Source organism: Aquarana catesbeiana, unplaced genomic scaffold (assembly GCF_042186555.1).
Source record: "Aquarana catesbeiana isolate 2022-GZ unplaced genomic scaffold, ASM4218655v1 unanchor237, whole genome shotgun sequence".
NCBI lineage: Eukaryota > Metazoa > Chordata > Amphibia > Anura > Ranidae > Aquarana > Aquarana catesbeiana.
The window spans coordinates 58,392-1,195,983 of NW_027362665.1; the positions used below are offsets into that span (position 1 = coordinate 58,392).

Genomic DNA, 1,137,592 nt, shown 5'->3' on the forward strand with positions numbered 1-1,137,592 from the left:
CCCACTAGACCTTCAGTCCTCTCTGAGACCTGCAGTGAGAGGAATGAAGGTGTAGAATTAGGTGTGTCACAGCCAAGTACTTGTGGGCAATCTGCTTTTGGTACACCGACGTCAGATTGTACCAGGCAAATTTCCCTGCCCCAACTGCTGCACCGCCGAAAGAAGTTTGCTCCCAGCCATCCACATGCCCAGTGGTTGAATGCTAGCTTGGCAAAATTGCTAGCACTTCAACTGCTGCCTTTTCAGTTGGTAGACTCTGCCCCCTTCCGTGAGTTTGTGGAATGTGCGGTTCCTCAGTGGCAGGTACCCAAACGCCACTTTTTCTCACGGAAGGCGATTCCGGCTCTCTACCGGCATGTGGAAGGCAATGTCCATGCCTCGCTGGACAGGGCGGTCAGCGGTAAGGTGCATATTACCGCTGACTCATGGTCCAGCAGGCATGGACAGGGACGTTACCTAAGTTTCACGGCGCATTGGGTGACTCTGCTGGCAGCTGGGAAGGATGCAGGACAAGGTGCAGTAGTGTTGGAGGTTGTTCCGCCACCACGCCTCCAAAATGCTGATTGTGACACACCTCTCTCCTCCACCCCCTCCTCTTCTTCTTCCTCCATGGCCTCTTCCTCGGAACCAGCGGTGCTCCGTAGGCGTTCAAGGGGCTACGCAAGTACGCAGGCCAAAAGATGCCATGCGGTGCTTGAGCTGGTGTGCTTGGGGGACAGGAGCCACACTGGGGCAGAGGTTCTGTCAGCTCTGCAGGGGCAGGTTCAGAGGTGGTTGACGCCACGCCAACTTAAGGCAGGAATGGTGGTTTGCGACAATGGCACCAACCTCCTCTCTGCCCTCCGACAGGGACAAATGACCCATGTGCCCTGTTTGGCTCACGTCCTTAACTTGGTGGTGCAGCGGTTCTTGGGCAGGTACCCGGGCTTACAGGATGTCCTGAGGCAGGCCAGGAAAGTCTGTGTGCATTTCCGCCGGTCATATAATGCCAGTGCTCGGCTGACGGACCTCCAAAAGGAGTTTAACCTGCCCAAGAACCGCCTAATCTGTGACATGCCCACCAGGTGGAACTCAACGTTGGCCATGCTGCAGCGGCTGCACACGCAGCAGAGGGCCATAAATGAGTACCTGTGCGACTATGGCACCAGGACAGGGTCAGGGGAGCTTGGTTTTTTTTCCCCACGCCAGTGGGCCATGATCAGGGATGCATGCACTGTCCTGTCACCATTCGAGGAGGCCACGAGGATGGTGAGCAGTGACAGTGCATGCATCAGTGACACTGTCCCCCTTGTCCACCTGTTGGAGCACACGCTGCGTGGAATAATGGACAGGGCACTTGAGGCAGAACAGAGGCAGGAAGAGGAGGACTTCCTTAGCTCTCAAGGCCCCCTTTATCCAGACAGTGTTCCTGCGTGCCCGCCGATCACACAGGAAGAGGACGAGGAGGAAGAGGAGGAGGAGGAAGATTGTGTCAGTATGGAGGTGGAGCCTGGCACTCAGCATCAGCAGCAGTCTTTAAGGGATCAGTCCCAAGAAACACATGGACTTGTACGTGGCTGGGAGGAGGTGGCTGCGGACCATGTCGTTCTTAGTGACCCAGAGGACTCCGGACCGAATGCCTCAGCAAACCTACGCTGCATGGCCTCCCTGATCCTGCAAAGCCTGCGTAAGGATCCTCGTATTCGTGGTATCAAGGAGAAGGACCAATACTGGCTGGCAACCCTCCTTGATCCACGTTACAAGGGTAAGGTTGCGGACCTTATCTTGCCATCGCAGAGGGAGCAGAGGATGAAACATCTTCGGGAGGCCTTGCAGAAAGGTCTGTGCAACGCGTTCCCAGAGACTGGGAGGTTACAAACTCCTGTTTCTGGACAACGTGTTGCTGAGGCTTCGGTCAGTCAAAGAAGGAGCGGTGGAGAAGGTGGCCGTCTGACCGATGCGTTCAGACAATTTTTTGGTCCGCAGCCCCAAGGTATGATCGGTTCCAGCAACCATCGCCAGCGTCTGTTTTACATGGTGCAGGAATACCTAGGGGCAAGATCAGACTTGGACACCTTTCCCACCGAAAATCCTCTGGGTTACTGGGTCTTGAGGATGGATCACTGGCCAGAGCTTGCACAGTATGCAATTGAGCTACTGGCCTGTCCTGCATCCAGCGTTCTTTCGGAACGCACATTCAGTGCTGCTGGAGGCGTGGTAACCGATCACAGGGTGCGTCTGTCCACCGACTCGGTCGATCGGCTGACCTTCATAAAAATGAATGAGTCTTGGATCACCACCAGCTACCAAGCACCTGATGCTGATGTAACCGAATAATTTTTTTTGAAATCTCAGATCCCTTCAAAGACTGCCTATGCTGATGCTGAGTGACTATCCCTGAGTAATTATCCTCTTCCTCCTCAATCATCACGCTGATAGCTTGTAAGAACATTTTTGGTTCTGGGCGCCACCACCAGTGCCTAAGGCACAATTTTTCAGCCCCTGTTTAACAGGGGCGTGTAATTACAATTTTTGATGTAATACTTTGCAGCAGGGCTCGTTCCTGCATTCCAACTAGAGTGTCTGTGAGGGGTTGCAGTGTTGTGGCACCAGCACCAGTGCCTAGGGCCCAATTTTTCTGCCCCTGTCTAACAGGGGCGTGTAATTACAATTTTTGATGCAATACTTTGCAGCAGGGCTCGTTCCTGCGTTCCAACTAGAGTGTCTGTGAGGGGTTGCAGTGTTGTGGCACCAGCACCAGTGCCTAAGGCCCAATTTTTCTGCCCCTGTCTAACAGGGGCGTGTAATTACAATTTTTGATGCAATACTTTGCAGCAGGGCTCGTTCCTGCGTTCCAACTAGAGTGTCTGTGAGGGGTTGCAGTGTTGTGGCACCAGCACCAGTGCCTAAGGCCCAATTTTTCTGCCCCTGTCTAACAGGGGCGTGTAATTACAATTTTTGAAGCAATAATTTGCAGCAGGGCTCGTTCCTGCGTTCCAACTAGAGTGTCTGTGAGGGGTTGCAGTGTTGTGGCACCAGCACCAGTGCCTAAGGCCTAATTTTTCAGCTCCTGTTCAACAGGGGCATGTAATTACAATTCTTGATCTAATATTTCACAGCAGGGCCCTGTGAGGGCTTACAGTGTTGTGGCCACAGCAACACCTAAGGCCCAAATTTCTGCTGAGTATATAGGGCAGGACCCTACTTTCAAACATCTAACTTACAAACGACTCCTACTTGCAAACGGAAGGAGACAACAGGAAGTGAGATGAAATCTACCCCTAGGAAGGGAAATTCTCTCCTGTAAGAGTTAATATGGGAAAACAAGTTCTCCTTTCCACTGATGCTTTCCAATCCTTGTTCCACAAAAAAACCCAAATTTTCAAAAAACATTTTTCATTGGGACAAAAAAGTGAGGTGAAATCTTCTGAAGAGGAGGAAAGACAGCAAAACAAATGTCACAGGGGTGTTAACCCTTCCCTATGTTTTCCAAAAAGCTTAGAAAAGATTTTTTGGCTGGAGCTAAACACGTTAAAAATGTTCAAAATTACAAACAGATTCTACTTAACAACAAACCTACAGTCCCTGTCTTGTTTGCACCGCCTGTATACTGCTGTTCAGAGTATATAGGGCCTGGTGGCCCCACACCTTTCCTTATTTTAATTTGGGTGCGGGGTTCCCCTTAATATCCATACAAGACCCAAAGGGACTGGTAATGGACTGGGGGGTACCCATGCCGTTTGTCTCACTGATTTTCATCCATATTGCCATGACCCGACATGACATTAAACCCGCAAGCAGTTTTAAATGAGATTTTTTCCTTTAAAAATTACATTTGGTGCAGGGACTGTTCTAAACATGGGAAACACGCGTCACTTTACAGGCATACTATAGACACCCCCCAGGTACGATATTTAAAGGAATATTTCACTTTTTTTTTTTTACTTTAAGCATCATTAAAATCACTGCTCCCGAAAAAACGGCCGTTTTTAAAAGTTTTTTTTGCATTGATACATGTCCCCTGGGGTAGGACCCGGGTCCCCAAACCCTTTTTAGGACAATACCATGCAAATTAGCCTTTAAAATGAGCACTTTTGATTTCGAACGTTCGAGTCCCATAGACGTCAATGGGGTTCTAACGTTCGTGCGAACTTTCGGTCCGTTCGCGGGTTCTGGTGCGAACCGAACCGGGGGGTGTTCGGCTCATCCCTAGTGTTCAGTGCTGATTATTCCCAGCATCTCAAAGCAGGCTGCAAGCAGGTAAGGTGGAAGGGGGGATTTCTCATGTTTGAATGTTCCCCCCCAGGCTAGAGAGGGTCCACAGGGGTCTAGAAAGTGGTTATACCACCCGGGCTCTGTGGCCTAATGGCCACCATCTCTGAAGATAGCCGTTCAGGCAAATCTTGTTACCAGTCTCCCTCCTTCTCCCCCCCCATCCCCAGCCTTTTCTCTAGAAGCATGACAGGAGAGTTGGCAGTGTGGGAAGCGCTCGTTTTTTTCAAAACTCGAGGGGGGGGGCGGGGCGGTAGAGGAGGGGGCGGGATGTCAGCACAGAGTGTTTAGACTCCCACTCAGGCCAGCTGCAGGCTATTAGAGGCACTCTGTACAGATGCACTCAGCCTTCTGAGAGACACAGAGCTGACGGTCGCATGTAAGGTGGGACACAGGCATTCTCCTAGGCAGCATTTACTGAAGTAACACCAGACTGAGCATTGGGTAGCAAGGCTTTTAGCCAGACTACATCGCTCAGCGGGCAGTGTTCATTTGTATACCTCACACCTTGTTGCTTTGCACTATGGGTAGAAGAGGTTCAAGCACCCCAGGAACCAGAGACACTAGGGGATCTCGTTCAGGTTCTGAGGGCCCCCTGTCGGCAGCATCCTCCCCCCTAAAGATGGGCCAGGGACGGCTAGCCATGGAGAGCCATCGGGGTCAGGGGCTACACCTGCTTCTGGCACTTCAGCCCCTGTATATATTACACAAGAGGTTTTTTCCTCAACCTTTAATGGTCTAGAGGAAAGATTAATGGCCGTGATTACGTCTTCACTCAGTGGAAGAAAACGCACTAGGCTTTCCTCTGTTCCCCAAGACCCTCAGACAGAGGAGCTCTGGGATAAAGGAGATGAATCCCTTTCAGAGGATCGGGATGGGATGGATGATTCCTCTTCGGAGGATTCAGGTGGAGAGGGACCCTCTGCGACTTCCCAAGAGGAGAAAGTCTTAGTGCAGATCCTCACTGGATTGGTCCGCTCCACATTTAAGTTGCCCATACCTGAAACTGCTAAAGAATCCTCTTCTGCTTTGGGGTCACTGAAACCTTTCCAAGCAGCACATGCTTTTCCTGTTCATACTTTACTTGAAAAGCTTATTTATTCTGAGTGGGATCACTCAGACAAACGTTTTTTTCCGCCGAGAAAGTTTTCAACGCTTTATCCGATGGAAGAAAAGTTTATTAAAATGTGGGGAATACCGGCTATTGATGCCGCCATTTCCTCCATAAATAATAGCCTGACTTGTCCTGTAGACAATGCTCAGATGCTCAGGGATCCTGTAGATAAAAGGATGGAATCCATATTGAAGGATGTTTTCTCCTTAGCAGGATCAGTGGCCCAACCTGCAGTAGCAGCGATTGGAGTCTGTCAATACTTAAGAGACCATGTTAAGCAGGTCATCAAAGTATTACCTGAACAGCAGGCCCAGGGGTTTGCTAACCTTCCAGCGGCCTTATGCTTTGTGGTTGACGCCATTAGAGATTCTATCGTGCAAACCTCCCGTCTTTCACTGGGGTTGGTGCATATACGTAGAATCCTATGGTTGAAAAATTGGTCAGCCAAAGCACCATGTAAGAAGCTACTGGCTGGGTTTCCATTTCGTGGTGCAAGGTTTTTTGGAGAGGACTTGGATAACTATATCAAGAGAATCTCTTGTAGGAAAAGCACTCTCTTACTTGTCAAGAAGAAGAGTAAGCGTCCCTCTTTCAAACGGACTCTTTCCCCAGCGCCGGGGGCTTCAGCCTCCAGGCAGTCTCGACGGCTGCCTCCATCGGGGTCCAGAGACAAGAGTCAACCCCAGGGACAAAAGAAGTCCTGGGGAAAGAAGCCTACTAGGCAAAACACTAAGACCTCTGCAAGAGGGGGCGCCCCCGCTCACTCGAGTGGGGGGAAGACTGCGACAGTTCTCAGAGCTCTGGCAGGAGGACTTCCAGGACAGATGGGTAGTCTCCACGGTAACCTTAGGGTACAAGCTGGAGTTTCAGGAATTCCCTTCTCCTCGGTTCCTCAGATCAAATGTTCCCAGAGACCCAGAGAAGAAGCAGTCTCTCCTTCTAGCGTTAGAGCGACTTTTGTCGCAGGAGGTCATTATGATAGTTCCCGCAAAGGACCAGGGATTGGGCTTCTATTCCAACCTTTTTACGGTCCAAAAGCCAAATGGGGATGTCAGGCCCATTTTGGACTTAAGGGATCTGAACCGATTCCTAAGGATTCAATCCTTCTGCATGGAATCAATTCGAACAGTAGTTCCCACCCTGCAGGGAGGAGAATTTCTGGCATCAATAGACATCAGAGATGCATATCTGCATGTGCCCATTTTTCCTGCTCATCAGAAGTTTCTGCGCTTCGAGGTAGGAGGGCGCCATTTCCAGTTTATGGCTCTGCCCTTTGGGATAGCCACTGCACCTCGAGTGTTCACAAAGATCTTGGCTCCTCCTCTGGCCAGATTAAGGGCTCAGGGTATAGCTGTCATAGCATACCTAGACGACCTGCTCTTGATAGACCGGTCGGTAGCCTCTTTGAATGGAAACTTGAGGACCACGGTCAGGTATCTAGAACACCTGGGTTGGATCCTCAACTTAGAAAAGTCTTTCCTAAAACCAGTAAGAAGACTGGAATATTTAGGTCTGATTATACATACAAGCCAGGAGAAAATATTTCTACCCCAGGCAAAGATCACTGCTTTGAGAGAGCTGATTCTGACAGTAAGGACCAAGAAGGGTCCCTCAGTCCGCCTTTGTATGAGGCTACTAGGGAAGATGGTGTCTTCATTCGAAGCAGTTCCCTATGCTCAGTTTCACTCAAGAATGCTGCAACACAGTATTCTGTCGACCTGGAACAAGAAGGTTCAGGCATTAGACTTTCCGATGCACCTGTCGCATGCGGTGCGTCAGAGCCTCAATTGGTGGCTCATACCCGAAAACCTGCAGAAGGGGAAATCCTTTCTACCGGTTACCTGGACGGTGGCAACAACTGATGCCAGTCTGTCAGGTTGGGGAGCAGTTCTGGAACAGGCTGCGGTCCAAGGAGTATGGTCCAAGACAGAGAGGACCTTACCCATCAACATTCTGGAGATCCGGGCGATACATCTAGCTCTAAAAGCCTGGACTATCAGGCTACAGGGTTGTCCGGTCAGGATCCAGTCCGACAATGCCACAGCAGTGGCTTATGTCAATCATCAGGGAGGCACCCGGAGCCGAGCTGCTCAAAAAGAGGTGAACCAGATCTTAGTCTGGGCAGAGATGCATGTGCCATGCATATCGGCAGTTTTCATCCCGGGAATAGAGAATTGGCAGGCGGACTATCTAAGTCGCCAGCAGTTACTTCCAGGGGAATGGTCTCTGCATCCCGACGTCTTTTGGGCCATATGCCAAAGATGGGGGGTTCCAGATGTAGATCTCTTTGCATCCCGATTCAACAAAAAGATAGACAGATTTGTGGCAAGGACAAAAGATCCTCTTGCATGCGGGACGGATGCGTTGGTGATTCCGTGGCATCGGTTCTCACTGATTTACGCATTCCCGCCTATTCTGCTACTACCACGACTCCTTCGCAGGATCAGGCAGGAAAGGAAGTCGGTACTTCTGGTGGCCCCCGCTTGGCCCAGAAGGACTTGGTATGCAGAAATAGTAAGGATGACGGTAGGTTCCCCGTGGACACTACCGGAACGCCCAGACCTGTTATCTCAAGGTCCAGTGTTCCATCCTGCCTTACAAATGCTAAATTTGACGGTTTGGCTATTGAGACCCACGTTCTGAAGAGTCGTGGGCTCTCAGGTCCTGTCATATCTACCTTGATTAATGCAAGGAAGCCAGCTTCCAGGATGATTTATCATAGAGTCTGGAAAGCTTATATAACCTGGTGTGAATCCAGAGGTTGGCATCCCAGGAAATATGTCATAGGTAGAATCCTTGATTTTCTACAGATGGGATTAGAGATGAAGCTGGCCTTGAGTACCATCAAGGGCCAGGTCTCTGCTTTATCAGTATTATTTCAGCGGCCACTTGCTTCGCATTCTTTGGTCCGAAACTTTATGCAGGGGGTGATGCGTCTTAATCCTCCGGTTAAAGCGCCCCTAAACCCCTGGGACTTGAATTTGGTCCTGGCTGTGTTACAGAAACGGCCTTTTGAACCAATATTTCAGATTCCTTTGGTCTTGTTGACAAGGAAATTAATTTTTCTGGTGGCCATCTCTTCTGCTAGAAGAGTATCAGAATTAGCAGCTCTTTCCTGTAAGGAGCCTTATTTGATTATACACAAGGATAGAGTGGTACTACGCCCTCATCCTAGTTTTTTACCGAAGGTGGTTTCTGATTTTCATTTAAACCAAGACATTGTTCTACCTTCCTTTTTTCCAGATCCCTGTTCTCCGGAAGAGAGATCTCTACATTCGTTGGATGTAGTAAGAGCAGTTAAGGCCTATCTAGGGGCAACTACTCAGATCCGCAAGACGGATGTTTTGTTTGTGCTGCCAGAGGGTCCCAATAGAGGACAGGCAGCGTCAAAAGCTACCATTTCTAAATGGATTCGACAGTTGATCATTCAAGCTTACGGTTTGAAACAGAAGATTCCTCCGTTTCAGATCAGGGCACATTCCACAAGGGCTATTGGTGCTTCTTGGGCAGTGCATCACCGGGCCTCTATGGCTCAAATCTGCAAGGCCGCAACCTGGTCTTCAGTTCATACATTCACCAGATTCTATCAGGTGGATGTGAGAAGTCATGAGGATATTTCCTTTGGGCGTAGTGTGCTGCAGGCAGCGGTACAGGGTCCTCAGGTCTGATTGCACCCTACTTGGTCGTGGTTCCCCCCCCTCAGGTAGCATTGCTCTGGGACATCCCATCAGTAATTACTGTGGCTCTGTGTCCCGTGATGTTCGAGAAAGAAAATAGGATTTTTTAAAACAGCTTACCTGTAAAATCCTTTTCTTTCGAAGGACATCACGGGACACAGAGGTCCCACCCCTCTTCTAATACACTATATTGCTTGGCTACAAAACTGAGGTATCCCTGCAAGGGGGAGGGATTATATAGGGGGTTGAACTTCCTGATAGGGCGTGCCAGTGTCCAATCACCAGTGATACCTATATAACCCATCAGTAATTACTGTGGCTCTGTGTCCCGTGATGTCCTTCGAAAGAAAAGGATTTTACAGGTAAGCTGTTTTAAAAAATCCTATTTTTTCCTTTAGAAATGTCATTTTGTGCAGGGACTGTTCTAAACATGGGAAACATGCGCCACTTTACAGGCATACTATAGACACCCCCCCAGGTACGAAATTTAAAGGAATATTTCACTTTTATTGTTTCACTTTAAGCATTATTAAAATCACTGCTCCCGAAAAAACGGCCGTTTTTAAAACTTTTTTTTTACATTGATACATATCCCTGGGGCTTTTTATGACAATACCATGCATATTAACCTTTAAAATTAGCACTTTTGATTACTCCTATAGGCTTTTAAAGGGTGTTCCGCGGCTTTCGAATTTGCTGCGAACACCCCAAATTGTTCCCTATTCGGCGAACGGGCGAATAGCCAATGTTCGAGTCGAACTCATGTTTGAGACCGTAATGGAAATTTGTACGTTCTGTATATAATTGTATTGTATTTTGTATGTATTGCACTCTGCCCTCACTGTGCACACGGCACTAATAATGTTTTCAGTACATGTTTACATTCTTTTGAGTCCTGATTAGAATTAGCCTGCCTATGTAACGCCCCTTGTTACCATAAACGTACAATTGTAATATTAATGTGATACCTACGTAATCATGTGCATAAAAACCTTCAATTGCGTCATAATAAAGCAGAACAGTAATTTGGAAAGATGCGGAGTGTATCTTTTGTGTCTGTGCCCTACTGCAGTAGTTATTATTAATTTGGAACCACTAATCAATATGAGGATAGGAGTTGCCTATCATCAATTTAACGAAGTCAGCATGGCGAGTCAGCCAGGAGGGGATTCCAGGTGACCCTGAGTATCCGAAACGAGGAGCTTAAGACGATCCGGGAATTTCTGATAATCAGCCGGCTGAGGTAAGCCTTTTCTTACATTTGAGTTATCAGACTTCTTTGATTGGTAAGGCATTTTCGGGACAAAGGGTACCTATTTTACTCCCCTTAATCGAACTGTATTGATTGGTGGTTATATGTTATGTTGTCCCTGTCTACTGTCCATCGGAGTGTTATAGATAAGAAAGGGAAGAATAGTGCTGTTCACAGGTATATGTAGTAAATCTGCTAGATAAAGTAGTTTAGAGGCAAGAGGGTATAGGCACAAGTAGAGAAGAGAGGAGACTGGCCAGTCATTATGGGCATTGAATAAAGTAAGGGAATGAAGGGTAAGAGATCCTCAAAAATGCCCAGCGAAAGAGGAGCGCTATATATGAAACGAAGGTGCGGTTCCACCTATACTGAGCCCCTAGATTAATGGTTAAAGTGGACATGGATCCACAATGGGTAACTGGGTTGCCAAAGTCCACAGGGACTAAGAATCATGCAGAGTAAACAACTAGAGAAACAGCTATCTATGTGAACAGGATGGATCAAGGGTGACAATTAACACCAGACAGAAAGGGACATTTTCATGTTAGGTTGTGGGATGAATTTGGGGTCAGGCACTACAACAATTAGAGTCAAAACAGAGAAATGAGAATTAAAACAGAATACTTTATATGTTGTCAGAGAGGGAAGATGGGATGAGCACTCTGGCTGCCTGTCTTATCATAGAAGATAGATATAAAAGATATCTGAACAAAATAAGGAAAGCAGAATTTAGGCAGGGAAATATTAATAAGAGTTAAAAGAAAGTGAAAGAATGATATGCATGTGTTGTGTACAAATGGGAAAATGTGATTTTTAGAGAGATATTGGTGTATGTGTGTGTGAATGCTGGGACCTTTACTTCTATCTCTTGTGTGTGTCTTATACACAGATGTGACCCCCTCCTTTGTGCTCTCATGAAAGAAATGTGGCTGGGATGAGAGGTCAGTGATAAGCTGGAAGGACACCATGCCAATTCCAGTTTTTTTAGACAAAACATTTATAACAAAATGTGTCGGGTTAACGAATCTAATGGTAAACAATGTGATCACAATTATTTTGAATCTGTTTTCCAAACATGGTAAAATGAAGGTTGCATTTAACTGTGTATTACACAAATTGAATATCCTTTGATAGTGGAAACAGTGCATTTACAAAAGGGAAATTAAGTAAAATTAAGTAATAATGAGTATTAATTTCTAATATGAGTTTAACAATTTTATTAATAATATAGATATAGTGAAACTGGTTTAGACAACCTTTGGTTGGAAATGAAATCCAGGTTAATGGGGAAATTTGTAATGAATGAGATTAGTTTAGATTAAGATAACAATTTTGTAATTTTACATTTATACAATAAGCCCTTATTGAGAGAAAAAAAAAGATTAAGATGAGGTTGTTATTTTGAATAAAGCTGCCATAATATTTAACAAAGCCAAGATGGATGGGATACATAAGAAGTTTTTCTACAAAAATGAAATTTTAAGGTTTTTGATAGTAACTTGATGTGTGGTCCATGATGTGAGAGTAATAATAAATAAAATTTAAATATAACAGACCCATCACATCAAGTCCACACACCCTGTTAGGATAGATGCCACCTGCAGCCAGTTGTTTTATAGTTTTTGATGCTTTCTGGTCCATCATACAGATTGTTGATCCTTTTGTTTTATTTATTTTTATTTATTTTTATTTTTGAAATGCAAAGCAGAATGTGTGGATTGTGAAATGATGTGCCCCTTTTTCTTGTAAGTACAGTGGTATAAGCAGAAGAATATTTTGGATTTATGGGCATCTCTGCATGACCGCAGGGTATTGTTATCATTTATTATAATATTGCCAGGAAGAAGTTGTCTTTTGAAACAAGAAACTGGAGTTCTTACACAAACAGTGTGATAGAAAACAAGCCATTGTAATATATTTATGCAAGCTGGACCCAGTAATGAAGGGTTCACCCCGATATATCAGAGCTGCAGCTTTTATGCAAAGGTGCTATTAGACAAAGTTAGATATTGTTTTGGTCAAACATTTAATTTTAATGGTCCGACATTCTGTGCAGCAAATATACAGATAACTAAATGTTTGTCTAATGAAAGGTTTAAAATATGAGTTTGTTTATGTACAAATATAACAATGAAAAATGTGTACGTTTGAATCCAGCCACCTTATTGCCTCTATTGGAGGAGGCTGGAGACAAAGGAAGACACATGTGTTAAATTGATGGTGTAGGAATCAGCTGCTGTGAGCCCAGTGCAGGACACACTCCCTGAAGACCCAGATATTACATTTTTTGTAGATTTGAGTATGCAGTTTATCACCCAGAAGGATACTCTGTATTCAGAGTCATTGGATCCTTTTTCCCCAGCTCAAGAAGCAGAGCTCCATGTTTTAGCAAAGCCTGTGAGCTATAAAAAGAGTGTATATTTATATAGATAGTCGAGATATAGAGAGCTTTTGGTTCCATTTAAAGGGCCAGAAGTTTGTTTTTACTTCGGCAGGTAAACCAACCAAGCATGCCAAGTTAATTTGATCGGCTGTTTTCAGCCTTCCAGGTTCTTGCTGAGGTAGCCATATTAACTTTCACACATGGAAGCAGACCAGGTGACTAAGGATGCTGCATTTACAGCCCCGGACACTTGATGGGTCTGTGCAACTCACAGATTCCACCCTAGTTCTGGCCCAGTATAGCTGGGATTAATAATTCAACTTTAAGGACCCCAGAACGAGAAGAACAAGTGGTCCACAGGGGGCAACTTCTTATGAAACAGGACTTTGGAAAAGGTGATCATTTATGTCTGCCAGCCACTCTTTTCCCTCCAGCTTGACACATGGACCGTGTCATCAGTCACAAGAAGTTATGGCTGCCTTAGTAAATGAGCGTGGGATAGAGCCAGGGTTCTCCACTTCTTGTTTTACCTGTTACCAAAGGTGTTACCAAAAGCTGAACATCCCTTCCTGAGATTACAAAAACATATATCCAGATGCCCAAGTCAGGATCTTACGAGTATGCATTTTGTCTGTATGGACATGTTTTTTGGATGTCCAGTGGCAAATGCTACTGCAAAGGCCACAGTAAAAAGTGTTATCAGAAGTAGTTTGTAAGTACAGAGTGCAGAAAGTACAGAGGGTAACAGAGGAAATCATTTTTTATAGGAGAGTCCTTACTAGAAGTTTTGAGGTTTTGTTTTTACACCCCCCACTGTCTACAATGTAGCGGACAAAGTATTGTAAGAAACTAGAAAACTTTTGCCTGAATGTTTTTCTTATATTTTATGAAGCCCCTAAGGGGGATGTTGGACTCTCTCCCTATGGGATTTTGTTTGGGAGTGTGTTACTCACTTGCATATATTTTGTCTCAGCAGCTGAAGTCCTCCATTTGGATCTCACAGAGAATGTTGCTGATCTTTTAAGGTTTTTTGACAAACTCATTTATGTGTTTTCTCCCCAATTCCAGATCCTAAAAGTTTGGAAGGATCTAAAACTAAAGCCAGGTGACTTGTGGATTGTTAAGAGACATTTATATATAAGGAAATGTTTGGAGACTCAATACAGCATCTATTTCATGTACAGTTTTTGCAAAACTTGAAGGAAAAGTCACCTGGATCCACACCAGACACTGCAAAAATGACTAAATTAAAGAGATCTCTGTGTTTGATTTGTTTCCCTCTTGTGATCACAGTCTAGGGTACTTTTTGATTCAATTACATTAATTGTAAGGGATATATATATATATATATTTGAAAAGTAGTTTAGCCATGTTGAAGTCATATTTGTCTTTTGTACGTCTTCCATTTTATGTAGAATTGTCTTTGTTTACATATTCTGATAAGTCAGCATGCCAACAATTCAGCTAGAAGGCCATTCTGGCCACAGGAGTGTACAGCCAGTACTCTGTAAATATGTCTTATCAATCATTTGTTTTTCACAATGAAAAGTCATTTTGGTAATGAAAAAGTTGCTCAGCTATTATTTTCTCAACAATGGAGTTTTTGCTTCTTTGGCAAGGACTACCTCCACCTAAGCGTGTGGAGGTTCCAGGTTAAAGGTGATAGCAGGTATGGTTAGTGATCAAAATATTGATCAAAAGAGGGGAGACTGTAATGGAAATTTGTAAGTTCTGTATATAATTGTATTGTATTTTGTATGTATTGCACACTGCCCTCACTGTGCACACAGCACTAATAATGTTTTCAGTAAATGTTTACATTCTTTCGAGTCCTGATTAGAATAAGCCTGCCTATGTAACGCCCCTTGTTACCATAAACGTACAATTGTAATATTAATGTGATACCTACGTAATCATGTGTATAAAAACCTTCAATTGCGTCATAATAAAGCAGAACAGTAATTTGGAAAGATGCTGAGCGTATCTTTTGTGTCTGTTCCCTACTGCAGTAGTTATTATTAATTTGGAACCACTAATCAATATGAGGATAGGAGTTGCCTATCATCAATTTCACCGAGTCAGGGATTAAAACGATCAATGCGTCTGACATGGAGGGAGGTAGTTGACCTGTTTTAAGGGCAAAATTGTACATCCGCAATAAATGTGGGATCATTAAGTCCCGAAATTGCATGTACCATTCGATAGGAAACCCATCAAGGCCTGGGGTTTTATGTCTGGCAAAAGATTGTATCGCCTCCCCTATTTCTTCCATTGTTAACGGAGCGTCAAGCCCAGCGGCCTGTTAGTTGTGGAAGTGAAACTTCCGAAAGATAGTCATCTAGCTCCACTATTGTATAGTGAGCTCTGGTGGTATACAGAGTGGAGTAGAAAGCAACAAACACCCTCATAATGTCATCATTCTGTTAAACCACCATGCCCATTTGATTTTTTATTCTAGGGATATTACACGGTTGATAATCGGGCCTGGCCAAATATGCCAATAGGCGGCTATTTTTATCCCCAAATTCAAATATACGTTGATTCTGATATAGCAGTTTTTCTGTGTACGTTCTAGAAGTACCAGTTCCAATTCTCTAGCCCTGTGTCGTCAAGCTGCGTGTGTTTCGGAAGTGGGGTCTGTAGAATACTCAGTTTCCGCTACCCTAAGTTCTCCCTCTGCATCCATCAATCTGGACTGCGATGCCCTGCGGGCCCACCCAATGGCGGCTGCAAAAGAGCCACGGGCAGTGGCCTTAAAGGCATCCCAGACCACCGGGATATCCGCACTGTATTTGTTGATTACCCAATAAGATTTCATATCTGCCGAACTCTGATCTATTACAGCCTGATCCGCTAACCACAGTGGGCTCAACCTCCACACCCGATATGAGGAAGATGTATTCAGAGCGAGGTCCACCATCAAAGGCGAATGGTCAGACATCGCCCTGGAGAGATATTTGATTCTTGTTACTAGATTAAGTATATCGGATGAAACCAAGCAGAGGTCAATTCTTGATAAAGTATCATGAGAGTCAGACTGACACGAGTATTCCCGCACATTTGCATGTTTCCATCTCCAGGCCTCCACCAAGTCAAATTGAACTAGGAAAGATCCTAGAGGCGTTGGGGGCAATGTAGAACATCAAAATCTATCCATAGAATTGTCTAAACCTGTGTTGTAATCCCCAGCTATTATTAAAGGGCCTTCAGCAATTTCGAGTATCGTTCCCATCACCTTCTCAAAGAATTTTTTGGTGAAAGGCGGTGGGACATAAATGTTTGTCACAGTATAAGGTTTTCCCAAAAGTTCCATCACCAGGATCACAAAACAGCCATTAGGATCAAGTTTGATGTGTTTAATTGAGATTGGTGCCGATTTGGCAATAAGAATATATGTCCCTCGGGCGTAGGTGGAATAGGTGGAGTGTAGAGCATATGCTATTTTGGCTCTTTTAAGGGCCATAACCCTGGAGCCCTGGAGATGGGTTTCCTGGAGAAGGATTACATGCGGTTTGTGTCATGCTAAGTAATCAAACATTATTGATCGTTTTACCTTAGAATTAAGCCCCCTAACATTCCATGATATCAGACGTAAAGTATTCATTCCTGGGTGTTAGACAGAAGTTTGCGCGGCCACCTCCCGAGACACCCCAGAGACAACCAAAGTACGAGACTCCGAGCCCCTCAAGAGGCGGGGGCGCAACCTGATACACATTTATGAAAAAACATTATGCTTGTAGACATGTACACCTGAGTATCTTGATGGCCTGGCTGGCCTGTGAACCTGTAAACATCTGTCATGGAATAACAATCATGTAACCAGAACATCAGCAACACATAGAGGATTCCCCAACCTTCCCGAACCACCCTAACCCTCCCGGCTCCCATACCCCAACACATGAGAGCTTTGAACCCTGAACTGGAACTGCGAAGCAGAGGGTGTCTAAAGCAGTCCCGTGGTCAACAAACCTGAGATAACAATATCAGGGGGGCTGTGAACATAAGCTACCACCCATGATCGCTTCCTGAGCAAAATAAACAGTAGCCTGGCCTTAGTAAAACGTTCTCCTGAGTAGCCACAGGATAGACTCAGTTTAGGCCAGCATGCCGGTGATAAGGACAGTCAGCCGTAGAAGATAACGACAGTACTGTCTCCCTTTAAGCATTATTAGGTTTCTCAACCTTCCTGTAGTTGGATAAATGTAATTAGGGGTATGCCAAATTCCTTGTGCTGACCTCTAATCTTCTCTGTCGATGTCAAAAGGCAGTGGATCAAGGATGGTAGTGAATGGAAAGTTCTGCTGGCATTTAAATGACGGGAAAATGTGTTGGTCAGTGGGGAGGGGATCTCTTTTGCTGGTTCCTCTGCTCCAAGGGACCCAGTGTGTCTGCCCAGTGGGCCGCTTTTTTCGGATCAGTGAAAAAGTGGGCCTTGCCCTGGTGGATAACACAAAGGCGCACCGGGTATAACATGTTATATGGTAATTGCAGATCACGTAGGTGCTGTTTAACCGCCAAGAAGGTGGCACGTTGCTTTTGCGTGGCTACCGAAAAGTCAGGGAAGATGGTAATGCCATTACCATTAAAGAGTATGTCTCCCTTATCTCTGGCTGCCCTGATGATGGCTTCTCTATCCCTAAAATTCAGCAGCTTAATAAGCATAGCACGTGGGGGCGCCCCAGGGGGCGCAGCGGGACCCTGTGAGCTCTCTCAATGGCAAACATATTGGAAAAAGTGTTGATGCCAAACACAGATGCCAGCCATTGCTCTGTGAACTTTTCTGGGGCCCTGCCTTCTGAACCTTCCGGAAAGCCTAGGAAGCGGAGGTTATTGCATCTCAAGCGGTCTTCCATGTCTGTAAGCTTGTCAGACGTGTACTCTTGGGCCTGGCACAGCTCCCTGACAGAGACCTGTAAGGGACGTGTGTCATCTTCTAAGTCCCCTATACGCTGCTCTGCATTTTTTACTCTATGCCTCAGATTCTGCACATCATGCTTCAGAAATGATAAGTCAGTTTTAATTGAATCCATCTGAGTGGTGAGGGATGCATGGCTGTGCTGTATAGCCTCCATGATTTGTGAGAGAGAGGGCTCTGCAGGGCCTGCAGCCACATCAGCATTAGGATGGGATGCTGGGTCAGTGTCATCTGGGGGGGAGAGCAGAAGGGGGTCTTCAGGGCTGCTGACAGGGGTATGCTGTGACTCACCCTTTCCTCAATGCTGCTGGGCTGGCAGGGGGGTGGATGGATGGCTGTGCTTCAGAGCATGAGGCCTGCCAGCGCCATTTTGCTGTGGCTGACATGGCGGCATTGGCGGATGGAATCCCAGGGCTTCCTCCATGGCTGGGCCGTATTTGACCATCGCCGGGTGTGCTTAGGACTCTTGGGGGTCTGCTGAGGCCGAGGATGGCTCTGGATGGTGGCCGGGCTAGCAGGATGGTTGTAGGATCTAAGCGGCATGGACGGAGCTCAGGCCTCATACCCCGGTCATTGGCCACGCCCCCGGTACGCATGCATTTTATGTGGTGGAGGAGCACGAGTTTGTGGTGTTGTCACAAGTCATACCAAGATTTCACATGTGTGGCTATGATTTATGGACTAATCTATAATATAACTTTGTGGTGTTGCCCGTAATTCCAAGATTTATGCACATTATTTGTGTTTTTTTGTGTTGTATTAATTTATGGTTAACACATTTTCCAATTTAGCGCAGGTCCATTTTATTATTTCTATTTGTTTATATGCGTATCTCATATTGAGCTGCTGCTGCTCTTTTTTCTTTATTTGTATTGCTCACTTAGCGCGGTAATTTTCCATATTTTTTCCATTAATGTGAGGAGTATCAAGGATACATCTAGAAGGAAAGCGGTGCTGACCTTCTTTCTACTCAGCAGAGTGATGTCTACATGCTTCATGAGTGCGCTCTTCCTCCCTTGAGGAGGTACACGCATCTGTCCTCCCAGTCGACCCTTGGTCCCTCCTACTGGTCTGGGGGTGGAGATTGTAAGTCCATGGGGGTAGCCATTCTTGTCAGGGGTGGGTACTATACGGTTGACTCTATCCATGAGCTAGTCTGTGGCCATCTTTTGGTCATAGACGGCTTGTGGGTGGGAGAGCCAGTTAGGCTCATCAATGTGTACGCCCCCCCAGATAAGAATGCGTGGCTGGAACTTTTCCAGACCCTGCAGACCCAACTCGTCACCAACAGAACAGTAGTAACTGGCGGTGATTTTAACTGTCCGATCGAGGAGGATGGGCGCAGCTCCAGTATGTACACAAAACTTGATGCCACTTCTAGGCTGCTCAGGGAGATGATCTTGGAGGCTTCCTTGCTGGATACTGTGGGATCCGTAGGGAAAGGTTCCGTGAACTATTCTCAGTGATTAGGAACACTGATCTCTGTCATGTCAGTGGTAGCCCACCCCCCCCTACAGTTAGAACACGCTGAGAGAACACAGTTAACCCCTTGATTGCCCCCTAGTGTTAACCACTTCCCTGCCAGTGTAATTTTTACATTGATCAGTGCATTTTTATAGCAATGATCGATGTATTAATGTCACTGCTCCCCAAAACGTGTCATTTGGGGTCAAATTTGTCTGCTGCAATGTCGCAGACCCGTTAAAAATCGCAGACTACCGCCATTAGTAGTAAAAAAAATTTGTAGACTATTTTGTAGATGTGATAACTTTTGCGCAAACCAATCAATATACACCTATTGTGATTTTTTTTTTTTTTTTTTTTTACCAAAAATATGTAGAAGAATACATATCAGCCTAAACTGAGGACTAAATTTGTTTTTTATATATTTTTTTGGACATGTATTATAGCAAAATGTTTTAAAAAAATGTTTTTTTTTTTTCAAAATTATCGCTCTTTGTTTATAGCAGAAAAAATAAAAACCACAGAGGTGATCAAATACCACCAAAAGAAAGCTCTATTTTATAGTTAAAGAAACACAGTGCCGTATCACAAAAAATGGCCTGGTCATTAAGGGGGCAAATCCTTCCGGGGCTCATGTGGTTAAGCACTATGGTCCCCAGTGGGAACATTTTTAATCTGGACAGTTTAGTGTTCACTATGATTCTTGGGGTCCGGGAGTCTCATAAAATTTGGCCTTCTGGATCACAAATTCCATTCTCTATGTTGGGTGTGAGATGAGGAGGAGATCCAGGAATCAGAATAAAGGTCAGGAGAAGCAACAGACGAGCGCATCCAAGAGATGAAGCCGGGGTCACTACACAGAAAATCATTCCAAGGAAACAACAGGCAGGACGAGGAATAGCAAGAAGGAGCTCAGAGACAAATGAGAATATTGCTCAGCCAATGGGAGATTATCTCAGCATCACTTAAAGTGGTTCTAAAGGCTCAAGGTTTCTTACCTTCATGTATTCTATGCATGAAGGTAAATAAACTTTTTTGTGCAGCAGCCCCCCTTATACTCCCCAGAGACCCATCATGAATCAGCGATGTGCACAAAATCCTCGATTCTCCCTCCTCATTGGCTGAGACAGCTACGGCAGCTGTCAATCACTTCCAGTGGGCCAATGAGAGGAGAGGGGGGCTGAGTTGTGGCTTTGTGTGTGAATGGACACGCAGAGCAGCAGCTTGCGAATGAGCCTGCTTGGGTACTTGGCAGGAGGGAGGGGGCTAGGAGCGTCAGCATTCCATCCATGTGTGGTCACTGCTGGATAAAATTCACTCGATCAGCAGCTGCAGCCAATAGCTTCATCACTGATCTGTGTATTCTGAGAGTGGAGGAGCACCCCCCATTGTCAGAATACAATAGTGCAGCCACATAGGGTTGCAACCTCATCCCATTAAAGCCAAACACATATGAATTACACAGGTTCTGAGGCTAATTAAGTGCAGATAAGGCACTAAGTGGGGGGGGGGGGGGGCATGGCTTGAGGTTCATGAGAGCGACTGCTTAGATCTACAGCTCCGGATCTATCTTCTCATCCTGCAGGCATCCTGAGTCCAAAATTCTCCCAAGTGGCACCGAACCCTTCCTAAAAGACGGTGGACATCCATTTCAGGTTCTTCACTACGGTCTCTTCTCATGCTCTGGTTGCTGAGAATGTGGTAGGGCTGAATTGACCTGCTACTACCTCTCAACATCATTGGTGTCGGTCAATAGATAAACTGTATTGTGCTCCTTTTGTACTTTGTTTACAATTTTTTATATGATCTGATTTTAAACCTTATACTATTAAAGATTTGATATTTTTATAACATTAAATGTGTTCAAACTGTCTTTGACACCACTATAATCCCTCCTTCTTTGTATTGTTACTTATAACTCAATAGCATACTAGGCAAGTTCTGGCCAGTGGTCTATTCTCATGACCCAGTAAGTCAGTGGCTTGTAAGCTGGAAAGCTCTCCATCTCTGTTTTGGCTCCGAGGTAATCGTCCACCATGTGATGCAGACGCTGCCGATGGGATGTGGAAGCTGACAGCCCTCGACGGTGAGGACTAAAAAAATTCAGAAATGCCTCACTTAGGCAGACGCCTTCTCCAACGCTCCTCTCTTGACCAACAGAAGACTCAAAACTACATTTTCCACAACACTGTAACCTACTGGAGTCAGGAAAAACCTTCAATAAAATCCTCTTTAACGTGTCCTCAAGAGATTTTATCTTCTGCACTCTTTGTGGAGACGGGATGAGTTCTGAGACCTTCCCCTTATAACGGTGGTCAAGGAGGGTTTCCAACCAGTAATCATCTTTCTCCTTTATGCCACGTATTCTTGGGTCCTTTCGAGGCTTTGAAGCATGAGGTTGCCCATGCACCTCAAATTTGCAGAGGCTTGAGAAGCAGACTCCTTGGGGTCACTCAGGATGACAGCATCTGGAACTTTCTCCTCCCAGCCACGTACTACTCCCAAGGGTCCTGGGGTTGGAAAGCCATCGCTTATAGATTGACGCATGTCTTCCTCTTCTTCGAAGCCTATAAAAGTGCCAGAAGCCTGCTCCTCCTTATCCTCCTCACCTCTCTGCTCCTGTGTGTTCTGTGACATAGGAATGGTGGTGTCTGGATAAAGTGGGCCTTGAGAGGAAAGGAAGTGCTCCTCTTCCTTCTGCTGCTCTGCTTCCAGTGCCCTGTCCATAATGCAACGCAGAGTCTGCTCCAGCAGGAACACAACAGGGATTGTGCCACTGATGCATGCACTGTCACGGCTCACCATCCTTGTGGCCTCCTCAAATGGTGACAATACAGTGCATGCATCCTTAATAATCAGCCATTGGCGTGGGGAATAAAAGCCGAGGCGGCCTGAGCTTGTCATTGTGCCGTACTGACACAAGTACTCTTTGACGGCCCTTTGCTGTATGTATATCCGCTGCAGCATTCCCAAAGTTGAGTTCCACCTGGTGGGCATGTCACAAATCAGGCGGTTTACGGGCAGCCCGAGGCGGCCTGAGCTTGTCATTGTGCCGTACTGACACAAGTACTCGTTGACGGCCCTTTGCTGTATGTATATCCGCTGCAGCATTCCCAAAGTTGAGTTCCACCTCTTGGGCATGTCACAAATCAGGTTTACGGGCAGGTGGAATTCCCACTGAACTTCAGCCAACCGGCTGGCTGTGTATGACCACCTGAAATGGCTACAGACTCTTCTGGCCTGCTTTAGTACATCTTGCAACCCTGGATACATACTTAGGAAACACTGTACCACCAAATTGAGGACACGTGCCAGGCATGGCCCATGTGTCAACGTTCCCTGTCCAAGGGCGGACAGGAGGTTTGAGCCATTATCGCACACCACCATTCCTGGCTCCAGCTGGCGTGGTGTGAACCACCTCTGGGCCTGTTCTTGCAGAGCTGCAAGAATCTCTGCTCTGGTGTGGTTCCTGTCCCCTAAACACACCAGATGAAGCAGTGCATGGCACCTTTTAGCCTGACTCTGGGAATATCCCTTTGAACGCTTAAGGGGTACCTGATGTTCATAGGACAATTCTGCAGAGAAAGGCATGGAAGTGGCGGAGGAGGGGGTAGAGTTCACAGGTCTGGCATCATCACCACCAGCTGTATGGAGATGTGGGGGCACAACAAGCTGCAGCACCGAGCCCTGTCCTGCATCCTTTCGAGTTGCAAGCAGCGTTACCCAGTGTGCTGTGAATTAAATATATCATCCCTGTCCATGCTTGCTGGACCACATGTCAGCAGTAAGGTGGATTTTACGGCTGACTGCATTGCCCAACGATGCCAGAACATTCCCCTCCATGTGATGGTAGAGAGATGGAACGGCCTTACTTGAACAATAGTAGCAACTGGGAACCTGCCATTGTGGTACGGCACAGTGTGCAAATTCACGGAAGGGGGCAGAATCCACCAGGCTGAAAGGCAGAAGTTGGAGAGCCAACAGCTTTGACAAGCTTGCATTCAGATGCTGGGCATGTGGGTGACAGGGACTGTATATTTTTTCCGCTGCAGCAGATGGGGCAGAGAAATTTGCCGGCTACAGTCTACAGCTGGTGGTGTGCTGCTGCCAGATGTGCTGCTAGGACCTGGGACACCCTGTGCTATACCATCATCCCTGTCAGTGGAAGCTGCTGAAAGGTAATGACTCGGTATGGCAGGGGCAGACTGAAGTGGGTAAGGAGGAGGAGGAGAAGGGACAGATTTGTGACCCTTTTGTGTGGTTTTTAGGTGCTATTGCCAATGGGCTGAGTGGTTGGACGTTAAATGCCTTGTTATGCATGTGGTACCCAAATGGTTGGTGTTTTTGACACATTTGATGTGCCCAAGACACAGTTTGCAGATAGCAACAGTGCAATCTGCTGCATATGTGCTGATAAAGGCCCAGACAGCTGAGCTGTGGGGAGTGGGCCGGGAGCTACAGAATGTGATGAAATAGGGTGGCTGCTCTCTACTCTTTCTTGATGTCGGCCTCCTTGGAGTTGTGTTGCCTCACCTTCAGTTCCCTCCTCAGTTTCCTCCTCTGCTCTATCTGGCACCCAAGTCGCATCAGTGAAATCATCATCATCTCCACCTTCATCTCCTCCATCTTCATCATTACCACTGGAGACAACTTGGCAATATGCTGTGGCTTGGGGAACATGAATGCCAATTTGTCTACCAGTGTTCCTCCCTCTCAATAGGCTCATGTTCCTGTCATCCTCAACCTCAGAACCAAGATCTGAATCCAGTGAATTGGAGCACAGTGGCTGAGGAAATCTCCCAGGAAAATGCCCGGGTGATAATCTAAGGCCGGCAGGCTAATGCAACATGCTCATCTGATCTCATTAACCTGAGATCCATCTGATCCGGTAAGCGGCCTTTTTACCATATTTGTGAAAAGGAGGAATATCGGTGTGTCTCTTTCTATAAAGAAGATTGGTGCTAATATCAACCTAGCATATTTCCATCAAGGACTGATCATTGTTTCTACATCTAAGATGTTCAAGGGGAATAAGTGTCCCACTGATAAACATTTTTAGCACTAATTTGGATATGTATGGTGTTCACCACATTGTTGCGAATTGATAGTCACAAGTAACATTGTTACTAACAACATATGTCTCAGGGGCTCACTACATTGTTGCGGATTGATTTTCATAAGTAACATTGTAATTAATAACACATGTTTTGTTTCACTGTTGAACACGTGGTGTGAGTATAGGATTTAAATGTTCCTAATATAGGAAAATAAGTCAATTTCACGATTTTTTAAATATATGTCTATAGTAATAAAGTTTTTCATGAGTTTTGGCTGGATTGAAATGGCTTTAAGTGTGGTATACCAATAGTAGTCATAACTATCGGGATCACTTATATTTAATACACACTAAGATATGATGCTTTAAGTGTGGTATACCAATAGTAGTCATAACTATCGGGATCACTTATATTTAATACACACTAAGATATGATGCGCGGTCGACTGTGGGGATGTGAGAGAGAGTGAGTGAGTGAGAGGACGTGTGCGGGCTGAGCTCCGCTCCAACCATTCATCCTGAAATTTCTCTGGCACTGGCCGGGCTGACTCTCTGACTTCCAGCGACTCTCAGTTCCGATTCTCACCAGATCCGTTCGTATACAGGCACCCTGGGAAAGAAAAAGGCTTTCGGTGCACCGCGAGGTCCCACCATATCTCCGGGTAGGCTCCGGTCCTCCACAGTGCCTGCGGTCTCCACCACCACCCCTGCCGCCTCTGCTGCTGCTGCTCTTGGCTCTGTTAAGCCTGCTAAGCCTGCTGCTGTTGTTGTGCCTGCTGCCGCCGCCGCGATATTACCTCCGAGGCTTCCCATACCAAACATGTCAGTTAGCACGCAGACGCTCCCTGATCCGTCTCTACCTGTAGCCTCTCACGCGGCCTCCCATGCTGAGCTGCTGGCAGCAATTAAAGCTGGAAATGAAAAGGTGATGGTTAAAATAGACCATTTGGCTTCAGATATCAGCTTAATTCGGCATGATATGGACAAATTTAGATCCCGCTTCGTAGAGGCTGAGAGTCGGATCTCACAACTGGAGGACGTTACCAGTGCAGACTCCAGGAACCTTCGCGCTTTGCAGCTGCAGGTAAAAGCCCTACAAGATAAGTCGATAGACACAGAAAATCGCATGAGGAGAAACAATCTAAGGATCGTAGGCCTACCGGAAAAAACAGAAGGTAATAAACCAGCTGAGTTTGTGGAATCCTTTCTTATATCATTGTTGGACTTACCTGCTATGCCCCCTACATTCGTGGTAGAGAGGGCGCATAGGATTCCACCAACCCCTCCAGCCCCTGGTAATCCTCCCAGGCCTCTTTTATTGAGACTTTTGAATTTCAGAGACAGAGATAAGATATTAGCTGCAGCTAGAGATAAACAAGAACTGCGGTTTAATAATGCAAAAATCATGTTGTTTCCTGATTACTCCCCTGAAGTCCAGCAGCGACGCCGGGCCTTTACAGAGGTCAGAAGACGCCTAAGGGATAAAGGTCTTAAATTTAGCTTATTATATCCCAGCAAGCTTCGAGTTGCAGACGGGGACCGAACATTCTTTTTCACCAATCCGGAGGCCGCTATATCCTGGTTAGATGGCCGTGGGTGACGCATGTGTTTTTTTTTTTTTGTACCATCCTTACTACTATAGTCTACTATAGTCTACTATAGTCCATTATAGTGCACCCCTATAGTGTCTAAAATTTTCTTGCTATTCTGTGGTCTCCTAATAAATGCTTAGATAAATGTACTTTATTTGGAGTTGGAATGCTCAGCCCTTTGGACTTGGACTTGGACTTGGACTATATCTCTTACACTAAGAGCCAAGAGTTAGAAAATTAGAACCCAACCCCACCTCAATTACTCTCTGTTGCTTCCTTTTTTGTCTCCTTTTTTTCTCTTCTTCTTTTTTTTTTTTTTTTTCCTTCCCCCTCCTGCCCTTTTCTCCCCATCCCGTCCCCTTTTTTTTTTTTTTTTTTTTGGATAGGTATTGGATAGGTTTTTCCTTTTTTCCTTTTTTATATATTTGTTCGGCCATAGGGTGCCTGAACAAATAGTAGTAGTAGTACGATATCCCCTTTTAGGGGTATATCTGCAATATAGTTGCAATACAGTTGCAGCTTGCGTGTGTGTTCTTTTTTTTTTTTTTTTTTTTTGGGAGAAAACTAATCCCAACTCTCCTCCTCCTTTTTTTGTTTTTTGAGAGGAGATGGGACTTAGTCGGATAAGCACTTCGTGCTTGGGTATATATATTTTTTTGTTGTTTTATGTTGGTCTTTGTCATGGTTTGTATAAGCTTGTTTCAAAAATTGCCTTAAAAATTAACATTGCTGGTACATGGTATATTGTAAAAATCTTGCTGCTTGTGAGTTACCCCAAATGGTGTTCCCCTAGTCATTTTACTTGGCCATGGCTTCCTAAACCTATATGGCCACTTCCTTAGCTGAAACCTTTTCGGTCCTTTCATGGAATGTGAGAGGTCTTAATTCTAAATTTAAACGGGCACTGTTGATGAGATATCTAAAAACCCACTCTCCACATTTTATTCTCCTACAGGAAACCCACCTCACAGGCAGCAAGGTTTTAACTCTAAAAAAACCCTGGATTCAGAGGGCCATCCATGCGACTTACTCCTCTTATGCTAGAGGGGTCTCAATCCTAATACACAAGAAATTCCCCTGTGTTATTGAGGACGTGTGCACGGACCCCCAGGGCAAGTTTGCAATAGTGGTGTTTTCACACTGGTCTCAGCGATATATAATCATAAATGTTTATATTCCTCCACCTTTTACACATGATTTATTATATAAGGTTTTGGAAAAAGCAGCTCCTTTTTATCCAGCGAAATTGCTGGTGATGGGGGATTTCAACTCTACTATCTCCCCAGATTTGGACAGACCAGTCCCATCAAAAAACTATAGCTCTGAACTATCTATATGGGCACAGGCAATGGGGCTACAGGAGATATGGAGATGGAAACACCCGGCTATTAGGGCATACTCATGCTTTTCGGCCTCACATAGGACTGCCTCACGGATTGACCTAGCCTTCTCTAATTCAATCCTGTTGACGGATGTAATAGGGGCTAAATACCTACCCAGTGGGTTGTCCGATCATAGCCCACTGGTAATCGAGCTTCGCTCGCCTGCACGCCGAGATGCGACCCTGTGGAGGCTGGGGGCACAGTGGATTTCCCACCCTGAGGTGGCTGACACTATCCCACCCAGACTAGTTGAGTTTTGGGAACTTAATGAAGGCTCCTCGACCCCACAGATGGTCTGGGACACCTTCAAGGCCTATACAAGAGGGCAATATATCTCTATTATCGCTAGTGTCAAGAAACAGCAGGGCCGGGAAACTTACAGGTTACAACAGATGGTAGAGGATCAAACATTAATCTATAGTACAGATCCTACAGCAGCTCATTTTGACGCATTAAATGCCGCCCGCAGTTCACTAAATTTACATTTAACGGAAGTTACAAGATTGGATATGCATAAAGGTAGACAGCGACTATTTGAACAGGGGGACAAGAATGGTCGTTTCCTGGCCATGTTGGCACAGCATGAATATCCATCCACAGTGGTTTCGGGCCTGCGGTCTTCAACTGGGGATAAGGTGACCTCTCAGGTAGAAATCTTACAAATGTTTAAAGCCTTTTACCAAACTCTTTATACCTCTGCTCTTCCCCCCGACTTCCAGCCAGAGATGTTGCAAAACCTTTTAGATCCACTAGCACTTGGCTGGCTGTCGAATGAGGAACGAGAATCGTTGGTACGCCCTATTTCGGCCTTAGAGGTTTTAAAAATTATACGGTCCTTCCCTTTGGGCAAGGCGCCAGGGCCGGATGGTCTTCCTATAGAATTTTATAGGGCACATGCAGCATTTTTGGCACCCATCCTGGCCCAATTATACACCCTCTGCCTATCCAAGGGTGATCTGCCCCTTTCAATGCACCAGGCCTATCTTACTTTGATCCATAAGGACCTTAAGGACCCAGAGCTATGTGCCTCATATAGGCCAATAGCCCTATTGAATAATGACCTGAAAATCTTAACCAAACTGCTGGCTACCCGTCTATATCCATTATTACCTTCGGTTATTGACTCTGATCAAACAGGATTTATGCCTAAAAGGTCAACCGACGTTAATCTTAGGAGACTCTTTACCAATATTCATGCCCAACACAATAACTCCGGTACCAGAGCTATTGCCCTACTAGATATAGAAAAGGCATTCGACACTGTGGAGTGGCCCTTTTTGTGGGAGACTCTACGTCGAATGGGTTTTCCACTACGGTTTATATCATGGTTGCAGGTGATCAATAGGTGTCCCATCTCATCGATTCGTTTGGGCTCCAGACTCTCAACTCCATTTCAACTGTTTCGGGGAACTAGACAGGGCTGCCCTCTTTCTCCGGCTCTATTTGCTCTAGCTATAGAGCCAGTTGCAGAGGCTCTCCGTACATCGCCTCATATTAAGGGGCTTAGGATAGGCATGCTGGAGGAGAGAGTAGCCCTGTATGCTGACGACATGGTTTTATTTTTGGGGGACGCGGGTCCATCACTTCAGGGTGCTCTGTCACTCCTCAACACTTTCTCCATGGTAACGGGCCTCCGGGTAAACTGGCCAAAATCTACTCTATTTCCAATAGATCAAGCAGCCAAATTGACATCCTCTCCAGATAGCCCATTAAAGTGGGTTGACTCCTTTAAATATCTTGGGGTTTGTGTCTCTGCACAAGCCTCAGATTTTCTTAAATTAAACTTGGATCCGGTAGTGGGGGATATGAAAGCTAAACTCAAGGCATGGAATAATCTCCCCCTATCGGTATGGGGAAGGGTCAACTTGCTTAAAATTAAGGTCATCCCCAAATTCATATATTTATTCCGCCATTCCCCGCAGTGGATTCCTAAATCCTTCTTTACTAAACTAAACCAACGCTTTTCAGAGTTTCTCTGGGGCTCCTTACCACCGAGATATAAGTTAACTACATTAATGAGGCCACTATCGCAGGGTGGTATGGCCTTTCCAGATTGCTATAAGTACTTTTTGGCGACACAGCTGGTGACAGTGGTCTGGTGGCTAAATCCTGATAAAACCAATGTGGCCTCCGCTTTGGAGGCCACTGTGGCAGGCTCCTGGGAATCTCTTCAATACCTAATTTACAGAGGCCCATGTGCCCCACACTTATTAACTCCGTCTATGCTTACTACTTTACGGGCCTGGAAAATGGGCTTGGCTATTGAAAAACACAGCCAGATGGGAATTTCCCCTAATACACCCCTATGGCTAAACCCCAATTTACCACATTTTTACAAATCTATTGACCCCCAGATATGGACTAGATATGGTATAAAATTAATCTCACAAGTGGTGTCTTGCACCTCACTGCTTTCTTTTTGTCAGCTTTCCTCCCAGTATAATCTTCCGCAGCACTATCAGTTCCGTTATCTTCAACTTTCGCATGCTTTCGAAGCCCAATTCCCACGTTCGTCCTGTATATTAATACAGTCTAAACTGGAGACTACTCTTAGATCCGGTTGTACAAAAAAACCTATATCTCACATATATCAGCATTTAATCTATGAGTCCTTGCCTCCGTTGGACGGCCTTTTGTCCCGTTGGCAGCGTGACATTCCAGCTTTGAGTGGCGAAGATTGGGATGGTGTTTGGGACTTCCCTTTTAGTTCGCTAGTCTCTATACGTGACAAGTTAGTCCAATTTAAAATAGTCCACCGGGCGTATTTCACTCCCCACAGACTTCATTTGATAAATCCTGCCCACTCCCCTAAGTGTTGGAGATGTAGCTACACCCCCGGAGATTTTTCCCATATCTTTTGGCATTGTCCAAAGATACAACAATTCTGGGGGGAGGTACTAGGCCTAATCAATAAAATTGCATCCACTAATCTACCACTGTCTATGGAGATTTGTATGTTGGGCCTTATAAAAAAATTAGTTCCTGCTGTAGCTAAACGCACGATGATTGGCTTGCTTCTATTTTACGCTAGGAAAACCATAACATTTCAATGGAAGAAGCCCTATCCCCCCACAAATGTCCAGTGGAAACGTTTGGTTAACGATAATCTTCCACTATATAAAGATACCTATCTTAATAGAGGCTGCCAATTGAAATTTAATAAGGTTTGGAGTGGGTGGCTGGAGGAAATTAACATTGCTTACTAATGTTGGACTAGCTTCAGTTACGATACCAAGAATCGACGATTAAATGTAATTCCTAGTTAATAGGTATAGGCCTTTATGGGCAGTGGGGGGGCGGCCCAAAAATTCCAAAAATCCCCTTTTCACTTACATGTTAAAATTGTATTGCATGGATGTATTCCTCTCTTTTTCTTTCCCTTTCATTTTTTTTTTTTTTTTACCTGATGTACTTGCGATATTACCTGTACAAGCTAGACAACCAATTTGTATATGTCTTTATGTCTTTGTGTCTTATAAGGAAAATTTGAATAAAAATAAATTTAAAAAAAAAAAAAAAAAAAAAAAACATTTCATCTTCCACTGATTACTGAATACCAATATTATGAGTCCTGACCCTTACACTGTATAATTTATATTGTACATTATATACTCCTGACCCCTGCACTATATACTCTATGTTGTACATTAAATACCCCTGGCCCCTGCACTGTATACTCTGTTGTACATTACATACTCCTGACCCCTGCACTATATACTCACATGTGGCCCACCGCGTCTTGCTCTGAGATGGCGGGTTGGCAAGCCCAGATCGCAGGTTCCAGACCCGCCATCTTTGACCATCAGCGTGAAGAACGGAGCCTCTGCTAGAGGAAGCAGAGCCGATGCTCCTGTATAGTGCCGGTTCCTTCACAGGCGGAGTGATACCAAATGTTCTCCGCCTGTGACAGGAAGCATCGGCTCTGCTCTCTACTGCAGCCGCATGATTCTGTCACACTAATACACGGGAACCCGCAATCTCAGACAGCAGCCAGCAGTGCCAGAGCCAGCAGTGCCAGTCACCAGTCCCAGCCACCAGTACCCGCCAGCAGTACCAGTACCCACCAGCAGTACCAGTACCCACCAGCAGTACCAGTACCCTCCAGCAGTACCAGCCAGCAGTATCTGCCAGCATTACCAGCCCTGGAGGACAGCCAGCAGCAGCCACCAGTTATAACCACCTGGTGGACAGCAGCAACCAGCTGCAGGAATCCTGAGGAAGAAGTGAAGATCGAGGTCAGTTGAGATGCAGGTAAACTGCTGTGCATCAGTGTGAAAGCAGCCTTAGGCCCCTTTCACACGATCGGTCCGATTGGGTCTGCCTGTCTGTTTTTCAGGTGGACCCAATCAGACCCTCCATTCACCTCTATAGAGCGGCAGATGTAAACGGACTTGTGTCTTCTTACACCCGCTTATCTGCAATCCGATCTGCATAAAAAAACAGAAGGGGATCTGTCCTCTTCTATCTGGGCAGATTGGAGGGCCCTTAGGGTAGAGCGGGCTGCATCTGTGTCTGCTCTACATATGCAGAGTGGACACAGACCTGCCATCCGCCCGCTACACTTATCGTGGCCCGTGACCTGTTACCAAGTCGCCAAAGTGGCCCTCGCTCCTCAAGAGGTTGGGCACCCCTGCTCTATGTGGTACATTACATACTCCTGACCCCTGCACTATATACTCTGTTGTACATTATATACTCCTGACCCCTGCACTATATACTCTGTTGTACATTACATACTCCTGACCCCTGCACTATATACTCTATGTTGTACATTACATACTCCTGACCCCTGCACTATATACTCTATGTTGTACATTACATACTCCTGACCCCTGCACTATATACTCTATGTTGTACATTACATACTCCTGACCCCTGCACTATATACTCTATGTTGTACATTACATACTCCTGACCCCTGCACTATATACTCTGTTGTACATTACATACTCCTGACCCCTGCACTATATACTCTGTTGTACATTACATACTCCTGACCCCTGCACTATATACTCTGTTGTACATTATATACTCCTGACCCCTGCATTATATACTCTATGTTGTACATTACATACTCCTGACCCCTGCACTATATACTCTATGTTGTACATTACATACTCCTGACCCCTGCACTATATACTCTATGTTGTACATTACATACTCCTGACCCCTGCACTATATACTCTATGTTGTACATTACATCATTCTGATACTATATAGTCCTATCTGTTGTATCTTATACAATATGTTATACATTACATAGTCCTGACTTCTGCTCTCTCCCCTCTACCCACTGCTATATATACACATAATATGTATTCTCTTTTGTTACACCCATTTCCTACCAGCTGGACATTTTGTATCTGATGATTTGATTGGAGCACAGCAGGAACCAATCAGCTCATGTCTAGTAATAATCTTTTTATTTCTATTTTAGTAGATGGACGGGAGATGAGGAAAACCTCAGAGGATTGTCTCACTTTGTCTCCAGACTGTAAAGTAGAAGATGAGGACATCACACAGTATAGTCCAGGAGAAAACCCGACTACCTCAAATGTCCATCCGGCACCACACAGTGTAGATGGACCATCGTATTCCTCTTATCCTGAGGAACCTCAGACTGTGAGGGACGGTGCCGTCCTTCCAACAAAGAAGAGCTTTTCCTGTACTGAGTGCGGGAAGTGTTTCCCTTCTAAATACCATCTCAATGTGCATCATAGATTTCATACAGGAGAGAAGCCGTATTCCTGTCCTGTGTGCGGGAAATGTTTTTCCCAGAAGTCCCATCTTTACAGACATCAGATATCTCACACGGGGCAGAAGCCGTATTCCTGTCCTGAGTGTGGGAAATGTTTTTCAGTGAAGTCCAGTTTTGACACACATCAGAGATCTCACACGGGACAGAAGCCGTATTCCTGTCCTGAGTGTGGGAAACGTTTTTCACAGAATTCTAATCTTTACAAACATCAGAGATCTCACACAGGAGAGAAGCCGCATTCCTGTCCTGAGTGTGGGAAATGTTTTTCAGTGAAGTCCCGTCTTGACACACATCAGAGATCTCACACAGGGGAGAAGCCGTATTCCTGTCCTGAGTGTGGGAAATGTTTTTCACAGAATTCCAATCTTTACAAACATCAGAGATCTCACACAGGAGAGAAGCCGTATTCCTGTCCTGAGTGTGGGAAATGTTTTTCAGTGAAGTCCCGTCTTGACACACATCAGAGATCTCACACGGGGGAGAAGCCGTATTCCTGTCCTGGGTGCGGGAAATGTTTTTCACAGAAGTCCAATCTTTCCACACATCAGAGAACTCACATGGGGGAGAAGCCGTATTCCTGTCCTGAGTGAGGGAATTGTTCCTCACTGAAGTCCTGTCTTCCTGTACATCAGGGATCCCACACAACCCTTGAGGTGTATTAGTACCTTGAGTGCGGGAAATGTCTTCTATATGAATGTTGCTGGACATCACATCTCTCATGTGGGGAAGAAGCACACCCTGATATACACCTCAGATATACTCCATGGCTGATCTTCATCATGTAAGAAACAGTTCATAAGGAGATCAGAGATCACCAAAGACATGGATGAAGTGTTGTAAAAATACAATGGATGGGCGGCTCATACAGGTCTGGTAATGTACTTTTATTTCATGGCTTTCTTCCAGGTCCGCACCCATGCATGCGCACACCCAGAAACCTCCACTGTCATTGGCTGTAGGGCAAGTTTGTCAGCAGGTCCCAGCCAATGATTTTGCCCCGTACCCTGCTGATCACCTGCAGCCAATGACAAATCACTCCTGTGTTTTATTTTATAAACACGGGGAGCTATCTTGTGATTTCTTCTCTTCCCGAGTCCTTTTCGGTTCAGGAAGAGAAGAGAACATCACACTGTGAGTATAATCACCACACTTTACACCCACACACCTTAGATTGGCACATTTAACCCCATTGATTGCCCTCATTCACCCTTTGATCACCCCTGTCACCCAACCAGTGCCATTAGTACAGCGTCAGTGTACAGTATTTTTCACCCATCGCTGTATTAGGGTTACTTGTTACATCACCGTTGTTCAAGCAGTCGTTGACAGCCAGGAGCTCTTTTTCCCGTGAGTCACACTAGGTACCTGTGAATTTAGTGGCCAAAATTTCCCAAAAAAGGTACACTAGTGAAGCGGCCTACAGGATTCTGAGTATGACAGCTGAGAGCGAAGGAGGAGTCCTCACTGACAGAATCAGGCTCTGAATACGAACCTGTAGAGAGCACCGGCACCCCGACAGGGAGCTCAGAGGATGGAGGAGAGGTCCCTGCTAAGGTCAGGTGTACCCGACCCCGGGTAGATGAAGTGCTAGGAACACTTGATTTGTCTTATATGTAGCAGGATGCCAGTACTAGTGTCCCACTACCTTTTGGTGAACTGGCAGGCACCAGCGGCCTAGTACATCCTAGTCTTTTATATACCAGGACAGAAGTATTTCGTGTTGACCTGGCGGGTCCCACAAATAGAGTCCAAGCTGGTGAGGTGGCTAGCACTAGTATTATCCTGCAGACACCAAGAATTGAACCACAGACCCATAGAGCCCATAGTGTTCTTTCAGATGTGCTTGTGCAAGTCCTGATTAGCAGCCCACAGATTGTGCAGCGCTCGTACTTCCCCCATTCACTGCCCAACCTGGAATTCAGCAAATTTAACAACTCCCCTAGATTTTTTTTTTGGTGTTTTTTTACGGAAGATCTGTATCGATCGATTGTGAGCTGAAGGAATTTATACACACAACAGTACAGACAGTTCACATTGGAGACCTATCAAGGTTTATAAATGTAAAACTTTTTTGGGCCTAAAACCCAACATGGGCGTTACTCAAAAGAATGAGCTGCGATCATATTGGTCCAGAGACCCGATTCATCATATACCCGTGTTCTCTGCTGCAATGCCCAGGCATAGATATGAGATGATAATACATTTTATGTATTTTAGTGATCACACACTTTGTCATCCTCGGGGTGACCCTGAATATGATCAGCTTTACAAAATTCCGCCCCTCATAAACTACCTCTCCCAGAAATTTTCAGATGTGTATACGCCCCAACAAACCATCTAAATAGATGAGGCCATCATACATTTCACTGGTCACCTTCCAATCAAACAGCATCTCCCCAGCAAGTGTACCAGATCTGGGGTCCAAATGTAGAAGCTCTGTGATAGGGCCACAGGCTATACATGTCATTTTTTTTATATAATATATAAAATCCAACACATAAACACCACTTTACATTAGTAAATTAACCACAATCTCTGGGAAACCTTCCCTGGACTTCCGGGTCTAGGGAATCTGTGCAGCCCATGTGACACTTTTTAGACACAATCTTGGAATTGGCTTGTGGCACCGTGTGACCTAAATACCGGGGCTTCCCCCAACGGCTTGTAAAACATCCAACTTAGAAAGGAGGAGAAAGCCTGCTTGAGAACTAATGAATTGTTCGCAGTGAAGTGGAAGGACAATTAACCACCTCAATACCGGGCACTTTCACCCCCGTCCTGCCCAGGCCATTTCTCAGCTTTCATCGCTGTCACACTTTGAATGACAATTGCGCGGTCATGCTACACTGTAACCATGTGGATTTTTTTAATCATTTTCTTCACACAAATAGAGCTTTATTTTGGTGGTATTTAATCACTTCTGGATTTTTTATCTTTATTCCTAAAAAAAAAAAAGCAACATGGCGCAGCTGCGATCGCCCCATGGGCGCACGAGAGCGGCCGTTCTCGGCGCCATCCTATGACATCCACCCAGAACGAGAGCCGCCCCGTCGTCATTTGACAGCGGGGCGGGCGGCTAGTGGTTAATTCCATTAATGCAGAAACTGGTTCAAATTTGCACGGTATCTGATGTAGTTGTGTCCAGGAATATAATCTTTATATGGGAGGGGTGGACTTCAATGACCAGATAATGAAGCTCTACTTATTTTCCCCTAAAGCCAGATGCTGGTACATATATATATATATGTCTGTATACAAGTGTCTGTATATTGTCAGACCTATTGAGTTTAAAATAAATGAATTTGTAATGGTCTAAATATATTATATTTAAATGTGATTCTCTGGACATGAGTAGTAGCCATCTTGTTCAAAACATTTTTTTAAGAGATTAAACAAAGTTCACCGTCTTTAGAGAAGAGATTTTCATAGGAAGGTTTAAGGCCTCACCATATATTCTACTAAGTTGTAAATTATGAATTCTTGTCAGTCAATCAGTTAAGGCATTAGCCAAGGAGGCCCAATGTTATGTTAAGAAATCAGAAATTTTTGGGCCCTTTACGCAGCTTTAGGCCTGCCCCCCCCCCCCAGCCTGACCACCAACATTCCCCAGGGCTTGCCCACGGGCCATCCCACTGAATCCAAACACCGGCCACCTCACCTGTACGCACTCAGCCCCCCTCAATCCTGTATATAGGTCAGCCCCCCACACACCTGTATATATGTCAGCCCCCCTCAATCCTGTATATATGTCAGCCCCCCACACACCTGTATATATGTCAACCCCCCTCAATCCTGTATATATGTCGGCCCCCCCCCACACACACCTGTTTATGTCAGCCCCCCTCACATTTGTATATATGTCAGCGCCCCAACACACCTATATATATGTCACCCCCACCTGTATATATGCCAGCCCCTCCATAACCCTGTATATATGCCAGCCCCCCACACAACCCTGTATATGTGCCAGCCCCCCCACACAACCCTGTATATATGCCAGCCCCCCACACCTGTATATATGTTAGCCCCCCACACCTGTATATATGTCAGCGCCCCTACACACACCTGTATATATGTCACCCCCACCTGTATGTATGCCAGCCCCCCACACAACCCTGTATATATGCCAGCTTCTCACATACACAAATCTGTTAACACACAAGGCTCTGGCCCCTCCCTGTACACAAACAGCCCCCCCTCCCTTTCCCTCACAGCCCCTACTTGTAAAGAAGATCTTCCTACCTGGTCCCAGCCTGTTTTCACAAAGCTGACATGTTGCTGAGAAGCATTGTGCAGATCACATAGTAGCCAGAGGTGGCAGTAAAGAGCTCGATGTCTAATCTCAATGAGACGAGAAGAGCAGAAGCTGTGAAAACGTTTCTGTAATACACAACACGGCTCCCCTTCACCCGTCCTGCCTTCTTCTGGGGCCCCTTACAGTTGTGACGGCTGTACCACCCTGATGGCGGCCATGGATAAGGGACTCCTAGGTTTCAAATAACAGTGAACAGACATTGGGGCTGATTTACGAAACGTTTGCGCCGTGAGTTGAGGCGCACAGCGAGGCGCATTGTACATTTGGATGTCCTTATCGAGTTTGTAACACATGTATTTTCGCTTTGTATTTTATTTGTTATGTCTTTGCAAAACAGATTTTTTTTTTACTTTGGTTTATTGTATTTTTTGGGTGGGGGATATTTTCTCCTGAAATTATTTTGATGTTGTCAATGTGTGTCGTTTGTAGGTTGTTCACTTTGATTTAATTGTCTGTGCTGCATTATTTTGCAAAATCTTTCTCAAGATGTTGTGAAAATTTTTAAATCCTTAATAGATATCCATTTATGGGTGCAGTTCTTTTATCTCCTGTTAATTTCCAATGCAAAATGGTCAGACCTAAAAAAAACATATTCTGTTAGTGTCCCAAATTTAACCTACGCGTGTTTTTTGCTTTCATTGCTCTTTTCCAAGTCCTGTTTTGGTGACCAATAAAATTTCTTGCAAATTTTGATGTTTGTGTTTTTTGTTACTGTTCGTGCAACAGATTTCCCAGCTGCAGCTTAACTAGGCTGATTGGCATTGGAAGACAAAACCGGTGTGATTTGTCAGTTACTTTCCTGGTGCCTTCATGGTAGCATATGCATGGATTGTGTGTATGCTGCCATGGATAGTCACCAAGAAAGGAAAAATTACAGAGCGGTAAGTATTCAATTTTTCTTTTTAGCACAGTGGTTCTCAGCCTCAGTCCTCAAGTACCCCCTCCCCCCCCGACAGGACATGTTTTGTGAATTTATCTCATCTAAAATAGCTGGCCAAGATACCAAGCCATTGACTGTGATTTAAAGCACCTGTGCAAGATGAAGGAAAACCTGCAAACATGGCCTGTTGGGGGTACTTGAGGACAGGGTTAAGAAGCACTGATCTAAAATCGAGCTCAAGACAATCCTATTCTAATTGTGAGCATTTGAGGGAAACCAAGTGAGTGTTAGAACCCCTGCTTGTCTTTTTTAGGTTGGGCTTTGTGTCCCTTATCTTAAAATTGTCTTCACTTCCTGTCACATAGCTAAACAGGAAGTGAGGGTAAAACCCTACCAATGTCTTTTCTTGGGGACACACAGGTCAATCTGACTAGTGTCCCCATTAAGCAAATTGCACTCTAGCACTTTGTTGTGTACACCCCAAATTATTAGGTAGTTTTAGGGTTTAGTAAAGGCAAATCCACTCTGCAATACAAGTGTAGTCGCTGTAAATCTGAGGGGAAGCACTGGTGATTTTATCATCCAATCATGTAGAAGCAAAGATGGTGTATTTTTATCTTCCTTGCATGTCCCCCTCAGATCTCCAGCAACTGAACTTCCAAGTGCACTTGTAGTGAGAAATAGATTTGCCTTTAGTAAATAAACCCCAAAGTCCAAGATACCTAATAATTTGGGCTGTACACAGCAAAATGCTAGAGAGCAATTTACATAATGGGGAAACTAGTTAGATTGACCTGTGTGTCCCCAAAGAAAGACATTGGTAGAGTTTTACCCTCACTTCCTGTTTGGCTATGTGACAGGAAGTGAATAAATTTAAAGGAGAAAGTGGCAACATTTGGGAGGTGTCTTCACCCTATTAGGGGTGCAGACATCCCCAAAAACTGACCAGACTTCTAATCCCTCTGCACTCTATCTCCAAGAAAAAATAAGAAAGGATTTCATTTAGTTTAACTTTTCAAAGACACATTCCTAAGTATAACTGTGATGCATGTCCATGGCCCATTTAGACCTTGTTTAATAGAAAACACCAGTTGCCTTTCACTAGAAACATTTGTTAGTCCAGTCCTGGAAATCTGCATCTACTTTACTATTAATTTCCCTAAAAATTGGGTTTCTGCAGCTAGATCAGCCAAATGCATCTAGATGTGCAACTGCCGTGTATATGAGATGCGCGAGTGCTGTGTGCGCGGAGGTATGCGCATAGGTGGTTCTCGGAAAGCGGTGGCCAGAATGACATCATGCCCCCTACAGGAAGTTACTTGTACTGCTGCTGAGTTCTCTGAGGAAGAGATGATCCTTATTTGCACATTAAGAAAAAATTTTATTTTTTTAACATGGGGTGGTGTTTGTGTGGGTGCCTAACACACATTCATACATATGAGGGCCAATTTAGACAGGTTCCGGTTTACAGCATGTTTTTAGAGTATGGACGGAAACTGGAGTAACTGGAGTACTTGGAGGAAACCCACGCAGGCACAGGGAGAACATGCAAACTCCAGGCAGATGGTGTCACAGGCGGGATTCAAACCAGCGACCCTTTTTGCTGCTAATTGAAAGTGCTAACCACTACACCACTGTGCTGCACAAATATGTATCTATAGATGTAGGTTCTTGTATCCACTTGTGAAAATACAAGGGGGTCATGGCACATCTAAAGTCCAAATTTGGCACTTAAGATGGTCATGCACTATGCAATCTGATTTGCCAATCTCTGCACAACTCGATATTTCAGAAAAATAGGTAATAAGAAGACGCACTTGAACAATTAATTCAAATTTTTGGAAGTCAAACAGGCTCTTGCACTAAATCAAACGTTGTGAGTCTGCGCGCGCCGGTTCACACGCCCAATCAATGATTTATCAGCCGCAAAAATTAAGGTATGAACCGGCGCAGTAAATCAGCCCCATTGTGAGCTCGGGTTTATACTGTCAGTCAGTGGAAAGTGCCTATAGTGCTGACAAATACAACTACAGCTTACATCAGAAGTGACAGTTCTGTGTGTCTGTGCCTCCATGCTTGGAGTGAATCTATGTGCCTTACTGCTGGAAATACTCCTACTACAACCGTCTCTCCGGTAATAAACGTTGTCTGGTTTATAAAGTCAGTACATGTGATTCCCTCGGTGAAGACTCTGCACCCGACACCCGCTTACACACCGCTAAGGATAGCGGCGCTTTACCGCCGACGTTGCCCCCGCCCCAGTGTGAAAGGGGTCTAACGGTTATGTTCACATGTAGGTTAAAGAGGTCAATAGTCAGGTATTATCAACCATTCCCAATCTTCAGCTCATAAAGGATTATTGCATGTAACATCTGGACAGTGCTAAGTCATTATGTTAGTGAGAGAATGACAGCAGAGGTATAGCATAGCATAGGATGATTTTACAACATAAACACTAGATAATATCCTGCAGCCTCTGCTACATTCAAACATATTAGCATTTACACTGCCAGCTGTCCATACTAGTAATACACTGCAAGTTCCTGTGGGCAGAAAGACCTACCTGACCAGCCGGGCTCACCTCCCACTCTCAGAGGTCTGATCGTTCGGGGCTCTCGCCGGTCTGGGGGCAGGGCTCTCACCAGTCTGGGGGCAGGGCTATCACCGGTCTGGGGGCGGGGCTCTTGACAGTCTGGGGGCGGGGCTATCTCTGGCTCGGGGGCTCAGGGGTGGGGTTCTCATGGGTCCGGGGACAGGGCTCTCATAGGTCTGGGTGAGGTGCGCTCAGTGCTCCCGCTGGGTTTCTCTGCTGCTCCGAGCCTCTAAGCACATTCAGGCTGCATGGGGCAAGGCAGGGCAGGGTCAAAGAGTCAGTGGAGCTCCCGGCCCCGCCCCTCCCTGCTGACAGAGCCTCCCTCCCAAAGCTGAGCCCCGGTGGTCGGGAGGTGTAACAGCAGACCAGGCTCAGGCAACACACAACAGCGTGTGTAAGTCACTACCGAGTGAGGCGCTGCCGGTGCCACTAGTTAAAGGCAAAGCAGCACACATAACTTCTACTTCATCTGCAATCTACACTGATGCTCTGGGGGGTTTCAACCCCCAAACCCTCCCATATATACGTCCTTGTGTATCTATACACAGGACTGTATATGACATGTTCCTGACCACCGCACTCTATACACAGGACTGTATATGACATGTTCCTGACCACCGCACTCTATATGACATGTTCCTGACTACTGCACTCTATACACAGGACTGTATATGACATGTTCCTGACTACCGCACTCTATACACAGGACTGTATATGACATGTTCCTGACCACTGCACTCTATACACAGGACTGTATATGACATGTTCCTGACCACTGCACTCTATACACAGGACTGTATATGACATGTTCCTGATCACTACACTCTATACACAGGAGTTTATATGACATGATCCTGACCACTGCACTCTATACACAGGACTGTATATGACATGTTCCTGACCACCGCACTCTATACACAGGACTGTATATGACATGTTCCTGACCACTGCACTCTATACACAGGACTGTATATGACATGTTCCTGACCACTACACTCTATACACAGGACTTTATATGACATGATCCTGACCACTGCACTCTATACACAGGACTGTATATGACATGTTCCTGACCACTGCACTCTATACACAGGACTGTATATGACATGTTCCTGACCACTGCACTCTATACACAGGACTGTATATGACATGTTCCTGACCACCACACTCTATACACAGGGCTGTATATGACATGTTCCTGACCACCGCACTCTATACACAGGACTGTATATGACATGTTCCTGACCACCGCACTCTATACACAGGACTGTATATGACATGTTCCTGACCACCACACTCTATACACAGGACTTTATATGACATGTTCCTGACCACCACACTCTATACACAGGGCTGTATATGACATGTTCCTGACCACCGCACTCTATACACAGGACTGTATATGACATGTTCCTGACCACTGCACTCTATACACAGGACTGTATATGACATGTTCCTGACCACTACACTCTATACACAGGACTTTATATGACATGATCCTGACCACTGCACTCTATACACAGGACTGTATAGGACATGTTCCTGACCAACGCACTCTATACACAGGACTGTATATGACATGTTCCTGACCACTGCACTCTATACACAGGACTGTATATGACATGTTCCTGACCACTGCACTCTATACACAGGACTGTATATGACATGTTCCTGACCACCGCACTCTATACACAGGGCTGTATATGACATGTTCCTGACCACCGCAGTCTATACACAGGGCTGTATATGACATGTTCCTGACCACTGCACTCTATACACAGGACTGTATATGACATGTTCCTGACCACTGCAGTCTATACACAGGGCTGTATATGACATGTTCCTGACCACTGCACTCTATACACAGGACTGTATATGACATGTTCCTGACTACTACACTCTATACACAGGACTTTATATGACATGTTCCTGACCACTGCACTCTATACACAGGACTGTATATGACATGTTCCTGACCACTGCACTCTATACACAGGACTGTATATGACATGTTCCTGACCACCGCACTCTATACACAGGACTGTATATGACATGTTCCTGACCACCGCACTCTATACACAGGACTGTATAGGTCATGTTCCTGACCACTGCACTTTATACACAGGACTGTATATGACATGTTCCTGACCACTGTACTCTATACACAGGACTGTATATGACATGTTCCTGACCACCGCACTCTATACACAGGACTGTATAGGTCATGTTCCTGACCACTGCACTCTATACACAGGACTGTATATGACGCGTTCCTGACCACTGCACTCTATACACAGGACTGTATATGACATGTTTCTGACCACCGCACTCTATACACAGGACTGTATATGACATGTTACTGACCACTGCACTCTGGGCCGTTATTTCTGTTTATCTCTAAACTGTAAAAGATTTAAAGCGTCATCTATGAGCAATTTTGGGTACCAAAGATTTTCCTCATTGCACCGACACACAGAATATTTTTTTTCATTTAATACATATTTTTGTTATAATTTTACCTTGAACAAGATAGCAATAAAAAAATGAAAAATAGTAAAGGAAGAAATGCAATTGGTCAGTAAAATGACTTGTCTGGAATGTGGAGGCAGAGTCATTATTAATTTGTGTACAATACAATACACAACGTGTTACATTATTATAACAAAGTATTGTAGAAAAGATCACACCATAGAAAATGGGGGAAAGTAGAAAATAAACCCGGATATGAAGGTGACATTTGTGTACGAGGAACACCTTAACAATTGCCACCATTTTATTCTCCAGGGCCTCTGCTTTCAGAAAATATATGTTTGGGGGTTTTATCTAATCTTCAGGCCCAAAATCTCCATATTACCATGTGTGCAAAAATAATGGAAAACCAGCTCTGGCAGTGAAAGGGTTAATGTGAGCTAGATGGGATCACTCTGCTGTGGTCACACTCTAAACATTAGAGCTCCCCTAGCTGTAGCCTGGTAATAACATTGATAGGAGGTCTATTCATTTATCTGCTACATACTTCCCATCTTTATATAAACGTCTCCTGACATTTAGGGGTCTATTCATAAATAATTTACATAATAATTCACCCAATGAAAATACATGTACATTCCTTCTGTGTGAATGAGGGAAAATGGAGTTTAATTGGCTATTTGCTGGTCGAATAATTTCCATTGATTTAAAATAGAAAATACTACATTTGCCACTAGCTGGAGATAATTGCTATTATACTTAGTACCATCTAAAGTTCAAACATAGTATTTCTCATTTAAATTCAATGGTTAGTCTAATAGTGTTGGCTTATTTAAGTTATATCCTTCAGTGTGTACTGTACTGATAAGTGTATGAGTATGATCTCAGGTATTAGTATGAAGACATGTCTGATGAAGGAGATTAAGAGGTCTATTTTTCAAAAAATGTATTAGACTAATGTGACAATCATTCATCCAGCTGTTACCATTTCTGGCTGTGATTTAACACAGTGATTTCCTATGATCATCAGCTCCATCTAGTGGCCATAATCGGGTATTTTTCCTGAAATACCCCAATTAGTGCAATACTGCATTATGATCATTAGATGGAGTTAAGGAAATCAGTGTATGAAATAAAATACGGCCAATATTCATCATGGCTGGACGAATGCCGGTCATAACTGTTCAACTTTTTTTTTTTAATTAGACCTCTAATTGTTTGTAAAATGTTACACCACAAAATGCACTCAGCCAATGAAAGGTAATGACTCCATTTTTATTTTTCTCTGGCTATCAATGGCCAACACGGTACAACACTTCATCCATGTCTTTGGTGATCTCTTTATGAACTGTTTCTTACATGATGAAGATCAGTCATGGAGTATATCTGATTACCAACAATACAGACCTGATCACGGATGTGGAAATATGGGGCAATTTAGGTAACAGCGATCACAGGTCAATTGGCTTCAGTATAAATAACACAAATAGGAAACATAAGGGGAATACAAAGACACTGAATTTCAAAAGAGCCAACTTCCCTAAACTACAAACCTTGCTAAAAGGCATAAATTGGGATAAAATATTAGGAACAAAGAATACAGAGGAAAGATGGGTTTGCTTTAAGATCATATTAAATAAGGGAATTAGCCAATGCATCCCATAGGGTAATAAATTTAAAAGGGCGAACAAAAGTCCTGGATGGCTTAACTCCAATGTAAAAAATGCATATAAAAGCAAAGGAGAAGGTCTTCAAAAAATACAAGGTTGAGGGATCACTATCAGCATTCAGACTTTATAAAGAATGCAACAAGAAATGTAAGGGTGCAATAAGGACGGCTAAGATAGACAATGAAAGACACATAGCGGAGGAGAGCAAACAAAACAGTAAAAAAGGGTGGACAGACCATATTGGCCCCATAAAGAATGAGGAAGGACATCTGGTTACAAAGGATGGGGAGATGGCGAAGGTATTGAATTTATTCTTCTCCTCAGTCTTCACGAGTGAATCGAGGGCTTCAGTAACCAAAACTGCAGTGTGTATCCTTAATGACACAACACAGGAAGCACCTCCATGGTTAACAGATGACAGAATTAAAATTAGACTTGAGAAACTTAACATTAATAAATCACCGGGACCAGATGGCTTGCACCCGAGGGTACTTAGGGAACTCAGTCAAGTAATTGCCAGACCGTTGTTCCTAATTTTTACTGACAGTCTACTGACTGCAATGGTACCAGCTGATTGGAGAAAAGCCAATGTAGCACCAATATTTAAAAAGGGCCCAAAATACATCCCTGGGAATTACAGACCAGTCAGCCTAACATCAATAGTATGTAAATTCTTGGAGGGGATGATAAGGGACTATATACAAGATTTTAGTAATGAGAACGGTATCATTAGCAGTAATCAGCATGGATTCATGAAGAATCGTTCTTGCCAAACCAATCTATTAACCTTCTATGAGGAGGTGAGTTGCCATCTAGATAAAGGAAGGCCCGTAGACGTGGTGTATCTGGATTTTGCAAAAGCATTTGACACAGTTCCCCATAAATGTTTACTGTACAAAATAAGGTCCGCTGGCATGGACCATAGGGTGAATACATGGATTGAGAACTGGCTACAAGGGGGAGTTCAGAGGGTGGTGATAAATGGGGAGTACTCAGAATGGTCAGGGGTGGGTAGTGGGGTCCCCCAGGGTTCTGTGCTGGGACCAATCCTATTTAATTTGTTCATAAACGACCTGGAGGATGGGATAAACAGTTCAATCTCTGTATTTGTGGACAATACTAAGCTAAGCTAGGCAATAACTTCTCCGCAGGATGTGGAAACCTTGCAAAAAGATCTGAACAAATGAATGGGGGAGGGGCAACTACATGGCAAATGAGGTTCAATGTAGAAAAATGTAAAATAATGCATTTGGGTGGCAAAAATATGAATGCAATCTATAGACTGGGGGGAGAACCTCTGGGGGTAGATGATAGGCTCAGCAATGGCATGCAATGCCAAGCTGCTGCTAACAAAGCAAACAGAATATTGGCATGCATTAAAAAGGGGATCAACTCCAGAGATAAAACGATAATTATCCCGCTCTACAAGACTCTGGTCCGGCCGCACCTAGAGTATGATGTCCAGTTCTGGGCACCAGTCCTCAGGAGGGATGTACTGGAAATGGAGCGAGTACAAAGAAGGGCAACAAAGCTAATAAAGGGTCTGGAGGATATTAGTTATGAGGAAAGGTTGCGAGCTCTGAACTTATTCTCTCTGGAGAAGAGACGCTTAAGAGAGGATATGATATCAATATACAAATACCGTACTGGTGACCCCACAATAGGGATAAAACTTTTTTTGCAGAAGGGAGTTTAACAAGACTCGTGGTCACTTATTAAAATTGGAAGAAAAGAGGTTTAACCTTAAACTACGTAGAGGGTTCTTTACTGTAAGGGTGGCAAGGATGTGGAATTCCCTTCCACAGGCGGTGGTCTCAGTGGGGGGGGCATTGATAGTTTCAAGAAACTATTAGATAAGCACCTGGACGATCACAACATACAGGGATATACAATGTAATACTGACATAATCTAGCAATGAACTTGATAGACTTTTGTCTTTTTTCAACCTCACCTACTATGTAACTATGTAGCTATATCTGAAGTGTATATTAGTGTGTGCTTCTTCCCCACATGAGAGCTGTGATGTCCATGAACATTCATATAGAAGACATTTCCCGCACTTAAGACACTAATACACTTCAAGGGTTGTGTGGGATCCCTGATGTACAGGAAGACAGGACTTCAGTGAGGAACAATTCCCTCACTCAAGACAGGAAAGTGGCTTCTTCCTTGTGTAAGATCTCTGATGTGTGGAAAGATGGGACTTCTGTGTCAAACATTTCCCGCACTAAGGACAGGAATATGGCTTCCCCTCGGTGTGAGATCTCTGATGTCTGTTAAAACTGGAATTGTCTGAAAAACATTTCCCGCACTCAGGACAGGAATGCGGTTTCTCCCCCGTGTGAGATCTCTGATGTATGCGAAGACTGGACTTCTGTGAAAAACATTTCCCACACTCAGGACAGGAATACGGCTTCTCCCCTGTGTGAGATCTCTGATGTTTGTCAAGACTGGACTTTACTGAAAAACATTTCCCACACTCAGGACAGGAATACGGCTTCTCCCCCGTGTGAGATCTCTGATGTGTGTCAAGACTGGACTTTACTGAAAAACATTTCCCGCACTCAGGACAGGAAAACGGCTTCTCCCCCGTGTGAGATCTCTGATGTTTGTTAAGATCGTACTTCTGTGTAAAACTTTTCCCACACTCAGGACAGGAATATGGCTTCTCCCCCGTGTGAGATCTCTGATGAATGTAAAGATAGGACTTATCTGAAAAACATTTCCCGCACTCAGGACAGGAATACGGCTTCTCCACCACGTGAGATCTCTGATGTCTGTAAAGATTGGACTTCTCTGAAAAACATTTCCCGTACTCAGCACAGGAATACGGCTTCTCCTCCGTGTGAGATCTCTGATGTGTGGAAAGATTGGACTTCTCTAAAAAACATTTCCTGCACTCAGGACAGGAATACGGCTTCTCCCCTGTGTGAGATCTCTGATGTTTGGAAAGAGTGGACTTCTGTGAAAAACATTTCCCACACTCAGGACAGGAATGTGGCTTCTCCCCCGTGTGAGATCTCTGATGTGTGGAAAGACTGGCCTTCTCTGAAAAACATTTCCCGCACTCAGCACAGGAATACGGCTTCTCCTCCATGTGAGATCTCTGATGTGTGGAAAGATTGGACTTCTCTGAAAAACATTTTTCGCACTCAGGACAGGAATATGGCTTCTCTCCCGTGTGATATCTCTGATGTCTGTAAAGATTGCTCTTCAGCGAAAAACATTTCCCACACTCTGGACAGGAATACGGCTTCTCCCCCGTGTGAGATCTCTGATGTATGGAAAGACTGGACTTTTGTGAAAAACATTTCCCGCATTCAGGACAGGAATACGGCTTCTCTCCTGTGTGAGATCTTTTATGCACATTAAGTTTAGATTTAGAACGGAAACACTTCCCGCATTCAGTACAGGAAAGTCTCTTATCTGTTGGAAGGACGGCACCGTCCCTCACAGTCTGAGGTTCCTCAGGATAAGAGGAATACGATGGTCCATCTACACTGTGTGGTGCCGGATGGACATTTGAGGTAGTCGGGTTTTCTCCTGAACTATACTGTATGATGTCCTCATCTTCTACTTTACAGTCTGGAGACAAAGTGAGACAATCCTCTGAGGTTTTCCTCATCTCCCATCCATCTACTAAAATAGAAATAAAAAGATTATTACTAGACATGAGCAGATTGGTTCCCCTAAACCAGGACTCCGCCCACATCAGGCAGCTTTGTCTCTGAGGATCTTACAATTCCCCCCTCAAGGTAACTAGTAAATGGGTCCTCTGTAGGGCGGCAACTAATGATTATTTTCATAATTGATTAGTTGGCTGATTATTGTTTTGATCAACTAATTGGATAAAAACCTCAAAAAAAGGTTGGTGTATAATTTAGCTAATATTCTTGAATATCTATATACAGCGGTAAATATAAATATCCAGATATATAGTTGGATATTTAATCCACTCTGAATAACAGACAGATAGATGTATTATTAGAGGGAGAATCTGCTACATATCAGAATCAGAGATCAACATTATTAAAAAGTAAAAAAGAGGTAAAACGCTGTTTTGCAGATGATCAGACAGGAGTGTAATATAATATGATGGATGACAGACTCCCTTGTCATAGACAGGTAGGTGGGTACAAGCTCCCTGCACCTGATGTCACCTATGCTGGCCAAACACAAACTCATTCTTCTTTCAAAAAAACATTCATCCAATTTTCTAACCATTAGTGGGTCAAATCGGCATTCATTTTCCACCACAGTGATGGGAAAATTCAAAGGAGCAGAACAGAAAACTTTTCTCCATCAAACAAATTTTCACATCATGTATGTGGTTTGTGGTCAGAAGTTACATTCATTTTATAACTGAATGTTTAAAACAAGAGGAATTTTCTAATTACACTCGTCCATTCATCGAATGTACAAATAATTTTCATACAAATATTTGTGTGAATATTGTCTTCCAAAAATTTATCCGTGTATGGCCAGCATAGGACATTTAGTAGAAGCAGCATTATTTTATTTAATCATCTGTTATGATGGGGTTAAAAAATAGTCCTTTATAGTACAAAAACAGCAGATAATCACTACTATAAGGGATTCATTTATACTGTAAAATAGTGAAAGTAATATATCTTATATCATATATATATAAAAATAAATATACCCAGAAGTAGGATATATGGGGATTTTACCTGGGAGTCACACATGAAGATATATGGAGGTTAGAGGGGGAGGGGGGACTTTTATATTAAAGTAATACTGAAAGCTGAGACTTTTTTTTCATGGATATAATAATTTTATATATAATGCACAATACTAATAAACTTTTACTTTATGTAATAGTAATGCATTCTATCACCTCCAGTCTATCAGCCTCCACCTTCTCTGGGGTCAGATGCTGATCTTCCCTGCACAGAGCCCTTAAAGTCATTGTAAATGTTGGATTTCTTTTTTAAACAAACTTATCATACTTACCTCTCGGGATGCACAGAAATTTCAGCGGCCAAAAAAAGAAAATGCCGAAAATTGTGTTTTCGGCACATTGCCAAAAGTAAAATATTGCCGATAATGGAGCGGAAAATTATGGAGCTTCTCCTCCCTCCTACAGAGCGGAGATCTCCGTGTGTCACGGAGCTGTGTTTGAATTGCCAGGGTTGCAGTAACAATGTCCCGCCTCCTGTGATAGACGGCACACTGATCCAATGGTGGCACATTGACTCTGTGACGTGATCACAGGAGGCGGGACATTGTTACTGCAACCCTGGCAATTCAAACACAGCTCCGTCACACATGGAGATCGCCGCTTTAATCCGGGCACTGGTGAGGCTGCATGACGGGCACTGGTGAGGCTGTATGACGGGGACTGATGACGCTGCATCTGACGGGCACAGGTAAGGTTGCATTAATCTCCTACATCATGTCTGCAGTCTCTGACCATCTTCTGTATCATGTCTGCTAGAGGTGCACCGAATGGACATTTTGCTAATACTATAGCAGTGTGTTTAAGTAAGAGATTGCAGACATGATACAAGAGATGTCAGAGACTGAGGACATGATACAAGAGATGGATTTTATAGTATCATAATAATGTAATGTACAACATAGAGTATATAGTGTAGGGGTCAGGAGTATATCATGTACAATATAAATTATGCAGTAGGTCAGGACTCATAATACTGGTATTCAGTGTCGTGAATAATCAGTCAGAATAAGTTGTGCCTTTCTAAGGACAGGTTTCCCGCACAACAATTATTATTGAGTAATTTTTAACGAGGATATTTTTAAGATACAAAATCAATCTATATGACACAGTCTGTGCATGTGAAACTTATTCATGGAGACGTGAGCATACGAAACAGTTATTTATTGGTTGACAAAAACAAATAATCACATGAAATTAAGATACCGATTGCGTTACATGAACGTCTTGAAAATCAATAAAAACACTTGCAAAATGGGCGTACCGTCCCTTTGACCTAATACCACCATGATAACTTCTCGGTAGAATCAATAACCTTGTGAAATTGACAATTAAACAGAACATCTGTATTTCACACGTACAACCGTTACTATACTGCAGGTAAGTAAGTGGTTAAAATGTGAAATAAATTAGACGTTTGTTTTGTCAATAAATGTGGCAACTATGCAAAAAGAAAAATATGATGAAAAATATGAATCTTTAGAGAAAAATCTACAAGGCGGTTATTGATTCGAGAGAATGATTATCAACTGTATAATATTCAATACATCAATATTTGAGAGAACATATCAATATTTGAGAGAACATACAAGATAAAATCAACATGACATAATTACCCATTCCAGGATGGCTACAGTTCCTATTGGCTGGTTACCAGAGTTAAGATGGCTGCCGCAGTTTCAAAATGGATACTCTTAAAGAGGATTTACTCCTTGTGACCTCCGAGTTCTAAGTATTAGGTGTTGAGGAATCTTCATGAATGTAAAGATATGTATTCATGCATGGTGCATGAGTGTCAGTCTGTGAGTGTGTGTGTCTCCCAGTGTCCCCCCTCAGGGTGGATCCCTGAGCTTCCATCTTCCTTTTTTCTTTCTCCTGGCATCTTACTTACCTCTAAATACCATTTCAGATAATAAGACCATAAAAATTATAATGGCTCTGCCCAAAAGGACATGGCCTCTTTTCTACTGGTTTAAGAGACTTAATTATTAACCTTTCCTGGGAATTTAGTGAGTTCAAATAATACCACCTTTAACCACCAGGTGTCTCACATGTGTTTTGAGTTTATATTTTTAAGTTAATATGTTCTATTTTCATAATGTGTATAATGGTAAGGATAGTATATACCTTTACAAATTCTGGTATTCGGTCTAATATAAAATATACTCAGTATAATCTTGATTAATCACTATTACATAAACTGGTTACATATCTATGTCTCTATAAAAGTATGTCTGTAAAAACTGGTCTATCTATGAAATACACACGTTGTTATATATATTCATCAATACTACATAAAAATTATTATCTATATCGATACCTGTATACCTTCTGGTATCTCCAATGAATATTTGTTTATCCAAGCATAGGCTACAGTCTTTTATATAGTTATAATCCTAATTATATGTTATTCCTAATACTAATTAGTTTCTTAAAACACTTCTACTTATAAAATCACACTTTCATATATATTTTCTTCATACCAAAGTTGTTGGGTCCGCAGATGCCAAAATTATAATATGTCTCTGTGACCTACAATGTCATAGATAGTTTGAAATGACTTATAATAACCTTATAGATACTTTTAAAATATTTTTGACTTGCACAAACTTCAAATCTTTCCCAGTGGGTGTTTAGAGATGACTTGTAGTCTAAACAGTTCCTAAAAATTCACACAATGGGTTTTGTTAGCCAAGGTGTTAGCTATTTGAACAGTCCCTCACTTGAACGCAATGGGTTTAGGACAGGTGAAGTTATTTCTATGTGAGAATAGTCTGTATAACCTTATGGCTATAAGGGTAGCTTTCGTTTATTCACTAATACCATGTAAATATCTCCTTGTTTTGTGACGAGATACACTACTGTTCCAGCAGTTTTCCTCACAATCAGGGATGAGCTTCGAGTTCGAGTCGAACTCATGTTCTACTCGAACATTGGCTGTTCGCAAGTTCGCCGAACAGCGAACAATTTGGGGTGTTCGCGGCAAATTCGAATGCCGCGGAACACCCTTTAAAAGTCTATGGGAGAAATCAAAAGTGCTAATTTTAAAGGCTTATATGCAAGTTATTGTCATAAAAAGTGTTTGGGGACCCGGGTCCTGCCCCAGGGGACATGGATCAATGCAAAAAAAAGTTTTAAAAACGGACGTTTTTTCAGGAACAGTGATTTTATTAATGCTTAAAGTCAAACAATAAAAGTGTAATATCCCTTTAAATTTCGTACCTGGGGGGTGTCTATAGTATGCCTGTAAAGAGGCGCATGTTTCCTGTGTTTAGAACAGTCTGACAGCAAAATGACATTTGGAAGGAAAAAACTCATTTAAAACTACCCGCGGCTACTGCATTGCCGACAATACACATAGAAGTTCATTGATAAAAACGGCATGGGAATTCCCCACAGGGCAACCCCGAACCAAAATGAAAAAAAAAAAATGATGTGGGGGTCCCCCTAAATTCCATACAAGGCCCTTCAGGTCTGGTATGGATATTAAGGGGAACCCCAGCCAAAATTAAAAAAAAAAATTGATGTGGGGTTCCCCCTAAATTCCATACCAGACCCTTCAGGTCTGGTATGGATTTTAAGGGGAACCCCGCGCCAAAAAAAAAAAAAAAAACGGCGTGGGGTTCCCCCAAAAATCCATACCAGACCCTTATCCGAGCACGCAACCTGGCAGGCCGCAGGAAAAGAGGGGGGGACGAGAGTGCGCCCCCCCCCCCTCCTGAACCGTACCAGGCCACATGCCCTCAACATTGGGAGGGTGCTTTGGGGTAGCCCCCCAAAACACCTTGTCCCCATGTTGATGAAGACAAGGGCCTCATCCCCACAACCCTGGCCGGTGGTTGTGGGGGTCTGCGGGCGGGGGGCTTATCGGAATCTGGAAGCCCCCTTTAACAAGGGGACCCCCAGATCCCGGCCCCCCCCCCTGTGTGAAATGGTAAGGGGGTACTTACCCCTACCATTTCACTAAAAAACTGTCAAAAATGTTAAAAATGACAAGAGACAGTTTTTGACAATTCCTTTATTTAAATGCTTCTTCTTTCTTCCTTCATCTTCTTCTTCTTCTGGCTCTTCTGGTTCTTCCTCCGGCGTTCTCGTCCAGCATCTTCTCCGCGGCGTCTTCTATCTTCTTCTCCTCGGGCCGCTCCGCACCCATGGCATGGGGGGGGAGGCTCCCGCTCTTCTCTTCATCTTCTTCTCTTCTTCATCTTCTTCTTCTTCTTCTCTTCTTCCTTCTTCTGTTCTTCATGTCTTCTCCGGGCCGCTCCGCAGCCATGCTGGCATGGAGGGAGGCTCCCGCTGTGTGACGGCGTCTCTTCGTCTGACGGTTCTTAAATAACGGGGGGCGGGGCCATCCGGTGACCCCGCCCCCCTCTGACGCACGGTGACTTGAGGGACTTCCCTGTGACGTCACGGGGAATGCCACAGGGAAGTCCCGTCATGTCACCGTGCGTCAGAGGGGGGCGGGGTCACCGGGTGGCCCCGCCCCCCGTTATTTAAGAACCGTCAGACGAAGAGACGCCGTCACACAGCGGGAGCCTCCCTCCATGCATGGATGCGGAGCGGCCCGGAGAAGACATGAAGAACAGAAGAAGGAAGAAGAGAAGAAGAAGAAGAAGATGAAGAAGAAGAAGAAGATGAAGAAGAGAAGAAGATGAAGAGAAGAGCGGGAGCCTCCCCCCCATGCCATGGGTGCGGAGCGGCCCGAGGAGAAGAAGATAGAAGACGCCGCGGAGAAGATGCTGGATGAGAACGCCGGAGGAAGAACCAGAAGAGCCAGAAGAACCAGAAGAAGAAGAAGATGAAGGAAGAAAGAAGAAGCATTTAAATAAAGGAATTGTCAAAAACTGTCTCTTGTCATTTTTAACATTTTTGACAGTTTTTTAGTGAAATGGTAGGGGTAAGTACCCCCTTACCATTTCACACAGGGGGGGGGCCGGGATCTGGGGGTCCCCTTGTTAAAGGGGGCTTCCAGATTCCGATAAGCCCCCCGCCCGCAGACCCCCACAACCACCGGCCAGGGTTGTGGGGATGAGGCCCTTGTCCTCATCAACATGGGGACAAGGTGTTTTGGGGGGCTACCCCAAAGCACCCTCCCAATGTTGAGGGCATGTGGCCTGGTACGGTTCAGGGGGGGGGGGCGCACTCTCGTCCCCCCCTCTTTTCCTGCGGCCTGCCAGGTTGCGTGCTCGGATAAGGGTCTGGTATGGATTTTTAGGGGGACCCCACGCCGTTTTTTTTTTTTTTTTTTGGCGCGGGGTTCCCCTTAAAATCTATACCAGACCTGAAGGGTCTGGTATGGAATTTAGGGGGAACCCCACGTCAATTTTTTTTTTTAATTTTGGCTGGGGTTCCCCTTAATATCCATACCAGACCTGAAGGGCCTTGTATGGAATTTAGGGGGACTCCCACATCATTTTTTTTTTTTAATTTTGGTTCGGGGTTGCCCTGTGGGGAATTCCCATGCCGTTTTTATCAATGAACTTCTATGTGTATTGTCGGCAATGCAATAGCCGCTGTAGTTTTAAATGTGTTTTTTCCTTCAAAATGTCATTTTGCTGTCAGACTGTTCTAAACACGGGAAACATGCGCCCCTTTACAGGCATACTATAGACACCCCCCAGGTACGAAATTTAAAGGGATATTACACTTTTATTGTTTGACTTTAAGCATTATTAAAATCACTGCTCCTGAAAAAACGGCCGTTTTTAAAACTTTTTTTTGCATTGATTCATGTCCCCTGGGGCAGGACCCAGGTCCCCAAACACTTTTATTGACAATAACTTGCATATTAGCCTTTAAAATTAGCACTTTTGATTATTCATGTTCGTGTCCCATAGACTTTAACGGTGTTCGCGTGTTCGAACAAATTTTTTTCCTGTTCGCATGTTCTGGTGCGAACCGAACAGGGGGGTGTTCGGCTCATCCCTACTCACAATACATGCTTGTAAAAATCTTCAATATTTTTTATTTTTTTATTTTTTTTTAATAATCTTTATTTATCAAAACATTTTCAGAAATACATTTATCAAACCTATATACATCCATATAATAAAACAATTCTTACATTTTTGTCAAAACGTCATTCAAGATTTCTTTTACATTTTAATTCTTCGTATTATTAAATCAAGGATGTAAAAACATATATTTAAAACCTATTTACCTATCCATCTCCCCACACTCATACCCATTCATACTAACAGAAGAAAGAGAAAAAAAATAAATAAAGAGAGAAAAAAAAAAAAAAAAAGGGAAAACATTGTGTTCTTTACTAATTCTATGTTGTCCTCAAAAGTCTCGAAGAGGGTCTGAACTCCTCCCATCTAGTCCATATATTTAATCTTGGTTTTTTTAACCTTTCTTCTATTATCATTCTTTCCTCCAGGGTACGCATCTCCATCATCTCACACTCCCATTCTATAATAGACGGTACCTGTGTGTTTTTCCATTTTCTTGCTATGACTGTTCGTGCTGCTGTCAAAAAATATTTCAGAATTCCCTTTTTAATCTTTTTTATCGATCCTGGAATCATAGATAAAATTGCTACTTGTATTTCTGGATATAGCTTGATCCCAGTCAGTGCTCTGAAAATCTCGAATATCTTTTGCCAGAATGGTTGGATTTCTGAGCAATAGTACCAAATGTGTGACATTGTGCCTTGAGTTAAATGACACCTCCAGCACCTGTCTGTGTTGTCCGGGTTCATTTTATGTAAATCTACAGGGCATCTATACCATCTGGCTAAGATTTTATAGTTTCTTTCCTTTCCTTTAATTCTGGGTGTCTTGCCTCTCCAAACGAATTTTCCTATTAACCGCTTGCTATCCGCGCTATAGCCGAATGACGGCTACAGCGCGGACCTGCATTCCCGGGAGGCCGTCATATGACGGCCTCCCCTGTGCACGTGCCCTGCGCGCGCCCTGCAGGGCGCGCGTGGAGCGCGCTGTGATCACCGAGTCACTGAGACTCGGGTGATCACCGATCTGTGTAAGGGGCCGGTCCCGGCCCCTTACCATGTGATCAGCTGTCAGCCAATGACAGCTGATCACATGATCAAAACAAAAGCTCTGTGATCGTTTTTTTTTTTCTCCTCGCGCTGACAGTGCGAGGAGAGAAAAAAGCCGATCACCGGCTCAGCTGCAAGGGACATCGGTCCCGAAGAGGAGGAGGCAATAATGCCTCAATTGTGCCTTATAATTATGCCACCAGTACCCCCTGCCAGTGCACCCAGACATTAAAACATCACAGTGCCCACAGTGCCCACCAGTGCCACGTATCAATGCCCATAAGTGCCACCTATCAATGCCTACAGGTGCCACCTATCAATGCCCACCATTGCCACCTAACAATGCCCACCAGTGATGCCAATCAGTGCCAGCTAGCAGTGTACAAGATCAGTGCCCATTATTGCCACCAATCAGTGCCCATCACTGCCACCCATCAGTGCCCATCACTGCCACCTATCAGTGCCCATTGGTGCCGCCTCATCAGCGTACATCAATGAAGGAGAAAAATTACCCTTTTAAAAAATTTTATAACAAAATATATAAAAAAAAAAAAATTTTTTTTTTTTAAAATTCGGTCTTTTTAAATTTTTTTAACAAAAAATAAAAATCGCAGAGGTGATCAAATACCACCAAAAGAAAGCTCTATTTGTGGGGAAAAAATGATAAAAATTTCATTTGGGTACAGTGTTGTATGACCGCGCAATTGTCATTCAAAGTGCATCAGCGCTGAAAGCTGAAAATTGGTCTGGATAGGAGGGGGGTTTAAGTGCCCGGTAAGCAAGTGGTTAATCTATGCAATTTATCCAGATTATTTGTTGAGGGGAAAATAGGTATTGTTTGAAGGACATATAATATTTTGGGCAGTATATCCATCTTTACTATATTTATTCTGCCTATCCAGGAAAACATTCCCTTTTCATAATTTTGTAACGTACTCGCGATTCTTTGTACCATTGGGACATAGTTATACTCCTGTAGCTTATTTAGATCAGTAGGGATATAGATGCCCAAATATTTAATTGCGTTCTCCTGCCATTTAAATGAAAAATCTTTTTTAAGGAGTTCTACCATAGCACTTGATAAGTTAATATTCAGAGCTTCAGATTTACTATAATTTACTTTAAAGTTGCTTAACGTGCCGAATTGATCAAATTCTGCTATCAGATTTGGTATTGATATCAGTGGGTTTGTGATGTACATTAAGATATCATCTGCGTATACAGACATTTTATACTCCTTATCTCCTGCTTTAATTCCCTGTATATCTAAATTTTTCCTGATCGCTATTAATAAATGCTCCATCACCAGTGTATATAGTATTGGGGATAGCGGGCAACCCTGGCGGGTTCCGTTTGTTATGGGGATTATATCCGACAGATCTCCGTTCGCCCGTATCTTAGCTATTGGATTCTTATATAGGGCCATTATTTTATCCAAAAGTATAGGACCCAGTCCCCACTGTGCTAAAGTCTCTCTAAGGAAACTCCATCCCACCCTGTCGAATGCTTTTTCAGCATCAATCGTCAATAGGCAGGATGGGATGGAGCCCCTTTTTGCATGTTCCATCAGTGTAATTGTTTTTAGAGTATTATCTCTAGCTTCTCTTCCTTCTACAAAACCCACTTGATCTAGGTGTATGGAAGTCGGCATTAAAGGAGCAAGTCTATTGGCAATTATTTTAGCATATAATCTCAGATCGATGTTTGTTAGAGAGATAGGTCTATAGTTTCCACATAAGGTATGATCCTTCTCTGGTTTAGGTATAAGTGAGATATAGGCTTGCATACTTTGTGGGACAAAGGATAGTGATGTAGATATTGCAATAAATGTCTGTTTCATAATGGGAACAAGTTCTTCTTTAAATATTTTATAGAATCTTGGGGTAAAGCCGTCAGGGCCTGGACTTTTCCCCAGTACTAATGCATCAATTACATTTTGTATTTCTAACTCTGAAAAGTCTTGATCTAGTTGTATCCTATCTGTCGGAGCTAATACAGGGAGTGCGGTTTCTCTTACGTACTTCTCTATATTGTGTTGGATTCCCTCTGAAACACTATTCGTGGCATAATTGGGAATATTAAGCAGTTTTGTGTAAAAGGTTTGGAACTCTTTCAGTATCTCTTTTGGATCATATCTCATATCGCCTTTTTCTGATTTAATCTTAACAATGGGCTGTGCATTGCCCCGTTGGCGCAGAGCCCTTGCAAGAAGTTTACTTGGTTTGTTACCCTGATGATAGTACAGGGCGTGATTGCTGTCTCTTATCCGTAGGGTTTTTAGTTCTATCTTGTTTTCGGTTAACTCTATTAGCACTTCGCGCTCTGGGTTCTGTTTATGGTGAGCTTCAATTTTGGGTATCTCACTTAACAGTTGAGTCATTCTGTTCCCTTTTACCTTTTTCAATCTGGCCCCATGTTTTATAAAAAGGCCACGAATTACGCATTTTAAAGCTTCCCATTTGATCGGCAGAGAAGTGGTATCTTCCCTGTGATCATGCAGGAAATCTGATATTGCCTTCCTTATTTCTGTCACACAGATCTCATCATAAAGCAAATTATCATTGAGCTTCCAGTTCCCTTTAATACTGTTACTCTTAAGTAGGTCTAGGACCAGAAATATTGGTGCATGATCTGATCATAATGAGCTACCTATTTTGGAAGATAGAGTTTCGGCCATCCCCTTTTGATTAATCAGAAAAAAATCTAGTCTATGATATGTCTTATGAACTACTGAGAAAAAAGTGAAATCCTTTTCTGTTGGGTGTAGTACGCTCCATATATCAATCAACTGATATTTTGTTAACATTTCTAGGAAGTTTTTTTTCTCTCTACCTATCTGCATTATTGAGGGTGCCATAGTATCCATTTCTCTATCAAGGACAATATTAAAGTCTCCTCCAATTATTATTATCCCCTCAGCTTTTTCCATAAGCTGTTTCAATATTTGTATTCCAGCTTTATATTGTCCCTGATTGGGTAGATATATATTAATAAATGTATATTTTTTGCCATATATGATAAGTTTGAGTAATATTGCTCTTCCATCCTTATTATGCCATTCTTCAATCACCTGATGAGGTATTGTTTTGTGTATTGCTATAGAGACACCCTTTGATTTTGAATATCGAAAGGAGTCGTGATACCATGTAGTGTAGAATCTATTTTGTAGCTTTGGGATGTGGTCCGTACGGAAATGCGTCTCCTGGAAAAAAATTACCCCCACTTTTTGTTTATGAAGAGAATATAGAACCTGTGACCTTTTTTTTGCTGAGTTGAGACCTCTAATATTGTAAGAACATATTTTCATGTCTTAGGACAAGATAGAACCAATAAGAAAGGGGAGAAAAAAAAAAAAAACACAGAAAACACAGAAGAAAGAAACCTCCACTCACACACCTCACACCCAATCTATTGACTAAGAAAAAAAATTAGTCTTTCTTACTATCTAAGTAAGTTCCCTACTATGGGGGGTTTTAAGTCTGTTGACCAAGGGTCGCCTCGCGACCGTTGAACTCCTACTGCTTTTTATCATTTCTTCGATCTTACTCTAATTTTGAATCACTTTCGTCCCTATTTCTTTTGATTCTCTTTTTCCCTTCCTACCCTCTCTTTTCTTGGAGAGGGGTATAAAGGGAGGGGGTTTACTATAATATTTCCCAAGCATTTATGTCTTTAATCTTATAGAGTTTATCTTTCCCTTCCTTTCTCCTCTCTCTCCCCTTCCTATCCAGGGGAGAACATAAAAATATAATTTATGACATAATTGTCGGAGGAGAGGAAGAAGAAAGAGAAAAAAAAAAAAAGGGGATCCCCATCTAGTGTTACTATGTTGTTACTATATCCGTATATAATTATTATTACATATCATTTGGTTATATCTTGTAAAAATTATTATCTATTTGTATATATCTTTGCTTTTCTCTTAGTGCAAACAACACAAAAAAAAAAAAAAAAAATTCCCCTCCAGTGCTACTATATTACTATGTGCCTATTGCATGTGTAATTCCATATCTTCTCGTTTAACTAAACTTATAAAAATAATTATCTATCTGTGTGTATATTTGTGTATCTTGGTGAAAAATTCCTTTTTAGATCTACTATAGATATTTTAGTGCACACAATATGTATAATGTATAATTCTCACTATTACAAAAAGAGAAAAAAAAAAAAAAAAAAAGAAAAATTTACTCTTTTTCTTCTCCAGTGCTACTATATTACTATGTGCCTATTGTATATATAATTCCATTTCATCTCGTTTAACTAAACTTATAAAAATTGTTATCTATCTGTGTGTATATTTGTATATCACTTGGTGCAAACATCATAAAAAAAAAAAAAATAAATAAAAATTCTATATCTTCTATAGATATCTTAGTGCAAACAACCTGTATAAAACATTTTCACTATTACAAAAAAAAAAAAAAAAAAAAAACCCTTCCCCTCCCCATCCAGTGTTATTTTGTTATTACCATTTCATATCATTTCATATCATTAAAAAAAAAAAAAAAAAAAAAAAAAAAAAAAAAGCCTCGTCTCCCTCCCCCCGTGCCACAAAAGGATAAATAATAATAATGAAAAAAAAAAAAAAAAAAATTCTACATCGTCTATAGATATCTTAGTGCAAACAACCTGTATAAAACATTTTCACTATTACATGAAAAAAAAAAAAAAAAAAAAATTTTCCCATCTAGTGTTATTTTGTTATTACCATTTCATATCATTTCATATCATGGAAAAAAAAAAAAAAGCAAAGCCCCATCTCCCTCCCCCCATGTCACAAAAGGACAAAAAAAAAACAAACAATTTTTAACTCAAGATTATACTTGGTTTTCCCATTTTTTCATCTAATCCCACCTCCCTTTTTGCCTTCCACAGGCCCCCTTATATTTTCCTATAAGTTTGCATATATTTTATGGGCCAGTCCGGCAATGCCAGCTCTGCGGTTCCTATAATCGCTAAAAATTCCGGTAAGTCCTCCAGATCTCTAAATGAGATAATCTGTCCTTCCTTTTGGATTTGCAGCTGGAATGGAAATTTCCAGCTATAGTGAATTTTATTTTTTATTAGTTGCTCTACCAGGGGCTTCAGCGCTCTTCTGCGATCCAATGTATATTTTGATATATCTTGAAAAAACAGGAGAGGTTCTCCTTCAAATTGAATACTTTTGTTTTGGTGGGCTGCAAGCATGACTTTGTCTTTAATATGAGCATAATGCATTTTGCAAATAATATCCCGAGGTTTATTAATATCTGGTTTCCTTGTTCCTGCTACCCGGTGTGCTCTTTCAATAATTAGGTCTTTTATATCAATATCTTGGGTAATTTCCTGGAATATTTTTTGTAGTGTTGTTATAAGTTCTTTTGGGCCCACTGACTCCTTTAATCCTCTTATTCTTATGTTGGATCTTCTGCTTCTATTCTCCTGTTCGTCTAAGTTATTTATTATTTGCTTTAATTGGGTTTCTTGTTTCTGCATTTTTTCTTTTATCTTTAGCATTTCCTGTTCCGTTTTTAACATTCTCTTATCAATATTGTCTGTCTTCTCTTGCATATTTTTTGTAGATATTTTAAGCTCTTGGATCTCCTCTTTATATGATTTTTCTAACCTGTGTACGTATTGGTCCATATCTGCCCTGGTGGGTAGCGAGCGAATATAAGCTCTTATATCCCATTTTTCTTTATCTTCCTCTTTGTGTTCACTTGAAGACCCTGTTGTATCCATTGGTGAGCTATTTCTGGGGTGATTTAATTGCTCTTCCCCTGATGATCTAGATGTTTCTATTGGTTCTGCTATATTTGACAGATCATGCGATAATTGTAGCATCTGTGTTGCCTGAGGAGAACAACTGAAGTTGTTGAAAAAATTCCTTAATATCAGTTGTTTGTGAAGGTTGTACCCCTGTAGTGCTTTTGTTCATGCCTTCTGCTTTATCTTTTTTACTTTTTTGGGGTTGCGGGGTTTTATTACTCTTCTTAGGGGCCATAATTCTTTCCTTCCCCTTCCTTTTTCCTCTTAACCCCTTTATCTTCTCTCTCTACGTGTCCCTTATCTTTTTCTTATTTTCCCTTTATTTTATCTCTTATTTTCTTTTTCTTTCCTCTTTTCTTTTTCCCTCTCCTTTTTACTTCTCTTGATGTCCTCTGTTTTTGTGTTTGAAAATAACAAGAAAAATGACAGGGCAGGGGAAGCAGAGGGGTATTATATGCTTAAATTCCTTATAAGAGCTTTTAAGAGCTATATCTTTATGTCCTTAGTATGTTACACAGATTTCAAGATACTCAAACATTTCAAAAAGTGATATAGGAAGCGCTGGAGACATGTCCTACCTGCAGCTTCAATCTTCAATCAATGTTCAGCATTGTTCAGCAATGTTCAATGGATTAATAGCTAGATAGTGGTTTAGTTTCAGAGTAGGCGGCTGACCTTTATGATTTGGAGATTCTGGGTTTGTCTTCTCTCTGTCATTCCGTTTTTGGAGTTACTGCCGGAGAGGACGCTCTCAAGCGAGGACCCCTGCCGTCCGCTCTCGCAGACTCACAGAGGCTCCCGCCTCCTCGCGTCCGCTGTCTCCCGACTCACGGTTCTCCACGGGGTTATCTCCCGTCACGTCTCCCGCAGGTCTCCGCTCCTCTGGATCAAAGGTACGCCTCTACCACATCTATCGCTCTCACTGCCGCCTCAGTACTGCATTGCCTCTGTGTTGTGCTAACCAGCTGGGTAGGTAAGAGCGGGATTTACTTCAGCATAAAGCCGGTGGCATAGCAAAAGCCTGCATCAGCTGAATAGACGTCAGACGCTCAGTGTTAGCAGCATGTCAGTTCACGGTCTGCCTAAGCAGCCATCTTGGTCAGCAGCTCCTCCCCCCTCCCTTCAATATTTGAAGTAGTAGAAAAACTTGGAAAAACATGAGAACCTCTAATTTGTCCTAAAGGTCTCCAAAAGAGCAACAGTTCAATTATTGTAACATCACAGTTCATCTACTTTTTGAGGCCTAAGAAACTCTCATATTTTTGCCAGTAAATATAAAATGGATTCCTTCATGAATTCACAACATCAATAATCAGTGGAAGATGAAATGTTTACATGAGACAAGTTGCAGAGGTCCCACACCGCTGCCTCCCATCTCCTGAGACTGCACTCAGTGACTTGGGTCTGAGACTATACAGACATATCCCTCCACCCGGTACAGCCAGCAGATAACAGAGCAAGTAATCCTGGGAGAATTGTCTGTAAGAGATCTTACTAGACCCGGGTATGGGGCAGAAGACCAAAAGCACATACCCCAGGTGCCCAGATCTAGTAACATCTATGGTGAAAATTAACATTTTTCTGCCAGCTGAACCCCAGAATCTCCATAAATCCAGTCTAGATACATAAATTGTAGGGATGAGCCGAACACCCCCCTGTTCGGGGCTTCCCTGTGACGTCACGGGGAATGCCACAGGGAAGTCCCGTCATGTCCTGTGCGTCAGAGGGGGGCGGAGTCACCGGGTAGCCCCGCCCCCATTATTTAAGAGCCGTCAGAAGAGGAGACACGTCACACAGCGGGAGCCTCCCTCCATGCCAGGATGGATGCAGAGCGGCCCGGAGAAAAAGATGAAGAAGAGAAGAAGATGAAGAGAAGAGCGGGAGCCCCCCCCCATGCCATGGGTGCGGAGCGGCCCGAGGAGAAGAAGATAGAAGACGCCGCGGAGGAGATGCTGGATGAGAACGCCGGAGGAAGAACCAGAAGAAGATGAAGGAAGATAGAAGAAAGAAGAAGCATTTAAATAAAGGAATTGTCAAAAACTGTCTCTTGTCATTTTTGACAGTTTTTTAGTGAAATGGTAGGGGTACTTTTGTACCCCCTTACCATTTCACACAGGGGGGGGCCGGGATCTGGGAGTCCCCTTGTTAAAGGGAGCTTCCAGATTCCGATAAGCCCCCCGCCCGCAGACCCCCACAACCACCGGCCAGGGTTGTGGGGATGAGGCCCTTGTCCTCATCAACATGGGGACAAGGTGTTTTGGGGGGATACCCCAAAGCACCCTCCCAATGTTGAGGGCATGTGGCCTGGTACGGTTCAGGAGGGGGGGCACTCTCTCGTCCCCCCCCTTTTCCTGTGGCCTGCCAGGTTGTGTGCTTGGATAAGGGTCTGGTATGGATTTTTGGGGGGACCCCACGCCATTTTTTTAAAAAATTTTGGTGCGGGGTTCCCCTTAAAATCCATACCAGACCTGAAGGGTCTGGTATGGAATTTAAGGGGAACCCCCACGTCATTTTTTTTTTAAATTTTGGTTCGGGGTTCCCCTGTGGGGAATTCCCATGCCGTTTTTATCAATGAACTTTTATGTGTATTGTCGGACCGGCAATGTAATAGCCGCGAGTAGTTTTAAATTACTTTTTTCCTTTGAAATGTCATTTTGCTGTCAGACTGTTCTAAACACGGGAAACATGCGCCCCTTTACAGGCATACTATAGACACCCCCCAGGTACGAAATTTATTGTTTGACTTTAAGCATTATTAAAATCACTGCTCCTGAAAAAAAGGCCGTTTTTAAAACTTTTTTTTGCATTGATCTATGTCCCCTGGGGCAGGACCCAGGTCCCCAAACTTTTTATGACAATAACTTGCATATAAGCCTTTAAAATTAGCACTTTTAATTTTCCTATAGACTTTTAAAGGGTGTTCCGCGGCATTCGATTTTGCCGCGAACACCCCAAATTGTTCGCTGTTCGGCGAACTTGCGAACAGCCGATGTGCGAGTCGAACATAAGTTCGACTCGAACTCGAAGCTCATCCCTAATAAATTGTGTCTGCAGCACAGAGAAGGAAGATTATCCGAGAGAAATACAGGAATACAGGACAGGGGAACACAGCTCAGGAAAGTGACCAGGGGATTACAGGCTGATATCACCCAGTCCCCGCCCTACTCTGGCACAATCAGTGAGCAGTATGGGTGGAGGAATGTATTTAGTGTTAATGACCCACCTGTGCTGATCTCTGTAGGAGTGTCCTCCTCTATAAATGTCCCCGTTATTCCATCCTCCTCCATAGACTGCTGATCATCCCTCACATACCTCTCTTCTTCTTCTGATTTAACCTCAAATTCTATATCGATTGGATCTCCACTCTAAATCAAGAAAATGAGAGAGAATATCATCTGTAAGATATAAGATTTATTATTGTGACATCACATAAAAAAAATATACACATTGGTGTTGATTTACTAAAGGCAAATCCACTACGCACTACAAGTGCACATGGAAGTGCAGTTGCTGTAGATCCGAGGGGAAGATCTTAAAAGAGGGGAAGCTCTGCTGATTTCTATCATCCAATCGTATGCAAGCAAAAATGCTGTTTTTTTATTTTCCTTCTATGTTCCCCTCATATCTACAGCGAATGCACCACGAAGTGCACAGTGGATTTGCCTTTAGTAAATAAACCCCCCTGTCTTCTCAAGTTCATGTTCTAGATGATCCATCCCACCAACCTTGTAACAGTGAGGGATGGTGTGATCTTCCTGTGTGGAATCCCGGGAATACAGAGGACGGGGACATCTCTCTGGTGGGTTCCTGTAGCTGGATGACTCCACCATGGTGTCCTGGTACAGATCTTTGTGTTCTTTTAGAAACTCCTCCATCACCCCATCCTCATCATCCTCCTCTTTTATCTCTTCTTTTACTTCAACTTTAGACTCTCTCAGGTTTCCACTCTGAATATATAATAAAAATGACATCAATGGTAACAATGCAGATATTGTACAGATCCTAATGATACTATCAGTGATTGTTCCTCATCTACCTGATGATGGTGAGGGATGGTGTGATCTTCCTGTGTGGAATCCCGGGAATACAGAGGATGAGGACATCTCTCTGGGGGGTTCCCATTACTGGATCCATCTGTAGGAAACACACACACTGACTGAATACATTGTTTCTATGTGTTTATCAGATGATGGGGGATCTAGGTGGACCCTCCGTACTGCTCTCTCCTTTACAATAAAGTCTCCTCTTACCCGGTGATGTGAGGGGCGGCTGATTGTCCATCATGACGTCCTTGTAGAGATCCTTGTGTCCTTCTAAATACTCCCACTCCTCCATGGAGAAATAGACAGTGACATCCTGACACCTTATAGGAACCTGACACACACAATGATACAGTCACCATCCAGACACATCCCTTGTCTGTTACTGGATAATGTCCCAGAATTCCCAGAATCCTCCTCACCTCTCCTGTCAGCAGCTCCATCATCTTCTTGGTGACTTCTAGAATCTTCTCCATGTTGTGTCTCTCAGGTTTTAGGGAGTCACATGGAGGCACTGTGATGGTCATATGATCACCTGACTTCACAAGAGGAAATCTCTGTATTGAGGAACCAATAGGAATATCATGTTAGAATCCCAGAATCCTCCTCACCTCTCCGGTCAGGTCTGTGTTTTATTAATAGAGATAAGAGTGATGTCATGTGACCTCCCAGAATCCTCCTCACCTCTCCGGTCAGGTCTGTGTTTTATTAATAGAGATAAGAGTGATGTCATGTGACCTCCCAGAATCCTCCTCACCTCTCCGGTCAGGTCTGTGTTTTATTAATAGAGATAAGAGTGATGTCATGTGACCTCCCAGAATCCTCCTCACCTCTCCGGTCAGGTCTGTGTTTTATTAATAGAGATAAGAGTGATGTCATGTGACCTCCCAGAATCCTCCTCACCTCTCCGGTCAGGTCTGTGTTTTATTAATAGAGATAAGAGTGATGTCATGTGACCTCCCAGAATCCTCCTCACCTCTCCGGTCAGGTCTGTGTTTTATTAATAGAGATAAGAGTGATGTCATGTGACCTCCCAGAATCCTCCTCACCTCTCCGGTCAGCAGGTAGATGATCTCCAGGGTGAGGTTTAGTATCTTCTCAGTCATGTGACTCCGGTCCTCCTCCATCCTCATTGGTGCCGTCATTTGATCTATACAGGTCTCCTTGTAGACGGATAACTTTGGGAAATGAAAGTAAGAATTATTTGGATGGTGTTGGTCACACAATAATAGGATGTGGATGTGAGGGGGGTAATAGGAGGGTTTCTATACATTTAACAACTACTCCCCCCATGGGAACAGATTTAGTTTGGACTGTTTGGTACATTTTTGAGGTGCGGGACCCTCTTGGCTGCTGGATCAGATATTCCCCTTTCTCTGTTGGGTTTGTTTAGTTTCTGAACTGGATTTGATTAGTTTTAGATCTGCAGACAAGGAATGATAAATACGATCCTTCCTTTGACTTGTTTGCTCTGAGGCAGTGATGTGAGGACAATGTCAGGTCATCATGATGTCCAGGAAGGGGAACTTGCTGACTTTTGGTCGGAGTTGTCGGCTAATCAGGATAATTGCCAGAACTCCGGCTGCAAGGCTCCAATCTCCGGCAGCCTGCTGACTGATCGGAGTGATGTCACTGTCACTCTCTGCAGTAAGAGAAGGGATCGGATTGGATAGCAGGAGGATGCTGCTGGTGGAGTACAGAATGTGGGGGAGGAGTCTGTTCTGTACTCTCCAATAGCAACCCATCTGCCATCTATGCTGATTATGAAGATTATAACATGTAGGTGTACTATTTGTTTTTATGGAATAAATGACTTCATCATTCTAATGAGGATCTCGCGCTGTCATTTCTTTGTTGTTTAATCTCCTTGGATCTTCCCGGATCTTTATCTGACAAGCTGCAGGACCCTTGTATGTTGGAATGAACATTTGTCCTCATCATGCTGTTACCATAGACTGCTGTCTGTTGGGCTGGACCTTGTAGTGCACATTACTGGTGTGTGATTTTTATTTCAGTGCTGGTAGGAGGACAGCAGGGGGGAGGGGTTTGTTCTCTTGGTCTATTTTGTATCCTGTAACATATTTCTAGAACGGTGAAATGGTGAGGTGAAGGCTTCCTTCACTTGCTGGCAGAAGGTCCTTAAAAGAGAAGTATGATTTTTTTTTTCTTTCAGATTCATACTTACCTAGGTGGATGCAGCATCGGTCCCCCGGCACCTCTTCACTGAGAACCGATCGATCTAACATCTGCGATGGCTCGGTTCTCACAGCTCTGCCCCCCGCACTCACTGGAGATGTGGAGGGGCGGGGAGCGCCCGTCTCAGTCTCTCAGTGGCTCGCTGAGAGGCTGAGATGGCCATCATTCCAGACACCTGGAAGATCCAGACTTCATTGTGGTGATGATGCGGTGCCTGGACTGATTCCAGTGATGTCCCCAGAGAGAGGACTTCATCCCGCTCTCTGCTGAAAACAGGTCACAAGAGTGCAAAACGAATTGTACTCCTGTAACCCATAGGAGAAGCCCAGCCAAGGGATCTCAAGCTGGACTTCTCCTTTAAGGAGGTGAGAAAAGTATGTGCAGGTGGGGTGAGAGGACCATCAGAGACCAACAGCCTGTGTAGTGTAATAATTGTCCTTTGTAGGCCATGTATGGTCAGGATGGTCATTGTCTTGTCTATTTATTGTCAGTGATGTTTGTTTAGAGGAACATATTACTAGAATTTACCTCCAAAATGAAGAGAATGTTCCGGCCCCATAAGTGGGGAAATGTTCTGTCCCTGAAGGGGTTAATCTAGGTTTCCACACTATATATGTGTGTATCATCATCTGCTGGAGATAAAAGACATCACAGTGACTATGGAGGAAGAGGACGGACATGACGGGGGGTTACTGGGTGTAAATAGAAAATAAGATCTTATTACCTCGTCTACTGTCACATCCAGCAATGTCTCCTCGCTACTTCCTCCCAACTCACCTTTCACCCGGAACTTCCTGTGTGTACCTGACATCACTTCCTGTTTTCCATAGAGACTTCCTGTCTGGGTAGAAGTAAGATCACCATCTTGTGGAGTTCAGTGGAACTGCAGCCCCAAGAAACGTCTCATACTAACCATTCCTGTATAACAGGGCAAAGTTGAAAACATAACTCCCAAAATTGAACTTTTTGGTGAAGAAAATGCAAAAATATATAAAAAAAATCATAAAAATATATATATCAGTCCACTCATAATGAACATGTTAAACATAAATTGCAAGGATGTAATGTTTACATAGGAATGGTGGTGGAGATCTCTCCAAGTAAGAAAATGTCCTTGTATGTGCTTATATTAATAAAATAATTAATGTGAAAAAAGCTGTAATAAAACCATATAAAAATATATAGACTGAGTCATCCACTTCAGCCATAAAGGCATTGTGATTCAAGATCTTCTAGATCACATAGAAGGAGGACTCATCGACATATGTCCCACTTTTTGAGATGGGAATGAGGGACACCTATTAGTAAAAGTATGTAGGCATCGGACACACCCCCTGCCACGCCCCCTTAAAGGAGAATCATACAAAAAAAAATGTATTGGTTAAACCCACAAGTGCTTTTTTACCACTACTATTCCTTTACACTGGCTGTTAAAATTTACAAATGCAGCAATTTAGAAATTGGATGAAAGGTTTAGCACTAGGAAATAATTTTTGAAAGATAAAAAGTACATTTTATATACAACTATATAGATCAGACCAAAATGAGGGACAAATGAGGAGGAAAGAGGGACAGAAGGACATTGTTCCAAATCAGGGACAGTCCCTGGAAATCAGGAACAGTTGGGAGCTATGCATTGATGATTTCATACATTTGTTTGGAAGGATAGAACAATCCTCAGAAGGGAGCATGTAGGATGACAGGAAAGTCTCCTGACTGGTGAGATCCAACAGACATCCCAACTCTCCCACATTTCGGCTGTGGCTCCCTGACACCCGCAAGTGCCGCGCAATATCCCGACTGCAGGGCCAATTCTGGGCGGGTGCGCGGAGTGCACCCAGGGCTGGCGCTACCCCTAGGCAAAACTAGGCAGTCACCTAGGGCACAGCCACAACCGCTGGCTTACCTACTCTCCATTGGGAGGAGAGAGGGCACCTGATGCTTGTGAGTGCCTGTGCGGCTGTGCCTCATCCTCTACCCCTCCCCTACCTGGTGGCTATGTGACCAGTGGCATAGCATGGGGGGAGGCAGGTGGGGCACTGCCCTGGGGCCGGGTGCAGAATGTAAAGGGGCGCTGTTGTACTGTCCCCAGTGTGATGGTCATTTAGCGGGGCAAATAGGCGCAGCACTAGTGGCACTACGACAGCAATCCACATAGCCCTTGGGTTGCAGGTGGGCATCCATCGCCACACATGGCAGTAATCATCGATCTGAGGGCAGATAGGTGGGGGGACCTGAGAGAGTCCAGGACTCAAAAGAAGAGCTCCTCCGGCACTGCTGACTGGCTGAAAGGATCAAAGCGGATCTTCACAAGAAGACAGACTGGCATTGAATGGAAGGTTCCGTACCATCACATCATCATCATACACACACAGGTCTGCAGACAGATTCTAGTACAATGGGACAAAGGAGGGACTGCAGATAGGGACAGGGCTAGGGGTCTCACTCATCTCCCCTCTCTTTTAGCCCTTCCTCTCTCAGCCCCCCTCTCTCTCAGTCCCCCCTCTATCTCTCTCTCTCTAACAACCTCTCTCAGCCTCCCTCCCTCTCTATTTCTCTGTCAGCCCCCCTCTATCTTAACCACCCCCCCTCTATCAGACCCCCCCTCTCTGTCCACCACACCATGTGTAAATTCATATACAACATAAAGTGCTTTGTGCTCAAGATGCTGTTCCCTGCAGATCCACTGCTTCCACTTTACACCTACTTCTTTAATCTTATAATATGTGTTGCTATATAAAATAAAGTAAAAACCTGTGCAAATTTATGTAATTATACAATATTATGTGCTCAATATAGTGTTCTCTACAAGTCCACTGCTTCCACTTTACATCTACTTCAACAAACTTATTTTGCTCAAAAACATTTCTCAAATCAATAAAGATCCCCACTAAGGGGGCGCCCTCACCATCACGTGTGTAAGAGGTGGAAGAAGGCGTGGCTACACTACAGCTGGCACAGTTTGGAGCACCGAGAACTTTACACCTTATCAACTTTTCATTGATTGGTGGATTTTATGGAGGAAAATATGTTCATTGAAGTAGGTGCAAAGTGGAAGCAGTGGACTGGCAGAGAACACTATATTCAGCACAAAATATTGTATGTTTACATGAATTTGCACAGATTTTTAGTTTATTTAATAAAGCAGCAAATATTATGAGATTAAAGAAGTAGGTGTAAAGTGGAAGCAGTAGATCTGCAGGGAACAGCATCTTGAGCACAAAGCACTTTATGTTTTATATGAATTTGCACATGGATCAGTTTACTTCATTTATTGATAAACACCATAAGATGAATGAAGTAGATGTAAAGTGGAAGCAGTAGATCTGCAGAGAATATTATTTGAGCCCCTAGCACTTTATATATGAATGTCTCCACATATTTTAGTGTATTTGTGATGATTTATGTGCACACACAATAGGACAGCGCTGTGACACATAATGCTCTTCTAGTTGATAAAGGGAATACTTACCTTTGTTACAGCAGCAGTCCGGTATAAGTTATTTTTGTAGGTATTTGAGTTGTTACACATAGCGCGGGTTTTATTCTATTTATATTGGTGACATCATTGTCCAAATCTGGGGATCAGGAGCCATTTCCACCCTTTACTCTCGGCTGGGGTTCTTTGTATCCATATAACAGATGTTCTACATGACTAAATCTGCAATCAATTTTACTGCAAAATCAAAGGGGCCAAAATGTCTCCCCCCCGAGCAGTAATATATTTCTATCCCCCTTGGTGGGAGTGGAGATGACCCATCTATAAGGATATACAGTACATACACACACAGCACAAGGCCGTGTTCACACTACCAGACGTTTTTCTGCAGTTCCTCTGATCTCCACAAGGTGATGATCTCACTTCTACCCAGACAGGAAGTCTCTATGGAAGACAGGAAATGATGTCAGCTACAGACAGGAAGTGATGTCATGTATACAGGACATTCCATTTGGAAGGACGTAGAGAGGAGAGGTTGCTGGATCTGGCGGCAGAGGAGGTAATATGTAGATTAACCCCTTCAGGGGGATCAGTTGATGATGAATATATCTTCCTTCCAAATCTGGCCATACATGGTTCAGTTTTATCGTTCAGCCAGCGGGATGAGAGGAAAAAACTGAAGTGATTCCCCCATCCACACATTGGAGGGGGATGGGGGAATCCTCCCCGCTGCACTATTGTATTCTGACAATGGGGGGCGCTCCTCCGCTCTCAGAATACACAGATCAGCGATGAAGCTATTGGCTGCAGCCGCTGATGGAGTGACTTTTATCCGGCAGTGACCACACATGGATGGAAATGTGACCGATCCCTGCTGAACCAGCTGAATTTCCATGTCTCTGTGGTCACCATAAGTCAGGGCTCAACAAATCCCAGGTCACCATGGTGACTAGAAATGGTGTCCTGGCCCCTGGGCTCTTGTCATTCTCACTGTTGGTCTGAATAATGTTTCTACCTGAAACCCGGACACATTATTCAGACAGGAATGTGGCTCGGAGCGGGGCCAGGCGGGAGGGTGAGGGGAGGAGGAGGAGGAGATGATGGCACCCGACCTGTGAAGTGAGGGGTGGACTGGACAGGACAGGACATGAGAGGACTCATCTCACTGAGCTCCCGCTGCCGATCTTTCTCCTTTCCGCGGCCGCATTACTGTCACCATCGGCTCCTGCTTCCACCCACAGCTGCCTGTGTCCCTGCAGAGCCCTCCGGCAGAACAGAGAGGAAGGAGCGGGACCGAATCTCCAACATGGCGCCACCTCGGCACTGCCACAAAGATCCCCACAAGGTGCTGAGAAACAGGACTACAGAGTCCTTACAGGAGTAACCAGGACAAGCCTGCAAAGCAGCCAGCTAAGAAACCAGCCAGGGAGGGACATGCTGCTTTATGTACACAAGATGTCCTCTCCATCCACTCTGCTCTCACACACTGCTGGGGGAGATGTACAGGACATGCAGGAGGATACAGGGGAGGGGATTGGATTACTGGCCTGAATTCTGCACCCCATGTCCTCTGAACGCCACCCTTCTCCTGTACCCCATGTCCTGCGGTGACCTCCACCCTGCATCCCATGTCCTGCTTTCTGCACCCCATGTTTTGCACCCCCGAATCCCATGTTCTGCACCCCATGTCCTGCACCCTTTGTCCTGTGTTCTGTACCCCATGTCCTGCGTTCTGTACCACATGTCCTGTACCCCACGTTCTGCACACTGTACCCTGTACCCCATGTCCTGCGTTCTGTACCCGGCTCCCCATGTCCTGCCTTGTGCACCCTGTACCACATGTCTTGCACCCCATGTCCTCCATCGTTCTCTGGTACCCTGTATTCCATGTCCTGCATTCTGCTCCCCATGTCCTGTGGTGACCTACACCCTTCTCCGGTACCCTGCACCCCCTGTCCTGCATTCTGCACACTGCAGTGACCTACAGTCTTCTCCGGTATCCATCACCCCATGTCCTGTGTTCTGCACCACATGTCATGCATCCATCTCTGTTGCTTGTCCTGACCTTTATGCTGATTCCTGGATCTCCTCCTCATCTCTCCTCCATATCCTCTTACACAGCTTTTCTCCACACCTGCAGTGACCCTGGGGGGTGGAAACTTGGCACCAGCACTCAGCAAAATCCATCCCCACCATTAGGAGCTCTGGAGAAAATTGTCTGCTATTTACACTCCGTTCCTCCGCACATCACCTGATCACATGAGAGCTTACTTTCACAGATTCCTGACAGATTTCTGTATGGTAAAGGTCAAAGTTCACTCTTCAGTTTAGGAGAGGAAGGACACACCCAGGAACAATGATTGGTTTCATATAGAGGACCCCTCAAATATCCACATCCAAATGTCCCTCCATCCAGAGTCTATATGTTCTATGACTAAGGATGAGCTCCGGCGTGTTCGCAGATCCCACGTGCAGAGCCTGCCAGGAAGTCAGGACTGCGCTGTACTAATCTCAGGCAGTGAGACATTGTGCAAGGAACATTGTCCCAATACGCGGCTGCAGAGATCAGGAAATGTTTCACTGCCTATGATTAGCGCAGCGCAGTGCTGATTTCCTAGCGGGCTCTGCACGTGGGCTGTGCGAACACACCGGAGCTCATCCTTACCTATGACATCACAGCTCCTCCTCCCAATGTCCCTCCATCCAGAGTCCATATGTCCTATGACATCACACTGACCTCACAGCTCCTCCTCCCAATGTCCCTCCATCCAGAGTCCATATGTCCTATGACATCACACTGACCTCACAGCTCCTCCTCCCAATGTCCCTCCATCCAGAGTCTATATGTTCTATGACATCACACTGACCTCACAGCTCCTCCTCCCAATGTCCCTCCATCCAGAGTCTATATGTCCTATGACATCACACTGACCTCACAGCTCCTCCTCCCAATGTCCCTCCATCCAGAGTCTATGTGTCCTATGACATCACACTGACCTCACAGCTCCTCCTCCCAATGTCCCTCTATCTGGCTTTTTTTTTCTGATACTCTTAGGATGTGGGCGGACCCTTGGTATCCTTACTTGCAAAGTTGCACTGTTGATCCTGCATTATATGTATTGATGTCAGAATACCTGCAACAAGCTTTTAACCTACAGAGTGTGGGGGTCCTTTGTGGGTAAATTCTATATCAACCTTAGGTGGGCTTTAATAAAATGGAGACCTGAATGATAAGGTGAGGAGGATTCTGGGAATATAATTTGATTTTACATTTTGTTTTTAGATCTAGAATATTCCTCCTGTGAAGTCTGGAGATCATATGACCATCACATTTCCTCCACCTCCCTCCCTGATAGAATAGAGAAATACAAAGAAGATTCTAGAAGTCACCAGAGAGATCATGGAGGAGAGGTGAGGAGGATTCTGGGAATTCTGGGACATTATCCAGTAACAGACAAGGGATGTGTCTGGATGGTGACTGTATCATTGTGTGTGTCAGGTTCCTATAAGGTGTCAGGATGTCACTGTCTATTTCTCCATGGAGGAGTGGGAGTATTTAGAAGGACACAAGGATCTCTACAAGGACCTCATGATGGACAATCAGCCGCCCCTCACATCACCGGGTAAGAGGAGACTTTATTGTAAAGGAGAGAGCAGTACGGAGGCTCCACCTAGATCCCCCATCATCTGATAAACACATAGAAACAATGTATTCAGTCAGTGTGTGTGTTTCCTACAGATGGATCCAGTAATGGGAACCCACCAGAGAGATGTCCCCGTCCTCTGTATTCCCGGGATTCCACACAGGAAGATCACACCATCCCTCACCATCATCAGGTAGATGAGGAACAATCACTGATAGTATCATTAGGATCTGTACATTATCTGCATTGTTACCATTGATGTCATTTTTATTATATATTCAGAGTGGAAACCTGAGAGATTCTAAAATTGAAGTAAAAGAAGGGATAAAAGAGGAGGATGATGAGGATGGGGTGACGGAGGAGTTTCTAAAAGAACACAAAGATCTGTACCAGGACACCATGGTGGAGTCATCCAGCTACAGGAACCCACCAGAGAGATGTCCCCGTCCTCTGTATTCCCGGGATTCCACACAGGAAGATCACACCATCCCCCACCATCATCAGGTAGATGATTGACAATTATTGGTAGTTCTGATTTATACACAGCATGTTTTTTACAATGAATGTTTTATTATATATTCAGAGTGGAAAATTCACAGATAATAATATCGATGTTAAAGAAGAGTATAAAGAGGAGGATGAGGAGTATGGAGTGATGGAGGAGTTTTCAGAAGGACACAAGGATATGATGGAGCCACCAAATACCAGGAACCCACCAGAGAGATGTCCCCATCCTCTGTATTCCCGGGATTCCACACAGGAAGGTCACACCATCCCTCACTGTTACAAGGTTGGTGGGATGGATCCTCTAGAACATGGACTCCTAGAGATGATGTGTGGATTATTTATGATGTCACAATAATAAAGCTTGTATCTTACAGATGATATTCTCTCTCATTTTCTTGATTTAGAGTGGAGATCCAATCGATATAGAATTTGAGGTTAAAGCAGAAGAAGAAGAGAGGTATGTGAGGGATGATCAGCAGTCTATGGAGGAGGATGGAATAACAGGGACATTTATAGAGGAGGACACTCCTACAGAGATCAGCACAGGTGGGTCATTAACACTAAATACATTCCTCCACCCATACTGCTCACTGATTGGTCCAGAGTAGGGTGCGGACTGGGTGATATCAGCCTGTAATCCCCTGGTCACTTTCCTGAGCTGTGTTCCCCGTCCTGTATTCCTGTATTTCTCTCGGATAATCTTCCTTCTCTGTGCTGCAGACACAATTTATGTATCTAGACTGGATTTATGGAGATTCTGGGGTTCAGCTGGCGGCAAAAGGTTGATTTTCACCATAAATGTTGCTCTACCTAGGCACCTTGGGCATGTGCTTTGGGTCTTCTACCTCATGCCCAGGTCTAGCATGATCTCTGACACAACAATCCCCCCAGGATTACTTGCTCTGTTATCTGCTGGCTGTGCAGGGTGGAGGGATATGTCTGTATAGTCTCAGACCCAAGTCACTGAGTTCAGTCTCAGGAGATGGGAGGCAGCGGTGTGGGACCTCTGCAACTTGTCTCATGTAAACATTTAATCTTCCACTGATTACTGAATACCAATATTATGAGTCCTGACCCTTACGCTGTATACTTTATATTGTACATTATATACTCCTGACCCCTGCACTATATACTCTATGTTGTACATTACATCATTCTGATATTATATAGTCCTATCTGTTGTATCTTATACAATATGTTGTACATTACATAGTCCTGACTTCTGCTCTCTCCCCTCTACCCACTGCTATATATACACATAATATGTATTCTCTTTTGTTGCACCCATTTCCTACCAGCTGGACATTTTATATCTGATGATTTGATTGGAGCACAGACTTTTACATGTTGATAATAATGTGATAACATCCTTGAACTTTGGAACCTTAAACAGAAACTGATAATGAGGGAGGAGTCAATAACCCAATGATGTTGGTCTTCAGGATCAGCCCAGTCTTCATCTTGGTTGTTCTCCCCCCATCCTCACTCTCTGACCTCTGGTGGGGCTCAGCCCTGCTGTTATTCATGACTAAATCATGGACTAAATAAGGAAGTGTGGGACTTCTCACTCTCTGACTAAGGCCCATGAATAAAGAAATGAACTGGTAGGAGATCAGAGGACCCATTTACTAGTTACCTTGAGGGGGGAATTGTAAGATCCTCAGAGACAAAGCTGCCTGATGTGGGCGGAGTCCTGGTTTAGGGGAACCAATCAGCTCATGTCTAGTAATAATCTTTTTATCTCTATTTTAGTAGATGGACGGGAGATGAGGAAAACCTCAGAGGATTGTCTCACTTTGTCTCCAGACTGTAAAGTAGAAGATGAGGACATCACACAGTATAGTCCAGGAGAAAACCCGACTACCTCAAATGTCCATCCGGCATCACACAGTGTAGATGGACCATCGTATTCCTCTTATCCTGAGGAACCTCAGACTGTGAGGGACGGTGCCGGACCATCGTATTCCTCTTATCCTGAGGAACCTCAGACTGTGAGGGACGGAGCCGTCCTTCCAAAAGAGAAGAGCTTTTCCTGTACTGAGTGCGGGAAGTGTTTCCATTCTAAATCCCATCTTAATAGGCATAAAAGATCTCACACAGGGGAGAAGCCGTATTCCTGTCCTGAGTGCGGGAAGTGTTTCCATTCTAAATCCAAACTTAACATGCATAAAAGATCTCACACAGGGGAGAAGACGTATTCCTGTCCTGAGTGCGGGAAATGTTTTTCACAGAAGTCCAATCTTTCCACACATCAGAGATCTCACACAGGGGAGAAGCCGTATTCTTGTCCTGAGTGCGGAAAATGTTTTTCAGTGAATTCCAGTCTTTCTAAACATCAGAGATCTCACACGGGGGAGAAGCCGTATTCCTGTCCTGAGTGCGGGAAATGTTTTTCAGTGAAGTCCAGTCTTTCCACACATCAGAGATCTCACACCGGGGAGAAGTCGTATTCCTGTCATGAGTGCGGGAAATGTTTTTCACAGAAGTCCAATCTTTCCACACATCAAAGATCTCACACGGGGCAGAAGCCGTATTCCTGTCCTGAGTGTGGGAAATATTTTTCAGAGAAGTCCAGGCTTTCCACACATCAGAGATCTCACACGGGGGAGAGGCCGTATTCCTGTCCTGAGTGCGGGAAATGTTTTTCGAAGAAGTCTCATCTTTCCACACATCAGAAATCTCACACAGGGGAGAAGCCGTATTCTTGTCCTGAGTGCAGGAAATGTTTTTCAGTGAAGTCCAGTCTTTCTAAACATCAGAGATCTCACACAGGAGAGAAGCCGTATTCTTGTCCTGTGTGCGGGAAATGTTTTTCAGTGAAGTCCACTCTTTCCACACATCAGAGATCTCACACAGGGGAGAAGCCGTATTCCTGTCCTGAGTGCGCGAAATGTTTTTCACGGAAGTCCAGTCTTCACATACATCAGAGATCTCACACGGGGAGAAGCCACTTTCCTGTCCTGAGTGAGGGAATTGTTCCTCACTGAAGTCCTGTCTTCCTGTACATCAGGGATCCCACACAACCCTCGAGGTGTATTAGTGCCTTGAGTGTGGGAAATGTCTTCTATATGAATGTTGCTGGACATCACAGCTCTCATGTGGGGAAGAAGCACACCCTGATATACACCTCAGATATACTCCATGGCTGATCTTCATCATGTAAGAAACAGTTGATAAGGAGATCAGAGATCACCAAAGACATGGATGAAGTGTTGTACTGTGTTGGCCATTGATAGCAGGAGAAAAATAAAAATGGACCTCTCATTGGCTGAGTACATTTTGTGGTGGAAGATTTCACAAACACTTAGAGGTCTATTTTTAATAAAATAGTTAAATGATTATGATCGACATTCACCCGGCTGTGATGAATATTGGATGTATTTTATTTCATACTCTGATTTCCTTGGCTCCATCTAGTGGCCATAATGTGGTATTGTCAAATGATATGACAGAAACAATATCTCATTATGGCCACTAGATGGAGCTGATGATGATAGGAAATCACTGTGTTGCATTATGGCCAGAATGTGTAATGGATGAATGATTGTCATATTTGTCCAATTAATCTTCTAGAAGTAGACCCCTTAGTTTCCTCTGTCAGACATGGTTTCATCCTCATACACTGGTGAGTACAGTACACACTGAAGGACAGAAGTTCTTCAATACTGGGCACTTTCCCCCATGCTGCCCAGGCCAATTTTCAGCTTTCAGCGCTGTCGCACTTTGAATGACAATTGCGCAGTCATGCTATACTGTACACAGACCACATTTTTATCATTTTTTTCCCCACAAATAGAGCTTTCTTTTGGTATTTGATCAGCACTGGAGGGTTTTATTTTTTGCTAAACAATCTAAAAAAGATCAAAATTTTTGAAAAAAAAAAAATTTCTTTGTTTCTGTTCTAAAATGTTATTTTCTCCTTCACTGACGGGCACTAATGAGTTGGAACTGATAAGGTGGCACTGATATGTAGAATTGATGGACACTGATATGCAGCACTGATGGGCACTGACAGGGGACATTGATTTACACTAATATATGGCCCTGATGGGCAGCACTGATGATGAGGTACTGACAGGTTTTATTGATGGGCAATGATTGGCACTGTTGTGGGCACTGACAGGCGTTTTTGATGGGGCACTGACTGACAGCTGATGGGCACTGATTGGCATGGTTTGTGGCAATTCTGATGGGGCTGTGCTGATAATCCATGTGCTGATTATCAGCTCAAACCCCCCTCTTACAGGGAGAGCCCCCGATCAGCATGAACCGATGAAAGCCGTTTACCACCACTTCCTGGTTTACGCTGTGATTGGTCACAGCTGATCATGTGGTAAGGTGCCTCCCTCAGAGGCTACTTACCACGATCGGAGATGCGTTGTGTCAGAGTGACACACAGCACCACTGATCACTGCGCTGTGTGCCCCCGCGGGAGTGCGCCGGCATATTATCTGCTGGACGTCATATAACACCCAGTCAGAATAACTGAACCACCGCCCGACCGTCTTTCTGCTATAGGCCGGGCGGGAATTGGTCAATCAAAGCAACAATATTAACCAGTTGCTGACCTGTGTTAGTATATACTGTAGATGTGCGGCTCATACAGGTCTGGTAATGTACTTTTATGTCATGGCTTTCTTCCAGGTCCGCACCCATGCATGCGCACACACAGAAACCTCCACTGTCATTGGCTGTAGGACAGGTTTGTCAGCAGGTTCCAGCCAATAATTTTGCCCCGTACCCTGCTGATCACCTGCAGCCAATGACAAATCACTCCTGTGTTTTATTTTTTAAACACGGGGAGCTATCTTCCAATTTCTTCTCTTCCCGAGTCCTTTTCGGGTTCAGGAAGAGAAGAGAACACCACACTGTGAGTATAATCACCACACTTTACATCCACACACCTTAGATTGGCACATTTAACCCCATTGATTGCCCTCATTCATCCTTTTATCACCCCTGTCACCCAACCAGTGCCATTAGTACAGCATCAGTGTACAGTATTTTTCACCAATCGCTGCATTAGGGTCACTTGTCACATCAGATTGTGCCAGGGTCAGCTAGCATTAGATTGCCCGCACACTATCACACTCACACTATAGGATCCCGATCACCACCATTACTAGTATAGTGTCTGTATGGATCAATATCCTGATCATGAACAGAACGATATTAGTGTCCCCCCTTAGTATAGTGTCTGTATGGATCAATATTACAATCATGAACAGAACGATATTAGTGTCCCCCCTTAGTATAGTGTCTGTATGGATCAATATTACGATCATGAACAGAACTATATTAGTGTCCCCCCTTAGTTTAATGTCCCTAATAACGTAGCGATAGCAGGATCAGCCTTTCTGCCCCCCAACAAGTGCAGTGTCAGTAGATCACCAGCACCTCTGATACATTGCACACATAACCGCAGTGTTAGCAGAATCAGGCCTGATCTCTTCCAGAACTAGCAGGTAAGTTTTATTTGTAGCGGTTCAAGCAGTCCCTGACAGCCAGGAGCTCTTTTTTCCGTTGCACTAGGTACCTATGAATTTAGTGGCCAAAATGTCCCAACAAAGGTACACTAGTGAAGAGGCCTACAGGATTCTGAGTATGACAGCTGAGAGCGAAGGGGGAGTCCTCACTGACAGAATCAGGCTTCAAATACAAACCTGTAGAGAGCAGAGGCACCCTGACAGGGAGCTCAGAGGATGGAGGAGAGGTCCCTGCTAAGGTCAGGTGTACCCGACCCCGGGTAGATGAAGTGCTAGGAGCACTTGATTTGTCTTATATGTAGCAGGATGCCAGTACTAGTGTCCCACTACCTTTTGGTGAGCTGGCAGGCACCAGCGGCCTAGTACATCCTAGTCTTTTACATACCAGGACAGAAGTATTTCGTGTTGACCTGGCGGGTCCCACAAATTCAGTCCAAGCTGGTAAGGTGGCTAGCACTAGTATTATCCTGCAGACACTAAGAATTCAACCACAGACCCATAGAGCTCATAGTGTTCTTCCACATGTGCTTGCAAATGCTGATTAGCAGCCCACAGATTGTGCAGTGCTCGTACTTCCCCCATTCACTGCCCAACCCGGAATTCAGGTAGAAACAGCAAATTTAACAACTCCCCTAGATTTTTTTTTTTTTTAGCTATTTTTCATGGAAGATCTGTATCGATCGATTGTGAGCTGAAGGAATTTATACACACAACAGTACATCACCACCAACCCAAATTCAACTCTTGCCAGACAATTCACATTGGAGATCTATCAAGGTTTATAAATGTAAAACTTTTTTTGGGCCTAACCCTCAACATGGGCGTTACTAAAAAGAATGAGCTGCGATCATATTGGTCCAGAGACCCGATTCATCATATGCCCGTGTTCTTTGCTGCAATGGCCAGGCATAGATATGAGACGATAATGCGTTTTATGCATTTTAGTGATCACACACTTTGTCGTCCTCGGGGTGACCCTGAATATGATCAGCTTTACAAAATTCCGCCCCTCATAAACTACCTGTCAAAGAAATTTGCAGATGTGTACACGCCCCAACAAACCATGTAGATGAGTCCATCATACATTTCATTGGCCACCTTCCAATAAAACAGCATCTCCCCAGCAAGCGTGCCAGATCTGGGGTCAATATGTATAATCTCTGTGATAGGGCCACAGGCTATACATGTCCTTTTTTTTCAATTCTTTATTTGTGTAAGACATGTGGAAATACAGAATCCACGCATTGGTGTGTGAAGAGGAACAGGTAATACGACCACCCAGTAATGCAGGAAGAACTTTCAGGGACCCTTCAGAGCTGAGAGACACCCAAATTCTAACACATGGAACAGTTGCTTAAGGCCCCTTTCACACGATCGGATCGTTCAGATCCGTCTGTCAGTTTTGACGGCGGACCTGAACGGGCGCTCCATGTTAGTCTATGGAGTGTCGGATGTCAGAGGAGACATGCCTGCTGACATCCGATCCGCTAAAAGCAGATGGATGGCTCTACGTCCAGGTCCGTCGCTGGCGGATCGGATCGGGTGAGATCTGATGAAAACGGACATGCTGTCCGTTTTCATCCGATCCCTCCATAGGTGGTGCCTGACAAGCCCCTCCCCGCTCAGTGTGCAGAGAGGGACCTGTCATCCGCTGGCTCAGCGGAGATCAACGGACAGATCTCCCGCTGAGCCGGCCCGAGGCAGGCTCCGTAGAAACGGAGTCCGCCTCGTGTGAAAGGGGCCTTAGTGTATCAAAAAGGTGTCTGGTTTATTGAACACAAATACAGAGTATATCTGCAATTCAAAAGAAAAGGTGGGGCTTATGAGGGAGTTAGTACAATACGTACGTATGTTATCAGGAAAAAGACATGTAGCGCTGGTAGATTTGCGATCTACCACCTGATAGGTAAATTTAGTAACTTGTTCGTTAGGAAGGTTAGATTTGCCTCTGTTTCAGCTTGTCTGACGTTGTGTGTGCTTCCATACTGAGCCGTGGGTGTCCCTGTTACCACTGGTTAGTGTTGGAAAGGCAACATGTCTAAGCGTATGGATACTCTTCTGTCCCGGAGACAACGCGGTGGAGGTGGTCCTCCGAGTTGCATTCTGGGCGAGGGTATTTATGGGACAGACGCCATATTTTGGGGTTCGTTTTACAGCTACCTGCTGGCCCTCCTGGCCGACAGGTATGCATTAGAGAGCTACCTCATGGTCCTTCGTTCCGGAGGCCCACATCGCTGCAGCGCAGGGGTGGGCCCAGAAGCTTGTCTGGGGCCTACCACAGCGGCCGAGGAATGCTGAGCTGTCTAACCAAAAGGGAAGAAGCTGGACGACCAAGGAGATCCCAGGGGAGGACCCATCATGGAAGGATCATGCATCGTGCTGGTCTGGAGAGGAGCCTGGTGACTCGGTTGGAGGACGTATCCTAAAGCAACTATATACCCAAGTGATATAAAAATATATAAAAGAGAATCTCAAAAAAGTTCCAAAAAACATGAATTCTTGCTGTGAGAAGAGAAAAGTGCTTGTTCCACCACCGTGAATGAGACTGGCCGCTTATCAGAAACCCATGATCCCCCGTTACAGAGGATCAAAGAGAGCTGTTTATCAATACTGATTCGAACCACGACCCATGGACCAGAAGCCTTATACTGAGATGAGACATCAAAGACTTTGGGGTCATACTAGGGATGTTCACACAGCAAGAATTCATGTTTTTTGGAACTTTTTTGAGATTCTCTTTTATATATTTTTATATCACTTGGGTGACCCCCCTTTTTTTGTATATGGACTCTTATTTATCATTTTAGTTTTTTCATTTTTGATTGATTATTAATTTGATATGTGTTTTGAATTTCATTATTAATGCAATAAAGGGGAATCTTACACTCAGTTCTAACCATTTGGTTTGGTGATGATGTGTATGATCACCAATCCTTTTTAGCGCGATTCAACCCCTTTATTTTTTCTCATTTAATTTTACTGTGTTTGTGTTACATAGATGAATCGCAGCTGTAATTATTATTGTTTATGTATTTCACCGTAGCACAGTAATTTCCCCCTTTATTTCAATAAAAACGGAGATTTGATGGATTATTGATATAAAAATCTCTTCCTATTCCATGGAATAAATATGTGTAAAATAGTTTTGGATTGGATGTAATAAATCTCTATAGAAAGACTTTGTGGTGTTTGTTAGATCTTTTCTATTCCTCTCTAGGTCTGGATTTCAGGAAGAAGAAACAATTCCTCCAGTTTCTATTGGATGGTGACGAGGGGGGAGGGGTTTGGGGTAGTTTTGTACATACAGGAGGTAATATAGAGAATCCGTCTAGTAATTGATGAGTGGAGATTTCACTGGAGAGTTCCATTGAAGAGAATTCAGGGCGGTGTGCACTGCTGGGGCCCGGAGTGTTCTGATTGGATCACAACTACACGCGTCATATTTATCTGGGGGTGTGCACTGCTGGGACTTTATTCCCAGCAATAATCAATCAGGAATCCATGCCACCAATCACCAGATCAATAGGAATGTTTCCAATATACAGTAATTACGGTTTGATCCTCCAGCATAACCAGTGCACAGAATTATAAATCTATCACATGAAATGTATCTTATTGATTGGTTGATGTCATTTATTGATCTATTGATTGCTTTATATGATAGAATAGATTGATTTCTCTATGTATTGATCATCCTCTCCATATATCTCTTCACCTTGTCTAACATAATACAAATCCTAAATGCTATAAATCTCAGTCATGTCCATGAATTGTATCTGACTTGGGTCTTTATAATACGATATACTGGGCTTTTACTTCATTCCCTATTTTTATATCGTCTTCTTACACCTGACCTGATGAAGTGACACTTTGAAGTCATGAAACGTGTTGATGATGTATTTTAGCATTACTTGTCCCATAAACACCAACCTTGTGAAGAAAACATTTCAGAGTTTCCTCCTTTACTATGGGGGCCTCTGCTAACCTCATCCTGATTTTTTCATGGGGTGAAAGTTCGCCACTGTTGTAATATGTTGTAATGTTCACCGATTTATGTGGGACATTGTTGTGTGTATGTACACATGCAGTCAATGTTGACCAGGCCAGAATGACAATGACAGAATGGTTGCTTTGTCCAACTGAATTTTAACAGCTGAAGACTCTTTGATGTGTTAATCTTATGCAAGTCTATTTGAACATCTCAAAGGGTATTCAGGTGGTATCTCTTAATCTAATCTAATTACATATATCTAAAGGGGACTTGTTGATGTTGATATGCGGGAGTGCAAATTGGGGTGGTTCACGGCTGTTCACGGCTGGGGGTTGTTGTCTGTTTGAAAGACTAAAGCTAATCAAAGTCCTAAATTGAAATGGCCAATCAAATTGCTCAGCCATTCAATATTTAGTGAATATAACACGGCATTCAGTCTATAGGTTTGGGGGAGTGAGGCTCGTCTGTGTATGCACACTCAGACCTAAGACATGGGGTTCTGAATTATATCTCCTCTGTCAGATTTCTTTGTCATCTGTGGACTTTGGACTTTGTTCTGTGTTGGAAGTCAATAAAGTGCATCTCTCTGGAAGAATTGGGTTGCTGCGGAAGAGTACTTACTAATTAATTATCATACCCACGATACCACGGTAATACCATCTACCCGATGTATTAAATCACTACACTGGTGCCGTGACCCGGATTATAATACCTGAATATTAATTATATACCCGATCACTACATTTGGTGCCGTTCAAGTGACCAGAAGAGCATTTTCGGACTTAGTAACAGAAGTCGGTGGTGACAACAATCCTGTGAGGTGGACAGAAGTCTGATGAAGAACCAAGAGCTGTGCTGTGACTCTAATGTCTGGTTGTGACATAAGAGAGTCTGATCTACAAATTTAAACAAGTTGGGAACCCCAGAATTATTCTCTGGAGACTGGAAACAACAACAAAAAAAGGACTGTATCGTGTACCAGAAGACCTGGAAGCTGAAGGAGTAACTAATGCGGTGAGTAAAATATTTCCTTTTTTTAAATTATTAGTAATATAGTCAAAATGCTTACTCAGTGTGAAGCCAGTATCAGTTCTGATAAAGTTAACAGATGGGTATTAAAATGTATTAAGCGCCATGGCGGGTCCTTATGAAATTCCAGAAAAATGTAAGCAGACATGGACGATGATGAAGGAATTTTTAGAGAAAAATGTTTTTGATAGCAAAATTTCAGAAAGTAAAAGAAAAGGTTGTATTATACAGGGCTTGTTATCTTGCTGTTTAACAATGGAAAGTTCTTTGAAGGGTAAGGTTGAGGAAATTACCCAGTTACAGAAGGCAGTTGATAATAGCAACAATGTTTGTGAGAGGTTACAAAACCAATCAGACACCGAGACAGTAAATTTAAAATTGCACGCAGTTACCATTGGAGAAGCTTTACTTGAGAAATCTAAACGTTGTGATGAATTATCAGAGGAAAATGAGAGATTAAAATGAAGAATTATGGAATTAGAGAAGAGATCTCAGGAATGCAGATATGCATCAAACCTTGGATTCAGCAATCTGCAGCAAACAGAACCTCATATTAAATCTGATAATTCATTACCAGCTGCCCCCACTGTGACTACCACAGTTTATAACAATAATAATAATACAGGTGAAGTTCAGCTTGTAATGAAGCCTTTGAAATCACAATTATTAGACGCAATTCTTAAAGAAATAGGAATGGTTCCATACCATGATTTAAACAGATTTTTAAAATGGTTTTGTGACGTGCAGCAAGTCAGAGATATGTACAATCTCAACCCATCTGACTTAGAAAGAGTTTTGCAACATTCTTTAGGAAGTGGTCTTTGGCTGAGAATTAAACAGATCTGTATTCAGCCTCTGAGGACAAGGGACATATTACTGGAATTATTATGTGTTTTGTATGGTGTACGTTCTGATGTTACTATTCATGGGAAGATCCAACAAATGCAAAATGAATCTCCCTATGAATTGTCACACAGGATAGCAACTATTATGGAATTATTGGTCGGTAATAATCTTGCATTTGAGCGTGGTGGCTTGATATATATGAGTATGTTTCTAGATGCATTGCATGAAGATATCAAACAAAATATTTTATTAGTTACCCCAAATCCTCATGATTTAAAAGACATATTGTTGAGAGCAGACCATTTATGGAGAAAGTCAAATGAGCAGGCTGTCAAAATTGATTTAGCCACATTGTTTAGGACAAATACTGAACATAAAGATCAGAAGATAATATCCTATGATAACACCCAGAGAGGACACTCCGGGTCATACATAGGTGATATTAATATGAAAAACAGAGCTGACCAAAATAATAATAAGAAAAGGTCCAAGACTTGGATACCATTTTCTCAGTTAAAACAGAAATATGACCACCTGAAAACTGAGTATGACAAGATGAGAGGGGAACGTGATAAATTATTACAGCAGTTGAAGGGGGTACAGGGTGTCATAAATGCAGAAGATGTACATTCTCCAGATCTGTTTTTGAATGCAGATGACACTTCTCTAGCAGTGGGGGTGAATTAGCTCCAAACTGTATATGTGTAAATAGTGTTTTGTTTTAACTTCAAACAACGTTTAAGGACCTTGCTAATAAGTTTTTGTTGGAGAGTTTTGTCTTTCAGGTACGTCTGGAGATGCTCGTTTGCATGTGAATAGCAGAAGCACTAGAAGTATCTGAAATTGCTGGCTAGTGGGGGAGAAATGCTGAATAGACAATATATCACTATACATGGAATTATAAAGTATTCATGGACTCTCTCGAAATTCATCAAGCAATGGACCTTTTTTTCTTTTTTCTTCAACGCCCTAATTTTTCATTTTTCTCCCTTTTCCTGATATATTTTGCTTTTTATTTTGTATTTGTTTGTTTTATTTCTTGAACTTTATCTTAAAACCAAAGAGAGGCATTTTAAGCTAAAATAATTTTCATAACATCTGTACATATTACATAATGCGTATTGATCAATATATTTGACATCTAAGGTAAGATGTTGCACAATGGCTTGGCATAGCATACATTGTAGTATGTTGGGTGGTTTTCCTAAATTTATAAGAGGTTTGAGTGAAATTCATCACTCTAGTCATGATTTGAAACTTTGTTGATTCAGTTGTTTATAATATGCTAAAGGCTATGACATATATGGATGAAAAAGACCTTTCTACCTTTCATGGTGAGGATACTGGCAAGAATTTCCACTGCCGGTTTGTCTGGATAGAAGATCTGATAAACACTGATGACTCTATCTGAACCATCGTGTGGGGGTATATGTATATGTTGGTATACCATTCAGGTGTAATTGTGGACTGAATGATCCAAGTAACTGCTCTATTGAAGGCAATGAGGGGTCGGCCTACAGCAAATTACAAAAGCAAATTTTGACTGGCAATCAACAAAGATGGACTCATGAATGTCAAGTGCAAGGAAATAGTTTTACTGCCATATCCAAACCTTTTTGACCTTGAAAGTGAGTGCTGGTACATTGATAGTTCTTCTTACTATAAAGATGAAAGTAGAGTGTTTGCGTAAAAGCATCTTTAAAAATGGAAAGCTTGAGCCTGGAGATGAAAAAAATCCTGGACTAATGTGGATTGGAGTTCCCAGAGCATACCAAGTTTACTTTCAGTGAGATGGTGAGAGATGTGATGAAGTCAGAATGAAGAATGGACTGTGACATCAGCTCATCTTTGCGCAATATTCAAGATCTTGATGTGATATAATAAGGCCTAACAGCTATATGGGCCACTGACGTTTACCAAATCTTTTTCCAGTCATAGTCTAAAAGTTATATTATCTAATAACTGTTTCATGGGGATATTTTAGAGGCTGGCGAAGAGAGATGTAACCAATTTCAACTTCATATTTTATATGAGCCATTGTAAAGCATCCAGTACCTTAAATCGTACTGATATTTTTTGTTGTTTGATTTATGGGTCAGTTCTAGTAATTAGAACCGACCCAAGTGGGGGTATATGTTGTAATATGTTCACCGATTTATGTGGGACATTGTTGTGTGTATGTACACATGCAGTCAATGTTGACCAGGCCAGAATGACAATAACAGAATGGTTTGTCCAACTGAATTTTAACAGCTGAAGACTCTTTGATGTGTTAATCTTATGCAAGTCTATTTGAACATCTCAAAAGGGTATTCTGTTAATCTAATCTAATTACACATACCTAAGGGGACTTGTTGATGTTGATATGCGGGAGTGCAAATTGGGGTAGTTCACGGCTGTTCACGGCTGGGGGTTGTTGTCTGTTTGAAAGACTAAAGCTAATCAAAGTCCTAAATTGAAACCGACAATCAAATTGCTCAGCCATTCAATATTTAGTGAATATAACACGGCATTCAGTCTATAGGTTTGGGGGAGTGAGGCTCGTCTGTGTATGAGTGAGGCTTGTCTGTGTATGCACACTCGGACCTAAGACATGGGGTTCTGAATTATATCTCCTCTGTCGGATTTCTTTGTCATCTGTGGACTTTGTTCTGTGTTGGAAGTCAATAAAGTGCATCGCTCTGGAAGAATTGGGTTGCTGCGGAAGAGTACTTACATCATCATCATTATAATACCTAAATATTAATTAATATACCCGATCACTACAAATATATCTGAGGTGTATATCAGGGTGTGCTTCTTCCACACATGTCCAGCAACATTCATATAGAAGACATTTCCCGCACTCAAGGGACTAATACACCTTGAGGGTTGTGTGGGATCCCTGATGTACAGGAAGACAGGACTTCAGTGAGGAACAATTCCCTCACTCAGGACAGGAATACGGCTTCTCCCCCATGTGAGATCTCTGATGTCTGGAAAGATTGGACTTCTCTGAAAAACATTTCCCGCACTCAGTACAGGAATACGGCTTCTCCCCCGTGTGAGATCTCTGATGTCTGTAAAGACTGGACTTCCGTGAAAAACATTTCCCGCACTCAGGACAGGAATACGGCTTCTCCCCTGTGTGAGATCTCTGATGTCTATAAAGATCGGACTTCACTGAAAAACATTTCCCGCACTCAGGACAGCAATACGACTTCTCCCCTGTGTGAAATCTCTGATGTCTATAAAGATCGGACTTCACTGAAAAACATTTCCCACACTCAGGACAGGAATACGACTTCTCCCCCGTGTGAGATCTCTGATGTCTGTTAAGAATGGACTTGTCTGAAAAACATTTCCCGCACTCAGGACAGGAATACGGCTTCTCCCCCGTGTGAGATCTCTGATGTGTGGAAAGATTGGACTTCCGTGAAAAACATTTCCCACACTCAGGACAGGAATACGGCTTCTCCCCTGTGTGAGATCTTTTATGCACATGAAGATTGTATTTACAATGGAAACACTTCCCGCACTCAGTACAGGAAAAGCTCTTCTCTGTTGGAAGGACGGCACCGTCCCTCACAGTCTGAGGTTCCTCAGGATAAGAGGAATACGATGGTCCATCTACACTGTGTGGTGCCGGATGGACATTTGAGGTAGTCGGGTTTTCTCCTGGACTATACTGTGTGATGTCCTCATCTTCTACTTTACAGTCTGGAGACAAAGTGAGACAATCCTCTGAGGTTTTCCTCATCTCCCGTCCATCTACTAAAATAGAGATAAAAGATTATTACTAGACATGAGCTGATTGGTTCCCCTAAACCAGGACTCCGCCCACATCAGGCAGCTTTGTCTCTGAGGATCTTACAATTTCCCCCTCAAGGTAACTAGTAAATGGGTCCTCTGATCTCCTACCAGTTCATTTCTTTATTCATGGACCTTAGTCAGAGAGTGAGGAAACAACAAGAACTGTCTTTTATAGGAGTGACAGTGATGAGGGGATTATAGGACGAGTGTCCCCTCCCCCTCTATCACTCATTGCCATCTTCCCAACACAAGAAGTCCTACACTTCCTTATTTAGTCCATGATTTAATCATGAGTAACAGCGGGGCTGAGCCCCACCAGAGGTCAGAGAGTGAGGATGGGGGTAGAACAACCAAGATGATGGTTCGAATCCCAACCATGACACTACTTGCCTGGAGTTTGCATGTTCTCCCTGTGCCTGTGTGGGTTTCCTCTGGGTACTCCGGTTTCCTCCCACACTCCAAAGACATGCTGGTAGGTTAATTGGCTTCTGTCCAAAATTGGCCCTAGTATATGAATAAGAGTTGGGGACCTTGGATTGTGGGCTCCTTGAGGGTAGGGACCGATGTGAGTGTGCGATGTATGTGTGGAGTGCTTTGTAAATTGACAGCACTGTATGGGTACCTTAAATAAACAGGGATAATTGTAGACACGCACCCACACTCACTCAGGTTGAACTGGATGGACTGGTGTCTTTATTCAACCTTACTAACTATGTAACCACTATCATTGGGTTATTGACTACTCCCTCATTATCACTTTCTGTTTAAGGCTCCAAAGTTTGAGGATGTTATCACATTATTATCAACATGTAAAAGTCTGTGCTCCAATCACATCATCAGACATAAAATGTCCAGCTGGTAGGAAATGGGTGTAACAAAAGAGAATACATATTATGTGTATATATAGCAGTGGGTAGAGGGGAGAGAGCAGAAGTCAGGACTATGTAATGTACAACATATTGTATAAGATACAACAGATAGGACTATATAGTATCAGAATGATGTAATGTACAACATAGAGTATATAGTGCAGGGGTCAGGAGTATGTAATGTACAACATAGAGTATATAGTGCAGGGGTCAGGAGTATGTAATGTACAACATAGAGTATATAGTGCAGGGATCAGGACTAATGTACAATATAAATTATACAGTGTAATGGTCAGGACTCATAATATTGGTATTCAGTAATCAGTGGAAGATTAAATGTTTACATGAGACAAGTTGCAGAGGTCCCACACCGCTGCCTCCCATCTCCTGAGACTGCACTCAGTGACTTGGGTCTGAGACTATACAGACATATCCCTCCACCCGCCACAGCCAGCAGACAACAGAGCAAGTAATCCTGGGAGAATTGTTCTGTCAGAGATCTTGTCATACCCGGGTATGGGGCAGAAGACCCAAAACACATACCCCAGGTGCCTAGATCTAGTAACGTCTATGGTGAAAATGAACATTTTGCTGCCAGCTGAACCCCAGAATCTCCATAAATCCAGTCTAGATACATAAATTGTGTCTGCAGCACAGAGAAGGAAGATTATCCGAGAGAAATACAGGAATACAGGACAGGGAACACAGCTCAGGAAAGTGACCAGGGGATTACAGGCTGATATCACCCAGTCCCCGCCCTACTCTGGACCAATCAGTGATCAGTATGGGTGGAGGAATGTATTTAGTGTTAATGACCCACCTGTGCTGATCTCTGTAGGAGTGTCCTCCTCTATAAATGTCCCCGTTATTCCATCCTCCTCCATAGACTGCTGATCATCCCTCACATACCTCTCTTCTTCTTCTGCTTTAACCTCAAATTCTATATCGATTGGATCTCCACTCTAAATCAAGAAAATGAGAGAGAATATCATCTGTAGGATATATGCTTTATTATTGTGACATCACATAAAAAATATACACATTGTCTAGATGAGTCTGTTATATAAGCTCCGTCCCACCAACCTTGTAACAGTGAGGGATGGTGTGATCTTCCTGTGTGGAATCCCGGGAATACAGAGGACGGGGACATCTCTCTGGTGGGTTCCCATTACTGGATCCATCTGTAGGAAACACACACACTGACTGAATACATTGTTTCTATGTGTTTTCAGATGATGGGGGATCTAGGTGGACCCTCCGTACTGCTCTCTCCTTTACAATAAAGTCTCCTCTTACCCGGTGATGTGAGGGGCGGCTGATTGTCCATCATGACGTCCTTGTAGAGATCCTTGTGTCCTTCTAAATACTCCCACTCCTCAATGGAGAAATAGACAGTGACATCCTGACACCTTATAGGAACCTGACACACACAATGATACAGTCACCATCCAGACACATCCCTTGTCTGTTACTGGATAATGTCCCAGAATTCCCAGAATCCTCCTCACCTCTCCTGTCAGCAGCTCCATCATCTTCTTGGTGACTTCTAGAATCTTCTCCATGTTGTGTCTCTCAGGTTTTAGGGAGTCACATGGAGGCACTGTGATGGTCATATGATCACCTGACTTCACAAGAGGAAATCTCTGTATTGGGGAACCAATAGGAATATCATGTTAGAATCCCAGAATCCTCCTCACCTCTCCGGTCAGGTCTGTGTTTTATTAATAGAGATAAGAGTGATGTCATGTGACCTCCCAGAATCCTCCTCACCTCTCCGGTCAGGTCTGTGTTTTATTAATAGAGATAAGAGTGATGTCATGTGACCTCCCAGAATCCTCCTCACCTCTCCGGTCAGGTCTGTGTTTTATTAATAGAGATAAGAGGGATGTCATGTGACCTCCCAGAATCCTCCTCACCTCTCCGGTCAGGTCTGTGTTTTATCAATAGAGATAAGAGTGATGTCATGTGACCTCCCAGAATCCTCCTCACCTCTCCGGTCAGGTCTGTGTTTTATCAATAGAGATAAGAGTGATGTCATGTGACCTCCCAGAATCCTCCTCACCTCTCCAGTCAGTAGGTAGATGATCTCCAGGGTGAGGTTTAGTATCTTCTCAGTCATGTGACTCCGGTCCTCCTCCATCCTCATTGGTCCCGTCATTTGATCTATACAGGTCTCCTTGTAGACGGATAACTTTGGGAAATGAAAGTAAGAATTATTTGGATGTTGTTGGTCACACAATCATAGGATGTGGATGTGAGGGGGGTAATAGGAGGGTTGCTGGACATTTAAGGACTACCCCCCCCCATGGGAACACATTTAGTTTGGACTGTTTGTTACATTTTTGAGGTGTGGGACCCTCTTGTCCTGCTGGATCAGATATTCCCCTTTCTATGTTGGGTTTGTTTAGTTTCTGAACTGGATTTGATTGGTTTTAGATCTGCAGACAAGGAATGATAAATACGATCCTTCCTTTGACTTGTTTGCTCTGAGGCAGTGCTGTGAGGACAATGTCGGGTCATCATGATGTCCAGGAAGGGGAACTTGCTGACTTTTGGTCGGAGTTGTCGGCTAATCAGGATAATTGCCAGAACTCCGGCTGCAAGGCTCCAATCTCCGGCAGCCTGCTGACTGATCGGAGTGATGTCACTGTCACTCTCTGCAGTAAGAGAAGGGATCGGATTGGATAGCAGGAGGATGCTGCTGGTGGAGTACAGAACTGTGGGGGAGGAGTCAGTTTTGTTCTCTCCAATAGCAACCCATCTGCCATCTATGCTGATTATGAAGATTATAACATGTAAGTGTACTATTTGTTTTTATGGAATAAATGACTTCATCATTCTAATGAGGATCTCGCGCTGTCATTTCTTTGTTGTTTAATCTCCTTGGATCTTCCCGGATCTTTATCTGACAAGCTGCAGGACCCTTGTATGTTGGAATGAACATTTGTCCTCATCATGCTGTTACCATAGACTGCTGTCTGTTGGGCTGGACCTTGTAGTGCACATTACTGGTGTGTGATTTTTATTTCAGTGCTGATAGGAGGACAGCAGGGGGGAGGGGTTTGTTCTCTTGGTCTATTTTGTATCCTGTAACATATTTCTAGAACGGTGAAATGGTGAGGTGAAGGCTTCCCTCACTTGCTGGCAGAATGTCTTTAAAAGAGAAGTATGATTTTATTTTCTTTCAGATTCATACTTACCTAGGTGGATGCAGCATCGGTCCCCCGGCACCTCTTCACTGAGAACCGATCGATCTAACATCTGCGATGGCTCGGTTCTCACAGCTCTGCCCCCCGCGCTCACTGGAGATGTGGAGGGAGGGGAGTGCCCGTCTCAGTCTCTCAGGGGCTCGCTGAGAGGCTGAGATGACCATCATTCCAGACACCTGGAAGATCCAGACTTCATTGTGGTGATGATGCGGTGCCTGGACTGATTCCAGTGATGTCACCAGAGAGAGGACTTCATCCCGCTCTCTGCTGAAAACAGGTCACAAGAGTGCAAAACGAATTGTACTCCTGTAACCCATAAGAGAAGCCCAGCCAAGCGATCTCAAGCTGGACTTCTCCTTTAAGGAGGTGAGAAAAGTATGTGCAGGTGGGGTGAGAGGACCATCAGAGACCAACAGCCTGTGTAGTGTAATAATTGTCCTTTGTAGGCCATGTATGGTCAGGATGGTCATTGTCTTGTCTATTTATTGTCAGTGCTGTTTGTTTAGAGGAACATATTACTAGAATTTATCTCCAAAATGAAGAGAATGTTCCGGCCCCATAAGTGGGGAAATGTTCTGACCCTGAAGGGGTTAATCTAGGTCTCCACACTATATATGTGTGTATCATCATCTGCTGGAGATAAAAGACATCACAGTGACTATGGAGGAAGAGGACGGACATGACGAGGGGGTTACTGGGTGTAAATAGAAAATGAGATCTTATTACCTCGTCTACTGCTTCTTCCAGCAATGTCTTCTCTCTACTTCCTCCCGACTCACCTTTCACCCGGAACTTCCTGTCTGTACCTGACATCACTTCCTGTTTTCCATAGAGACTTCCTGTCTGGGCAGAAGTAAGATCACCATCTTGTGGAGTTCAGAGGAACTGCAGCCCCAAGAAACTTCTCATAATAACCATTCCTGTATAACAGGGCAAAGTTAAAAACATAACTCCTGAAATTGAACTTTTTGGTGAAGAAAATGCAAAAATATATAAAAAATCATAAAAAAAGTACTAGTTACTTACCGGTAACTGTCTTTCTGGGAAATCTTCCAGGACGGCACACCTGACAGATGAGAGGCTCCTCCCGACAGGAAACACAATCAATCAACAGCTGTTTTAAGTCCACACCCTTCCCCTTGATCCTCAGTTTGTAGAGAAGTAACTCCTGAACCTGTTTCACAAGGGAAATCATTCCTCATAGGTACTCACCTTCTAGTGTTCTAAAATTTTCCCTCCTCCAACGGGTGGGAAGTAGGCCTGCCGTCCTGGAAGATTTCCCAGAAAGACAGTTACCGGTAAGTAACTAGTACTTTTCTCAAGTCATCTTCCAGGACGGCACACCTGAGAGGATAATCAAGTAGCTCAGGCCTACCTTTAGGGTGGGACCACTGCAAGACCCTCTTGGCGAACCTCGGTTCTGCAGTGAGCTTTACCTTCACTCCATATGCTTGATGAAGGTATCTTAGCTGGATCATGCGGCTGATCTGCCGGTCTACTCCACCGGTGTCCCTGCCTTCTCTGCTTCGGATGCAGGATCTAGGTGGAGTGGGCTCTTAAAGATGGAATCAGAAAACATGTTAAACTTGTAGGTTATCAATGTTGCCTGTCTCACACATCTAACAACAATGGCCTATTCTGCCTATAGGTGCTGCTTAGAACCACTAAAAAGATTAATCGGAGAGCTGTGTTGTAAGACAAGGACACTACATTGATCAATGAGGGAGCCTGTCTTAACACAACCCTGTCCAGGGAAATAAAACTGCCAAAAGGGGGGCCCCTGACAGACAACCTTTTTTGTTCATTTTTATCTTTACGTCAGCAAAGACTGAAGGGAAACCTACTTAAGGGAAATAGATTAACAAAAACTTAACCCCTGGGTTTAAGGCATGCCCAATCTATAGTTTTACTTATGCCTGAGAGCCTACTCAGGAGATTAACATCCGTAGCAGGAGGAGAACACTCATACTGCTACATCTAGTTTTGCTAGAAGGGCAAAATGAAGGCCATGCACCGAGCTGTAACTAGGGATGAGCTTCGAGTTCGAGTCGAACTCATGTTCTACTCGAACATTGGCTGTTCGCAAGTTCGCCGAACAGCGAACAATTTGGGGTGTTCGCGGCAAATTCGAATGCCGCGGAACACCCTTTAAAAGTCTATGGGAGAAATCAAAAGTGCTAATTTTAAAGGCTTATATGCAAGTTATTGTCATAAAAAGTGTTTGGGGACCTGGGTCCTGCCCCAGGGGACATGGATCAATGCAAAAAAAAGTTTTAAAAACGGACGTTTTTTCAGGAGCAGTGATTTTATTAATGCTTAAAGTCAAACAATAAAAGTGTAATATCCCTTTAAATTTCGTACCTGGGGGGTGTCTATAGTATGCCTGTAAAGGGGCGCATGTTTCCCGTGTTTAGAACAGTCTGACAGCAAAATGACATTTTGAAGGAAAAAACTCATTTAAAACTACCGCGGCTATTGCATTGCCGACAATACACATAGAAGTTCATTGATAAAAACGGCATGGGAATTCCCCACAGGGCAACCCCGAACCAAAATTAAAAAAAAAAAATGATGTGGGGGTCCCCCTAAATTCCATACAAGGCCCTTCGGGTCTGGTATGGATATTAAGGGGAACCCCAGCCAAAATTTAAAAAAAAAATTGACGTGGGGTTCCCCCTAAATTCCATACCAGACCCTTCAGGTCTGGTATGGATTTTAAGGGGAACCCCGCGCCAAAAAAAAAAAAAAAAAACGGCGTGGGGTCCCCCTAAAAATCCATACCAGACCCTTATCCGAGCACGCAACCTGGCAGGCCGCAGGAAAAGAGGGGGGGACGAGAGTGCGGCCCCCCCCTCCTCCTGAACCGTACCAGGCCACATGCCCTCAACATTGGGAGGGTGCTTTGGGGTAGCCCCCCAAAGCACCTTGTCCCCATGTTGATGAAGACAAGGGCCTCATCCCCACAACCGTGGCCGGTGGTTGTGGGGGTCTGCGGGCGGGGGGCTTATCGGAATCTGGAAGCCCCCTTTACCAAGGGGACCCCCAGATCCCGGCCCCCCCCCTGTGTGAAATGGTAAGGGGTTACTTACCCCTACCATTTCACTAAAAAACTGTCAAAAATGTTAAAAATGACAAGAGACAGTTTTTGACAATTCCTTTATTTAAATGCTTCTTCTTTCTTCCTTCATCTTCTTCTTCTTCTGGTTCTTCTGGCTCTTCTGGTTCTTCCTCCGGCGTTCTCGTCCAGCATCTCCTCCGCGGCGTCTTCTATCTTCTTCTCCTCGGGCCGCTCCGCACCCATGGCATGAGGGGGGAGGCTCCCGCTCTTCTCTTCATCTTCTTCTTCATCTTCATCTTCTTCTTCATCTTCTTCTTCTTCTTCTTCTTCTCTTCTTCATCTCTTCTTCCTTCTTCATTTCTTCTGCGGGCCGCTCCGCATCCATGCATGGAGGGAGGCTCCCGCTGTGTGACGGCGTCTCTTCGTCTGACGGTTCTTAAATAACGGGGGGCGGGGCCATCCGGTGACCCCGCCCCCCCCCTCTGACGCACGGTGAATTGACGGGACTTCCCTGTGACGTCACGGGGAATGCCACAGGGAAGTCCCGTCATGTCCCGTGCGTCAGAGGGGGGCGGGGTCACCGGGTGGCCCCGCCCCCCGTTATTTAAGAACCGTCAGACGAAGAGACGCCGTCACACAGCGGGAGCCTCCCTCCATGCATGGATGCGGAGCGGCCCGCAGAAGAAATGAAGAAGGAAGAAGAGATGAAGAAGAGAAGAAGAAGAAGAAGAAGAAGATGAAGAAGAAGATGAAGATGAAGAAGAAGATGAAGAGAAGAGCGGGAGCCTCCCCCCTCATGCCATGGGTGCGGAGCGGCCCGAGGAGAAGAAGATAGAAGACGCCGCGGAGGAGATGCTGGACGAGAACGCCAGAGGAAGAACCAGAAGAGCCAGAAGAACCAGAAGAAGAAGAAGATGAAGGAAGAAAGAAGAAGCATTTAAATAAAGGAATTGTCAAAAACTGTCTCTTGTCATTTTTAACATTTTTGACAGTTTTTTAGTGAAATGGTAGGGGTAAGTAACCCCTTACCATTTCACACAGGGGGGGGGGCCGGGATCTGGGGGTCCCCTTGGTAAAGGGGGCTTCCAGATTCCGATAAGCCCCCCGCCCGCAGACCCCCACAACCACCGGCCACGGTTGTGAGGATGAGGCCCTTGTCTTCATCAACATGGGGACAAGGTGCTTTGGGGGGCTACCCCAAAGCACCCTCCCAATGTTGAGGGCATGTGGCCTGGTACGGTTCAGGAGGGGGGGGGGCCGCACTCTCGTCCCCCCCTCTTTTCCTGCGGCCTGCCAGGTTGCGTGCTCGGATAAGGGTCTGGTATGGATTTTTAGGGGGACCCCACGCCGTTTTTTTTTTTTTTTTTTGGCGCGGGGTTCCCCTTAAAATCCATACCAGACCTGAAGGGTCTGGTATGGAATTTAGGGGGAACCCCACGTCAATTTTTTTTTAAAATTTTGGCTGGGGTTCCCCTTAATATCCATACCAGACCTGAAGGGCCTTGTATGGAATTTAGGGGGACCCCCACATCATTTTTTTTTTTAAATTTTGGTTCGGGGTTGCCCTGTGGGGAATTCCCATGCCGTTTTTATCAATGAACTTCTATGTGTATTGTCGGCAATGCAATAGCCGCGGTAGTTTTAAATGAGTTTTTTCCTTCAAAATGTCATTTTGCTGTCAGACTGTTCTAAACACGGGAAACATGCGCCCCTTTACAGGCATACTATAGACACCCCCCAGGTATGAAATTTAAAGGGATATTACACTTTTATTGTTTGACTTTAAGCATTTTTAAAATCACTGCTCCTGAAAAAACGGCCGTTTTTAAAACTTTTTTTTGCATTGATCCATGTCCCCTGGGGCAGGACCCAGGTCCCCAAACACTTTTATTGACAATAACTTGCATATTAGCCTTTAAAATTAGCACTTTTGATTATTCATGTTCGTGTCCCATAGACTTTAACGGTGTTCGCGTGTTCGAACGAATTTTTTTCCTGTTCGCATGTTCTGGTGCGAACCGAACAGGGGGGTGTTCGGCTCATCCCTAGCTGTAACCTATTTGGTCGGGTATACATCTTTATACTTCATCTTCAGGCCATAAAACTCCTCTGAACCGAACTTCCTAAGTTCTTATTACAGGGCGACTCATTATCGCCTTCCTCCAGTGACCCATAACTCTACCGGGCTTCAACCCTAGGAAATGGCTCTGGCATCCCTGAAAGTAAGGGGTCGAGGCTTTCTGACATGTGACATTTGCAGCCAGAACGCCTGGCCCTTCCACGGAAGAGAAGGCTGAAATACAAAAGGTGATACATGTATTATTAATATCACAAATAAAAAGAAAAAATCATAGATTGTGGACATAGCACAATAGATTTAAACAGAAAGGACACAAACATAGACAAAAATGTTGTGTATCTGAGTGTGACTAGCTAAACCAACATATCAAACATGGGAAGAGACCCAAATCTGAACCTCAGTCTGGTTTTCTGATGTGCGGCCAATATGTAAACATTAAGACACAAACACACCTTAAATGCTGCGCATTTCTGAAGTGCAGCTAGCTAGGTCATAACTGGTAAATACAGAAAGGACGGGAACCCCCTTTTACAATGGTGTTTTACTGATGTACAGCAAAACAAGGCCTTAAAGAGAAGACAGAAAGACCCAAACTTCTATGTTGCGTATTTATGACGAACCACCAAGTACAGTTATAAGACAATCCTTTCTGTTATGCAGTTCTGTAGTGCAGTTACATAGAACCAACACAGAAAGAACACAAGCAACCTACAGCATTGGGTTTTTCTGAAGTGCCATAAGGTAAGGCAATATAAAACAGAAAGCACCAACAAGCTTCAATGTTGAGTATTTCTGCTGTGCAGCAACATAAAAACAAAGAAACAACAGAAAGCCTTTACAGCTGCGATCTTTCTGGTCTACTGCAAAATAAGGCAATAACTCCACAATGAGTATCCCTGCTGCGTAGCAAAACCTCAACAGGAGGGACAGATAAGCTTAGGGCTCCCACACCCGTGTGACCCAACCTGCGACTTGGGACTGCAAGACGCCTAAGAAGTCATATACTATGGCTTCCAAAGGGTACCCTTCATGACTGTGCGACTCCAGGTTGCAGCGTCTCCAGCAGTCCCTGCTTACGGAACCACAGACCTCAAGATTACACAGGTCGCAGGAAAAGCAGTTTTAAGGTTGAACAAACAAGGGGTCCCCATGCTGTGGCTCCCTGGAGGAGTGCAGCCAACAACCCCCTACTGTGTATACCTAAGAAACAGCAAGGAAGATCAATGAGAAACACCACTTACTGCTGTGCCTTTCTGATATACAGACGATAAGGCAGTAAATATAGGACATACAGGACACAAACAATCTTCAATCTTTGTGTATGTCTGATGTGTAGCAATATACCAATACTGAGCAGAGATGCCACCATCCTCAATGTGTCTCCCTGCTGAGCAGCAAAAACTAAATCAGAAAAAGACAAACAACCTTCACTGCTGTGTCCTTTCTGATATGCAGCCAATAAGGCAGTAAATGTAAGACATAAAGGACAGACAACCTTCAATCTTGTATGTGTCTGATGTGCAACAACAATTTTGAATAGAGATAGCACATCCATATTGAAGTGATTTGGCATGCGACTCAACATGTCAAATCGCATGCCTAAAATCGGCAGCCATTGCCGTTAATAGCACCGTCTGAATCAGCACGGGCCACTTTGTGGTGCTGCACTGATTACCAATGGCAGTATGTGTACTACCCCAGGCACAGGTTCAATTTTGTATTTTCCAACAAAATTAGGACCATCCATCTTCACTGCTGCCTTTCTGATAAGCAACCAATAAGGCAGTAATACAGGACCCACAGACAGACCTCAGTCGTGTATATCTCTGATGTGCAACAATCTAACAATTCTGAATAGAGATAGCACATCCATCTTCAAGCGATTTGGCATGCGACTCAACATGTCAAATCGCATGCCTAAAATCGGCAGCCATTGCCGTTAATAGCACTGTCTGAATCAGCACGACGCCACTTTGTGGTGCTGTACCGATTACCAAAGGCAGTATATGTACTACCCCTGGCCCAGGTTCAATTTGTACTTCTGTTATGGAGCCCGACAAATCAGGACCATCAATCTTTCCTGCTGCCTTTCTAAGAAGCAACCAATAAGCCAGTAATACAGGACACAAAACCCCCACAGACAGACCTCAATCTTGTGTAGGTCTGATGTGCAGCAATATAACACTTATGAGCAGAGATGTCTTTACCAGACTCAATGATGTGCGTTTCTGCCGTGCGGCACAAAACCAGAAAGTACAGACCACCTTCCCTGTTGTATTTTTCTGATCTGTAGCCAAACAAAGCAGTACCTTTAGGACATAAAGGACACCCAACAAGCTTCAGTGCAGTGCACTTCTGATGTACAGCAATATACCCCTTATGAGCAGAGATGTCACAAATCTCAATGTGTACTTCTGCTGTGCCACCAAACACCCCAGCAAGGACAAACCTTCACTACTGAGGTCTACTGGTGAGCAGCCAAGGAGTCATGGTGTATCCCTTTATGAAATAACCAAACAGGGGCAATTTATTTCATAGGCCTAGCCTGGGCTGTAGATACTAATCCTTCACCACCAGTGAAGGAACCAATCCTAAAATGGTTGGACACCTTACTATAGTAGCTGTTGTCCTACCTTACCTCCGTAGATTGAGCAAACGCTAGCCAGCTCATACACGGGTGGGGCTGATTAGTAACTAAAGTCTCAATGAGCCCAGCCCTAGAGACCAATTTAAGACCCCTAGAAAGGGTGGTTACCAATTTAGCCTGGAGGTAAATAGCCACCTGCAGGCCTTAAACAAGCAATCATATAGCCATCTAGCTCTTGCATATGTTTGCACAGAAAATCCTTATTCAAAGGATATAGGAAAACGATTTATGGTAAATCGCTTTTAGATCTGTCACTGAGTGGACTGTAGCCCAAACCAACAAAAAGGTTTTTCTTACCCCCTGCATTAAAATATAACCACAATGTAAGAGTGGAGTGGGAGGTTGGAGCTTATGAAAAGTTACCCATAGCAAGCAACTCCCAAAAGGAGGATCTGTCACAAGGGAACCCCTACTGTGCCACACAGAAGCTTGGTCCCTCCACATTGTTGAAGGTTAGGTCAGCTTTTAAGCATCTTGGAGCAACTTCAGATTCCTAGCAGCTGGGCTAATAGGGCCAGATAACCTAGTGCACCTGCTGAGCAAGGGAGCTTACTCCTGAATCCTTCAACCATTGCACCATTAATAATTTGTTCAGTGGTATACCTGGCCAGTAAGGAACTCTTTGTTCTACCAGGTCACCCCCTTTGCTATATTCACCCCTACTAATGTACCACAACCGGGTATGTAGGGAGAGGCTGGCAACCTACTATTGTGATAACCACAGTGTCTCTGCTATAAGAGGGAGCTGTGGCTGGTGGTTTTTAGCAGTAGCTTCTGGGCTGTTTTGTTATGCAGACCCCAGGCCCTGCACTGCACCACTCAGTAAATATAGGTGGAAGGGGAAAAAATGCCTTACCTACCTCTTTTCCATCTGAGGTGGTTTAGGCACCTTCGCTCCTCTGCACCACTTGTCCTCCATACAGCATCATTGATGTAAGAGGGAGCTGTGGCTGGTGTTCTTAGCAAAAGCTTCTGGGCTATTTGAATCCAGACCCCAGGGGAGATGATCTCAAATGCCCAGAAACCATCTGGCTGGGATTGGGGATTTTTGACTCACCGTTGTCGTCTTCCCCCTTTTGCCACAGCCACCGGGCTTGCTTTTCCATCCTTATGGTCCACACGCAAGGAGGATAGCCGCCAAAGTGCCCCCCCTCCAACTGCTGTCCCTTTAGGGAGCTGCAAGGTTAGGCTGTGTCCTGCACTGTACCAGTCAGTATATACACATGGGGGGGGGGGGCAATGCCATACGTTCCTCATTCCCATCTGAGGTGGTTTAGGCAGACAATTACCATAGTGAATTGGTGCCTCCTCGAAAGGAGGATGTGGGCGCCTGCTCCTGCTGACTCTCAGCCTTCCCTTCTGGGTAAGAACGCGGGTCGTTCAGGCGGTGCCCTCCCCAGCAGCCCACGCGAGCTACCAGGGGCCCAGAAGTCAGGGGATACGATCCCCCTGGAAAGAACCGACGGCCAGCACCCCCGTCTGAACGGATGCCCGGACAGGTAAGGGGGGGAGACAGGATAAGGGCCCCTGAAGTTCTGGGGACACCACTGTACCCAGGGGCCTTCAGCTATCAGGGGGGCTTTCCCAGTTTTTGCTGCCCCCCCCTGAAGAAAGGATAGGGGAACCCCCCGGGAAGGATAAATATATCCTGCCAGACCCAGAGGCTTCCCAGGCATTTGGTCCGGCTCCCAGGGGGAGACCACCAGCCCCAGGCTTCGGTCATTTGGAAAAAAACAAACGGTTTTGCTGTGTAGGGAGAAACACAATCAAAAACTGAGGATCAAGGGGAAGGGTGTGGACTTAAAACAGCTGTTGATTGATTGTGTTTCCTGTCGGGAGGAGCCTCTCATCTCTCAGGTGTGCCGTCCTGGAAGATGACTTGAGAAATTCTGGCGGATCTAGAAATAGGACATGTTTTAAATCTTTCCGCCAGAACCCATTCCTATCAGGAAAACCACTCGTCTGTATGTTATTCCAACAGACCAAAAATGACTCAAGGGCAGCTATTGGCTACTGGCTATTTAACTTCCTTTTTCTAGTCCCGTCGTACGTCATCACGTTCTAAACGGTCGGACCTTGGTGTGATCGTGTGTACGCAAGTCCATTTCAGCCGAACTCTGTTGGAACTCCGTTAGAAAAACTGTCAGAGTTTATTCCGACGGAAAAAAAGGTCGTGTGTACGCGGCATAAGACTATGGGGAAACTTATTCACATCTAACAACGTTCCAAAGAGGTCAATATGTCTGCTAGGGCAGAAATTCAGTCCTTTTGAAAGTAAACGTGTCTCCTCCTCATTTAGAGTCCTTATCTCTTCTAGGAATGAGAATTGACTAGATACGTGGTGCTAGGTTATTGAGATAAGGTTAACCCGCATCTGCGGCTCATATATCCAGCCATACACAGCAAGATCATATCTTTATGTTAACATCGGTAGTTTTGTTGCATGCAGTGGGAGACTATTTTTATTTTATTTTTTTTAATTTTTGTCTCCCATTGTTTTCAAACATTCACACTAGCAGATGTCTATTCTTTATTTATATGCATACAACATTGTTTTGTTATGAATTACCAGTTTATGGACACATTCTAATAATATCGATCTTCATGGTTAACATATCCAATAGGAATGTCTTTATTGTAATATGCGTTATATTGTTTATGTAAACGAGAAGGGTTTATGTTTAGTAAAGATAGGACTTATATGAGTCAAAGTGAGACATTATATATATAGCATGCATTTATTATATGCAAATGTTAATTTCATCTTTATATCTCTATATTGTCTATCTTTTTATCTACATACAACACCCGTCTTTACACATTTGCACATATTTCATACATCCTTGTGTATATGCTAGAAAATATTCTATAAATATAAACATAATATTCATTCACATTTAGCATATGTGCAGGGATTCATAGTACCGTATTTAGGTATATATATAAAATAATACCCCTTATTTATTTATTTAATAATAAATATTTTTACCCCCTTTAGCACAGATTAAGTTTTGGTAGTTATCGAGCACCCTACTCAATCACAGAGGTTATCTATGTTCTTGATTGTGTCTCACAGCACTTGCTTGTTTGTAGATTGCACTCAATTATTCACTTATTTGATCACATGATTGTAAAACCTAAGTATATAAATGACATTCATTTTTGTGATTGTTAGCTATGATTAAGCACTGTTTGATAGTGTGAAACGCGTCAGTTTTTCTGTCCGGTCTGCTGTGGCATGTATTTTTTGATTCTCTTTGACAAATAAAGGCTATTTTTTGGAGTGCAGCTGTCCAGAATTTTCCTCAAACTTCATTGCTATATGCATTGCCAGCACCTGTGCTTCCAAACAAGAGGAGAGGTTCATTCCAAACTGATCAGCTTGGAGCGGTAACACCCTTTTCTCCCTTCCATAACTCGGCCATCCTTCGGCTTAGAGTAGTATCCAGTTCCCATCTGAACCAGGATATTTTGCTGCTTTGTTTTTTCCAGAGCCAAATTCAGCATTGGAAAAGTCATTACAGTTAGCTTCCGAAAGCGACTGCTCGCATACGAGAAACTGACGCATTGTTCGGGTTGCCAGGGTGCCCCAGAAGGGGTCAGGCAGTATCCAAATCGCCCATCTCTAGATGGGTTTGTTAGAATCATTCTCAAGCCTATGGCTCAAAGGGAAAGTCTCCGCCTTTCAGTTATAAGAGCGCACTCCACCAGGGCAGTTAGTGCTCTTTGGGCAGTGCGTCACTAAGCTTCCATAGCTCAGGTGTGCAAGGCCGCAACTTGGTCATCTGTTCATACATTCACCATATTTTACCAGGTGGATGTGGGTCAACAGGAGGATGCCGCCTTTGGGCGCACTGTTTGCAGGCGACACTGTAGGTCCTCATGTCTGACGGAGGTCTGCTTGTTATTGGTGTCTCCCTCCCCTCAGATAGCATTGCTTTGAGACATCCCATATAGTAATTAATGGCTCTGTGTCCCATGATGTACTAAAAAGAAAATAGGATTTTTATAACAGCTTACCTGTAAAATCCTTTTCTTGAAGGTACTTCACGGTACACAGAGGTCCCTCCCCTCTTTTGGGATCATTATATATTGCTGTGCTACAAAACTGAGGCACTCCCCATGTGGGAGGGGTTATATAGGGGAGGGGACTTCCTGTTTTGATTATGCCAGTGTCCATCACCTGAAGGTGGCCTATAACCCATATAGTAATTAATGGCTCTGTGTCCCGTGATGTACCTTCAAGAAAAGGATTTTACAGGTAAGCTGTTATAAAAATCCTATTTTTACCATGTGTACAAAAATAATGCAAAACCAGCTCTGGCAGTGAAAGGGTTAATGTGAACTAGATGGGATCACTCTAAACATTAGAGCTCCCCCTAGCTGCAGCCTGGTAATAACATTGCTAGGAGGTCTATTCAAGTATCTGCTACATACTTCCCATCTTTATATAAACGTCTCCTGACATTTAGGGGTCTAGACATAAAAAATTGTACAGCAATTTTCCTGATGAAAATACATGTACATTCCTTCTGTGTGAATGAGGGGAACATTGAGTTTTTGCTGGTCGAATAATTTCCATTGATTTAAAATAGAAAATACTACATTTGCCACTAGCTGGAGATAATTGCTATTATAGCGCCATCTACAGTCCAAACATAGTATTTCTCATTTTAATTCAATGGATAGTCTAATGGTGTTGGCTTATTTAAGTTATATCCTTCAGTGTGTACTGTACTGATAAGTGTATGAGTATGATCTCGGGGATTAGTATGAAGACATGTCTGATGAAGGAAAATAGGAGGTCTATTTTTCAAAAAAATGTATTGGACTAATGTGACAATCATTCATCCTGCTGTTACAATTTCTGGCTGTGATTTAACACAGCGATTTTCTATGATCATCAGCTCCATCTAGTGGCCATAATCGGGTATTTTTCCTGAAATACCTCAATTAGTGAAATACTGCATTATGGTTATTAGATGGAGCCAAGGAAATCGGTGTATGAAATAAAATACGGCCAATATTCATCATGGCTGGACGAATGCCGGTCATAACCATTCAACTATTTTTTTTTTAAACAGATCTCTAAGTGTTTGTGAAATCTTACACCACAAAATGTACTCAGCCAATGGAAGGTAATGACTCCATTTTTTATTTTTCTCCTGCTATCAATGGTCAACACGGAACAACACTTCATCCATGTTATTGGTGAGCTCTGATCTCCTTATGAACTGTTTCTTACATGATGAAGATCAGCCATGGAGTATATCTGAGGTATATATCAGGGTGTGCTTCTTCCCCACATTAGAGCTGTGATGTCCAGCAACATTCATATAGAAGACATTTCCCACACTCAAGGCACTAATACACCTCAAGGGTTGTGTGGGACTCCTGCTGTACAGGAAGACAGGACTTCAGTGAGGACCAATTCCCTTACTCAGGACAGGAATACGGCTCCTCCCGTGTGTGAGATCTCTGATGTCTGGTAAAATCGGACTTCTGTGAAAAACATTTCCCACACTTAGGACAGGAATACAGCTTCTCCCCCATGTGTGATCTCTGATGTTTGTAAAATCTGGACTTCTCTGAAAAACATTTTTCACATTCAGAACAGGAATATGGCTTCTCCCCCGTGTGAGAGCTCTGATGTTTGTAAAGATCGGACTTCGCTGAAAAACATTTCCCGCATCCAGGACAGGAATACGGCTTCTCCCCTGTGTGTGATCTCTGATGTGTGTAAAGGTTGGACTTCTGTGAAAAACATTTCCCGCACTCAGGACAGAAATGTGGCTTCTCCCCCGTGTGAGATCTCTGATGTGTGAAAAGAAAGGACTTCACTGAAAAACATTTCCCACACTCAGTACATGAATACGGCTTCTCCCCCGTGTGAGATCTCTGATGTGTGAAAAGCTGGCACTTCACTGAAAAACATTTCCCACACTCAGGACAAGAATACGGCTTCTCCCCCGTGTGAGATCTCTGATGTATGTAAAGACTGGACTTCACTGAAAAACCCTTCCCGCACTCAGGACAGGAATACGGCTTCTCCCCTGTATGAGATCTCTGATGTTTGTAAAGATCGGACTTCGCTGAAAAACATTTCCCGCATCCAGGACAGGAATACGGCTTCTCCCCTGTGTGTGATCTCTGATGTGTGTAAAGGTTGGACTTCTGTGAAAAACATTTCCCGCACTCAGGACAGAAATGTGGCTTCTCCCCCGTGTGAGATCTCTGATGTGTGAAAAGAAGGGACTTCACTGAAAAACATTTCCCGCACTCAGGACAGGAATGCGGCTTTTCTCCTGTGTGAGATCTCTGATGTCTGTAAAGACTGGACTTCACTGAAAAACATTTCCCGCACTCAGGACAGGAATACGGCTTCTCCCCTGTGTGAGATCTTATATGCTTATTAAGATCGGATTTATAATGGAAACACTTTCCACACTCAGTACAGGAAAAGCTCTTCTCTGTTGGAAGGACGGCCCCGTCTCTCACAGTCTGAGGTTCCTCAGGATAAGAGGAATACGATGGTCCATCTATACTGTGTGGTGCCGGATGGACATTTGAGGTAGTCGGGTTTTCTCCTGGACTATACTGTGTGATGTCCTCATCTTCTGTTTTACAGTCTGCAGACAAAGTGAGACAATCCTCTGAGGTTTTCCTCATCTCCCGTCCATCTACTAAAATAGAAATAAAAAGATTATTACTAGACATGAGCAGATTGGTTCCTCTAAACCAGGACTCCGCCCACATCAGGCAGCTTTGTCTCTGAGGATCTTACAATTCCCCCCTCAAGGTAACTAGTAAATGGGTCCTCTGTAGGGCGGCAAATAATGATTATTTTCAGAATTGATTTGTTGGCCAATTATTGATTTGATTAATTGAATAAAAACATCAAAAAAAGTTTGGTGTATAATTTAGTTAATATTCTTGAATATCTATATACAGCGGTAAATATAAATATCCAGATATATAACCTTTTTTCAATCAAACTAATTTTCAAATCCTGTATGTGGTTTGTGGTCAGAAGTCACATTCTTTTTACAATTGAATGTTAAAAACAAGTGGAATTTTCGAACCACACTCGTCCATTCATCGAATGTACAAATAATTTTCATACAGATATTTGTGTGAATATTCTCGTCCAAAAATCGATCTGTGTATGGCCAACATAAGACATTTACTAGCAGCAGCATGATTTTTTTAATCCTTTGTTATGATGGGGAGAAAAAAAATATTCCTTTATAGTACAAAAACAGCAGATAATCACTACTAAAAGGGATTCATTTATACTGTGAAATAGTGAAAGTAATATATCTTATATCATATATATAATAATAAATATACCCAGAAGTAGGATACATGGGGATATTACCTGGGAGTCACACATGAAGATTTATGGAGGTTAGAGGGGGGAGGGGGGACTTTTATATTAAAGTAATACTGAAAGCTGAGACTTTTTTTCATGGATATATTATTTTATATATAAAGCACAATACTAGTAAACTTTTACTTTATATAATAGTAATGCCTTCTATCACCTCCAGTCTATCAGCCTCCACCTTCTCTGGGGTCAGATGCTGATCTTCCCTGCACAGAGACCTTAAAGTCATTGTAAATGTTGGATTGATTGTTTAACCACTTCCCACCTGGCCTATAGCAGAATGATGGCCGGGCAGTGGTTCAGGTATCCTGACTGGGTGTCATATGACATCCAGCAGGATAACAGCCACCGCGCACATCACGGCGATCGGTGGTGCAGTGTGTCAGTCACGGCTGATCACGATGTAAACAGGAAGAGCCATTGATTGGCTTTTCCTCACTCGTGTCTTACAGACGTGAGGAGAGCCAATCAGCTGCTCTCCTGACAGGGGGGAGGGGTCTGTGCTGATTGTTTATCAGTGCAGCCCCCTTCGGATGTCCACCAAGACCACCAGGGATGGCCACCACACTGGACCACCAGGTATGCCACCCTAGACCACCAGGGAAATGCTAATCAGTGTACAGGCAGCTGCCAATCAGTGCCCATCCCCAATGCCTGCCAGTGCCATCAGTGATGCCTATCAGTGCCAACTATGAGTGCTGCATATCAGTGCCGCCTAGAAAGTATAGTATAGAGGTCCCCTATAGGAAGCTACAAAATATAGTATAAAGTTCCCCTATAGGAAGCCGCAAAGTATAGTATAGAGTTCCCCCTATAGGAAGCCACAAAGTATAGTATAGAGTTCCCCTATAGGAAGGTACAAAGTACAGTATAGAGTTCCCCTATAGGAAGCTGCAAAGTACAGTACAGAGTTCTCCTATAGGAAGGCACAAAGTACAGTATAGAGTTCCCCTATAGGAAGCCACAAAGTATAGTATAGAGTTCCCCTATAGGAATCCGCAAAGTATAGTATAGAGTTCCCCTATAGGAAGCCACAAAGTATAGTATAGAGTTTGCCTATAGGAAGCTGCAAAGTATAGTATAGAGTTCCCCTATAGCAAGATTAAAAAATCTTCTGCCTTTAATGTCACTTGTTTCCTTCTCTTCCCCAGGACTACATGTCCCATGAGGCATTGCTCCTCACACATTCAAGTTCTCAGGCATTTACTGACATGTATGGATGGTATACTGAGCTGTATTTTCTGATATGGAAAGAAATATTGCATTCTGTATGCAGTCCAATTAATCGACTGACCAACTAATCGATTATGAAATTAGTTGACAACTATTTTCATAATTGATTAGTTGTTTCAGCCCTACAGCTCTGAACTCCTACCAGTTCATTTCTTTATTCATGGACCTTAGTCAGAGAGTGAGAAAAAAACGAGAACTGTCTTTTATAGGAATGACAGTTATGAGGGGATTATAGGACGAGTGTCCCCACCCCCTCTATCACTCATTTCCATCTTCCCAACACAAGAAGTCCTGCACTTCCTTATTTAGTCCATGATTTAGTCGTGAATAACAGCGGGGCTGAGCCCCACCAGAGGTCAGAGAGTGAGGATGGGGGAGAACAACCAAGATGAAGACTGGACTGATCCTGAAGACCACCATCATTGGGTTATTGACCCCTCCCTCATTATCACTTTCTGTTTAAGGTTCCAAAGTTTGAGGATATTATCACATTATTATCAACATGTAAAAGTCTGTGCTCCAATCAAATCATCAGATATTAAATGTTCAGCTGGTAGAAAATGGGTGTAAAAGAAGTCAGGGTTATCTAATGTACAACCTATTATATAGAACACAAAAGTTAGGGCTATATGTATCAGAATGATGTAATGTACAACATAGAGTATATAGTGCAGGGGTCAGGAGTATGTAATGTACAATATAAAGTATACAGTGTAAGGGTCAGGACTCATAATATTGGTATTCAGTAATCAGTGGAAGATTAAATGTTTACATGAGACAAGTTGCAGAGGTCCCACACCGCTGCCTCCCATCTCCTGAGACTGCACTCAGTGACTTGGGTCTGAGACTATACAGACATATCCCTCCACCCGGCACAGCCAGCAAACAACAGAGCAAGTAATCCTGGGAGAATTGTCCTGTCGGACATCTTGCCATACCCGGGTATGGGGCAGAAGACCCAAACCACATACCCCAGTTGGCTAGGTCTAGTAACATCTATGGTGAAAATGAACATTTTGCTGCCAGCTGAACCCCAGAATCTCCATAAATCCAGTCTAGATACATAAATTGTGTCTGCAGCACAGAGAAGGAAGATTATCCGAGAGAAATACAGGAATAGGACGGGGAACACAGCTCAGGAAAGTGACCAGGGGATTACAGGCTGGTATCACCCTGTCCTCACCCTACTCTGGACCAATCAGTGAGCAGTATGGGTGGAGGAATGTATTTAGTGTTAATGACCCACCTGTGCTGATCTCTGTAGGAGTGTCCTCCTCTATAAATGTCCCCGTTATTCCATCCTCCTCCATAGACTGCTGATCATCCCTCACATACCTCTCTTCTTCTTCTGATTTAACCTCAAATTCTATATCGATTGGATCTCCACTCTAAATCAAGAAAATGAGAAAGAATATCATCTATGAGATACAAGCTTTAATATTGTGACATCACATATAAAATCAACACATTGTCTCCATAAGTGTGTTTTATAAGCTCTGTCCCACCAACCTTGTAACAGTGAGGGATGGTGTGATCTTCCTGTGTGGAATCCCGGGAATACAGAGGACGGGGACATCTCTCTGGTGGGTTCCTGGTATTAGGTGGCTCCATCTTATCCTTGTGTCCTTCTGAAAACTCCTCCATCACTCCATACTCCTCATCCTCCTCTTTATACTCTTCTTTAACATCAATATTATCATCCCCGAGGTTTCCACTCTGAATATATGATAAAACATTCATTGTAACAAACATGCTGTGTATAAATCAGAACTACCAATAATTGTTAATCACTTACTTGATGTTGGTGAGGGATGGTGTACAGATCTTTGTGTTCTTTTAGGAACTCTGACTCCACCATGGTGTCCTGGTACAGATCTTTGTGCTCTTTTAGAAAAGCTGACTCCTCCATCACCCCATCCTCATCATCCTCCTCTTTTATCTCTTCTTTAATCTCAACTTTAGACTCTCTCAGGTTTCCACTCTGAATATATAATAAAAATGACATCAATGGTAACAATGCAGATAATGTACAGATCCTAATGATACTATCAGTGATTGTTCCTCATCTACCTGATGATGGTGAGGGATGGTGTGATCTTCCTGTGTGGAATCCCGGGAATACAGAGGACGGGGACATCTCTCTGGTGGGTTCCCATTACTGGATCCATCTGTAGGAAACACACACACTGACTGAATACATTGTTTCTATGTGTTTATCAGATGATGGGGGATCTAGGTGGAGCCTCCGTACTGCTCTCTCCTTTACAATAAAGTCTCCTCTTACCCGGTGATGTGAGGGGCGGCTGATTGTCCATCATGACGTCCTTGTAGAGATCCTTGTGTCCTTCTAAATACTCCCACTCCTCCATGGAGAAATAGACAGTGACATCCTGACACCTTATAGGAACCTGACACACACAATGATACAGTCACCATCCAGACACATCCCTTGTCTGTTACTGGATAATGTCCCAGAATTCCCAGCACCGCTCACCTCTCCTCCATCATCTCTCTGGTGACTTCTAGAATCTTCTTTGTATTTCTCTATTCTATCAGGGAGGGAGGTGGAGGAAATGTGATGGTCATATGATCTTCAGGCTTCACAGGATGAAAACTCTAGATCTGAAAACCAATAGTCAAATCAAAAAAAATTTCCCAGAATCCTCCTCACCACTGAGGTATAATTTACCCACACGGGACCCCCACACTATGTAGGTTAAATGCTTGTTGCAGGCATTCTGACATTACGTACAATGCAGGACCAACAGTCATACTTTTTAAGTGAGGATGCTAAGAGTCCGCCCACATCCAAGAGTATCAGAGAAAAATAAAAAAAAGAGCTGGATGGAGGGACATTGGGAGGAGGAGCTGTGAGGTCAGTGTGATGTCATAGGACATATAGACTCTGGATGGATGGACATTGGGAGGAGGAGCTGTGAGGTCAGTGTGATGTCATAGGACATATAGACTCTGGATGGATGGACATTGGGAGGAGGAGCTGTGAGGTCAGTGTGATGTCATAGGACATATAGACTCTGGATGGATGGACATTGGGAGGAGGAGCTGTGAGGTCAGTGTGATGTCATAGGACATATAGACTCTGGATGGATGGACATTGGGAGGAGGAGCTGTGAGGTCAGTGTGATGTCATAGGACATATAGACTCTGGATGGATGGACATTGGGAGGAGGAGCTGTGAGGTCAGTGTGATGTCATAGGACATATAGACTCTGGATGGAGGGACATTGGGAGGAGGAGCTGTGAGGTCAGTGTGATGTCATAGGACATATAGACTCTGGATGGAGGGACATTAGGAGGAGGAGCTGTGAGGTCAGTGTGATGTCATAGGACATATAGACTCTGGATGGAGGGACATTGGGAGGAGGAGCTGTGAGGTCAGAGTGATGTCATAGGACATATAGACTCTGGATGGAGGGACATTGGGAGGAAGAGCTATGAAGTCAGTGTGATGTCATTGGACATATAGACTCTGGATGGAGGGACATTGGGAGGAGAAGCTGTGAGGTCAGAGTGATGTCATAGGACATATAGACTCTGGATGGAGGGACATTGGGAGAAGCTGTGAGGTCAGTGTGATGTCATAGGACATATAGACTCTGGATGAAGGGACATTGGGGGGAGGAGCTGTGAGGTCAGTGTGATGTCATAGGACATATAGACTCTGGATGGAGGGACATTGGGAGGAGGAGCTGTGAGGTCAGTGTGATGTCATAGGACATATAGACTCTGGATGGAGGGACATTGGGAGGAGGAGCTGTGAGGTCAGTGTGATGTCATAGGACATATAGACTCTGGATGGAGGGACATTTGGATGGGGAGATTTGAGGGGTCCTCTATATGAGGCTCCTGTGCAAACCAAATCATTGTTCCTGGGTGTGTCCTTCCTCTCCTAAACTGAAGAGTGAACTTTGACCTTTACCATACAGAAATCTGTCAGGAATCTGTGAAAGTAAGCTCTCATGTGATCAGGTGACGTGCGGAGGAACGGAGTGTAAATAGCAGACAATTTTCTCCAGAGCCTTTAATGGTGGGGATGGATTTTGCTGGGACATACTATAAGGAATGACAGAAAGGAATGCCCATAGACTTTAACAGGGAGATGGAATGCTCATAGAGAATAATGGAATAATATGGAATGGCCATAGAAAATAATGAAAACAACATATTATTATTATACAGGATTTATATAGGGCGACCAGTTTACGCAGCACTTTACAATAAAAAAGGAGACAATACAGTTATAATACAATAAAATACAAGAGGATTAAGAGGGCCCTGCTCAAAAGAGCTAACAATCTAATAGGGTGGGGCATGTGGTACAAAAGGCTGTAACTGTGGGGAATGAGCTGATGGAAGTGGTAAAAGATTTGTTAGAGGCGTCATAGGCTTCCCTGAAGAGATGAGTTTTCAGGGATCGCCTGAAGGTACCAAGAGTAGGGGATAGTCGGACAGGTGGCGGTAGCGAGTTCCAGAGGATGTGAGAGGCTCTGCAGAAAACCTGGAGACGAGCATGAAAGGAGGAGACAAGAGAGCTTGAGAGTAGGAGGTCTTGGGAGGAGCAGAGAGGATGGTTTGGGTGATATTTGGAGACAAGATTGGTGATGTAGCTCGGGGCAGAGTTGTGAATGGCTTTGTATGTTGTGGTTAGTAATTTGAATTTAACTCGCTGGGCGATTGGGAGCCAGTGTAGGGATTGGAGGAGAGGGTTGGCAGACACTGAATGGAGACCAGTGTAGGGATTGGAGGAGAGGGTTGGCAGACACTGAATGAAGACCAGTGTAGGGATCGGAGGAGAGGGTTGGCAGACACTAAATGGGAGCCAGTGTAGGGATTGGAGGAGAGGGTTGGCAGACACTGAATGGGAGCCAGTGTAGGGATCGGAGGAGAGGGTTGGCAGACACTGAATGGAGACCAGTGTAGGGATTGGAGGAGAGGATTGGCAGACACTGAATGGGAGCCAGTGTAGGGATTGGAGGAGAGGGTTGGCGGACACTGAATGGAGACCAGTGTAGGGATTGGAGGAGAGGGTTGGCAGACACTGAATGGAGACCAGTGTAGGGATTGGAGGAGAGGGTTGGCAGACACTGATTGGGAGACCAGTGTAGGGATTGGAGGAGAGGGTTGGCAGACACTGAATGGAGACCAGTGTAGGGATTGGAGGAGAGGGTTGGCAGACACTGATTGGGAGACCAGTGTAGGGATTGGAGGAGAGGGTTGGCAGACACTGAATGGAGACCAGTGTAGGAATTGGAGGAGAGGGTTGGCAGACACTGATTGGGAGACCAGTGTAGGGATTGGAGGAGAGGGTTGGCAGACACTGAATGGGAGCCAGTGTAGGGATTGAAGGAGAGGGTTGGCAGACACTGAATGGGTGCCAGTGTAGGGATTGGAGGAGAGTGTTGGTGGACACTGATTGGGAGCCAGTGTAGGGATTGGAGAAGAGGGTTGGCAGACACTGAATGGAGACCAGTGTAGGGATTGGAGAAGAGGGTTGGCAGACACTGAATGGGTGCCAGTGTAGGGATTGGAGGAGAGTGTTGGTGGACACTGATTGGGAGCCAGTGTAGGGATTGGAGAAGAGGGTTGGCAGACACTGAATTGAGACCAGTGTAGGGATTGGAGGAGAGGGTTGGCAGACACTGAGCGGTTGGTAAGGTGGATAAGTCTGGCAGCAGCATTCATAATAGACTGAAGAGGGGAGGAGCCTATGGAGAGGCAGGCCAATGAGAAGGGAGTTACAATAGTCATGGGGAGAGATAACAAGAGAGTGAATGAGGAGCTTGATGGTTGATGGTTTCATTCGTTAAAAAGGGGTGAACTTTAGGGATGTTATGGAGGTGAATTCTACAAACTTTTGACAATGATTGGATTTGAGGCTGAAATGACAAGTCAGAGTCTAGGATTACACCGAGTACCCTGGCGTGAGGGGAGGGACTGATGGTTGCATTGTTGATTTTGATGGAAAAGTCATGGAGGGGGGCACGGGCGGGGGCGGGGGAATATTAATAGCTCAGTTTTAGAGAGATTTAGTTGAAGGAAGTGGTGTGACATCCATGCTGATATGTCAGTTAGTAAGTTAGTAATGCGAGAGGAGACTGAAGGAGTGAGGTGAGGAGTAGATAGATTCGGGTGTCATCGCCGGTTGGAAGTCGTGGGCGGTTATAAAGTGACCGAGGGAGGAGGTGTAGATAGAAAGGACCCCCACAGAAAGGGGAAATGGAGAGGAGGAGACAGAGCTGTAGGTAACTGAAGGAGCGCTGTGATAAATAGGCAGAGAACCAGGATAGAGCAGAATTTTGGACGCCAAGGGAATGGAGTTTATTGAGAAAGGAGCGGGTGGTCAACAGTATTGAAGGCCGCAGAGAGGTCGGGTAGTAGAAGTATGGAGTAGTGGCCGATGGTTTTAGTAGTTAGTAAATCGTTAGTGAGTTTTAGTAAGGCGGTTTCCGTAGAGTGCTGCGAGCGAACGCCAGACTGTAAGGGGTCAAGAAGGTCATTTTCACTGAGGTAGGAGCTAAGACGGTTGTAGACTAAGCGTTCTAGAAGTTTAGAGGTGAATGGGAGCAATGAGATGGGTCTTAAGTTGTTCAGGTTGGTGGGGTCCAGTGAGGGCTTTTTAAGTATGGGAGTGATCTGCGCATGTTTTAGAGGGGAGGGGAAGGTGCCACTAGAGAGGGAGAGATTGAAGGTGTGAGTGAGGGAGCATAGGATAGAAGAAGAGGGTGACCATAGTAGTTGTGAGGGAACAGGATCCAGGGGACAATTGGTTAGGTGGGAATCTGAGAAAAGTTTTGGAACCTCTTCAGTAGTAGCCAGTTCAAAAGAGGAGAGTGTTGATTGTGCTGCTAGGCAAGGTATGTTGGGTGGGGAAGATGTACGCACAGTGGAGGTGTCCTCACAAATTGCATCAATCTTGTCTTGGAAGTGATTGGCAATCTATTGGGCAGTGAGTGACTTAGTGGGTAGAGGGGGTGGTGGACAGAGCAGAGAGTTAAAGGTTGAGAAGAGCCGACAGGGACTGGATGACAAGGTATTAATAAGAGACAAAGTAGGCTTGTTTGGAAGCACGGAGGCAGGAATTGTATTTTAGAAGGGCAGATTTATATAGGGTAAAGTCCTGCAGGCATTTGGTTTTACGCCACAGTCGTTCAAGAGCACGGCAATGTCTCTTGAGGCTTCTAGTGTTGTCAGGTTGCCAGGGTTGTAACGATCGGGGCCTGATTCTGCATGTGGTTAGAAGAGCAAGTGCATCTAGTGATGATGAGAGTGAACTGTTGTAGACAGAGGTGGCCAGGACAGGACAGGACAGGGGAGAGATCATAAAATAAAACAGAATCTGTTGCGCTTAATAAAACATATAATGGAAGCTGCTGACACAAAAATTGCTGGATACAATTGAAGAGATATCAATAGGAATGGTGCAGCACTAAAAATATTAATGTAAAAATGTCCCAATAAGAACCAAAATAAATATGGTCAAACAAAAGTCCTCTCCGTCAGGAAGAAACAATACTCTAATCAGCGAGATCCATATTGAAAGGAGACACAGAAGAGAGATGAAAACACCGTCACCAACATCCAAACAAACTGACCCTTACCATCAGTGTATGGGTTATACACGTGTGTAGAAAAAAGGCAGTCTTCATAGAATAAACCAACCATCTTCTAATGGAGTAGCACCAACATATTCCCCTCTGAACTAAATGGAAGGCTTTAGATCTCCTTTTGGTAGCTGGATATTAAACCAAGTATACTCCAGTAGGCATATGCACCTCAAGATCGTGGTACGTAGGGAATAAAAAGAAAACGCTCATTGCGCAATCTCCATAAACAAGGATAATTTATTGAAAAGATAAAAACATTGATCTTTTAGTAACATTTAGTAAGAAGGGGCCCATGAAGACGCATGTTGATGACGAAACGTTGGGCGATGATAGAGACTGGTGACGCAGGACGCGGTGGGAAGTGACGCGGCGGCCATCTTTTTGGTTAGAAGCGCTGGACGCTTCACACTGCTGTATACCTTCTTACTAAATGTGAGTGGTTTTTATCTTTTCAATAAATTATCCTTGTTTATGGAGATTGCGCAATGAGCGTCATTATTAGTAGCCCCGCCCCTCCCGGGAAAGCGCTCCGAGCATATTTTTAAAATGTCTTCATTTTAATAAATGTGTTACAATAGATGCTGTGCCCCCGCTGTATGTGCTTTTTAAAAAACAATGTCACTTCATACCGAATTTCGCCGGTATACGATCATGTGACTCCCGGCCCATCCCGCCCCTCTCCGCTCTCCTCTTCGCTCTCCTCTTCTGTCTCCTGAGTCCTGACCTCAGCGGGGATTTCTCAGTCCCGCCCACCTCTCTTCTGATACGATAACTATAGTCAGCGGGTGGGACTGAGAATTCCCCGCTAACGTCAGGACTCAGGAGACACGTGAGAGGAGAGCAGAGAGGAGAGCGGAGAGGGGCGGGACGAGCTGGGAGTCACATGATCGTATACCGGCGAAATTTGGTATGAAGTGACATCGTTTTTTAAAAGCACATACAGCGGGGGCACAGCATCCATTGTAATACATTTATTAAAAGAAAGTCATTGTGGGGGGTTATTGATGGCTGCATTTAATGGGCACAGGTGGCTGCGTTTGGGCACAGGTTGCTGAGTTTGGCGGGCACAAGTGGCTGAGTTTGACGGGCACAAGTGGCTGAGTTTGGCGGGCACAAGTGGCTGAGTTTGACGGGCACAGGTGGCTGCGTTTGACGGGCACAGGTGGCTGCGTTTGACGGGCACAGGTGGCTGCGTTTGACGGGCACAGGTGGCTGCGTTTGACGGGCACAGGTGGCTGCGTTTGACGGGCACAGGTGGCTGCGTTTGACGGGCACAGGTGGCTGCGTTTGACGGGCACAGGTGGCTGAGTTTGGGCACACGTGGCTGAGTTTGGGCACACGTGGCTGAGTTTGACGGCACAAGTGGCTGCGTTTGGGCACACGTGGCTGAGTTTGACGGCACAAGTGGCTGCGTTTGGGCACACGTGGCTGAGTTTGACGGCACAAGTGGCTGCGTTTGGGCACAGGTGGCTCAGTTTGGGCACAGGTGACTGCGTTTGATGGGCACAGGTGACTGCGTTTGACGGGCACAGGTGGCTGCGTTTGACGGGCACAGGTGGCTGCGTTTGACGGGCACAGGTGGCTGCGTTTTGCGGGCACAAGTGGCTGAGTTTGGCGGGCACTCGTGGCTGAGTTTGGGCACACGTGGCTGAGTTTGACGGCACAAGTGGCTGCGTTTGGGCACACGTGGCTGCGTTTGACGGCACAGGTGGCTGCGTTTGGCGGGCACAAGTGGCTGCGTTTGACGGGCACAAGTGGCTGCGTTTGGCGGGCACAAGTGGCTGCGTTTGGCGGGCACAAGTAGCTGCGTTTGGCGGGCACAAGTGGTTGCGTTTGGCGGGCACAAGTGGCTGCGTTTGGCGGGCACAGGTGGCTCAGTTTGGGCACAGGTGACTGCGTTTGATGGGCACAGGTGACTGCGTTTGATGGGCACAGGTGACTGCGTTTGATGGGCACAGGTGACTGCGTTTGATGGGCACAGGTGACTGTGTTTGATGGGCACAGGTGACTGCATTTGATGGGCACAGGTGACTGCGTTTGATGGGCACAGGTGACTGCGTTTGATGGGCACAGGTGACTGCGTTTGATGGGCACAGGTGACTGCGTTTGACGGGCACAGATGGCTGCGTTTGACGGGCACAGATGGCTGCGTTTGACGGGCACAGATGGCTGCCTTTGACGGGCACAGTGGCTGCGATTGCTGGGCACAGTGGCTGCATTTGATGGGGAGGTTCAGTATTTTTCAGTTTATTTGCACCCCCTAAAAAAATTTTGAGCACCAGCTGCCACTGGTCAGCACAGAGACAGTACAGGGAACTTCACAGGGCTGTTTGTCAGCTGTGGATTGTAATCCCTTCTGACCTCCAAGCAGCAGTGTGTGCGAATCTCTGTACCCTGTAGTACACCGGATTAGTGCACTTTTTAAGGGAGTGAGGTTATTTTCAATTCAAAGCGGAGTTCCAGTCAATTTTTTGTTTATTAGAAGTCAGCAGCTACAAAAAAAGTGCATCTTCTGACTATTAATAAATAGACATTCACCTGTCCCACAATCCAGCGATGTGGCCACCCAAACCCTCCCTTCTCTCCCCCGCCTGTCCACAGCGCTGGCAGTACTACTGTGGGCATCCGGCTGTGACAGCTTGCAGCTTCACAGCCGGGTGCGGATGTCTCACTGCACTGTCCTGCATAGCCGGGCAATCTTTTGGGAACTGTGATGTGTCCCAGAAGATTGCAGGGTGGAAGGGCCGCCTAGGTGGCCCAAGCAGAAGTGGGAGCTCGTCGGTAATCGTGATGCATCACGGAATCGAATCGGATCATTGACCAGATAATCGTAATCAAATCGAATCGTGAGACCAGTGAAGATGCGCACCCCTAGAGAGGAAGGGACAGGAAGGAGCTTTGTGGGGATAGAAGGAAGCCAACTCCACCTCCTTTCTGTCTGTTGGGTCTGGGGGAGTGAGTCCAATGGAGACTGCCATGGGAGAGAGCAGGAGGAGAAGCGGAGTCAAAATTTTGAAGCCTGGTTTCTGTTATGGCGAGTATGTTAAAGCCATAAGAGATGAAGAGTTCTTTATCTGACAAGCTGCAGGACCCTTGTATGTTGGAATGAACATTTGTCCTCATCATGCTGTTACCATAGACTGCTGTCTGTTGGGCTGGACCTTGTAGTGCACATTACTGGTGTGTGTTTTTTATTTCAGTGCTGGTAGGAGGACAGCAGGGGGGAGGGGTTTGTTCTCTTGGTCTATTTTGTATCCTGTAACATATTTCTAGAACGGTGAAATGGTGAGGTGAAGGCTTCCTTCACTTGCTGGCAGAAGGTCTTTAAAAGAGAAGTATGATTTTTTTTCTTTCAGATTCATACTTACCTAGGTGGATGCAGCATCGGTCCCCCGGCACCTCTTCACTGAGAACCGAGCGATCTAACATCTGCGATGGCTCGGTTCTCACAGCTCTGCCCCCCGCACTCACTGGAGATGTGGAGGGGTGGGGAGCGCCCGTCTCAGTCTCTCAGTGGCTCGCTGAGAGGCTGAGATGGCCATCATTCCAGACACCTGGAAGATCCAGACTTCATTGTGGTGATGATGCGGTGCCTGGACTGATTCCAGTGATGTCACCAGAGAGAGGACTTCATCCCGCTCTCTGCTGAAAACAGGTCACAAGAGTGCAAAACGAATTGTACTCCTGTAACCCATAGGAGAAGACCAGCCAAGTGATCTCAAGCTGGACTTCTCCTTTAAGGAGGTGAGAAAAGTATGTGCAGGTGGGGTGAGAGGACCATCAGAGACCAACAGCCTGTGTAGTGTAATAATTGTCCTTTGTAGGCCATGTATGGTCAGGATGGTCATTGTCTTGTCTATTTATTGTCAGTGATGTTTGTTTAGAGGAACATATTACTAGAATTTATCTCCAAAATGAAGAGAATGTTCCCGCCCTGTAAGTGGGGGAATGTTCTGACCCTGAAGGGGTTAATCTAGGTTTCCACACTATATATGTGTGTATCATCATCTGCTGGAGATAAAAGACATCACAGTGACTATGGAGGAAGAGGACGGACATGACGGGGGGTTACTGGGTGTAAATAGAAAATAAGATCTTATTACCTCGTCTGCTGCCACTTCCAGCAACGTCTCCTCTCTACTTCCTTCTAACTCACCTCCACCCGGAACTTCCTGTCTATACCTGATGTCACTTCCTGTTTTCCATAGAGACTTACAGTAAGATCACCATCTTGTGGAGTTCAGAGGAATTGCAGCCCCAAGAAACATCTCATAATAACCATTCCTGTATTACAGGGCAAAGTTAAAAACATAACTCCCGAAATTGAACTTTTTGGTGAAGAAAATGCAAAAATATAGCAATAATTATATATATATATATCTGTCCACTCATGATGAACATGTTAAACATAAATTGGAAGGATGTAATGTTTACATAGGAATGGTGGTGGAGATCTCTCCAAGTAAAAACACTTCCTCTTATATGCTAATATAAATTTAGAAATTGGATGAAAGGTTTAGCACTGGGAAATAATTTTTGAAAGATAAAAAGTGCATTTTATATACAACTATATAGATCAGACCAAAATGAGGGACAAATGAGGAGGAAAGAGGGACAGAGGGACATTGTTCCAAATCAGGGACATTGTTCCAAATCAGGGACAGTTGGGAGCTATGCATCTGTGATTTCATACATTTGTTTGGAAGGATAGAACAATCCTCAGAAGGGATCATGTAGGATGACAGGAAAGGCTCCTGATTGGTGAGATCCAACAGACATCCCAACTCTCCCACATTTTGGCTGTGGCTCCCTGACACCTGCAAGTGCCACACAATATTCCGGCTGCAGGGCTGATTCTGGGCAGGTACACGGGGTGCACCCAGGGGCGGCGATACCGCTAGGCAAAACTAGGCAGTCGCCTAAGGTGCAGCCACAACCGCTGGCTTACCTACTCTCCATTGGGAGGAGAGAGGGCACCTGGTGCTTGTGAGTGCCTGTGCAGCTGTGCCTCATCCTCTACCCCTTCCCTACATACCTATGTGGCTATGTGACCAGTGGCATAGCATGGGGGGAGCCAAGTGGGGCACCACCCTGGGGCTGGGTGCAGAATGTAAAGGGGCGCTGTTGTACTGTCCCCAGTGTGATGGACATTTAGCAGGGGCAAATAGGCGCAGCACTAGTGGCACTACGGCAGCAATCAGCATCACCCTTGGGGTGCAGGTGGGCATCCGTCGCCACACACAGCAATAATCAGTGATTCAAGGGCAGATAGGTGGGGGGACCTGAGAGAGCCCAGGACTCAGAAGAAGAGCTCCTCTGGCACTGCCTCTTCCTCCTAGACCCCGCCTCCCGAAGAGGCGAGAAGCAGTTGGGCAGGCCCGGAGTGAGGAATGACCTCTAAGGACAGGCTGATTTGGGACACAGGGGACAGCCGAGAGCAGCTGACTGGCTGAAAGGATCAAAGCGGATCTTCACAAGAAGACATACTGGCATTGAATGGAAGGTACCGTACCATCACATCATCATCATACACACAGGTCTGCAGACAGATTCTAGTACAATGGGACAAAGGAGGGACTGCAGATAAGGACAGGGCTAGGGGTTTCCCAAGAGGGCTCCCCTCTCTCAGCCCCCCTTTCTCAGTCCCCCTCTCTCTCCATCAGCCCCCCTCTATCTTAACCATCCTCTCTCTCTCAACCACCCGCTCTGTCAGCCCCCTCTCTCTTAACTACCCTGTTAGCCCCCTCTCTCGCTCAGCCCCCCTCTCTGTCCACCACCCTCTCTCTGAGCCCCCCATCTCTCTGTCAGTCGCCCCTTCTCACCCTCCCTCTCTCTCAGCCTTCCTCTCTCTCACCCTGCCCCCTCTTTCTGTCTCTCAGCCTCCAACCTCCTGTCAGTCCCTCCCCCCTCTCTGAGCCCCTCCCTCTCTCTCAGCCCCGCTTATCACTCTCTCTCAGCCCTCCTACCTGTTTCAAGCAGAAACACTGCACACCCTGACTCCTACCTCCATAACCACCAAATCACTGAAGTTGTCATGGTGGTTGGAGTTTTCCTTTAATATTTCTCCAAAGAAGTAAACCTCTGTATAGTGATTCCAATTCATTTGATCATCCTCTAGTTGTGTTAAATTGGTGGTGGTGGGGGTGGGGGTGGGGTGCGGAGCGCCACCTCCCTGACATGAGTTTGCCTTCTCCATGAAATTAGTTTTTGCAGGTTGGGATATCTGATCCAAACATATTGATTACATCTGTAGTGCTGCCCCCATAGGGCTTGCTGTGTGTTGACTTCTTAGGCCTCCCTCTGATTACCTTCAGACCATTGCTGGGGGTTTCCACATATCCCTCCTTACTCCCGATTGCTCGTTACTCAAAAAACAGTCCAGGGTATTTGTTTTTTTTATAATTATTGTGGAACTTGGATGGGAGAAGGGATTAGTGGGATATTCCAACTGAACTATTCACAGTAGATAAGGACAACTCTCACTTGGCCTCACCGGATTATTTCTGGAAGCAGACACACTGCTTTATCCATACAGCCACAAGTATGGGGGAATCAAGTCTTCTCACTCTCACTAGCAGCAAACTTGATGCACTACATTATCTTCAGGATACTCTCTAGCATCCCCTTTACTGACACCCGTCCGCTGACTCTTCCAACTAAAGGGGGTGACCCTCATTTGACAGGCCACAAAGACACAGATCTGTACTCACAGTAGGCAGAATCAGATCCTTGCTGGTGTCTCCCTTCCAGTCAGCTCTGCAGGACCTCTGGGTTCAGCTCCTCTCTCTCTAGGCTCTTGGATCGACCACCCAAGGCCGCACGACCCCCTCCACAGAGGAAAGGGCAGCCGTCTGGACTCTATTCCCTGGCTCCACTAACCCTGAGCACATGTGCCCGGGGCTTTTAAACAGTATACCAACATGCAATGCAGCACTTTGCCTCTGCCACTTGCCGGGACTGTAATAAAGTCTGTTCCCTCACTTGTCAGGTCCCCTCCCACTGTCCAATATGCCTCCCTATTGGACCAGTGAGGGACAGCCAGATGAGCTGAGCTGCACTTGAGCACAATGAGTAGACCTAACCAATAGATACTGCTTCATGGTAGGCAGAGAGCACCCTAAGTTTTACCTGACCATCTTCCTGGTAAGCAGAAAGACCAAAAACGATACTCTCTTCTAGCACCTACCTAGGAGGGTGCTACATCATACAGAAATCTGTCAAGAATCTGTGAAGGTAAGTATGTGATCAGGTGACGTGCGGAGGAACGGAGTGTAAATAGCAGACAATTTTCTCCAGAGCTCCTAATGGTGGGGATGGATTTTGCTGAGTCCTGGTGCCAAGTTTCCACCCCCCAGGATCACTGCAGGTGTGGAGAAAAGCTGTGTAAGAGGATATGGAGGAGAGATGAGGAGGAGATCCAGGAATCAGGATAAAGGTCAGGACAAGCAACAGACGAGCGCATCCAAGAGATGAAGCCGGGGTCACTACACAGAAAATCAATCCAAGGAAACAACAGGCAGGACGAGGAATAGCAAGAAGGAGCTCAGAGACAAATGAGAATATTGCTCAGCCAATGGGAGATTATCTCAGCATGACTTACATAATGAAGGAGATGAGGGGGAGGGGAGGAAGTCACTTATGGTGACTAGGGATGAGCTTCGTGTTCGAGTCGAACCCATGTTCGACTCGAACATCGGCTGTTCGATCGTTCGCCGAATTGCGAACGTTATGGGCCGTTCGCGCTAAATTCGTGTGGCGCGTCACGGCCCATAATTCACTGCGGCATCGCAGTGCATTGCTGGCTGATGATTGGCCAAGCATGCACTATGACCCGCATGCTTGGCCAATCACAGCGCTGTCAGTAGAGAGAGCTGTAATTGGCCAAAGCCAGGGTGGCTTTGGCCAATTACGGCTCAGGGCATTTAGTACACACCCCACACTATATAAGGCCGCCTGCACGGCGGCCCTGTGTAGTGTGTGTTCCGGTGTGCTGAGAGATAGAGAGAGAGAGAGACAGTGTCATTTGATTTGAGTTAGATAGATTAGGCAGAACAGTCAGTCAGTTAGCTGCACTTACAGTGTATTGTGTATATATATGCATCCCAGGTGTTGCATATATATATATACACTGTATTCAGTTTAGCTAGATCCGTTCCTGTTATCTTCTATCTAGACTATTTACATTTAATGCAGTGCGTCCTGCTCACAGTGTTCAGCTAGATCCGTTCCTGTTATCTTCTAGACTATTTACATTTAGTGCAGTGCGTCCTGCTCACAGTGTTCAGCTAGATCCGTTCCTGCTATTTACATTTAGTGCAGTGCGTCCTGCTCACAGTGTTCAGCTAGATCCGTTCCTGTTAAATTCCTACTGACCGGCAGGCTTGTCTGGTTACAGTATATAAAGCTACCTGAAGAAAATTACAGGTGTTCTATTTGATCCTATTAGTACCACGGTCAGGCAGCTAGACTATTTACATTTAGTACAGTGTGTCCTGCTCACAGTGTTCAGCTAGATCCGTTCCTGTTATCTTCCTACTGACAGGCAGGCTTGTCTGGTTACAGTATATAAAGCTACCTGAAGAAAATTACAGGTGTTCTATTTGATCCTATTAGTACCACGGTCAGGCAGCTAGACTATTTACATTTAGTACAGTGCGTCCTGCTCACAGTGTACAGCTAGATCCGTTCCTGTTATCTTCCTACTGACAGGCAGGCTTGTCTGGTTACAGTATATAAAGCTACCTGAAGAAAATTACAGGTGTTCTATTTGATCCTATTAGTACCACGGTCAGGCAGCTAGACTATTTACATTTAGTACAGTGCGTCCTGCTCACAGTGTACAGCTAGATCCGTTCCTGTTATCTTCCTACTGACAGGCAGGCTTGTCTGGTTACAGTATATAAAGCTACCTGAAGAAAATTACAGGTGTTCTATTTGATCCTATTAGTACCACGGTCAGGCAGCTAGACTATTTACATTTAGTACAGTGCGTCCTGCTCACAGTGTTCAGCTAGATCCGTTCCTGTTATCTTCCTACTGACAGGCAGGCTTGTCTGGTTACAGTATATAAAGCTACTTGAAGAAAATTACAGGTGTTCTATCCCAGCTTAGTGCAGCTACAGGCCATTAGTATGTCTGGAAGGCCAAGAAGGAGAGGCAGACAGTCACAAGCCAATAAGAGAGGGCAAGCAGGCTCTGTGTCTAGTGCTGGTCGTGGAGACGGTGCATCCTCATCAGCACGTGGCCATGGGACACGCTTGGCCTTTTTTTCGGCAGCTGGCCATGTTGAGCCGCAACATGCGGAAGACTTGGTCGAGTGGATGACCAAGCCGTCCTCATCCTCCTCATCCTCTCTCACCCATGCCCAGGGTGCTTTGTCTGGCAAAGCAGCGGCCTCTTCCCTCAGCTCAATGTCATCAGTGACTCCTTCCCTAGCTCCACCATGTCCTCATGAGGATTCCCTCGAACTGTTTGACCACAGTGTTGGGTACATGCTCCAGGAGGATGCCCAGCGTTTGGAAGGCTCTGATGACGATACTGAGCTCGATGAAGGCAGTAACATGAGCGCGGACAGAGGGGGTGCCCAAGAAGGACAGCAATCTGGCAGTCATGCTCCCCCTGCTGCAGCATACTGCCAGGTTTGCTCCAGTGATGAGGAGGGAGGGGATGATGAGGTCACTGACTCAACGTGGGTGCCTGATAGGAGAGAGGAGGAGGAGGAGGAGGAGGAGGAGGAGGAGGAGGAGGAGGAGGAGGCGGCAGCACATCACCAACGAGGCAGGATGCCCTCCAGGGGCCAGCCTAAGGGCAGCACATTGACTGCATCACACCCCAAAGCTCCACATGTGCAGGGCGCTGCAGTCTCTGCGCGTTATTCAAAAAGTTCTTTGGTGTGGGCCTTTTTTGAGACGAGTGCATCAGATCGCACCGCTGCTATTTGCAACATATGTCTCAAGCGTATCTCGCGTGGCCAAAATATCTCCCGCTTGGGTACCACATGCTTGACCAGACATATGTTGACCTGCCATGCAGTTCGTTGGCAAGCGTATCTAAAAGACCCACACCAAAGAACAAAGAGGATCTCTCCTTGCTCCTCATCAGCTGAGATTTCCAACCCCACTAGACCTTCAGTCCTCTCTGAGACCTACAGTGAGAGGAATGAAGGTGTAGAATTAGGTGTGTCACAGCCAAGTACTTGTGGGCAATCTGCTTTTGGTACACCGACGTCAGATTGTACCAGGCAAATTTCCCTGCCCCAGCTGCTGCACCGCCGAAAGAAGTTTGCTCCCAGCCATCCACATGCCCAGCGGTTGAATGCTAGCTTGGCAAAATTGCTAGCACTTCAACTGCTGCCTTTTCAGTTGGTAGACTCTGCCCCCTTCCGTGAGTTTGTGGAATGTGCGGTTCCTCAGTGGCAGGTACCCAAACGCCACTTTTTCTCACGGAAGGCGATTCCGGCTCTCTACCGGCATGTGGAAGGCAATGTCCATGCCTCGCTGGACAGGGCGGTCAGCGGTAAGGTGCATATTACCGCTGACTCATGGTCCAGCAGGCATGGACAGGGACGTTACCTAAGTTTCACGGCGCATTGGGTGACTCTGCTGGCAGCTGGGAAGGATGCAGGACAAGGTGCAGTAGTGTTGGAGGTTGTTCCGCCACCACGCCTCCAAAATGCTGATTGTGACACACCTCTCTCCTCCACCCCCTCCTCTTCTTCTTCCTCCATGGCCTCTTCCTCGGAACCAGCGGTGCTCCGTAGGCGTTCAAGGGGCTACGCAAGTACGCAGGCCAAAAGATGCCATGCGGTGCTTGAGCTGGTGTGCTTGGGGGACAGGAGCCACACTGGGGCAGAGGTTCTGTCAGCTCTGCAGGGGCAGGTTCAGAGGTGGTTGACGCCACGCCAACTTAAGGCAGGAATGGTGGTTTGCGACAATGGCACCAACCTCCTCTCTGCCCTCCGACAGGGACAAATGACCCATGTGCCCTGTTTGGCTCACGTCCTTAACTTGGTGGTGCAGCGGTTCTTGGGCAGGTACCCGGGCTTACAGGATGTCCTGAGGCAGGCCAGGAAAGTCTGTGTGCATTTCCGCCGGTCATATAATGCCAGTGCTCGGCTGACGGACCTCCAAAAGGAGTTTAACCTGCCCAAGAACCGCCTAATCTGTGACATGCCCACCAGGTGGAACTCAACGTTGGCCATGCTGCAGCGGCTGCACACGCAGCAGAGGGCCATCAATGAGTACCTGTGCGACTATGGCACCAGGACAGGGTCAGGGGAGCTTGGTTTTTTTTCCCCACGCCAGTGGGCCATGATCAGGGATGCATGCACTGTCCTGTCACCATTCGAGGAGGCCACGAGGATGGTGAGCAGTGACAGTGCATGCATCAGTGACACTGTCCCCCTTGTCCACCTGTTGGAGCACACGCTGCGTGGAATAATGGACAGGGCACTTGAGGCAGAACAGAGGCAGGAAGAGGAGGACTTCCTTAGCTCTCAAGGCCCCCTTTATCCAGACAGTGTTCCTGCGTGCCCGCCGATCACACAGGAAGAGGACGAGGAGGAAGAGGAGGAGGAGGAAGATTGTGTCAGTATGGAGGTGGAGCCTGGCACTCAGCATCAGCAGCAGTCTTTAAGGGATCAGTCCCAAGAAACACATGGACTTGTACGTGGCTGGGAGGAGGTGGCTGCGGACCATGTCGTTCTTAGTGACCCAGAGGACTCCGGACCGAATGCCTCAGCAAACCTACGCTTCATGGCCTCCCTATTCCTGCAAAGCCTGCGTAAGGATCCTCGTATTCGTGGTATCAAGGAGAAGGACCAATACTGGCTGGCAACCCTCCTTGATCCACGTTACAAGGGTAAGGTTGCGGACCTTATCTTGCCATCGCAGAGGGAGCAGAGGATGAAACATCTTCGGGAGGCCTTGCAGAAAGGTCTGTGCAACGCGTTCCCAGAGACTGGGAGGTTACAAACTCCTGTTTCTGGACAACGTGTTGCTGAGGCTTCGGTCAGTCAAAGAAGGAGCGGTGGAGAAGGTGGCCGTCTGACCGATGCGTTCAGACAATTTTTTGGTCCGCAGCCCCAAGGTATGATCGGTTCCAGCAACCATCGCCAGCGTCTGTTTTACATGGTGCAGGAATACCTAGGGGCAAGATCAGACTTGGACACCTTTCCCACCGAAAATCCTCTGGGTTACTGGGTCTTGAGGATGGATCACTGGCCAGAGCTTGCACAGTATGCAATTGAGCTACTGGCCTGTCCTGCATCCAGCGTTCTTTCGGAACGCACATTCAGTGCTGCTGGAGGCGTGGTAACCGATCACAGGGTGCGTCTGTCCACCGACTCGGTCGATCGGCTGACCTTCATAAAAATGAATGAGTCTTGGATCACCACCAGCTACCAAGCACCTGATGCTGATGTAACCGAATAATTTTTTTTGAAATCTCAGATCCCTTCAAAGACTGCCTATGCTGATGCTGAGTGACTATCCCTGAGTAATTATCCTCTTCCTCCTCAATCATCACGCTGATAGCTTGTAAGAACATTTTTGGTTCTGGGCGCCACCACCAGTGCCTAAGGCACAATTTTTCAGCCCCTGTTTAACAGGGGCGTGTAATTACAATTTTTGATGTAATACTTTGCAGCAGGGCTCGTTCCTGCATTCCAACTAGAGTGTCTGTGAGGGGTTGCAGTGTTGTGGCACCAGCACCAGTGCCTAGGGCCCAATTTTTCTGCCCCTGTCTAACAGGGGCGTGTAATTACAATTTTTGATGCAATACTTTGCAGCAGGGCTCGTTCCTGCGTTCCAACTAGAGTGTCTGTGAGGGGTTGCAGTGTTGTGGCACCAGCACCAGTGCCTAAGGCCCAATTTTTCTGCCCCTGTCTAACAGGGGCGTGTAATTACAATTTTTGATGCAATACTTTGCAGTAGGGCTCGTTCCTGCGTTCCAACTAGAGTGTCTGTGAGGGGTTGCAGTGTTGTGGCACCAGCACCAGTGCCTAAGGCCCAATTTTTCTGCCCCTGTCTAACAGGGGCGTGTAATTACAATTTTTGAAGCAATCATTTGCAGCAGGGCTCGTTCCTGCGTTCCAACTAGAGTGTCTGTGAGGGGTTGCAGTGTTGTGGCACCAGCACCAGTGCCTAAGGCCCAATTTTTCTGCCCCTGTCTAACAGGGGCGTGTAATTACAATTTTTGAAGCAATAATTTGCAGCAGGGCTCGTTCCTGCGTTCCAACTAGAGTGTCTGTGAGGGGTTGCAGTGTTGTGGCACCAGCACCAGTGCCTAAGGCCTAATTTTTCAGCTGCTGTTCAACAGGGGCATGTAATTACAATTCTTGATCTAATATTTCACAGCAGGGCCCTGTGAGGGCTTACAGTGTTGTGGCCACAGCAACACCTAAGGCCCAAATTTCTGCTGAGTATATAGGGCAGGACCCTACTTTCAAACATCTAACTTACAAACGACTCCTACTTGCAAACGGAAGGAGACAACAGGAAGTGAGATGAAATCTACCCCTAGGAAGGGAAATTCTCTCCTGTAAGAGTTAATATGGGAAAACAAGTTCTCCTTTCCACTGATGCTTTCCAATCCTTGTTCCACAAAAAAACCCAAATTTTCAAAAAACATTTTTCATTGGGACAAAAAAGTGAGGTGAAATCTTCTGAAGAGGAGGAAAGACAGCAAAACAAATGTCACAGGGGTGATAACCCTTCCCTATGTTTTCCAAAAAGCTTAGAAAAGATTTTTTGGCTGGAGCTAAACACGTTAAAAATGTTCAAAATTACAAACAGATTCTACTTAACAACAAACCTACAGTCCCTGTCTTGTTTGCACCGCCTGTATACTGCTGTTCAGAGTATATAGGGCCTGGTGGCCCCACACCTTTCCTTATTTTAATTTGGGTGCGGGGTTCCCCTTAATATCCATACAAGACCCAAAGGGACTGGTAATGGACTGGGGGGTACCCATGCCGTTTGTCTCACTGATTTTCATCCATATTGCCATGACCCGACATGACATTAAACCCGCAAGCAGTTTTAAATGAGATTTTTTCCTTTAAAAATGACATTTGGTGCAGGGACTGTTCTAAACATGGGAAACACGCGTCACTTTACAGGCATACTATAGACACCCCCCAGGTACGATATTTAAAGGAATATTTCACTTTTTTTTTTTTACTTTAAGCATCATTAAAATCACTGCTCCCGAAAAAACGGCCGTTTTTAAAAGTTTTTTTTGCATTGATACATGTCCCCTGGGGTAGGACCCGGGTCCCCAAACCCTTTTTAGGACAATACCATGCAAATTAGCCTTTAAAATGAGCACTTTTGATTTCGAACGTTCGAGTCCCATAGACGTCAATGGGGTTCTAACGTTCGTGCAAACTTTCGGTCCGTTCGCGGGTTCTGGTGCGAACCGAACCGGGGGGTGTTCGGCTCATCCCTAATGGTGACCATAGAGACATGGAAATTCAGCTGGTTCAGCAGGGATCGGTCACATTTCCATCCATGTGTGGTCACTGCCGGATAAAAGTCACTCCATCAGCGGCTGCAGCCAATAGCTTCATCACTGATCTGTGTATTCTGAGAGCGGAGGAGCGCCCCCCATTGTCAGAATACAATAGTGCAGCGGGGAGGATTCCCCCATCCCCCTCCAATGTGTGGATGGGGGAATCACTTCAGTTTTTTCCTCTCATCCCGCTGGATGAACGATAAAACTGAACCATGTATGGCCAGCTTTGGGAGCAAGATATATTCATCATCAACTGATCCCCCTGAAGGGGTTAATCTGAGGTCTCCACACTATATATGTGTGTATCATCATCTGCTGGAGATAAAAGACATCACAGTGACTATGGAGGAAGAGGACGGACATGACGGGGGGTTACTGGGTGTAAATAGAAAATAAGATCTTATTACCTCCTCTACTGTCACTTCCAGTAATGTGTACTTTGTACCTCATGGATTGTCTTGTCTGCATCTGACATCACTTCCTGTGTGTGCCAACATCACTTCCTGTCTTCCATCGAGACTTCCTGTGGTGTATCTGACATCACTTCCTGTCTTCCATAGAGATTTCCTGGGTAGAAGTGAGATCACCACCTTGTGGAGATCAGAGGAACTGCAGCCCAGAGAAATGTCTGGTAGTGTGAACACGGCCTTGTGCTGTGTGTGTATCACGGAGGTGAGGTGAGTGGCTGGTGAGGGACTGGATAGTATCAGAGCCAGATACACACAGGTTACATACACCGTGATCGTTAGAGCGAGAGCAATAATTCTAGCACTAGACCTCCTCTATAACTCTAAACATGTAACCTGTAAACATCATCTTTCACATTATACAAAAAAATCGGGCAAATTTTAGTGTTCTTTTGTTTTTGTCTTTTTATTCATGAAACAGTTTCTGTTAAAAAAAATTTGTTTGAAAAATTGCTGCGCAAATACCATGTGATATAAAAAGTTGCAATGACCACCATTTTATTCCCTAGGGTGTCTGATAAATATATATATATATATATAATGTTTGGGGGTTCTGAGTAATTTTCTAGCAAAAAAATGATGACTTTTACATGTAGGAGAGAAGTGTCAGAATTGGCCTGGGTGGGAAGGGGTTAATTACCAGAAGTAATAGACAAATAATTATTATATATTATTTTTAAGGTAATTTACTATATTTTCAAAATCTGTACTCAAGCAGGTGGATTAACAGACAAATTACTGAAGTTTGAAGTTATAACCAGAAATTTCACAGTAAATAGATAAATAATAAATGATTATCTTATAACATAATAATATATGATTTAGCTCGTACCTTTTCATCAGCAGAAGATTCTCATTCTCCCTCCTAACTGTGTGAGAAAACATGGGATTGTGGGTAATTCTTATACACATAAACACGTTTTTCCTTGTAGTTAAGAGGCTTGGGCTGGAAGGGCGTGTTTGTCGTTTAGACACGCCCCCTTCTATGACACTGCAGTGAGAGGCGTGCCTCCACTGCAGCATTTTTATTGGACAGCTTGGACCAATGCTACTTTACCATTGGTCCAAGACTCCAAGCTGTCCATTGAGCTCAGTGCCTCTGATAAGAAGTGAGGAGAGGCTCTGTGATCTCATCCTCTCAGTCCGCTGCAGAGTGTGCTGGTGTTCTGCAGAGAAAGTTCCGCTCGGCGGATAAGGACCCCCCTCTACTGCGCAGGCGCTGCGCCTGCGCAGTAGGATCCGGCGTAAATAGCCGAAGTTGAATAGCTGAAAATCAGCTGTACACGGCGCCTGTAAGAGGGCCCCTCGCGGGCTCGCTTCGCCCGCCACACTTCGGGCACGGCCTCGCTTCCCTCGGCTCTTTTTGATTCCCCCTCTAGGTCCACTTGGATGGTGGGGAAGGAACCTGGACCCAGGGCGCAGGCACCGTGTACAGCTGATTGAAAAGTTTGAGCTTCGGCTATCTCCGGCGGCTGACAGTAGTTCGTACTGCGCAGGCGCTGCGCCTGCGCAGTTCAGGGGGGAACTTATCCGCCGAGGGAACTTTCTCGGCAAGACACCAGCTTGTATTTAATCCCTTGCCTACCGGGCACTTCCCCCCTTCCTGCCCAGGCGCCATTTTTCAGCTTTCAGCGCTGCGGCACTTTGAATGACAATTGCGCGGTCGTGCTACACTGTAACCAAACACATTTTTTATAATTTTTTTCACACAAATAGAGCTTTCTTTAATCACTGCTGGGTTTTTTATTTTTTACAAAAAAAAAAAGACCAACAATTTTGAAAAAAAAATGTTTTTTTCTTTTTTTCTGTCAGTAAATTTTGTAACTAAGTAATTTTTCGCCTTCACTGATGTGCGCTGATGAGGCGGCACTGATGGGCACTGATTAGGTGGCACCGATGAGGAGGCACTAATATTCTGCACTTATGGGCACTGATATGTGGCACTGATATGTGGCACTGATGAGCACTGATAGGCGGCACTATTAGGATGGCACTTATGGGCACTAATAGGCTGCACTGGTGGGCACTGATAGGCGGCACTGATGGGCACTGATAGGCAGCACTGATAGGCGGCACAGATAGGCGGTACTGATGGGCATTGATGGGTGGCACTGATGGGCATTACTAATGGGCATTGATTGACAGCAGTGATGGGCATTGATGGGCAGCACTGATAGGCGGCACTGATTGCCAGCACTGACTGGTATCGCTAATGGGCACTGATTGGTGGCACTTGTGGGCAGTGGTGGGCACTGATTGCTGCCACTGGTGGGCACTGATAGCTGGCATTGGTGGGCACTGATTTGTGACACTATTTTGATGATCAGTGCCCTGATTACATTCCTAGATGTCCCCCTGTGAGGAGATGCCGTCGATCGGCTCTCCTCTCCACACTCCTTGTCAGTGTGAGGTGAGGAGCGCCGATTACTGGCATTTCCTTGTTTACATGTGACCGGCTGTGATTGGACACAGCGATCACATGGGTAAAGAGCTGCAGACGCGAGATCGGGGATTGGGGTTGCACTGTGCCCTACCAACACGACGCAGTCGCAGGGGCGCGAAAGCGGCTGTTCTGGGATGCCGTCACATGACGTTGTCCCAGAACGAGAGCCGCACCACCTTGCCGTCATTTGATGGTGGGCGGGCTGCAAGGATTTAAACTGGCCGCTCTGTATGTAGCTTCTGACAGGCTGAACAAGGAGCCCCGTATCTCCGGAACCATAGATGATAGGAGCCCCAAATTTCCCAGGAAGCCAAACTACGACCCTCGAAGCTCCATCTTTCTTTTTGTTTTTTGTTTTTACCTTCATGGCGGGTGAGGCTCTTCATCCCCTGACTGCACCTACCTGCAAAGAACCCCAGCCGAGAGTAAAGGGTGGAAATGGCTCCTGATCCCCAGATTTGGGCAATTATGTCACCAATATAAATAGAATAAAACCGGCGCTATGTGTAACAACTCAAATACCTACAAAAATAACTTATACCGGACTGCTGCTGTAACAAAGGTAAGTATTCCCTTTATCAACTAGAAGAGCATTATGTGTCACAGCGCTGTCCTATTGTGTGTGCACATAAATCATCACAAATACACTAAAATATGTGGATACATTCATATATAAAGTGCTAGGGGCTCAAATAATGTTCTCTGTGGGTCTACTGCTTCCACTTTACACCTACTTCACTGATCTTATGGTGTTTATCAATAAATGATGTAAACTGATCCATGTGCAAATTATATACAACATAAAGAGCTTTGTACTCAAGATGATGTTCCCTGCAGATCCACTGCTTCCACTTTACACCTACTATATAATAAATAAATTAAAAATCTGTGCAAATTCATGTAATCATACAATATTTTGTGCTCAATATAGTGTTCTCTGCAAGTCCACTGCTTCCACTTTACATCTACTTCAGCAAACTTATTTTACTCAAAAAAAATTCTCAAATCAATAAAAATCCCCAGTAAGGGGGCGCCCTCACCATCACGTGTGTAAGAGGTGGAAGAAGGCGTGGCTACACTACAGCTGGCACAGTTTGGAGCACCGAGAACTTTACACCTTATCAACTTTTCATTGATTGGTAGATTTTTTTGCAAAATAAGTTCATTGAAGTAGATGCAAAGTGGAAGCAGTAGACTTGCAGAGAACACTATATTGAGCACAAAATATTGACATGAATTTGCACAGATTTTTAGTTTATTTAATATAGCAGCAAATATTATAAGATTAAAGATGTAGGTGTAAAGTGGAAGCAGTAGATCTGCAGAGAATATTATTTGAGCCCCTAGCACTTTATATATGAATGTCTCCACATATTTTAGTGTATTTGTGATGATTTATGTGCACACACAATAGGACAGCGCTGTGACACATAATGCTCTTCTAGTTGATAAAGGGAATACTTACCTTTGTTACAGCAGCAGTCCGGTATAAGTTATTTTTGTAGGTATTTGAGTTGTTACACATAGCGCCGGTTTTATTCTATTTATATTGGTGACATCATTGCCCAAATCTGGGGATCAGGAGCCATTTCCACCCTTTACTCTCGGCTGGGGTTCTTTGTATCCATATAACAGATGTTCTACATGACTAAATCTGCAATCAATTTTACTGCAAAATCAAAGGGGCCAAAATGTCTCCCCCCGAGCAGTAATATATTTCTATCCCCCTTGGTGGGAGTGGAGATGACCCATCTATAAGGATATACAGTACATACACACACAGCACAAGGCTGTGTTCACACTACCAGACGTTTCTCAGGGCTGCAGTTCCTCTGATCTCCACAAGATGGTGATCTCACTTCTACCCAGACAGGAAGTCTCTATGGAAGACAGGAAGTCTCTATGGAAGACAGGAAGTCTCTATGGAAGACAGGAAGTGATGTCAGATGCAGACAAAACAATCCATGAGGTACGAAGTACAAAGGAGACGTTGCTGGAAGTGACAGTAGAGGAGGTAATAAGATCTTATTTTCTATTTACACCCAGTAACCCCCCGTCATGTCCGTCCTCTTCCTCCATAGTCACTGTGATGTCTTTTATGTCCAGCAGATGATGATACACACATATATAGTGTGGAGACCTCGATTAACCCCTTCAGGGGGATCAGTTGATAATTATTATATCTTCCTTCCAAAGCTGGCCATACATGGTTCAGTTTTATCGTTCATCCAGCGGGATGAGAGGAAAAAACTGAAGTGATTCCCCCATCCACACATTGGAGGGGGATGGGGGAATCCTCCCCGCTGCACTATTGTATTCTGACAATGGGGGGCGCTCCTCCGCTCTCAGAATACACAGATCAGTGATGAAGCTATTGGCTGCAGCCGCTGATGGAGTGACTTTTATCCGGCAGTGACCACACATGGATGGAAATGTGACCGATCCCTGCTGAACCAGCTGAATTTCCATGTCTCTATGGTCACCATAAGTGACTTCCTCCCCTCCCCCTCATCTCCTTCATTATGTAAGTCATGCTGAGATAATCTCCCATTGGCTGAGCAATATTCTCATTGGTCTCTGAGCTCCTTCTTGCTATTCCTCGTCCTGCCTGTTGTTTCCTTGGATTGATTTTCTGTGTAGTGACCCCGGCTTCATCTCTTGGATGGGCTCGTCTGTTGCTTGTCCTGACCTTTTATCCTGATTCCTGGATCTCCTCCTCATCTCACACCCAACATAGAGAATGGAATTTGTCATCCAGAAGGACACATTTTACGAGACTCCCGGACCCCAAGAATCATAGTGAACACTAAACTGTCCAGATTAAATATTTTCCCACTGGAGACCATAGTGCTTAACCACTTCAGCCCCGGAAGGATTTACCCCCCTTAATGACCGGGCCATTTTTTTGTGATTCGGCATTGCGTCGCTTTACCTGACAATTGCGCGGTCGTGCGACGTTGTACCCAAACAAAATTGACGTTCTATTTTCCCCACAAAAGGAGCTTTCTTTTGGTGGTATTTGATCACCTCTGCATTCTTATTTTTTTTTTTGCGCTATAAACAAACAAAGACCGACAATTTTGAAAAAACAAAACTGTTTTTTTTTAACTTTTTGCTATAATTCATATCCCAAAATAATATAAAAAACAAATGTATTCCTCAGTTTAGGCCGATATGTACAATTCTTCTACATATTTTTGGTAAAAAGAAGGCGTATATTGATTGGTTTGTGCAAAAGTTATCGCTTCTACAAAATAGGGGACAGATTTAGGGACTTTTATTTTTTATTATTGTTTTTACTACTATTGACGGCGATCTGCTATTTTTTTTTTATGGGACTGCGACATTCCGGCGAACAAATCTGACCCCAACTGACACTTTTTAGGGAGCAGTGACATTATTACATTGATCAGTGCTATAAACATGTACTGATCAATGTAAAAATGACACTGGCAGGGAAGGGGCTAACACTAGGGGGCGATCAAGGGGTTAAATGTGTTCCCTCAGTGTGTTCTAACTGTAGGGGGGGGGGATGGGCTACCAGTGACATGACAGAAATCAGTGTTCCCGATCACTAGGAACAATAGATCTCTGTCACTAGGCAGAACGGGAAATGCCTTCTTTACATTCTGCCTGTGTACAAGGCAATCGCGGGTGGCCGGCAGAGATCGAATTCTCCTGACCCGCGGGCACTCTCCCAGAGCACGCAGGAACGGCGATTCACACAGAAGAGCCAACCTGCCGCCGTATAACTGTGGCGGGCGGCCGGCAACTAGTTAAATATATACTGACCTTCATATTACCTCCTGATATCCTCATCCTATTATTGTACAACCAACCCAGATAAATCAATGTTATCTGTCTACAGGGAAACCTTCATAGATGACGGCACCAATGAGGATGGAGGAGGACCGGAGTCACATGACTGAGAAGATACTAAACCTCACCCTGGAGATCATCTACCTGCTGACCGGAGAGGTGAGGAGGATTCTGGGAGGTCACATGACATCACTCTTATCTCTATTAATAAAACACAGACCTGACCGGAGAGGTGAGGAGGATTCTGGGAGGTCACATGACATCACTCTTATCTCTATTAATAAAACACAGACCTGACCGGAGAGGTGAGGAGGATTCTGGGAGGTCACATGACATCACTCTTATCTCTATTAATAAAACACAGACCTGACCGGAGAGGTGAGGAGGATTCTAGGAGGTCACATGACATCACTCTTATCTCTATTAATAAAACACAGACCTGACCGGAGAGGTGAGGAGGATTCTGGGAGGTCACATGACATCACTCTTATCTCTATTAATAAAACACAGACCTGACCGGAGAGGTGAGGAGGATTCTGGGAGGTCACATGACATCACTCTTATCTCTATTAATAAAACACATACCTGACCGGAGAGGTGAGGAGGATTCTGGGAGGTCACATGACATCACTCTTATCTCTATTAATAAAACACAGACCTGACCGGAGAGGTGAGGAGGATTCTGGGAGGTCACATGACATCACTCTTATCTCTATTAATAAAACACAGACCTGACTGGAGAGGTGAGGAGGATTCTGGGAGGTCACATGACATCACTCTTATCTCTAATAATAAAACACAGACCTGACCGGAGAGGTGAGGAGGATTCTGGGAGGTCACATGACATCACTCTTATCTCTATTAATAAAACACAGACCTGACCGGAGAGGTGAGGAGGATTCTGGGAGGTCACATGACATCACTCTTATCTCTAATAATAAAACACAGACCTGACCGGAGAGGTGAGGAGGATTCTGGGAGGTCACATGACATCACTCTTAGCTCTATTAATAAAACACAGACCTGACCGGAGAGGTGAGGAGGATTCTGGGAGGTCACATGACATCACTCTTATCTCTATTAATAAAACACAGACCTGACCGGAGAGGTGAGGAGGATTCTGGGAGATCACATGACATCACTCTTATCTCTATTCATAAAACACAGACCTGACCGGAGAGGTGAGGATTCTGGGAGGTCACATGACATCACTCTTATCTCTATTAATAAAACACAGACCTGACCGGAGAGGTGAGGAGGATTCTGGGAGGTCACATGACATCACTCTTATCTCTATTCATAAAACACAGACCTGACCGGAGAGGTGAGGAGGATTCTGGGATTCTAACATGATATTCCTATTGGTTCCTCAATACAGAGATTTCCTCTTGTGAAGTCAGGTGATCATATGACCATCACAGTGCCTCCATGTGACTCCCTAAAACCTGAGAGACACAACATGGAGAAGATTCTAGAAGTCACCAAGAAGATGATGGAGCTGCTGACAGGAGAGGTGAGGAGGATTCTGGGAATTCTGGGACATTATCCAGTAACAGACAAGGGATGTGTCTGGATGGTGACTGTATCATTGTGTGTGTCAGGTTCCTATAAGGTGTCAGGATGTCACTGTCTATTTCTCCATGGAGGAGTGGGAGTATTTAGAAGGACACAAGGATCTCTACAAGGACGTCATGATGAACAATCAGCCGCCCCTCACATCACCGGGTAAGAGGAGACTTTATTGTAAAGGAGAGAGCAGTACGGAGGCTCCACCTAGATCCCCCATCATCTGATAAACACATAGAAACAATGTATTCAGTCAGTGTGTGTGTTTCCTACAGATGGATCCAGTAATGGGAACCCACCAGAGAGATGTCCCCGTCCTCTGTATTCCCGGGATTCCACACAGGAAGATCACACCATCCCTCACCATCATCAGGTAGATGAGGAACAATCACTGATAGTATCATTAGGATCTGTACATTATCTGCATTGTTACAATTGATAAAATATAGTGCAGCGCAATCATATTAAACAGTCCATAAAATCATCTGCTTGATGAAATCCAGTCTTGTAAGTGAAAGAAGCCTCCTAAAGTGCAATCTTGGACACAAACAGTAAAGAGGTGATTTCAGCCCATCCACTACAGATAGTGCAGCCTCTCACCTCATAGACTCGACCTGTAAAGGTCACACAGCATTTGATCCACACCTGGGGTAGCGATCGTAAGCGATTCAGCCGATGCTCACAGTGCACATATGGACAAGAAAAAATGGGACAATCTAGTGCTCTCTGTATAGATATTTATTTGAATAGTAGTAAAAAGAAGCAAAATTGCTCACAAACAGAGCACTCCGGCCGAGTGCTAGCAAACAGGCATGTATATCATCTTGTTTCCAACCAGAAAGATGGCCACGGGTGACGCCAGACGTAGCTCTTCAACCCGTACGCGTTGCGTCCTATGGGCGGGACTTCTTCAGCGTGGGGTCCTTTCATGCTAGTATACTGGCGTGTTTTTACATTGTGGCTGCGTCGCTGTGTGTGTGAGTCTATTGGTTTGTTAGGTCTCCATGGCAATATAAATAGCAGCGGGCTGCCGACGTGTCTCCGACCCCACGCTGAAGAAGTGCTGCCCATAGGACGTAACGCGTGTGGGGGGAGGAGCTACGTCTGGCATCACCCGCACTAGATTGTCCCATTTTTTCTTGTCCATATGTGCACTGTGAGCATCGGCTGGATCGCTTACGATCGGTACCCCAGGTGTGGGTCAAATGCTGTGTGACCTTTACAGGTCGAGTCTATGAGGTGAGAGGCTGCACTATCTGTAGTGGATGGGCTGAAATCACCTCTTTACTGTTTGTATCCAAGATTGCACTTTAGGAGGCTCCTTTCACTTACAAGACTGGATTTCATCAAGCAGATGATTTTATGGACTGTTTAATATGATTGCGCTGCACTATATTTTATTTACTGTTTGATTGAGGCGTTTTGAATTACCCTTGAGTGTCAGCTAGCATTCCTTGATTGAATTTTATTTTGTTTCATTTAATTTTATCTGCGCAGAATATTTGTTGTTTATATTGTTACAATTGATGTCATTTTTATTATATATTCAGAGTGGAAACCTGAGAGATTCTAAAATTGAAGTAAAAGAAGAGATAAAAGAGGAGGATGATGAGGATGGGGTGATGAAGGAGTCAGAGTCTCTAAAAGAACACAAAGATCTGTACCAGGACACCATGGTGGAGTCATCCAGCTACAGAAACCCACCAGAGAGATGTCCCCGTCCTCTGTATTCCCGGGATTCCACACAGGAAGGTCACACCATCCCTCACTGTTACAAGGTTGGTAGGATGGATCATCTAGAACATGGACTCCTAGAGATGATGTGTGGATTTTTTATGTGATGTCACAATAATAAATCTTATATCTTACAGATGATATTCTCTCTCATTTTCTTGATTTAGAGTGGAGATCCAATCGATATAGAATTTGAGGTTAAATCAGAAGAAGAAGAGAGGTATGTGAGGGATGATCAGCAGTCTATGGAGGAGGATGGAATAACGGGGACATTTATAGAAGAGGACACTCCTACAGAGATCAGCACAGGTGGGTCATTAACACTAAATACATTCCTCCACCCATACTGCTCACTGATTGGTCCAGAGTAGGGCGGGGACTGGGTGATATCAGCCTGTAATCCCCTGGTCACTTTCCTGAGCTGTGTTCCCCGTCCTGTATTCCTGTATTTCTCTCCGATAATCTTCCTTCTCTGTGCTGCAGACACAATTTATGTATCTAGACTGGATTTATGGAAATTCTGGGGTTCAGCTGGCAGCAAAATGTTCATTTTCACCATAAATGTTGCTCTACCTAGGCACCTTGGGCATGTTCTTTGGGTCTTCTGCCCCATGTCCAGGTCTAGCATGATCTCTGACAGAACAATTCTCCCAGGATTACTTGCTCTGTTGTCTGCTGGCTGTGCCGGGTGGAGGGATATGTCTGTATAGTCTCAGACCCAAGTCACTGAGTGCAGTCTCAGGAGATGGGAGGCAGCGGTGTGGGACCTCTGCAACTTGTCTCATGTAAACATTTCATCTTCCACTGATTACTGAATACCAATATTATGAGTCCTGACCCTTACACTGTATAATTTATATTGTACATTACATGCTCCTGACCCCTGCACTATATACTCTATGTTGTACATTACATACTTCTGACCCCTGCACTATATACTCTGTTGTGCATTAAATACTCCTGACCCCTGCACTATATACTCTATGTTGTACATTAGAAAAAGAGTTAAAACTGCGCTATAACCAAGTGAGCAATAAATAATCAAAGAGCTGCACTCCCGACAATAAACATCAATTGTAGAAAGAAATATATAAAAAAAAGGGAGTTGCGCTAGTGCATGTGTAATCATAAATATGTAACCAAAAGTGAACAGAATATAATAGTACGTGCAGGCACAAGTGAAAACAAATAACAATTGAATGTGATCCACCAAAATGTCCCATCAAAAATAAAAAGTTCAATGTAAATGGTAATGACTCCAGATAGCCCACAGATAGTGTAGAAAAAGTCCAGGTGATAATTGGTACTTATTCCGTGACTACAAAGGAGGATCCACCACCGAAAAATGGAAGGGGTTAATGCTTACCAAATGGCCATGACCCCCCACCACAGAGGATCACAGCTAGCAGAAAAACTTTAAACAGACAATGGGAGCTCCTATCGACATCCACTAGAGGTCGTCACAGCGCCAGCCACACCAGCAGAACTTATAGCGGGGATATACCATAAAATACAAAAGGGGAGCTCACATAGTGTAAAACTGTAAGGTTTATTTTAAAATAAAGTACATGAATGGACACTTACAAACGTGCGGAAATAAATAGCCTAAAGTCCGGTTCCTTGGCCACAGGAGCGCGGACAAACCCGTCCTCTTCGGAAGCAACACTGTTTGGGGGTGACATCAGCGCGTCGTCTGGCTCCGCCCTACGCGTTTCGTGACATCATCATGTCTTCCAGGGGCACGTGCCCCTGGAAGACGTGATGATGTCACGAAACGCGTAGGGCGGAGCCAGACGACGCGCTGACGTCACCCCCAAACAGTGTTGCTTCCGAAGAGGATGGGTTTGTCCGCGCTCCTGTGGCCAAGGAACCGGACTTTAGGCTATTTATTTCCGCACGTTTGTAAGTGTCCATTCATGTACTTTATTTTAAAATAAACCTTACAGTTTTACACTATGTGAGCTCCCCTTTTGTATTTTATGGTATATCCCCGCTATGAGTTCTGCTGGTGTGGCTGGCGCTGTGACGACCTCTAGTGGATGTCGATAGGAGCTCCCATTGTCTGTTTAAAGTTTTTCTGCTAGCTGTGATCCTCTGTGGTGGGGGGTCATGGCCATTTGGTAAGCATTAACCCCTTCCATTTTTCGGTGGTGGATCCTCCTTTGTAGTCACGGAATAAGTACCAATTATCACCTGGACTTTTTCTACACTATCTGTGGGCTATCTGGAGTCATTACCATTTACATTGAACTTTTTATTTTTGATGGGACATTTTGGTGGATCACATTCAATTGTTATTTGTTTTCACTTGTGCCTGCACGTACTATGTTGTACATTACATACTCCTGACCCCTGCACTATATACTCTGTTGTACATTAAATACTCCTGACCCCTGCACTATATACTCTGTGTTGTACATTACATACTCCTGACCCCTGCACTATATACTCTATGTTGTACATTACATGCTCCTGACCCCTGCACTATATACTCTGTTGTACATTACATACTCCTGACCCCTGCACTATATACTCTGTTGTACATTAAATACTCCTGACCCCTGCACTATATACTCTGTTGTACATTACATACTCCTGACCCCTGCACTATATACTCTATGTTGTACATTACATACTTCCAACCCCTGCACTATATACTCTGTTGTATATTAAATACTCCTGACCCCTGCACTATATACTCTATGTTGTACATTACATACTCCTGACCCGTGCACTATATACTCTATGTTGTACATTACATACTCCTGACCCCTGCACTATATACTCTATGATGTACATTACATACTCCTGACCCCTGCACTATATACTCTATGATGTACATTACATACTCCTGACCCCTGCACTATATACTCTATGTTGTACATTACATACTCCTGACCCCTGCACTATATACTCTATGTCAGGGGTGCCCATGTGGCCCGCGGCGTCCTCCGTTGTGGCCCAACATGTCTTGCTCTGAGATGGCGGGTTGGGAAGCCCAGATCGCAGATTCCAGACCCTCCATCTCCGAGCATCAGCGCAAAGAATGGAGCTGCTGCTAGAGGAAGCAGAGCCGATGCTCCTGTATAGTGCCGGCTCCTTCACAGGCGGAGTGATACCAAATGTTCTCCGCCTGTGACAGGAAGCATCGGCTCTGCTCTCTACTGCAGCCACATGATTTTGCCACACTAATGCACGGGAACCCGCAATCTTAGACAGCAGCCAGCAGTGCCAGAGCCAGCAGTGCCAGTCACCAGTACCCACCAGCAGTACCAGCCAGCAGTATCAGTACCAGTCACCAATACCAGTACCCGCCAGCAGTACCAGTACCCACCAGCATTACCAGCCCTGGAGGACAGCCAACAGCAGCCATCAGTTATAACCACCTGGTGGACAGCAGCAACCAGCTGCAGGAATCCTGAGGAAGAAGTGAAGATCGAGGTCAGTTGAGATGCAGGTAAACCGCTGTGCATCAGTGTGAAAGCAGCCTTAGGCCCCTTTCACACAATCGGTCAGATTGGGTCTGCCTGTCTGTTTTTCAGGTGGACCCAATCGGACCCTCCATTCACCTCTATAGAGCGGCAGATGTAAACTGACTTGTGTCTGCTTACACCCACCTAACTGCAATCCGTTCTACTTAAAAAAACAGAAGGGAATCTGTCCCCTTCTGTCTGGGTGGATTGGAGGGCCCTTAGGGTAGAGCGGGCTGCATCTGTGTCTGCTCTACATATGCAGAGTGGACACAGACCTGCCATCCGCCTGCTACACTTATCGTGGCCCGCGACCTGTTACCAAGTCCCTAAAGTGGCCCTCGCTCCTCGAGGTTGAGCACCCCTGCTCTATGTGGTACATTACATACTCCTGACCCCTGCACTATATACCCTATGTTGTACATTACATACTCCTGACCCCTGCACTATATACTCTGTTGTACATTACATACTCCTGACCCCTGCACTATATACTCTATGTTGTACATTACATTATTCTGATACTATATAGTCCTATCTGTTGTATCTTATACAATATGTTATACATTACATAGTCCTGACTTCTGCTCTCTCCTCTCTACCCACTGCTATATATACACATAATATAGATTCTCTTTTGTTACACCCATTTCCTACTAGCTGGACATTTTATATTTGATGATTTGATTGGAGCACAGCAGGAACCAATCTGCTCATGTCTAGTAATAATATTTTTATCTCTATTTTAGTAGATGGACGGGAGATGAGGAAAACCTCAGAGGATTGTCTCACTTTGTCTCCAGACTGTAAAGTAGAAGATGAGGACATCACACAGTATAGTCCAGGAGAAAACCCGACTACCTCAAATGTCCATCCGGCACCACACAGTGTAGATGGACCATCGTATTCCTCTTATCCTGAGGAACCTCAGACTGTGAGGGACGGTGCCGTCCTTCCAACAGAGAAGAGCTTTTCCTGTACTGAGTGCGGGAAGTGTTTCCATTTTAAATCCAATCTTAATGAGCATATAAGATCTCACACAGGAGAGAAGCCGTATTCCTGTCCTGAGTGTGGGAAATCTTTTTCAGCGAAGTCCAGTCTTTACAAACATCAGAGATCTCACACAGGGGAGAAGCCATATTCCTGTCCTGAGTGTGGAAAATGTTTTTCAGACAATTCCAGTTTTAACAGACATCAGAGATCTCACACAGGGGAGAAGCCGTACTCCTGTCCTGAGTGCGGGAAATGTTTTTCAGATAAGTCCCATCTTTACAAACATCAGAGATCTCACACGGGGGAGAAACCGCATTCCTGTCCTGAGTAAGGGAAATGTTTTTCAATGAAGTCCCATCTTTACACACATCAGAGATCTCACACAGGAGAGAAGCCGTTTTCCTGTCCTGAGTGTGGGAAATGTTTTTCAAACAAGTCCAATCTTTACACACATCAGAGATCTCACACGGGGGAGAAGCCGTATTCCTGTCCTGAGTGTGGGAAATGTTTTTCACAGAAGTCCAATCTTTACACACATCAGAGATCTCACACAGGGGAGAAGCCATATTCCTGTCCTGAGTGAGGGAATTGTTCCTCACTGAAGTCCTGTCTTCCTGTACATCAGGGATCCCACACAACCCTCGAGGTGTATTAGTGCCTTGAGTGTGGGAAATGTCTTCTATGAATGTTGCCGGACATCACAGCTCTCAAGTGGGGAAGAAGCACACCCTGATATACACCTCAGATATACTCCATGGCTGATCTTCATCATGTAAGAAACAGTTCAAAAGGAGATCAGAGATCACCAAAGACATGGATGAAGTGTTGTACCGTGTTGGCTTTTCATTGGCTGAGTACATTTTGGGGTGTAGAGAGGTAAGTAGATCCTTGAAATGAAGGACATCACCTTCAGAATGTCTGTCTTGTCTGTGTGACTGATAATGATATAGTGGGTTACAGAGCTAGAAGCTGTGAGATCCGATTTATCTTTATCAGTAAACTTTACACAGACAAGACAGAAATTGTGAAATTAATGTCCTTCATTTCAAGGTTCTACTTACCACAAGTGACCCCGAGGCGTGTCTCCCTGTCTTCAGTCCATCCTTCTCCCATCCCCCAACAGGAGGGAAGAAGAACTCAGAGATAAACTAGGTGAGAACTTCTTTCCTCTTCTCCTGTGTGGGTTTGGGTGGCTTGGCGGAGTGCGGCACGAGAGGGAACACCGTTAGTCTTTATATTTGTACATATCTTGTCTGGGTAGGTTATTGATTGGAAAATATTTATACTGTTTGATTTTGTGTAAATCATTTTTGTTTTCACTTTGAAAGGAGTTATTATTTGTTCTTTGATAAAGTGATTGGCTCAATAGTTACCACTTCACTTACATGTTTAGTTTTTAAATAATAGATGAACATATATGACAATCATTCATTCATCCATGTCACATGTTGGTCTTATTTTATTTCATACAGTGATTTCCTATGATTATTGGGTCCATCTAGTGGCCATAATGTGGTATTGAACTATTTTTCCTGTTTGAGGTATTTTGGAACTAATACCTCATTATGGCCACTAGTTGTTGCTTGTCACCCTCACCCAACATATTCTTTGCATAGACCCCTTAGTTTCCTATGTCGGGGCGGGGGGGGGTTCATACAAATACCTGAGATCATACTCATGCATTTATGAGTACAGTAGACATTGAAGGACGCAAATTAAATAAAACCACAATATTAAACCAAAAATGCCTCATTTGGCCTTTAGATGGTGCTAATTATCATATCAATTAGCACCATCTAGTGTCCGAATGGAACATTTTCCATTTTAAATCAATGGAAAATATTCAACCAGTACAGAAAACAGCCTAATAACATTCATTGTCTCCCCATTCACAGAGAAGGGATGTACATGCATTGTCACTGAGCGAATTGCTATGCAAATGTTCTAATATTTACCCCTAAATGTCAGGAAACATTTATATAAAAATGGGAAGTATATAGCAGATAAATGAATAGACCTCCTAGCAATGTTATTACCAGGCTTCAGCTAGGGGGAGCTCTAATGATTAGAGTGTGACCACAGCAGAGTGATCCCATCTAGCTCCCATTATCCCTTTCACTGCCAGAGCTGGTTTTGTATTATTTTTGCACACATGATAAAATGCAGATTTTGGGCCTGAAGATTAGATCAAACCCCCAAAAATATATTTTCTGAAAGCAGAGGCACTGGAGAATAAAATGGTGGTAATTGTTAAGGTGTTCCTCGTACACAAATGTCACCTTCATATCCAGGTTTATTTTTTACTTTCCCCCATTTTCTATGGTGTGATCTTTTCTATAATACTTTGTTATAATAAAATATATATTTTTTTTCCCCTCTGGTTCCTTCATCAATTAAGGGGGGTGGCTAATTGCTCACAGGTGCCTATTTAACTGGGTGTAGAGCTCAGTCTGAGCGTGCTCAGTCTTTGGCTGTGGAACTTTGTGTAAGTGGAACTTGGTATAAGTGTGAGTTAAAAAACTAGAGTTTAAAACAGGAGGTTATAACAGGGGTCATAGTACCTGTGTAGTGTGAGTATCTGAGTGTTGTCTGAGTAGTGTGTGTGGATCGTTAGTACTTGTGTATTGTGTACTGTATACTTGAGTATTGCGAGTGCACGTAGGTCTGCGACTGTTCTGCGATTGCACGTAGGTCTGTGAGTACCTGTGTATTGTCTTGTTGTGTACCTGTGTATTGTATTGAGTATTATTGCCAGGAAGCTAGCTGTTAGGTAATTTGGACAGGGTAAAATCCCCAAATCCTCACTAAATTTAATAGGTACGATGCCCGGTGGGTGTGGAGAGGCGACTCTTTGTACATCTTGCCGCATGTATGCGTTCCTTGATCATCCGATCGAGGGTGAATACTGCTGTGCAAAATGTAAGCACATTGTTTCCCTGGAAGCCCAGGTTCTGAATCTGGGGAAGCAACTGTCAGCACTGAGAAGTCCCTCCATACTAAAGGTGAGCCAGGAACGTACACGGCAGGTGCCGGCAGGGGCCAGCACAGAGGCGGGTGGAGACAAAGAGGTGCAGGCACTAGCAAAGAGTAGATGGGTGACAGTCAGGAGGGGTAGAGGGGGAAGTGCCAGAGAGGCCGATCCAGGACTGGAGCATCCCAATAAGTACGCTCCATTGAGTGACATCGGTGAAACCAGTCAGGGACCAGCACTGCTGGAGATGAGGGACTCTCCTAGCTTCCAGGGGAAGAACTCCTCCAGCGAGAGTGGGGGGGCAGCAAAGGGAAAGGAAAGACAGATTCTGGTGGTAGGGGACTCAATTCTTAGAAGGACAGAGAGGGCAATCTGTAACCAAGACCTGAAGCGCCGAGCAGTATGTTGTCTACCGGGCACTCGGGTTCGGCACATCACGGATCTTGTGGACAGATTACTGGGAGGGGCTGGGGAAGACCCGGCTGTCATGGTGCACGTTGGCACCAATGACAAAGTCAGAGGCAGATGGAGTGTCTTAAAGAACGATTTTAGGGACTTAGGAGCTAAATTGAGGAAAAGGACCTCCAAGGTAGTGTTCTCAGGAATACTACCGGTACATCGAGCCACACCAGAAAGGCAGAGGGAGATTAAGGAAGTAAACAAGTGGCTGAAGAGCTGGTGTAGTAAGGAGGGGTTTGGGTTCCTGGAGGACTGGGCCGACTTCTCAGTCGGTAACCGGTACTATAGAAGGGACGGACTGCACCTACATGAGGAGGGTGCAGATCTGCTGGGAATGAAGATGGCCAAAAAGTTAGAGGGGTTTTTAAACTAGGCGATGGGGGGGAGGGTCCAGAGACAGTGATAGCCAGCGCGGCAGATATTCCAGAGGGTAGTATTGGGGGCATTAGTGGTAGGTTAACCAAAGCACAAAAACACAAGGTGAGTATAGTAGCAAGTCCTAGTTGCAATTTTGAAACACCCAATACGAGGACAATATGCGACCGGTCTAAACTATGTGGCATGTTCACCAATGCCAGGAGCATGGCGGACAAGATGGGTGAACTAGAGATACTGTTGTACAAGGAGGATTTGGATTTTGTGGGAATTTCAGAGACCTGGTTCAACAGCTCTCATGATTGGCTGGCAAACATTCAAGGGTATACCCTATACCGCAAGGATAGAGAGGGTAAAAAAGGGGGAGGGATATGCCTATATATAAAGAATAATGTACAAGCGAATGTGAGAGATGACATCACTGAGGGAGCTAGAGAGGAGGTGGAATCCTTATGGGTAGAGCTCCAAAGGGATGAAGCTAAGGGGAAAATAATACTGGGAGTATGCTATAGGCCCCCTAACCTGAAGGAGGAAGTGGAGACGGATCTCCTATCACAAATTGGATTAGCAGCAAGGATGGGAAGTGTTATCATAATGGGGGATTTTAATTATCCAGACATAGACTGGGCGGAGGGAGCCGCGCATTCATTTAAGGCTCGCCAGTTCCTTAATGTCTTGCAGGACAATTTTATGGGTCAGATGGTAGACGCACCAACTAGAAATAAAACATTACTGGATCTACTGATTACCAACAATACAGACCTGATCACGGATGTGGAAATACGGGGCAATTTAGGTAACAGCGATCACAGGTCAATTAGTTTCAGTATAAATCACACAAATAGAAAACAGGAAGGGAATACAAAGACACTGAATTTCAAAAGAGCCAACTTCCCTAAACTACAAACCTTGCTAAAAGGCATAAATTGGGATAAAATATTAGGAACAAAGAATACGGAGGAGAGATGGGTTTGCTTTAAGAGCATATTAAATAAGGGCATTAGCCAATGTATCCCATTGGGTAATAAATTTAAAAGAGCGAACAAAAATCCTGGATGGCTTAACTCCAATGTAAAAATGCATATAAAAGCAAAGGAGAAGGCCTTCAAAAAATACAAGGTTGAGGGATCATCCTCAGCATTCAGACTTTATAAAGAATGCAATAAGAAATGTAAGGGTGCAATTAGGACGGCTAAGATAGAACATGAAAGACACATAGCGGAGAAGAGCAAAAAAAATCCCAAGAAATTCTTTAAGTATGTAAACAGTAAAACAGGGAGGACAGACCATATTGGCCCCATAAAGAACGAGGAAGGACATCTGGTTACAAAGGATGGGGAGATGGCTAAGGTATTGAATTTATTCTTCTCCTCAGTCTTCACGAGTGAATCGGGGGGCTTCAGTAACCAAAACTGCAGTGTTTATCCTCATGACACAACACAGGAAGCACCTCCATGGTTAACAGAGGACGGAATTAAAATTAGACTTGAGAAACTTAACATTAATAAATCACCGGGACCAGATGGCTTGCATCCAAGGGTACTTAGGGAACTCAGTCAGGTGATTGCCAGACCATTGTTCCTAATTTTTACAGACAGTCTATTGACTGGAATGGTACCAGCTGATTGGAGAAAAGCCAATGTAGCACCAATATTTAAAAAGGGCCCAAAAAACATCCCTGGGAATTACAGACCAGTTAGCCTAACATCAATAGTATGTAAAATCTTGGAGGGGATGATAAGGGACTATATACAAGATTTTAGTAATAAGAACGATATCATTAGCAGTAATCAGCATGGATTCATGAAGAATCGTTCTTGCCAAACCAATCTATTAACCTTCTATGAGGAGGTGAGTTGCCATCTAGATAAAGGAAGGCCCGTAGACGTGGTGTATCTGGATTTTGCAAAAGCATTTGACACAGTTCCCCATAAACGTTTACTGTACAAAATAGGGTCTGTTGGCATGGACCATAGGGTGAGTACCTGGATTGAAAACTGGCTACAAGGGCGTGTTCAGAGGGTGGTGAGAAATGGGGAGTACTCAGAATGGTCAGGGGTGGGTAGTGGGGTTCCCCAGGGTTCTGTGCTGGGACCAATCCTATTTAATTTGTTCATAAACGATCTGGAGGATGGGATAAACAGTTCAATCTCTGTATTTGCAGACGATACTAAGCTAAGCAGGGCAATAACTTCTCCGCAGGATGTGGAAACCTTGCAAAAAGACCTGAACAAATTAATGGGGTGGGCGACCACATGGCAAATGAGGTTCAATGTAGAAAAATGTAAAATAATGCATTTGGGTGGCAAAAATATGAATGCAATCTATACACTAGGGGGAGAACCTCTGGGGGAATCTAGGAAGGAAAAGGACCTGGGGGTCCTAGTAGATGATAGGCTCAGCAATGGCATGCAATGCCAAGCTGCTGCTAATAAGGCAAACAGAATATCGGCATGTATTAAAAGGGGGATCAACTCCAGAGATAAAACGATAATTCTCCCGCTCTACAAGACTCTGGTCCGGCCGCACCTAGAATATGCTGTCCAGTTCTGGGCACCAGTCCTCAGGAAGGATGTACTGGAAATGGAGCAAGTACAAAGAAGGGCAACAAAGCTAATAAAGGGTCTGGAGGATCTTAGTTATGAGGAAAGGTTGCGAGCACTGAACTTATTCTCTCTGGAGAAGAGACGCTTGAGAGGGGATATGATTTCAATTTACAAATACCGTACTTGTGACCCCACAATAGGGATAAAACTTTTTCGCAGAAGTCTCGCGGCCACTCATTAAAATTAGAAGAAAAGAGATTTAACCTTAAACTACGTAGAGGGTTCTTTACTGTAAGAGCGGCAAGGATGTGGAATTCCCTTCCACAGGCGGTGGTCTCAGTGGGGAGCATTGATAGCTTCAAGAAACTATTAGATAAGCACCTGAATGACCACAACATACAGGGATATACAATGTAATACTGACTCATAATCACACACATAGGTTGGACTTGTGTCTTTTTTCAACCTCACCTACTATGTAACTATGTAACTATGTGTCATCCCCAAACACTATTATTTAGTGTCCATATTATCTTTCTTCAAAATCTATTGTGCAATATCTGGCAAAAATATCATTACAATGTATCAACATAAATGTTCCAAATCAGAAAAACAGTCTATCCAAAATGATTTGCTGAGCCAACAAACAAATGAACAAAAGTGCGCTGTTCCCAGTTTTCCTGTATGTTAACATCCAGTAAAGTGCTTCTGTGTTCCACCAGTGCTCAAAGATAAGAAAGTAGATGGTAATAATTGTGATGGACTCTTCCGGGACAGAGGCTTTTGGAGGGGACTGAATGCTAGCCTCTTGACTACCCACTATGGACCCTGGCATTTGAGGGAGCTACAAGCATTTAGGAAGATGTTTTGTTATGTAATGCAAAAATACATTATTAAAAAGGCCATGATGGTCTCTGCCAGCTTGGGTGTCAGAAACCATGAATCAGGCTAAGACAGAAGTACAGTTAAATCACACTTGTTTACCTTTTTTTTATTATTATTATTATTAAACAGGGTAAACATAGTCAAAGCATAGCCGGAGTTCAGGAACGGATAGTCAGACAAGCCAAAACGCCAGGGAGCCAGAAGGAATGTCAGCCAAGCAAGTCTTTAACAGGAACACAGGAGAACGTCTCTAGAGATGTGACCAGGGCGAAGGCAGAGATCATCTGGGCTGGACAGCTTAAGTAGGCAGGACTGACGAGCAGGATATCATCAATGGGTGAGTCACTGTGGAGAGAAAGGAGCTGGCAATTGGCGGACAGCTGAGCGGCCAGCTTAGAGAAGGAAGGGCTGGGCCCAGCCCTGATAGTACCCCCTCCCCCTCAGAGGACCACCAGGCTTGAGGGGAGAACGTCTATGGAAATCACGGAGGAGGACAGGGGCATGTACATCGAAGGATGAGACCCAAAAGCGCTCCTCCAGGCCATATCCTTTCCAATGCACCAGGTACTGTATGCACCTACGGGAGTCTACAATGGACTGTACTTCATACTCCTCATAGTTCTCAAACTGAACAGGGTGAGGATGTGGCACCGAGGTGGTAAAGCGGTTGCAGACCAAAGGTTATAATAAGGAGACATGAAATGCATTTGAGGTACGCATATTAGAAGGAAGGTCTAATGCGTAAGCCACTGGGTTAATCCTGCAAAGAATACGGAAAGGCCCAATAAACCGAGGTGTGAAATTCAGAGAAGGAACACGAAGTCGGAGGTTGCGAGATGAAAGCCAGACCCTGTTCCCAACCTGGTAGGAAGGCACAGGCAGGCATCTGCGGTCAGCATGGAGTTTGTACCTATCATTAGAATGTCACAAAGCCTCCTGGACTTGTGCCCAAATGTAACGAAGACCACAGAGATGCTCCTCTAACGCAGGAATACTCTGCAGAACAAAAGAGTGAGGCAACATAGAAGGTTGGAAACCATAGTTTGCCATACACGGGACAATCGGGAAGCAGAAATCAAGGCACTATTGTGAGCAAACTCTGCCCATGGTAAGAGGTCTGACCAGTTGTTATGATGGTCAGAAATAAAGCAACGTAGGAATTGCTCCAAGGACTGATTGGCTTGTTCTGTGGCCCTATTAGACTGCGGGTGATAAGCAGAGGAGAAAGCAAGCTGGATTACCAACTGTGCACAAAAGGCTCGCCAGAACCGGGACACAAACTGACTACCCCTGTCCGAGACAATCACCTTGGGTAGCCCATGTAAGCGAAAGAATTTCCGTGCAAAAATGGAAGCCAGTTCCTTAAAAGTGGGCAACTTCTTAAGTGGAATACAATGAGACATTTTCAAGAACTGGTCAACCACCATAAGGATAACTGTGTTGCCCTGGGAGTTGGGAAACTCCACAATTAAATCCATAGACAGGTGGGTCCAGGGCCTCTCTCCATTGGGTATGGGTTGTAGGAGACCCACTGGAAGGTGTCGAGGAGTCTTAATCTGAGCACACACAGAACAGGCAGCTGCGAAGGCGGTTACATCAGCACGTAGACTAGGCCACAAGAATTGTTGGGAAATGGCCCAAAAGAGTTGATTCTTCCCAGGGTGGCCAGCAGCACGGCAGTACGGAGACTCTCTGGGACAAAGCAGCCGTCACAAGGTTTCTCAGGAGGAGCATGGACCTGAGCAGCAAGAATTTTGTCACCCAAAGGAGAAGTGAGACTGGTGTGAACTGTAGCCAGAATACAATAATGAGGAATCACAGGAACCGGAACCGACACCATCTTGGAAGTGGAGGAACATTGTTGTGACAAAGCGCCAGCCCTTACATTCTTAGTACCGGGTAAGAATGAGACAATGTAATTGAAACTTGACAAGAAAAGAGCCCATTGCGCACTTCTGGGAGAGAGGCGTTTAGCCTCAAACAAGAATTTGAGATTCTTATGGTCAGTAAGAATGAGAACCGGCACAGTGGTACCTTCAAGGAGATGTCTCCATTCTTTCAGGGCTAAAATGATCGCTAACAGCTCTCTGTCACCAATCTTGTAATTGCACTCCGGAGGTAACAATTTATTGGAAAAGTAAGCACAAGAATGCATAGCGCTCTGAGGGAGGTAGGACGTTGAGACAGAAGGGCAACCTCAAGGATAAAAGGTAACGTAGGATCAGGATGTGCCAACACAGGAGCAGAAACAAAGGCAGCCTTGAGACTTTCAAAGGCCTCAATGGACTCCAGAGACCAACTCTGGGTTACCGTCCTTGCTGGTCATATCAGTCAGGGGCTTGCCCAGAGACGAGAAGTTACGAATAAACTTCTGATAACAGTTGACAAAGCCAAGAAAACACTGCAGAGGACGTAAACCCACTAGGTTGTCCTTCCACTCTCTTCGGGAGTTCTCCACAAAATCCATAACCTGGGATGGGACATATGGGAAGTCCAGGCCCCACTCCAGAGCTACCTTCCTTTGCACTTCTCATTGGAAACAAGAGAATCTTGGCAACTTTGTATGATTCCCTCTCCCCTGGAGAATGCAGGTATCTGGGAACCTCACGACCCACTGACTGGTGGGTGCATTGGTGGGCGCTCTGGTCTGGGTGGTGGAAGGCCTGTTCAAAAAGAGCTGCCTGGTACTGGTCAGGGATCCTGCGGCTCCTTCAGATTCCAAAACTGGCTCTGGCCCATCTCCACTTCCATGGACTTGGGATTCCCTGGTTTCCCATTCCTCTTCAGAACTCTCACTAGGGGATGACCACTTCACCAATCTCTCCAGAGATCCGAACTCGGCCTGCACTCTGAGGGGACCCCAATCAATGACCCGGCCCTCACTTTCCCTGTCCAGCTCACCTGAAGGTGCACCTTCCTCTGATATCGGCTCCCTCTGGACTGGAATGGCAAGGGGCTTAGAGTTGGCTGGCTCTTCAGGGACTGAATTAGACTCCTGCATGGCAGTACTTACAGTCGCCAGGTCCCTGGCCAGGCCACAGGTCAAGGCAGTCTCTCCTCCTCTGATGTCCTCTTTCTTCACAGGGGAAGTCGCTAGGCCTCTGCTCCGCCTTCAGGGGTTGATTCCAGGCTCTCTCCGACCTTCTGGTACTTTCACGGTTGCAAACTACAAATTCCTGATAGCAGGTCCATGGTGTAGTATTTCGGCTCCAGTCAGGTTAGTGGTTCTCGGCACTGGGCCCAGGCAGTGACCACCATGGTCAGAATCTAGCACTCTAGACAGAGCAAGCACAGTTGCTACGCTCCATCGATCACCCCGAGGGCGAATCTCCCGCCGGGCTCCAATCGGACACTGGTGTCCACCAGGGTCTTTTCCTGCTTGTCAGGCAACCACGTTAGGGTGGGTAACAGCCGGCTACTTCCTGCCATCTCTCTCATGGTGTCTGCTACTAGCAGGAAACTTTTCATCTCCTCCTGGGCCCCTCGCTTCCAAACGGGCTAGCGCCTTTGGAACTGATGGACCATCTCCTCCCTGGGCACGCTGCTGTAACCCCTTGTTAGACACACTAAAGTTTGCAGGCATGCTGATGCTAGCAGGACTTGTCCAGGCATGTCGCTCAGCACCGACTGTGCCCAAGCAACTGAGGGTAGATCACTGCTGACTTTTCTGGTGGTTGCCGGTAGCAACAATAAAGTTTGAAGCCAGTGTCCTACTGAAAGGATCAATTTTAGTACAGTCCCGCCCACAGGCACCCACAGGTTGACCCGATCACCCCAGGCAACAGTAAACACTCTCAGGCATTCTTTACTGTCTATAGCAGGAGGTTGGAGCAACAGTTCAAGATGTCCAGCATTTGCAGAGCACTGGGCACATTTGTAATGTTACTATTATGGTACTGTATAGCAGGCAGAGCACACAAGTCCTTCCCAAGGTTCAATTTCCTCAATACTGATGGAACAAAGCACCCTAGCTCGCTTCCATGGTTGCTAGGGGCAACGGCTGGCAGGTCACATAAACAAGTGGTCCCGGAATGAGCCCCCAAATGTAGCGGTACCACCGTAGGGGCTGCTGAATTATGTGGTCCACCTGTCACCTCTACCCAGCCCAGCATTCACTCCAGAGACAGTGAACAGTCCTGTGCGTTGTTCTTGTTATTTTATTGAGGGGATATTGAACTTGGATGGGTAAGAGGATTATGGGATGTTCAAAACAAATTAGTGAGTCAATTGGTAGACCAGTTGGTGGATCAATTGTTGATGAATTGGTAGATCACTCTCTTACTCCAGTCTCCTCCAGCACAACACTTGCTTGCAGACTGTTACTTTCTCTCTCTCTTGCACAACACTTCTCTTCCCAGGACTTGCTAGCACATGGTTAGGCCCAACACCAAACTCAGTTAGGCCTTAGCACTGACCATTTGCAGGCAGGGGCCGTGGGCCCCTTTAACCGCTTGCTGACCAGCCGCCATCATTATACTGCGGCAGGTCGGCATGTTCCCGCTAACTGTCGTAGCTGTACGTCGGGATAACAGGCACGGGCCCGCTGCACTACGGGGGTGCCGATGCGCGTGGCTGACGGTCGCGATGACCGCCGGCCATGTGCGATCATGGGCATGAGAGCCAGAACAGGGACGTGTGTGTGTGTGTAAACACACAAATCCCTGTTCTGTGAGGAGAGGAGAAACAGATTGTGTGTTCCTACAAGCTACGAACAACGATCTGTCATTTCCTCTAGTCAGTCCCCTCCCCCTACAGTTAGAACACACACTAGGGAACACAATTAAAGGGGTTGTAAACCCTCATGCATCCTTTGCATTAAGGTGAAAAAACTTCTGCCAGTGACCGGCCCCCTAACCGCCCATTTTACTTACCTGACTCCCGTATTTTCCTTGGCGGAGACGCCCTCTCTGCACAGGGTCCCGGCTCTTGGTTGGATAGATTCACAGCAGCGCAGCCATTGGCTCCCGCTGCTGTCAATTGAATCCAATGACGCGGTGTCGGGGGGGGGGGGGGAGTCTGGCATTTGTGTCTATGGATGTCGAATGCTGGACTCGGGAGCGTGCCCGCAAGGTAACCCCCCGGGAGAGCGCTTCTCCTAGTGCTTTATCTGATGCAGGGAGGAGCTGCGAGAGCAGCCGAGGGACCCCAGAAGAGGAGGGTTGGGGCCACACTGTGCAAAATGAGCTGCACAGTGGAGGTAAGTATGACATGTTTGTTATTTTAAATTAAAAAAAACAAAGGCTTACAATCACTCTAACCCCTTGATTGCCCCCTAGTGTTAACCCATTCCCTGCCAGTGACATTTACACAATAATCAGTGCATTTTTATAGCTCTGATCGCTACATAATTGTCAATGGTCCCAAAAATGTGTCAAAAGTGTCCGATCTGTCCGCCATAATGTCGCAGTCCTGATAAAAATCGCTGATCATCGTCACTACTAGTAAGAAAAATAAATAATAATACAAATGCCATAAATCTTTCCCCTATTTTGTAGACGCTATATTTTTTTGCGCAAACCAACCAATATACGCTTATTGCAATTTTTCTTACCAAAAATATGTAGAAGAGTACATATCTGCCCAAACTGAGGGAAAAAATTTGCTTTTTTAAAAAAAAAAATTGGGATATTTATTATAGCAAAATATTGTGTTTTTTTTCAAAATTTTCACTCTTTTTTTGTTTATAGAGCAAAAAATAAAAAACGCAGAGATGATCAAATACCACCAAAAGAAAGCTCTATTTGTGGGAAAAAAAGGACATCAATTTTGTTTGGGTACAGAGTTGCACAACCACACAATTGTCAGTTAAAGCGACACAGTGCCGAATCGCAAAAAATGGCCTGGTCATTGAGCAACCAAATCTTCTGGGGTGAAGTGGTTAATGTAGCAGAAATAATGACAAAGTCCTTGGTGCTAGCTGCCCTATTATGGACTACTGCTTCCAGCTAGTCCCCTTCAGGCCCTGCCAGCTCTCCTGGCTGCAGCTGCCCAAACTCCACTGCCATGACCCCACAGTCCTTCCAGCTGGCTCTGCACCCATCCCAGACTGCTCACTCCCAGTCCTCCAGACTGTGCCTGTCACTCACCAGCCCTCCTGGCTGCCACTGGCGGTTCCCTCCTGGAGACTTGCCCAGGCAACACTTGCTCTTGTTGTCCTCTTTAGTTCTTCTGCTGGTGCCTCCTGTCCAGATCCTTGTCACTTATTGGAAAGGCCTCTGTCCTGCACCCGAACTCACAGGCCCAAGGTCAACCCCCAGACTGGGGAGCGCCCTCAAAGGCCCCGACAACCTAGTGCTCCATCTCCAGTTCTTCCACCCAAAAAATTCCTCCCCAGCTGGGCTGACTCTGGGTATTTCAAGGAGGACTGCCCCCTGCCAATCCTAGTTGGGGATTGGTCAGGGCTCCCCGAGGCCCCCCAGACAGCTCCTCCTCCCTTCTAGAATCCTCTAGAAGAAAGAGGGAGGTGACAGTGAGGTGATGCTGCCTGTGAGTCACCAGCTCTGCTCTAGGCCACTCTCACCCCACACAGATCAAAACAAACAAGCCTAGCCACCAGCTAGGCCTGCCTAAATTTACCTGCTGTTTCCAAAAACCTACTTCTAGCACCTACCTTAAGTAGAAGGTGCTACATATACTAATATGTTAATGTGTATTATACCTTCTGAGCTTGAAGCCGACAAGTCTGACCTGCAATAATACATCTGAGTCATCCCGATGGCTAATTAAGGATCCTCTGTAATGGAATTAGCCATGAGTCAGCTGTAGCTCATTAGCTAAACCATTGTGTGATGTTTTGGCTAAATATTTGGGTCATTGTTAATGTGGTGAGTGACCTCCTTCTCAAGTGTATAAAAGCCTGTATACCTTGTTCAAATAAACAGTTCTTATTCTGGTTTACTCCAAGACTGGTGCTGTCTAGTTCTTGGGGTAACTATAGCCAGATTCACTGGTCTCGTGTTCCAGAGCTTGGGAAGCAGCTTCTTGGCGGAGATACCCAGTCAGGATGTTCGGAGTCTATCACAGGTTCTATCTCACCTTTTTTTTTTTTTGAGGGTCTCTTACCCTTCATTCCCTTACTTAATTTAATGCCCATAATGACTGGCCAGTCTCCTCTACTTGTGCCTATACCCTCTTGCCTCTAAACTACTTTATATAGCAGATGTGTACTACATATACCTGTGAACACTCTGATGGAGAGTAGACAGTGACAAAATAACATATAACCAGTTTGATTAAGGGGAGTAAAATAGGTACCCTTTATCCCTAAAATGTTTTACAGATCAAGGAAGTCTGATAACTCAAATGTAAGCAAAAGGCTGATTATCAGAAATTCCCGGATCGTTTCAAGCTCCTCTTTTTAGATTCTCAGGATCACCTGTAAATCACCTCCTAGGCAAAGCTTGCCATCTGATATGGAATTTTATTGATAGGCAACTCCTATCCTCATATTGATTAGTGGTTTCAAATTAATTATAACTACTGCAGTAGGGAACAGACATAAAAGATACACTCCGCATCTTTCCAAATAACTGTTGTGTTTTATTATGACACAATTGAAGGTTTTTATACACAAGATTATGTAGGTATCACATTAATATTACAATTGTACTTGTATGGTTACAAGGGGCGTAACATAGGCAGGCTCATTCTAATCAGGACTCTAAAGAATGCAAACATGTAATGAAAACATTATTAGTGCCGTGTGCAATACATACAAAGTAGAATACAATTATATACAGAACTTACACATTTCCTCTACGGTAAAAACATGCCCCCAAATGACCTCATTTGTAAAGTAGACAGAGACACCAGTACTGGAGTTTAATAATGCGTCTGCTAACAGCAGTACTGGAGTTTAATAATGCGTCTGCTAACACCAGTGCTGGGGTTTAATAATGCGTCCGCTGACACCAGTGCTGGAGTTTAATAATGCGTCCGCTGACACCAGTGCTGGGGTTTAAAAATGCATCTGCTGACACCAGTGCTGGGGTTTAAAATGCCTCTGCTAACATCAGTGCTGGGGTTTAATAGTGCGTCCGCTGAAACCAGTTCTGAGGTTTAATAATGCATCCGCTGACACCAGTGATGGGTTTAATAATACATACGCTGACACCAGTGCTGGGGTTTAATAATGCGTCCGCTAACACCAGTGCTGTTGTTTATTAATGCGTCTGCTAACATCAGTGCTCGGGTTTAATAATGCGTCCGCTAACATCAGTGCTCGGGTTTAATAATGCGTCCGCTAATACCAGTGCTGGGGTTTAATAATGCGTCCACTAACACCAGTGCTGGGGTTTAATAATGCATCTGCTGACAACAGTGATGGGGTTAATAATGCGTCTGCTCACATCAGTGCTGGGGTTTAATAATGCGTCCGCTGACACCAGTGCTGGGGTTTAATAATGCGTCCGTTGACACCAGTTCTGGGGTTTAATAATGCGTCCACTAACATCAGTGCTGGGGTTTAATATTGCGTCCGTTGACACCAGTGCTGGGTTTTAATAATGCGTCCCTTAACACCGGTGCTGGGATTTATTAATGCGTCCGCTAACACCAGTGCTGGGGTTTATTAATGCGTCTGCTGACACCAGTGCTGGGGGTTAATAATGCGCCTGCTGACACCATCGATGGGGGTTAATAATGCGTCCGCTGGGGTTTAAAACAATGCGTCTGCTGACCCCAGTGCTGGGGGTCAATAATGCATCCGCTGACACCAGTACTGTTGTTTTTGAAGTTTGCATGCGGCCCCCATGGGATATGAAAACTTGTCTTGTGGCCCTCAGGTAATTTGAGTTTGAGACCCCTGCTCTAAAGAAAACAATGGTTAACAAAAAAACACAATAACAATATGAGATTAACTCAATAAAAACAACAACTTTTTTTAACTGAAATCTAAACCAAAAAAGTGAAAAAAATATATGCTGAAGCAAAGGAGCAATCCACTCACTGACCCCACAGGCCACTCATGCTTGGGCATGCACATTTTTTTAAACTGTGGATGGCAAATCTCCTCCTGCAGCGCTGCAGGAATGGATGTATGTATTCTGAGAGCAACACCCCGCTGCTGTCAGAATAAACAGATCAGTGCTGCAGCTGATTGGTGTTCCTGCAAAGTAAATTACAATGGTTAAATCGTAACTCCCCTTTTGTTGAGAAAAAAACATTCCCCTCTGGGTGATCTGTGTACATTGCAGGGATTATAACAACCTTTGTTGCGGATTCCTACCTTTTGTTATTCTGAAGAATTCCCTGTGTGTTTGTCTGTGCCTCTGTTCTAAGTAAGTCTAATGGAAGTGGTTTCATAATTAACTGTCAGGTGTGCAGCTGCAGGGCACTAATGAGGAAAGCTGCTGGGCCTGCATCCCTTTAGACGTGTTCCTATTAAAAGTATCTCTCCAAAAAATGACATTTTTGTTTCAGGGGATGCCCGAAATCTAAATTGTATCTTAGGGCAGAATTCTTGGAAAATTGGTGAGCCAATCACACAAGCAGGAAATTATGGGGAGTGGTCAGTACACACTGTGTACAGGACAACTCCAGGTAGCCATATTGCAATGTATTCTCAGAAAATTACATTGGATGCAGATTGAAAAGGAAAGGTGATTTTTAATAACATTCAATCACAATATGATTAGTGTCACAATTATATGCGCTATATTATTTTTTCTTTGGTTGCTTTTTTTCCCACGCAAGTGTAGTTACCCTTAAACCACTTCACGCAAATTGTTGTACCCGTACGTCGGTACTATGATGCTAAATACCATTGTTATGGCAGCAGCTAGCTTACATAATTACATATTAGAAGAGGTTGAAAAGACACACGTCCATCAAGTCCAACCTCTGTGTGTGATTATATGTCAGTATTACATTGTATATCCCTGTATGTTGCGGTGCTTATCTAATCGCTTCTTGAAACTATTGATACCCCCTGCTGAGACCACTGCCTGTGGATGGGAATTCCACATCCTTGCCGCTCTTACAGTAAAGAACCCTCTACATAGTTTAAGGTTAAACCTCTTTTCTTCTAATTTTAATGAGGGGCCATGTGTCTTGTTAAACTCCCTTCTGCGAAAATGTTTTCTCCCTATTGTGGGGTCACCAGTACGGTATTTGTAAGTTGAAATCATATCCCCTCTCAAGCGTCTCTTCCCCAGAGAGAATAAGTTTAGTGCTCGCAACCTTTCCTCATAACTAATGTCCTCCAGTCCCTTTATTAGCTTTATTGCCTTTCTTTTTACTCGCTTGATTTCCAGTACATCATTCCTGAGGACTGGTGCCCAGAACTGGACAGCACACTCCAGGTGCGGCCGGACCAGAGTCTTGTAGAGCGGGAGAATTATCATTTTATCTCTGGAGTTGATCCCCTTTTTAATGCATGCCAATATTCTGTTTGCTTTGTTATCAGCAGCTTGGCATTGTATGCCATTGCTGAGCCTATCATCTACTAGGACCCCCAGGTCCCTTTCCATCCTAGATTCCCCCAGAGGTTCTCCCCCCGTCTATAGATTGCATTCAGATTTTTGCCACCCTAATGCATTATTTTACATTTTTGATACATTAAACCTCATTTGCCATGTAGTTGCCCACCCCATTAATTTGTTCAAATCTTCTTGCAAGGTTTCCACATCCTGCGGAGAAGTTATTGCCCTGCTTAGCATCATCCGCAAAGAACCCTGGGGGACCCCACTACCCATCCCTGACCATTCTGAGTACTCCCCATTTATCACCACCCACTGAACTCGCCCTTGTAGCCAGTTTTTAATCCATGTACTCACCCTATGGTCCATGCCAACGCACCTTATTTTGTACAGTAAACGTTTATGGGGAACTGTGTCAACTGCTTTTGCAAAATCCAGATACACCACGTCTATGGGCCTTCCTTTATCTAGCTGGCAACTCACCTCCTCATAGAAGGTTAATAGATTGGTTTGGCAAGAACGATTCTTCATGAATCCATGGTGATTACTGCTAATGATACTGTTCTCATTACTAAAATCTTGTATATAGTCCCTTATCAACCCCTTCAAGAGCTTGTATACTATTGATGTTAGGCTGTCATAAACCTGGTATTTTCAGGAACAGCATGCGTTTCTCTTTAAAATAAAAGTGGTCTCTGTGGCGGATTCACCGCAAGATCAGTTTTATCGGTGGCGGGAGAGGGGCCCCCCACCCTCCAAGGTGGCCAGTGAAATGTATGATGGACTCATCTACATAGATGGTTTGTTGGGGCGTATACACATCTGCAAATTTCTGGGACAGGTAGTTTATGAGGGGCAGAATTTTGTAAAGCTGATCATATTCAGGATCACCCCGAGGACGACAAAGTGTGTGATCACTAAAACGCATTATCGTCTCATATCTATGCTTGACCATTGCAGCAGAGAACACGGGCATATGATGAATCGGGTCTCTGGACCAATATGATTGCAGCTCATTCTTTTTAGTAATGCCCATGTTGGGTGTAAGGCCCAAAAAAAGTTTTACATTTATAAACCTTGATAGGTCTCCATGCGAATTGTCTTGCAAGAGTTGAATTTGGGTTGGTGGTGATGTATGGTTGTGTGTATAAATTCCTTCAGCTCACAATTGATCGATACAGATTTTCCGTGAAAAACATAAAAAAAAAAAAATTTAGGGGAGTTGGTAAATTTGCTGTTTCCATCTGAATTCCGGGTTGGGCAGTGAATGGGGGGGGGGGGGGCAGAATCTGTGGGCTGCCAAACACTATGGGCTCTATGGGTGAATCCTTGGTGTCTGCGAATGCTACTAGTGCTAGCTACCTCACCAGTTTGGACTGCATTTTTGCGACTCGCCAGGTCATCACAAAATACTTCTGTCCTGGTATATAAAACACTAGGATGTACTAGGCTGCTGGTGCCTGCCAGCTCACCAAAAGGTAGTGTGGCATTAGTACTGGCCTCCTGCTGCATATTAGACAAATCAAGTGTTCCTAGCATTTCAGCTACCCAGGGTCGGGTACGCCTAACCTTAGCAGGGACCTCTTCTCCATCCTCTGAGCTCCCTGTCAGGGTGCCGCTGCTCTATACAGGTTTGTATTCAGAGCCTGATTCTGTCAGTGAGGACTCCTCCATCGCTCTCAGCTGTCGTACTCAGAATCCTGTAGGCCTCTTCACTAGAGTACCTTTGTTGGGACATTTTGGCCACTAAATTCACAGATACCTAGTGTGACTCACGGGAAAAAGAGCTCCTGGCTGTCAGGGACTGCTTGAACTACTACAAATGTGGCAAGGTCTCCAGCCTCCTTCAGTCTAATGAGAACCTCCAGGGCCAGAGATAGCTGACATCCTTCTGTATATGGTTGGTTGTGAGGCATAGTGGGTGCAAGGTGGAAGTTTTTGGGCGCCAGACACGTTTATTTCTCTTACAAACTTTTTGGGGGAAAGAGGGTTAGGGCCAGCAGTTGCAAGATTAATTAGCAGACTCGGAGGCTTCCATAGGAGGACAGCCATGCAGGGAAATGCATCCAGCAAGAAGCCACATCTTCACGTGCAGGAATGCTGTTTCCTATGGCAACAGTCCTTACCACTTCCTAACACAAAGCATAACAGTTTTTTCACCTTCACTACAACTTCTCCTTGTAGTTCTTCAGCACACTGAGCTCCCGGTCTCTCACTAGATCCTCTGATTCACTGACTCTGAATCCCTTCAGCTCCTCCAATCTTCACGGTGGTATCTTCCTCAAGCGTCACCCCCACCTCTGTGCTTGGTTCCTAGTTTGGCACTTCCAATACTTCACAAGCTTCACCCCACTGGCCTGCTCGGTCCCTGGCTTGACACACAAGGCCGCGAATGCGGCTTCTCCCTTGTGTGAGATTTCTGATGTGTGGAAAGACTGGACTTCTGTGAAAAACATTTCCCGCACTCAGGGCAGGAATACGGCTTCTCCCCCGTGTGAGATCTCTGATGTGTGTAAAGACTGGACTTGTCTGAAAAATATTTCCCACACTCAGGACAGGAATACGGCTTCTCCCCCGTGTGAGATCTCTGATGTGGGTAAAGACTGGACTTGTCTGAAAAACATTTCCCACACTCAGGACAGGAATACGGCTTCTCCCCTGTGTGAGATCTCTGATGTGTGTAAAGACTGTGCTTCTGTGAAAAATATTTCCCGCACTCAGGACAGGAATACGGCTTCTCCCCCGTGTGAGATCTCTGATGTGTGTAAAGATCGGACTTCTGTGAAAAACATTTCCCGCACTCAGGACAGAAAAACGGCTTCTCTCCTGTGTGAGATCTCTGATGTGTGGAAACATGGGACTTCTGTGTAAAACATTTCCCACACTCAGGACAGGAAAACGGCTTCTCTCCTGTGTGAGATGTCTGATGTCTGTAAAGATCGGACTTCACTGAAAAACATTTCCCGCACTCAGGACAGGAATACGGCTTCTCCCCCGTGTGAGATCTCTGATGGCTGTGAAGTTTGGACTTCTATGAAAAACATTTCCCACACTCAGGACTGGAATACGGCTTCTCCCCCATGTGAGATCTCTGATGGCTGTAAAGTTTGGACTTCTGTGAAAAACATTTCCCACACTCAGGACAGGAATACGGCTTCTCCCCCATGTGAGATCTCTGATGGCTGTGAAGTTTGGACTTCTGTGAAAAACATTTCCCACACTCAGGACTGGAATACGGCTTCTCCCCCGTGTGAGATCTCTGATGTCTGTAAAGACTGGACTTCTCTGAAAAACATTTCCCACACTCAGGACAGGAATACGGCTTCTCCCCCGTGTGAGATCTCTGATGTGTGTAATTACTGTGCTTCTGTGAAAAATATTTCCCGCACTCAGGACAGGAATACGGCTTCTCCCCCATGTGAGATCTCTGATGTTTGGAAAGATCGGACTTCTGTGAAAAACATTTCCCGCACTCAGGACAGGAATGTGGCTTCTCCCCTGTGTGAGATCTCTGATGTGTGTAAAGACTGGACTTCTGTGAAAAACATTTCCCGCACTGAGGACAGGAATACGGCTTCTCACCTGTATGAGATCTTATATGCACATTAAGACCAGATTCAAAACGGAAACACTTCCCGCACTCAGGACAGGAATACGGCTTCTCCCCTGTGTGAGATCTTTTATGCCTATTAAGATGGGATTTAGAATGGAAACACTTCCCGCACTCAGTACAGGAAAAGCTCTTCTCTGTTGGAAGGACGGCACCATCCCTCACAGTCTGAGGTTCCTCAGGATAAGAGGAATACGATGGTCCATCTACACTGTGTGGTGCCGGATGGACATTTGAGGTAGTCGGGTTTTCTCCTGGACTATACTGTGTGATGTCCTCATCTTCTACTTTACAGTCTGGAGACAAAGTGAGACAATCCTCTGAGATTTTCCTCATCTCCCGTCCATCTACTAAAATAGGAATACAAAGATTATTACTAGACATGAGCAGATTGTTTCCCCTAAACCAGGACTCCGCCCACATCAGGCAGCTTTGTCTCTGAGGATCTTACAATTCCCCGTAACTAGTAAATGGGTCTTATAAAACTGAAGGTATACAGGTCCAAAAAACGTCCCCCAAGCCTGTATTACCACCTCTGCGCTGAGATTTAAATATCAAGGCCCTATCGGAGTTGCCACTTAAATATTAAGGTAAATAAGAAACTGAATTCACCAAAAAATAGTAGGGATGAATAGTGGCACTAACCCCCAGATGGTGGGGAGATGCCAGATACTCCTATATAACCAATAAACTGCAGTGGGTACAGAAGTGTACTGGATAATAGAATGATGTACCTGGAGTAAGCTAACACTACATGGGTAAGGTAATCTTCCCTATTACCCAAAAGATAAATATATCAAGTAATAAACTGAAAATAAAAGCCTAACACCCCGTGACAGTAGTGTAAAAAATGATAACAATATTAATGTAATATGAATATCCACAAGAAAATATCTTGATTATGAAGGGAATAATGCAAAATCCAAAATTTATGTGTAAAAATAATAATAATAACAGTCCAAATAGATCGTGAAAAAGATGAAGAAAATCCAAAGAGTGAAGGTGACTCCAAACTAATCAGCTGTGTTTCAAAACATCCACCACACCTCCGTGACGTGATTCCACTCCCTTCTGAAGTTCAAACTCACCAGCTTTTAAGGTCTCCCACTCTCGTGTTTGGCCTGACAGGGCTTTTAACCCACTCTCATGGGGGTCAGCATGCGAGCATACACATCCACTGCTCAATAGGCCGGACACCTTCCTTACGTTGGTGCTGTGACATACAAATAAAAGACTCACCCGTCCGCAGCACTCGTCCCTCCCTTATATTTTAATATCCGCAAATGTAGATAAAATGAATGTAGCCCAGCCGAGCCACGGATAGAATCCCAACAATGTGGGGCAAATAATCATATATATATATATGGAATTTGGCCCAGTGATCATAATAGAAGATAATAGGACATAAACGTATGGAGGTTAATAAGGCGCTGGCACTGTAAAAATGACAGAAAAGCCTGGCAAGCATAAGAATATATCAGATTAATAATCATTAAGTGGAACAGAAGAAGCCTAAAGTTTACACTCCAGGGATTTAGCATAGCGGTACAAATATGTAATGCATTGCAGCCATAGTTAAAGGTAAAAGGAGATAACTGTTAGGGAGTGTATTATCTTGCTGGTCTGAACAGTCAGCAGCAAATAACATCCTTCCTAGTGTCTGTTAGATAGAAACACCGAGCTATTTGTTTGCTCTAGTAGTTCCTGTAGCTACTTCTACAAGCATAAATAGAAGAAAGTATAGTGTAATTACCTGTAGGGCACACAGCGTGCCACGAATCCCGGCGGATATACATCCGTCCACTATGCAGTATGCTTTCTAACTGTCCTAAGCATATGATGGTGAGAGCACTCTCATCGTCTGCTTAGAAGTGCGCAATCCCACCGGAAGTGAAGGGTCAGTGATGACCCCTGACTTCACTTCCGGTGTGGGAGCCCCTGAATGACACCTGCGCCGAGAGGCCAGACAGCGGCCGCCAATGCGCATGCGCCACCAGTCGCACGACCGAAGGCATGCGAAGGAAGTGAGGGAGGGAGTAAAGATATCCCAACCCCCCTCCAGGGGCACCCGAATACCTCCACTGATTACCATTAGTTCAGGGAGGCTGATTCGCCGCATCCCGAGCACAATAATACTGATAAGGCCGAGACCTGGCCCTTGATAGTACTCAAAGCCAGCTTCATCTCTAATCCCAATTGTAGAAAATCAAGAATTCTACCTATCACATATTTTCTGGGACGCCAACCCCTGGATTCACACCAGGATACATAAGCTTTCCAGACTCTATGATAAATTACTCTGGAAGCTGGCTTCCTTGCATTGATCAAGGTAGAGATCACAGGACTTGAAAGCCCACGACTCTTCAGAATGTGGGTTTCAATAGCCAAACCGTCAAATTTAGCGTTTGTAAGGCAGGATGGAACACTGGACCTTGAGATAACCAGTTCTGGGCACCAGTCCTCAGGAAGGATGTACTGGAAATGGAGCGAGTACAAAGAAGGGCAACAAAGCTAATAAAGGGTCTGGAGGATCTTAGTTATGAGGAAAGGTTGTGAGCACTGAACTTATTCTCTCTGGAGAAGAGACGCTTGAGAGGGGATATGATTTCAATTTACAAATACTGTACTGGTGACCCCACAATATACAAATACCGGATTGGTGACCCCACAATATACAAATACCGGACTGGTGACCCCACAATATACAAATACCGGACTGGTGACCCCACAATATATAAATACCGGACTGGTGACCCCACAATATACAAATACCGGACTGGTGACCCCACAATATATAAATACCGGACTGGTGACCCCACAATATACAAATACCGGATTGGTGACCCCACAATATACAAATACCGGACTGGTGACCCCACAATATACAAATACCGGACTGGTGACCCCACAATATATAAATACCGGACTGGTGACCCCACAATATATAAATACCGTACTGGTGACCCCACAATATACAAATACCGGATTGGTGACCCCACAATATACAAATACCTGACTGGTGACCCCACAATATACAAATACCGGACTGGTGACCCCACAATATATAAATACCGGACTGGTGACCCCACAATATATAAATAGCGGACTGGTGACCCCACAATAGGGATAAAACTTTTTCGCAGAAGAGAGTTTAATAAGACTTGTGGCCACTCATTACAATTAGAAGAAAAGAGGTTTAACCTTAAACTACGTAGAGGGTTCTTTACTGTAAGAGCGGCAAGGATGTGGAATTCCCTTCCACAGTCGGTGGTCTCAGCGGGGAGCATTGATAGCTTCAAGAAACTATTAGATTATCACCTGAATGACCGCAACATACAGGGATATACAATGTAATACTGACACATAATCACACACATAGGTTGGACTTGATGGACTTGTGTCTTTTTTCAACCTCACCTACTATGTAACTATGTAACTATAACAGGTCAGGGTCCATGGGGAACCCACCGTCATCCTTACTATTTCTGCATACCACGTCCTTCTGGGCCAAGCGGGGGCTACCAAAAGTACCGACTTCCTTTCCTGCCTGATCCTGCGAAGGAGTCGTGGCAGCAGCAGAATAGGCGGGAATGCATAAATCAGTGAGAACCGATGCCACGGAATCACCAACGCATCCGTCCCGCCCACGAATTTGTCTATCCTTTTGTTGAATCTGGATGCAAAGAGATCTACATCTGGAACCCCCCATCTTTGTCATATGGCCTAAAAGACGTTGGGATGAAGAGACCATTCCCCTAGGAGTAACTGCTGGCGACCTAAATAGTCCGCCTGCCAGTTCTCTATCCCTGGAATGAAAAACTGCCGATATGCATGGCAACTGCTTCTCTGCCCAGACTAAGATCTGGTTCACTTCTCTTTGAGCAGCCGGGCTCCTGGTGCCTCCCTGATGATTGATATAAGCCACTGCTGTGGCATTGTCGGACTGGATCCTGACTGGGCAACCCTGTAGCCTGATAGTTCAGGCCTTTAGGGCTAGATACGCCACACGGATCTCCAGAATGTTGATGAGTAAGGTCCTCTCGGTCTTGGACCATACCCCTTGGACCGCAGACTGTTCCAGAACTGCTCCCCAACCTGAAAGACTGGCATCTGTTGTTACCACCATCCAGGTAACCGGTAGAAAGGATTTCCCATTCTGCAGGCTTTCGGGTATTAACCACCAATTGAGGCTCTGATGCACCGCATGAGACAGGTGCATCGGAAAATCTAATGCCTGAACCTTCTTGTTCCAGGCAGACAGAATACTGTGTTGCAGCAGTCTTGAATGAAACTGAGCATAGGGAACTGCTTGATGAAGCCACCATCTTTCCCAGCAGCCTCATACAAAGGCGGACAGAAGGACCCCCTTTTTGGTCCTGACCACCAGAATCAGCTCCCTTAAGGTAGTGATCTTTGCCTGAGGTAAAAATACCTTTTCCTGGCTTGTATCTATGATCAGACCAAAATACTCCAGTCTTCTTACTGGTTTTAGGAAAGATTTCTCTAGGATGAGAATCAAACCTAGGTGTTCCAGATACTTGACTGTGGTCCTCAAGTTCCCATTCAAAGAGGCTACCGACCGGTCTATCAAGAGCAGGTCGTCTAGGTATGCTATGACAGTTATACCCTGAGCCCTTAATCTGGCCAGAGGAGGAGCCAAGATCTTTGTGAAGGAGCCAAGATCTTTGTGAACACTCGAGGCTGGAAATGGCGCCCTCCTATCTCAAAACGCAAAAAATTTTTGATGAGCAGGAAAAATGGGCACATGCAGATATGCATCTCTGATGTCTATCGATGCCAGAAATTCTCCTCCCTGCAGGATGGTGACTACTGTCCGAATTGATTCCATGCGAAAGGACCGAATCCTTAGGAATCGATTCAGATCCCTTAGATCCAGAATGGGTCTGACATCCCCATTTGGCCTTTGGACCCTAAAGAGGTTGGAATAAAATCCCAATCCCTGATCCTTCGTGGGAACCACCATGATGACTTCTTGCGACAAAAGCCGCTCTAACGCTAGAAGGAGCGACTGCTTTTTCTCTGGATCCCTGGGGACATTTGATCTGAGGAAACGAGGAGAGGGAAATTCTTGGAACTCCAGCTTGTAACCTAAGGTTACCATGGAGATTACCCATCTGTCCTGGAAGTCCTCCTGCCAGAGCTTTGAGAACTGTAGCAGTCTTCCCCCCACTCGAGCGAGCGGGGGCGCCCCTTCATAAAGAGGCCTTAGAGTCTTGTCTAGCAGGCCTCTTCCCCCAGGACTTCTTTTGTCCCTGGGGTTGACTCTTGTTCCTTGACCCAGATGGAGGAGGCCGTCATCACTGCCTGGAGGCTGATGCCCCTGGCACTGGGAAAAGAGTCCATTTGAAAGAGGGATGCTTACTCCTCTTCTTAACAGGTAAGAGAGAGCTTTTCCCACTAGAGAAGCTTTGGATATAATTATCCAAGTCTTCTCCAAACAACCTTGTACCACGAAATGGAAATCCAGCCAGAAGTTTCTTACATGGTGCTTCAGCTGACCAATTCTTCAACCACAAGATTCTATGTATATGCACCAACCCAAGTGAAAGACGAGAGGTTTGCACGATAGAATCTCTGACGGCGTCAACAGCAAAACAAAGGGCCGCTGGAAGGTTAGCCAACCCCTGGACCTGCTGTTCAGGAAGAACTTTGATGACCTGCTTAACATGGTCTCTTAAGTATTGACAGACTCCGATCGCTGCCACTGCAGGTTGAGCCACTGAACCTGCTAAGGAGAAAATATCTTTCAACAGGGACTCCATCTTTTTATCCACAGGATCCCTGAGCATCTGAGCATTGTCTACAGGACAAGTCAGACCTTTATTTACGGAGGAAATGGCAGCATCAACGGCCGGTATCCCCCACATTTTAATAAACTTTTCTTCCATAGGATAAAGCGTTAAAAACTTTTTCGGGGGAAAAAAACGTTTATCTGGGTAATAAATAAGCTTTTCAAGTAAATTATGAAAACAGGAAAAGCATGTACTGTTTGAGGAGGTTTCAGTGACCCCAAAGAAGAAGAGGGTTCTTTAACTGATTCAGATACGGGCAACTTAAATGTGGAGCTGACCAATCCAGCAAGGATCTGTACTAAGAGTTTCTCATCCTGAGAAGCCGAAGAGGGTCCCTCTCCACTTGATTCTCAGGAGGAGGAATCATCCGTCCCATCCCGATCCTCTGAAAGGGATTCTTCTCCCTTATCCCAGAGCTCCTCTGCATGAGGGTCCTGGGAAACAGAGGAAGGCCTAGTGTGTTTTCTTCCACTGAGTAAAGATGCAACTACGGCCATTAATCTTTCCTCTAAACCCTTAATGGTTGAGGAAAAAAACCTCCTGTGTAATGTATACAGGGGCTGAAGTGCCAGAAGCAGGTGTAGCTCCTGACCCCAATGGCTCTCCCTGGCTAGCGGTCCCTGGCCCTGGTGCTACAGAAAAGGGGGTCCTCAGAGCCTGAGGGAGATCCCCTAGAGCCTCTGTTTTTTTGGGGTATTTGTACCTCTTCTACCCATAGTGCAAAGCAACAAGGTGGAGGTATCACAAAAAATGAACACTGATTGCTGAGCGATGTAGTCCAGCAACAGCCCTGCTACCAATGCCCAGTCTAGTGTTTCTTTAGTAAATGCTGCCTAGGAGAATGCCTGCGTCCCACCTTACATGCGACCGTCAGCTCTTTGTCCCTCCAAAGGCTGTGTGCACCTGTGAAGTGTGCCTTTTATAGCCTTGCAGCCGGCGATGTGGGCATCTAAGCATGCTGGATGCCGCGCTGATGCTCCACCCCCCCTCTACACCCCCCCCTCGTTTTTCAAAAAACGAGCGCTTCCCGTGGGTGTCGACCCTCCGGGACAAGCGTGGAGGAAAGGCTGGGGGTGGAGGAGGAAGGAGAGAGGGTAGTGATGGGGCCTGCCACATGGCGATGGCGGCGGTGATAGTGCGGTATACTACCGCCTCACAGACCACTTGCGGCCCCCCCTATTTTTGGGGGGAATATCCCAGAGGAGAGCCCCCCATCCCATCCTACCTGGAGCTCGGCTGGAGGAGCTTGTGCAGCGTGAACATCGAGACAGACAATCAAGCATGAGAAGGTATGTGCTCTTGGCAGCCCCCGGTGGTGACAATAGGCATAGCATGCATTTACTTAAAGGAGAAACCTACTAGAATTAAAAAATTCTGTGGAATCTCCCTTACCTAATCCAGCTGCAGGGTTCTGTTATACAGACCCAATCTTCACCTCTCATGGTGGGCTGCGTTTGGAAAAACCTTCAGAGACTGGGGCCCCCTACGGATAGGGGGATCCGCAGTTCTGGGCCTGTAAAGCACCCGGCCAGAAATAAGGCTAGAAAAAACAAAATTCTGAAATGCGGGGTCCAGCTCTCTAAAAAGAGGAAGCGTTACAGGTAAAACCTAATTTCTTCGGACACGAGGCCCGGGTACCATCCAATTCGGCCTAGAAAGGACACTTTGAAATGGATCCGGTTCGCCTGGCTTGTCCCAGTATAGGATATTCCCTTTGGAGCTCAGCACAGGACATCTTTACACATCCAACACCTAAGACACTGGCGAAAAAACTAAGGTATCCCTGTAGAGGGACGGATTATATAGGGGGTTGAACTTTCTGTTTAGGGTGTGACCGGTGTCCAATCACCAGTGATACCTATATAACCCATCAGTAATTACTGAGGCTCTGTGTCCCGTGATGTACAAGAAAGAAAATAAATTTAATTCCTAAATCATTTCATTGACTGTGTGTTTAGCTTGGTAACAGATATCATCGTCACCAGTAAAATCCCATTCCTCTTTAGGGGAAGCTTAGTCTTCCTTCTAATTTTATATTTGTATCTATTATTCAGGGATTGGAGACATATATCTGTGTTTGGAAGAGATCCAACAATCTTTATCCCAGCGGTAAATATAAATATCCAGATATATAGTTGGATATTTAATCCACTCTGAGAATAACAGACAGATAGATGTATTATTAGAGGGAGAATCTGCTACATATCAGAATCAGAGATCAACATTATTAAAATATAAAAAAGAGGTAAAACGCTGTTTTGCAGATGATCAGACAGGAGTGTAATATAATATGATGGATGACAGACTCCCTTGTCATAGACAGGTAGGTGGGTACAAGCTCCCTGCACCTGATGTCACTTATGCTGGCCGAACACAAACTCATTTTTCTTTCACAAAAACATTCATCCAATTTTCTAACCATTAGTGGGTCAAATCGGCATTCATTTTCCACCACAGTGACGGGAAAATTCTAAGGAGCAGAACAGAAAACTTTTCTCCATCGAACAAATTTTCACATCATGTATGTGGTTTGTGGTCAGAAGTTACATTCATTTTATAATTGAATGTTAAAAGCAAGTGGAATTTTAGAGCTACACTCGTCTATTCATCGAATGTACAAATAATTTTTGAATAAATATTTGTGTGAATATTCTCGTCCAAAAATCGATCCGTGTATGGCCAACATAGGACATTTAGTAGCAGCAGCGTGATTTTTTTAAATCATCTGTTATGATGGGGTTACAAAAACAGGGTTATTACCTGTTAACACTCTTTTCCAGGAGTCTTCCAGAGGCTCCTCCCACCTTGTACAGGAAACACATGATACACATTATAAAAGACCCCCCATAGGCCATGGACCCTCAGTATTAACAAATAACTGAAGGAACAGATAAAATAATAAACACTTCCATTGATGCAACCATTAGCGTTACATAATTATTCCTATGAAACAAGGGGGGGGGACAGGACTGAGGCCGTCCTGGAAGACTCCTGGATAAGAGCGTTAACAGATAATAACTCTGTTTTTTCACAGTCATCTTCCAGGGCGGCTTACAGAGAGGAACAAATAGAACTACCTGATCAGGGCGGGACCACAGCCTGCAGCACTTTCCTGCCAAAGGACTGGTCTTGATTTCCAAGCACATCCAGCCTATAGTGCTTTACAAACGTATGAAACCTGGACCAGGTTGCAGCTTTCTGGAGTGGCGAAGCTCCGACTCTTTCAGCCCAAGATGTAAATACTGCTCTTGTGGAATGAGCGTTGACTCCTGTTGGTGGTGGTAGAGATGCTGTCTTGTATGCTTCAATGATTGTTGACTTCATCCACCTGCCGATAGTATTTTTTGATGCCCTTTTACCTTTGCTGGGACTGAACATTACATACAGACTTGTGGAGGATCTCCACTCTTTGGTGCACTCGATATACGCAATCACGCATCTTCTCATGCTTAGATTATTAAACTTGGCCTCCTTATCATTTTTAGGATTATCACAAAAAGACGGGATTACTATTTCTTCCAATCAGTGGAAGCTGGAAGCTACTTTAGGCAGGAAAGCAGGGTCAAGAGAAAGGATAATTTTGTCCTGAGATATTATGCAAAGTGGTACTGCCATTGAGAAGGCTTGAATTTCTCCAACCCTCTTAGCGGAGACAAGTGTCACTAAAAGGATCGTTTTTACGGTCAAAAGTTTTATGGATCAGTCTTCCAGGGACTCGAATGGCTCCCTGCAAAGACTCTGTAGTACCGCGGATAAGTCCCGCGAGGGGAACCTCCTAGATTTGGGAGGCCTTCTTCGACATATGGCTGTGAGAAACCTTTTTATTAGGGGTTCTTCTACTAGCCTACGATTCAGGAAGCTTGATAGAGCAGATACCTGTACCTTGAGGGTACTGACTGCAAGGTTTAGGTCTGCACTTGCTTGGAGGAATTATAGAACCGCCGCTATCATAGGGCCTGAGATTCTGGTTTTGATTGTACGCCAAACACCAAACTTTTTCCAGATCTTGTTGTATATCGTATTGGTGGCGGCTTTCCTGCTGCTAAGGATAGGATCTACTACTCTTCCTGACAGCCCCTTCCGCTCTAAAAGCTCCCTTTCAGTAGTTACGCCATCAGAGAGAGATGGTCCACCTGCAGATGATTCACTGTTCCCTGATGAATGAGGTCTGGCTTGGAAGGGAGTCTGCAAGGATCCGTGGTGCTGAGTTTTAACAGTCCTGGGAACCAAGCTCTCCGAGGCCAAAATGAGGCAATTAGAATGACTTTCGCCCTTGAGGCTCTTAACTTCCATAGTATTTTTGGTATGAGCACAAACTGAGAAAAGGCATACGTTAGGTCTGTTCCCCAAGGTTGTGATAGGGCATCTAGGCCAATACTGAGCCAATCCCTTTGAAGGGAGAAGAACCGGCCCACTTTCCTGTTTACTTTGGTTGCTAACAGGTCTATCTGGGGCATCCCTGATTTTGCCACGATCAGTTCGAACACGGTTTGATTTAAACACCATTCCATCTGTGAAAGAGATTCCCTGCTTAAGGTGTCTGTCAGTGAGATTTGTTCCTTTTTCAAGTCCACAGAAGATAGAAGATTTACTTCCGTCCAACCCAGAATCTTTTCTGCTATACTCATTAGGTCTGCCGGTCTCATACTGTCAGACATCTTGCTATACCCGGGTATGGGGCAGAAGACCCAAAACACATACCCCAGGTGTCTAGATCTAGTAACGTCTATGCTGAAAATGAACATTTTGCTGCCAGCTGAACCCCAGAATCTCCATAAATCCAGTCTAGATACATAAATTGTGTCTGCAGCACAGAGAAGGAAGATTATCCGAGAGAAATACAGGACGGGGAACACAGCTCAGGAAAGTGACCAGGGGATTACAGGCTGATATCACCCAGTCCCCGCCCTACTCTGGACCAATCAGTGAAGGAATGTATTTAGTGTTAATGACCCACCTGTGCTGATCTCTGTAGGAGTGTCCTCCTCTATAAATGTCCCCGTTATTCCATCCTCCTCCATAGACTGCTGATCATCCCTCACATACCTCTCTTCTTCTTCTTTCACCTCAACTTTAGAATCTCTCAGATTTCCACTCTGAATATATAATAAAAATGACACCAATGGTAACAATGCAGATAATGTACAGATCCTAATGATACTATCAGTGATTGTTCCTCGTCTACCTGATGTTGTTAAGGAATGGTGTGACCTTCCTGTGTGGAATCCCGGGAATACAGAGGATGGGGACATCTCTCTGGTGGGTTCCTGATATTTGGTGGCTCCATCATATCCTTGTGTCCTTCTGATAACTCCTCCATCACTCCATACTCCTCATCCTCCTCTTTATACTCTTCTTTAACAACAATATTATCATCCCTGAGGATTCCACTCTGAATATATAATAAAACATTCATTGTAACAAACATGCTGTGTATAAATCAGAACTACCAATAATTGTCAATCATCTACCTGATGATGGTGAGGGATGATGTGATCTTCCTGTGTGGAATCTCGGGAATACAGAGGACGGGGACATCTCTCTGGTGGGTTTCTGTAGCTGGATGACTCCACCATGGTGTCCTGGTACAGATCTTTGTGTTCTTTTAGACACTCTGACTCCTCCATCACCCCATCCTCATCATCCTCCTCTTCTTTAACCTCAACTTTAGACTCTCTCAGGTTTCCACTCTGAATATATAATAAAAATGACATCAATGGTAACAATGCAGATAATGTACAGATCCTAATGATACTATCAGTGATTGTTCCTCATCTACCTGATGATGGTGAGGGATGGTGTGACCTTCCTGTGTGGAATCCCGGGAATACAGAGGACGGGGACATCTCTCTGGTGGGTTCCCATTACTGGATCCATCTGTAGGAAACACACACACTGACTGAATACATTGTTTCTATGTGTTTATCAGATGATGGGGGATCTAGGTGGAGCCTCCGTACTGCTCTCTCCTTTACAATAAAGTCTCCTCTTACCCGGTGATGTGAGGGGCGGCTGATTGTCCATCATGACGTCCTTGTAGAGATCCTTGTGTCCTTCTAAATACTCCCACTCCTCCATGGAGAAATAGACAGTGACATCCTGACACCTTATAGGAACCTGACACACACAATGATACAGTCACCATCCAGACACATCCCTTGTCTGTTACTGGATAATGTCCCAGAATTCCCAGAATCCTCCTCACCTCTCCTCCATGATCTCTCTGGTGACTTCTAGAATCTTCTTTGTATTTCTCTATTCTATCAGGGAGGGAGGTGGAGGCAATGTGATGGTCATATGATCTCCAGACTTCACAGGAGGAAAACTATAGATCTGAACACAAATAGTAAAATCAATTGATAGTCCAAGAATCCTCCTCACCTCATTATTCAGGTCTCCATTTTATTAAAGCCCCACTTTTATACTGAGATATAATTTTCCCACACTATGCAGGATAAAAGCGTGTAGCAGGCATTCTGACGTCATTATATACAATGCAGTCGCATTTTGCTAGTGAGGATGCCAAGGGTCCGCCCACATCCTAAGAGAATCATAAAAAAAGCCAGATAGAGGGACATTGGGAGGAGGAGCTGTGAGGTCAGTGTGATGTCATAGGACATATAGACTCTGGATGGAGGGACATTGGGGGGAGGAGCTGTGAGGTCAGTGTGATCTCATAGGACATATAGACTCTGGATTGAGTGACATTGGGAGGAGGAGCTGTGAGGTCAGTGTGATGTCATAGGACATATAGACTCTGGATGGAGGGACATTGGGAGGAGGAGCTGTGAGGTCAGTGTGATGTCATAGGACATATAGACTCTGGATGGAGGGACATTGGGAGGAGGAGCTGTGAGGTCAGTGTGATGTCATAAGACATATAGACTCTGGATGGAGGGACATTGGGGGAGGAGCTGTGAGGTCAGTGTGATGTCATAGGACATATAGACTCTGGATGGAGGGACATTGGGAGGAGGAGCTGTGAGGTCAGTGTGATGTCATAGGACATATAGACGTTGGATGGAGGGACATTTGGATGGGGAGATTTGAGGGGTCCTCTATATGAGGCTCCCATGCAAACCAAATCATTGTTCCTGGGTGTGTCCTTCCTCTCCTAAACTGAAGAGTGAACTTTGACCTTTACCATACAGAAATCTGTCAGGAATCTGTGAAAGTAAGCTCTCATGGTGGGGATGGATTTTGCTGAGTGCTGGTGCCAAGTTTCCACCCCCCAGGATCACTGCAGGTGTGGAGAAAAGCTGTGTAAGAGGATATGGAGGAGAGATGAGGAGGAGATCCAGGAATTCAGGATAAAGGTCAGGACAAGCAACAGACGAGCGCATCCAAGAGATGAAGCCGGGGTCACTACACAGAAAATCAATCCAAGGAAACAACAGGCAGGACGAGGAATAGCAAGAAGGAGCTCAGAGACTAATGAGAATATTGCTCAGCTAATGGGAGATTATCTCAGCATGACTTACATAATGAAGGAGATGAGGGGGAGGGGAGGAAGTCACTTAAGGCGGGGCTTGACAAATTTGCTTTGAATCTAGGAGTCAGCTATAAAAAATTAGGATACAGGTTTTTTTAGTGTAGCGTGGGTTGTCAGTGCACGGGATAAGGCAAGTAATTTATAAGGTGAAGAATGCAGGGCATGGGATCAGGGATGAAACTAGGGTGGCACCTGCCTCAGGCACCCCATTGAGAGTGACACCAGCAGCATGGTTTGGCTATGGAGTAGTAGTGCGCACAGAATGTGAGCTCTGCTGTACTGGGCTGCTTTCCTGGCTACAGACTGTCTTCTCCTTCTTTAATGTTGAAATACAGGAAAGAGTCTTTCTAGGTTGATGGGGCACCCTGGGAGCAGCTGCTGGATCTCTTCTTCTCCCCTCACATAGTGGACCCTCCTCCATCCACCAGCATGATGGACACATGCTCTAGGAGATCCAGGAGCACAGATAGACTCACCCTTCCCCCGCGATAAACCCAGAGCAAGCTGACACCCTCAGTCTGGTAAGCAACCTCCTGACATTGCCCTGCACATCTCCAGAGAGCCCACCTTGTACAGTCCCTACCAACCAGTGAAGAGCTGGTTGGTAGCCAAATACAATTTACTCTGAAGGCAGATATTAATACTGAGACAAGACAGGAGCTGACAACTCTTTCCTCTAAAGTCTTTACTAAGCACCTTTAATTAAGCCCTGTTTTTACAGAGAGTGGTCTCCCCTGAACAGCAGAAAACCCAGTCCTGTCAATGAGAAGTGCAAGTGCAGCTTTATGTGGATGACCTAGAGCAGTGGTCTCCAAACTGCGGCCCAGGGGCCAGATGAGGCACTTTACTTGCTTTTAGCTGGCCCTTTGGGCACTATTCCATCAACTGATATGAACAATGGGGCATAATGAAGGGGCACAATTCCCCCCCAATGGTACCAACAATGGGACACCATTCCTCCCAATGACACCACTGGATGGGGCACAATTCCTTCCACCGACACCAACAATGAGGCCCACTGACAGCAATGATGGGGCACAATCCCCTCCTCCAAAGACACCAATAATGGGACACAGTTCCTTCCCCTGACACCAATGACAGGGCACACCCCCCCCATGACACCAATGATGGGGCACAACTTCTCCAAATGACACCAACAATGGGGCTCAATGACCAATGATAGAACCCCAATGATACCAATAATGAAACGCAGTTCCTCCCAATGACACCAGTGATGGGCACAATTCCTCCCACTGACACCAAAGACATGCCATTGTTTCTCCCACTAACGTTGGGGCCTTTTCTACTTCAAAAGGCCACAGTCCGGCCCCCTTTAAAGTCTGAAGGACTGTAAACTACAGAATGGCAATAGGCAGAACAACACAAAACTATGGGGGATCCCAGAGGCTACAGCAGTCACCGATCTACTCCCCACTGTAACCACCATCATTAATGTATAACTGAAGGCAAAACTTTTCTTTACTTTTGGATGGAGTGTTAAGAGATTAAAACACTTGTCAATTTTTATTGCTGTCTGTGCTCCCCCCCATCCCCCGTTAGGTAGATCCGCCCTCTCTACTTGTCCTGTTTACCAATATCATTGAAAGTAAAAGAAAATCACACATTTTGGGTTGTCCCCAGAAAAGTAATAGAGGGGAAATTTGCAAATGGGGACACTAGTTCTGTGACCTGGGGGTCCCCAAGGGAGTCCCTTTATTTGCAAGAATTTTCTCTCACTTTTGTCTATGGGACAGGAAGTAAAGGGACATCTTCCCAATGAGACACAGATGGCAAAACAATCTAATGGGTTATAACTCACCCTCACACTAAGATGAAAAAAAAATTTTTGTTTAGAGTTCTACTTTAAAATAGAAGTTTGGACTTTGAAAAAAGCAAACCTTTGTACTCACCTAGGTGGATGTAGCATTGATCTGATGCTGCATTCGTCCCCCACTGGCTCTGCAGTGAGAACTGAGCGATCAAACACCTCTGATCGCTCAGTTCTTCCCTCCACTCTGAGCAGAGAGCCGTGGCCGTCAGTCACCGTCTCTCTGCTCTGCCCTCCAGTACTCTCTGGAGGTCTGGACTGTGGAGGGGGGGAGGGGCTGGATCGGATTCTTAGCGGATCCCTGAGAGGCTGAGCCAGCTGTCAGTCCAGGATTCTGGGATCCCAACCATTTGGCCTGGATCTTTTCAGAGCCTGGATCAGCTCTGTGACATCTGCTGACAGTGGGCTTTAGCTTGCTGCTGGCTGAAAAGAGATTATGGGAGTGCAGATCTAACCACAGTCCTGTGATAAATAGAGGTATGGCCAAAATAGCTTTGACCATACTCCTCCTTTAATACTTCCCTGGACAAGCCATCCTCCTCTGCTCTGGAGATTGATTGGGGGGTACATCATGTGGACCCTAACACCTGATCAGATAACTCCCATCCCAGAGATGTCCCCTACAGGGTCCATTATTTCAGGACACGGCCAGACTCATCCAATCTTCTCCCCCATCATCCGATCTCCTCCACATCACAAGTGCTTGAGTTACAGCACAGATCCATGTAGTGGAGTAACGTTTGTGATGGTAAGGAGATCGGGCGATGGGGGAGCAGCAAGAGAAGAAGATTGGATGAGACATCCCTTCCTCTGCAAATGACATCTGTCAAGTAACCGGCGAGAACTTCCGTAGCCCCACTCTGGTTACATAGTATAGATACAGCTGTGGAGTTCAGATCCCACTGGGCTCCACCACCAGAAGGTGTGGGGTCATTTGTGATGTGACCCCACTATAAAAAAACCTGATTACATCTCCACAAACTCCCCAACAATATACTCATAATACATGGAATCTAAAGAATGAGGCTGCTGTGACCACTAAAATATAGAATAGAAACTGTATTAATAGTATTGATAAGATGTATCTGATATATTCCAATAGCAAAGCAGCCTCATTCTTTACATTCCATGTATTATGAATAGAATGTTGGGGAGCGGGGGTTGGGGGGAGGCATTTTGTAGTTGGGTTACATATTAGTCTTTACTAGGAGCTCCTACCTCACATACTGACCTTTGTGTCACTTACTGCTGACCTCTGAACTCTGTACCACTTATTACCGATCCCTGCACTTTGCTTCTATTTTATCCACGGCCAATATTCAGCACGATAAAAACCACACCCAATTATCACAGCGGCGCACTGCACGGACCACAGTTTATTTTTCTTTCCCAGGAGTGCCCAACTTATGATCCTTCACACAGACCCCTTTATGTTCTTTATCACTGTGATCCCATATTAACTGCCATGTTTCAGGACACGGTGTACAGGGAGCAGAACACAGAACATTGAGTGAAGGGTGAAGGTCACAGCAGGACATGGGGTGTAGAATGCAGGACATGGGGTGTAGAATGCAGGACACGGAGTTTAGAATGCAGGACACGGGGTGTAGAATGCAGGACACGGGGTGTAGAATGCAGGACACGGGGTGTAGAACGCAGGACACGGGGTGTAGAATGCAGGACATGGGGTGTAGAACGCAGGACACGGGGTGTAGAATGCAGGACACGGGGTGTAGAATGCAGGACATGGGGTATAGAATGCAGGACACGGGGTGTAGAATGCAGGACACGGGGTGTAGAATGCAGGACACGGGGTGTAGAATGCAGGACATGGAGTGTAGAATGCAGGACAAGGGGTGTAGGAGAAGGGTGCATAACATGGGGTTCAGGGTGTAGAATTCAGGACAGTAATGCAATCCCCCCTCCCCTGTGTCCTCCTGCATGTCCTGTACATCTCCCCCAGCAGTGTGTGAGAGCAGAGTGGATGGAGAGGACATCTTGTGTACATAAAGCAGCATGTCCCTCCCTGGCTGGTTTCTTAGCTGGCTGCTTTGCAGGCTTGTCCTGGTTACTCCTGTAAGGACTCTGTAGTCCTGTTTCTCAGCACCTTGTGGGGATCTTTGTGGCAGTGCCGAGGTGGCGCCATGTTGGAGATTCGGTCCCGCTCCTTCCTCTCAGTTCTGCCGGAGGGCTCTGCAGGGACACAGGCAGCTGTGGGTGGAAGCAGGAGCCGATGGTGACAGTAATGCGGCCGCGGAAAGGAGAAAGATCGGCAGTGGGAGCTCAGTGAGATTGTGAAGGAATGTGATGTAGATAATAATAATAATAATCTGAAAATGTCTATTTTCTTATGTGCATACATATTTTTCTCCTTACTCATTATATAAGTATACAGGTTTGCTCTGTTCCTATATTTTCTCAAGATGGCGGGTACCCCCTGCATCCCACACATCAGAAGAACGCGGAACTGAAGATAAAACCAAAGACAGCCAAACCTCGTTATGAACATTCTCCATTTTCTTTTTCTATCTTAACCAATGAGATGTACCTATTAGACTAACATAGCAATGACGTATTTGTGTGTATAAAACATTAGCACCGCCTTGAATAAATTAGAAGTGTAAAAAGTAACGGTGCTGAGCGTGTCTCAGAGTGTTTACTTTTATATGCATGCATATCAACACTTTTCAAATTAGAGACAGCAGCAGATAACCTTGGGCTCGATTGGAGCTCTTAATCATTTCCTTAACAGATGGTGCCGAAACCCGGGACCTCAGGCTACAGTCGAAGCCGTACCGCGATAAGCATTTGGGCGTTAACTGATTGATGAGAGTGGGGTTTGCGCAGCCCTAACAGTACCGGTGAGTTTGACTTATATTCTTACCACTGTACGACTCTCTTATCTTTCAGTTGACGGCTGGATTCTGTCGGTATGCTGAGACTGTCTTAGAGGCAGGTATTTCCTCGCCTGAGGTTGTTTTAACGAACCTGCTGATGGGTTTCTGCTGACTGTATTTGTTCACTGTCTGCCATTCTTTGGGCTACGAAACTCAGCAGTCTAAGGGTGCTACATGTGTGAATGTGTGGTCTCTGGAATGAGATGGTTTCCCTTGTGGCAAACATTTATAGACGGGTTACTCTAGGTTTTTAACGAACCTTTGAGGGTTATTTTAGCTGCTGGCTTTGCAGTCTAAAGTGCTACATGTGTGAATGTGTGGTCTCATCTCCAGATGAGCTATCGGTCTCTGGAATGAGATGGTTTCCCTTGTAGCAAACGTCTATAAAACGGGTTTATTTTTGCAGGGTGGTCTGCCCCTGGGGTTATCTTAGCCTGCTGAAATTTTGCAATTCGAAGAGTGGCAGGTGTAATGTCCTGTCGTGAGTGTATTTGTGATTTACTGTTTGCTACGTTGCTCCCTATTACCCCTGATGTGTTTGTTCTTGTTCTGAGATTAACCGTACATTAGTCTTATGTGCCCCCACCGAAGGAATTTGTTGATAAGAACACTGAGAAAAAATATTAACCCCTTGGTTGAGAGAGAGAAAAGAAAGTGATATTGTAAAGAAGGAGAGAAGAAGATGTTGAAATAGTTAACAAAGTTGAAAGAAGTGGGGAAAGTTATGTTGCTGAAGAAACAGGGAGAAAAATCCTGTGTGATAAAGAAAATTGGATAAAGGAAGTTAAGAAAGATGGCGATTGTATTATGTATGTGTATCACAGAGCTGATGATATGTTGGAACTTGAAACAAAGGAGGGGAGGGACAGCACTGCCCTCCGTCTAACAACCACTCCTTTCTCACCACCCAAGCACAACCCACTGTGACAACTCAGCCCGGCAGCCATCTTAGTGCACCCATGCCTTCACTTTCTACCCAGTCCAGTGCACTTCCTGCCGGCGGCCATCTTGGTACACCCAGTAAGCTTAAACAGCCTGTACCCAGCCCTCCCTGTTTTAAACCAAGATGGTTCATACCACACACCTGTCTTCCCCAATACGGGAGCATCACATTCCCAGGCCGGATATGTTAATGATGAAGAAGCGTCTGAGTGGGAAGCCCAACAGCAGGCAGCAAGGCCACCCACTGATTTAACCCCCAATCCGGCTCCGGACTCACAGTTCCGAGAGGATCTCAAACACATGCTGGCAACCGTAAAGAACAGTGCCCCTTGCCAGCCCCTGCCCCAACAACAGTCTCGGTTACCAGAAGGGGCACCAGTGATGTATGTCGCTTTTACTCTATCACAAGCAGCGGCCTTAGTGACAAGTCTGCCTGACCCAGAGAAGCAGCCAATTCCCTTCTACCACAGGATAGTGCAGATACAAGAAACTTACTCAGCTGCCTGGAGAGACTTGATCAGCCTATGCCAAATCAAAGCAGGATATGTCTTTTGGCTAGTCATGCAGACGGCCTTCAATGATGCCAGCCTGACAAGTGCCACTTCCTACACCTCAGGCGTGGAGTTCTGTGCACAACTCCACGACTGGGCAAAGGAGAAGTTGACGGATCAGACCACCACAATCCAAGATATTACCCAAGATAAAGGGGAGTCTGTGAAGAAGTATCATGCTAGACTCATAAAGGCACACATACACATGTTATCAACTGCTTTTGTTTCAGGGCTCAGAGAGGATATCAGAAAAGGCCTGATGGTGGCCCGCCCTGAATACCATTCAATGAAAATGTCTGATTTATTGTTGGTGACCAGAGGTATAGAAAATCAAAAAGGTAAAAAACCAACGCCCCTCATGGTAACCCATGACGAAGATCCCGCCTACACTAGTCCACCACCACTGCCCAATACCAGGGAAAGGATCACCTGTTACAACTGTGGGAAACGGGGTCACTTCAGAAAAGAATGCAGAGCCCCAAGATGTCCCAGACGAAAAACCTACCACTTTCCTCATTGACAGGGGTGCAGCCAAAAGTGTGTTGAGGGCGGTGAACCTGCCTAATAATTCTTTCCTTTCCACTATTGATGTTTCCTGCGTAGGAATGGATGGGGTGCCCTGCTCCAGTCCACTTCCTGATTTGCTTGCCAGATTTGTGGTGTCCTCTACATGTCCCCTGAATCTACTAGGAGCTGATGTGTTGTCCAGACTACAGGCCTCAATCAGGACACGTCTGAAGGGGGGATGAAGTTACATACTCCCCTATCTTTAGAAGACTCATCTGCCTTGTGTTCTCTGCCTCTCCTGATGACACTTAATGAAGAAAAAACTTCAAGTTCAATACTGCAGGAAGTACTTGACAGAATCCCTGCGTGCCTATGGTCCACAGGACCGGAAGACAACGGTCACTTAAAGGTGCCACCAGTTTCAGTCAAGCTAAAAGAGGGCGCATCATTGCCCCGGAAACCACAATAACCCCAAGAAGAGAACCCCTAAAGGAGAACCAGGTACCTGCTGTGGATGCCTTTGACTGCAAAATACCTCACAGAGGTGGACCTTACAAACGTTTTCTTCAGTGTCCACCCTCACCCCTCCTGCTGGTACCTTTTTGCATTCATCCACGGAAAGAAACGGAAACATACCTAAACAGTTGTGCCACAAGGGGTACAGAACTTTCCAAGCCAGTCTGCAAAAACTATGGCTATCATCCTTGACACATGACAAGAGGAACAGCCGGAAGTGATTCTCTTCCAACATGTTGATGACCTTCTCCTTTGTGCAGCTGACTTACCCCCTGTTGAAGTCACCTCAGAAAGCCTGTTGTGCTATCTTGCCAACCAGGGCTGCAGAGCCTCAAAGCCCAAATTGCAGTGGTGCTCAACACCTGTCATTTTCCTTGGACTAATTTCCGAGTGCAGAGCATGGATTCCAGAAGCCTTCCTACTGATGCTCTGCAATCAGACCCTTCCAGATGTCTCCTGAAGAAATATCTAAAGTTTGAAGCCTTTAAGTGCGCCACCCCCGGCGCTAGGGCTCCCAGCCTACGGCAAAACGCTCAAGTTCTTTGTATCCGAACGTCTGGGACATGCTGCAGGTGTACTCACCCAATCACACGGCATCAGCCTACGCCCTGTAGGATATTATTCCTGTCAACTGGATGTGGTAGCAAGAGGAGGCCTATTGTGTCTGTGAGCTGGCTTTGCTACACAAGCCTTGCTTGACAAAACTTTGAACTTGGTCCTCGGACACTGCCTCGTTCTGCTTGCTCCCCATGACGTTGTTGCCATATTCAACCAAGATCCAGCCGAAACACTAGTCTACTACCAGACACTTGAGACTCCTGTGTTCCCTCCTACTGGACAGCATTACTCTATTAAGTTGTCAAACACTGAACCCTACCACCCTTCTTCCACTTCTCGAGGGGGGAAAGGAGGAGGAGGAGTAGAGTCTTGACTTGTTACCCCATGACCACACAGGACACGCGGTCACCACTGAAAACACTGTTCTACAAGCTGAAGCCTTACCACTGGTGATGTCTGCACAGGAGGCAGAGCTGTAAGCACTTACTACAGGATATAAATGGGCAGAGGGAAAAAGAGCCAACATTCATATGGACTCAAGATATGCTTTCAGCATTGCCCATGATTATGGTGTTATTTAGGACAGAGGATTCCTGATGGCTGCAGGAACACTTGTGAAAACTTGATTGATGCCTTGCTTCTCCCAACCCAAGTGACTATTCTGAGTAAAGCACACGACAAAATGAACTCAAAGGAAGCTTAAGGCAATCATCGAGCCAATACAGCTGCCAAACAGACAGCTGGTGGTCCACGGGAAGTGGACAGCAGGGTGGTAGAAGAAGACCACCCCGTGCTTACCTTACAGACTTTCCCAGTGAACAGAGTTTATCTAAAAGAACTACAGGAAACAACAAGTGCGGATAAGAAGGAAAGCTGGAAACGGAGAGGAGCAACTCTCAGAAATGGACTATTCGAGTGCAACAAGAAGCCTTGTCTACCCAGGAGTATGTACCCAGCCGTGGTGCAATGGGCACATGGAGCTGCCCACTTGACAAAGACTTTTATGAACTCTCTTATCAACAAGTGTTGCACCAAGAGTTACTCCACTGACCGACAGCTTCTGCAGATCATGCATTATCTGCACCAAATGTAACCCAGGATGCACAGAAGAAGCACAGAAGAAGCACAGAAGAAGCACCTGGCAAAAGCCCTATACCCCATTCCAGAGGATGCAAATTGATCATTCTCAAGTGCCAAGAAGTGGCAGATTCGAATACGCCCTAGTGGAAGTGGTCATGACTGCCAGGACCACAGCTAAGAAACTACTGAGTGAGATAGTATGTAGATTTGGGGTCCCAGAGGTGATATTGAGAGATCAGGGCCCAGCCTTAACAACAACCCTTACTAAAGAGATTTGGGCAGCACTGGGGGTTCAGTTGGCACTACACATCCCATACCACCCTCAAAGTAGCGGGAAGGTAGAAAGGATGAATGGGACACTAAAAACAGGATGTTAAAGAGACTAACATGAGTTGGCCAGACAGTTAGCCCATTGCCCTGTTCAGTGTCAGACACACCCCCAGGGGAAACATGCCCTATCCCATTATGACATTTTGTTTGGTTCAGCTCCCAGACTTGGTTGTTACTTTCCACAACAGTTACAGTTACAGTCTGATGTGTTGACTAATTATGTAACCACATTATCACGAGAATTAACCTGAATGCATGTCCAGGTGTTTTCTTCCATTCCAGATCCTGAATTAGATACAGGAACACACCAACTACTGTCTGGAGATCCTTGAGCCAAGTTATGATGGTCCATTCCAAGTTTTGCTGACCACAGCCACCTCAGTCAAGTTGGCCAGGAAGAACACCTGAATGCACGCTTATCACTGCAGGAGAGTGTGTTTTCGGGTGCTGCATATCCTTTTCCTGTTTGATCTAGGGGGGAGGGGCCCAGGAGGTGGCCATCACAAAAATGATAACATAATTACGTTTTAGTGTAACTCTTCAGGTACACATGTGACCACCTTTACCTTAGATTACTGTGACATAGTACCTAGTCCGTTTGACCCTTCATGGTGATGCCATTGGTACAGTGATATCCCTGATGGTAAGGACATATATGTATGCCACACAGACAGTTACTGGGGACAGAGTTGTGGTTTCTGTGGGGGCCAGTGGGTTGGAACCCAGGGCCAGACTGGGTGACCACAGAGTGCATTAGACAAAAAAAAAAAAAAAGATGAAAATAGAAAGCCCCATATCCTAACCAAAGATACCCCTGATACATACACTGACCCAGCACACAGTCAGAGGAGGAAGCGAGCAGCTCTCTCCGGAAGCTTTGATCCTCATGTATACATACATGTCATAAGGGTTACAAGGGGGGTCCCTGATGAATTTAAAGCCAGGGACCAGGTAAAAGCTGGTTTTGAGTCTTTGATCCCCATAACAACTGTCAGCAAGAATGTAGATTGGATTAACTACATGTCATGGTTATGCAATAGAGTTTGTCGATCAGCATACCTGTCTCCATGTGTTCATCTCTAGAGACCAGCTGACCCTCACCTGACTGCTTTTGTAACCTCTCCTCTAAGCATGGCCCCACCCCAGGCTAGGGTGCCCACGTGTCCCGGATTGCCCGGGACATTCCCGCAATTGGCAGGTCTGTCCCGGGTCCCGGGCACCTTCATTCCGGGACAATACAGTGTCCCGGAATGGAATTGACAGAGCGAGCAAACCCGCTATAGCGCTGGTGCTCGCTCTGCCTGTAACTCCACCTGAGACTCTGGTCACTGGTTGCTATAGCCGCCTGGCGGCTAGAAACCAGTGACCTCACAGACTGCCCAGCATGCAAAGCAGAGGAGAAGTTAACTTTCTCCTCCGCGCCTAATGCTCTCCACCATGCCGGAAGAGGCTGTCAGCGGGGCAGCCTCAAAGACACTGATCCACTGGGCACTGTTACCTGGATGTCTCCCTGCCTCGTACCGCAGAGCAGACCGAAGCCGCCTCCCCCTCCACGGCTATTACAAGTACTATTATACAAGTATGCGGAGAGGGAAGAGGGACACCGCTGTGGATTCCTGGCGCTGATCTGAGGTCTGTTCTAAGCTTATATTATGCTTATGTAGATTGACAGAGAAGGGGCATGGATAGTGATCAGGAAAAGGGTAAAAAGTGCCCCCCCCAGCACATTTCTGACACCCATCTCTCCACTAGCACAAGTGGAAGGGGGGGGGGGTCTGTACTTAGTGGGGGGTTCTGTACCTGGGGGGGTCTATAATGAGGGAGGGGGGTCAGTACTGAAGGGGGGTCTATAATGAGGGAGGGGGGTCTGTATTTATTTAGTGGGGGGGTTTATACTGAGGAGGGGAAGTCTGTACTGAGGGAGGGGAATTTATACTTGATGGAGAGGGGTCTTTACTGAGGGGGTATATACTTAGTGGAGAGGAGGGTCCGTACTGAGGGAGGGGGCCTATAGTTAGTGGAGGGGGGCCCGTACTGAGGGAGGGGGCCTATAGTTAGTGGAGGGGGGCCCGTACTGAGGGAGGGGGCCTATAGTTAGTGGGGGGGCAGGGTCTGTACTGAGGGAGGGGGCTTATACTTAGTGGAGAGGGGGCCGTACTGAGGGAGGGGGTCTATAGTTAGTAGAGGGGTGATCTGTACTGAGGGAGGGGGTCTATAGTTAGTAGAGGGGAGATCTGTACTGAGGGAGGGGGTCTATAGCTAGTGGAGAGGTGGGTCCATATTGAGGAAGGGGGGTCTATAGTTAGTGGGGGAGTTCCGTACTGAGGGAGGAGGCTTATACTTAGTGGAGAGGGGGCCGGACTGAGGGAGTGGGTTATAGTTAGTAGAAGGGGGTCCCTACTGAGGGAGGGGGGTCAATACTGAGGGAAGGGGGTCTGTACTAAGGGAGGGGGGGTCTATTATTACAATGTAACAATAGAAATACATTTCAAGCATAGTATTGGGATAATATAAGTGCTAAAACCAGCCATTCACCCGACAAATCACTCGTCGCCGAAGTCTCGTCAACCCCGAAACTACATTCAACCCCCCCCCCGTCCAAAATTGTCCCTGAATGGCAGTTTGGAAATGTGGTCACCCTACCCCAGGCCCTATCAGGGAACCCTATATTAACCTGTGCACTGCAAGCCAGCAGTGCTGATCAACCACTGTGTGTTAGCCTCTGTGTGTACTTGCTGTGTTTCCTACATCTGATTCCTGTTACCGACCTTGGCTTGTAACTTACTTTCCTTGTTGTTCCAGCCTGCTGCCTCCTTCCTCTTCTCCTGTAGTCTACCGTGAGCTGTGAGACCCTGGGGGCCGCGACCTGGAGCCAGACTGCAGCGCAGTCCATCCTTACCTTTAAAGGCTCTGGTGAACACCTGCTGGCTCTTAGACTCCGCGCCCTGGGGAATCTATGCTCTAGCTCCCAGTGGGATCTGTGTCAGTGATCCAGTAGACCTGCTTCCTGAACCTCCCAGGGTTCAATCCGCAGCAGTCACCCGTAGGGTCCACTACCTTGCGGTGCACTCCTGATCCCAACGGTGTGCATCTGTCACCCAGCCTCTAGGTGACCTGACACTACACATATTATAACCAACAGAGATTTGTAAATTACTCTAAAGATGCCCTCCAGCGAATTGCTGACCAGTTAGCCCCCACTTCCTACATGACATTCCAGGACCGGATGGCCCTAGACATGGTGCTAGCTGGGAAAGGAGGTGTTTTGTAAAATCATAGGAAAAAAATAAATAAATAATAAAAAAAAAAAAACGGGAACCTGTTGTACATACATTCCTGATAATACTAGCCCAAATGGTACGGTTACTCTAGCTATAAAGAAATTAGAAGATCTGTCACTAGAGTTGAAGAAGAACTCAGGTATCACAGACCCATGGGACCAATATTTTAGCTGGATGAGTGGGTGGCAGAAGGTGCTCGCCCAGATACGGGTAACAGTATTAATAATCCTGGTTCTTTTAGCCCTGATTGTATACTGTATTCTACCTTTCATAAAAAGTTAATGAGCAAGGCTGTAGACAATAGCACACCTACATTTCTCCACCAAGAAGAAGAGGACCTCCTTATGATGGAAGATGACAAACCCTTCACTCCTCTACAGTCACTGCCTGTCCAAAATCTCACAATCCTATAGGGTTATAGGGATAGATAGTGCCTGACTGCCCCTCTCCAGCTGTATCGAGGAGGGAAGTGAACAGTTGCTGCCCAATTCTATATACAGCCTAAAAGAGTTGCTGAGGAGAAGGGCCAGGCCAAAGTGAGACCTTTAGTATTAGGGACAGAAAAGAGAAAATAGTCATTTTAGGGGGGATTGTGAAGGAATGTGATGTAGATAATAATAATAATAATCTGAAAATGTCTATTTTCTTATGTGTATACATATTTTTCTCCTTACTCATTATATAAGTATACAGGTTTGCTCTGTTCCTATATTTTCTCAAGATGGCGGGTACCCCCTGCATCCCACACATCAGAAGAACGCGGAACTGAAGATAAAACCAAAGACAGCCAGACCTCGTTATGAAGATTCTCCATTTTCTTTTTCTATCTTAACCAATGAGATGTACCTATTAGACTAACATAGCAATGACGTATTTGTGTGTATAAAACATTAGCACCGCCTTTAACAAATTAGAAGTGTAAAAAGTAACGGTGCTGAGCGTGTCTCAGAGTGTTTACTTTTATATGCATGCATATCAACACTTTTCAAATTAGAGACAGCAGCAGTTAACCTTGGGCTCGATTGGAGCTCTTAATCATTTCCTTAACAAGAGGAGTCCTCTCATGCCGCTGTCCTGTCCAGTCCACCCCTCACTTCACAGGTCGGGTGCCATCATCTCCTCCTCCCCCTTACCCTCCCGCCTGGCCCCGCTCCGAGCCACATTCCTGTCTGAATAATGTGTGCGGGTTTCAGGCAGAAACATTATTCAGACCAACAGTGAGAATGACAAGAGCCCAGGGGCCAGGACACCATTTCTAGTCACCATGGTGACCTGGGATTTGTTGAGCCCTGACTTATGGTGATTAGCAAGTCTTATTTTAAAAAAAACAATTTTTTCATACTTCCCACCTCTGTACAGTTGGTTTTGCACAGAGCAGGCCGGATCCTCCTCTTCTCAGGTCCCTCTTTGCTGCTCCTGACCCCTCCCTCCCCCCACACCCAGCAGCTTCCTATGAGGGCACCCGAGCCGAGTCACAGCTCCGTGTATTCATTCAGACATGGAACCCCGTCCCCTCTCTGACCATGTATGGCCAGCTTTGGAAGGAATATTAATCATCAACTGATCCCCCTGAAGGGGTTAATCTGAGGTCCCCACACTATATATGTGTGTATCATCATCTGCTGGAGATAAAAGACATCACAGTGACTATGGAGGAAGAGGACGGACATGACGGGGGGTTACTGGGTGTAAATAGAAAATAAGATCTTATTACCTCCTCTACTGCCTCTTCCAGCAATGTCTCCTCACTACTTCCTCCCAACTCACCTCTCACCCGGAACTTCCTGTCTGTGCCTGACATCACTTCCTGTCTTCCATAGAGACTTCCTGTCTGGGTAGAAGTGAGATCACCATCTTGTGGAGATCAGAGGAACTGCAGCTCAGAGAAACGTCTGGTAGTGTGAACACGGCCTTGTGCTGTGTGTATGTACTGTATATCCTTATAGATGGGTCATCTCCACTCCCACCAAGGGGGATAGAAATATATTACTGCTCGGGGGGGAGACATTTTGGCCCCTTTGATTTTGCAGTAAAATTGATTGCAGATTTAGTCATGTAGAACATCTGTTATATGGATACAAAGAACCCCAGCCGAGAGTAAAGGGTGGAAATGGCTCCTGATCCCCAGATTTGGGCAATGATGTCACCAATATAAATAGAATAAAACCCGCGCTATGTGTAACAACTCAAATACCTACAAAAATAACTTATACCGGACTGCTGCTGTAACAAAGGTAAGTATTCCCTTTATCAACTAGAAGAGCATTATGTGTCACAGCGCTGTCCTATTGTGTGTGCACATAAATCATCACAAATACACTAAAATATGTGGAGACATTCATATATAAAGTGCTAGGGGCTCAAATAATATTCTCTGCAGATCTACTGCTTCCACTTTACACCTACTTCATTCATCTTATGGTGTTTATCAATAAATGAAATAGCTGTAAACAATCAAGCAGGCAAGGAGCTAGCGAGCAAGAAGGGGGGGAGGGTTGGGACTTTAAATGAAGCGCATGGTTTACAAAACAATTTTCCGGATTCTGAGTGTGTATGAAGAGGCGGAGCTCTGAGTGTGTGTGAAGAGGCGGAGTTCTGAGTGTGTATGAAGAGGCAGAGCTCTGAGTGTGTATGAAAAGGCGGAGCTCTGAGTGTGTATGAAGAGGCGGAGCTCTGAGTGTGTGTGAAGAGGCGGAGCTCTGAGTGTGTGTGAAGAGGCGGAGCTCTGAGTGTGTGTGAAGAGGCGGAGCTCTGAGTGTGTATGAAGAGGCGGAGCCCTGAGTGTGTGTGAAGAGGCGGAGCTCTGAGTGTGTATGAAGAGGCGGAGCTCTGAGTGTGTATGAAGAGGCGGAGCTCTGAGTGTGTATGAAGAGGCGGAGCTCTGAGTGTGTATGAAGAGGTGGAGCTCTGTGTGTATGAAGAGGAGGAGCTCTGAGTGTTTATGAAGAGGCGGAGCTCTGAGCGTGTATGAAGAGGCGGAGCTTTGAGCGTGTGTGAAGAGGCGGAGCTCTGAGTGTGTGTGAAGAGGCGGAGCTCTGAGTGTGTGTGAAGAGGCGGAGCTCTGAGTGTGTGTGAAGAGGCGGAGCTCTGAGTGTGTGTGAAGAGGCGGAGCCCTGAGTGTGTGTGAAGAGGCGGAGCCCTGAGTGTGTGTGAAGAGGCGGAGCTCTGAGTGTGTATGAAGAGGCGGAGCTCTGAGTGTGTATGAAGAGGCAGAGCTCTGAGTGTGTATGAAGAGGCGGAGCTCTGAGTGTGTATGAAGAGGTGGAGCTCTGAGTGTGTATGAAGAGGCGGAGCTCTGAGTGTGTGTGAAGAGGCGGAGCCCTGAGTGTGTGTGAAGAGGCGGAGCCCTGAGTGTCTATGAAGAGGCGGCCTTATGTGCCCCTGTGGGCTGATCTATGTTGGTCGAACGACCTGCCCTCTCAGGCAGCGTTTCGGCCAACACCGTAGACTGATGGAGGGTGGTAAGGACATGCACAGTGTCCCACGGCATTTTGCTGGATTGCACAACAAATCCACCATGGGCCTTACTGTATGGGTAATCGAACAAATCCCCAAATCATTCACTCCAGCTGAACGTTTTAAAAAACTCTGTGCAAGGGAGACTTTTTGGATCTACAATCTCGATGTCCTCTCGCCCGGGGGCTTGAATGAGGGTATCGAGATTGCTACCGTATTATAGACATATACTGCTTATATCTGCTTATACACATTTGTTCCATGTTAATATTCATAATTTGTATTCTTATCATTTTTACCACAGGTTGTATTCATATATACACTAATATATCTATATTTATGGGGGTGGCGGGTCCATACGTCAGTAAGTATATCTCATTCCATTCCCCTTTCCCCTCCCCTTCCCCCCCCTCTTTTTCCCCCCTCCCCCCTTCCTTTTCTTCCCCCTTCCCTACCCCTCTCCCCGCCTTCTTTCCCTCCCCCCCCCTTCCTCCCCCCCTTCTTGTCTCTTCCTCCCCCCCCCTTTTCCCCTCCCCCCTCTCTTCCTTCCCTCCCCCCCCTCTCCTTCTCCCCCCCCCCTCTCCTTCTCCCCCCCCCCTCCCATTATTCCCCCTGTGGATCTTGTTCACCATTAACCATGTTAATGGTGTCCATTCACATAATATCCACGTTCTCATTTTCCCAGTGTCCATAATCATCAATTTTAAATTTGTTTTTAATCTTGTTTTTGCATATTGTCTTTAAAGCGACATCTTGTTTTGAATAGATATGTATATGTTTACATTCATGTTTCACATTAGATGCTTATGTACTAGGATTTATCTTGTCCATGGATATGTATCTGTATATATCTGTATATATACATGCTTTTTATAGATTCTTTTATGGGTGTATATATGCATATATGTATACTTCATATTATATATGTATTAATATTGCTTTTAAACTTTTATCATTAACTTTTAATCAATTTTTAATTAATTTTTATTCCACTCCTATATGAATTGTGTCTAGTATTGCCTCTAGTTGTAGTGTATTGTTCCTTCTCTCTCCCAAATGCATGTGCCATTTTTTCCTCATGTTGTTATCTTTGGCCCCGCCCCCTCCAAGACTACAAAAACGACTGCCCTAGTGTCCGCCCCTCATGCTTGAGAAAGGAGTGCCGCTATTCTTACCACCAATAGCGAGCGAACTCGGAAACGCGTCGCACAGCTGTGACGTCACAGCCCAGCGCCGCGCTGTGCTTGCCCTCCAGGCCTCGTTTTGGCTCCCTGCACGGCCGTAGCTATTCCATCTCACGGAGCCGTATGAGCCTTACTACACACCGCAGCACGCCCGGTGATCGGCTTTGGCGTCCTTACAGCCTTATCCCTGGAACCCGCAGACAGATGGTCTGTGTCATCCCGAACTTATCCTAATCCGGAAGCGCCATCTGGAGATCTGAGGGAGACCCTGCTGTGCCCAGTTACCCCACCCCTTCCTCGCCAGGATCCGATGTGGGGTCAGCACTGTACGGACTTGCTGAGACTTGTAGTCCTCCATCTTCTCCTCTACTCAGAGACGTACTGGAACGCAACATTACAGTCTTCCATGTGAGTGGATATTGTTTGTTGAATAAATGATTGCTGATATATACTCAGAGGCGCCCCTTTTCCTTGTTTATCACATTATGAAAATAGAACGTATTAACTTAAAAATATAAACTCAAAACACATGTGAGACACCTGGTGGTTAAAGGTGGTATTATTTGAACTCACTAAATTCTCAGGAAAGGTTAATAATTAAGTCTCTTAACCACTTCAGCCCCGGAAGGTTTTACCCCCTTCCTGACCAGAGCACTTTTTACAATTCGGCACTGCGTCGCTTTAACTGCTAATTGCGCGGTCATGCAATGCTGTACCCAAACGAAATTTGCATCCTTTTCTTCCCACAAATAGAGCTTTCTTTTGATAGTATTTGATCACCTCTGCCGTTTTTATTTTTTGCGCTATACACGGAAAAAGACCGAAAATTTTGAAAAAAAAATGATATTTTCTACTTTTTGTTCTAAAAAAAATCCAATAAACTCAATTTTAGTCATACATTTAGGCCAAAATGTATTCGGCCACATGTCTTTGGTAAAAAAAAATGTCAATAAGTGTATATTTATTGGTTTGCGCAAAAGTTATAGCGTCTACAAACTAGGGTACATTTTCTGGAATTTACACAGCCTTTAATTTATGACTGCCTATGTCGTTTCTTGAGGTGCTAAAATGGCAGGGCAGTACAAAACCCCCACAAATGACCCCATTTTGGAAAGTAGACACCCCAAGGAATTTGCTGAGAGGCATGTTGAGCCCATTGAATATTCATTTTTTTTGTCCCAAGTGATTGAACAATGACAAAAAAAAAAAAAAAATTACAAAAAGTTGTCACTAAATGATATATTGCTCACACAGGCCATGGGCATATGTGGAATTGCACCCCAAAATACATTTAGCTGCTTCTCCTGAGTATGGGGATACCACATGTGTGGGACTTTTTGGGAGCCTAGCCGCGTACGGGGCCCCGAAAACCAATCACTGCCTTCAGGATTTCTAAGGGCGTACATTTTTGATTTTACTCCTCACTACCTATCACAGTTTTGAAGGCCATAAAATGCCCAGATGACATAAAACCCCCCCAAATGACCCCATTTTGGAAAGTAGACACCCCAAGCTATTTGCTTTGAGGCATGTTGAGTCCATGGAATGTTTTATATTTTGACACAAGTTGCGGGAAAGTGACAAATTTTTTTTTTTTTGCACAAAGTTGTCACTAAATGATATATTGCTCACACAGGCCATGGGCATATGTGGAATTGCACCCCAAAATACATTTAGCTGCTTCTCCTGAGTATGGGGATACCACATGTGTGGGACTTTTTGGGAGCCTAGCCGCGTACGGGACCCCGAAAACCAATCACTGCCTTCAGGATTTCTAAGGGCGTACATTTTTGATTTTACTCCTCACTGCCTATCACAGTTTCGGAGGCCATGGAATGCCCAGGTGGCACAAACCCCCCCCAAATGACCCCATTTTGGAAAGTAGACACCCCAAGCTATTTGCTGAGAGGCATGGTGAGTATTTTGCAGCTCTCATTTGTTTTTGAAAATAAAGAAAGACGAGAAAAAAAATTTTTTTTTTTCTTTTTTCAATTTTCAAAACTTTGTGACAAAAAGTGAGGTCTGCAAAATACTCACTATACCTCTCATCAAATAGCTTGGGGTGTCTACTTTCCAAAATGGGGTCATTTGGGGGGTTTTTTTGCCACCTGGGCATTCCATGGCCTCCGAAACTGTGATAGGCAGTGAAGAGTGAAATCAAAAATTTACGGCCTTAGAAAGCCTGAAGGCGGTGCTTGGTTTTCGGGGTCCCGTACGCGGCTAGGCTCCCAAAAAGTCTCACACATGTGGTATCCCCATACTCAGGAGAAGCAGCAGAATGTATTTTGGGGTGTAATTTCACATATTCCCATGGCATGTTTGAGCAATATATCATTTAGTGACAACTTTGCGCAAAAAAAAATAAAAAAAATAAAAAATTGTCTCTTTCCCGCAACTTGTGTCACAATATAAATTATTCCATGGACTCAACATGACTCTCAGCAAATAGCTTGGGGTGTCTACTTTCCAAAATGGGGTCATTTGGGGGGGTTTTGAACTGTCCTGGCATTTTATGCACAACATCTAGAAGCTTATGTCACACATCACCCACACTTCTAACCACTTGAAGACAAAGCCCTTTCTGACACTTATTGTTTACATAAAAAAATAATTTTTTTTTGCAAGAAAATTACTTTGAACCCCCAAACATTATATATTTTTTTTAAAGCAAATGCCCTACAGATTAAAATGGTGGGTGTTTCATTTTTTTTTTTCACACAGTATTTGCGCAGCGATTTTTCAAACGCATTTTTTGGGGAAAAAACACACTTTTTTACATTTTAATGCACTAAAACACACTATATTGCCCAAATGTTTGATGAAATAAAAAAGATGATCTTAGGCCGAGTACATGGATACCAAACATGACATGCTTTAAAATTGCGCACAAACGTGCAGTGGCGACAAACTAAATACATTTTTAAAAGCCTTTAAAAGCCTTTACAGGTTACCACTTTAGATTTACAGAGGAGGTCTACTGCTAAACTTACTGCCCTCGATCTGACCTTCGCGGCGATACCTCACATGCATGGTGCAATTGCTGTTTACATTTGACGCCAGACCGACGCTTGCGTTCGCCTTAGCGCGAGAGCAGGGGGGACAGGGGTGCTTTTTTTTTTTTTTTTTTTTTTTTCTTTATTATTATTATTTTTTTATCTTATTTTTAAACTGTTCCTTTCATTTTTTTTTTTTTTTAATCATTTTTATTGTTATCTCAGGGAATGTAAATATCCCCTATCATAGCAATAGGTAATGACAGGTACTCTTTTTTGCAAAAATTGGGGTCTATTAGACCCTAGATTTCTCCTCTGCCCTCAAAGCATCTGACCACACCAAGATCGGTGTGATAAAATGCTTTCCCAATTTCCCAATGGCGCTGTTTACATCCGGCGAAATCTAAGTCATAAAATGCTCGTAGCTTCCGGTTTCTTAGGCCATAGAGATGTTTGGAGCCACTCTGGTCTCTGATCAGCTCTATGGTCAGCTGGCTGAATCACCGGCTGCATTTTCAGGTTCCCTGTTGAGACAGGAGAGCCAGAGAAAAACACGGAAGACGTTGGGGGGGAGGGGCATTCCCTCCCACTGCTTGTAAAAGCAGTCTAGAGGCTAATTAGCCGCTAGGATTGCTTTTACATGAAAGCCGACCGCTGGCTGAAAAGAATGATACCAAGATGATACCTAAACCTGCAGGCATCATTCTGGTATAACCACTCAAAGTCGTGAATGGCGTACCTGAAGACAAAAAAATGGTTAACAATAAAGCACAGTAAACGGTAAAGTATAAAAATTGCATACCTGAAAAGCAAACATGATAAAACATAATAACAATAAAACATTGCAGAATAGAATACAGTAAAAAAGAGCAGAACAATAGAGAGAGAATAGAGAGAGAGAGAACAATAAAACGACAACTATTTTTTTTTATTTTATATTTTTGTATGTGTTTTTTTTTTTTTTTTTTTTTTTACACTTTTTTTTGTAACTGTAACTTTTATAACTGTAACCGGTTCCAGGTTCGGGTCTCTCAAAATGCGATGGCATCTTGGGAGACCCTGTGAAAGTGTGCCTAGTCTGTGCAATGCTGTACCCTACGCTAATACTCAGCTAGTGAATGGTAGCGTTCAAAACATTCACCAATGCAAAGACCAGGATTGTCAGGACAGGAGGGACAATAATAGCGGGTGTCACGCCTATATCCGCGCTTGCTGCAGACACAACATCTTTTTTGGGGGGGTTCGTTGGGTAGGGGTACTCGGGAGGACATAAAGAAAATGCCTCTCATGCAGCCGACTGCATTTGGTTGGGGATGTGAATGGGGGAAGTACGGGCGCTGCAGAAGCGGTGGGTTCCCAATTAGGATTGGCGAATGCAGCAGGAAGGGCACTATGGGCACGACGGGCCTGTGTTTGTCTTCTTGGTGGCAGCGGGACACTACTTGTGCTTGCCACCTCACCAGCTTGAACTGCACTTATGGGACTCGCCACGTCAACAAGTGTTACTGCAGTGCTGGTTTGACTACGACCGGGGTGTACTAGGCCGCTGGCGCTTGCCAGTTCACCAAAACGCTACCAAAAAAACTGTTAGCGATCGCAAGGATCAGGCCTGACTCTGCGAACGCTGCAGTTATGCGTTTAGTGTTTTGTAAGTGTCAGTGATCGATCGATACTGCACTTGGCTGGGCTGGGCCGGGCGGAGGGGCAAAACGCAGGTGCTAGCAGGTATCTGGGCTGATCCCGCTAACACTGCGTTTGTGGGAACCCTAAACTGCTGGGGACGCTAGTATAGATCTGATCGGATCAGATATTGATCCGATCAGATACTATACCACTAAGGGAGGCGTATGCTGCGTGCGTGGGTGTTAGCGGTACTGGCGCTAACCTGACACTGCTTGGGGCTGGTGCTTGCCAGTTCACCAAAACGCTACCAAAAAAACTGTTAGCGATCGCAGGGATCAGGCCTGACTCTGCGAACGCTGCAGTTATGCGTTTAGTGTTTTGTAAGTGACAGTGATCGATCGATACTGCACTTGGGTGGGCCGGGCAGAGGGGCAAAACGCAGGTGCTAGCGGGTATCTGGGCTGATCCCGCTAACACTGCGTTTTTGGGAACCCTAAACTGCTGGGGACGCTAGTATAGATCTGATCGGATCAGATATTGATCCGTACAGATACTATACCACTAAGGGAGGCGTATGCTGCGTGCGTGGGTGTTAGCGGTACTGGCGCTAATCTGACGCTGCCTGGGGCGACGCATATCACCGCCGGGCGATCAGGGGGCTAAACTTTTATTCGGTAATAAACGGCGGGTGCCCTGACACTATAAAAAATAAACGAACTAACCAGCGTCACTCGTAACAGTTATACGGTGATCAGTGGTGAAAGGGTTAACTAGGGGGCAATCAAGGGGTTAAAACATGTATTAGGTAGTATATGGGGGTCCCTGTCGCTATAAAACGCTGACGGCGAACCTAAATATTTACCTCACTAACTAGCGGCACCAGCGACACTAATACAGCGATCAGAAAAATGATCGCTTAGTGACACTGGTGACAGGGGGTGATCAAGGGGTTAAAACTTTATTAGGGGGGGTTAGGGGGGTATCCTAGACCTAAAGGGGGGTAATACTCACTGCCCTAACACTGTAACTGTCACAAACTGACACTATGCAGTAATCAGAAAAAAAAAAAAAAAAAAATACTGCTAATGTCAGTTTGTGACAGGGGGGGGGGGTGATTGGGGGGGGATCGGGGGGCGATCGGGGGGGGATCGGGGGTGTAAGGTATGCCTGGCATGTTCTACTGTGTGTGTTTGTGTGTGTTGTGCACTTACATGTCTTCTCTCCTCGGCGCTGGACGGAAACTGCCAGACCGAGGAGAGATGACATCACATCCTCTGCCTGTGTGAAACTACACACAGGCAGAGGAGGATTCCCATTGGCTGGGAGCGATCGCGAGGGGGGGGGCCACGATCGGATGGTCTCCCCCTCGCCTCCCGACGCTCCCAGTCAGATGCCGACCGCCGCTGGCACCGGGGGGGGGGTCCGATTGGACCCCCCGCCCGCGGGAGGCAGATCACGTATATATACGTGATTCTGCCTGCCCGTGCCATTCTGCCGACGTATATCTACGTTAGGCGGTCGGCAAGTGGTTAAACCAGTAGAAAAGAGGCCACGTCCTTTTGGGCAGAGCCATTATAATTTTTATGGTCTTATTATCTGAAATGATATTTAGAGGCAAGTAAGATGCCAGGAGAAAGAAAAAAGGAAGATGGAAGCTCAGGGATCCACCCTGAGGGGGGACACTGGGAGATACACACACTCCCAGACTGACACTCATGCACCATGCATGAATACATATCTTTACATTCATGAAGATTCCTCAACACCTAATACTTAGAACTCGGAGGTCACAAGAAGTAAATCCTCTTTAAGAGTATCCATTTTGAAACTACGGCAGCCATCTTAACTCTGGTAACCAGCCAATAGGAACAGTAGCCATCTTGGAATGGGTAATTATGTCATGTTGATTTTATCTTGTATGTTCTCTCAAATATTGATATGTTCTCTCAAATATTGATGTATTGAATATTATAAGTTGATAATCATTCTCTCGAATCAATAACCGCCTTGTAGATTTTTCTCTAAAGATTCATATTTTTCATCATATTTTTCTTTTTGCATAGTTGCCACATTTATTGACAATACAAACGTCTAATTTATTTCACATTTTAACCACTTACTTACCTGCAGTATAGTAATGGTTGTGCGTGTGAAATACAGACGTTCTGTTTAATTGTCAAGTTCACAATGTTATTGATTCTACCGAGAAGTTATCATGGTGGTATTATGTCAAAGGGACGGTACGCCCATTTTTGCAAGTGTTTTTATTGATTTTCAAGACGTTCATGTGACGCAATCGGTATCTTAATTTCATGTGATTATTTGTTTTTGTCAACCAATAAATAACTGTTTCGTATGCTCACGTCTCCATGAATAAGTTTCACATGCACAGACTGTGTCATATAGATTGATTTTGTATCTTAAAAATATCTTCGTTAAAAATTACTCAATAATAATTGTTGTCCTTAAAAAGGCACAACTTATTCTGACTGATTATTCACGACACTGAATACCAATATTATGAGTCCTGACCTACTGTATAATTTATATTGTACATTGGGAGTAGGGAGAAATTGCACTCAGTGTTAAAAAAAACTGACTAAAAAACGTGAAGTGAGTCCTGCAGCTAAAACACAATAACCCCAATACAAGGGCACACAAAAATGGACAATAGAAAAAATAGTGTAGCGCTGGACTATAAATACGCATATAATGATGTATGCGAGTGGGCGGAGCCCCATAAATGTGTAAATAAAGTGACTAATAAAAGACCATATATCATTTAGTCTAAATTAATCAAATAGATATATAGTGACATTTGAAAATCAATCAAGTGCACCTGCATTAAGTTTAAAGATCAGAAAATATTAGAAAAGTGAGTTCTAAAAATATGGCAAACTAAAAGTGAATAAAGATGAACCAATGTGGCAGCAAAAATGAATACAAATATTATGTCAACATAAACCATCTAATCACTAATAGTGCTGATTTTAGTGATCGCAAATGAAAATGAAATGAATACAGTCCCAAAAAAAATGTCAAACAGGTCCCAAAGCGTAGTGACACTTCCAACACAGAGTCTGGTTCAGTATTCCACCGCAGCTGTTGCCCACCACCAAGGGATAAAAGTTGGAGGCTTACCGGACAGCCTGCGACCACCCTTATTCAGGGGGGTCAAAACAGGCTCAGTAGAAATATGTGAGTCCAGATGATATCCTCACCAATGTTCTCCAGGTGTTCTCCAGATATCTAACATGTCAAACCAAGAGGGGCTTCCAAACAGGATGCAGCTAGGACTTGTCCATAGGATGCAGCAAAGTATTGGCCATAAATAACCCCAGAAAAAGAGAAAAAAAAAAAAAATACTCCGGTAGTGCAGAGCAATCTGGCCAGTTTATTAAAAGTTCATACAAACAAGTAAAACGAAGTTCTGACGGGGAGAAATGAAAACAAGCTCCACCGCCGTTTAAAATCCAATCGCGCATGCGCGACCCGTGCTCACGTTGTGACCCTACGGCCGTTTCGTCACAACTGACGTCATCAGGGGTACGTGGCCACGCTCGCGCATGCGCTTTAAATACAGAAGCGGCAAAGCGGCTTAGCTCATTCATTGGCTGAGGGGGAACGAGGGTGGGTGATGATGCTATCTTACTCATCAGCCTAATGAAAACCACCCATGCATATATCTTTCCTTATTGTGAACCTGGAAAAGATAAATAATAAAAAGCAGAGCTATATGCCATGCTACGCCATCTGGTGGCTACAAAAAAGAAGTGCAGAACACACTCCAAAAATTCTTTATACGTGTGGAAACATTAAACAGCTTCCACAACTCGGGGGTGTGTATTCCACACTACCATCTAGTGGCGAAAATAAAATAATTCACTGGTATAAAAAATATGATAAACTGCACAGGATTAATATGCATAAAGACCAGAATAAATATGGGTGGATTTAAGTTCCCCATCAGCCATATCTTCCATAAAAAAATGTATACATAGACATGATTACATTATATTAAAAACATCCTCATGTGTATATCAAAAGAAAAGGGGACACTTAATTGTCCAAAAATATCTAGGGGCGCATAATAGATATATCTATGTTAATGAATTGTCAAATGAAAATACATATCAAAAAAAAGAGGAAAAAAATCGGGAGGGGGAATCATCTGTAGAAATTTCATTTCAACTGTTATGAATCAACCATAGAAAGATTCCTTTCAACTATTGTTAATGAAGCAATTGATATCCCACTCTATGTTCAACCCATTCGGGGCATGGGAACCCAATCTGTAGATCCAGCTGGTTTCGGATCTAGAGATGGTTCTTTTTCCATTACTTCCCCGCCAATGGGGAACATACTTCTCAATGCCGATAAACACAGTTCCCTTAGGATTCCTACCGTGTACTGCATCGTAATGCCTAGAGACACTGTGTTTATCGAAGCCCTGCTTAATGTTGGTGATGTGTTCCGCCAACCTCACATTAAGTTTCCTAACAGTGCGGCCAACATACTCCAACCCACATGGACACCTCAGCAAATATACTACGCATTTGCTTGTGCATGTGATAAGTGATTTGATGGAGTATGTGGCACCCGTACCACTAGAGGTAAATTCCGTTATTCTCCTGTCTCGTAATGAGTTGATACTGCAAACATTACATCTCCTACAAGGGGAGAATCCTTTTAAGTCCCCAAAGAAAGTGGGGCGTTTAGGTGGGACAGGGATATTTGGTGCCAACAAATGTCTAAAACTGGTGGCCCCCCTGAATAAAACTCTCGGTTTATCAGACAAAAGGGGTCCCAAGACTCGATCATTTTTAATAACGGACCAATGTTTTCTTATGATTCTTTTAATGGCCCAGTGTTGGCTTGAATAGGTTGTAATGAAGGCCAACCCAAAATCCTCCCTGTCTTCCACCTGAGGGGGTTTATCACGCAATAATTCCTCACGCTCCCTGTTCCCTATATCCACAATTAGGGAGTCCAGCACAGCAGCATCATAACCTTTGGTCAGAAACCTCGATTTCAAATTCAAGGCCTCCCTATGGAACTCATTAACATCAGAGCAATTTCGTCTCAAACGCAGGAACTGGCCCTTAGGCACGGCAGATAGCCAGGACTGATGATGACAGGAGTCAAGTGGTATAAAACTATTCCTATCCGTTGTTTTGAAATAGGTCGAAGTAGTAATGGTATCATTAACAATAGTGATGGCTAAGTCCAAAAAATGTATTTGAGTGGAACTAGCCTCATGGGTAAGTGATATACCTCTATCATTATTGTTAAGTGCTGATAAAAAGGTGGTCACAGAATTGATGTCGCCGTCCCAGATGAATAGGACATCATCAATAAATCTCCTCCACATGACCAGCTGGGGAGGACTGTCCTTCAATACCACATCCTCCTCCCACTTGGCCATGAAGAGGTTGGCCATACTGGGAGCAAATTTAGCTCCCATGGCCACTCCCTTCGTTTGTAGATAATGTGTGCCACCATACCAGAAATGGTTGTGCTCCATCGAGAAGTCCAGTAGCTCCATCACGAAATTACATTGCGTGATGGAGATACTGGAGTCTCGATAGAGGAAATGACGCACAGCCTCGTGTCCTAGACTATGGGATATAGAGGTGTACAATGATGTGACATCAGCTGTCACCAGCATATATGTAGCTTTCCATTCCACTTGTCTTAATATATTAAGGACATGTTTAGTGTCCCTGAGATAGGAGGGAGTGCCCACCACCAGTGGTTGTAGGAAGAAATCGATATACTTCCCAATACGCGAGGTTACCGAATCAATACCACTGATGATGGGCCTCCCTGGTGGGTTGATCAAGGTCTTATGAATTTTCGGCAGTATATATATTACCGGTAACCGGGGGGCTAAAGGGACCAAATACTCCCTCTCCTTTTTATCAAGGATCCCCAAGTCATGGCCTTTCTCAATCAGAACCCTAAGTTCCTGCTTGAAACCAAAGGTTGGATCGGCAGGTAAAGAAGAGTATGTATTCGTATCCGAAAGGATTCTCAGAATTTCATTGTTATAGGAATCATGATCCATGATCACTATTGCTCCGCCTTTGTCGGCGGGGCGTATTACAATATCCTTTCTATTCATCAAGGCCTCCAAACCAGCTTTGATATTATGTTGCGTCTGTACTGGCCTAATATTTAAATTGGCCAAATCATTTAGCACCAAATCCCGAAAAACGGTAACATTCGGTGCCCCAGTGCTAGGAGGGTTAAAAAGTGATGCATTTTTTAATCCTGAGTGTGTCACTACAGAAGCCTCCCTACTCAACTGCCTGGCAGGGTTACTTAAAACGTATCTTTTTATGTTTAATTTCCGTGTGTATTTTTGCACATCTATGAACGTTTGGAATTTGTTGAGATTCCGTGGTGGTACGAACTTTAAACCCTTAGCAAGGGTAGAGAGTTCTTCCTTAGAAATTTCCTTGGTGCTTAAATTTATAATGCCACTTATATCCTCCTCCTTTTTGGGGTGAAGCTTCCTCCCCCCTCTGCACCCTCTCTTGCATCTCCGTTTCTTTTGTTCCTTCCCCTCCCGGCCGACTGAAAATCCCGATAAGGACGGTTGTCTCCAGTGTGCCGGTTATGGGAGGAGTCTGAGGGATTATGATCCCTATTAAGATTTGATGCGTTATCATTCGTGCCATCATATAAAGGAGAAAATCTGTTCGCCACATTGACTCCATATTGATCACATGCTTCATCATTATTACGTTGGTTTCCTCGGGGTCTTTGGCCCTGAGAATCGGAACGTCGTTGGTTACTACCAAAGTCGTGATGTACTTCCCGTTCATTCAGTCGTCTCCAAGGTAAGGGGGACCGACGTCGTGATTGAGAGGAAGAATTCCTCCTGCCCCCCCTACCTCTCATGTAATGAGGGTGTCCCCGGGGTCTAGCGCCTCCCCATGAGTGGGGGGAGGGAAGGTAACCCTGAGGTGTCTCCAACCCAGTGTTCCTATGAATACCTTGGGACCCGGGCTCAACTTGGGCCCTTGGAATGTTACTAGAAGCAATAGTGGTGGGGGGATCAGTAGGGGCGGGGACTTGCCACTTGAACACCAGGTTATCCCTGTAGTCCTTGGCATCCCTGTTGTACTTCTTCCTTTTCTTTAATTTTTGTTCTGACTCCTCCTTAATCAGGAGAGTCTTCAAGGATTCTGATTTGCGGGTATATTCCTGGTTCTCTTTATATGGTGTAAGTTTAGCCTTAATGATGTTGATCTCTATGTCCAGCATGGTAAGCCTACGCTTCTTTTTAGCTATTAAAAACTGCAGAAACCCTACACCTGCTTCGTTAAAATATTTGAACCATTCCGCAAGTTCATTATCCTCCTTTTGGGGGTTCACTTCCCACCTTAGACTTCTCGGGACCATATTGACTTTTACATACTCTTCCAAATATGCAATATCCCATCTTAGGTGTACCTCAGAAACGGTGAGATTTTTTAATCTAAGAAAACATCCTGCTAAGTCATCACTAGGATCATCTCTACCGTCAAAAACACCCGTAGTGTCTATGACCAACTGTGACCTGTATTCAAAAATATCCATTTGCAGGAAAGACACCAGCTGCAATAACTATGTATTTAAATAAAAGAAAAGAAAGGGAGTAGGGAGAAATTGCGCTCAGTGTTAAAAAAAACTGACTAAAAAACGTGAAGTGAGTCCTGCAGCTAAAACACAATAACCCCAATACAAGGGCACACAAAAATGGACAATAGAAAAAATAGTGTAGCGCTGGACTATAAATACGCATATAATGATGTATGCGAGTGGGCGGAGCCCCATAAATGTGTAAATAAAGTGACTAATAAAAGACCATATATCATTTAGTCTAAATTAATCAAATAGATATATAGTGACATTTGAAAATCAATCAAGTGCACCTGCATTAAGTTTAAAGATCAGAAAATATTAGAAAAGTGAGTTCTAAAAATATGGCAAACTAAAAGTGAATAAAGATGAACCAATGTGGCAGCAAAAATGAATACAAATATTATGTCAACATAAACCATCTAATCACTAATAGTGCTGATTTTAGTGATCGCAAATGAAAAGGAAATGAATACAGTCCCAAAAAAAATGTCAAACAGGTCCCAAAGCGTAGTGACACTTCCAACACAGAGTCTGGTTCAGTATTCCACCGCAGCTGTTGCCCACCACCAAGGGATAAAAGTTGGAGGCTTACCGGACAGCCTGCGACCACCCTTATTCAGGGGGGTCAAAACAGGCTCAGTAGAAATATGTGAGTCCAGATGATATCCTCACCAATGTTCTCCAGGTGTTCTCCAGATATCTAACATGTCAAACCAAGAGGGGCTTCCAAACAGGATGCAGCTAGGACTTGTCCATAGGATGCAGCAAAGTATTGGCCATAAATAACCCCAGAAAAAGAGAAAAAAAAAAAAAAAAATACTCCGGTAGTGCAGAGCAATCTGGCCAGTTTATTAAATTTTATCAGCACTTAACAATAATGATAGAGGTATATCACTTACCCATGAGGCTAGTTCCACTCAAATACATTTTTTGGACTTAGCCATCACTATTGTTAATGATACCATTACTACTTCGACCTATTTCAAAACAACGGATAGGAATAGTTTTATACCACTTGACTCCTGTCATCATCAGTCCTGGCTATCTGCCGTGCCTAAGGGCCAGTTCCTGCGTTTGAGACGAAATTGCTCTGATGTTAATGAGTTCCATAGGGAGGCCTTGAATTTGAAATCGAGGTTTCTGACCAAAGGTTATGATGCTGCTGTGCTGGACTCCCTAATTGTGGATATAGGGAACAGGGAGCGTGAGGAATTATTGCGTGATAAACCCCCTCAGGTGGAAGACAGGGAGGATTTTGGGTTGGCCTTCATTACAACCTATTCAAGCCAACACTGGGCCATTAAAAGAATCATAAGAAAACATTGGTCCGTTATTAAAAATGATCGAGTCTTGGGACCCCTTTTGTCTGATAAACCGAGAGTTTTATTCAGGGGGGCCACCAGTTTTAGACATTTGTTGGCACCAAATATCCCTGTCCCACCTAAACGCCCCACTTTCTTTGGGGACTTAAAAGGATTCTCCCCTTGTAGGAGATGTAATGTTTGCAGTATCAACTCATTACGAGACAGGAGAATAACGGAATTTACCTCTAGTGGTACGGGTGCCACATACTCCATCAAATCACTTATCACATGCACAAGCAAATGCGTAGTATATTTGCTGAGGTGTCCATGTGGGTTGGAGTATGTTGGCCGCACTGTTAGGAAACTTAATGTGAGGTTGGCGGAACACATCACCAACATTAAGCAGGGCTTCGATAAACACAGTGTCTCTAGGCATTACGATGCAGTACACGGTAGGAATCCTAAGGGAACTGTGTTTATCGGCATTGAGAAGTATGTTCCCCATTGGCGGGGAAGTAATGGAAAAAGAACCATCTCTAGATCCGAAACCAGCTGGATCTACAGATTGGGTTCCCATGCCCCGAATGGGTTGAACATAGAGTGGGATATCAATTGCTTCATTAACAATAGTTGAAAGGAATCTTTCTATGGTTGATTCATAACAGTTGAAATGAAATTTCTACAGATGATTCCCCCTCCCGATTTTTTTCCTCTTTTTTTTTGATATGTATTTTCATTTGACAATTCATTAACATAGATATATCTATTATGCGCCCCTAGATATTTTTGGACAATTAAGTGTCCCCTTTTCTTTTGATATACACATGAGGATGTTTTTAATATAATGTAATCATGTCTATGTATACATTTTTTTATGGAAGATATGGCTGATGGGGAACTTAAATCCACCCATATTTATTCTGGTCTTTATGCATATTAATCCTGTGCAGTTTATCATATTTTTTATACCAGTGAATTATTTTATTTTCGCCACTAGATGGTAGTGTGGAATACACACCCCCGAGTTGTGGAAGCTGTTTAATGTTTCCACACGTATAAAGAATTTTTGGAGTGTGTTCTGCACTTCTTTTTTGTAGCCACCAGATGGCGTAGCATGGCATATAGCTCTGCTTTTTATTATTTATCTTTTCCAGGTTCACAATAAGGAAAGATATATGCATGGGTGGTTTTCATTAGGCTGATGAGTAAGATAGCATCATCACCCACCCTCGTTCCCCCTCAGCCAATGAATGAGCTAAGCCGCTTTGCCGCTTCTGTATTTAAAGCGCATGCGCGAGTGTGGCCACGTACCCCTGATGACGTCAGTTGTGACGAAACGGCCGTAGGGTCACAACGTGAGCACGGGTCGCGCATGCGCGATTGGATTTTAAACGGCGGTGGAGCTTGTTTTCATTTCTCCCCGTCAGAACTTCGTTTTACTTGTTTGTATGAACTTTTAATAAACTGGCCAGATTGCTCTGCACTACCGGAGTATTTTTTTTTTTTTTTTTCTCTTTTTCTGGGGTTATTTATGGCCAATACTTTGCTGCATCCTATGGACAAGTCCTAGCTGCATCCTGTTTGGAAGCCCCTCTTGGTTTGACATGTTAGATATCTGGAGAACACCTGGAGAACATTGGTGAGGATATCATCTGGACTCACATATTTCTACTGAGCCTGTTTTGACCCCCCTGAATAAGGGTGGTCGCAGGCTGTCCGGTAAGCCTCCAACTTTTATCCCTTGGTGGTGGGCAACAGCTGCGGTGGAATACTGAACCAGACTCTGTGTTGGAAGTGTCACTACGCTTTGGGACCTGTTTGACATTTTTTTTGGGACTGTATTCATTTCCTTTTCATTTGCGATCACTAAAATCAGCACTATTAGTGATTAGATGGTTTATGTTGACATAATATTTGTATTCATTTTTGCTGCCACATTGGTTCATCTTTATTCACTTTTAGTTTGCCATATTTTTAGAACTCACTTTTCTAATATTTTCTGATCTTTAAACTTAATGCAGGTGCACTTGATTGATTTTCAAATGTCACTATATATCTATTTGATTAATTTAGACTAAATGATATATGGTCTTTTATTAGTCACTTTATTTACACATTTATGGGGCTCCGCCCACTCGCATACATCATTATATGCGTATTTATAGTCCAGCGCTACACTATTTTTTCTATTGTCCACTTATATTGTACATTATATACTCCTGACCCCTACACTATATACTCTATGTTGTACATTACATTATTCTGATACTATAAAATCCATCTCTTGTATCATGTCCTCAGTCTCTGACATCTCTTGTATTATGTCTGCAATCTCTTACTTAAACACACTGCTATAGTATTAGCAAAATGTCCATTCGGTGCACCTCTAGCAGACATGATACAGAAGATGGTCAGAGACTGCAGACATGATGTAGGAGATTAATGCAACCTTACCTGTGCCCGTCAGATGCAGCCTCATCAGTACCTGTCATGCAGCCTCACCAGTGCCCGTCATGCAGCCTCACCAGTGCCCGGATTAAAGCGGTGATCTCCGTGTGTCACAGAGCTGTGTTTGAATTGCCCGGGTTGCAGTAACAATGTCCCGCCTCCTGTGATCTCATCACAGAGTCAATGTCCCACCATTGGATCAGTGTGCCGTCTATCACAGGAGTCGGGACATTGTTACTGCGACCCGGGCAATTCAGCTCCGTGACACATGGAGATCTACGCTCTGTAGGAGGGAGGAGAAGCTCCGTCATTTTCCGCTCCATTATCGGCAATATTTTCCTTTTGGCAATGTGCTGAAAACACAATTTTCAGAATTTTCTTTTTTTGGCCACTGAAATTTCTGTGCATCCCGAGAGGTAAGTATGATAAGTTTGTTTAACCCTTTCATGACTAAGCCTATTTTTGAAATTTGGTGTTTACAAGTTAAAATCCATATTTTTTGCTAGAAAATTACTTAGAACCCCCAAACATTATATATATTTTTTTAGCAAAGAATCTAGAGAATAAAATGACGATTGTTGCAATATTTTTTATCACACGGTATTTGTGCAGCGGTGTTTTAAACGCAAATTTTTGGAAAAGTGACACTTTCATGAATTTTAAAAAATCCAAACAGTAAAGTTACCCCAATTTTTTTGTATAATGTGAAAGATGATGTTATGCCGAGTAAATAGATACCAAACATGTCACCCTTTATAATTGCACGCACTCGTGGAATGGCGACGAACTACGGTACCTTTGAATTTCCATAGGCGACGCTTTAAAAAAATTTTACGGTTACCAGGTTTGAGCTACAGAGGAGGTCTAGGGCTAGAATTATTGCTCTCGCTCTGACGATCGCGGCGATACCTCACATGTGTGGTTTGAACACCGTTTACATATGCGGGCGCGACTTCCGTATGCGTTTTCTTCGCTGCGCGAGCTCGCGGGGACAGGGGCACTTTAAAAAAATTTTTTTTTTTTTTTATTTAATTTATTTATTTTTGTACTTTATAAATTGTGTTTAAAATTTTTTTTTTTTTTTTTTTACTTTTATTGCTGTCACAAGCAATGTAAACATCCCTTGTGACAGTAATATGTGGTGACAGGTACTCTTTATGGAGGGATGGGGGGTCTAAAAGACCCCCCATCCCTCCTTTACACTTCAAAGTATTCAGATCGCCGAAAACGGCGATTCTGAATACTGTGTACTTTTTTAAATTCGGCGCCATTGGCAGCCGAGTAAACGGGAAGTGACGTCATGACGTCGCTTCCGCATTTACAAGAAGAAGGCTGGAACGAAGCCTCTCGCAGCTTCGTTCCAGTCCGCCCCCAGCCGCCGAAGGCAGCGGACCGGACACCGGGCCTCCCGATCGCACGGGAGGCCCGGTAACAGCGGCGGGAGGCGGCGGGAGGCGGCGGGAGGGGGGGGATGTCCCCTCCCGCTCCTCCGGTATAACAACCGAGCGGCTTTTAGCCGCATCGGTTGTTATATTCGGGTAGCCGATCGCCCGCTGAAAACAACGGTACCGGGATGATGCCTGCAGCTGCGGGCATCATCCCGGTATAACCCCGGAAAGCCGAGGACGCATATATGCGTTCGGTCGGCGGGAAGGGGTTAAAAAAAAAATCCAACATTTACAATGACTTTAAGGTCTCTGTGCAGGGAAGATCAGCATCTGACCCCAGAGAAGGTGGAGGCTGATAGACTGGAGGTGATAGAAGGCATTACTATTATATAAAGTAAAAGTTTACTAGTATTGTGCATTATATATAAAATTATTATATCCATGAAAAAAAGTCTCAGCTTTCAGTATTACTTTAATATAAAAGTCCCCCCTCCCCCCTCTAACCTCCATATATCTTCATGTGTGACTCCCAGGTAAAATCCCCATATATCCTACTTCTGGGTATATTTATTATTATATATATGATATAAGATATATTACATTCACTATTTCACAGTATAAATGAACCCCTTATAGTAGTGATTATCTGCTGTTTTTGTACTATAAAGAAATATTTTCTTTAACCCCATCATAACAGGTAATTAAACAAAATCATGCTGCTTCTACTAAATGTCCTATGCTGGCCATACACGGATCGATTTTTGGAATCAATATTCACACAAATATTTGTATGAAAATTATTTGTACATTCGATGAATGGACGAGTGTAATTAGAAAATTCCTCTTGTTTTAAACATTCAGTTATAAAATGAATGTAACTTCTGACCACAAACCACATACATGATGTGAAAATTTGTTCGATGGAGAAAAGTTTTCTGTTCTGCTCCTTTGAATTTTCCCGTCACTGTGGTGGAAAATGAACGCTGATTTGTTTTTTTGAAAGAAGAATGAGTTTGTGTACGGCCAGCATAAGTGACATCAGGTGCAGGGAGCTTGTACCCACCTACCTGTCTATGACAAGGGAGTCTGTCATCCATCATATTATATTACACTCCTGTCTGATCATCTGCAAAACAGAGTTTTACTTCTTTTTTATATTTTAATAATGTTGATCTCTGATTCTGATATGTAGCAGATTCTCCCTCTAATAATACATCTATCTGTCTGTTATTCTCAGAGTGGATTAAATATCCAACTATATATCTGGATATTTATATTTACCGCTGTATATAGATATTCAAGAATATTAACTCAATTATACACCAACCTTTTTTTGAGGTTTTTATCCAATGAGTTGATCAAAACAATAATCAGCCAACTAATCAATTCTGAAAATAATCATTAGATGCCGCCCTACAGAGGACCCATTTACTAGTTACCTTGAGGGGGGAATTGTAAGATCCTCAGAGACAAAGCTGCCTGATGTGGGCGGAGTCCTGGTTTAGGGGAACCAATCTGCTCATGTCTAGTAATAATCTTTTTATTTCTATTTTAGTAGATGGATGGGAGATGAGGAAAACCTCAGAGGATTGTCTCACTTTGTCTCCAGACTGTAAAGTAGAAGATGAGGACATCACACAGTATAGTCCAGGAGAAAACCCGACTACCTCAAATGTCCATCCGGCACCACACAGTGTAGATGGACCATCGTATTCCTCTTATCCTGAGGAACCTCAGACTGTGAGGGACGGTGCCGTCCTTCCAACAGAGAAGAGCTTTTCCTGTACTGAGTGCGGGAAGTGTTTCCGTTTTAAATTCAATCTTAATTTACATAAAAGAACTCACACGGGGGAGAAGCCATATTCCTGTCCTGAGTGCGGGAAGTGTTTCCATTCTAAATCTAAACTTAATGTGCATAAAAGATCTCACACAGGAGAGAAGCCGTATTGCTGTCCTGAGTGCGGGAAATGTTTTTCACAGAAGTCCAATCTTTCCAAACATCAGAGATCTCACACAGGGGAGAAGCCATATTCCTGTCCTGAGTGCGGGAAATGTTTTTCAGAGAAGTCCAATCTTTCCACACATCAGAAATCTCACACAGAGGAAAAGCCGTATTCCTGTGCTGAGTGCGGGAAATGTTTTTCAGAGAAGTCCAGTCTTTCCAAACATCAGAGATCTCACACGAGGAGAAGCCACATTCCTGTCCTGAGTGCGGGAAATGTTTTTCACAGAAGTCCAATCTTTCCAAACATCAGAGATCTCACACGGGGCATAAGCCGTATTCCTGTCCTGAGTGCGGGAAATGTTTTTCAGAGAAGTCCAATCTTTACAGACATCAGAGATCTCACGTGGTGGAGAAGCCGTATTCCTGTCCTGAGTGCGGGAAATGTTTTTCAGATAAGTCCTATCTTTACATACATCAGAGATCTCACACGGGGGAGAAACCATATTCCTGTCCTGAGTGTGGGAAAAGTTTTACACAGAAGTCCCATCTTTCCATACATCAGAGATCTCACACGGGGGGAGAAGCCGTATTCCTGTCCTGAGTGCGGGAAATGTTTTTCAGTGAAGTGCGATCTTAACAAACATCAGAGATCTCACACAGGGGAATAGCCGTATTCCTGTCTTGAGTGTGGGAAATGTTTTTCAGTGAAGTGCGATCTTAACAAACATCAGAGATCTCACAGAGGGGAGAAGCCGTATTCCTGTCCTGAGTGCGGGAAATGTTTTTCAGACAACTCCACTTTTAACAGACATCAGAGATCTCACACCGAGGGGAAGCCATATTCCTGTCCTGAGTGCGGGAAATGTTTTACATAGAAGTCCCATCTTTTAACAGTTATGACCGGCATTCGTCCAGCCATGATGAATATTGGCCGTATTTTATTTCATACACTGATTTCCTTGACTCCATCTAATGATCATAATGCAGTATTGCACTAATTGGGGTATTTCAGGAAAAAATACCCGATTATGGCCACTAGAGGGAGCTGATGATCATAGGAAATCACTGTGTTAAATCACAGCCAGAAATTGTAACAGCTGGATGAATGATTGTCACATTAGTCTAATACATTTTTTGAAAAATAGACCTCTTAATCTCCTTCATCAGACATGTCTTCATACTAATACCTGAGATCATACTCATACACTTATCAGTACAGTACACACTGAAGGATAGAACTTAAATAAGCCAACACTATTAGACTAACCATTGAATTCAAATGAGAAATACTATGTTTGGACTTTAGATGGTGCTAAGTATAATAGCAATTATCTCCAGCTAGTGGCAAATGTAGTATTTTCTATTTTAAATCAATGGAAATTATTCGACCAGCAAATAACCAATTCAACTCCATTTTCCCCTCATTCACACAGAAGGAATGCACATGTATTTTCATTGGGTGAATTATTATGTAAATTATTTATGAATAGACCCCTAAATGTCAGGAGACGTTTATATAAAGATGGGAAGTATGTAGCAGATAAATGAATAGACCTCCTATCAATGTTATTACCAGGCTGCAGCTAGGGGGAGCTCTAATGTTTAGAGTGTGACCACAGCAGAGTGATCCCATCTAGCTCACATTAACCCTTTCACTGCCAGAGCTGGTTTTCCATTATTTTTGCACACATGGTAATATGGAGATTTTAGGCCTGAAGATTAGATAAAACCCCCAAACATATATTTTCTGAAAGCAGAGGCCCTGGAGAATAAAATGGTGGTAATTGTTAAGGTGTTCCTCGTACACAAATGTCACCTTCATATCCGGGTTTATTTTCTACTTTCCCCCATTTTCTATGGTGTGATCTTTTCTACAATACTTTGTTATAATAATGTAACGCGTTGTGTATTGTATTGTACACAAATTAATAATGACTCCGCCTCCACATTCCAGACAAGTCATTTTACTGACCAATTGAATTTCTTCCTTTACTATTTTTAATTTTTTTATTGCTATCTTGTTCAAGGTAAAATTATAACAAAAATATGTATTAAATGAAAAAAAATATTCTGTGTGTCGGTGCAATGAGGAAAATCTTTGGTACCCAAAATTGCTCATAGATGACGCTTTAAATCCTTTATAGGTCATCAATTTAGAGATAACCAGAAATAACGGCCCAGAGTGCAGTGGTCAGGACCATGTCATATACAGTCCTGCGTATAGAGTGCAGTGGTCAGGAACATGTCATATACAGCCCTGTGTATAGAGTGCAGTGGTCAGGAACATGTAATATACAGTCCTGTGTATAGAGTGCAGTGGTCAGGAACATGTCATATACAGTCCTGTGTATAGAGTGCAGTGGTCAGGAACATGTCATATACAGTCCTGTGTATAGAGTGCAGTGGTCGGGAACATGTCATATACAGTCCTCTATATAGAGTGCAGTGATCAGGAACATGTCATATACAGTCCTGTGTATAGAGTACAGTCGTCAGGAACATGTCATGTACAGTCCTGTGTATAGAGTGCAGTGGTCAGGAACGTGTCATGCACAGTCCTGTGTATAGAGTACAGTCGTCAGGAACGTGTCATATACAGCCCTGTGTATAGAGTGCAGTGGTCAGGAACGTGTCATGCACAGTCCTGTGTATAGAGTACAGTGGTCAGGAACGTGTCATGTACAGTCCTGTGTATAGAGTGCAGTGGTCAGGAACATGTCATATAAAGCCCTGTGTATAGACTGCAGTGGTCAGGAACATGTCATATACAGTCCTGTGTATAGAGTGCAGTGGTCAGGAACATGTCATATACAGTCCTGTGTATAGAGTGCGGTGGTCAGGAACATGTCATATACAGCCCTGTGTATAGAGTACAGTGGTCAGAAACATGTCATATACAGTCCTGTGTATAGAGTGCAGTGGTCAGGAACATGTCATATACAGTCCTGTGTATAGAGTGCGGTGGTCAGGAACATGTCATATACAGCCCTGTGTATAGAGTACAGTGGTCAGGAACATGTCATATACAGTCCTGTGTATAGACTGCAGTGGTCAGGAACATGTCATATACAGTCCTGTGTATAGAGTGCAGTGGTCAGGAACATGTCATATACAGCCCTGTGTATAGACTGCAGTGGTCAGGAACATGTCATATAGAGTCCTGTGTATAGAGTGCAGTGGTCAGGAACATGTCATATACAGTCCTGTGTATAGAGTGCGGTGGTCAGGAACATGTCATATACAGCCCTGTGTATAGAGTGCAGTGGTCAGGAACATGTCATATACAGTCCTGTGTACAGAGTGCGGTGGTCAGGAGCATGTCATATACAGCCCTGTGTACAGAGTGTAGTGGTCAGGAACATGTCATATACAGTCCTATGTATAGAGTGCAGTGGTCAGGAACATATCATATACAGTCCTGTGCATAGAGTGCAGTGATCAGGAACATGGCATATAGAGTCCTGTGTATAGAGTGCAGTGGTCAGGAACATGTCATATACAGTCCTCTATATAGAGTGCAGTGATCAGGAACATGTCATATACAGTCCTGTGTATAGAGTGCAGTGGTCAGGAACATGTCATATACAGTCCTGTGTATAGAGTGCGGTGGTCAGGAACATGTCATATACAGCCCTGTGTATAGAGTGCAGTGGTCAGGAACATGTCATATACAGTCCTGTGTACAGAGTGCGGTGGTCAGGAGCTTGTCATATACAGCCCTGTGTACAGAGTGTAGTGGTCAGGAACATGTCATATACAGTCCTATGTATAGAGTGCAGTGGTCAGGAACATATCATATACAGTCCTGTGCATAGAGTGCAGTGATCAGGAACATGGCATATAGAGTCCTGTGTATAGAGTGTGGTGGTCAGGAACATGTCATATACAGTCCTATGTTCAGAGTGCGGTGGTCAGGAACATGTCATATACAGTCCTGTGTATAGAGTGCAGTGGTCAGGAACATGTCATATACAGTCCTGTGTATAGAGTGCAGTGGTCAGGAACATATCATATACAGTCCTGTGCATAGAGTGCAGTGATCAGGAACATGTCATATAGAGTCCTGTGTATAGAGTGTGGTGGTCAGGAACATGTCATATACAGTCCTATGTTCAGAGTGCGGTGGTCAGGAACATGTCATATACAGTCCTGTGTATAGAGTGCAGTGGTCAGGAACATGTCATATACAGTCCTGTGCATAGAGTGCAGTGATCAGGAACATGTCATATACAGCCCTGTGTATAGAGTGCGGTGGTCAGGAACATGTCATATACAGTCCTGTGTATAGAGTGCAGTGGTCAGGAACATGTCATATACAGTGCTGTGAATAGAGTGGTGGTCAGGAACATGTCATATACAGTCCTGTGTATAGAGTGCGGTGGTCAGGAACGTGTCATATACAGTCCTGTGTATAGAGTGCAGTGGTCAGGAACATGTCATATACAGTCCTGTGTATAGAGTACAGTGGTCAGGAACATGTCATATACAGTCCTGTGTATAGAGTGCGGTGGTCAGGAACATGTCATATACAGTCCTGTGTATAGAGTGCGGTGGTCAGGAACATATATACAGTCCTGTGTATAGATACACAAGGATGTATATATGGGGGGTTTTGGGGGTTGAAACCCCCCAGAGTGTCAGTGTAGAGTGCAGACGAAGTAGAAGTTATGTGTGCTGCTTTGCCTTTAACTAGTGGCACCAGCAGCGCCTCACTTGGCAGTGACTTACACACTCTGTTGTGTGTTGCCTGAGCCTGGTCTGCTGTTACACCTCCCGACCACCGGGGCTCAGCTTTGGGAGGGAGGCTCTGTCAGCAGGGAGGGGCAGGGCCGGGAGCTCCACTGACTCTTTGACCCTGCCCTGCCTTGCCCCATGCAGCCTGAATGTGCTTAGAGGCTAGGAGCAGCAGAGAAACCCAGCGGGAGCACTGAGCGCACCTCATCCAGACCTATGAGAACCCCGTCCCCGGACCCATGAGAACCCCACCCCTGAGCCCCCGAACCACAGATAGCCCCGCCCCCAGACTGTCAAGAGCCCCGCCCCCAGACCGGTGATAGCCCGGCCCCCAGACTGGTGAGAGCCCTGCCCCCAGACCGGCGAGAGCCCCAAACGGTCATACCTGACAGCGGGAGGTGAGCCCAGTCAGGTAGGTCTTTCTACCCACAGGAATTTGCAGTGAATTACTAGTATGTACAGCTGGCAGTGTAAATGCTAATATGTTTGAATGTAGCAGAGGCTGCAGGTTATTATCTAGTGTTTATGTTGTAAAATCATCCTATGCTATGCTATACCTCTGCTGTCATTCTCTCACTAACATAATGACTTAGCACTGTCCAGATGTTACAAGCAATAATCCTTTATGAGCTGATGATTGGGAATGGTTGAAAAGACCTGACTATTGACCCCTTTAACTTACATGTGAACATAACCGTTAGACCCCTTTCACACTGGGGCGGGGGCAGCGTCGGCGGTAAAGCGCTGCTATTCTTAGCGGTGTGTAAGCGGGTGTCGGGTGTAGAGTCTTCACCAAGGGAATCACATGTACTGACTTTATAAACCAGACAACGTTTATTACCGGAGAGACGGTAGTAGGAAGAGTATTTCCAGCAGTAAGGCACGTAGATTCACTCCAAGCATGGAGGCACAGATATACAGAACTGTCACTTCTGATGTAAGCGGTAGTTGTATTTGTCAGCACTATAGGCACTTTCCACTGACTGACAGTATAAACCCGAGCACACAATGGGGCTGATTTACTGCGCCGGTTCATACCTTAATTGTTGTGCCGGATAAATCATTGATTGGGTGTGTGAACCGGAGCACACAGACCCACAACGCAATAATAAATATGTAAACAGCAACTGTTGCCAGGGTAACGGCTGTTTTCTCATTGATAATAGCGCACGCCCATCTCATTGGATGTGTCTTGTTAGGCAATTAGTAGTTGTTCTCACTTAATTACCCCTTTTGATGCTAATCTCATTCCTATTACTTTTAATATATCGTTGAAATGTTTTATTTTTTTATTTTTACACAAATATTTCAATACATTAATATTTACAGATCTTGATCATTAAAGGTGACCATACACTGCAATCTTCCAAAAAATTGGAAAAAAATATAAAAATTAGATTAGGCAAGAGCCTGTTTGATTTCCAAAAATTGGAATTAATTGTTCAAGTGCAAATTGCTATTACCTATTTTTCTGAAATATCGAGTTGTACAGAGATTGACCAATCAGATTGCATAGTACATCTTAAGTACCAAATTTGGATTGTAGATGTGCCATGACCCCCTTGTATTTTCACAAGTGGACACAAGAACGTACATCTATAGATATATATTTGTGCAGCACAGTGGTGTAGTGGTTAGCACTTTCACCTAGTAGCAAAAAGGGTAGCTGGTTTGAATCCCGCCTGTGACACCATCTGCCTGGAGTTTGCATGTTCTCCCTGTGCCTGCGTGGATTTCCTCCCACACTATAAAAACATGCTGCAAAACGGATCCTGACTAAATTGGCCCTCATATGTATGAATGTGTGTTAGGCACCCACACAAACACCAATACATTTTTTTCTTAATGTGCAAATAAGGATCATCTCTTCCTCAGAGAACTTAGCAGCAGTACAAATAACTTCCTGTAGGGGTGTGATGTCATTCCTGTGTGCTGGCCACCGCTTTCCGAGAACCACATATGCACATACCTCCGCGCACACAGCACTCGCGCATCTCATATACACGGCACTCGCGCATCCAGATGCATTTGGCGCATCTAGCTGCAGAAACCCAATTTTTATGGAAATTAATAGTAAAGCAGATGAAGATTTCCAGGACTGGACTAACAAATGTTTATAGTGAAAGGCAACTGGTGTTTTCTATTAACCACATCAGCTCTGGAAGATTTTACCCCCTTCCTGACCAGAGCACTTTTTGGGATTCGGCACTGCGTCGCTTTAACTGATAATTGCGCGGTTGTGCGACGTGGTTCTCAAACAAAATTGATGTCCTTTTTTCCCCACTAATAGAGCTTTCTTTTGGTGGTATTTGACCACCTCTGCGATTTTTATTTTTTGCGCTATAAACAAAATAAGAGCGACCATTTTGAAAAAAACGCATTATTTTTTTACATTTTGCTATAATAAATATCCCCCAAAAATATATAAAAAAACATTTTTTTCCTCAGTTTAGGTCAATCGTATTCTTCTACATATTTTTGGTAAAAAAAAATCGCAATAAGCGTTTATTGATTGGTTTGCGCAAAAGTTATAGCGTTTACAAAATAGGGGATATTTTTATGGCATTTTTATTAATAATTTTTTTTTTACTAGTAATGGCGGTGATCAGCGATTTTTATTGTGACTGCAATGTTATGGCAGACATGTCGGATATTTTTGACACATTTTTGGGACCATTATCAATTATACAGTGATCAGTGCGATTAAAAATGCACTGATTACTGTGTAAATGACACTGGCAGTGAAGGGGTTAACCACTAGGGGGCGGGGAGGGGTTAAGTCTGTACTAGGGAGTGATTACTAACTGTAGGGGGGATGGGCTAGCTGTGTCATTACTCTGATCTCTGCTCCGATGACAGGGAGCTGTGATCAGTGACACTTGTCACTAGGCAGAACGGGGAGATACTGTTTACATCAGCATCTCCCCGTTCGTCCTCTTCGTGAGGCGATCGCGGGTATTCCCCGCGACCCGACTCACGGAGCTCCCTGCCGGCGGGCGTGCACACAATGAAACGGCGGGGAATTCAAATGGACGTACCTGTAATTCTATTTGCCCAGCCATGCCATTCTGCTGACGTACATCAGCGTGCACCGGTCGGGAAGTGGTTAAACAAGGTCTAAATGGGCCATTGACACGCATCACAGTTGTACTTAGGAATGTGTATTTGCAAAGTTAAACTAAATAAAATCCTTTCTTATTTTTGCTTGGGGATAGAGTGCAGAGGGATTAGAAGTCTGGTCAGTTTTTGGGGATGTCTGCACCCCTGATACGGTGAAGACACCTCCCAAATGTTGCCACTTTCTCCTTCAAATTTATTCACTTCCTGTCACATAGCCAAACAGGAAGTGAGGGTAAAACCCTACCAATGTCTTTCCTTGGGAACACACAGGTCAATCTAAATAGTTTCCCCATTAGGTAAATTGCTCTCTAGCATTTTGCTGTGTACACCCCAAATTATTAGGTACCTTGTACTTTGGGGTTTATTTACTAAAGGCAAATCCACTTTGCACTACAAGTGCAGTTGGTGGAGATCCGAGGGGGACATGCAAGAAAAAAAAAAGAAAAAACACCATCTTTGCTTCTACATGATTGGATGATAAAATCACCAGTGCTTCCCCTCAGATTTACAGTGACTACACTTGTATTGCAGAGTGGATTTGCCTTTACTAAACCCCAAAATACCTAATAATTTGGGGTGTACACAACAAAGTGCTAGAGTGCAATTTTCTTAATGGGGACACTAGTTAGATTGGTCTGTGTGTCCCCAAGGAAAGACATTGGTAGGGTTTTTCCCTCACTTCCTGTTTGGCTATGTGAGAGGAAGTGAAGCCAATTTTAAGAAAAGTGACATAAAGCCCAACCTAAAAAAGACAAGCAGGGGTTCTAACACTCACTTGGTTTCCCTCAAATGCCCACAATTAGAATAGGATTGTCTTGAGCTAGATTTTAGCTCAGTGCTTCTCAACCCTGTCCTCAAGTACCCCCAACAGGCCATGTTTGCAGGTTTTCCTTCATCTTGCTTTAAATCACAGTCAATAGCTTGGTAATTTGGACAGCTATTCTAGACAAGATAAATTCAAAAAACATGTCCTGTCGGGGGTACTTGAGGACTGAGACTGAGAACCACGGCACTAACATGGAAAAATTGAATACTTACCACTCTGTATTTTTCCTTTCCTGGTGACTATCCATAGCAGCATACACACAATCCATGCATATGCTACCATGAAGGCACCAGCAAAAGGAACTTTTAGACAAATCACACCTTTTTTGCCATTCCAATGAACCTAGTTAAAGAGGATCTCCACCTTAAACAAAAAATATTAAAGAAAACCTTCTAATAACTAAGATCCTCCAGACCCAATGGGCTCACAGCTGATGGTGTGAGTGTGTGTGAGTGAGTGCTCCGCCCCCCCCCCGTGTTCCCGGGCCGAAGCTGCAATCAGAGGAACACAGCAGAGCACAGATTATTGCTGGAATGCTGAATTGGAGACGCTTTACTCCCTTTCCCCGTGTTCACAGCTGATGCTGCAGCCGGACGAGAACAGCTGATCACTGAACCGCTGAGCGCCGAGTAGTTGACACACTGCACTCTCTCTCCCCTCCCACACACCCGGCCGTGTACGAGAGAGTGCCCCGCTCCCCCCCTTGAGCTCCTGGGCAGATACTACAAACAGCTGTACATAGCAAAGCACAGCTGAACGCCAAACCACCGAACCACTGACAGCTAGAGAGATTCCACTCTCTCTCTCCTGTTCCCTCGTGCTTTGGATGAGCGAGTGTTTCACCTCCCTCCCTCCTGTGTTCCTGGGCTGTATCCCACAGCAGAGCCAAGCTGAACACCGAACCTCCGAAGGCTGATACACTGACAGTTGGATACACTCCATTCTCCTTCCTCTTCTGAGTGCCCGGCTGTGTAGGAGTAAGTGCTTGCTCCACCCCCCCCCCCGGGTGACACTATAATAAGCTGTGTATAGTAAACTTGGCTGAACACTGAATTGTTGAACCATTGACAGCTGGAAACTCCCCACCCTTTTCTCTGTACCCCTGAATTGTGGATGAGTGAGTGCCTCACTTCCCCTCGTGTTCCCTGGCTGAATTGATAACTAACTAATTTACAGCAGAGCAGAGCTGAAAGCTGAATCGCTGAATCATCAGTAACAGGAGATACTACACACCCTTTGCAGTGCTTATAGGTCAACTTTACAATTTGATGAGAACAGCGGAGTCCGGAGTCGCATCGTAGACAGCTGAGGAGATGACCACACACAGACAAGTCGCTATGCTACCGGCTGGACGAGGTAGAAGTTCAGTAGATGGTATAAGAGCCTACATGTCCCCTCGTGCTGCTGATGGAGGGGGACGACAAGCGGGGGGACAGGACACAAGGAAACCCAGCGGTCCTACAGAGGGGTCAGCACGCGGGACTCCAGGGAAAAAGAAAACGGACACCCCAACAACAGGAGGCGGCACCACACTGCACGGTAAGGGATCTCCGTCTGCAGGAAGGGGGAGGAATGTTGCAGAAGAAATTAGCCCGGGTGGTGGAGGGAGCCCCATGAGTATAAGAGAGGAAGTAGGGACTGGGGGACAAGAGTGTATAAACCCCGGAACAAGAATCTCATCAGCCATTATAAAGAAAGGGGATTTAATTGTACAGGATGAGGAGGCATCTGAAGGTACAGAGGTAAATGAGGGGACAGTAGAGGCCCTACAGGCTACGGAGATGATATTCAGGACAAGAGGAGGAGAACTGACCCCTAGCAATGGCATAGTTGAGATACAGAGCTCTCAAACAAGGCTAGATACAGACCCTGGACAATCTCTTCATGACTATGACGATTATGAGCATATTTCACTCCCCAAACAGCAGAACCCCCAAGATGGAGGAAATGGGAGCCAGAGGGGGAACGAGCAGGGTGGAAACCGGGAAAAAGATATGTGGGACCTATTGAGAGCCCTACCTACAAAAAATGATATGCAACAATTAATTAGTGTGGTGGAACAGTCATGCTTACAAGCAGTTGAAAGTCTGAAGGAGGATCTCTGGGGTTTGGGGCATAGAGTGGAGAAAATAGAAAGCGATCAAGAGGCCATAATGCACAATGTAGCAGATATTCAGGAAGTACTTAAGAAGCATGAAGATGTATTAAATGGGTACAGGGACCAACTGGACGATTATGAGAACCGGGACAGAAGACAAAATATCCGTATAAAAGGAATACCCGAATCAATCCCAAAGGCGGAATTAATCCCCACTACAATTAAGATATTCAGACAGATCTTAGGGGACCAGGCCCCAGAAAACATAGAAATAGATCGGGCACATCGGGTGTCATACCCGAGTAATAAAGCGGAGACAACAAGGGACGTTATCTGTAAAGTGCATAAATATAGAATAAAAGAAAATATAATGAGAATGGCACGCACCAAACCCACAATTCTGCTTGAAGGACTGAACATAGCATTATACCCCGATATATCAAGGCGGACCCTGTACCAGCGTCGAGCAGTGCGACCCCTGTTAGAAGCGCTGCGTGCGGTAGATACTAAATATCATTGGGGATACCCATTTAGCTTGACAGCTTCTAGAAATGGGAATACAGCAACACTACGAACTAAAGATGATCTAGTATCTTTTGTGCAAAAGTTGGATCTCCCTATGGTGGACTTTGTAGATTGGAGAACAAATCTCATAGGACCCCCACTACAACGGCCAGAGCAGTGGCAAGAAGTTAGGGCAAAGACTAATAGGGACTTGGCCCGAAGAGGACCTAGATAGTGGAAGAAAGGACTGAGTAGCAAGGGGTCTTGTCTCTTCCCCTTTTTTTTTTGTCCCAATGGGGAGAGAATTATAAATAAGGCCTGGGGGGAGGGGGGGAGGGGGGAGGATGAAGGAGTGTGGTGGTGTATGGAGACTATTTTTTGGTCGGTAGGTCAACCCCGAGTAAGGGGCTTAAGGAACCTGCTAACAGCAGGGAAGGGAGGGGACCTGTGCTTGTGGGACGCACATCTACACAGGCCTCCACCTGGGTTAGTAAAGGTACTCCAGGGGGGAGTATCATGGTGTAGGGATGGGGTATGTATGATTTTCTACATGGAACAAATAAAAAATGTAATTTTTAATTTTAATAGGGGTTGTTCTAGGGATATGTGGGTAGGTAGGGTCAGCGATGATGGAACAAACAAGAATAAGGTCAGGGAGAAAATAATGAGGGGCAGATACCGGGAGCCTATAGGGAAACTTAAAGAATGGCAACAACGAGGGGGCGTGACCGGAAGTGGGTGTGGAAGGAGTGTGGAGTGGAGCGAGTAGCCTGCTGCGAGCCTCGCTATCCCACTGTCTATCTGCCGTTATCGGTGTTGACGTGCTCGGCTGGCTGTATTACTAGGTAGCCGGTGTCTGGGCCTGGGTTCCGGTGCGGCCGTTGCAGCAGGAGAGGAAGACGGAGAAGCTGTTGTCGGTCACCGGAGCAAGCTAGCTGCACTGTAGCGCTCCCACTGAAGCCGCAGCAAATACTGCGCCTGCGCGCCTGGGAGTCGGTGGGGCGGCTTCAGCATTCCATCACGGAGTGGTGAGCGAGGAGGAGAAGTGGATGGCTGGAACGGGCGGACCTGGAGAGCGGTGGTGAGCCTATGCTTATATCAAACTGCCTATGCCACATCGCGGAGGCTGGTAAGAAGCTGGATGCTGGGTCCTGGGACTTTGGGGATCAGAGCAGGTGAGCGGGACTTGGAAAGAGGGTTGTAACCCCTCAACCTATTACAGCCCATTGTGTCTGGCTAAAAGTCAAAGGCCGCTACCCTGTGGTTCAGTAGTCCAACAGGGGGAAGGAGAAGTGATCGGGCAGCTGTGATCTATCTGATTAGTTTGTTAACTTCTCTGAACTGTTGAACATGCATATTGGTCGAGTGGAGATTACAGGGGTGTAAATAGAGCCTTGCATTAAAGAGAGAGTATTTACCTGTGTGATCCCAGCCAATCTCTCCTGCTGTTCCCTGGCTTCCCCCGTGCCCTACTTGTTCCCCACTGGTGGTGTTGGGATCCCAGCCAATCTCTCCTGCTGTTCCCTGGCTTCCCCCGTGCCCTACTTGTTCCCCACTGGTGGTGTTGGGTACCCAGGTACATAAAGATAACAACGGCAATGTCAAGGAGGAGAGGGGAGGAGCCAGTCAATATGGAGAATTTAGGACCCCAGTCATTACGTTCTGCAAAGGAGAAGGGGAACCAGGCGGCAGCAGCTGCAGCAAAATTGGAGAGGTTTGCACACACTCCTGAACAGACCCCCATTAAGAACGGGCAAACTCCGCAACTCAAGACTACCGGGGATAGGAAAAGTCATTGACAGGCATCTTCAACCCCAGCTGGAGCAGGGCATAAAAATCCAATTGTTAATAAAGGCTCAGGGGCAGGGGAAAAAGCTCATTTACCACCGCCAGCAACGGCCTCTGTTACAGAGGTAGAACCAACCCTGAGGGAAGTTCTTCATGCGATTAACTCTTGCAGAGCATCAGTGGAGGGGTTAAGCTGCCAAATTAAAGAGATCAAGGATGAACTATTACTAATAAAGCAGGAATTGCAAAAGGCAGTAGATAGAATAACTGGCTTGGAGGGAAGAGTGAGCCAAGTGGAGGACGATGTTTTTCCCCTACAGCAAGATGTTAAATCTATGAAGGAACAACTGGGTAGAATTAATGAAAAAATGGATGAAACGGAAAACCGCCTGAGAAGGGACAACATAAGAATAGTGGGTCTCCCAGAGAGATGTGAAGGGCAGAGTCCCATTGCTTTTTTGGAAGGATGGTTCACAGAAGTATTTGGAAGAGATGCATTTTCCCCACAGATTGCAATTGAGAGAGCCCATCGGGTCCCCTTCAGGGCTCCGCTCCCTGGAGGGCGCCCCAGGTCCTTATTGATGAAATTTTTGAATCACTGTGACAAGACAATTTTAATGCGTAAAGCCAGAAAGGGCTTATTTTTTACAACGGTGCAAGGGTTTCATTTTTTGCGGACTTCTCACCGGAGCTGCAGAGACGCAGGGAAAGTTTTATGGAGGTCAAACGTACCCTACAAAAATTTGATGTCAAGTATGCCTTACTGTATCCAGCTAGGCTACGGGTTGAGACAATTGGGGAAGTCCTCTTCTTTGATTCCCCGGGGGGGTAGCCCGCTGGTATGAAGAAAATAAACAGAGACTGAAACCCAAAGAAAGGAGCCCAGAGTGTTAGGATGTTCGATCAGAAGATAAGAAGATCTGGACTGTGGGAAGCAATATGAACTTGGTATAGAGAGGAAGAATGATGGTGTATGGTAGAGTAGGAATGGGGGAGGAGGAGGTTATTATATTTAAAATTTTGCACATGTGGATACTAATGGTGCAGGGAGGGGGGGGAATGTTAGGAAGGGGCACTTTGGAAGGAATATATGAGACGGTCACGAATAGAGCCCCAGGGGCTAACCTGGTAAGGTGGGGGGGAGGGGTTGGGGGAGAGGGGGGGTGGGGGTGGGAGGGATCGGGGGGGATTGGTGGGGGGGTGATGGAGGGGGAGAGGGGTTGTAAATTTATATTAGGAATTAATATGCATATAGCACTTGGGGGGGTAATTAAGGGGAAAGGGGGGAGGGGGGATGTAGGATTAAGCACATATGTGGTAAATGTAAACACTATGAAAAAGCAGATATTTAGAATGATCACTGGGATGGAATATAATAGTAAAGAAGCCCTATGGGCCACAAAGTACAGGGGGTAATTAAGGGAATATCCCTTTTCTTTCTTTTTGTTTGTTTTTCCTTTTTCTCACCATTTCTACACGTAGTGCACAATATGGTAGTAACAGAGGATTTTCACTTTAGTTATTTTTTGGGTTCTTTGGGAGGTATAGTGGGTAAGAAGATGTTATTCTCCGGCACAAAACAAGGTACTAAGTTTAAGGCACCCACTTTTTTTGGCTTCTTAGAGGCCAGCTCTTGCCTATGGCTTGTTTGATGCAGCCTAAGGTTCTCAAAATAGGTTCTTGGAACGTACGAGGGATGGGGAACCCAAACAAAAGGGCTGCTATTCTTTCGCTACTGGAGTTAAGGGGGGTGGGCCTGGTCTGCCTACAGGAGACACACCTGACAAAGGATACGATGAAATGTCTCCCAAGCAGGAGGTTTCAAGCCCAATACCACTCGGCTTACTCTTCTTACTCTAGAGGAGTGAGCATATTGGTGACAAGAAGTGTGATGTTCTCTTGTAGGCAGACCAGGATAGATAGTTTGGGTCGTTATGTTTTTTTATACTGCTCTATTGAAAATAGAATGTATGTCATTGCCAACATTTATATCCCCCCACCTTTTAAATTGGAAGTGTTATACAACTTAATGGAGTTTATGCTGGATAAGACAGACACCCCGGTGATAGTACTAGGGGACTTTAACGAGGTGCTGAATAGAGAGTTGGACAGATACCCAGCGAAAGTCCAAGCAAATAGTGTAGCAGGGGGCCGGCTGGGTCAATTCCTGGAGGAAGCAGGCCTAGTGGATATATGGAGGGCCCGGAACCCCGGAACAAGGCAGTACTCCTGCTTTTCTGCCTCCCACTCTACCTTTTCCAGGATTGATATGGTCCTGGGGAACGTGGAGGCAATACCACTAATAAAGGATATAGTTTACTATCCGAGAGGGGTCTCGGATCACGCTCTGATGGTAGCCTCAGTGGACATAGGGGTCAGGGAGGCTAGGGGGTTTTGGAAGCTAAGCCCATATTGGTTGGAGTTGATGGGGGAACCAGAGAGGATAACAACGAAGTTAGAAGAAAAATCTAATGAAGGTTCAACTACAGCGGGTGTACAATGGGACACGTTGAAGGCATTCCTGAGGGGTATTTTGATCCAGGGGGTGGCAGGTGTTAAAAAAAGGGCAAGGGAGTGGGAAGAGGGAATTAGGAGGGAACTGGAGTTGGCAGAGGAGCAATTTATAGCAGACCCTAGTCCAGAGAAGCAGAAACGGTGGGAGGGGAAACAGGAAGCCCATAGGGCAGCAGTCCTGAAGAGGGGTGAAAATAAGCAACTTTTCCAGAAACAACGGACATTTGAGGAAGGTGAAAGTGTGGGACGTATGCTGGCCTACTTGGTAAAAACCAACTCCTCCTCCTCGATGATCCCGGCAATCAGGACTCCAAAGGGCGAGATATCCTCTCAGAGACTAGAAATTACAGGTATATTCGAGAAGTATTATAAAAATCTGTACAGGTCGCAAGGGATTGTCGAGGAGAAGGACATGGAAAATTTTTTTGGGGGTATAAGGATCCCGAGGGTTACTGAAGAGGATAGAGAGGGTATGGAGGCGCCTATTACACTAGCTGAAGTGCAACAGGCGGTAAATGGAATGGCAAACCAAAAATCTCCAGGACCGGATGGTCTTCCAGTAGAGACCTATAAGCGGTATGGGAAGATCCTTCTGCCAGAATTACTGAAAACACTGAACTGGGCTCTTCGGGGAGGGTGTTTGCCTGTTTCGATGACCGAAGCAGATATTATTCTGCTTCATAAAGAGGGGGGTGACCCACTGGACCCGTCGGCATACAGACCTATATCTCTGCTGTGCACAGACGCCAAGATCCTGGCAAGGGTGCTGGCTGCCAGGCTTAATAAAATTATGCATAAACTTATTCACGGGAATCAAACGGGATTTATTTCTCATAGAACCACGAGCATGAACATCAGGAGGGTCTACATGAACCTCCAGACTCCGACAGAGAATATGGGATCAAGAGCAGTATTGTCACTGGACATAACTAAGGCCTTCGACAGTTTGGAGTGGCCATATCTCTGGCGGGTGTTGGAGAAATTTGGCCTGGGCCCTGGTTTCAGAAGGTGGATAAAAATACTGTACGAGACCCCAAGTGCAAGGGTTAGGGTTAATAAAGACCTCTCAGGGAAAATATGTTTAGAGAGGGGAACAAGACAGGGGTGCCCTCTGTCCACCCTGCTTTTTGCCCTTGCCATGGAGCCACTAGCAATTCATATTAGGACCATCTTAAAGATTAAGGGGTTTGTAAGAAGAATAGGAGAGGAGAGGGTTGCCCTGTATGCCGACGATGTCTTACTGTTTCTTGGAGATACGGGAGGCTCGCTCAGGCAGGTAATGGATATAATGGAGAAGTTTGGCAATGTATCGGGACTGGTGGTGAATTGGAGGAAGTCTGCACTTTTGCCACTAGATACACCCACTGGTCAGGACCTGCCGGGAACTCCACACTTAAAAATAGTTTCAACGATTCGTTATCTGGGCATAAATATGTCAAAAGATCCCAATCAGTTCATCGTAGATAACCTAGTTCCATTACTGGATAAATTTGAGCGTAAAATTGATATCTGGAACCGGCTGCCCCTTTCTGTAGCAGGCAGGGGCAATCTAATTAAGATGGTCTGGTTGCCTCAACTGTTGTATTTGCTACACAATTCACCGGTGTGGGTGAATAAAAAGTGGTTCAAAAAGATAGATTCACTTTTTAGGGATTTGTTATGGAGGAGAGGGAAGGCCAGGATTAGCCTCCAGAACCTACAGTTACCAGTTAAAGAAGGAGGAATAGCTCTCCCGCATCCGAGATGCTATTTTTTGGCGGCACAGCTGCAGCATGTGGGGGGCGGTTGTGCTGATAATGGCTTGCTAACTCTGGAGGCACCCCACAAAATCGTAGCGGAGGCACTGGAAGCAGACTCACTACCTGGTAGTAGTCCCACAACCAAATTAATAACAAAAGTTTGGAAAGCAACAAAGTCTTTAATGAGATATGCCGGGTTTACAGAATTTGCTCCCCTCTGGCACAACAGAAACCTACAGGAGATCGTGGCTATGGGGGAATTTAAGGAATGGGCGAGGTGGGGTATAAATAGTCTATCCCAACTGTATAGAGGGAATGTATTGAAAACTTTTGAGGATCTTCAAAAAGAATATAGTATGCCAAAGCAAACATTTTTTAGGTATTTGCAAATGAGAGCGGCTCTGGAGGTGCAATTCAGGGTAGGTCCCCCTGTTTGGATAGATGCGGTATTACTACAAAGAGTGATCAGACCCGGGAAGAGGAAGGGTTTTATTTCCGAAATATATACGCAACTACGCAAGGAAGCTGTCGTTAGATCAGAGCACCTTGGCTGTAGGGAGGGGTGGGAGAAGGATGTGGGAAAGTTAACTGACACACAATGGAGGGAAATCTTGGAGGTGGCCCAGGAGGTTTCAGTTTCACCTGCACAGAGACTCTCTCACCTAATGCTGCTATATAGAGCATACTACACCCCAAAGAAACTATTCTGTTTTGGTGTAAGCCCAGACGCCAAATGTCCCAGGTGCGGGGAGGAGGGTGACCTGATACACATGGTATGGAGGTGTCCCAAACTAGTACGGTACTGGTTGGGGGTTGTGGGCTCTATTGGAGACAAGTGGGGAATTTCTTTAGAGACAGATGTCAGACTCTGCATACTTGGATATAGGGTATGGAGCCTGGAGGAGGCAGCAGTTAAGATAGTGGTTCTGAGATGCCTTTACCAGGCTCGGAAGCTTATTATGCAGAGATGGCAATCAGTCCTCCCCCCGGCAGTTGATGAGTGGGTTAAAACAATAAATGACGTAATATGGAAAGAGAGAGCCCTATATATCAGAAGAGGGAACCTTAAAAAATTTAAGAAGATGTGGAACCCCTGGTTGGCAAGCGTAGGGTGTCAGGAATAAAAGGAAGTTCTGGCCTAGGGTGGGATGAGAGCAAGGGGAAGGTGGGAGGGTATGGGGGTAAATAGATACCTGTCGTCCTATTGTACCATATGAAATTATCTGCTGGACAAAATTTATAGATCTAGTGGGAGTGAGGGGGGACCGGTTGAAGGATACAAGGCCCCTTTCCCCGCAGAGTATGTCTACATGAAGTTGAGGATGTTTTTAATGGTGTATGTAAACTAAGAAATGTTAATAAAGATTATTTAAGAAAAAAAAAAAAAAAGAATGGCAACAACTTTGAAAATCATCTCATATAACGTAAGGGGGTTAAGCTCACCGAACAAGAGAAAGCGCCTGTGGATCGAGCTGCAACATTATGGAGCGGACATTGTCTTTTTACAAGAGACTCACTTTAAGGGTGATTCTATCCCTAGCTTACCCCAGAGTACTATGAACCAATGGTACCATGCAGTGTCCCCAGTCGCAAGGGCCAGAGGAGTCACAATGTCTTTTAAGAAGTCATGTCCATGGAAAATGGAGACAGTTCAGAGTGACCCTGAGGGACGCTTCTTATTTGTGAAGGGTACACTGCATGGTGCACGATATACATTTGCGACGATTTATGCACCAAATGAAGGGTCAGTAAATTTTTTTGTTAAAATATTTAAGAAATTGGAACAATTTAGAGAGGGCTGTCTGATGATGGGCGGAGATTTTAACCTGGTGCTGGATCCTAATATGGATACATCAACAGGAAGAACTGCCTTGTCATTTAGAGCCCTAAAACGAATTAAACAACTTATACGCTCTCAACATCTGGTGGACTGCTGGCGGGTATTACATGCAGGAATCAAAGACTTTAGCTATTATTCAAAAACACACGACATGTACTCGCGTCTGGACCTTCTCCTGGTGGACCAGTTCCACCTGGAGAATGTCATTTCATGCACAATTGGCCCCATCACTACATCAGATCATGCCCCAATAGCATTAACGTTCCAACTAATTCAGATGGGGGGTCTGGAGTGAACGTGGCGCTTGAACGAGTCGCTATTGGATAGGGAAGAAATAGTAGAGAAATTAGGAGTTAAAATAAAAGAGTATTTTGAAATAAACAAGACAGGGGAAGTGTCTGACCAAATGGTGTGGGAGGCCCATAAAACTGTCATAAGAGGGGATTTAATAGCATATGGCTCGTATATAAAAAAAGAAGGGAAAAAAGAGATAAAAGATCTATTAGATAAAATCAGTGAACTGGAGGGGAAGCACAAGAGGAAGCTTGACCCTACAGATAATAGGCGCCTAGAGGCCTTACGAACGGAGCTCTCACAGTGCCTAGAACAAAAAGTTAGAAATAAAATTAGGTTCTTCGCAAATAGGGCATATGAACAGGGTAATAAGTGTGGGCGGCTACTAGCTAAACAGCTTAAAAAGCAACAGGAATCCAGACACGTCCATAGTTTACTGGTTAGAGGTAAGAAGGTAGTTGGAACGAAAGCCATAGCTGCAGAATTTAGTACATTTTATGAGGCATTATACAATATTTCCGAAGTAGATAATGAAAGCCCTGAGAGAAAAGGGATACAGGATTACATCAATGAAGCATCAATGCCTAGGCTGTCTAAAACAACTATAGAAGAGTTAGAGCGCCCAATCACGGTAGAGGAGCTGGAAAGGGTAATAGTAACATTGCCATTAGGGAAAAGCCCAGGCCCAGACGGGCTGACTAATATATATTATAAAAAATTCCTTCCAGTATTAAGAGAACCACTGTGTAAATACTTCAATTCAATTAATGCATCTAACCCACTACCACCAGAAGCCCTTCTGGCGCATATAACAGTATTGCCAAAAGGAGGGAAAGATCCCCAGATTTGCGCAAACTACAGGCCTATTTCCCTTCTTAATTCGGATACTAAATTGTTAGCAAAGATCTTGGCTCTGAGGCTCCAGGGACACATAGGGGGGATGATACATCTGGACCAGACTGGGTTCATGGAAGGGCGTGAGGCGAGAGATAACACTATTCGGGCGCTTAATGTCCTCCACTGGATGCAGTCTGGTCCAGATAGGGCCCCAAGGATCATTCTGTCAATGGATGCCGAAAAGGCCTTTGACAGGGTGAATTGGGGCTTTATGAGAGAAATATTGAAGGGGATAGGCCTGGGGGAGCGGATGATGGGATGGATAATGTCGATGTATGCGGGCCCTAAGGCAAGAATTAAAGTAAATGGAACGTTGTCAGAAAGCTTTAGTATCCGAAATGGTACGAGACAAGGCTGCCCATTATCACCCTTAATATTTGCAATAATATTAGAGCCATTCTTACGTAAAATCAGAAATAACAGAGAGATAAGTGGGACACAAATAGGACAGGTGGAACATAAGGTTGCAGCATATGCTGATGACCTACTCTTTTTTCTCTCGTCCCCCCAGGCATCGTTAGCTGCACTTATGCTGGAGGTACAAAAGTTCGGCACCTTATCTAATTTTGAAATCAATCTGGGAAAGTCAATTATCCTTCCTATCCATGTCCCAACGGGACTGGAGATGACGCTGCGACATACGTACGCATTTGTCTGGGAGAGAGAGTCCCTGACGTATTTGGGGGTACGTATTAGTGTTGAAATGAAAAGACTATATGAAGTCAACTATGGCATATTATTGACGGAGATAGCGGAAGAGTTCAAAAAATGGAAAGGCCAATATCTAACTTGGTTTGGGAGGATTAATGCCATAAAAATGAGTATACTTCCTAGATTGATTTATATGTTGTACACAATACCAATTAAGGTACCGGGGTCCTTTTTCAGACAAGTGTGTAGGATGTTTGTGGCGTTTGTATGGAACGATAAAAGACCCAGATTAGCCCACGACCTTCTGAGAAGAAATAGGGCCGAGGGGGGATTGGGAATACCGGATATAGCATTATATTATAAGGCTATGAGTCTAGTCCGGATTTTGAACTGGCAACATGACACTCATAAAAAACTTTGGGTTCAAGTAGAAAATGCAATGGCAGGGAGGAATTTAGCAGGAGCACCTTGGATTCAGAGCCCGTCAAGAGGGTTGTCTCAATGGGTGTCACCATTAACCCAGAACACATTGGAAGTTTGGGACAAGTTGAATAAGAATGGGGATTACGCCCCCTGGATATCACCTCTGGCTCCTCTGGAGGGATTCACATGGTTCCCCCCGGGGGAGGAGATGGGGTATCTGGGGGCCTGGGGTGGAGGTGGAGATTCCACCTGTGGCAGGTTTGCTCCGGAGGGAGTATTGTTATCTCTGACAGAGATGGTGTCTAGATATGGGACAGTGCATATGGCAGAGTGGAAATACAATCAATTAGTGAGTTTTTTTAATAAAAGCAAATCATCAATAAGATCTATGAACTCTCTCACCATATTTGAGAAACAATGTGTGCAGAGATCTAGTCCCAGGAACGTGCTGTCGCAAATGTATAAAGGGATACTTAAGGGACAGGAAGGTACAATTCCATACTATATAAGGGAATGGGAGAAGGAACTGGGACAGGTACTGACTAACAATCAAATTAAAAGGATGATTACACTAACGCATTCCTCATCCATCAGCTCAAAGGTACAAGAGATGGCGTACAAGTTCCTGTCAAGATGGTAAACAAATTGGCACAAATGTTTCCAACCATAAGTGATAGATGCTGGAGGGGATGTGGTCAGAAAGGCACATTTCTCCATCTGTGGTGGACATGCCCAGTAATTAAAAGATTCTGGGAGTCGGTGTCTCCATGGATCAAGAAATTGACGGTGGGACACCTGGAATTTCAACCACTACATTATTTGTTCCATGGGATGCCGGGCTCTAATAGAAAGTATTGGGAGGGCATAACACCCCACCTATTAAACGACGGGTAAAGGGTAACAACACTTATAGTTTGGCCATGGAGGGCCTCTTCTCAAATTTAAAAACAATGATAAACACGGGGTTTGGGATGGGTTTTTTTTTTTTTTTTTCTCGAGAGAGAGAGAGATAACACGATGGGTAAGGGTAATAACACTTATAGTTCGGCCAATGAGGGCCTTTTACACAAAATAAATAATCGATAAACTTGGGTTTCGTGTATAATTTTTTTTTTTTTCTCTCTCTCGAGATAACACGATGGGTAAGGGTAATAACACTTATAGTTCGGCCAATGAGGGCCTTTTACACAAAATAAATAATTGATAAACTTGGGTTTCGTGTATAATTTTTTATTTTTTTTTATTTTATACAACGGGTAAAGGGTAACAACACTTATAGTTTGGCCATGGAGGGTCTCCTCCAAAATTAAATATAATGATAAACACGGGGTTTGGGGTGGTTTTTTTTTTTTGTTTTTTTTGTTTGGCTTTCTGGTGTTTTGATGGGTAAAGGGTAATAACACTTACTAGAATAGTTTGGCCAATGAGGGCCTCGTACACAAATACAAATTGATAAACACGTACACTTTTTATTCAATTATGTACACTTATGCACTTTTATGTCCCCCCCTTTTGAATTTTTTTTTTTCCCTCTCTCCTTCTCACGAAGGGTAAGAGGTCTTCTTGCACAAAGAGAGGAGGGGGAAGGAGTAACTACAGGATTACCAAGTGGTTTGGAAAGGGGGGGAGGGATAAGATTTAAGTGAATGTGGTAGTAGAAGATGTAATGTAATAAGGGTCTGGGGTGGGTGAGGAGGGGTTTTTCTTTTTTGTTTGTAACAATGTATGAAGATTGTTGTATTGTAAAATGGAAATAATAAAAAAATTCTGATTATTAAAAAAAAAACAAAAAATATTAAAAGCCAGCAGCTACAAATACTGCAGCTGCTGACTATTAATAAATGGACACTTACCTGTCCCAGGGTCCAGCAATGTCGGCAGCCGAAGGCGATCGATCGCTCGTGTCTCGGCTGCCCCCACCGCCATCCTCGGTCAGGAAATCAGGAAGTGAAGCATTGCGGCTTCACTGCCCGGTTTCCCTACTTTCCCTACTTTCCCTAGTTACGCTGCGTGTCTTCACTGGTCCCCGTTCTGTTGGGGGAACTGTGTGTTTCCCAGAACACAATGCGGGGGCCGGCATTTGTGGCTAGCTATTCCCGGAAGTGGGTGCAGAGGAATCCGATGAGCGGAAGTTCCACTTTAGGGTGGAACTCCGCTTTAAGCTGCAGCTGGGAAATCTGCTGCATGAAAAGTAACAAAAAACACAAACATCAAAATTTGCATCAAATTTTATTGGTCAACAAAACAGGACTTGTAAAAGATCAAGGAAAGCAAAAAACACATGTATGTTCTGTTAGTGTCTCAAATTAATATGGTTTTTTAGGTCTGACCATTTTGCATTGGAAATTAACAGGAGATAAAAGGTCTGCACCCACAAATGGACATCTATTAAGGATTTAAACATTAATTAGTCACAACATCTTGAGAAAGAAATTGCAAAATAATTCAGCACAGACAATTAAATCAAAGTGAACAACCCAAAAATGACAAACATTGACAACATCAAAAATATTTCAGGGAAAATATCCCCCACCCAAAAAAATACAATAAACCAGCATGCCCAGACCAACCCAAATGCATTTCACACACCAAAAGACACATGCAAAAATTAAAGTCCCTGAGCATGCCCAGAACAACCTAAATGCAAGTAGCACAAAATAAGCCACCCCCTGTCCAAAATTAAGCACATCATCCAGCATGCTACTAAATTAGAGCTGGGACAAACACCCCCCGGTCCTGGGGGGCAAACAAAGAGCCTAACATGGGCAAAAGTTAGACAACAAATACCTTTGCAGTCTATGGGAACTGACTTAATTTTGCGAGCCCCCACTTGGCTGGCTTATCTTCTAGTTATTGGCCTTAAAATTGGTATAGGGGCCCAGGTCCCATCCTGAGGGACTTATATCAATGTCATCAATTTGGACAACCCCAAAAAATGAAATATCTGTAGCATGTATCCAAAATGCTGCTTCAAAGATGTACGGCTTTAGAGAAAACCTACAAATCGACATTGCAGCTGCAAGATTTTAACACAAAACAAAAAATAGCCTGCCCCCCAATACATACAAGGCCATTTGGATCTGTTAAGGCTTAAAATGAGAACCCCCATGTGAAAAATCCCACCCCAAATTAATAAAAGATTGTGCCCCTCTCAAACCCCTAGCCAAACACAGCAAGCCAGCCCATCAAAGGGGGATGTACTCTTGGGGGCAGGATGGGCTCGGGCACTCCAAAAGTCAACCACCTTGTTCCCATATTCAGGGGGAGAAGGGTCTCTTCCACACAACCCTAGGCTGGGGTTGTGGGGGGCTGCAGACAGGGGGGCTTTATGGAATGTGGAAAGCCCCTTTAAACTAGTGGGTACAAGGTGCTTTGTGGTTGGTATTGAGTTGAGCCCAACATGCCCCAAAGGCACCCACCTATGTTGAGTGCATGTGGCCTTGTATGGTTCAGGAGGGGGTTGGGCGATTACTCTTCTTGCCCCTTTCCTAGCTGGCCCTGTTTGCTCTGAAAAATGATGTGGTTTGGATTGGTGGAGGCAGGTCACAGCCTTTTGAGAATGGAGTGGAGTGTGGAGTCCCCCTTTAAAAGCAAAAGCTAGCCCATGGACATCCAAGAGGTTAGAGGGGGAGACAAGAGCATTGGAGTGTAGAGTTCCCCTTTAAAAGCAAAAACTAGCCCAAATAAAACATATGCATTAGAAGGGGAGACAAGAGCATTGGAGAATGGAGTGTGGAGTTCCCCTTTAAAAGCAAAAGTTAGCCCAAGGAAATCATATGCATTAGACCCCTTTCACACCGAGGGCGTTTTGCAGGCGCTATAGCATTAAAAATAGCGCCTGCAATCCGCCCTCAAACAGCTGCAGCATTGTCTCCAGTATGAAAGCCCGAGGGCTTTCACACCGGAGCGCTGCGCTGGCAGGACGGGAAAAAAAGTCCTGCCAGCAGCTTCTTTGGAGCGGTGAAGGAGCGGTGTGTTTACCGCTCCTCCACTGCTGCTCCCCATTGAAATCAATGGGGCAGCGCTGGGATACCGCCGGCAAAACGCCGCTATTGCGGCGCATTGCGGGCGGTTTTAACCCTTTCTCGGCCGCTAGTGGGGGGTAAAAGCACCCCGCTAATGGCCGAAATGCGCCGCTAATCCGACGGTAAAACGCCGCTAAAAATAGCGGCGTTTTACCGCCGACGCTATGGGCGGCCCGGTGTGAAAGGGCTCTTAGAGGGGGATGGTTAAATGCCCTTTTAGGAGGAGCTAGAGGAGCGAGAGTCTTTTTACATAATTATAACAAGGTACATGTCACATGTTGACAATGTAACATGCTAACATGACCTGTGTGCAAATATCTATAAAAAAATACATAAGGGTGAACCAGCGTAAACAAAGAATTGTCAAGATTAGAGTTGCGCCCGTTCAACCCACACAATTGCATTTGCATAACTTGACATTTACTAAGATTTTGGCTGCGCAGTGAACAAACGTATTTGAATAAGCGCAAGAGACGCTTGCGCATGCGCAGTGCTTACATTGATCTCACGCAGTTCTAAACGTACTTGCAGGCACAGCAGGCTTGTTCAGAAAAAGTTACTTTCTCATTCTATTTTGGGCATATTTGTTACTTGTGCAGTTATTACTAAACTTCCTCACATCCAGGGCCGATCCTAGGGTCACCGGCGCCTGGGTGCAGAAATATTTCTGGCGCCCCCACATGGGCGTGGTCATCTTACCAACTCCTCCCCTTTATAAATGTTTCTATGGCAACGACTCAAACACAGAGATGCTCCCCTAAGAAGTCTTTGTTACCCTAGGAATAGATCCTCCCCTGATCTTTTAACAATAAAAAAAATACAGGAAGAGCGTACACTAATGAGACCTGGAGGGGAGTCTCTCTGATGCACACAAAGAGGGCTTTTGTTAGAGAGTCTGTTAGAAAGAGCCCCCCAGACATGATACAGGAGATGGTCAGAGACTGCAGACATGATACAGGAGATGGTCAGAGACTGCAGACATGATACAGGAGATGGTCAGAGACTGCAGACATGATACAGGAGATGGTCAGAGACTGCAGACATGATACAGGAGATGGTCAGAGACTGCAGACATGATACAGGAGATGGTCAGAGACTGCAGACATGATACAGGAGATGGTCAGAGACTGCAGACATAATACAGGAGATGGTCAGAGACTGCAGACATGATACGGGAGATGGTCAGAGACTGCAGACATGATACGGGAGATGGTCAGAGACTGCAGACATGATACGGGAGATGGTCAGAGACTGCAGACATGATACGGGAGATGGTCAGAGACTGCAGACATAGTACAGGAGATGGTCAGAGACTGCAGACATAGTACAGGAGATGGTCAGAGACTGCAGACATAATACAGGAGATGATCAGAGACTGCAGACATAGTACAGGAGATGGTCAGAGACTGCAGACATAGTACAGGAGATGGTCAGAGACTGCAGACATAGTACAGGAGATGGTCAGAGACTGCAGACATAGTACAGGAGATGATCAGAGACTGCAGACATAGTACAGGAGATGATCAGAGACTGCAGACATAGTACAGGAGATGGTCAGAGACTGCAGACATAGTACAGGAGATGCCCAGAGACTGCAGACATAGTACAGGAGATGGTCAGAGACTGTAGTTATGATACGATACAAGAGATGATCAGAGACTGCAGACATAGTACAGGAGATGATCAGAGACTGCAGACATAGTACAGGAGATGGTCAGAGACTGCAGACATAGTACAGGAGATGGTCAGAGACTGCAGACATAGTACAGGAGATGGTCAGAGACTGCAGACATAATACAGGAGATGGTCAGAGACTGCAGACATAGTACAGGAGATGGTCAGAGACTGCAGACATAGTACAGGAGATGCCCAGAGACTGCAGACATAGTACAGGAGATGCCCAGAGACTGCAGACATAGTACAGGAGATGCCCAGAGACTGCAGACATAGTACAGGAGATGCCCAGAGACTGCAGACATAGTACAGGAGATGCCCAGAGACTGCAGACATAGTACAGGAGATGGTCAGAGACTGTAGTTATGATACAAGAGATGATCAGAGACTGCAGACATAGTACAGGAGATGATCAGAGACTGCAGACATAGTACAGGAGATGCCCAGAGACTGCAGACATAGTACAGGAGATGGTCAGAGACTGTAGTTATGATACAAGAGATGATCAGAGACTGCAGACATAGTACAGGAGATGATCAGGGACTGCATACATAGTACAGGATATGGTCAGAGACTGTAGTTATGATACAAGAGATGATCAGAGACTGCAGACATAGTACAGGAGATGCCCAGAGACTGCAGACATAGTACAGGAGATGATCAGAGACTGCAGACATAATACAGGAGATGCCCAGAGACTGCAGACATAGTACAGGAGATGATCAGAGACTGCAGACATAGTCCAGGAGATGATCAGAGACTGCAGACATAGTCCAGGAGATGATCAGAGACTGCAGACATAGTACAGGAGATGTCAGAGACTGTAGTTATGATACAGGAGATGATCAGAGACTGCAGACATAATACAGGAGATGATCAGAGACTGCAGACATAGTACAGGAGATGATCAGAGACTGCAGACATAGTCCAGGAGATGATCAGAGACTGCAGACATAGTACAGGAGATGGTCAGAGACTGTAGTTATGATACAAGAGATGATCAGAGACTGCAGACATAGTACAGGAGATGATCAGAGACTGCAGACATAGTACAGGTGATGCCCAGAGACTGCAGACATAGTACAGGATATGGTCAGAGATTGCAGACATAGTACAGGAGATGATCAGAGACTGCAGACATAGTACAGGAGATGATCAGAGACTGCAGACATAGTACAGGAGATGATCAGAGACTGCAGACATAGTACAGGAGATGATCAGAGACTGCAGACATAGTACAGGAGATGATCAGAGACTGCAGACATAGTACAGGAGATGCCCAGAGACTGCAGACATAGTACAGGAGATGGTCAGAGACTGCAGACATAGTACAGGAGATGGTCAGAGACTGCAGACATAGTACAGGAGATGGTCAGAGACTGCAGACATAGTACAGGAGATGCCCAGAGACTGCAGGCATAGTACAGGAGATGGTCAGATACTGCAGGCATAGTACAAGAGATGGTCAGAGACTGTAGCCATAGTACAGGAAATGATCAGAGACTGCAGACATAGTACAGGAGATGGTCAGAGACTGTAGTTATGATACAAGAGACGGTCAGAGACTGCAATCATAGAACAGGAGATGGTCAGAGACTGCAGACATAGTACAGGAGATAGCCAGAGACTGCAGACATAGTACAGGAGATGCCCAGAGACTGCAGAAATAGTACAGGAGATGGTCAGAGACTGTAGTTATGATACAGGAGACGATCAGAGACTGCAATCATAGTGCAGGTGATGGTCAGAGACTGCAGACATAGTACAGGAGATGGTCAGAAACTGCAGACATAGTACAGGAGATGGTCAGAGACTGCAGACATAGTACAGGATATGGTCAGAGACTGCAGACTTAGTACAGGAGATGGTCAGAGACTGTAGTTATGATACAAGAGACGGTCAGAGACTGCAATCATAGAACAGGAGATGGTCAGAGACTGCAGACATAGTACAGGAGATAGCCAGAGACTGCAGACATACTACAGGAGATGCTCAGAGACTGCAGACATAATACAAGAGATGATCAGAGACTGCAGACATAATACAAGAGATGGTCAGAGACTGCAGACATACTACAGGAGATGGTCAGAGACTGCAGACATAGTACAGGAGATGCTCAGAGACTGCAGACATAATACAAGAGATGGTCAGAGACTGCAGACATACTACAGGAGATGGTCAGAGACTGCAGACATAGTACAGGAGATGCTCAGAGACTGCAGACATAATACAAGAGATGGTCAGAGACTGCAGACATACTACAGGAGATGGTCAGAGACTGCAGACATACTACAGGAGATGGTCAGAGACTGCAGTTCCTATGGACACTAGTACATAATGGCCAATCGGCCCTCTCACCTGACCCAGCAATACAGCAACGGTTCCTCTGATCAGGAGTCGGCTCACTCTGAATTGCCCATGGTGACTCCGCTGGGTAGCACCCAGATCTGTATTCCTGCAAAGACTCCATTCCTTTCTCTGCCAGGGATGGCGCCAGGCTGTGTGGCTTTCCCTCTGGTGGCGCAGGGCAGCAGGGTTCTCTCTCTGATGGTGTTCTCTCAGCACTGTCTTCTCCCTCTGGAGTCCTGGGTGTACTTCCCTGAAAGCTTTCCCGGGCTCCTGTCTCTCTCTTTCTTTCCCATTCACCTGAGCATGCTGTGTGGGCTCCAGTTTCTGTGTTACAGTGGGGCTGCCAGTCCTCAGGACTATATGTCCCACAATCCTCTTCTCTGCTCCTTTTTCTATACTGTTTCCTCCCTGGTTGATATGAAGGCGGGGGAAGAAACATTGTGGGCAGCTGTGCTGGCAAGCACCGCTCACTAGTACAGCAGCACGCAGGAGGAGAGGGAGGGGGGAAAGGAGAGGGAGGGGGGAAAGGAGAGGGAGGGGGAAAAGGAGAGCCCGCAGCTGCATTGGCTTTACTAGGGTTAGGGTCACCCCCCTTCCACCAACTATAGTCGCCCCTCAGTACAGACCCCCCTCCACTACATATAGACCCCCCTCCGTCAGTGCAGAACCCACACTAAGTATAAACCCCTCCCTCAGTACAGACCTTACCCAGTACAGATCCCCCCCAGGTAACCCCCCCACTATTAGTACAGACCCCCCCAGGACAGATCTCCCTCTCCATTAGTACAGACCCCACAGGACAAACCACCCCTTCATTAGTACAGACCTCCCAGGACAGACCACCCCATTAGTACAGACCCCCCCTCCATTAGTACAGACCCCCCAGGAGAGACCCCCTCATTAGTACAGACCCCCTCTCCATTAGTACAGACCCCCCCTCCATTAGTACAGCCCCCCTCCATTAGTAAAGACCCCCCAGGACAGACCCCCTCTCCATTAGTACAGACCCCCCTCCATTAGTACAGACCCCCAGTACAGACCCCCCCATTAGGACAGACCCCCCTCTCCATTAGTACAGACCCCATTAGTACAGACCCCACCACAGTACAGACCCCCCCATTAGTACAGACCCCCCATTAGTACAGACCCCCCAGGACAGACCCCCCTCCATTAGTACAGACCCCCCAGGACAGACCCCCTCTCCATTAGTACAGACCCCCCTCCATTAGTACAGACCCCCCAGGACAGACCCCCTCTCCATTAGTACAGACCCCCCTCCATTAGTACAGACCCCCCAGTACAGACCCCCCTCCATTAGTACAGACCCCCTCTCCATTAGTACAGACCCCCCAGGACAGACCCCCTCTCCATTAGTACAGACCCCCCTCCATTAGTACAGACCCCCCCTCCATTAGTACAGACCCCATTAGTACAGACCCCCTCTCCATTAGTACAGACCCCCCAGGACAGACCCCCCTCCATTAGTACAGACCCCTCCTCCATTAGTACAGACCCCATTAGTACAGACCCCCTCTCCATTAGTACAGACCCCCCAGGACAGACCCCCTCTCCATTAGTACAGACCCCCCCAGTACAGACCCCCCCTCCATTAGTACAGACCCCATTAGTACAGATCCCCTCTCCATTAGTACAAACCCCCAGGACAGACCCCCCTCCATTAGTACAGACCCCCCCTCCATTAGTACAGACCCCCTCTCTATTAGTACAGACCCCCCCCATTAGTACAGACCCCCCATTAGTACAGACCCCCCTCCATTAGTACAGAACCCCCCATTAGTACAGACCCCCTCCATTAGTACAGACTCCATTAGTACAGACCCCATTAGTACAGACCCCCGCTGGATTTGTACAGACCCCATTAGTACAGACCCCCTACATTAGTACAGACCCCCTCTGGATTAGTACAGCCCCCCCATTATTAGTACAGCCCCCCTCCATTAGTACAGCCCCCCATTATTAGTACAGACCCCCATTATTAGTGCAGACCCCCCCATTATTAGTACAGCCCCCCATTAGTACAGCCCCCTCTCCATTAGTACAGACCCCATTAGTACAGCCCCCCTCTATTAGTACAGTACAGCCCCCCTCCATTAGTACAGCCCCCCTCCATTAGTACAGCCCCCCTCTATTAGTACAGCCCCCCCTCCATTAGTACAGACCCCCATTATTAGTGCAGACCCCCCCATTATTAGTACAGCCCCCCATTAGTACAGCCCCCTCTCCATTAGTACAGCCCCCCTCTATTAGTACAGTACAGCCCCCCTCCATTAGTACAGCCCCCCTCCATTAGTACAGTACAGGCCCCCTCCATTAGTACAGCCCCCCTCTATTAGTACAGCCCCCCTCCATTAGTACAGCCCCCCTCCATTAGTACAGTACAGCCCCCCTCGCCCCCCCTCCATTAGTGTAGTACAGCCCCCCCCTCCATTAGTACAGTACAGCCCCCCCCCTCCATTAGTACAGTACAGCCCCCTCCCCTCCATTAGGGTACATAAATATACCAGGGCGGCAGCTGGAGAGGAGAGGACAGTGTGCAGCCAGCCGCGCCGCCCGGGTGGAGAGCAGAGCAGATCAAAGCAGGCAGGAGCGGGAGCGGGAGACACAGAGAGGAGAATGTGTCAGGCACGGACCGCTCCACCGCTCCTCCCCGCGACATCACTGTGCGGCTGGTCTCTCTCCACGCAGAGACCAGCCGCTCTGCCTCCGATGTCATCTCCGGCTGGCAGCTGCTCTCTTTCTCCGAGGAGGGGCTTGAGCAGCAAACAGCGGCGCGGCGCCTCTTTCTTCTTGGAGCCGCCGCCGGACACAATCAAGGGGAGGAGGAGGAGGGAAGGGAGCAGTGGAGCACTCTGGCGCTTCAGCGCCCCCACCTCTCTGGCGCCTGGGTGCACTGCACCCCGTGCACCCCGTCTAGGACCGGCCCTGCTCACATCACCCCATAATATTGGCACTTCCAGCTTCTTTTCATTCTGAATTGAAGATGCCGTGTGTCATGTCCATAGTGGCGCACTGATCGCACTTTCCCGTGCCCCGAGATTACTTTCGTAAATGGGGATTAGCGATGTGTTACCGGCGCAAACGTTTCGGAAATATCAAAATGTACATTGCGCCTCGCCGTGCGCCTCAACTCACGGTGAAAATGTTCCGTAAATCAGCCCCAATGTCTGTTCACTGTTATTTGAAACCTAGGAGCCCCTTATCCATGGCCGCCATCAGGGGGGTACAGCCATCACAACTGTAAGGGGCCCCAGAAGAAGGCAGGACGGGTGAAGGGGAGCCGTGTTGTGCATTACAGAAATGTTTTCACAGCTTCTGCTCTTCTCGTCTCATTGAGATTAGACATCGAGCTCTTTACTGCCACCTCTGGCTACTATGTGATCTGCACAATGCTTCTCAGCAACATGTCAGCTTTGTGAAAACAGGCTGGGACCAGGTAGGAAGATCTTCTTTACAAGTAGGGCCTGTGAGGGAAAGGGGGGGTTGTGTACAGGGAGGGGCCAGAGCCTTGTGTGTTAACAGATTTGTGTATGTGAGGGGCTGGCATATATACAGGGTTGTGTGGGGGGCTGGCATATATACAGGGTTGTGTGGGGGGCTGGCATATATACAGGTGGGGGTGACATATATACAGGGTTGTTTGGGGGGGCTGGCATATATACAGGTGGGGGTGACATATATACAAGTGTGTGTGGGGCCTGACATATATACAGGTGTGGGGGGCTGACATATATACAAGTGTATATTTGTCAGCCCCCCCCACACTTGTATATATGTCAGCCCCCCACACCTGTATATATGTCAGGCCCCACACACACTTGTATATATGTCACCCCCACCTGTATATATGCCAGCCCCCCCACACAACCCTGTATATATGTCACCCCCACCTGTATATTTGCCAGCCCCCCACAATCCTGTATATATGTCAGCCCCCTCACACCTGTGTATATATATATCAACCCCCCTACACACCTTCTTTTATGTCAGCCCCCCCCACACTTGTATATATGCCAGCCCCCACACACCTGTATATATGTCAGCCCCCCCACAAGTGTGGGGGGGTTGACATATAAACAGGTGTGTGGGGGGGCGCTGACATATATACAGGTGTGTGGGGGCTGGCATATATACAAGTGTGGGGGGGGGGCTGACATAAAAGAAGGTGTGTAGGGGGGTTGATATATATATACACAGGTGTGAGGGGGCTGACATATATACAGGATTGAGGGGGCTGACATATATAAAGGTGTGAGGGGGGCTGACATATATACAGGATTGAGGGGGGCTGACATATATAAAGGTGTGAGGGGGGCTGACATATATACAGGTGTGAGGGGGGCTGATATATATACAGGTGTGTGGGGGGGCTGACATATATACAGGTGTGAGGGGGGCTGATATATATACAGGTGTGTGGGGGGCTGACATATATACAGGTGTGAGGGGGGCCGACAAATATACAGGTGTGTGGGGGGGCTGACATATATACAGGTGTGTGGGGGGGCGCTGACATATATACAAGTGTGAGGGGGGCTGACATATATACAGGTGTGTGGGGGGGCTGACATATATACAGGATTGAGGGGGGCTGAGTGCGTACAGGTGAGGTGGCCGGTGTTTGGATTCAGTGGGATGGCCCGTGGGCAAGCCCTGGGGAATGTTGGTGGTCAGGCTGGGGGGGGGAGGCCTAAAGCTGTGTAAGGGGCCCAAAAATTTCTGATTTCTTAACATAACATTGGGCCTCCTTGGCTAATGCCTTAACTGATTAACTGACAAGGATTCATAATTTACAACTTAATAGAATATTAAAAAAATGTTTTGAACAAGATGGCTACTACTCATGTCCAGAGAATCACATTTAAAAATAATATATTTAGACCATTATAAATTCATTCTTTTTAACCTCAATAGGTCTGACAATATACAGACACTTGCATACAGACACATATATATATATATATATATATATATATATATATATATATATGTACCAGCATCTGGCTTTATGGGAAAATAAGTAGAGCTTCATTATCTGATCATTGAAGTCCACCCCTCCCATATAAAGATTATATTCGTGGACACAGAGAGGCTCTTCAACTACATCAGATACCGTGCAAATTTGAACCATAGTTTCTGCATTAATAATTATCCACTTGCCACCCGCCCCGCTGTCAAATGACGATGGGGCGGCTCTCGTTCTGGGTGGACGTCATATGATGGCACCGAGAACGGCCGCTCTCGTGCGCCCGCTGCGCCGTGTTGCTTTTTTTTTAGGAAAAGATAAAAAATCCAGAAGTGATTAAATACCACCAAAATAAAGCTCTATTTGTGTGAAGAAAAAGATAAAAAAAAAATCACATGGTTACAGTGTAGCATGACCGCGCAATTGTCATTCAAAGTGTGACAGCGATGAAAGCTGAGAAATGGCCTGGGCAGGATGGGGGTGAAAGTGCCCGGTATTGAGGTGGTTAATTGTCCTTCCACTTCACTGTGAACAATTCATTAGTTCTCAAGCAGGCTTTCTCCTCCTTTCTAAGTTGGATGTTTTACAAGTTGTTGGGTGAAGCCCCGGCATTTAGGCCACACGGTGCCACGAGCCAATTCCAAGATTGTGTCTAAAAAGTGTCACATGGGCTACACAGACTCCCTAGACCCGGAAGTCCAGGGAAGGTTTCCCAGAGATTGTGGTTAATTTACTAATGTAAAGCGGTGTTCATGTATTGGATTTTATATATTATATAAAAAAAATGACATGCATAGCCTGTGGCCCTATCACAGAGCTTCTACATTTGGACCCCAGATCTGGCATGCTTGCTGGGGAGATGCTGTTTGATTGGAAGGTGACCAGTGAAATGTATGATGAACTCATTTATTTAGATGGTTTGTTGGGGCGTATACACATCTGAAAATTTCTGGGAGAGGTAGTTTATGAGGGGCGGAATTTTGTAAAGCTGATCATATTCAGGGTCACCCCGAGGACGACAAAGTGTGTGATCACTAAAATACATAAAATGCATTATCGTCTCATATCTATGCCTGGGCATTGCAGCAGAGAACACGGGCATATGATGAATCGGGTCTCTGGACCAATATGATCGCGGCTCATTCTTTTTAGTAACGCCCACGTTGGGTTTTATGCCCAGGGACCCGCCAGGTCAACACAAAATACTTCTGTCCTGGTATATAAAAGACTAGGATGTACTAAGCCGCTGGTGCCTGCCAGTTCACCAAAAGGAAGTGGGGCACTAGTACTGGCATCCTGCGGCATATAAGACAAATCAAGTGTTCCTAGCACTTCATCTACCCGGGGTTGGGTACACCTGACCTTAGCAGGGACCTCTCCTCCATCCTCTGAGCTCCCTGTCGGGGTGCCACTCTACAGGAACGTATTCAGAGCCTGATTCTGTCAGTGAGGACTCCTCCTTTACTCTCAGCTGTCATACTCAGAATCCTGTAGGCCTCTTCACTAGAGTACGTTTGTTGGGAAATTTTGGCCACTAAATTCACAGGTACCTAGTGTGACTCACGGGAAAAAGAGCTCCTGGCTGTCAACGACTGCTTGAACAACTACAAATGTAGCAAGGTCTCCGACCTCCTTCAGTCTAATGAGAACCTCCAGGGCCAGAGATAGCTGACATCTGTTAGGAATACTCTCCTCTTGTGATCAGTCGAACTCCAGATGTATTGAAAAGCAGATAATTTATTTCAGATGTGTCACACAAATGGATGATGCTTACAAGCCAAAAGATGCAGTAAGAATCATACAAAGAGATGTACATCCCCCTCCTAATACCTACAATAATATAGCTATAACGCTTCTATTGGCTGAGGAAACACAGATAGCGTGCCTGGTACAAAATGGTACTTTATTTCGCTAATTAGTGTTTCCTGTACATTCTTGTTCTACCATATATGGTTAAGCCTAATTATTCTACAACTTACTATGGAGTTAGTTAAAGCAAGTTAATACAACAATGTGCTCAGAAGTCATCTTAAGAAAAGTCTCAGGGTTATTGTTTTTCTAATAGTTTTTCTAATAGTCACACAATAAACATTTACAACTTTTCTAACATTCCCTCCTCTTGTGTGACTATTTTATCTCAACACATTTCGATGATAGCCCCAGTGTTATACACTTTCGGTCTGTATGTCATTAAGTTGAGCTTCAATGTCCACATAGGTCTCCTCAGAGGTAGGAAGGGCTTGATCGATTGTTCTTGAGACTGAGGTTTCAATCAGTTTTTGTGAAAGTTCTCGAATACAGGGAACGCAGCAGCATCCGCAAGTGACCAAAACGGCCAAAGCCACAGCAATTGAGATCAAACATGATGTGATAAGTCCAGTCCACTTACCGAACCATCCTTCAAGCCAGTTTGTTAATGGATCATACCTGAGTTTTCCGCTAATTCATTCGATAGAGCAGTCAGTCCTTCCAAGGCTCTGGTCACGGTCCCTCCAGGAGCTGTATTATTAGGGATAAAGGTACAACACATGCTACCAAACATTTTACATACCCCTCCTCTTTCAACTAGGACCATATCTAAGGCCATTCAGTTCTGCCATGCCATTAGAGATATGGTGGCCAACTGTTCTGTTAGGCCCTTCACAGCGTCCCTAGTATAGTTTACCAATCGTTGTTGGTTATAGTATATATAGTTAATCCAGTCAACATTTTTATCTATAGTCACCCACCAGAGAAGAGACTCAAACCCAGCTGTCACCTGATTCCTGGCCCTAAACTCATCCAGCACTCCGCGCTCATCTATGTAGATCCGAGAGTCAAATGACCCTATGGGAGAGGTATCCCTCCGATACAATTGGTGACTGTAAGTCCACGGGTGTTCTGACAGGATCCTCAGGGGCATAGCCAGCTGAACCATAGCGCAATCCCCTCGGGCATTGGCTGGTATCCTAGCTCACAGTTTCTTATCCCCACACATCCACCAGACATCAGCTCTCTGAATGTCATGTTCAACCCAGTCACCATTGCCCATGTTAATCCTCTCCCTACAATAGTCATCGGGTAGCGACCCAAGATCCACCCCGCTACGGTTCCCTGGGAGTGCAAAACAAGTAAAGTTGCCCGGAAAAGCAGTAACCGCTGGAGGTATCTGAGGTCTCTGTACTAGGGGAAACAACAAACTCAACGTGTGACAGGTAGAATTTGTTTCAGGTTTATAGCTATTATTATACAATCGCAACATACATTTTAAACCTTCTGGATCTGTATTGTGATCTAGAGGAAAAGGAATAGTTGCTAAATGTAGTCTTGCTCTGGCACAAACTAAACAGTTTTCCTTTTTTTTTTAAAGTTTTAACCGTGTACCTCAACCATTCTAACCACACATTTTTTCCCTGGTATCCTGTCTCCAAAGCTATGGCATCTTCTACTGTTAGATTAGTAAATCTTATAGTTTTACTCAGAACTTCTATTTTAGTATGGCGTCACTTCCGGTCTGAGCGGCGATTGTTGTTTACACAGCGCCGGCTCTTGTTTTATCACGTGAGAATGTCTCCTAAACTTTTATTAAATAAAGCTTTTTTAAACAATATCACACTATGGGCATTACTCTTTTCCCTATGTGACATCTCGGTGGAAAAGCCAGCAAAACGTTTCTCAGATTGCCCAGCAGAACTCCAGAAGGCTGCACAGTGGCTCACACTGTGAAGGCATAACACCCCTGAGGGGTAATGTCATCTGGTGAGTGCAATCACATTATCAACACGGATAATATGACCTGGCACCACTGTCACTTGAAAGGATAATCAGCACCAAATTTTGATGAAGCACTGGACACTGTTTTTTTTTAAGCATGTCACTTTATTTATTGTATGGACTTAGCTACTAATAATTTAGTGTTTGCAATAATTTCATCATTCGTTTTGGTTTTGAATATGGTCTTATGCCCCATACACACGGTCGGATTTTCCGATGGAAAATGTCCGATCGGAGCGTGTTGTCGGAAATTCCGACTGTGTGTGGGCTCCATCGGACATTTTTCATCAGATTTTCCGACACACAAAGTTGGAGAGCAGGAGATAAAATTTTCCAACAACAAAATCCGATCGCGTCAATTCCGACCGTGTGTGGCCTGTTCCGACGCACAAAGTGCCACGCATGCTCAGAAGAAATTCCAAGACGGGACAGCTCGTTCTGGTAAACTTAGCGTTCGCAATGGATACAGCACTTTCGTCACGCTGCAATGTTAAAAATGGTTTAATACAGCGCACTCTCTTCTTTTTTATAATGTGACAAGAATTAAGTAGTTTTGCTGCTCATATTCACACACACTTCTCACAAAGTTTTATTTTGGTTTTTTTATATGCAATGACGGCAGCAATGTCCTCCTCCACGGTCTGTCGTGCTCCCAGGACCTCTGTAGCCCTCCAAAAGAGTCCTCCGGTAGCCTCCTCTAGGGCACTCTTCCTACTGCCACTTTCTCTTTTCGGGGGGGTGGAGGGACCTGCAGATCAGCCAGCCGGCTCGGCCCGGCCACCTCCTGGCTGAGACTTCCCTGTGTATGAAAAAAGGACATGGTTTTAGTTTTTGCTTCATCAATCACAATCCTAAATTAGTACTCCCAACTAACATCTAGTTAACATCATTGATTGGACAAGCAGAAATATTTAGAGGAATGCTATACCTGGCTCAATCTGGGCTCCTCCACATGTGGCCTGGAAGGCCCAGGTTGGGCGTCAGAAGCCTCAGCTGGGGGGGAAGGAAGCGTGGAAGGAAGACTGGAGAGGGATGGCCTGGGTTCAGTCTGGCCTGCCAGAAAATGCAGCCTGTCGTAGTACAACATCCTGGGGACATAGATGTCATCTGCTGCTCCGGATCTCTGTGAATCCAGGACTTTCTTGCGCTCCCTTAGATATGTACTCCTCAGGCCACCAATGATGATCTTTAAATAGGTGTCTGCCGTGGGTATCACCTGCTTCACAATTTCACACAATTGCACCAGTGCTGCCTTCCTCTTTGCTTGGTTCTTGAAATGGGGGTGTTTAATCTCCCACAGACAGGGCAGCTCCCTTAAGATATCTATGAATACTGACATGAAGTCATTGTCTTTCAGTAAGATATCCATGTTCACTGCAAGACACAACACAAGACAAAGCCTAATGTCAGACAAAACTCTCCTAATCTTGTTACAATATAGGCCTCAATCTAGAAGCAGTATAGGCACAAGTTTGTCTCTTACCTTCGTTCTTACGATCGGCGCGTCCAATGCTCCTTCCTCCGCTCACAGATCGTACGTAATACGCACGCGTGTTACGCTTTATACACACTGTGCATGCGTGTAACTCCGCTCCCACCCCTGACGTTCTTTCTAGTCTATTCCCCGCCCCTTTTCGTTCGGCGCAGTGGGTGAAGAGCATGATGGCGGATTTAGAGCAGGTGTGTGCTAATTATAGCAACGAGGAGGAGGAGGAGGAAAGCCCGGATCCAGGCACGTCCTGATCCAGAAGGAGACGTTTTAAGGCCACAAATATGTCCTTTGGGGAGATGTTGGAGATGGTCGACATCATGAAGAAGTCCGACTATGACGGAAAGTATGGGCCTTACCCCAACCCCAATATCAGAAAGGCCAAGATCATGGAGAAAGTGATCAAAAGTCTGCACAGGAATTTCGGGGTACGATGATCGAAAGATCAGCTCAGGAAGCGGTGGTCGGACCTGAAGTTAAGAGAGCCAGAGCAGTACCGAAAGATCCGGAGAGTGCTGCAAAAAAGTAAGTAGTTGTGCTGTGTTCCTATTCTTTCTGTCTTTATTGCGTTTGTGCTGCTCCATATGCTTTTATTAATTGTAACGTTTAAAAGGGCAACTTTAATGTTCATGGGCCCATTATTCGTTCGTATCAAACATTTTTCTTTCGGCCTCTAAAACACCATTGTTTAGGCCATATGCATTTTCCCACATTTTTTTTGGGTCTACTTGGATGCCAAATATTTGTTTGTGTAGATGGGTTTGTTACTAGAATGAAATGCCAACTAGATTATGTGTAAGGAGAGGACACTGAGCAGCTGTTTTCACATCTGGACACTGGAGCACTAGTGTGGGACATAAGAACACCATTTTTATTAGGGGGGCCACACAGGTGCTCCAGTGTATACTATAGGGGGGTCTCCATCTGTGAAGCTTGTACTAAACAGGTAAAGTATTGTAGCTTCACAAAGGCCAATAAAAAAAAGACATCTTGGAACTCGGCTAAAATAGACAATTGTAACCCACTTCCAAGCAATGTTTCCTATTTCTAGTTCTGCCATCAAATATCTGTGTGCTAATTATACCATTTTTGTTTTACATAGGGGAGAAAAGACTCGGAGGACACCCCTCATCCGAGGAGACCAGAGACCCCCCACCTCTGGAAGAAGGTGAAATACCCCCAACCCAAGCTGAGCAGGAGGAAGAAGAAGATGTGGTGGAGATTGGCACCACAACAGGTGAGTGTCTGCGACCACAGGCTCAGGTAAACGAGATGGATGGTGGCAGATTTTTGAGACCTGTTTTTGTTTTGTTTCTCTCTTTTTAGGTGATCGTGATGTGAGGGATCCAGAACGTTTCACATCAGAAAGTGCCCAGATCCTGATCGGGGAGATCATGGGGTGTAATTTCGAACTGCAAAACATCCAGCAAAAAATCAATGATGTTATTAAAAAAAATAATAACATCATTGATGTTTTGGGGCGAATTTAAAACCCCACAAAATCACTTTTTGGATTGTGGTCCAATCTTTTAAATTTTTTTCCAATGTTTTGAAAAGCCAAATTTGGAGGATGCACACAGTGTGCTATCTGCCATCACTGGAGATCAATGGACGCGTTTTGGGGGTGCAACCCCTTCCTCAATTAAAGTAGCGTTGAGGAAGGGCTTGCTCCCCCAAAACACGTCCCTTGATCCCCCCTGATGGCAGATAGCACATATTGACATTCGTAAATTGGTGTGCATCTTCCAAATTTGGCTTTTCCAGGGGTGATTTCCCTCCATCTGAACGCTATATCAAACCCAGTTCCTAAATACTGATGTCTGATATAGCCTTCAGGTTTTACCTAATGTGAACTTTGTAAGTTCAAGTTTTTTGTCTTTCTTGTTGGTTTTACACAGGCCAGTTTTATCTGAATTGGACATTTCGATTTTTGATAATGCTACTGCAAAAATTGTTATACAACAAACATGTTGGTTTGTTTTAAAAACCTTTGGTAAATGCGCATGTGATCGTGCAGGTATAAAAAGTTGCTTACTCAAGAATGTGTGGATTATTGTCTCAACACTACAATACAACACTTTTGGGGTGATGTAATTGCTGTTTTCTGCAAAAATGGGTGTTATTTCCTAAGGGTAAATCCTCTTGGCACTACAAGTGCAGTTTCAGTGCAGTTGCAAGTGCACTTGTAGTGAAATGTGTTTTTGCATTTAGGAAATAACAGCCAACAGTGCTTTGTATAATAAGGTTACACAATCACAACATTTTCTGGACTCAACACATTTCTGTCAGGGTCAGCTAAAACAAACACAAGCAGTAAATGTCCACCAAGAATTTCTTTTTTTTTTATTATAAAAAGGCTTCACAGATTTGCTGGCATATTGATAGCCCCCCTACCCGCAAAGAACTCCAGGTAGCGTAACCGGACATCACGGGCACTCAGGGAGGGCAAGCCAAGACGGCCACTTTCAAGTGCCGTCAGTGTGGTTTGATGTAGGATTCCGGCCTCAGGCCCAACTGAGCCAGCATAGTTGGCCGAATGTTTCCTTAAAAAGTTATGGAGAACACAGCACGCCAGTATAATATGGTTCAGTTTATACTCCGCCATATGGATGGGTGTCAGAAATAGTCGGAACCGGCTGGCCAGGATTCCAAATGTGTTCTCCACCACTCTTCGGGCTCTGGCCAGCCGGTAATTAAAAACCCTCTGTTCCAGGGTGAGGGTCCTCATTGGGAATGGCCGCATCAGGTGGTCCCCCAGCGCAAATGCTTCATCAGCAACGAACACAAATGGGAGTCCTTCCACATTGTCCTCTGGAGCTGGCAAGTCCAAGCTGCCATTCTGGAGACGCCTGTAGAACTCCGTCTGGGCGATGACTCCACCATCGGACATCCGGCCATTCTTCCCCACGTCCACATACAAGAAGTCGTAATTAGCCGACACCACCGCCAACATCACTATACTATTAAACCCCTTGTAATTATAATAGTACGACCCCGAGTTGGGTGGTGGGACGATGTGGATGTGTTTCCCATCAATTGCCCCAGTTAGGAAAGTCCCACCGCTCGGCAAAGTGGGAGGCCACAGTCTGCCATTCCTGTGCCGTGGAAGGAAACTGTTGAGGAAAAAACAATAAACATTACTATTTTTACTCTGAAACATGGCAAGCAGATTATACACAAACATTATGGGGCAACCTCCAGATAGCATTTATTAAGGGGAATTTAACAACACCAAAGTATAAGGTACACCTATCATATTCCCCCTCCCCCCTCTCATAGGCCATTTCTAACATTATAGGGGGTGTGTGGAAATCTTGGACAGGTAACCCTCTTCACTTCATTGAGAGATGAATGCCTAAATAATGGGTATTACTTTGAACAGCCCCTCCTTAGTTACACTATTGGCAGACCACTGGACAGGTAAGAAGTGTCATAATACAAAGATATAAATACACATTGTACACATTTGAGGACATTTGAACATTCTGCTATTACCTATCAAGATAATAATAGGATACAAAAACTTTAAACAGTACCATTGGAAAGTATACAGGCAGGCCCTTGTACTACATGCTTTGGGTAATTCATCCATAAATCTGAGCACTAAAGAGGTGGGTATACTGTGTATGGGTTTGGCAAAGTCAGCAGATAGATGATTGAGGATAGAGAATTGGGATCAGCTGACTTAGCAGTTGGGGGAGGGAGGGTTACTAAAAATTATTTGGGGACACCACAAAAAAAAGCCTCTGGCACTCTGCCTGAATTTAAATCAAAAATAACATTTCCAAACATTTTAGGGGTGTTTGGGGTAAAGCACTACTATGGAGCTGATAAAATACATTGTTAAGTGACTACATGAGGTGAATATAGGGCAGGAGACACCATGCTGGGGAGGTTAGTGAAGGGCAAATATGTATGAAGGACCTAAAATAATAATTACATAAAAATCCAGCATTCATGAGGACAAAGGGGACATTCACAGCATATTACAAGCATGGTAATTAGGGAATGAGGAAAGAAATACAATACATTATCAAACATTCAATACAATAAAATGTGATATAAAAGGATAAAAATCTTACCTTCATATACTCCTTCTGCAGGACCTGGATGATGGCAGAACAGGTCTCTGGGATAATGATCCCCAGAGCCTGGGGGGAGATGCCTGTCGAGAACTTCAAGTCCTGCAGACTTCTCCCTGTCGCCAAGTACCGCAGGGTAGCGACCAGCCTCTGCTCCGGAGTGATGGCTTGCCTCATGCAGGTATCCTGCCTGCTAATATAAGGGGTCAGCGAAGCCAACAAACGGTGAAACACGGGGTCCGTCATCCTGAGAAAGTTCCTGAAATCATCAGGATTATTCTCACGGAGCAAAGGCATATGAGAGAACTGGTCACGCTGAAGCAACCAATTCTTTTTTTTAAAGGGTAAATTTTATTGAAGTTCACAGAATTTTACATCTCCATATCACAATTTTCTTTTACAGCACAATCATTTATACTACAGTATCTGGTGGACTGGTAACATTCACCTAGATCTAATATTTGTCATCATAAGAATAATGCACTTTTATTAAATAAAATAAACATTGTTCCAATGTATTATTCTACTGTGTCCTTGGTTGGTCCCTTACATTTCCATCAGCTTTGTACGCGTTATTATTATCTCAGAAGCATAAGTTTGTTTCACACCACATAGCTATCACATCTTTACCTACACATTTTTAATAATCAGGTATCTCTTATACTTTAATCTCTCCTGATATATTTGTGATCCATTTCCCCCAAATTTTATCAAACTTTTTATTACTTCCTCGAGCTTGGTAAGTGAGTTTATACATTGGCAGGGCATTGTTAACTAATTTCACCCAGTCCCCAAGAGAGGGGGGACTCTGCTCCCTCCACTTGAGGGCCAAGGCCTTCTTGGCATAGCAAAATAATATACGTAGAAGGGTCTTCTGTGATGCGGATAGATCCTCCTCCTCCAGGTCTCCAAGAAGACACCTGGCCGGAGAAGATATATTAGGGAGTTCAAGTTTTTCCTCCACATATGTGAGGATCTCCCCCCAGTATGCCATCACCTGGGGGCATTGCCACACCATATGGAAAAAATCTCCCACCTCCGTTTTGCAGCGGGGGCACTCCGGGGAATCCCTCCCTCCCATTCTGTGCAGTCTTTTTGGGGTGTAATACATCCTATGTAAATAATTAAATTGAAGCATTTTATCTTTAGCTGCGATCATTGATGACACCGTAGTGTCCAGTACCTCCTGCCATGTTTCCTCTGTAAGAGATGGTATGTCTGTTTTCCACTGTATAGCCACCCTATCCAACCCAGAAGAAGAAGATGGCAGCAGGACTGAGTAATATCTGGAGATCAATTTTGAGTGATCAGCTTCAGCAATAAGTTTTTCCATTGCTGATGGGGAGAGATTTACCTCAACCCCTCCATATTGAGCCCTAACGGCATGTCTCAACTGTAGATATCTAAAAAAAAAAAGTGTTAGGTATGTTATATTCAGTCTTCAGATCTATAAAGGATCTAAAGATTCCATTCTTAAACAGTTGTTAAACAGATGTGCATATTTTATCTCGTAAACGGCCCAACATGCTCCATCCGGAACCTTGGCTATTTCTGAGAGCTGCGGGTTATGCCACAGCGGCGCATTAGGAGACTCTGCTAAGCCAGATCCCCCTATTAACTTGTTACATATATGAAATATTTTATATGAGAGTTTCAAAATATTAGATCCCTTGTTTGGGTATGGCCCATTTCTAAAAAGGACATTGATCAGTGCTTCATACGAATGAACCTGGGCCGCTTGAGTGGCCACTGATGCTATGTTCATCTGCAGGAAGCCCCACCAGTGTACATGTGTTAGTTGGGCAGCTAGGTAATAATATCTGAGGTTTGGTAAAGCCAGCCCACCTGACCTTATGGGTAAGTGAAGTGTCTTCATAGATATTCTGCCAGGTTTAGGTCCCCACAGAAAAGTGACAAGTCTCTTATTTATTTCTATAAACCATTTCTTAGGAATATATACCGGTGCATGCCAAAGTATGTACAAAAACCTGGGCAGGTAAATCATTTTAAATATATTGATTCGCCCTAAAAGGCTTAGAGGTAATTTAGCCCAGGTCTGTGCACTTTCCTTCAATCGCTTCCACACCGGCACCAAGTTAATCGACACATACGATAACATGTATCTCGACTCCCAGGTAACGAAACCTGGAGACCACGGATAATGATATCCCCCGAGGGAGCGTCGGAACACATGCAGAGTCAAAGGGGAGTATTACGGATTTACTCCAGTTCACTTTGAACCCGGAAAATCTCCCAAAGTCAGATATTCTATCTAATCCTATGGGTAGTGACCCCTCCGCCTCCTCTAAGTATAAAAGCATATCATCTGCGTACAGTGATGTTTTTTCCTCCCAATCGTTAATCTTGCATCCCTTGATCTGTTCGTCCGCCCTCAGCAGTGCCGCCAGTGGTTCTATTGCCAGGGCAAACAGCAGGGGCGACAAAGGGCACCCCTGCCGTGTGCCCCTAGCTATGTTAAAAAGTCCCGTAATAGAGTTATTGACACGTAATCTAGCCCGAGGTTCCGCATACAGGAGTCTGACCCATCTTACAAATCTTGTAAGAAACCCAGCCGCTCAAGGACCGCTATGAGGTATGGCCATTCTATCGAATCGAACGCCTTATGGGTGTCTAGTGACACCACCACCCGAGTGTCAGGAGTAGGGCCTTTTGATTGTAGTATGGTATAGAGGCGTCTTAAATTTATGGCAGTCGATCTCTCAGGAATGAATCCTGTCTGATCAGGATGAATAATAGATGCTATCACCTTATTCAGTCGTTTCGCTAGAATTTTAGCTAGAATTTTTGCGTCAACATTAATAAGGGATATGGGCCTATATGATTCGCATAAATCATGGTCCTTGTGCGGCTTGGGAATCAGCACTATCAGTGCTTCTCTCATGGATTCTGGTAAAATACCTTTATCAAAAGCATCTTCGTACATCTCAACTAGCCTAGGGGACAAAGTTTCCGCATACGCTCCATACCACTCGACTGGGAAACCATCCAGTCCAGGGGTCTTGTTAGGTTTCAGGGACTTTATAGCTGCCAGTACTTCTTCTATTGTAAACTGACCATCCAGTTCCTCTACTACCTCCCCTGTAAGTTCCGTTAGGGGTATTGGGGCGAGATATGTCCGTACCTCCTCCAGCCCATAGTCTACCCTCGACTCATAAAGATCTTTATAGAATGACAAAAATGCATTTGCGACATCATCATGTGATGTGCAAATTTTACCATTCGTGTCACATATTCTTGGGATAGAAGTTGGAGCTTGCTGAGAGTGCACCAGATACGCCATTAGTCTGCTGTTTTTATCTCCAAATTCAAAACTCCTTTGTGTTTGGTAAAGTAATTTTTTCTGAGTTTTTTCTATCAGCACCAAGTCTAGTTTTCTAATATTCTCTCTCCATATCCTATGGGTGTCTAAGTTGGGGTTTTTAATGTATTCTACTTCAGACTCAGTGGCCACTTGTTCCGCCTCTCTAACCTTCCATCCTTTATCTGACTGCAGTTGTTTAACTAATCCTGAGATGGATCCCCGGAATGTGGCTTTGAATGCATCCCAGAAGCAACCAATTCTTGGACCATGAACTCCTCCCCACCCTGTTCATGGACTGGACTTGTGTCAAGGTCAGGACCCCAACACCAAGCCCCCGCACAGCACGAACTCTACGAGGAGTACGCATACGAAACATGGCTAGAAAACGGTCGGCTGCTCAGAACGAAGTAACAGAACGCACTGAAGAACAGCAAGGCCTGTGAAGAGCGACCTGAGAAACAGCAACGAGCGGGCAAGATCACACAGAAAACTCCGATACGAACTGACTGCACGCACTGAAGAGCAGATACAAACCCACAAGCACAAACTGAATGGCAGAAAATGATCTGAAAGCCACGAGTCTGAAAAAGCGCGAATCATCTCTCACCAAACTTTTACTAACACGAGATTAGCAAAAGGAGCCCAAAGGGTGCCGCGCTTGGTTCTGAACCGGCCTTTTCTAGTCTCTTCGTACGTGGTTTACGTGACCACGTGGTTGGCGATTGGAAATTCCGACAACTTTGTGCGACCGTGTGTAGACAAAAAAAGTTTGAGCCAACATCCGTCTGAAAAAATCCTAGGATTTTGTTGTCGGAATGTCCGAACAAAGTCCGACCGTCTGTACGCCCTATCACTGTGGTGTAACACAGAGACGTATATTGAATTGTGCATTCACATGTTGTTTATTATTATTTTTTTTTCACTGCTGCTTTAAGTTTATCTATTGGCATAATTGGATTTTTATTCACATACCAGATTTTTGATACAGCAGACATCCATATTTATCACTTTGCCAACTAGGTATTAGATCACTGCATTTCTACAGTTCCAGATATTGTAGATCATAGATTTTAGTTTGTGGACTCCAGAGGGTGTAGCACACCAGTTGGACACCCTATCTGAAGTTCAGCACCTTCAACACACACACTCTGATATTCATCAACAGGGGGTGTAACACTATCACTTGTATAGGTTATTTTTAATTCTTGCCCCCAGGGGGTGCAACACAAGAGTGGTTTACTGCATCAGAGGTTTAATATATAAAGTAGTTGCATTTGTTTAGATGTTTGGCACTTATATATATTTTTATGTGTTTTTTTTTTCAAACACATTTTGAGACCAACAGACAGAGGATGTATCACAGTTCATTTTATTTGAGGCATACCTCCCCTAATATTTTACATATATATATTTTTTAATTTGAAGGGCAATAGCGCCACATCTACACTCCCATAATCTACCTTTTCCTGTTGTCAGGTTTTATTAGGTGGTAATACCTTGAGGAAAAATTTGCCTGAGGGGTCAGTTCCTGACACCCATGCTCCCATAGAGTACAACCACTGATCTTCCTTCCTCGACTCCTTTAATGTTATCAATAATTTTTTACAGTTCTTACTATGTGTGTAGGGGGAGTTGGCCGCTTCTGTAATTGTGAGTCTTTCCTTTATTCCACTCTTTTTAGGCCCTGGTAGATTATACCCCTGATCTTGATGTGATGTGGTCCACAGGGCTTGATCCTATGCTTGACATCCTGCCCTATTCCAGAGCCAGCAAATGTATTTATCTGCCCATAGAAGCCCTCTAGCCTCAGTTGTATCCCCACAATCTGCAATCTCACAGAAGTCTACCAGTATAGAGCTAGTTATTCCCTCTATAAAGGTTAGATTCAATGCTTTTCCTGTTCTTTCCCAACCCAAAGGTTCCTCTGCTCTTCCATAACGTATAACCCCTCTTATGGATGCCTCTCCTAGAATCACCAGTAACCCAAGGATAATTACTGTCCCTTTCATCCTAACCAGCTACAGAGTTCCAGCGGATAGGGTAGGGGAGTTGGAAGGGGAGGGAGACTTCACCGGTTTGACACAAGTCCCACCTTGTGTGAGACCTCTCTTTGTAGCTGGACTTTCTGAACCTCTTGTAGCCAACTGGCCCTACTCTACCTGTAAAACCTTTTTGCAATGGGACTGGTGAATCCAGGTAGACCTCTCTGCAATCCTTATCACAGTAGGGGTAGTTAGGAGGACTTTGTAAGGACCATCCCACCTTGGGGAGTACCACTGCTTTTTCTTATTACTTTTTGTTAAGACCCAATCTCCCACATGCACCTTTTCATCTTCTTGAATTGGACCTTCTAGGACAGAACAAAAATCATTAGTACGTCTTTGTCTTAAAAGCCTAGACATGTATTCTGCTAGTGTGTGCTCAGACTCCTCAGTAGGTGTTTCATTTGGTTGTAAGGGTATCTTATATGGCCTTCCATGTATAAATTTCAAATGGGCTTTAACCTTCTTTTGTGGGTATGATATGTATACTGGTCACAGCTACTACATCCAATTTTTACCTGTTTCTTCCATAGCTTTCCTCAGTTTGCTTTTTTAGAATGCCATTATGTCTTTCCACCAATCCAGCTGATTGGGGATGATAGGCACAATGGTATTTCACTTAAATTCCCATCACTTCTGTCAAATGTAGTATAGTTTTATTTACAAAATAGGGTCCATTATCACTATCTGTGCATCTGCACTTCCTGTCGGGAATTTTCCACCCATTTGGTCAGGGTGTCTATGATTAGCAAACAATATTTCTTCCTTTCACATTTGTCCAATTCAATTAAATCCATGCAAATGTGTTGGAATGGATATTGCGGTGTGGGAAACTTCCCTTTCCGTGGTCTTATGCCTCCCTAAGCACTGTATCTTGCACATATAATCCATTGAGAGCAAAAAGTTTTTTTAGTAGTTAGTGAAGCCATAGGCTTTACATACCTTATTTACCATCTCAGTCACCCCCTGTTTGACACATGTGTTACTCCATGTGTCAATACTGCTGCGTACCTAAAATAGGATTTTGGCAATACCAGTTTTCAATCAGGTGACATGTAGATGTTATTTATACTTGTGCAACCTTTTGTTTTCCAATATTGTTTCTTTGTCTCTAAGGACTGTGTAGTCTACATTATTTCATACCTTAATTTAATGTTCTAAACTCTAAAATACCTCTAAAGGTTCAATTTTGTACCCATTCATGTAATCACTAGACACCCACCCCATGAAAAAGAGCTTGCCTCATTCTTCAGTTGTGTAGAAGGAGGAGGGGGGGAGGGGATGTCATATCTGCACTTGAATTGGGGCTGGGGAAAATAGATACTCTTTATTCTTTACTCCTTCCTTACTTTGGAGTTGTTTAAAAACAATATTCTTTCATTTATTCAAATATAAGTCCATAAGTCCACCAAGTATGCAGACATAAAATGTTTCCTAGCGACATTTACATTATTTGACATATATATTTAATATATATAAAAATATTTTTCTCAGACCCTGATATTTTAGCAGAATTTAATAAAACATGAATCCCTTTTGTATTGTTCCCCTTATTCTCTGGTCCCAAAACATTTTTTTTTTAACCCAAACACATATTCTGATTCAGAACTTAGCCTTTTAATTTTATAAATGTACCTAAATATAAACAGCATTGCATTATTAACACTTTACAGTTGAAAATCTGGAAATTCTAAAAGGAACATATGCAAGAAATATTTACTTTAAGACTATTATTCGGACTTTCTTTCCCACCGAAAATCCTAATATTTTCACAGATGCACAAATTAACCTCTGTGTGCTCAAAGGGTTAATGCTGCCCTACTAGTCATCCATCATCATCTCCCTCTCTCCTCTGCTATGTCCTATCAGGCAATCTGCATTTTTTTTGTTTCTGAGAAACGGCTTCTTGACCATCATTTTTGTGCTATAAAAGCATCAAGTCTGTTGTATTCCCTTCTCTCCTCTCTCTGGACTTCAAAACTACGGCACACTTCTCTTAGCAAAGCCCATTCAAATCCCTATTTCCTTATGGCAGTAAAATTAGCACTCAGTCACATACTGTCTCTGGACTGGACACATTTAAAGTAATCAAAACATTCTCAGCCTTTCCTTTTCTCACATTCATCAAACCACTTGATAATAATTCTACAACATTCTGTTCACTCCACAATGTAATCCACCTTCATGTCTCCCATCTACCTCCTCAAAACTAGGGATGAGCCGAACACCCCCCTGTTTGGTTCGCACCAGAACATGCGAACAGGAAAAAAGTTCGTTCGAACACGCGAACCCTGTTAAAGTCTATGGGACACGAACATGAATAATCAAAAGTGCTAATTTTAAAGGCTTATATGCAAGTTATTGTCATAAAAAGTGTTAGGGGACCTGGGTCCTGCCCCAGGGGACATGGATCAATGCAAAAAAAAGTTTTAAAAACGGCCGTTTTTTCATGAGCAGTGATTTTAATAATGCTTAAAGTCAAACAATAAAAGTGTAATATCCCTTTAAATTTCGTAGCTGGGGGGTGTCTATAGTATGCCTGTAAAGGGGCGCATGTTTCCCGTGTTTAGAACAGTCTGACAGCAAAATGACATTTCGAAGGAAAAACCCATTTAAAACTACTCGCGGCTATTGCATTGCCGGTCCAACAATACACATAGAAGTTCATTGATAAAAACGGCATGGGAATTCCCCACAGGGGAACCCCGAACCAAAATTTTTTTAAGAAATTACGTGGGGTCCCCCTAAATTCTATACCAGGCCCTTCAGGTCTGGTATGGATATTAAGGGGAACCCCGGGCAAAATTTAAAAAAAAATGACGTGGGGGTCCCCCTAAATTCCATACCAGACCCTTCAGGTCTGGTACGGATTCTAAGGGGAACCCCGCACCAAAAAAAAAAATGGCGTGGGGTCCCCCCAAAAATCCATACCAGACCCTTATCCGAGCACGCAACCTGGCAGGCCGCAGGAAAAGAGGATGGGACGAGAGAGCGCCCCCCCTCCTGAACCGTACCAGGCCACATGCCCTCAACATTGGGAGGGTGCTTTGGGGTAGCCCCCCAAAACACCTTGTCCCCATGTTGATGAGGACAAGGGCCTCATCCCCACAACCCTGGCCGGTGGTTGTGGGGGTCTGCGGGTGGGGGGGTTTATCGGAATCTGGAAGCCCCCTTTAACAAGGGGACCCCCAGATCTCGGCCCTCCCTCCTGTGTGAAATGGTAAGGGGGTACTTACCCCTACCATTTCACTAAAAAACTGTCAAAAATTTTAAAAATTACAAGAGACAATAGGAATACAAGAAGAGTAAAAATATCATCACTCCCCACACTATAGGGAGAATCAAAAAGAAATAATTAACTTGTCTCTGCAGTACTGTTGTTTTTTTTTTTTTTTTTTCTTTTCAATAAGGTTACAGCATCAAAAAAAGATTAAACATGAGAAAGGAGAAACTAAACACACAGAAGAAAGTTAGTCTTGTGATCTTTCTAGATCACTTAAGCACTTACATCGTCGGGCAATCCACCTCCGACGACGACGTCAGGCATTCACCCTCTGACGTTCGGTATACCTCAAATCTTTTTTTATCTGTCCTGGACAGCGGGTAACGCTATTTTTTACCTTAGACAACGCTCCTAAGTGTCTCTGTCTTCGCACACTGGATTATTAAGATATTATACAATCAATACCAGTGTCGGCAATTAAAACACATTAAACCAGAATCAAACAGAAAGAGAAGAAAAGACTCTTAGAGAGTATTAAGAATAAGTTAAATTATCTTACCTCTCAAACACCAGGAGGACTGGATCACGAAGTTCGAAACCAGACAGTGGATCTGGGTCTCAGGCCCCCGCCCCTATTTCACCACTAACGTTGAGTGGGGGGACTTTTAAAGGGGTTGTAAAGGTAAATTTTTTTTTTTTAAAATAACAAACATGTTATACTTACCTTCACTGTGCAGCTCGTTCTGCACAGAGTGGCCCCGAACCTGGTCTTCTGGGGTCCCTCGGCGACTGTTTCAGCTCCTCCCCGCAAGCATTAACCACCTTAATGCGAGCTCCCTCGCATGGTGGTGAGTGCTTGCGGGCGTGCTCCCGTGATACAGCCGGCGGCTATAGCCGCTCGCTGTATCACTCGGCCCCACCCCCCGGGGCGCCGCGTCATCGGATGTGATTGACAGCAGCGCGAGCCAATGGCTGCGCAGCTTTCAATCCATCCACTGCAGCCAATCAGCGACCAGGCTGAGCTGCAATGGAGATGACGAGAACGAGCAGCGGAGATTCGAGGCGTCAGGTAAGTAAAACGGGGGGGGGGGTGGGGGCGGCGGTGTTGTCAAAAGTTTTTTCACCTTAATGCATTCTATGCATTAAGGTGAAAAAATTTTTACCTTTACAACCCCTTTAATTCTCAGTGAGCTTTGAGTTCCAATACTCACCAAAGTTTTTGTCGGGACCATCTGACCCGAAATGCACTTGTTGATTCCGGCTCGGAGGACCAAAAATGTTAGGAATACTCTCCTCTTGTGATCAGTCGAACTCCAGATGTATTGAAAAGCAGATAATTTATTTCAGATATGTCACACAAATGGATGATGCTTACAAGCCAAAAGATGCAGTAATGCCGCGTACACACGAGCGGACTTTACGGCAGACTTTGCCCGGCAGACAGGATTTCGTCAGACAATTCGATCGTGTGTGGGCTCCAGCGGACTTTGTTTTCTCAAAAGTTGGACGGACTTAGATTTGAAACATGTTTTAAATAAATCCATCGAAATCGAGTCAGGTCGAAAAGTCAGCTCGTCTGTATGCTAGCTCGACGGACAAAAAGCCACGCTAGGGCAGCTATTGGCTACGAACTTCCTTGTTTTAGTCCGGTCGTATGTCATCACAAACGAATTCGACGGACTTTGGTGGATTGTGTGTAGGCAAATCCGTTCATTCAGAAAGTCCGTCGTAAAGTCTGTCGAAAAGTCCGCCGAGCAAAGTCTGCAGTAAAGTCCGCTCGTGTGTACGCAGCATTAGAATCATACAAAGAGATGTACATTCCCCCTCCTAATACCTACAATAATATAGCTATAACGCTTCTATTGGCTGAGAAAACACAGATAGCATATCCTGGTACAAAATGGTACTTTATTTCGCTAATTAGTGTTTTCTGTACATTCTTGTTCTACCATATATGGTTAAGCCTAATCATTCTACAACTTACTATGGAGTTAGTTAAAGCAAACGATACAGCAAGTTAATACAACAATGTGCTCAGAAGTCATCTTAAGAAAAGTCTCAGGGTTATTGTTTTTCTAATAGTCACACAATAAACATTTAAAACTTTTCTAACAACATCCTTCTGTATATGGTTGGTTATGAAGCATAATGGGTGCAAGGTGGAAGTTATTGGGCGCCAGACACTTCTTGAATGCAAAAGAGATGTTTATTTCTCTTACAAACTTTTTGGGGGAAAGAGGGTTAGGGCCAGGACACACTAAAGTAGTTGCAAGTTCAATTAGCAGACTCTGAGACTTCATTAGGAGGACAGCCATGCAGGGAAAGACATCCAACAAGACACCACATCTGCACGTGCAGGAATGCTGTCTCCTATGGCAACAGTCTTTAACAGTTCTTAACACAAAGCACAATAGTTCTTTTACCTTCACTACAACTTCTCCTTGTAGTTCTTCAGCCCACTGAGCTCCTGGTCTCTCACTAGACCCTCTGATTCACTGATTCTGAATCCCTTGAGCTTCTCCAATCTTCACGGTGGTATCTTCCTCAAGCGTCATCCCCCGCCTCTTTGCTGGGTCCCTAACTGGGCACTCCGGATACTTCTCAAGCTTCACTCCACTGGCCTGCTCAGTACCTGGCTTGACACACAAGGCTGCTCTACAAGTGTCACCTCCGCTTTTTGGGTCCCTGGCTTGATCACTGCCTGAAGTTTCCTGATTCTCCACCATGCCATGTTACTGCTCCGGGACTTGCTTCCGTCACTCATTGAGGTCCCTGGTAATAAAGTGGTTGGTCCCTTAGTGGTGACAGCTTCCCCTCTACCTCCAACCATGACAGGTTCTCTGGCTGGCAGAACCGTCACTTTTGGTTGGACTGCAAGCCACAGTGCCAACCCTGCGCTGCTCACTTACTTCTGGATAGGACCTCAGTCAGTCTAGCAGCCAGATGTGCCCGGGATAGGCCCAATCTCCAGTCTAGCAGCACGGGGCATACGACACACATCCACCTAGACAGCCGTCCAGGTGGCACCGAACATCGATCACCTGACTCCACCCCTATATATAGGTTCTCCCAGCAGGCCAAGAGATTCAAGAAAACCCCTGCCCATTGGCTGAGATACCCCATATACCCATAATCTGACCTTGGGTTGTCCTTCTCATATCTAGTACTGCCAAGTGCCCGGCCACCTAGTGGTAGAAAAGTGCAACAAGGCCAAACTTAGGGAGAAATCAATAGATCTCTAACAATCAACCAGGATAACTACTCCTGGCAAGTAAATTTGTGAGGAGCTCCCTGCCTAAACTCCAGGGTGCTACACAAATAACTTACCTGCTAGTGCTAGAAGAGATCAGGCCTGATTCTGCTAACACTGCAGCTATGTGTGCAACGTATCAGAGGTGCCGGTGATCTACTGACACTGCACTTGTTGGGGGGTAGAAGGGCTGATCCTGCTAATGCTGCGTTATTAGGGACACTATACTAAGGGGGACACTAATATAGTTCTGTACATGATCAGGATATTGATCCATACAGACACTATACTAAGGGGGACACTAATATAGTTCTGTTCATGATCAGGATATTGATCCATACAGACACTATACTAGTAATAGTGGTGATCAGGATCCTATAGCATGAGTGCGATAGTGTGCGGGCAATCTAATGCTAGCGCACCATGGCGCTATCTGATATAACAATATATATAACAAGTGAAGCTAATACAGCGATTGGTGAAAAATACTGTACACTGACGCTGTACTAATGGCACTGGTTGGGTGACAGGGGTGATCAAAGGGTGAATGAGGGCAATCAATGGGGTAAATGTGCCAATCTAAGGTGTGTGGGTGTAAAGTGTGGTGATTATACTCACAGTGTGGTGTTCTCTTCTCTTCCTGAACTGAAAAAGAGTCGGGAAGAGAAGAAATCACAAGATAACTCCCCGTGTTTATAAAATAAAACAGGAGTGATTTGTCATTGGCTGTAGGTGATCAGCAAAATCACTGGCTGGAACCTGCTGACAAACTTGTCCTACAGCCAATGACAGTGGAGGTTTCTGGGTGTGCGCATGCATGGGTGCGGACCTGGAAGAAAGCCATGACATAAAAGTACATTACCAGACCTGTATGCGCCGCCCATCCATTGTATTTTACAACACTTCATCCATGTCTTTGGTGATCTCTGATCTCCTTATGAACTGTTTCTTACATGATGAAGATCAGCCATGGAGTATATCTGAGGTGTATATCAGGGTGTGCTTCTTCCCCACATGAGACCTGTGATGTCCAGCAACATTCATATAGAAGACATTTCCCACACTCAAGGCACTAATACACCTCGAGGGTTGTGTGGGATCCCTGATGTACAGGAAGACAGGACTTCAGTGAGGAACAATTCCCTCACTCATGACAAGAATACGGCTTCTCCCCCGTGTGAGATCTCTGATGTCTGTAAAGATGGGACTTATCTGAAAAACATTTCCCACACTCAGGACAGGAATACGGCTTCTGCCCCGTGTGAGATCTCTCATGTCTGTAAAGATGGGACTTATCTGAAAAACATTTCCCGCACTCAGGACAGGAATACGGCTTCTCCCCTGTGTGAAATCTCTGATGTTTGGAAAGACTGGACTTCTGTGAAAAACATTTCCCACACTCAGGACAGGAATACGGCTTCTCCCCTGTGTGAGATCTCTGATGTTTGGAAAGATTGGACTTATCTGAAAAACATTTCCCGCACTCAGGACAGGAATACGACTTCTCCCCCGTGTGAGATCTCTTATGTTTGGAAAGATGGGAATTCTGTGAAAAACATTTCCCGCACTCAGGACAGGAATACGGCTTCTCCCCTATGTGAGATCTCTGATGTGTGGAAAGACTGGACTTCTGTGTAAAACATTTCCCACACTCAGGACAGGAAAATGGCTTCTCTCCCGTGTGAGATTTCTGATGTTTGTAAAGATGGGATATCACTGAAAAACATTTCCCACACTCAGGACAGGAAAACTGCTTCTCCCCTGTGTGAGATCTCTGATGTGTGTAAAGACTGGACTTCTGTGAAAAACATTTCCCGCACTCAGGACAGGAAAACGGCTTCTCCCCTGTGTGCGATCTCTGATGTGTGTCAAGACTGGATTTCACTGAAAAACATTTCCCGCACTCAGGACAGGAATACGGCTTCTCCCCCGTGTGAGATCTCTGATGTTGGTAAAGATTGGACTTATTTGAAAAACATTTCCCACACTCAGGACAGGAAAATGGCTTCTCTCCCGTGTGAGATCTCTGATGTTTGTAAAGATCGGACATCACTGAAAAACATTTCCCACACTCAGGACAGGAAAACGGCTTCTCCCCTGTGTGCGATCTCTGATGTGTGTCAAGACTGGATTTCACTGAAAAACATTTCCCGTACTCAGGACAGGAATACGGCTTCTCCCCTGTGTGCGATCTCTGATGTGTGTCAAGACTGGATTTCACTGAAAAACATTTCCCGCACTCAGGACAGGAATACGGCTTCTCTCCTGTGTGAGATCTTATATGCACATTAAGTTTGGATTTAGAAGGGAAACACTTCCCGCACTCAGTACAGGAAAGCCTCTTCTCTGTTGGAAGGACGGCACCGTCCCTCACAGTCTGAGGTTCCTCAGGATAAGAGGAATACGATGGTCCATCTACACTGTGTGGTGCCGGATGGACATTTGAGGTAGTCGGGTTTTCTCCTGGACTATACTGTGTGATGTCCTCGTCTTCTACTTTACAGTCTGGAGACAAAGTGAGACAATCCTCTGAGGTTTTCCTCATCTCCCGTCCATCTACTAAAATAGAAATAAAAAGATTATTACTAGACATGAGCTGATTGGTTCCTGCTGTGCTCCAATCAAATCATCAGATATAAAATGTCCAGCTGGTAGGAAATGGGTGTAACAAAAGAGAATACATATTATGTGTATATATAGAAGTGGGTAGAGGGGAGAGAGCAGAAGTCAGGACTATGTAATGTACATCATATTGTATAAGATACAACAGATAGGACTATATAGTATCAGAATGATGTAATGTACAACATAGAGTATATAGTGAAGGGGTCAGGAGTATGTAATGTACAACAGAGTATATAGTGCAGGGGTCAGGAGTATGTAATGTAGAATATAAATTATATAGTGTAAGGGTCAGGACTCATAATATTGGTGCCACGATCTCCTTGAGTCGGATCGCGGGTTCCGCGGACTCGATCGCAGCGGGCATACCCGCGATCGCCTCACGGAGAGGACGAACGGGGAGATGCCGTTGTAAACAGTATATTGTCGTTCTGCCTAGTAACAAGTGTCACTGGATCTCTGCTCCCTGTTATCGGAGCAGAGATCAGTGATGTCACACACTGCCCATCCCCCTGACAGTTAGAAATCACTCCCCTAGGACACACTTAACCCCTCCCCGCCCCCTAGTGGTTAACCCTAGGGCTGAAACAACTAATCGATTAATCGACAACTAATTGATTATGAAATCAATCGATTACTATTTTCATAATCGATTAATCGGACAGTAACATAATGGAGTTAAAAAAAACTAAAATGAGCCCTTTATAGCACAAAAAGAGCAAATACTCGTTTCTGTAAATCAAACTTTCACAGTTCTACAGTAAAAAAAATGAACCCCTTACAGTAGTGATTATCTAAAGGGCTAATTTTATTTTTTTTAACCCCATTATGTTACTAAACGTTTTAGACCTGCTTCACATCTATGTGTGTTTTTTGGTGCTTTTTGCATAAACGCACTACAGTTCATTTACATGGTTTCCTATGGGACACGTTCACATCTATGCTTTTTTCAGCCAAGTCAATTTTCAGACGAGAATATTCAGACGAAAAATCTTTGTACATTCACTGAATGAAAGAATGAAAAAATTGATCTTGACCCCAGATACGAGATAACGACTGTATTATCTTTACTTGGTCTGTTATTGCAAAATTCTCAATAAACATATTGAAAGAGAAAAAAATTGATCTCTGAGTCTGATGATATTTACCAGATTCACCCTTTAATAGTATATACAGTATATCTCCTCTAATAGTATATACAGTATATCTCCTCTAATAGTATATACAGTATATCTCCTCTAATAGTATATACAGTATATCTCCTCTAATAGTATATACAGTATATCTCCTCTAATAGTATATACAGTATATCTCCTCTAATAGTATATACAGTATATCTCCTCTAATAGTAAATACAGTATCTCCTCTAATAGTATGTACAGTAGATCTCCTCTAATAGTATATACAGTATATCTCCTCTAATAGTATATACAGTATCTCCTCTAATAGTATGTACAGTAGATCTCCTCTAATAGTATATACAGTAGATCTCCTCTAATAGTATGTACAGTAGATCTCCTCTAATAGTATGTACAGTAGATCTCCTCTAATAGTATGTACAGTAGATCTCCTCTAATAGTATGTACAGTAGATCTCTTCTAATTGTATATAATAAATACTATACTATAGTATATCTCCTCTGTCTTATTCTCAGAGTGGATTAGAGCTTTTGCTCCCTAACCATAAAGTTGGTAATTTATATTTACCACTGCATTGAGATATTTAGGAATAAATTTCCTTTTTTTTAAACTTTAAATATTAAACTAAATTATACACCACACTTTTTTTTTTAGGTTATTAACCGAATAATCGATTAATCGAAACAATAATCGGCCAACTAATCGATTATGAAAATAATCGTTAGTTGCAGCCCTAGTTAACCCCTTCACTGCCAGTGTCATTTATACAGGAATCAATGCATTTTTATAGCACTGATTGCTGTATAAATGACAATGGTCCCAAAAATGTGTCAACAATGTCCGACATGTCCGCCATAACGTTGCAGTCACAATAAAAAAATCGCTGATCGCCGCCATTACTAGTAAAACAAAATTATTAATAAAAATGCCATAAAACTATCCCCTATTTTGTAAACGCTATAACTTTTGCGCAAATAAATCAATAAACGCTTATTGCGATTTTTTTTTTACCAAAAATATGTAGAAGAATACGGATCGGCCAAAACTGAGGAAAAAAATTGTTTATATATATATATTTTGGGGATAATTATAGCATAACTATGTAAAAAATAATGCGTTTTTTTCAAAATTGTCGCTCTTATTTTGTTTATGGCGCAAAAAATAAAAATCGCAGAGATGACCACCAAAAGAAAGCTCTATTTTTGGGAAAAAAAGGACGTCAATTTTGTTTCGGAGCCACGTCGCAACACCGCGCAATTGTCAGTTAAAGCGACGCAGTGCCGAATCGCAAAAAGTGCTCTGGTCAGGAAGGGGGTAAAATCTTCCGGGGCTGAAGTGGGTATATAGTGTAGGGGTCAGGAGTATTTGATGTACAACATAGAGTATATAGTGCAGGGTCAGGAGTATTTGATGTACAACATAGAGAATATAGTGCAGGGGTCAGGAGTATGTAATGTACAATATAAATTATACAGTGTAAGGGTCAGGACTCATAATATTGGTATTCAGTAATCAGTGGAAGATTAAATGTTTACATGAGACAAGTTGCAGAGGTCCCACACCGCTGCCTCCCATCTCCTGAGACTGCACTCAGTGACTTGGGTCTGAGACTATACAGACATATCCCTCCACCCGGCACAGCCAGCAGACAACAGAGCAAGTAATCCTGGGAGAATTGCCATGTCAGATATCATGCTAGACCCGGGCATGGGGCAGAAGACCCAAAGAACATGTCCAAGGTGCCTAGGTAGAGCAACATTTATGGTGAAAATAAACCTTTTGCTGCCAGCTGAACCCCAGAATTTCCATAAATCCAGTCTAGATACATAAATTATGTCTGCAGCACAGAGAAGGAAGATTATCACCCAGTCCCCACCCTACTCTGGACCAATCAGTGAGCAGTATGGGTGGAGGAATGTATTTAGTGTTAATGACCCACCTGTGCGGATCTCTGTAGGAGTGTCCTCCTCTATAAATGTCCCCGTTATTCCATCCTCCTCCATAGACTGCTGATCATCCCTCACATACGTCTCTTCTTCTTCTGATTTAACCTCAAATTCTATATCGATTGGTTCTCCACTCTAAACCAAGAAAATGAAAGTGAATATCATCCATAAACAATAGGATTTATTATTGTGACATTAGATAAAAAATCCACACATCATCTCTAGGAGTCCATGTTCTAGATGATCCATCCCACCAACCTTGTAACAGTGAGGGATGGTGTGACCTTCCTGTGTGGAATCCCGGGAATACAGAGGACGGGGACATCTCTCTGGTGGGTTCCTGGTATTAGGTGGCTCCATCATATCCTTGTGTCCTTCTGAAAACTCCTCCATCACTCCATACTCCTCATCCTCCTCTTTATACTCTTCTTTCACATCAATATTATCATCCCCGAGGTTTCCACTCTGAATATAAAATAAAACATTCATTGTAACAATCATGCTGTGTATAAATCAGAACTACCAATAATTGTCAATCATCTACCTGATGATGGTGAGGGATGGTGTGATCTTCCTGTGTGGAATCCCGGGAATACAGAGGACGGGGACATCTCTCTGGTGGGTTTCCATTACTGGATCCATCTGTAGGAAACACACACACTGACTGAATACATTGTTTCTATGTGTTTATCAGATGATGGGGGATCTAGGTGGACCCTCCGTACTGCTCTCTCCTTTACAATAAAGTCTCCTCTTACCCGGTGATGTGAGGGGCGGCTGATTGTCCATCATGACGTCCTTGTAGAGATCCTTGTGTCCTTCTAAATACTCCCACTCCTCCATGGAGAAATAGACAGTGACATCCTGACACCTTATAGGAACCTGACACACACAATGATACAGTCACCATCCAGACACATCCCTTGTCTGTTACTGGATAATGTCCCAGAATTCCCAGCACCGCTCACCTCTCCTCCATGATCTCTCTGGTGACTTCTAGAATCTTCTTTGTATTTCTCTATTCTATCAGGGAGGGAGGTGGAGGCAATGTGATGGTCATATGATCTCCAGACTTCACAGGAGGAAAACTCTAGATCTGAACACAAATAGTAAAATCAAATGATATTCCCAGAATCCTCCTCACCTCACCATTCAGGTCTCCATTTTATTAAAGCCGCACTTCAGACTGAGGTATGATTTACCCCCATAGTATGCAGGTTAAAAGCTTCTTGCAGGCATCCTGATGTCATTAGATACAATGCAGGACCAACAGTCCCACTTTGCTAGTGAGGATACCAAGGGTCCGCCCACATCCTAAGAGCATCAGAAAAAAAAGCCAGATAGAGGGACATTGAGAGGAGGAGCTGTGAGGTCTGTGTGATGTCATAGACTCTGGATGGAGGGACATTGGGAGGAGGAGCTGTGAGGTCAGTGTGATGTCATAGGACATATAGACTCTGGATGGAGGGACATTGGGAGGAGGAGTTGTGAGGTCAGTGTGATGTCATAGGACATATAGACTCTGGATGGAGGGACATTGGGAGGAGGGGCTGTGAGGTCAGTGTGATGTCATAGGACATATAGACTCTGGATGGAGGGACATTGGGATTAGGAGTTGTGAGGTCAGTGTGATGTCATAGGACATATAGACTATGGATGGAGGAACATTGGGAGGAGGAGCTGTGAGGTCAGTGTGATGTCATAGGACATATAGATTCTGGATGGAGGGACATTGGGAGGAGGAGCTGTGAGGTCAGTGTGATGTCATAGGACATATAGATTCTGGATGGAGGGACATTGGGAGGAGGAGTTGTGAGGTCAGTGTGATGTCATAGGACATATAGACTCTGGATGGAGGGACATTGGGAGGAGGAGTTGTGAGGTCAGTGTGATGTCATAGGACATATAGACTCTGGATGAAGGGACATTGGGGGGAGGAGCTGTGAGGTCAGTGTGATGTCATAGGACATGCTGACTTTGGATGGAGGGACATTGGGAGGAGGAGCTGTGAGGTCAGTGTGATGTCATAGGACATATAGACTCTGGATGGAGGGACATTTGGATGGGGAGATTTGAGGGGTCCTCTATATGAGGCTCCTGTGAAAACCAAATCATTGTTCCTAGGTGTGTCTTTCCTCTCCTAAACTGAAGAGTGAACTTTGACCTTTACCATACAGAAATCTGTCAGGAATCTGTGAAAGTAAGCTCTCATGTGATCAGGTGACGTGCGGAGGAACGGAGTGTAAATAGCAGACAATTTTCTCCAGAGTTCCTAATGGTGGGGATGGATTTTGCTGAGTGCTGGTGCCAAGTTTCCACCCCCCAGGGTCACTGCAGGTGTGGAGAAAAGCTGTGTAAGAGGATATGGAGGAGAGATGAGGAGGAGATCCAGGAATCAGGATAAAGGTCAGGACAAGCAACAGACGAGCGCATCCAAGAGATGAAGCCGGGGTCACTACACAGAAAATCAATCCAAGGAAACAACAGGCAGGACGAGGAATAGCAAGAAGGAGCTCAGAGACAAATGAGAATATTGCTCAGCCAATGGGAGATGATCTCAGCATGACTTACATAATGAAGGAGATGAGGGGGAGGGGAGGAAGTCACTTAAAGAGAAGGTACACATACTTCAGCTGCTGACTTTTAATAATAGGACACTTACCTGTCCTGGAGTCCAGCGATGTCGGCACTGCAGCTGATGTTTCCATCAGGTGTCGGGTGCTGCCGCAGCCATTGCCAGTAAGGGAACCTGGTAGTAAAGCATTACGGCTTCCCCCGGGTCCCTACTGCGCATGTACGAGGCACCCGTTGGCCCGGCAGCAGGGGAAGGAGGAGGGAGCTGAGCGCTGACATAATGCGCCTCGGCCGAGACTCCCGGAAGTGGGGACAGGATATCTATCAAAGAGAGGTATTCCCTCCCCCCCGAAAGGTGCCAAATGAGTGACGGAGACAAATGAGCGGAAAGTCCACTTTTAGGTGGAACTCCACTTTATGGTGACCACAGAGACATGGAAATTCAGCTGGTTCAGCAGGGATCGGTCACATTTCCATCCATGTGTGGTCACTGCCGGATAAAAGTCACTCCATCAGCGGCTGCAGCCAATAGCTTCATCACTGATCTGTGTATTCTGAGAGCGGAGGAGCGCCCCCCATTGTCAGAATACAATAGTGCAGCGGGGAGGATTCCCCCATCCCCCTCCAATGTGTGGATATGGGAATCACTTCAGTTTTTTCCTCTCATCCCGCTGGATGAACGATAAAACTGAACCATGTATGGCCAGCTTTGGAGGGAAGATATGAGACATTTCCCGATCTGTACAGCTGAGGAGCAGGAAATGTCTCCTTGCCTGTCATCAGCACTGTTAAGTGTCGGCCTCCTGGTGGGATCGGGAATGTGGGGTTTCCAACAACCCCGAGCTCATCACTATTCATCAACTGATCCCCCTGAAGGGGTTAATCTAGGTTCTCACACTATATATGTGAGTATCATCATCTGCTGGAGATAAAAGACATCACAGTGACTATGGAGGAAGAGGACGGACATGACGGGGGGGTTACTGGGTGTAAATAGAAAATAAGATCTTATTACCTCCTCTACTGCTTCTTCCAGCAACTTCTCCTCTCTACTTCCTCCCGACTCACCTCTCACCCAGAACTTCCTGTCTGTACCTGACATCACTTCCTGTCTGTACCTGACATCACTTCCTGTTTTCCATAGAGACTTCCTGTCTGGGTCGAAGTGAGATCACCACCTTGTGGAGATCAGAGGAACTGCAGCCCTGAGAAACACCTCGTAGTGTGAACACGGCCTTGTGCTGTGTGTGTATGTACTGTATATCCTTATAGATGGGTCATCTGCACTCCCACCAAGGGGGATAGAAATATATTACTGCTCGGGGGGGGGGAGACATTTTGGCCCCTTTGATTTTGCAGTAAAATTGATTGCAGATTTAGTCATGTAGAACATCTGTTATATGGATACAAAGAACCCCAGCCGAGAGTAAAGGGTGGAAATGGCTCCTGATCCCCAGATTTGGGCAATGATGTCACCAATATAAATAGAATAAAACCCGCGCTATGTGTAACAACTCAAATACCTACAAAAATAACTTATACCGGACTGCTGCTGTAACAAAGGTAAGTATTCCCTTTATCAACTAGAAGAGCATTATGTGTCACAGCGCTGTCCTATTGTGTGTGCACATAAATCATCACAAATACACTAAAATATGTGGAGACATTCATATATAAAGTGCTAGGGGCTCAAATAATATTCTCTGCAGATCTACTGCTTCCACTTTACACCTACTTCATTGATCTTATGGTGTTTATTAATAAATGAAGTAAACTGATCCAAGTGCAAATTCATATACAACATAAAGTGCTTTGTGTCCAAGATGCTGTTCCCTGCAGATCCACTGCTTCCACTTTGCACCTACTTCTTTAATCTCGTATTAATTGCTGCTATATTAAATAAACTAAAATCCTGTGCAAATTCATGTAATCATACATTATTTTATACTTAATATAGTGTTCTCTGCAAGTCCACTGCTTCCACTTCACATCTACTTCAATGAACTTATTTTGCTCAAAAAAATCCACCAATCAATGAAAAGTTGATAAGGTGTGAAAGTTCTTGGCGAGACAGCGGCAGCAGACCGGACCCCTCGCTGGCAATAGAGCTGGAAGAAGACAGCGGCGGGGCCCGGGAGAAGAGGCCGAACACCAGGAGAAGAGGCCGAACACCGGGAGAAGTCGGAAGGAGACCCCCCGAAGTTGGAAGAAGATCCCGGAGCTGACTAATAAATTACTCTTAAAACCTGTGTACTGTGTTTTTTTTATATTATCACTTTACCCTAGGTGAATGGGTAGGGGTACCATGTACCCCAAACTCATTCACACAGGGTGGGGGGCCGGGATCTGGGGGCCCCCTTATTAAAGGGGGCTCCCGGATTCCGATAAGCCCCCCGCCCACAGACCCAGACAACCAACAGCCAGGGTTGTCGGGAAGAGGCCCTTGTCCTCATCAACATGGGGACAAGGTTCTTTGTGGTCGGGGGGCCCCGCAGGGCGCCCCCCTTGCCCAAGGCACCCACCCCCCCATGTTAGGGCATGCGGCCTGGTACGGTTCAGGAGGGGGGGCGCTCGCTCATCCCCACCCCCTTTCCTGGCCGGCTGGGCTGCGTGCTCGGATAAGGGTCTGGTATGGATTGGGGGGGACCCCCACGCCGATTTTTCGGCGTAGGGGGGTTCCCCTTACAATCCATGCCAGACCTAAGGGCCTGGTATGCCCCTGGGGGGGGAACCCACGCCCTTTTTTACATTTAAAATTTGGCGCGGTGTTCCCGCCTCAGGATTCATACCAGACAGCTGTCAGCACTGCCTGTCACTCATCGCGGAAGGAAAACAAAGTTTTCCTTTCCCGATGAGTGAGCCAGTGCGACATGCACAGTACCCTGTCGCCAAAAACCAGCGCGATGGTATCGTGCTGGAAACACAATCTCGCGTTCAGGTACTGTATTCTATCAGGGAGGGAGGTGGAGGCAATGTGATGGTCATATGATCTCCAGACTTCACAGGAGGAAAACTCTAAATCTGAACACAAATAGTCAAATCAAATGATTTTCCCAGAATCCTTCTCATCTCACCATTCAGGTCTCTATTTATTAAAGCCCCACTTCAGACTGAGGTATGATTTGAGGGGTCCTCTATATGAGGCTCCTGTGCAAACCAAATCATTGTTCCTGGGTGTGTCCTTCCTCTCCTAAACTGAAGAGTGAACTTTGACCTTTACCATACAGAAATCTGTCAGGAATCTGTGAAAGTAAGCTCTCATGTGATCAGGTGACGTGCGGAGGAACGGAGTGTAAATAGCAGACAATTTTCTCCAGAGCTCCTAATGGTGGGGATGGATTTTGCTGAGTGCTGGTGCCAAGTTTCCACCCCCCAGGATCACTGCAGGTGTGGAGAAAAGCTGTGTAAGAGGATATGGAGGAGAGATGAGGAGGAGATCCAGGAATCAGGATAAAGGTCAGGACAAGCAACAGACGAGCGCATCCAAGAGATGAAGCCGGGGTCACTACACAGAAAATCAATCCAAGGAAACAACAGGCAGGACGAGGAATAGCAAGAAGGAGCTCAGAGACCAATGAGAATATTGCTCAGCCAATGGGAGATTATCTCAGCATGACTTACATAATGAAGGAGATGAGGGGGAGGGGAGGAAGTCATTTATGGTGACAATAGAGACATGGAAATTCAGCTGGTTCAGCAGGGATCGGTCACATTTCCATCCATGTGTGGTCACTGCCGGATAAAAGTCACTCCATCAGCGGCTGCAGCCAATAGCTTCATCACTGATCTGTGTATTCTGAGAGCGGAGGAGCGCCCCCCATTGTCAGAATACAATAGTGCAGCGGGGACGATTCCCCCATCCCTCTCCAATGTGTGGATGGGGGAATCACTTCAGTTTTTTCCTCTCATCCCGCTGGATGAACGATAAAACTGAACCATGTATGGCCAGACTTGGAAGTAAGAAATATTCATTAGTGATGGGTTTGGGTGTGTTGGAAACCCCACATTCCTGATCCTGACAGGAAGCCGACACTTCACAGCGCTAATCACAGGCAGGGAGACATTTCCTGGTCTGCAGCTGCACAGATCGGGAAATGTCTCCCTGCCTGTGATTAGCGCTGTGTAGTGTCGGCTTCCTGGTGGGATTGAGAATGTGGGGTTTCCAACACACCGGAGCCCATCACTATTCATCATCAACTGATCCCCCCTGAAGGGGTTAATCTACATTTCCACACTATATATGTGTGTATCATCATCTGCTGGAGATAAAAGACGTCACAGTGACTATGGAGGAAGAGAATGGACATGACGGGGGGTTACTGACAATGTCTGTGCAGGGGGTGAGAAAATGACAAAATATGATAGAGACGAACAACCACAAGTAAGGTTTTGTACTGGATTTAACAACAAAGTCACCATTATATAAAAAATCTTCAGAAAAAAACTGAAAGATTCTTGAATCAGACCCGATCCTGAAGACCAGTCTATTGTGACACCCAAATCTAGTCTTTAGGAGTCCCAAGGATCTAAGGAGTGTCATTGCCTCGAGTAGAGTGAAGAAGATAAGGAACATAGGGCTCAACAATCCTTGGACCACCATCTTCAACCAAAAAGTCAGTTATAGGTGCGGGAGTAGTAATTGTGACATCTGCGCACATATGTGCCACAGGATAAAGGAATGTAGTCTGAATTGATGGCAAGGGCTATAAGATCAAGCAGTTTATCAACTGTGGCACCCCATATGTCATATATGGCCTCCTGTGCCCCTGTGGCCTCACATATGTTGGTCGGACTTCACGGCCAATGACGACAAGGATGAATGAGCACAAAAGTAATATTTCAACAGAAAAAGAAAAATATTCGGTACCAGGACATTTCAAGGAGGTCCATAATAGTAATACAGATGGCCTCAAAGTGTTTATAATAGAGGCCATATCAAATTCCTTAGATAGTGGTAAAAAGTATCAGATATTATGCACAAGAGAGGAGTTTTGGATTTTCGCTTTGGGGAATTTAGCCCCGTATGGCCTGAATGAGGAAATTGAACTGCATAATGTAGTATGACTCTTGTAGTACCCACAGAGGCCCCTAGTACATGAGTTTTACCTATGGTGATCCTTTCCTCTTACTTTTATCGCCAATCTGGTTTGGGTGTGTGGCCCCCTCTTTCTGTGATATAGATATTATATAGAGGGGCTCGGCCCAAACACCTAGTGTGGTCATACCCATGGCATTGAGCTATGTTGCCGTGGGGATATAAGGGCGCATTGAATTTTGGAACTAAATGATAAGCACAATGGGCCTTTTTGCTGCAGGTATGGATAGGAGTAATGTGTGTAGATGGTAGGTTTGGATAGGGTAGTTCGATAATGATGTTAAAGGTATATAACAGTTTTAGAATAATGACTCTTTATGTAACAGTATTTTTTAACTAACATGTTTTGTTTTTATAAAATGTATTGGACTAAAGTGGGGTAATAGGCTCTCCATGGAACAATGGAATATAATGACCATATATTTATTGCTAATTGGATACGGATATTACAATTATGTTTACTATGTACATGGATGCTCCAATATTGCTCCTCCGGTGTATTGTTTTAGCTTAGTTTCATTGTTTCAATGCACAGTAGGTTGGCGGTAATGTGTTCATAGAAGTATCCATTATTGTATTTGTATTTAATAATTTCAGTATTGCTGCATACATGCATGTATATGCTTGTATTTGTATTTTTATATACGTACGTGTCTATATATGTTTTGATGGTTTTTAGTGTTGGTTGTACACATGTAGGTGTGTGGAGGGTTTTGTACAGGTGTGGATATATGTTTTAATGGCAGGAATGCTTTTATGAAATGGCTACGGGATTCCTTTGAACATTTCCATTTCCTTTTAAGAAAACATTTTAAATTATTCTGTAACGACACCCCGAGTATGAAAGGGGTTAAAGCCGTTTAGGACATTCCATTTCCGAACCCAAAGGCAGCTACCGAACACTTCAATCAGCCGAACAAGAAACCATACAAATAATTCTCCCCCAAGTACGAGACGAGGCTCTGTATTGAGGGTCAAACAGGAATGAATTTTTTTTTTGAGATCTCACACAAATATATACAGCAGGATGAAAGTACAACCTCTCACCAGAAACCTAATTAACATGAGCTAATTATCTAATCCTTTAGAAAGCCTAGGTGAGTCAGAGACATGACCTTTAGGACAGACTTCACGTCTCCTAGCTCACCGACTATACAATACACATTATCATACATCCCAATACAGAACTCCTTCATACAATTGCAGGGTTAATTAGTCCAGACAACAATGGCTGAAAGAGAAGCCACACTAGACTAATTTACATTATAGCAGACACAGACAGAGACAGGTGGTTGGAATTGACATCAGCATCTCCTCACAGTATTTGTCCCAGCATTATGAATCAGCCACTATTTCTAATATGGCAGATACAGGGTTCTTTAATTTCTTGGTCACCCTGCGCCCAAAAGTGACTCCCGTCGCATATTCTATTTCCGTTTTTTTGTATGCTAACTATTTATAGCTGTGATTGTGGAGCTGACTGCTGGTCCTACCCACTGTGCATTTTTAGGTCATCTGTGTGTGTCCACGTGCCAATAATGCCTATGGAGGGACCCCCAGTATAGGTACACACTGATATGCCTTTGCAATTATGAGTTAGAATTGCCTTGATGAAATTCATTACTGCGCACATATAACTGCAGGGCTGGGAAACGATCAAAGCGGCGAGAATCCCGGGGGCGGAAAGTGACATTCTAAGCGGTTGGAAGTGGTGGGTGGAATGCAAACACACCCGCACTTCCTGGCCGCTTCTCCTGTGCACACGGCATTGGCCGGATATGTGCGCAGGAGCGGAAGTGACACCATGGATGGCTGGAAGTGGTGGGTGGAACGCAAATACACCCACACTTCCTGGCTATGGGACAGCATGCAGTCCATTCGGTGCACCTGGAGGCTTCTGGTTCTTGTACTATACAGGCTTTAGAGCGCCCACCACCCAGCGGGAATTCTCCTCATACCCCTCCTCCTATCGACCTGTAGAGAGTGTGTTATTGAGGTAAGATGTGGCAGACCACTCCTGGGGGGAACTATACCTATACTAATCTCATTCCATAATACATCCATTAATTATAGATGGGGGCTTTTCTATCCAATCAGAGGATAGGTATGTGATTCATTTGAGCCACTAGGTGGAGCTAGTCCACATAGATGGGTGTGACCTTTTTTGCTGGGTGTCATTTGGGGCATGGGCACGTGGATACATATAGAGGCAATCAGGAGAGACAAGCCAATGTCCATTTAGACTTTGAGGAAAAGGGTTCACCCTTGAAACGCGTCAGCCATTTGGGATGTCATCTGATCCCCTCAACATCAGGTCCGGGTTGCAGGTTTCTAGAGTCGCAGTCTCACCAATTGACAAGCCTCTTTTACTTGCTCGTTTGTGAGTATAAACATTGTTTTTATGCTTTCTACCATTGGTAATGCACAAGGTCGGTGCACCCTCCTTCTTTCTTTCTTTTTTATACTTCCGACCACTGCACTCTATACACAGGACTGTATATGACATGTTCCTGACCACTGCACTCTTTACACAGGGCTGTATATGATATACTCCTGACCACTGCACTCTATACACAGAGCTGTATATGACATGTTCCTGACCACTGCACTCTATACACAGAGCTGTATATGACATGTTCCTGACCACTACACTCTATACACAGGGCTGTATATGGCATGTTTCTGACCACTGCACTCTATACACAGGGCCGTATATGGAATGTTCCTGACCACTGCACTCTATACACAGGACTGTATATGACATGTTCCTGACCACTGCACTCTATACACAGGACTGTATATGACATGTTCCCGACCACTGCACTCTATACACAGGGCTGTTGTCAGGGTACCATTGGCGCCGGACCTGGGCGTCGGCGTACGCCTATGCGCCGGCGCGCTCCATTACGCTCTTTTCAGCAGGGCTCTATTGTGCACGTGCGCGCGTACGGGCGTGCGCGCTTTCGCGATAGCGCCGGTTTGGCGCCAAAGTGCACATAAAAGTCCCTCTGTGCCTCTGGCACATTGCTGCTTCGTCTCAGCTTCGTGATCCGTGCTATTTGAACTTGATTATTTGCTACTCATCTGACCCGGCTTGTCTGACCATCCGCCTTGCTCCAATCCGAACCCGGCCTGTCTGACTACTCTTCTTCTGCCCGCCTGATACCGTTGCCGACCTCTGCCTGCCTACCGACTCTGCCTCTGCCTGCTGTTTGCCTGTCTTATACCCCTGCTGACCCGGACCGTCTGACCCTGCTTGTGCCTGCTGTTACCCGCGCTGTTGCACCTTCAGCTTCAGCTCCAGTGATCTCTGCATCTCCAAGTGTTCCAGCTTGCTGCCTCCAGCCTCACCAGATCTGCAGTCCAGCCATCCCTGAGGGATCTCTCATCACTTCTGCATCAGAGACTCTGCTCTTCAGGCACTCCTACCCCACTGTGCTCAGGAGACCACTGTTCCCACTCCAGTGGCTCCTGAACCAGCGTTGTATGAGAGGTCTTCTCCTACAAGTCGGGCTCTACTACCAGGTACCTAACAGTACGAAGCAGCCATGTCTGAGCCTGCAGGAGATACCTCTCCCATGAAGGAGATATGCACACACCTGGCGGCCCTCACCCAAGCAGTGCAAGCCCTTCAGGATAATTATAACAGACTGGAGGGACAAGTCCAGAATCTTGCAGGGCCAAACCCTTCAGCCTCTTCTTCAGTTTCTGCCCCAACACAGACTGTTCCAGGACCTTCAGTTGTGATGCTTCCGCCTGAACCACGAGTCCCCATACCTGAAAGGTTCTCTGGAGACCGGGCTAAGTTTCGAGCCTTCCGCAATGCTTGTCAGCTCTTCTTTGCCCTACAGCCCAGAACCTTTTCACTGGAAGCCACTAAAGTTGGATTTGTAATTTCCCTCCTACAAGGGGAACCGCAAACTTGGGCACATCGTTTACTTGAAGGGGACTCTGCTCTAACTCAATCCTTATCTGCTTTCTTTGAAGCCATGGCACAATTATATGAGGATCCTCAACTGACTGCCACAGCTGAATCTGCCCTGTTCGCGCTCCAACAAGGCCGCAGACCTGCGGAGGACTATGTTACTGAATTCAGACGTTGGAGCGCGGACACACAGTGGAATGACGTGGCTCTGCGTCATCAGTTCCGTATTGGACTGTCTGAGAGTTTGAAAGATGAACTTGCTCGAGTAGGTATTCCAGATACTTTGGAGGCCTTGATCACCCTAACCATTCAGATCGATCGTCGTCTCCGAGAACGCCGATCTGAACGATCAGTGCAACCTAATCGCCCAACCTGGATGACACCACGAGCTCCGATTCCTGCAGCACGCTACCCACCTGTGCCCAGTCCAAACTCTGTCAATACCACACCAGATACCTCCGAACCCATGCAGCTAGGTCTGATGCGACCTGCCCTGTCTTCTGAAGAGCATGCCCGACGTCGACAATTAAATCTGTGTCTGTACTGTGGAGGAACCGGGCATTATGTCTATAATTGCCCAGTCAGAAATAGTAAGTGTCCATCTTCTATACCTACCAGTCTCTCTGCTTTATCTACAAATTCTACCCATCTTGCCATTCCTCTCTCGTTACAGCTTCAAGAAAAGACACTTCAAGTCAACGCAATTATTGATTCCGGGGCATGCAGTTGCTTTATAGACTTAAACTTTGCCAATCAGCACAACATTCCTTTACGAACTAAAGCCCATGGACTGTCTGTCTTTCTTGCCGATGGCTCCTGTATCAGATCCGGACAAGTGACACAAGAGACCCTGCCATTATCCACTACAATTGCTTCTCAACATAAGGAATGGCTGATCCTTGACGCCATCTCCTCCCCTATGTTTCCCATTATCCTGGGCATTCCTTGGCTACAGGCCCACAACCCACACATCCATTGGGCCTCAGGAGAAGTAAAATTTCTGTCATCTTACTGCCAGGAACACTGTTTGACGAAAGATTTGGATTCTCAAGCTACCCTGCTTTGCCTGGACTCCGACCAGAAAAATTGTCAGGTCATTCCCAAACAGTATCATGACTACATTGATGTCTTCAGCAAAAAGGGGGCAGACTCTCTTCCACCTCATCGTCCCTACGATTGTCCCATCGAATTGCTACCAGGATCCGAAATTCCCTTTGGACGCATCTTCCCCCTATCTGAGAAAGAACAAGAAGTGTTGAAGGCATACATTGATGAAAACTTGGCCAAGGGATTCATTCGCCATTCTACTTCTCCAGCAGGTGCAGGAATATTCTTTGTTGCTAAGAAGGACAAATCTCTCCGCCCGTGTATTGATTACCGGGAACTGAATAAAATCACGGTCAAGAATCGTTATCCCCTACCCTTGATACCCGAACTATTCCAGAAATTAAGGACTGCCGTCATTTTTACTAAGCTCGATTTAAGAGGTGCCTATAATTTGATCCGCATTCGGGCTGGGCATGAGTGGAAAACAGCTTTCCGGACCCGATTCGGGCATTATGAATATTTAGTCATGCCTTTTGGACTCTGTAATGCCCCTGCGACTTTTCAACACCTAATTAATGATGTGCTTAGAGACTTTCTAGACCTGTTTGTGATCGCATATCTAGACGATATTTTGATCTTTTCAGAATCCCTGGATCTTCATCGGAAACATGTTTGCCAAGTGTTGGATCGTCTTCGCTTACACAGACTGTATGCAAAAGCGGAAAAATGCGAGTTTGAACAACAGAGCATTCAATTTTTGGGCTTGATTATCTCCTCAACTGGTATCAGGATGGATCCACAGAAAGTTTCTGCTGTTCTGGAATGGCCGGTACCCCTGGATAAGAAGGGGGTTCAACGATTCATCGGGTTTGCAAACTTCTACAGGAAATTTATCAAGGGTTTTTCTGCAATAATCGCACCAATCACACAACTAACCAAGCAGAATACCCGTTTTTCTTGGAATCATCTAGCCCAAGAGGCCTTTGAGAACCTCAAGAGACTTTTTACCTCAGCACCTATTCTCAGTCACCCTGAACCATCTTTGCCATTCATTTTAGAAGTGGATGCTTCTGAGATAGCGGTCGGTGCGATACTCTCGCAACGAAAGGGCAGTAAAAATGCCATGCATCCTGTGGGATTCTTCTCCCGAAAACTTTCCTCTGCGGAAAGAAATTATGATGTCGGTGATCGGGAACTTCTTGCCATCAAGACTGCATTAGAGGAGTGGAGGTACCTGTTGGAGGGGGCTGTGCATCCAGTACTGATTTATACTGATCACAAAAATTTGGAGTATTTACGATCTGCTAAAAGACTAAAACCCCGTCAAGCCCGTTGGGCGCTGTTCTTCTCACGCTTTTCCTTCCACATTACCTATCGGCCAGGTTCAAAGAATGTCAAACCAGACGCACTATCACGAATGCATGACAACCCAAGGGACTTATCTGCTCCTGACACCATTTTACCTGCAAACAATTTTTTACTTATACAGACTGATCTTCTCTCTCAGATTAAGGAAGCATCCTCTGAATCAGCCAGACCCATAGGGGTTACCTTAAGTGAGAGGGATGGACTATTCTGGAAAGGGAGTCAAATTTTTGTTCCTAAAGAGGTTCGGGTCAAGGTCCTGGCACTCCTTCATGATCACCCACTGGCAGGCCACTTTGGGGTTCGTAAAACCCTGGAATTGGTACAGCGTACCTTCTGGTGGCCCGATTTAAAGGACTTTTGTGAGAAGTATATTAGATCTTGCCCTACCTGTACCCAGAATAAGACCTCCAGGAGTCGAGCTTGGGGCCTGTTAAAACCTTTACCTGTACCCGATAGGCCCTGGAAGATGATCTCCATGGACTTTATTGTAGAGCTTCCATGTTCTGAGGGGTGTTCTGCTATCTTCGTGGTAGTAGACCGCTTAACCAAGATGGTCCACTTTCTTCCATTAAAAGGAACTCCGTCAGCTATTGAAACAGCTCACATTTTCATCAAGGAAATCATTAGACTTCACGGAATCCCTGTAAACATAACCTCTGACAGAGGGGTACAATTTACCTCACGTTTCTGGAGAGCCCTGTGTGAGACTTTAAAAATCAAACTGGCCTTGTCTTCGGCTTATCACCCACAGACTAATGGTCAGACGGAAAGGACCAATCAGACTCTTGAGCAGTATATTAGATGTTTCACTTCTTTCTCACAAGATGACTGGGTATCCTTGCTGCCTTTGGCAGAATTTGCCTACAACAATGCCAAACATTCGGCCACCGGTCAATCCCCCTTTTTCGCTAATTATGGTTTCCATCTAACCTTTTTACCTGATTTCATTCCAGAGTCCTCAGTTCTGGCAGTTCAGAGTACGGTAGACTTCATCAATCATAACAACCAGATGTTACAGGAAGCAGTATCCAAGGCTCAGGCGGACAGCAAGAGGATCTTTGACCGGAAGAGAAGAGGGGAATTGAAGCTTCAGCTTGGCGATCAGGTATGGCTCTCTACAAGTAATATCAAACTAGCTTGTCCTTCTAAGAAGTTGGCACCTAGATTTATGGGGCCGTTTCCAGTTAAAAGAAAGATCAATGAAGTGTCGTATGAACTGACTTTACCTGACTCTCTTAAAATACACCCTGTATTTCATGTGTCATTGCTCAAACCTGCTGTACCTGATCCCTTCCCCGGTAGAGGAACTAGACCTCCTGAACCTGTTATGGTTGATGGCAACGAGGAATTTGAAGTTGAGGCTATCCTGGATTGCAGGAAGAGACAAGGGCAGATCCAGTTCCTAATCAAATGGAAGGGCTACGGGCCAGAGAGTAATTCTTGGGAACCAGACAGCAATGTACATGCCAGGCGTTTAGTGCGAGCCTATTTTTCTAATCATCCTGAAAAGAAAAGGCTTTTGGGCACCCGGAGGTTGCCCCTTGGGGGGGGCAATGTCAGGGTACCATTGGCGCCGGACCTGGGCGTCGGCGTACGCCTATGCGCCGGCGCGCTCCATTAAGCTCTTTTCAGCAGGGCTCTATTGTTCCCGGGCGTCAGCGCGGCGCTAGGGCGCGCGCGGTATGCGGCGCTTGTGCGCGCGTGCGTGTGCACGTGCGCGCGTACGGGCGTGCGCGCGTTCGCGATAGCACCGGTTTGGCGCCAAAGTGCACATAAAAGTCCCTCTGTGCCTCTGGCACATTGCTGCTTCGTCTCAGCTTCGTGATCTGTGCTATTTGAACTTGATTATTTGCTACTCATCTGACCCTGCTTGTCTGACCATCCGCCTTGCTCCAATCTGACCCCGGCCTGTCTGACTACTCTTCTTCTGCCCGCCTGATACCGTTGCCGACCTCTGCCTGCCTACCGACTCTGCCTCTGCCTGCTGTTTGCCTGTCTTATACCCCTGCTGACCCGGACCGTCTGACCCTGCTTGTGCCTGCTGTTACCCGCGCTGTTGCACCTTCAGCTTCAGCTCCAGTGATCTCTGCATCTCCAAGTGTTCCAGCTTGCTGCCTCCAGCCTCACCAGATCTGCAGTCCAGTCATCCCTGAGGGATCTCTCATTACTTCTGTATCAGAGACTCTGCTCTTCAGGCACTCCTACCCCACTGTGCTCAGGAGACCACTGTTCCCACTCCAGTGGCTCCTGAACCAGCGTTGTATGAGAGGTCTTCTCCTACAAGTCGGGCTCTACTACCAGGTACCTAACAGCTGTATATGATATACTCCTGACCACTGCACTCTATACACAGGACTGTATATGACATGTTCCTGACCACTGCACTCTATACACAGGGCTGTATATGATATACTCCTGACCACTGCACTCTATACACAGGACTGTATATGATATACTCCTGACCACTGCACTCTATACACAGGACTGTATATGACATGTTCCTGACCACTGCACTCTATACACAGGGCTGTATATGATATACTCCTGACCACCGCGCTCTATACACAGGACTGTATATGACATGTTCCTGACCACCACACTCTATACACAGGACTGTATATGACATGTTCCTGACCACTGCACTCTATACACAGGGCTGTATATGATATACTCCTGACCACCGCACTCTATACACAGGACTGTATATGACATGTTCCTGACCACTGCACTCTATACACAGGACTGTATATGACATGTTCCTGACCACTGCACTGTATACACAGGGCTGTATATGATATACTCCTGACCACCGCACTCTCTACACAGGGCTGTATATGACATGTTCCTGACCACTGCACTCTCTACACAGGGCTGTATATAATATACTCCTGACCACTGCACCCTGGGACATTATTTATGGTTAACTCTAAACTGATGACCTGTAAAGGCTTTTAAAGCATCATCTATGAGCAATTTTGGGTACCAAAGATTTTCATCATTGCACCGACACACAGAATATTTTTTTTCACGCAATACATATTTTTGTTATAATTTTACTTTGAACAAGATGGCAATACAAAAATGAGAATTATTAAAAGGTAGAAATCCAATTGGTCAGGAAAATGACTTGGAATGTGGAGGCGGAGTCATTATTAATTTGTGTACAATACAATACACAACGTGTTACATTATTATAACAAAGTATTGTAGAAAAGATCACACCATAGAAAATGGGGGGAAGTAGAAAATAAACCCGGATATGAAGGTGACATTTGTGTACGAGGAACACCTTAACAATTACCACCATTTTATTCTCCAGGGCCTCTGCTTTCAGAAAATATATCATAAATTTGTAACAAAAAATGTCAATATTGTGCTCCTAAATATCAGTGTAAATCAAAAAATTATAGGTATAAAAAGCAGCGACTTAACCATGTGATATCAACAAATAACTAAATATCAACATACCTGCACTAAATATAAAGTGATAATTGAACAATTGTGATATGATTAAGTCCACATAAAATAGTGAAGAAAGTCCAAAATAATCTTTTTAAAAGTCCAATTCAGACTTGGAACACCACAGGTGAAAAAGACTTCTTTTGTGAATACCACCACCTCTACGAATATGGGCGATTACCAGATCCTCGTGATCTTCTATTTCGAGAGCGGTCAAACGAGAAAGAATTACAGCCCTCGGTAAGATGTTGCCCCTTTAAGGAACTAAGACTGTCTCTCCTTATCTCCTGACCATCCACATCATTTGTCATGGCCCAATGTATAGAGGGAAAAAATGCTCCAATAGTGCAGCCATGACAACTTCTGGCCAAATTTTTTTTCTTTCAATGGTTTTTATTAGTTTTACAAAAATAGTATACAGACAATGTTATAAACATTCCGAGTGATGGATAAGTAAAAGGATTGCCTATTCTGGTCGTATTTTAATCTACACAGTGACTTCCTATAATCGTCAGCACCAACTAGTGGCCATAAGGAGGTATAAATTCCAAAATACCTTAATCATGAAAATCAGTTCAATACCACATTATGGCCACTAGATGGACCCAATGATCGAAGGAAATAACGGTAAGTAAAAAAATTAAGTAAAAATCGTTATAATCCACCTAATATAAATGTGCAGTACTCACCCTGTATCTGGGGGGGTGGGGTATACACGATATATTATAGACAAAAAAACAAACTAAGAGATTCTACACTCCCATCTGAGTTAACTACATGCTTATTGATGCAAATCACTATACAAATATTGCTAGCACGGACCGTAAACCCTACAATCCTGTCAGAAACCATGAAATCAGACCGAGACAGAAGTACAGTTAAATCACACTTGTTTAATAATAAAAGTAAAAAGAACAACAGTAGTCAAACCATAACCAAAGTTCAGTAACCAGAACAGATAGTGAGACAAGCCAGAAGTCAGGGATCAATGTAGTGGAACAGCAAGCAGGATCTGGAGCCAGAAGGGATGTCAGCCAAGCAAGTCTTTAAACAGAAACACAGGAGAGCGTCTCTGTGATGTTGACCAAGGCGAAGGCAGAGATCCTCTGGGATGGATGGCTTAAGTAGGCAGGACTGACGAGCAGGATATCATCAACAGCTGAGTGACTGTGGAGAGATAGGAGCTGTCAATTAGCCGACAGCTGAGCGGCCAGCTCAGAGAAGGAAGGGCTGAGCCCAGCCCTGACAAATCCCCATAACCTCCCAAAAGAACTCCCTCCCAAACTCACCCAAATACCTCGCCCTGAATGGGACAAAAATGCACCACCCCTCGTATCTAAGCGAGAGGTGGGGAATGCAGTCCCGTCAAGGAGCTGAGCCCATCCTCTCCATTACAAACACCCCCCTGAATTGGCTCTAAGCCAGCCAGCCAGAGACCCTATTGTACCCGTTCCCAGGGGGTGCAGTGCTACACCTTAAAGTCACAGGGCGCATGATGCACTGCCCCATGGTAGAACAAGGGTACATAACCCAGATGGATGGCACAACCTACTAAACCCATTAAGACACCCACATAGTCATAAGTCAGTCAGTCAAATGTGGAACAGTGATAGTCGGTGGCTGGGATAAGCGCTCCGATAGCCAATGGGCTCCAAAGCCCTTTAATGTCCAGCTAATTAGCACTGGTAACACTGATAAGGAATTCAGCCATATGAAAACTGATACCTAATACAGGCTGTCCATGTGGGGATATGGAGGGAGAGGTGGCAATAATGCGGTAGTATGTGAAACAATTGGATGGACTTCTGTGTATAAATCAGATCTCTGTACACAACACTTCCACACACACTCAGTGTAGAGACATGTATCAGGACAGGGAGATTCCTGCAGCGTGCAGGTCATCTCAACCTGTCACAAGTGTAGCTCTGCTCCTCAAAACTCCAGTGTGATGATAATGGGTGTACTCACAGACCTCACAGATCTCCATTCATAATACCCCACAGATGAAGGGATGAGCAAGCTGTTTAGTCAAATCTCAATGGATGCAGCTCTCCTGCAGGCGATATCCTCCGCTAGAGTGCACGTATGTGTGCTAATCAGCTGATGCAATCCAGTACAATCAGATGGAATTTACCGGCCAACGTAACTAAACATTGGTTTAGAGTCCCTGGAGCTCATGGTGGCTGGGCCAGTAGGGGGGGTGCATGTCCCAGCATCAGCATCTACATGTTTCGTTCCTGTATACCAGAACTTCGTCAGGACACGTCACGTTGGTATTTGAGAGGGTGGGCTCAGCTCCCTGACAGGACTTCATTCCCCACCTCTCGCTTAGATATGAGGGGTGGTGCATTTTTGTTCCATTCAGGGTGAGGTATTTGGGTGGGTTTAGGAGCGGGTTCTTTTTGGAGGTTATGGGGATTGTAGGGTTTCCTGTCTGTGCTAGCAATATTTGTATAGATATCTGCATCAATAAACATGTAGTTAACTCAGTTGGGAATGTAGAATCTCGTTGTTTGTTTTTATGTAATAAAGTAAAACCAACATGTGACATGGATGAATGAATGTTTGTCATATATGTTCATCTATTATTTAAACCATAGACTTGTAAGTGAAGTGGTAACTATTAAGCCAATCACTTTTCAAACCACACATAGTATCTCCCTTCAAAGTGAAAAGAGAAATGATTTACACAAAATCAAACAGTATAAATATTCTTCAAACAATAACCTCTACCCAGACAAGATATGTAGAGATATAAAGACAAGCAGTTGTTCCCTCTCGTGCCGCACTCCACCAAGCCACCCAAACCCACACAGGAGAAAAGGAAAGAAGTTCTCACCTAGTTTATCTCCAGTTCTCCTTCCCTCCTGTTGGGGGATGGGAGAAGGATGGACTGAAGAGAGAGAGAGACACGCTTCGGGGTCATCACTGGTAAGTAGAGCCTTGAAATGAAGGACATCAACTTCACAATTTCTGTCTTGTCTGTGTAAAGTTTACTGATAAAGATAAATCGTATCTCACAGCTTCTAGCTCTGTAACCCGCTATATCATTATCAGTCACACAGACAAGACAGATATTCTGAAGGTGATGTCCTTCATTTTAAGGATCTACTTACCTCTCTACACCCCAAAATGTACTCAGCCAATGAAAAGCCAACACGGTACAACACTTCATCCATGTCTTTGGTGATCTCTGATCTCCTTATGAACTGTTTCTTACATGATGAAGATCAGCCATGGAGTATATCTGAGGTGTATTATCAGGGTGTGCTTCTTCCCCACATGAGAGCTGTGATGTCCGGCAACATTCATAGAAGACATTTCTCGCACTCAAGGCACTAATACATTTCAAGGGTTGTGTGGGATCCCTGATGTACAGGAAGACAGGACTTCAGTGAGAAACAATTCCCTCACTCAGGACAGGAAAGTGGCTTCTTCCCCATGTGAGATCTCTGATGTCTGGAAAAATTGGACTTGTCTGAAAAACATTTCCCGCACTCAGGACAGGAATATGGCTTCTCCCCTGTGTGAGATCTCTGATGTGTGTAAAGATTGGATTTGTCTGAAAAACATTTCCTGCACTCAGGACAGGAATACGGCTTCTCCCCTGTGTGAGATCTCTGATGTGTGTAAAGATTGGACTTCCTTGAAAAACGTTTCCCGCACTCAGGACAGGAATATGGCTTCTCCCCCGTGTGCAGTCTCTGATGTATGTAAAGACTGGACTTATGTGAAAAACATTTCCCGCACTCAGAACAGGAATATGGCTTCTCCCCCGTGTGATGCCTTTGATGTGTGACAAGTTGTGACTTTATTAAAAAACATTTCTCACACTCAGAACAAGAATACGGCTTCTTCCCTGAGTGCAGTGTCTGATGTGTGTAAAAATAGGACTTTTGTGAAAAACATTTTCCACACTCAGGACAAGAGTATGGCTTCTCCCCTGTGTGAGTTCTTTTATGCACATTAAGATTATATTGAGAATGAAAACATTTACCACACTCAAGGCAGGAATATGGCTTCTCAGCTGTGTGAGTTATTTTATGCACATTAAGTTTGGATTTCAAATGGAAACACTTCCCGCACTCAGTACAGGAAAATCTCTTCTCTGTTGGAAGGGCGGCACCGTCCCTCACAGTCTGAGGTTCCTCAGGATAAGAGGAATACGATGGTCCATCTACACTGTGTGGTGCCGGATGGACATTTGAGGTAGTCGGGTTTTCTCCTGGACTATACTGTGTGATGTCCTCATCTTCTACTTTACAGTCTGGAGACAAAGTGAGACAATCCTCTGAGGTTTTCCTCATCTCCCGTCCATCTACTAAAATAGAAATAAAAAGGATTATTACTAGACATGAGCAGATTGGTTCCCCTAAACCAGGACTCCGCCCACATCAGGCAGCTTTGTCTCTGAGGATCTTACAATTCCCCCCTCAAGGTAACTAATAAATGGGTCCTCTGATCTCCTACCAGTTCATTTCTTTATTCATGGACCATAGTCAGAGAGTGAGGAAACAAGGAGAACTGTCTTTTATAGGAGTGACAGTGATGAGGGGATTATAGGACGAGTGTCTCCAACCTCTCTATCACTCATTGCCATCTTCCCAACACAAGAAGTCCTGCACTTCCTTTTTTAGTCCATGATTTAGTCATGAATAACAGCAGGGCTGAGCCCCACTAGAGGTCAGAGAGTGAGGATGGGGGGAGAACAACCAAGATGAAGACTGGACTGATCCTGAAGACCACCATCATTGGGTTATTGGCTCCTCCCTCATTATCACTTTCTGTTTAAGGTTCCAAAGTTTGAGGATGTTATCACATTATTATCAATATGTAAAAGTCTGTGTGCCAATCATATCATCAGATATAAAATGGGTGTAACAAAAGAGAATACACATTATGTTTATACTGTTTATAACAGTGGGTAGAGGGGAGAGAGAAAAGTCAGGACTATGTAATGTACAACATAGAGTATATAGTACAGGGGTCAGGACTATTTATTGTGCAATATGAATTATACAGCGTAAGAGTAAGTACTCATAGTATTGGTATTCAGTATTCAGTGGAACCTTAAATGTTTACATGAGACAAGTTGCAGAGGTCCCACACCGCTGCCTCCCATCCCCTGAGACTGCTCTCAATGACTTGGGTCTGAGACTATACAGACATATCCCTCCACCTGGCACAGCCAGCAAAATACAAAGCAAGTAACCCTGGGAGAGTAACACATAAGGCACATGTCCCGGGTGCCTAGGTCTAGTAATGTTTTTGGTAGAAATCAACATTTTCTTTCCAGCTGAACCCTAGAATCTCCATAAATCCAGTCTAGATACATAAATTGTGTCTGCAGCACAGAGAAGGAAGATTATCCGAGAGAAATACAGGAATACAGGACGGGGAACACAGCTCAGGAAAGTGACCAGGGGATTACAGGCTGATATCACCCAGTCCCCGCCCTACTTTGGACCAATCAGTGAGCAGTATGGGTGGAGGAATGTATTTAGTGTTAATGACCCACCTGTGCTGATCTCTGTAGGAGTGTCCTCCTCTATAAATGTCCCCGTTATTCCATCCTCCTCCATAGACTGCTGATCATCCCTCACATACCTCTCTTCTTCTTCTGATTTAACCTCAAATTCTATATCGATTGGATCTCCACTCTAAACCAAAAAAAATAATAGAAGAGGTCATCTGTAAAACATAAGCTTCAATAATGTGACATCACATTTAAAAAAAAATTACTTCAACAAGTCCATGTTCTAGATGCCAACAACCTTGTAACGGTGAGGGATGGTGTGATCTTTCTGTGTGGAATCCCGGGAATACAGAGGACGGGGACATCTCTCTGGTGGGTTCCTGGTATTTGGTGGCTCCATTAGATCATTGTGCCCTTCTGAAAAGTTCTCCATCACTCCATACTCCTCATCCTGCTTTTTATAATCCTCTTTAACATCAATATTATCATCCTCAAGGTTTCTATTCTGAAAGACATAATAAAACATTAATTGTAATAAACATGCTTGTGTATAGATCTTAACTACAGATAATTGTTATTTATCTACCTGATGTTTTGAATAGTTGTTATCTTCCTGTGTAGAATCTCGGGAATACAGAGGACGAGGACATCTCTCTGGTGGGTTCCTGGTATTTGGTGGCTCCATCATATTCTTGTGTCCTTCTGAAAACTCACCCATCTTTCCATACCCCTCATCCTCCTCTATATGCTCTTCTTTAACATCAATATTATCATCCCCGAGATTTCCACTCTGAATATATAATAAAACATTCATTGTAACAAACATGCTGTGTATAAATCAGAACTACCAATAATTGTCAATCATCTACCTGATGATGATGAGGGATGGTGTGATCTTCCTGTGTGGAATCCCGGGAATACAGAGGACGGGGACATCTCTCTGGTGGGATCCCATTACTGGATCCATCTGTAGGAAACACACACACTGACTGAATACATTGTTTCTATGTGTTTATCAGATGATGGGGGATCTAGGTGGAGCCTCCGTACTGCTCTCTCCTTTACAATAAAGTCTCCTCTTACCCGGTGATGTGAGGGGCGGCTGATTGTCCATCATGACGTCCTTGTAGAGATCCTTGTGTCCTTCTAAATACTCCCACTCCTCCATGGAGAAATAGACAGTGACATCCTGACACCTTATAGGAACCTGACACACACAATGATACAGTCACCATCCAGACACATCCCTTGTCTGTTTCTGGATAATGTCCCAGAATTCCCAGAATCCTCCTCACCTCTCCTGTCAGCAGCTCCATCATCTTCTTGGTGACTTCTAGAATCTTCTCCATGTTGTGTCTCTCAGGTTTTAGGGAGTCACATGGAGGCACTGTGATGGTCATATGATCACCTGACTTCACAAGAGGAAATCTCTGTATTGGAGAACCAATAGAAATATCATGTTAGAATTCCAGAATCCTCCTCACCTCTCCAGTCAATTCTGCGTTTTATCACTAGAGATAAGAGTGGTGCAATATGACTTCCCAGAATAATCACCTCTCCGGTCAGCAGGTAGATGATCTCCAGGGTGAAGTTTAGTATCTTCTCAGTCATGTGACTAAGGTCCTCCTCCATCCTCATTGGTACCATCATTTGATCTATACAGGTCTCCTGGTAGACGGATGACTTTGGGAAATGAAAGTAAGAATTATTTGGATGGTATTGGTCACACAATAATAGGATGTGGATGTGAGGGGGTAATAGGGGGGTTGCTGTACATATAAGAACTACTGGCCCCATGGGAACACATTTATTCTGGACTGTTTAGTCTTGTTACATCCTGAAGGTCCTGGAACCCTCTTGTCCTGCTGGATCAGATATTCCCTTTTCTCTGTTGGGTTTGTTTCCTTTCTGAACTGGTTTGTAGCTGAAACAGAACAACTCCAAAAACAAGTGCTCACCAATGAGTGAAGAAATGCCCTGCCTCATCTTATTTGATATTCAAGAACAATTACATGACCAGTGAGACAATAAGATGGTTAAGATTTTCAGTTCTGTAAGGTCTGAAAAACAAGTTCAGGTGGGGTGGGAGGACCATCACAGACCCAGATACCCCCATCAGAGTTCCCTGAGTCCTCCAGCCCCTTATTCCCTCAGAGCCCTGTAGCCTGATTACCCCCTCATAGGTCCTTCAGCTACATTACCCCTTCAGAAGCCCCTAAAGTCTTTCAACTTTACTAAACCCTCAGAGCCCCTCAGCTCCTCTACTTCCCTCAGAACCCTCAGCATTTTCCTCCCTCTGATACCAACGATGGAACATATTTTTCATGGCAGGCTGGGGAATGTTTTCTTCTTCCTGACCAGCAATATAAGAGTCTCTATGCTCCATACTCCTGACCCCTGCACTCCATAAGGCTGCATATTGTAATGATTGCCCATTTGCTGCCTGTGTAGTGTAATAATTGCCCTTTGTAGGCCATGTATGGTCAGGATGGTCATTGTCTTGTCTATTTATTGTCAGTGCTGTTTGTTTAGAGGAACATATTATTAGAATTTATCTCTAAAATGAAGAGAATGTTCAGGCCCCCGAAAATGGGGAAATGTTCTGACCCTGAAGGGGTTAATCTAGGTTTCCACACTATATATGTGTGTATCATCATCTGCTGGAGATAAAAGATGTCACAGTGACTATGGAGGAAGAGGACGGACATGACGGGGGGTTACTGGGTGTAAATAGAAAATAAGATCTTATTACCTCGTCTGCTGCCACTTCCAGCAACGTCTCCTCTCTACTTCCTCCCGACTCACCGCTCACCCAGAACTTCCTATTTATATCTGACATCACTTCCTGTCTGTCTTCCATAGAGACTTCCTGTCTGGGTAGAAGTGAGATCACCACCTTGTGGAGCTCAGAGGAACTGCAGCCCTGAGAAATGTCTCTGATTACTATGGTAACATTGAACTACTCTGATGAAAATATTTATTAAAAAAATAGTAAAAAAATAAAAGCAAAATGTAAAATATTGAATAAAACACTTTTTAAACTTTTTTTTTTTTTTAACATGCTGTCACCAGTCAGTATCCCTGATCACCGCCACACCAGTCTTATCATGACGCTGTAGTGCACTGGTGGCATTATGTTAAAAAAAAAATGTGAATAAAGAAAACAAATGTTATTTAATTTATTCCTTTTCTAAAAGATTGAGACAAAAAAACTCAGCATGCCTCTTCCTAAATACCTTGGACTGTCTACTTTCCAAAAAGGGGTCATTTGGGGGGTATCTGTACTGTCCTGGCATTTTAGAGCCTCAAGAAATGAGATCAGCTGTGATGACATCAGGATTGATGAATTTTCAGATATATCCCACAGTTTGTGGACTCTATAATTTTCCTACAGACTAAATAATATACACTGATTGGGATTTTTTTTTTACCAAAAACATGTAGCAAAATGCATTTTTGGCCATTATTTGTTTATTGGATATGTTTTATGACAGAAAGTAGAAAATAGCTTTTTTTTCAAAGTTCTTTAGTCTTTTTTTCATTTATATCACAAAGAATAAAACTTCTGCTCTCTACCAACTGCTATATATACACATAATATGTATTCTCTTTTGTTACACCCATTTCCTACCAGCTGGACATTTTATATCTGATGATGTGATTGGAGCACAGACTTTTACATGTTGATAATAATGTGATAACATCCTCAAACCTTGGAACCTTAACCACTTACCCACCGGGCACTTAAACCCACTTCCTACGAGACCAATTTTCAGCTTTTGGTGCTCTCACATTTTGAATGACAATTACTCAGACATACAACACTGTAGCCATATGTAATTGTTGTCCTTTTTTCCCACAAATAGAGCTTTCTTTTGGTGGTATTTTATCACCGCTGGGTTTTTTATTTTTTGTGCTATAAAAGAAAAAAGACTGAAAATTCTGTAAAAAAAATGAATTTTTCTTCGTTTCTGTTAAAAAATTTTGTATATAGTAATTTTTCTTCATACATTTTGGCCAAAATTTATACTGCTACATATCTTTGGTAAAAATAACCCAAATCAGTGTATATTATTTGGTCTGTGTGAAAGTTATAGAATCCAAAAGCTATGGTGCCAATCACTGAAAATTGATCACACCTGAAGTACTGAGGGCCGATCTCATTTCCTGAGACCCTAACATGCCAGGAAAGTGCAAATATCCCCCAAATGACCGATTTTTGGAAAGTAGATAGTAGGTATTTAGTAAGAGGTATGATGAGTTTTTTGAAGTTGTCATTTTTTCCCACAATTCTTTGCAAAATCAAGATTTTTTTTCTTTTTTTCACAACATTGTCATATTAGCAGGTTATTTCTCACACACAGCATATGCATACAACAGATTACACCCCAAAACACATTCTGCTATTCCTCTTGAGTATGGCGATACCACATGTGTGAGACTTTTACACACCGTGGCCACATACAGAGGCAGGACGCACTTTCAGGTGTTCTGAGCATAAATTACACATCTAATTTCCTGACTACCTCATACACTTTTGAAGGCCCTGCAGCACCAGGACAATGGAAAACGCCCCAAAAATGACCCCATTTCGGAAGGTTAAACACCCCAACATATAATCTATTAGGCATAATGAGTCTTTTGAACGTGTCATTTTTTTTCTACAAATTTTTGGAAAATGTGGAAAGAAAATGAAAACGCATTTTTTTTTAACACAAAGTTGTCCATTTATACAATATTTCTAACACATAGTATGTACATACCAAAAATGACACCCCAAAATAGATTCTCCTACTCCTCCTTAGTACGGCGATACCACATGTGGGAGACTTCCACCGCCTGGCCACATACAGAGGTCGAGTACGGCTGAGCATGGCTGAGTATGGCTGGGTATCACTGAGTATGGCTGAGTATGGCTGAGCATGGCTGGGTACAGCTCGGTATGGCTTAGTATGACTGAATATGGCTGGGTATTGCCGAGTATGGCTGAGCATAGCTGGGTACAGCTCAGTATGGCTGGGTATGGCTGAGTATGGCTGGGTACAGCTCGGTATTGTGGTAGCAGGTTGGATATTGGTAATGACTGCTGGACAATGAACTTTCTGGTATGCGAGATTTTTTTATTCCATTCTTTTAGCTAGTAAGAATGGACACTCCTGGCCCGACTCGTGTCTATCACGCCAAGAAGTGCCCATACAGACAAATTCAGTTGTACATATAACTTCCATTACATTACGTCACAAGCGTACAGACAATACATTTCCGTTATAAGACATTTTTAACCTCTTAACCTTTGTAAGCAGTTAACCTACTCTTATGGTTGCAAAGCAGTTAGCAAAGCAAATTCCTTTTGTACTCTTGCAGTTTGCAGATTCTTGCCTTTGCGGTTTCCTTATCTTACTTACTAATCAGCTTGACATTTGCTAACTTATAGGAAAGTGTACGTCAGTGTGCTAAACACAGGTGTCTGTGTTAAGGGGGGTGAAAGGGTGAATTCAGTGTCTTTAACCACAGCCTGTAACATATTTTACAGAGCTCATAAACTGTTCTTAGCATAGTATATACAAGAATGGCTTCTTAGCTGAAATTCTAAATCAGCCTTACTGCACACATAACCATGGCCATATAAACTGACCCCCGTTCCTACTTCATTCCCCCCTTTGATCATAATCATAGCGATTAATATGAGCGAGATTAAGCATCATTAAATACCATACCGTTCTGCTTTCTAATGGATCAGAGCCCAATGTTACTGAGATTTTTATTTAGTCTTGGGGAGTTAATGGCTGGTATTTCCACATAGCCATAATATGGGTCGCAGCCTTTCTTTCTACGGTGGCCTCAATGAAACTCTGGATCATTCTAGTCCCAAGAGGAATCAGACAGGGTAACAGCAGACATGCTACAAGTATTACTACAACGATCCCCAATATAGCCTTCACCCCATATGCACTGGGGAAACCCCAATCCCCGAACCAGTTACCAGCGTTGAAACCATCCCATGTTTGGACCGGCACATGAGCTAACTTTTTCATTCTACCAGTGATTTCTTCAACTACTTTTCCTGTGTTGTCCACTTCTAAGCAACAATTACTCAGATTAAATTTTCCACAGACACCACCCTCAGTAGCTAACAGATAGTCTAAGGCAAGTCTATTCTGATACACATGAGCACGTAAATTAGTTCCTTGTTTAGCAAGCAAATTTAAGGCAGTAGCAGTTTCGTTAGTAATTATTTCTAGTACAGCCTGTAACCTTATAATTCGATTAAGCATATAAATTGGTGTTCTATAACCGTAACTGCCATCCTCGGCCCAAGTAGCTGGACCATAATACTGGACAATACGTTCTGGGGGCCATTCATTGTCTTTCCAGTTTCCTATCTTCAAGCTAGATGATCTCCGCTTCCTCTTTGGACCTGTGTACACCGGGACTCCCAATTCTTCCCTATTCCCCAGTGGAAGAAGGAAAAATGAGGGTTTTAAGGTACCTAAGACACAGGCTCCTGACCAGTCTTGAGGGAGCTCTGAATAGGCTTTGTTCCCACAAATCCAATACAAGTTTTCTGGAGCCTTCCAGTTAGATTCTTTGGTGAGATTTTTCCATAGCCCTTTTAGATGAGTGAAATTGGTAAAGGGGTGTGGGTCAGGCACGGGTACGTTTGAATCACTCCACCAGGATGTATTTTTAGAAGTGTTGTTATAAAACTGTTGTCCTAAACAGGCCATTTCTCCTACATGTGTTCTATACTGGGGACCCGACCTGGCTATACAATATTTCCCAATTATTGATGTTTTCAGGTGCCATTCTGACCTTATTCGTTCAGGAGGCTGCTCAGAGGTGGCACTGAATGGCACATCATAATCTTTTTCCCTGGCTTCCCAAGGCCATTGGTCTCCCATGGTAGTTCCTCCGCACACATAGCAATCTGTCACTTGTAAATTGTCAGCCACACTTTCTGCCAGTTCAATGAACAGGTTCTTTGTGCTAGGAGGCATCTCCATACCAGTGGCCAGTTCTTCATAAAGGGAATGAAATAGCTGATGATTAACACTCTTTGTTAGTTCAGTTTCTAGTGAGACATACACAATTGTACCGGGGTCTGATCCTTTACCATAAATATGAACTCCAAACTTATTTCCCCATTGTGCTAAAAACCGGACAGGGTTATGTATGGTAAAATTCACAGGGGTGCAACTTCCCACTGTGCAGCTGGATGAACTAGCTAAGGATTGTAGGATTGCATCCTGATTTTTCATCCCCCATGTTCCCCAAGCAGCACACCCCCAGGTGGGGCAGTAGTTCCATTCCTCATTTGCACAGCTAGGTCCCAGTTTCCCTGAACAGATGTACCTATCATTTCTCAAATACTCTCTCTCCCATTCCAATCCCCCACACCCTCCTCTTGGGAAGGGGTTGAGATTGATCGCAGCACACGCATCAAAAATTAGGCTTGCTGCAGTGCTGGGGTCAGTGATCAGTGTACGGTTTATCAGCTTCCCGGTGGAACTAAAGCTCCGGACGGTTAGCCAGGTTTTGTAAGGTGCATAAGTGGGATCATAGCAGGTTATCTGATCTTCCACAGAGCACATTGAATAGGTAGTCCCATTATGTATGCAGGTACCAGTGTCTGTACCCTTGCATTGATAATGGGAGTGCCACAGTAACATCTTGGTAGTCACAGATCCTACTCTGGTGGTTTTTATACAAGGGTCACATGAGTTACTCTCCCCCTCTTTTAACCCGGTCAGTATCACTATTATGGCTATCAACAGTTTCATTATAACGAATTTTTTTTAAACACTACACCGACGTATATCCTCAGGCTTCAGCTTGTGCGTAGACCAACCAGCGTCCGGGGTGTGGTTGGAGCAGAGCTTAGTAGATATCCTTTATCTTCCGCCGTGCGTTGAGCCAGCAGCTTCCAGGAGTGTGTTGGCCGCAGGGCTGCAGTTTGTCTATCTTCTGCCGTGCGTAAATTCAGCAGCTTCCAGGGGTGTGCTGAACACAGGGCTGGAGTTCTTCCTTCTGATTTCTCTGGTCAATCTCAGTCTCAATGGATCTTGGGGATCTACTGTACTGTGCCAGGAGTCTGTGAGGTCAGCAGCTCATTTTACCCTGGAGTGGTGTATCCAGGGTGTCACCTCGGCTACCTTAATGGCTGTTGGGGTAGATAGCAGAACAGTGTAAGGACCTCTCCATTTTGGCCCTAGTGGGGTTAGGTTCCACTCCTTTACCCACACTGTATCTCCTGGTTTAAAAGGGTGTACTGGGTTCGACAAACTTATGGGAAGTTTCTCTTGAACCCATTTCCCTATGTCCTGCATACTTTCCCCAAGTTTCTGTATCAGTTCACGGTTAGCAACCCCTCCTATCTGATGCAAGTCTCCTCTTATCCCTCTAATGATGGGTGGGGGCCTACCATACAGTACCTCAAAAGGGGACAGGTTTGTCCTCTTTGTTGGGGTACTCCGAATTCTCAGTAAAGCAATGGGCAACATCAAGGTCCACTTCATTTGGGTTTCCTGACAGAGCTTAGCCAGTTGTGACTTGAGTGTGCGGTTCATTCGTTCAACTTTTCCAGAGCTTTGTGGCCTATATGCAGTGTGTAGTTTCCAAGTAATTTTGAGTGCTCTTGCTAATTCCTGGAGGCACTTGTGGACAAAAGCAGGTCCATTGTCCGAGCCTATGGCAGAGGGGATTCCGTATCTGGGGATTATTTCTTGAGTCAAGCATTTAACCACTTCTTTGGTAGTTTCAGTCCGTGTGGGCCATGCTTCTACCCAATTTGAGTAGGTGCAGACGGCCATTAACAAATATTTGTATCCACCTGCAGGGGGCATAGCAGTAAAGTCAACCATCAATTCTTCCATTGGTGAGGCACCTACAGCCTGCACTCCAGGGGGTGGTACAGGTCCCTGCCTTGGATTATTCCGGGTGCATTCTACACATCTGCTGGATGCAGCTTGTGCCAATGTGGGCAGCCGGGGAATATAAAAATGTCTCTCTAGGGCTTTTTCAATAGCTGTTTTTCCCATGTGTGTCCCCTTGTGAAATTCTGTCACTAGTTCAGTTGCCACAGCAACGGGGACAACAATTCTCCCGTCCTGCAGTTGATACCACTGGTCTTCCCGGTATTTCCCAGGTTCCGTCTTTATCCATTCCTGTTCTGCAGTTGTATAAATGGGATCCCATTCAGAAAGTGGGACAGGAAACAGTGGGGCCATTATCTGTTGTAAAGGTTGCTGACATGCTGCATCTCTGGCTGCTTGATCTGCTTTTCTATTTCCTCTAGCCACTCGGGTGTCTCCCTTTTGATGGCCTCTGCAGTGTATCACCGCGACTTCAGAGGGAGCCCATACTGCTTCTAACAGTTCTAGTATTTCTGTCCCATATTTGATGCTCTTCCCTCCAGATGTAATAAGTCCTCTTTCCTTATATAGGGCTCCATGTGCATGAAGGGTCAGAAAAGCATATTTGGAGTCCACATATACATTCAGCTTCAGTCCTGCAGCCAACTGCAATGCTCTAGTTAGTGCAATCAGTTCTGCTTTCTGTGCTGAAGTTCCCTGTGGTAAAGATCCTGTCTCTACCACTGCCTCCAGTGTGACAACTGCATAGCCTGCATAGCGAACCCCATCTTTCACAAAGCTACTCCCGTCAGTGTAGTACTCGGCATCTGCTTTTTCTAAGGGGCTGTCTTTCAAGTCTGGTCGACTGGCATATACTTCATCCATTACTTGAAGACAGTCATGCGTTAAGGGTTCTTGTGAGGTGGGGAGCAAAGTGGCTGGGTTTAAAGTGTTTACCGTCTCTAAGTGGATGCGGGGATTTTCACACAGCATAGCTTGATATTTAACCATTCGACTGTTCGTGAACCAGTGATTTCCCTTGTAATCCATTAGTGCCTGTACCTGGTGAGGGACTCGGACATAAGTCTCCTGACCTAATGACAACTTGTCAGCTTCCGCTACAAGGAGGGCTGTTGCTGCGATGGCCCGCAGGCAGGATGGCCATCCCTGAGCTACGGTGTCCAGTTGTTTTGAGAGATATGCTACAGGGCGCTGCCAAGACCCCAAGTATTGTGTCAGGACTCCTACTGCGATTCCTTGTTTTTCACTGACATACAAATAGAAGACTTTTTGGCTATCCGGCAATCCCAGCGCAGGAGCCTGCATTAGGGAGACCTTAATGTCTTGGAACGCTCTGTTTTGCTGTTCTCCCCATTTGAAGGGTTCCTTTTCCCCCCCCTTTGTGGATTCATAGAGGGGTCTGGCTTTTGTGGCAAAGTCTGGTATCCAGATTCGGCAGAATCCTGCCGCCCCCAGGAATTCACGTACTTGCCGTCTGGTAGTTGGGATGGGAATCTGGCAAACAGCTTCTTTCCTGCCTTCTCCCAATTGTCTCTGTCCTTGTGATACTCTGAATCCCAGGTACTTCACAGTCTCTTGACATAACTGCGCTTTTCTTCGGGACACCTTATAACCCGCCTCCCACAGTAATTGTAACAGTTCATTAGTAGCTTGAAGGCACACTTCTCTATTCTTGGCGGCGATCAATAGGTCATCCACATACTGCAGTAGGACTCTATTCTCAGGGTCAGACTTGAAAGATTTCAGGTCTTGGGTCAGGGCATTTCCGAATAGTGTGGGAGAATTTTTGAATCCTTGTGGTAAACGTGTCCAGGTCAGTTGCTCTTTTCCCCCTGTCTCTGGATCCTCCCACTGGAACGCAAAAATACGCTGGGATTGTTCTGCTACTCTGAGACAGAAGAAGGCGTCTTTTAAGTCCAGAACTGTGAAATAGGTGGCTTCCCCCGGTATTAATCCCAATAGGTTGTAAGGGTTCGGGACCGCTGGGTGGATGGTCATCACAGCCTGATTGACCGCTCGGAGGTCCTGCACAGGACGATAATCTGCTGTTCCGGGTTTCTGTACTGGGAGTAAAGGTGTATTCCAAGGAGACTGACAAGGTTTCAGGATTCCATAGTGTAGGAATTTGTTTAAGTACTTTTGTATTCCTATTAGGGCTTTTCGAGGGACTGGGTACTGTTTCAGGCTGACTGGAGCGGCTCCTGGTTTTAATTCAATAAGTATTGGGGGAATATGTCTGGCTAATCCAGGTGGATTACCTTCCGCCCATACTCCCGGAATATCTTGTAGTCCCCTAGGGGTAGGAAGTGGTTCTTCCGAAAGGGCAAACATTCTCCATTCCTCCTCCTTCGGTACACTGATGACCATAATACGAGCTTCAGAGGGATGGGGCAATTTTAGAATAGCCTGACCGTCGGATTGGAAGTATATATGTGCTCTGAGTTTAGCAAGCAAGTCTCTGCCCAACAAAGGAATAGGACAATCCGGCATGTATAGAAATTGATGTTGGACCTGATGCCCTCCCAAACTGCAAAGTCTTTCTGTTAGGAAGGGTCTTTTTACTTTATTTCCCGTGGCTCCAATAACGGTAATCTGCTTGTCGGAGAGGGGGGCTATTTGTTGGGTCATTACACTGTGTTGGGCCCCCGTGTCAATCATAAAGGTGGTCTTGAAGCCCCCTACATTAGCGGTCACTACTGGTTCTTGGGGGCCTAATGGGATGGGGGCCGATTGGTGTCAGTATTGTTCTTCATCGGGATACACTGAGCCTGCCAACCCCACAAAGTCGGTATCTTCCTGTCTGTTCCTCTCATAGCGTCCACTCTGGACTTGTCCTCCCCGTACTTCTCTTCTCGTTGGGTCTGGTCCCCTTCTCCTAGGTCCTTTTTGGGGGCAGTCTTGCTGCCAGTGTCCCTCCTCTTTGCAATATGCACACTGATTCTTCCCTAACTTCTGCACATAATTTCCTCTTCCTCCCTTTGAACCTCCATTGGAGCGCTCCTTGCTTCTTTGAGCTTTTTCAGACAACGCTTCAGCTAGTAATTCAACTTTCTTTTTCATTCTCCGGTCATCTTCTCGCCTCGTCTCTATGTCCCTATTCACAAACACTTTTGTGGCTATGTCCAACAGTTGGGAAATGTTCATTCCTGCAAATCCCTCCTGCTTTTGCAATTTTCTTTTAATGTCTCTTGTCGACTGGCTGACAAATGCTGTATTTACCAAATTCTTATTATCATCCGCCTCTGGATCAAAGGGGGTATACAGTCTGAAAGCTTCACACAGTCGCTCATAGAACTGTCCTGGACTTTCATTGGGTTGTTGGAGGACCTCACTAGTTTTAGAGAGATTGGTGGGTCTCTTGCCGGCTGACTTCATCCCCTCTATAATTGCTGTCCGGTAAAGGTGAAGTTTATCCATATCCCCTTTATCATTTGGGTCCCACTGGGGATCTGTTCGCGGATAATGGTCCCCAAGCCAAGCCGGTGGGTCCCATTGATTCTTCCCCAATTCTTCCATATATTTCTGCGCTGCTTGGTTAATTCTGTGTCTCTCCTCAGTATTAAAGAGGGTCAGTAGGAGTTGCTGACAGTCAGACCAGGTAGGGTTATGGGTCTGAATTATTGACCGGAGTAAATCTGTCATAGCTTGGGGCTTCTCAGAGTAAGCAGGGTTATGGGTCTTCCAGTTCAGTAAATCTGTTGTGGTAAATGGGGTGTAAACTAGAGTCCGGGATCCCCCCACCGCTTGTTCTCTTAGGGGCATTTGCAGAGGTATGTTGAAGGACGGGGCAAGAGTTCGGCCATTCGTATCGGGATTTCTCGGAGTGGAAGTGAACACTTGATTGGGGAGCCCATTGACTACTACTGAGTTCCCTATTTCTGTCCTGCCTATACCCGAAGTGTTACGGTCAGGAGTATATTTACTGAGATTTGGCATTGAAATGCTGACTGAATCTGATGTAGGTGGACAACAGCTTGAGTCCTCTTGTCCACTGGACGGGGCATTTGGACATGGCTCTGACCTGTCTCTATCTGAGGTCTGTTCATCTACATACGGGGGAGGCTGATCTGTCTCTTCGGGTTGAGAATATATATGTTTTGTTTGTTTTGTCAGTGGCACTACTCTTGTCATAACCATAATTCTGCACTGTTCCTCTTTTGCGGCTTGTATCCACTGCGGGTCTCTGTCTATAACTTTTCTCCAACAGTCTATGTACGGGATCTGGTCATGTTTCTGTGAGTCTGACCTAATATTCTCAAATAATCTGTCAATGATCTCTAGGTCAAAGGTTCCCTGTGGGGGCCACCGCGTTCCATAACGGGGCCAATCTTTCTCACACAATGCTATCAATTTCTCAGGACTAAGTTTTAAATTACAGTTCTTAGCAAATCCCTTCCTAAAGTTGGAGATCATGGTTTGTAGGGGAGATTCAACACTATGTTTCCCACCCATTCTTATAACCTAACAGACACCAAGACAGACACAGAGGGTAGGGTAGATGATGAGAATTCAGTAAGGGGTCTGAATCCTCGACACAAGTAGGAACAATAGACAACGCTTCCCTCGGTCAGTGGCCTGGACGTGGTCTCCCAGCCAGAAAACGCACTTAAAAGAGGACACGGTCACTTCACCACAAAGTGATGTCTCATACACACATCAATCATACCAGACACTCCCACCCAAAAATTACTGACTGACTGAGAATTCGTCCGAAAGATGCACAATCATCTAAACGGAGGTCTCTTCTCGGAAGGTGATCAGGCTTCCCTTCTCTCGATCCGTCGAGAGGCCGACTGGCTGTCTGACAGTTATCCCAAAACCAAAAGTAAAAGGCTCTCACCTGTTCCCGTTGGAGCTCCAGCTATCTACTGCTCGGATTCCCAGGTCCTTTTGACGCTACGAAGGTCGTCCACAGCAGGCCACCAAATGGGACACAGCGCAGTCTCCTAGATAACAGTTCTAGAAGGCGCCTTTTGAGACTACGATATAACCCACAGGGCTGGCCTCTCGGACCATTCCTTGTAGGTCTGGTGGAAAACAGTGCCACCTGCCTCAACAGGTCACACCGATATTCCCCCCTTACGGCCAATGCACCAAATGTGGTAGCAGGTTGGATATTGGTAATGACTGCTGGACAATGAACTTTCTGGTATGCGAGATTTTTTTATTCCATTCTTTTAGCTAGTAAGAATGGACACTCCTGGCCCGACTCGTGTCTATCACGCCAAGAAGTGCCCATACAGACAAATTCAGTTGTACATATAACTTCCATTACATTACGTCACAAGCGTACAGACAATACATTTCCGTTATAAGACATTTTTAACCTCTTAACCTTTGTAAGCAATTAACCTACTCTTATGGTTGCAAAGCAGTTAGCAAAGCAAATTCCTTTTGTACTCTTGCAGTTTGCAGATTCTTGCCTTTGCGGTTTCCTTATCTTACTTACTAATCAGCTTGACATTTGCTAACTTATAGGAAAGTGTACGTCAGTGTGCTAAACACAGGTGTCTGTGTTAAGGGGGGTGAAAGGGTGAATTCAGTGTCTTTAACCACAGCCTGTAACATATTTTACAGAGCTCATAAACTGTTCTTAGCATAGTATATACAAGAATGGCTTCTTAGCTGAAATTCTAAATCAGCCTTACTGCACACATAACCATGGCCATATAAACTGACCCCCGTTCCTACTTCAGTATGGCTTAGTATGACTGAATATGGCTGGGTATTGCCGAGTATGGCTGAGCATAGCTGGGTACAGCTCGGTATGGCTGAGTATGGCTGGGTACAGCTGAGTATCGCTGGGTATGGCTGAGTATGGCTGAGTATCGCTGAGTATGGCTGAGTATCGCTGAGTATGGCTGAGTATGGCTGGGTATTGCCGAGTATGGCTGATCATGGCTGGGTACAGCTAAATATGGCTGGGTATGGCTGAGTATGGCTGAGTATGGCTGAGTATGGCTTAGTATGGCTGGGTATTGCTGAGTATGGCTGAGCATAGCTGGGTACAGCTCGGTATGGCTGAGTTCCTGGCTATGGCTGAGTATGGCTGAGTTTGGTTGGGAATGGCTGAGTATGGCTGGTGGTGGATGGGATGGCTGAGCATGGATGGATGGATGTTTCATCTTTACAGACATCAGAGATCTCACACGGGGGAGAAGCCAAATTCCTGTCCTGAGTGCGGGAAATGTTTTTCAGTGACGTCCTGTCTTTTTTTTTTCCAACAAACCAAGTTTTTTATTTTTATACTGTGTTTTTATTGAGTATATTTATTGAGTATAAAAAATAGGCACAATATTGCGTACACAGCATAACATGTGCATGACATACAGTATACATGTCTGTAGAAACATTGAAATCCAATGCAGGAAGAAGAAAACAATTGATGTATATAATTGAATTATACAATTATAATTCTTTGTTCTGGTTAGGACAAGTCAAAGCTGTATACAGGAATACAGAGAATAATACAATCTAACAAAGATGACAACATGGTCAAAAGGAACAGAAAAACAAAAAGGAAACAAACCAGAAAAACTTTTGTACTCAGAGGTCCAAAGGAGAAAGCTTTCAGTGTGTGAAGTAAGCCGTAGCTTAAAACTGTGCAAACCATTGCCTTTCCGAGCAACTAAGTGCCACTATCATGACTTTTGGGTCAAACAATAAAACATTCTAGACCCTAAATGTTATACAGGCCCCAATACTTTTTAGGCGGAGAGACATCAGTTTAAGGATCAGGTAGCTCACAGGTGTCAAATAGTTCCACCCACTGTCCCTAAATCTTATTAAATGTATGGGGGCATCCCCTTGGTTCGTAAATCAACTTATAGATAGGTAGAACATGGTTAATCAGATTCTTCCACAGGTTAATGGAGACCACCTCCAAGTGAATTCCTTGCACAAAACAACAATTAACGAAGAAATTGTTTCTGATACAAGCCCAAATCCATGTCTTCCAGCACCCCTAGAATATACCACTTGCAGATATTGGGGAGATCAAAATGTGTAGCAATAAAGTGGGTAACATGTGACCAGAAGGGACAGCCCTTATCACAGCTCCATGGCATATGAAGAACATCTCCTCTAGAGTTATGACAGTCAGGATTATCTCTCCTATTCATCTGAAAGAGCCGGAGTGGTGTATAATAGGTTCTATGAAAGATACCCAGCTGTATTAGTCTATCTCTTGCTGCAATAGTAGTAGTGAAATAATCCTGAAGGATCTCCTCCCAGTTATCATCAGACAGGTCTGGAATATGCATTTGTCATCGGGCTCACAAAATATGTAAACGTGTAGGGTTACTTTGTATTAGAGTACCGTAATATGAGGTAATGAGTTTAGAGTTGTCATTGCACAACAGTTCTTTTTCTAATATTGAGTTATTAAATTGGCCCCCCTAAATCCTAGTTGAACCATGGCTGCATGTCTCAATTGAAGGTATTTATATTACCAGGAGTTTGGAAGGTGGAGTTCCTGCTGCAATTGAGTGAATGATTTGAGGGTGTCATTATCATGAATTTGATGTACATATTTTAGGCATTTTTGCACCCAGAGAGCTGCGTCTGACAATGTGGAGAAGTGTGGAGGATAGGATTAAACCACAATGGTTGATTAGGCAAAGTGGATCGGAGTCACTAAGCCGGGTCTCACATTGTATATATATTTTAATCACATGCCGACCAGCGCACAATGATATACATCGGCACAATGGCACGGCTGTGCAAATGGGCGTACAGGTATGTCCCCTTTAAGATGCAGCATTGTGGGCGCACATGCGCGACACGTGCTCCGTAACCACAGGTCTCACGGACTCAATGTCCACCGGTGTCCTGGCGATCGTGTCATGGAGCGGAAGAACGAGGATATGCTTATGTAAACAAGGCATTTCCCCATTCTGCCTTGTGACATGACAGAGATCACTGCTCCCTGTCATCGGGAGCAGTGATCGCTGTCATATGAGTAGTAGCCCATCCCCCCCACAGTTAGAATCACTCCCTAGGACCCACTTAACCCCTTGATCGCCCCCTAGTGTTAACCCCTTCCCTGCCAGTCCAATCAGTGTATTTTTTTATAGCACTGATCGCTGTATAAATGACAATGGTCCCAAAATGTCAAAAGTGTCCGATGTGTCTGCCATAATGTCGCAGTCAAGATAAAAATCGCAGATCGCCACCATTAATAATAAAAAAAATTATTAATACAAATGCCATAAATCTAGCCTCTATTTTGTAGACGGTATAGCTTTTGCGCAAACCAATCAATGTATGCTTATTGCGATTTTTTTTACCAAAAATATGTAGAAGAATACATATCGGCCTAAACTGAGGGAAAAATTTGTTTTTTTATATAATTTTGTGGGATATTTATTATAGCAAAAAAATAAAAACCGCAGAGGTGATCAAATACCACCAAAAGAAATAGGGTACAAGGCGAAATGTTTGTTGGGACTTTAAATGAGGATTAATGGGGTCGTTCAACTCCCCACCTCCATCCAGGTTTTAATACAAAGAGAGAGAGAACGTAGGGTGGGACTTTGAGTGAGGCACACAGAAGCAACTGATATGGGACAAGAAACAAATTTAATTATAAAAAGATAATGCATTTCCACATGGTATTACACAAGATCAGTATAAATACTTAGTAATGTATCATAATAAGCGGTCCAACATGGACTCATATACGAGTATGTAATATATAGCTGAAAAGGCACAGTAGCATATAACATATAATGTACAAGGATACCAATGTTACAGAGTGTAGAGAAAAAGAACAAAAAAACACAAATAAAATGGAACGTCCATACATAGTTATCGGTTAGGTACACCTCTCGGTAGTTGTAAGCTCTACGCGTTTCGGGACCTTTATGTCACTCTTCAGGAGCAAAACCTCAAGGGTCCCCTATGAATATGAGAAAACCACATTTGAAAAAAAGTTCAAATGAAAAGGTGGGCAAATGTAAGACATGTCCCCACACATATATACATCTGGCCCACCAACCCCTACGTGTGACCCACCTGGGGCAGTGCTTTGGGCTGGTTGGGTGTCACCAGGAAGAGCCCTCTCGGCTCCGGGGGTGGTAGAGCTTACAACTACCGAGAGGTGTACCTAACCAATAACTACGTATGGACCTACGTTCTCTCTCTCTTTGTGCCACCAAAAGAAAGTTCTATTTGCGGGAAAAAAAGGACGTCAATTTTGTTTGGGTGCCACGTCGAAAGACCGCGCAATTGTCAGTTAAAGTGACGCAGTGCCGAATTGCAAAAAGTGCTCTGGTCAGGAAGGGCGTTTAATCCTACTGGGGCTGAAGTGGTTAAGAGTAGGGATGAGCTTTATGTTCGGGATTGAACATGAGTTCGACTCGAACATTCGCTGTTCACCCGTTCGTCGAAAACCAAACTTTATAGGACGTTCGCGCCAAATTTGAGCGCCGTGTAATGCCCCATAATGCACTGCTCAGTCTTCATGATGATAGCTTCCAATGCCGCGTACACACGATCGGAATTTCGGCCCACAAAAGACCGATCAGAGCTTTTCGTCGGAAAATGCGACTGTGTGTATGCTCCATCGGACTTTTGCTGGCTGAATTCCAGCCAGCAAAAGTTTGAGAGCATGTTCTCAATTTTTCGGTCGGAAAAAGTTCCTATCCGAAAATACGATCGTCTGTGGCAATTCCGACGCGCAAAATTCCTATGCATGCTTGGAAACAATTCGATGCATGCTCGGAAGCATTGAACTTCATTTTCTCGGCTCGTCATAGTGTTCTTGACGGTCGTAAGTTCAGCAAACTTTTGTGTGACCGTGTGTATGCAAGGCAAACTTGAGCGGAATCCCAACGAAAAAGCCGAGAAGTCCAATCGTGTGTACGCGGCATAAGGATATATTTGGTTCTGGGCACCACCACCAGTGCCTAAGGCCCAATTTTTCTGCCCCTGTTTAACAGGGGTGTGTAATTACAATTCTTGATATAATATTTCACAGCAGGGCCCATTTCTGCGCACACCAAAAGTAACTGTGAGGGCTTACAGTGTTCTGGTACCACCAACACTTAAGGCCCAATTTTCCGCAGAGTATATAGGGCAGGCCGTATAGTATATACAGGCGTTTCCCTATTTTCAAACATCCGACTTACAAACGACTCCTACTTACAAATGGAAGGAGACAACAGGAAGTGAGAGGAAATCTACCCCTAGGAAGGGAAATTCTCTCCTGTAAGAGTTACTATGGGAAAAAGGTGTCTCCACTGATGCTTTATCACCAATCCTTGTTTCCCTAATAACCCAAAATTTTTAAAATCCAATTGTCATTGGGACAGAAAGTGAGGTGAAATCTTCTGAAGAGGGGCACAGACAGCAAAACAAATGTTACAGGGGTGATAACCCTTCCCTATATTATCCAAAAAAGCTTAAAGGGTTTGTAAAGGTTCGTGTTTTTTCACCTTAATGCATCCTATATATTAAGGTGGAAAAACACCTGGCAATGACGGCCACCCCCAGCCCCCCGTTTACTTCCCAGAGCCCGTTCACCTGCTGTGCGTGTCCCCCTGGGATCCTCTTATCCACGGAGTCTGGCCGTTGATTTGATAGATAGGAGAGATTGATAGCAGCGCAGCCATTGGTTCGCGCTGCTGTCAATCACATCCAATGATGTAGCCCACCGGGGGGTGGGACCGAGTCATACACGCCGTGTCTATGGACGCAGCATGTATGACAGGGAGCGTGCCTGCAAGCTGACCCCCTCGGGATAGAGCTTCCCAGAGGGAGGTTAGCTATTGCGGGGAGGAGCCAAGAAAGCCGCCAAGGGACCCCAGAACAGGAGGATCGGGGCCACTCTGTGCAAAATGAACTGCACAGTGGAGATAACTATAACATGTTTGTTATTTAAAAAAAAAAAAAAAAAAAAAAACAACAACCCCTTTAAAAATAGATTTTTTGGCTGGAGCTACACTTTAAAAATGTACGCGTTCCAAATTACAAACAGATTATACTTAACAACAAACCTACAGTCCCTGTCTTGTTTGTAACCCTGGGACCGCTTGTATACTGCTGTTCAGAGTATATAGGGCCTGGGGACCCCATGCCTTTTCTTTTTTTAATTTGGATGCAAGGTTCCCCTTAATATCCATACAAGACCCAAAGGGCCTGGTAATGGGCTGGAGGTGGTACCCATGCCGGAAAAAATGCACCAATTTACAGGCATACTATAGACACCCCCCAGGTATGAAATTTAAAGAAATATTTCAATTTTATTGTTTCACTTTAAGCATTATTAAAATCACTGCTCCCGAAAAAATGGCCATTTTTAAAACTTTTTTTGCATTGATACATGTCCCCTGGGGCAGGACCCAGGTCCCCAAACACTTTTTATGGCAATAAATTGCATATAAGCCTTTAAAATTAGCACTTTTGATTTTTCACGTTCGAGTCCCATAGACTTTAACGGTGTTCGCACAAATTTTTTACCTGTTCGCATGTTCTGCTGCAAACTGAACTGGGGGGTGTTCGGCTCATCCCTATATGTCAGTATTACATTGCATATCCCTGTATGTTGCGGTCATTCAGGTGCTTATCTAATAGTTTCTTGAAACTATCAATGCCCCCCGCTGAGACCACCGCCTGTGGAAGGGAATTCCACATCCTTGCCACTCTAATGCCCCGTACACACGGTCGGACTTTGTTCGGACATTCTGACAACAAAATCCTATGATTTTTTCCGATGGATGTTGGCTCAAACTTGTCTTGCATACACACGGTCACACAAAGTTGTCGGAAAATCCGATCGTTCTGAACGCGGTGACGTAAAACACGTACGTCGGGACTATAAACGGGGCAGTGGCCAATAGCTTTCATCTCTTTATTTATTCTGAGCATGCGTGGCACTTTGTCCGTCGGATTTGTGTACACACGATCGGAATTTCTGACAACGGATTTTGTTGTCGGAAAATTTTATCTCCTGCTCTCCAACTTTGTGTGTCGGAAAATCCGATGGAAAATGTCCGATGGAGCCCACACACGGTCGGAATTTCGGACAACACGCTCCGATCGGACATTTTCCATCGGAAGATCCGACCGTGTGTACGGGGCATTACAGTAAAGAATTTTGCAATGTTTCCACATCCTGCGGTTATTGCCCTGCTTAGCTTAGTATCGTCTGCAAATGCAGAGATTTAACTTTTTACCCCATCTTCCAGGTCGTTTATGAACAAATTAAATGGGATTGGTCCCAGCACAGAACTCTGGGGGACCCCACTACCCACCCCTGACCATTCTGAGTACTCCCCGTTTATCACCACCCTCTGAACTCGCCCTTGTAGCCAGTTTTCAATCCATGTACTCACCCCATGGTCCATGCCAACGGACCTTACTTTGTACAGTAAACGTTTATGGGGAACTGTGTCAAATGCTTTTGCAAAATCCAGATACCCCGCGTCTACGGGCCTTCCTTTATCTAAATGCCAACTCACCTCCCCATAGAAGGTTAATAGATTGGTTTGGCAAGAACGATTCTTCATGAATCCATGCTGATTACTGTTAATGATACCGTTTACATTACTAAAATCTTGTATATAGTCCCTTATCATCCCCTCCAAGAGCTTGCATACTATTGATGTTAGGCTAACTGGTCTGTAATTCCCAGGGATGTATTTTGGGTCCTTTTTAAATTTTGGTGCTACATTGGCTTTTCTCCAATCAGCTGGTACCATTCCAGTCAGTAGACTGTTAGTAAAAATTAGGAACAATGGTCTGGCAATTACTTGACTGAGTTCCCCAAGTACCCTTAGGTGCAAGCCATCTGGTCCTGGTGATTTATAAATGTTAAGTTTCCCAAGTTTAATTCTGTCCTCTATTAGCCATGAGGGTGCTTCCTGTGATGTGTCACAAGGATATACACTGCAGTTTTGGTTACTGAAGCTCCCCGATTCCCTTGTGAAGACTGAGGAGAAGAATAAATTCAATACCTTTGCCATCTCCCCATCCTTTTTAACCAGATGTCCTTCCTCATTCTTTATGGGGCCAATATGGTCTGTCCTCCCTTTTTTACTGTTTATATACTTAAAGAATTTCTCGGGATTTTCTTTTTGCTCTCCTCCGCTATGTGTCTTTCGTGTTCTATCTTAGCCATCCTTATAGCACCCTTACATTTCTTATTGCATTCTTTATAAAGTCTGAATGCTGAGGATGATCCCTCAACCTTGTATTTTTTTAAGGCTTTCTCTTTTGCTTTTATATGCATTTTTACATTGGACTTAAGCCATCCAGGACTTTTTTTGCTCTTTTAAATTTATTTCCCAATGGGATGCATTAGCTAATGCCCTTATTTAATATGCTCTTAAAGCAAACCCATCTCTCCTCCGTGTTCTTTGTTTAGAAGATTTTATCCCAATTTATATCTTCTAGCAAGGTTCGTACTGAAGACAATTGACCTGTGATCGCTGTTTCCTAAATTGCCCGTATTTTCACATCTGTGATCAGGTCTGTATTGTTGGTAATCAGTAGATTCACTAACGCTTTATTTCTAGTTGGTGCGTCTACCATCTGAACCATGAAATTGTCCTGCAAGACATTTAGGAACTGGGGAGCCTTAGATGAATGCGCGGTTCCCTCCGCCCAGTCTATGTCTGGATAATTAAAATCCCCCATTATGATAACACTTCCCATCCCTGCTGCTAATCCAATTTGTGATAGGAGATCCGTCTCCCCTTCCTCTCTCAGGTTAGGGGGCCTATAGCATACTCCCAGTATTATTTTCCCCTTCGCTTAATCCCTTTGGAGCTCTACCCATAAGGATTCCACCTCCTCCCTAGCCCCCTTAGTGATGTCATCTCTCAAATTCACTTGTACATTATTGATATATAGGCATACCCCTCACCCTTTTTTACCCTCTCTATCCCTGTGATAAAGGGTAAGGGAAGGGCACAGTGTGCAAAATGCAGGACATTGGGTGCAGGGTGCAGAATATACTGTAGAACATGGGGTTCAACGCAGGAGAAGGGTGCAGAATTTAGGAAATGGGATACAGGGTACCAAAGAAGGGTGCAGATCACCACAGGACATGGGTTGCAGGGGAAAGGTACAGTGTGCAGAATGCAGGACATGGGGAGCAGGGTGCCGAACGTACATTATGGAGTGCAAGGTGCAGGACAAGCAGTGCAAAATGTAGGACATGAGGTAGAGGGTACTGGAGAAGGTTGCAGATAACTGCAGGACAATGGATGCAGGAAAGGGGTGCAGTGTGCAGGACATGAGGTATAGGGTGCAGAATGCAGGGCATGGGGTGCCGGGTAACAGAGAAGGGTGTAGGTCACTGCAGGATATGGGATGCAGTAGAAGGGTGCAGAACACAGGACATCGGGTGCAGGGGAAGGGTACAGTGTGCAGAATGCAGGACATGGGGAGCAAATTACAGAATGTAGAACATGTGGTGCAAGGTGCAGGACATGTGGTGCAGAACACAGGACATGGGATACAGGGTACCGGAAAAGGGTGAAGGTCACTACAGGACATGGGATGCAGGAGAAGGGTGCAGAACACAGGACATTGAGTGCAGGACATTAATACAATCCCCCGCTCCCCTGTGTCCTCCTGCATGTCCTGTACATCTCCCCCAGCAGTGTGTGAGAGCAGAGTGGATGGAGAGGACATCTTGTGTACATAAAGCAGCATGTCCCTCCCTGGCTGGTTTCTTAGCTGGCTGCTTTGCAGGCTTTTCCTGGTTACTCCTGTAAGGACTTTGTAGTCCTGTTTCTCAGCACCTTGTGGGGATCTTTGTGGCAGTGCCGAGGTGGCGCCATGTTGGAGATTTGGTCCCGCTCCTTCCTCTCTGTTCTGCCGGAGGGCTCTGCAGGGACACAGGCAGCTGTGGGTGGAAGCAGGAGCCAAAGGTGACAGTAATGCGGCCGTAGAAAGGAGAAAGATCGGCAGCGGGAGCTCAGAGAGATGAGTCCTCTCATGCCGCTGTCCTGTCCAGTCCACCCCTCACTTCACAGGTCGGGTGCCATCATCTCCTCCTCCCCCCCCTCACCCTCCCGCCTGGCCCCGCTCCGAGCCACATTCCTGTCTGAATAATGTGTCCGGGTTTTAGGCTGAAACATTATTCAGACCAACAGTGAGAATGGGCTGACAAGAGCCCAGGGGCCAGGATGCCATTTCTAGTCACCATGGTGACCTGGGATTTGTTGAACCCTGACTTATATTAACCATAGATACATGGAAACTCAGCTGGTTCAGCAGGGATCGGTCACATTTCCATCCATGTGTGGTCACTGCCGGATAAAAGTCACTCGATCAGCGGCTGCAGCCAATAGCTTCATCACTGATCTGTGTATTCTGAGAGCGGAGGAGCGCCCCCCATTGTCAGAATACAATAGTGCAGCGGGGAGGATTCCCCCATCCCCCTCCAATGTGTAGATGGAGGGAATCATTTCAGTTTTTTCCTCTCATCCCGCTGGCTGAACGATAAAACTGAACCATGTATGGCCAGATTTGGGAGCAAGATATATTAATCATCAACTGATCCCCCTGAAGGGGTTAATGTATGTATTACCTCCTCTGCCACCAAATCCTGCAACGTCTCCTCTCTACGTCCTTCCGAATGGAAATCCCTTTGTCCTCTCTGCATCTGAGATCACTTCCTGTCTTTACCTGACATCACTTCCTGTCCGCCATAGAGACTTCCTGTCTGGGTAGAAGTGAGATCACCACCTTGTGGAGCTCAGAGGAACTGCAGCCCTGAGAAACGTCTGGTAGTGTGAACACGTCCTTGTGCTGTGTGTGTATGTACTGTATATCCTTATAGATGGGTCATCTCCACTCCCACCAAGGGGGATAGAAATATATTACTGCTCGGGGGGGGACATTTTGGCCCCTTTGATTTTGCAGTAAAATTGATTGCAGATTTAGTCATGTAGAACATCTGTTATATGGATACAAAGAACCCCAGCCGAGAGTAAAGGGTGGAAATGGCTCCTGATCCCCAGATTTGGGCAATTATGTCACCAATATAAATAGAATAAAACCCGCGCTATGTGTAACAACTCAAATACCTACAAAAATAACTTATACCGGACTGCTGCTGTAACAAAGGTAAGTATTCCCTTTATCAACTAGAAGAGCATTATGTGTCACAGCGCTGTCCTATTGTGTGTGCACATAAATCATCACAAATACACTAAAATATGTGGAGACATTCATATATAAAGTGCTAGGGGCTCAAATAATATTCTCTGCAGATCTACTGCTTCCACTTTACACCTACTTTATTGATCTTATGGTGTTTATCAATAAATGAAGTAAACTGATCCATGTGCAAATTCATATACAACATAAAGTGCTTTTTGCACAAGATGCTGTTCCCTGCAGATCCACTGCTTCCACTTTGCACCTATTTCTTAAATCTCATAATGTTTACTGCTATATGAAACAAACTTAAAATCTTGTGCAAATTCATGTAATCATACAATATTTTGTGCTCAATATAGTGTTCTCTGCAAGTCCACTGCTTAAACTTTGTATCTATTTCAATGAACTTATTTAAAAAATTTTTTAAAAATCCACCAATTAATGAAAAGTTGATAAGGTGTAAAGTTCTCGGTGCTCCAAACTGTGCCAGCTGTAGTGTAGCCACGCCTTCTTCCACCTCTTACACACGTGATGGTGAGGGCGCCCCCTTAGTAGTGCTTCCCCACTCACCAGAGCAATATGACTCCCAGCTTTTCATCTACCAGAGTCACCAACATCCTTCACACTCTCCTCACCTCCGATGGCAAAGGAACTGGATCCTACTCGGTCGTGTCGCTAGGGGGACGGGGGGGCGTTCCGCACCCGGGTGACACCCGCTAGAGGGGTGACACCATCTGAAAGCCCTGGCTCCCTTTGGCAGGTTTTTTTTTATTTCAGCCGACCCAGAACACCTCCAGCCGCGCCTGTGTCTTCCTCCTCCTACCTCGCAGCCTGTCACTATCTCTGCCTGGGTGGCACCACTGCACACAGTCCTCTCGGAACTCTCCGCTCCAGCTGCCGCCCGGGTTTAACTTTTACTTTAGCCGTCCACCCTGTCCTGGCCCCAGGCTAGTGCAGTAACATGGGGGGTACCAGCACCACCGCCCCAAGCCCAAGGTGAGGTGTCATTGTTGAGGGGTTTTACCATGGTGTTGGCCCCCCCAGTTACACCTGAGCCACTCATAGTCTGAGCTGTTGGTAGTGTAATAGAAGGGAGAAGAAGTGTATGTGTCCAGCCGGCGCCCTGTGCTGGTCTGATAACCATGGGGGGGGGTGTCTACTGCTGTACACAGCTATAATATATATATAATATAGCGGCTCTGTCCAGCTCAGGGTGGGTGACTCAGTCAGCTACTATACCTATATAATATAATATAGCTGTGTCCAGCACCACCCCCCTCCTGGTTATTAGACACAGCTATATTATATACAGTAGCTGACTGAGCTGCCCACCCTGAGCTGGTCTGATAGGGGGGGTGCTGCTGTGTCCACCACCCAGGTATAGTAGCTGAGCTGAGTCACCCGTAAGCTGGTCTGATGGGGGGGTGCTGCTGTGTCCACCACCCAAGTATAGTAGCTGAGCTGAGTCACCCGTAAGCTGGTCTGATAGGGGGGTGCTGCTGTGTCCACCACCCAGGTATAGTAGCTGGGCTGAGTCACCCGTAAGCTGGTCTGATAGGGGGGTTCTGCTGTGTCCACCACCCAGGTATAGTAGCTGGGCTGAGTCACCCGTAAGCTGGTCTGATAGGGGGGTGCTGCTGTGTCCACCACCCAGGTATAGTAGCTGAGCTGAGTCGCCCGTAAGCTGGTCTGATAGGGGGGGTGCTGCTGTGTCCACCACCCAGGTATAGTAGCTGGGCTGAGTCACCCGTAAGCTGGTCTGATAGGGGGGTGCTGCTGTGTCCACCACCCAGGTATAGTAGCTGAGCTGAGTCGCCCGTAAGCTGGTCTGATAGGGGGGGTGCTGCTGTGTCCACCACCCAGGTAAAGTAGCTGAGCTGAGTCACCCGTAAGCTGGTCTGATAGGGGGGTTCTGCTGTGTCCACCACCCAGGTATAGTAGCTGAGCTGAGTCGCCCGTAAGCTGGTCTGATAGGGGGGTTCTGCTGTGTCCACCACCCAGGTATAGTAGCTGAGCTGAGTCACTGGTAAGCTGGTCTGATAGGGGGGTTCTGCTGTGTCCACTAGGGATGAGCTTCGTGTTCGAGTCGAACCCATGTTCGACTCGAACATCGGCTGTTCGATCGTTCGTCGAATTGCGAACGATATGGGCCGTTCGCGCCAAATTCGTGTGGCGCGTCACGGCCCATAATTCACTGCGGCATCGCAGTGCATTGCTTGCTGATGATTGGCCAAGCATGCACTATGACCCGCATGCTTGGCCAATCACAGCGCCGCCTTAACAGAGAGCCATAAGGAGGCTTTGGCCAATTATGGCTCAGGGGATTTAGTACACGCCCCACACTATATAAGGCCGCCTGCATGGCGGCCCTGTGCAGTGTGTTCCGGTGTGCTTAGAGAGAGAGAGAGACAGTGTCATTTCATTTGAGTTAGCTAGATTAGGCAGGACAGTCAGTCAGTTAGCTGCACTTAAAGTGTATTGTGTATATATATGCATCCCAGGTGTTGCATATATATATATATACACTGTATTCAGTTTAGCTAGATCCGTTCCTGTTATCTTCTAGACTATTTACATTTAGTGCAGTGCGTCCTGCTCACAGTGTTCAGCTAGATCCGTTCCTGTTATATTCCTACTGACAGGCAGGCTTGTCTTGTTACAGTATTTTAAAGAAAATTACTGGTGTTCTTTTGATCCTATTAGTACCACAGTCAGGCAGCTAGACTATTTACAGTTAGTGCAGTGCGTCCTGCCCACAGTGTTCTGCTAAACCTACAAGTAAGTGGGGTGCGTCCTGCTCACAGTGTTCAGCTAAACCTACAAGTTAGTGGGGTGCGTCCACCTCACAGTGTTCAGCTAAACCTACAAGCTAGTGGGGTGCGTCCTGCTCACAGTGTTCAGCTAGATCCATTTCTGTTATCTTCTTACTGACAGGCAGGCTTGTCTTGTTACAATAAATACAGCTACCTGAAGAAAATTGCTGGTGTTCTTTTCATCCTATTAGTACCACAGTCAGGCAGCTAGACTATTTACAGTTAGTGCAGTGCGTCCTGCTCACAGTGTTCTGCTAAACCTACAAGTTAGTGGGGTGCGTCCTGCTCACAGTGTTCAGCTAAACCTACAAGTTAGTGGGGTGCGTCCACCTCACAGTGTTCAGCTAAACCTACAAGCTAGTGGGGTGCGTCCTGCTCACAGTGTTCAGCTAGATCCGTTTCTGTTATCTTCTTACTGACAGGCAGGCTTGTCTTGTTACAGTAAATACAGCTACCTGAAGAAAATTGCTGGTGTTCTTTTGATCCTATTAGTACCACAGTCAGGCAGCTAGACTATTTACAGTTAGTGCAGTGCGTCCTGCTCACAGTGTTCTGCTAAACCTACAAGTTAGTGGGGTGCGTCCTGCTCACAGTGTTCAGCTAAACCTACAAGTTAGTGGGGTGCGTCCACCTCACAGTGTTCAGCTAAACCTACAAGCTAGTGGGGTGTGTCCTGCTCACAGTGTTCAGCTAGATCCGTTCCTGTTATCTTCTTACTGACAGGCAGGCTTGTCTTGTTACAGTATTTTAAAGAAAATTGCTGGTGTTCTTTTGATCCTATTAGTACCACAGTCAGGCAGCTAGACTATTTACAGTTAGTGCAGTGCGTCCTGCTCACAGTGTTCTGCCAAACCTACAAGTTAGTGGGGTGCGCCCTGCTCACAGTGTTCAGCTAAACCTACAAGTTAGTGGGGTGCGTCCACCTCACAGTGTTCAGCTAAAGCTACCTGTAGAAGGTTGGTGGTGTTCTCATACTACAGGCAGGCAGTTGATTTTGCTAGCTGCAGTATCAGTACATATATATATATATATATATATATATATATATATATATATATATCCCAGCTTAGTGCAGCTACAGGCCATTAGTATGTCTGGAAGGCCAAGAAGGAGAGGCAGACAGTCACAAGCCAATAAGAGAGGGCAAGCAGGCTCTATGTCTAGTGCTGGTCGTGGAGACGGTGCATCCTCATCAGCACGTGGCCATGGGACACGCTTGGCCTTTTTTTCGGCAGCTGGCCATGTTGAGCCGCAACATGCGGAAGACTTGGTCGAGTGGATGACCAAGCCGTCCTCATCCTCCTCATCCTCTCTCACCCATGCCCAGGGTACTTTGTCTGGCAAAGCAGCGGCCTCTTCCCTTGGCTCAATGTCATCAGTGACTCCTTCCCTAGCCCCACCATGTCCTCCTGAGGAGTCCCTCGAACTGTTTGACCACAGTGTTGGGTACATGCTCCAGGAGGATGCCCAGCGTTTGGAAAGCTCTGATGATGATACTGAGCTCGATGAAGGCAGTAACACGAGCACGGACAGAGGGGGTGCCCAAGAAGGACAGCAATCTGGCAGTCATGCTCCCCCTGCTGCAGCATACTGCCAGGTTTGCTCCAGTGATGAGGAGGGAGGGGATGATGAGGTCACTGACTCAACGTGGGTGCCTGATAGGAGAGAGGAGGAGGAGGAGGAGGAGGAGGCGGCACATCACCAACGAGGCAGGATGCCCTCCAGGGGCCAGCCTAAGGGCAGCACATTGACTGCATCACACCCCAAAGCTCCACATGTGCAGGGCGCTGCAGTCTCTGCGCGTTATTCAAAAAGTTCTTTGGTGTGGGCCTTTTTTGAGACGAGTGCATCAGATCGCACCGCTGCTATTTGCAACATATGTCTCAAGCGTATCTCGCGTGGCCAAAACATCTCCCACTTGGGTACCACATGCTTGACCAGACATATGTTGACCTGCCATGCAGTTCGTTGGCAAGCGTATCTAAAAGACCCACACCAAAGAACAAAGAGGACCTCTGCTTGCTCCTCATCAGCTGAGATTTCCAACCCCACTAGACCTTCAGTCCTCTCTGAGACCTGCACTGAGAGGAATGAAGGTGTAGAATTAGGTGTGTCACAGCCACGTACTTGTGGGCAATCTGATTTTGGTACACCGACGTCAGATTGTACCAGGCAAATTTCCCTGCCCCAGCTGCTGCACCGCCGAAAGAAGTTTGCTCCCAGCCATCCACATGCCCAACGGTTGAATGCTAGCTTGGCAAAATTGCTAGCACTTCAACTGCTGCCTTTTCAGTTGGTAGACTCTGCCCCCTTCCGTGAGTTTGTGGAATGTGCGGTTCCTCAGTGGCAGGTACCCAAATGCCACTTTTTCTCACGGAAGGCAATTCCGGCTCTCTACCAGCATGTGGAAGGCAATGTCCATGCCTCGCTGGACAGGGCGGTCAGCGGTAAGGTGCATATTACCGCTGACTCATGGTCCAGCAGGCATGGACAGGGACGTTACCTAAGTTTCACGGCGCATTGGGTGACTCTGCTGGCAGCTGGGAAGGATGCAGGACAAGGTGCAGTAGTGTTGGAGGTTGTTCCGCCACCACGCCTCCAAAATGCTAATGATTGTGACACACCTCTCTCCTCCACCCCCTCTTCTTCTTCCTCCATGGCCTCTTCCTCGGAACCAGCGGTGCTCCGTAGTCGTTCAAGGGGCTACGTAAGTACGCAGGCCAAAAGATGCCATGTGGTGCTTGAGCTGGTGTGCTTGGGGGACAGGAGCCACACTGGGGCAGAGGTTCTGTCAGCTCTGCAGGGGCAGGTTCAGAGGTGGTTGACGCCACGCCAACTTAAGGCAGGAATGGTGGTTTGCGACAATGGCACCAACCTCCTCTCTGCCCTCCGACAGGGACAAATGACCCATGTGCCCTGTTTGGCTCACGTCCTTAACTTGGTGGTGCAGCGGTTCTTGGGCAGGTACCCGGGCTTACAGGATGTCCTGAGGCAGGCCAGGAAAGTCTGTGTGCATTTCCGCCGGTCATATAATGCCAGTGCTCGGCTGACGGACCTCCAAAAGGAGTTTAACCTGCCCAAGAACCGCCTAATCTGTGACATGCCCACCAGGTGGAACTCAACGTTGGCCATGCTGCAGCGGCTGCACACGCAGCAGAGGGCCATCAATGAGTACCTGTGCGACTATGGCACCAGGACAGGGTCAGGGGAGCTTGTTTTTTTTTCCCCACGCCAGTGGGCCATGATCAGGGATGCATGCACTGTCCTGTCACCATTTGAGGAGGCCACGAGGATGGTGAGCAGTGACAGTGCATGCATCAGTGACACTGTCCCCCTTGTCCACCTGTTGGAGCACACGCTGCGTGGAATAATGGACAGGGCACTTGAGGCAGAACAGAGGCAGGAAGAGGAGGACTTCCTTAGCTCTCAAGGCCCCCTTTATCCAGACAGTGTTCCTGCGTGCCCGCCGATCACACAGGAAGAGGACGAGGAGGAAGAGGAGGAGGAGGAGGAGGAAGATTGTGTCAGTATGGAGGTGGAGCCTGGCACTCAGCATCAGCAGCAGTCTTTAAGGGATCAGTCCCAAGAAACACATGGACTTGTACGTGGCTGGGAGGAGGTGGCTGCGGACCATGTCGTCCTTAGTGACCCAGAGGACTCCGGACCAAATGCCTCAGCAAACCTACGCTGCATGGCCTCCCTGATCCTGCAAAGCCTGCGTAAGGATCCTCGTATTCGTGGTATCAAGGAGAAGGACCAATACTGGCTGGCAACCCTCCTTGATCCACGTTACAAGGGTAAGGTTGCGGACCTTATCTTGCCATCGCAGAGGGAGCAGAGGATGAAACATCTTCAGGAGACCTTGCAGAAAGGTCTGTGCAACGCGTTCCCAGAGACTGGGAGGTTACAAACTCCTGTTTCTGGACAACGTGTTGCTGAGGCTTCGGTCAGTCAAAGAAGGAGCGGTGGAGAAGGTGGCCGTCTGACCGATGCGTTCAGACAATTTTTTGGTCCGCAGCCCCAAGGTATGATCGGTTCCAGCAACCATCGCCAGCGTCTGTTTTACATGGTGCAGGAATACCTAGGGGCAAGATCAGACTTGGACACCTTTCCCACCAAAAATCCTCTGGGTTACTGGGTCTTGAGGATGGATCACTGGCCAGAGCTTGCACAGTATGCAATTGAGCTACTGGCCTGTCCTGCATCCAGCGTTCTTTCGGAACGCACATTCAGTGCTGCTGGAGGCGTGGTAACCGATCACAGGGTGCGTCTGTCCACTGACTCGGTCGATCGACTGACCTTCATAAAAATGAATGAGTCTTGGATCACCACCAGCTACCAAGCACCTGATGCTGATGTAACCGAATAATTTTTTTTGAAATCTCAGATCCCTTCAAAGACTGCCTATGCTGATGCTAAGTGACTATCCCTGAGGAATTATCCTCTTCCTCCTCAATCATCACGCTGATAGCTTGTAAGAACATTTTTGGTTCTGGGTGCCACCACCAGTGCCTAAGGCACAATTTTTCAGCCCCTGTTTAACAGGGGCGTGTAATTACGATTTTTGATGTAATACTTTGCAGCAGGGCTCGTTCCTGCATTCCAACTAGAGTGTCTGTGAGGGGTTGCAGTGTTGTGGCACCAGCACCAGTGCCTAAGGCCCAATTTTTCACCCCTTGTTTAACAGGGGCGTGTAATTACAATTTTTGATGCAATACTTTGCAGCAGGGCTCGTTCCTGCATTCCAACTAGAGTGTCTGTGAGGGGTTGCAGTGTTGTGGCACCAGCACCAGTGCCTAAGGCCTAATTTTTCAGCTCCTGTTCAACAGGGGCATGTAATTACAATTCTTGATTTAATATTTCACAGCAGAGCCCTGTGAGGGCTTACAGTGTTGTGGCCACAGCAACACCTAAGGCCCAAATTTCTGCTGAGTATATAGGGCAGGACCCTACTTTCAAACAACTAACTTACAAACGACTCCTACTTGCAAACGGAAGGAGACAACAGGAAGTGAAATCTACCCCTAGGAAGGGAAATTCTCTCCTGTAAGAGTTAATATGGGAAAAACATTTCTCCTTTCCACTGATGCTTTCCAATCCATTGGGACAAAAAGTGAGGTGAAATCTTCTGAAGAGGAGGAAAGACAGCAAAACAAATGTCACAGGGGTGATAACCCTTCCCTATGTTTTCCAAAAAGCTTAAAAAAGATTTTTTGGCTGGAGCTAAACACGTTAAAAATGTACCTGTTCAAAATTACAAAGAGATTCTACTTAACAACAAACCTACAGCCTGTATACTGCTGTTCAGAGTATATAGGGCCTGGTGGACCCACACCTTTCCTTATTTTAATTTGGGTGCGGGGTTCCCCTTAATATCCATACAAGACCCAAAGGGCCTGGTAATGGACTGGGGGGTACCCATGCCGTTTGTCTCACTGATTTTCATCCATATTGCCAGGACCCGACATTACATTAAACCCGCAAGCAGTTTTAAATGAGATTTTTTCCTTTAAAAATGACATTTGGTGCAGGGACTGTTCTAAACACGGGAAACACGCGTCACTATATAGGCATACTATAGACACCCCTCAGGTACGATATTTAAAGGAATATTTCACTTTTTTTTTTTACTTTAAGCATCATTAAAATCACTGCTCCCGAAAAAACGGCTGTTTTTAAAAGTTTTTTTTGCATTGATACATGTCCCCTGGGGTAGGACCCGGGTCCCCAAACCCTTTTTAGGACAATACCATGCAAATTAGCCTTTAAAATGAGCACTTTTGATTTCGAACGTTCGAGTCCCATAGACGTCAATGGGGTTCTAACGTTCGTGCGAACTTTCGGTCCGTTCGCAGGTTCTGGTGCGAACCGAACCGGGGGGTGTTCGGCTCATCCCTATCCTTTAGTGTGTACAGTACTGATAAGTGTATGAGTATGATCTCAGGTATTAGTATGAAGACATGTCTGATGAAGGAGACTAAGAGGTCTATTTTTCAAAAACATTATTGGACTAATGTGATAATCATTCATCCAGCTGTTGCAATTTCTGGCTGTAATTTAACACAGTGATTTCCTATGATCATCAGCTCCATCTAGTGGCCATAATCGGGTATTTTTTTCTGAACTACCTCAATTAGTGCAATACTGCATTATGGTCATTAGATGGAGTCAAGGAAATCAGTGTATGAAATAAAATACGGCCAATATTCATCATGGCTTGACGAATGCCGGTCATAACCCTTCAACTTTTTTTTTTTTAATAAGACCTCTAAGTGTTTGTGAAATCTTCTACCACAAAATGTACTCAGCCAATGAAAGGTAATGACTCCATTTTTATTTTTCTCCCGCTATCAAAGGCCATCGGTACAACACTTCATCCATGTCTTTGGTGATCTCTGATCTCCTTATGAACTGTTTCTTACATGATGAAGATCAGCCATGGAGTATATCTGAGGTGGATATCAGGGTGTGCTTCTTCCCCACATGAGAGCTGTGATGTCCAGCAACATTCATATAGAAGACATTTCCCGCACTCAAGACACTAATACACCTCGAGGGTTGTGTGGGATCCCTGATGTACAGGAAGACAGGACTTCAGTGAGGAACAATTCCCTCACTCAGGACAGGAAAGTGGTTTCACCCCTGTGTGAGATCTCTGATGTCTGTAAAAATGAGACTTCTGTGAAAAACATTTCCCACACTCAGGACAGGAATACGGCTTCTCCCCCGTGTGAGATCTCTGATGTCTGTTAAAAGTGGAATTGTCTGAAAAACATTTCCCGCACTCAGGACAGGAATACGGCTTCTCCCCTGTGTGAGATCTCTGATGTTTGTTAAGATCGGCCTTCACTGAAAAACACTTAGCACACTCAGGACAGAAATACGGCTTCTCCCCTGTGTGAGATCTCTGATGTTTGCTAAGATCGGACTTCACTGAAAAACATTTCCCGCACTCAGGACAGGAATACTGCTTCTCCCCCGTGTGAGATCTCTGATGTTTGTAAAGATAGGACTTATCTGAAAAACATTTCCCGCACTCAGGACAGGAATACGGCTTCTCCCCCGTGTGAGATCTCTGATGTCTGTAAAGATTGCTCTTCAGTGAAAAACATTTCCCGCACTCAGGACAGGAATACGGCTTCTCCCCCGTGTGAGATCTCTGATGTTTGTAAAGATTGGACTTATCTGAGAAACATTTCCCGCACTCAGGGCATGAATATGGCTTCTCTTCAGCATGAGATCTTTTATGCACATTAAGTTTAGATTTAGAAGGGAAACACTTCCCACACTCAGTACATGAAAAGCTCTTCTCTGTTGGAAGGACGGCACCGTCCCTCACAGTCTGAGGTTCCTCAGGATAAGAGGAATACGATGGTCCATCTACACTGTGTGGTGCCGGATGGACATTTGAGGTAGTCGGGTTTTCTCCTGGACTATACTGTGTGATGTCCTCATCTTCTACTTTACAGTCTGGAGACAAAGTGAGACAATCCTCTGAGGTTTTCCTCATCTCCCGTCCATCTACTAAAATAGAAATAAAAAGATTATTACTAGACATGAGCAGATTGGTTCCCCTAAACCAGGACTCCGCCCACATCAGGCAGCTTTGTCTCTGAGGATCTTACAATTCCTATGAGTATGTTTAGTGTTGTCACACCAGGGTGGCTCTGTGGACAACACAGTTAATGATATACTAATCCACATCCTAAAATGAGTATATATAGGAATTGGAAAAAAAAATGGCTTTTCAGGCATATTGTACTCTTTGTTAAAAAAAAAATAACAGTATTTATTACAAATCATTCATGAAAGAGGCTAGGACAAGAATAAAAAACATTACAAAGTGAATGTGGTTTAAAAACATGTCTCAGTGACCAACCAAACAGTCCAGAGTTCAACCTGAACCTACATGGACTGGGTTGGTAGATAGACGAGAAGGTTCCTATGGCTTTAAAAATGAACCCCTAAAATCTAGTAATATATACAGTGGGGATGGAAAGTTTTCAGACCCCCTTAAATTTTTCACTCTTTGTTATATTGCAGCCATTTGCTAAAATCATTTAAGTTTATTTTTTTCCTCATTAATGTACACACAGCCCCCCATATTGTACACACAGCCCCCCATATTGTACACACAGCACCACATATTGTACACACAGCACCCCATATTGTACACACAGCCCCCCATATTGTACACACAGCACCTCATATTGTACACACAGCCCCCCATATTGTACACACAGCACCTCATATTGTACACACAGCACCCCATATTGTACACACAGCTCCCCATATTGTACACACAGCACCTCATATTGTACACACAGCACCCCATATTGTACACACAGCACCACATATTGTACACACAGCACCACATATTGTACACACAGCACCCCATATTGTACACACAGCCCCCCATATTGTACACACAGCCCCCCATATTGTACACACAGCCCCCCATATTGTATACACAGCACCCCATATTGTACACACAGCACCCCATATTGTACACACAGCACCTCATATTGACAGAAAAACACAGAATTGTTGACATTTTTGCAGATTTATTAAAAAAGAACTTAAATGATTTTAGCAAATGGCTGCAATATAACAAAGAGTGAAAAATTTAAGTGGGTCTGAATACTTTCCGTCCCCACTGTGTATATAATTCTATATTAGATGACCCAATCATTTATCATACAGTAGTCATGTATGGAGGGGTTGATGGAGCCAAGCTGGAATAGATCAATTCCGCTTCAATATTCAAAGGGAACATTCAAAATTTGCTCGACCAGTTTCGCTCTCTGGACGGACTTCTTCTGGAGCTATATGAATATATGTGTAAAGAAGAAGAAGTATGAATTTGTCACTGAGGTGAGGCAGGCAGGTAACACAAAGACTTCACAGGGGGTTCCCGGTCACCATAAGACGACTGGAGCTCATTGGGGCACCTGAAAACTGCAGAGCCAGGAGAGGTGTATATTGGACATGAACTGAGAGATATCTATTTGCATCAAAGGTGACCAGCTGAATGCTAGGTTAAGTACCATCCATGGCTCTGAGGGTATTACAAATAAATAAAAAGGCACCATTTAGTAATAAGTCATATAAACAGGTGTAAAAATCTGCTCCCTTGCTTATTGCCAGAGGAGCCTACTTACCAGTATATTTGGCCCATGGCATGTATCCTACAGCTCCAGGGTCCCAAGGAATGACCACGTCCTGTCTAAATGGTGCCAAACGAACCCTTCATTAAATACCCATCCCAATCAGGGGGTCCGCACGTCATCTGGACAGCGTGTGATGCTCCTAGCCCGACCGTTCGTCCTGCACATGCGCCACCTAGGTCGGTCCATGCGCACTCGCGGCCGCTGCCGTACCTGGAAGTGACGCCACAAAGCACCTGACAAGTGCAGGGAGGAGTGGCCGCGTCAAAGACAAGAAGGAGTCACCGAGTGGCAGCGCGCCCTCTGGTGTACATCTCCAGTACCGCACACGCCGCCACTCCATGGGAAATTACGGGTCTAAGTGGAGGACTCCATAGACGATCCAAACAGCCACTGTAAGCAAACAGGGGGAACACAGAGTGGCTAAGCGCCCTCTAGTGAACTCCCTGAGTGCTGTGCACACTGCCACTCCATATAGGATCCAAGCCCAATTGAAAGGCCAGGTGAACGGCACTGCCAACCGCATAACAGACTCCAAAAGGAGACTCGGGGTTTGCCCAGCCTTCATACCCTGCATGCCTCCCCCAGTGACAAATTGTGTTCAGAAAAGGTAAAACCTACATAAAAAAGATATAATGAATCAATGATGATAAAAGTCATGATAAAATTAACGTTCCATATATACAGTGCCTTGAAAGAGTATTCATACCCCTTGAAATTTTCCACATTTTGTCATGTTACAACCAAAAACGTAAATGTGTTTTATTGGGATTTTATGTGATAGACCAACACAAAGTGGCACATAATTGTGAAGTGGAAGGAAAATGATAATTGGTTTTTATTTTTTTTTACAAATAAATATGTGAAAAGTGTGGGGGGTACATTTGTATGGCGCCCCCCGGAGTCAATACTTTGTAAAACTGCCTTTCTCGGCAATTACAGCTGCAAGTCTTTTTGGGGATGTCTCTACCAGCTTTGCACATCTAGAGAGGACATTTCTGCCCATTCTTCTTTGTAAAATATCTCAAGCTCTGTCAGATTGGATGGAGAGCGTCTGTGAACAGCCATTTTCAAGTCTTGCCACAGATTCTCAATGTGATTTAGGTCTGGACTGTGACTGGACCATTCTAACACATGGATATGCTTTGATCTAAACCATTCCATTGTAGCTCTGGCTGGATGTTTTGGGTCGTTGTCCTGCTGGAAGGTGAACCTCCGCCCCAGTCTCAAGTATTTTGTAGACTCTAACAGGTTTTCTTCTAAGATTGTCCTGTATTTGACTCCATCCATCTTCCCATCAACTCTGACCAGCTTCCCTGTCCTTGCTGAAGAAAAGCATCCCCACCACATGATGCTGCCACCACCATGTTTCACGGTGGGGATGGTGTGTTCAGGGTGATGTGCAGTGTTAGTTTTCCCCCACACATAGCGTTTTTCTTTTAGGCCAAAAAGTTCAGTTTTGGTCTCCTCTGACCAGAGCACCTTCTTCCACATGTTTGCTGTGTCCTCCACATGGCTTCTCACAAACTACAAACAGGACTTATGTATTTCTTTCACCAATGTCTTTCTTCTTGTCACTCTTCCATAAAGGGCAGATTTGTGGAGAACACGACTAATAGTTGTCCTGTGGACAGATTCTCCCACCTGAGCTGTGGATCTCTGCAGCTCCTCCAGAGTTACCATGGACCTCTTGGCTCTTCTCTGATGAATGCTCTCCTTGCCCGGCACGGTCAGTTTAGGTGGACGGCCATGTCTTGGTAGGTTTGCAGTTGTGCCATACTCTTTCCATTTTCCGATGATGGATTGAACAGAGCTCCGTGAGATGTTCAAAGCTTGGGAGATTTTTTTATAACCTAAATCTGCTTTATACTTCTCCACAACTTTATCCCTGACCTGTCTGGTGTGTTCCTTGGCCTTCATGATGCTGTTTGTTTACTAAGGTTCTCTAACAAACCTCTGAGGGCTTCACAGACCAGCTGTATTTATACTGAGATTATATTACACACAGGTGGACTATTTACTAATTGGTTGACTTCTGAAGGCAATTGATTCCACTAGATTTTAGTTAGGGGTATCAGAGTAAAGGGGGCTGAATACAAATGCCCCCCCCACACACTTTTCACATACTTATTTGTAAAAAAACTTTGAAAACTATTTATCAATTTCCTTCCACTTCACAATTATGAGTCACTTTGTGTTGGTCTATCACAAAAAATCCCAATAAAATACATTTATGTTTTTGGTTGTAATATGACAAAATGTGGAACATTTCAAGGCACCGTATATTAGCAAAGAAGGAAACTTTGTATCGGAATATGCAATAGGTCCGTGTCAGAGCAAATGTACCGTATTCAAAAATACATTTTTGTTGATAAAAAAAGTTTTTTTTGCCAAGGAGAGAAAGAAAGTGCTAGTTTTTAGAAGGGGGAGGACAGGTTCCTCTCCCACAAGGATACAGGATTTTTCACAAGAAAGGTTTATATGAGATCACTTCATTCAAACCTGGTGATTTGATAGCATTCAATTGATCAATCCAAAAGGTTTCCTTTTGTAGGATTCTCTTATCCCTCTCGGATTATGGGGTATCACCTCCAGGACCATAAATGACACATAACTTGTGCCAAATCTATGGTACAGATCAAGGTGGCGGCTCACTGGGGTGACCATTTTTCCATTAGAGGAGTAAAGGATATGATCATTGATCCTCTGTCTCAGATGTTGGATAGTTTTACCCACATAAAACGATCCGTAACGGCACTGCATCAAATAGATCACCCCTTTTGTATTGCAATTCGTGAAAAAACATGGAGTGAAAATCTCCCCATTGGGAAGCATGTAGAGGGTTCCCTCCCTATCCCAGGGGTACATGTCACAGGATCCACATGTAAAAATGCCTTTAGGCATTCTATTATGGCAAGAGATGGGAATATAGTGGCTCTGGGTCAGTTTATCCCGTAGAGAGGTGTTCCTACAGAACACAATCTCAGGGGTAGATCGAATATATTTGGAAATAACATGGTCATTTATAAGAAGATGCCAATGTTTATTTAGTAGTTGGCGCACTTGAGAATGTTGGAAATAAAATGTAGTGATAAATTTTACTATGGAAGAATGTGAGTCCCTCATTTTTGGGCCGTCTTATAGACCAGCGAGTTTCTGTCCTGTGTTAAAGCTTTTTGTATGCCTTTCTGAGTAAAGATTTGCTATAGCCGCATGCTAGTAAATGTTGTCTAAGGAGGGCTGACTGTGGTTTAAAGTCATTAAATTTGGTGGAATTCCATCGAAGTCATAGATATTGAATTGTATTGAATTGTATAGAATTGTATTGTCTGATTGTATAGAATTGTATTGTCTGATGTTTCCTTTCTATATAAATTTGTGGCTAGGCAATGGTTGAGATCCACCTATATCTGGAGATCTAGGAAAGTGATTGGTACGGGATGATAATTTAATGTGAATTTAAGATTGTAATTGTTTGAGTTCATACAATCCACAAACTCAATTAGCAATTCAACCGTTCCTGTCCAGATGATAAAAATATAAAATCGATAAAACAGAACCAGCACAGGGCCCGATCGGTATATGTGCTTAACGTTTCACTTGCAAACAATTCCCGCTCCCATCCCCCCAGGTACAGGTTTGTGTAGGCAGGTGCACAACATGTGCCCATAGCGACCCCCTGTACCTGGAAATAAGGGGAGTCTAAAAAAACAAACCAATTGTGAGTAAGAATGAAGTATAGTAATCTGAGAGCAAATTCACTATACTTCCATTGTGTATGGTCTAGTTCCCTAAGGAATGTCTGCGCCTTACTGACTCCCCGTCCGTGAGGGATGCTGGAGTATAGTGCTTCTACATCAAGTGTCAACAAAAGGGCCCCAGTTGGCACCGACATTCCCTCAATACTCCTCCCGTGTGTCCTTAATGTATGACGGAAGCCTAATGACATGTGACATGAGGTGGCAATCGAATAATTCACTCTCTTTTCCGGTAAGAGACCCTATACCCGATATGATCGGTCTGCCTGGAGGGTTGGTCATTCTTTTGTGGATCTTTGGGAGGACATAGAAAGTTGCCTCTCTAGGGAATTTGGCATTTAAGAAATCATACGTGTCCTGATCAATAAGTGGCAGGACCTGGTCATTCCTTGGGACCCCAGAGCTGTAGGATACCTGCCATGGGCCATATATACTGAGCCATGGATAGTACTTAGCCTAGCATTCAGCTGATCACCTTTGATGCAAATAGATATCTCTCAGTTCATGTCCAATATACAGCTCTCCTGGCTCTGCAGTTTTCAGGTGCCCCAATAAGCTCCAGTCGTCTTATGGTGACCGGGAACCCCCTGTGAAGTCTTTGTGTTACCTGCCTGCCTCACCTCAGTGATAAATTCATACTTCTTCTTCTTTACACATATATTCATATAGCTCCAGAAGAAGCCCGTCCAGAGCGCAAAACTGGTCGAGCAAATTTTGAATGTACCCTTTGAATATTGAAGCAGAATTGATCTATTCCAGCTTGGCTCTATCAACCCCTCCATACATGACTACTGTATGATAACTGATTGGGTCATCTTATATAGAATTATATATATATATATATTACTAGATTTTAGGGGTTCATTTGTAAAGCCAAAGGGACCTTCTCGTCTATCTACCAACCCAGTCCATGTAGGTTCAGGTTGAACTCTGGACTGTTTGGTTGGTCACTGAGACATGTTTTTAAACCACATTCACTTTGTAAATGTTTTTTATTCTTGTCCTCGTCTCTTTCATGAATGATTTGCAATAAATAAATACTGTTATTTATTTAACAAAGAGTACAATATGTCTGAAAAGTAATTTTTTTTCCAATTCCTATATATGATCTTACAATTCCCCCCTCAAGGTAACTAGTAAATGGGTCCTCTGATCTCCTACCAGTTCATTACTTTATTCATAGACCTTAGTCAGAGAGTGAGGAAACAACTAGAACTGTCTTTTATAGGAGTGACAGTGATGAGGGGATTATAGGACGAGTGTCCCCTCCCCCTCTATCACTCATTGCCATCTTCCCAACACAAGAAGTCCTGCACTTCCTTATTTAGTCCATGATTTAGTCATGAATAACAGCGGGCTGAGCCCCACCAGAGGTCAGAGAGTGAGGATGGGGGAGAACAACCAAGATGAAGACTGGACTGATCCTGAAGACCACCATCATTGGGTTATTGACTCCTCCCTCATTATCACTTTCTGTTTAAGGTTCCAAAGTTTGAGGATGTTATCACATTATTATCAACATGTAAAAGTCTGTGCTCCAATCAAATCATCAAATATAAAATGTCCAGCTGGTAGGAAATGTGTGTAACAAAAGAGAATACATATTATGTGTATATATAGCAGTGGGTAGAGGGGAGAGAGCAGAAGTCAGGACTATGTAATGTACAACATATTGTATAAGATACAACAGATAGGACTATATAGTATCAGAATGATGTAATGTACAACATGGAGTATATAGTGCAGGGGTCAGGAGTATGTAATGTACAACATAGAGTATATAGTGCAGGGGTCAGGAGTATGTAATGTACAATATAGAGTATATAGTGCAGGGGTCAGGAGTATGTAATGTACAATATAGAGTATATAGTGCAGGGGTCAGGAGTAAATCATTCCCCGCATCTATTACCTTTTGTATCACCACCCCCTCCCTTTAGAATGTAAGCTCTACGAGTCGGGCCCTCCTGTCCCTTCCGTATTGAATTGTACTGTAATTGTGCTGTCCCCCCTCTACATTGTAATGCGCTGCGCAAACTGTTGGGGCTATATAAATTGTGTATAATAATAATGTAATGTACAATATAAATTATATAGTATAACGGTCATGACTCATAATATTGGTATTCAGTAATCATTGGAAGATTAAATATTTACATGAGAGAAGTTGCAGAGGTCCCACACCGCTGCCTCCCATCTCCTGAGACTGCACTCAGTGACTTGGGTCTGAGAATATACAGACATATCCCTCCACCCGGCACAGCCAGCAAACAACAGAGCAAGTAACCCTGGGAGAATTGTTCTGTCAGAGATCTTGTCATACCCAGGTATGGGGCAGAAGACCCAAAACACATACCCCAGGTGCCTAAGTTTAGTAACGCCTATGGTGAAAATGAACATTTTACTGCCAGCTGAACCCCAGAATCTCCATAAATCCAGTCTAGATACATAAATTGTGTCTGCAGCACAGAGAAGGAAGATTATCCGAGAGAAATACAGGAATACAGGACGGGGAACACAGCTCAGGAAAGTGACCAGGGGATTACAGGCTGATATCACCCAGTCCCCGCCCTACTCTGGACCAATCAGTGAGCAGTATGGGTGGAGGAATGTATTTAGTGTTAATGACCCACCTGTGCTGATCTCTGTAGGAGTGTCCTCCTCTATAAATGTCCCCGTTATTCCATCCTCCTCCATAGACTGCTGATCATCCCTCACACACCTCTCTTCTTCTTCTGATTTAACCTCAAATTCTATATCAATTGGATCTCCACTCTAAATCAAGAAAATGAGAGAGAATATCATCTGTAAGATATAAGATTTATTATTGTGACATCACATAAAAAATCCACACATTGTCTCCATGAGTCTGTTATATAAGCTTCGTCCCACCAACCTTGTAACAGTGAGGGATGGTGTGACCTTCCTGTGTGGAATCCCGGGAATACAGAGGACGGGGACATCTCTCTGGTGGGTTCCCATTACTGGATCCATCTGTAGGAAACACACACACACTGACTGAATACATTGTTTCTATGTGTTTATCAGATGATGGGGGATCTAGGTGGAGCCTCCGTACTGCTCTCTCCTTTACAATAAAGTCTCCTCTTACCCGGTGATGTGAGGGGCGGCTGATTGTCCATCATGACGTCCTTGTAGAGATCCTTGTGTCCTTCTAAATACTCCCACTCCTCCATGGAGAAATAGATAGTGACATCCTGACACCTTATAGGAACCTGACACACACAATGATACAGTCACCATCCAGACACATCCCTTGTCTGTTACTGGATAATGTCCCAGAATTCCCAGAATCCTCCTCACCTCTCCTGTCAGCAGCTCCATTATCTTCTTGGTGACTTCTAGAATCTTCTCCATGTTGTGTCTCTTAGGTTTTAGGGGGTCACATGGAGGCACTGTGATGGTCATATGATCACCTGACTTCACAAGAGGAAATCTCTGTATTGAGGAACCAATAGGAATATCATGTTAGAAACCCAGAATCCTCCTCACCTCTCCGGTCAGGTCTGTGTTTTATTAATAGAGATAAGAGCGATGTCATGTGACCTCCCAGAATCCTCCTCACCTCTCCGGTCAGGTCTGTGTTTTATTAATAGAGATAAGAGTGATGTCATGTGACCTCCCAGAATCCTCCTCACCTCTCCGGTCAGGTCTGTGTTTTATTAATAGAGATAAGAGTGATGTCATGTGACCTCCCAGAATCCTCCTCACCTCTCCGGTCAGCAGGTAGATGATCTCCAGGGTGAGGTTTAGTATCTTCTCAGTCATGTGACTCCGGTCCTCCTCCATCCTCATTGGTGCCATCATTTGATCTATACAGGTCTCCTTGTAGACGGATAACTTTGGGAAATGAAAGTAAGAATTATTTGGATGGTGTTGGTCACACAATAATAGGATGTGGATGTGAGGGGGGTAATAGGAGAGTTGAGGGACATTTAACAACTACTCCCCCCATGGGAACAGATTTAGTTTGGACTGTTTGGTACATTTTTGAGGTGTGGGACCCTCTTGGCTGCCGGATCAGATATTCCCCTTTCTATGTTGGGTTTGTTTAGTTTCTGAACTGGATTTGATTAGTTTTAGATCTGCAGACAAGGAATGATAAATACGATCCTTCCTTTGACTTGTTTGCTCTGAGGCAGTGATGTGAGGACAATGTCGGGTCATCATGATGTCCAGGAAGGGGAACTTGCTGACTTTTGGTCGGAGTTGTCGGCTAATCAGGATAATTGCCAGAACTCCGGCTGCAAGGCTCCAATCTCCGGCAGCCTGCTGACTGATCGGAGTGATGTCACTGTCACTCTCTGCAGTAAGAGAAGGGATCGGATTGGATAGCAGGAGGATGCTGCTGGTGGACTACAGAACTGTGGGGGAGGAGTCAGTTTTGTTCTCTCCAATAGCAACCCATCTGCCATCTATGCTGATTATGAAGATTATAACATGTAAGTGTACTATTTGTTTTTATGGAATAAATGACTTCATCATTCTAATGAGGATCTCGCGCTGTCATTTCTTTGTTGTTTAATCTCCTTGGATCTTCCCGGATCTTTATCTGACAAGCTGCAGGACCCTTGTATGTTGGAATGAACATTTGTCCTCATCATGCTGTTACCATAGACTGCTGTCTGTTGGGCTGGACCTTGTAGTGCACATTACTGGTGTGTGTTTGTATTTCAGTGCTGGTAGGAGGACAGCAGGGGGGAGGGGTTTGTTCTCTTGGTCTATTTTGTATCCTGTAACATATTTCTAGAATGGTGAAATGGTGAGGTGAAGGCTTCCTTCACTTGCTGGCAGAAGGTCTTTAAAAGAGAAGTATGATTTTTTTTTCCTTTCAGATTCATACTTACCTAGGTGGATGCAGCATCGGTCCCCCGGCACCTCTTCACTGAGAACCGATCGATCTAACATCTGCGATGGCTCGGTTCTCACAGCTCTGTCCCCCGCACTCACTGGAGATGTGGAGGGGAGGGGAGCGCCCGTCTCAGTCTCTCAGTGGCTCGCTGAGAGGCTGAGATGGCCATCAGTCCAGACACCTGGAAGATCCAGACTTCATTGTGGTGATGATGCGGTGCCTGGACTGATTCCAGTGATGTCACCAGAGAGAGGACTTCATCCCGCTCTCTGCTGAAAACAGGTCACAAGAGTGCAAAATGAATTGTACTCCTGTAACCCATAGGAGAAGCCCAGCCAAGTGATCTCAAGCTGGACTTCTCCTTTAAGGAGGTGAGAAAAGTATGTGCAGGTGGGGTGAGAGGACCATCAGAGACCAACAGCCTGTGTAGTGTAATAATTGTCCTTTGTAGGCCATGTATGGTCAGGATGGTCATTGTCTTGTCTATTTATTGTCAGTGATGTTTGTTTAGAGGAACATATTACTAGAATTTATCTCCAAAATGAAGAGAATGTTCCGGCCCCATAAGTGGGGAAATGTTCTGACCCTGAAGGGGTTAATCTAGGTTTCCACACTATATATGTGTGTATCATCATCTGCTGGAGATAAAAGACATCACAGTGACTATGGAGGAAGAGGACGGACATGACGGGGGGTTACTGGGTGTAAATAGAAAATAAGATCTTATTACCTCGTCTGCTGCTTCTTCCAGCAACGTCTCCTCGCTACTTCCCCCCGACTCACCTCTCACCCGGAACTTCCTGTCTGTAGCTGACATCACTTCCTGTCTGTATTCCATAGAGACTTCCTGTCTGGGTAGAAGTAAGATCACCATCTTGTGGAGTTCAGAGGAACTGCAGCCCCAAGAAACGTCTCATAATAACCATTCCTGTATAACAGGGCAAAGTTAAAAACATAACTCCCGAAAATGAACTTTTTCGTGAAGAAAATGCAAAATTATATATCAAAAAGCATAAATATATATATATATATATATATATATATATATATATATATATATCAGTCCACTCATAATGGATATGTTAAACATAAATTGCAAGGATGTAATGTTTACATATGTAGCGCTGGTAGATTTATGATCTACCATCTGATAGGTAAATTTAGTGAATTGCTCATTAGTGGAAGTTAGATTTGCCTCTGTTCCAGCTTGGCTGATGTTGCGTGTGATTCCACACTGAGCCAGTGGGTGTCGTTGTTACCCTTAGCTGGTGTTGGAAAAGCAACGTGTCGAAGCGTATGGGTGCTCCTCTGTCCCGGAGACAACTTGGTGGAGGTGGTCCTCCGAGTTGCATTCTGGGAGAGGGTATTTATGGGACAGACGCCATGTTTAGGGGTCATTTTACAGCCCTGGGTGCACCCTGCGCACCCGCCCAGAATCAACCCTGCAGCCGGGATATTACGTGGCACTTGCGGGTGTCAGGGAGCCACAGCCGAAATGTGGGAGAGTTGGGATGTCTGTTGGATCCCACCAATCAAGAGCCTTTCCTGTCATCCTACATGCTCCTTTCTGAGGTTTGTTCTCTTCTTCCAAACAAATGTATGAAATCATCAATGCATAGCTCCCAACTGTTCCTGATTTCAAGGGACTGTCCCTGATTTGGAACAATGTCCCTCTGTCCCTCTTTCCTATTTATTTGTCCCTCATTTTGGTTTAATCTATATAGTTGTATATAAAATGCACTTTTTATCTTTCAAAAATTGTTTCCCAGTGCTAAACCTTTCATCCAATTTCTAAATTGCTGCATTTGTAAATTTTAACAGCCAGTGTAAAGCAATAGAAGTGGTAAAAAAGCCCTTGTGGGTTTAACCAATCATTTTTTTTTGTATGATTCTCCTTTAAGGGGGCGTGTCAGGGGGTGTGACTGATGCCTACATACTTTTGCTAATAGGTGTCCCTCGTTCCCATCTCAAAAAGTTGGGACATATGTCGATGAGTCCTACTTCTATGTTATCTAGAAGATCTTGAATCACAATGCCTTTATGGCTGAAGAGGATGACTCAGTCTATATATTTTTTTTAATTGTTTTACAGCTTTTTTCACATTAATTATTTTATCTATATATAAGGAAATGTTCTTACTTTGAGAGATCTCCGCCACCATTCCTATGTAAACATTACATCCTTGCAATTTATGTTTAACATATTCATTATGAGTGATTTTTGATATATTTTTGCATTTTCTTCACCAAAAAGTTCAATTTCGGGAGTTATGTTTTTAACTTTGCCCTGTGTAGCACTAACTCACTGTGGAGCTGCTGGTTTAAGCGGGTCTGTTACCTTCACTCTGCTTCCCTCTGTTTCACCAGCACCGGGTCTAGGGGTTCCGTTGAGTTTACTCCTGGACGACACACGCACCAACACTGGAGTACATTTTCAATGCTTTATTAAACAAACGACTTAAGAAGTAGCAGGAAAGAGGTAGAAAGGAAACTCGCAGAAGAAACTCAAATATTCTCTGGTAGGGTTCTCTTGGCAAAAGGTCTTGGTATAATTCAAATACTATTTGAAATGCGCTCCCCTCGTGGGACACACTCCTTGCTCGTCTGGATAGGCCTCTCTCACCGGTCTAGCAGCCGGTACGCAGCACGAATCAAAGTCTCTGCCACAGACTTGTTTGGGAATAAAATCCGTACGATCCTCTGCCACAGGATGTATAGATCTGTTGTAGTGAATGTCAGTCACATTCCTTGAACCTTTAAGCTGAGCCGGCAACACTATGCTTCATAGTTACTTTTGGATACGTCCTCCAACCGAGTCACCAGGCCCCTCTATAGACCAGCATGCGGCGTGATCTCTCCAAGATGGGTCCTCCCCTGGGATCTCCTCGGTTGTTCAGCTTCGTCACACAGCACCGACAGCTCAGGACCATTCCTCGGCCGCGGTGGCAGGCTCCAGACAAGCCTCTGGACCCACCCCTGCGCCGCTTTATCATGGGCATCCCGGACAGAGGACCACGAGGTAGCTCCTTAACGCATACCTGTCGGCCAGGAGGGCCAGCAAGTGGCTGCAAAATGAACCCCAAAATATGGCGTCTGTCCCATAAATACCCTCGCCCAGAATGCAATTCGGAGGACCACCTCCACCGAGCGTGCCTCCGAGACAGAGGAGCATCTATTCGCTTCAACACGTTGCCTTTCCAACCCTGACCAGTGGTAACAGCGGCGACACCCACCGGTCAGTATGGAAACACCCACAACGTCAGCCAAGCTTGAACAGAGGTGAACTTTTAACCTTCCTAACACACAATTTACTAAATTTACCTAACATGCGGTAGATTGCAAATCTACCAGCGCTACACCTGTTATACAGGAATGGTTATTATGAGACGTTTCTTGGGGCTGCAGTTCCTCTGAACTCCACAAGATGGTGATCTTACTTCTACCCAGACAGGAAGTTTCTATGTAATACAGACAGGAAGTGATGTCAGGTACAGATGGGAAGTTCCCGGGTGAGAGGTGAGTCGGAAGGAAGTAGAGAGGAGACGTTGCTGGAAGTGACATTAGAGGAGGTAATAAGATCTTATTTTCTATTTACACCCAGTAACCCCCCGTCATGTCCGTCCTCTTCCTCCATAGTCACTGTGATGTCTTTTATCTCCAGCAGATGATGATACACACATATATAGTGTGGAAACCTAGATTAACCCCTTCAGGGTCAGAACATTTCCCCACTTATGGGAACATTCTCTTCATTTTGGAGATAAATTCTAGTAATATGTTCCTCTAAACAAACATCACTGACAATAAATAGACAAGACAATGACCATCCTGACCATACATGGCCTACAAAGGACAATTATTACACTACACTGGCTGTTGGTCTCTGATGGTCCTCTCACCCCACCTGCACATACTTTTCTCACCTTCTTAAAGGAGAAGTCCAGCTTGAGATCTCTTGGCTGGGCTTCTCCTATGGGTTACAGGAGTACAATTCGTTTTGCACTCTTGTGACCTGTTTTCAGCAGAGAGCGGGATGAAGTCCTCTCTCTGGGGACATCACTGGAATCAGTCCAGGCACCGCATCATCACCACAATGAAGTCTGGATCTTCCAGGTGTCTGGACTGATGGCCATCTCAGCCTCTCAGCGAGCCACTGAGAGACTGAGACGGGCGCTCCCCATCCCTCCACATCTCCAGTGAGTGCGGGGGGCAGAGCTGTGAGAACTGAGCCATCGCAGATGTTAGATCGATCGGTTCTCAGTGAAGAGGTGCCAGGGGACCGATGCTGCATCCACCTAGGTAAGTATGAATCTGAAAGAAAAAAAAATCATACTTCTCTTTTAAAGACCTTCTGCCAGCAAGTGAAGGAAGCCTTCACCTCACCATTTCACCGTTCTAGAAATATGTTACAGGATACAAAATAGACCAAGAGAACAAACCCCTCCCCCCTGCTGTCCTCCTACCAGCACTGAAATAAAAATCACACACCAGTAATGTGCACTACAAGGTCCAGCCCAACAGACAGCAGTCTATGGTAACAGCATGATGAGGACAAATGTTCATTCCAACATACAAGGGTCCTGCAGCTTGTCAGATAAAGATCCGGGAAGATCCAAGGAGATTAAACAACAAAGAAATGACAGCGCAAGATCCTCATTAGAATGATGAAGTCATTTATTCCATAAAAACAAATAGTACACTTACATGTTATAATCTTCATAATCAGCATAGATGGCAGATGGGTTGTTATTGGAGAGAACAAAACTGACTCCTCCCCCCACAGTTCTGTACTCCACCAGCAGCATCCTCCTGTTATCCAATCAGATCCCTTCTCTTACTGCAGAGAGTGACAGTGACATCACTCCGATCAGTCAGCAGGCTGCCGGAGATTGGAGCCTTGCAGCCGGAGTTCTGGAAATTATCCTGATTAGCCGACAACTCCGACCAAAAGTCAGCAAGTTCCCCTTCCTGGACATCATGATGACCCGACATTGTCCTCACATCACTGCCTCAGAGCAAACAAGTCAAAGGAAGGATCGTATTTATCATTCCTTGTCTGCAGATCTAAAACCAATCAAATCCAGTTCAGAAACTAAACAAACCCAACATAGAAAGGGGAATATCTGATCCGGCAGGACAAGAGGGTCCCACACCTCAAAAATGTACTAAACAGTCCAAACTAAATCTGTTCCCATGGGGGGGAGTAGTTGTTAAATGTACAGGAAGCCTCCTATTACCCCCCTCACATCCACATCCTATTATTGTGTGACCAACACCATCCAAATAATTCTTACTTTCATTTCCCAAAGTTATCCGTCTACAAGGAGACCTGTATAGATCAAATGACGGGACCAATGAGGATGGAGGAGGACTGGAGTCACATGACTGAGAAGATACTAAACTTCACCCTGGAGATCATCTACCTGCTGACCGGAGAGGTGAGGAGGATTCTGGGAGGTCACATGACATCACTCTTATCTCTATTAATAAAACACAGACCTGACCGGAGAGGTGAGGAGGATTCTGGGAGGTCACATGACATCACTCTTATCTCTATTAATAAAACACAGACCTGACCGGAGAGGTGAGGAGGATTCTGGGAGGTCACATGACATCACTCTTATCTCTATTAATAAAACACAGACCTGACCGGAGAGGTGAGGAGGATTCTGGGAGATCACATGACATCACTCTTATCTCTATTAATAAAACACAGACCTGACCGGAGAGGTGAGGAGGATTCTGGGATTCTAACATGATATTCCTATTGGTTCCTCAATACAGAGATTTCCTCTTGTGAAGTCAGGTGATCATATGACCATCACAGTGCCTCCATAAAACCTGAGAGACACAACATGGAGAAGATTCTAGAAGTCACCAAGAAGATGATGGAGCTGCTGACAGGAGAGGTGAGGAGGATTCTGGGAATTCTGGGACATTATCCAGTAACAGACAAGGGATGTGTCTGGATGGTGACTGTATCATTGTGTGTGTCAGGTTCCTATAAGGTGTCAGGATGTCACTGTCTATTTCTCCATGGAGGAGTGGGAGTATTTAGAAGGACACAAGGATCTCTACAAGGACGTCATGATGGACAATCAGCCGCCCCTCTCATCACCGGGTAAGAGGAGACTTTATTGTAAAGGAGAGAGCAGTACGGAGGGTCCACCTAGATCCCCCATCATCTGATAAACACATAGAAACAATGTATTCAGTCAGTGTGTGTGTTTCCTACAGATGGATCCAGTAATGGGAACCCACCAGAGAGATGTCCCCGTCCTCTGTATTCCCGGGATTCCACACAGGAAGATCACACCATCCCTCACCATCATCAGGTAGATAAGAAAAAAATTACTAATAGTTTTCATTAAGACTGCTTTCACACTCAAAGCGCTGCTCGTCTTAGTGGCGCTTTAGCGCTGCTTAAGTGGGGCTTCTGCGTCGCTTTTTGGCCACCAGCAGGGCACTTTTAACCCAAAAAAAGGGTTAAAAACTCCCGTTTTCAAAGTAGTTTGGAAGCACTGCCCATTCATTGCAATGGGAAGGGCATTTTGGGAGTGCTAAATACAGCACTACCAACCAGCCCCAAAGATGTTGCTTGCAGGACTTTGCCCGATTTTGAAAGGTCACACTGCAGTGAATGGGAGGCGGTTTTCAGGCACTTAGCAGAGGCTATTTCTAGCACTAAAGCGCCTGACAACCACCCCAGTGTGAAAGGGGTCTTATACACAACATGTTTGTTACAATGAATGTTTTATTATATATTAAGAGTGGAAACCTCGGGGATGATAATATTGATGTTAAAGAAGAGTATAAAGAGGAGGATGAGGAGTATGGAGTGATGGAGGAGTTTTCAGAAGGACACAAGGATATGATGGAGCCACCAAATACCAGGAACCCACCAGAGAGATGTCCTCATCCTCTGTATTCCCGGGATTCCACACAGGAAGATCACACCATCCCTCACTGTTACAAGGTTGGTGGGACGGAGCTTATAAAACAGACTCATCGAGACAATGTGTGGATTTTTTATGTGATATCACAATAATAAATCTTATATTTTACAGATGATATTCACTCTCATTTTCTTGATTTAGAGTGGAGATCCAATCGATATAGAATTCGAGGTTAAATCAGAAGAAGAAGAGAGGTATGTGAGGGATGATCAGCAGTCTATGGAGGAGGATGGAATAACGGGGACATTTATAGAGGAGGACACTCCTACAGAGATCAGCACAGGTGGGTCATTAACACTAAATACATTCCTCCACCCATACTGCTCACTGATTGGTCCAGAGTAGGGCGGGGACTGGGTGATATCAGCCTGTAATCCCCTGGTCACTTTCCTGAGCTGTGTTCCCCGTCCTGTATTCCTGTATTTCTCTCGGATAATCTTCCTTCTCTGTGCTGCAGACACAATTTATGTATCTAGACTGGATTTATGGAGATTCTGGGGTTCAGCTGGCAGCAAAATGTTCATTTTTCACCATAGATGTTACTAGATCTAGGCACCTGGGGTATGTGTTTTGGGTCTTCTGCCTCATACTCGGGTATAGCAAGATCTCTGACAGAACAATCCCCCCAGGATTACTTGCTCTGTTATTTGCTGGCTGTGCCGGGTGGAGGGATATGTCTGTATAGTCTCAGACCCAAGTCACTGAGTGCAGTCTCAGGAGATGGGAGGCAGCGGTGTGGGACCTCTGCAACTTGTCTCATGTAAACATTTAACCACTTCAGCCCTGGAAGGATTTACCCCCTTCCTGACCAGAGCGTTTTTTGCGATTCGGCACTACATCACTTTAATTGACGGTCGTGCAATGTGGCTTCCGAAACAAAATTGACGTCCTTTTTTTCCCACAAATAGAGCTTTCTTTTGGTGGTATTTGATCATCTCTACGGTTTTTATTTTTTGCGCTATAAACAAAATAAGAGCGACAATTTTGAAAAAAAAAGCATTATTTTTTACATTTGCTATAATAAATATCCCCAAAAATATATAAAAAACATTTTTTACACATTTTTGGAACCATTGTCATTTATACAGCAATAAGTGCTATAAAAATGCATTGATTCCTGTATAAATGACACTGGCAGTGAAGGGGTTAACCACTAGGGGGCGGGGAGGGGTTAAGTGTGTCCTAGGGGAGTGATTACTAACTGTCAGGGGGATGGGCTGGTGTGTGACGTCACTGATCTCTGCTCCGATGACAGGGAGCAGAGATCGAGTGACACTTGTCACTAGGCAGAACGGGGAGGCTAGTCCTTGCGGCAGGCGCGCGTGCCGCCAGCGGCAGCAAATTCAAAGTAAGGTACAGGTACGTTACTTTGTGCAGCCGTGCCATTCTGCCGACGTAAAAGTACAGGGGCCGGTCGGGAACCGGTTAATCTTCCACTGATTACTGAATACCAATATTATGAGTCCTGACCCTTACACTGTATAATTTATATTGTACATTACATACTCCTGATCCCTGCACTATATTCTCTATGTTGTACATTACATACTCCTGACCCCTGCACTATATACTCTATGTTGTACATTACATACTCCTGACCCCTGCACTATATACTCTATGTTGTACATTACATACTACTGCCTAGGAATTGGCTGAACGCCCCCCTGTTCGGTTCGCATCCAGAACATGCGAACAGGCAAAAAATTTATTCGAACACGCAAACACCATTAAAGTCTATGGGACACGAACATGAAAAATCAAAAGTGCTAATTTTAAAGGCTTATATGCAAGTTATTGTCATAAAAAGTGTTTGGGGACCCGGGTCCTGTCCCACGGTACATGAATCAATGCAAAAAAAGTTTTAAAATACGGCCGTTTTTTCGGGAGCAGTGATTTTAAATATGCTTAAAGTGAAACAATAAAAGTGAAATATTCTTTTAACCTTCGTACATGGGGGGTGTCTATAGTATGCCTGTAAAGTGGCGCATGTTTCTCGTGTTTATAACAGTCCGAGAGCAAAATGACTTTTCTAAAGAATAAAAATCATTTAAAAGTACTAGCGCTAGTGCCGGCTATTAATGAATTGTCGGTCCCGACAATACACATAAAAGTCATTGAAAGTCATTGAAAAAAAAATGCTTGGGGGTCCCCCAAAATTCCATTACCAGGCCCTTCTGGTATGGATTTTAAGGGGAACTCCGCGCCAAAATTAAAAAAAATGGCGTGGGGTTCCCCCAAAAATCCACACCAGACTCTTATCCGAGCACGCAACCTGGCAGGCCACAGGAAAAGAGGGGGGGCGAGAGAGCACCCCCCCTTTTGAACCGTACCAGGCCACATGCCCTCAACATGGGGAGGATGTCCCCATGTTGATGGGGACAAGGGCCTCATCCCCACAACCCTTGCCCGGTGGTTGTGGGGGGCTTATCGGAATCTGGAAGCCCCCTTTAACAAGGGGATCCCCATTCCTATCTGTTGTATCTTATACAATATGTTATACATTACATAGTCCTGACTTCTGCTCTCTCCCCTCTACCCACTGCTATATATATATACACATAATATGTATTCTCTTTTGTTAGACCCATTTCCTACCAGCTGGACATTTTATATCTGATGACTTGATTGGAGCACAGACTTTTACATGTTGATAATAATGTGATAACATCCTCAAACTTTGGAACCTTAAACAGAAAGTGATAATGAGGGAGGAGTCAATAACCCAATGATGGTGGTCTTCAGGATCAGTCCAGTTTTCATCTTGGTTGTTCTCCCCCCATCCTCACTCTCTGACCTCTGGTGGGGCTCAGCTCCGCTGTTATTCATGACTAAATCATGGACTAAATAAGGAAGTGCAGGACTTCTTGTGTTGGGAAGATGGCAATGAGTGATAGAGGGGGTGGGGACACTCGCCCTATAATCCCCTCATCACTGTCACTCCTATAAAAGACAGTTCTCGTTGTTTCCTCACTCTCTGACTAAGGTCCATGAATAAAGAAATTAACTGGTAGGAGATCAGAGGACCCATTTACTAGTTACCTTGAGGGTGGAATTGTAAGATCCTCAAGATCTTACAAAGCTGCCTGATGTGGGCAGAGTCCTGGTTTAGGGGAACCAATCTGCTCATGTCTAGTAATAATCTTTTTATTCCTATTTTAGTAGATGGACGTGAGATGAAGAAAACCTCAGAGGATTGTCTCACTTTGTCTCCAGACTGTAACGTAGAAGATGAGGACATCACACAGTATAGTCCAGAAGAAAACCCGACTACCTCAAATGTCCATCCGGCACCACACAGTGTAGATGGACCATCGTATTCCTCTTATCCTGAGGAACCTCAGACTGTTAGGGACGGTGCCGTCCTTCCAACAGAGAAGAGGTTTTCCTGTACGGAGTGCAGGAAGTGTTTCCCTTCTAAATCCAAACTTAATGTGCATATAAGATCTCACACAGGAGAGAAGCCGTATTCCTGTCCTGAGTGCAAGAAATGTTTTCCACAGAAGTCCCATCTTTACAGACATCAGGGATCTCACACGGGGGAGAAGTCGTTTTCTTGTCCTGAGTGCGGGAAATGTTTTTCAGTAAAGTCCAATCTTTCCAGACATCAGAGATCTCACACGGGGAAGAAGCCATATTCCTGTTCTGAGTGTGGGAAATGCTTTGTACTAAAGTCACAACTTTTCACACATCAGAGTTCTCATAATGGGAATAGTCCAGGAGAAAACCCGGCTACCTCAAATGTCCATCCAGCACCACACAGTGTAGATGGACCATCGTATTCCTCTTGTCCTGAGGAACCTCAGATTGTGAGGGATGATGCTGTCCTTCCAACAGGTAAGAGGCTTTCCTGTACTGAGTGCAGGAAGTTTTTCCGTTTTAAATCTGATCTTAATGTGCATAAAAGGACTCACACAGGGGAGAAGCCGTATTCTTGTCCTGAGTGCGGGAAATGTTTTTCACAAAAGTCACATCTTTATGGACATCAGAGGTCTCACTCGGGTGAGAAGCCATATCCCTGCCCTGAGTGCGGTAAATGTTTCCTTTCTAAAGCCAAACTGAATGTGCATAAGAGGTCTCACACTGGGGAGAAACCATATTCCTGTCCTGAGTGTGGGAAATGTTTTTCAGTAAAGTCTCATCTTTACACACATCAGAGATCTCACACAGGGGAGAAGCCGTATTTCTGTACTGAGTGCGGGAAATGTTTTTCATTGAAGTCCAGTCTTTATAGACATCGGAGATCTCACACGGGAGAGAAGCCGCATTCCTGTCCTGAGTGCGGGAAATGTTTCTCACGGAAGTCCCATCTTTACAAACATCAGAGATCTCACACAGGGGAGAAGCCGTATTCCTGTCCTGAGTGTGGGAAATGCTTTATACTGAAGTCACAACTTTTCACACATCAGAGTTCTCATAACGGTAATAGTCAAGGAGAAAACCCAGCTACCTTAAATGTCCATCCAGCACCACACAGTGTAGATGGACCATCGTATTCCTCTTATTCTGAGGAACCTCAGACTGTGAGGGATGGTGCCATCCTTCCAACAGAGAAGAGCTTTTCCTGTACTGAGTGCGGGAAGTGTTTCCATTATAAATCCAATCTTAATAGGCATATAAGATCTCACACTGGGGAGAAGCCGTATTCCTGTCCTGAGTGCAGGAAATGTTTTTCAGATAAGTCCAATCTTTACACACATCAGAGATCTCACACGGGGGAGAAGCCGTATTCCTGTCCAGAGTGCGGGAAATGTTTTTCAGTGAAGTCCCATCTTTACACACATCAGAAATCTCACACAGGAGAGAAGCCATATTCCTGTCCTGAGTGTGGGAAATGTTTTTCACGGAATTCCAATCTTTACAAACATCAGAGATCTCACACGTGGGAGAAGCCGTATTCCTGTCCTGAGTGCACAGAATGTTTTTCACAGAAATACAATCTTTACAGACATCAGAGATCTCACACAGGGGAGAAGCCGTATTCCTGTTCTGAGTGCGGAAAATGTTTTACACAGAAGTCCAGTCTTTCCACACATCAGAGATCTCACACCGGGGAGAAGCCGTATTCCTGTCCTGAGTAAGGGAATTGTTCCTCACTGAAGTCCTGTCTTCCTGTACATCAGGGATCCCACACAACCCTCGAGGTGTATTAGTGCCTTGAGTGCGGGAAATGTCTTCTATATGAATATTGCTGGACATCACAGCTCTCATGTGGGGAAGCACACCCTGATATACACCTCAGATATACTCCATGGCTGATCTTCATCATGTAACAAACAGTTGATAAGGAGATCAGAGATCATCAAAGACATGGATGAAGTGTTGTACTGTGTTGGCCATTGATAGCAGTAGAAAAATAAAAATGGAGTCATTACCTTTCATTGGCTGAGTACATTTTGTGGTGTAAGATTTCACAAACATTTAGATGTCTCCTTGGCTCCATCTAGTGGCCATAATGTGGTATTGTGCTATTTTTATTTAGGTATTTCAGGAAAAATACCCCATTATGGTCACTTGATGGTCATAGGAAATCACTGAGTTAAATTATGGCTAGTAGAGCCCTTAATTTTCGTTTGTCAGGCATGGTTTGATTGTAATATCTGAGATTGGACTCGTGCACTTGTGAGTTAAATAGACACTAAAGGATAAAAGTGCAATGGACCGCATTGGCAACCAGCCTCTGCTGCAGATGACAGAGATGGGTGAAAGCGGTCAGACCAGCACGGCCCATCTCTGGACTACATGCCTTTGACCCATATATGGTTCTACACACTTTACAAGACTGCTGTTTTCAAAGACAAAGGAGGACCTTCCCCCGGGACCCTGGTCCTGTGGACTTGGACAAGCTGATAAGTACAGTATAAATACATTTACCATTCTTTGGAAAGGACTATTACTTTCTGGAAAGGATCACCTCTTCTTCACATTGCTCTTTCATTTGGGGTTTGAGAGCGAGTCCTCATAAAGACTCTGATTGGTACAGTGAGAGGGAGGCCAAGGAGGACCATGTTCTTCTGGTTTTAGTGAGCCACACATCACTTTATTGGACACCCATATTCATTCATTCATTATATATCCACTGTATCTAGTTTAGCTAGATCTCACTGCAGACCGTTCCTGGTGTACTGTTTCTAATATACTTCAGGCAGGCAGTTTATTCAGTTAGCTGCAGTGTATTTAGTGTATATATATATATATATATATATATATATATATATATATATATATACACACATCCCGGCTTTGTATATATATATATATACCGTATTTATCGGCGTATAACACGCACACCAAGTTAAGGAGGGAAGTTTGAGGAAAAAACTTTTAGGAGTGAAGTTTAAGGAATAAACCTTACATTTTAAATGGCCATCAATGCAGCCTTGCACAACGTCCATTGGCAGCTTTGCACACTGTCCATCTGCAGCCTTGCAGTGTCCATCTGCAGCCTTCCCCAGTGTCCATCTGCAGCCTTGCAGTGTCCATCTGCAGCCTTCCCCAGTGTCCATCTGCAGACTTGCAGTGTCCATCTGCAGCCTTCCTCATTGTCCATCTGCAGCCTTGCACACTGTCCATCTGCAGCCTTCCCCATTGTCCATCTGCAGCCTTGCAGTGTCCATCTGAAGCCTTCCCCAGTGTCCATCTGCAGCCTTGCCCAAAATTGCAGCATGTTTGGTTTTTAAATTTAGCACCGCCGAGATATTCTGCTTGTCCCCGCTGTCTCTGAGGACAAGAGAAGCACCGCCGACATAGACCGAGCCGAGTGTACTCGGCTCCACTCGCAGTCACGCCCCGTCACGGCTCCTATGATGGACACAACACCAGTCCAATGGTGGGACGTAAAGACTAGGAGGTGGGACTGGGCGTGACTGCGAGCCTAGCCGAGTACACAGTACACTTGGCTCGGCTCGTTAATGTCAGCAGCGCTCCTCTTGCCCTTGTAATGGATGTGATTAAGGTGTCACAAAAGGTACCAGGTAAAAATTTTAAAATGCCTATTTCAAATGTAATGTTGTGTCAGAAGCTTAGCTTGTTAAAATCTTAACTTTAAGGAATTCAGATAACAACAGATATCTGCTAGTTCCCTTTTTTCAGTCTGAAGCCGAACCACAAAAGATTATAAAAAGATTGTCTTTTCCGAGAAATTGCACCAAAGGCAGACATGACATCAACGTCCAATGTTTTCAAGAGGAAATTACCAAGATATTTAATAATAGCTATGATTAATTGCTGAAATCGTTGCTAAAACTGTTAAAATCTCATATATTGTCATAACAACATGTTTTGCATAGGCTGTATTCTCTGTCTGAAAAAAGTGTATAAAACTGAAGGAAAAAGAGGAAATAAATCTCAGAAGTTCTTATTCTGAACTGAGTGTCAGAGCTTGATTACTTCATGGCATGCATGCTTTTACATTTGATTTGAAAAGAAGTAGATATAATAATATCAGACTTTTGTTCTGAATGCAAAACATTTTGGCGCTCAAACGTGGGGCTCGAGGCTAGGGTCTCAAGTAAGCCGATCCAGAAGGGACTGGGACAAGCCAACGTGGAGATACAGGAGGAGACTGATCACCTCTAAAAAAGGTAAGACACTTTTGATATCTCGTATATCTAGTCTACTGTTTATCCTGTACCCGTGGCTGGTCAATCTCTGTGCCCATATCGGCTTCCTGCGGCCCTCAAAGACAGGTATTAATCTTGCCTCGAGTCTGTTGATAAGTTAAGGAACCTGCAATTATATCTACCGCCTATTTTGTTCTGTTCTGTTTTGTTGATCGATCTTGTGTTTTGTGATGGCTATTGGGAGTTGGGGATTGCTTATATAGTCATGGATGACGGATGAAATTAGTTGACATGGTTAAACTTCTCCTGGACTAGGAGAAGGCATCAGGACGTGGTTAAACTCCTCCTGGGGGGAATAAAAATAATTGTGCGGCAAAGCACGGGTAGTACAGTAAGTACATGCAACCGGGAAACCCCAGGGGGGGCGTCAGGAACACTCATAGCGGCGTGGGGGATCCCATGACAGTTTGAGTAATCCTGTCCTTCACTGCAGCCGTCACATATCTTGTTGTTGGTTGATTATGTCATGTCCTAAATGTGTTTGCGTTGTCTGTTATTTGGGATACATGAAGGAGGCTGGGGGGTGGGTAAAGTGGTAGAGCCAGGATATAAGAGAGAAGCTCTTGGTTACAAACCCTTGTTAGCGGAGATCACAGATGTGTTGGTATTTAGATTAAACGTACATTATCCAGTTAAACTTGAAGTTGGCAAGTCGCCACAGGCTATAGAGAGTGAAGTTAAAAGGAGGGGACACGCAGCCGAAAGGTGTCCGTTGCAACTTCAACAACCAGAACCGTTTGAAGAAGAAGGAAAAAAAATAGAGTGAGGAATTTGGGCATGGTTCTGGGAAATGTAAATGACATTTAACGTGGTGCATTGAATATTAATTACTGTACTCCTTCTCTGTATGTTAACTGTCTTGTTGAGAGTAATAAGTAGTCACATGTTACTCGCTCCCCTACCTGTGGCCACCTGAGTGGGCAGTGACTGGTCTACGTTTTGGGAAGATGCGTGTAAGGAGACTTGCACGGCAGTCGAACACTGTAGACGTTCCTTTCTCTCTCTCTCTATCCATTTTTTCCTCATTAACTTGAGACTATGATATGGTCTGAACCGGTACCAGGTGACGGACAATAAAGATGACATCAAGATAATTTGGAGTTCCAGTGTGTGGCCAATTCCTTGTCTTGTTCGTCTTCCACGGTGGTGAGCCGAGGTCTGCACCTGTGATCCATCCTGCACCTGAGTTTGCCTGGAGCGGTGTGCTTCTCTCTGTTCTTTGCATCAAGACACAACGTAGCAAGGTAGTGTTATATATTGGAAGGTGGTCTGAAAGAGGACAGGTGGTGGTCAGAGGATTGTCGGACCCTCGAGTCCAAGACAGCTTCATAAAACCGCCATACAAATCCTGAGCTTGGACACATAAACTTCCCAATAGCTAACGATGGGACAGAAGTTAGAGAGACCTAAAGAGGGAATTTTGGCTTGCGATTTGGTATTAGAGCGAGAAGGAGAAGATGCTGTCAAGAAAGGGAAGAGATTGTCAAAAGTGTGTGGGGTCACTATGCATTTGGGTGGTCGTCTAGAGCCGAATGAATGGCGTGCTCTTTTAAAAAGAAAAAGGGGTTTGTTGTGGGACCACGGGCTGCTGCAAACAGCAGACGCTTGGTTCAAAGTTGCCAAAGCTATTTATGAAGAAAGGTGGACAGAACAGGAAATGTGTTGAAATGGTTGTTTTGTGTATGTGTACAAAAAAGCCAGAAAAGGGGTCAAAATCAAAGACAGACAGTCAGCCCCCGCCCTATAATGGCGTCTGGACCCCAGGAAGTAGACACTCCCTTTCGTCTACTGCCCCTCTGCTACAACTGACAGAGGAGCCTCTGTCACCTCCCCCGCCATGCTTAATAGTAGACAATGTACACTTGTCTTTGTATGGCTCAGGTGGTTGCTGCCACACATGCCCTATCCAAACTGTACCACCCTCACCACCGCCCCCACCGGAACCTACCCACATATATACGGTGATAGACCAGTCCTCAGTATCGTATCACAGGGCCCAACCTATGCCATTAATGACAAGTGTACATTCTGGGGAAGACTCGGAGAGCTCCCAAGGGGGGAAACCCAGACACTCAAGCCTCAGGAGGTTCCCCCTTGGCCCTCCTGCCCTAACAGACCTGGGACTAGGGACTCAGACTCAGCCCGACCTAATGCTAATAGACCAGGGGACCCAACCTCAACTCCAATCCGGTCCCTCCTCTCAAAGTCCCAACCAGAGTCAGGCCGGCCCTGCCAGGATGCACCAAGCTGACAGGCATGCCAGAACAGGTACAACCCCGAAACGACAGACTGTTACATTTCAAGGCACACCCCACATTGGGTCTATCCCCATGTATGACTCATCAGCTGGGGCAATGGGTTCCTGGACCCTCACACCACCAGAGACAACGACCCCAATACGGCCCCTTCCCTTCATCACCGAGAGTCTGACTTTAAGGTGTTTCTCTAATAACAGTGAATGTAGCAAATGTGCTATATTTATGCAAATGGTTTTAATTGTGTTTAAGCTGTATTAGCAATAACTGGTTTAGAACGTAGTTTAAAATGTTCAATTGCAATCAAGAATATAGTTAAGAGTATTATAAATAAAGAGGAAGTTTATGTATTCTGGGCATTATGCCAAGAGAAGAACGAAAGAGGAAGTGCTTTCCTTGCTTGAATCTATATCTAGATTTAGGGCCTATTCACATCTGAACATTTTGTAGGTTATTCTGAAGAAGGAAAAAAGAAAAGAAAACAATTATTCTGTATGTATTCATATCTCCTCTCTAAAATGCCTGAAGCCTATATGTGTACAAGAGGTCACACAAGGAAAGGCGAATCTGTTGAGAAATAGCACAAGAGGTTTACTGATTTGGGTTTTAGCGTGCTGAACAAAGCACATAGACACATGTCCTCTCATGATGGCCTCTGACACACCCTATCTGCGCCCACCAGTACCAACTCCACGTGTCTGCTACAACTGCGGAAGACCCGGCCATTCCAGAAGGGAATACCGAAGCCCCTGGAAATTCACCCACAGGGAACCAAGCCCCAACTGTGGTCCACATGAAAACACCGAGTACCAGAGACATGACACCCCACCTCGCCTACCACCTCGCCCACCACTTCGGATCACATGGACCCCTTCTTCAGGCAAGCCTGTGTCACCTGCCAGCTACACCTGGACTGTTATGCCACAAGGTGCCCAGAACTCCCCATCACAATTCGCCAAGGCAATGGCCCTCATTCTGGACACCTGGATGAAGTTACACCCAGACGTTGTACTCCTTCAGTATGTAGATGACCTCCTACTTGTGCAGATACCCTTGGTGATGTCTTAATCTTCTCTGAAAGTCTCCTACAACACTTGGCCGAGCAAGGATGCAAGGCCTCAAAGCAAAAAGTCCAGAGAGAAAGTGATTTTCCTAGGCCTCTGCATCTCCCAAGGCACCTGACATCTCACTGAAGAAAGGGTTGCTGCAATCAAAGCCATCCCTTTGCCTCAGGGTCATAAACCCTTACATGTTTTCCTAGGATTAATCTCCTATTGCCGCTCTTGGATCCCAGAAGCCTCCCGCTTGATGCAACCCCTTTATGATGCCCTTTCTCGCTTTCTCCAGAAGCTGTGGACTATTTTGAAACTCTGAAGGAGATCCTTTCAACAGCCCCTGCTTTGGGACTAAAAGACTTTCAAACTGTTTGTCTCAGGGAGACAAGAACATGTCACAGGAGTTTTGGCTCAGGCCCATGGCAACAGACTCAGACCCATTGGGTATTAATCCTGTCAACTAGACTCAGTGGCCAGAGGGGGACCCTCCTGCTTCAGAGCTGTCTTTGCAGCCCAATGCCCCTCATGACATAACTGCCCCTCATGACATAACTGCCATACTAAACCAAGTACAGCCCAAACACCTGTCTTCAGCAAGACACCTCAGACTCCAGTGTGCCTTGCTCCTCCCTGATAACATCACTCTCCTCCAATGTGATACTCTCAGCCCATCCACTCTACTTCCACTTCTCGAGGGGGGATCCTCTTTGGAGAATGATGCTCATCTCACTGCTCATGACTGTTTCGTGGTGATGAAAATGGAGACTTCACATTTACCGACAGTCAATGAAATAGCCCTTGAGAATTCTGACTTGACAATCTTTGTGGATGGTTCCAGGTATGCTGACAGCGCTGGACAGTACCACACAGGATACGCAGTCACCACCGAAGATACAGTTCTTCAAGCTTCAGCATTGTCTTCCTCCATGTCTGCCCAGGAAGCAGAACTCCAGGCCCTAACAATGGCATGCAAATTGGCAGAGGGGAAAAGAGCTAACATCTATACAAACTCAAAATACGCCCTCGGCGTTGCCTGCGATTTTGGGATCATCCAGAAAACCAGAGGGTTCCTGATAGCAGCAGGAACACCTGTAAAACACAGTGCAGCTATCAAGGACTTAATGGATGCCCTACTCCTCCCAACACAAGTGGCTATACTTATGGTAGAGACGCACGGAAAGCTGAATTCCCAAGAAGCACGAGGCAATCACCTTGCAGGCACTGTGGATGCACCTATCTTGGATGGTACAGTGGATACCCCTGAAGAAACTGTACAGACCACCATGATTCTACAAAACCCTCCTGTGAGCAGGACCCATCTCAAGGAGCAGCAAGAAGCAGCTATTAAAGAAGAAAAAGAAGTGTGGATCAAGAAAGGAGCTACAGAAACTGAAGGGATCATGGAATTAAACAAGAGGCCGTGTCTGCCACGATCAATGTTTCCTGCAGTGGTACAGTGGGCCTACGGTGCCTCTCATCTGTCAAAAACTTTGATGAATGCCCTGATCAATTAATACTACTTAGCCCCGGGGATTACACCACTTACCAACAACTTTTGCAAGTCATGCACTATCTATGCTAAATGTAACCCAGGAAGAATGGAAAGGGTACCTTTGAAGCATCTAGCAAAGGCCCAGTACCACTTTCAAAGGATACAGATCGACCACATCCAGATGCCAAAGAGTGGCCGATATGAATATGCATTGATTGACAGCAAAAACCACAGCTAAAAGACTTTTAACGAAAATAGTGTGCAGGTATGGTGTCCCAGAGGTTATAGAGAGTGACCAGGGGCCGGCTTTCACGGCCTCAGTAACCAAAGAGATATGGGCAGCTTTAGGGGTCACATGATCTTTCCACACCCCATACCATCCTCAGAGCAGTGGGAAGGTGGATTGATTAAACGGCACAATAAAATCTAGAATGCTAAAAAATGTCTCAGGAAACAGCAATGAGTTGGCCTTAGATAGCCTACCCATTTCCTTATTCAGTGTTAGGTACACTCCAAGGGGAAACAATGGTCTGTCACCCTATGGGATAATGTTTGGTTCAGCCCCCAGACTAGGTTGTTATTTCCCACAACAGTTGCAGCTCCAATCTGATGTATTAACTGATTATGTGACTGCTTTATCTTGAGAATTAACCCGTATCCATTCGGAAGTGTTTTCTTCCATTCCAGATCCTGAGCTAGATACAGCCACACACAAGCTGGTTCCCAGTGATTGGGTCCTGATAAAGAAGTTTGTGAGAAAACATACTCTTGAACCCAGATATGATGGTCCTTTCCAGGTTCTCCTAACAACTGCCACATCAGTCAAGGTGGCCCGGGAAGAACACGTGAACACATGCCTCCCACTGCAAGAAGGTCCCTGTACCTGAAGAAGAGGCTGAGGGGACCGAACAATGATTCTGTATATCCTTTTTATAGTAATCATCGCCCAGGCGCAAGAGGTAGCCATCAAACAAAAAGATGGTGTAACCCAGTTCTGGTATAACTCCAATACACATATTGCCACTTTTATATCCTCTTATGAACAGATAATTCCAGGTACTATGTACGGGATCCCATCCTGGTATGACACAGTAAGACCTATGACTGTGTATGTGTGCATCACTGACACCTATTGGGGTGATAACTGTGATTCCTGGGGAACAGTGGGTTGGAACACTGGGGGTACAAACCTGAAAATGCCCAAAATAGAAAAGACAAAAATGGGAAGTCACTCTTAGATAGAATGACAATCAACAATCACACAGATCAGCCTTACACTAAAGAGTTCAGGCTGACCATTGAGAATCCCAGCCCAGAAGACAGTGGGACCTATGTTCTGGGCCTATAGTGGGGAAGTGAGTATCCCGGTTTTAGAAAACCTTCCCAACTGAAGATACGTTCAATAACCCGGAGTGGGATGTTCCCCAATCCACATCTAGCTCAAACCCCCTGAGGCCCCATATACAGACACTGAAGAACATGGTGGCCATAGCAGACCCTACCTTTGAGGAAACCATGGCTGCAGAAACCAGGTTCTCAGATGTCAACTTGTGGCTCAAGTGGATGAGGTACAGTGCAGGGAAATACAATAAGACCAATTGTTATTTGCGTGGGGGGGGCTAGGCCTCATTTGGGAACAGTACCCCTAAACATACCCCCAGAGCATGAGACATGTTTCCTTAGCCTGTTTACTAACACAACCACTAACCACTCCCTGTGTGAACATTGGAAGGAAAAATGTCCTATAGTCCCCAAGACTCCCAAGCCAGGAGAAGGTATCCCCATATATCCTGGCAATTACACATGCTATGGACGGTATCAGGGAGTGGGGAAACCTCTTGGGTATTTCACTAAGGGTTACTGTGGATCTTATTGTGAAGTGTCTACAGATCTAGTGCAAAATCAAGTCCATTCTTTGGGAGACATGTACTGAATCTGCGGAGTCATGAAAATTAGAAGCACATTGATAGGACAGTGGACACGAGAATGTGCACTGGTCAAGGCCATAATGCCTCTACATATTCTCTCAGAAAACCCAAAGCCAAATGCAAACAACACACCCAGGCCTAACAGGAAGGGTAGGAGTGCCCCAGCAGGAAGCTTTGACCCTCATGTATACATAAGCACCATAGGGGTCCCTAGAGGGGTCCCAGATGAGTTCAAAGCAAGAGACCAAGTAGCAGCAGGATTCAAATCATTGATCCCCATCATCACTGTAAATAAGAATGTAGACTGGATAAATTACATCTACTATAACCAACAAAGGTTTGTCAATTACACCAGAGATGCACTCCAAGGTTTAGCCGAACAACTAGAAGCCGCGTCACACATGACTTTCCAAAACCGTATGGCCTTAGATATGGTCCTAGCTAAAAAGGGGGTGTGTGTAAAATGGTGCCTAAAACAGGTACATGTTGTACCTACATCCCAGACAACACTGGCCCAAGTGGTAAGGTGACTCTGGCCATCAGGAGACTTAAGGATTTGTCCGAGGAACTAAGAAAGAATTCAGGGCTTACCAACCCTTGGGATCAATACTTCACCTGGATTAGGGGAGGGTGGCAGGGATTACTAACACATATAGGAATAACCATCCTGATTATTTTGGTGACCTTGGCTGTCATAGTTTGCTGTATTCTCCCCTGTCTCAAAAAGTGTGTAGTGAAAGCTATTGACCAATGTCCTCCTACCTACCTACCTATTCTCCTATGAATCAGGGAATACCAGATGAAAATTATGAAATGCACTCCGTTACAGTCACCTCCCCTCGTGCTGCAATGCCATAAGGTTACAGGGACAGACAGCACCTGATTGCCCCTCCCAGCTGTATCGAGTAGGATAATGAGTTAGGCATTGCTCTTCTCTATATCCAGTTGAAAAGAGTTGCAGGGGAGCGGGCCAGGATAGGATTTTAAGTGTAAGGGACAGATTTTAAATAAACATTTTTAAGGGGGGAACTGTAATGATTGTGATTAAGGTGTCACATAAGGTACCAGGTAAAAATGTTAAAATGCCTATTTCAAATGTAATATTGTGTCAGAAGCTTAGCTTGTTAAAATCTTAACTTTAAGAAATTCGGATAACAACAGATATCTGCTAGTTCCCTTTTTTCAGTCTGAAGCCGAACCACAAAAGATTATAAAAAGATTGTCTCTTCCGAGAAATTGCACCAAAGGCAGACATGACATCAACGCCGAATGTTTTCAAGAGGAAATTACCAAGATATTTAATAATAGCTATGATTAATCGCTGAAATTGTTGCTAAAACTGCTGAAACTGTTAAAATCTCATATATTGTCATAATAACATGTTTTGCATATGCTGTATTCTCTGTCTGAAAAAAGTGTATAAAACTGAAGGAAAAAGAGGAAATAAAGCTCAGAAGTTCTTATTCTGAACTGAGTGTCAGAGCTTGATTACTTCATGGCATGCATGCTTTTACATTTGATTTGAAAAGGGGTAGATATAATAATATCAGACTTTTGTTCTGAATCCAAAACACCCTCACAGACAGCGGGGATCGGCATATAACACGCCCCCATGATTTTCCCATGATTTTAAGGGGAAAAAAGTGCGTGTTATACGCCGATAAATACGGTATATACACTGTATCCAGTTTAGCTTGATCTCACTGCACTCCTGGTGTACTGTTTCTAATATACTTCAGGCAGGCAGTTAATTCAGTTAGCTGCAGTGTATTTAGTATATATATATATATATATATATATATATATACACATCCTGGCTTTGTATATATATATATATATATATATATATATATATATATACACACACTGTATCCTGTGTAGATAGGTCTGACTGCAGGCCATTCCTGGTGTACGTATTCAAATACACTTTCAGGCAGGCAGGCCAGGCAGGTTATTTAGTGATCTGCAGTGCATAAAATATACAGTATAGTGAGTACAGCCCTCACATTTTAGTAGCAGTTTGTGAGCAAAAAAGCAACATTGCAATCAGTGAGCAAGCAAAAGGAAGATTTTTGTTGTTCTTTATTCTGTTTTTGGAAACTGCATAAGAGAGGGGTGCACCGGTCCTGGAGGTACTGCAATACCAGGTCAATGCGTGGAATGGACAGAGCAAGCTCATCTTCCATCTCCCTGTTCTAAAAATCCATTTAATATATGGTCCCCAGATAGGGGACGTATCAGATATTAAACTGATAAGAACAGATTTTTTATGTGGTTTTTTTTCTTCCACTTTGCTTCATTCGTTTTATTTCAATGAACAGAAAAGTGTGCAAGTGTGAGTCTCTCACTGGCTTGTCAGATAGCCTTGTAACAGTCCTTGTATGCGAGACAATATAATTTCATTAGTGCTACTGCAGTTGTCTGGTCCATAGGGAGGGTCAATGCTTAGTACTCCGGCCACATGCAATGTGCTCAGTGAGTCTCCTTGTACAGTAACAGGAATATTGTTTTGCTCCAGCCAACTTTTCAAGCTCTGTTTTCTGGTCTCCAGATCTTCACTGGAGTGTAAACTGGTTTCATAAAGGCTGAACATATGTGAAAGTCTCTTTTTAATGATGTCATCTGCTTCATTGATTGCCTCTACATTTTGTATGGCATGCCCCATTACCACCCGAACCAGTGTTTTCTGGGCTTCTTCATTAGCCAGGACAACACTGGCAGACACCGGATCAACAGTTATCACCTATCCTTGATATTCATACTTTTCATCAGCCGTGACTTTTACCTCTTTGTTGACAAAAGACTGCCATTCCAGGAGAGTTTTGTCAAGCCAATTAGTCGTGTTTTTTTTTTTTTCAAAACCTTCAGCATAACGACTTCAGACTTACTTGATCAATGTTACTCAATCGTGTGTAAGACAAGCTGGGCGTTTGCATCATTTAGGTTTTCCTTTTTTTATAATCTCTTTGTTCTTATAGTTTAATAAAGATGACAAAAGACAATTTAGAAAAACTAAATATACAGTCAAACAACTGACTACACTGACATCTAGACATAGAAATCCTATCTATTGATCAGCCATGGAGTCCAGTTTTTTGTGTTCCACTAAAGGTCTGCTGTGTCTCTTACTAGATGCTGTGAGTCAAAAAGGTAGACTAGATATAGTCTGGCTAGTAGTATTTTGATAATCCTCTTGATAGTTAGTTCAGTATACTTGTAGGTATACAGATTCCTTGTATCCCAAAGGGTTTCCTTGTAAATCATGGAAAAGATCCATACTTTCCTTTTTTTTGGCTTTAGATCCATAAGGCCAATTAGTCTTTTTTTTTTTCTTCCATACCATTCAGACTGAATCACCAACTCAAACGAGTTTTTAAGCTCAACATATCCTCAGAGCAGTGTTCTTTGCATCACTTTAGTATGGTTTTCCTTTATCTTTTGCAAAAAGTTATAAAATCATTACATAAAAGCACATAATCAATACAACTAACAAAAAGCATACTCCTACCCCACTCCCCATCTCTCATGCACCCAAAACTCCTCTGCTTCCTTCTCCCCCCCTCCATCTCTTATCATATAACAACACCAAGTATAATTTTGCACGGAACATATTAACACAGTCTCTTTCAGACAAATTCACTTTATTCCTCCACCACAAACACCTGGCATCCCATACCACCTCTTTAAAAATACAAGACATAATCCACATCATTTTTTTGCTTTTCCCTACACCCCTCCACCACCCCAAAAAACGCAACATCTGGTTCAGTCACCTTCTTCACTAAAGGTTCCACTCTCTTCCAGATCTTCTGCACAAAGGCACATTCCCATAATGCATACGTACATACTCAATTCCTCCACATCCTTCCCTTGGACAATCTTCTCTTCTGGACAAATCTCTCCCCTTCAAAAAGGCCAAAGTTAACAAACATTCATGGAACGCCATCCAGCAGATCTCCTTCTGGCGATTCATAACACCACTCCACGAGAACCTTGCCCAACATTCTTTTGCAAATTTACTCCTCACCCCTCTTATGTTATCCACCACCTCCTCTCTTTTCAGCCACTTCACCACACATTCCTTCTTCAATGTCCCCACTCCCAAACCCCCCAGGCTGTACCGCTTAAAGAACTGCCCCAGCTTAAGGTAGAAAAAAGGCGGGAACAAAGCAACAGGTTTTGTCAGATCCTTTATACACCATCCCCATTTTATTAAGGACCAACCTGCCAAATACCTCATTAAATGAGCAGTCCTCCCAGCAACAGAAAAGGCTTTCCAGTGACTAAACAAAAAATGCATCTCTAAAAAAGTCTCAACGTTCGGGAAATCATACCCCCCATTTTTACTACTTTTCATCACTGTAGTTCGAGCCACCCTTTCTATTTTAGCCCCCCAAAAGAAGAGGAACAACCTTCATGCCATCTGCTTCATAAAAATCTTGCTTGGAGGGAACACAATATTAAAATACAACAAAAGAGGTAACACCACGGCCTTCACCACCAGAGTCTTGCCTGTCAATGTCATTATCCTCATCTTCCAAAAATCCAACTTTTTGGACATCTTCTCAATTGATTATTTAGCATTGGTTTGTCATTTGATATTCAATTGTAGCTCAGCTCTGGCTAGATCCCTCTCAGATGCACATACAAAGGCCACATCATCCATGTAACATAACGATTTAACATTATCACGACCTCCTCCTGGAATAAAAAATCCTTTGAATCCTTTATCTCTCTGCACAGACCTCAACAGCTCCATCACACATATGAATAGGATTGGGGACAGGGGACAACCCTGCCTTAACCCAGAGCATACTCGGAAAGGCCTTGACACACTCCCATTCATGATCACTTGACTGGAGATATCTCTGTACAGTCCCTTCACCATCTTCATTATATCCTTCGGCAACCCCATTGAGTCAAGTACTTGAAACAAAAAGGAATGTGAGACTTTGTCGTAAGCCTTTTCCAAATCGATACCGGCCACCGCCAGAGGCAGGTTATTGGTCTGTGCGTAAAAGATAAGATCTCTCAACAAAATTAAATTATTGGCAATCCGTCGCCCGGGAACCGCACAGACCTGCCAGTCCCCTACCAATTGGTTTATCACCTGCCCCAAGCGCATGGCCAGCACTTTCACCAATAACTTGTAGTCACAATTCAGCAGCGATATGGGGCGCCAGTTCTTAATATTAGACATGTGCACAGCCAAAAAAATTTGTTCATTTTCGTTTTCGTTTCATTAGTTTATTATTTTTTTCGTTTTTTGGGTCATTCGTTATGATCGCGATTCGTAAATTCGTTCATTCGTAAATTCGTAAATGTGTTCATTCGTACATTCCTACATTCGTTCATTCGTACATTCGTTCATTCGTACATTCGTAAATTTTTATATTTGTACATTCGTAAATTCGTACATTCATAAAATCGTAATATGTAAATTAGAAAATCGGAAATTTGTAAATTCTAAGTTTGAAAATCCAAAAACCCGAAAATTCAAAAATCTGAAAGAGTAACTAACTATTAAATTATAGGTATTGTAATTTCCTTTCAAACTTGACTGTCAGCGAACGTAACAAATAAAAATTTATCCGAATTTACGAATTATCCAAAACGAATGCTGCATCTAAACAAATGGAACGGAATAAATTAATAAGCAATAATAATAATAAAACGTTATTATTATTATTGTTATTTATTATTATTAATTCATTACGTTCCATTCCGTTTTTTCGGATCATTCATAACTTCGGATAAATTTGTATGTGTTACGTTCACTAACAGCCAAATTTAAAAGGAAATTACAATACCTATAAATTAAAAGTTAGTAGTAATTACTAATAGTTAAGTTATTATTAGTTAACTATTATTTCAGATTCCTGAATTTTCGAATTTACAAATTTACAAATTCACTAATTTACTAATGTACGAATGCACGAATGTACGAATGTAAATTGCGAATGTACAAATGCCCGAAATTACGAATGTCCAATATTATCGAATTTACGAATATTCGAAAAAATTCATTAAATGGGTTTTCGTTAATTCGGATATTCCCGAATTAACGAATTTGTCGAAATTCGTTAAAAAACTAATTCGGAACAAAACGAATTGCACATGCCTACTTAATATCCCTACGATCTCCTTTCTTAAAAATCTGAGTAATTACACCCTGCTTCATTGTATCTGACATCACTCCAGAACTCATGCAAAGATTTAATAGTTCTACTATGTGCTCCTGCAACAATGGCCAGAATTTCAAATAAAACTCCATTGGAAGTCCGCCGTTCCCAGGGGTCTTATTCTTAGACATACTTTTCAGGGTAGCTTCCACTTCCAACATTGATACCGGCTCACCCAGTCCTCCACCGTCACCCAGGTTCAAGCTTCCTTTCACCACTTCACAATATTCTTTCCTCTCTTCTTCTGATGCCACCTTCTGTTCACTATGCAACTGTTCATAAAAACATACAATCTCCTTCACCATTTCTTCCCCTTCCACCTCCGCTTCTCTTTTAAACACAGTCCGCATCCGGACTCTCTCGTCAAAGGCTTTTTTGAAAAAGAATCTAGAGCACCACTCCCCTTTTTCCATTTCCTGCACTTTAGCACGAAACACAATTCCTTTGCCTTTTTCTTTCAACCTCTTGTTCCTTTCCTCCCTCACCTCCTGTAGCTCCTGGTCCACCTCACATCCTATCTTTTTACATGAGAGCAAGAAATATAGTCTCCTCAACAAAGCCTCATCACACTTCCTCCTTTCCTTAGCCTTCTGGGCAGACACACCTTTAAAGAACCCTGCCACCCTACCCTTCACCCAGTCCCACCACCACCTCACATCACAAAAATTTTCTTTTTTTCTCACCAGGTTCCTAAAAAAAACTTCAAACTTTTCACACACCTCCACATCCTCCAAAATTGCACAATTCAGTTTCCTTAGCCCACCACCAAACTTCACCCCTTCTTCCAGATCAACCGTACATAATAACATAACATGATCCGAAAAGGTCACAGGACACACACTGCACTTGTCCACACCCACCGACTCGGACACAAAGATGAAGTCAATCCGAGATCTGACGGATCCCCTATCTAAAAAAAGTTATATGATGGCCTACCTCCGTCCACCTCGACCGCTGCATCCTTAAAATGTAAATCCTCCACTATCCCATTTAAGATCTTGGATGTAGAATCCACACCCTCCTTCTGCCCCGCACCATCATTCTCAGCAGCCTTCCGCACACAATTGAAATCCCCAGCCAACACGGTAGCCATTCTCCCTGGTAAGTATAATTTCAAGGTCTCAAACAAATCCTTTCTTTCTCTCCGCTCAGCAGGGGCAAAGCAGTTCACAATCCGCACCTTCACACTCAGATAGTCCACCCCCACCACCAACACTCTTCCAGGGATCACAACCTCATGAGATATTATCTGTATATTAGGATTTTTCACCAATATTCCCACACAGCGGGGCCATATTTCCACTCCTCCACCCCTGGCCACTTATCCACTCCACACTCTTGCAGGCAAAACACATCAGCATTTGCATCACCCAGCTCTTGCAATACCGCAGCTCTCCGCCATCTAGACTTCACACTCCTCACATTCACTGAACTAATAATCAATGCCATTAATAAGATACAAAGAATTTGTACAGCCATAAATAAAACAATTAAATTACACTTCGCCTCTCTCCGAACTCCTGCATCTTCTCCTTGGGGCAGGAGAATTAGCGGATTCCTCAACAACTTCAGCCTCTTCAGAAGGAAACACTCCTTCTCCAGCCTTCTCCAACCGGGCTCTCTTGCCGGATGAGAAGCTGTAGCTGTCTTCAGCTCCACTTACCGGACACTCTCCATCTCTTCTTCACCTTCCTCCTCCTCTTCCTCGCTTGATGATAAATTACCAATAACAGATGATGCAGCAATTGGGCTAGGGGTAGAGAAGGATCCAATATCCAGATCTGATGGACCGCCATTCTCGTCTTCATCTCCAGGCATTTCTTGACCCATCCCACCTCCGGTTTCCATCTGTTCTTACTTACCGGTCTCTCGGCTCTTCCTCACTCACCACCTGGGACGCTCCTCTACCCTTCTTAGTGTTACCAGACACCCTGTGAGTACTCCCAGCTGTCACTTTACTCACAGTGTCACCACTGGTTTCCTTCACATCGCCTTTCACACCACTTACCTCCTCGGCTGCGGTTTCACTGACCTCATGCCCCAGGGGAGTACTAGTTGAGGCAGCATCAGGCTGCTCCGCAGGTCCCCTCCTAGCAGTCTCCTCACCAGTCACACTCATGGGTCTCTGTCGCCCTCCTCCATCCATGTACATCCAATTCTCAGATGCCATATTATCCGCCCATCTTGTTTTGTAAAATTTATAATCGTCACATTGTCTAGCCATATGTCCGGGTTTCTTGCAAATGTCACAAATCTTCTGTTCCGCACACTCTTTGGTCAGATGTCTGCCTTTACCACAAAATCGACATTTCTGCCCCTCATCACACTCCGAACTTATATGACCATACGATAAGCACTTGCGGCAATACCTGGGCTGTCCAGGGTAAAACAAAAAACCTCTCTCCCCTGCAATGGTGAAAACTGCCATGGGCCCCTTTACTCCCCTCACACAACTTGAATCGTTCTTAAATCGGCCCACAAAATGATATTTTCCAGACCAGATTCCGAATTGGTTCCGAACCTTCACCCCACCTCTTAAATCTGCACAATAGTTATTTAGGAAAGCATGAATCAACGCAGGGTCCGCAAAGGGGTTGTACAAATGCACAGTTATGACCTTCTCATCTTGCATAAACAGTGGGGTGATCTTGAACATCTTGACCACATCTAGTTCCCTCTACTGCTTCGCTCCTTCAAACACAACCCAACAGACCTCGGACGAAATGAAAGTGACATCATATAAACCTTGTTGCTGGAAATCTTGAAAGCAATATATGCTGCACACCTTTAAGCCTAGAGCTTTCTTCAACAAATCCTCGACTACGACCTTCAGGTTGACCATCGTCTTAAATTCCAGCTTCGCCTGGAACCTCAGTGAGTCCCGCAGCCCACGAGCCGCCATCCTGGAAATCAAAAGGGACTCCACCTCTCCTCCGCCCAGGGGTACCCCAAAAGGGGCCACTGAAAATCGCTCTCACCGCCTTCAAAAGGACGATCACTCCTCGTTGTCTGGGGACTAATCCTATGGCCAATAGCAGCAAGGGGGGCCCTCTGAAAAGGGACGCTCCCCCCCAAGGCTGACCCTCGGGTACCCCAGACACCTTTCAACTAAGACACACGGCAGCAGAACTACACTTGATCTTAGCCAAAAGGCCGAGAAGTGATAACCCAATTATTCTCTTTTCCGAGCGAGCGGCGGCCTGGCAGAAACGAAGAGCTCGCTGAGAGGTGCCCGTCTGCCCTACCCCCATGTCTAGACTTGTCCCCTGAGCCAGCCACAAATACACAACTTTTCACACCTGCCTGCCTGGGCTTGTTGCCTAATCTCTACCTGCTGGCCAATACACACCTTTTTAACACCTTATCCACACCTGAATGCCCTTTTGACCTTTCACATAGCAATTAGGTAAGCCAGAGTACTAATTGCACTGATCCAGGTGTTTCTCGTTGATGCCCAATGAGGGAAATCATTTTCATGGCCATGCCTCCTGGCTATGACGTGGACGAAGATGGAAGACACAGGCTGCGGAAGAGGGCTGCGCCGGTCCTGGAGGTACTGCAATACTAGAACAATGCGTGGAATAGACAGAGCAAGCTCTTCTTCCATCTCCCTGTTCTAAAAATCCATTTAATATATGGTCCCCAGATAGGGGACGTATCAGATATTAAACTGATAAGAACAGATTTTTTTTGGTGTTTTTTTCTTCCACTTTGCTTCATTCTTTTTGTTTCAATGAACAGGAAAGTGTGCAAGTGTGAGTCTCTCACTGGCTTGTCAGATAGCCTTGTAACAGTCCTTGTATGCGAGACAATATAATTTCATTAGTGCTACTGCAGTTGTCTGATCCATAGGGAGGGTCAATGCTTAGTACTCCGGCCACACGCAATGTGCTCAGTGCGTCTCCCTGCACAGTAACAGGAATATTGTTTTGCTCCAGCCAACTTTTCAAGCTCTGTTTTCTGGTCTCCAGATCTTCACTGGAGTGTAAACTGGTTTCATAAAGGCTGAACATATGTGAAAGTCTCTTTTTAATGATGTCATCTGCTTCATTGATTGCCTCTACATTTTGTATGGCATGCCCCACTACCACCCGAACCAGTGTTTTCTGGGCTTCTTCAAAATTAGCCAGGACAACACTGGCAGACACCGGATCAACGGTGATCACCCATCCTTGATATTCATACTTTTCATCAGCCATGACTTTTACCTCTTGGTTGACATAAGACTACCATTCCATTTGAGTTTTGTCAAGCCAATTTTTTTTTTTTTACTATTCAGAACAAGATTTTCAGTACATGCAACATTTCTGTCGTGGTACAAACCAACTGTACAATCTCTTCATCATAATAGTACTTTCATACAAAAACATAAAACAAAAACAACATCCATCCTATTCTGACTACCTAAACTAAAAACCCTACACTTATAAATGTACTAGGACAAACAAACAACCACTCCTATTCTACAACATTAGACAAACGTATATAAAACCAACTACCTTATAAACTACACTTACTTACCTTTGAAATCATAAGCAAAGGGTAGAAGACGCAACCACCTCCCAAAACTCACATTCACCGACTTATAGGGCGTACACACGGTCGGACTTTGTTCGGACATTCCGACAACAAAATCCTAAGATTTTTTCCAATTGATGTTGGCTCAAACTTGTTTTGTCTACACATGGTCGCACAAAGTTGTCGGAAAATCCGATCGTTCTAAATGCGGTGACGTAAAACACGTACGTCGGGACTATAAACGGGGCAGTGGCCAATAGCTTTCATCTCTTTATTTATTCTGTGCATGCGTGGCACTTTGTCCGTCGGATTTGTGTACACACGATCGGAATTTCCGACAACGGATTTTGTTGTCGGAAAATTGTATCTCCTGCTCTCCAACTTTGTGTGTCGGAAAATCCGATGGAAAATGTCCGATGGAGCCCACACACGGTCGGAATTTCCGACAACACGCTCCGATCGGACATTTTCCATCGGAAAATCCGACCGTGTGTACGGGGCATTACACTCATTTACAACCTAAACACCCTAATTCCCTACATCAAACACACTCCACTTTTCCATCTTACAATCTCATTTGTCAATTACTTACACACCTATTCTATCCATACAGACCTCAACCCACTCCAACTTTCACAAAATTGCTCCAAAAATTCCTACACCATATCCTCCGACTCACATCTTATCCTAGCTTCTTCACATGATAAAGAAAGATCGTATGTAGCTTCGTCATGATCATTTTACAACAATATTTTACTTCCAACTCTTCTTTCCTAACCACTAACTGGTTCCGCATATCCCAAAGAACTTCCTTAAGCACAAAGCAAAAAATCCATCCTAAACATAATCCCTCCACCTTCCCCAGGCCAGCACCTTCCCCGGGCCAGTTTACTTAGTAAACTAGCATAGGGCAATTTACTTTTACATACTTTGTCCACAAACAACTCAAAGCACCTCCTTACCTCCATAGCATAGCCACACTCCCAAAATACGTGTTTAACATTCTCGGTCTCTCCACACCCCACTCTAGGGCATCTTTCAGAAAGAATGATATCACGCCCCTTCAAAAACTTCATGGTTAACAGGCCATCATGCAACGCCAACCATGCAACATCACTTTGTCTGGTGGACACGCCTTCTACTTCTAAAGCACACCAGACTTTAGTTGCCTCAAAAGTTCTTAGACCTCGAATGTTACACACAATAGTTTCTTTGAACATTTCTTTCTTCACTTTGGCTTTAACATTTCCTTCCAATCCCAAAGCCACCAAACCATATTTCGTCCTAATATCATCTAACCTCTTATAATGTACTGATATGAAAAAAGATACCGGTTTCTTGAGTTCTACTTTTTTCCATTTCCACCTCCTAAATAGCCAACCACCCATATATCTCACCATATCAGCAGTTCTTCCATCCAACATCATAGTTCTTAAGGCCACCAACCAAAAATGCATGTCAACAAATTTAACCAGATCTGGAAATCCCAAATCACCCAGACCACATGCCCTTTTCACTATTTCTTGCGAAATACGCTCCATCCTGGAGCCCCAAAGAAAACTGAATAAAACTTTATTTTTATGGCCCAGATTTTACCCATTGGCAACACTACTGCGGTATACAATATCAGAGGGAGGATCACTGCTTTTATAATCAGTACTTTACCTTTCAAAGATAATTCCCGCATTGCCCACAATTCCATCTTCTTCTTAATTTTCTCATACAGCACTTCATAACATTCTTTCCCTTTTATCGTTCTTTCGAAGATAATACCCAAGATCTTAATATTTGGTGTGACTTTCAATTTATCGTTTTTAATCGGTACTTCCATACCTAAATTGCACAATCCACTTTTGTCCCAATTAACACTAATTTTGGATACCATACAGTAAATATCTGTTACCAGACACACTCGGTCAACTTCCTGTTGTGAAGATGTCACCACAACCACGTCATCCATGTATGCCATGGATTTGACCACCTTACCATCTCCTCCAGGAATACAAAACCCTTTGCACACCTTATCCTTCTGGATGCTTTTCAACAAATGCTCAATGAAACAGATAAAGGCAAGTGGTGACAGGGGACAACCTTGCCTTACCCCAGATTTGATTTCAAATGGCTCACTCAGAATTCCATTCACCAATACCCGACTTCTGATGCCTACATAAAAGCCTTTGATAATCCTCAGCAAACTTTCTGGTATTCCCAGACTAGACATCACCTGAAGCATAAAGGTATGTGACACCTTGTCAAAGGCCTTCTCTAAATCAAGTGACTCCACCACTAAAGGTCTCTGATTTTTGTTGACATAAGCAATCATGTCTCTCAGTAGAATCAAATTGTCCGAAATCCTTATTCCAGGTATAGAGCAGGTCTGCCATGGCCCAATCACTTTTCCCAATACACACCTCAATCTATTAGCCACCACTTTTGCCACAACCTTATAGTCCACATTTAGGAGTGTTATTGGTCTCCAGTTCTTCATATCAGCTTTATCTCCCTTTTTGTAAATAAGGGTAATCACCCCCTCTCCCATTGTAGTCAATATTTTATTGACTCTAAAAATTTCTCGTATAACCGAGCACACATCGGGTCCAATATTCTCCCAAAAGGACCTATAAAATTCGACTGGCAGGCCATCACTGCCAGGAGTTTTATTTTTGGTCATTTCTGCCAATGCATCCTGAATTTCTCTATCTTGAATCTCTCTTCCCAACCACTCCTGATCTTCTCTTCCCAACTTCTGGTCCAATACCTCACAGTAGTTCTTTATTTCTTCTTCATCCTCCACCTCATGACCTTTAAATTGATTTCTGAAAAAGGCTTCCATCCCCTCCACCACATCTACTCTTTCCACTTTACCATCATCCAGTTTTACACTATCCAGCACATTCTTCTTCCCATATGCTTTTTAAAGAAATAACGTGTACATCTCTCATTTTCTTCCAAATGCTTTACTTTGGCAAGATAAATGATTTTTCCTCCTTTTTCTTTTATCAATTCCCTCCTCTCCTCTTTTACCAACCTCAACTCCTCTTCCACCTCCACACCAAGTTCTTTAAACTGGTGCAAGGTCCTCAACCTTAGACCTAATTTTCCATAAAACATTTTCCTTTCCTCCGCTTTCCTCCTTCCCCATGCTCTGAAGAACATACCAAATCTATGTTTAGTCCAGTCCCACCATTCCAGCAAATTTGGAAAACAATTCTTTTTTTTTAAATGAGCAAACAACACAAAATCATTTTTTATTGTTCCATCCCCCAAAAGCATGTTATTTATTTTCCACACGCCTCTTCCAAATTTAACCCCACACTTCATGGGAAATTCCACCTGAATTCCCTTGTGGTTGGAAAAAAAACGCCAAAGGTAGAAAAGGCACCATATTTTAGGCTCTTTGAACAAAATAAAAAATCAATTCTAGACTTAATTTTACCCGTTTCAGAAAAAAACATAAATCTATCTTGCTTTGGACCAATTTCTTTGCCCAAATCAACCAAACCAAAATCACAAATCATATTCTTAGGCAATGTGCTTGTACTATCAAGACTTCCTCTGCTTCTGCTCACTCTATCAGATACTTCTCTGATGGTATTAAAGTCTCCGACAATAATAGTAATGATCCTTCCACCCAAATAAATTTGTAAATTTTGAAAAAAAACAACCCTGTCAAGTCTTACAGCTGGTGCATACACATTAAAAATTCTAAAACTAAAATCAATAAACTGAAAAACACCCATTATACATCTTCCTGGGGTAATGATTTTATGCTCCAGCAATCTAATTTTGTCACTTCGAATCAGAATGCCAACTCCGGCATTCCGATTTCCACATGCAGGTGACCATACAGTCTTTCCTTTCCATTCGTTCAGGCCTGGCGGGTATTTTATGCCGCATTCCTGTAGGCAGACTATATCATGTTTTAATCCATCTAAGAAATCAAACACTATCGCTCTTCTATTCACAGAGCCAATAGACCTGACATTCAAAGATGCAATAGTCACTGCCATTTTATCATGAAAAAAAACAAATTACAACCGAACAAAACTTATTCCATTTCTTCCACTCCTCCACCTTTATTTTCCCCTACCCTTCCTCATCTTGCCAATACAATCGGCGAATCGGGGGTCTCCCCCTCATCAGAGGAGGAGATTATCCCCAAAAGCGCCGTAACCTCAGTCCTAGCTCTTTTACATCCACTTTCTATTATACTCTGACCTGGAGGCAAGGACCCAATCTCTTCCATGCCCACCCCTTCACTCCAGTCAGAAATCTCCATCCCAGCTGTAACAGGGTTAATTTCCTCCTGAGGACCTTCTCCCTCCGCTACTTCCATCCCTGTCTCTTCTACTTCTTTATCTTCTGTCCTCACTCTCTCTTTAACAGCCAATTCACATTTCAATTCTTCTTCTCTCACTAAGTTGGCCTGTAGTCCCGATATTTGCATATGCCCCGCCTCCTCCCTTTGGTCATCAACTTGCGTCCCGCCCATTCCTCTTCTTCCCGCACTTATCACTTCTCTTGTCTCAGTTACCACGCCGGAGCCATTGAAAGCCACGCCCCCTTCGGCGTTCCTGCGCCATCTTCCTTACTGGACGCCGCACTGTCACATACTGCTGACACGCTCCCCTCTCCTATTACCACCTCCTCCTCCATTCATTCCCCATCCTCTATGATCCCATGCTCAAGGATGAGCTTGAGGGCCTTATCCCAGGCTTCTGCCCGCGCTGTAAAAGCCTCCGCCACTGCCTGTACTTCGGGAGCTATCTCAGGACCACGTGACCTGCCTGAAAAGCCCCCCTCACAGCGTCAGCAAAGGAAAAGATCCTGCATCCAGCCTTCACTCTTTCAGGGCAGTCCCTAGCAAGGTCACCTGGCGTATCACACAGGTCACACTTCCTAGGTTGTCTGCAGTCTTTTGATACATGACTATCATCCCCACATTGCCTACAACATATCTTTAATTTACAGTCCTCTTTCTCATACCCGTACTTGTAACAGGTCCTGCAAAAGGGAGGTTGACCAGAAAAAAACAAAGAGCACCTCTCCCCTGCCACTGTGAAAAACGGGGGAGGGTAAGTATAAACACCATCATCATCCTGATTAAACTTAACCTTAAACCTCACTTTGCTCCTATAAATACCAAATGTGTTTTTAATCTTTGTGCCTGAATCAACCATTGAACAATATTTTAATAAATAAAGTCTTACCACTTCCTTCTCAAGAAACGGGTTGTAAAAATGGACCACAATATCTCTCTTTTCTGCTTCAAAAGGGTTTCAGTCTTAATTCCCTCCCAAATTGGGGCTTCATCTCTTACTTTTTTTTGTATTCTTCAAATGCACGCAGACAGGAATCCTCCGAATGAAAAGATACATCATGAATCCCGGTTGCAAGAAAATCTTGCAGTGCATATATATCGCTTACCGTTATACTCAGAGCTTCCATCAGTCTTCAATAACTTTCTTCACGGTGAAAATTCTCCTCATCTCTGGTCCGACGACCAATCTAAAGGATTTGGGTAGAGCACGACGTGCCATACTTCGTCCGTTTCGTCTTGGACACCCCAAAAGCGGGATCCAAAGACTCGCCTTCTGCCGACCACACTAGGTTCCCCCAGTCTGATCGCAGCCAAAAGGCCAAGAAGCAATAACCCAATTATTCTCTTTTCCAAGCGAGCGGCGGCCTGGCAGAAACGAAGAGCTCGCTGAGAGGTGCCCGTCTGCCCTTCCCCCACGTCTAGACTTGTCCCCCAAGCCAGCCACAAATACACAACTTTTCACACCTGCCAGGACAACACTGGCAGGTGTGAATTAGCCAGGACAACACTGGCAGACACCGGATCAACGGTTATCACCCATCCTTGGTATTCATACTTTTCATCAGCCGTGACTTTTACCTCTTTGTTGACATAAGACTTTTTGGAGATACAACAGCTTTCAGCTTAACCTATTGACTGCAGTTCTCAAACAGGACACTAGATGTCGCTAATGCTCAGTGCCCCATTACCACCCGAACCAGTGTTTTCTGGGCTTCTTCAAAATTAGCCAGGACAACACTGGCAGACACCGGATCAATGGTTATTACCCATCCTTGGTATTCATACTTTTCATCAGCCATGACTTTTACCTCTTGGTTGACATAAGACTGCCATTCCATTAGAGTTTTGTCAAGCCAATTAGTCATCTTAGCCAAAAGGCAGAGAAGCAATAACCCAATTATTCTCTTTTCCAAGCGAGCGGCGGCATGGCAGAAATGAAGAGCTCGCTGAGAGGTGCCCGTCTGCCCTTCCCCCACGTCTAGACTTGTCCCCCGAGCCAGCCACAAATACACAACTTTTCACACCTGCCTGCCTGGGCTTGTGGCCTAATCCCTACCTGCTGGCCAATACACACCTTTTTACCACCTCATCCACACCTGAAGGCCCTTTTGACCTTTCACATAACAATTAGGTAAGCCAGAGTACTAATTGCACTGATCCAGGTGTTTCTCGTTGATGCCCAACGAGGGAAATCATTTGCATGGCCACGCCTTCTGGCTACGACGTGGACGAAGATGGGAGACACAGGCTGCAGAAGAGGGCTGCACCTAACCAGGAGATACTGCAATACCAGGTCGATGCGTGGAATGGGCAGAGCAAGCTCTTCTTCCATCTCCCTGTTCTAAAAATCCATTTAATATATGGTCCCCAAATAGGGGACATATCAGATATTAAACTGATAAGAACAGATTTTTTTCGGTGTTTTTTTTTTTTTTTCTTTCACTTTGCTTCATTCTTTTTGTTTCAATGAACAGAAAACTGTGCAAGTGTGAGTCTCTCACTGGCTTGTCAGATAGCCTTGTAACAGTCCTTGTATGCGAGACAATATAATTTCATTAGTGCTACTGCAGTTGTCTGGTCCATAGGGAGGGTCAATGCTTAGTACTCCGGCCACACGCAATGTGCTCAGTGCGTCTCCCCGCACAGTAACAGGAATATTGTTTTGCTCCAGCCAACTTTTCAAGCTCTGTTTTCTGGTCTCCAGATCTTTACTGGAGTGTAAACTGGTTTCATAAAGGCTGAACATATGTGAAAGTCTCTGTGACAGACCTAGCCGAGAGAGAGACATTTGGAGGGGACTGAATGCTAGCCTCTTGCTGATCGATCGTGGGCCCTGGCATTTGGGGGAACGGTGCTCTTTGTGAGCTGTATGCCTGGGGACCGTTGAGGTGGTATTACTGTGGATTCGGGTCCTGGTCCCCCAGGACACACAGACTCTGGAGACCCTAGATTTGCCACATTAGAAATAGTGGCTGATTCATAATGCTGGGACAAATACTGTTAGGAGATGCTGATGTCAATTCCAGCCACCTGTCTGTCTGTTGCCTGCTAGAATGTGTATTGTAAATAAGTCTAGTATGGGATCTAAGAGTCATTAGATCCCCATTGTTGTTTGTGTTAATTAACTCTGATATTGTGTGAAGAAGAATTCTGTGTTGATTTGTGATAATGTTGATTGGGTTTTCTGAGCTACAAGACGGCCAGTCTGGCCTAAAGGTCATGTCTGAGTCATCTAGGCTGCCTAAAGGGATTAGTTAATTAGCCCATGTTAATTAGGTTTCTGGTCACAGGTGTATGTTCAGAGTAATATGAGCAGGAGGTATGCACCTCCTCTTTTACTGTATAAAAGAGCCTGTATTCCTTCCAATAGAAGAGATTCCTGGTTGAACTTACATACAGCCTGCCTGGTGTTTGTTCTGAGCTACACAACTGGATTAGAACAGCACATAGCTGTAGTTCTAAACCCGGAGCATCGGATGACCGAACCATCAGATGTTGCAATCTGCAATCGGATTCTATAGCAGCAGAGGAGTGTCGGGAGAGTGGAACAGAGCGAGCAGGGGCTCGTTACGGTCTCTTTTTAATGATGTCATCTGCGTCATTGATTGCCTCTACATTTTGTATGGCATGCCCCATTACCACCTGAACCAGTGTTTTCTGGGCTTCTTCAAAATTAGCCAGGACAACACTGGCAGACACCGGATCAACAGTTATTACCCATCCTTGGTATTCATACTTTTCATCAGCCATGACTTTTACCTCTTGGTTGACATAAGACTGCCATTCCATTAGAGTTTTGTCAAGCCAATTAGTCGTCTTAGCCAAAAGGCAGAGAAGCGATAACCCAATTATTCTCCTTTCCAAGCGAGCGGCGGCCTGGCAGAAACGAAGAGCTCGCTGAGAGGTGCCCGTCTGCCCTTCCCCCACGTCTAGACTTGTCCCCCGAGTCAGCCACAAATACACAACTTTTCACACCTGCCAGGACAACACTGGCAGGTGTGAATTAGCCAGGACAACACTGGCAGACACCGGATCAACGGTTATCACCCATCCTTGGTATTCATACTTTTCATCAGCCGTGACTTTTACCTCTTTGTTGACATAAGACTTTTTGGAGATACAACAACTTTCAGCTTAGCCTATTGACTGCAGTTCTCAAACAGGACACTAGATGTCGCTAATGCTCAGTGATATGCTGTGCTGTGCAGTTTTCTATGATATGTTGTATTTCCTGTGTATAGTGTTGTACTTGTTGGTTTCTTTTTCCTGTCTGTGTACTTCTTGCCAGTTATGTTCCAATAAAGAAGTCAGTTCCTGTTACTCCACAACGTCTGATCTGAATTGACTCCGCTGCACCTAGCAATCCCACTCTGCAACAGGTTATGGGCCCAGTGTCCGGATAAAGTCATACAACCAGGTGCGACCCAGGCAGAACAAAGCCTCGAACGGGACACAGTGTGGCTGATGCGGAGATCGTCATAAGGAAGGTTTCCAGTGACATCTCCTACAGACAAGTAAGACTGTATATAAAGGAGGGAAAAAATGGCCGGAAACTCAGAGCTTAAACTGTTAGTGGCCAAGCTGAACAATGTCTTCAACAAACTAGTTTCTGTCAATGACCTTTTCCTCTCCAAATCCCTTTATCTTTTTGCTATAACCGAAACCTGGCTCCAGGAATTCGACACTACCTCTTCAGCTGCCCTGTCCCACAGTGGCCTCCTCTAGACACACTCCACCAGACCCAGTGGACAAAAAGAAGGTGGTGTCGGACTTCTCCTCTCCCCACAATGCACCTTCCAGGTACTTCCCACACCCCCATCTCTTTCGAAATGTACTGCATTCGTCTTTTCTCTCCAGCTTGTCTGAGGGTCACAGTCATTTATTGGCCTCCTGGACCAGTGTCATGCTTTCTGGATGACTTCTCCGCATGGCTACCCCATTTTCTCTCATCCGAAGTGCCTGCCATCATCCTAGGTGATTTTAACATTCCAATCAATGTTAATACTGCTACCACTTCTAAACTACTCAACCTAACCTCCTCTTTTAACCTAACACAATGGACACAAACCACCACTCACTCCAATGGCAACACTCTCAACTTCGTATTCTCCCATTACTGCACTCCCTGCAATCTCTCTAACACACCCTTTCCTCTCTCTGATCACAACCTTATCTGTTTCACACTCTCCTTGTCTCCTGCATCCCATGCTGCCAACCCACAAACCACTACCCGCAGAACCCTTCGCAACCTCAACCCTTCCCTTCTTCACTCTGCTACTGATGGCCTTTATGACAAAATTGCACCCTGTCCTGCCCAGATCTAACCACTTCCATCTACAACACCACGTTGTCATCCTCCCTAGACATACTTGATCCTCTTTCTACATGCAGAACCAGCCCCCATCTGCCACAACCCTGGCAAACAGATGACACCAGAAGTCTCAAGAGACACAGCCGTGCTCTTGAGCGAGCATGGCATAAATCTAAATCCCTGCAAGACTTTACCCTCTACAAATCTGCCCTTCTCAAATACAACTCCTGCCTCCACACCGCTAAACAAACCTATTACAACACTCTCATCAAAACCCTCTCATCCAAGCCTCATCAACTCTTTTCTACCCTTTATTCCTTACTTCACCCCCCCACTGCCCCCACCCACCAATTTGCTTACCGCTTAACAGATTGCCAGCCATTTCAATAGCAATATCTACAGAATTCGCAAGGAGATATTCAGCATTCAAATTCCTCCCTGTTAGGAATACTCTCCTCTTGTGATCAGTCGAACTCCAGATGTATTGAAAAGCAGACAGTTTATTTCAGATGTGTCACACAAATGGATGATGCTTACAAGCCAAAAGATGCAGTAAGAATCATACAAAGAGATGTAGATCCCCCTCCTAATACCTACAATAATATAGCTATAACGCTTCTATTGGCTGAGGAAACACAGATAGCGTGCCTGGTACAAAATGGTACTTTATTTCGCTAATTAGTGTTTCCTGTACATTCTTGTTCTACCATATATGGTTAAGCCTAATCATCCTACAACTTACTATGGAGTTAGTTAAAGCAAACGATACAGCAAGTTAATACAACAATGTGCTCAGAAGTCATCTTAAGAAAAGTCTCAGGGTTATTGTTTTTCTAATAGTCACACAATAAACATTTAAATCTTTTCTAACATTCCCTCCTCTTGTGTGACTATTTTATCTCAACACATTTCGATGATAGCCCGAGTGTTATACACTTTCAGTCTGTATGTCATTAAGTTGAGCTTCAATGTCCACATAGGTCTCCTCAGAGATAGGAAGGGTTTCATACATCGTTCTTGAGACTGCGGTTTCAATCAGTTTTTGTGAAAGTCCTCGAATACAGGGAATGCAGCAGCATCCGCAAGTGACCAAAACGGCCAATGCCACAGCAATTGAGATCAAACATGATGCGATAAGCCCAGTCCACTTACTGAACCATCCTTCAAGCCAGTTTGTTAATGGATCATTAATACCTGAGTTTTCCACTAATTCATTCGATAGAGCAGTCAGTCCTTCCAAGGCTCTGGTCACGGTCCCTCCAGGAGCTGTATTATTACAGATAAAGGTGCAACACATGCTACCAAACATTTTACATACCCCTCCTCTTTCAACTAGGACCATATCTAAGGCCATTCGGTTATGCCATGCCATTAGAGATGTGGTGGCCAACTGTTCTGTTAGGCCCTTCACAGCGTCCCTAGTATAGTTTACAAATCATTGTTCGTTATAGTATATATATTTAGTTAATCCAGTCAACATTTTTATCTATAGTCACCCACCAGAGAAGAGACTCAAACCCAGCTGTCACCTGATTCCTGGCCCTAAACTCATCCAGCACTCCGTGCTCATCTATGTAGATCCGAGAGTCAAATGACCCTATGGGAGACGTGTCCCTCCGATACCATTGGTGACTCTTAGTCCACGGGTGTTCTGACAGGATCCTCAGGGGCATAGCCAGCTGGACCATAGCGCAATTCCCTCGGGCATTGGCCAGTATCCTAGCTCACAGTTTCTTATCCCCACACATCCACCAGACATCAGCTCTCTGAATGTCATGTTCAACCCAGTCACCATTGCCCATGTTAATCCTCTCCACACAATAGTCATCGGGTAGTGACCCAAGATCCACCCCGCTAAGATTCCCTGGGAGTACAAAACAAGTAAAGTTGCCCGGATAAGCAGCAACCGCTGGAGGCATCTGAGGTCTCTGTACTGGGGGAAACAACAAACTCAACGTGTGACAGGTAGAATTTGTTTCAGGTTTATAGCTCTTATTATACAATCGCAACATACATTTTAAACCTCCTGGATCTGTATTGTGATCTAGAGGAAAAGGAATAGTTGCTAAATGTAGTCTTGCTCTGGCACAAAGTAAACAGTTTTCCTTTTTTTAAAGTTTTAACCATATACCTCAACCATTCTAACCACTCATTTTTGTCCTTGGTATCCTGTCTCCAAAGCTATAGCATCTTCTACTGTTAGTAAATCTTATAGTTTTACTCAGAACTTCTATTTTAGTATGGCGTCACTTCATGTCTCAGCGGCGATTGTTGTTTACACAGCGCCGGCTCTTGTTTTATCATGTGAGTATATCTCCTAAACTTTTTATTAAATAAAGCTTTTTTAAACAATATCACACTATGGTCATTACTCTTTCCCTTATGTGATATCTCGGTGGAAAAGCCAGCAAAACTTTTTTCAGATTGCCCAGCAGAACTCCAGAGGGCTGCACAGTAGCTCACACTGTGAAGGCATAACACCCCTGGGGGGTAATGTCATCTGGTGAGTGCAATCACATTATCAACACGGATAATATCACCTGGCACCACTGTCACTTGAAAGGTTAATCGGCACCAAATTTTGATGAAGCATGGACACTGTTTTTTTTTTTTTTTAAGCACATCCCTTTATTTATTGTATGGACTTATCTACTAATAATTTAGTGTTTGCAACAATTTCATCATTTGTTTTGGTTTTGAATGTGGTCGTACTGTGGTGTAACACAGAGACGTATATTGAATTGTGCATTCACATTTTTGTTGTTTGTTTCTTTTTTTTTTAATTTATTTTTCACTTCTGCTTAAAGTTTATCTATTGGCATAATTGGATTTTTATTCACATATCAGATTTTTGATACAGGAGACATCCATATTTATCACTTAGCCAACTAAGTATTAGATCACTGCATTTCTACAGTTCCAGATATTGTAGATCATAGATTTTAGTTTGCGGACTCCAGAGGGTGTAGCACACCAGTTGGATACCCTATCTGAAGTTCAGCACCTTCAACACACACACTCTGATATACATCAACAGGGGGTGTAACACTATCACTTGTATAGGTTATTTTTAATTCTTGCCCCCAGGGGGTGAAACACAAAAGTGGTTTACTGCATCAGAGGTTTAATATATAAAGTAGTTGCATTTGTTTAGATTTTTGGCACTTATATATATTTTTATTTGTTTTTTCAAACACATTTTGAGACCAACAGACAGAGGATGTATCACAGTTAATTTTATTTGAGGCATACCTCCCCTAATATTTTACATATATATATTTTTTTAATTTGAAGGGAAATAGCGCCACATCTACACTCCCATAATCTACCTTTTCCTGTTGTCAGGTTTTATTAGGTAGTAATACCTTGAGGAAAAATTTTCCTGAGGGGTTCGTTCCTGACACCCATGCTCCCATAGAGTACAACCACTGATCTTCCTTCCTCGACTCCTTTAATGTTATCAATAATTGTTTACAGTTCTTACTATGTGTGTAGGGGGAGTTGGCCGCTTCTGTAATTGAATCTTTCCTTTATTCCACTCTTTTTAGACCCTGGTAGATTATAACCCCAATCTTGATGTGCTGTGGTCCACAGGGTTTGATCCCATGCTTGACATCCTGCCCTATTCCAGAGCCAGCAAATGTATTTATCTGCCCATAGAAGTCCTTTAGCCCCAGTTGTATCCCCGCAATTTGACAGAAGTCTACCGGTATAGTGCTAGTTATTCCCTCTATAAAGGTTAGATTCAATGCTTTTCCTGTTCTTTCCCAACCCAAAGGTTCCTCTGCTCTTCCATAACGTATAACCCCTTTTATGGATGCCTCTACTAGAATCACCAGTAACCCAAGGATAATTACTGTCCCTTTTATCCTAACCAGCTACAGAGTTCCAGCGGATAGGGTAGGGGAGTTGGAAGGGGAGGGAGACTTCACCGGTTTGAGACAAGTCCCACCTTGTGCGAGACCTCCCTTTGTAGCCGGACTTTCTGAACCTCTTGTAGCCAACTGGCCCTACTCTACCTGTAAAACCTTTTTGCAATGGGACTGGTGAATCCAGGTAGACCTCTCTGCAATCCTTATCACAGTAGGGGTAGTTAGGAGGACCTTGAAATGACCATCCCACCTTGGGGAGTACCACTGCTTTTTCTTATTAATTTTTGTTAAAGCGGGGGTCCACCTATCTATCGTTTTTTTTTTTTTTTGAGTTCATTCACAAACTTTTCTTCTCAGCATTACATACTCACATATTGTGTGTAATATGTCCGCCTGTGTCAGATTTTGTCGGAAAGAATAACTTATATTATTCACTGCAGGCGGTTTCCATCTTCATTGTGGGTATTTGAAGCCCATAAGCATTTATTTCCTGGATGTGGTGAATGCTGTGCTCCCAGCATTCACCGCTCGTTCCCGCACATGCTCAGTGGCATCCTGGGAAGCCTGAGACTAGCTCCCAGGAGTCTGGGAGAGGCTAGAAACACACCTACTCCCACGGGAGGAGAACCAGGAAGTGCTAAGAAGAATAGAAAAATAAAAGGTAATTACGGCAATTAAATTTTTTTTAAACAGCATGTCAGCATCTAGGCAAGGAAGAGAATACATACAGATATTGTTCAAAATTTGGGTGGAACCCCGCTTTAAGACCCAATCTCCCACATGCACCTTTTCATCTTCTTGAATTGGACCTTCTAGGACAGAACAAAAATAATTAGTACGTCTTTGTCTTAACAGCCTAGACATGTATTCTGCTAGTGTGTGCTCAGACTCCTCAGTAGGTGTTTCATTTGGTTGTAAGGGTATCTTATATGGCCTTCCATGTATCATCTCAAATGGGCTTAAACCTTCTTTTGTGGGTGTGATATGCATACTGGTCACAACTACTAGTAGGCAGTACCTCCAGTTTTTACCTGTTTCTTCCATAGCTTTCCTCAGTTTGCTTTTTTAGACTGCCATTATGTCTTTCCACCAATCCAGCTAATTGGGAATGATAGGCACAATGGTATTTCACTTAAATTACCATCACTTCTGTCAAATGTTGTATAGTTTTATTTACAAAATGGGGTCCATTATCACTGTCTGTGCATCTGCACTTCCTGTCGGGAATTTTCCACCCATTTGGTCAGGGTGTCTATGATTAGCAAACAATATTTCTTCCTTTCACATTTCTCCAATTCAATAAAATCCATGCAAATGTGTTGGAATGGATATTGCGGTGTGGGAAACTTCCCTTTCCGTGGTCCTATGCCTCCCTAAGCATTGTATCTTGCACATATAATCCATTGAGAGGAAAAAGTTTTTTTAGTAGTTAGTGAAGCCAAAGGCTGTACATACCTTATTTAACATCTCAGTCACCCCCCTGTTTGACACATGAGTTACTCCATGTGTCAATACTGTTGCATACCGAAATAAGGATTTTGGCAATACCGGTTTTCAATCAGGTGACATGTAAATGTTATCTATACTTGTGCAACCTTTTGTTTTCCAATATTGTTTCTTTGTCTCTAAGGACTGTGTAGTCTACATTATTTCATACCTTAATTTAATGTTCTAATTTCTAAAATACCTCTAAAGGTTCAATTTTGTACTCATTCATGTAATCACTAGATACCCACCCCATAAAAAGGAACTCGCCTCATTCTTCAGTTGTGTAGAAGGAGGAGGGGGGGAGAGGATGTCATATCTGCACTTGAATTGGGGCTGGGAAAATAGATACTCTTTATCTAACATGAATGAGCGCAGGATCACACATCAAACTACCAAAGAAAGCCTTCCTTACTTTGGAGTTGTTTAAAAACAATATTCTTTCATTTATTCAAATATAAGTCCATAAGTCCACCAAGTATGCAGACATAAAATGTTTCCTAGCGACATTTACATTATTTGACATATATATTCAATATATATAAAAATATTTTTCTCAGACCCCAATATTTTAGCAGAATTAAACAAAACATGAATCCCCTTTTGTATTGTTCCCCTTATTCTCTGGTCCCAAAACATTTTTTTTAACCCAAAAACATTGTGATTCAGAACTTAGCCTTTTAACTTTATAAATGTACCTAAATATAAACAGCATTGCATCATTAACACTTTACAGTTGAAAATCTGGGAGTTCTAAAAGTAACATATCCAAGAAATATTTACTTTAAGACTATTATTCGGACTTTCTTTCCCACCGAAAATCCTAATATTTTTACAGATGCACAAATTAACCTCTGTGTGCTCAAAGGGTTAATGCTGCCCTACTAGTCATCCATCATCATCTCCCTCTCTCTTCTGCTATGTCTGTCAGGCAATCTGCATTTTCTTGTTTCGGAGAAACAGCTTCTTGACCATCATTTTTGTGCTATAAAAGCATCAAGTCTGTATATTCCCTTCTCTCCTCTCTCTGGGCTTCAATACTACGGCACGCTTCTCTTAGCAAAGCCCATTCAAATCCCTATTTCCTTATGGCAGTAAAATTAGCACTCAGTCACATACTGTCTCTGGACTGGACACATTTAAAGTAATCAAAACATTCTCAGCTTTTCCTTTTCTCACATTCATCAAACCACTTGAAAACTCCGCAACATTCTGTTCACTCCACAATGTAATCCACCTTCATGTCTCCCATCTACCTCCTCAAAACCATCAACAATTTCTGCCATGTGCTTCCTTTAACACCATGGCATGCTAAAATAATAAAGCAGCCTGGTGTTATCAGTGTACCTTTTTTTTTTTTCTTTTTTTTTATGCTCAGTTTCAATATTTACAATATAACCCTTCTGTATTGTCATAGCTGGTCAAGAGTTAACTTTTTTTACAGACACAATCTCTCATACAGGAATTTGAAACGGAGGAGCAATTCACTCCCTCCTGTAATACAGGAGATTCACACGAGGGGAGGGGTGAGGAAAAACTGCAGGCTTTAATCTCCCTGTGATGATTTCTTGCACATTTATTTATTTTTTTACTCAGTCATATTTAGTTATTTTTCTGCTTCTCAAATATTTGTTAAACATTTAGATAACATTTGCGTCTGGTCTAATTCTTTTGCTAGACGCATCAGTGATATGGCTATTGGATCACCTTTACCTGAAGTTGCAGCTCCAACTGTTTGGTTCCTATGAGTCTGACCGAGGGTTGTCCCCGAACAGGCGGCACAGATGTAGCACAGTCTCCCAGACAATGTTGTCCAGTGGTACCTGAGACGGTGCAGTGATCCAAGATGCCAGCTCTGGTCCAATCCCCATGGGCCATATAGTGCAATGTCACCTGGTATTTTACATATTTATCTGCTTAATACATTGGCTAGCAAGGTGTTGGCTGCCTTAAAGAGCGAAGCCATAAGACAATTAAACCAAGTATCTCTTTAAGCTTTTGCAAAGTTTCCTGCTTCTCTGCCAGCTCCCAGTCTGTCACTGATAGGCAAGCAGGCTACAACACGGGTTTTACAGGCACACAGAACATGAGATGTGAAGAAAGATTTTTTGCTGGTTATTTAAACTACTATTATCAACCCATACCTTTTTTGATCTTTGGGTCCTAACATATTAAATGTATCCATCAAATCCTGACACTTTTACAGTTAGTTTACTATTGAATCTAAACTTCCCTATAAAGCCCTGTGTCCCTAAAGAGGAGTTCCAGTCTCCCAGTTGGCACATTAGGAACACAGCAGCCTCATAAGCAGGCACAAAACATTCTTTTACAGAGACTATTCTCCATTGTCAGCGCCAGACGGGTGTCTCATTTACCTATAAAACACTGGTATAGTGACCCATAGGGAGAAGCAAAAAATAATTAACTTGTCTCAGCAGCAGGTTACAGCATCAAAAAAAGGTTAAACATAAGAAAGGAGAAACTAAACACGCAGAAGAAAGTTAGTCTTGTGATCTTTCTAGATCACTTAAGCACTTACATCGTCGGGCAATCCACCTCCGACGACGACGTCAGGCATTCACCCTCTGACGTTCGGTATACTTCAAATCTTTTTTTTATCTGTCCTGGACAGCGGGTAACGCTATTTTTTACCTTAGACAACGCTCCCAAGTGTCTCTGTCTTCACACACTGGATTATTGGATATTATACAATCAATACCAGTGTCGGCAATTACAACATATTAAACCAGAATCAAACAGAAAGAGAAGAAAAGACTCTTAGAGAGAATTAAAAATAAGTTACATTTTCTTACCTCTCAAACACCAGGAGGACTGGATCACGAAGTTTGAAACCAGACAGTGGTTCTGGGTCTCAGGCCCTCGCCCCTATTTCACCACTAACGTTGAGTGGGGGGACTTTTAATTCTCAGTGAGCTTTGAGGTCCAATACTCACCAAAGTTTTTGTCGGGACCATCTGACCCGAAATGCACTTGTTGGTTCCGGCTCGGAGGACCAAAAATGTTAGGAATACTCTCCTCTTGTGATCAGTCGAACTCCAGATGTATTGAAAAGCAGATAATTTATTTCAGATGTGTCACACAAATGGATGATGCTTACAAGCCAAAAGATGCAGTAAGAATCATACAAAGAGATGTACATCCCCCCTCCTAATACCTACAATAATATAGCTATAACGCTTCTATTGGCTGAGGAAACACAGATAGCATGGCCTGGTACAAAGTGGTACTTTATTTCACTAATTAGTGTTTCCTGTACATTCTTTTTCTACCATATATGGTTGAGCCTAATCATCCTACAACTTACTATGGAGTTAGTTAAAGCAAACGATACAGCAAGTTAATACAACAATGTGCTCAGAAGTCATCTTAAGAAAAGTCTCAGGGTTATTGTTTTTCTAATAGTTACACAATAAACATTTAAAACTTTTCTAACAACATCCTTCTGTATATGGTTGGTTATGAAGCATAATGGGTGCAAGGTGGAAGTTATTGGGCGCCAGACACTTCTTGAATGCAAAAGAGATGTTTATTTCTCTTACAAACTTTTTGGGGGAAAGAGGGTTAGGGCCAGGACACCCTAAAGTAGTTGCAAGTTCAATTAGCAGACTCTGAGACTTCATTAGGACAGCCGTGTAGGGAAAGACATCCAGCAAGACACCGCATCTGTACGTGCAGGAATGCTTTCTCCTATGGCAACAGTCTTTAACAGTTCTTAACACAAAGCACAATAGTTCCTTTACCTTCACTACAACTTCTCCTTGTAGTTCTTCAGCCCACTGAGCTCCCGGTCTCTCACTAGACCCTCTGATTCACTGACTCTGAATCCCTTGAGCTTCTCCAATCTTCACGGTGGTATCTTCCTCAAGCGTCACCCCCGCCTTTTTGCTGGGTCCCTAACTGGGCACTCCGGATACTTAGCTTTACTCCACTGGCCTGCTCAGTCCCTGGCTTGACACACAAGGCTGCTCTACAAGTGTCACCTCAGCTGGTTAGGTCCCTGGCTTGATCACTGCCTGAAGTTTCCTGATTCTCCACCATGCCCGTTCGGTGAGAATACTGCTCCGGTACTTGCTTCCGTTACTCATTGAGGTCCCTGGTAATAAGGTGGTTGGTCCCTTAGTGGTGACAGCTTCCCCTCTACCTCCGACCATGACAGGTTCTCCGGCTGGCAGAACCGTCACTTCTGGTTGGACTGCAAGCTGCAATCCCAACCCTGCGCTGCTCACTTACTTCTGGATAGGACCTCAGACAGTCTAGCAGCCAGATGTGCCCGGGATAGGCCCAATCTCCGGTCTAGCAGCACGGGGCATACGACACACATCCACCTAGACAGCCGTCCAGGTGGCACCGAACATCGATCACCTGACTCCACCCCCTATATATAGGTTCTCCCAGCAGGCCAAGAGATTCAAGAAAACCCCTGCCCATTGGCTGAGATACCCCATATACCCATAATCTGACCTTGGGTTGTCCTTCTCATATCTAGTACTGCCAAGTGCCCGGCCACCTAGTGGTACAAAAGTGCAACAAGGCCAAACTTAGGGAGAAATCAATAGATCTCTAACAATCAACCAGGATAACTACTCCTGGCAAGTAAATTTGTGAGGAGCTTCCTGCCTAAAATCCAGGGTGCTGGATTGCTCTAGCACCTGCTAGTGCTAGAGGAGATCAGGCCTGATTCTGCTAACACTGCGGTTATGTGTGCAATGAGGTGCCGGTGATCTACTGACACTGCACTTGTTGGGGGGCAGAAGGGCTGATCCTGCTAATGCTGCGTTATTAGGGACACTATACTAAGGGGGGACACTAATATAGTTCTGTTCATGATCAGGATATTGATCCATACAGACACTACACTAAGGGGGGGACACGAATATAGTTCTGCATGGATCAAAATCCTGATCATGAACAGATACTATACTAAGGGGGGACACTAATATAGTTCTGTTCATGATCAGGATATTGATCCATGCAGATACTATACTAAGGGGGGACACTAATATAGTTCTGTTCATGATCAGGATACTAGTAATGGTGGTTATCAGGATATTGATTCATACAGACACTATACTAGTAATGTTGGTGATCAGGATCCTATAGCGTGAGTGTGATAGTGTGCGGGCAATCTAATGCTAGCTGACCCTGGCGCTATCTGATGTATCAAGTGACCCTAATACAGCGATGGGTGAAAAATACTGTACACTGACAGTGTACTAATGGCACTGGTTGGGTGACAGGGGAGATCAAAGGGTGAATGAGGGCAATCAATGGGGTTAAATGTGCCAATCTAAGGTGTGTGGGTGTAAAGTGTGGTGATTATACTCACAGTGTGGTGTTCTCTTCTCTTCCTGAACCGAAAAGGACTCGGGAAGAGAAGAAATCACAAGATAGCTCCCCGTGTTTACAAAATAAAACACAGGAGTGATTTGTCATTGGCTGCAGGTAATCAGCAGGGTACGGGGCAAAATCATTGGCTGGGACCTGCTGACAAACTTGCCCTACAGCCAATGACAGTGGAGGTTTCTGGGTGTGCGCTTGCATGGGTGGGGACCTGGAAGAAAGCCATGACATAAAAGTACATTACCAGACCTGTATGAGCCGCCCATCCATTGTATTTTTACAACACTTCATCCATGTCTTTGGTGATCTCTGATCTCCTTATCAACTGTTCCTTACATGATGAAGATCAGCCATGGAGAATATCTGAGGTGTATATCAGGGTGTGCTTCTTCCCCACATGAGAGCTGTGATACCCAGCAATATTCATTGAAGACATTTCCCGCACTCAAGGCACTAATACACCTCGAGGGCTGTGTGGGATCCCTGATGTACAGGAAGACAGGACTTCAGTGAGGAACAATTCCTTCACTCAGGACAGGAATACGGCTTCTCCCCCATGTGAGTTCTCTGATGTGTGGAAAGATTGGACTTCTGTGAAAAACATTTCCCGCACTCAGGACAGGAATACGGCTTCTCCCCCGTGTGAGATCGCTGATGTGTGTCAAGACTGGACTTCACTGAAAAACATTTCCCGCACTCAGGACAGGAATACGGCTTCTGCCCCGTGTGAGATCTCTGATGTTTGTAAAGATTGGAATTCTGTGAAAAACATTTCCCACACTCAGGACAGGAATACGGCTTCTGCCCAGTGTGAGATATCTGATGTTTGTAAAGATTGGAATTCTGTGAAAAACATTTCCCACACTCAGGACAAGAATACGGCTTCTGTCCCGTGTGAGATCTCTGATGTGTGGAAAGATGGGACTTCTGGGAAAAACATTTCCCACAATCAGGACAGGAATACGGCTTCTCTCCTGTATGAGATCTATGATGCACATTGAGATGGTATTTAGAAGGGAAACACTTCCCGCACTCAGTACAGGAAAAGCTCTTCTCTGTAGGAAGGACGGCACCGTCCCTCACAGTCTGAGGTTCCTCAGGATAAGAGGAATACGATGGTCCATCTACACTGTGTGGTGCCGGATGGACATTTGAGGTAGTCGGGTTTTCTCCTGGACTATACTGTGTGATGTCCTCATCTTCTACTTTACAGTCTGGAGACAAAGTGAGACAATCCTCTGAGGTTTTCCTCATCTCCCGTCCATCTACTAAAATAGAAATAAAAAGATTATTACTAGACATAAGTAGATTGGTTCCTGCTGTGCTCCAATCAAATCATCAGATATAAAATGTCCAGCTGGTAGGAAATGGGTGTAACAAAAGAGAATACATATTATGTGTATATATAGCAGTGGGTAGAGGGGAGAGAGCAGAAATCAGGACTATGTAATGTACAACATATTGTATAAGATACAACAGATAGGACTATATAGTATCAGAATGATGTAATGTACAACATAGAGTATATAGTGCAGGGGTCAGGAGTATGTAATGTACAACATAGAGTATATAGTGCAGGGGTCAGGAGTATGTAATGTACAACATAGAGTATATAGTGCAGTGGTCAGGAGTATGTAATGTACAACATAGAGTATATAGTGCAGGGGTCAGGAGTATGTAATGTACAACATAGAGTATATAGTGCAGGGGTCAGGAGTATGTAATGTACAACACAGAGTATATAGTGCAGGGGTCAGGAGTATGTAATGTACAACATAGAGTATATAGTGCAGGGGTCAGGAGTATGTAATGTACCACATAGAGCAGGGGTGCCCAACCTTTTGAGCAGCAAGGGCCACTTTAGCGACTTGGTAACAGGTCGCGGGCCACGATAAGTGTAGCGGGCGGATGGCAGGTCTGTGTCCACTCTGCATATGTAGAGCAGACACAGATGCAGCCCGCTCTACCCTAAGGGCCCTCCAATCCGCCCAGACAGAAGGGGATGGATACCCTTCTGTTTTTTTAAGCAGATCGGATTGGATACGAGTCTGTTTACATCTGCCGCTCTATAGAGGTGAATGGAGGGTCTGATTGGTTCGGTCTGAAAAGCAGATAGGCAGACCCGATCGGACCGATCGTGTGAAAGGGGCCTAAGGCTGCTTTCACACTGATGCACAGCAGTTTACCTGCATCTCAACTGACCTCGATCTTCACTTCTTCCTCAGGATTCCTGCAGCTGGTTGCTGCTGTCCACCAGGTGGTTATAACTGGTGGCTGCTGTTGGCTGTCCTCCAGGGCTGATACTGCTGGCAGATACTGCTGGCTGGTACTGCTGGTTGGTACGGCAGGCGGGTACTGGTACCGCTGGCTGGTACTGCTGGCGGGTACTGATACTGCTGGCGGGTACTGGTACTGCTGGCTCTGGCACTGCTGGCTGCTGTCCAAGACTGCAGGTTCCCCTGCATTAGTGTGACAGAATCATGTGGCTGCAGTAGAGAGCAAAGCCAATGCTTCCTGTCACAGGCGGAGAACATTTGGTATCACTCCGACTGTGAAGGAGCCGGCACTATACAGGAAGCATCGGTTTTGCTTCCTCTAGCAGCGGCTCCGTTCTTCACGCTGATGGTCAGAGATGGCGGGTCTGGAATCTGCGATCTGGGCTTGCCAACCCGCCATCTCAGAGCAAGACGCGGCGGGCCACATGTGAGTATATAGTGCAGGGGTCAGGAGTATGTAATGTACAACAGAGAGTATATAGTGTAAGGGTCAGGAGTATGTAATGTAGAATATAAATTATACAGTGTAAGGGTCAGGACTCATAATATTGGTATTCAGTAATCAGTGGAAGATTAAATGTTTACATGAGACAAGTTGCAGAGGTCCCACACCGCTGCCTCCCATCTCCTGAGACTGCACTCAGTGACTTGGGTCTGAGACTATACAGACATATCCCTCCACCCGGCACAGCCAGCAGACAACAGAACAAGTAATCCTGGGAGAATTGTTCTGTCAGAGATCTTACTAGACCAGGGCATGGGGCAGAAGACCCAAAGCACATGTCCAAGGTGCCTAGGTAGAGCAACATTTATGGTGAAAATCAACCTTTTGTTGCCAACTGAACCCCAGAATTTCCATAAATGCAGTCTAGATCCATAAATTGTGTCTGCAGCAGAGAGAAGGAAGATTATCCGAGAGAAATACAGGAATACAGGACGGGGAACACAGCTCAGGAAAGTGACCAGGGGATTACAGGCTGATATCACCCAGTCCCCGCCCTACTCTGGACCAATCAGTGAGCAGTATGGGTGGAGGAATGTATTTAGTGTTAATGACCCACCTGTGCTGATCTCTGTAGGAGTGTCCTCCTCTATAAATGTCCCCGTTATTCCATCCTCCTCCATAGACTGCTGATCATCCCTCACATACCTCTCTTCTTCTTCTGCTTTAACCTCAAATTCTATATTGATTGGATCTCCACTCTAATTCAAGAAAATGAAAGTGAATATCATCCGTAAACAATAGGATTTATTATTGTGACATCACATATAAAATCCACACATCATCTCTAGGAGTCCATGTTCTAGATGATCCATCCCACCAACCTTGTAACAGTGAGGGATGGTGTGACCTTCCTGTGTGGAATCCCGGGAATACAGAGGACGGGGACATCTCTCTGGTGGGTTCCTGGTATTTGGTGGCTCCATCATATCCTTGTGTCCTTCTGAAAACTTCTCCATCACTCCATCCTCCTCTTTATACTCTTCTTTAACATCAATATTATCATCCCTGAGGTTTCCATTCTGAATTTATAATAACACATTCATTGTAACAATCATGCTGTGTATAAATCAGAACTACCAATAATTGTCAATCATCTACCTGATGATGGTGAGGGATGGTGTGACCTTCCTGTGTGGAATCCCGGGAATACAGAGGACGGGGACATCTCTCTGGTGGGTTTCTGTAGCTGGATGACTCCACCATGGTGTCCTGGTACAGATCTTTGTGTTCTTTTAGAAACTTTGACTCCTCCATCACCCCATCCTCATCATCCTCCTCTTTTATCTCTTCTTTTACTTCAATTTTAGAATCTCTCAGGCTTCCACTCTGAAATTATAATAAAAATGACATCAATTGTAACAATATAAACAACAAACATTCTGCGCAGATAAAATTAAATGAAACAAAATAAAATTCAATCAAGGAATGCTAGCTGACACTCAAGGGTAATTCAAAACACCTCAATCAAACAGTAAATAAAATATAGTGCAGTGCAATCATACTAAACAGTCCATAAAATCATCTGCTTGATGAAATCCAGTCTTGTAAGTGAAAGAAGCCTCCTAAAGTGCAATCTTGGATACAAACAGTAAAGAGGTGATTTCAGCCCATCCACTACAGATAGTGCAGCCTCTCACCTCATAAACTCGACCTGTAAAGGTCACACAGCATTTGACCCACACCTGGGGTACCGATCGTAAGTGATCCAGCCGATGCTCACAGTGCACATATGAACAGGAAAAAATGGGACAATCTAGTGCAGGTGACGCCAGACAAAGCTCCTCCCCCTGCACGCGATACATCCTATAGGCGGGACTTCAGCATGGGGTCGGAGACACGTCGGCAGCCCGCTGCTATTTATATTGCCATGGAGACCCAACAAACCAATAGACTCACACACACAGCGACGCAGCCACAATGTAAAAACACGCCAGTATACTAGCATGAAAGGACCCCACGCTGAAGAAGTCCCGCCCATAGGACGCAACGGGGTGAAGAGCTACGTCTGGCGTCACCCGTGGCCATCTTTCTGGTTGGAAACCAGATGATATACATGCCTGTTTGCTAGCACTCGGCCGGAGTGCTGTGTTTATGAGCAATTTTGCTTCTTTTTACCACTATTCAAATAAATATCTATACGGACAGCACTAGATTGTCCCATTTTTTTCTTGTCCATATGTGCACTGTGAGCATCGGCTGGATCACTTATGATCGGTACCCCAGGTGTGGATCAAATGCTGTGTGACCTTTACAGGTCGAGTCTATGAGGTGAGAGGCTGCACTATCTGTAGTGGATGGGCTGAAATCACCTCTTTACTGTTTGTGTCCAAGATTGCACTTTAGGAGGCTTCTTTCACTTACAAGACTGGATTTCATCAAGCAGATGATTTTATGGACTGTTTAATATGATTGCGCTGCACTATATTTTATCAATGGTAACAATGCAGATAATGTACAGATCCTAATGATACTATCAGTGATTGTTCCTCATCTACCTGATGATGGTGAGGGATGGTGTGATCTTCCTGTGTGGAATCCCGGGAATACAGAGGACGGGGACATCTCTCTGGTGGGTTCCCATTACTGGATCCATCTGTAGGAAACACACACACTGACTGAATACATTGTTTCTATGTGTTTATCAGATGATGGGGGATCTAGGTGGAGCCTCCGTACTGCTCTCTCCTTTACAATAAAGTCTCCTCTTACCCGGTGATGTGAGGGGCGGCTGATTGTCCATCATGACGTCCTTGTAGAGATCCTTGTGTCCTTCTAAATACTCCCACTCCTCCATGGAGAAATAGACAGTGACATCCTGACACCTTATAGGAACCTGACACACACAATGATACAGTCACCATCCAGACACATCCCTTGTCTGTTACTGGATAATGTCCCAGAATCCTCCTCACCTCTCCTGTCAGCAGCTCCATCATCTTCTTGGTGACTTCTAGAATCTTCTCCATGTTGTGTCTCTCAGGTTTTAGGGAGTCACATGGAGGCACTGTGATGGTCATATGATCACCTGACTTCACAAGAGGAAATCTCTGTATTGAGGAACCAATAGGAATATCATGTTAGAATCCCAGAATCCTCCTCACCTCTCCGGTCAGGTCTGTGTTTTATTAATAGAGATAAGAGTGATGTCATGTGACCTCCCAGAATCCTCCTCACCTCTCCGGTCAGCAGGTAGATGATCTCCAGGGTGAGGTTTAGTATCTTCTCAGTCATGTGACTCCGGTCCTCCTCCATCCTCATTGGTGCCGTCATTTGATCTATACAGGTCTCCTTGTAGACGGATAACTTTGGGAAATAAAAGTAAGAATTATTTGGATGGTGTTGGTCACACAATAATAGGATGTGGATGTGAGGGGGGTAATAGGAGGGTTTCTATACATATAAGAACTTCTCCCCCCCATGGGAACACATTTAGTTCGGACTGTTTGCTACATTTTTGAGGTGCGGGACCCTCTTGTCCTGCTGGATCAGATATTCCCCTTTCTATGTTGGGTTTGTTTAGTTTCTGAACTGGATTTGATTAGTTTTAGATCTGCAGACAAGGAATGATAAATACGATCCTTCCTTTGACTTGTTTGCTCTGAGGCAGTGCTGTGAGGACAATGTCGGGTCATCATGATGTCCAGGAAGGGGAACTTGCTGACTTTTGGTCGGAGTTGTCGGCTAATCAGGATAATTGCCAGAACTCCGGCTGCAAGGCTCCAATCTCCGGCAGCCTGCTGACTGATCGGAGTGATGTCACTGTCACTCTCTGCAGTAAGAGAAGGGATCGGATTGGATAGCAGGAGGATGCTGCTGGTGGAGTACAGAACTGTGGGGGAGGAGTCTGTTTTGTTCTCTCCAATAGCAACCCATCTGCCATCTATGCTGATTATGAAGATTATAACATGTAAGTGTACTATTTGTTTTTATGGAATAAATGACTAAATCATTCTAATGAGGATCTCGCGCTGTCATTTCTTTGTTGTTTAATCTCCTTGGATCTTCCCAGATCTTTATCTGACAAGCTGCAGGACCCTTGTATGTTGGAATGAACATTTGTCCTCATCATGCTGTTACCATAGACTGCTGTCTGTTGGGCTGGACCTTGTAGTGCACATTACTGGTGTGTGATTTTTATTTCAGTGCTGATAGGAGGACAGCAGGGGGGAGGGGTTTGTTCTCTTGGTCTATTTTGTATCCTGCAACATATTTCTAGAACGGTGAAATGGTGAGGTGAAGGCTTCCAGTGATGTCACCAGAGAGATGACTTCATCCCGCTCTCTGCTGAAAACAGGTCACAAGAGTGCAAAATGAATTGTACTCCTGTAACCCATAGGAGAAGCCCAGCCAAGAGATCTCAAGCTGGACTTCTCCTTTAAGGAGGTGAGAAAAGTATGTGCAGGTGGGGTGAGAGGACCATCAGAGACCAACAGCCTGTGTAGTGTAATGATTGTCCTTTGTAGGCCATGTATGGTCAGGATGGTCATTGTCTTGTCTATTTATTGTCAGTGATGTTTGTTTAGAGGAACATATTACTAGAATTTATCTCCAAAATGAAGAGAATATTCCGGCCCCCATAAATGGGGAAATGTTCTGCCCCTGAAGGGGTTAATCTAGGTCTCCACACTATATATGTGTGTATCATCATCTGCTGGAGATAAAAGACATCACAGTGAGTATGGAGGAAGAGGACGGACATGACGGGGGGTTACTGGGTGTAAATAGAAAATAAGATCTTATTACCTCCTCCACTGCCATTTCCAGCAACTTCTCCTCTCTACTTCCTCCCAACTCACCTCTCACCCGGAACTTCCTGTGTGTACCTGACATCACTTCCTGTTTTCCATAGAGACTTCCTGTGTGGGTAGAAGTAAGATCACCATCTTGTGGACTTCAGAGGAATTGCAGCCCCAAGAAACGTCTCATAATAACCATTCCTGTATAACAGGGCAAAGTTAAAAACATAACTCCCGAAATTGAACTTTTTGGTGAAGAAAATTCAAAAATATATCAAAAAGCATAAAAATATATATATCAGTCCACTCATAATGAATATGTTAAACATAAATTGCAAGGATGTAATGTTTACATAGGAATGGTGGCGGAGATTTCTCAAAGTAAGAACATTTCCTTGTATATAAATAAAATAATTAATGTGAAAAAAGCTGTAAAACAATAAAAAAATATATAGACTGAGTCATCCACTTCAGCCATAAAGGCATTGTGATTCAAGATCTTCTAGATCACATAAAAGGAGGACTCATCGACGTACGTCCCAACTTTTTGAGATGGGAATGCGGGACACCTATTAGCAAAAGTATGTAGGCACTGGACACACCCCCTTAAAGGAGAATCATACAAAAAAATGATTGGTTAAACTCACAAGTGCTTTTCTACCACTACTTTTCCTTTACACAGGCTGTTAAAATGTACAAATGCAGCAATTTAGAAATTGGATGAAAGGTTTAGCACTGGGAAACAATTTTTGAAAGATAAAAAGTGCATTTTATATACAACTATATAGATCAGACCAAAATGAGGGACAAATGAGGAGGAAAGAGGGACAGAGGGACATTGTTCCAAATCAGGAACAGTTGGGAGCTATGCATCTGTGATTTCATACATTTGTTTGGAAGAATAGAACAATCCTCAGAAGGGATCATGTAGGATGACAGGAAAGGCTCCTGACTGGTGAGATCCAACAGACATCCCACATTTTAGCTGTGGCTCCCTGACACCCACAACTGCCGCACAATATCCCGGCTGCAGGGCCAATTCTGGGCAGGTCCGCAGGGTGCACCCAGGGCTGGTGATACCCCTAGGCAAAACTAGGCAGTCGCCTAGGGCGCAGCCACAACCGCTGGCTTACCTACTCTCCATTGGGAGGAGAGAGGGCACCTGATGCTTGTGTGCGGCTGTGCTTCATCCTCTACCCCTCCCCTACCCGGCGGCTATGTGACCAGTGGCATAGCATGGGGGGAGGCAGGCGGGGCACCGCCCTGGGGACGGGTGCAGAATGTAAAGGGGTGCTGTTGTACTGTCCCCAGTGTGATGGCCATTTAGCGGGGGCAAATAGGCGCAGCGCTATTGGCACTATGGCAGCAATCCGCATCGCCCTTGGGGTGCAGGTGGGCATCCATCACCACACACGGCAGTAATCAGCGATCCGAGGGCAGATAGGTGGAACGGACCTGAGAGAGCCTAGGACTCGGAAGAAGAGCTCCTCCGGCACCGCCTCTTCCTCCTAGACCCCGCCTCCCAAAGGGGTGAGAAGCAGCTGGGCAGGCACAGCGTACCGTACCCCGTGCTTCCAGAGTAGCATGAATTGCTCCAACTTCCTCCGCTCTCTAATGTCACGCGACACCTGTGGACAATTCCAGGGCACCTCTAACACCGCACCCCTACACTGATCTGCTCTCACCAGCTGTGTCCCTCAACGGAGTGCACCGAAGCTGCCTCCCCCTCCTCTCTGTTTACATCTACACAGGAGGAGGGAGTCCGAGGGACACACCACTGTGCATGTACCGCACTGTCCCCGTGCATGTACCGCACTGTCTGTACACTGTATTGTAATGCAGATGGACATGTGCAGGGGGGTGCTATGGGAGAAGGGTCTACTAGCACAGGTACTGAGGGGGTCTGCACTGTGGGGGGTCTTCACTGGGGGGGTCTGCTCTCAGAGGGGGTCTGCACTGAGGGTGTCTGCACTGAGAGGGGGTCCTGCACTGAGAGGTGAGTCTGCACTGAGAGGTGGGTCTATACTGAGGGAGGGGGTCTGTACTTAGTGGGGGAGTCTATACTGAGAGAGGGGGTCTATACTGAGGGAGGGGGTCTGTACTTAGTGGGGGAGTCTATACTGAGAGAGGGGTGTCTGTACTTAGTGGGGGGATCTATACTGAGAGAGGGGGCTCGGCACTTAGTGGGGGGTCTATACTGAGGGAGGGGGTCTGTAGTTAGTGGGGGTGATTTATAGTGAGAGAGGGGGGTCTGTAGTTAGTGGGGGGTCTGTACTGAGGGAGGGGGTTTGTACATAGTGGGGGGTCTGTACTGAGAGAGGGGGGTCTGTAGTTAGTGGGGGGTCTGTACTGAGGGAGGGCTATAGTTGGTGGGGGGGTGACACCAATTTTTTCCGCACCAGGTGACATCACCCCTAGTGACACAACTGATTTAGGGGTCTATTCATAAAACATTTGTATAGCGATTCATCCATGGAAAGTGCATGTACATTCCTTCTGTGTGAATGGGATGGGGAGAACAAACATTGATAGATTTTTTGCCGAGCTGTTTGAATGGTTTCCATTGATTTAAAATAGAAAATGCCATATTTACTATTAGATGGTGCTAATTTCTTTGATACCTAGTGCCATCTAAAGGCCAAATGCAGAGGTGGAATGTCAACGAGGATGTGACGCACTTGAGTTGGGGGAGGGGCATGACCACGCCGCCAGCTGGGAGCATGGAAGCCAGCTCGAGACCCAGAAGGAGACACACAGTGTGAGAGGCTGCGGTAGCCTAGGAAAGAGGACCCTCGGACCCAGCGGCTGCCCTGATCCCACTGCCCCTCTATGCTCCAGCCTGGATGTAAGCGTCGGACGCCACTGAGGGCACGGATGGAACACAGCAAACAGCAAGCGGCAGATAGAAGCTCCCTCCGGTAACCCCCACCTCCCTGTGATTGATGTGTGGTCAGCCGGGAGTGAGAGGACCGAGCCAGAAGATAATAAGGTGAGAAGGTGAAGAGTGAGAGGACGGACTTCAGAGAGCTGATCTGCCTTAAATGGAGGGACGAGGGGGAGAGAAGGTGACGAAGGTGGAGGAGAGTTATCGATTATTGGAGGATATCGCAGCACCAGTCCCCCGAGTACACCGAGCATGCTGTGCTCATCTAACACCTCAGATGGACTGCTTTATGTGTAGCCCCCTATTGCCCCCCACCTCATACTAGAATTGAATTCATCTGCTCCTGCTAGTGGAAATTGTCTGGGAAGAGGCAGTGATGCATTAGAAGAGGTAAACCTGGTTGAATGTGAAGAAACAAGAAGGGGTGAGAGATATTCATTTTTGCTCTGCTCTGAAAGTAAATAATTAAAAGAACTGTTTCATGAACTGCTATATGATGAAATGAAGATATTGCTTTGGGTCTGTCTGAGATGGGAAAGAACTTTGAAAAAAGAAAAAAAAAAGTGTGCATGAACTGGCTCTGAGGTTATATACAATAGTTTTTACAGTATATGATTGGACTTATAAAACTGGCTGAAAATCATTAGGAGTTGTTTTATAAAGGAAAAGCGGTATGTGAACTGTCATATGAAATATCTAGAAGTGGGATTGTCAACTACTTTCGAAAAAGCCTCAGTGACCATTCCTGAAATGAGGGAACTGTATATGAATCTTCCCCATAACAGGTCCCTGGATAAGAATATACTGTGGAAAGTTGTTCATACCTCAGAAGTTTAGAAGAGGGAAAAGGTCTGGGCTGTGACTCACTTATACACGCTCATAGTTGAAGAGTTATGGTGGGCTGCTAAAATGCATATACAAACTTGCACACGATTAACCCTAAAAGGGGGCACAAATTAATAAGTAAATGGCTACTAATACAGGTGTAACCATTTATGAATTCCTTGTTAACAGCAAACCAGTGCGGAGGTTTAAAGGACTCTGGTAAAAAAAAGCCATACTGGGTGATTAGCGATTAGCTGACTACCGGGTAGCAGTCCGGAGAGCAGAGGAAACAGGGACTTTAAAAATCATCATGCGAGGTAGAACTATAAAAAATAATGAACCAAAAATCCCAAAAGATCATGCAAATATAAGTACGATCAAGAAATATCTGACAAAAGAAGAGAGCCCAAAGAGTCCAGTACCAGACAAATCTGGTCCACAGAAACAAAAACAAGGCAACAAAGACAAGAAAAAAGCCCCTGGAAAAAAGAAAGGAGAATTATTAGATCAACCTAAAGAAGATATAAGTATAAGCACAGAAAGTGAATTTGACAGAAGTAAAATGGAGGAACAAGGTACAGGGGCTCAATTGCCTACAAAAATGGAAATGGTGGATATATTCCTGAGACTGGAAACTTTTATAAAAACAGAATTTACCACACTACGGACTGATTTAGGCCACCTACTGACTCGGGTAGAGGAAACGGAAGTAAAAACGGATAAACAAGCCCGAGAAATTATAAAATTAAAAGAGCAAGTTAAAGACATGATATGGGAACATAGGAGGATGCTGTATAAAATAGAAGACCAGGAGAATCACAATAGAAGACAGAATTTAAGGATCCGAGCGGGAAAAAGGAGAAGATTTAGGGAAAATTATGAACAAAGTATTTAATCCTGTATTTAGATAAAACATCAGAGAAGTGCTTGGGAATTAAAGAGTCCATTGGATTAGAAGCCTCCAAAATATATCTGTGGACCTCCCTAGAGATGTCATTGTAAGATTCCAATTATATGAAGAAAAAGCACAAATATGGGGGAAAATGAGAGGAAGGCCACCATTGAAGTACGAAGCAATAGACCTCCAAATATTTACAGACCTGGCGCCAGAAACGCTGGCTAGACAAAGATGCCTTAAACCTCTTCTGGAGCAAATGCGTACAAAAAATATTAAATACAGCTGGGGTTTTCCAGCATGTTTAATCGGTCAAAAGGATGGAAGATCAATACGATTGAGAGACCCAGAAGAGCTTGCAGAAATCTGTAATAAACTTGATTTACAAGTCCAGGACATTCCAGGATGGAATGAAGAAGTGAACCCAACCCAGACAGAAGAAGAGATATGGCAAAAGACGCATGGAGTTGCAAGGAAGAACTAGATATAGAAATGAAACAAAGACTCCTCTATAAACTAAATTTTATGAGACTGTAATAATAGGAGGTCCTTTTTTTTGTTTTTAGAGTTCAAGTTGATCAGGGCAGAGCTATAGAAGAATAGGAGGAATACCCCTAGTAGACGGATCAAGGTGGGTGACAGGGTATGGAGGGGAGGGGATGAGTGGTAGGGGGGGATGGAGGTCGGGGTCTTTGGGGGTGCTCCTGGCCGCACCTCCCCTTTTAGTGGTTGGAGTCTCACCCCACGATTGCGGAGCCACTGGTGGAAACGGAAGGATGCGGATCTACCCGTGGCCCTGGGGTGGGAAGGAAAGTGGTGGGGATGACGGAGGGGAGGGGAAAGGAGGAAAAGAGAGGACCCTGGAAAATCCCATCCAAGCTTTTATATTAGATGGAGTATGTGGTGCCCTGTCAGCCTAAAAAGAGTATACCACGATCAAAGATGACATCACTAAGATTTATCTCATATAATGTCAGAGGGTTAAACACACCAACAAAAAGACATGGGATATTAATGGGGCTTAAACAGTATAAAGCAGCAAAAGTGTTCCTTCAGGAGATGCATATGTATCATGAGGACAATATAAGGTTGTTCTCAAGAGACTTTCCAACTTGGTACTACGGTGACTCTCCTACAAGAAGAGCTAAGGGAGTAGCTATCGGATTTGCCAAGGGAACATGGTTCATATTGGAAGAAAGAATGACAGACTCGGAAGGACGATGCCTCTTTTTAAGAGGTAAATTATACGATATGGAGTGTACCTTGGAAAATATCTACTGCCCTAATAAGAACCCAACATATTTTTTGACATAGATTATGGGCAAATTGATGGAGTTTAAAAAAAGAAGCGTGATTATGACAGGAGATTTGAACTTTTGTGTGGACCCAAGTCTGGACAGTACGTGGCGGGCACAGGGGACAAGGAAGGTACAATTGAAAGCAATAAAAAATAAATTGTTTCAGTGTCAATTGATGTACATTTGGAGAGTACAGCACCCTAAGACACAGGACTATACGTTCTACTCCCCTGTGCACACAACGTACTCAAGGATTGATTATATAATGGTTGAACACAGGATGATAGAATGGGTGATTAAAATGAGCATTGAAATAAGAACGTTGTCAGACCAATCCCCTCTGATCATGGAAATGGTGATACCAAGGGCACAAAGACAATCATATGCATGGAGACTAAATAAAGATCTAATACAGGATGTAGAGGTAGAAGAGAAAATAAAGGAAGAAATAGAACAGTATTTCAAAATAAATGATACTAAGGAGGTAACAGAAGCTACACTATGGGAGGCCCATAAGGCCTATATTAGAGGTATTTTGATGGAGATAGGATCGAGGAAAAAAAGGAAAGGAAAAAAAGATGGAAATATTAGTAAAAGAAATCCATGAAATGGAACAAAGGCATAAAAAAAGGAGTAGGGGAAGGGTTTCATGCATTGGTGCTCAAGAGAGATGAATTAAAAGAAGTGCTTGAGCAAGAGATTAGACGAGATTTCAATAGAGTTGCAAAGGAGAGGTATGTATGGGGAAACAAAACAACAAAACAGGGAAACATCTCGCAAGACTGTTAAGGGAAAAAAAACATTAAACTATATCGAAAAAATACAGAGTAAGAAAGGGAGATGGTATGTTCAACAACAGAAATCATGAAAGTGTTTCAGTATTGTTATGGATCCTTATACTCAATAAAACAAAAAGGGCAACAAGGAATAGTAAGATCAGAAAAGATAAAAGAATTTCTAAAAAATGCCAGATTACCTCAAATAGATGAAAATAAATGGAGTATATTGGAAGCACCCATAACAGATGAATAAATTAATAGGGCTTTAAAAGATCGGCAAAAGGGAAAAGCCCAGGCCCAGATGGGTTTACCACCTATTATTATAAGAAATTGAAATTAAACTTGGTACCCAGACTATGTTCATATATGAACGGCTAAGGAATAATTTATGAGATGGGTAGAGAAGCTCTGTCAGCCTTAATCACCATTATTCCAAAAGAGGGAAGAGACAGCACCGAATGTTCAAGCTATAGCCCTATATCGTTACTGAATATGGATACAAAGTTATTTACAAAGGTTTTGGCCTCTAGGATGAAAGACCTGATGGCTAAGTTAGTACATGCGGACCAGGTGGGGTTTAGACCTCGGAGAGAAGGAAGATGTAAGAACATTACTCTTGCTTCAAAAAAATAAAAGAGGGAAGGGCCCCTGGTCTACTTCTGTCGATTGACGCAGAAAAAGTAGGGGGTTTATGATGAGTACTCTGGAAGCTATGGGAGTGGGCCCAAGGATGGCCCAATGTATCCAGGCCTTATATAAACACCCTACCACAAGAGTGAAGGTCATTGGCACCCAACCCCCCCCCCGTTGGAAATGTATAATGGAACAAGACAGGGGTGCTCTCTGTCACCATTATTGTTTGTACAATCTCTAGAACCTCTGTTAGCTACCATAAGGAATAATAATCCAGACATAATAGGGATAAAGATTGGAGAAGAGGAACATAAAATAGCAGCTTATGCTGATGATGTTTTACATTTCTAATCCTAGGATCACAATGCCCTGCCTAATGAAGACATTAAAACATTATGGGGAATTATCAAATTTAAAAATAAATCCCTCTAAATCGCAAATCCTAAACATAAAACGTAAACAACCAGAAGAAAGGCCGTTACAGCAGGAGTTCCAATTTAGTTGGAAGACAGAAATAAAATATTTAGGAATAAAACTGACATCGTCTCCGGGGAAACTATACCAGGCAAACTATCTCCCACTATTAAACGAAATAAAAACAGAAATAAAAAGAATGGCAAGTAGGTCTCTCTCAGGACAGGTAGAATAAACACCATAAAAATGGTAATAGTACCGAAAATCATCTACAAATTTCAAATGCTACCTATCCCACTACCCCAGACATATTTTAAAACATTAAAAAATATGATATCTAAGTTTATCTGGCAGAACAGCAAACCAAGAATTTCATTCTCGGTATTAAAGAGAGATAAAGTGCAAAGAGGGATAAAAGTACCAGACCTGCAAAAATATTACAAGGCGGTGTTAATTTCACGGGTGATGGAATGGTCTAAGGCAGTAAATGAGAAAAGATGGGTACAAATTGAGAAGACAATGAGGGACACACGGGGCTGAGTAGCATTATTTGGATCCCACCACAATATAGAGCACTGGGGGAAGATACACATATTATGACACGTAATGTACACAGAATATGGGATCTAATACACAAAGTCAATGGAAATAGAATTCACCACAAATCTCACTGAAAGGAAATAATTCTTTTTTACCTGGTAAAGGGAAATTATTTGGGGAGTGGATTAAACACGATAATGTACAATTAAAGGATATAATGACAAAGGGGAAAATATACACATTTGAAGAATGAAAACACAAGACAGAAATGATGAGGATTAATGAATGGCGGTACCTCCAGCTGAAACATTTTGTCAGTACTCTACCTCAACCAATAAGATCGGGGGAAGATCTCAGACCTCTGGAGCGCTTGAGTTTGGTGTCAAGCACAAAAAACGGGATATGACATCTCTATAAAATCTTGCTGGCAGCGGATGGGCTGGAGGCCCCGCCATACATGAAACAATGGGAGAAAGAATTAGGAGTTAGAAGTAATAAAGTTACATTAGAAAAGATGATGAGATTAGCACACACCTCTGCAGTGGATTCCAACACAGCGGAGATGAAGTACAAATGTCTATCAAGGTGGTATAGAACCCCGGATAAAGTAAGCAGGTATCAAACGGGGTATTTTTCCTGAAATACCTCAATAAAAATATCACAATACCACATTATGGCCACTAGATGCAGCCAAAGAAATCAGTGTATGAAATGAAATACATCCAATATTCATCACAGCCGGGTAAATGCTGCTCACATTCATTCAACTATTTTTTTTTTAATAGACCTCTAAACGTCTGTGAAAGATTACACCACAAAATGTACTCAGCCAATGGAAGGTAATGACTACATTTTTATTTTTCTCCTGCTATCAATGGCCAACACGGTACAACACTTCATCCATGTCTTTGGTGATCTCTGATCTCCTTATGAACTGTTTCTTACATGATGAAGATCAGCCATGGAGTATATCTGAGGTGTATATCAGGGTGTGCTTCTTCCCCACATGAGAGATGTGATGTCCAGCAACATTCATATAGAAGACATTTCCCGCACTCAAGGCACTAATACACCTCCAGGGTTGTGTGGGATCCCTGATGTACAGGAAGACAGGACTTCAGTGAGGAACAATTCCCTCACTCAGGACAGGAATACGGCTTCTCCCCGTGTGAGATCTCTGATGTGTGGAAAGATGGGACTTCTGTTTAAAACATTTCCCGCACTCAGGAAAGGAATATGGCTTCTCCCCTGTGTGAGATCTCTGATGTGTGGAAAGATGGGACTTCTGTGAAAAGCATTTCCCACACTCAGGACAGGAAAACAGCTTCTCCCCCGTGTGAGATCTCTGATGGGTGTAAAGATTTACCACCTGTGAAAAACATTTCCCGCACTCAGGACAGGAATATGGCTTCTCCCCTGTGTGAGATCTCTGATGTCTGTAAAGAATAACCACTTGTGAAAAACATTTCCCGCACTCAGGACAGGAAAACAGCTTCTCCCCCGTGTGAGATCTCTGATGTGTGTAAAGAGCTGACTTCTGTGAAAAACATTTCCTGCACTCAGGACAGGAATGCGGCTTCTCTCCTGTGTGAGATCTCTGATGTTTGTCAAGACTGGACTTTACTAAAAAACATTTCCCGCACTCAGGACAGGAAAAGGGCTTCTCCCCCGTGTGAGATCTCTGATGTGTGTCAAGATTGGACTTCACTGAAAAACATTTCTCGCACTCAGGACAGGAATATGGCTTCTCCCCTGTGTGAGATCTCTGATGTTTGTCAAGATTGCACTTTTCTGAGAAACATTTTCCGCACTCAGGACAGCAATACGGCTTTTCCCCCGTGTGTAATCTCTGATGTGTGTAAAGACTGGACTTCACTGAAAAACATTTCCCGCACTCAGGACAGGAATACGGCTTCTCCCCTGTGTGAGTCCTTTTATGCACATTAAGATCATATTTAAAACGGAAACACTTCCCGCACTCAGTACATGAAAAGCTCTTCTCTGTTGGAAGGACGGCACCGTCCCTCACAGTCTGAGGTTCCTCAAGATAAGAGGAATACGATGGTCCATCTACACTGTGTGGTGCCGGATGGACATTTGAGGTAGTCGGGTTTTCTCCTGGACTATACTGTGTGATGTCCTCATCTTCTACTTTACAGTCTGGAGACAAAGTGAGACAATCCTCTGAGGTTTTCCTCATCTCCCGTCCATCTACTAAAATAGAAATAAAAAGATTATTACTAGACATGAGCAGATTGGTTCCCCTAAACCAAGACTCCGCCCACATCAGGCAGCTTTGTCTCTGAGGATCTTACAATTCCCCCCTCAAGGTAACTAGTAAATGGCTCCTCTGATCTCCTACCAGTTCATTTCTTTATTCATGGACCTTAGTCAGAGAGTGAGGAAACAACGAGAACTGTCTTCTATAGGAGTGACAGTGATGAGGGGATTATAGGATGAGTGTCCCCACCCCCTCTATCACTCATTGCCATCTTCCCAACACAGGAAGTCCTGCACTTCCTTATTTAGTCCACGATTTAGTCATGAATAACAGCGGGGCTGAGCCCCACCAGAGGTCAGAGAGTGAGGATGGGGGAACAACCAAGATGAAGACTGGACTGATCCTGAAGACCACCATCATTTGGGTTATTGACTCCTCCCTCATTATCACTTTCTGTTTAAGGTTCTAGAGTTGGAGGATGTTATCACATTATTATTAACATGTAAAAGTCTGTGCTCCAATCAAATCATCAGATATAAAATGTCCAGCTGGTAGGAAATGGGTGTAACAAAAGACAATATATATTATGAGTATATATAGCAGTGGGTAGAGGGGAGAGAGCAGAAGTCAGGACTATGTAATGTACAACATATTGTATAAGATACAACAGATAGGACTATATAGTATCAGAATTATGTAATGTACAACAAATAGTATATGATGCAGGGGTCAGGAGTATGTAATGTACAACACAGAGTATATAGTGTAATGGTCAGGTGTATATAATGTACAATATAAATTATACAGTGTAAGGGTCAGGACTCATATTATTGGTATTCAGTAATCAGTGGAAGATTAAATGTTTACATGAGACAAGTTGCAGAGGTCCCACACCGCTGCCTCCCATCTCCTGAGACTGCACTCAGTGACTTGGGTCTGAAACTATACAGACATATCCCTCCACCCGGTACAGCCAGCAGACAACAGAACAAGTAATCCTGGGAGAATTCTTCTGTCAGACATCTTGCTAGACGTCTATTTTGAAAATGAACATTTTGCTACCAGCTGAACCCCAGAATCTCCATAAATCCAGTCTAGATACATAAATTGTGTCTGCAGCACAGAGAAGGAAGATTATCCGAGAGAAATACAGGAATACAGGACGGGGAACACAGCTCAGAAAAGTGACCAGGGGATTACAGGCTGATATCACCCAGTCCCCTCCCTACTCTGGACCAATCAGCGAGCAGTATGGTGGAGGAATGTAATAGTGATGGACAGTTCTCACTATAAACCCATGTGCCTTCGAATTCTTAATAATTCTATGTGGTACAAAAATATCTCTCCACTCTGCATTAAGCAATATAATATTGATTTTTACAGACTTGTGGATCAAGCTTTTGATGTAGGAGACATCACGAAGGATCTCTGGGAGTTCATTAGAATGAGGCACCCTCAGGTTGCTACGTTTTATAGACTCCCAAAGATTCATAAAAACCCTAAGGACCTTACGGGACGCCCCATCATCTCAGGGAATGGCAGTATATCTGAAAACCTCAGTAGAGTTGTAGATGCATTGATACAACCATATGTTTTTGCTCTACCTTCATTTACAAAAGACACTATTCGATTTCTGCAAAAAGTTGACCAAATGGTCCTTACAAATGAATCGATCCTGGTAGCCCTGGACATAGAAGCTTTGTATAGCTCAATCCCCAACGAGAAGAGTCTGACAGTAATAGCCAAGGTCCTAACATATGGGTCTCGCCATGATGGATCACTGAATATTTTTATCTTGAACAGCTTGAAATACATACTAAATCATAACTTTTTTATGTTTGTCAGCTCCCACTACCTCCAGGTGCAGGGCGTAGTGATGGGGACTTGTTGTGCCCCATGCTATGCCAATCTGTACCTGGGGCCATATTAAGATATGGCTGAGGTACATCGACAACGTCTTCATCGTCTGGGAGGGAACTGAGGCCATGCTTATGGAATTTTACCATTGTATCAACGTAAACAACTTTTTTTTTTGAAAATCTTTTTATTGAGTATAAGACATACAAACAAATAACAATACAGCATTGGGACTAGACCCACGCAGGAGTCAGTGCCAGCCGGCCATTGGGCTGCTTCCAGCATTAATATCATACAGCTGTAGCACGTCCGAAAGAAAAGAACAAACAAACAAACCTAGTGCGGTATTGGCTCCTGCTCAATTAAAGTATTTCAGGATCAGATCTATCAGTTGAGACCCAAGGGACAATAATAGATATCAAATAAACCCATATCAGGGATTACATTACCAAAAGAATCGACCAATGTATCAGTATCACTTTCTCCCGTAGAGTGGTATTATGTACCTGTTCAATCAGTCTGCGGTTGTCGTGGAGGCCTCAGCTAACCATTTGGCCCACACTCTATTGTATGTTTTGGGACATCCCCTATTTTGGTAGGTTTCCTTATAGAGTGGTAGTACTTTATTGACATGTGTTTTCCATAACAATATGGATGGCGGGGCACGTTTTTTCCAGCAGAGAGTGATCATTTTCCTGGCATAAAAGAGCAGGAGTCCTATGAGGGTTCTCTCTGCTATCCTGGGGGCTAATTCTTCCACTAAACCTATATATACAAAATAATTCTGCGCTACCCAAAAAAAGGGAAAACAAAAGCAGCTAACACGACCAACAAAGTGTAAATGTGAAAAACAACAAGAAAGTGTAGCGCTAAACAATATCAAACATAAAGCAACTATAGACCAGTCTGTATGCAGTGAACGGGATCAGCTGTATCTGAGAAATGAATCTTATAAGTAGGTAGTCCTCATGTAGATATTGTGACTGAACAATAAAGGTGAGTAGTCCTTATAAAAACATGTTTTAAACAGAAAAAATTTTTTTGAGAAAAAATATTTTTGGCATCCCAAATGCAGACCGGCTCACTCCCACCGAGAGATGAAAAGGCTTACCGGATGAGGTGGACCCAAAGGGGCATACGCCGAATTGGGTCAGATAAGGCTTGGGTGGTGAGTGGCTGTGTTAGGCTCAAAGAAGGATATTATCTCGCGGATTACTGTATTCCTCCGAGTGGCGCTCGGGTCCTGAAGGGCGTGGGCAATCTCACGGATATAGATGGTCCTGTGGATCCTAGGAGGATGGGGTGTTCCGTAGGTGAATCCCTCGAGGCAAAAAAGAAATGGGACTCCCTAGATGTCCCTATTACAGAAGAAGACTGGTCTGAATTCTGTGACACATTTACGACTTATCTCCTCCAGGGATAGGCCAATCCAAATTAAAATCTTTCACCATTCACACCTCACCCCGGCTAGAATGCATAAAATGGGAATATCCTCCTCTGCTGAATGCTTCGGGGATGTGGCCAAACAGCTCCACTGCTTCTGGACCTGCCCCATAGTACATGATTTCTGGGTGAACATAGGCTCCTTGATCTCCTCAGCACTGGGTCTCCCAAATATAGTCAATCCCAAGAATTGTCTTCTGGGCATCTTTGGTGACCTCACTATTCCCTCTCAGGCCAAGAGACTGCTTCGTATCCTCGTATTTTTATGTGAAGAAGTCCCTTTTACTGGCAAGGGATCAGAGATCCCAACTCGGAATTTCTGGTTAAAACTGGTTAATGAGTCCCTGCCTCTATACAAGCCTTTAATATCCGAAAGAGGAAAAAAAAAACATTCCACGAAATCTGGGGCAGATGGCTAGCTAGTCCTCTGACCCTCTCCCCCATACTGCCAAAATCAAAGATTTTACTGTGAGATTTGTATTGTACTACTACCCTGAACTTTGCCATGCTGATGATGTTTGGAACTATAGCACTTACCTCCCAAGACTGATACCCGTATCGGACGTAATTCTGCACTGCCTAGTATAGTGTCTATATCATGCACAATCCCCTTTGTTATAAGCTGGAATAGGAAAATTCTGTACTTTGTGTGAGTTTTTTTGTGTATGTATGTATGTATGTCTGTTAAGAAAATGCAATAAAAAATATCTTAAAAAAAAAAAAAGATAAGGTACTAAGTGAGTTCAGCCACAGAACCTGTGTAATCAATATGTGTTCACTTTTTATGGGATGAGATGACAACCCTTGTGCTGATCCCCCCTGAAGGGGTTAATCTAGGTCTCCACACTATATATGTGTGTATCATCATCTGCTGGAGATAAAAGACATCACAGTGACTATGGAGGAAGAGGACGGACATGACGGGGGTGTGATGAATGAAGAGTGCAGAGAGAGAGCACACAGAGACAAATCACCAGGAACCTGACACGCCGGTGTTTATTGGGGGACTCGGGGTACAGGCAGGAGGAGAATTACTTCACAGAACAAACAATAGACACAGCAATGAAGAGGGATCCTCAGGGTGGCAATATGGGACATCATAGGGGAGGTAGTCCACAGGGCAAACAGAAGGCACAGCAATGAAGAGTGAACCTTTGGGACAGCAATATGGCACATCAAAGGGGTGATAGTCCACAGGGCAGAGCAGTGTTTGGTAAAGCAAGGGTTAAAGTCCTTGGCACATGGGCAGAGCGGTGTTGGCACATCAGGGTAGCAAGACACAGTAGAAAGAAACATTACTCCGGGTGGCAATGTAACACCACACAGATAGTCCACATAGGATGGCCCAGCAGAAATGGGGATCCTGTACTCAAGGGCAGAGATCCAGGCAGACAGGGCTAAGTCCAGAACAGGGCAGAGATCCAGGCAGGCAGGGCTAAGTCCAGAACAGGGCAGAGATCCAGGCAGGGCTAAGTCCAGAACAGGGCAGAGATCCAGGCAGACAGGACTAAGTCCAGAACAGGACAGAGATCAGGGCCCACAGGGGTAGGGGCTGATAGCTGAAGCCAGGCAGGCAGGGTGAAGTCCATGGGCCCTTGGAGGGGGGCTGGGAGGGTTTGACCACAGCTCAGCAGCACAGACAATACAGAACTATATGTCACGGGATGCAGAGAGCAGAACCCAGTCCATACTGATCCATCAGACTCAGCAGTTCTAAGCACCTTCCAGTGAGGTCTGCAGCCATCAGCTCCTCTCTGTGTCCATCATGGAAGGTGACTCTCACCAGACTGACCCCCTTCTTTGTGTTGTGAATTCAGCCAGAGACCTCACCTCAGATTCAGGTGGTGCCGAGGTGTCTGGCTCTATCCTGACACAATATACAATCATTTATGTGCTTCTTACTGAGGGAGCCTCATGTCCTCCCCCTGTGGGGACCCCGCAACTCAGAGCTCCGCCTCTTCATACACACTCAGAGCTCCGCCTCTTCATACACACTCAGAGCTCCGCCTCTTCATACACACTCAGAGCTCCGCCTCTTCATACACACTCAGAGCTCCGCCTCTTCATACACACTCAGAGCTCTGCCTCTTCATACACACTCAGGGCTCCGCCTCTTCATACACACTCAGAGCTCCGCCTCTTCATACACACTAAGAGCTCCGCCTTCTCATACACACTCAGAGCTCTGCCTCTTCATACACACTCAGAGCTCCGCCTCTTCATACACACTCAGAGCTCCACCTCTTCATACACACTCAGAGCTCCGCCTCTTCATACACACTCGGTGCTCCGCCTCTTCATACACACTCAGAGCTCCGCCTCTTCATACACACTCAGAGCTCCGCCTCTTCATACACACTCGGTGCTCCGCCTCTTCATACACACTCAGAGCTCTGCCTCTTCATACACACTCAGAGCTCCGCCTCTTCATACACACTCAGAGCTCCGCCTCCTCATACACACTCAGAGCTCCACCTCTTCATACACACTCAGGGCTCCGCCTCTTCATACACACTCAGGGAGGAGGGAAAGGGGAAGGATATACAGTACATACACATAGCACAAGGCCGTGTTCACACTAGTGATCAGATTGGATACCATTCAGATGTTCCCTGTATGTATCAGGTGTGTAAACTGAAAGGAGGGAAGGGGGAATCCTTCTATATGCCGGTGTTCTCTTGGTAATTTCCCACCCACACGGCTCCTTCACACTTCCATAAGGTTCTCTGGGATATCGTTGTCCCTGAATCTCCCCTGGATAAAGGCCCTGGCCGGGTAATAGGTCGCAGGCTTATAGAGCTTGCCTTAGGGTAAGTGAGCATTCTGTGTGGTGTCATCACTGTGATTGTGGTGGAGGATTTATTCAATCAATATTTATGAAGCTTTACCCACACTTTGGTTATGGATTATGAGCACAATCTATATACATAGAAGGACGTTTTTCTTTTTTATAATCAATGAACTTTTAATTAATATTGTAATCATTACAGTTTATATTGAAGCACTGTTGTTAATTATCACTGCTATAATTTAGTATAGTAATTTTTAGCACTGCTACAAACTTTTCCATCTATTTATGTGTGTATCTCACTCCTAGCAGCTGCTCCTAGTTTATAGTTTTTTTACTTTTAATAGTTGTTTCCTCACAAACACAATTTTTTCCTAAAGAAAAAAATATTGTTTTTCTTGCCTCACTTATTTGATTTATAGCGCGGTATTTTTTACATATTTATCGTGTTCACACTACCAGACATTTCTCGGGGCTGCAGTTCCTCTGAGCTCCACAAGGTGGTGATCTCACTTCTGCCCAGACAGGAAGTCTCTATGGAATACAGACAGGAAGTGATGTCAGATACAGACAGGAAGTGATGTTGGATACTGACAGACATCCCATTTGGAAGGACGTAGAGAGAAGACGTTGCTGGATCTGGCAGCAGAGGAGGTAATATGTAGATTAACCCCTTCAGGGGGATCAGTTGATGATGAATATATCTTCCTTCCAAAGCTGGCCATACATGGTTCAGTTTTATCGTTCAGCCAGCGGGATGAGAGGAAAAAACTGAAGTGATTCCCCCATCCACACATTGGAGGGGGATGGGGGAATCCTCCCCGCTGCACTATTGTATTCTGACAATGGGGGGCGCTCCTCCGCTCTCAGAATACACAGATTAGTGATGAAGCTATTGGCTGCAGCCGCTGATGGAGTGACTTTTATCCGGCAGTGACCACACATGGATGGAAATGTGACCGATCCCTGCTGAACCAGCTGAATTTCCATGTCTCTATGGTCACCATAAGTGACTTCCTCCCCTCCCCCTCATCTCCTTCATTATGTAAGTCATGCTGAGATAATCTCCCATTGGCTGAGCAATATTCTCATTGGTCTCTGAGCTCCTTCTTGCTATTCCTCGTCCTGCCTGTTGTTTCCTTGGATTGATTTTCTGTGTAGTGACCCCGGCTTCATCTCTTGGATGCGCTCGTCTGTTGCTTGTCCTGACCTTTATCCTGATTCCTGGATCTCCTCCTCATCTCTCCTCCATATCCTCTTACACAGCTTTTCTCCACACCTGCAGTCATCCTGGGGGGTGGAAACTTGGCACCAGCACTCAGCAAAATCCATCCCCACCATTAGGAGCTCTGGAGAAAATTGTCTGCTATTTACACTCCGTTCCTCCGCACGTCACCTGATCACATGAGAGCTTACTTTCACAGATTCCTGACAGATATCTGTATGGTAAAGGTCAAAGTTCACTCTTCAGTTTAGGAGAGGAAGGACATACCCAGGAACAATGATTTGGTTTGCACGGGAGCCTCATATAGAGGACCCCTCAAATCTCCCCATCCAAATGTCCCTCCATCCAGAGTCTATATGTCCTATGACATCACACTGATCTCACAGCTCCTCCTCCCAATGTCCCTCCATCCAGTCTATATGTCCTATGACATCACACTGACCTCACAGCTCCTCCTCCCAATGTCCCTCCATCCAGTCTATATGTCCTATGACATCACACTGACCTCACAGCTCCTCCTCCCAATGTCCCTCCATCCAGAGTCTATATGTCCTATGACATCACACTGACCTCACAGCTCCTCCTCCCAATGTCCCTCCATCCAGAGTCTATATGTCCTATGACATCACACTGACCTCACAGCTCCTCCTCCCAATGTCCCTCCATCCAGAGTCTATATGTCCTATGACATCACACTGACCTCACAGCTCCTCCCCCCAATGTCCCTCCATCTGGCTTTTTCTTCTGATGCTCTTAGGATGTGGGCGGACCCTTGGTATCCTTACTTGCAAAGTGGGACTGTTGGTCCTGCATTGTATCTAATGACATCAGAATGCCTGCAAGAAGCTTTTAACCTGCATAGTGTGGGGGTCCTTTGTGAGTAAATTATACATCAGCCTTAGGTGGGGCTTTAATAAATTGGACACCTGAATGGTGAGGTGAGGAGGATTCTGGGAATATCATTTGATTTTACTATTTGTGTTCAGATCTAGAGTTTTCCTCCTGTGAAGTCTGGAGATCATATGACCATCACATTGCCTCCACCTCCCTCCCTGATAGAATAGAGAAATACAAAGAAGATTCTAGAAGTCACCAGAGAGATCATGGAGGAGAGGTGAGCAGTGCTGGGAATTCTGGGACATTATCCAGTAACAGACAAGGGATGTGTCTGGATGGTGACTGTATCATTGTGTGTGTCAGGTTCCTATAAGGTGTCAGGATGTCACTGTCTATTTCTCCATGGAGGAGTGGGAGTATTTAGAAGGACACAAGGATCTCTACAAGGACGTCATGATGGACAATCAGCCGCCCCTCACATCACCGGGTAAGAGGAGACTTTATTGTAAAGGAGAGAGCAGTACGGAGGGTCCACCTAGATCCCCCATCATCTGATAAACACATAGAAACAATGTATTCAGTCAGTGTGTGTGTTTCCTACAGATGGATCCAGTAATGGGAACCCACCAGAGAGATGTCCCCGTCCTCTGTATTCCTGGGATTCCACACAGGAAGATCACACCATCCCTCACCATCATCAGGTAGATGAGGAACAATCACTGATAGTATCATTAGGATCTGTACATTATCTGCATTGTTACCATTGATGTCATTTTTATTATATATTCAGAGTGGAAACCTGAGAGATTCTAAAGTTGAAGTTAAAGAAGAGATAAAAGAGGAGGATGATGAGGATGGGGTGATGGAGGAGTTTCTAAAAGAACACAAAGATCTGTCCCAGGACACCATGGTGGAGTCATCCAGCTACAGAAACCCACCAGAGAGATGTCCCCGTCCTCTGTATTCCCGGGATTCCACACAAGAAGATCACACCATCCCTCACCATCATCAGGTAGATGAGGAACAATCACTGACAGGGCTGGACTGGGACAAAAATGTGGCCCTGGACTTCATCTAGACCGGCCCAGGGTACAACACATCAGGGTACGGTACATCAGGGCACAGCACATCAGGGTACAACACACCAGGCCACATAAGGGTACAGGGCACAACACGCCAGGGCACAGTACATCAGGGTACAGGACATCATGGCACGGGGCACATCAGGGCACAAGGCACATCAGGTCACGGGCAACATCAGGGCACGGGGCACATCAGGGCATAGGACATCGGGGCACATCAGGGCAAGGGGCACATTAGGGCATAGGGGACATCAGGCCACATGGCACATCAGGGCACATAGCACATCACGGCACGGGGCACATAGCACATCAGGGCACGGGGCACATCAGGGCACATGGCACATTATGGGGCACATCAGGGCACATAGCACATCAGGGCATGGGGCACATCAGGCCACATGGCACATCAGGGCACGGGGCATATCAGGGCATGGGGCACATCAGGCCACATGGCACATCAGGGCACATTGGGGCACATAGCACATCAGGGCACATGGCACATAGCCCATCAGGGCATGGGGCACATAGCCCATCAGGGCATGGGGCACATCAGGCCACATGGCACATCTGGGCACATGGCACATCAGGGCTCGGGGCACATTATGGCACATCAGGGCACATTATGGGGCACATTATGGCACATCAGGGCACATTATGGGGCACATAGCACATCAGGGCACATGATGGAGCACATTATAGGGCACATCTGGGGGCACATCATGGGATCTTACTAGCCAGTATGCAGAGTAGCGCAGGAAGCATCTGTCTGTGGTAAGTTCTCTCATGTCAGGCAGCACTGCTCGCTCCCCGGCGGCCCCTCCTCTCTTCTTCTCCATCCCAGATGATGTCACAAGCCAATGGGGATAGACAAGAAGAGAGGAGGGGCCGCCGGGGAGCGAGCAGCGCTGCGTGACATGAGAGAGAACTTACTACAGACACTACTCTGCATACTGGCTAAATCTCGATCTACCCGTCAGGCGCCAGCTGTCGGCGGTTGACGGGTAGATCGCCGAGCACTGCAGATGCGGCTGAAACCGGCCCACTCTGAGCCATGGGCCCACCGGGAATCTCCCGGTAGTCCTGATGGCCAGTCCATCCCTGATCACTGATAGTATCATTAGGATCTGTACATTATCTGCATTGTTACCATTGATGTCATTTTTATTATATATTCAGAGTGGAAACCCGAGAGATCCTAAAGTTGAGGTGAAAGAAGAGGAGACTTATGTGAGGGATGATCAGCAGTCTATGGAGGAGGATGGAATAATGAGGCTAATTCTAGGGGACGGCACTCTTACAGAGATCAGCACAGGTGGGCCATTAACACTAAATACCTCCCTCCACCTATACTGCTCACTGATTGGTCCAGAGTAGGGTGAGGACTGGGTGATATCAGCCTGTAATCCCCTGGTCACTTTCCTGAGCTGTGTTCCCCGTCCTGTATTCCTGTATTTCTCTCGGATAATCTTCCTTCTCTGTGCTGCAGACACAATTTATGTATCTAGACTGGATTTATGGAGATTCTGGGGTTCAGCTGGCAGAAAAATGTTCATTTTCACCATAGGCGCTACTAGACCTAGACACCTGGGGTATGTGTTTTGGGTCTTCTGCCCCATACCAGAGTATGGAAAGATCTCTGACAGAACAATTCTCCCAGGGTTACTTGCTCTGTTGTCTGCTGGCTGTGCCGGGTGGAGGGATATGTCTGTATAGTCTCAGACCCAAGTCACTGAGTGCAGTCTCAGGAGATGGGAGGCAGCGGTGTGGGACCTCTGCAACAAGTCTCATGTAAACATTTAATCTTCCACTGATCACTGAATACCAATATTATGAGTCTTGACCCTTACTCTATATACTCTATGGTGTACATTACATACTCCTGACCCCTGCACTATATACTCTATGTTGTACATGATATCATTCTGATACTATAAAATCCTAACTGTTGTATCCTGAATAATAAGTTGTAAATTACATAGGCCTTACCTGTTTTGCACCCATTTTCTACCAGCCGGACATTTTATATCTGATGATTTGATTGGAGCACAGACTTTTACATGTTGATAATAATGTGATAACATCCTCAAACTTTTGAACCTTAAACAGAAAGTGATAATGAGGGAGGAGTCACTAACCCAATGATGGTGGTCTTCAGGATCAGTCCAGTCTTCATCTTGGTTGTTCTCACCCCATCGTCACTCTCTGACCTCTGGTGGGTCTCAGCCCCGCTGTTATTCTTGACTAAATCATGGACTAAATAAGGAAGTGCAGGACTTCTTGTGTTGGGAAGATGGCAATGAGTGATAGAGGGGGTGGGGACACTTGTCCTATAATCCCCTCATCACTGTCACTCCTATAAAAGACAGTTCTCATTGTTTCCTCACTCTCTGATCTCTGGTGGGGCTCAGCCCCGCTGTTATTCATTACTAAGTTATGGACTAAATAAGGAAGTGCAGGACTTCTTGTGTTGGGAAGATGGCAATGAGTGATAGAGGGGGTGGGGACACTCATCCTATAATCCCCTCATCACTGTCACTCCTATGAAAGACAGTTCTTGTTGTTTCCTCACTCTCTGACTAAGGTCCATGAATAAAGAATTGAACTGGTAGGAGATTCAGAGATGTAGGGCTGAAACAACTAATCATCATAATTTGATTGTAATAGATTGTGAAAATAGTTGTCAACAATTTTCATAATCATTTAGTTGGTCAGACGATTTATTGGCCTGCATACAGAATGTATTGTTTCTTTACATATCAGAAAATACAGCTCAGTACACCATCCATACATGTCAGTAAATGCCTGAGAACTTGAATGCGTGAGGAGCAATGTCTCATGGGACATGTAGTCCTGGGCGAGAGAAGGAAGCAAGTGATTCTAAAGGCAGACCTTTACCTTCCTATAGGGGAACTCTATACTATACTTTGTAACTTCCTATAGGAGAACTCTATACTATACTTTGCGGCTTCTTATAGGAGAACTCTATACTGTACTTTGTAGCTTCCTATAGGGGAACTCTTTCTAGAAAATGAGAATTAGGGCTGCTCAGAACCATTACACAGAGCAGGTAAGTATGACAAGTTTGTTTAAAAAAAATGAAATCCAACATTTACAATGACTTTAAGGGCTCTGTGCAGGAAGATCAGCATCTGACCCCAGAGAAGGTGGAGGCTGATAGACTGGAGGTGATAGAAAGCATTACTATTACATAAAGTAAAAGTTTACTAGTATTGTGCATTATATATACAATTATTATATCCATGAAAAAAAGTCTCAGCTTTCAGTATTACTTTAATATAAAAGTCCCCCCTCCCCCCTCTAACCTCCATATATCTTCATGTGTGACTCCCAGGTAAAATCCCCATATATCCTACTTCTGGGTGTATTTATTATTATATATATGATATAAGATATATTACTTTCACTATTTCACAGTATAAATTAATCCTTATAGTAGTGATTATCTGCTGTTTTTGTACTATAAAGGACTATTTTTTTTCCCAGTCATCTTCCAGGATGGCTTACAGAGAGAGAGGCTTCTCCCACCTAGTTCAGGAAATACATGATCCATATTATCAAAGACCACCCATAGGCCATGGCCCCTCAGTGTTATGTGTTACCTCTGACCAGACAGGAAACAGTTGTTTTTTATTTGTCTGGCCTACATTCTAGGTAGCAGGGGCCTCCCGGCGGCCAGGTCCCTCTAACAGGGGCAGTGCTTCTGGGGAGCTGGTTGGCTTGGGTCATGCTGGGCCCCTCCACTAGGGACTCATGGATGTGTAAGAAGGAACCCCCTCTCATCTCCCTGTTGGTTGTACTTTCAGTGTAAGTTGCCTTCTTGGTGCAGGAGGATGTATGCTCAGTTGAGTCCTTCCATGATGGTAGTGTGCCGACAGTAGGCTGGTCTCTCATAGCAGGGGGTAGCCTGCTTCTCATTCCCGCCAATGTTGAAGCATGGGGAGCACGGTAAGCCTGTCTCCTTGCTGGGATCCTCGTGTGGCTGAATCTGTCTCGCCGGCGTGGGCGGATGCACAGGCAGGAAGTGATGCGGTCTCCGGAAGTCATGGGGCCATCTTGGTACACCCGCAGGGGTAAACCCAGCCTGTACCGAGGAGAGGAAGGCAGGCAGGCTATCCACAGGGACAGCGCCAGATCCACAACGCCGTCCTGGGTCCTCCATGCCAGCATAAATAAAGGGCACTGGCAGAAGATGGCGCTGGGTTGCTTCCTGGACAGTGGACATGGAATAGCAGGGCTCTGCGGATGCAGGTCTGGAGGTGCCATCTCTTGACTTTGGCCCTAAGGTAAGAAAAGAGGGGGCTAAGGCGCTCCTATCTTCTTTTCTTACCCTCCTGTAGTGGGGGCACAGGGGGATTGTGTAACCTCCCTCTAGTTGAGGGTTCAGTCACATATAGCATCACAGGTTTTCTTTCCATTCAGTTTGTACTTCAGTTAAAGTAACACTGGTTTGGTTTTGTCCTTTGGTTATTTCCAGGACAAAAATTGAGAGCCCAAAGAAAGCAAGAAAGATGCTTCTAGAAAGAGATGCCCAGTCTGTACTAGAAAAATGCCCTCTGGTTGGAAAAAAGACATATGTCAAGATTGCATTGATAACCTGGTCAAGAACGAAACAACCCCGCTATTCAAACATTTCATGGATTCAATGAAAAAGGAGACGAGGCAGACTCAAAAATCATTCAAACCCTGTGCACAGTATTCTGGGACAGATCCCATCCCCAGCACATCCAGTACCAGCACTAGGGTAATGCCGATAACCCCTTCTATCAGGCAGGTGACCTCTGATCGGGGGATACCGAAGAAGCTAGAGGAAAGTTTGGAGTTGGCTTTGGACTCCAATGAAGAAGAGTGTGAGGACAAGCCAAATAAAAAACAAAGATTCCTGTTTCCCTCAGAGGAGACAGATGAGTTATTAAAGGCCATATTTGATACCCTGGAGCCAGAAGATAAAGAGCTGTGTGTGCATGACCTTATATGCAGGCCTCCAAGCCAAGCAGGCCAGAACCTTTTCAGTTAATGCTTCACTAAAATAAACAGTGTTGTAGGAGTGGAAAGTACCAGAAAAAAATAATCTTTCTCCCCAAAAACCTCAAAAGGAGGTTCTCTTTCAAAGAAGATAATACGAGTCTATGGGAGAAGTGTCCCAAGTTAGACGCCTCCCTATAAAAAGTTTTCAAAGGGAGCGGAACTCTCTTTTGAGGATACAGGCTCATTAAAAGAGCCCATGGATAGGAAAGCTGAAGGTTACTTGAAAAAGGCATGGGAGGCCTGTTCAGCTAACTTTAAACCTGCCCTTGCCACTACCTGTGTAGCCCGTATTTTGGATTTGTGGTTAAAACAGCTCTGATCACTTCTAGAGTCAGATACTCCAAAAGAAGAGATCCTGGAGGCTCTACCAACATTAAACAAGGCAGTGTCTTCTATAGCGGATGCTTCAACAGAATATGAGATTTATGGCCAGGGCTACAGCCTTAGTTAACGTGGCCAGGAGAGCTATCTGGTTAAAATGCTGGGAAGGGGATACAGTCTCAAAAATGAAGCTCTGTCCTCTTTCTTTTTCAGGTGAATTGTTGCTAGGGAAAGAGTTGGAGTCGGTACGTGTAAGGTCAGCCGACAGAAAAAAGGGGTTTCCTATCCCCAAAAAGCAGCAACAAAAAAAGGAATCTTCGTCCTTTTCAAGGGACAAGTGGCATCAGAGGTGACAGATGTTGGCAGAACAAAGATTATGCAAACAGGCAGGATCAGAGAAAAGGGTGGCAGTATAGGAGAGGGAAAGGAAGGTGGCATCCTTTTTAAACCCCCCCCCCAGGACCCCTCTCAGTGACTCAGCTGGCCAGGACAGACCATTTCCAGCAACAATTTTACTCTGGATCTTATTAATCACGGATACAGAATAGAATTAGCGGGCTGTCCTCCTCAAAAATTTCTTCCTACACTTTTACCAAGAGAGCAAGATAAAGCGGTGGCCATGTCTTCTCTCCTTCAAAATATGCTCGAGCAGGACGTGATAAGTTACATCCCTCCAAATCAAAGGAAGGGTAGAAGATAACATTCCTGGGGTACACAATAAATTTGACGTTATCCAAAATCTTTCTGTTGGAAAAATAAATCATGATGATAATTACAGAGGCGAGCGATCTCTGCCCAAGCACAGAGACTTCAATACAAAACATGATGTGGATTCTCAGATTGATCATGGCGGCCATCCCAGGGGTTCAATGGGCCCAATTTCACATGAGAGCTCTTCAGTCCTTTATGCTCTCAATCTGAGATAGGAAGAAGGAGAACACTCAGGAAATAAAACTGCCAGTCAGGTGGTGGCTAAATGCAGAAAATCTCTCAGCTGGTCATCTTTGGTCACAACACCTTCCAGTGACAGTCACCACAGATGAGTGTGACTGAGAAAGGGGGGCCCACACGGGCAACCAGATGGTACAAGGGGTCTGGAGCAATCAATTAGCCCGCCTCTCTTCCAATGCGAAAGAGCTAAAAGCCTTACAGAAGGCCTTTCCTGATAGGAAAACACATACAAGTCTTTTCAGACAATATAACTGTTAAGGATATGATTAAGAGCTTCAATCGAGCTCAAAGGTTATCTGCTGCTGTCTCTAATTGGAGAGTGTGGCTATGCATGCATATAAAAGTAAGACTCTCTGAGACACGCTCAGCACCGTTACTTTTTACACTTCTGATTTATTCAAGGCGGTGCTAATGTTTTATACACAAAAATACGTCATTGCTATGTTAGTCTAATAGGTACATCTCATTGGTTAAGATAGAAAAGAAGATGGAGAATCTTCATAACGAGGTTTTGCTGTCCTTGGTTTTATCTTCAGTTCCGCATTCTTCTGATGTGTGGGATGTAGGGGGTACCCGCCATCTTGAGAAAATATAGGAACAGAGCAAACCTGTATACTTATATAATGAGTACGGAGAAAAATATGTATACACATAAGAAACTAGACATTTTCAGATTATTATTATCTACATCACATTCCTAAACATAACTACCGTGAACTATATCAACTAACAGTGGGGTGCGAGACCGGCAGGCCTAATGAGTATAGCAGAAAATATTCTGGGATGGACGGAAGTAAATCTTCTATCTTCTGTGGATTGAAAGGAGAACTAATCTCACTGGCAGATGCCTTAAGCAGGGAATCTCTGTCGCAGATGGAATGGTGTTTAAATCAAACCATGTTCGAACTGATCATGGCAAAATGGGGGATGCCCAATATAGACCTGTTAGCGACCAGAGTAAAAAGGAAAGTGGGCTGGTTCTCCCTTCAAAGAGATCAACTCAGTATGGGCCTAGATGCCCTATCACAACCTTGGGGAACAGACATAATGTATGCGTTTCCTTCGTTTGTGCCCATACCAAAAATACTATGGAAGATAAAAGCCTCAAGGACGAAAGTCATTCTAATTGCCCTTTGGCCTTGGAGGGCTTGGTTCCAAGGACTGTTAAAACTCAGCACCACTTGCAGACTCCCTTCCATGCCAGACCTCATTCATTAGGGAACAGTGAATCATCTGCAGGTGGACCATCTGTCTCTGATGGCCTAGCTACTGAAAGGGAGCTTTTAGAACGGTAGGGGCAGATCTGGAAAAAGTTTGGTGTTTGGTGTACAATCAACAACAGAATCCCAGGCCCTATGATACCGGCAGTTCTAGAATTCCTCCAAGCGGGTTCAGATCTAAATCGAGCTTCCTGAATCATAGGTTAGTAGAAGAACCCCTAATCAAAAGGTTTCACACAGCCATAAGTTGAAGAAGGCCTCCCAAATCTAGGAGGTTCCCCTCTTGGGATGTATCTGCGGTACTACAGAGTCTTTGTATGGAGCCATTTGAGCCACTAGAAGACTGCTCCATAAAACTTTTCACCTTTAAAAATGCTCTTGTCTCCGCTAGAAGGGTCAGAGAAATTCAAGCCCTCTCAATGGCAGAACCATTTTGCATAATATCTCAGGACAAAATTATCCTTTCTCTTGACCCTGCTTTCCTGCCTAAAGTAGCTTCCACTGATTGGAACAAATAGTAATCCCGTCTTTTTGTGGTAATCCTAAAAATAAGGAGGCCAAGTTTAATAATATAGACGTGAGAAGATGCGTGATTGAGTATATCAAGTGCACCAAAGAGGAAAGTCCCAACAAAGGTAAAAGGGCATCAAAAAATACTATCGGCAGGTGGATGAAGTCGGCAATCATTGAAGCATACAAGACACCATCTCTACCACCACCAACAGGAGTCAACGCTCATTCCACAAGAGCAGTAATTACATCTTGGCCTGAAAGAGTCGGAGCTTCGCCACTCCAGATATACAAAGCGGCAACCTGGTCCAGCTTTCATACGTTTGTAAAGCACTATAGACTGGATTTGCTTGCAAATCAAGACCAGTCCTTCGGCAGAAAAGTGCTGCAGGCTGTGGTCCCGCCCTGATTAGGTAGTTCTATTTGGTTCTCTCTGTAAGCTGTCCTGGAAGATGACTGTGAAAAAACTTAACAAGTTATTACCTGTTAATGCTCTTTTCCAGGAGTCTTCCAGGATGGAGTCCCCCCCCCCTTGTTTCATAGGAATAATTATGTAACTCTAAGGTGGTTGCACCAATGGAAGTGTTTATTATTTTATCTGCACCTTCAGTTATTTGTTAACTGAGAGGCCATGGCCTATGTCTTTTATAATGTGGATCATGTGTTTCCTGTACTAGGTGGGAGGAGCTTCTTTCTCTGTAAGCCGTCCTGGAAAACTCCTGGAAAAGAGTGTTAACAGGTAATAACCCTGTTTTTGTAACCCCATCATAACAGATGATTAAAAACAATCATGCTGCTGCTACTAAATGTCCTATGCTGGCCATACACGGATCGATTTTTGGATGAGAATATTCACACAAATATTTGTATGAAAATTATTTGTACATTTGATGAATGGACGAGTGTAGTTCAAAAATTCCACTTGTTTTTAACATTCAATTATAAAATGAATGTAACTTCTGAGCAAAAACCATATACATGATGTGAAAATTTGTTTGATGGAGAAAAGTTTCTGTTCTGCTCTTTCGAATTTTCCCGTCACTGTGGTGGAAATGAACACCGATTTGACCCCACTAATGGTTAGAAAATTGGATGAATGTTTTTTTGAAAGAAAAATGAGTTTGTGTACGGCCAGCAAAAGTGACATCAGGTGCAGGGAGCTTGTACCCACCTACCTGTCTATGACAAGGGAGTCTGTCATCCATCATATTATATTACACTCCTGTCTGATCATCTGCAAAACTGCCTGATGTGGGCGGAGTCCTGGTTTAGGGGAACCAATCTGCTCATGTCTAGTAATAATCTTTTTATCTCTATTTTATTAGATGGACGGGAGATGAGGAAAACCTCAGAGGATTGTCTCACTTTGTCTCCAGACTGTAAAGTAGAAGATGAGGACATCACACAGTATAGTCCAGGAGAAAACCCGGCTACCTCAAATGTCCATCCGGCACCACACAGTGTAGATGGACCATCGTATTCCTCTTATCCTGAGGAACCTCAGACTGTGAGGGACAGTGCCGTCCTTCCAACAGATAAGAGCGTTTCCTGTACTGAGTGTGGGAAGTGTTTCCATTCTAAATCCTATCTTAAAAGGCATAAAAGATCTCACACAGGTGAGAAGCCGTATTCCTGCCCTGAGTGCGGGAAATGTTTTTCAGAGAAGTCCAGTCTTTATAAACATCAGAGATCTCACACAGGGGAGAAGCCGTATTCCTGTCCTGAGTGTGGGAAATGTTTTTCAGACAATTCCAGTTTTAACACACATCGGAGATCTCACACGGGGGAAAAGCCATATTCCTGCCCTAAATGCGGGAAATGTTTTTCAATGAAGTCCATTCTTTACACACATCAGAGATCTCACACAGGGGAGAAGCCGTATTCCTGTCCTGAGTGCGGAAAAAGTTTTTCACGGAAGTCCCATCTTTACACACATCAGAGATCTCACACGGGGGAGAAGCCGTATTCCTGTCCTGAGTGTGGAAAATGTTTTTCACGGAAGTCCAATCTTTACAAACATCAGAGATCTCACACGGGGGAGAAGCCGTATTCCTGTCCTGAGTGTGGAAAATGTTTTTCAGTGAAGTACACTTTTCACAGACATCAGAGATCTCACACAGATGAGAAGCCGTTTTCCTGTCCCGAGTATGGGAAATGCTTTGTACGAAAGTCACAACTTTTCACACATCAGAGTTCTCATAACGGGGATAGTCCAGGAGAAAAGCCGACTACCTCAAATGTCCATCCGGCACCACACAGTGTAGATGGACCATCGTATTCCTCTTATCCTGAGGAACCTCAGACTGTGAGGGACGGTGCCGTCCTTCCAACAAATAAGAGATTTTCCTGTACTGAGTGCGGGAAATGTTTCCCTTCTAAATCCCAGCTCAATGTGCATATAAGATCTCACACAGGAGAAAAGCCATATTCCTGTCCTGAGTGCGGGAAATGTTTTTCAGTGAAGTCCAGTCTTGACACACATCAGAGATCTCACACAGGGGAAAAGCCATATTCCTGTCCTGAGTGCGGGAAATGTTTTTCAGTGAAGTCCCATCTTTACACACATCAGAGATTTCACACAGGAGAGAAACCGTATTCCTGTCCTGAGTGCGGGAAATGTTTTTCAATTAAGTCCCATCTTTACACACATCAGAGATCTCACACAGGAGAGAAACCGTATTCATGTCCTGAGTGCGGGAAATGTTTTTCAGTGAAGTTGCATCTTTATCAACATCAGAGATCTCACAAGGGGGAGAAGCCATATTCCTGTCCTGAGTGCGGGAAATGTTTTTCAGTGAAGTCAAATCTTTACACACATCAGAGATCTCACACGGGGGAGAAGCCGTATTCCTGCCCTGAGTGCAGGAAATGTTTTTCATATAAGTCCGCTCTTTGCAGACATCAGAGATATCACATGGGGGAAAAGCCATATTATTGTCCTGAGTGTGGGAAATGTTTTTCACAGAAGTCCAATCTTTCCAGACATCAGAGATCTCACACGGGGGAGAAGCCATATTCCTGTGCTGAGTGTGGGAAATGTTTTTCGCAGAAGTCCAGTCTTTCCACACATCAGAGATCTCACACGGGGGAGAAGCCGTATTCCTGTACTGAGTGTGGGAAATGTTTTTCACAGAAGTCCAGACTTTCCACACATCAGAGATCTCACACGGGGGAGAAGCCGTATTCCTGTCCTGAGTGAGGGAATTGTTCCTCAGTGAAGTCCTGTCTTCCTGTACATCAGGGATCCCACACAACCCTCGAGGTGTATTAGTGCCTTGAGTGTGGGAAATGTCTTCTATATGAATGTTGCTGGACATCACAGCTCTCATGTGGGGAAGAAGCACACCCTGATATACACCTCAGATATACTCCATGGCTGATCTTCATCATGTAAGAAACAGTTCATAAGGAGATCAGAGATCACCAAAGACATGGATGAAGTGTTGTAAAAATACAATGGATGGGCGGCTCATACAGGTCTGGTAATGTACTTTTATGTCATGGCTTTCTTAAAGGTCTGCACCCATGCATGCGCACACCCAGAAACCTCCACTGTCATTGGCTGTAGGACAAGTTTGTCAGCAGGTCCCAGCCAATAATTTTGCCCCGTACCCTGCTGATCACCTGCAGCCAATGACAAATCACTCCTGTGTTTTATTTTGTAAACACGGGGAGCTATCTTGTGATTTCTTCTCTTCCTGAGTCCTTTTCGGTTCAGGAAGAGAAGAGAACACCACACTGTGAGTATAATCACCACACTTTACACCCACACACCTTAGATTGGCACATTTAACCCCATTGATTGCCCTCATTCACCCTTTGATCACCCCTGTCACCCAACCAGTGCCATTAGTACAGCATCAATGTACAGTATTTTTCACCAATCGCTGTATTAGGGTAACTTGTTACATCAGATAGTGCCAGGGTCAGCTAGCATTAGATTGCCCGCACACTATCGCACTCACACTATAGGATCCTGATCACCACCATTACTAGTATAGTGTCTGTATGGATCAATATCCTGATCACCACCATTACTAGTATAGTGTCTGTATGGATCAATATCCTGATCACCACCATTGCTAGTATAGTGTCTGTATGGATCAATATCCTGATCATGAACAGAACTATATTAGTGTCCCCCCCTTAGTATAGTGTCTGTATGGATCAATATCCTGATCATGAACAGAACTATATTAGTGTCCCTCCCTTAGTATAGTGTCCCTAATAACGCAGCGTTAGAAGGGTCAGCCCTTCTGCCTCCCAACAAGTGCAGTGTCAGTAGATCACCGGCACCTCTGATACATTGCACACATAACCACAATGTTAGCACAATCAGGCCTGATCTCCTCTAGCACTAGCAGGTGAGTTTTATTTGTGTAGCACCCTGGAGTTTAGGCAGGGAGCTCCTCACAAATTTACTTGCCAGGACTAGTTATCGTGGTTGATTGTTAGAGGTTATTGATTTCTCCCTAAGTTTGGCCTTGTTGCAATTTTCTCTTCTACCACCAGGTGGCTGGGCACTTGGTGGTACTAGGTATGAGAAGGACAACCCAAGGTCAGGTTATGGGTATATGGGGTATCTCAGCCAATGGGCAGTGGTTTTCTTGAATCTCTTGGCCTGCTGGGAGAGCCTGTATATCTGTATATTTAGGTGGAGTCAGGTGATCGATGTTCAGTGCCACCTGGACGGCTGCCTAGGTGGATGTGTGTCGTGTTGCCCCGGGCTGCTAGGCTGGAGATTGGGCCTATCCCGGGCACATCTGGCTGCTAGGCTGTCTGAGGTCCTATCCAGAAGTAAGAGAGCAGCGCAGGGTTGGCACTGTGGCTTGCAGTCCAACCAAAAGTGATGGTTCTGCTGGCCAGTGAACCTGTCATGGTTGGAGGTAGAGGGGAAGCTGTCACCACTAAGGGACCAACCACCTTATTACCAGGGACCTCAGTGAGTAACTGAAGCACGTACCAGAGCAGTATTCTCACCGAACAGCACTCTGGAGAATCAGAAAACTTCAGACGGTGATCAAGCCAGGGACCCAACCAGCGGAGGTGATGCTTGTAGAGCAGCCTTGTGTGTCAAGCCAGGGACCAAGCAGGCCAGTGGGGTGAAACTTGAAAAGTATCTGGAGTGCCAAGCTACGGACCAAGCAAAGAGGCGGGGGTGACACTTAAGGAAGATACCACCATAAAGATTGTTTCCATGTTTTTTTTTTTAAACGGATGTTGGCTCAAACTTGTCTTGCATACACACGGTCATACAAAGTTGGTCAGAAATTCCGAACGTCAAGAACGCGGTGACATACAACATGTACGACGAGCCAAGAAAAATTAAGTTCAATAGCCAGTGCTGCTCTTCTGCTTGATTCCGAGCACGCGTGGCACTTTGTGCGTCGGAATTGTGTTCACACGATCGGAATTTCTGACAACGGACTTTGCTGTCGGAAAATTTAAGAAAAAGCTCTCAAATTTTGTGTGATGGAAATTCCTATGGAAAATGTGTGACGGAGCCTACACGGTCGGAATTTCCAACAATAAGGTCCTATCACACATTTTCTGTAGGGAAAATCCTATCGTGTGTACGGGGCATTATGCTTTGTGTTAGGAACTGTTAAAGACTGTTGCCATAGGAGACAGCATTCCTGCACCTGCAGATGTGGTGTCTTGCTGGATGCCTTTCCCTGCACGGCTGTCCTCCTATTGAAGTCTAAAAGTCTGCTAATTGAACTTGCAACTATGTAAGGGTATCCTGGCACTAACCCTCTTTCCCCCAAAAAGTTTGTAAGAGAAATAAACATCTCTTTTGCATTCAAGAAGTGTCTGGAGCCCAATAACTTCCACCTTGCACCCACTATGCCTCACAACTAACCATATACAGAAGGATGTCAGCTATCTCTGGCCTTGGAGGTTCTCATTAGACTGAAGGAGGCCGGAGACCTTGCTACATTTGTAGTAGTAAAAGCAGTCGCTGACAGCCAGGAGCTCTTTTTCCCGTGAGTTGCACTAGGTACCTGTGAATTTATTGGCCAAAATTTCCCAACAAAGGTACTCTAGTGAAGAGGCCTACAGGATTCTGAGTATGACAGCTGAGAGCGAAGGAGGAGTCCTCATTGACAGAATCAGGCTCCAAATATGAACCTGTAGAGAGCAGCGGCACCCAACAGGGAGCTCAGAGGATGGAGAAGAGGTCCCTGCTAAGGTCAGGCATACTCGACCCCGGGTAGCTGAAGTGCTAGGAACACTTGATTTGTCTTATATGCAGCAGGATGCCAGTACTAGTGTCCCACTACCTTTTTATTGAACTGGCATGTACCAACGGCCTAGTATATCCTAGTCTTTTACATACCAGGACAGAAGTATTTTGTGTTTACCTGGCAGGTCCTACAAATGCAGTCCAAGCTGGTGAGGTTGCTAGCACTTGTAGCATCCTGCAGACACCAAGAATTTGACCACAGACCCATAGAGCCCATAGTGTTCTTCCAGATGTGCTTGCAAATGCTGATTAGCAGCCCACATATTTTGCATCGCTCGTACACCCCCCCCCCCCCATTCACTGCCAAACCGTGGAATTCAGGTGGAAACCGCAAATATAACAACTCCCCTAGATTTTTTTTTTAGCTGTTTTTCACAGAAGATCTGTATCGATCAATTGTGAGCTGAAGGAATTTATACACACAACAGTACATCACCACCATCCCAAATTCAACTATTGCCTGACAATTCGCATGGAGACCTATCAAGATTTATAAATGTAAAACTTTTTTGGGCCTAACCTTTAGCATGGGTGTTACTAGAATGAGCCGCGATCATATTGGTCCAGAGACCCGATTAATCATATGCCCGTGTTTTCTGCTGCAATTTCCAGGCATAGATATGAGACGATAATGCCTTTTATGCATTTTAGTGATCACAGACCTTGTCGTTCTCGGGGTGACCCTGAATATGATCAGCTTTACAAAATTCCGCCCCTCAAACTACCTCTCCCAGAAATTTTCAGATGTGTATACGCCCCAACAAACCATCTATGTAGATGAGTCCATCATACATTTCACTGGCCACCTTGGAGGGTGGGGGGGGTCCCGCCACTGATAAAAGTGATTTTGCGGCGAATCCCCCACAGAGACCACTTTTGTTTCAAGAGAAACGCATGCCGTTCCTGAAAATACCGGGGTTATAGCAGCTAGCTGCTGCCATAATAATGGTATTTGGCATCAAAGTACCAACATACGGGTGCGGCGATTTGCGTGAAGTGGTTAAAGGGTAACTCCACTTTTGTGGGGAAAAAAATAGCAATTAAAGAAAAAATAATATAGCACATATAATTGCGACACTAATATTGTAATTGAATTTTATTAAAAATCACCTTTCCTTTTCAATCTGCAGCCACTGTAATTTTCTCAGAATACATTGCTATTTTTCTACCTGGAGTTGTCCTGTACACAAAGTGTATACTGACCACTCCCCAGAAACATAATTTCCTGCTTGTGTGATTGACTCACCAATTTTCACAGAAGTCTGCCCTAAAATAAAAGTCAGATTTCAGGCATCCCCTGCAACAAAAAAAAATCATTTTTTGGAGTGATACTTTTAATAGGAACACGTCTAAAGGGATGCAGGCCCAGCAGCTTTCCTCATTAGTGCCCTGCAGCTGAACACCTGACAGTTAATAATGAAACCACTTCCATTAGACTCACTCAGAACAGAGGCACAGACAAACACACAGGGATTTCTTCAGAATAACAAAAGGTAGGAATCCGCAACAAAGGTTGTTATATTCCTTGCAATGTGCATAGATCACCCAGAAGTGGAATGTTTTTTTCTCAACAAAAGTGGAGTTACGCTTTAACCATTGTAATTTATTTTGCAGGAACACCAGACCTGTTGCAACACTGATCTGTTCATTCTGACAGCAGCAGGGCATTGATCTCAGAATGCATACATTCATGCCTGCAGTGCTACAGGAGGAGATTTCTCATCCACAGTTTAAAAAAATGAGTATGCCCAAGCATGAGGGGTCTGTGTAGCCAGTAAATGGATTGCTGCTTTGCTTCAGCGTATATATTTTTTCACTTTTTTGGTATAGATTTCAGTTAAAAAAAGTTGTTGTTTTATTGAGTTAATCTCATATCGTTATTGTGTTTTATAATTAACCATTGTTTGCTTTGCAGGAACTTCAATCCGCTGCACCACTGATCTGTTTATTTTGACAGCAGCAGGGCGTTGCTCTCAGAATATATACCTCCGTGCCTGCAGTGCTGCAGGAGGAGATTTCTCATCCACAGTTTAAAAATAATGTGTGCGCTCAAGCATGAGGAGCCTAGGGTGGTTAGTGGGCCGATCTCTCCTATGCTTCAATATATAATTTTTCACTTTTTTTTCTGGCAGGGATTTCTTCATCCACATTGGTCAATGTGAATGGAGGAATCTTTTTTTTTTATATATGCTTAAGCATTACAAGCATGGGGTAGTCAGTGGGCGGTAGCTCCTTTGCTTCAGCATATACTTTGTTCATTCATGCTGAGAGGCACGTTGAGTGCATGGAAGATTTTATTTTTTGCCACAATTTTTTGGAAATGACAAAGTATGGAGATACAACATGTGAGAGACTTTTTGGCAGTCTAGACACGTACAGCAGCCCAAAATCCAATAACCACCTTTAGGGAGTAATTTCCTTATTTCACTTCTTGACTACCTATCACAGTTTTGGAGGCCCTGAAATGCCAGGATAAAAATCCCCCTTTTTGGAAAGAAGACACTTCAAGGTATTTGCTAAGGGACATCATGAGTACTTTGTAGATCTTATTTCTTGCCACAAGTTTTTGGAAAATAAGAAGAAAAAAAGGAAAATTGTTATTTATTTTTTATTTTTTTACATTTTCAGAACGTGACAAAAATGCGATCTGCAAAATACTGACCATGCCTTTTATGAAATTCCCTGTGGTGTCTACTTTGCAAAAAGAGGTCATTTGGGGGCATGTTTTTACTGTAGAGGAAACGTGTAAGTTCTGTATATAATTGTATTCTATTTTGTATGTATTGCACATGACAATAATAATGTTTTCATTACATGTTTGCATTCTTTCGAGTCCTGATTAGAATTGGCCTGCCTATCTTACGCCCCTTGTTACCATACAAATACAATTGTAATATTAATGTGATACCTACGTAATCATGTGTATAAAAACCTTCAATTGTGTCATAATAAAGCAGAAAAGTTATTTGGAAAGATGCAGAGTGTATCTTTTGTGTCTGCAGTAGTTATTATTCATTTGGAACCACTAATCAATATGAGGATAGGAGTTGCCCATCAATAAAATTCCATATCGGATGGCGAGCTTTGCCCAGGAGGTGATTTACAGGTGACCCTGATAATCCAAAATGAGCTTGAGACGATCCGGGAATTTCTAATAATCAGCATTTTTCTTACATTTGAGTTTTTAATTGGTAATACATTTTCGGGACAAAGGGTACCTAATTTACTCCCCTACTACCCCTACTGTCCATCGGAGTGTTCACAGGTATATGTAGTACACATCTGCTAGATAAAATAGTTTAGAGGCAAGAGGATATAGGCACAAGTAAAGAAGAGAGAAGACTGGCCAGTCATTATGGGCATTAAATTAAGTAAGGGAATAAAGGGTAAGAGACCCTCAAAAAAAAAAAAAAAACAAGTCTAAATTTAGAGGTGAGATAGAACCTGTGATGGACTCCGGAAATCCTGACTGGGTATCTCCGGCAAGAAGTGTAACAAGGGTAAACGGTATATGGTTTATAGAATGGTAGCAATTTCAATACTTTCATTGATTCCTCCTGGCGAGAGTACATCTAAGGTGTAAATCCAAAAGGTCTCAGGTGCACAGAGCTTCTTGAACCTCTCAGCTGCTGGGAGGGACCTCGGGATCTGCTCGATAACCCATACCTCAAGGCCGTCTGTGGAGCCTTGGTGGGCTGAGGCAAAATGTTTTGGAACACTATGGGGATCTGTTCCACCCTCTATGAGCCTTCTATGTTCACCGAATCTTCCTCTTAGGGCTCTAATTGTCCGGCTCACATACATTAAGCCACATGGACACTTTAGGCCGTAAATGACGAAGTCAGACGAACAGTTTGAGAATTCTTTTAGCATGTAGGTCTTGCCTTTAGTAGTGAAGGATTTTCGTCCATGTTGGACGAAATTACAGGTCTTACATAAGGCCTTACGGCATTGGTACATACCCACCAGGGGGATCAATGTAAGTACCGGTGGTGAAGTTGAAATGGATTTGAACTTGCTGGGTGCAATCTTATTCTTAAGATTGGGGGCCCTGCGGTAGATCACCTTGGGGCGGGGTGGAAGTAATGTTTTTAAGTGAGGGTCTTGATGTAGAATACCCCAGTGTTTTTCTAGGATTTTCTCCATACCTTTATGCTTGTTATGAAAGGTAGTTATAAACCTGCTGGAGCCCTCATATGTAGGTTGATTGTTTTTTTGTTTTGATGGTTTACCATGCAGGTAATGTTTGAAAGCATCTTCCACTAGGGTTTCGGGGTTAAGAATAAGATTGCACCGAGCAAGTTCAAATCCATTTCAACTTCACCACCGGTACTTACATTGATACCCCTGGTGGGTATGTACCAATGCCGTAAGGCCTTATGTAAGACCTGTAATTTCGTCCAACATGGACGAAAATCCTTCACTACTAAAGGCAAGACCTACATGCTAAAAAGAATTCTCAAACTGTTCATCTGACTTCATCATTTACGGCCTAAAGTGTCCATGTGGCCTAATGTATGTGGGCCGGACAATTAGAGCCCTAAGAGGAAGATTCGGTGAACATAGAAGGCTCATAGAGGGTGGAACAGATCCCCATAGTGTTCCAAAACATTTTGCCTCAGCCCACCAAGGCTCCACAGACGGCCTTGAGGTATGGGTTATCGAGCAGATCCCGAGGTCCCTCCCAGCGGCTGAGAGGTTCAAGAATCTCTGTGCACATGAGACCTTTTGGATTTACACCTTAGATGTACTCTCGCCAGGAGGAATCAATGAAAGTATTGAAATTGCTACCATTCTATAAACCATATACCGTTTACCCTTGTTACACTTGTTTGTCTCTATAAATTAATTTAATGTACTGGTGGTCTCAATTGACAATCATGTTGTTCCCTATAGGTCTAACGTTTCCAAAATACATTCAAAACCTCCAACACTACAACTGTAATTCCAAATGTATTGGACCCACATACATGTATCGGTCCCTTTACATAAGAGGGCCCCAGCTCCCCGCTCACATAGGTTGTAGGGGCTATAGAATAGAGGTGACCGTGGGTGTGTATGTTTACGGTCAGATATACATTGGTGCGTATGTGCTTATATGCATACATATATACCAATACCTCTGACTACATTATTGAGACCTTTCCAATTGATTAATTCATTAATTAATTAATTAATTAATTAATTTTTTAGTTAATAACCCAATTATCCACCTCATATACTACTTCATCATTTTCATTAGCATAATTTCTTATTATTCACGATTATCCATCAATCCCATATTTTCATCATTTATCATTATCATCTTTATTATTATTTTTCCTTTTCAATATTTTTCATATTGTTTTTGCATGGGAATAATAACATCTATTATCTGTCAGTTTGCTAATTGAGATTGTTTCTCAGTTTTGAAAACCTCCTTTTTATTTCCCAGAGAGTGTTCCCATACGTCCATCACTTCCCACCTCTCCAATCCAGCTTTTGTTTTCTCTCTCTCCCCTCCTCCCCTTTTTTCTTTTTTCCCTCCCCCTACCCCTTCTTAAGTCGCTCTCACTATCCATGTGTAGCTTGATGAAAGAGCGCAGCTACCGTGTCATCGTAGCCCGTACGCTCATGAAACGTGTCGCATTCCAGTGACGTCACAGCTCCGCGCCTGCCCTCCACCAGCGTCCCAAGCCTCGCTTTGAAATCCAACATCACCGCGGCCGGCTCGAGCGGTGTTTAACAAAGCCAAACGCACAGCAGGCAGCAGGGACACTTGTGACCGACCTGATGGACTCCCTCCATGGATTTTATCACACTACATGTTGTTTTTTATCCTAGAAAATGTGAGTTGCTTGTACAGTGATTTTTAAATAAACTTGTTTTAATACTGCACTTAGAGGCGCCTCCTCTTCCCTTGTGTTCATTTCTGTCCTACATGATCCCTTCTGAAGATTCTTCTATCCTTCCAAACAAATGTATGAAATCATTGATGAGTCCTCCTTCTATGTGATCTAGAAGATCTGGAATCACAATGTCTTTATGGATGAAGTGGATGACCCGGTTTATATATTATTTATTGCTTTACAGCTTTTTTCACTCCAGGATTAATTATTTTGTTTATATAAACATTCAAGGAAGTGTTCTTTCTTGAAATTTATGTTTAACATCTTCATTATAAGTATATATATATATATTTTATGCTTTTGGATATATTTTTGTATTTTCTTCACCAAAAGGATCAGTTTTGGGGGGTATCTGTTTAATTAGCTATACATTTGATGTTAACTTGTGTTCTGTGTCTTTAAGACTTTTCTATATGTAATAAAAATATCTTTGTTAAACAATTGGTTACATAAGAACTGTATCTATTTTTTCTTACTTTTTTGTGTTATATTTGAACTTCTCTGGTAGCTCTGTAAGATATTTTACAGGAGTGATTACTATGAGACATTTCTTGGGGCTGCAGTTCTGCTGATCTTCACCAGGTGGTGATCTCACTCATATTAAGACAGGAAGTTTCTATGGAATGCAGACAGGAAGTGATGTCAGTCACAGACAGGAAGTGATGTCAGTTACAAACAGGAAGTAATCTGGAATAAAGACAAGACGTTCCATGTGGCAGGGAAGAGAAGACATTGCTGGAAGTAACAGCAGAGGAGGTAATAAGATCTTATTTTCTATTTACACCCACCGGGATCACCTCCATCGATCACTTCCAGCAGCCCCCAGTGAGGCTCTTTGTTCTCGGTGACCCCAAACATGGCACATTGCAGACACTGAGATTCCCAAGTGATGACAAAGGCTGAGATGAGGTGTATGAATGGAGGGAGGGGGTCTGTACTGGGGTGCCAGTCAGAGGGGGTTATGGGCAGGGGTGGCAGAGAGATGAGATGAGGAGGATGGATAGGAATGGGTGGGACAGATGAAGGGGCAATAATATGGGCAGTCCTGGTAGGGGCACAAAGGTGTTGGGGAGAGATGGGCAGGGGGCAGAAACTCCAGAGAGCAGCTGGCAGATGTAGGAGAGGAGTTGAAGATGGGCAGAGAGCTGATCCTGCCCCTTCACACATCTCAAGGGCCCCACACACACCGAGGACCCCCACAGTTCTGTACTCCACCAGCACCATCCTCCTGCTATCCAATCTGATCCCTTCTCTTACTGCAGAGAGTGACAGTGACATCACTCCGATCAGTCAGCAGGCTGCCGGAGATTGGAGCCTTGCAGCCGGAGTTCTGGCAATTATCCTGATTATCCGACAACTCCGACCAAAAGTCAGCAAGTTCCCCTTCCTGGACATCATGATGACCCGACATTGTCCTCACATCACTGCCTCAGAGCAAACAAGTCAAAGGAAGGATTGTATTTATCATTCCTTGTCTGCAGATCTAAAACTAATCAAAACCAGTTCAGAAACTAAACAAACTCAAGAAGCCAAAAAACATAATCAGACGCTAAGCAGTCCAAGCTCAATCTGTTCCCATGAGGGGAAGTAGTTCTTAAATGTCCAGCAACCCTCCTATTACCCCCTCACATCCACATCCTATTATTGTGTGACCAACACCATCCAAATAATTCTTACTTTCATTTCCCAAAGTTATCCGTCTACAAGGAGACCTGTATAGATCAAATGACGGCACCAATGAGGATGGAGGAGGACCGGAGTCACATGACTGAGAAGATACTAAACCTCACCCTGGAGATCATCTACCTGCTGACCGGAGAGGTGAGGAGGATTCTGGGAGGTCACATGACATCACTCTTATCTCTATTAATAAAACACAGACCTGACCGGAGAGGTGAGGAGGATTCTGGGAGGTCACATGACATCACTCTTATCTCTATTAATAAAACACAGACCTGACCGGAGAGATGAGAAGGATTCTGGGAGGTCACATGATATCACTCTTATCTCTATTAATAAAACACAGACCTGACCGGAGAGGTGAGGAGGATTCTGGGAGGTCACATGACATCACTCTTATCTCTAATAATAAAACACAGACCTGACCGGAGAGGTGAGGAGGATTCTGGGAGGTTACATGACATCACTCTTATCTCTATTAATAAAACACAGACCTGACCGGAGAGGTGAGGAGGATTCTGGGAGGTCACATGACATCACTCTTATCTCTATTAATAAAACACAGACCTGACCGGAGAGGTGAGGAGGATTCTGGGATTCTAACATGATATTCCTATTGGTTCCCCAATACAGAGATTTCCTCTGGTGAAGTCAGGTGATCATATGACCATCACAGTGCCTCCATGTGACTCCATAAAACCTGAGAGACACAACATGGAGAAGATTCTAGAAGTCACCAAGAAGATGATGGAGCTGCTGACAGGAGAGGTGAGGAGGATTCTGGGAATTCTGGGACATTATCCAGTAACAGACAAGGGATGTGTCTGGATGGTGACTGTATCATTGTGTGTGTCAGGTTCCTATAAGGTGTCAGGATGTCACTGTCTATTTCTCCATGGAGGAGTGGGAGTATTTAGAAGGACACAAGGATCTCTACAAGGACGTCATGATGGACAATCAGCAGTATTTGAGTTTTATGAAGAATGTAAGGAAGGAATTTCCCTGGAATGAGACGATATTGAACCTCACCCTGGAGATCCTCAGCCTGCTGACTGGAGAGGGGAGTGTAATGAAGGGGTTAAATCTGACTCCGCTGTACACTGGGATGTATTCAGAGTCACTTTAAGTCTTCTGATGTTCTTCTAATCCAATATTTCTCAACGTTTTTACCTTCAAGGAACCCTTGGCAAAAAATTTGAGATCTTGGGAAACCCTTAAAATAATTTTCAGATCAACAGCTTATGGAACATCAGTGTGACCAGCGAGCTGTTGGTATAACAATAATGCTTTTTAGAAACAGCATTAAATAATATAATAAATACTAACACTCACAGTGCCTTGAAAAAGTATTCATACCCCTTGTAATTTTTTCATGTTACAACCAAAAATATAAATGTATTTTATTGGGATTTTATGTGATAAACCAACACAAAGTGGCACATAATTGTGAAGTGGAAGGAAAATGTTAAATGGGTTTCAAACTTTTTTACAAATTTGTGAAAAGTGTGGGAGGGGGGATTTGTATTCAGCCCCCTTTACTCTGATACCAATAACTAAAATCTAGTGGAACCATTTGCCTTCAGAAGTCACCTAATTGGTAAATAGAGTCTGTGTGTAATTTAATCTCAGTATAAATACAGCTGTTCTGTGAAGCCCTCAGAGGTTTGTTAGAGAACTGTAGTGAACACACAGCATCATGAAGGCCAAGGAACACACCAGACAGGTCAGGGATAAAGTTGTGGAGAAGTATAAAGCAGGGTTAGGTTATAAAAAATATCCCAAGCTTTGAACATCTCACAGAGCTCTGTTCAATCCATCATCGGAAAATGGAAAGAGTATGGCACAACTGCAAACCTACCAAGACATGGCCGTCCACCTAAACTGACCGGCCGGGCAAGGAGAGCATTCATCAGAGAAGAGCCAAGAGGTCCATGGTAACTCTGGAGGAGCTGCAGAGATCCACAGCTCAGGTGGGAGAATCTGTCCACAGGACAACTATTAGTCGTGTTCTCCACAAATCTGCCCTTTATGGAAGAGTGACAAGAAGAAAGACATTGGTGAAAGAAAACCATAAGATGTCCTGTTTGTAGTTTGTGAGAAGCCATGTGGAGGACACAGCAAACATGTGGAAGAAGGTGATCTGGTCACATGAGACCAAAATTCAACTTTTTTGGCCTAAAGCCACAAATCTTAACACTGCACATCACCCTGAACACACTATTACCACCGTGAAACGTGATGGCAGCATCATGTGGTGGGGATGCTTTTCTTTAGCAGGGACATGGAAGCTGGTCAGGGTTGCTGGGAAGATGGATGGAGCCGAAAGACAGGGCACTCTGATGCCGCGTACACACAAGCGGACTTTCCGGCATACTTGGTCCGGCGGACCAGAGTCCGCCGAACAATCTGACCGTGTGTAGGCTCCGGCGGACTTTTTCCCAAAAGCCCACCGGACCTAGATGTGAAACATGTTTTAAATCTTTCCGTCGTTTCTGCCGGAAAGTCCGCTCGTCTGTGTTCTGGTCCGACGGAAAGCCTGCTCGTCTGTATGCTAGTCCAACAGACCAGATACGACGCAAGGGCAGAGTATTGCATTTCGCGCTCGCTGCAATAGGAAAAACAAATTTTCCTATTGCGGCGAGCGTGGGGCATACCAAGCCCTTAGGTCTGGTATGGATTATAAAGGGAAACCCCTACGCCGAAAAAACGGCGTGGGGGTCCCCCCTAAAATCCATACCAGACCCCGATCCGAGCACGCAGCCCGGCCGCTCAGGAAAGGGGGTGGGGACGAGTGAGCGCCCCCCCCACCTCCTAAACCGTACCAGGCCGCATGCCCTCAACATGGGGGGTGGGTGCTTTGGGGCAGGGGGGCACCTCTTCCCGACAACCCTGGCCGTTGGTTGTGGAGGTCTGCGGGTGGGGGGCTTATCGGAATCCGGGAGCCCCCTATAATAAGAGGGCCCCCAGATCCCGGCCCCCAACCTTATGTGAATGAGTATGGGGTACATGATTTTTTGTTCCTGGTACCACGCTATTTTTCATTGTGATCACTTTTATCCTGGCTGCTGCTATTTGGATTTTTATCCTGTTTGGTTTATATGAACCACGTAGCACCCTTAAGAATCCTTCACTCATCTAACACCCATACCGTTCACCTTGTTGGACATTTATATGACCATGTTATTGGTCATTGGTCATGGTATTTATGCAGCCTTAAGAGTTCCCTTCACTGGAACTAAGAGGCCAAGTCACACCCCTGAACAACAACCCCCCACCATAATCCCCCCTCCCCCAAATGAGGGGGGAATCTGTGGCAAGACTTGAAAATTGCTGTTCACAGACGCTCTCCATCCATCTGACAGAGCTTGAGATATTTTACAAAGAAGAATGGGGAGAAATGTCCCTCTCTAGATGTGCAAAGCTGGTAGAGACACCCCCAAAAAGACTTGCAGCTGTAATTGCAGCGAAAGGCGGTTCTACAAAGTATTGACTCCGGGGGGCGCCATACAAATGCCCCCCACACTTTTCACATATTTTATTTGTAAAAAAGTTTAAGAAACATTTATCATTTTCCTTCCACTTCACACTTGTGTGCCACTTTGTGTTGGTCTATCACACAAAATCCCAATAAAATACATTTACATTTTTGGTTGTAACATGACAAAATGTGGGGAATTTCAAGGGGTATGAATACTTTTTCAAGACACTGTACTTCCTTAATGTCAAACTTAGGCTGGCTTTTTTCTGCAAAGAAGCTAAATTCTGGGCGAACTTGGGATATGCACACAAATTTCATCTTCAACTGAAATTAGACAAGATTGTCACCAGGTCAGGGCACAAGGAGGTTACCATGTCAATTCACAGAGGAGTCACTTCACCAGTGCAGGGTACAGGGGAGGCACGTCACCAGGGCAAGGGACAGGGGAGTCACCGGGCCAGGGCACAGCGGAGTCACCGGGTCGGGGCACAGCGGAGTCACCGGGTCGGGGCACAGCGGAGTCACCGGGCCAGGGCACAGCGGAGTCACCAGGGCAAGGGACAGGGGAGTCTCCAGAGCAGGGCACAGGGGTGTCCCCAGGGTAGGGCACACAGGAGTCGTCAGGTCAGGGAATGGGAGGGATCACAAGGTCAGGGCACAGGGGGTTTGTAGTAGAGTTTATTTTCCTCCACATGCAGAGCTGCACAGGGAAGCTGCTGACACAGGTCTATTATGGTGTGCTGATCCCAGCCAGCTCTCCTCTCTCATCCATCCCAGGTGATGTCACACACAAGTACCTGGGATGGACAGAAGTGGGGGGCCAGTGGGGATCAGTGGAGTAGAGTTAGGATTAGTGGGGAGTACAAGTATGCTGTACACAGTTCATCTATTGTGCTCACCTCAATCCAGCATTCCTGCCTGCTGGAATCAATAGCCACTGATAAGAGAGGGAGACAAGATGCTTCTCACACACTGCACGCCCCCCTCTATTCCTGCTCCACCCTCTGCAGTGATGTCACAGTAGCCGGAACTACAGGGGAGGCATCAGGTATCAATGCGCCTTGTCAGTACTCGCTGTCAGTGTCCATTGGACAGATCTAGACCTTTGTAATTCTCCTTGGGTTTGGACTTTAAAGGCACTAAGTGTGTAACACTTAAAGTAGGAAAAACAATATACAAGTGTATTAATAGATATGAACAAAAGCATTAGCATAGAATGTACATGGCCTGTTAGCTAAAATTACACCAACAAAAGGAGTGATGAGTTGTGACAATACTCCACCCGACACGTTTCAGAGTATAAACATCTCCTTCCTCAGGGTTATAGGAGATTGATCATTTATATATAATATAAATACAAAAATCAATACCAAAAAACAACAATACAGTGTGTGTGTCTGTATGTGTTTGTGTGTGTGTGTGTGTGTGTGTGTGTGTATATATATATATAATATATTTATTATACACACACAGTGAGTAATGGTTCCCAAACTTACACATACTCCAATGGTGTATACACCATTGGAGTATGTGTAAGTTTGGGAACCATTACTGGTTCATCATTGTTGTTTTTTGGTATTGATTTTTGTATTTATATTATATATAAATGATCAATCTACTATACCCCTGAGGAAAGAGTGGAAAGAGATGTTTATACTCTGAAACGCGTTGGGTGGAGTATTGTCACCACTCATCATTGCTCCTGTTGTTGGTGTAATTTTAGCTAACAGGTCATGTACATTCTATGCTAATGTTTTTATTCATGTCTATTTAATACAAATGTATATTGTTTTTCTATTTTAATTGTTATGCATTTAGTGCCTTTTAAAGCCCAAACCCAAGGGGAATTTACAAAGGTCTGCATTTAGGAATGTGGCACAATAGGGAGGCAATCACCAATATACAGTGGAACCTCGGATTGCGAGTAACGCAGTTAACGAGCGTTTCGTAATACGAGCACTGTATTTTTCAAAATCCTGACTCGGTTTGCGAGTGTTGTCTCGCAAAACGAACAGGATTCAAGCCACAGCGCTGTGCAGTACCGCATTTGGCCTGAGGTGGGAGGGCACTGGAGCCAAACAGAGCATTTGTGGCTGTTCGGAAATGCTCAAAATAACTCAAATACTCAGTTCCCGAGCCTTTCCGAAGTCAGCCGAGCTGTCCTTGGGCCTTTACATGTGTTTCCAAGGCTCTCCGGCGCCCCCACCTCTGGCCACATGCGGTATTACATGCCATTGCAGTCAATGCGGAACAAATTATTTTCGTTTCTATTGACTTCAATGCGGAAACTCGCTTTGATATGCGAGTACTTTGGATTATGAGCATTCTCCTGGAACGGATTATGCTCGTAATCCGAGGTTCCACTGTATATCTTTTTTGAATTGGACAGATATACATCCACCACAATGGTGAATTGCAGCTGAACCCCTGGTCTCGAAACACTGTTCTAATCAATAATGACATTCACACATCCGCCCTGACTGTTAGGAGATTACGGCTTCTAAGACCACCCAGATAGGTTCAGGTAATGCAGGAAGACCTCCGTTGACCCCCAGGCCTGGAGATATCAATAAAGTGACACAGGAGACAGGTTTGCTTAGCCACTTAATGACATCTAATTTGTATTGGTCAAAAGGGACAGTATTTATGCAGTTTGAGGGATGGGAGGAGTTTTACTAACCTTATACATGTCATTGAAATGAAAATAGGTTCAGTTAATATTTAACTATTAGCTGGTGTTATAAGACAAAATCTTGCATCATTTCTACTATATATGTATTTCTTAACAAGTGAAGGACACACTAATCTTATCAAGAACAAACATGAGCTAGGCCAAACTCCATATTCTAGCTAAAATGTATAGGCAACCTTGAGAAGGTTTTCTATAGATAACAGCTTAAAGATAATATTGGTTTCAGTTAAAACTCACATTTGAGTTTTCTCAATTTTCCTGTAAAACATAAGATGGTGTCTTAGAACTAAAATGGAGTCCCTCATGATATGTGCTATGTTCTTTACAATCCCCTCTTTGAGACATTATTTATATGGCTCACTATCTTTCACAGTTATGTAAATTTTCTTCTATCATAATACATACTCAGATAAATTCTATTCGCAGCAGCAGGATCAGGGGTTCGGGATGCCTTAACAATTATACACATTATAAGCTTATAACAGGCATATAGGAACAAAACAAAAAGAGCAATCATAATTATAGTTATGGCAGCACTCTTTATCCATGCCAAAATTCCTATCCCAGAACTTAGGTTTGCAAAAGGATCCCATGTCTTAGCAATGTTTCTAGCTTCATCTTGTAATTTGCTTACTTCTTTCCGGTGTTGTGCAATTATATCATAATAATCTGGTACCTCCATACTTGTGTTATGAAACCAGGTACAACACTCATAATCTTCTGTGTTTTCACATAACCCAGTTAAAGCAGCACTCATGCTTTCTATGGCTAACTCGTGTAGTTCTAATTGTTTTCTAATTGCCCTAGTTTCTATATTTAATTTAGTAATATCATCAGAATTCTTTTCCATTATTTCATCAATGATTCCAGTGTAATTATTCAACCTTTTCATTAAGTCTATTCCCCACCCAGTCCATGAGGGGAACCAAGCCCATGCCTTATCCTTTGTAAGAAATAACTCCCTTTTATTGCGGTGTTTGAGGGGGTACCTAGGATGCATGCTAGCTTCAAGGAGGTGTCCTCCCTTGCTATCTCCTACTACGCCCATGATGGGGACTAGGGATGCAAGATAACACCATCCTTGGGGTTCGGTGGGGATCCAAGGGTGACAGATTTTTCCACAACAAATATAAATACTGTTTCCTAGAGCTAAGGATCGTTTGTTGAATATTGTCATCATTTCATCAGAAAAACTGGAAAAAGTTAAACTCGACAATAATTGTCCTACTGTGGAAGTGGAACTGGAGTTAAGAAAGTTTATTAGAGTGGTGTTTAGGGCAGGTTCTGAAGTATGAAAGAAAGGGCTTTCAATTGAAGTCATTGAAAAATTAATATTAGCTTGTTGGCAAACTTCAGCTCCATTTGTGGAGTTTCCCAGCCTAAAACACCAGTCTGGGGAATGACTTCTACCAGTAATTTGGAAAGTAAGGGTATTATTTGAAAGTGTTCTTATGACTTCTGTAAGGACGACAGGAGGTGTGCCATTAAGGAGTGGGGTGAAGTTTAGAGGTACTGCCATTAAGGGGATTCTAGCAGTGCTAGGATGGAGTTTACTACATATCCAACATTTTTCAAATCCAGATTTCTGGGCGTAGCTATATTTAAACTTCAACAATAACATTTTATCTGTAAAACTTTCTGAGTTTTCATTTCTCTTGTGTCTGTCATGTGTATTATTCTGTTGTAGAGTGTTAGAGGCCCCACAAATACCCTTTATGAGTCCCAAATCTTCAGAATAATAAATACAGTTAGTTATCAGCCAAGTTGGCAGGAACACAATCAGGGCAGCCCAGCATAGGAGGCACAAGGCTTTCCCAGAAGTCCGTGGTGAAATAAGCGACGTCATCTTGTTCAGAGTCTTGACCACCTGCTTCACTCTGTTTTCGAGGATTTATATCACCTGCTTCACCTCTCTGTGCTTTATCTTTGCCTTGCTTCTTAGGGTCCTGGTTGACCTTCTTTACGCGACTTGCATGAATCCAGGCCTGTTGTCCTTCTACCAAAATAGCTGTGCGGGTGACTGCGATCACTGTGGTTGGGGGTCCGAAGGGAAACTCTTGTTTCTTGGTGCGGTTCAATCTCTGGACCACCACGGTGTCACCCACCTGGAAAGGGTGTGTAGGTTCCTGTGAAGAAGAAGGAGAGGTGCGAGCAACATTCCTTTCAACTTTATCCAAAGTTTCAATAAGTTTTTTTACATATTCTTCCTGAATAAGATCTAGGTCCCCTCTTTCTAACATAAGTGGCTGTCTGGCCCATGGGGTGGGGAATGGCCTACCCATTAAGACTTCAAAAGGAGAGTATCCTGTCTTTTTAGAGGGTGTCATTCTTACCTCGGCTAGTACAGCTGGTAGGACCTTCTTCCAATTTGCATACGTACCTCCAGTGGCCTTCCTGATCTTATCTTTAATGGTTCTGTTCATCCTTTCCACTATACCTGAACTCTGGGGGTGGTAAGGAATATGAAACTTCCATTCTATTTTCAGTGTTTTTACCAGGTCTTGACAAACTTTGGCCACAAATGCAGGACCATTGTCAGAGTTGATCTGTAGTGGGCAACCCCACCTTGGGATAATTTCTTGTATCAGAATCCTCACTACTGTTTGTGCATCTTCCTTTGTAGTTACAAACAATTCTATCCATCTTGAAAACATGTCCACTATTATTAGCAAATATTCCTGTCTTTTACCTAGTTTGGGCATGTGTGTAAAATCTATCTGCAGATGAGTGAATGGTGTAGATGGATATATCAGATGTTCGTGTTTTGCTTTGTGAGGGTTGCTAGGGTTATTCCGAATGCATGTGATGCATCTGGAAACATATGCCTTAACGAGAGAGGGAAGACCTGGAATGTAAAAATCCTTATCCAAAAGTTCACATGTGACTTTCCACCCTCTGTGACCTATCCCATGGTATTGTGAAATAAAAATGGGTGCACTGGCTACAGGGATACATGGTCTCCCCTCTTGGCAGACAAGGTCAGTTTCTGGGTTTGTCTGCACACCTATTGAGTTCCATTGCTGGATGTCTTGGTCTGTGGCATATGCTTGGAGATCACGCAATGTTTGATCCAAAAGAGGAATTTCTGGTGAGAGTAATGGCATTTGTATGTTTGCAGGCTGTGTGGATGCTGCTTCTCTTGCTGCTTTGTCAGCTAAGGCGTTGCCTTTGGCTATGTCATCCTGTTGCCCTGTATGTGCCCTACAGTGTAGTATAGCTATGGACCTTGGTAATTGTATAGCTTCTAACAGACTTGTGACAAGCGTGGAATGAGAGATGGATTTACCGTCTGCTGCTATATAGCCCCGCCTTTTCCATATGACTCCAAAATCATGCGCGACACCGTACGCGTACTTGGAGTCATATGGAAAAGGCGGGGCTATATAGCAGCAGACGGTAAATCCATCTCTCATTCCACGCTTGTCACAAGTCTGTTAGAAGCTATACAATTACCAAGGTCCATAGCTATACTACACTGTAGGGCACATACAGGGCAACAGGATGACATAGCCAAAGGCAACGCCTTAGCTGACAAAGCAGCAAGAGAAGCAGCATCCACACAGCCTGCAAACATACAAATGCCATTACTCTCACCAGAAATTCCTCTTTTGGATCAAACATTGCGTGATCTCCAAGCATATGCCACAGACCAAGACATCCAGCAATGGAACTCAATAGGTGTGCAGACAAACCCAGAAACTGACCTTGTCTGCCAAGAGGGGAGACCATGTATCCCTGTAGCCAGTGCACCCATTTTTATTTCACAATCTGGCATGTCAGTACCTGTGGCTTGCCTCAGGAGATTATCATAGTAGGAACAATCAGGTATCCATTGGCGGCAGTAACCAATCATTCCAAGAAAGGATAGCATGTCCTTCTTAGTAAGTGGGCGGGGCAGACCCACGAGAGCCGCAGCTCTCTTGTGACTGATTTTCCTTTCTCCTTTGGAGAGTACAAAACCAAGGTATTCAACAGTTTCCTGACACCATTGTAGCTTTTTCTTAGAAACCTTGTGACCATTGTCTGCTAACCAATGTAACAGATCTAAACCATCATTTTTACATGCTTTCTGGCTTGGACTACACAACAACAAATCATCAACATATTGGAGTAGGACAGAACCATGGCGGGGTGTCCAAGACCGCAGGGTTGCCTGGAGGGCCACTGTGTATACTACAGGGGAGTCTACATAGCCCTGAGGTAGTCTACACCACGTCATCTGTCGGTTTCTGAAATTGAATGCAAAGATAGGCTGTGTCTCTTCGTCAACAGAAACTGAAAAAAATGCATTACAAAGGTCAATGACCGAAAAATACTCTGCATCGCATGGTATGGAGGTTAAGAGTGATGGCACGTCAGGCACTATGGGAGCGATGGGTATCACTAGGTTGTTTATAGCTCTGAGGTCTTGTACAAACCTGTAAGAGCCGTCTGGCTTCATTACTGGGTTAATGGGGGTGTTGTAGGGTGACAGTGTCTCTTTAAGAATTCCTAGCTGCAGGAACCTTTCCACCATTGGGGCCACTCCTTCCTCTTTTTCTTTTGAAATTGGGTATTGTTTGTGATAAACCGGCTGTGCCCATGATTTTAAAGCTGCCTTGTATGGGGTACAAGAAATAAGACCTACATCCAAGGAGCTTTTTGACCATACCGGATCATCTGGTGGAGGGAGATCACTATCCTCAGTGTAATATATTGGTATTACCTTGGAGTGTACGAAGACCCCTCCTTCAGTAGTCATTTTCAGTGTTATACCCAATTTTCCCATCAAATCTCTACCCAAGAGATTCACAGGACAATTTGGTATAATCCTGAAACAATGATGCAAGACTGTTGCACCTCCCCTTTCAACATCACTTACTGGTAAAGGTGGTGTTTTGTATGTTTTGGTAAGTATCCCATTAATTCCCATAGAAGGTTCAGCAATTTTAGTCTCACCTCTGTAGTAGTCCTCACTGAGGGTGCTCCGAGTTGCCCCTGAATCGGTTAAAAATGGAACAGGCCTATGTTTGACATATAGGGTCACAATTGGTTGTTCATTGTAAGAGTGTGAGATCAAAGGAAATGCTGGGATACTACCTTCCGGGCAGCTTCATTTTAGTTGCTGTTGATTCCACTGTATAGGGAATCGGGGACCCTGTTGCTTTGGGGCAACTTGATTTGGTTGGCTAGATTGGGGTCCCTTTGTATGCATTTGATCTTGATCTTGAGTATTTGGGTTATTCCATTCATAAGGACATTGATTTCTCCAGTGACCCTGTTGTCCACAGTTAAAACAACATGTGCGGGACTGCTGGGGTGGTCTGGAAAAACCATGCCCTCTCCCTTTTGTTCTTCCTCTTCCTCTGCCTCTGTTTCCACTGCCCCATTGTCCACCATTTTCTTGGGGAGGCTGAGTTCGCACTCCACTCTGATAAAGGGTACTCACTGCTTTCTCTTTTATTACATCAAAACACCCTGCTGCTTCTTTCTGTATTAAAGTTTCCTGAAATTGGTCAATCGTCTGTGTGGTCCATTCAGATATCATCTGTTTCACCACCAAGGCGAACTGGGGTTTTAGATTATTCATAAAAGTTTGAATAAACAAAGCTCCCACATCAGTAGTTGTAGCTAATCCAGCTTCTGTTGTCCAATTTTCATGAAACCTTTTCCAGAATTCAACTACAGTTTCTCCTGACTTTTGTTTGCATGCTATGGCAGTAGGGAGGGAACTTTTATTTTTAAATACTCTCATCATTTCAGTCTCTAATTCTGTCCACATGGCGTCCCTACCTGGTACTGTGTTTAGCCCATATGCTCCCGCGTTTCCAGTGTCAATAGTGTTTATACTTGGAACATTTGCCCAGCTCCAGGAACTGGTGTGTCCTATGATACCATCAATGATAAGACGCATGTCTTCCTGTGTGTAATTTCTACCCTTACATGCCTTTTTTAAGTAAGTTAAAGTGCCACCTGCAGAGGCGGTGGGTTTGGGGCAATGTTTTACTATCCTATCAATGTCCTCAATGTCTATTACCTTTTTTAATAATTCATTTCCAATGGTCATGAAAGGTGTTTGAAGGTTAGTGTTACTATATACAGTTCCACTCTTTGTTTTAGGGGGACTAAGTATTCTATCCCCTTTAACGTCTTCTTCCTCCTGCTCTTGGCCAGGTGGTGAAACTACCCCTCCTATAGCTCCCTGTTCATCTTCTGGTTCCCCTACCTCGACTCGGGCCCTCTGTGGGTGCTGTCTATCTTGTTGTGGAGCGGGAGGCATCTGCTGTTGTGGTTGTGGAGCGGGGGGGACCTGCCGTTGTCTGGTTGCATAATGTCCAGCCAGAAGATCAATATCTTCCTTTCTTAAACTTGGATAGACATGTACATATGCGGGTGGAGGATGACTGACTATTGGCAGGGGTGAGGCTATTGGGTCAGGGACAAATCTCTTTTTATCGGCTTCTTCTCTATGTTTCTGGTCATAATCTTCCTTACTTAAACATTTGGTGGGCTTTTTCTGTTTCTTATTATCCCTCTGAAACCAATATGGGGCGTATTTTAACCAGTTCTCTCCTCCCTTTTCCATATAATCCATATCCCATTGAGGATCCCCGGGGTACCAAGGGAAAGCTCTCTTATCTCCTAAACACAATCCTTTTATCATATCTATGTGAAATTCATCATTAGCGCCATCCCGGGGAAAAGGATCTACACTGTATATGGCTTCGGTCCATCCCGCTAAATTTGAAACCCATGGGACTATGAATTCATAATTAGTACCACAAATTCTGGCTACAAAATCCTTACACGTTTCTCCTGGATTGGGAAGAGGGGGAGGATCTTCTTTACCTTGTTTCTGACCCATATTGACAGTGGGAGTCGACTGTTCTTACCACCCAGTCTTCTGACCCACACACACACAACAGATTATCTTATAACTTCTAATGCGATAGATAAGAAAAAGCAAAGGATTTTGGGGTCACCGGAGTCTATTTCCTCATTAACCACTTCATATCCCTTCCCAAAAGGAATGTCTCTATATATGTGTATGCAGTACTGCTTATCTTTGTGGGTTTCCCAAAAACCCTCTAATATTAACCTCTGGCGTGGTTCTTATCCCCTACTAATTTACGGGTCTAAAAAGCTTTAATCAGAGCTGAGGCAAGAAATATTTCGTCAATAAAGACAAAATGAAGACTTACCTTCAGATATGATTTTATTTGGCTTTTTATCCCGGCGAGCCCCCAGATCTGTTAGGAGATTACGGCTTCTAAGACCACCCAGATAGGTTCAGGTAATGCAGGAAGACCTCCGTTGACCCCCAGGCCTGGAGATATCAATAAAGTGACACAGGAGACAGGTTTGCTTAGCCACTTAATGACATCTAATTTGTATTGGTCAAAAGGGACAGTATTTATGCAGTTTGAGGGATGGGAGGAGTTTTACTAACCTTATACATGTCATTGAAATGAAAATAGGTTCAGTTAATATTTAACTATTAGCTGGTGTTATAAGACAAAATCTTGCATCATTTCTACTATATATGTATTTCTTAACAAGTGAAGGACACACTAATCTTATCAAGAACAAACATGAGCTAGGCCAAACTCCATATTCTAGCTAAAATGTATAGGCAACCTTGAGAAGGTTTTCTATAGATAACAGCTTAAAGATAATATTGGTTTCAGTTAAAACTCACATTTGAGTTTTCTCAATTTTCCTGTAAAACTAAAATGGTGTCTTAAAACTAAAATGGAGTCCCTCATGATATGTGCTATGTTCTTTACACTGACTACCTGAAAGGGCCCCCCCAAATTTGCAGGGTGTTCACCCCGACAAAAACCCTGCAATGCACTGAGAACTGCACAGTGCATTCTGTGTCAGTGTAAGCTAGCTGTGAATGAACCGGGCCGGGGTGTCCTTAACAACCGAAGAGTCAACAACTGTCAATGGGTGTCCCCGCTGACAGCTGAATAAAAAAACTGCCGGTAAAAAAAACGAAAAAAAAAAACAGCATTATATACAAGTGATTGGCCTTAAAAGGAGTATGGTGGCCTGGGTACTGCCCTGGGGGACATTTATCAATAATAATAAAAATAAAATGTTTTTTATCAGGAGCAGTGATTTTAATGATGCTTAGGTGCAACAATGAATTATTCCTTTAAATCTTGTGCCTGGGGGCCCCCTTGGTCTGCCTGTAAAGTGACACATTTGTAGCATATACAGAACATGCTACAGCAAAACTGACATTTCTAAAGCAAAAAATCCCATTTAAAATGACTCGCGGTTACAATTGCCGGCACCCGTCTATTAAAAAATAAAGAAAGACGGTGTGGGAAATTCCACACAAAAATTTAAAAAACGGCATGGGGTCCCCCTAAAATACATACCAGACCCTTAGCCGAGCATGCAGCCTGGCAGGTCAGGATAAGGGGGACGAGCTAGCACCCCCCTCCTGAACCATACCAGGCCACATGCACTCAACATGGGGGGGTGGGTGCTTTGGGGCAGGGGACTTATCAGAATCTCGAAGCCCCCTTTAACAATGGGGCCCCAGATCTCACACCCCCTATGTGGATGGGTATCACACCGCTACCCATTTACCAAAACAGTGTCAAAAAGTAAAAACCACAAGAGACCGTTTTTGACAAATACTTTATTAAAAAAATAAAAAGTGTCCCCCAATGTAATCCACAGTCATTCATGACGCCTGACGGCAGCCTGACCATCACCGGGTGGCCCCGCCCTCGCCTATATAAGAGCTGTCAAAGGGAAGAGAGCGCATACGGCAGGCAACTTCCATTGGAGGTGGAGCGTTTTCATTCTTTCCTATTTTTCTGCTCCATTGGGGGCCCTGCACTGACAGGCACTTATAAGTAGAGGTCGACCAATATATCAGCCGATATTTGGCGTTTTTTACTTAATCGGCATCGGCCGATTGTGCTGATAAAAAAGGCCGATTATAACTTCAGCCGTGACTTGCAAATGACTTCTGTAATAGAAGTTAATGCAAGTTTCCTGAGGTTATCTGTGGAGAGGATTCTCTCCTTCTCTGGGCAGCCTGCCAAGTCTGATAAGAAGATACATTGTATCTCTTCAGTTTCTTTTATCAATAGACTGAACTCCGTGTGGAGAAGTTCTCAGTTTAACCATTTAAAGACTAAATCTTTTCTGACACTTGTTGCTTACAAGTAAAAATCCTGTATTTTCTGCTAGAAAATCACTTAGAACCCCCAAACATTGTATATATTTTTTTAGCAGAGACCCTAGGGAATAAAATGGTGATTGTTGCAATATTTTATGTCACACGGTATTTGCGCAGCGGTCTTTCAAACGCAATTTAAAAAAAAAAAAAATACAGTAATGAATTAAAAAAAAAACTAAGCAGTAAAGTTAGCCCATTTTTTTTCGTCCAAAAGTTTTGATTACCTGTTTTTGTATATTTATTATTTAAGATAGTGTTTTTTTTTTTTCTAAATTATACATACAAGTGAACTGATTGGAGGTTTGTTTTGTTTAATGTTTAAATGAAAAAAAATTTCTGTATTACTTAAGGTTGCTTTCACACTGGAGCGGGCAGGCGTTGATGGTAAAACACTGCTAGTTTTAGCTGCGCTTTACCGTCATTTTAGCGGCGCTATTCGGCTGCTCGCGGGGAGCTTATAACCCAGCTAGCGGCCGAGGAAGGGGTTAAATGCGCCCCTGAAGCGCCGCTGCCAAAACGCTTTACAGGCGCTTCGGCAGCGGTGCGCATTCATTTCAATGGGTAGGAGTGGTGGAGGAGGGGTATACACCGCTCCAAAGATGCCGTTTGCAGGACTTTTTTTTACATCCCGCCAGTGCATCGCCTCAGTGTGAAAGCACTCGGGATCTCACACTGAGACTGCAGGGGAGCCGTTCTACAGGCACATTACAGGCGCTATTTTTAGCCCAAAAGCGCCTGAAAAACGCCCCAGTGTGAAAGGGGTCTAACTGTTAGATATTATGAGATGAAGGGAAAAAAAAATAAAAAATCGGCCAAATATATCGGCCCAAAAAAATCGGCATCACATATCGGCCATCAGCCACCGCGATTTCTAAATATCGGCATCGGCCAGAGAAAAACCCATATCGGTCGACCTCTACTTATAAGGCAGCACCGATGAGGTGACACTGTCAGGAGAGCCGCCGATCAGCTCTCCTCTACTTGCATCTGTCAGACTCAAGTGAGGAAAAGCCGATAAACGGCTCTTCCTGTTTACACTGCAATCAGCCGTGATTGGACACGGCTGATACGTCAGAGGATCTTAACCGAGATCGATGTTGCAGTGTCAGACTGACACACCGATCGCCACGTTGTGTGCCCCCTAGGGCGCATGATCGTGGCTTTTCCTGCTGGACATCACATGATGCTCAGGCAGGATACCTGAACCAAAAAAGCAGTGATTTTAACTACTTCCCGCTTGGCCTATAGCAAAATGACGGCTGGGCAGGAAGTGGTTAAAATCACTGCTCCTATAAAAACAATCATTTTAAAAACTTTTTTTGCATTGATACATGTCCCCGGGCAGTATCCAGGTCTCCATCCACTTTTTACAACAAATAACTTGAATATAAGCCTTTAAAATGAGGACTTTTGATTTTTCATGTTCGTGTCCCATAGACTTTAATAGAGTTTGAATGTTGGCTAGAACTCTTTGCCTGTTCGAGATGTTCTGGTGCAAACCGAACCGGGGGGTGTTCGGCTCATCATTCAGCCCAGCTACATATAGTGGGAGAGGAGTGGGAAGCCCAGCTACATATAGTGGGAGAGGAGTGGGAAGCCCAGCTACATATAGTGGGAGAGGAGTGAGAAGACCAGCTACATATAGTGGGAGAGGAGTGGGAAGCCCAGCTACATATAGTGGGAGAGGAGTGGGAAGCCCAGCTACATATAGTGGGAGAGGAGTGAGAAGACCAGCTACATATAGTGGGAGAGGAGTGAGAAGACCAGCTACATATAGTGGGAGAGGAGTGAGAAGACCAGCTACATATAGTGGGAGAGGAGTGAGAAGACCAGGTACTTATAGTGGGAAAGGAGTGGAAAGGCCAGCTACATATAGAACACTAAGCTGTGGTGGGAGAAGATAAAGGCAGAACGGAATACAGCTGGTCAGCAGAGCAACAAGGAGACAACAGGAAAGATATATAGTCTGTGCAGACAGGAGACCGGATAGATCAGACAGAACGAGGAGTACAGGAGTGAAGGATTGCAGGGAGCCACCAGGACACAATCAGAGATATCAGGGAAAAGGATCAGAGCTTTATTGTAGGAAAGGGGGATGGGGGCATATCTGAGAAGCAGAGTGAGAATGGAAACAGAAACAGTTACAATCAGAAGGGAATATGAACAAGTCACATTGAGAGAGAAGAGAGGGAGTGCAGCTAACATAGAATGACCGTAAGCCAACAGAATGTAGCTTAGCCGCTTCAGATAGACATGTTAGCTTCCTGGGCCCCTCTGGAACTGATAGGGCCCGGGCCCCATACAGCAGGGCCGGTGGTACCCCTTATCAGTGGCCCTGCACACAAGTACTATGAATACATAAAGTGTACATACTCTGATATTTGGTTATAGAACAAGATGGCGACATTGGGCATAGAAAATAACTAAATGGGTAACATTTCCTGGGGGGTCAGTGGTCCTTACTAGTAAAAAATTGTGTGACTCTATTACACAGTATGACTTCTAGAATAAGCTATAAATCTGACCACATTGTAATCATATCATTGGATGGAGATGTCTGTCTTTTGCTGAATCAGTGACATTGTGGCCAATCCCTGGAGAATAAATACAGAGCTGACCACAGAGATGAGGGATTATGGGAGAGTGATATTTATATTTGTATAACACAGAACTGTACAGTAATAATGAAGAAATCTACAAGAAGGAGATCTCATAATATGACCAGAAGATCCTCGAGAATCCAGAATCCCATCACCATCCCCCCACCTCCATCCCTGATCCCTACAAGACACAACATGGAGAAGATTCTAGAAGTCACCAAGAAGATGATGGAGCTGCTGACAGGAGAGGTGAGGAGGATTCTGGGAATTCTGGGACATTATCCAGTAACAGACAAGGGATGTGTCTGGATGGTGACTGTATCATTGTGTGTGTCAGGTTCCTATAAGGTGTCAGGATGTCACTGTCTATTTCTCCATGGAGGAGTGGGAGTATTTAGAAGGACACAAGGATCTCTACAAGGACGTCATGATGGACAATCAGCCGCCCCTCACATCACCGGGTAAGAGGAGACTTTATTGTAAAGGAGAGAGCAGTACGGAGGGTCCACCTAGATCCCCCATCATCTGATAAACACATAGAAACAATGGGGGTTATTTACTAAAGGCAAATCCACTTTGCACTACAAGTGCTAAGTGCACTTGAAATTGTACTGAAAGTGCACTTGGAAGTGCAGTCGCTGTAGATCCGAGGGGGACATGCAAGGAAAATAAAAAACAGCATTTTAGCTTGTACATGGTTGGATAATAAAATCAGCAGAGCTTCCCCTCATTTCAGATCTTCCCCTCAGATTTACAGCGACTGCACTTCCAAGTGCACTTTCAGTGAAATTTCAAGTGCCCTTTGCATTTGTAGTTTGCACTTGTAGTGCAAAGTGGATTTGCCTTTCATAAATAACCAACAATGTATTCAGTCTCAGGAGATGGGAGGCAGCGGTGTGGGACCTCTGCAGATTGTCTCATGTGAACATTTAATCTTCCACTGATTACTGAATACCAATATTATGAGTCCTGACCCTTACTCTATATAATTTATTTTCTGGACCTCCCCATGTCAGCCTACTATGGGTCAGCTCCGCCCCCTCTGACCCCTCCAGGACCACCTCTTTCTTAGCCCATAAATGGCGGCTGTCTGCCCACACCAATGTTCTTTTTTTCATCCTCGCTCCAGATGCCTTTTAAAGTTTAAGGGACTAGACATGACAAATCGCAGAGTCGCAGGCAGCTGGATAGACGCCCGTTGTCACAGCATTCCAGATCTCCCTTACCTCACTTTAGTTGCTCAGAACCGAGCCAAGAGAGGTCAAGACTTTAGAAAGCCTCTAGAAAGAGCAAATCTGGGCGCAGACACAGAAGAAGATCCTCTCCTTCGGATAGGTCTTCATCGCCAGCCCTGGCAGAAAAAAGATCCTGTTGGGTCTGATCAACTGAGGTCCTCAGAGGAAAGTGGCTATGTGCATCTTGCTTCAAGGAGGCAGCTCAGGACAATGCTGCGAAAGCACGCCAGGTTAAATCCTACATTAAGCACGCAGTCAAGGAAGGGTAAAAGAGTGTTTCAAGGAATCCTGCTCATCCTACTGTATCTTCAGCATCTGCAGATTCAGGTCATGTGTTTTCAGTGCGTTTTAACTCTGAAGTCGATAGCGATTCGGATCCATCTGAGGCTGAGATGATCTCGGAATCGCATACGTTTAATTTTTGCACTGGTTCCCCCCTTGGTGGAGGCTGTTAAGGATGCGATGAAGTGGCAGAAAGAATCGTCGCCTCCAAAGAAACAGCAAAGATACTACCCGTATTTAAAGAAATCGTTCCCTTCCTTCCCATTCATTTCTGAAATTAAAGAAGTACCGTATTTATCGGCGTATAACACGCACTTTTTTCCCCTTAAAATAAGGGGAAAATCGTGGGTGCGTGTTATACGCCGATCCCCGCTATTTTGTGATCTGTCGGAGCGATCGCCGCCGACATTCACCTAGCTTGTATTTTTAAACATGGCGCCGTGGAGTTCGGAGGGACTTGGCGGCGCTCGTTCAGCTGAACGAGCGCCGCCGAGGACACAGTGACTGGGCGGAGCCGAGATACACATAGCCGAGGGTTCTCAGCTTTTCTCGGCGCCGTTCACAGTCACGCCCAGTCCCGCCATTGGACCTGTGTTATGTCCATCATAGGGACTGGGCGTGACTGTGAACGGCGCCGAGAATAGCCGAGAACCCTCGGCTATGTGTATCTCGGCTCCGCCCAGTCACTGTGTCCTCGGCGGCGCTCGTTCAGCTGAACGAGCGCCGCCGAGTCCCTCCAAACTCCACGGCGCCATGTTTAAAAATACAAACTAAACGTTTGTATGTCGGCGGCGACAAGGCTGCACTGGGACAAGGCTGCACTGGGGACAAGGCTGCACTGGGGACAAGGCTGCACTGGGGACAAGGCTGCACTGACAAGGCTGCACTGGACACTGGGGAAAGGCTGCAGATGAACACTGATGAGGCTGCATTGATGGGCATTTAAATGTAAGTTTTTTTCCTTAAACTTCCCTCCTAAAAGTTTTTTTCCTTAAAATTCTCTCCTAAACTTGGGGTGCGTGTTATACGCCGATAAATACGGTAATTGACGATGAGTGGGCGTGGCCTGAGAAGAAGCTCAATGTGCATAATAGAGTATCGAAGCTGTACCCCTTGGGACACTACGCCTAAGGTGGATGCTTCATTACGTAAATTCACCCGCCACATTATGCTTCCACTGGAGGATTAGGTCTCTTTTAGGGATCCTATGGATCGCAGAATAAACGCAGACCTACTGTCCATTTACCATGGTCACCTATGGAGCACGTTCTGTGGTGCGGGTCTGTGGGGAGCGCTGGGAGTGCATGGGTGTGAATCCAGCGTTAGAGTGTGGGTAGTGGAGCTGGTGGATAGATGTTCGTATGAAAGTCTGGGTATTGACAGTTCTTCTCCTTTGCAGTTTTCAAGACTTCTGTAGAGTTTGTGGCTGTTGACTAGGTCAAGATAACAGCAAAGATAATGGCTCATTCCATCACAGCCTTATGGTTGAAGCATTGGTCGGCCGATAAGACTTCCAAGCACAGTCTGTGTTTGGTTCCATTCGATGGGAAGCTACACTTTGCGAAGACTTGGAATCAGCAATGCAGCGGGTTTCCAGCAGCAGATCTTAGATGACATGCTACTTCTGGGTCCATCAAATGAGCTCCTTATAGTTCATGTGAATTTCACCTGCAAAACATTAGCTCGTTTCGGTTGGTTGATCAACTTTCGGAAGAGCCAGATGCATCTGACCCAGATGTTGGAGTATTTAGGAGTACAATTTGACAAGGATCGGGGTCGTGTTTCTCTTCCTCAGAGGAAGGTCCAGGAGATCCAGTCTCAGACAAAAGCAGTGATGGCCAGGCCTTCTATGATGGTGAAGGAATGCATGCAGTATCTGGGGGTTCTATCAGCCACAGTTCCAGTAGGCCCGTGGGTCAGGTGGGGCAGAAGGAGGTTTCAATGCAACTTTCTTCTTCAGTGGGATTGTCACTCCTTGTTCCAGAAAATCTATCTGCTAATTCTGATAATCTGGTCCCTGGTTTGGTGGTCAGTAGCTCACAATCTTTCCCGCGGAGTTCCGTTGAAGGCCTCAGAACCAATAGTGGTGACGACCAATGCCAGTCTGGCAGGCTGCGGGGCACACTGCCTGGGACAGCAGGTTCAAGGCTAATGGAACCTTTGTGGGGCGAAGAGTGCAAATTTCCTGGGATTGGATGCTGTTCCAACCTATGTTGCGAGGTCGAGCTGTCAAGATCCTTTTGGACAACAAAACTACGGTGGCTTATGTGTCTCATCAAGGGGGCACAAGACATTGCCCGCTCCTTCAGGTGGCATGCCAATCTTCCTATGGGCAGAGAAGAATCTCGGCTCTTTTACAGCATCTTTTCTCCCAGGGCCTGGGAATGTTTTAGCAGATCGCTTGAGTCGAGGCTTTGGGGATTACAACAAATGAGGCCTCAACTCCAAGTACCTATGCAAGATCTTCAGGGTCTGGGGGACGCCTTCAATAGATCTTATGGCATTGGAGAAGAATTGTCAACTGCCTTGCTTCTTCTCCTGGACCTGGCATCCACAGGCGTTGGGTCAGGGTGCTCTGTCCAGGTCTTGGAACTTCCCCTTGGTGTATGTGTTCCCGCCGCTTCCCTTGGCTCTCAAAATCCTGCTGCAGATTCAGCGAGAAAGGGTCACAGCAATAGTAGTCCTACCTTACTGGCTCAGGGAGCCGTGGTTCCCTTTGGCTTGGAGGATAAAGTTGGGCTCACCAATCCCACTGCCTCCTTGTCAAAATCTCCTACTGCAGAGTGGGGCCTGATACCCGAACTGCAGGAGGATGAATTTAATGACTTGAAAGTGAGAGGGGGCTTTATCTGGCTGGGGTCTCTCGGGCGGTGTAGTGGAGACATTATTACAGGCTCGTAAGAGGTCTACGAATGTAACCTATCACCGGATCTGGAATACTACAGGAAGGGGTTGGAACTTTGGATCTCCTTCAGTATCTAACATTTTGAAGTTTCTGCAGAGTGGTCTCTAAGGGTTAGCTTATAATTCCCTGAAAGGTCAAATCCCCGCCTTGTCGGCTATGTCATGTACAAGATATGCTCTACATCCGTTGGTGATCTGATTTTTAGGGGCAGCCATAGAAATCAGACCTCCATTGAAATCGTTTTTTCCAAAAGAGGACTTAACACTAGTCTTGGGAACATTGCTGGTTCCTCCGTTTTGATCAAGTTTTCTCTTGTTTATTATTTCTTTTAACAGTTTTTTGTTTTTTACTAGCTGTTGTCTCGGCCAGAAGAGTCTCCGAGTTGTGCGCCTTCTCATCTAAAGAGCCATATTGTTTGGTGCTCCCAGACAAGATAGTCCTTAGGCCGGTACCGAGCTTTCTACCTAAGGTGGCCACATAATTTCGTATGAACTGGGAGGTAATTCTCCCAGCCTTTCCAGCGGATACAGCTGATGATGAGTGGAGTAGGTTAGACCTGGTCTCTGCAGTTTCAACCTACCTGAAATGGACTAAAAGCTTTTGAAAACAAGATCAGCTGTAGGTTTTCCCAATGGGGCCTAAAAAGGGTATGCCAGCAACATCCAGAGTTGTGTCTTCCTGGTTTGTCAAGACCATACATATTTCATACAAAACCCTGGGCCTTCCTCCTTCAGAGATCAAAGCACATTAGACGAGGGGTATGGCAGCATCCTGGGCAGCATACGCAAAGTTCGCCCCTGAGGTAGTTTGCAGAGCAGCAAGCTGGAGTGCGCCCTTTTATTAGGCATTACAGGCTTAATATGGCTTGTCCGCCTGAGGAAACATTTGGCTCTATGGTTATTACAGCGGCTGTTGCCCATTAAAAATTTGAGTAGCATTGCATTGAGGGTTTGGCTTATTTTTTGTCTTCCCTCCCTTCTTAATATTGCTTGGTACATCCCATAGTAGGCTGATATGGGGAGGTCCAGGAATAAGGAAAATTGTTATCCATACTTACCGTAATTTTCCTTTCCTGGATCCTCCCCATGTCAGCCGGGGATTCCCACCCAGTTTATCCATCGCGAGGCGGGTATTTTTGAACACTAGTGTGGGCAGACAGCCACCATTTATGGGCTAAGAAAGAGGTGGTCCTGGAGGGGTCAGAGGGGGCGGAGCTGACCCATAGTAGGCTGACATGGGGAGGATCCAGGAAAGGCAAATTACGGTAAGTATGGATAACAATTTTCCTTAATTGTACATTGCATACTCCTGACCCCTGCACTATATACTCTATGTTGTACATTACATCATTCTGATACTATATAGTCCTATCTGTTGTATCTTATACAATATGTTGTACATTCCATAGTCCTGACTTCTGCTCTCTCCCCTCTACCCACTGCTATATATACACATAATATGTATTCTTTTTTGTTACACCCATTTTCTACCAGCTGGACATTTTATATCTGGTTGGAGCACAGACGTTTACATGTTGATAATAATGTGATAATATCCTCAAATTTTGGAACCTTAAACAGAAAGTGATAATGAGGGAGGAGTCAATAACCCAATGATGGTGGTCTTCAGGATCAGTCCAGTCTTCATCTTGGTTGTTCTCCCCCCATCCTCACTCTCTGACCTCTGGTGGGGCTCAGCCCCACTGTTATTCATGACTAAATCATGAACTAAATAAGGAAGTGCAGGACTTCTTGTGTTGGGAAGATGGCAATGAGTGATAGAGGGGGTGGGGACACTCGTCCTATAATCCCCTCATCACTGTCACTCCTATAAAATACAGTTCTCGTTGTTTCCTCGCTCTCTGACTAAGGTCTATGAATAAAGAAATGAACTGGTAGGAGATCAGAGGACCCATTTACTAGTTACCTTGAGGGGGGAATTGTAAGATCCTCAGAGACAAAGCTGCCTGATGTGGGCGGAGTCCTGGTTTAGGGGAACCAATCTGCTCATGTCTAGTAATAATCTTTTTATTTCTATTTTAGTAGATGGACGGGAGATGAGGAAAACCTCAGAGGATTGTCTCACTTTGTCTCCAGACTGTAAAGTAGAAGATGAGGACATCACACAGTATAGTCCAGGAGAAAACCCGGATATCTCAAATGTCCATCCGGCACCACACAGTGTAGATGGACCATCGTATTCCTCTTATCCTGAGGAACCTCAGACTGTGAGGGACGGTGCCGTCCTTCCAACAGATAAGAGCTTTTCCTGTCCTGAGTGCGGGAAGTGTTTCCATTCTAAATACAAACTTAATAGGCATAACAGATCTCACACAGCAGAGAAGCCACATTCCTGTCCTAAGTGCGGGAAGTGTTTCCGTTTTAAATCCCAACTTAATGTGCATAAAAGGTCTCACAAGGGGGAGAAGCCGTATTCCTGTCCTGAGTGCGGGAAGTGTTTTCTTTTTAAATCAAAACTTAACGACCATAAAATATCTCATCATACAGGAGAAAAACCGTATTCTTGTTCTGAGTGTGGAAAATCTTATTCACGAACCTCGCATCTTTACACACATCAAAAAGTGCACACGGGTGAGAAGTCGTATTCCTGTCCTGAGTGCGGGAAATGTTTTGTACTAAAATCACAACTTTTAATACATCAGAGGTCTCACACGGGGGAAAAGCCGTATTCCTGTTCTGAGTGCAGGAAATGTTTTTCACAATCCTCGCATTTATCCACACATCAGAGATCTCACGCGGGGGAAAAGCCGTATTCCTGTTCTGAGTGTGGTAAATGTTTTTCAATTCAGTCCAATCTTGAAAAACACAAGAGGTTGCACACCGAGGAGAAGCCATATTTCTGCTCTGAGTGTGGGAAATGTTATATACTGAAGTTCAATCTTTACAAACATCTAAGATCTCACACAGGGGAGAAGCCATATTCCTGTCCTGATTGTGGGAAATGTTTTTCCACTAAATCCGCTCTTTCTATGCATCAGAATTCTCACACAGGGGAAAAGCCATATTCCTGTCCTGAGTGTGGGAAATGTTTTTCAGAGCAGTCCAATCTTTACAGACATAAGAGGTCTCACACGGGGGAGAAACCATATTCCTGTCCTGTTTGCAGGAAATGTTTTTCAATGAAGCCCAATCTTTCCAGACATCAGAGATCTCACACGGGGGAGAAGCCGTATTCCTGTCCTGAGTGTGGAAAATGTTTTACACAGAAGTCCAGTCTTTACAAACATCAGAGACTGCACATGGGGGAGAAGCCACTTTCCTGTCCTGAGTGAGGGAATTGTTCCTCACTAAAGTCCTGTCTGCCGGTACATCAGGCATCCCACACAACCCTCGAGGTGTATTAGTGCCTTGAGTGCGAGAAATGTCTTATTTATGAATGTTGCTGGACATCACAGCTCTCATGTGGGGAAGGGTGCTGGGTGTAATCCTAGACTCTGACCTCTCCTACAGGCCCCACATCCAATCACCGGCTACATCTTGCCCCCCTAACCTCTGCAATGTTTTTAGAATTTGCCCCCTCCTGACTAATGACACCACAAAACAACTTATTCACTCCTTGGTTATTTACCACCTCGACTACTGCAACTCTCTCCTCACTGGCTGACCTTTTCACAGGCTATCCCCCCTTCAGTCTATTATGAATGCTGCTGGTAGACTAATACACCTTACTAACCGATCCGTGACTGCTGCTCCTCTCTGCCAATCCCTTCACTGGCTTCCCCTATCCCACCGTATAAAATTCAAAATACTAACTGTGACTGACATAGCTAGGGACTGGGGCTTTTGGAGAGGACTGGGAGCAATTATCTTACCCACTGACTATAGGCCCTGGCATTTAAGGGAACACTACTTTTTGGAAAGTATGGAGTATCCATGGAGTGGTGTTATTTTGGATTCAAGTCCATGTCTCCCCAAGACACACAGACTCTGGGACTCTAAGCCTAGGGACCATGTTAAGGGCCTAGATGCCACATTTCCAGCAAGGACTGTTCCACACCATGGGAGTCATAGCAGATGTTGATGTCATCAGCAAGCCACCTGTCTGAGGTTGCCTGCTATAATGTGTTTATTGCAAGTAGGTCTAGTGTGCCTCCTAGGGGTCTTTCAACCATTGTTATTTGTACTTATTAACTCGCCTTTTTCTGTCTGCTAAGCAAACCATTGTGGGTTGTGTTTATACTTGTAATAATGTGTATTGTCCAGTACACTGCATTCAGTATTGTACAAGTCGGCAAGTCTGACCTGGAATGAAACCTCTCAGTCATTCAGGTAGCTAATTAACACAGAGTTTATAGTATATGTCTGTTCTAATTATATTCCTGTGTGCAGTTTGTATTGTTAGGGTAATATGATCAGGAGGGGGTGTCCTCCTATGGTCTATATATTCTGTGTTAGTTTGTTCAAATAAATGTGTTCCAGCTTTGCTGCCAAAAGTGTGCTGCCTAGTTCTTGGTTGTAATATGCGGCTAGAATATCTGATATCTATCTTCAGACTGGAGGAAGCGATATATGATGGAAGCACTCAAGCGGAGTGGGAAGCGATTCCTTTACACTAACCACAACATACAAAGCCATCCACAGCATCACCCCCAGCTACATCACCAACCTCATCTGCAGATATCTCCCAAATCATCCTCTCCACTCTTCCCAACGCCTCCTGCTCTCTAGCTCCCTCGTTACCTCCTCCCATACTCACCTCCAGGACTTAAACATGCTGCGCAAACTGTTGGCGCTATAAAAATCCTGTAAATTAATAATAATAATTCACAGCTTCTCCGGCCACAGTGGTCAGGAATGATAGCAATGAACTCAAAAGTCACCTAATACATATCACTTCTGGGTTCATTCTAGCTACAGGGAGCAGTGAGCGGATGTTCTCTGGTCTATCTCTCTCTTCTACTCAGTGGCATCCACCATGCTAGGCCCATAGGTGCGATAAGTGGAGCCCAATAAACATAGTGGGCATATGTGGAAACCATCCAGCATCAGTTTGGAAAGCTTGCCCTGTGAGGATATCTGAGAGCACATTTAGTCTTCACCTGAATGTTCCAGAAGGGTACTGCTGGTCTCTGTGACAAATGATTCCACCATTGTAGGTAGGTTTTGTAATGTTTCCCTGAACATCGTAATTTGGCGATTTCCACCATTGGCGATGCCTGTAAAATATCTCATCTTTGTGTTTGTCTACACTCTGATATCAGACTGGTAATATTATAGATTTCCATTACCAGGAATCAGATGAGGAAGGATCCATATCATGTCCAATCATGAAGCAGATTTCTGACCTCACTCATGTAAGGGTTAAATTATTATAGACCGGGGTCTGACATCACTCCTAGTCTTATCACCGACAGGCGGCCTGGAGAAATACTCTTCAGAAACAATGACACAGATACAGTGCTGTAGTTTTCGCCAAGTAATTCTGATGAGCTTTTGTCTCTCGTTTATATAAGAAAAATAATGATGATACAACATTATAGCTACACCCCATGTGCATCATGGGACCTTTTAGTTATGCAAACAATTATGTTCCAGACATACAATACATAACAAACTTAGCTTATTTACAGTACAACAGTATCTATTCCTCAGAAATCACTGATTAAACGGGAACAAGCTAATTTCTGAGAGATAGCTTCATGGGAACCCGCGTAGGAGAATTCCTAAGGCAAAGAACAAGTTATGTGACATTTAAACAATTTATTGACAACTTAGCATGATATACTAAAATGGATACTAATCCTAAGATGGAGTCATAGTGGTTTAAGACAAACTCTACATATTCCTTCAATCCCCTCTTAAAACATTAATCTATATGTTTTCTCTAACTTTGCATAATAAGAACAAAAAGGGAGAGGCAAAATACCTTACATGTCTAATCTGGGGTTAAGCCCCTTACTTGTCCTATAAGTTTTCATATACATGATGTATTGCAATATGTCATTACGTGGTTGATGTACCCTCTCCATTAGACACATACAGCATTCATAACACAGATCTAATATCAAGATGAGAATCATAATCATCACTATAATTAGTACAAAATCCTTGAGCCATGAGAAGATTCCAACAAAACCAAAACTTTCTCCTCCAACGGGGCTCCAGGATTTTGTAATGTTCCTAGCTTGTGTCATTGTAATATTCTGTGTATGTGTGTTCCCACAGATACTTTTAATTGCACCCAAATCTTCCGGGTGATAGATACAGTTCGTTATGACCCAGTCAGGGACAAAAATAATGACTACGGTTGTCAAGAGCAACAGCCAGAGTCTGCCAGAGTCCTTGGCTATGAGCACAGTCATTTTGATGATTCAGAGTCTAAAACACCTGCTTCACTCGCTCTTCGAGGGCTAAAACCACCTGCTGCGCCTCCTTTTTCCTGTTTTTTTTATCTCTGGGTCAGCTCGTGTTCTAGCAGCTTGCTTCGCACTCTCCTTGTGTAAGGGTTTTACATGGCTGGCATGGATCCAGGCTTGTTGGTTTTCTACCAGGACTGCAGTACGTGTCATGGCCACCACCTTGGTTTCTGGTCCGAACGGGTATCCTCCTTTTCTGGTCTGTGCCAGTTGTTTCACCACGACCCAGTCACCGGGCTGGAAAGGATGTGTAGGCAGATCCTGTGGAGAAAGAGGAGAGGTGCAAGCAACATTTTTTTCTACTTGATCTAAAGTTTCAATTAGTTTTTAGACATACCCTTCCCTAGCCTGGTCTAAAACTCCTGTTTCCAAAACTAAAGGTGTCCTAGCTCAAGGTGTAGGGAACAGTCTACACATTAGGACCTCAAATGGAGAGTAACCTGTAGTCCTGCTGGGAGTCATTCTGATCTCAGCCAGGATTACAGGCAACATCTTTTCCCACTTGTGGAAAGTACCTCCTGTAGCTTTCCTGAGTTTATCCTTAATGGTCCTATTCATCCTCTCTACTATCCCTGAGCTCTGTGGATGGTAAGTGATGTGAAACGTCCATTGTATCTTTAATGCTTTAACTAATTCTTGGCAGAGTTTTGATATGAAAGCTGGGCCATTGTCTGAGTTTATCTGTAGTGGGCATCCCCATCTAGGAATCACTTCCTCTGTGAGTATGCAGACCAATGTTTGGGTGTCTTCTCTTGTGGTTATGAAGGCCTCTGCCCATCGTGAGAATACGCCCACAATGACCAACAGATATTCCTCTTTGGTGCCTTTCTTGGGCATGTGAGTAAAATCAATCTGTAGATGTGTGAAGGGGGTGGTGGGATATGGAAGATGTTCATGTTTTGCCTTGTGAGGAGTATTTGGATTGTTTCTAATGCATGTGATGCAGCGTGCTACATAGTCTTTTGTTAGTTTGGTCAAACCTGAAACGTAAAAATCCTTTAGTAATACTTCACATGTGGTTTTCCACCCTCTATGGCTTACTCCATGGTACTGAGCTATGAACAATGGTGCACTGGCTGCAGGGATACATGGTTTCCCCTCTTTGAGGAAAAGACCGCTTGTGGACTTTTCCCATTTTTCATCTTCTTGTTATAAATCCTCATCCTCCCCTTCTGAATGTTCTTCTTTCCCCCAGTCTTTTAGATCCTCATCTGTGGCATGTTTTTGGAGTTCTATCAGTGCATGGTCCAGGAGACTCATTTCCTGTGTCAACATTGGCATAGCAATCTGCGCTTCTTGTGTGGTGGCTGCAGTTTTGGTCACTTTGTCAGCAAGAGGACCATCTAGGGGACCATCAGACCACACCTAAGGATTCACTGGTATTTCCTGGACATCTGCTAGGATTTCTTTTGCTAAGTATATAGGGTTTTCAGGGCAAAGATGTTCATTTTTGATGACTCTACCCTTAGTCCCCCTTCGGGAGTGGCTCTCACTGAAATTTGCAATATCCCCATAAGGCCTCTACCCAATAAACTGGACACTTGGGTATAATTCTGAAACTGTGGACTATTGTAGGACCCATTTCTCCCAGGTCTACCTCTATTGGAGGGGTTTGGAAGGTTTAAGTGGGGAGGCCGTTAATTCCCATAGAAGGTTAAGCTTGGATCATCTCTCCATTCTAAAATTCTTGGGACAGTGTGCTGCAAGTAGCACCACTATCTACAAGAAATGGTATATCCCTACCATTTACACAGAGGGATATCATGGGTTCTTCCCTGTAGTGGAGAGAAATCAAAGGAAAAGCTGGTTCCCCACCTTCTGAGCAACTTCATTGTGGGGCCTGAGTCCCCCAGTCGACCTGAAACCTCGGAGGTCTTTCTGTGCAACCTGGCATCTGTTTGGATTCAAATTTGGAATCCCCACTTATCTGTGGCTGCCTCACCTCGTGAGGGCAGTTCCTTTTCCAATGATTAGGGTCCCCACAATTGAAACACCCCATCTTTTGTGGCTGTGTATTCATATTAGGATATGGTGACCTTGAATAAGGTCCTCGACCCTTAAATCTGCCTCTTCCTCTGCCCCTACCTCTCTGGTACATGTCTGTTTGGAAGTGGGTACTTATTGGTTTCTCTCTGAGCACCTCGAAACACCATGCTGCATCCTTTTCTGTTAAAGCCTTTTTAAATGCATCATGTGTTTGTTCTGGCCAATCTGAAATTTGTTGTTTAACCATTAATTGCTGCTGTGGTTTGAAGTTGTTAATGAAAATCTGTATCATTAGTGTATGTCAAACATGTGTTAATTTTAAACCTGCATCATGAGTCCAGACTGAACTGAAACATGTCCAGAACTTGAGTACTGATTCCCCTGATTTATGCCTGCAAGCTACTGCAGTGGGCAGTGAGGATTTATTTTTAAATGCTCTACTAAGTTCCTTTTCTATCTCCTCCCACATTATCTTCCTTCCAGATTCTTCGTTTAAGGGATAATCAGTAGCTGGTGTATTAAGAGCAATAGGGATATTAATACTAGGGACCTGTGCCCAATCCCATTTGGATGTAGTCCCCACTATACCATCTATGATTAATCTCATGTCTTCTTGGGTGAAATTCCTGCCTCTGCAAACCTTTTTTAGGTAACTCAATGTACTCCCAGGGGCTGTAGTGGGCTTGGGACAATTTTTGACTATATCATTCATCTCATGTAATTCTAATACCTTGATTACTAAAGTGTCTTCTACGGTTAAGAAGGGATACTGTTGTACTGCTGAGATGGCGAGATTTCCACTTCTTAATGTTTTTACTATTGGGCTGATGGGATGGAAGGATCTTGGCAAGCTCTTGAAGAGGGGATTGCTACCACTAGCTTCCCCTTGTCCCTCCTTTGCACCCCCTAGTTCTGAGTCTGAATCTTCTTTACCCTGGATTGGTGGGGAAACAGTCCTATCACTCCCCTCTGGGGTCTTGGGGGACCCTTGTTCCTCCTCTATCTGTACTGGTGTTGTGGCTCTGGCTGGTCTGGCTGGCCCGGCTTGGTAAACCGCTGCAGCCAAGAAATCTATTTCATCTTTAGTAAATGACTGATGGTGTGAGGGTTGTGGGTCATAAACCTTGAGCGAGGGATACAGTTTTGTTTCTGAATAATAAGAGGGGAGTGGGATAGGGAGCGGGGGAGCTGTAGGAGGACACATCATTCTCCTTTGCTCCATGGCATGCAGTCCTGGTGCCTCTTTGTTTCTGGGATTCCTTCTCACCTTTTTATCTGACCTATCATACCAATAGGGCGCATAAGTCAACCAATTCTCTCCCGCTTTTTTCATATAATCCATGTCTCAGGTGGGATCACCTGAGAAATATGGAAAGGCTTTCTTGTCTCCCAGACATAAGCCCTTTATCATATCCATATGGAAGGTATTGTTCTGTTCTTCCCTGGTGAAGGGGTCACAGCTACCCATGGCTCCGGTCCAACCGGACAAATTATCTACCCATGGATTAATGTACACATAATCTGTCCCACAGACTCGGGCTACATAACATTTGCATATCTCTCCCTGTTCGGGGGAGGAATTGGTTTAGTCATTCTGGAATCCATTTTTTTTTTTCTTGGCAAAATGCCAATAAGCACTCCTTATGGCTAGAGGTTCCCCTGATCATAAGCAAGTTTTGTTCGTTATTACTTTTCTTATTTTTATAACCAAATTTTTATTTATATTTCAAATTTTTTGGCAGAGTGCCAACAGGTTCAAACAGTGCCTTCAATTGCGGTAGTACTAATGCTACAAACAGTTCCACTATCTATTACGGTTAGTCAGATATTAGCACTTGAACCCTGTTGGCAAAAAGCCATATGTCCAAATTTTGCACATGGCTTCCCCTTTGCAAGAGATGTCAGTAGCAAAATGATTTATTCAAATAACATGTGTTGATCAAAAGTTAGCCTCATCAATTTATGTATTACCTTAAGAAAGTGTTATTAATGCTCTATCCATATTTTAATTGGTAAAAACGTCCCTAATGTCACAATACTTCAAAGACCTGGGACAGACTTGATAAATCTCCCCTGCTCTTCGAATACGTGATATTACTCCCTTCACTGTCAACCCTTCTTGAAACACAAATTTGTAAATTAAACCTTAAAACTTGAACCCGTGGTTTGCCTTCTCTAAATAAGGGTCCCTTTCCTAGTTTAGAATGATAACCTCCCGGGACACTGGCTACAAGATATGTCCGAGGACCAATATAACAGAATAACAAATCAGTAATACAATCGGGACACTTTTGAGACATTTGTTAGTACATAAAAAGAAATTAACCTGGATCTTATTATTCAACAGTATACAGATAAATAAATCAGCAGAAGCTAAACACTAATAAGCCGTAAAGCAATAATTTCAGTATAAGACTTAGTTCTGTCAGACCACCCAATATTTTATTTCTCTTTTTATAGTAGGTATACCTTTTAATTATAGTGATCTTCCCAAGACCCCTTTTTCCTGAGTCCTTCCCAAGGATTCTCTTTATAAGTTCTCTAAGAACTTTTTGTCATAAGTCTATACTTATAATTTCCCTTTTTAATTCTTTCCCTAAGATGACACTGAACTTCTGATTACGGCAAGGAATAGAAAATATTTCTACTCACCGAATCAATGCCATTGAGTCATCCTGCTGACTATGCCAGTTTGTAAGGGTTGAATTATTATAGACCGGGGTCTGACACCACTCCGTCCTATCCCAACAGGCCTGGAGATTACTCTTAAGAACTTGACACAGATAAACAGTGCTGCGGTTGCTCAGAATGATCTGATAGCTTTAATTCTTGCTTATATAGACAAAAAATGGTTATGCAACATTATAGCTACATCCCATGTACATCATGGGACCTTCTACAGTTATGCAAACAATTATTGTTCCAGACATACGATACATAACAAGCTTATTTTATTTACAGTACAACAGTATCTATTCCTCAGAAATCACACAACAATCGGGAACAAGCTAATCTCTGAGAGATAGCTTCATGGGAACCCGTGTAGGCGAATTCCTAAGGTAAAGAACAAGTTATGTGACATTTAAACAAGTAGAACAAAATGGATACTAATCCCTAAGATGGAGTCATAGTGGTTTAAGACAAACACCACATATTCCTTCACACCTCAAGGGTTGTGTGGGATCCCTGATGTACAGGAAGACAGGACTTCAGTGAGGAATAATTCCCTCACTCAGGACAGGAATTCGGCTTCTCCCCGTGTGAGATCTCTGATGTCTGTAAAGATTGAATTTCAGTGAAAAACATTTCTCGCACTCAGGGCAGGAATACGGCTTCTCCCCCGTGTGAGATCTTTGATGTGAGTAAAGATTGGACTTCACTGAAAAACATTTCCCGCACTCAGGACAGGAATACGGCTTTTCCTCCGTGTGAGATCTCTGATGTTTGTAAAGATTGGTCTTCTGTGAAAAACAATTCCCGCACTCAGGACAGGAATACGGCTTCTGCCCTGTATGAGATCTCTGATGTCTGTAAAGATGCGACTTCACTGAAAAACATTTCCCACACTCAGGACAGGAATACGGCTTCTGCCCCGTGTGAGATCTCTGATGTGTGTTAAGATAAGACTTCACTGAAAAACATTTCCCGCACTCAGGACAGGAATACGGCTTCTCTCCTGTGTGAGATCTCTGATGTGTGGAAAGACTGGACTTCTGTGAAAAACATTTTCCGCACTCAGGACAGGAATAAGGCTTCTCTCCTGTGTGAGATCTCTTATGTATGTAAAGACTGGACTTCCCTGAAAAACATTTACCGCACTCAGGACAGGAATAGGTTTTCTCCCCCGTGTGAGATCTTTGATGTGTGTTAAGATCGGACTTCACCGAAAAACATTTCCCGCACTCAGGACAGGAATACGGCTTCTCTCCTGTGTGAGATCTCTGATGTGTATAAAGATTAGACTTCTGTGAAAAACATTTCCCGCACGCAGGACAGGAATACGGCTTCTCCCCCGTATGAAATCTCTGATGTTTGGAAAGATTGCACTTCAGTGAAAAACATTTCCCGCACTCAGGACAGGAATACGGCTTCTCCCCCGTGTGAGATGTCTGATGTTTGTAAAGACTAGACTTCTGTGAAAAACATTTTTTGCACTCAGGACAGGAATATGGCTTCTCCCCAGTGTGAGATCTCTGATGTGTGTAAAGATTGGCCTCCTGTGAAAAACATTTCCCGCACTCAGGACAGGAATACGGCTTCTCTCCTGTGTGAGATCTTATATGCACAATAAGATGGGATTTAGAAGGGAAACACTTCCCGCACTCGCTACAGGAAAGCCTCTTATCTGTTGGAAGGACGGCACCGTCCCTCACAGTCTGAGGTTCCTCAGGATAAGAGGAATACGATGGTCCATCTACACTGTGTGGTGCCGGATGGACATTTGAGGTAGTCGGGTTTTCTCCTGGACTATACTGTGTGATGTCCTCATCTTCTACTTTACAGTCTGGAGACAAAGTGAGACAATCCTCTGAGGTTTTCCTCATCTCCCGTCCATCTACTAAAATAGAAATAAAAAGATTATTACTAGACATGAGCAGATTGGTTCCTGCTGTGCTCCAATCAAATCATCAGATATAAAACATCCAGCTGGTAAGAAATGGGTGTAACTAAAGAGAATACATAGTATGTATATATATATATATAGCAGTGGGTAGAGGGGAGAGAGCAGAAGTCAGGACTATGTAGTGTACAACATAGATTATATAGTGCAGGGGTCAGGAGTATGTAATGTACAACATAGAGTATATAGTGCAGGGGTCAGGAGTATGTAATGTACAATATAAATGATATAGTGTAAGGGTCAGGACTCATAATATTGGTATTCAGTAATCAGTAGAAGCCTAAATGTTTACATGAGACGAGTTGCAGAGGTCCCACACCGCTGCCTCCCATCTCCTGAGACTGCACTCAGTGACTTGGGTCTGAAACTATACAGACATATCCCTCCACCTGGCACAACCATCAAACAATAAAACAAGTAACCCTGGGAGAATTGTTCTGTCAGAGATCATTCTAGTCCTGGGCATGAGGTAGAAGACTCAAAGCACATACCCAAGGTGCCTAGGTAGAGCAACATTTATGGTGAAAATCAACCCTTTGCTATCAGCTGAACCTCGGAATTTCCATAAATCCAGTCTAGATCCATCAATTGTGTCTGCAGCACAGAGAAGGAAGATTATCACCCAGTACTTGCCCTACTCTGGACCAATCAGTGAGCAGTATGGGTGGAGGAATGTATTTAGTGTTAATGACCCACCTGTGCTGATCTCTGTAGGAGTGTCCTCCTCTATAAATGTCCCCGTTATTCCATCCTCCTCCATAGACTGTTGATCATCCCTCACATACCTCTCTTCTTCTTCTGCTTTAACCTCAAATTCTATATCGATTGGATCTCCACTCTAAATCAAGAAAATGAAAGTGAATATCATCCGTAAACAATAGGATTTATTATTGTGACATCACATATAAAATCCACAGATCATCTCTAGGAGTCCATGTTCTAGATGCTCCATCCCACCAACCTTGTAACAGTGATGGATGGTGTGACCTTCCTGTGTGGAATCCCGGGAATACAGAGGATGGGGACATCTCTCTGGTGGGTTCCTGGTATTAGGTGGCTTCATCATACCCTTGTGTCCTTCTGAAAATTCCTCCATCACTCCATACTCCTCTTCTTTATACCTTTCTTTAACATCAATATTATCATCCCCGAGGTTTCCACTCTGAAAGAAACAATAAACCATTCATTGTAACAAACATGCTGTGTATAAATCAGAACTACCAATAATTGTCAATCATCTACCTGATGATGGTGAGGGATGGTGTGATCTTCCTGTATGGAATCCCGGGAATACAGAGGACGGGGACATCTCTCTGGTGGGTTTCTGTAGCTGGATGACTCCACCATGGTGTCCTGGTACAAATCTTTGTGCTCTTTTAGAAACTCTGACTCCTCCATCACCCCATCCTCATCACCCTCCTCTTTTATCTCTTCTTTAACCCCAACTTTAGAATCTCTCAGGTTTCCACTCTGAATATATAATAAAAAGGACATCAATTGTAACAATGCAGATAATGTACAGATCCTAATAATACAATAAGTGACTGTTCCTCATCTACCTGATGATGGTGAGGGATGGTGTGATCTTCCTGTGTGGAATCCCGGGAATACAGAGGACGGGGACATCTCTCTGGTGGGTTCCCATTACTGGATCCATCTGTAGGAAACATACACACTGACTGAATACATTGTTTCTATGTGTTTATCAGATGATGGGGGATCTAGGTGGACCCTCCGTACTGCTCTCTCCTTTACAATAAAGTCTCCTCTTACCCGGTGATGTGAGGGGCGGCTGATTGTCCATCATGACATCCTTGTAGAGATCCTTGTGTGCTTCTAAATACTCCCACTCCTCCATGGAGAAATAGACAGTGACATCCTGACACCTTATAGGAACCTGACACACACAATGATACAGTCACCATCCAGACCCATCCCTTGTCTGTTACTGGATAATGTCCCAGAATTCCCAGCACCGCTCACCTCTCCTCCTCTCTGGTGACTTCTAGAATCTTCTTTGTATTTCTCTATTCTATCAGGGAGGGAGGTGGAGGCAATGTGATGGTCATATGATCTCCAGACTTCACAGGAGGAAAACTCTAGATCTGAAAATAAATAGCAAAATCAAATATATTCCTTGAATCCTCCTCACCTCACCATTCAGGTTTCAGTTTTATTAAAGCCCCACTTCAGACTGAGGTATAATTTACCCACACAGAACCTCAACACTATGCAGGATAAAAGGCATTCTGATGTCATCACATACAATGCAGGACCAACAGTCCCACTTTGCTAGTGAGGATGCCAAGGGTCCGCCCACATCTTAAGAGCATCAGAAAACAAAAAAGAAAGCCAGATGGAGGGAGGGACATTGAGGGGGGCTGTGAGGTCATTGTGATGTCATAGGACATATAGACTCTGGATGGAGGGACATTGGGGGGGAGGAGCTGTGAGGTCAGTGTGATGTCATAGGACATATAGACTCTGGATGGAGGGACATTGGGAGGAGGAGCTGTGAGGTCAGTGTGATGTCATAGGACATATAGACTCTGGATGGAGCTACAATTGGAGGAGGAGCTGTGAGGACAGTGTGATGTCATAGGACATATAGACTCTGGATGGAGGGACATTTGGATGGGGAGATTTGAGGGGTTGTCTATATGAGGCTCCTGTGAAAACCAAATCATTCCTTCTGGGTGTGTCTTTCCTCTCCTAAACTGAAGAGTGAACTTTGACCTTTACCATACAGAAATCTGTCAGGAATCAGTGAAAGTAAGCTCTCATGTGATCAGGTGACGTGCGGAGGAACGGAGTGTAAATAGCAGACAGTTTTCTCCGGAGCTCCTAATGGTGGGGATGGATTTTGCTGAGTGCTGGTGCCAAGTTTCCACCCCCCAGGATCACTGCAGGTGTGGAGAAAAGCTGTGTAAGAGGATATGGAGGAGAGATGAGGAGGAGATCCAGGAATCAGGATAAAGGTCAGGACAAGCAACAGACGAGCGCATCCAAGAGATGAAGCCGGGGTCACTACACAGAAAATCAATCCAAGGAAACAACAGGCAGGATGAGGAATAGCAAGAAGGATCTCAGAGACCAATGAGAATATTGCTCAGCCAATGGGAGATTATCTCAGCATGACTTACATAATGAAGGAGATGAGGGGGAAGGGGGGAGTCACTTAAGGTGGGGCTTGACAAATTTGCTTTCAATCCAGGAGCCAGCTACAAAAGTTAGGAGAGTTTTGAGAGGAAATGTGGGTTATTGGCACCTGGGGCAGGGCAAGTGATTTGTGAGGTGCAGAACACAGGATTTGGGGTGCAAGGTGCAGGAGAAGGGTGCAGGACATGGGTGTAGTGTGCAGAATGCAGGACATGGGGTACCAGAGAAAGGTGTAGGTCACCACAGGACATAAGATGCAGGAGAAGGGTACAGTGTGCAGAATGCAGGACATAGTTACATAGTAGGTAAGGTTGAATAAAGACAATAGTCCATCCAGTCTGACCTGTGTAGGTGCACGTGTGTCAGTGTCAATAATCAATTCCCATATCCCTGTATGTTGTGTTCTTTAAGATGCATGTCCAAGAGTCTCTTTAAAATATCAATACACCCCGCAGCCACCACCACTTGTGGAAGAGAGTTCCACATTCTTACCACCCTGACAGTGAAAAAACCCCTACGCAGCTTAAGGTTAAACTGATTCTCCTCCAATCTCATTGTGTGTCTCCGTGTCCTCTCACACCCCCTGAGATTGAATAGCTTTTTTCCTATCCTGGGATCACCACTGAGATATTTGCGTATATACTCGAGTATAAGTCGCTCCGAGTATAAGTCGAGGCCCTAATTTACCACAAAAAAAATGGGAAAAACTTATTGACCCGAGTATAAGACAAGGGTGAGAAATGCACAGCTACTGTAAGTGGAAAAGAGGGTCAACAATGCCCATTTGCAGCCTCACTGTGCCCATTTGCAGCCATAGGTCCCCTGAACTTCAAACTCGGTAATTAAGGGTTCCTAGATGCCCCCTAGCTGCAGCCAAAATTTTGGGGTCTCTGAACCAAAAGGGTCCCAAAATGACATTGCTCCAGATGGACATAGTTGACCGAATTTGGGGCCCTGTATCTTGGGGCCACTTAGTGTTAAGAAGCCCAAATTTGGTGTGCAAACCCAGTGGAACTAGCACCATAAAATTTCCAAACCTGGGGTTACTAGCACTAAGTGGCCCTGAGATACAGGGCCCCAAAAATCAGTTCAGAAAATGTCAAGCACTTTTCTGCAGCAGAAAATGACATTTTCCGAACCGATTTTGGGGCCCCGTATATCGGGGCCACTTAGTGCTAGTAACTTCTGCTTTGGATATGTTGTGGTACCAGTTCTACTGGGTTTGCACACCAAATTTGGGGTTCCTAGCACTAAGTGGCCCTGAGATATGGGGCCCCATACTCGGTTCAGAAAATGTCAAGCACTTTTCTGCAGCAGAGAATGACATTTTCCGATCCGAATTTGGGGCCCTGTATCTTGGGGCCACTTAGTGCTAGGAACTATAGCTTTGGATATGTTGTGGTACCAGTTCTACTGGGTTTGCACACCAAATTTGGGGTTCCTAGTACCAAGTGGCCCTGAGATACGGGGCCCCAAATTCGGTTCGGAAAATGAAATTTTTTGCTGCACAAAAGTGCTTAACTCGAGTATAAGTCGAGGGGGGCACTTTCAGCACAAAAAAATGTGCTGAAAAATTTGACTTATACTCGAGTATATACGGTAGCTATCATATCTCCTCTCAAGTGTCTTTTCTCCAGCGAGAATAAATTTAGCGCTTGTAGTCATTCCTCGTATTTGAGGTCCTCCAGCCCCCTAATTAATTTAGTTGCCCTCCTTTGAACTCTCTCCAGCACATTCCTTCTGAGGACTGGTGACCAAAACTGGACGGAATACTCCAGATGTGGCCTGACCAGAGTTTTATAAAGAGGAAGAATTGTGGTTTTATCTCAGGAGAAAATGACCAGTTACACTTACTGGTAACGGTGTCTCTTGGAAGTCTTCCAGGACGGCACCCTGAGAGATAACTGGTCCCACCTGACAAGAAACACAATCAAAGAAAAGGTCAAAAAAACCCGCCTCTCCCTGTGCTCCTCAGTTGTGAAAAAGTATTGACCCATACCAGTGCACGAGAGTGAGAACCACCACAAATGTTCATACAACACCAACACACAAAAAACGGGTGGAAAGTAGGCCTGCCATTCTGGAAGACTTCCCAGAAACACCGTTACCGGTAAGAGTAACTGGTCATTTTCTCAAGTCATCCTCCAGGACAGCACCCTGAGAGAAGAACAAGTAGCTCAGGCCTACCTTTGGGCGGGTCAACAGCCTGTAGAACCTTTCTACTGAATGCCAAATCCTGAGGTGACAGCAGTTCCATCCTGTAGTGCCTCCAGAAAGTGTTCTGGCTTCTCCACATAGCTGCTCTGCAGAACTGTTCTACCAATGCTCCAGCCCTTTCTGCCCAAGAGGTCGCCAGAGACCATGTAGAGTGTGCCTTAGGACTAGTGGGAACCACTTTACCAGCCTGCTCATAGGCTACAGAAATGGTCTGCCTAATCCACCTTGCTTTGGTTGCTTTTGATGCTTGCTGACCCTTCTTCTGGCTGCAAAAACCAACTAATAAGTGACTGGACCTTCTAAAAATCCTTCACTCTCTCTAAATAAACTAACAGACACTGTCAGACATCTAAACAATGAAATTAACTTTCCTTCTCGTTCTGAGGATTGGCACAAAATGAAAGAAGGACGATCTCCTGCATCCTGTGGAACTGTGAGGCCACCTTCGGAAGGTACAGGGGATCCTGCCTAAGGATAATCCTGTCTTCAAATAATAAGAAAAAGGGCTCTTTTACAGACAGAGCCTGGAGATCACCTATCCTCCTGGCCGTTGTAATGGCCAGCAGGAAGGTTGTCTTAATGGCAAGTAATTTAAGCGGGATATGAGCCAAGGGCTCGAACGGTGCCTTGGTCGAGCTCTGAGGACTAGGGTAAGATCCCATGGTGGAAATTGGTTCATTTGCACCAGGGATATCCTCTCCCAAACTGACAAAAATCTCTTCATCAGTGGGTTCAGAGCCAGTCTTCTGTCCAAAAAACTGGACAAGGCTGCCACCTGGACCCTGAGTGTCTTAGTAGCTATACCCTAATCTGCGCCATCCTGGAGGAAATCTAGGATTGCAGGGATCTTCTGCTGGGAAGTCCCCCTTGCCTTACACCAATGCGAGAAGGCTCCCCAGAATTTGGCGTAAATAAGCCTTGTAACCGGTGTCAATTATTCTCTCTGAACACCCCCTCTGCCGCAGGCTCTCCCTTTCAAGAGCCAAGCCACTAGCTTGAAGAAACTGGGGTTTGGGTGGCAGACTGGACCCTGTAGGAGAAGGTCCAGGGTAGGGAACCAGGTCCTCTTGGGCCACCAAGGAGCGATTAAAATCAGTCTGCCCTCGGACTGACTCAGCTTCTGCAATATTTTTGGGATCAGAGCCAAGGGGGGAAAGGCATAGGCCAAGTGGAAGTCCCAGTCTTGGGTAAACACGTCCACCCCCTCGGATCCTTTCTCCCTGAACAGTGAAAATAACCTCTTCACCTTCCTGTTCCCTCTGTGCGTGAAGAGATCGATCTCCAGTCTGTCGAAGCATCGACACACGAGGGAGTACACTTCGGGGTTCAATTCCCACTCTCCCTGGTTAATCGCTGTCGGCTGAGGTAGTCCGCTTCGACATTGCAGACCGCCTTTATATGCACTGCTGAAATTGAGGGGATCCTTTGTTCCGCCCACTCCAGGAGTTCCTGAGTCAGGCCCAGCGCAGGACCTTGTGCCCCCCCCCCGGTGTTTCAGGAAGGCCACCATGCTTGAATTGTCGTCAAGGATCTGAACCTCTTTCCCCCAGATTCTTTCTTTTAAAGCTTCTCTGACCACCAAGAGCTCCCGGAAGTTGGAGGAAGAGCACCTCTGAACTTGGTTCCAGACACCCTGGTCCCGAAGTTCTTCCAGATGGCCCCCCTACCCCAGGCATCAGTCGTCACCCTGAGGGATTGGAGCTGAGTCTAGAGGTGACCCTCCCCCAACCTCTGAGGGTTGAGCCACCACTGCAAAGACTCCTTTACCCCTCCTGGAATGGAGACCTTTTCATCTAAGGTTCCCCTTTTCCTGTCCCAGTAGGATATGAGGAACTGCTGGAGAGTCCTGTAGTGGAGCCCACGGCACCGCAGGAATTCAAGCTGTCATTAACCCGAGGAATCTCATAACTCCTCTGAAGGAGACTTCCTCTGCCTCTAGAAGAGATAAGACTGCAGCTATCAGGCCCTCTACTTTCCCCGGGAGCAACACAAACTTCTGTGCTGCAAATCTACCAGGAACCCCAGGTAAACCTTGGTCTGCGCCAGAATCAGAGAGGATTTTTCCTGGCTGATTAACCACCCCAGGGACTCCAAGGTACTTACTACTTTGTCCAGGTCGGACAGTAGTAGATCGTGACTCTGGTTGTAAACCAAAAGGTCGTCCAGATAGGGGATCAGCTCTATCCCTTGGAGATGGAGGTACAAAACCACCTCTGCAAGGATCTTTGTGAAAACTCTTGGGCTGGCTGACAGTTCAAAGGGTAGGGTGCAAAATTGCCAATGCTCCATGCCCTATCGCAAACTATAGAAATTCCTGGTGCCCTGGAAAAATGGAGACATAAAGATAGGCGTCTTTTAGGTCTATCGTGACCATAAACACCTCCTTCAGAACATGCTTTCTGACTTCTTTTACCATAGAAACCTGTTTAGCCTTCTTGAATGTATTATAAGGCGGTACTTTCCCGAGGACTTTGGGACCACAAAGATGTGAGAATAAAACCCTCAACCGTGTTGCTCTACTAGGACAGGTACTATAACACCCTGCTCTGCCTAAAGCTCTAAAGAAAACCCACGGCTTTCAGCGGAACCCTGGGTAGGCGGGTTAGAAGGAAGCTTGGGGGAGGTGAGGAGAGTAGTTCGAACCTGTAGCCCTCTCTTATTATCTGTAGTATGTGGGGGCTTTGAGTGATCCTTTTCCACTGAGTGGGAAAGTGAGAGAGCCCCCCCCCACCCTGACGTCACTTGGTATCTTTGTCAGTGGTATTTGGGCCGGAAAAGAGGAGGCCTCCTTTTTGCTTGCCCTTACCAATTCCCCATTTCTTGCCTTCCTTCTTATCCCTGAACAGGTTCTTAACCTGGGGGCCTCAAAAAAAATCTTCCCCTACCTTTCTTAGGCTTTACCGAAAACTTCTCTGTAGACCTAGAAAGGGCCTGGTCCAACCCAGAACCAAAGAGTAGGGAACCCTCAAAAATGTAGACCTCACAAATGTGTCTTGGATGTGTTGTCCCAATCCCAGGTCTTAACCCACAAGGCCCTCCTTGCAGAATTCAGAAGAGCCACGGGCTTAGCAGTTGCACGTACTGTTTCGACCACTGCTTCCTCCAAGTAGGCCACGGCTCTACCAATGACCTCCAAGGAGTCCAAGACCTGTTTGTACTTGGAAGTTCGCGACACATGGTCCATCAACTTTGTGACCCACATGTCTGCGTTCCTGGCCACACAGGCCAATGCCAAGGCTGGACTAATGGCCGCAGCATTGACCTCCCAGGCCCTCCGCAGAAGGGTCTCAGACCGTCGGTCCATTTGGTCCCTGATATTGTCCTGGTTACTCCTGTAAGGACTCTGTAGTCCTGTTTCTCAGCACCTTGTGGTGATCTTTGTGGCAGTGCAGAGGTGGTGTCATGTTGGAGATTCGGTCCCGCTCCTTCCTCTCTGTTCTGCCGGAGGGCTCTGCAGGGACACAGGCAGCTGTGGGTGGAAGCAGGAGCCGATGGTGACAGTAATGCAACCGCGGAAAGGAGAAAGATCGGCAGCGGGAGCTCAGTGAGATGAGTCCTCTCATGCTGCTGTCCTGTCCAGTCCACCCCTGACTTCACAGGTCGGGTGCCATCATCTCCTCCTCCTCCTCCCCTCACCCTCCCGCCTGGCCCCGCTCCGAGCCACATTCCTGTCTGAATAATGTGTCCGGGTTTCAGGCAGAAACATTATTCAGGCCAACAATGAGAATGAATAAATATACTCAATGATTCTGCGCTACCAAAAAGAACAAATGAGCGGCTAACACAACCAGCAAGTGTAATCAATATCAGAAACAAAAAATAAGTGTAGCGAGAAAAATAAGTGAGAATGGGCTGACAAGAGCCCAGGGGCCAGGACACCATTTCTAGTCACCATGGTGACCTGGGATTTGTTGAGCCCTGACTTATAGTAACCATAGATACATGGAAATTCAGCTGGTTCAGCAGGGATCAGTCACATTTCCATCCATGTGTGGTCACTGCCGGATAAAAGTCACTCGATCAGCAGCTGCAGCCAATAGCTTCATCACTGATCTGTGTATTCTGAGAGCGGAGGAGCGCCCCCCATTGTCAGAATACAATAGTGCAGCGGGGAGGATTCCCCCATCCCCCTCCAATGTGTGGATGGGGGAATCACTTCAGTTTTTTCCTCTCATCCCGCTGGCTGAACGATAAAACTGAACCATGTATGACCAGATTTGGGAGCAAGATATATTAATCATCAACTGATCCCTCTGAAGGGGTTAATCTACATATTACCTCCTCTGCCACCAGATCCTGCAATATGCACGTCCTTCCAAATGGAATGTCCTGTATACATGACATCACTTCCTGTCTGTTTTCCATAGAAACTTCCTGTCTGGGTAGAAGTGAGATCACCACCTTGTGGAGCTCAGAGGAACTGCAGCCCTGAGAAACGTCTGGTAGTGTGAACACGGCCTTGTGCTGTGTGTGTATGTACTGTATATCCTTATAGATGGGTCATCTCCACTCCCACCAAGGGGGATAGAAATATATTACTGCTCGGGGGGGAGACATTTTGGCCCCTTTGATTTTGCAGTAAAATTGATTGCAGATTTAGTCATGTAGAACATCTGTTATATGGATACAAAGAACCCCAGCCGAGAGTAAAGGGTGGAAATGGCTCCTGATCCCCAGATTTGGGCAATTATGTCACCAATATAAATAGGATAAAACCCGCGCTATGTGTAACAACTCAAATACCTACAAAAATAACTTATACCGGACTGCTGCTGTAACAAAGGTAAGTATTCCCTTTATCAACTAGAAGAGCATTATGTGTCACAGCGCTGTCCTATTGTGTGTGACCATAAATCATCACAAATACACTAAAATATGTGGTGTGCGGGGCACCGAGGAGAAGGATAACCCGGAGCATTGAAGGGTACATCGTATTTGGAGCGGAAGCCCCTAGGGACAACTTCATTGGAATCCTAGACGCCACCGAGTGCCGGACACTACATGCCGATTACCCCTGTAGGGGTGTAGGGAGCTGGTGAGTGGGGATCCTTGAGGGGGAGCACCGGAGTCACTGGATATCAACCGTCGCTGTCACTAAAGTCACTTTACACAGAAACTTTGAATTTGGTGGAACTATATGGAATTTTTTCAAGCTGGGACTTTCACAATTAATTTTTCATATTACATTTTTTATATTTAATCTGGTTCAAAATTTTTCACAAGTTTTCACATTTTTTTCTTATTACTATTGTATTTCTTTTAACGCTGATGAACTGTGTTAGGACTGTATTCAGCTGCCAATTGTCTGTGGGGGAGATAATGTGGTAACACGTATATCAGATGTTATATTCATAGTTGTAAATTGATTAATGGTCAATGATTACCTAATACACTAGTTGGAAGGAGGATTTTAATTACATCTATTTAATCCCCACCACGCACTTAGGGGGGACGTTTACTAGATTATTTATACATCTTGGATTAACTGTCACTGATGTGGATGCATTTACACCTTTTTATACAATAAGGATCCATTTGTTTGCACACACTAGCACGGGACATTAATCCCAATGAGCACATATTCACTTTACAATTTTATTTTGAGTTGAGTGCACATTTGCTCATCCAGACGAGATTATATATCTAACTAGGTATCCAACACAGGTAGCGCCACTTGCCCCATCTATAAACTCGCTTTTACATTCATATATAAAGGGCTAGGAGCTCAAATCATATTCTCTGCAGATCTACTGCTTCCACTTTACACCTACTTCACTGATCTTATGGTGTTTATCAATAAATGAAGTAAACTGATCCATGTGCAAATTCATATACAACATAAAGTGCTTTGAGCTCAAGATGCTGTTCCCTGCAGATCCACTGCTTCCACTTTACACCTACTTCTTTAATCTCATAATATTTGCTGCTTTATTAAATAAACTAAAAATCTGTGCAAATTCATGTAATCATACAATATTTTGTGCTCAATATAGTGTTCTCTGCCAGTCCACTGCTTCCACTTTGCATCTACTTTAATGAACATATTTTGCTCCATAAAATCCACCAATCAATGAAAAGTTGATAAGGTGTAAAGTTCTCGGAGCTCCAAACTGTGCCAGCTGTAGTGTAGCCACGCCTTCTTCCACCTCTTACACACGTGATGGTGAGGGCGCCCCCTTAGTGGTGATTTTTATTGATTTGAGAAATGTTTTTGAGCAAAATCAGTTTGTTGAAGTAGATGTAAAGTGGAAGCAGTGGACTTGCTGAGAACACTATATCGAGCACAAAATATTGTATGATCACATAAATTTGCAGAGGTTTTTAGTTTATTTTATATAGCAACAAATATTATAAGATTAATGAAGTAGGTGTAAAGTGGAAGCAGTGGATCTGCAGGGAACAGCATCTTGTGCACAAAGCACTTTATGTTGTATATGAATTTATACATGGTGTGGTGGACAGAGAGGGGGGTCTGATAGAGAGGGGGTGGTAAAGATAGAGGGGGGCTGACAGAGAAATAGAGAGGGAGGGAGGCTGAGAGAGGTTGTTAGAGAGAGAGAGATAGAGGGGGGACTGACAGAGAGGGGGGCTGAGAGAGGAAGGGCTAAAAGAGAGGGAGTTGAGGGAGGGGGGAGATGAGTGAGACCCCTAGCCCTGTCCCTATCTGCAGTCCCTCCTTTGTCCCATTGTACTAGAATCTGTCTGCAGGTCTGTGTGTATGATGATGATGATGTGATGGTACGGAACCTTCCATTCAATACCAGTCTGTCTTCTTGTGAAGATCCGCTTTGATCCTTTCAGACAGTCAGCAGTGCCGTAGGAGCTTTTCTTCTGAGCCCTGGGCTCTCTCAGATCCCCCCACCTATCTGCCCTCGGATCACTGATTACTGCTGTGTGTGGCAACGGATGCCCACCTGCACCCCAAGGGTGATGCGGATTGCTGCCGTAGTGCCACTAGCGCTGCGCCTATTTGCCCCCGCTAAATGGCCATCACACTGGGGACAGTAAAACAGCGCCCCTTTACATTCTGCACCCAGCCCCAGGGCGGTGCCCTGCCTGCCTCCCCCAATCCTATGCCACTGGTCACATAGCCGCCGGGTAGGGGAGGGGTAGAGGATGAGGCACAGCCGCACAGGCACTCACAAGGATCAGGTGCCCTCTCTGCTCCCAATGGAGAGTAGGTAAGCCAGCGGTTGTGGCTGTGCCCTAGGCGACTGCCTAGTTTTGCCTAGCGGTATCGCCGCCCCTGGGTGCACCCCGCGCACCCGCCCAGAATCGGCCCTGCAGCCGGGATATTGCGCAGCACTTGCAGGTGTCAGGGAGCCACAGCCGAAATGTGGGAGAGTTGGGATGTCTGTTGGATCTCACCAGTCAGGAGACTTTCCTGTCATCCTACATGATCCCTTCTGAGGATTGTTCTATCCTTCCAAACAAATGTATGAAATCACAGATGCATAGATCCCAACTGTTCCTGATTTCCAGGGACTGTCCCTGATTTGGAACAATGTCCCTCTGTCTCTCTTTCCTCCTCATTTGTCCCTCATTTTGGTCTGATCTATATAGTTGTATATAAAATGAACTTTTTATCTTTCAAAAATTGTTTCTCAGTGCTAAACCTTTCATCCAGTTTCTAAATTGCTGCATTTGTAAATTTTAACAGCTAGTGTACAGGAAAAGTAGTGGTAAAAAAGCACTTGTGGGTTTAACCAATATTTTTTTTTTGTATGATTCTCCTTTAAGGGGGCGTGGCAGGGGGTGTGTCCAGTGCCTACATACTTTTGCTAATAGGTGTCCCGCATTCCCATCTCAAAAAGTTGGGACGAATGTCAACGAGTCCTCCTTCTATGTGATCTAGAAGATCTTGAATCACAATGCCTTTATGGCTGAAGAGGATGACTCAGTCTATATATTTTTTTTAATTGTTTTACAGCTTTTTTCACATTAATTATTTTATCTATATATAAGGAAATGTTCTTACTTTGAGAGATCTCCGCCACCATTCCTATGTAAACATTACATCCTTGCAATTTATGTTTAACATATTCATTATGAGTGGACTGATATGTATATTTTTATGCTTTTTGATATATTTTTGAATTTTCTTCACCAAAAAGTTCAATTTCGGGAGTTATGTTTTTAACTTTGCCCTGTAATACAGGAATGGTTATTATGAGACGTTTCTTGGGGCTGCAGTTCCTCTGAACTCCACAAGATGGAGATCTTACTTCTACCCAGACAGGAAGTCTCTATGGAAAACAGGAAGTGATGTCAGGTACAGACAGGAAGTTCCAGGTGAGAGGTGAGTCGGGAGGAAGTAGAGAGAAGACATTGCTGGACGTGGCAGTAGATGAGGTAATAAGATCTTATTTTCTATTTACACCCAGTAACCCCCCGTCATGTCCGTCCTCTTCCTCCATAGTCACTGTGATGTCTTTTATCTCCAGCAGATGATGATACACACATATATAGTGTGGAAACCTAGATTAACCCCTTCAGGGTCAGAACATTTCCCACTTATGGGGCGGGAACATTCTCTTCATTTTGGAGATAAATTCTAGTAATATGTTCCTCTAAACAAACAGCACTGACAATAAATAGACAAGACAATGACCATCCTGACCATACATGGCCTACAAAGGACAATTATTACACTACACAGGCTGTTGGTCTCTGATGGTCCTCTCACCCCACCTGCACATACTTTTCTCACCTCCTTAAAGGAGAAGTCCAGCTTGAGATCACTTGGCTGGTCTTCTCCTATGGGTTACAGGAGTACAATTCATTTTGCACTCTTGTGACCTGTTTTCAGCAGAGAGCGGGATGAAGTCCTCTCTCTGGTGACATCACTGGAATCAGTCCAGGCACCGCATCATCACCACAATGAAGTCTGGATCTTCCAGGTGTCTGGACTGATGGCCATCTCAGCCTCTCAGCGAGCCACTGAGAGACTGAGACGGGCACTCCCCTCCCCCCCACATCTCCAGTGAGTGCGGGGGGCAGAGCTGTGAGAACCGAGCCATCGCAGATGTTAGATCGATCGGTTCTCAGTGAAGAGGTGCCGGGGGACCGATGCTGCATCCACCTAGGTAAGTATGAATCTGAAAGAAAAAAAAATCATACTTCTCTTTTAAAGACCTTCTGCCAGCAAGTGAAGGAAGCCTTCACTTCACCATTTCACCGTTCTAGAAATATGTTACAGGATACAAAATAGACCAAGAAAACAAACCCCTCCCCCCTGCTGTCCTCCTACCAGCACTGAAATAAAAAACACACACCAGTAATGTGCACTACAAGGTCCAGCCCAACAGACAGCAGTCTATGGTAACAGCATGATGAGGACAAATGTTCATTCCAACATACAAGGGTCCTGCAGCTTGTCAGATAAAGATCCGGGAAGATCCAAGGAGATTAAACAACAAAGAAATGACAGCGCGAGATCCTCATTAGAATGATGAAGTCATTTATTCCATAAAAACAAATAGTACACTTGTTATAATCTTCATAATCAGCATAGATGGCAGATGGGTTGCTATTGGAGAGAACAAAACTGACTCCTCCCCCACAGTTCTGTACTCCACCAGCAGCATCCTCCTGCTATCCAATCCGATCCCTTCTCTTACTGCAGAGAGTGACAGTGACATCACTCCGATCAGTCAGCAGGCTGCCGGAGATTGGAGCCTTGCAGCCGGAGTTCTGGCAATTCTCCTGATTAGCCGACAACTCCGACCAAAAGTCAGCAAGTTCCCCTTCCTGGACATCATGATGACCCCACATTGTCCTCACATCACTGCCTCAGAGCAAACAAGTCAAAGGAAGGATCGTATTTATCATTCCTTGTCTGCAGATCTAAAACTAATCAAATCCAGTTCAGAAACCAAACAAACCCAACATAGAAAGGGGAATATCTGATCCGGCAGGACAAGAGGGTCCCACACCTTAAAAATGTAGCAAAAAGTCCAAACTAAATCTGTTCCCATGGGGGGAGTAGTTGTTAAATGTCCAGCAACCCTCCTATTACCCCCCTCACATCCACATCCTATTATTGTGTGACCAACACCATCCAAATAATTCTTACTTTCATTTCCCAAAGTTATCTGTCTACAAGGAGACCTGTATAGATCAAATGACGGGACCAATGAGGATGGAGGAGGACCGGAGTCACATGACTGAGAAGATACTAAACCTCATCCTGGAGATCATCTACCTGCTGTCCGGAGAGGTGAGGAGGATTCTGGGAGGTCACATGACATCATTCTTATCTCTATTAATAAAACACAGACCTGACCGGAGAGGTGAGGAGGATTCTGGGAGGTCACATGACATCACTCTTATCTCTATTAATAAAACACAGACCTGACCGGAGAGGTGAGGAGGATTCTGGGAGCTCACATGACATCACTCTTATCTCCTATTAATAAAACACAGACCTGACCGGAGAGGTGAGGAGGATTCTGGGAGGTCACATGACATCACTCTTATATCTATTAATAAAACACAGACCTGACTGGAGAGGTGAGGAGGATTCTGGGAGGTCACATGACATCACTCTAATCTCTATTAATAAAACACAGACCTGACCGGAGAGGTGAGGAGGATTCTGGGAGGTCACATGACATCACTCTTATCTCTATTAATAAAACACAGAGCTGACCGGAGAGGTGAGGAGGATTCTGGGAGGTCACATGACATCACTCTAATCTCTATTAATAAAACACAGACCTGACCAGAGAGATGAGGAGGATTCTGGGAGGTCACATGACATCACTCTTATCTCTATTAATAAAACACAGACCTGACTGGAGAGGTGAGGAGGATTCTGGGAGGTCACATGACATCACTCTTATCTCTATTAATAAAACACAGACCTGACCGGAGAGGTGAGGAGGATTCTGGGAGGTCACATGACATCGCTCTTATCTCTATTAATAAAACACAGACCTGACCGGAGAGGTGAGGAGGATTCTGGGAGGTCACATGACATCACTCTTATCTCTATTAATAAAACACAGACCTGACCGGAGAGATGAGGAGGATTCTGGGAGGTCACATGACATCACTCTTATCTCTATTAATAAAACACAGACCTGACCGGAGAGATGAGGAGGATTCTGGGAGGTCACATGACATCACTCTTATCTCTAATAATAAAACAAAGACCTGACCGGAGAGGTGAGGAGGATTTTAGGATTCTAACATAACGTGTTCCTATTGATTCTCCAATACAGAGATTTCCTCTTGTGAAGTCAGGTGATCATATGACCATCACAGTGCCTCCATGTGACTCCCTAAAACCCGAGAGACACAACATGGAGAAGATTCTAGAAGTCACCAAGAAGATGATGGAGCTGCTGACAGGAGAGGTGAGTGGTGCTGGGAATTCTGGGACATTATCCAGTAACAGACAAGGGATGTGTCTGGATGGTGACTGTATCATTGTGTGTGTCAGGTTCCTATAAGGTGTCAGGATGTCACTGTCTATTTCTCCATGGAGGAGTGGGAGTATTTAGAAGGACACAAGGATCTCTACAAGGACGTCATGATGGACAATCAGCCGCCCCTCACATCACCGGGTAAGAGGAGACTTTATTGTAAAGGAGAGAGCAGTACGGAGGGTCCACCTAGATCCCCCATCATCTGATAAACACATAGAAACAATGTATTCAGTCAGTGTGTGTGTTTCCTACAGATGGATCCAGTAATGGGAACCCACCAGAGAGATGTCCCCGTCCTCTGTATTCCCGGGATTCCACACAGGAAGGTCACACCATCCCTCACCATCATCAGGTAGATGAGGAACAATCACTGATAGTATCATTAGGATCTGTACATTATCTGCATTGTTACAATTGATGTCATTTTTATTATATATTCAGAGTGGAAACCTGAGAGAGTCTAAAGTTGACGTTAAAGAAGAGATAGAAGAGGAGGATGATGAGGATGGGGTGATGGAGAAGTCAGAGTTTCTAAAAGAACACAAAGATCTGTACCAGGACACCATGGTGGAGTCATCCAGCTACAGAAACCCACCAGAGAGATGTCCCCGTCCTCTGTATTCCCGGGATTCCACACAGGAAGGTCACACCATCCCTCACTGTTACAAGGTTGGTGGGATGGATCATCTAGAACATGAACTTGAGGAGACAGGGGGGTTTATTTACTAAAGGCAAATCCACTGTGCACTTCGTGGTGCATTCGCTGTAGATATGAGGGGAACATAGAAGGAAAATAAAAAAACAGCATTTTTGCTTGCATACGATTGGATGATAGAAATCAGCAGAGCTTCCCCTCTTTTAAGATCTTCCCCTCGGATCTACAGCGACTGCACTTCCATGTGCACTTGTAGTGCGTAGTGGATTTGCCTTTAGTAAATCAACACCAATGTGTATATTTTTTTTATGTGATGTCACAATAATAAATCTTATATCTTACAGATGATATTCTCTCCCATTTTCTTGATTTAGAGTGGAGATCCAATCGATATAGAATTTGAGGTTAAATCAGAAGAAGAAGAGAGGTATGTGAGGGATGATCAGCAGTCTATGGAGGAGGATGGAATAACGGGGACATTTATAGAGGAGGACACTCCTACAGAGATCAGCACAGGTGGGTCATTAACACTAAATACATTCCTCCACCCATACTGCTCACTGATTGGTCCAGAGTAGGGCGGGGACTGGGTGATATCAGCCTGTAATCCCCTGGTCACTTTCCTGAGCTGTGTTCCCCGTCCTGTATTTCTGTATTTCTCTCGGATAATCTTCCTTCTCTGTGCTGCAGACACAATTTATTAGGGATGAGCTTTGAGTTCGAGTCGAACTTATGTTCGACTCGAACATCGGCTGTTCGCAAGTTCGCCGAACAGCGAACAATTTGGGGTGTTCGCGGCAAATTTGAATGCCGCGAAACACCCTTTAAAAGTCTATGGGAGAAATCAAAAGTGCTAATTTTAAAGGCTTATATGCAAGTTATTGTCATAAAAAGTGTTTGGGGACCCGGGTCCTGCCCCAGGGGACATGGATCAATGCAAAAAAAGTTTTAAAAATGGCCGTTTTTTGGGAGCAGTGATTTTTAATAATGCTTAAAGTCAAACAATAAAAGTGTAATATTCCTTTAAATTTCGTACCTGGGGGGTGTCTATAGTATGCCTGTAAAGGGGCGCATGTTTCTCGTGTTTAGAACAGTCTGACAGCAAAATGACATTTCAAAGGAAAAAAGTCATTTAAAACTACTCGCGGCTATTGCATTGCCGGTCCGACAATACACATAAAAGTTCATTGATAAAAACGGCATGGGAATTCCCCACAGGGGAACCCCGAACCAAAATTAAAAAAAAAAAATGACGTGGGGGTTCCCCCTAAATTCCATACCAGACCCTTCAGGTCTGGTATGGATTTTAAGGGGAATCCTGCGCCAAAATTTAAAAAAAAATGGCGTGGGGTCCCCCCAAAAATCCATACCAGACCCTTATCTGAGCACGCAACCTGGCAGGCCACAGGAAAAGAGGGGGGGGGACGAGAGAGTGCCCCCCCTCCTGAACCGTACCAGGCCACATGCCCTTAACATTGGAAGGGTGCTTTGGGGTAGCCCCCCAAAACACCTTGTCCCCATGTTGATGAGGACAAGGGCCTCATCCCCACAACCCTGGCCGGTGGTTGTGGGGGTCTGCAGGCGGGGGGCTTATCGGAATCTGGAAGCCCCCTTTAACAAGGGGACCCCCAGATCCCACCCCCCCGTGTGAAATGGTAAGGGGGTACTTACCCCTACCATTTCACTAAAAAACTGTCAAAAATGACAAGAGACAGTTTTTGACAATTCCTTTATTTAAATGCTTCTTCTTTCTTCTATCTTCCTTCATCTTCTTCTGGCTCTTCTGGTTCTTCCTCCGGCGTTCTCATCCAGCATCTCCTCCGCGGCGTCTTCTATCTTCTTCTCCTCGGGCTGCTCCGCACCCATGGCATGGGGGGAGGCTCCCGCTCTTCTCTTCATCTTCTCTTCTTCATTTTCTTCTCCGGGCCGCTCCGCATCCATCCTGGCATGGAGGGAGGCTCCCGCTGATTGACGTGTCTCCTCTTCTGACGGCTCTTAAATAACGGGGGGGCGGGGCCACACAGGACATGACGGGACTTCCCTGTGGCATTCCCCGTGACGTCACAGGGAAGTCCCGAACAGGGGGGTGTTCGGCTCATCCTTGCAATTTATGTATCTAGACTGGATTTATGGAGATTCTGGGGTTCAGCTGGCAGAAAAATGTTCATTTTCACCATAGATGTTACTAGATCTAGGCACCTGGGGCATGTGGTTTGGGTCTTCTGCCCCATACCCGGGTATGACAAGATGTCTGACAACAATTCTCCCAGGATTACTTGTTCTGTTATCTGCTGGCTGTGTCGGGTGGAGGGATATGTCTGTATAGTCTCAGACCCAAGTCACTGAGTGCAGTCTCAGGAGATGGGAGGCAGCGGTGTGGGACCTCTGCAAACATTTAATCTTCCACTGATTACTGATGTTGTGAATTCATGAAGGAATACATTTTATATTTACTGGCAAAAATATGAGAGTTTCTTAGGCCTCAAAAAGTAGATGAACTGTGATGTTACAATAATTGAACTGTTGCCCTTTTGGAGACCTTTAGGACAAATTAGACGTTCTCATGTTTTTCCAAGTTTTTCTACTACTTCAAATATTGAAGACTTTTACAAGCATGTATTGTGAGGAAAACTGCTGGAACAATAACTGCTCTCGTCACAAAACAAGGAGATATTTACATGGTATTAGTGAATAAATGAAAGCTACCCTTATAGCCATAGGAGACAAGGTTATACAGACTATTCTCACATAGAAATAACTTCATCTGGCCTAAACCCATTGTGTTCAAATGAGGGACTGTTTAAATAGCTAACACCTTGGCTAACAAAACCCATTGTGTGAATTTTTAGGAACTGTTTACACAAACAAGTCATCTCTAAACATCCACTGGGAAAGATTTGAAGTTTGTGCCAGTCAAAAATATTTTAAAAGTATCTATAAGGTTATTATAAGTCATTTCAAACTATCTATGACATTGTAGGTCATAGAGATATTATAATGTTGGCATCTGCGGACCCAACAACTTTGTTATGAAGAAAATATATATGAAAGTGTGATTTTATAAGTAGAAGTGTTTTAAGAAACTAATTAGTATTAGGAAAAACATATAATTATGATTATAACTATATAAAAGACTGTAGCCTATGCTTGGATAAACAAATATTCATTGGAGATACCAGAAGGTATACAGGTATCGATATAGATAATCATTTTTATGTAGCATTGATTAATATATATAACAACGTGTGTATTTCATAGATAGACCAGTTTTTACAGACATACTTTTATAGAGACATAGATATGTAACCAGTTTATGTAATAGTGATTAATCAAGATTATACTGAGTATATTTTATATTAGACCGATTACCAGAATATTTAAAGGTATATACTATCCTTACCATTATACACATTATGAAAATAGAACGTATTAACTTAAAAATATAAACTCAAAACACGTGTGAGACACCTGGTGGTTAAAGGTGGTATTATTTGAACTCACTAAATTCCCAGGAAAGGTTAATAATTAAGTCTCTTAAACCAGTAGAAAAGAGGCCACGTCCTTTTGGGCAGAGCCGTTATAAGTTTTATGGTCTTATTATCTGAAATGGTATTTAGAGGTAAGTAAGATGCCAGGAGAAAGAAAAAAGGAAGATGGAAGCTCAGGGATCCATCCTGAGGGGGAACACTGGGAGATACACACACTCCCAGACTGACACTCATGCACTATGCATGAATACATATCTTTACATTCATGAAGATTCCTCAACACCTAATACTTAGAACTCGGAGGTCACAAGAAGTAAATCCTCTTTAAGAGTATCCATTTTGAAACTACGGCAGCCATCTTAACTCTGGTAACCAGCCAATAGGAACTGTAGCCATCCTGGAATGGGTAATTATGTCATGTTGATTTTATCTTGTATGTTCTCTCAAATATTGATGTATTGAATATTATACAGTTGATAATCATTCTCCCGAATTAATAACCGCCTTGTAGATTTTTCTCTAAAGATTCATATTTTTCATTATATTTTTCTTTTTGCATAGTTGCCACATTTATTGACAATACAAACGTCTAATTTATTTCACATTGTTAACCACTTACTTACCTGCAGTATAGTAACGGTTGTACGTGTGAAATACAGACATTCTGTTTAATTGTCAAGTTCACAATGTTATTGATTCTACCGAGAAGTTATCATGGTGGTATTAGGTCAAAGGGACGGTACGCCCATTTTTGCAAGTGTTTTTATTGATTTTCAAGACGTTCATGTAACGCAATCGGTATCTTAATTTCATGTGATTATTTGTTTTTGTCAACCAATAAATAACTGTTTCGTATGCTCACGTCTCCATGAATAAGTTTCACATGCACAGACTGTGTCATATAGATTGATTTTGTATCTTAAAAATATCCTCGTTAAAAATTACTCAATAATAATTGTTGTGCGGGAAACCTGTCCTTAAAAAGGCACAACTTATTCTGACTGATTATTCACAACACTGAATACCAATATTATGAGTCCTGACCTACTGTATAATTATATTGTATTGTACTGTATAATTATTGTATAATTATAATTATATATAGTGTCCTGACCCCTACACTATATACTCTATGTTGTACATTACATTATTATGATACTATAAAATCCATCTCTTGTATCATGTCCTCAGTCTCTGACATCTCTTGTATTATGTCTGCAATCTCTTACTTAAACGCACTGCTATAGTATTAGCAAAATGTCCATTCGGTGCACCTCTAGCAGACATGATACAGAAGATGGTCAGAGACTGCAGACATGATGTAGGAGATTAATGCAACCTTACCTGTGCCCGTCAGATGCAGCCTCATCAGTACCTGTCATGCAGCCTCACCAGTGCCCGTCATGCAGCCTCACCAGTGCCCGGATTAAAGCGGCGATCTCCATGTGTCACGGAGCTGTGTTTGAATTGCCAGGGTTGCAGTAACAATGTCCCGCCTCCTGTGATCACGTCACAGAGTCAATGTGCCACCATTGGATCAGTGTGCCGTCTATCACAGGAGGCGGGACATTGTTACTGCAACCCTGGCAATTCAAACACAGCTCCGTGACACATGGAGATCTCTGCTCTGTAGGAGGGAGGAGAAGCTCCATCATTTTCCGCTCCATTATCGGCAATATTTTCCTTTTGGCAATGTGCCGAAAACACAATTTTCGGCATTTTCTTTTTTTGGCCGCTGAAATGTCTGTGCATCCCGAGAGGTAAGTATGATAAGTTTGTTTAAAAAAGAAATCCAACATTTACAATGACTTTAAGGTCTCTGTGCAGGGAAGATCAGCATCTGACCCCAGAGAAGGTGGAGGCCGATAGACTGGAGGTGATAGAAGGCATTACTATTACATAAAGTAAAAGTTTACTAGTATTGTGCATTATATATAAAATTATTATATCCATGAAAAAAAAGTCTCAGCTTTCAGTATTACTTTAATATAAAAGTCCCCCCCTCCCCCCTCTAACCTCCATATATCTTCATGTGTGACTCTCAGATGAAATCCCCATATATCCTACTTCTGGGTATATTTAGTATTATATATATGATATAAGATATATTACTTTCACTATTTTACAGTATAAATGAATCCCTTATAGTAGTGATTATCAGCTGTTTTTGTACTATAAGGGACTATTTTTTAACCCCATCATAACAGATGATTAAATAAAATAATGCTGCTTCTATTAAATGTCCTATGCTGGCCATACACGGATCAATTTTTGGAAGACAATATTCACACAAATATTTGTATGAAAATTATTTGTACATTCGATGAATGGACGAGTGTAGTTAGAAAATTCCACTTGTTTTAAACATTCAGTTATAAAATGAATGTAACTTCTGACCACAAACCACATACACACGATGTGAAAATTTGTTCGATGGAGAAAAGTTTTCTGTTCTACTCCTTTGAATTTTCCCGTCACTGTGGTGGAAAATGAACGCTGATTTGACCCACTAATGGTTAGAAAATTGGATGAATGTTTTTTTGAAAGAATGAGTTTGCGTACAGCCAGCATAAGTGACATCAGGTGCAGGGAGCTTGTACCCACCTACCTGTCTATGACAAGGGAGTCTGTCATCCATCATATTATATTACACTCCTGTCTGATCATCTGCAAAACAGAGTTTTACCTCTTTTTTATAATTTAATTATGTTGATCTCTGATTCTGATATGTAGGAGATTCTCCCTCTAATAATACATCTATCTGTCTGTTATTCTCAGAGTGGATTAAATATCCAACTATATATCTGGATATTTATATTTACCGCTGTATATAGATATTCAAGAATATTAACTCAATTATACACCAACCTTTTTTTGAGGTTTTTATCCAATTAGTTGATCAAAACAATAATCAGCCAACTAATCAATTCTGAAAATAATCATTAGTTGCCGCCCTACAGAGGACCCATTTACTAGTTACATTGAGGGGGGAATTGTAAGATCCTCAGAGACAAAGCTGCCTGATGTGGGCGGAGTCCTGGTTTAGGGGAACCAATCTGCTCATGTCTAGTAATAATCTTTTTATTTCTATTTTAGTAGATGGACGGGAGATGAGGAAAACCTCAGAGGATTGTCTCACTTTGTCTCCAGACTGTAAAGTAGAAGATGAGGACATCACACAGTATAGTCCAGGAGAAAACCCGACTACCTCAAATGTCCATCCGGCACCACACAGTGTAGATGGACCATCGTATTCCTCTTATCCTGAGGAACCTCAGACTGTGAGGGACGGTGCCGTCCTTCCAACAGAGAAGAGCTTTTCATGTACTGAGTGCGGGAAGTGTTTCCGTTATAAATCCAATCTTAATGTGCATAAAAGATCTCACACAGGAGAGAAGCCGTATTCCTGTCCTGAATGCGGGAAATGTTTTTCACAAAAGTCCAGTCTTTCCATACATCAGAGATCTCACACGGGGGAGAAGCCGTATTCCTGTCCAGAGTGTGGGAAATGTTTTTCGCTGAAGAGCAATCTTTACAGACATCAGAGATATCACACGGGAGAGAAGCCATATTCCTGTCCTGAGTGCGGGAAATGTTTTTCAGAGAAGTCCAATCTTTCCACACATCAGAGATCTCACACGGAGGAGAAGCCGTATTCCTGTGCTGAGTGCGGGAAATGTTTTTCAGAGAAGGCCAGTCTTTCCACACATCAGAGATCTCACACGGGGGAGAAGCCACATTCCTGTCCTGAGTGCGGGAAATGTTTTTCACAGAAGTCCACTCTTTCCAAACATCAGAGATCTCACACGGGGGAGAAGCCGTATTCCTGTCCTGAGTGCGGGAAATGTTTTTTAGAGAAGTCCAATCTTTCCACACATCAGAGATCTCACACGGAGGAGAAGCCGTATTCCTGTGCTGAGTGCGGGAAATGTTTTTCAGAGAAGTCCAATCTTTACAGACATCAGAGATCTCACGTGGTGGAGAAGCCGTATTACTGTCCTGAGTGCGGGAAATGTTTTTCAGATAAGTCCTATCTTTACATTCATCAGAGATCTCACACGGGGGAGAAGCCATATTCCTGTCCTGAGTGTGGGAAAAGTTTTACACAGAAGTACGATCTTAACAAACATCAGAGATCTCACACGGGGGAGAAGCCGTTTTCCTGTCCTGAGTGCGGGAAATGTTTTTCAGTAAAGTCCAGTCTTGACACACATCAGAGATCTCACACGGGGGAGAAGCCGTATTCCTGTCCTGAGTGTGGGAAATGTTTTTCAGTAAAGTCCAGTCTTGACACACATCAGAGATCTCACACAGGGGAGAAGCCGTATTCCTGTCCTGAGTGCGATAAATGTTTTTCAGACAATTCCAGTTTTAACAGACATCAGAGATCTCACACCGAGGGGAAGCCATATTCCTGTCCTTAGTGCGGGAAATGTTTTACACAGAAGTCCCATCTTTCCACACATCAGAGATCTTACACAAGGAAGAAGCCACTTTCCTGTCTTGAGTGAGGGAATTGTTCCTCACTGAAGTCCTGTCTTCCTGTACATCAGGGATCCCACACAACCCTTGAAGTGTATTAGTGTCTTAAGTGCGGGAAATGTCTTCTATATGAATGTTCATGGACATCACAGCTCTCATGTGGGGAAGAAGCACACACTAATATACACTTCAGATATAGCTACATAGTTACATAGTAGGTGAGGTTGAAAAAAGACAAATGTCTATCAAGTTCATTGCTAGATTATATGTCAGTATTACATTGTATATCCCTGTATGTTGCGGTCGTCCAGGTGCTTATCTAATAGTTTCTTGAAACTATCAATGCCCCCCCCACTGAGACCACCGCCTGTGGAAGGGAATTCCACATCCTTGCCGCCCTTACAGTAAAGAACCCTCTACGTAGTTTAAGGTTAAACCTCTTTTCTTCCAATTTTAATAAGTGGCCACGAGTCTTGTTAAACTCCCTTCTGCAAAAAAAGTTTTATCCCTATTGTGGGGTCACCAGTACGGTATTTGTATATTGATATCATATCCCCTCTTAAGCGTCTCTTCTCCAGAGAGAATAAGTTCAGAGCTCGCAATCTTTCCTCATAACTAATATCCTCCAGACCCTTTATTAGCTTTGTTGCCCTTCTTTGTACTCGCTCCATTTCCAGTACATCCTTCCTGAGGACTGGTGCCCAGAACTGGACATCATACTCTAGGTGCGGCCGGACCAGAGTCTTGTAGAGCGGGATAATTATCGTTTTATCTCTGGAGTTGATCCCCTTTTTAATGCATGCCAATATTCTGTTTGCTTTGTTAGCAGCAGCTTGGCATTGCATGCCATTGCTGAGCCTATCATCTACTAGGACCCCCAGGTCCTTTTCCATCCTAGATTCCCCCAGAGGTTCTCCCCCAGTCTATACATTGCATTCATATTTTTGCCACCCAAATGCATTATTTTACATTTTTCTACATTAAACCTCATTTGCCATGTAGTTGCCCCACCCCATTCATTTGTTCAGATCTTTTTGCAAGGTTTCCACATCCTGCGGAGAAGTTATTGCCCTGTTTAGCTTAGTATTGTCCGCAAATACAGAGATTGAACTGTTTATCCAATCCTCCAGGTCGTTTATGAACAAATTAAATAGGATTGGTCCCAGCACAGAACCCTGGGGGACCCCACTACCCACCCCTGACCATTCTGAGTACTCCCCATTTATCACCACCCTCTGAACTCCCCCTTGTAGCCAGTTCTCAATCCATGTATTCACCCTATGGTCCATGCCAGCGGACCTTATTTTGTACAGTAAACATTTATGGGGAACTGTGTCAAATGCTTTTGCAAAATCCAGATACACCACGTCTACGGGCCTTCCTTTATCTAGATGGCAACTCTCCTCCTCATAGAAGGTTAGTAGATTAGTTTGGCAAGAACAATTCTTCATGAATCCATGCTGATTACTGCTAATGATACCGTTCTCATTACTAAAATCTTGTATATAGTCCCTTATCATCCCCTCCAAGAATTTACATACTATTGATGTTAGGCTAACTGGTCTGTAATTCCCAGGGATGTATTTTGGGCCCTTTCTAAATATTGGTGCTACATTGGCTTTTCTCCAATCAGCTGGTACCATTCCAGTCAGTAGACTGTCAGTAAAAATTAGGAACAACGGTCTGGCAATTACTTGACTGAGTTCCCTAAGTACCCTCGGGTGCAAGCCATCTGGTCCCTGTGATTTATTAATGTTAAGTTTCTCAAGTCTAATTTTAATTCTGTCATCTGTTAACCATGGAGGTGCTTCCTGTGTTGTGTCATTAAGGATAAACACTGCAGTTTTGGTTACTGAAGCCCTCGATTCACTCGTGAAGACTTAGGAGAAGAATAAATTCAATACCTTCGCCATCTCCCCATCCTTTGTAACCAGATGTCCTTCCTCATTCTTTATGGGGCCAATATGGTCTGTCCACCCTTTTTTACTGTTTTGTTTGCTCTCCTCCGCTATGTGTCTTTCATTGTCTATCTTAGCCGTCCTTATTGCACCCTTACATTTCTTGTTGCATTCTTTATAAAGTCTGAATGCTGATAGTGATCCCTCAACCTTGTATTTTTTGAAGACCTTCTCCTTTGCTTTTATATGCATTTTTTACATTGGAGTTAAGCCATCCAGGACTTTTGTTCGCCCTTTTAAATTTATTACCCTATGGGATGCATTGGCTAATTCCCTTATTTAATATGCTCTTAAAGCAAACCCATCTTTCCTCTGTATTCTTTGTTCCTAATATTTTATCCCAATTTATGCCTTTTAGCAAGGTTTGTAGTTTAGGGAAGTTTGCTCTTTTGAAATTCAGTGTCTTTGTATTCCCCTTATGTTTCCTATTTGTGTTATTTATACTGAAGCCAATTGACCTGTGATCGCTGTTACCTAAATTGCCCCATATTTCCACATCCGTGATCAGGTCTGTATTGTTGGTAATCAGATATACTCCATGACTGATCTTCATCATGTAAGAAACAGTTCATAAAGAGATCACCAAAGACATGGATGAAGTGTTGTACCGTGTTGGCCATTGATAGCCAGAGAAAAATAAAAATCTAGTCATTACCTTTCATTGGCTGAGTGCATTTTGTGGTGTAACATTTTACAAACAATTAGAGGTCTAATTAAAAAAAAAAAGTTTAACAGTTATGACCGGCATTCGTCCAGCCATGATGAATATTGGCTGTATTTTATTTCATACACTGAATTCCTTGACTCCATCTAATGATCATAATGCAGTATTGCACTAATTGGGGTATTTCAGGAAAAATACCAGATTATGGCCACTAGATGGAGCTGATGATCATAGGAAATCACTGTGTTAAATCACAGCCAGAAATGGTAACAGCTGGATGAATGATTGTCACATTAGTCCAATACATTTTTTGAAAAATAGACCTCTTAATCTCCTTCATCAGACATGTCTTCATACTAATACCTGAGATCATACTCATACACTTATCAGTACAGTACACACTGAAGGATATAACTTAAATAAGCCAACACTATTAGACTAACCATTGAATTCAAATGAGAAATACTATGTTTGGACTTTAGATGGTACTAAGTATAATAGCAATTATCTCCAGCTAGTGGCAAATGTAGTATTTTCTATTTTAAATCAATGGAAATTATTCGACCAGCAAATAGCCAATTAAACTCCATTTTTCCCTCATTCACACAGAAGGAATGTACATGTATTTTCATTGGGTGAATTATTATGTAAATTATTTATGAATAGACCCCTAAATGTCAGGAGACGTTTATATAATGATGGGAGGTATGTAGCAGATAAATGAATAGACCTCCTATCAATGTTATTACCAGGCTGCAGCTAGGGGGAGCTCTAATGTTTAGAGTGTGACCACAGCAGAGTGATCCCATCTAGCTCACATTAACCCTTTCACTGCCAGAGCTGGTTTTCCATTATTTTTGCACACATGGTAATATGGAGATTTTGGGCCTGAAGATTAGATAAAACCCCCAAACATATATTTTCTGAAAGCAGAGGCCCTGGAGAATAAAATGGTGGCAATTGTTAAGGTGTTCCTCGTACACAAATTTCACCTTCATAACCGGGTTTATTTTCTACTTTCCCTCATTTTCTATGGTGTGATCTTTTCTACAATACTTTGTTATAATAATGTAACACGTTGTGTATTGTATTGTACACAAATTAATAATGACTCCGCCTCCACATTCCAGACAAGTCATTTTACTGACCAATTGGATTTCTTCCTTTACTATTTTTCATTTTTTTATTGCTATCTTGTTCAAGGTAAAATTATAAAAAAAATATGTATTAAATGAAAAAAAATATTTTGTGTGTCGGTGCAATGAGGAAAATCTTTGGTACCCATAATTGCTCATAGATAACGCTTTAAATCCTTTACAGGTCATCAGTTTAGAGATAACCAGAAATAACGGCCCAGAGTGCAGTGGTCAGGAACATGTCATATACTGTCCTGTGTATAGAGTGCAGTGGTCAGGACCATGTCATATACAGTCCTGTGTACAGAGTGCAGTGGTCAGGAACATGTCATATACAGTCCTGTGTATATAGATTGCGGTGGTCAGGAACATGTCATATACAGTCCTGTGTATAGAGTGCGGTGGTCAGGAACATGTCATATACAGTCCTGTGTACAGAGTGCGGTGGTCAGGAACATGTCATATACAGCCCTGTGTATAGAGTTCAGTGGTCAGGAACATGTCATATACAGCCCTGTGTATAGAGTGCGGTGGTCAGGAACATGTCATATACAGCCCTGTGTATAGAGTGCGGTGGTCAGGAACATGTCATATACAGCCCTGTGTATAGAGTGCGGTGGTCAGGAACATGTCATATACAGTCCTGTGTACAGAGTGCGGTGGTCAGGAACATGTCATATACAGCCCTGTGTACAGAGTGCAGTGGTCAGGAACATGTCATATACAGTCCTGTGTATAGAGTGTGGTGGTCAGGAACATGTCATATACAGTCCTATGTTCAGAGTGCAGTGGTCAAGAACATGTCATATACAGTCCTGTATATAGAGTGCAGTGGTCAGGAACATGTCATATACAGTCCTGTGTATAGAGTGCTGTGGTCAGGAACATGTCATATACAGTCCTGTGCATAGAGTGCAGTGATCAGGAACATGTCATATAGAGTCCTGTGTATAGAGTGCAGTGATCAGGAACATGTCATATACAGCCCTGTGTATAGAGTGCGGTGGTCAGGAACATGTCATATACAGTCCTGTGTATAGAGTGCAGTGGTGAGGAACGTGTCATTTACAGTCCTGTGTATAGAGTGCGGTGGTCAGGAACATGTCATATACAGTCCTGTGTATAGAGTGCAGTGGTCAGGAACATGTCATATACAGTCCTGTGTATAGAGTGCGGTGGTCAGGAACATGTCATATACAGTCCTGTGTATAGAGTGCGGTGGTCAGGAACATGTCATATACAGTCCTGTGTATAGAGTGCGGTGGTCAGGAACATGTCATATACAGTCCTGTGTATAGAGTGCAGTGGTCAGGAACATGTCATATACAGCCCTGTGTATAGAGTGCGGTGGTCAGGAACATGTCATATACAGTCCTGTGTATAGAGTGCGGTGGTCAGGAACATGTCATATACAGTCCTGTGTATAGAGTGCAGTGGTCAGGAACATGTCATATACAGTCCTGTGTATAGAGTGTGGTGGTCAGGAACATGTCATATACAGTCCTGTGTAGGGCTGTAACAACTAATCGATTAATCGACAACTAATCGATTATGAAATTAATCGATTACTATTTTCATAATCGATTAATCGGCCAGTAACATAATGGGGTTAAAAAAGCTAAAATTAGCCCTATATAGTACAAAAAGAGCAAATTATCTCTACTGTAAATATTACTTTCACTGTTGCACAGTAAAAAAACAAATTTTTAATTTTTTTTTTTAACTCCATTATGTTACTAAATGTCTTAGGCCTGGTTCCCACCTATGTGTTTTTTGGTGCTTTTTGCAGAAATGCACTACAGTTCATTTAACGTTCACATCTATGCTTTTTTCAGCTGCTGTGTATTTGGAAAGGGTCAAGGACCTTTTTCAATGCAAAACTTCAATGGAGAAGCTGCAGAAAAGCATGTAATATTACAGTTGTGTTTGAAAATCTGCAAAACAGTCTAGAATTTATTTTTCTTTAAATAAAAAAACTTGATATGAGTCCAGATTCAACCTCTAATAGTATATAGAATATATCTCTTCTGTCTGTTATTCTCAGAGAGGATTAAAGATTTTACTCCCTAACCATATAGTTGGTTATTTATATTTACCCCTGCGTATTGATATTTAGGAATAAATTGCCTTTTTTAAACTTTACATATTAACTAAATTACCGTATTTATCGGCGTATAACACGCACTTTTTTCCCCTTAAAACCAGGGGAAAATCGCAGGTGCGTGTTATACGCTGATCCCCTGCGATCCCGACCTGTCACATTTGCAAAATCGCCGACCGCGATTTGAAAATGGCGCCGCCGGCGCCGAAATACACAGAGCCGGTCCTCGGCTCTTTCCGGCGGCTCTCGTTCATTTTCGGCTCCACTCGTAGTCCCGAGCGGAGCTATCCGAACCTACTCGGCTAGGTTCGGATAGCTCCGCTCGGGACTACGAGTGGAGCCGAAAATGAACGAGAGCCGCCGGAAAGAGCCGAGGACCGTCTCTGTGTATTTCGGCGCCGGCGGCGCCATTTTCAAATCGCGGTCGGCGATTTTGGAGCCCAGAATGGCTGGGATCACTGGGGAAGGCTGCACTGGGGAAGTCTGCACTGACAAGGCTGCACTGACAAGGCTGCACTGGGGAAGTCTGCACTGACAAGGCTGCACTGGGGAAGGCTGCACTGGGGAAGTCTGCACTGACAAGGCTGCACTGGGGAAGTCTGCACTGACAAGGCTGCACTGACAAGGCTGCACTGGGGAAGGCTTCACTGACAAGGCTGCACTGAGAAGGCTGCAATGATGGGCATTTAAATGTAAGTTTTTTTTCCCTTCAACTTCCCTCCTAAAAGTTTTTTTTTCCTTAAAATTCCCTCCTAAATTGGGGTGCGTGTTATACGCCGGTGCGTGTTATACGCCGATAAATACGGTATACACCGCACTTTTTTTTAAGGTTATTAATCGCAACAATAATCGGCCAACTAATCGATTATGAAAATAATCGTTAGTTGCAGCCCTAGTCCTGTGTATAGATACACAAGGACGTATATATGGGAGGGTTTGGGGGTTGAAACCCCCCCAGAGTGTCAGTGTAGATTGCAGATGAAGTAGAAGTTATGTGTGCTGCTTTGCCTTTAACTAGTGGCACCGGCAGCGCCTCACTCGGCAGTGCCTTACACACGCTGTTGTGTGTTGCCTGAGCCTGGTCTGCTGTTACACCTCCCGACCACCGGGGCTCAGCTTTGGGAGGGAGGCTCTGTCAGCAGGGAGGGGCGGGGCCGGGAGCTCCACTGACTCTTTGACCCTGCCCTGCCTTGCCCCATGCAGCCTGAATGTGCTTAGAGGCTCGGAGCAGCAGAGAAACCCAGCGGGAACACTGAGCGCACCTCACCCAGACCTATGAGAGCCCCGTCCCCGGACCCATGAGAACCCCACCCCTGAGCCCCCGAGCCAGAGATAGCCCCGCCCCCAGACTGTCAAGAGCCCCGCCCCCAGACCGGTGATAGCCCTGCCCTCAGACTGGTGAGAGCCCTGCCCCCAGACCAGTGAAAGCCCCGAACGGTCATACCTGACAGCGGGAGGTGAGCCCGGCTGGTCAGGTAGGTTTTTCTGCCCACAGGAACTTGCAGTGTATTACTAGTATGTACAGCTGACATTGTAAATGCTAATATGTTTGAATGTAGCAGAGGCTGCAGGATATTATCTAGTGTTTATGTTGTAAAATCATCCTATGCTATGCTATACCTCTGCTGTCATTCTCTCACTAACAAAATGACTTAGCACTGTCCAGATGTTACATGCAATAATCCTTTATGAGCTGAAGATTGGGAATGGTTGATAATACCTGACTATTGACCTCTTTAACCTACATGTGAACATAACCGTTAGACCCCTTTCACACTGGGGCGGGGGCAGCGTCGGTGGTAAAGCGCCGCTATTCTTAGCGGTGTGTAAGCGGGTGTCGGGTGTAGTGGCTTCACCGAGGGAATCACATGTACTGACTTTATAACCCCGACAACATTTATTACCGGAGAGACGGTTGTAGTAGGAGTATTTCCAGCAGTAAGACTCACTCTAAGCATGGAGGCACAGATACACAGAACTGTCACTTCTGATGTAAGCAGTAGTTGTATTTGTCAGCACTATAGGCACTTTCCACTGACTGACAGTATAAACCCGAGCACACAATGGGGCTGATTTACTGCGCCGGTTCATACCTTAATTGTTGCGGCGGATAAATCATTGATTGGGCGTGTGAACCGGAGCACACAGACCCACAACGTGATAATAAATATGTAAACAGCAACTGTTGCCAAGGTAACGGCTGTTTTCTCATTGATAATAGCGCACGCCCATCTCATTGGATGTGTCTTGTTAGGCAATTAGTAGTTGTTCTCACTTAATTACCCCTTTTGATGCTAATCTCATTCCTATTACTTCGTTGAAATGTTTTTTTTTTCTATTTTTACACAAATCTTTCAATACATTACAAAGAACAGAAAAGTGTTCCTAAACCCAAGAAATTAATATTTTCAGATCTTGATCTTTAAAAGTGACCATACACTGCAATCTTAAAAAAATTGAAAAATTAAAAAAAATTGAAAAATTTGATTTAGTGCAAGAACCTGTTTGACTTCCAAAAATTTGAATTAATTGTTCAAGTGCGTCTTCTTATTACCTATTTTTCTGAAATATCGAGTTGTGCAGAGATTGGCCAATCAGATTGCATATAGTGCATGACCATCTTAAGTGCCAAATTTGGACTTTAGATGTGCCATGACCCCCTTGTATTTTCACAAGTGGACACAAGAACCTACATCTATAGATACATATTTGTGCAGCACGGTGGTGTAGTGGTTAGCACTTTTAATTAGCAGCAAAAAGGGTAGCTGGTTTAATCCCGCCTGTGACACCATCTGCCTGGAGTTTGCATGTTTTCCCTGTGCCTGCGTGGGTTTCCTCCAGGTACTCCAGTTTCCGTCCATACTCTAAAAACATGCTTTAAACCGGAACCTGTCTAAATTGGCCCTCATATGTATGAATGTGTGTTAGGCACCCACACAAACACCACCCCATGTTAAAAAAATAAATTTTTTTCTTAATGTGCAAATAAGGATCATCTCTTCCGCAGAGAACTTAGCAGCAGTACAAGTCACTTCCTGTAGGGGGCATGATGTCATTCTGGCCACCGCTTTCCGAGAACCACATATGCGCATACCTCCACGCACACAGCACTCGCGCATCTCATATACACGGCGGTCGCACATCTAGATGCATTTGGCTGATCTAGCTGCAGAAACCCAATTTTTAGGGAAATTAATAGTAAAGCAGATGCAGATTTCCAGGACTGGACTAACAAATGTTTCTAGTGAAAGACAACTGGTGTTTTCTATTAAACAAGGTCTAAATGGGCCATGGACATGCATCACAGTTATACTTAGGAATGTGTCTTTGCAAAGTTAAACTAAATGAAATCCTTTCTTATTTTTGCTTGGGGATAGAGTGCAGAGGGATTAGAAGTCTGGTCAGTTTTTGGGGATGTCTGCACCCCTAATAGGGTGAAGACACCTCCCAAATTCTGCCACTTTCTCCTTCAAATTTATTCACTTCCTGTCACATAGCCAAACAGGAAGTGAGGGTAAAACCCTACCAATGTCTTTCCTTGGGAACACACAGGTCAATCTAAATAGTTTCCCCATTAGGTAAATTGCTCTCTACCATTTTGCTGTGTACACTCCAAATTATTAGGTATCTTGGACTTTGGGGTTTATTTACTAAAGGCAAATCTACTTTTCACTGCAAGTGCACTTGGAAGTTCAGTTGCTGGAGATCTGAGGGGGACATGCAAGGAAGATAAAAATACACCATCTTTGCTTCTACATGATTGGATGATAAAATCACCAGTGCTTCCCCTCAGATTTACAGCGACTACACTTGTATTGCAGAGTGGATTTGCCTTTACTAAACCCTAAAACTACCTAATAATTTGGGGTGTACACCACAAAGTGCTAGAGTGCAATTTGCTTAATGTGGACACTAGTTAGATTGACCTGTGTGTCCCCAAGAAAAGACAGGGTTTTACCCTCACTTCCTGTTTGGCTATGTGACAGGAAGTGAAGACAATTTTAAGAAAAGGGACACAAAGTCCAACCTAAAAAAGACAAAGAAGGGTTCTAACACTCACTTGGTTTCCCTCAAATGTTCACAATTAGAATAGGATTGTCTTGAGCTCGATTTTAGATCAGTGCTTCTTAACCCTGTCCTCAAGTACCCCCAACAGGCCATGTTTGCAGGTTTTCCTTCATCTTGCACAGGTGCTTTAAATCACAGTCAATGGCTTGGTATCTTGGAAAGCTATTTTAGATGAGATAAATTCACAAAACATGTCCTGGTGGGGGGGGGGGGGGGGTACTTGAGGACTGAGGCTGAGAACCACTGTGCTAAAAAGGAAAATTGAATACTTACCGCTCTGTAATTTTTCCTTTCTTGGTGACATGAAGGCACCAGGAAAGTAACTGACAAATCACACCTGTTTTGTCTTCCAATGCCAATCAGCCTAGTTAAGCTGCAGCTGGGAAATCTGTTGCACGAACAGTAACAAAAAACACAAACATCAAAATTTGCAAGAAATTTTATTGGTCACCAAAACAGGACTTGGAAAAGAGCAATGAAAGCAAAAAACACATGTAGGTTAAATTTGAGACACTAACAGAATATGTTTTTTTAGGTCTGACCATTTTGCATTGGGAATTAACAGGAGATAAAAGAACTGCACCCACAAATGGATATCTATTAAGGATTTAAAAATTTTCACAACATCTTGAGAAAGATTTTGCAAAATAATGCAGCACAGACAATTAAATCAAAGTGAACAACCTACAAACGACACACATTGACAACATCAAAATAATTTCAGGGGAAAATATCCCCCACCCAAAAAATACAATAAACCAAAGTAAAAAAAAATCTGTTTTGCAAAAACATAAATAAAATACAAAGAGAAAATACATGTGTTACAAACTCGATAAGAACACCCAAATGTACTCTCTTGCCGCCCCCACACACACAATCTTGCCTCTTTTCAAGGCAAGGTAAAGAATGCTATCTGTAAGCTTTATATGAAATAGGTTTGTGTGCTAATGAGGCAATTGAAAACACATGTACAGTCCATGAAACACACAAAACGCAAGTTCACCCAATGTAGAGACTGAACTTCAAAGTGGGTACACCTGTTAAGGATGTCCTTATATTACTAACCCAAAAAACACACTCTATGAGCATGCCCAGAAACATCCAAGTGCTGTTCACACACAAAAACCAAAGTCCCTGAGCATGCCCAGACCAAGCCAAATGCATTTCACACACCAAAAGGCACAGAAAAAAAATCTAAGTCCCTGAGCATTCCCAGAACAACCCAAATGCAGCTAGCACAAAATAAGCCAACCCCCTGTCCAAAATTAAGCACATCTTCCAGCATGCTACCAAATTAAAGATGAGACAAACACCCCCTGGTCCAGGGGGGCAAACAAAGAGCCTAACATGGGCAAAAGTTAGACAACAAATACCATTGCAGTCTATGGAAACTGACTTGTTAATTTTGCTAGTCCCCACTTGGCTGGCTTATATTCTAGTTATTGGCCTTAAAATGGGTATGGGGGCCCAGGTCCCATCCTGAGGGACATAGATCACCAATGTCACCAATTTGGACAACACCAAAACATGAAACAAGGAGAAGTGCCTTTAAAAATGCAAAATTGATTAAAATCTAGTAACTTGGGGGGGGGGGGTTACTCTGCCTATAAAGTGGTACATCTGTAGCATGTATCCAAAATACTGCTTCAAAGATGTACGGCTTTAGAGCAAACTTACAAATCGACATTGCACCTGCAAGATTTTAACACAAAACAAAAAATAGTCTGCCCCCCCAATACATACAAGGCCATTTGGGTCTGTTAAGGCTTAAAATGAGAACCCACACATGAAAAAAACCCACCCCAAACTAAAAAAATATTGTGCCCCTCCCAAACCCCTAGCCAAACACAGCAAGCCAGCCCATGAAAGGGGGTGTACTCTTGGGGGCAGGAGGGGCTCAGGCACCCCAAAAGTCAACCACCTTGTTCCCATATTCAGGGGGAGAAGGTCCTCTTCCACACAACCCTAGGCTGGGGTTGTGGGGGGCTACAGACAGGGGGGCTTTACAGAATGTGGAAAGCCCCTTTAAACTAGTGGGTACAAGGTGCTTTGTGGTTGGTATTGGGCTGAGCCCAACATGCCCCAAAGGCACCAACCTATGTTGAGTGCATGTGGCCTTGTATGGTTCAGGAGGGGGTTGGGCGATCGCTCTTCTCGCCCCTTTCCTAGCTGGCCCTGTTGTTTGCTCTGAAAAAGGATGTGGTTTGGATTGGTGAAGGCAGCTCACAGCCTTTTGAGAATGGAGTGGAGTGTGGAGTTCCCCTTTTAAAAGCAAAAACTAGCCCAAATAAAACGTATGCATTAGAAGGGGATACAAGAGCATTGGAGAATGGAGTGTGGAGTTCCCCTTTTAAAAGCAAAAACTAGCCCAAATAAAATGTATGCATTAGAAGGGGAGACAAGAGCATTGGAGAATGGAGTGTGGAGTTCCCCTTTAAAAGCAAAAGTTAGCCCAAGGAAATCATGTGCCTTAGCGGGGGAAAGGTAAATGCTCTTTTAGGAGGAGCTAGAGGAGTGAGAGTCTTTTTACATAAATATAACAAGGTACATGTCACATGTTGGCAACGTAACACGCTAACATGACCTGTGTGCAAATATCCTTAAACAAATACATAAGGGTGAACCAGCGTAAACAAAAAATTGTCAAGATTAGAGTTGCGCCCGTTCAACCCACACAATTGCATTTACGTTGCTTGACTTTTACTAAGATTTTGGCTGCACAGTAAACAAACGTATTTGAACGAGCGCAAGAGACGCTTGCGCATGCGCAGTGCTTACATTGATCTCACGCAGTTCTAAACGTACTTGCAGGCACAGCAGGCTTGTTCTGCAAAAGTTACTTTCTCATTCTATTTTGGGCATATTTGTTACTTGTGCAGTTATTACTAAACTTCCTCACATCACCCCCATAATATTGGCACTTCCAGCTTCTTTTCATTTTGAATTGAAGATGCCGTGCGCCATGTCCATAGTGGCGCACTGATCGCACTCTCCTGTGCCCCGAGATTACTTTCGTAAATGGGGATTAGCGATGTGTTACCGGCGCAAACGTTTCGAAAATATCAAAATGTACATTGCGCCTCGCCGTGCGCCTCAACTTACGGCGCAAACGTTTAGTAAATCAGCCCCAATGTCTGTTCACTGTTATTTGAAACCTAGGAGTCCCTTATCCATGGCCGCCATCAGGGGGGTACAGCCGTCACAACTGTAAGGGGCCCCAGAAGAAGGCAGGACGGGTGAAGGGGAGCCGTGTTGTGCATTACAGAAACGTTTTCACAGCTTCTGCTCTTCTCGTCTCATTGAGATTAGACATCGAGCTCTTTACTGCCACCTCTGGCTACTATGTGATCTGCACAATGCTTCTCAGCAACATGTTAGCTTTGTGAAAACGGGCTGGGACCAGGTAGGAAGATCTTCTTTACAAATGGGGCTGTGAGGGAAAGGGAGGGGGGGCTGTTTGTGTACAGGGAGGGGCCAGAGCCTTGTGTGTTAATAGATTTGTGTATGTGAGGGGCTGGCATATATACAAGGTTGTGTGAGGGGCTGGCATATATACAGGGTTGTGTGGGGGGCTGGCATACATACTGGTGGGGGTGACATATATACAGGTGTGTGTGTAGGGGCGCTGACATATATACAAGCATGTGGAGGGGGGCGCTGACATATATACAGGTGTGGGGGGCTGGCATATATACAGGGTTGTGTGGGGGGCTGGCACATATAAAGGTTTGTGTGGGGAGGCTGGCATATATACAGGGTTGTGGGGGGGCTGGCATATATACAGGTGGGGGTGACATATATATAGGTGTGTTGGGGCGCTGACATATCTACATGTGTTGGGGGGGCTGACATAAACAGATGTGTTGGGGGGGCTGACATAAAAACAGGTGTGTGTGGGGCACTGACATATATACAGGTGTGAGGGGGCTGACATATATACAGGTGTGAGGGGCTGACATATATACAGGATTGAGGGGGGTTGATATATATACAGGTGTGGGGGGCTGACATATATACAGGATTGAGGGGGCTGACATATATACAGGATTGAGGGGGGCTGACATATATACAGGATTGAGGGGGGCTGACATATATACAGGTGTGTGAGGGGGCTGACATATATACAGGTGTGTGGGGGGCTGACCTATATACAGGATTGAGGGGGGCTGACCTATATACAGGATTGAGGGGGGCTGACATATATACAGGATTGAGGGGGGCTGAGTGTGTACAGGTGAGGTGGCCGGTGTTTGGATTCAGTGGGATGGCCCGTGGGCAAGCCCTGGGGAATGTTGGTGGTCAGGCTGGGGGGGGGGGGGGCAGGCCTAAAGCTGTGTAAGGGGCCCAAAAATTTCTGATTTCTTAACATAACATTGGGCCTCCTTGGCTAATGCCTTAACTGATTAACTGACAAGGATTTATAATTTATAACTTAGTAGAATATATGGTGAGGCCTTAAAACCTTCCTATGAAAATCTCTTCTCTAAGGACAGTGAACTTTGTTTAATCTCTTAAAAAAATGTTTTGAACAAGATGGCTACTACTCATGTCCAGAGAATCACATTTAAAAATAATATATTTAGACCATTACAAATTAATTTATTTTAAACTCAATAGGTCTGACAATATACAGACACTTGTATACAGACACACATATATATATATATATATATATATATATATATATATATATATATATATATATATATATATATATATATGTACCAGCATCTGGCTTTACGGGAAAATAATTAGAGCTTCATTATCTGGTCATTGAAGTCCACCCCTCCCATATAAAGATTATATTCGTGGACACAGAGAGGCTCTTCAACTACATCAGATACCGTGCAAATTTGAACCATAGTTTCTGCATTAATGGAATTAACCACTAGCCGCCCGCCCCGCTGTCAAATGACGATGGGGCGGCTCTCGTTCTGGGGGGACGTCATATGATGGCGCCAAGAATGGCCGCTCTTGTGTGCCCACGGGGCGATCGCAGCTGCGCTGTATTGCTTTTTTTTTTTTTAGGAAAAGATAAAAAATCCAGAAGTGATTAAATACCACCAAAATAAAGCTCTATTTGTGTGAAGAAAATGATAAAAAAAATCCACATGGTTACAGTGTAGCATGACCGCGCAATTGTCATTCAAAGTGTGAAAGCGATGAAAGCTGAGAAATGGCCTGGGCAGGATGGGGGTGAAAGTGCCCGGTATTAAGGTGGTATTAAGGTGGTTAATTGTCCTTCCACTTCACTGCGAACAATTCATTAGTTCTCAAGCAGGCTTTCTCCTCCTTTCTAAGTTGGATGTTTTACAAGTCGTTGGGGGAAGCCCCGGCATTTAAGTTACACGGTGCCATGAGCCAATTCCAAGATTGTGTCTAAAAAGTGTCACGTGGGCTACACAGACTCCCTAGACCCGGAAGTCCAGGGAAGGTTTCCCAGAGATTGTGGTTAATTTACTAATGTAAAGCGGTGTTTGTGTTGGATTTTATATATTATATAAAAAAATGACATATATAGCCTGTGGCCCTATCACAGAGCTTCTACATTTGGACCCCAGATCTGGCACGCTTGCTGGGGAGATGCTGTTTGATTGGAAGGTGACCAGTGAAATGTATGATGGCCTCATCTATTTAGATGGTTTGTTGGGGCGTATACACATCTGAACATTTCTGGGAGAGGTAGTTTATGAGGGGCGGAATTTTGTAAAGCTGATCATATTCAGGGTCACCCCGAGGACGACAAAGTGTGTGATCACTAAAATACATAAAATGCATTATCATCTCATATCTATGCCTGGCCATTGCAGCAGAGAACACGGGCATATGATGAATCGGGTCTCTGGACCAATATGATCGCAGCTCATTCTTTTTAGTAACGCCCATGTTGAGTTTTAGGCCCAAAAAAGTTTTACATTTATAAACCTTGATAGGTCTCCAATGTGAACTGTCTGTACTGTTGTGTATATAAATTCCTTCAGCTCACAATCGATCGATACAGATCTTCCGTAAAAAACACCAAAAAAAAAAAAATCTAGGGGAGTTGTTAAATTTGCTTTTTCCACCTGAATTCCAGGTTGGGCATTGAATGGGGGAAGTACGAGCGCTGCACAATCTGTGGGCTGATAATCAGGACTTGCACAAGCACATCTGGAAGAACACTATGGGCTCTATGGGTCTGTGGTTGAATTCTTGGTGTCTGCAGGATAATACTAGTGCTAGCCACCTCACCAATTTGGACTCCATTTGTGGGACCCGACAAGGTCAACACGAAATACTTCTGTCCTGGTATATAAAAGACTAGGATGTACTAGGCTGCTGGTGCCTGCCAGTTCACCAAAAGGTAGTGGGGCACTAGTACTGGCATCCTGCTACATATAAGACAAATGAAGTGTTCCTAGCACTTCATCTACCCGGGGTCGGGTATGCCTGACCTTAGCAGGGACCTCTCCTCCATCCTCTGAGCTCCCTGTCAGGGTGCCGCTGCTCTATTCAGGTTTGTATTCAGAGCCTGATTCTGTCAGTGAGGACTCCTCCTTCGCTCTCAGCTGTCATACTCAGAATCCTGTAGGCCTCTTCACCAGAGTACATTTGTTGGGAAATTTTGGCCACTAAATTCACAGGTACCTAGTGTGACTCACGGGAAAAAGAGCTCCTGGCTGTCAACGACTGCTTGAACAACTACAAATGTAGCAAGGTCTCCGGCCTCCTTCAGTCTACTGAGAACCTCCAGGGCCAGAGATAGCTGACATCCTTCGGTATATGGTTGGTTATGAAGCATAATGGGTGCAAGGTGGAAGTTATTGGGAGCCAGACACTTCTTGAATGCAAAAGAGATGTTTATTTCTCTTACAAACTTTTTGGGGGAAAGAGGGTTAGGGCCAGGACACACTAATGTAGTTGCAAGTTCAATTAGCAGACTCTGAGACTTCATTACTAGGACAGCCGCGCAGGGAAAGGCATCCAGCAAGACGCCATATCTGCACGTGCAGGAATGCTGTCTCCTATGGCAACAGTCTTTAACAGTTCCTAACACAAAGCATAACAGTTCTTTCACCTTCACTACAACTTCTCCTTGTTGTTCTTCAGCCCACTGAGCTCCCGGTCTCTCACTAGACCCTCTGATTCACTGACTCTGAATCCCTTGAGCTTCTCCAATCTTCATGGTGGTATCTTCCTCAAGCGTCACCCCCGCCTCTTTGCTGGGTCCCTAGCTTGGCACTCCAGATACTTCTCAAGCTTCACTTCACTGTCCTGCTCAGTCCCTGGCTTGACACACAAGGCTGCTCTACAAGTGTCACCTCCGCTGGTTGGGTCCCTGGCTTGATCACTGCCTGAAGTTTCCTAATTCTCCACCATGCTCGTTCGGTGAGAATACTGCTCCGGTACTTGCTTCCATTACTCACTGAGGTCCCTGGTAATAAGGTGGTTGGTCCCTTAGTGGTGACAGCTTCCCCTCTACCTCTGACAGGTTCTCCGGCCAGCAGAACGGTCACTTTTGGTTGGACTGCAAGCCACAGTGCCAACCCTGCGCTGCTCACTTACTTCTGGATAGGACCTCAGACAGTCTAGCAGTCAGATGTGCCCGGGATAGGCCCAATCTCCTGTCTAGCAGCAGGGGGCATATGACACACATCCACCTAGACAGCCGTCCAGGTGGCACCGAACATCAATCACCTGACTCCACCTCAATATATAGGTTCTCCCAGCAGGTCAAGAGATTCAAGAAAACCCCTGTCCATTGGCTGAGATACTCCATATACCCATAACCTGACCTTGGGTTGTCCTTCTCATATCTAGTACCACCAAGTGCCCGGCCACCTAGTGGTAGAAAAGTGCAACAAGGCCAAACTTAGGGAGAAATCAATAGATCTCTAACAATTAACCAGGATAACTACTCCTGGCAAGTAAATTTGTGAGGATCTCCCTGCCTAAACTCCAGGGTGCTACACAAATAACTTACCTGCTAGTGCTAGAAGAGATCAGGCCTGATTCTCCTAACACTGCAGCTATGTGTGCAATGTATCAGAGGTGCCGGTGATCTACTGACACTGCACTTGTTGGGGCAGAAGGGCTGACCCTTCTAACGCTGCATTATTAGGGACACTACACTAAGGGGGACACTAATATAGTTCTGTTCATGATCAGGATATTGATCTATACATACACTATACTAGGGGGGGACACTAATATAGTTCTGTTCATGATCAGGATATTGATCCATACAGACACTATACTAAGGGGGGACACTAATATAGTTCTCTTCATGATCAGGATATTGATCCATACAGACACTATACTAAGGGGGGACACTAATATAGTTCTGTTCATGATCAGGATATTGAGCCATACAGACACTATACTAGTAATGGTGGTGATCAGGATCCTATAGTGTGAGTGAGATAGTGTGCGGGCAATCTAATGCTAGCTGACCCTTGCGCTATGTGATATAACAAGTGACGCTAATACAGCGATGGGTGAAAAATACTAATGGCACTGGTTGGGTGACAGAGGTGATCAAAGGGTGAATGAGGGCATTCAATGGAGTTAAATGTGCCAATTTAAGGTGTGTGGGTGTAAAGTGTGGTGATTATACTCACAGTGTGATGTTCTCTTCTCTTCCTGAACCGAAAAGGACTCGGGAAAAGAAGAAATCACAAGATAACTCCCCGTGTTTACAAAATAAAACACAAGAGTGATTTGTCATTGGCTGCAGGTGATCAGCAGGGTACGGGGCAAAATCACTGGCTGGGACCTGCTGACAAACTTGTGCTGCAGCCAATGACAGTGGAAGTTTCTGGGTGTGCGCGTGCATGGGTGCGGACCTGGAAGAAAGCCATGACATAAAAGTACATTACCAGACCTGTATGAGCCGCCCATCCATTTTACAACACTTCATCCATGTCTTTGGTGATCTCTGATCTCCTTATGAACTGTTTCTTACATGATGAAGATCAGCCATGGAGTATATCTGAGGTGTATATCAGGGTGTGCTTCTTCCCCACATGAGAGATGTGATGTCCAGCAACGTTCATATAGAAGACATTTCCCGCACTCAAGGCACTAATACACCTCAAGGGTTGTGTAGGATCCCTGATGTACAGGAAGACAGGACTTCAGTGAGGAACAATTCCCTCACTCAGGACAGGAATACGGCTTCTCCCCGTGTGAGATCTCTGATGTTGGTAAAGATTGGACTTATCTGAAAAACATTTCCCGCACTCAGGACAGGAATACGGCTTCTCCCCCGTGTGAGATCTCTGATGTGTGTAAAGATTGGTCTTCTGTGAAAAACATTTCCCACACTCAGGACAGGAATACGGCTTCTTCCCTGTGTGAGATCTCTGATGTCTGTTAAAACTGGAGTTGTCTGCAAAACATTTCCCGCACTCAGGACAGGAATATGGCTTCTCCCCCGTGTGAGATCTCTGATGTATGTCAAGACTGGACTTCACTGAAAAACATTTCCCGCACTCAGGACAGGAATGAGGTTTCTCCCCCGTGTGAGATCTCTGATGTGTGTCAAGACTGGACTTCTTTGAAAAACATTTCCAGCAGTCAGGACAGGAATACGGCTTCTCTCCTGTGTGAGATCTCTGATGTGTGTCAAGACTGGACTTCTGTGAAAAACATTTCCCGCACTCAGGACAGGAACACGGCTTCTGCCCCTTGTGAGATCTCTGATGTGTGTCAAGACTGGACTTATCTGAAAAACATTTCCCGCACTCAGGACAGGAATACAGCTTCTCCCCTGTGTGAGATCTCTGATGTGTGTAAAGATGGGACTTCTTTGAAAAACATTTCCCGCACTCAGGACAGGAATGCGGCTTCTCTCCTGTGTGAGATCTCTGATGTCTGTATAGATGAGACTTCACTGAAAAACATTTCCCGCACTCAGGACAGGAATATGGCTTCTCCCCCGTGTGAGATCTCTGATGTATGTCAAGACTGGACTTCACTGAAAAACATTTCCCGCACTCAGGACAGGAATGCGGTTTCTCCCCCGTGTGAGATCTCTGATGTGTGTCAAGACTGGACTTCTGTGAAAAACATTTCCTGCACTCAGGACAGGAATACGGCTTCTCCCCTGTGTGAGATCTCTGATGTGTGTAAAGATGGGACTTCTTTGAAAAACATTTCCCGCACTCAGGACAGGAATACGGCTTCTCTCCTGTGTGAGATCTTATATGCACAATAAGATGGTATTTAGAACGGAAACACTTCCCGCACTCAGTACAGGAAAAGCTCTTCTCTGTTGGAAGGACGGCACCGTCCCTCACAGTCTGAGGTTCCTCAGGATAAGAGGAATACGATGGTCCATCTACACTGTGTGGTGCCGGATGGACATTTGAGGTAGTCGGGTTTTCTCCTGGACTATACTGTGTGATGTCCTCATCTTCTACTTTACAGTCTGGAGACAAAGTGAGACAATCCTCTGAGGTTTTCCTCATCTCCCGTCCATCTACTAAAATAGGAATAAAAGATTATTACTAGATATGAGCAGATTGGTTCCTGCTGTGCTCCAATCAAATCATCAGATATAAAATGTCCAGCTGGTAGGAAATGGGTGTAACAAAAGAGAATACATATTATGTGTATATATAGCAGTGGGTAGAGGGGAGAGAGCAGAAGTCAGGACTATGTAATGTACAACATATTGTATAAGATACAACAGATAGGACTAATTCCTAATTTTTACAGACAGTCTACTGACTGGAATGGTATCAGCTGATTGGAGAAAAGCCAATGTAGCACCAATATTTAAAAAGGGCCCAAAAAACATCCCTGGGAATTACAGACCAGTTAGCCTAACATCAATAGTATGTAAACTCTTGGAGAGGATGATAAGGGACTATATAAAAGATTTTAGTAATAAGAACGATATCATTAGCAGTAATCAGCATGGATTCATGAAGAATCGTTCTTGCCAAACCAATCTATTAACCTTCTATGAGGAGGTGAGTTGCCATCTAGATAAAGGAAGGCCCGTAGACGTGGTGTATCTGGATTTTGCAAAAGCATTTGACACAGTTCCCCATAAACGTTTACTGTACAAAATAAGGTGCGTTGGCATGGACCATAGGGTGAGTACATGGATTGAAAACTGGCTACAAGGGCGTGTTCAGAGGGTGGTGATAAATGGGGAGTACTCAGAATGGTCAGGGGTGGGTAGTGGGGTTCCCCAGGGTTCTGTGCTGGGACCAATCCTATTTAATTTGTTTATAAACGACCTGGAGGATGGGATAAACAGTTCAATCTCTGTATTTGCAGACGATACTAAACTAAGCAGGGCAATAACTTCTCTGCAGAATGTGGAAACCTTGCAAGAAGACCTGAACAAATTAATGGGGTGGGCGACTACATGGCAAATGAGGTTCAATGTAGAAAAATGTAAAATAATGCATTTGGGTGGCAAAAATATGAATGCAATCTATACACTGGGGGGGAGAACCTCTGGGGGAATCTAGGATGGAAAAGGACCTGGGGGTCCTAGTAGATGATAGGCTCAGCAATGACATGCACTGCCAAGCTGCTGCTAATAAAGCAAACAGAATATTGGCATTAAAAAGGGGATCAACTCCAGAGATAAAACGATAATCCTCTCGCTCTACAAGACTCTGGTCCAGCCGCACCTGGAGTATGCTGTCCAGTTCTGGGCACCAGTCCTCAGGAGGGATGTACTGGAAATGGAGCGAGTACAAAGAAGGGCAACAAAGCTAATAAAGGGTCTGGAGGATATTAGTTATGAGGAAAGGTTGCGAGCACTGAACTTATTCTCTCTGGAGAAGAGACGCTTGAGAGGGGATATGATTTCAATTTACAAATACTGTACTGGTGACCCCACAATAGGGATAAAACTTTTTCGAAGAAGAGAGTTTAATAAGACTCGTGGCCACTCATTACAATTAGAAGAAAAGAGGTTTAACCTTAAACTACGTAGAGGGTTCTTTACTGTAAGAGCGGCAAGGATGTGGAATTCCCTTCCACAGGCGGTGGTCTCAGCGGGGAGCATTGATAGCTTCAAGAAACTATTAGATAATCACCTGAATGACTGCAACATACAGGGATATACAATGTAATACTGACATATAATCACACACATAGGTTGGACTTGATGGACGTGTGTCTTTTTTCAACCTCACCTACTATGTAACTACGACTATATAGTATCAGAATGATATAATGTACAACATAGAGTATATAGTGCAGGGGTCAGGAGTATGTAATGTACAACATATTGTATAAGATACAACAGATAGGACTATATAGTATCAGAATGATGTAATGTACAACATAGAGTATATAGTGCAGGGGTCAGGAGTATGTAATGTACAACATAGAGTATATAGTGCAGGGGTCAGGAGTATGTAATGTACCACATAAAGCAGGGGTGCTCAACCTCTTGAGGAGCGAGGGCCACTTTAGGGACTTGGTAACAGGTCGCGGGCCACGATAAGTGTAGCGGGCGGATGGCAGGTCTGTGTCCACTCTGCATATGTAGAGCAGACACAGATGCAGCCCGCTCTACCCTAAGGGCCCTCCAATCCGCCCAGACAGAAGGGGACAGATCCCCTTCAGTTTTTTAAGCAGATCGGATTGCAGATAGGTGGGTGTAAGCAGACACAAGTCCGTTTACATCTGCCGCTCTATAGAGGTGAATGTAGGGTCTGATTGGGTCCACCTGAAAAACAGACAGGCAGACCCAATCGGACCGATCGTGTGAAAGGGGCCTAAGGCTGCTTTCACACTGATGCACAGCAGTTTACCTGCATCTCAACTGACCTCGATCTTCACTTCTTCCTCAGGATTCCTGCAGCTGGTTGCTGCTGTCCACCAGGTGGTTATAACTGGTGGCTGCTGTTGGCTGTCCTCCAGGGCTGGTAATGCTGGCAGATACCGCTGGCTGGTACTGCTGGCGGGTAATGGTACTGCTGGCGGGTACTGCTGGTGGGTAGTGGTGGTGGATACTGGCACTGCTGGCTTTTGTCCAAGATTGCGGGTTCCCGTGCATTAGTGTGACAGAATCATGCGGCTGCAGTAGAGAGCAGAGCCGATGCTTCCTGTCACAGGCAGAGTACATTTGGTATCACTCCGCCTGTGAAGGAGCCGGCACTATACAGGAAGCATCGGCTCTGCTTCCTCTAGCAGTGGTACGATGCTCCTGATGCTCGGAGATGGAGGGTCTGGAACCTGCGATCTGGGCTTGCCAACCCACCATCTCAGAGCAAGACGTGTCAGGCCACATCGGAGGACGCCGTGGGCCACATTGGCACCCCTGACATAGAGTATATAGTGCAGGGGTCAGGAGTATGTAATGTACAACAGAGTATATAGTGCAGGGGTCAGGAGTATGTAATGTACAATATAAATTATACAGTGTAAGGGTCATAACTCATAATATTGGTATTCAGTAATCAGTGGAAGATTAAATGTTTACATGAGACAAGTTGCAGAGGCCCCACACCGCTGCCTCCCATCTCCTGAGACTGCACTCAGTGACTTAGGTCTGAGACTATACAGACATATCCCTCCACCCGACACAGCCAGCAAATAACAGAGCAAGTAATCCTGGGGGGATTGTTCTGTCAGAGATCTTACTAGACCCGGGCATGGGGCAGAAGACCCAAAGCACATTTCCAAGGTGCCTAGGTAGAACAACATTTATGGTGAAAATCAACATTTTGCTGCCAGCTGAACCCCAGAATCTCCATAAATCCAGTCTAGATACATAAATTGTGTCTGCAGCACAGAGAAGGAAGATTATCCGAGAGAAATCCAGGAATACAGGACGGGGAACACAGCTCAGGAAAGTGACCAGGGGATTACAGGCTGATATCACCCAGTCCCCACCCTACTCTGGACCAATCAGTGAGCAGTATGGGTGGAGGAATGTATTTAGTGTTAATGACCCACCTGTGCTGATCTCTGTAGGAGTGTCCTCCTCTATAAATGTCCCCGTTATTCCATCCTCCTCCATAGACTGCTGATCATCCCTCACATACCTCTCTTCTTCTTCTGATTTAACTTCAAATTCTATATCGATTGGATCTCCACTCTAAATCAAGAAAATGAGAGAGAATATCATCTGTAAACAATAGGATTTATTATTGTGACATCACATATAAAATCCACACATCATCTCTAGCAGTCCATGTTCTAGATGATCCATCCCACCAACCTTGTAACAGTGAGGGATGGTGTGATCTTCCTGTGTGGAATCCCAGGAATACAAAGGACGGGGACATCTCTCTGGTGGGTTCCCATTACTGGATCCATCTGTAGGAAACACACACACTGACTGAATACATTGTTTCTATGTGTTTATCAGATGATGGGGGATCTAGGTGGAGCCTCCGTACTGCTCTCTCCTTTACAATAAAGTCTCCTCTTACCCGGTGATGTGAGGGGCGGCTGATTGTCCATCATGACGTCCTTGTAGAGATCCTTGTGTCCTTCTAAATACTCCCACTCCTCCATGGAGAAATAGACAGTGACATCCTGACACCTTATAGGAACCTGACACACACAATGATACAATCACCATCCAGACACATCCCTTGTCTGTTACTGGATAATGTCCCAGAATTCCCAGAATCCTCCTCACCTCTCCTGTCAGCAGCTCCATCATCTTCTTGGTGACTTCTAGAATCTTCTCCATGTTGTGTCTCTCAGGTTTTAGGGAGTCACATGGAGGCACTGTGATGGTCATATGATCACCTGACTTCACAAGAGGAAATCTCTGTATTGAGGAACCAATAGGAATATTATGTTAGAATCCCAGAATCCTCCTCACCTCTCCGGTCAGGTCTGTGTTTTATTAATAGAGATAAGAGTGATGTCATGTGACCTCCCAGAATCCTCCTCACCTCTCCGGTCGGGTCTGTGTTTTATTAATAGAGATAAGAGTGATGTCATGTGACCTCCCAGAATCCTCCTCACCTCTCCGGTCAGGTCTGTGTTTTATTAATAGAGATAAGAGTGATGTCATGTGACCTCCCAGAATCCTCCTCACCTCTCCGGTCAGGTCTGTGTTTTATTAATAGAGATGAGAGTGATGTCATGTGACCTCCCAGAATCCTCCTCACCTCTCCGGTCAGCAGGTAGATGATCTCCAGGGTGAGGTTTAGTATCTTCTCAGTCATGTGACTCCGGTCCTCCTCCATCCTCATTGGTGCCGTCATTGGATCTATACAGGTCTCCTTGTGGATGGATAACTTTGGGAAATCAAAGTAAGAATTATTTGGATGGTGTTGGTCACACAATAATAGGATGTGGATGTGAGGGGGGTAATAGGAGGGTTGAGGGACATTTAACAACTACTCCCCCCCATGGGAACACATTTAGTTTGGACTGTTTGGTACATTTTTGAGGTGTGGGACCCTCTTGTCCTGCTGGATCAGATATTCCCCTTTCTATGTTGGGTTTGTTTGGTTTCTGAACTGGATTTGATTAGTTTTAGATCTGCAGACAAGGAATGATAAATACGATCCTTCCTTTGACTTGTTTGCTCTGAGGCAGTGATGTGAGGACAATGTCGGGTCATCATGATGTCCAGGAAGGGGAACTTGCTGACTTTTGGTCGGAGTTGTCGGCTAATCAGGATAATTGCCAGAACTCCGGCTGCAAGGCTCCAATCTCCGGCAGCCTGCTGACTGATCGGAGTGATGTCACTGTCACTCTCTGCAGTAAGAGAAGGGATCGGATTGGATAGCAGGAGGATTCTGATGGCGGAGTACAGAACTGTGGAGGGAGGAGTCAGTTTTGTTCTCTCCAATAACAACCCATCTGCCATCTATGCTGATTATGAAGATTATAACATGTAAGTGTACTATTTGTTTTTATGGAATAAATGACTTCATCATTCTAATGAGGATCTCGCGCTGTCATTTCTTTGTTGTTTAATCTCCTTGGATCTTCCCGGATCTTTATCTGACAAGCTGCAGGACCCTTGTATGTTGGAATGAACATTTGTCCTCATCATGCTGTTACCATAGACTGCTGTCTGTTGGGCTGGACCTTGTAGTGCACATTACTGGTGTGTGATTTTTATTTCAGTGCTGGTAGGAGGACAGCAGGGGGAGGGGTTTGTTCTCTTGGTCTATTTTGTATCCTGTAACATATTTCTAGAACGGTGAAATGGTGAAGTGAAGGCTTCCTTCACTTGCTGGCAGAAGGTCTTTAAAAGAGAAGTATGATGTTTTTTCTTTCAGATTCATACTTACCTAGGTGGATGCAGCATCGGTCCCCCGGCACCTCTTCACTGAGAACCGATCGATCTAACATCTGCGATGGCTCGGTTCTCACAGCTCTGTCCCCCGCACTCACTGGAGATGTGGAGGGATGGGGAGCGCCCGTCTCAGTCTCTCAGTGGCTCGCTGAGAGGCTGAGATGGCCATCAGTCCAGACACCTGGAAGATCCAGACTTCATTGTGGTGATGATGCGGTGCCTGGACTGATTCCAGTGATGTCCCCAGAGAGAGGACTTCATCCCGCTCTCTGCTGAAAACAGGTCACAAGAGTGCAAAACGAATTGTACTCCTGTAACCCATAGGAGAAGCCCAGCCAAGAGATCTCAAGCTGGACTTCTCCTTTAAGGAGGTGAGAAAAGTATGTGCAGGTGGGGTGAGAGGACCATCAGAGACCAACAGCCTGTGTAGTGTAATAATTGTCCTTTGTAGGCCATGTATGGTCAGGATGGTCATTGTCTTGTCTATTTATTGTCAGTGCTGTTTGTTTAGAGGAACATATTACTAGAATTTATCTCCAAAATGAAGAGAATGTTCCGGCCCCATAAGTGGGGAAATGTTCTGACCCTGAAGGGGTTAATCTAGGTTTCTACACTATATATGTGTGTATCATCATCTGCTGGAGATAAAAGACATCACAGTGACTATGGAGGAAGAGGACGGACATGACGGGGGGTTACTGGGTGTAAATAGAAAATAAGATCTTATTACCTCCTCTACTGCCACTTCCAACGATGTCTCCTCTCTACTTCCTCTCGACTCACCTTTCACCCAGAACTTCCTGTCTGTACCTGACGTCACTTCCTGTCTGTATTCCATAGAGACTTCCTGTCTGGGTAGAAGTAAGATCACCATCTTGTGGAGTTCAGTGGAATTGCAGCCCCAAGAAACGTCTCATAATAACCATTCCGGTATAACAGGGCAAAGTTAAAAACATAACTCCCAAAATTGAACTTTTTGGTGAAGAAAATGCAAAAATATATCAAAAATCATAAAAATATATATCAGTCCACTCATAATGAACATGTTAAACATAAATTGCAAGTGTGTAATGTTTACATAGGAATGGTGGTGGAGATCTCTCCAAGTAAGAACACTTCCTCATATATGCTTATATAAATAAAATAATTACATGTGAAAAAAAGCTGTAATAAAACAATATAAAAATATATAAACTGAGTCATCCACTTCAGCCATAAAGGCATTGTGATTCAAGATCTTCTAGATCATATAGAAGGAGGACTCATCGACATACGTCACAAGTTTTTGAGATGGGAATGTGGGACACCTATTAGTAAAAGTATGTAGGCATCGGACACACACCCTGCCACGCCCCCTTAAAGGAGAATCATACAAAAAAAATGATTGGTTAAATCCACAAGTGCTTTTTACCACTACTATTCCTTTACACTGACTGTTAGAATTTGCAAATGCAGCAATTTAGAAATTGGGTGAAAGGTTTAGCACTGGGAAATATTTTTTGAAAGATAAAAAGTTTATTTTATATACAACTATAAAGTTTAGACCAAAATGAGGGACAGATGAGGAGGAAAGAGGGACAGAGGGACATTGAGGGACAGTCCCTCAAAATCAGGAACAGTTGGGAGCTATGCATCTGTGATTTCATACATTTGTTTGGAAGGATAGAACAATCCTCAGAAGGGATCATGTAGGATGACAGGAAAGTCTCCTGATTGGTGAGGTCCAACAGACATCCCAACTCTCCCACATTTCGGCTGTGGCTCCAGTGGCATAGCATGGGGGGAGGCAGGTGGGGCACTACCCTGGGGCCGGGTGCAGAATGTAAAGGGGCGCTGTTGTACTGTCCCCAGTGTGATGGCTGATTAGAGGGGCAAATAGGTGCAGCGCTAGTGGCACTACGGCAGCAATCCACAACGCCCTTGGGGTGCAGGTGGGCATCCATCGGCACACACGGCAGTAATCAGCGATCTGAGGGCAGATAGGTGGGGGGACCTGAGAGAGCCCAGGACTCAGAAGAAAAGCTCCTCCGGCACTGCTGACTGGCTGAAAGGATCAAAGCGGATCTTCACAAGAAGACAGACTGGCACTGAATGGAAGGTTCCGTACCATCACATCATCATCATACACACACGGGTCTGCAGACAGATTCTAGTACAATGGGACAAAGGAGGGACTGCAGATAGGGACAGGGCTAGGGATCTCACTCATCTCCCCCCTCGCTCCCCTCTGTCAGCCCGCTCTCTCTCTCAATCCTCCCTTCTCTTTTAGCCCTTCCTCTCTGTCAGTCCCCCCTCTATCTCTCTCTCTAACAACCTCTCTCAGCCTCCCTCCCTCTCTATTTCTCTATCAGACCCCCCCTCTCTGTCCACCACACCATGTGTAAATTCATATACAACATAAAGTGCTTTGTGCTCAAGATACTGTTCCCTGCAGATCCACTGCTTCCACTTTGCACCTACTTCATTCATCTTATAATATTTGTTGCTATATAAAATAAAGTAAAAACCTGTGCAAATGTATGTAATCATACAATATTATGTGCTCGATATAGTGTTCTCTGCAAGTCCACTGCTTCCACTTTGCATCTACTTCAACAAACTTAATTTGCTCAAAAACATTTCTCAATTCAATAAAAATCCCCACTAAGGGGGCGCCCTCACCATCACGTGTGTAAGAGGTGCAAGAAGGCGTGGCTACACTACAGCTGGCACAGTTTGGAGCACCGAGAACTTTACACCTTATCAACTTTTCATTGGTTGGGGGATTTTATGGAGAAAAATAAGTTCATTGAAGTAGATGCAAACTGGAAGCAGTGGACTTGCAGAGAACACTATATTGAGTATAAAATATTGTATGATTACATGAATTTGCACAGATTTTAGTTTATTTAATAAAGCAGCAAATATTATAATAATAAAGAAGTAGGTGTAAAGTGGAAGCAGTAGATCTGCAGAGAATATTATTTGAGCCCCTAGCACTTTATATATGAATGTCTCCACATATTTTAGTGTATTTGTGATGATTTATGTGCACACACAATAGGACAGCGCTGTGACACATAATGCTCTTCTAGTTGATAAAGGGAATACTTACCTTTGTTACAGCAGCAGTCCGGTATAAGTTATTTTTGTAGGTATTTGAGTTGTTACACATAGCGCGGGTTTTATTCTATTTATATTGGTGACATCATTGCCCAAATCTGGGGATCAGGAGCCATTTCCACCCTTTACTCTCGGCTGGGGTTCTTTGTATCCATATAACAGATGTTCTACATGACTAAATCTGCAATCAATTTTACTGCAAAATCAAAGGGGCCAAAATGTCTCCCCCCCGAGCAGTAATATATTTCTATCCCCCTTGGTGGGAGTGGAGATGACCCCATCTATAAGGATATACAGTACATACACACAGCACAAGGCCGTGTTCACACTACCAGACGTTTCTCAGGGCTGCAGTTCCTCTGAGCTCCAGAAGATGGTGATCTCACTTCTACCCAGACAGGAAGACTCTATGGAAGACAGGAAGTGATGTCAGGTACAGACAGGAAGTCCCGGGTGAGAGGTGAGTCGGGAGGAAGTAAATAGAAGACGTTGCTGGAAGTGCTAGCTGAGTAGGTAATAAGACCTTATTTTCTATTTACACCCAGTAACCCCCCCCCCCCCCCGTCATGTCCGTCCTCTTCCTCCATAGTCACTGTGACGTCTTTTATCGCCAGCAGATGATGATACACACATATATAGTGTGGATACCAACAGGTAATTTAATATTGATGGGACCCTAGAATTTCTCTCTCCACCTGCTCTGAGACATACAATAAATAGCAGCTAGATTCAAAATCAGTTTACAGAATCAGATCAGGCAGTGATTGCGATTGGTTGCCAGAGGTTACAGCGTATCATTACCGCTCACTGACTGGCTGCTAGAGGTTACAGCACACATTATGGCTCACTGATTATTTGCTATAGGTTACAGCACATGACTTCTGCTTGTTGATTGGTTGATAGAGATTACTGTACATCAATACTGCTCACTGATTGGTTGCTAGAGGTTACTGGATATCCTTACCATTTAATGATTGGTTGCAAGAGGTCAGTGCACAGCATTACTGCTCACTGATTAGTTGCTAAAGGTTACAGCACATCATCTCCTCACTGCCTGCACACCATGGACTGGGAGGTGAGGGGACCCATCAATAGACAGAATACTCCTAGGACTCCTGGGATCAGTGGCAATGCTGGGGGAGGGGAGGGGATCAGTGGCAATGCTGGGGGATTGATGGGATCGATGGCAGTGGTGGGGGGATGGGATTAGTTAGGAGGCAGTGCATTGTGTTAAATTCTGAATCATGTAGAGCAAGGCTGGAAATCTTTGACAAGTATATAGTGAGGGATTCTACACCAACCACCAATGTGAGGGGGAATTTGCACCGACCACCAATGTGAGGGGGAATTTGCACTGCCAACCGATGTGAGGGGGGTTTACACTGACCACCAATATGAGGGGGACTTTGCACTGACCACTAACATAACGGGGGATTTTATGCCACCCACCAATATAAAGAAGGATTTCTACACTGACACCAATGTACTAAGAGCATTTACACCAACCACCAGTGTAAGGGGGAATTTACACTGACAACCATTGTCGAGGAGATTTGTACTGACCACCAATGTAACGTGACCCTTTTACACCGACCACCAATGTAAGGGGGATTTACACTGACCACCAATGTAAGGGGGATTTACACTGACCATAATTGTAAGGTGGGATTTACACTCACCAGCATTTTAAATGGGGCTTCTACATGGACCACCAATGAAGGATTCGAAACTGACAACAGATGCAAGTTTGGATTTTTTTTTACCAATATAAAGAGGAGTTTCTACACTGACCACCAATGTAATAGGAACATTCACAGTAAGCACCATGTAGTAGGTATTTACACTGACCACCAATGTAAGGAGGGTATTTACACTGGCCACCAATGTAAGGAGGGTATTTACACTGGCCACCAATGTAAGGGGGGCCTTCATACTGGCCACTAGTGTGAATGAAAAGATTGCACACCAAGCCCCAATGTAATGAGAAGATTTACACTGACCACCAATGTAACTGAGACATTTAGCCTGCGTTTACATTTGTTTGTGTCGGGAACGCACGCAAAAACGCTTTCCTGACACCACAGAACAATGCTGCCCTTTATCAGATACACAGCAGAGCCATTAATTGTTAATGACACCCTCACACATCTACTGAGATTTCCGTATTCACATCCACCAGACTTCACCGTGTTGTGGTCACCATGGTATTTAGAAAAAGGTTTCCACCTCCAATTTGCTCACCTTTGTAGAACAGGCTGATGTTGGGCTTCATGACCACAGATGTAGGCAGCACTTTCCAGCATGTCCCTTTACCTCCCCAGTGGGCAGCATTCAGCAGAAGTGATGGTGGATAAGACCTCAGGGGGTATTATATACAATACATATGAATGTCTATCTATATACATATCAATGCAGGTTATTTACATATAAACACAAGACAGGCAGGTAAGTCACCTGTACACAGCAATAGGGCAGAATATAAACTGGGATATTTGGCAACTATGAAGCAGCTGCTTTGGGCCCCACAACAATGATGGGGCCCAGGACAGCTGTCCCTTTTTCCCTGCCTTAAAGACGGCCCTGGATATGAAGATTAACCCCTTCAGGGGGATCAGTTGATGATTGATATATCTTCCTTCCAAATCTGGCCATACATGGTTCAGTTTTATCGTTCAGCCAGCGGAATGAGAGGAAAAAACTGAAGTGATTCCCCCATCCACACATTGGAGGGGGATGGAGGAATCCTCCCCGCTGCACTATTGTATTCTGACAATGGGGGGCGCTCCTCCGCTCTCAGAATACACAGATCAGTGATGAAGCTATTGGCTGCAGCCGCTGATCGAGTGACTTTTATTTGGCGGTGACCACACATGGATGGAAATGTGACCGATCCCTGCTGAACCAGCTGAATTTCCATGTCTCTATGGTCACCTTAAAGGGGAGTTCCACCCAAAAGTGGACTTTCTGCTCATTTGTCTCCTTCCCTCATTTGGCACCTTTCGGGGGGGGGGGGGGAATACCTGTCTTTGATAGATATCCTGTCCCCACTTCCGGGAGTCTTGGCCGAGGCGCATTATGTCAGCGCTCAGCTCCCTTCTCCTTTCCCTGCCCGGCCAGCAGGTGCCTCGCACATGTGCAGTAAGGATGTAATGCTTCATTACCCATCCCTCACTGGCAATGACGGTGACAGCACCCGACACCTGATGGAAACATCAGCTGCGATGCCGACATCGCTGGACTCCAGGACAGGTAAGTGTCCTATTATTAAAAGTCAGCAGCTGCATAATGTGTAACTGCTGGCTTTTAATTTTTGCAGCGGTGGGCAGACCTTCTCTTTAAGTGACTTCCTCCCCTCCCCCTCATCTCCTTCATTATGTAAGTCATGCTGAGATAATCTCCCATTGGCTGAGCAATATTCTCATTTGTCTCTGAGCTCCTTCTTGCTATTCCTCGTCCTGCCTGTTGTTTCCTTGGATTGATTTTCTGTGTAGTGACCCCGGCTTCATCTCTTGGATGCGCTCGTCTGTTGCTTGTCCTGACCTTTATCCTGATTCCTGGATCTCCTCCTCATCTCTCCTCCATATCCTCTTACACAGCTTTCTCCTTTCGTCTTCCAGGACAGCCTCTGAGACATAGGGCTCCTTCCTCCGGGACAGGAAACACGTATACCAATTGTCTTAAAAGGTGGTCCTCCAGGCCTCCCTCTTCAGTTATTGTGTTTCCTGCCGGACGGGAAGGAGCACGCTAAGGAACCTTAATGTCTCAGGACTGTCCTGTGAAGAGCCCCTGGCGTTGACTCTCCTCTGCCTGGGCACCCCTCTGTCCTGCTGGGGAAGAGTAAGGTGCTAAGCTCCACCGCTGCCGTTAGCTCGGAGAGAGAGTTGGACCTCTGGTGACTGCAGTCACGTCCACCTACAAGTGCGGTACCTGCCTGTGTTTCAGGTGATTCCATGCCGGCGAGCGAGAGACGCCCACTCGGCCATGCCGCTCTTCTGTTCGAAGGGTAGGAGGAATCTCAGCGTGCGGCGTAGGGGGGCGGGGCTTCTGCGTTCCAACGATCGGAAGTGACGGAGAGTACTTCCGGCGGAACCGAGTCATCAGACGTGATTCTGGTCTGGATACACAGGCATCCGGAGCAGTGTGTAAGGCTCAGCGAGGCTGCGCAAGGCACCAGGAGCATGGAGACAGCTGTTCAAGCAATAGACTCTGGTTCGGTTGGCTCCGGCACCTCCCAGGTAAGGTGGTGAGGGTGGACCAGTCCTTACACTGGGGGGTCAGGGTTCTTGGGACTCCCTCCCTAGGTGGGGAACCTAAGGTGATGGGCTGGGCACTTCCTAGACTGACCCTAGCACAGTGGTGGTGTGGGTCAGCGAGGCATTCTAACAGTAGTTTGTCCTCTTGTCTTTTTCTGTTTGGTTTTCAGGTTAAAGCCCAGGACAGAACGCAGACACCGCTACCTAGGAAGAAGTGTGCTGTATGTGGGACTAAGTTAGGCCCCAATTGGGAGAAACCACTTTGCCCCGATTGTGTCAATAGTCTCGTCAGGGATGATTCTGTGGCATCTTGTCATAAAATTTTATCCTCAGTTAAAGACGAGCTTGCGTCCACCTTTCAATCATTGAGAGGAATGATGGATAGGATGCAGGGTCCCTCACCATCCCTAGTCAGGGCAGCTAGTTTGCCTTCCCTATCTGAGCCAAGTCAGGAGGCTGAGGAGGATAGGGTGAGGCCTAGATCTCTAGCCTCCTCGCAAGTGGATTCAGCATCCGACTCAGAGGGGGAGGATGATTCATCCAGAGTTTTCAGATACAAACTGTCTCTGGACAATGTGGGGGACTTGTTGAAAGCCATCTATGACACGCTAGAAATCCGTAAGGAGCAGGTTCAACTCTCAAGGCACGACCTAATGTACCAGGGGTCTAGTGCTCATAAAGCCAGGGTTTTTCCCGTGCATAAATCCTTGATTCAATCGATTTTTCTGGAGTGGGAACAGCCGGAAAAGAGGCCTTTCTTTTCAGGTAGCCTCAAACGGAGGTTCCCGTTTGAAGCAGATGCTTCCCATCCATGGAATAATATTCCTAAATTGGATGCTCCCTTAGCCAAAGTCTCAAAAAAAGACAGACTTGGCTTTTGACGACTTGGGATCACTCAAGGATCCTATGGATAAGAGGGGGGACGTGCTGCTTAAGAGGGCTTGGGATGCCTCATCAATTGGGTTGAAACCAGCCCTTGCAGCTACTTGCGTAGCCAGAAATCTGGAGTGTTGGCTATCACAATTACAGTCCCACATTTCAGCTGGTACCTCTAGGCAACAGCTTTTGAAATCGTTTCCCTTATTATTTAAGGCGGTTGGCTTTTTGGCAGATCGGTAAAGCTAGCCGCTAGGTCAGCTGCACTAGTAAATGCTGCTAGAAGAGCTGTATGGCTAAAAGCCTGGACAGGCGATGCCGCTTCAAAGCTTAAGCTTTGTGGGTTACCCTTTTCAGGGGACCATCTTTTTGGGCCCGGCCTCCAGGAGGCGCTGGAACATATTTAGGACAGAAAGAAAGCATTTCCTGAGAGAAAGAAGAAAAGTGAGGGTAAACGCTTTTTTCGAGGCCCCAGACAGGGCCAGCAAGAAAGAGATGGCCGCCCCAAGAAACATTGGACAGGCCATAAAGGACATGGAAGAGGAGGAATCCTATTCAATCCTCCTCAAACCACCTCAAAACCCCAGTGACTCCTGTGTCCCAGTGGGAGGGAGACTGGGGGAGTTCCTCCCACAATGGACCAGCTCAACTCTATGTCCATTCATTTTAGACATCATAAGAAATGGTTACAGACTGGAGTTCAAATCTTTTCCCCCCCTCAAGTTATCAGGTCACCCAGTTACCCAATAACCGGGAAAAAGCGAAAGCTCTGGGCCTATTATTAGGGGACCTAGTGGATCAAAAAGTCCTTATAAAGGTACCCAAGAAGGAGCAGGGTCAGGGTGTATACTCCCATGTGTTTGTGGTGAGAAAGCCCACAGGGAAGTTCAGGTTAATCCTGAACCTCCGTCCTCTGAACCAATTTGTGAAGTACAAGTGATTCAGGATGGAATCGATATTTACCATAACCAACCTCCTCTTTCCAGGCTGCTTTATGGCCATGGTAGACCTCAGGGATGCCTACCTGCATATCCCTATACATCAGGAATTTCAAAAATATCTCAGGCTAGCAGTCAGAATAAATTCAGAGGTTCTGCACTTCCAGTTCCGGGCACTACCTTTCGGCCTGTCTTCTTCACCAAGGATCTTCACAAAGGTGCTAGCAGAGGTTTTAGCTCCGCTAAGAGTCAGGGCCATTACAGTGATGCCCTACCTGGACGATCTCCTGTTTATGGCCCCCTCTTGTCATCAGCTAGAGAAGGATCTGCAGGAGGCCCAGAGTTTCCTCCTATCTCTTGGGTGGCTAGTCAACAGAGAAAAGTCCCAGCTAACCCCAGCTCAGGAGGTCCTGTATTTGGAGTACAGGATATCTTCAGTGGAGATGAAGGTGTTCCTCCCCCAGGAGAAAATCCTAAAGGTGGATCAGGCAGTAGCCCAGCTTCAATACAATCAGGTAGTCCCGGTCAGGGAGGTTATGAGAGTTCTGGGTCTGCTGACGTCTCCCTGCGGTTCCTTGGGCAAGACTTCATCAGCGGCCTTTGCAGAATCTCATGCTGCGTTTCTGGGACGGCAGAAGACAAAGCCTAGATCTTCCCATGCGCCTACCAGCAAAAGTCAAAAGGACTTTATGGTGGTGGCGAACACTTCACAATCTGGCAGTTGGTCTGTCATGGGGCCGTACTGTAGCCATAGTGATGACTACGGACGCCAGTGCATGGGGATGGGGTGCCCACCTGGAGGGGTCCTTAGCCCAGGGAGTCTGGTTGTCAGAGGAGGCCCGTCGATCCTAAAATCAGAGGGAGCTTCTGGCAATCCTAAAGGCTATAGAGGCCTTCCAGTCCCGGATATGGGGATTACACCTGCAAGTTCGGATGGACAATGCGGCAGCTGTCGCATACGTGAACAAGCAGGGAGGCACAAGGAGTCCTGCCCTACAGAACATAGCCAACAAAATTCTGTGTTGGGCCGCGATGAATCTGGCCTCATTGTCGGCCATTCACCTGAAAGGTTCTCAAAATTTGCTGGTGGATTTTCTCAGCCGCCAGCATGTGTATCAGGACGAATGGTCCCTCAACATAGATGTTTTCAGGGAGATTGTACAGTGTTGGGAGCAACCGGAGGTGGACCTCTTTGCCTCGGAGACCAACAAGAAGGTGGCACAGTTCTTTCGGTCCACCCACAGGATCAGGCCACAGGGATAGACGTCTTTGCCAACCCTTGGCAGTTCAACCTATGTTATGCCTTTCCTCCAGTTCTGCTGATAGCTGCGGTCCTTCAAAGATTTCTGGCAGAATTGACAGATCTCATACTAGTGGCGCCATTTTGGCCAAAAATGCCCTGGTTTGCCATCCTGAAGAGACTGACCATTTGTCCTCCTTTACCCCTTCCGGTCAGAGAGGATTTGATTTCCCAGGGACCGATTCTACATCCTCAGATAGAGAGCCTCAGACTATCAGCCTGGTATCTGAGGAACAGTTGTTGAGAGAGCAGGGCTTTTCAGAGAGAGTAGTTAAAACTCTTCTCGAGTGCCGTAAACCGATAACTAGGGCAATCTATACCAAGGTATGGAAAAGATTTAATTCCTGGTTGGTAGAGCAAGGTCTGAGTCGTCCTGGGATTCCGGCAGTCCTGCATTTTCTTCAGGCAGGGGTAGAACTGGGCCTTTCGGTTGTTACCTTGAGTATTTTCTTGCAGACCTCGCTTCAGCAGAATCGATTTGTTAAAAATTTCTTCGAAGCACTGTCGAGGTCCAGGCCAGTGAGGGTTACAGCCTGCCCCACTTGGGATCTAGCATTGGTCCTCAGAGCGCTTACTGGTAGTCCCTTTGAACCCCTGGAGAAATCTGGGCTAAAATGGGTGGTACTCAAAACCGTTTTTCTGATAGCTATCACATCAGCCAGAAGGGTGAGTGATTTGCAGGCTCTCTCTATTAGGGATTCATTTTTGTTGATTCGGGAGGACAGGGTCATTATGAAGACAGATCCCAGTTTTCTTCCTAAGGTAGCATCTACGTTCCATAGATCCCAGGACATTGTCCTGCCGACTTTCCCTTCTACCTCAGCGGCAGATGAGGAGTAATCTTTAAGTTTATTAGATGTTAAAAGAAGCCTTTTAGTTTATTTAGAAGTCACTAGAGGTTTTAGGAACTCGGACTCTCTTTTTGTTAATTTTTCGGGGGCCCGCAAGGGTTACAGGGCCTCTAAATCTTCCATCGCTAGATGGATAAGAATGGCAATAATAGAAGCCTATAAGTTGGTAGGTAGACGAGCACCATTAGTTAAGGCACATTCCACCAAGGCAGTCTCGGTTTCATGGGCAGAGAGGGCCGGAGCCTCTCCGGAGGTCATCTGCAAGGCAGCAACATGGTCCAGCTACTCAACGTTTGCTAGGCACTACCGGCTGGATTTATTGTCTGACAAGGAGCAGACATTTGGATGAAAGGTCCTCCAGGCAGTGGTCCAGCCCTGACAAAGTAAGTTTCTTGCTTATCATCTCAGAGGCTGTCCTGGAAGACGAAAGGAGAAAACCGGAGTTAGAATCACCGATAACACTTTTTTTTCTAGGAGTCTTCCAGGACAGCCTGGCTCCCACCCGGTGTTTATATTTAACTGGTGTTGGAGTTATGTACTGATGTGGTGTTAGTGTATTATGTTTTTCATAGCCTTCCGGCAGTTCTTTGGTAAACTGAAGAGGGAGGCCTGGAGGACCACCTTTTAAGACAATTGGTATACGTGTTTCCTGTCCCGGAGGGGGGAGCCCTATGTCTCAGAGGCTGTTCTGGAAGACTCCTAGAAAAAGAGTTATCGGTAAGTCTAACTCCGCTTTTTCTCCACACCTGCAGTGATCCTAAGGGATTCCTGACAGATTTCTGCATGGTAAAGGTCAAAGTTCACTCTTCAGTTTAGGAGAGGTAGGACACACCCAGGAACAATGATTTGTTTGCATGGGAGCCTCATATAGACGACCCCTCAAATCTCCCCATCCAAATGTCCCCCCATCCAGAGTCTATATGTCCTATGACATCACACTGACCTCACAGCTCCTCCTTCCAATGTCCCTCCATCCAGAGTCTATATGTCCTATGACATCACACTGACCTCACAGCTCCTCCTCCCAATGTCCCTCCATCCAGAATCTATATGTCCTATGACATCACACTGACCTCACAGCTCCTCCTCCCAATGTCCCTCCATCCAGAGTCTATATGTCCTATGACATCACACTGACCTCACAGCCCCTCCTCCCAATGTCCCTCCATCCAGAGTCTATATGTCCTATGACATCACACTGACCTCACAGCCCCTCCTCCCAATGTCCCTCCATCCAGAGTCTATATGTCCTATGACATCACACTGACCTCACAGCTCCTCCTCCCAATGTCCTTCCATCCAGAGTCTATATGTCCTATGACATCACACTGACCTCACAGCTCCTCCTCCCAATGTCCCTCCATCCAGAGTCTATATGTCCTATGACATCACACTGACCTCACAGCCCCTCCTCCCAATGTCCTTCCATCCAGAGTCTATATGTCCTATGACATCACACTGACCTCACAGCTCCTCCTCCCAATGTCCCTCCATCTGATTTTTTTTTTTTTGTGATGCTCTTAGGATGTGGGCGGACCCTTGGCATCTTCACTTACAAAGTGGGACTGTTGGTTCTGCATTGTATGTAATGACATTAGAATGCCTGCAACATGCTTTTAATCTGCATAGTGTAGGGGTCCTGTGTGGGAAAATAATACCTCAGCCGGAAGTGGGGCTTTTATAAAATGGAAACCTGAATGATAAGGTGAGGAGGATTCTGGGAATATCATTTGATTTTGCTATTTGTGTTCAGATCTAGAGTTTCCTTCCTGTGAAGTCTGGAGATCATATGACCATCACATTGCCTCCACCTCCCTCCCTGATAGAATAGAGAAATACAAAGAAGATTCTAGAAGTCACCAGAAAGATCATGGAGGAGAGGTGAGCGGTGCTGGGAATTCTGGGACATTATCCAGTAACAGACAAGGGATGTGTCTGGATGGTGACTGCATCATTGTGTGTGTCAGGTTCCTATAAGGTGTCAGGATGTCACTGTCTATTTCTCCATGGAGGAGTGGGAGTATTTAGAAGGACACAAGGATCTCTACAAGGACGTCATGATGGACAATCAGCCGCCCCTCACATCACCGGGTAAGAGGAGACTTTATTGTAAAGGAGAGAGCAGTACGGAGGCTCCACCTAGATCCCCCATCATCTGATAAACACATAGAAACAATGTATTCAGTCAGTGTGTGTGTTTCCTACAGATGGATCCAGTAATGGGAACCCACCAGAGAGATGTCCCCGTCCTCTGTATTCCCGGGATTCCACACAGGAAGATCACACCATCCCTCACCATCATCAGGTAGATGAGGAACAATCACTGATAGTATCATTAGGATCTGTACATTATCTGCATTGTTACCATTGATGTCATTTTTATTACATAATCAGAGTGGAAACCTGAGAGATTCTAAAGTTGAAGTTAAAGAAGAGATAAAAGAGGAGGATGATGAGGATGGGGTGATGGAGGAGTTTCTAAAAGAACACAAAGATCTGTACCAGGACACCATGGTGGAGTCATCCAGCTACAGGAACCCACCAGAGAGATGTCCCCGTCCTCTGTATTCCCGGGATTCCACACAGGAAGATCACACCATCCCTCACCATCATCAGGTAGATGATTGACAATTATTGGTAGTTCTGATTTATACACAGCATGTTTGTTACAATTAATGTTTTATTATATATTCAGAGTGGAAACCTCGGGGATGATAATATTAATGTTAAAGAAGAGTATAAAGAGGAGGATGAAGAGTATGGAGTGATGGAGGAGTTTTCAGAAGAACACAAGGATATGATGGAGCCTCCTAATACCAGGAACCCTCCAGAGAGATGTCCCCATCCTCTGTATTCCCGGGATTCCACACAGGAAGATCACACCATCCCTCACTGTTACAAGGTTGGTGGGACTGAGGATATAAAACACACTTATAGAATCTGGATTTTATATGTGATGTCACAATGTTAAAGCTTACATCTTACAGATGATATTCTCTCTCCTTTTCTTGATTTAGAGTGGAGATCCAATCGATATAGAATTTGAGGTTAAATCAGAAGAAGAAGAGAGGTATGTGAGGGATGATCAGCAGTCTATGGAGGAGGATGGAATAACGGGGACATTTATAGAGGAGGACACTCCTACAGAGATCAGCACAGGTGGGTCATTAACACTAAATACATTCCTCTACCCATACTGCTCACTGATTGGTCCAGAGTAGGGCGGGGACTGGGTGATATCAGCCTGTAATCCCCTGGTCACTTTCCTGAGCTGTGTTCCCCGTCCTGTATTCCTGTATTTCTCTTGGATAATCTTCCTTCTCTGTGCTGCAGACACAATTTATGTATCTAGACTGGATTTATGGAGATTCTGGGGTTCAGCTGGCAGCAAAATGTTCATTTTTACCATAGATGTTACTAGACCTAGGCACCTGGGGTATGTGTTTTGAGTCTTCTGCCCCATACCCGGGTATGGCAAGATCTCTGACAGAACAATTATCCCAGGATTACTTGTTCTGTTGTGTGCTGGCTGTGCCGGGTGGAGGGATATGTCTGTATAGTCTCAGACCCAAGTCACTGAGTGCAGTCTCAGGAGATGGGAGGCAGCGGTGTGGGACCTCTGCAACTTGTCTCATGTAAACATTTAATCTTCCACTGATTACTGAATACCAATATTATGAGTCCTGACCCTTACACTGTATAATTTATATTCTACATTACATACTCCTGACCCCTGTACTATATACTCTATGTTGTACATTACATTATTCTGATACTATAAAATCCTAACTGTTGTATCTTATATAATAAGTTGTACATTACATAGTCCTGACTTCTTTTACACCCATTTCCTACCAGCTGGACATTTTACACCTGATGATTTGATTGGAGCACAGACTTTTACATGTTGATAATAATGTGATAACATCCTCAAACTTTGAAATCTTAAACAGAAAGTGATAATGAGGGAGGAGTCAATAACCCAATGATGGTGACTTTAAGGCTACTTTGTAGCTTCCTATAGGGGAACTCTATACTATACTTTGTATCTTCCTATAGGGGAACTCTATACTATACTTTGTATCTTCCTATAGGGGAACTCTATACTATACTTTGTACCTTCCTATAGGGGAACCCTATACTATACTTGTGGCTTCCTATAGGAGAACTCTAAAGGCAGGAGGAGCCAGAATTCCGGGGGGGGGGGGGGGGTCCAGAAGAGGAGAATCAGGGCTGCTCTGTGCAAAACCATTACACTGAGGAGGTAAGTAGGGGTGCACCGAATAGAAATTTTGGTGCCGAAAATGAAGGATGCACTAGGCCGAAAACTGATACTGAAAATGACAGTTTTTAAAAAATATTTATATTTTTATATACAACCACCATTTATATATAACTATCTCTTGTATCATGTCCCCAGTCTCTAACCATCTTTTGTATCATGTCCCCAGTCTCTAACCATCTCTTGTATCATGTCTGCAGTCTCTGACCATCTCTTATCATGTCCCTGTCTCTAAAGATCTCTTGTATCATGTCTGCAGTCTCAAAACATCTCTTGTATCATGTCCTCAGTCTTTAACCATCTCTTGTATCATATCCCCAGTCTCTAACCATCTCTTGTATCATGTCCCCAGTCTCTAACCTTCTCCTGTATCATGTCCCCAGTCTCTAACCCTGTCTTGTATCATGTCCCCAGTCTCTAACCATCTTTTGTATCATGTGCCCAGTCCATAGCCATCTGCTGTATCATGTCCCCAGTCTCTAACCATGTCTTGTATCATGTCCCCAGTCTCTAACCATCTCTTATATCATGTCTGCAGTCTCTGACCATCTCTTGTATTATGTCCTCAGTCTCTAACCATCTCTTGTATCATGGCCCCGTCTCTGACCATCTCTTGTATCATGTCTGCAGTCTCTGACCATCTCTTGTATCATGTCCCCAGTCTCTAACCATCTCTTGTATCATGTCCCCAGTCTCTAACCATTTCCTGTATCATGTCCCCAGTTTCTAACCATGTCTTGTATCATGTCCCCAGTCTCTAACCATCTCTTGTATCATGTCTGCAGTCTCTGACCATCTCTTGTATCATGTCCCCGTCTCTAACCATTTCGTTTATCATGTCACCAGTCTCTAACCATCTCTTTTATCATGTCCTCAGTCTCTAACCATCTCATGTATAATGCCCCCAGTTTCTGACCATCTCTTGTATCATGTCCCCAGTTTCTGACCATCTCCTGTATCATGTCCCCAGTCTCTAACCATCTCTTGTATCATGTCCTCAGTCTCTAACCGTCTCTTATCATGTCCCCAGTCTCTGACCATCTCTTGTATTATGTCTGCAGTCTCTGACATCTCTTGTATCATGTCCCCAGTCTCTAACCATGTCTTGTATCATGTCCCCAGTTTCTAACTATCTCTTGTACCATGTCTGCAGTCTCTGACCATCTCTTGTATCATGTCCTCAGTCTCTAACCATCTCTTGTATCGTGTCCCCGTCTCTAACCATCTCTTTTATCATGTCTCTGTCTCTATCCATCTCTTGTATCATGTCTGCAGTCTCTATCCATCTCTTGTATCATGTCCCCAGTCCCTAACCATTTCTTGTATCATGTCACCAGTCTCTAACCATCTCTTTTATCATGTCCTCAGTCTCTAACCATCTCATGTATAATGACCCACGTCTCTAACCATCTCTTGTATCATGTCTGCAGTCTCTAACCATCTCCTGTATCATGCCCCCAGTCTCTGACCATCTCTTGTATCATGTCCTCAGTCTCTGACCATCTCGTGTATCATGTCCCCAGTCTCTAATATGATACAGGAGATGGTCAGATACTGCAGACATGATACAGGAGATGGTCAAAGACTGCAGACATGATACAGGAGATGGTCAGAGACTGCGAACATGATACAAGAGATGGTCAGAGACTGCAGACATGATGCAGGAGATCAATGCAACCCCACCAGTGCCCGTCATTCAGCCTCACCAGTGCATGTCATGCAGCCTGCCAGTGCCCGGATTAAAGCGGCGATTCATGGTCCCACCATTGGATCAGTGTGATGTCTATCACAGGAGGCGGGACGTTCCGCTCCAGTATCGGCAATATTTTCCTTTCGGCAATGTGCTGAAAACACAATTTACGGCATTTTTTTTTTTCGGCCGCAGAAATGTCTGTGCATCCCTAGAGGCAAGTATGACAAGTTTGTTTAAAAAAGAAATCCAACATTTGCAATGACTTTAAGGTCTCTGTGCAGGAAGATCAGCATCTGACCCCAGAGAAGGTGGAGGCTGATAGACTGGAGGTAATAGAAGGCATTACTATTACATAAAGTAAAAGTTTACTAGTATTGTACATTATATATAAAATTATTATATCCATGAAAAAAAAAGTCTCAGCTTTCAGTATTACTTTAATATAAAAGTCCCCCCTCCCTTTCTAACCTCCATATATCTTCATGTGTGACTCCCAGGTAAAATCCCCATTAATACTACTTCTGGGTATATTTATTATGATATAAATATGATATATATTAATATATAAGATATATATTTCATAGTATAAATGAATCCCTTATAGTAGTGATTATCTGCTGTTTTGTACTATAAAAGACTATTTTTTTTTTAACCCCATCATAACAGATGATTAAACAAAATCATGCTGCTTCTAAATGTCCTATGCTGGCCATACACGGATCGATTTTTGGACGAGAATATTCGCACAAATATTTGTATGAAAATTATTTGTACATTCGATGAATGGACGAGTGTAGCTTGAAAATTCCACTTGCTGCGCATGCGCGCGAGCGTAGGAAATGGCCGCTTGAAGCTTCCGCTCCGCGCCGACGAGACCATTAATCCGGCCAGATAAGGTGCAGAGCGAGCGAGGACGCAGCATACTTACCGTCGCGGACTCCGGAACATCTCTGGATCCTGCCGGTAATGCTCCGGTCCGGAAAGCAGAAGCCTAAAGCTCGGCAGCCTCATAAACCCTCCTCAGTTCCTGGCAAGGGTAAATCTAATATGGCGCCTAAACCTCCGGAGCCTGAGGACGCTGCACACCTCTCAGATGAGAATCCAGAGTCTCCAACAGACAGCTTACAGCAATTCCCCACAGATCTGGTAAGCCCTCTCCCCCTGGACCCTGGCAATCTCCTGGCAAAATTCCGCAGTATAGTCAGGGATGAAATCACTGTGGCATCTCGCAAGCTTTCCTCAGATTTAGTGCGGGGCCACCGCGCTAATCAATTAGAACAGCGTATGGATCTGGCCACAACAGTGTTGGAGGGTCATGAAGAGGAAGTAGATAAGCTAACAGCAGAGCTAGAGTCACTGAGAGACAAGTTGGAGGATGCAGAAAATAGGGCCCGCAGGGATAACTTACGCATCCGCGGTATCCCAGAAGCGGTGATCAACCTGCAGGGCACAGCGACTGCTTTCTTTCAAGAATTGGCCCCGGAGATCCCTGTGGACAGGCTTGAGTTTGATCGCATACATAGATCCCTGGCCCCTAAACCCACGGATGGCCCCCCGAGAGACGTTATCATAAAGTTTCACTATTATCATACCAAGGAGAAGCTTTTGCAGGCAGCAAGAGAACAACAAACTCTCTCATTTCAGGGAAATTCTCTTCAGCTGTTTGCTGATCTCTCACCGGTCACAATTGCCAGACGGCGGGGCCTCAAACCATATCTGCAAATCCTGCAAACCCAGGGGATCAAATACAGATGGGGATTCCCCTTCAAACTATCCTTCTCTCATTCGGGCCGTCAATTTCAGGCTACTTCCCCAGCGGATCTGAGGCGTCACTTTCAAGACCTGCAGCTGGACCTCCCTTCCTCCCAGACGGATGCGGCGTCCTCCTCCTCCTCCAGACCAGGACCCTCCAGGCCTCCTCGTCAAAATTCCCAGTGTTCGCAACCCGGATCCCAAGCCTTACGAGATCTACAGTCCCAGAGATTCCATAAATCTAACAATGGATGAAGGTACTTTATTTTATTTGTTTTTTGATGACATCTAACCCCCTTCTGCTGCCCGACCCCGGGCCACGGTCGTCCCTTCTGATTTATTTTCTGGTCTTACACCTGGAACTTTGGGGAGTGCTGGGTAATGTGCCACTGGTCCCCAGTACACTCAGCTTAATCCTATGCTTTGGAATTTTGAACTGACACACCACTACGGTCCGCCCCATTAGTGAGATGGCGGTGTGGAGTGCAAGAAGCAATATTGAGGTTTGGCGTGTGGACACACTATACCTCTTTTCCAGGCAGAAGATAATCCACGTTTAGAGAAAGATTTGTTCTTTTATTTTTTCCTTTTTTGTGAGTTTTCACTAAAATTTTTTCTACTCAATACAGTAATATGACTTTAACATCTCTGTTTCTTCTAGGGTTCGACGTGGTGGGGGGAGGGTGAAGCCGCTGCTGCAGGAATGGCCTCTATTGGTGTTCCAATGTGGCGCGGGCAGTTGTTTCCGCACCTCGCTCCGCCGCCTCTGTTTGGGGGGTGTGGGGAGGCGTGGCGGGGTTGGGTCAGTTCCCTTGGCGGCCCGGGGACGGGGGGCCTTCGGGCTTCCATGTCCGGGCCTTCGGGGAATAAGTTTGGTTGCACCTTCATACCTTTTAATGTTACATCAATATTTGTTTAGTTCTGTTGTTTAATTCAGTTTTACTAATCCTGATTTCAAATGTTCTTAGTTTCTGCGCTCAACATGCATTTATAAGTTACTGTTAATATGCGATAGGTCGGTGGTCCCGTCGGACCAATGCTACCCCTGATGAGTCAGCACTTGGCTGAGACGGCTGTCTCGGCCAACGTCTTACTCGAATGTGGGTCTTTCAGCCCACAAACTAAAGCAATTAAGGTATTGTTGCTCACTCAACTTAGAGATTTCCTCACTACATCTACCTTACATGCCTCACTCATTCTCTCTTGCTCTTTTCTTGTCCCTTCTTTCCCCTCCCCCCCTGGTCCGCGGGGTGTCTGACTGGAAATTTATATAGGAAAACCCCTCTGTTCCCATGACTCTTAACTGGCTCTCCCTGAATGTTCAGGGTATGAACTCCCCTCAGAAAAGGGTCAAGATTTTCAAATATCTAAAACAACAAAAAATAGATATCGCTTGTTTGCAAGAAACCCATTTTTCTATTACCTCTTGCCCCAAATATTTTGCGGCACATTACCCACAGGTATTTCTGGCCAATGCATCTACTAAACACAGAGGTGTCCTGATTGCCATAAGTAAAACGGTTCCATTTATTTGCAGTAAGCAGATAGCAGACCCAAATGGCAGATATTTAATTTTGCAAGGCACTGTTCAAGATAATGAAGTAACAATCATGTCCTATTATGCCCCAAATACAAACCCAGGGCCCTTTCTTTCCCACGTCTGCTCCCTGTTACGATCCCACCAAAGAGGAACCCTCCTGTTGGCGGGGGACTCTAATGTAACTTTAAATCCCTCTCTTGATAAATACCCATCGGATCATAAACCTCCTTCCGCGGCCGCCAAATCATTTTCACAGTCCCTACAAAACTGTGATCTGATAGATATTTGGCGGGAATTCCATCCCCTGAGTAGGGATTATACCCACTATTCCCATCCTCACCATTCTCATTCTAGGATTGACCATATGTTTGTCCTTCGTAAACACCTTCCCTTAGTAGAATCAATTTCTATTCTTACCGCCCCTTGGTCAGATCATGACCCCATCCTAACGGTCTGTCATTCCCTTTTGAGCAAACCACAACTTTCCCCATGGGTGATGAATGACTCTCTTCTATCCTACAGAGAGATTCTTGCCGACATTCACGGCGCTTCAGTTGAATACTTTAAAATTAATACAGGATCAGTATCATCTCCAGTTACACTTTGGGAAGCATATAAAGCTGTTCTCAGAGGTCACTTTATCCGAATAGCATCTAGACGCCAAAAAGAGAGAGCAAAGGCTCGACATGATCTCAAATTAAAATTAGAGGCTGCGACCAAGGTCTTCAAACACCCACTTTCACTAATCGCAAACTTTTAGATAAGGTCCGCACAGAATTAGACCTGTGCCTATCTGATGAAGCAGAATGGACCCTACGTTGGGCCCGACAGAAATGGTACATAAAAGCAAATAAACCTAATGCAATGCTAGCTAATAGATTACGCACCTTCACCCCGAAATTTACTCCTATTACTCTTCGCACGCGCCACAACTCCCTAACCGGTAATCCCCAGCGAGTTCTGGAGGAATTCAGGCATCGCCTCACTAAACTTTATTCAGAGCCGGATAATCTTTCAACCCAAGGCCTAGATACCTTTCTTGCAAACCTATCATTACCTTCCTTTTCTGAAACCCATACATCCCTGATGGACCGAGATATACAGGTCTCAGAAGTCCTCCAATGCATCAAGGAGCTGAAGGTGGGCAAGAGACCTGGCCCAGATGGCTTCACGGCACTTTATTATAGGAAAATGGCAGATGTCATTGCTCCGAATCTGTCTAGGATGTATAATTCAGTCAAGGAAGGTTGTCCCTTTACACCCAATCAATTGACTGCCAATATTGTCATGATACCTAAACCAGATAAGGACCATTCATCTTGGGCCAACTTCCGGTCAATATCCCTAATTAATATCGATATGAAAATTTTAACAAAGATCCTGGTCACTCGCCTCAATTCCTTTCTTCCACGCCTAATAAAAAAATAGCAAGTGGGATTCGTCCCACGGAGACAGGCAGGTGACGCAATAAGAAGCCTTCTTCAAATACAACACATTGTTCATAGCAGATCCCTAGAAACTATGTTTTTGTCATTAGACATCAACAAAGCTTTCGATACACTGTCCTGGCCATACTTGATACGAACACTAAAACACTTTGGCTTTGGCACCTCTTTCATGGGCTGGGTCTCAGCCATCTATAATTCCCCTCAAGCCAAAGTGAAGTACTATGGGTTTGAATCATATACCTTTCCAATTAGAAGGGGTACTCGCCAGGGATGTCCACTTTCTCCACTGTTATTCATTTTAGCACTAGAACCCCTGGCAGAAGCCATTAGATCCCTTCCAGATATAACCGGCGTGGACGTAGCAGGCACCTCGCATAAATTGTCCATGTTCGCGGATGACATCTTATTGACTATTACTAAACCGAGAATCGCCCTTCTTAATCTGTTATCTCTTCTGGATACCTTTGCCACCTTTTCGGGCCTTTCTGTTAACCCCTCTAAATCCAATGCAATGTCGATAAATCTCTCACTATCTGAGCTAGAAACCCTACAGTCACATTTTTCATTCCAATGGCTAGACTCATTACCATATCTCGGTATCCGCCTTACCCCAAAGTATTCAGGTTTATTTCAAGCTAATTTTCCCCCATTATTTAGAAAACTCACTGATATGCTCTCCTCGTGGTCCGCTCTCCCGTTGTCCTGATTTGGTAGGATTGTTACCATTCTCATGTCCTATCTCCCAAAACTACTTTACTATTTCAGGGTTCTGCCGGTCCAGGTCCCCCCCCATATCCTCCGCATCCACCAACGCAAAATCATGCAGTTCATTTGGGGCTTTAAGAAACCTAGGATTAAGAAACAGGTACTTTTTGCTCCTAAGATTAATGGAGGGCTATCAGTACCCAACCTACAAGCTTATTACACAGCGGCAGCCATAGCTCCATTATCCCATCTCCATGAGAAAACTCAGATGCCGTTATGGGCCACCATGAATATGGTAGACGCTCATCCGATACCCTTAGCCTCTATTCCACCTCCTCACATGACATCCCCCTCAGGGAACATTTTAGATACATGCAAATACGACATTTCCTACTAACCCTTATAAAATCTCAAGCCACTCCTTATACATTAACTCCCTTTGAACATCTTTGCAGATCACAACCCCAGTCCCCAGGTTTGATTTCTTTAATTTACGCTGCCATTATTGGTTCCACAAAACCCCCTGTAAAAGCATATCATCTCCATTGGGAGGCAGAATTGGGTAAAAAGTTAGACCCAGAAGATTGGCAGGCCATGACGATTTCAATATCCAAGTGTTCCAAGAATGTTCTCTTCTTGGAAAATGCTTACAAAGCTCTTTACAGATGGTACTATACTCCAGCCAGATTAGCGAGTTTCATCCCATCATATTCCCCTTTATGTTTCCGTGGGTGTTCACAAGAAGGCACGATGGCACACATTTGGTGGAAGTGTCCTAAGGTATGCAGACTGTGGGTCAGAGTTTATGCACTTCTCTGAAATCTCCTTAACACTAATATAAAGAGGGATCCCTATGAGGCCCTTTTGGAGAAACCAATCATTGAACTGTTGCGACCAGAACGTCAGTTGTCATCTCATATGTTTACTGCAACTAAATTAACTATTGCAAAAGCACATGGAAAACCCCTGCCCTTAGTTTTGAGGCGGTTAAAAAACGCATCAACGACATCATGGTTAATGAAAAACTGACAGCAGTATTATCAGACACACACGACAAATTTCTTCGGACATGGCAACCATGGGTAAGCTATGCCCCCTCCAGATTTGATTCGGCACTACTCACTCTGTAGCGAATTCTCAGGCCCCCACCCCGCGGACTTCCCCCCCATCTTCCCCCTCCCCCCACCTTTTTCCCACTGTTTCTCCCCTCTTTTTCTTTTTCTAAATAACTAGTTCAGTTCTTTTCTACCCCCTTTCTCGACTTACATTTTCTGCTATTTTTTCTTTACCCTTCAACCCGCAGGTTTATCCCTGACGGAGACAAGGTACAAGCTGACAATTGTTCATGAACATATTTTGCTTTTTTTCAGTGTTTTGTTTATTGAAGCATGGTCATGTCAAGCATCTCCCTTCTCTTTGTATTAAGACTATGTAAACATGTATTCGTGCTATGTTCATTTATGTGTTTCTCTCTATGTACTATTAATGGTCTATATGTTCAATAAAACCTTTTGTAAAAGAAAATTCCACTTGCTTTTAACATTCAATTATAAAATGAATGTAACTTCTGACCACAAACCACATACACTATTTGAAAATTTGTTCGATGGAGAAAACTTTTCTGTTCTGCTCCTTTGAATTTGTCTCTGTGGTGGAAAATGAACGCCGATTTGACCCACTAATAGTTAGAAAATTGGATGAATGTTCTTTTGAAAGAAAAATGAGTTTGTGTTCGGCCAGCATAAGTGACATCAGGTGCAGGGAGCTTGTACCCACCTACCTGTCTATGACAAGGGAGTCTGTCATCCATCATATTATATTACACTCCTGTCTGATCATCTGCAAAACAGCGTTTTACATCTTTTTTACATTTTAATAATGTTGATCTCTGATTCTGATATGTAGCAGATTCTCCCTCTAATAATACATCTATCTGTCTGTTATTCTCAGAGTGGATTAAATATCCAACTATATATCTGGATATTTCTATTTACCGCTGTATATAGATATTCAAGAATATTTACAAAATTATACACCAAACTTTTTTTGAGATTTTATTTGATTAATCAAAACAATAATCGGCCAACTAATCAATTCTGAAAATAATCATTAGTTGCCTCCCTACAGAGGACCCATTTAGTTACCTTGAGGGGGGAATTTTAAGATCCTCAGAGACAAAGCTGCCTGATGTGGGCGGAGTCCTGGTTTAGGGGAACCAATCTGCTCATGTCTAGTAATAATCTTTTTATTTCTATTTTAGTAGATGGACGGGAGATGAGGAAAACCTCAGAGGATTGTCTCACTTTGTCTCCAGACTGTAAAGTAGAAGATGAGGACATCACACAGTATAGTCCAGGAGAAAACCCGACTACCTCAAATGTCCATCCGGCACCACACAGTGTAGATGGACCATCGTATTCCTCTTATCCTGAGGAACCTCAGACTGTGAGGGACGGTGCCGTCCTTCCAACAGAGAAGAGGCTTTCCTGTACTGAGTGCGGGAAGTGTTTCCATTCTAAATTAGGTCTTAATAGGCATAAAAGATCTCACACAGGGGAGAAGCTGTATTCCTGTCCTGAGTGCGGGAAGTGTTTCCGTTTTAAATCCAAGCTTAATAAGCATAAAAGAACTCACACAGGAGAGAAGCCGTATTCCTGTCCTGAGTGCAAGAAATGTTTTTCAGAAAAGTCCAGTCTTTCTATACATCAGAGATCTCACACGGGGGAGAAGCCGTATTCCTGTCCTGAGTGTGGGAAATGTTTTTCAGAAAAGTCCATTCTTTCTATACATCAGAGATCTCACACGGGGGAGAAGCCGTATTCCTGTCCTGAGTGCGGGAAATGTTTTTCACAGAAGTCCCATCTTTACAGACATCAGAGATCTCACACAGGGGAGAAGCCGTATACCTGTCCTGAGTGCGGGAAATGTTTTTTACAGAAGTCCCATCTTAACTCGCATCAGAGATCTCACACGGCGGAGAAGCGGTATTCCTGTCCTGAGTGCGGGAAATGTTTTTCAGATAAGTCCAATCTTTACACACATCAGAGATCTCACACAGGGGAGAAGCCGTTTTCCTGCCCTGAGTGTGGGAAATGTTTTTCAGTGAAGTCCCATCTTTACACACATCAGAGATCTCACACGGGGGAGAAGCCGTATTTCTGTCCTGAGTGCGGGAAATGTTTTTCACAGAAGTCCCATCTTGACAGACATCAGAGATCTCACACGGGGGAGAAGCCGTATTCCTGTCCTGAGTGAGGGAATTGTTCCTCACTGAAGTCCTGTCTTCCTGTACATCAGGGATCCCACACAACCCTCGAGGTGTATTAGTGCCTTGAGTGTGGGAAATGTCTTCTATATGAATGTTGCTGGACATCACAGCTCTCATGTGGGGAAGAAGCACACCCTGATATACACCTCAGATATACTCCATGGCTGATCTTCATCATGTAAGAAACAGTTCATAAGGAGATCAGAGATCACCAAAGACATGGATGAAGTGTTGTACTGTGTTGGCCATTCATAGCAGGAGAAAAATAAAAATGGAGTCATTACCTTTCATTGGCCGAGTACATTTTGTGGTGTAAGATTTCACAAACACTTAGAGGTCTATTAAAAAAAATATTAGTTGAATGAATGTGAGCAGCATTCACCCGGCTGTGATGAACATTGGATGTATTTTATTTCATACACTGATTTCCTTGGCTCCATCTAGTGGCCATAATGTGGTATTGTGCTATTTTTATTGAGGTATTTCAGGAAAAATACCCCATTATGGTCACTAGATGGAGCTGATGGTCATAGGAAATCACTGAGGTAAATTCTGGCTAGTAGAGCCCTTTATTTTCATTTGTCAGGCATGGTTTGATTATAATATCTGAGATTGGACTCATGCACTTGTGAGTTAAGTAGACACTGAAGGATAAAAGTGCAATGGACGGCATTGGGAACCAGCCTCTGATGGAGATGACAGAGATGGGTGAAAGCGGTCAGGCCAGCGCGGCCCATCTCTGGACTACATGCCTTTGACCCATATATGGTTCTACACACTTTACAAGACTGCTGTTTTCACAGACAAGGGAGGACCTTCCCCCGGGACCCTGGACCTGTGGACTTGATGACAAGCTGATAAGTACAGTATAAATACATTTACCATTCTTTGGAAAGGACTATTACTTTCTGGAAAGGATTACCTCTTCACATTGCTCTTTCATTTGGGGTTTGAGAGCGAGTCCTCATAGGGACTCTGATTGGTACAGTGAGAGGGAGGCCAAGGAGGACCATGTTCTTCTGGTTTTAGTGAGCCACACATCACTTTATTGGACCCCCATATTCATTACTATTCCACTTGTACATCTCCTCCTGACCACTGTTACCCAGCAACGCTCCCCTATTTCTTTACACCTACCTTCCAGATCAATACAATCATCTACTTGTCCACCTTTTTCCAATGCAGATCGGAGAACCATTCATATCATCTCATAGCTTCCACTTTGTGCTTTGACTTTATCCATCCTCCCTTTTTCAATATCAGTTCAAAACTTGGGTCACTCTTCAGAGGTCGCTTAGACCTGGGGATATTATCCCAGCTGTATTACAGCATTTTTACATCTCCTGCAACTTGGGTTAAATTGCACCTCCTGTCCAGAGATGTCATTTTGTTTTTATAGCTTTAATGCTATTGTATGCATGATGTTTTTTAATGTCTTTCTTATCTTTGACACCAATAAATCTTTTTTTGCTAATCATGTTTGTATGGTGAGTGAAGTTCCATAGATATGTGCTACCACAGGCTTGGTTGAGCTATTATAGGTTTTTATTTCAAGTTTGCCATTTAATCTTCATACCGTGAGCTCCCATCCTCTCCCTTTCCCTGTTTTTTCATTCTGTCTTTTTTACTCTAACGTTTTTGTGGTTATTCAGTCCCCATATATTAGTATTGTTTCATCTTTTTTGACATACTAATTAGGTAGGCGGCACACTGAGGGTCCGGTATATATTTTTAGTGTATCATAAAAGTTATTTAACCACTTGCCGATCAGCCGCCGCATTTATACTGCAGCAACATGGCTCGGCTGCGCAAATCGCGTCATGGTACACCGGTACCATAAACGGCCACTAGGGAGCGCATGCAACTGCTCGGGGGAAACGGAAAACCAGGATCTGTGTGTGTAAACACTAGGGATGAGCTTCGTGTTCAAGTCGAACCCATGTTCGACTCAAACATCGGCTGTTCGATTGTTCGTCGAATTGCGAACGATATGGGCCGTTCGCGCCAAATTCGTGTGGCGTGTCACGGCCCATAATTCACTGCAGCATCGCAGTGCATTGCTGGCTGATGATTGGCCAAGCATGCACTGTGACCCGCATGCTTGGCCAATCACAGCGCCGTCGGTAGAGGGAGCTGTAATTGGCCAAAGCCAAGGTGGCTTTGGCCAATTATGGCTCAGGGTGTTTAGAACACGCCCCACACTATATAAGGCCGCATGCACGGCGGCCCTGTGTAGTGTGTTCCGGCGTGCTTAGACAGAGTGACAGTGTAATTTCATTTGAGTTAGCTAGATTAGGCAGGACAGTCAGTGAGTTAGCTGCACTTACAGTGTATTGTGTGTGTGTGTGTGTATATATATATATATATATATATATATATATATATATATATACACTGTATTCAGTTTAGCTAGATCTGTTCCTGTTATCTTCCTACTGACAGGCAGGCTTGTCTTGTTACAGTATTTACAGCTACCTGAAGAAAATTGCTGGTGTTCTTTTGATCCTATTAGTATTACAGTCAGGCAGCTAGACTATTTACAATTAGTGTAGTGCGTCCTACTCACAGTGTTCAGTTAAAGCTACAAGTTAGTTTAGTGTGACCTCTGCACAGTGTTCAGCTAAAACTACAAGTTAGTGTAGTGCACAGTGTTCAGCTAAAGCTACAAGTTAGTGTGGTGCGTCCTCCTCACAGTGTTCAGCTAAGACTACAACTTAGTGTAGTGCGACCTCTACACAGTGTTCAGCTAAAGCTACAAGTTAGTGTAGTGCGTCCTCCTCACAGTGTTCAGCTAAAGCTACAAGTTGGTGTAGTGAGACCTCTGCACAGTGTTCAGCTAAAGCTACAAGTTAGTGTAGTGCGTCCTCCTCACAGTGTTCAGCGAAAACTACAAGTTAGTGTAGTGCGACCTCTGCACAGTGTTCAGCTAAAGCTACAAGTTAGTGTAGTGCGTCCTCCTCACAGTGTTCAGCTAAACCTACAAGTTATTTTTTTGCGAGCTCTGCACAGTGTTCAGCTAAAGCTACCTGTAGAAGGTTGGTGGTGTTTTCCTGATCCTATCACTACCGCAGGCAGCTAAATAAGCTACAAGTTAGTGTAGTGCAAGCTCTGCACAGTGTTCACCTAAAGCTACCTGTAGAATGTTGGTGGTGTTTTCCTGATCCTATCACTACCGCAGGCAGCTAAATAAGCTACAAGTTAGTTTTTTGCGAGCTCTGCACAGTGTTCAGCTAAAGCTACCTGTAGAAGGTTGGTGGTGTTCTCATACTACAGGCAGGCAGTTGATTTTGCTAGCTGCAGTATCAGTATTTATATATCCCAGCTTAGTGCAGCTACAGGCCATTAGTATGTCTGGAAGGCCAGCAAGGAGAGGCAGACAGTCACAAGCCAATAAAAGAGGGCAAGCAGGCTCTGTGTCTAGAGGCAACAGTGCTGGTCGTTGAGACGGTGCATCCTCTTCAGCACGTGGCCGTGGGACACGCTTGGCCTTTTTTTCAGCAGCTGGCCATGTTGAGCCGCAACATGCGGAAGACTTGGATGACCAAGCTGTCCTCATCCTCCTCATCCTCTCTCACCCATGCTCAGGGTACTTTGTCTGGCAAAGCAGCGGCCTCTTCCCTCGGCTCAATGTCATCAGTGACTCCTTCCCTAGCCCCACCACGTCCTCCTGAGGAGTCCCTCGAACTGTTTGACCACAGTGTTGGGTACATGCTCAAGGAGGATGCCCAGCGTTTGGAAGGCTCTGATGATACTGAGCTAGATGAAGGCAGTAACATGAGCACGGACAGAGGGGGTGCCCAAGAAGGACAGCAATCTGACAGTCATGCTCCCCCTGCTGCAGCATACTGCCAGGTTTGCTCCAGTGATGAGGAAGGAGGGGGTGATGAGGTCACTGACTCAACGTGGGTGCCTGAGAGGAGGAGGAGGCACATCACCTAAGGGCAGCACACTGACTGCATCACACCCCAAAGCTCCGCATGTGCAGGGCGCTACAGTCTTTGCGCATTATTCAAAAAGTTCTTTGGTGTGGGCCTTTTTTGAGACGAGTGCATCAGATCACACCGCTGCTATTCGCAACATATGTCTCAAGTGTATCTTGCGTGGCCAAAACATCTCCCGCTTGGGTACCACATGCTTGACCAGACATATGTTGACCTGCCATGCAGTTCGTTGGCAAGCGTATCTAAAAGACCCACACCAAAGAACAAAGAGGACCTCTCCTTGCTCCTCATCAGCTGAGATCTCCAACCCCACTATACCTTCAGTCCTCTCTGAGACCTGCACTGAGAGGAATGAAGGTGTAGAATTAGGTGTGTCACAGCCAAGTACTTGTGGGCAATCTGCTTTTGGTACACCAACGTCAGATTGTACCAGGCAAATTTCCCTGCCCCAGCTGCTGCACCGCCGAAAGAAGTTCGCTCCCAGCCATCCACATGCCCAGCGGTTGAATGCTAGCTTGGCAAAATTGCTAGCACTTCAACTGCTGCCTTTTCAGTTGGTAGACTCTGCCCCCTTCCGTGAGTTTGTGGAATGTGCGGTTCCTCAGTGGCAGGTACCCAAACGCCACTTTTTTCAAGGAAGGCGATTCCGGCTCCCTACCGGCATGTGGAGGGCAATGTCCATGCCTCGCTGGACAGGGCGGTCAGTGGTAAGGTGCATATTACCGCTGACTCATGGTCCAGCAGGCATGGACAGGGACGTTACCTAAGTTTCACGGCGCATTGGGTGACTCTGCTGGCAGCTGTGAAGGATGCAGGACAAGGTGCAGTAGTGTTGGAGGTTGTTCCGCCACCACGCCTCTAAAATGCCACTACTGGTGATTCTGACCTCCCTCCCTCTGATTCTCCACCCCCCTCTTCTTCTTCCTCCATGGCCTCTTCCTGTGCTTTGTCCTCGGAACCAGCGGTGCTCCGTAGGCATTCAAGGAGCTACGCAAGTACGCAGGCCAAAAGATGCCATGCGGTGCTTGAGCTGGTGTGCTTGGGGGACAGGAGCCACACTGGGGCAGAGATTATGTCAGCTCTGCAGGGGCAGGTTCAGAGGTGGTTGACGCCATGCCAACTTAAGCCAGGAATGGTGGTTTGCGACAATGGCACCAACCTCCTCTCCGCCCTCCGACAGGGACAACTGACCTATGTGCCCTGTTTGGCTCATGTCTTTAACTTGGTGGTGCAGCGGTTCTTGGGCAGGTACCCGGGCTTACAGGATGTCCTGAGGCAGGCTAGGAAAGTCTGTGTGCATTTCTGCTGGTCATATAATGCCAGTGCTCGGCTGGCAGACCTCCAAAAGGAATTTAATCTGCCCAAGAACCACCTAATCTGTGACATGCCCACCAGGTTGAACTCAACTTTGGCCATGCTGCAGCGGCTACACATGCAGCAGAGGGCCATCAATGAGTACCTGTGCAACTATGGCAACAGGACAAGGTCAGGGGAGCTTGTTTTTTTTTCCCTACGCCAGTGGGCCATGATCAGGGATGCATGCACTGTCCTGTCACCATTTGAAGAGGCCACGAGGATGGTGAGCAGTGACAGTGCATGCATCAGTGACACTGTCCCCCTTTTCCACCTATTGGAGCACACACTGCGTGGAATAATGGACAGGGCACTTGAGGCAGAACAGAGGCAGGAAGAGGAGGACTTCCTTAGCTCTCAAGGCCCCCTTTATCCAGACAGTGTTCCTGCGTGCCCGCCAATCACACAGGAAGAGGAGGAGGAGGTTTGTTTCAGCATGGAAGTGGAGCCTGGCACTCAGCATCAGTCTTTAAGGGATCATTTACAGTCCCAAGAAACCAATGGACTTGTACGTGGATGGGAGGAGGTGGCTGCGGATCATGTCGTCCTTAGTGAACCAGAGGACTCCGGACCGAATGCCTCAGCAAACCTACGCTGCATGGCCTCCCTGATCCTGCAAAGCCTGCGGAAGGATCCTTGTATTCCTGGTATCAAGGAGAGGGATCGTTACTGGCTGGCAACCCTCCTTGATCCACATTACAAGAGTAAGGTTGCAGACCTTATCTTGCCATCGCAGAGGGAGCAGAGGATGAAACATCTTCGGGAGGCCTTGCAGAAAGGTCTGTGCAATGCGTTCTCAGAGACTGGGAGGTTACAAACTCCTGTTCCTGGACAACGTGTTGCCGAGGCTTCGTTAAGTCAAAGAAGGAGCGGTGGAGAAGGTGGCCGTCTGACCGATGCGTTCAGACAATTTTTTAGTCCGCAGCCCCAAGGTATGATCGGTTCCAGCAACCATCGCCAGCGTCTGTTTTACATGGTGCAGGATTACCTAGGGGCAAGATCTGACTTGGACACCTTTCCCACCAAAAATCCTCTGGGTTACTGGGTCTTGAGGATTGATCACTGGCCAGAGCTTGCACAGTATGCAATTGAGCTACTGGCCTGTCCTGCATCCAGTGTTCTTTCGGAACGCACATTCAGTCCTGCTGAAGGCTTTGTAACCGATCACAGGGTGCGCCTGTCCACCGACTCGATCATAAAAATGAATCAGTCTTGGATCACCACCAGATACCAAGCACCTGATGCTGATGTAACCGAATAAATTTTTTTGAAATGTCAGATCCCTTCAAGACTGCCTATGCTGATGCTGAGTGACTATCCTGTTAAGCAGAGTGACTATCCACTTCCTTTTCAATGATCATGCTGATTGCTTGTAAGAACATTTTTGCTTCTGGGCACCACCACCAGTGGCTAAGGCCCAAATTTCTACCTCTGTTTAACAGGGGCATGTAATTACAATTTTTGATGCAATACTTTGCAGCAGGGCTCATTCCTGCGCTCCAACTATATTATCTGTGAGGGGTTGCAGTGTTGTGGCACCAGCACCAGTGCCCAAGGCCCAATTTTTCAGCCCCTGTTCAACAGGGGCGTATAATTACAATTTTTGATGCAATACTTTGCAGCAGGACTCATTCCTGCGCTTCAACTATAGCATCTGTGAGGGGTTGCAGTGTTGTGGCACCAGTGCCTAAGGCCCAATTTTTCTGCCTTTGTTCAACAGGAACATGTAATTACAATTCTTGATGTAATATTTCACAGCAGGGCGCGTTCCAGTGCCCACCAAGTGTAACTGTGAGGACTTACAGTGTTGTGGCACCAGCACCACCACCACCACCAAGGGCCCAATTTTTCTACCACTGTTCAACAATGGCATGTAATTACAATTCTTGATTTAATATTTCACAGCAGGGCCTGCTCACCAAGAGTATATAGGGCACGCCCCTACTTTCAAACATCCAGCTTACAAACGACTCCTACTTGCAAACGGAAGCAGACAACAGGAAGGGAGATGAAATCTACCCCTAGGAAGGAAAATTCTCTCCTGTAAGAGTTAATATGGGAAAAACTTGTCTCATCTCCACTGATGCTTTATCACCAATCCTTGTTTCACTAAAAACCCCACATTTTCAAAAAACATTTGTGCAGGGACTGTTCTAAGCACGAGACACGCACCACTTTACAGGCATACTATAGACACCCCCCAGGTACGATAGTTAAAGGAATTTTTCACTTTTTTTTTTTTTTACTTTAAGCATAATTAAAATCACTGCTCCCGAAAAAATGGCCATTTTTAAAACTTTTTTTTGCATTGATCCATGTCCCCTGGGCAGGACCCAGGTCCCCAAACCCTTTTTAGGACAATAACTTGCATATTAGCCTTTAAAATTAGCACTTTTGATTTTGAACGCTCACGTCCCATAGACTTTAACGGGGTTCTAAAGTTCGCACAAACTTTTGGTCCGTTCGTAGGTTCTGGTGCGAACCAAATTGGGGGGTGTTCAGCTCATCCCTAGTTACAAGTTGCCTCTTACAGAGTCGGCGGCAGCCCCCCTTTTTCTCTCTGGGTTCTCTGAGGCCTCCTCAAGGGGCTCATGCTTTTCCTATGTACCTGTTGCTGGAACAGCTTATTTAAGCTGACTGGGATTACCCAGACAGGCATTTTTACTCCTCCTAAGAGATTCCCTCAAATTTATCCTATGGAGGAAACATTCACTAAAGAAATGCAGTAGGCCAGCAGGCAGACACTGCTGTTTCTTCTCTGAATAAAGTCTTACTTGTCCAGTTGACAATGTTCAGGTGTTTAGGATCCAGCGGTTAAAGGACTGGAGTCTTTGCTTAAAGCCTAATTCGCTATGGCCGGTGCGGCTGCACAGCCTGTGATAACAGCTATTGGTGTCTGTCAATTCCTTAAGGATAAGGGAAACAGACCGTCAGAAGAGAAGAAGTCCCGGTTCTTCCAGAACTTCCTAAAGCCCTTTTTGTTGCAGCACAATGCCATTAAGGATTACATCCATCAGACATCATGTCGCGCTCTTCTGCCAGTACACAGGCGAAGAGTGATATGGCTTAAGTATTGGTCAGCAGAGTTGTCTGGGTGTACCCAGAAGATCTCGGGTGGAAAAGGTACCCATCTTCCTATGAAGAGAAGAAGTAAGTGTAACGAGCCCCTGCTCGCTCGGTTCCACTCTCCTGATACTCCTCTGTGGCTATTGAATCAGATTGCAGATCGCAACGTCTGATGGTTCGGTCATCTGATGCTCCGGGAATCGAACTACAGCTATGTGCCGTTCGAATCCAGTTGTGATAGCTCAGAACAAACACCAGGCAGGCTGTATATAAGTTCAAACAGGAATCTCACTTTTATTGAATGCACACAACACACTTTTATACACAGCAGTTTGAACACCCCGCCCCCAACAATCACTTTCCTATTGGTCAATTGTAAAGTACACTTTAGTCCTCAATTAGGTCCTCTTGGCCATGCAAATGAGGACTTGAAACAGGGTCAGCAGGGATTGGTCCGATAGCTTGAATAGGAGGACTGATTGTGTAATGACACAGAGAAGCCTCAGGGGCTAATTAAAGTGCATAAACAAACAGTCAAACACAGAACAATGCCTTCCCTCCAGACCATGGAGCTGTCTGGAGGGGGTTAGCCTTAAAACAGGGCAGAAGACCCCTCCACTGTATAAGTAGAATCAAAGGAGAAATACTTCAGTATTCCAAGCTTCATGACAATACTCCCCCCTGGAAAACAGTCCAACAGCCACAGTGTGACCCCGAACGGGTCAACTCGAGGATGTTGGAAAAGTAGTCTTAAGGTTCCAACAGTATGAATCGGTCACCCTATGTAATATGGCAAATACAGGGTTCCCAGAGTTTGTGTCTCTTGGGGGATATGGACCTGAATCCAAAGTAACACCACCTCAAGGGTCCTCAGGCATACAGCTCAAAAAGAGCACCATTCCCCCAAATGCCAGGGCCCACGATCGGTCGGCAAGAGGCTAGCATTCAGTCCCCTCCAAAAGCCTCTGTCCTGGCTAGGTCTGTCACATTTCTCCCTTGTTGGCAGATGACTAACACAGGAGAAGACCCCAGACGGATTTACTCTGAAGTTAGTCCATAGTTCCAGTCCCCTAATGCCTGTACCCACACAGTACCCCAAACAAATTGTTCCAAACAGAGCATTACTTACCCAGCCAACCTCTGCCTCTCTCAGAGAACATGCCCGCCACTGGGGACAGGCCTGGCCTGGCCCTTCTCCCTGGAGTCCTTTCAGCTGCTGGAGAGAAGCCAGGGTGACTCCGTCATGCTGTTGAGGATCTGGGCCGACTGCCCAGCATCCCTGGGGTATACAAATGGGGACTGAAGTCCTATCCACTTTTAGTAGGTGCAAATCCCACAGTTCTTGCAAAGCATGGCTGACATCCTCCTGTCTCAGTGTCGCAACATTTTCTGGGGTTGTGTCAGTGGAGACCAAAGTCCCATCCACTACCACAGGAACTCCCTCTTCCCTACCAGGGACTCCACATCCTCTGCTCTGGCTAACTGTTGGGGCAGGAGGCTGGCTTCCTCCACTCCCAAACTGTGTAACTGCCATTGGGGAGGTGAGCCAGCTGCTTCCTTTTCCATTCCCTCATCTGGCTGTTGGGACGATATGTTGTGGTACTGTTTCCCAGGTGCACAGATCTTTGCTGGGGAGGAAAGACCGCTTCTTCCAACCTGGCCAACTGTTGGGTAGGGACGATGAACACCTCCTCTCCCTTCTCCCCCTGTATCCTGATCTGCTGCTGGGAAGTGACCACCTCATTTTCACCCTGAGCCTCTGGAACCGCCACAGATGTGGGGCAGAGGTCTTGGACCCTCTGTCCGGTGGCCAGCGCTTCAGCTGGGGAAGTTCCTTGTGACTCCACAGATACTGCTGTTGGTGCTGGGCAGAGCACAGTGAATTTTGGCCCTAATAACAGCTCTTCTTCTGCTGGAGGCTCACCAGCTTGTTCTTCCTCAGCAGAAAAGTCTATCAAATTCCCTGTCTCTGCAACTGGTGTCTGGGGATAAAGGTTCACCCTCTCCTGTCCGTGGAACCCAGAATATGCTATCAGTAATGGGCAGAGGTTAGCAGAGCTCTGCCCTGTTGTCAGCACTTCAGCTTTGGGGATAGCGATCTCCAGATTTTCCACTGCTGATTCTCTGGCATTCTGCTGGACAGGCACATTCCTCCATCCAAGATAATCCAATGCAGAAACAGGTTCATCAAGGTCAGTCAGCACTTGCTCCATCTGCCATAAGACCTCCGCATCCATAGATGCAGGGGCAGGTTGACAAAGCACACTATTACTCTGCCACATTGTCGACTCTTCAGCTAGGATTTCAGAGTTGTCAACTGGTATTTCCTGATAGTCCCAGGCAGGGGCGTTGCTAGGTGGCAAAAAGACGAGGGGCTTCAGCCCGAAGTCCAAGGCCGGCATGGAGGGGGGGCTCTAGTGGAGCTGGGTTTTTTGCGTGACATACACTGACCTACCCAACATACATACACTGACCTACCTGACACACACTGACCTACCTGACACACACTGACCTACCTGACATACACTGACCTACCTGACCTACACTGACCTACCTGATAGACATACACTGACCTGGTACCTGACATACACACACTGACTGACCTACCTGACCAGGAGGAGACAGACTTCATGTGTCCAGGTCCTGCAGCAGCAGCTCAGCCGTGGTGCTGGTGTGCGAGGCAGCTAGAGGAGAGGTGGAGATCCGCCCGCCGAGCGGGGATCAATGTGGCACAGCAGGCCCCTTTGTAATTCCCGCCTTCTGGAGCCTTCTTCCTGTTCCACTCATAGCGAGTTGGGAGAGGAGGACTGAGATTGGAAGAGTGCAGGCACTGGGGATGCTGCTCAGGTTGGCAGTGGCGGTGTCTTCTCTCTCTCTCCCTCCTGGGTTCTTCCCAGATGCCGAGGTATCCCTCTCCCTGCTGATCTGCACTCCACGCTGCCTCCGGACCAGCGGCAGGACACTCCAGTCCAGAACTCGCAGGCCAGGCCCCACGAGCACTAGCACGGAGGAGGAGGAAGTGCAATCCTCCTCTGCTTTGAATGCTGGGCAGTGTGGGCACAGTGGGCAGTGACGTCACTGGTTGCTGGCCACTAGGCGGCTATAGCAACCAGTGACCAAGAGTAGAGTCAGGCAGGGGCGGAGCTGGAGTCGGAGCCAGCGCTACCACGACTCAGTCCGCCCCTGTCCCCTGCATTCTGGACCGGGACTAAAGGCTCGGGGCTGTAGCCCCAATAGCCACCCCCTAACGATGCCTCTGGTCCCAGGCAAAGGGAGCCCTACCCTGCTGCTGAGCAGAGTCTAGCAGCTGTCTGTAGGTGATCTCCAGCTCCCATTCTTGAACGGCCAGAAACTCCAAATCTTCCTGTGCCCAGTGCACTTCCGAGACATTCAGTTTTCGCTCTCTGTGCTCCATTATTTCCTCCAAATGCCACTCTCGATCACTCCCAAAGTCAAAGTCCCTGGACAGCCTCCAATACAACAATCCCAGGCCATCGTAGTCAAAGCCTTCTGTGGGGCTGTCATCCACTGTCCACGGCCACACTTGGGCTACATACCACTGGAGGGCTCTGTAGCTCTCGTCTAACCACATTTCTGCCCGGATCAGCCTGCTTAACTCAGCTGTCCACTCCTGGATCAGTTGTTCCCCCATAACAGCATTCGTACTTCATACTGCGACCAGTACCTTACATGGATGGAGGGGAGAACTTTTCCCTGGTGTCGCTGCTCATGGACTAGCGCTTCCTTCCAGAGTTCGCAGCGGATAGAATCAAACCATTCCAGCAGGACCTGCTCTGATACTGGTCCTCTGTGCTGTATCTGCATCTCTCGCAACCTCCTTCTGAATTCCTCTTCCTCTTACTTTGCTGTTTTATGTTTGGTTTTATTTTCGTTGAATTTTTTATTTGCAATTTTGGTTTATACTTTATATGCAACTTTACATATGGGATTTGGCTACACACGATTTACCAAGTATTTCTATGAATTAGGACTGTGCCACACCCACACACTAACCCTTCACTTACCTTCTGTTTTTTCCACCTTGGTGGAAATCACATTTGTGGAAGCAGCAATCCTTTATGCGATTTCTTCCATTGTTTCCATTTTTTTTCATTTTCTCTACTTTTTTCTCCACTAGGACAACGTTACACCTACACACTCCAAAGGGGGTCACTTTGCTGTTTTATGTTTGTTTTTATTTTCGTTGAATTTTTTATTTGCAATTTTGGTTTATGCGACTTTACATATGGGATTTGGCTACACACAATTTACCAAGTATTTCAATAAATTAGGATAGCGCCACACCCACACACTAACCCTTCACTTACCTTCTGTTTTTTCCACCTAGGTGGAAATCACATTTGTGGAAGCAGCAGTCCTTTATGCGATTTCTTCCATTGTTTCAATTTTTTTTCCATTTTCTCCACTTTTTTTAATTTTCTGTTCCGTTGCGCGATACACCACTCATATTTTATTCCAGGCAGTCGCGACAGCCTCCACCGTCAGCCCCGAGAGGAAGGCCCAAAGCCAGGCTCAGGACCCGAGAAAAGTCCTGGGAGACTTAGAGACCAAGGCCTCCCTATGAAGGGGTGCCCCTGCTTGCACGGGAGAAGGGCTTCTGCAGTTGCAGGAGGAGATTCAGTACAGATGGATCATCTCCATGGTTCTCTAAGCTACAGGCTAGAGTTTTACGATTCTTCTGTCTCAATCAGGCATTCCCAAGGTCCCGGTGAAGAGAGCATCATTTTCTTTCAGGCACTAGACCTGTTGCGGTCTCAAGGGGTGATCCCCCCTTAGGGGAACAGGGAATGGGTTTTTACTGAAACCCATTTACAGTGCCTGAATCAAACAGAGTTGTCGGACCCATTTTTCAGATCAAGGGTCTGAACCAATTTCTGGAAATTCTTAGTGTCAATAGATATCTAGAGCGTATATCTTTATGTGCAAATTTCCCTGCTCATCAGAAATACCTGCAATTTGCAGTAGAGCAGCGAGACATTCAGTTTTTTGGGCTCGCCCTTCGCATTGGCCACCACATCTCAAGTGTTTCCTAAAGGTCCTGGCTTGGCGAGTCTAAGAGCCCAGGGTATAGCGGTAACAGCATACCTAGACGACCTATTACTGATCGATCAGTCCATAAAGGACTGGATCTGAGTGTACCCTGCACGATCAGGTATCTGAAGCCTCTGGGTTGAATTATCAACCTAGGAAAGTCATCCTTACGGCCAGTAAGGCTAGACTACTTGGGTCTGGTGGTGGATACAGCCAACAATAGAGTGTTTTTCTTTTACCCCAGACAAAGTTTCGCAATAAAACAAGAGAAGAGTCTCCCGTCCTTCTCTGTATGACATTGTTAGGGAAGATGGTGGCTTCATGCGAAGCGGTTCCCTATTCTCAGTTCTACTCAGATCTGTTGCAAACACTATCCTGTCTGCCTGAAGTAGAAGAAGCCAGGATTTGGATTGACCAATGCATTTGACTCCAGGCATACGCCAAAGTCGCAATTGGTGGTCACTAACCAGAAGTGAGTAGAAGGGGAAAAAGCTTTCATACTGGTCACCTGGAAGATAGTGACGACCCACCCGTCAACTGTAGATCGAGGAATGCTATAGACACCTCCCCAAAATTTCCAGTGAATTTCAGATTAAGGGAATTTCCATTTAGGTACAGAAGCCACACATCTAGATCCACCTTATCGTCAGAGGTGATGAACAGGAGACAGTCGATGTAGCGACAAAAAAATAGTGTCCAAGCGGCGGCGGCTATCATGTCCAATGATGCGGGACCTCTCCCACCACCCCATGTAGAGGTTGGCTAATGAGGGTGAAAATGTGGCCCCCATAGAGGCCCCGCATCTCTGGAGATAATAACCCCCGTCAAACATAAAGAAATTGTGTGTTAACAAATAATCCAATGATTGTAAAATAAATTCCTGGAGCACCAAAGAGAATTTCCCTGATTCTTTAAAGAAAAAGCTGACTGCCTGTAAACCTAAGTGATGTGGGATACAAGAGTATAAAATAGTAACATCACAACTAATCCATCTGTAATTGTCTCTCCATTGAAAATTCTGCATTTTAATGAGAAGTTGCTTTGTGTCTCTCAAAAAACCCAGGAAGATTACAGACCATAGGCTGAAGCTGGCTATCAATCCATTCACCAAGGCGCTCATTTAATGAGCCTATGCCCGCAACAATCGGTCTACCCACAAGGGGATTTAACCCCTTGTGGACCTTCGGAAGATGGTGGAACACCGACATAATAGGACATTCAGGGATAAACAATTTTTTTCTTTCTCTGAAAATATACCCACATGAACTGCTCTATCTAAAAGGGAGGACAATTCTGTTTTAAAGGGGGATGTAGGATTTGCCCTGAGTTTTTGATATGTATTAGTGTCAGATAGCTGACGTAAAGCTTCATGTTTATACATTTCAGAGTCCAATACCACTACAGTACCTCCTTTGTCAGAATTCCTAATCACACTGCTATTGTCAGACACTAATGTTTTAAGAGCATGCCTCTCTATAGCAGACAGGTTACTGGATATTGGACCTTTATGACAAACTCGGGCCAGATGAGTCAAATCCCTCTCAACCAGAATAAGTCAAGATCCCTGCCTCTCGATCCTACAGGATAAAAATCTGATCTAAGTTTAAACGATATGTTATTAAAAGTATCCATAGAGTCCGTGAGGCATGGACTGGACTCAGAAGCCAGATCAACAAGATCCTGTAAGGCCCAGACCTCTGTGAATAAACGGGGAGAGGAAGGTGACTCACCTGTATCCATATTGTTAGGGGGGCTCCCTTCTCTCTCAGACGGGAATTAAAAATAGTGCTTCTTGAGTGTAAGACTACAGGAAAACTTATTCACATGTAAAAACGTTCCAAAGAGATCAAAGTGTCTGCTAGGGCAGAAATTCAGTCCCTTTGAAAGTAAACTTGTCTCCTCCTCATTTAGAGTCCTTATCTCTTCTAGGAATGAGAATTGACTGGATACATGGTGCTAGGTTATTGAGATGAGGTTAACCCACATCTGCGGCTCATATATCCAGCCATACACAGCAAGATCAAATCTTTGTTACCATCGGTAGTTTTGTTGCATGCAGTGGGAGACTATTTTTATTCTAATTTATTCATTTTTGGCTCCCACTGTTTTCAAACATCCACACTAGCAGATGCCTATTCTTTATTTATATGGCTACAACATTGTTTTGTTATGAATTACCAGTTTATGGACACATTCTAATAATATCGATCTTCATGGTTAACATATCCAATAGGAATGTCTTTATTGTAATATGCATTATATTATTTATATAAACGAGAAGGGTTTATGTTTAGTAAAGATAGGACTCATATGAGTCAAAGTGAGACATTGTATATATAGCATGCATTTATTATATGCAAATGTTAATTTCATCTTTATATCTCTATATTGTCTATCTTTTTATCTACATACAACACCCGTCTTTACACATTTGCACATATTTCATACATCCTTGTGTATATGCTAGAAAATATTCTATAAATATAAACATAATATTCATTTACATTTAGCATATGTGCAGGGATTCATAGTACCCGTATTTAGGTATATATATATATATATATATATATATATATATATATATATATACAGTGGGGCAAAATAGTATTTAGTCAGCCACCAATTGTACAAGTTCTCCCACTTAAAAAGATGAGAGAGAGGCCTGTAAGTGTCATCATAGGTATACCTCAACTATGAGAGCCAAAATGTGGAAACAAATCCAGACAATCACATTGTCTGATTTTTGAAATAATTTATTTGCAAATTATGGTGGAAAATAAGTATTTGGTCACCTACAAAACAAGCGAGATTTCTGACTCTCACAGACCTGTATCTTCTTCTTTAAGAGGCTCCTCTGTCCTCCTCTCATTACCTGTATTAATGGCACCGGTTTGGACTTGTTATCAGTATAAAAGACACCTGTCCACAACATCAAACAGTCACACTCCATACTCCACTATGGTGAAGACCAAAGAGCTGTCAAAGGACACCAGAAACAAAATTGTAGACCTGCACCAGGCTGGGAAGACTGAAGCTGCAATAGGCAAGCAGCTTGGTGTGAAGAAATCAACTGTGGGAGCAATAATTGGAAAATGGAAGACATACAAGACCACTGATAATCTCCCTCGATCTGGGGCTCCACGCAAGATCTCACCCCATGGGGTCAAAATGATCACAAGAACGGTGAGCAAAAATCCCAGAACCACACGGGAGGGACCTAGTGAATGACCTGCAGAGAGCTGGGACCAACGTAACAAAGGCTACCATCAGTAACACACTGCGCCGCCAGGGACTCAGATCCTGCAGTGCCAGACGTGTCCCCCTGCTTAAGCCAGTACATGTCCAGGCCCATCTGAGGTTTGCTAGAGAGCATTTGGACGATCCAGAAGAGGATTGGGAGAATGTCATATGGTCAGATGAAACCAAAGTAGAACTGTTTGGTAGAAACACAACTCGTCGTGTTTGGAGACGAGAGGATGCTGAGTTGCAACCAAAGAACACCATATCTACTGTGAAGCATGGGGGTGGCAACATCATGCTTTGGGGCTGTTTCTCTGCAAAGGGAACAGGACGACTGATACGTGTACATGAAAGAATGAATGGGGCCATGTATCGTGAGATTTTGAATGCAAACCTCCTATCAGCAAGGGCATTGAAGACGAAATGTGGCTTTCAGCATGACAATGATCCCAAACACACCACCCGGGCAACGAAGGAGTGGCTTAGTAAGAAGCATTCCAAGGTCCTGGAGTTGCCTAGCCAGTCTCCAGATCTCAACCCCATAGAAAACCTTTGGAGGGAGTTGAAAGTCCATGTTGCCCAGCGACAGCCCCAAAATATCACTGCTCTAGAGGAGATCTGCATGGACGAATGGGCCAACATACCAGCAACAGTGTGTGACAACCTTGTGAAGACTTACAGAAAACGTTTGACCTCTGTCATTGCCAACAAAGGATATATAACAAAGTATTGAGATGAACTTTTGATATTGACCAAATACTTATTTTCCACCAGAGTTTGCAAATAAATTCTTTCAAAAATCAGACAAAGTGATTGTCTGGATTTGTTCCCACATTTTGGCTCTCATAGTTGAGGTATACCTATGATGACAATTACAGGCCACTTTCATCTTCATATATATATATATTTACCCCCATTTAGCCCAGATTAAGTTTTGGTAGTTATTGATCAAATAACACCATTTATCAATTTCCTATATATATTGAGCACACACATATGCGCATTCACTCTTCATTTAGGGTTTAAATGTTCACACATGCACATATGTGCTCACATATATATGGTTTTCACTTATTTATTAACTCATTCATTTTTCTTTTCTACCTAAAACAAACTTTATTGAGCATCCTACTCAATCACAGAGGTTATCTATGTTCTTGATTGTGTCTCACAGCACTTGCTTGTTTATAGATTGCACTCAATTATTCACTTATTTGATCACATGATCGTAAAACCTAAGTATATAAATGACATTCATTTTTGTGATTGTTAGCTATGATTAAGCACTAGAAACAAAACAAAATTGCGCTTGGAAAAAATTAAATATCAATGAAGAAACAAATGTGAAAATAAAAAGACACCTTAGTACAAGTATCAAAAATTAAAGTTCAGTAAGCTGCGGTTAAAAGTGGGGCCCACCAACAGAATAAATATGAACAGGAAAACCGCGCTAAATCACGTCACCATGTTTGCCCTATTGTGGACGGGAGCTGTCTGAGTGCTGGCCGGCATTGCTGATTTTCGTTGTTTAAGTGTAAGTGTTTTGTTTTTTAATAAATTGGAGTCGTAACTTTATTACACTATTGGCTGCTTCTCCTCCTTGAATTGAACACCATCCGAGCTTGTGAAGAGCCTGCCAGGACGGGATCGCGGTGACTCCGCCACTGTTTCGTTTTTGGCCTTTTCCAGTCGTTCTTCTGGTGAGCAGGAACCCCTATAGGTTATTCTGGGTTACACAGAGGCAATAAGCCTACCGCTGATTATACTCTCACCGTCTGGTAAGCGGCCTCTTGTGTCTGTGCACCGGGTATTCTCCCTGCTTTGGCTTGTGTCTGCTTGTCCAAATGTATTTCTGGTAAACAGATATATTTGATGCTGTATATCCTACTTCCAAGGATACCACCTATTGCATGCTGCATGTCACCTTCTTTATCTTCTTCACGCCCCTGGATTTGCTATGCATGCAGGGTGCATTTATGATTTACATGATTATCTTGTGTGAACACTTTCCTTTTTTTGAAATAACATATTTTTGTCAGTATCACGCTATGGTTTTTGTATTTTTATTTGCCAAATTTATGTGGACCCGTTCTGCTGCATGAGCCTGACGGATTCTGCCCATCTTGGAGTGCTCCGAAAGGCCCAGGCTGGGTTTTAAGCCATCTGTCTGATTTGGCTTACGTTCTGGTAAGCAGTTTACCACACAGTTGTTTTCACTTCATCACTCATTGGTTTTCTTTATCATTCAGAAGGATTTATTGTGTTACTCTGGACTTAATTGAACTTAATTTCACTGAATGCCATTTGGACTCATATTTAGCGCGGTTTTCCTGTTCATATGATTAAGCACTGTTTGATAGTGTGAAACGCGTCAGTTTTTCTGTCCGGTGTGCTGTGGCATGTATTTTTTGATTCTCTTTGACAAATAAAGGCTATTTTTTGAAGTGCGGCTGTCCAGAATTTTCCTCAAACTTCATTGCTATATGTATTGCCAGCACCTGTGCTTCCAAACAAGAGGAGAGGTTCATTTCAAACTGATCTGCCTGGAGCGGTAACACCCTTTTCTCCCTTCCATAACTCGGCCCTCCTTCGGCTTCAGTTCCCATCTGAACCAGGATATTTTGCTGCTTTCGTTTTTTCCAGAGCCAAATTCAGCATTGAAAAAGTCATTACAGTTAGCTTCTGGAAGTGACTGCTCGCATACGGGAAACTGACACGTTATTCGGGTTGCCAGAGTGCCCCAGATGGGGACAGGCAGTATCCAAATCGCCCATCTCTAGATGGGTTTGTTAGAATCATTCTCAAGCCTATGGCTCAAAGGGAAAGTCCCCACCTTTCAGTTCTAGGAGCGCACTCCACCAGGGCAGTTAGTGCTCTTTGGGCAGTGCGTCACTAAGCTTCCATAGCTCAGGTGTGCAAGGCCGCAACTTGGTCATCTGTTCATACATTCACAAAATTTTACCAGGTGGATGTGGGTCAACAGGAGGATGCCGCCTTTGGGCGCACTGTTTGCAGGCGACACTGTAGGTCCTCAAGTCTGATGGAGGTCAGCTTGTTATTGGTGTCTCCCTCCCCTCAGATAGCATTGCTTTGGGACATCCCATATAGTAATTAATGGCTCTGTGTCCCATGATGTACTGAAAAGAAAATGGGATTTTTATAACAGCTTACCTGTAAAATCCTTTTCTTGAAGGTACATCACGGTACACAGAGGTCCCTCACCTCTTTTGGGATCATTATATATTGCTGTGCTACAAAACTGAAGCACTCCCCATGTGGGAGGGGTTATATAGGGGAGGGGGCTTCCTGTCTTGATTATGCCAGTGTCCATCACCTGAAGGTGGCCTATAACCCATATAGTAATTAATGGCTCTGTGTCCCGTGATGTACCTTCAAGAAAAGGATTTTACAGGTAAGATGTTATAAAAATCCTATTTTTATCATGTGTGCAAAAATAATGGAAAAACAGCTCTGGCAGTGAAAGGGTTAATGTGAGCTAGATGGGATCACTCTGCTGTGGTCACACTCTAAACATTAGAGCTCCCCCTAACTGCAGCCTGGTAATAACATTGCTAGGAGGTCTATTCATTTATCTGCTACATACTTCCCATCTTTATATAAACGTCTCCTAGTCATAAAAAATTATACAGCAATTTTCCAGATGAAAATACATGTACATTCCTTCTGTGTGAATGAGGGGAAAATGGAGTTTAATTGGCTATTTGCTGGTCGAATAATTTCCATTGATTTAAAATAGAAAATACTACATTTGCCACCAGCTGGAGATAATTGCTATATACTTATATATAGCACCATCTAAAGCCCAAACATAGTATTTCTCATTTTAATTAAATGGTTAGTCTAAAAGTGTTGGCTTATTTAACTTATATCCTTCAGTGTGTTCTGTACTGATAAGTGTATGAGTATGATCTCAGGTATCAGTATGAAGACATGTCTGATGAAGGAAAATAGGAGGTCTATTTTTCAAAAAAATGTATTGGACTAATGTGACAATCATTCATCCAGCTGTTACAATTTCTGGCTGTGATTTAACACAGTGATTTCCTATGATCATCAGCTCCATCTAGTGGCCATAATCAGTTATTTTTCCTGAAATACCTCAATTAGTGAAATACTGCATTATGGTTATTAGACGGAGCCAAGGAAATCAGTGTATGAAATAAAATACAGCCAATATTCATCACAGCTGGGTGAACCCTGGTCATAACCATTCAACTATTTTTTTTAAACAGATCTCTAAGTGTTTGTGAAATCTTACGCCACAAAATGTACTCAGCCAATGAAAGGTAATGACTCCATTTTTATTTTTCTCTGGCTATCAATGACCAACACGGTACAATACTTCATCCATGTCTTTGGTGATCTCTGATCTCCTTATGAACTGTTTCTTACATGATGAAGATCAGCCATGGAGTATATCTGAGGTGGATATCAGGGTGTGCTTCTTCCCCACATGAGAGCTGTGATGTCCAGCAATATTCATATAGAAGACATTTCCCGCACTCAAGGCACTAATACACCTCAAGGGTTGTGTGGGACTCCTGATGTCTAGGAAGACAGGACTTCAGTGAGGACCAATTCCCTCACTCAGGGCAGGAATACGGTTTTTCCTCCGTGTGAGATCTCCGATGTCTGGCAAGATCGGACTTCTGTGAAAAACATTTCCCACACTTAGGACAGGAATACGGCTTCTCCCCCGTGTGTGATCTCTGATGTTTGTAAAGACTAGACTTCTCTGAAAAACATTTTCCACACTCAGAACAGGAATATGGCTTCTCCCCTGTGTGAGATCTCTGATGTATGTAAAGCCTGGACTTCACTGAAAAACATTTCCCACACTCAGGACAGGAATACGGCTTCTCCCCCGTGTGAGATCTCTTATGTGTGAAAAGATGGGACTTCACTGAAAAACATTTCCCACACTCAGGACAGGAATACGGCTTCTCCCCTGTGTGGGATCTCTGATGTTTGTAAAGTCTGGACTTCTCTGAAAAACATTTTCCGCACTCAGAACAGGAATATGGCTTCTCCCCTGTGTGAGATCTCTGATGTATGTAAAGACTAGACTTCACTGAAAAACATTTCCCGCACTCAGGACAGGAATACGGCTTCTCCCCCGTGTGAGATCTCTGATGTGTGAAAAGATGGGACTTCACTAAAAAACATTTCCCACATTCAGGACAGGAATGTGGCTTCTCCCCCGTGTGAGATCTCTGATGCGTGTAAAGACTGGACTTGACTGAAAAACCTTTCCCACACTCAGGACAGGAATACGGCTTCTCGCCCGTGTGAGATCTCTGATGTCTGTAAAGACTGGACTTCACTGAAAAAACTTTCCCACACTCAGGACAGGAATATGGCTTCTCCCCTGTATGAGATTTCTGATGTTTGTAAAGATCGGACTTCCCTGAAAAACATTTCCCGCACCCAGGACAGGAATACGCCTTCTCCCCCGTGTGTGATTTCTGATGTGTGTAAAGTTTGGACTTCTGTGAAAAACATTTTCCGCATTCAGGACAGAAATGTGGCTTCTCCCCCGTGTGAGATCTCTGATGTTTGTAAAGATTGGACTTATCTGAAAAACATTTCCTGCACTCATGACAGGAATACGGCTTCTCTCCGGTGTGAGATCTCTGATGTGTGAAAAGATGGGACTTCATTGAAAAGCGTTTCCCGCAGTCAGGACAGGAATGCGGTTTTTCCCCTGTGTGAAATCTCTGATGTCTGTAAAGACTGGACTTCGTTGAAAAACATTTCCCGCACTCAGGACAGGAATACGGCTTCTCCCCTGTGTGAGATCTTATATGCTCATTAAGATGGGATTTATAATGGAAACACTTCCCACACTCAGCACAGGAAAAGCTCTTCTCTGTTGGAAGGACAGCACCATCCCTCACAGTCTGAGGTTCCTCAGGATAAGAGGAATACGATGGTCCATCTACACTGTGTGGTGCCAGAAGGACATTTGAGTTAGCCGGGTTTTCTCCTGGACTATACTGTGTGATGTCCTCATCTTCTACTTTACAGTCTGGAGACAAAGTGAGACAATTCTCTGAGGTTTTCCTCATCTCCCGTCCATCTACTAAAATAGAGATAAAAAGATTATTACTAGACATGAGCAGATTGGTTCCCCTAAACCAGGACTCCGCCCACATAAGGCAGCTTTGTCTCTGAGGGTCTTACAATTCCCCCATCAAGGTAACTAGTAAATGGGTCCTCTGTATGATTATTTTCAAAATTGATTAGTTGGCTGATTATTGATGCGATTAATTGGATAAAAACATCAAAAAAAAGGTTGGTGTATAATTTAGTTAATATTCTTGAATATCTATATACAGCGGTAAATATAAATATCCAGATATATAGTTGGATATTTAATCCACTCTGAGAATAACAGACAGATAGATGTATTATTAGAGGGAGAATCTGCTACATATCAGAATCAGAGATCAACATTATTAAAATGTAAAAAAGATGTAAAACGCTGTTTTGCAGATGATCAGACAGGAGTGTAATATAATATGATGGATGACAGACTCCCTTGTCATAGACAGGTAGGTGGGTACAAGCTCCCTGCACCTGATGTCACTTATGCTGGCCGAACACAAACTCATTTTTCTTTCAAAAAAACATTCATCCAATTTTCTAACCATTAGTGGGGTCAAATCAGCGTTCATTTTCCACCACAGTGACAAATTCAAAGGAGCAGAACAGAAAACTTGTCTCCATCGAACACATTTTCAAATAGTGTATGTGGTGTTTGCTCAGAAGTTACATTCATTTTAAAATTGAATGTTAAAAGCAAGTGAACATTTCGAACTACACTTGTCCATTCATCGAATCTACAAATAATTTTCATACAAATATTTGTGTGAATATTCTCGTCCAAAAGTCGATCCGTGTATGGCCAGCATAGGACATTTAGTAGCAGCAGCATAATTTTGTTTAATCATCTGTTATGATGAAGTTAAAAAATAGTCCTTTATAGTACAAAAACAGCCGATAATCACTACTATAAGGGATTCAATTATACTGTGAAATAGTGAAAGTAATATATCTTATGTCATATATATAATAATAAATATACCCAGAAGTAGGATACATGGGGATTTTACCTGGAAGTCACACATGAAGATACAGTATATGGAAGCACAATACTAGTAAACTTTTACTTTATATAATAGTAATGCCTTCTATTACCTCCAGTCTATCAGCCTCCACCTTCTCTGGGGTCAGATGCTGATCTTCCCTGCACAGAGACCTTAAAGTCATTGTAAATATTGGATTGATTTTTTAACCACTTCCCACCCGGTCTATAGCAGAATGACGGCCGGGCAATGGTTCGGTTATCCTGACTGGGTGTCATATGACGTCCAGCAGGATAACAGCCGCCGCGCACATTGCAGTGATCGGTGGTGCGGTGTGTCAGTCACGGCTGATCACAATGTAAACAGGAAGAGCCGTTGATCGGCTTTTCCTCACTCGCTGTCTCCTGACAGGGGGGGGGGTCTGTTCTGATTGTTTATTGGTGCAGCCTCCCCTCGGATGCCCACCCAGGACCACCAGGGAAATGCTAATCAGTGCCCAGGCAGCTGCCAATAAGTGCCCATCCCCAATGCCTGCCAGTGCCATCAGTGATGCCTATCAGTGCCAACTATCAGTGCTGCATATCAGTGCCGCCTACAAAGTATAGTATAGAGGTCCCCTATAGGAAGCTGCAAAGTATAGTATAGAGTTCTCTTATAGGAAGCCATAGAGTATAGTATAGAGTTCTCCTATAGGAAGGTACAAAGTATAGTATAGATCTCCCCTATAGGAAGGTACAAAGTATAGTATAGAGATCCCCTATAGGAAGGTACAAAGTATAGTATAAAGGTTCCCCTATAGGAAGGTGCAATGTATAGTATAGAGTTCCCCCATAGGAAGCCACAAAGTATAGTATAGAGTTCCCCTATAGGAAGGTACAAAGTATAGTATAGAGTTCCCCTATAGGAAGCCACAAAGTATAGTATAGAGTTCCCCTATAGGAAGGTACAAAGTATAGTATAGAGTTCCCCTATAGGAAGGTACAAAGTATAGTATAGAGTTCCCCCATAGGAAGCCACAAAGTATAGTATAGAGTTCCCCTATAGGAAGGTACAAAGTATAGTATAGAGTTCCGCTATAGGAAGCCACAAAGTATAGTATAGAGTTCCCCTATAGGAAGGTACAAAGTATAGTATAGAGTTCTCCTATAGGAAGGTACAAAGTATAGTATAGAGTATAGAGTTCTCCTATAGGAAGCTGCAAAGTATAGTATAGAGTTCCCCTATAGAAAGCCACAAAGTATAGGATAGAGTTGCCTTTAATATCACTTACTTCCTTCTCTTCCCCAGGACTACATGTCCCATGAGGCATTGCTCCTCACACATTCAAGTTCTCAGGCATTTACTGACATGTATAGATAGTGTACTGAGCTGTATTTTCTGATGTGTAAATAAATAATGCATTCTGCATGCAGGCCAATTAATCGACTGACCAACGAATCGATTATGAAATTAGTTGACAACTATTTTCATAATTGGATTAGTTGTTTCAGCCTCACATCTCTGAATCTCTACCAGTTCATTTCTTTATTCATGGACCTTAGTCAGAAAGTGAAGAAACAACGAGTGACAGTGATGAGGGGATTATAGGACGAGTGTCCCCACCCCCTCTATCACTCATTGCCATCTTCGTAACACAAGAAGTCCTGCACTTCCTTATTTAGTCCATGATTTATTCATGAATAACAGCGGGGCTGAGTCCCACCAGACTCCTCCCTCATTATCACTTTCTGTTTAAGGTTCCAAAGTTTGAGGATATTATCACATTATTATCAACATGTAAAAGTCTGTGCTCCAATCACATCATCAGATATAAAATGTGTAGCTGGTAGGAAATGGGTGTAAAAGAAGTCAGGACTATGTAATGTACAACTTATTATATAGGATACAACAGTTAGGACTATATGTATCAGAATAATGTAACATACAACATAGAGTATATAGTGCAGGGGTCAGGAGTATGTAATGTACAATATAAATTATATGGTGTAAGGGTCAGGAGTATGTAATGTACAATATAAATTATACAGTGTAAGGGTCAGGACTCATAATATTGGTATTCAGTAATCAGTGGAAGATTAAATGTTTACATGAGACAAGTTGCAGAGGTCCCACACCGCTGCCTCCCATCTCCTGAGACTGCACTCAGTGACTTGGGTCTGAGACTATACAGACATATCCCTCCTCCCGGCACAGCCAGCAGACAACAGAACAAGAAATCCTGGGAGAATTGTTCTGTCAGAGATCTTGCCATACTCTGCTATGGGGCAGAAGACCCAAAGAATATACCCAAGGTGCCTAGGTCTAGTAACACCTATGGTGAAAATTTTGCTGCCAGTTGAACCCCAGAATCTCCATAAATCCAGTCTAGATACATAAATTGTGTCTGCAGCACAGAGAAGGAAGATTATCTGAGAGAAATACAGGAATACAGGACGGGGAACACAGCTCAGGAAAGTGACCAGGGGATTACAGGCTGATATCACCCAGTCCCCGCCCTACTCTGGACCAATCAGTGAGCAGTATGGGTGGAGGAATGTATTTAGTGTTAATGACCCACCTGTACTGATCTCTGTAGGAGTGTCCTCCTCTATAAATGTCCCCGTTATTCCATCCACCTCCATAGACTGCTGATCATCCCTCACATACCTCTCTTCTTCTTCTGATTTAACCTCAAATTCTATATCGATTGGATCTCCACTCTAAATCAAGAAAATGAGAGAGAATATCATCTGTAAGATATAAGATTTATTATTGTGACATCACATATAAAATCCACACATTGGGGGTTATATACGAAAGGCAAATCCACTTTGCACTACAAGTGCAATTGGAAGTGCTGTTGCTGTAGATCTGAGGGGGACATGCAAGGAAAATAAAAAACAGCATTTTAGCTTGAACATGATTGAATGATAAAATCAGCAGAGCTTCCCCTGGTTTCAGATCTTCCCCTTAGATCTACAGTGACTGCACTTCCAAGTGCACTTATAGTGCAAAGTGGATTTGCCTTTTGTAAATAACCCCGATTGTCTCTATAAGTGTGTTTTATAAGCTCCGTCCCACCAACCTTGTAACAGTGGGGGATGGTGTGATCTTCCTGTGTGGAATCCCGGGAATACAGAGGACAGGGAGATATCTCTGGTGGGTTCCTGGTATTAGGTGGCTCCATCATATCCTTGTGTCCTTCTGAAAACTCCTCCATCACTCCATACTCTTCATCCTCCTCTTTATACTCTTCTTTAACAACAATATTATCATCCCAGAGGATTCCACTCTGAATATATAATAAAACATTCATTGTAACAAACATACTGTCTATAAATCAGAACTACCAATAATTGTCAATCATATACCTGATGATGGTGAGGGATAGTGTGATCTTCCTGTGTGGAATCCCGGGAATACAGAGGATGGGGATATCTCTCTGGTGGGTTCCTGTAGCTGGATGACTCCACCATGGTGTCCTGGTACAGATCTTTGCGTTCTTTTAGAGACTCTGACTCCTCCATCACCCCATCCTCATCATCCTCTTCTTTTATCTCTTTTTTAACTTCAACTTGAGAATCTCTCAGGTTTCCACTCTGAATATATAATAAAAATGACATCAATTGTAACAATGCAGATAATGTACAGATCCTAATGATACTATCAGTGATTGTTCTTCATCTACCTGATGATGGTGAGGGATGGTGTGACCTTCCTGTGTGGAATCCCGGGAATACAGAGGACGGGGACATCTCTCTGGTGGGTTCCCATTACTGGATCCATCTGTAGGAAACACACACACTGACTGAATACATTGTTTCTATGTGTTTATCAGATGATGGGGGATCTAGGTGGAGCCTCCATACTGCTCTCTCCTTTACAATAAAGTCTCCTCTTACCCGGTGATGTGAGGGGCGGCTGATTGTCCATCATGACGTCCTTGTAGAGATCCTTGTGTCCTTCTAAATACTCCCACTCCTCCATGGAGAAATAGACAGTGACATCCTGACACCTTATAGGAACCTGACACACACAATGATACAGTCACCATCCAGACACATCCCTTGTCTGTTACTGGATAATGTCCCAGAATTCCCAGCACCGCTCACCTTTCCTCGATCATCTCTCTGGTGACTTCTACAATCTTCTATGTATTTCTATCAGGGAGGGAGGTGGAGGCAATGTGATGGTCATATGATCATCAAACTTCACAGGAGGAAAACTCTAGATCTGAAAACCAATAGTCAAATCAAAAAAATTCCCAGAATCCTCCTCATCAATCAGGTTTCCATTTTATTAAAGCCCTACTTTAATACTGAGGTATAATTTACCCACACAGGACCCCCACACTATGCAGGTTAAATGCTTGTTACAGGCATTCTGACATTACATACAATGCAGAACCAACAGTCCTACTTTGTAAGTGAGGATGCTAAAAGTCCACCCACATCCTAAGAGTATCAGAAAAAAATAAAAAAGAGCGGGATGGAGGGACATTGGGAGAAGGAGCTGTGAGATCATTGTGATGTCATAGGACATATAGACTCTGGATGGAGGGACATTGGGAGGAGGAGTTGTGAGGTCAGTGTGATGTCATAGGACATATAGACTGTGGATGGAGGAACATTGGGAGGAGAAGCTGTGACGTCAGTGTGATGTCATAGGACATATAGACTCCTAAACTGAAGAGTGAACTTTGACCTTTACCATACAGAAATCTGTCAGGAATCTGTGAAAGTAAGCTCTCATGTGATCAGGTGACGTGCGGAGGAACGGAGTGTAAATAGCAGACCATTTTCTCCAGAGCTCCTAATGGTGGGAATGGATTTTGCTGGGACATACTAAAAATAATGACAGAAAGGAATGCCCACAGACTATAACAGGGAGATGGAATGACCATAGAGAATAATGGAATAAAATGGAATGCCCGTAGAAAATAATGAAAACAACATATTTTATACAGGATTTATATAGGGCCAACAGTTTACGCAGCGCTTTACAATATAAAAAGGTGACAATACAGTTATAATACAATAAAATACAAGAGGATTAAGAGGGCCCTGCTCAGAACAGCTTACAATCTAATAGAGTGGGGCAGGTGGTACAAAAGGTTGTAACTGTGGGGAATGAGCTGATGGAAGTGGTAAAAGATTTGTTAGAGGCGTCATAGGCTTCCCTGAAGAGATGAGTTTTCAGGGATCGCCTGAAGGTAGCAAGAGTAGGGGATAGTCGGACAGTTTGAGGTAGCGAGTTCCAGAGGATGGGAGAGGCTCTGGCGATATCCTGGAGACGAGGGAGCTTGAGAGTTGGAGGTCTTGAGCAGAGAGGATGGTTTGGGTGATATTTGGAGACAAGGTTGGTGACATAGCTCAGGGCAGAGTTGTGAATGGCTTTGTATGGTGTGGTTAGTATTTTGAACTTAATTCGCTGGGCTATTGGGAGCCAGTGTAGGGATTGGAGGAGAGGGTTGGCAGACACTGAGCCGTTGGTAAGGTGGATAAGTCTGGCAGCAGAATTCATGATAGACTGAAGAGAGGAGGAGCCTATGGAGAGGCAGGCCAATGAGAAGGGAGTTGCAATAGTCAAGGCGAGAGATAACAAGGGAGTGAATGAGGAGCTTGATGGTTTCATTTGTTAAAAAGGGGCGAAAAAGGACAAGTCAGAGTCTAGGATTACACCCAGTACCCTGGCATGGGGGGAGGGACTGATGGTTGCATTGTTGATTTTGATGGAAAAGTCATGGAGGGGGGCACGGGCGGAGGGGGGATAATAATAGCTTGGTTTTAGAGAGATTTAGTTTAAGGAAGTGGTGTGACATCCATGCTGATGTGTCAGTTTGTAAGTTAATATTGCGAGAGGAGACTGAAGGAGTGAGGTGAGGAGTAGACAGATAGATTTGGGTGTCATTGGCATTTAACCCCTTCCCGCCGACCGTACGCACATCTGCGTACTCGGCTTTCTGGGGTTATACCGGGATGATGCCCGCAGCTGCAGGCATCATCCCGGTACTGTTGTTTCGAGCCGGCGATCGGCTACCCGTATATAACAACCGATGCGGCTGAAAGCTGCTCGGCTGTTATACCAGAGGAGCGGGAGGGGACATCCCCCCTCCCACCGCTCTTACCGGGCCTCCCGTGCGATCGGGAAGCCCGGTGTCCAATCGTCCGCCTTCGGCGGCTGGAACGAAGCTGTGGGCGGCTTAGTCACACAGGTACTCATTGATGGCCCTCTTCTGCGTGTGCAGCCGCTGCAGCATGGCCAATGTTGAGTTCCACCTGGTGGGCATGTCACAGATTAGGCGGTTCTTGGGCAGGTTAAACTCCTTTTGGAGGTCCGCCAGCCGAGCACTGGCATTATATGACCGGCGGAAATGCACACAGACTTTCCTGGCCTGCCTCAGGACATCCTGTAAGCCTGGGTACCTGCCCAAGAACCGCTGCACCACCAAGTTAAGGACGTGAGCCAAACAGGGCACATGGGTCATTTGTCCCTGTCGGAGGGCAGAGAGGAGGTTGGTGTCATTGTCGCAAACCACCATTCCTGCCTTAAGTTGGCGTGGCGTCAACAACCTCTGAACCTGCCCCTGCAGAGCTAACAGAACCTCTGCCCCAATGTGGCTCCTGTCCCCAAGCACACCAGCTCAAGCACCGCATGGCATCTTTTGGCCTGCGTACATGCGTAGCCCCTTGAGCGCCTACGGAGCACCGCTGGTTCTGAGGACAAAGCACAGGAAGAGGCCATGGAGGAAGAAGAAGAGGAGGAGGGGGTGGAGGAGAGAGGTGTGTCACAATCATTAGTAGTGGCATTTTGGAGGCGTGGTGGCAGAACAACCTCCAACACTACTGCACCTTGTCCTGCATCCTTCACAGCTGCCAGCAGAGTCACCCAATGCGCCGTGAAACTTAGGTAACGTCCCTGTCCATGCCTGCTGGACCATGAGTCAGCGGTAATATGCACCTTACCGCTGACCGCCCTGTCCAGCGAGGCATGGACATTGCCTTCCACATGCCGGTAGAGAGCCGGAATCGCCTTCCTTGAAAAAAGTGGCGTTTGGGTACCTACCACTGAGGAACCACACATTCCACAAACTCATGGAAGGGGCCAGAGTCTACTAACTGAAAAGGCAGCAGTTGAAGTGCTAGCAATTTTGCCAAGCTAGCATTCAACCGCTGGGCATGTGGATGGCTGGGAGCAAACTTCTTTCGGCGGTGCAGCAGCTGGGGCAGGGAAATTTGCCTGGTACAATCTGACGTTGGTGTACCGAAAGCAGATTGCCCACAAGTACTTGGCTGTGACACACCTAATTCTACACCTTCATTCCTCTCAGTGCAGTCTTAGAGAGGACTGAAGGTATAGTGGGGTTGGAGATCTCAGCTGATGAGGAGCAAGGAGAGGTCCTCTTTGTTATTTGGTGTGGGTCTTTTAGATACGCTTGCCAACAAACTGCATGGCAGGTCAACATATGTCTGGTCAAGCATGTGGTACCTAAGCGGGAGATGTTTTGGCCACACGAGATACGCTTGAGACATATGCTGCAAATAGCAGCGGTGCGATCTGATGCACTCGTCTCAAAAAAGGCCCACACCAAAGAACTTTTTGAATAACGCGCAGAGACTGGAGCGCCCTGCACATGTGGGGCTTTGGGGTGTGATGCAGTCAGTGTGCTGCCCTTAGGCTGGCCCCTGGAGGGCATCCTGCCTCGTTGGTGATGTGCCGCCTCCTCCTCCTCTCAGGCACCCACGTTGAGTAAGTGACCTCATCATCCCCTCCCTCCTCATCACTGGAGCAAACCTGGCAGTATGCTGCAGCAGGGGGAGCATGACTGCCAGATTGCTGTCCTTCTTGGGCACCCCCTCTGTCCGTGGGAGGACAGGAGGACATGGTGGGGCTAGGGAAGGAGTCACTGATGACATTGAGCCGAGGGAAGAGGCCGCTGCTTTGCCAGACAAAGTACCCTGAGCATGGGTGAGAGAGGATGAGGAGGATGAGGACGGCTTGGTCATCCACTCGACCAAGTCTTCCGCATGTTGCGGCTCAACACGGCCAGCTGCCGAAAAAAAGGCCAAGCGTGTCCCACAGCCACGTGCTGATGAGGATGCACCGTCTCCACGACCAGCACTAGACACAGAGCCTGCTTGCCCTCTTTTATTGGCTTGTGACTGTCTGCCTCTCCTTGTTGGCCTTCCAGATATACTAATGGCCTGTAGCTGCACTAAGCTGGGATATATATATATATATATCCACTGATACTGCAGCTAGCAAAATCAACTGCCTGCCTGTAGTATGAGAACACCACCAACCTTCTACAGGTAGCTTTAGGTGAACACTGTACAGAGCTCGCGAAAAAATAACTTGTAGGTTTAGCCTAACACTGTGAGGAGGACGCACTACACTAACTTATAGTTTTAGCTGAACACTGTGAGCAGGACGCACTACACTAACTTGTAGCTTTAGCTGAACACTGTGCAGAGGTCTCACTACACTAACTTGTAGCTTTAGCTGAACACTGTGAGCAGGACGCACTACACTAACTTGTAGCTTTAGCTGAACACTGTGCAGAGGTCTCACTACACTAACTTGTAATTTTAGCTGAACACTGTGAGCAGGACGCACTACACTAACTTGTAGTTTTAGCTGAACACTGTGAGCAGGACGCACTACATTAACTTGTAGCTTTAGATGAACACTGTGCAGAGGTCTCACTACACTAACTTGTAGTTTTAGCTGAACACTGTGAGCAGGACGCACTACACTAACTTGTAGCTTTAGATGAACACTGTGCAGAGGTCTCACTACACTAACTTGTAGTTTTAGCTGAACACTAGGAGAAGGATGCACTACACTAACATGTAGCTTTAGCTGAACACTGTGCAGAGGTCTCACTACACTAAATTGTAGTTTTACCTGAACACTGTGAGCAGGACGCACTACACTAACTGTAAATAGTCTAGCTGCCTGACTGTGGTACTAATAGGATCAAAAGAACACCAGCAATTTTCTTCAGGTAGCTGTAAATACTGTAACAAGACAAGCCTACCTGTCAGTAGGGAGATAACAGGAACGGATCTATCTAAACTGAATACAGTGTATATATATAGATATATGCAACACCTGGGATGCATATTTATACACAATATACTGTAAGTGCAGCTAACTCACTGACTGTCCTGCCTAATCTAGCTAACTCAAATGACACTGTCTCTCTGTCTATCTCTCAGCACGCCAGAACACACTACATAGGGCCGCCGTGCAGGTGGCCTTATATAGTCTGGGGCGTGTTCTAAACCCCCTGAGCCATAATTGGCCAAAGCCACCCTGGCTTTGGCCAATTACAGCTCTCTCTACCAACGGCGCTGTGATTGGCCAAGCATGCGGGTCATAGTGCATGATTGGCCAATCATCAGCCAGCAATGCACTGCGATGACGCAGTGAATTATGGGCCGTGACGCGCCACACAAATTTGGCCGCGAACGGCCCATATCGTTCGCAATTCGGCGAACGATCGAACAGCCGATGTTCGAGTCGAACATGGGTTCGACTCGAACACGAAGCTCATCAACAGTATCAAAGGCCGCAGAGAGGTCAGGTAGAAGTATGGAGTAGTGGCCGATGGTTTTAGCAGTAAATCGTTAGTGAGTTTTAGTAAGGCAGTTTCTGTGGAGTGCTGCAAGCAAACGCCCGACTGTAAGGGGTCAAGAAGGTTATTTTCACTGAGGTAGAAGCTAAGACGGTTGTAGACTAAGCGTTCTAGAAGTTTAGAGGTGAATGGGAGCAATGAGATGGGTCTTAAGTTGTTTAGGTTGGTGGGGTCCATGAGGGCTTTTTAAGTATGGGGTTGATCTGCACATGTTTTAGAGGGGAGGGGAAGGTGCCACTAGAGAGGGAGAGATTGAAGATGTGAGTGAGGGAGCATAGGATAGAAGAAGAGGGTGACCATAGTAGTTGTAAGGGAACAGGATCCAGGGGACAATTGGTTAGATGGGAATCTGAGAAAAGTTTTGGAACCTCTTCAGTAGTAGCCAGTTCAAAAGAGGAGAGTGTTGATTGTGCTGTTAGGCAAGGTATGTTGGGTGGGGAAGACGTACGCACATTGGAGGTGCCCTCACAAATTGCATCAATCTTGTCTTTGAAGTGATTGGCAATCTCTTGGGCAGTGAGTGACTTAGTGGGTAGAGGCGGTGGGGGACGAAGCAAAGAGTTAAAGGTTGAGAAGCCGACGGGGACTGGATGACAAGGAATTAATAAGAGAGACAAAGTAGGCTTGCTTGGCAGCATGGAGGCATGAATTGTATTTTAGAAGGGCAGATTTATATAGGGTGAAGTTATGCAGGCATTTGGTTTTACGCCACAGTCGTTCAAGAGCACGGCAATGTCTCTTGAGATTTCTAGTGTTGTCAGTTTACCAGTGTTGTAATGGTCGGGGCCTGATTCTGCATGTGGTTAGAGGAGCAAGTGCATCCAGTGATGATGAGAGTGAACTGTTGTAGACAGAGGTGGTCAGGTCAGGACAGAACAGGAAAGAGATCATGTCATATAGGTGGTCAGCAGCAGAATAGAGAAGAGAAGGGTTAAAGTGGCGAAGGTTCCTACAAGTAATCGTTTGCTGCTTGGAGGGATGGGTGGTTGGAGGCAAGGATACAGTGAAGGTAATGAGGTTGTGATCAGAGAGATGAAAGGGGGTGTTGGTGAGGTTGCCAGGGTTGCAGAGATGGGAAAATACAAGGTCAAGGGTATTACCGTTGGAGTGAGTGGAAGTATGTGTCCATTGGGTTAGGTCAAAAGATGAGGTTAAATTGAGAAGTTTAGCTGTAGTTTAACATTGACAGGAATGTTGAAGTCACCAAGAATGATCGTGGGTATTTCAGAGGAGAGAAAGTAGGGTAGCTAGGCAGCAAAGTCATCAAGAAAGTGCGATACTGGTCCAGGAAGCCGATAAATTGCTGCAATCCTCAGCGAAATGGGAGAAAACAGACGAATACAGTCCATCTCGAAACAAGAGAGGGATAGAGAGGGAGGGATAGGAAGGACTTGGAAGGTGCTTTGTGGGGATAGAAGGAAGCCAACTCCACCTCCTTTCTGTCTGTTGGGTCTGGGGGAGTGAGTCCAATGGAGACCACCATGGGAGAGGGCAGCGGGAGAAGCCAGGTTTCTGTTATGGCGAGTATGTTAAAGCCATGAGAGATGAAGGATAAATGAATGAATGATTGATTTGTATAGCGCTGCAAATGCGAACTGAATCGCCTCAAGGTGCTAGATCCGTCCTGTGTTGTCCAGCTTCTTAGAAGCTTGAGTTTCTTTCTGAAGGCATGGTTTTCTTCCATGCAAATGTGAGTAGGTAGAGCATTGCATAGCCGTGGTCCTTAGACTGCGAATCTTCGTTCTCCCTTTGTTTTGTAGCGGGGTTTTGGAATAAGGAGGAGGTTTTGGTTAGAAGATCGAAGAATGCGATCGGGTGTGTAGCGTTTTATTTTCTCGCATAGGTATTGAGGAGCGTTTCCTTGTACACATTTGTGGGTGAGGCAGAGGGTCTTGAAAGTGATTTGATTCTTTACGGTTAGCTAATGTAGGCTCCTCAGGGAAGGGGAGATGGATTCCCAGGTTTTTTTTCCTGTTAACAGTCTTGCCGCCGTGTTTTGGATGAGTTGTAAGCGCGCAAGCTGATATTGGGGTAGTTCTATGTAGTGGGAGTTCACGTAGTCGAGTCTGGAATTGATGATTGTTCCAACTACTGCTGCTTTGTCCTCTTCTGGGATGAAGGGGATGAGTCTACGTAGCAGGCGGAGGAGATGCGAGATCCGCTAACTACTGATCCTATTTGTGCATCCATTGACATTTCTGAGTCAAAAATTACTCTGAGACTCTTGGCTTTGGTGCTTGGAGAGATGGTCTGTCCAAAGATAGTGGGCGGTGTCCATGGGGTCTTAGTTTTGGAATTTTGGTTTGCGTGTAGGAGAAGAAGCTCTGTTTTTGATCCGTTGAGTTTAAGAGAGCTAGTGGTCATCCAGTTGTCTATTAAAGTGAGGCATTTTTCTAGTCGCTGATGATGGTCTTTTTCTCCGGTGATGGGAAAGTAGAGTTGGGTATCATCAGCGTAAGAGTGGAAGCAGAGGTCCGATTTTCTGATGATTTTGAGGAGTGGGCGGATGTAGATGTTGAAGAGCACTGGTGACAAGGGTGAACCTTGAGGGACTCCACAAGAGATTGGTTTAAGAGGTGAATGCTCCTAGTTTCACTGTCTGAGAGCGATTTCCTAAGAAGGATGCGAACCATTGTAGGTCTGAATCTGTGACTCCTGCTACCTCTGTGAGGCGGATGAGTAGAGTATTGTGGTCCACTGTATCGAACGCTGCACTGAGGTCCAACAGTACCAGGAGACATGATTCTCCAGCATCAGCTGCTTTGAGGGCGTCCTCCCATATTTTGAGAAGTGCATTTCTGTGCCATGGCCTGGGCGGAAGCCTGGTTGCAGAGGGTCCAGGAGTTTGTATGTGTCCAGGAGGTGTTGTAGCTGTTGTACTACTGCTTTCTCGATAATCTTGGAGATGGTGTTAAGGCTTGTTAACGGTCTGCGATAGTTAGGGTCCTTAGGGTCGAGGTTGGGTCCCTTTAGGAGGGGTTTGACGATGCCATGTTTGAGGGCGATTGGAACAGTCCTTTCTTTGAACGACTGGTTTATGAGGTGTGTTATAGTAGGAGCCAAGATGTTGGAACATTATTTTAGTTTTGTGGGAATGATGTCGTTTGGTGATATGCTGTCTTTGAGGCTTCTGATGATGTTTTGGTGGTGTCAGTGGTGATTGGGATCAGTGAAAAATTCAGTGCTTGTGTGATGATCGTATCGATTTTTTCTTTTTGCTTTAGTTGAATGAGGTTGATTGTTTTTTTTCTGTTGAATTGTTTTCTGGATGTTGTCCATTTTGTCGATAAAAAAATCCGATAACTCATTGCAGAATTCTTGGGTTTCGTTTCCTGGGGGCTCTAGGCAGGTAGGGTTCATATTCTTGGTGACTATTTTGAAGAGTTCCCGAGGGCAGTTTAAGGCTGTTGAGATGGTGTTTGAGAAATGTTCCTTTTTTGTTTTGAAGATTGCTTTGTGATATTTCTCCGTGAGTTCTTTGTAGTCTGTGTGGTTTTGTAGTGCATTTTACTGGTGTGTGTTTTTTATTTCAGTGCTGGTAGGAGGAGAGCAGGGGGGGGGGTTTGTTCTCTTGGTCTATTTTGTATCCTGCAACATATTTCTAGAACAGTGAAATGGTGAGGTGAAGGCTTCCTTCACTTGCTGGCAGAAATTCTTTAAAGAGAAGTATGATTTCTTTTTCTTTCAGATTCATACTTACCTAGGTGGATGCAGCATCGGTCCCCCGGCACCTCTTCACTGAGAACCGAGCGATCTAACATCTGTGATGGCTCGGTTCTCACAGCTCTGCCCCCCGCACTCACTGGAGATGTGGAGGGGAGGGGAGCGCCTGTCTCAGTCTCTCAGTGGCTCGCTGAGAGGCTGAGATGGCCATCAGTCCAGACACCTGGAAGATCCAGACTTCATTGTGGTGATGATGCGGTGCCTGGACTGATTCCAGTGATGTCACCAGAGAGAGGACTTCATCCCGCTCTCTGCTGAAAACAGGTCACAAGAGTGCAAAACGAATTGTACTCCTGTAACCCATAGGAGAAGACCAGACAGGCGATCTCAGGCTGGACTTCTCCTTTAGGCTAGGTTCACACTGCTGCAGTGCGAATTAAGCGCAATTTTGATCCGATTGCGTTGCAAATTTTCATTGCGAATTGTTTGTGTGTTCTTGCGATTCTACTGCAAATTTTGCAATCTATGGAGCTGAATTCGCGTCGCACACGGATCAAACTCGGACAGGACCCTTTTTTTATGCAGGTTAGATTCGCAACGCATTGATGTGAACGGCACTCATGGAAAACAATGTTATTAAAATGACTTGCGAATTTGAGCAATCGCAGCAGCTCAAATTCGCAATAAAATTCGCAGCAGTGTGAACCTAGCCTTAAGGAGGTGAGAAAAGTATGTGCAGGTGGGGTGAGAGGACCATCAGAGACCAACAGCCTGTGTAGTGTAATAATTGTCCTTTGTAGGCCATGTATGGTCAGGATGGTCATTGTCTTGTCTATTTATTGTCACTGCTGTTTGTTTAGAGGAACATATTATTAGAATTTATCTCCAAAATGAAGAGAATGTTCCGGCCCCATAAGTGGGGAAATGTTCTGACCCTTAAGGGGTTAATCAAGGTTTCCACACTATATATGTGTGTATCATCATCTGCTGGAGATAAAAGACATCACAGTGACTATGGAGGAAGAGGACGGACATGACGGGGGGTTACTGGGTGTAAATAGAAAATAAGATCTTATTACCTCGTCTGCTGCCACTTCCAGCAACGTCTCCTCTCTACTTCCTCCCGATTCACCTCTCACTCGGAACTTCCTGTCTGTACCTGACATCACTTCCTGTTTTCCATAGAGACTTCCTGTTTGGGTAGAAGTAAGATCACCATCTTGTGGAGTTCAGAGGAATTGCAGCCCCAAGAAACTTCTCATAATAACCATTCCTGTATAACAGGGCAAAGGTTAAAACATAACTCCCCGGGGGCGTGGTCAGCCGAGGAAGTGAATGGCTGCACTGTAAGGGAGCTCCTCTATCACAGACTCTCCTGAGCGGACTTCAAAGCGTCTTGTAAGCCCTGAGAGTTATATACCTCCACTGGAGATCAGCGGGAACACGAGGATCATGTCAGCCAAGTGGAAAGCGAGAGAGGGACCCCGCAAATTAAATGCTTTCTGTAGCCCGGCCAGGATACAGAGAGACCAAGATGGCACCAGCTGCTCCCCTCCCTGCAACACAGAGAAACATGCTGCAGGCTTAGAACAAGAAGGAGACAAGGACTTTACCCCACAGTGCCACAGCAACACTGATTCCCAGAATGATATTCTGAGCCCAGTGAAACAAAGAAGAAGAATCTCTTCTAATGAAGGTAAAACCACCAAAGCTCCCTCAGACCACAATTACACTCTAGAAAGCAACCCTTATGATGATAAACTAAATGCCATACCAACAGCAGGGCAACCTATACTAGACACAACTATCAAAGATATGATAATGTCTCTAAGGGGTGCTCTACAGCATGATATGATAAACTTTATGCATAAATCTAAGGTAGAGATTGAGACACTGAGTGAAAGAGTGGACTATATGGAAAATAAGATGTGCGACTTTACTTCAGCACACAACGATCTAGTGGACTCCCACTTTGAACTACATTCATTGAAGACAGAAGTAGGAGAAATAATATAAAATTCAGAGGAATACCAGAAAATGTGAAACCGGCGGATCTGAAATGCTTCATTAAAAAAATGATTGCAGAGCTAATTCCATCAATTCCACAACAAGAGCTGGAAATTGATGGAGCCCACAGATTGCCTAAACCGCATCATATTGCTGAGAAACTACCGAGAGATGTCATAGCCAGAATTCATTTTTTTGGAGTAAAAGATCAACTCATGCAATATGCACGCCGCCACTCACCTCTCCCTGACCCCTACGCAGGTATAATCCTGTACTCAGACCTATCTCAAGAGACAATCTTAGCTGGCAAAAACCTAAACTCAATTATGAAGATCCTGCGTAACCACAGTGTGATTTATAAATGGGGATTTCCCACAAAACTACTTGTGGACTACAAAGGTACCTCTTACTCAATCAACAGCCTGGACCAAGGCCTGAAAATACTACGTTCTTGGGGGTTAATCCCCAACATAGAGAACAACAGAATGGATACTAATAACCCCTGGACCAATCTCAAGACTGGAACAAAAAATCCTGAAAGGGCAAGATTTAGAAAAAAGAGAAAGTCCAACTCTTTTAAATAACTTGTACAACCACAAGTTCCTTCCAAGTTTAAACCTCAGGTCTCTAATGAAGCTCAGGGAAGCCGGACCTTGGGGAATTCTGCACTAACCCGGACAACCCCCTGACTAGGAGTACATGTTACTGTACACTGGAGTTGCATCACAACTCCACTTCTTTTTTTCATGTTTTTACTTCGTTTTGTTAAATGACTTTCCCTAGGTTTTTTTCACTTATATACTTTACTTAATACAACACCTCTATCTACTGGAGGAAAATTATAACTGCACCGTCAAGTTGTTTTTTCCACATTTCAGCAATCAACAATATACAAATCTGATACTACACCTCAGCATCCACCCTTATACCAGTAATGACTCTTAAACTCATGTCAATGAATGTGAAGGGCCTAAATAGCCCATTCAAACAGAGATCTCTATGGTCAGAAGCCATTAAATTCGGAAGCGAGGTCATTCGTATCCAAGAATCGCACTTTACAAAGGATAACCCACCAAAATTCAAACACCATAAATTTCCACAAATTTTATTTTCCAGAAATATTAAATAAAAAAAGGAGTGATTACAGCTATAAAAGACACAGTTTCCTTTCAACAAATTGATATCAAAACTGATACCCAAGGAAGATTCATAATTCTGGTAGCTTCAGTTGACAACACGGTATACACAATAGTCAACATATATGCTCCCAACAAAAACCCTCACCAGTTCATCAAGAAAGTGATCAAGAAAACAAAGAAAATACAGAAAGGACACCTCATTATTTGTGGAGACCTTAATGCTCCAATGCATCCGGACATGGACACATCCAAGAAAGGGAAGAATCCTAGAAGAGGACTGGCCAACATCTTCTCAGTCAAAGACACGTATGATCCCTGGAGATGTTTACACACCACAGAAAAAGACTTCACTTTTTTTTCCAACGTTCACAAGTCATATTCCAGGATAGACTATTTCATCACAGACAAAAATCTCCTCCCAAAAATAACCAATGCTAACATTCACAATTTAACGTGGTCAGACCACGCACCAATTACACTAGAAATTAAATCAAACCAAATCTGTCCCAATAATCATTTATGGAGAAATAACACATTTATTCTATCCCAGGAGAGGTATCGGTCTGTGATGAGAAAAAGTCTAGAGGAATTTTTTGTACTGAATGATAAAGACTCTGTTAATAATTCTACACTATGGTGCTCTCACAAAGCCTACGCCAGAGGCCTGCTAATACAAATAACCACCAGGAAAAAAAAAAGTAGGAACAATAAAATAAATACTATTCTAAATCCAATTTGGAAGAACTACATAAAAAAAAGCCCCAAGACATAAATTTATAATGCCAACTTAGTAATCTAAGAGCTGAACTCAGATTTGCTCTAATTGCTGATCACGATAAATATTTAAAAAAATTAAATTTGAAATATTACTCTCAAGGAAACAAAGCGGGTAAACTACTAGCTTCTCAACTGCCCCAACGTCAACAAAAAAATACAATTCCTAAACTAATCCACCACAACTCAAACAAAGTAATAATCAACCCACAAGAAATTGTAGACACATTTGCACAATACTATGAAGCGTTATATAACTTAAAAGATGACAAAAATACCCCTCAACCTGACACCAACAAAATTAAAGCATTTTTAGAAAACGTTAATCTCCCCTCCATCGACCCTATATCTCTAGATCAGCTTAATAAACCAATTTCCAATGAAGAAATCTCAAAAGTCATAAATGAACTACCAAAAATCAGAAGAATATTACTCAGCCTTTAAAGACGCCTTAATCCCATACCTAGCCAAATTGTTTAACCAAGCAGCAAATTCAAACACCTTTTCAAAAGAACTTCTAGAAGCCATAATAATAACATTACCAAAATCAGGAAAAGACCCCACGTCCCCCTTAAATTATAGACCCATATCTTTATTAAATTCTGGTCTTAAAATATACACCAAAATACTGGCCAATAGAATAGTCAACATAACCCCCTTATTAATTAAACCCGACCAAGTAGGCTTTGTCAAAGGTAGGCAAGTACCCGACAGCACAAGAAGGATGTTAAATATTATCAACCTAATACACAATGACAAGACACCCTCTCTACTACTAGCATTAGATGCTGAAAAAGCATTTGACAGAATGCATTGGGAATATATTTCACAAACTCTAACCAAATTTGGCTTCCAAGGATTCATACACTCTGCCATTATGGCATTATACACCCATCCCACTGCAAACATTTTCTCAACAGGTATGCTATCTAGAAATTTCTCTTTAACCAACGGGACTAGACAGGGTTGCCTCTTATCCCCACTAATATTTTCCCTAGCGATAGAACCTTTAGCGGAATATATACGCTCTTCCCCAGAAATCAAAGGTATTACCATTAGCCAAGATGTACACAAATTAGGCTTATTTGCCGATGACATAATACTGACACTAACAAAGCCTGAAATTTGTTTACCATCAGTAATTACAGCACTAGATCAATTCAAAGAGGTGTCATACTACAACATCAATCAAAGTAAATGTCACATCCTACCTATGAATATACCTGCCACAACAATTATAGACTTAAGTACAAAACATGGTTTTAATTGGGACAATACCTCAATAACATATCTAGGAATACAACTCACCTCACCTCCAACTAAAATATATGATGTAAACTTCCCTACCCTTTTAGAACAAATTAGTCGAGACCTAATGAATACACAAAAAAACACATCTATCCTGGGTCGACAAAATAGCTGCGTTCAAGATGCAAACCTTACCAAAAATTCTATACTATTTCAGATGTCTCCCTATCCCTATACCTGCCAAAATTTTCATGCAATTGAATACCAAACTTAAACAATTTATATGGAATGAAAAAAAAACCTAGAGTCGCATTCTCAATCCTCACCACCACTAAAGCTAATGGAGGAATGGATCTACCAGATGTCAAGAACTATTACTATGCATCCATTTTAGACCAGATGAAATATTGGTTCTACCCTAAAAAAGATAAGTTATGGCTAAACATTAGACATGTGCACAACAAAAAATTTAGTTTAGTTTAGTTTAGTTTCGTCTTGTTTCCGTGGATTCGTAACGATTCGTAATTTCGTAATACGCGAGTGTTCATATTCGGACTCGTTCGTATTTTCGTAACTGTTGTATTTTCGTTAAACTTTTAACGATATAATTCGTAATTCCGTTAGTCTTGCAATTCGTAATTTCATAAAACATGGTTCGATTCGGAGTCGTTCGTATTTTCGTTGTTACTGAATGATTCGTAATTCTGTCTAATTTTATTTGATTCGAAATTCGTAATTTTGTTTGTCATTTTTGTTCTATTCGTTACGCTTCTCGTAATTTAGTAATTGTTACTTTTGTGGGATTGCCTTATGCTTTTTTTCCCGTTGATTCGTAGTTTCGTAACATTGTTTTGTTTTTGTTGATTCGAGTCTACTAGCATGTTTCGAATGGATTCGTACATTCGTAAATACATCGCGGTCATTAGTAATCTCGTATTTTAGTTTCGTTTTCATTTTCAACACGCGGCTAGCCATCTAATTAGCCTCCGCCCCTGTACACCATTTTGAGAGGGTGTACTGTGCATTGGTAGGGTGAGGTGTGGGAGCTGGGAGGAGCAGAGAGCAGAGAGTGAGATAGTTGTTTTGGTAGTTGTTTTTGTGTGGTTTGGTAGTTGTTGTTGCAATTACTATTAGAATGTCTGGGAGTGAGAATGGACGTGTGAGTCGTCTAGTGAGTGAGAATGTTGGTGTTAGTGAGTGTGTTGGTATGAGAGTTTTTGCCGTGACTGTGAGTGGAGGGGAGCGGAGGAGTGGAGTAGGGGACTCAGGGGAGAGGAGTGGAGGGGAGCGGAGGAGTGGAGGAGGGGACTCAGGGGAGAGGAGTGGAGGGGAGCAGAGGAGTGGAGGGGAGCGGAGGAGTGGAGGAGGGGACTCATGGGAGAGGAGGCGTGGAGGGGAGGGGAGGCGTGGAGGGGAGGGGCGAGGCGGGGAAGAGAGGTGTGGAGGGGAGGAGAGAAGAGGAGGGGACGGGAGGCGTAGAGGGAAAAGGAGGCGTGGAGGGGAGAAGAGGCGTGGAGGGGAGAGGCGTAGAGGGGAGGAGAGGCGTATAGGGGAGAGTATTGTTGAGGAGAGGAGGAGTGGAGGGGAGGAGAGGCATGGAGGGGAGAGTATTGTTGGGGAGAGGAGGAGTGGAGGGGAGAGGAGTGGAGGTGAACGGAGGCCTGTAGTGGAGCCAAGGCCTGGAAGAGAGTGTGGAGGTGGAGTGGAGCGGAAGCATGGCCAAAAACGGAGACATGTGTCCCCCACTACATCAGAGAGTGCGGACTCAGACATGCAGCAACCCCACCAAAGCAAGCGACAAAGATCAAGGGGGCCTGTATTTACCCAAGAGGAGAATGCTGCATTGGTTGCTGCAGTCCTAAGAGAAAAAGTGACAAACCGTGCCAACATCCGAGAAAGCAGCAGGCTGGGGACGAGTCCGGGACTCCGTGAATGTGGTCTCCAAGTTTCGCAGGCCCACCACTGGCGTCAGACACAGGTAATTATTCCAATATTCTTTCACACTGGGGCAGTGGGGACGTCGGCGGTAAAACAGCGCTATTTTTAGCGCTGCTTTACCGTCGTTATTGCAGCGGTATTCGGCCGCCAGCGTTGCGGTTTTAACCGAAAAAGGGTTAAAACCGCTCGTATAGCGTGGCTATAGATGCTGTATTGACGCGGTATTGGCGCAGTATAGCCGCGCTGTCCCATGCTCTGAAGAAATCCCTGTGACGGATGAAACGCGTCAGCATGACGCCATCACGCTCCACCTAGCGTCACACACAGACCCACCCATCAGCCCTGGGTATTCCGTCCGCCCTCGTGTGAAGCCTCACAGCATGGAACCAGGAAGTGGACGCTGACCTACGCTGCACTCAGACGGCAAGCTCTAACACGCCTCCGCTCCTCATCATCGCTGCTGGCAAACCGAGCACACGGATCTACGAAGCCCCATCCAGCTGACCCGACCTGGATGCAGCCGCTTCGTACCACCTGAGATGATCCAAGTGGGATTGGAATGATCCACCAGCCTGCTCAACTTCGGTATCCCGGGACTGGTGAGACTGTATCTGTTCATATTCTAATCGTGACTGATGTCACCATAGTTACACAGTTGTCTCCCACCCACTGTCAACTTTATTCACAGTGATTATTACCGATGCAGGCACACCTACATCTTGATCTATGTACCATCCCCACATAGCTGCTCATATACTTCACCAGTCATTGTATGACACTCAGCCGTTAGTGTCTCAATCAGCTATGTCCATGCAATACATCTCAAGGCTCACCTAAGGCCTGGCATTGGCATCCTACAAGGCGGACTTCCCCCCCAATCATACGGCTGCACACACCAATCTCCCAGCCTTGATCCACAACCTTCTGAGATACTTATGAGACGTTTCATGTTTTGCTGTGTATCTTTTCATTCATTAATCCAGCTGGGCGTCCTTGTTGTGTGTGTTTAGTGGTGGCCATCTGTGTGTTGTTCTGTTCCTAGACAACGTTGTCTATTTTATTTTCTTAGTGTCAGGTCTTGGTTCACTTATTGTCATAATTTTTGATTTTGTGTTTGGTGTATATGTGGAATTATTCAACTTAATATTAAAAAATTTTTCATATTTTTGCTAATCTGCTGGTCCTTGTTGATGAATTCTTTTTCCCTGGGTGGAACTGGCACCTGTCCCGTTCCTTTTCCCTGGGTCCCCTTTTTTGTGCGCTGTCCCATTGATTTCAATTGGCAGGAGCGGTGAAGGAGTGGTGAATACACCGCTCCTTCACCGCTCCAAAGTTGCGGCTTGCAGGAGTTTTTTTCTTCTCCTGCCAGCGCACCGCTTCAGTGTGAAAGCCCGACAGCAGCGGCTGTTTCGGGTCGGTTTGCAGGCAGTATTTTTAGCGCAATAACGCCTGCAAACCACCCCAGTGTGAAAGGGCTCTTAGAACACACATTTGTAAAAAATACACAGTGTAATAGTCAATAAAAATTAACAGTTCTACTTTACAAAACTATTTATTTGGCACAGCCACATACAGAAGAGAACATTAACATACATGGAAATATTGTAACATAAAAAACCATCACTGTGTGAAACGACAGGTTGCTTTTCAAAAAAATAAATCAGTTTGGTTTCTATTTTATGTAACTAATAATGTTTATTTTTCATGTGCAGATTCTATGATTGTCGGACGGCAGTCATCAAAAAGCTGAAGAAGCGTCTATGGGGAGAGCATATTAGGGGAAAGCCTGTTGAGTTACGTGAGTGGGAGGTAAAGCTGAAAGATGGCCTTGGCCTTCTGGCAGAGGATGTCCCTGGAGTCAGCAGCAGGGGTCCACATCAAAGAGCTGTTGGTGAGTAAAATGAAATATATCATTATATATTGCTGTTATATGGTTGTTTCAAGCTCACTATTATTTGTTATGACTATGCATGTGAAACTTACGTTTTTCTTTACATACATGTTTTCCAGATCGAGAAACATCATCTGTAGAGCGATCAGCTCCAAGTCCATCCCATCGACATTCTGGTGAGTACCTAACACAAAGACAAAGGATGTATAATTAATGGTAAACTTCTATTTAAAGTGGTGTTCCACCCTAAAAAAAAAAAGTCATGATTGTGCCTAAAAAAAAATAAAAAAAAACCTTTGGATATTTTTTTTTTACTTACCTCTAAATGCCTGTTGCTAGGTGGTCCCTTGTAGTCTGCCTCTTCCAGTGCCTGGGCTGGTGACATCACTTCCCCCTCGGCACAGGAAGGGCTCAGCTCTGCTCCCTCCCTCCAGTCAATCATCTGGGACCCATTACAGGTCCCAGGTGACTGAGCGGCCAATCACGGCGCGCGGCGCCGCTCACGCATGCGCAGTGGGTGCCAGGCAGTGAAGCCACAGCCCAGCGCCCACAGTTGCAATGCCGGCGCCACTGAACGGAGGGGGAGACGAGCGGGGCTTCGATCCCCCGCATCGCTGGACCCTGGGACAGGTAAGTGTCCAATTAAAAGTCAGCAGTTGCAGTATTTGTAGGTGCTGACTTTTAATTTTTTTTTTTGACTGGCCCTCCTCTTTAACATTTAAAGCAGGCATCACTAAATGGCGGACTGTGGGCCAGATGTGGACCAAGTCACTGTGCCACCTGGAACGCCACAATCCAGCCATTTAGGTGACGGTTCTGTCTGCCTCCCTCTGCCGCTGTCACTATCGCAGAAATGCTAAAAATAACTTCACAAGTTAAACAGCAGGTGATTGGTTACTATGCGGCCCTAGCAACCAATCAACTGCTGGTTAACTTCAGCAGCACCTCCTGCTCCCACCCATTATTCAGTGCTGCTGTGTCTCCGGCTCTGTGTGCCCAAATAAGGTAGGATGGGGCAGCGCTGCAGGGGGGATGTGAAAGTGTCAAAGGTGCAGAGGCTGTGTAATGTGATGGGGGCCAAATATGCAGGGGGCTGTGTAATGTGAAGGGGGCCAGAGGTGCCAAGGCTGTGATGTGAAGGAGGGTCGAGTTGCAGGGGGGTTAGGATGCAAAGGGGGAGGGCAGAGGACACAGGTGTACTCAGGTGCTATGAAGGTGGGGGAGAAGATACCATTGTGAAGGGTGTTCAGATCAGAACACTACTGTCATGGGGAAACTAAAACAATCATGGGATTGTGTAATAAAAGAGGGGGGTGTACTATAAAAGGGCACGCTATTCACCAAAATGTTAATTGGTCAATTTGCCAAGAAATATATCATCTCATCTGTTTTAACACATCATCAACTTCAGATTAGATTAGATTTTAACATTTCCAGTGCAAATTAAATCGGTAGTAAACCACGGAAGAAAAAAAAAACACCTGCGAGACAATAGCATAATGTGCTAGTATGCATCGCATACTAGCACATTATAAAATAAACGAGGCCCCAGCAGCCCAACCTGGCCAGCGCTATGACACGTTGCCTCGCCTTCTCTTCCGGGCGTCGACGCTGTGTGTGGCTGGAGGCGCTATGGAGTCCAGTTTCCAGCGAGGTGCTTTGATTTTTCTGAACCGTCCGGCGTCCGCCGGCCCTTCAGAGCGCATGCACCGCCACTGACGTCAGCGGCTGCATCCGAGGTGGATATTTCCTAAACCGTACAGGTTTAGGGGATATTCATATTACCTACAGGTAAGCTTTATTATAGGATTACCTGTAGGTAAAAAAATGACAAAGCGGGGTATGCAATCCACTTTAATTCACCTCAGTGCACTTTTTTACGCTTTGATTATAAAATATGTTGTTGTCTTCCAACATATACCAGGCAAAAATAATAAATAAAGCTGTTGACTTTATCTTGAACATTACCTTGACTCTTGTCTTTTCTTCCGTCTTTAACAGAAAGCGCGATCCGTATCCCGGACTCTCCAGAAGCATCAAGTGGCAGGAAGCAGCGGACCATTACGCCTCAGGGTAAGTAGTGTACATAATCTGGAAAGAAACAGGACACACCATCATCATCATTCATCCATGTCCATGATATTATATACACACAGGCATTATCATCTAATACACATTATTATTATTAAGGTCCATTTTCAAATTCATACACACATGACACCTCATACCTTCAGAACACGACTGTGAAGGGGAAACTGTGAAGTGAAGGGGGGGAACTGAGGATACTGAAGTAAGCATGGGATTGTGTAATAAAAGAGGGGGGTATAGTATATGTAAAAGGATATTCACAAAAGTGTTCATTGTTCAATTTGGCAAAAAATATAACATCTGTTTTAACACATCAGCAACTTTAGATTTGATTTTACAGTTCCAGTGCAAATTAAAGCGGCTTTAAACCACAGAAGAAAAAAAAAAGAAACTTGCAAGACAATGGCATAATGTGCTAGTATGCATCGCATAATAATAGCACATTATGAATTTCTATGAAATACCTTAGAACGAGGCCCCTGCAGGCCGACCCGGTCAGCGCTGAGCGGGCTGACACGTTGCCTCACCGTCTCTTCCGCGGTCGTGGGCTCCGGCGCTTCTGAGTGGCCGGAGCTGCAATGAGGTCTCTCCCACGCATGTGCGTGGGAGTCCTTTTACTGGTGAAGAGGTTTGATTTTTCTGCAGGGTCCAGCGGACCTTCAGAGCACATGCACCACCGCTGGCCTCAGCGGCTGCATCTGAGGAGGATATCTCTTAAATAATATTCATTTTACGTACCGGTAAGCCTTATCACCTGTAGTGTTAAAATGACAAAGTAGGGTACACAATCCACTTTAATTCACCTCAGTGCACTTTTTTGTGAGTACAGACAGAGTATTAGCTCGAAGCCCAAACATAAAAAAAACAACGTAGTGCTAGCATGATTAGGAGCACAGGGAAGCCGGGCAAGTCGGGATAAAAACATGTTGTCAGAGAACATGGAGGTGCAGGGGATTGGGCAGACAGCGTGGAGGAGGGACTGCAAAAAGCCAGGAGTGTGGGGGAGACAAGGTGAAACCAGACATCCTAGGAGTACACAAGGAGGAGAAGCATTCCTGCCCGCCCTCCCTCCCTACATCGGCTTGGTTCCTTCTATGCTTACTTTTTTGATGTATTGGTTGTTTTTGTTTATTTTACAGGGTACGTTCGGTTGGGTCTTTGGAGGTATTTTAAAATAACTTGCTGTGATCAGATGATTGGGACCCATCTAAGGTATGGGGGTCCCCCCGGTGGAATGCCAGTTATGGTGGATTAACTGGTAGTTACAATGGTGTATCTGCAGAATGTGGTTCATCTCCGAGTCGGTGCAGAGCGGTAGGGAGGGACCATGGAAGTAGTTTACACAGATACAAGGGAAACATTTTTGATACTTTGCCTCCAAAGGATCGTCAACCAAAAGAAAACAGACATTTTACTTCGATCTTTGTGTCAGTATATTTTTGGGCAATTACAGTTTGGCCAATAAGTTAGGAATACAGTAATTTATGACACAAGGAGTCAGGATACATCTGGGGTAACTTTTATTTATAATGCTTTGATGTTGTAGTACAACTTATAACAGGCAAAAATAAATAGCGCTGTTGACTTAACTTTATCTGGAACATTACCTTGACTCTTTTCTTCCATCTTTAACAGAAAGCCCCAGCCGTATCCCTCCAGCGTCATCTGGCAGAAAACAGCGGCCCAATACTCCTCAGGGTAAGTACACAAGCTGCCAATATAAAGAAACAGGACCCACCATAATCAACAGTCATTATTATCCCCTTCCCGCCGAGCGTACGCAGATGTGCAGCCTAGACTTTCAGGGGTTATACCGGGAAGATGCCCGCAGCTGCAGGCATCATCCCGGTACTGTTGTTTAGAGCGGGCGATCGGCTTTCCAAGTATAACAACCGATGCGGCTAAAAGCTGCTCGGCTGTTATACCGGAGGAGCGAGAGGGGACTCCCCCCCCACCCCCCCTCCCGCCGCCTCCTGCTGCTCTTACCAGGCCTCCCGATCCACCGGAAGGCCGATGACCAATCCGCCATCTCAGCTACTGCCGGCTGCTGACAGTCTGGAACGAAGCTGAGAGCGGCTTCGTTCCATTCTTCTAATTGTAAATGCGGAAGCGACGTCATGACCTCACTTCCCGTCTACTCGGTTGCCAGTGGCGCCTGTTTTAAAAAAAATATACAGTATTCAGAATTGCCCAAAATGGCGATCTGAATACTGTGAAGTGCAAAGGAGGGATCGGGGGTCTTTTAGACCCCCGATCCCTCCATAAAGAGTACCTGTCACCACCTATGACTGTCACAAGGGATGTTTACATCCCTTGTGACAGCAATAAAAGTCATCCAAAAATGTAAAGCGCCCCTGTCCCCGCGAGCTCGCTCACTAAAAAACGCATACGGAAGTTGCGCCCGCACATGTTAATGGTGGTTAAATCGCACATGTGAGGTATCGCCGCGATCGTCACAGCGAGATAAATAACTCTAGCATCAGGCCTCCTCTGTAACTCTAACCTGGTAACCATAAAAAAAAATAAAAGAGTCGCCTATAGAGATTTTTAGGTACCGTAGTTTGTCACCATTCCACGAGTGCGTGCAATTAAAAAGCGTGACATGTTTGGTATTTATTTACTCGGCATAACATCATCTTTCACATTATACCAAAAAATTGGGCTAACTTTACTGTTTTTTTCTTTTTTAAATTCATGAAAGTGTCCCTTTTACCAAAAAAATGTTGTGTTAAACACCGCTGCACAAATACGGTGTGATAAAAAATATTGCAACAATCACCATTTTATCCTCTAGATTCTCTGCAAAAAAATATATATAATGTTTGGGGGCTCTAAGTAATTTTATAGCAAAAAAATACGGATTTTAACTTGTAAACACCAAATGTCAAAAATAGGCTTAGTCATGAAAGGGTTAACATATAAAAGATATTACCATTCATTTTCATACACACAACTCATACTTCAATCACTTCACCATGAAATCATACAGTGAAGTGTTGTGTTTTAAAGTAGTAAACAATGAAGTGGATTTACACAAAATTACAGTGCAAAATGTGGTGCAGCTCTGTAGAGAAATCAATCAGCTTCCAGATTTTTTTGGGAAAGCCTAATTAAACAAGCTAAAGTTAGAAGCTGATTGGTTTCTGCATAGCTTCACCAGAGTTAGCACCGTGTCCAGTGTTAGTAAATCAACCCTAATGTTTGTATGTGTAACCTAGAATTGTTTATGAATGCTATCGTCAACATTTGCTATCTCTTCTATTTTAGATCAACAAGACCAGCCAGAGGGGAGAGCGCAGTGCAGCCCGCACTCGCCTGTCCTTATTTTGGAGGGTATAGAGCTGCAGAATGAGCCAGAATTGAGACCTGCTATGTCACAGACTCCTGCCTTCTCCCCATGGCCAGAGGAGGAGGTCAGGGGCCAAAGTTCAGGCATGCTGCTGCCACCATGTACTGCTGCTCCCAGTGTGCATGTACTGCAGTCGCCACCTCCTGTCCGGGTGCCAACTGCACCGGGCTTAACTGCACAAATTGAGAGGCTCCTTAGTGAAGTGAGGAGATTGACAACTGAAAATCGAAGGCAGTCACGGGACATGAGAAGGCTTACCCGGACCATACATCTCATAGGCAGACAGCAAATGGACCATTTTGAATTGTTGTTGAGCCGGGTAAACCAACAGCACAACCAGGCAATGGAGCATTTGAGACTCTCATTGATAGAAGCAATTTCCAGGCACAATGCTCCATTGCCTGGGAGCTCGTCTGTTAGTACAGAAAGCAGCAGAGAACCCTCTCCTTCTGAAAACTGAGGGTTAGTTCTTCCTCTGCCCCAGGACCCAAAGCAGCTCAGTTCACCGTTTTGTTTAGAGTTGTATATATATATATATGTATACGTGTTAACATACATGTTATTTTTCTACGTTTGTTTGTGCAAATAAATGCAAATAATTTTCGCCAAATAAAAGCATACTTTAGTGCCTTTATTTTGATTATTATGTGATATTTTACAGTTTATTACATATCTGGTTGCTTATTGCTTGATAATAACACACATGCTATCACACATGGTAATCATCAACTTAAAAAGAACATCTTTGCCAGTTGTCACCAACAACTTCATTTAGATTTAGCTAGGTATTATACTGGCTTGCTGACCTTACTATTCTCTTTTTATTTCCGCATCATTATATGTTCTAGTTCAAAGTTGCAGTAACAGAAATGGAAAAAGTATTAGTAATGAATACTAATACTATTTCCATTTCTGTTACAGAAAGTTTGGACTACAACATATAATGATCTGGAAAAGTGTATAAGTGTTCAGTATACAGCTTTCTTGATTTTATGTTTGAAATGAACATGCATGCATCACTTGAGATTCCCTCTATGTAGGGATGCACTGATACTGATATTGGATACGAGCAATTTTTAATCTGTATTCGTCAATACCAAATGACTGCCAATCAAGAATCTGGGAGGCCTGGCTTCCTGATAGGCTGTGAAGCTGGCGTCCCACTCTCTAACAGTACCTGGATGCACCTGAATGGTCTTTGGTATTGAAGACGAGTACAGAGAAATAATTACTAGTATCCAATACTGCTATTGTGCATCCCTACATACATGTTTGCCGTTATTTTTACATCCTAAAAGATGTGTATGGTTAATGCGTACCTGTGAAGTCTTCAACTTGTATGTGTCTGTCATGATGAAGTCTCATCCACTCATTCCAGTGGTTCTTACACTACATTGGCAAATAAAACAAGAGTTACATAAATGAATGGAAATCAATGATGGATGGGGGAGTATGTGGGCAGTTGAGCAACTCACCTATTTCTGACTCACGGCAACGCGATAACAGTCTTTCCTTCCTTGTTGTGGATGATGACTTTCCAGAGTGCCAACTTACAAGTGCCATGTTGCCAACAATGTGGCCTGGAAATTGCATGAATATCTTGGTGAACTGGATATATTAGCAGCAAAAAACTCTTTGCCACGATGTAGGTGCCATTAGAGGGTTGAACAAAAAAACATTTTGGTGGTGGGGGTATAGGAGACTCGTAGTACCATTGTAGGCCTTCATTTTCATGTGTCTGTATGTATATTAGCATAGCAGCAGACTCCGTATCACCACTATTTCCACCACCAGTACTACAAGTATAGGAGTAAGCAAGCAACAGCCAGGTTGGCAAGCTGCATAACACAACAACCAAAACTACAACATTTTTAACTTAATAAATACAAATCCAGCAGCTTGAGCCAGTTTTGACACCTGTCAAGGTAGTGAAACCCCGACAGAAGGCAATCCTCCAAGGTGCTGTTTGCACTCATGCATGGTCTGTGCTTTCCTGCTATATTGCATGACCATGTGCACAGTCGCACTGCCAAACGGTTTGCCTTTCCCCTTCATGGTGTTGCTTATACCAAACTTAAAGGGAATGCATTTGTGTTCCAGTGTCCTAAGTATTGGAGATTTGAGAAGAAGGCAGGGGGAGTGGAAACAACAGAAGTTAGGAGGACTTTCAGCAGGTAAGTTTCACGAACTGAATGTTTTAAAGTTTTAATTTATATGTACAAAAGATACAGCTGTCCCATTTATTTTTTATGATACTAAATGACACAGTTGTCTCAAAAGGACAACTATTTAAGTTAGACTACCAGATCAGTAGCTAACCTTGGACAGGAAAATGGCAGGGCAGGGCAGGAGGTATGAGGTGGGACTTAGTAGGGGATCATTCCATGCCAAATCATCACAAACCAAATGGAACTTTGTTTTCAACCTGACCATCTCAGTTGTTCATTATATTTGATAGGATGGTATAGGGTCAGACATGGAGTAACTAACTACCATATTTAAGCCCTCACATAAATGGTCAGGATGGGATATCTGATGATTTCTGGCATGGAATGAGGACCTTAGGGGAGACGTGGGACTCGGTCAGGTGGAGAATTCGAAATTATGTTAACATGGATGAGTATAATTTTTTTATTCAGCATCAAACTCAAGAGCAGGGTAACCAAGCTTTGGCAGGTTGACTTTTAAAAAAGTCATTTGCTCTAAGAGCTGGGGGAGCAATTGTGAGCGCTGAGGGCATAAAATATTTCCTGTTACAGAAAACACCCGCTCACTCTGGACCGTGGTTGAGGGACAGGAAAGAAGCTCCTGGGCTACTGAGGACAAAGCAGGCCACACACCCTTCTTCTCATCCCAAAAACTTAAGGGATCTGTACTGGGGGGCAAAGGAGGTTCTGCTAGGTAAGCCCTAACTATGTCACCAGCACTTTTTTTTTTTCTAGGGGGCTGTTTAGTGGGTCCCACAAAACTGTCAAGTGCCTCAGCCCAAAAGGCTGATGCTCTGGAGGAGTGAGCACTGGCAGCAGTGCTGCTAGTGTTAGCTAACAGAGTATCATCAGACATCTCCAGCTCATCTTCTTCTCCCTCCTCTAACTGTATTCCCATTTGCCTTTCCCTCTCACGTACCCTCTCTATCAATATATCCCGCCAGGTGGTGAGAGTATTTTTCCTGAGTGCTATTTTGCCTTTTATTCTGGGGTCACAAATTGTGGCTAACATGAACTCGGGGCGAGGGTCGATGAGCTCTTTTATGCGCCAACTGAGTTGCTCCTTCAGTCTCCTCAGAAGGGCATCAACTTCTGCAAGTATTTTGCCACCAGGCCATCTTTCCCTATTGGAAAGGAAGGAATCTATTTTATTAGAAAGGTGTGCAAAGAGGGGAACCACTTCTGCCAGGCTAGCACTCTCTTTGCTTAAATTGGCCAGTGACATCCTCAAAAGGCCTGAGCACTGTGACAACTTGGTCAATCATGACCCAGTCCTCCCTGCCTAGTGGTCTGGCAATACCAATAAAATGTTCACATGACATTGCATGAATTGCCCTCTGTTGCTCGAGTATACGCTCTAGCATATGTAAGGTGGAGTTCCACCTCGTTCCAACATCCTGTTTGAGGCAGTGCTCCACGAGGCCTGCTTTTCTCTGTTCCTGCCTGAGAAGGTGGCTATCCTTCACACTACGGTGGAAGTGACCAGCAATTTTCCGGCACGACTCTAAAAGTGCTGCTAACCTTCCACTGTTAGTATTATCATCAAGAGCACACCTAACAACTAGATGCAGGATGTGTGCACAGCAGCGCACACCAATGAACCTTCCATCATGGATAGCCTTTGTCATGTTAGCTCCACCATCACTGACAACAAATCCCATTTTGACGTTCGTGCCTGCCTGTTCCCCTAGCCACTTCCCTATCATTTTCTGAAGTGCATTTAGAATATTGTGTGATGTGGGCTGCTGATCCATCACCTCAGCATGGAGGAGGAAGGAGTGCAATCCTGTCTTGTGCACTGTGGCAGTGGCCACAGCGCTTGAGGTTTTTCTTGACCTTGGGGTTTTTTTTGGTGTTGGTTGTACATCTTGCGACACTTTGGGCTGCCACCAATGGACAGTCAAGGACAGGAAGGCATGCTGGCCACTTGTAGCACTCCATAAATCAGTTGTAAAGTGAACTGATTGGCCAGCAGCCTTCCCCAGCAAATCCTTCAAAACCCCAACACATGACCGGTACAGTGAGGGCACTACCATTCTACTGAATGTGGTGCGTGAAGGGACCTGATATTGTGGTGCCACAGCCTGCATTAGCTGCTTGAAGGGCTCCCCTTCCACAAAATTGAAAGAAGCCCCCCCAACAGCTATAAGTTGTCCGATGAGGCGCGTAATTTTACGGGATTGCTGTTTTGACATACCCCGGTAATGTACCCCTCCAAAATGTTCTATAGTGGGCTGTATGGATGTCTTTACCATTTTAGTATGATGACCTGCAGCTGCAGAAGTAGCTGTGACTTTGACACTGCTGCTGGTAATGGTGGTGGTAGATGGGGGAGCCACACCCATTTCTTCCCTCAACACCACTGGCCTGTGGTGGGTAAGCATGTGTTGCTTCATCCCAGCGTTCGTGAGATGACCCAACAGTCTCCCACGGCTTACTTCTCTGCCGCATAGTTTACATGCAGCTGTGCGGCCATCACCAACTGTCACGAAATGCTCCCAAATTTTTGAACGACGGGTGCTGCCACTGTGTGGTGAAGATTTTTTTGAGAGCGTTTCCTCTTCAGCTGCAGATGCTGAAGCAAGTTGCTTAATTTGGGTTGTAGCCTGGCCTGTGCACTCTGCTATGCTGCTGTGTTTTTGAGATAAAACGGGAGGTGGCCTCATGTCAGGGATAGTAAAGGAGGTTACTTGACCAACAGTTTTGCTGGCAGCTCTAATGTTAATGGGAGACTCAACCGGAACAGGAGAGACAGGTGCCACCGGTGCTGTTCTTTCAGGGGAATACAACAGTGGGGAATCACATTTAATATGGGAAGAATATTCTATCTCATCAATATTTGGTTCCTGATCGAGATTAAAAGGTAGGGTATAATCTGAATCTTCCACGTTTATGAAGGAGGATTTATCACCATCAGATGTTGGGGGGTCCTGCTGAATTCCCGTTTCTCTCGGATAGCTAATGGGAAATGTGCCTAAAAAATCGCCCTCATTACTTGTATGACCTGCAGATGTCATTTTTTCAGTGGTGATGGTGGTGCCAATGTGAGTGGTGGTGGTGGAACTATGAGCACGCAAAATGTCTTGCTCATATTCTATTATTTCACGTTTAGACTGCTTAAATGGATCAGAATGAAAAGTATGTGTTGGTGGTACTGACAGGCCTTTCCTGTAAAAAATACTTGGTGTCACCACATTTCCCAAAGTGCCCATAGCGGAGGTGGTAGTGACACAACTGGCACTAGTAATTGTGCAGGTTGTTTTTTGGGGAAGATCCTGAAAAAGGCGACGACATGCAATAGATGTAGATGATGACTGCTTCCTGGTCTCAGAGCAGGACCTCTTAGCCCTGCTAGTTGGGGATTTTGAACCTACAGTTTCCCTCTCTGACCTTTTCTGTTTGGAGGGTGGCCTTAGCACAGCACTACTGCTAGTCATAGTATGAGAGTTTGGCCTTTTGCAGCTGCTAGCTCTGCCTGAAAGCTGTGGATGAGGCACTGAAGCAGGACAGGAAAGCTGCTCCTGCTGCTTCATTTGCCTCCCCTTTGAAAAGTCACAACTGTGAGACCTAACAACACGACTACTGGAACTTTGTGTAGTACTGGTGGTGGAAGTACAACTGTCTGGGCCTGGCAATACAGATGCTGACATACATGACACAGAAAATGGTGGTACAAGGTACTCACAGGTGCTGGTAGTGGTTGTTGTTGCTGTGTCACTGCTGCGGCTGGTAACAGGAGGTGGAACCTCATGTTGAGAGCTTGAATCCATCTTGACAAAAGACTGGACTCTCTTCTGCTGCTTCTCAAATGTCTCCCCTCCTCTGCTCAATCTCCCTTTCTCACTCAGTTACCACCAGGCAGGCATGTGCAGTAAAGTTTTACCCCTAATCCAACCTCCAGCACAAAAGAAAGCAGCTGATTGGACTGTAAATTACTCCATGCCAGTAATCCAGCCCCCAAGGAATCAAGTGATTGGCTTAAAGAACTGTATCCGGAATAACGAATGAATTCACACTGAAATTGAAATTCGTATGAATTGTGCAACTCTCGGACATTCGGATGCATTCGTAATTATTCGAATTCGTCTGTATTTTGCAACTTGCGGATGCATTCGTAAGCATTCGACTTCGTCTGTATTTGCAACTTTTGGACATTCGAGTGCATTCGAATTTTCGTTCAAAGCGATTACGAATGCATTAGGCCGCGTTAAAGCATTAACGAATTATGCCGAAAACAACGACTATTTATGGTAGAATTTAGTTCGGATTCGGTTTTATTCGTAATTGCTTTGTTCAGATATTCGAATGCTTCCGAATGTCCGAAATTTGTTATATTCGGACGAATTTTGATTCGTTACGAAACGAATTGCACAAGCCTACTAAACATAGAACAAGAATCTACTAAAAATTCTGACTTATATACACTAGTAATAGCCACAGCCATTCTCCCTAAAGTAATCACTCCAAATCTACTGACTATTAAAACTACATTATTGGAAACACATACTTTCTAAAACTAGACATATTAAAAAAAAATCTAAGATATGCCTCCCTACAGAAATTATTAACTATTGCAGAATCCGCTTTTCAGTAGATGAATGGATCAAACAGGGAATCAGATTATATAAAAATCTACCCTTCAACCTTATGGAAGCTATTAGGAGGAAGCTTGGAAAGCGTAAATGTTTAAAAGATTCAATCATGATGATGTGATAGATATTCCCATATTATCGATGGAAATTTTGTCTTATCATGAGGACCATACAAAGAAAGGCATTTCCTTTTTCTATGGGATACTCTCCTCCCATCCAGATAATAAAAATGCTCACATGTTAAAATGGGAAAGAGATTTAGGTCAAAACTTCTCATGGGACCAGTGGAGAAAATCATTCCAAATAATCAACCAATCATCATTGTGTATAGAACACGGGGACAATGCTCAAAAAATAACTAACAGGTGGTATTTAACCCCGTATAAATTATCCAAAATCTACCCATCCACACCCGACATTTGTTGGAGGTGTAATGAGCAAACTGGAAATCTTATACACACCCTCTGGAGTTCCAAAACCCTGAAAAGCTTTTGGAACTCAATCTCATCATTTATAGCAGATATTACAGGAAACTTTTCCACGCTTACTCCCGCCTCAGCCCTACTAGGTATAGACCTTGAGAAATACCCCACTATACATAGAACAATTGTGCTCCACATTTTAATAGCCTCAAGACTTACAATAGCTTATCTCTGGAAATCTACGGAAGCACCCAATCTATCTACTGTCATGACTAGATTGAATACCCAGGCACAATTTGAATTCATGCTAGCTTATAAAAACCACTCCATAACCACTTTCAGTAAAAAATGGAAAACTATGAGACGTTTCTTGGGGCTGCAGTTCCTCTGAACTCCACAAGATGGTGATCTTACTTCTACCCAGACAGGAAGTCTCTATGGAATACAGACAGGAAGTGATGTCAGGTACAGACAGGAAGTTCCGGGTGAGAGTTGAGTCGGGAGGAAGTAGAGAGAAGACATTGCTGGAAGTGACAGTAGATGAGGTAATAAGATCTTATTTTCTATTTACACCCAGTAACCCCCCGTCATGTCCGTCCTCTTCCTCCATAGTCACTGTGATGTCTTTTATCTCCAGCAGATGATGATACACACATATATAGTGTGGAGACCTAGATTAACCCCTTCAGGGTCAGAATATTTCCCCACTTATGGGGCCGGAACATTCTCTTCATTTTGGAGATAAATTCTAGTAATATGTTCCTCTAAACAAACATCACTGACAATAAATAGACAAGACAATGACCATCCTGACCATACATGGCCTACAAAGGACAATTATTACACTACACAGGCTGTTGGTCTCTGATGGTCCTCTCACCCCACCTGCACATACTTTTCTCACCTCCTTAAAGGAGAAGTCCAGCTTGAGATCACTTGGCTGGGCTTCTCCTATGGGTTACAGGAGTACAATTCGTTTTGCACTCTTGTGACCTGTTTTCAGTAGAGAGCGGGATGAAGTCCTCTCTCTGGTGACATCACTGGAATCAGTCCAGGCACCGCATCATCACCACAATGAAGTCTGGATCTTCCAGGTGTCTGGACTGATGGCCATCTCAGCCTCTCAGCGAGCCACTGAGAGACTGAGACGGGCACTCCCCACCCCTCCACATCTCCAGTGAGTGCGGGGGGCAGAGCTGTGAGAACCGAGCCATCGCAGATGTTAGATCGATCGGTTCTCAGTGAAGAGGTGCCGGGGGACCAATGCTGCATCCACCTAGGTAAGTATGAATCTGAAAGAAAAAAAAATCATACTTCTCTTTTAAAGACCTTCTGCCAGCAAGTGAAGGAAGCCTTCACCTCACCATTTCACCGTTCTAGAAATATGTTACAGGATACAAAATAGACCAAGAGAACAAACCCCTCCCCCCTGCTGTCCTCCTACCAGCACTGAAATAAAAATCACACACCAGTAATGTGCACTACAAGGTCCAGCCCAACAGACAGCAGTCTATGGTAACAGCATGATGAGGACAAATGTTCATTCCAACATACAAGGGTCCTGCAGCTTGTCAGATAAAGATCCGGGAAGATCCAAGGAGATTAAACAACAAAGAAATGACAGCGCGAGATCCTCATTAGAATGATGAAGTCATTTATTCCATAAAAACAAATAGTACACTTACATGTTATAATCTTCATAATCAGCATAGATGGCAGATGGGTTGCTATTGGAGAGAACAAAACAGACTCCTCCCCCACAGTTCTGTACTCCACCAGCAGCATCCTCCTGCTATCCAATCCGATCCCTTCTCTTACTGCAGAGAGTGACAGTGACATCACTCCGATCAGTCAGCAGGCTGCCGGAGATTGGAGCCTTGCAGCCGGAGTTCTGACAATTATCCTGATTAGCCGACAACTCCGACCAAAAGTCAGCAAGTTCCCCTTCCTGGACATCATGATGACCCGACATTGTCCTCACATCACTGCCTCAGAGCAAACAAGTCAAAGGAAGGATCGTATTTATCATTCCTTGTCTGCAGATCTAAAACTAATCAAATCCAGTTCAGAAACCAAACAAACCCAACATAGAAAGGGGAATATCTGATCCAGCAGGACAAGAGGGTCCCGCACCTCAAAAATGTACCAAACAGTCCAAACTAAATCTGTTCCCATGGGGGGAGTAGTTGTTAAATGTCCAGCAACCCTCCTATTACCCCCCTCACATCCACATCCTATTATTGTGTGACCAACACCATCCAAATAATTCTTACTTTCATTTCCCAAAGTTATCCGTCTACAAGGAGACCTGTATAGATCAAATGACGGGACCAATGAGGATGGAGGAGGACCGGAGTCACATGACTGAGAAGATACTAAACCTCACCCTGGAGATCATCTACCTGCTGACCGGAGAGGTGAGGAGGATTCTGGGAGGTCACATGACATCACTCTTATCTCTATTAATAAAACACAGACCTGACCGGAGAGGTGAGGAGGATTCTGGGAGGTCACATGACATCACTCTTATCTCTATTAATAAAACACAGACCTGACCGGAGAGGTGAGGAGGATTCTGGGAGGTCACATGACATCACTCTTATCTCTATTAATAAAACACAGACCTGACCGGAGAGGTGAGGAGGATTCTGGGAGGTCACATGACATCACTCTTATCTCTATTAATAAAACACAGACCTGACCGGAGAGGTGAGGAGGATTCTGGGAGGTCACATGACATCACTCTTATCTCTATTAATAAAACATAGACCTGACCGGAGAGGTGAGGAGGATTCTGGGAGGTCACATGACATCACTCTTATCTCTATTAATAAAACACAGACCTGACCGGAGAGGTGAGGAGGATTCTGGGAGGTCACATGACATCACTCTTATCTCTATTAATAAAACATAGACCTGACTGGAGAGGTGAGGAGGATTCTGGGAGGTCACATGACATCACTCTTATCTCTATTAATAAAACACAGACCTGACCGGAGAGGTGAGGAGGATTCTGGGAGGTCACATGACATCACTCTTATCTCTATTAATAAAACACAGACCTGACCGGAGAGGTGAGGAGGATTCTGGGAGGTCACATGACATCACTCTTATCTCTATTAATAAAACACAGACCTGACCGGAGAGGTGAGGGGGATTCTGGGAGGTCACATGACATCACTCTTATCTCTATTAATAAAACACAGACCTGACCGGAGAGGTGAGGAGGATTCTGGGAGGTCACATGACATCACTCTTATCTCTATTAATAAAACACAGACCTGACCGGAGAGGTGAGGAGGATTCTGGGATTCTAACATGATATTCCTATTGGTTCCTCAATACAGAGATTTCCTCTTGTGAAGTCAGGTGATCATATGACCATCACAGCGCCTCCATGTGACTCCCTAAAACCTGAGAGACACAACATGGAGAAGATTCTAGAAGTCACCAAGAAGATGATGGAGCTGCTGACAGGAGAGGTGAGGAGGATTCTGGGAATTCTGGGACATTATCCAGTAACAGACAAGGGATGTGTCTGGATGGTGACTGTATCATTGTGTGTGTCAGGTTCCTATAAGGTGTCAGGATGTCACTGTCTATTTCTCCATGGAGGAGTGGGAGTATTTAGAAGGACACAAGGATCTCTACAAGGACGTCATGATGGACAATCAGCCGCCCCTCACATCACCGGGTAAGAGGAGACTTTATTGTAAAGGAGAGAGCAGTACGGAGGGTCCACCTAGATCCCCCATCATCTGATAAACACATAGAAACAATGTATTCAGTCAGTGTGTGTGTTTCCTACAGATGGATCCAGTAATGGGAACCCACCAGAGAGATGTCCCCGTCCTCTGTATTCCCGGGATTCCACACAGGAAGATCACACCATCCCTCACCATCATCAGGTAGATGAGGAACAATCACAAATAGTTTTGATTAAGATTGCTTTCACACTCAAAGCGACGCTCGTTTTAGTGACGCTTTAGTGCTGTATAAGCGGTGCTTCTGCACAACTTTTTAGCCACCAGCAGGACGCTTTTAACCCAATAAAAGGGTTAAAAACTCCAGTTTTCAAATCGCTTTGGAAGCACTGCCTATTCATTGCAATGGGAAGGGTGTTTTGGGAGCGCTAAATACAGCGCTCCCAATCGTCCCAAAGATGTTGCTTGCAGGACTTTTGGTAACGTCCCACAAGAGCACCGCCCGATTTTGAAAGGTCACACTGCAGTGAATGGGAGGCGGTTTTCAGGCACTTAGCAGAGGCTATTTCTAGCGCTAAAGCGCCTGACAACCACCCCAGTGTGAAAGGGGTCTTATATACAGCATGTTTGTTACAATGAATGTTTTATTATATATTCAGAGTGGAAACCTCGGAGATGATAATATTGATGTTAAAGAAGAGTATAAAGAGGAGGATGAGGAGTATGGAGTGATGGAGGAGTTTTCAGAAGGACACAAGGATAAGATGGAGCCACCTAATACCAGGAACCCACCAGAGAGATGTCCCCGTCCTCTGTATTCCCGGGATTCCACACAGGAAGATCACACCATCCCTCACTGTTACAAGGTTGGTGGGACGGAGCTTATAAAACAGACTCATGGAGACAATGTGTATATTTTTTATGTGATGTCACAATAATAAATCTTATATCTTACAGATGATATTCTCTCTCATTTTCTTGATTTAGAGTGGAGATCCAATCGATATAGAATTTGAGGTTAAAGCAGAAGAAGAAGAGAGGTATGTGAGGGATGATCAGCAGTCTATGGAGGAGGATGGAATAACGGGGACATTTATAGAGGAGGACACTCCTACAGAGATCAGTACAGGTGGGTCATTAACACTAAATACATTCCTCCACCCATACTGCTCACTGATTGGTCCAGAGTAGGGCGGGGACTGGGTGATATCAGCCTGTAATCCCCTGGTCACTTTCCTGAGCTGTGTTCCCCGTCCTGTATTCCTGTATTTCTCTCGGATAATCTTCCTTCTCTGTGCTGCAGACACAATTTATGTATCTAGACTGGATTTATGGAGATTCTGGGGTTCAGCTGGAAGCAAAATGTTGATTTTCACCATAAATGTTACTAGATCTAGACACCTGGGGTATGTGCTTTGGGTCTGCCCCATACCCGGGTATGACAAGATCTCTGACAGAACAATTCTCCCAGGATTACTTGCTCTGTTATCTGCTGGTTGTGCCGGGTGGAGGGATATGTCTGTATAGTCTCAGACCCAAGTCACTGAGTGCAGTCTCAGGAGATGGGAGGCAGCGGTGTGGGACCTCTGCAACTTGTCTCATGTAAACATTTAATCTTCCACTGATTACTGAATACCAATATTATGAGTCCTGACCCTTACACTGTATAATTTATACTGTACATTACATACTCCTGACCCCTGCACTATATACTCTATATTGTACATTATATCATTCTGATACTATATAGTCCTATCTGTTGTATCTTATACAATATGTTGTACATTACATAGTCCTGACTTCTGCTCTCTCCCCTCTACCCACTGCTATATATACACATAGTTTGCTTGGCTGGGCTTCTCCTTGTAAATCTTTTCTTCTATCTTTTCATGTGACAACACTGAAAAAATGACACTTGTCTTAGGGGTGTACTGACTTTTGGTGCCAGCGGTTTAGACATTAATGGCTGTGTGTTGAGTTATTTTGAGGGGACAGCAGATTTACACTGTTATACAAGCTGTACACTCACTACTTTACATTGTAGCAAAGTGTCATTTCTTCAGTGTTGTCACATGAAAAGATAGAAGAAAAGATTTACACAAATGTCACTGAGGGGTGTACTTACTTTTGTGACATTCTGTAGATATTCAAGAATATTAACTAAATTATACACCAACCTTTTTTTGATGTTTCTATCCAATTAGTCAATTAATCAAAACAATAATCGGCCAACTAATCAATTCTGAAAATAATTATTAGTTGCCTCCCTACAGAGGACCCATTTACTAGTTACCTTGAGGGGGGAATTGTAAGATCCTCAGAGACAAAGCTGCCTGATGTGGGAGGAGTCCTGGTTTAGGGGAACCAATCTGCTTATGTCTAGTAATAATCTTTTTAATTCTATTTTAGTAGATGGACGGGAGATGAGGAAAACCTCAGAGGATTGTCTCACTTTGTCTCCAGACTGTAAAGTAGAAGATGAGGACATCACGCAGTATAGTCCAGGAGAAAACCCGACTACCTCAAATGTCCATCCGGCACCACACAGTGTAGATGGACCATCGTATTCCTCTTATCCTGAGGAACCTCAGACTGTGAGGGACGGTGCCGTCCTTCCAACAGAGAAGAGCTTTTCCTGTACTGAGTGCGGGAAGTGTTTCCTTTCTGGATCCAAACTTAATGTCCATATAAGATCTCACACAGGAGAGAAGCCGTATTCATGTTCTGAGTGCGGGAAATGTTTTTCAGTGAAGTCATCTCTTTACAAACATCAGAGATCTCACACAGGGGAGAAGCCGTATTCCTGTCCTGAGTGCGGGAAATGTTTTACACAGAAGTCCAATCTTTACACACATCAGAGATCTCACACGGGGGAGAAGCCGTATTCCTGTTCTGAGTGTGGGAAATGTTTTTCCCGTAAGTCCAATCTTTACAAACATCAGAGATCTCACACGGGGGAGAAGCCGTATTCCTGTACTGAGTGCGGGAAATGTTTTTCCCGTAAGTCCGGTCTTTACAAACATCAGAGAACTCACACGGGGGAGAAGCCACATTCCTGTACTGAGTGCGGGAAATTTTTTTCAGTGAAGTCTAGTCTTTATACACATCAGAGATCTCACACGGGGGAGAAGCCGTATTCCTGTCCTAAGTGCGGGAAATGTTTTACACAGACGTCCCATCTTTCCAGACATCAGAGATCTCACACGGGGGAGAAGCTACTTTCCTGTCCTGAGTGAAGGAATTGTTCCTCACTGAAGTCCTGTCTTCCTGTACATCAGGGATCCCAAACAACCCTCGAGGTGTATTAGTGCCTTGAGTGTGGGAAATGTCTTCTATATGAATGTTGCTGGACATCACAGCTCTCATGTGGGGAAGAAGCACACCCTGATATACACCTCAGATACACTCCATGGCTGATCTTCATCATGTAAGAAACAGTTCCAGGGGTGTGGACATTTTTTGCAAAAACGACTTGTCCAAGGGACTAAATCGGGGTCCCAATCTCCTCGTCTCTTATGACAATCTCCTCGTCTCTTATGACGATCTCCTCGTCTCTTATGACGATCTCCTCGTCTCTTATGACGATCTCCTCGTCCCTTATGACGATCTCCTCGTCCCTTATGACGATCTCCTCGTCCCTTATGACGATCTCCTCGTCCCTTATGACGATCTCCTCGTCCCTTATGACGATCTCCTCGTCTCTTATGACAATCTCCTCGTCTCCTATGCTAATCTCCTTCTTCCTCATCTACTAGAGAGCTCAGCAGCGGTGTGGGAGTTCATTGAAAACTAAAAGCCAACATTGGCAAAGGACAGAACTCTGTGAATGAATGACACGGCCGCGCTCTTTTCATAAAGTGACAGCTTAACTCCAATGTAAAAATGCATATAAAAGCAAAGGAGAAGGCCTTCAAAAAATACAAGGTTGAGGGATCATCCACAGCATTCAGAATTTATAAAGAATGCAATAAGAAATGTAAGGGTGCAATTAGGATGGCTAAGATAGAACATGAAAGACACATAGCGGAGGAGAGCAAAAAAAATCCCAAGAAATTCTTTAAGTATGTAAACAGTAAAAAAGGGAGGACAGACCATATTGGCCCCATAAAGAATGAGGAAGGACATCTGGTTACAAAGGATGGGGAGATGGCAGAGGTATTGAATTTATTCTTCTCCTCAGTCTTCACGAGTGAATCGGGGGGCTTCAGTAACCAAAACTGCAGTGTTTATCCTCATGACACAACACAGGAAGCACCTCCATGGTTAACAGAGGACGGAATTAAAATTAGACTTGAGAAACTTAACATTAATAAATCACCGGGACCAGATGGCTTGCATCCGAGGGTACTTAGGGAACTCAGTCAGGTGATTGCCAGACCGTTGTTCCTAATTTTTACAGACAGTCTATTGACTGGAATGGTACCAGCTGATTGGAGAAAAGCCAATGTAGCACCAATATTTAAAAAGGGCCCAAAAAACATCCCTGGGAATTACAGACCAGTTAGCCTAACATCAATAGTATGTAAACTCTTGGAGGGGAAGATATGGGACTATATACAAGATTTTAGTAATAAGAATGATATCATTAGCAGTAATCAGCATGGATTCATGAAGAATCGTTCTTGCCAAACCAATCTATTAACCTTCTATGAGGAGGTGAGTTGCCATCTAGATAAAGGAAGGCCCGTAGACGTGGTGTATCTGGATTTTGCAAAAGCATTTGACACAGTTCCCCATAAACGTTTACTGTACAAAATAAGGTGCGTGGGCATGGACCATAGGGTGAGTACATGGATTGAAAACTGGCTACAAGGGCGTGTTCAGAGGGTGGTGATAAATGGGGAGTACTCAGAATGGTCAGGGGTGGATAGTGGGGTTCCCCAGGGTTCTGTGCTGGGACCAATCCTATTTAATTTGTTCATAAACGACCTGGAGGATGGGATAAACAGTTCAATCTCTGTATTTGCAGACGATACTAAGCTAAGCAGGGCAATAACTTCTCCGCAGGATGTGGAAACCTTGCAAAAAGACCTGAACAAATTAATGGGGTGGGCGACTACATGGCAAATGAGGTTCAATGTAGAAAAATCTAAAAAAATGCATTTGGGTGTCAAAAATATGAATGCAATCTATACACTGGGGGGAGAACCTCTGGGGGGATCTAGGATGGAAAAGGACTTGGGGGTCCTAGTGGATGATAGGCTCAGCAATGGCATGCAATGCCAAGCTGCTGCTAATAAAGCAAACAGAATATTGGCATGCATTAAAAGGGGGATCAACTGCAGAGATAAAACGATAATTCTCCCGCTCTACAAGACTCTGGTCCGCCCGCACCTGGAGTATGCTGTCCAGTTCTGGGCACCAGTCCTCAGGAGGGACGTACTGGAAATGGAGCGAGTACAAAGAAGGGCAACAAAGCTAATAAAGGGTCTGGAGGATCTTAGTTATGAGGAAAGGTTGCGAGCTCTGAACTTATTCTCTCTGGAGAAGAGACGCTTGAGAGGGGATATGATTTCAATTTACAAATACTGTACTGGTGACCCCACAATAGGGACAAAACTTTTTCGCAGAAGAGAGTTTAATAAGACTCGTGGCCACTCATTAAAATTAGAAGAAAAGAGGTTTAACCTTAAACTACGTAGAGGGTTCTTTACTGTAAGAGCGGCAAGGATGTGGAATTCCCTTCCACAGGCGGTGGTCTCAGCGGGGAGCATTGATAGCTTCAAGAAACTATTAGATAATCACCTGAATGACCGCAATATACAGGGATATGTAATGTAATACTGACACATAATCACACACATAGGTTGGACTTGATGGACTTGTGTCTTTTTTCAACCTCACCTACTATGTAACTATGTAACAGCCGGTATGGGGAACTTCTCCCCGCACTGCTGTCACACAGAGGACTCGAATCGCTGAGCCGCTGCAGGAACATGTAACATCTTCCTGAAGGGGAACGTTTCCTTTAACCCTTTCATTGCCAGAGACGGTTTTGTGGGGTTTTTTAGTCCACATATTTAACCCCTTCAATACCGGACACTTTCACCCCCTTCCTGCCCACACCAATTGGCAGCTGTCAGCGTTGTCACACTTTGAATGACAATTACTCAGTCATGCAACACTACCCAAATTTTTTATATTTTTTTTCCCCACAAATAGAGCTTTCTTTTAGTGGTATTTGATCAGCACTTATTTTTTGTGTTACAAATAGAAAAAGACAGAAGATTTTGAAAAAAAAATGTCTTTGTTTCTGTTATAAAATTGTGTAAATAAGTAAGTTTTCTCCTTCACTGATGGGCACTGATTGGCATTACTTATGGGCACTGACAAGCATTACTTGTGGGCACTGATTTTCATTACTTATGGGCACTGACAGGCATTACTTGTGGGCACTGATTGGCATTACTTATGGGCACTGACAGGCATTACTTGTGGGCACTGATTGGCATTACTTATGGGCACTGACTGGCATCACTGGTGGTCATCACTGACGATCGTAGAAACAACAAAGCAGCGCTCTATGGGTTAAATCCAGAAAGTCCATGAGTTGAATAAAAAGAATAGTTTATTGCACTGTGAACTAGAAAAACAAAAAATGCAGGGAACTGTGAGAGCTTCAGATGTTACAATAAACAGTCATGCAGATATGTTATCAGATTGGTATTGTTATAAACACATTAAAGGAAACGATAGCACTGGTGACATCCGGGTGGAGAAGGGTTAATGCCATCCAAGGACTTGCTGGTCAGACATGGTAAGGGGCGCCTTACGCTATGTGGAGATGGATGAAAAGCTCGGTGAAGAGAATGGCAGTCAGCTGCCTGAAACCTTATGATCCAACTTTCCCTGCGTCCAGGAAGGATGGGACCGCGGAGTGCAGGGGAACGCTGTGCCCACCATTGTGAGGACCTGAGCTGGTGGCCCGAGGAAACCAAACTGGGCTGTGAGCGGTGGGGTATGACAGCTGCTCTGGGATGGAAAAATCCAGGAGAGCCGAAGGGACCTGGCGCACTGAATGACATCAGTCCCACGCCGGAAACCAGCAAGTATGTGATGCACAATGGAACGCAAGCTGCTGGGTTGCTGTGACTACATGTCTCAAATGCTTGTGCATTTCCAAAGTCATGGAAGAAAAGGCAACAGGAGTATTTAAGCCCGATGTGAGGGGTGTGGAGGGGCAGGAGTATCTAGCTCAAGTATAGCCAATAACCCCTCTCAACCCTATCATTTATGAAAGAAAGAGAGAGCTAGTGGAATCCATATTACACTCATGGAAATACATTCATAGTAAAATTCATAGAGCCTCTCAAAAACAATGTTATAAAAAAATATATAAAATACTGTATATATATACTGATAAAAATCCATAATAATCAATAATGTTGAATCATGAACAAATAAAAAGATGGAAAACGATATATATATTGATGATGTCCTGCTCATTTGGAGTGGGGGCCCAGACGTGTTCTCTTCCTTTGTAGCCCATTGCAATACCAATGAATTAGGGTTGTCTTTCACGCATGTATTAGACCCCACTGAACTAGTCTTCCTAGATTTGCTTCTGTCTCACGACAAACAAGATATCGTCACCAGCAATCACACCAAACCTACAAGTGCCAACTCCTACCTTCATTTTGACAGTTGTCATCACTCCACCCGGCAGATGAACATCCCCAATGGGCAGTTTCATAGGTTGAGGAGGAACTATTCCAGGTTGGTAGACTATACTACACAAGGCAAGCACATGCAGAGAAAATTTGAAGAGAAGGACTACCCCAGAGATCTGGTCCAGGATGCTTTTGTCTCTCATATGGATATGCCATCAAAACCCAAAGACACTACTGATAGACAACCAGATAATACAGCTAGATTTGTGTCCACTTTCAACACTAAATGTAGGACTATTTCAAAGATCATCAATAAACATTACAAAATATTATTGCTCTTAATCAAAAGTATTCTTGCTCCAAGCAAGTTACAAAGTTCCAATAAAAGACCTCTGTTTGACATGAATGCCTATTTTAAAACTAGGACGGGCATTTTTCAATGTCGCAAAAGAGGTTGCCTCACCTGCCAATTTATCACTCATGGTCGCCCTGACATTGCCACCAATAAGGGTACCACTTTCCAGATTAAGCAGTTTATTACTTGCTCAACCAATTTTGTTATTTACTGTATATCCTGTGGTGCCCTTGTAACCTCTTGTACGTAGGCCGTACGATACGTACCTTGTGTACGAGGGTTGGAGAGCACCGGAGGTTTATTAAAAAGTGATTTGACGAACGCAGCGTCCCACGCCATTTTCTCCGGATACATAACAAATATATAAAATGTCTGGAAGTATTGGCGATCAAATCTTTTCCTGAAGGTACACTTACTGACAACGAGAGGTTTTCCTTCCTGTGCAGGAGGGAAATCTTTCAGATCTATATATTATGATCTCTTTCGCCTGAAGGCCTCATTGAAGAACTTAATATTCATAGCATCGTGTAACATTCATACAGATAGTTCACGTCTAACTGGGTCAGATGTTCTAAGAAATAGGTTTGTCCCAGTTCTATATATACTTTTTATAGGTATTGGTAGGTTAATGGTTATATATGTATACACTATTACTATTACATGTAGATTTACCCTCACATTCCACCGTCCTTGTGTTATAAGCATCATCATTATCATTGTTAGTGTCACATGTGTATATACATATATATATACAGGTAGAGTTACCCTCACATCCAACCCTCATCATTATCATTGTTAGTGTCACATGTGTATATACATATATATATACAGGTAGAGTTACCCTCACATCCAACCCTCATCATCATCATTATCATTGTTAGTGTCACATGTGTATATACATATATATACAGGTAGAGTTACCCTCACATCCAACCCTCATCATCATCATTATCATTGTTAAGCCCCATACACACTATCAGTTTTTCTGCTGACTTAGTCCTTCAGATTTACCAAAACCATGTAGTGCAAGGGCCTGCCTGATTGCATACACATTAAAACTCCTAAGGTTTGACCTCATATTATATGGTTTTGGTAAATCTGAAGGACTAACTCAGCAGAAAAACTGATAGTGTGTATGGGGCTTAAGTGTCACATGTGTATACACACATATATACAGGTAGAGTTACCCTCACATCCAACCCTCATCATCATCATTATTCCTTTTATATATCAACTCCTCCCCCTTTTTCACATATATTGATTTTATTATTTTCATCATTCATGATGAGCAGGACATCATCAATATATATTGTTTTTCATTATTTTTTATCTTTTTATTTGTTATTTATTCATGAGTCAACATTATTGATTATTATAGATTGTTATCAGTATATATACACAGATATATACTGTATTTTATAGATTTTTTATAACATTGTTTTTGAGAAGCTCTTTGAATTATACTATGAATGTATTTCCATGAGTGTAATATGGATTCCGCAAGCTCTCTCTTTCTTTCATAAATGATAGGGTTGAGATGGGTTAATGGCTATACTTGAGCTAGATACTCCCGTCCCTCCCCATCCCTCACATCGGGCTTAACCACTTCAGCCCCGGAAGGATTTACCCCCTTCCTGACCAGAGCACTTTTTACAATTTGGCACTGCGTCGCTTTACCTGGTAATTGCGCGGTCATGCAATGCTGTACCCAAACAAAATTTACATCCTTTTTTTCCCACAAATAGAGATTTCTTTTGGTGGTATTTGATCACCTTTGCGGTGTTTATTTTTTGCGCTAAAAAAGAAAGAGTCCAACATTTCTGAAAAAAATGATATTTTTTACTTTTTGTTATGAAAAAAATACAATAAACTCAATTTTAGTCATATATTTAGGCCAAAATGCATTCAGCCACTTGTCTCAGGTAAAAAAAATTCAATAAGCGTATATTTTTTGGTTTGCGCAAAAGTTATAATATCTATAAACGAAGGTACATTTTCTGGAATTTACGCAACTTTTAGTTTATGACTGCCTATCTCATTTCTTGAGGTGATAAAATGGCAGGGCAGTACACCCCCCCCAAATGACCCCATTTTGGAAAGTAGACACCACAAGAAATTTGCTGAGAGGCGTGTTCAACACATTAAAAAAAAACATTTTTTGTTACAAGTGATTGAAAAAAATGACAAAAAAAAAAAAAAATTTACACAAAGTTGTCACTAAATGATATATTGCTCACACATGACATGGTTATATGTGGAATTACACCCCAAAATACATTCTGCTGCATCTCCTGAGTACGGGGATACCACATGTGTGAGACTTTTTGGAAGCCTAGCTGCGTACGGGACCCCGAAAACCATGGTGATTGGTGATGGTGATTTCACTCCTCACTACCTATGACAGCTTCGGAGGCCATGAAATGCCAAGATAGCACAAACCCCCCAAAATAACCCCATTTTGGAAAGTAGACACCCCAAGCTATTTGCTAAGAGGTATGGTGAGTATTTTGCAGCTCTCGCTTTTTGTCACAAAGTTTTGAAAATTGAAAATTGAATTTCTTTCTTCATTTTCAAAAACAAATGAGAGCTGCAAAATACTCACCATGCCTCTCAGCAAATATAAAATATTCCATGGACTCAACCTGCCTCTCAGAAAATAGCTTGGGGTGTCTACTTTCCAAAATGGGGTCATTTTGGGGGGGGTGCTATCTGGGCATTTCATGGCTTCCAAAACTGTGATAGGTAGTGAGGAAGGGAAATCAAAAATTTACACCCTTAGAAAGCCTGAAGGCGGTGATTGGTTTTCGGGGCCCCGTACGCGGCTAGACTGCCAAAGAGTCCCACACATGTGGTATCCCCATACTCAGGAAAAGCAGCAAAATTTATTTTTGGGTTTAATTCCACATATGCCCATGGCATGTTTGAGCAATATATCATTTAGTGACAACTTTGTGAAAAAAAAAAATATTGTAACTTTCCCGAAACTTTGTGGCAAAATATAAAATATTCCATGGACTCAACATGCCTCTCAGCAAATAGCTTGGGGTGTCTACTTTCCAAAATGGGGTCATTTGGGGGGGTTTTGAACTGTCCTGGCATTTTATGCACAACATTAGAAGCTTATGTCACACATCACCCACTCTTCTAACCACTTGAAGACAAAGCCCTTTCTGACACTTTTTGTTTACATGGAATTTTTAATTTTTTTGCTAGAAAATTACTTTGAACCCCAAACATTATATATTTTTTAAAGCAAAGGCCCTAAAGATCAAAATTGTGGGTGTTGCAAATTTTTTTTCGCACAGTATTTGCGCAGCGATTTTTCAAACGCAGTTTTTTGGGAATAAAAACACTATTTTGCATTTTAATGCACTAAAACACACTATATTGCCCAAATGTTTGATAAAATATAAAAGAGGAACTTATGCCGAGTACATGGATACCAAACACATCATGCTTTAAAATTGCACACAGCCGTGCAGCGGCGACAAACTACATACATTTTTAAAAACCTTTAGGTTACCACTTTAGATTTACAGAGGAGGTCTACTGCCACAATTACTGCCCTCGATCTGACGTTCGCAGTGATACCTCACATGCATGGTGCAATTGCATATGACACGAGACCGACGCTTGCGTTCACCTTTGCCCACGAACACGGGTGGACAGGGGTGCTTTTTTTTTATTATTATTATTTATTTTGCTTTTTTATTTTATTTTTTGTTTTTTATCATTTTTATTGTTATCACAGAGAATTTAAATATCCCCTATGATAGCAATAGGTAGTGACAGGTACTCTTTAAAAAAAATGGGTTTATTAGACTCTAGATCTCTCCTCTGCCTTTCAAAGCATCTGACCACACCAAGATCGGTGTCATAAGATGCTTTCTCAATTTCCCAATGGCTCTGTTTATATCCGGCCAAACCAAAGTCCTGAAATGCTCGTAGCTTCCGGTTTCTTAGGCCATAGAGATGTTTGGAGCCATTCTGATCTTCGATCAGCTCTATGGTCAGCTGACGGAGCCACTGGCTGCATTATCAGGTTCCCCGGTGAGACAGGAGAGCCAGAGAAAACCAAGGAAGACGACGGGAGGGGGGCATTTCTTCCCACTGCTTGTAAAAGCAGTCTAGAGGCTAATTAGCTGCTAGGATTGCTTTTACATGAAAGTCGACCTCTGGCTGAAAAGAATGATACCAAGATGATACCTAAACCTGCAGGCATCATTCTAATATAACCACTCAAAGTCCAGCAACATATCAGTATGTTGCTGGTCCTTGTTGGGCATATATTGTAATGTTCTTTTTTTTCATGAAGCCTGTGGGCTGAACGAAAAAAAAATATTGATCGGTGGGCATGCCCACCATTAGAAAACCGCCCTGTATAGGCTGTGGCCCTGTCACCGAGCTTATACATCTTGACCCCATATCTGGCACGCTTGCTGGGAAGAGACAAGTGGCCAGAAAACCTCATCAGGGACTCATCAATGCAGACAATTTGATCAGGAGTAAACAAGGCTGCAAACTGTTGGTTGAAGTGCTTTACGAGGGGCGAAATTTTGTGGAGCCGATCGTATCCAGGGTCACCCCGAGGACGACAGAGTTCATTGTCACTAAAAAGCATGAACCGCAAAATCTGCTCATATCATGCCCTGGTCATGGAAGCAGAGAACACGGGCATCATATGGTGAATTGGGTCAGTGGACCAATATGACCGCAACTCACTCTTTTTAGTTGTGCCCATGAGGAGGGATAGGCCCAGAAAGGTTTTAAATTCAAAAACCGTAATTGGTCTCCAATCTCTGGCAAGGGAGGACTGGGGATTAGTGGCAATGAATTGACCAGTGACTTGGTTAAATTGATGATAGGCAACTCCTATCCTCATATTGATTAGTGGTTCCAAATTAATAATAACTACTGCAGTAGGGAACAGACACAAAAGATACACTCCGCATCTTTCCAAATAACTGTTCTGCTTTATTATGATGCAATTGAAGGTTTTTATGCACATGATTACATAGGTATCACATTAATATTACAATTGTATGTTTATGGTAACAAGGGGCGTTACATAGGCAGGCTAATTCTAATCAGGACTCGAAAGAATGTAAACATGTACTGAAAACATTATTAGTACTGTGTGCAATACATCCAAAATATAATACAATTATATACAGAACTTACAAATTTCCATTATAGTCTCCCCTCTTTTGAGCAATATTTTGATCACTAACCATACCTGCTATTACCTTTATCCTGGGCCTCCTGGCCAAAGAGGCAAAAAAACTCCATTGTGGAGAAAATAATAGCTGAGCAACTTTTTCATTACAAAATTACTTTTCATTGTGAAAAACAAATGATTGATAAGACATATTTACAGAGTATTGGCTGTACACTCCTGTGGCCAGAATGTCTTTCTAGCTGAATTGTTGGCATGCTGACTTATCAGCTCATGTAAACACAGACAATTCTACATAAAATGGAAGACGTACAAAAGACAAATATGACTTCAACATGGCTAAACTACTTTTCAAATATATATATATCCCTTACAATTAAAGTAATTGCATCAAAAAGTACCCTAGACTGTGATCACAAGAGGGAAACAAATCAAACACAGAGATCTCTTTATTTAATAATTTTTGCAGTGTCTGGTGTGGATCCAGGTGACTTTTCCTTCAAGTTTTGCAAAAACTGTACATGAAATAGATGCTGTATTGAGTCTCCAAACATTTCCTTATATATAAATGTCTCTTAACAATCCAAAAGTCACCTGGCTTTAGTTTTAGATCCTTCCAAACTTTTAGGATCTGGAATTGGGGAGAAAACACATAAATGAGTTTGTAAAAAACCTTTAATGACCTTTAATAAATGAGTTTGTAAAAAACCTCACCGAGGCGACCTGCACACGACTTCCACGGCGACTTGCAAAACAACTTCTGTATAGAAGTCTATGCAAGTAGCCCCAAGTCGCCCCCAAAGTAGTACAGGAACCTTTTTCTAAGTCGGAGCGACTTGCGTCGCTCCTATTAGAACGGTTCCATTGTACAGAACGGGAGGCGACTTGTCAGGCGGCTAGGTTGCTTGACAAGTCGCCCCTGTGTGAACCGGCACTAAAAGATCAGCAACATTCTCTATGAGATCCGAATGGAGGACTTCAGCTGCTGAGACAAAATATAAGCAAGTGAGTAACACACTCCCAAACCAAATCCCATAGGGAGAGAGTCCAACATCCCCCTTAGAGGCTTGATAAAATATAAGAAAACATTCAGGCAAAAGTTTTCTAGTTTCTTACTTTACTTTGTCCGCTACATTGTAGACAGTAGGGGGTGTAAAAATAAAACCTCAAAACTTCTAGTAAGGACTCTCCTATAAAAATGATTTCCTCTGTTACTCTCTGTAGGTTCTGCACTCTGTACTTACAAACTACTTCTGATAACACTTTTTACTGTGGCCTTTGCAGTAGCATTTGCCACTGGACATCCAGAAAACATGTCCATACAGACAAAATGCATACTCGTAAGATCCTGACTTGGGCATCTGGATATATGTTTTTGTAATCTCTGGAAGGGATGTTCAGCTTTTGATAACACCTTTGGTAACAGGTAAAACAAGAAGTGGTATGTTATAAAAACAACTGTGGAGAACCCTGGCTCTATCCCACGCTCATTTACTAAGGCAGCCATAACTTCTTGTGACTGATGACACGGTCTGTGTGTCAAGCTGGAGGGAAAAGAGTGGCTGGCAGGCATAAATGATCACCTTTTCCAAAGTCCTCTTTCATAAGAAGTTGCCCCCTGTGGACCACTTGTTCTTCTCGTTCTGGGGTCCTTAAAGTTAATTATTAATCCTAGCTATACTGGGCCAGAACTAGGGTGGAATCTGTGAGTTGCACAGACCCATCAAGTGTCCGGGGCTGTAAATGCAGCATCCTTAGTCACCTGGTCTGCTTCCATGTGTGAAAGTTAGTATGGCTACCTCAGCAAGAAGCTGGAAGGCTGAAAACAGCCGATCAAATTAACTTGGCATGCTTTATTGATTTACCTGCTGAAGTAAAAACAAACTTCTGGCCCTTCAAAAGGAACCAAAAGCTCTCTATATCTCGACTATCTTTATAAATATACATTCTTTTTATAGCTTTTATATTTATAAAACATGGAGCTCTGCTTCTTGAGCTGGGGAAAAAGGATCCAATAACTTTGAATACAGAGTATCCTTCTGGGTGATAAACTGCATACTCAAATCTACAAAAGATTTAATATCTGGGTCTTCAGGGAGTGTGTCCTGCACTGGGCTCACAGCAGCTGATTCCCACATCAATGTAACACATGTGTCTTCCTTCTCCAGCCTCCTCCAATAGAGGCAATAAGGTGGCTGGATTCAAATGCACACATTTTTTATTGTTAGATTTGTACATAAACAAACTCATGTTTTAAACCTTTCATTAGACAAACATTTGGTTATCTGTATATTTGCTGCGCAGAATGTTTGACCATTAAAAATTAAATGTTTGACCAAAACAATATCTAACTTTGTCTAATAGCACCTTTGCATAAAAGCTGCAGCTCTGATATATCGGGGTGAACCCTTCATTACTGGGTCCAGCTTCCATAAATATATTACAATGGCTTGTTTTCTATCATGCTGTTTGTGTAAGAACTCCAGTTTCATGTTTCAAAAGACAACTTTTTCCTGGCAATATTATAATAAATGATAACAATACCCTGCGGTCATGGAGAGATGCCCATAAATCCAAAATATTCTTCTGCTTATACCACGGTACTTACAAGGAAAAGGGGCACATCATTTCACAATCCACACATTCTACGTTGGATTTCAAAAATAAAAATAAATAAAAACAAAAGGACCAAGATTCTGTATGATGGACCAGAAAGCATCAAAAACTATAAAACAACTGGCTGCAGGCGGCATCTATCCTAACAGGGTGTGTGGACTTGATGTGATGGGTGTGATATATTTAAATTTTATTTATTATTACTCTCACATCATAGACCGCACATCAAGTTATTATCAAAAACCTTGAAATTTCATTTTTGTAGAAAAACTTCTTATGTATCCCATCCATCTTGGCTTTGTTAAATATTATGGCAGCTTTATTCAAAATAACAACCTCATCTTAATCTTTTTTCTCTCAATAAAGGCTTATTGAATAAATGTAAAGTTACAAAATTGTTATCTTAATCTAAACTAATCCCATTTTTCCCCAATAACCTGGATTTCATTCCCAACCAAAGCTTGTCTAAACCAGTTTCAATATATCTATATAATTGTTAAACTCATATTAGAAATTAATACTCATTATTACTTAATTTTACTTAACTTCCCTTTTTCTAAATGCACTGTTTCCACTATCAAAGGATATTTAATTTGTGTAATACACGGTTAAATGTAACCTCCATTTTACCATGTTTGGAAAACAGATTCAAAATAATTGTGATCATATTGTTTATCATTAGATTCGTTAACCCGGCACATTTTGTTATAAATGCTTTGTCTAAAAAACTGGAATTGGCATGGTGTCCTTCCAGCTTATCACTGATCTCTCATCTCAGCCACATTTCTTTCAGGAGAGCACAGAGGAGGGGATCACATCTGTGTACATGAAACACACAAGCAATAGAAATAAAGGTCCCAGCATTCACACACACATACACCAATATCTCTCTAAAATCGCTTACATTTTTCCCATTTGTACACAACACATGCATATCATTCTCTCACTTTCTTTTAACTCTCATTAATATTTCCCTGCCTAAATTCTGCATTCCTTATTTTGTTCAGATATCTTTTATATCTAGCTTCTATGATCAGACAGGGCAGCCACAGTGCTCATCCCATCTTCCCTCTCTGACAACATATAAAGTATTCTGTTTTACCTCTCATTTCTCTGTTTCTGACTCTAATAGTTGTAGTGCCTGACCCCAAATTCATCCCACAACTTAACATGAAAATGTCCCTTTCTGTCTAGTGTTAATGTCACCCTTGATCCATCCTGCTCACATAGATAGCTGTTTCTCTAGCTGTTTACTCTGCATGATTCTTAGTCCCTGTGGACTTTGGTAACCCAGTTACCCATTGTGGATCCACGTCCACTTTAACCATTAATCTAGGGGCTCAGTATAGGTGGAACCGCACCTTCGGTTCATATATAGCGCTTCTCTTGCGCTGGGCATTTTTGAGGGTCTCTTACCCTTCATTCCCTTACTTAATTCAATGCCCATAATGACTGGCCAGTCTTCTCTCTTCTCTACTTGTGCCTATACCCTCTTGCCTCTAAACTACTTTATCTAGCAGATTTACTACGTATACCTGTGAACAGCACTATTCTTCCCTTTCTTATCTATAACACTCCAATGGACAATAGACAGGGACAACATAACATATAACCACCAATCAATACAGTTCGATTAAGGGGAGTAAAATAGGTACCCTTTGTCCCGAAAATGCCTTACCGATCAAGGAAGTCTGATAACTCAAATGTAACCAAAAGGCTTACCTCAGACGGCTGATTATCAGAAATTCCCGGATCGTCTCAAGCTCCTCGTTTCGGATACTCAGGGTCACCTGGAATCCCCTCCTGGCTGGCTCGCCATGCTGACTCGGTTAAATTTATGATAGGCAACTCCTATCCTCATATTGATTAGTGGTTCCAAATTAATAATAACTACTGCAGTAGGGAACAGACACAAAAGATACACTCAGCATCTTTCCAAATTACTGTTCTGCTTTATTATGACGCAATTGAAGGTTTTTATGCACATGATTACGTATTATTATTATTATTATTCAGGATTTATATAGCGCCAACAGTTTACGCAGCGCTTTACAATATAAAAGGGAGACAATACAGTTATAATATAATACAATACAATACAATACAATAGGATTAAGAGGGCCCTGCTCAGAAGAGCTTACAATCTAATAGGGTGGGGCAGGTGGTACAAAAGGTTGTAACTGTGGGGAATGAGCTGGTGGAAGTGGTAGGAGATTAGTTGGAGACGTGATAGGCTTTCCTGAAGAGATGAGTTTTCAGGGATTGCCTGAAGGTAGCAAGAGTAGGGGATAGCCGGATAGATGGAGGTAGCGAGTTCCAGAGGATGGGAGAGGCTCTGGAGAAATCCTGGAGACGAGCATGGGAGGAGGAGATGAGAGAGCTTGAAAGCAGGAGGTCTTGAGAAGAGCGGAGAGGACGATTTGGGTGATATTTGGAGACAAGATTAGTGGTGTAGCTTGGGGCAGAGTTGTGAATGGCTTTGTATGTTGTGGTTAGAATTTTGAATTTAATTCGCTGGGTGATTGGGAGCCAGTGTAGGGATTGAAGTAGAGAGTTGGCAGACACTGAGCGGTTGGTAAGGTGGATAAGTCTGGCAGCAGAATTCATGATAGACTGAAGAGGGGATAGCCTATGGAGCGGTAGGCCAATGAGAAGGGAGTTGCAATAGTCAAGGCGAGAGATAACAAGGGAGTGAATGAGGAGCTTGGTGGTTTCATTTGTTAAAAAAGGGCGAATTTTAGAAATGTTACGGAGGTGAATTCTACAAACTTTTGACAATGATTGGATTTGAGGCTGAAATGACAAGTCGGAGTCTAGGATTACACCTAGTACCCTGGCGTGAGGGGAGGGACTGATGGTTGCATTGTTGATTTTGATGGAAAAGTCATGGAGGGGGGCACGGGCGGGGGGGAATATTAATAGCTCAGTTTTAGAGAGATTTAGTTTAAGGAAGTGGTGCGACATCCATGCTGATATGTCAGTTAGTAAGTTAGTAATGCGAGAGGAGACAGAGGAGTGAGGTGAGGAGTAGACAGATAGATTTGGGTGTCATCAGCGTATAAGTGGTATTGGAAGCCGTGGGCCGTTATTAGGTGACCAAGGGAGGTGGTGTAGATAGAGAAGAGAAGGGGTCCAAGAACCGAGCCTTGGGGGACCCCCACAGAAAGGGGCAATGGAGAGGAGGAGACAGAGTTGTAGGTGACACTGAAGGAGCGCTGTGATAAATAGCCAGAGAACCAGGATAGAGCAGAATCTCGGAGGCCAAGGGAATGTAGTTTATTGAGAAGGAGCGGGTGGTCAACAGTATCAAAGGCCGCAGAGAGGTCAAGTAGTAGGAGTATGGAGTACTGGCTGTTGGTTTTAGCAGTTAGTAAATCGTTAGTGAGTTTTAGTAAGGTAGTTTCCGTGGAGTGCTGCGAGCGAAAGCCAGACTGTAAGGGGTCAAGAAGGTTATTTTCATTGAGGTAGGAGCTAAGACGGTTGTAGGCTAAGCGTTCTAGAAGTTTAGAGGTGAATGGGAGTAATGAGATGGGTCTTAAGTTGTTCAGGTCGGTAGGGTCCAGTGAGGGCTTTTTAAGAATGGGAGTGATCTGTGCATGTTTTAGAGGGGAGGGGAAAATGCCACTAGAAAGGGAGAGATTGAAGATGTGGGTGAGGGAGCATAGGATAGAAGAAGAGGGTGACCGTAGTAGTTGTGAGGGAACAGGATCCAAGGGACAATTGGTTAGGTGGGCATTCGAGAAAATTTTTGTAACCTCTTCCATAGTAGCCAATTCAAAAGAGGAGAGGGTTGAATGTGCTGCTGGGCAAGGTATGATGGGTGGGGAAGATGTACGCACAGTGGAGATGTCCTCACGAATTGCATTGATCTTGTCTTTGAAGTGATTGGCAATCTCTTGGGCAGTGAGTGAGTTAGTGGGTAGAGGGGGTGGTGGACGAAGCAGAGAGTTAAAGGTTGAGAAGAGCCGACGGGGACTGGATGACAAGGAATTAATAAGAGAGACAAAGTAGGCTTGTTTGGCAGCATGGAGGCATGAATTGTATTTTAGAAGGGCAGATTTATATAGGGTGAAATCTTGCAGGCATTTGGTTTTACGCCACAGTCGTTCAAGAGCACGGCAATGTCTCTTGAGATTTCTAGTGTTGTCAGTTTGCCAGGGTTGTAACGGTTGGGGCCTAATTCTGCGTGTGGTTAGGGGAGCAAGTGCATCTAGTGATGATGAGAGTGAACTGTTGTAGACAGAAGTGGCCAGGTCAGGACAGGACAGGGGAGAGATTATGTCATATAGGTGGTCAGTAGCAGAATAGAGAAGAGAAGGGTTAAAGTGGCGAAGGTTTCTACAAGTAATTGTTTGCTGCTTGGAGGGATGGGTGGTTGGAGGCAAGGATACAGTGAAAGTAATGAGGTTGTGATTAGATAGAGGAAAGGGGGTGTTGGTGAGGTTGCCAGGGTTGCAGAGATGGGAGAATACAAGGTCAAGGGTATTACCATTGGAGTGAGTGGAAGTATGTGTCCATTGGGTTAGGTCAAAAGATGAGGTTAAGTTGAGAAGTTTAGCTGTAGTTGGGCTGTTGACATTGACAGGAATGTTAAAGTCACCAAGAATAATGGTGGGTATTTCAGAGGAGAGAAAGTAGGGTAGCCAGGCAGCAAAGTCATCAATGAAGCGCGATACCGGTCCTGGAGGCCTATAAATTGCTGCAATCCTCAGAGAAATGGGAGAAAACAGACGAATACAGTGCATCTCGAAAGAAGAGAGGGATAGAGAGGGAGGGACAGTAAGGACTTGGAAGGTGCTTTGTGGGGACAGAAGGAAGCCAACTCCACCTCCTTTCTGTCTGTTGGGTCTGGAGGAGCGAGTCCAATGGAGACCACCATGGGAGAGGGCAGCAGGAGAAGCTGAGTCAAAATTTTGCAGCCAGGTTTCTGTTATGGCCAGTATGTTCAAGCCATGAGAGATGAAGAGGTCATGTACAGATGTTAGCTTGTTACAGATGGAGCGGGCGTTCCACAGGGCACATGAGATTGGTGGGGTGCTTTGAGGAAGTAGGGGGATAGAAATTAAACTGAGTGGATTGCGGTGGTTGCCAGAGGGGGAGGGGTATTGGATATGTGGCTTGCATTTGGAAAATGGCGGACCAGGATTAAGAGAAATATCACCTGAGACTAGGAGAAGGAGGAGGGTGAGGAAGGCAAGGTGGGAGTGGGATGTGCATGAGCGCACGTGTCTAGTGGCCCTGGAGTTTATGTCAGCATGTGGGTGCAGCAACTGCAGGAGATGATGGGTGCCATAGTAGGGAGAGGGTAGGAGTGAGGGTGATATGTGCATGCTGCAGGGAAGAGAGGAGGGGTAGAGTAAAGATAATTTGAGGATAGAAGACACCAATGTGAGAAGGAAGAGAATAAGGAGCATGTTAGTGGATAGAGAGTGGGAAACTAACCTAATATAAAATACATTTCAAAGTTGGTTTGCTTGTCGTCTTGCAGAGTGGAGCAGAGTTCCTGTTGTTCATGCAGCTTTAGTTATCCTGCTTTCGTTAAACTGCGTCGGTGAAACTGTGCATCACTCGTGACAGAGCCACTCAGGAAAGAGCCATGATGTCTGCGCCATGCCCCTGTCTGCACCACCCCATAAGCTGCCATAAATTTATAGACAGCCTAAGCTGGGATGCATTTCTCAGTTGGTCATTATTGGGTCTGATGTGAGACACCTGAATATGGGGAGGAGATGGCCAGGGCCAGGCCAGACACAGGCTAGGGTCGTAAAGCTAATTACCTCTCTTGATCACTCAAGCCACATGGAGTTGAGAATCAATCACCAGTAATATTGCTATTGCAGTGTGTTTGTTATAGAGCTAGCAGTAAATAGGGAAGTTTAAAGATATGGCAGCAGGAGACAATTACCAAAAATATTAATAGCAGACTCAGCAAAGCCAGTTCAGTAGGGATGTACAGTTGAATAGGAGATAGGAGACAATTACCAAAAATATTAATAGCAGACACAGCAAAGTCAGTTCAGTAGGGATGTACAGTTGAATAGGAGACAATTACCAAAAATATTAATAGCAGACTCAGCAAAGCCAGTTCAGTAGGGATGTACAGTTGGATAGGAGACAATTACCATAAATACTAATAGCAGACTCAGCAAAGCCAGTTCAGTAGGGATGTACAGTTGGATAGGAGACAATTACCATAAATACTAATAGCAGACTCAGCAAAGCCAGTTCAGTAGGGATGTACAGTTGGATAGGAGATAGGAGACAATTACCAAAAATATTAATAGCAGACTCAGCAAAGCCAGTTCAGTAGGGATGTACAGTTGGATAGGAGATAGGAGACAATTACCAAAAATATTAATAGCAGACTCAGCAAAGCCAGTTCAGTAGGGATGTACAGTTGAATAGGAGATAGGAGACAATTACCAAAAATACTAATAGCAGACTCAGCAAAGCCAGTTCAGTAGGGATGTACAGTTGGATAGGAGATAGGAGACAATTACCAAAAATATTAATAGCAGACTCAGCAAAGCCAGTTCAGTAGGGATGTACAGTTGGATAGGAGATAGGAGACAATTACCAAAAATATTAATAGCAGACTCAGCAAAGCCAGTTCAGTAGGGATGTACAGTTGAATAGGAGATAGGAGACAATTACCAAAAATACTAATAGCAGACTCAGCAAAGCCAGTTCAGTAGGGATGTACAGTTGGATAGGAGATAGGAGACAATTACCTGTAAAAGAGCAGAGAAGACATGATCAGAATTGATAACTGCGTCGGTGAAACTGCGCATCACTCGTGACAGAGCCACTCAGGAAAGAGCCATGATGTCTGCGCCATGCCCCTGTCTGCGCCACCCCATAAGCTGCCATAAATTTATAGACAGCCTAAGCTGGGATGCATTTCTCAGTTGGTCATTATTGGGTCTGATACGTAGGTATCACATTAATATTACAATTGTACATTTATGGTAACAAGGGGCGTTACATAGGCAGGCTAATTCTAATCAGGACTGGAAAGAATGTAAACATGTACTGAAAGCATTATTGGTGCCGTGTGCACAGTGAGGGCAGTGTGCAATACATACAAAATACAATACAATTATATACAGAACTTACAAATTTCCATTACAATAGCATAGAAAAACAATAGACTAAAATATATATATATATATAATTATAATTTTTTTTCTATGCTTTTTCTTTTCTATTATTTTCTATTCTAGTCTTTTCTATTCAAATTCATTCTATACGAAATTTGAATTTCGAAAGATGGCTTCTGAAGTTCGAATTTTGTATAGAATGAATTTGAATACAAATGAATAGAATAGAAAAACATATATTATATTTTATTCTATTCTGTTCTATTGTTTTTCTATGCTTTACTTTTTCTATTTTTTTCTATTCTATTCTAATCTTTTCCATTCAAATTTTAAAAATTTCTGAAATTCTAATTTCATATAGAATGAATTTGATTAGAAAAACAATAGAACAGAATAGAATAGAATATCTATCATATTTTATTCTGTACTATTGTTTTTCTAGTCTATTCTTTTCTATTCTAATTCATTCTACACAAAATTCGAATTTCGGCAAATGATAGAAAGATATATCTATCTATCTATCTATCTATCATTTGCAGAAAATATCTATATATATATATATATATATATAGATATATATATATATATATCTATATATATATATATCTATATATATATAGATATATATATATATAGATATATATATATATATATAATCTTCTGAAATTCTAATTTGGTACAGAATGAATTAGAATAGTATATATTATATTTGTTTTTTGCTATGCCATTATTTTCTATTCTATTCTAATCTTTTCTATTGGTATTTGATTTAATTCTATACGAATTTCGGAAAATGGTTATATATAGTTTATTTTTTTGAATGCGGGCACATTTTTTCGAATTTGAAACAAAATGAATCCCGAAAACGAAAGCAACTAAACTAATTTAGTTAAATAATGAATCGAAATGAAACTAAACAAATTTTTTCATCCTGCACATGTCTATATACTATATGTTGTAAATTACATACTCCTAACCCCTGCACTATATACTCTATGTTGTACATTATATACTCCTGACCCCTGCACTATATACTCTATGTTGTACATTATATACTCCTGACCCCTGCACTATATACTCTTATGTTGTACATTACATAGTCCTGACTTCTGCTCTCTCCCCTCTACCCACTGCTATATATACTCATAATATGTATTCTCTTTTGTTACACCCATTTCCTACCAGCTGGACGTTTTATATCTGATGATTTGATTGGAGCACAGCAGGAACCTGTGTGTTTCCTCACTCTCTGACTAAGGTCCATGAATAAAGAAATGAACTGGTAGGACATCAGAGGACCCATTTACTAGTTACCTTGAGGGGGGAATTGTGAGATCCTCAGAGACAAAGCTGCCTGATGTGGGCGGAGTCCTGGTTTAGGGGAACCAATCTGCTCATGTCTAGTAATAATCTTTTTAATTCTATTTTAGTAGATGGACGGGAGATGAGGAAAACCTCAGAGGATTGTCTCACTTTGTCTCCAGACTGTAAAGTAGAAGATGAGGACATCACACAGTATAGTCCAGGAGAAAACCCGACTACCTCAAATGTCCATCCGGCACCACACAGTGTAGATGGACCATCGTATTCCTCTTATCCTGAGGAACCTCAGACTGTGAGGGACGGTGCCGTCCTTCCAACAGAGAAGAGCTTTTCCTGTACTGAGTGCGGGAAGTGTTTCCATTCTAAATATCAGCTCAATGTGCATATAAGATCTCACACAGGGGAGAAGCCGTATTCCTGTCCTGAGTGCGGGAAATGTTTTTCAGTGAAGTCCGATCTTTACAAACATCAGAGATCTCACACAGGGGAGAAGCCGTATTCCTGTCCTGAGTGCGGGAAATATTTTTCACAGAAGTGCAGTCTTGACACACATCAGAGATCTCACACGGGGGCGAAGCCATATTCCTGTACTGAGTGCGGGAAATGTTTTTCAGAAAGGTCCAATCTTTACAGACATCAGAGATCTCACTCGGGGGGAAGCCGTATTCCTGTCCTGAGTGCGGGAAATGTTTTTCAATGAAGTCCAGTCTTTCCACACATCAGAAATCTCACACGGGGGAGAAGCCGTTTTCCTGTCCTGAGTGCGGGAAATGTTTTTCACAGAAGTCCAGTCTTTACACACATCAGAGATCTCACATGGGGGAGAAGCCGTATTCCTGTCCTGAGTGCGGGAAATGTTTTTCAGAAAGGTCCAATCTTTACAGACATCAGAGATTTCACATGGGGGAGAAGCCGTATTCCTGTCCTGAGTGCGGGAAATATTTTTCACAGAAGTCCAGTCTTTACACACATCAGAGATCTCACATGAGGGAGAAGCCGTATTCCTGTCCTGAGTGCGGGAAATGTTTTTCACAGAAGTCCAATCTTGACACACATCAGAGATCTCACACAGGGGAGAAGCCCCTTTCCTGTCCTGAGTGAGGTAATTGTTCCTCACTAAAGTCCTGTCTTCCTGAACATCAGGAAACCACACAACCCTTGATGTGTATTAGTGCCTTGGGTGTGGGAAATGTTTTCTATATGAATGTTGCTGGACATCACAGCTCTCATGTGAGGAAGAAGCACACCCTGATATACACCTCAGATATACTCCATGGCTGGACTTAATCATGTAATAAACAGTTCATAAGAAGTTTAGAGATCACCAAAGACATGGATGAAGTGTTGTACCGTGTTGGCCATTGATAGCAGTAGAAAAACAAAAATGGAGTCATTGCCTCTCATTGGCTGAGTACATTTTGTGGTGTAAAATTTCACAGACACTCATAGGTTTATTTTAACCACTTGAGCCCCGGACCATTATGCTGCCTAAGGACCAGAGGTCTTTTTCCAATTTGGCACTGCGTCGCTTTAACTGCTAATTGCGCGGTCATGCAATGCTGTACCCAAACGAAATTTGCGTCCTTTTCTTCCCACAAATAGAGCTTTCTTTTGATGGTATTTGATCACCTCTGCGGTTTTTATTTTTTGCGCTATAAACGGAAAAAGACCGAAAATTTTGAAAAAAAATGATATTTTCTACTTTTTGTTATAAAAAAAATCCAATAAACTAAATTTTAGTCATACATTTAGGCCAAAATGTATTCGGCCACATGTCTTTGGTAAAAAAAATGTCAATAAGCGTATATTTATTGGTTTGCGCAAAAGTTATAGCGTCTACAAACTAGGGTACATTTTCTGGAATTTACACAGCTTTTAGTTTATGACTGCCTATGTCATTTCTTGAGGTGCTAAAATGGCAGGGCAGTACAAAACCCCCCCAAATGACCCCATTTTGGAAAGTAGACACCCCAAGGAAATTGCTGAGAGGCATGTTGAACCCATTGAATATTTATTTTTTTTGTCCCAAGTGATTGAAAAATGACAAAAAAAAAAAAAAATATTTACAAAAAGTCGTCACTAAATGATATATTGCTCACACAGGCCATGGGCATATGTGGAATTGCACCCCAAAATACATTTAGCTGCTTCTCCTGAGTATGGGGATACCACATGTGTGGGACTTTTTGGGAGCCTAGCCGCGTACGGGGCCCCGAAAACCAATCACCGCCTTCAGGATTTCTAAGGGTGTAAATTTTTGCTTTCACTCTTCACTGCCTATCACAGTTTCGGAGGCCATGGAATGCCCAGGTGGCACAAAACCCCCCAAAATGACCCCATTTTGGAAAGTAGACACCCCAAGCTATTTGCTGAGAGGCATATTGAGTCCATGGAATATTTTATATTTTGACACAAGTTGCGGGAAAGTGACACTTTTTTTTTTTTTTTTTTCATAAAGTTGTCACTAAATGATATATTGCTCACACAGGCCATGGGCATATGTGGAATTGCACCCCAAAATACATTTAGCTGCTTCTCCTGAGTATGGGGATACCACATGTGTGGGACTTTTTGGGAGCCTAGCCGCGTACTGGACCCCGAAAACCAATCACTGCCTTCAGGATTTCTAAGGGTGAAAATTTTTGATTTCACTCTTTACTGCCTATCACAGTTTCGGAGGCCATGGAATGCCCAGGTGGCACAAAACCCCCCCAAATGACCCCATTTTGGAAAGTAGACACCCCAAGCTATTTGCTGAAAGGCATGGTGAGTATTTTGCAGCTCTCATTTGTTTTTGAAAATGAAGAAAGACAAGAAAAAACATTTTTTTTTTTTCTTTTTTCAATTTTCAAAACTTTGTGACAAAAAGTGAGGTCTGCAAAATACTCACTATACCTCTCAGCAAATAGCTTGGGGTGTCTACTTTCCAAAATGGGGTCATTTGGGGGGGTTTTGTGCCACCTGGGCATTCCATGGCCTCCGAAACTGTGATAGGCAGTGAAGAGTGAAATCAAAAATTCACGCCCTTAGAAAGCCTGAAGGCGGTGCTTGGTTTTCGGGGTCCCGTACGCGGCTAGGCTCCCAAAAAGTCTCACACATGTGGTATCCCCGTACTCAGGAGAAGCAGCAGAATGTATTTTGGGGTGTAATTTCACATATTTCCATGGCATGTTTGAGCAATATATCATTTAGTGACAACTTTGTGCAAAAAAAAAAAAAAAAAAAAAAATTTGTCTCTTTCCCGCAACTTGTGTCGCAATATAAAATATTCCATGGACTCGACATGCCTCTCAGCAAATAGCTTGGGGTGTCTACTTTCCAAAATGGGGTCATTTGGGGGGGTTTTGAACTGTCCTGGCATTTTATGCACAACATTTAGAAGCTTATGTCACACATCACCCACTCTTCTAACCACTTGAAGACAAAGCCCTTTCTGACACTTATTGTTTACATGAAAAAGTTTTTTTTTTTTGCAAAAAAATTACTTTGAACCCCCAAACATTATATATTTTTTTAAAGCAAATGCCCTACAGATTAAAATGGTGGGTGTTTCATTTTTTTTTTTCACACAGTAATTGCGCAGCGATTTTTCAAACGCATTTTTTGGGGAAAAAACACACTTTTTTTAATTTTAATGCACTAAAACACGCTATATTGCCCAAATGTTTGATGAAATAAAAAAGATGATCTTAGGCCGAGTACATGGATACCAAACATGACATGCTTTAAAATTGCGCACAAACGTGCAGTGGCAACAAAATAAATACATGTTTAAAAGCCTTCAAAAGCCTTTACAGGTTACCACTTTAGATTTACAGAGGAGGTCTACTGGAAAAATTACTGCACTCGATCTGGCCTTCGCGGTGATACCTCACATGCATGGTGCAATTGCTGTTTATGTTTGACGACAGACCACCGCTTGCGTTCGCCTTAGCGCGAGAGCAGGGGGCGACAGGGGTGTTTTTTTTTGTTTTTTTTTTTTCTTTATTATTTTTTTGCTTTTTTAATCTTACTTTTAAACTGTTCCTTTCATATTTTTTTTTTTAATCATTTTTATTGTTATCTCGGGGAATGTAAATATCCCCTATGATAGCAATAGGTAGTGACAGGTACTCTTTTTTGAAAAAATTGTGGTCTATTAGACCCTAGATCTCTCCTCTGCCCTCAAAGCATCTGACCACACCAAGATCGGTGTGATAAAATGCTTCCCCAATTTCCCAATGGCGCTATTTACATCCGGCGAAATCTAAGTCATGAAATACTCGTAGCTTCCGGTTTCTTAGGCCATAGAGATGTTTGGAGCCACTCTGGTCTCTGATCAGCTCTATGGTCAGCTGGCTGAATCACCGGCTGCATTCTCAGGTTCCCTGTTGAGACAGGAGAGCCAGAGAAAAACACGGAAGACGGTGGGGGGGGGGGGGGCATTCCCTCCCACGGCTTGTAAAAGCAGTCTAGAGGCTAATTAGCCGCTAGGATTGCTTTTACATGAAAGCCGACCGCTGGCTGAAAAGAATGATACCAAGATGATACCTAAACCTGCAGGCATCATTCTGGTATAACCACTCAAAGTCGTGAATGGCGTACCTGAAGACAAAAAAATGGTTAACAATGGTTAACAATAAAGCACAGTAAAGTGTAAATAATTACACACCTGAAAAACAAACATGATAAAACATAATAACAATAACAATAACAATAAAACATTGCAGAATAGAATACAGTAAAAAAGAGCAGAACAATAGAGAGAGAGAATAGAGAGAGAGAGAACAATAAAACAACAACTATTTTTTTTTATTTCATATTTTTTTTTTTTTTTACACTTTTTTTGTAACTAACTTTTATAACGGTAACCGGTTCCAGGTTCGGGTCTCTCAAAATGCGATGGCATCTTGGGAGACCCTGTGAAAGTGTGCCTAGTCTGTGCAATGCTGTACCCTACGCTAATACTCAACTAGTGAATGGTAGCGTTCAAAACATTCACCAATGCAAGACCAGGATTGTCAGGACAGGAGGGACAATAATAGCGGGTGTCACGCCTATATCCGCGCTTGCTGCAGACACGACATCTTTTTTGGGGGGTTCGTTGGGTAGGGGTACTCGGGAGGACATAAAAATGCCTCTCATGCAGCCGACTGCATTTGGTTGGGGATGTGAATGGGGGAAGTACGGGCGCTGCAGAAGCGGTGGGTTCCCAATTAGGATTGGCGAATGCAGCAGGAAGGGCACTATGGGCACGATGGGCCTGTGTTTGTCTTTTTGGTGGCAGCGGGACACTACTTGTGCTTGCCACCTCACCAGCTTGAACTGCACTTATGGGACTCGCCACGTCACCACGTGTTACTGCAGTGCTGGTTTGACTACGACCGGGGTGTACTAGGCCGCTGGCGCTTGCCAGTTCACCAAAACGCTACCAAAAAATGTTAGCGATTGCAGGGATCAGGCCTGACTCTGCGAACGCTGCAGTTATGCGTTTAGTGTTTTGTAAGTGTCAGTGATCGATCGATACTGCACTTGGGTGGGCTGGGCCGGGCCGGGCGGAGGGGCAAAACGCAGGTGCTAGCAGGTATCTGGGCTGATCCCGCTAACACTGCGTTTTTGGGAACCCTAAACTGCTGGTGACGCTAGTATAGATCTGATCGGATCAGATATTGATGCGATCAGATACTATACCACTAAGGGAGGTGTACGGTGCGTGCGTGGGTGTTAGCGGTACTGGCGCTAATCTGACGCTGCCTGGGGCTGGTGCTTGCCAGTTCACCAAAACGCTACAAAAAAAACTGTTAGCGATCGCAGGGATCAGGCCTGACTCTGCGAACGCTGCAGTTATGCGTTTAGTGTTTTGTAAGTGTCAGTGATCGATCGATACTGCACTTGGGTGGGCTGGGCTGGGCCGGGCGGAGGGGCAAAACGCAGGTGCTAGCAGGTATCTGGGCTGATTCCGCTAACACTGCGTTTTTGGGAACCCTAAACTGCTGGGGACGCTAGTATAGATCTGATCGGATCAGATATTGATCCGTTCAGATACTATACCACTAAGGGAGGCGTATGCTGCGTGCGTGGGTGTTAGCGGTACTGGCGCTAACCTGACGCCTGGGGCTGGTGCTTGCCAGTTCACCAAAATGCTACCAAAAAAACTGTTAGCGATCGCAGGGATCAGGCCTGACTCTGCGAACGCTGCAGTTATGCGTTTAGTGTTTTGTAAGTGACAGTGATCGATCGATACTGCACTTGGGTGGGCTGGGCGGAGGCACAAAACGCAGGTGCTAGCAGGTATCTGGGCTGATCCCGCTAACACTGCGTTTTTGGGAACCCTAAACTGCTGGGGACGCTAGTATAGATCTGATCGGATCAGATATTGATCCGTTCAGATACTATACCACTAAGGGAGGCGTATGCTGCATGCGTGGGTGTTAGCGGTACTGGCGCTAATCTGACGCTGCCTGGGGCGACGCATATCACCGCCGGGCGATCAGGGGGCTAAACCTTTATTTGGTAATAAACGGCGGGTGCCCTGACACTATAAAAAATAAACGAACTAACCAGCGTCACCCGTAACGGTTATACGGTGATCAGTGGTGAAAGGGTTAACTAGGGGGCAATCAAGGGGTTAAAACATTTATTAGGTAGTATATGGGGGTCCCTGACGCTATAAAACGCTGACGGCGAACCTAAATATTTACCTCACTAACTAGCGTCACCAGCGACACTAATACAGCGATCAGAAAAATGATCGCTTAGCGACACTGGTGACAGGGGGTGATCAAGGGGTTAAAACTTTATTAGGGGGGGTTAGGGGGGTACCCTAGACCTACAGGGGGGTAATACTCACTGTCCCAACACTGTAACTGTCACAAACTGACACTATGCAGTAATCAGAAAAAAAAAAAAAAAAAAAAACTGCTGGTGTCAGTTTGTGACAGGGGGGGGGGGGGGTGATTGGGGGGGGATCGGGGGGCGATCGGGGGGGGGGGATCGGGGTGTTTTGTGTGCCTGGCATGTTCTACTGTGTGTGTGTGTGTTGGTGCACTCACATAGATGTCTTCTCTCCTCGGGCCGGAACGGAAAATACCGACCCGAGGGGAGATGACATCACTTCCTTTGCTGCTGTTTAGCATACAGCAGCAAAGGAGTGTTTTCATTGGCCGGCGGCGATCGCGAGGGGGGGGCCACGAACGGATGGTCTCCCCCTCATCACCGATCGCCGCTGGACAAAAGACGACCGCCTCGGGCACCGGGGGGGGTCCGATCGGACCCCCCACCCGCGGAAGGCAAATCACGTACCCTGTACGTGATTTTGCCTGTCCGTGCCACTTTGCCGACGTACATCGGCGTGAGGCGGTCGTCAAGTGGTTAAAATAAAGAGTTGAACAAATGTGACCAGCATTATGCTCATTGGCTCCATCTAGTGGCCATGAGGTATTGTGCTTTTTTTTACTGATTGAGGCAAAATGTCTTATAATGGCCACTAGATGGAGTTGATGATCATAGGAAATCACTAAGTTAAATTACGGCCAGAATTTGTAACGAGTGGATGAATGTTTGTCACATTTCTCCAACATATTTTCTTTACATAGATCCCTTATTTTCCTTTGTCAGGAATAGTTTCATACTAGTACCTGAGATCATACTCATGCACTAATAATTACAGTAGACATTGCAGGATATAAGTTATTTAAACCAACAGTATTAACTGGTTCCCGCCCAGCCTAAAGTACAATGATGGTGGGACTGCTATTGTTCTGGGAGGACATCATACGACATGCTACCATTCTTGATGAACATGTGTGCTCACAGAGACGAGTAGCGAGGCGATCGGTGGTGCGCTGTGCCCCTTGGACACTGTGCATCACCGTTTGTGGTAAAGAGCTGATGACGTAGGTCCTTTACCATGTGATCAGCTGTGTCCAATCACATGTAAACAAATGCTGGTTATTGGCATTTCCTTTCCTCAGCGCTGTCAGTGTTACGTGGCATCTGTACAGTTATGACGTGTTTGTTCATCTTAAAGCTCTTCCCTCCCTCCTCCTTCTTCCCAAGATATTATCCTCCAGGATATCCGGCTGTATATATCTGGACCCCACTTATTGTTTTCCCTAGGATAACAGGGTGAGACTCCGCTATGCTGTTTTTGGTTTGGCTGAGCCCCTAAGTGTAACAAGCATTGCCATTGTGTTGCAGGGGTTGTTTGGAAGATGTGGAATATACCCCGTCACACATAGTATTATTGGCTCCTAGGGATATTGCTACATAGCCATGGATTACATTGGAACCCACAGTTGATTATCTATATTGGATGTAAGTGGCAATTTATGGGGTGAGATATCACAAATGTGCATACAATGGTGGCCTACATCTTGGTTTCTCTGTTTTTGTAGAATGATCTCCTGTTTATACATGTGGATGTTCATCTTACTACCCACATTCTGGAACACTTGATGTAGGAAACTTACAAGATATTGGAAAGAATATTGATGTAAGCTGTGCTGTCTACAAATATATAATCTAATAAAGTGTGTAATATGAATGACAGTATTGAAATATAAATATATACTTACCTTATCTTGTGTTTGTCTGTTTGATAGTGATGTTTCCCTCAAAAGCATACAGTCCTGAAAAAGCTATTCAGGGAAACGCGTTAACCGTTGGACAAGATCATCTGGACTATACAGAATATTGTTACACCTAATTAGTTGATGGTCATTGGTGTCCTGTATGATATATGGGGAAACATTACATATACAGGATATATTCCTCTAGTGGACATTTGTGAAAGTATATATATATATATATATTATTTTTTATTTTTCTTAAACATGTTTGTAATAAAATAATCTTTTTATATCAAGTTGTATGTCTCATGTTGTGTCTTTTTAAAGTGGAAGTCCAGTCAAAAATGATAATTTTTCTATTATTTATATGTAAAATATCTTTATCTTTGACATTATTCATTTTCTGTATAGCAGATTGTGTCGCTTAGAAAGTCTAATTAAAGCCAGACAATCAGCTTCTTCCTGTTCTTCAGGGACAACCTTATTTCCATTTATCTGAATTCTGCATGGGGGCCTCTCACTTCCTGAAAACGTTGTGCTTCTCTTCTACACAGGCATGCCTACTGTTCATACTAACCACCCCGCCCCACCCCCATCCCTCCTATCCTTAGTGAGACAGAGAAGGAGAACTTCCTGTTTTGGTTCCTAGCTGCCTGAGAGTGACAGAGAACAGGCAATCCTGGTAAGTATGTTCTGCTTAGTGCAGCACATGGCGGCCCACACAGAGACACACACTTCTTACAAACCATTATATGGCTCCAAATTTCAAGTGGAGGTCCAGTCAAAAATAAGATTTTTCCCATCTATGCGCCTTTGAAAATCAGCAACTTTGAAAAGGTGCCTGCACTACTTTGTTGCAACTTTTGATGCGACTTTGATCCAGAGTGTAAAATTGTTTAAAGCTGCACTCAGTTGCACTCTAAATTGCACAACTTTGGAGTGGCACTAGTGGAAACGTAGGCCAAGGCTAGAGTGCGACTTTGATGCGACTGAGTGCAGCTTTGATCCAACGTTACACTTTCTGGATCAAAGTCGCATCAAAGCATCGCAGGTACCTTTTCAAAGTTGCTGATTTTCAAAGTCACATAGATGGGAACGGGTGCTATTGAAATCAATGGGCTGTGACTTGTCATGCAACTTTGTGTCCAAAATCGCATGACAGGTCGCACTAGTGGAAACAGAGCCTTAGTGTGGTTGCCTGTACTGTGATCATTGTAGACTGTGAGCTAAGACCCCCAGAGCACTTCCAGCTACACTGGCAGCCCCCCCTTGTGTCCAGCTCCCTTCTCCTGTGCTAGTCTTCATTCAAAGCCCAGCACAGCTATACTGTATATGTGCACTGCACCTCCCCCTGTGTCCTGTGTAGATGAGGCTTTTTATTTCTTCATTTTCTCATGAATTAGGATGTAATTTTTTTCATTTTGAGACATAAAATTATTCGGTTCGCAACAAAACTTGTGAACAGGCAAAAAATTGTGCACATGGGGGGGACCCAGGTCCTGCCCCAGGGGACATGCATCAATTAAACAAAAAAGGTTTTTAAAACAACTGTTTTTTTCAGGAGCAGTGATTTTCATAATGCATAAAGTGAAACAATAAAAATGAAATATTCCTTCAACTATCATGCCTGGGTGGTGTCCTTAGTCTGCCTGTAAAGTAGCGCATCTGTGTGATGTGTTTTACAGTCCCGCAGAAAAATGGCATTGCTAAAGGAAAAAATGTAATTTAAAACTGCTCGCGGCTGTAATGTATTGCCAGACCCCGGCAATATAGATAAAAAATGATTGAAGAAATAATTTTTTTAAAAAAGAGCGTTGGATCCCCACTCCAAAATCCATACCAGACTCTTATCCGAGCAAGCAGCCTTTAAAAACCCCTACCCATTCACCCAAAAAAGTGTCAAAAAGTTAAAACCACAAAAGACATTTTTTGACAATTCCTTTATTTAAAAAGAAAAAAAAAGTGTCCCAGGATGTCAAACCATCTTCAACCGCCTAATGAACCCGAAAAATAGAAAAAAAAACTGAAAATACTCCGCCAACATGGGATGTCTCCTGGCCACTGCTCTATTTTTGCTGTGACAGCTCTTATATAGGCAAGGGTGGGGTCACCCGCTGATGTAACTGGATGACCCTGCCCTCCTCTGATGGCACATGTCAGAAGGGGTGAGGTCACTCTGTTATGTCACCGGGTGGCCCCACCCTTGCCTATATAACAGCTGTCACAGCCAAGAGACAGCAGTCAGCAGGACTCCTCTCATTGAGGCAGAGGTGAGTTTTTTTTTCTATTTTTTGGGTTCGATAGGCAGTGTGATTGAAGATGGATGGACATCGCAGTACATTTTTTTCTTTTTTTAATAAAAGAATTATCGAAAACTGTGTATTACTTTTTGACACTTTTTTTGGTGAATGGCTAGGGGTAAAATGTGCCCAATACCCATTTACATGGGGGGCCGGGATCTGGGGGCCCCCTTCTTCCCCCTCTCCTTTCCTGCGGCCTGCCAAGTTGCATGCTCGGTTAAGGGTCTGGTATGGATTTGCAGTATGTATGGATTTTTGTATGGAACTGCAGTATATATACTATACGGACTGCACTTTATACTCTGCAGAAAAATTGGGCCTTAGGTGTTGGTGGTGTCAGAACACTGTAAAAAGATTGTAATTACATGCCCCTGTTAAACAGGGGAAGAAAAATCGGGCCTGGGTGGTGGTGGTGCCCTAAACCAAAAATATTGTTGGAGGCTAGCATCATCAAGATTCAGGAGGAATAGGATATTCAATCAGTTACATCAGCATCAGCGGTTTGATAGCTGCTGATCCAGGACTGATTCAATTTTCTAAATGTGAGCCTATTGCCGCGTACACACGGTCGGACTTTTCATCTACAAAAGTCCAACGGACGCCGACGGACTAAAGCTGGCTGGTAATCCGATCGTGTGTGGGCTTCTCCGGACTTTCAGCAGACTTTTTCAGCCTCAAATCCGACGGACTTTAGATTTGAAACATGCTTCAAATCTTTACGTCGTAACTACGACGGACCCCGAAATCCGCTCGTCTGTGTGCTAGTCCGACGGACAAAAACCCATGCTAGGGCAGCTATTGGCTACTGGCTATGAACTTCCTTATTTTAGTCCGGTGTACGTCATCACGTACGAATCCGTCGGACTTTTGTGTGGTCGTGTGTAGGCAAGTCCGTTCGTTAGAAAGTCTGCTGCAAGTCCGCCGAAAGTCCGCCGGAAGTCTGTCGGACAGGCTGTCAGACTTTTGTAGACGAAAAGTCTGACCGTGTGTACGCGGCATATCAATGGAGTCTGTGGACAGGAGTCTCTTTGATCTGTTACAAACCCTCCAGCAGCACTGAATGGGTGTTCAGAAAGATGCAGGACAGGCCAGTAGCTCGATTGCATATTGAGCAAGTTATGGCCAGTAGTCCATCCTCAAGACCCAGTAACCCAGTGGATGCTCTGTTGGAAAGATCTCCAAGCCTGCTCTTGCCCCTAGATATTCCTGCACCATATAATGCAGATGCTGGCGATGGTTGCTTGAATCAGACCTTGGCGCTGAGGACTGAAAAATTGTTTAAAGGCATCGGTCAGCCAGCCACCTTCTCTACCGCTCTTTCTCTGAACGAAGAACCGAACGAAGCCTCAGAAACACGTTGTCCAGCACCAGGAAATGGTAACTTCCCAGGGTCTGGAAAGGCATTACACAAACTTTTCTTCAAGGCCTCCTGAAGATGATTCATTCTCTGCTCCCTCTGTGAAGGCAAGATGAGTTCTGCAACTTTACCCTTATAACAAGGGAACACCGCCCGGTTTGGTTCTCACCAGAACATGCAAACAGGCAAAAAATTCATACGAACACTATTAAAGTCTATGGGACATGAACATGAAAAACCAAAAGTGCTCATTTTAAAGTCTTATATGCAAGTTATTGCCATAAAAAGTGTATGGGGACCCGGGTCCTGCCCCAGGGGACATATATCAATGCAAAAAAAAGTTTTAAAAACAGCCATTTTTTTTCAGGAGCAGTGATTTCAATAATGCTTAAAGTGAAACAATAAAAAAAGGAAATATTCCTTTAAAAAATGTGCCTGGGGGTGTCCTTAGTATGCCCTCAAAGTAGCACAATACCACAGCAAAATGACGTTTCTAAAGAAATAAAGTAATTTAAAACTGCTTGTGGCTGTAATGAATTGTCGGGTCTTGGCAATACAGATAAAACTCATTGAAAAAAACAACATGGGTCCCCCCCAGTCCATTACCAGGCGGCCCTTTGGGTCTGGTATGAATATTAAGGGGAACCCAGCACCAAAATTTAAAGAAAAAATGAGTGTGGGGTCCCCCCAAAATCCATACCAGGCCCTTCAGGTCTGGTATGGATTTTAGGGGAACTCTGCGTCAAAATAAAAAAAAGGCGTAGGGGTCCCCCCTAAAATCCATACCAGACCCTTATCCAAGCATGCAACCTGGCAGGCTGCATGAAAAGAGGGGGGATGAAAGAGCGCCCCCCCTCCTGAACTGTACCAGGCCACATGACCTCAACATGGGGAGGATGCTTTGGGATTGCCCCCAAAGCACATTACGTCACCCATTTATATCACCTGGTGGCCCCGCCCTTAGCTATATAACAGCTGTCATCACAAAAAGGGTTCAGTCGGTGGGAGCCTCCCATGAAGGCAGAGTTGTTGCGTTTTTTTGGGACCTGTCAGCACTGTGATCGAGGATGAATGGACATCGCGAGACAGTTTTTTTTTTTTAATAAAGGACTTGTCCCAACATGACCAGACATGTCCAGACATGAAGGGCCTGGTATGGATTTTGGGGGGACCCCCATGCATTTTATTTTTTTTTTACATTTTGGTGCTGGGTTCCCCTTAATATTCATACCAGACCCAAAGGGCCTGGTAATGGACTGGGGGGGAACCCATGCCGTTTTTTTCAATGATTTGTATCTGTATTGCCAGGATCCATCAATACATTACAGCAGCAATCAGTTTTAAATAACTTTCTTCTCCTTTAGAAATGTCATTTTGCTGTGGTATTGTTCTAAACATGGGAAAAATGCGCCACTTTACAGGCATACTAAGGACACCCCCCAGGTACGATATTTAAAGGAATATTTCATTTTTATTGTTTCACTTTAAGCATTATTAAAATCACTGCTCCTGAAAAAATTGCAGTTTTTAAAACTTTTTTTGAATTGATACATGTCCCCTGGGGCAGGACCCAGGTCCCCAAACACTTTTTATGACAATAACTTGCATATTAACCTTTAAAATTAGCACTTTTGATTATTCATGTTCATGTCCCATAGACTTTAACGGTGTTCGCGTGTTCAAACAAATTTTTTGCCTGTTCACATGTTCTGCAGCGAACCGAACCGGGGGGTGTTCGGCTCATCCCTATTAAAAGCTGACCTAACTTTCAGTGATGTGGCAGGGACCAAGCTTCCGTGTGGCACAGTAGGGGTTCCCTTGTGACAGATCCTCCTTTTGGGGGTTGCTTGCTATGGGTACCTTTTCATAAGCTCCAACCTCCCAATCCACCTTTACACTGTGGTTATATTATAGTGCAGGAGGTAAGAAAAACCTTTTTGTTGGTTTGGACTACAGTCCACTCAGTGGCAGATCTAAAGGCGATTTACCATAAATCGCTTCCTTCATCCTTTGAGGATTTTCTGTGCAAACCTATGATCTTCTACATGATTGCTTGTTTAAGGCCTGCAGATATCTATGTACCTCCAGGCTAAAATGGTGACCACCTCTTCTAGAGGCTGTCTTAATTGGTCTCTAGGGCTGGGCACATTGAGACTTTAGTTGCTGATCAGCCCCACCTGTGTATGAGCTGGCTAGCGTTTGCTCAGTCTCAGAGAATGGAGGTAAGGTAGGACAACAGCTACTATGGTAAGGTGTCCAACCATTTTAGGATTTGTTCCTTCACTGGTGGTGAAGGATTAGTATCTACAGCCCAGGCTATGCCTATGGAATAATTTGCCCCTGTTGGTTATTTCATAAAGGGATACACCATGACTCCTTCTTGGCTGAACACCAGCAGACCTCAGTAGTGAAGGTTTGTCCTTGCTGGGATGTTTTGTGGCACAGCAGAAATACACATTGAGATTGGTGACATCTCTTCTCATAAGGGGTATATTGCTGTACATCAGAAATGCTCTGCACTGAATCTTGTTTGGTGTCCTTTATATCCTAAAGGTACTGCTTTATTTGGCTACAGATCAGAAAAATACAACAATGAAGGTGGTCTGTAGTTTCTGGTTTTGTGCCGCACGGCAGAAACGCACATCATTGAGTCTGGTGACCTCTCTGCTCATAATTGTTATATTGCTGCACATCAGAGATTGAGGACTGTCTGTGGGGTTTTGTGTCCTGTATTACTGCCTTATTGGTTGCTTATCAGAAAGGCAGCAGTGAAGATTGATGGTCCTGATTTGTTGGGTTACATAGCAGAAATACAAATTGAATCTGGGCTAGGAGTAGTACATATACTGCCTTTGGTAATCGGTGCAGCACCACAAAGTGGCGTTGTGCCGATTCAGACTGTGCTATTAACGGCAATGGCTGCCAATTTTAGACATGCGATTTTACATGTTGAGTCGCATGCCAAATCACTTCAATAGGGATGTGCTATCTCTATTCAGAATTGTTATATTGTTGCACATCAGACATATACAAGATTGAAGGTTGTCTGTCCTTTATGTCTTACATATACTGCCTTATTGGCTGCATATCAGAAAGGACACAGCAGTGAAGGTTGATTGTCCTTTTCTGATTGGTTTTTGCTGCTCAGCAGGGAGACACATTGAGGATGGTGACATCTCTGCTCAGTATTGGTATATTACTACACATCAGACATACACAAAGATTGAAGATTGTTTGTGTCCTGTATGTCCTATATTTACTGCCTTATTGGCTGCATATCAGAAAGGCACAGCAGTGAGCGATGTCTTTTCTGTTTCTCATTGATCTACCTTGCTGCTCCTTATGCCGCGTACACACGAGCAGACTTTACGGCAGACTTGGTCCGGCGGACCGGAGTCTGACGGACAATACAATCTTGTGTGGGCTCCAGTGGACTTTTTTTTTTCCCAAAAGTTCGACGGACCTAGAAATGAGACATGTTTCAAATCTGTCCGACGGACTCTAGTCCGGTCGAAAAGTCCGCTCGTCTGTATGCTAGTCTGACGGACTAAAACCGACACTACGGCAGCTATTGGCTACTGGCTATGAACTTCCTTGTTTTAGTCTGGTCATACGTCATCACGTACGAATCCGTCGGACTTTGGCTGATCGTGTGTAGGTTAGTCCGTTCATTCGGAAAGCCCGTCAGAAAGTCCGTCAAAGTCCGCCCGTGTGTACGCCGCATTAGGGATACACAACAGGGGGTTGTTGGCTGCACTCCTCCAGGAAGTCACAGCATTGGGAATCCCTCACTCTTTCGATCTGAAAATTGCAATTTTTTCCTGCGACCTGTGTAATCTTGAGGTCTGTGGATCCAGAAAGCAGGGACTGCTGGAGGCGCTGCGACCTGGAGTCACACAGACACGAGTGGTACCCATTGCAAGCCATAGTGCATGACTTTTCTCATGCGTCTTGCAGTCCCAAGTCGCAGGTTGGGTCACACGGGTGTGGGAGCCCTAAGCTTATCTGTCCCTTCTGGGTGAGGTTTTGCTACACAGCAGGAATACTCATCATGGAGTTATTGCCTTATTTTGCAGTACACCAGAAAGATCGCAGCTGTGAAGACTGTCTATTTTTTCTCTGTTTTTTTTCTATGTTTTTATGTTGCTGCACAGCAGAAATACTCAACATTGAAGCTTGTTGGTGCTTTCTGTTTCATATTGCCTTACCTTACTGCACTTCAGAAAAACACAATGCTGCAGGTTGCTTGTGTCCTTTCTCAGTGTTGGTTCTATCTGACTGCACTACAGAACTGCATACCAGAAAAGATTGTCTTGTGTTCCATATTATTTTACCCTGTGGCACAGCAGAAATGAAAAACATGGGAGTTGGTGGGGTTTTTCCCGCGTTCATATTGATCTTATAACTGAACTTGGTGGTTTGTGAGAAATGCACAACATAGAAGTATTGGGTCTTTCTGTCTTATATTTATGGCCTTGTTTTGCTGTACATCAGTAAGACACCACAGTAAAGGGGGTTCCCGTCCTTTATGTATATATATCAGTTATGACCTAGCTAGCTGCACCTCAAAATACGCAGCATTTAGGGTTTGCTTGTGTCTTTAATGTTTTTACATCTTGGCCGCACATCAGAAAACCAAACTGTGAGGACTGTCTACGTTGAATTTCAGATTTTGGTCTCTTCCCATATTTGATATGTTGGTTTATCTAGCCACACTCCGATACACAACATTGTTGTCTATGCTTGTGTCCCTTCTGTATAAATCTATTGGGCTGTGCCCACAATCTATGGCCTTTATATTTGTGATATTATTAATGCATGTATCATCTTTTCCTTATTTCAGACCTTCTTTTCTGTGGAGGGGCCAGGAGTTTTGGCTGCAGACGTCACATGTCAGAAAGCCTCAGCCCCTTACATTCAGGGATGCCAGAACCATTTTCTAGGGTTGAAACCCAGTAGGGTTATAGGACACTGGAGGAAGGTGATAAAAAAAAATCACCCTGTTTAGTAAGAACTTGGGAAGTTCTGTTCAAAGGAGTATTTTGGCCTGAAGATGAAGAATAAAAATATATCACCTGACCTGTATACCAGACCGAATAGGTTACGGCTCGGTACATGGCCTTCATTTCACCCTCCTAGCAGAACTAGATGTAGCAATATGAGTGTTCTACTCCTGCTATGCAAACAAGATATTTTGGGGGCACACCCTAAAAGATGCATTAAGATGGTGCAGCTATAAGACCATACAGTAGAAGAAAATATTACAGCGCACACATGAAAAAAAGACATTTACCCCCAGCAAGGCTAGTTTAAAACACCTAAACATTTTCAAAAAAATATTATCAAAAAATATGGGGATTTGGTCACACTATATTGCTATATGGTGCTAAGCCCACTTACTGCGACAAAGTACCTTATGATTAGTGGGTCCTACACTATCCATAGATTGGGAGATCCTGCTTCTCTGAACCATGAGAGCAATACACTCTTCTAAATGGGAGAATCTTGAGGTCTCCACCCATGACACAAGTGGACACTAATGAGAGGTACTTGATGAGGGAGTGGGGGGCTCCTCACCCAAAAGGATTTGGTCAGAATCCATACAATATACAAACAAGATATTTGGGGGGCACACCCTAAAAGATGCATTAAGATGGTGCAGCTATAAGACCATAGAGTAGAAGAAAATATTACAGCGCACACATGCAAAAAAGACGTGTGCGCTGTAATATTTTCTTCTACTCCTGCTATGGACTTAATCTCCTGAAGTAGGCATTCGGGCATAAGGAAAGCTATAGAATGGGCATGCCTTAATCCAGGGATCAAGATTCTGTTAATCTATTACCATTAAGTAGGCTTCCCCCTTATGCCGCGTACACACGGTCGGACTTTTCGGCTACAAAAGTCAGACACCCCATCCGAAAGACTTTCGACTGACTTTTGGCGGACTTGCGGCGGACTTTCTAACGAACAGACTTAATTACATACGATCACACAAAAGTGAGGAAGTTGATAGCCAAAAGCTGCCCTAGCATGGGTTTTTGTCCGTCGGACTAGCATACAGACGAGCGGATTTCTGGGTCCGGCGGAGTTACGACGTAAAGATTTAAAACATGTTCCAAATCTAAAGTCCGTGAGATTTGCGACTGGAAAAGTCCGCTGAAGGTCCGGTGAAGCCCACACATGATCGGATTGTCAGCCGGATTTGGTCCGTCGGCGTCCGTCGGAACAGTCCGGTCGAAAAGTCCGACCACATTAGTCTTCGCTGACTTAAAGATAAAAATGAACAAAAAAGATTGTCTGTCAGGGACCCCCCTTTTTGCAGATTTATTTCCCTGAACAGGGTAGTGTTAAGACAGGCCCTCTTATTGATCAATGTAGTGTCCTTGTCTTACAAGACGGGTCTCTTATTTTTAGTGGTTCTAAGTAGCACCTACAGGCACAATAGGCCTTGTTTGTCTCAATATATGAGCATCCCCTTTGTGATCTTATCATCATGGCTAGCATATGACCTGTACTTTCCCCTTCTTCAAAATATCTTTGTTGAAGAAGGAATCTTTTATTTTCAGCTTTTGTCAAAACCATATGCTTTGCGATATTTTGAGCTTCCTCCCAAGCTCTTTCAGGTTTATTCAGAGGGGGAATTCGACAAACATCGACTGTGCCCTCTCAACCTCCCGAAGCACGGATCTTTCCCAGGACCCTGTTTTGTCCTTGATGGCTGCAATTGTTTTAATAAATGGACCTCTTAGAAAAGCCTTCAGTGTATCCCAGAAAATACCAGGGCTAGCTGTTGGTTTATTAATGTGTATGAATGTGGATAGGTTGTGATGTATGGGGTCAGGGTTGAAAAGTAACGACAGCCAAAACTGATTCATTTTCCAACAAACCCGCTTGGCCACCCCTGATTAAAGAATTTTAATACATAATGAAGAGTGGTCGAAAACAGTTCTAGCAGCGTATAGTGCTGATGAGATCAGTGGGAGCATTGCCTCATTACCTAGGCCAAGGTCGATCCTGGAAAGTCCTCCATGTGAGGCTGAGTGGCATGAGTAGCACTTGACCTGCGGGTGTTGTAGCCTCCAAACATCCCGTAATCCCAGCTCCAACAGAAGCCCAGCAAAGGGAGTCTGGCCCTTTCCCATGGTATGTGGTTGGGCTTGTTTAGAATATTTGTCAAGATAATTATTGAAATCACCTACCACGAGTGCAGGTATATTGGGGTGGTGTGCTAGGAAATTAGCCACCAGCTTGACAACCTCTACTGAAAAGGGAGGGGGGATATACACATTCATGATAATGCAATGTAACCCATCGAGTGTACCAAACAGAAATGTGTACTGACCATGTGGGGCAACAAGTGAGGTTGAGCATGCAAAAGGCACGCTCGTGCCGACCAATATACTGACTCCTCTGCAGTAGGAGGAGAGGACGGAGTGAAAGTGAATGCCAAACATCTTGGTGGAAAATGGAGATGTCTGACTGGGGGACAAATGAGTCTCCTGTAGACACAACATGGAGGAGTTCAGGCGTTTAAGCATTTGGAGTACTGCCAGTCGTTTCACTCTGTCTCCAAGACCTCGTACATTCCAGCTTGTAATCACATTGCAATTAGCCATAAGGTGTCAAAGCAGTAGCATACAAAGAATATAGCAGTAAGAAGGATAAGTAATGACTTGGGTTAAACCCAATCAGTGAACCATGAGAATAAACAACCTCCTTTTATTAGCACCAATTGAGGCCAAAGGGCACACGTAGTCTTTGAACCTGAGGGTGATCCCTATGAAAAAAGATGTTGGGCAGGTAGAGAGTGTATGGACCAACAGGGTCCAACATAACGAACCAACAAAAACTGTACTGTCCACGAGGGACCTGCAACTTGGGGGCTAAGTTCAGTAGCCGGCTTTGGGGAGCCAACAGGCACCATGCCGCATGGTGTTTTCTGCAGCCTTATTAGTTCTGGTGTGACTTGTGTAGATACTCCTCCGCCTTTCCAGGATCAATGTATGCAAATTTAGACATTGTCTCTTCCGAAACAGTGTGGTTCAGTGTATGGGGTGTATATATCACCAATCAGGTTGCCCTCCGGTGTCTGTTAAGTTCCTCTCGCATGGAGCGCTCCTCTCTATCCAGCCATTGCATCACCAGTGTGGGCGTCTCTCCTTTTTTACCTGGCTCCTAGATTCAAAGCAAATTTGTCAAGCCCCGCCTTAAGTGACTTCCTCCCCTCCCCCTCATCTCCTTCATTATGTAAGTCATGCTGAGATAATCTCCCATTGGCTGAGCAATATTCTCATTTGTCTCTGAGCTCCTTCTTGCTATTCCTCGTCCTGCCTGTTGTTTCCTTGGATTGATTTTCTGTGTAGTGACCCCGGCTTCATCTCTTGGATGCGCTAGTCTGTTGCTTGTCCTGACCTTTATCCTGATTCCTGGATCTCCTCCTCATCTCTCCTCCATATCCTCTTACACAGCTTTTCTCCACACCTGCAGTGATCCTGGGGGGTGGAAACTTGGCACCAGCACTCAGCAAAATCCATCCCCACCATTAGGAGCTCTGGAGAAAATTGTCTGCTATTTACACTCCATTCCTCCGAACGTCACCTGATCACATGAGAGCTTACTTTCACAGATTCCTGACAGATTTCTGTATGGTAAAGGTCAAAGTTCACTCTTCAGTTTAGGAGAGGTAGGACACACCCAGGAACAATGATTTGGTTTGCATAGGAGCCTCATATAGAGGGCCCCTCAAATCTCCCCATCCAAATGTCCCTCCATCCAGAGTCTATATGTCCTATGACATCACACTGACCTCACAGCTCCTCCTTCCAATGTCCATCCATCCAGAGTCTATATCTCCTTTGACATCACACTGACCTCACAGCTCCTCCTCCCAATGCCCCTCCATCTGGATTTTTGTTTCTGCTACTCTTAGGATGTGGGCGGACCCTTGGCATCCACTCTAGCAAACTGGGACTGTTGGTCCTGCATTGTATGTAATGATGTCAGAATGCCTGCAACAAGCTTTTATCCTGCATAGTGTGGGGGTCCTGTGTGGGTAAATTATACCTCAGTCTGAAGTGGGGCTTTAATAAACTGGAAACCTGAATAATGAGGTGAGGAGGATTCAGGGAATATCATTTGATTTTACTATTTGTGTTCAGATCTAGAATTTTCTTCCTGTGAAGTCTGGAGATCATATGACCATCACATTGCCTCCACCTCCCTCCCTGATAGAATAGAGAAATACAAAGAAGATTCTAGAAGTCACCAGAGAGATCATGGAGGAGAGGTGAGCGGTGCTGGGAATTCTGGGACATTATCCAGTAACAGACAAGGGATGTGTCTGGATGGTGACTGTATCATTGTGTGTGTCAGGTTCCTATAAGGTGTCAGGATGTCACTGTCTATTTCTCCATGGAGGAGTGGGAGTATTTAGAAGGACACAAGGATCTCTACAAGGGCGTCATGATGGACAATCAGCCGCCCCTCATATCACCGGGTAAGAGGAGACTTTATTGTAAAGGAGAGAGCAGTACGGAGGGTCCACCTAGATCCCCCATCATCTGATAAACACATAGAAACAATGTATTCAGTCAGTGTGTGTGTTTCCTACAGATGGATCCAGTAATGGGAACCCACAAGAGAGATGTCCCCGTCCTCTGTATTCCCGGGATTCCACACAGGAAGATCACACCATCCCTCACCATCATCAGGTAGATGAGGAACAATCACTGATAGTATCATTAGGATCTGTACATTATCTGCATTGTTACCATTGATGTCATTTTTATTATATGTTCAGAGTGGAAACCTGAGAGAGTCTAAAATTGAAGTAAAAGAGGAGGATGATGAGGATGGGGTGACTGAGGAGTCAGAGTCTTTAAAAGAACACAAAGATCTGTACCAGGACACCATGGTGGAGTCATCCAGCTACAGAAACCCACCAAAGAAATGTCCCCGTCCTCTGTATTCCCGGGATTCCACACAGGAAGATCACACCATCCCTCACCATCATCAGGTAGATGATTGACAATTATTGGTAGTTCTGATTTATACACAGGATGTTTATTACAATGAATGTTTTATTATATATTCAGAGTGGAAACCTCGGGGATGATAATATTGATGTTAAAGAAGAGTATAAAGAGGAGGATGAGGAGTATGGAGTGATGGAGGAGTTTTCAGAAGGACACAAGGATATGATGGAGCCACCAAATACCAGGAACCCACCAGAGAGATGTCCCCGTCCTCTGTATTCCCGGGATTCCACACAGGAAGATCACACCATCCCTCACTGTTACAAGGTTGGTGGGATGGAGCATCTAGAACATGGACTTGAGGAGACAGGGGGGTTTATTTACTAAAGGCAAATCCACTGTGCACTTGGAGGTGCAGTCGCTGTAGTTCTGAGGGGAACATAGAAGGAAAATTAAAAAAAAACATTTTCACTTGCACATGATTGGATGATAGAAATCAGCAAAGCTTCCCCTCTTTTCAGATCTTCACCTCAGATCTACAGCGACTGCACTTCCATGTTCACTTGTAGTTGGTAGAGATTTGCCTTTAGTAAATCAACACCATTGTGTAGATTTTTTTTTATGTGATGTCACAATAATAAACCTTATAACTTACAGATGATATTCTCTCTCATTTTCTTGATTTAGAGTGGAGATCCAATCGATATAGAATTTGAGGTTAAATCAGAAGAAGAAGAGAGGTATGTGAGGGATGATCAGCAGTCTATGGAGGAGGATGGAATAACGGGGACATTTATAGAGGAGGACACTCCTACAGAGATCAGCACAGGTGGGTCATTAACACTAAATACCTCCCTCCACCCATACTGCTCACTGATTGGTCCAGAGTAGGGCAAGGACTGGGTGATATCAGCCTGTAATCCCCTGGTCACTCTCCTGAGCTGTGTTCCCCGTCCTGTATTCCTATATTTCTCTCGGATAATCTTCCTTCTCTGTGCTGCAGACACAATTTATGTATCTAGACTGCATTTATGGAGATTCTGGGGTTCAACTGGCAGCAAAATGTTCATTTCTTTATCGTACATCATGGGACACAGAGCCTTAAGTAATTAATGGGTTATAGGCCACCTTCAGGTGTTGACACTGGTAAACCCAATCAAAGGAAGTTTACTCCCTATAACCCCTCCTCCTTCTAGGAGCATATCAGTTTTTTCGCCAGTATTACTGTCTAAGGTGTTGGCCACAAGTAAAGAAGTGCTCTGAGGAGCTCCAAGAGGGATCCATGCTGGATTTAAATGGCCTCCATAGAAAGAAACTAGATCCATCCAAAGTGCCACTGAGGCCTAAGTGGATGGTACCTGAGACCTCATATCTGAAGCACGAGGTTTTGCCTGTAACGCCTCTCTTTGTAGGGCTGGACCCCAGGAACCCAGGGCTTAGGTCTTGCTACATTACCTAAAGCCTGATGGGGTGCATTCTACAGAGCCCAAGGGAGTGGAACCCCTTTTTAGGGACCCAGTCCTTGAAGGTTTGCTAAATGCAGCCCGCCGTGATGGGTGAAGGTTGTATTTTCTGTTAATTCAGCAAAATCCTGCGGCGAGGATAAGGTAAGGGAAGAAACTTCAGTATGAAAACATCTATGTATTTCTTCCATTAAAGGAAAAAAATGTGTCATGCCTTAAAATCTCCACTAGATGGAGTCTATGCACATACCTTACTCTGTCTTCACTGTTAGCTCAGTCCGTGTCTGGCTGCACAGCGTGTGGAGGGAGATTTGCAAGGTTAGAAAAAAAATCTGCAAAAAATTTATTTTTCTCCCCCTGATGGGACCAGAGGGTAGGGGTACAGCAGCGCTGCACCCCTCTTACATTACCCCCCCCCCCCGCCGTGGGGGATGCAGAGGTCATGCTATTTTACCGCTAAAAGTTTGCTTTTACTGTGGCTGTATTTTTCAAATCTGTGCCTCTACTGCATTACTCTCTGCCTCCCCTCCCCCCTCCTCGTGTTGGGTCTGGGACCCGAAAAACGCTGCACTCAGGCACGGGAAAAATTTTAAATAAAAAAAGGGGGTGGAATTTTTGGGAGGGGGTGGGGCCAAAATGCAGGTGCCGTGAACATCCACGAGGACACATGCCAGGCTAAAAGCAGATAAATACTATATCTGTGACAGTCTCTCCTCTGCTGATGGAGAAGAGACAAGCTGCCTGCAACACAGGGACACACGAGCTGTAGGACATGTATGGGTTGCAAAACTGGCATTCCTGATTCAGGAGGGACACTCATTTTCCAGCACTAGGCTGAACTTTATAGCGACTTTAAAAGTCATGACTATTTTCTGCGATTTAGTGCAATTTGTATAGCGCCTTTGTTTTTGTACTTAGGACTATGCCTACCAAAAAAGTAAAGGTTTCACCCCCAGGCATTGGGATCTCGAGCTGTATTTCCACGCTGTCATCCTTGCCTGAATTGCCAATTATGGCAACTCAAGGTGAGCCATTAGAACAAATTGATGGTGCAGCTGCCTCTCACATCTCAGCCCCTTTATACATGACTGAAGATGCCCTTTCCTCTTCCCTCCAGGGTCTGAAAGAAATATTAGCGGCTTTAATCACATCCTCCATTCAAATGGATAGGAAGCATACTAGGTTCCCTTCCCCCACTTCAGAACCTTTGCAAGGAGAACAGTGGGCACAGGATGAGGTGTTACCCACAGTCGATCAGGAAGAGAAACAAACCGATTATTCCTCTGCAGAGGAAACAACAGTAGATGAACCTTTTTCAGCCTCTCAATCTGAGAAATTGCTGATACAATCTCTTACAGAAATTGTTTGTTCCACTTTCATGCTAGCTCTAACAGAGCTTCATGAAAACTCGGCCTCTTCCTTAGGTTCTTTAAAACCTTCTAATCCTTTGCATGCATTTCCTGCACATGCATTACTTGAACAGTTTAGTTTTGCTGATTGGGATCACCTGGATAAGCATTTTCTCCCTCCTAAGAGGTTTTCAATCCTCTATCCTCTGGAGGAGAAATTCTCCAAAAAACGGAAAGTACCAGCAATTGACGCTGCAATTTCCAATGTGAATAATAACCTAACTTGTCCTGTAGACAATGCACAGATGCTTAAGGATCCAACAGATAAGAAGTTGGAATTCCTGCTAAAATCTGCTTTTTCCATAGCAGGTGCCATCACTCAGCCCGCAGTCGCCGCAATAGGCATCTGTCAATCCCTAAAGGACCAATTTAAACAGTCCCTTAGAGAGCTGCCTACACAACAAGCCCAGGATTTGGCTGAACTACCTAAGGTAATATGCGATGCCATTAAAGATTCTATCCACCAGGCATCCCCCTTACGCTTATGCTTGTACATATGCATAGAATCCTGTGGTTAAAAAATTGGTCAGCTGAAACCTCCTATCTGGGTTCCCCTTTCATGGGAGCGACTATTTGGAGAAGACTTGGATAAATATATGAAGACAATTTTTAGTGGGAAAAGTACTCTTTTACCAGTCAAAAGAAAATATAAATGCCCTTCATTTAAATGGGCTTCTGCCTCTAGGCAGTGGCGACGGCCTCCGCCGTCAGACTCTAGAGGAAAACCTCAGGGTCAGACCCAGGCTCAAAAGAAATCCTTGGGTGGGAAATCTGCAAAGCAGAATCCTAAAGCCTCATCATGAAGAGGCAACCCCTCTCACCAAGGTGGGGGGAAGACGTCTGCAATTTTCAGAAGTATGGAAAAAGGAAATTCAGGACAGATGGGTCATCTCCACGGTAACGCTGGGATACAAGCTGGAATTTCGTGACTTTCCACCGTCTTGTTTCCTGAGATCAAGCGTTCCAAAAGATCCAGAGAAAAGACAATCTTTGTTTCTGGCACTAGACCAATTAATATCTCAATGGGTAATCATACAGATCCCCACAAAAGAGCAAGGTCTGGGTTTTTATTCAAACCTTTTTATGGAACCAAAACCAAATGGAGATGTCCGACCCATTCTAGATCTAAAAAATCTAAATCAGTTCCTGAAGATCTGCTCTTTTCGCATGGAGACGATAAGGTCAGTAGTTTCTATCCTTCTAGGAGGAGAACTTCTGGCATCAATCAACATCAGGATTGCATATCTGCATGTTCCTATATTTCCTGCTCATCAAAAGTTTCTGCGGTTTGAGTTAGGACAGCAGCATTTCCAGTTTGTAGCCCTGGCCTTCGGGCTAGCCACAGCACCCCGGGTATTCACCAAGGTGCTGGCCCCACCTCTAGGCAGGTTAAGGGCACGGGGCATAACAGTTGTAGCGTACCTAGACTATCTATTACTTATAGATCAATCAGTGACTCGTTTGGAGCAAAGCCAACAATCTGAAAAGTTTGGGTTGGATTCTCAACCTAGAGAAATCTTCCTTAATACCACTAAAAAGGCTCTGATCATAGACACAGCCCAGGAAAGGGTGTTCTGGCCTCAGGCAAAAATCAACTCCATAAGAGAGCTGGTGCGGATGATCGGGTCAAAAGGCGATCCCTCCATTTGCCTCTACATGAGGTTTCTAGGAACCATGGTGGCTTCATTCAAAGCAGTTTCCTGTGCCCAGTTCTATTCAAGACACTTGCAAAACAGTATCCTGTCTGCTTGGAACAAAACAATTCAAGCTTTAGACTTGCCAATGCGGCTGTCCCCAAGAGTGTCTTAAAGCCTCACTTGGTGGTTACTAACCCAGAATCTGCTGAAAGGAAAATCCTTCAGACCAGTCATCTGGAAAGTGGTAACGATGGAGGCCAGCCTTTCAGGCTGGGGAGCAGTACTAGAAAAGACAACTGTCCAAGGACAGTGGTCAAGAATCAAAGGAACCTTGCCCATCAGTATCCTAGAGATTCGGGCAGTAGAGTCTGGCTTTAAAGGCCTGGTCTTTCAGGTTACGGGATTGTCCTGTCAGGATTCAATCAGACAATGCCACAACTGTGGTCTATATCAATCATCAAGGGGGCACCAAAAGTCTCTCAGCGCAGAGAGGTGAACCATATTCTATCTTGGGCAGAAAGGAATGTCCTGTGCCTTTCGGCAGTCTTCATTCCCAGAGTAGAGAATTGGTAGGCGGACTACTTTAGTCGCTAGCAGTTATTCCCAGGGGAATGGTCTCTTTACCCTGACATATTTCGGGCTGTTTGTCAAAGATGGGGGACTCTGGACGTAGATCTTCTAGCATCCAGGTTCAACATGACGTTGATCAACTTTGTGGCCAGAAGGGATCTATTCGCATGCAGAACGGATACGTTGGTGACCCCTATGGGATCAGTTCTCACTGATCTATGCATTCCCCCTATTCAGTTGCTGCCTCGACTTCTTTGCAGGATCAAGCTGGAAAGAAAGCCGGTAATTCTGGTGGCACCAGCATGGCCCAGAAGGTCATGGTATGCAGAAATCGTAAAGATGGCAGTGGAGGATCCATGGTCCCTCCCACTACGGCCAGATCTGCATTCTCAGGGACCGATATTCCATCCTTCCTTATGGTCTCTAAATTTAACAGCTTGGCTATTGAAATCCACATTCTAAAGAAACAGGGGCTTTCCAGGTCAGTTATCTCTACCCTGATTAATGCAAAGAAGCCAGCTTCCAGAACTATATATTATAGAGTCTGGAGGGCTTAAGTTTCCTGGTGTGAATCCAAGGATTGGCACCCTCAGAGATATATCATAGGCAGAATCCCTGCCTTTCTACAATTAGGGGTAGAAATGAAATTGGCCCTAAGTACTATTAAAGGCCAAGTCTCAGCTTTATCGATCTTATTTCAAAGACCACTTGCTACTCATTCTTTAGTCTGGGGTTTTATACAAGGGGTAACGCGGCTTAATCGGCCCGTCAAACCTCCCTTGAGCCCTTAGGACTTGAACTTAATTTTGTCTGTGGTACAAAAACAGCCATTTGAACCAATACAACAGATTCCCCTAGTCCTTCTGACAAGGAAGTTGGTAATTTTGGTTGCTATATCCTTAGCAAGGAGGGTTTCAGAATTGGCTGCTCTTTCCTGTAAAGAGCCATATTTGGTTATTCATGAGGACAGAGTGGTGTTATGCCCTCGTCCAGGCTTTTTGCCAAAAGTGACTTCAGGTTTTCACCTGAACCAAGATATTTTTCCAAAACCATGTTCCAGGGAAGAAAAGTCACTACATTGTCTTGATGTGATGAGAGCAGTTAAAATCTATTTGAAGAAAACTGCTCAGATTCGTAAGACTGATGTCTTATTTATTCTGCCAGAGGGTCCTAAGAAAGGACAGACAGCTTCAAAATCCACTGTCGCCAAGTGGATTCGGCAAGTGATAATTCAAACTTATGATTTAAGGGATAAGATTCCCCTGTTTCAAGATAAGGCGCATTCTACCAGGTCAGTTAGTGCTTCTTGGGCAGTGCGTCATCAGGCCTCCATGGCTCAGATCTGTAAGGCCGCAACTTGGTCTTCAGTACATACATTCACAAGATTTTATCAGGTGGATGTAAGGAGGTATGAGGGGATCGCAGTGTGCTGCAGGCAGCAGTATAGATCCTCAAGTCTGGGGGTACCCTCCATGTTTCTCCCACCCCTCAAGTGGCATTGCTATGGGACATCCCATTAAGTAATTACTTAAGGCTCTGTGTCCCATGATGTACAATAAAGAAAATAGGATTTTTATTACAGCTTACCTGTACAATCATTTTCTTGGAGTACATCATGGGACACAGAGCTCCCGCCCCTCTTTTTTTGGAATTTAAGTATATTGCTTTGCTACAAAAACTGAGGTACTCCTGGAAGGAGGAGGAGGTTATATAGGGAGGCATTTATACAGCGATCAGTGCTATAAAATCGCATTGATTACTGTAAAAATGTCACTGGCAGGGAAGGGGTTAAGTGTGTGTTGTATGTGGAGAGAGAGAAATCGGTGTTCATACTTGGTAGGAACACACAATCTGTCTCTACTCCCCTGAAAGAACCGGGATTTGTGTTTAGACACGCATCCCGTTTCTCGCTCTGTCACAAGAGATCGTGGGTGCCCGGCGGTCATCGCGCCCCCTGGGCACTAGTATCGGCTTTGGGCGTTGGTGCGCACCTCCGACAGCATGCAAGCGCTCCTAGTGGCCAAAAGGCGAAGCGATGTAAGGTAATGTCGTTTTGCCCAGCCGTGCCATTCTGCTGCAGTAAAACCTGCGGAGGCTGGTCGGCAAGCAGTTAAAATGAATAAATCCATGAAAAAAGTTTCAGCTTTCAGTACTTCTGACCACAAACCACATACACCATCTGAAAATTTGTTCGATGGAGAAAAGTTTTCTGTTCTGCTCCTTTGAATTTGTCACTGTGGTGGAAAATGAACGCTGATTTGACCCACTAATGGTTAGAAAATTGGATGAATGTTTTTTTGAAAGAAAAATGAGTTTGTGTACGGCCAGCATAAGTGACATCAGGTGCAGGGAGCTTGTACCCACCTACCTGTCTATGACAAGGGAGTCTGTCATCCATCATATTATATTACACTCCTGTCTGATCATCTGCAAAACAGCGTTTTACCTCCTTTTTTATATTTTAATAATGTTGATCTCTGATTCTGATATGTAGCAGATTCTCCCTCTAATAATACATCTATCTGTCTGTTATTCTCAGAGTGGATTAAATATCCAACTATATATCTGGATATTTATATTTACCGCTGTATATAGATATTCAAGAATATTAACTCAATTATACGCCAACCTTTTTTTGAGGTTTTTATCCAATTAATTGAAACAATAATTGACCAACTAATCAATTCTGAAAATAATCATTAGTTGCCGCCCTACAGAGGACCCATTTACTAGTTACCTTGAGGGGGGAATTGTAAGATCCTCAGAGACAAAGCTGCCTGATGTGGGCGGAGTCCTGGTTTAGGGGAACCAATCTGCTCATGTCTAGTAATAATCTTTTTATTTCTATTTTAGTAGATGGACGGGAGATGAGGAAAACCTCAGAGGATTGTCTCACTTTGTCTCCAAACTGTAAAGTAGAAGATGAGGACATCACACAGTATAGTCCAGGAGAAAACCCGACTACCTCAAATGTCCATCCGGCACCACACAGTGTAGATGGACCATCGTATTCCTCTTATCCTGAGGAACCTCAGACTGTGAGGGACGGTGCTGTCCTTCCAACAGAGAAGAGACTTTCCTGTACTGAGTGCGGGAAGTGTTTCCCTTTTAAATCCCATCTTATTGTGCATATAAGATCTCACACATGGGAGAAGCCGTATTCCTGTCCTGAGTGCGGGAAATGTTTCCATTTTAAATCCCAACTTAATTTGCATAAAAGATCTCATATAGGTGAGAAGCCTTATTCCTGTCCTGAGTTCTCTGAAAAACATTTCCCGCAGTCCCGTCTTTCCAGACATCAGAGATCTCACACGGGGGAGAAGCCACATTCTTGTCCTGCATGCGGGAAATGTTTTTCATTGAAGTCTGATCTTTGCAAACATCAGAGGTCTCACACGGGGGAGAAGCCATATTCCTGTCCTGAATGTGGGAAATGTTTTTCAGTGCAGTCCAATCTTTCCAGACATCAGAGATCTCACACGGGGGAGAAGCCCTATTCCTGTCCTGAGTGCGGGAAATGTTTTTCAGAGAAGTCCCATCTTTCCAGACATCAGAGATCTCACACGGGGGAGAAGCCATATTCCTGTCCTGAGTGCGGGAAATGTTTTTCACAGTTGGTCAATCTTTACACACATCAGAGATCTCACACTGGGGAAAAGCCGTATTCCTGCCCTGAGTGCGGTAAATGTTTTACACAGATGTCCCATCTTTACAGACATCAGAGATCTCACACGGGGGAGAAGCCACTTTCCTGTCCTGAGTGAGGGAATTGTTCCTCACTGAAGTCCTGTCTTCCTGTACATCAGGGATCCCACACAACCCTTGAGGTGTATTAGTGCCTTGAGTGTGGGAAATGTCTTCTATATGAATGTTGCTGGACATTACAGCTCCCATGTGGGGAAGAAGCACACCCTGATATACACCTCAGATATACTCCATGGCTGATCTTCATCATGTAAGAAACAGTTTATAAGGAGATCAGAGCTCACCAAAGACATGGATGAAGTGTTGTACTGTGTTGGCCATTGATAGCAGGAGAAAAATAAAAATGGAGTCATTACCTTTCATTGGCCGAGTACATTTTGTGGTGTAAGATTTCACAAAAGCTTAGAGGTCTATTTAAAAAAAATAATTGAATGAATGTGACCGGCATTCACCCAGCTGTGATGAATATTGGATGTATTTTATTTCATACACTGATTTCCTTGGCTCCATCTAGTGGCCATAATGTGGTATTGTGCTATTTTTATTGAGGTATTTCAGGAAAAATACCCCATTATGGTCACTAGATGGAGCTGATGGTCATAGGAAATCACTGAGGTAAATTCTGGCTAGTAGAGCCCTTAATTTTCATTTGTCAGGCATGGTTTGATTGTAATATCTGAGATTGGACTCATACACTTGTGAGTTAAGTAGACACTGAAGAATAAAAGTGCAATGGACGGCATTGGGAACCAGCCTCTGATGCAGACGACAGAGATGGGTGGAAGCGGTCAGGCCAGCGCGGCCCATCTCTGGACTACATGCCTTTGACCCATATATGGTTCTACACACTTTACAAGACTGCTGTTTTCACAGACAAGGGAGGACCTTCCCCCGGGACCCTGGACCTGTGGACTTGATGACAAGCTGATAAGTACAGTATAAATACATTTACCATTCTCTGGAAAGGACTATTACTTTTCTGGAAAGGATTACCTCTTCACATTGCTCTTTCATTTGGGGTTTGAGAGCGAGTCCTCATAGGGACTCTGATTGGTACAGTGAGAAGGAGGCCAAGGAGGACCATGTTCTTCTGGTTTTGGAGAGCCACACATCACTTTATTGGACCCCCATATTCATTACTATTCCACTTGTACATCTCCTCCTGACCACTGTTACCCAGCAACCCCCCCTATTTCTTTACACCTACCTTCCAGATCAATACAATCATCTACTTGTCCACCTTTTTCCAATGCAGATCGGAGAACCATTCATATCATCTCATAGCTTCCACTTTGTGCTTTGACTTTATTCATCCTCCCTTTTTCAATATCAGTTCAACACTTGGGTCACTCTTTAGAGGTCGCTCAGACCTGGGGATATTATCCCAGCCGTATTACAGCATTTTTACAACTCCTGCAACTTGGGTGGAATTGCACCTCCTGTCCAGAGATGTCCTTTTGTTTTTATAGCTTTAATACTAATGTATGCATGATGTTTTTTAATGTCTTTCTTATCTTTGACACCAATAAATCTTTTTTTGCTAATCATGTTTGTATGGTGAGTGAAGTTCCATAGATATGTGCTACCACAGGCTTGGTTGTGCTATTACAGGTTTTTATTTCAAGTTTGTCATTTAATCTTCATACCGTGAGCTCCCATCCTCTCCTTTTCCCACTTTTTTCATTTTGTCATTTTTACTCTAACGTTTTTGTGGTTATTCAGTCCCCATATATTAGTATTGTTTCACCTTTTATGACATACTAATTAGGTAGGCGGCACGCTGAGGGTCCGGTGTATATTTTTAGTGTATCATAAAAGTTATTTAAACAATCACTATTAAACCAGCCATTGATTTAAAATGGGAAATACTGCATTTGGCCTTTTATTTTTATTTTTTATTATTATATATTTATTTTTATATTTTCATTTGCATCCATATACAAACACACCAATAAAGTGCAACATGCAAATAAATACAGTATACAATTTCCATCCCTTCACCCAACTACTAAAACACATCCCCTCCCCCTCCCTTTCTTCTTCCCCTCTATTCCCATCCTTCTCTGAAACTAAATGTCCTTGTTTTGCCCGGTACTCCTAGTTTAGACCATTTGTCTTCCACTTATAACCTCCACATATCTCCTGGTTTTCTTAAACACCTTCCAGTCTTTCCATCTGTTTATCACTCCCTCTATTTCTTCCTCTCCACTATATCTCAGATCTTCCATATTATATGTGGCTTCTACTTTTCCAATCCAATCTTTTATTGTAGGACTTTCTATTTCTTGCCAATATCTTGGAATCTGACTTTTAGCCGCATTTAATAAATGGGGTATGAAAGATTCTTTATATTGTTTTATTGAGCCCACTGTCCCATGAAATGAGAACATCCATGGCTCTTCTGAGATTTCATTTGTAGTCATTTCTTTTATTAGCTGTATTATCTCCCTCCAATCATTTTTGGTCAGTCCCACCATAAATGGGCCATTGTTCCCACTATTTTACAACCCCTCCAACAGAATGGTGATTTCTCTGATACCTGCTTACTTTATCCGGGGTTCTATACCACCTTGATAGACATTTGTACTTCATCTCCGCTGTGATGGAATCCACTGCAGAGGTGTGTGCTAATCTCATCATCTTTTCTAATGTAACTTTATTACTTCTAACTCCTAATTCTTTCTCCCATTGTTTCATGTATGGCGGGGCCTCCAGCCTGTCCGCTGCCAGCAAGATTTTATAGATATGTCAGATCCCATTTTATGTGCTTGACGCCAAACTCAAGTGCTCCAGAGGTCTGAGATCTTCCCCCAATTTTATTGGTTGAGGTAGAGTACTGACAAAATGTTTCAGCTGGAGGTACCGCCATTCATTAATCCTCATCATTTCTGTCTTGTGTTTTCATTCTTGAAATGTGTATATTTTCCCCTTTTGTCATTATATCCTTTAATTGTACATTATCGTGTTTAATCCACTCTCCAAATAATTTCCCTTTACCAGGTAAAAAAGAATTATTTCCTTTCAGTGAGATTAGTGGTGAATTCTATTTCCATTGACTTTGTGTATTAGATCCCATATTCTGTGTACATTACGTGTCATAATATGTGTATCTTCCCCCAGTGCTCTATATTGTGGTGGGATCCAAATAATGCTACTCAGCCCCCCGTGTGTCCCTCATTGTCTTCTCAATTTGTACCCATCTTTTCTCATTTACTGCCTTAGACCATTCCATTACCTGGGAGATTAACACCGCCTTGTAATATTTTTGGTACTTTTATCCCTCCTTGCACTTTATCTTTCTTTAATACCCAGAATGCAATTCTTGGTTTGCTCTTCTCCAGATAAACTTAGATATCATATTTTTTAATGTTATAAAATATGTCTTGGGTAGTGGGATAGGTAGCGTTTGAAATTTGTAGATGATTTTCGGTACTATTACCATTTTTATGGTGTTTATTCTACCTGTCCATGAGAGACACCTACTTGCCATTCTTTTTATTTCTGTTTTTATTTTGTTTAATAGTGGAAGATAGTTTGCCTGGTATAGTTTCCCTGGGGACGATGTCAGTTTTATTCCTAAATATTTTATTTCTGTCTTCCAACTAAATTGGAACTTCTGCTGTAACAGCCTTTCTTCTTGGTTATTTACGTTTATATTTAGGATTTCCGATTTAGAGGAATTTATTTTTAAATTTGATAATCCCCCATAGTGTTTTTTATTGTCTTCATTAGGCAGGGCATTGTGATCCTAGGATTAGAAATGTAAAACATCATCAGTATAAGCTGCTATTTTATGTTCCTCTTCTCCAATTTTTATCCCTATTATGTCTGGATTATTCCTTATGGTAGCTAACAGAGGTTCTACAGATAGTACAAACAATAATGGTGACAGAGGGCACCCCTGTCTTGTTCCATTATACATTTCAAATGGGGGGCATAGGGTGCCATTGACCTTCACTCTTGCGGTAGGGTGTTTATATAAGACCTGGATCCATTGGGCCATCCTTGGGCCCACTCACATAGCTTCCAGAGTACTCATTATAAACCCCCAGTCTACCCTGTCAAATGCTTTTTCAGCGTCAATCGACGGAAGTAGACCAGGGGCCCTTCCCTCTCTTATTTTTTGAAGCAAGAGTAGTGTTCTTACCCCATTATGTCTCCCTTCTCTCCTAGGTATAAACCCCACCTGGTCCGTGTGTACCCACTCCACCATCAGATCTTTCATCCTAGGCCAAAACCTTTGCAAATAACTTTGTATCCGTACTCAGTAACGATATTGGTCTATAGCTTGAACATACGGTGCTGTCCCTTCCCTCTTTTGTAAGAATGGTCATTAAGGCTGACAGAGCTTCTCTACCCATCTCATAGTTTATTCCTAGTCCGTTCATATATGAACATAGTCTGTAATAATAGGCAGTAAACCCATCTGGGCCTGGGCTTTTCCCTTTTTCCGATTCTTTTAAAGCCCTATTAATTTCTTCTTCTGTTATGGGTGCTTCCAATATTTTTCATTTAATTTCATCTATTTGAGGTAATCTGGCATTTTTTAGAAACTCTTTTATCTTTTCTGATCTTACTATTCCTTGTTGCCCTTTTTGTTTTATTGAGTATAAGGATCCATAATAATACTGAAAACTTTCACGATTTCTGTTGTTGAATATACCATCTCTATTTCTTACTCTGTATTTTTTCGATATAGTTTAATGGTTTTTTTTTCCCCCAACAGTCTTGCGATATGTTTCCCTGTTTTGTTTCCCCATACATATCTCTCCTTTGCAACTCTATTGAAATCCCATCTAATCTCTTCCTGGAGCACTTTTTAATCCATCTCTCTTGATCACCAATGCCTGATACCCTTCCCCAACTCCCTTTTTTATGGCTTTGTTTAATTTCATGGATTTCCTTTATTAATATTTCCATCTTTTTTTTTCCTTTCCTTTTTTTTCCTCGATCCTATCTCCATCAAAATACCTCTAATATAGGCCTTATGGGCCTCCCATAGTGTAGCTTCTGTTACCTCCTTAGTATCATTTATTTTGAAATACTGTTCTATTTCTTTCTTTATTTTCTCTTCTACCTCTACATCCTGTATTAGATCTTCATTTAATCTCCATGCATATGCTCGTCTTTGGGCCCCAGGTATCACCATTTCTATGATCACAGGGGAGTGGTCTGACAATGTTGTTATTTCGTTGCTCGTTTTAATCACCCATTCTATCATCCTGTGTTCAACCATTATATAATCAATCCTTGAGTACGTCGTGTGCACAGGGGAGTAGAACGTATAGTCTGGTGTCTTAGGGTGCTGTACTCTCCAAATGTCCATCAATTGACACTGAAACAATTTCTTTTTTATTGCTTTCCATGGTACCTTCCTTGTCCCCTGTGCCCGCGATGTACTGTCCAGACTTGGATCCATACAAAAATTCAAATCTATCTCAAAAAATATGTTTGGTTCTTATTAGGGCAGTAGATATTTGCCAAGGTCCACTCCATATCCTATAATTTACCTCTTAAGAAGAGGTATCGTCCTTCCGAGTCTGTCATCCTTTCTTCCAATATGAACCGTGTCCCCTTGGCAAATCTGATATCTACTCCCTTAGCTCTTCTTGTAGGAGAGTCACCGTAGTACCAAGTTCGAAAGTCTCTTGAGAACAACCTTATATTGTCCTCATAGAACATAGGCGCCTCCTGAAGGAACACTATTGCTGCTTTTATACTGTTTAAGCTCCTTTAATATCCCGTGCCTTTTTGTTGGTGTGTTTAACCCTCTGGCATTATATGAGATAAATCTTAGTGATGTCATCTTTGATCTTGGTATACTCTTTTTAGGCTGACTGGGCACCACATCCATCTAATATAAAAGCTTGGATGGGATTTTCCGGGGTCCTCTCTTTTCCTCCTTTCCCCTCCCCACCACCTATCTTCCCACCCCAGGGCCACAGGTAGATCCACTTCCTTCCGTTTCCACCAGTGGCTCCGCAATCATGGGGTGAGACTCCAACCACTAAAAGGGGACGGGGTGCGTCACAGCCCAGACCTTTACCCTTTTCTAAACTTAGGGGGTATGAACAACTTTCCACAGTATATTCTTATCCAGGGACCTGTTATGGGGAAGATTCATATACAGTTCCCTCATTTCAGGAATGGTCACTGAGGCTTTTTCAAAAGTAGTTGACAATCCCACTTCTAGATATTTCATATGACAGTTCACATACCGCTTTTCCTTTATAAAACAACTCCTAATGATTTTGAGCCAGTTATATACTGTAAAAACGATCGTATATAACCTCAGAGCCAGTTCATGCACACTTTTTTTTCTTTTTTCAAAGTTCTTTCCCATCTCAGACAGACCCAAAGCAATATCTTCATTTCATCATATAGCAGTTCATGAATCAGTTCTTTTAATTATTTAGAGCAGAGCAAAAATGAATATCTCTCACCCCTTTCTTCTTGTTTCTTCCCATTCAACCAGGTTTACCTCTTCTAATGCATCACTGCCTCTTCCCAGACAATTTCCTCTAGCAGGAGCAGATGAATTCAATTCTAGTATGAGGTGGGGGGCAATAGGGGGCTACACATCAAGCAGTCCATCTGAGGTGTTAGATGAGCACAGCATGCTCGGTGTACTCGGGGGACTGGTGCTGCGATATACTCCAATAATCGATAACTCTCCTCCACCTCTGTCACCTTCTCTCCCCCTCGTTCTTCCACTTAAGGCAGATCAGCTCCCTGAAGTGCGTCCTCTCACTCTTCACCCTCTCACCTTATTATCTTCTGGCTCGGTCCTCTCACTCCCGGCTGACCACACATCAATCACAGGGAGGTGGGGGTTACTGGAGGGAGCTTCTATCTGCCGCTTGCTGTTTGCTGTGTTCCGTCCGTGCCCTCAGCGGTGTCCGACGCTTACATCCAGGCTGGAGCATAGAGGGGCAGTGGGATCAGGGCTGCTGCTGGGTCCGAGGGTCCTCTTTCCTAGGCTACTGCAGCCTCTCATGCTGCGTGTCTCCTTCTTGGTCTCAAGCTGGCTTCCATGCTCCCAGCTGGCGGTGTGGTCAGGCCCCTCCCTCAATTCAGGAGCGTCACATCCTCATTGACGTTCCACCTCTGTATTTGGCCTTTAAATGGCATTAAGTATCAAAGAAATTAGCCCCATCTAATAGTAAATATGGTATTTTCCATTTTAAATCAATGGAAACCATTCAAACAGCTCGGCAAAAAGTCTGACAGCTTTTGTTCTCCCCATCCCATTCACACAGAAGGAATGTACATGCACTTTCCATGGATGAATTGCTATGCAAATGTTTTATGAATAGACCCCTAAATCAGTTGTGTCACTAGGGGTGGTGTCACCCAGTGCAGAAAAAATTGGTGTCACCCTCCCACCAACTATAGTCCCCCCATAGTACAGACCCCCCTCTCAGTATAGACCCCCCTCCACTAACTAAAGTCCCCCTTCCTCAGTATAGACTCCCCCACTAAGTACAGGCCCCCCTTCCTCAGTATAGACTCCCCCACTAATGACAGAACCCCCTTCCTCAGTTAAGACTCCCCCACTAATGACAGAATCCCCCTTCCTCAGTATAGACTCACCCACTAAGTACAGACCCCCTCTCTCAGTATAGACTCCCCCACTAAGTACAGACTCCCCCACTAAGTACAGACCCCCCTCAGTGCAGACTCACCTCTCAGTGCAGGACCCCCTCTCAGTGCAGACACCCTCAGTGCAGACCCCCTCTGAGAGCAGACCCTCCAGTGAAGACCCTCCCTCAGTGTAGACCCCCCTCAGTACCTGTGCTAGTAGACCCTTCTCCCATATTGCCCCCCCTGCACTTGTGCATCTACATTACAATACAGTGTACAGACCTCGGACAGCGCGGCGCATGCACAGCGGTGTGTCCCTCTGACTCACTCCTCCTGTGTAGATGTAAACAGAGAGGAGGGGGAGGCAACTTCGGTGCGCTCTATTGAGAGACACAGCTGGTAAGAGCAGATCAGTGTAGGGTGCCGTGTTAGAGGTGCCGCCGCACTGTCCACAGGTGTCATGTGACGTTAGAGAGAGGAGGAAGTTGGAGTAATTCATGCTGCTCTGGAAGCATGGGGTACGGTACGCTGCACCTGCCCAGCTGCTTCTCGCCTCTTTGGGAGGCGGGGTCTAGGAGGAAGAGGCGGTGCCGGAGGAGCTCTTCTTCTGAGTCTTGGGCTCTCTCAGGTCGTCCCCACCTATCTGCCCCCGGATCGCTGTTTATTGCCATGTGTGGCGATGGATGCCCACCTGCACCCCAAGGGCTATGTGGATTGCTGCCATAGCGCCACTAGCGCTGTGCCTATTTGCCCTGATAAATGGCCATCACACTGGGGACAGTACAACAGCGCCCCTTTACATTCTGCACACAGCCCCAGGGCGGAGCCCTGCCTGCCTCTCCCCATGCTATGCCACTGGTCACATAGCCACCGGGTAGGGGAGGGGTAGAGGATGAGGCACAGCCACTCACAAGCATCAGGTGCCCTCTCTCCTCCCAATGGAAAGTAGGTAAGCCAGCGATTATGGCTGTGCCCTAGGTGACTGCCTAGTTTTGCCTAGGGGTAGCGCCAGCCCTAGGTGCACCCGCCCAGAATTGGCCCTGCAGCCAGGATATTGCGTGGCACTTGCGGGTGTCAGGGAGCCACAGCTGAAATGTGGGAGAGTTGGGATGTCTGTTGGATCTCACCAGTCAGGAGCCTTTCCTGTCATCCTACATGATCCCTTCTGAGGATTGTTCTATCCTTCCAAACAAATGTATGAAATCATCAATGCATAGCTCCCAACTGTTCCTGATTTTCAGGGACTGTCCCTGATTTGGAACAATGTCCCTCTGTCCCTCCTTCCTCCTCATTTGTCCCTCATTTTGGTCTGATCTTTATAGTTGTATATAAAATGCACTTTTTATCTTTCAAAAATTGTTTCCCAGTGCTAAACCTTTCATCCAATTTCTAAATTGCTGCATTTATACATTTTAAGAGCCAGCGTAAAGGAAAAGTAGTGGTAAAAAAGCACTTGTGAGTTTAACCAATCATTTTCTTTGGTATGATTCTCCTTTAAGGGGGTGTGGCAGGGGGTGTGTCCGATGCCTACATACCTTAGCTAATAGGTGTCCCGCATTCCCATCTCAAAAAGTTGGGACGTATGTCGATGAGTCCTCCTTCCAGTGGCGGCCCATCCATAGGGGGCGCCCGGGCGCCGCCCTCCCTCCTGTAGTAAAAAAAAAAAAAAAAACAAGACAAATTTTTAAAATGACCCCTTTAAGAACAGAAAAAAAGTCCTTTAACAAAGTGCACTGTGGCGCCGGACACAGTGAACTATGGGAAGCGCCACGTCAATGCAATCACGAGATTGCAGAGGTGGCGCTTCATTTGCGGGCTTTTAACCTGCCTTGTGGCACAATCGAAAATGCAGATTAGCTTCCGCCCGTAGAATCAGTGTGATTCTATGGGCGGGAGCATTGCTTTTCAAATCTTGAGGTCACTTCCTGCTTTCGTGAAACAGGCGAAAGCCAGAAGGGGATGTTGGCAGCTCCGTTCTTCGGCCGAGCGGAGCTGCAGGAGGAAGGTAAGAGAGCAGCATGAGGGATGGGTTCCGGTCTGATTTATGTCCCTCTCTTCCCCATTCCCCCCCTCTCCTGTCTCACCTTCGAGTGCCTTCCTATACAGAGTCAGAGGGGGAGGGGAATGGACACAGCATCAACAGGACGTCCTGATCTGAGGTGGGGTCTGAATATGACACTTGCAGGGGAAGGGGGCAAGTTATCAAAGAAAGATACAGTGATTTGGGGGGCTGGGAGAGGATGCTGTATGTGCTAGGGGCCACTTTGGGAGCAGAGAGGATTTGTGCTAGAAGGGGGGTTGAATATAAAATTAGACCCCCCCAGCACAAATCCTCTCTGCTCCCAAAGTGGCCCCTAGCACATAAAGCATCCTCTCCCAGCCCCCCAAATCACTGTGAGTATCCTTCTTTGATAACCTGCCCCCCTTCCCCCCTTGTGTGCTGGCTGCTATTAAGGAGACAATCATGGTGTCTGGGATCAGTGGACACAGTGGATGCATTTTGATGACACAGTGGATGTGTTTTGATGACACAGTGGATGCGTTTTGATGACACTTTCACTGTGATTGATAACACAGTGGCTGCGTTTTGATGATACAGTGGCTGCGATTGATTTTTTTTCAGAATTTTTCAGTTTGCTTGCGCCCCCCCCCCCCCCCCCAAAAAAAAAAAATTTTGAGCACCAGCTGCCACTGCCTCCTTCTATGTGAACTAGATCTTGAATCACAATGCCTTTATGGATGAAGTGAATAGTCTATATTTTTTTTATTGTTTTACAGCTTTTTTAACATTTAATTATTTTATTTATATAAACATATACGAGGAAGTGTTCTTACCTGGAGAAATCTCCACCACTATTCCTATGTAAAAATTACATCCTTGCAATTTATGTTTAACATATTCATTATGAGTGGACTGATATAGATATATATCTATGCTTTTTGATATATTTTTGCATTTTCTTCATCAAAAAGTTCAATTTCGGGAGTTTTTAACTTAGCTCCGTTATACAGGAATGGTTTATTGGGGCTGCAGTTCCTCTGAACTCCACAAGATGGTGATCTTACTTCTACCCAGACAGAAAGTCTCTATGGAAAATAGACAGGAAGTGATGTCAGGTACACACAGGAAGTTCCGGGTGAGAAGTGAGTCGGGAGGAAGTAGCGAGGAGACATTGCTGGAAGTGACAGTAGAGGAGGTAATAAGATCTTATTTTCTATTTACACCCAGTAACCCCCCGTCATGTCCGTCCTCTTCCTCCATAGTCACTGTGATGTCTTTTATCTCCAGCAGATGATGATACACACATATATAGTGTGGAAACCTAGATTAACCCCTTCAGGGTCAGAACATTTCCCCACTTATGGGGCCGGAAAATTCTCTTCATTTTGAGATAAATTCTAGTAATATGTTCCTCTAAACAAACATCACTGACAATAAATAGACAAGACAATGACCATCCTGACCATACATGGCCTACAAAGGACAATTATTACACTACACAGGCTGTTGGTCTCTGATGGTCCTCTCACCCCACCTGCACATACTTTTCTCACCTCCTTAAAGGAGAAGTCCAGCTTGAGATCACTTGGCTGGGCTTCTCCTATGGGTTACAGGAGTACAATTCGTTTTGCACTCTTGTGACCTGTTTTCAGCAGAGAGCGGGATGAAGTCCTCTCTCAGGTGACATCACTGGAATCAGTCCAGGCACCGCATCATCACCACAATGAAGTCTGGATCTTCCAGGTGTCTGGACTGATGGCCATCTCAGCCTCTCAGCGAGCCACTGAGAGACTGAGACGGGCGCTCCCCGCCCCTCCACATCTCCAGTGAGTGCGGGGGGCAGAGCTGTGAGAACCGAGCCATCGCAGATGTTAGATCGATCGGTTCTCAGTGAAGAGGTGCCGGGGGAACGATGCTGCATCCACCTAGGTAAGTATGAATCTGAAAGAAAAAAAAAATCATACTTCTCTTTTAAAGACCTTCTGCCAGCAAGTGAAGGAAGCCTTCACCTCACCATTTCACCGTTCTAGAAATATGTTACAGGATACAAAATAGACCAAGAGAACAAACCCCTCCCCCCTGCTGTCCTCCTACCAGCACTGAAATAAAAATCACACACCAGTAATGTGCACTACAAGGTCCAGCCCAACAGACAGCAGTCTATGGTAACAGCATGATGGGGACAAATGTTCATTCCAACATACAAGGGTCCTGCAGCTTGTCAGATAAAGATCCGGGAAGATCCAAGGAGATTAAACAACAAAGAAATGACAGCGCGAGATCCTCATTAGAATGATGAAGTCATTTATTCCATAAAAACAAATAGTACACTTACATGTTATAATCTTCATAATCAGCATAGATGGCAGATGGGTTGTTATTGGAGAGAACAAAACTGACTCCTCCCCCACAGTTCTGTACTCCACCAGCAGCATCCTCCTGCTATCCAATCCGATCCCTTCTCTTACTGCAGAGAGTGACAGTGACATCACTCCGATCAGTCAGCAGGCTGCCGGAGATTGGAGCCTTGCAGCCGGAGTTCTGGCAATTCTCCTGATTAGCCGACAACTCCGACCAAAAGTCAGCAAGTTCCCCTTCCTGGACATCATGATGACCTGACATTGTCCTCACATCACTGCCTCAGAGCAAACAAGTCAAAGGAAGGATCGTATTTATCATTCCTTGTCTGCAGATCTAAAACTAATCAAATCCAGTTCAGAAACTAAACAAACCCAACAGAGAAAGGGGAATATCTGATCCAGCAGGACAAGAGGGTCCCACACCTCAAAAATGTAGCAAACAATCCAAACTAAATGTGTTCCCATGGGGGGGAGAAGTTCTTACATGTATAGAAACCCTCCTATTACCCCCTCACATCCACATCCTATTATTGTGTGACCAACACCATCCAAATAATTCTTACTTTCATTTCCCAAAGTTATCCGTCTACAAGGAGACCTGTATAGATCAAATGACGGCACCAATGAGGATGGAGGAGGACCGGAGTCACATGACTGAGAAGATACTAAACCTCACCCTGGAGATCATCTACCTGCTGACTGGAGAGGTGAGGAGGATTCTGGGAGGTCACATGACATCACTCTTATCTCTATTAATAAAACACAGACCTGACCGGAGAGGTGAGGAGGATTCTGGGAGGTCACATGACATCACTCTTATCTCTATTAATAAAACACAGACCTGACCGGAGAGGTGAGGAGGATTCTGGGATTCTAACATGATATTTCTATTGGTTCCTCAATACAGAGATTTCCTCTTGTGAAGTCAGGTGATCATATGACCATCACAGTGCCTCCATGTGATTCCCTAAAACCTGAGAGACACAACATGGAGAAGATTCTAGAAGTCACCAAGAAGATGATGGAGCTGCTGACAGGAGAGGTGAGGAGGATTCTGGGAATTCTGGGACATTATCCAGTAACAGACAAGGGATGTGTCTGGATGGTGACTGTATCATTGTGTGTGTCAGGTTCCTATAAGGTGTCAGGATGTCACTGTCTATTTCTCCATGGAGGAGTGGGAGTATTTAGAAGGACACAAGGATCTCTACAAGGACGTCATGATGGACAATCAGCCGCCCCTCACATCACCGGGTAAGAGGAGACTTTATTGTAAAGGAGAGAGCAGTACGGAGGCTCCACCTGGATCCCCCATCATCTGATAAACACATAGAAACAATGTATTCAGTCAGTGTGTGTGTTTCCTACAGATGGATCCAGTAATGGGAACCCACCAGAGAGATGTCCCCGTCCTCTGTATTCCCGAGATTCCACACAGGAAGATCACACCATCCCCCACCATCATCAGGTAGATGAGGAACAATCACTGATAGTATCATTAGGATCTGTACATTATCTGCATTTTTACAATTGATAAAATATAGTGCAGCACAATCATATTAAACAGTCCATAAAATCATCTGCTTGATGAAATCCAGTCTTGTAAGTGAAAGAAGCCTCCTAAAGTGCAATCTTGGACACAAACAGTAAAGAGGTGATTTCAGCCCATCCACTACAGATAGTGCAGCCTCTCACCTCATAGACTCGACCTGTAAAGGTCACACAGCATTTGATCCACACCTGGTGTACCGATCGTAAGCGATCCAGCCGATGCTCACAGTGCACATATGGACAAGAAAAAATGGGACAATCTAGTGCTCTCTGTATAGATATTTTTTTGAATAGTGGTAAAAAGAAGCAAAATTGCTCACAAACACAGCACTCCGGCCGAGAGCTAGCAAACAGGCATGTATATCATCTGGTTTCCAACCAGAAAGATGGCCGCGGGTGACGCCAGACGTAGCTCTTCACCCCCCATACGCATTACGTCCTATGGGCTGGACTTCTTCAGCGTGGGGTCCTTTCATGCTAGTATACTGGCGTGTTTTTACATTGCGGCTGCGTCGCTGTGTGTGTGAGTCTATTGGTTTGTTAGGTCTCCATGGCAATATGAATAGCAGCGGGCTGCCGACGTGTCTCCGACCCCACGCTGAAGTCCCACCCATAGGATGTATGGCGTGCAGGGGGAGGAGCTACGTCTGGCGTCACCCGCACTAGATTGTCCCATTTTTTCTTGTCCATATGTGCACTGTGATCATCGGCTGGATCGCTTACGATCGGTACCCCAGGTGTGGGTCAAATGCTGTGTGACCTTTACAGGTCGAGTCTATGAGGTGAGAGGCTGCACTATCTGTAGTGGATGGGCTGAAATCACCTCTTTACTGTTTGTATCAAAGATTGCACTTTAGGAGGCTTCTTTCACTTACAAGACTGGATTTCATCAAGCAGATGATTTTATGGACTGTTTAATATGATTGCGCTGCACTATATTTTATTTACTGTTTGATTGAGGAGTTTTGAATTACCCTTGAGTGTCAGCTAGTATTCCTTCATTGAATTTTATTTTGTTTCATTTAATTTTATCTGCGCAGAATATTTGTTGTTTATATTGTTACAATTGATGTCATTTTTATTATATATTCAGAGTGGAAACCTGAGAGATTCTAAAATTGAAGTAAAAGAAGAGATAAAAGAGGAGGATGATGAGGATGGGGTGATGGAGGAGTTTCTAAAAGAACACAAAGATCTGTACCAGGACACCATGGTGGAGTCATCAAGCTACAGGAACCCACCAGAGAGATGTCCCCGTCCTCTGTATTCCCGGGATTCCACACAGGAAGATCACACCATCCCTCACTGTTACAAGGTTGGTGGGATGGATCATCTAGAACATGGACTCCTAGAGATGATGTGTGGATTTTTTATGTGATGTCACAATAATAAATCCTATTGTTTACGGATGATATTCACTTTCATTTTCTTGATTTAGAGTGGAGATCCAATCGATATAGAATTTGAGGTTAAATCAGAAGAAGAAGAGAGGTATGTGAGGGATGATCAGCAGTCTATGGAGGAGGATGGAATAACGGGGACATTTATAGAGGACACTCCTACAGAGATCAGCACAGGTGGGTCATTAACACTAAATACATTCCTCCACCCATACTGCTCACTGATTGGTCCAGAGTAGGGCAAGGACTGGGTGATAATCTTCCTTCTCTGTGCTGCAGACACAATTTATGTATCTAGACTGGATTTATGGAAATTCTGGGGTTCAGCTGGCAGCAAAAGGTTGATTTTCACCATAAATGTTGCTCTACCTAGGCACCTTGGGCATGTGCTTTGGGTCTTCTACCTCTTGCCCAGGTATAGCATGATCTCTGACAGAACAATTCTCCCAGGATTACTTGCTCTGTTATTTGCTGGCTGTGTCGGGTGGAGGGATATGTCTGTATAGTCTCAGACCCAAGTCACTGAGTGCAGTCTCAGGAGATGGGAGGCAGCGGTGTGGGACCTCTGCAACTTGTCTCATGTAAACATTTAATCTTCCACTGATTACTGAATACCAATATTATGAGTCCTGACCCTTATACTATATAATTTATATTGTACATTACGTACTCCTGACCCCTGCACTATATACTCTATGTTGTGCATTACATACCCCTGGCCCCTGCACTATATACTCTGTTGTACATTATATACTCCTGATCCCTGCGCTATATACTCACATGTGGCCCACCGCGTCTTGCTCTGAGATGGCGGGTTGGCAAGCACAGATCGCAGGTTCCAGACCCGCCATCTCTGACCATCAGCGTGAAGAACGGAGCCTCTGCTAGAGGAAGCAGAGCCGATGCTTCCTGTATAGTGCCGGCTCCTTCACAGGCGGAGTGATACCAAATGTTCTCTGCCTGTGACAGGAAGCATCGGCTCTGCTCTCTACTGCAGCTGCATGATTCTGTCACACTAATGTACGGGAACCTGCAATCTCAGACAGCAGCCAGCAGTGCCAGTCACCAGTCCCAGCCACCAGTACCCGCCAGTAGTACCAGCCAGCGGTATCTGCCAGCAGTATCAGCCCTGGTGGACAGCCAACAGCAGCCACCAGTTATAACCACCCGGTGGACAGCAGCAACCAGCTGCAGGAATCCTGAGGAAGAAGTGAACATCGAGGTCAGTTGAGATGCAGGTAAACTGCTGTGCATCAGTGTGAAAGCAGCCTTAGGCCCCTTTCACACGATCGGCCCGATCTGGTCTGCCTGTCTGTTTTTCAGGTGGACCCAATCGGACCCTCCATTCACCTCTATAGAGCAGCAGATGTAAACTGACTTGTGTCTACTTACACCCGCTTATCTGCAATCCGATCTGCATAAAAAAATAGAAGGGGATCTGTCCCCTTCTGTCTGGGTGGATTGGAGGGCCCTTAGGGTAGAGCGGGCTGCATCTGTGTCTGCTCTACATATGCAGAGTGGACACAGACCTGCCATCCGCCCGCTACACTTATCGTGGCCCGCGACCTGTTACCAAGTCGCTAAAGTGGCCCTCGCTCCTCAAGAGGTTGAGCACCCCTTCTCTATGTTGTACATTACATACTCCTGACCCCTGCACATATACTCTATGTTGTACATTATATACTCCTGACCCCTGCACTATATACTCTGTTGTACATTACATCATTCTGATACTATATAGTCCTATCTGTTGTATCTTATACAATATGTTGTACATTACATAGTCCTGACTTCTGCTCTCTCCCCTCTACCCACTGCTATATATACACATAATATGTATTCTCTTTTGTTACACCCATTTCCTACCAGCTGGAAGTTTTATATCTGATGATTTGATTGGTTCCTGCTGTGCTCCAATCTGCTCATGTCTAGTAATAATCTTTTTATCCCTATTTTAGTAGATGGACAGGAGATGAGGAAAACCTCAGAGGATTGTCTCACTTTGTCTCCAGACTATAAAGTAGAAGATGAGGACATCACACAGTATAGTCCAGGAGAAAACCCGACTACCTCAAATGTCCATCCGGCACCACACAGTGTAGATGGACCATCGTATTCCTCTTATCCTGAGGAACCTCAGACTGTGAGGGATGGTGCCGTCCTTCCAACAGAGAAGAGGCTTTCCTGTACTGAGTGCGGGAAGTGTTTCCCTTCTAAATACCATCTCAATGTGCATCATAGATCTCATACAGGAGAGAAGCCGTATTCCTGTCCTGAGTGCGGGAAATGTTTTTCCCAGAAGTCCCATCTTTACAGACATCAGATATTTCACACGGGACAGAAGCCGTATTCCTGTCCTGAGTGCGGGAAATGTTTTTCGCAGAATTCCAATCTTTACAAACATCAGAGATCTCACACGGGGCAGAAGCCGTATTCCTGTCCTGAGTGTGGGAAATGTTTTTCAGTGAAGTCCAGTTTTGACACACATCAGAGATCTCACACGAGACAGAAGCCGTATTCCTGTCCTGAGTGTGGGAAACGTTTTTCACAGAATTCCAATCTTTACAAACATCAGAGATCTCACACGGGGCAGAAGCCGTATTCCTGTCCTGAGTGTGGGAAATGTTTTTCAGTGAAGTCCAGTCTTGACACACATCAGAGATCTCACACAGGGGAGAAGCCGTATTCCTGTCTTGAGTGTGGGAAATGTTTTTCACAGAATTCCAATCTTTACAAACATCAGAGATCTCACACAGGGGAGAAGCCGTATTCCTGTCCTGAGTGTGGGAAATCTTTTTCAGTGAAGTCCAGTCTTGACACACATCAGAGATCTCACACGGGGGAGAAGCCGTATTCCTGTCCTGAGTGCGGGAAATGTTTTTCACAGAAGTCCAATCTTTCCACACATCAGAGAACTCACATGGGGGAGAAGCCGTATTCCTGTCCTGAGTGCGGGAAATGTTTTTCACAGAAGTCCAATCTTTCCACACATCAGAGAACTCACATGGGGGAGAAGCCGTATTCCTGTCCCGAGTGAGGGAATTGTTCCTCACTGAAGTCCTGTCTTCCTGTACATCAGGGATCCCACACAACCCTTGAGGTGTATTAGTGCCTTGAGTGTGGGAAATGTCTTCTATATGAATGTTGCTGGACATCACAGCTCTCATGTGGGGAAGAAGCACACCCTGATATACACCTCAGATATACTCCATGGTTGATCTTCATCATGTAAGAAACAGTTGATAAGGAGATCAGAGATCACCAAAGACATGGATGAAGTGTTGTAAAAATACAATGGATGGGCGGCTCATACAGGTCTGGTAATGTACTTTTATGTCATGGCTTTCTTCCAGGTCCGCACCCATGCACGCGCACACCCAGAAACCTCCACTGTCATTGGCTGTAGGGCAAGTTTGTCAGCAGGTCCCAGCCAATGATTTTGCCCCGTACCCTGCTGATCACCTGCAGCCAATGACAAATCACTCCTGTGTTTTATTTTGTAAACACGGGGAGCTATCTTGTGATTTCTTCTCTTCCCGAGTCCTTTTTGGTTCAGGAAGAGAAGAGAACACCACACTGCGAGTATAATCACCACACTTTACACATACACATAATATGTATTCTCTTTTGTTACACCCATTCTCTACCAGCTGGACATTTTATATCTGATAATTCAATTGGAGTACAGCAGGAACCAATCTGCTCATGTCTAGTAATAATCTTTTTATTTCTATTTTAGTAGATGGACGGGAGATGAGGAAAACCTCAGAGGATTTTCTCACTTTGTCTCCAGACTGTAAAGTAGAAGATGAGGACATCACACAGTATAGTCCAGGAGAAAACCCGACTACCTCAAATGTCCATCTGGCACCACACAGTGTAGATGGACCATCGTATTCCACTTATCCTGAGGAACCTCAAACTGTGAGGGACGGTGCCGTCCTTCCAACAGAGAAGAGGTTTTCCTGTACTGAGTGCGGGAAGTGTTTCCATTCTAAATACCATCTCAATGTGCATTATAGTGTGAAGGAATGTGATGTAGATAATAATAATAGTAATCTGAAAATGTCTATTTTCTTATGTGCATACATATTTTTCTCCTTACTCATTATATAAGTATACAGGTTTGCTCTGTTCCTATATTTTCTCAAGATGGCGGGTACCCCCTGCATCCCACACATCAGAAGAACGCGGAACTGAAGATAAAACCAAAGACAGCCAGACCTCGTTATGAAGATTCTCCATCTTCTTTTCTATCTTAACCAATGAGATGTACCTATTAGACTAACATAGCAATGACGTATTTGTGTGTATAAAACATTAGCACCGCCTTGAATAAATTAGAAGTGTAAGAAGTAACGGAGCTGAGCGTGTCTCAGAGAGTTTACTTTTATATGCATGCATATCCACACTTTCAAATTAGAGACAGCAGCAGATAACCTTGGGCTCGATTGGAGCTCTTAATCATTTTCATAACAGATGGTGCTGAAACCCGGGACCTCAGGCTACAGTCGAAGCCGTACCGCGATAAGCATTTGGGCGTTAACTGATTGATGAGAGTGGGGTTTGCGCAGCCCTAACAGTACCGGTGAGTTTGATTTATATTCTTACCACTGTACGACTCTCTTATCTTTCGGTTGACGGCTGGATTCTGTCGGTATGCTGAGACTGTTTTAGAGGCAGGTATTTCCTCGCCTGAGGTTGTTTTAACGAACCTGTCAATGGGTTTCTGCTGACTGTATTTGTTCACTGTCTGCCATTCTTTGGGCTACGTAACTCAGCAGTCTAAAAGTGCTACATGTGTGAATGTGTGGTCTCATCTCCAGATGAGCTTTCGGCCTCTGGTATGAGATGGTTTCCCTTGTAGCAAGCGTTTATAGACGGGTTACTCTGGGTTTGACGAACCTTTGAGGGTTATCTCAGCTGCTGGCTATGCAGTCTGAAAGTGTTACAGATGTCTCACCCCAAGAAGAGTTGTCGGCCTCTTGGTGTAGAGCTGGAAAAAAAAAAGTCTATAAACGGGTTCATTTTTGCAGGGTGGTCTGCCCTTGTGGTTATCTTAGCCTGCTGAAATTTTGCAGTTCGAAGAGTGGCAGGTGTAATGTCCTGTCGTGAGTGTATTTGTGGTTTACTGTTTGCTATACAAGAGAGGGGTCGCGGGCCGTTGCTCCTCACTACCCCTGACGTGTTTGTTCTTGTTCTGAGATTAACCGTACATTACAGGGTTATAGCAAACAGTAGAAGTTAGGAGCGCAGTATGTGCCCCCACCGAAGGAATTTTTGATAAAGAACGCTGAGAAAAATATTAACCCCTTGGTTGTATGTATTCTCCTCTCAAGCCGTTAGCCGAGAAACAGAAAGTGATATTGTAAAGAAAGTGAGATTGTAAAGAAAGTGATATTGTAAAGAAGGAGAGAAGAAGATGTTGAAATAGTTAACAAAGTTGAAAGAAGTGGCGAAAGTTATGTTGCTGAAGAAACAGGGAGAAAAATCCTGTGTGATAAAGAAAATTGGATAAAGGAAGTTAAGACAGATGGCGATTGTATTATGTATGTGTATCACAGAGCTGATGATATGTTGGAACTTGAAACAAAGGAGGGGAGGGACAGCACTGCCCTCCGTCTAACAACCACTCCTTTCTCACCACCCAAGCACAACCCACTGTGACAACTCAGCCCGGCAGGCCATCTTAGTGCACCCAAGCCTTCACTTTCTACCCAGTCCAGTGCACTTCCTGCCGGCGGCCATCTTGGTACACCCAGTAAGCTTAAACAGCTTGTACCCAGCCCTCCCTGTTTTAAACCAAGATGGTTCATACCACACACCTGTCTTCCCCAATACGGAAGCATCACATTCCCAGGCCGGATATGTTAATGATGAAGAAGCATCTGAGTGGGAAGCCCAACAGCAGGCAGCAAGGCCACCCACTGATTTAACCCCCAATCCGGCTCCAGACTCTCAGTTCCGAGAGGATCTCAAACACATGCTGGCAACCGTAAGGAACAGTACCTCTTGCCAGCCCCCGCCCCAACAACAGTCTCGGTTACCAGAAGGGGCACCAGTGATGTATGTCGCTTTTACTCTATCACAAGCAGCGGCCTTAGTGACAAGTCTGCCTGACCCAGAGAAACAGCCAATTCCCTTCTACCACAGGATAGTGCAGATACAAGAAACTTACTCAGCTGCCTGGAGAGACTTGATCAGCCTATGCCAAATCAAAGCAGGATATGTCTTTTGGCCAGTCATGCAGATGGCCTTCAATGATGCCAGCCTGACAAGTGCCACTTCCTACACCTCAGGCGTGGAGTTCTGTGCACAACTCCACGACTGGGCAAAGGAGAAGTTGATGGATCAGACCACCACAATCCAAGATATTACCCAAGATAAAGGGGAGTCTGTGAAGAAGTATCATGCTAGACTCATAAAGGCACACACACACATGTTATCAACTGCTTTTGTTTCAGGGCTCAGAGAGGATATCAGAAAAGGCCTGATGGTGGCCCGCCCTGAATACCATTCAATGAAAATGTCTGATTTATTGTTGGTGACCAGAGGTATAGAAAATCAAAAAGGTAAAAAACCAACGCCCCTCATGGTAACCCATGACGAAGATCCTGCCTACACTAGTCCACCACCACTGCCCAATACCAGGGAAAGGATCACCTGTTACAACTGTGGGAAACGGGGTCACTTCAGAAAAGAATGCAGAGCTCCAAGATGTCCCAGACGAAAAAACCTACCACTTTCCTCATTGACAGGGGTGCAGCCAAAAGTGTGTTGAGGGCGGTGAACCTGCCTAATAATTCTTTCCTTTCCACTATTGATGTTTCCTGCGTAGGAATGGATGGGGTGCCCCGCTCCAGTCCATTTCCTGATTTGCTTGCCAGATTTGTGGTGGCCACTACATGTCCCTTGAATCTACTAGGAGCTGATGTGTTGTCCAGACTACAGGCCTCAATCAGGACACGCCTGAAGGGGGGATGAAGTTACATACTCCCCTATCTTTAGAAGACTAATCTGCTTTGTGTTCTCTGCCTCTCCTGATGACACTTAATGAAGCAAAAACTTCAAGTTCAATACTACAGGAAGTACTTGACAGAATCCCTGTGTGCCTATGGTCCACAGGACCAGAAGACAACGGTCACTTAAAAGGTGCCACCAGTTTCAGTCAAGCTAAAAGAGGGTGCTTCATTGCCCCGGAAACCACAATAACCCCAAGAAGAGAATCCTAAAGAGAGAACCAGGTACCTACTGTGGATGCCTTTGACTACAAAATACCTCACAGAGGTGGACCTTACAAACATTTTCTTCAGTGTCCACCCTCACCCCTCCTGCTGGTACCTTTTTGCATTCATCCACGGAAAGAAACGGCAACATACCTAAAAACAGTTGTGCCACAAGGGGCACAGAACTTTCCAAGCCAGTTTGCAAAAGCTATGGCTATCATCCTTGACACATGACAAGAGGAACACCCGGAAGTGATTCTCTTCCAACATGTTGATGACCTTCTCCTTTGTGCAGCTGACTTACCCCCTGTTGAAGTCACCTCAGAAAGCCTGTTGTGCTATCTTGCCAACCAGGGCTGCAGAGCCTCAAAGCCCAAATTGCAGTGGTGCTCAACACCTGTCATTTTCTTTGGACTAATTTCCTAGTGCAGAGCATGGATTCCAGAAGCCTTCCTACTGATGCTCTGCAATCGGACCCTTCCAGATGTCTCTTGAAGAAATATCTAAGTTTGAGGCCCTCAAGTGTGCCATCTCAGGCGCTAGGGCTCCCAGACTACGACAAAACGCTCAAGTTCTTAGTATCCGAACGTCTGGGACATGCTGCAGGTGTACTCACCCAATCACACGGCATCAGCCTACGCCCCATAGGATATTATTCCTGTCGGCTGGATGTGGTAGCAAGAGGAGGCCTATTGTGTCTGCGAGCTGGATTTGCTACACAAGCCTTGCTTGACAAAACTTTGAACTTGGTCCTCGGACACTGCCTCGTTCTGCTTGCTCCCCATGACGTTGTTGCCATATTCAACCAAGATCCAGCCGAAACACTTGTCCACTACCAGACACTTGAGACTCCTGTGTTCCCTCCTACTGGACAGCATTACTCTATTAAGTTGTCAAACTCTGAACCCTACCACCCTTCTTCCACTTCTCGAGGGGGGAAAGGAGGAGGAGGAGTAGAGTCTTGACTTGTCACCCCATGACCACACAGGACACGCGGTCACCATTGAAAACACTGTTCTTCAAGCTGAAGCCTTACCACCGGTGATGTCTACACAGGAGGCAGAGCTGTAAGCACTTACTACAGCATGTAAATGGGCAGAGGGAAAAAGAGCCAACATTCATATGGACTCAAGATATGCTTTCAGCATTGCCCATGATAATGGTGTTATCTAGGACAGAGGATTCCTGATGGCTGCAGGAACACCTGTGAAAACTTGATTGATGCCTTGCTTCTCACAACCCAAGTGACTATTATGAGTAAAAGCACACGACAAAATGAACTCAAAGGAAGCTCGAGGCAATCATCTAGCCAATTCAGCTGCCAAACAGACAGCTGGTGGTCCACGGGAAGTGGACAGCAGGGTGGTAGAAGAAGACCACCCCGTGCTTACCTTACAGACTTTCCCAGTGGACAGAGTTTATCTAAAAGAACTACAGGAAACAACAAGTCCGGATAAGAAGGAAAGCTGGAAATGGAGAGGAGCAACTCTCAGAAATGGACTATTCGAGTGCAACAAGAAGCCTTGTCTAACCAGGAGTATGTACCCAGCCGTGGTGCAATGGGCACATGGAGCTGCCCACTTGACAAAGACTTTTATGAACTCTCTTATCAACAAGTGTTGCACCAAGAGTTACTCCACTGACCGACAACTTCTGCAGATCATGCATTATCTGCACCAAATGTAACCCAGGATGCACAGAAGAAGCACAGAAGAAGCACCTGGCAAAAGCCCTATACCCCATTCCAGAGGATGCAAATTGATCATTCTCAAGTGCCAAGAAGTGGCAGATTCGAATACGCCCTAGTGGAAGTGGTCATGATTGCCAGGACCACAGCTAAGAAACTACTGAGTGAGATAGTATGTAGATTTGGGGTCCCAGAGGTGATATTGAGAGATCAGGGCCAAGCCTTAACAGCAACCCTTACAAAAGAGATTTGGGCAGCACTGGGGGTTCAGTTGGCACTACACATCCCATACCACCCTCAAAGTAGCGGGAAGGTAGAAAGGATGAATGGGACACTAAAAACAGGATGTTAAAGATGGCCCAAGAGACTAACATGAGTTGGCCAGACAGTTAGCCCATAGCCCCGTTCAGTGTCAGACACACCCCCGGGGGAAACATGCCCTATTCCCTTATAAAATTTTGTTTGGTTCAGCTCCCAGACTTGGTTGTTACTTTCCACAACAGTTACAGTTGCAGTCTGATGTGTTGACTAATTATGTAACCACATTATCACGAGAATTAACCTGAATGCATGTCCAGGTGTTTTTTTTTCCATTCCAGATCCTGAATTAGATACAGGAACACACCAACTACTGTCTGGAGATCCTTGAGCCAAGTTATGATGGTCCATTCCAAGTTTTGCTGACCACAGCTACCTCAGTCAAGTTGGCCAGGAAGAACACCTGAATGCACGCTTATCACTGCAGGAGAGCGTGTTTTCGGGTGCTGCATATCCTTTTTCTGTTTGATCTAGGGGGGAGGGGCCCAGGAGGTGGCCATCACAAAAATGATAACATAATTACGTTTTGGTGTAACTCTTCAGGTACACATGTGACCACCTTTACCTTAGATTACTGTGACATAGTACCTTGTCCGTTTGACCCTTCATGGTGATGCCATTGGTACAGTGATATCCCTGACGGTAAGGACATATATGTATGCCACACAGACAGTTACTAGGGACAGAGTTGTGGTTTCTGTGGGGGCCAGTGGGTTGGAACACAGGGCCAGACTGGGCGACCACAGAGTGCATTAGAAAAAAAAAAAGATGAAAATAGAAAGCCCCATATCCTAACCAAAGATACCCCTGATACATACACTGACCCAGCACACAGTCAGAGGAGGAAGCGAGCAGCTCTCTCCGGAAGCTTTGATCCTCATGTATACATACATGTCATAAGGGTTACAAGGGGGGTCCCTGATGAATTTAAAGCCAGGGACCAGGTAAAAGCTGGTTTTGAGTCTTTGATCCCCATAACAACTGTCAGCAAGAATGTAGATTGGATTAACTACATGTCATGGTTATGCAATAGAGTTTGTCGATCAGCATACCTGTCTCCATGTGTTCATCTCTAGAGACCAGCTGACCCTCACCTGACTGCTTTTGTAACCTCTCCTCTAAGCATGGCCCCACCCCAGGCCCTATCAGGGAACCCTATATTAACCTGTGCACTGCAAGCCAGCAGTGCTGATCAACCACTGTGTGTTAGCCTTTGTGTGTACTTGCTGTGTTTCCTACATCTGATTCCTGTTACCGACCTTGGCTTGTACCTTACTTTCCTTGTTGTTCCAGCCTGCTGCCTCCTTCCTCTTCTCCTGTAGTCTAGCGTGAGCTGTGAGACCCTGGGGGCCGCGACCTGGAGCCAGACTGCAGAGCAGTCCATCCTTACCATTAAAGGCTCTGGTGAACACCTGCTGGCTCTTAGACTCCGCGCCCTGGGGAATCTTTGCTCTAGCTCCCAGTGGGATCTGTGTCAGTGATCCAGTAGACCTGCTTCCTGAACCTCCCAGGGTTTAAGCCGCAGCAGTCAGCCGTAGGGTCCACTACCTTGCGGTGCACTCCTGATCCCAACGGTGTGCATCTGTCACCCAGCCTCTAGGTGACCTGACACTACACATATTATAACCAACAGAGATTTGTAAATTACACTAAAGATGCCCTCCAGGGAATTGCTGACCAGTTAGCCCCCACTTCCTACATGACATTCCAGGACCTGATGGCCTTAGACATGGTGCTAACTGGGAAAGGAGGTGTTTTGTAAAATCATAGGAAAAAACGGGAACCTGTTGTACATACATTCCTGATAATACTGGCCCAAATGGTAAGGTTACTTTAGTTATAAAGAAATTAGAAGATCTGTCACTAGAGTTGAAGAAGAACTCAGGTTTCACAGACCCATGGGATCAATACTTTAGCTGGATGAGTGGGTGGCAGAAGGTGCTCGCCCACATACGGGTAACGGTATTAATAATCCTGGTTCTTTTAGCCCTGATTGTAGGCTGTATTCTACCTTTTGTAAAAAAGTTAATGAACAAGGCTGTAGACAATAGCACACCTACATTTCTCCACCAAGAAGAAGAGGACCCCCTTATGATGGAAGATGGCAAACCCTTCACTCCTCTCCAGTCACTCCCTGTCCATAACCTCACAATCCTATAGGGTTATAGAGATAGATAGCGCCTGACTGCACCTCTCCAGCTGTAACGAGGAGGGAAGTGAACAGTTGCTGCCCAATTCTATATACAGCCAAAAAGAGTTGCTGAGGAGAAGGGCCAGGCCAAAGTGGGACCTTTAGTATTAGGGACAGAAAAGAGAAAATAGTCATTTTAGGGGGGATTGTGAAGGAATGTGATGTAGATAATAATAATAGTAATCTGAAAATGTCTATTTTCTTATGTGCATACATATTTTTCTCCTTACTCATTATATAAGTATACAGGTTTGCTCTGTTCCTATATTTTCTCAAGATGGCGGGTACCCCCTGCATCCCACACATCAGAAGAACGCGGAACTGAAGATAAATCCAAAAACAGCCAGACCTCGTTATGAAGATTCTCCATCTTCTTTTCTATCTTAACCAATGAGAGGTACCTATTAGACTAACATAGCAATGACGTATTTGTGTGTATAAAACATTAGCACCGCCTTGAATAAATTAGAAGTGTAAGAAGTAACGGAGCTGAGCGTGTCTCAGAGTGTTTACTTTTATATGCATGCATATCCACACTTTCAAATTAGAGACAGCAGCAGATAACCTTGGGCTTGATTGGAGCTCTTAATCATTTCCATAACAATAGCTCTTATACAGGAGAGTGCGGGAAATGTTTTTCCCAGAAGTCCCATCTTTACAGACATCAGATATCTCACACGGGACAGAAGCCGTATTCCTGTCCTGAATGTGGGAAATGTTTTTCACAGAATTCCAATCTTTACAAACATCAGAGATCTCACACGGGGCAGAAGCCGTATTCCTGTCCTGAGTGTGGGAAATGTTTTTCAGTGAAGTCCAGTCTTGACACACATCAGAGATCTCACACGGGGGAGAAGCCGTATTCCTGTCCTGAGTGCGGGAAATGTTTTTCACAGAAGTCCAGTCTTTCCACACATCAGAGAACTCACATGGGGGAGAAGCCGTATTCCTGTCCTGAGTGAGGGAATTGTTCCTCACTGAAGTCCTGTCTTCCTGTACATCAGGGATCCCACACAACCCTCGAGGTGTATTAGTGCCTTGAGTGCGGGAAATGTCTTCTATATGAATATTGCTGGATATCACAGCTCTCATGTGAGGAAGAAGCACACCCTGATATACACCTCAGATATACTCTATGGCTGATCTTCATCATGTAAGAAACAGTTCATAAGGAGATCAGAGATCACCAAAGACATGGATGAAGTGTTGTAAAAATACAATGGATGAGCGGCTCATACAGGTCTGGTAATGTACTTTTATGTCATGGCTTTCTTCCAGGTCCGCACCCATGCACGCACACACCCAGCAACCTCCACTGTCATTGGCAGTAGGACAAGTTTGTCAGCAGGTTCCAGCCAATGATTTTGCCCCGTACCCTGCTGATCACCTGCAGCCAATGACAAATCACTCCTGTGTTTTATTTTGTAAACACGGGGAGCTATCTTGTGATTTCTTCTCTTCCCGAGTCCTTTTCGGTTCAGGAAGAGAAGAGAACATCACACTGTGAGTAGAATCACCACACTTTACACCCACACACCTTAGGTTGGCACATTTACCCCATTGATTGCCCTCATTCACCCTTTTATCACCCCTGTCACCCAACTAGTGCCATTAGTACAGCGTCAGTGTACAGTATTTTTCACCAATCGCTGTATTAGGGTCACTTGTTACATCACCGTTGTTCAAGCAGTCGTTGACAGCCAGGAGCTTTTTTTCCCATGACTGGCACTAGGTACCTGTGAATTTAGTGGCCACAATTTCCCAAAAAAGGTACACTAGTGAAGAAGCCTACAGGATTCTGAGTATGACAGCTGAGAGCGATGGAGGAGTGTTCACTGACAGAATCAGGCTCTGAATACGAACCTGTAGAGAGCAGCGGCACCCCAACAGGGAGCTCAGAGGATGGAGGAGAGGTCCCTGCTAAGGTCAGGCGTACCCGACCCCGGGTAGATGAAGTACTAGGAACACTTGATTTGTCTTATATGTAGCAGGATGCCAGTACTAGTGCCGCACTACCTTTTGGTGAACTGGCAGGTACCAAAGGCCTAGTACATCCTAGTCTTTTGTATACCAGGACAGAAGTATTTTGTGTTGACCTGGCGGGTCCCACAAATGGAGTCCAAGCTGGAGAGGTGGCTAGCACTAGTATTATCCTGCAGACACCAAGAATTCAACCACAGACCCATGGAGCCCATAGTGTTCTTCCAGATGTGCTTGCAAGTCCTGATTAGCAGCCCACAGATTGTGCAGCGCTCGTACTTCCCCCATTCACTGCCCAACCTGGAATTCAGGTGGAAACCGCAAATTTAACAACTCCCCTAGATTTTTTTTTTTTGTGTTTTTTACGGAAGATCTGTATCGATCGATTGTGAGCTGAAGGAATTTATACACACAACAGTACAGACAGTTCACATTGGAGGTTTATAAATGTTAAACTTTTTGGGCCTAAAACCCAACATGGGCGTTACTAAAAAGAATGAGCTGCAATCATATTGGTCCAGAGACCCGATTCATCATATGCCCGTGTTCTCTGCTGCAATGGCCAAGCATAGATAAGAGACTATAATGCATTTTATGTATTTTAGTGATCACACACTTTGTCGTCCTCGAGGTGACCCTGAATATGATCAGCTTTACAAAATTCCGCCCCTCATACACCACCTCCCCCAGAAATTTTCAGATGTGTATACGCCCCAACAAACCATCTATGTAGATGAGGCCATCATACATTTCACTGGCCACATTCCAATCAAACAGCATCTCCCCAGCAAGCGTGCCAGATCTGGGGTCCAAATGTAGAAGCTCTGTGATAGGGCCATTATATAATATATAAAATCCAACACAAACACCGCTTTACATTAGTAAATTAACCACAATCTCAGGGAAACCATCCCTGGACTTCCGGGTCTAGGGAGTCTGTGCAGCCCACGTGCCACTTTTTAGACACAATCTTGGAATTGGCTCGTGGCACCGTGTGACCTAAATACCGGGGCTTCCCCCAATGACTTGTAAAACATCCAACTTAGAAAGGAGGAGAAAGCCTGCTTGAGAACTAATGAATTGTTCGCAGTGAAGTGGAAGGACAATTAACCACCTCAATACCGGGCACTTTTCCCCCGTTCTGCCCAGGCCATTTCTCAGATTTCATTGCTGTCACACTTTGAATGACAATTGCGCGGTCATGCTACACTGTGACCATGTGAATTTTTTTATCATTTTCTTCACACAAATAGAGTTTTATTTTGGTGGTATTTAATCACTTCTGGATCTTTTATCTTTTCCTAAAAAAAAAGTAACACGGCGCAGCTGCGATCGCCCCGTGGGCGCACGAGAGCGACCATTCTTGGCGCCATCATATGACGTCCACCCAGAACGAGAGCCGCCCCGTCGTCATTTGACAGCGGGGTGGGCGGCAAGTGGTTAATTCCATTAATGCAGAAACTATGGTTCAAATTTGCACGGTATGTGATGTAGTTGTGTCCACGAATATCATCTTTATATGGGAGGGGTGGACTTCAATGACCAGATAATGAAGCTCTACTTATTTTCCCGTAAAGCCAGATGCTGGTATATATATATATATATGTGTCTGTATACAAGTGTCTGTATATTGTCAGACCTATTGAGGTTAAAAAGAATTAATTTTTAATGGTCTAAATATATTATTTTTAAATGTGATTCTCTGGACATGAGTAGTAGCCATCTTGTTCAAAACATTTTTTTAAGAGATTAAACTAAGTTTACTGTCCTTAGAGAAGAGATTTTCATAGGAAGGTTTTAAGGCCTCACCATATATTCTACTAAGTTATAAATTATGAATTCTTGTCAGTTAATCAGTTAAGGCATTAGCCAAGGAGGCCCAATGTTATGTTAAGAAATCAGAAATTTTTGGGCCCCTTACACAGCTTTAGGCCTGCCCCCCCCCCCCCCCAGCCTGATCACCAACATTCCCCAAGGCTTGCCCACGGGCCATCCCACTGAATCCAAACACCGGCCACCTCACCTGTACGCACTCAGCCCCCCTCAATCCTGTATATATGTCAGTCCCCCCACACACCTGTATATATGTCAGCCCCCCTCAATCCTGTATATATGTCAGCCCCCCCACACACCTGTATATATATCAGCCCCCCTCACACTTGTATATATGTCAGCCCCCCCACACACCTGTATATATGTCAGCCCCCCACACACCTGTATATATGTCAGCCCCCCCACACACCTGTATATATGTCAGCCCCCCTCAATCCTGTATATATGTCAGCCCCCCCACACACCTGTATATATGTCAGCCCCCCACACACCTGTATATATGTCAGCCCCCCCACACACCTGTATATATGTCAACCCCCCTCAATCCTGTATATATGTCAGCCCCCTCACACCGGTATATATGTCAGCCCCCTCACACCTGTATATATGTCAGCGCCCCCACACACACCTGTTTTTATGTCAGCCCCCCCACACACCTGTTTATGTCAGCCCCCCTTACACTTGTATATATGTCAGCGCCCCAACACACCTATATATATATGTCACCCCCACCTGTATATATGCCAGCCCCCCACACAACCCTGTATATATATGCCAGCCCCCCACACAACCCTGTATATATACCAGCCCCCACACCTGTATATATGTCAGCCCCCCCACACCTGTATATATGTCAGCGCCCCCCTCCACATGCTTGTATATATGTCAGCACCCCTACACACACCTGTATATATGTCACTCCCACCTGTATGTATGCCAGCCCTCCACACAACCCTGTATATATGCCAGCCCCCCACACAACCCTGTATATATGCCAGCCCCCCACACAACCCTGTATATATGCCAGCCCCTCACATACACAAATCTGTTAACATACAAGGCTCTGGCCCCTCCCTGTACACAAACAGCCCCCCCTCCCCTTTCCCTCACAGCCCCTACTTGTAAAGAAGATCTTCCTACCTAGTCCCAGTCTGTTTTCACAAAGCTGACATGTTGCTGAGAAGCATTGTGCAGATCACATAGTAGCCAGAGGTGGCAGTAAAGAGCTCGATGTCTAATCTCAATGAGACGAGAAGAGCAGAAGCTGTGAAAACGTTTCTGTAATGCACAACACGGCTCCCCTTCACCCGTCCTGCCTTCTCCTGGGGCCCCTTACAGTTGTGACGGCTGTACCCCCCTGATGGCGGCCATGGATAAGGGACTCCTAGGTCTCAAATAACAGTGAACAGACATTGGGGCTGATTTACGAAACGTTTGCGCCATGAGTTGAGGCGCACGGCGAGGAACAACGTACATTTCGATATTTACGAAACGTTTGCGCCGGTAACACATCGCTAATCCCCATTTACGAAAGTAATCTAGGCGCACAGGAGGAGGCGATTCACTATGGACATTCCGCACGGCATCTTCAATTCAAATTGAAAAGAAGCTGGAAGTGCCAATATTATGGGGTGATGTGAGGAAGTTTAGTAATAACTCCCCAAGTAACAAATATCCCCAAAATAGAATGAGAAAGTAACTTTTTCAGAACAAGCCTGCTGTGCCTGCAAGTACGTTTAGAACTGCGTGAGATCAATGTAAGCACTGCGCATGTGCAAGCGTCTCTTGCGCTCATTCAAATACGTTTGTTCACTGTGCAGCCAAAATCTTAGTAAAAGTCAAGCAACGTAAATGCAATTGTGTGGGTTGAACGGGCGCAACTCTAATCTTGACAATTTTTTGTTTACACTGGTTCACCCTTATGTATTTTATTAAGGATATTTGCACACAGGTCATGTTAGCGTGTTACGTTGCCAACATGTGACATGTACCTTGTTATAATTATGTAAAAAGACTCTCGCTACTCTAGCTCCTCCTAAAAGAGCATTTACCTTTCCCCCGCTAATGCATATGATTTCCTTGGGCTAACTTTTTTGCTTTTAAAGAGGAACTCCACACTCCATTCTCCAATGCTCTTGTCTCCCCTTCTAATGCATATGTTTTATTTGGGCTAGTTTTTGCTTTTAAAAGGGGAACTCCACACTCTACTTCATTCTCAAAAGACTGTGAGCTGCCTTCACCAATCCAAACCACATCCTTTTTCAGAGCAAACAACAGGGCCAGCTAGGAAAGGGGCGAGAAGAGTGATCGCCCAACCCCCTCCTGAACCATACAAGGCCACATGCACTCAACATAGGTGGGTGCCTTTGGGGCATGTTGGGCTCAGCCCAATACCAACCACAAAGCACTTTGTACCCTCTAGTTTAAAGGGGCTTTCCACATTCTGTAAAGCCCCCCTGTCTGCAGGCCCCCACAACCCCAGCCTAGGGTTGTGTGGAAGAGGCCCTTCTCCCCCTGAATATGGGAACAAGGTGGTTGACCTTTGGGGTGCCTGAGCCCCTCTTGCCCCCAAGAGTACACCCCTTTTCATGGGCTGGCTTGCTGTGTTTGGCTAGGGGTTTGTTAGTGTGTGGGAGGGGCACAATATTTTTTTAGTTTGGGGTGGGATTTTTCATGTGGGGGGTTCTCATTTTAAGCCTTAACAGACCCAAATGGCCTTGTATGTATTGGGGGGGGGGGCAGGCTATTTTTTGTTTTGTGTTAAAATCTTGCAGCTGCAATGTCAATTTGTAAGTTTGCTCTAAAGCCGTACATCTTTGAAGCAGCATTTTGGATACATGCTACGGATGTACCACTTTACAGGCAGAGTAACCCCCTCCCCCCCAAGTTACTAGATTTTAATAATTTTTGCATTTTTAAAGGCACTTCTCCTTGTTTCATGTTTCGGTGTTGTCCAAATTGGTGACATTGATCTATGTCCCTCAGGATGGGACCTGGGCCCCCATACCCATTTTAAGGCCAATAACTAGAATATAAGCCAGCCAAGTGGGGACTAGCAAAATGAAAAAGTCAGTTTCCATAGACTGCAATGGTATTTGTTGTCTAACTTTTGCCCATGTTAGGCTCTTTGTTTGCCCCCCTGGACCAGGGGGTGTTTGTCTCATCTTTAATTTGGTAGCATGCTGAAAGATGTGCTTAATTTTGGACAGGGGGTGGCTTATTTTGTGCTAGCTGCATTTGCGTTGGTCTGGGCATGCTCAGGGACTTGGATTTTTTTTTCTGTGCCTTTTGGTGTGTGAAATGCATTTGGCTTGGTCTGGACATGCTCAGGGACTTTGCTTTTTGTGTGTGAACAGCACTTGGATGTTTCTGGGCATGCTCATAGAGTGTGTTTTTTGGGTTAGTAATTTAAGGACATCCTTAACAGGTGTACCCACTTTGAAGTTCAGTCTCTACATTGGGTGAACTTGCGTTTTGTGTGTTTCATGGACTGTGGATGTGTTTTCACTTGCCTCATTAGCACACAAACCTATTTCATATAAAGCTTGCAGATAGCATTCTTTACCTTGCCATGAAAAGAGGCAAGATTGTGTGTGTGGGGGCGGCAAGAGAGTACATTTGGGTGTCCTTATCGAGTTTGTAACACATGTATTTTCGCTTTGTATTTTATTTGTTCTGTTTTGCAAAACAGATTTTTTTTTACTTTGGTTTATTGTATTTTTTGGGTGGGGGATATTTTCCCCTGAAATTATTTTGATGTTGTCAATGTGTGTCGTTTGTAGGTTGTTCACTTTGATTTAATTGTCTGTGCTGCATTATTTTGCACATTAAGAAAAAAATTTATTTTTTTAACATGGAGTGGTGTTTCTGTGGGTGCCTAACACACATTCATATATATGAGGGCCAATTTAGACAGGTTCCGGTTTATAGCATGTTTTTAGAGTATGGACGGAAACTGGAGTACTTGGAGGAAACCCACGCAGGCACAGGGAGAACATGCAAACTCCAGGCAGATGGTGTCACAGGCGGAATTCAAACCAGCTACCCTTTTTTCTGCTAATTGAAAGTGCTAACCACTACACCACTGTGCTGCACAAATATGTATCTATAGATGTAGGTTCTTGTGTCCACTTGTGAAAATACAAGGGGGTCATGGCACATCTAAAGTCCAAATTTGGCACGTAAGATGGTCATGCACTATGCAATCTGATTGGCCAATCTCTGCACAACTCGATATTTCAGAAAAATAGGTAATAAGAAGACGCACTTGAACAATTAATTCAAATTTTTGGAAGTCAAACAGGCTCTTGCACTATATCAAATTTTTCTATTTTTTTTTAATTTTTCAATTTCTTTAAGATTGCAGTGTATGGTCACTTCTAAAGATCAAGATCTGTAAATATTAATTTCTTGGGTTTAGAAACACTTTTCTGTTCTTTGTAATGTATTGAAATATTTGTGTAAAAATAGAAAAAAAACATTTCAACGATATATGAAGTAATAGGAATGAGATTAGCATCAAAAGGGGTAATTAGGTGAGAACAACTACTAATTGCCTAACAAGACACAGCCAATGAGATGGGCGTGCGCTATTATCAATGAGAAAACAGCCGTTACCCTGGCAACAGTTGCTGTTTACATATTTATTATCGCGTTGTGGGTCTGCGCGCGCCGGTTCACACGCCCAATCAATGATTTATCCGCTGCAACAATTAAGGTATGAACCGGCGCAGTAAATCAGCCCCATTGTGTGCTCGGGTTTATACTGTCAGTCAGTGGAAAGTGCCTATAGTGCTGACAAATACAACTACCGCTTACATCAGAAGTGACAGTTCTGTGTATCTGTGCCTCCATGCTTGGAGTGAATCTACGTGCCTTACTGCTGGAAATACTCTTCCTACTACCGTCTCTCCGGTAATAAACGTTGTCTGGTTTATAAAGTCAGTACGTGTGATTCGCTCGGTGAAGACTCTACACCCGACACCAGCTTACACACCGCTAAGAATAGCAGCGCTTTACCGCCGACGCTGCCCCCGCCCCAGTGTGAAAGGGGTCTAACGGTTATGTTCACATGTAGGTTAAAGAGGTCAATAGTCAGGTATTATCAACCATTCCCAATCATCAGCTCATAAAGGATTATTGCATGTAACATCTGGACAGTGCTAAGTCATTATGTTAGTGAGAGAATGACAGCAGAGGTATAGCATAGCATAGGATGATTTTACAACATAAACACTAGATAATATCCTGCAGCCTCTGCTACATTCACACATATTAGCATTTATACTGCCAGCTGTACATACTAGTAATATACTGCAAGTTCCCGTGGGCAGAAAACCTACCTGACCAGCCGGGCTCACCTCCCACTCTCAGAGGTCTGACAGTTCGGGGCTCACATCGGTTCAGGGGCGGGGCTCTCACCGGTGCAGGGGTGGGGCTATCACCAGTCCAGGGGTGGGGCTCTCACCGGTCTGGGGGCAGGGCTATCGTGGGTCTGGGGGCAGGGATATCGCCGGTCTGGGGGCAGCACTCTCGCTGGGGATGGGGCTATCTCCAGATTCTGGGGGCTCTCTTATCGGCTCGGGGGTGGGGCTCTCATAGGTCTGGGTGAGGTGTGCTCAGTGCTCCCGCTGGGTTTCTCTGCTGCTCCGAGCCTCTAAGCACATTCAGGCTGCATGAGGCAAGGCAGGGCAGGGTCAAAGAGTCAGTGGAGCTCCCGGCCCCGCCCCTCCCTGCTGACAGAGCCTCCCTCCCAAAGCTGAGCCCAGGTGGTCAGAAGGTGTAACAGCAGACCAGGCTCAGGCAACACACAACAGCGTGTGTAAGGCACTGCCGAGTGAGGCGGTGCCGGCACCACTAGTTAAAGGCAAAGCAGCACACATAACTTCTACTTCGTCTGCAATCTACACTGACACTCTGGGGGGTTTCAACCCCCAAATCCCCCCCATATATGCGTCCTTGTGTATATGACATTTTCCTATCCACCACTCTATACACAGGACTGTATATGACATGTTCCTGACCACTGCACTCTATACACAGGACTGTATATGACATGTTCCTGACCACTGCACTCTATACACAGGACTGTATATGACATGTTCCTGACCACCGCACTCTATACACAAGACTGTATATGACATGTTCCTGACCACTGCACTCTATACACAGGACTGTATATGACATGTTCCTGACCACCGCATTCTATACACAGGACTGTATATGACACGTTCCTGACCACCGCACTCTATACACAGGACTGTATATGACATGTTCCTGACCACCGCACTCTATACACAGGACTGTATATGACATGTTCCTGACCACCGCACTCTATACACAGGAATGTAGATAACATGTTCCTGACCACCTCACTCTATACACAGGACTGTGTATGACATGTTCCTGACCACCGCACTCTATACATAGGACTGTGTATGACATGTTCCTGACCACCGCACTCTATACACAGGACTGTATATGACATGTTCCTGACCACCGCACTCTATACACAGGACTGTATATGACATGTTCCTGACCACCGTACTCTATACACAGGACTGTATATGACATGTTCCTGACCACCGCATTCTATACACAGGACTGTATATGACACGTTCCTGACCACCGCACTCTATACACAGGACTGTATATGACATGTTCCTGACCACCGCACTCTATACACAGGACTGTATATGACATGTTCCTGACCACCGCACTCTATACACAGGAATGTAGATAACATGTTCCTGACCACCTCACTCTATACACAGGACTGTGTATGACATGTTCCTGACCACCGCACTCTATACATAGGACTGTGTATGACATGTTCCTGACCACCGCACTCTATACACAGGACTGTATATGACATGTTCCTGACCACCGCACTCTATACACAGGACTGTATATGACATGTTCCTGACCACTGCACTCTATACACAGGACTGTATATGACATGTTCCTGACCACCGCACTCTATACACAGGACTGTATATGACATGTTCCTGACCACCGCACTCTATACACAGGACTGTATATGACATGTTCCTGACCACTGCACTCTATACACAGGACTGTATATGACATGTTCCTGACCACTGCACTCTATACACAGGACTGTATATGACATGTTCCTGACCACTGCACTCTATACACAGGACTGTATATGACATGTTCCTGACCACCGCACTCTATACACAGGACTGTATATGGCATGTTCCTGACCACCGCACTCTATACACAGGACTGTATATGACATGTTCCTGACCACCGCACTCTATACACAGGACTGTATATGACATGTTCCTGACCACCGCACCCTATTCACAGGACTGTATATGACATGTTCCTGACCACCGCACTCTATACACAGGGCTGTATATGACATGCTCCTGACCACCGCACTCTATACACAGGACTGTATATGACATGTTCCTGACGACCGCACTCTATACACAGGGCTGTATATGACATGTTCCTGACCACTACACTCTATACACAGGACTGTATATGACATGTTCCTGACCACCGCACTCTATACACAGGACTGTATATGACATGTTCCTGACCACCGCACTCTATACACAGGACTGTATATGACATGTTCCTGACCACCGCACTCTTTACACAGGGCTGTATATGACATGTTCCTGACCACTACACTCTATACACAGGACTGTATATGACATGTTCCTGACCACCGCACTCTATACACAGGACTGTATATGACATGTTCCTGACCACCGCACTCTATACACAGGGCTGTATATGACATGTTCCTGACCACTACACTTTATACACAGGACTGTATATGACATGTTCCTGACCACCGCACTCTATACACAGGACTGTATATGACACGTCTAAATCCTCATCCTCCCCTTCTGAATGTTCTTCTTTCTCCCAGTCTTTTAGATCCTGATCTGTGGCATGTTTTTGGAGTTCTATCAGTGTATGGTCCAGGAGACTAATTACCTGTGTCAACATTGGCATAGCAATCTGTGCTTCTTGTGTGGTGGCTGCCGTTTTAGCCACTTTGTCAGCAAGAGGACCATCTAGAGGACCATCGGACCACACCTTAGGATTCACTGGTATTTCCTGGACATCTGCTAGGATTTCTTTTGCTAAGTATATAGGGTTTTCAGGGCAAAAGATGTTCATTTTCGATGACTCTACCCTTAGTCCCCCTTCGGGAGTGGCTCTCACTGAAATTTGCAATATCCCCATAAGGTCTCTACCCAATAAACTGACTGGACACTTGGGTATAATTCTGAAACTGTGGACTATTGAAGGACCCATTTCTAACAGGTTTACCCCTAAGGGAGGGGTTTGGAAGGTTTAAGTGGGGAGGCCGTTAATTCTCATAGAAGGTTCAGCTTGGATCATCTCTCCATTCCAAAATTCTTGGGACAGTGTGCTGCAAGTAGCACCACTATCTACAAGAAATGGTATATCCCTACCATTTACACAGAGGGATATCATGGGTTGTTCCCTGTAGTGGAGAGAAATCAAAAGAAAAGCTGGTTCCCCACCAGCTTCATTGTGGGATCTGAGTCCCCCAGTCAACCTGAAACCTCGGAGGTCTTTCTGTGGAACCTGGCATCTGTTTGGGTTCAAATTTGGAACCCCCCACTTATCTCTGGCTACCTCACCTCGTGAGGGCAGTTCATTTTCCAATGATTATGGTCCCCACAATTGAAACACCCCATCTTTTGTGGCTGTGTATTCTTATTAGGATATGGTGACCTTGAATAAGGTCCTCGACCCCTAAATCTGCCTCTTCCTCTGCCCCTACCTCTCTGGTACATGTCTGTTTGGAAGTAGGTACTTATTGGTTTCTCTCTGGGCACCTCGAAACACCATGCTGCATCCTTTTCTGTTAAAGCCTTTTTAAATGCATCATGTGTTTGTCGTGGCCAATCTGAAATTTGTTGTTTAACCATTAATTGCTGCTGTGGTTTTTTTTTTTATCAAATTTTTTATTTATTTTCCATTATATACATTACTTCATACTTTGAATCTACAATATTCAACTTTATCCAAATAGATACATTTATCTTAACAATTAACAATTCTTAACAATTCTTCCCCCTTTCAAGCACAAAAAAAAACAATAAAATTTAAACACCCCCCTTCCTATTTCTCCCACCCCTACACCAGTAGTGCTCCCTCCCCCACTCATCTCATCTCTTCCTCTGGATATAGTGTTTCCATTGTGCTCCACACTTCCCTTCCAAATCCACAAAATTGAAAAGTCATTCCGTCCTTGTAATAGAGAAAAAAAAAACCCTCAACCTGTGCAAAACAATTCTGTTTAGGAGGCTATTAAGCCAATTCAAATCACTCTTAAGCGTCAACCTTAATATCCCAAGAAAAAAAAAATAGAGAACTATATGAGGCTTCTATGAGCCATACATCCTTCATAATCAGTGAGTAAATATGCCCTCTTCCCTTTACTATATCTGTTCAAACTATCCCTTCTCTTCTGTGCCCCCCTTCCTCCCTAAGTGTTCTATCCCTTCCCATTTCCCCACCTCTTATCCCTTCCCCGTATTCAACCCCAGGTGAAAGGTGAAAAAAAACTAATAAGGGAGAAGAAGAGAGAAAAAAACATTTTTATTATCCCCCCCCCCAAGTTCCATGAAACAAAAAGTTCCAGGGCGTCACCTCTATTGATCCGGGGGATAACCTTTCAACCCAAGAAGCGATTGCTTCCCAGAACACCTTAATCTTAGGGCAAGACCACCATAGGTGGAGAAAGGTGCCTTCCTGTCCGCACCCTCTCCAACATCTGGCGTCTGCCGTCGGGAACCTCTTTGTTATCTTAACTGGGGTCCAATACCACCTAGTCAAAAATTGATATGACATTTCTTGAATCTGAGAGCTAATAGACGTAGAGTGCGTCAAAATAAATCGTTTCTTAATTTGTGCTGTGGTAAGATTATGACCTAGTTCTCCTTCCCATTCTCTAATAAAGTGTGGAACTGTCCGATTTTGTGTCGTGAGAATCAGTCTATACATCTGTGACATCAAGTGTCTTTCAGTGGGTATATTTACACACATGGATTCAAAAGCAGTAAGAGAACTCACTGGTCTCATCCCGGGTTTCAGACCCTTGAAAAAGAACCCCAATTGATGGTATCTCCACTCCTCCATAGGTATCCTCCCCATTTTCAATGTCAAATCTCGCAGGGGGGTTAATGTTCCATGAGGGGCAAATTTGCCACATGTCGTATCCCCATCCCTCCCCCAGGCTCCAAAAAATCCCACCTCCTCCCCTGGAGGAAACCATGGGTACCCCTCCAATGGGGTCAGAGGGGATATCCGAGGAGCATAGTCTCCTGATTGATTTATCCCAAATTAAGAGTGTGCTCTTTGTTAATGGTGATGTCCATTTTGAGAGGCCCCTGTCTGTACTCGGAATGCACGGGATTCCAGCCAGCTTCCTGCCTGCCATTATCTGCTCTATGGAGACCCATATTTTCTTAGCGGAGTCGTGGCACCAGTTCAGGATCCGCCCTAAAGACATTGCTCTATAATATAAAGCTACATCTGGTAGTCCCATTCCCCCTTCCAATTTGCCTCTACGCAAAACATCATACGCCAATCTGGGATGTTTATCACTTCATACAAATGCTATGAAGGCCTTACGTAAGGTTTTAAAAAAACTTTGTGGGAGTGTAAGTGGCACTGTGTGGAAAAGATAAATTATTTTGGGTAGTACACTCATCTTTATGGCGCTGACCCTTCCAAACCACGTTAATAACCAGCCCCTCCATTTCTGCAGGTCCCCCATTACCCCCCTTCATTAAGGAACCATAGTTTAAATCATACAGTAGTTCAGGATCTGCTGTGATATGTATTCCCAAATATGGCAAAGAGTTTTTGTTCCAAATAAAGGGATAAGAATTTTGCAAAATCATTTTCATCCCTAAGGAGACATGACTAGGTAACAGTACAGACTTTTCAAAATTTATTTTGAAGTTAGATAAGTCTCCGAACTTAGAGACCTCTGCCATCAAGGCCGGTAGTGATGTCTGTGGTGATGAAAGATAGAATAATAAGTCGTCGGCATATGCCGAGACTTTATATTCAACTGATCTGACCCGTACCCCCTGAATTTCAATGTTTCCCCTCACTTTGCAAAGAAATGGTTCTAATATCATAGCGAACAACAGCGGGGATAATGGACACCCTTGTCTTGTGCCATTAGGTATTTGGAAATAATCCGACAGTGTGCCATTTACTTTGACTCTCAGTGTCACACATAATGCTGCAACCCAGCCCATCATGCATTCCCCAGACCCATCCCCCTTAGCACCTCCGTCATGAATCCCCAGTTCATCCTGTCAAACGCCTTTTCGGCATCCATTGACAATATCACTCTTGGGGCCTTGTCAGGGCCGTGTTGCATCCAATGAAGGGTGTGTAATGCCCGAATGGTATTATCTCTGGCCTCACGGCCCTTCATAAATCCTGTCTGATCAGAGTGAACTAGTTTCACTATATGATCCTGTAACCGAAGAGCCAAAATTTTTGCTAAAACCTTAGTGTCTGAGTTTAACAAGGAGATGGGTCTGTAGTTCGCGCACTGTTGAGTATCTTTCCCTGGTTTAGGAAGTATCGTTATGTATGCCAACAAGGCCTCTGGAGGTAATGGATTGGAGGCATTAATTGAATTAAAGTAGCTACATAATGGGCCTCCTAATCTGGTAATAAATTTCTTATAATATGAATTGGTGAGCCCATCTGGTCCTGGGCTTTTACCTTTTGGCAGACTTGATATTACTTCATTTAATTCATTAATAAAAATTGGTCTATCTAATTCCTCCATCACCGTGGGCAGCAGCGAGGGCAGCGCTGAATTTTCTATATACTCTCGAATTTCTAATTTACGCTGTTCTCCCATCGCATTCAGTGAAACAGTATGAATAATATATAAAGCCTTATAAAATTTGTGAAATTCTGCCGCAATGGCTTGAGATTCCACTATCTTTTTATTTTGGACTATTGAGCTATGCACATGCCTGGATTCTTGCTGTTTTTAAAGCTGTCTAACAAGTAGCCGACCACATTTATAGCCCTGCTCATAAAACCGATGCGCATAGTATCTATGCTTGTTTTTAGCATTGCGGTCTAGGCATTGTGCTAAGTTATATCTCAAGTCCTCCAATTGTTGGGAATCTGCTGGGTCCAAGTGTCTTTTATGTTTGATTTCTAATTCATTCATCTCTTTCAATGAATCTACTATTTCTTTTTGTTTCTTTTTTTTTAATCCGTGACCCATGTGCTATCAGTTCGACCTAATCACTGATTTGTGGGCTTCCCAAACAGCCTGAAACTTCTCCAGGCATATTTGTTTCAAAATATGTTTTTATCTTACAAGATAAAGCCTCCACCACTTTATTATCGTCCAGTAAAGATTCATTCAACCGCCAAGTTCGTTCTAGGTGGCCTGCAGAAATTGGAAGGAAAGTCACTGTAATCGGAGCATGGTCTGAAATTGTTATTGGTTCTATAGTGAAAGAACGGGTCCTTTCAAGATAGAACTGGTCCACCAAAAAAAGATCTAGGCGAGAATACGTATCGTGTATTTTGGAATAATAACTATAATCCCTTTTCCCATAATGTGTTACACGCCATCCATCCACCAAGTGAAAGGAACGTAAGAGCTGTTTTAGATGCTTTAACGCTTTAAAAGATATGTGAGTTTTGCCCGTTGACGTATCTATCTTTGAATCTAGGGTAAGGTTAAAATCTCCCCCCAGCATCAAAAGGCCCTCCTTGAATTCCTCCAACAGCTTCAGAGTCTTTACAAGGAAATTGACCGTTCCGGTGTTTGGTGCATATATTGAGGCAAATGTATAGCAGAAGCCGTGTAGTCTTCCCTTTACAAACAGGAAGCGACCCTCTGGGTCTATTTGTGAGGCTATTACAACCAATGGACATGTCTTCCTAAAGGTTATGGTTACCCCCCTTGCTCTCGCAATCGGGGATGGTGCATGAAACCACTGGTTAAACACATGCACAGGCATGTTCGGAATGGAGTCCTTCACAAAGTGCGTCTCCTGCAAGAAAACCACGTCCCCCATAAGGTGGAGTAGTTCCTGCCAAAGACGACCCCTTTTTTGTGGTGAACATAAACCTCTCACGTTATATGATATCACCTTTATTGGGGCTGCCATATCCGATAATACTATTGCCCAATATAATCATCCAGTAGCTAGAGTGTCTCTTTGCTCCCAGCAGGTGTCCCCGGGGGGTGAAAAAAAAAGGGGAAGAATTCCAAAAAGAGAAGTAAACTCCCCCCCTACACCATCCCTCCCTCCCCATTTCCCCCCCCCTCTCCTCCGCCCCAATATTCCACTTTAGGGAATATGTACTAAACGATAAAGAACTCTGAGAGGGGATGTCTCCCCCCCCCAGACCTCTCCACCTTCCTGCTACACCGCAGGATATCAAGTCCCTTATATTGGACCTGGCCTACTGGGCGACCCATACCCATCCTCCCACGCATTAGTATATATCCCTCCCCCCAGTTCCGGGCATCATAATATATTCCCCTTTATTTATAACTGCATCCGGCTATTTGTCCCCTCTATAGAGACCTTCCCTATCATCCCTCTTACTCATATACACTATGCGGGGTAACCCCCCCCCTTTTTTCCCCTATAAATACGGGGAAAAAGGGGAAGAAGGAGCAGGGAAGAAAGGAGGAGAGGAAGAGAAAAAAAAAAACACCCACCTATTCATATGTTATTCACCTTAACAAACACCTCCATTCTGAAAATAATATCATATTCCCACCCCGTCCCCTCCCTCCATTACTTATCCTCTTATACACCAGACATCATGTCTTTCTATACACTGGGGGGACACAGGGGGTTTTTATCCTCCATCTTTACAATTCTCTCTTTATGTCGGATTAAATCACTAAAAAATATATATGTATACTCTTATATGGAATCCACCAGATCTTCTGTTGTTGTATATGCAATAGATATATCAAGAAGTCACATTTTTTCTAAAGGATGTATAAATGAGCCCACGTACACACACCTATAAACACAGTCCCCGTTTACAAAACTGACTGTGAGAAATATACATATACTGTATATACATAAGTGTGCCAAAACATACCTGATCACAGAAGTATGTGTAAATAAATAAATGAACCTGTGCTGTCTAACACCAACTGTGTGTAAAGAGCGTGTGCTCATATACGCATCCCATGTGTGTATTCTTATATGAGATCCACCAGATCTCTGTTGTTGTATATGCAATAGGTATATCATAAAATCACATACAATCCAAAGGGTGTATACGTGAGCCCATGTACACACACACACAAACACAATCCCTGTTTGCACACTTAACTGTGAACGTAGATCACAAATACAAGTAAACAGTTAAATATAAAAAAAAAAAAAACACAAAACAAAACAAAAAAAAAACAGAATTAAAGAAATGAATCCTCAAACCATTCCCTTTCCTATTCCCCTCCCCCCTCTATCTCAATTTCCCCACAAAGTGAACCCCATCACGTCTGTCATATTTCCTTATGTCCCTTTGATTGATTTCTACATTGGGATCTATTGGGCATTTGTTGCCATTGGGCAGGGCATTGTAGGGGGTTCATAAAATTATTCCTCCTCCAGTCCACAAAGTCAATTGGGGGTAAATCTAAAGTCTCTACAAACACTTGCAGATCCTCCTTAGTGCGCAGGGTTGCTGTCTTGCCATTTCGAGAGGCCGTGAGGCTAAACGGAACCCCCATAGATAGTCTCTACTGCGCATAGGGCCTCTAATAGAGGTTTAACATTCCATCGTCACATTAAGGTCCTACGTGATAAGTCAGGGTACAGAGATACATGTACTCCGTCCAAAATAATTTCAGATTTGCTTCGAGTTATTTTCATAATTGATTCCTTAACAGTATATTTATGTCATTGGCATATGGTATCTCTTGGCTTCTCAGAATTTGGGGTTACATTAGGGGGGACACGGTGAACCCTATCCACCTCAATGTTCTCTGGTGAGGAGTCCCCCATTATCTGGCGGAATAGTCTTTGAACAGTTGGGAGCAATTCAGGTGACCGAATCGTTTCAGGTAATCCTTTTATTGGAATATTTTGTCTACAATCTCTATTTTCATAATCGTCTAACTGGTCCCTGTAGAAATTCAGGGCTTCCTCATGTTGTTTTACAGTGTCTTGAATGTCTGCTACTGCTTGTACCACTGCTTCATGACTATTTTCTAGTGACTCTACCCTGTGACCCATTGCACGTGTATCCTCTCTGAGGTTTTCCACCGCTTGTTGACACGACTGTTCCACCGCTGATATCAGTTCCTGGATATCTGATTTAGTGGGAAGGGACCTTAAAAGCTCTCTAATGTCCAGCTCCAGACCCTCTAGACCCCCACCTGTCCCTACAGATAGTTTATTTCCATATTGTATTGGGACAAAGCTAGGGGTTTTGGTCTGTGCTACTGATCCCTCTCCAGGGGAGCCTGGTCCATCCACATTCTTTCCCATACCAGCCCCCACACTTTCTTCCTCCGACCCTGGGGGAGTCCTATCCTTTGTGGATACTTCCTCACTGAGGTTCAATACTGTCCTGTCTCCCCTGTTCCTACTAACCACTTGGGTCTTTAATGCACTTTGCTCTTGTACCTGGGAGTCCTGCTGCACTTTAGATGGGCCATCTCTCCTTCTCTCTGTTCCAGAGTCCGCTTTCATTGGAGTTTCTCCATATCACAGACCGCTCCGGCTGGGGGATTGGAGATCCGGCTGTCTCTATCACTGGGGGTCCGCGCTTTTTACTGTGCTGCCATCTCTGTAAGCCGTCCTTCCTCTTCCCAGCCCTGCAGATCTTTGCTCTGTGGTTTGCATACCGCGACCCGGTGTCGTCATTCTCTGATCCGTTTTCCTCGGATCTCGCCCGTTCACTGAGCGGCTCCCGCCGAGGTCCGCCGTACATGGAGAGAGGTATGATCTTATTCCTCCATCTTGTTGTGCTGCCTGCTTGCGTGTTGGCATGTCTCTGCTAAGCTCAGTAGGCTGAAGGGCTGGAGCGCTGGGAGGTTCCCAATCAGCCTCACTCACAGCCATTGCAGATTAGCTCATAGCCCGGGGAGGTGTAGAGTGGAGGGCGTTACTCAGCACATCCACTCACACAGGTAAATGAATTCTTTTTAACCTCAATAGTTCTGACAATATACAGACACTTTCATGTACCAGCATCTGGCTTTACGGGAAAATAAGTAGAGCTTCATTATCTGGTCATTGAAGTCCACCCCTCCCATATAAAGATTATATACGTGGACACAGAGAGGCTCTTCAACTACATCAGATACCGTGCAAATTTGAACCATAGTTTCTGCATTAATGGAATTAACCACTTGCCGCCCACCCACCATCAAATGACAATGGGGTGGCTCTCGTTCTGGGTGGACGTTATATGACAGCGCCAAGAACGGCCGCTCTCGCGTGCCCATGGGGTGATCGCGGCTGCGCCGTGTTGCTAGAACTCAGGGGGGACCCCGATCTCTGTAAAGAGCCGCCGCCTCAGCTCTTTAGCCATGTGATCGGCTGTGTCCAATCACAGCGGGTCACATGTAAACACGGAGATGCCGGTAATCGGCGCTCCTCGCTTCACACTGACAGAGTGTGAGAAGAGGAGAGCCAATCAGCGGCATCTCCTCGCAGAGGACATCTAGGTATGTAATCAGGGCACCGATAATCAGTGTCCTGATTACAATAAAGCCCACACAATGCCAGCAATCAGTGCCCACCAGTGCCAGCAATCAGTGCCCACCAGTGCCAGCAATCAGTGCCCACAAGTGCCAGCAATCAGTGCCCACCAGTGCCAGCAATCAGTGCCCACCAATGCCAGCAATCAGTGCCCACCAGTGCCAGCAATCAGTGCCCACCAGTGCCAGCAAACAGTGCTTATTAGTGATGTCCATCACTGCTGCCCATCAGTGCCACCTATCTGTGCCCAGTGCCACCCATCAGTGCCTATAAGTGAGGCATATTTGTGCCTTCCCATCAGTGCCCATCAGTGAAGAAGAAAAATTACAAAATTTACTGACAGAAACTGAGAAAAACCTTTATTTTTTTCAACATTTTCGGTCTTTATTTTTAGAAAAAAGATAAAAAATCCAGACGTGATTAAATACCACCAAAATAAAGCTCTATTCGTGTGAAGAAAATGATTAAAAAAAATCACATGGTTATTATATAAAAAAAAATGACATGTAGAGCCTGTGGCCCTATCACAGAGCTTCTACATTTGGACCCCAGATCTGGTACACTTGCTGGGGAGATGCTGTTTGATTGGAAGGTGACCAGTGAAATGTATGATGGACTCATCTATTTAGATGGTTTGTTGGGGCGTATACACATCTGAAAATTTCTGAGAGAAGTGGTTTATGAGGGGCGGAATTTTGTAAAGCTGATCATATTCAGGGTCACCCCGAGGACGACAAAGTGTGTGATCTCTAAAATACATAAAACGCATTATCATCTCATATCTATGCCTGGGCATTGCAGCAGAGAACACGGGCATATGATGAATCGGGTCTCTGGACCAATATGATTGCAGCTCATTCTTTTTAGTAACGCCCATGTTGAGTTTTAGGCCCAAAAAAGTTCAACATTTATAAACCTTGATAGGTCTCCAAAAATCTAGGGGAGTTGTTAAATTTGGGCGTGGCCTCGCAGTGCTTGCCATCACGCATCCCATGTTTGCACGGGCGTTCAGCCTTTGTTTTTATGCCGGCTTTTTTATATCTAACGATTTTTATACTTGTATTTTTGTATTAAGACCTTTGGTCTACCCAAGTAATAAACTCCTTACTATTACTACTACACTATTGGAGTTTTCCCCTTTTTTTTCTCTTATTCACGGATCCTCTGAATCACGAGTCTCCCTCCTGACGCTGCAGCAGTAAGATCAGCTTTGAGTGGGTGGTGCTCGCAAACAAGACCCGGACATCGATATTCATCTGTCCCTGCAGAGGGACAGATGTAGCAAGGTCTCCGGCCTCCTTCAGTCTAATGAGAACCTCCAGAGCCAGAGATAGCTGACATCCTTCTGTATATCTTAGAAGCATGGGAGGGAAGGGGGTATGAATACCCAGGAGAACAAAACAAATGGACTTTGTAGGCACCAATCATAAAAATCAATGTAAACTTTTATTTATACATAATTGTTAAAAAGAATCAGATAGACGTAAACATTTTTTTAAAAAAACGCAATACATTGCGGAAAGTGGTAGTGTGTATCACTGCCTAAGTGTATGAGAACGGATCAGGGGATAGTCCCTACAACAAAGGAAGGGATGAACCCCTTCCGTTCCCATTCAATAACCTCAAACTGATATGGCTTGGTAAGGCTCTACATGTTTCGCAAATTTTGATTGCTTCTTCAGGAGCTTGTTTGGGTTACCTGTAATGGGGAATAATAGAGAAGGACATACACCAAAAAACATTGAATAATATATTAATATTGTTTTTATGTAAAGGCTTTACAATAATGCGTCTCAATCAAAACCACTGAGTGCTGTGAGAGAGCAGTCCCAAAGGCCCAAAGTTCAACACGCATATGGTGACATGTGATCACATGCGGGGACGTGTCTGGTAGGAAAGTTTGTATCACCAATAGACTCAAGGGGGTAGTGACCTAAAGAGTCCCAAATGTCCGAGGGAGGGGAAATAATGACTAATGTACATATGTAGTGACACCGAAACATTCATATGTAGATAAGAACACGGGGCACAGTAGATGGGGGTGGGGGTTAGGGGGGAAGGAAGAGGGGGGAGAGAGGGGCAAGGAAAGGAAACAGGGAAGGGAAAAGCAAAAGGAGGGGGGAGGGGAAGGAGGGGAGAGGGGGAAGGAAAAAGGGGGCGGAGGGGGGAGGGGAAAAGGAAAAAAAGGGGGGGGAGAAAAAGAGAGAAGAAAGGAAGAAGAAAGGGAGCAGAGGGGGAGGTAGGTAAAAAGGCTGTGATATGGCAATTTATATACCAGCCAGAGTAAATGGGTCCGTCTTCGGATCAGGAAGAAGTTATGGGTGGTTGAAACGCCATATAATTAGAGACAGAACCTCCAATGATCAAGATGCATCAGAGAATTCAGAGACTTTAATCTGGTGAATATAAGAAATGTATCTAATTAGCCAGTAATGACACCAACTCCTTATAATGTGCCGTTCTGTCATTCAGTCAGGAAGCATAAACAGATCCTCATATAGTTATTATATATGGGTCTGCCTGTAGGGCTGGATAATTGTACATGAATGGCTGCTCCTACCTTATAAGTAATGCAGGTTGAGCAGGTCTTGTAGACAGCATGAGTCAGCTACTTGCTTGTAAACCTGACATCAGATAAGTCATCACTAGCATGGTTGCAATGAAGCTCTAATCCTATCCCAGCAGGGAGCTACCTAGTAGGATCCCAGGACCGACATCTAGATAGGGAGTGAAAAGGATATAAAGATTCCATCTACTTGTATAAATAAGGTACAACTACAGAGCGTTTAAGTATAGACTTGTATAGGCTCAGCATATTCTTACCAGACAATTGTGTTGTACAGATGAGACGTCCAGGCATCAGAGCGCCATAAAGAGTAGTGACGTGGTACAAGGCTATTGCTAGCAGCCTTAAGTACACGTCCCAATCAGGTGTGCAAAACATGCATCACCTGATTCGGCCGAACGGGGCTGCGCACGCACTCACGTCCATTGCGCATGCGCAGTGGTCAAAAAGGCCTCTGTCAAGAAACGATGTGAGGAGGGAGAGCAGTCCTATAGGTATCTGATCTAAAGGCTCCCCCCAGTGGTTCCTCCTAAGTACAGCGTGTGAAGCGCTGTAAAGGCTGTAACCAACAGGTGGAAGAGAGTCTGGAGATAACAGCGCACATATCATAGAGTGTGCGTTGTAAATCCAGGGGGGGAGGGATGGATCTGACCCAAAGCCGCAGACACCATCCCCCAAAAGATAAGGGGGGGCAGAATGCGGCTTACCGGCCGCACATGTAATTCAGACACCAGCAAGTTGATGGGGGCCCGGGATCAGTTTACCACAGCACTTCTCACAGGCCTGAGACATTGGGCCAGTGTTTTATTACATAATTAAAATATTAGTTACTATGTAGGAAATGAATCCATTCATGGTGATACAGTTCATAAATGCATACTCATAATTAATAGTCATAGAAAAAATACAATATGCATATACATTTTGCAAATAGCAGTGTGATTACAGGTTTGCGATTTCCTGCGATTAACCAGTCCCTTAACTCGGTAGGGTCATAGTATCCATACATAACACTAGCAGGGAGTATGTTAGGCTGCAGAAGTGCCCATAATGGGCGGAGCACTGGACAGGGGGGTCCTCCATCCCAAAGAGGAAGAGGCTATTGGATTGATGGTGCAATATTCTAGAAATAGTAGACTGTAATAGGCTGCATATTATCTAATTACTGGAGAGCATGAAACCTTAGTTTGTTGTCGTATGAGTCGACCTAGGGTTTTTATCCAAGGAAGGATTTGTAAAATTGTACCTCATTGATGCCTGGCCACCAGGTGGCGTTTAGGCATTCAATCCACTTAGCCTCTTGTTGGAGTATCCTCCTGTCCCAGTCACTCCCCCTTGGGTCTTGAGGGATTACTGCTAGGACAATAAAGCTCGCAACAGAGGTGTCAAATCTGTGGCATAAATCCAGGTGCCTACTGATGGGACTAAGCATTTTACCGTTAGTAGAGTAATACACGTGGTCACGTATGCTTTGCCATAAATGGCGGATGGTCCTACCCACATAGAATATCCCACATCTACAAGTCATCAGGTATATTACACCTTGGGTGTTACAGTCAGCCCAAAAAGGTGGACAGAATGTCTCACCGTTGGGCAATTGAAATTTGTAGCCTGTCGATACCCAGGGGCAAAAGGAGCAGTGTCCGCACGTGTGTATACCCACTCTATTGGTCGTTTGAGCCTGTGAGGGTGCAAAGTGGCTCTTCGTCAATTTGTCGCGCAAGGATGGTGCTTTTTTAAAAACGATCTCAGGATAGTCACTGACATATTTCCTGACTGACACTCGCAGTGATTCTGCGATACCACGTTTTATTATTTAAGATGTTGAGACACATTTTGATATATTGTTGTTCAGTCATCAGTACAATATTGCCCCCTTTGTCCGACTGTTTAATAATCAAATCAGGGCAATTACGTAATTTTTTTAGGGATTGTAGTTGGTCAGAACGTAAATTCTTTGGTAGTGGATCTATCTATATCCTTCTGTATATGGTTGGTTGTGAAGCATAATGGGTGCAAGGTGGAAGTTATTGGGCACCAGACACTTCTTGAATGAAAAAGAGATGTTTATTTCTCTTACAAACTTTTTGGGGGAAAGAGGGTTAGGGCCAGGACACCCTAAAGTAGTTGCAAGTTCAATTAGCAGATTCCAAGACTTCAATAGGACAGCCGTGCAGGGAAAGGCATCCAGCAAGACGCAAAATCTGCACGTGCGGGAATGCTGTCTCCTATGGCAACAGTCTTTAATGCCGCGTACACACGGTCGGACTTTTCGTCTACAAAAGTCAGACAGCCTGTCCGACAGACTTCCGGCAGACTTTCGGCGGACTTTCGACGGACTTGTGGCGGACTTTCTAACGAACAGACTTGCCTACACACGATCACACAAAAGTCCGTCGAATTCTTACGTGATGACGTACACCGGACTAAAATAAGGAAGTTCATAGCCAGTAGCCAATAGGTGCCCTAGCATGGGTTTTTGTCCGTCGGACTAGCACACAGACGAGCGGACTTCGGGGTCCGTCGTAGTTACGAAGTAAAGATTTGAAGCATGTTTCAAATCTAAAGTACGTCGGATTTGAGGCTAAAAAAGTACGTTGAAAGTCCGGAGAAGCCCACACACGATCGGATTACCAGCCAGCTTTAGTCCGTCAGCGTCTGTTGGACTTTTGTAGACGAAAAGTCCGACCATGTGTACGCGGCATAACAGTTCCTAACACAAAGCATAACAGTTCTTTCACCTTCACTACAACTTCTCCTTTTAGTTCTTCAGCCCACTGGGCTCCTGGTCTCTCACTAGACCCTCCGATTCACTGACTCTGAATCCCTTGAGCTTCTCCAATCTTCATGGTGGTATCTTCCTCAAGCATCACCCCCGCCTCTTTGCTGGGTCCCTAACTGGACACTCCGGATACTTCTCAAGCTTCACTCCACTGGCCTGCTCAGTTCCTGGCTTGACACACAAGGCTGCTCTGCAAGCATCACCTCCGCTGGCTGGGTCCCTGGCTTGATCACCACCTGAAGTTTCCTGATTCTCCACCATGCCCGTTCAGTGAGAATACTGCTCTGGTACTTGCTTCCGTTACTCACTGAGGTCCCTGGTAATAAGGTGGTTGGTCCCTTAGTGGTGACAGCTTCCCCTCTACCTCCGACCATGACAGCTTTTCCAGCCAGCAGAACCGTCACTTTTGGTTGGACTGCAAGCCACAGTGCCAACCCCGCGCTGCTCACTTACTTCTGGATAGGAACTCACACAGCCTAGCAGCCAGATGTGCCCGGGATAGGCCCAATCTCCTGTATAGCAGCAGGGGGCATACAACACACATCCACCTAGACAGCTGTCCAGGTGGCACTGAACATTGATCACCTGACTCCACCTCTATATATAGGTTCTCCCAGCAGGCCAAGAGATTCAAGAAAACCCCTGCCCATTGGCTGAGATAACCCATATACCCATAACCTGACCTTGGGTTGTCCTTCTCATATCTAGTACCGCCAAGTGTCTGGCCACCTAGTGGTAGAAGAGAAAAGTGCAACAAGTCCAAACTTAGGGAGAAATCAGTAGATCTCTCACAATCAACCAGAATAACTACTCCTGGCAAGTAAATGTGTGAGGAGCTCCCTGCCTAAACTCCAGGGTGCTACACAAATAAAACGTACCTGCTAGAGGAGATCAGGCCTGATTCTGCTAACACTGCGGTTATGTGTGCAATGTATCAGAGGTGCCGGTGATCTACTGACACTGCACTTGTTGGGAGGCAGAAGGGCTGACCCTTCTAACGCTGCGTTATTAGGGACACTATACTAAGGGGGGGACACTAATATAGTTCTGTTCATGATCAGGATATTGATCCATACAGACACTATACTAAGGGGGGACACTAATATAGTTCTGTTCATGATCAGGATATTGATCCATACAGACACTATACTAAGGGGGGACACTAATATAGTTCTGTTCATGATCAGGATATTGATCCATACAGACACTATACTAGTAATGGTGGTGATCAGGATATTGATCCATACAGACACTATACTAGTAATGGTGGTGATCAGGATCCTATAGTGTGAGTGCGATAGTGTGCGGGCAATCTAATGCTAGCTGACCCTGGCACTATCTGATGTAACAAGTTACCCTAATACAGCGATTGGTGAAAAATACTGTACACTGACGCTGTACTAATGGCACTGGTTGGGTGACAGGGGTGATCAAAGGGTGAATGAGGGCAATCAATGGGGTTAAATGTGCCAATCTAAGGTGTGTGGGTGTAAAGTGTGGTGATTATACTCACAGTGTGATGTTCTCTTCTCTTCCTGAACCGAAAAGGACTCGGGAAGAGAAGAAATCACAAGATAGCTCCCCGTGTTTACAAAATAAAACACAGGAGTGATTTGTCATTGGCTGCAGGTGATCAGCAGGGTACAGGGCAAAATCATTGGCTGGGACCTGCTGACAAACTTGTCCTACAGCCAATTACAGTGGAGGTTTCTGGGTGTCCGCGTGCATGGTTGCGGACCTGGAAGAAAGCCATGACATAAAAGTATATTACCAGACCTGTATGAGCCGCCCATCCATTGTATTTTTACAACACTTCATCCATGTCTTTGGTGATCTCTGATCTCCTTATCAACTGTTTCTTACATGATGAAGATCAGCCATGGAGTATATCTGAGGTGTATATCAGGGTGTGCTTCTTCCTCACATGTAAGCTGTGATATCCGGCAACATTCATATAGAAGACATTTCCCGCACTCAAGGCACTAATACACCTCGAGGGTTGTGTGGGATTCCTGATGTACAGGAAGACAGGACTTCAGTGAGGAACAATTCCCTCACTCAGGACAGGAACACGGCTTCTCCCCCGTGTGAGATCTCTGATGTCTGTAAAAATGGAACTTCTGTGAAAAACATTTCCCACACTCAGTACAGGAATACGGCTTCTCCCCCGTGTGAGATCTCTGATGTGTGGAAAGACTGGACTTCTGTGAAAAACATTTCCCACACTCAGTACAGGAATACGGCTTCTCCCCCGTGTGAGATCTCTGATGTCTGGAAAGATTGGACTTCTGTGAAAAACATTTCCCGCACTCAGGACAAGAATATGGCTTTTCCCCCATGTGATATCTCTGATGTCTGTAAAGAGCGGACTTATCTGAAAAACATTTCCTGCACTCAGGGCAGGAATACGGCTTCTCTTCTGTGTGAGATCTGTTATGCCTATTAAGTTTGGATTTAGAAGGGAAACACTTCCCGCACTCAGTACAGGAAAAGCTCTTCTCTGTTGGAAGGACGGCACCGTCCCTCACAGTCTGAGGTTCCTCAGGATAAGAGGAATACGATGGTCCATCTACACTGTGTGGTGCCGGATGGACATTTGAGGTAGTCGGGTTTTCTCCTGGACTATCCCCGTTATGAGAACTCTGATGTGTGAAAAGTTGTGACTTTCGTACAAAGCATTTCCCGCACTCAGGACAGGAATACGGCTTCTCCCCTGTGTGAGATCTCTGATGTGTGTAAAGAATGGACTTCATTGAAAAACATTTCCCGCATTTAGGGCAGGAATATGGCTTTTCCCCCGTGTGAGATCTCCGATGTGTGTTAAAACTGGAATTGTCTGAAAAACATTTCCCACACTCAGGACAGGAATACGGCTTCTCCCCTGTGTGAGATCTCTGATGTTTATAAAGACTGGACTTCTCTGAAAAACATTTCCCGCACTCAGGGCAGGAATACGGCTTCTCACCTGTGTGAGTTCTTTTATGCCTTTTAAGATAGGATTTAGAATGGAAACACTTCCCGCACTCAGTACAGGAGAAGCTCTTCTCTGTTGGAAGGACGGCGCCGTCCCTCACAGTCTGAGGTTCCTCAGGATAAGAGGAATACGATGGTCCATCTACACTGTGTGGTGCCGGATGGACATTTGAGGTAGTCGGGTTTTCTCCTGGACTATACTGTGTGATGTCCTCATCTTCTACTTTACAGTCTGGAGACAAAGTGAGACAATCCTCTGAGGTTTTCCTCATCTCCCGTCCATCTACTAAAATAGAAATAAAAAGATTATTACTAGACATGAGCTGATTGGTTCCCCTAAACCAGGACTCCGCCCACATCAGGCAGCTTTGCAGATGATCAGACAGGGGTGTAATATAATATGATGGATGACAGACTCCCTTGTCATAGACAGGTAGGTGGGTACAAGCTCCCTGCACCTGATGTCACTTATGCTGGCCGTACACAAACTCATTTTTCTTTCAAAAAAACATTCATCCAGTTTTCTAACCATTAGTGGGGTCAAGTCGGCGTTCATTTCCACCACAGTGACGGGAAAATTCGAAAGAGCAGAACAGAAACTTTTCTCCATCGAACAAATTTTCACATCATGTATGTGGTGTTTGCTCAGAAGTTACATTCATTTTATAATTGAATGTTAAAAGCAAGTGGAATTTTTGAACTACACTCGTCCATTCATCAAATGTACAAATAATTTTCATACAAATATTTGTGTGAATATTCTCATCCAAAAATCGATCCGTGTATGGCCAGCATAGGACATTTAGTAGCAGCAGCATGATTTTTTTTTAATCATCTGTTATGATGGGGTTACAAAAACAGGGTTATTACCTGTTAACGCTCTTTTCCAGGAGTTTTCCAGGGCGGCTTACAGAGAAAGAAGCTCCTCCCACCTAGTACAGGAAACACATGATCAACATTATAAAAGACATAGGCCATGGCCTCTAAGTTAACAAATAACTGAAGGTGCAAATAAAATAATAAACACTTCCGTTGGTGCAACCACCTTAGAGTTACATAATTATTCCTATGAAACAAATGGGGGGGGGGGGGGCTCCATCCTGGAAGACTCCTGGAAAAGAGCATTAACAGGTAATAACTTGTTAAGTTTTTTCACAGTCATCTTCCAGGACAGCTTACAGAGAGAACCAAATAGAACTACCTAATCAGGGCGGGACCACAGCCTGCAGCACTTTTCTGCCGAAGGTCTGGTCTTGATTTGCAAGGAAATAGTGCTTTACAAACGTATGAAAGCTGGACCAGGTTGCCGCTTTGTATATCTGGAGTGGCGAAGCTCCGACTCTTTCAGCCCAAGATGTAATTACTGCTCTTGTGGAATGAGCGTTGACTCCTGTTGGTGGTGGTAGAGATGGTGTCTTGTATGCTTCAATGATTGCCGACTTCATCCACCTGACGATAGTATTTTTTGATGCCCTTTTACCTTTGTTGGGACTTTCCTCTTTGGTGCACTCTTTTGGTGCAAAAGAGAACCAGGTACCTGCTGTGGATGCCTTTGACTACAAAGTACCTCACAGAGGTGGACCTTACAAACGCTTTCTTCAGTGTCCACCCTCACCCCTCCTGCTGGTACCTTTTTGCATTCATCCACGGAAAGAAACAGCAACATACCTAAACAGTTGTGCCACAAGGGGCACAGAACTTTCCAAGCCAGTTTGCAAAAGCTATGGCTATCATCCTTGACACATGACAAGAGGAACACCTGGAAGTGATTCTCTTCCAACATGTTGATGACCTTCTCCTTTGTGCAGCTGACTTACCCCCTGTTGAAATCACCTCAGAAAGCCTCTTGTGCTATCTTGCCAACCAGGGGTGCAGAGCCTCAAAGCCCAAATTGCAGTGGTGCTCAACACCTGTCATTTTCCTTGGACACGGTCTGTCACATGGGACAAGACACCCCACTGAAGACAGGGTGCAAGTAATCTCTGATATCCCACTGCCACAAGGCCAGAAATCCCTTCATGCCTTCCTTGGACTAATTTCCTAGTGCAGAGCATGGATTCCAGAAGCCTTCCTACTGATGCTCTGCAATCAGACCCTTCCAGATGTCTCCTGAAAAATTATCTAAGTTTGAGGCCCTCAAGTGTGCGCCATCCCCAGCGCTAGGGCTCCCAGACTACGACGAAACGCTCAAGCTCTTTGTATCCGAACGTCTGGGACATGCTGCAGGTGTACTCACCCAATCACACGGCATCCGCCTACGCCCCATAGGATATTATTCCTGTCGGCTGGATGCGGTAGCAAGAGGAGGCCTATTGTGTCTGCGAGCTGGCTTTGCTGCACAAGCCTTGCTTGACAAAACTTTGAACTTGGTCCTTGGGAACTGCCTCGTTCTGCTTGCTCCCCATGACATTGTTGCCATATTCAACCAAGATCCAGCTGAAACACTTGTCCACTACCAGACACTTAAGACTCCTGTGTTCCCTCCTACTGGACAGCATTACTCTATTAAGTTGTCAAACACTGAACCCTACCACCCTTCTTCCACTTCTCGAGGGGGGAAAGGAGGAGGAGTAGAGTCTTGACTTGTCACCCCATGACTGCATCAAACTAATATGGCTGGAAACCACGCATCTCCCCCCGTGAGTGAAATACCCCTGCAGTATTCAGACCTAACAATTTTTGCTTGCTGATGAACGTGGCAAATACCACACAGGACACGCGGTCACCACTGAAAACACTGTTCTACAAGCTGAAGCCTTACCACCGGTGATGTCTGCACAGGAGGCAGAGCTGTAAGCACTCACTACAGCATGTAAATGGGCAGAGGGAAAAAGAGCCAACATTCATATGGCCTCAAGATATGCTTTCAGCATTGCCCATGATTATAGTGTTATCTAGGACAGAGGATTCCTGACGGCTGCAGGAACACCTGTGAAAACTTGATTGATGCCTTGCTTCACCCAACCCAAGTGACTATTCTGAGTAAAAGCACACGACAAAATGAACTCAAAGGAAGGTCGAGGCAATCATCTAGCCAATTCAGCTGCCAAACAGACAGCTAGTGGTCCACGGGAAGTGGACAGCAGGGTGGTAGAAGAAGACCACCCTGTGCTTACCTTACAGACTCTCCCAGTGGACAGAGTTTATCTAAAAGAACTACAGGAAACAGCAAGTCCGGATGAGAAGGAAAGCTGGAAACGGAGAGGAGCAACTCTCAGAAATGGACTATTCGAATGCAACAAGAAGCCTTGTCTACCCAGGAGTATGTACCCAGCCGTGGTGCAATGGGCACATGGAGCTGCCCACTTGACAAAGACTTTTATGAACTCTCTTATCAACAAGTGTTGCACCAAGAGTTACTCCACTGACCGACAACTTCTGTAGATCATGCATTATCAGCACCAAATGTAACCCAGGACGCACAGAAGAAGCACCTGGCAAAAGCCCTATACCCCATTCCAGAGGATACAAATTGATCATTCTCAAGTGCCAAGAAGTGGCAGATTCGAATACGCCTTAGTGGAAGTGGTCATGACTGCCAGGACCACAGCTAAGAAACTACTGAGTGAGATAGTATGTAGATTTGGGGTCCCAGAGGTGATATTGAGAGATCAGGGCCCAGCCTTAACAGCAACCCTTACAAAAGAGATTTAGGCAGCACTGGGGTTCAGTTAGCACTACACACCCCCGGGGGAAACATGCCCTATCCCTTTATGAAATTTTGTTTGGTTCAGCCCAAGTTTTGCTGACCACAGCCACCTCAGTCAAGTTGGCCAGGAAGAACACCTGAATGCACGCTTATCACTGCAGGAGAGCGTGTTTTCGGAAGCTGCATATCCTTTTTCTGTTTGATCTAGGGGGGAGGGGCCCAGGAGGTGGCCATCACAAAAACATAATTACGTTTTGGTATAACTCTTCAGGTACACATGTGACCACCTTTACCTTAGATTACTGTGACATAGTACCTTGTCCGTTTGACCCTTCATGGTGATGCCATTGGTACAGTGATATCCCTGACAGTAAGGATATATATGTATGCCGCACAGACAGTTACTGGGGACAGAGTTGTGGTTTCAGTGGGGGCCAGTGGGTTGGAACACAGGGCCAGATTGGGCGACCACAGAGTGTATTCGACAAAAAAAGATGAAAATAGAAAGCCCCCGATAAGCAGAATGACTTTGCAGAAGACAGGTATTAAACCGGGTGCAGTCCCTTGGTGATGTGTATTGGATCTGTGGGGATTTGAAAATCAGGACCAGATTAGAGGGAACCTGGACCAGTGAATGTGCCCTTGCAAAGGTCATTATGCCCCCCCATATCCTAACCGAAGATACCCCTGATACATACACTGACCCAGCACACAGTCAGAGGAGGAAGCGAGCAGCTCTCTCCGGAAGCTTTGACCCTCATGTATACATAGATGCCATGGGGGTTCCAAGGGGGGTCCCTGATGAGTTTAAAGCCAGGGACCAGGTAAAAGCTGGTTTTGAGTCTTTGATCCCCATAACAACTGTCAACAAGAATGTAGATTGGATTAACTACACATACTATAGCCAACAGAGATTTGTAAATTACACTAAAGATGCCCTCCAGGGAATTGCTGACCAGTTAGCCCCCACTTCCTACATGACATTCCAGGACCGGATGGCCTTAGACATGGTGCTAGCTGGGAAAGGAGGCATTTGTAAAATCACAGGAAAAAACTGGAACCTGTAGTACATACATTCCTGATAATACAGGCCCAAATGGTAAGGTTACTCTAGCTATAAAGAAATTAGAAGATCTGTCATTGGAGTTGAAGAAGAACTCAGGTATGACAGACCCATGGGATCAATACTTTAGCTGGATGAGTGGGTGGCAGAAGGTGCTCGCCCAGATAGGGGTAACGGTATTAATAATCCTGGTTCTTTTAGCCCTGATTGTATACTGTATTCTACCTTTTGTAAAAAAGTTAATGAGCAAGGCTGTAGACAATAGCACACCTACATTTCTCCACCAAGAAGAAGAGGACCCCCTTATGATGGAAGATGACAAACCCTTCACTCCTCTACAGTCACTCCCTGTCCATAACCTCACAATCCTATAGGGTTTTAGGGATAGATAGCGCCTGACTGCACCTCCCCAGCTGAATTTAGGAGGATAGTGAACAGTTGCTGCCCAATTCTATATACAGCCTAAAAGAGTTGCTGAGGAGAAGGGGCCAGGTGAAAGTAGGACCTTTAGTATTAGGGACAGGAAAGAGAAAATAGCCATTTTAGGGGGGACTGTGAAGGAATGTGATTTAGATAATGATAATCTGAAAATGTCTAGTTTCTTATGTGTATACATATTTTTCTCCGTACTCATTATACAAGTATACAGGTTTGCTCTGTTCCTATATTTTCTCAAGATGGCGGGTACCCCCTACATCCCACACATCAGAAGAACGTGGAACTGAAGATAAAACCAAGGACAGCCAAACCTCGACATGAAGATTCTCCATCTTCTTTTCTATCTTAACCAATGAGATGTACCTATTAGACTAACATAGCAATGACGTATTTTTGTGTATAAAACATTAGCACCGCCTTGAATAAATCAGAAGTGTAAAAAGTAACGGTGCTGAGCGTGTCTCAGAGAGTCCTACTTTTATATGCATGCATAGCCACACTTTCCAATTAGAGACAGCAGCAGATAACCTTTGAGCTCGATTGAAGCTCTTAATCATATCCTTAACAGTTATATTGTCCAAAAAGACCTGTATGTGTTTTCCTATCAGGAAAGGCCTTCTGTAAGGCTTTTAGCTCTTTCGCATTGGAAGAGAGGCGGGCTAATTGATTGCTCCAGACCCCTTGTACCATCTGGTTCCCCGTGTGGGCCCCCCTTTCTCGGCCACACTCATCTGTGGTGACTGTCACTGGAAGGTGTTGTGACCAAAGATGACCAGCTGAGAGATTTTCTGCATTTAGCCACCACCTGACTATCAGTTTTATTTCCTGAGTGTTCTCCTTCTTCCCATCTCAGATTGAGAGCATAAAGGACTGAAGAGCTCTCATGTGAAATTGGGCCCATTGAACCCCTGGGATGGCCGCCATGATCAATCTGAGAATCCTCATCATGTTTTGTATTGAAGTCTCTGTGCTTGGGCAGAGCTCGCTCGCCTCTGTAATTATCATCATGATTTATTTTTCCAACAGAAAGATTTTGGATAACGTCAAATTTATTGTGTACCCCAGGAATGTTATCTTCTACCCTTCCTCTGATTCGGAGGGATATAACTTATCACATCCTGCTCGAGCATATTTTGAAGGAGAGAAGACATGGCCACCGCTTTATCTTGCTCTCTTGGTAAAAGTGTAGGAAGAAATTTTGGAGGAGGACAGCCCGCTAATTCTATTCTGTATCCGTGATTGATAAGATCCAGAATAAAATTGTTGCTGGAAATGGTCTGTCCTGGCCAGCTGAGTCACTGAGAGGAATCCTTACCCTGGGGGGGGGGGTGTTTAAAAAGGATGCCACCTTCCTTTCCCTCTCCTATACTGCCACCCTTTTCTCTGATCCTGCCCGTTTGCATAATCTTTGTTCTGCCAACATCTGTCACCTCTGATGCCACTTCTCCCTTGAAAAGGACGAAGATTCCTTTTTTTCTTGCTGCTTTTTGGGGATAGGAAACCCCTTTTTTCTGTCGGCTGACCTTACACGTACCGACTCCAACTCTTTCCCTAGCAACAATTCACCTGAAAAAGAAAGAGGACAGAGCTTCATTTTTGAGACTGTATCCCCTTCCCAGCATTTTAACCAGATAGCTCTCCTGGCCACGTTAACTAAGGCTGTAGCCCTGGCCATAAAGCTCATATTCTGTTGAAGCATCCGCTATAGAAGACACTGCCTTGTTTAATGTTGGTAGAGCCTCCAGGATCTCTTCTTTTGGAGTATCTGACTCTAGAAGTGATCGGAGCAGTTTTAACCACAAATCCAAAATACGGGCTACACAGGTAGTGGCAAGGGCAGGTTTAAAGTTAGCTGAACAGGCCTCCCATGCCTTTTTCAAGTAACCTTCAGCTTTCCTATCCATGGGCTCTTTTAATAAGCCTGTATCCTCAAAAGAGAGTTCCGCTCCCTTTAAGACCTTTGATAGGGAGGCGTCCAACTTGGGACACTTCTCCCATAGACTCGTATTATCTTCTTTGAAAGAGAACCTCCTTTTGAGGTTTTTGGGGAGAAAGATTATTTTTTTTCTGGTACTTTCCACTCCTGCAACACTATTTCTTTTAGTGAAGCATTAACCGAAAAGGTTCTGGCCTGCTTGGCTTGGAGGCCTGCATATAAGGTCATGCACACACAGCTCTTTATCTTCTGGCTCCAGGGTATCATATATGGCCTTTAATAACTCATCTGTCTCCTCTGAGGGAAACAGGAATCTTTGTTTTTTATTTGGCTTGTCCTCACACTCCTCTTCATTGGAGTCCAAAGCCAACTCCAAACTTTCCTCCAGCTCCTTCGGTATCCCCCGATCAGAGGTCACCTGCCTAATAGAAGGGGTTATCGGCATTACCCTAGTGCTGGTACTGGATGTGCTGGGGATGGGATCTGCCCCGGAATACTGTGCACAGGGTTTGAATGATTTTTGAGTCTGCCTCGTCTCCTTTTTCATTGAATCTATGAAATGTTTGAATAGCGGGGTTGTTTCTTTCTTGACCAGGTTATCAATGCAATCTTGACATATGTCTTTTTTCCAACCAGAGGGCATTTTTCTAGTACAGACTGGGCATCTCTTTCTAGAAGCATCTTTCTTGCTTTCTTTGGGCTCTCAATTTTTGTCCTGGAAATAACCAAAGGACAAAACCAAACCAGTGTTACTTTAACTGAAGTACAAACTGAATGGAAAGAAAACCTGTGATGCTATATGTGACTCAACCCTCAACTAGAGGGAGGTTACACAATCCCCCTGTGCCCCCACTACAGGAGGGTAAGAAAAGAAGATAGGAGCGCCCTAGCCCCCCCTTTTCTTACCTTAGGGCCAAAGTCAAGAGATGGCACCTCCAGACCTGCATCCGCAGAGCCCTGCTATTCCATGTCCACTGTCCAGGAAGCAACCCAGCGCCATCTTCTGCCAGTGCCCTTTATTTATACTGGCATGGAGGACCCAGGACGGCGCTGTGGATCTGGCGCTGTCCCTGTGGATAGCGTGCCTGCCTTCCTCTCCTTGGTACAGGCTGGGTTTACCCCTGCGGGTGTACCAAGATGGCCCCATGACTTCCGGCGACCGCATCACTTCCTGCCTGTGCATCCACCCACGCCGGCGAGACAGATTCAGCCACACGAGGATCCCAGCAAGGAGACAGGCTTACCGTGCTCCCCATGCTTCAACATTGGCGGGAATGAGAAACAGGCTACCCCCTGCTATTAGAGACCAGCCTACTGTCGGCACACTACCATCATGGATGGACTCATCTGAGCACGCATCCTACTGCACCAAGAAGGCAACTTACACTGAAGGTACAACCAACAGGGAGATGAGAGGGGGTCCCTTCTTACACATCCATGAGTCCCTAGTGGAGGGGCCCAGGATGACCCAAGCCAACCAGCTCCCCAGAAGCACTGCCCCTGTTAGAGGGACCTGTCCGCTGGGAGGCCCCTACTACCTAGAATGTAGGCCAGACAAATAAAAAACAACTTGCTTGAAGTTCCTGTCTTGGTCAGAGGTAACACATAACACTGAGGGGCCATGGCCTATGGGCGGTCTTTGACAATGTGGATCATGTGTTTCCTGAACTAGGTGGGAGAAGCCTCTCTCTCTGTAAGCCGTCCTGGAAGATGACTGGGAAAAAAAAATAGTCCTTTATAGTACAAAAACAGCAGATAATCACTACTATAAGGGATTCATTTATACTGTGAAATTGTGAAAGTAATATATCTTATATCATATATATAATAATAAATATACCCAGAAGTAGGATATATGGGGATTTTACCTGGGAGTCACACATGAAGATATATGGAGGTTAGAGGGGGGAGGGGGGACTTTTATATTAAAGTAATACTGAAAGCTGAGACTTTTTTCATGGATATAATAATTTTATATATAATGCACAATACTAGTAAACTTTTACTTTATGTAATAGTAATGCCTTCTATCACCTCCAATCTATCAGCCTCAATCTTCTCTGGGGTCAGATGCTGATCTTCCTGCACAGAGCCCTTAAAGTCATTGTAAATGTTGGATTTCATTTTTTTAAACAAACTGTCATACTTACCTGCTCTGTGTAATGGTTTTGCACAGAGCAGCCCTAATTCTCCTTTTCTGGATAAATTCCCCTATAGGAAGCTACAAAGTATAGTATAGAGTTCTCCTATAAGAAGCCACAAAGTATAGTATAGAGTTCCCCTATAGGAAGCCACAAAGTATAGTATAGAGTTCCCCTATAGGAAGCCACAAAGTATAGTATAGAGTTCCCCTATAGGAAGCCACAAAGTATAGTATAGAGTTCCCCTATAGGAAGCCACAAAGTATAGTATAGAGTTCCCCTATAGCAGTGGTTCTCAACTTCTGTCCTCAGGACCCACTAACAGGCCAGAATTTAAGTATTACCTTGGGGAGATGCAGACTAGAATACTGCAATCACTGAGCAGCAAATGATATCACCTGTGATGTATTTCAGTTATCCTGCAAACCTGGCCTGTTAGTGGGTCCCAAGGACAGGAGTTGAGAACCACTGCCCTATAGGAAGGTAAAGGTCTGCCTTTAGAATCACTTGCTTCCTTCTCTTGCCCAGGACTTCATGCCCCATGAGACATTGCTCCTCACATTCAAGTTCCCAGGCATTTACTGACATGTATGGATGGTGTACTGAGCTGTATTTTCTGATATGTAAAGAAACAATACATTCTGTATGCAGGCCAATTAATCGTCTGACCAACTAAACGATTATGAAAATTGTTGACAACTATTTTCATAATCTATTACAATCAAATTATGACGATTAGTTGTTTCAGCCCTACATCTCTGAATCTCCTACCAGTTCATTTCTTTATTCATGGACCTTAGTCAGAGAGTGAGGAAACAACGAGAACTGTCTTTTATAGGAGTGACAGTGATGAGGGGATTATAGGACGAGTGTCCCCTCCCCCTCTATCACTCATTGCCATCTTCCCAACACAAGAAGTCCTGCACTTCCTTATTTAGTCCATGATTTAGTCATGAATAACAGCGGGGCTGAGCCCCACCAGAGGTCAGAGAGTGAGGATGGGGGGAGACCAACCAAGATGAAGACTGGACTGATCCTGAAGACCACCATCATTGGGTTATTGACTCCTCCCCCATTATCACTTTCTGTAAAAGGTTCAAAAGTTTGAGGATGTTATCACATTATTATCAACATGTAAAAGTCTGTGCTCCAATCACATCATCAGATATAAAATGTCCAGCTGGTAGGAAATGGGTGCAAAACAGGTAAGGCCTATGTAATTTACAACTTATTATTCAGGATACAACAGATAGGACTATATAGTATCAGAATGATGTAATGTACAACATAGAGTATATAGTGCAGGGGTCAGGAGTATGTAATGTAGAATATAAATTATACAGTGTAAGGGTCAGGACTCATAATATTGGTATTCAGTAATCAGTGGAAGATTAAATGTTTACATGAGACAAGTTGCAGAGGTCCCACACCGCTGCCTCCCATCTCCTGAGACTGCACTCAGTGACTTGGGTCTGAGACTATACAGACATATCCCTCCACCCGGCACAGCCAGCAAACAACAGAACAAGTAACCCTGGGAGAATTGCTCTGCCAGAGATCTTACTAGATGTATTAGTATGGGGCAGAAGACTCAAAGCACATACCTCAGGTGCCTAGCTCTAATAACACCTATGGTGAAAATCCAAATTTCTGCTGCCAGCTGAACCCCAGAATCTCCATAAATCCAGTCTAGATACATAAATTGTGTCTGCAGCACAGAGAAGGAAGATTATCTGAGAGAAATACAGGAATACAGGACGGGGAACACAGCTCAGGAAAGTGACCAGGGGATTACAGGCTGATATCACCCAATCCCCGCCCTACTCTGGACCAATCAGTGAGCAGTATGGGTGGAGGAATGTATTTAGTGTTAATGACCCACCTGTGCTGATCTCTGTAGGAGTGTCCTCCTCTATAAATGTCCCCGTTATTCCATCCTCCTCCATAGACTGCTGATCATCCCTCACATACCTCTCTTCTTCTTCTGCTTTAACCTCAAATTCTATATCGATTGGATCTCCACTCTAAATCAAGAAAATGAGAGAGAATATCATCTGTAAGATATAAGCTTTATTATTGTGACATCACATAAGAAATCCACACATTATTTCTACAAGTCAATGTTCTAGATGCTCCAATCCCACCAACCTTGCAATAGTGAGGGATGGTGTCACCTTCCTGTGTGGAATCCCGGGAATACAGAGGACGGGGACATCTCTCTGGTGGGTTTCTGTAGCTGGATGACTCCACCATGGTGTCCTGGTACAGATCTTTGTGCTCTTTTAGATACTCTGACTCCTCCGTCACCCCATCCTCATCATCCTCCTCTTTTATCTCTTCTTTAACCTCAACTTTAGACTCTCTCAGGTTTCCACTCTGAATATATAATAAAAATGACATCAATGGTAACAATGCAGATAATGTACAGATCCTAATGATACTATCAGTGATTGTTCCTCATCTACCTGATGATGGTGAGGGATGGTGTGATCTTCCTGTGTGGAATCCCGGGAATACAGAGGAGGAGGACATCTCTCTGGTGGGTTCCCATTACTGGATCCATCTGTAGGAAACACACACACTGACTGAATACATTGTTTCTATGTGTTTATCAGATGATGGGGGATCTAGGTGGACCCTCCGTACTGCTCTCTCCTTTACAATAAAGTCTCCTCTTACCCGGTGATGTGAGGGGCGGCTGATTGTCCATCATGACGTCCTTGTAGAGATCCTTGTGTCCTTCTAAATACTCCCACTCCTCCATGGAGAAATAGACAGTGACATCCTGACACCTTATAGGAACCTGACACACACAATGATACAGTCACCATCCAGACACATCCCTTGTCTGTTACTGGATAATGTCCCAGAATTCCCAGAATCCTCCTCACCTCTCCTGTCAGCAGCTCCATCATCTTCTTGGTGACTTCTAGAATCTTCTCCATGTTGTGTCTCTCAGGTTTTAGGGAGTCACATGGAGGCACTGTGATGGTCATATGATCACCTGACTTCACAAGAGGAAATCTCTGTATTGAGGAACCAATAGGAATATCATGTTAGAATCCCAGAATCCTCCTCACCTCTCCGGTCAGGTCTGTGTTTTATTAATAGAGATAAGAGTGATGTCATGTGACCTCCCAGAATCCTCCTCACCTCTCCGGTCAGGTCTGTGTTTTATTAATAGAGATAAGAGTGATGTCATGTGACCTCCCAGAATCCTCCTCACCTCTCCGGTCAGGTCTATGTTTTATTAATAGAGATAAGAGTGATGTCATGTGACCTCCCAGAATCCTCCTCACCTCTCCGGTCAGCAGGTAGATGATCTCCAGGGTGAGGTTTAGTATCTTCTCAGTCATGTGACTCCGGTCCTCCTCCATCCTCATTGGTCCCGTCATTTGATCTATACAGGTCTCCTTGTAGACGGATAACTTTGGGAAATGAAAGTAAGAATTATTTGGATGGTGTTGGTCACACAATAATAGGATGTGGATGTGAGGGGGTAATAGGAGGCTTCCTGTACATTTAACAACTACTCCCCCCATGGGAACAGATTTAGTTTGGACTGTTTGCTACATTTTTGAGGTGCGGGACCCTCTTGGCTTTTGGATCAAATATTCCCTTTCTATGTTGGGTTTGTTTAGTTTCTGAACTGGATTTGATTGGTTTTAGATCTGCAGACAAGGAATGATAAATACGATCCTTCCTTTGACTTGTTTGCTCTGAGGCAGTGATGTGAGGACAATGTCGGGTCATCATGATGTCCAGGAAGGGGAACTTGCTGACTTTTGGTCGGAGTTGTCGGCTAATCAGGATAATTATCAGAACTCCGGCTGCAAGGCTCCAATCTCCGGCAGCCTGCTGACTGATCGGAGTGATGTCACTGTCACTCTCTGCAGTAAGAGAAGGGATTGGATTGGATAGCAGGAGGATTCTGATGGTGGAGTACAGAACTGTGGGGGAGGAGTCAGTTTTGTTTTCTCCAATAACAACCCATCTGCCATCTATGCTGATTATGAAGATTATAACATGTAAGTGTACTATTTGTTTTTATGGAATAAATGACTTCATCATTCTAATGAGGATCTCGCGCTGTCATTTCTTTGTTGTTTAATCTCCTTGGATCTTCCCGGATCTTTATCTGACAAGCTGCAGGACCCTTGTATGTTGGAATGAACATTTGTCCTCATCATGCTGTTACCATAGACTGCTGTCTGTTGGGGTGGACCTTGTAGTGCACATTACTGGTGTGTGATTTTTATTTCAGTGCTGGTAGGAGGACAGCAGGGGGGAGGGGTTTGTTCTCTTGGTCTATTTTGTATCCTGTAACATATTTCTAGAACGGTGAAATGGTGAGGTGAAGGCTTCCTTCACTTGCTGGCAGAAGGTCTGTAAAAGAGAAGTATGATTTTTTTTCTTTCAGATTCATACTTACCTAGGTGGATGCAGCATCGGTCCCCCGGCACCTCTTCACTGAGAACCGATCGATCTAACATCTGCGATGGCTCGGTTCTCACAGCTCTGCCCCCCGCACTCACTGGAGATGTGGAGGGGAGGGGAGCGCCCGTCTCAGTCTCTCAGTGGCTCGCTGAGAGGCTGAGATGGTCATCAGTCCAGACACCTGGAAGATCCAGACTTCATTGTGGTGATGATGCGGTGCCTGGACTGATTCCAGTGATGTCCCCAGAGAGAGGACTTCATCCCGCTCTCTGCTGAAAACAGGTCACAAGAGTGCAAAACGAATTGTACTCCTGTAACCCATAGGAGAAGACCAGCCAAGTGATCTCAGGATGGACTTCTCCTTTAAGGAGGTGAGAAAAGTATGTGCAGGTGGGGTGAGAGGACCATCAGAGACCAACAGCCTGTGTAGTGTAATAATTGTCCTTTGTAGGCCATGTATGGTCAGGATGGTCATTGTCTTGTCTATTTATTGTCAGTGATGTGTGTTTAGAGGAACATATTACTAGAATTTATCTCCAAAATGAAGAGAATGTTCCGGCCGCATAAGTGGGAAAATGTTCTGACCCTGAAGGGGTTAATCTAGGTTTCCACACTATATATGTGTGTATCATCATCTGCTGGAGATAAAAGACATCACAGTGACTATGGAGGAAGAGGACGGACATGACGGGGGGTTACTGGGTGTAAATAGAAAATAAGATCTTATTACCTCGTCTGCTGCTTCTTCCACCAACTTCTCCTCGCTACTTCCCCCCGACTCACCTCTCACCCAGAACTTCCTGTCTGTAGCTGACATCACTTCCTGTCTGTATTCCATAGAGTCTTCCTGTCTGGGTAGAAGTAAGATCACCATCTTGTGGAGTTCAGAGGAACTGCAGCCCCAAGAAACGTCTCATAATAACCATTCCTGTATAACAGGGCAAAGTTAAAAACATAACTCCCGAAAATGAACTTTTTCGTGAAGAAAATGCAAAATTATATATCAAAAAGCATAAATTTATATATATATATATCAGTCCACTCATAATGGATATGTTAAACATAAATTGCAAGGATGTAATGTTTACATATGTAGCGCTGGTAGATTTATGATCTACCATCTGATAGGTAAATTTAGTGAATTGCTCATTAGAGGAAGTTAGATTTGCCTCTGTTCCAGCTTGGCTGACGTTGCGTGTGATTCCACACTGAGCCACTGGGTGTCGTTGTTACCCTTAGCTGGTGTTGGAAAAGCAACGTGTCGAAGCGTATGGGTGCTCCTCTGTCCCGGAGACAACTTGGTGGAGGTGGTCCTCCGAGTTGCATTCTGGGAGAGGGTATTTATGGGACAGACGCCATGTTTAGGGGTCATTTTACAGCCACCTGCTGGCCCTCCTGGCCGACAGGTATGCGTTAGAGTACCACCTTGTGGTCCTCCATTCCAGAGGCCTGCATCGCTGCGGCGCGTAGGTGGGCCCAGAAGCCTGTCTGGGGCCTACCACAGCAGCCGAGGAATGGTCCTGAGCTGTCTATTCAGAGTGAAGAAGCTGGACAACTGAGGAGATCCCAGGGGAGGACCCGTCATGGAAGGATCATGCAGAGTGCTGGTCTGTAGAGGCGCCTGGTGACTTGGTTGGAGGACGTATCCTGAAGTAGTCTTATTACATAGTACTGCCGGGTTGGCTTAGAGGTCCAAGTACTGTGTCTGACATTCACCGCAAACCAATACATCCTGTGGCAGAGGATCGTACGGGTTTAATCCAAGCAAGTCGGTGGCAGAGACCTTTGTTCGTGCTACGTACTGGCTGCTACGCAAGTGAGAGAGGCCTATCCAGGCGAGCAAAGATCGTGTCCCACAAGGGGATCGCATCCAATTACAGTATTCAACTTTAAAGGACGTTCTAAAGAATCCTAAAGAAATGTATTTGAGCTTCCCTGCAGCTTTCCTCCTGCCTCTTTCCTGCTACTTCCTACGTTACTTGGTTCAATAAAGCATTGAAAACGTACTCAAGTGTTGGTGCTTGTATCGTCCAGAGGTAAACTCAACGGAACCCTAGACCCGGTGCCGGTGAAACAGAGGTATCAAGAGTGAAGGTAACAGCCCGCTTAAACCAGCAGCTCCACCGAGAGTTAGTGCTACATGTGTGGGCTCATCTGGGATTTGTTGACCATCAATTCTCGCAACCCAGAGAGGTGTTTCACCGGGAGTTTACGATGAGAGCTGGACTTTGTCAATTTTTCAGGAAGAGAAGAGGTTAAAAGTTGCAGGACTTTATTTCTGAATGCGTAGGTGGCGGGCGCCAGTGATACTCCTTGTAGATTTTTGTAGAGGTGGATGACCAAAGCCAGTGAGGACATGGCTTGTTTAGCGGGGGGTGGATGTAGCACCCTCCTAGGTAGGTGCTAGAAGAGAGTATAGTTTTGGTTCTTTCTGCTTACCAGGAAGATTGTTAGGCAAACTTAGAGTGCTCTCTGCCTACCATGGAGCAGGATCTATTGGTAGGGTCTACTCATGGTACCCAGGTGCAGCTCAGCTTGTCTGAATGTCCCACACTGGTCCAATAGGGAGGCATATTGGACATTGGGAGGGCACCTGACAAGTGAGGGCATAGGCATTGTTACAGCCCTGGCAATTGGCAGAGAAAATTGCCTCGTTGCATGCTGGGTAACTGTATAAAAATGCTAAGGGCACATGTGCTTGGGGTTTTTTAGCTGGAGAACTTAGGGCCTGCTCCAAATCAGCCTGTCCTCAGAGAACAGTCCTCGCTCTGGGCCTCACGTGATGTTAGAGAGCGGAGGAAGTTGGAGCAATCCATGCTGCTCTGGAAGCACGGGGTACGGTACGCTGCACCTGCCCAGCTGCTTCTCACCTCTTCGGGAGGCGGGGTCTAGGAGGAAGATGTGGTGCCGGAGGAACTCTTCTTCCGAGTCCAGGGCTCTCTCAGGTCCGCCCACCTATCTGCCCTCGGATCGCTGATTACTGCTGTGTGTGGTGATGGATGCCCACTTGCACCCCAAGGTGCCACTAGTGTTGCGCTTATTTGCCCCCGCTAAATGACCATCACACCAGGGACAGTACAACAGCGCCCCTTTACATTCTGCACCCGGCCCCAGGGCAGTGCTCTGCCTGCCTCCCCCATCCTATGCCACTGGTCACATAGCCACCGGGTAGGGGAGGGGTAGAGGTTGAGGCACAGCAGCATAGGCACTCACAAGCATCAGGTGCCCTCTCTCCTCCCAATGGAGAGTAGGTAAGCCAGCAGTTGTGGCTGTACCCTAGGCGACTGCCTAGTTTTGCCTAGTGGTAGCGTCAGCCCTGGGTGCACCCTGCGCACCCGCCCAGAATCAACCCTGCAGCCGGGATATTACGTGGCACTTGCGGGTGTCAGGGAGCCACAGCCGAAATGTGGGAGAGTTGGGATGTCTGTTGGATCCCACCAATCAGGAGCCTTTCCTGTCATCCTACATGCTCCCTTCTGAGGTTTGTTCTCTTCTTCCAAACAAATGTATGAAATCACTGATGCATAGCTCCCAACTGTTCCTGATTTCAAGGGACTGTCCCTGATTTGGAACAATGTCCCCTGTCCCTCTTTCCTCTTTATTTGTCCCTCATTTTGGTTTAATCTATATAGTTGTATATAAAATGCACTTTTTATCTTTCAAAAATTGTTTCCCAGTGCTAAACCTTTCATCCAATTTCTAAATTGCTGCATTTGTAAATTTTAACAGCCAGTGTAAAGCAATAGAAGTGGTAAAAAAGCCCTTGTGGGTTTAACCAATCATTTTTTTTGTATGATTTAAGGGGGGTGTCAGGGGGTGTGACTGATGCCTACATACTTTTGCTAATAGGTGTCCCTCGTTCCCATCTCAAAAAGTTGGGACATATGTCGATGAGTCCTCCTTCTATGTTATCTAGAAGATCTTGCATCACAATGCCTTTATGGCTGAAGTGGATGACACAGTCTATGTATTTTTTTATTGTTTTATTACAGCTTTTTTCACATTAATTATTTTATTTATATACAAGGAAATGTTCTTACTTTGAGAGATCTCCGCCACTATTCCTATGTAAACATTACATCCTTGCAATTTATGTTTAACATATTCATTATGAGTGATTTTTGATATATTTTTGCATTTTCTTCACCAAAAAGTTCAATTTCGGGAGTTATGTTTTTAACTTTGCCCTGTGTAGCACTAACTCACTGTGGAGCTGCTGGTTTAAGCGGGTCTGTTACCTTCACTCTGCTTCTCTCTGTTTCACCAGCACCGGGTCTAGGGTTCCGTTGAGTTTACTTCTAGACAACACACGCACCAACACTGGAGTACGTTTTCAATGCTTTATTAAACAAACGACTTAAGAAGTAGCAGGAAAGAGGTAGAAAGGAAACTCGCAGAAGAAACTCAAATATTCTCTGGTAGGGTTCTCTTGGCAAAAGGTCTTGGTATAATTCAAATACTATTTGAAATGCGCTCCCCTCGTGGGACACACTCCTTGCTCGTCTAGATAGGCCTCTCTCACCGGTCTAGCAGCCAGCACGAATCAAAGTCTCTGCCACAGACTTGTTTGGGAATAAAATCCGTACGATCCTCTGCCACAGGATGTATAGATCTGTTGTAGTGAATGTCAGTCACATTCCTTGAACCTTTAAGCTGAGCCGGCAACACTATGCTGTATAGTTACTTTTGGATACGTCCTCCAACCGAGTCACCAGGCCGCTCTATAGACCAGCATGCGGCGTGATCTCTCCAAGACGGGTCCTCCCCTGGGATCTCCTCGGTTGTTCAGCTTCGTCACACAGCACCGACAGCTCAGGACCATTCCTCGGCCGCGGTGGCAGGCTCCAGACAAGCCTCTGGACCCACCCCTGCGCCACTTTATCGTGGGCATCCCGGACGGAGGACCACGAGGTAGCTCCTTAACGCATACCTGTCGGCCAGGAGGGCCAGCATGTGCCTCAAAAATGAACCCCAAAATATGGCGTCTGTCCCATAAATACCCTCGCCCAGAATGCAATTCGGAGGGCCACCTCCACCGAGCGTGCCTCCGAGACAGAGGAGCATCCATACGCTTCAACACGTTGCCTTTCCAACTCTGACCAGTGGTAACAGCGACACCCACCGGTCAGCACGGAAACACCCACAACGTCAGCCAAGCTTGAACAGAGGTGAACTTTTAACCTTCCTAACACACAATTTACTAAATTTACCTAACATGCGGTAGACTGCAAATCTACCAGCGCTACACCTGTTATACAGGAATGGTTATTATGAGACGTTTCTTGGGGCTGCAGTTCCTCTGAACTCCACAAGATGGTGATCTTACTTCTACCCAGACAGGAAGTTTCTATGGAATACAGACAGGAAGTGATGTCAGGTACAGATGGGAAGTTCCCGGGTGAGAGGTGAGTTGGGAGGAAGTAGAGAGAAGACATTGCTGGAAGTGACAGTAGAGGAGGTAATAAGATCTTATTTTCTATTTACACCCAGTAACCCCCCGTCATGTCCGTCCTCTTCCTCCATAGTCACTGTGATGTCTTTTATCTCCAGCAGATGATGATACACACATATATAGTGTGGAAACCTAGATTAACCCCTTCAGGGTCAGAACATTTCCCCACTTATGGGCCCGGAACATTCTCTTCATTTTGGAGATAAATTCTAGTAATATGTTCCTCTAAACAAACATCACTGACAATAAATAGACAAGACAATGACCATCCTGACCATACATGGCCTACAAAGGACAATTATTACACTACACAGGCTGTTGGTCTCTGATGATCCTCTCACCCCACCTGCACATACTTTTCTCACCTCCTTAAAGGAGAAGTCCATCCTGAGATCTCTTGGCTGGGCTTCTCCTATGGGTTACAGGAGTACAATTCGTTTTGCACTCTTGTGATCTGTTTTCAGCAGAGAGCGGGATGAAGTCCTCTCTCTGGTGACATCACTGGAATCAGTCCAGGCACCGCATCATCACCACAATGAAGTCTGGATCTTCCAGGTGTCTGGACTGATGGCCATCTCAGCCTCTCAGCGAGCCACTGAGAGACTGAGACGGGCGCTCCCCATCCCTCCACATCTCCAGTGAGTGCGGGGGGCAGAGCTGTGAGAACCGAGCCATCGCAGATGTTAGATCGATCGGTTCTCAGTGAAGAGGTGCCGGGGGACCGATGCTGCATCCACCTAGGTAAGTATGAATCTGAAAGAAAAAAAAAATCATACTTCTCTTTTAAGGACCTTCTGCCAGCAAGTGAAGGAAGCCTTCACCTCACCATTTCACCGTTCTAGAAATATGTTACAGGATACAAAATAGACCAAGAGAACAAACCCCTCCCCCCTGCTGTCCTCCTACCAGCACTGAAATAAAACACACACCAGTAATGTGCACTACAAGGTCCAGCCCAACAGACAGCAGTCTATGGTAACAGCATGATGAGGACAAATGTTCATTCCAACATACAAGGGTCCTGCAGCTTGTCAGATAAAGATCCGGGAAGATCCAAGGAGATTAAACAACAAAGAAATGACAGCGCGAGATCCTCATTAGAATGATGAAGTCATTTATTCCATAAAAACAAATAGTACACTTACATGTTATAATCTTCATAATCAGCATAGATGGCAGATGGGTTGCTATTGGAGAGAACAAAACTGACTCCTCCCCCACAGTTCTGTACTCCACCAGCAGCATCCTCCTGCTATCCAATCCGATCCCTTCTCTTACTGCAGAGAGTGACAGTGACATCACTCCGATCAGTCAGCAGGCTGCCGGAGATTGGAGCCTTGCAGCCGGAGTTCTGGCAATTATCCTGATTAGCCGACAACTCCGACCAAAAGTCAGCAAGTTCCCCTTCCTGGACATCATGATGACCCGACATTGTCCTCACATCACTGCCTCAGAGCAAACAAGTCAAAGGAAGGATCGTATTTATCATTCCTTGTCTGCAGATCTAAAACCAATCAAATCCAGTTCAGAAACTAAACAAACCCAACATAGAAAGGGGAATATCTGATCCAGGAGGACAAGAGGGTCCCACACCTCAAAAATGTACCAAACAGTCCAAACTAAATCTGTTCCCATGGGGGGAGTAGTTGTTAAATGTACAGCAACCCTCCTATTACCCCCCTCACATCCACATCCTATTATTATGTGACCAACACCATCCAAATAATTCTTACTTTCATTTCCCAAAGTTATCCGTCTACAAGGAGACCTGTATAGATCAAATGATGGGACCAATGAGGATGGAGGAGGACCGGAGTCACATGACTGAGAAGATACTAAACCTCACCCTGGAGATCATCTACCTGCTGACCGGAGAGGTGAGGAGGATTCTGGGAGGTCACATGACATCACTCTTATCTCTATTAATAAAACACAGACCTGACCGGAGAGGTGAGGAGGATTCTGGGAGGTCACATGACATCACTCTTATCTCTATTAATAAAACACAGACCTGACCGGAGAGGTGAGGAGGATTCTGGGAGGTCACATGACATCACTCTTATCTCTATTAATAAAACACAGACCTGACCGGAGAGGTGAGGAGGATTCTGGGAGGTCACATGACATCACTCTTATCTCTATTAATAAAACACAGACCTGACCGGAGAGGTGAGGAGGATTCTGGGAGGTCACATGACATCACTCTTATCTCTATTAATAAAACACAGACCTGACCGGAGAGGTGAGGAGGATTCTGGGAGGTCACATGACATTACTCTTATCTCTATTAATAAAACACAGACCTGACCGGAGAGGTGAGGAGGATTCTGGGAGGTCACATGACATCACTCTTATCTCTATTAATAAAACACAGACCTGACCGGAGAGGTGAGGAGGATTCTGGGAGGTCACATGACATCACTCTTATCTCTATTAATAAAACACAGACCTGACCGGAGAGGTGAGGAGGATTCTGGGAGTCTAACATGATATTCCTATTGGTTCCTCAATACAGAGATTTCCTCTTGTGAAGTCAGGTGATCATATGACCATCACAGTGCCTCCATGTGACTCCCTAAAACCTGAGAGACACAACATGCAGAAGATTCTAGAAGTCACCAAGAAGATGATGGAGCTGCTGACAGGAGAGGTGAGGAGGATTCTGGGAATTCTGGGACATTATCCAGTAACAGACAAGGGATGTGTCTGGATGGTGACTGTATCATTGTGTGTGTCAGGTTCCTATAAGGTGTCAGGATGTCACTGTCTATTTCTCCATGGAGGAGTGGGAGTATTTAGAAGGACACAAGGATCTCTACAAGGACGTCATGATGGACAATCAGCCGCCCCTCACATCACCGGGTAAGAGGAGACTTTATTGTAAAGGAGAGAGCAGTACGGAGGGTCCACCTAGATCCCCCATCATCTGATAAACACATAGAAACAATGTATTCAGTCAGTGTGTGTGTTTCCTACAGATGGATCCAGTAATGGGAACCCACCAGAGAGATGTCCCCGTCCTCTGTATTCCCGGGATTCCACACAGGAAGGTCACACCATCCCTCACCATCATCAGGTAGATGAGGAACAATCACTGATAGTATCATTAGGATCTGTACGTTATCTGCATTGTTACCATTGATGTCATTTTTATTATATATTCAGAGTGGAAACCTGAGAGAGTCTAAAGTTGAGGTTAAAGAAGAGATAAAAGAGGAGGATGATGAGGATGGGGTGATGGAGGAGTTTCTAAAAGAACACAAAGATCTGTCCCAGGACACCATGGTGGAGCCATCCAGCTACAGAAACCTACCAGAGAGATGTCCCCGTCCTCTGTATTCCCGGGATTCCACACAGGAAGGTCACACCATCCCCCACCATCATCAGGTAGATGATTGACAATTATTGGTAGTTCTGATTTATACACAGCATGATTGTTACAATGAATGTTTTATTATATATTCAGAGTGGAAACCTCGGGGATGATAATATTGATGTTAAAGAAGAGTATAAAGAGGAGGATGAGGAGTATGGAGTGATGGAGGAGTTTTCAGAAGGACACAAGGATATGATGGAGCCACCAAATACCAGGAACCCACCAGAGAGATGTCCCCGTCCTCTGTATTCCCGGGATTCCACACAGGAAGATCACATCATCCCTCATTGTTACAAGGTTGGTGGGACGGAGGATATAAAACACACTTATGGAGACAAGGTGTGGATTTTTTATGTGATGTCACAATAATAAAGCTTATATCTTACAAATTATATTTTCTCTCTTATTTTCTTGATTTAGAGTGGAGATCCAATCGATATAGAATTTGAGGTTAAAGCAGAAGAAGAAGAGAGGTATGTGAGGGATGATCAGCAGTCTATGGAGGAGGATGGAATAACGGGGACATTTATAGAGGAGGACACTCCTACAGAGATCAGCACAGGTGGGTCATTGACACTAAATACATTCCTCCACCCATACTGCTCACTGATTGGTCCAGAGTAGGGCGGGGACTGGGTGATATCAGCCTGTAATCCCCTGGTCACTTTCCTGAGCTGTGTTCCCCGTCCTGTATTCCTGTATTTCTCTCGGATAATCTTCCTTCTCTGTGCTGCAGACACAATTTATGTATCTAGACTGGATTTATGGAGATTCTGGGGTTCAGCTGGCAGAAAAATGTTCATTTTCACCATAGATGTTACTAGATCTAGGCACCTGGGGTATGTGGTTTGGGTCTTCTGCCCCATACCCGGGTATGGCAAGATGTCTGACAGAACAATCCCCCCAGGGTTACTTGTTCTGTTGTCTGCTGGCTGTGCCGGGTGGAGGGATATGTCTGTATAGTCTCAGACCCAAGTCACTGAGTGCAGTCTCAGGAGATGGGAGGCAGCGGTGTGGGACCTCTGCAACTTGTCTCATGTAAACATTTAATCTTCTACTGATTACTGAATACCAATATTATGAGTCCTGACCCTTACACTGTATACCAGGGATCCTCAAACTCCGGCCCTCCAGCTGTTGCAGAACTACACATCCCATGAGGCATTGTAAAACTCTGACATTCACAGACATGACTAGGCATGATGGGAATTGTAGTTCCTGAACACCTGGAGGGCCACAGTTTGAAGACCCCTGCTATATACTATATGTTGTACATTACATACTCCTGACCCCTGCACTATATACTCCATGTTGTACATTACATACTCCTGACCCCTGCACTATATACGCTATGTTGTACATTACATACTCCTGACCCCTGCACTATATTCTCTATGTTGTACATTACATACTCCTGACCCCTGCACTATATACTCTGTTGTACATTACATACTCCTGACCCCTGCACTATATACTCTATATTGTACATTACATACTCCTGACCCCTGCACTATATAATCTATGTCAGGGCTCACAATGTCAGGTCCTGAGCTACTAGCCAGGCCTCAAGCTTTACTTGCCACTAGTTGCCCCGCCCCTAATTCCACCCCTAAACACGCCTCCATAAATTATGTCATTAAATGACACGTAGCCATGGTGTTGCAGTTAGTAACAAACAATCCGCCAAATCACCCCACTGCCAGACTTCATACATCACTTCCAGAGACAATGAACAGTCTTTCTCCAAGCGTCTTCCAGGACAGCCCATGAGACCTTGGGCTCCTCCTACCAGGACAGGAAACACGTCACCCCCACCAGATAAAAGGGCGGTCCTCCAGGCCCATGTCAGTTATTTGTGTTTCCTCCGGACGGGGGGTAACATGTTCATGGAACCTGCTCCCATAGGCCTTATAAGCAGGGGCTTTGTATGGCCTTTTTTCTGGGGCATATCACTTACCTCTTCCTCTGCCAGAAGCAGCACACCGCTGGGGAGGTTGGCTGTGTTGCTGTTCTCTGTCCTCAGTGCCTGGAGAGGGCCAGGACCGGTGTGAGGTCGTGCCCCTAGCGCAGTGCATTGCACTCTAGCTCAGCTGAGCTTCGGTTGTCCTTCCCTGCCGACAGCCTGGCTGATCTGAGCAAGGAATGGAGGAAGCCGCAGCGTTCGAGGGGGCGGAGCTATTGCGCTCCAAGCTGGCCCACAGGAAGTGCCTGGAGAGGGTTACTTCCGGGGCATATGACATCATCATCGGGCGCCGGAGACGAGGTTCCAGTCTTCATAAACAGCGCGAACAGAGAACACTGGCTGCTGGTGTTTCTTGGTGTTAAGCAGCCAGGCTGTGGATGACCAAGAGGGGCAGAATGGATCCTCCTGCAGTACCTGCACAGGCAGCGGATGCAGTTCCCAACACCAGCACCTCACAGGTAAGCCTGGGGTGTTCTGTCACCACCTTACTATCCCTGTGAGTGTTCCCTCCCCCTCCCCCCTCTGTAGTAGTGGGTGTAAGGGGACACATTTCCTCCCTCCTGCACGTGGTGTTACAGAGTGATTGTGTGGCTTTAATTACATTGTGGGTCATTTATTTTGTCTTGCAGACCAAGACTCAGGACAAGGCCCAAGCGCAGCCACTTAAAAGGAAATGTGCGGTTTGCGCAAACAAATTGAGCTCCTCATGGAGCAAAGCAGTTTGTCGCACCTGTATAGAAGGCCTAGTAAAGGATGACCCGGTTGCCTCTTGCCAGAAGATGCTTACTTCTGTTAGGGATGAGCTTGCGTCCACCTTCAGTTCCTTTAGAACGCTTATTGACAAGCTCCAGACTCCAGCAGAGAGTCCGTCTTCACTGAAGGCGTCAGTAAGCACTCCGCAGCAGGCAGAGAGTGAAGGCTCTGAGGCTGAGGTCAGATCTACCCGTTCTTTTCTGGAAGAATCAGGGTCAGATACAGAGCCCAGAGATAGAGAATCCACTCGAGGCTCAAGATTTAAGTTATCTGTTGAGGATGTAGGTGACTTATTAAAGGCTATCTATACTACCCTTGCGATATAGAGAGACACTAGAGGGGAAACCAGGGATTTGCTGCTCACCCCTTAAAAGTTATAAACAAGAGAGAGGTTCCCCCAAGATGGGGTTTTTAGGCAGCGTAATGATAAAAGGAATCAGATTCAGTATCAAAAGTATAACAAATTTATTAAAGTGTACCATAAAAGTTAAAACAATGAACTCCAGTAGGGGGCACTTGAGGTAAAATTACATTACATGTTATGTAGGCTGAGCATATATTGGCAGACATATATTCACAACAACACTCGGTAGCATGAATATTTGAATCTGACGCGTTTCAACCCCTGTACTTGGGGTCTTCTTCAGAGGTTTGGTCTGATGTTATGTAGGCTGAGCATATATTGGCAGACATATATTCACAACAACACTCGGTAGCATGAATATTTGAACCTGACGCGTTTCAACCCCTGTACTTGGGGTCTTCTTCAGAGGATTGGTCTGCTGAGAAATATACATAGATGAAATTGATACATGTAAATAAATTACATTAGTATAATAGTAGTTACATTCACTATGTAAAATATGGATACAATAGTAATAATTATTTACCCAATAATATGTTCAGCAGAGAGAGAAACGGGGCCTCCCATATGGAGATCCCTTGGAACGACTATCCTCCCGTCCCCCCCAGAGGAAGGACACCGGGCACCCCTACCGCCACCGCGGTTCAAGGCCGGGGTAGTGAAAACAGCGACGTGGCTTGCGAGAGGTCACACTCTTGGGTACCACTCACCAGACTAACAAAACAACCAGGGAGCACAGAGGGTTACACCTGTGAGGGTAATCAAAAAGTTCCTCATAATAAACTCAGTCATTTACATGGTACTGATTATATGTCCAAGAAGGGACAGGAAGAAAGAAATTATATATATATATGGTATTTTCTAGAGGCAGTATAAGGTATAAGCAGCACCTCAGTGTGTGCTCAGTGTGATGACGATCCGTGTGAAAGTGTAAAAATATATAAGAAAACCAGAGTGGGGTGAAAGGATGAAAAGTAGGTAGAGGCTGGTGAGGACTAAGTGTAGGAATGTGGTGAAAGGAGGTGAATTCACCGAAAATGTTGGGAGAAAAGATGTGGAAAGGGAAAAGGGGAAAAGGGAGAAGGTGGGAAGGGAAGGGGGGAAGGGAGGGGGAGCGGGGGTAGTGGGTGGGGGTAATTTAAGGGAAGAAAAGGAGATTGCACAAAAAATTAAAAATGAAGTAATTACCTCAAGGGGTACTAAAGGACACGTGTTTAGGCACTGTGTTGCCCCATATACAAGACTGGTGCCTGTTAACCAAACCCGGGATTGGTCATAGGGTATAGCGGGCTCGGTGGATTGGTATCCCACACTGAGTCCACCAGTCTGAAAAATAGGTAAACATCAAAGTATAAATTGTAGAGAACAAATGGTGGCCAAGCCATTGTGCGGCAAGGCCACTATGAATGAACGGGGGTCAATGCAGAATCAAATAATGTTCGCATGAACCCCCATTGTGTAGGACAAGAAGTAGTGCCTAGACAAGGACCAAATACGGAGTAGTAGAAGTGGTACTTACTTAGTGAAAAATGAAAAGTGCCTGCTGTTCACCAGGGAGGAAGGAAGACTGAGAGTGTGCTGCGAGTATACCTCTTATATACTGCCTGCTGGGGGTGTGTACTCACTTATAATCAATCCAGGTGTATGTGCCATCCCTGATTGCTCTGCGGTGGGCGGCGTGACCGCCATACGGGCAGTCAAGCGTGGCTTCCCCGGCGTTCCGGAAGAGCGAGGCTCCGGCTCAGCGTCACTCTCGTCGAAATCTCGCGATGCCGATGACGTCACGTCGCACGCGCGGGGCCCCGCGCATGCGCAGCGGCGAACGGCATCCGAGAGTGTTCTGGAATGCCGCCTGGTTGTTTTGTTAGTCTGGTGAGTGGTACCCAAGAGTGTGACCTCTCGCAAGCCACGTCGCTGCTTTCACTACCCCGGCCTTGAACCGCGGTGGCGGTAGGGGTGCCCGGTGTCCTTCCTCTGGGGGGGACGGGAGGATAGTCGTTCCAAGGGATCTCCATATGGGAGGCCCCGTTTCTCTCTCTGCTGAACATATTATTGGGTAAATAATTATTACTATTGTATCCATATTTTACATGGTGAATGTAACTACTATTATACTAATGTAATTTATTTACATGTATCAATTTCATCTATGTATATTTCTCAGCAGACCAATCCTCTGAAGAAGACCCCAAGTACAGGGGTTGAAACGCGTCAGGTTCAAATATTCATGCTACCGAGTGTTGTTGTGAATATATGTCTGCCAATATATGCTCAGCCTACATAACATCAGACCAATCCTCTGAAGAAGACCCCAAGTACAGGGGTTGAAACGCGTCAGATTCAAATATTCATGCTACCGAGTGTTGTTGTGAATATATGTCTGCCAATATATGCTCAGCCTACATAACATGTAATGTAATTTTACCTCAAGTGCCCCCCTACTGGAGTTCATTGTTTTAACTTTTATGGTACACTTTAATAAATTTGTTATACTTTTGATACTGAATCTGATTCCTTTTATCATTACGCTGCCTAAAAACCCCATCTTGGGGGAACCTATCTATACTACCCTTGAATTAAAAGAGGAAGAGGTTCAGTTATCCAAACATGATCTTATGTATAAAGGATTGCATAAGAGAAAATCAAGAGTGTTTCCAGTTCATAGTTCTTTGGTTGATACTATTAAACTGGAATGGGATAATCCTGAGAGAAAACCATTCTTCTCTAGTAACCTAAAAAGGAGGTTTCCTTTTGATGAGGACACTGCGCAGCCATGGAATAAGAATCCCAAGTTAGACGCACCTCTTTCAAAAGTTTCAAAAAACTCGGACCTGGCGTTTGATGATATGGGTACGCTTAAGGATCCGATGGACAAGAGGGGGGATATCCTTCTCCACAGAGCCTGGGACTCAGCAGTTGGAAACCTGAAACCAGCTTTGGCTTCCACTTGTGTGGACAGAAATCTGGAGGTTTGGTTGACTCAGATTCAGTCACATCTGTCAGCAGGTACCTCCAGAGAGCAAATTTTAAAGTCTTTTCCTCTCCTATTTCAGGCAGTGGGTTTTTTGGCAGATTCTTCCGCTGAGTCGGTAAGAATGTCAACCAGGACTTCGGCTCTAGTGAACTCGGCCAGGAGAAGCCTTTGGCTTAAGACCTGGTCAGGGGACTCGGCCTCCAAGTTGCGCCTTTGTGGCCTCCCTTTAACTGGCGATCATTTATTTGGCCCAGGTCTACAAGAGGCACTGGAACGCACGGCTGATAAGAAAAAGGCGTTTCCAGAGAAAAAGAGAGTTCAGACAGCCAGAAAATTTTTTCGTGGCCAAAACAGGCAACAGAGTCCTAGAGAAAAGGACAGCAGGCCGAAAAAGCATTGGACTGGGCACAAAGGCAGAGGCAAAGGGGGAGTGCTATTTAACCCTCCTCAACAGCCCGCCAAGCCGCAGTGACTTGTGTTCCCCGGTGGGAGGGAGATTGAGGGCCTTCATCCCACAGTGGGCAGCAGTCACTCTGAGCCCCTTCGTCCTGGACCTAGTGACCAACGGGTACAGGCTGGAGTTTGTTCACCAACCACCAGAACGTTTGTTGGTCACATTTCCTCCACAAGATCAGGAGAAAGTGAGGGCTCTGGGTCTCCAGATCGGAGACTTATTAGATCAAAAAGTCCTGATTCCTGTTCCTCGATCGGAGCGGGGCAAGGGATTCTATTCCCATCTATTCCCAAGCCGGTAGGAAAGTTTCGACTTATCCTGAATCTCCGGAGCTTAAACAAGTCCATCAGATACAAGCATTTCCGTATGGAGACGGTTTTTACAATCAAAAACCTACTATACCCAAACTGCTTTATGGCCACGTTGGACTTAAGGGATGCTTATTTTCACATCCCTATCCATCCAGCCTTCCAAAAGTTTTTGAGATTGGCAGTGAAGACGGGTATAGGGACCCGACATTTTCAATTTCAGGCCCTCCCCTTCGGTCTTTCCTCAGCCCCACGCATCTTTACGAAGGTGTTGGGGGAAGTGCTGGCTCCTCTAAGATTAAAGGCAATAACGGTTATCCCTTACTTAGACGACCTCCTGATAGTGGCAAAATCATACCAAAGGCTGTTGGAAGATCTCCAGGCTGTACAGGACTTCTTACAGTCCCTAGGCTGGCTAATAAACAAAGAAAAATCGTCCTTGATTCCGGCCCAGAAAGTAACTTATCTGGGTTACGATTTTTGCTCCGTGAACCAAAGAGTTTTTCTTCCTCAGGAGAAGATTACCAAAGTGTTCCAGACTATGTCAACATTGCAGACCAACCAGTCGGTCTCTCTGAGACAGATGTCGAGGGCAGTGGGTCTTATGACCTCATGTTTTCCCGCAGTACCATGGGCGAGACTCCGTCAGCGTCCGTTACAAAGGTTTCTTTTAAGAAACTGGGACGGGGACGTAAGGTCCCTGGAGTCAAGGATCTGGCTTCCCGACAGGATAAAAAGAAGCCTGTGGTGGTGGAGAGCTGGTCAGCACCTAGCAGGAGGTCTCCCATGGTCCTTTCCCATTTCCCGAAGGATTACCACGGATGCGAGTTCCTGGGGATGGGGGGCCCACCTCAGCAATGCAGTAGCACAAGGAGAGTGGTCCCCAGAGGAGGCAAGGGCCTCATCCAATCAAAGAGAGCTGCTTGCAGTCCAGAGAGCCCTCCAGTCTTTTCAGATGGCGATCAGGGGTCACAACCTCCAAATCCTGTCAGACAATATAGCGACAGTCGCGTATATCAACAAGCAGGGAGGCACGAGAAGCCGGAGGCTTCAGTCCATTGCCCAGGAGATCCTTTCATGGGCAGTCTAGCCTCCATTTCTGCTGTACACCTGAAGGAGTCTTCCGAAAAGGGAAGACCTATTATTGCAGGGTCCAGTATCACACCCTCAGGTGGTTTCCTTAAACTTGACGGCCTGGTATCTGAAGAAAAGATACTGAGCGCCCAAGGGTTCTCTGACAAAGTAGTCAGGACTCTCGTTAATTGCAGGAAGCCAGTTACTAGAGCCATATATTCCAAAGTTTGGAAAAGGTTTAACTCATGGTTATCTGAAAATGATAGATTAACTCATGATATTCCGTCTATTTTGGAATTTTTCCAAGAGGGTGTCGACAAAGGTCTTTCTGTTAGTACCTTAAAGGTACAGGCGGCAGCTATTAGTGTGTTCCTCCAGTTTTCTCTCCTGGAAAATCCCACTATAGCCAGATTTTTCAAATCTATCTCTAGGGCCAGACCAGTAGTAGTGAGAAGTTGTCCAACGTGGGATCTGTCCCTAGTACTTCAAACTCTGGTAGAATTTCCGTTTGAACCTCTGGAAAGTATGTCAGTTAAGTTACTTACATTAAAAACTGTGTTCCTTATAGCTGTTACCTCAGCTCGTAGGGTGAGTGAGTTGCAGGCCCTATCAGTTAGGGAGCCCTTCCTCACGATTTTTGAGTATCGAGTTGTGTTACGAACCGATCCAGGTTTTTTGCCCAAGGTGGCAAGTACATTCCACCGATCTCAGAACATTGTATTGCCAACCTTTTGTAGTTCGCCACAGGGCGACTTAGAAAGAAAATTTAGTTTTCTAGATGTAAGAAGGATTCTCTTGGTCTATCTTGAGGTCACGAAGACCTTTAGGAAAACTGATGCCTTGTTTGTCCTCTTTTCTGGAGTTCACAAGGGGAATAGTGCATCTAAAGCCACATTGGCTAGATGGATAAAGCAAGCCATCTTGGAAGCTTACAAAATTTGGGAGGTCCCTACACCTTTTGTTACTGCGCACTCAACTAGAGCCTTGTCTACGTCTTGGGCTGAGAGGGCTGGTGCCTCACCGGAACAAATTTGCAGGGCTGCCACTTGGTCCAGTTACTCGACCTTCATTAAACATTATCGCCTGGATCTCCTATCAGCTCAGGAGCAGGCGTTTGGTCGTAAGGTCCTTCAGGCAGTTGTCCCTCCCTAGACTGGTAAGTTCTGGCTCATCGTCTCATGGGCTGTCCTGGAAGACGCTTGGAGAAAAGCTGAGTTAGACTTACCGGTAACTCCTTTTCTGAGAGTCTTCCAGGACAGCCGGATTCCCACCCGGTATTGTCTGAAGTTATGTGTATTATGCATATGTTTTGCAGGGTCCTACGGTTCTTGAGAATACTGACATGGGCCTGGAGGACCGCCCTTTTATCTGGTGGGGGTGACGTGTTTCCTGTCCTGGTAGGAGGAGCCCAAGGTCTCATGGGCTGTCCTGGAAGACTCAGAAAAGGAGTTACCGGTAAGTCTAACTCAGCTTTTTTCGAGCTTTGTTTTTGTTGTTTTATTGGGGGGTACAACTTGGATAGGGATAGGAATGTGGGATGCCCATAGGATAAGTCATTGCCATCATATTTTAGGATTTAGTACATTCTGATGAAGTTACAGCCAGAAGACGTAATGTGCATATTGAATTAGGTATGAATCTCCTCCTGCATCTCCATGCAGACTGTTGTTCCTCCTGCGGCTTAACCTCCGCAGACTACTGTCTCTAAGAGTTCTCCATCAGTCACCGTGTGAGAGATAGAGACACCACTTGGGACCGTGTCCAAATGATGGTCTTAGATTCCTTTCACCTCCTGCCCATAACTTGTTTCCTCCTGTACACTTGGTTCCTCCTGCACAAACTTGAAGTTACTACTTGGAGTATGACACATCCTCTTCTATTGAATAGTAGGGGACCGCTCTGAATAAGACTCCCTACTGTGGCTCTGGTTGCTCACTGCCACTAGGCCTGAGGCCTGCAGAACCTCTCCCCAGAGGCCTAGTGGATTAAAAGCATGTCTTCTAGGAAATATTGACTACTGTTCCCAGCCAGCCCAACTTGCAAATCATGTGCCCGCAGGCCACATCGACTTGACACAGGTCCCCACGTTTTTTTTTCTGATTCAGTATTCCCCATCATCCACCGTGTGTATTGATGAAGACTCCACTAGTGACCGTGTGCTAGCAGAGTTTCCCTCACAGGCTCCTTGGCACCTCCAGCCCCACTGTGGTAACACTCACCGACCTTCCAACAGCCCTGAGTCCTTGATGAGGAACTTTGACAGGACCATGTGTACCATCAGTTTCACTTTCCCCTCTGCTCCAGGAGTTCCCTGCCATCCAACCGTGTGGTGACCGAGACCTTGCCAATGACCGTGTAGAGGCAATGTTCCCTCACAGTTCTCCCCGGGCCTTCTCCTGCGATCCCACCCCCCCAGATGGGGATGGCCTCCACGACTGACTAACATGTCATTCCTCACTTCACTCAGCCGTCTTCTCCATCTCAGTGGCATATCACCTTAGATAATATATAAGGCCCGCCCCCTGCCAATACCTGTTGGGGATTGGTCAGGGCTCACACACAAGCTGCCTGCCACTCCAGTTCCAGGCCCAGCCCCTCTTCTAGAACATTCTCCCTGGAAGCAGGGGAGGTGCCTCAGAACTGGAGCACAGGTGGTCACACCCACTGCTACTCTGACCACTCCCAGCCCCCAGATCAAAATAGACAAGCCTAGCTTGTAGCATAGGCCTGCCTAAATTTGCCTGTGCTGGAATATACCTTACTAGCACCTACCTACTGGTAGAGGGTGCTACAGACACTTAAATGTTTTATGCAGAATTAAAGAAATGGGTGCATGGGGTCACCTCAGAAGTGCCTCCGCAAAGTGAGAAAAGGGTTTGGACTATCTCGGTACCTCAAGGACAAAGACAAAAGTATATATAGTTTGTATGAAAACAGTTTAATAGTATATAGAGTATAAAAACATGGTGGAAGGAAACCACGTTGACAGAAATACAGTTGATAGTTACAGCCTTACGTGCTGCTTCAAACAATAGCACAAACAATAGGATGAAAAATGACCCCCAAGGTTGAAGTGGGGTATAAAGTATGATGCGTCTTGGCAAATGTCCTTTACTAGTTTCACAGCGAAAGCTGCTTCCTCAGAAGGAGCCAGTTATAAGCATCTAGTAAAATAAATTGCAATTGTAATTACAAATTCAAACCATCCTTAATATTATTGATACATATTTCAAGACATGAAAGTTATTTTCTTTAACCGCTTCAGCCCCGGAAGATTTTATCCCCTTCCTGACCAGAGCACTTTTTACGATTGGGCACTGTGTTGCTTTAACTGACAATTGTGCGGTCGTGCGACGTTGCACCCAAACAAAATTAACGTCATTTTTTTCCCACAAATAGAGCTTTCTTTTGGTGGTATCTGATTGCCTCTGCGGTTTTTATTTTTTGCACTATAAACAAAAGAGCGACAATTTTGAAAAAAATGCAATATATATAAAAAAAAAACTATTTTTTTCCTCAGTTTAGGCCGAAAGGTATACCAGCTGCACAAGCTGTCTAAGCTCATGGCTAATACCCAGCCATGTCCTTTGATCCTCCCAGCATCTCCGATGACCGATAAGCCAAGCCATTCCTGGAGACTTGGAGTATATCCAGCAATCAGCAGCCAGCACAGGAATGTCCTTCTGTCATTCTGAAGAAATTGCTACTTGTTTGTTTGTGTGTCCTGAAATATGTATCAACAATATTAAGGATTAGGGATGAGCCAAACACTCCCCTGTTCGGTTCGCACCAGAACATGCGAACAGGAAAAAAGTTTGTTCGAACACGCGAACACCGTTAAAGTCTATGGGACACGAACATGAATAATCAAAAGTGCTAATTTTAAAGGCTTATATGCAAGTTATTGTCATAAAAAGTGTATGGGGACCTGGGTCCTGCCCCAGGGGACATGGAGCAATGCAAAAAAAAGTTTTAAAAATGTCAGTTTTTTCAGGAGCAGTGATTTTAATAATGCTTAAAGTCAAACAATAAAAGTGTAATATCCCTTTAAATTTCATACCTGGGGGTGTCTATAGTATGCCTGTAAAGGGACGCATGTTTCCCGTGTTTAGAACAGTCTGACAGCAAAATTACATTTCGAAGGAAAAAAGCCATTTAAAACTACTCAAAGCTATTAATGAATTGCCGGTCCGACAATACACATAAAAGTTGATTGATAAAAACGGCATGGGAATTCCCCACAGGGGAACCCCGAACCAAAATTAAAAAAAAAAAAATGACGTGGGGGTCCCCCTAAATTCCATACCAGGCCCTTCAGGTCTGGTATGGATATTAAGGGGAACCCCGGCCAAAATTTAAAAAAAAAACGGCGTGGGGTCCCCCCAAAAATCCATACCAGACCCTTATCCGAGCACGAAACCTGGCAGGCCGCAGGAAAAGAGGGGGGACGAGAGAGCGCCCCCCTCCTGAACCGTACCAGGCCACATGCCCTCAACATTGGGAGGGTGCTTTGGGGTAGCCCCCCAAAACACCTTGTCCCCATGTTAAGGACAAGGGCCTCATCCCCACAACCCTGGCCAGTGGTTGTGGGGGTCTGCGGGTGGGGGGCTTATCGGAATCTGGAAGCCCCCTTTAACAAGGGGACCCTCAGATCCCAGCCCTCCCCCCTGTGTGAAATGGTAAGGGGGTACAAAAGTACCCCTACCATTTCACTAAAAAATGTTAAAAATTACAAGAGACAGTTTTTGACAATTCCTTTATTTAAATGCTTCTTCTTTCTTCTATCTTCCTTCATCTTCTTCTGGTTCTTCCTCTGGCATTCTCGTCCAGCATCTCCTCCGCGGCGTCTTCTATCTTCTCCTCGGGCCGCTCCGCACCCATGGCATGGGGGGAGGCTCCCGCTCTTCTCTTCATCTTCTACTCTGCTTCATCTTCTTCTCTTCTTCATTTTCTTCTCCGGGCCGCTCCGCATCCATGCTGGCATGGAGGGAGGCTCCCGCTGTGTGACGGCGTCTCCTTGTCTGATGGTTCTTAAATAACGGGGGCGGGGCCACCCAGTGACCCCGCCCCCCTCTGACGCATGGTGATTTGACGGGACTTCCCTGTGACGTCACGGGGAATGCCACAGGGAAGTCCCGTCATGTCCCGTGCGTCAGGGGGGCGGGGTCACCGGGTGGCCCCACCCCCCGTTATTTAAGAACCGTCAGAAGAGGAGACGCCGTCACACAGCGGGAGCCTCCCTCCATGCCAGCATGGATGCGGAGCGGCCCGGAGAAGAAAATGAAGAAGAGAAGAAGAAGAAGATGAAGAGAAGAGCGGGAGCCTCCCCCCATGCCATGGGTGCGGAGCGGCCCGAGGAGAAGAAGATAGAAGACGCCGCGGAGGAGATCCTGGACGAGAACGCCGGAGGAAGAACCAGAAGAAGAAGAAGATGAAGAAGATAGAAGAAAGAAGAAGCATTTAAATAAAGGAATTGTCAAAAACTGTCTCTTGTAATTTTTAACATTTTTGACAGTTTTTTAGTGAAATGGTAGGGGTACTTTTGTACCCCCTTACCATTTCACACAGGGGGGAGGGCCGGGATCTGGGGGTCCCCTTCCAGATTCCGATAAGCCCCCCGCCCGCAGACCCTTACAACCACCGGCCAGGGTTTTGGGGATGAGGCCCTTGTCCTCATCAACATGGGGACAAGGTGTTTTGGGGGGCTACCTTAAAGCACCCTCCCAATGTTGAGGGCATGTGGCCTGGTACGGTTCAGGAGGGGGGGCGCTCTCTCGTCCCCCCCCTCTTTTCCTACGGCCTGCCAGGTTGCGTGGTCGGATATGGTATGGATTTTTGGGGGGGGCCCAAGGCGTTTTTTTTTTGGCGCGGGGTTCCCCTTAAAATCCATACCAGACCTGAAGGGTCTGGTATGGAAGTTAGGGGGACCCCCACGTCTTTTTTTTTTTTTAATTTTGGTTCGGTTAAAAGTTAAAGGGTGTTCCGCGGCATTCGAATTTGCGGCGAACACCCCAAATTGTTCGCTGTTCGGCGAACTTGCGAACAGCCAATGTTCGAGTCGAACATGAGTTCGACTCGAACTCGAAGCTCATCCCTATTAAGGATGGTTTGAATCTGTAATTACAATTGCAATTTATTTTACTAGATGCTTATAACTGGCTCCTTCTGAAGAAGCAGCTTTCGCTGCGAAACTAGTAAAGGACATTTGCCAAGACGCATCATACTTTATACCCCACTTCAACCTTGGGGGTCATTTTTCATCCTATTGTTTGTGCAATTGTTTGAAGCAGTACGTAAGGCTGTAACTATCAACTGTATTTCTGTCAACATGGTTTCCTTCCACCATGTTTTTATACTCTATATACTATTAAACTGTTTTTATACAAACTATATATACTTTTGTCTACGTCCTTGAGGTACCGAGATAGTTCAAACCCTTTTCTCGCTTTGCGGGGGCACTTCTGAGGTGACCCCATGCACCCATTTCTATGATATATGCAGGGCTCAAAATTTCTATTCCTAAGCCTACTAGCCAGGCCTTAAAGGTTACTCGCCACCAGTTGCCCAACCCCTTCCCTGCCCCGCCCCTAATCACGCCCTCATTATCTCATGAAATTACACTTAAATGTTTTATGCAGAATTAAGTTATAAAAATAAATATTAACAACAACTTTATCCGTGTCCACCAATGCAGCCTACCCGTATCCACCAATGCCTGTGTCCGCCAGTGCAGCCTGCGTCCCCCCAGTGCAGCCTGCGTCCCCCCAGTGCAGCCTGCGTCCTCCCAGTGCAGCCTGCGTCCTCCCAATGCAGCCTGCGTCCCCCCAATGCAGCCTGCGTCCCCCCAATGCAGCCTGCATCCCCCCAATGCAGCCTGCATCCTCCCAGTGCAGCCTGCGTCCCCCCAGTGCAGCCTGCGTCCCCCCCAGTGCAGCCTGCGTTCCCCCCAGTGCAGCCTGTGTCCCCCGTGAAGCCTACCTGTGCATAGGAAAAGAGCTGCTGCCTGGTTGATTAGAGCGCTGGGGAACATAACAGCTTTCATTTCAATAGCTGTGTGTTCCCCGCCGCATGCTGTCATATACAGCTCCTCCCCCTTGTCCGGCACTTTGTTAAACAGATCACCCGTCCAATCATGGTATGGGTGATCTGTCTATCAAAGTACCCCGGACAAGGGGGAGGGGCTGTATATGACGACACACGGCGGGGAACACAGCTATTGAAATGAAAGCTGTTATGTTCCCCAGTGCTCTAATCAACCAGGCGGCGGCGGCTCTCCTCTCTTCCCCTACGATCGCTGGGAGAATGGCTCATGTAGCATCCAGGCTACTGGCGGTGCTCGCCTCCCCCTCTCCCAGGCAGCCCACACTCACCAGCCCTCAAAATCTACTCGTAAAATGCAAGCAGGCGAGTGGAATTTTTGAGGGCTGATATATGGATGATTGTACCCACCTGTACCCTATAATATACCTTAAATTGAGGCAATACTGATAAATTATGCAGAGTTAAGTTATAAAAATGAATATTAACAACAGCTTTATCCGTGCCCATCAGTGCAGCCTACCTGTGTCCATAATGTTGCTTCACCAGTGTCCACCATGCAGCCTGCCTGTGTCCACCATGCACCCTTGCCTGTGTCCACCATGCACCCTTGCCTGTGTCCACCATGCAGCCTGGCCTGTGTCCACCATGCAGCCTGGCCTGTGTCCACCATTCAGCCTGGCCTGTGTCCACCATGCAGCCTGGCCTGTGTCCACCATGCAGCCTGGCCTGTGTCCACCATGCAGCCTGGCCTGTGTCCACCATTCAGCCTGGCCTGTGTCCACCATTCAGCCTGGCCTGTGTCCACCATTCAGCCTGGCCTGTGTCCACCATTCAGCCTGGCCTGTGTCCACCATTCAGCCTGGCCTGTGTCCACCATTCAGCCTGGCCTGTGTCCACCATTCAGCCTGGCCTGTGTCCACCATTCAGCCTGGCCTGTGTCCACCATGCAGCCTGGCCTGTGTCCACCATGCAGCCTGGCCTGTGTCCACCATGCAGCCTGGCCTGTGTCCACCATGCAGCCTGGCCTGTGTCCACCATGCAGCCTGGCCTGTGTCCACCATGCAGCCTGCCTTTGCAGGGGAGCAGAGCAGAGGAGAGGAAGAGGATTTCCAGGCCGGATGATTAGAGTGCCGAGGAACACCACTGGAACAGCTTTCATTTCAATTGCTTTGTTCCCGCCTCACGTCGTCACGTACAGCCCCTCCCCCTGGCAGGGGAACTTTGATACACCTCACACATTCTGGGATTGGATAGGTGATCTGTCTATCAAAGTCCTGAGACCAGGAGGTGGGGCTGTATGTGACAGCGAGTGTGGGGAACACACAGCAGTTGAAATGAAAGCCGCTAGTGATGTTCCCCGCGCACTGATCATCCGGCCGGCTCCCTCCTCTTTCTTCCTTTCTGCGATCGCTGGGAGAAGGACTCCAATTCAACCCGCCTTCCGGCGGTGCTCTCCTTGTAATGTGATAATAATGTGATAACATCCTCAAACTTTGGAACCTTAAACAGAAAGTGATAATGAGGGAGGAGTCAATAACCCAATGATGGTGGTCTTCAGGATCAGTCCAGTCTTCATCTTGGTTGTTCTCCCCCCATCCTCACTCTCTGACCTCTGGTGGGGCTCAGCCCCGCTGTTATTCATGATTAAATCATGGACTGAAGTGCAGGACTTCTTGTGTTGGGAAGATGGCAATGAGTGATAGAGGGGGTGGGGACACTCGTCCTATAATCCCCTCATCACTGTCACTCCTATAAAAGACAGTTCTTGTTCTTTTCTCACTCTCTGACTAAGGTCCATGAATAAAGAAATGAACTGGTAGGAGATCCGAGATGCAGGGCTGAAACAAACCAATCTTCTTGCCAAACCAATCTATTAACCTTCTATGAGGAGGTGAGCTGCCATCTAGATAAAGGAAGGCCCATAGACGTGGTGTATCTGGATTTAGCAAAAGCATTTGACACAGTTCCCTATAAACGTTTACTGTACAAAATAAGGTGCGTTGGCATGGACCATAGGGTGAGTACATGGATTGAAAACTGGCTACAAGGGCGAGTTCAGAGGGTGGTGATAAATGGGGAGTATTCGGAATGGTCAGGGGTGGGTAGTGGGGTCCCCTAGGGTTCTGTGTTGGGACCAATCCTATTTAATATGTTCATGAACGATCTGGAGGATGAGATAAACAGTTCAATCTCTGTATTTGCAGACAATACTAATCTAAGCAGGGCAATAACTTCTCTGCAGGATGTGGAAATTAATCTGAACAAATTAATGGGGTGGGCAACTACATGGCAAATGAGGTTTAATGTAGAAAAATGTAAAATACTGCATTTGGTTGGCAAAAATATTAATGCAATTTATACACTGGGGGGGGGGGAGAACCTCTGGGGGATCTAGGATGGGAAAGACCTGGGGGTCCTAGTAGATCAGGGGTCTCAAACTGGTGGCCCTCCAGATGTTGCGAAACTACAAGTCCCATGAGGCACTGCAAGGCTGACAGTTACAAGCATAACTCCCACAGGCAGAGGCATGATGGGACTTGTAGTTTCGCAACAGCTGGAGGGCCGCCAGTTTGAGACCCCTGTAGTAGATGATAGGCTCAGCAATGACATGCAATGCCAAGCTGCTGCTAACAAAGCAAACAGAATATTGGCATTAAAAAGGGATCAACTCCAGAGATAAAACAATAATTCTCCCGCTCTACAAGACTCTGGTCCGGCTGTACCTGTAGTATGCTGTCCAGTTCTGGGCACCAGTCCTCAGGAAGGATGTACTGGAAATGGAGGGAGTACAAAGAAAGGCAACAAAACTAATAAAGGGTCTGGAGGATCTTAGTTATGAGGAAAGGTTGCAAGCACTGAACTTATTCTCTCTGGAGAAGAGACGCTTGAGAGGGGATATGATTTTAGTATACAAATACCGGACTGGTGACCCCACAATAGGGAGAAAACTTTTCTGCGGAAGGGAGTTTAACAAGACTCATGGCCACTCATTAAGATTAGAAGAAAAGAGGTCTAACCTTAAACTACGTAGAGGGTTCTTTACTGTAAGAGTGGCAAGGATGTGGAATTCCCTTCCACAGGCGGTGGTCTCAGCGGGGGGCATTGATAGTTTCAAGAAACTATTAGATAAGCACCTGAATGACCACAACATACAGAGATATACAATGTAATACTGACATATAATCACACACATAGGTTGGACTTGGGTCTTTTTTCGACCTCACCTAATATGTAACAAATAATCGATGATATGCAATTATGAAAATAGTTTGTTGGGAAGATGACAATGAGTGATAGAGGGGGTGGGGACACTCGTCCTATAATCCCCCCACCACTGTCACTCCTATAAAATACAGTTCTCATTGTTTCCTCACTCTCTGACTAAGGTCCATGAATAAAGAAATGAACTGGTAGGAAATTCAGAGATGTGAGGCTGAAACAACTAATCAATTATGAAAATAGCTGTCAACTATTTTTATAATCGATTAGTTGGTCAGTCGATTATTTGGCCTGCATACAGAATGCATTATTTCTTTACATATCAGAAAATACAGCTTAGTACACCATCCATACATGTCAGTAAATGCCTGAGAACTTGAATGTGTGAGGAGCAATGCCTCTTGGGACATGTAGTCCTGGGCAAGAGAAGGAAGCAAGTGGTTCTAAAGGTAGAAGTTTTTTTATCTTCCTATGGGGGAACTCTATACTATACTTTGTACCTTCCTATAGGAGAATTCTATCCAGAAATGGAGAATTATGGCTGCTCTGTGAAAGACCATTACACAGAGCAGGTAAGTATGACAAGTTTGTTTTAATAAAACAACAACATTTACAATGACTTTAAGGTCTCTGTGCAGGGAAGATCAGCATCTGACCCCAGAGAAGGTGGAGGCTGATAGACTGGAGGTGATAGAAGGCATTACTATTATATAAAGTAAAAGTTTACTAGTATTGTGCATTATATATAAAATTATTATATCCATGAAAAAAAAGTCTCGGCTTTCAGTATTACTTTAGTATAAATGTCCCCCCCCCCCCTCCTCTATCCTCCATATATCTTCATGTGTGACTCCCAGGTAAAATCCCCATATATCCTACTTCTGGATATATTTATTATTATACACAATTTATATAGCCCCATCATAACAGGTAATTAATTAAAATCACGCTGCTGCTACTAAATGTCCTATGCTGGCCATACATGGATCGATTTTTGGATGGGAATATTCGCACAAATATTTGTATGAAAGTTATTTGTACATTCGATGAATGGACTAGTGCAGTTCAAAAAGTCCTCTTGCGTTTAACATTCAATTATAAAATGAATGTAACTTCTGAGCAAAAAATCACATACACAATGTGAAAATTTGTTCGATGGAGAAAAGTTTTCTGTTTTGCTCCTTCAAATTTTCCTGTCACTGTGGTGAAAAATGAACGCTGATTTGACCCGACTAATGGTTAGAAAATTGGATGAATGTTTTTTTGAAAGAAAAATTAGTTTGTGTACGGCCAGCATAAGTGACATCAGGTGCAGGGAGCTTGTACCCACCTACCTGTCTATGACAAGGGAGTCTATCATCCATCATATTATATTACACTCCTGTCTGATCATCTGCAAAACAGCGTTTTACCTCTTTTTTATATTTTAATAATGTTGATCTCTGATTCTGATATGTAGCAGATTTTCCCTCTAATAATACATCTATCTGTCTGTTATTCTCAGAGTGGATTAAATATCCAACTATATATCTGGATATTTATATTTACCGCTGTATATAGATATTCAAGAATGTTAACTCAATTATACACAACCTTTTTTTTAGGTTTTTATCCATTTAATCCATTAATCGAAACAATAATTGGCCAACTAATCAATTCTGAAAATAATCATTATTTGCCTCCCTACAGAGGACCCATTTACTAGTTACCTTGAGGGGGGAATTGTAAGATCCTCAGAGACAAAGCTGCCTGATGTGGGCGGAGTCCTGGTTTAGGGGAACCAATCTGCTCATGTCTAGTAATAATCTTTTTTTTTCTATTTTAGTAGATGGACGGGAGATGAGGAAAACCTCAGAGGATTGTCTCACTTTGTCTCCAGACTGTAAAGTAGAAGATGAGGACATCACACAGTATAGTCCAGGAGAAAACCCGACTACCTCAAATGTCCATCCGGCACCACACAGTGTAGATGGACCATCGTATTCCTCTTATCCTGAGGAACCTCAGACTGTGAGGGATGGTGCCGTCCTTCCAACAGAGAAGAGCTTTTCCTGTACTGAGTGCGGGAAGTGTTTCCGTTTTAAATCCAAACTTAATGAGCATAAAAGATCTCACACGGGAGAGAAGCCGTATTCCTGTCCTGAGTGCAGGAAGTGTTTTTCAAAGACGTCCAGTCTTTCCACACATCAGAGATCTCACACGGGGGAGAAGCCGTATTCCTGTCCTGAGTGCCGGAAATGCTTTATACAAAAATCAGACCTTGTCAGACATCAGAGATCTCACACTGGGGAGAAGCCGTATTCCTGTCCTGAGTGCGGGAAATGTTTTTCAGAGAAAGCCAGTCTTTCCACACATCAGAGATCTCACACAGGGCAGAATCGGTATTCCTGTCCTGTGTGTGGGAAATGTTTTTCACAGAAGTCCCATCTTTACATACATCAGAGATCTCACACGGGGGAGAAGCCGTATTCCTGTCCTGAGTGCAAAAAATGTTTTTCACAGAAGTCCAATCTTTACATACATCAGAGATCTCACACGGGGGAGAAGCCGTATTCCTGTCCTGTGTGTGGGAAATGTTTTTCAGAGAAAGCCAGTCTTTCCACACATCAGAGATCTCACACGGGGCAGAAGCCGTATTCCTGTCCTGTGTGCAGGAAATGTTTTTCACAGAAGTCCAATCTTTACATACATCAGAGATCTCACATGGGGGAGAAGCCGTATTCCTGTCCTGAGTGCAAAAAATGTTTTTCACAGAAGTCCAATCTTTACATACATCAGAGATCTCACACGGGGGAGAAGCCGTATTCCTGTCCTGAGTGCGGGAAATGTTTTTCAGAGAAGTCCAGTCTTTCCGCACATCAGAGATCTCACACGGGGAGAAGCCGTATTCCTGTCCTTAGTGTGGGAAATGTTTTTCAGTGAAGTACAGTCTTTCCAAACATCAGAGATCTCACATGGGAGAGAAGCTGAATTCCTGTCCTGAGTTTGGGAAATGTTGTACACAAAAGTCCCTTCTTTCCACACATCAGAGATCTCACACGGGGGAGAAGCCGTATTCCTGTCCTGAGTGAAGGAATTGTTCCTCACTGAAGTCCTGTCTTCTTGTACATCAGGGATCCCATACAACCCTTGAGGTGTATTAGTGCCTTGAGTGTGGGAAATGTCTTCTATATGAATGTTGCTGGACATCACAGCTCTCATGTGGGGAAGAAGCACACCCTGATATACACCTCAGATATACTCCATGGCTAATGGAGTCATTACCTTTCATTGGCTGAGTACATTTTGTGGTAGAAGATTTCACAAACAATTAGAGGTCTAATTAAAAAAAAAAATAGTTGAACGGTTATGACCGGCATTCCTCCAGCCATGATGAATATTGGCCGTATTTTATTTCATACACTGATTTCCTTGACTCCATCTAATGACCATAATGCAGTATTGCACTCATTGAGGTATTTCAGGAAAAATACCCGATTATGACCACTAGATGGAGCTGATGATCATAGGAAATCACTGTGTTAAATCACAGCCCGAAATTGTAACAGCTGGATGAATGATTGTCACATTAGTCCAATACATTTTTTGAAAAATAGACCTCTTAGTCTCCTTCACCAGACACGTCTTCATAATAATACCTGAGATCATATTCATACACTTATCAGTACAGTACACACTGAAGGATATAACTTAAATAAGCCAACACTATTAGACTAACCACTGAATTAAAATGAGAAATACTATGTTTGGACTTTATATGGCAGTAAGTATAACAGCAATTTTTTCAAGCTAGTGGCAAATGTAGTATTTTCTATTTTAAATCAATGGAAATGATTCGACCAGCAAATAGCCAATAAACTCCATTTTCCCCTCATTCACACAGAAGGAATGTACATGTATTTTCATTGGGTGAATTATTATGTAAATTATTTAGGACTAGACCCCTAAATGTCCGGAGACGTTTATATAAAGATGGGAAGTATGTAGCAGATAAATGAATAGACCTCCTAGCAATGTTATTACCAGGCTGCAGCTAGGGGGAGCTCTAATGTTTAGAGTGTTACCACAGCAGAGTGATCCCATCTAGCTCACATTAACCCTTTCACTGCCAGAGCTGTTTGTCCATTATTTTTGCACACATGGTAATATGGAGATTTTGGGCCTGAAGATTAGATAAAACCCCCAAACATATATTTTCTGAAAGCAGAGGCCCTGGAGAATAAAATGGTGGTAATTGTTAAGGTGTTCCTTGTACACATGTCACCTTCATATCCAGGTTTATTTTCTACTGTGAAGGAATGTGATGTAGATAATAATAATAATCTGAAAATGTCTATTTTCTTATGTGCATACATATTTTTCTCCTTACTCATTATATAAGTATACAGGTTTGCTCTGTTCCTATATTTTCTCAAGATGGCGGGTACCCCCTACATCCCACACATCAGAAGAACGCGGAACTGAAGATAAAACCAAGGACAGCCAAACCTCGTTATGAAGATTCTCCATCTTCTTTTCTATCTTAACCAATGAGATGTACCTATTAGACTAACATAGCAATGACATATTTTTGTGTATAAAACATTAGCACCGCCTTGAATAAATCAGAAGTGTAAAAAGTAACGGTGCTGAGCGTGTTTTAGAGAGTTTACTTTAATATGCATGCATATCCACACTTTCCAATTAGAGACAGCAGCAGATAACCTTGAGCTCGATTGAAGCTCTTAATCTTTTCCTTAACACTACTTTCCCCATTTTCTATGGTGTGATCTTTTCTACAATACTTTGTTATAATAATGTAACACATTGTGTATTGTATTGTACACAAATTAATAATGACTTTCATGTGGATCTATTTAACAACTATCCTCCTGGACACTGATTGTTCCATTTACCCCTGAGTGTGGTAAAACAAGCGTTTTTTGCCTTGCATGAAAGTGCTGGCATTGTAATTCGGTGAGTGCATTTCTGGAGGGTGTGATTCACTGAACACAGGGGTGAGGTGGAAGACACACGAAGACACCTGAATGTATGCATCTGATATTACACTAGATGTGGTCACAAGCAGTTCCTCTTGGATGGATCTGATTTATATGGACTGTTATGTGATGTTTTGATATGTCACAGCATGGAGTGTAGTGATTTCACTTAGTGTTTCACTTGTATGTCACATATATTTTATATGCTACTCTGAGATTGATAGCACCATTTATTTATCACGTGTTATAGAAACACAATAAGAGGGTCTCACCACTATTGTGTTAACACAGATTTTTTGGTCACATATTATTTTTAGCGCCCCATATTTATCCTATGTGCCTTTAGGGGATAATTGGGCAATCAGTGGCATGTAGGATTAAATATTTGGTATGCATGTTATATATATATATATATTTTTAAGGGGCAGCTTTTCTCATTATTTATAATATTTATGTTTTTCACGTTTATGTTGAGCTCACCATTTAACACTGGTCAGCACTAATTGTTTGAATTAGGTATTTAGAGACATTGGCGCGGCGGGGGTGTCTTTTTGTTGGAAGGGCGCTTTATTTAGGATACCCAGTTATCAAAACATTAGCACCACCTTGAATAAATCAGAAGTGTAAAAAGTAACGGTGCTGAGCGTGTCTCAGAGAGTTTACTTTAATATGCATGCATATCCACACTTTCCAATTAGAGACAGCAGCAGATAACCTTGAGCTCGATTGAAGCTCTTAATCTTTTCCTTAACACTACTTTCCCCATTTTCTATGGTGTGATCTTTTCTACAATACTTTGTTATAATAATGTAACACGTTGTGTATTGTATTGTACACAAATTAATAATGACTCTGCCTCCACATTCCAGACAAGTGATCATCCTGACCAATTGGATTTCTACCTTTACTATTTCCTGATTTTATGACTGCAATCTTGTTATCTTGTTATATTATAATAAAAAATGTTTTGAATAAAAGTTGTGTGTCGGTACAATGATGAAAATCTTTGGTACCCAAAATTGCTCATAGATGCCGCTTTAAATCCTTTACAGGTCATCAGTTTAGAGATAACCAGAAATAATGGCCCAGAGTGCAGTGGTCAGGAACATGTCATATACAGCCCTGTGTATAGAGTGCAGTGGTCAGGAACATGTCATATACAGTCCTGTGTATAGAGTGCGGTGGTCAGGAACATGTCATATACAGTCCTGTGTATAGAGCGCGGTGGTCAGGAACATATCATATACAGTTATGTGTATAGAGCGCAGTGGTCAGGAACATGTCACATACAGTCCTCTGTATAGAGCGTAGTGGTCAGGAACATGTCATATAAAGCCCTGTGTATAGAGTGCTGTGGTCAGGAACATATCATATACAGCCCTGTGTATAGAGTGCGGTGATCAGGAACATGTCATATACAGCCCTGTGTATAGAGTGCGGTGGTCAGGAACATGTCATATACAGTCCTGTGTATGGAGTGCAGTGGTCAGGAACATGTCCCATACAGCCCTGTGTATAGGGTGCAGTGGTCAGGAACGTGTCATATACAGTCCTATGTACAGAGTGCAGTGGTCAGGAACATGTCATATACAGTCCTGAGTAGGGATGAGCCGCGGAACACCCTTTAAAAGTCTATGGGAGAAATCAAAAGTGTTAATTTTAAAGGCTTATATGCAAGTTATTGTCATAAAAAGTGTTTGGGGACCTGGGTCCTGCCCCAGGGGACATGTATCAATGCAAAAAAAAAGTTTTAAAAACGGACGTTTTTTCGGGAGCAGTGATTTTAATAATGATTAAAGTCAAACAATAAAAGTGTAATATTCCTTTAAATTTTGTACCTGGGGGGTGTCTGTAGTATGCCTGTAAAGGGGCGCATGTTTCCCGTGTTTAGAACAGTCTGACAGCAAAATGACATTTCAAAGGAAAAAAAGTCATTTAAAACTACTCGCGGCTATTAATGAATTGCCGGTCTGACAATACACATAAAAGTTCATTGATAAAAACTGCATGGGATTTCCCCATAGGGGAACCCCAAACCAAAATTTAAAAAGAAACTGGTGTGGGGGTCCCCCCAAATTCCATACCAGGCCCTTCAGGTCTGGTATGGATTTTAAGGGGAACCCCGCGCCAAAATTTTTTAAAAAATTGGCGTGGGGTCCCCCCAAAAATCCATACCAGACACTTATCCGAGCACACAACCTGGCAGGCCACAGGAAAAGAGGGGGGGACGAGAGAAAAGTGTCAAAAATGTTAAAAATGACAAGAGACAGTTTTTGACAATTCCTTTATTTAAAGTCTTCTTTTTTCCATCTTCTATTTTCTATCTTCCTTCAGTTTCTTCCTCCATCTTCTTCTTCCTCCGATCCTCTGCTTCTTTCTCCGGTGTTCTCGACTGGCATCTCCCTCTGCGGCATCTTCTCTTCATCTTCTTCTCTTCATCGTCTTTTCGGGCCGCTCCGCATCCATGATTGGATGGGAGGCTCCCGCTGTGTGACGCTTCTCTCCATCTTTTTCTCTTCATCTTTTTCTCTTCATTTTCTTATCTTCATCTTCTTTTCGGGCCGCTCCGCATCCATGATGGCATGGAGGGAGGCTCCCACTGTGTGACGCTTCTTGTCTTCTGACTGTTCTTAAATAGCGGAGGGCGGGGCCACCCGGTGACTCCGCCCCCCTCTGACGCACAGTGTTCTCGTCCAGCATCTCCCTCTGCGGCATCTTCTTCTCTTCATCTTCTTCTCTTCATCTTCTTTTTGGGACGCTCCGCATCCATGATTGGATGGGTAGCTCCCGCTGTGTGACGCTTCTCTCCATCTTTTTCTCTTCATCTTCTTGTTTTCATCTTCGTTTTGGCCCGCTCCGCATCCATGATGGCATGGAGGGAGGCTCCCGCTGTGTGACGCTTCTCATCTTCTGACTGTTCTTAAATAGCGGAGGGTGAGGAAACCCGGTGACCCCGCCCCCCTCTGACACACGGGGACTTGATGGGGACTTCCCTGTGGCATTCCCCGTGACGTCAGAGGGGCGGGTGACCCTGCCCCCTCTGACATCACGGGGAATGCCACAAGGAAGTCCCCGTCAACTCCCCATGCGTCAGAGGGGGCGGGGTCACCGGGTGTCTCCGCCCCCCGTTATTTAAGAACCGTCAGAAGAAGAGAAGCGTCACACAGTGGGAGCTTCCCTCCATGCCATCATGGATGCGGAGCGGCCCAAAAAGAAGATTAAGACAAGAAGATGAAGAGAAAAAGATGAAGAGAAAAAGATGGAGAGAAGCGTCACACAGCGGGAGCCTCCCATCCAATCATGGATGCGGAGCGGCCCGAAAAGAAGATGAAGAGAAGAAGATGAAGAGAAGAAAATGCCGCGGAGGGAGATGCCGGATGAGAACACCGGAGAAAGAAGCAGAGGATCAGAGGAAGAAGAAGATGGAGGAAGAAACCGAAGGAAGATAGAAGAAAGAAGATAGAAGATGGAAAAAAGAAGACTTTAAATAAAGGAATTGTCAAAAAATGTCTCTTGTCATTTTTAACATTTTTGACAGTTTTTTTGTGAAATGGTAGGGGTAAAGTACCCCCTTACCATTTCACACAGGGGGAGGGCCGGGATCTTGGGGTCCCCTTGTTAAAGGGGGCTTCCAGATTCCGATAAGCCCCCCACCCGCAGACCCCCACAACCACCGGCCAAGGGTTGTGGGGATGAGACCCTTGTCCTCATCAACATGGGGACAAGGTGCTTCGGTGGGCTACCCCAAAGCACCCTCCCAATGTTGAGGGCATGTGGCCTGGTTCGGTTCAGGAAGGGGAGCGCTCTCTCGTCCCTCCTCTTTTCCTGCGGCCTGCCAGGTTGCGTGCTCGGATAAGGGTCTGGTATGAATTTTTAAGGGGGACCCCTACATCATTTTTTTTTTAATTTTGGCGCGGGGGTTCCCCTTAATATCCATACCAGACCTGAAGGGCCTGGTATAGAATTTAGGGGGACCCCCACGCCAGTTTTTTTTATAAATTTTGGTTTTGGGTTTCCCTGTGGGGAAATCCCATGCAGTTTTTATCAATGAACTTTTATGTGTATTGTTGGACCGGCAATTCATTAATAGCCGCGAGTAGTTTTAAATGACTTTTTTCCCTTTGAAATGTCATTTTGCTGTCAGACTGTTCTAAACACAGGAAACATGCGCCCCTTTACAGGCATACTATAGACACCCCCCAGGTATGAAATTTAAAGGAATATTACACTTTTATTGTTTCACTTTTTTTGCATTGATCCATGTCCCCTGGGGCAGGACCATCGTCCCCAAACACTTTTTAGTACAATACCATGCAAATTAGCCTTTAAAATGAGCACTTTTGATTTTGAACGTTCGAGTCCCATAGACTTCAATGGGGTTCTAACGTTCGTGCAAAGTTTTGGTCTGTTCGCAAGTTCTGGTGCGAACCGAACCGGGGGGGTGTTCGGCTCATCCCTAGTCCTGAGTATAGAGTGCAGGGGTCAGGAACATGTCATATACAGTCCTGTGTATAGAGTGCAGTGGTCAGGAACATGTCATATACAGTCCTGTGTATAGTGTGCAGTGGTCAGGAACATGTCATATACAGTCCTGTGTATAGAGTGCAGTGGCCAGAAACATGTCATGTCATATTGGCCTCGTATAGGAGGATGGACACCTGCCTCCCTCTGCGTCCAGCCTGCCTGTGTTTACTCACTATGGTGCTGCAAAACAAAAAGAGAAGAGAAACGGGTTCCATAATTAGACTCCAATTGTAATCTGAAAATGACATCAACACATGAAACAAATGTAGAATGAACCCGTAGAATGAAACAATGCAAATGGAATTTTTGGATTAGGTGCATTTTTCATGTAGCACAAGATTTGCACATTTTTTTTTAAACAAATTTATTTTAAGAAAAATAAAAAACGTATGCTTTTTGGTGCACAATAAAATATAAAAGACAGGATTGTGCCGAGTAAATAGATGTCCAGTCCACCTTGTGTGAACTGTGTATGGTGTAAATTTTATTTCTTGTTTCTTTTGCAAAGCATTAACCACTTGCGGATGCGGACCCTCCCATAGTAAACGTACGGCGGCTCCGCAAGCTGGTTAAGTCCAGAAACTGGAACACAACAATTTTTTCTTTTTTTTAAAATATTTAACTCTTTTTATTTTTGTTTCAATAACAAAAGATTTAAAACCCAGCGGTGATCTAATACCACCAAAAAAAAGCTCTATATGTGGAGGGAAAAGGGTGTAAATTTCATTTGGGTAGTACATCGCAGGAGCGCGCAATTGTCAGTTAAAGCTGCAGCGCACTAAATAGCAGAATATGGCCTGGTCAGAAAGGGAGCGGTAACCTACAGGTGGTCAAGTGGAACTTAAAAGCACTTACTGCTCATCAGTTTAGTGATAAGAACAAATAACGGCCATGGAAACATTCCTCTCATAACGATCGTGGTGATAATATGTAACATGTGAAAACTATGCTTCCATGTGTAGGCTTGGCAAACCTATGCGCAAATTAGGTTTTTCACAGGAGGGAGGATGATTTGAAAATTATTTTTTCCTTTTAAAATAATTAAATATATGTTTTTGTGTGTGGGGACTTGTTTTTGGGCATAATATGGGATTTTTAAAATGTAAAAAAATAAAGTAATTAGACACATTACTTACCGTTTTGTGTCGCTGAATTTTTTACTACAGGCAGACAGGTCCCACTGATGGCGCTGTATCATCTCAACTTTTCGGGAGATCTCCTCCCACTTTTCTCGCTTCCACTACGAAGTGGTCTCCCTGGAGCGGGGGCCACACAGCTGCATCCAGCAAGGAAGCGTTTCCCTTACAAGGACCTGGGACTCAATGTGAGTCCACGTAAGGTTACGCTTCCTGCTGGTTGCAGCTTGTGTCCCCCTTCTGCACTTTTTTGATGGTGGGGGTGGTGCTGCTGCTGTCTCCATAGAAGGGCCAGTACCCTCCATGGGGTCAAGCTGCCTGGAGCCACCGTCGGATGCCGCCATCGCACTTGGAACCGTTAGGAGTGCAGAGCGAACAGGAAGGAAGTTATATGCTTGAATTTTGCTACGCAATTCCATTGGCTGACTGTTGGGGTAGACCGTTCAACATGAACAGAAACAAACAAGTATTGTATCATTCGATACGATCAAAAATATGTATAGTACCTCCCATAGGCGATAGAAGAATTCTAATGTTGTTTGACTAGTAATAATAATTAATAATGACAATATTACTAGTCAAACAACATTAGAATTCTACTATAACTTGTGGGCTGCTTTGTCGAATCTTCTTAGAAAAACCGACAGACACCATAAGCCTTCAATTGATAGATTCGAACTTAATTCATTCGGATTTTTGGACAAATGCATTTTTTAACGAAAAAAAGAAATAAAATCTGATATTGGAAGTAACTAAATAATTTAATTTTTCGTACGGAAACCGAAATTCCGAAACAAAATATTGAAATATTTCAGTGTGCACATGTCTATCATTAAGTGGATAATATTTGCACCAGAACAAATACGATTTTCATGAAGATGGAGGTTTAATGCCGACATACCATTGAACCGTAAAACATTTTTTATGTGGAGATCCCTGTGTATCCCAGTCTTGGACCTGTTATGCCGCGTACACACAAGCGGACTTTACGGCAGACTTGGTCGGGCGGACCAGAGTCTGTCGGACAATTCGATCGTGTATGGGCTCCAGCAGGCTTTTTTTTCCCAAAAGTTGGATGGACCTAGAAATGAAACATGTTTCAAATCTTTCTGACGGACTTGAGTCCGTTTGAAAAGTCTGCTCGTCTGTATGCTAGTCGGACAGACAAAACCAACGCTAGGGCAGCTATTGGCTACTGGCTATGAACTTCCTTGTTTTAGTCCGGTTGTACGTCATCACGTACGAATCTGTCGGACTTTGGTTGATCGGGTGTAGGCAAGTCCGTTCATTCGGAAAGTCCCGCGAAAAGTCAGTTGAAAAGTCCGCCGGAGATTGTGATTAGAGACATGGATTGTATTCTTCTTCCAACATAAACATGAACTTCCATCATCACCGAAAATATAAATTGGTAAATAATAAAAAATTGTTTTTACAAGGAGAGCACTTTACCAAAAAGTACAAAACCTCCCAAAATATCTTCTTGTATTTCTGCAAATCTCAGGCTTAATAAATAGTAACAACAGAATGGATCAGTATGTGCTGCAGACTTCAGTCACCGGAGCTCCACTCTACTAAGAAATCATGTGACCTCCACTCTACACAGAAATCATGTGACCTCCACTTCCTGTAGTGGAGCTCCACTCTACACAGGAATCATGTGGCCTCCACTTCCTGTAGTAGAGCTCCACTCTACACAGGAATCATGTGGCCTCCACTTCCTGTAGTGGAGCTCCACTCTACACAGGAATCATGTGTCCTCCACTTCCTGTAGTGGAGCTCCACTCTACACAAGAATCATGTGATCTCCACTTCCTGTAGTTGAGCTCCACCCTACACAGAAATCCTGTGACCTCTACTTCCTGTAGTGGAGCTCCACTCTACACAGGAATCATGTGGCCTCATGTGGCCTCCACTTCCTGTAGTGGAGCTCCACTCTACACAGGAATCATGTGGCCTTCACTTCCTGTAGTGGAGCTCCACTCTACACAGGAATCATGTGACCTTCACTTCTTGTAGTGGAGCTCCACTCTACACAGAAATCATGTGATCTCCACTTCCTGTGATGGAGCTCCATTCTACACAGAAATCATGTGACCTCCACTTCCTGTAGTGGAGCTTCAGCTGCAGAGTTTACAATAAAGTTCAGTAAAAAAAAAGAAGTGGGGGGTGTGGCTTGGACGGGACCCGAGATGGCTGCCTGAAGCAAGAGCTCCCGCACAGAGAGGAAGAAAAAGCTTAATAATAGGGACCCACAGGCAAGTTACCATCATGGGCAGATCCAACAGGAGTACCTCGACTCCCCGTACCATGAAAGAAACCGGGACTCAACTCAGTAACAACATCCCGGAGATGTTCCGCATGCGCTCGGCAGGCCAACATGTGGAGACGCAGGCCTCACAGGCCTCATCGCCGAGCTCGCCTAACGGCGCAGCGGGATCACTAACGGAGAACCCCGCGATTATCCACCCGAGCCTCCTAGACCTACAGAGGGACTTGCAGAATGTTACATTGGACATCAAACACACCCTGACGGCAGCAATATCTGATCTAAAAACAGATATTCAGGGGATGAATGATCGCCTCAGAAGAGTGGAAGAAACCTCCCAGCTGCAGGCTGCAGCCATCAGGCAAGTGCAAAAATCCTATGATCTACAACTACCCCATATGTTTGAACTACACAGACAGGTAGAAGATTTAGATAACCGGGGACGCAGACATAACATTAGACTGTGATGAGTGCCGGAGGGTATAGAGCCAAATGCCATGCCACAGACAGTATGCTCCATCTTCAACAATCTTCTTGACCGCCCCGCTGATTCCCCCATTGAGATGGAACGTGTACACCGCACTCTCAGACCCCCTCCCCGTGACTCTGAACCCCCCAGAGACATTATCTGCTGCATAGTAAACTTCCCCCTCAAGGAAGAAATACTGAGGAAGGCAAGAGAGCGGGGTCGCATTGTATTCAATGGGGCAGATATTAAACTGTTTCAGGACCTCTCGCAGATAACCCTGCAAAACAGACGCTCCCTGCGTCCCCTACTGGATGTACTGCGCAACCGCAACATTCAGTATAGATGGAAATTCCCTTTCTGTTTATCTGCCACTCTCAGAGGATGCACGGCTCTTCTTCGGACCCCAGAAGATCTATCCACATTGTGTGAGCAACTGGACATTCCTCTAGTGGATCTACCGGAATGGTATTCATTCTACTTCCCCTCCGATCCGTGGAAACCTGTCTCCCACAGTTCATCACCCAAAGCTCAACGCCCACGTTCCAGACGTCGCAGACTGGACCATACCTCACCTGGAAACCACCAATCGAGAAGGGACCTGCCCTCACATTGCGCGGAGGGCGACATCACCCCACGTAGAGGATACCAGGAGGCATGACCTACCCCCAATTTTTCTTTTTCTTCTATTCTCCTACCTACATTAGTAAGTTGGACTACCTCCGAACTGTTTTGACCCGTGTTCTTACCTGAATTGTTTACTTGTTATGCTTGTTTTTTTCTCCTTTTCTCTTTATTTTTGATCAAGCACTGGATCCCCAGAGACTCTTGGCATCTCTCGTACTACTCGGTCACAATAAGCTTTACCTGGATCTGGAGTTCATCCACCTCATTGCAAGGTACTGTTGTCACCCATACACGTACACCATAATAGAGGACATTTACCTGTAGGAGGAATCTTATCACGACATCAGTCTGATACTATCTTTCCTACCCCTTAAAAATTGTGTCAGAACCTATATCTATTTCTGCTTTACCTTGTAAATGCAAAAAGAAATGTGGAAGCAAAATGTAATATATGTTTTTAACATGCTCAGACTATGTACCACATAACCACATGCATTTTAGGATCGGGGTCGGGGACCCCTTCTGCCAATTGCCCTCCCCTCACCCGAGATGGGGTTGAGTGCCAGGGACCCTTGAAACCTCATCCATTGTACCTACGTAGACCCTAAGGAGTGACATACATTCTAGACCTGAACCCCCAATCCAGTGACGACCATACAGAATCCTTACCCTACCATAATGCAGCTGGAGACCAGGAAATACCCTAAGACACATAGTATGCGACCCAGCTGGTACCAGATTTACTCATTGAATGTTTCACTTAACATGATAATATTCTGGCAACATCCTCCAAAACTCCCAGATCCAACCTACTAATCCAGCAAAATCCCACTGACAGATAAACGACCAAGAGTCTGACACGGGAATGTTTATGACGACCTGGTAATCTCTGATCCTGCATAGCAAAATTAGATCATTACTTAAACAAACACTGATGTTCCATACTATTTATTAAGGGACTGTTGTTTTTCTCTCTCAATAGTTTAATGTAATGTTTTTCATTCATTACCATTGTATCCACAGTGTTAACTATGACCTGTAACAACCTATAGGATATCACTTATTAACGATTGGCCCTAAAATCATTTTCCTACTCTTTACACCTCAAACCTTTAAATATCACACACTTACATAACATCTGAAGCTCCCTCTTTTACATCTATCTACCCTCTTCGTCCTCCCCAGTGCTACAGGGCTTGATCCCCTCCTAGCTTACTGTCCCCACACAGCTGTCCATAAGGACCAGAGCTGACAATCCATACTTCCTCCACTAGGTGGTTGGGCATGCCTACAACCACCTCTGGTAATAGACCACACTAGTACCTCTGTGGAATACCGAGGTACACCCACTACATCCTTCCTACACATTTTTATTTCACCCCTTCCCCTCCGATAATCGCATACCTTGTTCCCTCACAAATGCTACGTTCACCCTGTGGCCCTATGCTACACTCTCTAACCCACATCTTCAATCTCTCCCTCTCTTCTGGCATCTTCCCTAACTCTCTAAAACATGCACTTGTCAGACCCATACTTAAAAAGCCCTCACTGGACCCATCCAATCTTAACAACCTACGCCCCATCTCCTTGCTCCCCTTCTTATCCAAACTCCTCGAACGTCTGGTCTACAACCGACTGAGCGTCCACCTCGCTGATAATGGCCTTCTTGATCCCCTTCAGTCTGGATTTCGTCCTCAACACTCCACAGAAACTGCTCTCCTAAAACTAACAAACGATCTACTAACGGCCAAAACCAATCAACACTATACTGTACTCCTACTCCTGGACCTCTCTGCTGCCTTTGATACAGTTGACCACCCCCTCCTCCTCAAAAAACAACATGCCTTTGGTCTCCGTGACTGTACACTTCACTGGTTCTCTTCCTACTTATCCAACCGCACCTTTAGCGTTTCTTATAACTCTACTTCCTCCTCTCCTCTTCCTTTCTCTGTTGGGGTCCCTCAGGGTTCTGTTCTTGGACCTCTACTATTTTCAATCTACACTGCCTCCCTGGGTCAACTGATAGCCTCCCATGGCTTCCAATACCACCTCTACGTTGACGACACCCAAATCTATTTCTCTACCCCTCAGCTCACTCCCTCTGTCTCCTCACGTATCACTAATTTACTCTCAGATATATCAGTCTGAATGTCAAACCACTTCCTCAAACTCAATCTAGCCAAAACTGAACTTATCATTTTTCCTTCCCCATATGCCTCTTCCCCTGATCTCTCTGTCAAAATCGATGGCACAACTATAAGCCCATCCCCACATGCCAAGGTTCTAGGTGTAGTCCTAGACTCTGAACTCTCCTTCAAGCAACACATCCAATCACTGTCCAAATACTGCCGCCTCAACCTCCACAGCATCTCCAAAATATACCCCTTTCTAACCAATGACACAACAAAGCTCTTAAATTACTCGCTGGTCATCTCTCGCCTCGACTACTGCAACTCCCTTCTCATTGGCTTACCTCTACATAGTCTATCACCTCTTCAATCCATTATGAATGCCGCTGCCAGACTCATCCACCTTACCAATCGCTCTGTGTCTGCCACTCCTCTCTATCAATCCCTCCACTGGCTTCCGCTCAGCCAAAGAATGAAATTCAAAATTCTAACAACTACGTACAAAGCCATCCACAATTTCGCCCCAGCTACATCACTAACTTAGTCTCTAAATACCAACCTACTCGCTCTCTTCGTTCCTCTCATGACCTCCTGCTCTCTAGCTCCCTTGTCACCTCCTCCCATGCTCGCCTCCAGGCCTTTTCCAAAGCCTCTCCAATCCTATGGAATGCCCTACCCCAATCTGTCCGCTTATCTCCTACTCTATTAGCTTTCAGACGATCCCTGAAAACCCTTCTCTTCAGAGAAGCCTACCCTACCCACACCTAACAACTGGATTTTCATTTTTTCCATCAGCTCATCCCCACAGTTATTACCTTTTGTTTCCACTTGACCCTCCCTTCTAGATTGTAAGCTCTAACGAGCAGGGCCCTCTGATCCCTCTTGTATTGATTTGTATTGTAAGTGTACTGTCTGCCCTCATGTTGTAAAGCGCTGCGCAAACTGTTGGCGCTATATAAATCCTGTATAATAATAATAATACCTTCTATACTTATCCAATCCTCTCTCTCCAACCCTTTCTCTCCTGATTCCCCTTTGCACTTTCTAACCCCTTTCATTACCTGGGGCCGCTCCTCCCTCTCCCTGCCCATAGAAATGCTGAACCGATTTCCTTATATCACACAAGAGTCGCAAAGTGTTATCCGTGCGTGTCACCAGACCTTGCCTACTGTCACGTACCTGATGGCGAGCCTGACGTGTAGAGGAAGGCCTCCCGTACAACTCCGGCTCAAGGGCCGCTGGTAGTGGAACAGCTGGCGCTGGAGCACGGTGGAGTAAGAGTGCCTATGGAAGTCCCGAAGTCTGCGCAGGAAGTTGCCGGAAACACACAGGTGGACGGCTGGACTTGACTGGAAGCAGACAGGAGCGTAGCTGGATCACTGGCAGGTCTCGGCAGCAGAGAGACAGATCAGATGACACAGCTGGCAGGAACGTAGTCAGGTCACAGGCAGATTTGGCAACGGCTAGGCAGATCAGGTACAACAGCAGGCAGGAGAGAGGTCAGGTCACAGGCAGGTTCGGCAGCAGGTAGGCAGATCAGGTACAAACAGCAGGCAGGAGAGAAGTCAGGTAGCAGGTCGGAACGATAATCAGAAGTCAACACAGGTAGCAAGAATTCAGGTACACGCTGTAGACCAAGCAGCAACCAGCCAGTACTAAGTCTGTGTTTAAATAGGCCGTCTGGCGCCAGTTCTGATGACAGGCGTGCACGTGCGCTCATGCACACGATCGCGCTCGCGCACGCGCATTTACTGATGCGCCCGTGGTTGTTCTGTGAATCCCTTGCCGGCGCATGCGCACAGGTGTGTGCCTGCGAGCATCAGCTGTATTCTGCGGACGACTTCCCTGACATTGCCCCCCCCTTATGGGCAGCCTCTGGATGCCCAGTTGGTTCCTCTTCAGGGGATGACTGCGGAAGAAGGCATGTATTAAGTCCATAGCATGTACATTCCGCTCTGGTTCCCAGGAGTTCTCCTCCGGTCCATAACCTCTCCACTTGATCAGATATTGTAGTTGACCCCTTCTCCTTCTGCAGTCTATAATCGCTTCCACCTCAAACTCCTCATCCCCATTGATCATCACTGGTTCAGGTGGTCTAGACTCCCGATTAGGGAAAGGATCGGGCAATGTAGGCTTTAACAAAGATACATGAAATACTGGATGTATGCTGAAGGATTCTGGTAGGAATAGTTCATAGGAAACATCATTAATCCTTCTCCTCATAGGAAACGGCCCAAGGAATTTAGGGGCCAACTTCTTTGATGGGCAGGCCAGTCTCAGATTGGTTGTTGCCAACCAAACCCGGTCCCCTGGTTGCAGAATGAGTTCCCCTCTCCTCTTCCTATCGAAAGCTCTTTTTTTTTCCTAGATACGATATTATCCAAGCTATGAGTAAGCACTTGATATAGTGTGAAACGCGTAAGCTGCCTGTCTGTACACTCTGCCTTTGATGTACTGTATGACATGTTCCTGATTTTAAAATAAAGAAGTTTGGATTATAATTTCCTGGAGTGCGGCTGTCCGGATTTTCCCATTTGCACACAGTCTTTTATTATCCTGTTGAGCCTTGGTTACAGTCTCTTTCAACAGCTTGTTGTTGCAATTGAAGAAGTCCACAGTGCTTTGGACAGCCGGTACTGAGGACTCAGGGACAAGGTCAGGCAAAAAGGTGGGATGGAAGCCATAATTTGAAAAGAACGGAGATTGTTTGGTAGCTGCATGACAAGAGTTGTTATATGCAAACTCAGCTAAGGGTAAGAGAGATACCCAATCATCCTGCACAAACGAGGTGAAACAACGGATGTACTGTTCTAGCGTCTGATTGGTCCGTTCAGTCTGACCGTTAGATTGCGGATGATATGCGGATGACATGGAAAGTTTAATTCTTAAGGCTTCACACAGTGCCGTTCCAAAACCTTGAAGTAAATTGGACTCCGCGGTCAGAGACAATGTCGATGGGTACCCCATGGAGTCTAACGATTTCCTTAATAAATACTCGAGCAGTCTCAGCAGCAGAGGGTGTACCCTTCAAGGGTAAGAAATGAGCCATTTTAGTCAGCCGGTCTACTATGACAAAGATGGCTGTACAGTTTTCAGAGGGTGGTAGTTCAACTATAAAATCCATGGAGATCATGGTCCACGGTCTGTCGGGCACAGGTAAAGGTCTGAGCAAACCCCACACCTTGTTTCGGGTGTTCTTACTCCGGATGCAAGTAATGCAGGTGTCTATATATTCCTTGCAGTCCTTTTCCAAAATAGGCCACCAAAACGTGCGTTACATTAAGTCTATCGTTTTGCGAATGCCAAAGTGACCTGCTAGGGGGTGATCATGGCAGAATTCTAGAACTGATAACCGGACTGCTTCTGGGACGAAGACTTGGTTTCCTCTCCAAAGAAGTCCATCTCTTGCCTGTAACGTCTCCCCGATAGGATCAGGGGAAACTGTATATCTCAGCAGACATTTATATATACCTGCCGTTAATTTGAACAGCTCTGGAGTCCACTACAGCCACACTATGTATAATATGAAAGTTCCTGAGTGAATACATATACAGTGGGGAGGAAAGTATTCAGACCCCCTTAAATTTTTCACTCTTTGCTATATTGCAGCCGTTTGCTAAAATAATTTAAGTTCATTTTTTCCTCATTAATATACACACAGCACCCCATATGGACAGAAAAACACAGAATTGTTGACATTTTTGCAGATTTATTAAAAAAGAAAATCTGAAATATCACATGGTCCTAAGTATTCAGACCCTTTGCTCAGTATTTAGTAGAAGCCCCTTTTTTTTTTCCAATAAATTTTTATTGAGTTTTACATATTACAGGTTATGAAGTCATAGTAAGGAACAGGAACATGGACATGTAAATGTAAGTTTACAGACTAGATACTGTAAGTATAGTCTGAATAGTGATTTTATGAATAACGTTCTATGAGAAAGAAAAAAATCATTAACAAAGTGATTATAAACATAGGGTAGAACAGCTGACCTGGAATGACAGGAGGAGGGGTGGGGTAAGGAGGGGAGGGGTGCAAGAGGAAGGAGGGGCAAGGAGTGATAAGGGAAGGGGGGAAGGAGAGCTTCCAGTGGAAGGCGAGTAGAGAGACAGGGCATTCAATTCTTAAACCTTACTTCAATCGTTAATTCTTTTTTGAGTACCAAAGGACCCATGGGTTCCAGCGAGTTAGTGTCTTTGTATGGGATTGTTTGCTGCGTGACAAAAGGGTTTCATAAGTGAAATGGGTTTGTACTAAGTTAGTAACTTCCGTAAGGGAGGGAATGTTGTCAGATTTCCAGTTTCTAGTGATCAAGAGTTTGGTAGCTAGGAGGACGTGTGTAATCACTGTTCTTTGGTGTATGGGAAAATCTTCTATTGTCAGATTAAGAATGGCTAAGTGTGGAGTAATTGTAACCGAGCTATGGAGTATGTCTTGGAGTATGGATTCCACATTTTTCCAAAGTTGAGTTACATTTGGGCAAGACCAAAGAATGTGCAGGAGGGTGCCCGGGTGGCCACAGTTTCTCCAGCAGTCATGTGAGGAGTGTTTGTGGAATTTAGCCAGTCTGGACGGAGTTAGGTACCATCTCATTAGCGTTTTTTGGGTGATTTCCCAAAGGGAGGTGCAAGTTGTTGCTTTGTAAATAGATGTGATTGCCTGTTGCCATTGGGCATCTGTGAATTGTGTCTGTAGGTCAGTTTCCCAGTCAAGGAGAGGTTTGGTTTTGCTGAACATGTTTTTTTCCTGTAGGAATGAGTATATGAGGAAAGTCCCTTTAGTGTTAGAGTGTTCTGTAAAGAAGTAGTTCCATAGTTTCAAGGATAGTTTTCCTTCTAGAGATGTGTGTGCCTTCAAGCAGTTTTGTAATCTGAAGTAGCTGAGGAAGTCTTTGGAGGGTGCATTGAGGTCTTTGCCTATTTGTGAGAAGGATTTGCAGGTTGTTAGATCGCGAAGTTCTTGTGTGTATGTTACCCGGTCAGTAATCCAGGATGGGAGTGTTAAGTCAGGAGTAAGAAGCTTTAAGGTGTTTAAAGGAATGTGTAGTGGTTTCGTCAGTACATGTGACCATTTGGTATTGTGTAGTGTACTCCACACTTTAACTGAGGCTTGGACAGTGGGTGAGTAGTGGAAAATGTGAGGATTATGTGTAGAGGTACTAAATAACCAGTTGGCGAGGTTTGTGCCCGGTGTCTTGTGATTTTCTATATCGCTCCAGAGAGTTTTGGGTGAGGTATTCATCCATTCTTTCACTTGTAATAGAATGGGGGCATTGTAGTAGTCTTTGATGTCTATGTATCCCATCCCCCCGCGGATCTGTGTTTAATAAATTTTGTGTGACTACATCTAGATTTTTTCCCTTGCCAAACAAATTGGCTTAGGATGGATTGGAGAGATTTCAGGTAGGTAGATGAAAGTGGTATAGGAAGCGTGCGAAATATGTAGAGCAACCATGGCAATACCATGATTTTAAAGGCTGCTAGGTGGCCTGACCATGAGAATTCATGTTTGGAGAGTTTTGTGGTTTCAGTAAGCATCATCTGTTTGGCGTCTGTGTAGTTGTGTGCGAAAAGACCTCTAGTGGATTTGGTGAGATTAATGCCGAGGTAGGGAATACTATCCTCCACCCATGGGTAAGGATATTGGGTCTGGAGTAGATTACTAGTGGTTGCATCAATGCCCAGGTCTAGAATGTAGGATTTATGTTCATTAACTTTGTAGTAAGATAAAGTACTAAACCTTTTCAGTAGCGATTGGACTGAAGCCAGGGAAGAGTGAGGGTTTGTGATCATCATTATCACGTCGTCTGCAAATAAATTTATTTTGTGTTCTGTGGTACCAATGGTGAAGCCTGATATTGTAGAGTGGGATCTGACATGTTCTGCTAAGGGTTCCATAATTAGGTTAAAAATGATTGGTGAGAGCGGACAACCTTGTCGGGTGCCATTAGTGATGGAGAATGGCTTAGACAGCATCTCCGACGTATAGACCTGTGCTGATGGGGAGGAATACAGAGCCATTATGGCTGCCAGAATGGGGCCCTGAAAACCAAATTTGCCAAGGGTTGCTTCAAGATATTTCCAATGGACCCTATCGAAAGCCTTCTCTGCATCCAAGGATAGGAGCAGAGAAGGCGTTCTAGATCTCTTAGCGTGATGGATTATGTTGATAATTCTGCGAGTGGTATCATTGCTAACAGATCCTGCATTAGTATTAAAGTATTCTGTTAAACGCTCTCTAATATAAGAAGAATGGATCGGTGAGTGGAGAATCGCAGCATTCGCTCTCCATATCCGTGTACGGGAAATCTTCGGCGAGTCTTCTATGGTCATTGTAACCGGAGCGTGGTCAGACCACGTAATGGTCAATATCTCCGTGGAGGAGATTTTGGGCAAAGTCCATTTATTCACTAGGAAGTAGTCAATCCGAGTGTAAGAGTTGTGTCTAGGGGAGAAATAGGAGTAGTCCCTTTTGGTGGTGTGATGGCATCTCCACACATCAAATAGGTCATGAGATCGAATGAACGGTCCCATAGGTCATGTAACTCTGGTAGAATGGGAGGAAGAGTCGATGGAGTTGTCAGGTACTATGTTAAAGTCACCACATATGACAAGATGACCTTGTTTAAAACGATTGATTTTTTTATCAATTTGGACAGAAAGTGAATCTGTTTCTTGTTGGGGGTATATACGGATACGATGGTGTAATTATTGTTGTTTAATGTACAATTCAATGCCAGATATCCACCATCATCATCCTGAAGGCTGTCATGTAGGGTGAATGAGCATGTAGATTTAATGGCTATCATGACCCCGTTTTTTTTGTCAGGGCCTGAGGCTTTAAAGATGTTTGAAAAATTCTTATTGGAGCATTGGGGTTCGGCGTTGCTTTTAAAGTGCGTTTCTTGGATGCACAGGACTTCGCAGTGAGAATCCTGTGCAGTTTGCCACAGAGATTTCCTTTTGGCGGGGTGATTGAGGCCTTTTACGTTCAGTGACAGAAATTTGGGCATTTTGAAAGTGGTGCGTATAAGTAGTGGAGTAAGGTACTACTTACAGTTACTCAGATGGGTAATTGCTCGAGAAGGTTGGTTGTTGTTAGAAGTCCTGTATCCGATGGACTTGAGCTCTCGTAGACAAGAAAGGGAGGTAGAAAAAACAGGTAGTTAGTGATAAACAAGAGGGTAGGGGAAAACAGGTGTCAGCAGTGTGTTAGAGACTGCAGAATGTGGACGAGGGTAAAGTTCGTAAAGTGCAACGAGCAGGCACTGAACTGGAGTGCTTATCTGAGATTGGATTTACATCATCACTGATTTGAAAGTCATTTGTTGTAGTGATGAGGATGACCGGAGTTGAAGGATTGTGCGTTTGGTTTATGGGTCCCTGGGGTTGGAGGGTCACCATCAGGAATGATACCCCATGTTTTGAGCAATTGTATGCCCTCTTCAATGGTATGTATATTGTGGCCTGTTCCATTTCTGGTAACCATCAGCTTGGTTGGGAACCCCCATTGATATGGGATCTTGTGATTATTGAGGGGTTTTGTTATGGTTTGCAGTTGACGTCTCTGTTGACGGGTGTATTGAAAGATGTCAGCAAAAAGTTGCAGCTTTGCGTATGGATGTGGGAGCTGTCCCAGGCGTCTGGATTGTGTAAGGAGCATGTCCTTGGTGTGGTAGAAATGGATGTGCATCAGAGTATCCCGAGGTACTTCTGCGGGTAGGTAAGGAGGTTTTGGGAGACGATGGATGCGATCGATGATCGTCTTGATCGGTGGGAGATCTGGAAGGATTGTTGAGATCAACTTCCTAGCATAAGAGTTGAGGTCTGCTGGTAAAATAGTTTCGGGGATTCCTCTTATCTTAACATTTTGACGCCATGAGTGATCTTCAAGATCCGCCATTTTGGCACGCACCCAGTGGTGTTCTTCTCTGGTAGGGTCATGTGCGTCTACCAGGTCATTAACTGTTTCTGTCATGACGCTCATCTGCTTTTCAATAATCCCCACCTTCTGCCTTGTGTGCAGCATTTCTGTTCTAAATGCTGTAAACATTGAGGAAATGTCAGACTGGAGGGGGCTGTGAAGTGACATCAGCATTTCTTTCAGCATTGTGTCTATGACAGGCTGATTTGTAGTAGGGAAGGCCGCTATGGGGGAAGCTGCAGAAGGATGTGTGAGGAGGTTTTCTGATGCAGGCCTTACCTCCTGTGACTGATCTGCTGTATTCAGGCGCATCCTTGCTTTTGCAGGGCTGTTGGAGGTTGATGAGGGGCCTGATGATAGCTGGGAGCCTGAGGAGTTGTGCTGGGCTGAAATGGAGGATTCTTCAGCATCAGGCCGGTCAGTGTAGGAATCCCCTGTGTGCTGTGCAGCACCACGGCCGCCATCTTGGATTTCATCTCCCTGAGGGAAGATGAGGAAATCTGTAATTTTAGTAGGAATCCTGTATTCTTTCCTCTTTCTAGAGGTTCCGGTCTGGTTCCCCAGGGTGTGGGGGTCTGAGGACTGCATTTTGTGGGGTCTGATGCAGTGATTTGAGGTCCGGTTCTCCGTTCAGTGCAGGAGCTGTGATATCAGGCTTCCATTCAGCTCGGCAGTTAGCCACGCCCCCACCAGTTTCATTTTTTTAAAACAAGGTTGTTTTATTCCCCCCTCTCCAATTGTCCTTGATGAGGTCGATCCCGTAGAATATCAATCCGGTGGGATCCCTATGATGTACCTCATCAAAATGTCGGGATAGGTTGTGCTTAGGGAAGCCTTTTTTGATATTGTTAATATGCTCTCCTATACGCACATAAAGGGAGCGGGTGGTTCTGCCTACATACTGGAGGTGGCAAGGGCATTCGATGACATAGGTGACATGGGTACTGTGACAGGTGATTAATTCCTTTATCTTATATTCTCTCTGGTCAGTTCTTGACTTAAAGGTTTCTCTTTTTCTTGGCTGTTTTTTACTGATTCTACAGGGCAAGCATCTCTGGCATTTGTAAAACCCTTTCATGTCAGCAAAGATTTTAACCCGTTTTGGGGGATCAATTACATTATGGGCCAGATGGTTGCGGAGTGTGGGTGCTCTCCTATATACAAATTTTGGTTTGTTTGGAAAGATTTTAGATAGCACTCTATCCCCTTGAGAATGGGCCAATACTTTGCCAAAATGCGTTCAAAAGTCTTGAATTGGGTATTGAAGCCTGTTGACAAAGGCCATTTCTACTTGGTTGTCCTTTTTCCTTATTTTCTTACGGAACAAGGCATCTCTTTCCATTTTCAATACTTCAAGCTTCAGTTTTTCAAGAATGTCTTGCTTATACCCCTTTTCCTGAAATCTTTTGACCAGCATGTCTGCCTGTGTATGGAAGTCTTCTATTATGTCACAGTTCCTGCGTATCCTTAGTAGTTTACCTTTAGGAACATTCCACTTTGGGTGATGACAACTGGTAGTAGATATGTAACCGCTACGATCGGTTGTTTTGAAAAAAGTCCTGGTACACAGGGCTTCCCCACTCTTGAAGATTTCTAGATCTAGGTAGTCGATCAATTGGTGGTTCCATTTTCCAGTAAATGTGATACCATACCGGTTGGTATTCAGATCTTCAAGGAATTCTTCAAATGTTTCAGTTGTCCCTTCCCACAGTATAATCAGGTCATCTATGTACCTACGGTACAACTTTATTTGGGGGATCCTCTTTTTGTATATTCTTCCTCCCACATGTTCATAAATAGGTTCGCTACACTAACTAACATAATAACTACTTTGGTACCAAAAATAGTTGCATTCAATGGCAAGCTGTATGTTCATGTAATGCCCTCTCAACTCCTCTTAAACCATCTTTTCGTATTATACTCGTGTATAATGAGTTGAGATCTATGGTAGACAACAGACAGTTATTTGCCCCCTCAATATTCTCAAGATCTTTTATGAGTTGCAAACTATCTCATAGGTAGGATTTACCTTCCTGCATCAGTGGTTTAAGGTATTTATCCAGATATTCTCCCAGGTGCGAGAAGACGGAATTGATCCCACTTATGATCGGTCTGCCAGGCGGTTTATTTAAACTCTTGTGGATCTTCGGCGTGTAGTATATTACCGGGGTCTTAGTGGAATTGGACACTAGATATTCAGCCTCTTTTGTACTAAGAATTCCAATATCTTTCCCATTCTTTACAAGCTTCTACTTTTTCTCGTATCGGGTCTTGGGGTTCTGATCTGAATCAAATGATTCAGATCAGATTGTAGCACATCAGCTCTAGGAGTGTTTGTCTTTCAATGTGCACAACTTAACTGATCACTGGACTGTTTTAAATCACATTCTTATTTGCTTTATTATACATATATATATCCTTGGGCTGCACTTAGACGTACACGTACACATATGATTTCTGTTAAGCTTTTACACATATATTATTATATTATATTTTTCACTTCGTTTGGATGGAACCGTGAAGACTCCCTTGCCTCATTTGCGCAGGGAGGGCCATGAATACACAGGATTTTATCTATTTACTCCACCTGTAGCACCTAATAAAAAGTTTATAAAAGGTTTTTCACTTTATGTTATCCTGTAGACGCCTTTACAATCTTGAATAGGAATCCATTACATCCTCTAGCTTAAACCTAAGTAAGGTAAATAGGGTTTATGTCAGAGAGATTGCTTTCATATACCTATCGATCTCAGGTAGCACCACCCACCCCATTTACTGACTCACTTTATATTCTGGACCCCCCCCCCTTTTTGGGGAGTTCTTTTTTTTGGGGAGGCAGCAACCTAGCCACTATCCTAAGCGCAGGGTACTCTACATTTGTTAAAAACCACCCCTTGAAGACTGCTGCTGAGTGTTATCCTCTAAATCCATGCTGACACAATCCTCCTCCTCTACTTCTTGTGTGTTTGGCGGACCTGCAGGAATGCTATCTGGATAAAGGGGGCCTTTAGAGGTAAGGAAGTCCACCTCTTCCTCCCTCTGTTCTGCCTCAAGTGCCCTGTCCATTATTCCATGCAGCGTGTGCTCCAACAAGAAGACAAGAGGGACAGTATCACTGATGCATGCATTGTCGCTGTTCACCATCCTCATGGCCTCCTCAAATGGTGACAGGACAGTGCATGCATCCTTGATCAGTAGCCACTGGTGTGGTGAAAAGAAGCCAAGTTCCCCTGACCCTGTCCTGGTGCCATACTCACACAAGTACTCATTGATGGCCCTCTGCTGCATGTGCAGCCGCTGCAGCATTGCCAATGTTGAGTTCTACCTGGTGGGCTTGTAACAAATGAGGCGGTTGGTGGGCAGGTTAAATTCCCTTTGAATGTCAGCCAGCCAAGCACTGGCATTGTATGACTGCCGGAAATGACCACAGACTTTTCTGGCCTGTCTCAGGAGATCCTGTAAGCCTGGGTATCTGGTCAAGAACCGCTGCTTCACCAAATTCAGGATGTGTGTCAAACATGGAACATGGGTCAAGTGTCCCTGTCAGAGGGTGGAGAGAAGCTTGGTGCCATTGTCGCATACAAGCATTCCTGGCTGAAGCTGGCATGGTGTCAACCACCTCTGAGCCTGCCCCTGCAGAGCTGACAGAATCTCTGCCCCGGTGTGACTCCTGTCCCCAACTCAAGCACCGCATGGCATCTTTTATCCTGACTGCTTGAGTAGCCCCTTGAGCGCTTACAGAACACCGCTGGTTCAGAGGACAATTCTGCAGAAGAGGCCATAGAGGAAGAAGAAGAGGAGGAAGGGGAGTATAGGGAAGCATCATGGTGGATCAAGCTCCAACACTAAACCCTGTCCTGCATCCTGTTTCTTGCTTTGGGGCCCTGAAATTTCTAGTTACGCCTCTGCTGCAGACTCTGAACGTCTCCTGTACCATGTCTGCAGTCTCTGACCATATCCTGTAGTATGTCTGCAGTCTTTGACCGTCTTCTGTACTATGTCTGCAGTCTCTGTACCATCTCCTGTAGTACATCTGCAGTCTCTGACCGTCTCCTGTAGTATGTCTGCAGTCTCTGACCATCTCCTGTATTATGTCTGCAGTCTCTGACCATCTCCTGTAGTATGTCTGCAGTCTCTGATCATCTCCTGTATTATGTCTGCAGTCTCTGATCATCTCCTGTATTATGTCTGCAGTCTCTGATCATCTCCTGTACTATGTCTGCAGTTTCTGATCATCTCCTGTACTATGTCTGCAGTCTCTGACCATCTCCTGTATTATGTCTGCAGTCTCTGATCATCTCCTGTACTATATCTGGAGTCTCTGACCGCCTCATTATTATAACAAAGTATTGTAGAAAAGATCACACCATAGAAAATGGGGAAAGTAGAAAAGAAACCCGGATATGAAGGTGACATTTGTGTACGAGGAACACCTTAACAATTACCACCATTGTATTCTCCACGGCCTCTGCTTTCAGAAAATATATGTTGGGAGGTTTTAACTAATCTTCATGCCCAAAATCTGCATTTTACCATGTGTGCAAAAATAATGCAAAAACAGCTCTGGCAGTGAAAGGGTTAATGTGAGCTAGATGGGATCACTCTGCTGTGGTCACACTCTAAACATTAGAGCTCCCCCTAGCTGCAGCCTGGTAATAACATTGCTAGGAGGTCTATTCATTTATCTGCTACATACTTCCCATCTTTATATAAACGTCTCCTGACATTTAGGGGTCTATTCATAAATAATGTGCATAGCAATCTGCCTGGTGACAATGCGTGTACATCCCTTCTGTGTGAATGGGGGTAAAAAACAAATGTTATTAGGCGATTTGCTGTGCTGGTCAAATGTTTGACATTGATTTAAAATGGAAAATTTGAATTTAGCCACTAGAGTTTCTTCTGTTATAAATCAATGGTTGGTTTAATGAATTTACGTTCTTAGATATCTACTGTACTCATGTAACCATGCCTAACACAGGAAATTAAAGGGTCTATTTAGAAAAAAATGGCTGAAAGAATGTGACATGCATTTCCCCACCAAGTATCACACATCTTTTGCCATATTTAAGTTAATACCGCGATTCCTATGATCATCAGATCCATCCAGTGGCCATAATGTGACATTTTTCCTGAAATGCCTAAAAAAAAGAAAGAATAGTGCAATACTGTACTATGGGCACTAGATAGAGAAAAAGATCCTAGGAAAGTATTGTATGAAGTAAAATACAACCAAAATCTGTCAAGACTGGATTGATCGCTTCTCACATTTGTCCAAAAATAAGTTTAAAAATAGACCTCTAAGTGTTTGTGAAATCTTCCCCCACAAAATGTACTCAGCCAATGAGAGGTAATGACTCCATTTTTATTTTTCTCCTGCTATCAATGGTCAACACAGTACAACACTTCATCCATGTCTTTGGTGATCTCTGATCTCCTTATGAACAGTTTCTTACATGATGAAGATCAGCCATGGAGTATATCTGAGGTGTATATCAGGGTGTGCTTCTTCCCCACATGAGAGCTGTGATGTCCAGCAACATTCATATAGAAGACATTTCCCGCACTCAAGGCACTAATACACCTTGAGGGTTGTGTGGGATCCCTAATGTACAGGAAGACAGGACTTCAGTGAGGAACAATTCCCTCACTCAGGACAGGAATACGGCTTCTCCCCTGTGTGAGATCTCTCATGTCTGTAAAGACTGGACTTCACTGAAAAACATTTTCCACACTCAGCACAGGAATACGGCTTCTCCCCTGTGTGAGATCTCTGATGTCTGTAAAGACTGGACTTCACTGAAAAACATTTTCCACACTCAGCACAAGAATACGACTTCTCCCCTGTGTGAGATATCTGATGTCTGGAAAGATGGGTCTTCTGTGAAAAACATATCCCGCACTCAGGACAGGAATACGGCTTCTCCCCTGTGTGAGATCTCTGATGTGTGTAAAGATTGGACTTATCTGAAAAACATTTCCCGCACTCAGGACAGGAATTCGGCTTCTCTCCCGTGTGAGATCTCTGATGTGTGGAAAGATTGGACTTCACTGAAAAACATTTCCCACACTCAGGACAGGAATACGGCTTCTCCCCTGTGTGAGATATCTGATGTCTGGAAAGACTGGAGTTCTGTGAAAAACATTTCCCGCACTCAGGACAGGAATACGGCTTCTCTCCTGTATGAGTTCTCTGATGTGTGTAAAGACTGGACTTCTGTGAAAAACATTCCCCGCACTCAGGACAAGAATACGGCTTCTCTCCTGTGTGAGATCTCTGATGTGTGGAAAGTTTGGACTTCTGTAAAAAACATTTCCCGCACTCAGGACAGGAATACGTTTTCTCCCCTGTGTGAGATCTCTGATGTGTGTAAAGACTGGACTTCACTGAAAAACATTTCCCGCACTCAGGACAGGAAAATGGCTTCTCCCCCGTGTGAGATCTCTGATGTGTGTAAAGATTGGACTTATCTGAAAAACATTTCCCGCACTCAGGACAGGAATACGGCTTCTCCCCCGTGTGAGATTTCTGATGTGTGTCTAGATTGGACTTATCTGAAAAACATTTCCCGCACTCAGGACAGGAATATGGCTTCTCTCCTGTGTGAGATCTCTGATGTGTGAAAAGACTGGACTTCTGTGAAAAACATTTCCCGCACTCAGGACAGGAATACGGCTTCTCCCCTGTGTGAGATCTCTGATGTTTGTCAAGATTGCACTTTTCTGAGAAACATTTTCCGCACTCAGGACAGGAATACGGCTTTTCCCCCGTGTGTAATCTCTGATGTGTGTAAAGACTGGACTTCACTGAAAAACATTTCCCGCACTCAGGACAGGAATACGGCTTCTCTCCTGTGTGAGATCTTTTATGCCTATTAAGATGGGATTTAGAAGGTAAACACTTCCCGCACTCAGTACAGGAAAACCTCTTATCTGTTGGAAGGACGGCACCGTCCCTCACAGTCTGAGGTTCCTCAGGATAAGAGGAATACGATGGTCCATCTACACTGTGTGGTGCCGGATGGACATTTGAGGTAGTCGGGTTTTCTCCTGGACTATACTGTGTGATGTCCTCATCTTCTACTTTACAGTCTGGAGACAAAGTGAGACAATCCTCTGAGGTTTTCCTCATCTCCCATCCATCTACTAAAATAGTAATAAAAAGATTATTACTAGACATTACAATTAGAAGAAAAGAGGTTTAACCTTAAACTATGTAGAGGGTTCTTTACTGTAAGAGTGGCAAGGATGTGGAATTCCCTTCCACAGGCGGTGGTCTCAGCGGGGAGCATTGATAGCTTCAAGAAACTATTACATAATCACCTGAATGACCGCAACATACAGGGATATACAATGTAATACTGACACATAATCACACACATAGGTTGGACTTGATGGACTTGTGTCTTTTTTCAACCTCACCTACTATGTAACTATGTAGACATGAGCAGATTGGAGCACAGCAGGAACCAATCAAATCATCAGATATAAAATGTCCAGCTGGTAGGAAACGGGTGTAATAAAAGAGAATACATATTATGTGTATATATAGCAGTGGGTAGAGGGGAGAGAGCAGAAGTCAGGACTATGTAATGTACAACATATTGTATAAGATACAACAGATAGGACTATATAGTATCAGAATGATGTAATGTACAACATAGAGTATATCGTGCAGGGGTCAGGAGTATGTAATGTACAACATAGAGCATATAGTGCAGGGGTCAGGAGTATGTAATGTACAACATGGAGTATATAGTGTAGGGGTCAGGAGTATGTAATGTACCACATAGAGAAGGGGTGCTCAACCTCTTGAGGAGCGAGGGCCACTTTAGGGACTTGGTAACAGGTCGCGGGCCACGATAAGTGTAGCAGGCGGATGGCAGGTCTGTGTCCACTCTGTATATGTAGAGCAGACACAGATGCAGCCCGCTCTACCCTAAGGGCCCTCCAATCCGCCCAGACAGAAGGGGACAGATCCCCTTCTGTTTTTTCAAGCAGATCGGATTGCAGATAAGTGGGTGTAAGCAGACACAAGTCCGTTTACATCTGCCGCTCTATAGAGGTGAATGGAGGGTCCGATTGGGTCCACCTGAAAAACAGACAGGCAGACCCAATCGGACCGATCGTGTGAAAGGGGCCTAAGGCTGCTTTCACACTGATGCACAGCGGTTTACCTGCATCTCAACTGACCTCAATCTTCACTTCTTCCTCAGGATTCCTGCAGCTGGTTGCTGCTGTCCACCAGGTGGTTATAACTGATGGCTGCTGCTGGCTGTCCTCCAGGGCTGGTAATGCTGGCAGATACTTCTGGTGGGTACTGGTACTGCTGGCGGGTACTGATACTGCTGGCTGGTACTGCTGGTGGGTACTGGTACTGCTGGCGGGTACTGGTGGCTGATACTGGTGACTGGCACTGCTGGCTCTGGCACTGCTGGCTGCTGTCCGAGATTGCGGGTTCCCGTACATTAGTGTGACAGAATCACGCGGCGGCAATAGAGAGCAAAGCCGTTACTTCCTGTCACAGGCGGAGTACATTTGGTATCACTCCGCCTGTGAAGGAGTCGGCACTATACAGGAGCATCGGCTCTGCTTTCTCTAGCAGTGGCTCCGTTCTTCGCGCTGATGCTCGGAGATGGAGGGTCTGGAACCTGCGATCTGGGCTTCCCAACCCGCCATCTCAGAGCAAGACATGTTGGGCCACATCGGAGGACGCCGCGGGCCACATGGGCACCCCTGACTTAGAGTATATAGTAGAGCTGCACAATTAATCGTTAAAAAATCGTGATCTCAATTTACCTCCCCTGACGATCTCTCCTGCTGAGTTTGCCGATTCTTTCATATAAACAAGTGGAGAGATTATCTGCTCACTCAGCTGTCAAAAGAAAACATCCAGGCAGTCTGCCAAGTTTAGAACTTGAAACATTGTATCTAACTTCCTTCTTAGATCAAAGGGATAAACTTCTCTGTGTAAACAAATAACCTGGGCAATCTGCCAAGCTTTAAACAAGGTGTAAATGCAGGAAGTTTAACCACTTAAAGTCTAAATCTTTTTCTGACACTTCTTTCTTAAGTTAAAATCAATATATTTTGCTAAAAAAAAAATTACTTGGCACCCCCAAACATTAGATATATATAAAATATATATATATTTTTTTTAGCAGAGACCCTAGGGAATAAAATGGCAATTGCTGCAATATTTTATGTCACACTGTATTTGCCCAGCGGTCTTTCAAATGCAATTTTTTGGGAAAAAATACACTTCAATAAATAAAAAAAATGAAACAGTAAAGTTAGCACAATTTTTTTTTGTTTTAATTTGAAAGATGATGTTACGCCGCGAGAATCGTGATCTATCCTCTAAGCAAAAAAATTGTGATTCTCATTTTAGCCAGAATCGTGCAGCTCTAGTATATAGTGCAGGGGTCAGGACTTGGGTCTGAGACTATACAGACATATCCCTCCACCCGACACAGCCAGCAAATAACAGAGCAAGTAATCCTGGGAGAATTGCCCTGTCAGAGATCATGCTAGACCAGGACATGGGGCAGAAGACCCAAAGAACATGCCCAAGGTGCCTAGGTAGAGCAACATTTATGGTGAAAATCAACCTTTTGCTGCCAGCTGAACCCCAGAATCTCCATAAATCCAGTCTAGATACATAAATTGTGTCTGCAGCACAGAGAAGGAGGATTATCACCCAGTCCTTGCCCTACTCTGGACCAATCAGTGAGCAGTATGGGTGGAGGAATGTATTTAGTGTTAATGACCCACCTGTGCTGATCTCTGTAGGAATGTCCTCCTCTATAAATGTCCCCGTTATTCCATCCTCCTCCATAGACTGCTGATCATCCCTCACATACCTCTCTTCTTCTTCTGATTTAACCTCAAATTCTATATCGATTGGATCTCCACTCTAAATCAAGAAAATGAGAGAAAATATCATCTGTAAGATATAAGCTTTATTATTGTGACATCACATAGAAAATCCACATATTGTCTCTATAAGTCCTTTTTATAACCTCTGTCCCACCAACCTTGTAACAGTGGGGGATGGTGTGATCTTCCTGTGTGGAATCCCGGGAATACAGAGGACGGGGACATCTCTCTGGTGGGTTCTTGGTATTTGGTGGCTCCATCATATCCTTGTGCCCTTCTGAAAACTCTTCCATCACTCCATCCTCCTCTTTATACTCTTCTTTAACATCAATATTATCATCCCCAAGGTTTCCACTCTGAATATATAATAAAACATTCAATGTAACAATCATGCTGTGTATAAATCAGAACTACCAATAATTGTCAATCATCTACCTGATGATGGTGAGGGATGGTGTGATCTTCCTGTGTGGAATCCCGGGAATACAGAGGACGGGGACATCTCTCTGGTGGGTTCCTGTAGCTGGATGACTCCACCATGGTGTCCTGGTACAGATCTTTGTGTTCTTTTAGAAACTCCTCCATCACCCCATCCTCATCCTCCTCCTCTTTTATCTCTTCTTTAACCTCAATTTTAGAATCTCTCAGGTTTCCACTCTGAATATAGAATAAAATGACATCAATGGTAACAATGCAGATAATGTACAGATCCTAATGATACTATCAGTGATTGTTCCTCATCTACCTGATGATGGTGAGGGATGGTGTGACCTTCCTGTGTGGAATCCCGGGAATACAGAGGACGGGGACATCTCTCTGGTGGGTTCCCATTACTGGATCCATCTGTAGGAAACACACACACTGACTGAATACATTGTTTCTATGTGTTTATCAGATGATGGGGGATCTAGGTGGACCCTCCGTACTGCTCTCTCCTTTACAATAAAGTCTCCTCTTACCCGGTGATGTGAGGGGCGGCTGATTGTCCATCATGACGTCCTTGTAGAGATCCTTGTGTCCTTCTAAATACTCCCACTCCTCCATGGAGAAATAGACAGTGACATCCTGACACCTTATAGGAACCTGACACACACAATGATACAGTCACCATCCAGACACATCCCTTGTCTGTTACTGGATAATGTCCCAGAATTCCCAGCACTGCTCACCTCTCCTCCATGATCTCTCTGGTGACTTCTAGAATCTTCTTTGTATTTCTCTATTCTATCGGGGAGGGAGGTGGAGGCAATGTGATGGTCATATGATCTCCAGACTTCACAGGAGGAAAACTCTAAATCTGAACACAGAGAGCAAAATCAAATGATATTCCCAGAATCCTCCTCACCTCACCATTCAGTTTTCCAGTTTATTAAAGCCCCACTTCAGGTTGAGGTATGATTTACCCCCACAGGACCCCCATAGTATGCAGGTTAAAAGCTTCTTGCAGGCATTCTGATGTCATTAGATACAATGCAGGACCAACAGTCCCACTTTGCTAGGGAGGATGCCAAGGGTCCACCCACATCCTAAGAGCATCCAATACAAAAGCCAGATGAAGGGACATTGGGAGGAGGGGCTGTGAGGTCAGTGTGATGTCATAGGACATATAGACTCTGGATGGAGGGACATTGGGAGGAGGAGTTGTGAGGTCAGTGTGATGTCATAGGAAATATAGACTCTGGATGGAGATACATTTGAGGGGCCCTCTATATGAGGCTTCTGTGTAAACCAAATCATTGTTCCTGAGTGTGTCCTTCCTCTTCTAAACTGAAGAGTGAACTTTGACCTTTACCATACAGAAATCTGTCAGGAATCTGTGAAAGTAAGCTGTCGTGTGATCAGGTGACGTGCGGAGGAATGGAGTGTAAATAGCAGACAATTTTCTCCAGAGCTCCTAATGGTGGGGATGAATTTTGCTGAGTCCTGGTGCCAAGTTTCCACACCCCAGGGTCACTGCAGGTGTGGAGAAAAGCTGTGTAAGAGGATATGGAGGAGAGATGAGGAGGAGATCCAGGAATCAGGATAAAGGTCAGGACAAGCAACAGACGAGCGCATCCAAGAGATGAAGCCGGGGTCACTACACAGAAAATCAATCCAAGGAAACAACAGGCAGGACGAGGAATAGCAAGAAGGAGTTCAGAGACAAATGAGAATATTGCTCAGCCAATGGAAGATTATCTCAGCATGACTTACATAATGAAGGAGATGAGGGGGAGGGGAGGAAGTCATTTTTGGTGGGGCTTGACAAATTTGCTTTGAATCTAGGAGCCAGCTAAAAAAGTTAGGAGACAGGTTTTTTTTTAGAGCAGTGTGGGTTGTCAGCACCGGGGGCTGGGCAAGTAATGTGTGAGTAATCTGTGAGGTGCAGAACGTAGGACATGGCGTACAGGGTGCATGAGATGGATGCATGACATGTGGTGTAGGGTGCAGAATGCAGGACAGGGGGTACAGCGTACAAGAGAAGGGTGCAGGACATGGGGTGCAGGGGAAGGGTACAGTGTGCAGAACGTGGGGTGCAGGACATGTGGTACAGAACACAGGACAAAGGGTGCAGGACATGGGATTCGGGGGTGTAAAACATGGGGTGCAGAAAGCAGGACATGGTGTGCAGGGTGGAGGTCACTGCAGGACATGGGGTACAGGAGAAGGGTGGCGTTCAGAGGACATGGGGTGCAGGGTGTATAACACAGGACATGGGGTGCAGGGGAAGGGTTCAGAATTCAGGACAGTAATCCAATCCCCCCTCCCCTGTGTCCTCCTGCATGTCCTGTACATCTCCCCCAGCAGTGTGTGAGAGCAGAGTGGATGGAGAGGACATCTTGTGTACATAAAGCAGCATGTCCCTCCCTGGCTGGTTTCTTAGCTGGCTGCTTTGCAGGCTTGTCCTGGTTACTCCTGTAAGGACTCTGTAGTCCTGTTTCTCAGCACCTTGTGGGGATCTTTGTGGCAGTGCCGAGGTGGCGCCATGTTGGAGATTCGGTCCCGCTCCTTCCTCTCTGTTCTGCCGGAGGGCTCTGCAGGGACACAGGCAGCTGTGGGTGGAAGCAGGAGCCGATGGTGACAGTAATGCGACGGCGGAAAGGAGAAAGATCGGCAGCGGGAGCTCAGTGAGATGAGTCCTCTCATGCCGCTGTCCTGTCCAGTCCACCCCTCACTTCACAGGTCGGGTGCTATCATCTCCTCCTCCTCCTCCCCTCACCCTCCCGCCTGGCCCCGCTCCGAGCCACATTCCTGTCTGAATAATGTGTCCGGGTTTCAGGTAGAAACATTATTCAGACCAACAGTGCGAATGGGCTGACAAGAATGGGCCAGGACGCCATTTCTTTTTTTTTTATAATTCTTTATTTATATAAAGGGTGTTAGAGAATACATAGTTACATCGCATTTAAACACTTACAAATACATCTATTCAATACTTTATATTTGCTTTTAGTATTATCTTAAAGTTCCTTAGTCTCTACATAAACATTCATAGGTTATACCCTTATAATTTTACCTAAATTAGGACCTCGGTACTACAAGGCTTATTCCCAGTATCTTATTCCTTATTTAATTCTCTAATCCTCCCTTTAGTTCCTTTTATTAAATACCCCAAGCCCTACCTAAACAAACAAAAAAACAAAAAAAAACAAAAAAAAACCCCAATCTCCTACTCCTCCTCTCCCTATTCCCCTCTACACGGCGAGATACAAAGAAGTTCTACATAAAACATTCTCATTCTTCTGTTCTATCTTCCATCTTTCTCTTCCCTTCTTCTGAGCATACAAATCGGTCCCATATTGACCAAGTTTGTACATATTGTTCTTTTCTATTTTGGGCTGAGTGGACCAAGTCTTCTATGGCTCCAATTTCTCTAACTTTATTAAGCAACCTTGCAATAGAGGGTGGTCTTGTATCTCTCCAACACGTAGTGACACAGGACTTGGCAGCATTTACCAAGTGGCACAACACAGACTTTTTATATACTTGCGTCGGGATCTGTGAGCAATGGAGCAGAAAAAAAGCGGGATCATCTGGTATTAAAAAATCTGTAAGTTTTTGAGAGATGTTTTGAACCTCTAAACAATATTTTCTGATCTTAGTGCAAGACCAAAAGATATGGAGGAGTGTTCCCTCCTCTTTCCCGCATCTCCAGCATCGGTCTGAAGTTTCTGCGGTAATTTTCCTGAGCCTCGACGGGGTGTAATACCATCTAGTTAGCAACTTGTAATTTAATTCCTGTGTCCATGTATTTATTGACGAGTTCATTGCCAAGTAAATGATCTTTCTACGTTGGGTTGGATTTAAAGTTCTATTAAGATCTCTTTCCCACTTACTAATGGATGGTAGCACAAACTCCTCCGACGGGGTATTTATCAGTGTGTAAATCTTAGAGATCACCCGAGCGAGAGGTTCCTTCTCCTCACAGTATAATTCAAATACCGTAAGTTGACGCCGGTAGTTTATTGGTGGTCCCAAGGTCCCTAAGAAATGGCGAATTTGTATCGCTTGCCAGAAATTTACTTTATAATCCCCTCCTGGTTTAATCAATGCTGCAATTGTTGGCCAAGCCTCCAATTGCACAAAGTGTGACACTTGAAAACCTCCCTTCTCCTCCAGTTTACTAAATGCTCCCTTTTCCATTCCTGGTTGGAATTTGGGGTTTCCCAGTATAGGGTATAGAGGTGAATGGCTCGAGGAAAATCTAGGAATACTGCAAAACTTAGCACAAATTCGTAATGTAGGTCCTAAAATAGGATGTTTTTTAAGGGTGGAGGGTAACTCCTTGTAACACCAGGGTGCTCTGCGTAGAGGTACGGGGCTCAGCTGTTGTTCCATGTCTACCCATTGCTTAGTATTTCCTATATTTGATGGTACATATGTACCCAAATAATTCAGCACCGCAGGTACCCATTTAAAATTGAAATTTGGTTGTATAGCCTTTTGTATTGGGGGGGGGGGGGGGCAGCCTCACCCCCATCGCTTCTGATTTCGCTTAATTAATTTTTAAATTTGATAGGTCTCCATAGATCTTAAATTTTTTCATAAGATTGGGCAATGAGATAAGCGGGTTAGACATAGAAAACAGCAGGTCGTCTGCATAAGTTGACACTTTATAGTTCTTATTTCCCAAGCATAGCCCCTGGATATCTGGGTTTTGGCGAATCTTGTTAAGTAAGGGTTCTAACGTAAGCGCGAACAATAATGGCAACAGCGGACATCCTTGGCGCATGCCATTTGTAATATTAAAAGGTTTTGAAAATACTCAAAACAAAAAAGCCATTTAAAAAGAAGTTTAGGAATCAGAAACCAAGGAATCATACCCAACATAAGGAGGATTATCACCCTAGTGGGCGAACAGGGAGCTATCGTGAGGGTCATTACCCTAGTTATCACGATCCCCGGGGTACGCCATACGAGGATGAATATCCCATCCGCACCCAAAATCGCTTCCAACCTTTAAGAGATACACATTATCAATACAGGGAGGAGGAAGATTATGGAGGTTCATACTTAGGCAATCATACCCCAAGGAAAGACACATCCAACTGGGATCGCCCCCCTCGACCCCAAAGAGATATGCGGACGGATCAGCACACTCCTAATTATCCACAATGGGAAGAGTATTCCCAATCTCAACATTGGGGTTTTCCCCGAGGAGATCAATACTATCAAAGACCACTAGAAAAAAGAGAGGAGTCAGAGGGGGGAGGAGAACAAGGAGCAAAAAGAAAACGGGTCTAACTGGCCAAGGTGTTTTTAACTTGAGTAATACCCCCCTGACCCAAGAGGAAACTGCCATCTTGGATAAGGGTTTAAAATTCGCACCTCCCAAGCCACTTAACAAATTTCAAACATATATCGATATTCACAAATACACCAGAAAGTTAAATATCAAAAGGTATCTATTATCTAATCCTATTGGTACCCAAAGCCAATATCTCACTAATATTAGGCACTCAGGCCTTGCAAACGCATCATTATTTAATCCCCCAGGTGGTCTACCAGCTTCAATTAGGGTATTTCGAGATGTTCTTTTAAGGGACCTTGACCATTTAAAAATCAAAAATAATAGAATGACCAAGGACCTTGAACAGGGGTTGGACCAACTTTGCAAACGCAAAGACCTTGTCATTAGGCCAGCTGACAAGGGAGGGGGTATTGTAGTACTGAATAAAAGTGATTATTTACAGGAGTTGGACAGGTTAGTGGGAGATTCCACTACATATACTCTCCTTAAATCCGACCCTGGTATAAAGTACAGGAAGGAATTAGAGGAAATTGTTGATTTTGGGTTTCAATCAGGTATTATCAACAAAAAAGAGAAACAATTTCTGATACCAGTATCCTCACGGATACCTATTATATATTACTTGCCGAAAATCCACAAGAACCCTATACACCCGCCTGGCCGTCCAATTATTAGTGGAATAAATTCCATCCCCTCAAGAGTTGGCAAGTATATCGATGGGTTTCTCCAACCCTTGGTTAGATCATTACCCGCTTACATTAGGGACAGTAAACATACCATTAATCTTTTAAGAGATTGTGGATACAGGGAGGGACATTGGCTGGTAACTGCCGATGTCACGTCCCTGTATACCACGATCCCCCATGAATGGGGTATATCCTCAGTAAAATACTTTCTATACAAGGACCCCTCACTCCCAAGGAGACAAAAGCGGTTTATAATGGAACTTCTTGAATATGCCACCACGCACAACTTTTTTTGGCATAAGAATCAATACTTCCTTCAAACAAAGGGAGTTGCCATGGGAGCGAAGTTCGCCCCCAGCCTGGCTAATTTATTCATGGGGAAATGGGAGGAGGACGTCATCTATGCCCAGAGGAGATCGGAGTTAGTCCTGTGGGCAAGGTACATAGATGACGTCCTCCTCCTGTAGAACGGTACCCATGAATCTCTCTGTGAGTTTTTGGAAAATCTAAATAGGAACGACAGGGGGATTGAATTTAAGTATGAGGCCAGTTTAAAATCTGTGAACTTCCTAGATCTTGTAATTAAGGGAGAGGGAGACTCTTTGCATACCTCTACTTATTTCAAGACCACAGACCGCAATTCATTTATCCCCAGAGACAGTTGCCACCATAAAGCGTGGCTTGATTCAGTTCCTAAAAGTCAATACTTACGTATTAGACCTAATAGTTCTACCATCAATGACTTTAGAGTACAATCTAAGATACTTACTGAGAGGTTTTTGGAAAAATGATATGAATTTCCTTTACTTGAGGAAAAAATGAGAGAGGTGGAGTTGGTTGATAAAGAGTCACTCCTTAGAGATAAGAGTAGGGTGGAAATTCCTGAAAGGAAAGAGTCCATTTGTCCCTTTATAACAGGCTACTCTCATCAATATTCCTTGGTTAGGAAATTGATGTATAAGCACTGGCATATTATTTAAAAATGACAGTGTATTAGGCCCTCTACTTCCTGAGAAACCTCGTGTAATTTTCAGAGGAGTACCTTCTATCAGATCAGTGATAGCTCCCGGTGTCTGCGACCCTCCCACCAGGAAACCCATGTTCTTTCAGAACTTGGTTGGGTATTATAAATGTAAAAACTGTGCTGTTTGTAAAGTAAAGTGATCGTAAAGTGAAACAGTTCCATTCTACCAGCACTTCGAGGATTTTTTTCGATTAAATCCTTAATTACCTGTTCCAACACCCACGTAGTATACCTCTTAATCTGTCCATGAGGATTACAATACGTGGGCCGTACAGTACGACCCCTTCAGGTCAGATTGAACGAGCACATTGGAAATATCCAAACATTATTTGGATGTACATGGGCGAGATCCTAGGGGTACAAAATTCATAGCCATAGATAGACTCAAGACACCATGGAGGGGTGGTCCGAAAAAACGAGCTATATCCAAGCTCGAAATGGAGTGGATATATAAAATGAAATGTTTAAAACCCTTTGGGCTCAATGTACATGTCGAGATTAATGCGTTTATTGACAATGCTTAGACGATGTTGTGTGTGGACGCATTGATTTCGACACTTGGGAGAATAATTTGTAAACCCCCCTTCCCTTTCCCCCTCCCCCCTCTCCCTCTTTTTCTAGGGGTGGTTATATTGTCGGTTTTGTAAAAAATATAGGGGGATACCATGTCGAGATATGGCTGCCCTTTGAATGTAGTAATACACATAAATATAGGACTAATGTATGACGATTCTTAGTAATGTAACCCCCAAATATAGAGATTTTTTTCAATAATACAGTAGTTGTGGTCTGAGGAAAGAACAAGCAATATTGTTTAGATTTAGCAGGTGTTTTTTTTTTTTTTTCTTAATTAATTTTTCGTCCTTTTCAAATTTTCCCCTTTTTTTGTTGCTATTACTGTAGGAGTAGTGTCCTACAGTATGTAAAATGGGACGATTTGACCCAAAAATAACTAATTGCTTAGACCTATAATAGATGACATATATTAGTTTGAGATGAGAACAAAATGTTGGCCATATAAAGTGTGCTATTGACATTCAGGAACAAGCTTCCTGGTTTGCATTTCATAATGCGAGCTATGTCGAGGCTTGGTATCCTTTGCACATGCTCAGATCGTAATTCGTTCTTTGGACGAAAACGAGGCTTGAATAGAGAGGAAGCATTATAACGGGAGCCATATCGAGGCTTGGTATCCTTTGCACATGCTCAAATTATAATTGAAACTCAGATGAAAACGAGGCTTGAATGTAATGAAGTACTATAAATGGCGATGGTTCATTGCATCGCCCGTGCCCCTTTGAAGACGTGACCTATCACGAAACATGTAGGGCGTGGCTACGCAGTGTACGCCAGATCGCCATAGAGCCCCATGTAACCTAGCACGGGCGTATCTGTTGTTTTTATATTTTGTCGGCTTTTATGTTTTGGATGTTTTAAAGATGCCTAGTTGTCTGAGGCAATAAAATTCCCCTTTTTTACATACTATACCATTGGAGTTTTTTCTTTCTCCCCTTCTTTACCTACGAGTCCAAACGAGGGAGTGTTTACATCAATGCGGAAGTGTCGGAACCATCTCCAGCTGTGTGGTGAGCTGACATCTACTGTCCCTGCAGAGGGCTAAATCTGCATGCTTCTAAGACCTTGCTATAAAGGAGGTCCAACGTGTCTGGTAAGGATACATCTATTATCAACCTTCGCATCCACTGGTGGTTGGAGGTCCCTTCACGTCCCCTTATTCCTTTATACACACTAAGGAATACAATTCATGAACTTTGGGTATGCGTTTTTCCTGCGACTCAGGATGCAATTTTGAACTTTTTCACTTATGACTTTGCACTTGGGTGGAATAACCTTTGTTTGTTTGTTTTTTCTTTTTTACACACCAGTTTATAACTTTATTGTTGGTTTATATGTATGCAATGGTCAATATTAGTATTTGATTTACATGTCGCTGTTTGCTCTGTAGCATAGCGACTTTCTAATTCACTCACAATTAACTTTGATGGTGTTTTTTATTTATGTTTTTATTTATTTGTTTATCTACTTATGGTAATCATGTAGTAATATAGATTTAAATATCTAATGCAAGTGCACAATTTTTTCTTTGTTTGAAAATACTCCGTTTACTTTAACTAATGCTTGTGGTGAAGTATAAACTCCAGATATCCATTGGGTCATACGGTCTCCCGCTCCTATATGTTTAAGGACCTCAAACATAAATTGCCAATTTACTCTATCAAATGTTTTTTCAGCGTCTGTACTAAAAAAAACGCAAGGTATATTTGTATCGTTGGCATATTGCACTAAGTTAAGTACCTTAATAGTATTATCCCTCGCCTCACGAGTCGGGACAAACCCCACTTGATCTAAATCCACTAACTGGGAAAGCAATGGTTGGAGCCGTAGGGCTAGTACTTTGGCGAAGAGCTTTAAGTCCACATTCAATAATGAGATGGGCCGATAACTGCCGCACTCCGCCGGATCCTTCCCTTCCTTTGGAATCACCGAAATGTGTGCCAGTAATGCTTCCGGGGGTAGCGCAGCACTTCGGCCCAGCTCATTATATACCTTTGTCATCTGATTACCCAGTATCGAAAAAAAACTCTTATAATATTGTACGGAAAATCCATCAGGTCCTGGGGCTTTCCCAGGTTTGACTGTTTTTAACGCTTCACTAAGTTCTTCGGTGGAAATGGGCATTTCCAAGTTATGACGGTCTGGTGATGATATCCGTGGAAGCCGTGCTGAGGAAAGGTATTCCTCCATTGTGGTAAGAGGTGAAGATATTGGGTTCAGGTTATATAGAGAGGAGTAGTATTCTCCAAACCTCTGCACTATTCCCTTTGGCAGTGATATTAACTGTCTGTTTCCCCCTTTTATTTGAGGTATATATGTTGTCGTTAATCTTTCTTTAAGTTTCCCGGCCAGTAATTTACTACAATTGTCTCCCAGTTCGTATGTTGTTTTCCTGCCTAGCTGTATTTTTGCCTTAGCTTTATATCGAAGGATGTCCGTAATCTGCCGCCTCAGATGCATCAATTCTCTCCCCACAGCGGGTGCCTGTGTCCTCCTGTGTTGAGATTCCAAGACCTGTATTTCCTCTAATAGCTTTTTTATCTGTTTTTCTCGTTCCTTCTTACGCCTGGATCCATGTTTAATCAAAGTCCCCCGGATCACGGCTTTATGAGCCTCCCATACCATGCCCGGGTCACTCCCCGGAGTGTCATTTATTTGAAAGTATGCCATAATTTCTTTAGCTACATCTGCCCGGATCTCGGGATCTTGTAACAGGCTCGCTCGGCAGAGAGAGGCACAACGTGACCGGGGCGTGGTCCGACCACGTTATACTTCCTACGGAAATCCCCAAAACTGAATCAAGTAAATAATGTGAAACCAGTAATAGGTCTATACGGGAGTACATTTGATGAGGGTCCAAAAAAAAAGTGTAATCCCTCTCTCCAGCATGTACAGTCCGCCATGCGTCTACCAACTGTAATTCATGCAGTTTCCGTATTACACCCTTCCTGGTTCCGCTTGAGACTGAGGAGGTCCTGGAGGAGGTGTCTACTCTAGGGTCCAACGGGATGTTGAAGTCCCCCCCTAGGATCAACTTTCCCTCCGCGAACTCTGCTAATTCTGATAAAACTTTCCGCAGGAAGGAGTCTTGATGCACGTTCGGTACATATACAGTGGCTAACGTCACTTTGGTACCTCCAATATGGCCCTTCAAAAAAAGGTACCGACCATTTTTGTCTAAGTATTTACCTGTAAGGGACCATGGCACCCGATTAGAGATCAATATTGATACACCTTTAGATTTTGCTTTCTGGTTGACTGCGTGATAAGTACAAGGGAAGAATCTATTTTGTAAGAAAGGGAGTCCTCCTGTCCTCCTGTTTTAAAGTGTGTTTCTTGCACAAATGCTATATCCGTGCTGGATCTTTTTAAATCATTAAGGAGCATCTTTCTTTTTTCTGGGACATTAAGTCCTTTAGCATTTAAGTCACTTTCACCCCTTCCATCTTTCACCGTGAAGTTGAGGGGAAACAGGAAGAGGAGAAAGAACAAAAAACCAAAAAAAAAAAAAGGAACCCCCCCCAAACCCAACCCCTCCACCCATCCTTTCCTAATAAGAATCCCTCCCCCCACCCCTATCACCAATCCCCCCTCTAAATCCCTAAGGAAATCGGCCCACCTCTAACCTTTATTTCCTGTGGGCCCTGGCCTATATAGGGGATTGGTCTGAGTTGGATGCAAAGCTCAGCTTCCATCCCCATCCCCCCAACCGTCCGTATCCCAAAGTATCACATCACATCATATTTTACTTCTTCATCTGCCCTATCCAAATTTTTTTTCTCACCCCCCTCCCTCATTTTCAGTCATCTGGCAGCAATATCCACCCATTTCTATATTTATCACAGACAGGAAAGTCAGAGAGAACACCCTACGGGTAATCCGGGGGGGTGGAAGAAAAAAACGGCAACCAGATAAACAGGAGGAGAGGGGGGGGCGAAAAGGAGAGGCCCTTCTCTCTAATATTCCTTCTCTTATTCTCTGACCTCTAACTTCCCCTCAGCATCCCCCAGGTTCCTCTTTTACTTTATCGCCGTCCCATCCCTGGACCCCCCTCCCCCCCCTGTTTCCATGTACGATGGACCCCTCCTCCACCCTTCTCCTTCTTGCTTCCTTCATCCCAGTTACTCAAAGTTCCAATATCTCCAGTGTCATAGCCTATTTATATCAATCCCCCTCAGGCTACCCTCCCCCCCCATCCCAAATGAGAGGGGGGGGCGGGACCACACCTCTGCTCCAAAAAAAAAAAAAGGACCTTTGGGTAGGGGGAATTCTACCCCCCCACCCCTCACTTATCATGTCTTCCCTGTTAGGGGGCACCCTCGTCCCCTCCCTTCCCCAGTGTTAACTCATCATCCCCCCTCAAAGGAGGCCTCATCGCTCCTATTGACCCTGGGGTGGGTTGTAGCCAGTTTGGGATCACCATATTATCCACCCCCAGAAAAATAAACAAGTCTGGGAGGTCAGTGGGGTTTTTCAGCTTAAATGATGATGAATCCTTTTTTACAGTTAGTGAGATAGGGTAACCCCATCTATATGACCCCCCTGTGCTCTTAATTCTGTCCAATAGGGGGCGTAACATTGCTCTTCGCTGTAGAGTAGCTCGCGATAAGTCTGGTAATTTCTCCCGCTTCCCATGCCTTACGGCTAATCAGTTCTTTATGTACGTAACGGTGGAAACAGCATATAACATCTCGGGGTCTGCTTAAATCTGTCGAGCGGGGTCCTAAGGATCCAAGTATCCTCTCAATCTCTAGGGTCTGAGGAGGGGTGGAGTTGACCAACTGATGGCATATTGCCATAACCATGGGCTGCAAGTCCTCCTTCCCTATTGCCTCCGGTACCCCCCTGAACCTCAAGTTCTTACGCCTACTGCGATCTTCCATTTCTTCCACACGGAGCTGCAGTGGGGGGGCATAACAAGATTGCATTATCTGTACCTGCTCCAGTTGTTTGACCCGATTCTCCAGGGAAGCTAATGTGGTGCTTTCCATTTCAAGCTTATTAGCTATCCGTTGTAGCTCTGTTTGAACAACCTTTATCTCTCTGCTGTGTGCTTCCTCCAGGCGTGCAATCATCTTCTCTATGTCCATCCGTGTCGGCAGGGCTTGCAAGAGCGCTCTGAGATCCCTGTCATCATACCTTGGAGCTGTATCCTCCAACAGGTGTGTATCCATATTGCCTGGCACTCCCTCCTCTGTTTCCAGCCTCTCTGGAGGTGCCGGTCGGGTATGCTCTGTTAGTTCGCGGCTCTCGCGTCCTCCGCGTGCTGCTTCGGGCGTCTGTTTTTCAAAATCCGCGCCTCTCTGTTTCTCCGCCGTTCGGCTTCGGGATACCGCCGCTCGTGTTCCCGGGAAGTATTGCTGGATCTCGGGCTGCACAGGTGTTCGCTGGGGTTTGTTGTCTCTCCTCCTCATTACGGGTTAGGTTTCCGGGCTCAGTAACTCCACTTAGTTTGCCCGCTACATTATTGGCTGTATAAAGCAGTTAAACAGCCGGACGGTGTGGGGGATGGACGGAGCCTCTGCGAGTGTGTGTCTCTACTCCATCTTCCTCAGGCCACTCCACAGGGCTCAAAATTTCCCAGGACGCCATTTCTAGTCACCATGGTGATCTGGGATTTGTTGAGCCCTGACTTATGGTGACCATAGAGACATGGAAATTCAGCTGGTTCAGCAGGGATCGGTCACATTTCCATCCATGTGTGGTCACTGCCGGATAAAAGTCACTCCATCAGCGGCTGCAGCCAATAGCTTCATCACTGATCTGTGTATTCTGAGAGCGGAGGAGCGCCCCCCATTGTCAGAATACAATAGTGCAGCGGGGAGGATTCCCCCATCCCCCTCCAATGTGTGGATGGGGGAATCACTTCAGTTTTTTCCTCTCATCCCGCTGGCTGAACGATAAAACTGAACCATGTATGGCCAGCTTTGGAGGGAAGATATGAGACATTTCCTGATCTGTACAGCTGAGGAGCAGGAAATGTCTCACTGCCTGTCATCAGCACTGTGAAGTGTCGGCTTCCTGGTGGGATTGGGAATTTGGGGTTTCCAACACACTGGAGCCCATCACTATTCATCATCAACTGATCCCCCTGAAGGGGTTAATCTAGGTTTCCACACTATATATGTGTGTATCATCATCTGCTGGAGATAAAAGACATCACAGTGACTATGGAGGAAGAGGACGGACATGACGGGGGGTTACTGGGTGTAAATAGAAAATAAGATCTTATTACCTCCTCCAGCAACGTCTTCTGTCTACTTCCTCCCGACTCACCTCTCGCCCGGAACTTCCTGTCTGTACCTGACATCACTTCCTGTCTGTATTCCATAGAGACTTCCTGTCTGGGTAGAAGTAAGATCACCATCTTGTGGAGCTCAGAGGAACTGCAGCCCTGAGAAACACCTCGTAGTGTGAACACGGCCTTGTGCTGTGTGTATGTACTGTATATCCTTATAGATGGGGTCATCTCCACTCCCACCAAGGGGGATAGAAATATATTACTGCTCGGGGGGGGGGAGACATTTTGGCCCCTTTGATTTTGCAGTAAAATTGATGGCAGATTTAGTCATGTAGAACATCTGCTATTGTGTGTGCACATAAATCATCACAAATACACTAAAATATGTGGATACATTCATATATAAAGTGCTAGGGGCTCAAATAATATTCTCTGCAGATCTACTGCTTCCACTTTACACCTACTTCAGTCATCTTATGGTTATTATCAATAAATTAAGAGCTCCGCCTCTTCATACACACTCAGAGCTCCGCCTCTTCATACACACTCAGAGCTCCTCCTCTTCATACACACTCAGAGCTCCGCCTCTTCATACACACTCAGGGCTCCGCCTCCTCATACACACTCAGAGCTCCGCCTCTTCATACACACTCAGAGCTCCGCCTCTTCGTACACACTCAGAGCTCCGCCTCTTGGTACACACTCAGAGCTCCGCCTCTTCGTACACACTCAGCGAGGAGAGAAAGGGTATACAGTATAAACACACAGCACAAGGCCGTGTTCACACTATGAGATGATTCTCTGGGATGCAGTTCCTCTGATCTCCACAAGATGGTGATCTCACTTCTACCCAGACAGGAAGTCTCTATGGAATACAGACAGGAAGTGATGTCATGTACACAGGACATTCCATTTGGAAGGATGTAGAGAGAAGACAATGCAGGATCTGGCGGCAGAGGAGGTAATACGTAGATTAACCCCTTCAGGGGGATCAGTTGATGATTAATATATTTTGCTTCCAAAGCTGGCCATGCATGGTTCAGTGGGCCACTAAGGATGAGCTCCGGCGTGTTCTCAGAGCCCACGTGCAGAGCCCGCCAGGAAGTCGGCACTGTGATGCGCTAATCACAGGCAGTAAGACATTGTCCCGATGCACGGCTGCAGAGATTGGGAAATGTCTCACTGCCTGAGATTAGCGCTCCGCAGTGCCGACTTCCTGGCGGGTTCTGCACCTGGGCTGTGAGAACACGCCAGAGATCATCCTTAGTTGCCACTTCATCCCTTTAAATCTGAACACATAGTAATTACACAGGTTCTGTGGCTAATTAAGGTGGTAATTAAACTCACTTGGTGCCTTATCTGCATTAAATTAGCCTCAGAAACCGTGTAATTCATATGTGTTCAGGTTTAAAGGGATGAGGTGGTAACCCTAGGGCTGAGTGAAAAATCGGAACCAATTCCCCCATCCACACATTGGAGGGGGATGAGGGAATCCTCCCCGCTGCACTATTGTATTCTGACAATGGGGGGCGCTCCTCCGCTCTCAGAATGCACAGATCAGTGATGAAGCTATTGGCTGCAACCAAAACCTCAGTCTGAAGTGGGGCTTTAATATAATGGAGACCTGAATGGTGAGGTGAGGAGGATTCTGGGAATATCATTTCATTTTACTATTTGTGTTCAGATCTAGAGTTTTCCTCCTGTGAAGTCTGGAGATCACATGACCATCACATTGCCTCCACCTCCCTCCCTGATAGAATTGAGAAATACAAAGAAGATTCTAGAAGTCACCAGAGAGATCATGGAGGAGAGGTGAGCGGTGCTGGGAATTCTGGGACATTATCCAGTAACAGACAAGGGATGTGTCTGGATGGTGACTGTATCATTGTGTGTGTCAGGTTCCTATAAGGTGTCAGGATGTCACTGTCTATTTCTCCATGGAGGAGTGGGAGTATTTAGAAGGACACAAGGATCTCTACAAGGACGTCATGATGGACAATCAGCCGCCCCTCACATCACCGGGTAAGAGGAGACTTTATTGTAAAGGAGAGAGCAGTACGGAGGGTCCACCTAGATCCCCCATCATCTGATAAACACATAGAAACAATGTATTCAGTCAGTGTGTGTGTTTCCTACAGATGGATCCAGTAATGGGAACCCACCAGAGAGATGTCCCCGTCCTCTGTATTCCCGGGATTCCACACAGGAAGGTCACACCATCCCTCACCATCATCAGGTAGATGAGGAACAATCACTGATAGTATCATTAGGATCTGTACTTTATCTGCATTGTTACCATTGATGTCATTTTTATTATATATTCAGAGTGGAAACCTGAGAGATTCTAAAGTTGAAGTAAAAGAAGAGATAAAAGGGGAGGATGATGAGGATGGAGTGATGGAGGAGTCAGAGTTTCTAAAAGAACACAAAGATCTGTACCAGGACACCATGGTGGAGTCATCCAGCTACAGAAACCCACCAGAGAGATGTCCCCGTCCTCTGTATTCCCGGGATTCCACACAGGAAGATCACACCATCCCTCACCATCATCAGGTAGATGATTGACAATTATTGGTAGTTCTGATTTATACACAACGTGATTGTTACAATGAATGTTTTATTATATATTCAGAGTGGAAACCTCGGGGATGATAATATTGATGTTAAAGAAGAGTATAAAGAGGAGGATGAGGAGTATGGAGTGATGGAGGAGTTTTCGGAAGGACACAAGGATAAGATGGAGCCACCTAATACCAGGAACCCACCAGAGAGATGTCCCCGTCCTCTGTATTCCCGGGATTCCACACAGGAAGATCACACCATCCTCCACTGTTACAAGGTTGGTGGGATTGGAGCATCTAGAACATGGACTTGTAGAAATAATGTGTGGATTTCTTATGTGATGTCACAATAATAAATCTTATATCTTACAGATGATATTCTCTCTCATTCTCTTGATTTAGAGTGGAGATCCAATCGATATAGAATTTGAGGTTAAAGCAGAAGAAGAAGAGAAGTATGTGAGGGATGATCAGCAGTCTATGGAGGAGGATGGAATAACGGGGACATTTATAGAGGAGGACACTCCTACAGAGATCAGCACAGGTGGGTCATTAACACTAAATACATTCCTTCACTCATACTGCTCACTGATTGGTCCAGAGTAGGGCGGGGACTGGGTGATGTCAGCTGTAATCCCCTGGTCACTTTCCTGAGCTGTGTTCCCCGTCCTGTATTCCTGTATTTATCTCGGATAATCTTCCTTCTCTGTGCTGCAGACACAATTTATGTATCTAGACTGGATTTATGGAGATTCTGGGGTTCAGCTGGCAGCAAAATATTCATTTTCACCATAGACGTTACTAGACCTAGGCACCTGGGGTATGTGTTTTGGGTCTTCTGCCCCATACCCGGGTATGACAAGATCTCTGACAGAACAATCCCCCCCAGGATTACTTATTCTGTTGTTTGCTGTCTATGCCAGGTGGAGGGATATGTCTGTATAGTCTCAGACCCAAGTCACTGAGTGCATGACCAGTGTAGTCCAGATGTACCCAACCTTCCTTTTACTGCTTAAAGTGGTGTTCCGGCCGAAATTATACTTTTTAAATAAAAATACCCCTATAATACACAAGCTTAATGTATTCTAGTAAAGTTAGTCTGAAAAATAAGGTCTGTTTTGTTAGTTTATAGCAGTAGTTTGTTATTTTATAAACTTACAGCAGGCCGTGGCCATCTTAAGTGTGGGCATCTGAAGCCAGACTGTATTTCTTCCTGGATCTCATCCTTGCAGATCTCGCACATGCTCAGTGCAGCACAAGCAGTGTAATAAGTTTCAGGTTAGGTTTCCATAGCAACGGCAGTTTCAGAGGAAGTTGCCGCTCCTTCCCAGAAGGCATTGCAAACAGGAAATGATGCGATGGGCCGCGGCCAGGGAGGAGGAAGTGAAAAATTAATACAGCAGATATACAGGAGGTGCTGAGAAAAAAAAATATCCAATTTGTTTACAGTGCACAGTTTAGTGAGGGATGCTGAAGAGTTGTAAAAGAGGGTGGAACTCCACTTTAACCACTCGTACTCCAACACCCCCTTATATCCCCTTTAAATTATGAGGCCACACCTTAATTTGGAGTATAAATGGCCATAGCAGCCTTTTTATTAACACAATATTAACCTCCCTGGTGGTTTTCCCGAGTGTGGCTCGGGGTTAAAATTCAGGACCATTAGCGGTAACACCGAGCCACACTCGGGATTACATTGCAGGATCCTGGTGTGGCTTTACTTACCTTGTCCCCGGGATCCTGCGATGTCCCCCGCTGTGTCCGTGGGCTCTGTCCTCCTCCGAAGCCTCTCCTTGCAAGGCTCCGTTCCCTGCGAGCGTCGCGACGCACGGGGGCGGAGCCTGGCGGCAAATTCAAAAAACTGTAGAAATCATAACACATACAGTACTGTGATCTTACAGATTACAGTACTGTATGAAATCATTTCACATCCCTTTTGTCCCCAGTGCTTTGTCCTATGCCCTGCATGCAGTTTTATGTTACATATACTGTTCTTTCTGCCTGGAAACTGGAGATTGTCCATAGCAACCAAAAAGTGTCCCTTTACGTCAAAAGTGGCTTTAGACCAGCTAGAAAACAGCGATAGTAAATTGGAACACTTGCAGAATTGAGCGATAGTGAATCGTGGGGAAATTTATTTTATTATTATTTATTTTATTTTTTTTTAAATTATTTATTTTTATTTATTATATTATAATTTATGTTTTTGTGTTTCAAACTTTATCATACCCGGGATATCTACTAGACTCTTGTTTGGACAGATTTAAGTGTGTTATTGTTAAGAATTACAGACCTACAATATATGTTTTACCGAGCGGGGGAGACGGTTATACCCACCTAGGAAGCAAGCGGGGAGAGGGTGAGAGATACTTCTTGAACGCTGGCTATTAGAGGGTCCGCCGTGACTGCATACCCCCTAGAAGGTTGATCTTAGCTGCTGGTTAATATTACATCGGACAGATTGCTGTGGAGTTTGCTGTGCTATTTTATTTTATACACAATGTGAGTGGAACTGTTGAAGTGTAATTTGCAGTGTGAATCATTAAAGTGTTTTACGGTATTACACTATTGGGAGTTTTTTTTAATTCTATATGGAATGATCCTCCGGATGGATACGATTTAACCCTTGCCAGTAGCAGCAGTCATCTATGCCTTTTAGCCTCATACGAAAGTGGAGGCATGAGGAGCTGGTGAGTGGCTGTCCATAGGGAGAGTGGTCACTGAACACAGAGGTGTGGTGGAAGATTTCATTAGAAGAATTTACACTCCTGAAATAGAAGGACTTGTTGTTGCACATTATTAGCTGATTTTGATCACAATCACGGACACTTTTTGTTGCACACATGTGTGTCATTTAGAGACTGTACTATTTTATTAATTCAATTTTTATTGCATGTACAGAGGCATGTTGTGACACTTATAGATTACCATCAACTGAGTTGGTGTCCCCAATCTGTGTGTAATCATTGCATGGAGATTGAAGTATATTAGCATCTGAGTAATATTGGCACTGAGTCACGTTATGTATTAGCTATTCTGGTGTTTGTTATTTTTTGGTTTTATTTTGATGTGGATTTATCAATAGAATATTTACACTATATATCTATTGTACAAATTTATACAATTTTATATGTTTATTTGCACTATATGTAGTTATGCACCAGTAAAGGGGTGTTCGTTAGATTTAATACTTCACCTTAGGAGGTGGAAAAGATCTTTTAGAAATAGCGCCACGATTTAATTCGTCACGTGGGGTGCTTTGCACTTATCACACAGCACAGATTTAAATCTTATTTACACTACAATATAAAACGCCAAATTTCCATGCAAAATAATTGTACGGCTTTCAGCACCTAAAATCCGAAATAATCATACCGCCAGGGAGGTTAAATAATTCCAATATCAAAATATAACATCTGCAACAACTTACTTTAATCCCAGTCTGTTGGTTTTTGACGGCACCCCCGAACACATATTCCACCAATACACTGCGGGACCTTTTTCACCATGATAGGCCTCCAGCCATATCACCAGCTCGGAGACAACCCCCTTCCTGCAGTGCAACCATTACCGTATTCCAGCTAACACCAGAGGGGCACATACTACCGATGAGCCCCCCACCCCTTCCATCACATATGTTTACTGCCACCATCAAAGACCAACAATACACCGCCAATCCACAGCTGCCAAGATGACCAGATTCCAACACACCTGAAATGAAAGAAAATAAACACCATATAGGGAGGGCGGGTGGGAAAAACTGCCTCCTCCTTTCTCTCTACCATCTTCTGTTACTCAGCAAGTACCGCCTCCTCCTTAAATAATACCACTCCCCCTCGGACTCTTCTCACTATCACCTCCCCTCTTAGCACCTCTCCTGTTAACCCTTTGTTGTCTCCCCTTTACACTTCTTTTTACACTTTCTTCTTTTTCCTTTCTGGGCCTCACTGTCTCAGGAGATGAGAGGCAGCGGTGTGGGACCTCTGCAACTTGTCTCATGTGAACATTTAGATCACCACTCATTGAATACCAATATTATGAATCCTGACCCATACACTGTATAATTTATATTGTACATTACATACTCCTGACCCCTGCACTATATACTCTATATTGTACATTATATACTCCTGACCCCTGCACTATATACTCTATATTGTACATTACATACTCCTGACCCCTGCACTATATACTCTATGTTGTACATTACATACTCCTGACCCCTGCACTATATACTAGTGTTGTACATTACATCATTCTGATACTATAAAATCCTAACTGTTGTATTCTATATATAATAAGTTGTACATTACATAGTCCTGACTTCTTTTACACCCATTTCCTACCAGCTGGACATTTTATATCTGATGATTTGATTGGAGCACAGACTTTTACAAGTTGATTATAATGTGATAACATCCTCACACTTTCGAACCTTAAAGTGATTGTAAAGCTATGTTTTTTTTATTTTTTATTTTTCATACATCATGGGACAAAGAGTCAGGCTAATATTCATTACCTACTGGGTTATACTTCATCATCAGGTGAATGGACACTGGTAGACCAAAAGTCTTTAGACAGGAAGTGATCCCCTATATAACCCCTCCCACACAGGAAGCACATCAGTTTTTTACCAGTGTCTACAAGGTGGATGGCACGGTTTGTTTGAGCTCTCTGAGCTCCAGGTCTCTACTCCCACAAACGGTTCCAAGGTGAATCAAGGGATTGACCGATCGGATCCATTTGACACAGGCTTTTATGCTTAGATAAATGGTACCCAAGCCTCGCAAAGAAGACTCAAGATCCTGCGAGGTTTTGCCTGTAATGTGGCCTCTGGGCGCTGGACCCTTGTGAAGTGGAAATCTTGGACACTACAGTGCTAAGGCATTTCCTGCAGGGTGTTGTACAGATCCAAGGGAGTGGACTCTAAACATGAAAGGGTACCCAGTCCTTGAAGGTCCAAGTGACAGGAACCTGCCGTGAAGGGTGAAGATTTGGCTCTTATTTTCTAAGCTGCCCTGTGCCTGGACGGGTAAGTGAAACCCCCTTATTTACTTATTGCGGGGTGCCCCAGTGATTGTAACAATCAGTTAAGCTAGCTAGAGACTGAACACCTGTGTGTGGTGACCATACGGGGAAGTTTTGGGCTAGCTGTTTGCAAAGTGTAACTTTTTTGCTTGTGTGACTGTTTTTTAGCTGTATGATGGCGCACGATCAATCGTCCTGCACGTGCCTTCGCAGTTTGTTTGCAGTTTGTTTGGTGGCCATGGCACACGCGGCTTGGCCACACATGCGCAGTAATCTTTTTGGGTGAAGAAGATTCGCATCACGCCCGTTCGCCAGGATCGAGCATGTACGCACGCACGCACAGAACATTCTGGCGCACAGCCAGCTTATTTAAGCTGTTTATGCCAAACATGTGGTGCTTCCAGAATACAGCTGTGAGACACAGAGCAGACTCTGAACCAGGCATTTGCAGCGGTTCATTTCTCCTTACCCGGGTCACGTGAGTCACCAAGTGTTGCTTGACAGGCTAAAGGTGCTCAGCAGGATTGTTGCATAGGGGCTTGGTGAGCCCTATTAAAAGGTCTCCCTTCTGAGGTGTGTTAAATCTACACCCAAGTACTCCCTTTTTGTGGCTAGTAAATGTCTTCAAAAAAGAGGAGTGGGACTAACACTACAGGGAAGGGCACACCTATGTCATCAGTAGTCCCTGATGAACCTAGTCATATCCCTAGTGTTGTATCCCCTGAAGGACCAGAGGCTCCCGGGCAAGCTGAGCCGCTGCACCTATCTGGTATCGTGGCTACAGTCAACGCTGCTGTGTCACCCTTTATCACTAAGGATGAACTGTCCCCAGCCCTAGCTGGGTTAGAGCACAGGATTGCTGACAGGATTGCAGATCCCCCTCCACAGAGCCTCCGAGTCTGGAGCAGGAATGGGTTGAGGATGGGGAAGAGCTAAAAGCTCAGGATTCAGTGGAGTGCCCGGCAGATGAGTCTGCTTCCGAGCAATCTGGACAAGAAGATATCCAGTTGGTGTCTGCCTCTCAATCACAGAGGCTTTTGACCCTGACTCTTACTGAAATGGTTTGCTCTGCCTTTAAGTTGCCTCTTGCTGAGGTTACTGAGCCCCCCTGGTCCTCTTTAGGATCCCTGAGGCCTCTTCAGCCCACATAGGCTTTCCCCTTACACCCTCTGTTGGAACAGGCGGTGTATATTGGGGAACTGGAGAAAGTGCAGAGAAGGGAAACCAAACTGATAAGAGGCATGGAGGAGCTCAGCTATGAGGAAAGATTAGAGGAACTGAATTTATTCACTCTTGGGAAGAGGAGAATAAGGGGGGATATGATCAACATGTTCAAATATATAAGGGGTCCATATAGTGAACTTGGTGTTGAGTTATTCACTTTACAGTCAACACAAAGGACAAGGGGGCACTATTTATGTCTAGAGGAAAAGAGATTTCATCTCCAAATATGGAAAGGTTTCTTCACAGTAAGAGCTGTGAAAATGTGGAATAGACTCCCTCCAGAGGTGGTTCTGGCCAGCTTAGTAGATTGCTTTAAGAAAGGCCTGGATACTTTCCTAAATGTACAGAATATAACTGGGTACTGACATTTATAGGTAAAGTTGATCCGGGGAAAATTTGATTGCCTCTCGGGGGATCAGGAAGGAGTTTTTTCCCCTGCTGTAGCAAATTGGATCATGCTTTTCTGGGGTTTTTCACCTTCCTCTGGATCAACTGTGGGTATAGAATTGGGTATATGGGATTGTATGATATTATATATATTTATTTTTTATTTATGGTTGAACTGGATGGACTTGTGTCTTTTTTCAACCTGACTAACTATCTAACTATGTAACTTTGCTGATTGGGAACATCCTGACATGGATGAAAAGTTCACTAAGAAATGGAGCATGCCAGCCATAGATGCAGCAGTCTCTTCCTTAAACAAGAACTTAACTTGTCCAGTGGATAATGCACTGGGCCTGAAGGACCCTGATGACAAGAAATTGGAGTCATTATTAAAGGCTTCCATTTCTTTGGCCAGTTCAGCTATTCAGCCAGCTGTTGCAGCAATTTGTATTTGCCAGTCTGTAAAGGACCAGGTCCAACAGCCTGATAGGTCTAACCAGGAGGATGATCTGACTGAAAATAAGTAAATATTCCTCGAGCGCTGTGTTTTGCTGTTGACACCTTAAAGGATTCAATACAGAAGGTTTCTCGTCTGGCTCTCTTGTGGTTTAAGAACTGGTCAGCCGAGCTTCTTTGTAAGAAGTTATTGGCAGGTTTCCCCTTTCTTGGGGAACGTTTATTTGGCGATCATCTGGACAAATCTATCCAAAAGATTCCCGGAGGGAAGAGTTCTCTACTTTCCTGTGAAGAAAAGCACTAGGCATCCCTCGTTTAAAACTTCAGGGACTGTTTCCTCAAATGTCTCAGCACCAAGGCAGTTCCGCCGCCAACAGGGAACTAGAGCTAGAGGCAAGCCACAAGGCCAGGGCTAGAAAAAGCCCTGGGTCCAAAATTGTTCTAAATCTAGCACCAAGCCCTCCTTTTGAGGATACGCCCCCACTCTATTGGGTGGGGGGAAGGCTGCTGCACTTTGCAGACATTTGGAGAACAATAGTTCAGGACGAGTGGGTCACCTCAACTATATCCCACGGTTACAAGCTGGAGTTGCGGGGGGTTTCCCCTCAGAGGTTTTTAAGATCCAGCGTTCCCTCGGATCCTCCAAAACGAGACTAATGCCGTGTACACACAGGCGGACTTTTTGACTGGACTGGTCCGACGGGACAAATCCGTCGGACAATCCGACCGTGTGTGGGCTTCATCGGACCTGCAGCGGACTTTTTCAGTCGAAAATCAGACAGACTTTAGATTTGGAACATATTTCAAATCTTTCCGACGGACTCGAGTCCGGTCGAAAAATCTGCTCGTCTGTTTGCTAGTCCGACGGACAAAAAAAAGCGATGCTAGGGCAGCTATTGGCTACTGGCTATCAACTTCCTTATTTTAGTCCGGTCGTACGTCATCACGTACAAATTCGTCGGTCTTTGATGTGATCGTGTGTAGGCAAGTTCGCTCGTTCGAAAGTCCGTCGGAAAGACCGTCGGACCTTTTGATGCTGAAAAGTCCGCCTGTGTGTACATTATTGTTTCAGGCACTACATCATTTAGTGCATCAGGGAGTGATTATACAGGTCCCTGTAGCCGAAAAGGGCACAGGATTTTACTCAAACCTGTTTACGGTTCAAAAACCAAACGGGGACACCAGGCCCAGTGTGGACCTAAGATCCCTGAACCAGTATCTACTGATCCAATCCTTTTGGATGGAGTCTGTCCGCTCAGTAGTAGCCTCACTCCAAATGGGAGACTTTCTAGTCTCCATAGATATAAAGAACATGTATTTACACGTACCTATCTTTCAACCTCATCAGAGGTTCCTGCGAGTCGCAGTAGAGGAGTGTCATTTTCAGTTTGTGGCTCTACCCTTTTGGGCTTTCTCCAGCTCCCTGGGCGTTCACAAAGGTCCTAGCACCAGTACTGGGTCTTTTAAGGGCCCAATGGATTTTGGTCCTCGGGTATCTGGACGACCTCCTGCTCAGAGATCACTCACTACAGGCTCTACAACAGAGCATAACATGTACAGTGCGGTATTTGGAAAGCTTAGGCTGGATCATAAATGCCAAAAAATCAACCTTGAGGCCAGCTCAAAGTCTAAAGTATTTAGGTCTGATAATACGGTCCAAGCAAGAGTATTCTTGCCACCTGCAAGGGTCTGTGCCCTGAAGAATTGGGTGCACCAGACAACCCTCCATTTGGCTCTATATAAGTCTTCTAGGGAGGATGGTATCCTCTTTTGAGGCAGTGCCCTATGCCCAGTTCCATTCCACTACAACGAGACATCTTTTTGGCTTGGAACAGAAGAGGACAAGCCCTGGATTATCCAATCCTTATTTCCTCAGGCACGTTTAAGCCTAAACTGGTGGATGCAGGACCAGAACCTGCAAAAGAGAAAATCCTTTCTCTCGGTAACTTGGAGAGTACTGGCTACAGATGCCAGTCTCTCAGGCTGGGGAGTGACCCTAGAAGGGCTCCCAGGTCAGGGGAAATGGTCAAGGACAGAACAGATTCTGCCCATCAACGTCCTAGAATTACGGGCATGGACGGTGGAGCTTCAGGACTGCCCTATCAGGGTTCAGTCCGACAATGCCATGGCAGTGGCCTATATAAACCATCAAGGTGGTACCAGGAGTCATTCAGCTCTGAAGGAGGTAAACTAAATACTAGCCTGGGCAGAGGGACAGGTGCCAATTATATCAGCCCCCTAGGGTTTCCGTATCAACTCTTTGGAACAAAAAATGTTTCTTCCAGAGGGAAAACAGAAAAAGTTGGTACAAGTGGTGTCACTGCTACAGTCCAATCAATTTCTGTCCATCAGGAAGGCCATGTCAGCATTGGGAACCCTGACCTCTTCCATACCGGCCGTCCAGTGGGCAAAGCTCCATTTTAGACCTCTGCAAAGTTTCCTGTTAAAAACCTGGAATCACCAGCAGGATTCACTAGATTCACTAGTGAAGATCCCTACATCGGTGAAAAGGAGTCTTTGGTGGTGGAAGAACCAGACAAGATATTTAGTGGGTCTGTTATGGTCCTTTCCAACCCAGGTGAGCTTAACAACCGATGCCAGTTCCTGAGGTTGGGGGGCTCATATGAACGGTCGGTGGGCCCAGGGCTTGTGATCCACAAAAGATGGTCCTTAAATTGGAGGGAACTAAAAGCTATAGAGATAGTCTTACTGACCTTTGCAAAGGAAGTCCATGGACAGCATACTCAGATCCTGTCAGACAACGCCACGGCGGTGGCCTACATAAACAGACAGGGGGGAACCAGAAGCAAAGTTCTGCAAATCCTAGCAAGAGGCATTCTAAGTTGGACAGAGCTCCATACTCTATCCTTATCCGCAGTCCATTTAAAAGGGATCCTAAACAGTGTAGCGAACTTCCTAAGCAGGAACAGGTATTAGAAGCGGAGTGGCAATTGAATCCAGAAGTCTTCCATTTGATAGTGCAGAAAAGGGGCGCCCAAGAGTGGATCTCTTTGCGACCCAGGAAAACTTGCAAGTGTCTCGTTTCTTCTCCCTGAACAGGAACGAGGAATCACTGGGAGTGGATGCTCTGGCGCACAATTGGAAATTTCACCTCTGTTACGCATTCCCCCCATTTCAGCTTATCCCTCGGGTCATAGCAAAAATCAGGAAGGAGGATAAAACAGTGATCCTCATCACTCCCTTCTGGCCTAAAAGGCCTTGGTGTTCATCCCTTCTGCAGATGCAACTAAAACCGTATTGGCACCTTCCGTTAAGGAAAGACCTTCTGTTACAAGGTCCTCTGCTTCACCAGGAAGTAGCAAAGCTAAAACTCACGGCCTGGCTACTGAGGAACAGCTCTTGAAGAGAAAAGGTTTCTCGGATAGATTGGTGGCTACCCTCCTATCCAGCAGAAAGAAGGTTACAAGAACAATATATTCCAAAGTTTGGAAAGTCTTCAACTCCTGGTGCACAGCATCTGGCAGATCACCAAAACAAACTTCCTCTGTTCTTGAGTTCCTGCAAGAAGGAGCGGACAAGGGCCTAGCGGTCAGCACCCTCAAGGTTCAAGTTGCTGCGCTGGGGGTATTCCTGGAAAAATCCATTTCATCAGAACCCTTAGTAATTGGATTCTTCAAAGCTCTCACCCGGTCTAGACCAGTGGTGATCAAAAGCTGTCCAGCATGGGATTTATCGGTTGTTCTTCAGGCCCTGACCAAGGAACCTTTTGAACCCATTAATTTAGCCTCCCTGAAATTAGTTACTTTGAAAACAGTTTTTTTTAGTGGCGGTTACAACAGCTCGAAGAGTCAGTGAGCTGCAAGCCTTATCAATCGGGGAGCCTTTCTTTTCAATTTTTTCAGACCGAATTGTTCTGAAGACGGATCATAATTTTTTGCCGAAGGTCACTTCGGTCCAGAATGGAACTCAGGAGATAATACTTCCTACCTTTTGTTCTAATCCATCGGGAAAGAAGGAAGAAGAATTCCATACACTGGATGTTAAAAGAGCAGTCTTGAGTTACTTGGAAAACACTAAAGACTTTAGATGTTCAGATGCTCTATTTGTTTTATTTTCCGAAAATAAAAAAGGAAGACAAGCTTCTAGAGGAACCATTGCCAGATGGTTGAGAATGGCTATCTCAGAAGCCTATTCCCTTACAGGTCAAGAGAGTCCAGTGAATGTCCGGGCTCATTCTACAAGAGCTTCGGCGGTGAGTTGGGCAGAAAAAGCTGGCGCCACCCCCGAACAAATCTGTAAGGCAGCTACTTGGACAAGTCTGACAACCTTTGCCCGTCATTATAGGTTAGATCTCATGATGGCTGGGGACCAGGCTTTTGGAAGAAAAGTCTTACAGGCTGTTGTCCCACCCTAAATGGAGTAAGTCTCGATTATCCTCTCGGGTGCTGTCCTGAAAGAAGTTTTGGAAAAATGCAAGTTAGACTTACCGGTAACTTGTTTTCCAATAGGCTTTCAGGACAGCAGTAACCCGCCCTTTTTTTATGCTGATGCTGTAATACTATGATATAACTGTCGCTTATGTGTTGCAGCTGGGGCTGGAGTTCTCTGCAAACAACTGACGAGGCAACGTGGAGGACTCCAATTAAAGACTTAATTGATGGGGTGTTTCCTGTGGGAGGAGGAGCCATGATCTCTCGGGTGCTGTCCTGAAAGCCTATTGGAAAACAAGTTACCGGTAAGTCTAACTTGCATTTTTTCTACAGTCGGCTGTAAAAATCAAATTGGCTTTGAGTACAATCAGAGGTCAAGTTTCGGCCCTATCAGTATTCTTCTAAAGGCCTTTAGCCTCCCATTCACTGATCCGAACCTTTATGCAGGGGGCAACTCATTTGCTTCCCCCCATTAGGTCACCTATCTGTCCTTGGGACCTGAATTTGGTGCTGCCTGTGTTACAGAAACAACCATTTGAACCTATTAAGGATATTCCATTAGATTTGCTGTCACACAAGCTAGCCCTGATGGCTATCACCTCGGCTAGAAGGGTGTCATAGTTGGTGGCCCTTACATTCAGGTAAATGTACTTGATCCTTCACCATGACAGAGTCGTCCTTTTTGCCAAAAGTGGTGTCAGCCTTTCATTTAAATCAGGACATTATTTTGCTTTCTTTTTTCTCTCAGCCTCGTTCGGCGGAAGAGAGACTGCATTCTCTGGACGTTGTCTGGGCAGTCAAAGTTTATTTGCCTAGATCTGCGGAGATCCGAGGATCAGACTCTTTTTTTTGTTTTACCAAAAGGACCCAAAAAGGGGTCCCGTCAATTGGTCATTCAGGCCTACGATCTAAAACATAAAGCTCCTCCCTTTAGGGTAAGAACTCATTCTACCAGGGAGGTAAGAACCTTCTGGGTTTTTCACCATCCAGTATCTGTGGCTCAGATTTGTAAGGCTGCCACCTGATCTTCAGTGCATACATTCACAAAATTTTATCAAGTGTATGTTCGAGCATCCGAGGATTCGGCTTTCGGCCGCAGTAAGTTCTGATGGCTATTGTTTGACAGGGTGTCTCCCTCCCCTCAAGGCTATTGCTCTGGGACGTCCCAGCAGGTAATGAATATTAACCTGACTCTGTGTCCCAGGATGTATAAAAAAGAAACTAGGATTTTTACATCATACTTACCTGTAAAATCCTTTTCCTTTGAGTACATCATGGGACACAGAGATCCCTCCCCTCTTTGTTGAAGATTCAGTGCTTGCTACAAAATGGATGTGCTTCCTGTATGGGAGGGGTTATATAGGGGATCACTTCCTTTCTAACGACCTTTGGTCTACCAGTGTCCATTCACCTGATGATGAAGTATAACCCAGCAGGTAATGATTATTAGCCTGACTCTATGTCCCATGATGTACTCAAAGAAAAGGACTTTACAGGTAAGTATGATGAAAAAATCCTATTTTTTTTAAATCATTGATTTTTATCCACTCTGCTAAATAAGGAAGTGCAGGACTTCTTGTGTTGGGAAGATGGCAATGAGTGATAGAGGGGGAGGGGACACTTGTCCTATAATCCCCTCATCACTGTCACTCCTATAAAAGACAGTTCTCCTTGTTTCCTCACTCTCTGACTAAGGTCCATGAATAAAGAAATGAACTGGTAGGAGATCAGAGGACCCATTTACTAGTTACCTTGAGGGGGGAATTGTAAGATCCTCAGAGACAAAGCTGTCTGATGTGGGCGGAGTCCTGGTTTAGGGGAACCAATCTGCTCATGTCTAGTAATAATCTTTTTATTTCTATTTTAGTAGATGGACGGGAGATGAGGAAAACCTCAGAGGATTGTCTCACTTTGTCTCCAGACTGTAAAGTAGAAGATGAGGACATCACACAGTATAGTCCAGGAGAAAACCCGACTACCTCAAATGTCCATCCGGCACCACACAGTGTAGATGGACCATCGTATTCCTCTTATCCTGAGGAACCTCAGACTGTGAGGGACGGTGCCGTCCTTCCAACAGAGAAGAGCTTTTCCTGTACTGAGTGTGGGAAGTGTTTCCCTTTTAAATCCCATCTTCAAGTGCATATAACATCTCATACAGGGGAGAAGCCGTATTCCTGTCCTGAGTGCGGGAAGTGTTTCCGTTTAAAATCCAAGCTTAATGATCATATAAGATCACACACAGGGGAGAAGCCGTATTCCTGTTCTGAGTGCAGAAAGTGTTTCCGTTTAAAATCCAAGCTTAATGAGCATATAAGATCACACACAGGGGAGAAGCCGTATTCCTGTTCTGAGTGCGGGAAATGTTTTTCACAGAAGTCCAGTCTTGTCACACATCAAACATTTCACACGGGGGAGAAGCCATATCCATGTCCTGAGTGCGGGAAATGTTTTTCACAGAAGTCCAGTCTTGGCATACATCAAACATCTCACACTGGGGAGAAGCCATATCCATGTCCTGAGTGCGGGAAATGTTATTCACGGAAGAACAATCTTTACACACATCAGAAATCTCACACGAGAGAGAAGCAGTTTTCCTGTCCTGATTGCGGAAAATGTTTTTCTGTGAAGTGCAATCTTAATAGACATCAGAGATCTCACACGGGGGAAAAGTCGCATTCCTGTCCTGAGTGCGGGAAATGTTTCTCAGACAAGGCCAGTCTTTACACACATCAGAAATCTCACACAGGTGAGAAGCCGTATTGCTGTCCTGAGTGCGGGAAATGTTTTTCACGGAAGTCCAATCTTTACACACATCAGAGATCTCACACGGGTGAAAAGTCGCATTCCTGTCCTGAGTGCGGGAAATGTTTCTCAGACAAGGCCTATCTTTACATACATCAGAGATCTCACACAGGTGAGAAGCCGTATTGCTGTCCTGAGTGCGGGAAATGTTTTTCACGGAAGTTCAGTCTTTACACACATCAGAGATCTCACACGGGGGAGAAGCCGTATTCCTGTCCTGAGTGCGGTAAATATTTTTCACAGAAGTCCAATCTTTCCACACATCAGAGATCTCACACAGGTGAGAAGCCGTATTCCTGTCCTGAGTGAGGGAATTGTTCCTCACTGAAGTCCTGTCTTCCTGTACATCAGGGATCCCACACAACCCTCGAGGTGTATTAGTGCCTTGAGTGCGGGAAATGTCTTCTATATGAATGTTGCTGGACATCACATCTCTCATGTGGGGAAGAAGCACACCCTGATATACACCTCAGATATACTCCATGGCTGATCTTCATCATGTAAGAAACAGTTGATAAGGAGATCAGGGATCACCAAAGACATGGATGAAGTGTTGTACCGTGTTGGCCATTGATAGCAGGAGAAAAATAAAAATAGAGTCATTACCTCTCATTGGCTGAGTACATTTTGTGGGGTGAAGACTTAGAGGTCTACTTTAAAAAAAAATTGTTTAAAGCGGAGTTCCACCCAAAAGTGGAACTACCGCTCATCTGATTCCTCCACCCCTCCGGTGCCACAATTGGCACCTTTCAGGGGGGTGCAGATACCTGTATTAGACAGGTATCTTCACCCACTTCCGGGAATAGACTCCCGCGGGAGTCACGCCCCCTCCCGCACCACCCTGCTGTCTCCTGGGAAACACACAGGTCCCAGGAGATAGCGGGGACCAATTAGGATGCGCAGCACGACTCACGCATGCGCAGTAGGGACCTGGGAAGTGAAGTCGCCATGCTTCACTTATTCCCTCACCAAGAATAGTGGCAGCAGCAGCCGAGAGCCGAGCTATTGCTTGGCTTTGGCTGCTGACATTGCTGGACCCCGGGACAGGTAAGTGTCCGTTTATTAAAAGTCAGCAGCTGCAGTATTTGTAGCTGCTGGCTTTTAATATTTTTTCAGGTGGACTCCCTCTTTAACCGCTTGACATCCGCGCTATAGCCGAATGACAGCTACAGCGCGGACCTGAATTCCCGGGAGGCCGTCATAGGACGGCCTCCCCTGTGCACGTGCCCTGCGCGCGCCCTGTGATCACCGAGTCACTGAGACTCGGGTGATCACCGATCCAAGTAAGGGGCCGGTCCCGGCCCCTTACCATGTGATCAGCTGTCAGCCAATGACAGCTGATCACATGATCAAAACAAAAGCTCTGTGGTCGTTTTTTTTTCTCCTCGCGCTGACAGTGCGAGGAGAAAAAAAAAACGATCACCGGCTCACCAGCAAGGGACATTGGTCCCGAAGAGGAGGAGGCAATAATGCCTCAATTGTGCCACAAGTACCCCCTGCCAGTGCCACCTGACATTGCCACATCACAGTGCCCACCAGTGCCACCTATCAATGCCCACCATTGCCACCTAACAATGCCCACCAGTGGTGCCAATCAGTGCCACCTAGCAGTGTACAAGATCAGTGCCCATTATTGCCACCAATCAGTGCCCATCACTGCCACCAATCAGTGCCCATCACTGCCACCCATCAGTGCCCATCACTGCCACCTATCAGTGTCCATTGGTGCCGCCTCATCAGCGTACATCAATGAAGGAGAAAAATTACCCTTTTTAAAAATTTTATAACAAAATATTTTTAAAAAATAACTTTTTTTTAAAAAAATTCAGTCTTTTTAAATTTTTTTAACAAAAAATAAAAACCGCAGAGGTGATCAAATACCACCAAAAGAAAGCTCTATTTGTGGGGAAAAATTATAAAAATTTCATTTGGGTACAGTGTTGTATGACCGCGCAATTGTCATTCAAAGTGCGTCAGCGCTGAAAGCTAAAAATTGGTCTGGATAGGAGGGGGGTTTAAGTGCCCAGTAAGCAAGTGGTTAAGGAAAATGAGTCGCATTTGCCCAGCTGTGATGAATGTGGTAGTTTTATTCCATACACTGATTTCCTATAATCGTAATTTCCATCTAGTGGCCATGAGGTGGTATTAAGTTATTTTTCCTGCTATTTCAAGAAATATACCCCATCATGGTCACTAGATGGAGCTGCAATCAAGGGAAATGTTAAAGGGGTTGTAAAGGTTCGTGTTTTTTCACCTTAATGCATCCTTTGCATCAAGGTACAAAAACACCTCGCTGTCATGGGCCCCCCAGCCCCCCGTTTTACTTACCTGAGCCCGTTCACCTGCTGTGCGCGTCCCCCGACATCCTCTTCTCCACTGAGTCTGGCCGTTGATTGGATAGATTGATAGCAGCGCAGCCATTGGCTCGCGCTGCTGTCAATCACATCCAATGACACAGGACCGAGTCATACACTTGGCGTCTATGGACGCCAACTGTTTGACACGGGAGCGCGCCCGCAAGCTAACCCCCTCAGGAAAGAGCTTCCCAGAGGGGGTTAGCTTTAGTGGGGAGGAGCCGAGACAGCCGCCGGGGGAACCCACAACAGCAGGATCGGGGCCACTCTGTGCAAAACGAACTGCACAGTGGAGGTAAATATAACATGTTTGTTATTTAAAAAAAAAAATCGAACCTTTACAACCCCTTTAATTAAATTACTGCCAGAATTAATCACGACTGAGAAAATCCTTGTCACATGCGTATAACAAAATTTTCACCTTTCATTCACCTTTTTCCCCCATTTACAGAGAAGGAATGTACATGCACTTTCCCCGGGCTAACTGCTATGCAGTTTATTAAGAACAGAGCCCTAAATGTCAGGAGACGTTTATATAAAGATGGGAAGTATGTAGCAGATAAATGAATAGACCTCCTAGCAATGTTATTACCAGGCTGCAGCTAGGGGGAGCTCTAATGTTTAGAGTGTGACCACAGCAGAGTGATCCCATCTAGCTCACATTAACCCTTTCACTGCCAGAGCTGGTTTTCCATTATTTTTGCACACATGGTAAAATGCAGATTTTGGGCCTGAAGATTAGATAAAACCCCCAAACATATTTTCTGAAAGCAGAGGCCCTGGAGAATAAAATGGTGGTAATTGTTAAGGTGTTCCTCATACACAAATGTCACCTTCATATCCGGGTTTATTTTCTACTTTCCCCATTTTCTATGGTGTGATCTTTTCTACAATACTTTGTTATAATAATGTAACACGTTGTGTATTGTATTGAATAATGACTCCGCCTCCACATTCCAGACGAGAGATCATCCTGACCAATTGGATTTCTTTCTTTACTATTTCCCGATTCTATGAATGCAGTCTTGTTAAAAGGCATTTTTATATGTGTATGTTTTTTTTTTAACAAAAACAGTGGTGCTTTATTGTTGTAACAGATAATCAGAGTTACAGAATACCATTCAACAGAGTACAATACATTACATACGTAGATTACATATTTGAGGATAGGGAAAATAATATGCAAAACACGCAAGCAATACGTAAGGTTAATAGTACCATTCTCAACAAGTACCGTCCACCCTCCACCCTCCAAAACCCTCCCCTCTTGGGGCAGATGATCGTAGTGAACTGAATGTTTCTCTACGAGGCCATCCACGGAGCCCAAACTTTTTCAAATTTCCACGGACAGCCACGGTTTATATATGTCATTTTATACATGGGGATTACTGCCTCAATCTGCGCCTCCCAGGCTGAAAAGGATGGAGGGGAAGAATCTATCCATTTCATAAGTATTTCTTTTTTGGCATAGAAAAGAAGGAATGAAATTAGTAATTTAAGATGATATGGCCTCTGCTCATCATCATGTATCCCCAGCAACGCCATAGCCGGCAAGAGCGGAATAGAGGTCTGCAATCTGGACTTGATTTCACCTACAATCTTAGTCCAAAACAACTGGGCACTCCCAGAACATATGTATAAATGTGCCTATATGGACTTTGCATTTAGGACACATGGGGTCTCTCTCAGGAAATATGCGATGGAGTCTCTGCGGGGTATAGTAGACCCTGTGTATAAATTTAACTTGAATCAGTTTGTCCTTGGATGCTATCACTAATTTCGGGCCATACTCTAGACAGTCCTCCCATCCCTCCTTATCCAGCGACGGGATATCAGCCCGCCATCTTTCCCATAATTCATTGATCTTAGGGGAATCTCTTCCCAGCAACGCATTATATAGAGAGGATAGGGGTTTAGTCAAGTCTTCAGGAGATAGGAGATCTTCGATGGGGTCCGTCTGTAACAGGAGAGTTTACGGGAATTGAGCCCTGGCCGCATGTCTCAGCTGTAGGTACCGGAACCCCATCCAACGGGGCAGTCCAAATTTAGCCGTAAGCTCATGCAAGGAGAGCAGTTGTCCCCCAGGCATTACATGTTCCAACAAGGTTACACCATATCTGGCCCATACCTGTGGCTCCCGTATCGTACGGAAGTGTTTAAGTCGTGGGTTCCCCCATAGGGGATGAGCTGGAGACAATTGGCCAGGTCTCAAGTATCTGCGCCTAGCCGCCTCCCATACTCTCCAAGTTGCTCTAGTAGGCCCAGGGACCTCACAATATGCCTTGTGTCCTCTATAGGGAAAATTCCGAAAGTCCGTCAGGGAACCCAGAATATTCGCCTCGAGACAGGTTGCCACATTGGATCTAGAACCCTGGAACCACCAGTGTACCGTCACCAACATGGCTGCCCAAAAATATATCTGGAAATTTGGGAGGGCAAGTCCGCCCAAATCTGCAGGTAAACACAACGTAGTACGTTCCAACCTAGGGTTTCTCCCCGACCAAATAAAGGATCCCACTATACGGTCAATCTCCCTAAAAAACGAGGCGGGGACCCAGACCGGGCAATTCCTAAACAGATAGTTACATTTGGGCAGTATCATCATTTTAAGGAGACTAATGCGACCCAGAAGATTCAGAGGAAGATTCTCCCAGGCAGCACATTTCGAACGTAGGGTGTTCAGGACAGGGGCCAGGTTTTTTACAATAAAATCAGAGGGATTCCTAGTGATCACAACTCCAAGATATTTAAATTCCCTAACCCTTTGTAATGGGGAGGAGAGGGGTCCAGAGTTAACTCCATCATCTATAAAAAATAGGACTGATTTGGTCCAATTTATTTTAACTCCCGAGAGTCCACCAAAACTGTCAAAAATACGCAAGGCAGCTTGAAGAGAGGGCCCAGCATCATTTAGGTACAATAATGCGTCGTCAGCATAGAGGGAGAGGCGCTCTTCCATCATACCCACCCGCAGGCCCAGAACGTCCGGTGCACTCCTAATGGCAATTGCCAGAGGCTCCAGCGCCAGGGCGAACAGGCTGGGGGAGAGCGGGCATCCCTGCCTCGTACCGCAAAACAGATCAAAGGAGTCTGAGACCCAATTGTTGGTGCGAACCCGTGCCCGGGGGGATCGGTACAGCAATCGTACTCCGTGAATAAATTTGGGACCGAATCCAAATCTACGCAAAGTTTCCCATAAAAATTTCCATTCAACAGAGTCGAAAGCCTTCTCGGCATCTAAAGAGGCAATAACCCTGGACCCCGTGTTGTCATGCGATGTTGCTAAGTTAAGGAATAGGCGCCTAATATTTATATCTGTGCCCTTGCCTGGCATAAATCCCATCTGGTCTATACCCACTAGGTCTTCTATTACATGAGATAGTCGGGTGGCCAAGACCTTAGCAAAGATCTTGGCATCGACATTAAGCAACGAGATGGGCCTGTACGATGCGCAATCAAGAGGGTCTTTTCCTGGTTTAGGGACCAGTACAATAACCGCCTCATTCATTGAGTCAAGTAGGACTGGCAGATTTGCAAATTTAGAAAGCAGTGAAGTCAACTTAGGGGCCAGTAGTTCAGAAAAATTGGAGTAAAATTCAGATGGTAACCCATCTGCACCCGGGGCCTTCCCTCCCTTGAGATGTCCCATGGAAACCTGTATCTTCTCAAGTGTGATGTCAGCCTCCAGCCCCTCCCTTGCTTCCTCAGACAAAACAGGCATAGACAGGGAGTCAAAAAAAGAGGACATGGATGAATCCAATGCAACATCTCTAGAGGAGTAAACCTCCTGAAAGTATTGTCGAAAACGGTCATTAATATTAACAGGGGCAGTAAGGATCTGGTCAGTATTGTCTCTAATGGAGCCTATGGGGGTTGAAGGTATGTTTCCTTTAGCCAGCCACGCAAGAAGCTTCCCATTTTTACCACCATGCTTGAACACGCGTTGAGCGGAGTATAGCAAGGCCTTGTCTGTCTGGGCCATCCTAGTGGTGGATAGGTCACGCAGAGCCTTTTTCCATGCCCTGTACCGGTCCTTCCTAGGAGCAGAAGCGTATTCAGCCTCCAACCTGCCTGCCAGTGCCTCTAGCTCATCTATGGAGCGAGTTGAGTCACGCTTGAGCCGAGTGATACTATGCCCATACTCCCCTCTTATCCAAGCTTTAAAGGAGTCCCATACAACAGAAGGGGCAGCTGATTCAGCATTGTCTGTCCAGAAATTGCAGATAGAGGCCATTAGGGGTTCCAACAATCTCTCATCATTAGCCTAAAATCTGGATAAGCGCCACAGGTGAGTCCCTGGTGGAACAGACAGCGTCAGTGTCAAACACAATGGTGCGTGATCTGAAATTCCCCTGGGAAGCACAGATAGGTCATGTACATATTGTAGTGCAGGGCCCGAAGCATAGACAAGATCTATTCTGGACAGCGTTTTGTGTGAGGCTGAATGGCAAGTGAAGACTTTCAATGTCGGGTACAGGTGCCTCCATACGTCAGTGAGGGCAAAAGTTTCCGCCCACTGCCTGAGGTCTGGAGTGTCCCGAGCTGAGGATTGTAGCCGGTCAAGTTCCACCAGTGGAACCATGTTAAAGTCCCCCATGAGGTATACCAATGCGGTATCAAATTGCACCACTATTTGCATGATCTCGTGAAGGACCCTGCCAGATGCTGGCGGAGGAACATACAGCCCAACTAGTACCACATTTTTATCAAATATATTAGCATGTACAAATCTCCCTTCTTTATCTGTTTTAACCTCAAACAGCCTAAACGGTAGTGTCTTGTGGACCAGGATGCTAACCCCTCGGGCATAGGTGGAAAAGGTGGAATGATAATTAAGGCCCACCCAGGCTTTCCTAAGGCATACCGTCTTGTTTTGGGGCAGATGTGTCTCCTGGAGAATACAGATCTGCGGGTTGTGGGAGCGAAGGAAACGAAACACCAGGGAACGCTTAACAGCAGTATTAAGTCCTCCAACGTTCCATGAAATTACCTTTAACTCAGCCATGAAGTATGAGGTATAGTGGATATGCAGTTATGTAACATACCAGACAGGTAGCATCCCAGTCCAACCACACATATATTATTCTACATAGCACTATGTAAATGGTTCTGTTCAAACATGCGTCAAATCTAAAGCACCTGAAACAACAAAAAAGTGTTAACAAAAACAAACCCAGCATTAAACCCCACCCCGCATCCCCCACCCCAACCTAGGAATGCCTTGTTCCCCAAACATCAAAAAATAAAACCCCAAGTTCAGGGAGCGTGAACCAGTGGGTGTAGACCCTTAGTGGAGAGGATTGTCCACGGAAGGTGACGAGAGACTCCACCGCCATTAGGAATTAGGAGAAAAATAGCGTTCCAACCAACAAAGGTTATTTCGGACCGTCTCATATTTGGACCAATGTGGGTGAGTAGATGTGTGGATAAAACTAGCAGCACATGAAAAATAGAAAAAATAAAAAAATGTTTGTTCTCTGTTTAGGATAAATGAGGAAGATCATCCTGTAGCTCAGGAAGACAGGGTATACCATACTCTAGGCATTCCACAACTGGCTTTGTTACAGAGAGGTACTCCAGGACCGGAGCTCCCTGCCACTTGGAACAATACACCTGACACAATCAATTTAAGTTGTTTAATTATCACGACTGCCAAATACTGGTTTCTTCACAATACACCAGGCCATCCCGTAGAGGATATTTGAGCAGCATTGACAATCATGTGTTAGGACCCCTGCCAGCACTGGGAAAGCGATTTTTCACAGTTAAATGCAAATAATGTGATGCAGTCCCTCCCTGAGGAAGACTTTATCCTTACAATAAGTTGAAACGCGTTGGAAATCTGCTATCAGGACGCCATCACACCTATCGGGGGTGGTACTTGTAACTAGCAGTAGGATGCATCATATGTTTCCATATATCTGATGTTTTTATAATTATTCTTAACTATAGATCAATGTGTATGTTCATGTATATCCTATTCGTTTTTGTATCAATAAACTTCTTTTTAACTATAATTCAACACTGCCAATTTCTGCATTGCCCTTAAAATCCCATTTTGAGGTACACATCTAGTTCTACCATACTCTAGGCAGGTAATCTGGCAAAGTGCTTTCTCCTTCCTATGCGGTTAGCAATTGATTGTCTCCTAGAGTGGAATTTCAGACTAGGCAATCATAATGAAAGGTGTATATCACTTGCAAGTGAAAGAAGAGGAAGAAGTGATCCTGCAATACGTGTAACGGTCACTAGAGTCCGCCAGTGACCCTCCTTCAGGAATTAAGATCATCACTGAAATCTGAGCTTCCAAGAGAGCCAAACAAGTCATTGCTGCAGTAAGTCAGTATAACATAGGCAATCTTCATCTCTAAAAATCCCAGCATCTCAGGAACATCCTGTAGAGGGCAAAAAAGGTTATCCCACAGTGGATTCAAACAGTGGCAAGCTTGAAAGTAGATATCACCTGGCATAGCCAGGGGCACAACACTTATACTGTATACTGACAGGGAATACAAAAGGCACAACGGGTTCAAGATTAATTCCCCTGTTGAGATTTAAACAATCAGCGGCCAATATTCAGAGCAGAAGTACATAAGAGCATGTTGCAGCATTTAACGGTTGGGGGGCAATGATTCCAGCCATGCGTTAGCATCCCTGGGGGAGGTAAAAAATCTGGTAGTTTCCCAGTCTTGAACCCTCAACCGTGCTGGAAACAGAACACTGTATCGAATGCCCTTAAGACGCATGGCTGCCTTCACCTGGTCAATGGAGCGTCTGAGCTTTTGAGTTTCTACAGAGTAGTCAGGGAAGATAAGTAGCTTGTTATTTTGATGGCATATTTCTCCCTGTACTCTAGCAGCCCGAAGCACTTCATCCCTGTCACGGAAGTTCAGAAACTTTAGGATAAATGTGCGTGGCGGTGCTCCAGGGGGGCCCGGCTTGGGAGGGATCCGGTGAGCCCGCTCCACCGCATAGAAAGGTGAAAATTGAGCCCCTGGTAGGAGGGAACGTAGTAGGCCTTCAATAAACTCCGTCGGACATTTCCCCTCAGCTCCTTCCGCCAGACCTACAATACAGAGGTTGTTCCTCCTATTACGGTTTTCCGCATCCTCGGATTTATATTCCAGTGCTCTAATTTTAGTTTGCAGGGCCCTTAAGTCTGCTCCATGAGCCTCTACAGTGTCCTCCACTTGCCCCAAACGCTGTTCTGCAACAGAAAGTCTGCCCCTTATTTTATCCATGTCCAGCCTTATTAGGCCAACATCTAATTGCACAGCATCTACCTTGGAGGTAAGGGTAGTAAGGGAGGCTTGGCAATTTCCTATAGCAGCCAGGACATCAGCCAGGCCTGGCTGTGTAGAGGGGGACTGCTCTGGCTGCTCTGTCTGGGATGCCATGTTGCCACTAGCGCGCCTCCCGGACCCCACGCGGCCTGCACAGGCCGCCTCTGTCTCCACCGGTTGGGGGGGAAATTTCAACTTCTTACCCCTTCCTCTGGCTGGCCGGGATGACCGGCGGTGCATGTGAAGAAATCCGTCGGCTTAAAGTCTCTGGGGAGCAAGATGTGGCAGGGAAATGTGTAGGAGCTGCCGCCGGGTGTAGCAAGATGGTCGCTGCTCCAGGCACCAGGTCGGGGCCTCAGACCTTCCAGCCAGCTGCTACAGGGTGTAAAGATGCTGTGGCAGTGCCCACAGGTAGTCCGGTGGCCAGGGCAGGTAACCAGGAGTCTCTGGGGAGCAAGATGTGGCCAGAGAATGTGTAGGAGCCGCCGCCGGGTGCAGCAAGATGGCCGCCGCTCCACGGACTAGGCCGCAGCCGTGGTCTGTCCTACAGGCAGTCCCCGGGCGGGGAGATCCGGCGATCGCGGCCACGGATGGTGCTCCAGAAGGCTGGATAAATCCAATGGCCAGTCAGGGAACAAAGCAGGCTTGCTGGGCACTGTATTTAAGTTAGGATCGCCAGGATTACAGTGATAAGATCAGAGTCAGAGTTCCACTTTACTTGATTTCATGTTTTAGTAAAAACTAGGAGATGTTGCAATATAAACTGTATGGGTTCAGCTTTCCTGTATTTCTTAATCACCCCGTGACTGAAAGATGTATTTCTTAATCATCTTGTGACAGAAAGAGGTTGTTTTATCTTTTTTTGGTAATTTGTTAAAACACAGAAGCTTTTGCGTCATCTTTCTGTATTGTATAAAAGCTTTGCAAGAATAAAGATTTCAGCAGCAGCAGCAGCAGCAGCAGCGTGACGAGGCGCACATGCTCAGAATTGAACTACAGAGAAGTTTTCTGTGTCTCATTTCTATAAGAGTATAAGATCTGAAATCAGCAGTACAAAGAGGAGAGCGATTAACTTAGAATCACACCTAACATTTTTGGCGCCCGAACAGGGACTCAGCACTGAAACTACAAGAGGTGGACGAACGAGGCTGACGGAACAAAAGGAATAGGCATTCCGGGAAGCACAGAGTAAAAACCTGCGCAGGTAAGAGAAAGCTTTATTTCTTCTTATATTCTGTGCTTCCCTGATTTGTGCCTTTAGCCGTTCTGTCAGAAACGGTTCTCCATGCAGTGTGCCCATAAAGCAAGCTGCAGCCTCTGTAGGGGTGAGTTCTGAACTGCTGTAGATAAATCCTTTGTTCTGCTGATAATTTGTTGTCTGTCCATGTTGAGTGAAAGAATGAGCCATGTTTAGGATGGTATGAATTAGAAGGAGGATTGCCGAACTAGGCAAGTGAAAGCGCCCTTTCAGGGGCGGGTCACACGCCTATGCATAACCTTCACATCTAAGTCATAAACCATAAGACGGGTTGAGAGTATAAGCCCTGTCTGCTCCATAAAGCAGGGATAAGAGTGCACGAGAGGGATCCCAGATACGGGGCGGAATGAGGTCTCCATAAGCCCGGAGATCTAGTCGGATACCTGGCCACTTAAAGGAATGTTTGTATATGTTGTAGCCGCCATTCTGATTATAATATTTGTTAGTTGGCTAGCATATAAAGTAATTCGATTTCAGAAATCTCATCCCGGAGAGGTTTTTAGTATTCTAGCACCCTAGGAGGAAGGCAACGAGGAACTGTTGTAGGGTCCCGCACACACTTTTTTCCTTTTTTTTTTTATTTTGGGACATATAACAGTGTCCCACACGCTACCTAGGCACGGAATGTTAGAATGGGTCAGAGGTATACAAAACCCCGTCAAGGAACTGTGGCCCACTATACGGTGCCGCAGATAATTAAGAACATATATGGGACAGATGAAGCACAAAATTTAAAAACCATACTTCATAAATTCAAAGTAAAAGGAGCAGCGGGTTTAGACCCAGACGTGTGGAAGGAAATAAAAAGGGACAGACAAGGAGAGGTGTTAGAGAAGCAATGGATGCGTCAGGTTCAATGCTTAATTAAGGTCTCTAATAGAGTGAAAGAAGAGGGGTGGAAATATAACCCAGATTGTGATGGTTGGGACATGAAGGATAGAAGAACAAAAAATGCTGAGGCTCTGGTTGACCCCAGCTCAGCCATCCCACCCCCATACACTGACATAGAACATAAACCACATAAGATATATCCTTCACTCCAAGGCAGGGAATGGGTTTGTCAGGTTTGTGGAGCGCAAAACCCAGAATGGGCAATAGAATGTGTGCATTGTGGGGCACAAAAACCTCATCCAGAAACTGTAGCCCCCGTACGCACTGATACACACATTGTACAGGTAAATAATCCAGAATTTGGACAAGCCGCTCACCCGGGTGCCCCACCTACTGTTACTCGTAGGATGCAAATAAGGACCTGGGCACCATGGTCACCAGACGCCCTTATGGCACTAATACAGAATGCCCCAGACCCAGTAGCGAAATCAGCTGCGTTTTGTAGATTTGTAAGACAGTTGATGAATACACATGATGCAACATGGCAAGATGGGGAAGATTTGTGTAGACATAAAATGACTCCTACTCTGTTTCAGCAATTTATGACAGAAGTAGGTCCACACTGACCTATAGACCAGGTTTATGGGGATGGCAACCTACATGCAGGACAGGTCAGACACATAGATTCAAGGGCCCCATTTGTTGTTAGGTTGGAAGCTTTCTGTACGGCAAAACAAATAGAGAGAGGGTCCATATCACCCATGAAACAAACTCCAGGACAGACTGTATCGGACTTTTACTTGTCTATGGAAAGTTTGATGGCAGATGAAGGATTGGATTTGGCTCAGCCAACTACGATCCGAGCCTTCAATAGACAATTTATGGAAGGATTAATTCCACAGATAAGTGAAAGACTGAAAGCCTGTACACCGGAGTGGAGAGCAACTAGAGATAGAGGAACATTGTTGCAAAAAGCACAGGGAATAGAGGCTGACCTGGTAGAGACGAAAACCCGAAGACACCCTACAGTTAATGTCATTACCACCCCACATGATAGGGAAAGAGGACAGTATCGAAAACCTTTGACTTGTCACTACTGCAACAAAATTGGCCACGTGAAACGCAATTGTAGGAAAAGAATGAGAGATGAAGGAGACGACTTTTCATCTCCAGCCAGGTTTGATACTCGATATGGATCTAGACAGGCCTCCGGACCTCCTAATCTATCGGAGGATCAGAGGGCATGACTCGCTCCTGTCTTAGGAAAATCACATACAAAAATGTTACACATCCCAATACAAATAAACAATAAAAACATCTCATGTTTAGTGGACAGCGGAGATTCGCGCTCCCTGCTTTCAGACTCGGTGATACGGCCCGGCCAGGAGTCCACTGAAACAGTATTAATTACAGGGTATGATGGAATTTTATCTGACGCTCCCCTGATAAAGCCCCTAAAGGTTAAAGTTGGAAATAGGATTTTTCTTTCTCGGTTTTTAATATCACAGGGAGCACCAACAAATCTGCTGGGAGCAGATATTTTACAAAAATTGGGAGCCAATATTGCATATCATACAGATGGTACAGTAACATTAACGATAGATGAGGAACAACACCTTGACACGTGTAATGTGATACAATATTTTGAGGAGGAACCCGAAATTCTGTGTCACCCTCCTCCAGATATATATCAGGCTCTGCTGACACTCCCAGAAGATTTGTGGGAAAGTCATCAAGCAGATGTTGGTTTACTACCCGTTTCCCCAGTTAAATTGCAGTTGATTCCAGGTGCCGTCCTTCCCCAGTTGAAACAATATCCCCTTAGTGCACCACAGGAAGCAGCTATAGCTGCACAAATACAATCCCTGCTTAAAGCGGGGGCATTGAAGGAAATAAAATCACCCGCTAATACTCCCTTGTATCCAATGAAAAAGAAGACCGGCACTGACAGTCAAGTCAAATATAGAATGGTACAGGACTTGCGGGCAGTGAATAAAATCTTGGCACCCATGACACCTTTAGTACCAAACCCCCACGAAATTTCAAACAATTGCGTATGTTTCTGGGTATCGTGTCATATTGTAGACAATGGATACCCCACCCTAGCTCTTTGATGCAGCATTATACGATTGTTTGAAAATCGTACCGTATATGCTTATGAGTCGTTTGTCACTTTGAAACAGTTGTTGATTTCTGCACCGGCTATCGGTATACCTGATTATACCAAGACATTCCATCTATACATTGCTGAGATCACCGGACATGCAACAGGAATTTTGACGCAGTCACATATAAAACAAAGGCCCGTTGCTTACTTCTCAGCAGCACTAGATCCAGTGTCCAGAGGTTCACCGGCCTGTGTACGGGCGGTAGCAGCAGTGTCAATAATCATAGATAAGTCATCAGAAATTGTTCTAGACAATCCAGTTGTAGTGCACACCACACATGACATACATGCAATCTTGTCTCAAGTACAGCCCAAACACATTTCCATGGCTAGGCAACTAAGGTTACAGTGTACTTTACTTTTACCTCCAAATGTCACTTTTCAGCGCTGTACAACTTTAAATTTGGCCACCTTTTTGCCTCTTCAGTCACCAGATTTGACAAGGAGGAATAAGGAGGAACGAGATGAGGAAACTGACACTCTTCTGTTTAAAGAGATAGTTGAGCACGACTGTTTTCAGCTCATGGAACAAGAGACAATGGGGTTCCCTCATGTTATAGATACACCAATTTTAGACGCTGAGCACACTTTGTATATAAATGGCAGCAGATTTGCTGACGATAAAGGAAGATATCACACAGGATATGCAGTAGTAACTGATACACAGGTGATTGAAGCACAGCCCTTACCAGCCCACATGTCAGCACAGGAAGCAGAATTAAAAGCTTTAGAACAAGCTTTCAAATATTTGCAAGGACAAGAAGGAAATATTTACACTGACTCTGCCTATGCTTATGGCGTAGCGCACGATTACGGCCATATATGGAGAGCTTGAGGGTATCTGACAGCAGCAGGTACACCAGTAAAACATGCGGAAGGAATAAAATGGGTTTTGACACATCTTCAAAAAGTTAAAAGGGTAGCCATCTTGAAGGTAGCGGCACACACAAGTGCAAAGACAAGGGAAGCAAAAGGAAATGCCTTTGCAGATTTAACTTCGAAACAGGCAGCCCAGAAAGAGATGGACCCTGAGACAGTGGCAGTGGCAGAGGTAAGTACAGTAAAGCTTTCATGGCAACAGTTGAGCAAGCTACATGAGCAAGCAGCAGAGAGTGAAAGGGACAAATGGGTAAGGATGGGAGCCCAAATTTACCCTGACAATGTATGGAGGGCAGGAGGCAAAGTATGCCTACCGGCCTCTCTGTACCCAGCCATGGCCACGGCAATCCACCTACCTACCCATGTCAGTTCCAATTCCATGTATAGAATTGTGAACCAAGGATGGCTTGCACCAGGATTCAGTAGTATGGCCAAAAACTACTGTGCAGCATGCCAAATCTGTCTCCTGAATAATCCAGGACAAAAGGTAAAAACGCCAAGAAAACACCAAGCTCGGGCCCAATACCCCTTTCAGAGGCTGCAAATTGACTACATACAGCTGCCAAAAAGTGGCCCCTTTGAATTTGTACTTGTGTGCATCAATTTATTTTCAAGTTGGCCAGAGGCCTACCCGTTAAAATCAGCCACGGCAAAAGCCACAGCTAAGAAACTGATCACTGAGTTGATACCAAGGTTTGGGCTACCAGAAACAGTTGAATAAGATAGGGGGACACACTTTACAGGTGAAGTAATGCAGAATGTGATGACCATGTTAGGGGTTCAACAGAGTTTCCACACCCCTTATCACCCACAGAGTTCAGGGTCAGTAGAAAGAGCAAATGGGACAATAAAGTTAAAAATACAGAAAGCCATGCAAGAGTTAAACAAGCCATGGCCTGAATGCCTGCCTTTGGCTTTGTTTTCCATAAGATATACCCCAACAGGAAAAACGGGGTTGTCCCCATATGAGATACTTTTTGGGAATGCACCTAGATTAGGTTTATACTACCACAGAGTATGCAATTGCAATGTGATAGTTTGACTGCATATGTGATACAATTACAACAGCATCTAACCAAGGTCCACAAGAATGTGTATTCTTCCCTTCCAGATCCCAACTCTATAGCAGGTACTCATTCGCTGAGCCCCGGAGATTGGGTCTATGTAAAGAAACATACCAGAAAAGCCTTAGAGCCACGGTTTGAAGGACCATATCAAGTACTGCTGACCACTCCCACATCGGTCAAGTTGGAGGGAAAAGCAGCCTGGATCCACGCATCACACTGCAAAAAGAGTCCTGAACCGAGAGAAACAGAATGACGATCCTTCTATGATAATAGTGCTTGAATGTTTTCAAATGTTTGTTTACACATGGACTCCCGGTATCAATGTAACAGTTCATGAAAACAGTACTGATCTTAGATGGGTAAATCAGGATAAGAGTATAACGCAATATCCTTACTACGAATGGTATACGGTAGGAAATTTCAAGGTGTCAGGGCAGGAGGGTCCTTTTTACATGATGCAGAATATGGATTCACCAGTAGTGTGGATAAAAGCCAAATCACAAGCACAAGTAAACATAACTTTCCATTGGAGGGACAATTTAACATGGCCCTTTAATAACACACCGCATAAATGTCATAAGTTAGGTCCATCTGAAACATGGAGGGAAGTAAAAGACAAATTACTACAGTTACTTAGAACTCCGAATTCAAAAGAATACGAGATAGCACAGAAGGGAAAAGGTCCTAGACCAGCAAGGGGGAGTGGGCAATTCAATCTAATAGGTCCTCTTAGTACCAATCAATCTGCAACTTATATTTGTACCGCATGGTATTTTGTACCAGTAAGGAAATGGGACAACACAACAGGAGGATATATACAATGGCAACATTATGGTTTCAATATAAAGATAGAGGACGCTCTACCCACCATCTTCGAATCCTCTGTATTAACTCCTATTACTAGATCTTGCATAAATGTTTTGGTATCACAACAGAAAACAAAAATCAAATTTAATGTAACTTTTCCCCAGCTACCAGAATGTAGGTATCGCCGAGGATGGTATGATACAGTTCTCGGGGCTGCAGGAACTGGAATGGGAGTAATGAATGGGATACAGATGGAAATGATACAAAATAAGTGGAAATGTGCAGGAAGTCACATAGATGATAGTTTAATAATCACAAGCAAATGGTTACCTACAACATTCGAAACACAAATTAGCCAGGTACAATTAACTAAATATCTCAATATTATGGTTAATCACACAGCACTAGCCAGTCTGGAGTTGTGGAAAGCAAATCAGAAGTTCATAAACATTACTTAATGTGCTTTTTCTACACTATCTTATCACATTCAAATTAATAGAGCTCGAGATGAGCTACGATTAGGGAATTATCGCACTTGGATGAACTATTTTAAGGGTTTAAATTTAGAAAGTACATGGTTTGAAGTACCAGGAAAAGAAGTTGAATGTGAGGAAAGATGGTGTGCTGGAAGGTTTGATGTATACAAAGTGGAGGAGGTCCAGGTAATGTGTAAGTTAATAGTGATGCCACTCCTGATAGGAAAGGATCTACCTGAATTTTTGTACCCTGAGATTTATGGACACTATGTAGATACACAAAACATGACTCATGATCTAAGTCTATGTGTTAAAACTAATAAGGGAATAGTCTGTGGAAGAAGTTCTCCAGTCTATGAACTTTGCTTATTGAAACATCAATCTAACATATGTAAGTTTCAGAGATTACCAGTAGGTGTAGGAAACAGATTTATGGAGATAGGACCACAACATATTTGTTTAGTCACAAATGATCAGGAAACTATGGAAAGTTTAAATAAAACGGCCCCTTTTTCAGAATGCGTAAAGAATGTTAAAATGCTTAAATGGCAAAATGACACTTTCCTTTTTGAACCAGATGCACATAAAATATTTAATCTAGAATGGACGGTAGATAATCTTACTGATACTACTCCTTTTATAATATCATTAGAGCCCTTACGGCAAATCTTAAATGAGTCCGAAATACTTAGAAAACACATAGAGACACAAGAACATACCCTTCAAAATAATCTAATATCTGCGGTTATAGATAAAGGGAAATTAATACATTTATCCTCACAAATAAGAGATGAAACAACACATCATTGGTATGATGTATTTGCTGGATGATCACCCACTGCTACTGCAATTATTAATTGGATGCTCAATCCGATACTTATTCTAATTTTAGCTTTTGTACTGCTTACCGTGATAAACTGTTGCTTATATAGGAAGATTAAGGCACGAACAGACAGAATAGAAAGAGAAAGGTATTAGGAACTCTAATGACAAAAAGGGTAACTTGACATCACCCCTTTTCTATTCTCTTTGCTTATAAGATGCAGGTATGGATTTGAGGGATGAGGGTAAATAAAGAAGACTTATCCTCCTCTGACAACCCGTGGTCAGGGATAGTACTCTTTGAAGTATCGGCTGTTCACTTGTTTGCAAGGACCCAGAATTGTGGAGGGGATGATGTCAAAGGGGGAAATTGATAAGGTTGGAAATAATGGTCTAGAGTTCTACTTAAAGTTGTTTTTCATTTTTCTGTATTATGTGTGCGTGTCAGTATATGTTGCAATACTAGCTTAAGTCTTTCCAGATGTGTAAGACCAGCGTCATGTATGTTGAAATACTGCTTGTTACCTTATATGGAAATTTGCTCAAACTGATGCTTTTGTAACCAAGCCTATAAAAAGCCCCAATAAAGAACCGACAGTTCAGTTGACAGTACGGGACCTTTAAGGCTCGGAGCTGATATACAGAAACTTTTTGAATCTGTGTTTTACTTCTAATAGAGCTAAATTTGGCAAAGCAATATAAACTAGAAGCAGTTAAGTTGAAAACTGCACCTAACAGTATGAAGGGGTGGAGCTCTGAGTGTGTATGAAGAGGCGGAGCTCTGAGTGTGTATAAACAGGCAGAGCTCTGAGTGTGTATGAAGAGGCGGAGCTCTGAGCGTGTATGAAGAGGCGGAGCTCTGAGTGTGTATGAAGGTGCGGAGCTCTGAGTGTGTATGAAGAGGCGGAGCTCTGAGTGTGTATGAAGAGGCGGAGCTCTGAGTGAGTATGAAGGTGCGGAGCTCTGAGTGTGTATGAAGAGGCGGAGCTCTGAGCGTGTATGAAGGGGCGGAGCTCTGAGTGTGTATGAAGAGGCGGAGCTCTGAGTGTGTATGAAGAGGCGGAGCCCTGAGTGTGTATGAAGAGGCGGAGCTCTGAGTGTGTATGAAGAGGCGGAGCTCTGAGTGTGTATGAAGGTGCGGAGCTCTGAGTGTATATGAAGAGGCGGAGCTCTGAGTGTGTATGAAGAGGTGTAGCTCTGAGTGTGTATGAAGAGGCGGAGCTCTGAGTGTGTATGAAGAGGTGTAGCTCTGAGTGTGTATGAAGAGGCGGAGCCCTGAGTGTGTATGAAGAGGCGGAGCTCTGAGTGTGTATGAAGAGGTGGAGCTCTGAGTGTGTATGAAGAGGCGGAGCTCTGAGTGTGTATGAAGAGGCGGAGGTCTGAGTGTGTATGAAGAGGCGGAGCTCTGAGTGTTTATGAAGGGGCGGAGCTCTGAGTGTGTATGAAGGGGCGGAGCTCTGACTGTGTATGAAGAGGAGGAGCTGTGAGTGTGCATGAAGAGGCGGTGCTCTGAGTGTGTATGAAGAGGCAGAGCCCTGAGTGTGTATGAAGAGGCGGAGCCCTGAGTGTGTATGAAGAGGCGGAGCCCTGAGTGTGTATGAAGAGGCGGAGCTCTAAGTGTGTATGAAGAGGCGTAGCCCTGAGTGTGTATGAAGAGGCGGAGCCCTGAGTGTGTATGAAGGTGTGTTAGAGAAATTATACTTTAAATGTCAGTTATGAAAGACGCCATTTTGTTTATCATGGCCTAGAAATAAGCTATGAATCTAGGATTGAGCTAAAACTAGTAAAAAAATGGAGTCAGCAATATAATATGCTTGGATATGCAGTTTTCTAATGTATCCTGTATTTTTGTGCTGGCTTGGGGAGTTTTCAAGTCAGTATCCTGTAACCATTGTTAGATGAAGATAACAGTCTGTAACAGACACTTCCACCTTTCCTGTTCTGTCCAGAATAAAGTTGAAAATACATGAGACTGGGCATGTTTTAAGACAGGAAAGGGGGGTGTCCAGGGCTTATAAAAAAAGACATGTACCACAGTATTTTCCTTAGAAATGACGATGACAGCATGAAGATGTAATGCTATTCATTTCTCTTGCATATGCAATAAATATTACCTTGATGCCCGAGGACGGTCTGAGATGGTGAATTATTTCCCTAACAATTTGGTCCTTCGAGGAGCCGGGAGTCCCCCGAGAAGCACTGGCCAACAGTGACCGATGACCGTACGGCAAAACTGTAAGTCCTCCGTCTTAAATTAGATGTTAAAAAGAGGCCGGTCCGCTGAACTAGTGCCTCCCAGGCAGCGACTTACCGGATCAGCACAAGAGACCGCTCTCGGGACAAGGTAAGATTTTTATTTTTATTTTATTATTAACCTTTTGTGTTAGACTTGATTAGGAATTTGATGAATAAGGGATCTGAATATATACATACAATATAGAGATTGATTGAATGTTTATCTGTTCTGTCCTATCTGCTTTACTCTTGTTGAGGGGAAATAAGTGGTCACGTATTCCCCGTATAGATCCGTCTGTGGCCATCCTGGATGGGCAGACCTAGTGACAAGCCCGCGTTTTGGGAAGACGCGCTCAGGGCGACCTGTCGGCAGTCGAGCACTGCGGGTGTTCTCTCTTGTGTGTTCTTGTTTGTTTCTTCTGGTTAATTGTCATTTGATGTAGGGGTATGGTCCCATACTAATATCCGGGTGCAGATAAAGGAAATTTGTCGATTGGATCTTAGATCCAGACAGCCTTGTAAACTGCAGAAAATCCCTTGGGGACACATAAATACCCTTGGATCAAAAATACTTCCAGATAAAGAACCCCCCGTTGATACAAGGGTGTGGCCTGATAGCTTTCCAGGCATATAAATACCCTTGGATCAAAAATACTTCCAGATAAAGAACCCCCCTGATACAAGGGTGTGGCCTGATAGATTTCCAAGTAACAAATAGAGGACATTTGGCGGACCGCAGTGTTCATGCCAGCCTCATATGTTGTATTAATCCTGAGAAGGCACATAAATACCCTTGGATCAAGGACTGAAATATTAAATGTTTTGATAGGATGAAAGAACAGTCGGGAGAATTCAGTCTCCTTGTAATTCTGTAAATGCTCTCTACAAGTTAGTGAAGTAACGATGAAAGAACAGTCAGGAGGATTCAGTCTCCTCGTAATTCTGTAAATGCTCTCTACAAGTTAGTGAAGTAACAATGAAGGAACAGTCGGGAGAATTCAGTCTCCTCGTAATTCTGTAATTCTTTAAGACACCAGTGTTTTAGCAATACACAAGATCAGTAATCTAGAAGTGATATATCATGACTAGAAAGTCTGTGAGTGATTGCAAGTGATAAGATACTGTGTGCGTGTGTTGTGTCATTGTGAGAAGACATTAACAAAAAAAGAGCTCCGTGTGCACGGTAAACAAAGTAGGTATGATCCATGGAAAATCTGTTGGTGTGAATGAAGATGTTAAGTATATGTGTAGTCTAGACAAAGAGAATGTGACATTTCTTAAAATGTGGAAAACAAAGTATGATTTTGATGCGTTTTTAAATAAGGATTATTGTGTAATACTGTGTAGAAAGCTTAAAAATTATGCCGGCATGAAAATAAGAAAACAGAAGAAATTAGGCCTTCCCCAGACAAAGAAATGGCTTGAGGAGGCTAACCATAGGTTAAATTCAGAAAACCATAAAAAGACTATGTTTTTGAACAAAGAGGAGGACAATAATATGACCGTCCTCTGAAGTTTAGTTCAGCAAGTATTGACTGAACAAAACGTAACAAACCAAATGCAACCTGACTCTCCACTGTTTGTTGTTCCCCCATGGTCACCTGGGTCACCCGCAGATGCAACCGATTCTCCTATGGCTGCAGCTAAACCCCCTCTCAAAATGACTCTTGCTGTCCAGAGGAGTCCACAAGGGACCCCCTTTACAGCAACTGTTACAAAATTTTTCGGGGACCTGGTGAACCAATTGATATCCCCCTCAGCAGGGGAACAAACAGAATGTGGAGAGGAAGAATTTCCACTATTTGAAGTTCCCAACCCTAGGGCAGGACAAAATGTAGGTGGTATAGTAGTCTCCAACACTATGATGGTATATCGCCCCTGGACCCCCGAGGATGTTAAAAAAAAAACTACTGAAGGGGTACCACATCCCAAGGTCAACATAGCTCAAATCAGGGATGGTATCATGAGAATGATTGCTAACTATCATCTTATTGGGAGGGAAATAGAGCAGAATATCAGACAGATCCTGGGTCCCGACTGGCATCATGTAGTGGGAGATTGGAGTGGATTAAACAATCAGGGAGTTGTGTTGCCTCATGATGATGCAGCACTAGAAAACAGGAGAAATGCTCTTATAACAAGGATAGAGAACAGAAGGAGGGGAAACACCTGAACAAGGCCCCGTATTCAGGACTATGAAAACAAAAAAGAAAAAAAAAAAAGAGAAGGGAGTGTTTCCTGTGAGGTAAAAGAGGTCATTTGGCAAAAGAATGTAGGTCAAACAGAGAGGAAGAAGCATGACTAGAAGATGTTGGTATGTCTGCAGAGAGAGATACAGAAGAAAATGATGAGAAAGAATCTGAAATTTTGGATGTGTGCGCTGTTGAAACTTGTTTGCATGCTAAAGTCAAGTCAGAAATAATCTTGGTTGTGAAGGGTAGATGGCTAACATTTCTCTGTGATACTGGGGCTTGTAGGACCCTAATACACCCGCTGGATATGAAAAAGGTAAAGAAAAAGGTGTAGTATATGTAGAATCTGCAAAATGGGTTGATGCACCAGGAGGTCATGTCTGAAGGTCTTACTGTGGAAGATCCACAGACAGGTAAATAGGCTCAGTGTAAAATTGTCATTATGACTAAATGTCCTGTTAATTTGTTGGGTAGAGACATGTTGCACGCTCTTGATATTTCTGTCGTACCAGTGGAGGGAGGTCTCAGAGCCCATCGGCTGTGTAAAAAACAAATCACAGCCGTGGATAATGAGCCCTGATACTGGTACAGCCTGGAATTTGCAAACTAAGGGATTAAATATACCCAAAACCCTGGCAGAAATAATTGATGAAGAGTCCGTGAGGAAAAGGTATAAGGTCCAGGCAAACCTCTATTGCACCATGTACTACAGAAAGATCTCTGGGCCTGATAAGTTCTATGAGAAACAGTTAATGAGTCTCACTAACACTGAAGTTCTATTAAAATGTCTGTACTGTGATAAGGAAGGAAATAGCGTGGCTACTTGTCTCCTACCACAGCCTATTCTGCAAATATACAGGCAGGATACTGTACCTCATGTTTCGGTCACCCGGAACCCCAAGGTATCATGGCATGAGCTAGGAGAACTTATCACGAACTGGGTCCAACTGAGAGATGAGAAACTAAAATCCAGAGGGATTCAGAGGTATAGGAGGCATAAGGGAGAGAAAGATGGGTGGAGACTCGTACAGGATTTACAGGCAGTCAATAGGGCCGTATTACCGAGGGCCCCGGTGGTCCCAGACATGCATGTCCTCCTGAACGAGCTCTACCCAGAGAACGAGGTATTTTCTGTTATTGAAAACAGTAATCCTTCTTTTCCATTCCCTTACACAAAGACAGTCAGTTCTGGGTTGCATTTATGTACATGGAAAAAAAAAGAGGTACACATACACTAGGTTATCCCAGGGATATTGTGAAAGTCCAACTATATTCTCACAAAAAATGTCCAATAATTTGTCTCGGTTTGTACCTCCCAGTGTGAGTTAAGTTCTCTTGTATGTGGATGACATTCTGGTAGTAATTTATGTAAAATTACCATGGTTCTGATGCATTTCCTCGCAGACCAAGGTCAAAAGGTCAGCAAAGACTAATTACAACTGTGGAAAGAAAAGGTGAAATGCCTGGGTTACATTTTATCTCAAGAAGGTAGACTTTTGCATGAGATCCGAAAAGAGGCCATCCTTCAAGTCCCCAAATCACATACCAAAAAAGAAATGATGTCATTTCTTGGCATGGCAAATGTCTGTAGAGCATGGATAGCAAATTATGCTATGGAGGTGGAGCCTCTTTCTGATCTCATCTATGGTTCACTAATGTCTGCAAAAGATTCCATTCAGTGGAATGTGCAAGCAGAGGATGCATTTACGAAGGTAAAGCACCTCATTGTGGGTTATGCTTAGCCTTCCTAATTAAAGTAAAACCTTTTATCAGACTGTAGATTGTAAGGAAGGATCTCACTGATGTTCCCTTTCTAGATGCTGACATTACCTTTTGTGTTGATGGGTCTTGTAAAAAGGACAATAAAGGGGTAAATCAAACGGCATACGCTATAGTAACGCATGACCAGGTCATTGAAGCCAGAACCCTTCCCAGTTCCTACTCTACACAACAAGCTGAAATGATTGCCCTATCCAGGGCCTGTAGTCTAGGGGAAGGGAAGAAAATAAATATTTATACAGACAGCCAATACGCTTTTTCTACTATACACATATTTGCCCAGCAATGGAAAAATAGGGGTATGATTACGTCCACAGGTAAACCAATCTCACATAGAGATCTTATCCTGGCCCTTCTAGAAAATGTACAGAAACCAACACAAGTGGCTATTTGTAAATGTACAGCACACAGAAAGGGAACAGATCCAATTACACATATACTATACAGGTCCCCAAGAAAATGGTGAGGTACGGAAAGCTATTGATAAAACATGGTTATCAGAAATGCAGAAAACATCACCGGCAGGTGAAAAACAATAGTGGTTATCTAAAGGGACAATGCTGGTCAATGGTATATACACAAGTACAGAAGGTAAACCCATCTTACCTACATCACTATTTAGATATGCTGCGTTATTGAGCCATGGGCAAGCCCATATCTCAAAAGGAGGGATGGTGCAGGTGATCAATAAGGTGTTCACAACATATGGGTTTACAAACGACTCTAGAAATTTTTGCCTCACATGTCCGCTTTGTAACAGATACTATGCTCAAGGTGCTCTAAGACCCTTAAGAGGTAATTTCCCACAACCCTCTTATCCCTTTCACACGATATGCATGGATTTTATGATTATTGTTTATAAAGTGGGCGGAAGCTTTTCCTGACACACCCAAATGGGCAGTCAGTAGCCAAAGTACTAATCAAAGAGGTGATTTCATTTCATGGGATCCCCTCTGTGATTTACAGTGACAATGGCTCCCATTTATTAAACCGAACAATACAACAAATTGGTAAATGGTACAATATTGACCTAAAAAACCACTGTGTTTACCACCCACAATCTGTGGGCACAGTGGAGAGACACAATGGTACCTTAAAGAGTAAACTAAGAAAATTGTTGAAGGAAACAGGGAAAAATAAATGGGTTTAGTGTTTGCCAATGGCATTGTTGAGTATAAGAATTACCCCTACTGCTAAAGGACTAACACCGTATGAAATGCTGTATGGTAAACCTTATTATATTCCACAACTAGCCACCGTTCCTCTCCCTAAAGAGGAAATAGACTTGACTTGTATAATAAGAATGTTTTCATAAAATATAACTGGGTCAGAAGTGTAAATGAGAAAAAGAGCTACCCTAAGACTAAAATGCAAAGTATACCCCCATCAGTACAAGCATTACCAGGAAATTTTACTTGTTTTTCTAACAATGACAGTAATGGTACAAATGTTGGCACCCTGTCCCCTGAATATTGTGTAATTACAACCCGTACTATGGACATTAAAGCGGTTGTATACCCGCAATTTTTTTTTTTTTTAACCCTGTAAAGCAAAAGGCATAATGAGCTAGTATGCACCGCATACTAGCTCATTATGAAATACTTACCTTAGAACGAGGCATCAGTATCTTACCTGGTCCACGCCGAGGGAGCTGTCATGTTGCCTCGGCGTGTCTTCCGGGTATCGCGGTTCCAGCGCTGTGAGTGGCTGGAGCCGCGATGTCATCACTCCCGCGCATGCGCGCGGGAGATTTCTTACTCGGCAAGGTCCGGCAGCTGCTGGGCTTCAGCCGAGAATCCCCTGTGCGCATGCGCCGCTGCAGTCAGCGGCGCATAGCAAGGGGAATATCTCCTAAACCGTAAAGGTTTAGGAGATATTTTTTTTACCTACAGGTAAGCCTTATTATAGGCTTACCTGTAGGTAAAAGTCAAAATAAAGACTATACAACCGCTTTAAGTATGAACTAAAATGGTTTCAGGAACAAAAACAGCAATTGGCTGATGTTTGGTGTTTGTGTGGAGATAAGAGACTAAGGCCCAGACTACCACCTAGATGGGAGGGTAGTTGTGCCCTTACCCGATTGCTGCTTCCCTTTTATATAGTTCCTATAAGTGATAAATCAATGAAACTACCAGGTAAATACTTTTTTTTAAACGAATTAAGCGAGAAACACCACAAGGATCATTTGACAACCGAGTTTATATAAACGAAATAGGTGTTCCACGAGGAGTTCCAGATGGAATTAAAGCGCAGAATCAAATAACAGCAGGACTCACCTCACTCTTCATATGGGTCCAGCCCAACAAGAACGTCGACTGGATAAACTACATCTACTACAACCAGCAGAGGTTTGTGAATTACACCAGAGATGCTATCAAAGGCATAGCAGCACAATTGGACGCCACCTCTTTGACAGCGTGGCAGAACCGTATAGCGTTGGATATGTTGCTGGCAGAAAGGGGCGGGGTATGCAAAATGTTCAGCACCTTCTGCTGCACTTTTATTCCAAACAATACGGCACCTGATTGACGTATCCCCAAGGCCTTACAAGGCCTACAAATGCTATCTGAAGAATTAGCTGAGAACTCTGGTGTAGAGAACCCCCTGACAGGACTTTTTGAAAAATGGTTTGGTAAATGGGGTGATCTTGCAAAAAGTTTGCTTATCTCTATTGTCATGGCAGCCGCAGTTCTTACATTGTGTGAATGTTGCTGCATTCCCTGTATTAGGGGAATTCTTCAAAGACTGATTGACACATCTTTAACAAAAACTATGCTCCTCCAGAGCGACACGGAACTATACTCGGAACCTGATGATGAATTTACAACTCTCGCTAAGGACTCATCTGTCTAAATGATAATACCTCGTAAAATAAAATAACCTGGATATTTGAAGTATTGACATTATTAGTATAAAAGGGGGGAGATGTTAGAGAAATTATACTTTAAATGTCAGTTATGAAAGAAGCCATTTTGATAATCATGGCCTAGAAATAAACTATAGGTAATATGGAGTCAGCAATATGTAGACTCAGTAATATAAAATGCTTAGATATGCAGTTTTGCATATATCCTGTATTTTTGTGTTGACTTGGGGAGTTTTCAAGTCAGTATCCTGTAACCATTGTTAGATGAAGATAACAGTCTGTAACAGACACTTCCACCTTTCCTGTTACATCCAGAATAAAGCTGAAAATACATGAGACTGGGCATGTTTTAAGACAGGAAAGGGGGGTGTCCAGGGCTTATAAAAAAGACATGTACCACAGTATTTTCCCTAGAAATGACGATGACAGCATGAAGATGTAATGCTATTCATTTCTCTTGCATATGCAATAAATATTACCTTGATGCCCGAGGACGGTCTGAGATGGTGAATTATTTCCCTAACACAACATTTTTTTTTCAGATCCTCAGAGAGTTCTTTGCCATGAGGTGCCATGTTGAACTTCCAGTGATCAGTATGAGAGAGTGAGAGCGATAACACCAAATTTAACACACCTTCTCCCCATTCACACCTGAGACCTTGTAACACTAACGAGTCACATGACACCGGGGAGGGAAAATGGCTAATTGGGTCCAATTGGGACATTTTCACTTAGGGGTGTACTGACTTTTGTTGCCTGTGGTTTAGACATTAATGGCTGTGTGTTGAGTTATTTTGAGGGGACAGCCAATTTACACTGTTATACAAGCTGTACACTCACTACTTTACATTGTAGACAAGTGTCATTTCTTCAGCGTTGTCACATGAAAAGATAGAAGAAAAGATTTACACAAATGTCACTGAGGGGTGTACTTACTTTTGTCAGATACTGTATACTGTAATATAGAAGATCTGAGATATAGTGGAGAAGAAGAAATAGGGGGAGTGATAAACAGATGGAAAGACTGGAAGGTGTTTAAGAAAACCAGGAGATATGTGGAGGTTATAAGTGGAAGACAAATGGTCTAAACTAGGAGTACCGGGCAAAACAAGGACATTTAGTTTCAGAGAAGGATGGGAATAGAGGGGAAGAAGAAAGGGAGGGGGAGGGGATGTGTTTTAGTAGTTGGGTGAAGGGATGGAAATTGTATACTGTATTTATTTGCATGTTGCACTTTATTGGTGTGTTTGTATATGGATGCAAATGAAAAAATAAATAAATAATAATAAAATATAAAGGCCAAATGCAGTATTTCCCATTTTAAATCAATGGCTGGTTTAATAGTGTTTAACCACTTGCCGCCCGCCCACCGTCAAATGACAGCGGGACGGTGCAGCTCTCATTCAAGGTGGACGTCATACGGGGTGCGCAGCGATCGCGCAGTGTTGCTAGGACACGCCCTGACCCCGATCTCTGTAAAGAGTTCCTCCCTTATCTTTGAAAACAGCAGTCTTGTAAAGTGTGTAGAACCATATATGGGTCAAAGGCATGTAGACCAGAGATGGGCCGCGCTGGCCTGACCGCTTTCACCCATCTCTGTCGTCTCCATCAGAGGCTGGTTCCCAATGCCGTCCATTGCACTTTTATCCTTCAGTGTCTACTTAACTCACAAGTGTATGAGTCCAATCTCAGATATTACAATCAAACCATGCCTGACAAATGGAAATTAAGGGCTCTACTAGCCAGAATTTACCTCAGTGATTTCCTATGACCATCAGCTCCATCTAGTGACCATAATGGGGTATTTTTCCTGAAATACCCCAATAAAAATAGCACAATACCACATTATGGCCACTAGATGGAGCCAAGGAATTCAGTGTATGAAATAAAATACATCCAATATTCATCACAGCCGGGTGAATGCCGGTCACATTCATTCAACTAATATATTTTTTAAACAGACCTCTAAGTGTTTGTGAAATTTTACACCACAAAATGTACTCAGCCAATGGAAGGTAATGACTCCATTTTTATTTTTCTCCTGCTAACAATGGCCAACACGGTACAACACTTCATCCATGTCTTTGGTGATCTCTGATCTCCTTATGAACTGTTTCTTACATAATGAAGATCAGCCATGGAGTATATCTGAGGTGTATATCAGGGTGTGCTTCTTCCCCACATGAGAGCTGTGATGTCCAGCAACATTCATATAGAAGACATTTCCCGCACTCAAGGCACAAATACACCTCAAGGGTTGTGTGGGATCCCTGATGTACAGGAAGACAGGACTTCAGTGAGGAACAATTCCCTCACTCAGGACAGGAATACGGCTTCTCCCCTGTGTGAGATCTCTGATGTGTGTAAAGATTGACCTTCTGTGAAAAACATTTCCCACACTCAGGACAGGAATACGGTTTCTCCCCTGTGTGAGATCTCTGATGTCTGGAAAGACTGGACTTCACTGAAAAACATTTCCCGCACTCAGGACAGGAATATGTTTTCTCCCCTGTGTGAGATCTCTGATGTGTGTCAAGACTGGACTTCACTGAAAAACATTTCCCACACTCAGGACAGGAAAATGGCTTCTCCCCTGTGTGAGATCTCTGATGTATGTAAAGATGGACCTTCTGTGAAAAACATTTCCCACACTCAGGACAGGAATACGGCTTCTCCCCCGTGTGAGATCTCTGATGTGTGTCAAGATACGACTTCACTGAAAAACATTTCCCGCACTCAGGACAGGAAAATGGCTTCTCCCCTGTGTGAGATCTCTGATGTGTGCAAAGATGGGACTTCTGTGAAAAACATTTCCCGCACTCAGGACAGGAATATGTTTTCTCCCCTGTGTGAGATCTCTGATGTGTGTCAAGATACGACTTCACTGAAAAACATTTCCCGCACTCAGGACAGGAAAATGGCTTCAGCCCTGTGTGAGATCTCTGATGTGTGTCAAGACTGGACTTCACTGAAAAACATTTCCCGCACTCAGGACAGGAAAATGGCTTCTCCCCTGTGTGAGATCTCTGATGTGTGTCAAGACTGGACTTCTGTGAAAAACATTTCCCACACTCAGGACAGGAAAATGGCTTCTCCCCTGTGTGAGAACTTTGATGTGTGTTAAGATCAGACTTCTGTGAAAAACATTTCCCACACTCAGGACAGGAATACGGCTTCTCCCCTGTGTGAAGTCTTATATGCCTATTAAGACTGGATTTATAACGGAAACACTTCCCGCACTCAGTACAGGAAAAGCTCTTCTCTGTTGGAAGGACGGCACCGTCCCTCACAGTCTGAGGTTCCTCAGGATAAGAGGAATACGATGGTCCATCTACACTGTGTGGTGCCGGATGGACATTTGAGGTAGTCGGGTTTTCTCCTGGACTATACTGTGTGATGTCCTCATCTTCTAATTTACAGTCTGGAGACAAAGTGAGACAATCCTCTGAGGTTTTCCTCATCTCCCGTCCATCTACTAAAATAGAAATAAAAGATTATTACTAGACATGAGCAGATTGGTTCCCCTAAACCAGGACTCCGCCCACATCAGGCAGCTTTGTCTCTGAGGATCTTACAATTCCCCCCTCAAGGTAACTAGTAAATGGGTCCTCTGATCTCCTACCAGTTCATTTCTTTATTCATGGACCTTAGTCAGAGAGTGAGGAAACAATGAGAACTGTCTTTTATAGGAGTGACAGTGATGAGGGGATTATAGGACGAGTGTCCCCACCCCCTCTATCACTCATTGTCATCTTCCCAACACAAGAAGTCCTGAACTTCCTTATTTAGTCCATGATTTAGTCATGAATAACAGCGGGGCTGAGCCCCACCAGAGGTCAGAGAGTGAGGATGGGGGGAGAACAACCAAGATGAAGACTGGACTGATCCTGAAGACCACCATCATTGGGTTATTGACTCCTCCCTCCTTATCACTTTCTGTTTAGGGTTCAAAAGTTTGTGGATGTTATCACATTATTATCAACATGTAAAAGTCTGTGCTCCAATCAAATCATCAGATATAAAATGTCCAGCTGGTAGAAATGGGTGTAACTAAAGAGAATACATATTATGTGTATATATAGCAGAGGGTAGAGGGGAGAGAGCAGAAGTCAGGACTATGTAATGTACAACATATTGTATAAGATACAACAGATAGGACTATATAGTATCAGAATGATGTAATGTACAACATAGAGTATATAGTGCAGGGGTCAGGACTATGTAATGCACACTATAGAGCAGCCCCTAAAAATTGCACTTGCCTGCTCGCGTTTTGCGAGTGCATTTTAAGGGCTGGCGAGGAAGGTCTGCCTGGAGCAGGGGGGGGGGGGGGGGGGGGGGGACCGCCGGAAGCCTGGGTGGAAAGGGAGTCCTTCTCCCAGCGATTACAGATGGGAGAGAGAGCGGCCCGGATGTTCAGAGAGCAGCGCGGGGAACACAGCAATAACAGCTTTCATTTCAGTCCTGGTCCCGGGACTTTGATAGACAGATCACACGTCACTTCCCGGGACGGGTGATTTGTAAATCAAAGTTCCTCGGCCAGGGGGCGGAGCTGTATATGACGTTGAGCGGCGGGAACACAGAAATTAAAAATGAAAGCCGTTATCACTGTGTTCCCCGCACTGCGCTCTGAACATCTGAGAGACTCTCCTGTTCCTCTCCTCCCCTGCACAGGTAGGCTGCATGGTGGGCACAGGCCGGATAGTGGATGGTGGACACAGATAAAGTTGTTGTTAGTAATATTTATGTATCTAACTTAATTCTGCATAAAACATTTAAGTGTCATTTAATTAGATAATTTATGAGGGCGTGTTTAGGGGCGGGGCAGGGCATGGTTGGGTGGGGCAACTGGTGGTGAGTAACCCTTAAGGCCTGGCTAGCAGCTCAGGACTTGAAATTTTGAGCCCTGTTATAGAGTATATAGTGCAGGGGTCAGGAGTATGTAATGTACAATATAAATTATACAGTGTAAGGATCAGGACTAATAATATTGGTATTCAGTAATCACCGCTGCCTCCCATCTCCTGAGACTGCACTCAGTGACTTGGACATATCCCTCCACCCGGCACAGCCAGCAAATAACAGCAAGTAATCCTGGGAGAATTGTTCTGTCAGAGATCTTACTAGACATCTATTTTTTAAATGAACATTTTGCTGCCAGCTGAACCCCAGAATCTCCATAAATCCAGTCTAGATACATAAATTGTGTCTGCAGCACAGAGAAGGAAGATTATCCGAGAGAAATACAGGAATACAGGACGGGGAACACAGCTCAGGAAAGTGACCAGGGGATTACAGGCTGATATCACCCAGTCCCCGCCCTACTCTGGACCAATCAGTGAGCAGTATGGGTGGAGGAATGTATTTAGTGTTAATGACCCACCTGTACTGATCTCTGTAGGAGTGTCCTCCTCTATAAATGTCCCCGTTATTCCATTCTCCTCCATAGACTGCTGATCATCCCTCACATACCTCTCTTCTTCTTCTGATTTAACCTCAACTTTAGAATCTCTCAGGTTTCCACTCTGAATATATAATAAAAATGACATCAATGGTAACAATGCAGATAATGTACAGATCCTAATGATACTACCAGTGATTGTTCCTCATCTACCTGATGATGGTGAGGGATGGTGTGATCTTCCTGTGTGGAATCCCGGGAATACAGAGGACGGGGACATCTCTCTGGTGGGTTCCCATTACTGGATCCATCTGTAGGAAACACACACACTGACTGAATACATTGTTTCTATGTGTTTATCAGATGATGGGGGATCTAGGTGGACCCTCCGTACTGCTCTCTCCTTTACAATAAAGTCTCCTCTTACCCGGTGATGTGAGGGGCGGCTGATTGTCCATCATGACGTCCTTGTAGAGATCCTTGTGTCCTTCTAAATACTCCCTCTCCTCCATGGAGAAATAGACAGTGACATCCTGACACCTTATAGGAACCTGACACACACAATGATACAGTCACCATCCAGACACATCCCTTGTCTGTTACTGGATAATGTCCCAGAATCCTCCTCACCTCTCCTGTCAGCAGCTCCATCATCTTCTTGGTGACTTCTAGAATCTTCTCCATGTTGTGTCTCTCAGGTTTTAGGGAGTCACATGGAGGCACTGTGATGGTCATATGATCACCTGACTTCACAAGAGGAAATCTCTGTATTGAGGAACCAATAGGAATATCATGTTAGAATCCCAGAATCCTCACCTCTCCGGTCAGGTCTGTGTTTTATTAATAGAGATAAGAGTGATGTCATGTGACCTCCCAGAATCCTCCTCACCTCTCCGGTCAGGTCTGTGTTTTATTAATAGAGATAAGAGTGATGTCATGTGACCTCCCAGAATCCTCCTCACCTCTCCGGTCAGGTCTGTGTTTTATTAATAGAGATAAGAGTGATGTCATGTGACCTCCCAGAATCCTCCTCACCTCTCCGGTCAGGTCTGTGTTTTATTAATAGAGATAAGAGTGATGTCATGTGACCTCCCAGAATCCTCCTCACCTCTCCGGTCAGGTCTGTGTTTTATTAATAGAGATAAGAGTGATGTCATGTGACCTCCCAGAATCCTCCTCACCTCTCCGGTCAGCAGGTAGATGATCTCCAGGGTGAGGTTTAGTATCTTCTCAGTCATGTGACTCCGGTCCTCCTCCATCCTCATTGGTCCCGTCATTTGATCTATACAGGTCTCCTTGTAGACGGATAACTTTGGGAAATGAAAGTAAGAATTATTTGGATGGTGTTGGTCACACAATAATAGGATGTGGATGTGAGGGGGGTAATAGGAGAGTTTCTATACATATAAGAACTTCTCCCCCCCCATGGGAACACATTTAGTTTGGACTGTTTAGCGTCTGATCTTTTTGTGGGCTCCTGGGACCCTCTTGTCCTGCCGGATCAGATATTCTCTTTTCTCTGTTGGGTTTGTTTAGTTTCTGAACTGGATTTGATTAGTTTTAGATCTGCAGACAAGGAATGATAAATACGATCCTTCCTTTGACTTGTTTGCTCTGAGGCAGTGATGTGAGGACAATGTCGGGTCATCATGATGTCCAGGAAGGGGAACTTGCTGACTTTTGGTCGGAGTTGTCGGCTAATCAGGATAATTGCCAGAACTCCGGCTGCAAGGCTCCAATCTCCGGCAGCCTGCTGACTGATCGGAGTGATGTCACTGTCACTCTCTGCAGTAAGAGAAGGGATCGGATTGGATAGCAGGAGGATTCTGATGGTGGAGTACAGAACTGTGGGGGAGGAGTCTGTTCTGTACTCTCCAATAACAATTCAGTATGGGTAGGAGGAGGACAACAGGGGGAGGGGTTTGTTCTCTTGGTCTATTTTGTGTTGTGGAACATTTCTCTTGACCAGTGATATGGTGAGGTGAAGACTTCCTTCACTTACTGAAGAAAAATGTCAGAGAGACGACTCAGTGCAAAGTGTCACATGAGAAAATCCTGGGAAATAATTCCGGACTAATAGGTAGAAATAAATCGATCAGCCAATGATTTGATAAATGATTAATAAATTATAAATTGTATACAGAGACAACGTCCATTACAGAATTGAGGTTAATAATGGAAGGAATATGACATTGCATATAACGGTCTCTTTTCATCATCAAGTCCTGTTTGACTGAACTATTGTCTTATTTCCACTTAGAACTTTACTATTGTCCGGCTCCGACCTCTGTTCATTGATTCTGGTTCAGTGGAATAGCTCCGATTAATCACTACAGCCTTATTGATCAATCAACTGCTGATTTGGATTACGTTCAGTCTAAAGGATACACAGCTGGTTATCATTATCTACAGCTTGTTGGACTTTGTATATCTGCAGTTGCAGACGGCTCCCTGTTTTCATCTCCCCCTTTTCTCCAATCCCCTGGACTCATTTTGTCCTTTTACCCGGCAATTTCTACCACGGACTGTTATATGCAATGTCACATTGTTTACATTATTAACCTCAATTCTGCAAAGGCCGTGGCCTCTGTATACGATTTATAATGTATTAGGCTTGGTGGTGATGTTCTTTTACTGTCTATTACATTTATAGCGCTATTTGATGAATTTTGTTGGTGGTGTCTTGTCTCTGTCTTATGTGTGTCTTTGTTTGTCTTTGTCCCCAGACCTTTTGTCTTTTCTTAGTGTAAGGTGTGAAATTTTAACAATTGATCCTTTTTCAATAAATTAATCATTTATCAAATCATCGCTAATCAATGTATTTATACCTATTAGTCCGGTATTATCTCCCAGGATTTCTTCATGTGACACTTTGTACCGAGTCGTCTCTCTGACACAGAGCACATTTTTCTTTATGTTCCCGCTTAATACAAGTGTGCGGTACAATACCGGTGGGTTCCTTATGTACCACAATTTTTTGGTTCCTTTCCATCCCCCTTTTTGTTATATTCCTTCATTTGCTGGCAGGAGTTCTTTAAGAAGGTCAGATAAGTAAGTGCAGGTGGGGTGGGAGGACCATCAGAGACCAAGAGCCCCTATGAGCCCTGAAGCCCCCTCTTACCTCAGAGCCTTACAGCCTGACTACCCCCTTCAGAGCCCCCACAGCCCCACTAACCTCTCAGAGTTGTTCAGTCCTATTACTTCCTAGGAGGCCCCCAAAGTCCTTCATCTACACTTCCTCCTCAGGGGTCCCAGAGTCCTTCAGATGAAGTCAACTCTCAGAGGCTCCCAGAGTCCTTTAGTCCCACTACCTCCTCAGAGACCCCTCAGATCATCTAGATTACTCAGAACCAGTGGCAGAACTATTACGGTTGTAAAAGTCACACCTGTGACCCTGACATTCTGCCAATGCAGGGAGGGGGGGGATCACTGAGACAGCAGGAAAGGGTCTTACTGCCGCAGTAAAGGGTCCCAGGATCAAGGGAGGCTCCCCTGGTGATCGCCATATAGGATTGCTGAGAACAGAGTGTGCAGCACATTCAGTCTTTGCAGAGCCCCCTTGCTGTGTCTGATCTGCTCCCAACACGGGCACAGCGCCCTCCAACATCAGCCAACTCCTCTCCCCGCTCCTCCTCCCCCACACACAAGCTCCAAGTTCTCCATACTGGGCGGACTCTGTGCCCTGTGCCGGCTCTGAGGAACCCGTCACTGATGCCAGCTACAGCGCCGGAGCCTGGTGAGTGCCTGTATGTGGTGTGGGGGTCCTCGGTGTGTGTGGGGCCCTTGAGATGTGTGAGGGGGGGAGGATCAGCTCTCTGCACATCTCCAACTCCTCTCATAGTAGGTGAGGTTGAAAAAAGACACAAGTCCAACCTATGTGTGTGATTATATGTCAGTATTACATTGTATATCCCTGTATGTTGCGGTCATTCAGGTGATTATCTAATAGTTTCTTGAAGCTATCGATGCTCCCCGCTGAGACCACCGCCTGTGGAAGGGAATTCCACATCCTTGCCGCTCTTACAGTAAAGAACCCTCTACGTAGTTTAAGGTTAAACCTCTTTTCTTCTAATTTTAATGAGTGGCCACGAGTCTTATTAAACTCTCTTCTGTGAAAAAGTTTTATCCCTATTGTGGGGTCACCAGTCCGGTATTTATATATTGTGGGGTCACCAGTCTGGTATTTATATATTGTGGGGTCACCAGTCCGGTATTTGTATATTGTGGGGTCACCAGTCCGGTATTTATATATTGTGGGGTCACCAGTCCAGTATTTATATATTGTGGGGTCACCAGTCCGGTATTTATATATTGTGGGGTCACCAGTCCGGTATTTATATATTGTGGGGTCACCAGTCCGGTATTTGTATATTGTGGGGTCACCAGTCCGGTATTTATATATTGTGGGGTCACCAGTCCGGTATTTATATATTGTGGGGTCACCAGTCCAGTATTTATATATTGTGGGGTCACCAGTCCGGTATTTATACAATGAAATCATATCCCCTCTCAAGTGTCTCTTCTCCAGAGAGAATAAGTTCAGAGCTCACAACCTTTCCTCATAACTAAGATCCTCCAGACCCTTTATTAGCTTTGTTGCCCTTCTTTGTACTCGCTCCATTTCCAGTACATCCTTCCTGAGGACTGGTGCCCAGAACTGGACAGCATACTCCAGGTGCGGCCGGACCAGAGTCTTGTAGAGCGGGAGAATTATCGTTTTATCTCTGGAGTTGATCCCCTTTTTAATGCCAATATTCTGTTTGCTTTGTTAGCAGCAGCTTGGCATTGCATGCCATTGCTGAGCCTATCATCTACTAGGACCCCCAGGTCCTTTTCCATCCTAGATCCCCCCAGAGGTTCTCCCCCCAGTCTATAGATTGCATTCAGATTTTTGCCACCCAAATGCATTATTTTACATTTTTCTACATTGAACCTCATTTGCCATGTAGTCGCCCCTCCCCCATTAATTTGTTCAGATCTTTTTGCAAGGTTTCCACATCCTGTGGAGAAGTTATTGCCCTGCTTAGCTTAGTATCGTCTGCAAATACAGAGATGGAACTGTTTATCCCATCCTCCAGGTCGTTTATGAACAAATTAAATAGGATTGGTCCCAGCACAGAACCCTGGGGAACCCCACTACCCACCCCTGACCATTCTGAGTACTCCCCATTTATCACCACCCTCTGAACTCGCCCTTGTAGCCAGTTTTCAATCCATGTACTCACCCTATGGTCCATGCCAACGCACCTTATTTTGTACAGTAAACGTTTATGGGGAACTGTGTCAAATGCTTTTGTAAAATCCAGATACACCACGTCTACGGGCCTTCCTTTATCTCTCCTACCTCTGCCAGCTGCTCTCTGGAGTTTTTGCCCAGCCCTCTGCCCCCCCATCACTTATGTCCCCCTTCCAGGACTTCCCATATTATTGCCCCTTCATCTGTCCCACCCATTCCTATCCATCATCCTCATTTCATCTCTCTGCCACCACTGCCCATCACCCCCTTTGACTGGCACCCCAGTTCAGACCCCCTCCCCCCATTCATACATCTCATCCCAGCCTTTGTCATCACTTGGGAATCTCAGTGTCTGCAATGTGCCATGTTTGGGGTCACCGAGAACAAAGAGCCTCACTGGGGGCTGCTGGAAGTGATCGGTGGAGGTGACCCCGGTGTGTGTAAATAGAAAATAAGATCTTATTACCTCCTCTGCTGTTACTTCCAGTAATGTCTTCTCTTCCCTGCCACACATCTTGTCTTTATTCCAGATTACTTCCTGTCTGTAACTGACATCACTTCCTGTCTGTAACTCACATTAATTCCTGTCTATAACTGACATCACTTCCTGTCTGCATTCCATAGAAACTTCTTGTCTAAATATGAGTGAGATCACCACCTTGTGGAGATCAGCAGAACTGCAACCCCAAGAAATCTGTCATAGTAACCACTCCTGTAAAATATCTTACAGAGCTACCAGAGACGTCAAATATAACACAAAAAAGTAAGAAAAAATAGATACAGTTCTTATGTAACCAATTGTTTAACAAAGATATTTTTATTACACATAGAAAAGTCTTAAAGACACAGAACACAAGGTCACAACAAATGTATATTTAATAAAACAGATACCCCCCAAAACTGATCCTTTTGGTGAAGAAAATACAAAAATATATCCAAAAGCATAAAATATTTATATATCAATCCACTTATAATGAAGATGTTAAACATAAATTACGTGGATGTAATGGTCACATAGGAATGGTGGTGGAGATCTCGCAAAGTAAGAACACTTCCTTGAATGCTTTTATAAAGAAAATTTTGAATCCTGGAGTGAAAAAAGCTGTAATGCCCCGTACACACTATCAGACATTGATCGAACATTCCGACAACAAAATCCATGGATTTTTTCCGACGGATGTTGGCTCAAACTTGTCTTGCACACACACGGCACACAAAGTTGTCAGAAAATCCGATCGTTCTGAACGCGGTGACGTAAATCACGTACGTCGGGACTATAAACGGGGCAGTGGCCAATAGCTTTCATCTCTTTATTTATTCTGAGCATGCGTGGCACTTTGTGCGTCGGATTTGTGTACACGCGATCGGAATTTCCGACAACGGATTTTGTTGTCGGAAAATTTTATATCCTGCTCTCAAACTTTGTGTGTCAGAAAATCCGATGGAAAATGTGTGATGGAGCCCACACACGGTCGGAATTTCTGACAACAAGGTCCTATCACACATTTTCCATCGGAAAATCCGACCGTGTGTACGGGGCATTAAGCAATAAATAATATATAAACTGGGTCACCCACTTCATCCATAAAGACATTGTGATTCCAGATCTTCTAGATCACATAGAAGGAGGACTCATCGAGGATTTCATACATTTGTTTGGAAGGATAGAAGAATCCTCAGAAGGGATCATGTAGGATGACAGGAAAGTCTCCTGACTGGTGAGATCATCCAAACATAATGATTACATCCATGAACTGGAGCTCGTTGGGGTGATAAAGCCAATCTGTAAACACTGTGTAGACGTTATCCAAGAACTCGGCACACTCCAGGTGTGGGGAAAGTCTCAAGGTGGATTTATCCTGTCATTTATCATAGGTAGAAATGTCCACACATGGATTTCCACAGGGACCACCGAGACTACATACTGTATTTATCGGTGTATAACACGCACCCCAGTTTAGGAGGGAATTTTAAGGAAAAAACTTTTTAAGGAAAAAAAAACTTACATTTAAATGTCCATCAATGCAGCCTTATCAGTGTCCATCTGCAGCCTTGTGTCATTTACAGCCTTGTGTCATTTACAGCCTTGTGTCATTTACAGCTTTGTGTCATTTGCAGCTTTGTGTCATTTGCAGCCTTGTGTCATTTACAGCCTTGTGTCATTTGCAGCCTTGTGTCATTTACAGTCTTGTGTCATTTACAGCCTTGTGTCATTTACAGCCTTGTGTCATTTACAGCTTTGTGTCATTTGCAGCTTTGTGTCATTTACAGCTTTGTGTCATTTGCAGCTTTGTGTCATTTGCAGCCTTGTGTCATTTACAGTCTTGTGTCATTTGCAGCCTTGTGTCATTTGCAGCTTTGTGTCATTTGCAGCCTTTCAGTGTCATTTACAGCTTTGTGTCATTTACAGCCTTGTGTCATTTGCAGCCTTGTGTCATTTACAGCCTTGTGTCATTTACAGCCTTGTGTCATCTTTAGCTTTGTGTCATTTGCAGCCTTGTGTCATTTACAGCCTTGTGTCATTTACAGTCTTGTGTCATTTGCAGCCTTGTGTCATTTGCAGCCTTGTGTCATTTACAGTCTTGTGTCATTTGCAGCCTTGTGTCATTTGCAGCTTTGTGTCATTTGCAGCCTTTCAGTGTCATTTACAGCTTTGTGTCATTTACAGCCTTGTGTCATTTGCAGCCTTGTGTCATTTACAGCTTTGTGTCATTTGCAGCCTTGTGTCATTTACAGCCTTGTGTCATTTGCAGCCTTGTGTCATTTACAGCCTTGTGTCATTTACAGCCTTGTGTCATCTTTAGCTTTGTGTCATTTGCAGCCTTGTGTCATTTACAGCCTTGTGTCATTTACAGTCTTGTGTCATTTACAGCTTTGTGTCATTTGCAGCCTTGTGTCATTTACAGTCTTGTGTCATCTGCAGCCTTGTGTCATTTACAGCCTTGTGTCATTTACAGCCTTGTGTCATTTACAGCCTTTCAGTGTCATTTACAGCTTTGTGTCATTTGCAGCCTTGTGTCATTTACAGCCTTGTGTCATTTGCAGCCTTGTGTCATTTACAGCCTTGTGTCATTTACAGCCTTTCAGTGTCATTTACAGCTTTGTGTCATTTGCAGCCTTGTGTCATTTACAGCCTTGTGTCATTTGCAGCCTTGTGTCATTTGCAGCCTTGTGTCATTTACAGCTTTGTGTCATTTACAGCCTTGTGTCATTTGCAGCCTTGTGTCATTTACAGCTTTGTGTCATTTACAGCCTTGTGTCATCTACAGCCTTGTGTCATTTACAGCCTTGTGTCATTTGCAGCCTTGTGTCATTTACAGCTTTGTGTCATTTACAGCCTTGTGTCATCTACAGCCTTGTGTCATTTACAGCCTTGTGTCATTTGCAGCCTTGTGTCATTTACAGCCTTGTGTCATCTACAGCCTTGTGTCATTTACAGTCTCGTGTCATTTGCAGCCTTGTGTCATTTACAGTCTCGTGTCATTTGCAGCCTTGTGTCATTTACAGCTTTGTGTCATTTACAGCCTTGTGTCATTTACAGCCTTGTGTCATTTACAGCCTTGTGTCATTTACAGTCTTGTGTCATCTACAGCTTTGTGTCATTTACAGCCTTGTGTCATTTACAGCCTTGTGTCATTTACAGCCTTGTGTCATTTACAGTCTTGTGTCATCTACAGCCTTGTGTCATCTACAGCCTTGTGTCATTTACAGCTTTGTGTCATTTGCAGCTTTGTGTCATTTGCAGCCTTGTGTCATTTACAGCCTTGTGTCATTTACAGCCTTGTGTCATCTACAGCCTTGTGTCATTTACAGTCTTGTGTCATTTGCAGCCTTGTGTCATCTGCAGCCTTGTGTCATTTGCAGCCTTGTGTCATTTACAGCCTTGTGTCATTTACAGTCTCGTGTCATTTGCAGCCTTGTGTCATTTACAGCTTTGTGTCATTTACAGCTTTGTGTCATTTGCAGCTTTGTGTCATTTGCAGCCTTGTGCAGCCTGAGAGAGGGGGGTTTGTAGTTAGTGGTGGGATCTATGCTAAAGAGAGGGGTCTATACTGAGGAAGGGGGGTCTATACTTAGTGGGGGAGTCTATACTGAGAGAGGGAGGGTCTGTACTTAGTGGAGGGGGTTCTATACTGAGAGAGGGGGTCTGTACTTAGTGGGGGAGTCTATACTGAGGAAGGGGGGTCTATACTTAGTGGAGGGGGTTCTATACTGAGAGAGGGGGTCTGTACTTAGTGGGGGAGTCTATACTAAGAGAGGGGGGTCTGTACTTAGTGGGGGAGTCTATACTAAGAGAGGGGGGTCTGTACTTAGTGGGGGAGTCTATACTGAGAGAGGGAGGGTCTGTACTTAGTGGGGGAGTCTATACTGAGAGAGGGAGGGTCTGTACTTAGTGGGGGATCTATACTGAGGAAGGGAGGTCTATACTTAGTGGAGGGGGTTCTATACTGAGAGAGTGGGTCTGTACTTAGTGGGGGAGTCTATACTAAGAGAGAGGGGTCTGTAGTTAGTGGAGGGGGTCTATACTAAGAGAGGGGGGTCTGTAGTTAGTGGAGGGGGTCTATATTAAGAGAGGGGGGTCTGTAGTTAGTGGAGGGGGTCTATACTAAGAGAGGGGGGTCTGTAGTTAGTGGAGGGGGGACTATAGATGGGGGGGTGATACCATTTTTTTCTGCACCGGGTGACACCACCCCTAGTGACACAACTGATTTAGGGGTCTATTCATAAAACATTTGAATAGCAATTCATCCATGGAAAGTGCATGTACATTCCTTCTGTGTGAAAGGGATGGGGAGAACAAACGTTGATAGACTTTTTGCCGAGCTGTTTGAATGGTTTCCATTGATTTAAAATGAAAAATACCATATTTACTATTAGATGGGGCTAATTTCTTTGATACTTAGCGCCCTCTAAAGGCCAAATGCAGAGGTGGAACGTTGATGAGGATGTGACGCTCCTGAATTGAGGGAGGGGCCTGACCACGCCGCCAGCTGGGAGCATGGAAGCCAGCTTGAGACCAAGAAGGAGACACACAGTGTGAGAGGCTGCGGTAGCCTAGGAAAGAGGACCCTCGGACCCAGAGGCCACCCTGATCCCACTCCCCCTCTATGCTCCAGCCTGGATGTAAGCGTTGGACACCTCTGAGGGCACGGACGGAACACAGCAAGCGGCAGATAGAAGCTCCCTCTGGTAATCCCCACCTCCCTGTGATTGATGTGTGGTCGGCCGGGAGTGAGAGGACTGAGCCAGAAGATAATAAGGTGAGAGGGTGAAGAGTGAGAGGACGGACTTCAGGGAGCTGATCTGCCTTAAATGGAGGGACGAGGGGGAGAGAAGGTGACGAAGGTGGAGGAGAGTTAGTGATTATTGGAGGATATCGCAGCACCAGTCCCCCGAGTACACCGAGCATGCTGTGCTCATCTAACACCTCAGATGGACTGCTTAATGTGTAGCCCCCTATTGCCCCCCACCTCATACTAGAATTGAATTCATCTGCTCCTGCTAGAGGAAATTGTCTGGGAAGAGGCAGTGATGCATTAGAAGAGGTAAACCTGGTTGAATGGGAAGAAACAAGAAGAGAGGGGTGAGAGATATTCATTTTTGCTCTGCTCTGAAAGTAAATAATTAAAAGAACTGTTTCATGAACTGCTATATGATGAAATGAAGATATTGCTTTGGGTCTGTCTGAGACGGGAAAGAACTTTGAAAAAAGAAAAAAAAAGTGTGCATGAACTGGCTCTGAGGTTATATACGATCGTTTTTACAGTATATGATCGGACTTATAAAACTGGCTGAAAATCATTAGGAGTTGTTTTATAAAGGAAAAGCGGTATGTGAACTGTCATATGAAATATCTAGAAGTGGGATTGTCAACTACTTTTGAAAAAGCCTCAGTGACCATTCCTGAAATGAGGGAACTGTATATGAATCTTCCCAATAACAGGTCCCTGGATAAGAATATACTGTGGAAAGTTGTTCATACCCCCTAAGTTTAGAAGAGGGTAAAGGTCTGGGCTGTGATTCACTTATACACGCTCATAGTTGAAGAGTTATGGTGGGCTGATAAAATGCATATACAAACTTGCACATGATTAACCCTTAAAGGGGGCACAAATTAATAAGTAAATGGCTACTAATACAGGTGTAACCATATATGAATTTCTTGTTAACAGCAAACCAGTGCGGAGGTTTAAAGGACTCTGGTAAAAAAAAAAACATACTGGGTGATTAGCGATTAGCTGACTACCGGGTAGCGACCCGGGGAGCAGAGGAAACGGGGACTTTTAAAACTCATCATGCGAGGTAGAACGATAAAAAATAATGAACCAAAAACTCCGAAAGATAATGCAAATACAAGTACGATCAAGAAATATCTGACAAAAGAAGGGAGCCCAAAGAGTCCAGTACCAGACAAATCTGGTCCAGAGAAACAAAAATAAGGCAACAAAGACTGGAAAAAAGCCCCTGGGAAAAAAGAAAGGAGAATTATTGGATCAACCTAAAGAAGATATAAGTATAAGCACAGAAAGTGAATTTGACAGAAGTAAAATGGAGGAACAAGGTACAGGGGCTCAATTGCCTACAAAAATGGAAATGGTGGATATATTCCTGAGACTGGAAACTTTTATAAAAACGGAATTTACCGCACTACGGACTGATTTAGGCCACCTACTGACCCGGGTAGAGGAAACGGAAGAAAAAACTGAGAAATTAGAAAATTAAAAGAACAAGTTAAAGACACGACACAGGAACAAAGGAGGATGCTGTATAAAATAGAAGACCAGGAGAATCAGAATAGAAGACATAATTTAAGGATCCATGCGCTACCGGAAGAAAAAGGAAAAGATTTAAGTTAAATTATGAACAAAGTATTTAATCCTGTATTAGATAAAACATCAGAGGAGTGCGTGGGAATTGAACGAGTCCATAGGGTTAGAAGACCCCAAAATATATCTGTGGACCTCCCTAGAGATATTATTGTAAGATTCCAATCATATGAAGAAAAAGCACAAATATGGAGGAAAATGAGAGGAAGGCCGCCATTGAAGTACGAAGGAATAGACCTCCAAATATTTACAGACCTGGCGCCAGAAACGCTGGCTAGACGAAGACGCCTTAAACCTCTACTGGAGCAAATGCGTACAAAAGATATTAAATACAGCTGGGGTTTTCCAGCATGTTAAGAGGTAGAAGAGAAAATGAAGGTAGAAATAGAACATTATTTAAAAATAAATGATACTAAGGAGGTAACAGAAGCTACACTATGGGAGGCCCATAAGGCCTACATTAGAGGTATTTTGATGGAGATAGGATTGAGGAAAAAAAAGGAAAGGAAAAAACAGATGGAAATATTAATAAAGGAAATCCATGAGATGGAACAAAGGCATAAAAAAGGGAATAGGGGAAGGGTATCAGGCATTGGTGATCAAGAGAGATGAATTAAAAGAAGTGCTTGAGCAAGAGATTAGAAGGGATTTCAATAGAGTTGCAAAGGAGAGATATGTATGGGGAAACAAAACAGGGAAACATCTTGCAAGACTGTTGAGGGAAAAAAAACATTAAACTATATCGAATAAAAGGAATGGACATGGGACTTTAGATGAGGTCTGTCTCTGTAATTAGGAATAATGTAGCCAGATATATTGTTACATTGATAAACACTTTTGATTATAGCCAATCCCCAATGGGCAGTCCCTATCATGAATATCCCAAACAAATATTACGTGTGTACAATATAGGCACGATATAAACATATTCAATGCGCAATAGTCACATATTTATTCAAGTATAAACATAGAGGAACATGATTGGTATTAAAAACAATAATGAATAAAAAATCTGGTACATAGTTATAATAATCATAAACAGTACATGATAGAACATAAAGTTATACAGAATATACTGAGATGAATTCATCATAATATAAGCCATAAACCTGGCATCCTTGAGTTATGGACTCAACGCGTTTCATGGCGTTTAAAGCCAATCGTCAGGAGTAGGATGCTATAAAGATGAACAAAATAAGGGAAAAATGAGTGAATGGATCTAGGTATAGCGTATAATTACATACAGATCTAGTGAGGGGATAAAATATTGATGGTACTTAACCTGTAGTGTATCTACAAAAACACATGAGCCTGCAGTAGCTAGACATAGCCAAGAGTAGTTTGTCTCCTCCGGGGTTGAGGCGGGAGAACCCAGACCAATGACAGTCTCTCACCGTAACGCCCGGTGGATCGGGCATAACGGGTGGGAGATCACGAGGCCAAACAGCCGGGGGCAGGAGCGGACGACCACCAAACAGGAAGCAGAGTAAGAGGTCTAGAGGCCCAAGGTATATTGACATGCCTGAATAATGGGTCCATCCATGGAAGGAATGTCCATATGGTGACCCTACAAAATATACAATAACAAGCACACTAAGTATAAGGTAATATAATATCTATATATGAGTGGAAGATGCTAAGAAAAAGGTGTAAATGAATAGGTGTATGAAAGTGGGTAAATGTATGTGTTTGTATGTATAGGTATAATGTATCAGTAAGTGTGTGTAAAGAAATGTATGTGTATGTATGTAAATGGATCTATAGTCCTAGGGAAAAACCCTGTTTACCTAGAGGTCTGGTAAAATTGAGTGTGACTCGTCCCATATGGAGAGAGCGAACTGAAGGCAGCCATCGGCTCCCTCCCGGCTGAAGTACCCGTGCAAAGGGGGTGGGACCCCGCCAACGTCATGCGTCAACGCAAAGCGGCAAGGAGGAGCTCCATAATAGCCGCAGCGTGAGATAGAGAAAGTGCACGCACCACCCCGGGCAGCGTCTAAGAAGACGCTGTCTTTTTGTTTTATTTTTTATTGTTTATCCTAATTAAACTATATCAAAAAATACAGAGTAAGAAAGGGGAGATAGTATATTCAACAACAGAAATCACAAAAGTGTTTTAGTATTATTATGGATCCTTATACTCAATAAAACAAAAAGGGCAACAAGGAATAGTAAGACCAGAAAACATAAAAGAGTTTCTAAAAAATGCCAGATTACCCCAAATAGATGAAAATAAATGGAGTATATTGGAAGCACCCATAACAGAAGAAGAAATTAATAGGGCTTTAAAAGAATCAGCAAAAGGGAAAAGCCCAGGCCCAGATGGGTTTACCACCTATTATTACAAGAAATTGAAATTAAACTTGGTACCCAGACTATGTTCATATATGAACTGACTAGGAATAAACTATGAGATGGGTGGAGAAGCTCTGTCAGCCTTAATCATCATTATTCCAAAAGAGGGAAGGCACAGCACCGTGTGTTCAAGCTATAGACCAATATTGTTACTGAATATGGATACAAAGTTATTTGCAAAGGTTTTGGCCACTAGGATGAAAGATCTGATGGCGGAGTTGGTACACACGGACCAGGTGGGGTTTATACCTGGGAGCGAAGGGAGAGATAATGGGGTAAGAACACTACTCTTGCTTCAAAAAATAAGAGAGGGAAGGGCTCCTGGTCTACTTCTGTCAATTGACACCGAAAAAGCGTTTGACAGGGTAGACTGGGGGTTTATGATGAGTACTCTGGAAGCTATGGGAGTGGGCCCAAGGATGGCTCAATGGATCCAGGTCTTATATAAACACCCTACCGCAAGAGTGAAGGTCAATGGCACCCTATGCCCTGTTTGAAATGTATAATGGAACAAGACAGGGGTGCCCTCTGTCACCATTATTGTTTGTACTATCTCTAGAACCTCTGTTAGCTACCATAAGGAATAATCCAGATATAATGGGGATAAAGATTGGAGAAGAGGAACAGAAAATAGCAGCTTATGCTGATGATGTTTTAATTTCAATCCTAGGATCACAATGCCCTGCCTAATGAAGACAATAAAACATTATGGGGGATTATCAAATTTAAAAATAAATCCCTCTAAATCCGAAATCTTAAATAAAAACGTAAATAACCAAGAAGAAAGGCTGTTACAGCAGGAGTTCCAATTTAGTTGGAAGACAGAAATAAAATATTTAGGAATAAAACTGACATCGTCCCCAGGGAAACTATACCAGGCAAACTATCTCCCACTATTAAACTAAATAAAAACAGAAATAAAAAGAATGGCAATAAAAAAGTAGGTCTCTCTCATGGACAGGTAGAATAAACACCATAAAAATGGTAATAGTACCGAAAATCATCTACAAATTTCAAATGCTACCTATCCCACTACCCCAGACACATTTTATAACATTAAAAAATATGATATCTAAGTTTATCTGGCAGAACAGCAAACCAAGAATTTCATTCTCGGTATTAAAGAGAGATAAAGTGCAAGGAGGGATAAAAGTACCAAAAATATTACAAGGCGGTGTTAATCTCACGGGTGATGGAATGGTCTAAGGCAGTAAATGAGAAAAGATGGGTACAAATTGAGAAGACAATGAGGGACACACGGGGGGCTGAGTAGCATTATTTGGATCCCACCACAATATAGAGCACTGGGGGAAGATACACATATTATGACACGTAATGTACACAGAATATGGGATCTAATACACAAAGTCAATGGAAATAGAATTCACCACTAATCTCACTGAAAGGAAATAATTCTTTTTTACCTGGTAAAGGGAAATGATTTGGGGAGAGGATTAAACATGATAATGTACAATTAAAGGATATAATGACAAAGGGGAAAATATACACATTTGAAGAATGAAAACACAAGACAGAAATGATGGGGATTAATGAATGGCGGTACCTCCAGCTGAAACATTTTGTCAGTACTCTACCTCAACCAATAAGATCGGGGGAAGATCTCAGACCTCTGGAGCGCTTGAGTTTGGCGTCAAGCACATAAAATGGGATCTGACATATCTATAAAATCTTGCTGGCAGCGGACGGGCTGGAGGCCCCGCCATACATGAAAACAATGGGAGAAATAATTAGGAGTTAGAAGTAATAAAGTTATATTAGAAAAGATGATGAGATTAGCACACACCTCTGCAGTGGATTCCAACACAGCGGAGATGAAGTACAAATGTCTATCAAGGTGGTATAGAACCCCGGATAAAGTAAGCAGGGATCAGAGAAATCACCATTCTGTTGGAGGGGTTGTAAAATAGTGAGAACAATGGCCCATTTATGGTGGCCCAAAAATGATTGGAGGGAGATAATACAGCTAATAAAAGAAATGACTACAAAGGAAATCTCAGAAGAGCCATGGATGTGCTTATTTCATGGGACAGTGGGCTCAATAAAACAATATAAAGAATCTTTCATACCACATTTATTAAATGCGGCTAAAAGTCAGATTCCAAGATATTGGCAAGAAATAGAAAGTCCTACAATAAAAGATTGGATTGGAAAAGTAGAAGCCACATACTGTATCTCACAGAAGTGAGTACACCCCTCACATTTTTGTAAATCTTTTCTTCTCTCTTTTCATGTGACAACACTGAAGAAATGACACTTGTCTACAATGTAAAGTAGTGAGTGTACAGCTTGTATAACAGTGTAAATTTGCTGTCCCCTCAAAATAACTCAACACACAGCCATTAATGTCTAAACTGCTGGCAACAATAGTGAGTACACCCCTAAATGAAAACTTCCAAATTGGGCCCAAGGTGTCAATATTTTGTGTGGCCACCATTATTTTCCAGCACTGCCTTAACCCTCTTGGGCATGGAGGTCACCAGAGCTTCACAGGTTGTCACTGGAGTCCTCTTCCCCTCCTCCATGACGACATCACAGAGCTGGTGGATGTTAGAGACCTTGCGCTCCTCCATCTTCCATTTGAGGATGTCCCACAGATGATCAATAGGGTTTAGGTCTGGAGACATGCTTGGCCAGTCCATCACCTTTACCCTCAGCTTCTTTAGCAAGGCAGTGGTGGTCTTGGAGGTGTGTTTGGGGTGGTTATCATGTTGGAATACTGCCCTGCGGTCCAGTCTCTGAAGGGAGGGGATCATGCTCTGCTTCAGTATATCACAGTACATGTTGGCATTCATGGTTCCCTCAATGATCTGTAGCCCCCCAGTGCCGGCAGCACTCAGCCCCAGACCATGACACTCCCACCACCATGCTTGACTGTAGACAAGACACACTTGTCTTTGTACTCCTCACCTGGTTGCCGCCACACACGCTTGTCACCATCTGAACCAAATAAGTTTATCTTTTTTTTTTAAATACGAGTTTTTATTGAAAATTAGTACAAAATACATAGTGTGTCAAAAAACATTACATGAGGAAGGCTTGACTGGTCCAGTGCATTGTATACCAGATGTAACTACAGTAGTCATAGAGAAGTAATTTACTATATTAGACAAAACAAGAGTTGAGGAGGCCTCCCAGATGGGAGGACCCCGGAGCCAAAGAGAGAGTTAGGGGGTCTCTACATTTAAGATTGATACTCATATAATGAAAATAAATGCCATCAAAATTATATAATCGAGAGCAAAAAAGAAACAAACAAAACATTAAACAATAAAACAGCAACCACTAACATGTGGTACTAAATGGGCTGCGGGGAAACCCAATGGATTAATAGAGAATAATGCCACAAAATTACGGAGTCCACATTTGATTGGTACAAGAGAACCCTGAGTGTTTAAGGAACCCATGATTTCCATTTTCGATCATACACACGCATAGTGTCTGTAATTGTATGTGCAATTTTTTCCATAAGTTGAATGGCAGACATTTGTATAAGGACTTGGTCCCATGGGACCGTGGGAGTGCGCCAAAACAGGGCTATACACCAGTGGACCGCACTAAATAGTGTATGAGACAATTTTTGATCAAGGGGAGAGGCCCCAGGTATATCTGCAAAAAGTAAGCCCATCTGATAAGTAATAATAACCCGTGTCCCCGTTATCTCAGCCACCTTGGCTGTAACCCTCTGCCAGAGGTCTCTTAAGGCCACACAGCTCCAAAAGATGTGCAAATGGGTCCCCTGTTCCAGACAACCCCTAAAGCAGTGCTCAGAAACAGTGGGGAAGAATTTATGCAATTTAGCAGGTGTATAATACCACCTTGTGTGTAGCTTCATCACTGTTTCCTTAACCGCCACAGATCTTGTACATTTATGTACGTTCGTAATACTATCAGTCCACTCCTCGGGGGATACCACTTGTCCAGTCTCCGCCTCCCACTGAATCATAGCAGAGGATTTCTCAGAGAGGCCAACTCCTCCTATAAAATTATATAACAATGAGATTATCCCCTTGTCTCTGGATGTAGGGCCACAGAGATCCTCAAATATGTTAACAGTTGATGGGACTGGATTAGGAAAGTGTGAGTTATAGAAATGTCTGATCTGAAGAGATCTGAAAAACTCCGACCGGGGTAAGGAGTGGGAAGTTCGTAAAGATAAAAAAGAGTGGAGCACTCCATCACTTTGGAGGGAGCCAAGCGTAACCAGATCCACAGCTATCCACAGGCCAAAAGAATTAGGGTTAGGAAAAGCAGCGCTAAATGAAGGATTACCGACATACGTGGCCCATTTGGGGTAAGGCGGAAGTAGAGAGAATTTTTTTTTGTACAGGGACCATAGGTGTAAGGATTGGCCCACTTTAAGAAGGGAGATATCCTTTGGACATAAAACTGGGGCCCATAACAGCTCAGGCAAAGAGTAAGGGGCTATGGAAGCACGTTCAAAACTGAGCCAGGGGATCCCGGGGGGGGGTACATGCCATTGAGCTAGCTGTGTGAGTCTGGCAGAGAGATAATAGTGCCAGAGGTTAGGAAGACCCAATCCTCCCCGGGGCCCGGGGTCTGTAAATCATCTGCTTACCCAATCTGGGTTTTTTATTGTGCCATACAAATTTGTTGATGTCTCTTTGGAAAGAATCAATCGTTTGCCGAGAAACATAATTTGGAAGGGCCCTAAAATAAAATAAGAGTTTAGGAAGAATAGACATTTTAATCGCCTGGATCCTACCTAGAAAAGTGATATGATAAGAATTCCAGGCGAACAAAAGCTGCCTGATTTTGGAAAATGCTGGTGGGTAGTTAGCTAAATATACTTTGTAGAGAGAAGGTGCCAATTTAATCCCCAAATAAGAAAGATACTGACCATCTATAACAAAACCAAAATTGGATTGAAAAGTAGTGATAGAATTCTGGGGGAAGTTTTTAGGAAGGGCTGAGCATTTGGAAATATTAACCCCTAATCCCGAAAGGTCCTGGAAGGTATGGAGAGTGGAAATCAGGTTGGGGATGGAGACTATTGGATCAGGAAGAAATAGTAGAACATCGTCTGAGTAAAGACTTAATTTAAACTCTTGGTCCCCTTTAATATAACCTTTGATGTTAGGATCCAAGCTAATGGATTGGGCCAGGGGTTCAATGGCGAGGGCGAATAAAAGTGGGGACAGGGGGCACCCCTGCCTTGTCCCCCTCCCCAATTTGAAAAATTCTGAGTTACATCCCGGTAATCTGATTTGAGTGCGGGGCTGATGATATAATGCTCGAAAGCCATGAACAAATGCTTCCATGAAGCCAAATTTCTCCAAAGTTAGTTCGAGGTATGGCCATAGCACACTATCAAAGGCCTTATGTATGTCCAGGCTCAGAAGCAATACTTTACGGGAGTGTAGGTCAGCGTCCTGTATAATGTTAGTAGCCAGTCTGATATTGTCCGTGATTTGTCTAGTCGGGATGAACCTTGTTTGGTTAGGTGAAACTAGGGAGGTAATGATAGTCGAGAGTCTGTCTGCCAGAATACGACCGAAAAACTTTAGATCGGTATTGATGACGGAAATTGGCCTGTAATTCTGTGGCAAAGAGTGGTCCTTATTGGGCTTAGGGATTAAAGACATGTTCGCATGAAGCATATCTTCTGGGAAAACATTACCTTTTAATATATGATTAAAGTTTGCCTGTAAGTACAGGGTCAGAAGTTGAGAAAATTTCTTATAATAAGGGGCCGAATAACCATCTGGGCCTGGGGTTTTAGAAGGTTTCAGGGATTTAATAATTGTAGAAATTTCTGTGTCTGAGCAAGGGGCATTAAGCGCTAGGAGCTGGTCTTGTGTAATTTTGGGGAGAGGGATATTATCAAGCCATGTTTTAAAGGCAGGGTCAGGAGAGGAGGTGGGAGGAGATAGCAGATTGTTATAAAATTTAGAAAAGATCTGAAGGACCTCAGAAGGGTGGGAGACCAAGTTCCCTTTAGGGTTTCTTAGTTTATATGTATGGGGGGGTTGGATGGATTGATTGAGCTTTCTGGCAAACATGGCAGATGCTGCGTTACTGTGTAACAGAAACTTAGCCTTCGACCATCTAAGAGCTTTTTCCGTTTGTTCTGAGAGGATTTTATCGGGTTCCAACCTAGTGCTGTTTATTTGTTGTAAGAGATCGGTGGAGTGGTTCTGTGTGTGTAGGTGGTATAGCCTATCCAGCTCTGATATTAGTTTGGTAATATCAATCAATTTTTATTTCTTCCTGTTCGCAGCTATCTGAATTAAATGGCCTCTAATTACAACCTTATGGGCTGCCCAAAGGATGGGGGGCGAGACATCTTCTACATTATTGGTGGCAAAGTAATCTTCTAAGTGCTTTGAGATTTGAGAGGTTATGATAGGATCAGTGAGAAGTGATTCATTTAATCTCCATCCTGCAACCGTGGGTTTGAGACCTATGTGGGAAAGATCAAGGGATACCAATTGGTGATCCGACCATGGGCAGGAGTGAATGGCGGCAGCAGAAGAATTGGCTAGTAAAATAGGAGAGCAAAACAGATAGTCCAACCTGGAGTAGCTGTCATGAGGATGGGAATAAAAGGTGTACTCCCTAGCCCCCACATTATGTGCCCTCCCAGAGTCTACCAGGTTGTGTGAGTGTAATAATGACTTAAGGGTTTTGGGGAAGGCATTACTGGTGCTGCCCACTCTGCTCCAATCAATGGCCGAATGCGTCACCAAATTAAAATCCCGTCCTAAGAGTAGATGGAGGAGTTATACTTATCCAACACTTGGAAAAAGGTTTTAAAAAAGATGCTTGAGAGTCATTAGGTGCATATACGTTAGCTATAGTAACCTTCTTACCCTGCAAGGAGCCCTGCAGGATGATAAACCTGCTAGAGGGATCCTTGTATATGTTATGAGCTTCAAAAACAAGACCTTTTTTGACAAATATTGCAACCCCTCGGGATCTAGAACCAAAAGTCGTATAATATCCCTGACCGAAGGCTCTATCAAAAATGTGGGGTGATTGTTTTCAGAGAAGTGGGTCTCCTGGAGAACTATATCTGCCCGAAGGCGCTTATACATAGTAAACGCCTTTTTCCGTTTATGTGGGGAGTTGAAGCCCCTAACATTATAGGATATTAATCTAAGACTCATTGAAAATGTATAAGGGCAAAAGAGCACAGATCAGTATGAGGAGATTCCAAGGGGTTAACCATCAACATCCCCCCCTTGAGAGGCGGGGGTTGTCAGTCTGAAATTCAGTTGTACATACATTCCTGAGTAATCAAGCTAAATGGCTCCTTTAGACAGGGTCCCGCAGCACAAGAACCAATAACCAAAAAACATAAAAACAAAGTAAGTATTTCTTTAAATTTTCGGCATTTGTCCAGGGTAGTTGGTGAAATATCTAGGTATATTTGAATTTTGGTGCCATCCAGCAAGATATTAGGGGTGTTACTAGAAGCCCTAAGAATCTCTTCTTTCACCAAATAATCCTTGAGACACAGAATTATGTCTCTTGGAGGTCTGTCATCAGGAGGTTTAGGACGGAGGGCTCTGTGTAATCTGTCACAGGCGAAGGCCGTCAGGGGTGAATCCGGCAGCAAGGATTGGAAAAGCTTGTAAACTGCTGGGGTTAATTCAGTGACCAACTCGGGGACCCCTCTGATTCTTAAATTGTTGCTACGATTTCTGTTGTCCAGGTCCTCCAAATGGGCCTGAAGTTGGGTAACAGAATCTGTGAGGGCTTCATGATCTCTGCGCAGGTCAGTGTATACAAGCTGCAGTTCATCATGCTTAGTCTCTAAGAGATCTGTTCTCCCGCCCAGAACCGCTATCTCATTCTGTAATGTGTTTGTAGATTTATGCAGTTCAGTCTGAAATTTCTCAGATATATTTTGGTATACATGGCTGTGAGGCTCTCATCCAGGTCTGCCTTTGTGAGTTGTAATGAGTACTCACCGTCCCCAAACGAGTGTGCAGAAGAAGCCGTCAGACTGTCTGCAGGGGCTGAAGCATGCTGAGAGGTGGCACCATCTTGGGATTTCTCAGCCATCTCCCTGGCTCTGAGGAGATAGTTTGTTAGGGACCTCTGTGCCGGTTTCCCGTGACGGGACTTGTAGGATGGCATGCACTGCTTGTTCCTCCGGGGGTGCAGGTAAGATTGGGATCAATTTGTGGTGTTATTGGCCCCGGGGAAGGCGTTTAGGTTCCCGCGGTGACAGAGGTCTGCTCATAAGCGATCTTCCAGCTCCGCGCCGCGCATGCGCCCCCCCCAAATAAGTTTATCTTGGTCTCATCAGACCACAGGACATGGTTCCAGTAATCCATGTCCTTAATATGCTTGTCTTCAGCAAACTGTTTGTGGACTTTCTTGTGCATCATCTTTAGAAGAGGCTTCCTTCTGGGATGACAGCCATGCAGACCAATTTGATGCAGTGTGCGGCGTATGGTCTGAGCACTGACAGGCTGACCCCCCACCCCTACAACCTCTGCAGAAATGATGGCAGCACTCATATGTCTATTTCCCAAAGACAACCTCTGGATATGACGCTGAGCACGTGACCTCAACTTCTTTGGTGGACCATGGCGAGGCCTGTTCTGAGGGGAACCTGTCCTGTTATACCGCTGTATGGTCTTGGCCACCGTGCTGCAGCTCAGTTTCACGGTCTTCTTATAGGCCATCGTTATGTAGAGCAACATTTTTTTTTCAAATCCTCAGAGAGTTCTTTGCCATGAGGTGCCATGTTGAACATCCAGTGATCAGTATGAGAGAGTGAGAGCGATAACACCAAATTTAACACACCTGCTCCCCATTCACACCTGAGACCTTGTAACAGTAATGAGTCACATGACACCGGGGAGGGAAAATGGCTAATTGGGCCCAATTTAGACATTTTCACTTAGGGGTGTACTGACTTCTGTTGCCAGCGGTTTAGACATTAATGGCTGTGTGTTGAGTTATTTTGAGGGGACAGCAAATTTACACTGTTATACAAGCTGTACACTCACTAATTTACATTGTAGACAAGTGTCATTTCTTCAGTGTTGTCACAGGAAAAGATAGAAGAAAATATTTACAAAAATGTGAGGGGTGTACTTACTTTTGTCAGATACTGTATAATATGGAAGATCTGAGATATAGTGGAGAAGAAGAAATAGAGGGAGTGATAAACAGATGGAAAGACTGGAAGGTGTTTATGAAAACCAGGAGATATGCGGAGGTTATAAGTGGAAGACAAATGGTCTAAACTAGGAGTACCGGGCAAAACAAGGACATTTAGTTTCAGAGAAGGATGGGAATAGAGGGAAAGAAGAAAGGGAGGGGGTGGGGATGTGTTTTAGTAGTTGGGTGAAGGGATGGAAATTGTATACTGTATTTATTTACATGTTGCACTTTATTGGTGTGTTTGTATATGGATGCAAATGAAAAAATAAATAAATATATAATAATAAAATATAAAGGTCAAATGCAGTATTTCCCATTTTAAATCAATGGCTGGTTTAATAGTGTTTAACCACTTGCCGCGCGCCCACCGTCAAATGACAGCGGAATGGTGCGGCTCTCGTTCAGGGTGGACGTCATATGGGGGCGCCCATCGATCGCGCAGTGTTGCTAGGACACGCCGTGACCCCGATCTCTGTAAAGAGTTCCTCCCTTATCTGTGAAAACAGCAGTCTTGTAAAGTGTGTAGAACCATATATGGGTCAAAGGCATGTAGTCCAGAGATGGGCCGCGCTGGCCTGACCGCTTTCACCCATCTCTGTCGTCTGCATCAGAGGCTGGTTCCCAATGCCGTCCATTGCACTTTTATCCTTCAGTGTCTACTTAACTCACAAGTGCATGAGTCCAATCTCAGATATTACAATCAAACCATGCCTGACAAATGAAAATTAAGGGCTCTACTAGCCAGAATTTACCTCAGTGATTTCCTATGACCATCAGCTCCATCTAGTGACCATAATGGGGTATTTTTCCTGAAATACCCCAATAAAAATAGCACAATACCACATTATGGCCACTAGATGGAGCCAAGGAAATCAGTGTATGAAATAAAATACATCCAATATTCATCACAGCCGGGTGAATGCTACTCACATTCATTAAATTTTTTTTAATAGACCTCTAAGTGTTTGTGAAATTTTACACCACAAAATGTACTCAGCCAATGAAAGGTAATGACTCCATTTTTATTTTTCTCCTGCTATTAATGGCCAACACAGTACAACACTTCATCCATGTCTTTGGTGATCTCTGATCTCCTTATGAACTGTTTCTTACATGATGAAGATCAGCCATGGAGTATATCTGAGGTGTATATCAGGGTGTGCTTCTTCTTCTTGATGTCCAGCAACATTCATATAGAAGACATTTCCCACACTCAAGGCACTAATACACCTCGAGGGTTGTGTGGGATCCCTGATGTACAGGAAGACAGGACTTCAGTGAGGAACAATTCTCTCACTCAGGACAGGAATATGGCTTCTCCCCGTGTGAGATCTCTGATGTGTGGAAAGACTGGACTTCTGTGAAAAACATTTCCAGCACTCAGGACAGGAATACGGCTTCTGCCCCGTGTGAGATCTCTGATGTATGTCAAGATGCGACTTCACTAAAAAAACATTTCCCGCACTCGGGACAGGAATAAGGCTTCTGCCCCGTGTGAGATCTCTGATGTGTGGAAAGACTGGACTTATATGAAAAACATTTCCCGCACTCAGGACAGGAATACGGCTTCTCCCCTGTGTGAGATCTCTGATGTGTGTAAAGATCAGACTTCACTGAAAAACATTTCCCGCACTCAGGACAGGAATACGGCTTCTCTCCTGTGTGAGATCTTATATGCACATTGAGATGGTATTTAGAATGGAAACACTTCCCGCACTCAGTACAGGAAAAGCTCTTCTCTGTTGGAAGGACGGCACCGTCCCTCACAGTCTGAGGTTCCTCAGGATAAGAGGAATACGATGGTCCATCTACACTGTGTGGTGCCGGATGGACATTTGAGGTAGTCGGGTTTTCTCCTGGACTATACTGTGTGATGTCCTCATCTTCTACTTTACAGTCTGGAGACAAAGTGAGACAATCCTCTGAGGTTTTCCTCATCTCCCGTCCATCTACTAAAATAGAGATAAAAAGATTATTACTAGACATGAGCAGATTGGTTCCCCTAAACCAGGACTCCGCCCACATCAGGCAGCTTTGTCTCTGAGGATCTTACAATTCCCCCCTCAAGGTAACTAGTAAATGGGTCCTCTGATCTCCTACCAGTTCATTTCTTTATTCATGGACCTTAGTCAGAGAGTGAGGAAACAACGAGAACTGTCTTTTATAGGAGTGACAGTGATGAGGGGATTATAGGGCGAGTGCCCCCACCCCCTCTATCACTCATTGCCATCTTCCCAACACAAGAAGTCCTGCACTTCCTTATTTAGTCCATGATTTAGTCATGAATAACAGCGGGGCTGAGCCCCACCAGAGGTCAGAGAGTGAGGATGGGGGGAGAACAACCAAGATGAAGACTGGACTGATCCTGAAGACCACCATCATTGGGTTATTGACTCCTCCCTCATTATCACTTTCTGTTTAAGGTTCCAAAGTTTGAGGATGTTATCACATTATTATCAACATGTAAAAGTCTGTGCTCCAATCAAATCATCAGATATAAAATGTCCAGCTAGTAGGAAATGGGTGTAACAAAAGAGAATACATATTATGTGTATATATAGCAGTGTGTAGAGGGGAGAGAGCAGAAGTCAGGACTATGATATGATAAGATAAAACAGATAGGACTATATAGTAACAGAATGATATAATGTACAACAGAGTATATAGTGCAGGGGTCAGGAGTATGTAATGTACATTATAGAGCAGCCCCCAAAAAATGCACTCGCCTGCTCGCATTTTGCAAGTACATTTTGTGGGCTGGCGAGGAAGGTCTGCCTGGAGCGGGGGTGGGGTGGGGGTGGGGAACCGCCGGAAGCCTGGGTGGAAAGGGAGTCCTTCTCCCAGCGATCACGGATGGGAGAGAGAGCGGCCTGGACGTTCAGAGAGCAGCGCAGGGAACACAGCAATAACAGCTTTAATTTTAGTCCTGGTCCCCGGACTTTGATAGACGATCTGTCAATCAAAGTTCCCCAGCCAGGGGGTGGGGCTGTATATGACGTTGAGCGGCGGGAACACAGAAATTGAAATGAAAGCTGTTATCACTGTGTTCCCCGCACTGCGCTCTGAACATCTGAGAGACTCTCCTGTTCCTCTCCTCCCCTGCACAGGTAGGCTGCATGGTGGGCACAGGGTGGATGGTGGGCACAGGGTGGATGGTGGATTGGTACATGGTGGACACAGGATGCATGGTGGGCACAGGCTGAATGGTGGGCACAGGCAGGCTGCATTGGTGGGCACAGATAAAGTTATTGGTAATATTTATGTATCTAACTTAATTCTGCATAAAACATTTAAGTGTCATTTAATGAGATAATTTATGAGGGCGTGTTTAGGGGCGGGGCAGGGCATGGTTGGGTGGGGCAACTGGTGGTGAGTAACACTTGAGGCCTGGCTATTAGCTCAGGACTTGAAATTTTGAGCCCTGTTATAGAGTATATAGTGCAGGAATCAGAATGATGTAATGTACAATATAGAGTATATAGTGCAGGGGTCAGGAGTATGTTATGTACAATATAAATTATACAGTGTAAGGGTCAGGACTCATAATATTGGTATTCAGTAATCAGTGGAAGATTAAATGTTTACATGAGACAAGTTGCAGAGGTCCCACACCACTGCCTCCCATCTCCTGAGACTGCACTCAGTGACTTGGGTCTGAGACTATACAGACATATCCCTCCACCCGGCACAGCAAGCAAATAACAGAACAAGTAATCCTGGGGGGATTGTTCTGTCAGACATCTTACTAGATGTCTATAGTGAAAATGAACATTTTGCTGCCAGCTGATCCCCAGAATCTCCATAAATCCAGTCTAGATACATAAATTGTGTCTGCAGCACAGAGAAGGAAGATTATCCGAGAGAAATACAGGAATACAGGACGGGGAACACAGCTCAGGAAAGTGACCAGGGGATGACAGGCTGATATCACCCAGTCCCCGCCCTACTCTGGACCAATCAGTGAGCAGTATGGGTGGAGGAATGTATTTAGTGTTAATGACCCACCTGTGCTGATCTCTGTAGGAGTGTCCTCCTCTATAAATGTCCCCATTATTCCATCCTCCTCCATAGACTGCTGATCATCCCTCACATACCTCTCTTCTTCTTCTTCTGATTTAACCTGAACTTTAGAATCTCTCAGGTTTCCACTCTGAATATATAATAAAAATGACATCAATGGTAACAATGCAGATAATGTACAGATCCTAATGATACTATCAGTGATTGTTCCTCATCTACCTGATGATGGTGGGGGATGGTGTGACCTTCCTGTGTGGAATCCCGGGAATACAGAGGACGGGGACATCTCTCTGGTGGGTTCCCATTACTGGATCCATCTGTAGGAAACACACACACTGACTGAATACATTGTTTCTATGTGTTTATCAGATGATGGGGGATCTAGGTGGAGCCTCCGTACTGCTCTCTCCTTTACAATAAATTCTCCTCTTACCCGGTGATGTGAGGGGCGGCTGATTGTCCATCATGACGTCCTTGTAGAGATCCTTGTGTCCTTCTAAATACCCCCACTCCTCCATGGAGAAATAGACAGTGACATCCTGACACCTTATAGGAACCTGACACACACAATGATACAGTCACCATCCAGACACATCCCTTGTCTGTTACTGGATAATGTCCCAGAATTCCCAGCACCGCTCACCTCTCCTCCATGATCTCTCTGGTGACTTCTAGAATCTTCTTTGTATTTCTCTATTCTATCAGGGAGGGAGGTGGAGGCAATGTGATGGTCATATGATCTCCAGACTTCACAGGAGGAAAACTCTAGATCTGAACACAAATAGTAAAATTAAATGATATTCCCAGAATCCTCCTCACCTCTCCATTCCAGTCTCCATTTTATTAAAGCCCCACTTCAGACTGAGATATGATTTACCCACACAGGACCCCCAAAGGTTAAAAGCTTGTAGCAGACATTCTGATGTCATTACATACAATGCAGGACCAACAGTCCTACTTTGCTAGTGAGGATGCCAAGGGTCCGCCCACATCCTAAGAGCATCAGAAAAAAAAGCCAGATGGAGGGACATTGGGAGGAGGAGCTGTGAGGTCAGTGTGATGTCATAGGACATATAGACTCTGGATGGACATTGGGAGGAGGAGCTGTGAGGTCAGTGTGATGTCATAGGACATATAGACTCTGGATGGACATTGGGAGGAGGAGCTGTGAGGTCAGTGTGATGTCATAGGACATATAGACTCTGGATGGATGGACATTGGGAGGAGGAGCTGTGAGGTCAGTGTGATATCATAGGACATATAGACTCTGGATGGAGGGACATTGGGAGGAGCTGTGAGGTCAGTGTGATGTCATAGGACATATAGACTCTGGATGGAGGGACATTGGGAGGAGGAGCTGTGAGGTCAGTGTGATGTCATAGGACATATAGACTCTGAATGAAGAGACATTTAGATGGGGATATTTGAGGGGTCCTCTATATGAGGCTCCTGTGTAAACCAAATCATTGTTCCTGGGTGTGTCCTAAAGTGAAGAGTGAACTTTGACCTTTACCATACAGAAATCTGTCAGGAATCTGTGAAAGTAAGCTCTCATGTGATCAGGTGATGTGCGGAGGAACGGAGTGTAAATACCAGACAAATTTCTCCAGAGCTCCTAATGGTGGGCATGGATTTTGCTAAGTGCTGGTGCCAAGTTTCCACCCCCCAGGGTCACTGCAGGTGTGGAGAAAAGCTGTGTAAGAGGATATGGAGGAGAGATGAGGAGGAGATCCAGGAATCAGGATAAAGGTCAGGACAAGCAACAGACGAGCGCATCCAAGAGATGAAGCCGGGGTCACTACACAGAAAATCAATCCAAGGAAACAACAGGCAGGACGAGGAATAGCAAGAAGGAGCTCAGAGACAAATGAGAATATTGCTCAGCCAATGGGAGATTATCTCAGCATGACTTACATAATGAAGGAGATGAGGGGGAGGGGAGGAAGTCACTTAAGGCGGGGCTTGACAAATTTGCTTTGAATCTAGGAGCCAGGTAAAAATGTTAGGAGACAGGTTTTTGGGGCACAGTGGGTTGTCAGCACCTGGGGAAAGGCAAGTAATTTGTGAGGTGCACAGTGCAGGACATGGGGCGCAGAACACAGCACATGGGTTTCATAGTGCAGAACATTGGGTGCAATATGCAGGAGAAGGGTGCAGGACATGTGGTGCAGGGTGCAGAATGCAGGACATGGGGTGCAGGGTACCAGAAAAGGGTGCAGGTAACCACAGTGGGTGCAGGGGAAGAAAATTATATAAAATTACCGCGCTTCCCTACACCCCCCAAGCTGCAGTCCTAATCCTCAGGTAAAAGAATCAAGTAAGTATAGCAATAAAAAGAACTGCGCTAAAAAAGTAAAATAAATGGATACACAAATTAACTCAGAAAATGTATTGCATTCCCCTATTAATCAAATCTGTGAACCCAAGTACCAACACAATACCAATCAGATAGCTTGATATATCAGAAATTATCGTGAAGCACTTATTTCAAAATAGACAAGTGACAGAAAACAAAAAGTCTGTGACAATAGAAATGGCTCAGGAAATCGACAGTCCTTAGTGCAAAACAAATCCCCCGATAGTGATTGAAGACCTTTAGTGAAAAAGCATCTCGTGAACAAAATCCACCACCTATAACAATATATGCTTACCAGAGGTAAGCTATAATGGAGCTTATGCTCGAAATCCACTCCGTGGGGACACCAACACCGATCTCGGCATGGAGGAGGATCACCCGGAACCCACCAACAGAAGGGTCGAATATTCAGCAATGGACACCCAGGGAAATAAAAAGTATATCCTCCATAGTGTGAATCCGTATAAAGCAGTCTGTTGATTCAGCCAGTAGATCTTTGATTTTTCACTTCCTTTAGGGTTCCTCTCACAGAGATGCCAGGGAGGCAGTAAAAAAAGGCAGTTGATCCATGTTTTTCCCACTCCGACTGACCGAGCGCCACCTTACTGTCCTACATCCATGATTCAAAACATACAGTATCTATTGCTTCTTTACAGACTGTAGGTCATGACACAGGAAGGAGTTGACCAGCAGGGGAAGGGTCCAGTGTGCAGAATGCAGCATATGGGGTGCAGGAGATGTGGTGCAGAACACAGGACTTGGGGTGCAGGACAGGAGATGCAGGGTGCAGAATGCAGAACATGGGTTGCAGTGTGTAGAACACAGGACATCGGGTGAAGGGTGTAGAACAAGGATATGCAATTAGCGGACCTCCAGCTGTTACAAAACTACAAGTCCCATCATGCCTCTGCCTCTGGGTGTCATGCTTGTTGCTGTCAGAGTCTTGCTATGCTTCATGGGACTTGTAGTTCTGCAACAGCTGGAGGTCCGCTAATTGCATATCCCTGGTGTAGAACATGAGATGCAGAGTGCAGAATGCAGAACATGGGTTGCAGTGTGTAGAACACAGGACATCGGGTGCAGGGTGTAGAATAGGAGGTGCAGGGTGCAGAACACAGGACATGGGGTGCAGGGTGAGGAATGCAGGACATGGGGTAAAGGGTACAGGTCACTGCAGGACATGGGGGGCAGGAGAAGGGTGCAAAAGGCAGGACATGGAGTGCAGAGAGCAGAACGTGGGGTGAAATTTGCAGGTCACTGAAGGACATGTGGTGCAGGGTGTAGGACAGTAATCCAATCCCCCTCCCCTGTGTCCTCCTGCATGTCCTGTACATCTCCCCCAGCAGTGTGTGAGAGCAGAGTGGATGGAGAGGACATCTTGTGTACATAAAGCAGCATGTCCCTCCATGGCTGGTTTCTTAGCTGGCTGCTTTGCAGGCTTGTCCTGGTTACTCCTGTAAGGACTCTGTAGTCCTGTTTCTCAGCACCTTGTGGGGATCTTTGTGGCAGTGCCAAGGCGGCGCCATGTTGGAGATTTGGTCCCGCTCCTTCCTCTCTGTTCTGCCGGAGGGCTCTGCAGGGACACAGGCAGCTGTGGGTGGAAGCAGGAGCCGATGGTGACAGTAATGCGGCCGCGGAAAGGAGAAAGATCGGCAGCGGGAGCTCAGTGAGATGAGTCCTCTCATGTCCTGTCCTGTCCAGTCCACCCCTCACTTCACAAGTCGGGTGCCATCGTCTCCTCCTCCCCCCCCTCACCCTCCCGCCTGGCCCCGCTCCGAGCCACATTCCTGTCTGAATAATGTGTCCGGGTTTCAGGCAGAAACATTATTCAGACCAACAGTGATAATGGGCTGACAAGCACCACGGCTCCAGGACGCCATTTCTAGTTGCCATGGGGACCTGGCACCTGGGATTTGTTGAGCCCTGAAGTTCCACCCACATCTTTGTTTTTGTTTTGTTTTTTAATAATTATTAGTCTTGCATAATGAATATCAATAATATCTAATTGTTGTCATTAGTGCTGCCTTTAGTAGATAATAATTTAAAAAAATAACTTATATTTTTCGTTCAGGGGGATTCCCATCTTATTTGTGGGCAGGAGAAGCCCACAAGTATATTGTTCCAGGATACGGCTCTGCTGTATTCCCAGCATGCACCGCCTATTCTCGCGCATGCGCAGTAATAGCACGTAGTGGCGCTATAAACTATACCGAGCTTGCCATCACAACGGGCGGCGGCGGAAGGGCCCGCCCCGTTGTTATGGCAACCTAGGGAAGTGATGTCAGGAGCTGCGGTGAGGAAAGGGAAGATTTGAAGGGACCACATAGCAACAGGGATTACAAGGTAAGTTAAAAAAATAATTTTCTCCAAATGTCATTTGTTGGATTATTTGCTGCACAGTCATAAAAAATTATTTTTATGGGTGGAACTCCGCTTTATGGTGACCATAGAGACATGGAAATTCAGCTGGTTCAGCAGGGATCGGTCACATTTCCATCCATGTGTGGTCACTGCCGGATAAAAGTCACTCCATCAGCGGCTGCAGCCAATAGCTTCATCACTGATCTGTGTATTCTGAGAGCGGAGGAGCGCCCCCCATTGTCAGAATACAATAGTGCAGCGGGGAGGATTCCCCCATCCCCCTCCAATGTGTGGATGGGGGAATCACTTCAGTTTTTTCCTCTCATCCCGCTGGCTGAACGATAAAACTGAACCATGTATGGCCAGATTTGGAGGGAAGATATATTAATCATCAACTGATCCCTCTGAAGGGGTTAATCTATGTATTACCTCCTCTGCCACCAGATCCAGCCACGTCTCCTCTCTACGTCCTTCCAAATAGTAGCAGATAGTTCCTATCCTGCAGATTGCTCTGTGATGTCACAGGAAACATGTGACCAGGAAGCAGGAAATAAAGGGCGGGAAAGTGAAGTGAATAGGAGGCTGCAAGCAGATCACACGTTATTATCCTGAAGAGATCTCTCCCTCCATCTGTCCATCTTCTTTTATATTATATCCTCCCTGTACCTTCTCCCTGTATACCTCTCTGTGTATATATGTCTGTATACCCCTCTGTATACCTCTCTCTGTACCTTCTCCCTGTATACCCCTCTCTGTATACCTCTCTCTGTATATATGTCTGTATACCTCTCTCTGTATATCTCCCTGTATACCTATCTCTCTCTGTATGTCTCCCTGTATACCTCTCCACCTCTCTCTGTATATCTCCCTGTATACCTCTCCACCTCTTTCTGTATATCTCCCTGTATACCTCTCCACCTCTTTCTGTATATCTCCCTGTATACCTCTCCACCTCTCTCGGTATATCTCCCTGTATACCTCTCCACCTCTCTCTGTATATCTCCCTGTATACCCCTCCACCTCTCTCTGTATATCTCCCTGTATACCTATCTCTCTCTGTATATCTCCCTGTATACCTCTCCACCTCTCTCCGTATATCTCCCTGTATACCTCTCCACCTCTCTGTATATCTCCCTGTATACCTCTCCACCTCTCTCTGTATATCTCCCTGTATACCTCTCCACCTCTCTGTATATCTTCCTGTATACCTCTCCACCTCTCTCTGTATATCTCCCTGTATACCTCTCCACCTCTCTCTGTATATCTCCCTGTATACCTCTCCACCTCTCTCTGTATATATGTCTGTATACCTCTCCACCTCTCTGTATATCTTCCTGTATACCTCTCCACCTCTCTCTGTATATCTCCCTGTATACTCCTCTCTGTATATCTCCCTGTATACCCCTCTCTGTATACTCCTCTCTGTATATCTCCCTGTATACCCCTCTCTGTAACTCTCCCTGTATACTCCTCTCTGTATATCTCCCTGTATACTCCTCTCTGTATATCTCCATGTATACTCCTCTCTGTATATCTCCCTAGATAACCCTTTCTGTATATCTCCCTGTATACTCCTCTCTGTATATCTCCCTGTATACTCCTCTTTGTATATCTCCCTGTATACTCCTCTCTGTATATCTCCCTGTATACCCCTTTCTGTATACTCCTCTCTGTATATCTCCCTGTATACCCCTCTCTGTAACTCTCCCTGTATACTCCTCTCTGTATATCTCCCTGTATACCCCTCTCTGTATATCTCCCTATATACCTCTCTCTGTATATATGTCTGTATATCCTCTCCACCTCTCTGTATATCTCCCTGTATACCTCTCCACCTCTCTCTGTATATCTCCCTGTATACCCCTCTCTGTATATCCCCCTGTATACCCCTCTCTGTATACCTCACTCTACACCCCTCTCTCTGTATATCTCTCTGTATACCCCTCTCTGTATATCCCCCTGTATACCTCACTCTACACCCCTCTCTCTGTATATCTCCCTGTATACCTCTGTCTCTGTATATCTGTCTGTATACCCCTCTCTGTATATCTGCCTGTATACCTCTGTCTCTGTATATCTGTCTGTATACCCCTCTCTGTATATCTCCCTGTATACTCCTCTCTCTGTATATCTCTCTCTCTGTATATCTGTCTGTATACCCCTCTCTCTGTATATCTCCCTGTATACCCCTCTCTCTGTATATCTCCCTGTATACCCCTCTCTGTATATCTCCCTGTATACCCCTCTCTCTGTATATCTCCCTGTATACTCCTCTCTCTGTATATCTCTCTCTCTGTATACCTGTCTGTATACTCCTCTCTCTGTATAATGGAACATTGTTATGAAATACTTACCGTCAGCACATAACGGGGTAACACCTCCTCCGGAGCCCCACATGACCACCTGTACCTGCTGAATAAAAGATAGCCCCTCCCCCAACAAGAATGTTTGATAACTTTAGCCTGGGACAGGCCACTAGGGGGGAGGGAGTCCTGTACTGACCAGAGGATGGGCCAGGAAAGGAAAATTACAGTAAGTATTTAATAACAATTTTCCATTTTCCTGGCCCACCTCCCATCAGCACATAACAGATATACCAAAGCTAATATAGGGTGGGAGAGAACAAATGAAAAGACACACTGACAATCAAAGAAAAGCTGCTAAAGCCAGAAAGAATTCATCTCTCTTGTCCCAAACTTGCTGGTCACATATTTAGATTGTAAGGTTGAATGAAGACCACATCAGATCTTCAAGCTAGTTCTTACCTATATCTTCCAAGCAATCCTGGCATAACTGCCCCAAAAGGCTGCCACCCCTCTAGTCACATAGGCTTACAATGGCTTCAGAGCAGAAAAGTGTACTTCCTACATGACAATCTAATCACCCTGGTAACCCAAGAGTGGAGGACTCGAGGGCCTGATGGCTAAATGAAAAGATTGTACACTTTCCTCTTTTGACCAAGTACACTGTTAGTAACTCGACCATGTGTAAGAAAACTGAAATCTTCCTGCTGTGCACAGGGGCAAGACTTCAGTTTTCTTACACATGGTCGAGTTACTAATAGTGTTTGGGCGGCAAAGTGGTGTAGTGGGTAGCATAGTGGTGTAGTGGGTAGCACTCTCACCTAGCAGTAAAAACGGTTGCTGGTTCGAATCCCAACCACGACACTACCTACCTGGAGTTCTCCCTGTGCCTCCGTGGGTTTCTTCTGGGTACTCCGGTTTCCTCCCACACCCCAAAGACATGCTGGTAGGTTAATTGGCTTCTGTCCAAAATTGGCCCTAGTATATGAATGTGAGTTGGGGACCTTGGATTGTGGGCTCCTTGAGGGTAGGGACCGATGTATATGTGGAGCGCTGCGTAAATTGATGGCACTATATGGGTACCTTAAATAAATAGGGATAATTGTAGACACGCACCCACACTCACTCAGGTTGAACTGGATGGACTGGTTTCTTTATTCAACCTTACTAACTATGTAACTATGTAACACTCAGTGCCTCTCATGTGAAAACAGGGGCTACTTCCCAGTTTTTCTGGAAATTGGATACCACTTTAAAATTGAACTTTGGAGATAGACATGGTATCCCCATCTCTGGTAAAAAAGAACAGAAAAAAAAGACATCAAAGCACCCTTGTTGGAAAGTTTTGCAATCTTCAACCACCTTCTGTCTGAAGTAGTTGTTGTCAGGAGAACAAGTTTTACGATGAGGTACTTCAATGGAAAAAAAAAACCATTGGAGCAATGGGTGCTCTCAGATCCAAGCCTAAGTCCCACAGAGGGAACCAGGATTTCCCTCAAGGTCATATATAGGTTGTCACCTGGAAGAAGATCTGGTCACTGGCTTTTGCACCCATCTGCAGCCTGTGAAAAGATAAAGTAGAGATCTGTACCTTAAATGGAGTTGTATGACAGACCAACCTCTAGCGCTGACTGTAAAATGACAAGGATATTGGCTAGAGCAGGGAATGCAGGAGAGAGAGCTTTTGCTAAGCAAACAAAATAAACTTTTTTCATATCCTCTCATATGTAGCGTTCATGGATGATCTTCTGGTCACCGAGTTCTGAACAACCTCCGATGAGAATCCCTGCACCTCTAGTGTAGCCTATTCCATGGCCAGGCTATTAAAAGTAGTCTCATTGGATTGGGGTGCTGTTACTGACCTTTCCATAAAAGATTTCATTCGACCAGATACAGAGATCAAACAGAAAATTCCATGGCACTGTGAACCTATTTTGTATGACGGAGTCTTTGCATTGGTATCCTGTTGCAAATATCAGAAGCTGCATGTTCAGTGAAGTCTCCCTGAGAACTACTGCTGGAACGCTCATCTGTCTTTGACAGGTATCTGTCACATCTGCCCACTTCCAGGAGCCTCAGCCGCGGATATTGACGTCACGGCTGGGTCTCCCTCCTCCTCCCCGGCCGCCGGGCCAGTAGAAGAGAGGAGCGGGCCTCATGCATGTGCAGTAGGGTTCCCGGCGTGAAGCCGAAAGGCTACACTGCCGGGTTCCCTTACCCGCAATGGTGGCGGCAGCACCCAACAGCTGATGGAAACATCAGCTGCGGGTGCCGACATCGCTTGACTCCAGGATAGGTAAGTGTCCTATTATTAAAGGTTTTAATAATTTTTTTATTTTTATTTTTTGGGCAGAACACTGCTTTAACTGACTAAGTGGTTCTCTGCTCCACGAAAAGTTCCTTTGCAAGGTGCAACAAGAAAAGACTTGGTGTCCCCTTGTCAGGTAATGTAGGCTACAACTGTCGTAATGTAAACCTTACTCAGCCCCCTTGAAGTTTCTGAAAGGCTTGCAATGCTAGAAAAGGCTTCCTTCCATTCAAGATACTTGAGAAGTCTGCGTTTCACAGCGCTCCATTGGCCTTTCACTTGTTTCTTCAAATTGTTGACTCCCCAGCCTCAGAGACTGGCATCAGAATCATCCGATCTGATGTGAGAGACATGCCTCGGCATGAAGCACAGTGCGGATGTCCAAAATTCCAGTTCTTGTTGAATTTGTATAGGCACAAAGGTTTTTTGATCCATAGACAGCCCAGCTCATAGGTTCAAAGAAGGCAAATTGAAACACCCTCATGTGCCACCTGGCCCAAGGTACCACCACTGCCAACAAGATATTCAAAAAATTCCTGGGGCTGTGCCAATTCTGTAAAAGGCAGACACCTGAACTGGAAGTGACATCTGGCCACCGCAAATCTCACACGCCTCTGGTGCTCGGTATTGAACGGTACATGGAAGTACGAGTCGGCCGGTCGATTGATAACAACTGGTCCTCCTGCTGAACTGTCCCTGTGACTGTCCGCATGGACTCCATCTTGAACCTCTTGTTGTGTATGAACACCTTTGATTCCTTCAAATTGAAACAGGACAAAAGGCTCCTGCCTTAAGTACTATAAAAACTGGGGAGAAAGGTCCCGAGATGATTCTATGTTTCCGGCATCACTGGCATGATGGCCTTGTAGCAGTATAAAAATCTTGCAAATATTTTCTCTTCTGAGATCTGTTGAACATAAATGAAATGAATTCAGTGGTCAACTTTGGAAATCTCCCTTGTACTCCCACCTGTCTTCTGGACCCACTGGTCTTTAATTATTGTTGTCCAAACCCTCTAGAAGGAGACTACAATCATCTACTTTACTCAGGCACTCTGGCCACAACTGGAAGAGACTGGTTGGATGCACCTTCAAATAGACTTTCCGGCCATCTTAGCAGCTTTCTCTGGACTTGATTTCATGTCAAATGTAACTTTGAGACACCTCCACTGTGATCTGTTAAATATGCAGCTTGTGCTATAAGATTTGGCCTCCTGCACCTTCTGAATTTTGGTAGGCTTGAGTGAAGGATAGCGGCTTCCTCTTACTAATCTGTGACCACAGTCCAGACTTTTCCTCTTGTCATTCGCTTAATTGTGTTGTTCAGCGTTTGGCCAAACAATAACCTCCCATTATAGGAAATGTCAAAGGCTTGTGTAGAAGATCCATCTGCCCTCCAGTGGCCGTAACCACAATGCTCTCATAGCAGTGATTGAGTACGCCAGAGCTTGTACTAGGTCTATCAAAAACTTCAACCTAAAGTCAGTTGCCACGTTCCAATCTTTCCAGAAACTCTGCCAAATCTTGTAGTTTCCAGTGTTGAATGTAATGCCATTTCTAAAGTTAATATATCAAAGTTAACTCTATTGCTGGTTGGCAGGCACAATCTGTCACTGTATAGATTCTGTGCAAGCCTGATGGCCAGATGACCACAATTTCTGCATTTCAGATGTGTTTCTGCATGAGTGTTTTTGATGCATTCTCAATGTGTTTTTGCCACTTTCCAGATGTGTTCCATACAGAAACAATGCAACATTTTACTTTTGTTGACTGCACTAGAATGCGCTGTACTGGTGTGAACTAAGTAATTGGAATCAAAGTTAGACACTGTCCATGCGTTCTTGATGCAGAATAAAAACGCACTGGACTGCATCTGGTGTGAACAAGTCCACTTTCTCATCCATAGGATCTCTAAAGTTTATAAAAAGGGAAAGACACTTGCTGCTCCAGACACTAGAGGGCAGCATCCACCCCTGGAAGTGCAGTGCATAAACATACATCAGCCATCCTATTTGGATAAAGCTTAGGGAACCTGTTACTGTAAATTGGTCTTCTGACGAGGTCTCTGTCATCCTTCATCAATGTGTGCTTTATGCTCTATACTTATGGGAAAAGACCATCCATCAACGAGCGATTTACCCTCTATCATTATGGGAAAAGACAATCCTTCATCAACGAGCGCTTTATGCTCTATCATTATGGCAAAACACCATCCTCTATCACTGTGGGAAAAGACCACCCTCCATCAATGAGTGATTTACGTTCCATTATTGTGGGAAAAGACCATCCTCCATCAATGAGTGATTTACGTTCCATTATTGTGGGAAAAGACCACCCTCCATCAATGAGTGATTTACGTTCCATTATTGTGGGAAAAGACCATCCTCCATCAATGAGTGATTTACGCTCCATTATTGTGGGAAAAGACCATCCTCCATCAATGAGTGATTTACGCTCCATTATTGTGGGAAAAGACCATCCTCCATCAATGAGTGATTTACGTTCCATTATTGTGGGAAAAGACCATCCTCCATCAATGAGTGATTTACGTTCCATTATTGTGGGAAAAGACCATCCTCCATCAATGAGTGATTTACGTTCCATTATTGTGGGAAAAGACCATCCTCCATCAATGAGTGATTTACGCTCTATCATTATGGGTGTTGGTGTGCTTGTGGTGTAGATATTTGCAGCATACTTTCTGCTATAGCCGCCTTGATAGGACTTAGAATTTTGCACAACCCCCATCCTTGTGAGGCAACCTGTGCAATTTCATTTCTCTGCCACTGCAGACTGCATGCAGGCCCAAAATGTACCCTGAGCTGGGCGATGTATTTCCTATCATGCTGGTATAAACACATGTGCCAATCTCCTGGATCCTGTCCTTTCACAGGGTAAGTGGAAACAACTCCTTTAGAGTGTATTGACCACATGCTTTATGTATGTGACAACCTGTTAGGCGTCATCGTCCTGGTCATGATAAGGTGATCGTTGGCGGGTCTTATGTTTTTTGGAGCGCTGCCTTCGGGGTTTCTGCTCCTAAAATAATGCAAAACACCCCAATTTGCATATTTTCCTCGGGCTCTCTTTTAAGAACCATGTCCCACATCGCCCCCTCCTATCTTTGCTAATCTTCTGTGCCACTAACAGGTGTGGCAGGCTCATATTTGCACAAAATATATGGAGAAAAGCATCTTACCTCTCACCAAAAAACAGGTACACTGTCTCTTTAAGAGCCATCTGCCTTCATCCACTCACTTCAGAAGTCTCTGCAGGTGAGCTTCAGGCAGCATTTCCAAAGGCAGACAGCACAGTCAGAGTCTGAGACAAAAACCAGTCAGACCGTCAAACCCACAGAAGTACATAGCATAGCAGGGGAGCCAGGACAGACATCCAAAGACAGACAGGAGACTCAGAATCTGAGGGAAGTCCTTTACCTGGCAGGACTGCAGAGAGAGAGGGAGAGAAGCCCTCCCAACTGCAGACCTCAAAGATCATTTACCCCATTGCATGGCATCTGGCAGTTCCCATCCCATTCTGCCCATATCCCTGCCCCCTGTGACAACAATCACAGCCGCTCTCAGACTGACAATAAAGCCAGGAGAGCAGTGCGGTGCGCTGCATATAAAGACAGAAAAAAACCCAAAGGGAGAGGCAATGATGACATTGCAGAGCTCATATAATACTGTTGCTGTGCAAGCATCATTTTGCCCACAGCCTTGGCACAAGGCACCCAGTTTTTAGAAGGATTTACCTTCAGCATTCTGAGTCTTCCAACTCCATGAGAGGCTGAACATGGAGGGGTAGGTTCGGCAGGGGGGGATGCAGCAAACAAATTACTTACCAACTGCAATCAATAGGTGGCCTGGAGCAAACCAAAAAAGAAGAACATCTTAGTTGGCGGAGGGGCTGTCTTTTATTCAGCTAGGTACAGGTTGTCATGTGGGGCTCCGGAGGAGGTGTTAACCTGTTATGTGCTGACGTGAGGTAGGTGGGCCAGGAAAGAATGATACAGACTCTCCTCTCTATATACAGTATACATCATCTATTATCTATATGGAGACTACAAAATATACAGACTTCTGATCTATGATATCAGTGGGATATCGGTGGAGGGATGTTATACACAGAGATATATAGAATGATACAGACTCTCCTCTCTATATACAGTATACCTCATCCATTTATACATTATCTATATGGAGACTACACAATATACAGACTTCTGATCTATGGTATCAGTGGGGGGATGTTATACACAGAGATATATAGAATGATACAGACTCTCCTCTCTATATACAGTATACATCATCCATTTATACATTATCTATATGGAGACTACACAATATACAGACTTCTGATCTATGGTATCAGTGGGGGGATGTTATACACAGAGATATATAGAATGATACAGACTCTCCTCTCTATATACAGTATACATCATCCATTTATACATTATCTATATGGAGACTACACAATATACAGACTTCTAATCTATGGTATCAGTGGGGGGATGTTATACACAGAGATATATAGAATAATACAGACTCTCCTCTCTATATACAGTATACCTCATCCATTTATACATTATCTATATGGATATAGACCTTATTTAGAGCAGTCAGAAGAATGATTGGTGGGGTCTCACCTTGTTAGATCTGCCCATACATCCTCCAATCAGATTGTTTGTACTTCCCGACAAAGACGAGACCTGAATGTAGTTCTAGAAAGGTGAAGAGTCCAATCACAGAAGATTCTGGAAGATAAAACCTGGAACCACGGCACCAAGAGAGTCCAAATTCTTCTACTGTATGAAGATCGAATGTGTGTGAAGAAGAAGTTAATCTGAATGTTACTTACAATGATTTCCTAATGCAGGAAGAGGAGGCGGGGGAGGGGGGTTTCTTCTACTTCCTCTATCGGAGTCTGCTGTCTTCTGTCAGTTCTTACACAACTCATTGCTCAGAGCTTCCAACTTCCTCTTTCTATACAGAGATTAGAACAAGAACAACAGATTGTACAGACAGACCATGGACAGACCTCCGCCTTTCACAGAAGAGTTCTCTGTTTTCACACTGAGATGGAGGATGTACAATTCTATAAATCCCGATCAATAAGATCTGATCACACCGATTGATACAATAGTCCTGTGTACAGTATTGTTGGTGTCTTCCTATGTACAGTATGGTTAGCGGACCTCTGACTTGGTCCACTGATCTGATCCGAGGTTCTGATCCCTTAATAGAGCAAGCAACCAGGCACAGGGTATTTTCAGGCACATACATAAAACTTCACTCAGTCCTCAGCAAGGCAGCCATCAGAAACTTTGGGGCCCCTTACACAGCTTTAGGCCTGGGCCCGCGGGCCTTATCACCAACATCCCCCAGGGCCGTCCCACTGAATCCGACCACTGGCTATCCCACCAAGTCCTTCACTGCACCCACTTTTATTTTAACCCTTTCATGACTAAGCCTATTTTTGAAATTTGGTGTTTACAAGTTAAAATCCATATTTTTTGCTAGAAAATTACTTAGAACCCCCAAACATTATGTATATTTTTTTAGCAGAGAATCTAGAGAATAAAATGGAGATCGTTGCAATATTTTATGCCACATGGTATTTGTGCAGCTGCGTTTTAAACGCAAATTTTTGGAAAAGGGACACTTTCATGAATTTTAAAAAATCCAAACAGTAAAGTTACCCCCATTTTTTTGTATAATGTGAAAGATGATGTTACGCCAAGTAAATAGATACCAAACATGTCACGCTTTATAATTGCACGCACTCGTGGAATGGCGACAAACTACGGTACCTAAGAATTTCCATAAGCGACGCTTTAAATTTTTTTTACGGTTACCAGGTTAGAGTTACAGAGGAGGTCTAGTGCTAGAATTATTGCTCTCACTCTGACGATCGCGGCGATACCTCACATGTGTGATTTGAACACCGTTTACGTATGCGTGCGCGACTTCCATATGCGTTTTCTTTGCTGTACGAGCTCACGGGGACGGGGGCGCTTTAAAAATTTTTTTTTTCTTATTTATTTTATTTATTTTTAAATTCATAAATTGTGTTTTAAAAAAAAATGTTTTGATGACTTTTATTGCTGTCACAAGGAATGTAAACATCCCTTGTGACAGTAATAGGTGGTGACAGGTACTCTTTATGGAGAGATCGGGGGTCTAAAAGACCCCCCATCCCTCCTTTACACTTCAAAGTATTCAGATCGCCGAAAACTGCGATTCTGAATACTGTGTACTTTTTAAAAACGGCGCCATTGGCAGCTGAGTAAACGGGAAGTGGCGTCATGACGTCGCTTCCGCGTTTACAATTTGAAGGCTGGAACAAAGCCACCCACAGCTTCGTTCCAGCCTGCCCCCAGCCGTCAGAGGCATCGGATTGGTCACGAGCCTCCGGATCGACCGGGAGACCCGGTAAGAGCGGCGGGAGGCGGCGGGAGGGGGGGACGTCCCCTCCCGCTGCTCCGGTATAACAGCCGAGCGGCTTTTAGCCGCATCGGTTGTTATACACGGATATCCAATCGCCGGCTCTAAACAACGGTACCGGGATGATGCCTGCAGCTGCGGGCATCATCCCGGTATAACCCCCGAAAGCCGAGTACGCATATCTGCGTACGGTCGGCGGGAAGGGGTTAACACTCTTACAACTTAATGTATGAAAATGAAAAGTGTATTCCAAGTCATCAGTGCTTGCATTTCTACATATTCAGCAACGAGTTGGCCCAATCTAGCAAAGAGACACCCCCATATATTCAAAAAAGAGACAGCCCAATCTAGCAAAGAGACTGCCTAGTCCAGCAAAGAGACAGCCCAGTCCAAAGAGACAGCACAATCCAGCAAAGAGACAGCACAATTCAGCAAAGAGTCTGCCCAATTCAGTAAAGAGACCGTCCAGTCCAGCAAAGAGGCTGCCCAATCCAGCAAAGAGGCTGCCCAATCCAGCAAAGAGGCTGCCCAATCCCGCAAAGAGGCTGCCCAATCCAGCAAAGAAACTGCCCAATCCAGCAAAGAGACTGCTCAGTTCAGCAAAGGGCCAGCCCAATCCAGCAAAGTGACTGTCCAGTCCAGCAAAGAGACAGCCCAGTCCAGCTAAGAGACTGCTCAGTTCAGCAAAGAGACAACCCAATCCATGAATGAGACTGCTCAGTCCAGCAAAGAGACTGCCCAATCCAGTAAAGAGACTGTCCAGTCCAGCAAAGAGACTGCCCAATCCAGTAAAGAGACTGCCCAATCCAGTAAAGAGACTGTCCAGCAAAGAGACTGCCCAATCCAGTAAAGAGACTGCCCAATCCAGTAAAGAGACTGTCCAGTCCAGCAAAGAGACTGCCCAATCCAGCAAAGAGACTGCTCATTTCAGCAAAGACAACCCAATCCATTAATGAGACCGTACCCTCTGCCCAAGCAAACTCTCCGGTCAGGTACGTAGAAGTCTGATACGCCCAGTCCTCTCAGGCATGCCTCCCTAGACCTCCCGACTGTGCCTGTCAATCACCAGCCCTCCTGGCTGTGACTGGTGGTTCCATCCTAGTAAATTGCCTGGCAACACTAGCTTAGGGTTGCCACATAATCCCTTTAATCCAGGACACACAATAATTACACAGGTTCTGTGGCTGATTAAGGTGGTAATTAAACCCACTTGGTGCCTTATCTGCATTAAATCAGAATCAGAAGAACCTGTGTAATTAATATGTGTTCTGGATTAAAGGGATGATGTGGCAACCCTAAACTAGCTCCTGTTGTCCTCTGTAGTTCCTCTCCTCGTACCTCCTGTCCAGATCCTTGTCGCTTATTGGAAAGGCCCCTGTCCTGCACCCGAACTCCCAGGCCCAAGGTCACCCCCCAAAACTAGGTAGCGCCCTCAAAGGCCCCAACAACCTAGTGCTCCATCTCCAGTTCTTTCACCCAAACAGCTCCTCCCCAGCTGGGCTGGCCCTGGGTATTTCAAGGAGGCCTGCCTCCTACCAATCCTAGTTGTGGTTTGGTCAGGGCTCCCCGGGGCACCCCAGACAGCTCCTCCTCTCATCCAGACTCCTCCAAAAGAAAGAGGGAGGTGACAGTGAGGTGATGCTGCCTGTGAGTCACCATCTCTGCTCTATGCCACTCCCAGCCCACACAGATCAAAACAAACAAGCCTAGCCTCCAGCTAGGCTTGCCTAAATGTACCTGCTGTTTCCAAAAACCTACTTCTAGCACCTACCTAAAGTAGAAGGTGCTACATATACTAATATGTTAATGTGTATTCTACCTTCTGAGCTTGAAGCTGACAAGTCTGACCTGCAATAATACATCAGAGTCATCCAGGTGAAGGATCCTCTGTGATGGGATTAGCCATGAGTCAGCTGTAGCTCATTAGCTAAACCATTGTGTGATGTTTTGGGTAAATATTTGGGTCGTTGTTAATGTGGTGAGTGACCTCCTTCTCAAGTGTATAAAAGCTTGTATTCTTGTTCAAATAAACAGTTCTTATTCTGGTTTACTCCAAGACTGGTGCTGTCTAGTTCTTGGGGTAACTATAGCCAGATCCACTGGTCTCGTGTTCCAGAGCTTGGGAAGCAGCTTCTTGGTGGAGATACCCAGTCAGGGTTTCCGGAGTCTGTCACAGGTTCTATTTCACCTCTAAGTTAAGACTTGTTTTTTTTATGGTCTCCTACCCTTCATTCCCTTACTTAATTTAAACCCCATAATGACTGGCCAGTCTTCTCTCTTCTCTCTACTTGTGCCCATACACTCTTGCCTCTAAACTACTTTATCTAGCAGATGTGTACTACATATACCTGTGAACACTCTGATGGACAATAGACAGGGACAACATAACATATAACCACCAATCAATACAGTTTGATTAAGGGGAGTAAATTAGGTACCCTTTGTCCCAAAAATGTCTTACCGAACAAGGAAGTCTGATAACTCAAATGTAAGCAAAAGGCTGATTATCAGAAATTCCCGGATCATCTCAAGCTCCTTGTTTTGGATTCTCAGGGTCACCTGTAAATCACCTCCTAGGTAAAGCTTGGCATCTGATATGGAATTTTATTGATGGGCAACCTCATATTGATTAGTGTTTCAAAATTATTAATAACTACTGCAGTAGGGAACAGACACAAAAGAGACACTCCCCATCTTTCCAAATAACTGTTCTGCCTTATGACACAATTGAAGATTTTTATACCGATGATTATTTAGGTTTTACATTAATATTACAATTGTACTTGTATGGTAACAAGGGGCGTAACATGGGCAGGCTAATTCTAATCAGGACTCAAAAGAATGCAAACATGTAATGAAAACATTATTAGTGCCGTGTGCAATACATACAAAAAAGAATACAATTATATAAAGAACTTACACATTTCCTCTACAGTAAAAACATGCCCCCAAATGACCTCTTTTGGAAAGTAGACACCCCAAGGAATTTCATAAAGGGCATGGTCAGTATTTTGCAGATCACATTTTTGTCACAAGGTTTTGAAAAATTAAAAAAAGAAATATTTTCCAAAAACTTGTGGCAAGAAATGAGATCTACAAAATACTCACCATGCCTCTTAGCAAATACCTTGGAGTGTCTTCTTTCCAAAAAGGGGTAATTTGGGGGTGTTTATCTTGGCATTTCAGGGCCTCCGAAACTGTGATAGGTAGTCAAGAAGTAAATAAGGAAATTAGTCCCTAAAGGGCGATGGGCAAAGGACCTATCGCCCACTGACCACCCCATGCTTGGAATGCTTGAGCATATAAATAAAATGGATTCCTCCATTCACATTGACCAATGTGGATGAAGAAATCTCTGCCAGAAAAAAGTGAAAAAATTATATGCTGAAGCATAGGAACGATCGGCCCACTAACCGCCCTAGGCACCTCATGCTTGAGCATACACATTTTTTTGTAACCACGGATGAGAAATCTCCTCCCGCAGTGCTGCAGACACTGACATATGCAATCTCAGAGCAGCCCCCAGCACAAACAATGGTTAACAATAAAACACAATAATGATATGAGATTAACTCAATAAAACAACTTTTTTTAACTGAAATCTATACCAAAAAAGTGAAAAAAAATATACGCAAAGGAGCAATCCACTCACTGACCACACAGGCCCCTCATGCTTGGGCATACAGATTTTTTTTAAACTGTGGATGAGAAATCTCCTGCAGCTCTGCAGGCACGGATGTATGTATTCTGAGAGCAACACCCTGCTGCTGTCAGAATAAACAGATCAGTGCTGCAGCAGATTGATGTTCCTGCAAAGTAAACTACAATGGTTAAAGCGTAACTACACTTTTGTTGAGAAAAAAACATTCCCCGTCTGGGTGATCTGTGTACATTGCAAGGATTATAACAACCTTTGTTGGGGATTCCTACTTTTTGTTATTCTGAAGAAATCCCTGTGTGTTTGTCTGTGCCTCCGTTCTCAGTGAGTCTAATGGGAGTGGTTTCATAATTAACTGTCAGGTGTGCAGCTGCAGGGCACGAATGAGGAAAGCTGCTGGGCCTGCATCCCTTTAGACGTGATCCTATTGAAAGTATCTCTCCAAATAATGACATTTTTGTTTCAGGGGATGCCTGAAATCTGACTTGTATTTTAGGGCAGACTTCTGGGAAAATTTGTGAGCCAATCACACAAGCAGGAAATTATGTTTCTGGGGAGTGGTCAGTATACACTCTGTGTACAGAACAACTCCAGGTAGCCATATTGCAATGTATTCTCAGAAAGTTACATTGGCTGCAGATTGAAAAGGATATGTAATTTTTTTAATAACATTCAATTACAATATTAGTATTTTTCTCTTTATTTACTATTTTTTCCCCACGAAAGTGGAGTTACCCTTTAACCACTTCACGCCAATCGCCGTACCCGTACGTTGGTACTTTGACGATAAATACCATTGTTATGGCAGCAGCTAGCTGCCATAACCCTGGTATTTTCAGGAACTGCGTGCGTTTCTCTTTAAGATAAAAGCAGTCTCTGCGGCGGATTCGCCAAAGATCACTTTTATTGGTGGCGGGAGAGGGGCACCCCCCACTCCCACCGCGCTCCGGTCGTCTCCATCCCTTACCGGCAGCAGCGGAGATGATCGCATCACTCAGCATCTCCTCACTGGATGTCGAGTGAAGGGAAGATGGCCCCCGCTCAGCTCCATAACAGTGCAGGGCAGAAGCAACGTCAAACATCACTTCCGCTCAATGCTCTTAAAGGGAATTTTTTTTATGACATTTAATTAAATTTTATTTTTTTATTGTATTTAAGTGTAAATGTTATCTGAGGTTTTCCTGACCCCAGATCTGACATTTAAGGGGTCCGGCCATACTTTTTTCTATTACAAGGGATGTTTACATTCTTTGTAATAGGAATAAAAGTGACACATTTTTTTTAAAGAACAGTGTAAAAATAAAAATAAAAAGCAAAATAAATAAAAAGAAAAAAAACATTTTGAAGCGCCCCGTCCCGCCAAACTTGCGCGCAGAAACGAATGCATACGTAAATCGCGCCCGCATATGAAAACGGTGTTTAAACCACACATTTGAGGTATTGCCGCGGTCGTTAGAGCAAGAGCAATAATTCTAGTGCTAGACTTCCTCTGTGTCTCTAAACTGGTAACCTGTAGAATTTTTTAAACGTCACCTAGGGAGATTTTTAAGGGTCAAAGTTTGTCGCCCTTTCCATGAGCGCAAGCAATTTTGAACCATGACATGTTGGGTATCAATTTACTTGGCGTAACATTGTTTTTCACAATATAGAAAATAATTGTGCTAACTTTACTGTTGTCTTATTTTTTTACTAAAAAAAAATGTATTTTTTTCCAAAACAATTGCGCTTGTAAGACCGCTACGCAAATGCGGTGTGACATAAAGTATTGCAATGACCACCATTTTATTCTCTAGGCTCTCTATAATGTTTGTGGCTTCTAAGTAATTTTTTAGCAAAAAAAAAAAAACTGGATTTTAACTTGGAAACAACAAACCTCAAAACGAGGCTTGATCCTTAAGTGGTTAACAATAAAACACAGTAACGTTATAACATTAACACAATAAAGCAACATCTTTTTTTATTGTTTCATTTTTATTTTTTTTAGCTTTTATTTATTTAAATTAATTTTGGAATTTAACATTTAAAAAACCATAGCCTGACTAACCCTATACTAATACTTCACTAGTGTGTGGTAACGACGGAAGCAGTCCTGGATGCAGAGACCAGGTTGCCCAGGGCAGGAGGAGCAGAAAGAACTGGTGTCACACCTAATTTTGCATCTGCTACAGACATAACATATTTTTTGTGGTGCTCTTTGGGTCGGGGTACTGGGAAAGACATCAGGAAAATGCCTCTCATGCAGGTGGGTCACTGCATCTGGATTTGGGCCACAGCACCTTCTGGATGCAAAAGGGATGTAACGATCACTTTCTGAAATTTTAGGAAGGATCCACTTCTTCCTGTTGTTTTGTACAACACAAAAGCATTGTACAGAGCCAGATATTTATATTGAAATAAATATTAACAGTATTATATTTATGGAATTATGCAAAAATATATAAGGAGATTTTCACATCTTTCCACAAATGAACCAAAAAAAAAAATCAGTTGGTTTGTCCATGCTAGTTTGAAGACAAGAATGAATACAATGATGTGCTATAATATATATATATATTTTTTAACTAAAAATTCAGTGTAAAATAATATCAAATATAATTGGTGATAATACAAAAAGATATACTGTATTTATCGGCGTATAACACGCACCGGCGTATAACACGCACCCCAATTTAGGAGGGAATTTTAAGGAAAAAAAAACTTTTAGAAGGGAAGTTGAAGGGAAAAAAACTTACATTTAAATGCCCATCATTGCAGCCTTCTCAGTGCAGCCTTCCCCAGTGCAGCCTTGTCAGTGCAACCTTGTCAGTGCAGCCATGTCAGTGCAGCCTTCCCCAGTGCAGCCTTCCCCAGTGCAGCCTTGTCAGTGCAGCCTTGTCAGTGCAGCCATGTCAGTGCAGCCATGTCAGTGCAGCCTTCCCCAGTGCAGCCTTCCCCAGTGCAGCCTTCCCCAGTGCAGCCTTGCCCCAGTGCAGCCTTCGATCCCTGTCCCTGCCATCCTGGGCTTCAAAAATCGCGGACCGCGATTTGAAAATGGCGCCGCCGGCGCCGAAATACACAGAGCAGGTCCTCGGCTCTTTCCGGCGGCTCTCGTTCACTTTCGGCTCCACTCGTAGTCCCGAGCGGAGCTATCCGAACCTAGCCGAGTAGGTTCGGATAGCTCCGCTCGGGACTACGAGTGGAGCCGAAAGTGAACGAGAGCCGCCGGAAAGAGCCGAGGACCGGCTCTGTGTATTTCGGCGGCGCCATTTTCAAATCGCGGTCCGCGATTTTGAAGTTGTAACAGCTCCGGATCGCAGGGGATCGGCGTATAACACGCACCTGCGACTTTCCCCTGATTTTAAGGGGAAAAAAGTGCGTGTTATACTCCGATAAATACGGTAACTTCAAATATCAAATATTTGGGTGATGCAGATGATGAGAAATTTTACCACAAGCTCTTATTACAAAATACCATGTTTCACACTTAATTAGTAAAAAGATTTCTGTGGCGCTATAGACTTATGAAAACGCACTAGGTGTTGAATTTAACACATGTGATTTCTTCTCAAAACAAAGACCTTCAAGCTTAAATCTCTTTTACAGTATATGGACAATTTTGTTAACCATATACAAACTTAGTAGTTTAACCAAGAATCGTTTTTAAATCAAGATAAATTTAGAATTAATCTATGGTTCAACACATACTATAACTAATCCAATTCTAAGACTTTGAAGTCAGTTTTGTTGAGATATAACAAGATATGTATCTCTTTGTTTAATAGAGAGTCAAATTCATACTGCAGTTAGAATTTAATTCACTCCAAAACTGACGCTACCAACATTAATTGGGTTAGTTAAGCATAGGTTCAAACAACTTCAATTACCTAAAAAGGTAAAAATATAAATTGATTCTTACCAGAGATTTAAGAAATCTGTTGTTTTGAGAGGGATCAGCTGGATTTCCCCAAAGGACTTCTCTACAATTCCTAAATTTTTTTTCTGTTTTTCTCCTGCTCTCTCTCTTTCCGTCTCCAGCTCTCAAGATCTTCTTTTTTCCAGCTTCCCTCACCGTATGTTTAAATCCTCTATATTCCCCCTAGAATGTGGGTGTGGGAACGCCTTTCACATCATGAATGACATCAAACACATGTCATTTCCTGCCCAAAACTTATAGGGAAATTTTAGTTTCCTTTATTCACAGTGACCAATGGGGGCAGTATTGCATTAGAAATGGTCAAGAAATTCTGCTTCATATATTTCATTTAATTTCTGAATAACCTTTTGACTTAAAGGGGTTGTAAAGGTAAATTTTTTTTCACCTTAATGCATTAAGGTGAAAAAACTTCCGACAATACCGCCGCCCCAGCCCCCCGTTTTACTTACCTGACACCTCGAAAGTCAGCCGCTCGCTCCCGACATCCATTAAGCCGCTCAGCCTGGCCGCTGATTGGCTACAGTGGATGGATTGAAAGCAGCGCAGCCATTGGCTCGCGCTGCTGTCAATCACATCCAATGACGTGGCTCGCCGGGGGGGCGGGGCCGAGTGATACAGCGAGCGGCTATAGCCGCGGGCTGTATCACGGGAGCGCGCATGCAAGAACTAACCGCCATGCGAGGGAGCTCGCATTAAGGTGGTTAGTTCTTGCGGGGAGGGGCTGAAACAGCCGCCCAGGGACCCCAGAGGACCAGGTTCGGGGCCACTCTGTGCAGAACGAGCTGCACAGTGAAGGTAAGTATAACATGTTTGTTATTTATTTATTTTTTTTAATTACCTTTACAACCCCCTTAAGCTTAAAGAAAAACTATGAATTAGACTGAAATGTCACTTACATGTCAAACCACTCCAGACCTGGCGGCGACTCATGAGATCTATTACTTTAAGAAAATATATCCTGACATTAAATTCCTTAAGTTAGGTAATGTGGAACTTAACCCCATGTATTATTTCACAAGGATTTTACTCTTAGAATCCCAATACATTTAGACTCTTCATAAGATTACAAACATGTTATTTCATATTTATATATAGACAATTTATCCATGATTAATATTCAACAATAAGTAATGGATATATATAAATTAATATAAAAAAATACATATATAAACAAAAATGCACAAACCAAAATGTGAGATATTCAATTAAGCAGGCATATACTTGTCACATTTTTTTTAAACATATTTTGTGAATACGTTTCTTACTTTCATTCCTTAGTCAAAAGAGACGATGTCTGTTCACTGTTATTTGAAACCTAGGAGTCCCTTATCTTAACATAACATTGGGCCTCCTTGGCTAATGCCTTAACTGATTAACTGACAAGGATTCATAATTTACAACTTAGTAGAATATATGGTGAGGCCTTAAAACCTTTCTATGAAAATCACTTCTCTAAGGACAATGGTTTCTGCATTAATAGAATTAACCACTTCTCGCCCACCCACCATCAAATGGCGGCGGTGCGGCTCTCTTTCTGGGTGGACGTCATGTGATGGAGCCCAGAACAGCTGCTCTTGCGCACTCACGGGGCGGTGGCAGTAGCGCTGTGTTGCTAGGACAAGGCGCAACACTGATCTCTGTAAAGAGCTGCAACTGCGGCTCTTTAACAATGTGATCAGCAGTGTCCGATCACAGCAGGTCACATGTAAACACAAAGATGCTCCTCGCCTCACACTGACAGAGTGTGAGAAGAGGAGAGCCAGTCAGCGGCATCTCCTCGCAGAGGACATCTAGGCATGTAATCAGGGCACTGATCATGTGTCCAGATTACAATAAAGCCCCCACAGTGCCAGAAATAAGTGCCTACCAATGAGTGTCCACCAGTGCCAGCAATCAGTGCCCACAAATGCCAGCAATCATTGCCTATTAGTGATGCCCATCAATGCCACCCATCAGTGCCCACCAGTGCCACCCATCAGTGCCCATAAGTACCACCTCATCAGTGCCCATCAGTGAAGGAGAAAAATTACTTATTTACAAAATTTACTGACAGAAACTGAGACAAAAAAAATCAAACTTTTCTGTCTTTTTTATTTTTAGGAAAAGAAAAAAAATCCAGAATTGATTAAATACCACCAAAAGAAAGCTCTATTTGTGTGAAGAAAATGATAAAAATGTCACATGGTTAGTGCAGCATGACCGTGCAATTGTCATTCAAAGTGTGACAGCGATGAAAGCTGAGAAATGGCCTGGGCAGGACGGGGGTGAAAGTGCCCGGTATTGAGGTGGTTAATTGTCCTTCCACTTCATTGCGAGCAATTCATTAGTTCTCAAACAGGCTTTCTCCTCCTTTCTAAGTTGGATGTTTTACAAGCCGTTGGGGGAAGCCCCGGGATTTAGGTCGCACGGTGCCCCACAAAAAAAAAAAAAGCAGCCCCCCCACAAAAAAAAGCACCCGCACCCTCCTCCCACACGCAGTGACAGCGCTGCTCCATTTGCCAGAAGACTCGGCAGTGGCGCTGTGATAGGGGAGAGGAGAGCTGCGAACTGTCTGTGTATTTCCCCCGCTCACCCCCCTCCCCTTTCTCCTGTCAGCCATAGAGAGAGCGGCTCTAATCGGGGACGCTGCCCACTCAGAGAAGAGTGCACGCTCTGACCACCCTCCACTCTCGTATGTGTGTCAGCGGAGATACCTTGTCCTAGGAGAGGTGAGTGATCTGTGGACACAATCAAGTCAACACCCTGTGCACAGACACCCGACATCATTGTCACCCTCCTCCTCAGACTGGGCTCTCCTCTACACCTCCCCTCCACTCACCTATGTGCTTACTTCTCCAACCCAAACCCCGCACAGGGACCAGGGACCCCGCACAGCCACCAGAGACCTGGCACAACAACCAGGGACCCCACACAGCCACCAGGGACCCCGCACAGCCACCAGGGACCCTGCACAGCAACCAGGGACCCCGCACAGCCACCAAAGACCTGGCACAACAACCAGGGACCCCACACAGCCACCAGGGATCTCGCACAGCCACCAGGGACCCCGCACAGCCACCAGGGATCTCGCACAGCCACCAGGGACCCCGCACAGCCACCAGAGACCCCACACAGGGACCCCACACAGCCACCAGGGACCCCGCACAGCCACCAGGAACCCCGCACAGCCACCAGAGACCTGGCACAACAACCAGGGACCCCACACAGCCACCAGGGACCCCGCACATCCACCAGGGACCCTGCACAGCAACCAGGAACCCCGCACATCTCACCAGGGAGTTCGGACAGCCACCAGGGTCCCCACACAGCCACCCAAGACCCCGCACAGGGACCCCACACAGCCACCAGAGACCCCACACAGGGACCCCACACAGCCACCAGAGACCCCGCACAGGGACCCCTCACAGCCACCATGGACCCCCCACAGCCACCAGGGACCCCACACAACCACCAGGAACCCTGCACAGCCACCAGGAATCCTGCACAGCCACCAGGGACCCCACACAGGGACCAGGGAACCTGCACAGCTACCAGAGACCCCACACAGCCACCAGAGACCCCGCACATCCACCAGAGACCCCGCACAGCCACCAGAGTCCCAGCACAGCCACCAGAGACTCTGCACATAGACCAGGGACCCCACATAGCCACCAAAGACCCCGCACAGCCACCAAAGACCCCGCACAGCCACCAGAGACCCCGCACAGCCACCAGAGACCTCGCACAGCCACCAGCGATCCCGCACAGCCACCATGGATCCCGCACAGCCACCAGGAACCATGCACAGCAACCAGGGACCCCGTACAACAACCAGGGACCCCGCACAACAACCAGGGACCCCACATAGCCACCAGAGACCCTGCACAGCCACCAGAGATCACGCACAGCCACCAGGGATCCCGCACAGCCACCAGGGACCCTGGACAGCAACCAGGGACCCCGCACAGGCACCAGGGAACCCACACAGCCACCAGAGACCCCGCACATGGACCAGGGACCCTGCACAGCCACCAGAGACCCTGCACAGCCACCAGAGACCCCACACAGGGACCATGGACTCCGCACAGGGAACAGAGACACCACACAGCCACCAGGGACCCCAAATAGCCACTTGAGAAATAAGTATCGATCGATACAGATCTTCCATGAAAAACAGCTAAAAAAAATCTAGGGGAGTTGTTAAATTTGCTGTTTCCACCTGAATTTCGGGCAGTGAATGGGGGGAGGGAGTACGAGCACTGCACAATCTGTGGGCTGCCAATCAGCATTTGCAAGCACATCTGGAAGAACACTATGGGCTCTATGGGTCTGTGGTCAAATTCTTGGTGTCTGCAGGATGATACTAGTGCTAGCCACCTCACCAGCTTGGACTGCATTTGTAGGACCCGCCAGGTCAGCACGAAATACTTCTGTCCTGGTATGTAAAAGACTAGGATGTACTAGGCCACTGGTACCTGCCAGTTCACCAAAAGGTAGTGGGGCACTAGTACTGACATCCTGCTGCAAATAAGACAAATCAAGTGTTCCTAGCACTTCAGCTACCCGGGGTCGGGTATGCCTGACCTTAGCAGGGACCTCTCCTCCATCCTCTGAGCTCCCTGTCAGGGTGCCACTGCTCTCTACAGGTTCATCTTCGAGCCTGATTCTGTCAGTGAGGACTCCTCCTTCACTCTCAGATGTCATACTCAGAATCCTGTAGGTCTCTTCACTAGAGTACCTTTGTTGGGACATTTTGGCCACTAAATTCACAGGTACCTAGTGCGACTCATGGAAAAAGAGGTCCTGGCTGTTAGTGACTGCTTGAACTACTACAAATGTAGCAAGGTCTCTGGCCTCCTTCAGTCTAATGAGAACCTCCAGGGCCAGAGATAGCTGACATCCTTCTGTATATGGTTGGTTGTGAGGCATAGTGGGTGCAAGATGGAAGTTATTGGGCACCAGACACTTCTTGAATGCAAAAGAGATGTTTATTTCTCTTATAAATTTTTTGGGGGAAAGAGGGTTAGGGCCAGGACACCCTTATGTATTTGCAAGTTCAATAAGCAGACTCCGATAGGACAGCCGCGTAGGGAAAGGCATCCAGCAAGACGCCACATCTGCACGTTCAGGAATGCTGTCTCCTATGGCAACAGTCTTTAACAGTTCCTAACACAAAGCGCAATAGTTCTTTCACCTTCACTACAACTTCTCCTTGTAGCTCTTCAGCCCACTGTGCTCCCGGTCTCTCACTAGACCCTCTGATTCACGGACTCTGAATCCCTCAAGCTTCTCCAATCTTCACAGGGTATCTTCCTCAAGCGTCACCCCCGCCTCTTTGGGCCCCTAGCTTGGCACTCCAGATACTTCTCAAGCTTCACCCCACTGGCCTGTTCAGTCCCTGGCTTGACACACAAGGCTGCTTTATAAGCATCACCTCCGCTGGGTCTCTGGCTTGATCACTGCCTGAAGTTTCCCGATTCTCCACTGTGCCAGTTCGGTGAGAATACTTCTCCGGTACTTGCTTCAGTTACTCACTGAGGTCCCTGGTAATAAGGTGGTTGGTCCCTTAGTGGAGACAGCTTCCCCTCTACCTCCGACCATAACAGATTCTCCGGCAAGCAGAACCGTCACTTCTGGTTGGACTGCAAACCACAGTGCCAACCCTGCTCTGCTCTCTTACTTCTGGATAGGCCCTCAGACAGCCCAGCAGCCAGATGTGCCCAGGATAGGCCCAATCTCTGGCCTAGCAGCCCAGGGCAACACGACACACATCCACCCAGACAGCCATCCAGGTGGCACAGAACATCGATCACCTGACTCCACCCCTATATATAGGTTCTCTCAGCAGGCCAAGGGAATTGAAGAAAACCCCTGCCCATTGGCTGAGATACCCCATATACCCATAACCTGACCTTGGGTTGCCCTTCTCATATCTAGTACCACCAAGTACCCAGCCACCTAGTGGTAGAAGAGAAAAGTGCAACAAGGCCAAACTTAGTGAGGAATCAATAGATCTCTAACAGTCAACCAGGATAACTACTCCTGGAAAGTAAATATGTGAGGAGCTCCCTGCCTAAAATCCAGGGTGCTACACAAATAAAACGTACCTGCTAGTGCTAGAGGAGATCAGGCCTGATTCTGCTAAAACTGCGGTTATGTGTGCAATGTATCAGAGGTGCCGGTGATCTACTGACACTGCACTTGTTGGGGGGCAGAAGGGCTGATCCTGCTAACGCTGCGTTATTAGGGACAGTATACTAAGGGGGGACACCAATATAGTTCTGTTCATGATCAGGATATTGATCCATACAGACTCTATACTAAGGGGGGACACTAATATAGTTCTGTTCATGATCAGGATTATTGATCCATACAAACACTATACTAGTAATGGTGGTGATCAGGATCTATAGTGTGAGTGTGATAGTGTGCGGGCAATCTAATGCTAGCTGACCCTGGCGCTATCTGATATAACAAGTTACCCTAATACAGCGATTGGTGAAAAATACTGTACACTGACAGTGTACTAATGGCACTGGTTGGGTGACAGGGGTGAACAAAGGGTGAATGAGGGCAATCAATGGGGTTAAATGTGCCAATCTAAGGTGTGTGGGTGTAAAGTGTGGTGATTCTACTCACAGTGTGATGTTCTCTTCTCTTCCTGAACTGAAAAGGACTCGGGAAGAGAAGAAATCACAAGATAGCTCCCCGTGTTTATAGAATAAAACACAGGAGTGATTTGTCATTGGCTGCAGGTGATCAGCAGGGTAGGAGGCAAAATCCTTGGCTGGAACCTGCTGACAAACTTATCCTACAGCCAATGACAGTGGAGGTTTCTGGGTGTGCGCGTGCATGGGTGCAGACCTGGAAGAAAGCCATGACATAAAAGTACATTACCAGACCTGTATGAGCCACCCATTCATTGTATTTTACAACACTTCATCCATGTCTTTGGTGATCTCTGATCTCCTTATCAACTGTTTCTTACATGATGAAGATCAGCCATGGAGTATATCTGAAGTGTATATCAGGGTGTGCTTCTTCCCCACATGAGAGCTGTGATGTCCAACAACATTCATATAGAAGACATTTCCCACACTCAAGGCACTAATACTAGGGATGAGCCGAACACCCCCCAGTTCGGTTCGCACCAGAACCTGCGAACGGACCGAAAGTTCGCACGAACGTTAGAACCCCATTGACGTCTATGGGACTCGAACGTTTGAAATCAAAAGTGCTCATTTTAAAGGCTAATTTGCATGGTATTGTCCTAAAAAGGGTTTGGGGACCCGGGTCCTACCCCAGGGGACATGTATCAATGCAAAAAAAACTTTTAAAAACGGCCGTTTTTTCGGGAGCAGTGATTTTAATGATGCTTAAAGTAAAAAAAAAAAAAGTGAAATATTCCTTTAAATATCGTACCTGAGGGGTGTCTATAGTATGCTTGTAAAGTGACGCATGTTTCCCGTGTTTAGAACAGTCCCTGCACCAAATGTCATTTTTAAAGGAAAAAATCTCATTTAAAACTGCTTGCGGGTTTAATGTAATGTCGGGTCCTGGCAATATGGATGAAAATCAGTGAGACAAACGGCATGGGTACCCCCCAATCCATTACCAGGCCCTTTGGGTCTTGTATGGATATTAAGGGGAACCCCGTACCCAAATTAAAATAAGGAAAGGTGTGGGGCCACCAGGCCCTATATACTCTGAACAGCAGTATACAGGCGGTGCAAACAAGACAGGGACTGTAGGTTTGTTGTTAAGTAGAATCTCTTTGTAATTTTGAACGGGTACATTTTTAACGTGTTTAGCTCCAGCCAAAAAATCTTTTTTAAGCTTTTTGGAAAACATAGGGAAGGGTTATCACCCCTGTGACATTTGTTTTGCTGTCTTTCCTCCTCTTCAGAAGATTTCACCTCACTTTTTGTCCCAATGGATTGGAAAGCATCAGTGGAAAGGAGAAATGTTTTTCCCATATTAACTCTTACAGGAGAGAATTTCCCTTCCTAGGGGTAGATTTATTCTCACTTCCTGTTGTCTCCTTCCGTTTGCAAGTAGGAGTTGTTTGTAAGTTAGTTGTTTGAAAGTAGGGGCCTGCCCTATATACTCAGCAGAAATTTGGGCCTTAGGTGTTGCTGTGGCCACAACACTGTAAGCCCTCACAGGGCTCTGCTGTGAAATATTAGATCAAGAATTGTAATTACATGCCCCTGTTAAACAGGAGCTGAAAAATTAGGCCTTAGGCACTGGTGCTGGTGCCACAACACTGCAACCCCTCACAGACACTCTAGTTGGAATGCAGGAACGAGCCCTGCTGCAAAGTATTGCATCAAAAATCGTAATTACATGCCCCTGTTAAACAGGGGCTGAAAAATTGTGCCTTAGGCACTGGTGGTGGCACCCAGAACCAAAAATGTTCTTACAAGCTATCAGCGTGATGATTGAGGAGGAAGAGGATAATTACTCAGGATAGTCACTCAGCATCAGCATAGGCAGTCTTTGAAGGGATCTGAGATTTCAAAAAAAATTATTCGGTTACATCAGCATCAGGTGCTTGGTAGCTGGTGGTGATCCAAGACTCATTAATTTTTATGAAGGTCAGTCGATCGACCGAGTCAGTGGACAGACGCACCCTGTGATCGGTTACCACGCCTCCAGCAGCATTGAATGTGCGTTCCGAAAGAACGCTGGATGCAGGACAGGCCAGTAGCTCAATTGCATACTGTGCAAGCTCTGGCCAGTGATCCATCCTCAAGACCCAGTAACCCAGAGGATTTTCGGTGGGAAAGGTGTCCAAGTCTGATCTTGCCCCTAGGTATTCCTGCACCATGTAAAACAGACGCTGGCGATGGTTGCTGGAACCGATCATACCTTGGGGCTGCGGACCAAAAAATTGTCTGAATGCATCGGTCAGACGGCCACCTTCTCCACCGCTCCTTCTTTGACTGACCGAAGCCTCAGCAACACGTTGTCCAGAAACAGGAGTTTGTAACCTCCCAGTCTCTGGGAACGCGTTGCACAGACCTTTCTGCAAGGCCTCCCGAAGATGTTTCATCCTCTGCTCCCTCTGCGATGGCAAGATAAGGTCCGCAACCTTACCCTTGTAACGTGGATCAAGGAGGGTTGCCAGCCAGTATTGGTCCTTCTCCTTGATACCACGAATACGAGGATCCTTACGCAGGCTTTGCAGGATCAGGGAGGCCATGCAGCGTAGGTTTGCTGAGGCATTCGGTCCGGAGTCCTCTGGGTCACTAAGGACGACATGGTCCGCAGCCACCTCCTCCCAGCCACGTACAAGTCCATGTGTTTCTTGGGACTGATCCCTTAAAGACTGCTGCTGATGCTGAGTGCCAGGCTCCACCTCCATACTGACACAATCTTCCTCCTCCTCTTCCTGTGTGATCGGCGGGCACGCAGGAACACTGTCTGGATAAAGGGGGCCTTGAGAGCTAAGGAAGTCCTCCTCTTCCTGCCTCTGTTCTGCCTCAAGTGCCCTGTCCATTATTCCACGCAGCGTGTGCTCCAACAGGTGGACAAGGGGGACAGTGTCACTGATGCATGCACTGTCACTGCTCACCATCCTCGTGGCCTCCTCAAATGGTGACAGGACAGTGCATGCATCCCTGATCATGGCCCACTGGCGTGGGGAAAAAAAACAAGCTCCCCTGACCCTGTCCTGGTGCCATAGTCGCACAGGTACTCATTGATGGCCATCTGCTGCGTGTGCAGCCGCTGCAGCATGGCCAACGTTGAGTTCCACCTGGTGGGCATGTCACAGATTAGGCGGTTCTTGGGCAGGTTAAACTCCTTTTGGAGGTCCGTCAGCCGAGCACTGGCATTATATGACCGGCGGAAATGCACACAGACTTTCCTGGCCTGCCTCAGGACATCCTGTAAGCCCGGGTACCTGCCCAAGAACCGCTGCACCACCAAGTTAAGGACGTGAGCCAAACAGGGCACATGGGTAATTTGTCCCTGTCGGAGGGCAGAGAGGAGGTTGGTGCCATTGTCGCAAACCACCATTCCTGCCTTAAGTTGGCGTGGCTTCAACCACCTCTGAACCTGCCCCTGCAGAACTGACAGAACCTCTGCCCCAGTGTGGCTTCTGTCCCCCAAGCACACCAGCTCAAGCACCGCATGGCATCTTTTGGCCTGCGTACTTGCGTAGCCCCTTGAACGACTACGGAGCACCGCTGGTTCCGAGGAAGAGGCCATGGAGGAAGAAGAAGAGGAGGGGGTGGAGGAGAGAGGTGTGTCACAATCATTAGCATTTTGGAGGCGTGGTGGCGGAACAACCTCCAACACTACTGCACCTTGTCCTGCATCCTTCCCAGCTGCCAGCAGAGTCACCCAATGCGCTGTGAAACTTAGGTAACGTCCCTGTCCATGCCTGCTGGACCATGAGTCAGCGGTAATATGCACCTTACCGCTGACCGCCCTGTCCAGCGAGGCATGGACATTGCCTTCCACATGCTGGTAGAGAGCCGGAATCGCCTTCCGTGAGAAAAAGTGGCGTTTGGGTACCTGCCACTGAGGAACCGCACATTCCACAAACTCACGGAAGGGGGCAGAGTCTACCAACTGAAAAGGCAGCAGTTGAAGTGCTAGCAATTTTGCCAAGCTAGCATTCAACCGTTGGGCATGTGGATGGCTGGGAGCAAACTTCTTTCGGCGGTGCAGCAGCTGGGGCAGGGAAATTTGCCTGGTACAATCTGACGTCGGTGTACCAAAATCAGATTGCCCACAAGTACGTGGCTGTGACACACCTAATTCTACACCTTCATTCCTCTCAGTGCAGGTCTCAGAGAGGACTGAAGGTCTAGTGGGTTTGGAAATCTCAGCTGATGAGGAGCAAGCAGAGGTCCTCTTTGTTCTTTGGTGTGGGTCTTTTAGATACGCTTGCCAACAAACTGCATGGCAGGTCAACATATGTCTGGTCAAGCATGTGGTACCCAAGAGGGAGATGTTTTGGCCACGCGAGATACGCTTGAGACATATGTTGCAAATAGCAGCGGTGCGATCTGATGCACTCGTCTCAAAAAAGGCCCACACCAAAGAACTTTTTGAATAACGCGCAGAGACTGCAGCGCCCTGCACATGTGGAGCTTTGGGGTGTGATGCAGTCAATGTGCTGCCCTTAGGCTGGCCCCTGGAGGGCATCCTGCCTCGTTGGTGATGTGCCGCCTCCTCCTCCTCTCTCCTATCAGGCACCCACGTTGAGTCAGTGACCTCATCATCCCCTCCCTCCTCATCACTGGAGCAAACCTGGCAGTATGCTGCAGCAGGGGGAGCATGACTGCCAGATTGCTGTCCTTCTTGGGCACCCCCTCTGTCCGTGCTCGTGTTACTGCCTTCATCGAGCTCAGTATCATCATCAGAGCCTTCCAAACGCTGGGCATCCTCCTGGAGCATGTACCCAACACTGTGGTCAAACAGTTCGAGGGACTCCTCAGGAGGACATGGTGGGGCTAGGGAAGGAGTCACTGATGACATTGAGCCGAGGGAAGAGGCCGCTGCTTTGCCAGACAAAGTACCCTGGGCATGGGTGAGAGAGGATGAGGAGGATGAGGACGGCTTGGTCATCCACTCGACCAAGTCTTCCGCATGTTGCGGCTCAACATGGCCAGCTGCCGAAAAAAAGGCCAAGCGTGTCCCATGGCCACGTGCTGATGAGGATGCACCGTCTCCACGACCAGCACTAGACACAGAGCCTGCTTGCCCTCTCTTATTGGCTTGTGACTGTCTGCCTCTCCTTCTTGGCCTTCCAGACATACTAATGGCCTGTAGCTGCACTAAGCTGGGATATATATATATATATATATGTACTGATACTGCAGCTAGCAAAATCAACTGCCTGCCTGTAGTATGAGAACACCACCAACCTTCTACAGGTAGCTTTAGCTGAACACTGTGAGGTGGACGCACCCCACTAACTTGTAGGTTTAGCAGAACACTATGAGCAGGACGCACTGCACTAACTGTAAATAGTCTAGCTGCCTGACTGTGGTACTAATAGGATCAAAAGGACACCAGCAATTTTCTTCAGGTAGCTGTATTTACTGTAACAAGACAAGCCTGCCTGTCAGTAAGAAGATAACAGGAACGGATCTAGCTGAACACTGTGAGCAGGACGCACCCCACTAGCTTGTAGGTTTAGCTGAACACTGTGAGGTGGACGCACCCCACTAACTTGTAGGTTTAGCTGAACACTGTGAGCAGGACGCACCCCACTAACTTGTAGGTTTAGCAGAACACTGTGAGCAGGACGCACTGCACTAACTGTAAATAGTCTAGCTGCCTGACTGTGGTACTAATAGGATCAAAAGAACACCAGCAATTTTCTTCAGGTAGCTGTATTTACTGTAACAAGACAAGCCTGCCTGTCAGTAAGAAGATAACAGAAACGGATCTAGCTGAACACTGTGAGCAGGACGCACCCCACTAGCTTGTAGGTTTAGCTGAACACTGTGAGGTGGACGCACCCCACTAACTTGTAGGTTTAGCTGAACACTGTGAGCAGGACGCACCCCACTTACTTGTAGGTTTAGCAGAACACTGTGGGCAGGACGCACTGCACTAACTGTAAATAGTCTAGCTGCCTGACTGTGGTACTAATAGGATCAAAAGAACACCAGCAATTTTCTTCAGGTAGCTGTATTTACTGTAACAAGACAAGCCTGCCTGTCAGTAAGAAGATAACATAAATGGATCTAGCTGAACACTGTGAGCAGGACGCACCCCACTAACTTGTAGGTTTAGCAGAACACTGTGAGCAGGACGCACTGCACTAACTGTAAATAGTCTAGCTGCCTGACTGTGGTACTAATAGGATCAAAAGAACACCAGTAATTTTCTTCAAAATACTGTAACAAGACAAGCCTGCCTGTCAGTAAGAAGAGAACAGGAACGGATCTAGCTGAACACTGTGAGCAGGACGCACTGCACTAAATGTAAATAGTCTAGCTGCCTGACTGTGGTACTAATAGGATCAAAAGAACACCAGTAATTTTCTTCAAAATACTGTAACAAGACAAGCCTGCCTGTCAGTAGGAATATAACAGGAACGGATCTAGCTGAACACTGTGAGCAGGACGCACTGCACTAAATGTAAATAGTCTAGAAGATAACAGGAACGGATCTAGCTAAACTGAATACAGTGTATATATATATATATGCAACACCTGGGATGCATATATATACACAATACACTTTAAGTGCAGCTAACTGACTGACTGTCCTGCCTAATCTAGCTAACTCAAATGAAATGACACTGTCTCTCTCTCTCTCTCTCTCTAAGCACACCGGAACACACTGCACAGGGCCGCCGTGCAGGCGGCCTTATATAGTGTGGGGCGTGTACTAAATCCCCTGAGCCATAATTGGCCAAAGCCTCCTTGGCTTTGGCCAATTATGGCTCTCTGTTAAGGCGGCGCTGTGATTGGCCAAGCATGCGGGTCATAGTGCATGCTTGGCCAATCATCAGCAAGCAATGCACTGCGATGCCGCAGTGAATTATGGGCCGTGACGCGCCACACGAATTTGGCGCGAACGGCTCATATCGTTCGCAATTCGGCGAACGATCGAACAGCCGATGTTCGAGACGAACATGGGTTCGACTCGAACACGAAGCTCATCCCTAACTAATACACCACGAGGGTTGTGTGGGATCCCTGATGTACAGGAAGGCAGGACTTCAGTGAGGAACAATTCCCTCACTTAGGACAGGAATACGGCTTCTCCCTCGTGTGAGATCTCTTATGTATGTGAAGACTGGATTTCACTGAAAAACATTTCCCACACTCAGGACAGGAATACGGCTTCTCTCCTGTGTGAGATCTCTGATGTGTGTGTAAAGATTGGACTTCTGTGAAAAACATTTCCCGCACTCAGGACAGGAATACGGCTTCTCCCCCGTGTGAGATCTCTGATGTGAGTAAAGATTGGACTTCACTGAAAAACATTTCCCGCACTCAGGACAGGAATACGGCTTCTCCCCCGTGTGAGATCTTTGATGTGTGTAAAGATTGGACTTTACCGAAAAACATTTCCCACACTCAGGACAGGAAAGTGGCTTCTCCCCCGTGTGAGTTCTGTGATGTCTGTAAAGCTGAAACTTCACTGAAAAACATTTCCCGCACTCAGTACAGGAAAACGGCTTCTCCCCCGTGTGAGATCTCTGATGTTTGGAAAGATGGGACTTCTGTGAAAAACATTTCCCACACTCAGGACAGGAATATGGCTTCTCTCCTGTGTGAGATCTCTGATGTATGTAAAGCCTGTACTTCTGTGAAAAACATTTCCCGCACTCAGGACAGGAATATGTTTTCTCCCCCGTGTGAGATCTTTGATGTGTGTCAAGACTGGACTTCACTGAAAAACATTTCCCACACTCAGGACAGGAATACGGCTTCTCCCCTGTGTGAAATCTTTGATGTGTGTAAAGATGGGACTTCTGTGAAAAACATTTCCCGCACTCAGGACAGGAATACGGCTTCTCTCCTGTGTGAGATCTTATATGCACATTAAGATGGGATTTAGAAGGGAAACACTTCCCGCACTCAGTACAGGAAAAGCTCTTCTCTGTTGGAAGGACGGCACCGTCCCTCACAGTCTGAGGTTCCTCAGGATAAGAGGAATACGATGGTCCATCTACACTGTGTGGTGCCGGATGGACATTTGAGGTAGTCGGGTTTTCTCCTGGACTATACTGTGTGATGTCCTCATCTTCTACTTTACAGTCTGGAGACAAAGTGAGACAATCCTGTGAGGTTTTCCTCATCTCCCGTCCATCTACTAAAATAGATATAAAAAGATTATTACTAGACATGGGAATTACAGACCAGTTAGCCTAACATCAATAGTATGTAAACTCTTGGAGGGGATGATAAGGGACTATATACAAGATTTTAGTAATAAGAATGATATCATTAGCAGTAATCAGCATGGATTCATGAAGAATCGTTCTTGCCAAACCAATCTATTAACCTTCTATGAGGAGGTGAGTTGCCATCTAGATAAAGGAAGGCCCATAGACGTGGTGTATCTGGATTTTGCAAAAGCATTTGACACAGTTCCCCATAAACGTTTACTGTACAAAATAAGGTCCGTTGGCATGGACCATAGGGTGAGTACATGGATTGAAAACTGTCTACAAGGGCGAGTTCAGAGGGTGGTGATAAATGGGGAGTACTCAGAATGGTCAGGGGTGGGTAGTGGGGTCCCCAGGGTTCTGTGCTGGGACCAATCCTATTTAATTTGTTCATAAACGACCTGGAGGATGGGATAAACAGTTCAATCTCTGTATTTGTGGACAATACTAAGCTAAGCAGGGCAATAACTTCTCCGCAGGATGTGGAAACCTTGCAAAAAGACCTGAACAAATTAATGGGGTGGGCAACTACATGGCAAATGAGGTTCAATGTAGAAAAATGTAAAATAATGCATTTGGGTGGTAAAAATCTGAATGCAATCTATAGACTGGGGGGAGAACCTCTGGGGGGATCTAGGATGGAAAAGGACCTGGGGGTCCTAGTAGATGATAGCAGCAGCTTGGCATTGCATGCCATTGCTGAGCCTAACAAAACAAACAGAATATTGGCATTAAAAAGGGGATCGACTCCAGAGATAAAACGATAATTCTCCCGCTCTACAAGACTCTGGTCCGGCCGCACCTGGAGTATGCTGTCCAGTTCTGGGCACCAGTCCTCAGGAAGGATGTACTGGAAATGGAGCGACTACAAAGAAGGGCAACAAAGCTAATAAAGGGTCTGGAGGATCTTAGTTATGAGGAAAGGTTGTGAGCACTGAACTTATTCTCTCTGGAGAAGAGACGCTTGAGAGGGGATATGATTTCAATTTACAAATACCGTATTGGTGACCCCACAATAGGAATACAACTTTTTCATGGAAGGGAGTTTAACTAGACTCGTGGCCACTCATTAAAATTAGAGTAAAATAGGTTTAACCTTAAACTATGTAGAGGGTTCTTTACTGTAAGAGCGGCAAGGATGTGGAATTCCCTTCCACAGGCGGTGGTCTCAGCGGGGAGCATTGATAGCTTTAAGAAACTATTAGATAATCACCTGAATGACCGCAACATACAGGGATATACAATGTAATACTGACATATAATCACACACATAGGTTGGACTTGATGGACTTGTGTCTTTTTTCAACCTCACATACTATGTAACTATGTAACATGAGCTGATTGGTTCCTGCTGTGCTCCAATCAAATAATCAGATATAAAATGTCCAGCTGGCAGAAAATGGGTGTAACAAAAGAGAATACATATTATGTGTATATATAGCAGTGGGTAGAGGGGAGAGAGCAGAAGTCAGGACTATGTAATGTACAACATATTGTATAAGATACAACAGATAGGACTATATAGTATCAGAATGATGTAATATACAACATAGAGTATATAGTGCAGGGGTCAGGAGTATGTAATGTACAACATAGAGTATATAGTGCAGGGGTCAGGAGTATGTAATGTACAATATAGAGTATATAGTGCAGGGGTCAGGAGTATGTAATGTACAATATAAATTATACAGTGTAAGGGTCAGGACTCATAATATTGGTATTCAGTAATCAGTGGAAGATGAAATGTTTACATGAGATAAGTTGCAGAGGTCCCACACCGCTGCCTCCCATCTCCTGAGACTGCACTCAGTGACTTGGGTCTGAGACTATACAGACATATCCCTCCACCCGGCACAGCCAGCAGACAACAGAGCAAGTAACGCTGGGAGAATTGTTCTGTTGGAGATCTTGCTAGACTTGGGCACAGTGTTGCCAACCGCCAGTATTTTTACTGGCAGCCAGTGAAAAATGGGCACTTTTCTCCTGCCAGTAAATGCCAGTGAAAGAAAAAGGTTGCCAGTAAAAAATATGGCTGTGACCCTTGGCCGAAACCATCCGAGTGCCTGCTACAGTGTGTTCGGATTGTGCCGGCAATGTGTCACGTGAAGTCATGGTGCAAGGGAACAAAGCAGCCGAAGCCTCATGTGCAGGTCTGTGGAACGGGAGGAAGACAAGCTGGGAGTGGACTGAAGGGACCACCTGGCATGAAGAGAGAGGGTCACTGTGACTCAGGAGGGGACGTGTCATGTTGGTGAGGTGCCCTCATCAATTGGGCTGCTGCACACTGCTATCAAGGTCACTGTGAGAGTCAATTTCATGTGTGTGTGCCACCCATTTTAATTTCTTGATCTCTCGATTCCTGTCCTTGAGCTACTTATTTACTATGTCGAAAATAAAATAAGAAATATGTCTTTGCCTTAATATCTACCTTAGATCACTTTGCTAATTGCAAATTGTACTTGTTTGTAGCCTAAAAACTGAAATTTGCACTTAAATCTGTAATTTAGTAACTTTGGAATATGTCAGTAAAAACTTGGCTGTGCCAGTAAATTTTGGGTGTCGTGTCAGTAAATTTCTGTCTGGTAGGTTGGCAACACTGCTTGGGCATGTGGTAGAAGACCCAAAGCACATACCCCAGATGCCTAGATCTAGTAACATCTATGGTGAAAATGAACATTGCCAGCTGAACCCCAGAATCTCCATAAATCCAGTCTAGATACATAAATTGTGTCTGCAGCACAGAGAAGGAAGATTATCCGAGAGAAATACAGGAATACAGGACGGGGAACACAGCTCAGGAAAGTGACCAGGGGATTACAGGCTGATATCACCCAGTCCCCGCCCTACTCTGGACCAATCAGTGAGCAGTATGGGTGGAGGAATGTATTTAATGTTAATGACCCACCTGTGCTGATCTCTGTAGGAGTGTCCTCCTCTATAAATGTCCCCGTTATTCCATCCTCCTCCATAGACTGCTGATCATCCCTCACATACCTCTCTTCTTCTTCTGATTTAACCTCAAATTCTATATCGATTGGATCTCCACTCTAAATCAAGAAAATGAGAGAGAATATCATCTGTAAGATATAAGATTTATTATTGTGATATCACATAAAAAATTCACACATCATCTCTAGGAGTCCATGTTCTAGATTCTCCACCCAACTGAATTTATTCCCCCTTGACAAGAGAAGAATAAGGGGGGATATGATCAACATGTATAAATATATAAGGGGTCCATATAGTGAACTTGGTGTTGAGTTATTCACTTTATGGTCAACACAGAGGACAAGGGGGCACTCTTTACGTCTAGAGGAAAAGAGATTTCATCTCCAAATATGGAAAGGCTTCTTCACAGTAAGAGCTGTGAAAATGTGGAATAGACTCCCTCCAGAGGTGGTTCTGGCCAGCTCAGTAGATTGCTTCAAGAAAGGCCTGGATACTTTCCTAAATGTACATTATATAACTGGGTACTGAGATTTATAGGTAAAGTTGATCCAGGGAAAATCCGATTGCCTCTCTGGGATCAGGAAGGATTTTTTCCCCTGCTGTAGCAAATTGGAGCATGCTCTGCTGGGGTTTTCCGCCTTCCTCTGGATCAACTGTGGGTATAGGATTGGGTATATGGGATTGTATGATATTTTTTATTTTATTTTATTTATTTTTATGGTTGAACTGGATAGACTTGTGTCTTTTTTCAACCTGACTAACTATGTAACTATGTAATCCCACCAACCTTGTAACAGTGAGGGATGGTGTGATCTTCCTGTGTGGAATCCCGGGAATACAGAGGACGGGGACATCTCTCTGGTGGGTTCCTGTAGCTGGATGACTCCACCATGGTGTCCTGGTACAGATCTTTGTGTTCTTTTAGAAACTCCTCCATCACCCCATCCTCATCATCCTCCTCTTTTATCTCTTCTTTAACTTCAACTTGAGAATCTCTCAGGTTTCCACTCTGAATATATAATAAAAATGACATCAATGGTAACAATGCAGATAATGTACAGATCCTGTATTTAAAAAAAGAATAGCTAAGGTGTAACCACATCCATATATAGACTGTTTAAAGAGAAAAGGACCATTTGAGCGGACTTTACCGATACCAGAAAAGGAACAATACATAATGTTATGAAATACAATTTATTACAAACATATTACAAGAAGAAATATTTAAAAAATAAAAAACAAGAAAAATGTGAGCTCTCATTGATATAACCACATCATGTATGTAAAACATATTACCGTATATACTCGAGTATAAGTCGTTCCGAGTATAAGTCGAGGCCCTAATTTACCACAAAAAACTGGGAAAAACTTATTGACCCGAGTATAAGACGAGGGTGAGAAATGATTGTTTCTTTGAACTTCCAAATAAAACTTTTGTAAACAGGAAAAGAGGGTCAACAATGCCCATTTGCAGCCTCACTGTGCCCATTTGCAGCCTCACTGTGCCTATTTGCAGCCTCACTGTGCCCATTTGCAGCCTCATTGTGCCCATTTGCAGCCATGGGTCCCCCAAACTTCAAACTCCGTAGTTAAGGGTTCCTAGATGCCCCCTAGCTGCAGCCAAAATTTGGGGTCTCTGAACCCAAAGGGTCCTGAAATGACATTGCTGCAGATGGACACAGTTGACCGAATTTGGGGGCCTGTATCTCGGGGCCACTTAGTGCTAGGAACCCCAAATTTGGTGTGAAAACCCAGTGGAACCATAGCACCATAAACTGTCCAAAGCTGGGGTTTCTAGCACCAAGTAGCCCCGAGATACAGAGCCCCAAAAATTAGTTCAGAAAATGTCAAGCACTTTTCTGCAGCAGAGAACGACATTTTCCGAACCGGATTTGGGGCCCCGTATCTCGGGGCCAATTAGTGCTAGGAACCCCAGCTTTGGATATGTTATGGTACCAATTCCACTGGGTTTGCACAACCAAATTTGGGGTTCCTAGCACCAAGTGGCCCTGAGATACGGGGCCCCAAATTCAGTTCAGAAAATGTCAAGCACTTTTCTGCAGCAGAGAATTACATTTTCTGAACCGATTTTGGGGCCCCGTATCTCGGGGCCACTACTGGGTTTTCACACCAATTTTAGGGTTCCTAGCACTAAGTGGCCCTGAGATACGGGGCCCCAAAGTCGGTTAGGAAATTTTTTGCTGCAGAAAAGTGCTTGACTCCAGTATAAGTCGAGGGGAGCACTTTCAGCACAAAAAAATGTGCTGAAAAACTCGACTTATACTCGAGTATATACGGTAGATCCCTATTACTGCTATGTCAGAGAGGTCGACGTTTCGCTTGTATGCTTCCTCAGGACCTTCATTCTTTGATTGTAAGCAGAGGGATTCTGTATGGTAGACAAAGGAGGGAAACATCACGTTTCAGCAATGGATACAAAATGCAGCAAAACATTGAATAATGTAGTCCCTCTAAAGGCATGGATCATACAGACATGCGCTTATTTTGTGCTAGAAACGGGCCCTTGTTGGTAGATTATGGTGCTGTCATCTAACATAGCCCCTTGTGAGCAGTCTATATATTAATATGGTATAATACATCTGGCCACAGGTGTCCTTGTTCTGTCTCGGTTGTCTGTGTGACATCACTACTATTGGAGGTTTAGCCTTTCTATGGTTTAATTCTCAGCCCTACATATTCATGTAGGGTTACGCCTCCCACTCCAGCCCCCCGGGTGTGTGCCTTCACAGCTGATTGAAGTCAGCAATTACCTGGCAGTTTCTATTTAAGGCTGATGGTTTTGGCAGTAGGTGGTGTTGTGGTTTGATCTGGGGTGAACATTGATAGGTAAGTCTTACTGATTGTACTATGATGGTGATTCTGATTATTAGTGTCAGTGTTATTGATGTGCGTTATGGAACTACAGAATGTTTATAATTATTTTTAGACATCTTCGCTGAGATTATCGCCAGTGAATGTTGATTATATCTGCACTGTGCAATCGCATGGTAACTGATGCAATCTTCACACTGGTCTATTGGTAAGTCCGCATCTGAATGTTGTTCATAATTTGAACAGCTATTCTAACTTGCATTTAGCTGTTTGGTGGCTATTTTTATGACAATATATTATGACTTTTTATCTCAGAATATTCACTGCTTGGTCTGTGGAAAAGACCCTTGGTCCCAATAAGCCACTTCACCACTTACTCCTACCTGTAGACCATTAAGGTATTTGATTTTGTTTGTCTTTTTATTTAGTGAGCCCGATGGTTAGATAGAATATGTTACATCTGATACACCGTTTATTTTATGTCTGTTTTACTTTCTATAGGAGTTGGTTGGATAATTAGCCAGATTGATATAACACGGCATGCTAGTTATTAACCCTTATCCCGGTGTAGTGACTCTGGGGGTTCTTTTGCCCAGTAAGTAGTTTATTATCGTTAACTAGCAGCCACTTATTACTATGCTTCTCTGTAGGCTGATTTTTCTTTCTGTCCATTTCATAGAAGGGGACATTTAGATTTATTGGCCGATTGATCTTGGGAGGCTATCGCTGATCTAGACGCCCTTGGATAGCACATGGCATGTTACATGTATGAGCGCTCTCCGACATGTGAGTGGCACTCGTATCGCACTGTTCTCCATACTATATATGGGGACTACATTACTCAATGCTTTGCTGCATTTTGTATCCATTGCTGAAACGTGATGTTTCCCTCCTTTGTCTACCATACAGAATCCCTCTGCTTACAATCAAAGAATGAAGGTCCTGAGGAAGCATACAAGCCAAATGTCGCCCTCTCTGATATAGCAGTAATAGGGATCTAAAAAATGTTTTACATACATGATGTGGTTATATCAATGAGAGCTCAAATTTTCTTGTTTTTATTTTTTAAATATTTCTTCTTGTAATATGTTTGTAATAAATTGGATTTCATAACATTATGTATTGTTCCTTTTCTGGTACCGGTAAAGTCCGCTCAAATGGTCCTTTTCTCTTTAAAATGTACAGATCCTAATGATACTATCAGTGATTGTTCATCATCTACCTGATGATGGTGGGGGATGGTGTGACCTTCCTGTGTGGAATCCCGGGAATACAGAGGACGGGGACATCTCTCTGGTGGGTTCCCATTACTGGATCCATCTGTAGGAAACACATACACTGACTGAATACATTGTTTCTCTGTGTTTATCAGATGATGGGGGATCTAGGTGGACCCTCCGTACTGCTCTCTCCTTTACAATAAAGTCTCCTCTTACCCGGTGATGTGAGGGGCGGCTGATTGCCCATCATGACGTCCTTGTAGAGATCCTTGTGTCCTTCTAAATACTCCCACTCCTCCATGGAGAAATAGACAGTGACATCCTGACACCTTATAGGAACCTGACACACACAATGATACAGTCACCATCCAGACACATCCCTTGTCTGTTACTGGATAATGTCCCAGAATTCCCAGAATCCTCCTCACCTCTCCTCCATGATCTCTCTGGTGACTTCTACAATCTTCTTTGTATTTCTCTATTCTATCAGGGAGGGAGGTGGAGGCAATGTGATGGTCATGTGATCTCCAGACTTCAGAGGGGGAAAACTCTAGATCTGAACACAAATAGTAAAATCAAATGATATTCCCAGAATCCTCCTCACCTCTCCATTCAGGTTTCCGTTTTATTAAAGCCCAACTTCAGACTGAGACATGATTTACCGACACAGGACCCCCACACTATGCAGGTTAACCACTTGCCAACCGCCCACAGCCGAATGATGGCTGCAGGGCGGCTGGATAACTCTGGGATCACGTCATATGACGTGATCCCGGAGAACCACTCCCACACGCCCCCCCCGGGCGCGCACACAGGAACATCCATGTTCGCCGGGTCCGGTGGACCCGGCGCAACACGGATCGCGGTAAAGGGCCAATGACAGCGGCCCTTTACCATGTGATCGCTCTGTCCAATGACGGAGCGATCACAAATGTAAACAAAAAAGGAAAGCAGGGTCATCAGGAGGTTACAGCTCTCCTCACACCGATGCAGCGTGAGAGGAGAGGAGAGCTTTACGGTGACAATCAGTGAGTTTTTCCACCTTTAGCAGTGCCCAACAGTGCCACAGCAGTGCCCAACAGTGCCACAGTAGTGCCCAACAGTGCCACAACAGTGCCCAACAGTGCCATCTGTGCCCAACAGTGTCATCTGTGCCACATCTGTGCCACCTGTACCACCTCTGTGCCACACCAGTGATAATACAGTGCACACCAGTGCCACACCTGTACCACACCAGTGCCACCTGTGCCCATTAGTGCCACTTGTGCACATCTGCGCCACTGCAGTGCCACATCAGTGCCACCTGAGCCCACCAGTGCCGTCTGAGCCCACCAGTGCCACCTCTGTGCCACCAGAGCCACACCAGTGCAACCACAGTGCACACCAGTGCCACTACAGTGCACACCAGTGCCCCATCAGTGCCACCTGTGCCCATCAGTGCCACCTGTGCCCATCAGTGCCACTTGTGCTCATCTGCGCCACTGCAGTGCCACATCAGTGCCGCCTGTGCCCACCAGTGCCGCCTGTGCCCACCAGTGCTGCCTGAGCCCACCAGTGCAACCAGAGCCACACCAGTCCCACTACAGTGCAACCAGAGCCACACCAGTCCCACTACAGTGCAACCAGAGCCACACCAGTCCCACTACAGTGCCACATCAGTGCCACCTGTGCCCATCAGTGCTCATCTGCGCCACATCAACCTCACCAGCCACCAGTATGGCAAAAAAATTATTTACGGCCGAGGAGGCCTACCAGCGTCTCAGCATGACCGATGAGAGCAGCGGGGAGCTCTCTGAGTCTCTGTCCGATTTGGATTCAGCCTATGAACCCGTGACAAGCAGCGAGTCTGATACAGATTTGGAATAGGAACGTGTGCCCGTGAAAAGAAGGCGTTCTGGCGTGGAGCAGCAGCCTACTACCACCTCGAGCGCAGTGCCGTCCACCTCAAGAGCTGTGCCGTCCACCTCAAGCGCAGTGCCGTCCACCTCAAGCGCAGTGCCACCGCAACAAAGGCCAGGTACCAGTAGGGTGTCCTCTCAGCCACAAAAGGATAGAGGCCATGCCACCCTTCCGTATGCCCTTCAAAACCCCCTGTGGCTTCCCCCTCATTCCGGAGCAGCAAATATCCCCCCTTTTACCGCCCAGCCAGGTGTCCAGGTGAACACCGATGATTTTGTGATGCTTGATTTTTTTTATTTGATTTTCACCGACAACTTACTATCGTCCATTGTAGCCCAGTGCAACCTCTATGCACAGCAGTACATAGTAAGCAACCCTGGCTCTAGTTATGCCCGTCCCTTTGAGTGGAGAGAGCTTACCATAGCGGAATTTAACATTTTCTTAGGCCTAACTTTTACAATGGGTCTCACAAATAAAACCGAAATGTACTCATATTGGTCAACTAACCCCATCCACCACATGCCACTCTTCTCTTCGATAATGCCAAGATCAAGATACCTTATGATTTTGCGCTTCCTCCACAATAATGACAACACCCAGTGCCCTCCCCGAAATGACCCAGCATTTGACAAATTATTCAAACTTCGGCCACTCCTAAATTATTTCGCTGAAAAATTTCCCCAATTATATACCCCCGAACAGAATATTTCCGTGGATTAGTCCTTTGTAAAATTCTCCGGCAGGCTCGGCATCAAACAATTTATCCCCAGCAAAAGGGCCCGATATGGGGTAAAAATGTACAAACTTTGCGACCGAGCCACGGGGTACATTTACTCCTTCCGGGTGTACGAAGGGAAGGACACCCAACTGCATCCCCCTGAATGTCCACAATATATTGGAGCCAGCGGCAAAGTTGTCTGGGAGCTTGTTTATCCACTCCTTGGAAAAGGGTACTACCTTTATGTGGATAACTTTTAAACAAGTTTGCCCCTCTTCCGCAATCTTCACCGGAGAGAAACCCCAGCATGTGGTACAGTAAGAACGAATAGAAAAGGCTTCCCGCAAAAACTGGTCAATGAAAGGCTACACCGAGGGGATACGGTGGCTTTGCGGAACCAGGAGCTATTAGCTGTCAAGTGGAGGGACAGACGAAATGTCCACATGCTGACGACAATCCATAATGACACCTACATGCAAGTCCCAAGAAGAAACGGCCCAGTCCAGAAACCTGCTTGTATTTATGATTACAATTTGTTTATGGGGGGAGTGGACTTCAACGATCAGATGATTGAACCCTACCTTCCCACAAGAAAATCCCGTCACTGGTATAAAAAAGTGTCCATTTATTTTTTCAGTTTGGCCATGTATAACACTTATGTTATTTACCAAAAATTTACAGAGAACCCCGTATCCTATCTGCACTACCAGGAACAAGTAATCTCCGCCCTTTTGTACCCTGAAAGCCCACCAGAAATTATTTGCTCTGATTCCGTGAGCAGACTCCACGAACGCCACTTTCCTGACAAAATCCCCCCCAGTGAAACAGGCCAGAGACGTCAGAAGAGATGCCGGGTGTGCTCCAAAGGAGGAATTAGAAGAGACACCTTGTTTTATTGTCCCAATTGTCCTTCCCAACCAGGCCTCTGTATAGGTGAATGTTTCCGCCGTTACCATACTTCTCTACATTATTAGGGAAGTATGGTAAACGTAATTCTCATTTCCTGTCATTTTCCTCCACACCCCTTATGCCACTGCACTGAAATGTACATACCTCTGCCTTCTCCGGAACTGACCCTGGCCTGTTATACGACCAAGCTTCTGCCTAACGATAAACATACCTCTGTTTTCTCCGGAACTGACCCTGGCCTGTTATACGACCAGGCTTCTGCCTAACGATAAACATATCTCTGCCTTCTCCGGAACTGACCCTGGCCTGTTATACGACCAAACTTCTGCCTAACGATAAACATACCTCTGCCTTCTCCGGAGCTGACCCTGGCCTGTTATACGACCAGGCTTCTGCCTAACGATAAACATATCTCTGCCTTCTCCGGAACTGACCCTGGCCTGTTATACGACCAAGCTTCTGCCTAACGATAAACATACCTCTGCCTTCTCCAGAACTGACCCTGGCCTGTTATATACGACCAAGCTTCTGCCTAACGATAAACATACCTCTGCCTTCTCAAGGAGCTGACCCTGGCCTGTTATACGACCAAGCTTCTGCCTAACGATAAACATACCTCTGCCTTCTCCAGAACTGACCCTGGCCTGTTATAGGACCAAGCTTCTGCCTAACGATAAACATACCTCTGTTTTCTCTGGAACCGACCCTGGCCTGTTATAGGACCAAGCTTCTGCCTAACGATAAACATACCTCTGCCTTCTCCGGAACTGGCCCTGGCCTGTTATAGGACCAAGCTTCTGCCTAACGATAAACATACCTCTGCCTTCTCCGGAACTGACCCTGGCCTGTTATAGGACCAAGCTTCTGCCTAACGATAAACATACCTCTGTTTTCTCTGGAACCGACCCTGGCCTGTTATAGGACCAAGCTTCTGCCTAACGATAAACATACCTCTGCCTTCTCCGGAACTGACCCTGGCCTGTTATAGGACCAAGCTTCTGCCTAACGATAAACATACCTCTGCCTTCTCCGGAACTGACCCTGGCCTGTTATAGGACCAAGCTTCTGCCTAACGATAAACATACCTCTGCCTTCTCCGGAACTGACCCTGGCCTGTTATACGACCAAGCTTCTGCCTAACGTTAAACATGCCTCTGCCTTCTCCGGAACTGACCCTGGGCTGTTATACGACCAAGCTTCTGCCTAACGATAAACATACCTCTGCCTTCTCCGGAACCGACCCTGGCCTGTTATACGACCAAGCTTCTGCCTAACGATAAACATACCTCTGCCTTCTCCGGAACTGACCCTGGCCTGTTATACGACCAAGCTTCTGCCTAACGATAAACATACCTCTGCCTTCTCCAGAACTGACCCTGGCCTGTTATACGACCAAGCTTCTGCCTAACGATAAACATACCTCTGCCTTCTCCGGAACTGACCCTGGCCTGTTATACGACCAAGCTTCTGCCTAACGATAAACATACCTCCGCCTTCTCCGGAACTGACCCTGGCCTGTTATAGAACCAAGCTTATGCCTAACGCTAAATTGTACCTACCTCTGCCTGCTCTGGAACTGACCCTGGACTGTTTGACCATGTTTTTTGCCTGCCTCTTGGACTGATCATTTACCCTGCTATGCTAGTGGCAAAACAGGGGTCTCACATATGTGAGGGGCTCCAGAAATGTTTTTCTGGATGAAGAAAACTAATTTTTTAGTTTTCTCATTCCCAGATTTAGGGTCTGGAGACTCGGAGGCTTCAAAGAGATTTGGGTGGGAGAAGCCTCTACCCCTGTCCCCATTCTTTCCTGGCCTGCTACTTGGACCATGTTCCTGCTTACTACCAAGACCAATATTTTGGCACTGCTGGCAATGTCTCTACTTGCACTGACCCTGGACTGTACAAGGACATTATCCCTGCCTGTGCTATGGACAATATTCCTGCCTGCTGCCTGGACAATTCCATTCACTGTTGCTGACCATGTCCCTGCCTGCTGCCTGGATCAGGGCTCTCCTCCTGTGGACAACTGCACTACTAAAACCACAGGTAATCTTTTGTTTACCCTTTGCTCAGCAAAATGTATTTTAGGGTGTAATTCTTGGTATGTTCATGCTATGTGTTAGAAATATGAAGATACTTCAAAAATGTGATAGATTGTAAGGAAATTAGATGTGTAATTTTATGCTCCTAGAACGCCTTAATGTGCTACTTCAATGTTGGGCCTCTGTATGTAGCCAGGCTGTGTAAAAGTCTCACACATGTGGTATCGCCATACTCAGGAGTAGCAGAATATATTTTGGGGTGTCATTTTTGCTATGTACATGCTATGTGTTGGAAATATCTTAGAAATGGACAACTTTGTGTAAAAAAAAATGCGTTTTCATTTTTTTTTCACATTTTCCAAAAACTTCTGGAAAAAAATGAACCGTTCAAAAGACTCATTATGCCTCATAGATTATACGTCGGGGTGTTTGCTTTCCAAAATGGGGTCACTTTGTGGGCGTTTCCATTATCCTGGTGCTCCAGGGTCTTCAAAAGTGTAATAGGTGGTTGAGAGATTAGATGTGTAATTTATGCTCCTAGAACGCCTGAATGTGCTACTTCAATGTTGGGCCTCTGTATGTAGCCAGGCTGTGTAAAAGTCTCACACATGTGGTATCGCCATACTTAGGAGGAGTAGCAGAATGTATTTTGGGGTGTCATTTGTGTAATGTACATGCCATGTGAGAGAAATAACCTGTTATAATGACAAATTGGTGTGAAAAAAAAATAAAAATAAAAAAAATCTTAATTTTGCAAAGAATTGTGGGAAAAAATAACAACTTCAAAAAACTCACCATGCCTCTTACTAAATACCTTGGAATGTCTACTTTCCAAAAATGGGTCATTTGGGGGGTATTTGTACTTGCCTGGCTTGTTAGGGTCTCAAGAAATAAGATAGGCCTAAGTACATCAGGTGTGATCAGATGTGATCAATTTTCAGTGATTGGCACCATAGCTTGTAGACTCTATAACTTTCACACAGACTAAATAATATCCACTAATTTAGGTTATTTTTTTTTTGTACAAGAAAAATTTAGGTTATTTTTACCAAGGATATGTAGCAGTATAAATTTTGGCCCAAATTTATGAAGAAAAATTACTTATTTGCAAAATGTTATAATACAAGTGAAGAAAAATTCATTTTTTTACAAAATTTTCGGTCTTTTTTCATTTATAGCACAAAAAATAAAAAACCCAGAGGTGATCAAATACCACCAAAAGAAAGCTCTATTTGTGTGGAAAAAAAGGACGAAAATTTCATATGGGTACAGTGTTGCATGACTGAGTAATTGTCATTCAAAATCTGAGAGCACCGAAAGCTGAAAATTGGTCTGGTTAGGAAGGGGTTTAAGTGCCCGGTGGTCAAGTGGTTAAAACCTTGTTGCAGACATTCTGACATCAATACATACAATACAGGACCAACAGCCCCACTTTGCTAGTGAGGATACCAAGGGTCCGCCCACATCCTAAAATCATCAGAAAAAAGCCAGATAGAGGGACATTGGGAGGAGGAGCTGTGAGGTCAGTGTGATGTCATAGGACATATAGACTCTGGATGGAGGGACATTGGGAGGAGGAGCTGTGAGGTCAGTGTGATGTCATAGGACATATAGACTCTGGATAGAGGGACATTGGGAGGAGGAGCTGTGAGATCAGTGTGATGTCATAGGACATATAGACTCTGGATGGAGAGACATTGGGAGGAGGAGCTGTGAGATCAGTGTGATGTCATAGGACATATAGACTCTGGATGGAGGGACATTGGGAGGAGGAGCTGTGAGGTCAGTGTGATGTCATAGGACATATAGACTCTGGATGGTGGGACATTGGGAGGAGGAGCTGTGAGGTCAGTGTGATGTCATAGGACATATAGACTCTGGATGGAGGGACATTGGGGGGAGGGGCTGTGAGGTCAGTGTTATGTCATAGGACATATAGACTTTGGATGGGGGGACATTGGGAGGAGGAGCTGTGAGGTCAGTGTGATGTCATAGGACATATAGACTCTGGATGGAGGGACATTGGGAGGAGGAGCTGTGAGGTCAGTGTGATGTCATAGGACATATAGACTCTGGATGGAGGGACATTGGGAGGAGGAGCTGTGAGGTCAGTGTGATGTCATGGGACATATAGACTCTGGATGGTGGGACATTGGGAGGAGGAGCTGTGAGGTCAGTGTGATGTCATAGGACATATAGACTCTGGATAGAGGGACATTGGGAGGAGGAGCTGTGAGGTCAGTGTGATGTCATAGGACATATAGACTCTGGATAGAGGGACATTGGGAGGAGGAGCTGTGAGATCAGTGTGATGTCATAGGACATATAGACTCTGGATGGAGGAACATTGAGAGGAGGAGCTGTGAGGTCAGTGTGATGTCATAGGACATATAGACTCTGGATGGAGGGACATTGGGAGGAGGAGCTGTGAGGTCAGTGTGATGTCATAGGACATATAGACTCTGGATGGAGGGACATTGGGAGGAGGAGCTGTGAGGTCAGTGTGATGTCATAGGACATATAGACTCTGGATGGAGGGACATTGGGAGGAGGAGCTGTGAGGTCAGTGTGATGTCATAGGACATATATACTCTGGATGGAGGGACATTTGGATGGGGAGATTTGAGGGGTCCTCTATATGAGGCTCCTGTGCAAACCAAATCTTTGTTCCTGGGTGTGTCCTACCTCTCCTAAACTGAAGAGTGAACTTTGACCTTTACCATACAGAAATCTGTCAGGAATCTGTGAAAGTAAGCTCTCATGTGATCAGGTGACGTGCGGAGGAACGGAGTGTAAATAGCAGACAATTTTCTCCAGAGCTCCTAATGGTGGGGATGGATTTTGCTGAGTGCTGGTGCCAAGTTTCCACCCCCCAGGATCACTGCAGGTGTGGAGAAAAGCTGTGTAAGAGGATATGGAGGAGAGATGAGGAGGAGATCCAGGAATCAGGATAAAGGTCAGGACAAGCAACAGACGAGCGCATCCAAGAGATGAAGCCGGGGTCACTACACAGAAAATCAATCCAAGGAAACAACAGGCAGGACGAGGAATAGCAAGAAGGAGCTCAGAGACAAATGAGAATATTGCTCAGCCAATGGGAGATTATCTCAGCATGACTTACATAATGAAGGAGATGAGGGGGAGGGGAGGAAGTCACTTATGGTGACCATAGAGACATGGAAATTCAGCTGGTTCAGCAGGGATCGGTCACATTTCCATCCATGTGTGGTCACTGCCGGATAAAAGTCACTCCATCAGCGGCTGCAGCCAATAGCTTCATCACTGATCTGTGTATTCTGAGAGCGGAGGAGCGCCCCCCATTGTCAGAATACAATAGTGCAGCGGGGAGGATTCCCCCATCCCCCTTCAATGTGTGGATGGGGGAATCACTTCAGTTTTTTCCTCTCATCCCGCTGGATGAACGATAAAACTGAACCATGTATGGCCAGCTTTGGAAGGAAGATATATTCATCATCAACTGATCCCCCTGAAGGGGTTAATCTTCATATTACCTCCTCTGCCTCCAGATCCAGCAACGTCTCCTCTCTACGTCTTTCCAAATAGTAGCAGCTCCTTCCTATCCTGCAGATTGCTCTGTAATGTCACAGGAAACATGTGACCAGGAAGCAGGAAATAAAGGGCGGGAAAGTGAAGTGAATAGGAGGCTGCAAGCAGATCACACGTTATTATCCTGAAGAGATCTCTCCCTCCATCTGTCCATCTTCTTTTATATTATATCCTCTCTGCACCTTCTCCCTGTATATTCCTCTCTGTATACCTCTCTCTGTATATCTCCCTGTATACCTCTCTATGTCCTTCCAAATGGAATGTCTGTCAGTATCTGACATCACTTCCTGTCTGTACCTGACATAACTTCCTGTCTGTACCTGACATCACTTCCTGTCTGTATTCCTGAGAGACTTTTTTACTGCGTAGAGGTGAGATCACCACCTTGTGGAACTCAGAGGAACTGCAGCTGAAGAAACGTCTCGTAGTGTGAACACGGCTGTTTCAAGTATTATTATTATACAGGATTTATATAGCCCCAACAGTTTACACAGCTCTTTACAGTATAGAAATGAAGACACTGCAAGCTGTTTGAGGAGTCATATTGAATTGTATAACAGGAACAGCAAACAGAACAGGAAACAGGAAGTACAAGCAATGCAATATTACCATAGAGTATATTAACATAGAGTATATTACCATAGAGTATATTACCATAGAGTCCCTGTATTTGTATAAGAACTCCATAACATCTCCTTTTTTTTACATTCAATCTAAAAATGTGTAAACAACCTAAAAACAGATTGTGAAGAGTCTTAAACATAACATGCTGTGTTACTGGTAGATACACTACAGATGGAGTCTATTTGGTGGTCTTGAAACTCGAACGCTGCACAAGACCACAGTGATTTTGCCTGGGAAATGCTGTTCAGCTCCAGAAGGTGTTGAAGAGCTGCTCTCTTTCCTGGCTGATGTGTTTGGTACAGAAGAACTTCCTGGTATATGTGGCTTCATTATGTCATCCTCGTGGTATCCTTCAGATATGACCATAATATTGTCTCTGCCTTGCTTACGTGCTCCAGTAGGACATGGGGCATTGTAGGTCTAAGGACATTGTAGGACAAGGGGCATTGTAGGTCTAGGAACATTGTAGGACAAGGGGCATTGTAGGTCTAAGGACATTGTAGGACAAGGGGCATTGTAGGTCTAGGAACATTGTAGGACAAGGGGCATTGTAGGTCTAGGGGCATTGTAGGTTTAGGGACATTGTAGGACAAGGGGCATTGTAGGTCTAGGGACATTGTAGGTTTAGCGACATTGTAGGACTAGGGGCATTGTAGGTCTAGGGGCATTGTAGGTTTAGGGACATTGTAGGACTAGGGGCATTGTAGGTCTAGGGGCATTGTAGGACTAGGGACATTGTAGGTCTAGGAACATTGTAGGACAAGGGGCATTGTAGGTCTAGGGGCATTGTAGGTTTAGGGACATTGTAGGACAAGGGGCATTGTAGGTCTAGAGGCATTATAGGTCTAGGGACATTGTAGGACAAGGGGCATTGTAGGACTAGGGGCATTGTAGGTCTAGGGACATTGTAGGTCTAGGGATATTGTAGGACAAGGGGCATTGTAGGACAAGGGGCATTGTAGGACAAGGGGCATTGTAGGTCTAGGGACATTGTAGGACAAGGGGCATTGTAGGTCTAGAGACATTGTAGGTCTAGGAATATTGTAGGACAAGGGGCATTGTAGGTCTAGGGGCATTGTAGGTCTAGGGGCATTATAGGTCTAGGGATATTGTAGGACAAGGGGCATTGTAGGACAAGGGGCATTGTAGGTCTAGGGACATTGTAGGACAAGGGGCATTGTAGGTCTACGGGCATTGTAGGTCTAGGGACATTGTAGGACAAGGGGCATTGTAGGTCTAGGGGCATTGTAGGACAAGGGGCATTGTAGGTCTAGGGGCATTGTAGGTTTAGGGACATTGTAGGACAAGGGGCATTGTAGGATTAGGGACATTGTAGGACAAGGGGCATTGTAGGTCTAGGGGCATTATAGGTCTAGGGACATTGTAGGACTAGGGGCATTGTAGGTCTAGGGACATTGTAGGACTAGGGGCATTGAGCGCCTCAGGAAGATCATGTGCACAATGCTCATAGGCTTGTGCTGTGAGTTGTTCTGCCACTAGAGACTGCCTTCCACATCCACAAGATATGAGTGAGGAGCAACTCTCTGAACAGAGGTGCCCAATCTCCAGTGACCAGTCCTGTCACCAGGCAGCAGCTTCATACGGATTGACTCACCAGTTCTTAGCTCAGGTAAGTCTTTGGCAGACACATCAAATGTCAGTTTGGAGATCTGTTTTCTACGTCAGAGTTTCTCCAGTACACCTGTAACCACACAAGGTTCAAGCAATTTGTTTGCCACAGGTAATGAAGTCTTCAGTCTCCTTAACAACAAGAGCTGTGCAGGACTACTGTCCATACCTTCGGTTGGGGTGTTCCTCCAATGTAGAATGGCTTTCTACGGGTCATTACCATCATATTGGGACTTCTTGCAAAGATTCTTTACTATCTTTACAGCTGATTCTGCTTTGCCATTAGCTTGTGGGTGCCGAAAGGGATGAGTTAAGATGTTAAAACCCCCAATCTGTAGAGAACTGTCTGAATTGCTCACATGCAAAGTGAGGTTCATTATCCTAGATTACTCTGTACTTCACAACGCTTGATTGTAGTTTCAGCAGACTGGTCAGGAAGGTGCTCAATCTCCCAAAAATCAGAATAGTGATCCACAATCAGTAGAACATTTTGCCCGGCATAATTCAGTAACTCCATGCTTACAATTTCATGCTGAGCGATGGCTAGCAAAGTCTCTAATCTTATTTTGCATGTTGTGCCAATATAAGGTATGCCTATCTATAGCATGGTTCTCCACCAATGTGACTGGCATGAATACGTGTCACCGATCTTAGAGATTTCAGAATGAAGACTCTTGGCCACTTGTAAAGTATGTCATCCTGAATGCCGATTTCATGTCTGAAAGTCCAATATTCTCTCACAAGTAATCGCACTTCCATCTTTGAATCTGGACAACCATTCAGAACAGCAGATTTACGTGCTTACAAACTCTCGTCAATTTCTCTGTGCTGTTTTATGTGAAGCAAACGCTGGTCTGTGACATTTAGATCTGAATAATTGATCTGTGACAGGATATCCAGGTCCTGTTGAACATTGTAGACTGGGGGCATGGCCTGGACAAGGCTGTGTGAAGACGTGTCTTCTGTGAGCTCCTGGCCTTCCCCTGCCTATCTCAACATATTATCGGATATAATCGCCTGTTTTACCGGCATGCTAGCTGTGAAAAGGTACAGGACCAGATCATCAGCTAGAGTGACCCACTCCCACACATCCCAGGGGGAGATTCACCATTTCTTCCAGAGTGTGCACCGCACCTCTCCAGGCACAATTGTGGCGGCACCTCGTGGCTCAGGCCTAGGACCTCAACTAACTTGCGTCTCCTTGCTCTTCTTCCCTCTCAGATTCTGTACCAGAGACTCCTGCACTCTTCTGTCTGGTCATGTCAGAGGTGACAATTTCCCCGCTCCGCTGGGAGATGAGACATCTTGATGGGGATATCCAGGCACTTCTGCAGGCCCTACCTACTAAACAGGAAATTGAGGCCCTGATTCATTGGGTGGAGGAGACACACCACTGGGACATCCAATTGGTCCATCTGTCTCAGAGCACGTGGATACTGGAGAGTCCTCGTTATCCTCCCTCAAACACCGCGTGGTGGCCCTGGAGCGCTCCCATGGTGGACCTTCAACTTCACCTGGAGGACCTAGAAGACAGAAGCCACAGGAATAATCTGCAGCTGCAAAGTCTCCCGGAGGCAACAGGCACCAAAGATTTGGCAGCCACAGTGAGTGCCATCTTCCAAAGGGTCTTAAACTCCCCACAGGCAGATGTGGTACTCGACAAGGTTCATAGAGCACATGTATAAAGTTGACCCTGGTGGTATGGATGTGTCATTGCCATCATCCCATATCATTAATAAAAAAGCTACAAAAACCTGCTAAAGGTACTTTTAAGGCAATGAAAACTAAAGATTATAAAAATCAATGTTTATTGTAAATTTATATAAAAGTATATGTTGTATAGTAACAAAAATAGAATAATTAAAGACAGTACATAACAGGATATTAAAAAAGTGCATTCATGCAAATGGGGATGGGGAGAGGATGCATCACACTGCCCGATACAATCACCAAAGATGAGAAACCGTGGTGTCGAGTAGTGAAATTCCAACGCGTTTCAACATGCTCAGTTCAAAGAAAAATGTCTTCTTCAGGGAAATGTATCACAATCTAAATGAAATAAAAAAATAGCAATATTATAAGCTGTATAAATTATGTAAGTATCTTGCATAATGCGGCTCGCAGTCTACTCACATCCTCCTAATGCACTTCAAGGGTTAGTGAAAACTCCCATGTTAGGGTGAGAGGTCCCGGTTCTCTAGGAATAAACAGTGTCCAATGTCCACTACAGGACGGCTGGATATATCAATTACAATCCAAATGCAGGCGTGCCAGCATCAAAGAATGGATGTCTGTAAATAACAGGGTAAAGGGTGGATGAAGGCCTGGTTATGAGGCAAGGGGGGGGGGTCTTTAGTGGAAAAGGCCCCCCTTCCTCTGGGCTAGTGTTAAAGTATAAGAGAATGACTTACTTGAAACAAGAGGTAAATAGGTCTATAACGTCCAGGACAATCCGTGCACCCTGTGTGCCCTCGGTAATGCCGAGGGAAGGAGTGACGCCGTGTGCCGTCCTTGGCGTCCTTTTATCTGGTGTGGGCAGGGATGGGCTGCCGCACCAGCCAATGGCGCGGCACACCGCTGACAGGATTCAGCGTAGTCACGCTGCGCGTTCCCAAGGCGACGAACGCCGCAGCGGTTCATAGAGCACTAGGCCCTAGATCTACTGATCCCAATAGACCCCGAGATGTGGTGTGTCGATTGCATCGGTACCCTCAGAAGGAACTGATCATCCGCAAAGCATGGGAGAGGGGAGGTGTGGACATTGATGGTGCACCCATCAGGATTCTTCTGGATCTCTCGAGGGTGACTCTTCAGCACAGGGCCCGCCTGCATCCGATCCTAGACCTGGCAGTTCACCTTTTGAAAAGCCTCCTTTTCCCTGTGTACGTCTGCAGACTTACCAGAGCTGTTCACCTTCCTGGATGTGGAGCCTATCCAGGTTCCGAATTGTCTCCAGTTTCTCCCACACCCAATAGGTCGCCCTGGTTCTTCTGGGCCCAAGGGTCCCCCTCAAACACGCCAACAATGATCGTGGAGGATGTCCTAAGCCCCCTCCGGGGAGCAGTCCCATGAGTCATAAACGGTAAGAGTTTTACTTCCACCTGTTTTCAGCGCAGTATGTTGCTGTGGGACTAATGGCGGACGTTCATAGTAGTCCCCGTCGCTGGCCTACACCTGCCTGACTTGCTCCTTGCTGAAAGGGTTTGCCTGGAAGTTTACCCCCTTAGCACTGCCTGGTTTTATCTTTCAGTGGAAATAAGAAAAGGTTTAAACCACCTTTTAGTCCCTCTCATTTTTGCATCTCTATGCCACCTCCATGCGGGGATACCACAAATGTTATGGTTGGGAGGTCTTTGTGCGTCAATGTTTTTTCTGCTTTACGATCTTCATATAACAGTGACTTCAGCGTCTTCCAGTATACTTCTTAGCCAAGGTCTTTGAGCCTGAAAATTTTCCGGCTAAGTGCATTATAGTTCCTTACATGCCTGTGCTGCCTTACCATGTTCATAATGTATTCACTTAGTGTCTAAATGATTTTAGTGAGCTACCTGATTCTATAGTGTCTCTGCTGAGGTTCCAGGACCTCTCATTGGTTTGCTCATAGAGGGATTCACAAATCATATGGGAGTTGCCTTGCTTGACCCAAGCTCCTCTATGGGACCAAACCAAGTCTGACTGGCGGGATTATGGTCTAGAGGTCACCGTGGTTACCACAAGCTATTGTACAAAAGGTGATTTATGCCAGCCGCTTTCATTTCAGTGCTGATGTGCATATGCTCCCTGCCACATACTTACCCTCCTGGTATGACTATGTGTAACAGCCCAGTCCCTGAGGGTTTTTCACCCCCTTCCCACCCTCTTTACCCCCCACCCCCCACCCCCCGTAGTGGATTCAAATTTGTAGTGGGCTGGGGCCCTGCTCATGCTTAGGGAGATGCTGAAATATGTATGGAGTGGCTAGGGAGGATCGGAGGTCCCCACCTGGGGGAGACGGGTGGTTCCCCTCTCCCTCTGGGGGGTCATGGTGATCTCACGTTAGTGATCAGGGTCTTGAGGAGCTGATATTCTTCGACCCCTGAACACTTCAAATTCCGCACAGGAGCTATTCTTTACCACCTACTGCACTATGAGACGCAATGTTTAAAGTATCTGTTTGTTTTATGTGGGTCCTAACGTGTTGATTCCCTGAATGTTGCCGCCCATTTCTATGCATGTCGCATTATAATTGTTCATTATAATTTTTAGAATTTTGGTTTAAGCCCGGGTTCACACCTATGCGAATTAGATGTGGCTTACAACGCATCCAATTCGCAGGACATTTTAAAATATATTCATATGAATGCATCTGGTTCACATATGTGCGTTGCATTCGCACTGCGCATTGCACAAAAAACGTGTGCGTTTTCTGGGCATTGCTTTGCGAATTACAAGCCCAGTATCTTCTATGGGAACGCATCTGATTCGCAGATGCATTGCGTTCTGAACATGGATTTTCTCCTTCTCCTCACTACACCTCCCCCTCTCCCCCCCCTCTCCCTCCCCCTCTCCCTCACCTCTCCCTGCTCTCTGTTTCGCAGCTGAAACACAGATGAACCTTTGAACAAGTTATTTTTATCTCCCCAGTGAAACTTGAGCTTCAGTTCGCACTGCACATGTGTGAAACCGGGCTAAATGTTGCCAAGGTCGGGATGGGTAGGGGCAGCCGGAGTTTTATTCTCGGTTGTGTCTATCTGTACCCCCCCATAGGTCATTGCTCACTCTCCAGTTTTTGCTGGTGGGCGTATTAGCAATAGTTTGCTTACTTACCATCTTAGTATCATTTTACTTTAGTTTGTTTTCTGCTCTTTTTCCTTCTCCCCCACTTTTTTACTCTTTCTACTTCACCCCCCCCCCCCTTCTCCATCCCCATCCTTCCACAACCCTAACCATGGAGGTTATCAATGTGATCTCGCTTAATGCTAAGGGCCTCAATGTTCCTGAGAAAAGACAAATGCTGTTACAGGATCTGCATCACCTCAAATCGGATGTAGTTTTCATTCAGGAGACCCGTTTCAGAGATGAAAAATTGCCCATACTCAAGAATAGGACCTTCCTGATGGTCTATCACTCAACCAATTCGACAGTAAAATAGTGGGGAGTGTCTATCCTTCTTTCGAGTAACGTTCCATGGACTTACCTGGACACCATTATAGATCTGGAAGCTCATTTCCTGTTCTTAAAGGGCATGGTTGGCGGTGTCAAGGTCACTCTGGTGAATCTTTATGTCCCTAATAACCATCAAGATATCTGCTTAGGCAAGATGGTAGAATGCCTAGTGGATTTCACTGAGGGGCAGTTGATCGTAGGCGGTGACTTTAATGTCCCCTTGATCCCTTCTGAAGACACGTCTATGGGACTGTCCTCCTTTCCTCCTGGCTCCCGTAAACACATTACTCAGTCTTTACATAAGGCCCAACTAGTAGACGTGTGGTGTCTTTTACACTCCACTGAGAGGGATTTTACTTTTTATTCTTTACCTCACAAGGTATACTTGCAAATTGACTACTTTTTAGTACCTCACGCGCAACTACATTCAGTGTGAACTTTCACCATAGGCTCCATTACGTGGTCCAACCACTACCTGGTGTTTCTGTCCTACGCCCTCACTGATGCCCTCACTTCTAAGACCAAATGCTGGAGGCGATAGGCATCATTAAGGGGTGGCTATTGAGGCTGGAGCCCCGAATCTGGGGCCCATAGCCCCAAGTCCAGGGTTGGCCCTACTGTAAGAGTCGCAGGCTGCTGGACACAGTGCTTCCCGCACAGCCGCGGCACTCTCACTGAGTCTGCACTTCGTGCTTCAGTGACACAGCCAGAGCCCGGAGATCAGTGTGAGAGCGAGTCTTCTCCCTTGCTCTGCCCATATCAGAGAGTCGGGAGAAACTTTCTCACACAAATCTCTCTTGAGCTGGTAAGTGCAGACCATATGGAGGGGGAGGGGAGAAACTCTGTATATACCCAGCCTCTCTGTATATACCAGCCTCTCTGTATACCCAGCCTCTCTGTATATACCAGCCTCTCTGTATATACCCAGCCTCTCTGTATATACCAGCCTCTCTGTATATACCCAGCCTCTCTGTATATACCCAGCCTCTCTGTATATACCAGCCTCTCTATATATCTAGCCTCTCTATATATCTAGCCTCTCTGTATATACCAGCCTCTCTGTATACCCAGCCTCTCTGTATACCCAGCCTCTCTGTATATACCCAGTGTCTCTGTATATACCAGCCTCTCTGTATATACCCAGCCTATCTTCTGTATACCCAGCCTCTCTGTATATAATTCATATAACATCATTTTCATTTTTTCACTTGGAATTAAGTAAATACGCAAGTGATGTCCCATGCTTACACAGGGGTCTAGTTTTATGTTTATATATATTTTTATTTTACTTTTTCTACTTCATATACATTGTTATGTAACATTAATATAAATTTTGTTTATGTTTAACGGTTAATAAAAAAACAAAAAAACAAAATGTGTTTAACGGTGATTAGGTTCTTTTAATCACTTTTTTCGTTATTTTTATACACCTATTTTTATTTCATTTTTTAAAATATTTTATTTCACTTATTTCATTCACTCACAATATTTTCTCTTATTCACTCTTATTTATATGTTTTTATTTCTTCTTCTGTTGCTTATATACCACATTTCTTCTTCTGTTGCTTATATACCACTTTAGAACCTATTACTTAACAACAGGTGCAGAGATTTTACACTGTTGGATCCCAGCTGTCCTTGATTCTTTGCATCATTACATGGTCACATGGCTTAGAATATAGACTTTATATGTGGTTCTCATTTCCATGGTTGTCAGCTATGAGTAAGCACTTAGCATAAGTCAGCTGTTTTTCTGTACTTTCTTGCTGTGGTGTCTTGTGTACCTCATGATCCAGTTTCTATAATAAAGATACATGAAATTTCTCCTGGTGTGCGGCTGTCCAGAACTTTTCGTATATTTCCTGCCAACCTCTCTGTATACCCAGCTTCTCTGTATATACCCAGCCTCTCTGTATACCCAGCCAATCAGCAACTGGTGGCAGGTGACGTGACAAGCTCTCTGGTGACCCTGGTGTAATGAGGGATGAATCACTTCAAAATTGGTTTCCTCTAATTGGGACCCAATGCGTTTCGAATTTATCGTAATAGTTCACTTCTTCAGGGGAAATGGTTACATCAAGACGATAATGCATCCTGCATATTGCATGAAGATTTGCTACAAAATATTGCATCCAGGTTAAAAACAGTATGAGAAATGCTGTGGCCTTGAGGGCGACCATAGGAGCTTGGAAAGAAGGACACACTTATGATGGTAAAAAACCCAGGCTGCTCACAGAAAAACGTCAATTCACAAAGGGCGCTCTGGGCAGCACCCCCTAAACAGCCCGGTTACTGGGCCCAGTAGATGGCCCAAAATGCCGGCCAAACAGGCTGCAGGGTATGTGAGGGAGAGGGACCCGAATGCTCTAAAGTATAGTGGGGCCACAGAACCCCACTATACTATATCAGAAGCTACTCCATAATGAGTTTCCATGTCCGGTTTTCTCTGGCAGAGTAGGAACACTCTATCGCTTGGATTCTGTGGCCCCACTATACTTTAGAGCATTCAGGTCCCATTCAAGTCCCTCTCCCTCACCTACCCTGCAGCCTGTTTGTAATGAGGGGGGCTTTGGGGACCCATATGTAATAATATATAATATTTTATGTATATATATATATATATATATATATATATATATATATATATACACACACACACACACACACACACACACACACACACACACACACGTATATTACATACATGTGTATGCCTGCCCAAGCCTATGACTCTCTATACTTCACTGCTATGGGCTCTAGCCCCAGATCTTTTGTAGACATAGCAACGCCCCTGTTGGAGGCTAAATGAAAGCCTTCTACAAGACAAAGAGGTGCTTACTGATGTCACTAGAGAACTAGAGTTTTACTTCCGCACTAACGACACGTCTGACAGCGACCCCGGTATTGTTTGGGAGGCACACAAAGCGGTTATTCATGGTGTGCTTATCAATCACGTACTGAGACTCAAGAAATATCATACTAAACAGTTGACGTCCCTACTGGAGGACTTAGAGGTCTGTCATAAACATGCACCAACATCTGCCCTGGAGAAGGAGCTTCTCACTCGATGCACACAAATTATGGACCTGTTGTAATTTAAAGCTAAAGCAGCCTTACAGATTGGTCGGAAAATTTTGTATGAGTCTGGTAACAAACATGGCAGAATGCTAGCTAGATCCCTTAGGGGGCAGAAACTGGCAACCTATATACCACACTTAAGTCAGCCTACTGGGCCCAAAATCACAATGCCCCACGACATTGCTCGGGAATTTCAGGGATTTTCTGAATCCCTATACAATCTGAAAACCGTGTCTCCATCACAGCAATGCATAGGTTCCTATATATTTTCCTCCTTCATGCCCCACTTATCAAATGTGGCTAGTGAAACATTAGAAGATCCCATTACATTTGAGGAACTTCAAGGGGCCATAGGGACAACTAAACCAGGGAAGGTACCGGGTCCGGATGGTTTCACCATTCAATACTATAAAACACTGTTACCCTCTCTCGGCCCATTCATGGTCAAACTGTTTAACAATGTGGGATCCACCTCATCCTTTGCTGTAGATACTCTGCAAGCTCACATATCAGTGATCCCAAAGGAAGGCAAAGATCCAGCCTCATGTGGGAGTTATAGGCCGATCTCACTGCTCAACCAGGATCTCAAATTATTCACGAAAATGGGCAAAGAAATGTGATCATTTCTTTGCCCATTTACTAGGTGTATACCCTTGTTATGCAGTGTCTGTTTGCCCTTTTCCAATATGGTTGCTATGCTCTCTCACCAAGGATGAGGTCATCAAGAAGAGCCGAGGATGGCAAGGGGTTTTGTGGGTAAGTGGGTGGAGAGGGAGACATGTGGAGAGAAGAGTGAATTCCTGCTAAGAGAACACAGAATGTGTAAGTGCTGCAGATTCACCTCACTGAGACATATGTAGCGCACTACTCCCTTGGGAGCTGCTGTTAGTTCATACCTTTCTGTTAGTGGTTCTCCATTCTTCCTCCCCTGCACAAAAATCAGCAGACAGTCCAGTAACATTAGAACATGAACTTTATTCTTTTCCTTGCAGCACGTTAGAAAGGAACTTGCAATATTTACAGTCTATGACTCCAGGAAGTATGAGTTGCCTCTTAATCTTTGGTTCCTTTATCAGTAGTTATATCCTCTTCCCTTAATGAACTGACAGGTGCCTCTCTGAAAAACACCTTGGTATGTGAATGCTGGAAGTACCAGGCCTCACCTGCCTATCTCGACTCCTGCAATCCTCCCAGGTCAGTTCAGGAAAAGTCCGGGCGCACCCCGATCTACTTCATCCTGTTGGCAGCTATTTCCTGCTCCGCATGTCCAGAACCATCCCAGCCGGTAATGTCTGGCCCATTGCTCCCAGAGTTTCTTTCGGTGACTTGATGTGATGAACCATCCAGCACTGAGGTATCTGAACCCTCAGGCCTTCTGGTTCAAGTTCTGCTATCCAGCACAGAGCATTACACCCCCAGGCCTTCAAGCCTGGACCCCTGTGGGTCACATTTTTCTTCTCTCATGATCCAGAACTCCCCCTTCCTCCTCCTTCATCTTTTCCTTTTGCTTTTTCTTTTCCCGGAGCATGTGACCCCCAATTTATATGTGCCTTAACCCCTGCCCATTCAAATTAACGATTGGTTCAGGGTAGCCCATACAAACTGACTGCATCCTGCACCCAACCCACTTTCCTTCCAGAACCTCTCACTGGAAGAACAGGGCATCAATCAGAACAGAATGCAGGTGGTCACACCCCCCTTCCTATTCTATCACTTCTCCCAACCAAAGTATCCAACCAGGCTCAAACCAACAGGGTAAAACACTGGCAAATTTACCTGACACTAATTAAGTGATTAGCACAGACCCAAGTTGGTGGGCGCTACACATAAATAGAGACTGTTAATGATTTCATGTTCCTGTTTGGAAAATACTTTATGTTGGATGGTTCACTGAATGTTATTTCTTCAATACATGGACTTTCAAATACAATACTGTGTGGATTACTGTCTATGTGGAGATATATTTCTATATTGGGATTTCACTTGTTATCCACAAGCTCCAATTGAGTGGAGGCACTGCGCTTGTTAGAGATCCTGTCCTGATCACACTGATTATGAAGACTCTGCTACTAAATACAGGTGACGCCATCATACCTCAGAGAGAAAAAAGAATAGTGCTACAATAGTATAAAGTATACATAAATGTTGTGATTAAATTATATGAAGTTAATCACAAGAATCCCCCTTTACATTCGAGTCCACAGAGCTCCCATTTTACATCTGAACTTGCAGAGTTCCCATACACTGTAAGGGGGGGGGGAATCTGCAGACTCTGATGTAAGGGAGAAATCTGGGCACTCTGACATAAGGGATGTTCTGGGGACCCTGATATAAGGGGGAACACTGAGAATTCCCATGTACAGAGAGGACTCTGATATAAGGGGGAACACTGAGAATTCCCATGTACAGAGAGGACTCTGATATAAGGGGGAACACTGAGAATTCCCATGTACAGAGAGGACTCTGATATAAGGGGGAACACTGAGAATTCCCATGTACAGAGAGGACTCTGATATAAGGGGGAACACTGAGAATTCCCATGTACAGAGAGGACTCTGATATAAGGGGGAACACTGAGAATTCCCATGTACAGAGAGGACTCTGATATAAGGGGGAACACTGAGAATTCCCATGTATGGAGAGAACTCTGATATAAGGGGGAACACTGAGAATTCCCATGTACGGAGAGGATTCTGATATAAGGGGGAACACTGCGGCCTCTGATGTAAAGGGGAACTGATTTACCTTAGTGTACTCACTCAGAAACAGGAGAGAGGGGGGACTTCAGTCGCAGACAGGGATGGATGGTGAGCTCACTCACCCCCTGGCAATCAGTACCTCTCATCCAGATGTATCTGTGTCTGCTGGGCTTCAAATCTCCCACCACCTCATGTCTGTGTGTGTGGGGGAGGGGGTATTGTTAGTGTTGCTTTTGAGCAGTGTGAAAGAGAGTGTAACAGACACTTTTGACTTAGACAACTGCAGCCAGAAACCCTGTTGGGAAGCCATAGGTCTGAATAATGTGTCCGGGTTTCAGGCAGTCTGAAACCTGGATGCATGATCCAAAACCCGAACTGTCCGGGTGAATCCCGGACAGGTGGCAACCCTACTGGTATATAGCTGGCATAAAAGGAGCATTTACAAAAGGTGCAGTCTCCTGAGTCAATGCAAAAAAAAAAAGACCCCAAACTGTGCAGCGCAGTCAGAATAACAAAAAGCATAATAGTCTCTGCAGCAGTTCTGTCACTAAAGGAGAAAGGAAAATGCAGCCTAGTTCAGCTGACGCTGTCAGGGGCACATACTTGAATTGCAATAGTTGAAACATAAAATGCACAACAGGTGCAATGGAATCCAAATCCAGTTGTCATAAGGTACTTCAAAGAAGCACAGCCTTACAGTGAGTATCAGGAAAACTGTAGGGGCAACAAAAACAGCATATAGGATAAAGTGAGCTCACAGATCCCCAGATCAGGGATGAGGAGGCAGGGTGGTAAGCCAGGCAGATGCATCCCGTGAAGAAGTGGACCGTTTCCCCATCCTGAACCCGCTGACGAGCAGGGAACAGCACTCTGTAACGGATACTGCGGGCCCGCAGAGGCACCTTAATCTGATCAAAACCCTTCCTGAGCTTCTGGGTCTTTACTCATCAGGAAAGATTAGCAATTTGTTATTCTGAAATCGCAGAACGCCATGAATGTGGGAGGCCCAGAGTATTTCATCCCAGCTGCAAAAATTGAGCAGCTTCAGGATAAAAGTCTGGGGGGGAGAACCAGGGGACCCCAATTTAGGCAGGATGCGGTGCGCCCTTTCCACCATGTAGTAGGGTGAGAGGTGGGCATCAGGCAGCAAACTTTGTATACAGTCTTCTATGAAGACCGTTAGAATGGTCCCCTCAGCACCCTCGGCCAGCCCCACAAAGGTTATTCCTTGTATATCTGTTCTATGCATCCTCTGCTTTGTACTCCAGGGCACAAATCTTCATCTGGAACGAGCAGATAGTTGTTGTATGCTCTGTGGTGGTGTCTTCTTCTTGGCCTGCTCAACCTCTGACATTCTGGAGCGAAGTTTCTCCATGTTCTGTCACAGAAGGTCCACATCTTGTTGTATAGCTTTAATCTTTGTAGTAAGCATGGCCTGACAGGTAGCAAGCATGGCTTGATAGGTAGCAATAGCCACCATGACATCAGTGAGGCTAGGCTGTGGGGAGGCTGCCAGCTCCAGTTCAGGATCAGTTTGTGAGACCATGTGTGAGCAGATCGCTTGGCGGGCTGCCACTTGAGGGCCCGAGACCAGGTTAGTTTCTTCTTCTGGTGGTGGAAAGCTGAGCTTTTTCCCCCTACCTGAGTTCACTCGTGAGGATCTGCGGTGCATCTAGCAGGTAAGAGACCATCCACAGAAATCAAAAGCTCCCAGAAAGAGGATTTAGTGCCAGCGTTCCAGCAGAGCTCTAGCAGGCACAACCATTCAGAATGCCATCTTAGATACGTCCCTTCTTTTACTTTTTATAATAATTTTTTCTTTCCTCTTCCTGAGGTACTTTCCGTTCTTGGCCTTCTATTTTCCTCACTGCACTTGCACACCTCTGTTGTTTTTCTCCCTCTCTCCTCGTAATAGCGGCTTAGTATGACTGACAGGGGCTGGGCATGCTGACATCTTTGGTTTCCATGGCATTGGTGGCCCGCGCTGACCGGTGTTCCTTGTTGTCAGGATACAGCTAGCTACATAGAGCATGCATGGCCAGCCCCCGGAGCTGTTTGGCTGGCTCAGCTGCTTGCTTGGTGACCAATGCCATTGACAGGGCTTCTCTCAGAATGTGCCGCTGGCACCTTAGATTGGATTGGCTTACTCAGCTGGTTGCTTGGCAACCAGCAGCGCTGACATGACTACTCTGATTGGGTGCATCAATATGTGTAATATATGTGCAGTTATTTAAAGGGCCAAAGTGAGCTCCATCACTATCTTATTGCCATAGTTCCTCAGCTGCAATGGACAAACTGATCCTCAACAGCAGCATTCAGCTTATGTATATGTAACATTTGTATATGTATTTTGGCAGGACTGATGATGGGAGGGGCCATTTGTTCTCCGGTTCTGATTGGTGGATTTTCACTTAAATACTTCTGCACAACTACATGCACTTATCACATGCCTAATGAAGGGGTCCTGTGTGGCTCTGAAACGTTGCACTTTACTGTTTTGTGTTGTGATCATTCTTCAATAAAAAAACGCTTGGACCTAATTGAAGATCCTTGTTATGCTGGCAAATCTCTACATTATTGTCTAGGGTTCCTTCCCTTGGAGACAAGGGGCAGTTTATGGTTCAGGGCTCCATCCTCTGGAGACAAGGTCCTGTATATGGTTATCTATGGTTCAGTGCTTATTCCTCTAGAGATAAGGGACTGTCAATGGTTCAGCGCTCCTTCCCCTGGAGACAAGGTCCTGTCTATGGTTCAGGGCTCCTTCCACTGGAGGCAAAGGATATGTCTATGGTTCAGGGCTCCTTCCCCTGGAGATAGGGAGCTCTCTATAGCTCAGGGCTCACTCCCCTGGAGACAAGGGTCTGTCTATTGGTCAGGGCTCTTTCCCATGGAGACAAGGGGCTATCTGTGGTTCAGGGCTCCTTTCCCTGGAGACAAGGCAATGTCTATGGTTCAGAGCTCCTTCCTCTGGGGACAAGGGGCTGTCTATGGTTCATGGCTCCTTCCCCCGGAGACAAGGGGTAGTTTGTGGTTAAGGGCCCCCTCCCTTGGAGACAAGGGGCTGTCTATGTTTCAGGGCTCCCTCCCCTGCAGACAAGGGGCTGTCCATGGTTCAGGACTCCTTCCCCTGGAGACAAGGGGCTGTCTATGGTTCAGGGCTCATTCCCCTGGAGACAAGGGGCTGTCTATGGTTCAGGGCTCCTTCCCCTAGAGACAAGGGGCTGTCTATGGTTCAGGGCTCAGTCCCCTGGAGACAAGGGGCTGTCTATGGTTCAGGGCTCATTCCACTGGAGACAAGGGGCTGTCTATGGTTCAGGGCTCCTTCCCCTGGAGACAAGAGTTGTCTATGGTTCAGAGCTCCTTCCCCTGGAGACAAGGGTCTGTCTATGGTTCAGGACTGTTTCTCGTGGAGACAAGGTGCATTCAATGGTTTAGGGCTCCTTCCCCCGAAGACAAGGGACTGTCCATAGTTCAGGGCTCCTCCCCCTGAAGACAAGAGGCTGTCAATGGTTCATGGCTCCATCACCTGAAGACAAGGGTCTGCCAATAGTTCAGGGCTCCTTTTCCTGGAGACAAGAAGCTGTCTGTGGTTTAGGGCTCTTTCTCCTGGAGGCAAGGGGCTAACTATGGTTCAGGCTCCTTCCCCTGGAGACAAGGGGCTGTTCATGGTTTAGGGCTTACTCCCCTGGAGATAGGGGGCTGTCTATGGTTCAGGGCTCCTTCCCCTGGAGACATGGGGCTGTCTATAGTTCAGGGCTCCTTCCCCTGGAGACATGGGGCTGTCTATAGTTCAGGAATCCTTCCCCCAGAGACAAGGAGCTGTCTATGGTTCAGGGCTCCTTCCCCTGGAGACAAAGAGCTGTTTATGGTTCAGGGCCCCTGAGAACATCTGCTGCAGGAGGAATGTGTATGAAAAGACATTTGCAGAGTGTCCACCCTGACCTCAAAGATAGGAGATGAGATCTGAGCAGGTCATCACCTGAGAGAGGTACTAAGAGACTGCGTGTAATCAATCAGCAGCCTGTGCAGTCCAATTTGGGCAGTTTACCACAAAGCTGGATGTGATAATGTGGGGAGTCTGTACAGAGATAGATTCAGGGGCAATGGAGTCTGGAGAGCCAGGAGGCTGGAAAATTTCACTTTTGTCATTGTGATGGTGAAAACCCCTGTGAGGGGTCACTTTGTGTGAGTTTTCTGAAGATAGCGTTTAAACAAAAGTGGACAGAAAGCCCTGAAATGTACTTCACTGGCTAGACTGGAGTTCATAGAAGAAGCTACACTTGAGTGACCCCCCCCAAATTCCATACTTATCTTCTGTATACTGTGATCAATGTGTTTGAACAGATCTTATTGATCGGGATTCAAAGATATGGAAATCCTCCATCTCAGTGTGAAGAAGGAGAAGTCTTCTGTGAAAGGTGGAGGTCTGTCCATGGTCTGTCTGTACAATCTGTTGGTGGAATCTGTGGTAGATAACCGGTGGTTTAGGTCTCATCAGATTGTGAATCCCAGCAGACAGTCTATGTATGGTGGATTTATACATGGAGACAATGGATTATCACATCAAAGTCTGAGGAGTATTTATGATGCAGCATCTTTTCATTCTTATAAAAATGAGGTTTTATTGGAATTGTAAATAAAATGTTTTTTTTTAGACATTTTCTGTTGATTCTTCTGAATACCAACATAGTCATAGCGACCCCTCAGAAATTCTGTGATCATATTGTAACAAAATTCACTCCAAATACATACAGACATAGGGAAAGTTTAGACTTGTTCTAATCTCTGTATACAGAGAGGAAGTTGGTTACACCCAATGAAGAGAAGTGACTGAAGGCAGAACTGTTAGTGGTTTTATCAGGAAATCCCCCTCCCCCATACTCTCCACTCCTCCTTCCTGTGTCAAGACATCATTGGCAGTAAAGTTCAGATTAGCGCACATTACGAGACGTTAAGGAAGCTGCCGAACATCCGGATTTCATGTGCTAAGAAGTTGGACTCTCTTGGTGCCGTGGTTCCGGGTTTTATCTTCTCTTGGTGCCGTGGTTCCAGGTTTTATCTTCCAGAATCTTCTGTGATTGGACTCTTCACCTTTCTAGAACTACATTCACGTCTCGTCTTTGTCGGGAAGTACAAACAATCTGATTGGAGGATGTATGGGCAGATCTAACAAGGTAAGACCCCACCAATCATTCTTCTGACTGCTCTAAATAAGGTCTATATCCATATAGATAATGTATAAATGGATGAGGTATACTGTATATAGAGAGAGGAGAGTCTGTATCATTCTATATATCCCTGTGTATAACATCCCCCGACATGTACCTCGTATGTGAGCCTGACGTGCAGAGGGAGACCTCTCGTACAGCCCTGGTTCCCAGATCACTGGAGTTGAGGACAGTGACCGTAGGAGCACAGAGGGGTATGAGTGCCTGGTGGATTCTCTGGAACTGGAGATGATGTCCACTGGGAGACACTGGAACTGGCTGGAGTGCCGGGTGCAGGTAAGCTGGATACAAGTCAGCAGGTAAGCTGGATGCAGGTCAGCAGGATGCAGGTGAGCTGGGTGCAGGTCAGCAGGGTGCAGGTCAGCAGGGTGCAGGTAACCTGGATGCAGGTCAGCAGGATGCAGGTCAGCAGGATGCAGGTGAGCTGGGTGCAGGTCAGCAGGGTGCAGGTCAGCAGGATGCAGGTGAGCTGGATGCAGGTCAGCAGGGTGCAGGTGAGCTGGATGCAGGTCAGCAGGGTGCAGGTGAGCTGGATGCAGGTCAGCAGGGTGCAGGTAAGCTGGATGCAGGTCAGCAGGATGCAGGTGAGCTGGATGCAGGTCAGCAGGGTGCAGGTGAGCTGGATGTAGGTCAGGAGGATGCAGGTGAGCTGGATGCAGGTGAGCTGGATGCAGGTGAGCTGGATGCAGGTAAGCTGGATGTAGGTCAGGAGGATGCAGGTAAGCTGGATGCAGGTCAGCAGAATGCAGGTAAGCTGGATGTAGGTCAGGAGGATGCAGGTGAGCTGGATGTAGGTCAGGAGGATGCAGGTAAGCTGGATGTAGGTCAGGAGGATGCAGGTAAGCTGGATGCAGGTAAGCTGGATGTAGGTCAGCAGAATGCAGGTAAGCTGGATGTAGGTCAGGAGGATGCAGGTGAGCTGGATGTAGGTCAGCAGAATGCAAGTAAGCTGGATGTAGGTCAGGAGGATGCAGGTAAGCTGGATGTAGGTCAGGAGGATGCAGGTGAGCTGGATGTAGGTCAGGAGGATGCAGGTAAGCTGGATGTAGGTCAGGAGGATGCAGGTAAGCTGGATGTAGGTCAGGAGGATGCAGGTAAGCTGGATGTAGGTCAGGAGGATGCAGGTAAGCTGGATGTAGGTCAGGAGGATGCAGGTAAGCTGGATGCAGGTCAGCAGGGTGCAGGTAAGCTTGATGTAGGTCAGGAGGATGCAGGTAAGCTGGATGCAGGTCAGCAGGGTGCAGGTGAGCTGGATGCAGGTGAGCTGGATGCAGGTCAGCAGGGTGCAGGTGAGCTGGATGCAGGTAAGCTGGATGCAGGTAAGCTGGATGTAGGTCAGGAGGATGCAGGTAAGCTGGATGCAGGTCAGCAGGGTGCAGGTCAGCGGATGCAGGTCAGCAGGATGCAGGTCAGCAGGGTGCAGGTGAGCTGGATGCAGGTCAGCAGGGTGCACACAGCAGGCAGAAGCAAGGTCAGTCAAGCTGGGTCATACACAGCGGATCAGTTCAACAGAATCGGCAGGCAAGGAATAGTCAAGTTCGGGCTGGTTTCTGGTAACAGGAGATCAGACAGGCAGGTAAACAGAATCAGAGTCAGGGAAAGCCAAGGTTCAGGATTGGAGACAGCAGCGTGGTCAGAGAGCCAGGTCAGATGATCGGATGCTGATTACAGGAACAGGTCACAGGTGAAGCTGCAGATCAAACAGCAAGAGCTGAATGGTGTAAGCCCCTCTTAAAGGCCACTGGGCGCCAAAGCCGAATCACTGTGTGTGCGATCTCTGCAATCGGCACATGCGCATTGGCGCACGCCTGTTCGTTACTGGGAACCTGTTGGTGGGGATGCGCCTGAGCCCTGTTGCAGGTCTGGAAGTAGTATGTCCATGACACCCCCACTGATATCATAGATCAGAAGTCTGTATATTGTGTAGTCTCCATATAGATAATATATAAATGGATGATGTATACTGTATATAGAGAGGAGAGTCTGTATCATTCTATATATCTCTGTGTATAACATCCCCCACTGATACCATAGATCAGAAGTCTGTAGATTGTATAGTCTCCATATAGATAATGTATAAATGGATGATGTATACTGTATACACATGTGCCAAAAACTCCCCCAGTTCAATTCGCACTAGAACTCCCAAACAGAGAAAAAGTTCTGACCCGAACGCTGAACCCTATTAAACTCTATGGGAGCCGAACTTGAAAAATCAAAAGCGCCCATTTTGAAGCCTTATTTGGCAATAAATGGCCATACAAAGTGTATGAGGGTCTGGGCACTGCCCTGGGGGACATGTATAAATGCATTTTTTTTAAAAAAAGATTGTTTTTTACAGAAGCAGTGATTTTAATGCTGCTTAAAATGCAACAATAAAAAAGAAATATTCAGTGGCTGGGGATCTCCTTTAGTCTGCCTGTAAAATGGTGCATTTGCAGCATGTATAGAACCTGCTGCAGCAAACCTGACATTTCTAAAGACAAAAAAATGCATGAAATTACTTTTAAATTGCCGGCAATACAATACAATACAATTGCCAGCAATAGAAAAATGTTTAAAAACTGGCGTGGGGTCTCCCCAGTCCATACCAGGCGGGAACCCCATGCCAATATTTACAAAAAAAACAGTGTGGTGTCCCCCCAAAATCCATACTGGACCCTTTTCTGAGATAGTAGCCTGGCAGGCCAGGAAAGGGGGTGGCGAGCGAGCACCCCACCTCCTGAACTATACCGGGCCACACATGCTCTTAACATGGGGGAGTGGGTGTTTTGGGGCAGGGGGGCTCTGCCTCTACCCCACCCCAAAGCACCTTGTCCCCATGGGGCAAGGGTCTCTTCCCCACAACCCTGGCCTGTAGTTGTGGGGGTCTGTCTGTAGGGGGCTTATCAGAATCTGGAAGCCTTTAAGAAGGAAGCCCCCAGATTCTGCCCCCCCATGTGAAAGAGTATGGCCTACCTATTCACCAAAAAAGTGTCAAAAATTAATAAAAACACAGAGAAAGTTTTTGACAATTCCTTTATGAAATAAAAAAATATATAAAAACAGTGTCCCCCGATGTAGATCCATCATCAATCACAACACTGCCACACCGCCGAAACCAAACATGAAAAAAATTGCTCTGCCCGCCATGAAGGCAAACCGCTGAATGGCTGGCTTCCCGTTTGACAGTTTTAAATAGGAAAGGGTGGGGCTACCTGGTGATGCCACCACCCCTTGTGATGTCATCAAGCCAGCATTCACCAGTTTGTGATGTCACAAGGGGGCTGTGCCACCAGGTGATGTCGTTAGGTGGCCCCTCCCTTACCTATATATTGTAAGAACTGTCAAATGGCAAGCCAGCCATTCGGCGGGCGGAGTGATTTTTTTTTTTAAAGTTTTTTCCAGCGTTACGTCGTGATTGACGATGGATATACATTGGAGGACACCGTTTTTAAAAATTTTAAATAAAGGAATTGTCAAAAACTTGTCTACTGTTTTTATTTATTTTAACACTTTTTTTGGTGAATGGGTAGGAGTGCAATGTACCCCAAACTTATTCACATGGGGGGGGCTGGGATCTGTGCCCACCCTTGTTTAGGGGGTTTCCAGATTCCGATAAGCCCCCTGCCTGCAGACCCCCACAACCACAGCCCAGAGATTCCCATGACCCAAACCCTCACCCCCATGTTGAGGGCATGTGGCCTGGTATGGTTCAGGAGGGGAGGGGGTGTTCACTTGTCCCCCCTTTCCGGAACTGCCAGGCTGCGTGCCTGTACTCCACCAGCAGAATCATCCTGCTATCCAATCCGATCCCTTCTCTTACTGCAGAGAGTGACAGTGACATCACTCCGATCAGTCAGCAGGCTGCCGGAGATTGGAGCCTTGCAGCCGGAGTTCTGACAATTATCCTGATTAGCCGACAACTCCGACCAAAAGTCAGCAAGTTCCCCTTCCTGGACATCATGATGACCCGACATTGTCCTCACATCACTGCCTCAGAGCAAACAAGTCAAAGGAAGGATCGTATTTATCATTCCTTGTCTGCAGATCTAAAACTAATCAAATCCAGTTCAGAAACCAAACAAACCCAACAGAGAAAAGAGAATTTCTGATCTGGCAGGACAAGAGGGTCCCAGGAGCCCACAAAAAAATCAGACGCTAAACAGTCCAAACGAAATCTGTTCCCATGGGGGGGAGAAGTTCTTATATGTATAGAAACTCTCCTATTACCCCCCTCACATCCACATCCTATTATTGTGTGACCAACACCATCCAAATAATTCTTACTTTCATTTCCCAAATTTATCCGTCTACAAGGAGACCTGTATAGATCAAATGATGGGACCAATGAGAATGGAGGAGGACCGGAGTCACATGACTGAGAAGATACTAAACCTCACCCTGGAGATCATCTACATGCTGACCGGAGAGGTGAGGAGGATTCTGGGAGGTCACATGACATCACTCTTATCTCTATTAATAAAACACAGACCTGACCGGAGAGGTGAGGAGGATTCTGGGAGGTCACATGACATCACTCTTATCTCTATTAATAAAACACAGACCTGACCGGAGAGGTGAGGAGGATTCTGGGAGGTCACATGACATCACTCTTATCTCTATTAATAAAACACAGACCTGACCGGAGAGGTGAGGAGGATTCTGGGAGGTCACATGACATCACTCTTATCTCTATTAATAAAACACAGACCTGACCGGAGTGGTGAGGAGGATTCTGGGAGGTCACATGACATCACTCTTATCTCCTATTAATAAAACACAGACCTGACCGGAGAGGTGAGGAGGATTCTGGGAGGTCACATGACATCACTCTTATCTCTATTAATAAAACACAGAACTGACCGGAGAGGTGAGGAGGATTCTGGGAGGTCACATGACATCACTCTTATCTCTATTAATAAAACACAGACCTGACCGGAGAGGTGAGGAGGATTCTGGGAGGACACATGACATCACTCTTATTTCTATTAATAAAACACAGACCTGACCGGAGAGGTGAGGAGGATTCTGGGAGGTCACATGACATCACTCTTATCTCTATTAATAAAACACAGACCTGACCGGAGAGGTGAGGAGGATTCTGGGATTCTAACATGATATTCCTATTGGTTCTCCAATACAGAGATTTCCTCTTGTGAAGTCAGGTGATCATATGACCATCACAGTGCCTCCATGTGACTCCCTAAAACCTGAGAGACACAACATGCAGAAGATTCTAGAAGTCACCAAGAAGATGATGGAGCTGCTGACAGGAGAGGTGAGGAGGATTCTGGGAATTCTGGGACATTATCCAGTAACAGACAAGGGATGTGTCTGGATGGTGACTGTATCATTGTGTGTGTCAGGTTCCTATAAGGTGTCAGGATGTCACTGTCTATTTCTCCATGGAGGAGTGGGAGTATTTAGAAGGACACAAGGATCTCTACAAGGACGTCATGATGGACAATCAGCCGCCCCTCACATCACTGGGTAAGAGGAGACTTTATTGTAAAGGAGAGAGCAGTACGGAGGGTCCACCTAGATCCCCCATCATCTGATAAACACATAGAAACAATGTATTCAGTCAGTGTGTGTGTTTCCTACAGATGGATCCAGTAATGAGAACCCACCAGAGAGATGTCCCCGTCCTCTGTATTCCCGGGATTCCACACAGGAAGATCACACCATCCCTCACCATCATCAGGTAGATGAGGAACAATCACTAATAGTATCATTAGGATCTGTACATTATCTGCATTGTTACCATTGATAAAATATAGTGCAGCACAATCATATTAAACAGTCCATAAAATCATCTGCTTGATGAAATCCAGTCTTGTAAGTGAAAGAAGCCTCCTAAAGTGCAATCTTGGACACAAACAGTAAAGAGGTGATTTCAGCCCATCCACTACAGATAGTGCAGCCTCTCACCTCATAGACTCGACCTGTAAAGGTCACACAGCATTTGATCCACACCTGGGGTACCGATCGTAAGCGATTCAGCCAATGCTCACAGTTCACATATGGACAAGAAAAAAATGGGACAATCTAGTGTTCTCTGTATAGATATTTATTTGAGTAGTGGTAAATAGAAGCAAAATTGCTCACAAACACAGCACTCCGGCCGAGTGCTAGCAAACAGGCATGTATATCATCTGGTTTCCAACCAGAAAGATGGCCTCGCCAGATGTAGCTCTTCACCCCATACGCGTTACGTCCTATGGGCGGGACTTCTTCAGTATGGGGTCCTTTCATGCTAGTATACTGGCGTGTTTTTACATTGTGGCTACGTCGTTGTGTGTGTGAGTCTATTGGTTTGTTAGGTCTCCATGGCAATATAAATAGCAGCGGGCTGCCGACATGTCTCCGACCCCAGGCTGAAGAAGTAACGCCCATAGGACGTAATGCGTGCGGGGGGAGGAGCTACGTCTGGCATCATCCGCACTCGATTGTCCCATTTTTTTCTTGTCCATATGTGAACTGTGAGCATCGGCTGGATCGCTTACGATCGGTACCCCAGGTGTGGATCAAATGCTGTGTGACCTTTACAGGTCGAGTCTATGAGGTGAGAGGCTGCACTATCTGTAGTGGATGGGCTGAAATCACCTCTTTACTGTTTGTGTCCAAGATTGCACTTTAGGAGGCTTCTTTCACTTACAAGACTGGATTTCATCAAGCAGATGATTTTATGGACTGTTTAATATGATTGCGCTGCACTATATTTTATTTACTGTTTGATTGAGGCGTTTTGAATTACCCTTGAGTGTCAGCTAGCATTCCTTGATTGACATTTATTTTGTTTCATTTAATTTTATCTGCGCAGAATATTTGTTGTTTATATTGTTACAATTGATGTCATTTTTATTATATATTCAGAGTGGAAACCTGAGAGATTCTAAAATTGAAGTAAAAGAAGAGATAATAAAGGAGGATGATGAGGATGGGGTGATGGAGGAGTTTCTAAAAGAACACAAAGATCTGTACCAGGACACCATGGTGGAGTGTTTAGAACAGTGTTTAGAACAGTCTGACAGCAAAATGACATTTGGAAGGAAAAAACACATTTAAAACTACCCGCGGCTATTGCATTGCCGACAATACACATAGAAGTTCATTAATAAAAACGGCATGGGAATTCCCCACAGGGCAACCCCGAACCAAAATTTAAAAAAAAAATGACGTGGGAGTCCCCCTAAATTCCATACCAGGCCCTTCAGGTCTGGTATGGATATTAAGGGGAACCCCGGCCAAAATTTAAAAAAAAATGACGTGGGAGTCCCCCTAAATTCCATACCAGGCCCTTCAGGTCTGGTATGGATATTAAGGGGAACCCCGGCCAAAATTTAAAAAAAAAAATGATGTGGGGTTCCCCCTAAATTCCATAGCAGACCCTTCAGGTCTGGTATGGATTTTAAGGGGAACCCCGCGCCAAAAAAAAAAAAAACGGCGTGGGGTCCCCCCAAGAATCCATACCAGACCCTTATCCGAGCACGCAACCTGGCAGGCCGCAGGAAAAGAGGGGGAACGAGAGTGCGGCCCTCCCCCTCCTGAACCGTACCAGGCCACATGCCCTCAACATTGGGAGGGTGCTTTGGGGTAGCCCCCCAAAACACCTTGTCCCCATGTTGATGAGGACAAGGGCCTCATCCCCACAACCCTGGCCGGTGGTTGTGGGGGTCTGCGGGTGGGGGGCTTATCGGAATCTGGAAGCCCCCATTAACAAGGGAACCCCCAGATCCTGCCCCCCCCTGTGTGAAATGGTAAGGGGGTACTTACCCCTACCATTTCACTCAAAAACTGTCAAAAATGTTAAAAATGACAAGAGACAGTTTTTGACAATTCCTTTATTTAAATGCTTCTTCTTTCTTCTATCTTCCTTCATCTTCTTCTGGTTCTTCCTCCGGCGTTCTCGTCCAGCATCTCCTCCGCGGCGTCTTCTATCTTCTTCTCCTTGGGCCGCTCCGCACCCATGGCATGGGGGGGAGGCTCCCGCTCTTCTCTTCATCTTCTTCTTCATCCTCTTCTCTTCTTCCTTCTTCTCTTCTTCATTCTCTTCTCCGGGCCGCTCCGCATCCATGCTGGCATGGAGGGAGGCTCCCGCTGTGTGACGGCGTCTCCTCGTCTGACGGTTCTTAAATAACGGGGGTGGGGCCACCCGGTGACCCCGCCCCCCTCTGACGCACGGGACATGACGGGACTTCCCTGTGGCATTCCCCTTGACGTCACAGGAAAGTCCCATCAAGTCACCGTGCGTCAGAGGGGGGCGGGGTCACCGGGTGGCCCCGCCCCCCCATTATTTAAGAACCGTCAGACGAGGAGACTCCGTCACACAGCGGGAGCCTCCCCCCATGCCATGGGTGCGGAGCAGCCCGAGGAGAAGAAGATAGAAGACGCCGCGGAGGAGATGCTGGACGAGAACGCCGGAGGAAGAACCAGAAGAAGATGAAGGAAGATAGAAGAAAGAAGAAGCATTTAAATAAAGGAATTGTCAAAAACTGTCTCTTGTCATTTTTAACATTTTTGACAGTTTTTTATGAAATTGTAGGGGTAAGTACCCCCTTACCATTTCACACAGGGGGGGGCGGGATCTGGGGGTCCCCTTGTTAAAGGGGGCTTCCAGATTCCGATAAGCCCCCCACCGGCAGACCCCCACAACCACCGGCCAGGGTTGTGGGGATGAGGCCCTTGTCCTCATCAACATGGGGACAAGGTGTTTTGGGGGGCTACCCCAAAGCACCCTCCCAATGTTGAGGGCATGTGGCCTGGTACGGTTCAGGAGGGGGGGTGCACTCTCGTCCCCCCCTCTTTTCCTGCGGCCTGCCAGGTTGCGTGCTCAGATAAGGGTATGGATTTTTGGGGGTTTTTTTTGGCGCGGGGTTCCCCTTAAAATCCATACCAGACCTGAAGGGCCTGGTATGGAATTTAGGGGAATTTAGGGGGACTCCCACGTCATTTTTTTTAAATTTTGGTTCGGGGTTCCCCTGTGGGGAATTCCCATGCCGTTTTTATCAATGAACTTCTATGTGTATTGTCGGCAATGCAATTAGCCGCGGGTAGTTTTAAATGTGTTTTTTCCTTCAAAATGTAATTTTGCTCTCGGACTGTTCTAAACACAGGAAACATGCGCCCCTTTACAGGCATACTATAGACACCCCCCAGGTACGATATTTAAAGGGATATTACACTTTTATTGTTTGACTTTAAGCCTTATTAAAATCACTGCTCCCGAAAAAACGGCCGTTTTTAAAACTTTTTTTGCATTGATCCATGTCCCCTGGGGCAGGACCCGGGTCCCCAAACACTTTTTATGACAATAACTTGCATATTAGCCTTTAAAATTAGCACTTTTGATTATTCATGTTCGTGTCCCATAGACTTTAACGGTGTTCGCGTGTTCGAGCGAACTTTTTTTTCCTGTTCGCATGTTCTGGTGCGAACCGAACAGGGGGGTGTTCGGCTCATCCCTACTCACCATCATCAGGTAGATGATTGACAATTATTGGTAGTTCTGATTTATACACAGCATGTTTGTTACAATGAATGTTTTATTATATCTTTCAGAGTGGAAACCTCGGGGATGATAATACTGATGTTAAAGAAGAGTCTCTTTGCTGCAGACACAATTATTTTTTTTATTTTTTTAACAACAAGGTTGGTCTTTATTTAAGAAAATATGGTACACAATACAAAAAAAGAAGCAATACAGTGGTCACATAGAGATCCATACATGTCATATAGAAGGAGCAGGTAAATTTCATACAGTAAGATTTATTCGTGCATGATGGCAATACTAAGAGGGGAAAAAGAGAATGGGGGGGCGTGGGAAAAAGGAAATGGGGTGGGGGAGGAGTGGATGGGAAGTATCAGGGATAAAAGGGAGGGGCGAGGGGGGGGAAGCCAACACAGTGTACAATACCGCACACAAATAGCAGGAAGGTGCTAGGTCACATTAATGGAGACCTCAACCAGGGTCGGTCCAGGGCTTCCACACTCTCGTGTACTTCTGAGGACATGCCCTACTTATATATGTCAATTTGTACATAGGTAGGACAGCATTGACTGAATTTTCCCACGCCCTTACCGTAGGAGACCTGCTAGAAATCCATTTTAATAAAATCTCTTTTTTGGCATAGAAGAGCAACAGCGAAACTAGCAACTTGGTATATCTAGGTCTCTGGTCATCATCGTGTATGCCCAGTAAGGCTAATTCAGGAGTCAAGGGTATTTCAAGTTGTAAACGAGCATTAATACCTTCCATTATGGCAGACCAATATAGTGATAGTCTAGGGCAGGCCCAAAACATGTGGATGTAGGAACTATCAGGAGAGTGTCAACGCGGGCAGTCCGGAGACCTCCCCGGGTATATTCTATGCAGTCTCTGAGGCGTGAGGTACACCCTATGGAAGAATTTTGTTTGTATTAATTTATCTCTAGAAGATATCAGCAGTCGAAAGCTATCCGCAAAACTTTCCTCCCATGATTCCCTATCTAGGGCTGGGATGTCAGCCTCCCACCGAGTCCAAAGTATGTCCATCTTTGGAGAGTCTTTCCTAATTAGAGTCAGGTATATTGCAGACAAAGGTTTGGATAGAGACTCTCCTCAACCGCATCTGATTCAAGATCGAGTGATGTCGGGAATTGTGCTCGGAATGCATGACGCAGCTGATGGTATCGGAATATCATCCATCCAGGGAGATCGTACCTCACAACCAACTCCTGAAAGGAACACAGCGATACCACCACCACCACATCTTTCAGTATTTTAATGTTATACCAGGCACAAAGTTGCGGGTCAGGGATCGACTTAAAGTGTGGGAATGATGGGTTACCCCACAGTGGGCAAAAGGGAGACCATTTGCCTGGAGAAATAAACCGTCTCCTAACCAGACTCCACACCCCAAGAGTAGTTCTGGTAGGGATCGGCAAGGAAGGGTACGGCGAGGCGCCTCGATATATCAGGTTACCTAACTCCTTGAGGAATCCCACAAAACAGCTGCCTCAAGGCAGACAGCAGTATTGGCCCTAGACTGTTCCAACCACCACCTGACCGTTACCAATATGGCCGCCCAATAGTAGAGCCGCAGGTTGGGCAAAGCCAGTCCCCCACAATCCACCGGGAGCTGTAAGGTCGATCTAGCCAAGCGAGGGGGGAACCCTGCCACAGAAAGGAGCCAATGCAGCCATCTAGTTCCCTGAAGAAGGATCAGGGTATCAATACAGGGCAGTTCCTGAAAAGATAAATAAATTTAGGAAGATAGATCATCTTTATGATATTAATTCGTCCTAATAAGGGGTAAATTAGCCCATCTAGAATAGTGGTCCTTAAGACGTGACGCTACAGGCTGGAGATTAAGGCGTTGGAAGGACTGGGGGTCACGTGTGACTCTAATTCCTAGATATACAAATTCATCTACCCATCGCAACGCAGATTGAGCCGCAGATTGTCTAGTCTGCGCATCAAGAGGGAACAAGACAGACTTGCCCCAATTGATCCGAATTCCTGAGAACCTGCCAAATTCATCAAAGGCAGCTAAAGCCGCCTGTAGGGAAGAGCCAGCATCCTGCAGATATAACAACGTGTCGTCCGCATGTAAAGAAATTTTCTCCTCCAGAGGGCCGACCCTGAGTCCTTTAATACTATCAGATTCCCTGACTAAAACTGCCAGGGGTTCCAAGGCTAATGCAGGCTAGGTGATAGAGGGCAGCCTTGCCGGGTCCCCCTCTGCAGGAGAAAAAAATCTGAAAGGGTATTATTAACCCGAATCCTTGCCCTAGGAGCTTTATATAACAACCTCAGCCAATGTAGAAACCTAGGTCCCTCTCCAAATCTACACAACACCGCCCAAAGGTACTCCCACTCAACAGAGTCAAAAGCCTTCTCTGCGTCCAGAGAGGCTATGACTCTTGTGCCTACATTATGATGGGAGGTGGCTAAATTTAGAAACAGGCGATGGATATTGATATCCGTGCCATTACCCGGCATGAACCCGGTCTGATGCACATGAACGAGGTCCTCCATCACCCCACTAAGCCTATGGGCTAGAATCTTTGCCGGCAACTTGGCGTCAGCATTAATTAGGGAAATAGGCTGGTAGGAGGTACACTCTTCAGGGTCCTTACCAGGTTTGGGCACCAAGACCACTATCGCCTCGGACCAATACTCCGGGAAGGAGTCCAAGTCAGAGAATTGTCGCATTATCGAAGTAAGCTTAGGGGCCAGAAAATCCTAATAAACCGAATAAAATTCAATGGGAATTCCATCAGGTCCTGGAGATTTGCCCGACTACATAGATCCTAGTGCCTCCTGCACTTCCTCAAGGGAGATATCCCTATCCAAGTCTTCGCTCTTCTCCCTTTCCAACACAGGAAGTGGGATCAGGTCAAGGTATTGCGTAAGCTCAAAGATATGAAAGTTTGCCCTAGAGGAGTAGAGGGTCTGGTAAAAATCTAAAAATCTAGCGCTAATATCAACTGGGGCTGTCAGCAATTGGCCATCTAGATCCTTCACCTTACCAATATGAGTCGCAGCATGTTGTCCCTTTGCCAACCAGGCCAACAGCCTCCCGTTTTTATCCCCGAATTCTAACATCCTCTGGGCACTATCGAGCATAGCCTTCTTGGTAAGCTCATTTCTAAATAGGGACAATTCCCTCAGGATATCCTGCCAGGGCAATAAGTTCCCTGATTGGGAGATCGTACATATTCAGCTTCTTTTAACCGTGCCTCTTCCTCCAACTGCCTCAGAGACTGCGCAGATTGCCTCTTTTTAGTAGCTATGCGAGCCATATACGTGTCCCTAAGCCATGATTTAAGGGCATCCCACACTACCAGAGGTCCAGCAGAACCCGCGTTCCCCATCCAAAAGTTACACAGTGCCTCTGGCATCTCTTCCTGTATATCTGGGTCCATAATCCAGTACTTGGACAGCCTCCATACACCCACACCCTCCACCTCTGATAGCCTCAATGTGACAGATACCGGAGCATGATCCGAAATTCCTCGCAAGAGGATCTCAGTGGAGGCCACTCTACGCAGCAAAGCCGGGGAGGCAAAAGCCAGGTCAATGCGGGACAGGGTCCAGTATGTGGTGGAAAGGCACGTAAATTCCCTATCAGAGGGGTGAAAATGACGCCAAACGTCAGTCATCTGGAAGGTGGAGGCCCAACGGGACAACCCCACCGGCTGAGAACCGGAAGCATGCAGTCTGTCCATCCCTGGAGAAGGGGCCATATTAAAGTCACCAGTGAATAATACATTCTCTACATTATAGAGTGTAACCTGCTGCATCAGCACATGGAGCACATCTATATCAGCTGGAGGGGGAAGGTAGATGCCCACAATTACAATAGGGACCTCCGAGATCCGGGCATGGAGGAGCACATATCTTCCCCCGAGTCGATCTTAACATCCAGGAGCTGAAAGGGCAGGGATTTGTGCACTAAAACACTGACCCCTCTGGCATAATTGGAATAAGGTGCATGGTAGTGGGCACCCACCCAAGCCCGTGTTAAACTCAGGACTCGGGAGCCCATTAGATGTGTCTCAAGAAGAACACACACCTGGGGACAAATAGTTAATTACCAGTGAGCGCTTTATAGAGGAATTAAGACCCCGCACGTATCACGTCATGACTAAGCATTCAGCCATGAGGAGGGGAAAGCAAAAAATTGCAACCGATTTGTGAGCGTTGGCATCATGGACCAGAGCAGCCATGGGAAATATCCCGCGGCCTCAACCATCCCACAAACCTGCAGCAGAGCTTTTAAATGAACAGTACCATACAGACCAGTAAAGTAATCATCTGACATTATTAGTAAAAGACCAACATTCCTTGTGTAACATATGTAAAACCCAAACACCCAACACGGGTTAGCAAGTGCTAACTCCCCCCACCCCGCGCACCTCGGAACAGTGAGGAGCACTTACATCCCAAAAAAACCCATAGTCAAGGGACTATAACTATCAAGTTAGGGTCGCACGGCCGAGAGCAATGCTACTACATTACCAATGGCAAAAAAGACCAAACTTGAGTGTACATAGGAAGACTCATCCCTGAGACATGGAGTAGTATAACCGAAAATAAAAAAAGAAACTGACATTCACCTGTCTGGGCAGGGGCACATACTTAATGCGTTGTTGCAACTTAAAACAAGTTATATAGAAGAATACCCTTTTGTGCAGTTCAGGATAGGATAGGGATCTCAGCCACAGTTCTGTGAGTCCCAACTGTAACCAGGGGAAAATAAACCCCCCCTTTCTTCCTGGTGTGTTCAGAGACTGTGTAGTCATGAAGCAGGGTGGACTATGTTCATCCTGTGCATCTCCTCAAAAACAAAAAAAGGGGAAAAAATTAACAACCGCATCCACATTAGCAGAGCGTGCAAGTCAGGAGAGGGGCACAGATATGGAAGATTCACTGGGTAATACATATCTCAGATCAGCCAGAAAAAAAAAAAAACAGGGCCGATCGCAGCAACAGAATTCAGACAACGACAGGTGATTCTCACTGGCGTCTTACGGAGGTAAGGTTTCTAACCAGGCAGCCGCATCCTTAGGGTTGGTAAAGAAGCGGATCGTCTCGCTGTCCACCACTCGGAGCTTTGCGGGGAACATTATGCTCTACTTAACTCGTCTTTTCCTCAGGCCGACCTTGACCGCATTGAAGGAGCGGCGCTGCCGCTGAGTCTCCATAGTGTAGTCCGGGAACAAGAGAAGTTTGACGTTTCGGTAGGGAAGGTCACCCACAGCACTGGAGGCCCTCAACAGCTCATCTCGGTCCCGAAAGTTTAGTGACCGGAGGATGAAAGTATGGGGAGGGGATCCCTCCGGGCCGGGTCCGAGTGGGATACGGTGCGCTCTCTCGACTGCAAAGTAAGGGGAGAGCTGTGCAGAGGGCAGCAGTGAGCACAGCAAATCCTCCGTGAATAAAGCTGGTGATTGCCCCTCGACACCCTCGGGGAGACCCACAATTCGCAGGTTGTTCCGTCTGCTGCGGTTCTCCGCATCCTCAGCTCTGTATTCAAGAGCTCTGACCTCTGTTTGGAGGGTGCGGATAGAAGCAGCATGGTCTGTCAACGTATCCTCCACCGACCCCACGCGCCGCTCAGCCTCCGACACTCTGGACCTGATCTTATCAATGTCCTGCCTTAGTAAGCCCACATCCAGTTGAACTTCTTCTATTTTAGAAGCCAACGCAGATTGGCAAGTGGTGACAGCTGTCTGGCAAGAGGTAATGGCAGCCATGAGCTCAGGCAATCCCGGAGTAGCAGCGAGGAGGTCCGGATGAAAGTTTAAGCGATACTCCAGGAGCTCTCAGGGAACACGTCTACTCAGTCCGCCATGCCGGCCACGCCCCCGCTGCAGACCCAATTTATGTATCTAGACTGCATTTATGGAAAGTGCAGTCTCAGGAGATGGGAGGCAGCGGTGTGGGACCTCTGCAACTTGTCTCATGTAAACATTTAATCTTCCACTGATTACTGAATACCAATATTGTGAGTCGTGACCCTTACACTGTATAATTTATATTGTACATTACTCCTGTTATTACGTTACTCCTGACCCCTGCACTATATACTCTATGTTTTACATTACATACTTCTGACCCCTGCACTATGTACTCTGTTGTACATTAAATACTCCTGACCCCTGCACTATATACTCTATGTTGTACATTAAATACTCCTGACCCCTGCGCTATATACTCTATGTTGTACATTACATACTCCTGACCCCTGCACTATACACTCTGTTGTACATTACATACTCCTGACCCCTGCACTATATACTCTGTTGTACATTACATACTCCTGACCCCTGCACTATATACTCTGTTGTACATTACATACTCCTGACCCTGCACTATATACTCTATGTCAGGGGTGCACATGTGGCCCGCGGCGTCCTCCGATGTTGCCCGACACGTCTTGCTCTGAGATGGCGGGTTGGCAAGCCCAGATCGCAGGTTCCAGACTCTCCATCTCCGAGCATCAGCGCAAAGAAGGGAGCCGCTGCTAGAGAAAGCGGAGCCGATGCTTCCTGTATAGTGCCGACTCCTTCACAGGTGCAGTGATACCAAATGTACTCTGCCTGTGACAGGAAGCATCGGCTCTGCTCTCTACTGCAGCCGCATGATTCTGTCGCACTAATGCACGGGAACCTGCAATTTTGGACAGCAGCCAGTAGTGCCAGAGCCAGCAGTGCCAGTACCAGTACCCGCCAGCAGTACCAGTACCCACCAGCAGTACCAGTACCCGCCAGCAGTACCCGCCAGCAGTACCAGTACCCGCCAGCAGTACCAGCCAGCAGTATCTGCCAGCAGTACCAGCCCTGGAGGACAGCCAACAGCAGCCATCAGTTATAACCACCTGGTGGACAGCAGCAACCAGCTGCAGGAATCCTGAGGAAGAAGTGAAGATCGAGGTCAGTTGAGATGCAGGTAAACAGTTGTGCATCAGTGTGAAAGCAGCCTTAGGCCCCTTTCACGCGATCGGTCCGATCGGGTCTGCCTGTCTGTTTTTCAGGTGGACCCAATCGGACCCTCCATTTACCTCTATAGAGCGGCAGATGTAAACGGACTTGTGTCTGCTTACACCCGCCTATCTGCAATCCGATCTGCTTAAAAAAACTGAAGGGGATCTGTCCCCTTCTGTCTGGACGGATTGGAGGGCCCTTAGGGTAGAGCGGGCTGCATCTGTGTCTGCTTTGCAGATTGGACACAGACCTGCCATCCACCCGCTACACTTATCGTGGCCCGCGACCTGTTACCAAGTCGCTAAAGTGGCCCTTGCTCCTCAAAGGGTTGAGCACCCCTTCTCTATGTGGTACATTACATACTCCTGACCACTGCACTATATACTCTATGTTGTACATTACATACTCCTGACCCCTGCACTATATACTCTATGTTGTACATTACATCATTCTGATACTATATAGTCCTATCTGTTGTATCTTATACAATATGTTGTACATTACATAGTCCTGACTTCTGCTCTCTCCCCTCTACCTACTGCTATATATACACATAATATGTATTCTCTTTTGCTCCACCCATTTCCTACCAGCTGGACATTTTATATCTGATGATTTGATTGGAGCACAATCTGCTCATGTCTAGTAATAATCTTTGTATTTCTATTTTAGTAGATGGACGGGAGATGAGGAAAACCTCAGAGGATTGTCTCACTTTGTCTCCAGACTGTAAAGTAGAAGATGAGGACATCACACAGTATAGTCCAGGAGAAAACCCGACTACCTCAAATGTCCATCCGGCACCACACAGTGTAGATGGACCATCATATTCCTCTTATCCTGAGGAACCTCAGACTGTGAGGGACGGTGCCGTCCTTCCAACAGAGAAGAGCTTTTCCTGTACTGAGTGCGGGAAGTGTTTCAGTTCTAAATCCAGTCTTAATGTGCATAAAAGATCTCATACAGGAGAGAAGCCGTATTCCTGTCCTGAGTGTGGGAAATGTTTTTCAGTGAAGTCCAATCTTTCCAAACATCAGAGATCTCACATGGGGGAGAAGCCGTATTCCTGCCCTGAGTACGGGAAATGTTTTTCAGTGAAGTCCAGTCTTGACACACAAAAGAGATCTCACATGGGGGAGAAGCCGTATTCCTGTCCTGAGTGCGGGAAATGTTTTTCAAACAATTACAGTTTTAACAGACATCAGAGATCTCACATGGGGGAGAAGCCGTTTTCCTGTCCTGAGTGCGGGAAATGTTTTCCAATGATGTACGATCTTTACAGACATCAGAGATCTCACACAGGGGAGAAGCCATATTCCTGTCCTGAGTGTGGGAAATGTTTTTCAGAAAAGTTCAGTCTTTCTATACATCAGAGATCTCACACGGGGGAGAAGCCGTATTCCTGTCCTGAGTGCAGGAAATGTTTTACACAGAAGACCCATCTTTCCACACATCAGAGATCTCACACGGGGGAGAAGCCGTATTCCTGTCCTAAATGCGGGAAATGTTTTTCACAGAAGAGATATCTTTACACACATCAGAGATCTCACACGGGGGAGAAGCCGTATTCCTGTCCTGAGTGCGGGAAATGTTTTACACAGAAGTCCAATCTTTCCACACATCAGAGATCTCACACGGGGAAGAAGCCGTATTCCTGTCCTGAGTGCGGGAAATGTTTTACACAGAAGTCCAATCTTTCCACACATCAGAGATCTCACACGGGGGAGAAGCCGTATTCCTGTCCTGAGTGAGGGAATTGTTCCTCACTGAAGTCCTGTCTTCCTGTACATCAGGGATCCCACACAACCCTCGAGGTGTATTAGTCCCTTGAGTGCGGCAAATGTCTTCTATATGAATGTTGCTGGACATCACAGCTCTCATGTGGGGAAGAAGCACACCCTGATATATACCACAGATATGGCTGATCTTCATCATGTAAGGAACAGTTGATAAGGAGATCAGAGATCACCAAAGACATGGATAAAGTGTTGTAAAAATACAATGGATGGGCGGCTCATACAGGTCTGGTAATGTACTTTTATGTCATGGCTTTCTTCCAGGTCCGCACCCATGCACGCGCACACACAGAAACCTCCACTGTCATTGGCTGCAGGACAAGTTTGTCAGCAGGTTCCAGCCAGTGATTTTGCCCCGTACCCTGCTGATCACCTGCAGCCAATGACAAATCACTCCTGTGTTTTATTTTATAAACACGGGGAGCTATCTTGTGATTTCTTCTCTTCCCGAGTCCTTTTCGGTTCAGGAAGAGAAGAGAACACCACACTGTGAGTATAATCACCACACTTTACACCCACACACCTTAGATTGGCACATTTAACCCCATTGATTTCCCTCATTCACCCTTTGATCACCCCTGTCACCCAACCAATGCCATTAGTACAGCGTCAGTGTACAGTATTTTTCACCAATCGCTGTATTAGCGTCACTTGTTATATCAGATAGTGCCAGGGTCAGCTAGCATTAGATTGCCCGCACACTATCGCACTCACGCCATAGGATCCTGATCACCACCATTACTAGCATAGTGTCTGTATGGATCAATATCCTGATCATGAACAGAACTATATTAGTGTCCCCCCTTAGTATAGTGTCTGTATGGATCAATATCCTGATCATGAACAGAACTATATTAGTGTCCCCCCTTAGTATAGTGTCCCTAATAACGCAGCGTTAGAAGGATCAGCCCTTCTGCCCCCCAACAAGTGCAGTGTCAGTAGATCACCGGCACCTCTGATACATTGCACACATAGCTGCAGTGTTAGCAGAATCAGGCCTGATCTCCTCTAGCACTAGCAGGTAAGTTTTATTTGTGTAGCACCCTGGATTTTAGGCAGGGAGCTCCTCCCAAATTTACTTGCCAGGAGTAGTTATCCTGGTTGATTGTTAGAGATCTATTGATTTCTCCCTAAGTTTGGCCTTGTTGCACTTTTCTCTTCTACCACTAGGTGGCCGGGCACTTGGTGGTACTAGGTATTAGAAGGGCAACCCAAGGTCAGGTTATGGGTATATGGGGTATCTCAGCCAATGGGCAGGGGTTTTCTTGAATCCCTTGGCCTGCTGGGATAGCCTATATATTTGGGTGGAGTCAGGTGATCAGTGTTCTGTGCCACCTGGACGGCTGTCTAGGTGGACGTGTGTTGTGTTGCCCGGGCTGCTAGACCGCAGATTTGGCCTATCCCGGGCACATCTGGCTGCTAGGCTGTCTGAGGGCCTATCCAGAAGCAAGAGAGCAGCACAGGGTTGGGACTGCGGCTTGCAGTCCAACCAAAAATGACAGTTCTGCTGGCTGGAGAACTTGTCATGGTCGGAGGTAGAGGGGAAGCTGTTGCCATTAAGGGACTAACTACCTTATTACCAGGAACCTCAGTGAGTAACTGAAACAAGAACCAGAGCAGTATTCTCACTGAACGGGCATGGTGGAGAATCAGGAAACTTCAGGCGGTGATAAAGCCAGGGACCCAACCAGCGGAGGTGAAGCTTTCAGAGCAGCCTTGTGTGTCAAGCCAGGGACTGAGAGGGCCAGTGGGTAGGGACCCAGCAGAGAGGTGGGGGTGAAGCTTGAGGAAGATACCACCTTGAAGATTGGAGGAGCTTAAGGGATTCAGAGTCAGTAAATCAAAGGGTCTAGTAGGAGACCGGGAGCTCAGTGGGCTGAAGAACTACAAGGAGTGATTGTAGTGAAGCTGAGAGAACTGTTATGCTTTGTGTTAGGAACTATTAAAGACTGTTGCCATAGGAGACAGCATTCCTGCACGTGCAGATGTGGCGTCTTGCTGGATTCCTTTCCCTGCACTGCTGTTCTATCGAAGTCTCGAAGTCTGCTAATTGAACTTGCAACTATGGAAGGGTGTCCTGTCCCTAACCCTCTTTCCCCCAAAAAGTTTGTAAGTGAAATAAACATCTCTTTTGCATTCAAGAAGTGTCTGGTGCCCAATAACTTCCACCTTGCACCCACTATGCCTCACAACCAACCATATACAGAAGGATGTCAGCTATCTCTGGCCCTGGAGGTTCTCACTAGACTGAAGGAGGCCAGAGACCTTGCTACATTTGTAGTAGTTCAAGCAGTCGTTGACAGCCAGGAGCTCTTTTTCCCGTGAGTCACACTAGGTATCTGTGAATTTAGTGGCCAAAATGTCCCAACAAATGTACTCTAGTGAAGAGGCCTACAGGATTCTGAGTATGATAGCTGAGAGCGAAGGAGGAGTCCTCACTGACAGAATCAGGCTCTGAATACAAACCTGTAGAGAGCAGCTACACCCTGACAGGGAGCTCAGAGGATGGAGGAGAGGTCCCTGCTAAGGTCAGGCATAATAGACCCTGAGTAGATGAAGTGCTAGGAACACTTGATTTGTCATATGCAGCAGGATGCCAGTACTAGTGCCGCACTACCTTTTGGTGAACTGGCAGGTACCAGTGGTCTAATACATCCTAGTCTCTAGTTCTCCATCCTCTGCCAATCATGCCCATACACAGCGGCGCTGCTACAACAAGGCGGCCGCCGTGGGCTGCATGTGTGCGGGGGCAGCCGCACAGTGGCTGTGTTTGGTGGGCACAGTGGCTACAATTGATGGGCACAGAGGGTGCGTTTGGTGGGCACAGTGGCTACAATTGATGGGCACAGTGGCTGCATTTGGTGGGCACAGTGGCTACAATTGATGGGCACAGAGGGTGCGTTTGGTGGGCACAGTGGCTGCGTTTGGTGGACACAGTGGCTACAATTGATGGGCACAGTGGCTGCGTTTGGGCACAGTGGCTACAATTGATGGGCACAGAAGGTGCGTTTGGTGGGCACAGTGGCTGCGTTTGGTGGGCACAGTGGCTACAATTGATGGGCACAGTGGCTGCGTTTGGTGGGCACAGTGGCTACAATTGATGGGCACAGTGGCTGCATTTGGTGGGCACAGTGGCTGTGTTTGGTGGGCACAGTGGCTACAATTGATGGGCACAGTGGCTGCATTTGGTGGGCACAGTGGCTGCGTTTGGTGGGCACAGTGGCTACAATTGATGGGCACAGGGGCTGCATTTGGTGGGCACAGTGGCTGCGTTTGGTGGGCACAGTGGCTACAATTGATGGGCACAGGGGCTGCATTTGAGGGCACAGTGGCTGTGTTTAAAGGACAGTGGCTGCGTTTGATGGTGCACAGTGGCTGCGTTTGATGGGCACAGTGGCTGCAATTGATGGGCACAGTGGCTGTGTTTGAGGGCACAGTGGCTGCGTTTGGTGGGCACAGTGGCTGCGTTTGGTGGGCACAGTGGCTGCGTTTGGTGGGCACAGTGGCTGCGTTTGGTGGGCACAGTGGTTGTGTTTGGTGGGCACAATGGCTACAATTGATGGGCACAGTGGCTACAACTGATGGGCACAGTGGCAGTATTTGATGGGCAAAATGGCTGCGTTTGGTGGGCACAGTGGCTAAAATTGATGGGCACAGCGGCTGCATTTGATGAAACAGTGGCTGCATTTGATGGGGCACAGTGAGGCTGCAATTGATGTCTTTTTTTCTGAATTTTTTAGTTTCTTTGTGCCCCCCCCAAAAAAAATTGAGCACCAGCTGCCACTGGCATGTGCAAAGTACTCCATGCATGCTAAAATCAATGCAAACCCATTAAACAGTCCACATTTAGTGAAAGTGCATTAATATGCAGATCATGATATTGCAATAAAGTGCTCCATCAATGCTGAAATCAATGCAAACTCATTAAAGAGGAGTCCCGCCCCCACCCCGTGAAAACATTAAAACTCAGCAGCTACAAATACTGTAGCTGCTGACTTTTAATATTAGGACCGCGATGTCGACACCTCAGCCTATTTTCGGATTGGCTCTCGGGTTTTGCCACCATCATTCATAGTACGGGAAACCGGATGATTCACTACTGCACATGTGCGAAGCACGTTGCACTTTATGAATGGCCCAGTGGAGGAAGGAGGAGGGGGGCCGAACTTCAGAGGGGGCAGCGCAGTCAAAAACAGGTACCCGTTCCCCCCTCCCCCCTGAAAGGTGCCAAATGAGCCTAAAGAGGAAGGGCTTTGGTTTACAGATGATAGGGTGGGTCTTAAACAGGAAGGGGTGTGGCCTCGGCAGGAAGGGGTGGGTCGTATTTAAATTAGGGGGGTGCATGAGTTTAGTCAGGCCTAGGGCAGCACAAAACCTAAATACAACATTGCACACACCTGTATATATGTCACCCCCACCTGTATATATGTCAGCACCACCACACCTATATATATGTCACCCCACCTGTATATATGCCAGCCCCCCCACACAACCCTGTATATATGTCACCCCCACCTGTATATATGTCAGCACCACCACACCTATATATATGTCACCCCCACCTGTATATATGTCAGCACCACCACACCTGTATATATGTCACCCCCACCTGTATATATGTCAGCCCCCCACACAACCTTGTATATATGTCAGCCCCCCACACACCTGTTTATATGCCAGCCCCTGTTGCGCACCTTGCACACGGCATTACAGTGGGAGAGAGTGTCGTGTCAACATCGGAAGAAGAGAAGAGGGAACAAGATGACGGAGAAGACCAGGCCACCGCTACAAAAAGAGCAGAACATAGCGGAGGAGCCCGGCAGAAGAATCTGTTAACACACAAGGCTCTGGCCCCTCCCTGTACACAAACAGCTCCCCTCCCTTTCCCTCACAGCCCCATTTGTAAAGAAGATCTTCCTACCTGGTCCCAGCCTGTTTTCACAAAGCTGACATGTTGCTGAGAAGCATTGTGCAGATCACATAGTAGCCAGAGGTGGCAGTAAAGAGCTCGATGTCTAATCTCAATGAGACAAGAAGAGCAGAAGCTGTGAAAACGTTTCTGTAATGCACAACACGGCTCCCCTTCACCCGTCCTGCCTTCTTCTGGGGCCCCTTACAGTTGTGACGGCTGTACTCCCCTGATGGCGGCCATGGATAAGGGACTCCTAGGTTTCAAATAACAGTCAACAGACATTGGGGCTGATTTACAAAACGTTTGCGCATGAGTTGAGGCGCACAGCGAGGTGCAATGTACATTTTGATATTTACGAAACGTTTGCGCCGGTAACACATCGCTAATCCCCATCTAGGAAAGTAATCTCGGGGCACGGGAGAGTGTGATCAGTGCGCCACTATGGACATGGCGCACGACATCTTCAATTCAAAATGAAAAGAAGCTGGGGCGTGGCTAGCCGGCGCGGTGTATGGACGCTCACTGAAAGAGCTCCTCTCTGCCACGGGCCATCAGACACTGATACAGCGACTTAAAGCCTAGATTTTTGTCACCAATAGAGCGGTTCAGCTTGGGGAACCCCCAGGATGACATCCAGGAAAAGAAAAGAGGATATCTATCCCAACAAACTGCCAGATTACTTTATGTGGCCGCGGTGGTCTCCAGAGCAAGATGGCGGCGGCAAGCAGGGGAAAGGCACACGAGGCTCTCACTCACAGAGCAACGCTGCACAGGGGAGACGATCAGGCCGAGCTTACGGTTCACCCACCGCTGAGCAGTACTCCCTGCCACCTTCAGCCTCATCTAGCCCAGCCAAAAGCAAGCCAAAGCTGGATCACACAGAGGAGGAAGATGAAGAGGTAATCCTGCACTCATCTCAGGATGACACTAGAGAACTGCAGGACTCCATAACTGACTTCCGCACCGCTAACACACCAATAATGGACACCACACTTAAAGATATGCTGATATCTCTAAGATCTACACTGCATGCAGATATTCAATCTCTGACCAGACAATTTAAGTCTGAAATATCATCAGTGAATAAGAGAATTTCACATGTTGAAACAAAGATGGAAGAGTTTGCATGCACCTTTAATGAATTAGTGGATGCCCATAATGACAGAGATGACGACATGCTGCAAATGAAACTAAACCTAGCAAATTTAGAAGACAGGTCCAGAAGGAATAACGTTAAAATACGAGGGATTCCTGAAACAGTTAAAACTCCAGACCTGAAACCTCACTTCATACAAATGCTGAAAACAGCCCTTCCAGAGGTTCCCCAGGATGAACTAATTGTGGATCGTATCCACAGACTGCCTAAGCCTAAACATATAGCCGCACACCTTCCCAGGGACACTATTGTCAGGATCCACTTTTATCACGTCAAGGATCAGTTTATGGCAGCTACGAGACATCGTGATTCCCTACCGGAGGAGTTCCAAGACCTATCCTTTTATGCTGACCTATCAGCATTCACTATGCAGCAAAGGCGTCAACTAGCTTCTATCACAAAGCCATTAAACAACCATCATATTACCTATCGGTGGATATACCCAGCAAAACTCATGATCATAAGAGAAGGAACAACACATGTGATCTCTAACATTAAAGACGGCCTCCGCCTCCTGCGGGAATGGCAAATCATTATCCCTGACACCGATGCCCATGACAACAGTGGCTAGAAAAAAGGAGGTAAACAGGCCAAATCTACTCCTAGGAAATCTCTACTCCTATTGCATCCCTGATGGCCCAGGGGATTGACACCTTTCGTTTACTCGTTAAACACCCCTCAGTTGAGCGATTATTCCTACCGCCCAGATTCTTTTAAGAACCACAAGTTAGTACTGTTACTCTATCTGTTGTTATTAACTTTTTTTTTTTTTTTTTTAATTTTTCCAAAAGCCGTCTTCATCTCTGTGTGCTCCAAAGGACTACCATCCACACCACTTGATCAGGGTCTCCACCCGCCGTATTATCATCACAACACACCCAAAACAACAACCTCCTGAGGATTCTCTCGACTCAAAGTCCCACTTTACGGACCGCCACATTGCCAACAATTGGACATCGACCATCTGGACTCATTCACGCTGCTTACTCGACTCAAGGTAACCAGAATCTATACTATTTCTTACCGCTTGTAACTAAAAACAACCAAAAGTCTCATCATGACTATCAAAATTGTATCCCTCAATGTTAAGGGGTTAAACAGCCCATATAAACCGCAAATGGCCTGGAAAGAGGCCAAAAATCTTCACTGTGATGTAATATGCTTCCAAGAAACCCATTTTGCTGCGACTAAATCACCTACCTTTCAAAATCGCCAGTTTCCCCACATTTTTCAAGCAAACTATTCATCAAAAAAAGGGGAGTTGCAATAGCTATTAAAGACACAATACAATTTCAAAGTCTGGATGTGCATTTGGACGATTCGGGGAGATTCATAGTTTTAGTATGTGAACTTAACGGTAAAAAATTTACTCTGGTGAATATATACCTCCCAAACACCAAACAACTGTCATTCCTAAAAAAGGTCTGGAAAAAAGTTTCAACAATGAAACAAGGTCATGTCATCATGTGTGGAGACTTTAATGTTGTCCCCAACAAAGAATTAGATGTTTCCAGCCAAACCAAACATTCAATAAGCAGATCCACTCTGAATGGTTTCATCTCATCCTCGGGTTTGTATGATGTGTGGAGATTCCAACATTCATCCGAAAAGGATTATACATTTTACTCTAATGTACACCATATGTATTCTCGAATAAACTTGTTTTTGGTAGATAAATTTATCTTGCAACAGATCACAAAATCAGATTTGCATTGTATTACATGGTCAGACCATGCTCCGATATCTGTGGTCGTGGGGGATCGCTGCGCCGAGACCAGGGCTAACAGATGGCGCAATGATATTTTCACATTATCTCAACCACAAAATCTAGCGAAAAGTGAAAAAGCAATTAAAGAATTTTTTTTTCCATCAATGCCCCCTCGGTGAGCGATCCTTTCACGTTATGGAACGCACATAAGGTTTACGTGAGAGGTTTGCTTATACAGATGAGTGCAAGAGCAAAGAGACAGAGATCTGAAAAGCTGAATGACTTATTAGTTAAAATCCAACAGTTAGAAAACACAAACAGCAATCCACACAAAACACAATTGAAGCACTGTTTAGGTCCAGGCAGGAACTCCAAACACTTCTGATATCAAACCATAACCACCAATTGAGATCTTTAAAAGCTCAGAGATATAGATACGGGAATAGAGCAGGAAAGTTGTTAGCTACGCAATTAAAAAAAAAAAATCATTAAACAAAAAATACCATACCTCCTCAACCCCAAATCTAACAGAAAACACCTCCCCCGCAACAAAGCTCCAGGCCCAGACGCTTATTCCTCAGAATACTATCAGATGTTTTCCTCCATCCTAACCCCTCACCTACTTCCTGTTTTTGAAGCTGCAACAAGCACGGCAAAATTCCCCCCAGAAATGCTTACAGCTACAATCATAACTCTCCCTAAACCAGGTAAAGAACCGAACCTCCCACAGAACTTTCGGCCAATATCTTTATTAAACGTAGATGTTAAGCTACACGCCAAATTGATAGCGAATAGATTGTCAAGTATTTTACCCAAACTGATAAACTATGACCAGGTGGGGTTTGTAATGGGACACCAAACCACAGATGCTACCAGAAGAATGCTAAACCTTCTACATTTGGTTGAGGAAAACAAAGAGCCTTCTCTGCTTCTGACCTTAGATGCGGAGAAGGCCTTTGATGGGGTGCACTGGGGGTACTTATCCAAAGTTATGGAGCCCATTGCAGAAGGCCATAATGGCTTTATACTCTTCACCCTCCGCATTTGTATACACAGAAGGTATGTTCTCTAAGCCATTTCCCATCACAAATGGGACAGGACAGGGGTGCCCCCTGTCCCCCATAATATTTACCATGCTTATGGAACCACTAGCGGAAAAGATAAGATCCCATTCATCCATACAAGGTATTAAATCACAGGACCGTCAACACAAGATCTCATTATTTGCAGATGATGTCATCCTGTCTTTATCAAATCCAGCTAGATCACTACCTTCAGCACACGATGTCCTTGCTCAATTCAGCAGGGTATCGTATTATAAAGTGAATGCATCTAAATCCAGCATACTAGGAATACATATACATAACAAACTCGAAAATCACCTCAAAAACTCCCTACCATATCCTTGGACAAACAAATCAATTAACTACTTAGGTATCAAACTTACTTACCCAGTATCAAAAATATATAACATCAACTATACCCCATTACTTTCCTTTTTCCAGCCAGAACTATCCAGACTTGGGAAACACCATTTGACCTGGTCAGGCCGATTAGCAGCGTACAAAATGCTCATTTTACCGAAATTAATATATGTCTTCAGAGTTCTACCAATACCAGTCCAAACATCCTTCTTTAGGTTAATGCAAAAACAATTATCCAACTTTGTATGGGCGGGGAAGAGGCCAAGGTGCTCCCCTGAAATTCAAACCAAAAATAAAACAGGGGGCATGGGTTTACCAATACTGAAAGACTATCACACAGCAGCAGCAGTCCTGGACCAACTCAAAAACTGGTTCATTACCCCTATTACAAAACCCTGGTGTCACCTAGAAACATCACGGTTAAACAAATTATCACCATTGTCATTCCTAATTGCAGCCACAGTGAACAGAGTAAAAGACCCCTCCCACTATCAATGCAAGCATTAATACAATCCTGGGAGGAGATATGTACGACTGGGAACAAAGTTTACCCATCAACAAATATACCCATTCCTTTAGATACACTACATTGGATAATTCCTAACATCAGTCTTCACAACTGGACTAGAAAAAAAATACTGATATCACTTGTGGCAATAAGATGCTACCATTGAGCACAATACAACAGAAATCCAATCTTCCAAACTCTGAATTCTTAACGTACACCCAGATCTCTTCATATTTCCAAACAACAAAGGCCACACACATATCCATAGTAAAAAAAGTATGGTCCTTTCTCCAGTCCAAAAACCCCAAAATGAAAGGAATAAAAGTGATTTATAACTCACTTCACTCTAAAGATGCTTTTACAAAAAATAAACAAATTACCAAATGGGAAAAAGAAATAGGCAAAGAATTCACAGATCTCCAGTGGAAACAAGCGATTACTAACAATCGCAAATTTTCAAGATGTGCCAACTATGAAGAATTAACACAAAAACTCATGCTAAGATGGTACTATACCCCTTACATCACAGCAAAATTTTCTAAAGATAACTCAAACTTATGTTGGAGAGGGTGTGGACAGGTGGGGACCCTAGCCCATATGTTATGGTCATGCCCAGAGGTCAAGAAATTTTGGTGGAAAGTTTATGATATGCTCTCTAAATGAACTGATTGCAAGGTGGTTCCAAAGATAGAACAAGCCATTCTAGGAATAAATATGGATCAATATAAACCTGAATACAGATGTATTGCAACACATGTTTTGCTAGCAGCAAGAATGGAATTGGTGTATAGGTGGAAATCTATTGATGTACCTACTGCTAGGGACATCAAAATAAAAATTAATACTATAACAGAATACGAAAAAATTTTGGCGCATAGGGATGGAAACTCACTAAGATTTGAAAATAACTGGTCTCCATGGAAACATTTTCTCTCTTCCAATTACTCTTTGTAAGCCTTTTTTCTTCTAAATAATCAGACTATTTGTAGCTGGTAAACTATATAAATCAGTACATATCTATACTTTTCGAGTTGTCCTAACAGATACCTAGAATGTTTAATGGTTTGTACACTATACAACAAATGAAGGGAGGATCTTCTGCGAGCAAAGTTTGATCCCATTGGGGTGCCCAGAAGATTCCTCTCTTCTCCATCTCTCTTCCATCTTAACTTTTTTCGTCTTGGAAACTCGTATCTTCATTTATATCTCTCATTTACATCATATCAGTAAAAGTAATACAAATCAAGCTACAATAAAGAAATGTTATAAAATTATTTAAATGTTACTATTGTTTGATCTTCCAGTTGTAACAAGATTTTTTTTCAATATAATTTTGTTTGACTGTATTCATGTAATCTTGATAAAAAACTTTTTCAATAAAAAATAATTGAAAAAAAAAAAAAAAAATTAAGAAGCTGGAAGTGCCAATATTATGGGGGTGATGTGAGGAAGTTTAGTAATTACTGCCCAAGTAACAAATATCCCCAAAATAGAATGAGAAAGTAACTTTATTAAAGGGGGCTCCCAGATTCCGATAAGCCCTCTGCCCGCAGACCCCGACAACCAATGACCAGGGATGTCAGAAGAGGCCCTTGTCCTCATCAACATGGGGACAAAGTGCTTTGGGGTGGGGGCCGCAGGGCACCCCCCTTTCTCAAAGCAGCCACCCCCCCATGTTGAGGGCATGCGGCCTGGCATGGTTCAGGAGGGGGGGGTCACTCACTCGTCCCCACCCCCTTTCCTGACCGGCCGGGCTGCTTGCTCAGATAAGGGTCTGGTATGGATTTTGGGGGACCCCCACGCTGATTTTTCAGTGAAGGGGGTTCCCCTTAAAATCCATACCAGACCTAAGGGCCTGGTATTCCCTTGGAGGGGAACCCATGCCGTTTTTTTATTTAAAATTTGGCGTGGAGTTCCCTCTCATGATTCATACCAAACACCTGTCAGTACTGCTTGTCGCTCATCGGGAAAGGAAAAAACACTTTTTTCCTTTCCCGATGAGCGAGCGGCTCCAGTGACGGAGCTTGCAGGTGTCAAATCTCGCCGATAACAGCGGCGAGATTGACACAATATTGTGGGCACCTACTGTATTTTGTTTGTTATGTCTTTGCAAAACAGATGTGTTTTCGAGCAAGTTTTTTTTTTTACTTTGGTTTATTGTATTTTTTTGGGTGGGGGATATTTTCCCCTGAAATATTTTTGATGTTGTCAATGTGTGTTGTTTTTAGGTTGTTCACTTTGATTTAATTGTCTGTAGCACTAACTCACGGTGGAGCTGCTGATTTAAAGTGGGCTGTTACCATCACCTTTTTACCTGTAGTTTCACCAATACCAAACTTAGAGTCCACATTGAGCTTATTATCAGACAATGTAGGCACCAGTCACTTTAGTACTTTTCCAATGCTTTAATGGGAGATAACTGGAAGAAGTAGCAGAAAAGAGGTAGAAGAAGAGTTGCAGGAAGTTCAAATACCTTTTCTTGGTGTAGCACTAAGGAATTGAAATCTCGGGGATGAATGTATCTTCAGTTCAGGATTAAATCTTTGCCCACCCGGATAGGTCCCTCTCACTAACCCAGTAGCCGGTACGCAGCACGCACAAAAAGTCTCTGCGACAGACTTGAGTGAAACAAAACTGTACGATCCTCTGCTACAGGATGTAGTAGTTTTCAATGAACAGCAAACACAGTACCAGAACCTTTAAGCTGACCCGGCAGTACTTGTGCGGTGGATTAGATTAGGATGCGTCCTCCAATCGAGTCACCAGGCCCTTCATAAGACCAGCCTTGCATGGTCCCTTCCAAGATGGGTCCTCCCCTGGATCTTCTCAATTGTCCGGCTTCTTCCCGCAGGACAGGGAAGGTGACCCCACAATAGGGATAAAACTTTTTCACAGAAGAGAGTTTAATAAGACTCGTGGCCACTCATTACAATTAGAAGAAAAGAGGTTTAACCTTAAACTACGTAGAGGGTTATTTACTGTAAGAGCGGCAAGGATGTGGAATTCCCTTCCACAGGCGGTGGTCTCAGCGGGGGGCATTGATAGCTTCAAGAAACTATTAGATAATCACCTGAATGACCGCAATATACAGGGATATGTAATGTAATACTGACACATAATCACACACAAAGGTTGGACTTGATGGACTTGTGTCTTTTTTCAACCTCACCTACTATGTAACTATGTAACTATGTATGTATGTGACAGACAGCCCAGGACCATCCCAGCAGCAGTAGGCCCCAGACAGGCTTCTGGGCCCACCCGCTCGGCTGCAGCAACGCAACCCTCCAGCCCCGGAGGGCTGCGAGGTAGAACTGACTAACACATACCTTTAGGCCAGGAGGGCCACAAGGCAAAAGACCCAAAAACATGGCGTCTGTCCCATAAATACCCTCTCCCAGAATGCAATATGGAGGACCACCTCCACCGAGTTATCTCCGGGACAGAAGAGCACTCATATACTTCAGCTTGTTGCTTTCCAACACCGACCTATGGTGACATTGACACCCACAGGCACAGTGTGGAACTGCACACAACACAGCCAGACTGGAACAGAGGCTAATCTAACAGTAAATTGAATCTGAACTATGTACAGAACAGATGACCCACTAAATTTACCTATAATCGGTAGATTCGAAAATCTACCAGCGCTACATGTCTGTGCTGAATTATTTTGCAAATTCTTTCTCAAGATGTTGTGACTAATTAATGTTTAAATCCTTAATAGATGTCCATTTGTGGGTGCAGACCTTTTATCTCCTGTTAATTTCCAATGCAAAATGGTCAGACCTCAAAAACCATATTCTGTTAGTGTCCCAAATTAACATACATGTGTTTTTTGCTTTCCTTGCTCTTTTCCAAGTCCTGTTTTGTTGACCAATAAAATTTGATGCAAATTTTGATGTTTGTGTTTTTTGTTATTTTTCATGCAACAGATTTCCCAGCTGCAGCTTAAAGTTTTTTCTTTTTTTTATTTTCTAAACACTTCGAAAGGTCAGAACATTACAATATAACATTCACTTGTTTATTAGATTTCCTCCCCCGATATCCGCTGTAATATAAAAAATTAATTTATATAATTGTGTCCTGTCCGTTTTCATTTTGCTTGTGGGCATGTGAAGCCCACAAGCATCCAGTTCCGGGAACTCGGTGCTGCTGCTGGACCAGCATGCACCGCCCGCTCCCTCCCCGTTCTCACGCATGCGCAGTAATGCGCTGTAGCGGCGCTGTAAAGTATACAGGTTGTCATAACAATGAGTGGCGTCGTCAGAAGTGCCCGCCCTGTTGTTATGGCAACTTAGCCCTCGGCGCTGCCCAACTGACTCCTGGGAAAGTCAGTTGACACACATCTCCGAGGAGCAGTAGCGAGTGGAGGCGCCGAGGGAAATGACGAAAGGAGCCTTAGCGATGAAGGAGGAAGATTTTGAGGGACTGCATAGCAACAGCCATTTAAAGGTGAGTTAAAAAAAAATATCCAAATGTTTTTTTTTTTATTTATTTCATGCACATTAATGACTTTTTTTTTTTGGGTGGAATTCAAATTTAACTAGGCTGTTTGGCATGTCAAAAAAAGGTGTGATTTGTCTAAAGATTCCTTTGCTGGTGCCTTCATGGTAGCATATGCATGGATTGTGTGTATGCTGCCATGGATAGTCACCAGGAAAACGGAAAATTTATATCAAATACTTACCGTAATTTTCCTTTCCTGATAGGCTCCATGGCAGCATACGTGTGGGTTGACCCCGCCTCCATAACTACCCAATAGGACCCCTCCCTATAAATTTCAGCTGTGGGCTCTCAGCCGTGTTTCGTAACTAGCCTACTCCAAGCATTGGGAGGGACTCCTGCTGCCATGGAGCCTATCAGGAAAGGAAAATTACGGTAAGTATTTGATATAAATTTTCCGTTTTCCTGACAGGCTCCATGGCAGCATACGTGTGGGAAATAACTCGCCAAACACACCCGGGTGGGCACAATGCTGAGCGAGAAAATAAATTTATTTAACACTGTCTACTGACAGCACTTTCAAACCAAAATTAATGGATGACAAAGCGGCAGGTTCAACACAATAGTGAGAAACAAACGTATTGATAGATGACCAGGAAGCCGCTCTACATATAACTTCGGGTGCGACATGAAGAGAAGCCGCCCACAAGGTTGAGATACTCCGAGTTGAGTGTGCAGTCACTGCCTCTGGAGGAGCCAAGCCCTTCGCTTTATAAGCCCTTTGAATGGTCTGTACTATCCAAGCAGAGATGGATCTGATTGAGGCCCGTTTTCCTCTATTTTTCCCTTGCAGAAGAATGAAAAGGAAGTCCGTCTGTCTAAATGATTCCGTAGCTTCCAGGTATTGACTCAAAGTATGTCCCACATCAAGGGGATGAACTTCTTGACCTTCTGTTGTATTAAAGGTAGGCAATACAATTTCCTGATTTTCGTGAAAAATAGATGTCACTTTAGGGTTTGAGCCCAACATGGGAATTAATACTGCTCTATCCGGGAAAAAGGTCAGGAAAGGCTCTTTGGAACCTAAGTTCCTGATTTCAGACACTCTCTTGGCTGAAGTTACTGCCACCAGGAAGACGGTCTTGAGTGTGAGGTCTTTAACTGATAGAGGATTATCAGGATCTGTTCCAAGCGTGGAAAGGAAATCTAGAACAAGGGGAAGATCCCATTTGGGGAATCTCGGTTTCCTTTGAGGTCTTAGCCTGATAGCACCCTTGAAGAATTGGCGAACCAGGGCATGGTTAGCCCATGAAATTCCTGTGAATGCCGAGATGGCTGATATTTGCACACGAAGGGAACTTACTGCTAGAGGCAAATCCAACCCTGTTTGCAGAAAGCTGAGGATATCCTGGACTTTTGGAGAACCACAAGGATTAGGTCTAGAGGCCATGTGCTCTGTGAACTTGGACCAGATACGTTCATACACTCTATTAGTGCTCTTCCGTCTGGCATTCAGAAGCGTCGGGATGGCTTCTTCTGGACAACCTAAGGCTTCAAGCCTTCCCCTCTCAAAAACCAAACCCTGAGATGTAGATGAGCAGGGCATGGATGCAGGATAGAACCTTGGGACAGAAGATCCGCCCTGAGAGGCAGAGGGATTGACTCCCGATAACTGAGGAGAGTTAAGAGGGGAAACCATGGCCTGTTGGGCCAAAACGGTATCACTGCCATGACTTCCACTTCCTCTGTTCTGAGCCTGCGGAGAAACTGGAGTATCACAGGTACCGGAGGGAAGGCATACGCCTTGTTGAACCTCCACCGATCCGTGAGGGCATCTATCCCATATGCTTGGGGATCCCGGAACCTCGAGTAATACTTGGTGAGTTTGTAGTTGCATGGGGATGCAAACAGATCCACTTCTGGAGACACTCCCAGTGTCAGGAGCCACCTGAACACCTCTTTGTGCAGGGACCACTCGTTGTTGTCCATTTGAACACGGGACAGAAAATCCGCCTGAACATTCTGGACCCCCGGAATGTAGACTGCCGAAATGTTGGACAGATTCTTCTGAGCCCAGTTCATGATTGGCTCCACTTCCCTTAGGAGGGACCAGCTGCGAGTCCCACCTTGTTTCCTTATATAGGCCACAGCGGTTGTGTTGTCCAACCGGAGCATCACTGAGGAGTTCTTTATCAGATGGTAGAAGGATCTGAGCGCCTGAAAGGCCGCTCGAAGTTCCAAAACGTTGGATACAGTCTTCTGAGATGGCGAGATCCATCTGCCCTGAGCCACTTCTGACAGGCAATGAGCACCCCAGCCCCGATTGCTGGCATCTGAGGTCACTGTGACCCATGTGATGGGAAGAATCGAATGGCAATTGCGGAGATTTTTCCCTTGGAGCCACCAAAGGAGAGACTCTCTCATGGATGGAGTGAGAAGGATGCGCTGATTCTTGCTGGGAGAATCCCACTGTTGGAGAAACCCTTTCTGGAATGGGCGAGTGCGCCATTGAGCCCACTTCACCATGGGAATGGTGGCTGCCATTGTGCCGATCACCTTCAGACATTGAAGAGCGGAAAGGTGAGATGAAGCAAGAGTCGAACGGATCCTGTCCCGGATCACCACGATCTTCTCCTCTGGTAGCGAGATGGTGCCCTCTAGCGTGTTGAAATGGGCACCCAGAAATATGAGAGACTGAGATGGAATCAGGTGACTTTTCTCCAAATTCAGGAGCCACCCAAACTCTTGGAGAGTGGAAAATACTAGACTCCTGTGCTTTAGAAGCTGACCCTTGTCCTGGCCTAGAAGGAGGAGGTCGTCGAGATAGTGGTGAAGGCGAACTCCTTTGACTCGGAGCAGAGCAACAACAGCCAGCAGAACCTTGGAAAACACCCGAGGTGATGTTGTGAGACCAAATGGAAGGCAGGTGAACTGTAAGTGTTGATCGCCTACAGCAAAGCGAAGGAACTTTTGGAAGTCTGCTGCCACTGGGACATGAAAGTAGGCGTCTTTCAAGTCTATTGACACCAGCCAATCTCCTAGATGAACCGATTGTTGAATCGTTAATAGTGACTCCATCTTGAATTTTTCCTTTCGGATAAACCGGTTGAGATGAGTCAGGTCTATAACAGGCCTCCATGTGCCGTTCTTCTTCTGTACCAGAAACAGAGGAGAATACATGCCTTCTCCTCGTTCGCCATCTGGAACAGGAATGGCTGCGTTTTGAGCTAATAAAGAGCTTATGTAAGCTAAAAGAACTTGTTTCTTCTCTTCTGAACTTGGAAGATTTGTTGGTATAAATCTTAGTCTGGGAGTGCTGTTGAAAACCCAGGTGTGGCCTGAGGACACTGTCTTGACAGTCCAGAAATCCCGAATTGAGCCTGCCCAAACATGCCGGAAGTGGAGCAGACGAGCCCCCACCTGACATGTTTGAGCGGGCCCAATTTCAAAAGGACTTAGTGGAGTCCTGGTTACTGGTAGAAGCCCCTTTTGTGGGCTTTTTAAAAGAGGACTGCCTGGATTTCCAGGATCTAGAAAATTCCCGACCAGGCCTATAACTACGTGCTTCCCTTGCACGGTCGGTGTTCTGCGATCTTGAAAAGGTGCGTTTTTGATTCTGTAAACGCCTGTCTTGAGGGAGGAACCCCGATTTACCACCCGTAGCCCGGGTAATGGCACTATCCAGCTTGTTGCCGAAGAGGGATGAACCCTCAAATGGAATACGGCACCAAGCCTGTTTAGAGGCTGGGTCCGCCAACCAAGGTCGCAGCCACAAGGCCCGACGGGCGGTGACCGATGACAACATCACCCGAGCCACTAGGCGAACAATGTCAATAGAGACCTCCCCCAGAAAGGCAGAGGCAAGCCTGATTTCCTGAATAGGGGAGCTCTTAGCCGATTCTTCAGAGATACCTCTAAGAGAATCATTCACATTGCCTGACCATGCCTCCAAAGCTTTAGAGACTGCTGCTAAGGCCAGAGCTGGTTTGCACACTGTGCCTGCTGTCAGGTAAATCCTTTTTAGGTCGGCATCAATCCGTCTCTCTAGCGGATCTTTAAATGAGACTGTATCTTCAAGAGGCAGAGTCACATATCTCACAAGCCTCATTAATGCAGCATCTACCAAGGGAGCTGACTCAAGATGTTTAACCTCTTCTTCCTTGAAAGGGTATAGTTTTGCGACTTTGGATTGCATAGAGCTTTTTTTATCTATCTTGCCCCATTCTTCAAAAATTATAGCTCCCACTTCCGTGAGGAAAGGAAAATAATGACGCTCCTTGCTGAGCTGTTTGAAAAACTTTCTCTGTTTAGCAGGAGAAATAACTGGATCTTCCCAAACCAGAGCGTTTTTAACCGCTTTCACCAGAGAAGGAACCAGGGCATATTCAAAGCCCATCCCAGGATCATCTGCTTCTGACCCACTATCTGAGGGGGGAGCTGACTGGTGGCTAGGTTGAGAAGACTCCCACGTCTCAGGAACTGGACCCTCTTCTGACAGGGGAATCAGTGGATCTTGAGGAGAATCACGAGGCTTTGCAGCGTCTCTCTCCTGCAGTGATTCTTTCACAACTCGCTTGATTAGAGTTTCCAGGTGTTGGTCTGCACCTTCCCTCTCATTAGCTGCTTTAGAAAAACAGCGGTCACAGAGAGACTTGCTGGCAGGAACTGGGGCCCTGCATCCCCAACATATTTTCTCCGGTCCCCTATGAGATGAGGGGGGGTGAGGAGAGCCTCTACTGTGGTCTTTAGACTTAGAGGATGAACCATGGTGTCTAGAGCTAGAGGAGGAATGCCGGTGGTGTGATTTAGATGACCCGCTCCTTCTGCGGGAACTACTTTGTCTTTGATCAGACCTAGAAGGGCTAAGGAAAGAAGGAAGACAGGAATAGAGAGAGAGAAAGGCACAAGTCAGAATGATGCCCTACACTCCGCTCTCTTCCCCCCAGCAGGTAAGTAAAGAAATATACTTTCAAATCCTACCTGCTGCGAGAGGACTGGCCACCAGGAGGCAGTGAAGAGTCCATGGCTGATGCTGGGAATCACTGCAGGTGAACACAGAGTAAATCAGATACACCAGAAAGCAAAAACAGCAAGCACAGACCCATCTGTACTGCACTTACCTGGGGAAGGCTCTGCAGATGCTCAGGGAAGTCGCCGCTATGCCCACGATCATTCCCGAGCTCTGCAAGCTTCCCCAGGCTTTTAAAATTGGCGCCGCGTGACGTCACGGCCGCGCCAGGCCCACGGTTGTCGTGCGCATGCGCGAAACCAGGCCTCGCTTTCGTTCCGGAACTGCGCCTGTGCAGAACGCAGACAGAACCCGGAAGTAGAGGGAGCGGCGGCTGGAACGCACAGGGAACCAGCCGCTGCATAGGCAATTTGACAAAGAGCATACAGAGAGAAAAAACAACAACAACAAATATATACACTGCTGCCATGAAGGCGATATATGCTCACCACCACCTACGATCGACTCGGCCGGAACATCCATACACACACCGGGCTTTTGGCAGATAATGGCCACCTGCATACTGCTAGGCAATCGGCCTGTGCGCGCTTTTCATTCAAAAATGACTCCAGCTCTTCAGCGCTTACTCTGCAATACACTCCATACCCTGCTAACAGTCAAGGCTTATTGGAGGGATGAGACATCACATCAGTCGGCCGATACGATCGCGGGACATCGTCTTCAGGTAGGAGAACCAAACATCAGGTCCTACGAAGGAGGACAAAAAAGGAACACGGCTGAGAGCCCACAGCTGAAATTTATAGGGAGGGGTCCTATTGGGTAGTTATGGAGGCGGGGTCAACCCACACGTATGCTGCCATGGAGCCTGTCAGGAAAGGAAAATTACAGAGCGGTAAGTATTCAATTTTCCATTTTAGCACAGTGGTTCTCAGCCTCAGTTCTCAAGTACCCCCCCCCCCCCCCCGACAGGACATGTTTTGTGAATTTATCTTGTCTAGAATAGCTGTCCAAAATACCAAGGAAAACCCGCAAACGTGGCCTGTTGGGGGGTACTTGAGGACGGGGTTGAGAAGCACTGATTTAGAGCACTGAGCTAAAATTGAGCTCAAGACAATCCTGTTCTAATTGTGGGCATTTCAGGGAAACCAAGTGAGTGTTAGAACCCCTGCTTGTGTTTTTTTAGGTTGGGCTTTGTGTCCCTTTTCTTAAAATTGGCTTCACTTCCTGTAACATAGCCAAACAGGAAGTGAGGGTAAAACCCTACCAATGTCTTTTCTTGGGGACACACAGGTCAATCTAACTAGTGTCCCCATTAAGAAAATTGCACTCTAGCACTTTGCTGTGTACACCCCAAATTATTAGGTAGTTTTGGGGTTTAGTAAAGGCAAATCCACTCTACAATACAAGTGTAGTCGCTGTAAATCTGAGGGGAAGCACTGGTGATTTTATCATCCAATCATGTAGAAGCAAAGATGCTGTTTTTTTTTCCTTGCATGTCCCCCTCAGATCTCCACCAACTGAACTTCCAAGTGCACTTGTAGTGAAAAGTGGATTTGTCTTTAGTAAATAAACCCCAAAGTCCAAGATACCTAATAATTTGGGGTGTACACAGCAAAATGCTAGAGTGCAATTTACCGAATGGGAAACTAGATTGACCTGTGTGTCCCCAAGGAAAGACATTGGTAGGATTTTACCCTCACTTCCTGTTTGGCTATGTGACAGGAAGTGAATAAATTTGAAGGAGAAAGTGGCAAAATTTGGGAGGTGTCTTCACCCTATCAGGGGTGCAGACATCCCCAAAAACTGACCAGACTTCTAATCCCTCTGCACTCTATCCCCAAGCAAAAATAAGAAAGGATTTCATTTAGTTTAAATTTACAAAAACACATTCCTAAGTATAACTGTGATGCATGTCCATGGCCCATTTAGACCTTGTTTAATAGAAAACACCAGTTGCCTTTCACTTAGTCCAGTCCTGGAAATCTGCATTTGCTTTACTATTAATTTCCATAAAAATGGAGTTCCTGCAGCTAGATGTGCCAAATGCATCTAGATGTGCGACCGCCGTGTATATGAGATGCGCGAGTGCTCTGTGCGCGGAGGTATGTGCCCATGGCGCATATCTGGTTCCTGGAAGCGGTGACCAGCACACAGGAATGACATCACGCCCCTACAGGAAGTTGCTTGTACTGTTGCTAATTTCTTCCCACTCACTGTTCTCTGAGGAAGAGATGATCCTTATTTGCAAATTAATAAAATTATTTATTTTGAACATGGGGTGGTGTTTGTGTGGGTCCTTAACACACATTCATACATATGAGGGCCAATTTAGACAAGATCCGATTTACAGCATGTTTTTAGAGTATGGACGGAAACTGGAGTACCTGGAGGAAACCCACACCGGCACAGGGAGAACATGCAAACTCCAGGCAGATGGTTTCATGGGAGGGATTCGGACCAGCTACCCTTTTTGCTGCTAGGTGAAAGTGCTAACCACTACACCACTGTGCTGCACAAATATGTATCTATAGATGTAGGTTCTTGTGTCCACTTGTGAAAATACAAGGGGGTCATGGCACATCTACATTCCAAATTTGGCACTTAAGATGGTCATGCACTATATGCAATCTGATTGGCCAATCTCTGCACAACTCGATATTTAGGTAAAATAGGTAATAGGAAGACGCACTTGAACAATTCATTCAAATTATAGGATATCAAACAGGCTCTTGCCTAATCTAATTTTTTTAAGATCTAGCTGATTGCAGTGTATGGTCACCTTTAAAGATCAAGATCTGAAAATATTAATTCATTGGGTTTAGAAACACTTTTCTGTTCTTTGTAATGTATTGAAATATTTGTGTAAAAATAGAAAAAAAAACATTTCAAAGATATATTAGAAGTAATAGGAATGAGATTAGCATCAAAAGGGTTAATTAAGTGAGAACAACTACTAATTGCCTAACAAGACACATCCAATGAGATGGGCGTGCGCTATTATCAATGAGAAAACAGCCGTTACCCTGGTAATACATAGTTACATAGTAGGTGAGGTTGAAAAAAGACACACGTCCATCAAGTCCAACCTATGTGTGTGATTATATGTCAGTATTACATTGTATATCCCTGTATGTTGCGGTCATTCAGGTGATTATCTAATAGTTTCTTGAAGCTATCAATGCTCCCCGCTGAGACCACCGCCTGTGGAAGGGAATTCCACATCCTTGCTGCTCTTACAGTAAAGAACCCTCAACGTAGTTTAAGTTTAAACCTCTTTTCTTCTAATTGTAATGAGTGGCCACGAGTCTTATTAAACTCTTTTCTGCGAAAAAGTTTTATCCCTATTGTGGGGTCACCAGTACAGTATTTGTAAATTTAAATCATATCCCCTCTCAAGCGTCTCTTCTCCAGAGAGAATAAGTTCAGAGCTCACAACCTTTCCTCATAACTAAGATCCTCCAGACCCTTTATTAGCTTTGTTGCCCTTCTTTGTACTCGCTCCATTTCCAGTACGTCCCTCCTGAGGACTGGTGCCCAGAACTGGACAGCATACTCCAGGTGCGGCCGGACCAGAGTCTTGTAGAGCGGGAGAATTATTGTTTTATCTCTGGAGTTGATCCCCCTTTTAATGCATGCCAATATTCGGTTTGCTTTATTAGCAGCAGCTTGGCATTGCATCTACATCCTATCATCTACTAGGACCCCCAGGTCCTTTTCCATCCTAGATTTCCCCAGAGGCTCTCCCCCCCAGTCTATAGATTGTATTCATATTTTTGCCACCCAAATGCATTATTTTACATTTTTCTACATTGAACCTCATTTGCCATGTAGTCGCCCCTCCCCCATTAATTTGTTCAGGTCTTTTTGCAAGGTTTCCACATCCTGCGGAGAAGTTATTGCCCTGCTTAGCTTAGTATCGTCTGCAAATACAGAGATTGAACTGTTTATCCCATCATCCAGGTCGTTTATGAACAAATTAAATAGGATTGGTCCCAGCACAGAACCCTGGGGAACCCCACTACCCACCCCTGACCATTCTGAGTACTCCCCATTTATCACCACCCTCTGAACTCGCCCTTGTAGCCAGTTTTCCATCCATGTACTCACCCTATGGTCCATGCCAATGCACCTTATCTTGTACAGTAAACGTTTATGGGGAACTGTGTCAAATGCTTTTGCAAAATCCAGATACACCACGTCTACGGGCCTTCCTTTATCTAGATGGCAACTCACCTCCTCATAGAAGGTTAATAGATTGGTTTGGCAAGAACGATTCTTCATGAATCCATGCTGATTACTGCTAATGATATCATTCTTATTACTAAAATCTTGTATATAGTCCCTTATCATCCCCTCCAAGAGTTTACATACTATTGATGTTAGGCTAACTGGTCTGTAATTCCCAGGGATGTTTTTTGGGCCCTTTTTAAATATTGGTGCTACATTGGCTTTTCTCCAATCAGCTGGTACCATTCCAGTCAATAGACTGTCTGTAAAAATTAGGAACAACGGTCTAGCAATCACCTGACTGAGTTCCCTAAGTACCCTCGGATGCAAGCCATCTGGTCCCGGTGATTTATTAATGTTAAGTTTCTCAAGTCTAATTTTAATTCCGTCCTCTGTTAACCATGTAGGTGCTTCCTGTGTTGTGTCATGAGGATAAACACTGCAGTTTTGGTTACTGAAGCCCCCCGATTCACTCGTGAAGACTGAGGAGAAGAATAAATTCAATACCTTTGCCATCTCCCCATCCTTTGTAACCAGATGTCCTTCCTCATTCTTTATGGGGCCAATATGGTCTGTCCTCCCTTTTTTACTGTTTACATACTTAAAGAATTTCTTGGGATTTTTTTTGCTCTCCTCCGCTATGTGTCTTTCATGTTCTATCTTAGCCATCCTAATTGCACCCTTACATTTCTTATTGCATTCTTTATAAATTCTGAATGCTGAGGATGATCCCTCAACCTTGTATTTTTTGAAGGCCTTCTCCTTTGCTTTTATATGCATTTTTACATTGGAGTTAAACCATCCAGGATGTTTGTTCGCTCTTTTAAATTTATTACACAATGGGATACATTGGCTAATGCCCTTATTTAATATGCTCTTAAAGCAAACCCATCTCTCCTCCGTATTCTTTGTTCCTAATATTTTATCCCAATTTATGCCTTTTAGCAAGGTTTGTAGTTTAGGGAAGTTGGCTCTTTTGAAATTCAGTGTCTTTGTGTTCCCTTCATGTTTCCTATTTGTGTGATTTATACTGAAACTAATTGACCTGTGATCGCTGTTACCTAAATTGCCCTGTATTTCCACATCCGTGATCAGGTCTGTATTGTTGGTAATCAGTAGATCCAGTAATGTTTTATTTCTAGTTGGTGCGTCTACCATCTGACCCATAAAATTGTCCTGCAAGACACTAAGGAACTGGCGAGCCTTAAATGAATGCGCGGTTCCCTCCGCCCAGTCTATGCCTGGATAATTAAAATCCCCCATTATGATAACACTTCCCATCCTTGCTGCTAATCCAATTTGTGATAGGAGATCCGTCTCCACTTCCTCCCAGTTAGGGGGCCTATAGCATACTCCCAGTATTATTTTCCCCTTAGCTTCATCCCTTTGGAGCTCTACCCATAAAGATTCCACCTCCTCCCTAGCCCCCTCAGTAATGTCATCTCTCACATTCACTTGTACATTATTCTTGATATATAGGCATACCCCTCCCCCTTTTTTACCCTCTCTATCCTTGCGGTATAGGGTATACCCTTGAATGTTTGCCAGCCAATCATGAGAGCTGTTGAACCAGGTCTCTGAAATTCCCACAAAATCCAAATCCTCCTTGTACAACAGTATCTCTAGTTCACCCATCTTGTCCGCCATGCTCCTGGCATTGGTGAACATACCACATAGTTTAGACCGATCGCATATTGTCCTCGTATTGGGTGTTTCAAAATTGCAACTAGGACTTGCTACTATACTCACCTTGTGTTTTTGTGCTTTGGTTAACCTACCACTAATGCCCCCAATACTACCCTCTGGAATATCTTCTGCGCTGGCTATCACTGTCTCTGGACCCTCCCCCCCATCGCCTAGTTTAAAAACCCCTCTAACTTTTTGGCCATCTTCATTCCCAGCAGATCTGCACCCTCCTCATTTAGGTGCAGTCCGTCCCTTCTATAGTACCGGTTACCAACTGAGAAGTCGGCCCAGTCCTCCAGGAACCCAAACCCCTCCTTACTACACCAGCTCTTCAGCCACTTGTTTACTTCCCTAATCTCCCTCTGCCTTTCTGGTGTGGCTCGATGTACCGGTAGTATTCCTGAGAACACTACCTTGGAGGTCCTTTTCCTCAATTTAGCTCCTAAGTCCCTAAAATCGTTCTTTAGGACACTCCATCTGCCTCTGACTTTGTCATTGGTGCCAACGTGCACCATGACAGCCGGGTCTTCCCCAGCCCCTCCCAGTAATCTGTCCACAAGATCCGTGATGTGCCGAACCCGAGCGCCCGGTAGACAACATACTGTTCGGCGCTTCAGGTCTTGGTTACAGATTGCCCTCTCTGTCCTTCTAAGAATTGAGTCCCCTACCACCAGAATCTGTCTTTCCTTTCCCTTTGCTGCCCTCCCACTCTCACTGGAGGAGTTCTTCCCCTGGCAGCTAGGAGAGTCCCTCATCTCCAGCAGTGCTGGTCCCTGACTGGTTTCACCAATGTCACTCAATGGAGCGTACTTATTGGGATGCTCCAGTCCTGGATCAGCCTCTCTGGCACTTCCCCCTCTACCCCTCCTGACTGTCACCCATCTACTCTTTGCTAGTGCCTGCACCTCTTTGTCTCCACCCGCCTCTGTGCTGGCCCCTGCCGGCACCTGCCGTGTACGTTCCTGGCTCACCTTTAGTATGGAGGGACTTCTCAGTGCTGACAGTTGCTTCCCCAGATTCAGAACCTGGGCTTCCAGGGAAACAATGTGCTTACATTTTGCACAGCAGTATTCGCCCTCGGTCGGATGATCAAGGAACGCATACATGCGGCAAGATGTACAAAGAGTCGCCTCTTCACACCCGCCGGGCATCGTACCTATTAAATTTAGTGAGGATTTGGGGATTTTACCCTGTCCAAATTACCTAACAGCTAGCTTCCTGGCACTAATACACAGGTACACGACAATACACAGGTACACAACAAGACAATACACAGGTACTCACAGACCTACGTGCACTCGCAATACACAAGTACACAATACACAAGTACTAACGATCCACACACACTACTCAGACAACACTCAGATACTCACACTGCACAGGTACTATGACCCCTGTTATAACCTCCTGTTTTAAACTCTGGTTTTTAACTCCCACTTATTCCAGCTCCACTTACACCAAGCTCCACAGCGTGCTCAGTCTGAGTCCTACAACCAGTTAAATAGGCACCTGTGAGCAATTAACCACACCCCTTACTTGATAGACTGATGAAACCAGAAAAAAAAAAAAAAAAAAAAAAAAGCTATTTAAAAAGTGACAGCAAAAGGCAAATTAAAAACTAAAAGGAAAAGCCCCAAAAATGCAACCCAGCAAACAGACAGCAAACAGCAAACAGACAGCAAACAGCAAACAGACAGCAGACTTGTATACTCTAACTCTGGTTTTTAACTCCCACTTATTCCAGCTCCACTTACACCAAGCTCCACAGCTTCAGACTGAGCACACTCAGACTGAGTCCTACAACCAGTTAAATAGGCACCTGTGAACAATTAACCACACCCCTTAATTGATAGACTGATGAAACCAGAAAGGAAAAAAAAAAAAAGCTATTTAAAAAGTGACAGCAAAAGGCAAATTAAAAACTAAAAGGAAAAGCCCCAAAAATGCAACCCAGCAAACAGACAGCAAACAGCAAACAGACAGCAAACAGACAGCAAGACTTGTATACTCTAACTCTGGTTTTTAACTCCCACTTATTCCAGCTCCACTTACACCAAGCTCCACAGCTTCAGACTGAGCACGCTCAGACTGAGTCCTACAACCAGTTAAATAGGCACCTGTGAGCAATTAACCACACCCCTTATTTGATAGACTGATGAAACCAGAAAGAAAGAAAAAAAAAAAAAAAAAGCTATTTAAAAAGTGACAGCAAAAGGCAAATTAAAAACTAAAAGGAAAAGCCCCAAAAATGCAACCCAGCAAACAGACAGCAAACAGCAAACAGACAGCAAACAGCAAACAGACAGCAAGACTTGTATACTCTAACTCTGGTTTTTAACTCCCACTTATTCCAGCTCCACTTACACCAAGCTCCACAGCTTCAGACTGAGCATGCTCAGACTGAGTCCTACAACCAGTTAAATAGGCACCTGTGCGCAATTAACCACACCCCTTAATTGATAGACTGATGAAACCAGAAAGAAAAAAAAAAGCTATTTAAAAAGTGACAGCAAAAGGCAAATTAAAAACTAAAAGGAAAAGCCCCAAAAATGCAACCCAGCAAACAGACAGCAAACAGCAAACAGACAGCAAACAGACAGCAAGACTTGTATACTCTAACTCTGGTTTTTAACTCCCACTTATTCCAGCTCCACTTACACCAAGCTCCACAGCTTCAGACTGAGCATGCTCAGACTGAGTCTTACAACCAGTTAAATAGGCACCTGTGCGCAATTAACCACACCCCTTAATTGATAGACTGATGAAACCAGAAAGAAAAAAAAAAGCTATTTAAAAAGTGACAGCAAAAGGCAAATTAAAAACTAAACGGAAAAGCCCCAAAAATGCAACCAAGCAAACAGACAGCAAACAGCAAACAGACAGCAAACAGCAAACAGCAAACAGACAGCAAACAGCAAACAGACAGCAAGACTTGTATACTCTAACTCTGGTTTTTAACTCCCACTTATTCCAGCTCCACTTACACCAAGCTCCACAGCTTCAGACTGAGCACGCTCAGACTGAGTCCTACAACCAGTTAAATAGGCACCTGTGAGCAATTAACCACACCCCTTAATTGATAGACTGATAAAACCAGAAAGAAAAAAAAAAAAAAAAAAGCTATTTAAAAATTGACAGCAAAATGCAAATTAAAAACTAAAAGGAAAAGCCCCAAAAATGCAACCCAGCAAACAGACAGCAAACAGCAAACAGACAGCAAACAGACAGCAAGACTTGTATACTCTAACTCTGGTTTTTAACTCCCACTTATTCCAGCTCCACTTACACCAAGCTCCACAGCTTCAGACTGAGCACGCAATAGTTGCTGTTTACATATTTATTATCGCGTTGCGCGTCTGTGTGCGCCGGTTCACACGCCCAATCAATGATTTATCCAGCACAACAATTAAGGTATGAACCGGCGCAACACACTGTTCTTAGTAAATCAGCCCCATTGTGTCTCTCTCAGGCTCCTCCATGAGATATGGAAATCACCCATCACTCACAGCAGGGGGAAGAACAGAAGGTCTTCTCCATTTGTCTGTTTTATCTCACTGAAAAAAAGATAAGAGGATTTGCTCAGAGCTGGATTAACTCTTTGTGGCAAGACTGAGCACAGATGATAGGAAATCCTATACTGTACAATGTGCCAGCAAAAAAATAATAATGTCGGGTTTACATCCACTTTAAGTAAACCAACTACAAAACTTGTATGTGCAAACAGGGTTCTAGGTCTGTAGTTGAGAGTTTATCTATAACCTATAAATCCTTCTTATGGGGGATGGAGGAATATAATTCCTCTACATCTAATGTAACCAATATGACATCATCAGGTCCTGACAGATCATTTGAAACATGAAACATTCAGGAGGTGCAAAGAGTCCCTCACATAGGAAGGTAAAGCCACCACAAAAGGCTGCAGCAATTTATCAATATACTCATTGACTTTATCAGTGGGGGACCCCCTCCCTGAGATAAGAAGTCTCCCAAGGGGGATTATCTACTAGTCTATAAGAAATTGGTATCAGCGTATTTATGGCTTTAACCACTTGCTTACTGAGCACCGCCCTATCTGCCCAGGCCAATTTTCAGCGATATCACTCTTTGAATGACAATTGTGCGGTCATGCAACACTGTACCAAAATGAAATTTTTATCATTTTTTCACACAATAAAAGCTTTCTTTTGGTGGTATTTAATCACTGCTGGGTTTTTTATTTTTTGCTATTAAAATGAAAAAAGTCCGAAAATTTTGAAAAAAACTGATAGGCTGAACTAATAAACACTGATAAGGCAGCACTGATGGACACTGATAGTTGGCACTGATTGGCACTGATGAGGCGGCACTGATGGGTGGCAATGATGGGCACTGATGGGTGGCACTGAAGGGCCCTGATAGGGGGCACTGATGGACACTGATAGGTGGCACTGATGATAAGGCACTGATTAGCAGCACTGATGGTTACTGATAGGTGGCACTGGTGGGCACTGGCAGGTGGCACTGATCTCATTAGACTGAAGGGACCCAATTTTATGTCAAATTAAGAATACATTTTTTTTTACATTTTTTGTTTTTACATCACCAGAGCCGTACAGCACCATCATATGACTGGTGTGGTGGTGACTAGGGATGCTGACTGGTGGCAGTATGTAAAACAAAAAAATAATAATAATAACTTATTTTCAAATTGTATCTTTTTTTTTTACATATTGGCCCTTTACTATTCTGGGGAGGTGATCAGGATTTTATTTTTTATTTATTTTTTGATGATCACTTTTATAAGCAATCATTTTTATGAATGACACAGGGTATACTACTGTGATAGCAGTGATTGGTCAAAGCTATCACATAGTACAGATGTGATAGGCCCTGTCTGTATCATGTGATCACAGAGATCATCACAATATTACACAATGATGAATGACTATAAATGAAAGCCATTCGTTGTGTACAACTGTCATGTGATCGCTGTGATTGGTGACAGAGATCACACAGTAGTGGGACCAGCCCGATACAATGATCTGTCATCTGGTGGAGCTGCAGTGTGACCACTAGACTTGGAAGACTTCATATGATGTTCACCCAGGACAGGAGAGCTCTCACTTGGCTGTCATTCTTCTATAGGCCTGACCGGAAGCAGTTAATTATAGTCTAAATCCACCTGGAGACCTGGAGACACTGTACACATTATATATGTAGTTTTGGTGGTCCCTGTGGGAGTCCATGTGTGGACATTTCTACCTATGATAAATGACAGGTTAAATCCACCTTGAGGCTCGATTCACATCTATGCATGTTGCTTTTGAGCATTTCTGCAGTGCTTTTTGCGGTGCTTGCCGCTTTTTTGGACTCACGTTTTTACAGCAATTTTACTGCGATTTTGCCGTGATTTGCGTTTTGCGGGTTTTTTTTTTACACTGTATAGAGCTGGTTGCTAAGGAGTGGGCCAGGAAGCCGGCCGCTGTGTCCTTAACAACCGATTAATCATCAGTTGTCAGCGGGCTTCCCGCTGAATGTAAAAAAAAGAATTGCCGGCTAAAAACAAATCGAGAGAAAAAACGGCGGGGGGTCCCCCCCAGGTCCATATCAGGCCCTTGGGTCTAGTATGGATTCGGAGGGGACCCCCATGCCAAAATTTAAAAGAAATGGCGTGAGGGTCCCCCAAAATCCATTCCAGACCCTTACCGGAGCATGCAGCCGGCAGGTCAGGAAAGGGAGGGGACGAGAGAGCGCCCCCCCTCCTGAACTATACCAGGCCACATGCCCTCAACATGGAGGGATGGGTGCTTTGGGGCAGGGAGGCTCTGCGCCCCCCCACCCCAAAGCACCTTGCCCCCATGTTGATGGGGACAAGGGCCTCTTCCCGACAACCCTTGCCTGGTGTTGTCAGGGTCTGCGGGCGGGGAGCTTATCGGAATCTGGAAGCCCCCTTAAACAAGGGGGACCCCAGATCCCGGCCCCCCGCTATGTGAATGAGTATGGGGTACATTGTACCCCTACCCATTCACAAAAAAAAAGTAGTGTAGTGTTAAAAAATACAGTAGACAGTTTTTGACAAGTCTTTTATTAAAAATCTTCTTCTTCTCCGCTTCTTCCTCCGGTTTTCCTCCATCTTCTCTCGCATCTTCATCCTCCGGTCTTCTCCTTCTCCCCGCTTCATCTTCCGCTCTTCTTCTGGGGGGGGGCTGGGATCTGGGTACCCCCTTGTTAAAGGGGGCTTCCAGATTCTGATAAGCCCCCCGCCCACCACCGGGCAAGGGTTGTCGGGAAGAGGCCCTTGTCCCCATCAACATGGGGGCAAAGTGCTTTGGGGTGGGGGGGCAGCACCCCCCGCCTCAAAGCACCCATCCCCCATGTTGAGGGCAAGCAGCCTGGTATGGTTCAAGAGGGGGGCGCTCACTCGTCCCCTCCCTTTCCTGACCTGCCAGGCTGCATGCTCGGATAAGGGTCTGGTATGGATTTTGGGGGGACCCCCACGCTATTTTTTTAAATTTTGGTGTGAAGGGGTCCCCTCTGAATCCATACTAGACCCAAGAGCCTGGTATGGACTTGGGGGGGCATGATTTCATGATTTTTTTTTAGCCGGCAATTTTTTTTTACATTGAGCGGGAAGCCAGCTGACAGCTGATGACTCATCGGTTGTTAAGGATGCGGCGGCCGGCCCCCTCCTTAGCAACCAGCTATATATAGTATAATAAAAGTAAATTGAAAAACGCAAATCAAGGCAAAAATCACGTCAAAATCGCAGTAAAAATGCAGTACTTGCGTTTTGGATGAGGGTCCATTGAATTCTATTACATGCAAAATGCTGCATTTTGCGGGAAAAAAGTTCCCGACCCTTTCCAAAAACACAGAGGCACAAAAATACATTGATGTGAACATGTTCCATAGGAACCCATGTTAAAAAATTTCTCTGCATTTCTGCAAAATGCATCAAAAAACACATTAGTGTGAATCGAGCCTGAGACTTTCTCCACACCCGGAGTGTGATGAGTTCTTGGATAATGTCTACACAGTATTTACAGATTGGATTTATCACCCCAACGGGCTCCAGTTCATGGATGTAATCATTATGTTTGGATGATCTCACCAGTCAGGAGACTTTCCTGTCATCCTACATGATCCCTTCTGAGGATTCTTCTATCCTTCCAAACAAATGTATGAAATCCTCGATGAGTCCTCCTTCTATGTGATCTAGAAGATCTGGAATCACAATGTCTTTATGGATGAAGTGGACGACCCAGTTTATATATTATTTATTGTTTTACAGCTTTTTTCACTCCATAGTTCATTATTTTATTTATATAAACATTCAAGGAATTGTTCTTACTTTGAGAGATCTCCACCACCATTCCTAGGTGAACATTACATACTTGCAATTTATGTTTAACATCTTCATTATGAGTGGATTGATATATATATATATATTTATGCTTTTGGATATTTTTTTGTATTTTCTTCACCAAAAGGATCAGTTTTTGGGGGTATTTGTTTTATGAGCTATACATTTGTTGTGACCTTGTGTTCTGTGTCTTTAAGACGTTCTATATGTAATAAAAATATCTTTGTTAAACAATTGGTTACATAAGAACTGTATCTATTTTTTCTTACTTTTTTGTGTTATATTTGAACTTCTGTGGTAGATCTGTAAGATATTTTACAGGAATGGTTACTATGAGACATTTCTTGAGGTTGCAGTTCTGCTGAACTCCACAAGGTGGTGATCTCACTCATATTTAGACAGGAAGTTTCTATGGAATGCAGACAGGAAGTGATGTCAGTTACAGACAGGAAGTGATGTCAGTTACAGACAGGAAGTGATGTCAGTTACAGACAGGAAGTAATCTGGAATAAAGACAAGACGTGTGGCAGGAAAGAGAAGACATTGCTGGAAGTAACAGCAGAGGAGGTAATAAGATCTTATTTTCTATTTACACACACCGGGGTCACCTCAACCGATCACTTCCAGCAGCCCCCAGTGAGGCTCTTTGTTCTCGGTGACCCCAAACATGGCACATTGCAGACACTGAGATTCCCAAGTGATGACAAAGGCTGAGATGAGGAGCATGAATGGGGGGAGGGGGTCTGTACTGGGGTGCCAGTCAGAGGGGGTTATGGGTAGGGGTGGCAGAGAGATGAGATGAGGAGGATGGATAGGAATGGATGGGACAGATGAAGGGGCAATAATATGGGCAGTCCTGGAAGGGGCACATAGGTGTTGGGGGAGAGATGGGGGGGCGGAAACTCCAGAGAGCAGCTGGCAGATGTAAGAGAGGAGTTTAAGATGTGCAGAGAGCTGATCTCTCCCCCCCTCACACATCTCAAGGGCCCCACACACACCGAGGACCCCCACACCTCATACAGGCACTCACCAGGCACTGGGCGCTGCAGCTGGCATCAGTGACGGGTCCCTCAGAGCTGGCACAGGGCACAGAGTCCGCCCAGTATGGAGAACTTGGAGCTTGTGTCTGGTGGAGGAGGAGCGGGGAGAGGAGTTGGCTGATGTTGGGGGGCGCTGTGCCCGTGTTGGGAGCAGATCAGACACAGCAAGGGGGCTCTGCAAAGACTGAATGTGCTGCACACTCTGTTCTCAGCAATCCTAATTGGAGATCACCAGGGGAGCCTCCCCTGATCCTGGGACCCTTTCGTCTGGCAGCAAGACCCTTTCCAGAATGTCAGGGTCACAGGTGTGACTTTTGTGACCGTAATAGTTCTGCCACTGGTTCTGAGTAATCTAGATGAGCTGAGGGGTCTCTGAGGAGGTAGTGGGACTAAAGGACTCTGGGAGCCTCTGAGAGTTGACTTCATGTGAAGGTCTCTGGGACCCCTGAGGAGGAAGTGTAGATGAAGGACTTTGGGGGCCTCCTAGGAAGTAATAGGACTGAACAACTCTGAGAGGTTAGTGGGGCTGAAGGGCTGTGGGGCCTCTGAAGGGGGTAGTCAGGCTGTAAGGCTCTGAGGTAAGAGGGGGCTTCAGGGCTCATAGGGGCTCTTGGTCTCTGATGGTCCTCCCACCCCACCTGCACTTAATTTTCTGACCTTCTTAAAGAACTTCTGCCAGCAAATGAAGGAATATAACAAAAAGGGAGATGGAAGGGAACCAAAAAATTGTGGTACATAAGGAACCCACCAGTATTGTACCGCACACTTGTATTAAGCGGGAACATAAAGAAAAATGTGCTCTGTGTCAGAGAGACGACTCGGTGCAAAGTGTCACATGAAGAAATCCTGGGAAATAATACCGGAATAATAGGTATAAATACATTGATTAGCGATGATTTGATAAATGATTAATTTATTGAAAAAGGATTGATTGTTAAAATGACAGTAATTCCACATCTTATACTAAGAAAAGACAAAAGGTCTGGGGACAAAGACAAAGACACACATAAGACAGAGACAAGACACCACCAACAAAATTCATCAAATAGCGCTATAAATGTAATAGACAGTAAAAGAACATCACCACCAAGCCCAATACATTATAAATTGTATACAGAGCCAACGGCCGTTACAGAATTGAGGTTAATAATGTAAACAATGTGACTTTACATATAACAGTCCGTGGTAGAAATTGCCGGGTAAAAGGACAAAATTAGTCCAGGGGATTGGAGAAAAGGGGGAGATGAAAACAGGGAGCCGTCTGCAACTGCAGATATACAAAGTCCAACAAGCTGTAGATAATGATAACCAGCTGTGTATCCTTTAGACTGAACGTAATCCAAATCAGCAGTTGATTGATCAATAAGGCTGTAGTGATTAATCGGAGCTCTTCCACTGAACCAGAATCAATGAACAGAGGTCGGAGCCGGACAATAGTAAAGTTCTAAGTGGAAATAAGACAATAGTTCAGTCAAACAGGACTTGATGATGAAAAGAGACCGTTATATGCAATGTCATATTCCTTCCATTATTAACCTCAATTCTGTAATGGACGTTGTCTCTGTATACAATTTATAATTTATTAATCATTTATCAAATCATTGGCTGATCGATTTATTTCTACCTATTAGTCCGGAATTATTTCCCAGGATTTTCTCATGTGACACTTTGCACTGAGTCGTCTCTCTGACATTTTTCTTCAGTAAGTGAAGGAAGTCTTCACCTCACCATATCACTGGTCAAGAGAAATGTTCCACAACACAAAATAGACCAAGAGAACAAACCCCTCCCCCTGTTGTCCTCCTCCTACCCATACTGAATTGTTATTGGAGAGTACAGAACAGACTCCTCCCCCACAGTTCTGTACTCCACCATCAGAATCCTCCTGCTATCCAATCCGATCCCTTCTCTTACTGCAGAGAGTGACAGTGACATCACTCCGATCAGTCAGCAGGCTGCCGGAGATTGGAGCCTTGCAGCCGGAGTTCTGGCAATTATCCTGATTAGCCGACAACTCCGACCAAAAGTCAGCAAGTTCCCCTTCCTGGACATCATGATGACCCGACATTGTCCTCACATCACTGCCTCAGAGCAAACAAGTCAAAGGAAGGATCGTATTTATCATTCCTTGTCTGCAGATCTAAAACTAATCAAATCCAGTTCAGAAACCAAACAAACCCAACAAAGAAAGGGGAATATCTGATCCGGCAGGACAAGAGGGTCCCAGGAGCCCACAAAAAAATCAGACGCTAAACAGTCCAAACTAAATCTGTTCCCATGGGGGGGAGAAGTTCTTATATGTATAGAAACCCTCCTATTACCCCCTCACATCCACATCCTATTATTGTGTGACCAATACCATCCAAATAATTCTTACTTTCATTTCCCAAAGTTATCCGTCTACAAGGAGACCTGTATAGATCAAATGACGGGACCAATGAGGATGGAGGAGGACCGGAGTCACATGACTGAGAAGATACTAAACCTCACCCTGGAGATCATCTACCTGCTGACCGGAGAGGTGAGGAGGATTCTGGGAGGTCACATGACATCACTCTTATCTCTATTAATAAAACACAGACCTGACCGGAGAGGTGAGGAGGATCTTGGGAGGTCACATGACATCACTCTTATCTCTATTAATAAAACACAGACCTGACCGGAGAGGTGAGGAGGATTCTGGGAGGTCACATGACATCACTCTTATCTCTATTAATAAAACACAGACCTGACCGGAGAGGTGAGGAGGATTCTGGGAGGTCACATGACATCACTCTTATCTCTATTAATAAAACACAGACCTGACCAGAGAGGTGAGGAGGATTCTGGGAGGTCACATGACATCACTCTTATCTCTAATAATAAAACACAGACCTGACCGGAGAGGTGAGGAGGATTCTGGGAGGTCACATGACATCACTCTTATCTCTATTAATAAAACACAGACCTGACCGGAGAGGTGAGGAGGATTCTGGGAGGTCACATGACATCACTCTTATCTCTATTAATAAAACACAGACCTGACCAGAGGTGAGGAGGATTCTGGGAGGTCACATGACATCACTCTTATCTCTATTAATAAAACACAGACCTGACCGGAGAGGTGAGGAGGATTCTGGGAGGTCACATGACATCACTCTTATCTCTAATAAAACACAGACCTGACCGGAGAGGTGAGGAGGATTCTGGGAGGTCACATGACATCACTCTTATCTCTATTAATAATACACAGACCTGACCGGAGAGGTGAGGAGGATTCTGGGAGGTCACATGACATCACTCTTATCTCTATTAATAAAACACAGACCTGACCGGAGAGGTGAGGAGGATTCTGGGATTCTAACATGATATTCCTATTGGTTCCTCAATACAGAGATTTCCTCTTGTGAAGTCAGGTGATCATATGACCATCACAGTGCCTCCATGTGACTCCCTAAAACCTGAGAGACACAACATGGAGAAGATTCTAGAAGTCACCAAGAAGATGATGGAGCTGCTGACAGGAGAGGTGAGGAGGATTCTGGGAATTCTGGGACATTATCCAGTAACAGACAAGGGATGTGTCTGGATGGTGACTGTATCATTGTGTGTGTCAGGTTCCTATAAGGTGTCAGGATGTCACTGTCTATTTCTCCATGGAGGAGTGGGAGTATTTAGAAGGACACAAGGATCTCTACAAGGACGTCATGATGGACAATCAGCCGCCCCTCACATCACCGGGTAAGAGGAGACTTTATTGTAAAGGAGAGAGCAGTACGGAGGGTCCACCTAGATCCCCCATCATCTGATAAACACATAGAAACAATGTATTCAGTCAGTGTGTGTGTTTCCTACAGATGGATCCAGTAATGGGAACCCACCAGAGAGATGTCCCCGTCCTCTGTATTCCCGGGATTCCACACAGGAAGGTCACACCATCCCTCACCATCATCAGGTAGATGAGGAACAATCACTGATAGTATCATTAGGATCTGTACATTATCTGCATTGTTACCATTGATAAAATATAGTGCAGCGCTTTCATATTAAACAGTCCATAAAATCATCTGCTTGATGAAATCCAGTCTTGTAAGTGAAAGAAGCCTCCTAAAGTGCAATCTTGGATACAAACAGTAAAGAGGTGATTTCAGCCCATCCACTACAGATAGTGCAGCCTCTCACCTCATAGACTCGACCTGTAAAGATCACACAGCATTTGATCCACACCTGGGGCACCGATCGTAAGCGATCCAGCCTATGCTCACAGTGCACATATGGACAAGAAAAAAATGGGACAATCTAGTGCTCTCCGTATAGATATTTATTTGAATAGTGGTAAAAAGAAGCAAAATTGCTCATAAACACAGCACTCTGGCCGAGTGCTAGCAAACAGGCATGTATATCATCTGGTTTCCAACCAGAAAGATGGCCGCGGGTGACGCCAGACGTAGCTCTTCACCCTGTACACGTTGCGTCCTATGGGCAGGACTTCTTCAGTGTGGGGTCCTTTCATGCTAGTATACTGGCGTGTTTTTACATTGCGGCTGCGTCGCTGTGTGTGTGAGTCTATTGGTTTGTTAGGTCTCCATGGCAATATAAATAGCAGCGGGCTGCCGACGTGTCTCCGACCCTACGCTGAAAAAGTGCCGCCCATAGGACGTATCGCGTGCAGGGGGAGGAGCTTTGTCTGGCGTCACCCGCTCTTGATTGTCTCATTTTTTTCTTGTCCATATGTGCACTGTGAGCATCGTCTGGATCGCTTACGATCGGTACCCCAGGTGTGGATCAAATGCTGTGTGACCTTTACAGGTCGAGTCTGAGGTGAGAGGCTGCACTATCTGTAGTGGATGGGCTGAAATCACCTCTTTACTGTTTGTGTCCAAGATTGCACTTTAGGAGGCTTCTTTCACTTACAAGACTGGATTTCATCAAGCAGAGGATTTTATGGACTGTTTAATATGATTGCGCTGCACTATATTTTATTTACTGTTTGAGGCGTTTTGAATTACCCTTGAGTGTCAGCTAGTATTCATTGATTCAATTTTATTTTGTTTCTTTTAATTTTATCTGCGCAGAATATTTGTTGTTTATATTGTTACAATTGATGTAATTTTTATTATATAATCAGAGTGGAAACCTGAGAGATTCTAAAGTTGAAGTAAAAGAGGAGATAAAAGAGGAGGATGATGAGGATGGGGTGATGGAGGAGTTTCTAAAAGAACACAAAGATCTGTACCAGGACACCATGGTGGAGTCATCCAGCTACAGAAACCCACCAGAGAGATGTCCCCGTCCTCTGTATTCCCGGGATTCCACACAGGAAGATCACACCATCCCTCACCATCATCAGGTAGATGATTGACAATTATTGGTAGTTCTGATTTATACACAGCATGATTGTTACAATTAATGTTTTATTATAAATTCAGAATGGAAACCTCAGGGATGATAATATTGATGTTAAAGAAGAGTATAAAGAGGAGGATGGAGTGATGGAGAAGTTTTCAGAAGGACACAAGTATATGATGGAGCCACCAAATACCAGGAACCCACCAGAGAGATGTCCCCGTCCTCTGTATTCCCGGGATTCCACACAGGAAGATCACACCATCCCCCACTGTTACAAGGTTGGTGGGATGGATCATCTAGAACATGGACTCCTAGAGATGATGTGTGGATTTTATATGTGATGTCACAATAATAAATCCTATTGTTTACGGATGATATTCACTTTCATTTTCTTGATTTAGAGTGGAGATCCAATCGATATAGAATTTGAGGTTAAAGCAGAAGAAGAAGAGAGGTATGTGAGGGATGATCAGCAGTCTATGGAGGAGGATGGAATAACGGGGACATTTATAGAGGAGAACACTCCTACAGAGATCAGCACAGGTGGGTCATTAACACTAAATACATTCCTCCACCCATACTGCTCACTGATTGGTCCAGAGTAGGGCAAGGACTGGGTGATAATCTTCCTTCTCTCTGCTGCAGACACAATTTATGGATCTAGACTGCATTTATTTAAATTCTGGGGTTCAGTTGGCAGCAAAAGGTTGATTTTCACCATAAATGTTGCTCTACCTAGGCACCTTGGACATGTGCTTTGGGTCTTCTGCCCCATGCCCTGGTCTAGTAAGATCTCTGACAGAACAATTCTCCCAGGATTACTTGTTCTGTTATCTGCTGGCTGTGCCGGGTGGAGGGATATGTCTGTATAGTCTCAGACCCAAGTCACTGAGTGCAGTCTCAGGAGATGGGAGGCAGCGGTGTGGGACCTCTGCAACTTGTCTCATGTAAACATTTAATCTTCCACTGATTACTGAATACCAATATTATGAGTCCTGACCCTTACACTGTATAATTTATATTGTACATTACATACTCCTGACCCTTACACTATATACTCTCTGTTGTACATTACATACTTCTGACCCCTGCACTATATACTCACATGTGGCCCGCCGCGTCTTGCTCTGAGATGGCGGGTTGGCAAGCCCAGATTGCAGATTCCAGACCCGCCATCTCTGACCATCAGCGTGAAGAACGAAGCCGCTGCTAGAGGAAGCAAAACCGATGCTTCCTGTATAGTGCCGGCTCCTTCACAGTCGGAGTGATACCAAATGTTCTCCACATGTGACAGGAAGCATCGGCTCTGCTCTCTACTGCAGCCACATGCTTCTGTCACACTAATGCACGGGAACCTGCAATCTTGGACAGCAGCCAGCAGTGCCAGAGCCAGCAGTGCCAGTACCCACTAGCAGTACCAGCCAGCGGTACCAGTACCCGCCTGCAGTACCAGCCAGCGGTATCTGCCAGCAGTACCAGCCCTGGAGGACAGCCAGCAGCAGCCACCAGTTATAACCACCTGGTGGACAGCAGCAACCAGCTGCAGGAATCCTGAGGAAGAAGTGAAGATCGAGGTCAGTTGAGATGCAGGTAAACTGCTGTGCATCAGTGTGAAAGCAGCCTTAGGCCCCTTTCACATAATCGGTCCAATTGGGTCTGCCTATCTGCTTTTCAGACCGACCCATTCAGACCCTCCATTCACCTCTATAGAGCGGCAGATGTAAACAGACTCGTGTCCAATCCGACCTGCTTAAAAAAACAGAAGGGTATCCGTCCCCTTCTGTCTGGGCGGATTGGAGGGCCCTTAGGGTAGAGCGGGCTGCATCTGTGTCTGCTCTACATATGCAGAGTGGACACAGACCTGCCATCCGCCCGCTACACTTATCGTGTCCCGCGACCTGTTACCAAGTCGCTAAAGTGGCCCTTGCTGCTCAAAAGGTTGGGCACCCCTTCTCTATGTGGTACATTACATACTCCTGACCCCTGCACTATATACTCTATATTGTACATTACATACTCCTGACCCCTGCACTATATACTCTATGTTGTACATTACATACTCCTGACCCCTGCACTATATACTCTATGTAGTACATTACATACTCCTGACCCCTGCACTATATACTCTATGTCGTACATTACATCATTCTGATACTATATAGTCCTATCTGTTGTATCTTATACAATATGTTGTACATTACATAGTCCTGACTTCTGCTCTCTCCCCTCTACCCCCTGCTATATATACACATAATATGTATTCTCTTTTGTTACACCCATTTCTACCAGCTGGACATTTTATATCTGATGATTTGATTGGAGCACAGCAGGAACCAATCTGCTCATGTCTAATAATAATCTTTGTATTTCTATTTTAGTAGATGGACGGGAGATGAGGAAAACCTCAGAGGATTGTCTCACTTTGTCTCCAGACTGTAAAGTAGAAGATGAGGACATCACACAGTATAGTCCAGGAGAAAACCCGACTACCTCAAATGTCCATCCGGCACCACACAGTGTAGATGGACCATCGTATTCCTCTTATCCTGAGGAACCTCAGACTGTGAGGGACGGTGCCGTCCTTCCAACAGAGAAGAGCTTTTCCTGTACTGAGTGCGGGAAGTGTTTCCCTTCTAAATACCATCTCAATGTGCATCATAGATCTCATACAGGAGAGAAGCCGTATTCCTGTCCTGAGTGCGGGAAATGTTTTTCCCAGAAGTCCCATCTTTCCACACATCAGAGATCTCACACGGGACAGAAGCCGTATTCTTGTCCTGAGTGTGGGAAATGTTTTTCACAGAATTCCAATCTTTACAAACATCAGATATCTCACACTGGGCAGAAGCCGTATTCCTGTCCTGAGTGTGGGAAATGTTTTTCACAGAATTCCAATCTTTACAAACATCAGAGATCTCACACGGGGCAGAAGCCGTATTCCTGTCCTGAGTGCGGGAAATGTTTTTCAGTGAAGTCCAGTCTTGACACACATCAGAGATCTCACACGGGGGAGAAGCCATATTCCTGTCCTGAGTGCGGGAAATGTTTTTCACAGAAGTCCAATCTTTCCACACATCAGAGAACTCACATGGGGGAGAAGCCGTATTCCTGTCCTGAGTGAAGGAATTGTTCCTCACTGAAGTCCTGTCTTCCTGTACATCAGGGATCCCACACAACCCTCGAGGTGTATTAGTGCCTTGAGTGCGGGAGATGTCTTCAATGAATATTGCTGGACACCCTGATATACACCTCAGATATACTCCATGGCTGATCTTCATCATGTAAGGAACAGTTGATAAGGAGATCAGAGATCACCAAAGACATGGATGAAGTGTTGTAAAAATACAATGGATGGGCGGCTCATACAGGTCTGATAATGTACTTTTATGTCATGGCTTTCTTCCAGGTCCCCACCCATGCAAGCGCACACCCAGAAACCTCCACTGTCATTGGCTGTAGGATAAGTTTGTCAGCAGGTCCCAGCCAATGATTTTGCCCCGTACCCTGCTGATCACCTGCAGCCAATGACAAATCACTCCTGTGTTTTATTTTGTAAACACGGGGAGCTATCTTGTGATTTCTTCTCTTCCCGAGTCCTTTTCGGTTCAGGAAGAGAAGAGAACACCACACTGTGAGTATAATCACCACACTTTACACCCACACACCTTAGATAGGCACATTTAACCCCATTGATTGCCCTCATTCACCCTTTGATCACCCCTGTCACCCAACCAGTGCCATTAGTACACTGTCTGTGTACAGTATTTTTCACCCATCGCTGTATTAGGGTCACTTGATACATCAGATAGCGCCAGGGTCAGCTAGCATTAGATTGCCCGCACACTATCACACTCGCGCTATAGGATCCTGATCACCAACATTACTAGTATAGTGTCTGTATGAATCAATATCCTGATAACCACCATTACTAGTATCCTGATCATGAACAGAACTATATTAGTGTCCTCCCTTAGTATAGTATCTGCATGGATCAATATCCTGATCATGAACAGAACTATATTAGTGTCCCCCCTTAGTATAGTATCTGTTCATGATCAGGATTTTGATCCATGCAGAACTATATTCGTGTCCCCCCCTTAGTGTAGTGTCTGTATGGATCAATATCCTGATCATGAAGAGAACTATATTAGTGTCCCCCCTTAGTATAGTGTCTGTATGGATCAATATCCTGATCAAAAACAGAACTATATTAGTGTCCCCCCTTAGTATAGTGTCCCTAATAACGCAGCATTAGCAGGATCAGCCCTTCTGCCCCCCAACAAGTGCAGTGTCAGTAGATCACCGGCACCTCATTGCACACATAACCGCAGTGTTAGCAGAATCAGGCCTGATCTCCTCTAGCACTAGCAGGTAAGTTATTTGTGTAGCACCCTGGATTTTAGGCAGGAAGCTCCTCACAAATTTACTTGCCAGGAGTAGTTATCCTGGTTGATTGTTAGAGATCTATTGATTTCTCCCTAAGTTTGGCCTTGTTGCACTTTTCTACCACTAGGTGGCCGGGCACTTGGCAGTACTAGATATGAGAAGGACAACCCAAGGTCAGATTATGGGTATATGGGGTATCTCAGCCAATGGGCAGGGGTTTTCTTGAATCTATTGGCCTGCTGGGAGAACCTATATATAGGGGTGGAGTCAGGTGATCGATGTTCGGTGCCACCTGGACGGCTGTCTAGGTGGATGTGTGTCGTATGCCCCGTGCTGCTAGACCAGAGATTGGGCCTATCCCGGGCACATCTGGCTGCTAGACTGTCTGAGGTCCTATCCAGAAGTAAGTGAGCAGCGCAGGGTTGGGATTGCAGCTTGCAGTCCAACCAGAAGTGACGGTTCTGCCAGCCGGAGAACCTGTCATGGTCGGAGGTAGAGGGGAAGCTGTCACCACTAAGGGACCAACCACCTTATTACCAGGGACCTCAATGAGTAACGGAAGCAAGTACTGGAGCAGTATTCTCACCGAACGGGCATGGTGGAGAATCAGGAAACTTCAGGCAGTGATCAAGCCAGGGACCTAACCAGCTGAGGTGACACTTGTAGAGCAGCCTTGTGTGTCAAGCCAGGGACTGAGCAGGCCAGTGGAGTAAAGCTAAGTATCCGGAGTGCCCAGTTAGGGACCCAGCAAAAAGGCGGGGGTGACGCTTGAGGAAGATACCACTGTGAAGATTGGAGAAGCTCAAGGGATTCAGAGTCAGTGAATCAGAGGGTCTAGTGAGAGACCGGGAGCTCAGTGGGCTGAAGAACTACAAGGAGAAGTTGTAGTGAAGGTAAAGGAACTATTGTGCTTTGTGTTAAGAACTGTTAAAGACTGTTGCCATAGGAGACAGCATTCCTGCACGTGCAGATGCGGTGTCTTGCTGGATGTCTTTCTCTGCACGGCTGTCCTCCTAATGAAGTCTCAGAGTCTGCTAATTGAACTTGCAACTACTTTAGTGTGTCCTGGCCCTAACTCTCTTTCCCCCAAAAAGTTTGTAAGAGAAATAAACATCTCTTTTGCATTTAAGAAGTGTCTGGCGCCCAATAACTTCCACCTTGCACCCATTATGCTTCATAACCAACCATATACAGAAGGATGTTGTTAGAAAAGTTTTAAATGTTTATTGTGTGACTATTAGAAAAACTATTAGAAGAACAATAACCCTGAGACTTTTCTTAAGATGACTTCTGAGCACATTGTTGTATTAACTTGCTGTATCGTTTGCTTTAACTAACTCCATAGTAAGTTGTAGGATGATTAGGCTTAACCATATATGGTAGAACAAGAATGTACAGGAAACACTAATTAGCTAAATAAAGTACCACTTTGTACCAGGCCATGCTATCTGTGTTTCCTCAGCCAATAGAAGCGTTATAGCTATATTATTGTAGGTATTGGGAGGGGGGATGTACATCTCTTTGTATGAGTCTTACTGCATCTTTTGGCTTGTAAGCATCATCCATTTGTGTGACACATCTGAAATAAATTATCTGCTTTTCAATACATCTGGAGTTCGACTGATCACAAGAGGAGAGTATTCCTAACATTTTTGGTCCTCCGAGCCGGAACCAACAAGTGCATTTCGGGTCAGATGGTCCCGACAAAAACTTTGGTGAGTATTGGACCTCAAAGCTCACTGAGAATTAAAAGTCCCCCCCTCAACGTTAGTGGTGAAATAGGGGCGAGGGCCTGAGACCCAGATCCACTGTCTGGTTTCAAACTTCGTGATCCAGTCCTCCTGGTGTTTGAGAGGTAAGATAATTTAACTTATTTTTAATTCTCTCTAAGAGTCTTTTCTTCTCTTTCTGTTTGATTCTGGTTTAATATGTTGTAATTGCCGACACTGGTATTGATTGTATAATATCCAATAATCCAGTGTGTGAAGACAGAGACACTTGGGAGCGTTGTCTAAGGTAAAAAATAGCGTTACCCGCTGTCCAGGACAGATAAAAAAAAGATTTGAGGTATACCGAACGTCAGAGGGTGAATGCCTGACGTCGTCGTCGGACGTGGATTGCCCGACGATGTAAGTGCTTAAGTGATCTAGAAAGATCACAAGACTAGCTTTCTTCTGTGTGTTTAGTTTCTCCTTTCTTATGTTTAACCTTTTTTTGATGCTGTAACCTGCTGCTGAGACAAGTTAATTATTTTTTGCTTCTCCCTATGGGTCACTATACCAGTGTTTTATAGATAAATGAGAGACCCGTCTGGCGCTGACAATGGAGAATAGTCTCTGTAAAAGAATGTTTTGTGCCTGCTTATAAGGCTGCTGTGTTCCTAATGTGCCAACTGGGAGACTGGAACTCCTCTTTAGGGACACAGGGCTTTATAGGGAAGTTTAGATTCAATAGTAAACTAACTGTAAAAGTGTCAGGATTTGATGGATACATTTAATATGTTAGGACCCAAAGATCAAAAAAGGTATGGGTTGATAATAGTAGTTTAAATAACCAGCAAAAAATCTTTCTTCACATCTCATGTTCTGTGTGCCTGTAAAACTCGTGTTGTAGCCTGCTTGCCTATCAGTGACAGATTGGGAGCTGGCAGAGAAGCAGGAAACTTTGCAAAAGCTTAAAGAGATACTTGGTTTAATTGTCTTATGGCTTCGCTCTGTAAGGCAGCCAACACCTTGCTAGCCAATGTATTAAGCAGATAAATATGTAAAATACCAGGTGACATTGCACTATATGGCCCATGGGGATTGGACCAGAGCCGGCATCTTGGATTACTGCACCGTCTCAGGTACCACTGGACAACATTGTCTGGGAGACTGTGCTACATCTGTGCTGCCTGTTCGGGGACAACCCTCGGTCAGACTCATAGGAACCAAACAGTTGGAGCTGCAACTTCAGGTAAAGGTGATCCAATAGCCATATCACTGATGCGTCTAGCAAAAGAATTAGACCAGACGCAAATGTTATCTAAATGTTTAACAAATATTTGAGAAGCAGAAAAATAGCTAAATATGACTGAGTAAAAAAATAAATAAATGTGCGAGAAATCATCACAGGGAGATTAAAGCCTGCAGTTTTTCCTCACCCCTCCCCTCGTGTGAATCTCCTGTATTACAGGAGGGAGTGAATTGCTCCTCTGTTTCAAATTCCTGTGTGAGAGATTGTGTCTGTAAAAATAGTTAACTCTTGACCAGCTATGACAATACAGAAGGGTTATATTGTAAATATTGAAACTGAGCATAAAAAAAAAAAAAAGGTACACTGATAACACCAGGCTGCTTTATTATTTTAGCATGCCATGGTGTTAAAGGAAGCACATGGCAGAAATTGTTGATGGTTTTGAGGAGGTAGATGGGAGACATGAAGGTGGATTACATTGTGGAGTGAACAGAATGTTGTAGAATTATTAAGTGGTTTGATGAATGTGAGAAAAGGAAAGGCTGAGAATGTTTTGATTACTTTAAATGTGTCCAGTCCAGAGACAGTATGTGACTGAGTGCTAATTTTACTGCCATAAGGAAACAGGGATTTGAATGGGCTTTGCTAAGAGAAGTGTGCCGTAGTATTGAAGCCCAGAGAGAGGAGAGAAGGGAATATACAGACTTGATGCTTTTATAGCACAAAAATGATGGTCAAGAAGCTGTTTCTCGGAAACAAGAAAATGCAGATTGCCTGACAGACATAGCAGAAGAGAGAGGGAGATGATGATGGATGACTAGTAGGGCAGCATTAACCCTTTGAGCACACAGAGGTTAATTTGTGCATCTGTAAAAATATTAGGATTTTCGGTGGGAAAGAAAGTCCGAATAATAGTCTTAAAGTAAATATTTCTTGGATATGTTACTTTTAGAACTCCCAGATTTTCAACTGTAAAGTGTTAATGATGCAATGCTGTTTATATTTAGGTACATTTATAAAGTTAAAAGGCTAAGTTCTGAATCACAATATGTTTTTGGGTTAAAAAAAATGTTTTGGGACCAGAGAATAAGGGCAACAATACAAAAGGGTATTCATGTTTTGTTTAATTCTGCTAAAATATCGGGGTCTGAGAAAAATATTTTTATATATATTGAATGTATATGTCAAATAATGTAAATGTCGCTAGGAAACATTTTATGTCTGCATACTTGGTGGACTTATGGACTTATATTTGAATAAATGAAAGAATATTGTTTTTAAACAACTCCAAAGTAAGGAAGGCTTTCTTTGGTAGTTTGATCTGTGATCCTGCGCTCATTCATGTTAGATAAAGAGTATCTATTTTCCCAGCCCCAATTCAAGTGCAGATATGACATCCTCTCCCCCCCTCCTCCTTCTACACAACTGAAGAATGAGGCGAGTTCCTTTTTATGGGGTGGGTGTCTAGTGATTACATGAATGGGTACAAAATTGAACCTTTAGAGGTATTTTAGAGTTTAGAACATTAAATTAAGGTATGAAATAATGTAGACTACACAGTCCTTAGAGACAAAGAAACAATATTGGAAAACAAAAGGTTGCACAAGTATAGATAACATTTACATGTCACCTGATTGAAAACCGGTATTGCCAAAATCCTTATTTAGGTATGCAACAGTATTGACACATGGAGTAACTCATGTGTCAAACAGGGGGGTGACTGAGATGTTAAATAAGGTATGTACAGCCTTTGGCTTCACTAACTACTAAAAAAACTTTTTCCTCTCAATGGATTATATGTGCAAGATACAATGCTTAGGGAGGCATAAGACCACGGAAAGGGAAGTTTCCCACACCGCAATATCCATTCCAACACATTTGCATTGATTTTATTGAATTGGACAAATGTGAAAGGAAGAAATATTGTTTGCTAATCATAGACACCCTGACCAAATGGGTGGAAAATTCCCGACAGGAAGTGCAGATGCACAGACAGTGATAATGGACCCCATTTTGTAAATAAAACTATACAACATTTGACAGAAGTGATGGGAATTTAAGTGAAATACCATTGTGCCTATCATTCCCAATTAGCTGGATTGGTGGAAAGACATAATGGCAGTCTAAAAAGCAAACTGAGGAAAGCTATGGAAGAAACAGGAAAAAAATGGAGGTACTGCCTACTAGTAGTTGTGACCAGTATGCATATCACACCCACAAAAGAAGGCTTAAGCCCATTTGAGATGATACATGGAAGGCCATATAAGATACCCTTACAACCAAATGAAACACCTACTGAGGAGTCTGAGCACACACTAGCAGAATACATGTCTAGGCTGTTAAGACAAAGACGTACTAATTATTTTTGTTCTGTCCTAGAAGGTCCAATTCAAGAAGATGAAAAGGTGCATGTGGGAGATTGGGTCTTAAAGCGAGGTTCCACCCAAATTTTGAACAATATCTGTATGTATTCTCTTCCTTGCCAAGATGCTGACATGCTGTTTAAAAAAAATTAAATTGCCGTAATTACCTTTTATTTTTCTATTCTTCTTTGCACTTCCTGGTTCTCCTCCCGTGGGAGTAGGTGTGTTTCTAGCCTCTTCCAGACTCCTGGGAGCTAGTCTCAGGCTCCCCAGGATGCCACTGAGCATGTGCGGGAACAAGCGGTGAATGCTGGGAGCACAGCATTCACCACATCCAGGAAATAAATGCTTGTGGGCTTCAAATGCCCACAATGAAGATGGAAACCGCCTGCAGTGAATAATAATAATTCTTTCCGTCAAAATCTGACACAGGCGGACATATTACACACAATATGTGAGTATGTAATGCTGAGAAGAAAAGTTTGTGAATGAACTCAAAAAAAAAAAAACGATAGATAGGTGGACCCCCGCTTTAACAAAAAGTAATAAGAAAAAGCAGTGGTACTCCCCAAGGTGGGATGGTCATTTCAAAGTCCTCCTAACTACCCCTACTGTGATAAGGATTGCAGAGAGGTCTACCTGGATTCACCAGTCCCATTGCAAAAAGGTTTTACAGGTAGAGTAGGGCCAGTTGGCTACAAGAGGTTCAGAAAGTCCAGCTACAAAGAGAGGTCTCACACAAGGTGGGGACTTGTTTCAAACCGGTGAAGTCTCCCTCCCCTTCCAACTCCCCTACCCTATCCGCTGGAACTCTGTAGCTGGTTAGGATAAAAGGGACAGTAATTATCCTTGGGTTACTGGTGATTCTAGTAGAGGCATCCATAAAAGGGGTTATACGTTATGGAAGAGCAGAGTAACCTTTGGGTTGGGAGAGAACAGGAAAAGCATTGAATCTAACCTTTATAGAGGGAATAACTAGCACTATACTGGTAGACTTTTGTCAAATTGCGGGGATACAACTGGGGCTAAAGGACTTCTATGGGCAGATAAATACATTTGCTGGCTCTGGAATAGGGCAGGATGTCAAGCATGGGATCAAGCCCTGTGGATCACAGCACATCAAGATTGGGGTTATAATCTACCAGGGTCTAAAAAGAGTGGAATAAAGGAAAGATTCAATTACAGAAGCAGCCAACTCCCCCTACACACATAGTAAGAACTGTAAACAATTATTGATAACATTAAAGGAGTCGAGGAAGGAAGATCAGTGGTTGTACTCTATGGGAGCATGGGTGTCAGGAACTAACCCCTCAGGAAAATTTTTCCTCAAGGTATTACTACCTAATAAAACCTGACAACAGGAAAAGGTAGATTATGGGAGTGTAGACGTGGCGCTATTTCCCTTCAAATTAAAAATATATATATATGTAAAATATTAGGGGAGGTATGCCTCAAATAAAATTAACTGTGATACATCCTCTGTCTGTTGGTCTCAAAATGTGTTTGAAAAAACAAATAAAAATATATATAAGTGCCAAAAATCTAAACAAATGCAACTACTTTATGTATTAAACCTCTGATGCAGTAAACCACTTTTGTGTTGCACCCCCTGGGGGCAAGAATTAAAAATAACCTATACAAGTGATAGTGTTACACCCCCTGTTGATGAATATCAGAGTGTGTGTGTTGAAGGTGCTGAACTTCAGATAGGGTATCCAACTGGTGTGCTACACCCTCTGGAGTCCACAAACTAAAATCTATGATCTACAATATCTGGAACTGTAGAAATGCAGTGATCTAATACTTAGTTGGCAAAGTGATAAATATGGATGTCTCCTGTATCAAAAATCTGGTATGTGAATAAAAATCCAATTATGCCAATAGATAAACTTTAAGCAGAAGTGAAAAATAAATAAAAAAAAAAAGAAACAAACAACAAAAATGTGAATGCACAATTCAATATACGTCTCTGTGTTACACCACAGTAAGATCACATTCAAAACCAAAACAAATGATGAAATTGTTGCAAACACTAAATTATGAGTAGATAAGTCCATACAATAAATAAAGTGATGTGCTTAAAAAGAAAAAAAAAAAAAACAGTGTCCAGTGCTTCATCAAAATTTGGTGCCGATTAACCTTTCAAGTGACAGTGGTGCCAGGTGATATTATCCGTGTTGATAATGTGATTGCACTCACCAGATGACATTACCCCTCAGGGGTGTTATTCCTTCACAGTGTGAGCCACTGTGCAGCCCTCTGGAGTTCTGCTGGGCTATCTGAGAAACGTTTTGCTGGCTTTTCCACCGAGATATCACATAGGGGAAAGAGTAATGCCCATAGTGTGATATTGTTTAAAAAGGCTTTATTTATTAAAAAGTTTAGGAGATATACTCACATGATAAAACAAGAGCCGGCGCTGTGTAAACAACAATCGCCGCTCAGACCGGAAGTGACGCCATACTAAAATAGAAGTTCTGAGTAAAACTATAAGATTTACTAATCTAACAGTAGAAGATGCCATAGCTCTGGAGACAGGATACCAAGAAAAAAATTAGTGGTTAGAATGGTTGAGGTACATGGTTAAAACTTAAAAAAAAAGGAAAACTGTTTAGTTTGTGCCAGAGCAAGACTACATTTAGCAACCATTCCTTTTCCTCAAGATCACAATACAGATCCAGAAAGTTTAAAATGTATGTTGCGATTGTATAATAAGAGCTATAAACCTGAAACAAATTCTACCTGTCACACGTTGAGTTTGTTGTTTCCCCTAGTACAGAGACCTCAGATACCTCCAGCGGTTACTGCTTATCCGGGCAACTTTACTTGTTTTGTACTCCCAGGGAACTGTAGCGGAGTGGATCTTGGGTCGCTACCCAATGACTATTGTAGGGAGAGGATTAACATGGGCAATGGTGATTGGGTTAAACATGACATTCAGAGAGCTGATGTCTAGTGGATCTGTGGGGATAAGAAACTGTGAGCTAGGATATCAGCCAATGCCTGAGGGGATTGCGCTATGGTCCAGCTGGCTATGCCCCTGAGGATCCTGTCAGAACACCCGTGAACTAAGAGTCGCCAATGGTATCGGAGGGACACCTCTCCCATAGGGTCATTTGACTCTCGGATCTACATAGATGAGATTGGGGAGTGCTGGATGAGCTTAGGGCCAGGAATCAGGTGACAGCTGGGTTTGAGTCTCTTCTCTGGTGGGTGACTATAGATAAAAATGTTGACTGGATTAACTAAAAATATATATATATATATATATATATATATATATATATATATACTATAACCAACAACCATTTGTAAACTATACTAGGGACGCTAAAATAATGAAAGCGAGGAAAAATCAAGAGCACCACATCCCAAACAATATATTTATAAAAAAGAAGGACATTGAGGCCGGGGGGACAGGCCTCGGGACTTTTACAGGTGCTAAGATAAAATGAGGTGGAAAAGGTAAAATAAAAGATTTTTATTTGACAATCTTTTTTAAAAAACAGACATAAGAAAGAACGTTAATGTATAATTACAGAAAAAAATACAGTAATTAAGTTAATACAGAAGTTGATACCACTTTTCTCTACATGTTTCGCTTTCTTAAGCTTCTTCAGGAGATATAGTGTGGCAATAGATCAACCATAGAAAGGGGGAAAAAATATTAGAAGGAAAATTTGTGCAAAAATGGAATATTCTGCCCTCCAGTCCACACCTCAACAAATTAGCATGCAGAGAGAAATAAAAATTTTTGCAGCAGTGGAAGGAATTCTCTTCAATATGGTAAGTAGAATCAATTCTTAACTATCAAAAGTTCACATCCAAAAGATGAAAAGAAGCCTAATTGCTGAAAGTATGGATAAGTGGTTCTTAATATGCAGCAGGATAGCAGCCGAGGAGGGGGCAGCACAAGGTTCGAGTACCCACAATTAGGGCAATCCAACCTGAAGGATCGCCTGCAGCCTAGCGCAGAGAACTTGTCAATTGTGAACAATGGCAAGAAGGTATCTAGGGACGTCTGTCTGCCCAGCGTGTCTAGAGGGAGTCACTCCCTCTAGACACGCTGGGCAGACAGACGTCCCTAGATACCTTCTTGCCATTGTTCACAATTGACAAGTTCTCTGCGCTAGGCTGCAGGCGATCCTTCAGGTTGGATTGCCCTAATTGTGGGTACTCGAACCTTGTGCTGCCCCCTCCTCGGCTGCTATCCTGCTGCATATTAAGAACCACTTATCCATACTTTCAGCAATTAGGCTTCTTTTCATCTTTTGGATGTGAACTTTTGATAGTTAAGAATTGATTCTACTTACCATATTGAAGAGAATTCCTTCCACTGCTGCAAAAATTTTTATTTCTCTCTGCATGCTAATTTGTTGAGGTGTGGACTGGAGGGCAGAATATTCCATTTTTGCACAAATTTTCCTTCTAATATTTTTTCCCCCTTTCTATGGTTGATCTATTGCCACACTATATCTCCTGAAGAAGCTTAAGAAAGCGAAACATGTAGAGAAAAGTGGTATCAACTTCTGTATTAACTTAATTACTGTATTTTTTTCTGTAATTATACATTAACGTTCTTTCTTATGTCTGTTTTTTAAAAAAGATTGTCAAATAAAAATCTTTTATTTTACCTTTTCCACCTCATTTCATCTTAGCACCTGTAAAAGTCCCGAGGCCTGTCCCCCCGGCCTCAATGTCCTTCTTTTTTATAAATATACTAGGGACGCTGTGAAGAGCCTAACAGAACAGTTGGCCACCACATCTCTAATGGCATGGCAGAACCGAATGGCCTTAGATATGGTCCTAGTTGAAAGAGGAGGGGTATGCAAAATGTTTGGTAGCATGTGTTGCACCTTTATCCCTAATAATACAGCTCCTGGAGGGACCGTGACCAGAGCCTTGGAAGGACTGACTGCTCTATCGAATGAATTAGCGGAAAACTCAGGTATGATCCATTAACAAACTGGCTTGAAGGATGGTTCGGTAAGTGGACTGGACTTATCACATCATGTTTGATCTCAATTGCTGTGGCTTTGGCCGTTTTGGTCACTTGCGGATGCTGCTGCATTCCCTGTATTCGAGGACTTTCACAAAAACTGATTGAAACCGCAGTCTCAAGAACGATTTATCAAGCCCTTCCTACCTCTGAGGAGACCTTTGTGGACATTGAAGCTCAACTCAATGACATACAGACCGAAAGTGTATAACACGGGGACTATCATCGAAATGTGTTGAAATAAAATAGTCACACAAGAGGAGGGAATGTTAGAAAAGTTTTAAATGTTTATTGTGTGACTATTAGAAAAACAATAACCCTGAGACTTTTCTTAAGATGACTTCTGAGCAGATTGTTGTATTAACTTGCTGTATCGTTTGCTTTAACTAACTCCATAGTAAGTTGTAGAATGATTAGGCTTAACCATATATGGTAGAACAAGAATGTACAGGAAACACTAATTAGCTAAATAAAGTACCATTTTGTACCAGGCACGCTATCTGTGTTTTCTCAGCCAATAGAAGCATTATAGCTATATTATTGTAGGTATTAGGAGGGGGATGTACATCTCTTTGTATGATTTTTACTGCATTTTTGGCTTGTAAGCATCATCCATTTGTGTGACACATCTGAAATAAATTATCTGCTTTTCAATACATCTGGAGTTCGACTGATCACAAGAGGAGAGTAATCCTAACATCAGGAAAATGACTTGTCTGGAATGTGGAGGCGGAGTCATTATTAATTTGTGTACAATACACAATGTGTTACATTATTATAACAAAGTATTGTAGAAAAGATCACACCATAGAAAATGGGGGAAAGTAGAAAATAAACCCGGATATGAAGGTGAAATTTGTGTACGAGGAACACCTTAACAATTACCACCATTTTATTCTCCAGGGCCTCTGCTTTCAGAAAATATATGTTTGGGGGTTTTATCTAATCTTCAGGCCCAAAATCTCCATATTACCATGTGTGCAAAAATAATGGAAAAACCAGCTCTGGCAGTGAAAGGGTTAATGTGAGCTAGATGGGATCACTCTGCTGTGGTCACACTCTAAACATTAGAGCTCCCCCTAGCTGCAGCCTGGTAATAACATAACTAGGAGGTCTATTCATTTACCTGCTACATACTTCCCATCTTTATATAAGCGTCTCCTGACATTTAGGGGTCTATTCATAAATCATTTACATAATAATTCACCCAATGAAAATACATGTACATTCCTTCTGTGTGAATGAGGGGAAAATTGAGTTTTTATTGGCTATTTGCTGGTCGAATAATTTCCATTGATTTAAAATAGAAAATACTACATTTACCACTAGCTGGAGATAATTGCTATTATACTTAGCGCCATCTAAAGTCCAAACATAGTACTTTTCATTTTAATTCAATGGTTAGTCTAATAGTGTTGACTTATTTAAGTTATATCCTTCAGTGTGTACTGTACTGATAAGTGTATGAGTATGATCTCAGGTATTAGTATGAAGACATGTCTGATGAAGGAAAATAAGAGGTCTATTTTTCAAAAAAAATCGTATTGGACTAATGTGACAATCATTCATCCAGCTGTTACAATTTCTGGCTGTGATTTAACACAGTGATTTCCTATGATCATCGGCTCCATCTAGTGGCCATAATCGGGTATTTTTCCTGAAATACCTCAATTAGTGCAATACTGCATTATGGTCATTAGATGGAGTCAAGGAAATCAGTGTATGAAATAAAATACGGCCAATATTCATCATGGCTGGACGAATGTCGGTCATAACCGTTCAACTATTTTTTTTAAACAGACCTCTAAGTGTTTGTTAAATCTTCCACCACAAAATGTACTCAGCCAATGAAAGGTAATGACTCCATTTTTATTTTTCTACTGCTGTCAATGGCCTACACGGTACAACACTTCATCCATGTCTTTGGTGATCTCTGATCTCCTTATGAACTGTTTCTTACATGATGAAGATCAGCCATGGAGTATATCTGAGGTGTATATCAGGGTGTGCTTCTTCCCCACATGAGAGCTGTGATGTCCAGCAACATTCATATAGAAGACATTTCCCACACTCAAGGCACTAATACACCTCAAGGGTTGTGTGGGATCCCTGATGTACAGGAAGACAGGACTTCAGTGAGGAACAATTCCTTCACTCAGGACAGGAATACGGCTTCTCCCCATGTGAGATTTCTGATGTCTGTAAAGATGGGATGTCTGTGTAAAACATTTCCCACACTCAGGACAGGAATATGGCTTCTCCCCCGTGTGAGATCTCTGATGTGTGTAATAATTGGACTTCTGTGAAAAACATTTCCCGCACTCAGGACAGGAAAGTGGCTTCTCCCCTGTGTGAGATCTCTGATGTGTGTAAAGATTAGACTTCACTGAAAAACATTTCCCGCACTCAGGACAGGAATACGGCTTATCTCCTGTGTGAGATCTTTGATGTGTGTAAAGATGGGACTTCCGTGAGAAACATTTCCCGCACTCAGGACAGGAAAGTGGCTTCTCCCCTGTGTGAGATCTCTGATGTCTGTTCAAACTGGACCTATTTGAAAAACATTTCCTGCACTCAAGACAAGAATACGGCTTCTCCCCCGTGTGAGATCTCTGATGTGTGTGTAAAGATTGGACTTCCCTGAAAAACATTTCCCGTACTCAGGACAGGAATACGGCTTCTCCCCCGTGTGAGATCTCTGATGTGTGTAAAGATTGGACTTCCCTGAAAAACATTTCCCACACTCAGGACAGGAATACGGCTTCTCCCCTGTGTGAGATCTTATATGCACATTAAGTTTGGATTTAGAAGGGAAACATTTCCCGCACTCAGTACAGGAAAAGCTCTTCTCCGTTGGAAGGACGGCACCATCCCTCACAGTCTGAGGTTCCTCAGGATAAGAGGAATACGATGGTCCATCTACACTGTGTGGTGCCGGATGGACATTTGAGGTAGTCGGGTTTTCTCCTGGACTATACTGTGTGATGTCCTCATCTTCTACTTTACAGTCTGGAGACAAAGTGAGACAATCCTCTGAGGTTTTCCTCATCTCCCGTCCATCTACTAAAATAGAAATACAAAGATTATTACTAGACATGAGCAGATTGGTTCCCCTAAACCAGGACTCCGCCCACATCAGGCAGCTTTGTCTCTGAGGATCTTACAATTCCCCCCTCAAGGTAACTAGTAAATGGGTCCTCTGTAGGGCAGCAACTAATGATTATTTTCATAACTAAATAGTTGGCCAATTATTGTTTTTATTAATCGACTAAGTCTCAAGAGACGCAGCCGTGCTCTTGAGCGAGCATGGCAAGCATGGGTTAAATTCTTTACCTTGTACAAATCTGCCCTTCTCTAATACAACTCCTGCTTCCACACTGCTAAACAAACCTATTACAACCCTCTCATCCAAACCTCATCAAACTTTTCTACCCTTAATTCCTTACTTCATCTCCCACTGCCTCCACCCAACAACTTGCTTACCACTCGACAGATTGCCAACCATTTCAAAAGCAAAATCGACACAATTCGCAAGGAGATATCCAGCATTCAACTTCCTTCGCTACCCAACATATCGGGTCCAACACCACACTCAATACTCTCTTTCTTCTGCCCAGTTACCACCAATGAAGTTGATAAACTCCTCTCCATGGCCCACCTCACCACCTGTCCCCTGGACCCTGTACCCTCTCAATTACTGCGACCACCTTCCCGCTCTATCCTCAACTCCCTAACCCACATCTTCAACCTCTTCCTCTCCTCTGGCACCTTTCCTTCCCCGCTCAAACATGCACTGGTTACCCTCATACTTAAAAAACCTTCACTAGACCCCACCTGTTTGAATAACTTAAGACCCATCTCCCTGCTCCCATTTGCCTCCAAGCTCATCGAACGCCTTGTCCATGACCGAATGAGTCACTGCCTCATGGACAACAACCTTCTCGACCCCCTAAAGTCTGGCTTCCGTCCTCAACATTCCACTGAAACTGCCCTACTAAAACTTACCAATGACCTACTAACTGCTAAAACCAATGGCCATTACTCCATACTCATACTCTTAGACCTCTCTGCTGCCTTTGACATAGCTCCTCCTCAGCAAACTACACTCCCTTGGCCTCCGTGATTCTGCTTTATCCTGGTTCTCCTCCTACCTATCTCAGCGCACTTTCAGTGTCACTTACAACTCCATCTCCTCCACTCCTCTCTCTGTTGGGGTACCCCAAGGCTCTGTCCTTGGGCCTCTCCTATTCTCGCTCTATACCTCTTCCCTGGGCCAGTTGATAACCTCAATGGCTTCCAATACCACCTCTACGCCGACGACACCCAGATCTATCTCTCCACTCCTCAATTCACCCCCTCGGTCTCCTCACAGATCTCAAACTTACTGAATGACATATCGGAATGGATGTCACACCACATCCTCAAACTCAACTCTATGACCTGGGCCCTCCTGTATTGAACTGTAATTGTGTTGTCCCCCCTCTACATTGTAAAGGGCTGCGTAAACTGTTGGCGCTATATAAATCGTGATATAATAATAATGTATAATAACCTTGGAGATGTTGCAGAGGTTGAGGCGGCAAATTTTGGATAACGATAGAATGTGGGGCCGAAAGGTTAGGTCAGAGTCCAGGATTACACCTAGGACCTTGGCGTGGGGGGACAAGTTGATAGTTGAGCCGTTGATATTGACAGAGAAGTCAGGGGAAGTGGCACATGGGGAGGAAATATTATTAGCTCGGTTTTGTATAGGCTGAGTTTGAGAAAGTGATGTGACATCCAGGCTGATATGTCTGCTAGTAAGTTGGTGATGCGTGAGGAGACAGATGGAGAGAGCTGGGGGGTGGAGAGATAGATTTGGGTGTCATCAGCATAGAGATGATATTGAAAGCCATGGGAGGCAACCAACTGACCCAGGGAGGAGGTGTAGATTGAGAAAAGGAGAGGTCCAAGAACAGAACCTTGGGGACCCCAACAGAGAAAGGAAGAGGAGGAAGTAGAGTTGTAAGTGACACTGAAGGAGCGGTGGGATAGGTAGGATGAGAACCAGCGAAGAGTACAGTCACGGTGACCAAAGGAGTGGAGTATATTGAGGAGGAGGGGTGGTCCACTGTGTCAAAGGCAGTAGAGAGATCCAGGAGAAGTAGTACAGAATATTGTCCGCTGGTTTTAGCTGTTAGTAGGTAATTTGAGAGTTTAATGAGAGCAGTTTCCGTGGAGTGTTGAGGGCAAAATCCAGACTGAAGGGGATCAAGAAGTTTAATCATGGTCAGATAGTCGCTCAGTCGGTTGTAGACCAGTCTTTCAAGAAGTTTGGAGGAGAAGGCGAGTAAGAAGATGGGACGTAGGTTATTAAGATTGGTGGGGTCCAGTGAGGACTTTTTAAGTATGGGGGTGACTAGCGCATGTTTTAGAGAGTTTGGGAAGATTCCACAAGAGAGGGAGAGGTTGAAAATGTGAGTTAGAGAGTGTAGAATTGAGTCACAAGGTGAGCATAGCATTTGCGAGGGAGCAGGATCCAGGGGGCAGGTGGTTAGATGAGTGTTAGATAACAGTTTAGCAACCTCAATAATACTAGCAGGGTTGAATGAGGGAAGTAATGATTGTATCTGTGGATATGGGGTGTTGCATGGGGAGGTTTCTGCACGTTGGAGATCCCCTCATAAATTGTATCAATTTTATTTTTGAAGTGATTGGCAATCTCCTGGGCAGTGAGTGAGTTGGTGGGTGGAGGCAGTGGAGGACAGGGTAGAGTGTTGAAGGTAGAGAAGAGTTGACGTGGACTGGATTAGAAGGTGTTAATGAGTGTGATAAAGTAGGTCTGTTTGGCAGTGTGGAGGCAGGAATAGTATTTTAGGAGGGCAGATTTATATTGTGTGAAGTCTTCCTGGGTCTTATAGGGCGTACACACGGTCGGACTTTGTTCGGACATGCCGACAACAAAATCCTAGGATTTTTTCCGACGGATGTTGGCTCAAACTTGTCTTGCATACACACGGTCGCACAAAGTTGTCGGAAAATCCGATCGTTCTAAACGCGGTGACGTAAAACACGTACGTCGGGACTATAAATGGGGCAGTGGCCAATAGCTTTCATCTCTTTATTTATTCTGAGCATGTGTGGCACTTTGTCCGTCGGATTTGTGTACACACGATCGGAATTTCCAACAACGGATTTTGTTGTCGGAAAATTTTATCTCCTGCTCTCCAACTTTGTGTGTCGGAAAATCCGATGGAGCCCACACACGGTCGGAATTTCCGACAACACGCTCCGATCTGAAATTTTCCATCGGAAAATCCGACCGTGTGTACGGGCATTAGTCTTATGCCACAGGCGCTCAAGAGCGCGGCTACGTTTTCTGAGACTTCTGGTGTTGTCTGTTTGCCAGGGTTGTAGCAGTCTGGGCCTAATTCTGCGTGTAGTGAGGGGGGCAAGCTTGTCTAGGGAGGAAGACAGTGAGCGGTTGTAGATTAAAGTGGCTAGGTCGGGGCAGGACAGAGGTGAGATTTTGTCATAGAGATGATCAGTAGCAGAGTAGAGAAGAGAAGGGTTGAGATGGCGAAGGTTTCTACATGTAACTGTTAGGCGGTTGGAGGGAGAGGAGGTGGAAGACAGGGAGAGATCAAAACTAATAAGGTGGTGATCAGAGAGTGGGAGAGGATTGTTGGAAAGGTTGCACAGAGTGCACAGATAGGAGCAGACAAGGTCAAGGGTGTTGCCGTTGGAGTGGGGAGGAGCCTGTATCCATTGCTTCAGGTCAATCGATGAGGTTAGACTGAGAAGTTTAGAAGTAATAGTAGTGTTAACGTTAACAGGGATGTTGAAGTCACTGAGAATAATTGTGGGGATTTCAGAAGAGAGAAAGTAGGGTAGCCAGGCAGAGACGTCATCAAGGAAGGCTGATACTGGTCCAGGCGGCTGGTAGATGACAGCAATTCTTAGAGAAACGGGAGAGAATAGACTAATGCAATGTGCCTCAAAATAGGAGAGTGTCAGAGAGGGAGGTGGTTGAAGTACCTGATAGGTGCTGCATGGGGCTAGAAGGATTCCCACTCCACCTCCCTTCCGTCCACTTGGTCTGGGGAAGTGAGTCCAGAGAAGGCCACCATGGGAGAGGGAAGCAGGAGAAGTAGTATCTGATTCATGAAGCCAGGTTTCAGTAATGGCAAGTAGGTTAAGGGAATTTGTGATAAAGAGGTTGTGGAGGGCGGTGAGTTTGTTACAGACAGAGCGTGCGTTCCAAAGGGCACAGGGGAGGGGGGCTGGTTTTGGAAAGAAGAGGAATAGAGACCAAGTTCTGTGGGTTGCGGCTGCTGCCAGAGGGTGTAGGGGGATGGGAGCGTTGGGGAAAGACAGATGATAGCGGCCCGGGGTTCGGGGATGTGTCACCAGAGGTTAGGAGAAGCAGGAGGGTGAGGGAGGTAATGTGGGAATGTGATTTATATGAAGGGGAATGCCTCAGAGTACTGGAGGTTTTATCAGTATATGGATATAGAATGAGCGAGAGTTGGTAGGAGCAGTAATAGGGAGAGGGCAGAAGGCAGGGTGATATGTATAAGCAGGGGGGTGGAGAAGAGGGGTGAAGGTAAGAGAGTTTGAGGAGAGAGGACACGAGTGTCAGAAGGAGTGGTAGAGAGCGCATGTTACAGAGTGTAAGGAGAGCTGAATAGAGAGACGGGTCATCTGCGGTCTGTTAGGTGCTTTCCAGTGCAGTTTGCTATGAATGTTCTCTTGTGCAATCACTGAAGTGCAGAGATTTATGTGCAGATCACTGGTAGAAAGAATCACTTAGAGAAAGAAGCCCCTGCAATGTGCTCCCCCCAGCAAAGGTCTAGTAACATCTATGGTGAAAATGAACATTTTGCTGCCAGCTGAACCCCAGAATCTCCATAAATCCAGTCTAGATACATAAATTGTGTCTGCAGCACAGAGAAGGAAGATTATCCGAGAGAAATACAGGAATACAGGACGGGGAACACAGCTCAGGAAAGTGACCAGGGGATTACAGGCTGATATCACCCAGTCCCCGCCCTACTCTGGACCAATCAGTGAGCAGTATGGGTGGAGGAATGTATTTAGTGTTAATGACCCACCTGTGCTGATCTCTGTAGGAGTGTCCTCCTCTATAAATGTCCCCGTTATTCCATCCTCCTCCATAGACTGCTGATCATCCCTCACATACTTCTCTTCTTCTGATTTAACCTCAAATTCTATATCGATTGGATCTCCACTCTAAATCAAGAAAATGAGAGCGAATATCATCTGTAAGATATAAGCTTTATTATTGTGACATCACATAAAAAATCTACACATTGGGGGTTATTTACAAAACGCAAATCCACTTTGCACTACAAGTGCAAAGTGCACTTGAAATTGCACTGAAAGTGCACTTTGAAGTGCAGTCGCTGTAAATCTGAGGGGAAGATCTGAAATGAGGGGAAGCTCTGCTGATTTTATCATCCAATCATGTACAAGCTAAAATGCCATTTTTTATTTTTTTTTTAATTAAATTCTTTTATTTTCACACTGAGTGGGTACAACCAGTTACATATTAATTTATATAACAGTGTCAGATCCAAGCATACAGAATACAAGAGTAAGTTTGTAGTCAAAGATAACAGAAACAATAGGGTCAAGATATATGATAACTGACATTTGCACCACTGTCACAGTTCGTGGGGATTGTACCCCAGCAAAGCACTACTGCCAAAGTATGGGACCTGGGGGGGGTGCTCTATCATCTTCGTTGCTTGATTCGGTACTGACTCCCTTAAGTGTTAGATTGCATCACTCAGTGATAGATAATGTTTTCTCATAAAAAATGATAGAAATAATAAGGTAGGGAGCTGAATGGCTAAGAAGCCCAGACATGGGACCACATGAGAAGGTAGATGGTTTTAGGATTTTCTTTGTATCTGGTAGGGATGAGCCGAACACCCCCCTGTTCGGTTCGCACCAGAACATGCGAACAGGAAAAAAGTTTGTTCGAACACGCGAACACCGTTAAAGTCTATGGGACACGAACATGAATAATCAAAAGTGCTAATTTTAAAGGCTAATATGCAAGTTATTGTCATAAAAAGTGTTTGGGGACCCGGGTCCTGCCCCAGGGGACATGTATCAATGCAAAAAAAAGTTTTAAAAACGGCCGTTTTTTCAGGAGCAGTGATTTTAATAATGCTTAAAGTCAAACAATAAAAGTGTAATATCCCTTTAAATTTCGTACCTGGGGAGTGTCTATAGTATGCCTGTAAAGGGGCGCATGTTTCCTGTGTTTAGAACAGTCTGACAGCAAAATGACATTTTGAAGGAAAAAACTCATTTAAAACTACCCGCGGCTATTGCATTGCCGACAATACACATAGAAGTTCATTGATAAAAACGGCATGGGAATTCCCCAAAGGGGAACCCCGAACCAAAATTAAAAAAAAAAATGACGTGGGAGTCCCCCTAAATTCCATACCAGGCCCTTCAGGTCTGGTATGGATATTAAGGGGAACCCCGGCCAAAATAAAAAAAAAAATGACGTGGGGTTCCCCCTAAATTCCATACCAGACCCTTCAGGTCTGGTATGGATTTAAAGGGAACCCCGCGCCAAAAAAAAAAAAAAAAACGGCGTGGGGTCCCCCCAAAAATCCATACCAGACCCTTATCCGAGCACGCAACCTGGCAGGCCGCAGGAAAAGAGGGGGGGCGAGAGTGCGGCCCCCCCCTCCTGAACCGTACCAGGCCACATGCCCTCAACATTGGGAGGGTGCTTTGGGGTAGCCCCCCAAAACACCTTGTCCCCATGTTGATGAGGACAAGGGCCTCATCCCCACAACCCTGGCCGGTGGTTGTGGGGGTCTGCGGGCGGGGGGCTTATCGGAATCTGGAAGCCCCCTTTAACAAGGGGACTCCCAGATTCCGACCCCCCCCTGTGTGAAATGGTAAGGGGGTACTTTTGTACCCCTACCATTTCACTAAAAAACTGTCAAAAATGTTAAAAATGACAAGAGACAGTTTTTGACAATTCCTTTATTTAAATACTTCTTCTTTCTTTTATCTTCCTTCATCTTCTGGCTCTTCTGGTTCTTTGGTTCTTCCTCCGGCGTTCTCGTCCAGCATCTCCTCCGCGGCGTCTTCTATCTTCTTCTCCTCGGGCCGCTCCGCACCCATGGCATGGGGGGAGGCTCCCGCTCTTCTCTTCATCTTCTTCATCTTCTTCTCTTCTTCTTTTCTTCTCTTCTTCTCTTCTTCTCTTCTTCATTTTCTTCTCCGGGCCGCTCCGCAATCCATGCTGGCATGGAGGGAGGCTCCCGCTGTGTGACGGCGCTCCTCGTGTGACAGTTCTTAAATAACGGGGGGCGGGGCCACCCGGTGACCCCGCCCCCCTCTGACGCACGGGACATGACGGGACTTCCCTGTGGCATTCCCCGTGACGTCACAGGGAAGTCCCGTCAAGTCACCGTGCGTCAGAGGGGGGCGGGGTCACTGGGTGGCCCCGCCCCCCGTTATTTAAGAACTGTCAGACGAGGAGCGCCGTCACACAGCGGGAGCCTCCCTCCATGCCAGCATGAATTGCGGAGCGGCCTGGAGAAGAAAATGAAGAAGAGAAGAAGAGAAGAAGAGAAGAAAAGAAGAAGAGAAGAGCGGGAGCCTCCCCCCATGCCATGGGTGCGGAGCGGCCCGAGGAGAAGAAGATAGAAGACGCCGCGGAGGAGATGCTGGACGAGAAAGCCGGAGGAAGAACCAGAAGAGCCAGAAGAACCAGAAGATGAAGGAAGATAGAAGAAAGAAGAAGTATTTAAATAAAGGAATTGTCAAAAACTGTCTCTTGTCATTTTTAACATTTTTGACAGTTTTTTAGTGAAATGGTAGGGGTACAAAAGTACCCCCTTACCATTTCACACGGGGGGGGGCCGGGATCTGGGGGTCCCCTTGTTAAAGGGGGCTTCCAGATTCCGATAAGCCCCCCGCCCGCAGACCCCCACAACCACCGGCCAGGGTTGTGGGGATGAGGCCCTTGTCCTCATCAACATGGGGACAAGGTGTTTTGGGGGGCTACCCCAAAGCACCCTCCCAATGTTGAGAGCATGTGGCCTGGTACGGTTCAGGGGGGGGGGCGCACTCTCGTCCCCCCTCTTTTCCTGCGGCCTGCCAGGTTGCGTGCTCGGATAAGGGTCTGGTATGGATTTTTGGGGGGACCCCACGCCGTTTTTTTTTTTTTTTTTTTGGCGCGGGGTTCCCCTTAAAATCCATACCAGACCTGAAGGGTCTGGTATGGAATTTAGGGGGAACCCCACGTCATTTTTTTTTTTTTTTAATTTTGGCCGGGGTTCCCCTGAATATCCATACCAGACCTGAAGGGCCTGGTATGGAATTTAGGGGGACTCCCACGTCATTTTTTTTTTTAAATTTTGGTTCGGGGTTCCCCTTTGGGGAATTCCCATGCCGTTTTTATCAATGAACTTCTATGTGTATTGTCGGCAATGCATTAATAGCCGCGGGTAGTTTTAAATGAGTTTTTTCCTTCAAAATGTCATTTTGCTGTCAGACTGTTCTAAACACAGGAAACATGCGCCCCTTTACAGGCATACTATAGACATCCCCCAGGTACGAAATTTAAAGGGATATTACACTTTTATTGTTTGACTTTAAGCATTATTAAAATCACTGCTCCTGAAAAAACGGCCGTTTTTAAAACTTTTTTTTGCATTGATCCATGTCCCCTGGGGCAGGACCCGGGTCCCCAAACACTTTTTATGACAATAACTTGCATATAAGCCTTTAAAATTAGCACTTTTGATTTCTCCCATAGACTTTTAAAGGGTGTTCGCTGTTCGGCGAACTTGCGAACAGCCAATGTTCGAGTCGAACATGAGTTTGACTCGAACTCGAAGCTCATCCCTAGTATCTGGCCATAGGGAAACCCATGTATGAGAATGCTAAAATGCCATTTTTTATCTTCCTTGCATGTCCTCCTCGGATCTATAGGGACTGCACTTCCAAGTGCACTTTGCACTTGTAGTGCAAAGTGGATTTGCCTTTCGTAAATAACCCCCATTGTCTCTATAAGTGTGTTTTATATCCTCCGTGTCACCAACCTTGTAACAGTGAGGGATGGTGTGATCTTCCTGTGTGAAATCCCGGGAATACAGAGGACGGGGACATCTCTCTGGTGGGTTCCTATAGATGGATGACTCATCATCCTCCTCTTTTATCTCTTCTTTAACCTCAACTTTAGAATCTCTCAGGTTTCCACTCTGAATATATAATAAAAATGACATCAACGGTAACAATGCAGATAATGTACAGATCCTAATGATACTATCAGTGATTGTTCCTCATCTACCTGATGATGGTGGGGGATGGTGTGACCTTCCTGTGTGGAATCCCGGGAATACAGAGGATGGGGACATCTCTCTGGTGGGTTCCTGGTATTTGGTGGCTCCATCATATTCTTGTGTCCTTCTGAAAACTCCTCCATCACTCCATACTCCTCATCCTCCTCTTTATACTCTTCTTTAACATCAATAATATCATCCCCGAGGTTTCCACTCTGAATATATAATAAAACATTCATTGTAATAAACATGCTGTGTATAAATCATAATGTGAGAAAATATATAATCAGCGCAATATACAATACAAAAATAATGTGAGTAAATATAATAAGATGAAATATTCAATGTACTAATAGAATTGATGTGATTGCTGCCTACACCTCTTAGAATGAATCCACATGTGACTCTCATTGAAATACTAGCAAACAAAATATAGTGTACCGCAACCAAAAAACAATAATAATAAATCAAGTCCTCATATTATCAAAATGCCACCGTTGTAGGGCTGAAACAATTAATCGATTAATCGACAACGAATCAATTATGAAATTAATCGATTACTATTTTCATAATCGATTAATCGGCCAGTAAGATAATGGGCTTAAAAAAACTCAAATAAGCCCTTTATAGTACAAAAAGAGCAAATAATCGCTACTGTAACTATTACTTTCACAGATCTACAGTAAAAAAATGAACCCCTTACAGTAGTGATTATCTGCTTTTCTTTGTACTATAAAGGGCTAATTTTAGTTTTTTTTTAACCCCATTCTGTTACTAAACGTCTTAGTCCTGTTTCATATCTATGTGTTTAGTGCTTTTTGCAGAAACGCACTACAGTCCATTTACATGGTTTCCTATGGGACACATTCACATCTATGCTTTTTTCAGCCACTGCCTATTTGGAAAGGGTCAAGGACTTTTTTTAATGCAAAACGGTGCTTTTTTTGGTTCAATATACTTCAACGGAAAAGCTGCAGAAAAGCATGTAATTATTGCAGCAGTTTTTGTTTTTTTAATCTTCCCAACAACAAATTGGCCAAAAATAAATGTAAAAACGCAAAATCGCAGCACAATCACGTGCGCAAAAGTCAAAACACACAGCAAAAAGCACTGCAGAAACAGATGAAAAGCAAACTGCATAGGCGTGCACCGAGCCTTATGCTGACCACACCGATCAATTTTCAGACAAAATATTCAGACAAAAAATCTTTGTACATTCGCTGAATGAAACAATGTTGTTGTTTGAAATTTTCACTTGGTTTTTAACATTCTGTTTTTAAAACGAATGTAATTTATGAACGAAAACCACATACACTGCCTGAAAATTCCTTTGACCATGAAGTTTGCTATTATTTCAAAATGTTCCCGTCACTGTGGTTGAAAATGAATGTCGATTTGACCCCACTAACGATTAAAAAATCGAACGAAGGTTCTTAAAATAACATTTTTTTTTTTTTTAAGGAAGACATTGTTTGTTAAATAATACATTTTTATCTCGGAGTCTGATGATATTTACCAGATTCACATTTTAATAGTATGTACAGTATATATCCTCTAATAGTATATACAGTATATATCTCCTCTAATAGTATATACAGTATATCTCCTCTAACAGTATATATCCTCTAATAGTATATACAGTATATATCCTCTAATAGTATATACAGTATATATCTCCTCTAATAGTATATACAGTATATATCTCACTTCTGTCTGTTATTCTCAGAGTGGATTAGATATTTTGCTCCCTAACCATATAGTTGGTTATTTATATTTACCACGGCATAGAGATATTTAAGAATAAATTGCCTTTTTTTAAAACTTTACATATTACCTAAATTATACACCACACTTTTTTTTTAAGATTATTAACCGATTAATCGAAACAATAATTGGCCAACTAATCGATTATGAAATTAATTGTTAGTTGCAGCCCTACACCGTTGTGCAACTTTTAGTGACAGTTCATTATTATCCTGTGACTTCAGTGACCACCACCTCTAGCTGGAATGCCTTCTCACCTCCAAAAGTTGACCCCACTACAGAGTCACACACCTGGAATATATCTCTCTGGATTAGGGATGAGCCAAACACCCCCCCGGTTCGGTTCGCATCCAGAACACGCAAACGGACCGAAAGTTTGTGCAAATTTTCGAACACCGTTAAAGTCTATGGGACTTCAAGTGTTAATTTTAAAGGCTAATATGCATGGTATTGTCCTAAAAAGTGTTTGGGGACCCGGGTCCTGCCCCAGAGGACATGGATCAATGCAAAAAAAAAGTTTTAAAAACGGTCGTTTTTTCCTGAGCAGTGATTTTAATAATGCTTAAAGTGAAACAATAAAAGTGAAAATATTCCTTTAAATATCTTCCTGGGGGGTGTCTATAGTATGCCTGTAGAGTGGCACATGTTTCCCGTGTTTACAACAGTCCCTGCACCAAATGTTATTTCTAAAGGAAAAAAAGTCATTTATAACTGCTTGCGGCTGTAATGTAATGTCGGGTCCTGGCAATATGGATGTAAAATATTGAGAAAAACGGCACTCCCTTATCAGGCCCTTTGGGTCTTGTATGGATATTAAAGGGAACCCCGCACCCAAATTAAAAAAAGAAAAGGTGTGGGGCCCCCAGGCCCTATATACTCTGAACACCAGTATACAGGCAGTCCCAAGAAAGACAGGGACTGTAGGTTTGTTCTTAGGTTGAATCTGTTTGTAATTTGGAACAGGTACATTTTGTAAGTGTAGCTTCAGCCAAAAAATCTATTTTTAAGCTTTTTGGAAAACATAGGGAAGGGTTATCACCCCTGTAACATTTGTTTTGCTGTCTGTGCCCCCGTTCAGAAGATTTCACCTCACTTTCTGTCCCAATGACAATTGGATTTTTAAAATTTGGGGTTTTTAGGGAAACAAGGATTGGTGATAAAGCATCAGTGGAGAGGAGACACGTTTTTCCCATATTAACTCTTACAGGAGAGAATTTCCCTTCCTAGGGGTAGATTTCATCTCACTTCCCGTTGTCTCCTTCCGTTTGCAAGTAGGAGTCGTTTGTAATAGAGCTGCACGATTCTGGCTAAAATGAGAATCACGATTTTTTTGCTTAGAGGATAGATCACGATTCTCTCACGATTCTCGCGGCGTAACATCATCTTTCACATTAAAACAAAAAAAAAATTGCGCTAACTTTACTGTTTCTTTTTTTTTTTATTTATTGAAGTGTACTTTTTCCCAAAAAATTGCATTTGAAAGACTGCTGGGCAAATACAGTGCGACATAAAATATTGCAGCAATTGCCATTTTATTCCATATTATAATAAATATATATATATATATATATATATATATTTATATTATCTCTAATGTTTGGGGGTTCCAAGTAATTTTTTTTAGCAAAAAATATTGATTTTAACTTAAGAAAGAAGTGTCAGAAAAAGATTTAGACTTTAAGTGGTTAAACTTCCTGCATTTACACGTTGTTTAAAGCTTGGCAGATTGCCCAGGTTATTTGTTTACACAGAGAAGTTCTATCCCTTTGATCTAAGAAGGAAGTTAGATACAATGTTTCAAGTTCTAAACTTGGCAGAATGCCTGGATGTTTTCTTTTGACAGCTGAGTGAGCAGATAATCTCTCCACTTGTTTATATGAAAGAATCGTCAAACTCAGCAGGAGAGATCGTCAGGGGAGGTGAATCGAGATCACGATTTTTTAACGATTAATTGTGCAGCTCTAGTTTGTAAGTCAGATGTTTGAAAGTAGGAGCCTGTCCTATATACTCTGCAGAAATTTGGGCCTTAGGTGTTGGTGGTAACAGAACACTGTAAGCCCTCACAGTTACACGCCCCTGTTGAAGAGGGGTAGAAAAATTGGGCCTTAGGCACTGGTGGTGGTACCACAACACTGCAACTCTTCACAGATACTTTAGTTGAGCGCAGGAACAAGCCCTGCTGCAAAATAATACAGCAACAATTGTAACTACACACCCCTGTAAAACAGGGGCAGAAAAATTGGGCCTTAGCCACTGGTGGTGGTGCCCAGAACCAAAAATGTTCTTACAAGCTAGCAACATGAACATTGAGGAGGAAGAGGATAGTCGGTGGACAGGCGCACTCTGTGATCGGTTACAAAGCCTCCAGCAGCACTGAATGTGCGTTCCGAAAGAACGCTGGATGCAGGACAGGCCAGTAGCTCAATTGCATACTGTGCAAGCTCTGGCCAGTGATCCATCCTCAAGACCCAGTAACCCAGAGGATTTTCGGTTGGAAAGGTCTCCAAGTCTGATCTTGCCCCTAGGTATTCCTGCACCATGTAAATCAGACGCTGGCGATTGTTGCTGGATCTAAGCAGACCTTGGGGCTGCAGACTAAAAAATTGTCTGAACGCATTTGTCAGATGGCCACCTTCTCCACCGCTCCTTCTGTGACTGACTGAAGCCTCAGCAACACGTTGTCCAGGACCAGGAATTTGTAACCTCCCAGGCTCTGGAAACGCATTGCACAAAACTTTCTGCAAGGCCTCCCGAAGATGTTTCATCCTCTGCTCCCTCTGCGAGGGCTGGATAAGTTTCACAACCTTACCCTTGTAACGTGGATCAAGGAGGGACAACAAACTGGCAGTTATGTTCCTGGACAAGACAGACCTCCTCCTCCTGGGTTCTCCCAATGTCTGCCCCACTACAGAGTCACACATGCCTGGTGTAATATTCAAATACTTTCACAGATTCCTGACACATTTCTGTATGGGAAACGTCAAAGTTCACTCTTCAGTTTAGGAGAGGAAGGACGCACCCAGAAACAATATAATGGTTTGCATGGGAGCCTCATATAGAGGGCCCCTCAAAGCATGTAATATTTATAAAAAATCTAAAAAGAAAGACTTCTGCGCTACTACCTAAAACTAAGTGAAATAATGAAATGAAATAATAGTGGTGATGTATTCTTAGTGATGCTGCAAAATCAAATAGTGAACACCTTACACTACTAATAAACTAAAAAGGGCACAATCGTAATGGATTGTGTAAGTGATTCTGCGCAACACAAAATGAAGTAAATGAATAAATGCATAAACTACACACCTGAAAAATGAAATATCAATCCCCTAATGGGGTAGAGCAATATGTGCAGATTAAAAAACATGTAGCAGGTGTATCATAGTGACAAAGTGCTAATCAAAATAAGAATCACTCAATAAAAGCACAAAACATAACATAAACTGTGACTGGTGGGTGAACATGCGTTGCTAGGTGATCTGGTGACTGTTCGTGGTAACGGATACCCACTCGGGGCTCCCAGAACTCTCACCTCTATGGCACGATAAAAGTGCCTGTGTGCTTCCAATAGGTCTGTGGTCACTCTGGTGCAGTGATGACAATGGCGTCCTACTCCTTCCGGAGGGAGGGGGGCGTCACTTCCTCCACTTGGTAGGGCCTCTGTTCCACAGTAGGGAACAGAGTAGTGTAAGACTCCAATAGTGTAATAAAGTTAAAGCCAATGGATTTATTAAAGATAAAAAAAAAAAAAAAAAAAATCAGCTTACATAAACGTAAACAAAAAAACCTTTTTTTGTTTACGTTTATGTAAGCTGATTTTTTTTTTTATCTTTAATAAATCCATTGGCTTTAACTTTATTACACTATTGGAGTCTTTTCAATTACCCCTATATGGAGCTTAACAGTCGGAGGAAGTGACGGCCCCCTCCCCCAGAAGGATTAGGACGCCATCACCACCACTGCACGAGAGTGACCACAGACCCATTGGAAGTATATAGGCACCCCTACTGTGGAACAGAGGCCCTACCAAGTGGAGGAAGTGACGCCCCCCTCCCTCCGGAAGGAGTAGGACGCCATTGTCATCACTGCACCAGAGTGACCACAGACCTATTGGAAGCACACAGGCACTTTTATCGTGCCATAGAGGTGAGAGTTCTGGGAGCCCCGAGTGGGTATCCGTTACCACGAACAGTCACCAGATCACCTAGCAACGCATGTTCACCCACCAGTCACAGTTTATGTTATGTTTTGTGCTTTTATTGAGTGATTCTTATTTTGATTAGCACTTTGTCACTATGATACACCTGCTACATGTTTTTTAATCTGCACATATTGCTCTACCCCATTAGGGGATTGATATTTCATTTTTCAGGTGTGTAGTTTATGCATTTATTCATTTACTTCATTTTGTGTTGCGCAGAATCACTTACACAATCCATTACGATTGTGCCCTTTTTATGTAATATTTATATATTACACCAGGCATGTGAGACTCTGTAGTGGGGTCATATTTTGGAGGTGAGAAGGCATTCCAGCTAGAGGTGGTGGTCACTGAAGTCGCTGGATATTAATGAACTGTCACTGAAAGTTGCACAACAGGGGCATTTTGATAATATGAGGACTTAATTTATTATTATTGTTTTTTGGTTGCGCTACACTATATTTTGTTTGCATGTATAAATCATATTTACCAACAATTGTCAATCATCTACCTGATGATGGTGGGGGATGGTGTGACCTTCCTGTGTGGAATCCTGGGAATACAGAGGACGAGGACATCTCTCTGGTGGGTTCCCATTACTGGATCCATCTGTAGGAAACACACACACTGACTGAATACATTATTTCTATGTGTTTATCAGATGATGGGGGATCTAGGTGGAGCCTCCGTACTGCTCTCTCCTTTACAATAAAGTCTCCTCTTACCCGGTGATGTGAGGGGCGGCTGATTGTCCATCATGACGTCCTTGTAGAGATCCTTGTGTCCTTCTAAATACTCCCACTCCTCCATGGAGAAATAGACAGAGACATCCTGACACCTTATAGGAACCTGACACACACAATGATACAGTCACCATCCAGACACATCCCTTGTCTGTTACTGGATAATGTCCCAGAATTCCCAGCACCGCTCACCTCTCCTCCATGATCTCTCTGGTGACTTCTAGAATCTTCTTTGTATTTCTCTATTCTATCAGGGAGGGAGGTGGAGGAAATGTGATGGTCATATGATCTCCAGACTTCACAGGAGGAAAACTCTAATGCCCCATACACACAGTCGGATTTTCCGATGGAAAATGTGTGATAGGACCTTGTTGTCGGAAATTCCGACCGTGTGTGGGCTCCATCACACATTTTCCATCAGATTTTCCGACACACAAAGTTTGAGAGCAGGCTATAAAATTTTCCGACAACAAAATCCGTTGTCGGAAATTCCGATCGTGTGTACACAAATCCGACGCACAAAGTGCCACGCATGCTCAGAATAAATAAAGAGATGAAAGCTATTGGCCACTGCCCCATTTATAGTCCCGACGTACGTGTTTTACGTCACCGCGTTCAGAATGATCGGATTTTCCGACAACTTTGTGTGACCGTGTGTATGCAAGACAAGTTTGAGCCAACATCCGTCGGAAAAAATCCTAGGATTTTGTTGTCGGAATGTCCGAACAAAGTCCGATCGTGTGTACGGGGCAAGGATATGAACACAACTAGACAAATCAAATGATTTTCCCAGAATCCTCCTCACCTTATCATTCAGGTCCTTATTTTATTAAAGCCCCACTTCAGACTGAGGTATAATTTACCCACACAGGACCCCCACACTATGCAGGATAAAAGCTTGTAGCAGGCATTCTGATGTCAATGCAGGATCAACAGTCCTACTTTGCTAGTGAAGATGCCCAGGATCCGCCCACATCCTAAAAGCATCAGAAAAAAAAGCCAAATAGAGGGACATTGGGAGGAGGAGCTGTGAGATCAGTGTGATGTCATAGGACATATAGACTCTGGATGGAGGGACATTGGGAGGAGGAGCTGTGAGGTCAGTGTGATGTCATAGGATATATAGACTCTGGATGGAGGGACATTGGGAGGAGGAGCTGTGAGGTCAGTGTGATGTCATAGGACATATAGACTCTGGATGGAGGGACATTGAGAGGAGGAGCTGTGAGGTCAGTGTGATGTCATAGGACATATAGACTCTGGATGGAGGGACATTGGGAGGAGGAGCTGTGAGGTCAGTGTGATGTCATAGGACATATAGACTCTGGATGGGGGGACATTGGGGGGAGGAGCTGTGAGGTCAGTGTGATGTCATAGGACATATAGACTCTGGATGGATGGACATTTGGATGGGGAGATTTGAGGGGTCCTCTATATGAGGCTCCTGAGCAAACCAAATCATTGTTCCTGGGTGTGTCCTACCTCTCCTAAACTGAAGAGTGAACTTTGACCTTTACCGTACAGAAATCTGTCAGGAATCTGTGAAAGTAAGCTCTCATGTGATCAGGTGACGTGCGGAGGAACGGAGTGTAAATAGCAGACCATTTTCTCCAGAGCTCCTAATGGTGGGGATGGATTTTGCTGAGTGCTGGTGCCAAGTTTCCACCCCCCAGGATCACTGCAGGTGTGGAGAAAAGCTGTGTAAGAGGATATGGAGGAGAGATGAGGAGGAGATCCAGGAATCAGGATAAAGGTCAGGACAAGCAACAGACGAGCGCATCCAAGAGATGAAGCCGGGGTCACTACACAGAAAATCAATCCAAGGAAACAACAGGCAGGACGAGGAATAGCAAGAAGGAGCTCAGAGACAAATGAGAATATTGCTCAGCCAATGGGAGATTATCTCAGCATGACTTACATAATGAAGGAGATGAGGGGGAGGGGAGGAAGTCACTTATGGTGACCATAGAGACATGGAAATTCAGCTGGTTCAGCAGGGATCGGTCACATTTCCATCCATGTGTGGTCACTGCCGGATAAAAGTCACTCCATCAGCGGCTGCAGCCAATAGCTTCATCACTGATCTGTGTATTCTGAGAGCGGAGGAGCGCCCCCCATTGTCAGAATACAATAGTGCAGCGGGGAGGATTCCCCCATCCCCCTCCAATGTGTGGATGGGGGAATCACTTCAGATTTTTCCTCTCATCCCGCTGGCTGAACGATAAAACTGAACCATGTATGGCCAGCTTTGGAAGGAAGATATATTAATCATTAGTGATGGGCTCAGGTGTTGGAAACCTCACATTCCGGATCCCGCCAGGAAGCCGACACTTCACAGCGCTAATCACAGACAGTGAGACATTTCCCGATTCACATCTGCACAGACCAGGAAATGTCTCCCTGTCTGTGATTAGCACTGTGAAGTGTCGGCTTCCTGGTGGGATCGGGAATGTGAGGTTTCCAACACACCGGAGCTCATCACTATTCATCATCTACTGATCCCCCTGAAGGGGTTATTCTACATTTCCACACTATATATGTGTGTATCATCATCTGCTGGAGATAAAAGACATCACAGTGACTATGGAGGAAGAGGACGGACATGACGGGGGGGTTACTGGGTGTAAATAGAAAATAAGATCTTATTACCTCGTCTACTACCACTTCCAGCAATGTCTCCTCACTACTTCCTCCCTACTCACCTCTCACCCAGAACTTCCTGTCTGTACCTGACATCACTTCCTGTCTGTACCTGACATCACTTCCTATCTTCAACAGAGTCTTCCTGTCTTCTGAGAGTGGTGCTCCACATTTGACAGGAAACATGTGGCCTCCACTTCAGTTTTTTTGTTTTTATGAACTTTAATGTAACAAACATTCAATAGACATTAGATACAATGTACATCTGCATTTCCTGATGGTATCTGGCTGCAGACTGGAGCTCCGCCCTCCAAACTTCTGTACCCTATATTTTCTATAGGTGATGCTTCAAAAGCCCCCTATATGTCATCAGTTTAGTATTATGGAGGAGGTCTGGTGATAAAATTATCGCTCTCATTCCAGGGTGTGCGGCGATATGTAACATGTGTATTTAAATAAATGTTTTCAAGTGTAGGCGCCCCTGACGCTTATGGTTATGTTCATACGTGTGTATATGTGGGGGTGGGGGGACTCAAAATTTATTCTTTTTTGGGGGGGGGATTTTATGTGCTTGGGTGTAACTTTATTTTTTTTTGTTTAACCACTTCACCCCTGGAAGATTTACCCCTCTTCATGACCAGGCCATTTTTTGTGATATGGAACTGCGTTACCTTGACTGACAATTGCACTGTCATGCGACGTTGTACCCAAATAAAATGTAAGTCTTTTTTCCCCCATAAATAGAGCTTTCTTTTGGTGGTATTTGATCATCTCTGCGGTTTTTATTTTTTGCGCTATAAACAAAAAAAAAACAACAATTTTGAAAAAAAAAAACAATGTTTTTTTTACTTTCTGCTAGAAAAAATGAAATAAAAAAACTTAAACAATCAAATTTCTTCATCCATTTGGACCAATATATATTCTGCTACATATTTTTGGTCCAAAAAATCCCAATAAGCGTATATTGATTGGTTTGCGCAAAAGTTATTTTGTCTACAAACTATGGGATAGATTTATGGATTTTTTATTTTTTATTTAGTTTACTAGTAATGACGGCGATCAGCGATTCTTAGTGGGAATGCGACATTGCGGCAGACAAATCTGACACTAAGTGACACTTTTTGGGGACCAGTGACACCAATGCAGTGATCAGTGCTAAACAGAATGCACTGTCACTGTACTAATGACACTGGCAGGGAAGGGGTTAACATGCAAAGGGTTAAATGTGCTCCTAGGGAGTGCTTTCTAACTGTGTGGGGGAGGTGCTTCAACTGTGGGAAGGCAGAAACACAGGATCTCCATCTACCCCTCTGACAGAACGGCGATCTGCCTTGTTTACATAGACTGACCGCCGTTCTGCCTCTCTCGGAATGATCGCCCACCACAGTGCCTCTCTTGGAATGATGTGCCCATCACAGTGCCAATCAGTCCCTGTCAGTAACACCTGTCAGTACCTCATCATCAGTGCTGCCCATCAGTGCCCTCTATTAGTGTCCATCAGTGCCACCTGTCAGTGCCCATCAGTACCACATATCAGTGCCGTCTATCGGTGCCCATCAGTGTCACATATCAGTGCCGTCTATCGGTGCCCATCAGTGTCACATATCAGTGCCGTCTATCGGTGCCCATCAGTGTCACATATCAGTGCCGTCTATCGGTGCCCATCAGTGTCACATATCAGTGCCGCCTATCAGCACCCATCAGTTCTTCATATTAGTGCCTCCTCATCAGTGCCGCCTCATCAATGGCCATCAGTGAAGGAGAAAACAAAATTTTAAAACAGAAACAAAGAAAAACTTTTTTCCCCAAAAATTTCGGTCTTTTTTAGTTTGTTTAGCAAAAAATAAAAACCTCAGAGGGGATCAAATACCACCAAAAGAAAGCTCTATTTGTGGGAAGAAAATGATAAAAAGGTCATATGGCTACAGCATTGTATGACCGCGCAATTGTCATTCAAAAAGCTAAAAATTGTCCTGGGCAGGAAGGGGCGAAAGTGTCCGGTAATAAAGGGTTTAAAGTGTATTTTTTCCAAAAATATTGTATTTGAAAGACCGTTGCGCAAATACAGTGTGACATAAAATATTACAACAACCGCCATTTTCTTCTCTAGGGTCTCTGCTAAAAATATATATATATATATTATGTTTGGGGGTTCTAAGTAATTTTCTAACAAAAAATACTGATTTCAACTTGTAAGCAACAAATGTTAGAAAAAGGTTTAGTCTTTAAGTGGTTACACTGACCTCATTTACAGACCGAAGTTCATTCCTTTGATCTAAAAGAACCACAAGTTACAGTGTTTCTCTTTACCTCGCCTGAGCCATGTTGTGATAAACTTGGTAGACTGCCTGTTTTTTTGGGTTTTTTGTCAGCTGTCGGCTTGAGCAGAGAACTCTCTGCACTGAATTGAGGTGTGTTAAGTTTGGGGGGGGGTAGAATCACGATCTCGATTCTTTAACAATTTATTGGTGCAGCTATAACAGAAATACTGTATATATTCCCAATACTATGATCCTCCAATGATGAATTATCTAATAATAATCTCCTTTAGCTGTCATATATCCACCAACAAATTGTCTAAGTGTCCATAAAATGGTGCAGTCCAGATCATCGATTGTCCCAGTGCAAAAATCTCTTCCAATCACTCGCCAACACCTCCGTGAAATGTACTAAAACATTGGACTGTCACCAAAAGATCAGACCATTATGAATGAATGGGTCATCTCAAGCATGATGTCCTACAGAACATTGGCCTCCAGGTGTATCCCTTCTTCATCCAAATATGTAAGTCTGATATTCCTCTCTCCTTTATTTCTTCCAAGAAGGATTATAAAAAGAAGGAAAAGAAACAATATCCATAGTACAACAAAAATGATGAATTTACAGTAGAATTATGCTTCTAGTGACACGTATTTTCAGAATTGTGTTGCAATTGCAGTATCAATGTTAAGTGCAAAATCCCAAATAACCATAAAATTAGCCGTATGTGCCACCGATTCTCCTCATCAATCACACACCACTGCGAAGGACTCACATGCAGATGGACTCTCACCAGACAATGCGACACTTCGATCACATAGGGTCATACAGGGCATGTTGTAATAAACCATAGTCACCACATAGTCTTCTTGGTTCCTGGTATTGCTATTCAGACCACCATAGGCACGAGAGAGTATTATAGAGAAGGCAAAACTCATGGGATTTTCACCCAAGCAGGGTGAGGGTTTTTAGGGTTATCGGGTAAAAGGGGGAAAAACTGAATTTCAGTTTTCCCTGGTGTCACGGTTGCCCACCTTTCACCACATTTTCAAGCCCTCTACCAATGCATTCCCTGGCGTCCAGACACAGACCACATAACCTCTGTGCTGAGCGCCAGGTAGCGCTGCCTCCTACTGAGGGCTTCACCACCTCGTTTTAGCAGTCTGCCTCCCCACTGCCCCTGCATGTGGCTTCACAACATGCCAGCTACATGCCTGTCTCCATGCACCCCCCTCCCCTGTCTCAGTGGGCATGGCACGGTCCTGCTGCTCCTGCACTACATGCCCACTGGAGACAAAGGCCATGCTCCCTATGCATGGCCAAAGTAGAGGGAGCGGTGCTGGTTCTTTAAGGCAACCCAACGCCAGGACTTGTGTTGCCTGGTGACGGGATAGCATCCCGCACCCAAGATAAATACCGGAGCGGGGCCAAGGCACCCCCGGTTTCCCTGCTCACCCCCCCTTGTTCTGCTGCCATGCTGCTATTCTTGCTGTGTGCCCAGCCTGTGCTATGGACTCACCCCTTAGTGTGGCAGAGTTCTGCTTGTACTTGTACCCCGTTACCATTTCACACAGGGGGAGGCCGGGATCTGGGGGTCTACTTGTTAAAGGGGGCTTCCAGATTCCGATAAGCCCCCCCTCCCACAGACCCCCACAACCACTGGGCAAGGGTTGTGGGGATGAGGCCCTTGTCCCCATCAACATGGGGACAAGGTGCTTTGGGGGGCTACCCCAAAGCACCTTTCCCATGTTGAGGGCATGTGGCCTGGTATGGTTCAGGAGGGGGGCGCTCTCTCGTCCCCCCTCTTTTCTTGCTGCCTGTCAGGTTGCATGCTCAGATAAGGGTCTGGTATGGATTTTGAGGGGGACCCCTACGCCATTTTTTAAAAAAAATTGGCGCAGGGTTCCCCTTAAAATCCATACCAGACCCGAAAGGCCTGGTATGGATTTTAGGGGGACCCCCACACAATTTTGTAAAAATTTAGGTTTGGTGTTCCCCTTAATATTCATACCAGACCAAATGATTTTCATCTATATTGTCGAGACCCAACAATTCATTACAGCCTTGATCAGTTTGTGACAATTTTTCCTTTAGAATTGTCATTTTGCTCTCGGACTGTTCTAAACACGGGAAAAATGCGCCACTTTACAATCATACTATATACACCCCCCAGGCACAATATTTAAAGGAATATTTCATTTTTATTGTTTCACTGTAAGCATCATTAAAATCATTGCTCCCGAAAAAATGTCCGTTTAAAAAAAAATGTTCATTGATCCATGTCCCCTGGGGCAGGACCCGGGTCCCCAAATACTTTTTATGACAATAACTTGCATATTAGCCTTTAAAATGAACACTTTTGATTTTTCATGTTAATGTCCCATAGACTTTAACAGTGTTCCGGCGGCTTTTGAATTTGCCCCGAACACTACATATTGTTTGGTGTTCACAGAACAGGGAGGGTGGGAAATTCTGCCTCCTCGTGTCTCCTTCCCAGCACACTGTTCCATTTTTGCTCCTCCCCTCTTTTATATGGCCACTCCTCCCTACTTTCCTGTTATCTCCTCCCACACTTTTCCTTGAAACATTAACCCTACGTGTGTCACTAGACACACTGTCATGCCCGGCCCTGCACTATTCCTCTTCTTTCCATCATTCCGGGCCTCACTGTCTCGAGGAGGAGGCGGGGCCAGTGCTGTGTTGCGTAGGAGAGGGGGAGGAGAGGGGGAGGAGAAGGGGAGGAGGTTCCAACAGCCGGAGCAAAACGTTTCCTGCTGCTCCGGAGACGCAGATCTCGCCCCCCCGGCCATCACCCCCCACCACTGGAGTGCTCAGCGGAGCGGTCCCCGCACACCCGGGCTGGAGGAGGAATCTGGCATGCAGTGGGGAGGACAGGAAGAGGAAGGTCCCGTGGAGGAAGCCCCACGAGTGCTGTATGGAGCAGATGGAAAGGGAGGTAGGAAACTAGAGGTGTCCGGACCGGGCCACCTCTCTCTCTCTGGGGCTGTCAATCAGTTTGGGGAGGGGGAACCGAGGCTCCAGCTGCAGGGAGAGGCACAGCTACCATGCCACAACCCCTTCTGCAGCCAGCAACCACCAACATGAGAGAGAGCCAGCCCCCCCAGGATCCCTCAGCCACAGACTGGTCTTTATATTCACCCCCTGTCCTGTCCCATGCACTCCACTCCCTCTTTCCTGATCATCAGTGTCACAAACAGTAAGGGCAGCTCAGTCCCACTGTGCCCACCTGTGATTGGCAGCCCCTGACCCTTCCCTCTGCCCTGCCCTCCACCTATGCGGGACTCCACTGGGGGGGGGGTTGGGAGGTCCCAGTCCAGTGCTGATCCTCAGCCTTGGTGGGCCAGGCGCTCTGCATCCTGCGCTGGTACTTTCTGCTGATTGGATTCTCCGCTGCTATCTCCTTCACTGACACCAGCACCGAGATAGAGAACGCTGACACTAGCACCGAGATAGAGAATGCAGACACCAGCACAGAGATAGAGAACACTGACACCAGCACCGAGATAGAGAACACTGACACCAGCACCGAGATAGAGAGCACTGACACCAGCACCGAGATACAGAACACTGACACCAGCCCCAAGATAGAGAGCACTGACACCAGCACCGAGATAGAGAACACTGACACCAGCACCAAGATCGAGAGCACTGACACCAGCACCGAGATAGAGAACACTGACACCAACCCCAAGATAGAGAGCACTGACACCAGCACCGAGATAGAGAACACTGACACCAGCACCGAGATAGAGAACACTGACACCAGCACCGAGATAGAGAACACTGACACCAGCACCGAGATAGAGAACACTGACACCAGCACCAAGATCGAGAGCACTGACACCAGCACCGAGATAGAGAACACTGACACCAGCACCGAAATAAGGACACTGACACCAGCACCAAAATAGAGAGCACTGACACCAGCACGAGATAGAGAACACTGACACCAGCACCGAGATAGAGAGCACTGACACCAGCACCGAGATAGAGAACACTGACACCAGCACCGAGATAGAGAACACTGACACCAGCACCGAGATAGAGAACACTGACTCCAGCACCGAGATAGAGAACACTGACACCAGCACCGAGATAGAGAACACTGACACTAGCACCGAGATAGAGAACACTGACACCAGCACGAGATAGAGAACACTGACACCAGCACCGAGATAGAGAGCACTGACACCAGCACCGAGATAGAGAACACTGACACCAGCACCGAGATAGAGAACACTGACACCAGCACCGAGATAGAGAACACTGACACCAGCACTTTAAAGCTCTTAATATATGTAATCTATACAGTTTATTTTTTGTCGCTTTAATTATTTTTCCCATTATGGGCGTGAGTGGGGCCTCATGTCTAGGTTTTGCCTAAGGCCTCACAAAGCCTAGAGCCGCCTCTACTGTGGGGTGTGAGCTAATGCAAGAGTTGGAGGTGTATTAGGCTTCCCTGAAGAGATGAGTCTACCTATGATAAATGACAGGATAAACCCATCTTGAGACTTTTTCCACACCTATGCCCTGTACACACGATCGGACATTCCGACAACAAAATCCTGGATTTACTTCCAATGGATGTAGGCTCAAAATTGTCTTGCATACACACGGTCACACAAATGTTGTCAGAAATTCCGAACGTCAAGAACGCGGTGACGTACAACACGTACGACGAGCCGAGAAAAATTAAGTTCAATAGCCAGTGCGGCTCTTCTGCTTGATTCAGAGCATGCGTAGAATTTTGTGCGTCAGAATTGTGTACACACAATCGGAATTTCCGACAACAGATTTTGTTGTTGGAAAATTTGAGAACCTGCTCTCAAATTTTTGTTGTCGGAAATTCCGACAACAAATGTCCGATGCAACCTACACACGGTCTTTCCGACAACAGGCTCACATCAAACATTTGTTGTCAGAAATTCCGACCGTGTGTACGCGGCATTAGTAATCATGTAATCATTATGTTTGGATGATCTCACCAGTCAGGAGACTTTCCTGTCATCCTACATGATCCCTTCTGAGGATTCTTCTATCCTTACAAACAAATGTATGAAATCCTCGATGAGTCCTCCTTCTGTGTGATCTAGAAGATCTGGAATCACAATGTCTTTATGGATGAAGTGGATGACCCGGTTTATATATTATTTATTGCTTTACAGCTTTTTTTTCACTCCAGGATTCAATATTTTCTTTATATAAGCCAGGCATGACCAAAGTCAATTACGGCCCGCGTTCCGGTTTAATGCAGCCCCACTGGTAATTTGGATATATATCTCTTTTGTAGCCCCCAAAGAATCCCCGAGCACCGCGCATTCAGAGGCTGCATTCATGTCACTGGTGAGGCTGAATTCATGGCAATGGTGAGGCTGCATTAATGGCAATAGTGAGGCTGCATTCAGAGGTTGCATTCATGGCACTGGTGAGGCTGCATTCATGGAACTTGTGAGGCTGCATTCATGGCATTTGTAAGGCTGCATTCATGGCAATGGTGAGGCTGTATTCATGTCAATGGTGAGGCTGAATTCATGGCAATAGTGAGGCTGCATTCAGAGGCTGCATTGATGGCACTGGTGAGACTGCATTCATGGCACTTGTGAGGCTGCATTCATGGCAATGGTGAGGCTGTATTCATGGCACTGGTGAGGCTGCATTCAGAGGCTGCATTCATGGCAATGGTGAGGCTGCATTCAGAGGCTGCATTCATGTCAATGGTGAGGCTGCATTCATGGCAATGGTGAGACTACATTCATGGCAATGGTGAGACTGCATTCATGGCAATGGTGAGGCTGCCTTCATGACAATGGTGAGGCTGCATTCATGGCAATGGTGAGGCTGCATTCATGGCAATGGTGAGGCTGCAAATTGGTACTGATTAGGCTGCATTGATGGGCACTGACCCGTATTTTGCTTCACAGTTCTTTATTTAAAATTTAAGTTTTTTCCTGAAACTTCCCTTTCAAAGTGAAGGTGCATGTTATACGCCTGTGCATGTTATAAGCCAATAAATACAGTGTATCCAAATAACACGCCCAAGCTCATCCTTATGCCCTGTACACCGGAAATTTGGCCAGCAAAAGACCGATGAGAGCTTTTGGTCGGAAAATGCAATTGTGTGTACCCTCCATCGGTCTTTTGCTGGTGGAATTCCAGCCAGCAAAAGATTGAGAGCAGGTTCTCAATTTTTCGGTCAGAAAAAGTTCCTAGCCGAAAATGCGATCGTCTGTACAAATTCCGAAGTGCAAAATACCTACGCATGCTCGGAAACAATTTGACGCATGCTCGGCAGCATTGAACTTCACCGTCAAGTCCAACCTATGTGTGTGATTAAAATTTCAAGGATCTTACATCTTCATTATGAGTGCATTGATATACATTTTTATGCTTTATTATTATATATTTTTGCATTTTCTTCACCAAAAAGATCAATTTTGGGAGTTATCTGTTTTCTTAGGCATACCTTTGTTTTTAACTAGCCCTGTAAGATTGATATTATACAGGAATGGTTATTATATGATGTTTCTAGAGGCTGAAGTTCCTCTGAATGCCACAAGATGGTGATCTCACTTTTATCCAGACGGGAAGTCTCTATGGAATACAGACAGGAAGTGAGGTCGAGAACAGACAGGAATGATCTGGAATAAAGACAAGAGATTCCATGTGGCATGAAGTAGCAAGGAGACGTTGCTGGAAGTGGTAGTAGAGGAGGTAATAAGATCTTATTTTCTATTTTCCCCGTCATGTCCGTCCTCTTCCTCCATAGTCACTGTGATGTCTTTTATCTCCAGCAGATGATGATACACACATATATAGTGTGGAAATGTAGATTAACCCCTTCAGGGTCAGAACATTTCCCCACTTACAGGGCGGGAACATTCTCTTCATTTTGGAGATAAATTCCAGTATCATGGTCCTCTAAACAAACAGCACTGACAATAAATAGACAAGACAAGGATCATCCTGGCTAGGGATGAGCTTGATGTTCGGGTCGAACATATGTTTGACTTGAACATCGGGTGTTCACCCGTTCGCCAAAGAGCAAACATTATGGTGCGTTCGCAACAAATTTGAGCGCTGCCGAATGCCCCATAATTCACTGCGAGATTGCAGTGCATTGCTGTATGATGATTGGCCAAAGCATGCACCTGACCTGCATGCTTTGGCCAACCTCAGCGCCCTCTGCTAAGCGAGCCATAATTGACCAAAGGCAGGTTGCCTTTGGCCAATCATGGCTCAGGGGGACTAATGCCACATACACACGAGCGGACTTTCCGGCATACTTGGACAATCCGACCGTGTGTAGGCTCCGGCGGACTTTTAGAAACCTAGACTTGAAACATGTTTTAAATCTTTCCGTTGGACTCAGTTTCTGACGGAAAGTTCGCTCGTCTGTGTGCTGGTCCGATGGAAAGCCCGCTCGTCTGTATGCTGGTCCAACGGACCAGATACGACGCAAGGGCAGGGAATTGCATTTCGTGCTCGCTGCAATAGGAAAAACAAATTTTCCTATTACGGCGAGCGCGGGGCATACCAGGCCCTTAGGTCTGGTATGGATTTTAAAGGGAACCCCCTACACTGAAAAAACGGCATGGGGTCCCCCCTAGAATCCATACCAGACCCCGATCCGAGCACGCAGCCCGGCCAGTCAGGAAAGGGGGTGGGGACAAGCGAACGCCCCCCCCCTCCTGAACCGTACCAGGCCGCATGCCCTCAACATGGGGGGTGGGTGCTTTTGGGGAAGGGGCGCCCCAAAGCACCTTGTCCCCATGTTGATGAGGACAAGGGCCTCTTCCCAACAACCCTGGCCGTTGGTTGTCGGGGTCTGCGGGCAGGGGGCTTATCAGAATCAGGAGCACCCTATAATAAGAGGGCCCCCAGATCCCGGCCCCCCACCCTATGTGAATGAGTATGGGGTACATGGTACCCTTACCCATTCACCTAGGGAAAAAGTGTCAATAATAAAACACACTACACAGGTTTTTTAAATAATTTATTAAACAGCTCCGGGGGGGTCTTCCTCCGGCTTCGGGGGTCCCTCCGGTTCCTCTTCTCCTGGCGTCCGGTTGGTTCTTCTCCGCTCTCTCTGTCCTCTTCTCCTGGTGTTCCAGTTCTTCGGCTGGCTCCTCCGCTGTCATCATGCCGCTCTCTTGCCAGCGGAGGTCCGGACTTCTGGGCTTCTTGTCTTCTTCTCTTCTCCAGATGTTGACACGATGCTCTCTCCAGCTGGACTGCTCTCTGAGTGCTCCGCTGTGACTTATATAGGCGGAGACTCTGCCCCCTTATGACATCACAGTCCCTGAGTAATAGGTGTCCCAAGTACTTGCAGCCAATCTGCTAGCAGTACACCACCATCTCATTTTAGCAGGCAAATTTCCCTATGGCAGTTGCTGAACCAAAAAAAAAAAAATTTGTTCCCAGCCATCCACATGCTCAGCGTCTGAATGCTAGCTTGGCCAAATTGCTAGCACTGCAACTGCTGCCTTTTCAGCTAGTAGACTCTGCCCCCTTTCGTTAATTTGTGGAATGTGCAGGACCTCTGTGGCAGGTTCCAAAGCGCCATTTCTTTTCAAGGAAAGCCATTCCGGCTATTAACCGGCATGTGGAAGGCAATCTTTTGGCCTCGTTGGACAGGGCAGTCATCAGTAAGGTGCATATTACCACTGACTCAGTGTCCAGCAGGCATGGGCAGGGATGTTACCTTTCCTTCACGGCGCACTGGGTAACTGCTGGCAGCTAGGAAGGATGCAGAACAGGGTTCAGTATTGGAGCTTGTTCCGCCACCACACCTTTAAAATGCTAGTGGTGATTCTGCCACAGCTCTCTTCTCCACCCCCTCCTCTTCTTCTTCCTCTATGACCTCTTCTGCAGATTTGTCCTCTGAACCAGTGGTGCATCGTAAGCATTCAAGGGGCTACGCAAGCAGTCAGGCAAAAAGAGCAGGTACCCAGGCTTACAGGATCTACTGAGGCAGGCCAGAAAAGTCTGATCATTTCCGCCAGTCATACAATGCCAGTGCTCGGCTGGCTGACATTCAAAGGGAACGCAACCTGTCCACCAACCGCCTCATTTTGACATGCCCACCAGGTAATTCAACGTTGGCAATGCTGCAGCGACTGCACGCGCAGCAGAGGGCCATCAATTAGTACCTGTGCGAGTATGCCACCAGGACAGGGTCAGGGGAGCTTGGCTTCTTTTTTCCACGCCAGTGGCTACTGATCAAGGATGCATGCATTGTCCTGTCACCATTTGAGGAGGCCACAAAGATTGTGAGCAGCGACAATGCATGCATTAGTGACACTGTCCCTCTAGTCTTCCTGTTGGAGCACATGCTTCATGGAATAATGGACAGGGCACTTGAGGCAGAACAGCGGGAGGAAGAGGAGGACTTCCTTACCTCTCAAGGCCCCCTTTATCCATATAACATTCCTGTGGGCCCGCCAAACACACAGGAAGAGGAGGAGGAGGATTGTGTCAGCATGGACGTGGAGGATAACACTCAGCAGCAGTCTTCAAGGGATGGTTTTCAGTCCCCAGAAACCCAAGGAGTTGTACATGGCTGGGAGGAGGTTGTTACGGATCATGTGACCCAGAGGACTCAGAATCAAATGCCTCTGCAAACTTACACTGCATGGCCTCCCTGATTCTGCAAGGCCTGCGAAAGGACCCTAGGATTCGTGGTATCAAGGACAGTAATCATTACTGGCTGGCAACCCTTCTTGATCCACATTACAAAGGTAAGGTTGCAGAACTCATCCTGCCTTCCCAGAGGGAGCAGAGGATGAAACGTCTTCAGGAGGCCTTGAAGAAAGGTTTGTGCAATGCTCTTCCAGACTCTGGGAGGTTACAATTTCCTGGTGCTGAACAACGTGTTGCTGAGGCTTCATTCAGTCAGAGGAACAGTGGTGGAGAAAGTGGCCAGCTGACTGATGCCTTTAAACAACTTTTCAGTCCTCAGAGCCAAGGTCTGATCGGTTCAAGCAACCATTTTTAGCATCTGCATTACATGGTGCAGGAATATCTAGGGGCAAGAGCAGACTTGGAGACCTTTCCAACAGAGCATCCACTGGGTTACTGGGTCTTGAGGATGGACCACTGGCCAGAACTTGCTCAATATGCAATTGAGCTATTGGCCTGTCCTGCATCCAGCGTTCTTTCTGAATGCACATTCAGTGCTGCTGGAGGGTTTGTAACGGATCATAGAGTGTGCCTGTCCACAGACGTTGTTAGGCTCACATTCAAAAAAATGAATCAGTCTTGGATCAGCAGCAGCTATCAAGCACCTGATGCTGATGTAACTGATTGAATTTTCAATAGATGTGGGATCCCTTGAAGACTGCCTATGCTGACTATTCCTCCTCAATCTTGATGATGCTAGCTTCCAACAATATTTTTGGTTTAGGGCACCACCGCCTAAGGCCCGGTTTTTCTGCTCCTGTTTAACAGGGGCATGTAATTACAATTTTTGATCTAAAATTTCACAGCAGGGCCCGTTCCTGCGCCCCCAACAAGTGTATCTATGAGGGCTTACAGTGTTGTGGCACTACCACCACCCAAGGCCCAAATTTTCTGCACCTGTTTAACAGGGGCATGTAATTACAATTTTTGATATACTATTTCACAGCAGGGCCCGTTCCTGCGCTCGCCAAGAATAACTGTGAGGGCTTACAATGTTCTGGTACCACCACCACCTAAGGCCCATTTTACTGCAGAGTATATATACTGCTGTTCAGAGTATATAGTGCCAGGGGGATCCCCACACCATTTTTTTTTAATTTGGGTGTGGGGTTCCCCTTAATATCCATACCAGACCCAAGGGCCTGGTAATGGACTAGGGGGGGGAACTCATGGCGTTTTTTTTCAATGATTTTCATCTATATTTCTGAGACTCGATAATACATTACAGCCACGATCAGTTTTAAATTACTTTTTTTCCTTTTAGAAATGTAATTTTGCTCTGGTATTGTTCTAAACACGGGAAAACTGTGCCATTTTACAGGCATACTATAGACACCCCCCAGGCATGATATTTAAAGGAATATTTAATTTTTATTGTTTCACTTTAAGCATTATTAAAATCATTACTCCCGAAAAAATGGCAGTTTTTAAAACTTTTCCACGTTCGTGTCCCATAGCCTTTAACAGTGTTTGCATGTTCAAACAAACTTTTTGGCTGTTCACATGTTCTGCTGCAAACCGAACCGGGGGAGTATTCGGCTCATTCCTAATCCTGACCATACATGGCTTACAAAGGGCAATTATTACACTACACAGGCAACAAATGGGCAATCATTTCAATATGCAGCCACCACAATGATGGAGTGCAGGGGTTAGGAGTATGGAGCATAGAGCCACTTACATTTACTGCATCTGAAGGGCTCTGGGACCCCTGAGGAGGAAGTGTAGCTGAAGGACTTTGGGGATCTCTTAGGAAGTAATCGGGCTGAACATCTCTGAGGGGGGCTGTGGGGGCCTCTGAAGAGATAGTCAGGCTGCAAAGCTTTGAGGAAAGAGGGGGCTTTAAGGCTCAGAGAGACTCTTGGTCTCTAATTGTTGTCTCATGTCACCTGCACTTTTATGAACTCCTCAAAGAACTCCTGCGAGCAAGTGAAGGAAGTCTTCACCTCACTATCTCACTGGTCAAGAAATATGTTGCAGGACACAAAATAGAACAAAGAAGGAGACTTTAAGGAGGTCTGTTTACACAGCATCACTTACTGGTTGGCCAGTCCAATACCTTCCCATGACACATGGGAAGGTTCATGACTGGCAGTGCCCAGACCTGAAGGGCCTTGTATGGAATTTAGGGGGACTCCCACATCATTTTTTTTTTTTAAATTTTGGTTCGGGGTTGCCCTGTGGGGAATTCCCATGCCGTTTTTATCAATGAACTTCTATGTGTATTGTCGGCAATGCAATAGCCGCGGTAGTTTTAAATGTGTTTTTTTCCTTCAAAATGTCATTTTGCTGTCAGACTGTTCTAAACACGGGAAACATGCGCCCCTTTACAGGCACACTATAGACACCCCCCAGATACGAAATTTAAAGGGATATTACACTTTTATTGTTTGACTTTAAGCATTATTAAAATCACTGCTCCTGAAAAAACGGCCGTTTTTAAAACTTTTTTTTGCATTGATTCATGTCCCCTGGGGCAGGACCCGGGTCCCCAAACACTTTTATTGACAATAACTTGCATATAAGCCTTTAAAATTAGCACTTTTGATTATTCATGTTCGTGTCCCATAGACTTTAACGGTGTTCGAACGAATTTTTTTCCTGTTCGCATGTTCTGGTGCGAACCGAACAGGGGGGTGTTCGGCTCATCCCTACTTGTGATATGCACACACAAGTCACAGAGGAGTCACTTCACCAGGTCAGGGCAGAGGGGAGTGACCAGGTCAGGGCGGAGGGGAGTGACCAGGTCAGGGCGGAGGGGAGTGACCAGGTCAGGGCGGAGGGGAGTGACCAGGTCAGGGCGGAGGGGAGTGACCAGGTCAGGGCGGAGAGGAGTGACCAGGTCAGGGCGGAGAGGAGTGACCAGGTCAGGGCGGAGAGGAGTGACCAGGTCAGGGCGGAGAGGAGTGACCAGGTCAGGGCGGAGAGGAGTGACCAGGTCAGGGCGGAGAGGAGTGACCAGGTCAGGGCGGAGAAGAGTGACCAGGTCAGGGCAGAGGGGAGTGACCAGGTGAGGGCAGGTACTGTGGCAACTGCGCACACCTGCAGAAGGCACCGCGTTTCCTTGCAGTACAGGAAAATGACCGCAAGGGGGGTGAACAAGCCCTGAAGGCTATTTTAGGTAGGGGAAGGGGACAGACCTGGAATTGTGAATGCAATTGGACTAGCAGTGACATTCAACTTGGAATCTCTAGAAAAAAAACAATTAAAAGTCAGGAGCAGCAAATCCTGTAGCTGTTGACTTTTAATAAAAGGACACTTACCTGTGTAGGAATCCAGCACCTTCCTCACCATGGCTAGTTCTTCACTATTCTTCAGTTTCCCGGTGTTGGCATCCTAACTGTGGGCAGCTAGCTGTGCTGCTTTCTGCTTCACAGCCAACTGCCCACTGCGCATGCTACTCTAACTGGCCCTGCAGTCTCCTTGGACCTGTGATGTGTCCCAGAAGGCTGGAGGAAGGAGGAGAAATTTTTGCTCAGATCATCTAGGCAGTCTGAGTGGAAGTGGGAGCGGGTACCTGTCAAAACCAGGTACCTACTCTCCCCCCCCCAAAGAAAATGACATGCTAAATGTGGCAGAGGAGGGGGAAGGACTTAAAGCGGAACTTTCTGCTTTAACTAGATAAGTCAGTAAACAGTTAACTAGAAATAGTTGATCAGTTAGATATAGATTTGGTAATGACAGTGTATGAAGGGGAGAGAAGAGTTGTATAGAATAGAGGTAGTGAACTGAAGGAAACCAGACTGGGAGAGAGGAGTGAGAAGCCCAGCTACATATAGTGGGAGAGGAGTGGGAAGCCCAGCTACATATAGTGGGAGAGGAGTGGGAAGACCAGCTACATATAGTGGGAGAGGAGTGGGAAGCCCAGCTACATATAGTGGGAGAGGAGTGGGAAGCCCAGCTACATATAGTGGGAGAGGAGTGGGAAGCCCAGCTACATATAGTGGGAGAGGAGTGGGAAGCCCAGCTACATATAGTGGGAGAGGAGTGGGAAGCTCAGCTACATATAGTGTGAGAGGAGTGGGAAGCCCAGCTACATATAGTGAGGGAGGAGTGGGAAGCCCAGCTACATATAGTGGGAGAGGAGTGGGAAGCTCAGCTACATATAGTGGGAGAGGAGTGGGAAGCTCAGCTACATATAGTGGGAGAGGAGTGGGAAGCTCAGCTACATATAGTGGGAGAGGAGTGGGAAGCTCAGCTACATATAGTGGGAGAGGAGTGGGAAGCTCAGCTACATATAGTGGGAGAGGAGTGGGAAGCTCAGCTACATATAGTGGGAGAGGAGTGGGAAGCTCAGCTACATATAGTGGGAGAGGAGTGGGAAGCTCAGCTACATATAGTGGGAGAGGAGTGGGAAGCTCAGCTACATATAGTGGGAGAGGAGTGGGAAGCTCAGCTACATATAGTGGGAGAGGAGTGGGAAGCTCAGCTACATGTAGTGGGAGAGGAGTGGGAAGCTCAGCTACATGTAGTGGGAGAGGAGTGGGAAGCTCAGCTACATATAGTGGGAAGCTCAGCGGGAAGCCCAGCTACATATAGTGGGAGAGGAGTGGGAAGCCCAGCTACATATAGTGGGAGAGGAGTGGGAAGCCCAGCTACATATAGTGGGAAGCTCAGCTACATATAGTGGGAGAGGAGTGGGAAGCTCAGCTACATATAGTGGGAGAGGAGTGGGAAGCTCAGCTACATATAGTGGGAAGTTCAGCGGGAAGCCCAGCTACATATAGTGGGAGAGGAGTGGGAAGCCCAGCTACATATAGTGGGAGAGGAGTGGGAAGCCCAGCTACATATAGTGGGAAGCTCAGCTACATATAGTGGGAGAGGAGTGGGAAGCTCAGCTACATATAGTGGGAGAGGAGTGGGAAGCTCAGCTACATATAGTGGGAAGCTCAGCGGGAAGCCCAGCTACATATAGTGGGAGAGGAGTGGGAAGCCCAGCTACATATAGTGGGAGAGGAGTGGGAAGCCCAGCTGCATATAGTGGGAGAGGAGTGGGAAGCTCAGCTACATAGGGCTGAAACAACTAATCGATCGACAACTAATCGATGATGAAATTAATCGATTACTATTTTCATAATCGATTAATCGGCCAGTAACATAATGGGGTTGAAAAAAACCTAAAATGAGCCCTTTATAGTACAAAAGGAGCAAATAATCGCTACTGCAAATATTACTTTCACAGTTCTACACTAAAAAAAATTAACCCCTTACAGTAGTGATTATCTGCTTTTTTTTTTTTTGTACTATAAAGGGCTAGTTTTAGTTTTTTTCGCCCCATTGTGTTACGAAACGTCTTAAACCTGGTTCACATCTATGTGTTTTTTGGTGCTTTTTGCAGAAACGCACTACAATTCATTCACACGGTTTCCTATGGGACACGTTCACGCAAAAGGGTGATTTTTTTTGGCTCAATATACTTCAATAGAGAAGCTGCAGAAAACCATGTAATGCGTTTTTGCAGCAATTTGTGTTTTTTAATCTGCCCAACAACAAATTGGCCAAAAAAAATGCAAAAACGCAAATCACAGCAAAATCACGTGCACAAAAATCAAAACGCACAGCAAAAAGCACTGCAGAAACAGATGAAAAGCAAACTGCTTAAGTGTGTACCGAGCCTTATGCTGGCCACACGGATCAATTTTCAGATGAGAATATTCAGACGAAAAATCTTTGTACATTCGCTGAATGAAAGAACAAACGTTCTTAAAATAACATTTTTTTTGAAGGAAGACATTGTTTTTGTTTTTAATAAAAAAATGTTATCACTGAGTCTGATGATATTTACCAGATTCACCCTTTAATAGTATATACAGTATATATCCTCTAATAGTTTATACAGTATCTCTTCTAATAGTATATACAGTATATCTCCTCTAATATTATATACAGTATATGTCTTCTGCCTGTTATGCTCAGAGTGGATTTGATATTTTGCTCCCTAACCATATAGTTGGTTATTTATATTTACCACTGCATAGAGATATTTAAGAATTACCTTTTTTTTTTTAAAAAACTGTACACATTAACTAAACTATACACCACACTTTTTTTTAAGGTTATTAACCGAATAATTGATTAGTTGGCCGATTATTGTTTCGATTAATCGATTATGAAAATAATCGTTAGTTGCAGCCCTACAGCTACATATAGTGGGAGAGGAGTGGGAAGCTCAGCTACATATAGTGGGAGAGGAGTGAGAAGCCCAGCCACATATAGTGGGAGAGGAGTGGGAAGCCCAGCTACATATAGTGGGAGAGGAGTGAGAAGCCCAGCCACATATAGTGGGAGAAGAGTGGGAAGACCAGCTACATATAGTGGGGGAGGAGTGGGAAGCCCAGCTACATATAGTGGGAGAGGAGTGGGAAGACCAGCTACATATAGTGGGAGAGGAGTGGGAAGACCAGCTACATATAGTGGGAGAGGAGTGGGAAGCCCAGCTACATATAGTGGGAGAGAAGTGGGAAGCCCAGCTACATATAGTGGGAGAGGAGTGGGAAGCCCAGCTACATATAGTGGGAGAGGAGTGGGAAGCCCAGCTACATATAGTGGGAGAGGAGTGGGAAGCCCAGCTACATATAGTGGGAGAGGCGTGGGAAGCCCAGCTACATATAGTGGGAGAGGAGTGGGAAGCTCAGCTACATATAGTGGGAGAGAAATGGGAAGACCAGCTACATATAGTGGGAGAGGAGTGGGAAGCCCAGCTACATATAGTGGGAGAGGAGTGGGAAGCTCAGCTACATATAGTGGGAGAGGAGAGGGAAGACCAGCTACATATAGTGGGAGAGAAGTGGGAAGACCAGCTACATATAGTGGGAGAGAAGTGGGAAGACCAGCTACATATAGTGGGAGAGGAGTGGGAAGCTCAGCTACATATAGAATGCTAAGCTGTGCTGGGAGAAGATAAAGGCAGAACGGAATACAGCTGGTCGGGAGAGCGATGAGGAGACAACAGGAAAGATATATAGTCTGTGCAGACAGGAGACTGGATAGATCAGACAAAACAAGGAGTACAGGAGTGAAGGACTGCAGAGAGCCACCAGGACACAATCGGAGATATCAGAGAGAAGGATCGGAGCTTGATTGTAGGAAAGGGGGATGGAGGGGCATAGCTGAGAAGCAGAGTGAGTATGGCAAGATTCTGGAGGAAGGAAGTGAAGAGAAAGAAAGTTACAATCAGAAGGGACAATGAACGAGTCACACTGAGAGAGCAGAGAGGGAATGCAGCTAACGTTCAGAGCACTGATGAGCCGCTCAATCATAGAATGATAGGAAGACAATAGAATGTAGCTTAAAGCTTCAGATGGACATGTTAGCTTCCTGGGCCCCTCGGGAACTGATAGGGCCTGGCCCCATACAGCAGAGCCGGTGGTTCCCCTTATCAGTGGCCCTGCACACAAGTACTATGAATACATGAAGTGTACATACTCTGATATTTGGTTATAGCACAAGATGGCGGCATTGGGTATAGAAAATAACAGTGTAAGGTTTAGTCCAATCAGTGAGACCCATGATTACCAGCATGCCACGCCTACTGTCCACTAATTCCATGGGTAACATTTCCTGATGGGTCAGTGAGCCTTACTAGTAAAACATTAGTGACTCTATTATATGACTTCTAGAAGGAGCTATAAATCTGACCACATTGTAATATCATTGGATGGAGATGTCTGTCTTTTGCTGAATCGGGAACATTGTGGCCAATCCCTGGAGAATAAACATAGAGCTGACCATAGAGATGAGGGATTATGGGAGAGTGATATTTATCTTTGTATAACACAGAACTGTACAGTAATAATGACGAAAACTACAAGAAGGAGATCACATAATATGACCACAAGATCCTCGAGAATCCAGAATCCCATCACCATCCCCCCACCTCCAACCCTGATCCCTACAAGTCACAACACACAGAAGATTCTAGAAGTCACCAAGAAGATGATGGAGCTGCTGACAGGAGAGGTGAGCGGTGCTGGGAATTCTGGGATATTATCCAGTAACAGACAAGGGATGTGTCTGGATGGTGACTGTATCATTGTGTGTGTCAGGTTCCTATAAGGTGTCAGGATGTCACTGTCTATTTCTCCATGGAGGAGTGGGAGTATTTAGAAGAACACAAGGATCTCTACAAGGACCTCATGATGGACAATCAGCCGCCCCTCACATCACCGGGTAAGAGGAGACTTTATTGTAAACGAGAGAGCAGTACGGAGGCTCCACCTAGATCCCCCATCATCTGATAAACACATAGAAACAATGTATTCAGTCTCAGGAGATGGGAGGCAGCGGTGTGGGACCTCTGCAACTTGTTTCATGTAAACATTTAAGCTTCCCATGATTACTGAAGACCAATATTATGGGTCCTGACCCCGTCACTATATACTCTGTTGTACATCATTCTGATACTATATAGTCCTATCTGTTGTATCTTCTACAATATGTTTTACATTACATAGTCCTGACTTCTGCTCTCTCCCCTCTACCCACTGCTATATATACACATAATATGTATTCTCTTTTGTTACGCCCATTTCCTACCAGATGGACATTTTATATCTGATGATTTGATTGGAGCACAGACTTTTATGTGTTGATAATAATGTGATAACATCCTCAAACAGAAAGCTATAATTAGGATGGAGTCAATAACCCAATCATGGTGGTCTTTAGGATCAGTCCAGTCTTCATCTTGGTTGTTATCCCCCATCCTCACTGTCTGACCTCTGGTGGGGCTCAGCCCCGTGGTTATTCAAGACTAAATTAAGGAAGTGCAGGACTTCTTGTGTTGGGAAGATGGCAATGAGTGATAGAGGGGGTGGGGACACTCGTCCTATAATCCCCTCATCACTGTCACTCCTATAAAAGACAGTTCTTGTTGTTTCCTCACTCTCTGACTAAGGTCCATGAATAAAGAAATGAACTGGTAGGAGATCAGAGGACCCATTTACTAGTTACCTTGAGGGGGGAATTGTAAGATCCTCAGAGACAAAGCTGCCTGATGTGGGCGGAGTCCTGGTTTAGGGGAACCAATCTGCTCATGTCTAGTAATAATCTTTTTATTTCTATTTTAGTATATGGACGGGAGATGAGGAAAACCTCAGAGGATTGTCTCACTTTGTCTCCAGACTGTAAAGTAGAAGATGAGGACATCACACAGTATAGTCCAGGAGAAAACCCGACTACCTCAAATGTCCATCCGGCACCACACAGTGTAGATGGACCATCGTATTCCTCTTATCCTGAGGAACCTCAGACTGTGAGGGACAGTGCCATCCTTCTGACAGATAAGAAGTTTTCCTGTACTGAGTGCGGGAAGTGTTTCCATTCTGAATCTAAACTTAATGTGCATAAAAGAGCTCATACAGCAGAGAAGCCACATTCCTGTCTTGAGTGCGGGAAGTGTTTCCGTTTTAAATCCCAACTTAATGTGCATAAAAGTTCTCACACGGGGGAGAAGCCATATTCCTGTTCTGTGTGCGGGAAGTGTTTTCTTTTTAAATCAAGGCTTGACGACCATAAAATATCTCATTCGGGAGAAAAACCATATTCCTGTTCCGAGTGTGGAAAATCTTATTCACGGACCGCACATCTTTACACACATCAAAAAGTGCACACGGGTGAGAAGCCGTATTCCTGTCCTGAGTGCGGGAAATGTTTTGTACTAAAATCAGAACGTTCAATACATCAGAGGTCTCACACGGGAGAGAAGCCGTATTCCTGTTCTGAGTGCGGGAAATGTTTTTCACAGAGGCCCCATCTTTACACACATCAGAGATCTCACACGGGGGAGAAGCCGTATTCCTGTTCTGAGTGCGGAAAAGGTTTTTCAATTCAGTCCAATCTTGAAAAACATAAGATGTTGCACACTGGAGAGAAGCCGTATTCATGCCCTGAGTGTGGGAAATGTTTTTCACAGAAGTTCAATCTTTACAGACATCAGAGATCTCACACAGAGGAGAAGCCATATTGCTGTCCTGGTTGTGGGAAATGTTTTTCAACGAAGTCCTCTCTTTCTATGCATCAGAATTCTCACACAGGGGAGAAGCCGTATTCCTGTCCAGAGTGTGGGAAATGTTTTTCAGTGCAGGCCAATCTTTACAGACATCAGAGGTCTCACACAGGGGAGAAGCCGTATTCCTGTCCTGTTTGCAGGAAATGTTTTTCAATGAAGCCCAATCTTTCCAGACATCAGAGATCTCACACAGGGGAGAAGCCGTATTCCTGTCCTGAGTGTGGGAAATGTTTTACACAGAAGTACAGTCTTTACAAACATCAGAGATCTCACACGGGGGAGAAGCTACTTTCCTGTCCTGAGTGAGGGAATTGTTCCTCCCTGTAGTCCTGTCTGCCGGTACATCAGGGAAATGTCTTCTATATGAATGTTGCTGGACATCACAGCTCTCATGTGGGGTAAAATCACACCCTGATATAAACCTCAGATATACTCCATGGCTGATCTTCATCATGTAAGAAACAGTTCATAAGGAGATCAGAGATCACCAAAGACATAGATGAAGTGTTGTACCGTGTTGGCCATTGATAGCAGTTGAAAAATAAAAATGGAGTCATTACCTTTCATTGGCATTTTGTGGTGTAAGATTTCACAAACACTTAGAGGTCTATTTAAAAAAAAAATTGGTTGAATTAATGTGACAAGTTTTGGTCATATTTTTTTTCATATGATCAATGGCTCCATCTAGTGGCCATAATAGTGTTTTGCACTACATTTACTTTTTTTTTTTTTTTTCTTTTCCACTTAAGCGAAAATTTTTCAGAGAGACATTATATCAACTTTGTATGTCAAAATGTATCTCCTCTCATTTTTCACATCATTGTGGATTGTTTCTGTCTTATCTTTATTAATTTTCCCATCGTATATCTTGTTTAAGTACAAAAAACAGAAAAAAACACTCCGAAATTTATATTTACCACTATACCTTTGTTCCTTCTCCATCCCTCTTATCCCCCCCCTCCCCTCTTTTATGTCTGGTTTACTCCTTCTTATATTATATATCATTTTGGCTCTGTACCTATTGCTTCCCTCATCTTATCTAAATATGTGTCCAAGGTTTTATATCTTTTCCATCCCTCCCAGTGAGTGATACGCTTATTATCTCCTCTTTCCCTGCTTCTCAGCAGGTCCATTTTATAATAGTAATCTATTTTCTCAAACCATTCTCTAATATCTGGTTTTCCACTTTTTAGCCAATATCTCGGGATCAGAGCCTTAGCGGCATTCAGGAGACTCGGAACCATTGATCTCATATATTGTTTCCTTGTTTTTTTGCACTACATTTACTGATGGAGATGTTACATTACACTGAGCACAGCAGAGTTATTCTATCTCTCATATCCCTTCTACTGCCAGAGCTGTTTTTGTATTTTTTTTTTTTTTTTGCACACATGTTAAAATGTACATTTTTGTCCTGAAGATTAGTTTAGTACCCCAAACATAAATTTTCTAACAGCAGAGTCCCTGGGGAATAAAAGGATGGTAGTTCATGTCACATGATAGTAGCTCAGTGGTTTATCAAGTGTAAATGTCAGTAAGAAATACATTAGGTGTAATTTTAGAGGACAATTGCAATATTTTACCCAGTTTTTGATAACATAAAAGATGAGGTTCTGCCGAGTAAATAGATATCCAACATGTCCAGCCCTAAAATTTTGTGTGCTGATGAAATGATGACAAACTTTGGTACTCCAATATTTGCCCATAAGTGACACTTAAAAAGCCTTTCCAGGTCCTCTGTGTAGAGGTAACCCAGAATAATGGATGTAGAATTATTGCTCTCTCTCTGGCATGCATGGTGTTGTGTAATATGTGTAGGGCATTCATTGTTTTTTATTATATAGACATCGGCAAAATGTTGTTTATGTTTGTAAATAAGAATGAACTCAAAGATTTGGGGTGGGGTTTTAAGTGCTTGGGTGTAATTTTAATTTTTTTCACTTAACTTTATTGCTATCACTTAAGGGACAGATAAACCCCAATATGATAGCATTTTGTTGTGACAGGTTCTCTTTAATGGGACATCAGGAGTCTATTAGACCCCTCATGTCTCTCCTGCTCTCCACTGAAGATAATGGAGAGCAGATCATGTTCCATTCTTACCCCCTCAATCTCCTCACATATCACAAACTTACTGAGTGACATATCAGTATGGATGTCATCCCATTTCCTCAAACGTAGTCTTTCTAAGACTGAGCTTGTAATATTTCCTCCTCCCCGATCACCTCCCTAGGAATTTACCATCAAGATCAACGGCACAACCATTGGTCCCTCCACACATGCCAGGGTGCTGGGTGTAATCCTAGACTCTGACCTCTCCTTCAGCCCACACATCCAATCACTGGCTACATCTTGCTGCCTTAACCTCCACAATGTTTCTATAATTTGCCCCCTCCTGACTAACGACACCACAAAACTTCTTATTCACTCCTTGATTATTTCCCATGACTACTGCAATTCTCTCCTCACTGGCTGACCTTTACACAGGCTATTCCCCCTTCAGTCTATTATGAATGCTGCTGGGAGACTAATACACCTTACTAACCGATCCATGACTGCTGCTCCTCTCTGCCAATCCCTTCACTGGCTTCTCCTACCCCACTGTATAAAATTCAAAATATTAACTATGACAGACCTAGCCAGAACAGGGGCTTTTGGAGTGGAGCCTCTTACCCACTGACTGTGGGCCCTGGCATTTAAGGGAACACTACTTTTTGGAAGGTGTATGAGGTATCTGTGGAGTGGTCTTGTTATTTTGGATTCAAGTCCATTTCTCCCCAAGACACACAGACTCTGGGACTCTAAGTCCGGGGTCTATGTTAAGGGCCTAGATGCCACATTTCCAGCAAGGACTGTTCCACACTATGGGAGTCATAGCAGATGTTGATGTCATCAGCAAGCCACCTGTCTGGGGTTGCCTGCTATAATGTGTTTATTGCAAGTAGGTCTAGTGTGCCTTCTAGGGGTCTTTAACCCATTGGTATGTGTGCTAATTAACTCACCTTTTGTCTGTCTGCTAAGCAAACCATTGTGGGTTGTGTTTATACTTGTAATAATGTGTAATTGTCCAGTACACTGCATTCAGTATTGTACAAGTCGGCAAGTCTGACCTGAAATGAAACCTCTCAGTCATTCAGGTAGCTAATTAACACAGAGTTTATAGTATATGTCCTAATTATATTCCTGTGTGCAGTTTGTATTGTTAGGGTAATATGATCAGGAGGGGGATGTCCTCCTATGGTGTATATATTCTGTTTTTTCAAATAAATGTGTTCCAGCTTTGCAGCCAAATGAGTCCTGCCTAGTTCTTGGTTGTAATATGCTGCTATAATATCTGATATCTATCTTCAGACTGGAGGAAGCGGTATATGATGAAAGCACTCAAGCGGAGTAGGAAGCAATTCTGTTACACTAACCACAACATACAAAGCCATCCACAGCATCAACCCCAGGTACATCACCAACCTCATCTGCAGATATCTCCAAAATCATCCTCTCTGCTCTTCCCAACGCCTCCTGCTCTGTAGCTCCCTTGTTACCTCCTCCAATACTCCCCTCCAGGACTTAAAAGTGCTGCGCAAACTGTTGGCGCTATGTAAATCCTGTAAATGAATTATAATAATTCACAGCTTCTCTGGCCACAGTGGTCAGGAATTATAGCAATGAACTCGAAAGTCACCTAATACATATCACTTCCGGGTTCATTCTAGCTACAGGGATCAGTGAGTGGATGTTCTCTGGTCTCTCTCTCTCTCTTCTACCCAGTGGCACCCACCATGCTAGGCCCATACGTGGGATAGTGGAGAAACATAGGCATATGTGGAAACCATCCAGCATCAGTTTGGAAAGCTTGCCCTGTGAGGATATCTGAGAGTGCATTTAGTCTTCACCAGAATGTTCCAGAAGTGTACTGCTGGTCTCTGAGACAAATGATTCCACCATTGTTGGTAGGCTTTGTTATGTTTCCCTGAACATCGTATTTTGGCGATTTCCACCATTGGTGATGCCTGTAAAATATCTCAACTTTGTGTTTGCCAATACTCTGATACCAGACTGGTAATATTATAGATTTCCATAACCAGGAATGAGATGAGGAAGGATCCATATCGCGTCCAATCATGAAGCAGATTTCTGGCTTCACTCATAGCTTTACTGTCAGACCTAGAGGATCCTCTAATGTGCTCCAGGCAGTACAGTACAGGGCCAAAGTTATTTGCACTAACCCACTAATCCCCAGGTGACAGCTGAATGGACTGGACAGGGACACATCATCAGCTGTTGGGACACTGAAAGTTTCTAAACCCTGAACAACCAGCCTAAACTGGTATATTTCAGAGCAATGGTATTACTGCAGTCAGTACCTATTTTGTTCAGTTGTTTACCAAACGCCCAAACAAGCTAAATTCTGAATCTGGGGTCAGTCCAAACCTGGAGCTCATTTCTAGTGGTCAGTGGAGTGGCCTTTTTCATTGGTGATCAGTTGAAGAAGGATCCCATATCAGTGATCAGTGTACTGGTCCCTTACATTGGTGACCAATGGGGGAAATGCCCCCTTATATTAGTGGTTAGTGTAGGTTTCTTACATTGGTGATCAGTGGGAGAAGGACCCCCTTATATCTGTGGTCAGTGGGAGAAGGAAATTCCTACATCATCATCACTGGGAAGACTGCCCCCCCTACAGATCTTTAATGCCAGTTGTTACTGAGACGCAGAAATTGTTATTTTTTCTCAAGGAACCCCTAGAAATCTTTGAAGGAACCCTGGGGGAGAAAGGCTGGATTGCAGCTTGGCATGGAGACGATTAGCCTGTGGCACTGCTGAGGTGTTATGGAAGCCCAGGTTGCTTTGATAGCAGCCTTCAGATCATCTGCATTGTTGGGTCTGATGTCTCTCATCTTTCTCTGGACAATACCCCACAGATTGTATATGGGGTTTAAGTCAGGCGAGTTTGCTGAGCATTCAAGCACAGTGATACCATGATCATGTGACCAGGTATTGGTAGTTTTGGCAGTGTGGGCAGGTGCCAAGTCCTGCTGGAAAATGAAATCAGCATCTCCATAAAGCTGGTCAGCAGAGGGAAGCATGAAGTGCTCTAGAATTTCCTGCTAGAGGGCTGTACTGACTTTGGACTTGATAAAACACAGTGGACCAACACCAGCAGATGACACGGCTCCTCAAATCATCACGGGGTGTAGAAAATGTTGCATTTCATTTGGAAATTGCTGTCCCAGAGTCTGGAAGAGGAGTGGAGAGGCACAGAATCCAAGTTGCATGAGGTCCAGTGTAAAGTTTCCACAGTCTGTGGACATTTCATTGCTGGCTTCTTTTTTTTGAAATGGCACACCAGCACAGACCCTCAAAAGGCCCCCAAATACATAGAAGAACTTCGGTGGGGGTCTGTGTGCTGTTTTGGTAAAATTTAAAACACTTTTTCTTTTGTAAATGTCAGCACAGCTGCAGCACTTTCTGTACATCACAGAGATGTCCCTTCACAGGCAGGATTAGAATTAGACATGTGCACAACAAAAAATTTAGTTTAGTTTAGTTTAGTTTCGTCTTGTTTCCGTGGATTCGTAACGATTCGTAATTTCGTAATACGCGAGGGTTCATATTCGGACTCGTTCGTATTTTCGTAACTGTTGTATTTTCGTTAAACTTTTAACGATATAATTCGTAATTCCGTTAGTCTTGCAATTCGTAATTTCATAAAACATGGTTCGATTCGGAGTCATTCGTATTTTCGTTGTTACTGAATGATTCGTAATTCTGTCTAATTTTATTTGTTTCGAAATTCGTAATTTTGTGTCATTTTTGTTTATTCTATTCGGTACGCTTCTCGTAATTTAGTAATTGTTACTTTTGTGGGATTGCCTTATGCTTTCTTTCCCCTTGATTCGTAGTTTCGTAACATTGTTTTGTTTTTGTTGATTCGAGTCTACTAGCGTGCTTCGAATGGATTCGTACATTCGTAAATACATCGCGGTCATTAGTAATCTCTCGTATTTTAGTTTCGTTTTCATTTTCAACACGCGGCTAGCCAGCTAATTAGCCTCCGCCCCTGTACACCATTTTGAGAGGGTGTACTGTGCATTGGTAGGGTGAGGTGTGGGAGCTGGGAGGAGCAGAGAGAAGAGAGTGAGATCGTTGTTTTGGTAGTTGTTTTTGTGTGGTTTGGTAGTTGTTGTTGCAATTACTATTAGAATGTCTGGGAGTGAGAATGGACGTGTGAGTCGTCTAGTGAGTGAGAATGTTGGTGTTAGTGAGTGTGTTGGTATGAGAGTTTTTGCTGTGACTGCGAGTGGAGGGGAGCGGAGGAGTGGAGTAGGGGACTCAGGGGAGAGGAGTGGAGGGGAGCGGAGGAGTGGAGGAGGGGACTCAGGGGAGAGGAGTGGAGGGGAGCAGAGGAGTGGAGGGGAGCGGAGGAGTGGAGGAGGGGACTCATAGCAGAGGAGGCGTGAAGGGGAGAGGAGGCGTGTAGGGGAGGAGAGGCGTGGAGGGGAGGGGAGGCGTGGAGGGGAGGGGCGAGGCGGGGAAGAGAGGTGTGGAGGGGAGGAGAGAAGAGGAGGGGATGGGAGGCGTAGAGGGAAAAGGAGGCGTGGAGGGGAGAAGAGGCGTGGAGGGGAGAGGCTTAGAGGGGAGGAGAGGCGTATAGGGGAGAGTATTGTTGAGGAGAGGAGGAGTGGAGGGGAGGAGAGGCATGGAGGGGAGAGTATTGTTGGGGAGAGGAGGAGTGGAGGGGAGGAGAGGCATGGAGGGGAGAGTATTGTTGGGGAGAGGAGGAGTGGAGGGGAGAGGCGTGGAGGTGAACGGAGGCCTGTAGTGGAGCCAAGGCCTGGAAGAGAGTGTGGAGGTGGAGTGGAGCGGAAGCATGGCCAAAAACGGAGACATGTGTCCCCCACTACATCAGAGAGTGCGGACTCAGACATGCAGCAACCCCACCAAAGCAAGCGACAAAGATCAAGGGGGCCTATATTTACCCAAGAGGAGAATGCTGCATTGGTTGCTGCAGTCCTAAGAGAAAAAGTGACACTCTTCTGCCAAACCGTGCCAACATCCGAGAAAGCAGCAGGCTGGGGACGAGTCCGGGACTCCGTGAATGTGGTCTCCAAGTATCGCAGGCCCACCACTGGCGTCAGACACAGGTAATTATTCCAATAATCTTTCACACTGGGGCGGTGGGGACGTCAGCGGTAAAACAGCGCTATTTTTAGCGCTGCTTTACCGTCGTTATTGCAGAGGTATTCGGCCGCCAGCGTTGCGGTTTTAACCGAAAAAGGGTTAAAACCGCTCGTATAGCGCGGCTATAGACGCGGTATTGCCGCGGTATTGGCGCAGTATAGCCGCGCTGTCCCATTGATTTCAATGGGCAGGAGCGGTGAAGGAGCGGTGAATACACCGCTCCTTCACCGCTCCAAAGTTGCGGCTTGCAGGAGTTTTTTTCTTCTCCTGCCAGCGCACCGCTTCAGTGTGAAAGCCCGACAGCAGCGGCTGTTTCGGGTCGGTTTGCAGGCGGTATTTTTAGCGCAATAATGCCTGCAAACCGTCCCAGTGTGAAAGGGCTCTTAGAACACACATTTGTAAAAAATACACAGTGTAATAGTCAATAAAAATTAACAGTTCTACTTTACAAAACTATTTATTTGGCACGGCCACATACAGAAGAGAACATTAACATACATGGAAATATTGTAACATAAAAAACCATCACTGTGTGAAACGACAGGTTGCTTTTCAAAAAAATAAATCAGTTTGGTTTCTATTTTATGTAACTAATAATGTTTATTTTTCATGTGCAGATTCTATGATTGTCGGGCGGCAGTCATCAAAAAGCTGAAGAAGCGTCTACGGGGAGAGCATATTAGGGGAAAGCCTGTTGAGTTACGTGAGTGGGAGGTAAAGCTGAAAGATGGCCTTGGCCTTCTGGCAGAGGATGTCCCTGGAGTCAGCAGCAGGGGTCCACATCAAAGAGCTGTTGGTGAGTAAAATGAAATATATCATTATATATTGCTGTTATATGGTTGTTTCAAGCTCACTATTATTTTTTATGACTATGCATGTGAAACTTACGTTTTTCTTTACATACATGTTTTCCAGATCGAGAAACATCATCTGTAGAGCGATCAGCTCCAAGTCCATCCCATCGACATTCTGGTGAGTACCTAACACAAAGACAAAGGATGTATAATTAATGATAAACTTCTATTTAAAGTGGTGTTCCATCCTAAAAAAAAAAAGTCATGATTGTGCCTAAAAAAAAAATAAAAAAAAACATTTGGATATTTTTTTTTTACTTACCTCTAAATGCCTGTTGCTAGGGGGTCCCTCGTAATCTGCCTCTTCCAGTGCCTGGGCTGGTGACATCACTTCCCCCTCGGCACAGGAAGGGCTCAGCTCTGCTCCCTCCCTCCTGTCAATCATCTGGGACCCATTACAGGTCCCAGGTGACTGAGCGGCCAATCACGGCGCGCTTCGCCGCTCGCGCATGCGCAGTGGGTGCAAGGCAGTGAAGCCACAGCCCGGCGCCCACAGTTGCAATGCCGGCGCCACTGAACGGAGGGGGAGACGAGCGGGGCTTCGATCCCCCGTATCGCTGGACCCAGGGACAGGTAAGTGTCCAATTAAAAGTCAGCAGCTGCAGTATTTGTAGCTGCTGACTTTTAATTTTTTTTTTTGACTGGCCCTCCTCTTTAACATTTAAAGCAGGCATCACTAAATGGCGGACTGTGGGCCAGATGTGGACCAAGTCACTGTGCCACTTGGAACGCCACAATCCAGCCATTTAGGTGACGGTTCTGTCTGCCTCCCTCTGCCGCTGTCACTATCGCAGAAATGCTGAAAATAACTTCACAAGTTAAACAGCAGGTGATTGGTTGCTATGCGGCCCTAGCAACCAATCAACTGCTGGTTAACTTCAGCAGCACCTCCTGCTCCCACCCATTATTCAGTGCTGCTGTGTCTCCGGCTCTGTGTGCCCAAATAAGGTAGGATGGGGCAGCGCTGCAGGGGGGATGTGAAAGTGTCAAAGGTGCAGAGGCTGTGTAATGTGATGGGGGCCAAATATGCAGGGGGCTGTGTAATGTGAAGGGGGCCAGAGATGCAGGGGGCTGTGTAATGTGAAGGGGGCCAGAGATGCAGGGGGCTGTGTAATGTGAAGGGGGCCAGAGATGCAGGGGGCTGTGTAATGTGAAGGGGGCCAAAGGTGCCGAGGCTGTGATGTGAAGGAGGGTCGAGTTGCAGGGGGGTTAGGATGCAAAGGGGGAGGGCAGAGGACACAGGTGTACTCAGGTGCTATGAAGGTGGGGGAGAAGATACCATTGTGAAGGGTGTTCAGATCAGAACACTACTGTCATGGGGAAACTAAAACAATCATGGGATTGTGTAATAAAAGAGGGGGGTGTACTATAAAAGGGCAGGCTATTCACCAAAATGTTAATCGGTCAATTTGCCAAGAAATATATCATCTCATCTGTTTTAACACATCATCAACTTCAGATTAGATTTAGATTTTAACATTTCCAGTGCAAATTAAATCGGTAGTAAACCACGGAAGAAAAAAAAACACCTGCAAGACAATAGCATAATGTGCTAGTATGCATCGCATACTAGCACATTATAAAATAAACGAGGCCCCAGCAGCCCAACCTGGCCAGCGCTATGACACGTTGCCTCGCCTTCTCTTCCGGGCGTCGACGCTGTGTGTGGCTGGAGGCGCTATGGGGTCTCTCCCACGCATGTGTGTGGGAGTCCAGTTTCCAGCGAGGTGCTTTGATTTTTCTGAACCGTCCGGCGTCCGCCGGCCCTTCAGAGCGCATGCACCGCCACTGACGTCAGCGGCTGCATCCGAGGTGGATATTTCCTAAACCGTACAGGTTTAGGGGATATTCATATTACCTACAGGTAAGCTTTATTATAGGATTACCTGTAGGTAAAAAAAATGGCAAAGCGGGGTATGCAATCCACTTTAATTCACCTCAGTGCACTTTTTTACGCTTTGATTATAAAAATATCTTGTTGTCTTCCAACATATACCAGGCAAAAATAATAAATAAAGCTGTTGACTTTATCTTGAACATTACCTTTACTCTTGTCTTTTCTTCCGTCTTTAACAGAAAGCGCGATCCGTATCCCGGACTCTCCAGAAGCATCAAGTGGCAGGAAGCAGCGGACCATTACGCCTCAGGGTAAGTAGTGGAATCTGGAAAGAAACAGGACACACCATCATCATCATTCATCGATGTCCATGATATTATATACACACAGGCATTATCATCTAACATTATTATTATTAAGGTCCATTTTCAAATTCATATGACACCTCATACCTTCAGAACACGACTGTGAAGGGGAAACTGTGAAGTGAAGGGGGGGAACTGAGGAAACTGAAGTAAGCATGGGATTGTGTAATAAAAGAGGGGGGTATAGTATAGTATATGTAAACAAAACATTCATTGTTCAATTTGTTCAATTTGCCAAAAAATATCACATCTGTTTTAACACATTAGCAACTTTAGATTTTACAGTTCCAGTGCAAATTAAAGCGGCTTTAAACCACAGAAGAAAAAAAAAAGAAACTTGCAAGACAATGGCATAATGTGCTAGTATGCATCGCATAATAATAGCACATTATGAATTTCTATGAAATACCTTAGAACGAGGCCCCTGCAGGCCGACCCGGTCAGCGCTGAGCGGGCTGACACGTTGCCTCACCGTCTCTTCCGCGGTCGTGGGCTCCGGCGCTTCTGAGTGGCCGGAGCTGCAATGAGGTCTCTCCCACGCATGTGCGTGGGAGTCCTTTTACTGGTGAAGAGGTTTGATTTTTCTGCAGGGTCCAGCGGACCTTCAGAGCACATGCACCACCGCTGGCCTCAGCGGCTGCATCTGAGGAGGATATCTCTTAAATAATATTCATTTTACGTACCGGTAAGCCTTATCACCTGTAGTGTTAAAATGACAAAGTAGGGTACACAATCCACTTTAATTCACCTCAGTGCACTTTTTTGTGAGTACAGACAGAGTATTAGCTCGAAGCCCAAACATAAAAAAAACAACGTAGTGCTAGCATGATTAGGAGCACAGGGAAGCCGGGCAAGTCGGGATAAAAACAAGTTGTCAGAGAACATGGGGGTGCAGGGGATTGGGCAGACAGCGTGGAGGAGGGACTGCAAAAAGCCAGGAGTGTGGGGGAGACAAGGTGAAACCAGACATCCTAGGAGTACACAAGGAGGAGAAGCATTCCTGCCCGCCCTCCCTCCCTACATCGGCTTGGTTCCTTCTATGCTTACTTTTTTGATGTATTGGTTGTTTTTGTTTATTTTACAGGGTACGTTCGGTTGGGTCTTTGGAGGTATTTTAAAATAACTTGCTGTGATCAGATGATTGGGACCCATCTAAGGTATGGGGGTCCCCCCGGTGGAATGCCAGTTATGGTGGATTAACTGGTAGTTACAATGGTGTATCTGCAGAATGTGGTTCATCTCCGAGTCGGTGCAGAGCGGTAGGGAGGGACCATGGAAGTCGTTTACACAGATACAAGGGAAACATTTTTGATACTTTGCCTCCAAAGGATCGTCAACCAAAAGAAAAGAGACATTTTACTTCGATCTTTGTGTCAGTATATTTTTGGGCAATTACAGTTTGGCCAATAAGTTAGGAATACAGTAATTTATGACACAAGGAGTCAGGATACATCTGGGGTAACTTTTATTTATAATGCTTTGATGTTGTAGTACAACTTATAACAGGCAAAAATAAATAGCGCTGTTGACTTAACTTTATCTGGAACATTACCTTGACTCTTTTCTTCCATCTTTAACAGAAAGCCCCAGCCGTATCCCTCCAGCGTCATCTGGCAGAAAACAGCGGCCCAATACTCCTCAGGGTAAGTACACAAGCTGCCAATATAAAGAAACAGGACCCACCATAATCAACAGTCATTATTATCCCCTTCCCGCTGAGCGTACGCAGATGTGCAGCCTAGACTTTCAGGGGTTATACCGGGAAGATGCCCGCAGCTGCAGGCATCATCCCGTTACTGTTTTGTAGAGCGGGCGATCGGCTTTCCAAGTATAACAACCGATGCGGCTAAAAGCTGCTCGGCTGTTATACCGGAGGAGCGAGAGGGGACTCCCCCCCCACCCCCCCTCCCGCCGCCTCCTGCTGCTCTTACCAGGCCTCCCGATCCACCGGAAGGCCGATGACCAATCCGCCATCTCAGCTACTGCCGGCTGCTGACAGTCTGGAACGAAGCTGAGAGCGGCTTCGTTCCATTCTTCTAATTGTAAATGCGGAAGCTAACAGGTGGTATTTAACCCCGTATAAATTATCCAAAATCTACCCATCCACACCCGACATTTGTTGGAGGTGTAATGAGCAAACTGGGAATCTTATACACACCCTCTGGAGTTCCAAAACCCTGAAAAGCTTTTGGAACTCAATCTCATCATTTATAGCAGATATTACAGGAAACCTTTCCACGCTTACTCCCGCCTCAGCCCTACTATGTATAGACCTTGAGAAATACCCCACTATACATAGAACAATTGTGCTCCACATTTTTATAGCCTCAAGACTTACAATAGCTTATCTCTGGAAATCTACAGAAGCCCCCAATCTATCTACTGTCATGACTAGATTGAATACCCAGGCACAATTTGAATTCATGCTAGCTTATAAAAACCACTCCATAACCACTTTCAGTAAAAAATGGAAAACTATGAGACGTTTCTTGGGGCTGCAGTTCCTCTGAACTCCACAAGATGGTGATCTTACTTCTACCCAGACAGGAAGTCTCTATGGAATACAGACAGGAAGTGATGTCAGGTACAGACAGGAAGTTCCGGGTGAGAGGTGAGTCGGGAGGAAGTAGAGAGAAGACATTGCTGGAAGTGACAGTAGATGAGGTAATAAGATCTTATTTTCTATTTACACCCAGTAACCCCCCATCATGTCCGTCCTCTTCCTCCATAGTCACTGTGATGTCTTTTATCTCCAGCAGATGATGATACACACATATATAGTGTGGAAACCCAGATTAACCCCTTCAGGGTCAGAACATTTCCCCACTTATGGGCCCGGAACATTCTCTTCATTTTGGAGATAAATTCTAGTAATATGTTCCTCTAAACAAACATCACTGACAATAAATAGACAAGACAATGACCATCCTGACCATACATGGTCTACAAAGGACAATTATTACACTACACAGGCTGTTGGTCTCTGATGGTCCTCTCACCCCACCTGCACATACTTTTCTCACCTCCTTAAAGGAGAAGTCCAGCTTGAGATCTCTTGTCTGGTCTTCTCCTATGGGTTACAGGAGTACAATTCGTTTTGCACTCTTGTGACCTGTTTTCAGCAGAGAGCGGGATGAAGTCCTCTCTCTGGTGACATCACTGGAATCAGTCCAGGCACCGCATCATCACCACAATGAAGTCTGGATCTTCCAGGTGTCTGGACTGATGGCCATCTCAGCCTCTCAGCGAGCCACTGAGAGACTGAGACGGGCGCTCCCCACCCCTCCACATCTCCAGTGAGTGCGGGGGGCAGAGCTGTGAGAACCGAGCCATCGCAGATGTTAGATCGATCGGTTCTCAGTGAAGAGGTGCCGGGGGACCGATGCTGCATCCACCTAGGTAAGTATGAATCTGAAAGAAATAAAATCATACTTCTCTTTTAAAGACCTTCTGCCAGCAAGTGAAGGAAGCCTTCACCTCACCATTCCACCGTTCTAGAAATATGTTACAGGATACAAAATAGACCAAGAGAACAAACCCCTCCCCCCTGCTGTCCTCCTACCAGCACTGAAATAAAAATCACACACCAGTAATGTGCACTACAAGGTCCAGCCCAACAGACAGCAGTCTATGGTAACAGCATGATGAGGACAAATGTTCATTCCAACATACAAGGGTCCTGCAGCTTGTCAGATAAAGATCCGGGAAGATCCAAGGAGATTAAACAACAAAGAAATGACAGCGCGAGATCCTCATTAGAATGATGAAGTCATTTATTCCATAAAAACAAATAGTACACTTACATGTTATAATCTTCATAATCAGCATAGATGGCAGATGGGTTGCTATTGGAGAGAACAAAACAGACTCCTCCCCCACAGTTCTGTACTCCACCAGCAGCATCCTCCTGCTATCCAATCCGATCCCTTCTCTTACTGCAGAGAGTGACATCACTCCGATCAGTCAGCAGGCTGCCGGAGATTGGAGCCTTGCAGCCGGAGTTCTGCCAATTATCCTGATTAGCCGACAACTCCGACCAAAAGTCAGCAAGTTCCCCTTCCTGGACATCATGATGACCCGACATTGTCCTCACATCACTGCCTCAGAGCAAACAAGTCAAAGGAAGGATCGTATTTATCATTCCTTGTCTGCAGATCTAAAACTAATCAAATCCAGTTCAGAAACCAAACAAACCCAACATAGAAAGGGGAATATCTGATCCAGGAGGACAAGAGGGTCCCACACCTCAAAAATGTACCAAACAGTCCAAACTAAATCTGTTCCCATGGGGGGAGTAGTTGTTAAATGTACAGCAACCCTCCTATTACCCCCCTCACATCCACATCCTATTATTGTGTGACCAACACCATCCAAATAATTCTTACTTTCATTTCCCAAAGTTATCCGTCTACAAGGAGACCTGTATAGATCAAATGACGGCACCAATGAGGATGGAGGAGGACCGGAGTCACATGACTGAGAAGATACTAAACCTCACCCTGGAGATCATCTACCTGCTGACCGGAGAGGTGAGGAGGATTCTGGGAGGTCACATGACATCACTCTTATCTCTATTAATAAAACACAGACCTGACCGGAGAGGTGAGGAGGATTCTGGGAGGTCACATGACATCACTCTTATCTCTATTAATAAAACACAGACCTGACCGGAGAGGTGAGGAGGATTCTGGGAGGTCACATGACATCACTCTTATCTCTATTAATAAAACATAGACCTGACCGGAGAGGTGAGGAGGATTCTGGGAGGTCACATGACATCACTCTTATCTCTATTAATAAAACATAGACCTGACCGGAGAGGTGAGGAGGATTCTGGGAGGTCACATGACATCACTCTTATCTCTATTCATAAAACACAGACCTGACCGGAGAGGTGAGGAGGATTCTGGGAGGTCACATGACATCACTCTTATCTCTATTCATAAAACACAGACCTGACCGGAGAGGTGAGGAGGATTCTGGGAGGTCACATGACATCACTCTTATCTCTATTAATAAAACACAGACCTGACCGGAGAGGTGAGGAGGATTCTGGGAGGTCACATGACATCACTCTTATCTCTATTAATAAAACATAGACCTGACTGGAGAGGTGAGGAGGATTCTGGGAGGTCATATGACATCACTCTTATCTCTATTAATAAAACACAGACCTGACCGGAGAGGTGAGGAGGATTCTGGGAGGTCACATGACATCACTCTTATCTCTATTCATAAAACACAGACCTGACCGGAGAGGTGAGGAGGATTCTGGGAGGTCACATGACATCACTCTTATCTCTATTAATAAAACACAGACCTGACCGGAGAGGTGAGGAGGATTCTGGGAGGTCACATGACATCACTCTTATCTCTATTAATAAAACACAGACCTGACCGGAGAGGTGAGGAGGATTCTGGGAGGTCACATGACATCACTCTTATCTCTATTCATAAAACACAGACCTGACCGGAGAGGTGAGGAGGATTCTGGGAGGTCACATGACATCACTCTTATCTCTATTAATAAAACACAGACCTGACCGGAGAGGTGAGGAGGATTCTGGGAGGTCACATGACATCACTCTTATCTCTATTAATAAAACATAGACCTGACCAGAGAGGTGAGGAGGATTCTGGGAGGTCACATGACATCACTCTTATCTCTATTAATAAAACACAGACCTGACTGGAGAGGTGAGGAGGATTCTGGGAGGTCACATTGCATCACTCTTATCTCTATTAATAAAACACAGACCTGACCGGAGAGGTGAGGAGGATTCTGGGATTCTAACATGATATTCCTATTGGTTCCTCAATACAGAGATTTCCTCTTGTGAAGTCAGGTGATCATATGACCATCACAGCGCCTCCATGTGACTCCCTAAAACCTGAGAGACACAACATGGAGAAGATTCTAGAAGTCACCAAGAAGATGATGGAGCTGCTGACAGGAGAGGTGAGGAGGATTCTGGGAATTCTGGGACATTATCCAGTAACAGACAAGGGATGTGTCTGGATGGTGACTGTATCATTGTGTGTGTCAGGTTCCTATAAGGTGTCAGGATGTCACTGTCTATTTCTCCATGGAGGAGTGGGAGTATTTAGAAGGACACAAGGATCTCTACAAGGACGTCATGATGGACAATCAGCCGCCCCTCACATCACCGGGTAAGAGGAGACTTTATTGTAAAGGAGAGAGCAGTACGGAGGGTCCACCTAGATCCCCCATCATCTGATAAACACATAGAAACAATGTATTCAGTCAGTGTGTGTGTTTCCTACAGATGGATCCAGTAATGGGAACCCACCAGAGAGATGTCCCCGTCCTCTGTATTCCCGGGATTCCACACAGGAAGATCACACCATCCCTCACCATCATCAGGTAGATGAGGAACAATCACAAATAGTTTTGATTAAGATTGCTTTCACACTCAAAGCGACGCTCGTTTTAGTGACGCTTTAGTGCTGTATAAGCGGTGCTTCTGCACAACTTTTTAGCCACCAGCAGGACGCTTTTAACCCAATAAAAGGGTTAAAAACTCCAGTTTTCAAATCGCTTTGGAAGCACTGCCTATTCATTGCAATGGGAAGGGTGTTTTGGGAGCGCTAAATACAGCGCTCCCAATCGTCCCAAAGATGTTGCTTGCAGGACTTTTGGTAACGTCCCACAAGAGCACCGCCCGATTTTGAAAGGTCTCACTGCAGTGAATGGGAGGCGGTTTTCAGGCACTTAGCAGAGGCTATTTCTAGTGCTAAAGCGCCTGACAACCACCCCAGTGTGAAAGGGGTCTTATATACAGCATGTTTGTTACAATGAATGTTTTATTATATATTCAGAGTGGAAACCTCGGGGATGATAATATTGATGTTAAAGAAGAGTATAAAGAGGAGGATGAGGAGTATGGAGTGATGGAGGAGTTTTCAGAAGGACACAAGGATGTGATGGAGCCACCAAATACCAGGAACCCACCAGAGAGATGTCCCCGTCCTCTGTATTCCCGGGATTCCACACAGGAAGATCTCACCATCCCTCACTGTTACAAGGTTGGTGGGACGGAGCTTATAAAACAGACTCATGGAGACAATGTGTATATTTTTTATGTGATGTCACAATAATAAATCTTATATCTTACAGATGATATTCTCTCTCATTTTCTTGATTTAGAGTGGAGATCCAATCGATATAGAATTTGAGGTTAAAGCAGAAGAAGAAGAGAGGTATGTGAGGGATGATCAGCAGTCTATGGAGGAGGATGGAATAACGGGGACATTTATAGAGGAGGACACTCCTACAGAGATCAGCACAGGTGGGTCATTAACACTAAATACATTCCTCCACCCATACTGCTCACTGATTGGTCCAGAGTAGGGCGGGGACTGGGTGATATCAGCCTGTAATCCCCTGGTCACTTTCCTGAGCTGTGTTCCCCGTCCTGTATTCCTGTATTTCTCTCGGATAATCTTCCTTCTCTGTGCTGCAGACACAATTTATGTATCTAGACTGGATTTATGGAGATTCTGGGGTTCAGCTGACAGCAAAATGTTTATTTTCACCATAAATGTTACTAGATCTAGACACCTGGGGTATGTGCTTTGGGTCTTCTGCCCCATACCCGGGTATGACAAGATCTCCAACAGAGCAATTCTCCCAAGATTACTTGTTCTATTGTTTGCTGGCTGTGCCGGGTGGAGGGATATGTCTGTATAGTCTCAGACCCAAGTCACTGAGTGCAGTCTCAGGAGATGGGAGGCAGCGGTGTGGGACCTCTGCAACTTGTCTCATGTAAACATTTAATCTTCCACTGATTACTGAATACCAATATTATGAGTCCTGATACTTACACTGTATAATTTATACTGTACATTACATACTCCTGACCCCTGTACTATATACTCTATGTTGTACATTACATCATTCTGATACTATATAGTCCTATCTGTTGTATCTTATACAATATGTTGTACATTACATAGTCCTGACTTCTGCTCTCTCCCCTCTACCCACTGCTATATATACACATAGTTTGCTTGGCTGGGCTTCTCCTTGTAAATCTTTTCTTCTATCTTTTCATGTGACAACACTGAAAAAATGACACTTGTCTTAGGGGTGTACTGACTTTTGGTGCCAGCGGTTTAGACATTAATGGCTGTGTGTTGAGTTATTTTGAGGGGACAGCAAATTTACACTGTTATACAAGCTGTACACTCACTACTTTACATTGTAGACAAGTGTCATTTCTTCAGTGTTGTCACATGAAAAGATAGAAGAAAAGATTTACACAAATGTCACTGAGGGGTGTACTTACTTTTGTGACATTCTGTAGATATTCAAGAATATTAACTAAATTATACACCAACCTTTTTTTGATGTTTCTATCCAATTAGTCAATTAATCAAAACAATAATCGGCCAACTAATCAATTCTGAAAATAATCATTAGTTGCCGCCCTACAGAGGACCCATTTACTAGTTACCTTGAGGGGGGAATTGTAAGATCCTCAGAGACAAAGCTGCCTGATGTGGGAGGAGTCCTGGTTTAGGGGAACCAATCTGCTCATGTCTAGTAATAATCTTTTTATTTCTATTTTAGTAGATGGACGGGAGATGAGGAAAACCTCAGAGGATTGTCTCACTTTGTCTCCAGACTGTAAAGTAGAAGATGAGGACATCACACAGTATAGTCCAGGAGAAAACCCGACTACCTCAAATGTCCATCCGGCACCACACAGTGTAGATGGACCATCGTATTCCTCTTATCCTGAGGAACCTCAGACTGTGAGGGACGGTGCCGTCCTTCCAACAGATAAGAGCTTTTCCTGTACTGAGTGCGGGAAGTGTTTCCTTTCTGGATCCAAACTTAATGTCCATATAAGATCTCACACAGGAGAGAAGCCGTATTCATGTTCTGAGTGCGGGAAATGTTTTTCAGTGAAGTCATCTCTTTACAAACATCAGAGATCTCACACAGGGGAGAAGCCGTATTCCTGTCCTGAGTGCGGGAAATGTTTTACACAGAAGTCCAATCTTTACACACATCAGAGATCTCACACGGGGGAGAAGCCGTATTCCTGTTCTGAGTGTGGGAAATGTTTTTCCCGTAAGTCCAATCTTTACAAACATCAGAGATCTCACACGGGGGAGAAGCCGTATTCCTGTACTGAGTGCGGGAAATGTTTTTCCCGTAAGTCCGGTCTTTACAAACATCAGAGAACTCACACGGGGGAGAAGCCACATTCCTGTACTGAGTGCGGGAAATTTTTTTCAGTGAAGTCTAGTCTTTATACACATCAGAGATCTCACACGGGGGAGAAGCCGTATTCCTGTCCTAAGTGCGGGAAATGTTTTACACAGACGTCCCATCTTTCCAGACATCAGAGATCTCACACGGGGGAGAAGCTACTTTCCTGTCCTGAGTGAAGGAATTGTTCCTCACTGAAGTCCTGTCTTCCTGTACATCAGGGATCCCAAACAACCCTCGAGGTGTATTAGTGTCTTGAGTGTGGGAAATGTCTTCTATATGAATGTTGCTGGACATCACAGCTCTCATGTGGGGAAGAAGCACACCCTGATATACACCTCAGATACACTCCATGGCTGATCTTCATCATGTAAGAAACAGTTCCAGGGGTGTGGACATTTTTTGCAAAAACGACTTGTCCAAGGGACTAAATCGGGGTCCCAATCTCCTCGTCTCTTATGACGATCTCCTCGTCTCTTATGACGATCTCCTCGTCTCTTATGACGATCTCCTCGTCCCTTATGACGATCTCCTCGTCCCTTATGACGATCTCCTCGTCCCTTATGACGATCTCCTCGTCCCTTATGACGATCTCCTCGTCCCTTATGACGATCTCCTCGTCTCTTATGCTAATCTCCTTCTTCCTCATCTACTAGAGAGCTCAGCAGCGGTGTGGGAGTTCATTGAAAACTAAAAGCCAACATTGGCAAAGGACAGAACTCTGTGAATGAATGACACGGCCGCGCTCTTTTCATAAAGTGACAGCTTAACTCCAATGTAAAAATGCATATAAAAGCAAAGGAGAAGGCCTTCAAAAAATACAAGGTTGAGGGATCATCCACAGCATTCAGAATTTATAAAGAATGCAATAAGAAATGTAAGGGTGCAATTAGGATGGCTAAGATAGAACATGAAAGACACATAGCGGAGGAGAGCAAAAAAAATCCCAAGAAATTCTTTAAGTATGTAAACAGTAAAAAAGGGAGGACAGACCATATTGGCCCCATAAAGAATGAGGAAGGACATCTGGTTACAAAGGATGGGGAGATGGCGAAGGTATTGAATTTATTCTTCTCCTCAGTCTTCACGAGTGAATCGGGGGGCTTCAGTAACCAAAACTGCAGTGTTTATCCTCATGACACAACACAGGAAGCACCTCCATGGTTATCAGAGGACGGAATTAAAATTAGACTTGAGAAACTTAACATTAATAAATCACCGGGACCAGATGGCTTGCATCCGAGGGTACTTAGGGAACTCAGTCAGGTGAGTGCCAGACCGTTGTTCCTAATTTTTACAGACAGTCTATTGACTGGAATGGTACCAGCTGATTGGAGAAAAGCCAATGTAGCACCAATATTTAAAAAGGGCCCAAAAAACATCCCTGGGAATTACAGACCAGTTAGCCTAACATCAATAGTATGTAAACTCTTGGAGGGGATGATAAGAGACTATATACAAGATTTTAGTAATAAGAATGATATCATTAGCAGTAATCAGCATGGATTCATGAAGAATCGTTCTTGCCAAACCAATCTATTAACCTTCTATGAGGAGGTGAGTTGCCATCTAGATAAAGGAAGGCCCGTAGACGTGGTGTATCTGGATTTTGCAAAAGCATTTGACACAGTTCCCCATAAACGTTTACTGTACAAAATAAGGTGCGTGGGCATGGACCATAGGGTGAGTACATGGATTGAAAACTGGCTACAAGGGCGTGTTCAGAGGGTGGTGATAAATGGGGAGTACTCAGAATGGTCAGGGGTGGGTAGTGGGGTCCCCCAGGGTTCTGTGCTGGGACCAATCCTATTTAATTTGTTCATAAACGACCTGGAGGATGGGATAAACAGTTCAATCTCTGTATTTGCAGACGATACTAAGCTAAGCAGGGCAATAACTTCTCCGCAGGATGTGGAAACCTTGCAAAAAGACCTGAACAAATTAATGGGGTGGGTGACTACATGGCAAATGAGGTTCAATGTAGAAAAATCTAAAAAAATGCATTTGGGTGTCAAAAATATGAATGCAATCTATACACTGGGGGGAGAACCTCTGGGGGAATCTAGGATGGAAAAGGACTTGGGGGTCCTAGTGGATGATAGGCTCAGCAATGGCATGCAATGCCAAGCTGCTGCTAATAAAGCAAACAGAATATTGGCATGCATTAAAAGGGGGATCAACTGCAGAGATAAAACGATAATTCTCCCGCTCTACAAGACTCTGGTCCGCCCGCACCTGGAGTATGCTGTCCAGTTCTGGGCACCAGTCCTCAGGAGGGACGTACTGGAAATGGAGCGAGTACAAAGAAGGGCAACAAAGCTAATAAAGGGTCTGGAGGATCTTAGTTATGAGGAAAGGTTGCGAGCACTGAACTTATTCTCTCTGGAGAAGAGACGCTTGAGAGGGGATATGATTTCAATTTACAAATACTGTACTGGTGACCCCACAATAGGGACAAAACTTTTTCGCAGAAGAGAGTTTAATAAGACTCGTGGCCACTCATTAAAATTAGAAGAAAAGAGGTTTAACCTTAAACTACGTAGAGGGTTCTTTACTGTAAGAGCGGCAAGGATGTGGAATTCCCTTCCACAGGCGGTGGTCTCAGCGGGGAGCATTGATAGCTTCAAGAAACTATTAGATAATCACCTGAATGACCGCAATATACAGGGATATGTAATGTAATACTGACACATAATCACACACATAGGTTGGACTTGATTGACTTGTGTCTTTTTTCAACCTCACCTACTATGTAACAGCCGGTATGGGGAACTTCTCCCCGCACTGCTGTCACACAGAGGACTCGAATCGCTGAGCCGCTGCAGGAACATGTAACATCTTCCTGAAGGGGAACGTTTCCTTTAACCCTTTCATTGCCAGAGACGGTTTTGTGGGGTTTTTTTGTCCACATATTTAACCCCTTCAATACCGGACACTTTCACCCCCTTCCTGCCCACACCAATTGGCAGCTGTCAGCGTTGTCACACTTTGAATGACAATTACTCAGTCATGCAACACTACCCAAATTTTTTATATTTTTTTTCCCCACAAATAGAGCTTTCTTTTAGTGGTATTTGATCAGCACTTATTTTTTGTGTTACAAATAGAAAAAGACAGAAGATTTTGAAAAAAAAATGTCTTTGTTTCTGTTATAAAATTGTGTAAATAAGTAAGTTTTCTCCTTCACTGATGGGCACTGATTGGCATTACTTATGGGCACTGACAAGCATTACTTGTGGGCACTGATTTTCATTACTTATGGGCACTGACAGGCATTACTTGTGGGCACTGATTGGCATTACTTATGGGCACTGACAGGCATTACTTGTGGGCACTGGCATTACTTATGGGCACTGACTGGCATCACTGGTGGTCATCACTGACGATCGTAGAAACAACAAAGCAGCGCTCTATGGGTTAAATCCAGAAAGTCCATGAGTTGAATAAAAAGAATAGTTTATTGCACTGTGAACTAGAAAAACAAAAAATGCAGGGAACTGTGAGAGCTTCAGATGTTACAATAAACAGTCATGCAGATATGTTATCAGATTGGTATTGTTATAAACACATTAAAGGAAACGATAGCACTGGTGACATCCGGGTGGAGAAGGGTTAATGCCATCCAAGGACTTGCTGGTCAGACATGGTAAGGGGCGCCTTACGCTACGTGGAGATGGATGAAAAGCTCGGTGAAGAGAATGGCAGTCAGCTGCCTGAAACCTTATGATCCAACTTTCCCTGCATCCAGGAACTATGGGACCGCGGAGTGCAGGGGAACGCTGTGCCCACCATTGTGAGGACCTGAGCTGGTGGCCCGAGGAAACCAAACTGGGCTGTGAGCGGTGGGGTATGACAGCTGCTCTGGGATGGAAAAATCCAGGAGAGCCGAAGGGACCTGGCGCACTGAATGACATCAGTCCCACGCCGGAAACCAGCAAGTATGTGATGCACAATGGAACGCAAGCTGCTGGGTTGCTGTGACTACATGTCTCAAATGCTTGTGCATTTCCAAAGTCATGGAAGAAAAGGCAACAGGAGTATTTAAGCCCGATGTGAGGGGTGTGGAGGGGCAGGAGTATCTAGCTCAAGTATAGCCAATAACCCCTCTCAACCCTATCATTAATGAAAGAAAGAGAGAGCTAGTGGAATCCATATTACACTCATGGAAATACATTCATAGTAAAATTCATAGAGCCTCTCAAAAACAATGTTATAAAAAAATATATAAAATACTGTATATATATACTGATAAAAATCCATAATAATCAATAATGTTGAATCATGAACAAATAAAAAGATGGAAAACGATATATATATTGATGATGTCCTGCTCATTTGGAGTGGGGGCCCAGACGTGTTCTCTTCCTTTGTAGCCCATTGCAATACCAATGAATTAGGATTGTCTTTCACGCATGTATTAGACCCCACTGAACTAGTCTTCCTAGATTTGCTTCTGTCTCACGACAAACAAGATATCGTCACCATCAATCACACCAAACCTACAAGTGCCAACTCCTACCTTCATTTTGACAGTTGTCATCACTCCACCCGGCAGATGAACATCCCCAATGGGCAGTTTCATAGGTTGAGGAGGAACTATTCCAGGTTGGTAGACTATACTACACAAGGCAAGCACATGCAGAGAAAATTTGAAGAGAAGGACTACCCCAGAGATCTGGTCCAGGATGCTTTTGTCTCTCATATGGATATGCCATCAAAACCCAAAGACACTACTGATAGACAACCAGATAATACAGCTAGATTTGTGTCCACTTTCAACACTAAATGTAGGACTATTTCAAAGATCATCAATAAACATTACAAAATATTATTGCTCTTAATCAAAAATATTCTTGCTCCAAGCAAGTTACAAAGTTCCAATAAAAGACCTCTGTTTGACATGAATGCCTATTTTAAAACTAGGACGGGCATTTTTCAATGTCGCAAAAGAGGTTGCCTCACCTGCCAATTTATCACTCATGGTCGCCCTGACATTGCCACCAATAAGGGTACCACCTTCCAGATTAAGCAGTTTATTACTTGCTCAACCAATTTTGTTATTTACTGTATATCCTGTGGTGCCCTTGTAACCTCTTGTACGTAGGCCGTACGATACGTACCTTGTGTACGAGGGTTGGAGAGCACCGGAGGTTTATTAAAAAGTGATTTGACGAACGCAGCGTCCCACGCCATTTTCTCCGGATACATAACAAATATATAAAATGTCTGGAAGTATTGGCGATCAAATCTTTTCCTGAAGGTACACTTGCTGACAACGAGAGGTTTTCCTTCCTGTGCAGGAGGGAAATCTTTCAGATCTATATGTTAGGATCTCCTTCGCCTGAAGGCCTCAATGAAGAACTTGATATTCATAGCATCGTGTAACATTCATACAGATAGTTCACGTCTAACTGGGTCAGATGTTCTAAGAAATAGGTTTGTCCCAGTTCTATATATCCTTTTTTTAGGTATTGGTAGATTCATGGTTATATATGTATACACTATTACTATTACATGTAGATTTACCCTCACATTCCACCGTCCTTGTGTTATAAGCATCATCATTATCATTGTTAGTGTCACATGTGTATATACATATATATATACAGGTAGAGTTACCCTCACATCCAACCCTCATCATTATCATTGTTAAGCCCCATACACACTATCAGTTTTTCTGCTGACTTAGTCCTTCAGATTTACCAAAACCATGTAGTGCAAGGGCCTGCCTGATTGCATACACATTAAAACTCCTAAGGTTTGACCTCATATTATATGGTTTTGGTAAATCTGAAGGACTAACTCAGCAGAAAAACTGATAGTGTGTATGGGGCTTAAGTGTCACATGTGTATACACACATATATACAGGTAGAGTTACCCTCACATCCAACCCTCATCATCATCATTATTCCTTTTATATATCAACTCCTCCCCCTTTTTCACATATATCGATTTTATTATTTCCATCATTCATGATGAGCAGGACATCATCAATATATATTGTTTTTCATTATTTTTTATCTTTTTATTTGTTATTTATTCATGAGTCAACATTATTGATTATTATGGATTGTTATCAGTATATATATACAGATATATACTGTACTTTATATATTTTTTTAACATTGTTTTTGAGAATCTCTTTGAATTTTACTATGAATGTATTTCCATGAGTGTAATATGGATTCCGCAAGCTCTCTCTTTCTTTCATAAATTATAGGGTTGAGATGGGTTAATGGCTATACTTCAGCTAGATACTCCCGTCCCTCCCCACCCCTCACATCGGGCTTAACCACTTCAGCCCCAGAAGGATTTACCCCCTTCCTAACCAGAGCACTTTTTACAATTTGGCACTGCGTCGCTTTAACTGGTAATTGTGCGGTCATGCAATGCTGTACCCAAACAAAATTTACATCCTTTTTTTCCCACAAATAGAGATTTCTTTTGGTGGTATTTGATCACCTTTGCGGTGTTTATTTTTTGCGCTATAAAAGAAAGAGTCCAACATTTCTGGAAAAAAATGATATTTTTTACTTTTTGTTATGAAAAAAATACAATAAACTCAATTTTAGTCATATATTTAGGCCAAAATGCATTCAGCCACTTGTCTCAGGTAAAAAAAATTCAATAAGCGTATATTTTTTGGTTTGTGCAAAAGTTATAACATCTACAAACTAGGGTACATTTTCTGGAACTTACGCAACTTTTAGTTTATGACTGACTATCTCATTTCTTGAGGTGATAAAATGGCAGGGCAGTACAAAACCCCCCCAAATGACCCCATTTTGGAAAGTAGACACCACAAGAAATTTGCTGAGAGGCATGTTCAACACATTAAAAAAAACATTTTTTTGTTACAAGTGATTGAAAAAAATGACAAAAAAAAAAAAAATTACACAAAGTTGTCACTAAATGATATATTGCTCACACATGACATGGGAATATGTGGAATTACACCCCAAAATACATTCTGCTGCATCTCCTGAGTACGGGGATACCACATGTGTGAGACTTTTTGGGAGCCTAGCCATGTACAGGACCCCGAAAACCATGGTGATTGGTGATGGTGATTTCACTCCTCACTACCTATGACAGCTTCGGAGGCCATGAAATGCCAAGATAGCACAAACCCCCCAAAATAACCCCATTTTGGAAAGTAGACACCCCAAGCTATTTGCTAAGAGGTATGGTGAGTATTTTGCAGATCTCGCTTTTTGTCACAAAGTTTTGAAAATTGAAAAAAGAAAAAAAAATTTCCTTTTCTTTCTTCATTTTCAAAAACAAATGAGAGCTGCAAAATACTCACCATGCCTCTCAGCAAATATAAAATATTCCATGGACTCAACCTGCCTCTCAGAAAATAGCTTGGGGTGTCTACTTTCCAAAATGGGGTCATTTTGTGGGGGGGGGGTGCTATCTGGGCATTTCATGGCTTCCAAAACTGTGATAGGTAGTGAGGAAGGGAAATCAAAAATTTACACCCTTAGAAAGCCTGAAGGCGGTGATTGGTTTTCGGGGCCCCGTACGCGGCTAGACTGCCAAAGAGTCCCACACATGTGGTATCCCCATACTCAGGAAAAGCAGCAAAATTTATTTTTGGGTTTAATTCCACATATGCCCATGGCATGTTTGAGCAATATATCATTTAGTGACAACTTTGTGAAAAAAAAAAATATTGTAACTTTCCCGCAACTTTGTGGCAAAATATAAAATATTCCATGGACTCGACATGCCTCTCAGCAAATAGCTTGGGGTGTCTTCTTTCCAAAATGGGGTCATTTGGGGGGTTTTGAACTGTCCTGGTATTTTATGCACAACATTAGAAGCTTATGTCACACATCACCCACTCTTCTAACCACTTGAAGACAAAGCCCTTTCTGACACTTCTTGTTTACATGGAATTTTTAATTTTTTTGCTAGAAAATTACTTTGAACCCCAAACATTATATATTTTTTAAAGCAAAGGCCCTAAAGATCAAAATTGTGGGTGTTGCAAACTTTTTTTCGCACAGTATTTGCACAGCGATTTTTCAAACGCAGTTTTTTGGGAATAAAAACACTATTTTGAATTTTAATGCACTAAAACACACTATATTGCCCAAATGTTTGATAAAATTTAAAAGAGGAACTTATGCCGAGTACATGGATACCAAACACAACATGCTTTAAAATTGCGCACAGCCGTGCAGCGGCGACAAACTACATACATTTTTAAAAACCTTTAGGTTACCACTTTAGATTTACAGAGGAGGTCTACTGCTACAATTACTGCCCTCGATCTGACGTTCGCAGTGATACCTCACATGCATGGTGCAATTGCATATGACACGAGACCGTCGCTTGCGTTCACCTTTGCCCGCGAACACGGGTGGACAGGGGTGCTTTTTTTTTATTATTAATTTATTTTGCTTTTTTATTTTATTTTTTGTTTTTTATCATTTTTATTGTTATCACAGAGAATTTAAATATCCCCTATGATAGCAATAAGTAGTGACAGGTACTCTTTAAAAAAAAATGGGTTTATTAGACTCTAGATCTCTCTTCTGCCTTCAAAGCATCTGACCACACCAAGATCGGTGTCATAAGATGCTTTCTCAATTTCCCAATGGCTCTGTTTATATCCGGCCAAACCAAAGTCCTGAAATGCTCGTAGCTTCCGGTTTCTTAGGCCATAGAGATGTTTGGAGCCATTCTGATCTTCGATCAGCTCTATGGTCAGCTGACGGAGCCACTGGCTGCATTATCAGGTTCCCTCGTGAGAAAGGAGAGCCAGAGAAAACCAAGGAAGACGACGGGAGGGGGAATTTCCTCCCACTGCTTGTAAAAGCAGTCTAGAGGCTAATTAGCTGCTAGGATTGCATTTACATGAAAGCCGACCTCTGGCTGAAAAGAATGATACCAAGATGATACCTAAACCTGCAGGCATCATTCTGATATAACCACTCAAAGTCCAGCAACATATCAGTATGTTGCTGGTCCTTGTTGGGCATATATTGTAATGTTCTTTTTTTCATGAAGCCTGTGGGCTGAATGAAAAAAAGATATTGATCGGTGGGCATGCCCACCATTAGAAAACCGCCCTGTATAGGCTGTGGCCCTGTCACCGAGCTTATACATCTTGACCCCATATCTGGCACGCTTGCTGGGAAGAGACAAGTGGCCAGAGAACCTCATCAGGGACTCATCAATGCAGACAACTTGATCAGGAGTAAACAAGGCTGCAAACTGTTGGTTGAAGTGCTTTACGAGGGGCCAAATTTTGTGGAGCCGATCGTATCCAGGGTCACCCCGAGGACGAAAGAGTTCATTGTCACTAAAAAGCATGAACCGCAAAATCTGCTCATATCATGCCCTGGTCATGGAAGCAGAGAACACGGGCATCATATGGTGAATTGGGTCAGTGGACCAATATGACGGCAACTCACTCTTTTTAGTTGTGCCCATGAGGAGGGATAGGCCCAGAAAGGTTTTAAATTCAAAAACCGTAATTGGTCTCCAATCTCTGGCAAGGGAGGACTGGGGATTAGTGGCAATGAATTGACCAGTGACTTGGTTAAATTGATGATAGGCAACTCCTATCCTCATATTGATTAGTGGTTCCAAATTAATAATAACTACTGCAGTAGGGAACAGACACAAAAGATACACTCCGCATCTTTCCAAATAACTGTTCTGCTTTATTATGATGCAATTGAAGGTTTTTATGCACATGATTACGTAGGTATCACATTAATATTACAATTGTACGTTTATGGTAACAAGGGGCGTTACATAGGCAGGCTAATTCTAATCAGGACTCAAAAGAATGTAAACATGTACTGAAAACATTATTAGTACTGTGTGCAATACATCCAAAATATAATACAATTATATACAGAACTTACAAATTTCCATTACAGTCTCCCCTCTTTTGAGCAATATTTTGATCATTAACCATACCTGCTATCACCTTTATCCTGGAACCTCCACACGCTTAGGTGGAGGTAGTCCTGGCCAAAGAGGCAAAAAAACTCCATTGTGGAGAAAATAATAGCTGAGCAACTTTTTTCATTACAAAATTACTTTTCATTGTGAAAAACAAATGATTGATAAGACATATTTACAGAGTACTGGCTGTACACTCCTGTGGCCAGAATGGCCTTCTAGCTGAATTGTTGGCATGCTGACTTATCAGCACATGTAAACACAGACAATTCTACATAAAATGGAAGGCGTACAAAAGACAAATATGACTTCAACATGGCTAAACTACTTTTCAAATATATATATATATCCCTTACAGTTAAAGTAATTGAATCAAAAAGTACCCTAGACTGTGATCACAAGAGGGAAACAAATCAAACACAGAGATCTCTTTATTTAATCATTTTTGCAGTGTCTGGTGTGGATCCAGGTGACTTTTCCTTTAAGTTTTGCAAAAACTGTACATGAAATAGATGCTGTATTGAGTCTCCAAACATTTCCTTATATATAAATGTCTCTTAACAATCCACAAGTCACCTGGCTTTAGTTTTAGATCCTTCCAAACTTTTAGGATCTGGAATTGGGGAGAAAACACATAAATGAGTTTGTAAAAAACCTTTAGCCCCGGTTCACACAGGGGCGGCACGACTTGCAGGTCGCCTCAAGGAGAGCTTGACACGGTCTGTGTGTCAAGCTGGAGGGAAAAGAGTGACTGGCAGACATAAATGATCACCTTTTCCAAAGTCCTCTTTCATAAGAAGTTGCCCCCTGTGGACCACTTGTTCTTCTCGTTCTGGGGTCCTTAAAGTTGAATTATTAATCCCAGCTATACTGGGCCAGAACTAGGGTGGAATCTGTGAGTTGCACAGACCCATCAAGTGTCCGGGGCTGTAAATACAGCATCCTTAGTCACCTGGTCTGCTTCCATGTGTGAAAGTTAGTATGGCTACCTCAGCAAGAAGCTGGAAGGCTGAAAACAGCCAATCAAATTAACTTGGCATGCTTGGTTGATTTACCTGCCGAAGTAAAAACAAACTTCTGGCCCTTCAAATGGAACTAAAAGCTCTCTATATCTCGACTATCTATATAAATATACATTCTTTTTATAGCTTTTATATTTATAAAACATGGAGCTCTGCTTCTTGAGCTGGGGAAAAAGGATCCAATGACTTTGAATACAGATTATCCTTCTGGGTGATAAACTGCATACTCAAATCTACAAAATATTTAATATCTGGGTCTTCAGGGAGTGTGTCCCGCACTGGGCTCACAGCAGCTGATTCCTACATCATCAATGTAACACACGTGTCTTCCTTTGTCCCCAGCCTCCTCCAATAGAGGCAATAAGGTGGCTGGATTCAAATGCACACATTTTTTATTGTTAGATTTGTACATAAACAAACTCATGTTTTAAACCTTTCATTAGACAAACATTTGGTTAGCTGTATATTTGCTGCGCAGAATGTCGGACCATTAAAAATTAAATGTTTGACCAAAACAATATCTAACTTTGTCTAATAGCACCTTTGCATAAAAGCTGCAGCTCTGATATATCGAGGTGAACCCTCCATTACTGGGTCCAGCTTCCGTAAATATATTACAATGGCTTGTTTTCTATCATGCTGTTTGTGTAAGAACTCCAGTTTCATGTTTCAAAAGACAACTTCTTCCTGGCAATATTATAATAAATGATAACAATACCCTGCGGTCATGGAGAGATGTCCATAAATCCAAAATATTCTTCTGCTTATACCACGGTACTTACAAGGAAAAGGGGCACATCATTTCACAATCCACACATTCTGCTTTGGATTTCAAAAATAAAAATAAATAAAAACAAAAGGACCAAGATTCTGTATGATGGACCAGAAAGCATCAAAAACTATAAAACAACCGGCTGCAGGTGGCATCTATCCTAACAGGGTGTGTGGACTTGATGTGATGGGTCAGGGTGAGGAGGAGTTCATGGACCAAGAATTGGTTGCTTCAGCGTGACCAGTTCTGTCATATGCCTTTGCTCCGTGAGATCCGTGAGAATAATCCTGATGATTTCAGGAACTTTCTCAGGATGACGGACCCCGTGTTTCACCGTTTGTTGGCTTCGCTGACCCCCTATATCAGCAGGCATGATACCTGCATGAGGCAAGCCATCACTCCGGAGCAGAGGTTGGTCGCTACCTTGCGGTATTTGGCTACAGGGAGAAGCCTGCAGGACCTCAAGTTCTCGACAGGCATCTCCCCCCAGGCTCTGGGGATCATTATTCCAGAGACCTGTTCTGCCATCATACAGGTCCTACAGAAGGAGTATATGAAGGTAAGATTTTTATCCTTTTATATCACATTTTATTGTATTGAATGTTTGATAATATATTGTATTTCTTTCCTCATTCCCTAATTACCATGATTGTAATATGCTGTGAATGTCCCCTTTGTCCTCATGCATGCTGGATTTTTATGTAATTATTATTTTATGTCCTTCATACATATTTGCCCTTCAATAACCTCCCCAGCATGGTGTCTCCTGGCCCTATATTCACCTCATGTAGACACTTAACAATGTATTTTATCAGCTCCATAGTAGTGCTTTACCCCAAACACCCCCTAAAATGTTTGGAAATGTTATTTTTGATTTAAATTCAGGCAGAGGGCCAGAGGCTTTTTTTTGTGGTGTCCCCAAATTTTTTGTAACCCTCCCTCCCCCAACTGCTAAGTCAGCTGATCCCAATTCTCTATCCTCAATCATCTATCTGCTGACTTTGTCAAACCCATACACACTATACCTACCTCTTTAGTGCTCAGATTTATGGATGAATTCCCCAAAGCATGTAGTGCAAGGGCCTGCCTGTATACTTTCCAATGGTACTGTTTAAAGTTCTTGTATCCTATTATGATCTTGATAGGTAATAGCAGAATGTCCAAATGTGCTCAAATGTGTACAGTGTGTATTTATATCTTTGTATTATGACACTTCTTACCTGTCCAGTGGGCTGCCAATAGTGTAACTAAGGAGGGGCTGTTCCAAGTAATACCCTGTATTTAGGCATTCATCTCTCAATGAAGTGAAGAGGGTTACCTGTCCAAGAGTTCCTCCCCCCTATAATGTTAGAAATGGCCCATGAGGGGGGGGGGGATATGATAGGTGTACCTTATACTTTGTTGTTGTTAAATTCCCCTTAATAAATGCTATCTGGAGGTTGACCCATAATGTTTGTGTCTAATCTGCTTGCCAGGTTTCTGTGAAAAAATAGTAATGTTTATTGTTTTTTCCTCAACAGTTTCCTTCCACGCCACAGGAATGGCAGACTGTGGCCTCCCACTTTGCCCAGCGGTGGGACTTTCCTAACTGCGGAGGGGCAATTGATGGGAAACACGTCCACATCGTCCCACCACCCAACTCGGGGTCGTACTATTATAATTACAAGGGGTTTAATAGTATAGTGATGTTGGCGGTGGTGTCGGCTAATTACGACTTCTTGTATGTGGACGTGGGGAAGAATGGCCGGATGTCCGATGGTGGAGTGATCGCCCAGACGGAGTTCTACAGGCGTCTCCAGAATGGCAGCTTGGACTTGCCACCTCCAGAGGACAATGTTGAAGGTCTCCCATTTGTGTTCGTTGCTGATGAAGCATTTGCGCTGGGGGACCACCTGATGCGGCCATTCCCGATGAGGACCCTCACCCCGGAACAGAGGGTTTTTAATTACCGGCTGGCCAGAGCCCGAAGAGTGGTGGAGAACACATTTGGAATCCTGGCCAGCCGGTTCCGATTATTTATGACACCCATCCATATGGCGGAGTATAAACTGAACCATATAATACTTGCCTGCTGTGTTCTCCATAATTTTCTACGAAAACATTCAGCCAACTATGCTGGCTCAGTTGGGCCTGAGGCCGGAATCCCAAATACTTCAACAATGATGGCACTTGAAAGCGGCCGTCCTGGCTTGCCCTCCCTGAATGCCCGTGATGTCCGGTTACGATACCTGGAGTTCTTTGCGGGTAGGGGGGCTATCAATATGCCAGACAATCTGTGACACCTTTTTCAAATAAAAAACAACCAAAAGAAATTCTTGGTGGACATTTACTGCTTGTGTTTGTTTTAGCTGACCCTGACAGAAATGTGTTGAGTGCAGAAAATGTCGTGATTGGGTAACCTTATAAAAAACAGTGTTGGCTGGTACTTCCTAAATGCAAAAACACATTTCACTACAAGTGCACTTGCAACTGCACTGAACCTGCACTTGTAGTGCAAAGAGGATTTGCCCTTAGGAAATAACCCCCATTTGTGCATAAAACAACAATTACATCACCCCAAAAGTGTTGGTAGTGTTGAGACAATAATCCACACATTCTTGAGTAAGGCACTTTTTTATACCTGCACAATCACATGCGCATTTACCAAAGGTTTTTAAAACAAACCAACATGTTTGTTGTATAAAATGTTTGCAGTAGCATTATGAAAAATCAAAATATCCATTTCAGATAAAACAGGCCTGTGTAAAACCAACAAGAAAGCCAAAAAACTTGAACTTACAAAGTTCACATTAGGTAACACCTGAAGGCTATATCAGACATCAGTATTTAAGAACTGGGTTTGATATAGCGTTCAGATGGGGGGAAATCACCCCTGGAAAAGCCAAATTTGGAAGATGCACACCAATTTACAAATGTCCACATGTGCTATCTGCCATCAGGGGGGATCAAGGGATGTGTTTTGGGGGAGTAAGCCCTTCCTCAACGCTACTTTATAATTGAGGAAGGGGTTGCCCCCCCAAAACGCGTCCATTGATCTCCCGTGATGGCAGATAGCACATGTTGGCACACTGTGTGCATCCTCCAAATTTGGCTTTTCTAAACATTGAAAAAAGTTTGGTACCATAAAACAGGTGATTTTGTGGGGTTTAAATTCGCCCCAAAACATCAATGATGTTATTATTTTTTTTAATAACATCACTGATTTGTTGCTGGATGTTTTGCAATTGGAGATTGTACCCCATGATCTCCCCTATCAGTATCTGGGCACTTTCAGATGTAAATCGTTCTGGATCCCTCACATCACGATCACCTAAAAAGAGATAAAGAACAAAAAAAAAGGTCTCAAAAATCTGCCACCAGCCATCTCTTTTACCTGAGTCTGTGGTCGCAGACACTCACCTGTTGTGGTGCCAATCTCCACCACGTCTTCTTCTTCCTCCTGCTCAGCTTCTTGGGTTGGTGGTATTTCAACTTCTTCCAGAGGGGGGGGTCTGTGTTCTCCTGGGATGAGGGGTGTCCCCCGAGTCTTTTCTCCCCTATGTAAAACAAAAATGGTATACTTAGCACACAGATATTTGATGGCAGAACTATAGAAATAGGAAACATTGCTTGGAAGTGGGGTACAATTGTCTATTTTAGCCGAGTTCCAAGATGTATATTTTTTATTGCCCTTTGTCAAGCTGCAATACTTTACCTGTTTGGTACAAGCTTCACAGATGGAAACCCCCCTATAGTATACACTGGAGCACCTGTGTGGCCCCCTAATAAAAATGGTGTTCTTGTGTCCCACACTAGTGCTCCAGTGTCCAGATGTGAAAACAGCTGCTCAGTGTCCTCTCCTTACACACAATCTAGTTTGCATTTCATTCTAGTAACAAACCCATCTACACAAACAAATATTTGGCATCCAAGTAGGCCCCCAAAAATGTGTGAAAATGCATATGGCCTAAACAATGGTGTTCTAGAGGCTGAAAGAAAAATGTTTGATACGAACGAATAATGTGCCCATGAACATTAAAGTTGACCTTTGGAAACGTTACAACTAATCAAAGCATATGGAGCAGAACGAACATAATAAAGACAGAAAGAATAGGAACACAGCACAACTACTTACTTTTTTGCAGCACTCTCCGGATCTTTCGGTACTGCTCTGGCTCTCTCAACTTCAGGTCCGACCACCGCTTCCTGAGCTGATCTTTAGACCTTCGTACCCCGAAATTCCGCTCGAGACTCCTGACCACTTTCGCCATGATTTTGGCCTTTCGGATGTTGGGGTGGGGATAAGGCCCATATTTTCCGTCATAGTCGGACTTCCTCATGATGTCGACCATCTCCAACATCTCCCCAAACGACATATTTGTGGCCTTAAAACGTCTCCTTCTGGATCGGGACGTGCCTGGATCCGCCCTTTCCTCCTCCTCCTCGTTGCTACAATTAGCCCGCACCTGCTGTATGTCCGCCATCATGCTCTTCCCCCACTGCGCCGAACGAAAAGGGGCGGGGAATACACTAGAAAGAACGTCAGGGGCGGGCGGAGTTACACGCATGCGCAGTGTATATAAAGCGTAACACGCGTGCGTATTACGTTTGATCTGTGAGCGGAGGAAGGAGCATTGAATGCGGCAATCGTAAGAACGAAGGTAAGAGACAAACTTGGGCCTATACTGCTTCTATAGATTGAGGCCTATATTGTAACAAGATTAGGAGAGTTTGGTGTGACATTAGGCTTTGTCTTGTGTTGTGTCTTGCAGTGAACATGGATATGGTACTGGAAGATCAGGACTTCATTTCAGTCTTCATAGAGATGCTAAGGGAGCTGCCCTGTCTGTGGGAGATTAAACACCCCCATTACAAGAACCAAATAAAGAGGAAGGCAGCACTGGAGCAATTGTGTGAAATTGTGAAGCAGGTGATCCCCACGGCAGACATCACTTATTTAAAGATCTTCATTGGTGGCCTGAGGAGCACATATCTGAGGGAGTGCAATAAAGTCCTTGATTCACAGAGATCCGGAGCAGCAGATGACATCTATGTCCCCAGGATGTTGTACTACGACAGGCTGCACTTTCTGGCAGGCCAGACTGAACCCAGGCCATCCCTCTCAAGTCTTCCTTCCACGCTTCCTTCCCCCCCGGCTGAGACTTCTGACGCCCAACCTGGGCCTTCCAGGCCACATGTGGAGGAGCCCAAATTGAGCCAGGTATAGCATTCCTCTAAATATTTCTGCTTGTCCAATCAATGATGTTAACTAGATGTTAGTTGGGAGTACTAATTTATGATTGTGATTGATGATGCAAAAACTAAAACCATGTCCCTTTTTCATACACAGGGAAGTCTCACCCAGGAGGTGGCTGATCTGCAGGTCCCTCCACCCCCCCTGGAAACAGAAAGTGGCAGGAGGAGGAGTACCCTAGAGGAGGCGGCTATCAGATTTTTTTGTAGGGCTACAGAGGTCCTGGGAGCACCACACACCAGGCAGGAGAACCTTGCGGCATTCATAGCCTATAAAATGCAGAGGATGGAGGAGGGCCAAAAAGCCATGTGTGAGGCCCTCATATCTGAGGCTCTGGCGAAAGGTGTGAGGGGCCAACTTACACCTCACACACAGCTTTGGGATGGTCCTCCTCCTCCTCCTGCAGGTCCTACTCCTCCTCCAGGTCCTACTCCTCCTCCTGCCACATCTCCAACTGCACAGCCACAGCCCGGAAGGAAGTGTGAAAGGAAGACCAGAGAGTGAGGACCCTGGATCCAGTCTGGTCGGCCAAAAGATGCAGCCTCTTGTGGTACCACAGCCTGGGGACACTGATGTCATCTGCTGCTAGCCAAGTCTCTGTGAATCCCGGACCAGACTGCCCTCCCTTATATATGGACTCCTCAGGCCACCAATTTTGAGGTTTAAGAATTGATGTCTGCCGTGGGGGTCCCAGGCTTCACTAATTTCTCCTGTTGATCCAGTGTTGCCTTCCTCTTTGTTTGGTTCTGAGCCCTTAATAAAGGATTTTTGTTTTGAATTATACTCTCCTATGTGTTTTACTTCAAAAATGATGGTTAGTTTGTGAGGATTCAGGTACATTTCTAATATACAATGTGAAATGAACAAGGGACACCAACAACAAAAAATCTCATGGAGATTAAATAATAAAAGATATCAATGGTGTTGGGGTAACTTGCCACACAAAACACACACAAAAATATTCTGGAGTAAAAATAAAAATAACATTGAACAAAGATCAGCCTTGGAAAAAATCCAAACATTAAAGAAAAAAAAAGGCTTAAAAACAAAAAAAAAAAAAACCATAAAAAATATAAAACTGTCAGATGTGACAACTAATAACAATATATTAAGGGAATCCCACTAAAAAAACACAAATAAAACTTTGTGAGAAGTGTGTGTGAATATGAGCATCAAAACGACTTAATTCTTGTCACATTATGAAGAAGAAGAGAGAGCGCTGTATTAAACCATTTTTTACATTGCAGCGTGACGAAAGTGCTGTATCCATTGCTAACGCTAAGTTTACCAGAACGAGCTGTCCCGTGTCGGAATTTCTTCTGAGCATGCGTGCCACTTTGTGCGTCGGAACAGGCCACACACGGTCGGAATTGACGCGATCGGATTTTGTTGTCGGAAAATTTTATCTCCTGCTGTCCAACTTTGTGTGTCGGAAAATCCGATGGAAAATGTCCGATGGCGCCCACACACGGTCGGAATTTCCGACAACACGCTCCGATCGGACATTTTCCATCGGAAAATCCGACCGTGTGTACGGGGCATTATAGTTATAGTGCCTGACCCCAAATTCATCCCACAACTTAGCATGAAAATGTCCCTTTCTGTCTAGTGTTATTATCAGCCTTGATTAATCCTGCTCACATAGATAGCTGTTTCTCTAGCTGTTTACTCTGCATGATTCTTAGTCTCTGTGGACCTTGGTAACCCAGTTACCCACTGTGGATCCCTGTACACTTTAACCATTAATCTAGGGGCTCAGTATAGGCGGAACCGCACCTTTGGTTCACATATAGCGCTTCTCTTGCGCTGGGCATTTTTGAGGGTCTCTTACCCTTCATTCCCTTACTTAATTCAATGCCCATAATGACTGGCCAGTCTTCTCTCTTCTCTACGTGTGCCTATACCCTCTTGTCTCTAAACTACTTTATCTAGCAGATTTACTACATATACCTGTGAACAGCACTATTCTTCCCTTTCTTATCTATAACACTCCAATGGACAATAGACAGGGACAACATAACATATAACCACCAATCAATACAGTTCGATTAAGTGGAGTAAAATAGGGACCCTTTGTCCCTAAACTGCCTTACCGATCAAGGAAGTCTGATAACTCAAATGTAAGCAAAAGGCTTACCTCAGCCGGCTGATTATCAGAAATTCCCGGATCGTCTCAAGCTCCTCGTTTCGGATACTCAGGGTCACCTGGAATCCCCTCCTAAGGCAAAGCTCGCCATGCTGACTCGGTTAAATTGATGATAGGCAACTCCTATCCTCATATTGATTAGTGGTTCCAAATTAATAATAACTACTGCAGTAGGGAACAGACACAAAAGATACTCTCAGCATCTTTCCAAATAACTGTTCTGCTTTATTATGACGCAATTGAAGGTTTTTATGCACATGATTACATAGGTATCACATTAATATTACAATTGTACGTTTATGGTAACAAGGGGCGTTACATAGGCAGGCTAATTCTAATCAGGACTGGAAAGAATGTAAACATTTACTGAAAACATTATTAGTGCTGTGTGCACAGTGAGGGCAGTGTGCAATACATACAAAATACAATACAATTATATACAGAACATACAAATTTCCATTACAATAGCATAGAAATAGCATAGAAAAACAATAGACTAAAATATACATATATAATTATAATTTTTTTTTCTATGCTTTTTCTTTTCTATTATTTTCTATTCTAGTCTTTTCTATTCAAATTCATTCTATACGAAATTTGAATTTCGAAAGATGGCTTCTGAAGTTCGAATTTTGTATAGAATGAATTTGAATACAAAAGAATAGAATAGAAAAACATATATTATATTTTATTCTATTCTGTTCTATTGTTTTTCTATGCTTTACTTTTTCTATTTTTTTATATTCTATTCTAATCTTTTCCATTCAAATTTTAAAAAATTCTGAAATTCTAATTTCATATAGAATGAATTTGATTAGAAAAACAATAGAACAGAATAGAATAGAATATCTATCATATTTTATTCTGTACTATTGTTTTTCTAGTCTATTCTTTTCTATTCTAATTCACTCTACACAAAATTTGAATTTCGGCAAATGATAGATAGATGTATCTATCTATCTATCATTTGCAGAAGATATATATATATATATATTTTTTTTTTGTTTTCAGAAGATTATATATATATATATATATAATATATATATATATATATATATATATATATATATATATATATATATATATATATATATATATATATATATATATATATATATATATATATATATATATATATATATATATATATATATATATATATATATATATAATCTTCTGAAATTCTAATTTGGTACAGAATGAATTAGAATAGAATATATTATATTTGTTTTTTGCTATGCCATTATTTTCTATTCTATTCTAATCTTTTCTATTGGTATTTGATTTAATTCTATACGAATTTCGGAAAATGGTTATATATAGTTTATTTTTTCGAATTTGAAACAAAACGAATCCCGAAAACGAAAGCAACTAAACTAATTTAGTTAAATAATGAATCGAAATTAAACTAAACAAATTTTTTCATCCTGCACATGTCTATATACTATATGTTGTAAATTACATACTCCTAACCCCTGCACTATATACTCTATGTTGTACATTATATACTCCTGACCCCTGCACTATATGCTCTATGTTGTACATTACATTATTCTGATACTATATATTCCTATCTGTTGTATCTTATACAATATGTTGTACATTACATAGTCCTGACTTCTGCTCTCTCCCCTCTACCCACTGCTATATATACACATAATATGTATTCTCTTTTGTTACACCCATTTCCTACCAGCTGGACATTTTATATCTGATGATTTGATTGGAGCACAGCAGGAACCTGTGTGTTTCCTCACTCTCTGACTAAAGTCCATGAATAAAGAAATGTACTGGTAGGAGATCAGAGGACCTATTTACTAGTTACCTTGAGGGGGGAATTGTAAGATCCTCAGAGACAAAGCTGCTGGATGTGGGCGGAGTCCTGGTTTAGGGGAACCAATCAGCTCATGTCTAGTAATAATCTTTGTATCTCTATTTTAGTAGATGGACGGGAGATGAGGAAAACCTCAGAGGATTGTCTCACTTTGTCTCCAGACTGTAAAGTAGAAGATGAGGACATCACACAGTATAGTCCAGGAGAAAACCCGACTACCTCAAATGTCCATCCGGCACCACACAGTGTAGATGGACCATCGTATTCCTCTTATCCTGAGGAACCTCAGACTGTGAGGGACGGTGCCTTCCTTCCAACAGAGAAGAGCTTTTCCTGTACTGAGTGCGGGAAGTGTTTCCATTCTAAATATCAGCTCAATGTGCATATAAGATCTCACACAGGGGAGAAGCCATATTCCTGTCCTGAGTGCGGGAAATGTTTTTCAGAAAGGTCCAATCTTTACAGACATCAGAGATCTCACTCGGGGGGAAGCCGTTTCCTGTCCTGAGTGCGGGAAATGTTTTTCAATGAAGTCCAGTCTTTCCACACATCAGAAATCTCACACGGGGGAGAAGCCGTTTTCCTGTCCTGAGTGTGGGAAATGTTTTTCACAGAAGTCCAATCTTGACTCACATCAGAGATCTCACACGGGGAGAAGCCGTATTCCTGTCCTGAGTGCGGGAAATGTTTTTCACAGAAGTCCAGTCCTTACACACATCAGAAATCTCACACGGGGGAGAAGCCGTTTTCCTGTCCTGAGTGCGGGAAATGTTTTTCACAGAAGTCCAATCTTGATTCACATCAGAGATCTCACACGGGGGAGAAGCCGTATTCCTGTCCTTAGTGCGGCAAATGTTTTTCACAGAAGTCCAATCTTGACACACATCAGAGATCTCACACAGGGGAGAAGCCACTTTCCTGTCCTGAGTGAGGTAATTGTTCCTCACTGAAGTCCTGTCTTCCTGAACATCAGGAAATCACACAACCCTTGATGTGTATTAGTGCCTTGAGTGTGGGGAATGTCTTCTATATGAATGTTGCTGGACATCACAGCTCCCATGTGGGGAAGAAGCACACCCTGATATACACCTCAGATATACTCCATGGCTGATCTTCATCATGGAAGAAACAGTTGATAAGGAGATCAGAGATCAACAAAGACATGGATGAAGTGTTGTACCGTGTTGGCCATTGATAGCAGTAGAAAAACAAAAATTGAGTCATTGCCTCTCATTGGCTGAGTACATTTTGTGGTGTAAAATTTCACAGACACTCAGAGGATTATTTAAAAATAAAGAGTTGAACAAATGTGACCAGCATTATGATCATTGGCTCCATCTAGTGGCCATGAGGTATTGTGCTTTTTTTTACTGATTGAGGCAAAATCTCTTATTATGGCCACTAGATGGAGCTGATGATCATAGGAAATCACTAAGTTAAATTACGGCCAGAATTTGTAACGAGTGGATGAATGTTTGTCACATTTCTCCAACATATTTTCTTTACATAGATCCCTTATTTTCCTTTGTCAGGAATAGTTTTATACTAGTACCTGAGATCAAACTCATGCACTAATAATTACAGTAGACATTGCAGGATAAAAGTTATTTAAACCAACAATATTAACTGATTCCCGCCCAGCCTAAAGTACAATGATGGTGGGACTGCTATTGTTCTGGGAGGATGTCATATGACATGCTACCATTCTTGCTGAACATGTGTGCTCACAGAGGCGAGTAGCGAGGTGATCAGTGGTGCGCTGTGCCCCTTGGACACTGTACGTCACCGTTTGTGGTAAAGAGCTGATGACGTAGGTCCTTTACCATGTGATCAGCTGTGTCCATTCACATGTAAACAAATGCTGGTTATTGGCATTTCCTTTCCTCAGTGCTGTCAGTGTCACGCAGCATCTGTACAGTTATGGCGTGTTTGTTCATCTTAAAGCTCTTTCCTCCCTCCTTCTTCCCAAGATATTATCCTCCAGGATATCCAGCTGTATATATCTGGACCCCACTTATTGTTTTCCCTAGGATAACAGGGTGAGACTCCATTATGCTGTTTTTGGTTTGGCAGAGCCCCTAAGTGTAACAAGCATTGCCATTGTGTTGCAGGGGTTGTTCGGAAGATGTGGAATATACCCCGTCACACATAGTATTATTGGCTCCTAGGGATATTGCTAAATAGCCATGGATTACATTGGAACCCACAGTTGATTATCTATATTGGATGTAAGTGGCAATTTATGAGGTGAGATATCACAAATGTGCATACAATGGTGGCCTAGATCTTGGTTTCTCTGTTTTTGTAGAATGATCTCCTGTTTATACATGTGAATGTTCATCTTACTACCCACATTCTGGAACACTTGATGTAGGAAACTTACAAGATATTGGAAAGAATATTGATGTAAGCTGTGCTGTCTACAAATATATAATCTAATAAAGTGTGTAATATGAATGACAGTATTGAAATATAAATATATACTTACCTTATCTTGTGTTTGTCTGCTTGATAGTGATGTTTCCCTCAAAAGCATATAGTCCTGAAAAAGCTATTCAGGGAAACGCGTTAACCGTTGGACAAGATCATCTGGACTATACAGAATATTGTTACACCTAATTAGTTGATGGTCATTGGTGTCCTGTATGATATATGGGGAACATTACATATACAGGATATATTCCTCTAGTGGACATTTGTGAAAGTATATATATATATATATATATATATATATATATATATATATATATATATATATATTTTTTTTTTTTTTTTAAACATGTTTGTAATAAAATAATCTTTTTATATCAAGTTGTATGTCTCATGTTGTGCCTTTTTAAAGTGGAAGTCCAGTCAAAAATGATAATTTTTCTATCATTTATATGTAAAATATCTTTATCTTTGAGAAATAATTTTTTTAAAAAAGAGCGTTGGATCCCCACTCCAAAATCCATACCAGACTCTTATCCGAGCAAGCAGCCTTTAAAAACCCCTACCCATTCACCCAAAAAAGTGTCAAAAAGTTAAAACCACAAAAGACATTTTTTGACAATTCCTTTATTTAAAAAGAAAAAAAAAGTGTCCCAGGATGTCAAACCATCTTCAACCGCCTAATGAACCCGAAAAATAGAAAAAAAAAAAACTGAAAATACTCTGCCAACATGGGATGTCTCCTGGCCACTGCTCTATTTTTGCTGTGACAGCTGTTATATAGGCAAGGGTGGGGTCACCCGCTGATGTAACCGGATGACCCTTCCCCCCTCTGATGGCACATGTCAGAAGGGGTGAGGTCACTCTGTTATGTCACCGGGTGGCCCCACCCTTGCCTATATAACAGCTGTCACAGCCAAGAGACAGCAGTCAGCGGGACGCCTCTCTTTGAGGCAGAGGTGTTTTTTTTTTCTATTTTTTGGGTTCATTAGGCGGTGTGATTGAAGATGGATGGACATCGCAGTAAACTTTTTTCTTTTTTTAATAAAAGAATTATCGAAAACTGTGTATTACTTTTTGACACTTTTTTTGGTGAATGGCTAGGGGTAAAATGTGCCCAATACCCATTTACATGGGGGGGCGGGATCTGGGGGCCCCCTTGTTAAAGGGGGCTTCCAGATTCCGATAAGCCCCCCACCTACAGACCCCCACAACCACCAGGCCAGGGTTGTGGGGACGAGGCCCTTGTCCCTATCAACATGGAGGCAAGGTGCTTTGGGGGCGACCCCCCTAAAGCATCCCCCCATGTTGAGGGCATGTGGCTTAATATGGTTCAGGAGGGGGGCCACTCTCTTTTCCCCCTCTTCTTTCCTGCGGCCTGCCAGGTTGCGTGCTCGGATAAGGGTCTGGTATGGATTTGCAGTATGTATGTATTTTTGTATGGAACTGCAGTATATATACTATACGGACTGCACTTTATACTCTGCAGAAAAATTGGGCCTTAGGTGTTGGTGGTGTCAGAACACTGTAAAAAAAATTGTAATTACATGCCCCTGTTAAACAGGGGAAGAAAAATCGGGCCTTGGGTGGTGGTGGTGCCCTAAACCAAAAATATTGTTGGAGGCTAGCATCATCAAGATTCAGGAGGAATAGGATAGGCAAATTCAATCAGTTACATCAGCATCAGCGGTTTGATAGCTGCTGATCCAGGACTGATTCATTTTTCTAAATGTGAGCCTATCAATGGAGTCTGTGGACAGGAGTCTCTTTGATCTGTTACAAACCCTCCAGCAGCACTGAATGTGCGTTCAGAAAGAACGCTGGATGCAGGACAGGCCAGTAGCTCGATTGCATATTGAGCAAGTTATGGCCAGTAGTCCATCCTCAAGACCCAGTAACCCAGTGGATGCTCTGTTGGAAAGATCTCCAAGCCTGCTCTTGCCCCTAGATATTCCTGCACAATATAATGCAGATGCTGGTGATGGTTGCTTGAATCAGACCTTGGCGCTGAGGACTGAAAAATTGTTTAAAGGCATTGGTCAGCCAGCCACCTTCTCTACCGCTCTTTCTCTGAACGAAGAACCGAACGAAGCCTCAGAAACACGTTGTCCAGCACCAGGAAATGGTAACTTCCCAGGGTCTGGAAAGGCGTTACACAAACTTTTCTTCAAGGCCTCCTGAAGATGATTCATTCTCTGCTCCCTCTGCAAAGGCAAGATGAGTTCTGCAACTTTACCCTTATAACTAGGGAACACCGCCCGGTTTGGTTCTCACCAGAACATGCAAACAGGCAAAAAATTCATACGAACACCGTTAAAGTCTATGGGACATGAACATGAAAAACCAAAAGTGCTCATTTTAAAGTCTTATATGCAAGTTATTGCCATAAAAAGTGTATGGGGACCCGGGTCCTGCCCCAGGGGACATATATCAATGCAAAAAAAAGTTTTAAAAACAGCCATTTTTTTCAGGAGCAGTGATTTCAATAATGCTTAAAGTGAAACAATAAAAAAAGGAAATATTCCTTTAAAAATGTGCCTGGGGGTGTCCTTAGTATGCCCTCAAATTAGCAAATGTTTCTCGTGTTTAGAACAATACCACAGCAAAATGACGTTTCTAAAGGAATAAAGTCATTTAAAACTGCTTGTGGCTGTAATGAATTGTCGGGTCTTGGCAATACAGATAAAACTCATTGAAAAAAACAACATGGGTCCCCCCCAGTCCATTACCAGGCCCTTTGGGTCTGGTATGAATATTAAGGGGAACCCAGCACCAAAATTTAAAGAAAAAATGAGTGTGGGGTCCCCCCAAAGTCCATACCAGGCCCTTCAGGTTTGGTATGGATATTAAGGGGAATCCAGCACTGAAATAAAAAAATGGCGTAGGGATCCCCCCCAAAATCCATACCAAACCCTTATCCGAGCACGCAACCTGGCAGGACACAGGAAAGGAGAGGGGTGAAAAGAGAGCAGCCCCCCTCCTGAACCATACCAGGCCACAGGCCCTCAACATGGGGAGGATGCTTTGGGGTCGCCCCCAAAGCACCTTGTCCCCATGTTGATGGGGACAAGAGCCCTATCCCCACAACCCTTGCCCGGTGGTTGTGGGGGTCTGTGGGTGGGGGGCTTATCAAAATCTGGAAGCCTCCTTTAACAAGGCGACCCCCAGATCCCATTGGGTACATTGTACCCCTACTCATTCACCAAAAAAATTGTCAAAATGTTAAAAATGACAGTAGACAATTTGGGACAAGTCCTTTATTAAAAAAAAAAACTGTCTCGCGATGTCCATTCATCCTCGATCACAGTGCTGACAGACCCAAAAAAAAATGCAACAACTCTGCCTTCATGGGACCAACTGAACCCTTTTTGTGATGACAGCTGTTATATAGCTAAGGGCGGGGCCACCAGGTGATATAAATGGGGGACCCCGCCCCTTCTGATGTAATGTGCTTTGGGGGCGACCCCAAAGCATCCTCCCCATGTTGAGGTCATGTGGCCTGGTACAGTTCAGGAGGGGGGGCGCTCTCTTATCCCCCCTCTTTTCATGCAGCCTGCCAGGTTGCGTGCTTGGATAAGGGTCTGGTATGGATTTTAGGGGGACCCCTACGCCTTTTTTTTATTTTGACGCAGAGTTCCCCTAAAATCCATACCAGACATGAGGGGCCTGGTATGGATTTTGGGGGGACCCCCATGCATTTTCTTTTTTTTTTACATTTTGGTGCTGGGTTCCCCTTAATATTCATACCAGACCCAAAGGGCCTGGTAATGGACTGGGGGGGAACCCATACCGTTTTTTTCAATGATTTGTATCTGTATTGCCAGGATCCATCAATACATTACAGCAGCAATCAGTTTTAAATAACTTTCTTCTCCTTTAGAAATGTCATTTTGCTGTGGTATTGTTCTAAACACGGGAAAAATGCGCCACTTTACAGGCATACTAAGGACACCCCCCAGGTACGATATTTAAAGGAATATTTCATTTTTATTATTTCACTTTAAGCATTATTAAAATCACTGCTCCTGCAAAAACGTCAATTTTTAAAACTTTTTTTGAATTGATACATGTCCCCTGGGGCAGGACCCAGGTCCCCAAACACTTTTTATGACAATAACTTGCATATTAACCTTTAAAATTAGCACTTTTGATTATTCATGTTCATGTCCCATAGACTTTAACAGTGTTCTCGTGTTCAAACAAATTTCTTGCCTGTTCACATGTTCTGCAGCGAACCGAACTGGGGGATGTTTAGCTCATCCCTATTAAAATCTGACCTAACTTTCAGTGATGTGGCAGGGACCAAGCTTCTGTGTGACACAGTAGGGGTTCCCTTGTGACAGATCTTCCTTTTGGGGGTTGCTTGCTATGGGTAACTTTTCATAAGCTCCAACCTCCCACTCCACCTTTACACTGTGGTTATATTATAGTGCAGGAGGTAAGAAAAACCTTTTTGTTGGTTTGGACTACAGTCCACTCAGTGGCAGATCTAAAGGCGATTTACCATAAATCACTTCCTACATCCTTTGAGGATTTTCTGTGCAAACCTATGATCTTCTACATGATTGCTTGTTTAAGGCCTGCAGATATCTATTTACCTCCAGACTA

The 1,137,592-nt window shown here is 44.6% G+C and overlaps 26 protein-coding genes, 3 long non-coding RNA genes and 7 pseudogenes across 40 annotated transcripts; 17 read left to right on the forward strand and 19 right to left on the reverse strand.

Moving 5' to 3' along the window:
* The first annotated feature begins 32,495 nt into the window (after window positions 1-32,495).
* LOC141122041 (uncharacterized) lies at window positions 32,496-80,211 on the forward strand. The gene is made up of 2 exons (XM_073611841.1): window positions 32,496-33,415; window positions 78,075-80,211. The coding sequence occupies exons 1-2, from the start codon at window positions 32,538-32,540 to the stop codon at window positions 79,033-79,035; spliced, it is 1,839 nt and encodes a 612-aa protein (XP_073467942.1). The 5' UTR covers window positions 32,496-32,537; the 3' UTR covers window positions 79,036-80,211.
* Window positions 43,254-69,403, reverse strand: LOC141122004 (uncharacterized). Its single transcript, XM_073611793.1, has 8 exons — window positions 69,183-69,403; window positions 67,312-67,440; window positions 66,685-66,819; window positions 66,473-66,596; window positions 66,259-66,356; window positions 65,948-66,169; window positions 65,446-65,587; window positions 43,254-48,411 (listed from the first exon to the last, which is right to left on the reverse strand). The coding sequence occupies exons 1-8, from the start codon at window positions 69,267-69,269 to the stop codon at window positions 47,000-47,002; spliced, it is 2,349 nt and encodes a 782-aa protein (XP_073467894.1). The 5' UTR covers window positions 69,270-69,403; the 3' UTR covers window positions 43,254-46,999.
* Window positions 72,349-446,067, forward strand: LOC141122012 (uncharacterized). 3 transcript variants are annotated; one of them, XM_073611806.1, is made up of 5 exons: window positions 72,392-72,456; window positions 355,976-356,182; window positions 356,304-356,445; window positions 359,322-361,221; window positions 438,390-444,702. In XM_073611806.1, the coding sequence occupies exons 2-5, from the start codon at window positions 356,048-356,050 to the stop codon at window positions 440,044-440,046; spliced, it is 3,834 nt and encodes a 1,277-aa protein (XP_073467907.1). In that variant the 5' UTR covers window positions 72,392-72,456; window positions 355,976-356,047; the 3' UTR covers window positions 440,047-444,702. The 3 variants fall into 3 exon arrangements, 1 of the variants encoding a protein (XP_073467907.1); XR_012240612.1 differs by lacking the exons at window positions 355,976-356,182; window positions 356,304-356,445; window positions 359,322-361,221; window positions 438,390-444,702 and adding an exon at window positions 75,181-75,382 and having other exon boundaries at window positions 72,349-72,456; XR_012240611.1 differs by lacking the exons at window positions 72,392-72,456; window positions 355,976-356,182; window positions 356,304-356,445; window positions 359,322-361,221 and adding an exon at window positions 444,709-446,067 and having other exon boundaries at window positions 437,591-440,324.
* Window positions 92,385-96,220, reverse strand: LOC141122034 (uncharacterized). Its single transcript, XM_073611833.1, has 6 exons — window positions 95,997-96,220; window positions 94,124-94,252; window positions 93,570-93,704; window positions 93,358-93,481; window positions 93,145-93,242; window positions 92,385-93,023 (listed from the first exon to the last, which is right to left on the reverse strand). The coding sequence occupies exons 1-6, from the start codon at window positions 96,081-96,083 to the stop codon at window positions 92,841-92,843; spliced, it is 756 nt and encodes a 251-aa protein (XP_073467934.1). The 5' UTR covers window positions 96,084-96,220; the 3' UTR covers window positions 92,385-92,840.
* On the reverse strand, window positions 108,190-197,149 carry LOC141122007 (uncharacterized). Of its 6 annotated transcripts, XM_073611798.1 has the most exons (9): window positions 197,080-197,137; window positions 181,589-181,716; window positions 181,377-181,500; window positions 181,163-181,260; window positions 180,855-181,073; window positions 113,471-113,656; window positions 113,185-113,391; window positions 112,922-113,063; window positions 108,190-109,738 (listed from the first exon to the last, which is right to left on the reverse strand). In XM_073611798.1, exons 3-9 carry the CDS (start codon window positions 181,459-181,461, stop codon window positions 108,492-108,494), a joined length of 2,184 nt encoding a protein of 727 aa, XP_073467899.1. In that variant the 5' UTR covers window positions 181,462-181,500; window positions 181,589-181,716; window positions 197,080-197,137; the 3' UTR covers window positions 108,190-108,491. The 6 variants fall into 6 exon arrangements, with proteins under 6 accessions (XP_073467899.1, XP_073467902.1, XP_073467903.1 ...); XM_073611801.1 differs by lacking the exons at window positions 180,855-181,073; window positions 181,163-181,260; window positions 181,377-181,500; window positions 181,589-181,716 and adding exons at window positions 113,746-113,843; window positions 113,960-114,083; window positions 114,170-114,297 and having other exon boundaries at window positions 197,080-197,149; XM_073611802.1 differs by lacking the exon at window positions 180,855-181,073.
* Window positions 138,649-452,058, forward strand: LOC141122023 (uncharacterized). 2 transcript variants are annotated; one of them, XM_073611818.1, is made up of 8 exons: window positions 138,649-138,738; window positions 140,593-140,702; window positions 141,922-142,056; window positions 142,145-142,268; window positions 142,385-142,482; window positions 143,660-143,887; window positions 144,011-144,152; window positions 148,063-148,637. In XM_073611818.1, the coding sequence occupies exons 2-8, from the start codon at window positions 140,607-140,609 to the stop codon at window positions 148,635-148,637; spliced, it is 1,398 nt and encodes a 465-aa protein (XP_073467919.1). In that variant the 5' UTR covers window positions 138,649-138,738; window positions 140,593-140,606. The 2 variants fall into 2 exon arrangements, with proteins under 2 accessions (XP_073467919.1, XP_073467920.1); XM_073611819.1 differs by lacking the exons at window positions 140,593-140,702; window positions 141,922-142,056; window positions 142,145-142,268; ... (2 more) ...; window positions 144,011-144,152; window positions 148,063-148,637 and adding exons at window positions 450,675-450,803; window positions 451,296-451,430; window positions 451,519-452,058.
* LOC141122019 (uncharacterized) lies at window positions 163,059-171,426 on the reverse strand (annotated as a pseudogene).
* On the reverse strand, window positions 273,598-306,485 carry LOC141122002 (uncharacterized). 2 transcript variants are annotated; one of them, XM_073611788.1, is made up of 9 exons: window positions 306,363-306,485; window positions 305,165-305,293; window positions 304,906-305,040; window positions 304,694-304,817; window positions 304,480-304,577; window positions 304,197-304,400; window positions 303,909-304,115; window positions 303,653-303,794; window positions 273,598-277,518 (listed from the first exon to the last, which is right to left on the reverse strand). In XM_073611788.1, exons 1-9 carry the CDS (start codon window positions 306,468-306,470, stop codon window positions 276,104-276,106), a joined length of 2,562 nt encoding a protein of 853 aa, XP_073467889.1. In that variant the 5' UTR covers window positions 306,471-306,485; the 3' UTR covers window positions 273,598-276,103. The 2 variants fall into 2 exon arrangements, with proteins under 2 accessions (XP_073467889.1, XP_073467890.1); XM_073611789.1 differs by lacking the exons at window positions 303,653-303,794; window positions 303,909-304,115; window positions 304,197-304,400; ... (3 more) ...; window positions 305,165-305,293; window positions 306,363-306,485 and adding exons at window positions 280,660-280,801; window positions 280,925-281,131; window positions 281,211-281,308; ... (1 more) ...; window positions 281,635-281,762; window positions 284,256-284,391.
* On the reverse strand, window positions 308,690-318,169 carry LOC141122010 (endogenous retrovirus group 3 member 1 Env polyprotein-like). Its single transcript, XM_073611804.1, has 2 exons — window positions 317,324-318,169; window positions 308,690-311,771 (listed from the first exon to the last, which is right to left on the reverse strand). The coding sequence occupies exon 2, from the start codon at window positions 311,389-311,391 to the stop codon at window positions 309,376-309,378; it is 2,016 nt and encodes a 671-aa protein (XP_073467905.1). The 5' UTR covers window positions 311,392-311,771; window positions 317,324-318,169; the 3' UTR covers window positions 308,690-309,375.
* Window positions 336,742-350,081, reverse strand: LOC141121999 (uncharacterized). Its single transcript, XM_073611782.1, has 3 exons — window positions 349,938-350,081; window positions 346,968-347,109; window positions 336,742-338,936 (listed from the first exon to the last, which is right to left on the reverse strand). Exons 1-3 carry the CDS (start codon window positions 350,079-350,081, stop codon window positions 338,026-338,028), a joined length of 1,197 nt encoding a protein of 398 aa, XP_073467883.1. The 3' UTR covers window positions 336,742-338,025.
* On the reverse strand, window positions 372,622-372,841 carry LOC141122071 (U2 spliceosomal RNA; annotated as a pseudogene).
* LOC141122073 (U2 spliceosomal RNA) lies at window positions 380,225-380,439 on the reverse strand (annotated as a pseudogene).
* LOC141122037 (gem-associated protein 6 pseudogene) lies at window positions 380,309-380,931 on the reverse strand (annotated as a pseudogene).
* Window positions 387,789-388,014, reverse strand: LOC141122072 (U2 spliceosomal RNA; annotated as a pseudogene).
* On the reverse strand, window positions 397,585-419,556 carry LOC141122040 (uncharacterized). The gene is made up of 2 exons (XM_073611840.1): window positions 418,502-419,556; window positions 397,585-402,616 (listed from the first exon to the last, which is right to left on the reverse strand). The coding sequence occupies exons 1-2, from the start codon at window positions 419,544-419,546 to the stop codon at window positions 402,087-402,089; spliced, it is 1,575 nt and encodes a 524-aa protein (XP_073467941.1). The 5' UTR covers window positions 419,547-419,556; the 3' UTR covers window positions 397,585-402,086.
* LOC141122059 (uncharacterized) lies at window positions 447,877-477,568 on the forward strand. The gene is made up of 4 exons (XM_073611855.1): window positions 447,877-449,738; window positions 468,686-468,865; window positions 468,954-469,097; window positions 475,086-477,568. The coding sequence occupies exons 2-4, from the start codon at window positions 468,701-468,703 to the stop codon at window positions 476,328-476,330; spliced, it is 1,554 nt and encodes a 517-aa protein (XP_073467956.1). The 5' UTR covers window positions 447,877-449,738; window positions 468,686-468,700; the 3' UTR covers window positions 476,331-477,568.
* Window positions 477,569-484,124: 6,556 nt separating this feature from the next.
* Window positions 484,125-880,304, reverse strand: LOC141122060 (uncharacterized). Its single transcript, XM_073611856.1, has 21 exons — window positions 880,178-880,304; window positions 875,657-875,785; window positions 875,106-875,240; window positions 874,903-875,026; window positions 874,689-874,786; window positions 811,384-811,605; window positions 811,107-811,304; window positions 810,844-810,985; window positions 591,046-591,143; window positions 590,729-590,956; window positions 590,443-590,649; window positions 589,936-590,077; window positions 530,525-531,846; window positions 495,676-495,775; window positions 488,005-488,126; window positions 487,795-487,918; window positions 487,581-487,678; window positions 487,264-487,491; window positions 486,983-487,183; window positions 486,718-486,859; window positions 484,125-485,958 (listed from the first exon to the last, which is right to left on the reverse strand). Exons 1-21 carry the CDS (start codon window positions 880,223-880,225, stop codon window positions 484,610-484,612), a joined length of 5,457 nt encoding a protein of 1,818 aa, XP_073467957.1. The 5' UTR covers window positions 880,226-880,304; the 3' UTR covers window positions 484,125-484,609.
* LOC141122027 (uncharacterized) lies at window positions 499,374-504,179 on the forward strand. The gene is made up of 7 exons (XM_073611824.1): window positions 499,374-499,749; window positions 501,488-501,616; window positions 502,623-502,757; window positions 502,844-502,967; window positions 503,084-503,181; window positions 503,271-503,498; window positions 503,859-504,179. Exons 1-7 carry the CDS (start codon window positions 499,663-499,665, stop codon window positions 504,060-504,062), a joined length of 1,005 nt encoding a protein of 334 aa, XP_073467925.1. The 5' UTR covers window positions 499,374-499,662; the 3' UTR covers window positions 504,063-504,179.
* Window positions 510,001-514,073, forward strand: LOC141122020 (uncharacterized; annotated as a pseudogene).
* On the forward strand, window positions 541,112-555,593 carry LOC141122030 (uncharacterized). 2 transcript variants are annotated; one of them, XM_073611829.1, is made up of 8 exons: window positions 541,112-541,224; window positions 550,683-550,810; window positions 550,897-551,020; window positions 551,137-551,234; window positions 551,324-551,545; window positions 551,625-551,831; window positions 551,947-552,088; window positions 555,571-555,593. In XM_073611829.1, exons 3-8 carry the CDS (start codon window positions 550,936-550,938, stop codon window positions 555,576-555,578), a joined length of 762 nt encoding a protein of 253 aa, XP_073467930.1. In that variant the 5' UTR covers window positions 541,112-541,224; window positions 550,683-550,810; window positions 550,897-550,935; the 3' UTR covers window positions 555,579-555,593. The 2 variants fall into 2 exon arrangements, with proteins under 2 accessions (XP_073467930.1, XP_073467929.1); XM_073611828.1 differs by lacking the exon at window positions 541,112-541,224 and adding an exon at window positions 541,314-541,365.
* On the forward strand, window positions 556,203-565,094 carry LOC141122026 (uncharacterized). Its single transcript, XM_073611823.1, has 2 exons — window positions 556,203-556,913; window positions 562,610-565,094. The coding sequence occupies exons 1-2, from the start codon at window positions 556,778-556,780 to the stop codon at window positions 563,602-563,604; spliced, it is 1,131 nt and encodes a 376-aa protein (XP_073467924.1). The 5' UTR covers window positions 556,203-556,777; the 3' UTR covers window positions 563,605-565,094.
* Window positions 609,330-613,461, reverse strand: LOC141122049 (uncharacterized). Its single transcript, XR_012240616.1, has 3 exons — window positions 613,353-613,461; window positions 609,750-609,841; window positions 609,330-609,651 (listed from the first exon to the last, which is right to left on the reverse strand). It is a non-coding gene; the product is annotated as an uncharacterized lncRNA (long non-coding RNA).
* LOC141122018 (uncharacterized) lies at window positions 622,760-632,873 on the forward strand. The gene is made up of 8 exons (XM_073611815.1): window positions 622,760-622,860; window positions 624,604-624,732; window positions 625,663-625,797; window positions 625,886-626,009; window positions 626,126-626,223; window positions 626,679-626,885; window positions 627,007-627,148; window positions 628,429-632,873. Exons 1-8 carry the CDS (start codon window positions 622,774-622,776, stop codon window positions 629,253-629,255), a joined length of 1,749 nt encoding a protein of 582 aa, XP_073467916.1. The 5' UTR covers window positions 622,760-622,773; the 3' UTR covers window positions 629,256-632,873.
* LOC141122051 (uncharacterized) lies at window positions 650,260-699,106 on the forward strand. The gene is given in 13 exon segments (XM_073611846.1): window positions 650,260-650,849; window positions 650,852-651,296; window positions 667,249-667,297; window positions 672,208-672,264; window positions 680,761-681,201; window positions 691,750-691,947; window positions 693,691-693,819; window positions 694,020-694,154; window positions 694,243-694,366; window positions 694,483-694,580; window positions 695,757-695,978; window positions 696,102-696,240; window positions 698,022-699,106. Coding segments are annotated over 13 exon segments (3,693 nt in total). The 5' UTR covers window positions 650,260-650,272; the 3' UTR covers window positions 699,101-699,106.
* LOC141122052 (uncharacterized) lies at window positions 697,082-782,974 on the forward strand. Its single transcript, XM_073611847.1, has 10 exons — window positions 697,082-697,285; window positions 708,034-708,432; window positions 757,247-757,369; window positions 758,008-758,142; window positions 758,231-758,354; window positions 758,471-758,568; window positions 758,658-758,879; window positions 758,959-759,165; window positions 759,289-759,430; window positions 778,844-782,974. Exons 1-10 carry the CDS (start codon window positions 697,082-697,084, stop codon window positions 779,938-779,940), a joined length of 2,751 nt encoding a protein of 916 aa, XP_073467948.1. The 3' UTR covers window positions 779,941-782,974.
* Window positions 729,480-750,939, reverse strand: LOC141122006 (uncharacterized). Its single transcript, XM_073611797.1, has 8 exons — window positions 750,771-750,939; window positions 748,903-749,031; window positions 748,495-748,629; window positions 748,283-748,406; window positions 748,069-748,166; window positions 747,752-747,979; window positions 747,486-747,627; window positions 729,480-736,662 (listed from the first exon to the last, which is right to left on the reverse strand). The coding sequence occupies exons 1-8, from the start codon at window positions 750,912-750,914 to the stop codon at window positions 735,458-735,460; spliced, it is 2,205 nt and encodes a 734-aa protein (XP_073467898.1). The 5' UTR covers window positions 750,915-750,939; the 3' UTR covers window positions 729,480-735,457.
* LOC141122011 (uncharacterized) lies at window positions 826,023-850,429 on the forward strand. The gene is made up of 8 exons (XM_073611805.1): window positions 826,023-826,167; window positions 826,891-827,018; window positions 827,105-827,228; window positions 827,345-827,442; window positions 827,532-827,759; window positions 827,839-828,045; window positions 828,170-828,311; window positions 841,121-850,429. The coding sequence occupies exons 3-8, from the start codon at window positions 827,144-827,146 to the stop codon at window positions 842,365-842,367; spliced, it is 2,007 nt and encodes a 668-aa protein (XP_073467906.1). The 5' UTR covers window positions 826,023-826,167; window positions 826,891-827,018; window positions 827,105-827,143; the 3' UTR covers window positions 842,368-850,429.
* A 17,715-nt stretch (window positions 880,305-898,019) lies between the features above and the next one.
* LOC141122061 (uncharacterized) lies at window positions 898,020-956,645 on the reverse strand. The gene is given in 13 exon segments (XM_073611857.1): window positions 898,020-899,491; window positions 899,493-900,004; window positions 902,058-902,202; window positions 902,292-902,389; window positions 902,506-902,629; window positions 902,716-902,843; window positions 907,219-907,250; window positions 939,177-940,188; window positions 943,170-943,311; window positions 944,001-944,222; window positions 947,268-947,365; window positions 947,482-947,821; window positions 956,348-956,645. Coding segments are annotated over 12 exon segments (2,763 nt in total). The 5' UTR covers window positions 947,567-947,821; window positions 956,348-956,645; the 3' UTR covers window positions 898,020-899,326.
* LOC141122047 (uncharacterized) lies at window positions 907,441-916,253 on the reverse strand. The gene is made up of 3 exons (XR_012240614.1): window positions 916,048-916,253; window positions 908,593-914,720; window positions 907,441-908,077 (listed from the first exon to the last, which is right to left on the reverse strand). It is a non-coding gene; the product is annotated as an uncharacterized lncRNA (long non-coding RNA).
* Window positions 956,646-974,391: 17,746 nt separating the features above from the next.
* Window positions 974,392-984,594, forward strand: LOC141122035 (uncharacterized). 2 transcript variants are annotated; one of them, XM_073611835.1, is made up of 6 exons: window positions 974,392-974,751; window positions 979,105-979,218; window positions 979,931-980,065; window positions 980,154-980,277; window positions 980,394-980,491; window positions 984,349-984,594. In XM_073611835.1, the coding sequence occupies exons 1-6, from the start codon at window positions 974,734-974,736 to the stop codon at window positions 984,502-984,504; spliced, it is 645 nt and encodes a 214-aa protein (XP_073467936.1). In that variant the 5' UTR covers window positions 974,392-974,733; the 3' UTR covers window positions 984,505-984,594. The 2 variants fall into 2 exon arrangements, with proteins under 2 accessions (XP_073467936.1, XP_073467935.1); XM_073611834.1 differs by lacking the exon at window positions 984,349-984,594 and adding an exon at window positions 981,664-982,372.
* Window positions 984,595-991,936: 7,342 nt separating this feature from the next.
* Window positions 991,937-1,037,627, forward strand: LOC141122043 (uncharacterized). The gene is made up of 2 exons (XM_073611843.1): window positions 991,937-992,992; window positions 1,034,401-1,037,627. The coding sequence occupies exons 1-2, from the start codon at window positions 991,947-991,949 to the stop codon at window positions 1,034,921-1,034,923; spliced, it is 1,569 nt and encodes a 522-aa protein (XP_073467944.1). The 5' UTR covers window positions 991,937-991,946; the 3' UTR covers window positions 1,034,924-1,037,627.
* Window positions 1,037,628-1,048,047: 10,420 nt separating this feature from the next.
* LOC141122017 (uncharacterized) lies at window positions 1,048,048-1,066,447 on the reverse strand. The gene is given in 8 exon segments (XM_073611814.1): window positions 1,048,048-1,049,117; window positions 1,049,120-1,049,568; window positions 1,054,599-1,054,737; window positions 1,058,592-1,058,750; window positions 1,058,840-1,059,046; window positions 1,065,308-1,065,405; window positions 1,065,522-1,065,645; window positions 1,065,732-1,066,447. Coding segments are annotated over 8 exon segments (1,875 nt in total). The 5' UTR covers window positions 1,065,951-1,066,447; the 3' UTR covers window positions 1,048,048-1,048,637.
* Window positions 1,066,448-1,089,139: 22,692 nt separating this feature from the next.
* Window positions 1,089,140-1,113,159, forward strand: LOC141122045 (uncharacterized). Its single transcript, XM_073611844.1, has 2 exons — window positions 1,089,140-1,090,441; window positions 1,109,188-1,113,159. Exons 1-2 carry the CDS (start codon window positions 1,089,172-1,089,174, stop codon window positions 1,109,799-1,109,801), a joined length of 1,884 nt encoding a protein of 627 aa, XP_073467945.1. The 5' UTR covers window positions 1,089,140-1,089,171; the 3' UTR covers window positions 1,109,802-1,113,159.
* On the reverse strand, window positions 1,097,764-1,102,042 carry LOC141122048 (uncharacterized). The gene is made up of 3 exons (XR_012240615.1): window positions 1,101,934-1,102,042; window positions 1,098,214-1,098,305; window positions 1,097,764-1,098,115 (listed from the first exon to the last, which is right to left on the reverse strand). It is a non-coding gene; the product is annotated as an uncharacterized lncRNA (long non-coding RNA).
* Window positions 1,102,879-1,106,847, forward strand: LOC141122053 (uncharacterized). The gene is made up of 5 exons (XM_073611848.1): window positions 1,102,879-1,103,045; window positions 1,104,782-1,104,910; window positions 1,106,206-1,106,340; window positions 1,106,429-1,106,552; window positions 1,106,669-1,106,847. The coding sequence occupies exons 1-5, from the start codon at window positions 1,102,902-1,102,904 to the stop codon at window positions 1,106,845-1,106,847; spliced, it is 711 nt and encodes a 236-aa protein (XP_073467949.1). The 5' UTR covers window positions 1,102,879-1,102,901.
* A 17,370-nt stretch (window positions 1,113,160-1,130,529) lies between the features above and the next one.
* On the forward strand, window positions 1,130,530-1,133,275 carry LOC141122032 (uncharacterized; annotated as a pseudogene).
* Window positions 1,133,276-1,137,592: the final 4,317 nt, after the last annotated feature.

What these genes read in the sequence shown, in the direction of transcription:
- LOC141122041 (XM_073611841.1), top strand. Translation starts at nt 32,538, where the DNA reads ATGAGGAAAACCTCAGAGGATTGTCTCACTTTGTCTCCAGACTGTAAA. An exon ending in ACTCACATGGGGGAGAAGCC is followed by an intron (nt 33,416 to 78,074) that starts GTATTCCTGTCC and finishes AAAAGAGAAGAG; the next exon opens with CTTTTCCTGTACTGAGTGCG.
- LOC141122004 (XM_073611793.1), bottom strand. Translation starts at nt 69,269, where the DNA reads ATGTCAGGTACACACAGGAAGTTCCGGGTGAAAGGTGAGTTGGGAGGA. An exon ending in TCTACCTGCTGACCGGAGAG is followed by an intron (nt 66,820 to 67,311) that starts GTGAGGAGGATT and finishes TCCTCAATACAG; the next exon opens with AGATTTCCTCTTGTGAAGTC. An exon ending in TGGAGCTGCTGACAGGAGAG is followed by an intron (nt 66,597 to 66,684) that starts GTGAGGAGGATT and finishes TGTGTGTGTCAG; the next exon opens with GTTCCTATAAGGTGTCAGGA.
- LOC141122034 (XM_073611833.1), bottom strand. Translation starts at nt 96,083, where the DNA reads ATGTCAGGTACAGACAGGAAGTTCCGGGTGAAAGGTGAGTCGGGAGGA. An exon ending in TGGAAGAAGCAGTAGACGAG is followed by an intron (nt 94,253 to 95,996) that starts GTAATAAGATCT and finishes CATTTCCCAAAG; the next exon opens with TTATCCGTCTACAAGGAGAC. An exon ending in CCATCCCTCACTGTTACAAG is followed by an intron (nt 93,024 to 93,144) that starts GTTGGTGGGACG and finishes TTCTTGATTTAG; the next exon opens with AGTGGAGATCCAATCGATAT.
- LOC141122023 (XM_073611818.1), top strand. Translation starts at nt 140,607, where the DNA reads ATGACGGCACCAATGAGGATGGAGGAGGACCGGAGTCACATGACTGAG. An exon ending in CCATCCCTCACCATCATCAG is followed by an intron (nt 142,483 to 143,659) that starts GTAGATGAGGAA and finishes TTATATATTCAG; the next exon opens with AGTGGAAACCTGAGAGATTC. An exon ending in TCCTACAGAGATCAGCACAG is followed by an intron (nt 144,153 to 148,062) that starts GTGGGTCATTAA and finishes TCTCTATTTTAG; the next exon opens with TAGATGGACGGGAGATGAGG.
- LOC141122007 (XM_073611798.1), bottom strand. Translation starts at nt 181,461, where the DNA reads ATGGAGGAGTGGGAGTATTTAGAAGGACACAAGGATCTCTACAAGGAC. An exon ending in CCATCCCTCACCAACATCAA is followed by an intron (nt 113,392 to 113,470) that starts GTAAGTGATTAA and finishes TCATATATTCAG; the next exon opens with AGTGGAAACCTCGGGGATGA. An exon ending in TCCTACAGAGATCAGCACAG is followed by an intron (nt 109,739 to 112,921) that starts GTGGGTCATTAA and finishes TTTCTATTTTAG; the next exon opens with TAGATGGACGGGAGATGAGG.
- LOC141122002 (XM_073611788.1), bottom strand. Translation starts at nt 306,470, where the DNA reads ATGGAAGACAGACAGGAAGTGATGTCAGATATAAATAGGAAGTTCTGG. An exon ending in CCATCCCTCATCATCATCAG is followed by an intron (nt 304,401 to 304,479) that starts GTAGATGATTGA and finishes TTATATATTCAG; the next exon opens with AGTGGAAATCTCGGGGATGA. An exon ending in CCATCCCTCACCGTTACAAG is followed by an intron (nt 303,795 to 303,908) that starts GTTGTTGGCATC and finishes TTTTTGGTTTAG; the next exon opens with AGTGGAGATCCAATCGATAT.
- LOC141122010 (XM_073611804.1), bottom strand. Translation starts at nt 311,391, where the DNA reads ATGAAACTGTTGATAGCCATAATAGTGATACTGACCGGGTTAAAAGAG.
- LOC141121999 (XM_073611782.1), bottom strand. Translation starts at nt 350,081, where the DNA reads ATGGTGATCTTACTTCTACCCAGACAGGAAGTCTCTATGGAATACAGA. An exon ending in TGGAAGAAGCAGCAGACGAG is followed by an intron (nt 347,110 to 349,937) that starts GTAATAAGATCT and finishes TTCTTGATTTAG; the next exon opens with AGTGGAGATCCAATTGATAT. An exon ending in TCCTACAGAGATCAGCACAG is followed by an intron (nt 338,937 to 346,967) that starts GTGGGTCATTAA and finishes TTTCTATTTTAG; the next exon opens with TAGATGGACGGGAGATGAGG.
- LOC141122012 (XM_073611806.1), top strand. Translation starts at nt 356,048, where the DNA reads ATGGAGGAGTTTTCAGAAGGACACAAGGATATGATGGAGCCACCAAAT. An exon ending in TCCTACAGAGATCAGCACAG is followed by an intron (nt 356,446 to 359,321) that starts GTGGGTCATTAA and finishes TTCCTATTTTAG; the next exon opens with TAGATGGACGTGAGATGAAG. An exon ending in TCTCACACCGGGGAGAAGCC is followed by an intron (nt 361,222 to 438,389) that starts GTATTCCTGTCC and finishes AACAGATAAGAG; the next exon opens with CGTTTCCTGTACTGAGTGTG.
- LOC141122040 (XM_073611840.1), bottom strand. Translation starts at nt 419,546, where the DNA reads ATGAGGAAAACCTCAGAGGATTGTCTCACTTTGTCTCCAGACTGTAAA. An exon ending in ATCTCACACGGGGAGAAGCC is followed by an intron (nt 402,617 to 418,501) that starts GTATTCCTGTCC and finishes TCCTTCCTACAG; the next exon opens with AGAAGAGCTTTTCCTGTACT.
- LOC141122059 (XM_073611855.1), top strand. Translation starts at nt 468,701, where the DNA reads ATGAAGAAATCTACAAGAAGGAGATCTCATAATATGACCAGAAGATCC. An exon ending in TGGAGCTGCTGACAGGAGAG is followed by an intron (nt 468,866 to 468,953) that starts GTGAGGAGGATT and finishes TGTGTGTGTCAG; the next exon opens with GTTCCTATAAGGTGTCAGGA. An exon ending in GTAAGAGGAGACTTTATTGT is followed by an intron (nt 469,098 to 475,085) that starts AAAGGAGAGAGC and finishes ATTTTAGTAGAT; the next exon opens with GGACGGGAGATGAGGAAAAC.
- LOC141122027 (XM_073611824.1), top strand. Translation starts at nt 499,663, where the DNA reads ATGTCAGGTACAGACAGGAAGTTCCAGGTGAGAGGTGAGTCGGGAGGA. An exon ending in TGGACGTGGCAGTAGATGAG is followed by an intron (nt 499,750 to 501,487) that starts GTAATAAGATCT and finishes CATTTCCCAAAG; the next exon opens with TTATCTGTCTACAAGGAGAC. An exon ending in CCATCCCTCACCATCATCAG is followed by an intron (nt 503,182 to 503,270) that starts GTAGATGAGGAA and finishes TTATATATTCAG; the next exon opens with AGTGGAAACCTGAGAGAGTC.
- LOC141122030 (XM_073611828.1), top strand. Translation starts at nt 541,329, where the DNA reads ATGATGATACACACATATATAGTGTGGATACCAACAG. An exon ending in TATAGTGTGGATACCAACAG is followed by an intron (nt 541,366 to 550,682) that starts GTAATTTAATAT and finishes ATTTGTGTTCAG; the next exon opens with ATCTAGAGTTTCCTTCCTGT. An exon ending in CCATCCCTCACTGTTACAAG is followed by an intron (nt 551,832 to 551,946) that starts GTTGGTGGGACT and finishes TTCTTGATTTAG; the next exon opens with AGTGGAGATCCAATCGATAT.
- LOC141122026 (XM_073611823.1), top strand. Translation starts at nt 556,778, where the DNA reads ATGCGGCGTCCTCCTCCTCCTCCAGACCAGGACCCTCCAGGCCTCCTC. An exon ending in AAATCTAACAATGGATGAAG is followed by an intron (nt 556,914 to 562,609) that starts GTACTTTATTTT and finishes TTTCTATTTTAG; the next exon opens with TAGATGGACGGGAGATGAGG.
- LOC141122018 (XM_073611815.1), top strand. Translation starts at nt 622,774, where the DNA reads ATGTCAGGTACAGACAGGAAGTTCCGGGTGAGAGTTGAGTCGGGAGGA. An exon ending in TGGAAGTGACAGTAGATGAG is followed by an intron (nt 622,861 to 624,603) that starts GTAATAAGATCT and finishes CATTTCCCAAAG; the next exon opens with TTATCCGTCTACAAGGAGAC. An exon ending in GCCGCCCCTCACATCACCGG is followed by an intron (nt 626,010 to 626,125) that starts GTAAGAGGAGAC and finishes TGTTTCCTACAG; the next exon opens with ATGGATCCAGTAATGGGAAC.
- LOC141122052 (XM_073611847.1), top strand. Translation starts at nt 697,082, where the DNA reads ATGTACGGGAACCTGCAATCTCAGACAGCAGCCAGCAGTGCCAGTCAC. An exon ending in CCATCCCTCACCATCATCAG is followed by an intron (nt 758,569 to 758,657) that starts GTAGATGAGGAA and finishes TTATATATTCAG; the next exon opens with AGTGGAAACCTGAGAGAGTC. An exon ending in CCATCCCCCACCATCATCAG is followed by an intron (nt 758,880 to 758,958) that starts GTAGATGATTGA and finishes TTATATATTCAG; the next exon opens with AGTGGAAACCTCGGGGATGA.
- LOC141122006 (XM_073611797.1), bottom strand. Translation starts at nt 750,914, where the DNA reads ATGGTGATCTTACTTCTACCCAGACAGGAAGACTCTATGGAATACAGA. An exon ending in TCTACCTGCTGACCGGAGAG is followed by an intron (nt 748,630 to 748,902) that starts GTGAGGAGGATT and finishes TCCTCAATACAG; the next exon opens with AGATTTCCTCTTGTGAAGTC. An exon ending in GCCGCCCCTCACATCACCGG is followed by an intron (nt 748,167 to 748,282) that starts GTAAGAGGAGAC and finishes TGTTTCCTACAG; the next exon opens with ATGGATCCAGTAATGGGAAC.
- LOC141122011 (XM_073611805.1), top strand. Translation starts at nt 827,144, where the DNA reads ATGGAGGAGTGGGAGTATTTAGAAGGACACAAGGATCTCTACAAGGAC. An exon ending in CCATCCTCCACTGTTACAAG is followed by an intron (nt 828,046 to 828,169) that starts GTTGGTGGGATT and finishes CTCTTGATTTAG; the next exon opens with AGTGGAGATCCAATCGATAT. An exon ending in TCCTACAGAGATCAGCACAG is followed by an intron (nt 828,312 to 841,120) that starts GTGGGTCATTAA and finishes TTTCTATTTTAG; the next exon opens with TAGATGGACGGGAGATGAGG.
- LOC141122060 (XM_073611856.1), bottom strand. Translation starts at nt 880,225, where the DNA reads ATGTGTGGCAGGGAAGAGAAGACATTACTGGAAGTAACAGCAGAGGAG. An exon ending in CCATCCCCCACTGTTACAAG is followed by an intron (nt 810,986 to 811,106) that starts GTTGGTGGGACA and finishes TTCTTGATTTAG; the next exon opens with AGTGGAGATCCAATCGATAT. An exon ending in CCATCCCCCACTGTTACAAG is followed by an intron (nt 590,078 to 590,442) that starts GTTGGTGGGACG and finishes TTCTTGATTTAG; the next exon opens with AGTGGAGATCCAATCGATAT.
- LOC141122035 (XM_073611834.1), top strand. An exon ending in GCCGCCCCTCACATCACTGG is followed by an intron (nt 980,278 to 980,393) that starts GTAAGAGGAGAC and finishes TGTTTCCTACAG; the next exon opens with ATGGATCCAGTAATGAGAAC. An exon ending in CCATCCCTCACCATCATCAG is followed by an intron (nt 980,492 to 981,663) that starts GTAGATGAGGAA and finishes TTATATATTCAG; the next exon opens with AGTGGAAACCTGAGAGATTC.
- LOC141122043 (XM_073611843.1), top strand. Translation starts at nt 991,947, where the DNA reads ATGAGGAAAACCTCAGAGGATTGTCTCACTTTGTCTCCAGACTGTAAA. An exon ending in TCTCACACGGGGGAGAAGCC is followed by an intron (nt 992,993 to 1,034,400) that starts GTATTCCTGTCC and finishes AACAGAGAAGAG; the next exon opens with CTTTTCCTGTACTGAGTGCG.
- LOC141122045 (XM_073611844.1), top strand. Translation starts at nt 1,089,172, where the DNA reads ATGTCTAGTAATAATCTTTTTATTTCTATTTTAGTATATGGACGGGAG. An exon ending in GGGGGAGAAGCTACTTTCCT is followed by an intron (nt 1,090,442 to 1,109,187) that starts GTCCTGAGTGAG and finishes TCCTTCCAACAG; the next exon opens with ATAAGAGCTTTTCCTGTACT.
- LOC141122053 (XM_073611848.1), top strand. Translation starts at nt 1,102,902, where the DNA reads ATGGTGATCTTACTTCTACCCAGACAGGAAGTCTCTATGGAATACAGA. An exon ending in TGGAGCTGCTGACAGGAGAG is followed by an intron (nt 1,106,341 to 1,106,428) that starts GTGAGGAGGATT and finishes TGTGTGTGTCAG; the next exon opens with GTTCCTATAAGGTGTCAGGA. An exon ending in GCCGCCCCTCACATCACCGG is followed by an intron (nt 1,106,553 to 1,106,668) that starts GTAAGAGGAGAC and finishes TGTTTCCTACAG; the next exon opens with ATGGATCCAGTAATGGGAAC.